This window comes from Schistocerca serialis, chromosome 4 (genome assembly GCF_023864345.2).
Source record: "Schistocerca serialis cubense isolate TAMUIC-IGC-003099 chromosome 4, iqSchSeri2.2, whole genome shotgun sequence".
In the NCBI taxonomy this organism is placed as follows: Eukaryota; Metazoa; Arthropoda; class Insecta; order Orthoptera; family Acrididae; genus Schistocerca; species Schistocerca serialis.
The window spans coordinates 755,220,519-756,353,229 of record NC_064641.1 but is presented as its reverse complement, the minus strand read 5'-3'; the positions used below and the strand labels follow the sequence as shown (position 1 = coordinate 756,353,229).

Here is a 1,132,711-nt window from a genome sequence, read left to right as displayed (position 1 = left end):
CACTGGTGGAGTAATGGAACCCCCTTCCATAAGAACTCCCTAACAACTATGTGGCCAACATAGGATCACGTTGCAGAACCTACATTGCCGTCCACGGTCATCACACACCCTATTAAGTACCATGTCCTGCCTTTTATAATGTCCAGGGGACCAACGTAAGTCGCGGTGACTTCAATGTAATTATTATCTTTGAATAAAAGTGTTTTCTGCTCGTCCCATTGTGTACTTTTTTCAGTTATCTTTTGCACTATACTGTAGCAGTTCTTTCAGTGTATGGTCGAAGGTTAGTAGAGTACGTTACTTGGCAGTGACACGTCGTGCGAAATTTATGTCGGAATATCAGACCAAATGTGTGACTGGATTGATGGTTTTGTAACAAACTGAACACAGCAGGGCATTTTCAACGGAAAGAAGTCTTCGGGAGTAAAAGTAACTTCAGACGTACCCCAAGGGAGTGTTACAGGATCGTTACTTTCCACAATATATATATATGATCTAGTGGATGATGTCGGAAGCTCCATGAGACATTTTGCAGATGATGCTGTTGTATACAGAGAAGTCACAACGCTAGAAAATCGTAGCGAAATGCAGGAAGACATTCAGCGGGTCGACACTTGGTGCAGAAAGTGGCAACTGACCGTCAACATAACCAAAATTCGTGTAACGTACTGCGAATACATAGACAGAGAGATGCTTTATTGTATATCGCATGATAACAGAACAATCACTAGAATCAATTATTTCCACAAAATATCTAGGAGTATGCGTAGACAGAGATTTGTATTGGAACAACCACATCATGGATAGGGCAGACGCTACATGAGAGTCATTGGAAAAAGCCTCAGGGAATGTAGATCATCAAAAAAGGAAGTAGCTTTCAAAACACTCATTCGGCCATCTGGGATCCGTGCCAGATAGGATCGATACCGGAAATAGAGAAGATCCAGAGAAGAGCAGCGCGTTTCGTTACGGGTTCACTTAGTAAACGAGAAAGCGTCACAGAGATTCTCAGCCAACTCCAGAGGCAGACAAGAAAGGCGCTCTGTATCACGATACGATCAGCTGGCAAGGCTCCGAGAGCCTAAATTTTAGAACAGTCAACCAATATATTGCTTACTCCTACATATGTCTCGAGAAGAGACAATGACGACAAAATGAGAGAGATTCGAACCCACACACGACCCATCACGAATATAAAATTAGAGAGATTAGAGCGCGCACGGAGGCTTTCAGACAGTCGTTCTTCCCGCGAACCATACGCGACTGGAACAGGAAAGGCAGGTAATGACAGTGGCACGTAAAGTGCCCTCCGCCACACACCGTTGGGTGGCTTGCGGAGTATCGATGTAGATGTAGATGTACCAGCAATCGCTCTTCCCGCAAACCATTCACGTCTCGATGAGGAAAGTGTGAAGTGACACTGTTTACCAAATACCCTCCGCCACACACCACAAGGTGACTGGCGGAGGATAGATATGGATGTAGATGTAGTTACTTTCGTCCTTAAGTTTTGCACAGTGTGGTGAGCAATGTACTTGTTACGAACGGGATAGTTGATGTAACAAACAGAGTTGGGAAATTATTGTGGTGAAGCATGTCAGAAATCGTGGGACCGAGTGTTAACGAAAGCAAGCTTCCTATTGTCACGCTAAGTACCATACGACGCCAATATTTTTGCAATAAATATTCAGGGATTCAGAATAATTTCACGTGTTCATCCTGTCTACATCGTACTCTCTAAATAATAGGCATACTGCGATAACATGATTCTCATTTGGAGACAAAATTCGCAAAAATTGATATGCAGAACGAAATCAGTAAATATCAGTAGAAGATGACCGTTAATATTGTTTTGTGACCCTGGTAACAAAAAGGTGTTGTGATTATGGATAAAATGCAGTTATCTATTTTCTTTGTATTACATTCCAGTAGATGTTAACTTTCGCTAGAGCTGTTTTTTCTGTAGTTGTCGAATTGTTGCATGATACAAACAATATAGTGTAGCTGGTAAGAACAAACGCATGACTTACAAAGTACCATAGAAGGAAACAATCTGTAGCAATATCATACCGCTGATTTAACTGTCAATACAGCTGTCACGAAACATCATTATAAAATAAACTTTCATTGTTTGACAACTACTCAAATAACTGCTGCAGCAAAAGTTTAACATCTATTATAGCTTCAACAACATCAATGGAGCAGACCTATACAACAGTGTGACAGCAGCTGAGACGTCGACGTCACGTGGATATAAAGACCACCTGATGTACGTAGCAAACCATAATTCTATAATTCTTTAAATTATCTCCTTAAAATTTGAAATATTGCGCCAAACTACGTACTTTTCACAGATGAAGATGGAAATCAGGCCAAAATAGGCCTATAGTAATAAAGAATATAACGAAACAGAACAGTGTCTTCGTTTGATAACATAAAATATTACGTGCTTACATACGACGCAGCGGGCCCACATGAGTACACCGGCCGCGGTGGTCTCGCGGTTAAGGCGCTCAGTCCGAAACCACGCGACTGCTACGGTCGCAGGTTCGAATCCTGCCTCGGGCATGGATGTGTGTGATGTCCTTAGGTTAGTTACGTTTAAGTAGTTCTAAGTTCTAGGAGACTGATGACCACTGAAGTTAAGTCCCATAGTGCTCAGAGCCATTTGAACCATTTGAACCAGATGAGTACAAAATACTGTCTTTGTGCTGTGAACATTAAGGACAGCTACGTCAATGCACTCATTTTCATGTTTCACTTATTCGTAAACCCATTCGATTAAACTTGTTTCAATGTCTCGCATTTTGGCTGTGTTGCTTGGGAACACAAAACAGGAAACATCCAGGTCACTTCATACGACTTTTCACCATCTAACTAGACCAGCTTCAAATACGAAAAGGCAAAACGAAATTTCGAAAGTAGGAAAATAGTGTTGAGAAATCATGAATCTGTATTTTTTCGTGATGGACTCAGCTGAAGACCATGAACTACTTTTTTTTAGGTTTTCTTAATCGTAAAACCGTAACTAGTTTCCATGGTGTTGGTTCTCGTTTTCAGACGTCTATAAATGCATCTTGCACATTGCCGTATAGTGAGATCATGCTGCAAATTGTTACACTATCACTTTTCGCAAAGTCGCGTCACTGAGTGCAACTCATGTTTCCGTAATCTATCTTTTACATCGACGGTACAGACTGTAATAGGTTAAACAAGCGAAACGATATTTTAAGAAAAAACCGGCGCAAATGGTTCGCTGAACCACAAAAATCAAAAGACATACGTTGCCGTTTGTGAAACTGTAGTGACAATACAGAGCTTGCGCTTTTGATATTCGAAATTGGGAGAGAGAGATTTTTCACCTTTAGTTCTGAAAGATTTCTTCGCGTGCTAAACACAGAGTCAGTTACGAATATGTAGCTGAAGTGAATAAAATGCAAGGCTGCTATGAATTAAAGGGAGACACTTTAATCCATAGCTTTGAAAGAATTCATTCCATGCAAGGGATGGATACATGACAGAGATCTGCTTTTTTCCGGTTTTTAATACCAACAGAAGAAATTCGTTAAGCAAAGAAAGAAAGCTGCTAGGTGGATATCATAGGTTTGTGGATGAACAAAAGCTAAACTAAATCAGAGTGGTGGTAAGGAAAGCCATAAGACACAATTCTATCCTAGAACGAAAAATGTTCGTATCATAGCACAAAAAGGCGAATATGTCATGGGCGGTGTTAGGGACGTAAAGAAGGGAACTAGTTTTTCGAATAATGTGGCAGCTTCAAAGACATTTAAATCAAAACATATTGACATGTTCACACTTTTATACTCGTTAGTATGAGTACCTGCGTCATATAATATAACGCATCGTGACAAGATATCATTTCACCCCGTCCTCTCCCCCCCCCCCCCCCCCCCCGAGCTTCCACACCCAACCCTACCCTCTCCCCTCCCCCTCACTTCTTCTCTCCCGCTGGCGTCCTCCCCACCTCCACCTTACCTTCCCCCATTCCCTGTTGCAGCCCCCCCTCCACCACCACTTTTTCGTGTAATAGTGTGTGCAGTGCGTCGAAGATCATCGTCAATGTTTTCTGTGTAGTGTTTCTCCGTTACAGTGCAACTGTCTCTTCAGTGTCCTGCATCGTTCGACAGCGTACTCATTGTGTCTTCGTGTACGGTTGCACTTGCTTGTGCAATTCAGTGTCTTCAGTTCGAACGTCTTCGTTATTATCATTACGCGTGTCACCTGTTTTTTCATATTCATATTTTTCTGCAATTGTCTACATGTTATCTGTTCTCTGGTTTTCAATGGCCAAAGAGCACCGTAGATAGTCCGCTGCCGGCCTACCTTTTGTACAATATGCAATATGACACTAAGTTTCATTACATTTTATGATGCATGCATCCCCATTCTGCGATAATTTCTGTTGTAGATACTACCCCACTCTCGGATACTTCCTATTGTAGATGCATCCCAGTCTCTAGAAGCACAGGAATTTGTGTCTATTTGTTCTTACGCACTTCACAACACACGTAACAGGGGTGGGTCTAAGATAGCTCACTTGCTCGAGAAGTAGTGTTGACTCGTAAAAATGGGTGAATATGACAAGATGTTTTGATTTAAATGACTTCGAAACTGCCAGCTAAGTCTAAAAGCTAGTTCCCTCCTTTCACATGCCTAACTTTGCCCGGGACATACTCGCCGTTGTGCTACGATAGGAGTATTTTTTTAATTCTGGTTTCCAACTTTTACTTTACCATAATTTCGACATTAGACCACCATAGCTTGGCAACTGACGTAGATTTTTGTTGACCCGGGCGACAACTGACCTGGTATAGGATTTTTATTGTCTTTCGATATATGTTGCTCGCATCGTGCAACGGACAAAGCTTTCAGAAAACAACAGGACGACCATTAATTACATGTATTTGTTTACCTTCTTACAAAATATGAACCCATTCGCACAAACTCAAACATAAAAGTAGCGGGCGTAAAAATACCTCATAAAAACTTATTTTTTGCACGGAAAATCCGAATGAAGCCACATTTTTGAAAGCAAGTTTTCAGTTTTATCGTAAGAATGCATTTTTTATTTATTTAATTCACTTTAAACTGTTTCCATACAGTCAATTCATGGAAGAAAGAATTTTACATGCTATATTTAACTCGACTTGAAAACATCGTATCTCAACAAAGGTTACAGATTACTGGGTAAAAGAATTTCGTTCCATTTTCCTACCTTCGCGCAAATTTCGAACCTATTTATCCAAGTTTAAAGTATAGAAGCGGCGCGCTCCAGAAACCTCCCAGAAAAATATGGTTCAAATGGCTCTGAGCACTATGGCACTTAACATCTGAGGTCATCAGTTCCCTAGACTCAGAACTACTTAAACTTAACTAACCTACGGACATCACACACATCCATGTCCGAGACAGGTTTCTAACATGCGACTGTAGCAGTCGCGCGGTTCCGGACTGAAGCGCCTAGAACCTCTCGGCCACTGCGGCCGGCCATGGTAATGCGACTTTTGAGCGGTGCGACTTCACGAATATTCTATAATGGTCGCCTCTTACGATCGAGCGCTCTGTCCGACGGAGTTGCCCACTTTCCATGATTCTGTATGCTTTGGCATTAGAGCCCCTGCTCCAGGGGCCTCCCCAACGCCTGGTGGACTTGACATTGCATAGGCACCGCTTCTGTTGCACAGCCTATGCTGACGATCTAGTTCTCTACCTCCGCAATGAAGACGATGTTCGCTCGGCTCTGACTTGGGTGGCGACGTATGTGGAGGCATCGGGCTGTTCTCTTACATCTCCAAATCAAAGTTTCTACTCATTGGTGAGGATCTGCCTGAGAGAGCTGTCGCTCCTGCAAGTGTGGCCACCAACGTTCGCTTTTTGGGCATTGATTTTACGAATGACCTCCATCGTTCAGCGGCAGCCTACAGTAGAAGTCTCTTCCAAACGATCAGGGCTGGCCTTGCGGACCACCGGCTTAGATCCCTCGACACTGTACAGCGTGCGCAATACGTGAATGTTTACCACGCCTCACGCATCCCCCAGGTAGCACAAGTATTCCCGGTCCCTCGCACGTCGTATGTTGATGGCGGTGGGATCCTTTGTCTGTACCGGGATGTTATTTAAAGTTCAATATTCCTCCCTTGCCCTCCCATGCGAGCGTGGAGGAGTGGGCTTATTCCATGTTCCAGACAGAGTTACGGTACTTTTTGTTAGCTCCCAACTGAAAGTCTGGCGTCGCTGCCCATCGAGCCTGACCGGACTGCTTTTGCATGAATACGCGCCTGTCTCCAAGTCAGCCCCAGTCATGTTATCAGACATTCCCCCCCCCCTTTCCATTTATCAATTTGGGCACTTCTTTCTCGAATTAAGTTATATCCTCCACTCCTTTCCCCTTCCAGACAAAGGCTGTACACGACATATTATAAATGTGTCGAACCCCCAACCCGATCAAACACGAGTTTCCCCAGATCATATGGTGTTGTGTGTGCATGTTATCTCGACACTAGCGTCCAGTCCACCTGGTATATCACTTTCAATGGCAAACAGGTCAACCAGTTTTGTTTGACTGCATCTGCCTCGCTGACACACCCCTCTGTGTTCACTGTGGTGTAGAGGATACAGACGCTCATCTATTCTCATGTGGTCCGTCGTCTGAAGTCTGGAGGCTCGCGCAGCGTAGTTTGGCTTTCCTTGCCCGACAGACACCTTTTCAGACCATTTTCCTGACGCTTTCATTCCCGGATATGATTCATTACCCCGCATCAAAAACTAACGCTGTGCATCGGATGCGTGGTCATACGGTCCGCTACCTTTTCAGAACTAGGTTATTGGACATACTTTAACGATCGACACTGTGCACTTGTTTGCAACCCCAGATACAAGCAGTTCTTTTCCAATTTTCTATGGTTCGCCTTTCATGACCCGCCTTCGAGCTGGAACGTCCAAGCCGTGAGATGCTGATACTTTTTTGCTGACATGATGTTCTGTAGCACTACAAACGGAATCTCGATTAAAATTTCGAGAAGACACTTTTGGATGTTCTGCCAATCGGAAGGCGCTAGAGACTCCTGGAATTCTGGTACATAGACTACTTTAATAAAAAATAAGAAATAAATAAATGAAAGAAAATAAAAAATACAAAACAACAAAACAAAATACAAAAAATGAAATAAGAAATTAAAAAAACAAAAGCCCATACCAACTGCTTTCATTTGCATCGCTACTCTATATGTTCTTCCTCCCTACTTGCTTCCTTTCCTACACCCTTGTAGTAATAGAATAGTTGTTTTGGGATAGGCGTAGATAGGCCCCAATGCTTGAAGAGGTGCATGTTCTTTTTTTATTTATTTTTTGTTAGGACACAATTGGCGGTGGCAAGCAGACTAGTTTTTTGTAGTTCCCTTTCCTGTCCAGAGGCGAAAAAAAAAAAAAAAAAATGGTAAGGCGACCACTCGCGATAACCGGAAAATCCAGGTTTCAGCACCGGTTCGGCACAAATTTTGGAAAAAAAAAATTCTGTGGCTAAGCCATGTCTCCACAGTATCCTTTCTTCCAGGAGTGCTAGTTCTGCAAGGTTCACAGAGGAGCTTCTGCGAAGTTTGGAAGGTAGGAGACGAGGTACTGGCAGGATTGAAGCTATGAGGATGGATCGTGAGTCATGCTTAGGTAGCTCAGTCGGTAGAGCACTTGTCTAGGAAAGGCAAAGGTCCCGAGTTCGAGTCTCGGTCCGGCACACGGTTTTAATCTGCCAGGAAGTTTCAAGTAAAACGTTGCACAGACAACTTACGACTGCAAACTCTCGATTTAAGAATAATGAAAGAAGATTGTGTACAGGGAAGAGACCTGGAGACACTGGAAGTTTCCAAATTACACAATGGCAAGGCAGAGATTCCGGGAGCCGGTTATAATCTACAAAACATTTGCTGGGACACATGTGGACTCCAATTATAATTTACTGGTTTTGAACTCAGATTGAAACTGAAAAAGTTGGAGACGGGTAGGAAATTAAGCAGACAGAACTTGCATAAGGTGAAAGAACCAGAGATTGCTGAGAGTTTCAGATAGGGCATTAGGTAACTATTGACTAAACCAAATGAATGGAGTACAGTAAATGGTGAATGGGTATTTTTGAGATATTAAATAATGAAGGCAGTTGAGGGCCAAATAGGCAAAACGACAAAGACCTTTGGAAATCCTTTCTCTTGCAGAAGAAATCAATTCAGAAGTCTAGAACTGAGACTGACAGAATGTACAAAATGGCTAAGCAAGAATGACTGTTAGAAAAATGCGGAGTTGCAGAAGGTTACATGACTATGGGAAAGATGCTGCATATAGCAAAATTAAAGAAACATTTAGGGTAAACAGTTCATGAACATAAAGATCGCCGGTGGCAAGCCAGTAATAAGTAAGGAAGTGAAGGCTGAAAGGTGGCAGGAATATATAGAAGGAATAGACAAAGGAAACGAAGTTGAGGGCAATGTTACTGAGAATGAAGAGGATATAGATGAAGATCATATAGTAGCTGTGATACTGTGAGAAGAATGTGACAAAGCAGTGGAAAACAAGTGTCGAAACAAGAAACATGAATACGAGTATATTCTTGCAGAATAATTATTGAATTTCTTGGGATGAACTAATCACCTGGTTTACAAGACATATGAGACGGCCAATATTTACGCAGACCTGAAGTTCTTCTTAATGCATTACCTAGAGTGTAGTCTTATACGAAAGCGAAAAGTGGAAACGAGGGTGATTAACAGCAATAGCCAGAAGAGGACGGAAGCTGTTGAAGAAAAGTACAGTCGTGTTGCAGAATTGGATGGGAGACCCAGTAAGGCAGGTTCAGCCGTCTGAATTGGAAAAGTGTTTTCTACCCTTAAGCCGTCAGCACACGGACCTTGCATCCGAACGTTGAGTGTTGAGCGTGCCGAGTTTCTGACGTCATAGCGTGGAATAGCACGTTCAGGAGTCCTTCTGAACGTGCAGAACAATATTTAGCATGTCAGATATTCTGAGCGTGCGTCTGAGCGTGGACCACTCAGATAGCACAACGTCACCCACGTCACATGCACGCCATCTCCCTTCAGCATTGACCTGTGAGGCGCCATATTGGCATTCAGTTCAAGCCTTTGCGTATACAGGGTGAGTCACCTAACATTACCGCTGGATATATTTCGTAAACCACATCAAATACTGACGAATCGATTCCACAGACCGAACGTGAGGAGAGGGGCTAGTGTAATTGATTAATACAAACCATAAAAAAATGCACGGAAGTATGTTTTTTAACACAAACCTACGTTTTTTTTTTTTAAATGGAACCCCGTTAGTTTTGTTAGCACATCTGAACATATAAACAAATACGTAATCAGTGACGTTTGTTGCATTGTAAAATGTTAATTACATCCGGAGATATTGTAACCTAAAGTTGACGCTTGAGTACCACTCCTCCGCTGTTCTATCGTGTGTATCAGAGAGCACCGAATTACGTAGGGATCCAAAGGGAACGGTGATGGACTTTAGGTACAGAAGAGACTGGAACAGCACATTACGTCCACATGCTAACACCTTTTTATTGGTCTTTCTCACTGACGCACATGCACATTACCATGAGGGGTGACGTACACGTACACACGTGGTTTCCGTTTTCAATTACGGAATGGAATAGAGTGTGTCCCGACATGTCAGGCCAATAGATGTTCAATGTGGTGGCTATCATTTGCTGCACACAATTGCAATCTCTGGCGTAATGAATGTCGTACTCGCCGCAGTACATCTGGTGTAATGTCGCCGCAGGCTGCCACAATACGTTGTTTCATATCCTCTGAGGTCGTAGGCACATCACGGTACACATTCTCCTGTAACGTACCCCACAGGAAGAAGTCCAGAGGTGTAAGATCAGGAGAACGGGCTGGCCAATTTATGCCCGTGTTTGTTACAACACGCAACTGAACGTCGGAGGTTTCAAGCGTCAACTTTAGGTTACAATATCTCCGGATGTAATTAACATTTTACAATGCAACAAACGTCACTGATTACGTATTTGTTTATATGTTCAGATGTGCTAACAAAACTAACGTGGTTCCATTTAAAAAAAACTTAGGTTCGTGTTAAATAACATACTTCCGTGCATTTTTGTATTGTTTGTATTAAACAATTACACTAGCCCCTCTCCTCACGTTCGGTCTGTGGAATCGGTTCGTCAGTATTTGATGTAGTTTACGAAATATATCCAGCGGTAACGTTAGGTGACTCACCCTGTATATGTCGTTTCTGAGCACCAGCAGATTGAGACTCTCACGAAAACCCGTTATTAATTGCGTGATTCGTTGCAATATAATAATGAGAGACATCATATTCGTGGCAAAGGAATTATTGTAACTTGCGTATTATGAGAGTATGTCATTTGAAGGCAGTTCTTATTCTTGGTACAATTTGTAACTGACAACTGACGTAGATTTTTGTTGATCCGGGCGACAACTGAGCTGGTATAGGATTTTTATTGTCTTTCAGTTAGTAACGTAGCCACGATTACAGCATTTAGCAAATAAGATCTTAGAAATGGCCAATATTGAATTGTTGTTACCCTACGCCGGCACGGTAGCTCAGCGTGTTCGGTCAGAGGGTTAGCTGCCCTATGTAATAAAAAACTGAGTCAGCGGCTCAGCACTGAACTTGAACCGGTCATGGGACATCCGCAACGAACAAAATCGAACAAAATGAGAACAATTAAAAAAATATTGTAGCCAGTAGCGTTGATGATTGATAACCGTGTACGTGATTTGACGATGGTTCGCGTCTCGCCAAATCTAGATATTTTTTCCTAATTCGCGTATATAATAGGTTCTGATGCTTTATTATTAGCTAAACGTAAGTATATACTACAATATTTGATTTTATGAAAATGTAAGTTCACCTTTTTTTGAGGAGTGAGTTTGTTCGATTGGCTTAATCTACAGGACAGCTTGCGCTACTTGTATGAAGATATTTTGTTCCTTTTTCTTTTGAGTTTCGTAATTTGTATGTTGTAAAGATTCTTCTACTTTCCTTTTTGTCTTAAAACATGTATATCAATATTGAAGTTTTTATTTGTGCATATTACATATAGATCAACGTGACTAGCATATGAACAATGGAGGCAACGTGCGTTTTAATAGAGCTAACGTGGGAATTTTACGCGTGCCTGTTGAGTAAACAGTGTGATTTACGAACTAGAATCATCCCACAACTGCCACTGGAGTGCGTTGCGATCGCATATACTACGTTGGGGCCCACGTACCGGATGCACAAGTCGCATCGTTCCTGAGCATTCAGCAGCACGTTGAACTTGACACCCTCAACGTTAACGTTAGACAGCACGGTCCGTGTGCCGTCGGCTTCAGCACCCATATCACCTTTCTTTCCGAAGTGCAAGCGTTGTGTTTTGTTTAAGTATAACTGTTGGATGAAGGTGACTGTAACGAATATGTGTGTGTGTCGTGCAGTGTCATGTGTGTGCTGAATGACATGACAAAAGGGGAGGTTGAAACCTAGTGTCGGCACTTAGCTTACTCCTCTCGAATAGCACTAAAGGGGCCGCCGAGCTTCACCGCACCACAGCTCCCCACAACAGCACGGGGCATACCCGTATGTCACAAATCCAAGAAGTGGCAACGCCCAATGGTGCCTGACTACAGTGACACCAGCCAACAAAATTTTACTTTTTTTCTGTAATTGACATGAAAACAGCTAATCTGTATGTTTCCTGGTCTGCTGATGACGAAAATGTTAATGCAAATGCAAGATTAGCTCTCGTTTTGAAGTTATGGTAACTTTGCGTTATTGCCTATATAAGCTTGGTGTTACTCCTCTGTCGAAGGTCACTGAAGATGCAACCGCTTCGCTCGGCGTTTGTAGTTTTCTGCTGGTGACTCCTTGAATAGTGTTCAGCAGTAATCGACTAACGTTCATGCACACCATTTTCCCTGGCATCTCATCCCCATGTCTGAAATTTGCTGGTGGAAGCGTTCTCCGTACTCTTAAGTTACAGCATCATAGTTGTCAAGACTGAAATCCAAGTGGGAATCTAGTCTACTGCAGCACTGCAGAACATTTGCCACAAGATCCTTATTGCTTTCCGCCCTCTTATTTCCTAGAAAGTTTGTTGACAGTTTTGTCCGTGGGCTAAATGAAGTTTTTCTCATGAGGCCCAAGTTTGTATGAAGAGCAGGGAGAAATACGTTCTTGAATTCGACTAGTGCATCGTGCGTAACACTGTGAGATTCTGATTCAAGTGACTCCAATCTTTCTTTTTATAATGAAGTGCTTCGGCACTGTTGTCCCAAAGGCACAGGAAGCAACAGAATTTGGTGTAGTCGTGTTCTAGCCCATGTAACATGCTTATGACTTTCAGAGACCCCGCAAATCTGCATTTAAACTTGTCATAATTCAATCTTAATAACAGTTGTTTTATGCTACATATGTTTTTTTATGTAAGCCGCATACCCAGTCGGAATCGGTAGTAACACGTTGCCATTATCCAATAGCATACACTTCAGACCTCCACCGATCACTTGCCCATAGCAACCATTAGTTTTTGTACATCACTACATAATATCAAGTTATTTCACTCCAAAAAAATGGTGCGAATGGCATCGGACTGTTCGGAACGCAGTTACATTTACCGTCTTATCAAGACAATTCCGTTGTTGCAGTCTTTATGCGAACAGTTCGGCTTTGCCTTTAGACAATTGCAGATATCTCGCTAGATTTTTACGTTTATTCTGTGTTTTTCTGAATCTCTGTACATTCATCGTTTCACACAAAAGATCTTTCGAAGAACGGGGTTTTGCAAGTGATGGAGCAGTAAAATGGTTCAAATGGCTCTGAGCACTATGGTACTTAACTTCTAAGGTCATCAGTCCCCTAGAACTTAGAACTACTTAAACGTAACTAACCGAAGGACATCACACACATCCATGCCCGAGGCAGGATTCGAACCTGCGACCGGAGCGGTCGCACGGTTCCAGACTGTAGCGCCTAGAACCGCACGGCCACCCCGGCCGGCGATGGTGCAGTACTAGTTTCACTATCGCTCTCGTCACTATCACAATCAGGTGGGACAGCACCAGGCAGTCCGTCTCCGTGAGGCACTGACAGTATGGCCGACAGTATCTTAGGATATGTCAAGGAAGACTTTTGGTTCTTGGAGATACCACGTGTCAACTGGTTGTCATACACAACTAACAATCATTCACACGCTTTGATGGTTCTCGCCAGATCATGCTTATAACAAAGCTGATTGAAAGTCTTTTACGATTCAGCCACAAATGAAGACTTGAAACACGATGTGCAACATACATAGGGCTTGTCCTGGTCCCCGATTTCGTACCCGAAGCACGGCCGGTGCGCCTTTGTAATATATGGCGTTATTCGCTACCTTTTGGGATTTCAATGTAGCCTGCCCACAAATGTAGCAAAATTGTCAGTGCTGTTTACGCATTTGCGAGGCATATTCAATCACTGGATAACAATGACCACACACACGAACTTCAATTCAGTAACACGTTTCTAGCAAACGAACAGAACACAATTTGTAACAAACTGAAACTACACTTAAATGAAACATTTTCGGCTTCTCCCTCCTCTTCCGCTACCCCCTGTTGCTAAGAGCCCGAGATAAAAATAGCGACAAAATACAGACATGTATTATTGTCTGAAACTTCATTTTACTGTCTACCATCAGCGGGATATCGAAGCCTATATGGGAAGGAATTGACAATGAATGCTGATAAAATATAATTATAATTAAATGCACCTCTCTTCAACTTATAAAAGAGAGCTAAATCGAGTTTTGCTATGTCGTTTTCATCAATGTGGTCGATAGAGTTATCAAACATTTATTTCATCCTAGTTGCATTTTCACTGTCGGCTACTGTCACTTGACGGAAATCGGTGCATCAACCGTGACAAGACCGTTGACAGAAGCTACTGAAATGAATTGCTACAGAAGAATTCTGAAGTTTATATGGAGAGAGTGGGTAAGTAATGAAGGGAAATTGATCGAACTAGGGATAAAAGAAGTTAATGGTAAAACTTGACTAAAAGAAGGGATCGTTTCATAGGACTAATCCTGTGGTATCAAGGAACACTCATGCTGGTGAGGGAGGCTAGTGTGGCGACAAGCGAAAATGGTAAATTGAGACTCAGGCTTAACTACAGTAGCAAGCTGAAGTAGTTGTGGGCTGAAATAATTTAATCATCAATTGTTGAAACCAAATAAACAATTTTTTTATACTTTTCAGGAGAAACAAAAAACTGAATATTGCTGTATGTATTACTGCTACATTAATGGGATTTTTTCAGAACTGAAAGTGACTTCATTCTGCTTTTATTGAGAGAGAAATAATTAACTTAGAGTATGTCATTTCGATATTTAATGATTCCACAGTTTTATGACTCATTTGGTTCCAACAATTTACAAACATATTTTTTGCTTTTTTTAGGATTTAACAGTTTGAACACGTCATAGTACATTAGCATGCTCTGGCAAAATAGAGCGTACTTATCTTAGAAGATAGATTAAGGAAAAGCAGACCTACGTTTCTAGCATTTGTAGACTTAGAGGAAGCTTTTCACAATGTCGACTGGAACATTCTCTTTCAAATTATGAAGGTGGCAGAGATAAAATACAGGGAGCGAAAGGCTATTTACGATTTGTGCAGAAACCAGATTGCAGTTATAAGAGTCGAGGGGCATAAAAGGGAAGCAGCTGTTGAAAAGGGAGTAAGACAGGACTGTAGCCTATTCCTGATGTTATTCAATATGTATACTGAACAAGCAGTAAAGGAAACAAAAGAAAAACTTGGAGTAGGAATTAAAATCCATGGAGAAGAAATAAAAACTTTGAGGTTTGCCGATGACATTGAAATTCTGTCAGAGACAGCAAAGAACCTGGAAGAGCAGTTGAACGGAATGGACAGTGTCTTGAAAGGAGGATATAAGATGAACATCAACAAAAGCAAAATCAAGACAATGGAATGTAGTCGAATTAAGTCAGGTGATGCCGAGGGAGTTAGATTAGGAAATGAGACACTTAAAGTTGTAGATGAGTTTTTCTACTTGGGGAGCAATATAACTGATGATGGTCGAAGTATGGAAGATATGAAATGTAGACTAGCTATGGAAAGGAAAGGGTTTCTGAAGAAGAGAAATTTGTTAACATCGAGTATAGATTTAAATGTCAGGAAGTCTTTTCTGAAAGTATTTGTATGGGGTGTAGCCATGTATGTAAGTGAAACATGGACGGCAAATAGTTTATACAGGAACAGAGTAGGAGCCTTCGAAATGTGGTGCTACAGAAGAATGCTGAAGATTAGATGGGTAGATCACATAACTAATAAGGAGGTACTGAACAGAACTGGAGAGAAGAGGAATTTGTGGCTCAACCTGACTAAAAGAAGGGATCAGTTAGAAGGACACGTTCTGATGCATCAAGGGATCACCAATTTAGTATTGGAGGGAAGCGTGGTAGGTAAAAATCGTAAGAGGGAGACCAAGAGATGAATACACTAAGCAGATTCTGAAGGATGTAGGTTGCAGTAGTTACTCGGAGATGAAGAGGCTTGCACGGGATAGGGTAGCATGGAGAGCTGCATCAACCCAGTCTCTGGACTGAAGACAACAACAACAAGATTAACTGTACATTAGCTATAATTTTAGTCAATCACTGGCCAAGAAAGCACTTCTTCATAGAATGATCTCTTTGTAGCAGGCAGATATTCAGTGACTTTCTTCACATTTCCATCTTCATTCTGGAAATAGGTACTTGGCATGTTGGGTAGTTCATTGGAATGTAGTAGTAGTAGTAGTAGCTTCATTTATCTGTAGATTCCTTTTTACAAGGATATGTGACATGTCAAAGTATTTACAAATTTAGACCAATTTAAAACAAGCTAATTCGTATACACATATATTTACAGACTTCTGGTTAGAGACAACCATAAGATTTACTCCTGGTATGCAATACCTTTTTTACAAATAACTTTTTAAATAATGTAATGCCACACTGTTCACTCATATCACACTATCAGTCACTGCACACACTATACACACATTGTTTGATAACACTTCACTCACTACACAAACACACACACACACACACTGGTGATCTCTGGGCCATTTTCTGTACCGCAACTTCCCATTTGCTATCCTCCATAATGAGTGAGATGTTGAGCTCAGAAAGAGGAAGAGGTGTTATTATTGTGCTACGCATGGCTTTGGGGTAAGTATTTCTAGAAAGCAAAAGAGAAGGAAAAAAGCATAAATTGGAGGCGTTATGTGGAATGTTGGATGTTTTATAATCAATATTATTATTATTTATTTGTATAACATTTTTTTTTCAAACCCGTACTCTTTTTTATCTAAGTAATCCTTCAATGTATAAAATGTATTGCACAACAAGTACATTTTAGCTGCCTTTTTAAATAAGCGTATTTTTGCATTTTCTTTAATCTCTTTTGGTAATTTATTGTACAGTTTTATTCCTTGGTAGAAGATGTTGTTTTTAGTTTTATGTTTATTTTTTCTTGGTAAATGTAAGTTGAGTCTATCTTTTGTTGCATGGTCATGGACAGAGCTGTTTGTGCAGTAATTACCAATGTTATTTTTGATGTGTGCAACTGACTGGTAAATGTATTCACATGGAGAAGTTAAAATACCTAGTGTTTTGAACAGATCTTTACAATGAGCTCGACTAGTATTTTTGGTTATTATTCTTACGGCTCTTTCCTGGTTTTTGAAAATTGTGTTCATATGTTGTGCATTTGTTCCCCAAAAAAGAATGTCATAGCTAAGAATTGAGTGTACATATGAATAACATGTAACTAATTGACTCTGCATGTTACACCTGATGATAGGATTCTAAGGGCATAAAATGCTGATGACATTCTGTTTGCCTCTGTGTGTTCACACCACTTCAACTGAGAATCAATATTCATTCCTAGAAACTTTGCATTTGTTACACAGTCTACAGAGGTGCCTTCTACATTTAATTTAACACTGTCATTTTTCCTTTACAAACAGAAATTCATGACATTAGTTTTCTTTATGTTCAATGTCACTTTACTGCTTATTGACCAATCATAAACTTCCTTGAGAGTTTCTTTTAATTTCTTGGCAAGGAGTTCTCATGTTTTCTCAGTGACTATAATATTGCTGCCATCAGCGAAGAGGATTTTTTCACTGTGACCCAGGCCAGTGAACATCTTTGGTGCCGCGCTGAGTGATCTAGAGGACGGTTGTGACGCTGTACATTGCTGCTGGCAATAAACAGTCGTTAATGCTACCACTGTTTCACTACGCACTCCGGCGTAAATCAGCCCTGTGCTGCACCATTTCTATCACCTATCCTGACATATAGCCGCCGTGAATAGGCCGCTTCAGTTGGTGTCTGAATGTGGTTTTTGTGGTGTCACCGCCAGACACCACACTTGCTAGGTGGTAGCCTTTAAATCGGCCGCGGTCCGTTACTATACGGCGGACCCGCGTGTCGCCACTGTCAGTGATAGCAGACCGAGCGCCACCACACGGCAGGTCTAGAGAGACTTACTAGCACTCGCCCCAGTTGTACAGCCGACTTTGCAAGGAAAGGTTCACTGACAACTACGCTCTCATTTGCCGAGACGATAGTTAGCATAGCCTTCAGCTACATTTGCTACGACCTAGCAAGGCGCCGTATTCAATTGATATTTATTATGTGAAGCATGTATCATCAAGAGAGATGTTCTACGATTGTGGATTAAAGTTAAGTATTACATCATCTACGTACTTTATTTGCAATTCTCAAGATATTGTCCTGTTCCAGACCTCACGCCAGTCAGCGTGTAATTAAACGCGTGCATTTCGGCCTCCTCTAGAAACACAGTGTTGGCTCTTCTGCCAACACTACAGTTTTTATATTTACCGACTTGACAGATTCTGAGAAGAAGTGTTCGTTCAACGTCTCAACGCTCTGGGGGAGACTGTGAGTAACTCTCAACGGTCAAGTGCTGTAGTCTGGTACTGAGTAGTAAGGATTGGGTACGGTACTCTGGTAATTATATACGGGCAGTGGTACTTAGCATAGCTCTCGCTCAGCAGTATCAGCTCGCCAAAATGCTGTGCTGTGAGTTTCGCTTTGCTTGTCTTTGATTCTATATCTCTTCTCGGTTGTTAGATTTAATTTAATTGCGTACAGAATAGATTATATTTAAAGTTGCGTTTGTAAAGCAATGGGAACCTGTGGCCGTACCCTCATTAATTAAGGGTGATGGTAGACCTGGTAATCTAGTACCAGTAAGGTGTCAGTTTTGAAATCCTGTGGGCCATGAGTTGCCATGCTGTAAAGCTGTAGCAACCACATGTTTCATGTGTAGACGTGCTCCCGATTATTCGGAGCGTTAATGGGTGATTATACGTCGAAAAGATTAATTTGTACATTTTCTAAGTATTTCGTGCATTACTTGGTTACTTGCGTTTCTAGGTATTATTTTCAGTAGGCGTGAAATGATAACATGTGCTATTACTACTACAGAGTCTGGCTCGCGACTGCTCGAAGTATAAATGGGTGTTGGCCATTAAAATTGCTACACCAAGAAGAAATGCAGATGATAAACAGGTATTCATTGGACAAATATATTATACTGGAAATGACATGTGATTACATTTTCACTCAATTTGGGTGCATAGATCCTGAGAAATCAGTACCCAGAACAACCACGCCTGGCCGTAATAACGGCCTTGATAGGCCTCGGCATTGAGTCAAACAGAGCTTGGTAAGCGTGTACATGTACAGCTGCCCATGCAGCTCCAACACGATACCACAGTTCATCGATAGTAGTGACTGGCGTATTGTGACGAGCCAGTTGGTTGGCCACCATTGACCAGACGTTTTCAATTGGGGAGAGATCTGGAGAATGTGCTGGCCAGGGCAGCAGTCGAACATTTTATGTATCCAGAAAGGCCCATACAGGACCTGCAACATGCGGTCGTGCATTATCCTGCTCAAATGTGAGGTTTCGCAGGGATCGAATGAAGGGTGGAGCCACGGGTCGTAACACATCTGAAATGTAACGTCCACTGTTCAAAGTGCCGTCAATGCGAACAAGAGGTGACCGAAACGTGTAACCAGTGGCACCCCATACCATCACACCGGGTGATACGCCAGTGTGGCGATGACGAATACACGCTTCCAAAGTACGTTCACCGCGATGTCGCCAAACACGGATGCGACCGTCATGATGCTGTAAACAGAACCTGGAATCATCCGAAAAAATGACGTTGTGCCATTCGTGCACCCAAGTTCGTCATTGAGTACATCATCGCAGGCACTCCTGTCTGTGATGCAGCGTCAATGGAAACCGCAGCCATGGTCTCCGAGCTGATAGTCTGTGCTGCTGCAAACGTCGTCGAACTGTTAGTGCAGATGGTTGTTGTCTTGCAAACGTCCCCATCTGTTGACTCGGGGATCGAGACGTGGCTGCACGATCCGTTACAGCCATGCGGATAAGATGCCTGTCATCTCGACTGCTAATGATACGAGGCCGTTGGGATCCAGCACGACGTTCTGTATTACCATCCTGAACCCATCGATTCTATATTCTGCAAACAGTCAGTGGATCTCGACCAACGCCAGTAGCCATGTCGCGATACGATAAACCGCGATAGGCTACAATCCGACCTTTATCAAAGTCGGAAACGTGGTGGTACGCGTTTCTCCTCCTTACACGAGGCATCACAAGAACGTTTCACCAGGCAACGCCGGTCAACTGCTGTTTGTGTATGAGAAATCCGCTGGAAACATTCCTCATGTCAGCACGTTGTAGGTGTCGCCACCGGCGCCAACCTTGTGTGAATACTCTGAAAAGCTAATCATTTGCATATCACAGCATCTTCTTCCTGTCGGTTAAATTTCGCGTCTGTAGCACGTCATCCTCGTGGTGTAGCAATTTTAATGGCCAGTAGTGTACTACAATAAAACCATATAGGATTTCCCAAAAATAGACAAACCTTTGAACAGTTTACTCAAAAATTTTCGTACTTTCAACATTTCAGCCCAGTCAGCAGTCGTGATAATCTAAATATAAGAAACTATCAGCTTCGATCGCGGTAATGAAACCAACCTTTACCTAGGTTTTAGCCCAAATAATTAAGCCTTCCTCAGAAGATATACCTGAATCTATAATTTGTCTAAGAGGGCAATCTAGAAATAAAACTAAAACAGCCTGAATAGGCGTAGTCACATTTTAAAAATGCGGCACATAAGTATAGTTTCACGTGAGCTCCCGAGGCCCACCGCACGGCGTCCATGGAGACGAGGCGCACGCTAGAGCTTAAGTTAAGTCTTGGTGTTGACTTAGATTAGTACTTATGTACCGCATTTTTAAAACGTGACTACGCCTATTCAGGCTGTTTTAGTTTTATTTCTAGACCATGCCCTCTTAGACAAATTATAGATTCAGGTGTATCTTCTGAAGAAGGTTCAATTATTTGGGCTGAAACCTAGGTAAAGGTTGGTTTCATTACCGCAATCGAGGCTGCTAGTTTCTTACATATTACTAAAAAATGGTGCAGAGTTTCAGTTGAGAGGAGTTTCAGCTAATGTTCGAAAAACTGAAGGGGCATTGATTTAGGATCTGGTACTGACCTTTACCGATTTTGGAAAAGAGTTCATTTTCTCGTGCAACACTTTTAATGGAGTAGTCAGATGCATTTTGGTTTAGTATGTGAATGGACAGGAGCAGCAAGTTGCTTATTCAGCTAAGTAAAGTATGCAGCTAAATGAAGTAGAGCACAATTACCCAACAACTGAACAGGAAATGTTATTCATCATATGTGGTTCTCAAACCCAGCAATGCTTCGAAACTGCTAAATATGTGTAGGAATTGTATGTATGTCCTGATCTCTTCCTCCTCCCCCTCACTCTCCATCACTTCGTTTCCCCTCTCTGTGACCTTCTCATCCTCACCCTATTCCCCTTCTCCTCCTGCCCCCTCCTCTCTCTGTCCAGTTCCTCCTTTCCCCACTCCATTTCCACTTTCCCTGCCTCTGTCCATTTCCAACTCCCCCTACAGCTGAACTTAGACTTTTATTTTATTGTTACAGGCAACAAAAATTCCAGAATGAGATTCTCACTCTGCAGCGGAGTGCGCGCTGATATGGAACTTCCTGGCAGATTAAAACTGTTGCCAGTCCGAGACTCGCACTCGGGACCTTTGCCTTTCGCGGGCAAGTGTTCTATACCAACTGAGCTACGCAAGCACGACTCACGTTCAATCATATCAGCGTAAACTCCGCTGCAGAGTGGAAATCTCATTCTGGAAACATCCCCCAGGCTGTGGCTAAGCCATGTCTCCGCAATATCCTTTATTTCGGGAGTACTAGTTCTGCAAGGTTCGCAGGAGATCTTATGTAAACTTTGAAAGGTAGGAGACGAGGTACTGGCAGAAGAAAATCTGTGAGGAGGGGGCGTGAGTCGTGCTTGGGTAGCTCAGTTGACAGTCGGCTTTCAGCCGTGATACCGTGCGGACGAGCTCGGCGCGCCGGGCAACGCTCCGCAGGTGTTGTTGTTTACCCGCTAGCGCGGTTGCGTCGTTGTATTGCCTTATAGTAGCGGTACCGACCCGCCATGGCTTTCTAATATCGACAAGCTACAATCAAACTAACGTTAAACGCATCGTACACAAGACCGAAGGCCCATGAAATTGAACAGTTTCTTCGAGACATCATGCACATAGAACCGCAAGAACTTATAGGCATTCATTTGTCTATTGTATCCAGCACAGTGTACCTCGAACTGATTGACGAAGCGGCCTGCGACAGACTACTCCAACTATCTGCAAACGGCTTTCGCTTTCACGCAGACGGTAATGTGAGCGTGGTAGGAGTTGACCTTGCTGGTCTGGGGGTGCGTACCCTGTGCATCTTTGAACTACCGTTCGAAGTTCCCGCCAACCTTGTCGTTGATGCGCTGCGGCCATACGGCACTGTTCTGAGCCACACAGAGGACAAATGGAACACATTCGAAACGTACCCTGTCCTTAAGGGGGTACGACAAGTGCGCATAGAACTTAAGAAGCTCGTTACATCATATATTTTCATTGGTGGCTGCCGCGCAATTGTTATATATGATGGACAACCGAGGACCTATTCGGGCTGCGGCCAGGAGGGCCATCCATGTTAGTACTGAGTGTCTGCAGCGCCGCCTCGTTCAGGTGCCCCGCAATGAACTTCCGCAGCGATCCACGATGACCTCTCTCCCGCTAACGTATGTGGAGGCGGCGCGACATGATGTATGATCAAAACTTGCTACCTCCTCAAGCGGCTGCGAGCTCCGTTGGAGAGTCAGCGCCGTCGACGACGCCGCAGCCAAACGGTGCAGAGGTTCCTACAGCCTCTGCCCACCGCAGCGTCGTGGGCACCCAGCCGCCGTCACTGTTGGGATCGGACACAGGGATTCCTGGTGACCGAGACCGTGTCAAGACTCGCCCTCCAGTGGATGTCGAATCTCGGACCCGCAAGCAAAAATCACCCAAGCGACACAAGAAGAGGCGATTGTCAGTTGAAGAACGGGACAGGGATGTGAAGCTGGCGGAAGACATCGACTTCGTTGACTCGTCCACAGTTACAACGGACTCAAGTGGCATCGTTCACCAGAAGGCGCCTGAAGACAAGGAACACTCTCCTACATCTGGTGGCCCAGAAAACGAGGCGCATTGCGTCGACTCCCAAAATGTGGGTTCCTGTGAAAGCGACCAACCACGCCATCACAATCCTATCTTGGTGATTGGGCAGACGATATGGAGGCTGATGATGCACAGCAAACATCGATATCGCCACCAGAGCCCATGGCTGACATTGAGCCCGGAGGGCTCTGCCAGTCAGGTGATCATATGGCTCAGTAATGCACAGCATGCGGCTGGATGGTTGTGTGGTGTGCGAGATCACTGTGGGCTTGCACCGGCACACTGCCTCCGCCGCTTGATATGTCTCAGGCATACCGTGTGGGAACAGTCAATGTCAATGGTGTCCACTATACTGTCAAGACCCGCATGTTACACGACACGATCAGAGCAGCAGACTGGGACATTGCCCTTCTCCAGGAGGTCCGTTCCGAGCTGCGTTTAGACCTATATGGCTAACCAAAATGGCTCTGAGCACTATGGGACTCAACTGCGGAGGTCATTAGTCCCCTAGAACTTAGAACTAGTTAAACCTAACTAACCTAAGGACATCACAAACATCCATGCCCGAAGCAGGATTCGAACCTGCGACCGTAGCGGTCTTGCGGTTCCAGACTGCAGCGCCTTTAACCGCACGGCCACTTCGGCCGGCTATGGCTAACCACCTACAGCCTACCCTCAGGTGATGGTGCAGGAGGAACGGCCATTAAAAATGGCTCTGAACACTATGGCACTTACCAGCTGTGGTCATCAGTCCCCTAGAACTTGACTACTTAAACCTAACTAACCTAAGGATATCACACACATCCACGCCCGAGGCAGGTTTAGACCTGCGACCGTAGCGGTAGCGCGGTTCCAGACTGAAGCACTTAGAACGGCTCGGCCATCCCGGCCGGCGAGGAACGGCCGTCCTTCTCCGCGATGGCATAGACGCGACGGACGTGACGTACTTGCCGAACGGGCGAGGCATCGCTCTCACACTTGGCGCAGTCATCCTCATTAACGTCTAAGCTCCCTCCGGTAATTCGAACCGTGGTGACAGTCATGTCTGCTATTCGGAGGAGGTAGCCCCACTTTTGCTAGGAAATACGGACCATTACAAAGTGGGCGGCGATTTTAACAGTGTTCTGCGGCTCGAGGACCAGATACCGTATTACGTCCCATTCCCGGCTCTACAAGCATTGATACGTGACCTCGCGCTCCACGACACATGGCTCTTACATCATGGGAACCAGCTTGGATATACGCACTTTACCAGCCAATCTGCCAGTCGTCTGGTCGGGATATACGTCTCGCGTGCCCTCCGCACAGCAACCCGTGATGCAAAACTCTGGCCGACGGCTTTCACGGATAATCTCGCGTATATCTGCACTAACACCTTACCCCGACAACTCACAAGACGCAGCAGAGGTCCATGGACGCTGAACGTCACCCTCCTTTGCGAGGAAGCGTGTCGGCAGCGGTTACTGACACGTGGCGTCGTTGTTTCAGGCGCCTGCCTTTGTATGCTTCCAGTTGCTGTTGTGGCTGGGATGTGTCAAACCTTCACTCCGAAAGACCCTGATGGCCTACGGGCGTGACAGATCGAACTGGCAAAGGACAACATCGGAATTTTACCATACAGCGTTACGTGAGCTGGAAACGAAACCGCCGTCTCCCGAACGTCAGATGTCCGTACAACGCATCAAAGCTCGCTTACTTCACATCAGGGCAAAGCAGCTAGAAGGTGTCCGCATCCGAGGGCGAGTGCAAGACTGTATCTCCAACGAAACGGCATCAGTCTATCACATTGTGCGCGAGAGGTACCACCGCAAATGTCAGCTCATAACGGCGGTAAACTCGGAGGAGGGCGGCCGCGCAGTGACGCAAACGGACATAGCGTACACGTTCGCCCGACACTATGGGTCCTTGTACGTGGAAGATCCGCGAAATGTACGTGATTATGACGAGCTGCTGCACGATTTTCCCGCCCCTAGGGGCGTGGCACCCGATGATAGTCTGCTGTTACCCATTCCATCCGACGAGCTGACATCGGCCTTGGCACGTGGAGCACCGAACAAGTCGCCTCGACCGGACGGTTTACCCCTGGAATTCTACCGCACTTTTTACGACCTTATGGGCGACAAGTGGCTCCAAATGTTTCAAGATATCCGCCCTGATTTATCTGTCCCCACAGAATTCACAGACGGCATCTTGATTCCAGTACCGAAACCGAATGGTGGTTGTAGGTGGCAGTACTTTAGCCCACTCGCATTCCTCAACAACAACTACAAGATCTTCGCCTGCATCCTCCGCGCGCGTCTCCACACCGCTATCGGGAAAGCCATCCACACCGATCAGACATGTTCAGGTGGTGTCAGCAACATTCATACGGCGTTAGGAGCATACCGCGACGTAATTGGTTTGACGGCGACCTGCAAAATACGAGGCACCCTTGTCGCCGTAGATTTTGACCACGCCTTCGACCGCGTCGACTATGGCTTCTTACGCGCAGTTTTGCAACACATGGGCCTCTCTCCAGAGTCTGCACAGGTAGTCCTTCGACTGGTCCACAGAGCGCGCTCCCGCATGATGGTCAACGGTTGTCAGTCTGGTCATATTGTTGTTGGACGGTCAGTGTGACAATGGTGCCCCCTGTCGGGTATATTATTTGTGGCAGCGCTTGAACCAGCTTTGCATGGTCTACGGCAGCGATTAACAGGCATTTCCATGCGGGACGTGACCTTTCGTTGTGGTGCATTCGCCGATGACGTAGTGTTCCTGGCCAGATCAGATGATGAAATTCATATGGCGTTACAGTGGCTACGCCAGTACGCTGGGAGCGTCATCAACGTGAAGAAGACAAAATACATGGACGTCGGAGGGGGGCTTTCCCACGCAACGGCGGTGCCCTTTGACAAGGTGCCCGTACTCAAGTGTTTAGGAGTGCAATTCTATAGCAATGTTCGCCGCACGGCGGCGGCAACGTACCGCCGGCTCCTACACCAGGCACGTGCTCTGTTGCAGGACAGCAAACTGCGTCGCTTGGATATGCTCCTCAGAACACGTTATGTCAACACCTATCTTGTCTCCAAACTGAACTATTTTCCTCATGTCCTTCCCTTGACGGCTACGATGGCCAACAGATTTCAAGCAGCATATGGACATTTTGTAAGCACCGGCCTTGTTTTTAAAGTCCGATACGCCACCCTGACACTGCCGCAGCGGGCGGGCGGTGTCGGTTTAATTCATGTATATAACCGTGCGCGATCGCTTTATCTATGCATCGCACGTGGACCTCTGCCCACGCCACTCTGACGGGCACCCTGATAGCGGAAGTGGCACCACACTCTCCGCATCTCCCGGTTTCTGCACCGGCACTCGCCCACATCAGACAGTTCTTGATTGACTTCAGCTGCTTACGGTCAGAACTTCCGATGACACGGATGCCCAGCACGAAAGACTATTATCGCCTGTATCAATAGCAGCAACCTATAAATACGGTCGCCCACAGACATCCTGAAGTTGCCTGGAACACGGTGTGGCGAGCGGTACACACACCTTTTCTACCTACGACGGCGCGTTCATTGTGGTACGTGGTTGTGAATGGGAAGTTCGCTACTCGTCAGAGACTACATTCCATTCATCTGACAGACGACCCTTTGTGTTGACTAGGATGCACACCGTCTGACTTGTGCCGCGACAAGCGAGTGCTGGCTACTGACGCGGCGCATGCTGGCATTACTCTTGCGGTAATTGCCGGAGTCTTTCTCCCCTGATGATACATTGCGCCCCGACGGCGTATACTTTCCATCAACCAGGACGAACGCCGTTAACTGGCTAAAAGGCATGGCCCTTTACTAGATATTTTGCGATGCTCCCAAAGGCACACACGACTTTTGGTCCCTATTAATGACGACACATGCAGCTTTCAGCCGCCACCCGAAGTATAGAACCCGTTTCGCAAATTATTTAGGTTCATTATTTGCGGATCCTCCTGCTCACTGGGGCGTTCCGGGTATGAGACGCTGGAAATGAAGAAGAATCCTCGAGCATATTGACCCTCTACGGACGGAATAGGGGGGAACCCCTCCCAACAGACGAGAAGACGACTCGGACGCTCGGCTACGGCAGTTGTAGGATCTTTTTATAATGAAACAAAAATAAATCCATAAATACAAAAAAAAATTAAAAATGTTGTAAAAATAAAATAAATAAATAAATAAAACAAAAACAAAAACAACATAGACCAAGCCACTACCTCCTCTTCCTGATCGTTCGATCCCCGAACACGTTGCTTGGGCGTGGCGGCGGGATGGCCAGGCTTCAGGTGTCGACCCCTGCCCTACCCGTCGTCTTGCTCGTGCAGCGGTTCCATATAAAAAAAAAAATGGTAGAGCACTTGCTCGCGAGAGGCAAAGGTCCCGAGTCTCGGCCCGGGACAGAGTTTTGTGATGTCCTTAGGTTGGTTAGGTTTAAGTAGTTCTAAGTTCTAGGGGACTGATGACCATAGATGTTAAGTCCCATAGTACTCAGAGCCATTTGAATCTTTATTTTTTTGTAGTCAGTCAAAATAAACGAATAAGTTGGTTGGGGTCATTGGTACATGTGGTATGGGAGACCTCTGGTCCTACTGGATCTGTGAAAAAATAGCTTCAGTGACAGTATTTCACATTGTTTTAATCTGCAAATGAGTAGGCTTACAAAGTTTTGGGCAATTCGGATTCCATAGTAGTAGCCTAATCATAAGCCAATAAGCATTTAAATCACCTCTCAGGAAGAAAACAAAATAGCACATGATTGTGAATACAATAATTGTTTAAAATGTTATATAAAGACAAAAGAATGTAATATATGGAAGAAATAATGTGTCTACTGATTTAAACGCCGTTTTATCATACCTAAAACTGATTGCAAGAAAGAAATGAAACCATACATTTTCACAGCCATGCATAGCACAACATTTTCTTCCTCAGAGTCAGTTTTCAAAGAAAATGAGTGGTTTATACCTCAAAAAATGTACAGCCGATGTATACCAGAATGTTTATTAAAGTATCATGTAAAAATGTGAAGCAAATCTATCCAGAACTTTTCAAGATTTTGCCAGCAATGTTTCTTCCCCTTTATATATATATATATATATATACTCCTGGAAATGGAAAAAAGAACACATTGACACCGGTGTGTCAGACCCACCATACTTGCTCCGGACACTGCGAGAGGGCTGTACAAGCAATGATCACACGCACGGCACAGCGGACACACCAGGAACCGCGGTGTTGGCCGTCGAATGGCGCTAGCTGCGCAGCATTTGTGCACCGCCGCCGTCAGTGTCAGCCAGTTTGCCGTGGCATACGGAGCTCCATCGCAGTCTTTAACACTGGTAGCATGCCGCGACAGCGTGGACATGAACCGTATGTGCAGTTGACGGACTTCGAGCGAGGGCGTATAGTGGGCATGCGGGAGGCCGGGTGGACGTACCGCCGAATTGCTCAACACGTGGGGCGTGAGGTCTCCACAGTACATCGATGTTGTCGCCAGTGGTCGGCGGAAGGTGCACGTGCCCGTCGACCTGGGACCAGACCGCAGCGACGCACGGATGCACACCAAGACCGTAGGATCCTACGCAGTGCCGTAGGGGACCGCACCGCTACTTCCCAGCAAATTAGGGACACTGTTGCTCCTGGGGTACCGGCGAGGACCATTCGCAACCGTCTCCATGAAGCTGGGCTACGGTCCCGCACACCGTTAGGCCGTCTTCAGCTCACGCCCCAACATCGTGCAGCCCGCCTCCAGTGGTGTCGCGACAGGCGTGAATGGAGGGACGAATGGAGACGTGTCGTCTTCAGCGATGAGAGTCGCTTCTGCCTTGGTGCCAATGATGGTCGTATGCGTGTTTGGCGCCGTGCAGGTGAGCGCCACAATCAGGACTGCATACGACCGAGGCACACAGGGCCAACACCCGGCATCATGGTGTGGGGAGCGATCTCCTACACTGGCCGTACACCACTGGTGATCGTCGAGGGGACACTGAATAGTGCACGGTACATCCAAACCGTCATCGAACCCATCGTTCTACCATTCCTAGACCGGCAAGGGAACTTGCTGTTCCAACAGGACAATGCACGTCCGCATGTATCCCGTGCCACCCAACGTGCTCTAGAACGTGTAAGTCAACTACCCTGGCCAGCAAGATCTCCGGATCTGTCCCCCATTGAGCATGTTTGGGACTGGATGAAGCGTCGTCTCACGCAGTCTGCACGTCCAGCACGAACGCTGGTCCAACTGAGGCGCCAGGTGGAAATGGCATGGCAAGCCGTTCCACAGGACTACATCCAGCATCTCTACGATCGTCTCCATGGGAGAATAGCAGCCTGCATTGCTGCGAAAGGTGGATATACACTGTACTAGTGGCGACATTGTGCATGCTCTGTTGCCTGTGTCTATGTGCCTGTGGTTCTGTCAGTGTGATCATGTGATGTATCTGACCCCAGGAATGTGTCAATAAAGTTTCCCCTTCCTGGGACAATGAATTCACGGTGTTCTTATTTCAATTTCCAGGATCTGTGTATATATGCGTACCATGTGTATTAAGAAATATGTAGTCTATCTCTGTCCAAATGTTCATTAGACAATTGAGTAAACATTTTGAGTAAATTGATCCGAAATTTTCAAAATTTTTGTTATCTATATACATACAAACGTTTATTAGAGCAGTGAGTAAAAATTTGAAGTTCATTGGAGTATCATCTAAAAGTTTGAAGTACACTTTTCTAGATATTGCCAATAATGTGGGATGGTGAAAAATTGTGTAACAAAATTTTAACCCTGGATAGCTGATGGCAGTAGGAACCAAAATTACTAATGTTGTGTAGGTCGCCAACGCACCATTTTTAAACTACGGAAACTTGGCGTCACGCGCTCCGATTGGCCGTGGGATTGCCCTGTTGCCGTTCGTCGGTTGACGGGCAGCGCTATGGTTGTCGGTTCACACATACAAACGTCCCTCGCCCCGTCACTGCCGCAACGTGATACACACACGTCTCGAGTAGGTCTTGCTGTTTGTCTCCACCTCACGCCAGAGGCATTCACAAGTAAGCTTCGCTTCGGAGCACACACACGTCACCTGCGATTTAGTCATACAGTAAGGATGGCGGCACAGTATTCGTTTGAAGAACAACGAGATATTGTTTTGGTTTATGGACTAGTCGACGGTAATGCGCATGAAGCTCGACGGTTGTAAGAGGAACGGTACCCAGCAAAACGTCACCCACACTCGCAAACGTTTACAGCAATTTACCGGCGACTTGGCGAAACAGGCTCGTTACCGGGATATCACGGTGATGCTGGAAGACCTCGAATACGACGGGATGCTGCATTTGAAGAGACTGTTCTCGGGTGCTTCGAGAAAGCGCCTACAAGTACTCAAGCGGTTGGACACGACATAGGGGTCACTCATCGGTTAGTATGGGATGTTTTGAGGGATGACGGCCAGCATCCATTTAGTTTCCACTCTGTAGAAGAACTAAATCCTGTGGCGGACTATGAACACAGGCTAGAGTTTTGCCAGTGGTTTCTGCGATGTGCTGCACGAGATCCCGACTTCCCCGCCATTGTGTTGTTTACCGACTAGTGCACGTTCCATCCGGATGGCCTTAACAACACTCGAAACATTCATTACTGCACAAAGGGAAATCCTCATGTCACGTACGTCCACGGACACCAAGAACGATTTTCGCTCAACATTTGGGCAGGCATTCTGGGTGACCCCTCGACTTACCGGGGAAAATTACCTCCACTTTTTGCAAGAAACTATATCCAGACTGCTCGAAGATGTTCCCCCGGACATGCGGCTACGCATGTGGTTGCAGTATTATGGGGCGCCCGCACATAACAATCTTCGACAGCCGGGTAACTGGCAGAGCTGTTCGTTGGACATGGCCCCTCTGTCACCAGACCTCACGCCACCGGTCTTTTTCCTGTGGGGATTCTTCTAGTTCACCCACCCGCACGCAAACCACCTAGAAATGAAGAGGAATTAATGGATCGCATTAAACATGCCGCCAGTCACATCGGGGTAATGCCAGCATTCTTTGAAAGAGTTCGGCAAAACACCGTTCGACGTTACCACGCTCGTGTCGCGTCAGAGGGTGGCCAGTTCGAGCACCTTTAAGTAGACAATGTCCTAGCTACATAAAAGACCCTTTTCAGAGCCGACATAATCTGTAAAGGACTTTTTGTACGCTAACTAACAGCTGTTGACGGGTTTGTTCCCAGTACGTCTTATAATAAAACTACAATGGATGTGTTGGGACCCCGACGGATTCGCCCCAGGGCGGAAGGCTGGCGCACTACCACCAAGCGTGTGGGCCGTCTTGGATACATCGCAATCTCCGTCAGACAAACCTTTCGCGATCATGCTTTGTCCAGAGCATCCAGCAACAGGCAATCCTGCGGCCAATAGGAACGCATAGCGTCAAGTTTACGTAGTTTAAAAGTTGTGCGTTGTCGACCTACACAACATTAGTAATTTTGGTTCCTACTTGCATCAGCTATCCAGTTTTAAAATTTCGTGACACAATTTTTCTCCACCCTGTACGTATATATACATATTATAATATTTATTCTGCATTTGTCTGAATGTTAATTGCAGTATTGTGTAAAAATCTGAAGTAAATCAGTCAAGGACTTTTCGAGATTTTTCTTAACAATACTTCCACTTTATACATAATTACATATATAATTATACACTCTAAAATATGTAACCTATGTCTGTCCAAATGTTTATTAGAGTATATTGTAAAAATACCGAGTATATTGGGCAAGAAATTTTTGGTAACAATGTTAACCATCCACTTCTCTTTATATAGTAGTATAGATTTTGAATAAATATTTACATCCACATATACTCAAAAAATATGTACCTTATATCTGTCTGAATCTTTGTTAGAGAATCATGTAAAAATATGAAGTAAATTGGTCAATAAATTTTTAGGGTACTTTTGATAACAACATTGCCCATATATATACATTTTAAAATATATAGCTTAAGTCCATATGAAAGTTTATTATAGTACTATGTAGAAATCTGAAGCAAATGGATCAAACACTTTTCGAGGTTTTTGGTAACAACCTTAAACAATTATTTATCACTATTATAGTAGTATATAATTACTATAGTAGTATACAACACATGTTTGCAGTGTTACTTGTAGGGTAGAAGATTTAAAGCTGTGACAGGTCATGTACCATTGAAATATTTGATTGATATTAAAGACCCATCTAATTGTCTAACATGCTGGGCTCTCAAGCCCAGAGAACTTGATTATGAAGTCATCCACAAGCCAGGTAGGGAAAATATAAATGCAGACACATTAAGTTGCAAAGTAGCTATGTTAAGTAAATTGGGCAAGAGCGTGCTAGAATAGAAGCAAGTACAGACAGTGGTCAAAGACTGTCAGGTTTTTAAGTCACAGCCGTACTTTATCGTACACGAGGATTTATTATGCAGAGTCACGAGATGTGGACATGTATTGGGAGCCTAGCAGTTTTTGAGGCTCATGACCATGTGCTGTCAGGCCATACTGGCCAACGAGTAACAGATAGATTTATTGTGGAACAGCTTTGGTGGAGAAATGGAAAGCACAATATGGAGCAGTACGTCAGGCACTGTGTACCATGCATGCAGAGAGCAGATATTTCGCATCAGAAAATCCCTTTGCAGAGGTTACGAGAGGTGTCAAATCTGTTTCAAATGCCTGGGCTCAACATTCTCTTAACATTAAACAGAACACCTGCAGGGAATAAGTATGTGTTTAAGATCATCGACCATCTTTCATGGTTTCTAGCAGTAATGGCAATTCCAGACCAATGGCACAGGCATTAGTTAACAGTTGGATACTGAAGTTTGGAGAACCTGATGCCTTACAAACAGATCAGGATGCAAAGATTTTTACAGAACTCATGAAACAGCTATGCCATGTATTACATGTTTGGATGTTACGAACAAGCCCATTCCACCCTCAAACGAATGGCAGAATGGAGCACATCCGTAAGACCACTCCGAAAATGCTAAGCATCTACATGAATACTACACATTACAGAGGTGTGTCACCATTTAAGGTGCTACATGGAAGGGAGATGCCTTTCCCCATTGACGTTTTAAGACTTAAGTGGGGACCAGAATAGGTAAAGAAGTTTGTGAGAATACTTAAAGTTCGGGAAAACGTTCAAACGCAAACACATAGGATCTGGGACGCCAGGAACAGCTGAATGGGTGCACGGACAAACTATCACAATATCATATGTATCCCTATATACTGAAGGTAAAGACGAAGAAGTTATTGACCAAATATCTCACGTCATGGGGATGACCTCAACAGGTGATGCAAAAGTATAATTCCCTATCAAAACGTCTGTCGTTCATGTCTGTCTGGTGGCCATTTAAACCTATGCTGGATGGAGTAGCACAGTTATCTGTGACCAGTCCAGTATGCAGCGGGCAGAAAGAAAGAACCCCTAGCAGTTAGACAGCACAAGGTACAATGATATGCTTATGCTTTAAGGTCACGTAGTTAATTATATTGTTAGATTTGTGTGATGTTAGTTTTATTGTTGATTTTGGCTCATTCTGGATGTTTTACGTTGTGTAGTGTTGTCTGCAAATCGTCTTAGTGCTGTTTTGTAAGGGTACAGCAGAGCTACTCCACTCCCAGGACTAATGCGCCTGAAATAAGAAATGTTGCAACAGTGTGCTGGTTCCTCACAGAGTCAAGGTCGTTTCGTCTTCAGTGTGTGGCTGCATCTCTGTGTCGCCGCATGTGGTTGTAGTAAGAGTGTTTTCTGTTACATTATTGACAGGGCAGAAGAACAATAGGAGTAAGCGAATTGCGATGGATTATTGGCTTAGTTAAAGAATACCGCCCGACAGAGTAAAGTGTACATTGCACAGTAACATGAAATTTTAAACCCTTATTTTTACGTGTCTAAGAAAACAGGTTATGCAGAGGGTGTATCAACAAACACTGTTGGCTTTTTCCACAAAAGTTTGATTTACCACGTCTTTTGAAATGTCTGCAGATAGGGCTGTTTCGCCCTGTACATGTGGTGCTATTTCTGCTCAGTCAAATTATTAGTTTATCTGATATTTTACTGTGCAGTTCTAAAGACTATATCTTCTTGGTTTCTTTTCAGATGGTCCATACATGTTTCATGGTCAGAAAAAGATTTGAAACATGCAATAACAAGTTGTAGGCTGCTCCTCTGGATAAAGTGCCAGCAATATGCTGCAGGGTTACGTGGAGAGTATGTGGGCACAAAGGGACGAAAAATGTTTACTTGCGGTAAATGCTTGTGATTTTGATATTGAAATACACCGGGCGGAGTAGCTTCTAGACCGGGTGGAATAACCGCACAATTTTTAAATATTGTGATTTCAGCTTTCTTCAGGTGTTTATTTAATACTTTGTTCGTATAAAGGAAATTCGACCTTTTATATGAGGTGCAACAATAAAGTAATGATACTGATGTGAAAAAAATGTTGCTTACCGTTTTAGTCAAGTTTGGTGTTGTCTCCTTCAAAGCTGTTCCCTTCTGATTGGACACACTTTTTCCAGCGCTTCAGCCATTGATGGTAACATTTCTGGAACTCATCTTCTGTAATATCCTCCAAGAGCCTTGTCACAGCTTTTTGGACATCTTGTGTTGTTTGAAAATGGTGTCCCTTGACCGCCGATTTGACTCTTGGAAATAGAAAGAAGTCGCACGAAGCAATATCTGGTGAATAAGGTGGCTGCGGCAGTATTGAAATTTGTTTTGAGTTTAAAAATTGCTGTACTGATGGAGCAGTATGGCATGGCGCATTATCATGATGCAGAATCTAATTATTATTAGAACCGTTTCTCGATTGATGTTCAGTTCTTCTGCAATCATTTTCACCGATAACCTTCGATCAGATTGTACCAGTTCACGCACCCTGGCCAAGTTGACATCCGTCCGTGAGGTTGATGATCGTCCACTGTGGTCTTTATCTTCAACATTCGTTCTGCCTTCACTAAACATTTTATGCCAACGAAAAACTTGAGCTCTTGACGTAACCTCGTCTCCAAAAGCCTTCTGAATTTTACTGTAATTTGTCGCCGCGTTTTCACCCAATTTAACGCGAAAAGAAATGGCATACTGTTGCGCAATATTATGCGGTTCCATTTCCGTGACGAGAGACTCAAACACGTGTTAACTTATTACAGCACAATTCACGACTGAGCAGTTGCATCGATGTGCTGCTTGGACTGGAAGCAGATTATAGACCAAGGTCAAAGATATTTTGCCTATGCAAGCCTGCAGGGTTGCCATATCTTCCAAAGAAAATCAGTCTCATTACTTTATTGCCTTCCTCGTATACTGCAATGAATTCGAAATTAAAATACCATAATTGTATGACATTGGCCGAGGTTTTAAAAAGTTTCATGAATATTATACAGGGCTTACAGCTGAAATGAGCAGAATAGCCCCAATGTACCCTATACCACTGCCACATGTATTTTTCTTTTATTGTTGTAGGGCTATTTTCAGGTTTTTTCGTTGTTGTTTCTTGTCTTCTACTTGTCGTTAGTTACTCGTTTCGAAAGGAGGGAGGGGACGATGGACGGTTCCTTTGCTCAGTTGGCGAGTTCGTGGGTACATCCTGGGTGACAGGGATGGTCTCGTTTTGGTCGAAATTCATCGGGAGAGGAAAGGAATGCTTAACTGCCATTCAGCCCTTGAAGTCAGGTGTGTTGTTCTCGAAGCAATCGGACGTGTTGCTTACAAGCCATCAGTGGACGTTAAAATCAACAACAGAAATTTTGGAAATTAGGAATGAAATTCGTGGATTATAAGCTGTTTTTTTCAGAATTATATTAAGAGGCGTGGGGAGAGGCTTTTTTAGCGAAGTGCACTGGAAGTATCTATGATAGGTTAAGGACACAGTTGTCACAGCTGGTGGATACTGTACCACAGACTGTAACCTAGAGGAAGAGAGGTTGTTTGAATACAGAAAGAAAATTACTTAAGATGGGGTTTGGGGTAACGGACGGGGAGGATGTTTAGAAACTAAATCATATACTTAGTCAGGTGTAGCAAACGGCAAGCTGTATGAAAAGCATCATAGAAGGCACGCAATACGATTGTCTAAAGCAAAAAGTATCGAGCAATACGAGGTTAGTACAGGAGCTAGCAGTGGAGCTAATTTGGTATATCGGTGATAGGAAGAGGATGTTGAATAGCGACTTGGAGAAGATACAGGGCAGTTAAATTTACTAGACAACAAGTTAACCTTTGCAAGATTACTCCGTGCATTGACTGACTGCCTTGGTAACATGAGGAGTGAAGTACAGTACTGCACGAAACAATGTTTCATGTGGTAAACGGACGACTCAGTCCACTGCCTATTCCACCACGTGTGATCAGATTAGGGTTACACCTCACAGAGAAGCAGTTACCACCAGTATTAAGACACATAGCAGAAATGACAGAAAGCAACTTATCATTGTTTTTTCATGTGGCTAGGATGAAAGTAAGAAAGGTTGGAGCAAATGTGTGCATAGCGTTTCGCTTCCCTACAGCAGGGGTTAGTGCGAAATTTCAGTGTTATACCATTCACTCACATCCGGTGAAGTGGGGAGTAACAGGGAAATTTATAAGGACACAGGAGGTGTTGGTAAATTTCAGATAATAAAGAACCTCATGTAGTAAAGTCGTCAGCGAATATGGAGAAATGGACTTAAGGGAGTGTTGTTGTGTGTCAAAACAGAACGGTACAGACTTTATATTCGGTCATGTGAGGCGAGTATGTTTCTGGAGAAAACGAATGGGACAAGTTACGAAAAGGAAATCCTGTGCGCACGGTCTTACTTTCAAAAGACAGGGATGCATTGGACGTACTTGGTCTTATCGCCAGAAACTGTGTTGACAAGTTACTATGTAAATGGGAAACCTGAGGGGTTGAGAAAATTAGAGTTGCAGGTGAGCGGAGGTATCATTAATGGTGTGACCTGTTGGCGACTCGGGACGCTTCTCACCTTCTAGCTATGTCCCTGATGCGGCTGCCATGACACTGTCGCGGAATACGTTGTATTGGCCAGATGGGTCACTAAGGGTACCACCGAATCAAAATTTACCTTACCTTAATGTCACCCTCAAACCTGAACTTATACATTCATTAGACAAATTTTGTTTCGTCCTCCGTTCCCTTGTATTGTATTGTATTTTATGTTAACCGGGGCCTAGAAACGACGAAGAGGCTCCGTCCCCGCCGCAGCCGCAGTGGTCCACAACCCCACGACGACTGCCACAGTGCACTTCACCCCTTCGCCGCCCCACACCGAACCACCCTTTCAGGGCTATTGTGCGGTTCGGCCTCTGTCGGACCCCCCAGGGAACGTCTCACACCAGACGAGTGTAACCCCTATGTTTGTATGGTAGAGTAATGGTGATGTAATCGTACGTGGAGAACTTGTTTGCGCAGCAATCGCCGACATAGTGTAGCTGAGGCGAATAAGGGGAACCAGCTCACATTCGCCGAGGCAGATGGAAAACCGCCTAAAAACCACCCACAGCCTGGCCGGCTCACCGGAACTCGACACAAGTCCGCCGGGCGGATTCGTGTCGGGGACCAGGCGCTCCTTCCCTCCCGGAAAGCCGTGCGTGAGGCCGCACGGCTAACCGGGCATCTCCTTCCCCTTAATAACTGAGTCGTGTCCAAGCGCAGTCAAATCGGCCCTGAGATTTGTAATTTTGTTTTGTTTTGTGTAAACAGCACGAAGAGAAATACATTTCTGTCATGGTTTGATCATATAAGAAATCGTTTACATTCATACATGAACACCTTAATTTTGTACCCTTTGTGTTTGATTTCATCGAATTTCTCGAGTTCTCTACATTTTTGGCGCCGAACTTGGGGCAACCTCATTGGTAATATTCATGGTATCTTATGTCACAAAATAATTTCACGAGTTCACCACAATAGGATCATAGCAGATGAAAATTTAAGTGGAGCAGATGTTACATCATGTTGAAAATTTTCAAAATGGTTCAAATGGCTCTGAGCACTACGGGATTTAACTTCTGAGGTCATCAGTCCCCTAGAACTTAGAACTACTTAAACCTAACTAACGTAAGGACATCACACACATCCATGCCCGAGGCAGAATTCGATCCTGCGGCCGCAGCGGTCGCGCGGCTCCAGACTGTAGCCCCTAGAACCCCGGCCGTCGAAAATTTTCAAGATAATCATCAGCACAAGATATAGGGATCAGTATTTCAGCTACCAGTTGTGACATGTTGCTACTAGGTATTTGAATATTTTATTTCTGTAGCAGATGCACAGATGCACAATCTACAGATCCACCGACGTTTCAGTTGCCAGTCGAGTGGTTAGCTGATATAGGACAGAGAACAGTTAATGGAAACAAAACCATTGTATTTAAGTAGTACAAGCATTAGATTAAGAACTGCATTGTAATAAGGTTCTGGAAACCAAACTTTAAAAGTAAGCTGATGTTAACAAGAGATGAGCCAGAAACCTATGTGGTTGAAGCTGCGTGTAGCTATCAGCACAGTATAGAATTTTATGGTTAAGAGTAACTGTAGTAAAAGACTCGGCTCGGAAGATTTGGTGCGAATCTGTCGAAACAGGGTAGGCATAACCTGGCCCAAAATGCTCGGCAGCGAATTGCAAAATTTTTGAAATTTTTATTCTGGACGCTGCCAGGCAACAGAGGCCAGCTCTGCTCGATGTGCTAGCCAAGTAGGCCGGTACTTGTTACCGGTGAAATTACGCCGAACACTGTCCCCACGGGTTTGCGACACTACCCAGGTGTGAAGCACATTGAATATGATCGCACCTAGGAACCCGTACTCAGTGCGGAACGAGCCAGGAAAAGCGGACGGGACGGGTAATATGGAACAAATATACTCGCCCCCCCCCCCCCCCTCCGTAAGACTACGTGAGAAGCGTAGCAGTAAATGTATAAACAATCGAGCCCAGAGGCTCTCGGTATTCAGTCGTGCCTCCATTCTGCCTGCAACTTGAACTGAAGAAAATGACGATCCGTTAAGTTTCAGAGAAATCGCGATTAACACTTTACTGTGGAAAATCTGCTGGCTGCCTGCCCACTGATGAACTACTCAAGTTCCGGCTCAAGGCGAGCCACATCCATAGCGTAGAAGCTGCTAGACTCGGGAACTTCACCTCTCTGAAGCTGGTGTGTGGCTGCCTCCGCTCTCTAAGGGACTTCGGCTGACGGACTGCAAGCTGTCTACAGTCTGGCTGGGGAAGACAGTCGACCCATGGTGGGCGGCCGGGCTGCTTCTCGGCACCGAACAAGGCGTCGTCAGTATCAGCGCATTCCGCCACAGGCTTCGCTTGCACGTGCTTTTGGCGGTCTAGAGGACGGTCGTTGAGTTGTACATTGCTGTTGGAAATAAACACTTGTTAATGCTACCACTGTTTGTCTGTGCGTCCCACCGTAAATCATTCTTCTCCCGCACCATTTCTCTCACGTATCCAGAAGTGTAGCGGCCCTGAATAGGCCGGGCTGCTACAGAAGACAGGAGATGAAGTGCTGGCGGAAGAAAAGCTATGACGGTGGGTCGTAAATCGTGCTTGGATAGCTCAGTCGGTAAAGCTCTTTCCCACTAACAGCAAGGATCTGAGGATTGAGTCACAGTGCAGTACACACATTTAATCTGCCAAGAAGTTTCATTATTTTTATAACCTCCTCAAGTGTCTTCCCAAAAAACAATATGTGGCTTGAAATGAGAAGCTATCAGGTCAGTCATGAATGCTCTGCGAAGCTTAACCAATCAGTGATAAAGTAAAAGCACTCAGCAGATAAAAATATTTTGGGCCCAATTCTTTTTCACCGATATTATCGTAACCAGGTTGTAGTTTCGGATTTCAGTAAAATTATACCTCACTGACGACGGCACAATAGTGCCAGAACATGTTTCGGCTACAAAAGTAACATTCAGTCAAGTTCAAAAGAAGGTTTATATTACAGACAGCGTATGTTAAACATTGTTTGTTCTTTATATACTTTAATAGTATCTTAGATATCTGAGTATAACAGAAAGTGAGGGTAACTTTCTGGTAAAGTATTTTCTTCCTCGAGGACATGCTATAGAAACGTCCACGGATTACAGAGATGCTTTGCCGATCAGAACGCAAAGAAATTGACTGCATAAGATTTAAAATCGGCTACTGCTACTCTACGAGTTCAACGACTCTACTGTCGCATCTACAGTGTGTTACAAAAAGTACGGCCAAACTTTCAGGAAACATTCCTCACACACAAAGAAAGAAAATATGTTATGTGGACATGTGTCCGGAACCGCTTACTTTCCATGTTAGAGCTCATTTTATTACTTCTCTTCAAATCACATTAATCATGGAATGGAAACACACAGCAACAGAACGTACCAGCGTGACTTCAAACACTTTGTTACAGGAAATGTTCAAAATGTCCTCCGTTAGCGAGGATACATGCATCCACCCTCCGTCGCATGGAATCCCTGATGCGCTGATGCAGCCCTGGAGAATGGCGTATTGTATCACAGCCGTCCACAATACGAGCACGAAGAGTCTCTACATTTGGTACCGGGATTGCGTAACAAGAGCTTTCAAATGCCCCCATAAATGAAAGTCAAGAGGGTTGAGGTCAGGAGAGCGTGGAGGCCATGGAATTGGTCCGCCGCTACCAATCCATCGGTCACCGAATCTGTTGTTGAGAAGCGTACGAACACTTCGACTGAAATGTGCAGGAGCTCCATCGTGCATGAACCACATGTTGTGTCGTACTTGTAAAGGCACATGTTCTAGCAGCACAGGTAGGGTATCCCGTATGAAATCATGATAACGTGCTCCATTGAGCGTAGGTGGAAGAACATGGGGCCCAATCAAGACATCACCAACAATGCCTGCCCAAACGTTCACAGAAAATCTGTGTTGATGACGTGATTGCACAATTGCGTGCGGATTCTCGTCAGCCCACACATGTTGATTGTGAATCGAGGAAGTACAGTACATACTGACGAAACTAAAATGAGCTCTAACATGGAAATTAAGCGTTTCCGGACACATGTCCACATAACATCTTTTCTTTATTTGTGTGTGTGGAATGTTTCCTGAAAATTTGGCCGTACCTTTTTGTAACACCCTGAATACACAGAAGCAATGAAGGAAATGAAAGGAAGCTTAGGGAGTGGGATTAACATTCTAGGTGAAAGTTAATCAGTGATGCGTAGCTCTTCTCAGTGAAAGTGAGGAAAAACTGCAGGATCTGTTAAAAGTATGGACAGTCTAATGAGAATACGCTATGGACTGAGAGTAAAACCAAAGGAAGATGAAAGTAATGAGCAGCAGCAGAAATGATATTAGCCATAAACTGAAAACAAAACTGAGGATCAGCAAGTAGATGAAGCGAAGAAATTCAGCTATCTTCGAAGCAGAATAGCGAATCACGGATGAAGCGAGGGGTATATGAAAAGCAGACTACCACAGGCAAAAAGGGCGTTCCTGACTAAAAGAAAATAGTTAGTATCAATAAAAGGAGAGTGGAAAATTTCTGCGGCTGGACGTTTGCAGCAGCACATTGCCTGGAAATGACTCGTGGTCTGTGAAAAAGCCAAAAAGAAGATAACAAAAGCGTTTCAGGTGAGGTGTTGCAGGAACATGGTGGAAATTAAGTGAGCTACATTTTTTGTGATTGAGCATAAATTTTTCGGTAAGACTGAAGTGTTCCTTAAATGCATTTAAATGCTTGTTATGAAACAACTAAATCAATTACTATAATTTATGTCATATTTATGCATGTACGGTAATTTCTCTCTGATAGAGCATATTTCAGCAAGTAAAGGGTCACATTCGTTATATTTTCACTCTGTCAAGAAGTAAAGAATTATCTCAGAACTGCGTATCTCATTTTGTTTCCTGAAAAATGGAAAATACCTCCGCCATTTCATTCGAATTCACGTTGTATACTTCACTCTTACGCAATAGTAAGTTTGTGTAGCCTGTTTCTACCTTATGAGCCGGTAACTGCTTAAACCATCATAGACTGTGGACTGCAGACAAATGCCTTACTGTGTAATTCAGTTTTGTTGAAGTAGGAAGCATGCGCAGTATCATACAGCAAAAGATGCCTGAAGTGAATTACAAGAGTTCGTCTCTTAATATGGGGAGAAAGTATTTTCGACTGATGATAAAATACTGTAATGTAAACTGTGCGACGCAAAAGTCCTAAATGCTACTAAGTCCTAGATTTTTTTTTTTTTTTTTGGTAGCTGTGAAGTAGTCATTTAACAATGATCAGCATGTGACAACAGATAAAACACAAACGTGTATTACAAGAGATAAAAAATTGAAAAACAATACAGCAAATGCTTCTAGGGGAATCGTGCCAGTCTTATTCGTCATTTTGTGAAGAACTTCGTACAGCTTTCCCTTGTGCTGATATTCCCTTAATTCACTGACATCATATTTAAATACTCAACTGGTGGCTGTGGAATCATATTTAATATTGGGTTGATGTATAAGCTCGTAGCGTTTTCCCGTAAGTTTAATATACGTAACAAATGTGCATAACAGTGACTTATGTCATCGATAATATATTCCCCCACCACATTTACATTAGTCTGCGAAAGCTGTTGTAACCTTTCGATTCAGCGACTGTAGACATCCCATTGTTTTGAGGGAGAACTCATCGAGTCATGATCGGAGCTCATTTTCATCCGGAAAGGAAGTTCCTTGAAGGCTGTTCGAAAGAGAGCGGAAATGTCAAAATCTCAGAGCACAAGGTCAGGTGAATAAGGTTGGTGCGAAATGACTTCCCAACCCAACTCCTGTACAGTGTTTTTTGTCAGTCTAGCCGATTGCGGGCGGGCGTTATCATGAAGTACCATCTCTTCACGCAGTCTTCCTGGTCGTTGTTCCAGGACTATGTCTGCAAGACGTCTCAGTTGTTCATAATAAATGTCAGTAGTGATGGTCACATCTCAGGGAAACAGTTCGTAGTACACCACATCGTCGCTGTTCCACCAGATGCATAGCATTATCTTTGTGGATGTGCGCAGTTCTTTGCACGTGGAGTTGCTTCTTTGTTTGGGTTCAACCATTCCTTTATTGCCTTGCGTTAGCATAAAGGCTCCATTTCTCGTCACCAGTAACGATACAGTATAGGAATGGTCGGGGTTGTTCACGAGCCAATTGATGAAGAGGAAGCAGAAATGCACACGTGGCCACTTGCTGATTTCTGTTATTTTGGCTTAGAGCATGCGGTACCCATGAACCCATTTTTTTAACGTTCCCCATTGTATGCAAATGTCACACTATTGTGGAATGATCACGGCTGATCACATTCGCTTGTTCTCGAGTACACTGACGTGTGCCGTTTTGCATTAATGTGTTTAAACGATCTTCATCATACCCCGAAATTCTTCCTTCTTAAAACGATAATACCATTAGGATTGATTCGTCTCATCAATACGCACATGCGCATTTGTCTCACAATACACACACAGAAAGAAAATAATATAAGTTTGCACATCTGACAGCAACAAAAAGGGCAAGAGAAACGTTAGCTTTACTGGTCAACCACGTGGCCGGTAGCTTGCACAGAAATTCATCTCAGAAGTACAAAACGTACAGAAATACACTCCTGGAAATGGAAAAAAGAACACATTGACACCGGTGTGTCAGACCCACCATACTTGCTCCGGACACTGCGAGAGGGCTGTACAAGCAATGATCACACGCACGGCACAGCGGACACACCAGGAACCGCAGTGTTGGCCGTCGAATGGCGCTAGCTGCGCAGCATTTGTGCACCGCCGCCGTCAGTGTCAGCCAGTTTGCCGTGGCATACGGAGCTCCATCGCAGTCTTTAACACTGGTAGCATGCCGCGACAGCGTGGACGTGAACCGTATGTGCAGTTGACGGATTTTGAGCGAGGGCGTATAGTGGGCATGCGGGAGGCCGGGTGGACGTACCGCCGAATGGCTCAACACGTGGGGCGTGAGGTCTCCACAGTACATCGATGTTGTCGCCAGTGGTCGGCGGAAGGTGCACGTGCCCGTCGACCTGGGACCGGACCGCAGCGACGCACGGATGCACGCCAAGACCGTAGGATCCTACGCAGTGCCGTAGGGGACCGCACCGCCACTTCCCAGCAAATTAGGGACACTGTTGCTCCTGGGGTATCGGCGAGGACCATTCGCAACCGTCTCCATGAAGCTGGGCTACGGTCCCGCACACCGTTAGGCCGTCTTCCGCTCACGCCCCAACATCGTGCAGCCCGCCTCCAGTGGTGTCGCGACAGGCGTGAATGGAGGGACGAATGGAGACGTGTCGTCTTCAGCGATGAGAGTCGCTTCTGCCTTGGTGCCAATGATGGTCGTATGCGTGTTTGGCGCCGTGCAGGTGAGCGCCACAATCAGGACTGCATACGACCGAGGCACACAGGGCCAACACCCGGCATCATGGTGTGGGGAGCGATCTCCTACACTGGCCGTACACCACTGGTGATCGTCGAGGGGACACTGAATAGTGCACGGTACATCCAAACCGTCATCGAACCCATCGTTCTACCATTCCTAGACCGGCAAGGGAACTTGCTGTTCCAACAGGACAATGCACGTCCGCATGTATCCCGTGCCACCCAACGTGCTCTAGAAGGTGTAAGTCAACTACCCTGGCCAGCAAGATCTCCGGATCTGTCCCCCATTGAGCATGTTTGGGACTGGATGAAGCGTCGTCTCACGCGGTCTGCACGTCCAGCACGAACGCTGGTCCAACTGAGGCGCCAGGTGGAAATGGCATGGCAAGCCGTTCCACAGGACTACATCCAGCATCTCTACGATCGTCTCCATGGGAGAATAGCAGCCTGCATTGCTGCGAAAGGTGGATATACACTGTACTAGTGGCGACATTGTGCATGCTCTGTTGCCTGTGTCTATGTGCCTGTGGTTCTGTCAGTGTGATCATGTGATGTATCTGACCCCAGGAATGTGTTAATAAAGTTTCCCCTTCCTGGGACAATGAATTCACGGTGTTCTTATTTCAATTTCCAGGAGTGTATATAGCATGAAATCAAATCCACATTCGATTCGAGATTCAGCTCGCTTGAATGAATAGGAACGCTTGGCGGTAAGGCACTTTGCTCAGTTGAGCTGGCCAACACAGAGAAACACCGAACTCACGATTTGAATTTAATATTAAAACACGGGAAAAGAATTACAAAATGACAAACGGTTAACACACACACAATGCATACACAGCTTGAGATTCACACTAATTGAAACAACGCATGTTTGCTCGTTCACTAAGTAGTAGTAGGTCAAAGAATAGCGTTAATTAACTGAAATATTAATAACCATCGACGTACTCACTAACTGAAATAGATACTGTGGTGTGATTTACCACAATTTTATGTCTAATAAACGTATTAGCCTGTCAACCTCAACAATATCCTTACACATTCCAACTACCTAAACTTATATTACAACAGATGACCAGAGCAGACAACCTCATCTTCCGACGACCCAGAGAACAGTTCTGTTCCGCGCAACCGGACAGATCTCAATAGGTCGTGGCGGAAATGGGCAGAGAAAATACGTTCCAGCTACCCGTACCAACTTATACAATAGCTACTGACCAGTCCTCCATAACGTGTCTTTGCTTCAACAGAAGCTACTCTGTTCCTAAATAAAACTACCACTCAAATAACCCTTTCCAAGAACCAAAGTACGTGGGAGCATCCACACAGACATTCACACTCTTTCTCTAACAGACGAGACAAGAAACGTACAATGGATACACAGAAATACAACACGGAAACGTAGTAAACAAATGGCAAAACGAAACACGGGACTAAAGATACATTTAGTGTACATATAGATGTATGAAATATAAAGCATAAATTGAGAAATGACTGGCCGAGCGGTTCTAGGCACTTCAGTCTGGAACCACGCGGCTGCTACGGTCGCAGGTTCGAATCCTGCCTCGGGCATGGATGTGTGTGCTGTCCTTAGGTTAGTTAGGTTTAAGCAGTTCTAAATTTAGGGGACTGATGACCTCAGCTGTTTAGTCCCATAGTGCTTGGAGCCATTTGAACCATATTTTGAGAAATGACAATATTTGTCTCTAACGTACCACTGTGTCCGTCTCTCATCATTTTCCCTAGAATTGAAAGCATAGATGCCGGCCGGAGTGGCCGAGCGGTTCTAGGCGCTACAGTCTGGAGCCGCGCGACCGCTACGGTCGCAGGTTCGAATCCTGCCTCGAGCATGGATGTTTGTGATGTCCTTAGATTAGTTAGGTTTAAATAGTTCTAGGGGACTGATGACCTCAGACGTTAAGTCCCATAGTGCCCAGAGCCATTTGAACCATTTTTTTTTTTTTTTGAAAGGATAGACAAACCGACCAGAAGAGGTGTGGATAAGTGAAGAAAGTCCGAAGGAAGCTCAATTAGCAAAAGTAAATTTCACCACGATCAGTAAACTGTTTGACAAATCTTTCGGTTCCAAATTGCCGCGCGGGATTAGCCGCGCGGTCTAGGCGCTGAAGTCGTGGACTGTGCGGCTGGTCCCGGCGGAGGTTCGAGTCCTCCCTCGGTCATGGGTGTGTGTGTTTGTCCTTAGGATAATTTAGGTTAAGTAGTGTGTAAGCTTAGGGACTGATGACCTTAGCAGTTAAGTCCCATAAAATTTCACACACATTTGAACATTTGGTTCCAAATAGCCCGAAGGCTTTAAGTACGAAAATATACTACCATTCGTAACGGATGCTACAGCTTATGCGGCGAAAGCTACTGATTCACTGAAAGCATTTTACAGTAAAATGGTGCATGTGACTTGTTTAGTTCACGCCTTGCACAGAAGACATTCGTTATAAATTTAGTGATGTTGACAAATTTACAGTGTGTGCGAAAAGGGGATTTCTGAAAGCCCCTTCACTCGTTGCAGCATTTAAGCTGATTTAAATTGTTAGCTCTAGAAAATTGCTTACCAACACAAGCCATTTTGGCAAGCTGACAGTCCTGGATTGATTGCTGCAACTATTACTGCCACATCCTTAACACTGTGAAATCATTGGTTAATTCGTTAGAAGTAAAGCCGCTTCAATTGGAGCAGCTCAAAGAGTACTGCCAAATGCAGAAATTTCAGGTAAACATCCGTACATGGATTTACTAATACTGCCATAACTGTCTTGCGGCAATCAGAAGTACCATAAGCGAATCAGAAGAAACAAGTGAAAAACTGTGAATTAATTAGAAGCCGGAAGCCGTTTGCGGTAACGTGGAAAAAGAGGTATCACAGAAAATAGATAAGGTGTAAGCAAAAATAAATAAATAAATAAATAAACGAAGAACATCGTACACTATCTTCCATTTCAATCATGTTGTCGGATGAAAAGTTCTCTCATAACCGTTCGTATTTAGATTCAAATGTATTGTCCATTTTAAATGCGCTGTGCCAGCTGAGTTAGAAAAAAGTTTTTTAAATGCTAGGCTTTAGTGACTGACAGTTGGAAATCTTTTTTATTTGAAAATCCCCCCCCCCCCCCCCCCCGCCAAGGCATCCATTGTATATTGCAGCTCAGAGCTCATAAACTGTACTAAAACTGAGTACATACAAAAAAGAAAAAAACATAAATGGAAAAAAAACGAAAAAAAGAGAGAGAACCAAAGGTTAAGTATGTTCCGGTAACGCTAAAAAAATCATACTACAACATTAGATTCCATTGTTCTGAGTTGCTCCACATGTGAATTTTATTCTTAAATAAATAATTTATTATTATAAACTGAGTTATTAATTTAGTTTACAGCAGAAATTTTACCTCAATTTTGTACTAGCTGAGAGATCCGGCGCTGCCTGAGACTTCGTACACCTGGATTTTATTTTTGGTGTATAAAAAACTTACGTGTACATTACTTTTGAAGTAGTATGAATGGGGACATGGACGAAGAGCTTGTTTGCCTCACTAACAAGGGAGAGAGCCACGCAGAGCTGGCCTTGTGAAAAGCAACTGACAATAAGGCTCACGCCCGCAGCACGCTCTTGTGCTTTGTTTATGGTCATGGCATAATATAAGCTCACCGGGAATTGTACGCGTTTGAAGCGAAATGGTAAATCGTTGGCCATGAACGGGACTCGGGGTGTAAAAACTCGCTCGTCTGTGCCACTTCCCATCAGAATTCACGCCGCTGTGATTTTACCTTGGAGAGAGTGAAGTGTTATGAGGATTGAGAGAATGCGTGACGCTCTCGATATGAGATACCTCGCTTACGGAAGGAGTTTCCAAAGAGCGAGGAACAGCCTGATGTTCTCGAACAGCAGCAAGTATCGTCTCACGATCTTCATTGGATTTTTGGGACCTCGTAGTCCTCAGTCTTTTAGCCGCTGTGTAGTCAGAAAGAGTCGACCGTTTACTAGGCATTTTATTTGTAAACAAAACGAACTGAAAATGTAATGAGCAGGCAGCCAGATCACAAGGGAAACTTAATAAACTCATTTTTGTAGCAAAGAATAGAAACATAACCTGTCAAAAGAAGCAAAGCAATGTCGTTAAGTTTTAATACTCAACGCGAAATCAGTAACTCTGTATATGCTAGCCAAGTAAATTCCCTGTTGGTTTGTATACGTAAAGATAAGACTCGGGTGGTTCATTCTGTAACTGGCGTAAGCTTTCAAAAAGAAGCTAACAGTGATTCTTTGGCATACTACGAAACTAAAAGCAACGTCTATTCGTTCTTTGGAGCACTATGCCATGACGATTGGACAAAGCTATTACGCTGAGCAGACGACATTAGATAATAATGTATTATATTACGATATATTTTTTTGTGTTCGTATTTTGATGAAACAAAACCTGTACGTCGCCCCAAGCTACGCTCAAGTTACCTGTAAAAATCTATGAAAATTCGTCTAGTTATTTTGGAGTTTAGCTTGTTCAAACAGTCAAACAAACAGACACGACGGTTTTGCGGTTTTATTGTTGCATACTTTCGTAAACTTTTGGCCATAACAACACATTTTTGTGCGTATTAGGGTGAATATTACGTCATAAAAATCCTATCCCTACTGATAAGATAAGAAATTAGGAGGTACTCTGTAGTATCAGTGAGGAAAGAAATATGACTGGAAGACATGAGAGGCTGGAGGACATATGTTATGCTGTCTGAGAACAACTTCCGTATACCTGAGGAAGCCATAGAGACTAAAATCTGTAGAGGAAGGCAGAGGTTAGACCATATGCAACTAATAATTGTGCACACTATGTGTAGGTGCTACACTCAGATGAAGAGAGTAATGCAGATGAGGAAATCTTCGCGACCGCATGAAACAAGTCAGAAGACTGATGGAGGAAGATAACTGCAGTTTCTTCCGCCAGAGCTAGATCCAGTCAGAGAAAGGTTCATTTGGCTGGAAATTTTCATTCAGGTAGTACCGGTATATGAAGAAATTCTTCGATATAGATTTCATGAAGGACAGATAACAATTCACCACTCCTAGCGAAACTTGTATCGACATAACGTTTCCCAAAAATGTTGAAATAGTGTGTAAATCTTACCTCCGCCGTTTCTCATAGCATAAACCCACGTGTAAATGTACCTTTGTTTTATTGGCATCATTTTTTTTTCTTTTCAGATGATACCTTGTTTGAAATCACATGATGACAACCAGGGGAAAGAAAAATTTGTGACAGGGCTATTACGAAAGCTGCAGTGGCATTGCTCTACTTCTCTCACCAGTCAGAAAATTACATACGCAAATAGAGGAAAAAACCAATGCTATAGCCAATTTACTTAGTTTCAACACTTTTTTATCATCCTCATTACTTAATACACCAGTTATAGACATTTAATGTTGAGCTGGCAAAGCATAAAGCAATGTCATGCATATCTCATCGGCAACGGTGTGGAGACGTTAGTAGCGCTCAAGTACAACATAATAAACGCAATAGGACTGTATATTTGGAAAGAGGTGGAAGTAGGTGACGTTTTGGCACAGAATTACCTCAGGTGACATAAACAGATGGATAGTTTGATGAGGAAGAGCATCATATGGTCGTTTTTTTTCTTTACAATTGCAGAGGAATATAATTTTTGGGTTGTGAAGATGCATAAATATACAAGCTTGGAAACAGAGTCAAAATAAAAAAAAAAAAATTACTGGTACGCGGTGTACTTATTGAAGATAAAATGTTCTGTTACTTTAGCAGCAGGAATAGTGAGCAGTCTTCAAGCCAAGCAATGTGCGTTCCTACAGATGACAAAGCGGAGGTGACACACGTGTGACTGTTCCAGTGCTTTTGGAATTTACTTTTTTGAATTTATTACATTGGTACATAAGTTCGCGTTGTTCCTTTTTTTCCACATTGGTATATCGGTTGGTATCGGTTTATTTATCAACTGTCATTTTTTATAGTTCAGTGATGCTATTTGAGTTTACGTATTATCATTTTGGCATATGGATAAAGTGAGTGGAGCTGTGGACGCTAGAAAGTGGAGTGCCAAGTGGAGAAATCGGAACGTTTCGGACTTATTCTCCTGTTTGAATTCAATAGAGGGGTGACAGCAGCGCTGGCAGCCAGAAACATTCGTGACGTGTATGGGGATATTGCCATTCGACAGAGTACGGCAAGAAAATGGTTTTCTCGTTTGAAGAAGGATCGTTTTCACATTAGTAACTCTCCGTGTTCAGGAACAGGAACACTTTCGGGGTTTGATGAAGATCGTTTAAAAGCATTAATCCACAATGATCCACGTCAGTGTATTCGAGAACTGGCAAATGTGAAGAACTGTGATCATTCGACCATCGACAGCTGCATGCAATGGGGAAGGTGTATGGGTACATTAAGCTCCAAACGAAAATCACAAAAATCAGCGGGTGACCATATATGTATCTCTGCTTGCTCGTCATCTATTGGTTCTGAACAACACCGACCATTCCTATATCCTGGTGCCGTTACTGGTGACGAAAAGTAGCGTCTTTATGCTAACGTAAGGGAAAGCAAAGAACGGCTGAGTCCAAATAACGCAACCAAGACTCCTTAGAAAGACCTGCGCACATCCACGAAAGACAATGCTACGCATCAGATGTGGTGTACTGCGAATTACTTCCCCGACGTGTAATTATCACTACTGACGTTTATTATGAAAAAGTGAGACGTTTTGCAGATCCAGTCTAAGAACAACCACCAGGAAGCCTGCGTGAAGTGATGCTACTACACTATATCTCCCGCCCACATTCTGCTAGACAGAGAAAGAAACACTCTACAGGAAGTGGGGTGGGAAGTCATTTCGCACCCACCTTCTTCACCTGATCTTTCACCCTCAGATTTTCACCTTTTCCGGTATCTATCGAAAAACCTTCAAGGAACTTCCGATCTCGATGAAAATGTGCTCCGAACATGGCTCAATGAGCTCTTCGCCTCAAAACCACGTGATTTCTACGGTCGCGTTATTCGAACGTTGCCCCGGCATTGACAGGTGGTTGTAAATAGTGAAGGAGAATATGTTATTGATAACTAAAGTCTGTGCTATGTGTATCTGTTGTGTTTACTTATGGAAAAACGTTACGAACTTCTGCACCAACGCAACAGATGCAAATCTAAATCGTTCCATTTTTTTTCAACGTCCCCACTAAAAATTACGAGAAAGTTTGCACTGAAAATCACGTAAAGAGTTTTACTCGGGGCAAGCATTTGACAACTAATGATTAGGCTTCTACAAGGGACGATCCAAAAGTTTCCGCTTAAGGGCGTTGCTCCAGCGTATATGCAATATAGTGCGACCCCGATGCGTGTATATAAGCACCGACATATAGGCAAGGCATTACGTACGACGTCTGTCTCTTTCCGACGTGCGTGTGGTAAATGCGGAAACGTGAACTTCGGTGAAGTTCTTACCAAATGCGTCCAAACAGGACCAGTGTGCTATTATTCTTTTCTTGGCTGCCTAAGGACAAACAACAGTAGACATCCATCGGAGAATGAAGAATGTGTATGGAACAGCACGTGTGTGGCAAACCACAGTTGTGGAACGGCGTGACAAGGAGTGCTGCTGATTCGTGATAACGGAAGTCTCCATACCGCAAATGTCGTAGCGAAGAAGTTACACCAACTGGAGTGGAAGGCACCCGAGCAACCACCCCACAGTTCTGGTCTCTCCCCATGCGATTATCACCCCCTCGGTCCCTTAAAAAGGCCTTGAAGGGTCGACGATTCTTGTCGGACGAGAATGTCCAGCAGGCAGATACGGACTTTTTCACGCAGAAGAAAACAATGCTTTACCAAACGGGCATTGAGCTGTGCTGCGGCTCGCGTTGGTGCTGTTTGTCGGTTTCCGCGCTCTGTTGGAGGCCAGACGGTATCGTTAGGTTATCATGGTTGCGGTTGTTTGTCTTCTTCTCGTGTTGAATGGCACCACTCGGTTTCGCAAAGCGTTGCCTGTCCGCTAGTGGCAGCATCCGCGGTTATCGGTATGTTGTAACTGTTGCCCTATCTTTGGGGCGACGTTGTTGCTTTTCCGGGTCGTGTGAATGGGCCAGTTCGGTTGGGGACTCAGGAGGAGCCAGATCCGCGCAATGCGGGACCTCTGGTGGCACACGCATGGACTGCCGGATGGAAGGGCTGTGGTCACGAGGATGTACGATCTCAACCGGATCCAGCAAGCTTTAAGATGAGTGAATTTCAATCCAAGTAGAGAAACCTTCACCATTGTGATACATCGCGATTCTCCAGTGACTTGGGTTCGTGTTGCTGCTCGTAGTGCCGCCGAGGCGAAGAGCAGCGAGTGCAGTGCTTGGGGAAGGCGGATCTGATTAGCTTTCCTCGACTTCTTATTACTATTTACTGCGTTCAACTTGTTACAGTTTAAGTTCAACCAGCGGTAATGTTTCTTGCCTGGTGGCTGCCAACGCCCCAGTTACCTGCCCTGGGGATTGCTGTATGCAACGGCAGTGTTTGTTTCCTCACCTTGCAGCTGCTGTCCGGTAAGGCGTGTAGTTTTGACAGCTTTTTTGATTGTAGGCCGGTTGGTGATACATCTACTCTGGTGGTACTGATTCTTTTCTCGTTCTGGGCGCTCTAAACACAGTATTCTGGGGGCGTAGTACAGTCTGCCGGTTCTGGCTTTGGCGTGTTATTCCATACTTGCATTTGGTTTATTGGACGTCAGGTAGCTTCAGCAAGATTATCATTAGTCATTCGTTAGACTACCACTAGTCTGAGTTACCATCTTGTGAAGTGAATGCAATTCTTGGCTGCCTCTCTCATCGCTCGCGAAAGTGTTTGTTGCCGGGCCTTCTCAGAGATCGATTCCTGGAGCACCGTCTGTGGTCCTATGGTTCTCGTAAGACATGTGTGTTCTAAAAGGACGTCTGATGGCCAGTAGTTCAATGTAACGCTCCTTCAATCCAAGCCTTCTGCGGGTATAATCTGCCTCAGTACCCTTTAAGGAACTTATGTACTAGTCCTTGTGTTTTATTATTTTATTATTTATTACAGTACCTTGTAATGCCTACATTAAACGTTATATATGTCTAATAAATAGTTCTGGTCACCTTCTGGAATAAACCTAGCAGTGTAGTCTTCAGTGGATGTTAAGGTTGTGTTACGAAGTTTACCATCATCTTATTTCACCCGTTTGGTGATCAGTTGCTTGTTTTTTTTTTTTTTTTTGTAGTTAACCTTTGCTGTTGTATTTGCTGCTTTACAGCAGGTTACTAAATTTTTTATATTATTGCCGTTCCTGGCGTGTAAGGCCTTCAGCCGTGATTGTGGTCATTTGCCTTAAAATTCTAATTTGGTATTTGTATTTTAGCAGTAAGCCTTAAATCCTTGTTTACTGCCGTTCCTGGCGTCTAATGCCTTCTGCCCAGATCACAGTGGCTTGCTTTTAAAACATTATCTGCTGTATCTGTATTTAAAATTAAAATTTAAAACAGTCTTCATCGCAAATTTTTATTTATTGGAGTGAGTGACTGGTTTCGACTCTTTCATAGAGTCATATCTTTTATGTGCTTACTATAACCTCGACAATTCTTTGGCAATATATCTTTACAGAGTCTGAAGATGACTCTACGAAAGAGTCGAAACCGGTCACTCACTCCAATAAATAAAAAAAAAACTGCGATCAAGACTGCTTTAAATTTTAATTTTAACATATTTTAAGATCGCTGAATATGTTTTCAAAAATTTCAAAAATTGTATCTGTAATGATGATCTGCCAAATTGTAACTCACTGAAAACACCATTATTTACACAGTTGTTTATTCCTTCATTAATAACGTGTGGTATTTTTATTTATTGTTGACTCTGGAATTATTGGTTTAAAATAAATCGTGTGTAACTGTAAAAGGTAACCAATAGTAACTGATTACGGCCCCGTCCACAATCGTAACCGAATCTTGCCTTCCCTTGACTACCAGGTTTCATGTATCTTGGACCTGGTACGTCGGTATGTCTTCTGTCTCAACGCTCACGGCGATTTGTCTGATTGGCGTACCGATGCTGGATTGTGCGGTCTTCGAACTGAAACTTAGTGATCCGCCCTTATACATCTACATTTACAATTATTTTCTGCAAAGCACTATGAACTGCACGCCTGAGGGTATGTCGCATCCTACCAGTTATTAGCGCTTTCTACCGTCCCATTCAAGTGTGGTTCGCTGAAAAAGTGTTTACTTAACGTCTCTGTGCGTGCTGTAATTAGTCTAATTTTATCTCAGCGATCCCTATGGAAGCGATGCGTAGGGAGTTGCAGTATGCGGTATTCCTACATGCATCACTTAAATTTGGTGCTACAAACTTCCTAACTAGTTTTTTACGTGATAGTTTGCGTCTACCTTCAACCGTCTGCCATTCAGTTCTTTCAGCATTTTCATGACACGCTTCCGTAGCCTTAAAATGCTCTGACCATTATTGCAGCCATTCTTTGTATCCATTCGACACCGCTATTAGTCCTATTTAGTAAGGGTCCCGTACATTTGAGCAATATTTTAGTATGGGTTGCTCCAGTGTTTTGTATGCAGTCTCCTTTGTAGACAGATTGCAATTCCCGAGTATCTACCCATGAACCGCAGTCTACCACTTGCTTCACCTACGACTGAGATTATGTGATCGTTCGATTTTATGTCACAAATCGTTGTACCCAGGTATTTGTATGAGCTGATCGATCCCAAGTGTGCCTCGTTAATATTATACTCATATGATACTTCGTTTCTTCGTGTTTTGGAGTGAATAATTTTACATTTACAGCAAGTTGCCAATCTTTACAGCATCACTTTTAAATCGTATCAAGGTGCGTCTGCATAAATGCGCAGCTTCTTTCGGACAGTGGTTCATTATGGATAACTGTATCTTCTGCGACAAGCCATAAGTTACGATTAATATTGTCTGCACGCTCAATTCACGGACCTGTTCGACGAATGGATAAAATGTCGGACATATGATATGGTAAAAGCAGAGGAGCGAGCTTTTAATAATTGTTACTAACGTCAGTTGTACTGAAAGTACTAACAGCAACGGTGTGACCTCAGGCCACATTCAGAAAGAGCGTTATCCATACTATATATATATAAGGTGAGTCACCTAACGTTACCGCTGGATATATTTCGTAAATCACATCAAATACTGCGAACCGATTCCACAGACCGAACGTGAGGAGAGGGGCTAGTGTAACTGTTTAATACAAACCATAAAAAAATGAACGGAAGTATGTTTTTTAACACAAACCTACGTTTTTTTAAATGGAACCCCGTTAGTTTTGTTAGCACATCTGAACATATAAACAAATACGTAATCAGTGCCGTTTGTTGCATTGTAAAATGTTAATTACATCCGGAGATATTGTAACCTAAAGTTGACGCTTGAAACCTCCGACGTTCAGTTGCATGTTGTAACAAACCCGGGTCACCGTCGGCGAGCAGCATCTGCAGGGACATGTTTACGATGACGACCGTGTTTACGAGTGTGGCTGTAGTGCACTGTTGTGGTTTGGTCTAGCTGTCGCAGTGTCCGCATGTAGCGCTTGCTGCTATTGTTATTCTGCATTCGTCTCCGCACGCAGACCAACTGTAGTACACCGTGTTACCAGACGTCTGTGATAGTGTAGTGTTGTAGGAACTGTGACCATGGTGTATTCGAACTCCGAAAAGGCGGAGATGATACTCATCTACGGCGAGTGTCGACGAAACGCAGCTGAAGCCTGTAGGGTGTATGCAGAACGGTACCCGCACAGAGAGCATCCAACGTGCCGCACATTGCAAAATATCTACCGCCAACTGTGTGCAACAGGTATGGTCGTAGCACAGAAACGGGTCCGTAACAGGCCCGTCACAGGAGAAGCGGGTGCAGTTGCTGTGTTAGCCACTGTTGCCATGAACCCACACATGAGTACACGGGTCATTGCGAGAGCCGGTGGACTGAGTCGAAGTAGTGTCATGCGCATACTGCATCGTCACCGCTTTCACCCGTTTCATGTGTCGCTACATCAGCAATTACATGGTGATGACTTTAATCATCGACTGCAATTCTGTCAATGGGCATTAACAGAGAATGCGTTGCAGTTCTACCTCTTTACCGATGAAGCGGGTTTCACAAACCACGGGGCAGTGAATCTACGGAACATGCATTACTGGTCCGTGGACAATCCTCGCTGGCTCAGACAGGTAGAGCGACACCGACCGTGGACTGTAAATGCATGGTGCGGAATCATTGGCGACCACCTCATCGCTCCTCACTTCATTGCAGGGGCCCAAACAGCTGCCACATACATCGCGTTTCTACAGAATGGTCTGCCAACGCTGCTCGAAAATGTCCCACTGTAAACGCGTCGACGTATGTGGTATCAGCATGATGGTGCACCTGCACATTCCGCAATTAATACTAGGCTGACCCTTGACAGGATGTTCGACGGGCGTTTCATAGGACGTGGAGGACGCATAAATTGGCCAGCCCGTTCTCCTGATCTTACACCTCTGGACTTCTTTCTGTGGGGTACGTTAAAGGAGAATGTGTACCGTGATGTGCCTACAACCCCAGAGGATATGAAACAACGTATTGTGGCAGCCTGCGGCGACATTACACCAGATGTACTGCGGCGTGTACGACATTCATTACGCCAGAGATTGCAATTGTGTGCAGCAAATGATGGCCACCACATTGAACATCTATTGGCCTGACATGTCGGGACACACTCTATTCCACTCCGTAATTGAAAACGGAAACCACGTGTGTACGTGTACCTCACCCCTCATGGTAATGTACATGTGCGTCAATGAAAAAGACCAATAAAAAGGTGTTAGCATGTGGACGTAATGTGCTGTTCCAGTCTCTTCTGTACCTAAGGTCCATCACCGATACACACAATCGAACAGCGGAGGAGTGGTACTCAAGCGTCAACTTTAGGTTACAATATCTCCGGATGTAATCAACATTTTACAATGCAACAAACAGCACTGATTACGTATTTGTTTATATGTTCAGATGTGCTAACAAAACTAACGGGGTTCCATTTAAAAAAACGTAGGTTTGTGTTAAAAAACATACTTCCGTGCATTTTTTTATGGTTTGTATTAACCAATTACAGTAGCCCTACTCCTCACGTTCGGTCTGTGGAATCGATTCGTCAGTATTTGATGTGGTTTACGAAATATATCCAGCGGTAATGTTAGGTGACTCATCCTGTATATATATATATATATATATATATATATATATATATATATATATGTGTGTGTGTGTGTGTGTGTGTGTGTGTGTGTGTGTGTGTGTGTGTGTGTGTGTTATACATCGCCTAGACCACTGGATTGATTTCAACCAAATGTGGTACACATATTAGTATCAGTAAACAATCACTGTCGAAGTAAGAACCATCTACCTATCATAGTTCATGAGATACAACGTCATAACCTGTGATATGCATGAAAACTTCCGCATCATACAAGGCGTTCAAATTTATTACTTCTGTGCGACTAGCGCTATTACAAATAAATTTCGTAGACAGTATCCACATTCGCCACTGAATGAATCTACAAAATTATATCGTGATATCACATTAGTTCAGGAGATATGACGTCATAAACACTGCTATGCGTGGGAACTGCTGCGTCGTGTAAGAAGTTTTAATAAATTTTTGCTTTACTACTGAGACATTCCTACAGTCGAGTCAGTTTAAGGAAATTCCTATCTAGCAGCGCTTTTGACAGCCTTCAACTGCGAAGTTCAAACACCTGTAGGCGAAAAGAAAAGCCGTCTAAAGATTTACGAAGAGACGTTGCCATAGAGGCTGTACGCGAAAACAATAGTAGTCTAAAGATCTACGAAGTGCTTTGAAGTGGCGTTAGCATAGAGACGTTTACAAAATCGTTTTGCGGTTGTAGACATATGTTTGTACGACTGTTTTTTATTTTAAAGGTGTTTTCACGAAGATATGGAAATTAACTTTTTTCGATATTACACTGTCATATATATATATATATATATATATATATATATATATATATATATATATATATATATATATATATGTATATAACACTACAAACACAGTTCACTCTTTCTGTTTGTAACAGATAACTGGCAAAATGAATATTCAGGCAATGCCGGATTTATCAGCTAGTTACGTAATAAGATTAATTAGGGATGAAAATTTTGATATTAGGTTAAAGTAAGATTAGGCTGAGCGGGCAGAATTTCTCATACACTCATTTCAGTCTTATTTATGGATACATCTTTAATTAACGCTCAACATACTAGTAATGGTAATTTTATGGAGTGGCGAGGACGAAGATTTATCAAAAGTTGAAGAAAATTATTTACCAAAAATATCATCATCAGGCAAAAGCGCGTAGGTGGGATTTCCAAGCAAAAAAGGCACTATTCTAGGGATCAGTACAGTACGTCTTCCATTTAGGATACCTTTTGCCCGAGACTCCGAAGTGGTTCATATACGTGATCAAAGGCCTTAATACTCTTGAAAAATGTGAAATGGAGCCTATGGGTAATGGAGATAATTTTGCTGTTATCCTTACCGAACTGGGTCGAAAAAATGTGAAATTTGTCAGTTTTTCTCCTGAGAGTAGGACCCAGCAACGCCCGCGCATCTGATTGAAAACAGTTCTCCGGCTGGCCGCCGGATGTCACCTCTGTGGTCGAAATTAACGGCGCAGCTTTCTACGTAACAAGCAAGTAAAGACCTGTCCTTCGCAATTTGAAATCTGTATATACCCATTTTTTGTATTCGGCGAGTCACTTCAAACAGAAACGACGGTCCTAAAAATGTACAAACATTAAATTATGGTGGGAACAAAAGTGCAGTGAACATTTATTCATTTTCTTCCATAAAACCGATAAAAAGCAAAGCGGATAGCCGTTGTTGTTGAAAGTTAAAAGAAGGGAAACCGACATGAAGAACTAAATTTATGTATTCCGTATACTGTCTCTGGTCTAAATATTTATAGCGTTCGTATTTATAACAGCATATTAATAATTTTCTCTTTTTCCCTCCTTTTAGTAAAATTGCTTTTTACAACAAATTTAATAGCCTGTGTACAGTGTGTCTTATTTGTGATGAAGAAAAGGCTCGTGTATATGAAACATATAGTCATAATGCGTAAGATCTCGAGTAACTAGTTTCGTAACTAAATTATCTTTGTAAAGCTATATCCATCTTTTGTCTGACATACTTCACTTGTCTTTCTCTCCTTTACTTTTCCTCATTGTGTCTTTACACAGTTTAGAGGTATTTTTTAAAGCGAGTTCGTATGAACAATTATAAGCACTAAATTTATTTCCAACATTGTGTAATACTTTATCATTTATTCTCAGTAACATCCCTTTTATATGTTATTAATAGGTTTTTTTAACAGAGGGCACGTGAGTCTTACTGCATGAAAGCTAATAACCGGCTTGGGCAAATTTTGCTTAGCCGTCAATACGGCTGTCTCACTGAGATCGCTACGAATTGTAGTAATTATTCACGACCTTCTTGGGTATTTAATTTATGAAGTACGATGCGCAAGAGCGAATAGTATTGGGCACTAAAGATACCGAAGGTAATTCGGTCGTGAAAACACGAAACGAAGCCAGTTATTCCCGAAACATATAATATTTCGTGCAAATTGAAGATTTTCTGTTCATCGTCAATTTAACTCCCCAGTAGAGTTAAATGTTCTACATCTGTCCAACAAAAGGGGGAAAAAATCTTTAATATTAGCATCGAACACAGGTAATGTGGTACCAGTGTGTATTAATTTCTTTCATCAACATTTTACAGTAGTTTAGAAAACACTACATAGTGGTATTTTAGCATCATCTGTCCACTTTTCAGAATCCAAACGCTGTCAGTCGAGATCAACTATGCGAAAGGAAAATTCTGTCACATTACTTGTTTCTATTATTGTGATTTAATAACAATGTAACTGAGAACATACTCGTTATTCGACGAATTTCTTACTATTTAGAGCCACGACCACGTAGAACAGTCTAAATCAGGGCTTCCCAACCTTTCCAGCTGGCGGACCCCTTCTTCAGTCGCAAATCCATGGCGAACCCCTAGTCAGTGAGGAGCACAGTAACTTTAAATTTCAGAGCGAAACCCATGGGAACTGAAAGCTTCTTAATGCAAGTGCCATGTTCCCAATGACCCCCCCTCCTCCCCCCCCCCCCCAAAGTATCGATAGTCTTCGGTGTAGAGATGAATGAAAACAACTTGAAATTAACGACTGAATTCCCACTGTATCCAGACACTTACTAGTGGATTTACTCCCTTTGTTCAACACAATATAGCCTGATTGAAATTTCACACGATGGAGCTGTCTTCCTCCAAGAGCAATCAATGTCACGTCCAAACTGTTCGTTGTTGACAAGCTGCCGCTTATGGTCTGTTCACTTCCACTATTTGGCTACTGTTGTGTAAGGAGCATGCATATTTCGTAAGAGTCGTGTGTGTGTGTGTGTGTGGGTGTGGGTGTGTGTGGGTGTGGGTGTGTGTGGTTTTTCGTGAAATCCGAAGAAAAATGTTCAAGTGTATGTAAAGTCTTCTTTTGGTCGTCCTCCCTCCTCATTCAACTGTAAACTTCCCGTGTTGTGAACGCGATGCACCCTTCTTCAATGATCCTGACTTCAGCCACCGATTCATGTTAGAAGTAATAAACTGGTCAAAAATCGACTTATGAAATGGGTAGTGCACTGACAAAGCAAGTTTAACATTTAATGATGCCTGGGGCCGCATACGTGCCAGCGAGCGCTGTGATTGGTCGACAAAGTTCGCTCCGCGCATGCGTAAAAGGTTTCAGCGCATCTAGCGCCGTGAGCCGGGGCACAAATGACCCTCGTATTGTAGCGAAACAGTCGATCAGAGAAGCCGCATTCTCCGGCACTAAACTGTGTATACGTTCTCACTTAGGAACCGCAAAGTCTGCTTGGGGATACGACTTGAAGTAAAAGTACACATGTTTTTCACACGAAAAAAAAAACCAGTGATGAATTAGATTTTCACATTTTTATTCAATAATTTTAGTCATTATTTCACACGATTTGGTGAAAGGTGGCCGCGGGCCCCCTATTAAGAGCCGGCGGACCCCTAAGGGGTCCGCGGACCACAGGTTGGGAAGCCCTGGTCTAAATGATAATGCTTCCTCCATTTGGCTTACTTATTTTATTCTGGCTAAACTACTGCAATTTCAGTTTTCCAGACACTATCGAGTGATTTATTATCGTCCCTTCATGTCGAAGTACACGCCCAGGAATACCGGCACCCATGAGACGGCGTGCGCTAGCTAATACGTTCCAAAATGCCGCGCACATAAATGGGATTTTTCCAGGGCTCATACCTCGGATTCTACAAGTTTATGATAGAAAGGTAGGATCAAGTGTTCCGGATAGCTCTCGGGCTAGGACCATTTGTATACCCAACAGAAGGATCGTCTTACTGTAACTATCCTACATTGCAGGGTCAAAGTTTGAATATTACTCACTTCCTCCGGCTTAGGCACGTGGTGCAAATCTGTTGGTTCTTTTTGCATTACGCTCTTAAGGGGTTTCTGGGAGGACCAATTAATGCATGGGCGGTTCCTATGTAAACTGGAAACAAGTGATTTTCATAATCTAAATATCCAACCGCTGCAAATTGCTCAAATTTTGATGGTATATTCTCCAGGCACTCATGTAGAAGTGAAATCTCCTCGTCAATTTTTATCCGTTACTGAGAAATAACACAAAAACATGATTTTTGGCTACCAAAATTGAGCTGGGGATGGCTGTAATTTTTACAATATATTCCTAAGATCCCAATCTCAAATAGCCTTGAAAGTTTTCTTGATATATATATGTTTCCGAGATAGAAGGGTTTAGAGTCACCCTTCTTGTACACGCGAAACACGCACGTAAAACCCGGTGTGAGACAAAATCATAGTTTATAAAGTGACGTAGCACGGAGAAATGTGCTATAAAGTGTCTCCGTTATCATCAGAAGGGTTTTGAGAACACCATACTGTTGTAGTACTAAAGCATGTGCAAAATTTATATTCACATAGAATCCGGTGTGATGTGTAAAATTATGTATTTTTGCGTTTAAATTTCACGTAAGTAAACTACCAAAATCATACTGACCATAAATTTCATCTCAGCGATACGCCCTGCTGTAACAGAGAAAAGAAGGGAACCAGCAGAAAAATGCTCCTACTGGATCACAAAAAAGCGAATATGCTCCTGTTCATTAAACGATTCTGACTGAAAAGTGGGTTTCCATATGGCTCATTCTGTGTTCCTCAACAGCTTTAATATTTCTCTAAAAAACTTTGGCCTGCGAACATATTCGCGTCTTTTATGCTTAGTGAGAAAGCGGCAGTGGGAAAGAGACGGAAAATTGACGGTGGTTGTGGTATAGAAAGAGCGAAGGAGACGATGATGGTGAAAAAGAAAGAGAAGGAAAAAGTGGCAGTGGAACATAGTCGATAGTGAGAGAACAGTTCTATACTCATGGTCATAAATTAAGAATGAAGCTGATACATAGTGAAACAACGCTCTGGTGGGCGGTTTGCGGGTTTAAATCACCTCGGGTTATGACCATGCGGTGGATTTGACCTGCAGTCGTCACACGGTGGCGCTGGCAGCAGTCTACACACGCAGAGGTGTGTTGGTGCATGACAGATGGTTCAAATGGCTCTGAGCACTATGGGACTCAACTTCTGAGGTCATCAGTCTCCTAGAACTTAGAACTACTTAAGCCTAACTAACCTAAGGACATCACACACATCCATGCCCGAGGCAGGATTCGAACCTGCGACCGTAGCGATGGCGCGGTTCCAGACTGTAGCGCCTAGAACCGCTCGGCCACTCCGGCCGGCGGTGCATGTCAGAGTACGGTGCAGCGAGTAAGTGTGTAGAAGTTTTCAGACGTGCTAATGGTGACTATATGTTGAAAATGGCTGAAAGAACACATACTGATGACGTTATGAGGGGTAGAATACTAGGGCAACTGGAGGCTGGTCAAACACAGCAGATCGTAGTACGGGCCCTCAGCGTGCCACAAAGTGTGATCTCAAGATTATGGGCAACAATTCCAGCAGACAGGAAACGTGTCCAGGCGCTACAGTACGGTATGTCGACAGTGTACAACACCACGAGAAGAACTGATTATGATTGGTGCACGTACACCCTTGTATATCTTTGACAGAGGAACTGTAACAGGTCAGGTGTATCGGGACGTGATTTTGCACCAGGTGTGATGAATGATAACGCACGACCCCACCGAGCTGCCATTGTGGAGGAGTACCTTGAAACAGAAGATATCGGGCGAATGGAGTGGCCTGCCTGTTCTCGAGACCTAACCCCCATCGAGCACGTCTGGGATGTTCTCGGTCGACGTATCGCTGCACGTCTCCAAAACCCTAGAACACTTCAGGAGCTCCGACAGGCACTGGTGCAAGAATGGGAGGCTATACCCCAGCAGCTGTTCGACCACCTGATCCAGAGTATGCCAACCAGTTGTGCGGCCTGTGTACGTGTGCATGGTGATGATATCCCATGTTGATGTCGGGGTACATGAGCAGGAAACAGTGGTGTTTTGTAGCACGTGTGTTTCGCGACGGTTTTCTCAACTTATCACCAATACCGTGGACTTAAAGATCTGTGTTGTGTGTTCCCTATGTGCCTATGCTATTAGCGTCACTTTTGTGTACTGCCACGTTGTGTGGCACCACATTCTGCAATTATCCTTAATTTATGAGTATGAGTGTAGAAAAAGAGTAAGAAGACAGTGCCAGTGGGAGAGGAATGAAGAGGAGGAGAAAGGGGAAGTTGATAATGAGAGACAGAAATGATGACAATGTCAACGACGAAGAGAGAGATAATGACAGAGGAAAGAGATAGCAGCAGTGGGAAAGAATGAATGAGACAGTAACAGTAAGAGAGATGAAGAGGGAGACAGTAGGGATGATAGAAGATCGTGTTAGTAGGTCAGAACGAAGGAGACTGTGGTTGTGAGACAGCATAGAGTGACAATTACAGAGACACAAAGACGTAATGACACTGAGTTAGAATGAGTGAGTAAGAGAGGGGAAGTGGCAGTGGATGGGTAAGAGCGACTTACAGCGATAGACTAATGGCTGTGAGTGAGTTAGGGGAGCTTGTCTGAGGTTGAGGCAAGTTGCATCTTAAAAAAGTGCGAATATCTTAGCATGCAAAAAATGTTTGGGAAATTTTTAAAGGCGCTGAGGGTCGTAGAATGTGGCAGCTGGTACCCCTCTTTTCAGTCAGAGTCTTTAAAGAAACAGGAGGATATTCGCCTTTTTTGTGCTCCGATAGGAGCAATTTTTCGCTGGTCAAATTCATTATTTCATCATACAGAGATCGACACGTTAAGTCTATTTTACTGTTTGTTACGGCCTTTTTTTCTTGTGCCTTTATTCCACATCGGTGCAAGATCAGCATGGCTGTTAACGGATATGGAAAGGTTAGTTAACGGGGTGGCCGGATGCAGTTCTTATCGCTACTCCGTTACCCCACGGTACGGAATGTGTGTACCCCAACTGCCTGGGTACAGTGAAAGTGAGCGAAAGTTTTCGAAATATTTGAGAATCGTTTAACTGAGGCGGAACATGTGTACCAGCTCGGTATTCACCTGGTGCTATGTGAGAAACCGTCTAAAACCACATCGACGCTGGTAGTCACACTGGCCGTTGTTGTTAATCCGCAGAGCGGAGTCGATCTGGGACCACCGCACGGAAGCGGCACTTTAACAAGGACAGCTACCCGGGCCGCGTTATTCATCGATTGTTACAGTCTGGTCAGATAATAAGTATGAGGTTCTTGGCATGTACTTGGACACGAAATGTAACTAATTTCGAAAAGACAATAATGAATCATGTGGCAATAGCTGCACTGCCGAAATTGCTGCAGTGTATTCAAAAGAAAATAAATAACAGCCAAATCGCGAAAGCAGTATCATTTAGATAGCAGCCGTTGCTGTCGTTGATGATGTGGTCTCAAAGTTATGCTGCTTAATCAAGAATACTCTTCGTTCGGTAATATGTTGCCTTGCGCAAAGTTCTGCACTCTATAGAGTGCAAGACATAGTAGAAGAGTGGTTCACAAACATGTCTTTAAATGTATTCAATGATCGGCGGACACGTCCGGGCGTTCCTTGACCACCGCTTCACTATCGCCGCACTATTGGCGCCTCGCTGCCAGTAACCGCTTACTGTTGCTCCTGCGGCCCCATTAGTGCAGCGTAGCTCGAGCTATTAGTACATTCTGAAAAATTTTAATCTGTTTAACACACAGGAAATCTCCCACATCAGCAGGGGTCTTATTAAAAACCTGGAACTATATCGTGTACTGAAATACACTACTAGCCATTAAAGTTGCTACACCAAGAAGAAATGCAGATGATAAACGAGTATTCATTGGACAAGTATATTATACTAGAACTGACATGTGATTAAATTTTCGCCCAATTTGGGTGCATAGGTCCTCAGAAATCAGTACCCAGAACAACCACCTCTGGCTGTAATAACTGCCTTGATACGCCTGGACATTGAGTCAAACAGAGCTCGGATGGCGTGTACAGGTACAGCTGTCCATGCAGCTTCAATACGATACCACCGTTCATCAAGAGTAGTGACGGGCGTATTGTGACGAGCCAGTAGCTCGGCCACCATTGACCAGACGTTTTCTATTGGTAAGAGATCTGGAGAATGTGCTGGCGAGGACAGCAGTCGAACATTTTCTGTATCCAGAAAGGACCGCACAGGAACTGTAACGTGCGGTCGTGCATTATCCTGCTGAAATGTAGGGTTTCGCAGGGATCAAATGAAGAGTAGAACCACGGGTCGTAACCCATCTGAAATGTCCACTGTTCAAAGTCCTGTCAATGCGAACAAGAGGTGACCGAGACGTGTAAACAATGGCACCCCATACCAGCACGCCGGGTGATACGCCACTATGGCGATGACGAATACACGCTTCCAATGTGCGTTCACCGCGATGTCGCCAAACACGGATGCGACCATCATGATGCTGTAAACAGAACCTGGATTCATTCGAAAAAATGACGTTCTGCCATTCGTGCACCCAGGTTCGCCGTCGAGTACACCATCGCAGGCGCTCCTGTCTGTGACGCAGCGTCAAGGGTAATCGCAGCCATGGTCTCCGAGTTGATAGTCTATGTTGCTGCAAACGTCGTCGAATTGTTCGTGCAGATGGGTGTTGTCTTGCAAACATCCCCATCTGTTGACTCAGGGATCGAGACGTGGCTGCACGATCCGTTACAGCCATGCGGATAAGATGCCTGTCATCTCGACTGACTGCTAGTGATACGAGGCCGTTGGGATCCAGCACGGCGTTCCGTATTACCCTCCTGAACCCACCGATTCCATATTCTGCTAACAGTTATTGGATCTGGACCAAGGCGAGCAGCAATGTAGCGATACGATAAACGGCAATCGCGATAGGCTACAATCCGATCTTTATCAAAGTCGGAAACGTGATGGTACGCATTTCTCCTCCTTACACGAGGCATCAGAACAACGTTTCACCAGGCAACGCCGGTCAGCTGCTCTTTGTGCAGGAGAAATCGGTTGGAAACTTTCCTCATGTCAGTACGTTGTAGGTGTCGCCACCGGCGCCAACCTTGTGTGAATGCTCTGAAAAGCTAATCATTTGCATATCACAGCATCTTCTTCCTGTCGGTTAAATTTCGCGTCTGTATCACGTCATCTTCGTGGCGTAGCAATTTTAATGGCCAGCAGTATATTAAAAATAGGTCACGATGGTCGATATAGGCGATCCGTCAAAATCGGTATTACAATAATATGAATCTCGCAAAATCTGTTACAATCGCGGAGGTAAAAAAAAAAAAAAAAATTGCAATTAGTAGGATGACTACCTATTTCCTTGAACTATGTCATTCGATATCTCAAACCACGAGAGCACGGTGACCGCATGCAACGGTCAACAATTATATCATTCATCTTAGGATCTCCTGAAGGCTTTTATTGCCGATGTGTCGTTAAATGAGATTTAATTACAATAAATCACACCGTGTGTGACGTATCTGTGATAAATCTTCAGTGGGCCATAGCCTTGAAACAGGAAATTGTTGTAACAATAATTTATAATACGAACAGAATGAAATAAGACGAAATCCATTATGGTGTCTCCAATTTCTTCACTTGTCGACTGCTAACGATTTTCGTGTTAACATCGAGTTGCACGTCGTTCTGACGTCTGTTCCTGGTATGCCGGGTGTGACACGAACGCTTCTCCATATCTGCAAGCAACGCCGAGTTTCAATAGGGTAGCATGCATTATCAACCATTCTGTGCACTTCCTTACTACGCTCGGGGCTGGTGAAACGCAGTTTACGTCACACTAAACCCAGACGATTTTATGAAGTTGGGCTATTATTATTTTCTGGATGACTTGAGATAAGTGTTTCTACACTGCAGCTACCAGGAGTTGTATGATTGTGTTACGTTGACACAACCCCATTTTACGTGAAATCTGAGGAGCAACTATGTATCCATGTGTGCAAGGTTAGGTCCCTTGGGTGCCGATTGCGTCTTTATCTGAATACGCAAGGATCAGCGTCAGTCTCTCATTATGTCATCCGTGGATCTAAGTCTGCTTTCACGTTACTTTTTCACTCAGTACATAATATCACAGGGATCTGAGAATGTCTGGCATTAATTTTGTGCCCTTTGTGAATATGGGATGTTGTACGGGGGTTATTCGGAATGTAAGGAACGATTGGTCGCGAAATGGAAACCACATTGAAAATCCGATGACGTTTTGCACAGGAGTGTTGGGCAGTGTCTCTAGTATGCCCTCCGATCGCTTCACATCGTTCTTTTTAGTTCTGAGCACAAAGGGAGCACATAAAGATACCTAGAACAATAGTGTTTCCCGACAAAGGGCCTGGTGAGAAATTTCGCCTGAAGCTATACGGCCAACATTACATAACTGTCGTGCGGTTTCTTCTTCAAGACAATTCTCAGCCGCATTCTACAGGGGCAACGAAGATGCTCCTGCATCGTTTTCTATTGGAAATGTTTGATTACCCACAATACAGCCCATAATTACTTACTTCAAATTTAAAGAACGCTTATACTATTTCAATATTAGTTTTATTGAATTCTTTAAATCGATTTTTCGAAGTATTGCATTATGGGGTTGTGTCACAGCTCTTGCCGGGGTGTGATATGTTCAAATGGCTACAAGCACTATGGGACTTAACTTCTGGGTCATCAGTCCCGTAGAACTTAGAACTACTTAAACCTAACTAACCTAAGGACATCACACACATCCATGCCGGCCAACCTTGCCGGCAGTGCGATATGTTCAGTGGTACATGTGCTCATCTACTCCTCACAGTAGCAAATGGTCCGAGCACAATGTACTACAAATAACCGATCTTCAGCTTATTTAACAATTGCCTTCAGCAACTGATGTATTTACTTTTTTCGAGACAATGTTCTGCCCAATTGAGGTAAGTCGCTGGCTGCAGAGAAGTTGAAGACACTACACCCATGGAGACATCTAGACTTTATTTTTCATTAACTCATTCCTGTTGTCATTAGACTGTATGTATCACGTCCTCATTTTACGCGTCCACATTTTACGCATCTTTCCCATCTTTTCTGCAACAAGAGGGCCACCTAGACTTACAGGGTGCATTTGGAATGTAGAAGATCTTGGTTGTAATTTTGTTTTACTTGAACATTTAGGCCCCTTCATCCACATCTACATACATACTCCTCAGACACAGTCCGATGAATGGTAGAGGGTACCCAGTACACTACTGTTCATTTCCATTCCTGTTCCACTCGCAAAGAGAGTGAGGGAAGACGACTGTCAATTTGCCTCCGTAAGAACCCTACTTTCTCCAATCTTATCTTTGAGGTCCTTACGCAAAATGTGTGTTTGCGACAGTAAAATTGTTCTACAGTCAGCTTCAAATGTTGATTCTCTAAATTTTCCCAACAGTGTCCCTTGGAAACAAAGTCACCTTCCCTCCAGACATTACCATTTGAGTTCCCGAAGCATCTCTGTTATAACTGCGTGTTGTTCGAATCTACTGGTAACAAATCTAGCAACCCGTCTCTGAATTGCTTCGATGTCTTCCTTTAATTGGAATTGGTGCGGAACCCAAACACTCGAGCAGTACTCAAGAATAAGACACACTAATGTCCCGTATGAGGTCTCCTTTACAAGTGAACCACTCTTTACCAAAATTCTCCCAATAGACCGAAGTCGACCACTCGGCTTCCCTACCACAATCATGACTTAGAGAAAGCTTTAACCATGTTGACTGGAATACTCTCTTTCAAATTCTGAAGGCGGTAGAGGTCAAATACAGGGAGCGAAAGGCTATTTACAATTTGTACAGAAACTAGATGGCAGTTGTAAGAGTCGAGGGGCATGAAAGGGAAACAGTGGTTGGGTAGGGAGTGAGACAGGGTTGTAGCCTATTCCCGAGTTTATTAAATCTGTATACTGAGCAAGCAGTAAAGGAAAACAAAAGAAAAATTCGAAATAGGCATTAAAATCCATGAAGAAGAAATACAAACTTTGAGATTCGCCGATGACATTGTAATTATGTAAGACAGCAAAGGACTTGGAAGAGCAGTTGAACGGAATGGACAGTGTCTTGAAAGGAGGATATAAGATGAACATCAACAAAAGCAAGACGAGGATAATGGAATGTAGTCAAATTGAGTCGGGTGATGCTGAGGGAATTAGATTAGGAAATGTGACACTTAAAGTAGTAAAGGAGTTTTGTGATTTGGGGAGCAAAATAACTGATGATGGTCGAAGTAGGGAGGATATAAAATGCAGAATGGCAATGGCAAGGATAGCGTTTCTGAAGAAGAGAAATTTGTTAACATCGAGCTTAGATTTAACTGCCAGGAAGTCGTTTATGAAAGTATTTGTATGGAGTGTAGCCATGTATGGAAGTGAAACTTGGACGATAAATAGTTTGGACAAGAAGAGAATAGAGGCTTTCGAAATGTGGTGCTACAGAAGAATGCTGACGATTAGATGGGTAGATCACATAACTAATGAGGAGGTATTGAATGGAATTACAGAGAAGAGAAAATTGTGGCACAACTTTATTAGAAGAAGGATTCCGTTGGTAGGACATGTTCTGAGGCATCAAGGGATTACCAGTTTAGTATTGGAGGGCAACGTAGAGGGTAAAAATCGTAGAGGGAAACCAAGAGAAGAATACAGTAAGTAGATTCAGAGTGATGTAGGTTGCAGTAAGTACTGGGAGATGAAGAAGCTTGCATAGGAGGAATAGCATGGACAGCTACATCAAACCAGTGTCTGGACTGAAGACCACAACAACTACAATGATCGCATGCTTGTTCCATCTCATATCGCTTTGCAACATTACCCGCAGGTATTTAAACAACGTGATTGTGTCAAGTAGGACACAACTAATGGTGTATCAGATTATTCCAGGTTTATTTGTTCCACTCGTCCTCATTAGACAATACGTGCGAGGAGGCATACTGGTATTGGTGTAATTATTCCCCTCATTCCTGTCGTAGTCCGTGTCTCAGCAGTGCGTTCATTGACTGTGGGCTCTGCGGCCATTGCCAGGACAGTCAAGAATGCACAAAGCTCTTAGGAGCAATAGTAGGAGGCACGAAGTCACAACTGCATGATGGAGGCAGCAGCCATCGGAAAAGGGTTGTACTTGAACCGCCGGCCGCGGTGGTCGAACGGTTCTAGGCGCTTCAATCCGGAAGCGCGCCACTGCTACGGTCGCAGGTTGGAATCCTGCCTCGGGCATGGATGTGTGTGATGTCCTTAGGTTAGTTAGGTTTAAGTAGTTCTAAGTTCTAGGGTACTGATGACCTCAGATGTTAGGTCCCATAGTGCTCAGAACCATTTTTACTTGAAACCATACAAGGATGTACTAGGTCTCTGTTTCTACATGTTAGTGCTAGTGCCATTCATCACACCAACTAGAAATTTTGCCTAATTCACTTGTATCTTCTAACAGCAACTCAAATTCGGTACCTTCTCGTACACCGCAGCATCGTCACCTTGTCCGGCAGATGGTTTACGTACATAGAAAATAATAGCGGTTCAGTCACACTTCCCTGGGGCGCACCTGACGATACCCTTATCTCTGGTGAACTCTCGGCTTCGAGGGCAACATACTGGTTCTGTTACTTAAGTTTTCGAGTAACTCACTTATCTGGGAACCTGTTGCATGTGCTCGTAGCTTTGTTAATAGTCTCCAGTGGAGCGCCGTCTCAAATGCTTTACACAAATCTAGAAATATGGAATATGCCTGTTGTCCTTAATCCACAGCTCGCAGCATATGTGAGAAAAGGGAAAGCTGAATTTCGCACGAGCGAAGGTTTCTAAAACCCTGCTGATCTGTGGACAAAAGCGGTCTCATGGAAATTTCTTATATTCGAACTGAGAATATATTCAAGCACTCTCACTTTTTTCGCTATGGACATTGATTTACTGCCCCATATTTCATTAACAGTAGTCAGATCGCATTTTTGGTCATTCATGGGCCAAATATTATACACAATGGGAATATTTCCAAGGCATTGTATAGGAATCGTTACCTACATGAAACGTTAGGTAAACTGTAGAGAGGAGTATCTGTAGATGCTTTGAGGTTCACATGTGTTGTACGATTTTGTATTCATCTAAGTGAAGGACATGCACTACTTCAAATCACTCTGAGCACTATGGGACTTAAATGCTGTGGTCATCAGTCCCCTAGAACTTGTTGATGTTGTTGTTGTGGTCTTCAGTCCTGAGACTGGTTTGATGCAGCTCTCCATGCTACTCTATCCTGTGCAAGCCTCATCGTCTCCCAGTACCTGCTGCAGCCTACATCCTTCTGATTCTGCTTAGTGTATTCATCTCTTGGTATGCCTCTACGATAATTACCCTCCACGCTGACCTCCAGTACTGAATTGGTGATCCCTTGATGCCTCAGAACATGTCCTACCAACCGATCCCTTCTTCTAGTCAAGTTGTGCCACAAACTCCTCCCCAATTCTATTCAATACCTCCTCATTAGTTATGTGATCTACCCATCTAATCCTCAGCAGTCTTCTGTAGCACCACATTTCGAAAGCATCTATTCTCTTCTTGTCTAAGCTATTTATCGCCCACGTTTCACTTCCATACATGGCTACACTCCATACAAATACTTTCAGAAACGACTTCCTGACACTTAAATCAATACTCGATGTTAACAAATTTATCTTCTTCAGAAACGCTTTTCTTGCCATTGCCAGTCTACATTTAGAACTACTTAAACCTAACTAACCTAAGGACATCACACACATCCATGCCCGAGGCGGGATTCGAACCTGCGACCGTAGCGGTCGCGCGGTTCCAGACTGTAGCGCCTAGAACCGCTCTGCCACTCCGTCCGGTGACATGAAGTACTGAAATATGTCAAGGCAAATAGGAAAGAGAGCGGCAGATCTGATCGCACAATGAAAATACAGAAAGTTAAAAATAGCTGTTTTAATGCAAAGTAGGTCCTCGAGTAAGCGCAAGCTTGCGGAACGGGCTGGCGCTAATCTGGGGGCCTAAGTTTAACCCCGCCGGATAAGGCGGACGGATATTTACGGCGGAGCCGGCGACTGAGCCCCCCTATCTAGCGGACTATTCCGGGCCGCATCCGGACTACAGCCCCGGGGCGCGTCCTCTCGTTTCGCCTCCCTCGACCCGCCTCGTAATCTCGGGACCGCCGACACCCGCCCACGCAAACACCAGCGGATGAACTGCCGCCGTCTCCCCCGTCTACGGAAGACCTGGGGCTGTCGGTGCTTCATCATGTTTGGGTCCTAAAAGTAGTTCGAGTGACCTAGCGCCATTTAAGGTTCATATAACTGACTGAAGCCATTTCGGAAATATGCTGTAGCTATATTATTTGACATACTGCCACGGGACACACGTAAGAGGGCCGTTCAATAAATAAAACAATTCATTTTTTCTCAATCGGTTACGGTTGAGAAAATGCAGAATTTATTGTGCAACATAGTGGAATATTCCCGCTTCAGACCCTGTAGTTTAATGAAGTCCCAATATGTGGAGGCGCTATTCGTAACCTTCAAAATGGCGTGTGCAACGAAGGTACATTCTAAGCAGAGACTTGTCACTGAGTTTCTTTTGGCGGAAAACTAGTGCATCGTATATGTTCGTAGGCGCTTGCAGAATCCTACGGATATCTGACAGTGAACAAAAGCACAGAGAGTCGTTGGGCGAGGCGTCTGTCATCATCAGAAGGTTGCGCAAACATCTCCCGCGTGCCGACCGGCCGCACACAGCTGTGACTCCTGCAGTACTGGGGCGTGTGGACACTCTCATTCGAGATGAATCGACGGTTCACAAAGACCTCGCTACACAACTGGACGTCTTTCTTGGCAGTGCTGACATGTCCACCAGTTGGGGTACTAAAAGGTATGTCACCAGTTGGTTCCTCGCCTTCTAGCAGATGACCATTAAGAGCAACGAAAGACCATGTGTGTGAAATTGTTTGCTCGATACAAGAGTGATCGTGCAAGTAGTTTGTCGAACATCGTCACAAACGACGAAACATGGATTCATCACTTCGAAATGGACACAAAGCAGCAACCCATGGAACGGCGCCACACCATCTCAACTGGTAAAGTCGTGGCGACGATCTTTTGGGACTCTCTAGGGGTTATTCTGTTTGATTTCCTCCCTCATGGTGCATACATCAACTCTGAAGTGTATTGTGCTACCTTCAGTAAATAAAAGATACCGTTTCAGCGTGTTCGTCGCCACAGAGAATGCAGACGAGCATCTCCTCCACGACAATGCAAGGCCTCATATAAGTCTGCATACCAGACTGTAGCTCACGAAACTTCATTGGACTGTTCTTCCTCATCCACCCTACAGCAGCCTATGTCTCGCACCTTCCGACTTTCGCCTGTTTGGCCCAATGACGGACGCACTCCGCGGAAGCAGTACGTGGATGATGTGGGTGTTATTGACGCGGGCATACAAGCTTTTCCAGTTTGGCGGCGTAAGGCCGTCGCACTGAACAGATATTATATTGAAAAATAGGATTTTGTAGCCAGAACATCGGGGAATAATGTGGTGTATTGAAGTCGTGAATAAAACTAACCCGTTTTTAGAAAAAAAATGTGTTTCAATTCTTATTATATACCTGTAACATAAATAAGAAAAAATATTAGTTTAAGTTATGTAGATTTAAAACAGCAATAAATAATAATAATAATAATAAGAGTAAATAATGGTATTTATCTGCAGTAATGTTACTGGTCAAACTATTCAACTTCTCCGTTCTGACTCCATGGTCTGAGCAACTCATTGCCACATTCAACAAAGTCTCCAAACCAATCAGTTAGATCAATTGCATGGGGGCTTAATTATATTATGAATGCAAATACTTTTTATTTTCGTAGCTGTATGTCCGGTTATGCACTCTCGTAACCGGTTGGCCCTGACTGATATTAGTACGCAATCTGACTGCATAGAATAACAACAAAGAATGAAAGAAAATTTCCGTTAACACAATTAATTAATTAAGTCCCCAGCAACTATAAAACCTAGGAAACAACAAAACACAAGTGTAACTGTTCTGTGTGTGGAAGTGTGATTCAACGTACACATCTGGCACGGTTCTTCCTCAATAAGACAAGGTATTTTAAGCACCATTTACACTGAAGTAATAAAAAAAAACAGAAATACTATAATTGCACATAAAAACCAGAATTACACTCTAATACATGAACACAAGTCAGATGCTTTGTTGACTGAAACTGTGATCAAGAGGCATTATTGTTTAAGACATTGAAATAATAAAAAAAAGGAATTTTTTACCTTCATATATATTGACGAAAAGCACACTCTGATCATTACAGCATCCCCAATCCAACAATATCTGGTGTCTAGCCCATCAAAGCAATATGACAACATCTGAGCAAGCACTCTCCATGGGAACTTCTCAACAACGACTCACCACTGCTACATCTCAACAAGCACTGCCTACTGCTACTTCTCAATAAGCACTCTCCACTACCACATCTCAACCAACACTGCCAGTGGAGGCGGCTGAATAATACTCTTTGGCGCAATCTCTGGCGCTGTGGCTCAGTGTAGCCACCTTTCACAATCTCCTCCTCCTCTTCCTCCTCATCCTCCTCCTCCTCTAAAAACTGCGTAATTTGGCGGTCCTCTGCAGCGGCCGACATTTGACCACCGCCATGCACGCCACCCTCTGTGCTCCCCTCCCTATGCGTGGAATCAGGATCATCTAGAAAGAAAAGAAAAGAATATGTCTAAGAAAGCTCAATCTAGACACTTGGAAAACGGGTATATATATCGAATGAAATTATTTCATTTTTAGGAACTATGATTTTATTACAAATGTACTTACATTGGAGCTGTGCTGCACCCTCTCCATCTCGAGCTGCCGACCAAGCTCCTCAAGTACTGGACGGATGTAATCAAGAAAGATGGAAAAGACTGAGTATAATATCGAGTATGGAAATAAAGAAATGTGTGTAGAACAAGTGCAGTGACTTAAATGAAACAGAAATCAGCGGACTAAAACAGATATAACATAGAGAATCAGAACATATAGACACACAATCTGTTAAAAGACCTAAAAATCTTTATAGACACACACACACACACAAATTCTATTAAAGAAGGAAGCAATCTGTATAGAGCGAGATCTAAAACATATGTAAGACACATACAATGAGTTAAAGGATGTGGATATCGTAGCAATGAAAATGTCTTACCAGGTAATGGAACTTCGTCCACACGAGATCGTTCGCTGCTGCTGCTGCTGCCACTGGCACAGCCGCTGGTGCTGCATGTTCGCTTCATAATGAGTGAATGCAAAATCATGTCTACACACACACGCTTATCGAACAATGTATAGGAGCAGAGTCAGAGCGAGTTGGGTTGTGGTCTGGTTTATATAGGTTCTGTGACGTTGAGTCACGTGACTAGTACGGTAGCCAATAGGAGAGCAGCATTCTGGGGGTGGGGGTGGTACGTAATGGAGGGACACTGCGCTCCTAGTGGGAAAATGTGAAACTTGTCATTTGTTCTTTGAATATCAAAGTGGTACATTGAAACTGAAATAGAATTAAGTACTTCGGTAATTCATACGTTAAATGCACGATGTGGGTGTTACTTTAGATAGAATATTTAAAGGAGAGCATATCCGGTGAGAGTATAAAGCTCTAGGTTGGAGGGCTGTGACGTCAGCGGTCGCGTACTCGCGGGCCGCTAACGTGACGTAAGAGAGAGAGAGAGAGCAGACGATCTTGCGTCATCACCCGACGTCACAGTGGCGTCCTCTGGTGGCGACGATATGAACTAAGTGAGTTGGGCTCTAGACTCAGTGGTGAACACACTGGATGCAGCCATGATGAATAACAGTACTTGCATCATCACCCAATGTCCCAGTAGCACCCTCTGGTGACACTGATACGAACTAAGCCGGTTGGAGTCCAGACTTAGTGGCTAAAACATGTACTTGAAATTGGTTAAATAATAAAGACAAGTACTTTTTCCCGCCATTTTCTTTGCTTTGTAGAGATAAGTATGGTGTGATGCATTATCATGTTGGAATTTGAACTTCGCGCCATTTTTCTGTGGGAGAGGGCAGGGCACTGCAAACTTCCCACCAAAATCCGCCACCTTGATTGCTGTCACAGCCACCATCTTGGATGACGTCATCGTCGCCGTCTTGGATAACGGTACTTTGGACTGAGGCCTGCCTTGTTCCAATACTACTGAATGCAGCAAGCCCTCGCTAACATCAGTGGTATCGATTTTTGGCGACTTTGGTGTGTGTCACCACGATCTCTGAAGGATACCACACCCACAGTGTTATTAAATGAGTGGGAAAGTAACATTCACCTGTATGTGAGTTGCCATGTATGCGCTAGTAGAGAAGGGAATCCCTAAAGTCACTGTAAAATGTTTCTGATTCCTAGACTGCCACGCTACCAGGAACGCAACTCGTGATCAAGAAACTTGATGGTATCAGTTCATCTCTACATATTCTCCCCTTAATGTGACACATTTTTCACAACGATGGATGACTTGCTGGAAATTTTTATTGTACAAGTTTGAATTTTGGCTCTGAAGGAAACCTTCAGCCTCGAAAATCACCTTATTACTACTCTGGAAATGCTTGCCGCCAAATAGTTCTTCACCAGAGGACAGAGAAAGAAGTCACTGGCTGCGATGTTAGGACAGTATGGAAGGGGGGGAGGGGGGCTGGAGGGGTAGGACGAAAATTTAATAGCCCAAACAGAAACAAATCCGCTCTGATCACTTCCTGCGACGCTTCGTCTTCATTGCCTCTCGATAGCTCTTCTCTCCTGTGGCGGTTTGCCCCTTAAGAGCATTATATGTTAGCATCACACAATAACAGTCCCAAAAAACACAACACCTTACCCGTTGATGGTTGGGTCGGCGACTTTCTGAATGGTGGTGAATACTCATATTTGCACTGCTTGACTTGTTCCTTTGTCTTGGTGTCATAGTAACGTACACAGCACCGTCCACGGTGATAAGGCGACTAAAGAAGTCTTCTGGATTGGCCTGACAGAACTGCAACATTTCTGCTGTTACCCCAGTTCGGCAAGCTTTTTGATCGACTGCGAGCAATCAAGAAGGTTTGCATCCAGTCCCACTGCATAGATGCAATGGGACTGGCTAGCATGTTGCTAGGGTTGGAGCAGGATCTAATAGCAAACTAGAAAGTAGCATTATGCTTTAACTACACTTAGTTCACATACGTTTCAATACTCGAACCATATGTCCCAGGTAGCGTTCACATACTTAATACTAGCGAAATCCGGCAGTATTTAGCGGCTGACTGCTAGGAAGAAAACAAACAGCATGTTGTTGTGTGTATAGTTTATATACACAAACAGTTTGTCTAATGATTTAAATGCCCTGCAGTCATAGTTAAAACTTACAGCAAGAAAACAAACTGCAAATTTTCGTGGCAAGCACAGCACAGCATTCTTTTCTCGCACTTGGCTTTAACAGAGAATTTGTACATTGTGATATAAAAGATATTTTGTCTATATCCGGCTGATTTTTTATAAAACATTGTGGTATAAAAAATATTTAACCTCTATGAGTATGAATGTTTGTTGCAGTATCGTGTAAAATTTGAAGGAAATCGCTTAAGTACTTTTCGTGATTTTCACTCAGTAAAAATATATAGACTATGTCCATTCAAACGATTATCAGAGAATTTTTTAAAAATCTGAAATAAATAGGTCAAGATTTTTCGAAATTTTTGCTAATAACATTTCCTCTTTATAGTCCGCCCCGATAGCTGAGTGGTCAGCGCGGCGGTCTATCACGCCAAGGGGCCCGGATTCGATTCCCGGCTGGGTCGGAGATTTTCTCCGCTCAGGGAGTGCGTGTTGTGTTGTCCTCATTATCATTTCATCATAATCAGTGGAAGGCAACCGGAAACCACCACTGGAATTACTTCCCTAGAAGCTCATGCGGTGGACTTTTCTGACGAGGCTTCCCCCATGACAAGATCTGCCGTAAGGTAGAACACAAACTTTTTTTTCCCTCTTTATTCACAATATTTACACAGGGTGTTCATTTTAGCTGAAGACACTGAAATATCTCGAAAATTACACATCGGATCAAAAGAAAGCTATAATTCCAATTTTCTTGTCTCAGAGGTGGTGGGCAACTTTGAAATCTTCGATTGGAACCCACGTTTTTATTGCACGGATTACCGACTCTACTGCAATATCTACAAACGTTTGTCTAAAGAATTTTCTTCGGTTCATCGCAGATGGCGCTGTAATCGTAGGAGTAGAAATGGGTACACAAGCGTAATTTACAACTTGCTACTGAATGGCCCTTGAATATCCAATGGCTGCGAAGGTAGGACACGCCAGTTTTTCATAACGTCTAATTGGAAACCCCATGCGCAACGTTGTAGTCCTCCGACATATCGAACAGAGGACTGCTCGATGCGCCACCGTGGCCGTGTAAGAACTACGACGTATCATAAAAGCCAGTAAGTACATTGCGACCAGAGCTCACGTATCGTGCAGAACAGATGGCGGCTCTAAACTGTACAATATTTGTGCAATGTTTATTGTCTGCACACCTACCTATCGTTTGGAGAACAAACCTGCAAGTGGACGATGAATGTTGCAACCACAGAAGAAAAAACCTAAAATGATCTTGATTCACAGAGAAAGTAGGAGAAATGTTAAGGCTGCTGTTCCCTTGTATGCCCAGCGTTTTCCAGAGAAAGCTCGCTCTCGTTCGTTCTTTTACAAGTTTGTGAACGACTTTATGTCTGAAGGCAGCGTGCAGACCGGCAAAAGAAAGCGAAGCAAACGTTGCATGGGGGCTTAATTAATTACAATGCAAATATTTTTTAATTTTAGTAGCTGACTGTCCGATTACGCAGTCTCGTAACCGGTGGGCCCTGACTAGTATTAGTCCGCAATCTGACTGCATAGAATAACAACAAAGAATGAAAGAAAACTTCCGTTAACACAATTAATTAATTAAGTCCCCAGCAACTATAAAACCTACGAAACAACAAAACACAAGTGTAACTGTTCTGTGTGTGGAAGTGTGATTCAACGTACACATCTGGCACGGTTCTTCCTCAATAAGACAAGGTATTTTAAGCACCATTTATACTGAAGTAATAAAAAAAACAGAAATACTATAATTGCACATAAAAACCAGAATTACACTCTAATACATGAACACAAGCCAGATGCTTTGTTGACTGAACCTGTGACCAAGAGACATTGTTAGTTAGGACATTTGAAATAATAATAAATAAAATTTATTACCTTCATATATATTGACGAAACATACACTCTGATCATTACAACATCCGCAATCGAACAGCATCGGCTGTCTAGCCCATCAGAACAACTGCATACAACATGCTCACAACTAGTCACGGCTACATCGGAACTCCTACTGCCCACTTCTCAATAAACACTCTCCACGACGCCTTCACGACAAGAACTCTCCGCTACCACATTCTCAACAAGCACTGCCAGTGGAGGCGGCTGAATAATACTCTTTGGCGCAATCTCTGGCGCTGTGACTCAGTGTAGCGACCTTTCATATGCCCCTCCTCCACGGCTAGAATTTGATGGTATTTTTGCCAGCATTGGTGGTGAAAATACCACAAAATTCGTCCAAAAAATACAGACAAAAATTAAAAAGTAATATTAATAAGTAAATATCACATAACTAAATAAATTTTGGCTTTGCACTGACCCTTCAATAACCTAATATATAAAATACAGTAAGGAATACAAATGCTTGCATACATGTGATTTTACATAATAGTTTACATAAGTATCATGTGGTTAAACAATTCAATCAATAGCGTCAGCAATGACGAATAGGTGCAGGTAAGAGTCTCATAACATCTCATAAACAGTAAACACACAAAAAATCAGTTTATACAAATATTCACATAAAATCCTTTCAATAGTTCAATAAACAAGTAGAACTCCTCAGAGTAGTTGACAGTTCCAACAGTAGCACCCAGCAATGATCAACAGGTGCAAATAACAGTCTCATAACATTTCATCAGCAGTATTTAAACAGCTTCAACAGTGGCACCCAAAAATGGCGAGCAGGCGCAGACACCAACAAGTGACATTATCTCAGTAGAAGCAGTCCATTAGTGGCACCCAGTAATGTTGAACAGGTGCAGACACCAACAAGTGACATCATTTCAGTAGAAGCAGTCCATCAGTGGAACCCAGCATTGTTGAACAGGTGCAGACACCAACAAGTGACATCATGTCATTAGAAACAGTCCATCAGTGGCACCCAGTAATGTTGAGCAAGTGCAGGTAACAGTCTATAATATTCACTATCACTAATCAGACAGTTCATCAGAGTTCATTAGCAGAAATTAAACATTTCCAAGTGGCACCCATCATGTTGAACAAGTGCAGGTAACAGTCCATAATATTCACTATCACTAATCAGACAGTTCATCGGAGTTCATTAACAGAAATTAAACATTTCCAAGTGGCACCTACCAATGTTAAGCAATTGCAGGTAACAGTCCATAATATTCACTGTCACTGATTAGACAGTTCATTAGCATAAATTAAACATTTCTAAGTGGCACACATCAATGTTGAACAAGTGCATGTATGAAAAACAGTTTGAATGCACACACAACTGTTTTTACAAAATTATTATCAATGCTCTTACACTAAACATACAAATTATAATAAACACACAAATGGTATCAGATAATTGTCATATTAACTATTACAAATACACAAATATCAGTAAACCTATAATACTTATGGGTGTCAGTGCAAGCCACAACAAACAAGTAAAATAATATTTAGGAGATAGGACGGTACCAATTATTTGGGATTAGGAAAGGAAAACACACAAAACACGCTCACTCATCTTTCATCCACATTAAGTACTACTGTGTAATTGAATAGTGTTAACTGTGTAAATGCAATTCTGTCCAAAATTTTATGTTCAACTTGTGTATCAAGTAGTAGTGGCAACAGTGTATAACAGTCAATAATAGTTAGTCAATGTCATAGTCATCATGTCAAGACCAATGTTTGCCAAGCCAGATCAAAATGTACGGTTGCTGAACAACTGTCAGTGTGCCAAGATATGCAAATACTTCCTCTCTCCAAAAAAAAAAAAAAAAAAAAGGTATATACTGCTCATTGATTTAACAAAGTGTGTGTGTAGACAATCTTCTTTCCACTTGAGTGTTCTAGTCTGCCATCTTCATCCTCCTTGTTCCATATAGACCAACAAAAAAAAAAAAAGCTCCTCACTTACTTTACCTCTTATCCACCAAAACTCCAATAATAATCATCATCATCACATAATCTTAATACTTCAATAATACCTGTTACGTCGATACATATAAACCTTATCATTAATATCATTTACCTTACCTCTTGTCCACCAAAACTCCAATAACCATCAACTTCACACAATCTCAATACCTCAATAATACCTCTTCAATATGTCGATACATATAAACCTAATTACCAACATCATTTCACTTCCATAACAACTCTTTCCTCTAGTCAGTCTCCTCGAACAAGTACAGACAAAATCCTAGTGCAAACTTCAATTTATCGTCCCATGCAATCCGAAGACACAATGTCCACACACAACCTCTGTGTAGTCCACCTGAGCCAAATCTTCTACTCATTATGAATCATAAAATACATTTTGGTTACCTTGCCCATCATAAAATAAAAGAAATGCATACATGACCTCTAACAGCCTTCAGTTTGAATAACTTTCAGTAAGTAGGTACGAGTACGTAGTATGAAAGATCACATAAGACTTTAAGTGAATAAATCGTAATATTTCACAGTGTGTACACCACTTCAAGAATCATAGAAAAACAGAAGCAAACATGTGCAGTATTTCTTGTGTCAAGTGTCACTTACTATTTCAATTGCTCACGAAGAATGCAGTGTAATAACTGTCAATGGTCTAAACCTAGTGTTGGTATTTCATGTCGTTATCTTCCTTTCTATTAGCATAAATTTATACAGCTTCCATAAAACCTCCAGCTCGTGTGACTTCGATGAAGTTTCTTGTACCAATGTCGTTCGTAGAATTATAGCAGTTCATTTTCTTCTCTTAAAATATAAGGCACTAAGCGTAGGCAAAACATGCAATAGCGAGTAAATATACCAGTGGAGAACAGAATGTCAACAAGTGGATGCAGCACAATCCCTATAACGAGTCTCTGTCAGGCGAACAATGTATAATTAACACCATACTGTGGCCTAAACTCCATGTTCGTACACCTTATATCAGCATTTCTATATACCAAATTAGAGTATATTTATGACAAAAAAACAGAAATGTGTAAATATACAATCCATACGCAAGCAGCAAATATGTATCTTACATAATGAACAGGTCATTAGCATCATTTCAGCATAAGCAAATAAATGTTCATATGTAATCTTAATAAGTAAACATGAAGGCGCAAGCAGATAAATCACAAAGTGTAACTTACATACGTAACCACATCAGCACAATTAATCAGGTGACAATTATAATTTAAATAAACAAGCACAGCAGGCACATAATAGAAAAATATGACATCAGTGAAAAAGCAGTGCAGCCAAGCGATGCATAATATACACAAGTAACAACCCTGTTCATTAATCAATCATTGTCAAAATCAGTTAATGTACGCAAGCACGTCGCTTCACAAGTAAATTCATAGAACATGAAATTTAGCACAAAGTATGAATCACGTAATCGCGAGCAGCAAATTACGTCTAAAGTACGTACCTAAGTGGAAATATGTTACCTGAAAAATAAACTCAATTAATAGTTACCTTTTTGTTTATTAGTTTCTTCTTCGAAATTACATTCTTCCTGAAAATTTCTCGATAGCAAGTCCTCTTAACGTCAGACACACACAGAATTAACCTGAAGTTCTTAAATATTTCATACAACCGTATCCTGAAAAATACTGAACGTTAATAACATAATTTATCAAGTCACTATAGCTTTATACTGAATTTAATCGGAGAAATTAGACTGTGTATTTGTTTACGGCTGTCAGTGCATTCGCACTGAGCGCTCGATCAGCTGTAGGTACGCGTGGCGCTCGATCAGCTGTAGGTATGCGTGACGTAGGAAGTAATTGTTTGCGGTCAACGACTGCCTTGTGCGGCGCGCAGATTTGAATGTTGCTTTGAGTGTGTGCCGCCGCCAGAACACGGCGCGGTATCCTTGTACTCTCCGTGTGTTTACGTATAACTGTTAGTTTCTCAAAAGTATGTCATTCCACAAAAATTTTAACGTTCGATATATGATGAATTCCCTTAGAGCGCCGAGATTTAAGAGTTTCTACTTCGACAGTGTTATCATGAATGATTTTGCGAACCCTATATGGACCGTTATAAAGCAGAAGAAATTTGCGACACAAGCCTTTTCCTTTGTGAGACAAACGGTGAGACTTAATTAACACCTTTTGACCAACTAACAAGGTTTTTAAACGACCAGGACGTTTAGCTGATTTCTCTCTTCCAGCAGCCACAGACGCAATATTTTGCAGAGCCAGGTTCACAACTACAGAATGCCGCAGTTTCCGTGTAGGTGGAAAAGGAACGATTTCAGAAATGTGATTTTTCGGTGCTTTATTTTTTAATTTCAGTATAGGCTGTAAAGAAGTCGAATCATTAGGGAGTTCATTCAGAATGTTTTGAAAAATATGAAGATACTGATCCCAAGTTCTGTGATGCTGATGACAATAAAGTCGACACAATTTATTGATTTCCTTCATCCATCTCTCTGAAGCATTAGATTGAGGGTGAAAAAGTGAAATGAAGATTGGTTTAATGTTACGACGCCGTAAAGTACGAAGCCAAATTTTAGAGCGAAACTGTGATCCATTATCTGATATAACCTTATCAACATGACCCACTTCTTTAAGAAAATGTTTGATGAAAGCGTTAGATACTGAACGAGCTGTTGCTTTGCGTAAAGGTGTAAAACACACATATTTTGATGTCAATTCCACTGCTACCAAAATGTACGCAAAACCATTAGTAGAACGAACCACTGGATAGAACAAATCGACTGCAGCCATGTCCTTTAATTTCGCTGGAATGATAGGAAACAACGGTGCTCTGTGAGAAATAGTTGGCGGCTTAGCCTTTTGACATAATTTGCATTTGGCAAGAACAGATCGAATACGTTTTTCCATATTACTGAAGTAGCAATTTTCTCGTAATTTATGAAAGCATTTTCTGGGACCAAAGTGTGCATAACTGAAATGTGTGTACCAAATCAATTTATTAACCCACTCATCAGGAATACAAACTAACCAAACTGAGTTGTCGACCGATTTTCGTTTAAAAAGAATATCATTGCGAACTAAATAATTCTGTCTGATCGCTACGCTTTCCTTTCTCCTCCACTTCTCCTTAATGTCCTTCCAGATTGGATCCTTATTTTGCTCCTTAGCGATGTCCTGGAGCGAAGACGAAATAAAATTCTCAAACGCAACACCTTGAATATACATCAAACAATAATTGTTTTCTTTGCAGTCCTCTTCAGCACTCTGTTTCAAACCCATAGGTGCACGTGATAAAGCATCAGCAATAATATTTGAAGATCCCTGTATGTAAACAATACTAAAGTCAAATTCCTGTAGATACAGCGCCCATCGTGACAATCTTCCATGAGTTAATTTTGTTGACATAAGAAATTCCAGAGCTCGATGATCGGTGTAAACCTTAGTATGTCTGCCAAACAAAAACGTGCGAAATTTTGTGAAAGCCCAAACAACCGCCAAAGCTTCAAGTTCCGTAATCGAATAATTCTTATCTGATTTAGAGAGAACACGACTTTCAAATGCAATAGTTTTCTGTACTTCAACGCCGTTTTCTTCTATCTCTTGAAATAAGTGTGCACCTAGGCCTTTGTATGATGAGTCCGTCGCCAAACAAAAATCTTTAGATGAATTCGGATGTGAAAGAAGTGGAGCAGCAACTAAAGCATCACGGAGTTGTTCAAATTCTGACTGAGCTTCCTCATCCCAACACCAATTAGATTTCCTTCCAGATAGTTCACATAAACGAGGTGTGGCCAAATCGTCCAATCTAACAAAGCGTCTAAGAAAATTACAGACACCAAGGAAACTACGAACATCACGTTTTGTGGTAGGAACAGCATAATTACGAATAGCGTCTAGTTTCTCTGGATCAGGAAGAATACCTTCTGTAGAAATAATGTGACCGAGAAATTTCACCTGAGAACGACCAAATTCAGATTTTTCCAAGTTCACTGGAATGCCAACTCTTCCAAAAATACGTAATAATGAATCCAAAATTTTGTTATGTTCACTCCAGGAACATTTAGCAGTAAGAATATCGTCAACATATGAAGTAATATTGTCACGAAGATAAACTGGTAAAATTTCGCTTAAACTACGAATGAATGCTACAGAAGATACAGCAAGTCCAAACGGTAATTTCCGAAATTGGTAACAGTTACCAAAGGCTAAAAAGGCAGTGTATTTTCTACAATCAGGGTGGAGTTCTATTTGCCAGAAACTTGCGCGCATATCAATCGTGGATGAAACTTTAATTCCATGGAAATGTTGAAGAAGTTCATCTAAATTTTGTGGACGGTCAGTTTCAGGAATGATGATATTATTTATCTGCCTGGAATCCAGAACCAAACGAATTGACCCATCCTTTTTAAGAACGACGTGTAATGGGCTGGTATAAGGACTGACTGCTGGCTCAATAATGCCTTGATCTAACATGTATTAAAGTTCACTCTTAACCTTGTCTCTGTAAGCCAAAGGAATAGCGTACGTTTTCCCCCGAAATGGTGTGTGTTCTTTTACTTTAAATAAATATTGTAAGCCTTGTATAGTTCCTGTGTGATGACTAAATACTGTAGCATGTGAAATCAAAATTTGGTGCAGCTCTTCTCTTGCAACGTCATCTGGCACTTCAGCTTTCTTAACCTTTTCATTAATTAATTCTTCGCTATTAATTATATCACCCATCCCGTCTCTGTATCTATTGTCATTCTCATGAATGAACACATTGTCGTCATAATACTCAGCGAAAACATCAGAAGTAAGAAACCTTAAACATTTTGTGTCTGATTCAGATTTTGTTAAACACTCTAAAAATTTCAAACTTCTCGGCATTCCGGCAACAGTCAAATTCACACTTCCTTCTTTAAAGTTTAAAATTGCCTTATGTGTGTTAAGAAACTCCATACCTAATATAATTTGTGTACTGAGTAATGGAACAATAATAAAATTAGCAGAAAATTCGTATCCTTGACAAATGAAATTTAAGTTGGTCTGTTGTTTGACTTCCACACTTTTTCCAGAAATAGCGCCTCGAATTGTAGTTTTATAAACAGGTAACACAGGACAAGCAATAGTTCTTACACATATACGAAAAACTGGTTCACTAATGACATTCAATGGGCTCCCAGAATCTAAAACTGCAGTGAACTTATTCTTACCCACACACACTTCAATAACAGGATGTAAAAATGCGTCTACCTTATTTTCCTTTTCGTCTAGCAAAATGTCTCTCATGTCTTCCAGGCGTACGTAGTGCAAAGTCGTAGTGTCATTACTTTCTGAACCGTCTATATTGCTGCCAGAAGCCGAAGCTACAAGTCATTGTCGATTGTTTGCGTCACGTCTTTGATTATTCGCGTCATTTCGCGGATCAATTTCTACTATTTGCACTTGTCTCTCTGAATTTCTGTCACGTGGAGGATGCCAATTAGGTCCCTCCCGTCTGTTACATGTAAATTCTTGGTTGCTCTGTTATTAAAATTTCTATTTTCCTGGCTATCTGCATGACTACTTCTTGTGTAATTTCGACTGTCACTTCTGAAATTATTGTTATATCTACTACCCTGGTTATTTCTGTAGTAAGAATTCCTATTATTGTATGAATAATTTCTGTCTTGGTGGTACCGATTACTGTTTCCGTATGATTGATCATTCCGGTAGGAATTTCCGTTATTATAATTGTCTGTGTAATTTCTGTTAGACCGTCTGTTATTGTCATAAGGCTGGTGTCTATTGTCCTGTCTGTTACGTCTGTCATTTTCAAAATTACCGCTATAACGTCCGTTCCGATCACTATCCCTTTTCTCTGAAAATCTATTGTAATTACTGTTACTGAAGAAATTACAAGAAGTCCCGTCGTCGTTGTCATACTCAAGTTCTTGTAGCAAAGTCTTAAAAGTCTCACTGTCGTCTTTACATCTTCCGGCTAAAGCAATTTGTCTTATGGATTGTGGCAGCTTAGTTAAACAAATGCGAATTAATTCAGTCGGGCTATAAGGGCTGGAAAGGAACTGATTCTTTCGAATCATGTCTTCAAAGTATTCTGCTGGCGTGCGGAACTCAGACTGTTTAAAATTACGCTGCATAATAAGACTATGTTTGACTCTGTCTTGCGTGTTTTCGGACCAATATGCCGATAGAAATGCATGATAAAAATCATTTAGATTATTACAATCTCTAATAAGTGCGCACATCGGCGTCGCCGGTTCGTTTTCTAAATATCCACACATAAATTCCAGTTTGTGACTTAGTGGCCAATTTGGTGGAAGTGCGTACATAAATTGATCTAACCATGAACATGGATGTATGTCATTCTTAGAATTGCGAAAGATCTTAAATTTCCGAACAGTTAAGAAGTGTTTATAGTCAAAGTTTTCTCCTCGTGGCGACAAAGACCTACCGCGTCTGTCTCAGTCCGATTGTCGATTATTGTCAAGTTCGCGCGCCTGGCGCTCTCTTATTGCTTCTCGTAAATGAGATAAATTACTTTCTTCAAACCCCTCTGCTATCTGTGATTCTAAATTTCTTCTACTGTCTTTTCCTACGATTTCACCTTCAATTTGTTTGACTTGCTTTCGTAATGCCTCAAATTCCCTTTTAACGCGTTCATTAAATTTTCCCTGATTTTCAACATGTTTATTTATGTTCTGGTACTCTTCGGTTTCTGAAAATGGCAATGGAGCTGTATCATCTGAATCTCTGTCCCCATTTAAACTAAGACTTGTCAATTTATCTGCAATCTCCTCAACTCTTTCCGATAAGTCACCTATTTGTTCTTTCTGTTTATTTACATCTTCCGTAAGTGTCGCGACTCGGGTTTCGGTATTGACACATTTAGTAGTTAACTGTTCATACTGTTGTGTTAGGTTATTTATTCTGTCATTTGGTACGGATTCCTCGATTCTTTCAAATATTTCTTCCTTATCGTGTGCACGTTGTAAATTTAACTCTGAAAATTTTTGTACTGTCACGCGATCTCTTTCTTCCTGTTTTTTATCCTGTTCCTTTTGTCTGATTTCTATTGAAATTAATCTATTATTGTGAGCATTCAATATCGGTTGTACTTCTTCTCTAATTTCTTTCTTTAATTCATCTTTCATGTTTTTGAAACATGTCCCTATTCGTGAATCTAACCGTGTTTCCATTGTTCCCATATCAGTTTCTAACCGTGTTGCCAAAGTTCCCATCTGTGATCCCAGTGAGTCTAACCGTGTTTCCATTGTTCCCATATCTGTTTTAATTTTTCCTATTTGTGATCCCATTGTTTTTAATTCAGATCCCAAATTTAATATTGCACTCATCAACTGCTCCATGTTAACTTGTTCGAAACTCTTTTCGCCCCTAACATTTCCCGCTAAACCAGCTTCCTTCGTCATAGCTGTAAAGCTATCTGTGTTCGATACAATTCCAGAATCTTCTGTCGTTAATCTCATATTCTGAAAATTTTTTGATTGTGAATAATTTTGAACTGGTTCTGGACTATTTTCCCGACTCACTAAATTGCTTTCTACGTCATTATTCATTATACTATTCATTATACTATGTTAACAATTTCGTCATTCTCACTATTCATCATTTTTGCCTTTTTCATCGATCACGTAATCATTTACAAAACATACAAAACTCGTACTATACGAAAATTACACACAATGACACTTTATCTCCAAGAATACCATTCACACGAAATGCTTCCCGACAAACACGATTAACGAACAATTGAAATCTTCATAATTGCACAAAATTGTCAAACCTGTATACAAGACAACAAAAATTAAATTCTGCAAAAATACCATTAGAAGAATGACAATTACCAAATCTACACATGCAATATAGACTACAATTACTAAACTACAAATTACTTCAACAATACTACTACTGTCTGCTATTTTTACTATCAGAAGATTCCAAAGGACGATCCGAAGCAGCGGTCGCCACGTGCATGGAGGCTTAATTAATTACAATGCAAATATTTTTTAATTTTAGTAGCTGACTGTCCGATTACGCAGTCTCGTAACCGGTGGGCCCTGACTAGTATCAGTCCGCAACCTGACTGCATAGAATAACAACAAAGAATGAAAGAAAACTTCCGTTAACACAATTAATTAATTAAGTCCCCAGCAACTATAAAACCTACGAAACAACAAAACACAAGTGTAACTGTTCTGTGTGTGGAAGTGTGATTCAACGTACACATCTGGCACGGTTCTTCCTCAATAAGACAAGGTATTTTAAGCACCATTTACACTGAAGTAATAAAAAAACAGAAATACTATAATTGCACATAAAAACCAGAATTACACTCTAATACATTAACACAAGCCAGATGCTTTGTTGACTGAACCTGTGACCAAGAGACATTGTTAGTTAGGACATTTGAAATAATAATAAATAAAATTTATTACCTTCATATATATTGACGAAACATACACTCTGATCATTACAACATCCGCAATCGAACAGCATCGGCTGTCTAGCCCATCAGAACAACTGCATACAACATGCTCACAACTAGTCACGGCTACATCAGAACTCCTCCTGCCCACTTCTCAATAAGCACTCTCCACGACGCCTTCACGACAAGAACTCTCCGCTAAAATAACTGTACTAGCGGCAGTGCACTATACAAGAAACCCCGCAAGTAAGCGCCCGCCAATTACACCGCGATTCCAGTACGTGCATAACTAGTATTGTCACAATACCACATCGTCGTAAGTATCATCCATACCACTTGTCATAGCGTCAAGAGCTTCATAGGTAGTGTTTTATGAATGGGCATGGGAACGAATGCATACGAACCCCATGTTCTTTGCAGACGAACTACTTTCTGATAAGTCTACATTCATAAGCCATGGCAGTGTTAACCGGCATAATATGCATTACTGGAGAGTAGACAATCCCCATTGGTTACGGCAAGTTGACCGTCAGCGTCCTTAGTCGGTTCACGTATGGTGTGACATCATGGGGAACACACTAATTGGTCCATATTTTATCGACGTGACGTTGAATGGACACAAATATCGAACTTTTTGGAACAGCAACTACCGATATTACTGCAGTATGTTGCCCTGGACATTCCTCAACGTATGTGGTGTCAGATGACGGCTGCCAGCGCATTACACAATTGAAGCACGGGAGGTATTAGGCCGTGTTTACACTGGTAGGTGGATCGGCAGACGTCGCCCTGTTAATTAGCCCGCCAAGTCACCAGATTAGACGTCACCGGATTACTTTCTGTGGGGATATTTAAGCGATAAGGTGTGCCAGCAATATGCCAACACCGAGCGAGGTGGCGCAGTGGTTAGCACACTGGACTCGCATTCGGGAGGACGACGGTTCAATCCCGTCTCCGGCCATCCTGATTTAGGTTTTCCGTGATTTCCCTAAATCGCTTCAGGCAAATGCCGGGATGGTTCCTTTGAAAGGGCACGGCCGATTTCATTCCCCATCCTTCCCTCACCCGAGCTTGCGCTCCGTCTCTAATGACCTCGTTGTCGAGTTGACGTTAAACACTAATCTCCTCCTCCTCCTCCAATATCCCAACAGGCCGTGAAGACACAGTCGACCGCATCAGAAACACCTATGCTGACATTCCCGCAGATATGCTTCTTCCCTTGTACAATCATCTAAAAAGCGGATCACTAAGCTACGCTTGAACATTTAGTCTAATTGGAAAAGTACAGTAACAGTCGCCTCCACCCACGGCCACAGTTGCGCACTGAGTAAAAAATGGTTCAAATGGCTCTGAGCACTATGGGACTTAACATCTGAGGTTATCAGTCCCCTAGACTTAGAACTACTTAAACCTAACTAACCTAAGGACATCACACACATCCATGCCCGAAGCAGGATTCGAACCTGCGGCCGTAGCAGCAGCGCGGTTCCGGATTGAAGCGCCTAGAACCGCTCGGTCACAACGGCCGGCGCGCCGAGTAGTCCCCTTTCGACATGTCGGAGGAATACAACGTTACAAAAGGAGTTTGCAATTAGAATTAATGAAATACTGGTCCGTCCTACCCCTACAGCATGGAGTGGGATCCCACGTACCGCTAGATATTCAAGAGCCATTGAGTGCCATGTCGTAAATTACGCTTGTGTACCCATTTCTATTCCTCCGATTCGGTAGAAAAATAAAAAGTTTGTCAAGCAAATGTTGTTTGGCTACTACATTAACCAGCATGACTGCCTTTGTTATAACTTTGTTCGTTTCGAAGACATGTAAACGAGCAGCTGAAATTCGAGTGTTATGGAATATCATTTACTTCGGTAGTTGTATCTCCAAATTGAACTCATTCTTAACTCTCAAACACGCTTTATCATAAACTTGAATTATTTGGCAGCATGTATTTGTATTTCTCTTAAAAAATTTAAACTGAAACGTGCTGCCGAAAATAATTTTTAAAAAATGTTGCACTTGGAGCCTAATCTGAAATAGTCGGGATATATGGAATGCGTTGCAGAAATGCGGATCGTCATGTAAGTTTGCGATTGATCTCTGTTTAAACTCTTAAAAGAATTTCTTATGAATAACAGAAAAAAATCATTTATTCGGCAACAAATGTGATACGATTATTAACTTCAAAACAAAGATTGAAACAATTATATATTTGTGTAGTAGAGGTGATTCGTTTTACATTCATCTATTTGCGTAAGTCACAACTCTCATCTTCCTTTTCGGCAGCTGCACAGTCAAGGTGACTGGGCCTTATGAAATACCAAGTATTCCACATTGCCGTACATATCATCTTGGTCGTCAGGACAAAACAACGGAATTAGCTGTAACCATAGCCACAAATCGAGCAATGCACAATGATCTCTCTTTTACTTAATAAAGTGCATAATTGTAATCGTTAGAATAAATTTTAAATAATTACTGCGGTTTTTTACTTGCAGAGGGAAAAAGGAGTTTTTAAAGAAAAAACTGAACATAATTTTAAAAATTCGTAACTGACTAATTAGTTGTCTGTAAGTTCTGAATCTGGTCCAATAATCAGAAAAGGAGTTGAGCAATGCTTTCCAAACATTTCACGTCTCTATCTATCGAAGTTTCGGATATAATGGCTCACCAACATTGCAATTTTAACATTGTAGGTATGGGGCATACTTCCCTTAAGGATAAGATGTAATATTGCCATATTAGTATTAATATTGAAGTAGCCTAATCTAGATTGTGTAGTAGTAATGAAAGTTTGCTTACTAAATCTGGTTTCTGTGTCTGTCATGTTTTAATGTATTATGTCAGTCAGACGGTTTGGCCCGTACCAAAGGTAGGGGCCTCGCAACTAATTTAATTCTTTGGACACAATGCCAAGGTTGAATAAGAAGTGTACAGATGAGGGTAGAGGGGAGTGGCCCAGCACTGTCATGAAACAAGCGGTTCAAGTGTTTGGAAGATGAAATGGCGAAAGGGCTGCTGCCGATCGTTTTAAATTCCTGGAACTATGCTGCAAAAGCGATTAAAATTATTTTAGGGAATCAGGAGATATCTATGACTCCATGAATGTGGTTTTTCAAGTCAACAATTGTCGAAAGTTACGAAGAAATATTTGTAGCACAGATGAGAGATTTAAATTTCAGGTTAATGCAGCTACACTCTGGAACAGAATTAAAGGATCACTTTTGAGAAACCTCATCATTCTCACACTTTGCCACACTTAAATTTGAAATTTGGCTCAAAGGTGTCTACAACCTTCCTCTATAACGGTTCAAAAGCATGCCGCCCTGCGACGTAATCCTCGGGCTCCGCGATGCTTCGAACAGCAAGACATGGACACAAGCAGAAAAAAGGCCACAGCTCAAAAGTTCATCTGAGTTGTGATGTGGGTTATTGATGTCGCATTGGCACCAGATTTGACCACAATTTTGCCCAATGCCGCGATGGACGTGTCACACGATCAGAAGGTCGTCACATCCCCTCTTATCCATACTCATCACTTCTTTTGACGCCTTTCCGTTGGAGGTCAGAACTGCGACGCCCAGCGTTGAAGTCACGCGATTTTCTTAAGAGCGGCAGAGGAAAACATTCCAGACACACCGCAGCTCAGAATCGGCATGAAAAGACCGCAGGGGGTGACACGAATTACGTCAATGAAACCACACCTTTCCCTGGGTCGTTGATTCCCACACATTTCACGGCCGAAGATGAAAGATCGTAGAGTGACGAGCAACAGGACAAGGCTCTTCAGTACCTTGACACTGAGGACACCTTCGGGCGTTTCATCCCTTCTTTAAGCATATTATGGGGTAGCATGCCTTTCGAGCGTGATCACACATATTTGGAGCGCACCACAACCATAATTTTTGCTCTCTTGTACAGGTTTGGAACTAGGAAGCGTTCAAAACTATTCGACAAAATTGGAAATTTGTGTTAAGGTCCTGTGGGACCAAACAGCTGAGGTCATCGGTCCCTAGACTTGGACATTACTTAAAATAACTTAAACTAACTTACGCTAAGGACGACACACACACCCACGCCCGAGGGAGGACTCGAACCTCCAACGGGGGCAGCCGCGCGGACCGTGGCAAGGCGCCTCAGGTAGCGTGGCTACCCCACGCGGCTATTCGACAAAATTCGGACATGATCTTTAGCAGTTAAGGGTGCTTACGGTTATTCAGCGCTGCTGTTTCGTATCCTCCTGCGGCGTGATAACGGGGGGATGTGAAACGTATGAATAAAATGGCAAACGGTCACTCTAAGACCACCCTCTTCGGCAAAACCGTCGGCGGCACCCGCTCACCTTTACGGAGAATTTTAAAAATGTAACCGTAAAAGACTCTGCGACGAAGTCCCGATTCTGGATTGCGTGGTACCAAGAGCAAGAACTGCTGTGTAACGGCGGAAGAACTGCAGCGTAGCCTGCCTGCAAGCATCTGGGACTCCCATCACGGGTGCCATCTGTACAGGCACATTTTTAAGACGATCAACAAAGGCGTGTGTGAATGGCACCGACGGTTCTGCCAAAGGGGGTGGGTAGTCTTAGAAGCACACTTCCTTGCCTGCGTCAATATCGCATCTTCCCATGGTCACGCCACATGAGGACGCAAAACTGGAATGGTGAAAAAGGATAAGCACACTTTGCTGCTTCGGATTACGTTTAAATTTCGTCGAATCGTTTTGAATGGTTCCTAGTGGTTCCGCCCTGTGCGGTCGCGCAGCGCTCCAAACATATGCGATCATGTTCGATGATGATGTAGTTCCACAATGTTCTTAGAGAAGTGTTGCAATGCCCGATGGTATAAGCAGTGCCAAAGCTTCTAAAGAACGTCTTCAGTTGCGAACTGTCGTTTACGACTGGAAATGTAGGGAAAGAAAAACAATGTGCACTCCGTGTGCATACCGGTTGAGTCATTCCAGATGTGGAAACGGTCCTCCCGGATGCCATGAAGAGCACAGAGTGCAACCAATTGCAGGTGGTTGCTCACGTCGGTACCAATGATGTGTGTCACTTTGGGTCAGAACAGATTCTCTCTGGTTCCGAGCGGCTAACAGAAGTGGTAAAGGCTGCCAGTCTTGCTTGCAAGATGAAAGCAGAGCTGACCATTTGCAGCATAGTCGACAGGACCGATTGCGGACCTCTGGTACAGAGCCGAGTGGAGGGTCTGAATCAGAGGCTCAGACGGTTCTGCGACCGTGTAGGCTGCACACTCCTCGACCTGAGCCAAAGGGTGGTTGGGTTTCAGGATCCGCTGAATAGGTCAGATGTCCACTACACCCAGAGGGCGGCTACACGGGTAACAGGGGCTGTGTGGCGTGGACTGGACGGTTTTTTAGGTTAGAGGGTCTCGGGAAAACACAAGAAGTGCTTCAGTCCCAAACGGTGCAGGCTGAACACAGGAAGAACGTAGATACGGGAGCTATTGGAATAACAGTTGTAAATTGTCGTAGCTGGGAAAGTGCCAGAGCTCCAAGCGCTAATAGAAAGCACTAATGCTCAAATCGGTATGGGCACTGAAAGCTGGCTAAAGCCGGATATAAGCTCAGCCGAAATTTTTGCGAAAAACTTAACGGTGTTCCGAAAGGATAGGCTAAACACGGCTGGCGGTGGCGTGTTTGTTGCTGATAGAAGTAGTTTAATTCGTCGCGAAATTGAAGTAGATATTTCCTGTGAGTTAGTATGGGCAGAAGTCATTGTTGGGAACAGGAATAAAATAACAACAGGATCCTTTGACAGACCTCTCAATTCAGATGATACAGTTGCTGAAAGGTTCAAAGAAAACTTGAGTTTTATCTCAAACACGTACTCGGCTCATGCGATAATAGTTGGTGGTGACTTTAATTTACCCTCGATATGTTGGCAAAAATACATGGTCAATTCCGGAGGTTGGCATTAAATATCATCCGAAATTCTGGAAACGCATTCTCTGGAAATTATTTCGAGCAGTTAGTTCATGAGCCCACGCGAATAGTAAACGGTTGTGAAAACACACTTGACGGCAGCAAAAAAATGGCTCTGAGCACTATGGGACTTAACTGCTGTGGTCATCAGTCCCCTTGAACTTAGAATTACTTAAACCTAACCAAGCTAAGGACATCACACACATCCATGCCCTAGGCAGGAGTCGAACCTGCGACCGTAGCGGTCGCGCGGTTCCAGACTGTAGCGCCTAGAACCGCTCGGCCAGTACGGCAGGCAGCAACAAATAATCCTGAGTTAATAACGAGCATCAAAACCGACACTGTGATTAGTGAACACAGGGTTGTCGTAGCGAGATTGAATATTGTAATCCCCAGCTCCTCCAAAAATAAGCGAAAAATATACCTATTCAAAAAAGCAGATAAAAATTCACTTGATGCCTTCCTGAGAGACAATCTCCACTCACACGAAATTAATAATATAAGTGTAGACCAGATGTGGCTTGAATTCAAAGAAATAGTATCGGCAGAAATTGAGAGATTTATACCAAATAAATTAACAAACGACGGAGCTGATCCTCCTTGGTTCACAAAACGGGTTGGAACACTGTTGCAGAAACAACGAAACAAACATGCCAAATTTAAACAGACAAAAAATCCCCAAGATTGGCGATCTCTTACAGAAGCTCGAAATTTAGCGCGAACTTCAATGTGAGATGCCTATAACAGTTTCTACAACGAAACTTTGTCTCGAAACCTGGCAGAAAATCCAAAGAGGTTCTGGTCGTATGTGAAGTATATTAGCGGCAAGAAACAATCAATGCCTTCTCTGCGCGATAACAATGCAGATACCATCGAAGACAGTGCTGCAAAAGCAGAGTTACTAAATACAGCCTTCCGAAATGCCTTCACAAAAGAAGACGAAATAAATATTCCAGAATTAGAATCGAGAACAGCTGCCAACATGAGTAACGTAGAAGTAAATATCCTCGGAGTAGTGAAGCAACTTAAGTCACTTAATAAAATCAAGTCTTCTGGTCCAGACTGTATACCAATTAGGTTCCTTTCGGAGTATGCTGACGCATTAGCTCCATACTTAACAATCATATACAACCGTTGGCTCGACAACAAATCCGTACCCAAAGACTGGAAAGTTGCACAGGTCACACCAGTATTCAAAAAAGGTAGTAGGAGCAATTCACTAAATTACAGGCCCATATTTAACGTCAATATGCAGCAGGATTTTGGAACATATATTGTGTTCAAACACTATGAATTACCTCGGAGAAAACTGTCTATTGACACACAGTCAGCATGGGTTGAGAAAACATCGTTCTTATGAAACACAACTAGCTCTTTATTCAAATGAAGTGTTGAGTGCTATTGACAAGGGATTTAAGATCGATTCCGTATTTCTGGATTTCCGGAAGGCTTTTGACACTGTACCACATGGTCGGCTTGTACTGAAATTGAATGCTTATGGAATATCGTCTCAGTTATGTGGCTGGATTTGTGATTTCCTGTCAGAGAGGTCACAGTTCGTAGTGTGACGGAAAGTTATCGAGTAAAACAGAAGTGAATTCTGGCTTTCCCCAAGGTAGTGTTATAGGTCCTTTGCTGTTCCTTATCTATACAAATGATTTGGGAGACTAATAAAGTCATCATAAGACCAAAACAAACTGCAAAACGATTTAGAAATGATATCTGAATGGTGCAAAAGTTGGCAGTTGACCCTAAATAACGAAAAGCGTGAGGTCATCCACATGAGTGCTAAAAGGGATTCGTTAAACTTCGGTTACACAATAAATCTGTCTAATGTAAAAGCCGTAAATTCAACTAAATACGTAGGTATTACAATTACGAACAACTCAAATGGAAAGAACACATAGAAAATGTTGTGGGGAAGGCTAACCAAAGACTGCGTTTTATCGGCAGGATACTTAGAAAATGTAACAGATCTACTAAGGAGAGTGCCTGCACTACGCTTGTCCGAACTCTTTTAGAATACTGCTGCGCGGTGGGATCCCTACCATATAGGACTGACGGAGTACATCGAAAAAGTTCAAAGAAAGGCAACACGTTTTATATTATCGCGAAATATGGGAGGGAGTGTCACAGAAATGATACAGGATTTGGACTGGACATCATTAAAAGAAAGGCGTTTTTCGTTGCGACGGAATCTTCTCACGAAATTCCAATCACCAACTATCTGCTCAGAATGCGAAAATATTTTGTTGACACCGACCTACATATGGAGAAACGATCACCACGATAAAATAAGGGAAATCAGAGGTACGGAAAGATATAGGTGTTCGTTCTTTCCGCGCGCTATACGAGATTGGAATAATAGAGAACTGTGAAGGTGGTTCGATGAACCCTCTGCCAGGCACTTACATGTGATTTGCGTAGTATCCATGTAGATGTAGATGGAATCACTGCCGCAAGGATAGGGGTGATTCGTTGATGCCATTTATGTCATCCCCCGGTGACTTTTCGTGCCGACTCCAAGCGGCGGTGTGTCTGGAATGTTTTTCTCGGTCACTCATAACATTTCAACGTAGGGCGTCGCGGTTCTTGCCTCTATCGTATAGACGTCAAAAGAACGGGTGAAATATGGGTAAGAGGTAATGTGACGACCTCCCGATCGCGTGACACTCCACGGTGGCATTGGGCAGAACTGTTCTCAAATTGGTGCCAATGTGACGACATTAACCCACATTACACGTCACATGATCTTTCGAGCAGTGTCCTTTTTCTTCACATGTGTCGACACCTTACTGTATGAAGCATAGTTAAGCCCGAGGTTGATGTCGCAGGGTGGTATACTTCTGCACCTTTGAGCCAAATTTCAAACTTAAGAGGTGCAATGGTTGGGAATTGCGGGGTTCAGAAAAACTGACTCTTTAATTCTGTTGCGCGGTGTAGCTAAGATTGAGTTTCAAAAGATGGCCTACGGTTTGACTGAAAATTTAAAGTTTTTTTAGTGATTTAACAGAGAAGAGCTTGGACAGGTAAAGATTTCTATGAAAAGTTTATGAAGAAGCATCCAGAAATATCTTACAGAAAACTTTGAGTTCACAAGTTTCATGCTTGGCTCAGATTCAATCGACCAAAACATTTTTTGTTATCTTGTACTTCTCATATATAAAAAGATTTATTTGTTTTTAAACTTACGTTTTGTTATATGTCCCCTACTACTATGCGACACTCTTCTTAATATCTCGAATCGTAAGTCCTGGAAAATCTTTTTTTTACTGTGCGTCGATATTATTAGATACTTTTTTTCGCCACTTACACTAAAAAAGTACAAGCAAAGAATTTATGCAGTTATTTAGTATTTCAAGACAACAAAAACTAATTTTATACCAACTTTTGCTTAAACCTATCGTGGTTGATGGGGTACATATGTTCCACTAGCATATTACACACTTTAGAGCGCTGAGGCGTCTACATCTCATGTCTGTCTATTGCTAGCATGTAGTGAGATGCTTTCGGAACTTGGAGAAAATACTACGGCCCACGAAGTGGATGTAGGGAACACGGTCAGGGACCAAATGGAGCAGCGTGTTTTTGTACAGTGTCTGTTTCACAAAAATCGGATCATATCACCATCTTCCCCATTCCAAAGATGTCTGAACTAATTGTGCTTTCTTATACAGTGAAGCGCCAAAGAAACTGGTATGAGCATGCGTATTCAAATACGAAGATATGTAAACAGGCAGAATACGGCGCTGCGATCGGCAACACATATATAAGACAACAAGTGTCTGGCGCACTTGTTAGATCGGTTACTGCTGATAAAATGGCTGGTTATCAAGTTTTGAGTTTGAACGTTGTAGTTGGCGCACGAGCAATGCGACACAGCATCTCCGACGTAGCGATGGAGTGCGGATTTTCACGTACGACCATTACACGAGTGTACCGTGAATATCAAAAATCCGATAAAACATCAAATCTCCAACATCGCTGCGGCTGCGAAAAGATCCTGCAAGGACGAGACCAACGACGACTGATGAGAATCTTTCAGCGTGACAAAAGGACATCCCTTCCGAAAATTGCTGTACATTTCAGAGCCGGGCCATCAGCAACTATCAGCTTGCGAACCATTCAACGAAACATCATCGGTATGGACTTTCGGAGCCGAAGTCCCAGTCGTGTAGCCTTAATGACTGCACGACACAAAGATTTACGCCTCGCATGGGACCGTCAACACCTCTTGGGCTGTTGATGACTGGAAACATGTTGCCTTGTCGGACGAGTCTAGTTTCAAATTGTATCGAGCGGATGGACATTTATGGGTATGGAGACAACCTGATGAATCCATGGACCCTACGTGTCAGCAGGGGCTGTTCAAGCTAGAGGAGATTCTGTAATAGTGTGGGGCGTGTACAGTTGGAGTGATATTGGAGCCATGATACATTTACATACGACTCTGACAGGTGACACGTACGTAAGCATCCTGTCTGATATCCTGCATCCATTCATGTCCATTGGGCATTCCGCCCGACTTGGGCAATTCCAAAAGGACAATGCGACACCCCACACGTCCACAATTGCTACAGAGTGGCTTCAGAAACACTCGTGTGAGTGTAATCATTTCCGCTGGCCACCAAACTCCCCAGACATGAACGTTGTTGATCATATCTGGAATGCCTTGCAACATGCTGGTCAGAAAAGATCTTCACCCTCTCGTACTCTTACGGATTTATGGACAGCCATGCACGATTCATGGAGCCAGTTCCCTCCAGCATTACTTCAGACATTAGTCGTGTCCATGCCACGCCGTGTTGGCGGTACTTCTGTGTGCTCACAGGGGTCCTACACGATATCAGACCGATGTACCATTTCTTTTGACTCTTCTATGTTCATCAGAGACATTACCTTGAAACATTAGTACGCATCTCACTAATTCTGCTGATTAGTGCATGACCATACGTAGTGGGACGTACACTGATCAGAACATTAGGAGCATCTGCCTAATACCCGGTACGTCTACCTTTGGCATATATAACAGTGGCAACGCGCCGTAGCTTGGAACCAATGAGGCCTTCGTAAATCTCTGAAGGTAGTTGGCACTACATCTGCAGACACACGTAATTTAATTGCCGTCAATTACGGAGAGGGAGGGGGGAGGGGGGATCGATGAGCTCTGACGTCATGTTCAGTCACATACTAGATGTGTTCGATCGGGTTCAGATCTGGCGAGTTGGGGTCCAGCAATTAGAATTTGCCTCTGTGTTCCTCGAACCACGCCTTAAAACTTTTTACCTTTCGACAGAGCGTATTATCTCCAAGGAAAATGCCACAACCGTCGGGAAACATGATTGTCATGAATGGGTGTACGTGACCTGCAACCAGTATAAGATACTCCTTGGCCGTCATGGTGCCTCGCACGAGCCTCACTGGACCGATGGATGTCTACGTGAATGTTCCCCAGAGCACAATGGAGCCGCCACCAGCTTGTCTCCATCCCACAGTACACCACAGTTCCCCCGGAAGATGACGAATTCGCGCCCTCCCATCGGCATGATCAAGAAAGTATCAGGATTCATCAGCCATGCGCCAGCGTCCAGTGAAAATAGTCACGTGCCCATTAGCAGTTACGATATCGTGGTATTAACATAGGCACATGCATGGTTCGTCGGCTGCGGAGACCCACCGTACGGTGTGTTCCGTACACTGTGTGTTCATACACACTTGTACTCTGCCTGACATTAAAGTGTGATGTCAGTTCCGCCACAGTTTGCCGTCTTTCCCGTTTTACCAGTCTAGCCAGCCAACAACATCCGACATCTGTAATGAGGAGTGGCCGCCCAACCCCACGACGTCTGGTTTCACCTAGCTTTCGCCACGTGAATAAGACACTCACTACAGCTCTCCTCGAACAACCGACAGGTCGAACAGTTTCCGAAGTGCCGAGCCTCCGGTCCATCACAATCTGCCCTCGGTCGAGATAGCGCGCCGTCCCCATTCTAGACGCGAACAGCATCTCACTGATACTACATGTACTGTCTGATTAGTAGTCATTCCTCGTCAGGAAAGCTGCCACAGTCTGGACGGGTTTATAACGATAGCAGGTGGGTGGTCATAATTTTCTGGGTGATCAGCGTATATGCACCAGAAAACTTGATAGGATATAGAAAACATTGCCATGTGGTATGTCAAAACCATTTTCAAATGTTATGTCGAAAACTTGTGTGTGGTATTTCACGTTATTCACCGTCAGGAGAATAAATGTGTTTCGGTACAGATTTGTTATACTTCTTCCATAATTGCCATCCTGATAAAATTATTCCAAAATTAAATACACTACTGGCCATTAAAAATGCTACACCAAGAAGAAATGCAGATGCTAAACGGATATTCATTGGACAAATATACACTCCTGGAAAAGGAAAAAAGAACACATTGACACCGGTGTGTCAGACCCACCATACTTGCTCCGGACACTGCGAGAGGGCTGTACAAGCAATGATCACACGCACGGCACAGCGGACACACCAGGAACCGCGGTGTTGGCCGTCGAATGGCGCTAGCTGCGCAGCATTTGTGCACCGCCGCCGTCAGTGTCAGCCAGTTTGCCGTGGCGTACGGAGCTCCATCGCAGTCTTTAACACTGGTAGCATGCCGCGACAGCGTGGACGTGAACCGTATGTGCAGTTGACGGACTTTGAGCGAGGGCGGATAGTGGGCATGCGGGAGGCCGGGTGGACGTACCGCCGAATTGCTCAACACGTGGGGCGTGAGGTCTCCACAGTACATCGATGTTGTCGCCAGTGGTCGGCGGAAGGTGCACGTGCCCGTCGACCTGGGGCCGGACCGCAGCGACGCACGGATGCACGCCAAGACCGTAGGATCCTACGCAGTGCCGTAGGGGACTGCACCGCCACTTCCCAGCAAATTAGGGACACTGTTGCTCCTGGGGTATCGGCTAGGACCATTCGCAACCGTCTACGTGAAGCTGGGCTACGGTCCCGCACACCGTTAGGCCGTCTTACGCTCACGCCCCAACATCGTGCAGCCCGGCTCCAGTGGTGTCGCGACAGGCGTGAATGGAGGGACGAATGGAGACGTGTCGTCTTCAGCGATGAGAGTCGCTTCTGCCTTGGTGCCAATGATGGTCGTATGCGTGTTTGGCGCCGTGCAGGTGAGCGCCACAATCAGGATGCATACGACCGAGGCACACAGGGCCAACACCCGGCGTCATGGTGAGGGGAGCGATCTCCTACACTGGCCGTACACCACTGGTGATCGTCGAGGGGACACTGAATAGTGCACGGTACATCCAAACCGTCATCGAACCCATCGTTCTACCATTCCTAGACCGGCAAGGGAACTTGCTGTTCCAACAGGACAATGCACGTCCGCTTGTATCCCGTGCCACCCAACGTGCTCTAGAAGGTGTAAGTCAACTACCCTGGCCAGCAAGATCTCCGGATCTGTCCCCCATTGAGCATGTTTGGGACTGGATGAAGCGTCGTCACACGCGGTCTGCACGTTCAGCACGAACGCTGGTCCAACTGAGGCGCCAGGTGGAAATGGCATGGCAAGCCGTTCCACAGGACTACATCCAGCATCTCTACGATCGTCTCCATGGGAGAATAGCAGCCTGCATTGCTGCGAAAGGTGGATATACACTGTACTAGTGCCGACATTGTGCAAGCTCTGTTGCCTGTGTCTATGTGCCTGTGGTTCTGTCAGTGTGATCATGTGATGTATCTGACCCCAGGAATGTGTCAATAAAGTTTCCCCTTCCTGGGACAATGAATTCACGGTGTTCTTATTTCAATTTCCAGGAGTGTATTATACTAGAACTGACATGTAATTAGATTATCACGCAATTTGGGAGCATAGATCCTGAGAAATCAGTACCCAGAACAACCACCTCTGTCCGTAATAACGCCCTTCATACGCCTGGGCATTGAGTCAAACAGAGTTTGGATGGCGTTTACAGGTACCGCTGCCTATGCAGCATCAACACAATACCACAATTCATCAAGAGTAGTGACTGGCGTATTGTGACGAGCCAGTTGCTCAGTCACCATTGACCACACGTTTTCAATTGGTGAGACATCTGGAGAATGTGCTGGCCAGGGCAGCAGTCGAACATTTTCTGTATCTAGAAAGGCCCGTACAGGACCTGAAACATGCAGTCGTGCATTATCCTGCTGAAACGTAGGGTTTCGCAGGGATCGAATGAAGGGTAGATACACGGGTCGTAGCACGTCTGAAATGTAACGTCCACTATTCAATGTGCCGTCAATGGGAACAAGAGATGACCGATACGTGTAACCAATGGCACCCCATACCATCGCGCCGGGTGATACGCCAGGATGGCGATGACGAATACATGCTTCCAATGTGCGTTCACCGCCATGTTGCCAAACACGGATGCTACCATCATGATGCTGTAAACAGAACTGGGATTCATCCGAAAAAATGACGTTCTGCCATTCGTCGCCCAGATTCATAATGGAGTACACCATCGCAGGCACTCCTGTCTGTGATACAGCGTCAAGGGTAACCGCAGCCATGGTCTCCGAGCTGATAGTCCATGCTGCTGCAAACGTCGTCGAACTGTTCGTGCAGATGGGTGTTGTCTTGCAAACGTCCCCATCTGTTGACTCAGGAATCGAGACGTGGCTGCACGATCCGTTACAGCCATGCGGTTAAGATGCCTGTCATCTCGAGTGCTAGTGATGCGAGGCCGTTGGGATCCAGCTCGGCGTTCCGTATTACCCTCCTTAACCCACCGATTCCATATTCTGCTAACAGTCGTTGGACCCCGACCAACGCGAACAGCGATGTCGCGATACGACAAACCGCAATCGCGGTAGTCTACAATCCGACCTTTGTCAAAGTCGGAAACGTGATGGTACGCATTTCTTCGCCTTACATGCGGCATCACAACAACATTTCACCAGGCAACGCCGGTCAACTGCTGTTTATGTATGAGAAATCGGTTGGAAACTTTCCTCATGTCAGCACGTTGCAGGTGTCGCCACCGGCGCCAACCTTGCGTGAATGCTCTGAAAATCTAATCATTTGCATGTAACAGCATCTTCTTCCTGTCGGTTAAATTTCTCGTCTGTAGCACGTCGTCTTCGTGGTGTGGCTATTTTAATGGCCAGTAGTGTATTTAACTCTGAAAATCATAGGTTCACATGAAAAAATGGATCTAGTTAGTTTGAGGGACACGTGTGTCCCAGTTCACCGATATTCAAAGTCGACCTGCTTAAAATTTCTTTTCGTTGTGAGGCATTTTATTTATCACAAAGGTAGACAGGTTTGACCCTTCGATTGTCAATTACATGCATATGCTAAACAAATTTTAACGATAGAAGTGTTCTCTTAATTCTTACCGATGCTAGTCAGGGTGGACAGCCTGTATGTGTTACAACCGAAACAATGTGAGTACGGCAAGCGGAGCGCATAGGTTGGAATGTGCTCTGCAGCGGCGTCCGCCCGTGGCGGCGGCAGAGCGCGGGCCAGTAGACGGCAGACAGTAATCTGGCGCCAGATTGGACGGTGGCGCCGCGGGCAGCCGTAATCCGTCACGGCGCGTCATCGGCAATCCGACGCCCCGAGCCGCGCCAAGCCGGGGCGCCAATCCCACAGCTCCGTGGGCGCCTCCAGTCGTCGCGTGCCTCTGGACTCGACAACACTGTGCCATACCATATCTACACTACTGGCCATTAAAACTGCTACACCACGACGATGACGTGCTACAGGCGCGAAATTTAACCGACAGGAAGAAGATGCTGTGATATGCAAATGATTAGCTTTTCAGAGCATTCACACAAGGTTGGCGCCGGTGGCGACACCTACAACGTGCTGACATGAGGAAAGTTTCCAACCGATTTCTCCTGCACAAAGAGCAGATGACCGGCGTTGCCTGGTGAAACGTTGTTGTGATGCCTCGTGTAAGGAGCAGAAATGTCTACCATCACGTTCCCGGCTTTGATAAAGGTCGGATTGTAGCCTGTCGCGATTACGGTTTATCGTATCGCGATAGTGCTGCTCGCGTTGGTCGATATCCAATGACTGTTACCCGAATATGGAATCGGTGGGTTCAGGAGGGTAATACGGAACGCCGTGCTGGATGCCAACGGCCTCGGATCACTAGCACTCGAGATGACAGGCATCTTATGGGCATGGCTGTAACGGATCGTGTAGCCACGTCTCGATCTCTGAGTCAACAGATGGGGACGTTTGCAAGACAACAACCATCTGCACGAACATTTTGACGACGTTTGCAGCAGCATGGACTATCAGCTCGGAGACCATGGCTGCAGTTACCCTTGACGCTGCACCACAGATAGGAGCGCCTGCAATGCTGTACTCAACGACGAACCTGGGTGCACGAATGGCAAAACGTCATTTTTTCGAATGAATCCGGGTTCTGTTTACAGCATCATGATGGTCGCATCCGTTTGGCGACATCGCGGTGAACGCACATTGGAAGCGTGTATTCGTCATCGCCAAGCTAACGTATCACTCGGCGTGATGGTATGGGGTGCCATTGGTTACACGTGCCGGTCACCTCTTGTTCGCATTGACGGCACTTTGAACAATGGACGTTACATTTCAGATGTGTTGCGACCCGTGGCTCTGCGCTCCATTCAATCCCTGCGAAACCCTACGTTTCAACAGGATAATGCACGACCGCATGTTGCAGATCCTGTACGGGCCTTTCTGGATACAGAAAATGTTCGACTGATGCCCTGGCCAGCACATTCTCCAAATCTCTCACCAATTGAAAACGTCTGCTCAGTGGTGGCCGAGCAACTGGCTCGTCACAATACGCCAGTCACTACTCTTGATGAACTGTGGTATCGTGTTGAAGCTGCGTGAGCAGCTGCACCTGTACACGCCATCCAAGCTCTGTTTGACTCAATGCGCAGGCGTATCAAGGCCGTTATTACGGCCAGAGGCGGTTTTTCTGGGTACTGATTTCTCAGGATCTATGCACCCCAATTGCGTGAAAATGTAATCACATGTCAGTTCTAGTATAATATATTTGTCCAATGAATACCCGTTTATCATCTGTATTTCTTCTTGGTGCAGCAATATTAATGGCCAGTAGTGTATTTTATCAGGGAATTAAGTGGTAAATTACGGGGGGTGTTCAGTAAGTAATGCAACATTTTTTTTCTGTGCCATTTTCGGTTGAAAAAAATGTAGAACTTACTCTGGGATATTGTAGAATATTCCTGTCTCAGTCCCTATAGTTCCATGAAGTTCCAATACGTGGCGGCGCCGTAAGTAGCATTCGAAATGGCCCCGTGACAGAGGTGCTTCTCAGCAGAGACCTGTCATTTTCTTTTGGCGGAAAACCTGAGCATCGCAGACATTCATAGGTGCTTGCACAACGTCTTTGGAGATCTAGCAGTGAACAAAAGCATGGTGAGTCGTTGGGAGTGCCTACTGTCATCACCAGTCCCGCAAACCTGTCCGATCTTCCGTGTGCCGGCCGATCACACAAAACTGTTACTCCTGCATTGTTGGAACGTGCGGACACGCTCGTTCGAGGTGGTCGGCGGATATCGATCAAACATGTCGCTGCACAACTGTGCGTGCCGGCCTGTGTGGCCGAGCGGTTCTAGGCGCGTCAGTCTGGGACCGCGCGACCGCTACGGTCGCAGGTTCGAATCCTGCCTCGGGCATGGAAGTGTGTGATGTCCTTAGGTTAGTTAGGTTTAAGTAGTTCTAAGTTCTAGGGGACTGATGACCACAGATGTTAAGTCCCATAGTGCTCAGAGCCACTACTGGGCGTCTTTCTCGGTAGTGCTGACACACTCGTCCACCAGTTGTGGTACTCAGAGGTGTGTGCGCGCTGGCATCCTGAACACTTAACAGAAGATCATTAAGTACGACAAAGTGTGCGGGGACAGTTTTTTGTCGAACATCGTCATAGAAGTGGCACCACAGTACCCCTCCCCTAGAGAAAAAGTTCAAAGCTGCACCCTCAGCCGGACTTCTGGGACTCTGATGTTCTCCTTCTTGGTGCAACGATCAAGTTTGAACTGGGTCGTGCTATCGTAGGAAACAGCAGAAACGACTTCAACGTGTTCGTCGCATACCGACTTATTCTTCTCGCACTGCCTCACCCCACAGCCCGGATCTCGCACTTTCCGACTTCCCTCCTATCTCATGCGTGCCGCCCGGCTGCACACAGCTGTGGGTCCTGCAATATTAGAACGTGCGGACAATCTCTTTCGAGGTGACTGACTGATCGGAATCAAACCTCGTAGCTCAACTGGACTTCTCCTTTGGTAGTGCTGACACACTCATTCACCAGTTCAAGTACTCAAAGGTGTTCGCCCACTGGGTTCCTCGCCGCCTAACAGAAGATCACAAAAAACTTCCACCTGTTTGAACGAGTGAAGGCTGCACTCGGCGGAAAGCAGTACAAGGATGATGGGGGGGTTACTGATGCAGCAAGCTCTTTGACTACCGCGTTGACCAGCCAGTAGAGTAATACCACGCGGGCATACAGGACCTCCCAGTAAAGTGATGTAAGGACGTTGCATTGAACGGAGCCTATGTTTAAAAATAAGGTTTTGTGGCCAAAAGAGTGGGGAAAAATATGGTGTTGGATTCCTGAACAAAAGGAACCCGCTTCCAGAAACAAATGTGGTCCATAACGTACTGAAAGCTCCTTGTAAAATAAAAAGTACCAGCCTCCCAATTCTCTGTGTGTTCCCGAGACGAGGGTGAGACGGAAATTACTGAACATTAGCCACAAAAAAAAAAAAAAAAAAAAAAAAAAAAAAAATTCAAATGTGTGTGAAATTTTATGGGACTTAACTGCTGAGGTCATTAGTCCGTAAGGTTACACACTACTTACCCTAAATTATCCCAAGGACAAACACACACATCCATGCCCGAGGGAGGACTCGAGCCTCCGCCGGGATCAGCCGCACAGTCCATGACTGCAGCACCCTAGACCGCTTGGCTAATCCCGCGCGGCGAACATTATCCGTCCGTACAGCAGTAATTAAGGGCCAGTTTAATTTTAGCAGACAGTGAACGGAACCCGACGAGGAGTCAGGCAGCGGCAGTTAGTCAGGTGGAATATGCCAGAGTCTTCCTCGTGCTGAGCGTAAAAACTCGTAGTTAACATTACGCCTGCTGCACTATGTTGATGGAGATGTAGACTGCACAAGGAAGGCTCTCTGCTTTGTCCTATCACGTAGTGTTACAAATCTCAGTTACCTGTGTTCCACAAAAGCGATTTCCATATTCTTGCTCTGTTTAGTCCCATACTGCTTTCGTCTGATACCTGTTGGCTCACTGCCCGCGCTCTACACACCGGATGGTAATAATTAAAGTGCAGCTACTCACGGAGTTAAGTGTGGGTTGTAATTACCGTATGACAGCGCCACTTGGTACATACACTAACGCGTTAATACGGAAAAAAATTAGTTCCAGATTTGGCCACCAGGTGCAAATCTGTTGACGTCTCCGCCGAGCGGTTCTAGGCGCTTCAGTCTGGAACCGCGCGACCGCTACGGTCGCAGGTTCGAATCCTGCCCCGGGCATGGATGTGTGTGATGTCCTTAGGTTAGTTAGGTTTAAGTAGTTCTAAGTTCTAGGGAACTGATGACCTCAGATGTTAAGTGCCATAGTGCTCAGAGCCATTTTTTTGTTGACGTCTCCAGTGCTCATATTGAACAAATTATGTAAGTGGCGGTTAACAATAAAATCGACATTTCTCAGTTGTTTGACCTTTTTTATCCTCCTCCCGTACCTCATCCATTACTAATGGAAACTTTCCGACAGAGCGTCAGATTTGCCCCTGGTAGCGACAGTTGGTGCTAATTTTTTTTTTCCAGAATAGATCTGTTCAGCTTTAACACATTAGAATATCTACCCAGTTTCGATGCCTAACGATAATTACAGGTCACACAGGGCCTCTCTAGTAGCTGCACCTTAATTATAGCTGCCTGGTACTTGCGAATCAGTTCGCCGATTGCGTGGACACTGTCGTCTGTGGTCGATGTCGATGGCCTTCCTTCGTCACAAGTATCACCGATGTTTGTGTGGCTCTGTTGAAGATATTGGCAACATTTCACTACAGCCGGACGCAACACTGCATGTGGTCCGTACACTGCCATGATTCCACTATGCTTGCAGCTTATACGTTTTGCCGACAGCTATATTACTGTCTAGCGTACTCCCACTTTGCAGTACGCTTCCAGTTGCCGCGGAATTTCGCTCCCACATTGTGGTGCACCTGTTGTCCGTACCGCAGCGAAATTCTGTCTGCAAAAACCCCGAACTGACGATTCCTCACTCCTATTCCGCATCGGTCGCGAGGGACGACATTTGCAGCTCTCTATTTTCAAGGCCCTTCATAATTATTATAACGTTACAATAATATCTTTAACTATAGCGTGCAGCATCCCATAGCCTCTGAAGATTTCAAAGATATTAGTTGCGCTCGTCATGTTCTGCCGAAAATCGAAATTCTTAGGCATTGCGAGGATTTCTGTATCCACGCGCCACATGTTGTGGAGAATTTTTCTCACTGAGTGTTAGAATGCAAAAATGTGTGAAATTTGTAAAATAAATTGTCATTTTTGAGGGACTACATTGTGTGTAAGGATTATAGCGCAAACAGGAAAGGTTACGAGGGGCCGAGGTACATGGCATGTTAATTGACAGCTTCCCGCTGGAGCAACGCTGGAGTGCGGTCGTTATGATCGTAATAAAGTCAAATATGTCTTCTAACAGTGATTTTTCTGTACCCAACAAGATGCACAAGTTTTAAAAATCGTGATCTAACACAAAGACTGGTCCAGCAAAGCGGCAAAGAACTGAACATTAAGTCAATCCGTAGATAGCCAAATAAACCACAACATTTTATTGCAGTTTAGTCAACATTATAGCTGTTTCTCGCCTCCCAGTTTCAATCTCCTACGTTCACAATATTCTGCCTGCAGATTTTTCTTTGACATTCCTTTTCTGACTCCTTCTTCCCACGTTGTTTTCGGGGATCCTCTTCTTCTTCGTTTAATTGACCATTCCATCATCTTCGTCGGCCATCTGTCTCACCCAGACTACCTACGTGCACACAACATCTCAATTGTTTTGCTTCGACTGTATCCATTAAAGTTGTGCCCCGAAGGTCGACCTACAGCAATACCTCCAAAATCCAATCTCCATTGACAATAAGTTCCTTTTAATCCTTTATTTCCCGTTTTTTTATTCCATATGTCTCCATACTTACTACAATAGTTTTTAAATATCTAATCTTCGCTTCTATATAATAAAAAGGAAAGTTGCTACTTATCATATAGCGGATATGCTGGTCGAAAGCTTATTTGTGAGATTTTGTTGTGCCTATTTGTGACTCAGCATCTCTGCTATATGGTGTGTAGCAACTTCCGTTTTCATAATATTGTTACATTTCATCCTCGATTTTCCATTGTTTAATCCTCGTTTCTGATGAAATGTACGTGCTCCATGAAACTCCATTTAATTGTTTGTTTGCTTGTCTGTCTTCACAAACGTGGTTCTTAATTTCGCTCGCACAGAACCCATCTCGGTTAAAAATGATATCGAAATATTTCTAACAATCCACAGACCTTGCTACCCCAAAATCTAACGTCGGTACTTGAGTCACTCTTCGAAAAACCAACTATTCCGTTTTCCCTAAATTAGTAGTTAAAACCCATTTCAGATATCCTATATGTAATTATTAAACGTTTAACGTGAATGTTTTGTAGCCAGCAGTGTTGGTTAGCATTATACCGGCTAAAGTGCTGCTCCTCGCGGAGGCCCAGTGTGAGCCGTAATTATAGTATGGCAGCGAAAATGGGTAGATATCCTAATGTGTTAATGCGGAACCGATCTACTCTGGAAAAAGAATTAGTTCTCATTTTGGCCACCAAGTACCGATCTAGCGCTGTGTACTGTTTGTATCACGGTATCACATCCACGCTGTCATTTTACAAGTGAGACTGTGCGCTGTTAGTGAAACTGTTTTATGTGAACGACATTAATTACAGTCCTGCCATAAGTGAGTATCATTAAATGGTTTAAATGGTTTAAAGAAGATGGTAATGAAACTGGAAAACACGGGTAAACTTGGTGTGGCACCTGAAATAACAAGACAAAAGCATCCTATCCCTGTGGAATGTGTTGACGAGGTGCCTGTTACTGTAAGTGACCAAGCAGCACTTGCCTGGGGTAGTGCTACTGCAGTTTCTGGCACGGATCGAAGTTGATGACATGTTGCCGGGCAATATTCTATGGAGTGGGGGGGGGGGTCATTTTGCACTACAGGGTGCAATGACCACACAGAATTGCAGAATTTGGATTACTGTTAAACCGCGTGTTGTGTACGAAGAGTCATTGTCACTGTGCGGTGTGGATTCGTAATCACCTGTATTCTCGGCCCGTTCTTCTTTGAAGAGAATACACCCAAAGGGTCTGTCAGGTGTACCGTGACGGCTACACATTATCGAGACCTCCTTCTGAAACATGTGACTAACGCTTTGGGAGAGCGAAACTGTCTGGAAACCACTGTTTTCATGCAAGATGGGGCAACGCCTCACGCCACCCGCCCAATGAAAGATCAGCGTAATGCAACCTTCCACGAACGTGTTACCTCCAGAGGTTTTCCAGATGCATGGCCTGCAAGATCACCTAACCTGAATCCATGAGACATTTGGCTCTAGGGATATCTAAAAGCTCGCGTTTACCAGGGACGCGTCCGGTCTCTAACATGGAGGTCAGTATACAGGAAAACGTATCTCAGATTACACCAGAGCTGCTGCGAGCAACTGTTGATCACGTCGTTTTACTGTTGCAGGATCTCGTCGACGTCTCTGGTATTCGTATTGAACAAACTGTGTAAGCAGCGGTTTATAGGGAAATCACCATTACGGCTTTCTAATTTGTTTTACTTTCTCTGCCGACGTTCCGTTCCTAATAAATTAAATGTGGAAACAATTCTGTACGCCTTTGCCGCGTTCACAGCGCTATATTTGCACCTGTTGGCCGAAATTGGAACTTATTTTTTCCAGCGTAAATCTGTTCCGCATTAACGCATTAGCATATCTACCAAATCTCTCTGCCATACGATAATTTCAGCCCATACTGGACCTCCATGAGTAGTTGAACCTTAATTATGACCGCACAGTATTATGCAAGTGCAGGTGGATACCCCGTCAGTAAAAACAATCACAAGCGTTAAACTTATACTTTCCTTTTAAAGTATTTTACTAACCTGAGTCAGATGCTCTTCAGTATAATAGCATTGAAACTGTCATAGGCAAATTTGTAAGTCATTTGGGGCTGTACAGGGCACGAAATTTATTTAGTACCCAGAGCAGGTATCTATGGTAGTAAGATCAAGCTCGAATACCAGATTCACTTACGTTAGTCGATACTGTGTCAGCCTTATGCCAGACTTCATTAGCCGCAGTGCCTGGGAAGTGGTAACGAGAGACAGAGTCTCGGCAAGCCGCAACCGTGTGTTTTCAATGTTTGAGAGATCTGGAGATCGTGCTCGCCAGGGCAACAGCCCAACACCCTCTGTACTGAGAAAGTCAGGACAAGAGATTTAAAAATACGGTTTAATATAGATGAATTTGTAAGCATGTTGCTTTAAACCAGCGCTCGTCAAACATTTCACTTAAGAGCCAGTACTGGCGTGAGAGGAGAAAGTACAAACTGGATCGGACTAGGAAAAGGAGTAAGACAAGGATGCTGTCTATCACGTACTCTTTTCAACCTCTACTTGGAAAATATGATTGACCAATGCTCATTAGATGTCAAAGGAGTAGAAATTGGAGGAAGAAGACTGGGGTGTTTGAGGTTTGCTGATGACATGGTCCTTCTAGCCACAGGGGAAAAAGAATTACAGGATTTGGTGGACACCATTGAAACTAACGGAAAAAAATATGGAATGAAAATTAACACAAATAAAATAAAAGTATTGGCACTAAGAGGAAATAAGGAAATAAAAATTATGCTGAATGGAGAAATTCTAGAACAGGTGCAAAATTTTAAGTATATTGGAAGCAAGATAGACACCGACTGGATGTGCACCACAGAAAGTAAAACAAGGATAGCAATGGCAAAAGAGGCGTTTTATAAGAAAAGGAGAATTTTCTGCAGCGGTCTGGACAGAGAACTCTGGAAGAGACTCATAAAATGTCTTGTATGGGGTGTTCTTCTATATGGCGCTGAAACATGGACCGTGAAGAAGAAAGACAGAGAAAGGCTGGAGGCCTTTGAGATCTGGACATGGGGTAGGATGGAAAAAATAAGTTGGACGGACAGAGTAAAAAATGAAGAGATACTGAGAAGAGTGGGAGAGCAAAGACAGTTACTACATGTAATAAAGAGAAGAAAAAGAAATTGGATTGGGCATATATTAAGAAAGAGTGACGGCCTGATAAAAACAGTTTTAGAAGGTTATGTAGAAGGGAAAAGGAAGCTAGGAAGGAAGAGATTCCAGATAATGGATGACATGATGGACGGTACAACATACAGCAGCCTTAAGAAGGAAGTAATGGATCGCAGAAAATGGAGAGGCAAAGGACCTGCTAATATAGCGGATAACTGATGATGATGATGACTGACGTTGTGGGTCGACAACTAGGGCAGCATGTCTACAGAGGTTATTATTAATTGGTAACTTATGTCAACTAGTATGTAAAGATCTCCCATTTGACTTGCTATAGTAACGGCCCCCAAGTACTGATCGTTAAAAGTCGACACCAATCAGAACACTTCGTGACGACTGTTCTCTATTCCAGATTTCGGCCACCCTCAGCGGCCACAAAAGCGTGACACAGCAATTGCCCGACGAAGAGTTATTGTGTTGTCTCTGTAAGCGGAGAATTATCTGATTAATAACAGTTACTGTACTTGCAGGGTTATTCAGTGATTATGTTAAAAGCTTTCAGGGCTGGTGGAGGTGGTTGAATGTATCAATTTGAGGTAAGGGATCTTGATCCAGAAACGACAGTCAACGGTTATGAGTGAAATTCTTTCTAACACCTCTGCGGTGGAATAATATACCGGTACTGTTATCGCTGAGATTGTGGGGTAGGCAACTTTCAGAGGGGATACTACGGACAAAAACAAGAAAAAAACTTCTAATAAACATGGTCTCTAAAATGCATACCTTAAGAGCTATGAGCGCTAATTCACCTTCGATACTGTAAAACACACCTCTTTTAATGCAAGCTCTTTGGTTTGTATTTTTTTTATAGAGGCTGTATGAACCAATAAATATTGACTCTAAAATCATGTATTAAGAACTATGGGCACTTGTTCAGTAGGAGAGATGTATTACACAGTAGCTCTTAAAATATGTGTTTTAGACCCCATGTTTACTGAAATTTTCTTCTCGTTGTGTTCCATACTTACAATTTTGGAAGTTGCCTACAGTCCTAGCAACAACAGTATCGCTGTCAGAGGTGTCAGGACGAATTCTGCTTATAGCTTTCGACTCGGTCCTTTCCGAACCGGCGTCCCTACCTCAAATTGATACATTTAACCTTCTTCATCATACCTGAAAGTTTGTAACATTATGGAAACACTACGAATAAACAAATGCATTATGCAATGCGAGCAAAGATTTCATATCTTTACTAAATGTTTTCAATGCCATTTTTCTTCAACTCGTGGCGTTTTATTACAACAGACTTCATTTAATTTCGTTTTACTTGCTACAAATATCTACTGCATTCGAAGATGACGGTCTCTGTAAGGCTCATTGACGAAATCACGCTGCTTCCGTGTCGCAGTTTATATGGTAGCAGCAGATAGATACGAATAGCGCATGTCCGTGACTTGTTAGTACAGGAAGACAAACAATAAAACATTGTCCCTCTCACATGCTCTATCCCCCAAGTTCTTGCGCTAATTATCCCTCTGCCACTGAGGTATGTGGTCAAATTTACTTAGCTCATGGCCGAATCTACCAGCCTCAATTAAAATTAAGGGCATCTTAAAACACTAGTGGCACTGTAATTATTTATATTTGTTACTAAGCAGTAAAACTAAACTATTAAAAAGCTCTTAACCTTAGTTCACGTTTTTGGATTTCGTTGTTAGTTGGTAAATGCATATTATTATAAAATACGGCTAATAACCGCGAGCCGAACGAATACTTGATTCGCACTGCAGTTTGACGACCACTGTTTTAAAGCGCTTAAAACCCTGTGAGAATGGTTCTTCACATTTCGCTCGTCACGCAACCTGCTATACCATACGGCAGCATGTACTGCATATACACCAGGGGCTATCATATGGGAATGAACAGAATGAGACCGGAAATACCTAGACCTAGGGTCACAGCACGCCACTGTACAAAAAGCCAGACAGTGCTGACACGCCTCATTTGGCTTTACGCTGAGCTATCTTATGCGGTAAAATCGAATAGTTTGTTGTTGTTATTGTGGTCTTCAGTCCAGAGACTGGTTTGATGCAGCTCTCCATGCTACTCTATCCTGTACAAGCTTCTTCATCTCTCAGTACCTACTGTAACCTACATCCTTCTGAATCTGTTTAGTGCATTCATCTCTGGTCTCCCTCTACGATTTTTACCCTCCACGCTGCCCTCCAATACTAAATTGGTGATCCTTTGATGCCTCAGAATATACCCTACCAAGCGATCCCTTCTTCGAGTCAAGTTGGCCCACAAATTTCTCTTCTCTCCAATTCATTCAATACCTCCTCATTAGTTATGTGATCTATCCATCTAATCTTCAGCATTCTTCTGTAGCGCTACATTTCAAAAGCTATTCTCTTCTTGTCTAAACTATCGTCCACGTTTCACTTCCATACATGACTACACTCCATGCAAATACTTTCAGAAACAACTTCCTTACACTTAAATCTATACTCGATGTTAACAAATTACTCTTCTTCAGAAACGCTTTCCTTGATATTGCCAGCCTACATTTTATATCCTCTCTACTTCGACCACCATCACTGATTTTGCTTCAAATAGCAAAACTCATTTACTACTTTAAGTGTCTCATTTCCTAATGTAATTCCCGCAGCATCACCCTATTTAATACGACTACATTCCATTATCCTCGTTTTGCTTTTGTTGATGTTCGTCTTATATTCTCCTTTCAAGACACTGTCCATTCCGTTCAGCTGCTCTTCCAGGACCTTTGCTGTCTCTGACAGAATTACAATGTCACCGGCGAACCTCAAAGTTTTTATTTCTTCTCCAAGGATTTTAATTACTTCTCCGAATTTTTCTTTTGTTTTCTTTACTGCTTGCTCAATATAGAGATTGAATAACATCGGGGAGAGGCTACAACCCTGTCTCACTCCCTTCCCAACCACTGCTTCCCTTTCATGCCCCCTACTCTTATAATTGCCATCTGGTTTCTGTACAAATTGTAAAACGCCTTTCGCTCCCTGTATTTTACCCCTGCCACCTTCCGAATTTGAAAGAGAGTATTTCAGTCAACATTGTCAAAAGCTTTCTCTATACAAATGCTAGAAACGTAAGTCGTAAGGTCAGTATTGCCCCACATTTTCCAACTGATCTTCCCCGAGGTCGGATTCTACCATTTTTTCCATTCGTCTGTAAAGAATTCGTGTTAGTATTTTGCAGCCGTGGCTTATTAAACTGAGAGTTCAATAATTTTCACATCTGTCAACACCTGCTTTCTTTGGGATTGGAATTATTACATTCTTCTTGATGTCTGAGGCTATTTCGCCTGTCTCATTCAACTTGCTCACTAGATGGTACAGTTTTGTTAGGCCTGGCTCTCCCAAGGCTGTCAGTAGTTCTAATGGAATGTTGTGTATTCCCGAGGCCTTGTTTCGACTTAGGTCTTTCAGTGCTCTGTCAAACTCTTCACGCAGTATCGTATCTCCTATTTCATCTTCACCTACGTTCTCTTCCATTTCCATAATATTGTCCTCAATATCGCCCTTGTATAGACCCTCTGTAAACTGCTTCCACCTTTCTGCTTTCCCTTCTCTGCTTAGAACTGGGTTTCCATCTGCGACCTTGATATTCATGCAAGTGGTTCTCCTTTCTCCAAGGGTCCCTTTAATTTTTCTGTAGACAGTATCTATCTTACCCCTAGTGATATACACTTCTACATCCTTACATTTGTCCTCTAGCCATCCCTGCTTAGCTATTTTGCACTTCCTGTCGATCTCATTTTTGAGACGTTTGTATTCTTTTTTGTCTGCATCATTTACTGCATTTTTGTACTTTCTCCTCTCAACAATTAAATTTATTATATCTCCTGTTTCCCTAGGATTTCTACTTGCACTCGTTCTTTTACCTACTTTATCCTCTGCTGCCTTCACTATTTAATCTCTCAGTCACCCATTCTTCTTCTACTGTATTTCTTTCCTCCAGTCTTGTCAATCGTTCCCTAATGCTCTCTCTGAAACTCTCAACAACCTCTGGTTTTTTCAGTTTATCCATGTCCCATCTCCTCAAATTCCCACCGTTTTTCAATTTCCTCAGTTTTAAACTACAATTCACAATCAATCGATTGTGGTCAGAGTCAATATCTGCTCTGGAAGTCTCTTACAATTTAAAATCTGGTTCCTAAATCTCTGTCTTACCACTATATAATCTATCTGAGACCTTCCAGTATCTCCAGGCTTCTTCCATGTATACAACCCTCTTTCATAATTCTTGAACCAAGTGTTAGCTATGATTAAGTTATGCTCTGCGTAAAATTCTACCTGACGGCTTCCTCTTTTATTCCTTACTCCCATTCCATATTACCTACTACGTTTCCGTCCCTTCATTTTCCTACTATCGAGTTCGAGTCACCCATGACTATTAAATTTTCGTCTCCCTTCACTATCTGAATAATTTCTTTTATGTCATCATACATTTCATCAATCTCTTCATCATCTGCGGAGCTAGTTGGCATATAAACTTGTACTACTGTGGTAGTCGTGGGCTTCGTGTCTATCTTGGCTACAATAATGCGTTCACTATGCTGTTTGTAGTAGCTTACTACTTACCCATACTCCTGTTTTTTATTCATTATTAAATCTCTTCCTGTATTACCTCTGTTTGATTTTGTATTTATAACCCTGTATTCATCTGTCCAGAAGTCTTGTTCCTCCTGTCACCGAGCTTCACTAATTCCCACTATATCTAACTTTAACCTATCCATTTTCCTTTTTAAATTTTCTAACCTACCTGCCCAATTAAGGGATCTGACATTACGGTCCGATCCGTAGAACGCCAGTTTTCTTTCTCCTGATAACGACGTCCTCTTGAGTAGTCTCCACCTGGAGATCCGAATGGGGGACTATTTTACCTCCGGAATATTTTACCCAATAGGACGCCATCATCATTTAATCATACAGTAAAGCTGCATGCCCTTGGGAAAAATTATGGCTGTAGTTTCCCCTTGCTTTAAGCCGTTCGCAGTACCAGCACAGCAAGGTCGTTTTGGTTAGTGTTACAAGGCCAGATCAGTCAATCATCCAGACTGTTACCCCTGCAACTACTGAAAAGGCTGCTGCCCCTCTTCAGGAACCATACGTTTGTCTGGTCTCTGAACAGATACCCCTCCGTTGTGGGTATCGCTGAGGCACGCAAGCATCCCCACCAACGGCAAGGTCCATGATTCATGGGGAGGGGGGGGGGGGGCACCGAATAGTTTTGTGAGCAGAATTTGTCCTCGGTGAAAGATGTGAAATCACATTGATGGTAAGACAGAGGCAACATGGAAATATTGTCAAATCAAATACCTTATTACTCTGGCGTCACGGTTAAAAGAGAACATCTCATCAGATTGAACAGGTAACTTGCGACGATGCAGCGCAAGTAAAAAGGAAAAAAAGTGCACTTAAAATACAAAAAAAGAAACGACGCACGAAGAATGAATTATCTGAATGGGACGAAAATCGGTAGATGGAGACAAATGAATACAATTTCAGAAAAATTAAATTGTTTGTTCAAGAGAAAGTGCTTCATAATCGAGCAAGTCAATAAATTGTTGGTCCACCTCTGGCACTTATTAAACGAGTAATTATATGAGGCTTGAGACTGATTGAGTTGTTGTATGACCCAGTGAGAGATATTGGGCGGAATTCTGTCCAGTTGACGTATTAGATCGTCAAAATCACCAGCTGGCTGGAGAGCTCTGTCCACAATGCTCCAAACGTTCTCAATTTGGGAGAGATCTGGCACATAGATGGCTAATGTACGATTTGGCAAGCACGAAGACAAGCAGTAGAAACTCTCGCAGTGTATGGGAGGGTATTGTCTTGCTGAAATGTAAACCCAGGATTGATTGCCATGAAAGGCAACTAATCAGAGAGAAGGGTATTGTTCATGTGTCGCTGTGCTGTGCCTTGGATGAGAACCAAATTGGCCCTGCTATGAAAAGAAATGGCTCTCTAGACCGTTACTCGTGGATGTCAGGTCATACAGCCGTCCACACACGGCAAGAATTTCTATTTCTTTCTTCGTGATTGCCAAATCCTACCATGGCAAGCAAGGTCACCGGATCCATCCCCAGTTGAGAACGTTTGGAGAATTCTGGGCAGGACCTCCCAAGCAGCTCGGGATTTTGACGATCTAATACGCCAATTGGACAGAATTTAGCATGATGTCCCTCAAGAGGACATCCAATAATGCTACAAATCAATACTAAGCCGTAAAACTGCTTCGATAGTAAGGGCCAGTAGTAGACCAACGTGTTATTGCTCAATTTGCGAATGACTTTCTCTTGAATAAATAATACAATTTTCCTGAAATTGTATTCGCTTGTTAAACTGTAGTTGTACAAAACGTCTGCCAATTTCAGTCCCATTCGGATGATTCCTTAGTTGTTCCCGTTCCTTTACTTTTTTATTATTTATTTATTTACTTACTTTGAGTATAACTGGCTGCAGAATATCAGAATATTGAAGTATCATGGACGTCGTATTTTAACCACGCTGACATCAGTGCCTTTTGGTTCTTCTCTCTATGAACAACGTACGACAGACTCGCCACAACCCTTTTCATCTGGGCGTAAAAGTACCCATCACGTAACTGATAGTGTCGTTGACAATGACGTTGCTAGGGCTTCGTATGCTTTAGATGCTCCATTATCTATACTGAATTCGAGATATTGACAGAAGGCATTTCAGAAAGTACGGCCTGGCTGTGAACGTCCTACTCACCACTTGTTTAGCACAGCTTTGCTTTCTGCTGAACACCATCGTGTGAGGATATTTGTTCAATTGCTATTCCACCGATTTTGGATGGATGGATGGACTGATGTAACAGGGAAAATTTTTCATCAACTTTACTATGACATCACCTCAGCCTATATTCTATAAAAGTAAATGACATGGTGACAAAACGGAAACTGCACAGTATATCACTTCAGAACTAAAATTAGTTATTAATGACACAGGTAGGGAGATGTTCGTAGTAGTGGTCACAGACAACACAGGAAATACACTTGCTACGTGAAAAGTAGTACAGGCACAATGTCCACACATATTCCGTGCAAGTTGTGTGACACATACGATTAATGTGGTGTCACCGCCAGACACCACACTTGCTAGGTGGTAGCCTTTAAATCGGCCGCGGTCCGTTAGTATACGTCGGACCCGCATGTCGCCACTATCAGTGATTGCAGACCAAGCGCTGCCACACGGCAGGTCTAGAGAGACTTCCTAGCACTCGCCCCAGTTGTACAACCGACTTTGCTAGCGATGGTTCACTGACAAAATACGCTCTCATTTGCCGAGACGATAGTTTAGCATAGCCTTCTGGTACGTCATTTGCTACGACCTAGCAAGGCGCCATTATCAGTTACTACTGATATTGATTCATGTACCGTCAAGACCGACGTTCTTCATTAACAGATTAAAGTTAAGTATTCCACCAGCTACGTCCGTTTTCCTAAATTCTGATTTCCTTGTCCTGTTCCACACCTCACGCCAGCCTGCGTGAGCTAAATGTGTGCCTTTCGGCCTCCTCTAGTAACACGGTGTTGGCTCTCCTGCCAACCAAAACATTGGCGACGAGGCAACCCCGCATGCTTCGCTATTGCCCTGATTTACTTGTGTAATGGCTTCGCCACAATCTCCAGATGTACTGTCCGAATTTTATCGCTTACAGACTCAGCAGACGCAAGCCTTACTGGATGTCCTTGGACAGCTCCTCCAGGGTCAATGGGCAATGCAAAACGATGCGGCAGCCGCCGCTCCACCGCTAACGCAGCCACAACACGCTGTTGCAGCAACTTTTAGACCTTTTGATGCTGCACTGGAAAGCTGGACGGAGTGGTCACGCCAATTTGGATTCCTTCTCGCCACCTACAGAATTCAAGGTAACGAGCAGCAGCCTTTTTTGTTATACCAGCCTGTGTCAGGTTAACCGGCTCGCCGGGCGAGCTGCACGAAGCAGTAAACAGCCCTTGTGCCCGGCCGCTCGGCTGCCGCCAGGCTCTCAGCCACGTGTGCCGTGCAAGCAAGCAAATGCAGTGCTAAACTCATGCCCGCGGTGTGCTACTAGACATTCGCGTGCGAATTGGCCATCACGCCAGGCTATTTGCTTTTTCTGTAATAAAAAAGGACATGTTCAGAGTGTTTGCCAGAAAAGCTCAGATCGGAAACTCATGACCATTCCAGGCCCTTTGCTTCGCGCCAAATTCGAACCAAGGATACTCAGGCTCGTGAAACTTCGCCCATGGAAATTCATGTAGTTCATTCCATTCCGCTCAGTGCTACTCTCTCTAACAGTGACTGTGTTCGTCCCACAAATAGTGTGCGTCGACATCACCGGAAATCCCATCAAGTCGCAAGTGATTATGTACCAGTGTCAGTTCATATTGCACGAGACAGTAGCTCTTGTCGTCAGCAGGACAATAAACTGTTTGTAGACTTGGACATTAACAGCGAAGTGATACCATTCCAGCTCGATACCGGAGCTGCAGTTTCACTGCTCAATCAAGACACGTACAAACAGCTGGGCACACCTCCGTTACGTGCCGCAAATGTTACGCTAACTATCTATTCAGGTCAAAAGATCCCTGTGTTAGGACAGTGCAGCATTCTTGCAACATACAAAGGACAAACAAAACTTGTGTCATTTTACGGCCTTCATTCTTCTTCTGCAGTGAACTTGTTTGGTTTCGATTTATTTCAGTTGTTTAACTTGTCTATAGTAAATCAGGTCCTATCAGTGAACCAGACTGTGCCTTCAGACAGTGTTTCTCGTCTATGTGAAGAATTTGCAGACATTTTTGCACCAGGCCTTGGTTGCGCTAAGAACTATAAAGCACATTTGGAACTGAAAATAAACGCGCAACCGAAATTTTTCAGAGCACACAATGTTCCCCACGCATTGCGTGTTGAGGTCACAAAAACATTACACGATTTGGAATCGCAAGGTGTAATTGACCATGTGCAGGCTTCTCTCTGGGCATCGCCCTTAGTAATTTTGCCAAAACCTTCGGGAAAATTGAGACTTTGTGTGGACTTCAAGGCAACAGTGAATCCACAACTAGTGATTGCAACTTTTCCTTTACCCCCGAGCACCTCCGTGCCATACGAGACTTGCCTTCGCCGCAGAATTTGAAGCAGCTACAGAGTGTGCTGGGAAAAATCAACTATTATCATAAATATGTGCCGCATGCCTCTTCCATTTCAGCTCCGCTTCATCGCTTACACTGTAAAGGTGTTCCGTTCGTCTGGACGACAGAATGCGAACGCGCCTTTCGCCAGTTGAAATCGGCGTTACTTTCCAATACTTGCCTTACGCCAGAAGCCCCTTTTGTTGATGGTGGATGCATCGGATTTCGGGATCGGTGCTGTGCTTGCGCACGAAGATGGATGTCCGCCCCCGGTAGCTGAGTGATCAGCGCGACAGACTGTCAATCCTAAGGGCCCGGGTTCGATTCCCGGCTGGGTCGGAGATTTTCTCTGCTCAGGGACTGGGTGTTGTGTTGTCCTAATCATCATCATTTCATCCTCATCGACGCGCAAGTCGCCGAAGTGGCGTCAAATCGAAAGACTTGCACTAGGCGAGTGGTCTACCAGACGGGAGGCCCTCGTCACACGAAGATGGATCGCACGATCGCCCTATTGCCTTTGCGTCCAAATTACTCTCGTCCGCGCAAAGAAAATATTTACAGATCGAGAAAGAAGCATTGGCTCTCGTATTTGGTGTTACAAAGTTTCATGATTTCTTGTATGGTCGTCACTTTACCATCATCACAGACCACAAACCTTTGACATCGCTTTTTCATACGAACAAGCCTGTACCTCGACGTACAGCGCAGAAATTCATTCGCTGGTCTATTTTCCTCTCGCAGTACCGCTACGATATCTTGTATCGGTCCACTGCTAAGCACGGAAGCGCCGATGCGTTGTCCCGTTTGCCTGTTGCTGAGGATAGAGCATTCGATTCCTCCGAACTTGCTTGCATGTTCATTGATTCGGCAACCGATGACGTGGTCGAATCCTTTCCGATTGATTTTCGTCGTGTAGCTACTGTCACAGCTGCCGACCCTGTCCTTGCTACCATTCTGCGTTTTGTTGCTACGCAATGGCCCTTGTCAAAGTCACGGATCGGGGATCCGTTGGTTCGCCGATTTTTTGCTCAGAAGGAGAGACTTTTTGTTCGACGTGGTGTTTTGCTGTTGCGTTCTGATATGATCAGTCCAGGGTCGTGGTCCCACGTTCGTTACAGTCCTCTGTCTTACAGCTTCTCCACCAAGGACATTGGGGTATAGTGAGAACGAAACAACTTGCTCGTCAGCACTGTATTTGGTTCGGAATCGATGCCGCGATTACGAATATGTTCTCTTCTTGCATGGTGTGTGCCGAACAACAATCAGCCCCACCGCGGAAATTGTTTGCATGGCCAAAAGCCATTTCCCCTTGGCAACGCTTACACATCGATTTTGCTGGTCCATTCTGGAATGCTCGATGGTTGGTTGTGGTAGTTTCATTCAGTAATTTTCCTTTTGTTGTCCGAATGTCTTCCACGACGTCATCTGCCACCATCCAAGCGTTATCTGCTATCTTTTGCATTGAAGGTCTTCCACAGACTATTGTTTCCGACAATGGCCCACAATTCATGTCCGCAGAATTTCAGTCATTCTGCAAGGCCAATGGTATTCAACATCTGACGTCGCCACAGTCAAACGGTGCCGCTGAACGATTGGTCAGGACTTTCAAGTCACAGATGTTGAAGTTGAAAGAGTCGCATTCTCCGGAGGACGCGTTATTGCTCTTTTTGTCCTCGTATCGCTCTCAGCCCCGAGATGGTCGCTCGCCGGCTGAGTTGCTCCACGATCGCCCTCATCGAACCTTGATGTCTTTGCTACATCCGCCGCATCAGGTTCCTGTGCTGCGGCAGGCACCTGCTTTTGCCCCAGGCGACGTTGTCTACTACCGCCACTATCGAGGTTCACGGCGTTGGCTCGAAGGGCGCATTCTTCGCTGCCTCGGCCGCGCTATGTATCTGGTTTTGGGGGCCTCTGGTGAGGTGCGCCGGAATCTCAACCAGCTGCGCCTCTGTCGTCGCACGGGATCTGCCGCTCGCCGTCTGCTTTCAGCGACGGTGCCGTTCGGTCAGCGCCCTGGGGACCCATCTACTGGCTCACCTCAGCCCCAGGGGTTACCGACGCTGCCTTCCATTTTGCCCCATGGCGACGCGTCGCCGCCACCGCCGCCGCCTGTTCGCCCGCCGGCGACGCCCGCAGTGGACGCGTCGCTGCAACCGCCGGGCGCCTCCCTGGATCACGCGCTGCCGATTGCTTCCCATGACCGGATGTCCTCCGACATGGAACTCTTGCCCGCTCCGGACCATATGTCGTCTTCGCCCGTCGGGTGCCCCGACCCGATGGAGGTCGACCCTTCGGTCCCTCCTGTCTCTCTGCGGGCGCATACACCGCATGTTGACGTGCACCCTGGACTAGGTTTTCAGGCGTTTCCTAGCTCCCCGCGGTCCGAAGGGCAGGGTGCGGGAGGCACAGCCTCGCCCGTTGTTAGGCTCCCCACCTCGTCGCATACGTCAACATGGGGTCCTCCCCACGGCGGGCGGAAGCCTTATGCCACAACCGTACGCCAATTTGAGGGGGAGGAATGTGGTGTCACCGCCAGACACCACACTTGCTAGGTGGTAGCCTTTAAATCGGCCGCGGTCCGTTAGTATACGTCGGACCCGCGTGTCGCCACTATCAGTGATTGCAGACCGAGCGCCGCCACACGGCAGGTCTAGAGAGACTTCCTAGCACTCGCCCCAGTTGTACAACCGACTTTGCTAGCGATGGTTCACTGACAAAATACGCTCTCATTTGCCGGACGATAGTTTAACATAGCCTTTAGTTATGTCATTTGCTACGTCCTAGCAAGGCGCCATTATCAGTTACTATTGATATTGATTCATGTACCGTCAAGACCGACGTTCTTCATTAACGGATTAAAGTTAAGTATTCCACCAGCTACGTCCGTTTTTCTAAATTCTAATTTCCTTGTCCTGTTCCAGACCTCACGCCAGCCTGCGTGAGCTAAAACGCGTGCCTTTCGGCCTCCTCTAGTAACATGGTGTTGGCTCTCCTGCCAACCAAAACAATTAATAAAGGCCGTTATGTCAATGATAACACTGAAAGAGTGCCTCTGTTTACCAAAGACAATAGTAAGATTGTTTAATGAACGCCATGTCCTCCGTGCTTTATTGAAAATGAAGAGGAAATATGGTCATCTCCTTATGGCACTAAAACTTCCGTGACCAACGTGTTCGGCAGGTACTGTGATTTGTGTGGAAAGTTTACATAAGAATAAAGAGAATGCATTAGAAACTATTGTATGCTCAAAAGTACAGTGCGACAGAACACTGAAAGCGTCTGTGCTAGCAGACGAAACTTGGCAGCTACGTGATAGGGCATGGAGTCTCTAGCGAGCAATGTCAGAAGCAGTATGCAAGGTTGAAGCCGATAATGCTATACTTTCGGGTGTGCATGAAGTCCTTGATAGCATTTCTGCGAAAGTAGAAGTTGTACTCCTAGAATTTAATACACTTGTAGTGGCAGAAAAATAACACACCTTCCATTGAATTCCTGAAACAATTCCAGTTAAATCAATATGGCGCACGATATAGACATGTGAAAATGTACGAATTTTATTGATAGACAAAGCGAATAAATAAGCCAGTATTTCATGAATATAAATCACTAACACTTTTACTAGTAACTTCACGCAAGTAATTTCCCAGACCCGAGCTACGAGACGCAGTTCTAAAGAAAAGAGAATTTTACGACGGCAACGCCCGTTCCATGTTCGGTCCAAACTTACACAGCGAGACATCCAAAAGACAATGCGACCCCAGAGCCACTGCATAGGCCAGCAGCAAAAGCTGCCCTTGTCCCTGCTTTTAATGACGACCCTTTAAAATGTCTTTCTGCAGCAACATGGCTGGAGATGGCAGAAAAACATCTGGAGAAATGCGACTCAAAAACCTGGTGACTCAGTGCCCACCTGCATTAAAACCCACATGGAAAATGCTGTTTGTCTCAGTACTACGTAGCAGAAGTTGAACTCTGCCCTACGAAAGAAACGACGTCTTTGACAGGCTACAGAATCTCTAGTGGGTGGGGTTACAACAAGTACGAACGCTGTGATTGGCCAGAAAGAAAAAGAATGGCCACCAGCTTTGATATAGGCAAAATGCAGGCAAAAAAATTCGCTCTTCTCTTGCAGCAAATCGTCTAGTGTCTGAGCAAGGCGACTCGAGCCGCGCTGAGGCGATTGTTAACTCTTAATAAACTGAACTGCAAAGTCTCCTAGTACGGAGAAGTGCACCGAACACTGGCAATTAACACTTGAGAGTGATTTGAGGACAATGACATGCATGCTAATCCAGCCAAATAGCGTGTACCACGCCAATTAACTTAGCTAGGGAATAATTAGGAGTCTCGGCTTCACCGAAGATGTCGGAAATGTATCAGTCTGGCATTTAACAGTCGAGAGAGATTTAGAATAGACTCTCAGGTTCACTGCCGTTGTCGACGAAAGGTCAACACGCGCGCTCACCCTGCACCAGCCAGTGATATTCAATTAACACTCACAACTGCGGCCATCTCCGTCTCTCCTATTTTTTTGTACATTCAGCCGTGACCTGTAGTTAAACACATTCACGATTTTCCTGCTTAATTGAACGGAAAACAGGCGATATATCCGATCTAACGAAAAGGATTGATCAGCCGCTGCAGGGTGCTTAATACTCTGAAGTTACTGAACCGTTTTAATTGTGCAGTTATATTGGCAGTGATATTTACCTACCCTATACAGACCTCATTCATCTTTGGGTATTTTCATTGTGCAGTTTTTATCTTAATTATTATCTCTGGCTTCAATTTTATTTAATTTGTTTGTATTTTATCGACCCACAGACATGGTCATCAACCATCTTACTATTAAAGAACCTTAGAATAGTTAGGAATCTCACTTCACAGTTGTGAATACCTAATATCAATATTTTACTATCCTGTATGTATCATAACTATGATTACTGTAATGGAGTCATACTTAGAGAGCAAGTAAACCTTAATAACATTTTTGGTAACATATAGTTATGCCTGAACCTGTACACAAATTTCTGTTAGCTATTACGTTCCCTTTACAGGGAATGTAATGGAACTGACATTGAGATCATTATCTGATTACATCGTTGTCCGTACTGCTGAACTCTTCTGAATTCTGCATGGCGAGCAGGTGTCTTCCGACCTTGCAGTCCATAGGATCAACGCAAATTCCTAAAACACTCACAGAGCGTCCTTGCGCAAATGTGGTATGATGATAGAACAGAACCAATCTCACACATGTTAGACACTTTCTGCAATACACAAGTATTCCATTAAAGATGTTGTGATCGTGAGGAACGAGTACGCATATAATCATGCTGGGGCAAATACACTGGGTACTCTTTTTAAGGGGAACTCTCAGTCAGGAAGAGGAAGCACAGGCCCCAGACGTCATCGCAACAATGAGTGAAGTCTCGGGATACGACAGTGGCGTTATTATGGGAAATTTGGCGTCATTTCGGGCATTCAAAGGCTTTTCCCAACGGAATGGTTTATGGATTGCAGGAAAACATGTATCTTCTTCTGTGTGGTGGAAAGGCTTATGTACTAAACAAATCCTTCTACAATTTTGAATGTAGCACCTTCCTCAGCAGAAAGTCATCGGTATTTATTATCTCACGGATGAATTCACACTCCATTACCAAACACACTGTCTCCAGGTACAACTGAAAAACTGGTTCACACACATTGAAACCTCAAGTACAGGGTTGACACATGGGTCATGATATGGAGAGGAGTCTGATTAATATTTGATACGAGACTAACACAAATTAAATTTGTTATTTTGGAGGTTAAATGGTAAGTTCTTTGTTTTTGGGCATTTTCACTGATAATTATTTCTTCATGTTTTGCTGTCATGTACAGCGGTTTATATGAGGTGGGTGCATGACAATGTTTTGTTATAATCTATTTTCTGTTATAATATTGCAAGTACAGTTTACACACAGTGTGCAGTTACATATCGAATAATAATGTATTTCTGTATTTTGGCCTAAGGAGCGTATCTAACAAATAAAATACCCACTGTAGTATTTTTTATATGTTATGTTTCTTTATACACATTGAAATTGTCAGTGTGACCAATTATGCACGGTATTAAACGGTTTAAAACCAAGGTTGGTGTATTTTTGACCAAATGCAATTAATCGATTTGAAACATCATCTCAGTCACGAAAACACTGGCAACATGCACTCTTCTCTTATTGGAAGATAACATCACGGAGACTTTGAAGATCTGGTGCAGCCACTGGCCTTAACGCATCACAGATGTAGTGCTCACTGTGCAGACTACCAGCTATGCCTATCCTGTTGTGTGCCCAGTAGCACCCAGTGCTATCACGCCAGCTGCTGGGAACATGTGAGGAGCGTTATTTTGAAACGTATTAAATGCAGCCAAGATCAAAATACAGCTGGATGCACTTTCACCTCAACTGTGGCACGCTCTTTAACGCTGTTGAGTAAGATCAGGACATTTCGTATTGTTTTCCACAATAATTTAGTTCTGAAACATGGATCGGATCAAATCGTATTATGTACACCACAGTTAGATTTGATCGTCGTAACACCTTCAGTAAGCATCGCTTGACAGTGCCTACCATTCTCTCCCATCATCCTCCACACCAACACCCCATGGCGCAATGAACTTCCAAGCGAGTTCGTTTTTGGCGTGGAAGCTTTGGTTCTCTGAGGAAATTAGTGAGTTCCATAGTCCCGATAATTCTTTGTTGGTGGCGTGAAAGGTCTTTGCATTGTCGGTGTAGATGGTGTGCGGCAATCCACGTCTGGTAGCAAATCTCTGTAAAGTCATCAGAAATGTGTTGGTATTCATACTGGAGCAGATCTCTAAATCTACTACACGTGTTGTTGCGCAAGTGAAGGGTGTTTATAGGGCTTTTCCATGGTCATGCCTGTCTTGATGTAAAGAAGGCCAGCAAGATCTATGCCGGTGACAATAAAAGACTTAGTGGTCTCAATCGATCTGTGGATGGGGGGAGCTTCAATTTGTTTTCCTCTTGAAATATTCATGATCTTGCATGGTAAACACGTATGCAGGACTCTTTTAGTGATTTGACGACCTTGTGACAGTGACAGAGCTACTCTCTGTTTGTGCGTCAAGGAAAGCCGCAACAGCGGTCGCCGTGCTGACAATCTAGTGTTCCAGACGTCTTCTTAATGTACGTGGGGGTACACATCTTGCTTGAAACAAGCTCATTACTTAACTCACGCTTCGTGACGTGGTTGTACGACCTTGCACCACCGAGCGAATAATGCGTCTTGCTGTGTTCACCGTCCCAGGTAAAGTCTCAGATTCGTTATTACTTGCGACATATCTGCCAAGTGGATAAGGGCTTGTAATGATTCCTTGATAATCTTAAGACCGTGTTGTTGCCAGCCACAAGTGGCCGTAAAACGCCGGAATCCGTGCTTTCAGCGCATACAAACAATCCTACTCCGCTTCATAATCGTATTTCGTCAAGTTAGAAGGCTGCAGTTTGTGTGTGCAAACCAAAGCGATAAGAAAATTACTGGGTGTAAAGTGCCTGTTAAAACTCGTAGACTATAATTGCGGAATTTTTGAAAAACAAAAGAAGTTGTTGATGATCGATTATTGTCCCTTTGTTAACATCTCTGGTTCCATCAACACGTAAATTAACTTTCATTTGGGGACATCGTGCAATTCAGTCATGAGTCACACACTATTACTGCCATTTAGACGTCATGTGAAGCACACGCCCTCCTTAACAATCCACAAGGTCATTTAAAAATGTTTTTATGTAACACACTGAGCCAGCTATTACGTTGTGCTTCACAAACACCCGAACGTGCTTCTCTATAAATAGTTGTCAGCACTGTTCAGAGTTCTTCTATACTATCTGACTATGAATATTTATTAGGCTTTAGGAAACCTGTAGTTTGTTTGCAGCGTCTTTTACCGAACCCTCAACAAAATAGCAATACTAAAACTCCGATCATCGATTTTACAGCTATGTATGTTATTATATTGACTGACTGTTCCATCGGCTCTTGGTAGAATATTTTAAACATCATATAAACACGCACAACACTGGTGCAATATTCTATAGTATTTATTGTTTATTTCACAAACCAGTTTTTGGCTGTTGCGCCATCATCAAGTACAAAGATAAGCAAATGGTGCAGTGAAATTTTATTGGATGAATGATTTTAAACCAGTGCATCTACAGATAAATCTCCATTTCCACAGATGAAAAATTTAAATCTTAGAAATAAAATAGGATTATTTCATTATACATGCGATGTAAGATTATTTAACTAAGATAAAATATGTGACACATTATCTAATAAACAATACAGAAATTACAACAATAGTGCATACAAGTTTATTCTTCAATTAATTTTCTTCTATAGAAATGACTGTATGGCAGTGTTGGCCAGCATGTCCCAGATGGGTTCAGCCGCCAAGTGCAAGTCTTATTTGAGTCGGCGCCACATTGGGAGACTTGTGGCCGGTCATGAGGATGAAATGATGATGAGGACAACACAACACCCAGTCCCGAGCTGAGAAAATCTCCAACCCGGTCGGGAATCGAACCCTGGCCCAGTGCATGGGAGGCAAGTACGTCTCCAAAACCACGTAAGGAGCTACGTACGTTTCACAGTAACAAAATTCGTTAAAGTCAAAGATTGTTTTATTTTTCGCGCTCGTAATAACTCGCGCCTGAGAGTGTTTGCACTTTTTGTAAAAAATGTTCAAATGTGTGTGAAATCCTATGGGACTTAACTGCTAAGGTCATCAGTCCCTAAGCTTACACACTACTTAAATTATCCTAAGGACAAACACACACACCAATGCCCGAGGGAGGACTCGAACCTCCGCCAGGACCAGCCGCACAGTCCATGACTGCAGCGGCTTAGACCGATCGACTAATCCCGCGCGGCACTTTTTGTAAAATGTCAGTTTGAGAATCTTCTCTTAAAACTAAAAGAATTCGGTCAGCCTTGTGCAAGTTAACTGTCGAAATCTTCCGAAACTAAATAATACACTCCTGGAAATGGAAAAAAGAACACATTGACACCGGTGTGTCAGACCCACCATACTTGCTCCGGACACTGCGAGAGGGCTGTACAAGCAATGATCACACGCACGGCACAGCGGACACACCAGGAACCGCGGTGTTGGCCGTCGAATGGCGCTAGCTGCGCAGCATTTGTGCACCGCCGCCGTCAGTGTCAGCCAGTTTGCCGTGGCATACGGAGCTCCATCGCAGTCTTTAACACTGGTAGCATGCCGCGACAGCGTGGACGCGAACCGTATGTGCAGTTGATGGACTTTGAGCGAGGGTGTATAGTGGGCATGCGGGAGGCCGGGTGGACGTACCGCCGATTTGCTCAACACGTGGGGCGTGAGGTCTCCACAGTACATCGATGTTGTCGCCAGTGGTCGGCGGAAGGTGCACGTGCCCGTCGACCTGGGACCGGACCGCAGCGACGCTTGGATGCACGCCAAGACCGTAGGATCCTACGCAGTGCCGTAGGGGTCCGCACCGCCACTTCCCAGCAAATTAGGGACACTGTTGCTCCTGGGGTATCGGCGAGGACCATTCGCAACCGTCTCCATGAAGCTGGGCTACGGTCCCGCACACCGTTAGGCCGTCTTCCGCTCACGCCCCGTGCTGCCCGCCTCCAGTGATGTCGCGACAGGCGTGAATGGAGGGACGAATGGAGACGTGTCGACTTCAGCGATGAGAGCCGCTTCTGCCTTGGTGCCAATGATGGTCGTATGCGTGTTTGGCGCCGTGCAGGTGAGCGCCACAATCAGGACTGCATACGACCGAGGCACACAGGGCCAACACCCGGCATCATGGTGTGGGGAGCGATCTCCTACAATGGCCGTACACCACTGGTGATCGTCGAGGGGACACTGAATAGTGGACGGTACATCCAAACCGTCATCGAACCCATCGTTCTACCATTCCTAGACCGACAAGGGAACTTGCTGTTCCAACAGGACAATGCACGTCCGCATGTATCCCGTGCCACCCAACGTGCTCTAGAAGGTGTAAGTCAACTACCCTGGCCAGCAAGATCTCCGGATCTGTCCCCCATTGAGCATGTTTGGGACTGGATGAAGCGTCGTCTCACGCGGTCTGCACGTCCAGAACGAACGCTGGTCCAACTGAGGCGCCAGGTGGAAATGGCATGGCAAGCCGTTCCACAGGACTACATCCAGCATCTCTACGATCGTCTCCATGGGAGAATAGCAGCCTGCATTGCTGCGCAAGGTGGATATACACTGTACTAGTGCCGACATTGTGCGTGCTCTGTTGCCTGTGTCTATGTGCCTGTGGTTCTGTCAGTGTGATCATGTGATGTATCTGACCCCAGGAATGTGTCAATAAAGTTTCCCCTTCCTGGGACAATGAATTCACGGTGTTCTTATTTCAATTTCCAGGAGTGTAATTTTTTTCATTGTATCTACTAAGTGCTTCGAATCTCATCATTACTTCAAAAACCATCTTCAATCAGTGCTAGTCACAAGACGAAGATTTTTCTACAGAGAACAACTTTTTACTTATCTGCTCACTAGCTCAGATACAACAGTATTAACAGTATTTTTGCATTTAATATTTAATTTTATTTCAATTTTAATCGAAGGAATAGCACGATAGAGTCTTCAACTACGTAGAAGTTCGCTGACCGCCCCTGTTGCAGCGACGCCCCTAGCCGCCTGGAACACCTTGTGCCTCTCATGATGGAAATGAAACAAATTTAGCGCATATACAAAATCAACTCAACAATTGCAGAAACATTATCAGTTGACGTGGTCGATCTGTAGAACTTCTTCTCCCTGACGTTTCGTTCTCAACTGCGGAGAACATCTTCCGAGGTGAGTCGACGACTGGCTGCTAGGAGCTGGGGCCGCCGCTTATATAGAGATCGTAGGGGGCGCCACCACACGTCACATGGCGTCGATGTGCAGCTATCTCTGGCTATCGTCTGTTCTCTCGATTGCAGGCAATCGATTGTCACGTGATTGATGCAACGTCGACCGCCATATCTTATCCAATTTTAATCCTTCTTCTTTACGATTAAAATTATATTGATGTTTGTGGATTTCAATTGCCTCTCTATACATACGTGTATAATAGTGCGACGTCCTCGCTAGCACGCTTGTTTCACCAAATTTTATGTCGTGATCTCCATCCTTAAAAACATGTTCCGCTACTGCCGATTTGTCGATATGTCCCAAGCGACAGTTTCTTTTGTGCTCCGTCAACCGTGTATTGATGCTTCTTTTGGTAGTTCCTATGTAAACCCTGCCGCAACTACACGGAATTTTATATACCCCTGGGGTGGCTAGGGGGTGACGAGCATCTTTTGTTGATCTTAGGCATTCACTAATTTTCTTAGTAGGCCTAAAAATGGTCTCTACCTGAAACTTGGCTAGTACTTTTCCAATGCGATCCGTGATATTATGGATGAACGGAAGAAATACTTTTCCAGCTGATGGTTGTTGCTGTCTCCCATTTTTAGGCATTTTTCTATTTGGGTGAAGTGCTCGATTAATCTCGTTTTTTGTATAACCATTTTTCGCAAAGGCCATTCGTAAATGATTTAGTTCTTCTTGTAAGTAGCCTGGTTCACAAATATTATTGGCCCTATCCACCAGTGTTTTTATGACCCCCCTCTTTTGCCTAGGGTGGTGGTTTGAGTTCTTATGGAGGTAGCGATCGGTATGTGTACCTTTCCTGTAGACCTTATGGCCTAAGGTCCCATCCGCCCGTTTGATAACTGATACATCCAAGAAGTTAAGTTGTCCATTCTTCTCCTTCTCCATAGTAAATTTAATCTTTGGGTTGATGCTATTTAAGTGTACCAGAAAATCATTCAAGTCTTCTTCCTCATGATTACATATTACAAAGGTATCATCCACATACCGATACCACTTCGAGGGGCTTTTTTTGGCCGACTGCAATGCTTGATGTTCAAAATATTCCATGAATAAATTCGCAATTGCGGGACTTAGGGGGCTTCCCATGGCTACCCCATCGATCTGTTCATAAAATTCACCATTATACTGAAAATAGGTTGAGGATAGACAGTGTTGGAACAAGGCTACTATATCAGTAGGGAACATATTGGCTATATGGGAGAGAGCTTCATCAACTGGAACCATCGTGAACAAAGACACTATATCAAAACTGACAAGTATGTCATTAGGACCGACAGTAATTTCCCTCAATTTCTCAATGAAATGTAGAGAGTTTTTAATATGACTCTCAGTTTTGCCTATGTGAGGTTGTAACAAAGAGGCAAGGTGTCTGGCTAGTTCTTGGGTAGGAGCTCCAATTGCGCTGACTATTGGTCTCAAAGGAACATCAGGTTTATGTATCTTTGGTAATCCATATAATCTCGGAGGATAAGCCTCCGTTTCACAAAGATACTTTTTAACTTCTGTAGGAATTGAAGACTGTTTTATCAGACGCTTGGTGGCATTCAGCACATTCGTTGTGGGATCCTTTTTCAACTTCTTGTATGTGCTGGGTTCCAGGAGATCACTGATCTTCTTGTGATAATCCTCAGTATTCATTAAAACAGTAACATTTCCCTTGTCAGCGGCAACTATAATAACATTCTTGTCTGCATTGATCTCCCGCAATGCCTTCCTTTCCCCTTGAGACAGATTGCTGCTGGGTGGCTTAGCTTTGCGTAATATCCTGGAGGTTTCCATTCTAATTTCATCAGCAGAATATGATGGTAACTGACGAATTCCTGCCTCTATATTAGCAATAATGTCCTCCACAGGAATCTTGGATGGAGTTATTGCAAAATTCCCTCCTTTAGACAGAACAGAAAGTTCTTCCTTAGACAATTCTTTTTCCGATAAATTAATAACCGTTTGGGAATTGTTTGGAATCGCTGTTTCCTGTCGACCCTCTTGTAGACGATCAAACTTGTCCTTCTGCCTATTGGAAGACACTTCTGCACTAATCTCCATAGATCTAAATGTTAAACTGTGCACTTTGTTCCAATGACAAAACTGCATAGTATTGCTAATAAGTAAATGAAGATTTAGCAGTTGGCCATCACATACCGCCAGTCCTCGTCGTGTCTGATGTATCCGCTCACGTAGTAATGCCAGTTCCATACGAGAATAAATACGGTTAGCTTGTGGCGAATGAAACATTCTTCTCACTTTTAAAAACTTGGGAACTATACCGGTATCACGACAGCGTAGCAGAAAAGTGAGTGAGCAAAGTTGTTGACCTTTCTTCTTGCGTAGGTTCTCCAGTCGTCGTACCCTAGTTGACATTTCCTCCCCGTGGAGGCGTCGAGATTAATCGAGCACTTCACCCAAATAGAAAAATGCCTAAAAATGGGAGACAGCAACAACCATCAGCTGGAAAAGTATTTCTTCCGTTCATCCATAATATCACGGATCGCATTGGAAAAGTACTAGCCAAGTTTCAGGTAGAGACCATTTTTAGGCCTACTAAGAAAATTAGTGAATGCCTAAGATCAACAAAAGATGCTCGTCACCCCCTAGCCACCCCAGGGGTATATAAAATTCCGTGTAGTTGCGGCAGGGTTTACATAGGAACTACCAAAAGAAGCATCAATACACGGTTGACGGAGCACAAAAGAAACTGTCGCTTGGGACATATCGACAAATCGGCAGTAGCGGAACATGTTTTTAAGGATGGAGATCACGACATAAAATTTGGTGAAACAAGCGTGCTAGCGAGGACGTCGCACTATTATACACGTATGTATAGAGAGGCAATTGAAATCCACAAACATCAATATAATTTTAATCGTAAAGAAGAAGGATTAAAATTGGATAAGATATGGCGGTCGACGTTGCATCAATCACGTGACAATCGATTGCCTGCAATCGAGAGAACAGACGATAGCCAGAGATAGCTGCACATCGACGCCATGTGACGTGTGGTGGCGCCCCCTACGATCTCTATATAAGCGGCGGCCCCAGCTCCTAGCAGCCAGTCGTCGACTCACCTCGGAAGATGTTCTCCGCAGTTGAGAACGAAACGTCAGGGAGAAGAAGTTCTACAGATCGACCACGGCAACTTAGCCCGGAAGAGTTTACTGATAAAGACGCCGGCCGTGAAAGCCTACATGGAATGATTATCAGTTGAATTACGCAAACGTACAGCATTACTTAGTTGGCGTCCTCAGCGTAAATTTTATGTTTAATGTCCTATGAGTGTTTAATCTGTAGACATTACAGTTTGTCCACTAGGGCACACGACGAATGGAACTGTAAAGACCATGAATGACGTTAAATTCCTCTTAACCCCACGATTCCACGTGCACGTGACAGTGGTGGAGTGTAAATGGCGTTACTCTTAGCTACTCTGTGCGGTTTCGCTTAAGTCCTAACGATTTTCTTGTCGGAGCATGTAGCACACTTCATGCCAGTTTGGTGTGCGTTGCATGCATGGAGCTGCAGTTTTAATGACCAGCAGCGTATAAGCGTATTAGGCATTCCCTTGACTGGCGACACTGCGACATGTCAGAAAGAACAGATACCATCTTCATATATATACAGGGTCAAATATCGCACGAAATAAGCATCAAACGAAAAAACTACAAGAACGAAACTCGTCTAGCTTGAAGGGGGAAACCAGATTGCGCTGCCATAGATCAAACGGATATCATCTGCGTTTCTTTAAAATAGGGACCCCCATTTTTATTACATATCCGTGTAGTACGTAAAAAAATAGAATGTTTTAGTTGGACCACCGTTTTCGCTTTGTGATAGATGGCGCTGTAATAGTGACAAACGTGTAAGTACGAGGTATCACGTAACATTCCCCCAGTGTGGATGGCATTTACTTCGTGATACATTACCCGTGTTAAAATGGACCGTTTACCAATTGCGGAAAAGATCGATACCGTGTTGATGTATGGCTAATTGTGATCAAAATGCCCAACGGGCGTGTGCTATGTATGTTTCTCGGTATCCTGGACAACATCATCCAACTGTCCGGACCATTCGTCGGATAGTGACGTTATTTAGGGAAACAAGATGTGTTTAGCCACATGTGAAACGTCAACCACGGCCTGCAACAAATGATGGTGCCCAAGTAGGTGTTTTAGCTGCTGTCGCGGCTAATCCGCACATCAGTAGCAGACAAATTGCGCGAGAATCGGGAATCTCAAAAAACGTCGGTGTTGAGAATGCTACATCAACATCGATTGCACCCGTACCATATTTCTATGCCCCAGGAATTGGATGACGACGACTTTGAACATCGTGTGCAGTTCTGCCACTGGGCATAAGAGAAATTACGGGACGATGACAGATTTTTTTCACGCGTTCTATTTAGCGACGAAGCGTCATTCACCAACAGCAGTAACGTAAACCGGAATAATATGCACTATTGGGCAACGGAAAATCCTCGATGCCTGCGACAAGTGGAGCATCAGCGACCTTGGCGGGTTAATGTATGGTGCGGCATTATGGGAGGAAGGATAATTGGTCGCCATTTTATCGATGGCAATCTAAATGGTGCATTGTATGCTGATTTCCTACGTAATGTTCTATCGATGTTACTACAAGATGTTTCACTGCATGAGAGAATGGCGATGTACTTCCAGCATGATGGATGTCCGGCACATAGCTTGCGTGCGGTTGAAGCGGTATTGAATAGCATATTTCATGACAGGTGGATTGGTCATCGAAGCACCATACCATGGCCCGCACGTTCACCGTATCTGACGTCCCCGGATTTCTCTCTGTGGGGAAAGTTGAAGGATATTTGCTATTGTGATCCACCTGACAACATGCGTCAGCGCATTGTTAATGCATGTGCAAACATTACGGAAGGCGAACTACTCGCTGTTGAGAGGAATGTCGTTACACGTATTGGCAAATGCATTGAGGTTGACAGACATCATTTTGAGCATTTATTGCATTAATGTGGTATTTACAGTTAATCACGCTGTATCAGCATGCGTTCTCAGAAATGATAAGTTCACAAAGGTACATGCATCACATCGGAACAACCGAAATAAAATGTTCAAACGTACCTACGTTCCGTATTTTAATTTTTAAAAAACTACCTGTTAGCAACTGTTCGACTAAAACTGTGAGCCATGTGTTTGTGACTATTACAGCGCCATCTATGACAAAGCGAAAAAAGTTGTCCAACTAAAACATTCATATTTCCTTAAGTTCTACACGAATATGTAATAAAAATGGTGGTTCCTATTCAAGAAAACGCAGTTGACATCCGTTTGACCTATGGCAGCGGCATCTAGAGGGCCAACCATAGCAGCATCTGGTTTCCCTCTTCAAGGTAGACAAGTTTCGTTCTTCGTAGTTTTTTCGTTTGACGCTTATTTCGTGCGGTATTTGGCCCGGTCACGATTAATGGACCACCCTGTATATATAGATAAGGCTTACCGGCCTGACCATCTTCGTCTGTGCAGGTGCACAAACAGTGCCCGAACTCTTACGGGAATCGGCAGTAAAGCCGCGAGTGATGAGTATAAAGGGCAGGGGCACTGTGAATATAGTGCAGGACAATAAGTTGCCGATGTGGGTCTCACCGGAGGCGTGCTAGAGATAAGTCTCTGCAGTCGCATTATCCTCTGTGTCCTCGGTAGCTCACTTGGATAGAGCGTGTGCCAAGTAAATTAGAGATCCTGGGAACGTGTCCCGTTCAGGGTATACATTTTCAACTGTCCCCGTTGATTTATATCAACGCCTGTATGCAGCTAGGAGTATTTATTTCATTGTAATATCAAACCAAACAGACCAGTTGACGTAGTGTTATTGAAACGACTGCTCCGTAGTGTGGCCGGGAGGAGCAGCCAACAAAAAGAACGGAAATATGACGCTAGAGGGTGCAAAGATGGAGACGGTAGAAATACAATTACGTACCACCCAAAGGCTGGTAACCGTCACGATATAAATGAAAAGAGGTGAAAGACAGTGTGTAGCCCGCCCGGCTAGCCGTGCGGTCTAACGCACTGCTTCCCGAGCGGGAAGGCGTGCCGGTCCCCAGCACGAATCCGCCCGGCGGATTGGTGTCCAGATCCGGTGTGCCGACCAGTCTGTGGATGGTTTTTAAGGCGGTTTTCCATCTGCCTCGGCGAATGCTGATTGGTTCCTCTTATTCCGCCTCAGTTACACTATGTCGGCGATCGCTGCGCGAACATTGTCTCCACATACGTGTACACCATAATTACTCTACGAAGAAAACATTGTGGTTACACTAGTCTGGAGAGGGACGTTCCCGGAGGGGAAGGGGGGGGGGTGTCCACTGGGGGCCGAACCGCACAATAACCCTGGGTTCAGTGTGGGGCGGCAGTGGGGTGAGATGGACTGCTGTAGCCTGTTGTGGGGTTGTCTACCACTGAGGGCTACGGCGGGGACGAAGCACCTCCGTCGTTTCTAGGTCCCCACTTCAATACATGCATACATACAAGACAGTGTGTAATATAACAATACGCAGAGGGGTATTACAGGGTGCGCGATAACAGCCCATAAGGTAAAATTAAAAGTACCTTACAAAAATTTCCTGCAATAAAACCTTACATACCTATAACATGATTAAAATAGCAAGAAAACCCACCAGTGTCAATGGGACAAGTAACCTTTCCATCGTCATAAAATAGTACGAGACACAGAGAGAGTAAAAATATATACATGGGCTGTCAAAGAAACAAATTTCCTGAAGTAATACAGGAGTAATATAAAACTGGAAGTTACCTATAAAAATGGTTAAAATTGTAAAAAGAGGCCAATAGGGAAACATTTAAATATAGATAAATAATCGCTCCATAGTCATTAGTAGGCATAGGTAGTGCAAATAGTCCTTTTTAGGTCCATACCTGCTGCTCACAGTGATCATGCAAACTGCCTGTGCCGGATACTCATTGGAACTTTGGATGTTTCGTTTTGTAGGTCTTCAATTTAAGCAGTTCTGACAATTCGAACGCCATTCGAACTTTGGGGGACCGTGTATCTTTGATGGCCCAATGTTAAATTACTTATGTAAGTATTTGTTCCCCTCTCTTCCTGCTTTAATTGCCTTATTTTTTACCATTATTGTACTTTCTAATTCTTATTGTATTTTTCACAGATATATACAGGATGCAATTAAATCATCGTGAAACCGGTCGTGTATGATCCTTCAATAAAGGAATTATTACCAGCTAATGCGACTACCAGAAGGTTTTTAGAACATTTCAACCGTTAAAAAAATTTAAAACCTTTATCTTATATATCGAAGCTGTGAATGCCCAAACCGTAAAACCCTACGTCTCCTTTACAGATTAGCTGCAATTTTCTAAAATTGTCGCAACAAGCCAAAGCCGAGCACTCGCCCTGCCTGCTGCCGTCCTTACATGCTGGACTTAAAAGCAGCAGTACTACCCGCTAGCCGGCTGGGTCGTCCGAGGGGTTCTAGGCGAAACAGTCCGGAGCCGCGCGACCGCTACGGTCGCAGGTTCGAATCCTGCCTCGGGCATGGAAGTGTGTGATGTCCTTAGGTTATTTATGTTTAAGTAGTTCTAAGTTCTAGGGGACTTATGACCTCAGAAGTTAAGTCCCATAGTGCTCAGAGCCATTTTTTGAACTAATCGCTACACCACTAGCTGCGGTCATTAAATACTAACTAATGCATCACAAAGAAATTTAGGCCGATTAGCAAAAGTGTGACTTCATCTTTAAATGCATGACTCCCAATTGAATCATTCACATTCATTGTGACAAAAATACTGTTGACCAGTGTAATAGCAAAATCTGTAATATATATGGCGAAGTATGATTATGGCTGACTAAGGAGCATATTTTGCTATGGAGTGTACAAGCCTTCAAGCTCTGGTACCGTCACTGTAAATTTGACCCTCGTCTCTCAGTTGTGAATTCTGAGTTGGTATTATAACACATACAAAATGTTAGATCACTTCATTATAATTAGAACAAGATGAAGTACTTAACTTCGTAACGATTCTTAGCAACTGGAATATCATACATATTTGTCACTGTCACTGAACACTAACATATCACTTGGTACAGAAAACAGCTTCTTCTCTCAAAGTGCAACTGCCTATAAATTTTGCTGTAGTTCTGTCTAATACAACTATCACACTGCTGGCAATGGAAAGACGATGATGTCACCTTCGGCGATAATTGCAGACAGAGCAGAGTGACATTTCCGAGCCCCACGAGAAAGAGAAGTCATGGCTCGTAAGTCACAGCAAGTGACACTGCATGTCTTACGAGTGGCAGCAGAGTCTCCGGCGAGGAGCGAGTAACTACACTGAAGCGCCAAAGAAACTGGTATAGGCATCCGTATTCAAATACAGAGGTTTGTAACCAGGCAGAATACGGCGCTGCGGTGGGCAACACCTATTTAAGACAACGAGTATCTGACGCAGTTTTTAGATCGGTTACTGCTGCCACAATGGCAGGTTATCAACATTTAAGTAAATTTGAACGTGGTGTCATAGTCGGTGCATGAGCGATGTGACACAGCGTCACCGAGGTAGCGATGAGATGGCGATTTTCCCGTGCGACCATTTCACGAGTGTGCCGTGAATATCAGAGAACCCGTAAAAAATCAAATCTCCGACATCACTGCGGCCGGAAAAAGATCCTGCAAGAACTGGACCAACAATGACTGAAGAGAATCGTTCAACGTGACAGTAGTTCAACCCTTCCGCAAATTGCTGCAGATTTCAATGCTAGGCCATCAACAAGTGTCAGCGTGCGAACCATTTATCGAAACATCATCGATATGGGCATTCTGAGCCGAAGATCCACTCGTGTCCCCTTGACACAAAGTTTTATGCCTCGTCTGAGCCCGTCAACACCGACATGAGATTGCTGATGATTGGAAACATGTTCGGTCGGATGAGTCTCGTTTCAAATTGCATCGAGCAGATGGACATGCACTGGTATGGAGACAACCGCATGAATCCATAGACCCAGCATGTCAACAGCCAACTGTTCAAGCTGGTTGAGGCTCTGTAATAGTGTCGGGTGTGTTGAGTTGGAGTGATATGGGACTCCTGACACGTCTAGATATGACTCTGACAGGTGACACGAGCGTAAGCATTCTGTCTGATCACCAGCATCCATTCCTGTCCATTGTGCATTCCGACAGATGGCCGATCACTGAGCAATGCATCTTTAAGTTTTTGAAAAGATACTCGGCAATCATCTGTCCAAACAAAGGGGACACAATTGCGACGCGAGCGATGCAATGGAGCCATTATTTGTGCAGCATTCAGTATGAACCGAATATAATAGTTTATTTTCCTTAAGACTGGCGGCAATTCTGTGACACTGCGAGGAGCTGGCAAATCTCGAATGGCTAAAAAATGCGACTGAAGAGGATGTACACCTTGACTGTTTATGACAAGACCAAGATATTGCAACTCAGGTTTTAAAAAATCACACTTGTCCAGTCTAAACTTTACTCCCACATCAGGTAACACACGAAACAAAGCACACAGATTTGCAATATGATCTTCAGGTGTACGACCTGCTACGACAATATCGTCCAAATAGTTTGAACAGTTTGGTACTTGCGCAGTCAGCTGTTCCAGATACCGTTGGAAAGTGGCGGACGCGGAAGCACTGCCAAAAGGCAAACGCAAATATTTAAACAAACCCACACACACACTTTTTGAGATTCTCCCTCGAGTGGTGTTTGGAGATATGCGTCACGCAAATCAGTTTTTGAAAAGTAGCGACCAGCACCTAATCTGTCCATGAGATCCTCTGGGTGTGGCAATGGATAAGTATCAATCACAGCTTGTGGGCTGACTGTAGACTTAAAGTCAAGACAGAGGCGAATGCGACCTGAAGGTTTGGGGAACAAGACCAGTGGGCTTCCCCATTTACTAGCTGATATGGGCGCAATAACTCCACTATCTTGCAATTCTTTTAAGTTCAGCCGCCCGTTTGTGTCGTAATGCAATGTTCTGGCCTGGCAAAATTTCGGCTGAGCATTGTCTTTCAGAGTAACGTGTGCAACAAAATTGTCAGTCTTGCCTAAACCTTTAAAAAAGAATTCCAGGAATTTTTTCAGCAAGCTAGCTACACTGTCTTTTGCAGGGAATTCAGACACTGACAACACATTGTCCTGAATGTTAAAGACAAACAAATCAAATGAATCAAGACCAAATGTGTTCGCACAATCGCGTGATTGTAGCACCGTAAAAGTCAATGTTCGCGTATGTGAACGATACATCGCAGAGAAAGTATATTTTCCATTACAAGCCGTCAGATGCGTGCTAGTTTTAGAAAGGCATGGGGAGCCTAACAGTTCATATGTGCGACGTTTTGGCAATGTGGCAGAGGAACCTGTGTCCAACTGAAATTTCACATTTTTCGCACAAAGAAGTAAATGAACCAAAAGTTTGTTGGACTGGCATATCACTGAAGAAACTTTCGCCTGTCAGTTTTGCGAATGCTTGTTGCAGACTTTGAATATACTGCATTAACAACATCGGCCTTGTCGCTAGATTTTTGTGAGTGGGCGTAATTCTTATGTTTGTTCCATTGCAAACATACGGATTGTACAAGTCCTTTCTTGCCACAAGTGTAACACTGAGCTTAACGGGAGGGGCAGCTTGGCATTAGTTGCATGAATAACACCGAGGGCAAGATTTAATTCTGTTCACCTGTGTAGTCACCTGTTTAGCGAGCTGCTTATGTGACGTGGAGCATTGTTTACACGGTGTGGCGAGCGCAAGCTGCCGCTGTATGCGCCAGTTGCAAACAAAGGACTCAACCCGACAAATTGTTGGCTGCTCAGATTTATCAGCTGACAGGGCACCTGAATCGTACTGAACAAGTATTTGCACTACCTGCTGAAATGATAGATCAGAGTGTTTCAAAATCTGCTCTCTGAGTTTGACAGCAAGTATATCGTAGATGATCGCATCACAGGACATAACATCTGAATATAAAGCACCACAAGCATATCTGAATTTCCATTTCCTCGTCATACCCTGCAAATCTGTTACCCACTCATGATAAGTTGGTTATGACCGTTATTTTACAATTAAAGAATTGATACCTAGCTGCTACCACATTCACTTGTTGTTCATAGTAGTTATTTAGCTATTCTACAAGACGTTCATACAAACGTTTACTCTGAGTGGCATTAGGAAATTGTTTATAAGACGGAACACTGCGCTTCCTACCGTGGGTAAGAAATAGGGTAATTTCACAGTACCTGGTACGTTGTGAGCGAGAACGTGTGCTTCAAAGTGTTGCAACCACTCGAGCCAGTCCTCTTCTTGTTCACGAAACTGCCGAAAAGGTGGTATAGCTGTAGGTGATGCTGAAGGTGGCGCTTGTTCCGTGGGGCACGCAGCGTTGGCCAGTAGCCTCTGCATCGTGTAGATGTTTTCTGCATCTGGAACTGAAACGTCAACATTATCTGTGTTGCGTCAGACGCTTGCAGCTGTGGCGCCTGAGCAGGAGGTGGGATAGGTGGGTTGGCCATTTTGGAAGAGACAAATGCAAGAAATAGACCAGGCAAGCAAGAGAAATAACTACAAAAGCAAAGAAATTTTCTGCAAAGCCAACCTGGAAATATTGATTAGCAAAATAAACTGTTAAAGCAAGTAAACGCCACAGCAACGTAAAGACAAGAAAGAATTAAGGCACCAGAAACAGACAAAAGAAAGTTCCGTGGCCGCAAGGCGCAGGGTTTGTTTGTAAATCCTCGTCAATGTTGTTTCTGCCCATTTGTCTGTTATATGTTGCCTTGGCAGCTGTTTCCTCGAATAGATACAAGCAGATCATATTAATGGAGTTTATTACAGGAACTGAACTGACAATACTTAACTCAGCGGATGTACAACGATGTGTCGCAAGCAGTTGGCGACATCCAAATAATCACTGTCCTTCGCTATATATAATTTTCATGCAAGGAATTAATACAAGGCATAAGTCTCAGCTAAGCAGTTAGGATGACGGTTCGTCTTCTAGTGTGGTTCTTCCACTGCGACTCATCTAGTGCGGGGCTACTAATACGGCCGAGGCTCGCAGGAGCACCGCTTATATTCTCGTCGGATAGAGGCCGATCCTAGTCAGCATACTACTGACTGACGTCGTCTCACAATCTTCTCTGCGGTTACTTTCTATGCTGACTTGCCAGCACTTGATGTTACACTGGAACAACCTAATCGAAATAAATTCAGTAGCAAATTTATGTGAAAAATTTCCACTAAATTAAATCTGAATTTTCCCATACATTTCCTATAAACTGATTTTTCACTACCTTCAACTTCATTTTAGGATATTAATAACTTCCTTGGAAATTAAAAAAAAGTTCTTATAGCAATGAAGGAACTCAGGAACAGGACAGATAACTCAGCTATTTTATTGACCTTGATAAATCCTTCTTACGAAATTATGTGCTAGTAGGGTAAGGTGCCTTATTTTCAGATGGTAGCCTAACTCCAGATAGGTGGATATTTGCTCCCTGACAGTGCTGATCCGGAAACTAGCTGAAATTCTTGTGCTTCCGCCACCTGGTAACTGCCAAGCGCTTCAGTCGCGTTCTGTGCTCGCAGTTGAGTTTTTCTTAATATCTTACATTTGACTGTAATATTTTGTAGACACAAGGTTAAGATCCGAACTGCATGGTACGTAGTTCGATATTTCAATCTAATTTATTAGTGACATCATATTTAATGAAACTTTAGCTTTTATATGCAATAATTCATTACATGTTTCGGTAGTTCAGACATGTTTGTGAAGTAGTACAAGTGCCTAATTTCGGATACTGCTAGGGTGCCTAATTTCGACAATCGGACAAATGCAACCGTTTATAGATTTCACATTTTATTTCTTTTAATGAGATGGCTGCAAAGAAAAGAAATTGTTGGGCAGAGGAAAATATGAAGAAGGTAGTGGAAGTCATTCAAAATAAAGAAACGGGATCTTAAAGGCGGCTACAATTTTTCAAGTGCTAGACTCTACACTTTAAAAATATGTAAAAGCAGGAAGCTTGGAAGAGTAACTGGGCTCTAGTATAACCAGAAAATATGCTTTAGGAATAACCTTCAGATCAAGACAAAATAAAATGCAAGAGACAATTTTAGAACTAGGGAAATCTTCAAAAAGAGGAAAACATCAAAGCACCCAAAAGGCCAGCCAGAAGAACAAAAAGATTGCTAAAATGAGTAGGCGACAAAGGAAATCGACATGTTAGTTATCATCTGCTGAGGATTCCTAAAGTTCTGTTTCCCTTGTCTCGACAGATGATGAAGACAGCGCAAATGAGGAATGGATCTATTGTTCTGTCCCATACCAGGAAGATAAATCTGGAGAAGATTCGATAAGGTGTCCAGGATGTGTGCTTGGCTAAATGAACTGTGTGCTGGGACTGAGAAACATGGCTGGAAGACGTACAAATGTGAAAACTACAAATGATAGCGTAGTTATAAGTGTATAATTATTGCAATCAAACCGGAATATCTCAACATTGCCTTTTGTGCTTTTGTAATAAAGCAATATTCGTATATGTATACAGTCTTGAATTTTCTATGTGAAATAACCCTATTCGAAACTAAGAACCTCACTGTCTGAAATTGCTTCCCCTTTTAGTACTCTGTCTTAAATGCGCAAGTCTCTTTGACAAATTATGAAATTTAATCTGTTGACTTTCGCTATAAAAGGTTATATGTAACCAAAATCTGTTATGTTTTACATACATCAGACATTTTATGGAGCTTCTAGGCTATTTTTAACAAACCATATCCTTAGATTTCCTTCGCTATCCGTAAATAGGGCACCTTAGCTACGGTGATACTATTGACAAACTCTGTGTCTGATATATAGGTAACACTATGGTTTATTCAGAATTAGGAGACCTTACTGTAACTGTCTGCCTACAAATCCAGAGGTCTGGAGTTCAATTCTAGAAATTTTTCCAGCTATTTATGTCATAATTTTACCAAAGGAAATATTTTGTGTATGACAAAAAATCGAACTACAAGGTGGTTTGGAAACCAGATCAAACTGAAACTGCTTCTACAACTGGGTCGGAGGTCCGATTTTCACTTTGGAGATGCAAGTTTTGTTAAAGTGAGCAGTGAACAACTACGGAAGACTATCAGAGAGAAAAAAGAAAAAGGAGACTCTATAGGATAAAGGAAGCAGTTAAAGAGAAGCAAATGGCTTGTAGGAAGCGGGTAGGCAGTTACTACTGAAAAGTGGAAAAATCGTAAAGAAGCCAAAAACACATGTAAAAAATAGTGGAAGAAGATAAAAAGAAGGGCTTGGAAAGTTTCACTGAAACATTTCTACAGGATGGTAAGGGAAGAAGAAAGGTTTTGTATGTAGTTTGATAAAGGACAGGGTAAACAGTAGAGAAGATAAGAAATTTTCTGACCTATAGAAATGACAGATATTGAGGCAAAGAAATGATATACTAAAATACAGTGGGCTCGTAGATGAGGCAGAAGAAGAAGACAAAAATAGAGATAAAGAAGAAGAAAAGGAATTACCTTTGTCAGAAACAGGGGAAGCCATACAGAAAAAGAAGATTGGTAAAGCAGAAGAAGTGAATGAGGTGACCACACAGGTGGTAATAGTAGCAGGAGTGACAGGGTTACAGTGGCTGTATAGAATATATACCATAATTCTAAAGAAGAAAGAAATCTCAAAATAGTGAGAAAAGCGTAAAATTTTCCTCATGTTTAGGAATGTTAATAAGAAGGAATGTAATAACTGCAGAGGGTTCACTCTTACTGCGCAAGCAGTTATGATTTCAGGAAAGAGAGCTCAACGTTTGACATGATCTTTACATTAAAACATTTGATGGAGAAAACATGAAAATTTGGAAAAGTCATGGTCATGTGACTTTTAGATTTTGTCAAAGTCTATGATAGTGTGCCTGCTCATTATTGTTAGCGGGTGCTAGTTCATTAAGGTCCACAATGTCCATATTTGAGAAACTAGTCATTGTAAATTCGTTACTTGAGATGCACAAATCAAAAATAAAAACTGCTTCTTTCATAATAGTTACACTCAATCATTCATAGTTCACTTTAATATAAAGTCGTCCCACGGAATTACGAAATGCCGCTGAAAATATTGAAATACGGACATTGTATTTCAGTAGTACCAAGAACCAGAACGACAGTAATACGCAGTTTCATTAGTCAATAAAAAATTGATATTTCAATAAATCAATGTTTTTAAGAGGATGACTTACCAACAGAGGTGTTTGTTTAAAAATATCGAAGCAACGTGATATCATTGCTTTTGCGTATTATGTTTGCCACGTACTGCTAACATTGATAGCTCTAACACTGTTTTGACTGACATTTATTATGTCCGCGGCTCTTGGTCTTGCGGTAGCGTTCTCGCTTCCCGCGCACGGGGTCTCGGGTTCGATTCCCGGCGGGGTCAGGGATTTTCTCTGCCTCGAAATGATTGGGTGTTGTGTGTATTTTCGTCCTCATTCACTCGCAAGTCGCCGTAGTGGCGTTAAAGAACTTGTGGAGCGGCGGCCGAACCACCCCGCGAGGGGTCTGCCGGCCACCAATGCCGTACGCTCGTTATCATTACATTTATTATCATTTCTACAGGTGGGTATTATGTGACCTGCTATGACGTCTCTGTCACGGATAGCCAGGCATACGAAAGAATAAATAACAGTAACTACAAAAAATTAAAATAATATACGCACAGAAATAGTAGGTACGCTTGCTCAAAATCTTTGCAAGCTGTGGCGGTCGGCTTCTGCACTTATAATAAAATTGTCGCCTTGTCCGCCAAGTATCATTATATTCCTCTAATCCTTACGCGTTTCACTATTAAGTCATTCTCAACAGAAGTAAATGAAAAGAAAAAGCACTCATTTAGAAACATATGAGCAACACCAATGGAATACAATATCCACACACCATAACTTGCACCTACGAAAATCTACGTGTAAGAAAAAACGACGCTTCCAAACAGTGCGTTTGGACTTCCGTAAATTTCAGTCAAATAGAGCGACATAAGGTTCGCAAATGCTAGAGGAAAAACTGTTTCTCTTACGTGAGAAGTAACAACGGGTCCGTTTCACGATATTGCCGTAGCGGACAAGAGGCATCACGCAAGCTAAGTAAACAGTAAGAAGTGCTGTTTTCTGACGTGACGCTGGTGGCACAGTCACTGTTAAACAGCACCAAGTCGTTTACGTCAACTGCTGGACTAATATTGGGTTTAGTACTTACTACCTCTCCGCTATGTCGTGAAGGTTCTGACAGCTGCCAGTCTGGAAATAGTATGCAACTCTGAAAGACATGAATAAGCTCGTTGAGGCGTAGACACAGTTCTTTTCAAATGCCGAAGCGTCCGAAAGAGCATCTTCACTGATTTTATTGTTTCAGAGTGGAGTAGTTAATTAGGTGGGTACTCCTAACATCTTCTGGTATATATAGGGAGAACTACTGTCGGTTGCTGGTTCTCTGGAACATTTGGAGTTGAGCGCGCGTTTACCAGCACGGCGCTGTTACCGTTACGTTCAATGATGCCCAAGAGCTACCAGTCACGCGCCGGAATAAGAGGTGGGACAAGGGATGCAAACATTATTATGACAATCATCGATATGCCGGTGTACTTAGAAAATTATCGATGTTATTGAGATAGCCTAGAAAACATCGATGTATTGCAAACATCGAAGTTTCTTCAAATCCTTAAACCGAGCAGAAACCATTAGTTTCTGTTGCGGGTTGATATTTGTAATTATAGACACTCTGGAAATATTGATTATCCTTGAATTATTGTTTTATATTTCATGATGTACATTCCTTGGAGAGAAATAAATTAATGTTGTATTGGAATCACAGTGTTGTGTGTCCGTAATATTTTGGTGCCGAAACCCGGGAAGAAATTGCAATTTACTGCGTGATTTCAACAATTAACGCTGTAGGAAACAAGAGACGGCGTCGGACCGCATCACAAGCTAAGTCCATTCCAGTATAATACAGGGTGTCCAGAAAAGGGCTCCCTGATTTCAAAATTAAATATCTCGAAAACAAAGATCAATAGAGTAAACGGTATGTTTATTGTGAAAGCTGTAAGAAGTTTATACAGCAGTTTGAAATAATAGCTACAAAAGTTGCTAACAGATGGCGCTGTACGCTGTACAGCTCATATCAGCATACATAATTGAAATAATCGTATGAAAACAATCTTTGCAAACAATCACATCACAATGTTTTCAAAATGTTCACCATTGGCACTACAGAGGTGGCGCAAACGAAGAATGAAATTCGCCATCACATTTCGTAGTGTCTCAACCGAAATGGATTCACATGCCACAGAGATCGCCGATTCAAGCTCGTCCAGCGTGGCGGGATGCTTCGGGTAGACCATGTCTTTCACTGTGCCCCACAAAAAAAAGTCACAGGGAGTCAAATCCGGCGATATGGAGGCCAATCCATGCCTGCACCAGTAAATTTGGGATGTTCCAAAGCAATGACTCGATTCCCGAAGTATTCCTCAAGAAAGCGAAACACTTGTTCGGTCCGATGTGGTCGGGCTCCATCTTGCATAAACCATTCAGTACCTGGTCGATCCTCTAACGCTTGCTGTGTGGCGACAAATTGGTCCAAAATTGCAAAGTAACGTGCACCAGTGACCGTTTCTCGAATGAAAAAAGGGCCAATAATGCCTCTGCTGCATACTGCAGCCCACACAGTAACTTTAGGAGAATACAGGGGTTTCGCTTCAAACCAATATGGCTTTTCGGAACCCCAAAATCGCCAGTTCTGCTTATTCACGTATTCATTCAGGTGGAAGTGTGCTTCATCTGTAAACCAGATGCAGCCAACATCAAATCCTTCACTAACAATGATTGTGAGCATCTGATTAGCAAAGGCAACCCTTTGTTGCACAGCTCGTACGGGTATGGCCTGGTGCGTTTGAATTTTGAATGGAAACATGTGTAGGCTCTTTCTCAGTATTTTCTGCGTGCTGGAACGCTTCAAACCAGTCTCAGATGCAATTCTACGGGCGGATGACATTGGATTTCGCTGAATAATTGGCGATATTTTCCGGCGTAACTGCGGTTTGCTTGCGTCCAACATGCCCCACTAGATCATCAGTTACGCTGCCTGCTCGTTGAAATTTTGCGAAGAGCGTACGAATGGTTTTCGCATCGGATCCTTTTGGAACATTAAATCGTGCTTGAAAACTTCGCCTTGTTGCCGTAGGACTCTCTTCTAACCTGTGGTACTCTAGCACCAGAAAAACGCGTTGTTCAATGAAGCACATGGTTTTAATCTCTTCCTTCGGTACGCTAACCTCCTTTCACGTTTCAATAATGGAACTGATTGCTCTGGGCTTCGGATTACTATTTATTCTAGGCATTACGTATGGCGATTACAGGCCATCTGTTAGCAGCTTTTGTAACTATTATTTCAAACTGCTGTATAAACTTCTTACAACTTTCACAATAAACGTACCGTTTACTGCATTCCTCAATCGATCTTTGTTTTCGAGATATTTGATTTTGAAATCAGGGAGTCCTTTTCTGGACACCCTGTATGATCGAATGAACTGGTTGCTTCAAAACAATTTTTCGGCTTTGTATTGCAAACCTGAAACTTGCACACAGAGTAGTTAGTTTTGTTAAAAGGTTTTCGTTCACTTACGTTTGCGCATACGCTGCTTGTTAAACGTTTAACTCTGCACAAGCGCACACGTAAACAATCTTACAACAGCCGTCTTTAGTAAGACATAATGCAGGACGAATCAGAGATACAGTTAGCGAACTTCAAAAAAAAAAAAAAAAAATGGCTCTGAGCACTATGGGACCCAACTGCTGAGGTCATCAGTTCCCTAGAACTTAGAACTAGTTAAACCTAACTAACCTAAGGACATCACAAACATCCATGCCCGAGGCAGGATTCGAACCTGCGACCGTAGCGGTCTTGCGGTTCCAGACTGCAGCGCCTTTAACCGCACGGCCACTTCGGCCGGCGAACTTCAAAAGAAAGCGAACTAGGGAGAGGACTAACGCTACGCGGTTTTGTGCGGCTGTTGATGCTCTTACCACAGAAAGCCCGTTTGATGATTTGGACATTACAGGGAACGTCTTCAAGAAACTCTAGAGAAGCTCGTTTCATTAGATGACGCTATTCATAATTTTCTCTCTGACGATGAATACAATGCAGACGTGCTGAGCTGTGAGGAATATATAGACAAAGTCACACGCGCTATACAGAAGGCTACAAAAGCAATTGATTACAAGCTTTCAGCCACAACGTCGCAGATGAATATCACGTCACCACCAGTGCTCACACAACCAACTGTATTCAACTCTGTCAGGCTACCAGCAATTAAGCTTGAGTCATTTTGTGGAGATGTCGAAATGTGGTCCCGCCTCTTGGAACAATTTGAATCGACCATTGATAAAGACCCAGCCCTTTCTACAGTAAACAAACATGTTTTCCTAGGAGGGTATCTGTCAGGCGAACCGAAGTTGCTAGTAGATGGAATACCTATAACGGCTAACACGTACGAAGAAACAAAGAAAATTTTATTGAATAGATACGGAGATAGCAATCGCATTATATAGGCGCACCTCGATTATTTGGATGCGCTAAAGCCTGTACAGTCAGCGACACCTAAAACGCTGAACAGTAAATTCCTGGAATGTAACCGTCGTATTCAAGCACTGCGTGCCTTAGGAGAAGACGTCGTGGCATACGGTAAAATTCTCACTCCGAAAATTCTGCGTGCATTTCCCGCTGAAATGTGCCAGAAATGGGTCATTCACACTAGAAGAACCGAAGTAGCGGAAGGAGATGTACTGCAAAAAAAATGGTTCAAATGGCTCTGAGCACTATGGGACTTAACAGCTATGGTCATCAGTCCCCTAGAACTTAGAACTACTTAAACCTAACTAACCTAAGGACAGCACACAACACCCAGCCATCACGAGGCAGAGAAAATCCCTGACCCCGCCGGGAATCGAACCCGGGAACCCGGGCGTGGGAAGCGAGAACGCTACCGCACGACCACGTACTGCAACTACTTAACTTTTTGGAAGAAGAAGTTCGTGGTGCTCTCACTGCACGAAAGATCCGTACAGAATATCAGTCATCTCCTAGCTTCACGCCTACTGCAGCAGCGCTTCACATAAATTAAAAGCAATCGAAAAATCCGCGTAAGCCTAAACGAGAAGTACCAGTGCAACCATATTGCGTATTTTGCGAAGCTCGCTCTCATTGGACCCAAGACTGCAACATAGTAACTGACAGCCGACAACGTATCGATAAACTAAAGCAAGATAATCGCTGTTTTATATGTCTAAATCGAGGTCATAATGCTAGAAACTGCAGTAAGAAGGGCAATGTCTCATGTTCTAAGTGCAAAAAAAGTCATCACGAAGCTATCTGTACTGACATTTCTGCCTCTTCTTCATCTTCTCAGCAAATTAGCTCTATATCTGTAGGGAGAATCGACGTAAGTTCAGCAGGTTTTACTTATCTTCAGACAGCTCGAGTTTGGGTCAGTGGACCCGCAGGATTAAGCAAACTTACTCGCTGCGTTCTGGATAGCGGTAGTCAGTCAAGCTTCATTCCCAAGTTCCTGATTGATGAGCTAGGTTTAGGAACTATAGAACATCGTGATCTATCTGTCAACGCCTTTGAAATGCCATCCGCAACTTCAACTCATCGTAGAGTCGTAGATTTCACAGTACAGGGTACATGGACTGATTCCAAGACGTCTATGACTGCGTTTGAAAGCACATACTCATTTTCCGCGCAACCAACTGTGCCTTCCGATTTAAGAAAACTTGTACGCACACGGGGACTTCAGTTTGCGGACCTAAGGGATGGTACAGAAGATCTTCCCATCGAGATTCTTGTCGGAGCAGATTACTATTGGAAAATCGTTAAAGATTCCTCTCCGATTCGACTAATGTCGTCAGTTGTTCTGGTACCTTCCATTCTAGGTTGGATTCTTAGTGGAAGCAAATCAAGCATCACAGCTAACCTTGTGACGGCAAACTACATCAGTTTAGAGACAGCGACAACAACAGACGATACTTCACGACGTTTCTGGAATTTAGAAACAATGGGAATCACAGAAGATGAAACAACAACTCTGAATCAGAAGTAATTGGCGTTATTGCACGATTTCTCAAAATCCTACTGCATCGAAGACAAAAGAAGAGTGGTGCCTTTCCCCTGAAAAACCAACGTTATGTTATCTAATTATCTTCAGCAAGCAAAGAAGAGATGTGCTTCACTGGAGAACAAATTTACGAAGGACAAGAAACTGAAACAAATTTACGAGGCACAGATGATAGAACACATCAAGAAGAAACATGTGGAAGTCACCCCTTCTGGACAGAAATTGCGTGACACATTTTATCTGCCACATCATGCAGTAAAGAAAGAAAAGTTAGGTGTCATCAAATGGAGGATTGTCCAAAACAATGGTTCAAATGGCTCTGAGCACTATGGGACTCAACTGCTGAGGTCATTAGTCCCCTAGAACTTAGAACTAGTTAAACCTAACTAACCTAAGGACATCACACACATCCATGCCCGAGGCAGGATTCGAACCTGCGACCGTAGCGGTCTCGCGGTTCCAGACTGCAGCGCCAGAACCGCGCGGCCACTTCGGCCGGCTGGAGGATTGTATGGGATGGTTCGTCGCACGACCAGAATGCACGTTCATTGAATGACTCTTTAGAAATAGGTCCTAATTTACTTCCTGACATTCTTTCAATATTACTGAGATATCGTCTACATCAAGTAGCCTTAATTGCCGATATCAAACAAGCATTTCTACAGTTAGTTAGGAAAGATAGAGATCTCACGAGGTTTTTTTGGTACAAAGTAATCGTAGATGAACAAGGAAACTATATTACAACTGACGGAAGGATAACATACCGCTTCACCCGGCTACCTTTCGGACTTACCTGCAGTCCGTTTCTTCTTGCAGCCACGCTGAAAGAACTTGCTGTAATGCACAAAACGAATTTTCCGCAAGCTGCTTTACTTGTTGAAGATAATAGGTACATGGATGATTTTGTAGCAGGTGATAAAGATGACAATGCCGTAATTAACTTATATTATGAGCTTACATCACTCAAGGGACAGATCAGTCTACCAATGGCAAAGTGGGCCACAAATTCAAGCCAACTGATTGGAATATGGCAATCAGAAGGTGTCATAAACAGTGGAGATACGGAGGTACTGGGAGTCCACTGGAACACACAGACTGATACACTCAGTGTTGTTCACAACAAATTTGGTCAAGAGGAATTGAATAGGATGAGCTTTTACCCCTTGATCTTAGCAAACGCTGGCGAATGTGGGTATCAACATTGCCATCATGTTCACACATAAAATGCCCCGATGGGTTGGTGTATCTGAAAACACTGAGCCAGAAATCCATGTCTTTTGCGACGCATCAGAAAAGGCCTACGGAGCAGTCCTATATGTACGGTGCACCACAATAAAAATGGTATCAGTCCATTTAGTTTGCAGTAAAAACTGACTAGCTCCCATCAAAAAAATAACTCTTCCACGGCTGGAACTTCTAGGATCAAGACTACTTCATTATTTCTGTAAGGCCACGAGCTATAATGGAAGTCGTGCAACATTGTGGACTGACTCAACTGTAGCCTTAGGATGAATACAACATGACCCTAATCGATCGAAAACATTTGTGTCAAACCGTGTTACGGAAGTACAACGACTAACGAATCCGTCACAGTGGAGGCACTGCCCTGGTGACGAAAATCCAGCTGATCTAACCTCCAGAGGTACCACAGCAGATAAACCTCACCATGCTTCTGTATGGTTCCATGGACCTGCTTGGTTAACAAAATACAGAACACAGTAGCCTCGAATTTTACAGACGGAAGAGCACTCCTTGCCAGTAAAGAAGAAATTAACAGACCAAGTCTTCATGGTACAAACAACGATTCCTGTTTTAACAGCTACATGGTACAGTAGCTACTTCAAGCTCTTAAGAGTTAGAGGATGGGCACTTCGCTTTAAACGGCACTCATTGAAAGAAAACAGAACACCTGGAGAATTAACAACATCAGATTTGGGCGAAGCACGCACTTACTGGATTCAAGTTGTTCAACAGCAACATTTTGCGCTCGAACTGCATGCACTATACAACATGCCTCTACCACGTAATTCCTAGATCGCTCGCTACAACCCATTCTTGGATAATGGTCTTATTCGTCTCTGTGGACGGCTGCAGTTTGCAGAATTACCCAGAGATCAACGCCACCCGATTCTTCTTGAAGGACATCATCATTTCACACGTTTAGTGACCCAGCAGACTCACATTCGTTTGCATCACCTTGGAGTAATGATAGTGTTATCCGAACTGAGAACAGAATTCTGGGTCCTTAGAGCTCGACGGGCAATTAAACATGTGCTACACCGTTGCCTACCTTGTAAGATGTTGAAAGCTCACGTTGTTCAACAAACTGAGGCTCCATTACCAGCTGAACGAGTCTCACCACTGAAACCATTTACAGTAACTGGTATTGACTTTGCTGGCCCATTATATGTCAGACAAGGACATATTACGAAGAAAGCGTATATTGCTCTATTCACATGCGCAACAACACGAGCCATACACCTGGAACTATGCTCAGATATGTCAACTGACGGATTTCTTCAAGCCCTACAAGGGTTTGTCGGAAGACGAGGAGCGCCCAGCACAATTTACACTGATAATGCTACTACCTTCCATGCCACGCACTTAGAGCTAAAGGAGCTCTGGCAGGCTCTCATGGCAAGCAAGACGCACAAGTACCTCGCCCAGCAAGCCTTCACTTGGAAATTCGTCGCCCCACACGCGCCTTCGTGGGGAGGATTCTGGGAACGGATGGTGGGATCTGTCATACGCTGCCTGAGAAAAGTTTTAGGACAGTCACAGTTGGACGAAAATGGTCTCAGCACAATCCTGGTTCTGATCCTGCTCAAAAACGTCCATGAAACTCATCAACCAAGGCCAGGTTCAGGAAGACTCCAGCTGAGTGATGTCGTTCTTCTACAAGAGACTGTAGAGGAAGGCGCGGATAGAAGATCTTCATGAAGGAAGAGATGGGAAAATACGAACTGTAACCTTACGAACTTCAGAAGGATCCATAATCTCACGTCCCGTTCAACTGGTCATTCCTCTAGAAGTTGACCAGGGTGGGGAGAGTGTTGCGGGTTGATATTTGTAATTATAGACACTGGAAATATTGATTATCCTTGAATTAATGTTTTATATTCCATGATGTGCGTTCCTTGGAGACAGATAAATTAATGTTGTATTGTAATCACGGTGTTGTGTGTCCGTAATAGTTTCTATGTTTTTAGCGTAGTATGAAGTGTGCGTCTGAAAGAAAGTAACTAAGTGCTGATAAAAATTTTGATAAAATGACATTCGACTAGTTTTTTTATTACAAAGTTTCGTCTAACACAAGTCTCAACACAAGTACAGTGCATAACAAGGTACATAATCGCTGAAATTCCTTTTTTTAGTATTCGAAGTTGTATTTTACTGTTTAGCAACCGAATTTACAAACGACTGTTATACTTCCATATATCAGTAGCGTTTTCTTCTTTTTCTGACTCGTCGGAAGAATCGGCTTCCTTACTGAGTTTATTGGCGTTTTTCGCGAATCTGCTTAAGTAAGTGACCAACATACACTTGACCAAAGGATCTTTAAAATGTAAAAAATTAAACCTTGGGTCCACGCAGAGGCCAGTGCCACAATTGCGTTGTATTCGATTCTCAAATCATCTTGCCGTTTTTTTTTCCATAATTCACTTTTCAAGTGAATTACAGTCGTGTTTTTTTGGTAAATCTCTGTTAAGGGTTTCATTCACGCAACTTATTGGCGGTATTTGATAGAAATGGATACCATAATCTGTTTTAAGCAGTTATTGCTCATGGCAATCGGAAATAATCCCAGGGAAACCCATTACCGAGATAAGGAGTATCCTATGTGTTAATCCAGCTCATAGTCTCCTTGTGTGCCAAACTTCATCCAAATACGTTCAGCACTTTTAGTAATTTTTTTAAAAGAAAACTCGAATATATAAACTCACACATCACTATATCGATTTTATGACACAAAACAATAAAATATTTCATAAAGTAAAAGAGGAACACACTGGGTTTTAGCATACAATAGAGTAATTTCATTGATATTAAAGAATAACTGTGTTCCAAACACAAACAACTCAAATATAATGAGCAACAAAGAAGGTATGTACTTACCCTTCAAGAATTAAGATTACACCAGGAATTCACAGTTTTAAAAAAATTAACAGATCAAATTACTGTTAATTAATAGGTCTATCGCAGCATGCCCCTTTTTTAGATTATCAGTTTTACAAAACAACATAAAAACAGCTAGGAGAGAAGTAAACTTTAACTGTGAATGGCCGTTGACGAAAAAGGGCATTGTTTTAAATCTCACACGAAAAATGGTACAAAACAACCATTCAAAATAACATGGATACATCGATGATTTGCAGCTGGAAACATCGGTAGCAGACATCAGTATTTTTCTATTAAAACAGTGGTTTTTAAAATATCAGTGTATGGTTATTGTCCCTAGATGGGGCTCGTGTAGAGTTGCCATATCTAGCTGGGACCTCGTCATGACACTTTGAGATGGAGATGTAGAAATAAAGTAAAACATTTATTTAATATAATTACTTTTTAATTAGAACATATTACGTGGAACTTGTTGCGGTGGAAGTAGTTTGTTCATCATATTTTTCGGAAGTTTTCACTTTTTCTTTGATAATTCTTTTTTCCCTTTTACGTATTTATAAATTTCCATGCAAGTCAGCTTGTAGTTAAATGGCTCTGTAACATCACAGTTTCTGGCAACAGTCGATTTCTGCCATCGGTACAATGGGCGGACATCAGCGAAACTACTCTTTCCACAGTGGCGTTGTGTGCGGGAATAGAAAACAAATACTCGCATTATTTTAGCAGCTGTTATTTGCTTTCAGGATTTTCGGTTTTCTTAAGAAAGTAAATCCACCTTTCTTTCACGGAGTGTTTAGACTTATATTCTTCCGAGTCACGCTTGGTTTCTAAAAAGCTCTTCAGATACATATATTCCTGAAAACGTCGTCTGAAATCTTCACAGCATTTTTAGTCAGGTATATAATAATGTTTTCAGTCATCTCCCATTCTGTGTGATTCAGATGACGTCATCCATTTGTTAAAAGAAGTACCCCTTTTCTCTAAGTAATGAAATGCTATGGAACAGAAAGCCATTGTCTCTTCCTCTAATTTCGAAATCAAAATAATTAATCTTTAATTTGTTCAAATTCATCTTGGTTTGCATGCTAATAAAATTTCCAGTCTTCCTTGCAATCAGACGTCTTTCAGTGTCGATTTATATATTTCTTATTTCAGTTATCGAGATTTTATTCTTCTCCACGATTTTTATGTATTTTGTTTCAAACTGAGCGTAGTATGAATGTGGAAGCATGAACGGTCTTCTGAAAAAATCTGAAATTATTTTACGTGGCCTGTCTTCGGCATCAAAAAATTGTTTAACTGGAATCCAAAGCTTAAGAATTCTCTAATCAGAGGGCTGTACGACAGACATCTTGTTTTTGAATGAGAAAGAAGAGTCAGAAGATTGACATCAACGTATAAGCAGAACTCTTTCAGCTTCTCTGACCGTGTGTATAGAAAAATAATAAAATATTTTCACGACCATTATTTCAATATCGACAGTTAAGAGCCCAGTAGCGCTTGATACGTTATTTTAGAGAATATGGGCAGGGCTTGCGAATCCTTCTACGTTTTTTCCTGGTTCTCCTGAAACGCATTCCGCTGGCCTCGTCGATGATGCCCTCCAGAGTTGTTGTTGGTATTGGCATTGTCTCCACAAAAAGCGATTAATTTATCTAATGCAATCTGCAGTATCTTTAAGTGTCTAGACAACACTTTGCAACTGTTTCCGATGTTTCATAATTCAGAGAATCAAACTTCGACAGCTTCCGTTGGATGCCGCCAGTTTCAGTAAATTTCCGTGAAGACACGAAAAGTGGTAAGGTGCTTCAACCAGCAACTTATCTTGCAGACCTGCTCCTCACATTGATAACTCCTATCATAAGCGTTTATTTTGGTAGATGTGAAAATAAAAATAGCACTGGATGTGTGATTAATTGACTTATAAGAATAATCCTACTACTTACGGCTTCCTTCTTTTATTTATTTAATCCTCGGGAGCATTGCACAGACCAAATCCCATGTACTGTTGGTTTCTAATTACGAATGGATGCATTCAAACTCTCAGACAACACGCTAATAAATAATGAAAGTTAATGACATAATTCACCCGCTCAATGTGAGCATTCTAAACATTATGACAGGTGTTGTAATTCACGCTTTCATTTTTGTGTCGTGCACTGGAAACGCTCTTTGGAGAGGATGGCGCAGTCAACCATCGTGGAAAACAGCAGCTCTTTAGAAAGAGCCTCAAGAGACAAAGCACTAAATCCGCCCGCCTTAATCTCAGCGCATTGTTAACTCAGAGTACCCCTCCCTCTCCGCTATTGTGCCTACTTCGCCATAAATTTCTTTTCCCCGCATTTTTATGGGATAGCGCGTTCTTCTTATATTAAAAAGGCAGAGTGCCTTAGGCACTACGTTTCGCAGAGCAGATATCACGTTCCCTCTTTTAAGGCTAGCGCCAAAATCAAGAGTTTTCATAGTTTAAACTGCAGAAATTTATTGTTTTTCTTTTTTATTTTGCTTGTTTAATGTATACCCTTCGACGTGATTCATTCAGCCAACCTTTGATAATGGTATTTGCTGTAAATGCTAGCCAGTCACGAAACAACAGATCACCAAGACAGAAAGTACGGAAATGCGTTTCATGAGAAAAACAGTTCGATAGAAGTGAAGATAAAAAAGGAGTTACGGAATCAGGAAACAAGTAAAGATAATTAATTTCAATAGAGAAGTAGTAAAATACGAGATTAACAAAAATTTTTGAAAAAAAAAAAAGAAACAGACGGAAGATTTTGTGAAGTGATTTGTATGTTGTTGTCGTTGCTGTTGTTGTGGTCTTCAATCCGAAAACAGGTCTGATGCATCTCTCCACCCTACTCTGTCTTATATGATTTGCCTCGATCCAAGAGATAAAATAGGTTAAACATACATTTGAGGAACATTTGAATGATGCTTAAAATCATATACAACAACTGAATGCTCATACGTTAGTGACATTATGAGAAAACTGACAAGGGAATGGTCCAATTCGACATTATGAAACTTATCCTGAAATTTTTCACACAGGAAAGAAATGCACTGTTAAAATTTTAGCTTTAAGGCGCTCTACACGTATTTTTTTTAAATGCTAGAGCTAAGCGTTGCCGTAACTAGGGTGTTGATTGGAACCATGTGCGTCTTCGGCTTCTTTGCACGTACACAACGTGATCAAAAGTATCCGAACCCCTAGCTGAAAATGACTTACAAGTTCGTGGCGCTCTCCATGGATAATGCTGGAATACGGTTTTGGCCACCCCTGGCCTTGATGACAGCTTCCACTCTCGTAGGCATACATTCAGTCAGGTGCTGGAAGGTTTCTTGGGTAATGGCAGCCCATTCTTCACGGAGTTCTTCACTGACGAGAGGTATCGATGTCGGTCTGTGAGACCTGGCACGAAGTCGGCGTTCCAAAACATCCCAAAGGTGTTCTATAGGATTCAAGTCAGGACTCTGTGCAGGCCAGTCCATTACAGGGATGCTATTGTCGTGTAACCACTCCGCCACAGGCCGTGCGTTATGAACAGGTGCTCGATCGTGTTGAAGGATGCAGTCGCCATCGACGAAATGCTCTTCGACAGTGGGAAGCAAGAAGCTGCTTAAAAGGTCAATGTAGGCCTGTGCTGTGATAGTGCCACGCAAAACAACAACGGGTGCAAGCCCCCTCCATGAAAACCACGACCACACCGTAACACCACCGCCTCCGAATATTACTGTTGGCACTACACACGCTGGCAGATGACGTTCGTTCGCAGCTCGTGGTCGTGCGGTAGCGTTCTCGCTTCCCGCGCCCGGGTTCCCGGGTTCGATTCCCGGCGGAGTCAGGGATTTTCTCTGCCTCGTGATGACTGAGTGTTGTGTGATGTCCTTAGGTTAGTTAGATTTAAGTAGTTCTAAGTTCTAGGGGACTGATGACCATAGATGTTAAGTCCCATAGTGCTCAGAGCCAGATGACGTTCACTCGTCATTCGCTGTACCCACACTCTGCCATCGGATCGCCACATTGTGTACCTTGATTCGTCACTCCACACAACGCTTTTCCACTGTTCAATCGTCCAAGCGAACTGAACAAAACTTTCTTTGAACCAGATGATTCTAATTCTCTAGAAACAAAAGTAGATTTCGACATGTCCCGACTCGCTAAATGCACCAATAAATAGAAACAATAGAAAGATTAACAGTGCTGTCTCTATCGACCTCTCTGTTTTATTTTATACGTTATAAAATCGTGAGGTAGGTCCCAAAACTAATTATAAGTTTAAAGTTCGGTACAAGACTCATAAAATTTTGATTTTAAGTTTCCTGCTTAAAATCATAATTTCTTTTACAGCTGAAAACTGTTTCTATTCACACTATTTTAAGTTATTTATATTCTCCCTCAAGCATTAATTACGTTTTTCTGAATTTAACTGATTACATTCAAGAAATTAAAGCTTTTTGAGAGACTAGACCTCACGCTGGTCAATTTGATATCGCATTTACCGTTATCCCTCTCTTCGCTTGGCTATGAAAATTCGGAGACTAATCGATTGATAATTTGTAGTCAGTTTTGTTTTCGCTCCGCCTATAAATTTGACCAAAAAGATAGAACGTGAGACAAGACTCAAACGGTCAGTACCACCAAAGACGCTACTGAGCTATACTAACGTAAATTCCTGCCACATTGGCGCCGACCGCCATCTCATCCTCCACCAATGGCGTCATGGAGGGTCGTGGGATCAGCACACAGCTCTCCCGGCCGTTGTCGGTTTTCAGGAGATGGAGCCGCTGCTACTCAGTCAAATAGCTCCTCAGCTGACATCACGAGGCGGAGTGCATCCCATTCTAGTCCTCTCACCGAGAAAAAATCCCTGAAACTATCAGAAATCGAACCTAGGTCTCCCCCATGGCAGTCGGCCGCTCTGACCATTTAGCGCGCCGTACCCACACTGCTGGCACCTAAAATTTTAGCCCCATGCCCCGGCTTCCAACAAACGCCAAATCTGTATGAAGTGTAGGCCCTACCACACTGCTGGATATGCGATTGATTATCATTTCAACGCAACCACACGAAGCAAATAGGAGTAATGCCGTCAATATTCTGTAGTGGAGAGACTACGTAGTGGGTTTCTTATTCGGTAATCACACCTGAATGGTGTTTCTTCGTGAGAAGATAGAGTTACGCCTCGTGTAGGAAGCCAGCGTATATCGGAATTCTACAGCAGCAACATCGTGGGGTATCAAGACTGGTTTATGATTCTGCGATATTTTTCCCCTTGCTGCCTGGAATCCCACGTCAGTCAAACGAATGTGGTAACGATGGGCTAAGGAGGGCAGTTGTCTACACAATGCAACATCACAACGGTCCCATGCATCTAGCGCCCGAGAGGACAGACATATTATTCGGTCGGCAGTGGAGGGTAATACAGACAAGTCAAGTGCATGGATTCAGCAAAGAGCCTTCTTTGCAACAAGGTAAGAGTCCACACAGACAGTGAGGCGACGTCTGGAGGACTACGGATTGTTAGAGCGGCGGATTCCCTTGACGTGGCACAGGAGACAACATTGGACACATGAGTGATCCAAGTCTTTTTCAAACGAGTCTTGGCTACGCGTAATGGATCACTATGAACGTTTCCTTTGTGGTTAGTCATCAGTCTTCTGACTGGTTTGATGTGGCCTCTAACGAATTCCTCTCCTGTACCAACCTCTTCATCTTAGAGTAGCACTTGCAACATACCGAGTGGTTATAATTAAACATTCCCTATTTAGCACGTTTTAACACGGAAAGTAACTACCGTACGAGGACCAAACTTGATAGCATTAATGTCAAGGACATGCAGAAGAGAAATCACGCAGAATCAAGTCAATTGAAACACTTAATGTGCTGCTACAGTACATCATACTATTACATACCGGTACCATTACTGCTACAAAAGAGGCTCAATAAGGCGCCCATCAGGTTCCAGAAGAGTCTGAAAGCGCAGAATTGCATTTTGCGAAGCAGAACGAAGCGTGTCCGTAGGTATGCTGGGTACCTCACTTGATATGCAGCGCTTCAGATCAGCACATGTGTGAATGTTCTACTGGTAAACCCTGTCCTTCAGGTAGCCCCACAACCAGAAATCACAGGGAGTGAGAAAAGGTGATTTTGCCGGCCAAGCATTTGGAAAAGATCGGCTGATAATTCGATCGTTCCCAAATTGTTTTGGAAAAGCAGGTGAACTTCACGAACGATGTGCGATGGGGTCTCATCTTGCGTGAAAGCTGTTGAGTTCAATGCATCTCTCTCTTGTAGGCGGGTATGACATGCTGGCGAAGCATATCACAGTAATACCGGCCAGTTACACTGCACATCTTTGGTCCTTGGCCACTAGCCTGTTCAAAAAATAATGGTCCAATGGCGAACGTAGCCGTGAAGTCACATCACACTGTGACATTTTCACCATACAGAAGAACTTAATGCACAGTGAGTGCCTGGAGGTGAAGATCCCCACACTTGGCAATTCTGTGTGTTCACCTCAGCCGTCAGAGAAAAATGAGCTTCGTCTGTCCATAGGATGTTCCAGGGCCGGCCGTGGTTCTAGGTGCTTCAGTCTGGAACCGCGCGACCGCTATGGTCGCAGGTTTGAATCCTGCCTCGGGCATGGATGTGTGTGATGTCCTTAGGTTAGTTAGGTTTAAGTAGTTCTACGTTCTAGGGGACTGATGGCCTCAGATGTTAAGTCCCACAGTGCTAAGAGCCACTTGAACCATTTTTGATGTTCCAGGGCCAGCCCTTGTAAACTTCAATATTCGCGAGAAAGTGGAGAGCGAAGTCAACACGTGGCTGTGCGTCCTGTGGTGCAAGCTACTGTACAATATAGATATTGTTCGAATACCATTTGAGAATCGTTCGAAGCATCTTCCGTACAGTGGACCAGGGGATGTTCAACTGCCGTGACACAGCACGTGCACAGCCTGACGGTCGGGAATTACGCGCAGCGTTGTCTGCCACAGAAACAGCGATTTCATCAACCACCTATGGTGCAACGGGTCGTCGGCCTCTTCCCGGAGTGACAGCCGGTTCTCCAGTTGATTCGAACTTCATCATGCTCCGCACAGAAGGTAGGGGAAAGTGGATCCTTCCGTAATCCTTTCAGCCGGTGATGTTCTCGAAGTGCAGCTGCAGCATTGCTTCACCAATAATGCCCTGCTCCTTTTGTCCAAGCTTATGTTGACACGTCAACAAGTGCACTGCGACTGGTCAGGAGTGTGAGACTATGAGTCACGAAGACTGACCATGGCACCTGGTGGCCATAGTTGGAAGCGGGCGGTGCGCCGTAAGGCATGGAAGTCATGCAAGCCATATTCTGGACATTAATGCTACCACCACGTCTGGTACTCGTACAGTAATTAGTTTCCGTATTATAACATTTTAATTGGGGAAGGTTTAATTATAACCACCCGGTACATCCCCAATTATTTGCTGGATGTATTCCAAACTCTGTCTTCCTCTACAGTTTTTACCCTCTACAGCTCCCTCTAGTACCATGGAAGTTATTCTGTGATATCCTAACTGATGTCCTACCGGTCTGTCCCTTCTTCTTGTCAGTGTTTTACATATATTTATTTCCTCTCCGATTCTTCAGAGAACTTCCTCATTCCTTACCTTACCAGTCCATCTACTTTTCAAGTTTCTTCTGTAGCACCACATCCCAAATACTTCGATTCTCTTCTTTTCTAGTTTTCCCACAATCCGGGTTTCACCACTGTACGATGTTTTGCTCGAAACGTACATTCTCAGAAATTTCTTCCTCATGTGTCATACCAGTACACTCTCCTTAGCCAGGAATGCCGTTTTTGTCAGTGCGTCTGCTTTTTATGTCCTTCTTGCTCCCACCGTCATGGGTTATTTTGTTACCTCGGTAGCAGAATTCCTTTATTTCATCTATTTCGTGATCACCAATCCTGATGTTATATTTCTCCCCGTTCTCGTTTCTGCTATTTCTCATTACTTTCGTCTTTCTTCAGTTCACTTCTAATCCATATTTATACTCATTACACTATTCATTTCATTCAACACACCCTGTAATTCTTTCTCACTTTCACTGAGGATAGCAGTGTCATCAGTAAATATTTTCATTGATATCCTTTCATCTTGAATTTTTATCCCTATCTTCAACCTTCCTTTTATTATAGTTATTGCGTCTTCAATGTATAGGTTGAACAGTAAGGGCAAAAGATTACATCCCTGTCTTACACCCTTTTTAATCCGTGCTCTTAGTTCTTTGTGTTCCAGTCTTATTTTCCGTTCTTGGTTCTTGGGCATATTGTATAATACTCGTTTTTCCCTATAGATTACTCTTATTCTTCTCAGGATTTCGAACATCTTGCACCATTTTACACGTTTTTTCCAGGTCTTTAACCCTGCTTCCATTATCAACCGCAACATCAGAACTTTACCTCTCTAGAAGTCAAACTGAACGTCAACTAACACATCCTCAATTTTCTGTTACATTCTTTTGTATATTGTTCTTGTTACCGACTTGGATGCATGACCCACCAAGTTGATTGTGCGATAATTCCCGCACTTGTCGGTTCATGCAGTCTTCGTTATCATACAGGCCCATTACCTAGCGTTATGGTAGGGGTTCCATTAGGGATACAACACAATCACCTCTGGGTTTTTTACAGCTAGCCTCGGATATGATAGTAATGTGGATGTCATCAGCTACGTTTCTGACGTGTTGTGGCGGGTGACGGGTCCCAGTCTTCTAAATCTCCGAGACGCCTTTCAACAACATAACACAAGACCACCTGTTGGCCGTTCTCTCCTCACCTATCTCTAACGAAAGGATGTTTGCCTCTTTCCATGGCCGATCGCTCACGCATGCAAAGTACCTGGTCATGGCTTACCGAGAGAGTGACTCACCACCACTCGCCATCTACAACGATCTATGGTCTCTGGCACAGACTTAGAACAGCACGGAATGACGTACCCTCTCATTTCGACTCGATATCTAGTCGTGTTAGAGCCATTGTTGTCGCCAGAGATGATACCTCTACGCACTAAGTTTCGCACCCTCTGTATCCCTAAATCACCTACAAATTTAATCTCTATTTTTTCTACTATACTGTACATGCACAGTCTTTCTAGTGTTGCAATATTAATGGCCGGCAGTGTAGAAAGAAATAACAAAAAGGAAGAATTGTTGAGTCATTGTACGTTTGTACAAGGTGTTTAAGCGGGGAAGTACTGGAAAATGTAAACATTTATTTAAAAAATCATTACAGTCATGTTGATTAATGTACAGATCTAAAAGCAAAAGAGCTGTGTTTTAACGCAAAAATATAATAAAATATACAGGATTAATATTTTGGCAGAAATTTGAATTATTAACTTTTTAATGTCATTTTATAAAAAGCTATAACTTAAATTCTAATCATGCAATTAATCTGAAAACTTTATTGTTGTGTCCTGAGAAGGTTATAAGACCACTGAACTACAGTTGTTAATTTATAGTACAGACTGTATCACTAAAAGAGTTTTTAATTTTGCACATCCAAAATTAACTTTTTTCCTACACGCAATCATCAGAATCAGAATTTAATTCCATAATGTCATATTTTTTAGTTTCAGGGAGACAGCAGCACGTTGCGAACAGTCCCTGAAAATTTCATAACATATCGCATATACTTTTTGAGAAAAAACTTTTAATAACTTGAAATATGTGAAACGGAGAAAATGAGGTTCAAAGATTTCCTTCTCATACTTCTACATTTAATAAGCTTACTTCAATTTTAAAATCTTCCATACTGATACTCCTCATCCTCTAGGTTTCTCCTCTGTCCTCTTCGAATCTGCGTGGCCTGTATTTGCACGTAAGACACTGATCTGTTAGCTCTCTTGACCCTGCTCTCGTTGATGGTGTAAAATGCTTTTGTTGTAAACGCACTAGGATCTATATCAACCCTCTTCAGAACTTCAATTCTGCCATTATTTCCGTTATTGTAACATAAAACTGCATCACAGACTCGTATTTTGAGTACTTCAAGTCCACAGAATGTCCTTTTTGAGCACCTAATCCAAATTAAATTATTGAGGCTTTCATTTGCATTGTGTGTCTTTCCGTGAAGACGTTTCCGTAAATCAGGGTTTTGCAAGAAATCTGAATGTGGGCTTAATTGAATTCATAACAGGTTCTGGTAATGACTGTTTATGTGAACACGTCCCATTTCTGTTGTTGAACTTACACCAATCGTCTTTCGGACACAGATTATGCATTGGTGTTTGGTCAGTGGGTAGTTTGTGGAAAAAAAATTGGCCACACGGCACCCCTCATTGCCTCTAAATTATGTGTGTTTTTCCTGAAAGCTCTCCCATAAAATAACTGAAGAGAATCAGTTGCTTTCAGAGTAAGCCTGCCTTTTCCTCCTACTGGTTTTCCATCCCAAGTACTTCACCTTTCTTCTCTTTCAGCAAGTGACAAAGCCTACCACCAAGTCTCTTTTGGATGTGGCCAACACATTCCAACATTTCTATTGATGTATTGTACTTATTTTTATCTGTTACTGCTTTGAACGAAGAGGAGTCCCCATCAGCAAGGTATTTAGTATATCTAACATCATACTGGTCCTCAGAGCTGGAGAACATCCTCACAACTGCAGCAACCTCCATGCCCCCACTTGAGCCACTATAATTTTCAGAGCATACTACTGCATGTTTTTCTTGCCACAGTTTCTCACTGTCTTCATTGTTGGACATTTTCCTTTTTGCACATTGGTGGCAGTATTTACACATAATTCCTGCATCTGAAACTTTACCTGGGTCAATACTAATAACAGAAGCAACTCCATAAAGCGATGTGTGACCCCTTTTCATCCAGGTCACATCTATAGACACACACAGGTCAGTAACATTTGTAGGCGATTCACTGTCATGAATATCTACGCCAGGATATATTTCTTTTTGGTTTATTTCCACCAATTCCTCCACTGCTTTCTTCATAGAAACTTGGGTAGTATCGCATACAGCATCAGACATTTCTTTATTTATTTTTTCAAACCTTGCACACGGTGGAGGCTTGTTCAGAAAACCATTCAATAAATTACCTCCTTCCTTGTCCTGTCCAAGGCATCTCAGAGCAAATGCTAACCTAAAATTGCTTTCATGGGTACCGGTCTCAGTTTTTTTTTTGGAGGAGGAAAATGAAAATTCATAGCCACAAGAATTACAAATTAATTTAAAATCACAAGCTACTCCCATTCTTCTTTCTTCAACAACAATCATGCATTTCGTATTTTTACAGCTAAGACATGAACATAAAATAGCCTGGTAGAGGAACTCTAAATCAATAAGTCTGAATCCAGTGTGATTCCTATCAGCATCATTCACGAACCTGTACAATTCTCCTGTTCCAAGTTTCAATGCTGAAGTTGAGAGCTTATGTTCTTCATTTAGAGCTGCTTCCTCTTTATTGTTGGTAAACCTCCATTTCCTAAACACAGTTTTTCCACTACCCCGGTTCTAGGCGCTACGGTTTAGAACCGCGCGACCGCTACGGTCGCAGGTTCGAATCCTGCCTTGGGCATGGATGTGTGTGATGTCCTTAGGTTAGTTAGGTTTAAGTAGTTCTAAGTTCTAGGAGACTGATGATCTCATATGTTAAGTCCCATAGTGATCAGAGCCATTTTCCACTACCCATTATGCAAAAATCTTGACTTCCACGTAAAGGTTTGCGAATTCAAGCTTCCACCTACTAATATGTTTTAGTATTGTCAAAACGTAAATAAACCACATGCAAGAAAGTTGTCAGGCAAAGCTATAGATGTTAGCCAGAGATATAGATGTCAGCCAAAGATATCGAACGAAAATAGCCTTCGCACTGACAAAAATTCCTCCGAAGCAAGCAGTTTCCCGAATGTCGGAAAAGGTGGGAGTGGCCGCCAGTGCAGATTTGATCAGTGTAACAATTTAATAGAATTTTTAAAACTGCTATCACGATAAAATTCACACACACCATAGATTAAACTGTGTAGATCAAGAAAATAATGTTTCTGAAAAATAGATTTTTTGGGCCAAAATCCATTTCATCCTCCCTTAAAAAAAAGTGTCGCATGTTCATACAGCAGGTAGTACTGGTCAAACCAGAACAAGAGTTCCTATAATGACATCTCTGGAAACCAATACCTGTCGAGATATGAACAGTTTCACACTGCGCAGCACACTAAATAGGGTCACTTTTTCGAAACCCCATAATAGTCGACACCCCCCATTGAGACGGAGAAAAATTGAAATTTCGCTCAAAGTGCTTACAACCTTCTCTTGTAATGGTGCAAAAGCGTGGCTCCCTGCGACGTTACTCTCGGGCTCGGGGGGGTTGGCGATGTTTCAAACAGTAATGTGTCGACTCATGAGAAAAGAAATGACCAGAGCTCAAAAGCTCATGCCAGCTGTAGAGTGGGTTGTGATGTCTCATTGGCACCAAATTTCACCACAATTCTGCCCAACGCCAACGTGGACGTTTCAAAGAATGGTAAGGTCGTCCCAGTTCATGGGCACTTTAAAAATGTGCCTGTATAGAAGGACCAGTCACTGACCACTGGGCGCTAGTGTGGCAGATAGCCATTCCGTCACACCTGAACCGAGAAGCGCTATGTCGTTAAACTAGCACCTGCTGGCCACATGCAAACTCTAAGACAGTGGTTCCCAACATTTCTTAGACCATTACCCATGAATGCAATTAGATATTAGCTACTATCTCGCCCTCTAACCCCCTGCCGCCTGTTGCAGCTCCCCTCCCCCACATCATACCAACCTTAACACGTAAGTAAACTGTAGAATGAAATACTTTTATTACAACACTTTTATTTTTAAAATTATGAAAAAGGAATGACATTTAGTTTGTGCGTGTGTATTAGTACGAATGAAAAAGGAATTAGTGGTGCATCGCAAGTGCTACCCACAACTGCTTCTCAGATAAGAAAGCTAAACTATCCGTTATGTTGCAGAATGATATTTTCACTCTGCAGTGTGCGCTGATATGAAACTTCCTGGCAGATTAAAACTGTGTGCCGGACTGAGACTCGAATTCGGAACCTATGTCTTTCGCGGGCAAGTGCTCTACCATCTGAGCTACCCAAGCACGACTCACGCCCCGTCCTCACAGCTTTACTTCCGCCAGTACCTCGTCTCCTACCTTTCAAATTTTACAGAAGCTCTCCTGCGAATCTTGTAAAACTAGCACTCCTGAAAGAAAGGATATTGCGGAGACATGGCTTAGCCACAGCCTGAGGGATGTTACCAGAATGAGATTTTCGCTCTGCAGCGGAGTGTCCGCTGATATGAAACTTCCTGGCAGATTAAAACTGTGTGCCGGACCGAGACTCGAACTCGGGACCTTTGCCTTTCGTGGGCAAGTGCTCTACCATCTGAACTACCCAAGCACGACTCACTCCCCGTCCTCACAGCTTTACTTCCGCCAGTACCTCGTCTCCTACTTTCCAGATTTTACAGAAGCTCTCCTGCGAAACCGTTATGTTACAAAACATGCATCCCCTGCATTACTTCACTCCATTGCGACACTTGCTTGATCTGCACACTGTTACCCCATTTAAAATCAAACAATTTCAGACTTGTGCTCTGTACTTGCTGTTCGTAAATCACTTGACTGCTGCACTCCTTACTTCTGAACTGGCAGATATTGGACGACTTCAGGCGGTTGATAGCCATTATCTAGTTACTGCTGTGTAGTGCTGTCAATTAATTCATTTGTTTCGAAGCGAGAAAAGAAGCAATTTCATGAATACTGCAGGTTCTATCTGCAATTTGGAGAAGACATTTCCTTGAGATACTTAGCATTTGTTATGTGTATGTCTCACATTTATCATCAGTTATGTACGGGACAAAGCATAATATTTGTTTGTAGTGGGTGGACTATATAAGGTGCCTGCAACGTCGACCACATTAATGCTACTACTGAACTTAAGTAATAAATATTAGAGTCTTAAAAATTGTGATAATAGTAATGATGTTCTGAAAATAATTAAGTTTCATGACTGGGACAATATCGAATAGTTTAGTTTTTACCCATCAGCAAATTTCATTTTACTCCTCAGGTGCCATTTATCCACAGGTAAGGAACCACTGCTCTAGGAAGTGTCGAAAAGGAAGCCTGACACACCAGCGTTAGTATTCAGTGACAGGCTGCCTTGGTATAGGCACATTTTTAAAGTGCTCAACAAAAGTGTGCAGCAGGCGCCGAGGGTTACGATGATGATGTTTGGTATCTGGGGCGCTCAACTGCGCGGTCATCAGCGCCCGTACGAAGTCCCAATTTTTACGCAGTCCATTCTCTTTTCACAATCCAGTCTAGTCACTCTCACAAATGATGATGATGATGAAATGATGAGGACAACACAAACACCCAGTTACCGGGCAGAGAAAATCCCCAACCCGGCCGGGAAGCGAACCCGGGACCCCATCATCCAGAGGCAGCAACGTTAGCCCCTAGAAACCGACGGTGATGCTGAACTGGCGACATCTTAACATGTCAGAGGGACTCTTTGTCGTTTTGTTCACTTATGTGTCAATGCCAGAGGACCCTGCCCCCCTCCTTCTCTCCTCACGATCACGCCACAGGACGGCGGGGGGCAGGGGGGATGAAAATGCATAAAAACACTTCGGATCACGTTCATATTTTGTCGAATGGTTCTGAACGGCAATTTCAACGCTGGGAAACCCGGCTCTGACCTTCGTCGCAGAGGCGTCAAAAGAATCGGTGAAATGTAGGTAAGCAGGGGTGTGACGTTCTTCCCATCCTGTGAAACGTCCACGGTGACGTTGGGCAGAATTGTGGTGAAATTTGATGCCAATGTGACGTCATTAATGCGCACTACGGCTGACAAGAACTTTTGAGCTCTGGCCTTCCTTTCGCATGGGTTCACACCTTGCTGTTCGAAGCCTCGCCGTGGGACAAATACGGGGTTTGGAAAAAGGGACCCTATTAATCATCTTGCGCAGTGTAGTTAGTACGAGTAATGTGTAGAATTCCGTCGCGTACGACGTCTTGCTTTTCATCGTGCGATGAGTCACCAGCGCTATTGGAGAGCGTAACCCTAGCAGAAAGACAACTACTGTGGTTTGTGCACCACAGGGCACCTCATTTTCTGCGCATCTTGCCACGGTACCTTATCCCGTTTCAGGGGCTCTGGATTTGTCCGGAAGGTACGACAGCATGGCCATCCAGTTCATCGAACCTGAATCCGCTGGATTTCTAACTGTGGGGACATTTAAAGGCATGTGACGCAACCTGTGTGCAGCCAGGCGTATTTGGAAGAGAGCGTTTTTACTGCGGAGAAGGGCTGAAGGATGTGCCAAGGTGTGTGGGAACCACATGCAGCACTGCCTACAATGTCTACTTCTACGTAATAGACAGATGGGAATGAGAGGACAGATTGGCCCATATCTCCACAGGTGTTGGTTTCTGGACTTATTAGTATAGAAACTTTTCTTCTAGTATCAAAAATGGTTCAAATGGCTCTGAGCACTATGGGACTTAACATCTATGGTCATCAGTCCCCTATAACTTAGAACTACTTAAACCAAACTAACCTAAGGACATCACACAACACCCAGTCATCACGAGGCAGAGAAAATCCCTGACCCCGCCGGGAATCGAACCCGGGAACCCGGGCGTGGGAAGCGAGAACGCTACCGCACGACCACGAGCTGCGGACCTTCTAGTATCGACCAATACTACTTCCTGAAGGAATATATGGTGCTTTTCTTTAAACGCCGTGTGTATAAATTAAGACGTATGAGGGCGGTAAACTGATGATGATTTCTCGTAATAACTTTGTATAACCATTGATGAAAATATTATTGGAAAGCAAGGAAATGAATGACTACGATCTTTAGGTACATTCTTGAATGATATTCGTCGATACATTTGCAGTAAGAAAGAAAAGGCCCTCATTTTTTGGAAGTCCGGAGGCAATGTTCCTGTTCTATTGCGATTTTAGCTCCTTTTGGAAGATACGGGCGGAGCGTGCTGCAGACGAGAACTTGCACACTGTTATAGTGTAGAGAGAGAGAGAGAGAGAGAGAGAGAGAGAGAGAGAGAGTGAGTGACAGAGTCTGAAACAGAGAGGAAGGAACGGTAAGGGGCGGGAGGGGAATGCTGAAAGGACTTCTCTTTTTAAAAACTTCTCCAACTTCGTGGCACAGCTCCAGGTTCTCGTGCACCAGAGCACAGACCCAGGCGGCACAGCTGTAAATCTTAAGGTTTAGTGCTGCTGCGAAATCTTAGACGTCGCTGATATTACCGAACGAAGTAAGGAAAAGACGATAGATCTGTGGCAGTAAAGTAGGGATCACGAGGCTAAATCTCTTTCACCAGAAGAAAATAAGTTCTAGAATGTCGGCTCGTATTTTCCCTTAATACTTCTCTAGCAAAAAATAAAAGTCCTGATTTCGAAGCTCCAACAATAACAAACAGTGAGTGTATGTTGCTGGAGATTTCTGTGTGGCGAGCAAACATATCCATAAATGGGCTAACCGTATGGTGTAGTGATACTTTCTGCAGTTTTTCGTACAAATTTCAACGCCAAAGGGATGTAAAAGTCACACACATCGTTATTCGAACATCTCTCCAGCCTTTGTTTGGAGATTTCCAGGAAAAGTGACAGAGATGTCAGTTGTGTCAGATATCGTCTCTTCTGTGGACTCACATGGCATTTGTATTTAGCAATGTTCTGAAAATTATTGTCGATAGACGCTCAATCCATTAATGCGCTATAGTCATTTACATTCGGTAACCAAGTACAGGTTCCTTTGGGAAAAATTTCGGATGCCGTGTTGATCCGTAAACGACTGGAAAGACTGCAGCAACAAAGAAAATTGTGCAGTCTAGTTACACTACAGGCCACTAAAATTGCTACACCACGAAGATGACGTGCTACAGACGCGAAATTTAACCGACAGGAAGAAGATGCTGTGATATGAAAATGATTAGCTTTTCAGAGCATTCACACAAGGTTAGCGCCGGTGGCGACACCTACAACGTCCTGATATGAGGAAAGTTTCCAACCGATTTCTCATACACAAACAGCAGTTGACCGGCGTTGCCTGGTGAAACGTTGTTGTGATGCCTCGTGTAAGGAGGAGAAATGCGTACCATCACGTTTCCGACTTTGATAAAGGTCGGATTGTAGCCTATCACGATTGCGGTTTATCGTATCTCGACATTGCTGCTCTCGTTGGTCGAGATCCAATGACTGTTAGCAGAATATGGAATCGGTGGAATCAGGAGGATAATACGGAACGCCGTGCTGGATCCCAACGGCCTCGTATCACTAGCAGTCGAGATGACAGGCATCTTATCCGCATAGCTGTAACGCATCGTGCAGCCACGTCTCGATCCCTGAGTAAACAGATGGGGACGTTTCCAAGACAACAACCATCTGCACGAACAGTTCGACGACGTTTCCAGCAGTATGGACTATCAGCTCGGAGACCATGGCTGCGGTTACCCTTGATGATGCGTCACAGACAGGAGCGCCTGCGATGGTGTACTCAACGACGAACCTGGGTGCACGAATGGCAAAACGTCATTTTTTCGGATGAATCCAGGTTCTGTTTACAGCATCATGATGGTCTCTCCCGTGTTTGGCGACATGGCGTCGAACGCACATTGGAAGCGTGTATTCGTCATCGCCATACTGGCGTATCACCTGGCGTGATGGTATGGGGTGTCATTGGTTACACGTCTCGGTCACCTCTTGTTCGTATTGACGGCACTTTGAACACTGGACGTTGCATTTCAGATGTGTTACGACCCGTGGCTCTACCCTTCATTCGATCCCTGCGAAACCTTACGTTTCAGCAGGATATTGCACGACCGCATGTTGCAGGTCCTGTACTGGCATTTCTGGATACAGAAAATGTTAGACTGCTGCCCTGACCAGCACATTCTCCAGATCTCTCACCAATTGAAAACGTCTGGTCAATGGTGGCCGAGCAACTGGCTCGTCACAATACGCCAGTCACTACTCTTGATGAACTGTGGTATCGTGTTGAAGCTACATGGGCAGCTGTACCTGTACACGCCATCCAAGCTCTGTTTGACTCAATCCCCACGCATACCAAGGCCGTTATTACGGCCAGAGGTGGTTGTTCTGGGTAGTGATTTGTCAGGATCTATGGACCCAAATTGCGTGAAAATGTAATCACATGTCAGTTCTAGTATAATATATTTGTCCAATGAATACCCGTTTATTATCTGAATTTCTTGTTGATGTAGAAATTTTAATGGCCAGTAGTTACATGTGAAATAGTCCACGACAAAACACCGCGCAGAGAACGCTAACGTTGCGTGTGGTGGCGTTTCTCGACTACTGAGTTATTAATAATTATGGTTTTCATATTGAATATCATGTAAATGCGATTCTCCGTGCAAGAGCGGTAACAGCACAAATCCAGAAAAAAATAACGTGCCTTCATCAAAAACATCTGCCTACTGCCGAGTCCGAATAAATAAATGGGGTGAGGCTGCTAAGGTAAACCGCCCCATATACGGGGTGTCACTCAAATGTTGCGACAAACTCCGAGGGGTTGTAGAGGTTGTCTTGAGGAAAAAATCTAGGATGGGAATCCGCGTCTGGAAAAGCCATAAAAGACGCTACAGAGCGTCGAATTTATAGGCGCTGGCGCCTGCAACTAGACCACCCCTTCGACAGCAAACAAGACTTTGCACACTGACGGACAGTTTGTTATGTTATTCAGCTGTTATTTGTTGTTTGTTATTCAGTGATCCCGACTGCTTCCACGATTGCCATTGGAAAAGATGTAACTAGCTGCTATGTAGAAAGGTCTTGTCTCCAATAATGCAATGGTCTGTTGGTGGATGATGGTTTCAGGTATCGATTTCTATCTGCAGTTTATTTTTCTTTTGTATGTCGAAAACCACTGGAGATTTTAGAGGATTCCAGGAGAAAAATAAAATGCAGATAGAAACTCATATCGAAAACCATTATCTACTGAGGCAACAGAGCATTGCATTTATAGGAGATAAAGCCTTTGTACGCAGCATCTACCTCCACCTTCTACACTGGCGATCGTGGTAATCTGTCGCGATCACTCAGTAACAGAAAGACGTAGCGAGACGCTCCGCCTATGGCCCGACAATATACAAAGCCACGTTTGCTGCCGATTGGGTGGTCTAGTGACTGGTGCCAGCACCTGTAACTTCGACGCTCTGTAGCGTCGTTGGGTGACATTTCTGGACACAGGTTCCTATACTCAATTTATTCCTCACGGCACCCTCTACAACCCCTCGAAGTCTGCCTCAAAATTTCTGGGACACACTGTATATCGAGGTGACGTTTTTACGAAGTTAAAATGACAACGTGGCGAATTTTCTAACGTATGCAATGATTTTTAATATTTGTAGCTGCCAAATTGCGCCACCAACTTCCACCTTCGCTTTTTTTAAATCAAATGATATGCTTCCTGTGGCATTGGAAAGAGACCGTAGAGGACTACGACGACGTAACACTTTTCTTCTTCTTCTTCTTCTTCGTCGTCTTCCCTCTTGGTCGAAGTTCTTGATTTTTCCGTTTTTTCCACGGTCTTCCTAAAGATCTGCTGCCCACTGGGTAATAATTGGTTATTAATTCTGGTATTCCGTCGTCCTCCATTTCTGTGACATTGTCCTTCCAGTTGTTTCTGTATCCTTCGTTTGCTCAATTTGGCTCATCATTCCCAGTTCTCCTCTGTTGTCAGCATTCCTCCTCTTTTTCGGTCAGTGTGTACCCAGCTACTCTTCTGATAAATCGCATCTCCGGTTCTTCTATTCTTTGTTCATTTCTTTTTCTTTTTGTTACGGTCCACGACACACTTTCATATGTCTTAGATACTAGTGGCATCGTTTTTAGCACTTAAGTAAATTTTCCTTTCAACCGTAGTTCTGATACATTTTCCGCTAACGTAATTAAGTCTTTCTACTTTCATTTGTATGTCCATTTCTGTCATAAATGCGATAGTATTTCCTATGAAATTGAACGAGTATTCTGTGTTTGTTTGTTTCATGATCGTTTATTTTTATTTTGTTGGGGATTGGAGCTTGGCCCCTGAAAGTCATTACTTTTGTTTCCTATGAAGACACTAGTTGATTATATAATTTAGCTGTTGTCGATAAAATATGAGTAGCTCTTTGGAGTGAATTTTCACTGTCATCAGTAGCAAGCTGATCATCAGCAAAGCGCAGTGTCACAGAAAAATTACTTTCGTTGGAGTCACAAAAATAAAATCCTGATCTACTTATCCGTTGCCTCAGCGTGTTGTCAGGATCCAAAAATAATCAGAGACAGACTTTTCTTACAACCAAATTTGTCCTTATCATAGATTTTCCGTTTTCTGCAATGATCTGTGGTACATAATTTCTATCTCGTTTATTACATGCAGAGATATTCCTCATTGGCCCATTATCTCCAACAGTTTTTGTCTATTTACTTTATCGAAAACTTTCACATGATCCATGAATCGTAAACGTTGCATGTGAAAGATCTACCTTTCCTAACGCCAGTTTTGTCTTCTAGCATTATATATTAAACAATTACTCCTAGTCTCTGTGTTACTGTCTTTAGAATGCGAGTATATTATATACTTTGTGTTTGGGCAACGGCGTTGCCGCAGTGGATACAACGGTTCCCGGCAGATCACTGAAGTTAAGCACTGTCGGGTGCGGCCGGCACTTGGATGGGTGACCATCCGGGCCGCCAAGCGCTGATTCCGTTTTTCGGGATGCACTCCGCCTCGTGATGCCAATTGAGGAGCTACTCGACCTAATAGTAGCGGCTCTGGTCACAGAAAACCATCGTAACGACCGGGAGTGCAGTGTGGTGACCACACGCCCCACCTATCCGCATCCTCAGCTAAGGATGACACGGCGGTCGGATGGCCCGGTTGGCCAATTGTGGCCTGCTTTACGCCATGTTTAGCAGAGAGATGCTGCTACAGGATTTCGTAATTACTTCTTTCTTCTTTCATGCAAGTAGGTATTATTGTAGCTAATTCCAAGTCCTCTAGAATTTCCTTACTTGTCCAGCATCTTTTAGCATAGCTGAAAAATCCCAGTTCAGTATGGGAGGCGCATGTTTCATCAGTACTGTGTTAATTTTATCACTGCCCGAAGATTATTTATTTCTCATTTTACGCATTTCATCTTCTTATTCCTTAATTTCTATTCTGTGTACTGTTGTTGCTTCCTCTTCTTCCAGATTTTTATTTACCTACATCATCTCCGGTTGTCCAAAGTTTCTTACAGTAGTCCAACCACTGTGTCTTACTTCTATTCTTGCATCATATTTTATATTTTTATTCAATTTTTTCGTCATATCGCCTTACAGGCACGTGTTATGGGACATTTTGCATTCTCGGGAGACGTGGGTGTTTCTTTGCAGAGCTGTTGTTTTGATATTCCCCAGAGACAAAATTCCAGAGGTGAACGTGTAGGCAATTTTGCTCCCCGAACGACAGATCCGTCGAACCGCAAATGTTCTCGGAAGAAGGTCAATAATTCTCTGCATAAAAAGGATGGGGCATCCGTCACGTTGGTACCACATGGATTACCGCTTGTCCAGTGGGATCTATTTGGGCTGATGGAGGATGCACTCAATGGGAAGCCGTACGTGGATGATGGAGAGGTTACTGCTGCAGCAAGATGTTGTCTCCGTCGTCGACCAATAAACTGTTACCATGTGGGCATACAGGCCTTCCCAGTATGATGGCGTAAGGCCGTCGCACTTAACAGAGATTATGTTGAAAATAGGGTTTTGTAACCAAACGAGGGGAAGGGGGGAATAATGTAGTGCACTGGAATCCTGAATAAAACCAACTTGTTTTCAGAAAAAATGAGTTGCATTACGTATTGAACATCCTTCGTCAATAGCTTTGAAACTGCCAGATAAGTTGAAAAACTAGTTCCTTTCTTTTACATCGATAACTTTGCCCAGGAAATATTCGTCTTTTTTGTCTTGTTATATGATCACTTTTCATTCAGGTATTTCTATTAGCTCACTTTGCGTCCTTGTAGTGCTCCGAAAGCTCTTCACAATGAGTCTCGCACCTGTGTCCTAGCTAAACTCGTTTCCATGCTATGTTAATAGCTTTACACAAAGCTACTTCGTAACTAAACTACCACGCTCATTAGCCTACAGTGGCACGTTGATGTCACAGGCAAAAAAAAAAAAAAAAAAAAAAAGTACTGCCCGATAAACACGTGCGGGCACGATCTATCCTGTGTGGGCTCAACCACTGTTTACGCTTTATTAGTCTCGTAGTTATTAGCGATTCAAAGGTGACGGTATTTTGTCACGTAATGAAGTTTGACCGACGAGCGAATGCAAGTTCTCCTGCGAAAAAAGGCACTTTGCTGCATTAAAAAGTCACAGACGTAATTGGACATGAACAAAGGTTAAAAATTACGTGCGCCTCGTTGTGTTACTTTTGTATGTTTCTGAGGCTGCCTGTATTAACTGCTTCATACTGCGGGGGACTTTGTGGTGTGATTCCGCATTAATGCACAAATTTTCCATGCTGATCTGAAGCCATGTACCAAAATGGAACACGACTCGATAGAAGAGCAACGAAATTCTGGTTCCTGGAACCGGGATGGAGGGCGACAGAAGGTGTAGGAGGCGCTTCTCGGCCGGAACAGGTATCTTGCGTCTGCAGTATCCTCAAAGCGGGCTATAATTTACTTACTCCAAATAAAAACAGTCACGGTTAGTTAAAAGGACTACCGCAAAAACTTACAGCATTTACTGAAATGTCAAGGGTACCAACAAAAATATACTTTGAATGGCTGACGCAAGCATTACACAGAACTTTATTTAGAATACGAAACACTGAGACCTTTCAGTGAAGTGCGAGCTTCATTAAACACTAAATTATTCAAATAATGGCCACACAGATCAAATTAGGTTCAATGACAAGTCATTCAATTTAGAAATGTCATCATGTAACACCTTAAGCCGCTGTTCATTTTATTCTTAGTTGTGTGACCGGTTTCGGACAAAGAGCATTATTCAGCACAGAGTTCCATTCATACACCCTGTCAAAAATTTAATGCCGGGTCATTCAGAGAGAAAGAACACGTATCAGTTGTTTATTACAGACAGACTATAAAAACACATATCAATGGGTAGAGGAAGGTTCAAAGTTTTGATGCAGGTGGGTTGTTGTCTGTTTGTAGAAAATGGCGATTACACCATGACAGTCATCATTGTGTGTTGGAATTTGCGCGACATCAATCCATCGTTCTAGTGCAACGTGCACTCCGCCGTCGATGCTGCAAAAAGCTGCGTCTGCACAAGCAGACTAATAATTGACATACAAAATTCGGAAGTTGGCTGCATATGCAATGCGAGGAGTACTGGTGAGCCACGCACGTCCGTTGAAAACATCGAGCGTATCCGAGATGCGTTCAAACGGGGCTCTCAGAAGTCCACAAGACGGGCTATCCAGGAGCTTCAGTTTCCTCAAACATTTGTGTGGCGTGTTCTGAAGCGACGCCTGCTATGAAGCCTTACAAATTGCAGTTATTGCACAAGTTGCGTCCTGGCGACCAGAACAGAGGGTACGAATTTTACTTTTCGGTTCTCCAGGATATGGCAGGGGACACTCTTTCCGAACGACACATTTTCTTCGGACGAATCGCCGTTTCAGTTGTTGGGTTAAGTAAACCGCCATAACGTAAGAATTTGGAGATCAGAAAATCCTGGTGTCGTCGTCGACGTAAAACAAAGAACTGGTTCAAATGGCTCTGAGCACTATGGGACTTAACATCTGAGGTCATGTCCCCTAGAACTTAGAACTACTTAAACCTAACTAACCTAAGGACATCACACAAATCCATGCCCGAGGCAGGATTCGAACCTGCGACCGCAGCAGTCGCGCGGTTCGGGACTGAAGCGCCTAGAACCGCTCGGCCACCGCGGCCGGCACGTAAAAGAGACTCACCGAAACTGAACGTGTTTTGAGCCATTTCTGTTCACAAAGTTTATGGTCCCTTCTTTTTTGCTTAGGAAACTATGACAGGAATTTCATAACTGGAGACGCTGCAAAACTGGTTGTTACCTTAACTTCACGAAGATTCCAATGATATCATTTTTATGCATGACGGAGCCCCGCTTCACTTTCACAATGAGGTGCTGCGTTATCTCACCACCATCCCACAACGGTGGTTTGGAAGAGGTGAACAACAAGCTATTATCCATTGATTTTGTCCTCCCAGGTCACCAGACCTCACACTTTGCGGTTTTTTTCTGTGGTGGTTCATAAAAAGATAGAGTCGTTGTCCCACCTATGGCAGCTACTCTTTAAGAGCTGAGAAATCCAGTTGGTGAATCTGTTTGTTCTATAATCAGGGACCTGTTGATTCGTATGTAGAATGTAATGGACTACTGCGCCGATGTTCCTTGAGCATCTCATAGTGCTCTTGTTGAGCATATGGTATAGTGTCTGTGTAAACATAAAACTTTCAACCTTCTTATATCCAGATACAAGCGCAATGTGTAATTGTAATTTGTCTGTACTAAACAACCGAGATCTGCTCATTCTTTTTTAATCATCCCATATTTATAAATACTATTTAGTCATGCAAAGGAGATGAATGGTGTGTATGGAGGTCGTCTGCGCGAAATGAAGCAAGGACGCGCAAGAGAACGAAGTGTGCCAAAAAAGCCAGACGATTCTGTAATAAAGAAGCAAGTAAACAACGAGTAGAGTTGCAAGACGAAGACTTCCTGGGGGAGATGTTGCACAAATTGTCTGACCGGCAGTTGACCCATAACTACTGTCATGGCACCAACACCCGTGTGTTATTGCAAACCCTGGGGTCGTCAGAGTTGACCATGGCCTTACTTAGAAGGGAAACAGAGCCTGAAGTAGAAAACGAGAATTATGGTACGTTGCAACACCTGGATGGTGAAATCATGGGATGAATATCCAAATACTGCAGATATCGATGGTATTGCCTATCAAGAAACCGAACAACCAGATTATCACCCTGAATCATAAAGAGCAATCAATCTACTCTCATGGTGCTCACAAACTATTTGAATGAATGATAAAAAGTAGGTTAGAATGGTGACTCAGCATTATACTCGGATGTCGACCATTCAGTTCGATTTGAGATAATGTATGGTCACAAGTTAGTTCAACAAACTACCAACATCTAACGATATTTCAGCATAATACCACTTGTAGTATAGTTAAAGGTCCGCCTTCCCCTTCCCTTCCAAGGTCACTTCCAAAAGGTCAAGCTCCACCCCTCCACTTTTGAGGTCACCACCTCTCCTTTCTCCATCTCCCCATGTAGCACTGTCACATTTCTGGCGGATGAAAATCCAAGATGTCGGATAAACCACACTTATATTACATAAAATTCAAGATAGTGGCAACAGGTGACTTTTCCTAAGTTGAAACAATGGAATATTGCTGATGTGAAAAAATCCAAGATGTCGGAAATGCCGGGAATCTGAATAGGTGTTTTACACCTACTATTATGTTGGGGAGAAAACCCACTCGAGTTACTTAATAATTTTTAATAATGTCCTGATTTGGTTATACCCTTTCTCACAGAGAAAAATAAAATCTTAGTAATACCTGTGGAACCATATATCTGATGAAATACGTTCATTGTACTGAAGAGCATCAGTGAATTAGAGATTAAAAAAAACAAATATAATGCAAATATCACATATACGCCAAGTTCAAATGGATGAAAAAATTCAATATGTGGAACCTAAATTCCTCACCTTGTTTGGAACAGTATTTCCAGCAGTCATGGTTCTGGTTACCTCAGCAAGAAGTTTGAGCATCCCTCAACAGGTTTAGACTTTTTCATCGCTCCCACCACCACCACCACTACCACCACCATTACCACCATAACCACTTCTCTGCTGGCTGTTTTGAACAGGCTCCCTGCAAGTTTTAACTTCTTCACCCACTCTCACCACTACCATCACTCCTAAACCGGATGATTTGAACAACCTCTGTGGAGATTTCAACTTGTTCACACCCACTTACCCACCACCACCACTCCTTTGTATTAGGTTGCAGCATATCCATCTACCATAAAAGTGGGCAACTATGTGACACTTTTAGCAATTCTTGTAACTTAACACATTTAATTTCCACACATATGGTATGTTGAAGACATTATGCTTTAATTTGAATAGCAATAAAGTTCTTTTTTGCAGTTAGCTACTTAGAAAATGGGATATTATCTGTCACAAGGTTAACTCCGCCCCCAGCTTAGGACGATTTTGTAACATGAACTCTAAGACAAGTAAAGTAGAGCTAAATAAATCTTTCACAAAGTTGAACTCACCTAGTGTTTCTTTACAACACACAGCTATGACTTTGTTGAAAATTTGCAGAAAAACGTTTTTTCACAAAGTTTACCAGTTTTTTGAGATTTATTTTGCATATATTCTTCAAATGCATGTAATTATAGGCCTATACTCGTTTAAACAAAATAAGAATAAAAAAATAACTAACCTGTATGAAGCCACATAATTAAACAAAACTGTCACAAACTTATTTATGTGTTTGTTTAGTGGAAGTGAATGAGGAAAAAACCTGGTCACAACACCTACATCTAACACAATATTCTGTAACGAAGATAGTTAAATCAAACTTTTAGACAATTGCTTCCAATTTTAGTGGTATCAGATAAAGAAAATCATACATTTCATACGATATTCTGAGTAACTTTATGCTATATTTAAATACAAACATCCAATGCAAAATAACGTATAGTCTTTTTAGTAAACTATTTATAAATGTCTCTAACTTGAGTTTCAATTTTTACGTATGTTTCTACAAGTTATGTCCTGTATCAAAGTTACTTCTTTAATGTATGGGAATAACTTTGTTCACACTTTCCAGTAGCTGAAGAAATAGTTTGTAAAATTTAACTCTTTGACAGAATATTTAGCACTTATAACTTATTTATATCGACACCCATTCATCAGTCAGCCCTTCAAACTTACGGGCAATTTCTGGGTTGCAACGGCCGGACAGTCCCTACTAATGGCCAAATAGGCGTCGTATTCCACCAACAGAACATGTCTTTACCTGTCAGGGGATAGCTTCTATGGCACTAGAGGGACTGCAAAACTGTAAGGGGAAACAGAGACTGGAATACCTACGACAGATAATATAGGAAGTTAGGTGTGGGTGCTGCTCTCAGATGAAGCGGTTGGTACAGGAGAGAAAATGACTTGCAAACTTATTCAGCTTCCAAAAAAAAATCCAAATGAACTAAATTATCTTATTCCCTAAACTGAAATTTGGTAGGAAGAAGTGTTCACAAATGGAGGACGTAACCGCCCTCCTAACGGTCTACTTGAGGAGGTACTAGATAAATTGCTTCAAATTGCTTAAAAAAGAAAAAACAGAAAAGAAAGACTGTATGCCTAAGGAAATTAAGTTGTCAAATAAAGCATTTAAAAATTGGAGCTATTAAATCCAAAACAGCACAGGTCTCTCTTTTGGCACTATACGAGTTATTGGTATCAATGTGTTTATCCCACGATAGGCAACTCAATGTCAGTCAGAAAAGCACAAAATTCTGAACTTAGAGGTACTTGATTGAGGCAATGATATTCACAAAAGCGCAGGTCGTATTGCTTAAGGCTTTACCGACCGGCTAGCTGTAAATATGGTTGGTGGACTTGTGTTGTCTGGAATTCACGGCTTCAATTCTTTGTTGTTTTTTTCCAGAGTTATCCGTCTACCATCGTCTAATATTTCCGAAACTGAATTTTTCAACAGCGCCCAAATATATGACATAGCTGTTTACAGTAAAGGCGAGGAAGAATGACAGGGCATGGTGAAAGGAGAACTGACGACAGGGTAAGGCGTAAATTGAAGAAAGACGGAAGAGTGATTAACGACAAACTGAAAATCAAAATTGCGGATGAAGTAGTATATAACATGTCAAAATTCTGATAGTTTGGAAGTGAAGTAGTGCATGACTGATTAAAAAAAGGAAGAAATAAGAAGGGCAATAAGACAAGCAAAGATGCAGTACTCTTTAAGAAGTCTGCTAGTATCATAGGCCTTAATTCTAGGAAGCAAATTCTGCAACTCTATGGACGGAGCTGGGCACTGAACGGAAATATATCATGGATGGTGGGCAAAGCAGAAAAGTGTCTCAGTTGTAGTGTCACAGAAGGATGCTGAAAATTAGATGGATTGATGAGGCAAGAAAACAGGAAGTACTTCGCATATTTAGTAAGGGATGAAATATGTGGATTTAAATGGACGAAAAGAAGGGTAAAAATGATGTGTCATGTTTTAAGACGTCAGGCAGTAGCCTATACCAGTACACGCACTTGATTCTTTAAAGAACTGAACTCACCACGCATAAAACAGTTTCAAACGTCTGATTACTCTACAAATGGTTTAATACGTTACAAATTTTATATTAAGCATGTAAGCAAGAAAAGTTTTAAATTTGTGTGTAAAGGTTGTTGGAGCCCGCACGTTGTTCTCTGTCTCAAATGGTGTATGAATACAGAGTCGCTATTTTTCGTGTCGTGATTTAGGCTACCTCAAGACAGATACATTTTTTCTAAGTGTAATACATGTATTACTGTGTTAAACCTTTAACATGTCCGTCCCCGGCAGCCGAGTGATCAGTCTGCCTTCGGCAGTGACACAGTGCGGACCGTGTTGCCTGCTGGCCGCGCTGTGGTGAGCGCGCCTGTTAGCTTACGCCGGAGCAGCTTCGCGTGTGCGGTGTTGTGCGTCTAGAGCGAGATGGCACACTCGTACAGAAAAACGACTTTGAACTTCAGTTTTGCGAACGACTACACACGACCAAAGGCACACGAGGCTGAACGTTTCTTAAGAGAACAGGTAAAAATCGATCCACAGGAAATCGTGGGAATCAATTTATCGATCGTTTCTAGCGTCGTCTATGTCAAGCTTGTTGACGAGGCTGCTTGCGAAAGACTTCTACAACGATCACCGAACGGGTATCGTTTCTGTCATGCCGCCGGGAATGTTGGTGCGATTACAGTCGATCACGCGGGAATGGGGATCCGCACTATACGAGTCTTCGAACTTCCGTTTGAGGTCCCGTCTGAACTTGTTACCTACGCCTTTCGACCATACGGTACAGTTCTATCCAATGTGGCCGAAAAATGAACGAGTTTTACCACGTACTCCGTTTTAAATGGGGTGAGACAAATACGGATAGAACTGCGAAAGCACGTCCCCTCTTATTTGTACATAGGAGGTTGTCGAGCGATAATAATCTATGATGGGCAACCTCGCACTTGCTCGGGGTGCGGGAAAGAAGGTCACGTCCGCTCGGAATGCCTCCAGCGTCGTTTAGTGCAAACTCCACGGGATGACGTTCAGGCGCCACAACAGATGACTGTCTTACCGTTGACCTTTATGGAAGCCCAGAGAGGCGACGTGAGGGAGATTTCCGATGGGCACCAGTAGCTGTCCCCTATGGAGAACGTGGACACCAACGGACTGGAACTCCGACCACCGATTCCACCACAGCAGACATAGGACACCACACAAGAGATGCAGCTGACGGCCGCTCCAGGCTCATCCGTGGTGGCTGCCAGTGCTTCCACCGAGAGCGTGATAGGCCAGGACCAAGACGGCGGATACGCAACCCAAACAGCCGATGCGGAAGCAAGGCAACGGAAACAGCGTTCGCCGAAGAGAAGAAAGAAGCGTCGACTGACTTCTGCTGACGATAGCCATAGTCCCGAGGGGACAGTATCGACCTGAGACCAGTGGATTCGACCGATACTGAGATGACGATGCAGGAATTACACAGCGACGGTAACTTGAACTCTCCTTCTGGTGACCGGAAGGCAGAAGTGGAGATGACAACTGTCCCACATCAGAGCGGTGACGACGTTGCCTCCCATCCTTCGACCAGTTCCGGAAATGTGCTGGGGGACTGGGCGCAAGAAATGGACCAACAGGAACGGAATGAAAATACGAACGCGACGATTGAAGATAGTCCTGGCCAGAGGCCGGGAGGGGTCGGGAAATGTTGAACAACTTAGTGTGGTGAGGAGCGCCGGGGGTGCAGATAGACGCTTAATGACACCGCCCTACAACTGATGAACACACGCCAGGCGTACCGCATTGCCACGATAAACGTTACTGGCATTCGGACACCGCTTAAAATTCAAATGCTGAAAGATATGTTACGCGCTGCGGACGTGGATATTGTACTCTTACAAGAAGTGCGTTTCACATCGCCACCAGAGTTCTACGGCTACGAGGCACATTATTCAGTGCACGATGAAAGTGGATGCGGTGTGGCGATTCTCACCAGGGAAGGAATAGCACTGGAGGACGTCATGTCTCTCCCTTCGGCACGTGGCATAGCGATCACTGTCGACGGCGTTCGTTTCATCAATTTATACGCGCCATCTGGCTCCACAAAACGAAGAGAAAGGGTGACCTTTTACACCGAAGAGATAGCACCGTTGTTCGCTGGACGCTATGATAACTATATAGTGGGCGGCGACTTTAATTGTGTCGTCGACAAAAAGGACCAAGTACCTCATTATGTGCCATGCATGGAACTGCGTGCGTTGATTACCGAAATGGCGCTTCTGGATACCTGGCAACTGCAGCATGGCGACAGACCGGGTTATATGTTTGTAACGGGACACTCGGCGAGTAGACTTGATAGAGCGTATGAGACACGAGCTCTACGGACGGCAATACTGGATGCCGAAATCTGGCCAGCGGCTTTTATGGATCATATGGCGCACGTCTGTACGATTTCACTAACGCGTCAGAAGATATGGCGGAGTAAGGGTCACTGGAAAATGAACTGTGCACTTTTACGTGACACTGAATGTCGCCGGACGATAGAGGCGGCGTGGGAGACCTGCGTTCGCCGCCAACGAGCATACACCTCGGTTCTCCAGTGGTGGATTAAATGCGCAAAACCAACGTTACGGAGAACGTTGATACGATACGGGCAGGACAAATCGCAGTGGAACCGCACGACGGCTGATTTTTATCTTACAGCCCTGAGGGAGCTGATGACCCAACAACCATCGCCGGAAAGGCACACGGCCATGCGCAGGATAAAAGCCAAGTTATTACAGCTGACGAGGCTAAGAATGGAAGGTGTAATGGTCCGGGCGAGATTGGCGGACACAGTTGCTGCCGAAACCCCCTCCATGCACCACGTAGTACGTGAACGCCAACGACGACGCTGGACATTGATCAGAGAACTAATCTCTGAAACTGGCCAGCAAGTTGTGCACCAGCGTGATATTGCGCATGTGTTTACTGACTATTTCCGCCAGTTATATGGACCTGTACAAGTGAACCACGAGACACTACATGATGTCATCTCGGAAATTCCAGATAGAGGACCACCACTTGATGCAGAGACTTTCATCACAGCGATAACAGAGGACGAGCTGACGGATGCAATTGCCAGGGGGGCTCCGAACAAGTTCCCAGGACAGGACGGCTTCCCACTTGAATTTTACTGTGCCTTTGCATACCTCATGAGACGGACCTGGATTCAGATGTACAACGAACTCCTGTTACCGCAGACTGAGATACCTGCCTAATTCACGGAGGGTATCGTCATCCCAATACCCAAACCACGCGGTGGCAGAAGGCCAGGAGATTATAGACCACTCACTCTCTTGAACTGCGACTATAAGATTTTCGCGCGCATCCTTGGGGCTCGCCTGCGGTCTTCAATTTCTGATAGACTCCTCATAGATCAAACTTGCCTCGGCGGTAAGAGTAGCGTACATACGGCGCTGGGTGACTACCGAGATATCATCGCATTAGCAGCGGCATGCCGAGTGCGTAGGGCACTCGTCGCTATTGACTTCGATCATGCGTTCGACAGAGTGGATCATACCTTTTTGCATGCGGTGATGGGCAGATTGGGAATCCCACAGACTTTCATTCTAGTGATCATGTGACTGTTACACGGCGTGATCAAAGGTCTCGGTGAATGGGCGGGGCACTGACTACATTGTTATTTCAAGGTCAGTTCGTCAAGATTGCCCCCTTTCGATATTTTTGTACGCAATGGCTTTAGAACCCTGCCTATATGGTCTCCGAAGACGATTGGAGGGAGTGCCGTTGCCACAACTGACCTTTCATTGCCGCGCTTATGCTGACGATGTGATGCTGGTGGCACGGACAGGCGAAGAAGTACATACGGCGTTGGCATGGATACAGCGATACGGGATGGCGGCAGGAAGCGTGCTTAATCTACAAAAATCACGTTGCATGAATGTCTGTCGAGGATTACAACCGGGGGAGGAAGGCCCGCTCATGTTAGTTAAGACCATAAAATGCCTAGGTATTACGTTCCACACGGATGTGCAGCGGACAGCAGCGGATAACTACCGACGCATATTGAAGCTGATGCGGACAATGGTGCTATTACAGAAATTAAGAGCGTTGGATATGATTCAGAGGGTGACCTATGTTAACGTATACCTAGCACCGAGACTCACTCACGTAGCGCATGTCCTGCCTTTAACGCGCACAATGGCATCACGGATACAAGCAACTTTCGGAACCTACGTGAGTGTGGGACACCTGTTTAAGATCCAATACACAACGCTTACGCTACCACCTGGAGAGGGTGGACTTGGTCTAGTGAACGTATATGAAAAGGCACGGGTGTTATTCGTCAGTACGATTTTCCGACAGTGGCGCGGTCAATTTCGCAATATCTCGGGTGCGTTGGCCGATGCACTAGCGCCCACTTCAATGCTGCCCCCAGTCAATGTGGGCCATATTTCACCGAAGCTGTCACATTTCAAGTCTTTTTTTTTTTTTTTTTTGGAGCTTAGCTATGCCAGAGATTCCTTCCCAACAACACGACTACCGACGACGCGAGATGTATACCAACTCTTACTGCGCCGGTGTCCCAGGAATACCCTGGAAAAGAAGTACCCAGACAAGAACTGGCGACAGGTATGGCGCGTTATACGGAACGTTTACCTCCCAACGTCGGTACGCTCAACATGGTATGTGGTGGTAAATAGGAAGTTCGCAACGAATCAACGGCGGCACGCGACTCATTTGGCAGACACTCCACTATGTTTAGGCTGCGCAACAGTGGACACTGATGAACATCGTTTAGCATGTAGTGGGACGGCTCCAGTGTGGCACTTGGCACAACAGATATTGGCGTTCCTGTTACGCTCCGCTCCTCACACAATTTCATCAGACATACTTTTTTCCCCCAAGAATCTTATTTTCAGGTCCAAAAAACCAATGCAGTGACACGGGTACGGGGAATCGTGGTGGGCTACGTGTATAACGAATCGGAAAAGGACAAAATTGATTTTTGGCATTTTCTCCTGGATGGACACACGAAGCTGCAACAGCATAAGAAATATGGGCAAGACTTCGCTAATTACTTGCGACTTACATTTACCGACCCGCCGGCCAGATGGGGTGTGACGGGTGAGAGATGAGATAGACGAAGAAGCTGAGATAGACATCGATCACACTTACGGACCCTTAGTTAATTTCGAAAAGACGACCCGGTCTTACACCAACGTCTGGAGAACGAGTAGATAGATGGCTCTCTTGCTCTATCGAACGTCGGGTCGTGAGCAGGTGTCGCCCCCGACACGAATTTCATTTCATTGCTACAGGAGCATGTTTCTTTAGCATTTGTACTATCCGCAATGTCTTCATGTCTTTCATTTGGGCATTTTCAGTTTTATTCATTTCCTTAATTAATTCATTTTCTAATTAGGAACTATTTGTCAACATATGGACATTGTAGACTATTTATGCGGTAGTACAACAAAATGTATGTCAGCAAAGGTGGTAAGCCTGACATTGCAAAAAAAAAAAATGGTAGAGCACTTGTCCGCAAAAGGCAAAGGTAAAAAAAAAAGAAAAGTGGTCAGCGCGACAGAACGTCACTCCTAAGGGACTGGGTTCGATTTCGGGGGGGGGGGGGGGGGGGGGAGTCGGAGATTTTCTCCGCTCAGGGACTGGGTGTTGTGTTGTCCTAACCATCATCATTTCATCCCCATCGACGCGCAGGTCGCCGAAGTGGCGTCAAATCGAAAGACCTGCACCAGGCGAACGGTCTACCCGACGGGAGGCCCTAGCCACACGACATTTACATTTACATTTAACTCTGACATACACTGAGGTGACAAAAGTCATGGGACAGCGATATGCACATATGTAGATGGCGGAAGTATCGCGTACACAAGGTATTAAAGGACAGTGCATTGGCGGAACTTGCCATGTCTATTTTCAAGAAGTTTTGGCAATAATTGTGACGGAAGTTGTGAAATTCATAAATGTTCTCAACCCCTATGGAATCGATATAATCACATTCTTTGTAACTCTGTTTTTGAGACCACAATGTAGGTCAGAGAGGTTACTTCTTTTAAAGAGAATAGCAGCCTGTGTCGGACGGTCTGGCAATGTACTCTGTTTGAAAAGGATAAAACTGGCCTGCCGTGTAGTAGAGGCAGCGTTAATTAACATTTTGGTAATAATATGTTTTGAGGTAAAATATTGAAGAAATGAAGTGATATGAATGGAAGAATGACAAAAGCGCAACTTTTAACGGAACCCAGTTTTTTATTTTGTTGTAACAGTATGGCTTATTAATGATAGAACATTGCGTATGGGTGGAGTTCACTGTAGAAATCTTGTAATACAACATATGGATTTGTTTTAAACGTGTTTGGAAGGTTACTGTCAACAGCCGTTAAGTAACGTATAAAATACATATTTGAATCATCAACAGTTCATATATTACACCCAAACATCTACCGGTTTCGGTCTTGGGCCATCTTCACGGATGAAGGGTTAAAATGATTTAAGCCACCATACTGCTTCAGACATTACTTAAAATGTGTAGTGCATATCATGTATCTAAATATATGTCAGGACTTTAAAGGCAAACATACGTATACTAAATGTATACAGAGCAATACTGCTCCGTGTACAATTAGTATTCGTATGTTTGCTTTCAAAGTCCTGTGTCATACACGACGTAATCAAAAGTATGAAAATGACTTACATATTCGTGGCGCCCACCATCGTTAATGCTGGAATTCAACATGGTGTTGACCCTTGGTGACAGTTTCCACTCCGGCAGGCATGCGTCCAATCAGATGGTGGAAGGTTTCTTGGGGAATGGCAGCCCATTCTTCACGGAGTGCTGCACTGACGAGAGGTATCGATGTCGGTCGGTGAGGCATGGCACGAAGTCGGCGTTCCAAAACATCCTGACAGTGTTCTATAGGATTCAGGTCAGGACTACGTGCAGGCCAGTTCATTACAAGGATGTTACTGTCGTGTAACCATTCCGCCACAGGCCGTGTATTATAAACAGGAGCTCGATCGTGTTGAAAGATGCAGTCGCCATCCCCGAATTGCTCTTCAACCGTGGGAAGCAAGAATGTGCTTAAAACACCAATGTAGGCCTGTGCTGTGATAGTGCCAAGCAAAAAAAATAGGGGTGCTAGCCCTTCGTGAAAAACACGACCACACCATAACACCACCGCCTCCGAATTTTAAATGGTTCAAATGGCTCTGAGCACTATGCGACTTAACTTCTGAGGTCATCAGTCGCCTAGAGCTTAGAACTAATTAAACCTAACTAACCAAGGCCATCACACACATCCATGCCCAAGGCAGGATTCGAACCTGCGACCGTAGCGGTCGCTCAGTTCCAGACTGTAGCGCCTAGAACCGCACGGCCACTCTGGCCGGTTCCGAATTTTACTGTTGGCACTACGCACGCTGGCAAACGACATTCACCGGGCATTCGCAATACCCACACCCAGTCATCGGATCGCCACATTGTGTACCGTGATTCGTCACTCCACACAACGCTTTTCCACTGCTCAATCGTCCAATGTTAACGCTCCTTACACCAAGCGTTTGGCATTTACCGGCGTGATGTATGGCTTATGAACAGCCGCTCGACCATGAAATCCAAGTTTTCTCAACTCCCGCCTAACTGTCATAGTACTTGCAGTGGATCCTGATGCAGGCCCTCCTCAACTGTCGACGGTCTCTGTCAGTCAACAGACGAAGTTGGCTTGTACGCTTTTGTGCTACACGTGTCCCTTCACGTTTCCACTTCACTATCACATCGGAAACAGTGGACCTAGTGATGTTTAGGAATGTGGAAATCTCGCGTACAGACGTATGACACAAGTGACACCCAATCACCTGACTACGTTCGAAGCCCGTGAGTTCAGCAGGGCGCCCAAATCAGCTCTCTCATGATGTCGAATGACTACCGAGGTCACTGATATGGAGTACCTGGCAGTAGGTGCCAGCACAATGCACTTAATATGAAAAAAGTATGTTTCTGGGAGTGTGCGGATATTTTTGATCAAGTCATGTTAAGTCCCATAGTGCTTAGAGCCATTTGATTTTGTAGAGCAGACGAGCATGCCTTGCGCACAGGTAGGCCAATAAATTTAATTACCGTCATGGTTCATATCTACTGTAAGGCAGAGTGATTGTGAGACAGTATTTTTGAAAGTAATGTATCATTTGAGAGGATTAATATGAGTAGAAGATTTCAGTAAAGTGCTGTTTTGTAAATTTTCAGGCAGTTTTATCAGAAAGTCGGATGCGTTAATTTTTATGTTCATTTACTCTGTAATTACAGTAAGAGCTTTTGAATAGTGATTGTTTGCGAGACTAAAGATAAAGATTAGCTATATTCAGGGCCAACATTTTAATCTCAGTCATTTGTTTTTCAGTCAGATGATACATGTAAATTTAATTGAAAACGGACTGCTTTCTCGCAGGCGAATTGTTTAATATACTGGTTAATATTGATTTCGCATCATGCAGCGTAAGCCTGATATTCTCAACTAGGCAAGAAACAATTACTGATAGGAATTTAAAAGTTCAACACCACGCTCTCAAATTATCAACGGTGACGCACAAGTAACTCGGCGCGAAATAACAGCAGCAACCAGTGTGGTAAGACGATGAAGGTATCTGTTACGACAGTGCGGCGAACCCTGGCGCTAGTCTGCTATGGCAGGAAACGACCGACGCGAAACCATATCGGGTGGAAAACCATGGTCTGGTCAGATGAGTTCCGATTTCAGTTGGTAAGAGCCGCTGGTAGGGTTCGAATGTGGCGTGGACACCAAAAAGCATGGACCCAAGTTGTCAACAACGCACTGTGCAAGCTGGTGGTGGTTCCATAATGATGTGGGCTGTGTATACATGGAATGGATTGGATCCTTTGGTCCAACTGAATCGATCGTTGAATGAAAATGGTTATGTTCGGCTACTTGGAGGCCATTTATAGCTATTCGTGGACTTCATGTTCCCAAACAACGATATCATGTCACGGAGCCACAGTTTCTCGCTATTGGTTTGAAGAACATTCTGACAATTCGAGCAAATGATTTGATCACTCAGTTCACCCGACATGAATCCTATCGAACATTTATGGGACACAATCGAGAGGTCAGTTCGTATAAAAATCCTGCACCGGCAACACTCTCGCATTTATGGACAGCTGTAGAGGTAGCACGGCTCAATATTTCTTCAGGGGACCTCTAACGACTCGACGGCTGGTCCCGGCGGAGGTCTTAGTCCTTAGGATAATTTAGGTTAAGCAGTGTGTAAGCTTAGGGACGGTTGCCCTTAGCAGTTAAGTCCCATACGATTTCACACACATTTGAACGACTCTTGAGTCCATGCCACTTAGAGCTTCTGCATTGCGCCGGGCAAAATCTACATCTACATCTACATTGATACTCCGCAAGCCACCCAACGGTGTGTGGCGGAGGGCACTTTACGTGCCACTGTCATTACCTCCCTTTCCTGTTCCAGTCGCGTATGGTTCGCGGGAAGAACGACTGTCTGAAAGCCTCCGTGCGCGCTCTAGTCTCTCTAATTTTACATTCGTGATCTCCTCGGGAAGTATAAGTAGGGGGAAGCAATATATTCGATACCTCATCCAGAAACGCACCCTCTCGAAACCTGGCGAGCAAGCTACACCGCGATGCAGAGCGCCTCTCTTGCAGAGTCTGCCACTTGAGTTTATTAAACATCTCCGTAACGCTATCACGGTTACCAAATAACCCAGTGACGAAACGCGCCGCTCTTCTTTGGATCTTATCTATCTCCTCCGTCAACCCGACCTGGTACGGATCCCACACTGATGAGCAATACTCAAGTATGGGTCGAACGAGTGTTTTGTAAGCCACCTCCTTTGTTGATGGACTACATTTTCTAAGCACTCTCCCAATGAATCTCAACCTGGTACCCGCCTTACCAACAATTAGTTTTATATGATCATTCCACTTCAAATCGTTCCGTACGCATACTCCCAGATATTTTACAGAAGTAACTGCTACCAGTGTTTGTTCCGCTATCATATAATCATACAATAAATGATCCTTCTTTCTATGTATTCGCAATACATTACATTTGTCTATGTTAAAGGTCAGTTGCCACTCCCTGCACCAAGTGCCTATCCGCTGCAGATCTTCCTGTATTTCGCTACAATACACAATATCAGGAGGCATCCCATGACTTTTGTCATCTCACTGTACATAAAACAATTCTCATTTATTTTCAGTTCAGTTGTACCTCTTTTTATTTCATGATATGTTTCGATCACTCTGGATTATCTCCAGATCCAAGCAGTGGTGAGAGCAGCTCGTCTTGTCTGTTCAGAACCTCACGTCAGAATATTGAAGACTAGCTCAAGCGAACGACAGTACTCCGGCATGACGTTCTGACTCCTTGCCGACGCAACTACTTAGGGTCCGAAGACGATCCAGAGTGATCGAAACATATTTTCAACTGTGCAATTGACACTAAAAAATTAATGGGAAGTTTTTTAAATTTCAGAAAAGTTATTGATTCTGTCGGGGTAAATATGTCGGCAGTAGCTTTAACATAATATTATAGAGTGCGCCCGCGAAGTTTCTCCGTAACGGCGGGATCCACGTGTCTCGCCTTGCGGGGCGCGTGAGTTTGGCAGCAAATTCATGTCGCTGTATAAGCTGGGGGTGGATTCACTACTAGTGGCTGCAGTTATGTCAGGAGATGGGATTCAACATTATTACAATCAAGTCAATGAAATTAATTATATTAATTACAATTGAATACACCGTACTCACCAATATCACAGTAAGTGCTGGAAATGTTTTCCTCTTTCTTGAAGACACAGTTCAACACGTTATTTGCGGTCACCTTTACCAATGTTTCATGTGTAATCGAATGCAGATGATCAGTTGTAGCTGTCTTCAGTTCATCTATTATCTTTGAGTTACTGTGACACACAAATACTTAAGCCTCACCCTAAAGGAAATAGGCGGGCAAAGACAGATCCGGTAAGCGCGGTGGCCAGAAACTTTTCGTAATTACTCTGTCTCCAAAGACTTCATCTACAAGTCGTAGGGACTGGTGTACCATATGAGCAGTAGCGTTGCCCTGTTGGAAAAATGAATGATCCCATTTTCATTCAGCAGGGTAATAAACGCAAAAATTATCTCGGAGCAATAGACATCGGAAGTAACGAAAACAAATTCGTGAATTTTGGTAATTAATATAGCCAGATATGTGAAACCAGGCTTCAGCAGTGAAGAATGTACGATCTAAAACACCAAGTCGATTAACTAATCGATGAAACTATTCCCAACACGCTATTCGTTGCTCATGGTACATACAATGTAGTTGTTGCACGGCAGTAATTTTATAACGACACATCTCCAGTTCTTCGGTTACGGCGATATGAGCTGTCGTACGAGAGACTTCAGCACGTTGCGATAATCTCCTCACTGATTTTGTTGGAGTCCACAACATGGTGTCTGAAATGTTGTCAAGCTTCCGTTCTGTTAAATTTGTGGGCCTACCAGTTTGTGGTGCATCATGAACAGAACCTCGTGTCTGGAACTTGTGAATAAATCACGAACAATGTCACCATGTTAACACCTCGAAGCAAGAGAACGCAATCTTAATTGCCGCCTCATATGCCCCGTAAAGTTTCCTACTGCACGGAATACCTCTTTCCCAGCAATAGTAAGCATTCTCACTATAGCCAGGAAGTAGACACTAACACAACTAACAGCTGCAACGCACACACAATACTATGCTCCCCCCCCCCCCCCCCCACCCAACCCTATAACCGCTTTTTTAAATTGAGAACAATATTATCAGGCTTATTCTCATATAGGGGAGAGGTGGTTGATAATATTGAAAATAATTAATAGCACTGAAACAGTTTAAATTAAATTTATCGACTGCTGTACACACAGGTACCTCTCATACCCACTAGCACGTCCTCTTGCATTGATGCATGCCTGTATTCGTCGTGGCATACTATCCACAAGTTCATCAAGGTCCAGATTGTCCCACTCCTCAACGGCGATTCGGCGTTGATCCCTCAGAGTGATTGGTGGGTCATGTCGTTCATAAACAGCCCTTTTTAATCTATCCCAGGCATGTTCAATAGGGTTCATTTCTGGGGAACATGCTGGCCACTCCAGTCGAGCGATGTCCTTATCCTGAAGGAAGTTATTCACAAAATGTGCACGATGGGGGGGAGGGGGGGGGGGCGCACTGTCGTCCATGAAGACGATTGCCTCACCAATATGCTGCCGATATGGTTGCACTATCGGTCGGAGGATGGTATTCAAGTATCGTACAGCCGTTACGGCGCCTTCCATGACCACCAGCGGCGTACGTCAGCCCCACATAGTGCCGCCCCAAAACAGCAGGGAACCTCCACCTAGCTGCACTCGCTGGGCAATGTGCCTAAGGCGTTCAGCCTGACCGGGTTGCCTCCAAACACGTCCCCGACGATTGTCTGGTTGAAGGCATAAGCGACTCCCATCGGTGAAGAGAACGTGATGCCAATCCTGAGCGGCCCATTCAGCATCTGTACTGCGCTGCATGGTGCCGTGGTTGCAAAGATGGATCTCGCCATGGACGTCGAGAGTGAAGTTGCGCATCATGCAGCCTATTGCGTACAGTTTGAGTCGTAACACGACATCCTGTGGCTGCATAAAAAGCATTGTTCAACGTGGTGGCGTTGCTGTCAGGGTTCCTCCGAGCCATAATCCGTAGGTAGCGGTCATCCACTGCAGTAGTAGCTCTTGCGCGGCCTGAGCGAGGCATGTCATCGACAGTTCCTGTCACTCTGTATCTCCTCCATGTCTGTAAAACATCACTTTGGTCCACTCCGACACGTCTGGACACTTACCTTGTTGAGAGCCCTTCCTGGCTCAAAGTAACAATGCGGACGCGATCGAACCGCGCTATTGACCATGTGGGCAAGGTTCTACTACAGACAACACTAGCCGTGTACCTCCTTCCCGATGGAATGACTGGAACTGAGCGGCTGTGGGACCGTTTCCGTCTAATAGGCGCTGCTCATGCATGGTTGTATACATCTTCGGGCGGGTTTAATGACTTCTCTGAACAAAGGGACTGTGTCTGTGATACAATATCCACAGTCAACGTCTATCTTCAGGAGTTCTGGGAACCGGGGTGATGAAAAACTTTTTTTGATGTGTGTTTTTACACCACGCGCGGGTATTGTTAGTACTCTTCTCTTGTTTCCTGCGCTCTGAATATACGTAGCTGCGGCGTGCTATATAGTGTGAAACGTTAAGAAGCGATCAGGGCGCTTCTGTTAAACTACAAGAAAATTGATTATAGTTGATTTATATAGGGCAGAATTAAGTTGAAATTTATGCTGAGATCTAGGTAGATCCTTGCCGTAAGTTCACGGACTAATAATATCTGAGGAATTGTGTGCGCGAGAGAAAGTTGCGCTCAGTATTAAACTTATTACATGGCGAATAACCGATAATAGGATCTGTAGACTATATGAAGGGACGTTAAATTGAAGATAAGAACAGAACTGGACACTTAGATTTGTGAAAGTAAATGTGTTCGAAGTCTGAATGCCTGTATCTAAGTATAGTAATGGACCATGGCCCTTATATAATATCTTTGACTGACGAACTATAAAAATCACGGACATTTTACTTACTTACTTACTTTACGCGATCAAGCCCAGAGGACCGCGCACTGCTACAAGGTTCCTCCTCCACTGGGTTCTGTTTTGTCTCTCCTGGCGCCAATCATTCTCTATTGCAATCTGCAGCAAGTCCTCATGGATTCCATCCCTCCATCTCTTCTTTGGTCTTCCTAGTGGGCGTCTTCCACAGGGAGTATAACCCATAGCTTTCAGAGGCCACTTTGCCACGCGGGATTAGCCGAGCGGTCTCAGGCGCTGCAGTCATGGACTGTGCTGCTGGTCCCGGCGGAGGTTCCAGTCCTCCCTCGGGCATGGGTGTGTGTATTTGCCCTTAGGATAATTTAGGTTAAGTAGTGTGTAAGCTTAGAGATTGATGACCTTAGCAGTTAAGTCCCATAAGATTTCACACACATTTGAACATTTTTGAACAAAGGCCATTTTAGTTGCCGTAATTGCTGAGAGTAATTGTAAGAGGAACCTTCCTTTTCTCTGTATACAAAACGCAATCATTCATGATCATTTAATTATTATTAAATGTTGTTAACAAAAAAATAAAGTGATTTCCACAACAGCGTGTGTATTCGTCAACGATAATCATAGGAAAGCTGCAAACAGTATTTCTGGGTGATGAAAGTTTCAATTATGAAATATTACGAAGTGTAAATTGTGACTTAAAAGCTATTTAACATTTCAAAAAAATGGTTCAAATGGCTCTGAGCACTATGGGACTTAACATCTTAGGTCATAAGTCCCCTAGAACTTAGAACTACTTAAACCTAACTAACCTAAGGACATCACACACACCCATGCCCGAGGCAGGATTCGAACCTGCGACCGTAGCAGTCCCGCGGTTCCGGACTGCAGCGCCAGAACCGCACGGCCACCGCGGCCGGCATTTAACATTTCATTTCCAATCTAACAGAAATAATACAAAATCAGAAACAGTGCGGATAAGTAGTAAAATTGAAATAGGAAGTTGAAATAATAACTAACATCCAAAGACGTTATCAACTATCTTATCTTCGGTAACGCAGCAACAAATGAAGGGTGATCCACTGTGCAAAAAGTCAGCGTTAATTATTATTATTATGAAAAACCGAAATTCAGTCGTCGTTACAGTGAAGATGTTTGTGGCTGCTCCATCTGATGTGTAGATATAACGACAAGTCGGGCACATACAGTAGATAAGCACATCAATATCTTACGTCAGACAGGTCGACGACAGATGATCGACGGAGTGCGGCTACACCCCCCACAACCACTGCAGGGTCACAGGACAAGCGCAGGCGAGGGTTGAATGTGGTGCTGTCAACCTTACGAGCCCCTCAAGTCGAGACACGCAAGGCTTGACGCTGCAGAGAGACTGCACGGACGCACAGTACCTCTTGCAGACAATACTTTAAATTGTTAAATTCGGTCACTAATTATGACATTTTGAAAGTCAAGCTGTACAACCCCTGGAAGCCGGTAGACAGGCAACCTGCAATGGCGTTTGGGTGACTGCGCCCCGGGTTAGACGTTTAGTAATATTGATTGTATTATAGACAGCTGTCGCGGGCAGAAGCTATAGGGAAAGGCTCAGATTGGAACATATCCATCAGGTAATTGAAGACGTCGGGTGTTAGTCCGATTCTGAAATGAAGAGCCTAGTTCAGAAGACAGAGTCGTAACAGACCGCAACAAACCGGTGTTCACAGCAGGTGCGAAATCGTGTTTGCACATATCTCAGTGTCACGGCGTTAATGTTAGAAATAACAAGCTTGTCGCGAGTTCCGCTCCTCAGCACACTTTTGGTCTGTGCACAGGCGTGACCCAGTGGCTCACCCAACGCGAAAAATCCTTGAGTGGGATGACGCAGCTGTGAATGACGCGAGGAAGGTGCGAAAAGGGCACATCCTGGTCGTGTCAAGCGCTGGAGAGCACCCAGCTCCAACGTAACCACTTCAGCTGACCCCGTAACTTAATTTTGAACTTCATAACCTGTGTTTTTAAAGTCTGCGACTGTTTCAATAATGGTTTAAATAATGAAGTAACTGCACCAGTTACGTGAATTTTTTCAGTTGTTTTCTTTATCTACATCTATACCCCTCAAGACTCCTTATGATGTGTGGCAGAGGGTACTTCTGCTATCACTGTCTTTCTCTAACTCCCCACCCCCTCCCCTCCCCACTTCCATTCATGGGAAAAATTAGGCTCGGTAAAGCTAAGTATGATACCCAATTTCTCTGATTTTGCATGACGGTCACCTCGCGACGCCTAATCGGAGGAACTAAGATTTTGCGAGAATCTTCTTGGAACATGCGCCAACGGAATATCGACAGCAAATATCTCCCTGGTACTCGACGCCTCTCTGGTAATATCTACTGCCGAGATTTGCTGAGTAAACTATCCCGCCACGAAATTCTCCGCTCTTTGATGGATCCTCGCTGTGTCTTCAATTAATCTTACTTGGTACGAGTCCCAAACTTGTTTTAGGCTGTCATGCCCCTACAGCTTTCTCAGAATGGTACACTCTGAGACAAGGAAAACTATGTACCACAAAGGAATTATCCAAGTGGTAAGAAAATTGGTTGATGTGATGTACATATAAAGACAAACAAATGATTACAGTTACAGAAAAATTGGATGATTTATTTAAGGGAAAGAGCTTCACAGAATGAGGATGTCAGTTACGCGTTGTTCCACATCTGTCCTTATGCAAGCAATTATTCGGGTTGGCAATGATGGACAGAGTTGTTGGATATCCTCCTGAGGGATACCGTGCCAAATTCCGTCCAATTCGCACATTCGTTCTTCAAAATCCCGAGCTGGGTGGAGGGCTTGGCCTATAATGTTCCAAATTTTCTCAATTGGGGAGAGATCCGGCGACCTTGCTGGCCAAGGTAGGGTTTGGCAAGCACGAAGACAAGCAGTAGAAACTCTTGGCGTGTGCGGGCGGGCGGGCGTTCTCTTGCTGAAATGTAACCCCAGAATGGATGGCCATAAACACGAAAAAACAGGTCCTAAAACATTGTCGACATAGCGCCGTGTTGTAAGGGCGTTTCGCATGACAGCCAAAGGGGTCTTGCTATGAAATGAAATGGCATCCCAAACGATCATCTTGGTCCTTGGACGGTATGGCATGCAACAGCCAGTTTGGTATCTCACAATTACCCGGGGGGTTTCCAGACACGTCTTCGGACTGGAATCTCATTGACTGGAGTACAATTGTCTTCACTGATCAGTCCTGCTTCGACCTGAGCCCCGATGACGTGCAAAGACGTGTCTGGAGGCACCCCAAGCAGGTGTGTGATGCTAACATAAATGTCGCCCAACATACGGCCTGACCTGACGAACCGAAGTGATAGACCAGTATGCCATTTCATTTCATAGCAGGATCTGTTTGGTTCTCACCCGCGGCATGCTTACACCACAGCGGTGCTTCGAGTATGTTCTACGTTCCGTTTTGTTGGCCATCACGGGATTTAAGCGCACGTGGTGAGAGTTCCTGCCTTGGCCAACAAGGCTCTCTCTCTCCAATTGAGAACGTATGTAGCATTACGGGTAGGGCCCTCGAACCAGCTCGGGATTATGACGAGCTGCCAATTGGAGAGAATTCGTCGTGATATCCCTCAGGGGGACCTCCAAAAACTCTATTAATCGATGCCCAGCCGAATAACTGCTTTTATAAGGGCCAGAGACGGACCACCGCGTTACTGACTTGCTCAATTACCGAGCGAGGTGGCGCAGTGGTTAGCACACTGGACTCGCGTTTGGGAGGACGACGTTTCAAACCCTCGTCTGGCCATCCTGATTTACGTTTCCCGAGATGTCCCTTAATCGCTTCAGGTAAATGCCGGGATGGTTCCTTTGAAAGGGCACAGCCGACTTCGTAATCCAATGGGATCGATAACCTCGCTGTTTTGCCCCTCCCCCCAAACCAACCAACTAACCAACTTCCTCAACTTATGAAACTCTTTCTGTTGAATAAATCATCTAATTGTTATGAAATTGTAGTCATTTGTTTGTCTGTACATGTTAATCTCATATACCATGTAAGTAGGCTGTTTAGGTTTTTTTTATTGGTAACGCCACGTAGCGCTCTGTATGAAAATCACTAGCTGTGCTTTCTGCAGTCTGTGGCTGGTTTGCATTATTGTTGGCTATTGTAGTGTTGGGCAGTTGGCTGTTAACAGCGCGTAGCGTTGCGCAGTTGGAGGTGAGTCGCCAGCAGTGGTGGATGTGTGGAGTGAGATGGCGGAGTTTTGAACAGAGACAGTAAATTTGTAAGACTGGATGTCACGAACTGTCATATATAATATGACTTTTGAACAATATTAAGGTAAATACATTGTTTGTTCTCTATCAAAATCTTTCATTTGCTAACTATGCCTATCAGTAGTTAGTGCCTTCAGTAGTTTGAATCTTTTATTTCGCTGGCAGTAGTGGCGCTCGCTATATTGCAGTAGTTCGAGTAACGAAGATTTTTGTGAGGTAAGTGATTTGTGAAAGGTATAGGTTATTGTTAGTCAGGGCCATTCTTTTGTAGGGATTATTGAACGTCAGATTGCGCTGCGCTAAAAATATTGTGTGTCAGTTCAAGCACAGTCATGTATAATTTTTCTAAGGGGACGTTTCAACCGATTTCCGTCCCATTCGGATAATTACTTAGGCGCGTGTCTTTCTTTTCCGTAGTGGTTTTTTACGGTAGTTACTGTTTCCACTGATTTCTTGGCAATAGTATAATCGAACAGTGGTGGACCTCTTCATCTATTTATGCGCATCTGATTATCTTAGAATGAACTGCTATTCCCTGTACCAATCGTCGACTGCCTGCAGGTCTTCCTGCATTTCGCTATGGTCTTCTGACGTTCCAGCCTCCCTGTAGATAAAATGATCGAGCGCAAATAGTCCCCAACCCTATTCACTAGATCTTTAATGTAAATTGTAAACAGTAGCGGTACTGCAAAGCTCCCTCTGGCACTTCTGAAATTAACTTTACTTTTGTCGATTGTATTCTGTTAAGAACGACACTTGGAATCCAATCCAATCAAAAATCTTGTCCGACACTCAGTAAGCTCGTATTTTACTCACTGAAAGACAGTACGGGACTGTATCGACCGCATTCCCGGCCTTGTACCTCACACGACATCAACGTGAGAGCCTTTGTCTACGGTCTCTCTGTCTCATGAACGAAGAGAGTGAGCTGCGATGACCTGTGTTTATGGAGTTCATGTTCATTTAAATAGATGAGATTTTCGTTCTCGTAATGAATGAACATAAAACAGTTTCCGTAATTATGCCCGTCTATGTGGTGACCTGTCTTGAAAACAGGAATATCCTGCACACTTTTCCAATCGACGCTCCAGTGACCCACGATAAAGTACTGTTATAAGCGGAGCAAGTTCTATCGCATGACCTTTCCACTGTTGAGCAGTTTTACTTAATTTTGTTTTCCACAACTGCTTGTCTCAATATCTACCACTTCAGGAATAGTGCGATGATTAAAAGGAGAAACCGTATTACAGTCTTCCGCGGTGAAGAAAGTTCGGGAGAACGAATTCAGTATTTTGGCGTTACCTATAATCAGTCAGTGATCGACTCAACAGATGATTTCCAGCCACTTGCTGGCTTTACAGAATACCAAGACATTTTACGATTTTTAGTCAGGTCATTTGGCAATATATTACTCTGAAATTCATTATATGCGTTTCGCACCACTCTCCTCACGCTCATTTTGGTTTCAACCAACATCTGTTTATCTACCAGGTTTTTGATTTCACTTAACTCGAAGTTGAAGCTCTCTTTGCAGTAACTTTCTAACATAGCTATTGAACCACGGTGGGTCTTTGCCATCCCTCACAACCTTCCTCTATACATATTCGCCTAAGGCATATTGCACAATGTTTCTGAGTTTTAACAAACTGTTCTCCACATCGTCCTCAAAACTAAACACTTGATGATGACTACTTAGATACTTCACAATTTGTCTCCAGTCGGTTTTGCTAACCAAAAATACTTTTATACCTTAAACATTCCATATAATACCCATAGCCTTACGATCACTTATTCCGTCCTCAGCATTATCTTATACGATGTCTGTGACAAACTGTAAAATGAAAATGCAAAAGCCTTTATTTGTAGTAGTGAACATAGGGCAAGTGGGAGAGAGAGAGATACCAGTAGTAAGAGGGATTTACGTGCGTATGATGAACCCCTTCCCTCGAAAATTTTTCTCCTTCATACCTCCACTGTGTTACCACAGATGACGTGTCAGTGATCTCATTTATTCTAAGACTGCAGTACACGCGAGGTGTTTAGTTGCTTCCACCGCTCTGAGTGGAATGCATAAGTTTTAATTAATGTTCACCAACCTGCAGTCTTCTATAGCTGTCCCCTGCGCAGAAAACAGGACGTAGGTCGTGAATCCGTTATCTTCAGGCTGTAATATACTCTTAGCGAGGAACTGATATTATGTAAATAATTAAATTTTCACTCAGTTTGCTTATAAAGGATGCCAATCGCTTTTTATTAGCAGAATACGAGAAACTGCACAATTATATTCCACTTTATGAATCACAAATAATTTCCATTCTTCACACTTTAATAGGAAATGAACAAAACAATGAACTGTGTATTTTCGCAATTACTATCAAAATGTTCTCAGTTACATGTCCACATCACCAGATATTGCTAATTAAGTTTTTAACCGATACCGACCAAGACAGACAACGTGTCTGTCTTCCGAGAATGCTGAACCTGCTCTGATCTTACAGGCGAACCGCTTCGTCCCCCATCCAAATTAGGCGCGATCCGAAGATCTCTGAAATGCTTCATCTGTCTTTTCGTTAGCTATTGTTTATTATTTTGCTCGTAATTAACATTTTTGACATAATGGAATGACGGTCTGCTGTTGAGAGATGTTTTTATATGAAATGCAATAAATTCGCAGTTTACTTTGTCTAATATTAATAACAGAACTATATCATTTTCGCGTGCTACTTTCGAACGCAGCAGTCAATCGCGGAGGACCACAATCTAGGCGGTCTTTCTCACGATACCCGTACCCAACAAACCATCTATCATTGGCACCTCATCCACCTCATACCACATAACGTCATCTTCCCACTGCTTCCTTCTCAATTGCTCTAAGAACAGTTGCTTGTAGCGGAATATGTCGACTGTAAAGACAGAAATATCACAAACATTTAAGTTCCAATTGAAATTTCCCTGGTTAAAGATGCCCTCTTTATGAAGTGAAAAAAGCCCCAAAGAAAATAATTTCATTGCTGTGGGACATGGTTCGCCACAGATACACATACTTAGCACAACGGTCAGTTTCTGAGGCTGAAATAATTTACTATTGATAACTACTCGTAAGTAACTTTCACATTACTAAACCAAAGTTTGGATCCCATAAGCGCATCTAGATTTCACTTAATGAGCAGAGTGTATACCAAAATCGAGAATTCAGTCACGTATCTATAACACTCAGTTGTTGAAAGTTGGTAATGTAACGTTATCATAAAACATAGTTTCAATATGTTGAAGTAGCAGCTGCCCTGAAGTGAGAGACAATCTTACATTCAGTTACCTGAAAATAATTTACTAAAGTGACTGAATTCTTTGCTACGTGAATAATTCATATGAGAGAAGTGCTTCCGATTGAACTATTGATTGAATCAAAGACTCGAGATCATTTATTTCATTACTTCTGGACTTATTTCAATTATTGTTATTCTTAAGTGTTATAATTATTTTTTGATTGTTATAATTATCCTTGTATTACTGTTATAATCTCTATTTTTTTCTTTAACATTAATACTGTATAACGTGGTATGTCCATAATGTTCTGTACAAACTGAAATTCGTTCAATCTGAGTATGACTGGTTAGGTGTAAGAGAGGGCCTGAAGGCCCTAATCTTGCCAGGTGAAATAAATGCATAAATGAATAAATAAATAATATTCGATCCTATGAACATAAAACTTTTACACAGAACGATATAATTAATGTTACTTGACTCGTGTGGTAGCCTAGAAACAGTCGGTAGAGCACTTGCCCGCGAAAGGCAAAGTTCCCGAGTTCGAGTCTCGGTCCGGCACACAGTTTTAATCTGCCCGGAAGTTTCACATCAGCGCACACTCCGCTGCAGTGTGAAAATCTCATTCTGGAGCCTAGAAACAGTCATACAAAGAACAGATTCTTATTGTAGATTTGAAAAACACATTAGATACAAAATCATTTGGTGAATGTAGTACCGGCTTCCTAAATCCAATTACAAATCAAATACAACATGTAAACAGAACAGAATCTGTCCCACATTAGTCGTAGCTGCGGGTATCACTCTGCTATTCTTTCAACATCAGTTCCTAAGAAATCGCACTATTCCAACGAGGCTCATCAAGAACAAAGTTCTAAAAAATGTTACCTTGTGTTCCAAAGTAGATGCATGGAGAACAGCTGTATATAATTCCGATTATAACTTCACCAACGCAGACCCACAGCTGCTTTCATACACAGCTCTCTCCTCCTCGGTATAACGCAGTTCAGTCAAACTCATTAGCGTACCACATCCCACACAGGAAATGCACACCTTCATTCAAGAACAGTATCGAACAAAATAACCGAAGAAGAATGTTTCTGTTCAAAATTTAGAAGCCATGTGGAGCGTCTCAGCACGCTTGCTTCTCATTGGCCAAGGCCTTTCTCGCCTTGTAGATCTTACAAAGAGAAACTAGCATAGCAGAAGCTGCAGTGAATCTATGGAAATCCATCAGTGAGACCCGATATGATAGCAAAGATTGCTCGCCAGTAGGACACGCGTTATAAACATAATGTACGTAAGTTGGCAAATATAACACAGAACCTTTAAAGTTCGTGTTTGTTAGTTTCTAGAATATCTAGACATTCTCTTCATACTTTCCTTCTTTACCTGTCTATTCGAAGCAGTTTTCAGGCCAGACATACAGAACAACTCACATGAATCACTTTCTGTGGCATCAGTTTTAATTGCGCTACTCTCCTATTCTATTCTATTTGTTTGAATGTGTAGCACAGGATGTTTTCTTGAAGTTACTCTGACTTTTGAGTTCTGTGAAAGTTAACATAAAGTACAGCCAATACTCATAAAAACATACATGATTGTGGAACAGATAGATCCCACCTTCAAGAAAAATTAAAGCAATTAAAACTCTGGGCAGAATCAGGATTCAAATGGCTCTGAGCACTATGGGACTTAACATCTGAGATCATCAGTCCCCTAGAACTTAGAACTACTTAAACCTAACTAACCTAAGGACATCACACACATCCATGCCCGAGGCAGAATTCGAACCTGCGACCGTAGCAGTCCCGCGGTGCCGGACTGAGCGCCTAGAACCGCTAGACCACCGCGGCCGGCGGCAGAATCAGGATTTGAACCTAGAATCCTGCCTTTCAATGGCTACAGGCATTGCTCTCACGACTGCTCTGTATTTTAAACTGTTTGAAAAACATTGAAGTTAAACATTGTACAAATTTGTGATTGATGTGACTTTCTTGAGAACATTTTCTCTGTGATTGTTAATAATTTGTTTGAACTGATTTTAGATGTAGATTACATAAATTAAACAGCAAAACTGCAGAAATATTGTGGCAGAATAATATTATTTGTTATCCTAAAATCAGAATTTCAAGAGTAGTTTATGAAAATGAACATATGATATTTATGTTAGTGAAATAAATGAGTTGTTCAGATTTTTTGTAGAGGAAAGTAATTTGTCCAAATACTTAACAAAATTAGGACATGAAATAAGTTATTTTCTTCGCTATCTAATAAAAAATTTAATTTTATACCAAATAATACTTAGAAATGCAGTCTTGTATATTTGGTCAAAAAAAAAAAAAAAAAAAAAGACTCCAACAGAGACTGGGCTCTTATATTCAATCTAAAAAAGACTGCATTTCTAAGTCTATTTCCTTTGTAGTTTTTTTACAAGTGTTTTTTTTTAAATGTCTTATTCCATTAGTTGTTCATGTTACGAGTTTGAATGTCAATTCTTCAAGATCATTTTAAGTTCTTAACCTGTGTCGAAAGTCACAAGCAGATAATTGTGCACTGACGTTCCATATCAGACTCATAATCACATTTATGACTCTAATGTTGCAATGACAAAAAGACTTGTTAATTCATGTGTGTTAGTGCCCTTGAATTTGCGAGGAAAAATGGCAAATTACCTACATGCCAGGCAAAGGCACTGTGTTTAACACCAAGGAGAAAGTCCTACTTCACAGGGAAATTTGGCAGACGTTTATCATATTTTTGGAGGTTCTTATGATTACAGAGTTCCTTTTTTTCTCACCCAGTTCCAAACGGTAATCTTCTTCTTGTGTATATACTTGTGCGTGTCACATTCGCTTCGGTTTTAAACACTTCAAATAAAGCTGAGTGGAGTAGTTTAATTTTGTAGTTCTTAGCAAAAGGTGGGTAGCTTTTCGTAATGACGTCTAGGTAAAGGAGTTCTGTTACTTATGAGAAAATCTTCGCTTGGACATCTCTCCAAAGTCGCGAGCAGTTGTGTGTAAGGATATTTGATTGCCATGGATTGCTTAGGAGCGCGTTGGTTTCGTTGTGGGGACACTTGCTGAGGCTTACCTTAGTGTGTCCTCTCCTATGCAGCTCGGTTATATGTAGCAGATGCGGACATCCCTGTAAATTTGATAAAACGGCGACCTTAAATTGAGTGCCGACACGTTCGGTAGATTCTTTTCTGTGAAACTTCTTGGGCCTTCTCTGTGTACCTTGTTAGTTTGGTTGAGGAATATTGTGTTGGAATGCTGGTACGGATTGTTCGACACCAATCTCTCTTTGATACATGAGGTGACTACGTTGAACAAAGGCAGTCTGAACAAACTGAACCTCCAGAGATGACACGCCACCATGGGAAGTATTAAATGCAGTCTGGAACCGAGCGACCGCTCCGGTCGCAGGTTCGAATCCTGCCTCGGGCATGGATGTGTGTGCTGTCCTTAGGTTAGTTCGGTTTAATTAGTTCTAAGTTTTAGGCGACTGATGACCTCAGAATTTAAGTCGCATAGTGAGCCATTTGAACCTTTTTTGAAGTATTAAACTCGCATACTTTTCAGGTGCCGGTACGACTTCACTGGCACGACTCACAATCGGTCATCACACATTTACTCCTATTATCTCTGTCCTATCTTTCAAACATTAGAGAAGATCTCCAAAATGCAGGGTTGGGGGATGGTTAGAAATCTGTACTGGGAACAATCCATTATAAAATCTGTCAGTCGTAACATCCTATCAGCTGTAAAATGAAAAATACTGGAAGTTCATAAAATGTTTGTTCGCCTTAAAACACGAACGCCCTCAAATGTGCGAAGTGCGTTTGCACTGGCACGCGGTTTTTATGACACGGGACGCAATGCAAACGAAATGTTCAGAGTGCCACAATTGAACACGTCTAATCAAAATAATTTAAGGTTCAAAATTAATGTCCATTAAATTTATCTGTAGAAGTTAAATTTCTCTGTCATAGTTCGCACCACAGAAATAATTTGAAGTAGGCCTATCTAATCAGTAGAAGACTTCAGAAACAGACTTCCGATAATCGCCGTAAAATCTTCTAAGTACTTTTTTAACACGAAGCTGCCAGGCAGAAAACATTCACAGTTCATAATTTTGAAACCTTCCGTGGATTAGAGAAGTGAGGGACGCGGGTTCGACGGAGCTTTAGTGTCGACTAACTCTACACTTGCACAGTCCCCGTAACGGTCAAGCGTTCGTATCAAGACGCGATCAATCGCTTCCCGCTACCCAATGAAGGAATCTATCAGCTTCCTGCCTTCTGTCTAAAAGCTGCGCCCATAGTAATTTCCACCAGTGACAAAACTTTATTTTCACAACTTCCATAAGACCTTTCAAAAATCCTACTTCCGGCGATATAGGTTTAAAGTGTTTCAAATTTGCCACAGGTTCCATATTTGAACTGCCTTACACAGGGTCATTAATGATTTTGACTCCTGGCCAAACTTTATAGCAAATAATCTACAGTTCAAAAAAGGAACAAACACGAATAACTCGCAAGCTACTCTTCCGATACTAACCCCACAAATACATTAAACAAATACAATGATGTGACAAAAGTCATGGGATAGCGGTATGCACATGTACAGAATGCGGTAGTATAGCGTACACAAGGGCAGTGCATTCGCCGAGCTGTCATTTGTACTCGGATGATTCATGTGAAAAAATTTCCGCAAGACGGAAGTTAACAGACTTTGAAAGCGGAATGGTAGTTGGAGATAGACGCTTAGAACATTCCTTTTCGAAAATCGTTAGGCAATTCAGTAGTCCGAGGTCCACAGTGTCAAGAGTGCGCCGGAAATACCTAATTTCACGCATTACTTCGCACCACAGACAACGCAGTGGCCGACGGCCTTCACTTAACGACCGAGAGCAGAGCGGTTGCGTAGAGTTGTCAGTCCTAACAGGCAAGCAACACTGCATGAAATAACCGCAGAAATCATTGTGGGATGTACTACGAATGAATCTGTTAGGACAATGCCACGAAATTTGGCGTGAAAAGGGCTATGCCAGCAGATAACCGACGCGAGTGCCTTTGCTAACAGCACCTCTCTTGGCCTCGTGACGTATCGGTTGGAGCATGGAGGACTGGGAAAGTGTGACTAGGTCAGATGAGTCGGCATTTCAGTTGGTAAGGGCTTATGGTATGGTTCGAGTGTGGTGCAGACCCCAGTAGACCATGTAGTCGCCGGCCGATGTGGTCTCGCGGTTCTAGGCGCGCAGTCCGGAACCGTGCGACTGCTACGGTCGCAGGTTCGAATCCTGCCTCGGGCATGGATGTGTGTGGTGTCCTTAGGTTAGTTAGGTTTAAGTAGTTCTAAGTTCTAGGGGACTGATGATCACAGCAGTTGAGTCCCATAGTGCTCAGAGGCATTTGAACCATTTGAACCATGTAGTCAAGTTGTCAACAAGGCACTGTTTAGGGTGGTGGTGACTCCATAACGGTATGGGATGGGGTCTAGTGAAGCATGGGATGCAACCCGTCGACTTTGACCAATGACGTCATGCATTAGTCATAGATGACAATGTCGTCACTTTCAGCCATAGATAAAAAATCAGTTCTGTGTTCCGGATAAGCGCTATCATTGTACATAAAAATAACTGAAAGTGATTTTAAAAGAGATCGCTACATATTGCTCAAAATATTCTTCGCGTGCATTAATGTAAATAATTCGTGTTTGCAATTCATTCGGTATTTAATTTCATTCTTAGTGATATTGAGGTAATTTGGACTATTAGTTCCTTATTTTGGAACCATTTTTAGTATCTCATTTCCGTTTGTAGGTATTTATCTGTTTCGATGAACCTGGATGATTTGAGAGGTGCTGTGGGCGTAGAAATGTTGTCCACTTTTTTTTTTTTTTACAAATGTGTGGTCTCGTTGCCGAGTATGTTCGACGTCGTGAGTGCGGCGAACATATGTGCCTCACAAGTGTATCTCGTCGCCGTACTCACGACTTATTCGTATGGCGCTGCAGCAAAGATCGGTTGTGGCGGTCCATTAGATGAGGGACATGGTTTGAAAAATGTAACCTCGCCTTGAGAGACATTATGAAAATCACGTACTGTTCTTGTTTGAGATACCATGTGTGGGTGTGTGTCCATGAATGGCGTGTGAGTAAGCGTACAGTTGTGGATTGGAACTCTTTTTGTAGGGAAGTTTGTGGGGTATACATGAAATATAGGGGGCCGTTGGGGGAGGGGGGTGTTATGGTCGAAATTGACGAGTCGCATGTTGGCAAAAGGAAGTACAACAGGGGGGAACCTCCGGTGGGATTATGGGTTTGGGGGGGGGGGGGGGCTGTAGTTCCAGGTCAAGAGTGTGACGATGTAGCGTTTGAAGTAGTACCCAATCGAAGGAAGGAAGTTTTGGTCAGCTTAACTGAAGATCACGATGCAGAGGGTTCCATTGTAACTTCAGATGGTTTTTAGTATATGGATTTAGGTGACAGGGTTTATCAGCATGTCGTAGTTGATCACAACATTGAGTTCAGTTCATTATCCACAGGGGCTTGCACAAATAGCATATAGGATTATTGGTCAGCCCGACACAACTAAAATTTGTATCCCGTCCTTCAGTTGAGCTTTACACTGACACTACCTATTCGAAAAGAACGACATACGCAACATTGATGACATTTACCTATATATATTTGTTTCTGAACACTCTTGTCAGCTGTTACATCTGTGTAATAAATTATCTCTGGAAAATTCTGACGTCATTGTTCAAAGCCGAGGGGTTGTATCCCGTGCTTCACTAGACCCATAGGATGTGTTTGCATGGAATGGACTGGGTCCTTTTGTTCAACTGAACCAGTCATTGACTGGAGATGGCTATGTTCGGTTACTTTGATAGCATTTTCAGCCATTCATGGATTCCATGTTTTTATGGAAGACCATGCGTTATGTCGCTTGGCTACAACTGTTCGTGATTGGTTTTAAGAACGTTCTGGACAGTTGAGCGAATCATATGGCCACACAGATCGCCCGACATGAGTCTCATTGAACATTTATGAGACATAATCGAGAGGTGAGTTCGTGATCAAAATGTTGCACCGGCAACACTTTCGCAATTATGGAAGGTTATAGAGGCAGTATGGCTCAATATTTCGGCAGAGGAGTTTCAAAGACTTGTTGGGCCGATGGCGCGTAGGGTTGCTGCACTACGCCGGGCAAGAGGTGGTTCAGCACGATGTTAGGAGGTATTCCACGACTTTTTTCACCTCAGTATGAATTAAACACAGGGGCTCTCTCCTACGAGACTGTACGCGCATTTTCTCTGGCGTTTCAGCAGATATCTACAATATGGTTTTCGCATTGTGTAGCAGGCCTGAATAATGCCCATTATGTATTTCATACGACGGGAAGTCTCTACGGAAAGCGTCGGTTTGTTTCCTTTTACAAGCAAAATGATTTTCATAGCGGAATTTTGTGTGTCCTTTCGATAGAATGGTCTCTGATTAATGTAGTGCGGTACTTGTGTTACTCATGTATGTTGTCAGGGACAGTAAAACCCGAAGAATAATCAACCAGTACTGCAGCAGTGACAGCACTGCCCCGGCCCGCATTGACTGCTAACGCCGAGCACGCAATGCTACTGAGTCGCTGTTGGAGCGCAACGCAACCTTACTACCGCTGGTACTGGTAAAACTCGACATGGCAGGAAGATTACCGTCGCTTATCAAGTCCTACAGCTCCTGCAAGTTACCATCTGTAGTACTGGCTTAACAAATTCGCGTGGTCCACGAAATTACAAGCCCCTGCGAGTTACTGCTGGGGTATTAATAATTTCTAGCGGGTGGGTTTAACCAACCGGTAAAAATTTAAGCGCAGCGGGTAACGCCATCTTTGGGACCACTACAGAAGGCACCTATACAGGGCTTAATAGGCAGCAGAGAGCTTTTATTTACTTTAATTTGTCGAACCAGCATGTCACTGAAGTAGTGACTAACTTTCACCTATTGTTTATGATGAAGGGAGGAAATAACCAGTCGACAATAAAGATTAATTGATATTTATTTAATACCTGTGGCGTCACCGCCAGACACCATACTTGCTAGGTGGTAGCCTTTAAATCGGCCGCGGTCCGTTAGTATACGTCGGACCCGCGTGTCGCCACTATCAGTGATTGCAGACCGAGCGCCGCCACACGGCAGGTCTAGTCTAGAGAGACTCACTAGCACTCACCCCAGATGTACAGCCGACTCTGCTAGCGAAGGTTCACTGTCTACATACGCTTTCATTTGCAGAGACGACAGTTTAGCATAGCCTTCAGCTACGTCATTTGCTACGACCTAGCAAGGTGCCATATTCAGTTACTATTCTGAACAGATAATATAGTGAATCATGTACCATCAAGAGCGACGTTCATCATTAATGGATTAAAGTTAAGTATCAAACTAATTACGTCCGCTTTCTGAATTCTAATTCCTTGTCATGTTCCAGACCTCACGTCAGTATAGTCCTTCCCTCCTCACGCCAGCCTCCGTGAGCTAAAACGCGTGCATTTCGGCCTCCACTAGTAACACGGTGTTGGCTCTTCAGCCAACACAACAATACCTATGGGATTTCAACAATTAGCCATGTATCTGTTGGAATATACATCATCACAACTGGTCTCTCTAGTTAACATGATTCGCTTTCGCCACGTAATTAAGGAAAGGGAGAGAGGAGAGCAGACCTGGCTTCAGTCGAATTTTACGCAGGCGCCAATTATACTTAAACCCATGCTTTCTATTGATATGACGTTTACGTACTACAGGTCACACAGAACAAGTTCAGCAAAGACACTACAAGCAACCTCGGTCAGGGAGGAAGAGTACCTGCCCAAATACACTACTGGCCATTAAAATTGCTACACCACGAAGATGACGTGCTACAGACGCGAAATTTAACCGACAGGAAGAAGATGCTGTGATATGCAAATGATTAGCTTTTCAGAGCATTCACACAAGGTTGGCGCCGGTGGCGACACCTACAACGTGCGGCAATGAGGAAAGTTTCCAACCGATTTCTCATACACAAACAGCAGTTGACCGGCGTTGCCTGGTGAAATGTTGTTGTGATGCCTCGTGTAAGGAGGAGAAATGCGTACCATCACGTTTCCGACTTTGATAACGGTCGGATTGTAGCCTATCGCGATTGCGGTTTATCGTATCGCGACTGTGCTGCTTGCGTTGCTGGAGATCCAATGACTGTTAGCAGAATATGGAATCGGTGCTTCAGGAGGGTAGGGAAATACGGAACGCCGTGCTGGATCCCAACGGCCTCGTATCACTAGCAGTCGAGATGACAGGCATCTTATCCGCATGGCTGTAACGGATCGTGCAGCCACGTCTCGATCCCTGAGTCAACAGATGGGGACGTTTGCAAGACAACAACCATCTGCACCAACAGTTCGACGACGTTTGCAGCAGCATGGACTATCAGCTCGGAGAACATGGCTACGGTTACCCTTGACGCTGCATCACAGACAGGAGTGCCTGCGATGGTGTACTCAACGACGAACCTGGGTGCACGAATGGCAAAACGTCATTTTTTCGGATGAATCCAGGTTCTGTTTACAGCACCATGAAGGTCGCATCCGTGTTTGGCGACATCGCGGTGAACGCGCATTGGAAACGTGTATTCGTCATCGCCATACTGGCGTATCACCCGGCGTGATGGTATGGGGTGCCTTTGGTTACACGTCTCGGTCACCTCTTGTTCACATTGACGGCACTTTGAACAGTGGACGTTACATTTCAGATGTGTTACGACCCGTGGATCTACTCTTCATTCGATCCCTGCGAAACCCTACATTCCAGCAGGATAATGCACGACCGCAAGTTGCAGGTCCTGTACGGACCTTTCTGGATACAGAAAATGTTCGACTGCTGCCCTGGCCAGGTCATTCTCCATATCTCTCACCAACTGAAAACGTCTGGTCAATGGTAGCCGAGCAACTAGCTCGTCACAATACGCCAGTCACTACTCTTGATGAACTGTGGTATTGTGTTGAAACTGCATGGGCAGCTGTACCTCTACACGCCATCCAAGCTCTGTTTGACTTAATGCCCAGGCGTATCTAGTCCGTTATTACGGACAGAGGTGGTTGTTCGGGATACTGATTTCTCAGGATCTATGGACCCAAATTGCGTGAAAATGTAATCACATGTCAGTTCTAGTATAATGTATTTGTCCAATGAATACCCGTTTATCATCTGCATTTCTTCGTGGTGTAACAATTTTAATGGCCAGTAGTGTATTTCAATTTTCATAAGGGGGTAGCGAGTGGTGCGCCTGACTATGACTGACAATTTTTGTTTAATCCTCCGTTCGGAAACAACACCGTGTTACTGAGTTGGGATGGGAGGAGGAGAGAACATTTACTATCATATGTCGGGAAAGTTTAGAAAGTCTTTATCCCATTCATGGGCATTAAAATCTGAACTTTTCCTGAATACAATAGTTTAAACCACATACTTTTTGTGACGCACTGTGAGCAAATCAAATAGTTATGGGGGGACAAGAAACATTTACTATCACCTTTGTACTATTCCACACATGTGGCCAAGTGGTGGTAGCCAACAAAAAAACGCAAACATACCGACACACAAGATTATTCCTTCCCTATCTTACACTCACGCACTATCGTGTAGTTATTCACTTCTTCTTCTGTACATTTTCAGAAACTGCACTTTACCAATGTGGCGGTTGCTCCAACCGACTACGTGGTGGGAAACCAAGTACATATGAAAAATAAAGAAAATCCCCCAAAATATACATTAAACGAGTTAACTTCCGTTACTCACGCAGCAATAATACGACCGTGAGCTAATTGCTCATGGTGCGTGCCTGACTAAGGTACAAACGCAAAGTTCTAAATGAAATTTCACTAAATTACCGCCGGCCGTTGTGGCCGAGCGGTTCTAGGCGCTTCAGTCTGGAACCGCGCGACCGCTACGGTCGCAGGTTCGAATCCTGCCGCGGGCATGGATGAGTGTGATGTCCTTAGGTTGGTTAAGTTTAAGTAGTTCTAAGTTCTAGGGGACTGATGACCTCAGACGTTAAGTCCCATAATGCTCAGAGCCATTTGAACCATTTTTGAACTAAATTACCAAAATAAACTCCCTTTTGGGAGCTTCGTGGTCGACTCACACCTGATTCCAACATCTGGACTTTAGTAACGAACAGATCTGAAACATTCTAATACCTTTGTTCATATTTCCATAAGTCGAAAACTGCGTCTTCCACGTCAGCCCAGGGCGCTACCCATGAACAAGTGGACCTGCGGCCACATCGCCTAGCCGTTGTTCGTTCAAAAGGTGGTGGAGGGAGTGGTTCGCCTACTAGTCAGAGCCAACACTCGTACCTTCGCGACCTCTCTGACGTGACTTGCATACTTTCTTTTCCAAACTTGTTCACTTTTAGGGGTTGGTACTATCGTACCACCGAACCACTCTACTCATGCAATGCTACAACCTCTGACTATACTTTTCTGCTACTTCACATAATTTCTCATTCATGCAGCCCAGGTCGCACAAGGGAAAGGATGCAGGGAAACATGGCGCACACGAAACAAAAATAAATAAATACCGCTTGGTCCATTCTCTCCAGCTTGGTTGTTGTTGTTGTGGTCTTCAGTCCTGAGGCTGGTTTGATGCAGCTCTCCATGCTAATCTATCCTGTGCAAGCTTCTTCATCTCCCAGTACCTACTGAAACCTACATCCTTCTGAATCTGCTTAGTGTATTCATCTCTTGGTCTCCCTCTACGATTTTTACCCTCCACGCTGCCCTCCAATGCTAAATTTGTGATCCCTTGATGTCTCAGGACATGTCGTACCAACCGATCCCTTCTTCTAGTCAAGTTGTGCCACAAACTTCTCCCCAATCCTATTCAATACCTCCTCATTAGTTACGTGATCTACCCACCTAATCTTCAACATTCTTCTGTAGCACCACATTTCGAAAGCTTCTATTCTCTTCTTGTCCAAACTATTTATTGTCCATGTTTCACTTCCATACATGGCTACACTCCATACAAATACTTTCAGAAACGACTTCCTGACACTTAAATCTATACTCGATGTTAACAAATTTCTCTTCTTCAGAAACGCTTTCCTTGCCATTGCCAGTCTACATTTTGTATCCTCTCTACTTCGACCATCATCAGTTATTTTGCTCCCCAAATAGCAAAACCCCTTTACTACTTTAAGTGTCTCATTTCCTAATCTAATTCCCTCATCATCACGCGACTTAATCGACTACTACCTGCTTGGTACCCCCTGATTTATTTCTGCAGAGTAAAAACACTCACGCTATAATTCTCCTGTACCGGGATTTATTGAAAAAAATATGAAACGGAACAACAAGTTCCTTTTCAGGAGTGCTGGTTATTCTGCGTGTTTTACCGTCTCTGTTAACACATATCGATAAAACTAATATCGGACTAGACTAATTTAGGAGCGCCCTATCGAATGGGCACGTAAAATTTCGATTAAAAAGTAATTTTGTTTTTTGGTATGAGGCACAAACCGATCTTTCTGTTGACAATGGGCGTCGGATTAAACATGTGACGAGCAATAATTCTTTGGGCTGTCTCCAGCTACACAATGCAGAAACGAAATAGTAAAGTTCTGCTGAAACACCAGGAGAGACATCCGATGTAACAAAGGACATTTTTCTTTAACTGAATAATTTCGAAATTTGGATTAGTTTCACTGCAAAGTTTTCTTCTTGTGCAGTGCAATGGTAATATGATACTGCATGAAGGACTCTGATACTTGATTATGCGTATTACAGTAATATAAAATAGGGAAAATTTCTGACTGTATCCAACGTACGCGATAAAAGTAGCCTAACAGTTTTCATAATGCTATGGAAATTATGTTTTATGAAATCTTAACTCAAAGGAAGACCTGGTATCATTGACGCTCTTTATGCCGCCTGCTGGAGCCTTTTCGTGTCCGTTCTGATCGGCGGTGTGTCCGAATTGTTTTTCTCGGCGAAATTTCAACACTGGGTGTCACGATTCTCACCTCCATCGCAGAGGTGTCAAGAGAAAGGGTTAGATGTGGCTGAGGAGGGCGATGTGACAACCTTCCCATCGTGTGTCACGTCCGCTGCGGTATTGGGCATTATTGTAGTGAAATTTGGTGACAATGTGACCTCATTAACCGACCCTATACTTCACATGAACATCTGAGCATTGGCCTTCTTTCCGCACGTGGCGACACCTTGCTGTTTGAAGCTAAGTCAAGTCCGAGACTGACGAAGGATGCCGCGCTTTTGCATTGTTGCAGAGGAAGGTTGTAAGCACCATTGTGCCAAATTTCACATTTCTGTATCGCAGTGGGGGAAAATGAGCGGGTTTTCGAAAAAGTGAAACTTTAATTTCTTTTGCACAGTGTATATCACTTTGCCCCCTGCGCTCAGTTATTCGGAAAGGGACCAGCTCGACAGAGGAAATATGGATAGCGATGGTGCTCCTCTCGGACTGTGATTTCGAAAGATCGAGCTGTAACCAGACTTGCCCGCCTGGTTAGCCGTGCGGTCTAAAGCACGGCTTTCCGGCCGTGAAGGAGCGCCTGGTCCCCGGCACGAAACCGCCCGGCGGACTTGTGTCGAGGTCCGGTGAGCTGGCCAGTCTGTGGATGGTTTTTAGGCGGTTTTCTATCTGCCTCGGCGAATGCGGGCTGGTTCTCCCTATTCCGCCTCAGCTACACTATGCTCGGCGATTGCTGCGCAAACAAGTTCTCCACGTACGCGCACCCCACCATTACTCTACCACGCAAAATATAGGGGTTACACTCGTCTGGTGTGAGACGTTCCCTGAGAGGGGAGGTGGGAGGGGGGGGGGGTACAGGGGGCCGAACCGCACAATAACCCGGAAAGAGTGGTTCGGTGTGGGGCGGCGGTGGGGTGAAGTGGACTGCGGTAATCGTCGTAGGGTTGTGGACCACTGCGGCTGCGGCGGGGACGGAGCCCCTCCGTCGTTTCTAGGCCCCCGATTAACATACAATACGATGCATACAATACAGACTTACTAAATTGAGTGCGCTGAAATCTGTGGTGTTTCCAGTTTTTCTCAATGGGACTGAAACTTGGACAGAAATTGACAGCGATCACAAAAGAATTGTGGACATACAGGAGGTTGGTAAGAATGTCATGACTGAATAGACGAACCAATAAATCAATTCTTCAAGAACGAATGACAAAGAAGAGATTGTCCTGTATTTCTTTCCAGGAAGCACATAATTGGAACGTTACGAGGGTAACATAGAAAGACGACCATCCAAGGCAAAGCTGAAGGGAAACGATTACAGGGGAGATCACTGACGATGAATGCACCACACAAACCAAAGATTGCGCCAACTATTCCGAGATGGAGAAGACTGGGATCAATGGAGACAGACTGTTTAAGAGGATCGTATGACAGATTACCAAGCTTCAACTGTAAAAGATGGAATATTGATGATGTATTTTCTGAAAGACAAACATAAGAACTAACAAGTGGTTACGGCTCGTCACACCCGAAGTGAGCGATAGAGCAGTACTACAATGAGGTGAATAGTCATGGGAAACCTCCTAATATCGTGTCGGACCTCCTTTTGCCTGGCGTAGTGCAGCACCTCGACGTGGCATGGACTCAATAAGTCGTTGGAAAGTGGTTCAAATGGCTCTAAGCACTACGGGACTTAACACCTGAGGTCATCAGTCCCCTAGACTTAGAACTACTTAAACCTAACTACTCCCGTCGGCTAGACCGTTCGCCGGGTGCAAGTCTTTCGATTTGACGCCACTTCGGCGACTTGCACGTCGATGGGGATGAAATGATGATGATTAGGACAACACCCAGTCCGTGAGAGGAGAAAATCTCCGACCCAGCCGGAAATCGAACCCAGGCCCATGCGATTGACAGTCTGTCACGCTGACCACTCAGCTACCGGGGGCGGACAACCTAACTACTTAAATCTAAGGACATCACACACATCCATGCCCGAGGTAGGATTCCAACCTGCGACCGTAGCAGCAGCGCGGTTCCGGGCTGAAGCGCCAAGGACCGCTCGGCCACAGCGACTGGCAAGTCGTTGGAAGCCCTCTGCTGAAATTTTAAGTCATTCTGCCTCCATAGTTGACCATAATCGCGAAAGTGTTGCCGATGCAGAGTTATGTGCACGAATTGACCTCTCGATTATGTCCCAAGATGTTTGATGGGATTCATGTTGGATGATTTGGGTGGCCAAATCATTCTCTCATTGTCCAGAATGTTTTTCAAACCAATCGCGAAAAAATGTGACCCAGTGACATGGCGCGTTGTTTATCATCCATAAAAATTTCATCTTTGTTTAAAGACAAAGTCCATGAATGGCTGCAAATGATCTCCATGTAGCGGAATATAGGCATTTCCAGTCAACGATCGGCTCATTTGCACCAGAGGACCCAGTCCATTCCATGTAAACACAGCCCACACCATTATGGAACCACCACCAGCTTGCACAGTGCCTTGTTGACAATCTGGATTCATGGTTTAGTGGGGTCAGCTCTTGCGAACTGAAACTGGGAATCATCTGACCAGCGCACGGTTTACCAGTGCTATAGTCTCTAACCGATATGATCTCGAGCCCAGGAAAGGTGCTGCAGCCGATGTCGTGCTGTTAGCAAAGGCACTTGCATCGATCGTTGCTGGCATAGCCCATTAATGCCCAATTTTGCACACTGCCCTAACGGATACGTTCGGCGTACGTCTGGCATTGATTTCTGGTGTTATTTCACGCAGTGTTGCTTGTCTATTAGCACTGAGAATACGCAAATGCCCATGCTCTCGGTCGTTGTCTGTGGTGTGAGGTGATGCGTGAAATTTGGTATTCTCGGTGCACTCTTGACACTGGATCTCAGATTATTGAATACCCCAACGCTTTCCGAAACGGAATGCCCCATGCGTCTAACTCCTACTGCCATTCCGCGTTCAAAGTCCGTTACTTCCGACGTGCGGCCACAATCACGTCGAAAACCTTTTCACACGAATCACCTGAGTACAAATAACAGTTCTGCCAATTCACGATCATTTTATACCGTGTGTACGAGGTAGCACCGCCATGTGTATCTGTGCTTATCGCTATCACATGATTTCTGTGACCTCAGCGTGTAATTCGATACGTTGGCAGCAGTTCGAATGCATGGGCCAGCTAGCGTAGCAGATGAAGTCTTTGGAGCAGGGTGCTCAGTCGCTCAGTGTTTGTTTACTTCTGAGCGACGCGAAGAGCGCGCCCCACGGCCGCCGCAGGGTGGCGACGCTAGTGGGGGCTGCGGCCGGGGATCGATGCCCCCTCCCCCTCCGCCTCCTACTGTGCGCCGCCCCTCCCGCGGCTACCCCAGCCACCTGCGCGCCGCGACTCCGCCGCCTCCGCCGCCGCCGCCGCCGGCGCCAGCTCAGTGCAGCCGGACGCTCGACACAGCCTGCCAGCCCTGTGCGATGTGGCCGCGCGGCCCACGGCCACACGCTGCGCGGGTCGCCAAGCCAGCCCGCGGGCACTCCGTCTGACTGCGCACGCCGCAGGTCTTTAGCGCTAATTGGATACGGCGACCGCGCGACGCGACTCCTGCCACTGTCGCCGCCGGCGTCGCTGTGACACGTCGCGGTCGCACTTGTCACGAGTGAAACGGACCGTGCGCGTAAACCAGTCAGCCGACTGACCCGATTAGACCACGCGGCTGCTGCGGCTTTCGACCGGCGCGTCCAGCGGATTCCCGCGCCACGTACCCTGTCCCCCCTCCTCCACGCCCCTCCCAACCCTCGAGGCCGTACCCCCTCCTACGGCTCCCCTCCACGGCCAGAGTGGTGCTGGAGCACGTGGCGCGCGAGTTGCAGAAGCACCGCCGCTTCGCGAAGCGCAGTGTCTACCCGGCTGCCGCAACACGCAGCGGCAGGTGTTAGTAAACCCCGACGCTTCCACTGCAATTCCTAGAATGCACAGTTTGGACTGCACACTGCTGACAGGAGCATCATACTGTGTTTCATTGTAAGAGAAGGCGAAGTGATCCAATTTAATTCCTGACGATTTTTAACAAATGGGTGTGCAGCAACTGAACGTTATGTAGATAAGCTGTAGATCCCTCTCTTGCTTTGTCATCGAAAACGACTGCAGACTGAAATGCCTAGGAGACAATTATTAACACCGAGCAACTACTACGTCAGTAGCGTTTTTTCCTGGTATTGTACTAGCTCTGCGATACATCTCCAGCTGGCAATGTGCTAGATTAACAATAGTGACGACGCTAGACGCTTGCAGCATATATTGGGTAGCAGACCTGTTTCAGTGATGCTGGAGAGATAGCTAGGAGGAAAATAGCTACAAAGAAAAGACCTCTGCACAGTTTTATTACTGTCGAATAGAAGCGAAAAAGTGCTAAGCTGTTTACAACGCACAATGCGTCGGAGTTGATCATGGGAAGGGCAGAGACAGTATACAGAGTTCTGCAGCGCAGTTTGAGAGAGGTGTGAACCCCTGGAATGCTGGGAACTCGCCGAAGAGCGTGCTGAGCGGTGTGCCATGGAGGACGCCAAGCGTTCCTCCGCCAACAATGGTTTTCTGCGTGACGCGGAGAAAGAGACACTGCTGAGGGACGGTGGGTCGAGGCCTGCGGCCGGCGGAGGCGGCGCGCCCGCCCCCGCAGTCAAGTACGCTCCCGCGGGGGCGGTTGGAGCGGCAAGCGTCGTAGTGGTGACGGCGGGAGGCGGCGGCGGCGGCGGCGGAAGCGGAGGCGGCGGCCACACGGCGCTGGAGCGTTGCCTCGCGGCTGCCGTGTTAGCGCTGTTCGTCGCCTGCCTCGCCTTCTTGGCGCTCGCCGCGCTATCTTGGTCCTCTTGCCAGCGCACAGGTAGGCCTAGCATTGCCTAGCCTAATCTATGCTAGTCTAGCCTTCGCACGCTGTATGCCCTCACCCGACACCTGCCCGCTGATGGTGCAGGTGGTATCCGTCACCTCTGGCAGTGCGAGCTCAAGGTCAAAGTCGTGTCACGTGATCTATGGGGAGACACGCTATTTCTTGTGTAACTGGTGGAGCGAAGGAAAAGGGGTTGTAATAGAATATACTTCTTTTATAAGTGTCTCTTTGCTTTATTTAACCATTCAAGCAACAGTTTTATTCGAGTTGAAAACTATTTGCAAATAATAATCAATAAAGCTGCTCTACATATTATTTACTGGCTATCACAATCACTAAGAATGTATGGATATTCCTGGAAATTGTGTTAGGGCACATATTTCGGCTCCTCATTGCGACTTCTCCCACGTTGAAGGTATGAAACTCGATTTTATAATAAATAATATGGAATGCAGTCGAATTAAATCAGATGATGCTGAGGGAATTAGAATAGGAAATGAGACACTTAAGGTAGTAGATGAGTTTTGTTATTTGGGGAGCAAAATAACTGATGATGTTCGAAGTAGAGAGGATATAAAATGTAGGCTTGCAATGGCATGGAAAGCGTTTCTGAAGAAGAGAAATTTGTTAACATCGAGTATTGATATAAGTTCAGGAAGTGGAGTGTAGTCATGTATGGAAGCGAAACATGGACGATAAATAGTTTAGACAGGAAGAAAACAGAAGCTTTCGAAATCTGGTGCTACAGAGGAATGCTGAAATCAGGTGGTTGGATCACGTAATTAGTGAGGAGGTACTGAATAGAATTGGGGAGAAGAGGACTGCTTGGCACAACATGACTAAAAGAAGTATCGGTTGGTAGGACACGTTCTGAGACATCACATCACCAATTTAATATTGGAGGGTAAAAATCGTAGAGGGAGACCAAGAGATGAATACACTCAGCAGATTCAGAAGGATGTAGGTTGCAGTAGTTACTCGGAGATGAAGAGGCTTGTACGGGATAGAGTAGAATGGAGAGCTCCATGAAACCAGTCCCTGGACCGAAGACCACAACAACACAGAATATGAATGAAAAAGACTCCTTTGTTTTCGTAGCCGGCCTTTGTGGCCGAGCGGTTCTAGGTGCTTCAGTCTGGAACCGCGCGACCGCTACGGTCGCAGTTTCGAATCCTGCCTCGGGCATGGATGTGTGTGATGGCCTTAGGTTAGTTAGGTTTAAGTAGTTCTAAGTTCTAGGGGACTGATGACCTCAGATGTTAAGTCCTATAGTGCTCAGAGCCATTTGAACCATTTTGTTTTCGCTTTTCACTGTTTTTAAGGTTTTTTAAAAGTTTAGTGTACACAATACAATTACAAAATTTCAGAATTTATAACTTTTTACGGATATTTATGGTAAGAGTATGAACTGGTGTTCTGAACTACTAGTTCGTGAAAGGGCAACATACAACTTATGGGAAAAACACTATCGTCATAAATCAATTGCTAACTATTTGAATGTCTCACGTTGAACCTTGTTTGTTGTTACCGCAAACGAAACCTTGATTCGCTCATACTGAATGGGTAAATGGGTCGGGGCTATCAGTATACGGGATATGCGAGAAACCTTTCCACCTCCTGAACCTGTGAGGATAGTATCTTCAATGAAATTATTTCTCACAATTTTAATCAGTGAACTGGAAGCATTACAAAGTTTTGATATAGTCAGAAGCAGATAAGCCATAAATACAACTTTTCTAATACAACAGTTTTCTTTTAAAACCGACTCTGAGAAATAAACCAAAACATCACATTGTTGCCCATACAACTTTTTAAAAACTATACATGTACGGAAAGTTTTGTGTGTGTGAATTCCTAAGGGACCAGACAGCTTAGGTCATCGGTCCCTAGACGTACACTAAAGTAAACTAAATTCCGCTAAGAACAACACACACACGCACACACATCCATACACGAGGGAGAACTCGAACCTCCGATAGGGGGGCCCGCGCAATCCGTGACATGGCGCCTCAAATCACACGGCCACTCCGCGCGGCGAAACTTTTGTCTAAATGTTTGAAAGCCCTGCTATGGTAGTTAGCACTGCGAGAAAGGATACGGAGACGCACATTTTCACAGCACAGCTAAGTGCAACATAACATTTTATTTCTCGCGTTTCACAGAAAACCTGTACGTTGGGGGATATATAATGATGATGACGATGATGAGGTCCCATACTCCGAGGAGCGTATGGGAACGATGCGGGAGACCCCCACCGCCGACTAGGCAAGGCCCTAGCGGAGGTGGTTTGCCATTGCCTTCCTCCGACCGTAATGGGGATGAATGATGATGATGAAGACGACACAACAACACCCAGTCCTCTCGAGACAGGAAAAATCCCTGACCCCGCCGGGAAGCGAGAACGCTACCGCAAGACCACGAGCTGCGGACTGGGGTATATATATATATTCTACTACAGGAGTTTCGGCCAGGCGTAGGATATATACACTACTGGCATTTAAAATTCCTACACCACAAAGATGACGTGCTACAGACGATAAATTTAACAGACAGGAAGAAGATGCTGTGATATGCAAATGATTTGCTTTTCAGAGCATTCACACAAGGTTGGCGCCGGTGGCGACACCTATGACGTGCTGACATGAGGAAAGTTTCCAACCGATTTCTAATACACAAACAGCAGCTGACCGGCGTTGCCTGGTGAAACATTGTTGTGATGCCTCGTGTAAGGAGGAGAAATGCATACCATCACGTTGATAAAGGTCGGATTGTTGCCTGTCGCGTTGGTCGAGATCTAATGACTGTTAGCAGAATATGGGAATCGGTGGGTTCAGGAGGGTAATACGGAATGCCGTGCTGGATTCCAACAGCCTCGTATCACTAGCAGTCGAGATGACAGGCATCTTATCCGCATGGCTGTAACGGATCGCGCAGCCACGTCTCGATCCCTGAGTCAACAGATGGGGACGTTTGCAAGACAACAAACATCTGCACGAACAGTTCGACGACGTATGCAGCAGCATGGACAATGGCTGCGGTTACCCTTGACGCTGCATCAGCGCCTGCGATGGTGTATTCAACGACGAACCTGGGTGCACGAATGGCAAAACGTCAGGGCCCGTGATACCGCGTCTGCAGTGCCATCTGCTTCTTGTAACGGCTGACGACGAATGTCAATACACAGTAACCCAAGTTCCATGCATTGGTATCTGTTTCAAACCCGTAAACATGTCGAGTTTTGTGTCCACGAACTACGATTTGCGGACAGCGTTGGTTTTCTGTTACCGTTTGAAGAAGACTGCTGTAGAATCACATCAAATGATTGTCGAAGCTTTCGGCGAACATGCTCTTGTGAAACATAGTGTTTTGAGTGGTTCAGAAAATTCAAAAGTGATGATTTTGACGTGATAAACGACGAGCGCGGGAAACCACGGAAAAAGTTTGAAGGCAACGAATTGCAGGCCTTATTGGATGAAGATGATAATCAAACTCAGCAGGAACTCGCGGAATAATTGAATGTGACAGAATAGCAGTTTCTCTTCGGTTAAAAGCTATGGGAAAGGTGCAGAAAGTGGGAAATGACTGAATAAGACATCAAGGAAATCGAAAGACCACTTGTGAAATGCTGCTCGCCAGATACATAACAAAGTCGTTTTTACACCGAATAGCGACAGGTTATGAGAAATAGAGAATCCTCAGCTTCGTAAATCATGGGTGAATCCAGGCAAACCATCGACATCCAGTGCAAGACCAAGCTGCTTTGGAAAGAAGACAATTCTGTGTGTTTGGTGGGGTCAGAAGGGTGTCATCTATTGCGAGCTGCTAAAACCTCGTGAAACCGTTAACACTGATCACTGCCAATAGCAAATGATCGATTGAAATCGAGCGTTACGACCGGAATATGGAAAAACGCACACAATGTCATATTGCTCCATGATAACGCCCTATCAACGCAGCAAAAGTGTCAGGGAAACGATCGAGGCGTTCAGTTGGGAAGTACTAGAGCATGCGGCTTATTCTCCAGACTTGGCTCCGTCCAATTATCATCCATTTGCATGACTGGGACACGCTCTCGATGAACAACGCTTCAGTTTATATGAAAATTTACTAAAATGGATCGCTAATAGGTGCGCTTCTAAAGAAGTAATTTTTTATTTTTTTTATTTTGGCGTGGCATTCCTAGCCTGCCGGAGAGGTGGGAGAATGGGAGAAATGTATAAATAGCAATGGAGATTATTTTTAATAAAACACTGTTTATCAGCTTCAAACAACAAACGTGTAACTATTGCAAACCAAATTCCGGTTTCATACTTCTACACCTGGTAGTTTGGTCTATCACCTCTCCAGAGGTTTATTGTCGACGGGGCGTTAAACATTAATCTCCACCTCCCCCTCCACCAACAGAGGTTTAGTGCAGTCTTGCCAGGGTAAAATGTGGTGTGGCAGGCTCTATAACAGGGAATCAAACGTATCGCTCAGGTGACAAGTCAGGTTACACGAAACGAACCGATGGGCACGTTTCAATCTGCCGTCTTCAAGTGATGTCATCATCTCAGCACAGACATACCACAAAGATCTTGAGTCCACTCAGTTTGATGTGAGGCTTTAGGCCTAATGGAATTACTAATGGTTCAAATGGCTCTGAGCACTATGGGACTGAACTTCTGAGATCATCAGTCCCCTAGAACTTAGAACTACTTAAACCTAACTAACCTAAGAACATCACACGCATCCATGCCCGAGGCAGGATTCGAACCTGCGACCGCAGCGGTCGCGCGGTTCCAGACTGTAGCGCCTAGAACCGCTCGGCCACCCCAGCCGGTGGAATTACTAATAAACAGGCAAATGCTCACTTACTGAAATAATAAATTCCAAAGTTTATAGGGATGTCATCCATTTATTATTATGCACATTGCGTGAATAATATGGTATGGGTATCGCACGACTACAAGAAACGCACCCTAAGTTACAAATCATTCTTATTATACGAAAATATAATTCATTCTCACTTGTAAACATAGTAGCAAATATTGTTAACATTTCACAAATCAGATTACACTTTCCTATAATCAGTTATTCTCTGCGCTGTTTGCAGATTTTCGATCTTACACACATGCGGCAACACATCCAACCTAGTACTTCGGCCCCGCCTTCCACTACTGAGAACCGTTTAGCACGAATGCGAATAATAGAGAATTGTGAATGTGGTTCGATGAACCCTCTGCCAGGCACTTAAATGTGATTTGCAGAGTATCCATGTGGATGTAGATATAGAATCGCTTCGCTAGTCGGTAATTCGCAGCGAAGCTGATAACTCACGAAGTGATTCGGCTTCTTTTGGTTGCTCAGTTATTCCTAAAATACGTTAATAAAATGATGACATGATCATATAATTATAGGTCAACATTAACAGGTTCTCCCTTACTATTACAAACAAAACCTGAACGATAATTTAGTCATAAATTAATGAACAAAATATGAAATCTGGCGCGTAGGGTAGGGAGTATTTCCTCCATATTTTATCACAGCACCAAACCAGATCGCAAGGCGGTTCAGTTCCCTCGTAGGTGTAACTGTGGTAGCATCTGTCATTCGTACCTCAGTCAACTTTACGACGTCACGCGTCAGCTACTGCATCTTTGCTCAGCTGTGGTGTGAAACGTGGGATTAAAGCTTATGCTTCCGAGAGCCTGAAATGTCACAATGTGCGTCATCTCTGCCGTATGTTGCCAGTGTTGTTACACAACACTGCTTCATGACTGACGCTTTTCTCGTACAGAAGACCACAGACGGGTCATCTGGTGACACAGCAGGTTGCTGTCAAGGTCTGGTTTCAAGGCCCCTCTTCCGGAGGACCAATCCTCAATTGTACCACGAGAGGATGAGACAAGTCTCCCAAAATGTCTCGCAGTGTGAGAGTGGTGTCACCCAGCGTCTTCGAAAGACCTTTTTTTTTTGGAGCTATTTTAATGGCTTTGATATGTATAATCATATACAGGGGATAGGTAAAGTGATGTGAACACCTGTACTTACTTGTGAATTGTTTATTAATAAGGGGTTGGGCCCCCATTTGCCCGTAATACAGCTGCGATTCTTCTTGGAATAGTGGCATTTAATGATTGCATAGTCTCCAGTGGAATGTTATGCCACACTTCGATCAGAACCTCTGCTAACTCCTGTAGAGACGAGGGAGGCAGAAATATGCTCCTGTGTCTGTGTTCCAATACCGCTCACAAGGGTTCGATAATGTCCAAGTCTGGGGACTGTGCTGCATTTCAGTTACATCCTCCTTATAGCGCGATTGTACCGTCCTGGCTGTGTGAATGAGTGCATTATCGTCCTGGAGTATGGAATCATTGTTGGGGAGAAACATTTGAATCGTGGGGCGCACCTGATCACCTAAAATGTTCACATAACCATTGGCTGTAACTCAGGCTTTGAGAGTAATGGTGGGACCAGTAGAATACCATGATATGGTTGCCCACGCCATCACACTTCCACCTCCTTGGAATCAAGCAATCAGGATTGTGGGTTTCTTTTGGCGTTCTTCAGACGTAAATCCGGCCCGATGTTGGAAATAACGAAAACGTTGACTCGTCGGACCATATGACGTTTTTCCACTGATCAGCCGTCCAGGTTCAAATGGTTCAAATGGCTCTGAGCACTATGGGACTTAACATCTATGGTCATCAGTCCCCTAGAACTTAGAACTACTTAAACCTAACCAACCTAAGGACGTCACACAACACCCAGCCATCACGAGGCAGAGAAAATCCCTGACCCCGCCAGGAATCGAACCCGGGAACCCGAGCGTGGGAAGCGAGAACGCTACCGCACGACCACGAGCTGCGGGCCAGCCGTCCAGGATTTATGCTCCTGTCGCCATGTTTTACGCTTCTTTGCGTTGGTTGTAGTCACTAATTGTTTCGGTCTAGCAGCTCGTCCATGAATATTCACTTTATGGAGTTCTCGGCGGAGAGTATCGATAGATACGGAGTCTCAAATATTCATGTTGAGCTCTGCAGTCACTTTAGCCGCCGTAGTTTTGTGTTGCTTTGACACAATTCGTGTTAGCGTACGACGATCTCTATCACTTAGTTTCAATTTGCGTCTACTATAACGTTTACACAATGATGTGTTCCTCTGTTTTGTATAGGCTGTCATGAGTGTTGAAACAGTTTGCTCTTGAAACATTCAATAACTAGGCTGCCTTGTTACTAATGATCCAGCTAATCGGGCCCTCACAAACTGCCCTCTTTGGAACTCTATTATGTCTTTCATTGCACGTCAACCTCGGCCTCTGAATATTAATACAAAGTGTGTACTACTCGTAAACAACCTGCACTGATGCCTTGTCCGTTCTGAACACACACAGTCCAGCGCGACATGTGCTTTACCTGCGTTGTTGACTGTCAAACACAACCAACCCATTACTACTACTGTTCACATTATTTTGCCTATCCCCTGTAGTTACCTGAATATGAAACACCCTCTGGTTTACTCACACAATCACAGCATCATGTATTCATGTCATATGCATCATTCCATTCACAAATGCACTTGGTCCATTTGCGACGATGCCCTTGAATAACACTGGCTAAGATTATGATTTCTCATACAAACACGATAACACATACATATAATAAAACATACTATACACGCTTATCATACGAGGGTTGGAACTTAAACAGTGGCAACTATTTATTCACAACCGGTACAAAAGAGTTGCATGTTTGCACCTGTTACTGTCCTTCAAAGTAGTCACCATCGTTGTGTAGAATCCGTTGCCAGCGATGTGGAAGGCGTAATATACCGTTCGTTAGCGGAGCCTGTTTTGTCGATGGTGTGATTGGAGCGCCCTAATGCCTGTCGAATCTCTGGAACAGTTCTGAAGCGAATGTCACAAAGTGGTTACTTCATCTTCGGAGTCAAATCAAAGTCACGAGGACTCAAGTTCGGGGAGTATGATGGATGGTACAGTACTTTCCAGTCCCATCGACCGAACAGAGCAGCCACAGTTTGCGCTGTATGCGTCGGCGCATTGTCGTGCAAAATGATGGGTGGATTGCGCAGAAAGTGTCGCCGCTCCTTTCAGAAAGCTGGCCGCAGGTGATGCTCCAAAAACGAACGGCAATACTGTGCATTGACGGTCTGCCGTGGAGGAACGTAATGCGTTAGGATATCATCATCACAGTCGTACACGAGAATCACCATCACTTCCACCATACTGGGCCTCTGACACACTTCCGACTTTCGCGGCGACCCGTAATGATGTCATTCGTTGGACTGGCATTTCAGTTTTGGCTCGTACGATGTGGCCCATGTCTCATCCAGTGTCACGATAGGGCATAAGAAAGCCTCTCCTTCGCGCTCATAGCGCTCCAAATGCGTCTGAGCAGCGTTGTAACGCATCCATTTCTGCATTTCCGTCAAGTCATGCGGAACCCATCGTGATGCAATTTTTCGCATGCTCAGGCGTTCCTTCAGGATGCGAAGCACAGTCGTATCCGCTAATCCGGTTTCGTGGGCGACCTGACGAATCGTATGGCGTCGATCACTGTCCACTAACGCGGCAACATCATGCATGTCTTCTTCAGAGACGCTAGGACGACCTGTCCGATGCATGTCTGCCAGTTTGGCGACCTTCGTTGAAAGCTTTTACTCAACGTGCCACTGTTCTGTGCGGTAATGCCGATTCCCCGCACGCGTCTTGAAGACCTTGATGACACTGCCGTGCTGTACGACCTCTGGCACATTCAATCTTGATCCAACTCCGTTTTTCCTGTTTCGAAAACACAGTGACACCGTTACGTTAGACCGCTCGCTGCGCACGCCGGTGACTTGGGACGGGCGAGTCCATTTCCTCGGAGGTAAGGTAGGTATGTCAACAACGTGTGCTATCAGCGACAATAGTAGATTCCATTGCATAGTGTCTCCACAGCAGTTTTACTGCTATTTAAGTTCCAACCTACGTACATTAAAGTCTCTTGCCGCGTTTTTGTTCCTATATGTGAAAGCTAATCATATGCACTACTGTTTCGGGGGCAGCGTCTCCAGCGGAAGTGTCCTGTTCATGCTGCTCTCATCTTTTACTTTCCCCCGTTTGAGGAAGTGTGAGGAGGAGTTTGTAGCCTTTCGTCTTTTACTCCCCTGTGTACGTGTGAGTGTGTGATTATTTCTGTAGTTTTTTGGTGTCTGTGAAATGTGATGATTGTTCTGTTTGTGTCTGGTACTTGCCTGAGGTAAGCGAGATGATTGGTGTTATACAGGGTATTACAAAATGGTACGGCCAAACTTTCAGGAAACATTCCTCACACACAAAGAAAGAAAATATGTTATGTGGACATGTGTCCGGAAACGCTTACTTTCCATGTTAGAGCTCATTTTATTACTTCTCTTCAAATCACATTAATCATGGAATGGAAAGACACAGCAACAGAACGTACCAGCGTGATTTCAAACACTTTGTTACAGGAAATGTTCAAAATGTCCTCCGTTAGCGAGGATACATGCGTACACCCTCCGTCGCATGGAATCCCTGATGCGCTGATGCAGCCCTGGAGAATGGCGTATTCTATCACAGCCGTCCACAATACGAGCACGATGAGTCTCTACATTTGGTACCGGGGTTGCGTAGACAAGAGCCCTCAAATGCCCCCATAAATGAAAGTCAAGAGGGTTGACGTCAGGAGAGCGTGGAGGCCATGGAATTGGTCCGCCGCTACCAATCCATCGGTCACCGAATCTGTTGTTGAGAAGCGTACGAACACTTCGACTGAAATGTGCAGGAGCTCCATCGTGCATGAACCACATGTTGTGTCGTACTTGTAAAGGCACATGTTCTAGCAGCACATCAAGTGGGCATCTGCCAACTCCGCATTTGCAAACATTGCACTGATGCAAAACCACGTTCGTGATGAACACTAACCTGTTGATGCTTCGTACTGATGTGCTTGATGCTAGTACTGTAGAGCAATGAGTCGCATGTCAACACAAGCACCGAAGCCAACATTACTTTCCTTCAATTGGGCCAACTGGCGGTGAATCGAGGAAGTACAGTACATACTAACGAAACTAAATTGAGCTCTAACATGGAAATTAAGCGTTTCCCGACACATGTCCACATAACATATCATCTTTCTTTGTGTGTGAGGAATATTTCCTGAAAGTTTGGCCGTACCTTTTTGTAACACCCTGTATATATATACAGGGTGGTCAGAAAATGTGTGAAATGCTTGTAGGGATGTTACAGAGCAGGTTGTACTCAGACATAAATGTTAAGAAAGAAATTCGATACGTTGCACCGTTCCCGAGTTATTAAGCACTGAATGTAGCCAATCGGGGCGTCGCGCGCTCGCATTCAAGCGACCTGCCAGGGGCGGTGTTACCTAACGACCGCTTTGTTTGGTTAGCAGAAACTTGAATTCGTGCGCGCAACGACCTGATTGGCTAACTTCAATGCTAAATAACTCGGAAACGGCGCAACGTATCGCATTTTTTTCTTAACGTTCATGTCCCAATACAACAGAACAATCTGCCCAACAAGTTCACGACAAGCGTTTCAGACATTTGGTATACAGGTGAATCACCTGAAACTTGCACTGAAGATATTGCGGTAATGGAAAATGCTAATGTGTTGTTTTCATAAAAGGGATTGGTATTCAGGAGCTCGTATTGTTACCCAATAAAAATATTGTAATAATACTTATAAAGTGTGTTTTTTGTGCAGTTATAACGTTTTTTACATGGAAAAATGTCTATTGACGCTAACAAACTAAAAGTAGGCTAGATAAGAATGTCAGTGGTGTTTGTTGTAGGAGCCTAGTTCGAGTCGTTTACGAGCTATCGTATTTTGAAAAGTTTAGACACCGACACTGGTTTGTGCCATTCAACGTATGTAGTTGCCAGGTATGAGGTTGTTATGTTTGCTTGCAGTGTGCTTGCGTGTTTCTTGAGTGCATTGCGACTTGCTAGTCAGTTAGTGTGTGACGCTCCAAGTAATAGGTCGTGAGTGAGCGAAGGGATTTACCAATGCAGAAAAAACCGACATGCTCATGGTGTGTGAACAGTGTAGGAAGCATGCAGTCCCTTCTTGTACGATGTATGCGCAAGATATGCCAACAGACGTCAACATCTCGGCAATTATTTATCAACCTCTTAAACTAGTTACGTGAAAGTGGTATTGTAACACCTAGACAATATAACTGAAGGCCACAAGTGACGACTGAAGAGAAGGAAATTAATGTTCTTCCTCCTGTTGCTGCTGGTGTGCATGTTAGCACCAGCGGAATCGCACGAGGAAGCAGCACCGGTCAGGCAAGTGTCCTATGCATTCTCAATTGACGTAGGTTCTATCCCTATCACATCTCTCTTAGTCGAGAGAGGCGTGGAAACGATTATGAGACTCGTGTTATTTTCTGTACATGGTCATTAGCTCAAGATGTATCATATATCTTGTTTAGAAGTGAAGCCACGTTTACCAATCATGGCCAGGTAAATCGCCGATGCAAGACTCCGTCAGTTGGAACGTCAGCGTCTAAGGAGTGTAAACTTGTGGTGTGAGATAGTGCACACAGCTCATAGGCCCGTTTTTCGTAGACGGAACACCGAACGTAGGTAAGAATCGTAGACTCCTAATAGACCATCTTCCACGCATGCCTGAATATGTTCTTCTGCAGACTAGGAGGAACATGTGTTGCCAATATTATGGCTGTCCAGACCGTAGCGCACGAAGTACTACAGAAAATCTTCACGAATTATTTTCAAATCGCTGAGTTGGACGCAGGGGACCTGCACCTTGGCCGGCCTGTTCGTCGGACCTGACGCCCGTAGATTTTTTCCTGTGGGGAAAGTTTAATAACGTTGCCTACGAGAACACAGCAACTACCGCTGATGATATGAAACGACGTATTACTGAAGCCTGCTTGCATAGAAACGCTACTGGGTTCATATGTCCTGTGGCCTCTCAGGGGCACAATCAATAATAAAAAAGATCTTGTGTTCCAGCGATGCTACGCGTCCGTTATTATTAATTAACCCACGAGAGGTGACAGTACGAAGGCGCTCTGTGGCTCCGTACCGAATGTATATTGCCTATAATTTAGTCATATATTCTGGATGAAAGGGACCAGGCCGAGCAAAGTTAAAGTTACTGATATGCTTCCAAAATATATTTCTGCAGTCAGAGACTCTCGTTCTTAAGGTTTTCTTGTTAAAAATCACTCTATCAGTTCACTGTGGTACGTAGTATGCAGATGTTGCACACTTTTTAGTAGGCCCTGCTAGTTCGCTGAAATATCGTCTTCCCAGGGCTGCAGAATTCAACAAAATGATACCTAGCGTTGCCGGGAAGCATTAGTGACCATTTCGTCTCGAACAAAAACTATTCCGTATGATGTGATCTATCACCCATACACATTTGAAGCGGAGTCTTTAAAGCACCCTTCATAAATACACGGTCTCCTAGGAGGAATTGTCAGTATCTAGGGATACGACACGAACGATCATTTGAAGCAAAAAACTGCAATAAACACGGACTCTGAAGTGTATATCTTAAGAGTTAGGAGCACTTCTTCATCTCCGATACAGTGAAATACATCCCTTCTACTGAATAAGGGTTCACTACTCTTAAAGTATGTATTTTAGAGCCCATGTTTACGACTTTTTTTGCTTCGAGTGATCGTTCCTGTCATGTCCCTGAATATGACCATTCCATCTGGATGACCCTGTATATTAATAATTGAAAACCCCTAGTTGCTTTCTCAAGAGTTGGTTCGCCCTAGAATTTCCTTCTGGGGGGAAAACTAGAAATATTGTATATAATCAAGTTTTGTTTTAATTAATATATACTAATTTCCGGGATTCTGCAATGTGTGACGTCAGCAATTGTGTGGTTCACCAGCTTGCTGAGAATCGTCCAAGTTGCAATATTAATTTTCTTTATTACTTGATGGCTAGTTTCGAGCCCAAGCTCATTATCAAACCACCCACTAGGCAATGCAGTAACATCCACTGCGACAGCTATGTGACTGTTCATTCCAGTTAAACACATCTCGTAAATTAGTGCAGGGCTGAACGTCATTCACCTAACTAGTCAGGGTAAATGAAGTTCAACCCTGTTTTCATTCATAAGGTGCGTTTAACTACAATGAATATTCATGTAGCTGTCGTAATGGATGTTACTGCATAGCTTGGTGGATGATTTGATGATTTGCTTAGGCTCAAATCTGATCATCAAGTAATAAAGAAAATTAATATTGCAACTTGGACAGTTCTATGCAATTTATTGTACAAGCTGGTTAATTAACACTTTTTATGACTTTGATACTGTGTTAAAAACTAGAAAATAAACAATAGAAAGATTTTATTACGTTTACTAAAGAATAAACATTGGAGTAACAAGTCAAGGCCTTGGTCTCATAATGTGTGTGCGTGAGCGAGTGGCTGACGGGATGATCACCCAAGTGTACGGCTCTGTTTCGAACAGCCAACACGTTCTGTAGATATCAGCTTCTTTGTCTTATTACGATCAACATGAGACGAATGAAGTTGTTTTTCACTTGGAAGCGCCTTGTGTCTTCCAATGAACTGATTGCTTAGATATTTGTTTTTGCCCACGAAAAGGCGTGTGACCAGCTTCCTTGCTGACAAAAACAAGTGTGTGTGTGTGTGTGTGTGTGCGCGCGCGCGGTATTAGACCGCAGATCAGAGAGCGCGCCGTGGCCTATCAGTCGGGTTGTCAGGCAAACCCTACGTGTCGTGCAGCCAAATGGGAATACATTAATTCCCAGCGGCGGGGCCACCGTGAGGAAACAGACAAGAGTCATTTAGGGCGCCGTCCACACCATTTATTTGCCTAGCAGCACTTGTGAAACCGCTCCGAATTTAGTTCAACGACTCGTTCAATGAACTGGCTCTACTCCTAGATTGTGTTGTTCTGCGGGGAAAAAAAGATCTACACCCTTGATCACAACGAAATCCCTAAACATTCCTTCGAAACTGCGATAACAATCAGCTTGTCTGGAAGCAGGAGACAGAAAGCTAAGCTACGTTTTTGGTGAACTGAGGTCATAAGAGACAGAGCACAACGTCGACCAAAACACTATTATCCACACACTGTTGCCTCACAGATTCTGTTGACAGGGTGTTTAGTTATGCTGATGAACAATTATCGTCTGCGAATTGTTCCTCCACTGAACGCAGAAACGAGATTGCAAATATCAGCTGAAATGTAAGAGAAAATGCGCCTGACCGACCGTAGGAGACACGCCCGATATAAGGCAATGTTCTGACTGACTCATCATGATCCACCCCCAGATCACTAAGGACAGCAACTTGAAGTTCGAAGAGGGTGTGGATCGTATACCGTAGGCATCGCTTAAGATGGAATTGTCCGAAATTCCTCAGGGGGTGAAATGGGGGATGAAATACCTTTTGAAAGTATATCGCTATTAAGGGAATTTTGAAGCTAGAACTACGAAAACTGGTATTTTATTTCTCAGTCAGAAAATAAAAAATACGTGTCCCATCATTTTTAGAAATTCTGCCTGTAGGAGGTAAAATAGAGGGTGAATGTTTTTTGAAAATAAATAATTACTAAAGAACTACTAAAGGAATTTTGAGGCTACATCTACGACAATTGGCATTTGACTTCTCGGTTAGAAATTAAAAAAGAAATACGTGTTTCAGAGTTCCTGGAAATACAAAAAAAATGGCTCTGAGCACTAACTTCTGAGGTCATCAGCCCCCTAAGAACTACTTAAACCTAACTAACCTAAGGACATCACACACATCCATGCCCGAGGCAGGATTCGAACCTGCGACCGTAGCGGTCGCGCGGTTCCAGACTGTAGCGCCTAGAACCGCTCGGTCACTCCGGCCGGCCTGGAAATACAATCCATAAGGGAGTGCAATAGGGGATGAAAATTTTTAAGAAACTATTTCGTTACATTAAAAAAATTTAAAGCTAAATTTATGAAAATTGGTATTTTACTTGTGGGTGAGATATAAAGAAATATTTGTTAGGAGATGAAAGTTGCTATGGGAATATCTCCACAAGAAAGCAAAGGTCATTCTTAACAAAAAGTTTGGACTCCAGTGCCACAATCGCTTTTTGGTCAGAAGTCCGAGATCCACAGTGTCAACAAGGGTGTGCTGAGAATACCAAGTTTCAGGCATTACCTCTCACCACGGACAACGCAGTGGCCGACGGCCTTCGCTTAACGACCGAGGGCAACGGCATTTGTGTAGAGTTGTAAATGCTAACAGACAAGCAACATTGCGTGGAATAACCGCAGAAATCAATGTGAGGCGTACGACGAACGTATCCGTTAGGACAGTGTGACGAAATGTGGCGTTAATGGGCAATAGCAGAAGACGATCGACGCGAGTGTCTTTGTTAACAGCAAGACATCGCCTGCAGCGCCTCTTCTGGGCTCGTGACCATATCGGTTGCATCCCAGACGACTGAATAACCGTGGGCTGATCGGATGAGTCACTATTACAGTTGTTAAGAGCTAACGGTAGGGTTGGAGTGTGGCGCGAAGCCCAAGGCGCCATGGACCCAAGTTGCCAACAAGGCATCGTGCAAGCTCATGGTGACTCCATAATGCTGTGGGCTGTTTCACATGGAATGGACTGGGCCCTCAGGTGATGCTTGGCTACTTCGAGACTCTTTGCAGCCATTCATGGGCTTCATGTTCCCAAACAACGATGGAATTTTTATGGATGACAATGGACCATGTCACTGGGCCACAGTTGTTCCCGACTGGTTTGATACGTTCTGAGCAAGTCGAGCGAATGATCTGGCCACACAGATCGCCCAACCTGAACCCAATCGAACATTTATGGAACATAACCGAGAGATCAATTCATGCACAAAATCCTGCGGGTGAAACACTTCCGCTATTGTTGACGGCTGTAGAGGCAGCATGGGTCAATATTTCTGCAGGAACATCCAACGACTTATTGAGTCCATGCCACGTCGGGCAGCTGCTCTACGCCGGGCAAAACGAGGCCCCACACGATATTAGGAAGTATCCCATGACTTTTGTTACCTCAGTGAATATCCACCTTTTAATATCTCCAAAAATTTTAACTTTAAACTGTGTCTTTCTCAGTTGAAATGTGTTTGTCGTTTTACCATCGACACCAAACTCTTCGAGTTTCTGAACAGCGTAATTCATTTATATGGTATTACCCGGCTTTATTTTTGCCGGGTTTTTGGCGCCTTCCCCCCTGCCAAATAGCGTGCGCTCCAGCACTCGCGACCCGTACGTCGAAGCGCCGGCGTCCGCCCCTTTTATTGGCGCGGCTGGATTGGGCCGCTTCGGAATGTAAAGCCCGAACACAATAAGCGACCTCTGAATGGGAGAGCCGGCTGGCGCCCCTTCTGACCCCGCGCTTCGTGATCGGCAGCTAAAAGCAGTCAGCGCCTGTTTGAAGAGTGGAAGTGCTCGATGCCGCCCCGCCAGAATACTGCTCTCCAATATAGCGCGCACCGCCATTTGCGCCGTCTGTTCTGCACGCGCACTTCGAGACAATCTCTAGCGCTCGAACAGTAAAAACATCTGGGATAAACGTAGGGCGAAGGATTCATGAGCGAACACACCGCAGGGAGAGAAACAACCGCCGTCGAGTGCGGCCAAATCTGTCGCCTCGACTGAAAGAGAGCACACAAATCTAATCTGCCAGAAAGTTTCAAATCAGCGCTGAATGAAAATTCAATGTGGAAACAATCTTCTAGTCTGTGGCTAAGCCATTTCTCCGCTACCAGCAACCACTCAACTCTTGATTTCTTAAAGAATCGAATTCCCGTTTACGAAGACGTGCTGAAAAGTAATGCCTCCGAATTTTTTTACGTGAAAAACTAAGAGTATTCAAATAAAACAAACGTTATTAACATTATAAGTTATTATTTGTCAAGTCTGCATATTTGCAGTCCTCTGCCACTAGAGAGCTCCGAGCCGTAGCTTGTAACCTGCCGGTGTGTAACGTAACTATGTCGGTGTGTGAGAAACAGTGTGCACCCTCTATATCAGCATAACAATGGCAGACCACACACGGGCGCTGCAACATCTGCAACAATCCGACGTATTGGCTTCACTGTCATCGATCATCCTTCATACAGTTAAGATTTGGTTCCATCCGATTTTCATCTGTGTCCAAAACTTAAAGGACACCTTTGAGGACTCCACTATGATAGTGATGAACCGGTGCAAGCACTGATGTGGCATATGGCCGGGAGAGCGGTGCGTTGACCACATGCCGCTCTATATACGCATCAAGTGATGCCTTCGGGCTGAAGATGACACGGTGGCCGATCGGTACCTTTGAGCCTTGATGGCCTGTTCGAGGGTAGTCTAGTTTAGTTTTAGAAGGTATCAATAAGCTGGTCGCTCGTTGGGAAAAATGTGTTCGTCGTCAGGGTGACTATGTTGAGAAATGAATATATACGAGGGTAATCCCGAAAGTAAGGTCTCCTATTTTTTTATAACTACATAGACCTGTTTATTTCTACAATGGTTGACATCAGTTTACAGCTTGAACATTTAGCTATTTTTCGACGTAATCACCATTTCTGCCGCGCGGGATTAGCCGAGCGGTCTCAGGCGCTGCAGTCATGGAGACTGCGGCTGGTCCCGGCGGAGGTTCGAGTCCTCCCTCGGGCATGGGCGCATGTGTTTGTCCTTAGGATAATTTAGGTTAAGTAGTGTGTAAGCTTAAGGACTGATGACCTTAGCAGTTAAGTCCCATAAGATTTCACACACATTTGAACATTTTCACCATTTCTTTCGATGCATTTTTGTAGACGCTGTGGCAGTTTTTGTATGCCCATGTCATACCAGCTCGCCGCCATGCTGTTCAGAAAGTTATGAACCTCTTTTTTTCACCTCGTCGTCGGAGCTGAATCGCTGGGACCACAGTTAACGCTGACAGGTACTGTGAGACTCTGAAAAAACTCATACGGACAATTCAGAACCGGAGTAGAGGAATGTTGAGCAAGGGCGTACACATTCTCCATGACAACACTCGCCCACACATCGCTCGGCAAACCGTTGCTCTCCTGCAACAGTTTCAGTGGAACATAATCACCCACCCACCCTATAGTCCTGACTTGGCACCCAGTGACTACACCTGTTCCGTAGGCTAAAAGAACATTTGGCCGGAAAGCGATTCAGCTCCGACGACGAGGTGAAACAGCATGGCGACGAGCTGGTATGACATGAGCATACAAAAACTGCCACAGCATCTATAAAGATGCATCGACAGAAGTGATAATTATGTCGAAAAATAACTAAGTGTTCAAGCTGGAAACTGATGTAAACCATTGTAGAAATAAACAGGTGTGTGTACTTACAAAAAATAGGAGACCTTACTTTTGGGGTTGCCCTCGTAGACATGAAGAATAACGGTGTGGAATGTTAATAAGTTTTATTTAAAAAATTTAAGAGTTTTCTCATAAAAATTTTCACCACACCACCGTATAACGGAACTTCAGACGTCTGGTTACTTTGATGTGTTAAATATTTGACGTTAAGTATGTTCCAGCTTTGTGGTTGAAGACGCAAAATTCTAAGTATAAAGAACTACACCAGAATATTCTCCATAATTTTCGCTCCCTTTTTAGCACAAGCTAGTTTTTCGCTCGCGCCTCACAGAGTTTATGGTACCATATCTCCTGAACTATGTGTCGTACAGTGTTATAATCTTGCAGGTACATTCAGTGGTGTATATTAATACTGTCTGCCAAACGAGTTTGGGATAGAGTTCAAAGTAAGGAAGTAGCAAATTAAAACGCTATGCCTGATGCTGAAGGTGTACTGTATAAACAGCGAAAATATAATAAGCGGTACACTTTTTTTTCCTTCCGTTATTTTGTGGGGGGAGACGGGTGACGCGTCAGCGAGGAAGAGTTTCGAAAAGTTTGAAATTGTGTATGAAGTTTCTTGAAAATCGCTAAGCGTTCTCATTCCCAAATACTGGATGGATATAGCTTGGGAAATTTGGGCGCAGTAAGTTCGCACATACCCAACACATACACACATACATACAAACACACACACCGGTTGTTACTTTAATACTTGACTTAATGTGCTAAAACTATAAGCGCATTATTATATCTCTTAATGAGTAACAAAGTTCTGAATTTTTACATTCGGTAGTAACTTTGTGAAATATTGAAAATAAAATTTTCGTTGCCCCTGGGAGCCATTATATAGGCGTACTGCGACCGATTGATAGATTTAGCCCTATAGATACCGCACAGTATCTTCTACTAGTGCTAGTCCCACAAGATATGCAGGACAACTTCGGTGAAGTGTGGAAGGTGCGAGAGGCATTGGCGGCAGTAGTGCTTGAAGGCGAGTCGTGAGTCCTGCTTGGATAGCTCAGTCGGTGGGGCTCTCAACAGCGCAATGCGAAAAGTCAGAGTTCGATTTCGGGTCGTGCAAACAGTTTTAATCTTCCAGGAAGTTTCACATCCCACAGATGTACCAGACCGCGGGGATGATGATTTCTACGTCTCTTACATTTTTCCAAACGGTCTAAATATATGCATACTTATTTTGATCCGCTGTGCCTTCCAGAAAGACGAGATCATAGAGCGAATGTCACGAAATATGAGATTACGAGAGGTACTTTAGCAGGCAGTGGAGTTGGGATGGGGTGTCTGAGTGGTCGTGATACCAAGAATGTATGCGTGCAGCCCTGTGACCATGGATGTCGTCAGCTTGTAAGATACGAGTGTCCACAGCATCCTCAATATGAATATAGAAGAAAGGGCGACACATGGCCACCGATAATGTTGGAATAAAAATCATGGTTCATGATCGCATAAAAGTGAATGAGTGAGCCTAGTCATGGAACGAAATACACTTCACAGTAGCATAGAACTACCTACAGCCTGAACTAAACCCTCTACTCTCGAAGGCAAAAAAAAGGACGCATCACGAAGGAATTACCCGAATGAGACGGAAATCGCCAGATGTGAAATACATATAGAGACAAACAAATGATTACAATTTTAGAATAATTGGATATTCATTTAAGAGAAAGAGCTTCATAAACTGAGCAAGTCAATAATGTGTTGATCCACGTCTGGCCCTTATGAAAGCAGTTTTTCGGTTTGGTATTGGTTGACAGGTTTACTGGGTGCCCTCTTTAGGGCGTGCCAGATTCTGCCCAACTGGCGTATTAGATCGCTAGAATCCCGAAGTGGCTGGAGGGACCTTCCCTCATGCTCCAAAAACTTTCTCAATTGAGGAGAGATCCGGCGACCTTGCTAGCCAAGGTGGCGCTTGGCAAGCACGAAGACAAGCAGCAGAAATTCTCGCCTTAGGGGCGGGCATTATCTTGCTGAAATGTGAGCCCAGGATGGCTTGCCGTGAGGGGCAGAAAAAGGGGCGTAGAACATCGTCGAAGCACCGCTGTACTGTAAGAATGCCGCAGATGACAACCAAACGAGTCCTACTATGAAATGAAATGGCACTCCAGTCTGTCACTTCTGTTTGTCAGGCCGTCTGTTGGACGACAGTCAGGTCGGTATCCCACTGCTGTCAGGGCCGTCTCCAGACACCTCTTCGCTGGTCGTCGGGGCTCAAGTCGAAACGGGACTCATCGCTGAAGACAATTCTACCTCAGTCAATGAGATTCGAGGCCGAATACGTGTCTGAAGACGCCCTAGACAACTGTGGGATACCGACCTGACCGTCGCCCGCCACACGGCCCGACAATCAGGACTGGTGGTCTGGGGTGCCATTTCTTTTCATAGCAGGATCCCTTTGGTTGCCAACTACGGCACATTTATTTACAGCACCATGGTACGCCCGTTTTGTTGCCCTTCACAGCATGCAATTCTGCTCTTACATTTCACCAAAATAATACCCATCTACACACGGCAAATGTTTCTACACCCTGTCTTCGAGCTTGTCAAACCCTTCCCGGTCAGCAAGGTGGCCAGTTCTGTCCCCAATTGATAACATTTGGTGCATTATGGGCAGGCCCCTCCAACTAGCTAGGGAATTTGAAAATCTAACTCTCCAATTGGACAGAATTTGGTATGATATCCCACAGGAGGGTATTCAATAAGTCTGTCAATCAATGTCAAGCATTACTGTTTGCATGAGGGACAGTGGTGGACCATCCCGTTACTGACTTGATTAGTCTGTGAAAATCTTTCTCGTGAATAAAAAATTTTTTCTGGAATTATGTTGATTTGTTTGTCTGTACATGTACACCACATCTTTCGATTTCCATACCGTTCGGATAATTCCTTTATGATGTGTTGCTTTTTTATGTCTTACAGTGTATAATTTCCATTTCATTTATAACAGTAATTTGTAAATTGCACTAGTAGAGCTGTGATCACATGGCAGTTTTTGTTATAAAAAATGAATATTTTTGACCAATCTCAATATGTTCTTCCGGGCCGCGCGGGATTAGCCGTGCGGTCTGGGGCGCTGAAGTCATGGACTGTGCGGCTGGTCCCGGCGGAGGTTCGAGTCCTGCCTCGGGCATGGGTGTGTGTGTTTGTCCTTAGGATAATTTAGGTTAAGTAGCGTGTAAGCTTGGGGACTGATGACCTTAGCAGTTAAGTCCCATAAGATTTCACACATTTTTTTTGTTCTTCCGGTTGATGTTCTTCATCCTTCTGTATAATTTGCGAATAGTGCACTCAAGAGCAAATTTAAGACATTGTGATTCCCTTTATACAGGGTGGTCCATTGATCGTGACCGGACCAAATATCTCACGAAATAAGCGTCAGACGAAAAAACTACAAAAAACGAAACTTGTCTGGCTTGAAGGGGAAACCAGATGGCGCTATGGTTGCCCCGCTAGATGGCGCTGCCATAGGTCAAACGGATATCAACAGCGTTTTTTTAAAAATAGGACCCCCCATTTTTATTGCATATTCGTGTAGTACGTAAAGAAATATGAATGTTTTAGCTGGACCACTTTTTTCGCTTTGTGATAGATGGCGCTGTAATAGTCACAAACATATGGCTCACAATTTTAGACGAACAGTTGGTAACAGGTAGGTTTTTTAAATTAAAATACAGAACGTAGGTACGTTTGAACATTTTATTTCGGTTTTACCTTTGCGAACTTATCATTTCTGAGAACGCATGCTGTTACAGCGTGATTACCTGTCAATACCACATTAACGCAAAAAATGCTCAAAATGATGTCCGTCAACCTCAATGCATTTGGCAATACGTGTAACGATATTCCTCTCAACAGCGAGTAGTTCGCCTTCCGTAATGTTCGCACAAGCATTGACAATGCGCTGGCGCATGTTGTCAGGAGTTGTCGGTGGATCACGATAGCAAATATCCTTCGACATTCCTCACAGAAAGAAATCCGGGGACGTCAGATCCGGTGAACGTGCGGGCCATAGTACGGTGCTTCGACGACCAATCCACCTGTCATGAAATATGCTATTCAATACCGCTTCAACCGCACGCGAGCTATGTGCCGGACATCCATCATGTTGGAAGTACATCGCCATTCTGTCATGCAGTGAAACATCTTGTAGTAACATCGGTAGAACATTACGTAGGAAATCAGCATACATTGCATCATTCAGATTGCCATCGATAAAATGGGGACGAATTATCCTTCCTCCCATAATGCCGCACCATACATTAACCCGCCAAGATCGCTGATGTTCAACTTGTCGCAGCCATCGTGGATTTTCCGTTGCCCAGTAGTGCATATTATGCCGATTTACGTTACAGCTGTTGGTGAATGACGCTTCGTAGCTAAATAGAACACGTGGAAAAAATCTGTCGTCGTCCCGTAATTTCACTTGTGCCCAGTGGCAGAACTGTACTCGACGTTCAAAGTCGTTGCCATGTAATTCTTGGTACATAGAAATATGGTACGGATGCAATCGATGTTGATGTAGCATTCTCAACACCGACGTTTTTGAGATTCCCAGTTGTCGGGCAATTTGTCTGCTACTGATGTGCGGATTAGCCGCGACAGCAGCTAAAACACCTACTTGGGCATCATCACTTGCTGCAGGTCGTGACTGATGTTTCACATGTGGCTGAACACTTCCTGTTTCCTTAAATAACGTAACTATCCGGCGAACGGTCCGTACACTTGGATAATGTCGTCCAGGATACTGAGCAGCATACATAGCACACGCCCGTTGGGCATTTTGATCACAATAGCCATACATCAACACGATATCGACCTTTTCCGCAATTGGTAAACAGTTCATTTTAACATGCGTAATGTATCACGATGCAAATACCGTCCGCACTGGCGGAATGTTACGTGATACAACGTACTTATACGTTTGTGATTATTACAGCGCCATCTATCATAAAGCGAAAACGGTGGTCCAACTAAAACATTCATATTTCTTTACGTACTACACGAATATGTAATAAAAATGGGGGTTCCTTTTTAAAAAAGCGCAATTGATATCCGTTTGACCTATGGCAGCGCCATCTAGCGGGCCAACCATAGCGCCATTTGGTTTCCCCCTTCAAGCTAGACGAGTTTCGTTCTTTGTAGTTTTTTCGTTTGATGCTTATTTCGTGAGATATTTGGCCCGGTCACTAACAATGGACCACCCCGTATAATAAGTAAATACCGCACTCAAGTGCTGTTTAAGATACTATTATTTATTTATTTAATATGCTAATGTTACCTTAACTGCAGATTTCTTTAATTGTCAAATGCCAAAAAAGTGGACCACTAGAATATTTTGTCCGATCTAATGTACTCAAGCCAATGATATATTAGGAATTCTTCGATACCAGTGGTATAGGTTCAGAGTTAAAAAAATGATTCCATAAATATCTATTTACATAAAAATTAATTGTTTCATGCTTAAATATTTATATTCCACATATATATATGTTGATATATTTTACTTGAAATTTTGTAAATATGTTTCTATTAAGTGTGCTACACGTGTACTGGTGATTGTCTCTGACGAAGATGTGAACTCTTTGTTTCGTACAGTATCTGTGTTCTTCTCTATTGCAGACAGATTTGGCCAGAAGTGGTTGTGAATGGAAGTTGAATCCTTTGTGAGGCTACAAAAGGAAGATGTATTACCGGTTGCCCTCGCCCAAACTGTGCCGTTATAACATGCCAAATGCTTCAGAATACAGGCGTTGGAAGTTCAAATGCTTTAATTCATTCATTACGTCGAAAATTACCAGATTTTCACAATCCTGTCATTGGTGAATTTTTTCCTCACTAGAAGAGGACATGCGCACGTATCATGCCTCCAAAGGCCGTGCGGTTCTAGGCGCTTCAGTCTGGAACCGCGTGGCCGCTACCGTCGCAGGTTCGAATCCTGCCTCGGACATGAATGTGTGTAATGTCCTTAGGTTAGTTAGGTTTAAGTAATTCTGAGTTCTAGGGGACTGATGACCACAGATGTTAAGTCCCATAGTGCTCAGAGCCATTTGAACAATGCCTCCAAAGAAGACAAGACATCAACACAATCAGCTAAGTAAAATATCATCTCTCCATATGAAGATTTGTCTTTCGTTGCAGCTCACTTCAAAATAATGACTGGCGTCTGATTTGAAGTTTTGTTTTGTTAGTTTTGGGACGCAAGAACAACTAATGTCATAAGTGCCCACACCATAGCCTTAGATCATCAAGAAGCAAAAGAACTTAAAAGCGACTATTCGTTAAGCCTAATAGACGGAAGCGAAGCGAGCTAAGAACAAGGAATTCGTCGTAGAGGAAGGTCCACAAAATACACTGTAGAGACAGTGGAGGTCCCGAACCAAAGATTAAATGTCCTACACCTTACTGCTACGACGGTAAAAAGTAAAAAGAGGTCGGCAGTCCGCGATTCGTTCGCTAAAACGGCCGCTAACTCGGACGGCAAACGTACATGAGGAAGTAAGTGGTTAAAAAAAGGGCATTCCGTCTCAAAATGGCGGACCGTCAAAGGTTGACGACAACGAGCACAAAGTGACAGGGGATCACCACCTAACAATGGCAATGGCTATAACGACAATGCCCAATACACAAACTGGCTAACATGATCTCGAGAGGGTCGAGATGTGTTCGACCAAGCCGCTGGGAGAAGTTCCCAGGAGCTAGTTACCGTAAAGAGAAGACCTGTCGTGACGCCAAAGTGACACCACCTATCGACAGACAGAACAACGTAGATCATCCGAAGGGACGGAAAAAGCCAGCGGACCGAGGTAGGAGGACTGCAGCTTTGGCAGCAGCGTCAGTAGCCTCATTTCCCGTCAGACCGATGTGTCCAGGAACCCACATGAACGTCACAGTGGCTCCGTCAACAGCGAGAGAATGGGAGCTTTCTTGGACCCGTTGCACTAAGGAATAGATTGTGTACAGCACACAGAGGCTATGAAGGGCACTGAGAGAATCGGAGTTTATGACACAATGAAAAAGCCTATCTCGCCGGATGTACTGGGTGGCCTGATATAGGGCAAAGAGCTCTGCTGTAAATATTGAGCAATGTTCTGAAAGCCGACACCGATAATGGTCGGTGCCAATGAGGAAGGCACACCCGTCATCACAGTCAGTCTTAGAACCAGCAGCGTACAGTACTATCGCTAAGTTCCGTGCGGAGGTCTAGTAACTTACAGCGATGGGTGGAATCCGGTTTCCTTAGAAGTGAATGAAGTCTAAGATGAATACGGCCCGCCGAACGAAGCCAAGGTGGTGAAGGATTCACTCCTATCGTCAACTTGGCAGGTAGCGTGAAGGTGCTGGAGCAATAGCCGAAAGCGGAGGTAACAGAGAGGAAGGACGCGCCTCATACTGGCGGATCTGATTTGAAGTCAGGTCATTGAATATTCAGCATTCAAGAGGCATATTGCACCGGTGAGATTAGAAAAGACTTCTACAAACACTAAGGTATCACCAAAAAGAATACACCAGTAACCCCACCGGCCGATTGTTTGAAGAATCGAACGCCCGTGTATAAAATAGCTTCAAAGATCTAAGTGTAAATGAGTTAATTTGTTAAATATATCGCTGAGTGCTCTCATTACCTGCGTGAGTAAAATCTCGGTGATTTGCACTCTTTTTTAAGATAAACTCGTTTCGGACGCATCTCAATATTTATGACGTCATATCTCTCGAAGAAGGAAGATTATGGTTTAACATCCCGACAACACTGAGATCATTAGAGATAGAGCACGAGCTCGGAATAATTCAAGGATAGGGAGGAAATCGGCAGTGTCATTTCAAAGGAAACACCTCCCAAATGCGAGTCCAGTGAGCTAACCACTCCACCACCTTGCTCGTTTTGAACTACGTTTCGTACAAAGATATATTTTTGTAGGTACATTCAGCGGCACATGTGCATACTGTGTGCAAAATATGTTGCCAATACAGTTAGTAGTGTATAAGTAAAAAATTTAAAACTTCACGCCTAATGCTGAAGTCTTACTCCATAAACAACAAAATTATACCAAACAATGAAGCTTTTTAACTTTGAATATTTAGTGAGCGAGAGTGGAGGAGAAAGAGTTTCGGTAAAGTCTAAAATTGTGTGTGAAGTTTATCAGGAGTCAGTAAGTGCTCTATTTCTTAAATACTGAATGAGTGTAGTCTGGGCAATTTGCACGTCGTCATTTTCACTGGCTCTGGTTTCTAACTTCAATACCTGACATGTTTTGTTAATCATCTGACGTAAGATTATAGCTCTTAAAGAGCGGATTACGACAGCATTTGAAATGTTTCATTTCAATCAATAAGTTGATGAAATACTGAAAATCAAACATTTATTGTCCCTGCAGGCCGTTAGATAGATATCCTGCACCTGGGCTGGCAATTTTACAAAGAGAATTTTCGGGGGTTATCGATGTGCTTGGGCTGACTAATAGGAGTTCTGAACTTCATGTACCACACACATAAAACAAATACAGTAATCCCATTGGCGTGTTTTTCCTTGTTAGCGTTTAGTAATAAATGTTACAGAAAACACGACATTCATGCCGTCATAATCAAACATCTTTTGAGATTTGTGTTGAGTACTACATTTGTAGAAAATTACGGATACCGATGAACTGAAAACCCACCAAGCGAGATGGCGCACTGGTGAGATACTGAACTCACGCTTCGGAGGTCGACATTTCAGTCCTTCCTCAATCAGGACGGGTGCCTGGTCCCTAATTACCTCGTCATCAGCGGAATGTTAATCCCTAATCTTCCTATCTTCCTTCGTTCCAGAATCAGACACACTGCTATGCTTATAATCAGGAGCAATTGAACTACGCATGGCTGCTGTGTCGGAGAACGAAAAAACCGGAAAGGAGATTAGGGTTTAACACATCGTCGACAAGGAGGCCATTAGAATGAAACACAAGCTCGGGATAAGGGAGGTCGGGGAGTAAATCGGCCGCAGCTTTTCAAAGCAACGATCCCGGCATTCGCTTTAAGGAGTTGGAAAAACCACGGTAAGCCGAAATCTGGATGTCAGGACAGTGACTTGAACAGTCGTCGTGCCCATTACAATTTCTATATCATAACACTATGGCATCTCGCTTGGTTTGTAAAAGGAGAGGAGGAGGGACACGGAGACAGTGTGTGTGAGAGAAAGAGAGAGAGAGAGAGAGAGAGAGAGAGAGAGAGAGAGAGAGAAAGAAAGAGGATGAACGCTCCTGTCGGCGTGGCAAATGGAATATTCTGGTACGTCACATCGTTATATAATTTCAAAACCAATTATCAAATGTCGATCGCGGAAACCTCAGCAAAAAACTCTTTGACCCTAACCCAAGTTTATATCAAGTGAGTTCTTTTTTTTCTTAAACATAAGACATACTTATGTCAACAGAACATCATTCAGCATTGACGATGGCTTGTTGATTTCACAGATACTAAAAATCGTTCTGAAACTGTATTTTAGGATCCTTATAAGAAATCCATATTTCGAATGTTGAAACTAGTTTAATTACTCACTCCACATTTTGCTAGTGCGAACTGAGGATCCGTAACAACTAAGGACCATAATAGGATGGCAGGTTTCATGGGAGACCTGCTCATTTGGCCAATTCCACAAGTGTATCATGTATTTACAAAGAAAGCTATGGTGTAGTATTAAAATTCATTTAAACGAGTGTTTTGAAATATAACGTTCGTTCAACTGATGCTCGAGGCCAAACGATCATGTTTAAAACATACAAATGTAGCCCAAACGCATCAGCCGAATTAATATTATTGTAATATTAATCATAATATTAAATTACGCTTAACTTTTAAAATGTTACAAACTTGACCATTATAAGTCCAGTTTTGAAAGCAGCACGAAAATTCCTTTAAGGTAAGGCACTACACTTTACGTATCGTTCCCCAGTTTGAGGACATGAAGATGCTGTGTAGCCTGAATGCTACTCAGCAGAGGCAGGATACCATCGTGCGAGATTTGTGCACTTTTCAGTCATCTATGTGAGTTGACCGATCTGCGTGAGTTGGGTGCTGCTGTTGAGTGATCATTAATCAGTGTGGCACCCCCCCACGCTTTCGGCGTCTCGGGGCGTCTGTGACATCGGGGCGATAAGAAAGCTATACACGACCAGATAATGTCTCTATATGACAGCCTGTAAAAGAAGATCTCTCACAGCTGCAAGCGCTGTTGCCAGCTTCCAACTGTGAAGCGCCAACAGCCGCAGGCAAAAGCAATAGTCGTCTGTACGCTATGGCGTAGTCATAGAAACTTACAGAAAATCGCGTTACGTGACTGGTTGAGAAACAAACAAAGCAGCCGCACCAACCCCACTGCAACTGTTATGGATCTTTCTCCGCCGACTACACAGTTCAGTTGTTCATGGGTGTTTTTATGATACATCCAAAAATCACGAGATACTCAGTAATATATGTTAGAACTGTATTCTCTATTAGTACTGTAAATAAATCACAATGCCTGTCTGATAGGTCAGTTAAGAAAGAGAACTGAATATAAAATGAATAAAATTATTTAGAAGATCATAATAGACAGAGAACAGGAAAACAAACTGGACTCTCTACAAGTAACAGTAGTTATAAAAGGGCTCAACAATGATTTTGTCATTTTCAGAAAAGCTACAACTGCATTAGATTACCTGCACAACTAAAAGATACAACAAAAGATATATATTCCATTGATTAAACACAGCCACAACGAAAAGCTGGCACTACAAAAGGGAACGACGCACAATGACACAAAGAGCTATTGATATGATGACGTCCTAGTAAAACGACAAACGAAACATTAAACAAAACAGCCAGAATAACACGACTAAACTACAACAATCTCTTTTACTTAAACCCACAAATAACATAAAAACAGTGCAGAATGTGGAGGGGAGGAGTACAAATAGTCCACGAAAATGTCACACACTAAAATATGAACATATCCTCACCCAGGAAGCACGAAACATCCCTGCAACATGCGGTTTTTCTATAGCTTTCAAGACAAATACGAAATGATAAATTACACTTGGCTATCTACAGGGTTCAAAACATAAAACAAAGATATATTTGTCATTACTTAATTGTAATAATTCTGACAGAGTATGCTCCGGGTGGAGTTGGGAAACATAGTACTTATATGTGAAGACATGTCCGTTCTTTCGGACATGTCCGAAAGAACAGATACCATCTTCACATATCACCGGCCATTTGACCATCTTCTACTGTGCGGATGCACAAACAGTGCCTGAACTCTTACGGGAATCGGCAGTAAAGCCGCGAGTAATGAGTATAATGGGCAGACGCACTATGAATATAGTGCGGAACAGTAAATTGCGAATGTGGATCTCACGGGCGGAGTGCCAGAGATAAGTCCTGCAGTCGCGCTATCCTCTGTGTCCTCGGTGGCTCAGATGGACCTAATTGTTATTTACGCCGGCACGGTACCTAAGCGTGTTCGGTCAAGGAGCTGGTTGGCCTCTGTAATAAAAAAAACTGAGTGGAAGGATCAACAAACGAAATTAACGGATGTCATGTGTCGTAAGCAACGACCAAACGCAACGATAAAAAAAAATTATAGATAAAGCGTCTGCCATATAATCAGGAGTTCCCGTGTTAGAGTCCCGGTCGGGGCACACATTTTCAGCTGTCCCCGTTGCCTTATATCAACGCCTGTATGCAGCTAGGGGTATTCATTCCATTGTAAGCATACTACTTTCTCACTCATATATCTCGCGAAATGACCACAACGAGACAGACCGAGAAATTTGAGCTAATACGAAGATTTACCGACTATCAATTTTTTAACGTGCCATTCGCGAATGGATCAGGGAAGCGGGAACAAATAGTGGTACGTGAAGCACTGTTCATCACACACCGTAAGATGGCTTGCGTAGTATATATGTGGAATAATAATAATACATAATAATTACAGTTATTATTATTAATACTTATAAAGCGCCCATCAACCAGGTTTCATGACTGTGAAAAAGCATACAAGAGTGTAAAGATCACGTAAAACAGTGTGTTAAGAAAAGTAACTACATAAAGGCAAATCAGAGCCGTAGCGTCGTTTCTAGAATAGCGATCGAATACAATTTATTAAATGTACTATCACCTGCTTAAGTCAGACAACATCAGGGGATATATCGTGTAGATACCTCTTCTAATTACTTCTAGAAACAGAACAGTACAAAGTTGCTATTGAAATTTCCAGACAGTGATCATGCCTCAGCAACGTCAGCTGCAGAGGTATGTTCTCAGGTAAACGAAGTTAATAGGTTGTAAAATCAGCACGTGTCCTCTTAGAATTCATTGCTGACGTTGCAAGGCAGCGAAGACTGACGATTCACACAGCAAACTTTTTCGCATTAGCACCAACAAGGCTTGATAAAATGTGTCTACTTACTTAAAAATTGCTTTCTTGTTTGCCAGTATATCAGTTTCATCCGACAGTTCCACGTTCTCATATTGTTCCCTCTTAACACCCAGCACCCAGCAGTCTTAATGACGAAACCTATCTCAAGCGACTGACGTGAGCAAATGTGTCAATATAACACAGGTTAATCCTTACAGGAACTAAGAAACAGCAACTAGGAACCAGCCACTGTCAAAAATAGTATTTATTAAAAACAAATAGCACCCTTATAGGTGTCGAACTGACACATTCGCTGTCAGACGCCTGTTAACGTTTGTAATTTATTTAGCTCCTGCTGAACATAAGATGTCGGCTGTTTTTGGTTATGGCAAACGTGATAGTGCGCTACAGCACAAACAGATACTAGAATATGTGTATTTCATATAACAAACAACACAAATAGGAACTGAGTTAATTGCATGCTACTTACATCGAAAAGACTGTGTTCTGTGGCACTGTCGACAGTTTTTGAAGAGTTTTGCGTTTTTTCTATCACGAATGTAGAATGTGATCGTATTTCATTCAAAGCTCATTTATACTGCGTGAAGAAGGCATCACTTTTGATAGGAATGCTCATCGGACTCAAAGTGCACTGTTCAAATATTAGTTTTCACACGTAGTAAAGAAGTATAAAGTTTGTTTGTTTCACAGTAATTACTAGATGTACCTGAAAAATACGAGTGAATATCATTTAACAGTTATTACTAACAAGCAAGGTAGCATTTTTTACAATTTTCGTATGTAAGACAATAAAATAAAAATAGGATTCAGTTATCACAACATATTACCCGTTGGCTGTTCCAGTCAACGTTTCTTCGGTCTTTTCGACAATACTCATAACTCTAAAAGTCCAGTTCTGACTATAACTAAACAACAATATATGATTTACAAAAATTTCAGGAGTCCATCTTTGATCTAAAAATCAAAAATTCGTATTACACGATTGTCTCTGGTTCCGCTGCTGCTCTCTGCTGGCAATTGTTTTTAACTTCTCGTCTGTGCTGTTTCATCACATTGTCCATAGAGCGCGACACCATCGTCTAATCAAAACATCTTTCAGCAGTCCATGACCACATACTTAGATATCGAAGAAAAAAATATACTTTTAGAATCATATTCATTCGTAACTCATTTCCATTGTGCTACAGAATACGCTGGATAAAAAAAAGAAAGAGAGTAATTGCGTTTTGTCCGGTTACGTCAGACGAAATATGTCCTGACAATCTCCTACAAAAATCGCGTAAAAATGTGAAACTCACTTATGATGCAGATCTGCATAGTGTCTAAGCGTGGCAAGAAAATGATCTTAATATTAATTACTCCCAAACTTATATTAAATTTTCGGAACGGGTCAATTTTTTCCGCCCGAGAAACATCTTCAAACTTAACACGTCATATCTAGAAAAACTAAGTTCATTTAAAAACGTTTTATTTCGTTGATTACCAAACTATCTATGTCGCCAACGGATCATTCCAAAGTTTTCGTATCACATTGCATTTGATCTCTTTTAGCTTCGGAAAATGGCATTTTATCAATTTTGACCTTATTAAACAAGTACTTAGTTTTTACAGAAATCCTATAAAAGTTATGAAACTTACTTACGGTATAAATCTCTACCAGTTACACATCACCTGCGCCTCAAATTCTTTAAAGAATCTAACTCCCAATCTATAAAACAACTTCAAACGTCTAATTAATTTACGAATCAGTCAATATGTTAAACATTTTACTCAAGTACCCTCATTATAAAACACTAGCTGAGTGTAGTTTGAATAATTTGCGATCTGTTTTTAGGAGATCTGGTTTTTCACTCTTCTCGATGTTTATCTGTATGTGTATAAAAGATAATGTCCTCACTGACCGACTCATTATCGGCCAACCCAAACATCTGGGAATGGAAACTTTCAATTTGGAGAGGGTGTTAACCATATTCTGCAACCGTCGTTTCAGAAGCGATTATTCGAGATTCCAACCCTAAAGGGTTGAAATAGGGGATGAAAGGCTTTTTCAGAATATGTCGCCATTAACGCAATTTTGGTTTCTCAGACATAAAAAAATAACGCGCTCTAGCATTTTTGGAAATTCAACTACTATGCGAGTAAAATAGTGGGTGAAACGTGTTTTGAAAATAACTCGTTATTAACGAACCACTAAGACACTTTTAAGGCTTACGTCTATGAAAATTGGTGTTTGACTTCTTTCAGTGTTTTTGGAAATTCAGTCACTAAGGGGTGAAATAGGGGACGAAAATTTTTAAGAAAATATTTCCTTATGTTGTTGTTGTTGTTGTTGTGGTCTTCAGCCCTGAGACTGGTTTGATGCAGCTCTCCATGCCATACAGTAAAGCTGCATGCCCTCGGGAAAAATTACGGCTGCAGTTTCCCCTTGCTTTCAGCCGTTCGCAGTACCAGCACAGCAAGGCCGTTTTGGTTATTGTTACAAGGCCAGATCAGTCAATCATCCAGACCGTTGCCCTTGCAACTACTGAAAAGGCTGCTGCCCCTCTTCAGGAACCACACGTTTGTCTGGCCTCTCAACAGATACCCCTCCGTTGTGGTTGCACCTACGGTACGGCTATCTGTATCGCTGAGGCACGCAAGCCTCCCCACCAACGGCAAGGTCCATGGTTCATGGGGGGGATTTCCTTATATTAAATATTATTAAAGGTAAATTTATGAAAATTGGTATTACACTTCTCTGTTTAATATAAAAGAATATGGGTTGGGGGATGAAAGTTACTATGGGAATATCACAACAAGAAAGTAAATACCATGATTCAATAAAACCTTGGACTCCAATTACCAGTATCGGTTTTTGAACAGGCGTATATTCGGAAAAGTCCATGCTCTTGGCCCTTTAGAAGGTGTTGCAATTTGCAAGGAACGTAAAAATTCTATTAAAGAAAAACCAAAACAATCCGTGCAGACCATACAGTGTGCGCGAGCAAAGCAACTAGCGCCAAGCTAGTGACGAGATATGTGTATTACAATGACATAATTTTGCAGGTATATTCAGTGGTGTATGTAGATACTGTCAACCAAACGTGTTGAGAATATGGTGCTAAAGAAGTCCTAAATTAAAAAGTCATGCCTGATGCCGAACTTTTATTGCCTGATCAGCGAAAAGCGGAGTAAGCGATAAACTGGTTTCCTTTCATTGTTTTGTGGCGGGGATTGGCGAGAAGAAGTTCCGAAAGTATTTGAAAATACGGGTTAAGTTTGTCGAAGTCGCTAAGTGCTCGCACCCTCAAATACTGAATGAGTGTAGTCTCGGTAAACTGTGCGCCGTGCATTATGCTGCCTCAAAACATATACGAGGTGTGTGAGAAAAGTAATGAGACTGACAACATGGCAGGTGATCTGGCAGCGTTGTGTTGTTCTGCTCGTATAGACCTGTGTGTTCCTCCCATACAGACGCTCACTCCGACTTTCGGCTCCGTACAGCCATGAAGTAGTTTTCGGAATGCCATCAATCAAGTTGTGTGTTTTTCTTTTTGTGTGTGTTACGAAAATGGAACATTGGAATTTTGAGCAACGTAATGCCGTCAAGTTTTATGTTAAACTTGGAGAATCTGCGTGTGTAACGTTTGAAAAGTTGAAAAAGGCCTGTGGTGAACATTCTTGATCAAGAGTACAAGTTATTCGCAGGCATAAAGACATTTCTGGAAGGCCGAGAAACACATTGAAGACGTACCTCGCTCAGGGAGATATTCAACTTCAAAAACAGACGAACGTGGGAGTTCTCTTGTGAGATCAGACTTATGTTAAACATTAAGGATGATAGGTGATCTACTACATTTAAACACTTTCACCGTACATCAAATTTAGACAGGTTTTTTTTTGCACAATGGAGACGGACTCTGCATCATGACAACACCCCATGTTACACAACCAATTCCATCAAGGAATTTTTGACCTGAAAAATAATTTCTGTTGTTCCACACCACCCTGTTCACCTGATATGATTCATTCTGACTTTTTTCTTTTCCAGAAATTGAAAAGTGCCTAACAAGTACGTCATTTTAGAACTCTGGAGAACATTAAAAAGAATGTGACCGACATGTGAAAGGCCCTACCAGTTGACGCTTTCAGCGCTGCTATCGAGACTGGGAATAACGACTCCGCCGCAGGAAACTACGTGAGAGGAATCAACATCGTTGTTTGAAAAAAATAAGAACTTTGCTAGCACTTTGACTGCCGTGGTATAGTTGGGTTACCGACACCTTGCGGCCGTCTACTTTTTTTTCAATATCCTGCTTTAGTTTGCTCCAAGTAAACTTGTTAAGTGAAAATAAAGTGAAAATATGGCATTTTAGTACCTTTTTTAAAGCTTTTTTGTGTAAGTTACATATGATTCACACGGCACCAGAGAAAAGGTACCAGGTGTGTCATTTGCTATGTCACTAATAATTTTAGGTTTGTACTCCTGTCAGTTTTACATTCCACAGTTTTACATTTGTGTACAGTTCCATTATTGCTTTCCTTCATTGTTGCTACAGTCTTTATTCAGTGTTGTTTGCTCCGTAACAAAGTGATATTGTGGCAGAAGAAAATATCTCGTAGGAGTTACGAAGATGAACAACGGCATGTACAGCAGCTTTTAGATGAAGTTACGGACATACGTGATGGAGATTCTGTGTCTTTATTTGGTAATAGCTCAGACGAATTTTTACCAGAGGAGACCAGAAGCGAAACCGGAAGTTCTGATGATGAAATCACATCAGTGAAGGTAGGAAGAAGAGTTTTATGTCCAAATTTAGTCAAATAACCAGACTTAACAGCTGTAAAAACCAGGCAACGAAGCACCTCTAACCGTGTTAGTGAAATAACTACTACAGTTGATTCAGGTTCAGTTGAACTACATGTAATATCGGAAAGTTCTGAAGAGAAGATGACACACTTAGAACAAATTCTAATGAGATTGTCTGGGGGCCAGTTACGTATAAAAATATGAAAAACTTTACATTTATTCATTCCAGTTCTGGTGTAAATGCTTCTGTTGCACTAACTTTCAAAGGCAAAGCACCATACGATTTCTTCAAATATTTTGTAACTGATGAAATTTTAGAATATGTGACTCAACAAACTAATTTGTACATGTAATTTGTACATGGGAGCAGCCAGACGTAGGTGTACAGTGTGCTACGAAAAAATGAAGAATGAATTTGGACGAGAGCAAAATGTCAAGAAATGCAAACAAACTGCATGGAAATGTAAGACTTGTGACTCATATTTTTGCGTAGAGTGTTTTTTCATTAAGCACAGTGCATACAGGTGTTAGAGAAACAAAGTGGAATGACCCAAATTTTTCACTTTCATTGTTGTTGCAATTGGAGTTGAAGAATGTAAATAAAACTGTATGTGATTTGCAATCTACTGTGTAAGTAATATGTGAAACTAAATAATAAATAAATAATAAAAAGAAGAAAAGTCCAAATACGACAGAGCCCTGTGAGTTATATATCACTCACGAATTCAAATGTCAATAACTACTCTTGAGCTCTTGAAAACCGTAGGCCACGAACATGATTTGTTACTGTGGCCATAACCTATTATAACACCGAGTCACAGCACCCTCCTGTGAGTTACAACTGCACCACGGAGCTTTAAATGGAAAAAATGTTCGTGAGTTGTATTTGCTTCACGTGGCCCGAAGAGAACCCTTCCTGTGAGTTATATTTAATTCTCGTGGCAGTCAATGTGCTGGATAAAAATAGTTTCATTACTTTCCCACTCACCGCGCACGCAGTTTCTGACGTCGATACTCGACGTATTGTGTTAAACTTTTAATGTACAGTTATAAACAGATTGTGTATGCATTTTAAATTTTTAAATTATTTCAAATATTAAGCGAAATATTCAAAATCAATTTTTTGTTGCCCCTGGAAGCCGTTAGGTAGGGAACCGGGTGATTGGGTGATGGGGAGACAGTTTCAGCGTTATGGTAGAGGCGATAGCGTTATGCGTCCTATGCAGAGAGGGTGGCGCCAGGCTGTTCTTTGTCTCTGTGCAACACTTTAGGCTCCAGTATATTCCTGTAACTGCCAACGCAGGAGTGAACACTACACCCAGTTTTTGATTCTGCCGCCCGCATCTCGTGGTCGTGCGGTAGCGTTCTCGCTTCCCACGCCCGGGATCCCGGGTTCGATTCCAGGCGGGATCAGGGATTTTCTCTGCCTCGTGATGGCTGGGTGTTGTGTGCTGTCCTTAGGTTAGTTAGGTTTAAGTAGTTCTAAGTTCTAGGGGACTGATGACCTAAGATGTTAAGTCCCATAGTGCTCAGAGCCATTTTTTTTTTTTTTTGATTCTGCCTAGTAGAATTTATACGCGCAAAAAACTATCGCTGGAGCTTCGTAACGCAACACTTGTCGTCATTGCTTTGTACCGCTCATGATGAACCTTATGGTCCCTCAGTAACCTCACCATGCGTAGAGTCGCCCTCTCACTGGGCGTAAAAACCAACGTGGACGAGGAACTGATGACGTCACACCGTGGAATTCCATATTTCACCTCATAGTGAAGCGTGAAATGATGAATGTGACATATCAGATTATCATCTCATGGAGAGAAACGTGAGAGATGAGATGCAGCATTTGTTTTATGTCACAAGTAAAACGTAGCAGCCGCCATATTCTACAGAAATAAACTCTGTGGCTTTTTTAAGCCGCCATCACACTGGACGAGCCGGCGAACGTTTACGTGGACGCAAGCGACACATTCTATCTCAGGAGAGACAGCGGAGCCGGTACACGTGACAAGCTGGTTAACGTCGACACCCATCTCCAGCGGCCGTTGTCCACTTTATTTGGCTTGCAGACTACACACCTTCTTTACGGAAATGGACGCGCGTAAAATAGCTGCGTTAACTCAGCTAGCGATCTTCGAAGAAGAGTGGTTTGAACAGCGAATTGCTGGTAGAGGAACACTACATAATGCTGTACAACGGTCTGAGACACATACCTGTAGAAGTTACTCGCTCAGTCAGCTAAATTTTTATGTCGTTTTCTGATTTAAATTGAATATACACTCCTGGAAATGGAAAAAAGAACACATTGACACCGGTGTGTCAGACCCACCATACTTGCTCCGGACACTGCGAGAGGGCTGTACAAGCAATGATCACACGCACGGCACAGCGGACACACCAGGAACCGCGGTGTTGGCCGTCGAATGGCGCTGGCTGCGCAGCATTTGTGCACCGCCGCCGTCAGTGTCAGCCAGTTTGCCGTGGCATACGGAGCTCCATCGCAGTCTTTAACACTGGTAGCATGCAGCCACAGCGTGGACGTGAACCGTATGTGCAGTTGACGGACTTTGAGCGAGGGCGTATAGTGGGCATGCGGGAGGCCGGGTGGACGTACCGCCGAATTGCTCAACACGTGGGGCGTGAGGTCTCCACAGTACATCGATGTTGTCGCCAGTGGTCGGCGGAAGGTGCACGTGCCCGTCGACCTGGGACCGGACCGCAGCGACGCACGGATGCACGCCAAGACCGTAGGATCCTACGCAGTGCCGTAGGGGACCGCACCGCCACTTCCCAGCAAATTAGGGACACTGTTGCTCCTGGGGTATCGGCGAGGACCATTCGCAACCGTCTCCATGAAGCTGGGCTACGGTCCCGCACACCGTTAGGCCGTCTTCCGCTCACGCCCCAACATCGTGCAGCCCGCCTCCAGTGGTGTCGCGACAGGCGTGAATGGAGGGACGAATGGAGACGTGTCGTCTTCAGCGATGAGAGTCACTTCTGCCTTGGTGCCAATGATGGTCGTATGCGTGTTTGGCGCCGTGCAGGTGAGCGCCACAATCAGGACTGCATACGACCGAGGCACACAGGGCCAACACCCGGCATCATGGTGTGGGGAGCGATCTGCTACACTGGCCGTACACCACTGGTGATCGTCGAGGGGACACTGAATAGTGCACGGTACATCCAAACCGTCATCGAACCCATCGTTCTACCATTCCTAGATCGGCAAGGGAACTTGCTGTTCCAACAGGACAATGCACGTCCGCGTGTATCCCGTGCCACCCATCGTGCTCTAGAAGGTGTAAGTCAACTACCCTGGCCAGCAAGATCTCCGGATCTGTCCCCCATTGAGCATGTTTGGGACTGGATGAAGCGTCGTCTCACGCGGTCTGCACGTCCAGCACGAACGCTGGTCCAACTGAGGCGCCAGGTGGAAATGGCATGGCAAGCCGTTCCACAGGACTACATCCAGCATCTCTACGATCGTCTCCACGGGAGAATAGCAGCCTGCATTGCTGCAAAAGGTGGATATACACTGTACTAGTGCCGACATTGTGCATGCTCTGTTGCCTGTGTCTATGTGCCTGTGGTTCTGTCAGTGTGAACATGTGATGTATCTGACCCCAGGAATGTGTCAATAAAGTTTCCCCTTCCTGGGACAATGAATTCACGGTGTTCTTATTTCAATTTCCAGGAGTGTAGTTAAGGTATAGTCTCTAGTGTCACTTCACACGTGCATACTATCTATATTCTCGACGTTGCATTTACTATTAACACTATGAAGTAACGTATTCATCACATAGATTTCGATATCGAGGTTCGTTTTGTTGGTTGACTTTGGAGGAGGGGACCAAACAGCGAGGTTATCAGTCCCATCGGATTAGGGAAGGACGGGGAAGGAATTCGGCCGTGCCCTTTAAAAGAAACCATCCCGACGTTTGCCTGAAGCGATTTAGGGAAATCAGGTAAAACCTAAATCAGGATGGCCGGATGCGAGTTTGAACCGTCGTCTTCCCGAATGCGAGTCTAGTGTGCTAACCTCTGCACTGCCTCGTTCGGCCGATTCGTTTTACAATTTCATTCGATGGAAGAGGAGATTTTTTCTAAGCTGCTCGCCACCACTGAAGAAGAAGTAACTAAAACGACGCGTTTTCGACAGATCCTTAATTTGCTAATGCACTGAAACAGCTTATATTCAGACCATATTTTATGCTTTCATTGTTAGAGATTATAACTTGTATGCAGTGAAAGTATACCATTTCAGTGCTACGGCGCAATGATGATCTATCAAAGGCGTGTCGTTTTCGGTTAAATCTATCATAATTAAACATCAACTAATGACATTTGTAGGTACAGCCATTACACACATCTTATTACTGAGACCCTAGAAATTAAAGCTGCAGTGTAGCTTGTAACGAGGCGAACTTTAAAGTGGAACGTAGCAGGTTCACTTATGGCTACTTCCAAATTCATATTTTTCCATTTTAGTTTCTGAATGATTTCACATCTTTCTTATTTTTCGCAGCTCGATGTCTAGTGGCTACTGTTCCTGCCTATGGATCACGGGGTCCCGGGTTCGATTCCCGGCCGGGCTGGGGATTGTCTCTGCCCAGGGACTGGGTGTTTGTGTTGTCCTCATCCTTTCATCATCATCATTTGTGACAGTGACTAGATTGTATTGTGAAAAAAATGGACTGTGTAAAAATTGGGACTTAGCACGGGCGCTGATGACCGGGCAGTTGAGCGCCGCACAAACGAAACATCATCATGATCTTTCATGTTAATTTAATAGAAGTATTATCTGCAATAGTCGATACTAATTATTTAAATAATCCATTTGCTGCAATTCGTGCTGCATACGCCAACGACTGAAATGTGTTCCCAGTAGCCAGATGCCATAACGTGACTGCCGTCTGTGCCAGAAAGTAAACACGCATTACACGCTGGAAGTTTTTGTTATTTTGAATCTTTTTGTAAATGTATATACCTTTATCTTGATTTTATTAACTGCCTCATTTTTGTATCTTAGTGGTAAATATCAAATGGCTCTGAGCACTATGGGACTCAACTGCTGAGGTCATCAGTCCCCTAGAACTTAGAACTACTTAAACCTAACTAACCTAAGGACACCACACACATCCATGCCCGAGGCAAGATTCGAACCTGCGACCGTAGCAGCCCCGCGGTTCCGGACTGCAGCGCTAGAACCGCACGGCCACCGCGGCCGGCAGACTCTGGGCACTTGAGTGCATTTCACGTGTGTTGTGCTTGACACATGATGCTGTTTGCTAGGGTGCATTATCGTGCTGATAGATACAATAATCGTCCCCGAACTGTTCCTCTACTCTATGCAGCACACAGTACTGTAAAGTGTTTTCATACCCTTCCACATTTAACGTTTTGTTAAGCGCCATGAGGGGACCACACCCTAACCATGAAAGCAACCCACATACCATATCAGCGCCTTCTCTGCACTTCACTGTTGGCCTACACATGATGGCATGTAACTTTCTCCAAACATTCGCCAAACCCAAAGGCTTCCATAACATTGCCCCAGGCTGCAGTGTGACTTATCACTCCAATCACTTGTTCCCAACCATCACTATCAGTGGCGTCGCTCGTTGCACTACTTCAAGCACTGCTTAACAGTGATTACAGAAATGTGCAGCTTATGAGGAGCTGCTCGACCAGTGTAACCCATTCTTTGCACTTTGAAAATCAAGAGTGATTCCTTCAGTTGATTTCATGAATTTTTTACAGCCACCGTCCGTGACGCTCGACGGTCCGTCTCTGATGCCGGCCGGTGTGGCTGAGCGGTTCTAGGTGCTTCAATCCAGAACCGCGCTGCTGCTCCGGTCGCAGGTTCGAATCCTGCCTCGGGCATGGCTGTGTGTGTGATGTCCTTAGGTTAGTTAGGTTTGAGTAGTTCTAAGTTCTAGGAGACTGATGACCTCAGATGTTAAGTCCCATAGTGCTCAGAGCCATTTGAACCCTCTCCAATAGTACGTGAGGTCTGTCTGGAGTTGGTTCAGCTGTGCGTGTTCGTTCGGGCTTACATTCCAAATGGTTCAAATGGCTCTGAGCACTATGGGACTGAACATCTGAGGTCATCAGTTCCCTAGACTTAGAACTACTTAAACCTAACTAACCTAAGGACATCACACACATCCATGCCCGAGGCAGGATTCGAACCTGCGACCGGAGCAGCAGCGTGGTTCCGGGCTGAAGCTCCTAGAGCCGCTCGGCCACAACGGCCGGCGCTTGCATTCCAGAATCACATCAGCGACAGTTCACTTGGGCAGCAACAAAAAGGTGAAATGTTCGTGGTTTTCTGTTGTATGTTAACTGGGGACCTAGAAACGACGGATAGGCTCCGTCCCCGCTGCAGTGGTCCACCACCCCACGATGACTACTGCAATCCACTTCACCCCTACGCCGCCCCATACCGAACCCAGGGTTATTGTGCGGTTCATCCCCCAGTGGACTTTCCCAGGGAACGTCTCACACAAGCCGAGTGTAACCCCTATGTTTGCATAATAGAGTAATGGTGGTGTACGCGTACGTGGAGAACTTGTTTGTGCAGCAATCGCCGACATAGTGTAGCTGAGGCAGAATAAGGGGAACCAGCCCACATTCGCCGAGGCAGATAGAAAACTGCCTAAAAACGATCCACAGACTGGCCGGCTCACGGGACCTCGACATAAGTCCGCCGGGTGGATTTGTGCTGGGGACCAGGCGCTCCTTCCTGCTCCGGAAAGCTGTGCGTTAGACCGCTCTGGAAACCGGGCAGGTTACTCGAGTGACAGCCAATGGCTAGACCATGTTCGAAGTCACTGAGCTTTCGTGAATGAGCCACACAGCTCCTATCGGTTCTCTATTAACTGCACAATACTTCCTGCTTGCTTTTATTCTGCCGGGTCCACCTCACGTGACATCGGCAAGTTAGTTCTGCTTACATAAGGGTGTCCGGATACTTTTGATCATGTAGTGTATGTAGAGAAGGGCCAAAACCGTCACCAGTTCAGTGGTCGCAGGTTGACTTTTTTCTTCGGGATGGAACTACCCGACGTGGCTGTGAAGTGTACCCCGCCCTGAGAACAGGGCGCAGTGGGAGATTTCGCGGGACGCCAGCTGGTGGTGCAGCCTGTGGGAATGCCGCAGCTGACAGCGCTGGTGACGCTGCCGTAGCTCTACGCTACGCCCTACGCTACGCTGCATCGCATCGCATCGCTCGCGGCGGGCGGAAATCGAAATCCAGCGACGCTGGCGGTGCGCGATGGACGGCGCGCTCGCCTCCCGCCCTGTCTGCAGCCGGTGCCGCGCTCGACCGTAAATTCCGCCCCCTGCACACGGCACTCACACACCTCCCAGTGAGAATCCCGCCACAGGCCACCCGGCAAACGTTCACACCACCCACTGAAACGGAAGAACGCGACTGCAAACGCTGCTCTTTACGACCTCTGCTGCTGGATATTTCGTAGAAGTGCTTCGATATGGACCTCTTCATAATAAGGAAACTTCATCAAGTTCCCAATTGTCCCGTTCTCTGTTCAACTGCATTAATGCGACGATTTGAAATTTAAAAAAAATATATAAAAAATAAAAAAGAAGCCTGAAGGATTCTGTTATAAGTAAGAGGGTTGCTCAGAAAGAAATGCACCGCAAACTTTTTTCTTCCACAATTATTTATTGAACATAATGAGAATTACCATTTGCCGCGCGGGATTAGCCGAGCGGTCTCAGGCGCTGCAGTCGTGGACTGTGCGGCTGGTCCCGGCGGAGGTTAGAGTCCTCCCTCGGGCATGGGTGTGTGTGTTTGTCCTTTGGATAATTAGGTTAAGTAGTGTGTAAGCTTAGGGACTGATGACCTTAGCAGTTAAGTCCCATAAGATTTCACACACTTTTGAACATTTATTGAGAATTACACACAGGAAAGAATGGTGTTTTATCTACATACCCTATTTTTCCACATACTCTCCATCCCGTTCTGTGGCCTTCCTCCAGCGGGAAAGAAGGACCTGTATGTCCTGTCGGTACTATTCCTTGTCCTAGTGGCGGAACGAGTGCTTCACTGTGTGAATTGCATCCACACCTCCTTTGCCAACTGACAGATGTAGCGCCAACTGCCGAGTCGTAATGCACTCGTCTTCGCGACTGACATCAGCTCGCTACAACACGTCAGGTGTGACAGCCGTGGATGGTCTCCCCGACCGCTGCAAATGGTGGAGCTCCGCCGTACCGCATTCTGATGATCTCACCCTCCGTGCCAAGCGACTAACGGTACTTCTGTCGACAGCAGATACTCCGTAGACTTGCACAACCATTTGTGAATATTCCCCACAGTTTCTTTCTCTGCAGTGAGAAATTCAATGACGACACGTTGCGTGTAACATACAGCACCTACAGACGCCATTTTGAAACTATCCGCCAGCTACGCTATCTGTCGGAAGTGACGGAAACTTGGCGCGCTCACTCAGAAGCTTCAAATAATACGTAACGTTTCGCTTTCGTAGCTTTGTTTTCGGCTGCGAAAAAAATGCGGTGCACTACTTTCAGGGCAGCCCTCGTAGTACGAACATTTACGAGGACTGTTCGGAAAGTAAGGAATGATCGGTCGCGAAATGGAAACCACAGTGAAAATCAAAACTGTTGTATTTGTAACATTTAGCTACACCTTCAAGCTACTTGTTTACATAGTACCGCTCCGCTTGGACATCTGCCTTAGCGTTGTACCAAACTCCCAATATTCTCATCATAGAAGGCAGCCTGCTGTGCTTTCCTACAATTTTCTCTGCTGGGCTGCAACTGGTTGTCTCAGCCACAATGTTGTTTTCACAGCTAGCGGTTCGTTTGAGCAGAAATAAAAATCAGAGGGGGCCAAGTTCGGGCTATATGGTGTGTGATCAAACACTTACCATCGAAAACACTGCAGGAGGTCGTCGTTGCCCCTGCAGTGTGCGGCCGAGAACTGACATTAAGAAGGAACTGCATGACAGTCACCTTATGTGGCACTGCATGAAATCAGATGAAACCTCACAGCAGGCACCCACACTTAGCGGGAGACACTATTTCCTAGGCATGTTTACGCGCTCGACTGTGCGCTCAGAACTGAGAACAGCGACGTCACTCTGTGTACGGGCATACTAGAGACACTGCCCAGCACATTTATGCAAAGCTTCATCGGATTTTCACTGTGGTCTCCATATCGCGACCGATCGTTCCTTAATTTCCGTACAGTCCTCCTACGCTTAGAAGATACTGTTGCAGATGTGATTCATATTTAACGTGTTGCGGCTATCCTGAGAGTCGGAACCTTTTTTTTTTTAATTTATTATTTATTTTTCATAGTCGAGCTTCATCATGACAACGATGTGCCGTTACACTTTTTTGTGTACTTCATTTTCTGAGCATCTGGTCACAGTCTTCAACCTTCTTAAATATGACTAAGAGGGGCGTTTGAAAAGTCCGTGCAAAAATAAAAACTACTTACGTGTTTGGGCTAAACCTTTTTTATTTTTCTACATAGTCTCCTCTTAGACTTACAAGGGGAGGCCGCCAATTGTGAAATTCAGATTCGATTCATACTGCGCATAATAAATGCTCATTGCCAGAGGTGTAATGTGGCAAAGCACCAACATGCACTTCTCAGTCGTTGTCGAGAAAATCGACACTTAAAATAAACCGTTGCGGTGAAATACTCTCTACGATTGATAATTCTGTACAGCGTCATGGCGCAGCATTAAGCGCTCGGGTTCGTAATCCGAAGGTCGCCGGATCGAATCTCCCACTATGCAATTTTTTTTTTGTATTTGTTTTTTGTAATTCAAATGTGTGTATACATACACACACACACACACACACACACACACACACACACACACACACACACACATATATATATATATATATATATATATATATATATATATATATATATATATAATTCCCGGCATTGAAAGTCGTTTGTCGTGGAAAAACTGGCGACTTCGAACATCATTATGTTTTCCGCAAACAAAGTTGTATTTCACAAATGTTATTAATTGTCTTCATAATGTTAACCACGTATAGTTAACGGAAGACGTAGAAACGCTATTCCGAAACGAATACGTATAGCGTAAGTCAAACGTTCGAATTAGAATAGAAACCCCACGAGCACAAATTTGCTGTGGCAGGTATGAAATATAAACTCCGTTACTCGCTCGTTACACTTGAAGGACAGATGTTGAATGGGCCGAAACGAGCCGCCGCATAACAGCGTAGTTGCCTGCTAACTTCGAAAGAAGGTAGATGCGGTCCCTAGCGCAAGTTATAACATCGTCGAAAATCAGTGCGGACGTGAGAGCTTTGGTACACCCTGTTAAACAAACGGAAAAATGGAGGCGGTACAATTGGAGAGCGATCCGCCTTCACCAACATGCATAAGCAATTCATTAATAGTTTATATATATATATGAAATACAAAAAACTAATAATTAAAAATAATATTGCATGGCGCGAGATTCGATCCGGCGACCTTCGGATTACGAACCCGAGCGCTTACCGCTGCGCCACGACGCTGTAGAAAATTATTAATCGTTGAGAGTATTTCACCGCAACGGTTTATTTTAACTGTCGATTTTCTCGACAACGGCTAAGAAGTGCATCTTGGTGCTTTGCCACATTACAACTCTGGCCATGAGCTTTTATTATGCGCAGTATGAATCGAATCTGAATTTCACAATTGGCGGCCTCCCCTTGTTAGACACTTCGTCCAACGGTGTTCTAATTTTTTGATTCCTTCCGAATAATAGGAATTGTCCAAGTCCGCAAAATAGCTATTAGTTGCTGCAATCACCTCCTTGTTTCAATAAAATCTTTGTTCCGCCATCCATCACTTCAAATACGGGAACAAATAGTAGTCCAAGGGAGCCAAGTCTGGAGAATATGGGGGATGTGAAGCGAGTTGGAATCCTATTTCCATTAATTTTGCGACCACAACTGCTGAGGTGTGTGCTGGTGCATTGTCGTGATGGAAAAGGAATTTTTTTGCGGTCCAATCGCCGGCGTTTTTCTTGCAGCTCGATTTTCAAACGGTCCAATAACGATGAATAATATGCACCTGTAATAGTTTTACCCTTTTCCAGATAGTCGATAAGGATTATCCCTTGCGAATCCCAAAAGACATTTGCCATAACCTTTCCGGCCGAAGGAATGGTCTTCGCCATTTTTGGTGCAGATTCTCCCTTGTTAACCCATTGTTTAGATTGTTCTTTGGTCTCAGGAGTATAGTAACGTATCCATGTTTCATCCACAATGACGAAACGACGCTTAAAGTCCTGCGGTTTCTGCAAACCATCCTTGCAACACTTCACACGATTCCGTTTTTGTCAAGCGTGAGCAATCGCGGAACCCATCTTGCGGATAGCTTTCTCATGTCCAAATGTTTATGAAAGATATTATGTACCTATTCATGCGAGATGCCCACAGCACTAGCAATGTCACGCACCTTAACTCTTCTCTCATCCATCACCATATCATGGATTTTATCAATGATTTCTGGAGTCGTAACCTCCACAGGGCGACCAGAACGTTCAGCATCACTTATGCCCATATGGCCATTCAGAAAATTTTGAAACCACTTATAAACTGTTCTAGTCGAAGATGCACTGTAATGTTTATCAAGATTCTTTTTAGTTTCCTGAGGCGTTTTGCCTTTCATAGAGTAATGTTGAATCACCACACGAAATTCTTTTTCGTCCATTTGTTGACAGTCACTCGACTTCCGTGATTCAGACGAATGCCAAACAGAAAGAAATAGGCAAGTATGGCTGAAACTTGGTGTGCGTTCTTTCCAAAGATGCTACTAACTAAACATGACCTCGATAAGTGCCGGTGGTGCCATCTCTTGGAGTTTGCACGGACTTTTCAAACGCCCCTCAACCTTCTTAAGTATGACTACCTACGATCTCTTTGTCAATATGTACTGCTTTATTTTCATTGTGTTAATTAGACATTCTTTAAGCTTTTAACCGATTTTTAGGTCTTGCTTCCAGCTGTGTGTGTATTACATATTTTCATTAGCCGTCCAAGTTTGTGTGGGACTGAGCAGAACGAAGTCGGATGAGATATTTTCCAGGGAAACATTTTCCGTCTTCATTTACTCAGTCTAAACCAACCGAAACTTCTTTTCTACCACCGGAAATAGTTTTGATGACATAGAGTTTCCTTGTCTGAATGCTCTTTCCTTTCTATATTTCTCTCTACATTGATCAATTATAATGGAAGCTGCAGCACTGATTTATTACGCTTCAATACACTAACCCTCATTAGTCTTTTTTCTCAAGGTCTATCAGAAGATATTTTGTAGAAAATGTTTCAGAAGATTTTTCAAAATCTGTCAATGCGAGTCAGATATTTCCTATTAACTTCCCCGTTCTACGATTTCCTTCACGGCTTGCGCGTCATCTTTCGTGCACTACTAACTTCTACAGCCACCTTGTCCAGTTGTTTGGCTGAAAATTCAGTTACTTCTACGCAGATGGTGATAATTTTATTGAAATGCGGAGAGCAGCCAGCTCTATAGTTTTTTGTGTTATCTTCTTAAGTAAAACAGCTACAATTTCGTTCAAATTCTAGCGAATAGTTTTCCGTCTCAGACATTCTGTAATGCATTTAGCAAGTTCGTTTTGTATTAGTTTGCCTCCTCCTTTAATCACCTTCGAGTGCCTCTCTTTTCTTCGTCCTCCGACTTTATAAACGGAACACGACATCATTCAGAACATCATTATTTTCATTAGCAACTATCTGTGTGAAAATTACTATGTTTTACCGTACGTAGCTTCATCCCAATATTCCCAACATACAAACTTTTAATCATGATCTATGAAAGCTTGCACAGTTTTGTGTGTCATATTGGTGTACTATTTATTAATGACTTTCCCAGCTGCTATCTCAAATGATAAAGTATCATGTCTCCCCACGACAATTTCCGCTTTAATTGTTACACTCTAATTGTTGTCAATTGTCCCCCCATTAGTTTTGCGTCATGCCATCTGATAAACTCTATAAATACATTTTCTAATAGCTTTGTTCAATGCAGTATACTCTGTTATATTCCTATTCTCATTCACTTCAAACTCCTATTTCCTCTTTTTCAGTTGGCTTGTTACATTTGAAATTTCCTTTTCTTGAGCCTTTGTACCTGCGACATCTTCTACTGCTTTCAAATTGTCTTGCTGCACTCTATAATACCTCCTATATCTTTTATAAATTATCATAATATACATTTTACCTGATAACTGATGAGTCTGCTCCTTCGCAGCTTTCAATCTACTTTTACTCTGCATACTACGAACCTCCCCCCCCCCCCCCCCCCCCCCCTCCCCATGAACCATGGACCTTGCCGTTGGTGGGGAGGCTTGCGTGCCTCAGCGATACAGATTGCCGTACCGTAGGTGCAACCACAACGGAGGGTATCTGTTGAGAGACCAGACAAACGTGTGGTTCCTGAAGAGGGGCAGCAGCCTTTTCAGTAGTTGCAGGGACAACAGTCTGGATGATTGAATGATCTGGCCTTGTAACAATAACCAAAACGGCCTTGCTGTGCTCGTACTGTGAACGGTTGAAAGCAAGGGGAAACTACAGCCGCAGTTTTTCCCGAGGGCATGCAGCTCTACTGTATGGTTAAATGATGATGGCGTCCTCTTGGGTAAAATATTCCGGAGGTAAAATAGTCCCCCATTCGGATCTCCGGGCGGGGACTACTCAAGAGGACGTCGTTATCAGGAGAAAGAAAACTGGTGTTCTACGGTCGCAGCGTGGAATGTCAGACCCCTTAATCGGGCAGGTAGGTTATAAAATTTAAAAAGGGAAATGGATAGGTTTAAGTTAGATATAGTGGGAATTAGTGATGTTCGGTGGCAGGAGGAACAAGACTTTTGGTCAGGCCAGTACAGGGTTATAAATACAAAGTCAAATAGGGGTAATGCAGGAGTAGGTTTAATAATGAATAAAAAAACAAGAATGCGGGTAAGCTACTATAAACAGCATAGTGAACGCATTATTGTGGCCAAGATAGACACGAAGCCCACGCCTACTACAGTGGTACAAGTTTATATGCCAACTAGCTTAGCAGATGACGGAGAAATTGAAGAAATGTATGATGAAATAAAAGAAATTATTCAGAAAGTGAAGGGAGACGAAAATTTAATAGTCATGGGTGACTGGAATTCGGTAGTAGGAAAAGGGAGAGAAGGAACGTAGCAGGTGAATATGGATTGGGGGTAAGAAATGAAAGATGAAGCCGCCTGGTAGAATTTTGTACAGAGCACAACTTAATCATAGCTAACACTTGGTTCAAGAATCATAAAAGAAGGTTGTATACATGGAAGAAGCCGGGAGATACTGACAGGTTTCAGATAGATTATACAGGGTGTTATAAAAAGGTACGGCCAAACTTTCAGGAAACATTCCTCACACACAAATAAAGAAAAGATGTTATGTGGACATGTGTCCGGAAACGCTTAATTTCCATGTTAGAGCCCATTTTAGTTTCGTCCACCTACGCTCAATGGAGCACGTTATCATGATTTCATACGGGATACTCTACCTGTGCTGCCAGAACGTGCCTTTACAAGTACGGCACAACATGTGGTTCATGCGCGATGGGGCTCCTGCACATTTGAGTCGAAGTGTTCGTACGCTTCTCAACAACACATTCGGTGACCGATGGATTGGTAGAGGCGGACCAATTCCATGGCCTCCACGCTCTCCTGACCTCACCCCTCTTGACTTTCATTTGAAAGCTCTTGTCTACGCAACCCCAGTATCAAATGTAGAGACTCTTCGTGCTCGTACTGTGAACGGCTGTGATACAATACGCCATTCTCCAGGGCTGCAACAGCGCATCAGGGATTCCATGCGACGGAGGGTGGATGCATGTATCCTCGCTAACGGAGGACATTTTCAACATTTCCTGTAACAAAGTGTTTGAAGTCACGCTGGTACGTTCTGTTGCTGTGTGTTTCCATTCCATGATTAATGTGATTTGAAGTGAAGTAATAAAATGAGCTCTAACATGGAAAGTAAGCGTTTCCGGACACATGTCCACATAACATATTTTCTTTCTTTGTGTGTGAGGAATGTTTCCTGAAAGTTTGGCCGTACCTTTTTGTAACACCCTGTATAATGGTAAGACAGAGATTTAGGAACCAGGTTTTAAATTGTAAGACATTTCCAGGGTCAGATGTGGACTCTGACCACAATCTATTGGTTATGAACTGTAGATTAAAACTGAAGAAACTGCAAAAAGGTGGGACTTTAAGGAGATGGGACCTGGATAAACTGAAAGAACCAGAGGTTGTACAGAGTTTCAGGGAGAGCATAAGGGAACAATTGACAGGAATGGGGAAAAGAAACACAGTAGAAGAAGAATGGGTAGCTTTGAGAAATGAAATAGTGAAGGCAGCAGAGGATCAAGTAGGTAAAAGGACGAGGGCTAGTAGAAATCCTTGGGTAACAACAGAAGAGATACTGAATTTAATTGATGAAAGGAGAAAATACAAAAATGCAGTAAGTGAAGCAGGCAAAAAGGAATACAAACGTCTCAAAAATGCGATCGACAGGAAGTGCAAAATGGCTAAGTAGGGATGGCTAGAGGACAAATGTAAGGATGTAGAGGCTTATCTTACTAGGGGTAAGATGGATGCTGCCTACAGGAAAATTAAAGAGACCTTTGGAGAAAAGAGAACCACAAGAACTCAGATGGAAACCCAGTTCTAAGCAAAGAAGGGAAAGCAGAAAGGTGGAAGGAGTATATAGAGGGTCTATACAAGGGCGATGTATTTGAGGACAATATTATGGAAATGGAAGAGGATGTAGATGAAGATGAAATGGGAGATACGATACTGCGTGAGAGTTTGACAGAGCACTGAAAGACCTGAGTCGAAACAAGGCCCCAGGAGTAGACAACATTGCATTAGAACTACTGACAGCCTTGGGAGAGCCAGTCCTGACAAAACTCTACCATCTGGTGAGCAAAATGTATGATACAGGCGAAATACCCCCAGACTTAAAGAAGAATATAATAATTCCAATCCCAAATAAAGCAGGTGTTGACGTATGTGAAAATTACCGAACTATCAGTTTAATAAGACACGGCTGCAAAATACTAACGCGAATTCTTTACAGACGAATGGAAAAACTAGTAGAAGCCGACCTCGGGGAAGATCAGTTTGGATTCCGTAGAAATATTGGAACACGTGAGGCAATACTGACCCTACGACTTATCTTGGAAGCTATATTAAGGAAAGGCAAACCTACGTTTCTAGCATTTGTAGACTTAGAGAAAGCTTTTGACAATGTTGACTGAGATACTGTCTTTCAAATTCTGAAGATGGCAGGGGTAAAATACAGGGAACGAAAGGCTATTTACAATTTGTACTGAAACCAGATGGCAGTTATAAGAGTTGAGGGGCATGAAAGGGAAGCAGTGGTTGGGAAGGGAGTGAGGCAGGGTTGTAGCCTCTCCCCGATGTTATTCAATCTGTACATTAAGCAAGCAGTGAAGGAAACAAAAGAAAAATTCGGTGTAGGTATTAAAATCCATGGAGAAGAAATAAAAACCTTGAGGTTCGCCGATGACATTGTAAGTCTGTCAGAGACAGAAAGGACTTGGAAGAGCAGTTGAACGGAATGGATAGCGTCTGGAAAGGAGGATATAAGATGAGCATCAACAAAAGCAAAACGAGGATAATGGAATGTAGTCGAATTAAGTCGGGGGATGCTGAGGGTATTAGATTCGGAAATGAGACACTTAAAGTAGTAAAGGAGTTTTGCTATTTGGGGAGCAAAATAACTGATGATGGTCGAAGTAGAGAGGATATAAAATGTAGACTGGCAATGTCAAGGAAAGCGTTTCTGAAGAAGAGAAATTTGTTAACATCGAGTATAGATTTAAGTGTCAGGAAGTCATTTCTGAAAGTATTTGCATGGAGTGTAGCCATGTATGGAAGTGAAACATGGACGATAAATAGTTTGGACAAGAAGAGAATAGAAGCTTCCGAAATGTGGTGCTACAGAAGAATGCTGAAGATTAGATGGGTAGATCACATAACTAATGAGGAGGTATTGAATAGGACTGGGGAGAAGTTTGTGGCACAACTTGACTAGAAGAAGGGATCGATTGGTAGGTCATGTTCTGAGGCATCGAGGGATCACCAATTTAGCATTGGAGGGCAGCGTGGAGGGTAAAAATCGTAGGGGGAGATCAAGAGATGAATACACCAAGCAGATTCAGATGGATGTAGAATGCAGTAGGTATTGGGAGATGAAGAAGCTTGCACAGGATAGAGTAGCATGGAGAGCTGCATCAAACTAGTCTCAGGACTGAAGACCACAACAATAAGTACGAATCTATGATTACTGGAAATTGTAAAGTGGTTTAAGACCATTAAATCCGGTGCAATCACTTTATTGTTCGATAAGATATTACCAATATCCATTTTAGTTCTGTATGTCCTTCCAAAGCTACATTTTCTATTTTATTATTCTAGAAGAAAATGCTGCTGAAAGGAGCGTTCGTTAACATTTTAGAAGGAATGTACAGTCATTTGATGAATCAACAGTAAACCAGTATCTGCAACGTCAACTGTTCATCTTTTTCAGGTATCTGGAGGTATACATATAGCTACACTGTGATTGATCTGCATTATCAATACAGAAATGGCTACAAAACACTGTGTAAAATAATAAGGAAAGTTTGTAAACGTGAGTGAGAAGTCTTGCAAAAAGGGTACATACCGAAATTCGCAGACTATATGTAGGTGGCTGAAAAATACTAGAGGATGTGAAAATCATGGTATGCGATTTGAACAACGAAATACCACCAACCCAAGGAGGAAGTTTGCTTAACAGTAGAAGAAATTTTTTGCTGATTGTTTTACAGACAATGTCTCAAATTACCACGACACGACAAGTGTATCGAAATCTGGTCGGTAACAGTCGAAGTCAACTCTGAAACAATTTATTCACGAAGGTGTAAGACTATTCAATTTATATCACTACTGTAATGTGTGCCAATATGTATTTTGTGGCTGCAGTACAGTAAACCATTGATTACACTGAATCGGGTGAGGTAACAGAATTTATTTCAAACTGTTAACTGAACCGCTGTTAACTGAAGATTTATTCATTCAGATGAAATGGCTCTTGCCAGGCAGCTAAGCGCGGCCGCATCCCCTGTTCGCGACCTCCATTGTTCCACGCGCACTGCTGAAACGCTCGGGAAAAGGCGCTGTGAGCTCATGATAATAAATCGCTCATGTGCGTCGAGCCTAAGGTAATTTCATTGCATCGTCGAATGGGGGATGTAACGATAATTTCAGGCAGACTGATAACTTAAATAGTAGGCTACTACTAGAGTTGCGCTGTACCAAAACTACGGTTCGATAGTTTTGGTACATTACATAAATGAGGCAGTAAATAGTAGGATTTCTGGTAGTACTGGTAGCGTTGGTAGGAAAATAAACATAATTAATTGTGTAAGTCCGAAACTGGGAACCAGTGACCTCTCTTTCTTTTTTGTTCTTTTGTTTGCTTTGCACATATTTATAACCGCACATCTTTCACTGTTAGTGCATTGTGTATTTTACACCCTTACAGGCCATAAGTTGCACCGTATAAGTAATAGAAATAAGTTGATCGTTACTTTTATGTAACCAAAGTAATTACTTCTCACGCAAGTACAGTTTTCATGCACAAACATAATAAATATATATAACTATTTTTGTTATTTTGTACTCAACAAGACGTTCTTCATCTGGATCAAAGGCAAGAGGTTGCTGTTATTATAGACAAATGCGAAAGTTACTTATGAATAACAGAAATATATTTTATACAAGCGATGTTTGATTTATTGTTGTTTGGCGCTGTCTTTCAATTTTTTCCTTTTTGTCGAGGACATTGCGTTTTCTAGTGGTGTATGGTAAATCTATATTGTTTTCCATAATTATACTACAACCTCCGTCTTGTTTCACATTACAATTTTCGAATAAAACCTGAATTCGACATTGACAGTTTCGGTTTTGCTATAAATACTGTTTGTCTTTAAGTAACAGACAGTACGATAACTACGGGGGACAAAAGCGCTCCTTGGGTTAGGCGGCCCTTTATTCACTGAAGAGCCAAAGAAACTCGTACACCTGTCTTAAATATCGTGTAGGGCCCCCGAGAGCACGCAGAAGTACCGCAACACGATGTGGCTCGACTAATGTCTTACCATGAATCCTGCAGGGATGTCCATAAATCCATAAGAGTACGAAGGGTGGAAATATCGTCTGAACAGCACGTTGCAAGGCATCCCAGATATATTCAATAATGTTTGTCTGGGGACTTTGGTGGCCAGCGGAAGTGTTTAAACACAAAAGAGTGTTCCTGAAGCCACTCTGTAGCAATTTTGGACGTATGGGGTGTGGCATTGTCCTTCTGGAATTGCCCAAGTCGTCGGAATGCACAATGGACATGAATGGGTGCAGCTGATCAGACAGGATGCTTACGTACGTGTCACCTGTCAGAGTCGTATCTAGACGTATCAGGGGTCCCATATCACTCCAATTGTACACGCCCCACATCATTACAAAGCCCCCACCAGCTTGAACAGTCCCCTGCTGACATGCAGGATCCATGCATTCATGAGGTTGTCTCCATACCCTTACACGTCCATCCGCAGCGATGTCGGAGATTCGATTATTTACCGGATACCTGATATTCACGGTACACTCGCAAAATGGCCGTACGGGAAATCCCCACTTCCTCGCTACCTCGGAGATGCTGTGTCCCATCGCTCGTGCGCCGACTTAAGCACCATGTTCAAACTCACTTAAATCTTGATAACATACCATTGCAGTGATAACATGCCATTGTAGCAGCAGTAACCGATCTAACAACTGCGACAGACACTTGTCTTACATAGGCATTGCCGACCGCAGTGCCGTATTCTGCATGTTAACTTATCTCTGTATTTGAATACGCATGCCCTCTTTGGCGCTTCATTGTAGTGAGACTACCGTAGTCGTTGTTTACTTACGGTAATCTACGGTAGCCTACGGTACTTTTACAACTATAGCTTCCCCATAGTCAGAAAACGTGCCTATATTTGTGGCGTTACGTTCCGCCCACAGCGGCGTCATTTCAGAGCAGCAGCATCCGCCAGCAGTTTGTTTCAGAATCTAATGGGCGCCGTCCTAGCTACCGACCGCTGACTTCTGAGAAGTTGTTGCTAGGACACGGCGTGCGTGGCCTTATTCCAGGCAGGCCAGCTGGTCAGCTGCTCGTTAAAGCCCTTCATTAGCTGGCGTCTCCGCACATATTTCCACGGCCCGCTTGCCTCATTGATTTACCGCCATGTGTGCGGTTTCTCGTCGAGAATGCCGGTTCTGCTGCATAATTCATAGCGCACACTTCACGTGACGAAGTCTGGTAATAAGTCAATTCACCGGCCGCACACTGAGCTTGCCAGGACGATTGGCGTGTCCTTGAAATTTTGTTTGTCATGCCACGTCATTATTTGGAACTTTCTGGCCGTATTATGTGCTACGAAGGTTGCAAATAATTAGTCGCATTGAATCTTGCTTTAATTCCCAGTAGAAAAAGTACTTTATGCTTACTCATTTCCATTCTAACCAGTAATTACCAGCATACTGCCATTTCCGTCGTATATTTTCCAGTTCTATAAATATGAAACTGTACCTATAATTGATCTGCTACCTGTGAAATGTCGAATTGGTCCCATCCTGGCTGACGACTTTGTTTCCATTTCGTGTAGATGAAGACAACAGCGAGTATTTGCATTAAGGTGACAAAAGCCTTGGGATGCCTCCTAATATCGTGTCGAACCACCTTTTGTCCAGTGTAGTGGAGCAACAATACGTGGCATAGACACAAAACATCGTTGGAAATTCCCTGCAGAAGTACTGAGCCACCTTGTCTCTGTAGCCATCCATAATTGTGAAAGTGTTGCCGATGCAGGATTTTGTGCACGAAATGGCCTCTCGATTATTTCCGGTAAATGTTCGATGGGACTCTCGCCGGGCATCTGGGTGGACAAATCATTTCCTCGAACTGTCCAGAACGTTATTCGAACCTATCTCGAACAATTGTGGCCCAGTGACATGGCGAATTGTCATCCATAAAAATTCCATCGTTGTTTGGAAACATGAAGTCCACGAACTCAATGAGTGGTGTCCACGTGGCGAAACATAACCATTTCCAGTCAGTGGTCGGTTCATTTGGATCAGAGGACCCAATCCATTCCACGTAAACACAACCCTTCACCATTACAGAGCCACCACTAGCTTGCGCAGTGCCTACTTGTCAATCTGGGTCCATGGCTTCGTGGGGACTGCACCACTCTCGAAACATGCCAAGCCAAGGCTTTCCAGGTGTGTAGGGAACAACTGATATAGTCAGGAGATCAGGAGAGGCGCTGCAGGCGATGTCGCCCTGTTAGCAAAGGCACTTCCGTCGGTCGTCTGCTGCCATAGCTTGTTAACGCCAAATTTCACCACACTGTCCTAACAGATATGTTCGTCGTACGCTCCACATTGATTTCTGCGTTTATTTCACACAGTGTTGCTTGTGTGTTAGCACCGACAACACTACCCAACCGCCGCTGCTCTCGGTCGTTAAGTGAAGGCCGCTGGCCACTGTGTTTTTTGTGGGGAGAGGTAATGCCTGAAGTATGGTATTCACGGCACACCCTTGACACTGCAGATCTCGGAGTATTGAATTCCCTAACGATTTCCGAAATGTAGTGTCCTATGCATCTAGCTCCAACTACCATTCCTCGTTCAGTCTGTTAATTCCCGTTGTGCGGCCATAATCATGTCAGAAACATTTTCATATGAATCACCTGAGTACAAAAAGTGCATCATCTATCTGACAGTAAATGAGGAATTTTATTCACGACACACTAAGAAACCGATAACGCTATTCACTCCCTCTGCATTTGCTGTAGAAAATATTATGAAAAATCATAAACTGGATAAATGTTAATGACCAAAAAATTTGCATCCGATTTGTCGATTATAAAACTGACAGATTCTTGGTATCCTGGCTAAGCTAGTAGGATGGCTTCAAGTGTACTTTACTGTTCACTGGTATTTTGAGTAAACTCGCAATGTACTCGTATTGAATCGATTGTAACCAGAAAAATTCCTCCTGTTGTTTTGAAGACATAGCTGTTTAAAGAAAAATGATAAAGCATTGTGACAGAAAACAAGGCCTAATTGTTGCAGTGAATATTGCTATGTAGAGGTAGAAATGCTTTTTTATTTTATTTTACTTTTATTTTTTTTAAAAAAAGAGCATCCTTTGCTATCACACTTCCAGTAAGTCTTGAGAAATTTATTCTTTATTTCTACATTTAGGTAATTATTTCTTAATAATTTTTGAACGCATGTCTAACTACATTTCCTATTCACAATATCTGCTTTTCTAGTTGCTCTCGAGCATCGATGTTCGGAAGTTAGTAAATAACAAAGTTGTGGGAAGTGAACAAATGTTATGACACCCGCTATCAGTTTCCTCCTAACCAGATGACATGCTTACGTCATAAATCAATTGTCGTTTCAAATTTAGTGTCTCTAAGGAGACATCCACTAATAACGTGAGTTTTACTTTTTTTAAATTTGGCCCCCCTCCTTCCTTTGTGAGATTTGCTGAGATGTTGTGGGAATACACACCTACTCACGTGAGGTTTACCCTATAGTCGTGTAAAAATAGTAAACATGAATTTTTAAAATTTGTTTTAAATATTCATTAAAAAACCACATTTTATTTAGAAAGCGTAACACACAGTGTTTTAACACTGTTTTAAACATGCCAACTGTGAGTAGTATTCGGACGGACGGACAGACAGACAAACAAAAAGGCTCCACGAAAATGGCATTTACCTTTTCGACAAATCTCTAAAAAAGTGACTTGTTATTGACGTATTATATACTTTAAATGTCACTGAACGTTTTGCAGATGAAATTTTACAAAATGCGTTACACTGTGCTGTCTGCGATAATGATATTTATTTTGCTACCGGTTTTGGTCTTAAACTATCTTCAGCGAAAGCTGTACGACATACAAAAGTGGACAATGTGACAAAGCAAAAGGAAATAAGAGCAAACCAGAAAAAACCGTTGAATCAGTGGAAATACAACATTATCGTAGATTTATCACATGTCATACATGCTTTGACATACGTTTCTACAGAAAACCATAATTGAAAATATAATTGAAAAATCGTAGTAAGATTACAATACGATGGCCTAGTGACAAAAGACTTGTGATACATAGCAATACAAGTCAAAGAGCTTCTGAGTCAAAGCTGACAGTTTGTGATGTATAGCAATATAAGTCCAGGAATTTCAAAGTCAAAGATAACAGTCTTGACCAAATCCAAAGAAGTTGGCATTGAATACTTCTGTGGTAATCAGATTACAAATTTGAAATATATACAATTGTACACTGATTAATAAAATATAAAACCATAAATAAAATACACATAAAGTAAAAGAGTAACAGTATAGATGAATGTAACGATATATAATATTTTATAATTCAGTCAAAAATGTAAGCATGTAAAACACAAGTCAATGAAATTACAATCAGTCAGGTCATATCTGACGATAATACACATTAAAGTAAATTAGTATCAAAGCAATACAATTTTTAGGAGTGAAGAAAAACAAAACGAATGTACACTATCTAGGTGTAAAACATCTCAATATTTTTTTCTGTGAGGAAACATGGTTTGCATCTAAACTCTTACTCATTTGTTATAAGAATATGTCATCCAATGTCCATACAATCACGAAATGTAATTGAATTTCCATTTATCATACAGATAAAAATCTTTTGGATTTGGTCAAGACCGTTATATTTGTATTTGAAGTTCTTTGACTTATATTGCAGGACATCACAAACTGTCAGCTTTGACTTTGAAGTTCTTTGCCTTTTACTGCTATGCATCACATGTTGTCCTTTTGTCAGTGGGCCATCGTATTGTGATCTTGCTACGATTTTTCATTTATACTGGCAATTATGGTTTTCTGTACAAATGTATGTGAAAGCATGTATGACATGTGATAAATCTGCAATAATTTTTGTGAGTATTTCCATGATTCAACGGTTTTCTGTGTTTTGATCTTATTTCGCTTTGTTTTGTCACATTGTCCACTTTTGTATATTGTACAGCTAGCGTTAAAGATGGTTTAAAACCGAAACTATTGGAAGAATAAATATCATTATCACAGATAGCACAATGTAACACATTTTGTAAAATTCGTGAATGGTGTTGACCAGTGCCTAAACAAGATGTTTGCAGATGAAAGACATTATTGTTTGTGCGTTCCTTCGAACTGTACGATTACCTAGTTTTCCAGTCTGTTGATGTATATGATCACTAACAGAGTTCTTATCGATGAACTTCAGCTTTGTTTCCTTCCACAAATGATTAACTTCTGATTCGCATGTGTGATTATACTTGTCGGTACGCCGCTTAACAAACATAGTGTAAAAGTTTTGATACAAATTCATGCCGAAAGTCGACTTTATATACGTTGTAGAGTATCACTCTTGAAACGCAGTGACGGGCGTGGCAGGGAACTCCCCGAATGAAGTCTGACACTTGTGCAGCATTGTTTTCAAAACGGGGAAACCTGTGGATGCACATGTGTAAGGTACTTCAGTTCAGAGAGGCCGTAAAGATTGATGAGTACTTTAATACTGTCTATGCTCGTGATTAATTTTATAAAACAAAATGTTATCCGTTACAATATTCTTTGACTTAAAAAGTTGACGTGAAATTTTCGTTGTCCTACCCTTTCCCTTTTAAATGAGACTTGCTCTTGGCGGACCGCTCTCCCGCGTCCCCCCTCACCGCCCCCCACCCCCTCCTAAGGAGTTGTTTTGTCTGGCAAGCATGTGCAGTATAATATCGTTCGACTTTGCGAAGGTAGGTTGGAGGCCTCAAAACTGAAGTTCTATCCGTGGTGGGTCGAAAGATTTTTCCTAGTTGTGATTCTCATCGTAATGGATGAAGCAACATCTACCGGTTTCAATTGTGTACATGCCTAGCTACTGAAGGTCCAGTTATACTTATTACATAAAGCAAAGAGAAGAGATATTTACTTTCAATAGAAGATACGAGTGCGCATATCAAATATCAGGGCTCCTATTGGTTTTATGCACTAAATTCAAAAATGCACCTTGTGCAGATGCTTGAGAAGACACTCAAAAAGGGTACGAAATAAATTTAATGAGCCGAATAGTGATTGGTTGCTGCGAATCCATCCTCAATTTTTCCTAAAACTCAACATTGTTTTCACCTAAGGCAAGGCTCTGTGTTTGTGGGCAAGTCGCCGATGTTCGGATTCCTTGTTGCACCGTACGTCTCCGCAAATTCGATTAGTGTGTGTGTAGCTCACATTTCAGAGGAAAGCGACACATTTTCATCTACATCTACGTCCACATAGATACTCTGCAAATCACACTTAAGTGTCTGGCAGTGTGTTTTAATCGAAACACGTGCACAATAATTCTCTGTTATTCCACTCTCGAACAGCGCGCGGAAAAAACGAACACCTATATTTCCCGTGCGAGCTCTGAATTCCCTTATTTTATTATCATGTTCGGTTCTCCCTATGCAGATCGGCGTCAACAAAATATTTTCCCATTCGGAGGAGAAAGATGATAATTGATATTTCGTGAAAAGATCCCGCCGAAACGACAAACGCCTTTGTTTTAATGATGCCCATTCCAAATCCTGTATCATGTCCGTGACACTCTCTCCCCCAGTTCTCAATAATACAAAACTTTGCTATCCTTCTTTGCACTTTCTCGATGTATTCCGTTAATCCTATCTGGTAGGGATCTCACACTGCGCAGCAGTACTCCAAAAGAGGAACAACAAACATAGTGTAGGCAGTCTCTTTAGTAGACTTGTATCTTCTAAGTGTTCTGCCAATAGATCGTAGTCTTTAGTTCGCCTCCCCCACAGCATTTTCTATGTGTTCTGTCCAACTTAAGTTGTTCGTAATTGTAAATCCTAAGTATTTAGTTGCATTCATGGCTTTTGTATTTGATTGGTTTATCGTGTAACCGAAGTTTGAAGGATTTCTTTTGGCACTCATGTGGATGAACTTACACTTTTCATTATGTAGGGTTAATTGCCAATTTTTGCACTATACTGGGGTCGGCTGGTGTGGCCGAGCGTTTCTAGGCGCTTCAGTCTAGAACCGCGCGGCGGCTCCGGTCGCAGGTTCGAATCCTGCCTCGGGCATGGATGTGTGTGATGTCCTTAGGTTAGTTAGGTTTAAGTAGTTCTAAGTTCTAGGGGACTGATGGCATAAGCTGTTAAGTCCCATAGTGCTCAGAGCCATTTCGACAATTTGACATCTTTTCTGAATCGTTTTGCAGCTTGTTTTGATCTTCTTATGACTTTACTAGAATTTCATTGCAAAATCTTGGCGGGTTTCTCAGGGAGGTCTGAGAGTGGTGGAAGGAGGAGCATCGCCTGTGCCCTCTCTCCTTCCCCCATCCCCCTCCCCCCCCTCCCTCACCCTCCCCCCCTCCGACTCTCTCTTTCATAGGGAAAGGAGCGGTGTGCACGCACCCAGGCTTGTGCTTTGTAACGAGCAGCAGCGAAAGTAGGAGGTGATTCAAGCCTGGTGGTCTAATGACAAAGTGCCTGGAAACCGAGAGGTCGCGGTATCGAATCCCGAAGGGGCCGCGAAATATTTTAGTCAGCTTTTAACCTAGCCTCTTAAGGATGAGCAGATTCGCCAGGAACGACACATGCTTCGCTTTCTATGTTAAGCAGTAGGTCCTCTTTTCCTGGTACGATTACTGGAGTCGAAGTGACGTCCAACTGAAAGACTTCCATCAAGCCGTTGAACCATGTGGAATTATTATTGTGAGTAACAAATATTCCATGGGTAATGTTGTGAAGGACCAGTGTCACGTTTCCCGTGTCTTTTGAACGACAAATCATTCCAAAATCTTTTAATTTGTGAGTGATCTTTAATGCGGCGTTTGCAATTAAACAGCACATTTTCGTAATACGTACGTTTAGATGCGAAAACAACCAAATGCGATACTGTAGCTTCACAAACATGTAATCCAACATGGTACAGCCCGATTTGCTTCACCAGCGCAGTCATCAAGGGTACACGAGTGGGCCTTCGCCTCTGAAAGCCAATAGCGATGACGTTTCATTCAATGGTTCTGACGCTGACACTTGTTGATGGCCCAGCATTGAAATCTGCAGCAGTTTGTGGAAGGGTTGCACTTATGTCACGTTGAATGATTTTCTTCAGTCGTCGTTGGTCCCGTTCTTGCAGGAACTGTTTCCCTCCGCAGCGACGTCGGATATTTATTTTACCGGATTCCTGATATTCACGGTACACTCGTGAAATGGTCGTACGGGCCAATCTCCACTTCATCGCTACCTCGGAGATACTGTATCCCATCGCTGGTGTGCCGATTATAACACCATGTTCAAACTCACTTACTTTATTGATAACCTGCCATTGTAGTAGCAGTAACCGATCTAACAACTGCGCCAGACACTTGTTGTCTTATATAGGCGTTCCCGATCGCAGTGCCGTATACTGCCTGTTTACATATCCCTGTATTTGAATACGCATGCCTATATCAGTTTCTTTGGCACTTCTGCGTATGTTACTGACGTAATATTTCTAATATTCCAAAGTTGCTGAGAGTAACTTATCATTTCTTCGCCTTCTCGGTGCTCAACCGTTTATCGAGGTTGTTATGACAGACGTGAGTTTCTTCCTTCGGTGACAACAGTGCTACCCTGGCGAGGCTTAACTTTAGCGAATGTAGATATGTGGTATTTGAACAAAATGCACAGTTCATTTGTGCGCGTTTAACAAAGCACTTCTGTTGTAGCTACACAATGGAAGTCCTTTTGGCACGAGGCTATCGGAGAATCGGGTGTTCGTCACGCTAGTTCATATGCAGAACATCTGCGACCCTACAAAAACAGCTTTTTTGCCTGTGTGGCAACGAAGAAGCGATTTCTCACATCTTGCTTTAATTTTTGTGTATCTATTTGATATTTAGTAACAGAATATTAATGGCAGCTATAAAATGTTACGTAAATAGTAATTTATTTTTCAGTATATTTTTGGAGAAGACGAATGTAATCTTGATACAAACGCTGTCACGGTTACTCTCAGATTTCAGGTATCGAAAACACCATCAGCGAGAATTAGAGGATGCGTTAGATTTAGTTCGTGAATAATTGCTTTAAATGTTTTACTGAACGATTTGACCAGCTAGGACAGCACATGTGAGACATTATGCCTAATATTTGCGTATCTTGCAATATTTTGTTAGTCGTTCACTTGTTATCTTTCTTTGTTCCTGCGATAGTATCAGTATATCTCTTTTCCTGGCTGCCTTCATCCTCTTTCCAGAGAATTTTGAATTTAATGATTCGACTGCTGAGCTCTTTTTCCGTTTTATCTAATGTGATGGTAGTATTTATTGTGCCTTCTTGATCTGCTTATCAGACCCGCATTTTAAAAAGGTCCATCATGTATTGATTATAGGCTGAAATTTATTGATTACAGACTGAATTTTTGTAATATCACTGACGCAACGTATAACATATTTCTGAGAAGTGATAGACCATGTAACACAAATGTTTCAAATGGCTCTGAGCACTATGGGACTTAACTTCTCGGGTCATCAGTCCTCTAGAACTTAGAACTACTTAAACCTAACTAACCGAAGCACATCACACACATCCATGCCCGAGGCAGGATTCGAACCTGCGACGTAGCGGTCGCGCGGTTCCAGACTGTAGCGTCTAGAACCGCTCGGCCACTCCGGCCAGCAGACCATGTAACACAATATGTAAAGTGACGAGCACATGCAACTTTCAGCGGTATTCAATGTTCCCTTTCGTTTCTGTAAGTACGCCTCAGCATGCATAACAACAGTTGTTACACTGGTTAGTATTCTGCAACCCGATGTAAAGCTTGAATGTGACTCCAAAATGTCTGTGGACGACCCTGTGCTCGACAGGACTGTAACAGAGCTAATTTTCCATGTGATGGTGAAAGCGTGACCGCTGAACCCCGTACAATGGCATCAGTTAATAAGCGATAATTCATGTAAGATTCTACAGTTTGCACCCGTGAAAAGTACCAGAAGTGGAATTTACATTACGAGGTCCTATTGCAGCCATGTATACAGGGTGACTGAAAAAGCTGCACATAAATTGAAGAAGCTGACAGCGGAAACGAAATACGCCAACTTTGGAATTATGATCTCGGAAGTAATCTAAAGGCAATGAGAGCTATGGAATGTCAGAAACAGCCAGACATTCACTGCTCACACACCTTAAGATTAGCAAAGGTCCCAGGTTCAAGTCTCGCTCTGGCACACATTTTTAATCTACCTGGAAGTTTCAAGGTGATGTACTGTTTACTCAACACTGTTGTAAATTACTTAACAAATGACACCCTCCGAACATGCTGTTAAGCCCCAACGGCACCGACCGGCCACCGTGTCATCCTCAACCCTTAGGCATCGCTGGATGCGGATACGGAATGTCATTTGATCAGCACTCCACTCTTCCGACCGTTGTCAGTTTTCGTGACCGGCCGCTGCTTCTGAACCGCGTGGTTTCTCTGTTGGCCTCACAAGGACTGGATGCACTCTTCTTGCCAACAGCACTCGGTAGACCTGGACGATGACCTATCCAAGTGGTAGCCAGGTCCGACAGCGCTTAACACTGATGATCTGACGGTAACTGGTGTTGCTTCTGCGCCAAGGCCATTGTATGTACATTACTAAAGGTCTAAAAAGTCAACCATCACAGTCAGTATAGCCGTAACATCTTCTTACCAAGTGCATCAGGCATTGTACAAACCTCATCAAATATTGCTGGCTTCCTGGCGAGACGTTTTCTTTCGTCGAGAACTGGTGGTAGACAAGAGGCGCTACATTAGGGAAGCGTGGCGGTCATGCGATTGGACCTTAACTTCAGATCCAAAGCCTGGAATACATAGCATTGAGTATGTCTGGTACTTACACAGAGAAATGGGAAGGTACTTCGTCTGGTTGCATCCACATCTGAGGACACGTGTTAAGTGCTACATCCTCTAACAGTTATATAATTTTTAATGCTTATATGTCATGTGGGGTAGAAAATGACTTTATCTTAATAATATGAATATTTATATATGTGATTGGAGAGAGAGAGAGAGATTGATTTTGATTGAGACTTTAAGTCGTAACTGGTACCCGAATTTTGGTTGCTGCCTCCTTAAATGATCCGCTTCTGCACCAGTTTGTGACGTATTAGAATTTAGAGGAAGTTATTGTTCTTTAAGATTTAAAGTACGACTCTGTTGGTTACTTGGCCGTATTGCGGATAGCTTCGAGCCCAAGTTTTCGCAGCTTATCATACCTAAGGGACCACTGTTGCAAGTAAATAAGATCAAACAGCAACCTGCTTTTCGTGAGAAAAGGAGATTGCTTGGCACACAAACTTCCTTCAAACTACACATCCTGCTACGTCAAAATTGGTCAGTGGAGTTCAGCACCGTGCTATTGTACAAGAACATAATCCAATTACTGTAATTAAGAAATTATGAGAGTTTGTTACTTATTGAATGAAAACTATAGAGAATGCATTTTCTTTCCTGTATTTTAGTAAACTCTGTACACGTACAATTCTGTCGATTGATAGCCGGCGACGACAATGCAGTTCACCTCCTTTTCCAAAAATAAGATATTTCTGTTCTTCACTTCCAGAAAATTTGTATACATAAATGTTCGGCAACTCTTACACATACTTTACTCGGTTTTATCACTAAAATAGTAATTTTCGTTAAATGTAACAATACGCTGTGAGCAGCGGCCTAGCAACACGTCCTCTTTCCACAAGATACAGATTAACACTCCTCTTTTTTTAATAAATCAATTGTCTTTTTTTAGAGTCCATACTCAAAGATTCACAACTACTATCGTTTAGGGGATTGCGCACTAAAGAGTTTGTTGCTGTCCAGCTGCGCTTCACTTCACTTCAAGTACTTTTTGAATCAAATTTACGTTTACGCTATTTACATACATTACTGAGCTTCTCAGAATAAAATTAGGCACAAATTAGTTAAGAAAAGGGCAGTGAGGCTCACATAACATTGCAAGGGGTGGGGGAGGGGGGTGCATCGACACAAACTTCTTGACCGATCCGGTGATCATAAACTTTGTGGCTCTGGGAAGAGAGGTCTCGCAGGTCCGGTTTTTTTTAAAATAAAGATATAAACATCCCTATCCTTCCCCACCATAGTACAAGTGGACAGATCCAAACATAAGGTGACGCCAGAGGGGGAATTGGACTTTAACTTAAGAGACATAATTACATGATGTCAGGAAAAAACATAGTGATCATCTCGACCTGACTGTTACCAATATTCACACAGATCTATGTGAATAATAGCTTGGGGTAAACACGCAAGTGGTTTTTCATGTCACTGAAAGTAGGTCAGTAGGTAAGTTGAGGCTGGTTACTACGTGCAGCATGAAAAATATATTTATATATTCTGAAAATAGTCAACAGGATCAGACTGGAGAAACAAAAACATCTTTTGTCTGACAGTCAGGCTTGGACATATAGAGGAAACAAACACCTTTTATCCAGCCTGTGAACAGCATCCTATGTGAGCTCAGACTGGGATGAGAGCTAGGCAAAATTCAGGAAATCTGGCAACAATGTAGACAGTCCTAGTATTCCAGGTCAGCCATCTTGAATCACCATCTTGGTTTTCGACAGAATAATGCATCATCTTTGATTTCCTACCTTTTTATTCGTAGGACAACAGTCCTACATCACAGTGACATCATAAGAGTGGGAAAAAACTGGTAGCACAATTGGCCTGTGGAATTACCTATCAATTTTAAAATTTCCCACCAGTTTATACACAGAGCAATTGGCCTATTAGGAGAAATGTGGCATGACATGATAGGTATAGGGTGATATCTGGCAACAGCGAGCTCTATTAGGGTGGAGTGCTCTGTCATACTATTTACCTTTTCTCCTACAACTTCATGATGAGTATGCTGTGGACAGTCCCATCTTCCAAGATGACAACAGGCATATTCTCAGGGCTGGTTTGACGAATGCTGTGGAACGCTGTTGCACCTTTATAGGCCCACTAATTTATTTGACGTTAATCTAACAGGAAATGTCTGGGAATATTTGGAACAGCGAATGAAACGTAGTGATCTACATCCCGACAATTTTGGTAGCTCTACGGCTCTAATCATCAGTGGGTTGCTTCAGTTGGATGTGACATACCAAAGATACTAGCAGACTCTCTTCCTCAGTGAAATGAGGCCATTATCAAGCCTAGAGGCATGTTAAACGGTATTAGCTGTACATTCATGGAGGTTGCTTATATTTTGACCAGCGTGCTTCTTTTTACACTGACGACGTATAGAATTCTTACTGCAAGGTATTATTCTATATGCGACTTTCAGATATGGTCTTCTGGTGGAAGTCTAGCGTGATGCTGGTAACGAAAACTTACTGGCCCGCCAATGGCTGAGCATCGAGGGTTGTTTGCGGTTCACTGAGAAACCACGCGTAAATGATAGACTGATGTGAAAAAAAAGAACGATCGTTATGTAAACATGACGGGATGGAATAAAAACTACAGCACGTCCTGACGCTCACGATTAGCTGTCACTTGCAGCTGTTGACGTTAACTGTTACGACACTACATACGTTCGCGTGTTTTGTCGGTAAAACTGTCTCCTCTGTAATTACGTAAGAATCACTACGTAAATCCTATGATATGGAAACAGATGGAGAGGTTAGATTTCTAGAAACGAGGCTTCTTACTTTCAGGTAAAAATTGATGTGAATTACATTTCTTCGTAACCCTATCAGTAAATTTATCAAAGAATGACTGGAAGTAAGACTTTGACGTCCCGCCGATAGCGAAGTCATTAGAGACGCAGTACAAGCACGGATTACGAAAGGAGGAGGGAGGAAATGGGCCGCACCCTTTTCAAAGGAACTATACCGGCATTTCCCTGGAGCGATTTAGGGAAAAATTTATCATGCTCTGCAGAAAATATCTTTGATTTTTGGATTCGTTCGAAGTTATCGGCGTCTCTGTATAAAATGACTTAGAGTTTATCGCTAAGCCCTTGTTTCTGTCTCTAGCGGAGTAATTGTAACTTTGGGATCTACAAAGAGTACACTCTAAAGAGTACTTTAAAGTGATCAATGCAGCCCTTAACGGAAATGATTTCCAAATTTCCGCTATTGTATTTGCCGAACTACGATGCATTTGCCACATTTATATTGCCGCATGCTGTGCTTCGTCCACAGTGGAGTGGTGGTTATTGTTCCTTCCTGGTAACGAGAGAGTGTCCGGTTCGATCCCACCTCATGCAATTATTTATCACTGGGTGATATTGGGATTTACTAATTAATGGAATATTGTAATCTGTTGGAGCATTCTAGTGTGTATAAAGAGAAGCACTCTCTCCTGATGAGGCAGTTTAACTGCATCTGTAATTCCGTGTGTGTTCAATAAACGTGCCTTAAATGTGAAGTGTTAGTTCTCGTTGACGATAGTGCTACCGTCACTGGTAGTCGATGCTGGAATCTACATGATACGCGGATACAAGCAACTTCCCAGCCAAATCAATTGCCGCCCATTAAAAGGGAAATTTGGTTAACAGAGGGAAACACGACAGTACAATATCTTTGCGCACGCCCTGGTCTGGGCGAACCTCATGACCATATTCTGGTCGAGGCCGCTCCCCATTGGAACACAGACGTTACCGGTCACCGTAGAGAAGTCCCAGCCGCCCACACAGCTACCCAAAGCAGGAAGACTAAACAAGCCGACCATCTACGGAGGTGAGACCGTTACAAATGAAAATTCTCCACTCGCGATAGTTGACTAGGTCTTGGGAAATAACATCGGTAACATTATCGACCAGCCAACTGCCCAGGCACTGGTCGGTTCTGCGTCTGATTGTCTGTTTATCGTCGCTAGTTAGAGCAGATTGTATTCCAAGACTCAAAGCTCAATCTGCTGAAGCGCCAAAGAAACTAGTATAGGCATGTGTATTTAAATACAGAGATACATGAACAGGTAGTATACGGCGCTGCGTTCGGCAACGTCTCTATAAGACAATAAGTGTCTGGTGCAGTTATTACATTGGTTACTGCTGCTACAATGGCTGGTTATCAAGATTTAAGTGGGTTTCAATGTGGTGTTATAGTCGACGCACGAGCGATGGGGCACAGCATCTCTGAGGTACCGATTAAGTGGGGATTTTCCCGTACGATCATCTCACGAATGTACCGTGAATATCAGAAATCCGGTAAAATATCAAATCTCCGAAATCACTGCGGCCGGGATAAGATCCTGACGAACGGGACCAACGGTGACTGAAGAGAATAATTCAACGTACAGAAGTGCAACACTTCCGCAAACTGCTGCAGATTTCAGTGCTGCACCATGAGCAAGTGTCATCGTGCGAACCATTCAACGAAACATCATCGATAAGGGCTTTCGGAGACGCAGACCAACTCGTGTACGCTTGATGACTGCACGACACAAAGCTTTATGCCTCGCTTGGTCCTTCAACATCGACATTGGATTGTTGATGACTGGAAACATGTTGTCTGGTCGGTCGCGTATCATTCCAAATTGTATAGAGCGGATGGACTTACACGGCTTTGGAGACAGTCTCATGAATCCACGGACCCTGCATGTCAATATGGGACTGCTCAAGCTAGTGGAGGCTCTGTAATGGTGTGCGGCGTGCAGTTGGAGTGATATAGGACAACTGATAAGTCTAGATACGACTCTGTAGGCGAAACGTACGTAAGCATTTTGTCTGTTCACCTGCGTCTATTCTTGTCCATTGTGCATTCCGACGGACTTGGGCAGTTCCAGCAGGACAATACGACACGTCCAGAATCGCAAAAGAGTGGCTCTCCTAACACTCTTCTGAGTTTAAGCACTTCCACTGGACATCGAACTACCCAGACATGAACATTAGTGGGCGCATCTGGGATGCCTTGTAACGTGTTGTTCAGAAGACATCTCCACCCCCTCGTACTCTTACGGATTTATGGACAGCCCTGTAGGATTCATGGTGTCAATTCCGTCCATCAGTACTTCACACATTAGTCGAGTCCACGCCACGTCATGCTGCGGCACTTCCACTTTTGGAACGCAACACAGTAGCTGTTCTTCTTGAGATGGATTCGACAAGTCCTTGGCAATTTTCCGGAGGTATGTGACACCAGATGTCTACGCAATTCCCGTGAATTATCGGTTTCAAATCGGACGAATCTCGTGTCCGAAAAGTTTTACTATCATGCTGCTCAGACGGCTGTAGAAATATTCTGAAAATAAACCATGAAAATATGCAGGTGGTCTGCAGTAATGTTGACGTAGACCAGAGCGATTATAGCGCCTTCAGTTAGTACCATAGGTCCCAGGGAAGGCCAACTGAATATCCCTCATAGCATAATACTGACCCCACCTGTCTGTTTGTGTGGGGTGCTACATACCTGTATTCCGAGCAGCCATTCCCCTGGATGGCGGCGTATCACGATACGCTAATCCAAGAAGAGTTTATCCATCATTGGGACAGATGTCGACAAGGCAAACCAGTATGGGGAATGGAGTGGGAAACCTAGTACCAGCAGACAATTTTTAACTTTCTCGACGACGCGAGTACAACCAACTCCCCAGCCAAATCAATTGCTGTCGGGGAAAATATCAACCACGGAAAGATGCAGGTAGTCTGCAGTAATGTTCACGTAGTCCAGAGCGGCTATAGCGCCTTCAGTTAACACCATAGGTCCCATGGAAGGCCCATTGAATATCTCTCATAGCATAATACTGACCCCACCGGTCAGTTTCAGCGGCGCGGTGCACGTTCCAAGCAGCCTTCCCCTTCGATGGCAGGGTATCACGATACGACTATGGACCTGGTAAAAGAACGAATGTGATTCATCCGACCAGGTAACACATTGCCATTGATCCACGGTCCAATGTCGGTGATCTCGTGCCCAATGGAATCGTAATTAAAGATGTCATTGGGTCAGTATAGGAATCCGAAGGAACAGCTTGCTAAGGAGCCACACGTTCAATTACAAGAGCTGATTGGTGTGTCCAAAACAATTGAGCCTACCGCAGCGCTGTACTCTGTTGTAAAATCTGTCACCGTCCATCCTGCTTTACAGACCTCCACGTCCTGCAATGAAGCATCGATATCCAAAACCTTGTCACCTACTCGTGGTTTCAACCACTTTCCAAAGATGATCACGACAGTAGCACGCGAACGGACGACCAGTTTAGCCGTTTCCGAGATACGCGTTCCCAGTTGCCGTTTCATAATAATCTGCCCTTTGCCGTTGTCGCTTTTGTCAGTCCACTCCATTTCCCCATTTGTGGCCCGCATCATGCAGAATGATTCCTCACTCGTCACTGTTCCGTTTGTATACTTTCCGCTCCGTGTCACGCTTTCACAACAGCATCAAGCGGCATTGGGCGTTGGGGCGTTGTGTACTGGTCATAATATTTTGACTCATGAGTCGATATGAATCTCTGTTGTGAGAAAAAAAACATCCATAAAGGGAAACAACTCCCTCCACGAACTCTTTGCCTTCTACGCGAATCTCACGCATTTACAAATTCTTGTCACAAACACACTAATACTCATACGAAATACGGAAACAATCGTCGCTGTGGTGACAATCCATGGTGCTCTAGGGGTCGTCACACTGTCCGTGTGGATAGTCGTCTTGCTGTAAATAACACCATTATGTGACTCAAGGCGAGGCCCACGAGAGACCCAGGCCGTAGCGCTTACGTCACAACACGTGACACTGCAGGTCCTACGAGTGACAGCAGCCGTCTCCGGATGGGAGCGGGTAGCTATTTCAAATGAGTAGTAATTCTTTACTGGGCTTTTATATGCATGCAAGCTCTCGATAGCACACAAAAAAGGCAAGACCTTTAGTGGCTACATTTTCAATTTACATATTGATTTCCCATGAGCCCTGCACGGGGCCGAGCTTCCGGGAACTGTTGAGAACAAGACGATTAGTGTGACGTCACCGTTGCGAGGCTCGGATTCCTCGAGGGCCCCAGACTGATGACACGTGACGTGGCCCTATGATTCAGCATGGTCGAGAGAACAATATGTCTCCTCTTCTTACTCGAGGCAGTACACGATCTCCTGACAAACAGACAACAATCAGATACCATTTCTGAATAAGAAACCTGGTGCACAATCTTTGTTATACAGGGTGTTTATAAAATCACTTCCGGTTTTCCATTTAAACACTATATTATGGACTATAAACAATACGAATATGCTTTGAGACATTACTTAATACGAATTGACCTTCTAAATGTAAGCAAAAGTCTTATCGTTCCCATGCAGCCCGGAAATACGCTTACTAACATGGCTGTGGTTGTTTGTTCTGCAACTTCAGAAACGCTATTTTTCAGTTGCTGAGGATTATTCATTTTCACCTGATACACCTAGGACATGATAAATCCCCAGACAGGAAAGTTCACTGGGGTGAAATCGGGCAAGTGAGTGCTCAAAGTCTTGACGATGCACGGCAAGCCTATTCCCCTAAAAAGTGGCATTCCCGCACATAGCCGGTAATCTGGACATCATTCATTACAATTCTGAGAGCAAAGATCGGTGCCTGTGCTCTGTCTTTGAGGTGATCCACCTTGTTCATATACTACGGTACCCAAAATGTCATCCTTGATCGACTACGGCTCCAGTAGGTGGCATATGACACTAGGTGACAAAAGTCATGGAATTCCTCCTAATGTCGGGCCTCCTTCTGCCCAGCATAGTGCAGAAACTAGATGTGGCATGGACTCAATAAGTCGTTGGAAGTCCCTTGCAGAAATAATGAGCCATGCTGCTTCGATAGCTTCGATAGCCGTCCATAACTGTGGAAGTTCGCCTGTGCAGGATATTGTGCACGAACTGTCCTCTCGATTGTGTCTCAAAAATGTTCGATGGGTTTCATGTCGGGCGACCTCGATAGCCAAATTATTTGCTCGAATTATCCAGAATGTTCTTCAGTCACGTACAATTGTGGCGTGGTACATTGTCATCCATAAAAATTCCATCGTTGTTTGGGAACATGAAGCCCATGAACTGCTGCAAATGGTGTCCAAGTAGCCGATCACAACCATTTCCAGTCAATGATCGGTTCAGTTGGACCAGAGGACCCAGTCCATTCCATGCAAACACAGCCCACACCGTTACGCAGCCACCAAAAGCTTGCACAATGCCTCATGGACAGTTTGCATCCATGCTTTCGTGGGGTGTGCGTCACACTCGAACCCTACCGTCAGCGCTTACCAAGTGTAATCCAGACTCATCTGACTAGTCGACGGTTTTCCAGTAGTCTAGGGTCCGAGCGATATGATCACGAAGCCAGGAGAGGCGCTGTAGGTGATATTGTGGTGTTAGCAAAGGCAGTCACGTCGGTCTTATGCTGCCGTAGGCTATAAACGCCTGCTGCACTGTCTTAAAGCATTCGTTCGCCGTACGTCCCGCATTGATTTCTGCTGTTATTTCACTCTTATGACTATCCCATGACTTTTGTCACCTCATTGCATGTGTTAACGGTCACTGTTTTCTCAGCAAACATGAACGTTCCATACACTTTTAATAATGTATTTATCTTTGATGTGTCCCGTTGCTATTTCTGTAATGCATTAGGCCGTTCATCTGCCCAAATCCTATAGTTACATCTGCACACACATCCACTAGTGTGAACTATTGAATCGTCGCTGAACAGAATGTGTTGCATTAAACTTGTATTTATAATGACATACAATCAGTCGTAGCACATAGCTTATCCTGTGGCAAAGTCGTAGTCTTCAAGTTTATGAACAATTTGAATATGGTAGCCGCAACACTGCATTCGTGTGCGAGATAACGCGGTTCAAATTACTGTTCGCTCATCCATAGTAAGGTTTCCTTTTGTTTTCATAAACGAATCGAGGCAAATGCCGGATTAGTTTCTTTAGAAATGACATGATCGATTTTCCCCTGTCCGGTCTTGTAGTACGTCTCTGATGACCCCTTCGTCGATGGGACGTTAAAACCTATTTTTTCGTCGTCCACGTGACCGTGCCGCTTTACGAGGGAGAAACAATGTATGGTCCAATTAAAACCACCGACGATATCTGTCCATACATTCATGCGGAAGTTCTACTGAAATCCATTAGACTGTGTAGCGCGTGGCTTGCTTCATACAAAATGTGGCTGTTTGAATCGTATCAGTGTGAATGCATTTCAGCGCAACCATGTCTGCGACAGTATCATTTTTAAAGAAACTAATGCATTTACCTCTAGCGGTTTATGGAAAGAAAGGGAAACCTAAATCTGTATGGCAGCACCAGAATTGGAAGCACCATTACCCCGAAGGTAAGTAGAGTGTCATAACAGTGCGCCATTTCGTACTGTACAGACACGTGGTTCTCCCATGTGCAGTAATAGTGTAGTCCTTGGATTATTTGCCACCTTGAATATTTGTGATGAAACGTGGCTTCAACACAACTGCGCGCGAACACATCATGCAGTTTCCGTCCGATACCATCTGGATGCAGGTGTACCTCAAGGTCGCTCGCATGTTTGACTGACAAGGTTTCCGGACTTGAATTCCTTAGACAGTCACTTTTGGGGCAACTTGAAGTCTTTTTGGCTACGGTAGCTCTGGTTTATAAACCTCTTCGATTAGTATATGATCCAGTCCTGTGAACCTCTGGAGCAATTTAATGTGTTGCTTCATCACCACTCGTGACGAGATTTTTAAATAAAAAGGTGAGGTACAGTTATGACATAGGTCAACTAGAACGGAAATGGAGATACGATAATTGAATCTTATCGATGATTACAAGCGCACCTGCAACTCTGTCACTCCTCCTGCTTTTGTTTACGGACAAATTATGGTTTATCTGCTAAAACTGCCTGCCTCCATGACCACTCTGTATCGGAGCTCGCAACCTACAGCAGTGGTGCGATAGGGCTTGTCTGAATTTCTTGGCGGCAGGTGGAAAGGCTACAGAAGAAAACAGACTTGCTGCAACAGAGTTCAGACTCCATATATAGATCTCAAACACATAGTAGATGGTGAGGCAGCCATTGGAATGGCCGTGCGTCCACAATTCTGGGCTACTACTTGCACAAACAAAATATCCATCGTGAAAATAATACATGAAACAAAGAAGAAAACAGCAATAGGAGTTTGCTCCAGCCTTTCATCTACATCTACTCGACTACTAGCATTACACAATTAAGTGCCTGGAAGAACGTTCGTGGAACCGCCTTCAAGCTATATCTTTACCGTTCCACTCTCGTACACGGCGCGGGAATAACGAATACTTAAATCTTCCCGTGCGAGGTCTGATTTCTCTAATTTAATTACAATGATAATTTCTCCATAAGTAGGAAGGCGCAAAAAAAAGAAAAAAAAAATATTTTCGCGTTCGGAGAAGAAAATTGGTTACTGAAATATCATGAAAAGATCCAGCCGTAACGGAAAACGACTTTGTTTTAATGAGAGCCACACCAACTAGCAATTCATATCCGTGACATTCTCTTCCGTTTTTCACGATAGTTGAAAATGAACTTCTTCGATGTCTTCCGTCAAACTTATCTGATGTGACTCTCACACCGTGTAGCAATACTCTAGAAGAGAACCGACGAATGTACTGTAGGCAATCTCTTTAGAACAGCTCAGTTCAGATTGTGAGAATGGAATGGGATCGGTTGTGCCAGGATCGTAGCAATCTCTGTCTTCTTCACTATCACCTTGCTGAGCCAATGGCTCGTGATCATCTATATCATCCAAAGAATCTGGAGGAGAGGGTACTTCAGGTCCATGCGGAACAGGGCGAATGGCTGATTGAATGTTAGAATAAGAAATATCCCTTTTGTTTTTCAAATTGAAACCTCGTACGTTGCAAGAGCAAAAAGAGCAGTCATCACTATGATTTTTGTTCTCCCTCAAAACCACTGGCATTCCAAAACGTAAGGACTGCATTTTACGTTGAAACCGTTGCCTCAGTTCTTCAATACACACTGAACAAACTTTGTGTGGGGCTCAGCAAGGTGATAGTGAAGAAGACAGAGATTGCTACGACCCTGGCACAACCGATCCCATTCCATTCTCACAATCCGAACTGAACGATTTAGTTAGAGACCTAGGCCATTCTAAAGAATCGGCAGAGGTTTTAGGATCTAGATTGAAAAATAAACATATGTTGGCTCCGGGTACACTCTTTTCTTTGTATCGATCGAGGGAAAAGGAGTTTGTATCTTTCTTCTCTCAAGAAGGTGACCTGGTATTTTGCAGTGATGGTCCTGGACTTACGGCACGTTTCAAAATAGAATATACTCCTGATGAGTGGAGACTTTTTATTGATTCTTCAAAAAGAAGCCTTAAAGCAGTACTTCTACACAATGGCAATAAGTATGCTTCTATACCAGTTGGACACTCGGTTCACTTAAAAGAATGTTACGAAAACCATGAACTGATTTTAAGCAAACTGTGTTATTCAGACCACAAATGGACACTATATGGTGGTTTAAAAGTGATTTCAATGCTGCTTGGTCAACAAAGTGCCTTTACAAAGTTCCCTTGCTCTCTCTGTGAATGGGACAGTAGAGACAGAGAAAGCAACACTACATAAAAAAAGCTTCGCCCTTGAGAGAAATCTTACAGGTGGGGATTAAAAATGTTGAGAGGAAAACCCTTGTGAATCCCAAAAACGCGTTACTTCCACCACTTCACATTAAGTTGGGGCTGATGAAACAATTCGTTAAGGCATTACCTAAAGAAGGGGAGGGTTTAAGATATGTTTGTGGACAGTTTCCTGGTTTATCTGAAGCAAAGCTAAAGGCAGGAATCTTTGTCGGACCAGACATTAGAAAACCAATGACAGATCCCAACTTTGTGGACAAAATGGAAACAAAAGAAAAGGCAGTATCGACATCTTTTGAATTATTTGTTACCAGTTTCCTAGGAAACAAAAGAGATTCAAACTACATGACATGCTCGACGACTTTAAGAAGCTGGACTGTAACATGAGCATTAAAGTTCATTTTCTCCACTCACATCCTGACTACTTCCCTGCAAACCTTGGTGATGTAAGTGAAGAGCAGGGAGAAAGATTCCACCAGGTCATCAAAGAAATGGAAAGAAGATATCAGGGAAGATGGAACGTCAACATGATAGCGGACTACAGCTGGATGATAAAAAGAAATGATCCTCAACGAGTCCAGAGCCGGAAAAGCAATAAAAGACGCTTTGACATAAATCGAAAGCGTTATTACAAGGACTTATGAGCTCAAAGAGAACTGGAAGTGTACTGAGAATGTAGTTTAGAACATTTATAAATAAAACAAAATTTTATAACGTTGGAAAAAATGTGATAAATTGCTTAAATTTTGTTGGTATACCCAAAGATACTCCCTTTTTTGTGAGAAAACCTGACGTGATAGAAAATAATGGATTGCATTTATGAAATAACTGAAAAGTATATAAAAGTCAGTTATCAAATTTCAAACAACTTTCAAAAAATATTTTTTTGCAGACCTGTGTTATTGGCAATTGTTATCCTTAAGTATTTAGTTCAATTGACAACCTTTTTATTTGTGTGATTTATCGTGCACCCGTAATTTAGCTGATTCCTTTTAGTACTCATGTGGATGACTTCACACTTTTCATTACTTAGAGTCAACTACGACGTTTCGCATGATACAGATCTCATTTAAATCATTTTAACCTTCTGATGACTTTATGAGACGTTAAATGACAGCATCATGGGAAAATAATCTAGGAGCACTGCTCAGATTGTCTTCTAGTTAGGAACAACAGAGGGCGTATAACCCTTCATTGGGCAACAACTGATATCACTTCTGTTCTACTCGATGTCTTCCCATTGCCTACGAACTGTGACCTTTCTCACAGGAAATCACGAAACCAGTCGCACATCTGAGACGCCGTGGAAGTTGTTGTAAGTTGCTTCTGAGGAACTGTGTCAAAAGCGTCTGGAAATCTAGAAGTATACATCTGCGTCTACATCTACATGGTTACTCTGCAATTCACACTTAAGTGCCTGGCAGAGGATTTATCGACCATTTTCATACTACTTCTCCACCATTCCACTCTCGAATAGCGCGTGGGAAAAAGGAACACCTAAATCTTTCCGTTCGAGCTCTGATTTCTCTTATTTTATTATGATGATCATTTCTCCTTACGAAGGTCGGTGTCAACAAAAATTTTCTCATTCGGAAAAGAAAGTTGGTGATTGAAATTTCTTAAATAGATCTTGCCGCAAAGAAAACCGCCTTTGTTTCAGTGATTGCCACCCCAACTCGCGTATCATATCAGTGACACTCTCACCCCTATTGCGTGTAACACGAAACGAGCTGCCATTCTTTGCACTTTTTCGAAGTCCTCCGTCAATCCTGCCTGGTAAGGATCCCACAGCGCGCAGCAATATTCCAGCAGAGGACGGACAAGTGTATAATGTAGGCTGTCTCTTTAGTGGGTGTGTCGCATCTTCTAATTGTTATGCCAACAAAGCGCAGTCTTTATTTCACCTTCACCACAATATTATCTATGTGGTCTTTTCAATTTAAGTTGCTCGTTATTGTACTTGCTAGGTATTTAGTCCAACTGACAGCCCTTAGATTTGTGCGGTTTATCGTATACCCAAAATTTATCTGATTTCTCTTAGTACCCATGTGGATGACCTCGCACTTTTCTTTGTTTAGTGCCAGTTGCAACTTTTCGTACCATACAGAAATTGTCTCTAGATCATTTTGTAATTGGAATTGATCGCCTGATGATTTTACTATATGGTAAATTACAGTTTCATCTGCTGCTCATATTATAACCTAGATCATTTATGTAAATCAGGAACAGCAGAGGGCCTATGACATTACCTTGCGGAACGCCAGATATCACTTCTGTTCTACTCGATGATTTACCGTCTATCACTACGAACTGTGACCTCTCTGAGAGGAAACCACGAATCTAGTCACACAACCGAGACGATAGGAATATGCACGCAATTTAATAGTCGCTTGTGAGGAACGGTATCAAAAGCCTTCTGGAAATCTAGGAATATGGAATCGATCTGAGATCCCTTGTCGACAGCACTCATTACTTCATGGGAATAAAGAGCTAGCTGTCTTGCACAAGAACGATATTTTCTGAACCTGCGTTGGTTATGTGTCAATATGAGATACCATCGCGATAGCACTGTTTACCTCTTATAAATACAGAGCTAGCTGTTTTTCACAAGAACGATATTTCCTGAATTCGTATTGACTATTTGTCAATAAATTGTTTTCTCCGAAGCAATTCACAATGTTCGAACACAAAATTCTACTCCAAAGTGACATTGGTAATGTGGGTTTGTAATTCCGCGCATTATTCCTATTTCTTTTCTTGGGTATTGGAGTGGCCTATGCAACTTCCCAGCCCTTATGTACAGATCTTTCGTCAACCGAGCTGTTGTATGTGATTGTTGAAGCATGAAGCTATTGTATCAGCACACTTTGAAAGAAACCTGATTGATATACAATCTGGAACGGAGACTTGCGTTTAGTAAGTGATGTAACCTTCTTTGCTACATCGAGTATACCTTCTTCTAAGTTACTCGTGTTGGCAGCTGTTCTCGATTCGATATCTGGAATATTTACTTCGTTCCCTTAGAGAAAATCATTAGATGCCTCGAGTGCGTGAACCAATCGGAAGAAAATAAATAAGCGATTACAGGGCCAAAGGATTGGCAGCAGTGGCGGATACATATGGGGAGCGCGTGGGGATGCCCCCCCCCCCCGCTCCCCGTCCCCCTCCTCCTTGCGGGCCCACCCGCATTGCCACCCGCGCCGCCCCCACCAGTCACCCTCACGCTATTCGTTCGTTTCTTTCGTCAGTCGAATCCACTGAATCGAGTTATCGAGTAGTTATACTTCCGATGTAGCACCGGCGTCCGTGCCATCGTATTTTATACATTTTTGTCTGGCACATAGATAGCTAACACATACCTACGAGAAAAGTCGCGGCCATTCTAGTGATCTCGATACGTTATTCTGTCTGGTATTTGTTCGAGAAAAGTCACGAACATTCTACTGTTTTCTTGTACAGAAAACATTCTATACGTAGTGTTATAAATACAGACTATTCAGCACCGAGCGAGGTGGCGCAGTGGTTAGACACTGGACTCGCATTCGGGAGGACGACGGTTCAATCCCGCGTCCGGCCATCCTGATTTAGGTTTTCCATGATTTCCCTAAATCACTCCAGGCAAATGCCGGGATGGTTCCTCTGAAAGGGCACGGCCGACTTCCTTCCCCATCCTTCCCTAATCCGATGAGACCGATGACCACGCTGTCTGGTCTCCTTCCCCAAACCAACCAACCAACCAACAGACTATTCACCGAATAGGAAGCTAGTTTACATTCAGAAGCAGAAATATTAAGACTGAAGAATGAATAAGTAAAAAGTCCTAGTATCTTTAGCGCCCCCTCCTCCAGGTTTTTCTATATCCGCCACTGAGTTGCAGAGACGGTGCATGAGGACGTTACTTAGCACAAAAGCTACGGTTAGCTGGCGATTGGGTGCTTGCAGAACCGGACGCAAACGGATGTAGTTAAGCGTTCGCCGAAATAGCACGCATCTTCTAGAGATGGACCGAATTATTGTTATCAGTTTCTCATATATGCCTGACTTCAAAGTAATGAAGTCCATCATACACTGCAACAGATAGCGGAAGACTTGCATTTCAATCTTCATCAGCTGACCGAGACGGAGTGGCCTTTGGACCATGTGTCCCTCAGATCTATTTCCTCGGTGGAGACACTACGGAGTTTTTTTTAATTTTAGCTTATGGTTACATCACAAAAAATAATCTTATAGTTATCTAAAACTACAAACTAATATCCAGGCAGTGAGGGTTGAGTTGTTTGGGGGGAAGAGACCAAACTGCGAGGTCATCGGTCTCATCGTATTAGGGAAGGATGAGGAAGGAAGTCGGCCGTGCCCTTTCAAAGGAACCGTCCCGGCATTTGCCTGGAGCAATTTTGGGAAATCACGGAAAACCTAAAGCTGGATGGCCGGACGCGGGATTGAACCGACGTCCTCCCGAATGCAAGTCCAGTGTGCTAACCACTGCGCCACCTCGCTCGGTACCCAGGCAGTGAATGTAGTCTCTTGACCCCTCCGTCATCACCAGGAACGCTGTCGGATCGCCGGACATTCTTGAATGACATGGCGAACCATTTGCTTTTCAATGCTACAGTCACTACTTGGAACAGTTATTTTCTTCCACTTGCAGTGAAAGGTCTCTGTTGGATTCCTTTCATGTTTAATTTCTTAAATCTGTTGTCATTTACGGCATAAATTCCTCTTCTAAATTTACTGTGGCGTTTCTGACTATCTGGGAGGAGACTGAGTAGTGGAACGTGTTACTTTTACACATAAACAAGAACGATCTGTCACACTACTACACTTTAAAACACAGTTTATATGTAATTCATGTCACACAGTCTCATACGGAACCTACATCCGCTTTCTTTTATATACTGTATATGATAAGATACTGTCATCCCCCTTCCCTTCTGTGTGAGAGGATGAATGAGCAAATGTATTTCTAGTTGCATGCTTGAGGGTAGCAGACAAGGCTGTCTGCTAGAGAACAGTAGGACCAACGTCGGAACAGGTAGCTACGCTTTCTAAAAGTAAAGAGGTTTCTATTCTTAGTATGGTCCTGTCCGTCCGTTGTCATGTTGGTATAGGAAGCTACCCCTCTGGCCACTTCCGTTTGTATTTGTGAGCCACCCGTCAGGAAGGGACCAGTCAGTCTGTCCGTGGCGACCGTCTGATGTGGTAAGATCTCCGGCTAAGTGCGTGTCTGCTAAGTCCGTAGGACAATGGATTTCTTAAGTTCAGCCTAACTGAAAATTTAATCACCTTTATTTCAGGTTTAGCTCTAAAATATCTAATGTTATCTTAAATTGCAGCGCAGTGTAATTCTCGTGTGAAGTTCAGATTATTTTCCGGTAGTTGCTTTGTCACTACTTTGTGAGTAAAGTGGAACCACGTGTTGATCAGTAACTCTAACTAAGATCAATCTTAAATGCGAATGGTTGTGTGATTATAACGTCTCGTCTTGACAATATTTTTCAATATAGCAACTTTTCTTTATGTTCAACCCACGTGGGGTGTACTTTGCGAGACCAGTACCACGTGCTTATATAACTGTTTGACCCATCAGGTTAATAGTAAGACGTTAGTAACCAGTTCGAGGTTTTTCTTTTGTAAATTGCTTTTCGATCTAATTTATTTTAATTATCAGAATTATTGTGGAGTTATACGCTTTGTGTAAACCAAGCTGACCACGTGAAGCATGTGGTGTAATCATCAAAGTAGCCCTCAGCTATTCTTTTTGGGAAGATTCCACAGAGAGTTAGTATGAATTTAGTATACCAGTGTGTGGTAATTACATGACGGACAGGATTGTGCTACGAACGTAATTTCTTTGGGTGAAAATTGAATCGGTTGGTTGTGGTTAATTTCCTCTTGCATATGTTTCAACGTTCTTCGTGTGTTATTTTATGAATGCAGTGTTGTATGCAGTCTCCTAATCTTGGCTCCATATTTGATGTGTTCCGTAAGATTACAATCTCGCCTTTTCACAATCCTAAATAAGGCACCAGCTTAGTTATGAATCGAGTTTAATATGCTGAAATTTCAATGATCAATCTTAAAATAAATTTCCAAATATAAACTGATTTCTTTCTTTTTATTTAAATTCTCTTTTATATATATATATTACCGGTTGTTGTATGACTATTAAAAGATTATAATTAATGTTAGCCTGGTTGGGAATTTTGTAAACCTAGACTAGATACCTGGTGAAACAGTTGCGCAGTAATGCACGGTTAACTTCCCCAGACAGCTCACAGCTTTTAACCCACTTTTATTGTCTTATCTATTCTAACTAACATTATTGTGGTTTCCACGGCTGGGTGACTACAGCGAAGCCTATCTGTGGTGACGTTTGAACGTCTGCATGAACAGGGGGGTTAGGATTTTTCTGCAGTTTTCAGTACTGGTGCACTTTCCCGTCAATGAGATGGAGGTGGTATATGGCTACGTATGGGGAGCCAGAAAGCAGGTGTGCATCTGATGGCGCACGTGAACATCACTCATCCCTCACTGTGGTTCAAATGGTTCAAATGGCTCTGAGCACTGTGCGACTTTACTTCTGAGGTCATTAGTCGCCTAGAACTTAGAACTAATTAAACCCAACTAACCTAAGGACATCAAACACATCCATGCCCCAGGTAGGATTCGAACCTGCAACCGTAGCGGACGCTCGGCTCCAGACTGTAGCGCCCAGAACCGCACGGCCACTCCGGCCGGCCCCTCACTGTGGAGGAACTCCTCCAGCAAAAACTAGTTCCTTGCAGCTAACTTGACCAAGACTGGCACTGGCTTCCCTGCGGTGAGGTAGTATGGTGGAAAAGACTCCCTGGCTTTTCAGTTGGTTATTCTGCATTGGCACCAGTCCAACGCCCCTGCGGGATGAAGATCTTCTTGCGCGGAAGTGTGGCGATGAAGCAAGTTTGAATGCAACGGCCAGTGACTTACTTTTCATCTAATACCCATCTTCGAACCATTTTTAATAAATTGATTTCCAGATATCAAGCCCCTACCACACAGTAGCGGAGAAGTGAGGCAGCTGTTCCCAAATTGAAGCCGCCATTTGCAGGACAATTATAAATAGTGGCCTAGTGATTTGAAGAAAAGAAAAGCGAACAACAGAATTAAAGAGAATTTACTTCACAGCTCCTAATGAATAATAAAGCCTCTCTTAAATGAATAGTTACCCAGTTTTCTATGCCTAGTCTACATTAAAAGACGGGAAGTTAAAGACATCTATTCAAGAATGTAGGATCCGTTTCTCACAAGCAGGAGCGGAAAAGCGGCTTGTTATCGAGTCAAGATAGTTGCATGAAACTTAAGAAGTAGCAGACAGTGACATTGTTTTATCATTTACTAGCTTTTTCACTGTCGACTCTCGTTTAATATTTCCCAGCATATCCATTCCATCTATCTTTTACACTTATTTTTCGGCCTGTAATTTATTTTTGGCATGACACAATTTTATCTCCCTTTCATTCCAAAATTATACCGTATTTTTCTTTCAGTTAGCTATCAGTTTAATAAGTCACAGCTGCAAAATACTAACACGAATTCTTTACAGACGAATGGAAAAACTAGTAGAAGCCAACCTCGGGGAAGATCAGTTTGGATTCCGTAGAAACACTGGAACACGTGAGGCAATACTGACCTTACGACTTATCTTAGAAGAAAGATTAAGGAAAGGCAAACCTACGTTTCTAGCATTAGAGAAAGTTTTTGACAATGTTGACTGGAATACTCTCTTTCAAATTCTAAAGGTGGCAGGGGTAAAATACAGGGAGCGAAAGGCTATTTACAATTTGTACAGAAACCAGATGGCAGTTATAAGAGTCGAGGGACATGAAAGGGAAGCAGTGGTTGGGAAGGGAGTAAGACAGGGTTGTAGCCTCTCCCCGATGTTGTTCAATCTGTATATTGAGCAAGCAGTAAAGGAAACAAAAGAAAAATTCGGAGTAGGTATTAAAATACATGGAGAAGAAATAAAAACTTTGAGGTTCGCCGATGACATTGTAATTCTGTCAGAGACAGCAAAGGACTTGGAAGAGCAGTTGAATGGAATGGGCAGTGTCTTGAAAGGAGGATATAAGATGAACATCAACAAAAGCAAAACGAGGATAATGGAATGTAGTCGAATTAAGTCGGGTGATGCTGAGGGAATTAGATTAGGAAATGAGACGCTTAAAGTAGTAAAGGAGTTTTGCTATTTGGGGAGCAAAATAACTGATGATGGTCGAAGTAGAGAGGATATAAAATGTAGACTGGCAATGGCAAGGAAAGCTTTTCTGAAGAAGAGAAATTTGTTAACATCGAATATAGATTTAAGTGTCAGGAAGTCATTTCTGAAAGTATTTGTATGGAGTGTAGCCTTGTATGGAAGTGAAACATGGACGATAAATAGTTTGGACAAGAAGAGAATAGAAGCATTCGAAATGTGGTGCTACAGAAGAATGCTGAAGATTAGATGGGTAGATCACATAACTAATGAGGAAGTATTGAACAGGATTGGGGAGAAGAGAAGTTTGTGGCACAACTTGACCAGAAGACGGGATCGGTTGGTAGGACATGTTCTGAGGCATCAAGGGATCACCAATTTAGTATTGGAGGACAGCGTGGAGGGTAAAAATCGTAGAGGGAGACCAAGAGTTGAATACACTAAGCAGATTCAGAAGGATGTAGATTGCAGTAGGTACTGGGAGATTAAGAAGCTTGCACAGGATAGAGTAGCATGGAGAGCTGCATCAAACCAGTCTCAGGACTGAAGACCACAACAACAAACAGCTTGTAATAGAATAAGTGTGAGTTCCAATATACGAGGGCTATTCGGAAAGTAAGATCCGGCAGGTCACAAAACGAAAACGACAGAGAAAATCCGATGGAGTTTTACACAGATGTGTTGGGCAGTGTCTCTAGTGTTCCTCTCGATCGCGTTTCGTCGCACTTTTCAGATCTGAGGACACAGTGAGCACTTAAAGACGCCTAGAAGAACGATGTCTTCCGCGAAGTATGGGTTTCCGCTGCGAGGTTTCGCCTGATTTGATGCAACCCCACATAACGTACCTGTCATTCATTTCCTTTAACTGTACATTACAATTCTCGGCCGGACATTGCAGGGACATTGAGAACGGCCCTGCGGAATTCTCGATGGGAAGTGTTTGATCATCCAGCCCAGACTTGGTTCCCTGTTATGTTGATCTCTGTTCATATAAACCGCTGGCTATGGAGACAACATTTTCGCACAGAGACAGAACTGCCGGCCAGCGCAGAGAAGTGGCAGAAAGCACTGGAGGGTGCCTTTTATGTCGAAGGTATTGGAAAGTTGGTACAACGCTACTACAGATGTCTAAGTCGGAGCAGCAACTATGTAGAGAAGTAGCTGGAAGGTGTAGTAAACTTTTGCAAATAAAACATTTTTGATTTACACTGTGGTTTCCATTTCGAGTCCGATAGGATCTTACTTTCCGAATAGCCCTCGTAACTAGAACAAACCATTTCATTTTCACACTTTTTTTAAACAGGGATACAGATTTCTTATGAACGTTATTTGTATCGGTTAAGTAATTGTGTATTCAACGTTTTGTGAGCTATGTGACATCATTTACTAGGAGCAAACACAGTGTTGCCCTCACAGATGGCAGCTTCGTTAGGGGAACGCTGCAATAGAGCCAGTGAGCGGTCTAGTTACTTTTAATAAATCTATGCCAGAAATTTAAAAAGAGATACGAGGACTTTCTCATACGGCGTTGCTTTTCCCTGGCAACACGACTGTCAGTTCTGAACTGTCTGGAAAATTACTTTTTTCGGGGAAATTTGCCTATCAATTTTACCAACTCATTAATTAAGTACACAGTCAATTTGCGGTTGCACTCGTTTAGTTCGTAATCTGTTCCACATTTGGAGTCTGCGTTTGTATTCTGTATTAAATATGTATTTCTTAACTCTTTTAGTAAGGACAGGACGCTAGAGAAGTCTCCTGTTCACGAAGTCGCTATTAATTCGGAGTTAGAACTAGTTGCAAGGATTATGTTTGTGGAAGGAACTATTCACCGTATCCTAGAATATTTGGTAACATTAATCAGGAGTTCTTACATAGATACAATTTCTGCAACGAACATGGTGGTCTTAATCGATCGGGTTTTGAATTGAAGTAAGTCAATATGAGTGCCAGAGTTACAAATTTGAGTCAGTTCTGATTTTCTTCGAACATGGAACAGGCGATGTTTTTATACGTTTTCCTCTATTTCACTTATATCTAGTATATCTTCTCTAGGAATGTGTAGCAGAAACTGGGGAATGTGCACTGTATGTAATTTACAATGCATGTGATCAAGAAGCTGTATGCGTCCTTACTGTTTTATATCTCACGTTCTTAGACAAACTTGGGCATATGAACAGAAACATTTGCAAATATTCAACAGTACCTGCGTAATTGTGGAACGCAGATCTTTAGAAGAAGCTACGCCCGAAAATATTTCGGCATTGCTGCACACAGCAGTGAATTCATTTCGATGCCAGCGTTCCAGAGCGTACGTTCTGCAGCGGTGCGACGATTCTCGTGTGCCCGTGCAGCAGAATATGGCGCCAGTAACAGCAGCACGCACTAAATTCAATTTGCATACATTGCATTTGCATGCGTTTTCTACTCACATTGTACATGAAACAGCATGGAAGTGGGGCAGCTGTGTTGTACTCTACAGAAATTGCCCCAATATCGGAAAGCCATCGGATTATTAAGTAGCTGTGCGGCCTGCTGCCAACAGCTTCATTGGATAACATTTGACCAGTTAATTAAACTAGTGCGCTAAATATCGAATTGTATTAACCGAATGTCGCTGCCAACCCGTTGCGTATTCCACCAGGTTGTTGCTAATGGAGTTTCTAATCTGCCAATTGTAAGCAGCAAACCTTTTTAAATGAGTTTTTATTTATGAGAACAGCCATCAAAGATAATCATTTACCGCTTCTCTGCAGTGCATTTGAGAGAAAAATGTTGCTGAGATTACTTCTGGCAGAAGTACTAATGGTAGACACAAAGTTCTAATTATCGCCTCCAGAGCGTAAGGCAACATAATTCATTTTTTAATTGTACGCACATTGTAATGTTATGCACGTAGCAGATGTGAAATATAATGTGCTTGTGATTAATGAATATATTTGAATTAAACTTTGAGCGCCTACGCTGTACGTATACTACAAATTATTTAGATATTTAATTATTAGCAGGTTGATCTGTTTTGAGATAGAAAAGGATGAGAATGGTTAACATTATTGGTTAAAATTTCTATATGAGGTCGTCGTAATTTAGGTGTTGATTGCCTGTGATGCTTATACCACCAACGATAATACACCGACCGAAAAAAGTCACAAGGATGTGTGTGATGCTCTTAGGTTAGTTAGGTTTAAGTAGTTCTAAGTTCTAGGGGACTGATGACCTGAGATGTTAAGTTCCATAGTGCTCAGAGCCATTTGAACCCATTTTTGAACCACCAGAACGTTGAATGCAAGCATGCAGATGTGCGTGCATTGTGTTTGCAGGTGCTGGATGTCAGCTTGTGAGATGGAGTTCCATGCTTATTGCACTTGGTCGGTCAATACAGGTACGGTTAATGCAGTTTGTGGATGATACTGGCGATCGAGCAGTCCTGACAACATGTTGACAGTCTGTAGTGTATGTTGAATTACAACAGCGGTATGTCGGCGAGCGTTAACCTGTTGGGAAACACCACCTCAATCAGAGTGGGTGAGACAGTCACAAGAGTGCTCCTGCTGTCATACAAAACCGCACCTCAGACCGTAATTCCAGGTGCACATTGTAATGGTACTTGAATTACGTAACCATTACGGCAGCTCACCTGAACCTCTCGATACCAGCAATATTCTACTGTGTTTCTGTAAAGTAGTTAACATATTTTTGAGACAACATTCATATTTGATTTCATTAATGTAGAGGTACTTTGATACATCGATATGTTTATATTGCCATGATATTACTCTTATGTGTATTCTTTCTTTTGTCACTATGATCTTTGACGTACTTGTAACTCATGATTTTTGTGCGCGTAAGTGATTATTACTTCAAATGGTTCAAATGGCTCTGAGCACTATGGGACTTAACATCTGTGGTCATCAGTCCCCTAGAACTTAGAACTACTTAAACCTAACTAACCTAAGGACATCACACACATCCATGCCCGAGGCAGGATTCGAACCTGCGACCGTAGCAGTCGCGCGGTTCCGGACTGAGCGCCTAGAACCGCTAGACCACCGCGGCCGGCGATTATTAGTTAGTTAGAGAATCGGATCTTGAGAAAGTCAAGTCTTGGACGTTATGTTGGAAAGACGCATAACGTAGTCAGCTTATAAAATGTGAACTTTAACAGTGAGGAAGATGTTTTCAAGTATGTTTTGTATTGTGAAGTGATGTTTTGTGTGTTACGTAATATTGCAACAAAAGCGAAGTGTAACTTAAATTCGGAGTGCTGATTACCTTTTTACATCACCATTGTCCTGCAAAAGTGTAATCTTCAAGAATGGTTTGTGAAGCGCATCTACAAAACTTTTGAATATAGCAGAATAAAACCTAGGTCTCTTTGCATCCGAGCTTGGAATCATCACCACCTAGATTTTCGACGATTGAGCCATGATTTTACAACGAGACCAGTGTGGGAAACACGAAAAGATGAGTGCCTAGTTTATTCATTAATACATGAAATGACTGTATTAACTGTGCTCTAATGACACCTGCCACATAATTACTTTGTTGATGCCCGAAAATGCAGTATTTAGCAGCGTGAGCAACACCACAATCATTCAGAATCAGATTTTCACTCTGCCGCCGAGTGTGCGCTGATATGAAACTTCCTGGCAGATTAAAACTGTGTGCCCGACCAAGACTCGAACTCGGGACCTTTGCCTTTCGCGGGCAAGTGCTCTACCATCTGAGCTACCGAAGCACGACTCACGCCCGGTACTCACAGCTTTACTTCTGCCAGTATCTCGTCTCCTACCTTCCAAACTTTACAGAAGCTCTTCTGCGAACCTTGCAGAACTAGCACTCCTGAAAGAAAGGATATAGCGGAGACATGGCTTAGCCACAGCCTGGGGGATGTTTCCAGAATGAGATTTTCACTCTGCAGCGGAGTGTGCGCCGATATGAAATTTCCTGGCAGATTAAAACTGTGTGCCCGACCGAGACTCGAACTCGGGACCTTTGCCTTTGGCGGGCAAGTGCTCTACCATCTGAGCTACCCCGGCTGTGGCTAAGTCATGTCTCCGCTATATCCTTTCTTTCAGGAGTGCTAGTTCTGCAAGGTTCGCAGAAGAGCTTCTGTAAAGTTTGGAAGGTAGGAGACGGGGTACTGGCAGAAGTAAAGCTGTGAGAACCGGGCGTGAGTCGTGCTTCGGTAGCTCAGATGGTAGAGCACTTGCCCGCGAAAGGCAAAGGTCCCGAGTTCGAGTCTCGGTCGGGCACACAGTTTTAATCTGCCAGGAAGTACCACAATCATTATTAAATTTTGACCTTTGTTGTGTTAGGGTCGATAGAACATCCAGTGTGAACAGCACGCGGAAAGGTTGGTTGCAGGCCCTCAACTGGCCTCCTCCTAACCAACACCCGGCCGTCGCTGACACCAAGGCAGAACCAGCTTTGATCAGAAAATAGGAGGGACCTCCACCCAGCCCGCTTAATGAGCTCTCGGTTGAAACCGCTGAAGTCGCAAATAGTGGTTGTTTGTAGTCAGTAGAATGCACGCTACAAGGAGTCTGGCTCGGCGCTGTCCTTGAAGTAACCGATTTGTAACAATTCATTGTGTCACTGTTGTGCCAACTGATGCTCAGATTGCTGATGGAGACGCAGTGCGATGCAGCAGTGCCGTACTCCGAACACGATCCCTCTTGGTAGTGACACGTGGCCGTGCGGAGTCCGGTCTTCTTGCGATCATGCACCCGTGACCACCGCTGCCAGAATTATGTACAGTGGCGACATTCCTGCCAAGTCTTTTTGCAGTATCAGAATTAACATCCAGATCCTTGTAGGCCTATTACACGACCTCTTTGAAACCCAGTGAGGTGTGGATAATGGCGTCTTTGTCGCCCTAAAGCCATTTTAGGACAGCTTCAACTCACCACGTCCGCAGCAAGTTTTCTAGTGGCTAGCGTTGCTGCCCCTGGATCACGGGGTCCCGGGTTCGATTCCCGGCCTGGTTGGGGACTTTCTCAGCCCGGGGCCTTCGTGTTTGTGTTGTCCTCATCATTGCATCATCGTAATTCGTGATAGTACCTCGATTGAACTGCTTAAAAAATTGGAGTGTGAAAAAATTTGAACTTTGTACGGGCGCTGATGGCCGCGCAGTTGAGCGCCCCACAAACAAAACATCATCATCACCATCATCGTCACCATCATCATCAACTCACCACGTCCAATCTCAAAGGTAACTAATGCTCATCACAGATACAGCGTGTATTCAAAGCAAACCTGATTTACATCCTCATAGTGGTGCTACTAGCGCTACTTGTGTGCTATTCCTCAAACATGAAATCAAGTACACTACTGGCCATTAAAATTGCTACACCAAGAAGAAATGCAGATGATAAACGGGTATTCATTCGACAAATATATTATACTAGAACTGACATATGTACATTTTCACGCAATTTGGGTGCATAGAGCCTGAGAAGTCAGTACCCAGAACAACCACCTCTGGCCGTAATAACGGACTTAATACGCCTGGGCATACAGTCAAACAGAACTTGGATGGCGTGTACAGGTACAGCTGCCCATGCAGCTTGAACACGATACCACAGTTCATGAAGAGTAGTGACTGGCGTATTGTGACGAGCCAGTTGTTCGGCCCCATTGGTGAGAGATCTGGAGAATGTGCTGGCCGGGGCAGCAATCGAACATTTTCTGTATCCAGAAAGGCCCGTGCAGGACCTGCAACATGCGGTCGTGCATTATCCTGCTGAAATGTAGGGTTTCGCAGGGATCGAATGAAGGGTGGAGTCACGGGTCGTAACACATCTGAAATGTAACGTCCACTGTTCAAAGTGCCGTCAATGCGAACAAGAGGTGTCCGAGACGTGTAACCAATGGCACCCCATACCATCATGCAGGGTGATACGCCAGTATGGCGATGACGAATACATGCTTGCAATGTGCGTTCACCGCGATGTCGCCAAACACGGATGCGACCATCATGATGCTGTAAACAGAACCTGGATTCATCCGAAGAAATGACGTTTTGTCATTCGTGCACCCAGGTTCGTCGTTGAGTACACCATCGCAGGCGCTCCTGTCTGTGATGCAGCGTCAAAGGTAACCGCAGCCATGGTCTCCGAGCTGATAGTCCATGCTGCTGCAGACGTCTTCGAACTGTTCTTGCAGATGGTTGTTGTCTTGCAAACGTCCCCATCTGTTGACTCAGGGATCGAGACGTGGCTGCACGGTCCATTACAGCCATGCGGATAAGATGCCTGTCATCTGTACTGCTAGTGATACGAGGCCATTGGGATCCAGCACGGCGTTCTGTATTACCCTCCTGAACCCACCGATTCCATATTCTGCTAACAGTCATTGGATCTCGAGAAACGCGAGCAGCAATGCCGCGATACGATAAACCGCAATCGCGATAGGCTACAATTCGACCTTTATCAAAGTCGGAAACGTGATGTTAGGCATTTCTCCTCCTCACACGAGGCATCACAACAACGTTTCACCAGGCAACGCCGGTCAACTGCTTTTTGTGTATGAGAAATCGGATGGAAACATTGTAGGTGTTGCCATCGGCGCCAACCTTGTGTGAATGCTCTGAAAAGCTAATCGTTTGCATATCCCAGCATCTTCTTCCTGTCGGTTAAATTTCGCGTCTGTAGCACGTCATCTTCGTGGTGTAGCAATTTTAATGGCCAGTGGTGTATTTTCCACTTTAATCTATTTTGTTAGTTTCAGTCACCCGAAGCAAAATAACAGCATTGACATTCAGTTAATAGATCACTTTAAAAAACATCTGTTACTCTTCTCGAAATATGGTTCAAAGCAAAAATATCGCATCTTTTTTTTCTCATTGCTACCATATACATTTTTCATTCTGACCCTTCGACTAAACATCAATCGAAAGAGAATTAAAAATAAATGTCTCCATTTACATTCGATCAAATATATAAAAATAAATTATTACTTCTGAAATTTTCACGTCTATATTTGTTATGTGAGGTCCTGGGGCCCGACATTGGAGAGTGCAATCCGCCTATCACGCTCACGTGCTCAACACACAAACGTTACGCAAACTGGTGTAGGACTTATATCGCATTAAGCAAGCAAATTGCTAATTAGAGTAATTGAAAATTCTTTGTGATCTCCAAACTGAATGCAAATGAGAGCAATTCTCATTAATCATGTGTCATGCAAGTTAATTTAATTTCCTACCACACACACACACACACACACACACACACACATATATATATATATATATATATATATATATATATATATATATATATATATATATATAAAACGTTCCATGGAGATGCTCCTGCTTTACAACGCAATGCCACCACAGTGAGAGTGCAATTCAGAAGTGCGGAGGAAATAGGTCATATTTCGTATTTTACGAGGATCGCCTGGACTGTTGAGGACGGAAAAAGGAAAACAAATCAATACTTTTATTCTTTGAGTTTATTTTCTCTATGAATGTTTTCTTGTAGTTAACATAAAAACAAGTCCTCAATGAAAGACAAATTATCTTTGAAAATGTCTAAAGAACTGTATTCCGTAATAAAATGTAAGTTGATGTGCTGAAAAGTACAATAATTGATGATTTGAGAGAAGCTCACTTGCGACAGACTGATCTGCTAACAAGTGGTGGACACCTAAAAGTTGAATAGGAGATTGTTATGGAACCGCGATTGGCTTTCTGAATTCTGTGCAGCTCACTAATGTAAATTAAAAATAGATCAAATATCTAAGTTACAGAATGAGCCCCAAAAAGTGTGAGATGTTCAGAGAACAGGTAGCGCTAGCGCTAAAAAGCGACAATTACTCGAAGCACTCCTTGATATCACCACATGGCCACGGGTCACCACACCGTCTTCCTGTCTTGTTGACGTTCCTCTTCCAGAAACTCATTGCGTGGAGGGGAGGGTTGACAACTTTCGCCGCAGTGGCGACCAAGAATTACGCTGCACACTCTAAACCGTCGGGGAAGCCTGCCAAAATTTCTTCACTATCGGTTACTACGTGCCAATTAACTGTTACAGCGTACGTGCTATGTCGCCGCTCATTCAGTCCGACATCCACGCCACAGGACCTATGCCAGTGACCCTTCTGATTGGCCGATGATGCCCAGAGCACTAGATTTTGGAATTTTAGGACACTGAAAATGGCAAAATGTCGGTGTGTTTGCATCAACCTACAGGATGTACCGGTGGACATCGCCAGCAGTACTCAAGGGATCTGCAGTTGCTCTTCTCTGATTTCTAACGTCCGTACCGCATTGCGGGGAATTGAACTCCGACAGTTTGTGACCCAACAACTTTGCAAACCAACAGCCCACCAGCGGATCCTGAGACATGCCGTGTTCAAAGCAGTGAGACCACCCATTTCTCTCACCACAACCTCTCAGGCCTGCCTCACAGATGAGAAATTTGCAACTTTTCTTCCAGGAGACAATAGCTATGTATTTTCCTCCATCATAGTTAAGAACATTCAGTTGCCAAATGTACACAGAAGAGCCAAATAAACTGGTACGCCTGCCTAATATCGTGTAGTACTCAGAAGTACTGCAACACGACGTGGCATGGATTCGACTAATGTCTGAGGTAGTGCTGGAGGAAAATGACTACATGAATCCTCCAGCGCTGTCCATAAATCCGTAAGAGTACGAGGGCATGGAGATCTCTTCCGAACAGCATGTTGCAAGACATCCCAGATATGCGCAAAACTGCCCATGACTGAGGAGTTTGGTGGCTAGCGGAAGTGTTTAAACACAGAAGAGTATTCCTGGAGCCACTCGGTACCCATTTTGGACGTTTGGGATGTCGCATTCTCCTGCTGGAATTGCCGAAGTCCGTCGGAATGGACAATGGACATGAATGGATGCAGGTGATCAGACAGGATCCTTACGTACGTGTCACCTGTCAGAGTCGTATCTAGACGTACCAGGGGTCCCATATCACTCCAGCTGCACAGGCCCACCATTACAGAGCCTCCACCAGCTTGAGCAGTCCCCTGCTGACATGCAGGCCCATGGATTCATCCAGCTGTCTCCATACCCGTACGCGTCCATCCATTTGATACAATTTGAGACGGGACTCGTCCGACCAGGCAACATGTTTCCAATTATCAACAGTCCAATTTCGGTGTTGACGGGCCCAGGAAAGGCGCAAAGCTTTGGGTCGTGCAGTCATCAAGTATACACGAGTGGGTCTTCTGCTCCGTAAACCCATATCGATTATGTTTCGCTGAATGGTTTGCACAATGACACGTGTTGATGGCCCAGCACTGAAATCTGCAGCAATTTGCAGAAGGCTTGCACTTCTGTCATGTTGAACGATTCTCCGCAGCGATGTCGGAGATCTGATGTTTTACCGGATTCCTGACATTCACGGTACGCTCGTGTAATGGTCGTACGTGAAAATCCCTACTTCATCACTACCTCGGAGATGCTGTGTCCCATCGCTCGTGCGCCGACAATAACACCACGTTCAACCTCACTGAAATCTTGATAACCTACAATTGTAGAAGCAGTAGCCGACCTAACAGCAAGTGCCGTATTTTGCCTGTTTACATATCCATACATTGGAATACGCATGCTTATACCAGTTTCTTTGGCATTACAGTGGACTTATGATTGCAAAGTGATACGTGACTGTTCTTTCGCACGTTATATTTTTACAAACAAAATGGGTTTTACAGCACCAGAGAATACAATGTAATGCAGCGTATAAAAAACTTTAAGTAGGAACATAAATGTTGATCTGATTATAGCCAGAATGAGAACTGATCACAGCTTTAAAATCATTGAGTACATTATTCAAGATTCATTTTGTTTCATTGTACAGCCGTATTCGCAGCAGGAGATTTGGCACGGCTTCGAGTTTGTTCTCGCGGTGGACGGCCGTCGACCGGGTGAATACCAAATCCGGCGACGGGAAGTTCCGGTGTCGCGCAGAGGCCAGGTGTCAGCGCTCTCCCGATCTCTGCAACTTGCGTGGAATTAAAGAAAACAAAAGAAAACAGTTTATAAATTTATTTTAAACAATTATAAATATTAAAAAGCCATTAATACTAAAATGCAATATACCACATGTCATGTTTAGAATATATCGTGCAGTAGGCCAATTCTTTAGTGATACAGCACAAAATGTATATCACTACAAGGTCCATGACTGCAATGCTGGTACAACTGAACTGTAATTCACACGCCACAGTACCCTATCATTCCACTAAACCAGCTGCAACAAAATTTCGCAGTCCATCGCCACTTTGCCAATGGGTTGCGCCATTTTAGTTTGTCTTCTGTAGCGGCATGCTAAGGTACTGTGGCGCGGGTGTTTCTATGTGTTCCACGTCTCCAGATATGGAACTGCAAGCAAACACAGAATCAGTTATCGTACAGATTACTCGATCTTTTCAGAGCGACAACCTCTCCCATTGCACCAGGCAACCTCTCGTAGAAGATTCGTGTGTACAGTGAAACCTTTTTCGACATTAAGGGATAACTATTCAACAACTCTCCTGTGTTGTCATTAGTTTCATAAGAAATTAATTTAGAGGCGCGTACAGCACTCAATTTTGTCCTGAAAACGGCACTGTCTCGACGTAGCATGAGCATTACTAGACAATGGAAGTCTTCGGGAAACCATCCTAAACCAAATTCACTCAACAACTGGTCAGAACATGTGTAAACATGTCCGAATTGGGTTCAAATTGCTTGATCACGTCCCACGCGTGCTCAGAAATATTGAGGTCACGTGACACTTGGAGAAGTGAGGAAAGTAGGAGCACAGAAGCTCACCATTCTAAGGCTGACCCCAGGGCTGTAACGTCGTCAGGAGGCTGGGTGGCCGAGGGGTGAGACTGGATGGCAAACTGATGAAGCTCGGAAAGAAGTGGCTGTCAAAATAAACTCTTTATTTCCAACTTAAACATTGATTCAGTGGCCTGGTGGGGAGGCATTTCAACCCCTGCCCCACACTAATGGGCTGTTGGTCGGTCAGCTGGAGCCTAGGGTCCGTCCACCGGCCTTGCAGCCTGCTTTGGTGACATCTGCACTTGGCGCCAGGCTGACGGCTATGTTGTCCGAGACACAGCACCGATGTCAGTCGCACGTAGTAGAACCTAGCAGATGAATGACAGGCCCAGGCAGCCAATGTGAGGAACAAGAGATGCACAGAACGTATTGTCAAAAGTGGTTGCTGTGAATGAGGTGCGACTCGATTCCTCCTGGAAGGGATGTGGCTGCTGCTGGTAGAGTCGACCGGGAGGCCCGCTGCTCTGTAGCACCAAGTCCAGAAGGCAGACTCAGTGAAGGAAACAGGTACCCTGATGGGGACTTGAATCCATGGCCGTGGGTGATAGCTCCATGTCATCTCTTCATGTGGCACAGCCCTGCGTCTGAGTAGTACTGCTAGACTGAGATTGAATCTATTACGGAAATCAACGATTATCTATATCAGATAGCAGCGCAATTTTTGTGCTGCTTTGCCGCTCGTGGTTACTTACTCGGCAACACCAGCGAAACCCTAATGATGGGGACATCACTGGGCCTGGGCTGCACATTGCCGATGTGCTGCCAAGTTACGCCCTACGAGGCTAGCCCGTCTCTCAATAATTTAATATGCTTGTTGTCTTATCCGCAGTGTTGATACACCGCGTACATCAGTCACTAGCGGCTAATGCAATGTTCCACCGACCATTCTCACAAATTTTGCGCTTAAACTGGAAGTTGCGATACGATTCTTAGTTGGTACGAGAAAGATGGAATGACGCAATGTCTTGCTGAAAATATACGTCGGTGCCTAGGTTCTCGAGGCAAATTAACTGATACAGACGACCATACATATATACATGTACATAGTTTGCCAGTGAGCGATAACGACAGACATCCAATGTTAACATTCTCCACTGAGAAAGGAAGGGTCATATGATGACCCTCAGAGATGCACTGATCAGCTTAGTTGGAAACATATTTCTTCCTACGCAAACAGTGGTCCTCTTCCTCGCGGATATACACTGAAGCGCCAAATAAACTGGTATAGGCATGCGTATTCAAATACAGAGATATGTGAACAGGCATACTACGGCGCTACGGTCGGCAACGTCTTTATAAGACAAGTGTCTGGCGCCATTGTTAGATCGATTACTGCTGCTACCAAAATTTTAGTGAGTTTGAACGTCGTGTTATAGTCGGCGCACGAGTGATGCGACACAGCATCTCCGAGGTAGCGATGAAGCGGGGATTTTCCCGTACGACCATTTCACGAGTGTACGGTCAATTTCAGGAATACGGTAAAACATCAAATCTGCGCCATCACTGAGGCCGGAGAAAGATCCTGCAAGAACGGGACTAACGGCGACTGAAGAGAATCGTTCAAGGTGACAGAAATGCAACCCTTCCGCAAATGCTGAGCCATCAACAAGTGTCAGCGTGCGAACCATTCAACGAAACTTCATCGATATGCGCTTTCGGAACTGAAGGTCCACTCGTGTGGCCTTGATGGCTGCATGACACAAAGCTTTACGCCTCCTGGGTCCGTCGACACCGACATTGAACTGTTGACGACTGGAAACATGTTGCCTGGTCGGACGAGTCTCGTTCCAAATTCTATCGAGCGGATGGACGTGTACAAGTATGGAGACAACGTTATGAATTCACGGACTGTGCATGTCAGCAGGAGACTATTCAAGCTGGTGGAGGCTCTGTAATGGTGTGCGGCGTGTACAGTTGGAGTAATATGTGACCCCTTATACACTCCTGGAAATGGAAAAAAGAACACATTGACACCGGTGTGTCAGACCCAACATACTTGCTCCGGACACTGCGAGAGGGCTGTACAAGCAATGATCACACGCACGGCACAGCGGACACACCAGGAACCGCGGTGTTGGCCGTCGAATGGCGCTAGCTGCGCAGCATTTGTGCACCGCCGCCGTCAGTGTCAGCCAGTTTGCCGTGGCATACGGAGCTCCATCGCAGTCTTTAACACTGGTAGCATGCCGCGACAGCGTGGACGTGAACCGTATGTGCAGTTGACGGACTTTGAGCGAGGGCGTGTAGTGGGCATGCGGGAGGCCGGGTGGACGTACCGCCGAATTGCTCAACACGTGGGGCGTGAGGTCTCCACAGTACATCGATGTTGTCGCCAGTGGTCGGCGGAAGGTGCACGTGCCCGTCGACCTGGGACCGGACCGCAGCGACGCACGGATGCACGCCAAGACCGTAGGATCCTACGCAGTGCCGTAGGGGACCGCACCGCCACTTCCCAGCAAATTAGGGACACTGTTGCTCCTGGGGTATCGGCGAGGACCATTCGCAACCGTCTCCATGAAGCTGGGCTACGGTCCCGCACACCGTTAGGCCGTCTTCCGCTCACGCCCCAACATCGTGCAGCCCGCCTCCAGTGGTGTCGCGACAGGCGTGAATGGAGGGACGAATGGAGACGTGTCGTCTTCAGCGATGAGAGTCACTTCTGCCTTGGTGCCAATGATGGTCGTATGCGTGTTTGGCGCCGTGCAGGTGAGCGCCACAATCAGGACTGCATACGACCGAGGCACACAGGGCCAACACCCGGCATCATGGTGTGGGGAGCGATCTCCTACACTGGCCGTACACCACTGGTGATCGTCGAGGGGACACTGAATAGTGCACGGTACATCCAAACCGTCATCGAACCCATCGTTCTACCATTCCTACACCGGCAAGGGAACTTGCTGTTCCAACAGGACAATGCACGTCCGCATGTATCCCGTGCCACCCAGCGTGCTCTAGAAGGTGTAAGCCAACTACCCTGGCCAGCAAGATCTCCGGATCTGTCCCCCATTGAGCATGTTTGGGACTGGATGAAGCGTCGTCTCACGCGGTCTGCACGTCCAGCACGAACGCTGGTCCAACTGAGGCGCCAGGTGGAAATGGCATGCCTAGCCGTTCCACAGGACTACATCCAGCATCTCTACGATCGTCTCCATGGGAGAATAGCAGCCTGCATTGCTGCGAAAGGTGGATATACACTGTACTAGTGCCGACATTGTGCATGCTCTGTTGCCTGTGTCTATGTGCCTGTGGTTCCATCAGTGTGATCATGTGATGTATCTGACCCCAGGAATGTGTCAATAAAGTTTCCCCTTCCTGGGACAATGAATTCACGGTGTTCTTATTTCAATTTCCAGGAGTGTATGTGTGTATTCGACTCTCACAGATGACATGTACGTAAGCATCCTGTCTGGTCACCTGCATCCATTCGTGTTCATTGTGCATTTCACGGACTTGGTAATTCCTGCAGGACGATGCGACTCCCCATACGTCCAGAATTGGTACAGAGTGGCTTCAGAAACACTCTTCTGTGTTTAAACACTTCCGATGGTAACCAAGCTCCCCCGACATGAACATTATTGTCAAAATCTGGGATATCTTGCAACGTTCTGTTCGGAAGAGATCTCCACCCCTCGTACTTATACGGATTTATGGACAGCCCTGCAGGCTTCATGGTGTCAGTTCCCTCGAGCACCACTTCAGATATTAGTTGTCTATGCCAAGTCGTGCTGCGGCACTTCTGTGTGCTAGCGGTGGCCCTACACGATATTAGGATGGTGTACCGGTTTCTTCGGCCCTTAAGTATATTAGAGTTGTGTGTTATGTGTATTTGTTGAGTGTATTTGAGTGTAATGGACGTATGTATAGCATGGTGTTTTGTTTTTGTTTTTGGCGATGATGAGTTGAGGGAAACAGTGAAACCCATCGCCGGCACATAACCTACATACCATCAAGAGGGTCATCAGGCTTGATGTCTCCATTGCTGAGAGGGGGTAAGAAGGACACGTTTTAACTGCAAGGGCTTACCTCGATCGATGTCATCGACGGACGAGTTTACCGCGGCCATCTCAAGGTATCTTTGGTTGAATTCAAGAAGCAAAGATCAATGAGAGTTCACTTCTGGGAGAGTTCACTTCTGGCTCTACTGACTGTAGCTCATACGTATACTGCTCACTCAGCTCTAACAAACAGCTGCTTCCTATTTCGCGGTCCTGAGACTATCTGCTCAGTACTATCTCCTTCCCGACATGGTTGTAGATATTCCAAGTCCTCAGCCTGGCGACGATAGGCACAGGGGTAGCGTCCCAGACGACTACCAAAAACTGCACTCTCCTTTTTGTTCGGGCAACTCACCTCTTTATAGCGCCCACCAAGTTGCTGAAACATTCCCTCTGATGCACATCGTCGGCAAGGGAGTATACAATACCATATTTGGGGCAACTCATGATGCACTTGTGTCACTGTGACGCGCTGTCCGGGCGATGGGTCCGTCTCCATATGCGTGTATGTACTGTCCGAGGCCAGCCTGTCGCTGTTTGAATAACCGATTGCGCCAACGCTTCCGCCGTCTTCCCTGGGCAGCTCCTAGCTACAAATTGAGTGTAATAACGTATGTTCTCCCTTAATATTGGTACCTATGACAGACGTCAGCAGTGTTTCATGCCCTCATTTCATGAGACACTGTGGAGTGGTTTGGAACTTAATCAAGGACATTGGCAAAAAGTCTGTGGATCAAAAGTCTTACGCCACCACGTCTCCTCCCGTTGCTGGTAAAAACTGGTAGTGAAAATTTCTTTACAGCACCTGCACTGGAACCGGCTTACCTTCGAATCGAGCGCCGCCACACAAGCATGCGTTAGCGACATCGGCTACGCAGATGCGTTCCATACGAAAACATCTCCTTCACCTGACTGAACGGCACCCTATTTGCAAGCAATCTTATGTGGTTGTCGAAGTAAAGGTACCCTGTCGCGGGCGTGTACCAATATGTACTCCAGCTTCGAGTCCACACTTCGAGTGTTCGACAGCAATGTTTGTAGCTCCTTGTTAATCTATAGACTCTGTGAATTGCTTTAAGCAGAGCTAACAGTGTACGCCCGTGGTTCTAGCAGCAGTTGATTCTGGATGACGTGACTGCTCATCGATTGCTGTTGTCCAGTATTGGACTGGTGAGTGATCTGTAGCACTAACAAGCAAACATTCCCAAGTGTCAATAATCGATCGTCATGAAAATTGGCAGGTGTGTAGAGGAGGCAAAAAAGTGCAAAACGTATTTTTTTGTTTGTGCCAAATTTCACTTCTAAGGGGAAAAATACGCTCCGTAAGGTAGTTTGGCATTATAGGTTTAGAGGGAATATCTTCGAAAAAATGATACATAAAAATTGTTTTTCATATAAAGATTGTTGTGTAATTAGCGTTCTTGAAAAGTGTATAATCAGCTTTTTCAATTTGAAATTTTCCAAAATACGCCACCACCATTAATTAATTTTGGAAAACGTTAACATTTGTTACAACGTAAAGACACTTTCAAGCCACGTACATCCCTGTGTAATAAAGGTGGATCATGAAATACGTTTTCTGGAAAGTAAGTATTTTCAAGATACCTAATTAAAATATCTAAACAATGATTGCTATTCTAATTATTTATTTGACATTTGTTTTATCTTTAAAATTTTTATTTTAAGTTTTACATTCATGTTTTTTTAAGTTTACCGGTTCAGATACATGTATTTATTAATTAAAAATTTTCATTAGTATGAAAGAAAATAATTATAAAAATGATAATCTGTAAATAAATATAAATAATCGAAACTAAAAAAAATTTTTAATGATATGCACATGAAATGAACGAAATTTCTTCACGTAATATATATGAAGGAGAAGACAACATAAAACAAAATTCAACAGGATTTCAAATTCTCACTCTGATTTCTATTAGGCATATTTCAGTACACTGGTAAGCCTAGGCGAAGAGAATTGGCTATGTACTAATGACTGCACCTTGATTATATTGTTTCTCAAGAGTAGATTGACATCACATCGCTCAAAAGAACTAAATCTGAAAGTCTTCTCACAAAGTTCTGCCAACATCGAAAGACGCATACGTTCCACAGCTGTACCTGTGTCGTCGAGCCCTTTGGGATTACCAGACGAGCAAGCTTCTTGTCCTCAGGAACGATATTCTAAACGGTTTTTTTACTCTGACCACCCCAAGACTCTAACAATAATACAGATATTTCTCCATCACTGGGAAAGAAAACAACTTTAAAATACCTTCTGACCTGGTCAGACGTTTGTTTAGTAGACTTCAATGCTGTCACTAGGATATTTGGGGCTTCAAAAAGACATTATCAAGTTCTCCATCCAAACTCTCGATTAGCTTCTTTTAGAACTACGAATATCCAGGTGATCAGTGCGAAAAAGCCATTTTGAGCGTCGTTCCCAAGGACAAGAAACATGTGATGATCCCAAAGGGCTCGATGGCGCAGCTACAGCTGTGGAACGTATATGGCTTTCCATGTTGGAAGAACTTTGCAAGAAGATTTTCAGATCTAGTTCTGTCGAATGATTATGATGTCAGTCTCCACTTAAAAAACAATACGATCAAGTTGCAGTCACTAGTACACAGTCAGTTTTCTTCGATTAAGCATCTCTTTACAGATTATCATCACTGTAATTATTTTCTTTCATAATAATGAGTTACTTAATATTTTCAATCAACAGAATACACATACGTGAAACAGTAAACTAACAAACGAAAAGAACCATGAATGCAACACGTAAAATAACAATTTAAAACCTAAAACAACTATAAGTAAAATAAATAGCTAGAACAGTAACGATTGTTTAGATGTTTATTTAGGTATGTTGAAAATACTTCGCTAGCACTTTCGGTACATCTTATTTTCCAAAAATGGTATTTCAGCATCCAGCTTTATTACACAGGGCTGTATGTGGCTTCAAAGCTTCTTTAATTTATGTTGTAACAAAAGTTTTCATTTTTCAAAATTAAGTAATGGTGGTGGGGTATTTTGCAAAATTTCAAGTTATTAAAAAAATTTATTGTACAGTTTTCAAGAACATTAATTATATATCAACTTTTATATGAAAAAGGCAACGGCCTTGCCGCAGTGTGTATACCGGTTCCCGTCAGAGCACCGAAGTTAAGCGCTGCCGGGCGTGGCCGACACTTGGATGGGCGACCATCCAGGCCACCATGCGTTTTTGCCATTTTTCGGGGTGCACTCAGCCTCATGATGGCAATTAAGGATCTACTCGACCGAATAGTAGCGGCTCCAGTCAAAGAAAACCATCATAACGACCGGGAGAGCGGTGTGCTGACCGCACGCCCCTCCTATCCACGTCCTCATCTGAGGATTACACGGCGGTCGGACGGTCCCGATGGTCCACTTGTTGCCTGAAGACGGAATGCTTTTTATATGAAAAGCACGTGTAAATGTCATCATTTCAAAGATATTCTCTCTAAAGCTAAAAAGGCAAATTACCTTTCAGGGAGTGTTTCACCCCTTAAAAGCAAAATTGGACACAACGCAGGACTCCAGGTTCTGAGCTCATAGGTAGCACACCGCCCCTAGTACACGTCCACCGCGGCGCTCGGGGACCACATCACATTTGCGACACCTGAAGATGGGCTTATGAGAACCCGAAACCGGTCGTGATAATAAAAGAAATTTACAACTGAAGCGGTCTTTTCAACCTCTGGTCGTATTAATGAGTTTTATTGCAAAAGGATATTTACAGATACTTAACTTTGGCAATTACACAGATGTGCACCTAATAGATATCTGCCCATCATACTCATTACTCATGGTAGATTAATCTACCAAGTCCCGTACGAGTTCGGGGGTAGCGTGTGCGTTCGCACAAGAAGGTCAATGGCCGGGAAGCCATATTTTTAACTATATATGACGGTAGTATCTGTTCCCGAAAGAACAGTTACCGTGGATGACCATGCAGCTTTGCTAGAAATGAAATGATAATTAAATGGACACCCTAGCTGCAAACAGGCGTTGATGTACTTCATTGGGGACATGTTGAAACTGTGTAGGCGCACTACGAATGTAGTGGTGTGGACATGTTGGGAATGTGGATCTCACGGGGAGCGTGCAAGGGATAAGTCCCTGCAGACGCACTCTCCTCTGTGCCCGCGGTGGCTCAGATGGATAGAGCGTCTGCCATGTAAGCAGGAGATCCCGGGTTCGAGTCCCGGTCGGGGCACACATTTTCAACATGTCCTCAATGAAGTACATCAACGCCTGTTTGCAGCTAGGGTCTTCATTTAATTATCTTTTCATTTCTAGCAAAGCTGCATGGTCATCCACGGTAACTGTTCTTTCGGGAACAGATACTACCGTCATATATAGTTGTTTGATTGTTTCTCTAGCGAACCGAGTAGGCAGGATTCCTGGACACAACAATTCTCAAGACAAAAAAAAAAAAAAAAAAAAATGGCTCTAAGCACTATGGGACTTAACGTCTGAGGTCATCAGTCCCGTAGAACTTAGAACCACGTAAACCTAACTAACCTAAGGACATCACACACATCCATGCCCGAGGCAGGATTCGAACCTGCGACCGTAGCAGCAGCGCGGTTCCGGACTGAAGCGCCTAGAACCGCTCGGCTACCGCGTCCGGCATTCTCAAGACAAACAAGAGCTGTCAGCAACAACGAATGACGATTGGTTTACGAGAAATTACCAGACAGGGTCAGTAGCATTACAACAGGGTCGGCAACGGCGTACGAAGACCGCACGCGAGCGACATGCGCGGGCCGATGTTCGGCCCTTCTCGGCTTTGGTCCACAGTTGTCGGAAGTACAGCGAGTGCGGCATTTTTCTGTCGGCACGACTTCCTTCAATTGGGCGGGATAGTGATGTCAGTGCTGGTTACGCTTCGCTATTCGTTCTTAGTATGAAAGAAATTCACAGGTCCAGTGACCACTTAAACAAAAAGAGGCAGTATAGTGATCTATCGTAACATGTCTTTAAAGTGATTGGTAACAACAGGAGAGAAGAATGAAAGTTCTCAATGTCTGTTATGCGATATACAGTTCCACAATGGACGGGTACCGCAAATTTTGTATGGAACGTCTTACACAAACAGGTTGAAGACTTAGTTGACGATGAAAGAGCAAAACATTACAACGATCGACAGATGGGTTTCACTGTTCTGTGTTAAATTTGTAGACATTGAGCACGTGATGGACTGGTGGTACGAATAGTAAATTTTCTCAAACCGCACGCTTCATTCCACTATCATTTGCAACAGTTTTCGACGGAATTCAACGACGAATATAGAAACCTTATATACTGCTGCAAAGTAAGTGTATGTTTCGTAAGCCAACGAACATGAGAGGTGCGATATTTCGATTTAAAACTCGTTGTTATTGAGTTTATGACTGAAAAAGAAGACCGGGAACGAAAATTAGAATATCAGCACGTATTCCAGACCTCGCATTTTAAGTGGACTTTACTGCACACTGGCCAGAGTAACACATTGCAAGGCGAGAAACAAATTCTTTCTGATTTGATGGGCATGCATTTAAAAGGAAAATCACGTTCAAGAAGGGACGAATTCTGACAAAAACACTGTCATTTCCCTGAGTTCACTGGCGTTTAAGAAAACATGAGAAGAAGAACTAATTGTGGCCTCGAAAGAATTCCAAGAACAGTTTTCTAAACATTTTAAGGACGCTTCCAATATGGCAGCTGTTTTCGAGACAATCTGCAGTTCGCTTGAAAGCACCCCTGTGCATTTGAAGAAGGAAGTGGTTGATCTGCAATATTAATCCCGTTCAAAAGACAAATTCTTTTGCGTTAAAACTGTCCAAGAGGTGTATGTCATTTTCTCCAGGAAGAGTTTCCGTAATGAGATTTCGAAGGTAATAAAATATGTCGATCAGCAATGGGTGTGAAAGGCCTTTCCGATTATCAAAACAAATAAGCCACGATTACGTGGCAACTGCGTGCGAATATCTGCGAAATTGTGTGTGTCTGTCCATATGTCGACAGTTTTTACACATAAAAATTATATTGTGTCTTCGGCATGCCAAAAATAATTAAATAGAGCTAAAAATCGTTTTGTTCGTGATCCATGTTGTTGAAAAAAAATTAATATTAATTATAAAACCAAGCTGTAAGTATTGCCATTTAAATGCATCGCCTTCGCAGTTCCCTCCTCTTCCTCCTTCCTTATGTTCAGACAGGTGGCGTGATGTTGGAGGAAGTCTGCAGGAGGCGAGAGAGCTATCGCACGAGAGACAGAGCCCTTCTGTCATGCCGAATTCTTGGCTGTCTCTGTACTACAGAATAGTTCACTGATGATGTTTTTTTTACAGTAAAGTATCGTCCTTGGGCTATTCTAAGGAGTTATAAAAGGACTTTGACGAGATTTCCACCTTGTATAGCAGCTCTCATATGGGTAAATGTGAGATAATGCTTATAACAATGAGAAAGAACCGTGTAGCATGTGATTGCAATATTAGTGGTGAATATGTTGAGCATGACACATTATCTAAGTAAAATGGGACGATTGAGTAAAATTAGTATTGCAGATGAGAATGGAAGACTTCAATTTGTTCAAAGGGTCCTGGGAAAATCTCTTCAAAAGAAATCGACTACGAGATGCTAACTAGACCAATTCTAGAGCATTTTTCCAGTGTTTGGAGTCTTTATTGAGTAGGCACACAATACACATTAACCGAATTCAGAGACATGTGGGTAGGGCAGTAACGGGTGAACGTAGCACAAACGAAAGTGTAACAGAAACGCTCATGGAAAGTAAATGAGAATCCTTGGAAGAAGTTCCCACCAAACACTGTTGGGTAAATTTAGAAAATTCGAATTCGAAGAAGCTTTCGCGACCATTATGCTTCAACGAATGTATTCTGTGCGTATGGATTGTGGGAATAAAATAAGAGAGATTAGCGCGCGTAGAAAAGTATACACAAACACTTTTTTCTCACTCAGTATGCGAATCGAGTAGGAAAGAAAACATAATGTTGATAGAATATATCCTTCGATGTGCACTGTGCAGCGGCTTGTGGAGTATTTATGTAGATGTAGAGTTCAAGCATGTATTTACGAAGACAAGATTAGTATTGCTGCGCAGATTTTCGCGACGGAAACCTAGGATAAAAAGTTCCCGGTTAACTTGCCGTATAAAATTCGGATAATACTCCAAGCTTTCGATGACTGCTTCCACCATCGCCGTAAGGGGTTAAATCTGTCGTGAAACTGATGAGGCTCCCACTTACATGCCCATACTACTGCATCTGAATTGCCAGATCACGTCTCAGTGGTGGGACACCCTTAGGTCTAAGGCGCTCTCTACGTCCGTAGATTGCGCTCGCTGTCCATCGTCTCTTACAGCGCCACCCATTCATTATATCAGGTGGTAAACTACTCGAAGCCTTTCCCCTGTGCTTTTTCTTTTTTGCCAAGTGCATTGTCGGTCACTCTGTTGAACTTGTTTTCACAGTCTGATCATAGTCCTAATAGTTTGATGCAGAATTCTAGTATGTTCAAACATAATCTTGTGTTTATTTAATTTTCTGTGATGGGCCACCATCTATTTTTAAAAATTTCTATATCTAAGGTGCTATTGACGTTCAACACAGTCACTCGCTGATCCGCCCTATTCTTTACTACGCAAATGTTGCATGTATATCTGCTCCCCAAAGTTCTATTAAGTTCCTCCAAATTCTTGAACCTCATGCACTTTGCTTCTCCTACAAGAATCCTTTACCAACTCATAAAATTCCTGCCTTCTGTTACTCACATTAAAGACCTCCAAACAATCTACACCATCTGCAAACTTGACTCCAATAATCCTATCGTTTCCCCTCTTCTTTCCAATCCTCATATACTGCCACGCCTTTAGCAACACATTGCACCAACCCTACACATACTGTCCCAATGACGCTTCACCCATCTACCCCTCCAAGACCATGAACTCTACCACAACATTTACCCATCCTACCTGCTGTAAGTCCATTCCACCCACTCGACCTCACCAGGGCTTCCTCTTCCCCCCCCCCCCCCCCCGCCCCTTAGCCTCTTTTCTTCCCCATCTGCCTCTGCCCCCCCATTTTGTCAACAACTATTAATGTCACCGGTGCCCCCACCCCCTCCAACCCCCTGTTCCACCCATTCTTCTGTCCCAACAGCCACTCCTACCCCATCGCTTCTGCGCGCCAGTCGTCATTGCTTATACTACCACATTCCTACCTTCCTCACTGAACAACATTTCCCCCTTCTACAACAGACTCTGTATCCCACGGAAGGTCCTTCTGATTCTTAATGACAGGAAAGTGCTGCTTCTAAACATCAGTATTTCGAAATCAGGTTATAAATATTGGAAATGTGCGCTTATTGTGTTTCATCTTACCTTCTATTATTACTATTTTTAACTACCATTGCAAGAGGTCGTATGTAACCGACCTAACAACTGTGCCAGACACTCGTCTTGTATAGGCGTTGCCGACCGCAGTTCCGTATTCTGCCTTTTCATATATCTCTGTATTTGAATACGCATGCCTATGCCAGTTTATCTGGCGCTTCAGCGTATAAGGCAAATGGGAAACGGCATGTATCGCACTGATCCGTACTCCGCTAAGAGAAATGTGTGGACTTCCACAGTTCCTAAAGTCGCTCTCGGTGTGCCATCGCAAAAAAGCTTAAAAACATCGTAGAAGTGGAAATATTAACCGTGCCCATACTACGAATTGCACTAATTTCAACTGACTTATCATTCACCTACAAAAGGCTGCAGTTTCCGACAAGATTAGCGTACAGTAAGACCATCAATGAAGCACAAGGCAAATACTCCAGTGCTGCGGAGCGTTTTCAACAGATTCGTATTTCTCATGGAATTTTGGGACAACAACAAGCATTATTTGTCTTTTTACCCGAAAACAATACACCGCATGTAGTTTATATCAATATCAGTAACACCTTACATCTGATACTTAAAACAGGCGAATTCCGACTCTAAAACGTCATATCGTACAACGATATAATTTTGCAAGCGTTGCGAATAGCGTTACTAGTAAAGAAACAGTAAACTGAAACGTCGTACCTGATGCTGCTACTGCATCAACAGCAAAGAATGTAGTAAAAAAAAGAAAGGTCCGCCCGGATGGCCGAGGACGTTAACGCGTCACTTCAGGGATTGCCGGCCGCGGTGGTCTTGCGGTTCTAGGCGCTCAGTCCGGAACCGCACGACTGCTGCGGTCGCAGGTTCGAATCCTGCCTCGGGCATGGATGTGTGTGATGTCCTTAGGTTAGTTAGGCTTAAGCAGTTCTAAGTTCAAGGGGACTGATGACCACAGATGTTAAGTCCCATAGTGCTCAGAGCCATTTTTGAACTTCAGGGATTCAGGGAGGCGACCTTGCCACGTATCGAGTTTACCTGTAGGCAGTTTCCCACAGCCACTGTAAATGCCCTTGTTTTTGGTTATCTTTGTATGTTGTTGTAAACTGGACTGGTTGCCTATTCTTAAACTTTCGTATATGTCTGTTTTGTAATGTTAACTGAAACAATGCAGGTGGTGTGTCTACGTAAACGATATCTGATAAGCATCACGAAACCAATCTGAAACTGTATAACTGTACTGCAATTTCCTTTTACCGAAAAACAATTAGAAAATGCAAAACTGTGTACTAAATAAGGCGTCCCGTGAAATTATATACTGTACAATGCAGTGAACATTGCTACAATGTATGACGTCACAGTACGTGACTTGCAGTTCCAACACACTAAACAAACAGAATAAAGATTATACACGAAATTATAAAACGAATTTTGAAAAAATAACTTCTGAACATGCTTCTATTAAAATACCCTGTAAAGTACTGTACGCAAACTGTGTAAATAAAATTCCAAGCATTAAGTGGCAAACGCAAATGTAGCACTGCAGTGTAAAAGTAAGACTGTCTGCATAAGAAATAAAATCTGAACAGAACTTTATCTAAGCTGAACTTGATAACATTTTCGAAATGCAAAGTTTAGCTGTAAGAGATCTTATTGTGTCCTGACTGATCTTACAGAGGCCCTAACAAAATTTTGATGACTTACTTTATGGCAAAGGTAACTTAGTACTGCTCGAAAATGGTGAAAATAAGATACAGCGCAGCAGCAAAGAAGCTAAAAAAATGAAAAAGCCTTGCCCAAAAAATGGTTCAAATGGCTCTGAGCACTATGGGACTTAACATCTGTGGTCATCAGTCCTCTAGAACTTAGAATTACTTAAACCTAACTAACCTAAGGACATCGCACACATCCATGCCCGAAGCAGGATTCGAACCTTCGAGCCGGCCGCGGTGGTCTAGCGGTTCTAGGCGCGCAGTCCGGAATCGCGCGACTGCTACGGTCGCAGGTTCGAATCCTGCCTCGGGCATGGATGTGTGTGATGTCCTTAGGTTAGTTAGGTTTAAGTAGTTCTAAGTTCTAGGGGACTGATGACCACAGATGTTAAGTCCCATAGTGCTCAGAACCATTTGAATCGAACCTGCGACCGTAGCGGTCACGCGGTTCCAGACTGAAGCGCCTAGAAACGCACGGCCACACCGTCCGACAGCCTTGCCCAAAAGCAATGCAAGGAAGAGCAGCTATGCTAAGCGCACCGTGCTTACTTTGGAAGAGGGTGTTTCACTCACTGCAGTGCGGCGATACACAATTATGAAGCAAAATTTTCGTGAGAAGACAGTGGTAGAAGTTCCGCTTACTAAATGACTGAAAAGAAATACCATTCAAAAACTTAATTGTGAATAATGAAACACATTCCTTGACAATTATAACCATTTTTGAAAACTCACTTCTTATAAAAAGTATTACTCTCCCAATAAAGAGAAAATTACTAAGTATTTGTCTTTCTAGACACATAAATTAAGCGCGAGCAAGCTATGCAGCGACATCACACGAAAATCTTCAGATTTCTCAGTTCAGTCTTCGCCAAATCGTATTCCCAAAAATCCTTTGCGTTTTGATCGCTGTGGCCTGCTAGCTTTTATTTATTTTTTTTTTTTTCCAGAGTGCTCAACAGTGTAACCAACATCCGACTCCCTCACGTACTTCTCACTGAATGCTACTGGCAGCAACAATTCTACTGACAATCACAGATCACATTGCTTGTACTCCGAACCTCTGTGGCGAAACACATCGTCTTCTGTTCGAAAAACATCCAGTGTAAAAATTTGAAATGTGAAACAACACATTTCTCGATCTCATGTTGAACAACCAGTCAAAACATACTTGGAAACGTTGATATGGGAAGTCCTACCCAGCGACATTCTCAAGACATTGCTGTCTCTGACTACCACCTTTTTTAATCAATGGCACATAGCCTGGCTGACTAGCACTCCCAGTCACATGAACAAGTGCAATATTGGCTCGTTTCATGGATCTCTTTAAAAGAGGCGTAGTTCTTCCGTCGCGGGATTTGCATGCTGTTCGAGAGGTGGGAGAAAATAGTGGCCAGCGATGGTCAATACTTTGAATCGTAAATATTTTGTAAGTTTTTCACAATAAAGCCTCAACTTCGAGGAAAAGCGGCGGAAGCGAAGTTTTAGAAATAATAACAATCGCAACACCGTGAAAAGAAAAAGACGGAAAAAAGGCAAAGGAGGAGAAGAAGAAGCAGAAGAAAAGGAGGAAGGAAATGTAAGAGATAAAATGTGTAGAAGGGAAGGTGAAATTATATGTAAAGGTTACTGGAAGTGTCAAAGCGTCCCCTCCTTAAATATACTATGTATATAGTCTGCATAAATTGCGCGCCGTGAGTTACGCCGATCCAAGACACATACACAATTTCTAACGTTAATACCTGAACACCTGACTTATTGTGTTGAACGTTTAACGTTAGATTATACCTCTTAATGAGCAGATTATAACAGAATTTTAAAATTTTAATGTCGATCAATAACTTTATGAAATACTAGCTGTACCTGGCCACGCTATGCTCTAGCTCAGTCTGCTTAGATTGAAAAGAAAGAAAAGAGAATCACGCGTTTCTAATATGTATGAGAACTGGATGTACGTCCTGATCTCCTCCCTCCCCTGTCTCTGTCCATCTCCCCCTCCTGCTTTCGCTGCGTATCTTCGTCTCCTTTCCCCTCCCTCAATCCATCACCATCTCTCCCTCTCTCTGTCCATCTCCTCCTCCCCGTTTTCTATGTCCATTTCCTCCCAACCCTCTGTTTCTCTCCTCTTCCTCCCTGCCCCTGACCTTGAATCTTGTTCATTATAGGGGTACACACGTGAGTCATAACACCCATTTTATTTCGTGAACGGTTGAACGTTTGACCTTTCGGAACGCGGGTTTCGGAAAATGTTAGAACGTCCAGAGGCACGTGCTGTATTTTTTGGTTCATGTTTCTCAGCGCTGGTATCAACGGAGTAAGTACGTTTTTTTTTTAAATAGAAGCGTATACTTTTTACAATTTTATTTGTTAGCTCCTGAGAAGACATTTATAATTATATAGCGTCTGTTAATGTTGACATTGAAATGTAAAAAATAATAGAGAAATGTCCTAGAATTTGAGCGCAAAGTGGCCGGAATCGACGTTAGGGGTGCAAACACCGCCAAGCAAACTCTCGTGCTACGCTGTGTAAGAACGTCAACACATTTGCCCGCTTAGTAGTCTGCACTGCAGGCCGCTCATTTCTGCTTCAACATTCGTTGCGTTCAGACATATACACCGATGAGGAGCAGTTGGATGTACTTCTTTTATTTGGTGAATGTAAAAGAAATACCGTAAAAACAGTACACGGACAGGCTGCTTGAACGTCAAAAATAGGACAATAAAGAAGACTGCAATTGATAGAGAACACGAAGAAGCTGTTCTGCCCACGGAGCTAATGAATCCTCGCAGTGAGCTAACTAACATTTACGTTTTTATGTGAACAGATAGAGAAAATAAAATTTTTGCTACCGCTGGGAGCCGTTAGCTAGGCAACCCGCAACTTGAGGGGAGTACCATTTTAGCTGTTTAAAACTGAAGATACTTTGAATACATCAGATGTTATACAAATTACGAGGGTCACTCCAAAAGAAATGCACACTATTTTTGTAAAAATACAGTTTTCATTCTGCATGTGTGAAAGTTTTACAGTGTGTAGATACTTCCTTCCCGCTTGTTTTCAAAGTTAGTTCAACCTGTTCCCGTGAGTGGCACCGTCACAGCATGTATTCAAGATGGCTACTACACTTGACGTTCGTCAGAAGCAACGCGCTGTAATAGAATTCCTGTGCTGTGAAAACGAGACAATGGGAAACATCCACAAGAGGTTGAAAAAGGTGTATGGAGATGCTGCTGTCGATGGCAGTACAGTTAGTCGGTGGGCAAGCAGGTTACGTGCTGAAACCTGGCACGGCAATATTGAGGATTGTCCTCGCATTGGCAGGCCTTGTACTGCACACTCTCCAGACAATGTGCAGAGAGTTAACGAATTGGCGACTGCTGACAGACGCATCACAGTGAACGAATTGTCACGCTACGTTGGGATAGGGGAAGGAAGTGTTTACAGAATACTGAAAGTGTTGGCATTAAAAAAGGTTTGTGCCAGGTGGGTTCCCAGGATGTTGACAGTGGCTCACAAAGAAACAAGAAAAACGGTATACAGCAAACTTCTGGAACAGTACGACAATGGTGGAGATGAATTTCTTGGAAGAATTGTGACAGGTGATGCAACATGGCTCCATCATGTTTCACCAGAGACAAAGAGGCAATCAGTGGAGTGGCAGCATGGAAATTCACCCAAGAAAAAAAAAAAAAAAAATTCAAAACCACACCTTCTGCTGGAAAAGTTATGGCGATGGTGTTTTTCGATTCCGAAGGACTCTTGCTTGTGGACATCATGCCAAGTGGAACCACCATAAATTCTTATGCATATGTGACGACACTGAAGAAATTACAAGCTCGACTGAGTCGTGACGACAACATCGTCAAAAGCAGGATGTTTCACTGTTGCACGACAATGCCACGTGTCAGTCAAAAAACCATGGAAGCGATCAGAAAACTCTGATGGACAACACTGAAACACTCTCCTTACAGTCCTGACATGGCTCCATGTGAGTATCTTCTCTTTGGGAAACTGAAAGACTGTCTTCGTGGAACAAGGTTTGAAGATGATGACTCCCTTGTGCACGCTGCCAAACAGTGGCTCCAACAAGTTGGTCCAGAATTTTAGCGTGAGGGTATACAGGCGCTAGTTCCAAGGTGGCGAAAGGCAGTTGAGAGGGATGGAAATTATGTGGAGAAATGAAAATATTGTTCCTAAAGGATGTATCTACACACTGTAAAATTTTCAAACATGTAGAATAAAAGATGAATTAAAAAAAATAGTGTGCATTTCTTTTAGAGTGATGATTAATTACATTTTTTTCCGCAACTCCGGAAAAAAGATCAAGCGATACAGGTCCAATTCAGCTAGTACTGAGTAGAAGCTAGTGCGAACTGCATCAAATTTGAGGAGCTGGCCAGCCTTCCGGGCGCTGCTACGCTCGCTCCCGGCAGACGGAGGAGCTCCGACGGAGGCCACGGCTTGTCCCGGCCGCCGGCTTATCCGGGGAAGCGGCTCCCGCCTCGTGTTATACCAAACTGGGCAGCAGCAGCGGCCGGAGGCTGACGTCGTAAATCCGCGCCGCAACCTGTTCTGCTGCTCTCGTTTTGTTTCCCCGCTGTTATCTCACAAACTGAAGACGCTGGGGGAAGAATGCCGGTGGTCACAGACGCTGTTGCCAGCTCGCATCCCTACGGCCGTCACCGGTCCGAAAGGACGGCACGGTCGCTTTTCCCGTTCCAGCACGTCGCCTAAGGAAGCAACGGGGAACAGGACGTGTCAAATGATCCTTGACACCGTATCGCCGTAAATTCCGCAGCCGTAATCGTCTCACATACGCCCCAGTTTCCGAGTGTCGTTCTCACTGCCGATACGTTTATACGGGGGTCACTCCAAAAGAAATGCACAGTATTTCTTTTTAATCCATCTTTTATTCTACATGTTTGAAACTTTTACAGTGTGTAGATACATCCTTTAGGAACAATATTTTCATTTCTCCATCTAATTTCCATCCCTCTTAACTGCCTTACGCCATCTTGGAACCAGCGCCTGTATACCCTCACGCTAAAATTCTGGACCAACCTGCTGGAGCCACTGTTTGGCAGCGTGCACAAGGGGGCCATTATCTTCAAACCTTGTTCCACGAAGACAGTCTTTCAGTTTCCCAAAGAGAAGATACTCACATGGAGCCATGTCAGGACTGGAAGGAGAGTGTTTCAGTGTTGTCCATCCGAGTTTTGTGATCGCTTCCATGCTTTTTGACTGACACGTGGGTTTGTCGTGCAACAGTGAAACATCCTGCTTTTGACGATGTTGTCGAGCACGACTCAATCGAGCTTGAAATTTCTTCAGTGTCGTCACATATGCATCAGAATTTATAGTGGTTTCACTTGGCATGATGTCCACAAGCAAGAGTCCTTCGGAATCGAAAAACACCATCGCCATAACTTTTCCAGCAGAAGGTGTGGTTTTGAATTTTTTTTTTCTTGGGTGAATTTCCATGCTGCCACTCCATTGACTGCCTCTTTGTCTCTGGTGAAACATGATGGAGCCATGTTGCATCACCTGTCACAATTCTTCCAAGAAATTCATCTCCACCATTGTCGTACTGTTCCAGAAGTTTGCTGTATACCGTTTTTCTTGTTTCTTTGTGAGCCACTGTCAACATCCTGGGAACCCACCTGGCACAAACCTTTTCTAACGCCAACACTTTCAGTATTCTGCGAACACTTCCTTCCTCTATCTCAACGTAGCATGACAATTCGTTCACTGTCATGCGTCTGTGAGCAGTTGCCAATTCGTTAACTCTCTGCACATTGTCTGGAGTGTGTGCAGTACGAGGCCTGCTGCTGCGAGGACAATCCTCAATATTGCCGTGCCCGCTTTCATCACGTAACCTGCTTGCCCACCGACTAACTGTACTGCCATCGACAGCAGCATCTCCATACACCTTTTTCAACTTCTTGTGGATGTTTCCCACTGTCTCGTTTTCACAACTCAGGAATTCTATGACGGCACGTTGCTTCTGACGAAGTCAAGTGTAGCAGCCTTCTTGAAGACGTGCTGTGACGGCGCCACTCACGGGAACAGGTTGAACTAACTTCGAAAACAAGCGGGAAGGATGTATCTACACATTGTAAAACTTTCACACATGCAGAATGAAAACTGTATTTTTACAAAAATAGTGTGCATTTCTTTTGGAGTGACCCTTGTATATACCGAGTGTCTCTCATAAGAGATGTCAGACGCTTTTCATCCGGTGTTTCGGCAGATGTTTGCAGTTTAGCTCTTCCAGTGTGTAGCTGGAATCACACAAATGAACGGTGCTCATGCCATCTTTCATGACGCTCAATGTCGGTTTGTTTCCCATGCAAACAAAATGATCTTAAAGGGGAATTTTATGTGCCCGTTCGATTGACTAGTCTCAAGTTATTGTAGTGTAATATTCGTTTTAGCGATATGTATTATCAAGGACAGTAAAACCCGAGGAATAACCAGTACTACAGCAGCGGCGGAACAACCCTGACCTGCGCCAAATGCTGATCAGGAATAAACCGACAAGCTAGAACGCTGGCTGGCCAACTGGAAAATAAAACGGACTACCGCCAAAACGCAACTATTCATTTTTAACCACAGTAACGCAACACAAAACAAGAAACAAGAACCCGCAGACGCATTTCGCCATTTTCTGAAAAATGCACCTTGTTGATTTTGTGGATCAACTGGAACAATTATTTCGACGCGCAAGTGAAGGTTAAATGCAGTAATATCAACGAGTAATTCGCTGATTCTTCTTTTCAAACCCTACAATACACAATGTTCTAGTAAAACATCAGAAAATTTACATTTAAGTAGTAAAAAAATAGACTCACCTCATTTCCTCATCTCTGGAGGAGCCTTCCGGCACGAACTTTCATGGGCAATAAGTTATTGGTTAGGTGAATAAGTTCGTAGAGTTTTTCCATAAGTTAAATAAACAAAACAGATACACATCACAGAGTCTTCAGTCACCAGAAATATGTTCTGTTTACAATAGTACGCTAATGCTGGGGTAACTTTTTGATTCCGCTTTTGTAGAAATCACGTGGTTTTGAGGCGAAGAACTCGTCGAGCCATGTTCAGAACGCATTTTCATCCGTAAAGGAAGTTTCCTGGAGGTTGTTCTATAAAGAGCGGAAAAGATGAAAATCTGAGGCAGAAATATCAGATGAATAAGGCTGCTGCAGAATGACTTCCCAACCTAGCTCGTGTATCGTTATCGTGGAGTAGCATTACTTCACGCAGTCCTTTTGGTCGTTGTTCTTGGACTGCTTCCGCGATATGTCTCGTCCCAGTTGTTGACAATAACTGCCAGATGGTTACACCTCGGAAAAGCAATTCGTAGTACACATCGTCGATGTTCCACCAGATGCGTAATATTACCTATTATGGATGCGAGCAGATCTTTGTACCGGGAGTTGCTGCTTTGTTTGGTATCAACCATTCCTTTCTTTTCTTTACGTTAGCATAAAGACATCTCGGCACCAGTAACGATACAGAGTAGGAATGTTTGGTGTTGTTCACGAGCCAGTTGATGACAAGCGTGCAAAGATGCACACATGGCCACCCGCTGCTTTCTGTCATGTTTGCTTAGAGCATGCGGTATCCATACACCCGATTCCGCATTGGGTGCAAATGTCACACGATGGTGGAACGATAACAGTTGACCACATTCACCAGTTTTCGAGTACAGTGGCGTGTATCATTGTCGATTAATGCCTTTAAATGATCTTCATCAAACCCCGAAAGTCTTCCTGAATATGGAGAATCACTAATATCAAAACGATCCTCCTTAAAACTAGGAAACCATTTTCTTGGCGTGCCCTGTCCAATGCCTTTATCCTTATTCACGGCATATATCTTTCTAGTTGACCCCACTGGCGTCGGGCATGGATGTGTGTTATGTCCTTAGGTTAGCAAGGTTTAAGTCTAGGGGACTATTGACCTCAGATGTTGAGTCCCATAATGCTTAGAGCCATTTGACTCCGCTGGTGTCATGTCTCTATTGAAATTAAACAGAAGAAATGTTCCGATTTCTCCGCTTGGCATTCCATTTCCTAGCTTCCACAACTCCGCTCACCATTTTCAAATGACAAAATGACGATTTTGTTGTTCTTATGGTCTTCAGTCCAGAGACTGGTTTGATGCAGCTCTCCACGCTACTCTATCCTGTGCAAGCTTCTTCATCTCCCAGTCACTACTGCAACCTACATCCTTCTGAATCTGCTTAGTGTATTCATTTCTTGGTCTCCCTCTACGATTTTTATTCTCCACGCTGCCCTCCAATACTAAACTGGTAATCCCTTGATGCCTTAGAATATGCCCTAGCAACCTATCCCTTCGTCTAGTCAAGTTGTGCCACAAATTTCTCTTCTCTCCAATTCTATTCAGTACCTCCTCATTAGTTACGTGATCTAACCATCTAATCTTCAGCATTCTTCTGTAGCACCACATTTCTAAAGCTTCTATTCTCTTATTGTCTAAACTATTTATCGTCCACGTTTCACTTCAATACATGGCTACACTCCATACAAATACTTTCAGTAACGACTTCCTGACACTTAAATCTATACTCGATGTTAACAAATTTCTCTTCTTCAGAAACGCTTTCCTTTCCATTGCCAGTCTACATTTTACATCCTCTCTACTTCGACCATCATCAGTTATTTTTCTTCCCAAATAGCAAAACTAATTTACTACTTTAAGCGTCTCATCTACTAACCTAATTCCCGCAGCATCACCCGATTTAGTTCGACTACAATCCATTATCCCGGTTTTGCTTTTGTTGATGTTCATCTTATATCCTCCTTTCAAGATATAGTCCGCTCCATTCAGCTGCTCTTCCAGGTCCTTTACTATCTCTGACAGAATTACAATGTCATCGGCGAACCTCAAAGTTTTTAGTTCTTCTCCATGAATTTTAATTTCTACTCCGAATTTTTCTTTTGTTTCCTTTACTGCTTGCTTAATATACAGATTGAATAACATCGGGGATAGGCTACAACCCTGTCTCATTCCCTTCCCAACCACTGCTTTCCTTTCATGCCCCTCGACTCTTATAACTGCCATCTGGTTTCTGTACAAATTGTAAATAGCCGCCGGCCGCGGTGGCCGTGCGGTTCTAGGCACTACAGTCTGGAACCACGGGACCGCTACGGTCGCAGGTTCGAATCCTGCCTCGGGCATGGATGTGTGTGATGTCCTTAGGTTAGTTAGGTTTAAGTAGTTCTAACTTCTAGGGGACTGATGACCTCAGAAGTTGTCCCATAGTGTTCAGAGCCATTTGAACCATTTTTGTAAATAGCCTTTCGCCCCCTGTATTTTACCCGTGCCACATTCAGAATTCGAAAGAGAGTATTCCAGTCAACATTGTCAGAAGTTTTCTCTAAGTCTACAAATGTTAGGAACGTATGTAAACTCAAATAGCAACAGTGAACTACAATACCAAATGTCGATCGATAAATAAACCCATAAGAACAGGAATACCAACATGCAAAACAAGAACCCTACGATGTTATGCATCAACCTGATACAATAAGACAAACCTGCCGCTTGGTGGTCAACTCCTGAATCGCATCAGTGTGCGGGTGTTTAACTCACCCGCAACTTTACTCCCACGTACCCTAACTGTTCAGCCGCGCTTAAAATCCGATTCCAGCTTCGCAGATTACCTTCATGTTACCTCATCAGCTGGCTCATAAATATCAGTATACTTCTAACAATCCGCTACTCCTCTTCTTTGAACCAGCTGCACGGCGCACGACGTAATTGCATCACTGTCGGCGACAGAATTGTTAACTGACGGACCCGGATCAATTCTCAGAACACCAACATTAGCTAAAAAGATTTTGAAAACCAGTTAAACAGTCATTCAACCAGAACATCTACATCCTCATCTTCATGGATACTCTGCAAATCACATTTAACTGTCTGGCAGAGGGTTCATCGAACCACCTTCACAATTCTCTATTATTCCAATCTCGTATAGCGCGCGGAAAGATTGAACACGTATATCTTTCCGTACGAGCTCTGATTTCCCTTATTTTATCGCGGTGATCGTCCCTACCTATGTACGTCGGAGTCAACAAAATATTTTCACACTCGGAGCAGAAAGTTGGTGATTGGAATGTCATGAGAAGATTCCGTCGCAACGAGAAACGCCTTTCTTTTAATGATGTCCAGCCCAAATCCTGTATCATTTCTGTGACACTTTCTCCCATATTTCGCGGTAATACAAAACGTGCTGCCTTTCTTTGAACTTTTTCGATGTACTCCGTCAGTCCTATCTGGTAAGGATCCCACACCGCGCAGCAGTATTCTAAAAGAGGACGGACAAGCGTAGTGTAGGCAGTCTCCTTAGTAGGTGTCTTACATTTTCTAAGTGTCCTGCCAATAAAATGCAGTCTTTGGTTAGTCTTCCCCACAACATTTTCTATATGTTCCTTCCAATTTAAGTTGTTCGTAATTGTAATACCTAGGTATTTAGTGGAATTTACGGCTTTTAAATTAGACATATTTATCATGTAACCGAAGTTTAACGAGTTCCTTTTAGCACTCATGTGGATGACCTCACACTTTTCGTTATTTAAGATCAACTGCCACTTTTCGCACCATTCCGATATTTTTTCTTCTAAATCGTTTTGCAGTTTGTTTTGATCTTCTGATGACTTTATTAGTCGATAAACGACAGCGTCATCTGCAAACAACCGAAGACGGCTGCTCTGATTGTCTCCCAATTCGTTTATATAGATAAGGAACAGCAAATGGCCTATAACACTACCTTGGGGAACGCCAGATATCACTTGTGTTTTACTCGATGACTTTCCGTCAATTACTACGAACTGTGACCTCTCTGACAGGGAATCACACATCCAGTCACATAACTAAGACGACATTCCATAAGTACGCAATTTCACTACGAGCCGCTTGTGTGGTACAGTGTCAACAGCCTTCCGGAAATCCAGAAATACGGAATCGATCTGAAAACCCATGTCAATAGCACTCAGCACTTCATGTGAATAAAGAGCTAGTTGTGTTTCGCAAGAACGATGTTTTCTAAACCCATGTTGACTATATGTCAATAGACCGTTTTATTGGAGGCAATTCATTATTTTCGAACACAATATATGTTCTAAAATCCTGCTGTATATCGACGGTAACGATATGGGCCTGTAATTGAGTGGATTACTCCTACTACCTTTCTTGTATATTGGTGAGACCCGTGCAACTTTCCAGTATGTGGGTACGGATCTTTCTTCGAGCGAACGGTTGTATATGATGGTTAAGTATGGAGCTAATACATCAGCATACTCCGAAAGGAACGTAATTGGTGTACAGTCTGGACCCGAAGACTTGCTTTTATTAAGTGATTTTAGTTGCTTTACTACTCCGAGGATATTTACTTCTACGTTACTCATGTTGGCAGCTGTTCTCGACTCGAATTCTGGAATATTTATTTCGTCTTCTTTTGTGAAGGCATTTCGGAAGGCTGTGTTTAGTAACTGTGGTTTGGCAGCACTGTCTTCGATAGTATCTCTATTGCTGCCGTGCAGAGTAGGTTCAAAAATGGTTGAAATGGCTCTGAGCACTATGGGACTTAACTTCTAAGGTGATCAGTCCCCTAAAACTTAGAACTACTTAAACCTAACTAAGGACGTCACACACATCCGTGCCCGAGGCAGGATTCGAACCTGCGACCATAGCGGTCGTGCAGACGGTAGCGCCTAGAACCGCTCGGCCACCCCAGCCGGCTGCAGAAAATTCATTGATTGTTTCTTGCTAACATACTTCACATACGACCAGAATCTCTTTGGATTTTCTGCCAGGTTTCGAGACAAAGTTTCGTTGTGGAAACATAGGCATCTCGCATTGAAGTCCTTGCTAAATTTCGAGCTTCTGTAAAAGATCGCCAATCTTGGGGATTTTGCGTCTGTTTAAATTTGGCATGTTTGTTTCGTTGTTTCTGCAACAGTGTTCTAACCCGTTTTGTGTACCAAGGAGGATGAGCTCCGTCGTTTGTTAATTTATTTGGTATAAATCTCTCAATTGCTGTCGATACTATTTCTTTGAATTTAAGCCACATCTGGTCTACACTTATATTATTAATTTGGAATGATTGGAGATTGCCTCTCAGGAAGGCGTCAAGTGAATTTTTATCTGCTTTTTTGAATAGGTATATTTTTCGTTTATTATTGTGGTGAGAAACAGAGCCGGAAAAAGTGGTGTGTTCCCAAAGCCCGCAGGCTGTTTTCATTTGACGACAGGCCTCAGTCTTCTATCTGCTAACAAGGATCTCGGTTGTCTTCTTCGCGAAAGGTGGAGGAGGTGGAACAGGAGGCAATTGAGGCTGTAGACCAGGGGATAGCGAGCAGCGCAGTAGTAGCCAGCTGCTGCCAATTGGGCAGGGGCCGAGGGGGGACGAACTCTAGCAGCCTGGCCTCAGCGCCGGTACGAGGTCTGGGAGACGGCCGGTGTAACTCAGCCACTGTGTGTGGGTGTGAGCGCCGCCAGCGGCGTGTCGGGTAACAAGCCAATTAGGCGAGCCGCCGAGCCGCCGGGCCAGGCGGAGCGCTCGCACCCCACGGGGTGGCCGTCTGTACCTCCTCGCTCGTCATCCCCCCAGGGCTCTTACTGCGACACGTGCTCCCTCACTTCTCTTCCCCGCCCTTCTTTATCGTCGTGCCTCTTTATGCAGGTACCAACAATGACAAAAAGGTGCAACAAGATCTTGCTGGTCACATTTGTAAACCTGAGATTTTTCTGCGATGTATCGCGCACACACCGCGAAATCTTAGCAGCTTGTACTCCAGTCCCATGCACAGAAATAGTGTTTAAGGAGGGACGTTGATGAAATGGACCAAAAATGTTAGTTTTCGTGTTGTAACGGCGACCGGAACAGTCGCGGGGTTGAAGTGGTGGAAACGCGCAGGACCCGCGGAGCGGCCCGCAAACAACAAGACAACGGAGAGGACGGACACGACCAACGAAGGACCTTACGACAACAACAAGACGAGACAACAGAGTCAAGAAAATCTAACTAGACAACCACGTACACTCGTAAACAAAACACGAAAGTAAATACGCCGTCTAAGGCGAGGCGATAAGTCCAGAGACGTACGCAATGTTTCTTTATTGAATTTCGATTCCCCCCGAAGGGGGCGGGCTGGTAGCAGCTTAGTATGCCGCTCTTCAGCCTACAGGCTTTGCTTTAAAAAGGTGAAAATAATATACACTACTGGCCATTAAAATTGCTGCACCAAGAAGAAATGCAGATGATAAACGAGTATTCATTGGACAAATATATTATACTAGAACTGACATGTGATTACGTTTTCACGCAATTTGGGTGCATAGATCCTGAGAAATCAATACCCAGAGCAACCACCTCTGGCCGTAATAACGGCCATGATACGCCTGGGCATTGAGTCAAACGGAGCTTGGATGGCGTGTACAGGTACAGCTGCGCATGCAGCTTCAACACGATACCACAGTTCATCAAGAGTAGTGACTGGCGTATTTTGACGATCCAGTTGCTCGGCCACCATTGACCAGACGTTTTCAATTGGTGAGAGATCTGGAGAATGTGCTGGCCAGGGCAGCAGTCGAACATGTTCTGTATCCAGAAAGGCCCGTACAGGACCTGCAACATGCGGTCGTGCATTATCCTGCTGAAATGTAGGATTTCGTAGGGATCGAATGAGGTGTAGAGCCACGGGTCGTAACACATCTGAAATGTAACGTCCACTGTTTATAAAGTGCCGTCAGTGCGAACAGGAGGTGACCGAGACGTGTAACCAATGGCCCCCATACCATCACGTCGGGTGATACGCCAGTATGGCGATGACGAATACACGCTTCCAATGTGCGTTCACCGCCGGTCAACTGCTGTTTGTGTATGAGAAATTGGTTGGAAACTTTTCTCATGTCAGCACGTTGTAGGTGTTGCCACCGGCGCCAACCTTGTGAGAATGCTCTGAAAAGCTAATCATTTGCATATCACAGCATCACGGATGCGACCATCATGATGCTGTAAACAGAACCTGGATTCATCCGAAAAAATGACGTTTTACCATTCGTGCACCCAGGTTCGTCGTTGAGTACACCATCGCAGGCGCTCCTGTCTGTGATGCAGCGCAAGGGTAACCGCAGCCATGGTCTCCGAGCTGATAGTCCATGCTGCTTCAAACGTCGTCGAACTGTTCGTGCAGATGGTTGTTGTCTTGCAAACGTCCCCATCTGTTGACTCAGGGATCGAGACGTGGCTGCACGATCCCTTAGAGCCATGCGGATAAGACGCCTGTCACCTCGACTGCTAGTGATACGAGGCCTTTGGGATCCAGCATGGCGTTCCGTATTACCCTCCTGAACCCACCGATTCCATATTCTGCTAGCATCTCGACAAAGCGAGCAGCAATGCCGCGATACGATAAACCGCCATCGCGATAGGCTACAATCCGACCTTTATCAAAGTCGGAAACGTGATGGTACGCATTTCTCCTCCTTACACGAGGCATCACAACAACGTTTTACCAGGCAACGCCGGTCAACTGCTGTTTGTGTATGAGAAATTGGTTGGAAACTTTTCTCATGTCAGCACGTTGTAGGTGTTGCCACCGGCGCCAACCTTGTGAGAATGCTCTGAAAAGCTAATCATTTGCATATCACAGCATCTTCTTCCGGTCGGTTAAATTTCGCGTCTGTAGCACGTCATCTTCGTGGTGTAGCAATTTTAATGGCCAGTAGTGTATAATAAAAACAGGTGATAAAATCGGAGACTGAAATGGTAACATGGCGAAAAAATCGTGGAACTTAAAACATAGAACAAAGGGTTGATGATGCTAATAAAATACATATGAAACAGACAGGTAAAATAATAGACAGACAATTAAAAAAACACGGCGACAGTCTGGTTTCTGTTCGCAAAAGACATAAAATTCACACCCAGCGACAGCATGGTTTCTGTTCGCAACACTTGGAAAGACGAAACAACACTGAACATTCACTGGAACTACACCCGAGAGCAGGTGGAGGGGAAACTGGACAGATGATGGGAAAATAAAAAAGGGGGAAGGAGAGGAAAACCGAAGGGGGGAGGGGGGAAAGGAGCCGGTGGTGGATGAGGACCCATAAGAGGGGTTGGGGGCGCTGGGCAGACGTGACAGGGAGTGGTGAAGGCAGAGGAGGGGAATACAAAAGGACTCGAGGGGAGAAGGGAGGTAGGGAGAGGTTAGGTGGGGAGAAACACAGGATGGAAGGGGGGAAGAGAGAGCCCAGGGAAACGACGGAGGAAAGAAGGGGGGATGAGGATCAGAGTTGACAGGAGGGATAAATGGAGGGAGAGAGGGCATCATCCAGGAGGGGGAGTTGATGGAAGCCACCTTGGGAAAGGAGATGAAGGGTTTAGAGATGGAGGGTAGGAGGGGCACAACAGTGAAGACGTGGCAGTGAGCGGGGATGGGAGAGGAGAGGAGCAACCAGGGGGTGAGGGGGATCAAGGCGGCAGGAGGTGTAGAGTATGCAGAGATGTTCGAGGAATAGGAGCAGATGGGGGAAAGGAATGAGGTCATAGAGGATCTGCGTGGGGAACGAGAGGCGTATATGGAAGGCGAGGCGGAGTGCATGACGCTCAAGGATCTGGAGAGAGTTATAGAATTTGGGGGGGGGGGGGGTGGCTGAGCGAGAGGCAGGCGCTTAAGTACTCTGTCGGGGACGCCGCTATTGACCGCTGCAACCACGTGTTCCACTGTGGCGCCCTCACTCTAAATGCGGGTCAGGAAGCGCGCGCCGCCACAGCTTACAGCGCGATGGTGCAGAGACCTCTAGGGGTCTTCGACCTCCATGACGTCTGGCGGGGATTCAAATTCCGCGACGCGCGGTACCAGATTTCTATTTATTTTTTATTTGTTAGTACAACTGATGGACAATAAGTTCCCAAAGTTTCAGTGTTGAAATCGCATCCGAAGTGTCTGAAAATTAATTAAAAGTGTGACTCGGCCTCCCTGCCACGCCAATGTTTTGAAGCAGCACTTCAGCACCAGCTCAGTGAACAACGATTCTGTGTATTACTTTCAACCAAACGATTGCGGGATACATCTAGAAGGCCGTGATACATACTCTTTGGTTTTATAGATCATCTTTGGCCGATGCTGAACTTCTCAAAAAGTGAGTTCATGGCAAAACCTAAAATCCAAATCAGTCTCTAAATTCTCTTATATGGAAACGATGCCCTAAAAACACATTTGCATCTGCTATTGTTGTCAGAGTTGCAACTTATGAAGCAATTATTGTATTTAATGCTGGGAACGTCGGGAGGATGAAGGTGTTAGAAAGAATGGGCTTCAAGATAGGAAATTTTACTCAAGACATCCAGAGAAAAATAGATTTACAGCGCGTCTCTGCAGCTGAAAAGTCAGTTGAAGACCTTGTAAAAGAAAGAAGACAGACAACAAGAAAACAGAAGAAAAGCCTTGAGGGGAAAGACGACCCAGAGTACAAATGTGATGCCTTCTGAAGAAGTGACATAAGGAAAAAAGTTAGGTTGAACTTTATATTGCGTTTCCTGAAAAGTTTGTTTTTTTAGTTTATGTCCTTTTTACTCAGATTCTATGAACGCTAGAATTATGAAATTTTGTACACGAATTTCTGTAAACCTCATAAACGTTGACTCAAGAGCTAATTTTGAAATTATGATTGAAAGCTGAGATATGGGGCAAAGTGCTAAAATTGTTCTTGTGGAATTACAAATAATTCTCCTATCTGACCTATCCCAAAAACCTCATAGGAGAAGCTTACAACATATAAAGAGATGTAACAGAGAAATTTTTGTAGAAACCTCGTGATACTTTCTGAGGAAAAGGAACATACATTATTTTTTGAAAATAAAACATCAAATTTCATTCAAAAAAAAGTTGAATATACATAATCAAAGGATTTTATATATAAATGCGTTACTTTCATGTAAAGCGTGATACAAAATGTCATAGCCATATCCCCAAAACTGTGGATTTTTTGCATTTTTGAAATAGTGTGTGGTTTTCATCAACGTCCCCCCATAATTAATCACGAACTAATGCAACAGGTGAGAACTGTACCTAGGGGGCAGTGTACCTAGGAACACATGATGCCTTTCGGTCGGTACTTTAGTCACTGATTTTAGAATCACATATAGAAATACGCACTATACATGGACATTCGACCTGGAATCTCATTGACTGGACCAGAATTGTCTTCAGTGATGATTCCCGCTTCGAATTCTGTTCCGATGGCCGGCGAGGACGTCTGGAAGTGCCCCGAACAGTGGTGGGGTGCCAACCTGACTGTCGCCCGCCACACGGCCCCAGAGCCAGGAGTGATGGTCCAGTGTGCCATTTCATTTCATAGCAGGATCCCTCTAGTTGTCATCCGCTGCACCCTTACAACACAATACGTGGACGATATTCTATACCAAGTTTTGTTGCCCTTCATGGCAAACCATCTTGGGCTACCATTTCAGCAAGATAATGCCCGCCCGCCAGCCGCGAGAGTTTTTACTGCTTGTTTTCGTGCTTGCCAGTTCCCACTTTGGACAGCAAGGCCGCTGGATTTCTCCCCAACTGAGAACGTATGGAGCATTATGGGCAGTCGGCTCCAACTAGCTCGCGATCATGGTGATCTACGTGCCAATTGGACAGAATTTGGTACGATATCCCTCTGAGGGAACTCTGTCCATCTATGCCAAGGCGAATAACTGGTTGTATAAGCTCCAAAGCTGAACCATCGTATTAGGTCTTGCTCAGATTGTGAAGCTCTTTCTCTTGAATGAATCATCCAACTTTTCCTGAGATTGTAATGCCGGCCGGAGTGGCTAGCGGTTCTAGGCGCTTCAGTCTGGAACCGCGCGACCGTTACGGTTGCAGGTTCGAATCCTGCCTCGGGTATGGATGTTCTAAGTTCTAGGGGACTGATGACCTCAGATGTTAAGTCCCATAGTGCTTAGAGCCATTTGAACCATTTGAGATTGTAATGATTTGTTTGTCTGTACATGTGCATCATATCTACCGATTTCCGTCCCATTCGGATAATTCTTTTTGCGGAAAATTGTTAGCATATTGCAGTCCTGTCAGCAACTGTGATAGATTAATATTTTAGAAATCAGCCTCAGTTGCACAAATTTTCCGGTCTTAACCAGGTTTCGGTTAAATTAATCTAGCCTTCTTCAGAAGCATAAAATTACTATAACATGACAGAGTTGACTGTGCCTTACTCTGGCATCTTATAGTAATTTTATGCTTCTGAAGAAGGCTAGATTAATTTAGCCGAAACCTGGTAATAATCAGAAAATATGTGCAACTAAGGCTGATTCCTCAAAATATTAATTTTTCTTTTTTTCTCCCCTAGAATTCATTTCATATTCTACAATTTGAGTGCTCCGTGATATATTAAAGCTTTCTGGAATATATTATTAACTCTTCAGGTATAAATTTTATGGTGAATAAAATGCTGTGTATTTTAGAGCTATTTATGTAATACGTTCAGAGTTAAGCCGTATTTCGTTGATCGTGCATCATACTGTACCTTTAAGCAGAAGGTCTTTTACCACAGAACATATGATAACGGCAAGTGAACTGACTTTCTTCAATGTGCAAACAAGTTTACCGGTCTTGAAAATGGAAATTTGTATTAGTTTGCAACAGCTATTTCAAAACGTATTCAGTTTATAATACTTCAACTTAATTTAATTTCTCTTACTGGTTATTGGTGTGTAGTAGAGTATTGACATGACTTTCTCCATTTCAATGCTTCTAAATTTCAATCGAGTATATGTTCCTAGGTACATGACCATGTTGTACCTTGGAACATGTTTTACGTTTGGAAGAACCTTAATTTTCTGGAATAATTTTTGTAATTTCAGGAAACAGCATAACATTAAAAGTGAATGGCATCATTTAAAAATGGAATAAAAAATATATTAAACTTCCATTACAGGGCTGGCTAGAAACGGAAGTCTGAAAAGTATTCCAAGGTACAACACCCTCCCTTATTCTTAATTACACTTCCCATGATAGTAATTATCACATTTTCAATTAACCACTCGATAAACTTAGTCCGAACACTTATATATTAATGTCAATTTTCCCCCGCCGTTTGGACTGACAGACGTGTTGCCCAGTTAAAGCCACGTAAAAGCTGGTATCTCACGCGGAACCACGAGTAAGAGCTGTCAATATCAATGAAATTCTCCAACAGCAGTGTAACTGAGATGTTATTTTATTTTATTTTGACGGCAACCAGTTTCGGCATTCCACTATGCCACCTTCATGCACAATATGCATCTCTCAAAATAAACGATAATGCCGTTCAGTACCATATATCCCTGGATTTCACGAATTCAAACCGTTTCACAAGTGGGACGAGGGGCTGGCTGCTGCGGTCGCTGGAACAATGACTTGGAGCAGCACGGCCGTCAAATGTTTCTAGAAGGGGTTGCGTCTGTCGGAGAGTAATAATAATTTGTGAACACAAATACGGGTTCGTTCGTACAGATGCAATTGTTGCAGAAAAAGAAAAAAATACTGAATGGACTTTAAGTCGTTGTTTCAGGGAACGCCTTAATCGTAGCTTCGATTATATTGTTCATTTTTTCACTGAAAGCGTGGTACCGTTGCTAACTCGTGGTGGATTCATATTTCGGAGAATAATTATATGCACGGCCATTTTCAATGTTAATACGTGCAGCGGCATGCTTTGGACACGAAGTGACATTCGGTTTGAATGCTGAAACTAATGCCATTGGCGCCGTTGTTTTCGGCTGCTAATTTAGCACGTACACTGAGCCACTGATGATTTTTATAATTTTGAGCGATTAGCTGGTCCGTGGTTCTGTAATTTTACAGAAGTTTGTTGGCAATGTGATAGAGTGAAGCGCCAAAGAAACAGGTAATAGGCATGTGTATTCAAATACAGACATATGTAAACAGGCTGAATACGGCGCTGCGGTCGGCAACGCCTATACAGGGTGTTACAAAAAGGTACGGCCAAACTTTCAGGAAACATTCCGCACACACAAAGAAAGAAAATATGTTATGTGGACATGTGTCCGGAAACGCTTACTTTCCATCTTAGAGCTCATTTTATTACTTCTCTTCAAATCACATTAATCATCGAATGGAAACACACAGCAACAGAACGTACCAGCGTGACTTAAAACACTTTGTTACAGGAAATGTTCAAAATGTCCTCCGTTAGCGAGGATACATGCATCCACCCTCCGTCGCATGGAATCCCTGATGCGCTGATGCAGCCCTGGAGAATGGCGTATTCTATCACAGCCGTCCACAATACGAGACCGAAGAGTCTCTATATTTGGTACCGGGGTTGCGTAGACAAGAGCTTTCAAATGCCTCCATAAATGAAAGTCAAGAGGGTTGAGGTCAGGAGAGCGTGGAGGCCATGGTATTGGTCCGCCTCTACCAATTCATCGGTCACCGAATCTGTTGTTGAGAAGCGTACGAACACTTCGACTGAAATGTGCAGGAGCTCCATCGTGCATGAACCACATGTTGTGTCGTACTTTTAAAGGCACACGTTCTAGCAGCACATCAAGTGGGCATCTGCCAACTCCGCATTTGTAAACATTGCACTGACTGCAAAACCACGTTCGTGATGAACACTAACCTGTTGATGCTACGTACTGATGTGCTTGATGCTAGTACTGTAGAGCAATGAGTCGCATGTCAACACAAGCACCGAAGCCAACATTACTTTCCTTCAATTGGGCCAACTGGCGGTGAATCGAGGAAGTACAGTACATACTGACGAAACTAAAATGAGCTCTAACATGGAAATTAAGCGTTTCCGAACACATGTCCACATAACATCTTTTCTTTATTAGTGTGTGAGGAATGTTTCCTGAAAGTTTGGCCGTACCTTTTTGTAACACCCTGTATAAGACATGTGTCTGGCGCAGTCGTAAGATCGGTTACTGCTGCTAAAATGGTAAGTTATCAAGATCTAAGTGAGTTTGAACGTGCTGTTATAGTCGGCGCACGAGAGATGTGACACAGCATCTCCGAGGTAGCGATGAAGTGGGATTTTCCCATACGAACACGACACGAGTGTGTCGTGAATATCAGGAATGCGGTTAAACATCAAATTTCTGACATCGCCGCGGATGGAAAAAGATCCTTCAAGAACGGGACCAACGACGACTGAAGAGAATAGTTCAGCGTCACAGAAATTCAGCGCTTCCGCATATTGTTGCAGATTTTAAAGGTGGGCCATCAACAAGTGTGAGCATGTGAATCATTCAACGAAACATCATCAATATGGACTCGGAGCCGAAGGCCCACTCGTGTACCCTTGATGACTGCATGACACAAAGCTTCAGATCTCGCCTGGGCCCGTCAACACCGGCATTGGACTGTTGATGACTGGAAACATATTGCCTGGTCGGACGAGTCTTTCAAATTCTATCGTACAGATGGACATGTACTGGTATGGAGACAACCTTATGAAACCATGGACCCTGCATGTCAGCAGGGGACTGTTCAACCTGGCGGAGGCTCTGTAATGGTGTGGAGCGTGTGCAGTTGGAATGATATGGGACCCCTCATACATCTAGATGCGATTCTGACAGGTGAAACGCACGTAAGCATCCTGTCTGATCACCTGCATCCATTCATGTCCATTTTTCATTCCGACGGACTTGAACAATCCCAGCAGGACAATGCGACACCTCACACGTCCAGAATTGCTATAGAATGGCTCCAGGAACACATTTCTGTATTTTAACACTACCGCTGGCCAGCAAACTCTCTAGACATGAACATTATTGAGCATATCTAGGATGCCTTTCAACGTGCTGTTCAGAAGAGATCTCCACCCCCTCGTACTCTTACGGATTTATCGACAGCCCTGCAGGATTCATGGTGTCAGTTCCCTCCAGCGCTACTTCAGAGCCGGCCGGTGTGGCAGAGCGGTTCTAGGCGCTTAAGTCTGGAACCGCGCGACCACTACGGTCGCAGGTTCGAATCCTGCCTCGGGCGTGGATGAGTGTGATGTCCTTAGGTTATTTAGGTTTAAGTAGTTCTAAGTTCTAGGAGACTGATGACCTCAGATGTTAAGCCCCATAGTGCTCAGAGCCATTTGACCATTTTGAGCTACTTCAGACATTAATCGAGACCATGCCACGTCGTGCTGTAGCATTTCTGTGTGCTCACGGTGGCCCCAAACGATATTAAGCAGCAAGGGCGCCGACTTATAAAAATTATGGGGGGGGGGGGGGGGGCATGCTGGGGGTATTGTCCAGGGAGATTTTCTAAATTTTTGATGAAAAATAGTCAGTTTAAAAGTTTTTTAAGCGTTTTAGTCATATGATCAACATTAGAACCCGAAAACTGGACTCTCGATAATTCGACACTCCGGGAAACTCGACAAGGCTGACACATTTTTTGGTTTTGAAAAAAGAAACAAAACATAAACACGCGCTGTATTTTCGTAAAAAGCTAATTTAATTTACAGTAATAGTCATGCTTATAGACTATTACAGAGTAGTGAATATATAGCTCTGAAAAGACTGAAATTATATTTAAATAAATCCTAAACCATCATTAAAAGAATAAAACATAAAATATTGTTGTCGCGCAGTAATAGCACTTTGATTAATAAGTGAAATAGCTTAATTAAGCTTACTTTGAATAAGGCTCAGGGTTCACTAAATAAAAACAATATCTCGAAGTTAATGCTTTAATACAGTTAATAAAGTTAATACAGTATGCCTAATATTTTCAGTCCAAAAATAGCAGGTTTTAATTGTGTCTTACACTCTAAAAATATTTAAGTATTTGAAAATAACTAATATATTACTATAGTAAAATAGTAATACAGTACTAAAATAGTACTAGTATTTCGAAACTGAAAATTTAACATTATGTATGTGTTTAATTTTCTATTTTATAAAGATTTTTAGTATTGCTCTAAATGCCATTATTGGGGCTAGAGTGTCTTTAGAATGGTGCAAATGTCGACCGTCTGATTGGATTACTGAATATGAAGTCGTTGATGACTGGTCGGATACCCAATTCACCCAAAACATCTCGGTGGGCATGAAGGACAGCCAAGTTGTTCAATCGCTTATGTCGCATTGTTGATTGTAGATATGACTTCAGACGTCTAAGGGCGCTAAATGACGGTTCTGCTGTTGTTGTCGTGATTGGAACTACTTGAAGAAGCTTAATGCACTTCACTACTTCACATAATATTTCTCCAACTGCAGGCTCTTGTGTAATGTATTTTTGGAAATCTGTGGTTCGGTCTGTTGGGACCAAAATGCTGAGGTCATCGTTCCCTAAGCCTACACACTACTATTCTAACTTAAACTAACTTACGCTATGGACAAAACACACACACCCATGCCGGAGGGAGGACTCGAACCTCCGACGTGGGGAACAGCACGGACCATGACAAAACGTCTAAGACCGCGCGGCTGCCCCCCGCGGCTAATGTGCTTTCTTACATCACGCATGTTTTTTAAGACCAGTTGTTTTTTTATTAGCGATATCGGCTAACACAGTCAAGTGTAAGCGCAGTCTCTCAATGTCTAGATCATTTTAGAAAAAAGTTGATTTTTCCAAATTTGTTTCTCCCCTGTTTACTAAAAGGAAGCACTCTTGTTGAACTGCAATGACCTATGTGAGTCCAGTTGAAGTAAACTGCTCAGTAATGCAAGATTGCACCGTTTCACAAACTTCAGTGTAAATAGCTTTGTAGTATTCCTTTGGGGTTTTGAAAGTGTGCGGTGAGCTGCCTTCGTTGTTTTCACACTTGTTTGGTATACTCCGATTCCGAGGAAGCGAAGGATCATCAACTTTCTTTTAAATACAATTCCCAAAAGTGTTTAAAACTATCACGCCTTCCATTTAGAATCAAATTAAGCCCTCATATAGTTTTCCCAGATCAGCAACACTTAGATGAGGACATTGAATTTTTTGATTGACATCCTCTGCTGGCTTCATTGCATAAAAAGAAATAAGTCTTGAATTGTAACATTGACTCAAGGTAGTCTGCACATTTGTAACCTGCCTCTGTTTTGTCCTCTGCAGAAAATGTTTCAAAAAACTCTAGAAGTTCTTCAAAGTTTTGCAATATTCTCGCGATACTAGAAGCTCGCGTAGTCCATCGAGTCGGGGAAAGGGGATGATAGACCAGCTTGGTCTCCCGTCTCCGGCCATCCTGATTTAGGCTTTCCGTGATTTCCCTAAATCGTTTCAGGCGAATGCCGAGATTGTTCCTTTGAAAGGGCACGGCCGATTTCCTTCCCAATCTTTCCCTAACCCGAGCTTGCGCTCCGTCTCTAATGACCTCGTTGTCGACGGGACGTTAAACACTAACCACCACCACCACCAGCTTGGTCGTTGGCGCTCTCACAGCTTATGCTTCTGAAAAGTCCCATCCTTTTGTTGGATTCCCCTACGGTGTTCATTAAGTCTTTGGCTAAAGCCATAGTACCCCTCATAGACGTAAGATGGCGGAGACTGTCTACAACTGCCAAGTTTAAACTGTGGGCAGTGCAGTGCACATAACGTGCTTTTGGTTGTATATCCAAAACTAACTTTTTTAGTCCTTTGAACTTATCTCTCATATTCGAGGCACCATTATAGCACTGCCCTCTTAAGTTATGCATTGACAAATCAAGACGAGCAAAAACGTCTTTTAAAATACTAAACAGAGTTTGTTATTCAGTGTTGGGGTCTTGTATAAGCAAATACAGTCTTTGTTGATGATGAAGGAATCATCGACAGTACGAATACAAAATGACATTTGTTCGTGAATCGAAGAATCACTTGTTTCGTCAACCATAATCGAAAAATGTCCAGTCTTCTTGTTTGAAGCCAATACATTTCTCAACACAGACTTTCCTAGTAGATCAATGATCTTGTTTTGAATATCGGGGGATGTCCACTTATACCGAACGCCATAACCAATCTTTAAACTCAGGTATGTCATTCTTATGGAGTTCCAACAATTGAAAAAAAATTGAGTTTACATCTTCGAGCCCTCTAATTGCTAGTCCTTGTCAGCATAGAAATTGCTCAGTAGTATAAACTGCCTCAAGAGCTAAACGGTCTCTTTTTCGTATCACTATATAACTGTTCATTCAACTGGGAGGCTACACTTCGGTTAGTGATAGAATTCAGTTTCAGAACACCTTCTTTATGCGTAAACGTATTATCATGAAGACAGAATTTTTCCAAAGCGTTTTTCCAGTTAGAAAGCCCTACGGAAGTATATGCACGTTCTTTTTTTCTTTTTTTCTGAAGAAAATTGTAATAGATTTTTAGCATCTGCCTCTTTGCAGGTTTTGCAAAAAACTTTTGCTGTAGATGCCTCATATTCTAGCCATGTATATTTGATCAACCAAGACTTCTGAAATATTCTACCCTTACCGGATTGTCCAGATTTCAGCTGTGAATGGTTCTCGCCTGAAGACGACAAAGCAATTGACGACATAATAATTGTTGGAGGTTGACTTGCAGTATCATCAACGTCCAAGCGCGCCTTTTTGGTAACAAATTTATCCATTACAATCGTAATTTACAGTACACTAAGTACAGCCATATAAAATAGTCCACTAGACACTAAAGTCGGAACATTAAACACGTCTGCAGCAAGCACTGAACGAAACTAATCCACACTGAATGACTGCGACAGCAGGGTGGGCTTTATACAGCCGCGGCGTCGTAATGTCAAGGCGATGCGAGACAGAGGGATCCAGGTGCTTCTGCTCCAGTCCTTTTGACGTCGCCGCGGCCGCAGCGCTGACCCGCCGGCACCAGACTTTACCTGAAGGTTCGCACACCGCGACAGATTTTGAGTGTGCCCGTAGCACAGTAACACTATCATGATTCACACCACTCGTTTTCAGTTAACCTGCTTACTACCGTAATAATTATTTGTTTTAACTCATTACTGAATGTGTTTTAAAAGGAACTATCATCAAACAAGGAAAATTCCAACATAATTTTAGGATTTTACAAATCATAATATAACAAATTTCTTAAATTATTGAGGGGAGACCCCCCCACAAACAAATTTTTGAGGGGGCTCGGGTCCCCTCAGGCCCCATGGAGTCGGCACCTGTGTTAGGCAAGTGTACCAGTTTCTTTGGCTGTTCAGTGTAGTTGCACATGCATATTGGTCTTCAAAGTCAGTCTTCTGTACGTGTCACCATAAAACTGATGATCTGACTCATGCATTAAGTTCATCAGCGGCTATTGAATGCAGTATAACCTGCAGAGTTTGTCGAAAATCACCAGATAACATAAACACTGCACCGCCGAAGCGCTATTCATTTCCTCTTAAATTTCTGAGTGTTCGATGAAGCGCTTCCAATGCTTTCTGTGTGCCATGCGCCATTCGTCTCGTGTAATGCGTTGACATGACTGGAATACTTTATCCATAACAGAATTTTTGTTGATATTGTATAATGGGATTTCAGTGACTTACGTATTCATCACAAATTTAAATGATGTATGGGCTATTTACTAACCATCCAAAAGAGTTGCCGCATTTTCAGATGGTACTGTTGCCGGTGCAATAATTTTTCTGATTTTATGGTTGCCAAGTCAGCGTTCCAAAACATCCTAAAGGCATTCCATAGGATTCAGGTCAGGACTCTGTGCAGGTCAGTCCTTTACAGGGATGTTATTGGGTGACAATCTGAGCAGTTCTCTTAGGTTGTTCACAGATGATGCTGTAATTTACCACATGAGTTCCAAAAGAAATCCGTTGGAATTCGATTACTCGATGAATAGTACAATTCTCAAGGCTGTCAATTCAACTAAGTACCTGGGTGTTAAAATTACGAACAACTTCAGTTGGAAAGACCACATAGATAATATTGTGGGGATGGAGAGCCAAAGGTTGCGTTTCATCGGCAGAACACTTAGAAGATGCAACAAGTCCACTAAAGAGACAGCTTACACTACACTCGTTCGTCCTCTGTTAGAATATTGCTCCGCGGTGTGGGATCCTTACCAGGTGGGATTGACGGAGGACATCGAAAGGGTGCAAAAAAGGGCAGCTCGTTTTGTATTATCACGTAATAGGGGAGAGAGTGTGGCAGATATGATACGCAAGTTAGGATGGAAGTCATTAAAGCAAAGACGTTTTTCGTCGCGGCGAGATCTATTTACGAAATTTCAGTCACCAACTTTCTCTTCCGAATGCGAAAATATTTTGTTGAGCCCAACCTACATAGGTAGGAATGATCATCAAAATAAAATAAGAGAAATCAGAGCTCGAACAGAAAGGATTAGGTGTTCGTTTTTCCCGCGTGCTGTTCGGGAGTGGAATGGTAGAGAGATTGTATGATTGTGGTTCGATGAACCCTCTGCCAAGCACTTAAATGTGAATTGCAGAGTAATTATGTAGATGTATATGTAGATTGTCGTGTAACCACTACGCCACAGATCGCGCATTATGAATAGGTGCTCGATCGTGTTGAAAGATGCAATCGCCATCCCCGAACTGCTTTTCAACAATGAGAAGCAAGAAGGTGCTTATAACATCAGTGTAGGCCTGTGATAAGATAGTGTCACGCAAAACAACAAGTTGTGCAAGCCCCTTCCATGAAAAATTCGACCACACCGTAACACCACCGCCTCCTAATTTTACTGTTGGCACTACACACGCTGGCACATGACGTTCACCGGGCATTCGCCATACCCACACCCTGACACATTGTGCACAGTGATTCGCCATTCCACACAACGTTTTTCCACTGTTCAATCGTCCAATGTTAATGCTATTTACACCAAGGGAGGTGTCGCTTGGCATTTACCGGAGTGATGTGTGGCTTATGAGCAGCCGCTCGACCATGAAATCCAAGTTTTCTCATCTCCCGCCTAACTGTCATAGTGCGTGCAGTGGATCCTGATGCAGTTTGGAATTCCTGTGTGATGGTCTGGATGTATGTCTGCCTATAACACATTACGACTCTCTTCAACTGTCGGCGGTCCCTGTCAGTCAACAGACGAGGTCGGCCTCGTGCTGTACTTGTGCCTTCACGTTTCCACCTCACTATCACATCGGAAACAGTGGACCTAGAGATGTTTAGGAGTGTGGAAATCTCGCGTGCAGACGTGTGACACAAGTGACACCCAACTACCTGACCACGTTTGAAGTCTGTGAGTTCCGTGAAGCATTAGGTGGCAGCACAATGCACCTAATATGAAAAAACGTATGTTTTTGGAGATGTCCGGATACTTTTAATCACATTGTGTCCTCAGTTTAATGATAGAACTATTGTCGACATTTCAAGATATTATTTCTCAGCATGTTCACTAATCATCGATCGATATGAATAGTAATCCATGGTACTGATTTTTTTATTCGTTTCCTAACCCTTTTGTGGATTTCTCAATTTTATCTTGAAATGATATCGATCTTCTCCATACCAAAATAAAATCGGATATTGCAATCCGTCATATGAGAGACGAGTTTCTGAATCGATGAACATCACCATTTCTGCGATGAAAAATTATATCACGCGATTTTTCACCAAATATAGCGATAACCACATTATGAATCGTTGGTGCATTGTACGGTCTTTGGTGTTGGCCGATAGGTGTTTTTTTCTGTTCTAACTACAACTCTCTAATCATGATCTGGCACTTGTTCAAGGCCAATTCTGAACAATCGAATTCGCTGTGTTGACCGAATGAAGTTTGAAATGCAGCGTCAATTTCTCATTTAGTGCTAGTATTAAATCGACAGCTTTGATAGATTTGTTCATCAGTTTTTCCCATGACATGAATTTCAAGAAACTTATGATCTGCTATTGGCAGTAGTAGTATTAGTAGTAGTAGTAGAAGTAGAAGTAGAAGTAGTAGTAGTAGTAGTGGTAGTAGTAGTAGTGTCCTTGTACGATGATCAGTTTGCCCTTGCACTCTGAATGTTGTCATGTAATTCTCACGCACGATATTTGTTGCACCAAAAAATATCATTTGGAGACATGAATTGTACTTGCGAATGTTCGTCAAGGATTGGTTGGATTGCATTGTGTCACCTTACACCAACGTTTCCAATGTTTCATACTTAAATGTGTGGGCACCATAGTACACGCATAAATTACCCATTTTTCTAATAACTACACTAGGCTGAAGACTGTAATCATAATTCACATCATAGCGTAATGCAGCAAGATGTAATTCACCAAACAGCGTTCGTCTGGGTCGAGCATTGCGTATTTGAGCGATTTCCAATCTTGCTTCCCGTTGCTCTCTGTTTCTGGAGTTTGGGATACCGCTTTTTTTGTGCTTAAGGTGTAGCTCAAAGAAACATAATTGATTTCATAGAGAAAGTACGGAACTGTGACGACTATTACAAATTCATTTGTAAAAAGAAAAGAAAATCCCTGTGGTAGGAGGAGGAGAGAGGAGATTAGTGTTTACCGTCCCGTCGACAACGAGGTCATTAGAGACGGTGCACAAACTCGAATTAGGGAACAATGGAGGAGGAAAGCGGCCGTGCCCTTTCGAAGGAAGCATCCCGGAACTCAAGCGATTTAGGAGAATCACGGGAAACCTAAATCAAGATAGCCGGATGCGGGTTTGAACCGTCGTCCTCCGGAATGCGAGTTCAGTATGATAACCACTGTGCCACCCCGTCCGGTAAAATGCCTGTGGTATTTATTATCTAAGATCAACTGGCAATTGGAACTTCAGGATCAACACCACTTGTTGTGTCAAATGATTCAAATGCCTCTGAGCACTATGGGACTCAACTGCTGTGGTCATCAGTCCCCTAGAACTTAGAACTACTTAAACCTAACTAACCTAAGCACATCACACACACCCATGCCCGAGGCAGGATTCGAACCTGCGACCGTAGCAGCTGCGCGGCTCCGGACTGGAGCGCCTAGAACCGCACGGCCACTGCGGCCGTCTACTTGTTGTGTCACTCACGAAATGAAATGTTGTTTTTTTATTCACTTCAGTAATGTCACTCGTGCCCACTCATACACTGAAAAAACACGAGCTTCCGCGTAACTAAATGAACGTAGTTGTTGAAACGACTAGCGCACCACCTACTATAAAATGGATGTATTAATTCAAAAAACTTGGCGAGCGAGTGCACAACTCATCAAAGTTTCATCGCTGGAACGACTCGAACGCCACCTGTTGCTGCACCTATTGCTGCACGATGGCCATTGAGTGAGAGGATTTATATTGTAAATGGTTGTACTAATTCTGAAACCTTCGCAGGCATGCTCACAGCTCAGCGAAGTTTCATCGCAATCGGATAAACTCAACGGCCCTACCTCACAGATTTACTTTCACCAGTAGCTCCCTCTAGCTTTCCAAACTTCACAAAAGTTCTCCTGCATACTTTGCAGGACTATCTCTCCTCTAAGAGAAAAAAATTGTGGGGAAATGCCTTAGGGAATTGTTAGCTGAATAGATCGTTCCCTCTGCGCTGTTTTGAAACTTTCAGGCAGATTAAAACTTTGTGCTATACTGGGACCAGTGTATTTGAAGTACCTGGTGTTAACGGAAACAGGAAATTAAAAGCGATCATATGCTATAGTCAAAAGTGTGTGGGTTATGCCACATCAAGCACAATGTTTAATATGTTTACACTAAGGCCTAGAAAAACAGTGACATTGCGTTTGAAGCAGTCGATTAACTATCGTTTATGTCCTTGCTCTCGGCCTATCAGTATGGAAACCAGTGGGTCAGCGTGAATTTTATCAGATTAGAAAGCCAGCTGTAAATTCTGAATTTGTGATTTTTTTGTTGCTTGACTTTTGTAGAATTTACGAACGCACTGCGAATGAAGTGCATAAAAACCGTTATTACACGAGTAGGAAACAATGTATATTCTTTTAATGAATTTAAAAAGAACACAGAAAGGTTGCCGATGACAAGATTGTAATGTAGCTACCAATGTTTGGTAGTATTGGAAAACACGATACCCATTAACAGGTAACTCGATATCACGTATATTTTTTCGCATCTATGTTAGTTTACTAACAACACATGCATCTTTTTATCACTTTGAGCAACAATTTAAAGTTGTCTTTATAAGTTATACTTGTTGGTTACTTTAACATGTTAGTTTCGTCAATAGTTGCGTGCAAATAAAAGATGTGGATTGTTTCAATAGCTTCCGAGTAAACTTTCAGGAATAACGAAAAAGTTATTTAAGAATCTTTAATAAAGATTTGTAAAGATACCAATGTATCCTTGTGAAAACATTAATAATTATTTTAGAGTGAATTTACATCTGAAATTATCAGCACTAAAAATGATTAGTGAGTGACAAACCTTTATGAATTTTTCTAGTTATTTTTCGATATTTACATACAACTGTTCTTTAAAACACTGATGTTGACATTAAATTACTAAGAAGCACTACGGGACGTTATTAAATCTCTGTAAATTAAGAACTATGAACTTCTGACAATGGAATAAACTTTTATATTATAAAAAATTTTGTAAATGGCTCGGGCTTGCGTAACTTTAGGACAGCATTTCATTGGCAGTATATAATGAGCTCAGAATTGTGTTAAAATGTGCGCCGTTAAGTTGCTAAGTGAGTCGGAGTTAGTGACTGGAAAAAAGTGAAATGTAGTGAAAAAGAGGATGTCAGATTATTGCTATGTGGTAAGAACCCAGGCAAAGTTTATACTGCATAGAAGTTAAGTAAAATAAATTTGGGCTCTCTTGTCAAGAAAACGGAATTAATCCAATTCTACGAAATTATTTAATTTTTGGAAATGCAGAGATGAAATAGGATTACGTAGGGAAGTGCAAGCAATTGCCGCGGCAGCAGCGAGCAGCCACTAAATTTCGATGCAACGGCTGCAAATGAGCGTGCACTCGCAGAAAACGCACTTTCGTGTTTAACGGCAAATTACAAGGCCGGCCGTAACACGGGCTCGCTGCGGGTGCATGTTTTACTGCCGGCTGCGCCACAAATTACAGCGGCCGGCGGGCAGCAGGTGTGGGGATGATTTGTCGCCGGTAGGAGCGCGCGACACGCCGGGCCGGCGCGAGGAGCGAGCGGCGAGTAAATTAGTCAGCCTCGCTGCCGGCAGCCGGCAGCCCCACCGCCCCGTTAATTACACTGCGCGCCAGCGCTGCAGGCAACACATCCTGCTTCATTGCGTGGCGGGCAGTCCGCTTTTCAGGCGCTCGCTCTTTCCCTGTCAGCTGCACGAGAGCTGTAACGCATACTGACCAGTTGCGAGTAATGCGAAACATCCAGAGTTTTGTCGTCACTTAGAAAAATATCTTACCAAGCTGACCCGAGAAAGATCTCAAATGCAATATTACACCGTAGCTAAAGAGCAATAACTTGCATGTCTACTGGAAAATGACAAGTGACATAGCTAACGTTAACAGTGATGAGTATTGGATAGTAGAGTTAAGAATATCGTTCAACAGAAAGCCCACAAAACGCAAAACACGTAATTGTGCAAAGAATTATTCCTAATTGTTCAAAAATTTTAATACAAAACTGCCTGAAAGCAAAGCTCTTATAACGAAAGTTGTTAAAAGGAATCCAGCAGTAGTTACTTTTGGCTGGTGGATAATTTCGTAGCGGTTTTCCGTAAGTTTGATTAACACAACAGATACATATAACAGAGGCTTTAGTCATCTATAATATATTCTGTTTCACTATTAGCGGAATACGAACACGCAAACCAAAAGCCCTACGAACTTACACACCAAACTAATAATTATTCACTGAATTAAAAAATTTTAAATTCATTCGCAATCTACTGATTAAGAGAGAAAATCATACTTGAATGTTTAACACAGTAAGTCAGGTATTAGAATTGGAAAATGCGTATGTATTTTCAGGTAGTGTAACTCAAGGCGCTCAAATTACCCAGGCTATATCCATCCAGTACTTGCGAATAAAAGTGCTTAGCCACTTTCAACAAACTTTGCACACAATTCCATACCTTTTCTAAACTTTTTCTCGCTCACAGCCCAAGAAATCTTATACATGGAAGTTCGAGTCTTCAAAAATCTGGGGTGGGGTTACCGTTTACGTATCCAAATGAGTTTATATATCTTGTATAACTGTAGCAAGCTGTGAGTTTTCCTGAACGTTTGGGAGATTAGCCTTATTTCGAAGAACATCTTCATGTTTGACCTTAGAATATACTTTTGAAGCTAGCAAGAAAAGGGCGTCAGCAATATTGGCCTGTAATTGTTTGCATCCGGCAAAGATCTCTGATCTCTGATTTCAAGACAAGGCTTATTTTCACGTATAACGATTGTTTTGAGGAATAGAAGGATTTTATCCTACACATGCTCGATTGGAGACAGGTCTGGAGATTGTGCAGGCCAGGGAAGTTGCTGCACAACTTGCAGAGCACGTTGAGTTTCACGGGCGATGTGTGGGCGAGTGTTATCCTGTTGGAACTGCTCATCTCCTTCCCGTTGCAAGAACAGTAAAAGAATGGGTCTAACAATATTCTGCACATACCGAGCACTGGTTAGCGTTTCCTCCAGAAACAGCAAAGGTGAACGAGAGTTGTAGCTTATCACACTCCAGACCATAATGCTTGGGATGGGCCAGTATGTGTTGGACAAATGCAGTCTACGAGACAGTGGTCACCAGGTCTATATCGTACGTGCAAACGATATCACATTCATGCATGCAGAACCTGCTTTCATCGCTGAAGACCACGGTGCGCCATTCCATCTTCCAAGTGATCCTCTGACGACACCAGTCGAGCTGTGCACGTCGATGCTGTGACGTGAGTGGAAGACAGGCTATAGGCGTGCGTGCCCGTAATCCCACCGCTAATAACCGGTTCGCAACAGTCCGTGTTGACATGTCTGGGCTCACAGGCCTTCTTATTTGCACTGCCGTAGCTATACGATCTGCCACTGCTGCCTTTCCGATAAGAAGATCCCGGTGGGCGTCAGTGCTGTATGATCATCCAGAACCTCGCATACAGGTGTAAGAATGTTCACATGACCACTGATACCAGCATTGGTGCATAAACGTGCATATCGGACTTGTGTGGCAGTTCTCTGAAAGGACCATCCCGCTTTTCGGAAAGCCACGATTTGACCACTTTCAAACTCGCTCAGTTAGCTGTAGGAAGCACAAGTGCATCTCTACTGCACGGCTGCCTGCCTGCTTCACACGTTTGAACCACACTGAGCCTTCTAATGGTGAGCATTCCCTGTTAAATGGTAGATACAGATAGCGCTATGGTAGCTATGCTAATACGCTGTAGGCGGACGATGTTCAGACCATTATCAGTACAGCTACTATCCCCCAGGTGGCATATGTCGTCATCGGATCAAAATTGACGTCGTGTTTGCAGCTGTACTAACTTTTTCCCGGCGGTGTATACAAACGATGATCAGCAGTACTATCAGAATGTTCGCTGACGATACTACTATGTACACGACATTGTCGTCGTTGGACCGTTTTAAGAGGCTGCAGAAGGAACTGAAGCAAATTACCACAGGATGTAATAAATGGCAGCTCTGTAAATATGGATTAATTCGAAATAATGACTATAGGAAAGTGGAAGAATCCGATAGTATCTCATAACAGGATTAGTAGCGTACATCTGGAGTTCGTTACATAGCTTAAACACTTAACAGAAAACTAAGAAGGTACATTAAATATGATGTACACGTGAAAACAGTACTAGAAAAGTCGAATGGAAGCCTTCAATTTTCTGGAGCTGTTTCCGAAAAGTGCAGTGCGTCTATAGAAAGAAATGTATACGAAAAACACACCAGCCGTAATAAGAAAAGGATAAGGAATACAACATAGCAAGCTTCCCAACATGTTCTGCAAAAGAAAATTCCTCCTCTTTCCCAAAGGTTCTGTTGAAATTTCCTACGACTCCAACTTAAACCTCAGTGAATCCGGTCCCTAAACAGCATTTCCGATTAGCATGGCAGTCAGTGACTACACCGCTTTCTTTTTTGTACAGGGAGGTATACCTAGGACTGTAGTGACAAACTGGGGCTCTATGTAATGTGTGACCACAACGAATGTGCTGGCTATGAAATTGCCAGTTTTGTGTGAGTGTATATTTTGTTCATAGATGAAGTGTTTCTCAAAGTATTAAAACCTAATTAATTTTGATACATAAGCTTAGTTAAATAATGAGATAATGAAATAATTTGAAGCTCTTCAAGTAGTTTCCTGCAATGAACAGTAATATATTGCTTGAAAAGAACGCGCTTCGCCTAATCATTTTTTCCATTTTTTTAAATGTTGTCCGTCCGGAAAAGACGATTCTTTTAAATTCACTTACCATTGGTATGTCTGACCTTGTGCTTTATTGATAGTTATGCTGTACGATAATCTTATTGAAAGTTAAAGCGTTTTAAAGTTGAATGTAAATTAGCTGAAATGAATGTAATTCGTGGTATGAATACTGACTCGCCTTCTACTATTCCGGTTGGTATTTCCGCTTATAAGACGTCGTTTCAAACCTTTTTCGTGAGGTATATCCGGAACAATGAGCGAATTTATGAATTCTGTTAGGGAGTCTATGATTTAGATTTAGTTGATCATTGTAACAACAGATTAATGAATTTTTATTTCCCTGGTATCGTGTCTGTATTAGCTGATTGGTTTGTTGAACTACGTCATTTTTTGTTGCTATAATTTGTAGCTCATATAATCATTCTTTGTTTACGTATTTTCCCCTATGAGTGGATATACTTTTTTGATAAATAAATAAGTGTCGTTTGACTAGGGCCTCCCGTCAGGTAGACCGTTCGCCGGGTGCAAGTCTTTCGATTTGACGCCACTTCGGCGACTTTCGCGTCGATGGGGATGAAATGATGATTAGGACAACACAGTACCCAGTCCCTGAGTGGAGAAAATCTCCGACCCAGCCGGGAATCGTACCCGAACACTTAGGGTACACATTCGTGTACCCTTGATGACTCCGCGACACGAAGCTTTACGCCTCGCCTGGGACCATCAACAACGAAATTCGACTGGTGACGACTGGAAACATGTTGCCTGGTTAGACCAGTCTCGTTCCAAATTGTATCGAGAGGATGGAGGTGTACGGGGAAGGTGACTACCTCATGAATCCATGGACACTGCACGTCACCAAGGGATTGTAGAAGCTGGTGGAGGCTCTGTAATGGTGTTGGGCAAGTGCAGTTGGATTGATATGGGACCCCTAATACGTCTAGATAAGACTCTAGCAGGTGACACGTAGCTAAGCATCCTGTTTGATCACCTGCATCCATTCACGTCCACTGTGGATTGTGACGGACTTGGACAATTTCAGCAGGGCAATGCGACACCCCACATGTCCAGAATTGCTACAGAGTGGCTCCAGGAACACTCTTCTGAATTTAAACGCTTCCGCTGGCCACCAAACTCTCCAGACATGAACATTATTGAGCATATCTTGGATGCCTTGCAACGTGCTGTTCAGGAGAGAGCTCAACCCCTTCGTACTCTTGCGGATTTATGGACATCCACGCAGGATTCACTGTCAGTTCGCTCCAGCATTACTTCGGACACTAGTCGACCCCATGCCATGTTGTGTTGTGTGTTCACGGTGGCCCTACTCGATACTAGGCAGCTTGCTACTTTCTTAGGCTCTTCAGTGTATCTCCTCAGTGTGTTTGAGGTACAGCGAATTCCAATTGCGCGGGTGCGGATTATTCGGTTTGCGTTTTATCAGTGCGTAGTTCGACGATGTTTTATGAAATAAAAAACGAAGTATGAAGTACTTAGGTATAATTAGAATATTTTCGCATTTGTATTTTATTATTCATATATAAACCCTATAGAGCTTTTATGAGATAGCATCCGCTCTATTTGCATCATAGGCTTTTTCGTAATTAGTGAAGCCAAGAAAAGTTGGTAAATTGAGGGTGTTTTTCCGTTGGTTGTGTCATAGTGAAGATGTAGTCTGAGTATTATCTCCATTTGCGAAATCCATGTTGGGTCTCTGAAAATATAGTTTCAGCGATTGGGTAAAGTCGTTTTGTTGAAATTCTAGCATAAATACGTAACACGTATTTACAAGGCTAATACCCCTGTAGTTCTGTTTCATGTTATGAGTGCCTACTGTCATGTAATCAACATGGAACTGATCCACACTACTTTCTGTAATGCAGATAAGATAACAGCCATCAAACTACTGCGTCCATTAACTATTATACATTTGTTTTGGTCGCCAAAGTTTTTTGTCTATTTTTAACTTCTCATGACGCGTTTCATGTTACCCCATAATCAGATGTGTGGCACAAAAATACAATTTAAGAAGAAGTACAATTGTCGTAGTAAATGCTCTTGCTTCTTTCTTCCCGCATTTTTAAGCGTTAGCTTTTGTCGTTCAGTGTCACGCGCTGTGCATTATTTTTAAATATCTGATGTTAAATCGTAGTTCCATAAGGTGTATAGAATTACATTATGTATTTCCAAGAATACGTTTAGTGAAAAATATACTGCTTTCGTTTGGCAAACTGTAATGTAAGTATAATTGCAGTTTAGACACTACAAACATTTTCGGCCGTTGGCTGTATATTGGCGAAGTCCTTTGTAATTCCAATTATGTCCCATATTACCATAATTTAAGTGCATTGAATTATTGTAATGTGATTTACCATGTATTAGCTGCTTTTATATACAGCAACTCCTGTACTAATTTTTATATAACTGAAATTAAATAATACGTATACTTGTAATAAGCGTTGACATGTCAGAGATATGCCTATTATCGTAGGCATTTTGATGGCCCCAACGACACGCAGTGGCGAATACCGTATAACATGTCGTGCGGCCTAAGCCAGTTTGGGCAGTGATGTAGTGGAATAAGTGATAGGATACTGTGTATCGATGTTAAGGTATGCTTCATGGTAGTTTTTTTTGTATTTTGTCTTACGTTGTAGTCTTACGTCAGATATTTGATGATGGGGTAATCCGTGGAATAACTCTCAACGCGTCATAAGACGTTAAAAATCTACATCACATCTACAGTAAGTAATTACTCTGCAATTCTCAGTTAAGCGCCTGGCAGAGGGTCATCGAACAATTTCAAGCTATTTCTTTATCGTTTCACTCTCTTATTTTATCATGATGATCATTTCGTCCTCTGTAGGTGGATGCCAACAGAATATTTTCGCAACCGGAGGTGAAAGCTGGTGACCGAAATTTCACGAGAAGGTCCTGCAGAAACGAAAAACGGCTTTGTTTCAATGATTTCCACCCCCAATTCTGTTTCATGACCGTTAAACTCTCTCCCGTATTTAGCGACAGTACAGAACGAGCTGCCCTTCTTTGAACTTTTCCGATGTCCTCCGCCAGTCCTGTCTGTTGAGGATCTCACACCAGCAGCAATATTGTGGAAGACGGTCGACGGGAGCGGTGTAAGCAGTCCCTTTAATAGACCTGTTTCGCCATCTAAGTGTTCTTCCAATAAATCGCAGTCTTTGGTTTGCTTACCCACGGCGTTTCCTATGAGGTATTTCCTATTTAAGTTATTCGTAATTTTAATCCCAAAGTACTTAGTTGAATTTTCAGCTTTTAGATCAAGAAATATTTTATGGCGACAGAGACAAGTGAATCCTCATTAGCGTTAACATGGTCGTAGATCCGTTCAAAGCCCTCTTGTCTAAATAATTATGAAAAATCCGCCTCGATTGCACGAACTACCTGGTATTTACCTAGGTTTCAGCGTGGGTAACCACGCCTTCTTCAGAACAAATATAAAACAGCTCGCCTAAATAGGCATAGTCAAAGGCTAAAATCAACACCTACAGCGGCAAGACATCATAAAAATTTTTTACGAATGCACGGTACATATGTACCAAGTCAATAACCGAGATCGGTGGAGAGCCCGTGACCATCGTACGTTGGTTGGGGCGAGGCAGCACACACAGGGTTGAGATAAGTAATGTTATTGACTTGGTACGTATGTACCGTGTCTTTGTAAAAAAAATTTTGGGGTCTTGCCGCTGTAGGTGTTGATTTTAGCCTTTGACTATGCCTATTTAGGCAAGCTGTTTTATATTTGCTCTGAAAAAGGCGTGGTCACCCACGCTGAAACCTAGGTAAACACCAGGTAGTTTGTGCAATCGAGGCGGATTTTTCATAATTATTTCGATACTTACGATTGCTGACGCGCTACAATGCTGAAACTTCATATCTAAGGTGATGAAGTACTGCGTCCGCTTTGTCGTAATGTTTTACCTACTGCATGAAGGTATCTCGCTTTCCAGCACTACTCACTGAAAAAGCATGTTAAATGAGAAACTTTTATTCGGTAACAAATTAATCTACAGACTCTAGTTGTTCGAACCGAATGAAGCGTGAACGCGCTGCCTCTGTTACACTGTAGAGACAATGACACAAGCTGACACTGCCTGTGCCGGTTTTGATTGTGTTATGCCGCCTCCACGGAGCATCACAGGGAGGTTCGTAATGTTCTCTCGCAAGCGAGTGGCGCGTAGGATGCAGCGGGCGCCGGCCGCTGCGAGGCATTGCGTAAAGAGCTGTTGCGGCTTTCACCAGCTGGCGCGATGAAATGTGGAGGGCGATCAATCACCGCGTCCCAACGGCCAGCCACTGCCCGCCAGCTGCCACTCAGCAGAACGTGGGAGAGTGCGCCGAGGAAGGCTCTGCTCGCAATTGCTCTGCTCCTTCTGTTGAAATAACCTTTCCGTACGTCTTTGCAGATGGCCAGCACACAAGCACACAAATACCCATGTACACTGAAGCGCCAAAGAAACTGGTATAGACATTCGTATTCAAATCAAAGACATGTAAACAGGCAGAATACGGCGCTGCGGTCGGCAACGCCTGCCTATACAGGGTGAGTCACCTAACATTACCGCTGGATGTATTTCGTAAATCACATCAAATACTGACGAATCGATTCCACAGACCGAACGTGAGGAGAGGGGCTAGTGTAACTGGTTAATACAAACCATAAAAAAAAGCACGGAAGTATGTTTTTTAACACAAACCTACGTTTTTTTAAATGGAACCCCGTTAGTTTTGTTAGCACATCTGAACATATAAACAAATACGTAATCAGTGCCGTTTGTTGCATTGTAAAATGTTAATTACATCCGGGGATATTGTAACCTAAAGTTGACGCTTGAGTACCACTCCTCCGCTGTTCGATCGTGTGTATCGGAGAGCACCGAATTGCGTAGGGATCCAAAGGGAACGGTGATGGACCTTAGGTACAGAAGAGACTGGAACAATCGTTACGTCGGTTACTGCTGCTACAATGGCAAGTTATCAAGATTTAAGTGAGTTTGATTGTAGTGTTGTAGTCGGCGCAAGAGTGATGGGACAGAACATCTCCGAGGTAGTTATGAAGTGGGGATTTTCCCGTACGATCATTTCACGACGCAGATCCCTCCTGCAATACCATTCCGATGAGGTGTACATCTTCTCTGGGGGTTGCCTGAGTGGTGCGAGCTGAGCCATCTCATCGTGTTCTGTGGCCTTCCATGAGCCATTCTGCACACACTCGTTGCACTGCAGAAACACTTTATCCCAAAGGACCAGAAATTTCCTAGATGGATGTATTGCTCTCTCTCATGCCAATAGTGCGCCCTCTTTCAAACTCACTGATTTGATGGTATAGTTTGTGCATACCACTGCAAGGCAATCTGCAAGTCTGCTAAAGTTACCCTCCAGAATGAATTTTCGCCATGCAGTGGAGTGAAAATTCATTCTGGAAACATACCCAAGGCTGTGGCTAAGCCATGTGTCCGCAATATCCTTTCTTTCAGGTGTGCTAGTTCTGCAAGTTTCGCAGGAGAGCTTATGTAATGTTTGGAAGGAAGGAGACGAGGTACTGGCAGAAGTAAAGGTGTGAGGACGGGGCGTGAGTCGTGCTTGGGTAGCTCAGTTGGTAGAGCACTTGCCCGCGAAAGGCAAAGGTCCCGAATTCGAGTCTCGGTCCGGCACACAGTTTTAATCTGCCAGGAAGTTTCAAAGTCACCCTGTTCATCTACCGTCGGTGACGATGACAGCAGCAGGCACATTTTACTAGTAGGTGGTCTTGCATTGCGATATCGACGTTGATGCTGAACCTGCAGGCTGACATGTTACAAATGCTAATCATTTCTGCAGAACACACTAATGTACATGTCCTGTGAATAGGAACATAGTATTTAGTGGTTCAAGGTGTTTTTATGTACACGATTGGTTGCAATGGTTATAAGTGCAGATATTTTTATGTGTTGTACTCTAATATGAACACACATCAGTGTGTTGGTTTCTTTTCCTCTGCGACGAACAGTCTTTCCACAAACACATCATACACTTTACGACCTGATGTTTTCTGCATGGCCGTAATCCACCTCAAAGTGGACTACACCTGTCACTATAAACTGAACATTTTGCGTCCATGCGTCCACACTCAACAGTTGACCTGCTACCCAGGGGAAAATAATCATTAATGGCTTGCTCTTTGCACATGTGTTTGGAAGTACTATCTAACCTAAAAATATATGATTGTAATAGCGATAATTCTTAGTCTGAAAATGCCGTAAATACTGATTCAGTGTTGTTCAGTACACTGTCCTCAGTCACTAATAGAAATATCTTCGCTCATTACCCATTACACCCTGTAGGGTGAATCACCAAAGGCATGAAACGCAAATATTTCGCCAATCGAAGGAGCTAATGAAGCGCGGTTTTCACAAAATGGATTGGTAGTCAGGGGCTCGTACTGTTAGCAAATCAAGTAACTGTAATAATACTTAGAAAGTGTATTTTTGTGTATACTTACGCTTTTTAAATGGAACAATGCCTGTTGACATTAACAAACTATAAGTTGGGTAAATTAGAGTGTCAGTGGTGTTTGTTTCAGGATTTTACTGCGAGTCGTTTACGAGATATCGTATTTTGAAAAGATTCCACACCGACACTTGTTTTTGCCATTCAACCTGCATAGATGCGAGGTGCGATGTTGTTATGTTTGCTTACAATGTGTTTATTCAGTGCATTACAGCTTGCTCGTCAGTTAGTGCGCCACAGTCCAAGCAGTAGGTCGTGAATGGACGATGGGGTTTACCAGTGCAGGAAAAGCCAACATGTGCATGGTGTATGGAGAGTGCAGGAAGAATTTTAGAACATGTTTTTTGCTCGCGTATCGTGTCATTTCTGGAAACCCAGCATCTACTCTGTAGGAATCAACATGGATTCCGGAAACAGCGATCGTGTGAGACCCAACTCGCTTTATTTGTTCATGAGACCCAGAAAATATTAGATGCAGGCTCCCAGGTGGACGCCGTTTTCCTTGAGTTCCGGAAGGTGTTCGATACAGTTCCGCATTGTCGCTTGATAAACAAAGTAAGAGCCTACGGAATATCAGACCAGCTGTGTGGCCGGATTGAAGAGTTTTTAGCAAACAGAACACAGCATGTTGTTCTCAATGGAGAGACGTCTACAGACGTTAAAGTAACTGGCGTGCCACAGGGGAGTGTTATGGGACCAGTGCATTTCACAATATATATAAATGACCTAGTAGATAGTGTCGGAAGTTCCATGCGGCTTTTCACGGATGATGCTGCAGTATACAGAGAAGTTGCAGCATTAGAAAATTCTAGCGAAATGCAGGAAGATCTGCAGCGAATAGGCACTTGGTGCAGGGAGTGGCAACTGACCCTTAACATAGACAAATGTAATGTATTGCGAATACATAGAAAGAAGGATCCTTTATTGTATGATTATATGATAGTGGAACAAACACTGGTAGCAGTTACGTCTGTAAAATATCTGGGAGTATGCGTACGGAACGATTTGAAGTGGAATGATCATATAAAATTAATTGTTGGTAAGGCGGGTGCCAGGTTGAGATTCATTGGGAGAGTCCTTACAAAATGTAGTCCATCAACAAAGGAGGTGGCTTACAAAACACTCGTTCGACCTATACTTGAGTATTGCTCATCAGTGTGGGATCCGTACCAGGTCGGGTTGACGGAGGAGATAGAGAACTTGGTTTTTTTAAATGGGATGCTATAGTTTTGGTGCTTATTTTCTGATAGCGGCTACTGAGACGAATCCAGTGATGTTTAACAGTAAGGTCTTTGAAGGTCAAAGAAGGTCAAAAAGGTGGCTTGAACGTCCATTTACAGAAGGTGTTCGAAGTGAAGACCATTGGTGTCAATGCAGTGCTGCACTCTTCTTATCATGGATTGAGTGGTGTTCCTTATCACTTCGGCATTTAGCGAAGCGCATGCTCTCACAATTCTCTCTCGTACATCGTGCAAATATTAAAATATTTGCCGAATACGGCGCATCCATCCAACGTGCCATTCACTTGTAAACACCATTCGACGGTTTCGGAATACAACACTAATAGGAACGGTAAGACTAGTATCGTTGAATCAAGCGAATGTGAATGATGTATTCCTTCGAAGAACAAGTCGATATGACTCTCATTCACGGAGAATGCCAATGAAATTCAGTGAGAGCTAGAGACATATACGCTGAAAGATATCCTCAACATACTCACCCTTCACGTCGTACGTTTAAATATGTGTGTGATAGTTGAGAACAACTGGATCTTTAACGCATCGGAAACATATCCGGCAAAGGAAAGTTACTAACGAGGAAACGGAAATTGGTACTCTTGTCACTGTGGTTCGAGATCCTTGTCTTAGTTTGTGTCAAATCGCAAGAGAATCTGGCATGAGCCAGAGTAGTGTTGTTCGTGTTCTGAATCGCCATAAATATCATCCTTACCATATCAGTCTCCACCAAAAATTAACTGGTACGGATTGCATGCCTCGCATTGAATTCTGCCGATGGGCTCAACTTCAGATTCAGAGGGATGACACATTTAGTAATTTTATTTTATTTACTGACGAAGCTACATTAACGAACCATGGAAATGTTAATTTGCATAACATGCATTATTGGGCAACTGAAAATTCATGTTGGCTGCTGCAAGTTGCACACGAAAAACCGTGGTCGGTGAACGTATGGTGTGGGATTCTGGAGGACAGAATTATAGGCCCCTATTTCATCAATGTAAATCTTAATGGTAGGAAGTATACAACATTCCTGCAAGAAACATTAGGTCTGTTATTGGAAGAAACATCTTTAGGAACAAGGAATAGAATGTGGTATCAACACGATGGGTGTCCGGCACATTTTTCGCTGAAGGCAAGAAATGAGTTGCAGAGACAATTTCCAAATCGTTGGACTGGATGCGGGGGAGATGTGTCGTGGCCCGCTTGTTAGCTAGACTTGACGCCTCTGGATTTTTGCTTGTGGGGATTCGTAAAAGACATTGTTTATGAACACGTTCCAACTACACCTGAAGATATGCGAGAGAGAATTGTCAAAGCATGTGCTTTGATGAGTCCTGATGTGATGAGGAATACCACTCAATGCATGATAAGAAGATTGGAGCACTGCATTGATACCAATGGTCATCACTTCGAACACCTCCTGTAAATGGACGTTCATACCACCTTTGTGACCTTCGTTGATCATCAAAGACCTTACTGTTACACATCATTGGATTCGTCTCTATAGGCGCTATCAGAAAATAAGTACCGAACTATCGCATCCCATTTAAAAAAACAAAGTTGACCTTCATATGTCTGAAGCGATCCCAACTAGCCACAAAAAACCAACGTCATATTATGGCCCCCGTTGTCCCATGGAACATTTGTTCCACAAACTTTTCAGCTCCTGTCATTCTTTCGGAGTTATTCTAGGTGGCAATAGTTAGTGACTCACCCTGTATATATGTGGAAAAAATCGCTACACCGAAACATAATTAATTTAGAGTAATGAAACTTCGGGAATACGTTTGTCTAGGCAACGTACTTAAGTGACTAATATTGCAAGGTCACAGGGTAACATAAGCACGAGATAAGCCATTGCAAATGTGATGTGTTGGAACATTAATAACTGGTGTAACAACCAGAATGTTGACTGCAGGCATGCAGACGTACTTGTATTCTGTTGTACAGGTGGCGGATGACAGTTTGTGGGATGGAGTTCCATGCCTGTTGCACTTGGTTGGTCAATACACGGACAGTTAAAGCTGGTTGCAGACGACGATGGAGTGCTGTCCGATGATGTACCATATGTGGTCGATTGGAGACAGACCTGGTTATCGAGCAGGCCAAAGCACGTCGACGCTCTGTAGAGGATGTTGCGTTACAACAGCGGTACGAGGGTGATCGATATCCTTTTGGAAAATTCCGTTTTGAATGCTGTTCATGAGTGGCAGCTCACCAGATACGTACAAATTTGCAGCAGGATAACCACAAGAGTGCTCCTGCTGTCATACGAAGTCGCATTCCAGCCCATAATCCCAGATGTGCGTCCTGTGAGTCTAGTATGCAGACACGTTGGTTGCAGGCCCTCGACTGGCCTCTTCTTAACCAACACACGGCCATCACTGGCACTGAGCAAAAACCGGCTTTCATCAGAAAACCCTACACATCTCCACACTGCCTTCCAATCAGCTCTGACTTGAAACCAGTGAAGTCGCAAATGGGAATGGTTTTGGGTCAGCGGAATACTCGCTGCATGGTATTTGGCTCGGAGCTGTCCTTGGTTTGTAACAGTTCGTTGCGTCACTTTGGTGCCAACTGCTTCTGAATTTGCTGCTGCATATGCAATACGATGCGACAGAGCCCCATTGCCGAGCACGATGGTGGTCCCTCGCGGTAGAGCCACGTGGCTGTCCGTAGCCTGGTCTTCTTGCGACTGTGCATTCCAGTGGATACCGCTGTCTGCAGTCATGTACACTGGCTACATTCCTGCCAAATCTTTCCGCAGTATCGCAGAAGGAACATCCAACTTCTCGTAGCCCTATTACACGACTTCGTTCAAAGTCAGTGAGGTGTTGATAATAGCGTCTTTCTCGCCTTAAAGGCATTCTTGACTAACATCAACTCATCACGTCCAACCTCGAAGGTAACTAACGCTCACGATCGTTACAGCGTGTATTTAAACAAGGCCTGATTTGTATCCTCATAGCTGCATTACTAGCGCCACTCTTATGCGACTGACGTTAAATCTGGCAAGACGTCATCTTTCAGATGCGGAAGCACGCTTACTAACTTTCGTTTCCGTTCGTGTATGTATATCGCCTCTTTTTCTGGCGGTCTGCAACAGTACAGAGTAACGGCACCTTTTTTCTTGCGTTTTATAAACTCTTAGATTCATTTAGTCGAAATATAACATAAACATACCGATAGACGGCACTGTCGTCACGAATGAAATCTCCAGTTATGTTACTTATAAATTGGCATCAGACTGATTGGCTAACTTAATGCTAAATACGTCAGAAACCGTGCTACATATTGAATTTTTCTCTTAAAAATTATTTCTCAGCACAACTTCCTCTGCAAGACCCTTGCAAGCAATTCAGACTCTTCCTTACCACCTTGTATAAGCATTTCCTTCCCCGTTGTGCTTTCACTTGTACAAGCAGGTGTTCGGGAGCTGCTCGCGTCAGTTTTGAGTCAGTCTAGCTTAAATCAGTGCAGTAATTTTGCAGAATGACTCAAATGGCTAATTTGTTTACCCCGACTGATAACAAAAGGGAGACTGAAGGAGCAAGAACTGTCGAATATACACCTGTTCAATACAAGAAACATTCTGATTATGAGTGGTCCGAATGCTGGACACTGCCACAGAAAAATGACTTTTGCGAGAGAAATGTGTGGCTGTATATCTAGATTAAAATGTTGGACTGTAAATTCCCTCGTGATGTCGTAAGTATAGCCGTAGATGAACGAACATGAACGAAAATTTCAGTGGATTGAACAAATGACAAGATCAGTCATTTTTGAGGATCCTGAAACCAACAGTTAATATCATTGGGAAAAAAGATGAGCGATCACAAGGGAGTGTGGAGCACAAAACATGCCAAAAAATAAAACATTGGGCAATGTTTTATTAAATACTTTGTCTCATAAAAAAGCGGTAATGAAAGTATTTTTCTAATCGCTTATGAAGCTGAGAAGAAAAACAAATGCATGAACAACTGCGAAGACGAAATAAATTTACAGAAATTTAATAGCGTAGTCATGGGATATATTTTTCATTCTACTAATGCATACATTAAGATTGTGAGCCACATCGCAAATGAAATGAGAAAAACGTTAATACGCAATATAGTGTAGCCCGAGAACAAACAGTCATTACTTATTGGTGAATCGACAACTATGAATATCACTCATTGCTATTATTCGTGTAGTTCTTCCTGAACTTCCAGCTCCAGTGAGTCTTTTCCTAAATTTAATATAATTATTAGAAGTAACTGCAAACGAAATTATGAATTCTTTAATTAGTCGTCTTGAGAATTTAGGGCTCTCTGAAGGCTACTTAATGGAGAGTTTATTGTCTGTAATTTGTGACGGTGCAGCTGAGCTCTATGATGTACGTGATATTGTAAGGAGGCTAATGCCAGAGACGTTTCGCAGTATCATGTTCTGGCATTGTGCTAACTGTCGCCTTAAATTGTCTGTTAGTGACGCGGTGAATAAAAACGGGTGAATCGCTTCAGGAGTTCTGTGGATAAACTTAGCGTACCTTATCACACTTGCCTAAAAATACTGGGTAACTACAGGCTCGTGCAGCGACTCTAGAGCTTCAACTTCTTAAAACTGAGAGAATTATAAGCATTTGTCTGCTCCCTATAGCTTTTGTACAGTTTCTGCATGCACGTGCATGTGATGTTATTTATATGTATTTGACGATACTGGTGCTGATTCCGCATTTAACATTTGACGGTGCCACTATGGCTGCAGTACATTAGGACTTTGTTTTAATGAAACAGATCTGATGATGGTCATTAAAGACCGAAACCAGTAATCTGATAACAAGAAGTTTGTGACCATAGACGTAAATCAAAGGAAACTTATTACAGAGGTGAATTATTAGACACAGCGTATTCTACTCGTACGTATCGCTAGTGACGACATTACCCTATATGAACCATTTTAAAGCTTAAATTCAATCTGTTAGCGTTATTTCAGTAGTAAAAGTAACGAGTGACTTTAAATTTGGGATGTGGGTGTGCGAGAGGCCAGCACCTGAAGAGAATTAGATTTTGAAAATATGAAGTTTGCGTTGAGATATAAAACGGTGTTGGCATCTAGGATTCATTTTGAGCTTTCATCTCTCTTAGTGTGGGGCTAATGGTTCAAATGGTTCAAATGGCTCTGAGCACAATGCGACTTAACTTCCGAGGTCATCAGTCGCCTAGAACTTAGAACTAATTAAACCTAACTAACCTAAGGACATCACACACACATCCATGCCCGAGGCAGGATTCGAACCTGCGACCGTAGCGGTCGCTCGGCTCCAGACTGTAGCGCCTAGAACCGCACGGCCACTCCGGCCGGCTAGTGTGGGGCTATTAGGTTTTGGGCAGTCACTCACTTACAATCGATGTTTGATCATTGTAAAAGCGATTACATTTAAAAAGGAAAGAAAATAAACTTCCGTTAGTTAAAAATAAATTTTAGTCCCTGATTTATCATTTACGCACGACGATCTTTCAATCGCTGATTCTGAAAAGGAAGGAATTTAAAAGAGCAGCAAAATTTACAGTTCTGACATTTAGCAAGTAGCGCAAACACGCTCAAGTCAGCGATCAGATCAAGACAGTTGAACTGAGAATAGTTAAATCAAAGAAGATCTTTTTGGAAAATTAGCGCCTAATCTCTTAAAACATTAAAGCAATTTCATTAGCAGTTTTCACTTAAATATTACAATTAGTTAAATACGAGAGTTGGCGAGAATATTTCTATTAGGTGTACCAGAGGAATCCACTAATATTTATCTAAAGATTATGTTAAACATTCATGAGTAACGGAGCTAATAACCAGAGCTTAACAAACTTTATTTACGTTGTCTTAATAACAGTTTGTATGTCTAGAACTGGATGTCAAAAAATATTACGAAAATACTTTAATTCTGAAACTTTCCAACACTTTAGGGATTGTTAAGTAATTGATAGTATATAAATGTTGAAGTCTAAACTGTCATGATACTGGGGCCATATTTTAATGCGAGAAAAGGTATTTTAGTTATTTAGAAGAATATTGCTACGTGCTACCTTATGTATCCATACTATACGTATACTGAGTAAATTCTTCACGAAGGAAAAAATACAAAGAATTGGAAGCTTGAATAAATTAAATGATACAACTGAACATCAATTATTACGTTATTTACTGCTGAGTAGTAATTAAAAGTATATTAAAATATCACTGACGAGTGTTATTGTCAAGCAGTCGCTTCGTTAATACTGTGATGACTTGTTCGCTCACTCCATTATATGCTAATTTTTTTTGTCTGGCCGAGCGGTTCTAGGCGCTACAGTCTGGAGCCGCGTGACCGCTACGGTCGCAGGTTCGAATTCTGTCTCTGGCATGGATGTGTGTGATGTCCTTAGGTTAGTTAGGTTTAATTAGTTCTAAGTTCTAGGGGACTGATGACCACAGATGTTAAGTACCATAGTGCTCAGAGCCATTTGAACCATTTTTTTTGTCGGTAATCTTAAACTGAATCAGATCCATACAATCGAAGGTGTTTTATAGTGCTTTGAGGCAGAATTACCAATTAGATCAAGTATACAATTACTTATTGATCACATTGTTGCTAATACAGAATTTTTATTAATCTATGTTCTTCTGAGAAGTTGTATAGAATTCTGCTGCCCCTCTCCACGAGTAATTATCAATTTTGTTTACTTTATATTTCTTGCTAGATTTTCTCGTGTGCTGGGATCGGGTGGTGCCTGAACATTTTAATAACGCTAGTTACACTCTTAGTCTCCAATTCCAGTACAGTGCAGGGTGAACCTTTGCTCTCCGTGGTGATGCCCATTCGCAACAGCATCAAGATGCATAGCCGAAGCCAGCACTGCCTGGAGTTGTGAGTGAAGAGTCACAAACTCAGCTCACATCTGAACACAGCAGCCACAGTCCCTATCCATACTAGAGAGGGCGCAAGTAAACTCTTTAAAAAGGAAAAATACAGGTGCTTGAAAGTTTGAATAATTTAAGTGCTGCAACTTAACATCAATAACTATATTATTTGCTGCTGAGTAGTAATTAAAAGTATACTCAGACATCACTAACGCGTGTTATAGTCAATCAGTCGCTTCGTTAATAGTGCGTTGGCTTGTGAACTCACTCCATTAAATACTGATTTTCTTTTGGATCAGCTTAAACTAAATGAGATCCATATAATCAAAGGTGTATTATTAATGTGCATTGGTGTGCATGATAAATGGAAAAACTCACAGGAAATTCGCAATAAGTCGCTTCTTATTAGAAGTTGTGACGATTCACAAAAGGGACGGTATGCTTTGATCCGCTGCTGTAGGGACAGAAGCTACCTCTCAACTGAAGACAGTAACAATTGTAATTGGCCCTTCAAACTAAAACAACCGTCTGTTGCGATGCTTTGCGCAGCGCATACCCGCAGGTCGCTTTCCTTTCCTCATAACAAAATGAGCACTCGTCAGTCATTCACAGGACACATTTTAGGCTTCATAATAGGTCGGAAAAAGACAATGACAAACCATATCCTCCAGAACCTTGTCTAGAATGGCTGTGCAGGATTCCTGCATCTGCTCCACTACGCCCATTTCTTGAGTATGGGTCTGCTTTGACTTGATCATTTATACCCTTCGTAAACAGGAGCGATGTGTGTTACTTTCCAGTTTCATGGGACTATTCGCTGAGCGATGCATTCCATATAAGTTATGAGCTGGTAGAGGTGGTAATTCTGAGTCGTATTCAATGACAAACTAATTGTGCTTCCCGCAAGGCATCATGATTTGTTCGTTTTGAGTAGTCTTAATTGTTTTTCAATACCGGTAGTGGTTATTACAATATCTTTCATTTTGTACATGTGCACAGTGGTCAAAAAATTAGTGAGGCAGTAACGTGTTGTAGCACAACTCCTCCTGAAGTCTCCTTTCTACAGGGAAATCTTATTTGTTATTCATTATGAAGTCCATAATCGGAAATGGACGGAAGCGACCATAGAGGCAAATGTCTTTCTGCTGAGACTGGACTTGAGGTGACATTGATTTTGTTGTGTGTCCTAAAGGGTCTGGAGTAATGGTAATTACTCTTCAACTTTGTCCTTGAAACCACTTCGTATGTCGTTCGACGTTTAATTTGCATATCACACTACTCAGGTCGAATTTCAGTGTGATTAACTTGCAAATGGCCTAGATATGCAAATTAATTGCCATAACGAATTTTGCATAGCCTCGAGGACCTCATTTATCTTAAGGCCCTAGAGAACTAGTTTGAGCCTTCAACAATGATTTATTATAACAGTGAGCTATCCTTTAAATAGTCCAGATTGTCCCCTTACTAGCCTATAGACTGACTGATAAAAAACTCATAAAGTGCAAACTCCGTGTTTAATCCTAACTAAAATTAAAGCATTTTATCTTGAGCTGGTAATGAATTGCTGCCTTCCTGATATCTGTTGCACAGATAACACAGTGTGATTCAAAAAGATATTACAAACTGCAAAAGACAGCAACACGTTGTGCATACCACTTGATAGAGGAAGGTTCAAATTTTTGACACACGTGCGCTGTTGTTTATTTGTGACAACGTGGCGAATACACCAGAAGAGAAATGATAGGAATTGAAAGAGGTGGAGAACAAGATTTTTTTTCGTTGTTTCTGGCCTCCCAGGCCAACTCACACCTTGCGAGTTTTTTCTGTGGTGGTACATAAAAGACGGAGTCTTTTTCCCATCTGTGGCAGCTTCTGTTTAAGATTTGAGAAACAGAATTGTTGCAGCTATCGAGATTCAATAAACAGGTGCCTGTTGATTGCTGCGTCGAATATGATGGACTATTGTTTCGATGTTTCTCGAGCAAAGTATGATGCTCATGCTGAGTATCGAGATAATACTTTGAATCTTCCTCTATCTAGTGACAAAGACAATGTGTTTCTGTGTTTCACAGTTTGTCTATAGTAAGCAACAGAAATCTGGTCTCTTTTTTTGAAGCATCCTGTATTCTGTTTAGGATACGAGCTTGTTCATTCGAAGATATTTAGCGTTGCAGGTGATTTCCATGCCCACCAGGTCCACTTGACAATGGAATAAAAACACAATTCTATGATAGCTGGGTGTCTGACAGCAGCGAAAAGTTTGTGTTCTTACAAGAGCTTTATTTTGGATTTTGCAGGCGAAATCGCGCTTTTCTTTATTTCAATAAACTGTAATAAACTGGACATTGTAACGCAGCTGTCCGGATATTCAATGTAAGCACCTCAATTAACGTCGTAGGAAAGATGGGTAGCCTAACTGAGCCATTGTGATTGAACACCGGTGTGCTATACTAAAGGGCGCAAGTAATCTTCTCATGATGTGTTACTGCCAAGTACCAATGCTCGGTGAACCTTCGGCCGTACGTAGAAAATCCTGATGGATGCAACATCAAGTAATTACGACAGGGTATGAAGACCCTTTCATCCAAGAGTGCCTGACCTATTTTGGCGGGGGTTCGTAACTAAACACACCGAATAAAAAATTGGTGACACCCATGAGGCATTACACCGCCTCTAATCGTCATAATGGGCTGAGTTTGCTCAAGATGTGTGTCCACAAATTTCTTGAGGTATGCATCGTATAGCTGAAGCCTCCCTTTGATGATTAGCTCTAGTGAAGGAATCAGATTGATGGGATGATAACTTCTACATTTCATTCACTGTTCCAAATATTCTCATATATTTTATATGAGACTAAGATCGGGTTGCTTAGCGGGCCAATATAGGTGTGAGACAGTTCTGAGTGTTTGTCAAAACAGGATGTGTGCGTGCAGCATCAGGGTCAACCGCGGCGTGCCAGACTTCACGCGTGCAGCTTTTGCCGACCACGGGCGGAGCCACGGCCCAGCGTGTCACCCGGCTTTGCTCGTTCCTTCCCAGAAGTACAGCGGTACAAGCGTGACATTTCATTTAGCATTACGGTGAGGCATTTTTCCGGCAACTCTCGGATTTCGGCAGAATCGCGGTGTAAGCTGTTTATGCTTCGTGATTTGTTCGTGGTATGAAGGACGTCCACAGGGCATTTTGCACGAAAAGAGGCAGTCTAGCGATCTATCGTCACATTCGTTTAAAAATGAATGGGAATGATAGACGAGAGGGATGTGAATTCTCAGTCCGCATAAGCGACAGGTACTGCATATTTGCTATGAAATGACGTCACAGTACCACACAGAGAGCATTTAACGAACCAGTTGACAATGAAAGAGCAAAAAATTATAACGATCGACAGATAGGTTTTATTGTTCTCTACATCCAGCAGCACTTTGTGCTAAATTTTCAAGCACGTGACGAAATTGTTGGTACGAGTAGTAAAATTTCTGAAGTCACACGCATTATTCGTCAGTTGCAACAGTTTTTATTTGAGCTGAACAAAGAGTAAGGAGACTTTATACGTTGGTTAAATCAAGGGGATTGCCTGGAACAATTTTTCGATTTAAAAGCCTCTATTATTTAGTTTATAAAGCGAAAAAGGAGTGCAGGAAGGAAAGTTAGAACATCTGGAATGGACTGTAGACTTCGCGTTTTGAGTGGAATTGAGTGCACACTGCCCACAGTGCGAGGTAACTTGTTTCCGATTGGAGGGGTGCTTTTGAAAAGAAAATCGCTTTGTAGAAGTGGCATACTCTGACACACTCCAGTTGTCTAAGCTCAGTGGGGTTAAAGAAAATGCGAGGTTTGAAGAATTCGTTGCGGCCTTGAAAGAATTATAAGGATAGTTTTATAAATACAGAGGAGTCCAAAAAAATGTATCCAAAGTCCATAACTTGCAAACTAATTGACGGAGTTGTCTCATTTTTGGTGAAAGTGTAGCTTAAAGTCCAACTTAAAGATGTCACTGTAGGTGTTCGAAATGGTCATCATTAACATCCACACACAAAACGATGCCGCCGAACGGCAGCACGAACTACTGACTGCAACGTGTTCAGTTGGATATTTGCACATGAATGTACGATGGATTCTCGAAGTTCATCCAATGTGCGTGGCTTTTGTCGATAAACGACGTCCTGTAGTGTTTTGAAGACAGCAAAGTGGAAGTGCTACATCCAACGACTGCTACACGAAATGAACGAGAATGACCCAGATCGTAGAAAGGAGTACTGCGAGTGGTTTACTAACATGGTGCGCAACGATGAAGAGTTTGCAGAGATGATTGTGTGGTCCGATGAGGCACAGTTCAAACTCAATGGTACAGTAAATAGCCACAATTGCATCTACTGGGCCGCCGAAAATCCGAACGTCCATGTAGACAAAGCCGTGCATTTGCCAGGAGTAAATGTGTGGTGTGGGTTGTCTTACCGGGGCTTGATTGGGCCATTCTCCTTTGACGGCACAGTTACCGGTGAGGTATACCTTCAGAAGCTTCAGACATCCATTTTACCTGCCATCTGAGACTTATATGGAGGTGGACGAGTTTACTTTCAACAAGATGGTGCCCCAGCCCACTACCAAAATCGTGTTTTGGCGTATCTCGACGAAAATCTACAGGGAAGATGGATAGGTCGTAGAGGTGCTGTGGAGTATCCACCACGTTCCGCGGACCTAACTCCTCTGGACTTTTATCTGTGGGGAGCACTGAAGGACGTCGTTTATCGACAAAAGCCACGCACATTGGATGAACTTCGAGAATCCATCGTACATTCATGTGCAAATATCCAACTGAACACCTACAGTGATATCTTTAAGTTGGACTTTAAGCTACACTTTCACCAAAAATGAGACAACTCCGTCAATTAGTTTGCAAGTTGTGGACTTCTAAACAGTGGATACATTTTTTGGACCCCTCTGTATTTAGAGGAAACTGTCAATCTCACATCAGTTTTCGAGTTGTTTTCGAGACCTTTTGTCGTTTCAGTTGAAAACACCCCTGCGCATGTGCAGATGCAAATGTTTGATCTGGAAGGTAATTGCAGCTTTAATGACAAATCCTTTTACATTGAAACTGTCCAGGACGTCTACGTTGCTTTCCCCAGGAGAGTTACCAAGTCCTCGTAATAAGGTTGCAGAAGTTCTACAATATTTGTCTCGACATATTTGTCTGAAACACCTTTTTTCGATTATATAACTAACTAAATCACGATTACGTTACAGCTTGAGTGCAAAACTCTGTGAGATTGCGTGCGTCTGTCCGTACGTTGACAGTTTGGACCAGACAAATGTTATATCTTCAGCGTGCCAGAAATAATTAATTAATGCTGAAAATTGTCTTTGTTGCTGAAAAATGTTAAATATAAAGTCAAGTCTTGTGCAGTGCGGTTTGCACTGCCATTTAAATGTGACGCATACGCAGATTCCCCCTCTTCCCCTCCTCGCGCTTAGACATGGTGTGGTGGTGGGGGAAGTGTGCCAGCCAGGCTGAGTGCTCGGGCGCTCGTGCTCAGGCATGGTACGTCAGCTGAAATCTTGCCTGCCCTGGTGTAGATATTTCTTCTCATTTCCATGTATTCCTCTCTACTGGGCCATGGAATATGTTCTAATAAAAAACGCTAAATGAGGCATACAACAGACTCGGAATTTTACGCCCTATTCTTAGCATGTATAGTGCCTAATAACTCTTACTGAAATTTTGTGTCATTCAGACGACACATTTTCGTTAGGAGTTTAAAACAGCGGAGACATTAAATAAACAGTCACTCAGACTGTTTGTAACACTGCCAGGTCGGTGTAAAGGGATATTTTGGAGGGCGCTTCTTACAGAGTTGACAAATTGTGGGAAGAGAAGCTTGTTGACAATATCCCTGTATAAAAGAAAAATGTCTAACCAATTAAAAGGTGTGCAGGAATATTAATCGGTTTGATTAGAGCTACGAAAAAGAACTCATGAACTTATATGGCAATCAAGACACCACAAACAAATGATATTTAGTGGGAGTCCTTTAGAGAAGTGGGCGTTCTTTCAGGAGAACGCTACTGACAAAATTCAGAGAACCAACATTTGTTCCAGATTGCAGAGGTTCAACTGCTTCTAACAAACATCCAGCGATAGTTGAAAGTACCTGTCACCCATTTCCAGGAAACATTCTAAAATTGCCATTTCTTATATAACTGATTCGATGAGTTTCAGAGAGTGTTGTGCCCTAAGAACTTAATTTGGAACTAAACCTACAGTACTATTGTACTTCAAAATTTTTAACTAGGTACTGAATGTTTTTTAAGATGGTTACTTTGATACCGAAAAAAGCACATCAGTTGATTGTAATAAACTTAATATGGGTGCCAACTTTTACATTCAACGATTTCTTATTACATAATTATACGATTAAATGCATCCTACCCAACCTGATAGCAATAAAGCTAGAAAATGTATTCATATGTTATTTTTATTCATGTACAAGCAATGTAGAGTTGACGCTGATAATTAAAAATCTGAAATATGAAAAATCTGGCCTCAGAATGGATAAACAGGGAAAAACCAAAAATCGCTTATTCAACTCTGGCGCCATCTATAACACTTTCCTTGGTTACAACACTTCTCATGTTAATGTCTTTATTTTGATTATTTTCTCGTCTTGTATATTTTATTGCTGACTGGCGTAATAAAAGCTGGACGTTTGAAGGCTACACTTTTAGGTTGTTTGGGTAAAGGGTAATCCAGAATATTTTAAAAAACATCCATAGAAACCCTGAGACTGGCCAGTAGAACCGACTCTTGACTGCTTAAGACTGCACCAAGACAGTTGCATGTGCTCAGTTTTTTACAAATTACTGTTTAATCATGCCAAAACGACTGTGTAATTAGTAACTCTACTTTTGTGTGTTCCCTGTGTTGCAGTTGTACAGTACTCGAACATCCAAAACTATAGAGAGGCGACCATTACGACCTTGATATGTCTCAGAATTTTTCTTATCTTCTAACACACAAAGTGGTATTCCTCCTTGGTGACTGGTGTATTTTGGTCCAAGGATGAAGCGTGGTTCAACACGCGAACAATGTAGCACGGCCGTGCACTACGATAGCGGTGCCGTCTACAGCTGATTATAATCTCAGAAAGCCTTGGTGGATTTTCTTTGCCTGCAGACTAATAGAAAACCACTTTTGTGAATGAGATGTACAGTAGGGGAAGGAGGTGTGTCATTTTCAAATTGGACGAGGATGTTATGCAGTTATCTACGACTTTTCTTAGTTTGTTATCGGTGTTGGGACGGCCCCTTTCTGGAAATCGATAAGGGATTTACGAGAAACTTACAGGGGAAAACTTACGGACGCTATACCGGCAATATCCCGCCAAGATGCAGCGAAACAGTCACCGTGCAAGAAAACGATGTAATTTGCCGTCAATAGCCTGACAGCCAAACAAACCCATATTATACAGTGTAATGCTAAACATAGTGTGCTATTAGTAGCAGCACTGACAATCATTTTCAGAAATCCCAAGGAATTTTGTAATGAATAAAAAGTCTGTATCCCAAGTGCCCACATTTGCGTACGTTTATGCCTTCGTCATGCACTGTACAGTAGCTCAGAGAGCATTTATTATTTATTTAGATGTAGATTCTCGGAGATGGAACGTTGGCTTGAGGCGTTAGTTATGTCGTCACATGTGAAAAAAGATCATTTAGAGAATGATGTCCAGGCATATCTTTGGACAGAACGGAGCCAAAGTAAAACGATTACATTTATGAAATGCAGTGTGTGTGGTACGCACTTTTGGTAAACAAATACTCGTATGATTTTTCAACCATATAAAAATCTATCCGAACCACAAGTAGGAGGCCAGAGCCGACGAAATATGCCCTGATCTTCAACGCAGATAACGTTGAGAAAAGTAAAACCTTAAGCTGCTGTTAAGCTCTGGTGGAAAGGCAAACAGTCAGTGGCGCTACGTATCGTGTGTGGTGTGCGCACGTTTACCAGCCAGGACGTCCATTACTTATTCAGTGACATGAACGCCGCGGCAGTTGTTTTTCGAACTTCACAGGGCAAAGACGCAGCGGCTCGAGTGGTCAGCAAACGACAACACGTTTTCACGCTGACGTTGATCCCGGGTGTAAACTGCCTGGCTGTAGCTTCACACTTCGGCTAATTTAAACGAGAATGGCGCTGCGACGATGATATTAGTAGCAAAGGAACAAATATAAATGAAAGAAAAAGGAAGTGTAGTTGTGGAACAGCTATTTCCACAAATATTCATTACCAGCTATAGATTCATATACGCAATTTGATTAAAAGTATCAGGCCACCTATTAGGGGACATTAATATGAAGTGTGTCCTCTTTTCGCCTTTATGACGGCTTGAATTCTGTTGGGGATACTTTCAGTCAGGTGTCTCAATGTCTGTGGAGGAATGACAGCACATTCTTCGTCAAGAGCCGAAGGCTGAGGAGGTCTGGAGAGAAGTCTGGAGCAATAGGGCATCATTAGGTTGTCAGAAAATATAAGAGGAGTAGTGGTGGTGGTTGTTGGGATGTTTAAGGGGGACTAAACAGCATAAGGGGAGTACAACATTACAATTAATCAGGCGTGGACCTGTCCTGGACTACTGTGAAAGCAAAATAAGCTTGAAACACCGACCGAATAGGGAAACGTAATGCAGCTCACGTCAAAACGTCAGAAATTTTCTGCCAAAAAGCATCCGTCAGAGAAGGTATGATACTGAATGAAACGTACTAAAAGGCAACCTATACGGAAAAAAATTAGTAAATAAAACCACCGGTATCAGGCATGAGTAGAAAACGAAGGAGAACCCGAGAAATGCGTATTACCTCATGAATGTGACGACAGTCATATCAGCGCAGAACAGAACCTCAGCGCAGACTGTAAACACAGCCGTACTCTAGAATGGCGGCTGATAATCGTCCGTATTCACATAGCGCATACATATGAATGATAGGAGCTCATGCAAGGGCTTTTAAAATTAGGTTTAAGGAGAATTTGCTCACTAAGAAGAGACAGGTTATGCACGACTCAGCCTTCGCTGAGCAGCTTAAATCCAGTGGCCACCAGCCACCCGCACTCGGAACCTTAAAGATTTTATACGACGCTCCCAAAGGAACGATGGTCAGTCTGCTTGGGGTGATCGAAGTCGCTAAACATTCACACTCAAAGGAGTAAATGTTACTCAACGGCCAGATATCAGGCAAAAACCAGGTTTTCTCAGATTGTATGTTTCCCATTTTTAAACAATATATTAGTTTATTACCAGCGCCTTAGACGTTTGTTATTTGTGTGCAGTTGTTTATTGTCTTTTTAACAGTGTTACCTTTTAGTCTTACATTTATAGTAAAATCTTTATTTTATTGCTCTACGTATTTCACTTCATTATCCGTTTGCACTACTCTTGAGCATGGCGGTTTTCTGTGTCTTTGTACATAGCTTTAGATCTAGCATGTCCTCCATTGTGTACATTCCCATATGCTCTATTACATTTTTATTTATTCCTCAGTTTATCCATTACTATTTGAATTTTACGCCTTTACCACACTGCACATCGATGGCAGCGCCGCATGGCGCCTGTCATTACTACTAGCCCAATGCTTTGCATGAGTTCCTACCACTCACATGTAAGCGCTATGTGAATATGGACGGGCCTCTGGCACCGTTCTAGTGTACGGCTGCGATTACAGTCTGCGCGCGAGGTTCTGTTTTCCACTCGTATACAGGATGTTACAAAAAGGTACGGCCGAACTTTCAGGAAACATTCCTCACACACAAATAAAGAAAAGATGTTATGTGGACATGTGTCCGGAAACGCTTAATTTCCATGTTAGAGCTCATTTTAGTTTCGTCAGTATGTACTGTACTTCCTCCATTCTGATGATCAAATTGTAAATTTTCACAATCAACATGTGCGGGCTGACGAGAATCCGCACGCAGTTGTGCAATCACGTCATCAACACAGATTTTCTGTGAACGTTTGGGCAGGCGTTGTTGGTGATGTCTTGATTGGGTCCCATGTTCTTCCACCTAAGCTCAATGGAGCACGTTATCATGATTTCATTCTACCTGTGATGCTAGAACATGTGCCTTTACAAGTACGACACAACATGTGGTTCACGCGCGATGGAGCTCCTGCACATTTTAGTCGAAGTGTTCGTACGCTTCTCAACAGCAGATTCGGTGACGGAAGGATTGGTAGATGCGGACCAATTCCATGGCCACCACGCTCTCCTGACCTCAACCCTCTTGACTTTCATTTATGGGGGCATTTGAAAGCTCTTGTCTACGCAACCCCGGTACCAAATGTAGAGACTCTTCGTGCTCGTATTGTGGACGGCTGTGATACAATACGCCATTCTCCAGGGCTACATCAGCGCAGCAGGGATTCCATGCGACAGAGGGTGGATGCATGTATCCTCGCTAACGGAGGACATTTTAAACATTTCCTGTAACAAAGTGTTTGAAGTCACGCTGGTACGTTCTGTTGCTGTGTGTTTCCATTCCATGATTAATGCGTTTTGAAGAGAAGTAATAAAATGAGCTCTAACATGGAAAGTAAGCGTTTCCAGACACATGTCCACATAACATATTTTCTTTCTTTGCGTGTGAGGAATGTTTCCCGAAAGTTTGGCCGTACCTTTTTGTAACACCCTGTATTTGCCATCGCCTTCATTGGATTATACGCCTTTTTCGGTTTCTCCCACGTTCTCTACCCATTCCTGATCCCCGTGTTTTTATTTATTAATTTTTAATATTTTTTTCCGTACACGTTGCCTTCTAGTAGATTTTACTCGGCATCGCAACTTCTTCTAACGTGAGTTATATCACATTTCTCTATGTAGTTTTATTCAGTCAGTGTTTGAAGCTTATTTTGATTTTATAACAGTCTAGGACAGGACCACGCCGGATTAACTGCAATTTCGCCCTCCTCTTGTATTTTCAAAGATCCTGGAGATGCCCTTTCCGGATAAACGTGTCGTTCTCGAGCTAATAAAGAACACTGTGCAATCTACGACCATTTTTAAATAGTAACAATAGAAGGGCCCTGTACCATCACGCCAAGATGGAATGGAATAGTTTTCGAAGTTCTACATCATCCCTAAGGTGTTCCATTGAGATGGGTTCGGGACTCTGTACAGTCCAGTCTATTTCAGAAATTTTTTAGTTTCACCCTTTCGTAAATACAGGGCCAGTAACCATTTTTAATATTTCATGAAATGTTTGTTAACAAATCTCTCACAGTTGCAGTACATGTTTTGTGACTAGTTTCGAGTCAACTGGTTCATACTCAAGCCTGACCAAATGAGCCTACAAAAAATTGTGCATAATTGCCGGTGAACAGTGAATACAAATGCAGAATTACAATACAAACAGATCAAATGTAACCGAAATTAATTATTTGAATTATTCAGACATACCTGCAATGACAGCGCCTGATCTTAACAGCAAACATCAAAATGCCAATCCATGCTTTACAAAGTGATCGCAGACGACTGTCACAATCAACATGTTTCTGAAACTTCCTGGCAGATTAAAATTGTGTGCCGGACCGAGGGTCGAACTCGGGACCTTGACCTTTCGCGGGCAAGTGCTCTACCATCTGAGCCACCCAGCAGAATTGAAGCTTGTGATGGTTCAATTCTGCTGGGTAGCTCAGATGGTAGAGCACTTGCCCGCGATAGGGAAAGGTCCCTTGTTTGACTCTCGGAGCGGCACACAGTTTTAATCTACTAGAAAGTTTCATATCAGTGCACACTCCGCTGCAGAGTGAAAATCTCATTCTGGAAACATCTTCCAGGCTGTGTCTAAGCCATGTCTCCGCAATATCCTTTCTTCCAAGAGTCCTAGTTCTACAAGGTTCGCAGAAGAGCTTCTGTGAAGTTTGGAAAGCAGCAGACGAGGTACTGGCATAATCTAAGCTGTGAGGACGGGTCATGAGTCGTGCTTGGGTAGCTCAGATGGTGGAGCACTTGCCCGCGAAAGGCAGAGGTCGTGAGTTCGAGTCTCGGTCCGGCACACAGTTTTAATCTGCCAGGAAGTTTCATATCAGCGCACACTCCGCTGCAGAGTGAAAATCTCATTCTGGAAACATGTTCCTGTTTAGCAAGTCAGAATCAAACTGGAGTACAGCAGTACCAGCAAATGTTCCATGACGCTTGTGTACGTGGGGGTGGAGATCCCTTCTGAACAGCAACTTTGCAAGGCATCCCAGATATGCTCAATAATGTTCCTGTCTGGGAGACTGGTTGCCAGCGGAAGTGTTTCTGGACGTGTGGGGTGTTGGAATTGCCCAAGTCCGTCGGAATGTACAATGAACATGAATGGAAGCAGGTGAGCAGACAGGATACTTACGTACGTGTCACCTGTCAGTTTTGTATCTGCCGCGCGGGATTAGCCGAGCGGTCTAGGGCGCTGCAGTCGCGGACTGTGCGGCTGGTCCCGGCGGAGATTCGAGTCCTCCCGTGGGCATGTGTGTGTGTGTTTGTCCTTAGGATAATTTGGGTTAAGTAGTGTGTAAGCTTAGGGACTGATGACCTTAGCAGTTAAGTCCCATAAGATTTCACACACATTTGAACAGAGTCGTATCTAGACGTATCAGTTCTCCTATGTCACTCCAACTGCACACGCGTCACACCATTACAGAGCTTCCACCAGCTTGAACTATCTTCTGCTGGCATGCAGCGTTCATGGATTCATGAGGTTGTCTCCACACCCGTACACGTCCATCCGCTCGATACAATTTGAAACGAAACTCGTCCGACCAGGCAACAAATTTCCAGTCAACTTCAGGATTGGTTTTCGCAAAGAGTAACATGAGTAGCTAAGCAGATACAAAATTATTTATGTCGAATCTTAACATAAACACAGGATCCATTAGAAACTGTCTCCTTTGCCAGTTGGTCAGCCTTGTTATTGCTGGTTGTGTCACTGCGGCTGCTACTTTTACTGTCTGACTGTGGTTTCTTCATAAGTTCCTATATTATTTTCATAATAAAGGTGTTCTCTGGACCAGTTCCTTGATTTCAATGCTTTCACTACGCACAATGAGTCTGTTAATATGAACACATTTTTTACTGGAGTTCTTACAACGATTTTCAGTGCTGTTATTATCACGATGCTTTCGGCTGTAAATATAGAAGAGTCTCGAGAAACCTTCCGAAATCATTGGATACCAAAAGGCACACCATTCATGACTTTCACCTCGTATTATAGCTTCACCTGTGTAATACGAAAAATAGTCTGATCAACGTACGATTCATTGTATGAGAGGGGTCTTGAATTACATTCCCTTCTCTTATATAATTCGAACCGCGAAACGTTATTACAGAGTAATCAGCTTCACACTCCATCTACATCTACATTACTCGGCAAATCACACTCACAGAGGCTTCATAGGACCACTTTCAAACTATTTCTTATGGTTCCACTCTCACATAAAACGTGGGAAAAATGGTCAGCTGAATCTTTTTGTGGCTGTTTCGATATCACTTACTTTTGTACAATGGTCATTTCTCCCTGTGAAGGTGGCAGTAAAGAACATATTTTGGCATTCTGAGGAACAAACTGGTGATAAGAATTTCGTGGAAAGATCTCGCCACAACGAAAAACGCCTTTATTTTAATAATTGCCACCCCCAGTCGCTAATGATATCCAAACTTCTTTGAACTTTTTCGATGTCTTCCGTCAATCCCATCTCCTAAGGATCGCATACCGCGCAGCAGTGTAAGGAGTCGCTTTAGTGCTTATCAGCAACGACAAAGTTTGAAAATTTTTGCTCGCCATTTGGCCGACTGGTCGAATCGTGCAATATCCATATTTATTGGGCGTTCGGATGTGATACTGGTCTGATGTTGGTCTGCATGGAAATCAGACGGCAGGCGTACTGGTCGACAATTTTCCAATCCACTACGTGTGACCACAACAAAGGAGGATCACCGTATTATGCATCGAACGCATCATAGCCCCTTCACATCTATGCCTGAAGCCCGAGAACAAGTAATAGACCACCTGCAACATTCTTCGTCATCCGAAACCATTTATCAAAGCCTAGAAACAGGTAGACTAGGTAATTAATTCCGATGCGTAGCCTGCTGTTAACACCACAACACCAACGACTGTGATTGGATGAGTTCCGTGACGGAGAAGTATGGACTGACGATGAACGGAATAGTTTTGGACTCAGCGATGAATGTCGGTTCTGCTTCACACCAGATGGCTGTTGCGTGGGGAGAGGCCCTATTTTTCTGACCATTTGGCACAACGATACATCATGACCGTGCCGCGTCCTCACGTGTCACTTCTCATGAAACAATATCATGGTGCTGTTTTTCAGCAGGACAATGGTCGCTCAAACATGGCATGTGGCTGCATGAATTTTCTTGGTGATGATGAGGTACTGCCGTGGCCAGCAAGATCCCCAGATCTGTCCCTAATAGAGCATGTGTGGGACCAGCTGGGACGTCAACAGTCTCAGTGCCCTTATCCAGGCTACAAAGAACCACTTACAACAGTTGTGGGCCAGATTACCTCAGGAGGGGATACAACGGCTTTTTGACACCCTTCCGAACCTAATCAGTGCATATATCCATAGCAGAGGGGGTGTAACGTCACACTGGTAAGTAGGCTAACACTGCCAAGGTGTTTAGAAATTACAACTCGATTTTGTTATCACTGAAGTTTCTAACATATACTCTCATACCATGAAGTTTCATTTCATTTCCTCCTCCCCTTCTCGGTACTTCACATTTTTGTCAGGCAATGCGGATGGTTCAACGTGATGTAATTTTGATTCGATGCTGCCAGATTTGGAAATGGCAGTATTTTTAGCTGATCCTTTAGGAAGTACACTGACGGATAAAAATCGCATCATAAAAGATAATTAATGCAGAGTACTGAAATTTAGGGGATACGTTTGTCTAGGTAACATATTTAAGTGATTAACATTGCAAGATCACAGATTAATGCAAGTGCGAGATAAGCCATTGCAAATGTGAAACAATGGTACATTAATAACCGGTATAACCGCCGAAATATTGAGTGCAAGCATGCAAACGTGCATGCACTGCTTTGTACGGGTGCCAGATGTCAGTTTGTGGGATGGAGTTTTATACCTGTTCTGCTTGGTCGGTCAATGCAGGGACGGTTAGTGTTGTCTGTGGATGACTATGGAGTTGTTGTTCGATGATGTCGCACACGCGCTGGATGGAGACAGATCTGGTGATCGAGCAGGCCTAGGCAACATGTCGACACTGTAGAGCATGTTGCGTTACGACAGCTGCATCTGGCTGACCGTTATCCTGTTGGAAAACACCCCCTAGAATGCTGTTCATGAATGGCAGCTCGATAGGTCGAAACGCCAGAAAGACTTACAAAGTTGTAGCCATGGTGCGCTGAATATGCACAAGAGTGCTCCTTCTATCATACGAAGTCGCACCACAGATTACAGGGTTATTACAAATGATTGAAGCTCTACAATAACTTTATTATTTGAGATATTTTCACAACGCTTTGCACACACATACAAAAACTCAAAAAGTTTTTTTAGGCATTCACAAATGTTCGATATGTGCCCCTTTAGTGATTCGGCAGACATCAAGCCGATAATCAAGTTCCTCCCACACTCAGCGCAGCATGTCCCCATCAATGAGTTCGAAAGCATCGTTGATGCGAGCTCGCAGTTCTGGCACGTTTCTTGGTAGAGAAAGAAATCGCATGGGGTTAAGTCGGGAGAGCGTGGAGGCCATGACATGAATTGCTGATCATGATCTCCACCACGACCGATCCATCGGTTTTCCAATCTCCTGTTTAAGAAATGCCGAACATCATGATGGAAGTGCGGTGGAGCACCATCCTGTTGAAAGATGAAGTCGGCGCTGTCGTTCTCCAGTTGTAGCATGAGCCAATTTTCCAGCATGTCCAGATACACGTGTCCTGTAACGTTTTTTCCCAGAAGAAAAAGGAGCCGTAAACTTTAAACCGTGAGATTGCACAAAACACGTTAACTTTTGGTGAACTGCGAATTTGCTGCACGAATGCGTGAGGATTCTCTACTGCCCAGATTCGCACATTGTGTCTGTTCACTTCACCATTAAGAAAAAATGTTGCTTCATCACTGAAAACAAGTTTCGCACTGAACGCATCCTCTTCCATGAGCTGTTGCAACCGCGCCGAAAATTCAAAGCGTTTGACTTTGTCATCGGGTGTCAGGGCTTGTGGCAATTGTAAACGGTGAGGCTTCTGCTTTAGCCTTTTCCGTAAGATTTTCCAAACCGTCGGCTGTGGTGCGTTTAGCTCCCTGCTAGCTTTATTCGTCGACTTCCGCGGGCTACTCGTGAAACTTGCCCGCACGCGTTCAACCGTTTCTTCGCTCACTGCAGGCCGACCCGTTGATTTCCCCTTACAGAGGCATCCAGAAGCTTTAACCTGCGCGTACCATCGCCGAATGGAGTTAGCAGTTGGCGGATCTTTGTTGAACTTCGTCCTGAAGTGTCGTTGCACTGTTATGACTGACTGATGTGAGTGCATTTCAAGCACGACATACGCTTTCTCGGCTCCTGTCGCCATTTTGTCTCACTGCGCTCTCGAGCGCTCTGGCGGCAGAAACCTGAAGTGCGGCTTCAGCCGAACAAAACTTTGTGAGTTTTTCTACGTATCTGTAGTGTGTCGTGACCATATGTCAATGAATGGAGCTACAGTGAATTTATGAAATCGCTTCAATCATTTGTAATAGCCCTGTATAACTCCAGGTGTAGGTCCACTGTGTCTAGCACGTAGCTTGGTTGCAGGTTCTCAACTGGCTCCTTCTAACGAACACTCGGGAATCACTGGCACCGAGGCAGAACCAGCTTTCCTCAGAAAACACAACAGACCTCCACGCTGCCCTCCAGTGAGCTCTCGCTTGACACCACTGAAGTCGCAAATGGCGGTGGTTTGGGGTCAGTGGAAGGACGGTACACAGCGTCTGGCTCGGAGCTGTGTTTGAAGTAACAGATTTGTAACAGTTGTGTCATTGTGGCGCCAACTGCTGCACAAAGTGCTGCTGCACATGCAGTATGATGCGACAAAGCCATACGCCGAACACTTTGGTCCTTCCTTTCAGGAGTGCCACGTGACTGTCCTCCCTTCTTGCGACTGTACATTCTCGTGACCAACGCTGCCTCCAGTCATGTACAGTGGCTACATTCCTGCCATATCTTTATGCAACATCGGAGAAGGATCATCCAGCTTCTTGTAGCCCTTTACACGCCCTCATTCAAACTCATGGAGGTGTTGATAATGACATCTCTGTCGCCTTAAAGGCATTGTTGGCCATCATCAGCTTACCACCTCCAATTCAAAAGTAACTAACAGTCAAATCCACTACCGCGTGTATTTAAAGGAAACATCATTTGCATCCTCATAGTGACGCTGCTAGCTCCACTCTTATGCGACTGGCGCGAAATTTTAACAGACATCTTCTTTCAGAAATATAAAGACGCCAACTTTCCTTTGCGTCGCGATTTTTTTCCGTCATTGTACGAGGGTGAGTCAAATGAAAACCTTAAATATTTTAAAATATTATTTATTGTGCAGAAGTTGTACAAACTTGTATAACTTTTCAACATAATCTCCCCCACGCTCAATGCAAGTCCTCCAGCGCTTACAAAGTGCATAAATTCCTTTAGAAAAACATTCTTTTGGTAGTCCGCGCAACTACTCATGCACCGCGTGCCTACCTCTTCATCAGAGCGTCGTTGAGTGGTATAAACATATGGAAATCACTTGAGGCAAGGTCTGGTGAGTATGATGGATGAGGAAGACACTCAGAATGCAGGTCTGTGATTGTTGCAACTGTTGTACGGGCAGTGTGCGGCCTTGCATTGTCATGTTGCAAAAGGACACCTGCTGACAGCAATCCACGTCGCTTTGATTTGATTGCAGTCCGCAGATGATTTTTTAGGAGATCTGTGTATGATGCAATGGTGACATTGGTCCCTCTAGGCATGTAGTGCTCCAAAATAACACCTTTTTCGTCTCAAAAGAGAGTCAGCATAACCTTCCCTCCTGATGGTTCTGTTCGAAACTTCTTTGGTTTTGGTGATGAGGAATGGTGCCACTCCTTGCTCGCTCTCTTCGTTTCCGGTTGGTGAAAGTGAACCCAGGTTTTGTCTCCAGTAACGACTCTTGCAAGGAAGTCATCACCTTCTCGTTCAAAGCGCGGAAGAAGTTCTTCACAAGCATCAACACGTCGTTCTCTCATTTCAGGAGCCAGCTGCCGTGGCACCCATATTGCAGACACTTTGTGGCTCAAATGGCTCTGAGCACTATGGGACTTAACATCTATGGTCATCAGTCCCCTAGAACTTAGAACTACTTAAACCTAACTAATCTAAGGACATCACACAACACCCAGTCATCATGAGGCAGAGAAGACACTTTGTGAAACTGGAGCACATCATGCTGGCACATGGAGTGCTGGCCCATGACTAATCTGTAAACATACTGCAATATCATTCAGTGTCACTCGGCGGTTTTCCTTCACTATGGCTTCAACTGCTGCAATGTTCTGTGGAGTCACAACTTGTTGTGCCTGACCTGGACGAGGATCATCTTCCACTGAAGTCACACCATTTGCGAACTTCCTAGTCGATTCGTAGACTTGCTGCTGTGACAAACATGCATCACCGTACTGAACCTTCATTCGTCCATGAATTTCAATAGGTTTCACACCTTCACTACGCAAAAACCGAATAATAGAACGCTTTTCTTCACTGGTGCAAGTCGCAAGTGGGGCGGCCATCTTTATGCTGATACTGCGACGGTATGTGTGCATCTGCACTATTCTGGCACCTACAGGCCATTCTGCACGCTCTTTGTAGCACGCTTACCAACTTACAGGATAACGGAACGAAATTTCGTTTTTTTATTACAAATCTAAGGTTTTCATTTGACTCACCCCCGTATTTATCCGGTACCGATAGTGTAATCGGTCATATACGGAAAACAGGAGAAATTTTAGTCTGGATAGAGGGACAGGAGTGTGGTCCCCAATGCAGTGCAGCGCCTGCGCCGGGTGAGTGAGCAGCCGGCAGGAGCAGTCGGGCCCCGTGGGGGTGGATGGCGGTCTGCATTCCGGCGGCTTACCTCCGGCCAGCCCCACAAAGAGCCCGGCGCCGGCTTCGCTGCCACCCCCGCCGCCTCCACCGCCGCCACCGCCGCCGCCACATTTCAAGCCATTGATTAGCTGCATCCAACGGCTTAAAGCGGAGATGTCCACGGCGGGCCTCCAGCAGGCGGTCATTGCCAGCAGAGGGACGGCTGACGCCGAGGGACAGCGAGCAGATGGCTTCAGACCACTGTCTGCGCACTTGCGCTCCACGTCTGCCGAAGTTCACGTAAATTACTTCACTAAAGGATGGGGAGTCTTTCTAAGTCAATTACTCATCTTCACCGGACGTTCATTCATGACAGTGTCGAGATTGGACTGAGCAAAAGTTGGGACTTTGTACGGGCGCTGATAACGGCGCAGTTGAGCGCCCCACAGACCAATCATCATCATCATCATCAGCATCATCATCACCGGACGTGACACGATGAAGCTGATCTGTTCTGAGTACAAACCGTGGCAATGAGAAAGCTCTGCCCTGTTTCGCGTTGTTATTGTAGTCATCGGTCTGAAGACTTCGTTGATGCATATCTCCAGGCGAGTCTATCACAAGTCTTTTCACACACTCACATCTCCCGCAACTTTCGTCCATCCGAACCTGTTCACTGCGGTCGGGTCTTAGTCTGCCTCTACAAAATTACTACAGCTCGGTTCCTCATGATGTATCTTGTTACCTGTTTATTCCTTTAGTTAGACTGTGCCATAAAACTTTTCAGTTCTATTCAGTATCTGCTCACAACTTTTTTCTGAAGTGTTAGTGTCTCCGCTCCATCTTATTTTTTCCCCCTCTACTACTAGTGTCGGGACCGCAGCGCAAATCTCAAGAGCTCCAGTACAATAATAAGTCATAAATAATGAGTATTTGGTAGGTAGATACAAATTTCGCCAGACTACATTAAACGTCGTTATACTGCCACTAATTTATGACGCACGACGAAGAAATTGTCCGAATGGGACTGAAATCGGTAGATGTGACGTATATGAGAAAAATAAATCATTGCAGCTTCATAAAAATTGGATGGGGTAGTACCCGTGATCTAGGGGTAGTGTCTTGATTCATAATCAGAGCGTCTTTGGTCCCGGGTTCGATCCCCGCCACTGCCTAAATTTTGATAAACAATCAGCATTGGCGGCCGAAGACTTCCGGCATAAGAAGTCGGCCTCATTCTGCCAACGGCTTTGTCAAAGAGGGCGGAGGAGCGGATAGAGGTTCAGGGCACTCTCTTGTCCTAGGGGTGGGAAATTGCCCCTAAAGGCGGGAGAATCAGCAATGATCAACGACATGAGGATGCAGAAGGCAATGGAAACCACTGCACTAAAGACACGTAACGTGTATCCACAGGACATGTGGCCTGTAATTGAAGAAGTGTCATGATGATCTCTCCATTGGCAAAAGATTCCGGAATAGTCCCACATTCGGATCTCCGGGAGGGGACTGCCAAGGGGGAGGTTACCATGAGAAAAAGATTGAATAATCAACGAAAGGATAACGTTCTACGAGTCGGGGCGTGGAATGTCAGAAGCTTGAACGTGGTAGGGAAACTAGAAAATCTGAAAAGGGAAATGCAAAGGCTCAATCTAGATATAGTAGGGGTCAGTGAAGTGAAGTGGAAGGAAGACAAGGATTTCTGGTCAGATGAGTATCGGGTAATATCAACAGCAGCAGAAAATTGTATAACAGGTGTAGGATTCGTTACGAATAGGAAGGTAGGGCAGAGGGTGTGTTACTGTGAACAGTTCAGTGACCGGGATGTTCTAATCAGAATCGACAGCAGACCAACACCGACAACGATAGTTCAGGTATACATGCCGACGTCGCAAGCTGAAGATGAACAGATAGAGAAAATGTATGAGGATATTGAAAGGGTAATGCAGTATGTAAAGGGGGACGAAAATCTAATAGTCATGGGCGACTGGAATGCAGTTGTAGGGGAAGGAGTAGAAGAAAAGGTTACGGGAGAATATGGGCTTGGGACAAGGAATGAAAGAGGAGAAAGACTAATTGAGTTCTGTAACAAGTTTCAGCTAGTAATAGCGAATATCCTGTCCAAGAATCACAAGAGGAGGAGGTATACTTGGAAAAGGCCGGGAGATACGGGGAGATTTCAATTAGATTACATCATGGTCAGACAGAGATTCCGAAATCAGATACTGGATTGTAAGGCGTACCCAGGAGCAGATATAGACTCAGATCACAATATAGTAGTGATGAAGAGTAGGCTGAAGTTCAAGACATTAGTCAGGAAGAAGCAATACGCAAAGAAGTGGGATATGGAAGTACTAAGGAATGACGAGATACGTTTGAAGTTCTCTAACGCTATAGATACAGCAATAAGGAATAGCGCAGTAGGCAGTACAGTTGAAGAGGGATGGACAAACAACCTTTGGTGACATTAAAAGCAACGGTGGTAACATTAAGAGTGCAACGCGAATTCCACTGTTAAATGCAGAGGAGAGAGCAGATAGGTGGAAAGAATACATTGAAAGCCACTATGTGGGTGAAGATTTGTCTGATGTGATAGAAGAAGAAACAGGAGTCGATTTAGAAGAGATAGGGATCCAGTATTAGAATCGGAATTTAAAAGAGCTTTGGAGGACTTACGGTCAAATAAGGCAGAAGGGATAGATAAAATTCCATCAGAATTTCTAAAATCATTCGGGGAAGTGGCAACAAAACGACTATTCACGTTGGTGTGTAGAATATATGAGTCTAGCGATATACCATCTGACTTTCGGAAAAGCATCATCCACACAATTCCGAAGACGGCAAGAGCTGACAAGTGCGAGAATTATCGCACAATCAGCTTAACAGCTCATGCATCGAAGCTGCTTACAAGCATAATATACAGAGGAATGGAAAAGAAAATTGAGAATGCGCTAGGTGACGATCAGTTTGGCTTTAGGAAAAGTAAAGGGAGGAGAGAGGCAATTCTGAAGTTACGGCTAATAATGGAAGCAAGGCTAAAGAAAAATCAAGACACTTTCATAGGATTTGTCGACCTGGAAAAAGCGTTCGACAATATAAAATGGTGCAAACTGTTCGATATTCTGAAAAAAGTAGGGGTAAGCTATAGGGAGAGACGGGTCATATACAATATGTACAACAACCAAGAGAGAATAATAAGTGTGGACGATCAGGAACGAAGTGCTCGTATTAAGAAGGGTGTAAGACAAGGCTGTAGCCTTTCGCCCCTACTCTTCAATCTGTACATCGAGGAAGCAATGATGGAAATAAAAGAAAGGTTCAGAAGTGGAATTAAAATACAAGGTGAAAGGATATCAATGATACGATTCGCTGATGACATTGCTATCCTGAGTGAAAGTGAAGAAGAATTAAATGATCTGCTGAACGGAATGAACAGTCTAATGAGTACACAGTATGGTTTGAGAGTAAATCGGAGAAAGACGAAGGTAATGAGAGGTAGTAGAAATGAGAACAGCGAGAAACTTAACATCAGGATTGATGGTCACGAAGTCAAATAAGTTAAGGAATTCTGCTACCTAGGCAGTAAAATAACCAATGGCGGACGGAGCAAGGAGGACATCAAAAGCAGACTCGCTATGGCAAAAAAGGCATTTCTGGCCAAGAGAAGTCTATTAATATCAAATACCGGCCTTAATTTGAGGAAGAAATTTCTGAGGATGTACGTCTGGAGTACAGCTTGTATGGTAGTGAAACATGGACTGTGGGAAAACCGAAACAGAAGAGAATCGAAGCATTTGAGATGTGGTGCTATAGACGAATGTTGAAAATTAGGTGGACTGATAAGGTAAGGAATGAGGAGGTTCTATGCAGAATCGGAGAGGAAAGGAATATGTGGAAAAGACTGATAAGGAGAAGGGACAGGATGATAGGACATCTGCTAAGACATGAGGGAATGACTTCCATGGTACTAGAGGGAGCTGTACAGGGCAAAAACTGTAGAGGAAGACAGAGATTGGAATACGTCAAGCAAATAATTGAGGACATAGGTTGCAAGTGTTACTCTGAGATGAAGAGGTTATCACAGGAAAGGAATTCGTGGCGGGCCGCATCAAACCAGTCAGTAGACTAATGACAAAAAAAAAAAAAAAATTGGATGATTTATTCAACAGACAGAGCTTCACAAATAGAGGATCTCTGTAACGCATTGGTACACCTCTGAGCCTTACACAAGTATTATCTTCCTGACACGTAAGCCCAGGATGGATTGCCATGAAGGACAACAACACAGAACATCCAATATGAGGTGGAATCCAAAATTTTCGGCACTGGTGCCGCCACCTGGAAAATAGATGTAGTAGATCTTTGCACAGCTAGATAAGTCAGTGTGCGGAGTGGCATTCAGCTGGGAGGACGTGTTGCGTGTTCACAGTGATATCCGTAATACTCTGTGTTTGATGTGTGGCGATTTTACGATGGATCCGCGAACAGAACAGCGCGTGTGTATCAAATTCTGTGCGAATCTCGGGAAAAGTGCTATGGAGACCCTTGCAATGATTCAACAAGTGTTTGGGGGACAGAGCATGAGCCATATGCGTGTGAATGAATGGCATGCTCGGTTCAGGGCCGGCCGTAGAGATGTCGAAGATGTTGCTCACACTGGGAGGCCCGTTAGCCGCACGTCTGACATTGTTGCCAAACTTCAACAATTGGTTCGTGCGGATGAAGTGGGTAATTGGTTGTGGGACATGTCAACGAATGTTGACTGATGAATTGGGCGTGCGTCATGTCGCCGCAAAATTTGCACCAAGGATCTTGACTGCCGATCAGAAGGCACAGCATGTTGAAGTGTGCACAGACCTTCGTCAGACCGCATCTGATGTTAATAATTGGCAACCAGTGCTGTACAATCGCAATAAAGTCATGAAATGTCCCACCATTGTCTGCTTTTGATCATCAAGACTCAGCTTGAAACGAGGGTCATCACTGAAGACAATTCTGCTCCAGTCAGTGAGAGTCCAGACCGTCCAGGTATGTCTTGCCTTTTGTGGTAAGCCATCCTGGGCTTACATTTCAGCAATATGATGTCCACGCACACATGGGAGAGTTTCTGTCGCTTGTCTTCGTGCTTACCAAATCCTACCTTGGCCAGAAAGTTCGCTGTATCTCTCCACAACTGACAACGTTGGCACCATTATGGGCAGGGCCCTACAGCCAGCTCGAAATTATGACGATCTAGCGCGGGAGTTGGACAGAATTTGGCACGATATCTCTCAGGAGGACATCCAACAACTCTTTCAATCAATGCCAAGGCGAATAGCTGCTTGCATAAGGGTCAGAGTGGACCAACACGTTACTGACTTGCATAAAGTGTGAAGCTCTTTCTCTTGAATAAATCATCCAGTTTTTCTGAAACTGTACATGTACATCAAGTCTACCGATTTCCGTCGCATTCGGATAATTCCTCCGTGGTGCGTCTTTCTTTTTCTTAGAGTGTAAATAATAGGACAATAATCTCTACAAAGTATAAAATGTGGTTTATGTTGCAGATAGCTACATAATCTGCTAAGCAGACAACAATACTTCGTCATAGGAATAAAAGTTTTAATGTACCAGAAGGCTGTGAAATGACAAACGACAGAACCTATATGAAATGTATAATCAGTATATGTTGTTCAGAGTACAATTTATTCTATGAAAATACGGAGTGCATCAAAGGGAAAGTTACAAAGCGTTATGGTCGATAGATGGGTACAATGTGTGCGTACGCTGCTAGTAAACTTACGTTCGAAAACGGTTCTTATGCTTGTTAGTGACTCTGGAACGTGGAGGAGGATGTAGGCGATTTCGATCACATAGGCTACGAAAGGTGTAAAGGAGATAATATGTATCACTTCGGTAACACCAGTTTAATTCACCTGAATGTGCTCAATATGATCGCTACCAACTTTGACAGATATTTTGTATCGCTTGATGTCTTGCCAAACCTTTAAGATTCTCGGCATACCAGGATGACTCCAGCTATGGCTTGTATTCGTGCCGCAAGATCATGTGGTTACTCCACGGGTGTCTAGTGCACTAAGTTTTTCATGTACGCCCAGAAACGGAAAAATCTTGATATTAAACTCAGATACAGGATGCAGTCTATGCTATTTACAGTTGTATCAACTACATGTCCATGGGAAAAGTTCTGGTCTGAGCAACGTATGTTGTCCATACGTGGGTTCCATTTATTTCGACCGCACCAAATACGTATTTCTCCTCATGCAAAACAAAACAAAAAAGTATGTAAAACAAATATTTAGCAACCGGATGACATTAACCACCATGACTGCCTTTCTTGTATCTTTATATTTCGACCGCACCAAATACGTATTTCTCCACATGCAAAACAACACAAAAAAAGTATGTAAAACAAATATTTAGCTACCGGGTGACATTAACCACCATGACTGCCTTTCTTGTATCTTTATCCAAGAGGAGCAATATTTCTTTTTTAAATAGCAACCTTTATTTTCTTATTCGGTAATTCACTTCCTCTCCTCAAGACCTGTTCAAATACGTATCGAAGTGTACAATTCACATTAACATGACGCTGCTAAAAACGTAACACAACACTGACTTTGAGTCCCGCGTATTAGCACACAGTGCTTGTACGCGTATGACGTAGCTCATCCGCTTGCAGTGAACAGTATACAAATGTAAACATAAGTAAAATGCACGTGGATGGAAATGAGCACCTAAATCTGCTCGTGCGAGCTCTGATCGTTCTTCTGTTTTCACGGATGATGAAGCTGGTGATAGAAATTTCGTGAAAATATCTCACCACAAGGAAAAACTCATTTGTTTGAATGACCGACATCCGCACTCGCTTATAACACCTGTGGCACGTGTAACGTTGAGCGCTCGTAATTGCAGTTCTGATTACTACATAACTGATTCTGATTATTACATAATTGACGCCATGTTTTTTTTCATTACATCTTTGTGTCTTACGCTACTTTTACAACCATTGTTGAGAAACTGTGCCCCACCTGAATATCATCCGCAGTGCAGAAAGAAACCGGTAGTCGGTAATAAAAAGTTCTGAGCCAGACGGCGTTTGTTTATTTATTAATACATCACCACATTTCGAAATTGCAGCATGCAAGAAAGAAACGCCTGCAGTCACACAGCTGGTTGGGTCTGACAACTCACACAGCATTCAGACGTACACATAGCAACAGTATATAGCTACAGTAAATACTACTATCAAACAGTAAATACTGCTATCAAATAATCGCTGATCAGCCGTAAAGGTGCAATGTTTCGTATTCATTTTAAATATATTTCTCAGTGAAAAGCAGCATCAAAATTAAATGAGAAAAAGGCTCTGAGCGCTATGGGACAACATCTGAGGTCGTCAGTCCACTAGAACTTAGAACTACTTAAACCTAACTAACCTAAGGTCATCACACATATCCATGCCCGAGGCAGGATTCGAATCTGCGACCGTAGCGGTCGCGCGGTTCCAGAATGAAGCGTCTAGAACCGCTCGGTCACACAGGCCCGCCGCATAAATCAGACTTCATTCTAACAACCAGCATCGACAGTTGTGACTGTCATTTTCTGGTCTTCAAAGAACTTTTCTTAAAAAACGTGTTCCATTTTGAGTTAGTACCTCATGCAGTATTGTCATTATCGTGGATAAAATACAGCACGTTATACACAGTTTTGTCGATAAAACATTTATAGTTACGAAGCACCTTGTGTATGTTCGCATATGTAGCACTCACAGAGGGAATTCAGTATTCTGGGATTCACAGTATCAGTAGTATGCAGAGAATACCAAATTTCAGGCATAACCTCTCACCACGGGTTGCGCAGTGGCGAACGACCTTCATTTAACGACCGATAGCAGCGGCGTTTGCGTAGAGCTGTGAGTGCTAACAGGCAAGCGAGAGTTCTTGAAATAATCGAAGAAATCAGTGTGCGACGTACGACGAACATATCCTTTAGGACAGTGCGGCGAAATTTGGCGTCAATGGGCTATGGCAGCAGACGACCGACGTGAATGCCTTTGCTAATAACACGACACCGCCTGCAGCGCCTCTCCTGGGCTCGTGGCCATATCGGTTGGACTCTAGACGACTGGAAACTCGTGGCCTGGTCAGACGAGTCCCGATTTCAGTTGGTAAGAGCTGATGGTAAAGCTCAAGTGGCGCAGACCCCACGAAGAAATGGACTCAAGCTGGTTAACAAGGCACTGTGCAAGCTCGTGATTGCTCCATTACGGCGTGGGCTGTGTTTACATGGACTGGGTCCTCTGGTTCAACTGAAGCGATCAGTGGCTGGAAATGGTTATATTCGGATACTTATTGAGACCATTTGCAGCCATTCATGGACTTCAAATTCCAAAAAACGGCGAAATTTTTATGGGTGACAATGAGCCATGTCACCGGGCCACAACTGTTCGCGATTGAAGAACATTCTGGACAATTCGAGCAAATGATTTGACCATTCAAATCACCCGACGTGCATCCCATCGAACACTTGTGGCACAGAATCAAGAGGTCAGTACGTGCACACACAATCGCAACAATGGACATAGGGGCAGCATGGCTCAATATTTCTGCAGGGGATTTCCGACTTCTTGTGTCCATGGCGCGTCGAGTTGGTACATAGGTGGTCCGACACATTATTAGGAGGTATTCCATGACTTTTGTCATTCGATGTATTTTTAATGCTTATTCCAGTTTCTCTGCATGGAGTAACTACTTTCAGAAGCCGAGACAAAATGTTGTAAACGAAAAGACGAATTCGCTTCGGACTTAAGTTTGAGACATTGATGAGAGACCAAACTCACAGACGCGCTAGGCTCTGTCTAAAGCAACAGAACACTGCCGCCGTATTATGGTTCGCAGGCGTTATGGTACGTGTTGATTCCGTCGCCTCCAGCCACGCAATTAAACGGACCAGCTTCTGTACTGCATCGCACAGCCTTCATACATCAATGAGCCTTTGACGCACGCTTGTTGCACATTAGAATCAATACCATTCCACTCGTCCATCTCAATGGAAAATTAATCTGGGGCGCTGTCTGTGCTCGTAGCTCGCACAGCGCCACACGCTTCAGGCACCAACAATCGCAAATTTGAAACAACGACAAACTCCTGACGCACTCGCAAAAGGAAACGCGTGTTACAGGTTTCACCTACAGATAGTGCCTGTCTTGAAACATATTGTTCTTGTCATTCATTATTTGGATTTGCAGCTCCTTGTGTTTACTGTGATTGCAGTTAAAATTGTAGGGTGTGAGGTACCGCCATGGTGTTTTGCATTAAATGGCGGACCTCACATCCTACAATATTATTCTTGTTTCATCATTGAGGAAACAAAAACAGTAATCGAACGCATCCATTTCCCACTTCATAGGTACTAGTACAATACTTCCCGCTGTGATTGATATAAAATAAGCATAATAGTTGTTTGATGCAGACGAAATGACTCAGACTGTCACACATAAATCTTACCTGTAGGCGAATATCTTTCAGAACGTGTATACAGTCAACGGATTGACTGCCCTGGCCAGCACATTCTCCAGATCTCTCACCAACTGAAAGCGTCTGGCCAATGGTGGCCGAGCAACTGGCTCGTCACAATACGCCAGTCACTACTCTTGAAGAATTGTGGTATCGTGTTGAAGCTGCATGGGCAGCTGTACCTGTACATGCCATCCAAGCTCTGTTTGACTCAATGCCCAGGCGTATCAAGGCCGTTATTACGGCCAGAGGTGATTGTTCTGGGTACTGATTTCTCAGGATCTATGAATCCAAATTGCGTGAAAATGTAATCACATGTCAGTTCGAGTATAATATATTTGTCCAATGAATACCCGATTATCATCTGCATTTCTTCTTGGTGTAGCAATTTTAATGGCCAGTAATGTAGTAACTGTGATTCCACCTTCGTGACAAACTACAAGTATCCGGATACGCCCAAAAACGTAAGTTTTTCATATTAAGTGCATTTTATTGCCACCTACTGCCAGGTACCCCATATCAGCGACCTCAGTAGTCATTAGACATCGTGAAAGAGCAGAATGGGGCGGTCCGCGGAACTCGCGGACTTCGAACGTGGTCAGGTGACTGGGTCTCACTTGTGTCATACGTCTGTACGCGAGATTTCCAGACTCATAAACATCCCTAGGTCTACTGTTTCCTATGTGATAGTGGAGTAAAAACGTGAACGGACACGTACACCAAAAAAGCGTACAGGGCGGTCTCGTCTGTTGACTGACATAGACCGCCGACAGTTGAAGAGGGTCGTAATATGTAATAGGCAGACATCTATCCAGACCAGCACACAGGAATTACAAACTGCATTAGGATCCACTGCAAGTACTATGAGAGTTAGACGGGAGCTGAGAAAACTTGGATTTCATAGTCGAGCGGCTGGTCATAAATCACACGTCACGCCAGTAAACGCCAAACGTCGCCTCGCTTGGTGTAAGGAGCGTAAACATTGGACGACTGAACAGTGTGGAGTGCCGAATCACGGTACACAATGTGGCGATCCGATGGCAGGGTGTGGGTATGGCGAATGCCCGGTGAACGCCATCTGCCAGAGTGTATAGTGCCAACAGTAACATTCGGAGGCGGTGGTGTTATGGTGTGATCGTGTTTTTCATGGAGGGGGCTTGCACCCCTTGTTATTTTGCGTGGCACTATCACAGCACAGGCCTGCATTGATGTTTTAATTATCACCTTGCTTCCCAATGTCGAAAATCAATTCAGGGATGGCGATTGCATCTTTCGAGCACCTGTTCATAATGCACGGCCTGTGACGGATTGGTTACACGATAATAACATCCCTGTAAGGGACTGGCCTGCACAGAGTCCTGACCTGAATCCTATAGAACACCTTTGGGATGGTTTGAGATGCCGACTTCATGCCAGGTCTCACCGAGCGACATCGATACCTCTCCTCCGTGCAGCGCTCCGTGAAGAATGAGCTGCCATTCCCCAAGAAACCTTCCAGCACCTGATTGAACTTATGCCTGCGAGAACGGAAGCCGCCATCAGGGCTAAGGGTGGGCAAACACCATACTGAATTCCAGCATTACGGATGGAGGGCGCCAAGAACTTGTAAGTCATTTTCAGCCAGGTGTCCGGATACTTTTGATCGCATAGTGTACGTATGAAAAGTAATTTTTCCTACTTTCACGAAATTCAGTTTGCATACTACAGTAGTAACAGTTCAAAATAAATGTTTGAAAACGGATAAAACACTGTTTATATTAAAATTTCTGCCTTAGCGCAAATTATAAACAAGAACGTCATAATCAGCGTCACGCGATTCCTTCGATTTGATGTTGGTGACTGCGCGTTACGTTACGCTGACTCCATAAACATTCCCATTCTTATATCAAGCTGTAGTGTATCACTCTGAAACAATCGTATGTGAGGAATATTAAATTGATAAATAACAGGCATGTGAATTTGAATATGAAATAATCTCCAGTAGTGTTAAATACTTGATTTCAGCTTTGCTGGTGGTCCACGATGAAGTTACTCGACGTTATTTCATCGTAATAATATACATACCATCACAACAAAGATATGCGCAAAATCATTGGTCACATCATCACTCTACTCCCAAAGACGTTCATTAAATAAGTTCTACTCAACAGATATACTCTGAAGCGCCAAAGAAACTGGTATAGGCATGCGTATTCAAATACAGAGATATGTGAACAGGCAGAATATGGCGCTGCGGTCGGCAACGCCTATATTAGATCGGTTACTGCTGCTACAATGGCAAGTTACCAAGATTTTACTTAGTTTGAACATGTTGTTATCGTCAACGCACGTGCGACGGGACACAACATATCTTAGATAGCGATGAAGTGGGCTTTTTGCCATACGAACATTCTAGAGTGTACCGTGAATATCAGGAATCCCATAAAACATCAAGATCCTGAAAGCACGGGACCAAGGAAGACTGAAGAAATACGTTCAAAACAGAATTGAACCCTTCCGCAAATTGCTGCAGATTTCAATGCTGGGCCATCAACAAGTGTCAGCGTGAGAACCATTCAATGAAATGTCATCAATATGGGCTTTCGGAGCCGAAGGCCCACTCGTGTACCCTTGATTGGTGCACAAAGCTTTACGCCTCGCCTGGGCCCGTCAACACCGACATTGGACTGTTGATGAATGGAAATATGTTGTCATGTCGGCCGAGTCTCGTTTAAAATTGTATCCAGCGAATGGACGTGTACCGGTGTGGAGACGACCTCATGAATCCATGGACACTGCATGTCAGCAGGGGAGTGTTCAAGTGGTGGAGGTTCATTGTGCACTCCGACGGACTTGGGCAGATTCAGCAGGACAATGTCACACGTTCAGAATTGCTACAGAGTGGCCCTAGGAACTCTCTTCTGAGTTTAAACACTTTCGATAGCCACCAAACACCCCAGAAATGAACATTATCAAGCATATCGAGGATGCCTTGCAACGTGCTGTTCAGAAGAGATCTCCATCTCCTCGTACTCTTACGGATTTATGGACAGCCCCGCAGGATTCATGGTGTCAGTTCCCTCCAGCACTACTTCAGACATTAGAAGAGTCTATGCCACGTCGTTTTGCGGCACTTCTGCGTGCTCGCGGGGTGTACACGATATTGGGCAGGTGTACCAGTCGCTTTGGCTCTTCAGTGTACTATGCTATGAAATCAAAGTTGATTTAAAACAATTTACAATTATATTACAGATGAGGTTAATATTCGCGGGAAATGGTGTTTCAGTAGTTAATTTTACAGGAAGCAGGTGAAGATATGATAAACATCAAAAAAAGTTATTGAGAATTTCATTTATTGTGTCTTTCTTTTCATTTAGTATGTAATTTTATTGTTTTATGTTAGAACGTTTCTGTAGTTTCTAGATATTAATGTCAGTAACTGGTCAGTCTTTGTGTAGCTATCATTTCTTTAGAACATAAAATGTGCATTGAAGTGTTGGCAGAAAAGCCAACACCGTGTTGCTAGAGGAGGCCGAAATGCATGCTTTTAAGCTCACGCAGATTGGCGTGAGGTCTGGAACAAGGTAAAGTAATTATCCTATAAAGAAAAGAACGTAGTTCTTGGAATACTTAACTTTAATCCACAATTGGAGAACATCGCTTTTGTTTAGACATTAATATAATCTCAATATAACTGGTAATGGCGCCTTGCTAGGTCGTAGCAAATGACGTAGCTGAAGGCTATGCTAACTATCGTCTCGGCAAATGAGAGCGTATTTGTCAGTGTAGCATCGCTAGCAAAGTCGGCTGTACAACTGGGGCGAGTGCTAGGAAGTCTCTCTAGACCTGCCGTGTGGTGGCGCTCGGTCTGCAATCACTGACAGTGGCGACACGCGGGTCCGACGAATACTACCGGACCGCGGCCGATTTAAAGGCAAGTGTGGTGTCTGGCGGTGACACCACATGCATCACTGGCAGTATGCGTAAAAAATTGTAATTTCCTTATCAATAACCTCATTTGCTGTACACTTTTGTAATTTGTAGTCTCCTTTAAGTTAAGATATGCAATTGCACTATCTTACATTGTTTCATTTTGTACTTTTCTGAAACTGCTTGCGGTATCACAAGGATGCAAGAACCTACACAGAAAGACACTTCTAGACGCAGTAAAATTCAAAATATCGGAAGATTGATCCAGGGTATCCAGGATGCCATAGTGCATAATTTAAAATAGTTATTTTTACTTGTAGTTTCTTCTTTTGATTGATTTCGTAATGCATTTCTGGTTAACTGCGAGAACATGAATCAGAAATAATGATCGTGAAGTGCTTCAAGTTTACACTGATGTAAAAAAATCTGACTGTTTTCTAGTAACTGCGATAATTACCTCGACTGATGATTTTTAAGGTATCGGTTGATAACGAATGCCGTAGTCTGCTGGAGCATAGCCCATAAGCGCCTGCTAAGGTGTTTCCAGTAGATTAAGTGCTCCATTAAAGCGGAAGTGTGCGTCTTCCAATATTTTGGCGTCGCTGGCTCACGTAAAACCCGCTCGGAGCCAATATCGACGTGTCGGCACTTTGATCGTCAGACCGCGTGCGATACTCAAGAGGAAAGGGGAATGCCTCGTAGGAGATATTCTGTGTCAGGGAAGGGGAAGACGTCTCGCAGAAAACTGCAGCCTCGAATGTTTCCCTCGTATGACTAGAGTTGCGCACTGCAAAAACTACGTTTCGGTAGTTCTGGTACACCATGTAAATTACGCAGTACATGTTAGGATTACGGACAGTATTTGTGGCATTCGTAGAGAAAGTAACGTAAGTGAATGTAGAACCTGGGAGCCAATGACTTCTCTTTGTTTTTTCTTCGTTTGTTTGTTTTGCACATTATCAGAACTGCAGTTAGGTCAGAGTAAGTTCGTTGTGCACTTCATATCCTTACAAAATGCAAATTGCGTTTTATAAGTAATACGAGGGCAGTTCAATAAGTAATACAACACATTTTCTCTGAAACAAGGGTTGTTTTATTCACCATTGAAATACACCAGGTTATTCCTCAATCTTTTAGCTACACAACACTATTTTTCAACGTAATCTCCTTTCAATGCTACGGCCTTACGCCACCTTGAAATGAGGGCCTGTATGCCTGCACGGTACCATTCCACTGGTCGATGTCGGAGCCAACGTCGTACTGCATCAATAACTTCTTCATCATCCCCCTAGTGCCTCCCACGGATTGCGTCCTTCATTGGGCCAAACATATGGAAATCCGACGGTGCGAGATCGGGGCTGTAGGGTGCATGAGGAAGAACAGTCCACTGAAGTTTTGTGAGCTCCTCTCGGGTGCGAAGACTTGTGTGAGGTCTTGCGTTGTCATGAAGAAGGAGAAGTTCGTTCAGATTTTTGTGCCTACGGAAGAGTAGCACAATACACTTCAGAGTTGATCGTTTGACCATGGGGAAGGACATCGAACAGAATAACCTCTTCAGCGTCCCAGAAGACTGTAACCATGACTTTACCGGCTGAGGGTATGGCTTTAAACTTTTTCTTGGTAGGGGAGTGGGTGTGGCGCCACTCCATTGATTTCCGTTTTGTTTCAGGTTCGAAGTGATGAACCCATGTTTCATCGCCTGTAACAATCTTTGACAAGAAATTGTCACCCTCAGCCACATGACGAGCAAGCAATTCCGCACAGATGGTTCTCCTTTGCTCTTTATGGTGTTCGGTTAGACAACGAGGGACCCAGCGGGAACAAACCTTTGAATATCCCAACTGGTGAACAATTGTGACAGCACTACCAACAGAGATGTCAAGTTGAGCACTGAGTTGTTTGATGGTGATCCGTCGATCATCTCGAACGAGTGTGTTCGCACGCTCCGCCATTGCAGGAGTCACAGCTGTGCATGGCCGGCCCGCACGCGGGAGATCAGACAGTCTTGCTTGACCTTGCGGCGATGATGACACACGCTTTGCCCAATGACTCACCGTGCTTTTGTCCACTGCCAGATCACCGTAGACATTCTGCAAGCGCCAATGAATATCTGAGATGCCTTGGTTTTCCGCCAAAAGAAACTCGATCACTGCCCGTAGTTTGCAACGCACATCCGTTACAGACGCCATTTTAACAGCTCCGTACAGCGCTGCCATCTGTCGGAAGTCAATGAAACTACACGAGACGAAGCGGGAATGTTTGAAAATATTCCACAAGAAATTTCCGGTTTTTTCAACCAAAATTGGCCGAGAAAAAAAATGTGTTGCATTACTTATTGAACTGCCCTCGTATAAATTAGTAGATCGCGTAGCTTCAGCTCTTGTATGTAACTAACGCAATTACTTTTGGCGCAAGTACAGTTTATAGCCACAAACAAAAATTTATTATTATTATTATGTGCGATTAGACCCTGTTGGATCACGCAAAGCTTCTTGATTCTTTATCGCGTTTTTCCACACTGCTCTCATTTTTTCTGCATGGGCTGTCTTCCTTTCCTCTGTTCATTTTGTCCCTGCTTTCTTCGGAGGTTCGTTCTCTGACTTAACTTCCCATCTGTCAACTTTCTGCTTAAATACCTTTCTATCCAGAATATCTGAATAATTTATCTGAGCTTTCTGTAGGTTCTATTTTGATCTCTTGTATACGGGGTATAGTTTTAAGTCCTCGTATGTATTTAAGAATTTTGTGCCTAAGTCTTGTTTTTGGAAGCCTAGAGACGTGCACATAAAATTTTAATCGCTTTTTTCTAATGTCTACTGCAAGGTTGGACAATTTCTTAGTTGTTTGACGAGCTTGTAGTCTATAGCCCTCTGCTGTTTTCTTTGACCCTAGTATCTTTCTGATGATTTTATGTTCTTCGTTTAATAAGTTTCCTAGGTCACCTTTTATGTGGACTGTCAGGGTTTCATTGGGGTACAGGACTTCAGGTTTCACTACTGTATTATAGTGCCTAATTTTAGAGTTTTTGGACAAGTATTTTTTATTGTACAATCCATAGTTTCTTCCATAGGCTCTCTTTGGTTTTTGGAGGCGAGTGTTTTCTGCTATTTTCTCTCGCCCCGTAGGTTCAAGGACTTCATCTAAGTATTTAAAATATGGACTCTAGTTGATATGATAGTATTTTGTAGTTAAGTTTTGGGTGTTAATTTTTGTCGCAATGAACTCAAACTTTAGGAAAGATATGTGCAGACCAACTTTCTCTGCACATTCTTTAAGGGTTTCGACCTGTTCGATTACTGTTATCTCATCATCTGCTAGTAAAACTATGTCGACAGAAAATCTAAACATGAATTCTTGTGTCAGCCTTGATTCGCCCCATCTGTATATGTTTCCGTCAGTTTTTATTCTTCAATACCTTCTCTCATTCGCGGATGACCTTGTTCAGCACATGGTTGAATAGAACAAAAATTTATGTAGTTATTGCTGTTAATTTGTACACTATGGCACGTTCTTTAGCATGATCAAAGGCAAAAGTTTCGTGTTATTATTTATAAGTGCGAAAGTTCTTTACGAATAACAGAAACATGTATTCTATAACTTGAAGTGTTGAAGCGATGCTCGATAGGGACATCTAGTAAGATAGTGACCACGTACACAATTAAAGCGATCGAAAGGGGGTAACGCCGATAAGTGTGCAGCACACCTAACGTACAGGCAACGTAGTTATGAGTTTAACGCACCGCGGCTATAGGAAAACTACCACAGTCTAGGCTTACATATGATAATCTACCGTAACCTGAGGTAGTTTTAAAACTCTACGAGTGGCAGTCGTTTGCCAGTTAATTTTTGTCACCACGTCATAAAAACAACTTGCAGTAAACGCATTGTACGAGGGCAGTTCAATAAGTAATACAACACATTTTTTTTCTGAAACAGGGGTTGTTTTATTCACCATTGAAATACACCAGGTTATTCCCCAATCTTTTAGCTACACAACACTATTTTTCAACGTAATCTCCATTCAATGCTACGGCCTTACGCCACCTTGAAATGAGGGCCTGTATGCCTGCACGGTACCATTCCACTGGTCGATGTCGGAGCCAACGTCGTACTGCATCAATAACTTCTTCATCATCCCCCTAGTGCCTCCCACGGATTGCGTCCTTCATTGGGCCAAACATATGGAAATCCGACGGTGTGAGATCGGGGCTGTAGGGTGCATGAGGAAGAACAGTCCACTGAAGTTTTGTGAGCTCCTCTCGGGTGCGAAGGCTTGTGTGAGGTCTTGCGTTGTCATGAAGAAGGAGAAGTTCGTTCAGATTTTTGTGCCTACGAACACGCTGAAGTCGTTTCTTCAATTTCTGAAGAGTAGCACAATACACTTCAGAGTTGATCGTTTGAGCATGGGGAAGGACATCGAACAGAATAACCCCTTCAGCGTCCCAGAAGACTGTAACCATGACTTTACCGGCTGGGGGTATGGCTTTAAACTTTTTCTTGGTAGGGGAGTGGGTGTGGCGCCACTCCATTGATTTCCGTTTTGTTTCAGGTTCGAAGTGATGAACCCATGTAACAATCTTTGACAAGAAATTGTCACCCTCAGCCACATGACGAGCAAGCAATTCCCCACAGATGGTTCTCCTTTGCTCTTTATGGTGTTCGGTTAGACAACGAGGGACCCAGCGGGAACAAACCTTTGAATATCCCAACTGGTGAACAATTGTGACAGCACTACCAACAGAGATGTCAAGTTGAGCACTGAGTTGTTTGATGGTGATCTGTCGATCATCTCGAACGAGTGTGTTCGCACGCTCCGCCATTGCAGGAGTCACAGCTGTGCACGGCCGGCCCGCACGCGGGAGATCAGACAGTCTTGCTTGACCTTGCGGCGATGATGACACACGCTTTGCCCAACGACTCACCGTGCTTTTGTCCACTGCCAGATCACCGTAGACATTCTGCAAGCGCCAATGAATATCTGAGATGCCCTGGTTTTCCGCCAAAAGAAACTCTATCACTGCCCGTAGTTTGCAACGCACATCCGTTACAGACGCCATTTTAACAGCTCCGTACAGCGCTGCCACCTGTCGGAAGTCAATGAAACTATACGAGACGAAGCGGTAATGTTTGAAAATATTCCACAAGAAATTTCCGGTTTTTTCAACCAAAATTGGCCAAGAAAAAAAAATGTGTTGCATTACTTATTGAACTGCCCTCGTACTTTATAATTATCAGTTGAGAGAAAAATATTGCATGAAATGTATTTTCAGGACTTAATCACTTGGTTATTTTGCTAATTGATCCATTTATAGAGGCTGAATATGGACAAAGTTTCGGAGGTTGTAGAGCTATTTTCAGAGGTTTTTGTTATAAGGAACCTATTGTGTAGAGTGAAGGCATTTCGTTTGGCCAACAGCGGTTTGGTCGTCGTGATCTTGTTCGATAGTCATTGTGATAAAAGTCTACGTATTTGGTCTGAGAGTTGTTGCATTACTCTGTATTTTAAGTTGTAGGCTTTGATGAATGATTTTTAAAAAAGTTTTTCTCTGTTTCGCAGAGACAGCTATTACTTTGGCCCGACAGAGACTTTATTCATAAAAAAAGAATAAAACAGAACACTTTGAACGGCTATAGATAGGTTGTTCATATTCACAGGCTATGTACATTAGTAGGGCCTGTGTTCTGCAGGAATGATTAGATTTTCAGTCACCTCGGTTCAGCATTTGTTCTGTTGCCTAGTAGGCACAGAGTCCGCCATCGGTTCTGATAACTTGTTCGCACGTGATGGCATCGACGCGTATAAGGCGCGAATGGCGTCCTGTTGTACAGCCATCCATCCTGCACTCATCTGGTTGCAAAGTTCATCTGTGATGGTTACTATTGGCATTCGGTCACAGTGCTGCACCCGTCATTTCACCATACTCCACACATTTTCGATTGGCGACATTCCTGGTAATGTGGTAAGTCAAGGAAAAAGGCTGACATCCTGTGACACGTATAAAGCACGTGTTGGTGCAGCAACATGTGGTCGTGCATTATCTTGCTGAAAATGGAGTCTGGGGTGTTGAGCAGAAAGGGTATGGATACGGGACATAGGATGTCATTCACGGTCACACTGGTCACAGTGCTCTGGACACGAACCAACTGTGATTTGTGATTCTGCCCAATAGCAACTCACACTACAAGGACTTCAGCTGGCGCTGTACGTCTTGTGCGAATGCAGTTACTGTGATGTCGCTCTCCGTGTCTCTGGCGAACCAAAATGCTGCCATCATTTTCAAACAAACAGAACCTTAATTCCTGTCTGATGCCATTCCTGTTCCCAGTGACGTCGTTCCACACACCACTGCCGTCTAGCATATTTCTGCACGTAACGCATGCCGTAATAAACTGCGACGGACTGTCACTCCTGGTACTGCACGACGTGTTACACTGTTGCACCAGAGCCGAAGAGGACGCAGATTTGTATTGCAGTGCTATTCGGATGTGTTGATCTTTTCGGGAGGTGGTCTCGGGGCTGCCACATAACCCATCTCGTAGTGTTCTACGGCGTTCCGTGAACCATTTGGCACACACCCGTTGCACTGCCGAAGCATTTCGTCCCACACGAGCAGCAAATTCCCGGATGGATGCATCACATTCTCTCATGCCAATAATGTGTCCTGTTTAAAACTCACTGATTTGCCGGTACGGTTAGCGCATACGTTTGCAGGACATCCAGCGCGTCTGCTCAAATCACACTGATCCATTGTCTTCGATTTATAGCGACAACGTGAGCCGCAAGCACATTTTACCGGTAGGTAATGTTGCGCAGCGATATCGATGTTGATCCTGAACCCGCGGGCCAACATCGTTCAAATACTAATCATTTCTGCAGAACATACTAACGTACGTGTCTTGAGAATATGAACGTCCTATCTCTAGTCGTCCAAGTTGTTCGTTTTTTTCTGAACATGAGTTTATATTCTCGTTCACTGTTTACAGCAGTCTGCCAATGCTGGGGTAACTTTTCGATTCCGCGACTGTAGAAATCACGTTATTTTGAGGCAAAGAACTCGTCGATCCATGTTCGGAGCGCATTTTCATCCGTAAAGGAAGTTCTTTGAAGGTTGTTGGGTAGGGAGCGGAAAAGGTGAGTAAAGTGAGGGTGGAATGACTTCCAAACCCAACTCCTGTATCGATAGATTTTTTTTTGTCGTGGAGTAGCGTCACTTCACGCAAACTTCTTGCTCATTATTCTCGGACAGTGTCTGCAAGACGCCACAATTATTGACAATAAATGTCAGCAGTGATGGTTACATTTCGGGAAAGCAAATCGTAATACACCACACCGTCTCTCTTCCATTAGATGCATAACATTACCTTTTGCCGATGGGCGCAGATCTTCCTGTGGGGAGCTGCTGCTTTGTTTGGGCTCAACCATTCCTTTCTTTTCATTATGTTAGCAGCAAAACACCATTTCTCGTCAGCAGTAACGATAGAGGATAGCAATGGTCGGCGTTGTTCACGAGCCAATTGACGACGAGCAAGAAGAGACGCACATATGGCCACGAGTTGATTTTTGTGATTTTGGCTTCGAGCATATGGTACCCATATACCCGATTTTTGAATCTTCTCCATTGTAAGCACATGTCGCACGACGGTGGATTGATCACAGTTCATCACATTTGCCAGTTCTCAAGTACACTGGCATGCATCGTCGTGGATTAATGCGTTTAAACGATCTTCGGAAAACCCTTAAAATCTCCCTGAATGTGGAGGGTCACCAATATCAAAACGACATTCCTTGAAACGTGAAAACCATGTTGCCGTGCTCTGTCAAATGGCACTACCTCCATATAGGGCGCGTATGTTTCTGGCGACCCCAGCTGCTGCTATCCCTGTAGCGAAATCAAACATAAGAATATGTTGGAAACGTTCCGATTTCTCCACAGCTCCATTCCCAATCTCCAATTGACAAAATGAGAATATGAAAAATCACATAAATAAAAATGACATTCGATAAGTACACTACTGGCCATTAAAATTGCTACACCAAGCAGAAATGCAGATCATAAACGGGTATTCATTGGACAAATATATTATACTAGAACTGACATGTGATTACATATTCACGCAATTTGGATTCATAGATCCTGAGAAATCAGTACCCAGAATAACCACCTCTGGCCGTAATAACGGCCTTGATACGCCTGAGCATTGAGCCAGAGCTCGGGTGGCGTGTACAGGTACAGCTGCCCATGTAGGTTCAACACGATACCACAGTTAATCAAGAGTAGTGACTGGCGTATTGTGGCGAGCCAGTTGCTCGGCCACCATTGACCAAACGTTTTCAATTGGTGAGAGACGTGGAGAACGTGCTGGCCAGGGCAGCAGTCGAACATTTTCTGTATCCGGTAAGGCCCGTACAGGACCTGCAACGTGTGGTCGTGCATTATCCTACTGAATTGTAGGGTTTCGCAGGGATCGAATGAAGGGTAGAGCCACGGGTCGTAACACATCTGAAATTTAACGTCCACTGTTCAAAGTGCCGTCAATGCGAACAAGAGGTGGCTGAGACGTGTAACCAATGGCACCCCATACCATCACGCCGGGTAATACCCCAGTATGGCGATGACGAATACACGCTTCCAATGTGCTTTCACCGCGATGTCGCCAAACACGGATGCGACCTTCATGATGCTGTAAACAGAACCTGGATACATCCGAAAAAATGACGTTTTGCCATTCGTCTACCCAGGTTCGTCATTCAGTACACCATCGCAGGCGCTCCTGTCTGTGATGCAGCGTCAAGGGTACCGCAGCCATGGTCTCCATGCTGTGCAAACGTCGTCGAACTGTTCGTGCAGATGGTTGTTGTCTTGCAAACGTCCCCATCTGTTGACTCAGGGATCGGGACGTGGGTGCACGATCCGTTACAGCCATGCGGATAAGATGCCTGTCATCTCGATTGCTAACGATACAAGGCCGTTGCGATCCAGCACGGCGTTCCGTATTACCCTCCTGAACCCACCGATTCCATTATTCTGCTAACAGTCATTGGATCTCGACCAACGCGAGCAGCAATGGCGCGATACGATAAACCGCAATCGCGAGAGGCTACAATCCGACCTTTATCAAAGTCGGAAACGTGATGGTACGCATTTTTCCTCCTTACACGAGGCATCATAACAACGGTTCACCAGGCAACGCCGGTCAACTGTTGTTTGTGTATGAGAAATCGGTTGGAAACTTTCCTCATGTAAGCACGTTGTAGGTGTCGCCACCGGCGCCAACGTTGTGTGAATGATCTGAAAAGCTAATCATTTGCATATCACAGCATCTTCTTCCTGTCGGTTAAATTTCGCGTCTGTAGCACGTCATCTTTGTGGTGTAGCAATTTTAATGGCCAGTATTGTAAACCCTTAGCAACCGGAATACTGACACGCACAACAAAAACGCTACGAACTTACGCTGCAACCTAATAATTTGGGCAATAAACGGAATAAAAGATAATTACGTAATGACTTTAGAAAGTAATTTACACATGCAGTCCCACGCTAACACCATTGCGCAACAAAAGTGACGAACTGTCAGAAGAGAGTCCCTGTTTTGCGTTTCGTGCAGAGACGTTTCAGCTGTTGTACGGGTGAACTGGCGCCGCAACTGGATAGATACTCCTAAGTACACGGGGGAGAACGATTGCTGTTAGCAAACCGTCTAGACTGCACACAGATTCACCGTGAAATTCTGACGGTACATGCATCAAATGCAGTGCCTCGTCCAGCCGTAGTTAAATGGTGCCAACTATTTGACCAAGAGCGCGCAGACGTAGGTGATGGTGATTGGGCAGAAAGGCCATCGACATCGACCCCGGACGACGATGTTCACGCAGTCAAGGTACTGATTCTCAGCAGTCGCAGAGTAGCGATCGCGCACATAGCTCAGCAGATGCGCACCCAAACAAGCAATGCTCATTGAACTCGAAGTTGTGATCGCGCTTGGTTCCACCAGTACACAAGATTGCAAGATTTGTGGCGCCTCTGGCGCTCAATCCCTTGGGCATTTATCTGTGAAAGGCAATATACGAGGAGCACTCAATAACACATCTATTTTCTCGACAAATTTCCTTTGAAACAATTAAATGCGAAATTTGTTGTGGGACGACGTGGAATATTCCCCTTTCAGCTCCTGAAGTTTCATGAAGCTCCGATAAGTGGCGGCGCTATACGTAGTCATCAAAATGGCGTCTGAAATGGAGGTGTGTTCCAAGCATAGAGCTGTCACTTATTTCCTTTGACTGAAAACCAGAGCATCGCAGATATTCATAGGCACTTGCAGGATGTCTACGGAGATCTGTCAGTGAACAAAACTACTGTGAGCAGTTGGGCGAAGCGTCTGTCATCATCGCAACAAGGTCGCGTTGACCTGAGCGATTTCCCGTGTGCCGGCCGTGGCTCCTGCAATGTTGGTAAGTGCGGACACACTCATTAGAGGTGATTGACGGACGACGATCAAACACCGCGCTGCACAACTGGACGTCTCTGTTGATAGTGCTGTCACACTCGTCCACCACCTGCGGTACTCACAGGCGTGTGCCCACTCTGTTCCTCGCCGTCTAACAGAAGACCATAAAAAACAGCGAGTTGCTTGCGTGTTACGAGGCTGATCGTGACAATTTGTTCTCGAACATCGTCACAGGTGACGAAACATGGTTCATCATTTCGAACTCGAAACAAAACGGCAATCAATGGAGTGGCTTGATCTCACACCTCTGACTTCTGTCTGTTTGTCCCAATGAAGAATGCCCACCGTGTGAAACAGTACCTGAATGATGGGGAGGTTGCAGATGCAGCAAGACGTTGTCTCCGACGCCGACAAGTAGAGTGGTACCATGTGAAATTAAGGCCCTCCCCGTAAGGTGGCATAATACCATGACACTGAACGAAGATTATGATGAGAAATAGGATTTTATAGCCAAAAGTCTGAGGAGTAATATGGTGTATAGGAAATCTGAATAAAACCAACCTGCAGTCAGAAAATAAGTGTGTTGAGTTACTTATTGAACGCCTCTCATATGATAAACTGATTGGCGACTCCATGGCGTGTTATGTGCATCACGACCAAATAGTGGATAGAATTGGAAGGAAAATCAGCATTGGCCGTAATTTGTTGTTTTATTGTCAGCAAAATCGATTTTCGGTGACCATCCACACTGCTGTAATATACAATTAAAGTTGGTAGGCACTGGTATCAAGCTATAACCACAAGCTTAGAGCGATCACATAAACTCTAAGCTTGTGGTTATAGCTTGATACCAGTGCCTACAACTTTTAATTGTATATTATAGCACTGAGGACGGTCACTAAGTGACCTAAAATCGATTTTGCTGACAATAAAACAACAAAATACGGCCAATGCTGGTTTTCCTTCCAATTCTATGATAAACTGCATACAAGTTTTGGGTGATGAGGATACAAGATTTATCACGTGGAATGTTAGTGGGACGTTTACTTCACCTAAGTCACGAATATTAGTTAACAATTTCATTTAAAAATTGGAACATGAATGGCTATCTTCAATAGTGCATACGAGGGGCGTTCCATATTGATTTACACTTTACTTTTTCCCATAATTCATGGTGTACCATTTGACTCATCTTCGCAGTTGCAAGTATGTAGTACTTTGGTCCAATCGTATGTGGCAGGACAATTATTACAAGCGTAATCCACGCACAATGCAGCCAATTTTCCCAACTGCTGTCATTACGTGAGCGGACAGCATGGAGTGTGATCTTCAAGTACAATGCAGGACGACTCAATTTTTGTGGGACAAGGATGTAAAAACTGCTGGTATTGACTGGCGACTGATGACAATGTGTGGAGAGTGAGCGCCATCGCGAAAAGTGCTTCTGCAACACGACAAAGCTCGTCTCCATACAAGTCGGAAAACCATGGCTGCCGATGCTGAAATGGGGTTCCAGGTATTGCCAAACCCACCGTACTTTCCTCAGTTGGCCATTCCTGACTACCACTTATTTTGGGCCATGAAGAAATCTCGAGACGGACATCATTTCGCACATTTCCGGTAACTGCGAGAAACAGTTCTACGGTGGGTGCGACAGACTCAAAACAGCGTTTCGAGGAGGACCTACAAAAGTTAAAGGGTACAAGTAGGAACGAACTGAAGATATACCCAGACTCGTCATTGGACGATGCTGGAATGTCTGGTTCGCCACTTTTAACAACGTTAACGCCATTTTCGCCACTTGATATTACAGCAATGAGTCGAACAACACAGCCTGGAATTTCGAAAGAATTACGTTACTTGCTGTGAAATACATCGTCAAATTTGGAGCAGTTATTTTTAAATGCACCTCTGCCATGACTTTTGATGATTCATTTTGAACACGAACAGGATTATCGTAGCTCATTTCATCACGTCGTCGAATACAGCACGGTACTCGGTGGCCTGTGTTGGCCACAAGAGGGCGTGTCTTTCGCAATTAAGCTTTCACGCTGACGTGTTGCCTTATCTGCTACATGCGCAGCGTGTGTGCCAAGGGAGGAGGACCAGCAGCCATTTATCTCCTCCCTTCTGCCCTCCACACGCAAGCACAAGTCACACACACGCGCGCGCAGCCCCCCCCCCCCCCCTCCCCCGCCCTCTCTCTCTCTCTCTCTCACACACACACACTCACTTGCATAGGCTCTCTGTTCTAATGAAAGGCAGATTCCACAACAACAAACCACAGTACGTTACGGCGTAATCTTCCTCTTTTTTTCTTTTTTTACTCTGATGTGCTTACATGTGACATTTCGTTTTGCATGAAACCGGTGCATAGCAACGCCGCAGTTACAGTGAAATCCCACTCATTCTGCCATAAGAAATGGAACTGAGTGCTCTCCATGTATATGCACTAACAACTAGACTAGCAGGCAGTATATTTATTGTTCTTTTTAAATGCTCTTTTTCTTTACCCATACAACGTAGTATCTAAGAGCATACTGTTCCGGAATAACCGAAGAGAGTGCAAGTTTGAGATTTTGCTATGCCTGCTGTTGAACAGGTAATGCGTACTCTCGGAACACAGCGCATAACAAGCACACCAGCTAGCTTGCTGTTGTTAATTGTTCGCTTTAAGAAGACCCTCGGCGCGCTGGCAGATGAGAGTACCTACATGTTTCGACAGAGGTCAGAAGACTGCGTATGACTTCGGACCGCTATTCGCTTGTTTCTGGTCGCAACGAACCTTAGCTTTCAATACCATGTGCAAAGAGTATCTGCATCGGACACATCAATAAATTTTAACCGTTTCGAACTCAGCAACATACACTGTAAGACCAAAAGAAAGACGAACCACGAAAGAATTATCGGAATTATCCAGGAATCTGACTGACTGTAGTAGAATTATCTTCTCTGATGCGTCTCGCTTCGAACTGATACCCTGTGACATCTACATCAACATCTACATGGATACTCTGCAAATCACATTCAAGTGCCTGGCAGAGGGTTCATCGAACCACCTTCACAATTCTCTATTATTCCAATCTCGTACAGCGCGCGGAAAGAATGAACACCTATATCTTTCCGTGCGAGCTCTGGTTTCCCTTATTTTATCGTGGTGATCGTTCCTCCCTATGTAAGTCGGTGTCAACAAAATATTTTCGCATTAGGAGGAGAAAGTTGGTGATTGCAATTTCGTGAGAAGATTCCGTTGCAACGAAAAACGCCTTTCTTTTAATGATTTCCAACCCCAATCCTGTATCATTTCTGTGACACTCTCTCCCATATTTCGCAATAATACAAAACGTACTGCCTATCTTTGGACTTTTCCGATGTCAGTCTTATCTGGTAAGGATCCTACGCCGCACAACAGTATTCTAAAAGAGGACGGACAGGTGTAGTGTAGGCAGTCTCCTTAGTAGGTATGTTACATTTTCTAAGTGTCCTGCCAATAAAACGCAGTCTTTGGTTAGCCTTCCCCACAACATTTTCTATGTGTTCCTTCCAATTTAAATTATTAGTAATTGTAATACCTAGGTAAATAGTCGAATTTACGGCTTTTAGATTAGACTGATTTATCGTGTAACCCAAGTTTAACGAGTTCCTTTCAGCATTCATGTGATGACCTCACATTTTTCGTTATTTAGGGTCAACTGCCACTTTTCGCACCATTCCGATATTTTTTCTAAATCGTTTTGCAGTTTGTTTTGATCTTCTGATGACTTTATTAGTCGATAAACGACAGCGTCATCTGCAAACAACCGAAGACAGCTGCTCAGATTGTCTCCCAAATCGTTTATATAGACAAGAGACAGCAAACGACCTATAACACTACCTTGAGGAACGCCAGAAATCACTTCTGTTTTACACGATGACTTTCCGTCAATTACTACGAACTGTGACCTCTCTGACAGGAAATCACAAATCCAATCACATAACTGAGACGATATTCCATAAGCACGCAATTTCCCTACGAGCCACTTGTGTGGTACAGTGTCAAAAGCCTTCCGGAAATCCAGAAATACGGAATCGATCGGAAATCCCTTGTCAATAGCACTCAACAATTCACGTGAATAAATAGTTGTGTTTCACAGGAACGATGTTTTCTAAGTCCATGTTGAATGGTCCAAATGGCTCTGAGCACTATGGGACTTAACTTCTAAGCTCATCAGTTCCCTAGAACGTAGAACTACTTAAACCTAACTAACCTAAGGACATCACACACACATCCATGCCCGATGCAGGATTCGAACCTGCGACCGTAGCGGTCGCGCGGTTCCAGACTGTAGCGCCTAGAACCACTCGGCCACCCCGGCCGGCAAGCCCATGTTGACTGTGTCAATAGACCGTTTTCTTCGAGGTAATTCATAATGTTCGAACGCAATACATGTTCTAAAATCCTGCTGCATATCGACGTTAACGATGTGGGCCTGTAATTTAGTGGATTATTCCTACTACCTTTCTTGAATATTGGTGTGACCTGTGCAACTTCCAGTCTTTGGGTACTGATCTTTCGTCGACGAACGGTTGTATATGATTGTTAAGTATAGAGCTAGTGCATCAGCATACTCCGAAAGGAACCTAATTGGTATACAGTCTGGACCAGAAGACTTGCTTTTAATAAAATTATAAACAGCCGACCAGTTGCAATGGATAAAGAATTCTTTACCTAGGTTTCAACAAATTTAAATTTGTCTTCTTCAGAAGGTGGCCTAAGGACAATGAACATCATAGCTTACATTAGAAAGGTATGAAACTTAAGTCAAGAATAGATTTTAACACAAATTAGAGAGCTGTTGCATTACAAAAATATGAGAACGACGACTGGTACTTACAATTTTCCATTAGTATGGACTGATGTATCATCGCCGTTTTTATAAATGTCGGCATAGATCCATTTGTCAAGATTAAAATATAGCTCTAAAAATAGGGTTTGTCACGTAAATATAAATTAGTACATGGATGTTGCAGAGCTCACCACCGACTGAGTGTAATTGGCCGGCGCAGTTACTCTGCGGCTAGGGCAGGTGGCGCTCATGGCGCGAACCATGTGCCGATTGGCGTACAAAAGCAACGTGTAAATTATCAGTATTAATGACGTCCTTAGATAAAGTAAGAATAAAAAGAAGGAAAGCGTTTAACACTCCCGTTATAACAGTATGGGAGCCTTGGTACAATTAATGTAGTTATACATCAAAAAGGCAGGTGGCGCTTACGCCGAGAGAGTTACGTACAGTGGCATATACAGCCAGAATATAAAAATTATATTACAATATTAGTGAAGCCCACACACGGTATATATGTCAGAACTTTAAAATTGACAATAATGGCTCTTAAGACAGAATTACGAACCCTGGTCCACACTCCAGTTAATACACATTCGCAGGGAACCAACATTTTAGAGCCAGACAAAATCACATAAGGGCCGATGTAGTGGCAGCCATACATCGTGAGAAAACCACATTACATAAAGGGTAGTGAGCTTAAAGATTTGAAAGTACATCATAGCTTCCTGAGAAAATAGACCACTGAGGTTACCAGCATTAATGTTATACCATAAACAGTACAGGTTTAAAGCCTTCGAAATATTGTCTACAAGCAAGGTTCAACTGGTCGTTCAGTACATTACCGTCTTTGAGCTCTAGATGAGCTCCAGATGAGCTCTTCCCACAGATCTAGACTTGCTTTTATTAAGTGATTTAAGTTGCTTCAAGCGACCAGCGTAAACGTGCCTGGGGCACCCTGGACAGCCGTGGTATACCAACCTGATACCATAGTCTTCCATCAACGGCCCGACAACCAGGAGCGATGCTACGGTTGTCATCCGCGGCATCCCTACAGTACAGCGGTACGTTAATGATATTCTACGCCCCGTTCTGTTGCCCTTCGAGGCAAGCTATCCTGGGTTTACATGTCAGAAAGATAGTGCCCTTCCGCACACTGTGAGAGTTCCTACTGCTCGTGTTCGTGCTTGCGAAATCTATCTTGGCCAGCAAAGTCGCCGGAGCTCTCCCCAATCGGGAATGTTTGGAGTATAATGGGAAGGGCCCTGCAACCAATTCGGGATTTTGACGATCGAAATCGCCAGCTGGACAGAATTTGGCACGATATCCCTCTGGATCTACGGATTTCTGTGCCCCGAAAAAGCTGTCAGTAAGAACCGAGGTCATTCGACTTCGGTCGATAGAGCTGCTCCCTTCGGCCACCGAACAGTTTTGTGCATAGAGTAGTTTGCGCTCCCCACAAAATAACGTAATTATAGTAACAGCTGCAGCACCCACATTGTCATCTACAACAAATTTTAAACGCAGCCAAAACCTCTCAGACAAACAGAAGCTAAACGATGTCAAAGTTAGCGTAAGGAGGGCTATGCGTGAAGCCATCAGTGAATTCGAAAGTAAAATTCTATGTAGCGACTTGACAGAAAATCCTACGAAGTTCTGGTCTTATGTTAAATCAGTAAGTGGATCGAAACAGCATATCCAGACACTCTGGGATGATAATGGCATTGAAACAGAAGATGACACTAGTAAAGCTGAAATACTAAACACCTTTTTCCAAAGCTGCTTCACAGAGGAAGACCGCAGTGCAGTTCCTTCTCTAATTGCTCGCACGAAAGCAAAAAGGGCTGACATCGAAATAAGTGTCCAAGGAATAAAAAAGCAACTGAAATCACTCAACAGGGGAAAGTCCACTGGACCTGACGGGATACACATTCGACTCTACACAGAGAACGCGAAAGAACTTGCCCCCCTTCTAACAGCCGTGTACCGCAAGTCTCTAGAGGAACGGAAGGTTCCAAATGACTGGAAAACAGCACAGGTAGTTCCTGTTTTCAAGAAGGGTCGTCGAGCAGATGTGCAGACCTATAGGCCTATATCTCTGACATCGATCTGTTGTAGAATTTTAGAACATGTTTTTTACTCGCATATCATGTCATTTCTGGAAACCCAGAATCTACTCTGTAGGAATCAACATGGACTCCGGAAACAGCGATCGTGTGAGACCCAACTCGCTTTATTTGTTCATGAGACCCAGAAAATATTAGATACAGGCTCACAGGTAGATGCCATTTTCCTTGACTTCCGGAAGGCGTTCGATACAGTTCCGCACTGTCGCCTGATAAACAAAGTAAGAGCCTACGGAATATCAGACCAGCTGTGTGACTGGATTGAAGAGTTTTAGCAAACAGAACACAGAATGTTGTTCTCAATGGAGAGACGTCTACAGACGTTAAAGTAACCTCTGGCGTGCCACAGGGGAGTGTTATGGGACCATTGCTTTTCACAATATATATAAATGACCTAGTAGATAGTGTCGGAAGTTCCATGCGGCTTTTCGCGGATGATGCTGTAGTATACAGAGAAGTTGCAGCATTAGAAAATTGTAGCGAAATGCAGGAAGATCTGCAGCGGATAGGCACTTAGTGCAGGGAGTGGCAACTGTCTCTTAACATAGACAAATGTAATGTATTGCGAATACATAGAAAGAAGGATCCTTTAATGTATGATTATATGATAGAGGAACAAACACTGGTAGCAGTTACTTCTGTAAAATATCTGGGAGTATGCGTACGGAACGATTTGAAGTGGAATGATCATATAAAATTAATTGTTCGTAAGGCGGGTGCCAGGTTGAGATCCATTGGGAGAGTCCTTAGAAAATGTAGTCCATCAACAAAGGAGATGGCTTACAAAACACTCGTTCGACCTATACTTGCGTATTGCTCATCAGCGTGGGATCCGTACCAGGTCGGGTTGACACAGAGGAGATAGAGAAGATCCAAAGAAGAGCGGCGCGTTTCGTCACAGGGTTATTTGGTAAGCGTGATAGCGTTACGGAGATGTTTAGCAAACTCAAGTGGCAGACTCTGCAAGAGAGGCACTCTGCATCGCGGTGTAGCTTGCTGTCCAGGTTTCGAGAGGGTGCGTTTCTGGATGAGGTATCGAATATATTGCTTCCCCATACTTATATTTCCCGAGGAGATCACGAATGTAAAATTAGAGAGATCCGAGCGCGCACGGAGGCTTTCCGGTAGTCGTTCTCCCCGCGAACCATACGCGACTGGAACAGAAAAGGGAGGTAATGGCAGTGGCACGTAAAGTGCTCTCCGCCACACACCGTTGGGTGGCTTGCGGAGTATAAATGTAGATGTAGATGAAGTGATAATTCACAACGACATTGATATATCTTCTTCTTCATGTCAAAGTTTTGCCTCTTTTACACCGTTAACCACTTATTTCCATTTGTTTCATCTTCTGGGTGGAAGCTAGCGATCGTTATCCTCATGACTTTAGTTTTATCATTTCCGTTTAAGCGAGCACGGCAGCGCAGTCGTTAGCAGGGTGGACCCACTTTCGGGAGAACGGCGGTTCAAGCCGCTTCCGGCCATCAAGTTTTAGGTTTTTCGTTATTTCCCTAAATCGCTCCAGGCAAATGCCGGGATGTTTACTTTGAAAATGGCACGTCCGATTTCCTTTCCCATGTTTCTGTAATCCGAGCTTGTGCATCGTTTATAATGACCACACTGTCGATAGGATGTTAAACTCTGATCTTCCTTCCTTCCTTCAGTCCTGTTTACTTCGGACACATTTTCGACACCCATTATCCCATAGATATTATAAATGCGAAATTTGGTATGTGAATATATCCGTTACTCCTTCACGTTGAAACGGCTGGACAGATTTGCAAGAAATTTGGAATGGAATTAGTTTTTGCCCTGAGTTAACACAAATGCTGCTTTTAAAAGTGTGTGGTACATGAAAACGTCTAGTACCACACACTTTTAAAAGCAGCCTATTGATTTGAAGAATATAATGCGAAGTGTGGAACAATAATTAGTCTTAGAAAAAGCAGTTTACTGTTTCACCTTTGAACTGTATCGTATTAGTGAAAATGCTTTAACTGTTCAATATGTCCTACATAATACGATTCAACGTGATGAATACAATGCTTATAAAATCCTCAAAGTGTTTAATCTATATGTTCATACAAGCCCATTGCATTTTAGCCGCTGAGCATCTAGCGTATCTTATTGCCTCTGAGGTGCTTCTGAGGTGTTATTTAAGTTGTGTACGAATCAGAGACGTCATGCCCTTAGATGTAGAGCGTGGCAGGCTTTGATTATGATTTGCGAGTCTGTCCGTTAATAACTGGCACACACGTGAGGGCAGATGACGTTGTTGTACGTACAAATATTATGTTCAAATGTGTGTGAAATCTTATGGAGCTGCTAAGGTCGTCAGTCCCTAAGCTTACACACTACTAAACCTAAATTATCCTAAGGACAAACACACATACCCATGCCCGAGGGAGGACTCGAACCTCCGCCGGGACCAGCCGCACAGTCCGTACAAATATTATAAAATTTTCTCTGCACCGAACTAGAAACTGCTGACTTTCTTTTTTCGTCGCGTTAGTGTGCTTTTTACTCCTTCCCGCTGAAACGGTTAGACTGAATTGGACGAACTTTGGAGTGGAGATAGGTTACCTTTTACTCCGAAAAATCACTGTTCCAGTTGGATGGTGCATGTGACTAAAATTTCATCAACAAAAGTTAACTATCAGTTCAACAAAACTTGCCTTTCAATTCAAACGATTACAATTCTCTTTCAAAGCGGCCTTCTCGATCACCTGTATAAACAAGAATCAAGGACAAACGTTGAAAGGGGCAGGTATTCATTTTCGCACGGACAACTGTACGTTGGCTGCTCGCGTGTATTGAGAGTAAAAAATGTCTGCATACACGCAGAGAACAAGAGACATTTCAGTAAATTTCTGACATTCCATACACACAAAGACAATTGTGATCTTTTCCGTGCTAGCCATGTCTCAAACTGTAGTGAAACTGTCTGCCGGGCCGAGACTCGAACTCGGGACCTTTGCCTTTCGCGGGAAAGCTGTGAGGACGGGGCGTGAGTCGTGCTTGAGTAGCTCATTTGGCAGAGCACTTGCCCGCGAAAGGCAAAGGTCCCGAGTTCGAGCACACAGTTTTAATCTGCCAGGAAGTTTCATATCAGCGCACACTCCGCTGCAGAGTGAAAATCTCATTCTAGTAGTGAAACTATTTACTCCTTATCTTGGCAAATATTGCAATTAACTACTCGGTCGAGTAATTATTTTTTTTTTTTCCTTATGTAAACGAGTGAGTTGTATTTGTTAACTTGTCCTATTGTCTCAAAATTTGGTATTTGTTCCGACGTCGCGCGGTGTGCTGGGCCGCAAGTGTTCGCACCTCAAAACCTCCAAGAGACAACTTTTGTAATAGCGCATAGTGAGTTTTGCATTAATATATGAATTACAAATAACACAACAGTCAAGTGCCACTAGCCTACATATGAAAATTTTGTAGATTAACATTGATAATGCAAGCGGCCTTGACGCCATGGTAACAGTCGTCCTCTTTAAAGCACCGAAGTTAAGCGCTGTCGGGCTGGGCTAGCATTTAGGTGGGTGACCATCCAGTCTGCCGGGCGCTGTTGGCAAGCTGACTGTACTCAGCCCTTGCGAGGCACTTGATCGAGAAGTAGCGGCTCTGGTCTCGTAAACTGACAACGGCCGGGAGAGCGGTGTGTTCACCACATGCAGCTCCATACCCGCATCTAGCGACGCCTCTAGACTGACGGATAGGCACTTGGTGCAGGGAGTGGCAACTGTCCCTTAACATAGACAAATGTAATGTATTGCGAATACATAGGATGAAGGATCCTTTATTGTATAATTATATGATAGCGGAACAAACACTGGTAGCAGTTACTTCTGTAAAATATCTGGGAGTATGCGTGCGGAACGATTTGAAGTGGAATGATCAAATAAAATTAATTGTTGGTAAGGCGAGTACCAGGTTGAGATTCATTGGGAGAGTGCTTAGAAAATGTAGTCCGTCAACAAAGGAGGTGGCTTACAAAACACTCGTTCGACCTATACTTGAGTATTGCTCATCAGTGTGGGATCCGTACCAGATCGGTTTGACGGAGGAGATAGAGAAGATCCAAAGAAGAGCGGCGCGTTTCGTCACAGGGTTATTTGGTAACCGTGATAGCGTTACGGAGATGTTTAATAAACTCAAGTGGCAGACTCTGCAAGAGAGGCGCTCTGCATCGCGGTGTAGCTTGCTCGCCAGGTTTCGAGAGGGTGCGTTTCTGGATGAGGTATCGAATATATTGCTTCCCCCTACTTATACCTCCCGAGGAGATCACGAATGTAAAATTAGAGAGATTAGAGCGCGCACGGAGGCTTTCAGACAGTCGTTCTTCCCGCGAACCATACGCGACTGGAACAGGAAAGGGAGGTAATGACAGTGGCACGTAAAGTGCCCTCCGCCACACACCGTTGGGTGGCTTGCGGAGTATAAATGTAGAGGTAGATGTAGATGTAGGATGACAACGATTAGTGCCGGCCTTTGTGGCCGAGCGGTTCTAGGCGCTTCAGTCTGGAACCGCGCGACCGCTACGATCGCAGGTTCGAATCCTGCCTGAGGCATGGATGTTTGTGATGTCCTTAGGTTAGTTAGGGTTAAGTAGTTCTAAGTTCTAGGAGACTGATGACCTCCGATGTTAAGTCCCATAGTGCTCAGAGCCATTTGATCCATTTTTTTGAACGACGATTAGTCAGTACCGTTGGGCCTTCCGAGGACGGAAAATAATAATCCTAAATATTAATTCATATTTCACAACATAAAATTGGAAAATGATTTTTATAGGAAGTACAGGACGCTGAGGCTTGGTTAGAGCACAAGTCAAACCTATAAGATTAGTGGCCTACAAATATATGTTTTTGTCAAAGCTTTGTATCTATATTTTGGCCTCTTAATGTTGTCAGTGCCTTATTCGTCAATGAGATTTGCGTAGTATATTTTAATGTGTTTAGATATAGGGCGAACCACTGCTCCGTGGTCTACAGTGGCCCGTTAGTGAGTAATAATACGCTGAAGTTCCAAAGAAACTGGTACAGCATGCGTACTCAGATACAGAGATATGTAAACAGGCAGAATAGGACGTTGCGGTCGGCAACACCTGCATAAAACAACAAATGTCTGCCGCAGTTGTTAGATCGGCTGCAGCTGCTACAATGGCGGGTTATCAAGATTTAAATGAGTTTGAACGTGGTGTTAGAGTTGGCGCACGAACGATGGGACACAGCATCTCCCAGGTAGTGATGAAGTGGGGATTTTCCCGTACGACCAGTTCACGGGTGTACCATGAATATCAGGAGTCCGCTAAAACATCAAATCTCCGACATCGCTGCGGCCGGAAAAAGATCCTGCAAGAACGGCACCAACGACGACAGAAGAGAATAGTTCAACGTGGCGGAAGTGCAACCCTTCCGCAAATTGCTGCAGATTTCAGTGCTGGGCCATCAACAAGTGTCAGCGTGCGAACCATTTAACGAAACATCATCAGTATGGGCTTTCGGAGCCAAAGGCCCAGTCGTGTATCCTTGATGACTGCACGACACAAGGCTTTACGCCACGCCTGGGCTCGTCAACACTGACATTGGACTGTTAATGGCTGCAAACGTGCTGCCCGGTCGGACGAGTCTCGTTTCAAATTGTATCGAGCGGATGGACGTGGAAGGGTATGGAGAAAACCTCGTGAAACCATGGACCCTGCATGTCAGCAGGGGACTCTTCAAGCTGGTGGAGCCTCTGTAATGTGGGCGTGTGCAGTTGGAGTGATATGGGACCCCTGATATGTCTATATACGACTCCGACAGTAGACACGTACGCATCCTGTCTGACCACACGTATCCATGTATGTCCATTGTGCGTTCCGACGGACTTGGGCCATGTGTGGTTCAAATGGCTCTGAGCACTATGGGACTTAAGATCTGAGGCCATCAGTCCCCTAGAACATAGAACTACTTAAACCTAACTAACCTAAGGACATCACACACATCCATGCCCGAGGCAGGATTCGAACCTGCGACCGTATCGATCACGCGGTTCCAGACTGAAGCGCCTAGAACCGCTCGGCCACTTTGGCCGGCGGGCCATGTGTGAATTTGTGTTGTAGAAAGAGGGTACCGCCACCCATAGTAACATCCTTTCCCTTGCTTCCCTACTGTACAAGGATACTACAGATATCACCTGAGTAACAAGTGAATCAGGGACATTTCAACCCTTTATAGCGGCCGAACTGTCGGTGTTGTGACTGTGAACTTCTGTATGGCATTGGAAATCTGTTTGGGCCAGAAGAAATTATTTTATACTTCTTAGTCCGATGTAAAAATTTACTTTTACTTAATTCCTCATTTTCCTCTGTTTTGTGTGTGAGGTGTTAGGTCGAAGGAACATGTACAGCTAAACCAACGCCACTGTTGCGTGTGGAGTTAAAAAGAATGTGGCATAATCGTCGAGCGTCTGGTCATAAGCTACACGGCCGTGTAGTCAGTGCTGAATGATACCTGAGATGATGACTGACACCACTGTACAGTGGATGGCTGGGCACGAGTAACTTGGAGTGAAGGGTTTGAGTTCAGCGAATGCATGGAGAAAAACTACCTGCCATCAAGTGCAGTGCCAACAGTGATGTGCGGAGGAGGTGATTTTACTATATGGGGATGTTGTTCGTTGTGAGTTAGGACGTCGACTTCGCTCCGGATCCCAGAGGCCAACATCACTATCTTCCCTCGTTTGGGGTTGCACTACACGATATTAGGCATTAGGCAGGTGTACCAGTTTGTTTGGGTCTCCAGTGTAGATATGAGGCACAGAGCCCTACTCAAAAGCACAAGAAATTCCTATTGGCTTGTATGTTAAGCAGCAAATCCGATCATCTCGGGTACTTCTATACTCGCGATGTTTCTAATGTCAGGTAATCAGAGCCGGCCGCTGTGGACGATCGGTTCTAGGTGCTTCAGTCCGGAACCGCGCTGCTGCTACGGTCGCAGGTTCGAATCCTGCCTAGGGCATGGATGTGTGTTATGTCCTTAGCTTAGGTAAGTTTAAGTAGTTCTAAATCTAGGGCACTGATGACGTCAGATGTTAAGTCCCATAGTGCTTAGAGACATTTGAACCATTTTTTGAGGCAATCTGATTACCACAGTAATTTAGCCTAGAAATCTTGCAATTACGAAACTAAATAAAATTTAATGAAAACAAAATACGATTCCTTTCCACAAAATAAATTACTTATAAATTTTATATTCAACTCCCCTTCTGGCTGCTTTTTACAAAATCAAGTTCACTCGGACCTACATCAGAAAAACTCCTATTACACACAAGTTTTCTCACATACGTTTATATAGTTCTAATAAAATATCACATTCTCACTATCTACGTCCTCCATTCACTCTCTGTCTCTCCAAAATACTCACACGACCAAAACACGACAAAATAACAATTTTCTAAAGTACTTTTAATTACGTGAGAAATCTGCGGTAATGAAACTAAAGAAAATTCCAGAAATTTAGATTATATGAACCTATACTCTTGGTTGTAGTTTCAATTGATACTTTAGATGAATAAATTACAGTCATTATCTCCATATTACAATGCCAGCACAGTTATTATGTGTTTTAGTTAAAAATGTATATCTCCGAAAATATTGAAGTTATTGATTTGAAATTTTAACAATATAATTGCGGTATCCACAGAATTTAGTGTAATAAATATGAAAAAAATCGATTGCACGCACCGTTAGGTCGGTATTACACTATCAAATTTCTTTGTCAAATATCTTTGTCAAAGAAATCTGATGGTGTAATAGGAAATTTCGTCAAATCTCGTCTGTCGTCAAATAAATTTGATCACAACTAGGGTCTCGCTGTAGATTTGATCGAAGAAGTCGCTTGTATTCTGTTCACTGCAATGTGACATGTTACCACACGGAGCGCTAGCATCGCTGCATCGTTCTGTTATCTGTAGTGCTTTTATAAACATTGCCGGTAAATACAATTGGTGTATACTGACAACTACAAAATTAATAGAGATGTATGAAGCTAATGAGGCGCTTTACAACGTGAGGCACCCTGAATACAAAAATAGATTAAGAAAATTGGAGACCTGACCTGACCTGACCTGACCTGACCTGACCTAACCAAACCTAACCTAACCCTCTCCTGTAACAATGAATCGGTGTGTTAGAGTGAGCCAGTCTGCTGCAGATGTAGCAGTTCTTAAGTGAGTATTGTGCTTTGTGATATAAGGATAAAATTCACTGAGTACATACTGAAATGTATGCTTATCCATTCTTAAGTAATTGATGTACGACTTGACGTCCTCCGCTATAAGCTCAAGTAACAAGTTTTGTTGAATGCTTTTATCGTGTCGTCGTAATACGGCTTCACCCAGATACGTTTCCTTTTTCTCCCCTGCTTCTCTTCCACATGTGGACACAGTGCAGTGTTGTTGTTGTCAGGCATCTTCAACTTTGACCAAAAATATGACGACAGTGTGATACCCCTTTTTAGCCTCACGTCAAAGATCTTTGTCAAATATATTTGATGAAATATTTGACAAAGAAATTTGATAGTGTTATACCGGTCTTAGACAAGTAGACGGCTCGCTCGGCCCAGCAGCCAGCGTCAGCTATGCCAGCGTGAGAACCAAAACCTGCTCTCCTTCCGGTTCTAGGGCAAGCTAAGCTTTCAATGCAAGATGAGAACTCGTAATAATTTGCTACGTTACAGGGTCTTGAGGAAAAATGAGCTACCATTCGCCCACAGACTGAATGTGTCCCAGAAGAGTTAAAGCCGTCATAAGGTCATAGAAGTCCGTATACTTCTGATTAAATACTGTATCTCTAGTCGAAAGCCTTGTTTCGCTATCTCGAATCATTTGTGATATATTGTGGGGATTTTCTCTGCCTCGTGATGACTGGGTGTTGTGTGCTGTCCTTAGGTTAGTTAGGTTTAAGTAGTTCTAAGTTCTATGGGACTGATGACCATAGATGTTAAGTCCCATAGTGCTCAGAGCCATTTGATATATTGTGAAATGCATCGGTATCGTCAGTTAGTTGAACCGATCGCACAGCACTTGCACAGCAAGTGTAGCCCCTGTACAGTAGACTTGTCAGACTCCTCATGGACACACGAGCTTACAGTTACGCAGTAGCCTAGCAGTGAATCGGCGCCTGTCATTTCCTTTCAACCGCAACTAACTCGTGCGAGCATTTCATTTCCTAGCCCGCTGCTTTGTTAGTCGCAGCTTTTTGTTTTGTTCTTTCGGCGACGCGTCGTGCCTTTTGAATACGCTCGTCTTTTGATTTGTCTCTGCTTCAAGCGCTTCATCACCATTCATTGGCAGCAGCAGATAACTACGAAACGTTGTGTTAGCCTTATGCATGACTTTAAATTTCAGTACACATTTCAAGCTGGGTTTGCATTTCCAATGAACTCCAACAGCACCACAGTGAGCCCTTACCTTTTACCGCATCCCGCTGAGCCAGCAGTCACATTACATGGTAATTATCTAGTCATCACCGATCAACACAATTCAAGAGACGTTTCGTATAAGATATCAAACACAGCTGCCGCGTGATTATATTACTGGCAATGAAGCTGTATTACCATTACTTAGGACATTTTGTTATTTGACATACCAGTTTCAAGGATGATGTCTAATTTGATGTATGAACTTCTTTCTGTAGCCGAGAAGTGAAATCTTTTTGTCCAAGAGATCATTGGACGCAAAAAGTGGTGCTGATATCATAAACGTTAATTTCAAAAAAATATTCAAATGTGTGTGAAATCTTATGGGACTTAACTGCTAAGGTCATCAGACCCTAAGCTTACACACTACTTAACCTAAATTATCCTAAGGACAAACACACACACCCATGCCCGAGGGAGGACTCGAACCTACGTCGGGACCAGACGCGTTAATTTCACTTCTCTGGTGAGTTACAAAAACTTTCGTATAAGTTTTGCCGAAGCGTACGCTCAACGATTAGAGAAGGCTTCCTTATCACCCTACCAGCATTTTATTTCTTCGCCGCTTCATTGTATATTCCAATGAATGTTTTGGAACTGTAGATAATCTTGAAAGGAAAGCAGAAATTATGAATATGAAAAGTAAAATAATACGAACATTACGCTAATGCTACAATATCGTTCTTTCGGGAATCAGGAGACAGGGTCTGTCCTATTTGTAGATGATACAAGCAGCGTTGTGAAGCGCACCAGAGGAGAAAATTGACTGGAAAAACAGTAAATGATGTTTTTATGAAAGTCACTGACCGGTTTGGAACAAATGGGCTAGCTTTGAACTGCGAAAAACCACAGCTCATCCAGTTTTGCAATGTCAAAAATATCCCCTTCCCTTCGTTCTAGTATACCAACAAGAAATAGACAGGGTAAAAGTTCTAAGTTCTTAGGTGTGCATATTGATGAAGACTTACACTGGACGAAATGTCGTGTAGAACACATGCTTAAACATCTAGTTTCGATTATTTTTGCCGTAAGAATAACTGCCAATTTTGTGAATATAGAAGTCCGTTATTTGACGTATTTTGCATATTTCATTAACTGATGTCTTATGGGATTTTCTGGGGAAACTCCTCACTTAAACAAAAAGTATTCATTGCACAAAGTAAAGAAATTAGAATTAAGTGTGGAATCCACACAAGTATGTCTTGCAGGCATCCCTTTAAGCACCTTGGATTATTAACCACAGCTTTTAGAGCAAGGCTGCTAAAGCTTTTGGCTTACCTGCCCCGCATTGGAAGATGCGCGTATACACACACACACACACACACACACACACACACACACACACACACACAAGAGGTGTGGCGTCATGAGAGGAAGAATAATATCGTGTAGCTGGAATTTCAGCTTGAAAATGTTCAGTTTTTAACTTTACGTAAAAGGAATTGTATTTAATTTTATTCTATCGATCGTGTCATAGATGCTAACTTTCTGGACAGCATCGATACTTGCTTTGGGCTGCAAGCGGCCCGTGGGTGGGACAGCCCTGCTTTAGAGCGATATTTACAAAAACAACGCCGGCCGGTGTAGCCGAGCGGTTCTAGGCGCTTCAGTCTGGCACTGCGCGACCGCTACGGTCGCCTGTTCGAATCCTGCCTCGGGCATGGATGTGTGTGATGTCCTTAGGTTAGTTAGGTTTAAGTAGTTCTAAGTTCTAGGGGACTGATGACCTTAGATGTTAAGTCCCATAGTGCTCAGAGCCATTTGAACCATTTGAACAAAAACAACACTATAAGGAAAAATGATCTGCTTTCCCCTTTAAACAATATAACTTCGGCACAGGAATTTGAGAATCTATCCATGGGTACAAAATGAATGACTTCAGATGTGTTTTCTTATGTATATTAAAGATTTTTCCCTTAGTAACTCCTCCTATATCGTAGAGGAATTATTGAACGGAAATAATTAGTCCTTTATACAGAAAATAAAACCTACAACTGCTCAGCATGAGCTTTTTCATTAAAAACGTGGTCTGTGTTTGTTTAGCTGAAACGTCTACATTATAACCTTTATCAAGGATATGATCAATGGAACACGTAACCAATATCCAACTAACTTCTTTTATTATAAAATTACACAGCCTTGCAATTTCTTTCTCTAAGAGGTGGTGGTGAAGCGAAAGAGGTGATTACAATCCAAGGGAAAGTTGAGCGTACAATTACCATCAAGGCCAGCTCCAGGTAAACACAACTCAATAGTTTGATCTCAACGGAGAGAAGCGATCAGATGTGAACGTGCTTCGGGTGCGATCCATGTCAAATATTGCTCAGTTGTGTGGGACCCTAACCAAATAGGACTAACTGAGGATGTTGACCGTATGTAGGGAACTGCAGAACAAATGGTCACATATTTGATTCACCCATCAGGAACCCTCACGCAGATGCTGACAAAACTGTATTGACAGACGTTTGAAGATAGACGCAAGCAATCCCATGAATGCCTACTTACAAAATTTCGTGAATTAACTTTAAGTAAGGAATATACTACAACCCCACACGTATTGCGAAGACAAGGTCAGGCTAATTGCAGTGTGCTTAGAAGAGTCTAAGCAATTGTTCTTCTGTTACTCCATATGCGAATAGAATCTTACTAAATGGTACAGTGGGAAGTATCCTCTGCCATCCACTTGCGGAGTATAGATGTAGATGTGGAAGGTCTGCAGAGGATCAACGTCGATGGTACTCGGAGTTGACTGTCTAAACAGGTAAATGTAATGTGCTGTACGTAAACTGGAGGAAGGTGCATAATTGTTTGAATAAACTGGAAACAATAACCAGTGTCAAATATCTCGGCAGATTAAACGTGGACAGAACAAAAAAAGTCCCAGAAAAGGTAGATACCAGATAGAGATTCATTGGAAGATCCCTCAGGAAGTACATCTACGGAGGAGGTATGTGACAAAACTCTCGTTCGATAAATTCTTGGGTATTACTCACTAGTCTGGGACTTTTGCCAGGTTGGAATAATTGAGAAAAAAGCAAAGATTCAAGGAAGAGCTGTGCATAGGGTTACTGCACCGTTAGTCATCAAGTTGAAGCTATTTCTGATTTCCAATTCTTACTGCACCCACGTAGCTTTTGCAATAATCGTAGATCGGCCTCCGTATTTTGTTGCGATTCATTTTTAACACGTAGAGTTTACAAGATGCGCAGGGTCACCACCAGTCTAGAGCTTACAAAATTTCCATAGAAGACTGTTTCTACAACTGCAGGGTCCCTACCAGCTTTCTCTGAGGCCAACTTGATATTCATCGAATTTCTCTTCAGTAATAACTGCAGACAAACTGAAGAGAAAGAAATATCGCCAGCGAGTGGACATGTTCCTGGACGGAGAGTCATGACCCTTGTCAGTGGTGATAGCAAAAACGGTTTACTTTCAAAAAGTAATTTTGTTTGAATATGCAGGGTGTTTCACAAGTCATGTTACACAATTCTAGAGGTTGTGGAGGATACTTAGTACACAAAGTTTTACCCAGTAACCCATGTTTGGAAACGGTTCATTTCCATGTTACAAGGAAAACAGGAGCTATTCAGTCACGCTCTAGATGTTCCTTGCGCAGTTCGCCTGTTATGGAAGCATAATCACATTCATGACTTTTCCGATGACGCGATGACACGTGACGTCCTCTGCTTCCACGTGCCTTGTTCTCATGCTTCCTGGTGATGCGTCAGTTGACATGCGCTGACTACTACTGCAATAGTGGGATGTCTCAGTACACGTTTGCAGAGTTCAGTGATATGTTGTTAATTTACGGTGAAGCTCGCCCTAACGGGACTTTTATATCACAAGTATTTTCCAAGTCATGTAACTCCACCTCATTCCATGTTTGCCATAGCAGAACAACAACTGCGGGAAAGTGGAAAATTCACATGCGATAGAGCAAACCGTGGTGCTCCAAGAAAGTGGCTCACTGTCGTATTGGAACAGAAAGTGCTTCATCAAACTGAAGAGTACCCAACGACGAACACTCGAGCCGTTGCACGTCCCTTGCACGTGCCTCACCCGTCTGTCTAGCGTATTCTGCACGAACAGCAGCTCCACCCATATCACGCTCAGAAGGTACAAGCCACGCACGCTCCCGGCGGATTTTATGCCATATATCAATTTCTGTACAAGGATTTTACACCGTTGTGTGGATTTTCCTGTTTCCAAGGTGAATTTTGTTTACCGACAAAGCATAGTTCAACAGGGAAGGTGTTCTGAACGGTCGAAGTAGCAACATTTGGGATCGAAAATCCCAAAACCAAGTGCATACGAAGATTTCAGCACATCTTCGGCATCAATGTCTGGGCAGGTATCTGCCATGGTCGTTTGACTGGGCCGTACATCCTGCCTCCCCACATAACGACTGGCAGGTACTTGACACTCCTGCAACACGTGCTGGCGGAGTTTTTGGAAGATGAGCCGCTGAACTGTCGGCACGAATTGTGGTTCGAACACGATGGTGCCGCAGTACGTTTTGCAGTTCGCGTCCAAAACCATCTGAACGTTGTCTACGGAGACAGGTGGAGCGGGCGAGGTGGACCACATGCTGGGCCATGAAGATCCCCAGATTATACCTTGAGAGGCACCCACATGCCTTGCTCATACTGTGGCATCAAGCAGTCAGGCCTGCAAGATGAGTGGTCTGCCAAGCGAGTGGATTCATTCTTATTTATCGAGTAACATGAACTCTAGTACTCACACTTAAGTTACAAGTTATCCTCCCATATGATTAATACGCAACGGAAACACGCATCTGACTATCAGTAATTTACAGAACTCTGACTGTACACTACGCACTGGCAATACCACATTTTCTTTTTGTCTTTTATTTAACGGCTTTTGTCAACACGTGGCCACCGCACTGAATATGAATGGCGCACACATTATAAATTCGGGACATTATGACAACATACAATTCGAAGGAAAGGTACACCAATCTTTTTCTTTTCACTATCTTATTTATTCCGATAAATTCTCTAACCTAAACACACAAATTCTACAACCTACAACAATAACACATGAGAAATTCCGCCCAGTGGGCATGGCTTTACAATGGTGAATCTCTATATTATGGTCTCGTAATTATTTTAACGCTACAGTGCACTTTCTGGATAGGATGGTGGATCTTTTATTGTACCTCACACTTCGACTCTCACAATCATCGTCACTAAACTTTCCTCCAGACCGAGCGGTACCGAAGGAACAAGCATAACCCACTAATCTTTTGAAACTACCTCGCTACTCTCCCGTGCAAACCACACATACCCAAATTACATGACATACACCACACTACAACATGAAATACTACACAGAGAATGGTCACAACATTATCACTTTCAGCTTTCCCACTTCAATTAATATTTATCCCAGTTTCACACGACACTGCCCCACTTCGTAATTCTACTTTCCTACTATGAACTCTGGAGATATTTGCACGTCTTCCTGTGCAATGCAAGCCAAGTGGCGTTGCTGGATAGACGGCCGACTCACCTTGCTTCTCTCTCAGAGTTTGAATCAAGCGTCACACGGAATCATATCACGCAAAGTAATATTAAGAACATCACACACGCGAGTCCTCAACTGATACCATGGACGAGTACTTCTCTTTATCCTTTGTCTCATACACAGATTGAGACTCACACAGTACTCACCACGTGGAAGTACTCGTCTCTAATTTCAAGTCCTGCACACGCCATTTCTTAAATATTTCAACTTATGGTACACACGCTATTTCTTAAATATTTCAACTTATTGTACACACGCTAGTAATTCAGCTTAACTTAAGCACACGGAAGTATTTCAACTTATTGCTACACGTTGTTTCATTGTGACCGTTGGTCACTTCCGAAGATTCCTACAATCCCATTAATATTACCTGCCTGACATTTAATTCTCCCCACAAAAGTTCCTGAAATAGGGAAATTAATATTTCAAACTACTCTTAAATATTCCACATGCATACCATGTCTCCACTCTTTCGTCATTACGGAGCACAACTAAAACAGGTCTTAACAGCACAAGATCCAGCGGCAGAGTGCTGAAACATGGCCGTTCTCTAGGTCCTCTCCCATCTCTGTTGAGGTGGGGGAAGCACCTTGCTATCGTATTGGTCAGCCACATTTCAGGCGCTCAAAGCTCTGGTAAATTTCATCTCTTTGGTCCCACCAAAGGTGGCCAAAGGATCGACTCAAAGATGATCATATATTCATATTCACTATCTGCGGTTAGCAGACGACCATACATTCATTCATTTCACAGATCTCACCAAACTGGATGTAGGGATTTACTTTGTGGGAGTGCACATGTGATCAATTAAATAAATAAATTGTCATTCTTTCCCACACTGGTATCCGGCTTCGCTGTATTAATTGAAATTGAGTTAGTTTTACAAAAAGTATGTGTTGTTCTGACAAAAATAATGAAATATGTTGTACCTATTTTCAATGTCGGGCGGTACTGTACCCTTTCAACCTCTTTGATATTTTTCTTTTGAGGCTATATGAAAAGTCGTGTTTACGAAAGCCCTGCCCAGTCGGAGGAACATCTGGTTGTACGGATCATGGCTGCGGCAGAAGTGATAAACCATACACCACTCATGTTGGACAGAGTTTGTGCAAACTTAATGCGCAGACACAATGTATGCACCGAACTTGGTGGTCGTCATATCGAACAGTTATAATATGACGGTAAATGGGAGTAAAATTCGTACATCTTGTTTTCCTTGTAACATGGAGACGAGCCGTTTCCGGACATGAGTTCCTGTGTAAAACTTGATCTACTAAGTCCCCTCTACAACCTCTAGAAGTGTGTAATATGAATTGTGAAGCATCCTGTATATTCCTCAGTTTCGGTTTATTGTTTCCATTCAGCATGAAAATACTGCACATAATATTGGAATTGTGAATTATTTGTTAATTCGGAAGTACTGTTCTTGTATATACTATTCTTATTCCCAGTTTCTCCCATTCACAACTTATTCCTCCGAATATGCATTACATTTGTAATATAAACCATATAATAGTAAAATTTTAACGGAAAACAATTTCAGTACAATGACTGCAATTAACTGCTCTTTATGTGTATGATTAAATAACGGTGATAATGAGCTCAATTAAAACGAAATGAGTTCAGCGTAATGGGACTAATAACAAACGTTATTTGCATCGGGGAGAGCTTTTAATAATTGTATTAAGTTCTGTTAGCAACAGTATTTTATGGTACTCCATCGGATTGCAATTAATTTTCAACAGAATTTCAAGTATTTAGAGAGCATATGCTTTCATGTGCAATGAACCATGTCTCTATAATTTAATAAACAAGGAGGAGAAGCAAGGGGTGTTTTCAGAAAAAGTTTACTGTCAAAAGCGAAGTTACTTTGCCTCACAGGGGGATCACACGGCAAAGGGATTTTTGTAATTTTTTGTATTTATGGTACCTGAAGTTCAAAACGCAGATATTAATCACCCGAAATAGTTCGATGCAACTCTCAAAAATTCTAGAGAAAATCGACATTGAAGTTTGCCGACCGTCATTAATATGCTACAGCAACGTCGGAATCTCGATAGGCGGTGTTGCTTTGTGGTAGAATGTTCACTAACACACAGGGGTTTTAGGTTCGATTCACAGCTGATGAAAATTTTTAAACAGAGTTGCCTATCCAATATCAGTTCCGTGAATTTTAAATACATGAAGTTGGAAAAGATTCAGTAGCACTCGAGACTTGTAATCACTGGTTCGTGTTTCGTTCCGGTCATTACTGTTTCGTAGTTTTTTTTTCGTTCAGTTCGAATACTTACGTCTTGTAAATACAAAATTCATCAAATACATGCTAAAGAACAGGTATCTAATTGCTGCTTTTTGAAAAATATTTTTTTCATTGCAAATATACAGGGTGTTACAAAAAGGTACGGCCAAACTTTCAGGAAACATTCCTCACACACAAAGAAATAAAATATGTTAAGTGGACATGTGTCCGGAAACGCTTACTTTCCATGTTAGAGCTCATTTTATTACTTCTCTTCGAATCACATTAATCATGGAATGGAAACACACAGCAACAGAACGTACCATCGTGACGTCAAACACTTTGTTACAGGAAATGTTCAAAATGTCCTCCGTTAGCGAGGATACATGCATCCACCCACCGTCGCATGGAATCCCTGATCCGCTGATGCAGCCCTGGAGAATGGCGTACTGTACCTTTCTGTAACACCCTGTATATTCTTAATTACTGATCTTTCATGAAATATTGTTAACATGGTTTCTATATACGTTCTGAATCTGACGTATCATGAATATGAAAAGATACAGAACTGTGTTTCCGGTGCAGAATTTTGCACACGAAATGCCTTCTTGACTGTATACCATAAATGTTCGATGGAATTCATGTCGTGCGATCTGGGTGGCCAAATCGTTCGCACGAATCGTCCAAAATGTCCTACAAACCAATCGCGAACGATTGTGACAGATGACAAAAAAAAAAAAAAAAAAAAATATTTCAAATGGCTCTGAGCACTATAGGACTCAATTTCTGAGGTCATTAGTCCCCTAGAACTTAGAACTAGTTAAACCTAGCTAACCTAAGGACATCACACACATCCATGCCCGAGGCAGGAGTCGAACCTGCGACCGTGGCGGTCTCGCGATTCCAGACTGCAGCGCCTAGAACCGCATGGCCACTTTGGCCGGCCACATGATGACATGTTTGGGAAGATGAAGTCCATGAACGGCTGCAAATGGTCTCCAAGTAGCCGAACATAACCATTTCCAGTCAGTGATAAGTTCAGTTGGACCAGAAGGTCCAGTCCGTTCGTGTAAACACAGCCCATACCATTATGGAGCCACCAGCAGCTTGCACAGTGCCTCTTGACAACTTGAGTCCGTGGCTTCGTGGGGTCTGCGCCACACTCAGACCTTACCATCAGCTCTTACCAACTCAAATCGGGACTCAGGTAACGTTTGCCAGTCGTCCGTGCTGATGGCAAAGGCACTCGCGTCGGTCGTCTCCTGCCATAGCCCATTGACGCCAAATTTCGCCGCACTGTCCTAATAGATACGTTCGTCGTACGTACCACATTGGTTTCTGCGGTTATTTCACGCAGTGTTGCTTTCGATCGTCAAGTGAAGGTCGTCATTACATTGTCCGTGGTCAGAGGTCATGTCTGAAATGTGGTATTCTTGACACTGTGGATCTCGTAATACTGAATTCCCTAACGATCCCAAAATGGAATGTCCCATGCACCTAGCTGCAGCTGCCATTCCGCGTTCAACGTTTGTTTACTCCCTTCGTGCAGCCACAATCATGTCGGAAACCTTTTCACATGAATCATCTGAGTACAAATGACATCTCCGATAATGCACTGCCCTTTTATGCCTTATGCCTTGTATAAGAGATTCTACTGCCGTCTGTATATGTGGTTATCGGTATCCCTTGAATTTTGTGACTTCAGTGTATAAAAGCGAGTAATATGTTGGAGAAGAACAGAGGGAAAATATTTTTTAACAGTAGACTTTTTCTGAAAACAGCCCTTGCTTCTCCTGCTGGCTTATTAAGTTATAGACACATGGTTCATAGCACAGTTAAAGCAATGCAGGAGGTCCACAATAACCTTAGCGTTGTTCGCTACTGTCGTGATGCCTTCGACTACCACCACAGATCCCTTGGAAGGCCAATTCAGTGTATCCCACAGCATAATTCTGCCCCCACTGGCCTGCATCTGTGGTGTGACGTATGTTTCGTGCAGCCATTCGTCTGGATGACGGCGTGAAAGGACCCATTTATTCGACGACACGTTTCTAGTGATCCACGGTGAAAACTCAGTGAAACTGTGCCCACTCCAGTCATAGCTGACGATGTCGTTGGGCCAACACAGGAACTTGTAGGGGTCGTGTGATGTGGAGCTCCATGTTCAACAATGGCCTTTGAATGATGTGCTCCGAAACATTTGTACCTGCACCAGCACTGCATTCTGTCATCAGATCTGCCACAGATCGCTGCCTATGCTGGATTACACAAAAAATGGTTCAAATGGCTCTGAGCACTATGGGACTTAACTTCTGAGGTCATCAGTCCCCTAGAACTACTTAAACCTAATTAACCTAAGGACATCACACACATCCATGCCCGAGGCAGGATTCGAACCTGCGATCGTAGCAGCAGCGCGGTTCCGGACTGAATCGCCTAGAACCGCTCAGCAACAGCGGCCGGCGGTACGTCAGCAGGCGATCAGCTTCAGCATTTCAGAGATTATCGTTTCCAGCCGCAGCGCCACAACAGTGTGCCCTTTGTCAAAACATTATATCAGTGTATTTTCACATTTGCGACCCGTATCTTCACTATAATTATGGCTCATTCGTCTCTCTTCCGCTCCATTCTTTCCTTACTGCATCACGTGCCCGGAACATTACCTGGAGGCATTCAACCTCGCGGTGGGCAGTGATCATAATGTTTTGGCTCATCAGTGTACAGCTTCCACAGATTAATGTGACGACGTGTCAGAAGTCTGAATAATCACCTGCGAGACGTGCAGGAAGGGAGTCAGTGAGGCAATGGAAGGTACCGACGGGGATGTGGAGTCATGTCGATTCCAGTTCCGTGGCCAGCTACACTAGGTTCCTCGGTTGAGGGTCTGTAGTACGAAGAGCGCGATCGAGGTGGTCCCATAGAATCTCGATTGGGTTTAAGCCCGGGGAATTTGGTGGTAAGTGGAGAACTCATCCTGGTGATTTTCGAGCCATGCACGTACACTGCGAGCTGTATGACACACAGCATTGCCCTGCTCGTAGATTCCATCGTGCCGAGGAAAAACAAATCGTATTTATGGGTAGAATGGTACCCAAAGATAGATGCGTACTTGTGTTGACCCATTGTGCCTACCACAATGTCGAGATCGCCCAGGGAGTAACACGAAGGGATTGCCGTGAGAACATTCCCCAGACCATATCGCTCCCTACTCCGGCCTGGACATTTCCGACGATTGTTGAAGGCTGTTTGTTTTCAGATTTTTCACGCTGATAGAGAATAAACGTGATTCATCCTAAAAGGCCACCTGTTGCTACTGAGTGAGCGTCCAGTTGCGGTATTATCGTGCAAATCCCAGCCTTCGCCGATGGTGAACATCAGTCAGCATGGGTGCACGAACCAGGCACCTGCTTTGGAGGCTCATACGCAGCAACGTTCGCTGAACGGTAGTTGAGGAGAGGTTCGTAGCCCTTTGGTTCACCTGGGCGGTCAGTTGCTCAAGAGTTGCACGTCTGTTCACCCTTAAGCATTTGCGCAGCCATCATCCACCCCTATCATCTATGGCTCGTGGTGCACCTAGTCCCTCAGCTCCGGTTTTGGATAGCGCCATTTTGACATGTAAGTTGTACTTTTACCACGACGGCAAACAAACAAATTACAAAGGAAGGATTTCACCCTTGGCCCGAAAGCCAATGACCATGTTCTTTCGGACGTCAGGTATATCGCACTGTTTCCGCATCAAGACAACGACAACATCGTTTTCTGCGTCCCCCGGCACGCCTTATATACCCTCCACTGATAGTGCTGCTACCTGCCGTCAGTGAATGGTTACTGCGCATTGACGTCGAACGTAGGCGGTTGTTACATAAGTGAGTCTGGACCGTTTAGAATGTTCCCGCATTCCTCTCTACTCTGGTAATGTACAGGGAGGTTATAATTAAACTTTCGCTATTTGAGATAGTGTACACGGAAAGCTCTTTGCCTTACTGCTACCCAAAACGACTTTCTGAACACCTCAGTACGAGCTCTAATTTCTCTTATCATTGAATGGTGATCATTGTGCGATTTGAAAGTTGTTGGTAATAATATATGCTCTAAATCCTCGTCGAAGATCGGATTTCGGAATTTAGTGAGCAACCCCTTCCGTTTAGCGCGTCGTCTATGTGCAAGTGTGTCCCACTTCAAACTTTCACTGAGATTTGTAACACTCTCGCGATGGCTAAATGTACCAGTCACGAATCTTGCCGCCCTTCTTTGGACCTTCTCAATCTCTTGAATCAGACCCAACTGGTAAGGGTCCCATACAGTACTCTAAGACTGGACGAACTAACGTATTGTAAGCAATTTCCTTTGTTGAAGGACTGCATCGCTTCAAGATTGTAACAATAAACAGTACATTTCGCGCAAGGACCACGAAGGTAAGAGAAATTAAGGCTCATGCGGGAGCATATAAATAGTCGTTTTTCCCTCTCTCTGTTTGCCAGTGGAACAGGAAAGGCAATGACTAGTAGTGGTACAGAGTGCCTTCCGCCACGCACCGTACGGTGGCTTTCGGAGGATCTACATATACATCTACATCGATACTCTGCAAGCCACCTGACGGTGGGTGGCGGAGGGTACCTTGATTACCTCTATCGGTTCTCCCTTCTATTCCAGTCTCGTATTGTTCGTGGAAAGAAAGACTGTGTGTATACCTCTGTGTGGGCTCTATGATTTTATCCCCATGGTCTCATCGCGAGATATACGTAGGAGGGAGCAATATTCTTACTGCTTGACTCCTCAGTGACGATATGTTCTCTAAACTTCTACCAAAGCCCGTACCGAGCTGCTAAGCGTCTCTCTTGCAGAATATTCCACTGGAGTTTATCTATCATCTCGGTAACGCTTTCGCGATTACTAAATGATCCTATAACGAAGCGCGCTGCTTTCCGTTGGATCTTCTCTATATCTTCTATCAACCCTATCTGGTACGGATCCCACACCGGTGAGCAGTATTCAAGCAGTGGGCGAAAAAGTGTACTGTAACGTACTTCTTTTATTTTCGGACTGCATTTCCTCAGGATTCTTCCAATGAATCTCAGTCTGGCATCTGCTATACCGAAGATTAATTTTATATGGTCATTCCATTTTAAATGACTCCGAGATAATTTATGGAATTAACTGCTTCCAGTTGCTGACCTGCTACACTCCTGGAAATGGAAAAAAGAACACATTGACATCGGTGTGTCAGACCCACCATACTTGCTCCGGACACTGCGAGAGGGCCGTACAAGCAATGATCACACGCACGGCACAGCGGACACACCAGGAACCGCGGTGTTGGCCGTCGAATGGCGCTAGCTGCGCAGCATTTGTGCACCGCCGCCGTCAGTGTCAGCCAGTTTGCCGTGGCATACGGAGCTCCATCGCAGTCTTTAACACTGGTAGCATGCCGCGACAGCGTGGACGTGAACCGTATCTGCAGTTGACGGACTTTGAGCGAGGGCGTATAGTGGGCATGCGGGAGGCCGGGTGGACGTACCGCCGAATTGCTCAACACGTGGGGCGTGAGGTCTCCACAGTACATCGATGTTGTCGCCAGTGGTCGGCGGAAGGTGCACGTGCCCGTCGACCTGGGACCGGACCGCAGCGACGCACGGATGCACGCCAAGACCGTAGGATCCTACGCAGTGCCGTAGGGGACCGCACCGCCACTTCCCAGCAAATTAGGGACACTGTTGCTCCTGGGGTATCGGCGAGGACCATTCGCAACCGTCTCCATGAAGCTGGGCTACGGTCCCGCACACCGTTAGGCCGTCTTCCGCTCACGCCCCAACATCGTGCAGCCCGCCTCCAGTGGTGTCGCGACAGGCGTGAATGGAGGGACGAATGGAGACGTGTCGTCTTCAGCGATGAGAGTCGCTTCTGCCTTGGTGCCAATGATGGTCGTATGCGTGTTTGGCGCCGTGCAGGTGAGCGCCACAATCAGGACTGCATACGACCGAGGCACACAGGGCCAACACCCGGCATCATGGTGTGGGGAGCGATCTCCTACACTGGCCGTACACCACTGGTGATCGTCGAGGGGACACTGAATAGTGCACGGTGCATCCAAACCGTCATCGAACCCATCGTTCTACCATTCCTAGACCGGCAAGGGAACTTGCTGTTCCAACAGGACAATGCACGTCCGCATGTATCCCGTGCCACCCAACGTGCTCTAGAAGGTGTAAGTCAACTACCCTGGCCAGCAAGATCTCCGGATCTGTCACCCATTGAGCATGTTTGGGACCGGATGAAGCGTCGTCTCACGCGGTCTGCACGTCCAGCACGAACGCTGGTCCAACTGAGGCGCCAGGTGGAAATGGCATGGCAAGCCGCTCCACAGGACTACATCCAGCATCTCTACGATCGTCTCCATGGGAGAATAGCAGCCTGCATTGCTGCGAAAGGTGGATATACACTGTACTAGTGCCGACATTGTGCATGCTCTGTTGCCTGTGTCTATGTGCCTGTGGTTCTGTCAGTGTGATCATGTGATGTATCTGACCCCAGGAATGTGTCAATAAAGTTTCCCCTTCCTGGGACAATGAATTCACGGTGTTCTTATTTCAATTTCCAGGAGTGTATTTCGTAGCTAAATGATAAAAGATGTTTCTATCTATGTATTCGCAGCACATTACACTTGCCTACATTGAGGTTCAATGTGGATGTGTGTGGATGTAGAAGCCAAAGTACGCGTCGCTTTATTTTCATCCATCACCGTGCCAAGTTCGACGGTGTCAGACAGAGACATATGGCGGGTTCGCGGTTCCGTCAGGGAATACAGTTCTCCTGAGCTTTTACGCATCCACATACCACCTTCGATTTTGGCTCCTGTTTTGATTATTGTTTTGTTTTTAGTTCACAGTTATGTTTTTTAGCCTCATAATGCATATTCCTTCCCGCACGCCTTCGCAGATATGCGGGGGGATCAAAACGTTTTGGCGCATTTTATGTGAATGATCGGACGACGCCGAGGGAGGGAACGTAATAAAGTGTGGCGCGGCTTCTGGTAACGTAATGGAAGTGGGAAGGCCACTTCATCGCCGGGCCGTCATATTTACTGAGTGGCGGCGCCGAGGAAACGGGGTCAGCCGTAGGCAGAAGGCAGGCAGAGCGAAGAGCGGGCCCGCAGCCCCCACGGCTGCGACGCGTTGAATGGAGCCTGGGGACGGCGCGCGGCATGCATATTTCATGGCGCCGCCCCGCCTAGCCTCGCCTTCTGGAAACGCTGCCCTCTGCCAACCGCCGCCATCTCCACACCGCTCCCTCCCTAAGTAAATACACCCAACTACCTGCCCGCCACCACTTAACTACTGTTCCGTTGCAGCGCTTCGTTACGCGCAAACTCCCACGATATTACGTTAAGATCGATGACGGCATCTATGCGAAAAGACTGCTCTGGTGACAGTACTAATAAAGTCCAATAATTTAAGACAGAGTTATTTGCCGGCCGGAGTGGCCATGCGGTTCTAGGCGCTACAGTCTGGAGCCGAGCGACCGCTACTGTCGCAGGTTCGAATCCTGCCCCGGGCATGGATGTGTGTGATGTCCTTAGGCTAGTTAGGTTTAATTAGTTCTAAGTTCTAGGCGACTGATGACCTCAGAAGTTAAGTCGCATAGTGCTCAGAGCCATTTGAGCCGTTTGAACCACAGAGTTATTTGATTTAGTCAGGCAGACAAAACATTGGTGGTGTTAGCCCCCTGTTGCCCACACCGAAACTAAGAAGACAGCGATGCAGTTTCACTGCTTTAATGTTGACACTGGGAGCCCTTCGCATCGTTAACAGACAATGCTACAGCTTGCAACGTTCACTGAGCAAATTCTGTGTCGCGTATTTCTTCTACAGCGGTGTTAAACTATCGTAGGCTGCCGTAAGTAAGTGTAAAGAACTGTAGTTTCGCCCGCCCGGATAGCCGTTCGGTTCGACGCACTCCTTTCCGGGCGGGAAGGCGTGCCGGTCTCCGGCACGAATCCGTCCGGTGGATTAGTGTCGAGGTCCGGTGTGCCGGCCAGCCTGTGGATGGTTTTTAAGGCGGTTTTCCATCTGCCTTGGCGAATGCTGGCTGGTTCCCCTCATTCTGTCTCAGTTACACTGTATCGGCGATTGATGCGCAAACACTATCTCCAAGTATGCGTACACCATAAATAATCTACCACGCAAACATTGGGGTTACACTCGTCTGGTGTGAGACGTTCCCGGGAGGCCGGGGGGGGGGGGGGGGGGGGAGGGGTCCACTGGGGGCCGAACCGCACAATAACCCTGGGTTCGGCGTGGGGCGGCAGTGGACTGCTGTAGCCTGTTGTGGGATTGTGAACCACTGAGGGCTAAGGCGGGGACGAAGTCTCTCCGTCGTTTCTATCTCCCCAGTTCCATATAATGCAATACAATACAATACGGTAGTTTCTCTAGTAGCTTGGTCAGTTAAGATTGTAACTGCGTTACTTGAACGTTAGATGTCATTTCGATAGTTTTGTTTACATATACGGCCAGTGTCGTACTAGAGTTCCAAGAAACTGGAATCGGTGAACCGTCTAGTAACTGAGTGAGGCTGTATAACCTGCAGACTGGTTTTGCTCTATGTACTTACCCTCCTGTCCATTATCTGAAAATAAACTGTATTTATGGTAAAATAGAAATTGTCAATGTTTAATTCAGGTTTTATTCGAAAATTGTTGATTTGTAACGTGGAACAGAGGGATGCTGCAGTGAAAATAAAAAAAAATACAGATTTATCATGCAGAGATGGAAAACCCAGTTTCCTCAAAAAAGGTAAAACTTAAAAAAAGCAAATCAAAAACATATCAAACACAGTTTGAAGTATTCGTCAAGCTTATACAAAACATGTTTCTCTTATTCATATCTTTTGAACAATAACGATGAACTGTTGCCTTTGACCATGTTGAACAACGTACTATTGAGTACAAAATATAGATTTTTTTTATGTTTGTACACGTAAAGTACACTTGCATCAAAAGTATTTGGTTTGGTTACATAACAGCACAGTAGCTACGCGGTCAGTCGATTTCTATTACTTCTAAAATGCAATTTGTATTTTGTAAGGAAGTAAATTACACAATGGACTAACGCCGAACGATGTGCAGTGCTAATTATGTGCAGTAAACAAACAAACAGGAAACAAAGAGAATTCGTCGATTCCCATTTTCTCTCCTCGTGCATTCTTTTACGCTTCTTATCCTAAAAATGCTACCGGTAACAATACAATTTACTACGTTGATGTACTGCATCAAAACTACCGAACCGTGGTTTTGGTAGAGCGCAGCGCTTGTCTTCTGTCTCCTACGTGAACACTGTAAAAGGAAACTGTTAGGATTTATCTTCCTCATCCTTGCTACATTGGCCACAGTGGTAACACCGGTTCCTATCGCTGAAGTTAAGCGCTGTCGGCTGGGTGACCATCATTTCTGCCGAGCGCTGTTGGCAAGCGGGGATGCACTCAGCCCTTGTGAGGCAAACTGAAGAGCTACTTGATTGGGAAGTAGTGGCTCCGGTTTCGTAAACTGACATACGGACGGGAGAGCGGTGTGCTGACCAAATGCCCCTCCATAACCGCATCCAGTGACGCCTGTGGTCTGAGGACGAAGCGGCGGCCGGTCGGTACCGTTGCGCCTATATCCCCTGTTCGGGCGGAGCTCAGTTTATCCTTACTATATTGTCAACGTTAATAACAGTGACAGAAAAAATCCTATAAAGCTCCAGACACTATGGTTTCTATTAATTTCATCTTCATTATTGTCATCATCAGTTCCACCATCTTCACATGCATCTACCTCATCGGCTTCATGTACATCTATGTCTTCTTTTTCAGTATCATCATTAACAATATAATCACTATTTATTTAAATATTTATTTATTAGGGTCTTCAGGCCCTTTTAATACGGATCATGGTTCCCATACACACACATATTTTCATCTGAATACAAAAAAGTCTATAGATTTTTCAGTTCAAATATTTCATCGAAACCATTCAAGAGACTGACGAAGTATAGAATGGCTATGTAAGCTGTTGCCGCAAAAAAAAGGAGTAATCATCAGACTTACAAAATGGGTGGGAAAAAGGCACCTCAAAATCCAGGAAACTGGGACACTACAGCAGGCCACCAAAAACCAAAGTCCCTTCATCAAGTTGAAACTGTCGTTTTAAAATAGATACAAGAGAAAGAACGAAAAATAATCAAAAACGTTTTGGCCACAAAATACTCCGGAGAGGGATCATGCAAAGAGAAAATAATTCAAAAGCATACCAAATTAAAGGTGGATACAAGAAACGCAGTCGATAACTATGCAGTGTGAAAGAGTGGAACTGCCCAGATTTTTGGAATTCTACGGTATTTTCACAAGGTAAGTGCGTGAATTCAAACGCTCAGAACACCAAGAAAATGTGTTTTAGATTATAAATCGTTCATCCCAAAAACAGTGGTATGAGACATTCGCATGGAAAACTGCGCTTCTTACCACGAGAGATATTTCAATAACCTCTTATTCAAAGTGTAAAAGGAGAACTTTGGGAAGGCGAAGGAACGAAATATCAATGTAATAGGACCAAAATACACATATTTCAATGTCATGACTTATTGCTATATTTGTCTCTGCTTTAAATAATTACACTTTACAGTGCCTGAGCAAAGAAATTTGTTTGCTGACTTCATAATGTTGCACAACTATTCATAGTACAGGTGTGTTCTAGGCAAAGTGGTTCAAATGGCTCTGAGCACTATGGGACTTAACATCTGTGGTCATCAGTCCCCTAGAACTTAGAACTACTTAAACCTAACTAACCTAAGGACATCACACACATCCATGCCCTAGGCAGGATTCGAACCTGTGACCGTAGCGGTCGTGCGGTTCCAGACTGAAGCGCCTAGAACCGCACGGCCACACCGGCCGGCTGCAAAGTGGAACAGAACAATATTTACATCTGACTAAAGCCACTTTTTCACATTCAAATGACTTTTACATTCAAGTAGTGCAATATCAGACACCACGTCTGAAAATGCAAACACAGTACTTTGATGTTTGATACGGGACTGTTAGAACACAAAAGTCATTTGAATGTGAAAAAGTGGCTTTAGTCAGATGTGGATCTTGTTCCGTTTCACTTTTCTTTCGTCACATCATTAAAATCACATAACTGCACCTTGGAGACTGAACAGCTGTGCAACACTATCACGTCGACAGAAAAAGAAATGTTGTTCGGACAGCGTAATCTTTTTAATCAGACGACAACACAACAGGAGTCTACCACACACTTTTTTCCGCTTTCAAACGCCAGCAGAAAAGTGGCTTATTCGCCTCCAGTAAGACGCGGAGGGGCGGTGCAGATCTCGAGCTGGAGGAGTCACTTCAGAACGCTGCAGAGAACCACTCCACACGTTGGCTAAACCGCAGCGTGTACACCAGGTCTAACATAGAGCTTCCTGTGGAACGTGCCACAAGTCTAGTAGCTACGGCCTTCCTGTCAGGTGGTACACGTAGAGTCGGTAGAGACGATCGACAACACGCAAATATTCTTTTCTGGCCACTCGTCTTGGCGATTCTCACAACATTTAGTTTTTTTCTCTTCAGTAATGGAGCTATATCCACGAGGACTCACTTATTAAACTGTCGGAAAGCCCATTCCTGGCACCAGTGACAGTCTAACTGCTTTCAGGGTCAACAAAAGTTTTGATTTCATTTTGATTTCAATTTTTTGATCAATTATTGACCAAGTTTAAAAATTTTTAAACCTCTCATACTCTTACGCATTGAGAGAAATAACCTTATGTTAAAGGTATAACACAATAGGACAAATTTTAAAGTTAGAAACTATGTATAATTCTTGACACAGCGTAATTCAAAGCACGCAAATTATCTAGAATATATTCATCCAATATTTGAGAATGAGAGCAGTTAGCCACTCCCAACAAACTTTCCACATAATTTCACACTTTTTCGAAACTTTTTCACGACCGACAAAATAAAGAAAGGCAGAAAGTTTGGCGCTTAATACATTTTGCTGTTCATGCAGTAAAACTTCATTATCAAACATGACGTTTTAATTCATTACTTTTTGTTCGCAAGACATTTTGATGATGACGGTTGAAGGTATCGCTATAGCAAGCAGAAATCTACTAATACCAGTATTACTAGACCCTATTTTCATCAGAACCGAGGTGGAATCTTCCTACACGTCAGTCAGGGACCTGAAGATGGCGTAGTAAATCGCTGAAACTGGTAGCCAAATAAATTTGGAAACTAGATTGGTGTAAAGTGTTTAATTTGACATCCTTGTACCGAACAGCCGAGTAGCGCTATTTTGTAAAAGATGGACATACAGTACAGAGACCTGAATTGAATTTTCCCAGACCGGAAACGACCGACAGCTTCTGGCCTTCTATGCTCGACTGTGAATCAAAATCAAATGGTTGAAATGGCTCTAAGGCCGGTGTTACACTATCAAATTTCTTTGTCAAAGATTTGATCAAAGATGTGATCAAATATTCCGTCAAATATATTTGACAAAGATCTTTGACGTAGCGCTAGAAGGGGTATTACATTGTCACCATATTTTTCGTCAAAGTTCAAGATGGCTGACAACAACAACTTGTTATTAACCGCCGCAGTTGCATGTACCACAACTGCACTGTGTCCACATGCGGAAGAGAAGCGGGGGAGAAAAAGGAAACGTATCTGGGTGAAGACGTAGGTTTTACGAGGTTTTACGACGGCACGATAAAAGCATTCAACAAAACTTGTTACGTGAGCTTATAGTGGAGGACGTCAAGTCGAACATCAATTACTTAAGAATGGATGGGCATACATTTCTGTATGTGCTCAATGAAGTGTATCCTCATATCACAAAGCACAATATTCACTTAATAACTGCTACATCTGCAGGAGACAGGCTCACTGTAACACTCCGATTCCTTGCTAGAGGAGAGGGTTACGTTAGGTTAGGTTAGGTTAGGTCATGTCAGGTCACGTCAGGTCTCCAATCTTCTTAATCTATTTTTGTATTCAGGGTGCCTCACGTTGTAAAGCGCCTCATTAGCTTCATACATCTCTATTAATTTTGTAGTTGTCGGCACACATCAATTGTATTTACCGGCAATGTTTATAAAAACAGTACAGACGACAGAACGCTGCAGCGATGCTAGCGCTCCATGTGGTAACATGTCACATTGCAGTGAACAGAAGACAAGCGGCTTCTTTGATCAAATCTACAGCGAGCCCCTAGATTTGATCAAATATTGGACGACATTTGACAAAGTTCCCTACTACACCATCAAATATCTTTGACAAATATTTTTGACAAAGATATTTGACAAAGAAATTTGATAGTGTAATACCGGCCTATGCATTATGGGACTTAACATCTGAGGTCATCAGTCCCCTAGACTTAGAGCTACTTAAACCTAACTAACCTAACGACCACAGACACATACAAGCCCGAGGCAGGATTCGAACCTGCGGCCGTAGCAGCACCGCGGTTCCGGACTGAAGCGCCTAGAACTGCTCGGCGACTGTTAATCGCTTGTTATTTTGATCAAACAATGATTTTTTATTCGCTGCGATTACGTAAATTTAGCTGTATATGTAACAATCACACACGGTTGTTACTCATCTACGGAAGCGAATTTGGACGTTGAAGTGGAAACGACCAGCTGCCGTACTGCTGGTGGTGGAGGGATTGGAGGGCGGTCGCACGGTCGGTGGCGCGTCCACGGCCACGTGCGTGTCCGCGTCGCCGCGCAGGCTGGCGGCTCGCGCTCTCGTCTGGCTGCGAAGGGGCGGGGAGGTCCAGGAGGAGGTGAGGGAGGGGGAGTGCCAGAGGGGGGAGGGGCGCGTCGAGCGCCGCGTCGCCTCGGCCAGCGCACGCGCACGCGCGCCGCACGCAAGGTCGTATCGACCGCGCGGCGCGGCCGTCCTCGACACGCCGCCGTGGCCGTCGCCCCAGGGCACACTCGCACTCCAGCGCGCCTCCGGCACCCTCCCACCCAGCTGCTCCGCCCTGCGCAAGCAACACTGCTTTCTCTGGCCTCTTCCTCTGGAATACATCCAACCAGTACGACGCTACAGCTACGGTCTCTGAGTCGGTCGTCAAGTTTTCCAAGTTGTAAAAGGTTGTACAGTCCCACTGCGGTGCCAGTAAATGTCTCCTTTCACGCGATCATTCAAGTTTAAATTCCTTCAGTCGACATACGTACGTTACCTGACAAAAAAGGGAAACATTTAGAAGGGAAGGAGTAACCGAAATGAAACTTCATGGGTTGAGGTGGGATCTGATGTTATTTCAGTGCTTACAATAGCGAGTCAAATATATGTAGAACTCGGCAATATAAGCCCACGTTTCAGTACCACGTTCCACCCCTTGCAGGATTTCGTTGCATTAACTGGCCTCTCGATTATACCCTGTTAATGTTATATCGGGTTCATGTTGGACGACCTGGGTAGCCAAATCATTCGCTCGAACTGTCGAGAATGCTCTTCAAACCGATCACGGTGAGATGACGCACTGTCATCCATAAAAATTCCATCGTAGTTTGGGAACATGAAGTCCGTAAGTGGTTGCAAATCGTCTCCTAGCAGCCGAACCCAACCATTTGCAGTCAGTGACCGGTTCAGTTGGACTGGATAACCCAGTTCATACTATGTAAACACAGCTCATACCATTACGCAACTACCACCAGCTTGCACAGTTGTTGACAACTTGTGCCCATGGCTTCGTGAGGTATGCGCCACACTCGAACCCTAGCATCAGCTCTTACCAACGGAAATCGGAACTCATCTGACAAGGGTCCAACCGATAGGTCACTAGGTTCTGCAGCCGATGTCGTGCTGTTAGGAAAGGCAGTCTCTCGTCGATCGTCTGCTGTCATAGCCCTTTAACGCCAAATTTCGCCTTACCGTCCTAATGCATTCCTTCGTCATACGTCCCACATTCATTTCTGAGGCCGGACTGCGTGGGCGAGCGGTTCTAGGCGCTACAGTCGCAGGTTTGAATCCTGTCTCGGGCATGGATGTGTGTGATGTCCTTAGGTTAGTTAGTTTTAAGTAGTTCTAAGTTCTAGGGGACTGATGACCTCAGAAGTTAAGCCCCATAGTGCTCAGAGCCATTTGAACCATTTTCATTTGCCGGCCGGGGTGGCCGAGCGGTTCTAGGCGCAACAGTCTGAAACCGCGCTACCGTTACGGTCGCAGGTTCGAATCCTGCCTCGGGCATGGATGTGTGTGATGTCCTTCGGTTAGATAGGTTTAAGTAGTTTTAAGTTCTAGGGGACTGATGACCTCAGAAGTTAAGTCCCATAGTGCTCAGAGCCATTTTCATTTCTGAGGTTATTTCGCGCAGTGTTGCCTGTCTGCTAGCACTGACAGTTCTGCGCAAACGCCACTGCTCTCGGTCGTTAAGTGAAAGCCCATGCATTGTCCATGTGAGAGGTAATGGCTCAAATTTGGTATTCTAAGGACACTCTTGACACTGTGGCTCTCGGAACATTGCATTCCCTGACGATTTCGAAAATGGAATGTACCATGTGATGCGTCTAGCTCCAACTACCATTCCACTTTCAAAGTCTCTTAATTCCCATCGTGCGTTGATAATCACGTCAGAAACCTATCCACGTGAATCACTTGTGTACATATGACAACTCCGCCAATGCACTGCTCTTTTATTGCTGGTGTACGCCATACTACCATCTGCATATGTGCATATCGCAACTCCATGAGTTTCATCACTTCAGTGTAAATGGTCACCGATATCCTGGATACTGTCTCTGGGACAGAGTGACATACACATCACACCCAGACATGTTCTATTGGAGAAAAATCTAGGGACTGTGATGGCCACAGGTGTATCTGAACATCACGAAGGCGGTTCATAGAGGCGTGCCGTGGGTGGATGAGCATTGTCCTGTTGGAAAGTGGCACTACGACACTGTTGTGTGAAAGGTAACACATGAGGATGAAGGAAGTCTTTGTGACACACCGTTAAACCGTCAGAGTTCTCTCATTCTTTACCAGCCATGACCTGAAGAAATAGCTAAGGGCTTTCCACACCTCGACGTCAGGAGTGGCACCACTTTGGCATTGGCAGGTCTTCATACATCTTGGTCACAGGACCACTCCGAACGCAGCTGTTCGTATTAAACTGTTAACAGCAGCCTACACATGGAACAGTAATTGCCTAGTCTGGCTGCTGCTAGTCTCTGACCAGTGATGTGGGCTGGCACAGAATGTTGCACGGACTCCATTACTTGTTTTCGGATGGAGGGTGAGATGTGAAAGGGATATGATCCGCTTGGTGCACAATGCGGTGTTCCTCACTTGTGGTGGTCAAAAGTGGTCAACTGGAACCTTGACGTGTGTGCCTGTCTTCACGTTCCAGCACTGTCACATCCGCGTGCCCCAGAAATCTGAGTGCTGCAGAATTTAACCTGCCCACCAAGTGGAGACCTGCAACAAGGCCCTTGCCGTGTACTCTCGCACGAGTACACGGCATCTCGGTGGACTTCAAATTGATCACTCAACATCTGAAGCCGTTCACGCCTCTTACATACCTTAACAGCCCTGGTAACTGTACTAAACATGAGCAACCCTACTAGCCATCTGGTGGCCATTCTACCTGTCACATGAAAACTGCGACTCGTAGCTCAGTTATACAAGCGCTGCTGATGCGTAAGTGTACGAAGTTATGCGATCACTTTTGGGTGGTTCACCATTTTTTGTCAGGCAATGTATGAAAAACATTCCTTTCGTGATAATGTCCACACACTACATTCCTAGTACCCCTGCCGATTCCACTCATTACTCAGGGCAGACAATCTTACCGAGTCCCGTAAGAGTTCGGGCAATGCGTGTGCATCCAGCAGATAAGGAGGAGGTCAATGGCTGGTTAGCCTTAACTATACGAAGATGATATCTGTTCTTTCGGACATGTGTGTGGACATTAAGTTGGGAATGTGGGTCTCACGGGGTGGGTGCAAGGGATAAATCCATGCAGTCGCACTATCCTCTGTGCCCTCGGTGGCACAGTTGGATAGAGCAGCCGGCACGGTAGCTCAGCGTGTTCGGCCAGAGGGTTAGCTGTCCTGTGTAATAAAAAAACTGAGTTAATGGATCAACGAAGAACTGAAACGGATGTCTTGTGACATCCGCCCCGAGCAGATACAACGAACGAAAACGAACAAAATGAGATTAAAAAAAAAAAAGATAGAGCGTCTGCCATGTAAACATGAGATCCCGGGTTCGAGTCCCAGTCGGAGCACACATTTTTACCCGTCCCCGTTCATGTATATCAACTCCTGTCGACAGCTTAGGGTATTGATTTAATTATCATTTCATTCTAAGAGAGCTTCATGGTCACCGATGGTATCTGTTCTTTCGGCCATGTCCGAAAGAACAGATATCATCTTCATAAAGGAATTACTGTCTCCTAGCGGAATGGTCCCTTTCCAAGAGTTGCTTTAAGTATCTTCGTTGAGTGTAGGTGACTGTAACGCATGTGCGTATGTGCCGTGTTTGTGCTCTATGATGATCAGAGAAGGAGAAGGTGAAAAGCGGTACGAGGCTTAACATCCGCATCCGCGTGACAGGTCACTATCAACAGTTACATGTCCCAACTGTATGACACAGCGTGGAGACTTTTGTGTAATCCGGGACGTTGGCACAATGTCTGTTGACGGGATCTTCACGCCACCATCTGCCCTTCCCTTGCCGGCCGTATACTATACCTCCTCTGGGATTGCAACAGACCACCTCCGAACCGTGCGCCGCTGCACAGGCCTACTTCGGCGACCTCGGCTCTGGTAACTATCATCACCGAAGTTTGGCCATAGGAATTCTGAAGTCGGAAGAAATTTTAATCGTCAATATTTAGCCATCATGGTGAAGGGAAGTAGTGGCGCATCATTTCTGTTCTGAAGGCTGCAACAATTTGTAAAGTAAAATCTCCAAACGCCCTCGCAGCTTCTAGTATAATAACGATTGTGACAGCGTTGACGATGAAGTGTCCTCCGAATTGCGACGTTTATCTCGAATCTGATGCATTTCTGTGTGTCAGCAACAGATTTCACTTTCTCACTTTCTTCCATTACATACTCATCCACACGTACAGAACATAACACTTCACCGCATATTGATAATCCTTCAGTTATTCTCACAATTACAAGTGCTCTTTGTTTTTATGACCGGTACTGTACGCCCTATAATGTTAATTGCTGCTGCGTAGTATGACGGGCAGTTCAAATTTCAGTTTTGGTCATTATTTGTGCTGTCAAGTGTACACAGTACTAGCATATAAAAGTCGGAAACACATACCGGGTGATCAAAAAGTCAGTATAAATTTGAAAACTGAATAAATCACGGAATAATGTACACTCCTGAAAATTGAAATAAGAACACCGTGAATTCATTGTCCCAGGAAGGGGAAACTTTATTGACACATTCCTGGGGTCAGATACATCACATGATCACACTGACAGAACCACAGGCACATAGACACAGGCAACAGAGCATGCACAATGTCGGCACTAGTGCAGTGTATATCCACCTTTCGCACCAATGCAGGCTGCTATTCTCCCATGGAGACGATCGTAGAGATGCTGGATGTAGTCCTGTGGAACGGCTTGCCATGCCATTTCCACCTGGCGCCTCAGTTGGACCAGCGTTCGTGCTGGACGTGCAGACCGCGTGAGACGACGCTTCATCCAGTCCCAAACATGCTCAATGGGGGACAGATCCGGAGATCTTGCTGGCCAGGGTAGTTGACTTACACCTTCTAGAGCACGTTGGGTGGCACGGGATACATGCGGACGTGCATTGTCCTGTTGGAACAGCAAGTTCCCTTGCCGGTCTAGGAATGGTAGAGCGATGGGTTCGATGACGGTTTGGATGTACCGTGCACTATTCAGTGTCCCCTCGACGATCACCAGTGGTGTACGGCCAGTGTAGGAGATCGCTCCCCACACCATGATGCCGGGTGTTGGCCCTGTGTGCCTCGGTCGTATGCAGTCCTGATTGTGGCGCTCACCTGCACGGCGCCAAACACGCATACGACCATCATTGGCACCAAGGCAGAAGCGACTCTCATCGCTGAAGACGACACGCCTCCATTCGTCCCTTCATTCACGCCTATCGCGACATCACTGGAGGCGGGCTGCACGATGTTGGGGCGTGAGCGGAAGACGGCCTAACGGTGTGCGGGACCGTAGCCCAGCTTCATGGAGACGGTTGCGAATGGTCCTCGCCGATACCCCAGGAGCAACAGTATCCCTAATTTCCTGGGAAGTGGCGGTGCGGTCCCCTACGGCACTGCGTAGGATCCTACGGTCTTGGCGTGCATCCGTGAGTCGCTGCTGTCCGGTCCCAGGTCGACGGGTACGTGCACCTTCCGCCGACCACTGGCGACAACATCGATGTACTGTGGAGACCTCACGCCCCACGTGTTGAGCAATTCGGCGGTACGTCCACCCGGCCTCCCGCATGCCCACTATACGCCCTCGCTCAAAGTCCGTCAACTGCACATACGGTTCACGTCCACGCTGTCGCGGCATGCTACCAGTGTTAAAGACTGCGATGGAGCTCCGTATGCCACGGCAAACTGGCTGACACTGACGGCGGCGGTGCGCAAATGCTGCGCAGCTAGCGCCATTCGACGGCCAACACCGCGGTTCCTGGTGTGTCCGCTGTGCCGTGCGTGTGATCATTGCTTGTACAGCCCTCTCGCAGTGTCCAGAGCAAGTATGGTGGGTCTGACACACCGGTGTCAATGTGTTCTTTTTTCCATTTCCAGGAGTGTAGATAGAGAGGTACAAATTGACACACTTGCTTGGAATGACATGGGGTTTTATTAGAACCAAAAAAATACAAAAGTTCAAAAAATGTCCGATACATGGCACTCCATCTGATCAGAATAGCAATAATTAGCATAACAAAGTAAGACAAAGCAAAGATGATGTTCTTTACAGGAAATGCTCAATATGTCCACCATCATTCCTCAACAATAGCTGTAGTCGAGGAATAATGTTGTGAACAGCACTGTAAAGCATGTCCGGAGTTATGGTGAGGCGCTGGCGTCGGATGTTGTCTTTCCGCATCCCTAGAGATGTCGGTCGATCACGATACACTCGCGACTTTAGGTAACCCCAAAGCCAATAATCGCACGGACTGAGGTCTGGGGACCTGGGAGGTTCAAATGGTTCAAATGGCTCTGAGCACTATGGGACTTAACATCTGTGGTCATCAGTCCCCTAGAACTTAGAACTACTTAAGCCTAACTAACCTAAGGACATCACACACATCCATGCCCGAGGCAGGACTCGAACCTGCGACCGTAGCAGTCCCGTGGTTCCGGACTGAGCGCCTAGAACCGCGAGACCACCGCGGCCGGCTGACCTGGGAGGCCAAGCATGACGAAAGTGGCGGCTGAGCATACGATCATCACCAAACGACGCGCGCAAGAGATCTTTCACGCGTCTAGCAATATGGGGTGGAGCGCCATCCTGCATAAACATCGTACGTTCCAGCAGGTGTTTATCAGCCAGGCTGGGGATGATGCGATTCTGTAACATATCGGCGTACCTCCCACCCGTCACGTTAGCACTGACGTTTTGCTGTCCAGCGCCATCTGTCGGACATTTTGTGAACTTTGTTTTTTTTTCTGTTCTAATAAAGCCCCATGTCATTCCAAGCATGTGCGTCAATTTTTACCTCTCTATCTACATTATTCCGTGATTTATTAAGTTTTCAAATTTATACTGCCTTTTTATCACCCGGTACCTGAGCGCAGTTCTTTGGTTGCGGATTAGGACTGTGGATATTGGTAATCTGAACCATTCCCTGCTTTGGAATCACTGTTTCATATTTAGTCTTTGACTACGGAGATATACTATTCCTACAAGCGTTAGAAGACACTCGTATTAAAGATGCACCTCGTCAACAGTTCCAAGAATTGTTCACTAGCACAATAGCCCGCGAAAATTTACATTTGTATATCCGTCCCTCGTTTCGTTTTTCACAATCCTTTCCTTTTCTGAAACTCAAAGTTCTCGTATAACATAATTCTTTAAATGCTCCGGTGTATACAGGTGCAGGGCACTGCTAGCTGTTACGTTTAATGGTAATATATAATGAAGTGATTGTGTCGATTTCTCTCCACTAATTTTTGAAATCCTTCAGTGGCTGTTCGTAAGAATGAGAGGGTAGCTATAAGGTTTTAACTATCACCGCGAAAAATAAAGTCACGTACTTAATTTTGTGTTTGTCTGCAGATGGATTTCTGCAGACCTGGCGAACATTGAACGAAAACGAAATGGTACAACCCGCTCACAAAGTGTAGTATTACGCAATAATTCGTTCTCTGCATTTGAAAGGGGACAACGCAACAACACTCCACGCTGACTTGGTGCATGTTTTCTCTCTGAAGAATCTCGAGTCACCTGACATGAGGAGGCCTATAACAATCGAGACTACAATGAAAAAAAAAAGAAAATTAGTCATGGGTCAGTTTTCAACATTTTTCACGACATTTTGAACATGAAAACTATCGCAGTGTACTCGATTCTACAACTGTTCACATACATTCAAAAAGCCCGGCGAACAGAGGCTGTAGCGGAAATGGACCATTGCTATTGTTTAACTATGACTCCGAAACAAAGAAGCAAAAGAAACACAGGAGCCGGCCGCTGTGGCCGAGCGGTTCTAGGCACTTCAGTCCGGAACCGCGGTGCTGCTGCGGCTGCAGGTTTGAATCCTGCCTCGGGCATGGATGTGTGTGATGTCCTTAGGTTAGTTAGGTTTAAGTAGTTCTAGGGGACTGATGACCTCAGATGTTAAGTCCCATAGTGCTCAGAGCCATTTGAACCAAACACAGGAAACACGTGGATTCACCATTCGCCAATGCTGAAAAAGACAAAAACTCAGCCAGCACCATCCAGGATGATGATGAGTGTTTTTTGGGACTGCTACGGTTTCGTGCTAAGTCATCTATCGTCGGGAAAAAAGTGTTTCATTGAAGGGTGTATATGTAAGGATGTACTAACACCATCAACTAATATGATGGCCTCAGCTTGATTTTTTCAAGATTGTAACTAAAACTTTATGGCTACACTTAATGCAGTTGTAAATTTGACGATAAAGTTGCTTGCTCTTTTGCTTTGGTGTTTGTTTATTTTTCCATCCTCTGTAAACTTACTCCTCAAACTGTTGATGTTAGATAATTTGTTTATCTTATTATCAGACATACTTACTTGCGGGGAGGTAATTTACCGAAAGAGTATTTCACCACCAAAAGGAAGGAAGGTTGTGAAATATAGTTTCTCTTTCCAGGGTTAAATCCCAGGTCACGCAATATTGTCTCATTGTGCGACAGCATGTCTACCTCGAGGTGACGAAAGTCAGGGGATAGCGATATGCACTTACACACGTGGAGGTAGTACCGCGTACACAAGATGTAAAAGGGCTGTGCACTGCCGAAGCAGTCATCTGTACTCAGGAGATTCATGTGAAAAGATGCCCGGTGTTATTTGGACGCACGACGGAAATTAACAGACTTTGAACGAGGAATGGTACTTGGAGCTAGACGCGTGGGACATTCCATTTCGGAAATCATTACGGAATTCAGTATTCCGCGATCCACAGTGTCAAAACTGTGCCGGGAATACCAAATTTCAACCATTATCTCTCACCTCGGACAACGCAGTGTCCGGCGGGCTTCACTTATAGCGGGCGTCGTCTGTGTAGAGATGTCAATGCTAACAGACAAGCAACACTCCAAGAAATAACTGCAGAAATCAACGTGAGACTTACTACTAACGTATCCGTTAGGACTCTGCAGCAAAATATAGCGTTAATGGGCAGCAGAATACCGACGCGAGCGCCTTTGTTAACAACAGCACGACATCGCTTGCAACGCCGGTCCGCTCCTGACCATGCCGGTTGGACCCTAGACGACTCGATTTCATTTGGTAACACATGATGGTAGGGTTTGAGAGTGGCGCAGGTCGTACGGATCAAAGTTGGCCACAAGGCACTGTGGAAGCTGCATAATGGTGTGGACTGTGTACACATGGAATGTGTTGCGTCCTTGATCCAACTGAGCCGATCATTGGCTTGAAATGGGTTGTATTCTGCTACTTGGGAAACATTTGCAGCCACTCATGGACGTGGTCCGAGCGGAGGTTAGAGTCCTCCCTCGGGCATGGGTGTGTTTGTTTGTCCTTAGGATAATTTAGGTTAGGTAGTGTGTAAGCTTAGGGACTGATGACCTTAGCAGTTAAGTCCCATAAGATTTCACACACGCACGCACACACACACACACACACACACACACACACACACACACATATGGACGTCTTGTTTCGAAACAACGATGTCATGTCACCAGGCCACAATTGTTCGCGATTGGTTTGAAGAACATCCTGGACAATTCGAACGAATGATTTGGCCACCCAGATCGTTCAATATGATTTGAACAGAACATTTATGGGACATAATCGAGAGATGAGTTGTTGCACAACATCCTGCACCGGCAACTCTATCAAAATTATGGACGGTTATATAGAGAGCATGGCTAAATATTTCGGATAGGGAAGTGCCAACGACTTGTTGAGCCCATGCTGTGTCGAGTTACTGCACAACGCCGTACAGAATAATGTCCGAAATGATATTGGGAGATATCCCGTAACTTTCGTCACCTCAGTGTACACACTTTGCAAGCCACCAAACGGTGCATGATGATAGATACCTTGTATCGTCCTCTTCTGTTCCACGCGGAAATCGAGCAACAAAAAAAATGACAATCTATGTTTTGGAGCGATTTCTAATTTGTCTTATCTTTACGGTCCTTAGACGGAGTAAACGATGGGGGCAGTAGGATCGTTCTTCAGCCAGCCACAAATGCTGTTTCTACAAATTTTCTCAGTAGTGTTTTGCGAAATGAACGTCGTCTGCCATCCAGGCATTCTCATTTGAGTTCACGCAGCATTTCCTACAGGTAACAAATCTAGCAGAACACTTTTGAGTTGCTTCGATATCTTCCTTTAATCCGATGTGATGCGGATCCAAAACACTCGATCAGGACTGCTCCATTAACGGTCTCCTTTATGGACGAACGACACTTTCCTAGAATTCTCTAAATATATCGAGGTCGACCAGTCGTATTTCCTACCATCATCCTTATCTGCGCGTTGCTTTTCATATCGCCATGCAACGTTAGTTTCAAGCAGAATACCCCTAATACTATATTCAAGCATTAGATGCTTGTCTTTTCTGCTGAACTCTATACTCACGATTACTGAGTTTAGAACTCCTTAGCTTCCGGTACTGTTGCTGTTAATTCGCTTATTAACCGAAGCCTGGTTTGATACATGTCTCCATTCCTATCGCCTGACAGCTATATTCATTTCAGCATAACTGCTGCATCTTACACCATCAATGTTCTGTCTTATGTTCACTGCCTTATCAAAAATTCTGACACCTATATGTAAAGCGGATGAGATCAATAGACGTCACGAGAGGCGCACCTGCTATTACAAAAGGGGGCTGGGAGTGTTGTGTTGTCAGTAGAGGAGCAGCAACAGCAGAAAAATGGTTCAAATGGCTCTGAGCACTATGGGACATAACTTCTGAGGTCATCAGTCCCCTAGAACTTAGAACTACTGAAACCTAACTAACCGAAGGACATCACACACATCCATGCCCGTGGCAGGATTCGAACCTGCGACCGTAGCCGTCACGCGGTTCGGGACTCAAGCGTCTAGAACCGCTCGGCCACCCCGGCCAGCCTATCAACAGCAGGATGGATCGGTGAGTAGACACCAGTCACTTCTAATGTGGATTAATCATTGGATGTCATCTAACAAATACGTCAGGGACATTTCAAGCCGGCAGCTGTGGCCGAGCGGTTCTAGGCGCTACAGTCTGGAACCGCACAACCGCTACGGTCGCAGGTTCGAATCCTGCCTCGGGCATGGATGTGTGTGATGTCCTTAGGTTGGTTAGGTTTAAGTAGTTCTAAGTCTAGGGGACTGATGACCTCAGAAGTTAAGTCCCATAGTCCTCAGAGCCATTTGAACCATTTTGGACATTTCAAGTTGCCCAAGTCGACTGTTGGTGATGTGATTGTGAAGTGGAAACGTGAAAGATGGACCACAGCGAAACCAAGTCCAGGAAGACCTCATGTACTGACGGACAGGAACAGTTCAGGGTTGAAAAAAGTCGCATATAGTCAGCAGAAGGTATCACTCGTGAGTTCCAAAGTACCACCTGCAGTCCAGATAGCACCGTGTCTGTGGGTGGGGGTGGGGCTACAGTGGTCAAGCAGCTCCTCATAAGCCACACATTCTCGTATTCAGTGCTTAGGGAAGCTTGAGGTGGTATAAATAGCAATGCCACTGGGCAATAAAAGACTGGAAACGAGTAGTTTGGAGTGGTGAATGACACCATACACAGTCAGTAGAGGAACAATTCGCAGACGATGATGTTTGAAACAGCACTACAACGCACCCTATCACAAATCAGCATTTGTGAAGCAATGGTTTGTGAATAATAACATTTCTGAAATGGACTGGAGAGTATGGACGTAAAAGCCCGCCCGGCTGGCCGTGCGGTCTAACGCACGGGAAGGAGCGCCGGTCCCCGGCACGAATCCGCCCGGCGGATTTGTATCGACGTCAGTCTGTGGATGGTTTTTAGGCGGTTTTTCATCTGCCTCTGCAAATGCGGGCTGGTTCCCCTTATTCCGCCTCAGCTACACGATGTCGGCGATTGCTGCGCAAACAATTTCTCCACGTACGCGTACACCACCATTACTGTACCACGCAGACATAGAGGTTACACTCGTCTGATGCGAGACGTTCCCTGGGGGGGGGGGTCCACTATGGGCCGAACCGCACAATAATCCTGGGTTCGGTGTGGGGCGGCGGAGGGGTGAAGTGGACTGCGGTAGTCATCGTGGGGTTGCGGACCACTGCGGCTGCGGCGGGGACGGAGCCTCTCCGTCGTTTCTAGGTCCCCAGTTAGCATAACATAACATAACGGACGTAAACCTAATGGAACACCACTAGGATGAGTTAGAACGTTGACTTCACTCCAGACCACGACGTCGAACAACACGACCTTTTCTGGTTTCGGCCCTTGAGAAAAAATTGGCTGCTATTCCTCGACAGAGATTCAGACACAAATGGTTCAAATGGCTCTGAGCACTATGGGACTTAACATCTGAGGTCATCAGTCTCCTAGACTTAGAACTAATTAAACCTAAATAACCTAAGGACATCACACACATCCATGCCCGAGGCAAGATTCGAACCTGCGATCGTAGCAGACGCGTGGTTCCGGACTGAAGCGCCTAGAACCGCTCGGTAACAGCGGCCGACTCATTCAGACACACTGACAGTGTTCCCAGCAGTGCTAAGACGTCAGGAAGGTGAAGGGTGAACATATTAATGTGCAGTAATAGGTGTTCTGAGACTTTTGATCATGTAGTATACACTTACCTAGACTTGCTCCTATGATTCTTTCCTTTCACCTTTCTTGCAAATGCAGTTTCCAACAACGACCCATTTGCCGACTCTGCACTGACGTAGAAACAAGACAAATTGTCCACAAATAAGAAAAAAAGACAGCCTGTCGTTTTCTAGGAATCTAAAGCACATGAAGCCTTGAAAAATTAATTCTTGCCGCTCTTATCACTCCCTAAATGTTGTTTTTGCAGAAAAACGAAACAGGTGTGCACTGAAACCTTAGAGATTCCGTAGGCTTCAGCTGTTTAGTAACGGCGTCGGTTTACTTCTTACAGCTCAGTTATGTCAGTGGAATCGCAATAACGTGCACGGGACAGGTTTCAGAAGTTAAGAGAAACGAGATTTTGTTGACTGACGTCTGCGCCATTAATAGATTGAGGTTATCGAGGAACGTGGATCTGGTTTTTCCCTCGAACGTGTTATCCTCTAGATATTTTCGAACGAGTAGTTCTGCGCAACCGTGACAGAAGAGTGTCAAGCGCTGCTAAGCCGGATTTGCTTGCGCAAAATGAGCAAACGCGAGAAACGGTCGTAGGGTCACGGTATCGAACGATAAGTATCAATATTCTACTTATTAGTAGTATTACAAGAAAAATATTGTACTCAAAAAGTATCGATACTTTGAGGTTTTTTCGCAAAATGGTTACAGTAGATACAGTACACCGGTTCCAATCCCTTCATCTCTGTTTGTATGATCTATCTATGACAGAGATAATCGAATTTCACAACTTTAAAAAGACTAATAAAAGCTTTAAATCAAGAAATGTATATATTATCATTGTAGATTACAATTTTTTAAAATGTAGACCTTGAAATATGAAATTACTTAACAGATGATAGGAGCTGAATAGTACTTAATCTTTCCATTCCTCTTCCGTATAGAGATGATTAGGTGTTTGTCTTGTCCTCATCATTTCATCATCATTCATGAAAGTGGCGAGATTGGACTGAGCAAAGGTTGGGAATTTGTACGGGCGTTGATAACCGCGCACTTGAGCGCCCCACGATCCAATCATCATCATCATAATCTCTAACCAGCCATTTCGCAGATAATTTATTATGCGTTTTTTATAACGTGCTGTCTGTCTGAAAATACGTGCTCGGAGAGCACCGATGTCTGTGGATTCATCGAGTACCCGTTGGCTAGTTTTTACAACTGGCGGCAATAACTCATGTCTTTACATTATACCAAAGGATTAGGGCACAGTGGTGATACGGATTATGCGAATTAAACGCTCATTCCAAATTTTTCTTCAGCCAATGCAGGTTCAAGAGAAACGAATTTTTTTTGTTTGCTGTGTGCTGAAGTCTTACGTTAACTCCAAAAGTCACGCACTGTATCAAGACAAGGATCACTGTCTGGTTCATTGCTGCTGGTGCCAGCGGCAGCAGCAAAAGCTGTTGCTAATAAACGTCTTATTGTAGATATTGCCCAGGAGACTAGTAACATTAACTCCAAAAAGGGGGTTTCCCTTCCAAACATTTGCCTAGTTCTTGAAATTTAAGCAGGCAAGTAGGTGTCCCGATTTTTGAGTGGAGTTCAAGCCACAATGAAAAGAAAATTTCTGACTTGTTCTGGCTTTTTTTCAAATTACTTTGAAACCAAGAGTTTAATCGAAAAAGCAAACGTTACCAAAAGAACGTTACCAAAAGTGCAGAACATCACATTCAGCGTTGATTATGCACCAAACCTATGTTATTAATTAAGTTTTTCTGTAGAAAAATTATTAGAAAACGGTAATCTTTCACATTTTTCGAAAAGTACTCCTTTCGTCGCTACTAAACGCCCAGCATCTGAGCATTGACCAATTTGATGCAAAATTTTGCAGGAGGAAAATAGTGGAGTATCAAATTGTATTTTCAAAGAAAGTAAAAAAAAACCTGGGTAGTAAGTAGATATCGCTATTTTTCAGTTATAGGTCTAAGTAAATCACATGGTTAATGACCAACATCAGCTTTCTATTTTCTGTTCAGTGAATTTTTCCAATATTCACTTTTTTATTTTTCTTTCTAGTGCATGATCTCTAACCTAAACGTTATCGAGATAATAGTTTTGAAAATTATGAAATTAGTAGAGTATTATTATATAGAGGACAAAAAATGTTTGTAAAGGTATTAGTGTAAAGAAAGACGATATGTTTGTTATTTTTAGGAATAGAGCAATTTAGTTCAATCATCAATAAATTGTATTACATATAAGTATACAAAATTGCGTTAAAGTAATGTAATAATGTATCCAGAATGAGATTTTCACTCTGCAACGGAGTGTGCGATGATATGAAGCTTCCTGGTAGATTAAAACTGTGTGCCGGACCGAGACCCGAACTCGGTGCCTTTGCCTTTCGCGGGCAAGTGCTCTACCAACTGAGCTATCCAAGCACGACTCACGCCTCGTCCCCACAGCTGTACAGGTACAGGCAGAAGTAGAGCTGTGAGGACGGGGCGTGAGTCGTGCTTGGGTAGCTCAGTTGGTAGAGCACTTGCCCGCGAAAGGCAAAGGCACCGAGTTCGAATCTCGGTCCGGCACACAGTTTTAATCTTCTAGGAAGTTTCAATGTAATAATGGTTAAAAAACCGAAGGTCAGAAAATTTTTTGACAGAACTTTGGTCTTATGTGACACTCGAAGAAGCCTTAATGCGTATAATTAAAAGGTGTGGTGATTTAATGCATGGTAGAGAGTTAGCAGCACTCTGGCCAGACGGATTGCTTCGATGCCTGCAGCAGTTATTATCATTGACCAAGTTGAGCATTTTTGTGATGTTTCATTTGCAACTACTGAGCAACATATGGCTGCAAGAAATACAAGAATACTAAGAAATGCAGCTAATGCCAAATAATTGTATGATTTTCGTCACATGACGATTTTGCTCTTCATGAGCATGTAATGCCCATTAGTATTGGGATAGAAGGTGATAACATCGATTGCCACAAATCTGACGACCTTGGCAGTTTAAGCATTCGAAAGATTATTGTTATCAGTTTTGACTGTGTGAAATTTCAATAAACGCGAGTCCGATCTCTAAAGTATATGAAGTCTAAAATCACAGTGCACAGTGGCCGAGAAGGTTATTACAATTAATACTAAAATGCTTTTTCGCAGCATCGCGCTCAAAAAATAAATAAATAAATAAAAAAAAGAGGAGCTTCAGCACTATTTTGAGTACAAGCTAACCCCATATCCTCTGTCTATGTACGACAACGTAGGTATGTAGGTATGCGGGAAACAAAGTTGTATGATGCCTTTAATGACGCAGCTGACCTCGAAAAGGCGCCTACAGCCACGTTTAATGAAACAAAGTCAGTAACCATGGCAAAAGATTTCCTTCTGTCGAACGAACAAAATAAAAATGGACTCATTCCTTTATTGACTGCACAACTTGCAAGTGAGCAATTTAATATTAAGCTAGCTGCTGAGGAATCTGATACTCTAATTGCAGCTACTTCACGTTGCTCGGCGCTCCAACTGTATTGTTGTCATTGGACAGAACACCGACCTTCTTGTGATTCTGATCACTTCAGCCCCATTGTCATCTAACATTCTTCTACTGAAGCCAGACAAAAGCAGATAAGGCGATTTAGTCTACAGCCCCCTAAATTTCAAGTTGTCCTAAACAGCGAAAGCAGTACTCTGTTCCTTCGTGTCTTCAGTGGATTTGATACGATTTCGTTGTTTTTCGGCAAAGGGAAACTGAAATTTCTCAAGGTGTTGGTAACGAAAAACAACCTACAAACAGGAGCAGAGATCAGCAATTTCAGTGCCATTGCTATGAAAATTGATGAAGCTGGACAGAAGTTCATAGCAGATCTATGCTGCAAAGATGAAATTAAGGTATTAAATCTGCTTCGCTATCAAATCTTTGAAAAAAGTATATCAAAGACATCATCCAACCTCTCCTTTTTGCCTCTTTCAGAAGCAGGTACTCGACAGAATTCCCTAAGAACGTATTTGCAGTTGCAAGTTTGGAAAAGCAACCCACTAGATCCACTGCACTTCAGAATTATTTGCTTTATTTTTTTACTTCAACACAATTTTATATAATCGTATGTAACTCAACTGAATGGTAACTCAATTATGTTTCTTTATGCCTAATAAAAAAATAAACCTACCGTATTTCTTGCCACTTACAACCCTGAAACAATTTTGTTGTCCTTCATATAATATTATTCTACTAATTTCGTAGTTTCCAGAATTATTATGTCGATAATGGGAGGATTAGCAACAAAAATAAAAAAGGAAATACCGGCATAATTCATTAACTGGAAAGTAGTAAGATGATGTTGACAGTTAACCACGAAGTATACATATAATTGAATAATGGCTATATTTACTTACCAGCTAGTTTTTTTGTCACTTTCTTTGACTTTTTGAAAACACAGTTTGATGCTTTACAACTTTTCACCTGTACAGTTTTGCGTAAAATTAGCCAGTTCTCATTTTCTGCACGTTTAATAGCGAAGAAACGAATGTTTTTTTCTAAAAGTGTGAAAGATTGTATGTAGACTGTTTAGGTTTTGATGTTGGTAACACCACGTAGCGCTCTGTATGAAAATCACTGGATGTGCTGTGTGGAGCCTGCAGCTGGTTGGCATTGCTGTAATACTCGCTATTGTAGTGTTGGGCAGTTGGCTGTTAACAGTGCGTAGCGTTCCGCAGTTGGAGCTGGAGATGATCCGCAGCAGTGGTGGATGTGGGGAGTGAGATGGCGGAGTTTGGAGAGTGGATGATCTGTACGTGTGTCCGCCAGAGACAGTAAATTTGTAATACTGGATATCATGAACTGATATATATATATATATATATATATATATATATATATATATATATAATGACTTTTGAACACTATTAAGGTAAATACATTGTTTGTTCTTTATCAAAATCTTTCGTTTGCTAACTATGCCTATCAGTAGTTAGTGACTTCAGTAGTTAGAATCTTTTCTTTAGCTGGCAGTATTGGCGCTCGCTGTATTGCAGTAGTTTGAGTAACGAAGATTTTTGTGAGGTAAATGATTCATGAAAGGTATAGGTTATTGTTAGTCAGGGGCATTCTTTTGTAGGGATTATTAAAAGTCAGATTGCGTTGCGCTAAAAATATTATGTGTCAGTTTAGTGTTGATCAGAATAAGTAAAGAGAGTAATGTCTGAGTACGTTCAGTTTTGCGCAGCTGTTTGAAAAGCAAATAACGTAAGGGGTTTACCAGCACAGTAATTCACTAATTTTTCTAAGGGGACGTTTCAAGATTACCGTTTTCGGACGTAGCTTTTCTGTAGAAAATTTAATCAATAAGCAAAGCTATGACAACCCCTACAGAATTTAGTAATCTAGAGTTTTGGTAACCTTGACTTTTTAGATTAAACGCTTAGTTTCGGAGTAATTTCAGAAAAAAAACAGAACAGTTCCGAAATTCTGGAGGTATTCTTTTCATCATGGCTGAAGTTCCACTGCAAAATCGTGGCGAACTCAGTTCATTCGTATAAAAGGCACACTTGGGCGGTTAAAATAATTTCCAGAATTCCGCTAATATTTGGAAGACGAAGCTCTAACTTACTTGTCCCACTGGCACAAGCTCTGGGATCACGAAAATGTATATTTTTTTACCTTATGTCAAGCAAGCAGGACATGAACATCTTCAGTTTGTCCATTTTGTTTGTTTAGTTCATCTTTTACTGCATCTGCTACACTGTTATCGGTGCTTAGATCAGGCTTACTTAAATAATTTATTTGGGGTTTTAAGCAGGTGACGTTTAGTGTAAGCCACTGCTTAGCTGTTTCGTAACACGTTATAGAAGCTTCTAAATATTAAGTAACAGTTTAATACTGATATTTAGCATCGCAATTTCATGCTCGATAGGAGGTAGTTCATGTGGTCAAAAGTTTGGGTAAATAACAAAAACGTAATAAATCACTACTAGAATCATTTGATAGGATACCTGGTATAAATCACTGATATCAGTAAAAGTATCAGTTGAAAAAAGGTATCGAGTAAAAAAAGTGTTGGTATCTAGATGAAAGTGCGCGATATTAACGATTATCGATACGCTCCCCACACACGGCGTTTTTCGGCAACCTATTTTTGCATGCGTGTGCACTTTAAAAACGTAAGTGCAAAAATAAACACACATAATAAAAGAGTGTTTTACCTCTTCCCACGAATTGTCGGGAATGTTTCAGACACAGTAGAAGTCATCATTTTTTGCTGCTTCTAAGAAAAAGTGATGACTGTTTGATAAACACTTTGCTTGGTCAGACCATCTTTACAGAAGATAGCTTTAAGAAATGCTTCTTTCGCAAAGAAAAAAGAAAATAAGTATCGAGTGAGTACTGGGGAAAGGAAAGAGAGCCATAACGGACTAATAGCCGACGGGAAATGACGGAGCTCTACGTGATAACCACACAGAGGTGATGTTGTACTCCACACTGTCCAAATACTGGTAGTGGAAGACGTGTTCATCATGGAGTTTAAATGACAAAGGAAGGAAGGGTGACAGTGTACGTTTGATGATCACTGATTCTTCTTAAAGGTTTGCCTGTAGTGGCATACGACAGAAGGTTTATATGGATAAAAAAGTCCATAATGTTTAAACGCTAATGAAACACAACCACAAAAAGTTAAGTTTGTTTGTTAATTGAATTACGCATTTCTGAAAGTAGTTTTCATCTTCAGATTGTGCATTTTCGATTGCTTTACTTGTGCTATTCTGTTACACGCCAATTCAACATAAATTCTGAAGCAATGTAAAAACAAAATTGATGTAACTTTCTCTACAACAAAGCTTTACAGTGATAGAAAAACGGTTGGAAATAAAACATAAAAAATTATAGCTTTTGTCTCACATTTATGAGTAGTCATTTGCTATAACTTCATGTTTTATAACCAAATTCGTTATCATCTCTGTATCGTGTGACACAGATATAACATCATTCTTGACTATTTGCTTGTGAAGATTAGCTAAATAAAACTAGTCGTTTTTTAAAATTTGTTTCAATGGAAATTACATAAAAAATGTTGCACAGGACTTAATGCTGAACTAACTTGGCAGAAAACAACACACGTGAAGTAACTGAAAATATGCCTCCTAAACACAGAGGTTTCTCTTCAAAACGAATGGCGAAAACTAAAGCAAGCTTAACAGAGCCTATTTACCATGTTCCATTTTTTTTTTTTTTTCAACTTCGTAAAGTTACAGACTCGGACTAAATCTATGGTTCTATAATAGTTATGTTCAAAGTTAGTAACATTTTTGTAAAATTAAATATTTGTTTTTAATATAATACAACTGATCCAGCGAGATTACATTTCTTATTATTCATTTAGAAACCCTACAGTGTTCGAACAAAACTGCTATAACAATCACGACAACCAACATTCATGTCGTTTATTATTATTATTTACATTTTATGGCTTTCATTGGACCACTCTAGCCATCTTTATAAAAAGAATGTTTCAGTTTCCTATCAGCCCAGTACTTCTTCATTCTCTCGGATCTCATCCTTCTTTCTTCATCAGAAATCACCCTTCTTATTGTCTGTTTGTTGATTCTCGTTTGCAGTCTGATTTGTTTGTCTATGAGTTTCCTGATCTTGTCATTGTTTCTTAGGTCTTCCAGTGTAATCTGTAGCTCATCCATATCTTCCTTCATTTCTGTAATCCACTTAATGTTGCACTTATTATTCCAAAATATTTTTATTATTCTCCTAATGATTCTGTTCTCTGGTGTTCTGATTAGATGTCCGAAAAATGAAATGCGTTTCTTCTTAATTGTACTCCTATTTCCTTGTAGACTGTTTCATCTGTAGCTACTCTCCAATGTCGATCTTTCTGGTACGATTTGTTGATGCGCGTTCTGTGCAGTGTTAGTTGTTTTGAAGATGGTTTCTCTTGCGTATGTTATTTCTGTTGAGTGGCGGTGTTGTAGTGTTTTAATTTCGTTGCTGTTGACAGGCTCTTTTTGCTGTAGGTACTCTTGGTGATATATTGTGCTCTAGTCAATTAGTTTATTCAGTCATGTTGTTTAACAGAATTGTCCAAAATTTTTGCGAAATTTACGATACGCTTCATTCCATTACCGTTAAGTTCGTAGCCTCATCATGAAGTGTTCCAGCAGTGCCTTCGATGGAGACGTATGGCGAATGTTAATTTTTCAGTGTCAAAGTTCTTTAAGTAGAATGCGTGAAAACATGAGTGCACTGGTTGTCAGAACAGTTACCAGTGGAGCGTAAAAAGCATTAGCTGACATGCAAGCAGAAGACAGCGATAAGTCTAGGTCCATGTAGTAAATGCCAGAGTGAAGTTAAATTTGATGGAAAAGCATTCGCCGGAGCATGTGGGCGTGACGTGCCGCCTGTAATGCTAATGAACCTGTCTCAGATTTCAATACTTAGGGTCAGCGTCGCCTTAATGGATATTTGACGGTTGCACAATCAGCCGTCTAGGTCGATGGCCGAAGATTTAGCACACCAGTCAGGTCCGTCAAGAGAACCGCTCTTACAGCTAACAGATGGAGCAGACACCGTTCGAATCAGTGTTCCGTGCTAACGACTACTTGTCTGACGGGTAGGTCCGCGAATGAATAAAGGGAAGGAGAATTAATGTTTAGCGTTCCTTCGACGACGACAACTCTACTACAGTCGAAATACAATATCAGATGGTAAAGGACAGAGAAATAAATCAGCCATGCTCTTGGTTCAAGAATCATGAAAGAAGGTTGTATACATGGAAGAACCCTGGAGATACTAAAAGGTTTCAGATAGATTATATAATGGTAAGACAGAGATTTAGGAACCAGATTTTAAATTGTAAGACATTTCCAGGAGCAGATGTGGACTCTGACCACAATCTGTTGGTTATGAACTGTAGATTAAAACTGAAGAAACTGCAAAAAGGTGGGAATTTAAGGAGATGGGACCTGGATAAATTGAAAGAACCAGAGGTTGTACAGAGTTTCAGGGAGAGCATAATGATACAATTGACAGGAATGGGGGAAATAAATACAGTAGAAGAATAATGGGTAGCTTTGAGGGATGAAGTAGTGAAGGCAGCAGAGGATCAAGTAGGTAAAAAGACGAGGGCTAGTAGAAATCCTTGGGCAACAGAAGAGATACTGAATTTAAATGATGAAAGGAGAAAATACAAAAACGCAGCAAGTGAAGCAGGCAAAAAGGAATACAAACGTCTCAAAACTGAGATCGACAGGAAGTGCAAAATGGCTAAGGAGGGATGTCTAGAGGACAAATGTAAGGATGTAGAGGCTTATCTCATGAGGGGTAAGATAGATACTGCCTACAGGAACATTAAAGAGACCTTTGGAAGAAAAAGAACCACTTGCATGAATATCAAGAGCTCAGATGGAACCCAGTTCTAAGCAAAGAAGGGAAAGCAAAAAAGCTGGAAGGAGTATATAGAGGGTCTATACAATCGTCTTGAGGACAATATTATGCAAATGGAGGTAGAAGAAGATGAAATGGAAGATATGATACTGCGTGAAGAGTTTGACATAGCACTGAAAGACCTAAGTCGAAACAAGGCCCCGGGAGTAGACAACATTCCATTAGAAATACTGACAGCCTTGGGAGAGCCAGTCCTGACATAGCTCTACCATCTGGTGAGCAAGATGTATGAGACATGCGAAATTCCCTCAGACTTCAAGAAGAATACAATAATTCCAATACCAAAGAAAGCAGGTGTTGACAGACGTGAAAATTACCGAACTACCAGTTTAATAAGCCACGGCTGCAAAATACTAACACGAATTCTTTACAGACGAATGGAAAAACTGGTAGAAGCCGACCTCGGGGAAGATCAGTTTGGATTCCGTAGAAATGTTGGAACACGTGTGGCAATACTGATCCTACGACTTATCTTAGAAGAAAGATTAAGGAAAGCCAAGCCTACGTTTCTAGCATTTGTAGATTTAGAGAAAGCTTTTGACAATGTTGACTGGAATACTTTCTTTCATATTCTGAAGGTGGCAGGGGTAAAATACAGGGAGCGAAAGGCTATTTACAATTTCTACAGAAAGCAGCTGGCAGTTATAAGAGTCGAGGGACATGAAAGGGAAGCAGTGGTTGGGAAGGGAGTGAGACAGGGTTGTAGCCTCTCCCCGATGCTATTCAGTTTGTATATTGAGCAAGCAGTAAAGGAAACGAAAGAAAAGTTCGGAGTAGGTATTAAAAGCCATGGAGAAGAAATAAAAACTTTGAGGTTCGCCGATGACATTGAAATTCTGTCAGAGACAGCAAAGGACTTGGAAGAGCAGTTGAACGGAATGGACAGTGTCTTGAAAGGAGGATATAAGATGAACATCAACAAAAGTAAAACGAGGATAATGGAATGTAGTCGAATTAAATCGGCTGATGCTGAGGCAATTAGATTAGGAAATGAGACACTTAAAGTAGTAAAGGAGTTTTGCTATTTGGAGAGCAAAATAACTGATGATGGTCAAAGTAGAGAGGATATAAAATGTAGACTGGCAATGCCAAGGAAAGCGTTTCTGAAGAAGAGAAATTGGTTAACATCTAGTATTGATTTAAGTGTCAGGAAGTCGTTTCTGAAAGTATTTATACGGAGTGTAGCCATGTATGGAAGTGATACATGGACGATAAATAGTTTAGACAAGAAGAGACTAGAAGCTTTCGAAATGTGATGCTACAGAAGAATGCTGAAGATTAGATGGGTAGATCACATAACTAATGAGGAGGTATTGAATTGAGTTGGGGAGAAGAGGAGTTTGTGGCACAACTCGACTAGAAAAAGGGATCGGTTGGTAGGACATGTTCTGAGACATCAAGGGATCGCCAATTTAGTACTGGAGGGCAGCGTGGAGGGTAAAAATCGTAGAGGGAGACCAAGAGATGAATACACTTAGCAGATTCAGAGGGATGTAGGCTGCAGTAGGTACAGGGAGATGATGAGGCTTGCACAGGATAGAGTAGCATGGAGAGCTGCTTCAAACCAGTCTCAGGACTGTAGACCACAACAACAACAACATGCTCTTTCCAAAGAACCATCCCGGCATTCGCCTTAAGCGACTAAGGGAAATCACTGAAAACCTAAATCTGGATGGGCTGTCGGTGGCTTGAACCTGCGACCTCTGGAATATGAGTAGGGTGTCTTACGACGGAGGAGCACCACTAGGTCACGTGTGTATGGTTTTTAGTCAATTTACGGCATTTGGTTGCACGAAATCAGCAACGCGAATCTGCAAGGACAATGTGCACTAAGGTGGCACTAGTCATGGGATAGCAGTATGCACATATACAGATGGCGATAGCGTAGCGTACACAAGGTGTAAAAAGACAGCGCATTGCTGAAGCTGTCAGTTGTACTCAGGTGATTCTTGTGGAATGGTTACCTACGTGATTATGGTGGAACGACGAGAATTAACAGACTTTAAACACGGAAAGGCAATAAGAGCTTGATGCATGGGACATTCTATTTCAGAAGTCCACAGCGTCAAGGATGTGCCGACAATACCAAATTTCAGGCACTACTTCTTACCACGGACAACGCAGTGGCAGATGGTCTTTACTTAACGACCGAGAGCAGCGACGTTTGCGCAGAGTTGTCGCCGCTAACAGACACGCAACACTGTGTGAAATAACCACAGACATCAATGTGGAACGTACGGCAGACGTATCCGTTAGGACGGTGCGGCGAATTTGGCGTTAGTGGACTATGGCAGCAGACGACCGACGCGAGTGCCATTACTAACAACACGACATCGCCTGCAACGTCTCTCCTGGGCTCGTGGCCGTATCTGTTGACCGTAGACGTGGGCTGGTTAGATGAGTCTCGATTTCAATTGGTAGGAGCTGATGGTCCGCTTCGAGTGTGGCGCAGACCTCATGAAGCCATGGACCCAAGTTGTCAACAGGGCACTGTGAGAGCTGGTGGTGGCTCCATAATAGTGTGGGCTGTGTTTACATGGAAAGAACTGGGTCCTCTCGTCCAACTGAACCTATCATTGACTGGATATCGTTGTATTCGGCTTCTTGGAGACTATCTCCAGTCATTCAAGGAATTCATGTTCCTAAACGACTACGGAATATTTATGGATAACAATACGCCATGTCACGGGGCCACAATTGCTCCTGATTGTTTGCAAGAGCATTCTGTACAATTAGGGCGAATGGTCTGGCTACAGAGGTCGCCTGTCATGAATAACACAAACATTTGTGGGACATACCTGAGAGGTCAGTTCGGATACAAAATCCTGCACCATCAGCACATTTGCAGTTTTGGACGGCTATAGAGGCAGCATGGCTCCGTATTTCTGCAAGGGACTTCAAAGACTTGTTGAGTCCATGCCTCGTCGCGTTGCTGCATTACGTCAGGAAAAAGGATGACCGTCACGATATTAGGCGGTATCTAATGACGTTTGTCATCCCAGCGTATATGCGCATTTTGTTAATGCCTTTGAACCTCCCCATAGCTAATCTAAGGGAGTAAGGGCAGGTGAATTGAAAAATCATGCTACTGGGCCTCTTAGACCAACACATCGCTCGTTAATGTTTACGTTAGATATTGTCCTAAGACGCGCAGAAAATAAGGTACTGTCCCATCTGTTGTCTTTCTCCAAGGTAACGATCTGAAGCAATGTGGGTAACTGATCACAGTGGAATTGGCGATGAACAATACTTGTTAGTTTCTCCGGTACAGTGTGTGGCGCTTTGAGTCTTTCACTGACAATTCCTGCTCACACAAGAGTGCTAAAACGAAACTGATGCTTTGTGTCCGCGGACGCTCGAGGATTTGGACGTGACCACACTTGAGTGTTGTGATAATTTTTTATCCCATTTGTATGACCCCTGCCTCATCTGCAAATCAAGCTGTGGACTGTGCATCTTTGCATTCCATCTTAGCCTGCCGGAGTGGCCGTGCGGTTCTAGGCGCTACAGTCTGGAACCGAGCGACTGCTACGGTCACAAGTTCGGATCCTGCCTCGGGCAGGGATGTGTGCAATGTCCTTAGGTTAGTTAGGTTTAATTGGTTCTAAGTTCTAGGCGACTGATGACCTCAGAAGTTAAGTCGCATAGTGCTCAGAGCCATTTGAACCATTTGAACCATTCCATCTTAGAGTCCATTGGCAGAACTGTTATCTGATATGTTAATCTTGTGGCATGAAACCTAGCACACTTTATAAATGATGTGGCGACAGTAACTGCTTGTGCAGAATTGGTCGTACAAGTCTTCAGCAGGTCCGTTTTTTCGTAAACTTGTCCCAGGATCGTTTTTATACTCACCACGACACTCACCGCACAATATTCGGCGTGTGAACTATTCTACACGTACTACGATCCCTTGTCATTGTTGCAAAAATCCACCAAAACCGTGGTGAACATTTGTGAGATGGAGTACGGTGACGCTGTTGAATATGTTGTTCGGCGCACATGGCACCTGCACTTCTATTATCCCCGTTGGCCATATTATAGCAAAATACCATAGCTTCCATTTCCAATAGGACACCATCTCACTGTTTACGTTGTTCACACTCATTTACTACTCTTGTTCTGATGCGAGCATTAGCTGAAAACAATGTGTAAGATGTGGCTGATGTAGGGGAAAGGTTTAAGTGGAATGTCTGACAACATCACATTCACATGACTAACTTAGAGGGCCGTTCAGTAATTAACGCAACACTTTTTTCTCGGCCAATTTCGGTTGAAAAAATCGGAAGTTGTTTTGGAACATCGTGGGATATTCATGCTTCAGTCTCTATAGTTTCATGACACTACGATAGCTGGCGACGATATACTTAGCTTTCAAAACGGCGTCGGTAACGGAGGTGCGTTCCAAGCAAAGAGCTGTCATTGAGTTTCTTATGGCGGCCAATTAGAGTATCACAGATAATCATATGCGTTTACAGAATATCTACAGAGTCCTGGCAGCGAGCAAAAGCTAGGTGAGTCGTTGGGCGAGGCACCTGTCATCATTGCAAGAAGAGCATGCAAACCTGTCCAGTCACCTGCGTGCCAGACGGTCACACACAACTCTGACTCCAGCAGTGTTGGAACACAGAGACACACTCATTCGAGGAGATGGGCGGATGACAATCAACACCTTGCTGCTCGACTGGAATCTCTGTTGATAGTACTGACACACTTGTCCACCAGGGTGTTCGAAGGCGTGTGAAGATGGGTTCCTCACCACCTAACAGAAGACCATAATGAGCACGTATTTGGCCCAATGAAGGATGGACTCCACAGGAATCAGTGTGTAGGTAATGGGGAGGTTATTGATGTAGCAAGACGTTGGCTCTGACGTCGGCCAGTAGAGTGGTACCATTTGGGCATACAGGCCCTCCCAGAAAGGCGGCGTTGAATGGATGTTATGTTGAAAAATTGGACTCTGTAACCGGAAGGAGAGTGGGGAATAATTTGGTGTATTGGAATCCTGTATAAAGTCAATCTGCTTTCAGAAAAAAATTATTTGCATTACTAATTTAACGCCCCTCATAATAGAGAACTGAATCCTGCTGACTGAGCAGCAGTTATTCCCAATACACGCGTTTCGGTCTCACTCGCTTCCAAGTAGTCAAGCACTCTGATGGTACGATCTAACAGACGCGTGCCCTGTTTCGCGTGGCTAAGGAAACATGAGAACTACACTACTGGCCATTAAAATTGCTACACCACGAAGATGACGTGCTACAGACGCGAAATTTAACCAACAGGGAGAATATACTGTGATACGCAAATGATTAGCTTTTCAGAGTATTCACACAAGGTCGGCGCCGGTGGCGACACCTACAACGTGCTAACATTAGGAGAGTTACCAACCGATTTCTCATACACAAACAGCAGTTGACCGGCGTTGCCTGGTGAAACGTTGTTGTGATGCCTCGTGTAAGGAGGAGAAGTGCGTACCATCACGTTTCAGACTTTCATAAAGGTCGGATTGTGGCCTATCGCGATTGCGGTTTATCGTATCGCGACATTGCTGCTCGTCTTGGTCGAGATCCAATGACTGTTAGCAGAGTATGGAATCGGTGGGTTCAGGAGGGTAATACGAAACGCCGTGCTAGCAGTCGAGATGACAGGCATCCTATCCGCATTGCTGTAACGGATCGTGCAGTCACGTCTCGATCCCTGAGTCAACAGATGGGGACGTTTGCAACACAACAGCCATCTGCACGAACAGTTCGACGACGTTTGCAGCAGCATGAACTATCAGCTCGGAGACCGTGGCTGCGGTTACCCTTGACGCTGCATCACAGACAGGAGCGCCTCCGATGGTGTACTCAACGACGAACCTGGGTGCACGAATGGCAAAACGTAATTTTTTCGGATGAATCCAGGTTCTGTTTACAGCATCATGATGGTCGCATTCGTGTTTGGCGACATCCCAGTGAACGCACAATGGAAGCGTGCATTCGTCATCGCCATACTGGCGCATCAACCGGCGTGATGGTATGGGGTGCCATTGGTTACACGTCTCCGTTACCTATTGTTCGCATTGACGGCACTTTGAACAGCGGACGTTACATTTCAGATGTGTTACGACCCGTGGCTCTAACCTTCATTCGATCCCTGCAAAACCCTACATTTCAGCAGGAGAATGCACGACCGCATGTTGCAGGTCGCGTCCGGGCCTTTCTGGATACAGAAAATGTTCGACTGTTGTCCTGGCCAGCATATTCTCCATATCTCTCACCAACTGAAAACGTCTGGTGAATGGTGGTCGAGCAACTGTCTCGTCACAATACGCCAGTCACTACTGTTGATGAACTGTGGTATCGTGTTGAAGCTGCATGGGCAGCTGTACCTGTACACGCCATCCAAGCTCTGTTTGACTCAATGCCCAGGCGTATCAAGGCCGTTATTACGGTCAGAGGTGGTTGTTCTGGGTACTGATTTCTCAGGATCTATGCACCCAAATTGCGTGAAAATGTAATCACATGTCAGTTCTAGTATAATCTATTTGTCCAATGAATACCCGTTTATCATCTGCATTTCTTCTTGGTGTAACATTTTTAATGGCCAGTATTCTAGATACATCAAATACAGAACGGGGCTTGCGGAAGAGCATCGGGACGGCACATTGCAACGTCGAGGCCATTGCGAACTGCTTGCCATCCGTGTGGTAGTGCAAGCCGAGCGAGGAGCTATACCATTAGGCGACATAGGGCCGCTCATCTTTGGCAACGTCCGCCAAGCTGTGCAAGGTTTAATCTTGTGTCATAGGGGGCGATTTTTGCCGCTGCTACTACTTGGGCTAGTTCATGTAGGCATCACTAGCTATTCACACCGAGCTGTTGGCTTGTGCAACTAGGTAGTAACCAGTCAAGTGTCATATAAACCTCATTTCTCGCTTGCAAGATGCGTGAGAAAATAATGAGAGTTGGTTTTTATCTACCAAAATTTTTAGTTTTTCAAACAAAAGTATTGTTCCCTGCGGCGGAGTTGTTGCTCCTAGCCTTGGTAGCAGCGCTGTAAGGCTTCAATTGATAGGGTCCTTAATATGTCGGTCACATTCTTTTAAAAGTTCTCTGGAGTCGCAAAATGACTTAAGATATTTTTCAATTTCGGGAAATAAAGTCTCAAGGATTCAGAGCAGGTAAATAACGGGGCTGTGGAACAACAGGAATGCTTTTTGAGTTCAAAAATTCCGTGATGGAAGTGGCTCCGTGTCATGGAGCATTACCAAGAGTGCAGCATCCACTTGCCTGCAGTGTTCGGCCTCACGCGGTTCACCGTTATCCTGAGCCCTTCAACGATATATTAGTAAAACACTTGGTTGATAATTTGTCCTGGAGGAACAATCTCCCAAGAGCAAGCACAAGTTCGACGTTTTCGTCAGTTTTTGAAGTTGAAGGTCTCCTTGAGCGACCTTCATCTTCAACGTATTCTGGCCTTCCAAAAATGATTTGTGCCAGTGAAAAAATTGTGTTCTTGATGCCGGCCGGTGTGGCCGTGCGGTTCTAGGCGCTTCAGTCTGGAACCGCGTGACCGCGACGGTCGCAGGTTCGAATCCTGCCTCGGGCATGGATGTGTGTGATGTCTTTAGGTTAGTTAGGTTTGAGTAGTTCTAAGTTCTAGGGGACTGATGACCACAGATGTTAAGTCCCATAGTGCTCAGAGCCATTAGAACCATTTTTTGTGTCCTTGATTAGGAATATTCCCCATAGGCGTGTTTCAACTTTTCAAACATTACGCTCTGGGGCTCCCCAAGTTTAATACAAAACTTGACTGGCATAATGGTGCTTTAAATACTGCTGTTCCATTTTAGTAGCACACAACAAAAACGCAACTTAACGTATACCGCTCTCAAAACTCACGTGATGGCTGTACGGAGCTGAAACTCAGACTGAGCATCTGGAAGAGATGAACACACTGGTCTATACAAGTAAACACCCTACACCATTGCCAGATCGCTCACACTGTTGTCAGTCTTATTACTTTTCTCATATATCTCGTATAATGCCGAAGAAACTTAATCGTATAGTTTTGAAACTATTAATTCGTTCGGTTTGTGCTGAGTTGAGTAAACATTTGTTAAGTGCAATATGAAAATCTCGAAAAAAATAAAAAAATAAAAAATTAAAATGGATTCGCAACTGGATTAGTCGAAGAGAGAAATGCGTGTTTCTGTGTTGCTTTTGAGAGAACTACCTTCGAAGGATCCACTTGCCTACAGAAATACGAGTTGTGTACGGTTAACTGAAGAAAGGTCAGAAGAATTACACTGATTGGTTACTCCCCAACTTATAAAAAATGTACTTTGATGAAAAGTGCGATTCCCTGTAATACCAAACTAGAAATAGCTCTGTGTTACTTGGCAAGTAGTGGTAGTCTGAAATCTTTTCAGTATTTATTCAGAGGTCTTTACAGCAAAATACCTTTCTGCCATATATTTTCAATCCATTTACAATGCCTTGGCACCATTCATCACGAATTTAAGGTTATTTGTGTACCTTATTCATTCTAGATATGTTTTTCTAGGTTAAGTGAAGACATACATTTAAATAGAAAACTTTATTGCTTTTCTTAACATTTTTTATAAGTTTTATAAGTTCAGTTTTCTGAACTACATTACGAAACAAATATGCGTAATTAAAATGAACTTTGATCACTGTCATGCGTAGAAACGAAACAAATCAAAACCAATGTACAAACCAAAAATGTTGAATTCCACGTTTGATAGCAAGAGAGCCACTAGCGACTGAAATGTCAGACGAGGAGACAACCACATGACCGCCACGCACGGCTACTAGATTGAACATGCTCAGACCAGCCGCCGCTAGTTTTTGACAACTGCTAGTCGAGTCATTAACAGAGAGTACTTTGTCACATGAAGCGATTAGTCGCTGCTATTCAAGTAGCCTCGATAAAAATCACCCCGTCTCACACAGCATTCGGTCTCATTCTCGCACGCTGCAGCTGCCAAATAGCATGTGGATCGGCGTTTGCAGTGCTCTACTAGCAACGAAACGCGAGCCACGAATTTGACCTCGTATTTTAAGAAGAAATCAGCCGTAGCAATCGATCACACCAGAAAATTTGCACCATAATATTATCCAGCGGAAAAATGCTCCCGTGGGAGCACGAAAAATGCGTATATGTTCCTGTACATTTAAAAGACTGACTGTAAAGTGCGATCCCAGCTACCTCATTCTACCTTCCTCAGCACCTTGAAGAATTTTATCAAAAATCTGGCATCTGAACGTCTTCGTGTTTTTTTAAACATGCAACTCACCTCAGACTCCCACAAGATATCCTAACTGTGACTCACTCAACACCCACTAGTTCGTCGCTTAAGTCGCTCATGCTCATGAACTCCCAGCTGTCCTTTGTCACTGACTCATTCAGCCCAACTCATTATCAGTGTCTCTTCGTGCCTCTCTATCATTGTTTCCTGTATCATAGCCACAGTTCTCTTCACTCTGTCCTGCTACTACAATCTCCTCTCACTCTCACTGTCTCCCTCTTGTTCTGTCTTACTCTAATATGTGACTCCTTCCTTCCTACTACTGCTATATCTCACCATCTAGCTCTTCCTTGTTGTCATTCCTATATACGCTGTCTCTCATCATCACTGGCTCTCACCCACATTCACTTTCTCTTTCTCTTTATTCCTCCCTCCCCTCTCACCGTGGCGTTGTCTCCTCTCTTTTCCTACCACTGTTCTGTCACTGTCACCTATGTTCCACTGCCACAGTGTCCTTCCTTTCCCTCATACTGTCATTGTCTCCTTCGCTCTTTCTACAACACAACAACTGTCTACTATCTTCTAGTATTTATTACTTTTAGTCCCTTTGCCGTTGCCACTGTCTTCTTGTCTTTCGGCATAAAAAGCGTGGATTTGTTTGTATGATAAATTTGACAAAATTTTTAAGGGCGGTGACGAAGGTAGTACGAGGCAGCGGGTACCCCACTTTTCAGTCAGATACTTTTAAATCAAAAGGAACATATTAGCATTTCTTGTGCCCTGATAGGAGCATTTTTCCACTGTTTCACTTCTTTCCCCATTGCAGGAGGGCGTGTAACTAGTATGGAAAGAAATGTATTGGTCAGTAAAATTTAGGTTGTACTTAAGTTAAACTGAAGTACCGCAAAACTAATTTTACACCTCAGACTGGATTTTACGTGCAAAAAACTCTGCATGTGCATCGGTACTACAGCTTGGGGTTTACAGATGATAACAGAGACACTTTATAGCATATTCCTCCGTGCTATCTCACTTTATAAACCACGTTTTAATCCCACACAGGGTTTTACGTTTACGAGTAGGGAAACTTTGATCCTCTGTATCTCGGAAACGGATAAAGATATGAAGAAAGCAATTTTCTGATGCTATTTATTATTTAGATTTCGCCTCATACCAGATTTTGTGGGTAGAGGTTGGTCAAATTTGAACCTCTGTATCTTGCAAATTGATTGTTGTTGTTGTGGTCCTCAGTCCTGAGACTGGTTTGATGCAGCTCTCCATGCTACTCTAACCTGTGCAAGCTTCTTTATCTACCAGTACCTAATGCAACCTACATCCTTCTGAATCTGCTTAGTGTATTCAACTCTTGATCTCCCTCTACGATTTTTACCCCCCACGCACCCTCCAATACTAAATTGGTGATCTCTTGCTGCCTCAGAATATGCCCTACCAACCGATCCCTTCTTATAGTCAAGTTGTGCCACAAATTTATCTTCTCTCGATTTCTATTCAATACCTCGTCATTAGTTATGTGATCTACCCATCTAATTTTCAGCATTCTTCTGTAGCACCACATTTCGAAAGCTTCTATTCTCTTCTTGCCCAAACTATTTATCGTCCACGTTTCACTTTCAGAAAAGACTTCCTGACACTTAAAACTATATTCGATGTTAACAAATTTCTCTTCTTCAGAAACGCTTTCCTTGCCATTGCCACTCTATATTTTATATCCTCTCTACTTCGACCATAATCAGTTATTTTGCTCCCCAAATAGCAATACTCCTTTACCACTTTAAGTGTCTCATTTCCTAATCTAATTCCCTCAGCTTCACCCGACTTAATTCGACTACATTCCATTATCCTCGTTTTGCTTTTGTTGATGTTCATCTTATATCCTCCTTTCAAGAAACTGTCCATTCCGTTCAACTGCTCTTCCAAGTCCTTTGCTGTCTCTGACAGAATTACAATGTCATCGGCAAACCTCAGTTTTTATTTCTTCGCCATGGATTTTAATATCTACTCCGAATTTTTCTTTTGTTTCCTTTACTGCTTGCTCAATATACAGATTGATAACATCGGGGAGAGGCTACAATCCTGTCTCATTCCCATCCCAACCTCTGCTTCCCTTTCATGCCCTTCGACTCTTATAACTGCCATCTGGTTTCTGTAGAAATTGTAAATAGCTTTTCGCTCCCTGTATATTACCCCTGCCACCTTCAGATTTAGAAAGAGAGTATTCCAATCAACATTGTCAAAGGCTTTCTCTAAGTCTACAAATGCTAGAAACGTAGGTTTGCTTTTACTTAATCTATCTCCTAAGGTAAGTCGTAGATGTTCCAATATTTCTACGGAATCCAAACTGATCTTCCCCGAGGTCGGCTTCTACCAGTTTTTCCATTCGTCTGTAAAGGATTAGCGTTAGTATTTTGCAGCCATGACTTATTGAACTGATAGTTCGGTAATTTTCACATCTGTCAACAACTGCTTTCTTTGGGATTGGAATTACTATATTCTTTTTGAAGTCTGAGGGTATTTCACCTGTCTCATACATCTTGCTCACCAGACTACCAGGCGGCTTCCTCTTTCATTTCTTACCCCCAATCCATATTCACCTATTACATTTCCTTCTCTTCCTTTCCCTACTATCGAATTCCAGTCACCCATGACTATTAAATTTTCGTCTTCCTTCACAATCTGAATAATTTCTTTTATCTCATCATACATGTCATCAATTTCTGCGTCATCTGAGAGCTAGTTTGCATATAAACTTGTACTACTGTAGCAGGTACGGGCTTCTTGTCTATCTTGGCCACAATAATGCGTTCGCTATGCTGTTTGTAGTAGCTTACCCGCAAATTGATAAAGACATGAAAATTTTATAGATTGTTCGAGATCTGAATCTTAAGAATATATCGTAAAAATTTATGCAATCTGCTGTTCATAGCCGCTTTTGGAATCCTCGGGTGGGTTTCTCGTCCTCTGGTGACAGCGAAAATATAATAAAATAACCCTTTTCTTGTGGTTTTCCGAGGAACCGCCCATGTATGAACGGTGCGGCCGTAAGTCCCGTCAAGCCCACCGTACACCACGTCAAGTACAAAAAGAACCAACCGTTTTGCTCCATTTGCCTGTCCAGGAGGAAGTGTGTTGTTCTCATACTTTACTGTAGGATAGTGACACCAAGACGATCGCTCCGTTGCGTACAGAAATGCTGTCGCATGCAGACCGATACGTACTTATGATTTTATGGAAGTAGAGCTCTTAAACTTCAGCTTGCAGTGTAAGCACAAAGCATGTTACCAATATGAAAACAGTATTTCGCAAACCATTTATTCGCTCCACTATATGGTAATTCGAGCTGGGGCAGCTGCAGTGGGGCGGAGAGAGTGACAAACAAACAGTGCGCGCGAAAGTCTAAAAGCTGTACTTTCAGGAGGTCATAACTGTGTACTGTCACAATTATGACCCAAATTTTCACGCAGAACCGATTGCTTTATCTGATATCTAGTTATAATGTGCTTTTTTCTCCTTAAAATATGAAAAGTTGGTGACGTTTCCGTATAAGCATGCAGACAGGCACAACCAAAAAATTAAGTAATGGACATCAACAGCCAACGGTACTGAGAACTGTTCGCTCTCGATATAGGTAAAATGATCCACTTCTCAAAAAGTATTTCTTTTCAGACATAATTAATTGTTACTTTTATTCTGGTTTCGACTAATGGCCTTATAACAATTTGGGACATTTTAAAGTCTCTGTATATTGTAACAGAAAATTGGAAATTTGGAAATTTGTGGTAAGTTCTATGGGACCAAACAGCTGAGGCCATCGGTCCATAGGCTTACACACTGCTTAATCTAACTTAAACTAACTTACGCTAAGGACAACACACACACCCATGCCCGAGGGAGGACTCGAACCTCCAGCGTGCGGGAGCCGCGTGAACCGTGGCAAGGAACCCTTAGACCACGCGGCTATTGTAACAGCAAGATGGATGCAAACGCGCAGAGCGTTGTGCGTGAGTTGGAGTACAATTTTGAAATATATATGTATTAAGATATGCTACGTTGAGACAATCTTAAGAAAACAACAATAAAATACCACATTTTGTAAATACAGACTAGACTCGAACATCAGTGTGAGTACTCGAGCCGATATAAAAACACAAACTGATATGGTTGACTCAAACCATCCTTCAACGTATCAGCCATGAACTTTCTCAATAATGCACAAATAGCTGAAAATTCACATATGCAACAGAAAATTAACCATTAACTGACATTAACAAGAAACCAGTCAAAAGGCCACAGAATTATTCACTCTTCATATGCGCATTAACCTCATAAGCGTGAGAAATGGCTTTAACGAAACCTCTGAAATCTAACAATTCTCAAAGCGGAAAATTAATAATTAACATCAACGCGTTAGAAAGACTCTTAGGAAAATCACCATGTCAAACACTCAACAAATCAGTCTTAGCGAAATAATCGTACATTGCCACCAGCTCTTTGAAATGCACCGGCTTCTAGAATCCACAACAGGGAAATAACACGAGTGTATTGAAATGATTCCGTCAAATACATCGTCACATCGAGTACCTCCTGAATAAGTGTACGCTAAAACATTACCCTAAAGTTTAAAAGACAAAACGTATCTTAATCTCTGCGTGGTGATAAGAGGCCGAGTTCCTCTGACAGCCACAACGTGTCCACACCAGATGTGTCTCACGGAAGTTGCACGACTTCCGATATATGCTGCTTTTCCAACGTGACATCCGTCCGTTACTTACAAATGTAAGCGAGTAGCCTTTCCTTGTCTGTGTGCTATCGTAAATACAAACCTGAGAATGTGAACTGACAACTTAAATGTGATACTGAGCTCAAAGGCCCATCACTTATATGAAATTGAAAATAATCCCGTGTGTGTGTGTGTGTGTGTGTGTGTGTGTGTGTGTGTGAAAACCTATCTCATTCATAAGCAAATAAATAAGCAAACCAATAATTTCACGCTCAGTAGACTTGGTCAGTGAGAAGTATTTGAAAAAACTTAACTGTATATAAAAAAAACTGTAAGTCGATCAGTATAAGGATGTGACCTGAAATATACGAAAATTTCTGCACTTACATATGGCCCTGGTAAAATAAAGGAACTGACAGAACCTACATTAGGCAAAGGGAACGAAACAGTCACCTATTGTGAATCTCACCTGCAAAATAAAGTACTAACAGAAACAGCCCTACTCCACAACAGGTAAAAAAATGTTGCTAAAACTAACTGCAGTTGATCCAGGAGAACTGGGTTCATAATCTTGACACAGAATTCCAATAAAACACACGACTCAACCTTTAAGTTCTGAAATTTCAGTTAGGAAGGAACTTATGAAAGAAAACAATTATAGACTCTAATATGAAAATTCATTTAATTTAATAACATCCATGGAATAGCAAATTAAATCAGAAGAGCAGTCAATAGAATAATTGTCAAAAATTCGACTGTAACGAGGGTGAAGTGGACCAACAATACAAGTCTACAAAACTAAAAATAATCTTTTTACCTCATCAAATAATAACTTGTTCTTCATTTCAAAGCCTTCTTTATTTCCGTGTCCTATACAATCATTGTTCTGAGTCGTCATTCCCCCTCGTAATAAATGTGCAACTCACATAGTCCCAAAAGTGCGTCCATGCGGTACACTGTACGCTCAACGAATAACCCGCCTGCTGCACACCGCAGCTATCCACTACTGACTGTCAAAGACTGTACGACTCCACAGTGCTGCCATCAAAGACACGGATACTGTTGCCTAACAACTGTTTCTCTGACCACAGTTCTTCAAATATATCATCTTCCTTTACAAATACACACATCAAAAAAAGTTTTGCATCACCCCTGTTCCAAGAACTCCTGAAGATAGACGTTGTCTGTGGATATTGTATCACAGACGCAGCACCTTTGACTGTTCAGAGACGTCACTAAACCCACCCAAAGATATAAAGAACCATGCATGACCAGCGCCTATTAGACGGAGGGGTCCGACAGCCGATCAGTTCCAGTCATTCCACCAGGAAGCAGGTATACGGCTCATGTTGTCTGTAGTCCAACCATGCCTAGACGGTCAATACCGCGGTTCGATCGCGTCCGCATTGTTACTTTGTGCCAGGAAGGCCTCTCAGCAAGGGAAGTGTCCAGGCGTCTCGGAGAGAACCAAAGCGGTGTTGTTCGACATGGAGGAGATACAGGTAGTCGGGCACTGTTGATGACATACCTCGCTCAGGCCGCCCAAGGGCTACTGCTACAGTGGATGACCGCTACCTACGGATTATGGCTCGGAGGAACCCTTACAGCAACGCCACCATATTGAATAATGCTTTTCGTGCAGACACAGGACGTCGTGTTATGACTCAAACTGTGAGCAATAGGCTGCCTGAGGCGCAACATCACTCCCGACCTCCACGGTAAAGTCCATCTTTGCAACCACGACACTATGCAGCGCCGTACATGCCGAATCGACCGCTCAGGATTGGCATCACGTTCTCTTCACGGATGAGTGCCTTAAACCAGACAATCGTCGGAGACGTGTTTGGAGACGACCCGGTCACGCTGGACGCCTTAGACACACTGTCCAGCGCACGCAGCAAGGTGGAGGTGCCCTGCTGTTTTGAGGTGGCATTATGTGGGGCCGACGTACGGTGCTGGTGGTCATAGAAGGCGCCGTAACGGCTATTCGATACGTGATTGACATCCTCCGACCGACATTGCAACCACATCGGCAGCATATTGGCGAGGCATTCGTCTTCATGGACGACAATTCGCACCTCCATCTTGCACATCTTGTGAATGGCTTCCTTCAGGATAACGGCATCGCTAGACTAGAGTGGCCAGTATGTTCTCCCTACATGAACCCTATCGAACATGCCTGGCATAGATTGAAAAGGGCTGTTTATGGACGACGTGACCCACCAACCACTCTGAGGGATCAACGCCGAATCGCCGTTGAAAAGTGGGACAATCTGGACCAACAGTGCATTGATGAACTTATGGATAGTATGCTACGACGAATACAGGCATGCATCAATGCAAGAGGACGTGCTAGTGGGTATTAGAGGTATGTGTGTGTACAGCAATCTGGACTGCCACCTCTGAAGGTCTCGTTGCATGGTGGTACAACACGCAATGTGTGGTTTTCAGGAACAATAAAAAGGGCTGAAATGATGTTTATGTTGATCTCTATTCCAGTTTTCTGTAGAGGTTCCGGAACTCTGGGATCCGAGGTGATGCAAAACTTTTTTTGATGTGTGTATTAATACGTCCAATAGCATCATCTTGTTGTGTGTATTAATACGTCCAATAGCATCATCTTGCATAAGTCTGAAAGCAATAGAATGCCGCATCAGATAAACGATATCACTTCAGCCAGGGCTAATGCATGCTTCTGAGTACAACCGTCACACGCCGTTTTCGGAGCTGTTCCGCCAAACCACCAGGACTGATAGCTTGGGCACGTGATTCCAGGGACAGCAGCACGGGCACAACGCACAGTCCACAGTCCGTCCAAGTTCACTGTCACATCGTAGCTGCCCACCTCCGCCACGGCTGGCACACCACTCTCCACCCGCCACCACGCCCTCTAGCACGCGCCGGCGCCAAGCGTCGTCGTCATGCCATCGGGCCGTTTAGACCATTGCATCCTTACAGAATGAAGAAAACAGAAAACCGGCGGCACCACCACCACGCAGTATGCCTCATGTTGCCCGCCCAGTTGGCCGTGCGGTCTAACGTACGACTTTCCGGGCGGGAAGGAACGCCTGGTCCCCGGCACGAATCCGCCCGGCGGACTTATGTCGAGGTCCGGTGAGCCGGCCAGTCTGTGGATGGTTTTTAGGCGGTTTTCCATCTGCCACGGCGAATGCGGGCTGTTTCCCCTTATTCCGCCTCACTTACACTATGTTCGCCACGTACGCATACACCACCATTACTCTACCACGCAAACATAGGGGTTACACTCGTCTGGTGTGAGACGTTCCCTGGGCGAGGGGGGGGGAGGGGGGGGGGGAGAGGCACAGGGGGCCGCACCGCACAATAACCCGGAAAGAGTGGTTCGGTGTGGGGCGGCGGTGGGGTGAAGTGGACTGCGGTAATCGTCGTAGGGTTGTGGACCACTGCGGCTGCGGCGGGGGCGGAGCCTCTCCGTCGTTTCTAGGCCCCCGTTTAACATACAATACAATAAATACAATGCCTCATGTTTTTATGGTATTGCGTAGTTTGCGATTTTCAACAGCAACGAATATCACCGGTGTGAATAGTGCTCATAAAGAGGACTGACTACAAAAGATGGTTCCACTAATTTGAAATCCCTGGAACATATACTGCAAGCCGTTGGAGCACTGTGAATTCTAAGCCTCCGATCACTACAACAACAACAACAAAATAATTTCAATATGTATCTTGACGTTAAGGGTAGGAGCAGTAGCTGAGAAATAATTAGCATCGAGAAGACTGGTAAATAGAAAGTATGGGCTGTGAAGAATGTAGAGAAACACTTGGGATGACGCGAAATTAATCGGCGATTGCAGCTTTGTGCTAGTAAATTATGTGAATGAGGAACAATGTAAATATGAACATTTCAACACTTATGAAATATAATGAACGTGTTAACTAAAACTGGCTGAGTAAGACAAATAAAAAAAGTGTTTATAAAGAGTACTATACGGCATTGCCCCTTACCTATCCTGCGTTTATAATAAATCTCTCGCCCAGAACCAAGTCCCAAGCCACAGGAAAAAAAGAGCAGCTTACTCCAGTACATAAGTACGTTGAAAAGACGGACCCGCAAAATTACAGACCAATATCCCTAACTTCGGTTTGCTGCAGAATTCTTGAACATATTCTCAGTTCGAATACATTAAACCTTTTTGAGGGTGAGAAGCTTATGCCCACGAATCAGCATGGTTTTAGAAAGCATCGCTCGTGAGAAACTGAGCTTGCCCTTTTCTCACATTATATACTACAAACTATGGATGCAGGTCAACAGGCAGATTCCATATTTCTAGATTCCCGGAAAGCATTTCACACCGTGACACACTGCAGGCTGTTAACGAAGGTACGAGTGTATGGATTAAATTCACTCGAAGTCTTCTTAAGTAACAGAACCCAGTATGTTGTCCTCGATGGCGAACGTTCATGAGAGACAAGGGTATCGTCAGGAGCGCACCCTGGAAAGTGTGATAGGACCACTGTTGCTCTCTGTATACATAAATGATTTGGCGGACAGGGTGGACTGCAATATGCGATTGTTTGCTGAAGATGCCGTAGTGTACGGTAAGGTGGCGAAGTTGAGTGACTGTAGGAAGGTACAGACCGACTTAGACAAAATTTATAGTTGGTGTGATGAACGGCAGCTAGCTCTGAATGTGGAAAAACGTAAGTGAATGCGGGTGAGTAGGAAGAACAAACCTGTAATGTTCAGATACAGTATTACTGGTGTCCTGCTTGAAGCTGTCAAGTCGTTTAAATATCTGGGCGTAACGTTGCAGAGCGATATAAAAGGGAACGAGTATGTGAGAACTGTGGTAGGGAAGGCAAATGGTCGACTTCGGATAATTGAGAGAATTTTAGAAAAGACTGTTTCCCCTGTAAAGGAGACCGCATGTAGGACGCTGGTGTGACCTATTCTTCAGTACCGCTCGAGTGTTTAAATCCGTACCAGGTCGGACTGAAGGAAGCCTTCGAAGCATTTCAGAGGCAGGCTGCTAGATTTGTCACCGGCAGGTTCAAACAACACATAAGTGTTACGCAGGTACTTCGGGATCTCAAATGGGAATTCCTGGAAAGAAGGCGACGTTCCATTCGGGAAATATTATTGCGAAAATGTAGAGAACCGGCATTTGAAGCTAACTGCCAAACGATTCTACTGCCGCCAACATACATTGCGCGTAAACACTACAAATATACGAGAAAGTAGGGGACATACGGAGGCATACAGACAGCCGTTTTTCTGTTGCTTTATTTACGAGCGGAACTGGAAAGGAAATGACTAGTAGTGGTATGGAGTACTCTCCGCGACGCACCGTACGGTGGCTTGCGGAGTATCTATGCAGTTTTAGATGTATATGTCAAAGGAAAAATTTGAGGGTACAAGACTAACTTTTGTATTAAGATTCATGCTATCATTTAGAACACTAATGATGAAAACAATGTCAGGGTGTATATTTTAGCCGGCCGGTGTGGCCGTGCGGTTCTAGGCGTTTCAGTCTGGAACCGCGTGACCGCTACGGTCGCAGGTTCGAATCCTGCCTCGGGCATGGATGTGTGTGATGTCCTTAGGTTAGTTAGGTTTAATAGTTCTACGTTCTAGGGGACTGATGACCACAGATGTTAAGTCCCATAGTACTGAGAGCCATTTGAACCATTTTTTTTTGTATATTTTAGTAAAACAAGTGATGAAATAACGGCCCGAGATAGTTGTCCGAAGTAATATTTTAGTTTCATACTCCAACGACAGCTTCCGTTTAACAAGGATACATTATTCGAAGCCATTTAATATCCACCCGTTTCATCTTACTTCTCTCAGTCCGATTACAGTTTGTAATCTTACAGAAAATTGTTTGGTGGGGAAGAGTAGACCAACCATCAGAAATTCTTTACTTCAGTTTACACAGTTTTATACAGAAGTGTCAAAAATATTCTAGTCTGATGTAGGTGAGTGCACGTACATCATCATGTGGCACGTACTCCAATAAATGAAACTAACTTTAAAGTGATTACTATTGCCTGAGGCTTAATTCCACAAACTAATTTTTCAGGCGCAGTAACCGAATTATTCTGCATTCTATCTCTCTCTCTCTCCCTCTCTCCCTCTCTTTTTTTTTTTTTTTTAGTCAGCAGATATTTCTAGAATGAAATTATAACTCTACAGCGGAGTGTGCGCTGATATGAAACTTCCTGGCAGATTATTAAAACTGTGTGCCGGACCACTGTAGAGTGATAATTTCATTCTACAAACATCCCCTAGGCTGTGGCTAAGCCATGTCTCCGCAATATCCTTTCTTTCAGAAGTGTTAGTTCTGCAAGGTTCGCAGGAGAGCTTCTGTGAAGTTTGGAAGGTAGGAGACGAGGTACTGGCAGAAGTAAAGCTGTGAGGGTGGGGCGTGTGTCGTGCTTGGGTAGCTCAGTTGGTAGAGCACTTGCCCGCGAAAGGCAAAGGTCCTGAGTTCGTCTCGGTCCGGCACACAGTTTTAATCTGCCAGGAAGCTTCAGCAGATATTTGTTTCTCCCTTTCCTGCCAGCTGCGGTGAGTGACAAAGAAGCTGAACCTTCAATTTGAGCAACTCGAAACACTCATTCTTGCTTTACAACTTTTGCGGCTGCTGTATCTTAGTTTTTGTTGCGAAGTCAGGCTATGTTTTATAACGTGACCTTTCTCTGTTCCAGATGAGACGAGTAACATCTGTCTCACCGAGGAATGCGTGCGGACAGGTGAGTACCTCGCAGTACGCCTTGCTAGTTGATTACACTTGTTCGTGCTGCTTAGCAATAGAGGCGTCACAGGGCAAAAAACATTTTTCTTGAAACCCATCTATCACTTCGGTACAACCTATCAACCTTGTTATTCGCCTATAAATAGCATCTTTGATGTGGCGAGCTTGTTCACCAGTGCCTCACTGAGGGTTGAGAAACGTTGTTTCGTTTGTTTCAGACCAGCAACTAATCCGTTGTTTCGTTTGTTTCAGACCAGCAACTAATCTAATTGAGAACTCAAACACTTGCTGAAAGACATCATATAACGTGTGAGCTTGTCACTCATCGTGCCTAAATCACATGTTTCGCCATGTTTTGTATCGTAGGTACTATATCTTGTACAAACATATGCACTAATATACTTAATAAGTGGAACGCGCTTTGCTTGTTTGCGGTATTGGAAAATACCTTCCATCACTTAACGTTGGATGAAGGGTTCCATTTTATGATGTTACAGCCATGTCGAGGGTATATGAAATAATTACTATAACATTGATGTTTAACACTCCTTTAATAGGTTCCTTGGTAAATTCCCAGAGCGAATTAAAGCTAGTATACGCATTCCGCGGATTATACTTCCACAATTCCGTAGCGCAGAGGTAGCGTTAGCACCTACCTACCCCACAAGGGGGCCCGGGTGCGATTCCCGGCAGGGGACTGATTGTTGTGTGTTCCTCATCATCATTTTCATTATCACTGACACGCAAGTCACCGAAGTGGCGTCAACTAAAAAGACTTGCAATACGGGGGCCGAACCCCGACGAGGATATCCCGGCCAACAAATGCCATAAGATCATTTTATTTCACTTTTACAATTAAAGTGAAAATGGCGTTAACCCACTGCGATAAGATCTGCTTCGTCTAACCTTTCCTCTCCGTTAGTTGTCATCTCTTAACGCAAAATTAATTTTTTTTATGTAGCATATTTTTGACCAGATCGTTCAGTAGCTACTAGGGATTTATTAAACTTCATTCTTTAAGGCGTCACCCTTGGAGCAGCAATCGTGACAGAAGGATAGTTGTATTTTATTTGACTGCATACATCCAGCATTTTGTGACTGGCTGTAATTGCCTGACCCCTCAGGTAACAGCAGTCGGTGCTGTTGAGGATAGAACCATAGCAACAGTCACTATCGTATGGCGAATTTTATAGAACGCATGAGCCTACGGTATCGTTTTATTTCTCGCACAGTCTGACATTCCTATTGTTCTGGATTCCGTCACAGTATGTAAGAAACTGGAATTTCTCACTACGGTGGATGAATTTCGACAACTACCTTCGCGTAAATGGTAGAAATGAAATTAAATACGCGAAAATAAATGCATGATGTTTACTTTTAGAACTTCGTGAATTTTATAGTTTTCTCACATATACTACATTTGTATATTGCCCACAGCTTTGAAATATAAATACTAACTCTACGACATAAAAAATACAGCAATTGATGCAAATAATTTAGAGATGTATTTTATAGATATTTGACAATACATGTACCATCTTTAACCTTTCAATGCTCTCTCTGCCATCACAAAACCTTGTATACCTCTTAAAAACGTTGTTACGACTCATTTCCTCACAACGACAAAAAGCTTATACCGTTTCAAAAGTGTTCATGGCAGTTTTCCCAATTCTAAAGAAAACTTAATTTTCACAAGTTCTCCATTGCTCCTTTCACGTCCGAGGTTAAAAACATACTGTTAAATTTCGGTTATTATAAGCAGTTTGTGATGCCAGAGCTATTAAATTTAAAACTGAAAGCCGGCCGGGGTGGCCGAGCAATTCTAGGCACTACAGTCTGGAACCGCGCGACCGCTACGGTAGCAGGTTCGAATACTGCCTCGGGCATGGATGTGTGTGATGTCGTTAAGTTAGTTAGGTTTAAGTAGTTCTAAGTTCTAGAGGACTGGTGACCTCAGAAGTTAAGTCCCATAGTGCTCAGAGCCATTTTTTAAAACTGAAAGTAGTCTAAACAACATGTCCATTATTTGAAGCAGCCGTTCAACATGGAATCGGACAGACTGTGGACTAATCGAAAGGCTATTTACATTCAGCTTCTGCAGAAGGTCGTGGAAATATGCTCTGTGCACGCTATTCCTGGGTACCTTCATTCCAGAAATTGGTTTACAGTAACAACACTAACGTATAAGTACTATATGCTGTATCCGTTGACAACAGCAGAGGAAAGTGTCCTCATTTACTTAGCTGAATTCTGTAGCTGCTTCGCAATAGCAAAGAACTTATAATAAAAGAGATGTGTTTCACAGTAACGAAGATGAATAAGTACTCATGGCTCGTAAGGCATACATTTTACTGACTTGGTCATTTTTGTCTTGTTTTGGTCCATACTATACTCTAAAAATATGCAGTACTTTTTTCTACAACCAGTATTTCAGATGTACTAAGAAAAGACGTGGCCCTTGCATGGAACCTTGAGGAATTTTGCACGTTATTGTACAGTTGGACACATTCTCACTTACTGATATGTGACCTTCCAAAGTAATTTTGTACTAGGTATTCTTTGTGAAAGAGCGAAGTTGTCATGCTTCTTTTGGGTTTTTATGAAAAGAATAAATGAAATTCATCATCCGCCACAACATCTTTTGCTGCTAATGCTACCGGCTTCTGCGTATGAATCCCCCATTTTCAGCTACGTATCAAAGTCATCGAAACAGTCTACTCACAAAGTATCTTAACATTATTAAACTGACATGAATGTTTTAACAGCGTAAGCTTTTCAATAAATACAAAACTTACATGGTAAGAAAGAATAAGAAACCAGCCTTCTCGTATACTTGCCCCGCAGATATCAATTAAATATAATTAACGGTGTCAGTTAAACCTTTAATCCTCAAAACCTCAGTAATTCAGTGCACAATACAGCAACAGTTAATTATAAGACATTACCACGACTCAAAGCACCATGATAATGATACTTAATAAACTTGAACTGAATAACCGCAGTCATATCAAACCTACAAGTTAAACTTTACGCCTAAATATAACCTACACCCGAATCATAAGTACCTAAAGGAAACCCCAAAATGACTAAGTATATCAACGCGCAATCAAAGCTCAGTTACTCTCTTATGGAGATTTTCACACCGTAAATTTCAATTTTTCCAAAAACCTTGTCCAGTCACAAATGTAATCCTTTAAGAACATGACAAATAAAGATTGGCTGTTGATAGAGAAAATAACAAAACAAAAAGATTGAAAAAAGTCTTACTGTTAACAAAATAATTTAATTTACGCAAAATAGCTTCGTGTAAGTCATACCTGTAGATGGATGCCATATTGCTGCCATTATCAGCATGGTGAATTATTCCAGACCATTGAGTAACGTCAAAAAGGCTCTCCCGACCGTCTTTTAATGGACTGACGAGGAACCCCTTGAATACAATGTCGTAGAGGCCAATGCTGTTTACGGCATTCGACGCACCACATATTGTCTACCATGCAAACACCATATTGGTTGCTAAAGGCAAGAGGGGGCGGGATTGGAGGTATCCCATTGTGAACACAGCACGAAGCTACGGTGCGTAGTTGAACCGTTTAGTCGACGAGTAACTCACAACAGTGCTACAGTGGTAGTGGTGTTGATACAAGCAGTGCAATGGCAACGATAAACAAAGGAAACATTGCATTGTATCTACAACAACAGTTGCCGAAGTTACAATTCGTCAAAAAGGAACCGAAGGGGTTTCACAAAGAGAGGAATAAGCGGTAGATGAAATAGGAAGCGGAGCTTCCTGATAGATTAAAACTGAATGCCGGACCGAGACTCGAACTCGCGACGTTTGCCTTTCGTGGGCAAGTGCCCTACCATCTTGATCGCGAAAGACAAAGGTCCCGAGTTCGAGTCTCGGTCCGGCACATAGTTTTAACCTGGCAGGAAGTTTCATACTGGAAACATCCCCAGGCTGTGGCTAAGCCATGTCTCCGCATAATCCTGTCTTCCATAAGTGCTAGTTCTGCAAGGTCTGCAGGAGAGTTTCTGTGAAGTTTGGAAGGTAGGAGACGAGATACCAGAGGAGTTAAAGCTGTGAGGACGGGTCGTGAGTCGTGCTTGGGTAGCTCAGATACTTTCGTTAGCGCGTAACGTGACAGTGTTATGTGATGGAACAGAGAGGATTTTACTTTGTCGAGAACGAGTATTTCTTTTGTGCTGTTTGGATAGTAGTGCAATAGAGGGAATGCAATGATTGAGAAGACGATGGAGCAAACATACAGTATGATACTCTTATCGGCACGTAGCTATTACAATTATTCGAAGGCAGGAGTAATATTGTCGGAATAGCGTAAGTCTCAAATGTATTGTAAACAAGCATTCAATTCCAGTTCTAGCCTGCGTGAGCTTTCGTACGAGAATCCATGAAGAATAAATTGTAAATTTGTGGTAAGACGTTATGGGACCAAACTTATTAGGTCATCGGTCCCTAAGCTTACACACTACTTAATCTAACCTACGCTATGGACAACCACACACCCATGCCCGAGGGAGGACTCGAACCTCCGACGGGGGGACCTTGAGGAATAGTACCACCCTAGTCAAGTTTAAGAGCATTAGTAGCAATACGAGCGTCTTTTTAAGATCGAAAGGAAATCCTTTTTCATATTTCTTCAGTAAATGATGTGAGGCTGACGCCATGTTAGAGACTTCAGTTGTGTTTGCAGTCTAGCCTACGTGATTTTTTTGCATAAGAAGAATAGGTTATTTGTGGGCCGTTTAGCGTTAAGGGTGGAAATATCCCTTAACTGCATGGTAATAAGTCTTTTGTGAGGGACTAAGACTGCTTGCGAATTAGATGGGTTAAGTTGCAAACAGATGTTCAGCACCCACTCTGATAAGACAAGTAAATCACCGTTTACATGCTAGATGGCTGGTTCATTGGGCTTGTACTTAGATGTTATTGAAGGTCATCAGCTTATGAGTGATATTAGCAATGAAGAGGTGCACTATCATTAACAAATAATGAGAAAAGTAGTGGGACAATAGTGATCCTTCTAGGATCCCTGATACTACATCCCTCCACTGTGACCTATTAGTTCCCATCATTACACACTGTTGGCGGGATGTAAGGTATAGGTGAAATCGTTGCGCAGCACTTGAAGAAATATTTTGCCCTGTGTTTGGAAGTAAAATTTCAAAGTCACCAGTATCGAAAGCTGTTCCAAAATACGAAAAGCATCCAATAGTCGCCCGAAGTTTGTACATAGCTTTTTTCATTTCGTCAGTCACTTTTACGAGAACTGTCGTCGTGCTGATATTTTGCCGGAAACCAGACTGATATTTATCTGAAAGGTTATCTGATGATAAATAATTACTAAGCTGTTTGTGCACTATATATTCTAATGCCGTCGATAATGCTGGTAGAATGCATATTGCCCTACAATCCAAAGGTTGCTTGTCATATTCCTTTTCTGGTAATGATTCTGTAAATCCTGGCTTCCAGGCATGTTAGGAACATGCTGACGGTCATAAACTAGTTAAAAATGTCATTTATTTTACCTCTTTCCAAAACCTCTTCATTCTTTAGCTGTGTTCCTGTTTCCTCTCCTATGCCCATATTTTGTCGGTTTTCTTCCTTTCTTTAACTTCGAATTTCGTATTCATAATTTTGCTTCTGAATCTGTTTCTTTCATTTGTTATTTCAATACTGATCCTTGCTTGTTTTAGGTCTTTTTCTATTTCTTGAAACCAATCAGATTTTTTTTTTCTTTTACAATCTCTGTGCTACTCCAAATCTTATTCTGAGGATTTTACGTTCTATTTTTTTCTGTCTGTATACTGGCTGATGCTCCGATTGTGGTCGTTTATAACGCGCAGAATGCTTCTGGGTAGCATAACTGTACTGCATTGCCTGAGTTTAGCCTGTCTTGAAATATTTCTTTTATTGTAGTTCGTCCATGTCAGTTTGTGCGTTTTCTGAAGTTTCTCTGTTCTTTGTATGTTGGATGGCTTGTTTGATCCTCCTATTTGTATATATTCCCCAATATATTTGAGTTTTTCCACCCTGTTAACCTTTCCGTATTTCGTGTTCATGGACTGATAGTTATTGTTATTCTTCCTTTCTGTGTATTGCGATTTTTCATACGATGTCTGTTTTGGCAGAGACTTCATGTAGGTATTCCAGTATTTCTTGTGCTTCTTGACTGTTGTTGCTGAATCTTGCCAGGCCATCTGCAATTGCCAGGAATTTTATGATCGACTTGTTTGTACACGTTCTTCCTAACTGAATTCCTTTCATTTTTTCTTCCAATTGTTTGATAATTTCGTCCAAGGCGATGTTGAATGAAAGCGGTGAGAGACCATCTCCTTGCCTGACGTGGTAATTAACTACCTTTGTATCAGCATGTGGCTCTAGTCTGTTGAGTAATGCCGTGGAGAGAACTTTGCAGGTGACCAGTAAAAGTGAGATACTTCTGTAATTATTAGGGGTCTGTATTGTCGTCCTTTTTGTGGGGTGGGTGAATCAACGCAACTTTCCCATTCCTGTGGAATTTTCTCTGTATTCCATATTTCTGTAAGAATTTCATGGATCTTCTTTGCGACGATTTGGTCTTTGAGTTTCCATATCTCGGAAATAGTGTCGTCTTCTGTTGGGGCTCTCTTGTTTTTTAGTTGCTCTATAACCTCTTTTACCTCTGATATGGAAGGCCGAGACATGCAACCAATGGCACCCCATACCATCACGCCGGGTGATACGCCAGTATGGCGATGACGAATACACGCTTCCAATGTGCGTTCACCGCGATGTCGCCAAACACGGATGCGACCATCATGATGCTGTAAACAGAACCTGGATTCATCTGAAAAAATGACGTTTTGCCATTCGTGCACCCAGGTCCGTCGCTGAGTATACCATCGCAGGCGCTCCTGTCTGTGATGCAGCGTCAAGGGTAACCGCAGCCATGGTCTCCGAGCTGATAGCCCATGCTACTACAAAAGTCGTCTAACTGTTCGTGCAGATGGTTGTTGCCTTGCAAACGTCCCCATCTGGTGACTCAGGGTTCGAGACGTGGCTGCACGATCCGTTACAGCCTTGCGAATAAGATGCCTGTCATCTCGACTGCTAGTGATACGAGGCCGTTGGGATCCAGCACGGCGTTCCGTATTACCCTCCTGAACCCACCGATTCCATATTCTGCTAACAGTCATTGGATCTCGACCAACGCGAGCAGCAATTTCGCGATACGATAAACCGCAATCGCGATAGGCTACAATCCGACCTTTATCAAAGTCGGAAACGTGATGGTAGGCATTTCTCCTCCTTATACGAGGCATCACAACAACGTTTCACCAGGCAACGCCGGTCAACTGCTGTTTGTGTATGAGAAATCGGTTGGAAACTTTCCTCATGTCAGCACGCTGTAGGTGTAGTCAGCGGCGCCAACCTTGTGTGAATGCTCTGAAAAGATAATCATTTGCATATCACAGCATTTTCTTCCTGTCGGTAAAATTTCGCGTCTGTAGCACGTCATCTTCGTGGTGTAGCAATTTTAATGGCTAGTAGAGTAATTTACTGGTAATATACGTTCTCAAGGCTACTCAAGTACCATGGAACGATTTTTCTCTCCATGACACTTTTAGTCGTGCTTGATTGTCATTCTCATTGTTACGAAGTATACGTGAGTTAATCTCTTTTCCTCTGTAATATTAGCATTATTGTTTTTCGTATTTATAGTAAGCAAAGGAGGAGAAGATGAAAGTGAAGAATGATGTAGAGGTGATGGAAGAACACAACTAGCAGACTCTTTGAAGACAGACCTAAAGTATCCCGAGTAATCCTACTTACAAACTTTCAAGAACAGGCTTTAGATGATGACTAGGAATATACTACGACCCGCTGCATATCACTCGTGAGGATAAGATTATATTAATTACTGTACGTAAAGACGCGATTTAGCAATTGTTAATATAACACTGACCGCTTTTCTAATTTTAAATAAATAGAAATTTAACGAATAAACATTAATCTTTATTTAAAAAAGTTTTAGTTAAAAAGCAAAAAAATTAACACCGTTGCTTTGGCAAACTGATCCATCAGCTTTTACCCAGTTATCAGTGAAAATAAAAAATACCTGTTACAACCGGAACCAAATAAAGAAGAAAAAATACCGGTTTCGGTTTTAACCGATCAGTTTTTGCCATCCTGTGTATAAACTTGACCAATAAGTGTGTAGATGCCTGTATATGTGAATTATGATTTTTTTGTTCTTAAATGGTAATATCAAGAAATGTCCAAGATCCGTGTAAAAGTGATCTACAACTGACTCAATCTTTTACTACCACTACTACTTCTACTACCAGGTGTTCAATAACGTCGAAAAAACCGCTATTTTTCTCCTTCAATACAGCTGACAGTTTCACCGTTAGACTGATTCTTTTACTGTTGTTTGATCTGTTTAAACTCTTACTTGTGCACCGTGTAGGCTTTTTCTTTTGACGGGTATTATAAAACGTAAAACAGGTGGTTCACCTCTTTAGACGGAGAATACTCATTTTGCGGCCTTTCAAATAAAATGGTGAAAGGATGTGAGGTGGTGGCCCTCAACTACGTACCCTCAGACTCAGAGTTGAAATATTAAAAGTTTTGGCTGGTTTCGTTGTCTTGGGGCTGGGATACGTAGTTGCCGCATTACAAGTCAAATACTGCTGAGTCTACAGTGTACAATATGAATATACCCTCGAATCGAATGGTCAAAGGTTCCTATCACTCGGGCATCCGCCAATGTAACGTAGAAATTTATAAATAAATGATTGCAATTAATAAAATCTGCAGGTACTATCTTAACGATTTTGAATGATGAGTATGATAGTAGAAATACTTTCGAGAATGTGGTATTGGTGTCGATGGTCCAGCAATTAAATAAAATATAAGTTGAATAACACGAAAACAATAGATTCATACTGCGCGTAATTAGTTATCAACAACATAGCTCGCGAGATATTCACTTCTAAACGCATACTACGTCTTCACTGTAGAAACTCCAGAAATCTCACAAGTTCACAATCCCGCACTCCGAAGTATTTCCATCTCTCGCGAACACGTGCAACCCGCTCCACACTCCAAGTCTCTTTCGCGACCGCGCGTCCCTCGCGCCGTACTGTTACAAACTATCTCGTGTCCTCTCTCCTCCTCTTCTCCCACTTCCATCCAATCTCCCCATTCACGAGCGCTGTGATTGGCTGGAGCGCTCCCACCATGTCTTCAAGCCAACGCAGATTCACAAACATAATGAATTATTGGATTTACATTTAAATAACTTGAAATTAAATAAATATTCCTACGGCTGCACCATAAACACGTTGTAACATACATTATTAAACACATGAACAATTTAAATAAACATATATCATAGGAACAGCAAGCAAAAGTAGGCCAGCAGCCAAATCTCTCTGTGCTTTCTAAAAAACAGTAAATATTTGACCAATTTCTTCGTGAATAGTATATATCTGATATAAACAAAGACATAGATGAATAAATATATTTATAAGCATGCTGCTACCGATTTTTCGTGTAACTGTGGAGTACTTATGGCCTGACGCGATCGATAGTAATCGGCAACTTTGACCTCCAATAACTCATGTACTATTCAAGTTGCATGCCTGTAATTTATACCAATTTAGGCTTTCTAAATACACGTCGATCGACAAAATCGGATGAACCGTTTAGATTTTGGAAATTCGTTGCTGAATTTACAGTCAGTTTACTTTAAACTAATAAAGATATGGAAAATCTGATTACACCATCAGAATCATCGTGCAAATAATGGTAATGTACGTGTTTCTTTTTGAGGTGTCGTGATTCCTCTGGCTACTATTAATTTCTATGTGAACTGTGAAACGTCTGCCATTATGGTTTCACAAAGTCCGCCATCTTTGGCTCTCCCGGTGTACATGTCTCTTTCACCGACACCGCGTCACCAAGGAAATCCCAGCCACGTGCTCGGCCTGGACCACGTGCTGGGACTAGCCCTCTGGCCTGGCTAACGTTCGGCACCACGTGTTTGCCGCCGGACCCCAGCTTGCCGAGCGGCCCGTGCGGCCACGCCAACTCCGAAGTTAAAATATTTCCAGGGCGCCACAACTCGTCCGTTATCTCACAATTAGCAAACCAAGTTCTCAAGCAACCTTCACAATTTATCCAAAAAAATTCAGACTGTAAAATTAATATGAAGAAGACACAAATCCACTACTACAACATCAATAAGCGTAGAAGAGTGAATTAGTTTCAGATGTTAGCAAACGATGCCACTGGCCTTCCACCTATCAACATCAACGCCACAATTTCTTCCCAAGAAACCTTGACGGTCTGCGTCAGTAAACGGAAACTAAAAGAGGTCGATTGCGGGAAAAAATAGGCTAGTCGCAGATTTTTGTGCATTGGTAAGGAGGAGTTTCATGAACAGCATACTAAATATGGTATCATAGATATATACCACCAACACCGGCGTCTCGCAATTGGTAACGAAAAGAGACGTTTCCATCACGGGTAGCGGCCACGCGGGGACCCGGCGTACCCAATGATGCGGACCCCAGAGCCACGTCTTGAGGCTCCGACCTCTCCCACCACAATATAGGGTGCAAGGGGCAGCTACAAGGCCAGTCTCAGTCAAAGTATTCGATAATCTTCAGTCTTAGTCAGCCTTCGAAGTTCGCTCGTGCATTAGTTACGGAAGCGTCACACTGGATGACGCTCTTTAGTTGCTTCTTTTAGTAACTGGACTTTGTTCCTGTTTGTTCTGTTACAGAGTTTTTTTTGATGGACCTGGAGAAAGCTACATGTTTAGTAAAATTTCAGTTTGCTGTTTTTACGTGTTGGCTAATCATTTCTGCTCCTGTCCAGCTTCCCTATGACGACAGCTGCTGAAACACTCTGTAACGCACGTCTCCTTACCGTTGTGTACGAACCAGTGGACAACATTAAAAACCCTGACTGATGGGATATGAGCGTGAGGATGGGGGGACGTTTGAAGGTCAAATTTTATGTTTTTCTTCAATATCTCGAAACCCGTGGTTTCTAGCGAAAATGTTTCCCAGTACAAAATTAAAATACACTAAGTTTCCTACAGTAAAGTCCGATTCATTTTTTCTCTAGGACTAATAGTTTCTGCGTAGCAGGGGATGGAAACACTGCAGATAGTTGGAAAAATATTTTAATGGTATAACACTGATGTTGATAATAAACAGTTTATAGTTAGTGAAGTGGGTTAAGAACAGATGTGAAATGTGTGTATCGCATGCAAGTGCAGTAGAACCGTATTATAGCCGCTGTAACCGAGCGGTTATAGGTGCTTCATTCCGGAACCGCGCGACCGCCACGGTCGCAGGTTCGAATCCTGTCTCGGGCATGGATGTGTCTGATGTCCTTAGATTACTTAGGTTTAAGTAGTTCTAAGTTCTAGGGGACTGATGTCCTCAGATGTTAAGTCCCATAGTGCTCAGAGTTATTTGAACCATTTGGACCGTATTAAGGAATGAACTGGAGGTGTGGTGGTTGGAAGGGATGGGGCAGGATAGAAGCGTCAGAGGAGGCAATTCGCCAAATTGCGTTCATGCACTTCCCTACTTTTTTTAGGTCTGCGAAATGAAGAGCGAACAGGTGTGCCCCATTTTCTCTACCACGCTACGCCACGAAAAGCCAGTAAACGATATTTCGCGAAGCTATACCGACACTTCTGCAGCTAGGAAAGCAGTGCGTAGACACTCCCGATGGCGAAGTTTATCTTCCGCAAAGTGTGTTAATACTGCGTTGAATACACATATGAGTTGTTAATAACATTAACGCCGGAAAAGGATATGAAGAGATTCTACGTAAATCGCGGTCATCCTGTACGGTAGCTGTACCGTTGTTAAAGGGAAGGCGACTTCCTCCACCACCAGGGTTGCTCGAAGTTTACAAACAGATGATACCTTACCAGCACTTTAGCACCTTCTGCTCAGTTATCTCACGTCATTAGACAAAATAACTTCACTAAGCTCATATATTATTCTTGTTGTGGTCCTCAGTCCAAAGACTGGATTGATGCTGTTCTCCACTCTATCCTCCCTCCGTCGGAGGTTCGAGTTTTCCCTCTGGCATGGGTGTGTGTGTCGTTCTTAGCGTAAGTTAGTTTAAATTAGGCTAAGTAGTGTTTAAGCATAGGGACCGACGACCTCAGCGTCGGCCGAAGTGGCCGTGCGGTCAAAGGCGCTGCAGTCTGGAACCGCAAGTCCGCTACGGTCGCAGGTTCGAATCCTGCCTCGGGTATGGATGTTTGTGATGTCCTTAGGTTAGTTAGGTTTAACTAGTTCTAAGTTCTATGGGACTAATGACCTCAGCAGTTGAGTCCCATAGTGCTCAGAGCCATTTGAACCATTTTTGACGACCTTAGCAGTTTGGTCCCATACGACTTTACCACAAATTTCCAAATTTTTTCACTCTATCCAGTGCAAGCCTCTTCACCTAAGAATTTCTTAATCTGCTTAGTGTATTCATCTCTTGGTCTCCTTCTACAATTTTTACCCGACACACTTCCCTCCAGTTCTAAATTGTCGATCCCTTGATGCCTCAGAATGTGTCCTATCAACCGACCCTTTCTTTTGTTCGGATTGTACCACAAATTTCTCTTCCCCCCAATTCTGTTCAGTACCCCCTCATTAGTTACGTGACCTACCCATCCAATCTTCAGCATTCTTCTGTAGCACCACATTTCAACAGCTCCTATTCATTTTCTCGTCTAAACTGTTTATCGTCCATGTTTCGCTTTCATACATGGCTACATGCTATACGAATACTTTCAGAAAGTACTTCCTGACACTTAAATCTATACTCGATGTTAACAAACATATCTTCTTCAGAAACACTTTTCTTGCCATTGCCAGTCTACATTTTATATCCTCCCTACTTCGACCATCATCAGTTATTTTGCTTTCCAAATAACAAAACTCACTTACTACTTTAAGTGTCTCATTTACTAATCTAATTCCCTCAGAATCACCTGATTTAATTCTACTACATTTCATTATCCAAGCTGTTTATATAGTGGTGTTATTTTCAGTTTATTAAATGAGTACTTTTGCAGCTGTTATGTCAGCTTTTATGTAAAATATGTTAATATAAACAATGGCTAATAAGTGCTTATTTCGTGAGTGTAGTGGTGTCAGTGGCCTACGTAGTGCTGGTGGGAAACCGATCGGATCAAATGTGACATCTTGCTAGTGTCAGTTGTTGACAGCATACTGTAAAGAAATGTAACTGTGTTTTAGCCACTTGGTGGTGAATTAATGAATGAGCAGAAAGTTACTGCATTTCTCTCACGACTAATTATGTTAATGGTAGACTGCATAAATCTCATAGTCAGAAATTGCGAAACAGATAGGTAACCTACATTTATTACAGAGGGAGCCAGTTTCAGCCTCTGGACCTCTTCATATATTTGGAGAGCTGAGGATGTGGTAATGAAGCTCATGATGTGAAAAGTATTCCAGCCACTGATAGTGAAAACACTAAGATCAACATTTTGGAATATACGCTGAAGCGCCAAAGAAGCTAGTATGGTCATGCGTATTCCAATATAGAGATATATAAACAGGCAAAATACGGCGCTGCGGTAGGCAACACCCATATAACACAACAAGTGTCTGGTGCACTTCTTAGATCGGTTTCTACCGCTACAATGGCGGGTTATCAAGATTTAAGTGAGTTTGAACGTGGTGCTATAGGCGGCGTACGGGCGATGGGAGACAGCATCTCCGAGGTAGTGATGAAGTAAGGATTTTCCCCACACGACCATTTCACGAGTGTACCGAAAATATCATAAATCCGGCAAAACATCAAATTTCCGACGTAGGTGCGGCCGGAAAAAGATCCTGCAAGAACGCGACCAACGACGATTGAAGAGAATCGTTCAACGTGACAGAAGTGCAACCCTTCCGCAAATAGCTTCAGATTTCAATGCTGGGCCATCAACAAGTGTTACCGTGCGAAGAATTCAACGAAATATCATCGACATGGGCTTTCGGAGCCGAAGGCCCTCTCGTGTACACTTGATGACTGCACGACACAAAGCTTTACGCCTCGCCAGGACCTATCAAATCGACATTGGACTGGAAACATGTTGCCTGGTCGGACGAGATCGTTCCAAATTGTATCGAGCGGATACACGTGTACGGGTATGGAGACAACCTCCAGAATCCATGGACCCCGCATATCAGAAGGGAACTGTTCAAGCTGGCGGAGGCTCTGTAATGGTGTGGGGCGTGTGCAGTTGGAGTGATATGTGACACTGATACGTCCAGATACAACTCTGACAGGTGACACGTACATAAGCATCCTGTCTGATCACCTACATCCATTCATGACCATTGTGCATTCCGACGGACTTGGGCTATTGCAACAGGACAGTGCGACACCCACAAATGCTACAGAGCGGCTCCAGGAACACTCTTCTGAGTTTAAACACTTCCGCTGGTCATCAAACCCCCCCAGACATGAACATTACTGAGCATATCTGGAATGTCTTGCAACGTGCTACTCAGAAGAGATCTCCATCCCCTCGTACTCTTACGGATTTATGGATAGCCCTGCAGGATTCACGGTGTCAATTTCCTCCAGCACAACTTTAGACATTAGTCGAGTCCATGCCGCGTCGTGTTCCGGCACTTCTACGTGCGCGGAAGGGCCCTACACGATATTAGGCAGGTGTACCAGCTTCTTTGACTCTTCACTGTATACTGCCGGCGTGTTACACTTACGATAGGTTCTTCATTGTGTGGTAGAGAACTGATAGCTGCAGCTGTGCAGCCTTTTTAACGTAATACGAGTAGCTCACTAAACAACTGCAAATAAATACTCACTTAATAAACTGAAAATAACTTCACTATATAAGCACGAACTCAGTGAAGTTTTTTGTGTACTCAGACGAGAAAATTGGACAGGTATTTTTGAAAAAGTGCCGTATGAGATGACTAAGAATCAATTTCCCCTGTAGCAGTGTAGAACAGTGTGCAGAGATTTACATTGATTCTGTCCATATCCTTTTCTTACGTTTGCATTATTAGCAACTCTCATATCTGTATTCCATAAAGTTTAACGTACTTTGTGGAAAGTTAACACCCCTAGGCATGTGTACACATTGCGTCGGCAGTGATTTGTAAGTCGAGCTGCGGAAGGGTCGGTATAACTTTGTGTAACACCCTGCAGTTGCTTTTGTGACGTGCGTGTAGTGTGGTAGAGAGAATGGGAAATTAGCTGCCCACTCTTCAGTTTGCAGCCCTACCTTCCCTCACGCTCCTAAACTCCACCCGCCTCGTCTTTCCACCCTCAGAACACAGTTTATCCCTTGATTTAGTTTATAATACTCTCCGGCACCACTGTACGAACATTTGCGAACAATCGAATTTTTCCCCTAATTTTGCTTCGTTGTAGTGACGTTCCTTTGCCTCCCGTTGCGGTACGAATCGGAACGAAGCCAGCACAAGATAGCGCAACAGTCGCAGTCCAATGCCGTATCTACTCGAGGATCTCTTTCAGAGACAAAAACATGTATAAGAGTTAAGTCTAAAAGTAACAACGTACAAAAATCAAACGCTGGCTGCTGCATGTGTCGTTTCCAATGAGTGCTGATGCCTCTACGTTTAATGCACGCATGAGTGCACAGTGGAGGCGAGTCCTGCGTTTTACCTCAGTGAGCTGAAACGAGCACGTGACTATCTTAGCCCGCTGTCTTGACCGATGTCTAAAGCCTTAAACTCTTCTTGTACTGCGGACATCACATCTGATTGCGAAACTCCCGCGTATGTTAAGTTATCCTAACCAGAAAGCTAAACGTTTGCTGGCCACGCCTTTACATCCATGCTATTAGTGTAATGTACACAGCTTAAACGGATATTTGACAGGGTAACAATTACTGAGTCGTAGTTCAAACTGAACTGTTGGCCGCGGTGCATGATGGGAATTAATATGCGCATGTGTACACGCCATGTTGTTGTCGACCATTTGCACGTGAAAATGTCACGGTATGAGCGTATAGCACTTGTGAAGGCCTACTGTGCGAGCAATAACAGCCTAACTGCGGCTCAAAGGAAGTTTGTGGCTGAGTACAAGCTGAAGACAACCGGTCCAGCTGTGCTAACAATCAAGAATTTGATTCGCAAGTTTGAGGGAACGGGTAGTGTTCGTCATGACAGTGTTGACAATATCGGCCGTCCAAGCAGGGTGAAAGCGCCTGAAAACATCGAGAAGACACGCGCTTTGTTTCAAACCAGCCGCAGGAGATCGATCAGACGAGCTACTGAACAGGTGGAAATCAACTCGGAGACACTACAACAAATTGTTATCGGAGACCTTCATCTCTTCCCTTGTAAGATTCAAACTCATCAGCCATTAAGCCCCAGGGCCATGAAAAAGCGACTGCGTTTCGCCAATTCTATTCTCCACAGAACTGACGAACAGGACTTTGCTGTGAATTTGGTTTGGTTTAGTGAGAAAGCGCACTTTCATTTGGACGAGTTCGTCAATAAACCAAATTGGCGCACTTGTGGGACTGGGAACCCGCATTTCGCGATCGAGAAGTCTCTTTACCCACAACGGGTGAATGTGTGGTGGGCAATGTCCAGTCACAGAATAATCCGTGCATTATTCCTTGATGGCACGGTGACTATCGAACGGTACATGGACGTTTTAGAAGATGATTTCATCCCCATTATCTAAAGTGACCCTGATTTCGACAAGATGTGGTTCATGCAACACGGAGCTCTACCCCATGGAAGCAGGAGAGTGTTTGATGTCCTGGAGGAGCACTTTGGGGACTGCAGTCTGGCTCTGGGGTACCCAGAGACCGCTGGCACGGGCCTCGATTGGACGCCATATTCCCCGGATATGAACACATGAGACTCCTTTTTGTGGGACTATATTAAAGACAAGGTGTACAGCAGCAACCCCAAAACCATTACTGATCTGAAAACAGCCATGCAGGAGGTCATCGACAGTATCGATATTCCAACATTTCAGCGAGTCATGCAGAATTCATATGTACAAATGTGCCGTATTTGAATACGCATGCCTATACCAGCTTCTTTGGCGCTTCAGTGTATAAAGGTGTTGATGAGCATAACCCAAAAATGTTCAAATGTGTGTGAAATCTTATGAAACTTAACTGCTAAGGTCATCAGTCCCTAAGCTTACACACTACTTAACCTAAATTATCCTAAGGACAAACACACACACCCATGCTCGAGGGAGGACTCGAACCTCCGCCGGGACCAGCCGCACAGTCCATGACTGCAGCGGCTGACACAGCTCGGCTAATCCCGCGCGACATGCAGAATTTCGCTATTCGTCTGCGCCACATCATCGCTAATGATGACAGGCACATAGAACATCTCACAACCTAAATCCGAATATCGGTAGAGACGTTTACATGTTAAATAAAGCGCGTGCACCCCGTAGCTTGTAATTAATTTACGTTTTTTTTTTTCATTGAGTGCAATAATTTTCACCCTGTAGTAGCCCTAGCTACAGATGCTAAAGTAGGGATTCGCACACAGAATAATTAATTTGAAGGCAAGATGTCTAACAGAAACATTATATCGTTTAAACACATTAATTTATTCACTGAAGCCATCAGTCATACACATAAATTATGACGAAATTGGAATCGTTTGCTAGACATTCTAATCAGTGACTCGAATTGATAAGCAGTTACTCAGTTGGATGAGAAAGTATGACCTACAGAAAATCGATCCCAAAGCCAGTTAATCTCGCTCGAGAAACAATGACTGTAAACCTAGTGACTAATTGCAAAGATCACACATTCAGCACATCAAGGCTGAATTTGGAGCAGGTAATCGTACAGAAGTCCTCAAGTGAGGACCAAGATTGCCATTTGATGCTGCAACCGTTCGAATGACTCTCGATCAAAGACGAGTGTCCATTGCCACTTCTGCAACTCCAGTGCCTGCTTGTCAGATAAAATGAGCTGATCTCCATCTCCCATGTACGCAGCTGACGTGCACAAGATGCGCACTGCACCACGTCCCCGTAAGAATACTACATGCTGTCCTTTATTATACCACAAAAAATGTATTTTAATCTATCTGCCTGGAATTTAACTACAATATTAATGCCAAAACTATGTACGTAAAGTCTGTTATATGTAGCAGAGCGCACTCCTTTCTGGCACTGAATTTCTGCAGCTCGTCTAGTCTTCTTCTACCCGATGTCCTGCTGCGAAGTTCGTCGTAGGCTACAATTCAGAATTAAATTATACTACTCGTAATAGACCGTTTGGAAGTTGTAGCAGCAACGACATGATTCTGGATTACAATCTAGTAAGCATTATCAATCCTAGGAAAACGTCGAAAGGGTTAAAAATTCACCCAGGAAAGTTCTGACTGTGCGCAGGCTCCAAGACTGCTACCAAAAGCTTTCTGTCCCAGCGTCTATTCCGATACGCAACACATCGGGATTCATATATGCTGTATTACTGGAAATAAAAAAAGAGTACTTACCTTTTCACATTAAAAAATGATATAATCTCCTACATTCTTCAGATACGGCCACAATTATCCTTTCTGTCTACTCTGAAGACCCAAAGAAACTGGTACACCAACCTAATATCGTGTAGGACCCCGCGAGCACGCAGAAGTGCCTCAACACGACGTGGCATGGACTCGACTAATGTCTGAAGTATTACTGGAGGGAACTGACACCATAAATCTTGCATGGCTGTCCATAACTCCGTACAGCACGAGAGGGTGGAGATCTCTTCTGAACAGCACGTTGCAAGGCATCCTAGATATGCTCAATAATGTTCAGGACTGGGGAGTTTGGTAGCCAACGGGAGTGTTTAAACTCAGAAGAGTGTTCTTGGAACCACTCTGTAGCAATTCTGTACGTGTGGGGCGTCGTATTGTCCTACTGGAATTGCCCAAGCCAGTCGGAGGGCACAATGGACATGAATCGATGTAGGTGATCAGACAGGATGCTTACGTACGTGTCACCTGTCACAATCGTATCTAGACTTATCAGGGGTCCCATCCCATTCCAACTGCACACGATTCACGCCATTAGAGCCTCGACCAGCTTGAACAGCCCCTGCTGACATGCAGGGTCCATGGATTCATGAGTCTCCATAAGCGTACACGTCCATCCGCTCGGTACAATTTGAAACGAGACTCGTCCGGCCATACAACACATTGCCAGTCACCAACAGTCCAATGTTAATGTTGACGGGCATAGGCGAGGCGCGAAGCTTTGTGTCGTGCAGTCATCAAGGGTATTCCAGTTGGCCCTCGGCTCCGAAAGCCCACATCAATGATGTTTCGTTGAATGGTTCGCACACTGACACTTGTTGATGGTCCAGCACTGAAATCTGCAGCAATTTGTGGAATGGTTGCATTTATGTCACGTTGAACGGTTTTCTTCAGTCGTCGTTGGTCCCGTTCTTGCAAGATGTTTTTCCGGCCGCAGCGATGTCGGAGATTTGATGTTTTACTAGATTCCCGATATTCACGGTACACTCATGAAATGGTCGTAAGGGGAAATCCCCACTTTATCGCTACCTCGGAGATACCGTGTCCCATCGTTTCTGCGCCGACTACAAGACCACGTTCAAGCTCACTTAAATCTTGATAACCTGCCATTGTAGCAGTAGTAACCGATCTAACAATTGCACCAGATACTTGTCTTATATAGGCGTTGCCGACCGCAGCGCCGTATTTTGCCTGTCTAGTTACCTCTGTATTTGAATTCGCACGCCTATACCAGTTTCTTTGGCGCTTCAGTGTAATTTAATACGACTCTGTCAAATCGCCAAATTTTTTGAATTTCTGATTTTACGAGTGGGCTGACTTTCAGCAGTACATTCATTTAGCTTCAGACAAATACCGAACGCACCTCTATTCAATCAGAGAACTAACACCAGAGTGTCAAATTCCGGTTTATTAACTGCTTCATTACAAAGTCCAAAGAGAAGCACTGCTCACAACAGAGCTCACAACTTCCCTCTCGCAGTCAGAGATTGTCTGTTACGTAGAACTTTTTAATTAAAGTTTAGGCGACATGGACGTCACCGTGTACTCATTAGATTGTTTGAAATCTCACGCGATGTCACAGGAATTTCTTTCATAAAAATATAAACTCTCGCTCCTCACAGCAGGAAAGTTATTAAGGGAATGGTATGTTACACTCCACGATTCCCCAAGGACTCTCTCCTAAAAGTCCTTATAATCTACGGATTCTAAAGCCCTGCTGTCTTTTCCCGCCAAACCGTGCATACATATCAACAGCAGGAAATGCAAAACACAGCTGTCCAATAGCGCAGCTCTTTCGGCATATGAAATCCCAACAAAATCAATGTGTCGCGATCTGATACACATCACACCACAAAACGTCCTCCTACTACTAAAAAATCGGCCGCTTCAGCGGAGTCTCCGTGACGTCAGTGACTTAATATACAAGGGCACATTACGTGACCAACAACTATACTCTGTTCATCATAAGAATAAAGCAAACGCGAACACGAAAGCAAACAAACACGAACGTGATTATTGGTCAGAAGCCATACGAGCGAAAACTAGATCAAATGGTTCAATTGGCTCTGAGCACTATGCGACTTAACTTCTGAGATCATCAGTCGCCTAGAGCTTAGAACTAATTAAACCTAACTAACCTAAGGACATCACACACATCCATGCCCGAGGCAGGATTCGAACCTGCGACCGTAGCGGTCCCTCGGTTCCAGGCTGTAGCGCATAGAACCGCACGGCCACTCCGGCCGGCACGAAAACTGGTGTTCCTACGCTATTAGAAATTTTATTACTAACTCACGGTAAATGAAACTTTAAGATAGTCTAATGTATTAACAGCCATCAACGTTTTTCTTAAATACGCTTCAACTATGTAATTTTTATTTCAAAAATCATATACAGTCACAGTCTTTGTACTGTTGTGCTCTGACTGTCGCGCTGTTAATACGCAGTATGAAACTGGCAAAGACTGCTTCCTCCTTCGTAGTGAAACGCGCTTGTGGAACACGGCTAAAAAGTGCCGAGAAACAGGTTGTATTTGTCGTAGGCTGGAATAGTTCAACTGCAAATTTCACACACGATAGTTTGGCACAGTCACATAACGTGTTTAAATTAACATTCCATTTGCTATAATTTGCCAATTGCGAAGTTAGACAGCCCATCTACAGTTAATATTCATGGTTCACGATAGCAGTATTCCCGCGGAAACAGTCACTTACGTAGCAACACAGTTCACAGTTTCCACATTGGCTGTAAGTGTTTTAGCATACGTCGTATATCGTAGTAAAAAAAACGAGCAATATTAAATTCACAGTTTACGTAATGCAGCTCAATTCTAAACTGACGACAATACTGTCTGTTCACGAGTGCATTGTCACTGCCACAGGCATCACTTTGCAAAAACAAACAGCGTTTGCGTAATACCACGTCCGTTTAGAATACCCATAACATTGTTAAATTTCAAACCGTCTAACACAAAAAGTCCGATATTAATATTGCGCTAAACGCACACCATCACTACACAGAGTAGTTGCTTTCGTACGGCCAGGCTCACGCGCCATCCGCGACTGACTGCTACACATTGTTCGACGCAACTACCGATACCTCACTCGCTCCATACTTCTTACAAAACTTCTGCTGACTGCATTGCGTTTCGCACAATACATTCAATAAAACTATTCGAAAGATCACCAGAAAAAATCTAAGTCTTTACATAAGGAACTCTTATAAAAATAGCACAGTAAACATAGTCATACACACACTTCATGTTCTACACACCTGTCATCACAAGTAAAGTCAATTATAAAACTTAACGCATTAATTAAGAAATTCCAATTCTCTATTATTTGTGGCCTCAAAGGCTTTCTATAATTTTATTACCCTTCTTATTTATAAAACTCCGCCATTCGTAGACAGTGTTGCATCACAGTACGATTCCCGCCCTGACAAGAAACCTAAGTGGAAGGGGCACATTCTGACTCTCCAGGCTCGCCAGTAAGGGAACAGAAGAGAGGGTAAATGAAGGAAACAGAACGCCTCACGCAGTTCACTGAAGCAGGCGCCGACATCGCTAAGCAGATCAGCGACCTGCGCCGGGACTAACGCGATTTACGGCAGCGGGAACGAAATTACAGCAGCAGGCAGCACCCCCTGCTGCCTGGCCTCGCAGAGGACCGCAGCTTCGCGCCTCCTCGTCCTGTCCAAAGTTTAACCAAGAATGATGTCGTTTGTGGCTGTTGTTATGATACAATGAGGTGACAAAAGGCGTGGGATGCCTCTTAATACTCCTCTTGTCATTAGATGATAGGTATACAAAGGACAGACACGTCCACATTATACACATCTTTTCTACAGGAAGAGAGGCACCTACACTTGCATGTTGTATTTGGAATGTTGAAGATCTTGGTTGTAATTTTGTCTTACTTTAACTTTTAGGTCCCCATATCTTCATCTACACTCATGCTCATAATTTAAGGACAACTGCAGAATGTGGTGCCACACGACGTGGCACTACACAAAACTGGCGCTAATAGCATAGGCACATAGGGAACACACACGACACAGATCTGTAAGTCCACGGTATTGGTGATAAGTTGAGAAACCCGTCTCGAAACACATGTGCTACAAATCGCCACTGTTTCCTGCGCATGTACCCCGACATCAATTGGGACATGATCACCATGCACACGTACACAGGCCGCACAACGGGCTGGCATACTCTGGATCAGGTGGTCGAGCAGCTGCTGGGGTATAGCCTCCGATTTTTGCACCAGTGCCTGTCAGAGCTCCTGAAGTGTCGTAGGGGTTTGGAGACGTGCAGCGATACGTTGACCGAGAGCATCCCAGACGTGCTCGATGGAGTTTAGGTCTGGAAAACAGGCAGGCCACTGCATTCGCCTGATATCTTCTGTTTCAAGGTACTCCTCCATAACGACAGCTCAGAGGGGCCGTCCGTTATCATCCATCAGGGGGAATGTGGGACCCACTGCACCCCTGAAAAGCCGGACATACTGGCGCAAAATGACGTCCCGATACACCTGACCTGTTACAGTTCCTCTGTCAAAGACATGCAGGGGTGAACGTGTACCAATCATAAACCCACCCCACACCATCAAACCACGACCTCCATACAGGTCCCTTTCAAGGACATTAAGGGGTTGGTATCTGGTTCCTGGTTCACGCCAGATGAAAACCCGGCGAGAATCACTGTTCAGACTATACCCAGACTCGTCCGTGAACATGAGAGGTTCCATGCCCTCTTTTGCATGTCTAATTTTTATCAACTTTATTAATGTTCTATGTCATTGCATGGTAGTAACAGACCGAATAAGGTTACTGTAATGAGAGTATTTGTACTGAGAGCTCAAACAATACTTTTCACTTGATTCCTAATCGTGTTGTTTTACTTCTGTGGATGGCCTGGGCGAGGCGAGCATCGTAGGACGTGGCACACTGCGTTTCCGGTTGGGAGCTGCACTTCCCTGAATTCTGAGGGGTTCGTGCAATAGGCTTAAGCGCCTGGCGGAACGACTGACGTCGGTCGAATTTCGCTTATTGTATGCAGAGCGAAACGACCTGCGAGACGTCTGAGTGTCGCTGCAGTCTATGTGTTTGCCGTTCCGGCGCGTCCGGAACGAAGATTCCTGGCACCGACAGACTGCATTGTCCTCATGATTCTGAGAATACTTGTGGACTGTGCCCTACTGGGTGCGACTGTCTGGCGCCGGATGGCCGGTGGTCTAGGCAGGTTGTTTTTGTAGCCGGTCAGACAGCAAGTTCAGTGCCCTCAGCTGAATAGTAGAGGCATGATTGGTTAACTTAAACTGAGGCTAGTTGACGTCATAAAACCCTGCTCGAAACTGGAGGGAACGGTCGCTATTGGCGCGAATGATATTCTCCGACAGTGTGGCGGAATTTTGGAATCAGAACTGAATGCTGATTCTCAGTTTTGCGAGGAGAGTATGGAGTAGAGCAATGTTGGCTTCGCGCTTGCTTTGTGCGGGCAGTAAGGTTCGGGATCTGATCTTCGTCGGAGTCGGACAGTCTCCGACTTGGTCGCTCGTTTACGGTAGAACTTAGAATTTTCGAACAGCCTTCGCGACCAGGGGTTGACAAACAGTTGCTGCACGGCAGAAGTCGGCGCCTACATCATCAGGACACTGCCTACCGACGACGTGCTGTAGATTTCAGTACTGGTACAGTATTTTGAGGCTCCGGCATTGTGGGACCTTATCAATTTTATACTGAATCCCTCAGCAGCACGCGCGCTCGCTTTGCTACAAGTCCACCTTGCTTGTTTCTCCATGTGATCCCATTTGACCTCTCACTACTAATTGCGATACTGCTATACAGTCGGGAGATTAATATTTGATTAATTAGGACCTCCAATCATTGTCGTCAATCTATTGCCTAACAGAGAGTAGGAGCCCCCTGTTCTTGAGCCAGCTCTTATTCTCATAATATTTCAGTATACCCTATCCTTTTACTGTGAGTGTTGACAATCATGTGCATTTATGTCCTGATGTATAATAAATCTCGTTGTAATATTTAATCCGCATATCATTTCGTAGATATAGGCAGAATCCCATTTCCTTTTGTTTATTGTGATAAAGTTCTCTTTTTTTTCTCTGAGTAGATTACAATTTTTATTAAATTATTGTGAGTGTGCACTCCTTATTTTAACAACTATCAGGGTCCACCATCATTTCCTTCCGTTACCGTTGTGCTCAGAATTAATTAGCTGGTAGGTAAGGAGGGGGTCGAGTGCATGTCTCGTTCTCATACAAAATTCGTCTGAATTAAAGAGGTACAAACTCTTCTCCACCGCGGTACCTCGCAAACATAACCTGGGACCACTGTTCCAATGACCATGTACTGTGTTCTTGACACCAGGCTCTAAGGGCTCTCCTGTGAGCAGGGGTCATTTGAATGCGCCTTGTAAGTCTCCGGGCGAATAAATCATGTCTGTTCAGTTGTCTGTTGACTGTGTATCTGGAGACAACTGTGTCTGTGGCCGCGGTAAGGTCCCGAGCAAGGCTACCTGCAGTTCTCCGTGGTCGTCTGCGGGCACTGTTGGTGAAATATCGGTCTCCTTGTGGCGTACACTGTGGATGTCCCGTAATGTAGCGCCGGACACGTTTCCTGTCTGCTGGAATCGTTGCCATAATCTTGAGATCACACTTTGTGGAACACGGAGGGCTTGTGCTACGACCTGCTGCGTTTGACCAGCCTCCAGTCGGCCTAGTATTCTACCCCTCATAACGTCATCGATATGTGTTCTTTCAGCCATTTTCAACACACAGTCACCATTAGCACATCTGAAAACGTCTGCAGACTTACTCGCTGCACCGTACTTTGACATGCACCAACACACCTCTGCGTATGTGGACTGCTGCCAGCTGCGACGACCGCAGGTCAAATACACCGCATGGCCATGCCTCGAGGTGATTTAAACCCGCAAACCGCCCACCAGAGCGTTGTTTCACCATGTATGAGCATTATCCTTAATGTATGAGCATGAGTGTACATACATACTCCGCAAGCCACCGTCGGTGGGCAAAATGTATGTCACCAGCAATAGAATCGTTCTGCAGTCAGCTAGGAACACCGATTCTCTAAATTTTCTCAACAGTGTTCATCGAAAAGAATGTCGCCTTACCTACAGGGATTCCCATTTAAGTTCCCGAAGTATCTCCGCAACACTTCAGTGTTGTTCGAACCTACCGGTAACAAATCTAACACCTCAGCCCTGAATTGGTTTGATGTCTTTCTTTAATGCGACCTGCTGCGGAACCCAAACACCGCAGCTCTACTCAAGAACAGGTCGCACTAGCGTCCTATTCCTGGTCTCGCTTACAGATGAATCACACTTTCCCAAAATTCTCCCAACAAACCGAAGTCGACCTTTCGCCTTCCCTACCGCAGTCCTCACATGTTCGTTCCGTTTCATATCGCTTTGCAACGTTAAGTCTGAAATTTAAGCTACGTGACTAAATCAAGCAGCACATTACTAATGCTGTATCCGAACGTTACAAGTTTGTTTTTCATACTCAGCCGCATTAACTGTCATTCATCGCACTAACTAGAAAATTTGTCTAAGTCGCCTTGTATCCACCTGCAGTCACTCAACCTCCACATCTTCCCTACACTATAGCATCACCAGCTGTAATATATTTATTATTCCTTGCTACTGTAGAGTTATGTTGAAGCTGTGAGATAGGAGGACAGGCGCTCCAAGGCGCCGAAGCAGAGATGATGGTGAGGGCAGACGAAACTAGGAGAGATATCGTTACATGAAGTAAACCGGAAGGGGAGAGCCTTGCGAAAACGTAGATGCTCCCAGACGCGGTCACAGGGCGCTAGTTACTCTTCAAGGAATTAACATGTAACTTCATATGTCGTCTAGACGCTGTGGTAGGTTGCACCGTAGAACTTAGTAACCAACAGGCACGTATCAGCAGTAAAGCCAGCTTGATACCAGCCCTGAGAACAGCAACGTCAGCACGCACACAAAGGTTAGAAAGAGAGCGAAAACGCCAAAAAACTGTTGACCTAGCAGTCCCTACTCCGGGGAGCCCGAGGGGCGGGGCTAAATGACGTATAACAATAATGTTGCAAGCCTTATTTGGCAGAGCAGTTATGTTTAGCTTTCTGCTGAACAATCTTGATACCAAATACGGATTTAGTGCAACTGCATTAACATCCCCGCCTTAGGAGCAGTAGAGGAGAATTAACTAAACCGTGATTGGCAGGCGCCTGCAAGAGACCTGCGGGATTGGCTGGGTGGCTTTAAATGGGAAAAACAGTGCCCCCACGCGACTCTTTAAAACCCCTACATTCCGCATTTTCGCGGAGTGCTCAGTCAGACGATCTGGGCGCCGAATCCGCGTCCGTCGGCTCCAGCCTCGGTCCAGCTCTCTCACTTGGACTGCCTCAGTGAACAGTGTCACATTCAGTATGTTTTGTTTTGCAAGTAAGTTGTTGCCTTAAGATGATGCTAGTGTTTGCTGCTGTGGTTAGCATCCACTCCTGGGACTTCTGCACTGGCTTCTGTTGTAACAGTGTTTTTAATGCTTTTTCTAAGCCTAGAACTAGCCTCCAGTGTATTAGTTAGTCCTGTCTGGAATAAACAACTATTTCAAAACCCTGTTTGTTCAGGAGTCTCCGCAACGAGTTCCCTGCGAAGTCTCACCACCTGTATTTCTAGTAAATACCTGTACCAGTGTTGGCTCAGAAGAAAACAATCAAATGCCTTCACTGTGAATTGTTCTCTTCCTTCCGCTCTGTACCGCTCGGGAGCGCAGACTGACCAGTAACCCCTTTTCTCCCTCACCCACCTATGTCAGGACACGACACAGCAAACAACCGCAGATTGTTGCCCATCCCTCAAACAAATAATTTATATACATAGAAAATAATAGTGGCTCCATTACACTTCCCTGGAGCACTCCTGATGATATCCTTGCCTCTGATGAACACTCACGGCCGAGGGCAAAATATTGGGTTCTATTGCTTAAGAAGTCTTCGAGTCACTCATATATATGTGACCCTCTTCCATATGCTTGCACATTCGTTAACAGTCTGCAAATGGAGCACCGTGTCTAATGCTTTGGGAAATCTAGACACATCAGATCCACGATATTCCAGTGCCGGTGTTGTTCAGAAGTACGATGCAAAGTTTCGTGGATATGCATGTATGTCCGAAGGAACAGGTACTGCCGCGGCTAAAGCCGTTATGAATTACTTGAAATGTATTCGCATTTGCGAATATGGACAAAATGGTTCAAATGGCTCTGAGCACTATGCGACTTAACTTCTGAGGTCATCAGTCGCCTACAACTTAGAACTAATTAAACCTAACTAACCTAAGGACATCACGCACATCCATGCCCGAGGCAGGATTCGAACCTGCGACCGTAGCGGTCGCTCGGTTCCAGACTGTAGCACCTAGAACCGCACGGCCACTTCGGCCCGTGAATATGGACGACCATCAACTGTATATTAGAATGACGACAATGAAAATCGATGCCGGTGCGGGACTCAAAACCGGATTTTCCGCTTATCGCGAACAGTGGCCTTACTATTTTTTTTTGTTAACTCATTTTGTTCGTTACAGTTCGTTGCAATTGTTCGTGGCAGACGCCCCCTGACGCCCGTTGTTGTTCGTTCTAGATCCGATCACTCAGTTTTTTTATTACAGAGGGCAGCTAACATAAAAAACGCTTTTTCACAGGTCAGCACGTTACCACAGTCCTTGCGAATAGGTATGTACCATTAGGCTCTCCGTGCAAATCGATGTTAGGGATGTTGCCCTGTAATTTTGCGGATCCGTTCTATTGCCCTTCTTACAGTATATACAGTAGTCATGTGTTCTTTTTTCCTGTTGCCTGGGACTTTCAGCTGCGCAATACATTTACCATAAATGCAAGGTAGGCAAGGAGCAAAGGCCGAAAAGTACTCTTTGTAAAATCGAATTGGGATTCTGTTCGGACCTGGCGACTTATACATATGTCTTCAACTCTTTCAGTAGTTTCTCTATGGCAGAGGTGTTTATTACTACGTCGTTCATACGAGAAACTGTTCAATGGTCAAACGACTGTCAGTGCACTGTAGTGTAACCAGTTGGCACCGAGCTGCTTGATCACATACGCTTCTGCCGCAACTTAGTATGCTGCGCCCCGTGGCTTCCGTGGTGAAAGGTTGCATCATCGATATCAAATCGAGCGTTTTCACAGAGTCGTAGAACGACGCTAGCTACGTTTCTGTATGACAACCATCCACGTCGTACCTTGCTGGTAACCACAAACCCGATTGAGAAGGGACTTACACAGACGTATTTCGTAGGTTCATTGATAATGATACGACTATCTGAGTTCTGTATCAGTCGGGACGGCGACTTCCAGTTAGATACTGCACGGAATCCTATCATACAAAAATTTCGTGCTCTGCATAACTGACGTAGTTCTACAGTTTTACTGGTATCAATGAACCGACCTTTCGCCACGCAGAGAGCGCAGCACAGCGCACTGAGCTGCAGCAGAAGCGCATGCGCTCAAGCAGTGTCTGCACAGTGACAACTGGGTACAACATGGGCATGTGCCACTGGAGTATCAAATAGAGGAGCACTCTTTATTTTCGCCAGTATTCACCTGAAGACGGTCATAAGGCTCTGTACCGAAATATCGTGACACCATGTTACCTCGCCCGAAATTTCACGGAACAGTTAAAGAATAGCCAAATCCTTCAGGAAGCGGACATTCCATTCGTTGGACATTATAATGATGACAATGTAATTTTTGACGATTTAAGAGTGTGCGTTGATCAGTGGTTGGTTGGAGTGGAACTTGCCAGTGGACCGCGGTGATAGGGAAGTTCAGAGGTGATTTGTCCATACAACAGATGCAGCATGTACTTCAGAGGTGGTTTGCCCATACAACAGATGCAGCATGTACTTCAGAGGTGGTTTGTCCATACAACAGATGCAGCATGTACTTCAGAGGTGGTTTGTCCATACAACAGATGCAGCATGTACTTCAGAGGTGGTTTGTCCATACAACAGATGCAGCATGTACTTCAGAGGTGGTTTGTCCATACAACAGATGCAGCATGTACTTCAGAGGTGGTTTGTCCATACAACAGATGCAGCATGTACTTCAGAGGTGGTTTGTCCATACAACAGATGCAGCATGTACTACGGGACGTATGCTGTCCGCAGTCTCTCATTTCACAACCTATTTTTGGGATGAAAATTAACCAGTAGCACTTTTCAGTTGAAAATAATGACCCTGTTTAATAGTAAGTACTCATTTTAGTGCAGTATTTTTAAACTACAGAGAGGTTGAACAAGAATATGGAAACACTGCGATAAGTGCATGCTTCAACACAGCCGGCCGGTGCAGCCGAGCGGTTCTAGGCGCTTCAGTCTGGAACCGCGCGACCGCTACGGTCGCAGGTTCGAATCCTGCCTAGGGCATGGATGTGTGTGATGTCCTTAGGTTAGTTTCGTTTAAGTAGTTCAAGTTCAAGGAAACTGATGACCTCAGACGTTTAAGTCCCATAGTGCTCAGAACCATTTGGACCAGTTTTGAGCTTCAACACAAATGCAGATGCTAGCCAAACATGCAGGTTGCGATATTGTATTTGATCACGAACGGCACCTGTGCAATGTCCCAAAGCGTTGTAACTGTCAATCGTGGTCAGAACATTGTTCTGTGTAGTTGTGAGAGCATTATGTCGGAGCTAAGTGAATTAGAACTTGGGTGAATTGCTGGTACTCTTTTGGTGCCTGCTTCCGTAAACAAGATAGTTGAAGTATTTGGTGCCTCAAGAGACACCGCATCGAAGATTTATCCCGCATGCAGGGAAAGCGGAAAAACATCATCCGCTTACTCACAAGGCGGACGAAATTGTGTGTTCAGTGATCGTGAGCAACAGTCGCTGGACAGGACTATGACGAAAAAGAAGAGGACGACAGCTGCAGACGTCACTGCAGAAGTGAATGTCGCATTCGCGAACACTGTCAGTACCAAACCAACATGAAGCGAGTACCAAAAACAGCGAACTGTATGTCGAGATGAGTTTCAAAACCATAGGTCAGCGATGCAAGTGTTCGCAACAGATAAACGCGGTACCAAAAACATAAAACCTGGGTTATGGAAGAAAGTTATTTGATCAGGCGAGTCTTGCTTCACACCGTTTCCAACTTCTGGCCGGGTTTACGACCAAAGAGTGAAACACGGCGGGCTTCAGTCATAATTTCGGTAGCCATATCGTGGTATTCCACGGGTCCCATGGTTACTCTGCAATGTCGTATTAGTGACAAGGATTCTGTGACCATTTTGGCCGGTCAATTTCATCCCAGAGAATAATGTTCATTCCCCAGTGGCGATGCTGGGTTCCAAGTCGACAGGACCCCTGTTCACACAGCGCCCATCGTCCAGGACTGGCTTTATGAACACGAAGGTAAATTGTCGCACCTTCCCAGTCACCAGATTTCAGTATTACTGAGACTTTGTGGTCCATTTTCGAGAGAAGTATGCGTTATAGCTATCCATCTCCATCGTCGTTGCCTGAATTTGCCAGTATTACGCAGGAAGAATGGTATAAGATTCCACTGAAAGCCGTACAGAACCTGTTTTTATCCATTCCAAGACGACTGGAATCTGTTTAGGTTGCTAAAGGTTTTTCCAACACTATATTATTATGAATTTGTACCACAGTATTGTCGTCGGGGGTTACAGGCTGCACATTGGGAAGAAAATTCTCCTTAAAATCATTTGTTGATGTACTCTCATAACAAGTAATGTAGATTATCCTCGAAGTCTGGCAGGTATACAGTTGAATAAAAAATTTTAAGTATAGTTTGGTTCAGACTGTACTGTTTTTTGCGATTCTGTTTTATGTTCTGCTGTGTCCATCGCCATATACGGTACACAGCTATAAACACAGATGGCGCCACCAGCCAGGCATTATCCAGCACCATGTCAATAAACCCGATCAGTCTCCACACGGAGGGCGTTCACAACTGGACCACACGACTTCCAAGTAGTCTGCTCCTTCTCCCAGTAGTTGCCAGCCGCAACGGAGGGTGCTCATACGAGGAACTACTTTCTCCATGAACAAAATAGATAGCAGATGGACAGCATTGTTCCGCCGTTCGTGCATAAATGGGGATTCACAGCTTCACTCGGAGAGCTGCCAAGCAGGTATTCCAGTTCTAGTTGCCACCAGCAGTCGCAGATCATCATGATACTTTGGCACATACATAAACCTTCCTCTAAACGATACACCATTACAAGTCGGAAGGTCTGAGTAGCGGAATAGACCGACTCGCACACAGTTTCACCTAAATTACGTATTTACTTTCCAAGAACATTGCAACACATTAATTTGTATTTTGCACCCTCATGTTACATTAAGAATTGTTTACTAATGCCAAATACTACTCTGGATACAATAGTAGTTTGACCAACTGACAACAAAAGTAATTTTTATTTAAGATTATCATTTTTGTCCTTTAAAGAAAAATATTATCAAAAGTCAAATTTACGAAACTTGAAAGGTTCGAATATCTTTTATAAGAAGGATGGATTTTGACATGGCTCTGCATCTCAAACGTGGACCCGATATTAACCAACCTGAAAAAATTCAAGCATTGCATAGAGCGTAGCTCGGCTTCGTCCACGTCTTAACACGGAAAGTAAATTAACATTACGTGGAATCTGCAAATGAATTCGTACTAATATTACATAATAATCATACTAACCCTGACAGGAAGCAACTTGCGCTGCACGTGGCTGATGTGACTTACACATTAATGATTTAACATGTAAACCCAGTTGTGGTAATAATTTACAAAATCAAACATACAGTAACTATGCTAAAGCTATCCCAGCAGCTTTACTTTGTTTACTGCTCGCTCACAGACAATTAATGCCATCGAATAATATGTTCACATTATAATTCGTACAAGGGAGGCACGCATTAGCTAAACTCAAATGACATACATGCAGTCCACTTCAAAGAAGCAATGCCGAGTGTCAAACTGTTAAACGCCTTGTCACGGTTCGCGCGACTCCCACCGTCGGAGGTTCGTCCCCCCTTGGGCATGGGTGTGTGTGTTGTCCTTAGCGTAAGTTAAGTTACATTAAGTAGTGTGTAAGCCTAGGGAGCGATGCCCTCAGCAGTTTGGTCCCATAGAACGTACCACAAATTCCCAAAATTTCAAACTGTCCAACTTCCCATAGCTCGAACAAGCAGACTCTCAACTGACAGCAGTGCATAACTGAGCTTGTATTAGAACAGATAGTGATCGTACACTGAGATGACAAAAGTCAGGGGATACCTCCTACTATCGTGTCAGACTCCTTTTTTTCGGCACAGTGCAGCACCTCGACGTGGCATGGACTCAACAAGTCGTTGGAAGTCGCCTGCAGAAATACTGAGCCATACTGTCTCTATAGCTAACCATGCTTGCGAAAGCTTCACTGGTGCAGCATTTTGGGCACGAACTGACCTCTCTATTATGGTCCATAAATGTTCGATGGCACTCTGGGTGGCCAAATCATTCGCTCGAACAGTCCAAGCTCTTCTTCAGACCAATCACGACCAACTGTGGCCTGCTGACTTTGTCATTCACAAAAATTCCACCACTGTTTGGGCACATGAAGTACATGAACGGACGCAAAAGGTCGCCAACTAGCCGAACATAATCATTTCCAGTCAATTGTCAGTTCGACTGGACCAGAGGACCCATTCCATTCTATGTAAACACAGACTACACCGTCATGGAGGCATCACCAGCTTGCACGATGCCCTGTTGATAACTTGGGTCCATGGTTTCGTGGGGTCTGCGCCACACTCTAACCCTACGACCAGCTCTTACCAATTGAAACTAGGAGTCATCTGATCAGGCCACAGGCCCAGGAAAAGGGCTGTGACGATGTTTGCTGATAGCGAAGGTCCTCGCGTTTGTCATCTGCTGCCATGGCCCATTAACGCTCCATTTCGCCGCACTGTCGTAACGGATACGTTCGTCGTACGTCCACATTGATTTCAGGCAATGCTGCTTGTCTGTTAGCATCGACAATTCTATGCAAACACCGCTGCACTCGGACGTTAAGTGAAGGCCATCAGCTATTGCGTTGTCTGTGGGGGGGGGGGGGGGGAGTAATTCCTGAAATGTGGTATTTTTGGCACACTTTTGACACTGTCGATCTCGGAATACTGAATTCTCCAACGATTTCCGAAAAGGAATGCCCCATGCGACACTAGTGCAGAGGCAAGGAAAAAAGCATGCACATATAAAGGGACTCAAAATCTACAAGATTTGAGTTGTTTCACAGAAGCTCGAAATTTAGTGCAGCTTTCAATACGGGATGTTTTTAGTAGTTTCCTCAATGAAACTCTGTCTGGAAATTTTGCAGAAAATCCAAAGAGCTTCTGGTCCTATTTAAAGTACACCAGAGGCAAGGCACAATCAATATCTCACAGCATAATAATGGTAACGTCACCGACGACAGTGCCACTAAAATGGAGTTAGTAAACACGACTTTCCAAAATGTCTACACTAAACAAGATGCAGTAAATATTCCACAATTCGAATCAAGAATATGAGTAATTTAGAAGTAGAGATCCTTAGTAAAGCACAGTAACTTAATAATAATTCAATGAAAGACTTCCAGGACAGACTGTACATTAATTAGATTCTTTTCGAAGCATTTAGAACAAATAGCTCAATTTTTAGGTATCGTATAAAACTACTCGCTCAGCGAAAGATTGGCATCTAAAAACTGGAAAGTGTACAATACCCAGCAGTACACAAGAAAGTAAACAGAAGCAATTCGCCGAAATATAAACCCATACCACTGCCATCGATTTGCAGTAGGATTCTGCCTCCTCCTACAAAGTCTTGCGAAAAGACCTCGAAGGTAAATCTGAGTGATTCAAGCTCTAACGGAGGCTTATTAACAAATGTTCCTCCGCACCCTATTCGGAACTGGGACAGGTGATGTGACAGTGGTGTACGAAGCTACTCCCACCTCACACCATAAAGTAGCTCGCAGAGTTCAGACTGTCGTGCAGATGTAGATAATTCGCAGTTGCAGCTATCTAACGCGCGGTAATGGTAGCGTGAGATAATTCACTTCAAACTGTCAGGATTTAACTGAAAAAACTGTGTCAGTGGAAACATGCACATGTCACACGAAATTAAATGGGCAATGTGCTTTCTATTGTGAGCTAGACGAAAATAGCAGAAACTAACAGAACACAGTTCGGATTAAAAAAATCGTACTCGAAAATTCATGCGAAATAAGGTTCGCGTATGAACATCCTAGTTCACGTATGAACATCCTACCTGTTTTTACGCTTTAAATTACTGATTTGTGCAAAATTAAATAGATCTTAATGTACCAGACAAGTTGACGGTTCAGACTGTAACAGAATAACGAGACAGATGAACGATGCTGTAGAGGTAATGCTACCTTTATCACACAGAGAAATGGCACAGAAATGAAATATTTATAATAGAAATTTAGCTCGGGCGCCATATATGTTGTTTTGATTAGTAGTTTAGCCTCTATTAAATCGAATAAGTTCATGTCATTTAAATAAATTGCTGAAGACTTTATTGATATTAATAATTTATGGTCAAAGTGAATAACGTTACTGCACTTTTGTACATGCAAGATTTTTTGTACCATTGTAAATAAAATTGTTTAAGTGATATCATTTCCGGTCTCATCGGATTGGGGAAATATGGGGAAGGAAGTCGGCCGTGCCCTTTCAAAGGAACCATACCGCCATTTGCCCGAAGCGGTTTAGAGAAAACTCGGAAAACCCAAATCAGGATGGCCGGACGCGGGTAACTTTTTTTTTATAATCCTCTTGTATATATGCAGGTATCATAGATGTCTGAGACCTGAAAAGGACGCTTGACCACCCAGTTTCATTTGAAGAAAGGCGCTACGCCTAGGTAGTAGGTATGATCATCCGTTTCGTTCGATGCTGAGGTGCTATTCCAATACGGTTGGAGAGCCTCTGCAATGCCGTTCGAGTTTAGGGGCAATGTCAGTTTGGGCTGAGGCGTGGACGGGAATTTGAAATGGGGAGGGAGACGTGCTAGGGTAGTTCGCGCAACTGCGGAAAGTCACTGTGTCAGGGTGGCGTAATGGTTAGCGCATCTGCCTGCAGAGCAGGAGACTGGGATACAAATTTTTATTCGTCGCTTCAGTCTGGATATGTACAGCACAGATGCTTGAGACTTGGAAAGGTCACTGGAACCATGTAGTTTCGTTTGTTTTATTTTTTCCTATTTAAGTGTCGCCCATGTGCCGTTGTCAAGCATTAAATTCGATGTGTTATCACGTCGTGGAAATAGGTTAAAAACAGTGACGTTCTGAAAGGACTGTGTCATCCTTGATACGAGTAATAAGAGAATTAACAGCTATTATCAATGACACGACTAGCATGACGCGTAAACTTGTGCTGTTTACATGCAAGTTGAAATACAGCTTTGTACAGCAATAATTTTATTTACATAACACAAACTTACGGGTCATGTTACTCGCGTCATTAATAGCACTTGTTGATGCTGGTACTGTGATTTATCGCATATAAAGAGAACTGCCATTCATTACACAAAGTGGAAATACGAGGGTCGTCCACAAAGTAAGTTCCGTTTCTATTTTTATCCATGGCAGCGCTACGATCGCAGTTCCGAGCATGCGCGGCAGTTACTCTGACTCAAGGAGAAGACATGTACGCCACTTTCAGATCACTGCTGCCGACGTGTGCTTTGCAGTGCTTCCTTATAATGTCAGCCGTAATTGAAAATGCCACCGCGTGTGACATCAGATGTGTGATTCGTTTTCTAAATGCTAAGAAAGTTAAACCAAAGGAAATTCATCGGCAAATCTGCGAGGTTTGCGGACTAAATACTGTGAGTGATTCAATGGTTAGAAGATGAGTCAGACTGTTCAATGAACGACATGATCAAGTGCACGATGAAGAACGAAGCGGATGCTCGTCTGTGGTTACTGATGAACTGGTTCACACAATTGAAGAGAAGATTAAGCGCAACCGTAAGTTCACACTTATTGCCCTTGCTATGGAAGTTCTGCAAATCTCGCGATCACTAATTCATAAAATTATTACTGAAAAACTGAAACTTCGAAAACTTTGCTCGCGTTGGATACCCAAAATTCCTACTGAAGAACACAAAAAACAACGGATGGGCTGTGCGCTTCAGTTTCTGATACGCTACAATGAAGAAAGCGATGGTTTTCTTTCTCGGATAGTCACGGGGGACGAAACTTGGGTATCGTACGACACCCCTGAAACAAAACAGCAATCAATGGAATGGAGACACACTTCATCCCTAAAGAAAGTTAAGCCTAAGCAAATTTTGACGCCTCGAAAAGCCATTTGCACCGTTTTTTGGGACAGAAAAGGCATTTTGCTGATTGATTTCTTACCACGAGGTCAAACAATCAATGAACGTGGTTACTGCGAGACAATTAAGAAATTGCGCTGCGTAATACAGAACAAGCGCCGAGGATTACTGTCAAAAGGTGTTGTTTTTTTCCACGATAATGCCTGACCTCACACAGCGCATGTGACAAACAACTCTTACAGGAATTTCACTGGGAGGCGTCTGATCATCCTCCGTACAGCCCGGACCTCGCTCCTAGCGACTTTCATCTCTTCTTACACGTAAAATCTGTCCTTGGTGGTCAACACTTCACTTCAACGATGATGACGAGCTGAAAGAAAATGTTACCACATGGTTGAATACACAGGCGGCAACCTCCTATGAAGAGTGCCTACAAAATTTCGGAAGCTATGTAGAAAAGTAGTTTAACGGTTGTAGATTTTTTTACAATAAATATTTGTTCTGTATCTGTACACGCTTGTTTTATATAACCAAACGGAACTTACTTTGTGGACGTACCTCGTGTTGTACACGTCTTTCTGCAGATCCTTATGATCCTCCACAAACGATACTTCGCTGTACACATCAGAGTCTTCAGTGAACAATCTTTTAGTGCTTCTGAGTCTGTCTTTTAAATTATTTACGTATTCGAAAAACATTCGAGGTCTTATTACGCTTCCTTGGAGCATTGTCGATATTACACACCGTAATGTGCTTTAGCCAGGAGATACGGAGATTGGTTACACCGATAACATTGTGCTGGCCGTGAGACACCGAAATTTTGAGGAAACGGAAGCCGTTTTAACACTTGCTCTGGCGACAGTGGGGACGCACTTTCGGAGACGGAGACTGAAACCAAATGCCCAAAGACAGAGACGACTTGCTTTCATTTGTGCAGCAGAGCGGTGAGTAGACAGTTCCAGGTCTATTTTTATGACAGACTGATTCACCACAGTCAGCACTCAAGACACGTCGGGGCTGCATTGGACCGGACACGTCCTACAAGATCCATCTGGAAAAGATAGCAGCCAAGATACGAACTAGGAACAGCATCCTAGGTACGCTGTGCGGAACAATCTGCGGCACTTCGACACCTGAACTGGTCTGCACTACTGCGGAATAAAACGGTCCTGTAAAATGGTTCAATAACGCACAGTTGAACAACACAGTAATTACCAATGGTACACAAGCATCAACCCCTGTCGAATGGCTGGCAACATTGAGCCAAATTTCGGCCCATGGCCTCCGACAAAAAGCAGTTCTTCTCTGTGATTTCAAATGTATACTGGCCAAGCCGCAACTACCTGCCCATCAAGACATGGTTATCGTAGAAAGAAATTGGGTTCGATCAAGAAAACGGCCATGGGATCGCATACGTCTCTGTTCAACTGTACAGTCACTTCGGAACTACAGTAGATCGGACAGAGCCTCTCCCTCCACATTGCACAAGAAAAAAACCCCCTGCGTTAGGAAAATCGAGCAAAACATGGACAATGAGTAACACAATACGCACCAATCTACATCTTCATACTCTCAAAATCACACGTAAGTGCCTGGCAGAACGTTCATCGAACCACCTTCACAATAATTATTATGCGAATCTCGAACAGCGCTCAGAAAAACCTAACACCTGTATCTTTCCGTGCAAGCTCCGATTTCCCTTGTTTTATTATGATGATCGTTTCTCCCTACGTAGATCGGCGTCAACAAAATATTTTCGCATTCGGAAGTGACTGATATTTCATGAGAAGATTCCGTCGCAACGAAAAAAGCCTTTGTTTTAATGACGTCCACCACAAATCCTGTATCATGTCAATCACACTCTCGCCCCTATTTCTCGACAATACAAAACGTGCTGCTCTTCTTTGAACTCTCTTTGAATCTGATAAGCATCCCACAGCGAAGCAGTACTCCAAAAGAGGACGGACAAGGGTGGTGTAAGCAGTCTCTTTAGTAGGATCTGTTGCATCTTCTAAGTGTTCTGCCAATAAAACCTAGTCTTTGTTTGCCATCCCCACAACATTTTCTATGCGTTTTTTTTCTAATTTAAGTTGTTAGTAATTGTAATTCCTAGGTATTTTGTTGAATATGGCCTCTTGATTTGACTGATTTATCGTGTAACCGAAGGTTATTGGATTCTTTTTAGCACCCATGGGGGTGACCTCACACTTTTCATTATTTAAGGTAAATTGCCAATCTTCGCACCATACAGCTATCTTTTCTGTACCCGTTTTTTTCTTCTGATGACTTTCCTATACGATAAACGGCAGCATCATTTGCAGACAACCTAAGATGACTGCTCAGATTGTCTGCTAGATCATTTACATAGATAAGGAACGGCAGAGGGCGGGCCTATAACACTACTTTGGGGAACGTCAGAAACCACTTCTGTTTTACTCGATGACTTTCCATCAATTACTACGAACTGTGACTTCTCTGACAGGAAATCCCAAATCCAGTCACATAACTGAGACGATATTCCGTAAGCACGCAATTTCACTACAAGCCGCTTGTGTGGTACTGTGTCATAAGCCTTCCGGAAAACTAGAAATGCGGGATCAATTTGAAATCCGTTGTCAATAGCAATCAACACTTCGTGTGTATAAAGAGCTAGTTGTGTTCCGTGTTGACTGTGTATCAATAGACCGTTCTCCTCGAAGTAATTCATAAAGTTCGAACACAGTATATATTCCAAAATGTTGCTGCATGTTGACGTTTGTCATATGGGCCCGTAGTTTAGTGGATTACTCCTACTGTTGTATCGTTCTAGAATATTCGCGTGACCAGTCATGACAGACGCGCAGACTCTTTTCACAGATGGGGTAAGATTCCATGTCCAAAATGGCATTGTGGAGCAGCCATGCAAACCGTTCGACACACTTTTACATATTGTCCCAGCTGGGAACATCGTGGAACTAGACTATTTCCGGATGGCAACGAAAGATGCTGCTAATTATACTATAAATTTAAATATCTCTTTGTAAATTACATGTATTGTAGTTTGTATTTTATTTAATGTTGTGCTTCAAGAACAGTACGATAAACAGATTAATAATTATACACCGTTAGTTCAAAAGGTTTGAATGGGGACTGTCCTATTTCCCTTATCGATTTTCAAGAACTTCTGGTCACGTTTGTGAAGGATGTTTTGAATCTGATAAATGTATTCAACACCTGTTGTATCACCCGGCCGATGTGGCCGAGCGGTTCTAGGCGCTTCAGTCTGGAACCGCGCGACCGCTATGGTCGCAGGTTCGAATGTGTGATGTCCTTAGGTAGTTGGGTTTGAGTAGTTCTAAGTTCTAGAGGACTAATGACCTCAGATGTTAAGTCCCATAGAGGTCAGAGCCATTTTTGAAGCTGTTGTATCGATAGAACCATATTCTTTATAAGTCTGTTCCTGAGACCACAGATGTTGCTCAGAGAGGTTACTTCATTTTGCAGAGTAGCAGTGAGTCAGTGTGTGTTACACAGTCTGGCTACGTACTTGCTTTGAGAAGGATGGAAGTTGACCTGCCGTGCAGTGGAGGCGGCTTTATTTAAAAAGGGTTTTGTAATAATATGTTCTGAAGAAACTTTTGTGGAAATGAGATTATATGAAATTTGGAATGCCAAAAGACGAATTTTTAAGTTAATTTAGTTTTTTATATATATTTGTATGTGAGTAATTTCTCATTGTTAGAACGGCGTTCGTCAAAAAAGTCAAAGTGGATTGTCATTTGTCATATCGATTTTAAAAATGTTTTGGCCACAATTATGAATAGAATATGGCAATGTTATAATGCAATATATCGTTTTGTCTCATAATTCAAACAAGTGTCGATGAAAGTAATTGAGCACACAGAAATAATTAAGAAATATTTTACTGACTTGTCTAGGTGTGACGGTCTCGTAAACTGACATACGGCCACGCCTGTGGGCTGAAGATCGTACGGTGGCCGGTCGGTACTGTTAGGCCTTCGTGGCCTGTTCGGGCGGAGTTTTTTAATCTAGTTGTGGGGACTTTATGTCATAATGTATTGTTGTTCTGGCTTAATGAAGCATACTTTGGTCTTGTTCTCATTTATTAGTCGTTGACTTTAGTTTCTCATTTTTCATTTTTCATTCTTTATCTTTATGATTGTGTTTGTATACTCGCATTGCACATCGGGAGCTGTGTGCTGCGGAAGCATTTTTTATGAAAAGTGATAAGACGTTGCCTTGCATTGAACACTTGCAAGTAAGGCAAATGAAATTTAGTTTCGGACGGTCAGACCAATATTTGTAATAGTAACGGGCTGCATAACAGACGAGCGTCCAGTGTGCACATGTACGCGAACAAATTTAATTATCATCAAAATTCATGTCCTCTGTAAGGTACAGTGATTGTCGGATGTATTTGTGAAAATATCGTATTTCAGAAGTTTCAAATCAGTAAAAGATTTCAGAAAAGTGCTATCTTGTAAGTTGTCAAGCAGTTTATCAGAAAGTCAGATGCGTTAATTTATATGTACGTTTGGTCTGTAATTACAATTACAGTTCTGGTACAGTGATTGTTTGCAAGACTAAAGATAAAGATGAGCCTTCTTCAAGGCCAACACTTTAATCTGTCATAGTCAGATAGCATACTCGTATATAAATTTCATTGAAAACGGATATCTTTCCCGCAGACGAATTGTTTAGTGTACTGGCTAGTCTGTATTTCGCATCGTGTAGCGTGAGCGTCTGGTCAGAACTTAATTTTAGCACATCTCTGTCGCGCTGCATTGAGATTTACGTATTTCAGTGTCAAAATAAGTTTCACATATCTTTTTAATTCCAGCCTGAGAGCCGGCCGGAGTGGCCGTGCGATTCAAGGCGCTACAGTCTGGAGCCGAGCGCCCGCTACGGTCGCAGGTTCGAATCCTGCCTCGGGCATGGGTGTGTGTGATGTCCTTAGGTTAGTTAGGTTTAATTAGTTCTAAGTTCTAGGTGACTGATGGCCTCAGAAGTTAAGTCGCATAGTGCTCAGAGCCATTTGAACCAGCCTGAGACTTGAATTTAGCAATAAACTTTCATATTATGAGACTGATTTTATTCCGAGTGTACACGCGACGGCAGCGTATTAACTACTGTGGCAGCTTGAGCTAAAAACTGTGAACAACTGATGTGCATTCGACCATTCAGCTGAGAGCAGGCAGCTTTAAGTAGCGGCCGTAGTGTGTCAACGTTATTGTGTCACAGATCGCAATGGAGCAGCATCTCTAAATCAAGTGGTCAAGACATTCTCCAGAATGTTCTGAAGAAGTGAAAGGTGTGCACAATTTGTTCCGCACACCCTGACTCGATTAAAAAGACAACTACACGTCGACACGTGCCGCGACGTGGTTGAAACGCAAAAAGCGGACAATTATTCTCTGTAAAATATTGTCACAGGGTGACTAGACTAGGTGTTATCAATACGAAACTACCTCGAAACGGCAAAACGCAGATAGGGTCTTTAGTGGTTCGCCAAGACTGATGAAGGTGCGAATGTGACGCACGAGTTGAAAAACATCCCAAAGAAGGACTTTTTTCTCACGGTTTCGCATGGTTGTATTATGCGCGTTCTCTGCGTTATATTCAAGAGGGGGGAAACTACGCAGAACACGTGAAGCTTTGAAGCTTTTTCTCTATCTTTCATCAATCCACTCTCGAAACGTTTTGGACTTGTCGCGGTATTGGTTTTTGTTGATCATTTGCGGTCCAGTACAGTGTACTAGGTTCTATTAGTCAAATATTCTTTGCATCAGTTACATATCGCCAAAGATACTCCAAATAATCAGTCTTATCCATTACATATATTTTAGGATCAGTGACTGTAAATTGAATGTAAATACACGAAACTGCATCCCGTCACTTTGTTGAATAGTTATCTATTATTTCATGAAACAATTTTCGAACATTTTCAGGTTCACCTTCAGACGGTTTTCTGGAAGTTACATCAATATTTCTAGCGTAATGCTGGGTGCTGGCTCTGTGACAAGAAGATGGAACACGCTTTAATGAATCGCCATGAGTATTGTTTATCTGTCGATATGGATGTAGAATTTGTTTTGTACTTACTGCGTTGGCGTCCATCTGTCTGCTTCCATTTTGATGGCCAGTTGCTACATCACTTCACACACTTTTACACAATCTGTATGCATTTCCACTGTGATAGCAAAACTTTGTCAGCATCCAGCATGTGCTATGTAACAAAGATCTTGACAAAAAGATATGGAATCGGCCTACTTTGCTCAGAGATGTAATTCGTTCTTGGTCACATGTATTAAAGTCCACATATGGGCAAATACTTTAATCAGACTGGCGTTAACATGAGAGTACAAAATAAATAAATAAATGAATTAATTACTACAAGAACAAACTTCAAGTGATCCGATGTCTTATTTCTATTCATATACTAACGTATAATACAGTCAATTTATGAGTAAAAACTGTAATCAACATTGACATTAACATGGATTCCCAGTACTAAGATAATACAAAGTTATAGTATTTGCAATTGGATGCAGCTCTTTGTATGGCCATGAACTTTTATTTAAATTTAAAACAATAACAAATCTTCAAATTAATTACAGAAAGCATGTATAGCCACTCGGCTGCGTAAAATTATTGTCAAACTGGCCATGGTTTCGGCAGCACTAAGGCGGTCTTCATCAGAATAAAAATTGCATAGGATTACCTAGAAAATATAATGACATGGCTCAAAAATACTTAATAGGATTACTTCCATAAAAACAGTGTTCTTACGTGTAATCACACCATAGGTGAAAAACATCTGGGCAAAAATGCTCTTGTCAAATTGACGTTATCACAAGAATAAAAATCAAACTGTAAAAATGTAACATGTTTGTCATTTTATTCCAATTGAGAAACAAGTTACATTTTTACAGTTTAATTTTTATTCTTGTGATAATGTCAATTTGACAAGAGCATTTTTGCTCAGATGTTTTGCACCTATGGTGTGATTACATATAAGTACACTGTTTGTACATTTTATGGAAGTAATCCTATTAAGCATATTGTATTTTTGAGCCATGTCATTATATTTTCTAGCTAATCCTATGTAATTTTTGTTCTGATGAAGACCGCCTTAGTGCTGTCGAAAACATAGTCAATTTGACAACAATTTTATGCAGCCGAGGTAACTATACATACATCCTGTAATTAAGTTAACACACGGTTGCTGAACTTCAGCCAATAACAACGTTTAAAATTTCAAAAAACCTTCAAATGAACTACTGACGTAAAAGTCAGATACAGAGTTACAGTATTTTCAATGAGATACAGCTACTTGTATGACTATGAACTTTATATTTAAATCTTCAAATGAATTGCTGACTATAGACCACCTGGGTCAGGATCTGTAGTTGTAGAGCGCTTCAGACAGAGCTTGCCGATTGTCATTAGTAATTTTCCTGATCATGCCGTTGTAATAGGAGATCACTTCAATTTACCAGGTATAGACGGAGTGTTATGCCATCAAAACGGGTGCCAGAGAGAGGGATTCGTGTGGCATTCTTCTGGTTGTCTTTTCTGAAAACTACTTTGAATAGATAGTTATAGAGTTAACTTGAGAGGGTGTGACAGCATCTATGACGACGGGTCCTACAAGGATTGTTAAGAAAGGCAGGAAGATATATTTGCTCAGCAAGAGTGACTGGATACAAATTTCAGAATACCTCAGCAGTAAGCATCAAATATTCGGTGGTGAGGACGAAGATGTGGAGAACAAACGGTAAAAAATCACAGGCATCGTTAAATATGCCCTAGACAAGTATGTTCCGAGTAAGGTTTTAAGGGATGGGAAAGATCCACCATGGTTTAAAAGCCATGTTGGAAAAGCGCTACGTAAACAAAGAGCACTTCATCTCAGATTCAAGAGAAGTAGAAACCTAGCTGACAAACAAAAGCTGAACGAAGCGAAAATGAGCTTAAGGAGAGCAATGAGAGAAGCGTTCAACGATTTTGCAAGTATGACGTTGTCAACCGACCTGAATAAAAACTCTAAGAGATTCTGGTCGTATGTAAAATCAGTAAGTGGGTCAAAATCATCTATTCATTCTCTCAGAGACCACACCGACACCGAAACGGAAGAGGCTGAAATGCTGAATTCACCACGGAAGATCGTAACACGATCCCTCCTTTCAATAGTCGTGCGAACGTCGAAATGAGAGATATTGAGATAACCGATCGCGGAATTGAAAAGCAGCTACAACCACTTAGTACTGGAAAGACGTCAGGATCAGATGATTTACCTATAAGATTCTATAAAGATTATGCGAAAGAACTTGCTCCCTTTCTAGTAGTAACTTACCACAGATCGCTTGAGCAACGAAAGGATCCTAACGACTGGAAAAAAGCGCAGGTCATTCCCCTTTTCAAGAAAGGCCGTAAGAGAGATCCACTCTATTATAGACCTATATCGTTGATGTCAATGTGTTGTGGAATTATGAAACATGTTTTATGCTCAAGAATTACGGCGTTTTTGAAAATGAACGTCTCCTTTACGAAAATCAACACGGATTCCGCAAACAGAGATTCTGCGAAACTCAGCTCGTTCTGTTCCTCCATGAGATCCACAGTGCAGTGGACAACGGCGCTCATGTTCATGCCGCTTTCCTTGATTTCAGTAAGGCATTTGACACCGTCCCGCACTGGCGTTTAATGACAAAAATGATGCAGTTGTCTATACAAAAGTACCAATGCCAGAAGATAGACCGAGCGAGGTGGCGCAGTGGTTAGCACACTCGACTCGCATTCGGGAGGACGACGGTTCAATCCCGCGTCCGACCATCCTGATTTAGGTTTTCCGTGATTTCCCTAAATCGCTCCAGGCAAATGCCGGGATGGTTCCTCTGAAAGGGCACGGCCGACTTCCTTCCCCGTCCTTCCCTGATCCGACGAGACCGATGACCTCGCAGTTTGGTCTCTTCCCACAAAACAACACAACCCCAACCCAGAAGATAGTAAGAATTTGTAGAACGGCCTGCAGAGAATTGATGATTGGTACACAGCTGACCCTGAACGTAAATAAATGTAACATATTGAGCTTACATAAGAAAAGAAATCCACTACTCTACAGCTGCACTATCGATGACAAACAGCTGGAGATAGCGTCTGCCGTAAAATATCTAGGCATAAATATCCAGAGCGACCTTAAGTGGAATGACCATATAAAACAAATAGAAGGAAGAACAGACACCAAACTTAATGTCATAGGAATAATCTTAAAGAAATGTAACTCATCCACGAAATAAGTTTCTTATAAGGGGCTTGTTCGCCCCATTCTTTTGTTCATCTATCTGGGATCCCTATCAGATAGGACTGATAGAGGAGATAAAGAAGATCCAACGGAGAGCGGCGCGTTTCGTCACGGGATCGTTTAGCTGGCGAGAGAGCGTCACGGAGATTTTAAACAAACTCCACTGGCAGACGTTACAAGAGAGGCGGTGTGCATCACGGAGAGAGTTACTATTGAAATTTCGGGACCGTATTTTTCAGGAGGAGTCGGACAACGTATTACTTCCCCCCATATACAGCTCGCGTATTGACCACGAGGCGAAAATTCGAGAAGTTAGTGCAAATACAGAAGCTTACCGACAATCATTCTTCCCACGCACTATTCGCAAGTGGAACAGGGTTGGAGGTGTAGATAGTGCTACCGAAAGTACCCTCCGCCACACACCATTAGGTCGCTTGCGGAGTATGTCTGTTCATCTATTTAAATTTAAAGCAATGACAAACCTTCAAATGAACTGAAATCAGCAGTTCTTTTGAAGGTTTGTTATTGTTTTAAATTTAAAGTCATTTGTCATACAAACAGCTGCATCCCATTGCAAATACTATAACTCTGTATTATCTTAGTCCTGGGAATTCATGTTAATGCCAATCTTGATAACAGTTTTCACTCATAAATTGACTGTATTATACGTTAGTATACGAATCGAAATAAGACATCAGATCACTTGAAGTTTGTTCTTGTAGTAATTCATTTATTTATTTATATTGTGCTCTCATGTTAACCCCAGTCTGATTAAAGTATGCCGGCCGTTGTGGCCGAGCGGCTCTAGGCGCTTCAGTCCGGAACCGCGCTGCTGCTACGGTCGCAGGATCGAATCCTGCCCCTGACATGGATGTGTGTGATGTCCTTAGGTTAGTTAGGTTTAAGTAGTTCTAAGTCTAGGGGATTGTTGACCACAGATGTTAAGTCCCATAGTGCTTGGAGCCATTTGAACCATTTTTGTTTTATTAAAGTATATGCCCATTTGTCGACTTTAATACATGTAACCAAGAACAAATTACATCTCTGAGCAATGTAGACCTGTGCCATATCTTTTTGTAAAAATCTTAGTTACAAGCGACAGTTGTACGGCACATGCTGCATGCTGGCAAAGTTTTCCTAACACAGTGAAAATGCATACAGATTGTGTGTGATATAAACAATACTCGTGGCGATTCATTAAAGCGTGTTCCATCTCCTTGTCACAGAGTATTATGCTAGAAAGAGTGATGTAACTTCCAGAAAACCTTCTGAAGATGAACGTGAAAAGGTTTGAAACCCGTTTTATGGAATAATAAATAACTATTCAACAAAGTGACTGGCTGCACTTTTACGTATTTACTTTTTATATTCTCTATAATCGTACGTTGGTTAGTAGTCGGCAATGTGATACAGTATCGAATCTCTTTCAGAAATGCAAGAAGACAAAATGTATCTATTCACCAGCACTTACTATTACCAAGATGTCGTCCACAATTAAAAAGGAAAAGTGTTGCATTAACACTAACGTTGTTCAGAAGAATTCTGCGTAGAATAAATTAATTTTTAGGTAAACTTTACATTTTATTGTGTAATGATGGCCTGTAGCTTAAAAACCGAAGAAGAAATTGTATGGCCAGCTGCCTCATTAAGCGCTACGGTCCGAATGACGGCATAGCTTTATACACAAAATTGTAGATGCAGAAACGTTGCAGTTTGAATGGAGCGTGATTATTTCACAAATAATAAGCGAAACAATGAGAAATGGCATAGCAGGATTAATATTAACAAAAAAGATACAAATTACAGTAGAATATCCCCAGGTTCGCAGAATAGATAATGCAGTATAGACGAGCACGGAAGCGCGAGGACAGAGCAATTGTTTGTCGATTAGTACGGACAATAACGGAAACTGCACCGCTATATGAATTTCTAACCGCTATAAAACAATACAGTGGCGTTGTTTGTAGTTCAGATGTGAAATCCATGTTGACAATTGCCGTGGCGTGCGAAGTAATCTGCATTTGATTTGCACAGTGAATTGCACGCGCTTAATGCAGACTTTTCAGATAGCTGCGCAGCACAGCGCGCAAACACCAGGCTGCAGCGCAAAAGCGCATTTTGTCGGGAGGGAGAAATGGACGCCGCAAAAAAGGAACCGCCGCGGGTAAAGCGAAAAAGCGGAACCGGCAGCGGCAGCGGCAGATAATAGACAGCGCTGCTAACGATCTTGTGAAGCTTGAGCTCTCCATCCTGATGAGAAGAACCTGGCAAGCGGAATGGGCTATTGTGTTCCCCAGGGACGCCGTGAAGGAGGGGCGTGCGGTTGCAGACGTGTAAGACGAGGGCCGTTAACACGTGTTCCTGCTCGTTCACAGGCTCGAGAGATGAAGAGTAGCACAAAAATAAAAGTATGTTCCCAAAGAAACATGTTAGATATAGGATGAACTGTGAAGTGCGGGGTGGACGGCTTTTTCGTCGTATTATAATTTTTTCCTGCACCGCTTCTAGATGGAGAGCAGCGAAGAATCGTAGTCTAGTTTCATCTTCCCAGTCCCCACAGGAACGATACATTCGCGAGGTGGGAGGAGGGGGGGGGGGGAATCATTGCGAGGCATTGATAGGCTAATTCTATCCTAAAAACGGTATCTCTGAATTTTCTAAGTAGTCTATTAAGGCATACTACAGGCATCTTGCTTCTTGAAAGTGCCAGGGGAGATTAAAAACACGGCTGTGACCATAGACGATTGTTTTCTTCAGTTGCTCCCTCTTTCGGATCCTAAACGATTTGAGCGGAACGTGAAATAGAAGTAACAAACGTGTTCTAAACAATACCTTTTGCAGAGTGAAAATTGTTTCCTAGTATCCTACTAATGAAATAAAGCCAGCAATGTAGTTTAGCTACAGCTGAGTTCAAATGGTTCAAATGGCTCTGAGCACTATGGGACTTAACATCTGTGGTCATCAGTCCCCTAGAACTTAGAGAACTACTTAAACCTAACTAACCTAAGGGCATCACATACATCCATGCCCGAGGCAGGATTCGAACCTGCGACCGTAGCGGTCACGCGGTTCCAGACTGAAGCGCCTAGAACCGTACGGCCACACCGGGCGGCGCTACAGCTGAGTCAAGTATTCGTTCTGTTACACTCCATCAATTCACGCATTATTTTTTCAGTCATAAATAATCACCCTCTCTCACTCACTGATTCTGTGCTCAGACGCTATTACAATTTTACGTTTCACGAGAGCAAAAGTTTATAGTGCTGTATATTAAGAGCCGCCTCTCACAATCTTGTCGTTGACGGGACGTTTATCTCTTATCTATCTTTGTTCTCTATGCTAAGAGCCTTTGGATCATTTTGTGCAGAAGTGAATGGAGATTAATACAATTTTTATCGGATGTAGAAAAATAACTGTAGCCTTACAACAGAAGGAGATTTCAAATAAAACACAACCGACTTCGGGCTTCGGTCCATCTTCAGGTGGTTTACATTCATGTACATACTTCCGTATTCAGTGCTGGAGGTCACTGTTTAAATCATAAACAAATAATGTAATGATGATTAAATAGACAAAGTAAACATTTGGAAGTGGCTAAGCGACAGGTGTTGCAAAATATTATAAGACTTACATAAAGCTGGTGTATCCATATTGTTTTCGCATTTCATGTGTCACATTTTTACAAAAGTGTTTCTTTTCCTACACGTTACCTGGAAATTAGTCAACCTGCTAATGGTTGTTGCTTCCATATTATTTATTTGATGAAGTAGTGGCGTTTTGGATGTTAGTAACTTCAGAATCACATGTATTCACAACATCCAAGTCTTGTGGGTGCTTGTGCTTCTGAAGTTGCGGTTATTATTCTACACCCTATAAAGGAACAGTCATGGAGTTGAGCTGCATCCATTATGGATAAAATACATTTAATTTTTATAGGGTATAAATGGAAATGTCGTGTGGCTAGGGCCTCCCGTCGGGTAGACCGTTCGCCTGGTGCAGGTCTTTCAATTTGACGCCACCTCGGCGACCTGCGTGTCGATGGGGATGAAATGATGATGATTAGGGCAACACAACACCCAGTCCCTGAGCGGAGAAAATTTCCGACCCAGCCGGGAATCGAACCCGGGCCCTTAGGATTGACAGTCTGTCACGCTGACCACTCAGCTACCGGGGCGGACTTTTATAGGGTAAGAGTGATACATTATTGCTAATACTACCCGCCAACTCTTTGATGTACAACGTGTACAGCAATGATCGTACTACACTTTCCTGTGCCACAGTTGTAACTATCTACGTAAGATTTAAGACAATAACAATCGTTTTAATTACTGCTGTACTCCCACATACTGGGCCAGCTTTGAGACTGTATTCAAGACTTTGTTGCAGATAGAACTCATTCTTAATGGAACAAAATCGTCAGATGTGGCAGTACTTGCCGGCCGCGGTGGCCGTGCGGTTCTAGGCGCTCCAGTCCGGAGCCGCGCTGTTGCTACGGTCGCAGGTTCGAATCCTGCCTCGGGCATGGGTGTATGTGATATCCTTAGGTTAGTTAGGTTTAAGTAGTTCTGAGTTCTAGGGGACTGATGACCACAGCAGTTAAGTCCCATAGTGCTCAGAGCCATTTGAACCATTTTTTGGAAGTACTAGGTGCGAGCGGAAAAGATTTACGGTAGTAGCAGTTGTACCTTATATATTAATGAACATGAGTCAATGTACATGCGATCTGTCAATATTCTCCCCAGCGACGCCAACATACCGCTGAGACCTACCTGGCAACTTCATTATTGAGTCACGGAACCATTTCTGCCAACCATTTCTGCCAGCGATTCTTCATTGTTGCTTAACCTTTAACACCACAATGCGTTTTTCATATTATCTAATAAAGCACAATCAGCTGGAGCGAGATCCAGTGAATATGATGGGTGTGGCGCAACAATGAATCTCATTGATGTCAACTTCGCTCATCATCCCTGTGCGGAAGGTGTCTCACAAATAAGAGCTTGTTGGCCATACACCGCAGTTAAACGTTTATGAAACCTGTTGTTTTGACTCCTTGCTTGCACTAAAACGACGCGGTCCATCTTTCCCCATGATAGTCGCCTTCTATCTTTTCCATATCTTTCTCTACCTAATTACAAATTAGCGCTCTCCTTTACTATACACATTGTTTGCAGCTGCCGTATAACATCTGCTGAGTGTACTAGAATCAATTCATCGTCTTACGGAAGGACATGTCGGTAGTTTGAAAGGCATTAGTAAAACAAGGAATTAAATAATTTTCAAACGCCCCTCGTACTTGGAAAATGGAAATCTGTGATACGGTCTTATGGACCAAACTGCGGAGGTCATCGGTCCCTAAGCTTACGCACTACTTAGCCTAACTTAAAGTAACTAACGACAATTCACACTAACCCATGCCCGAGGGGGAACTCGAACCTCCTACGGGGGGAGCAGCGCGAGCCGTGGCTAGACGGTTGAGACCGCGTGGCTACCCTGCGTGGCCCCTCGTACTTTCAGGGTGTTCCTCAGGGGAGTGTTATTGCGTCGCTCCTGTTCTCGACTTAATATACAGGGTGGTCCATTGATGGTGACCAGGCCAAATATCTCACGAAATAAGCATCAAACGAAAAAACTACAGAGAACAAAACTTGTCTAGCTTGAAGGGGGAAACCAGATGGTTCCATGGTTGGCCCGCTAGATGGCGCTGCCATAGGTCAAACGGATATCAACTGCATTTTTTTTTTAGATAGGAACCCCCATTTTTATCACATATTCGTATAGTACGTAAGGAAATATGAATGTTTTAGCTGGAACACTTTTTCCGCTTTGTGATAGATGGTGCTGTAATAGTCACAAATGTATATAAGTATGTGGTATCACGTAACATTCCGCCAGTGCGGACGGTATTTGCTTCGTGATACATTACCTGTGTTAAAATGGACCGTTTACCAATTGCGGAAAAGGTCGATATCGTGTTGATGTATGGCTGTTGTGATCAAAATGCACAACGCGCGTGTGCTATGTATGCTGCTCGTCTACATCATCCAAGTGTCCGGACCGTTCATCGGATAGTGACGTTATATAAGGAAACAGGAAGTGTTCAGCCACATGTGAAACGTCAACCACGACCTACAACAAATGATGATGCCCAAGTAGGTGTTTTAGCTGCTGTCGCGGCTAATCCGCACATCAGTAGCAGACAAATTGCGCGAGAATCGGGAATCTCAAAAACGTCGGTGTTGAAAATGCTACATCAACATCGACTGCACCCGTACCTTATTTCTAAGCAGCAGGAATTGCATGGCGGCGACTTTGAACGTCGTGTACAGTTCTGCCACTGGGCACAACAGAAATTACGGGACGATGACTGACTTTTTGCGCGCGTTCTATATAGCGACGAAGCGTCATTCACCAACATCGGCAACTTAAACCGGCATAATATGCACTATTGGGCAACGGAAAATCCACTATGGCTGCGACAAGTGGAACATCAGCGACCTTGGCGGGTTAATGTATGGTGCGGCATTATGGGAGGAAGGATAAGTGGCCCCCATTTTATCGATGGCAATCTAAATGGTGCAATACATGCTGATTTCCTCCGTAATGTTACTACAAGATGTTTCACTGCATGACAGAATGGCGATGTACTTCCAACATGATGGATGTGCGGCACATAGCTCGCGTGCGGTTGAAGCTGTATTGAATAGCATATTTCATGACAGGTGGATTAGTCGTCGAAGCACCATACCGTGGCCCGCACGTTCACCGGATTTCTTTCTGTGGGGAAAGTTGAAGGGTATTTGCTATTGTGATCCACCGACAACGCCTGACAACATGCTTCAGAGCATTGTCAATGCATGTGCGAACATTACGGAAGGCGAACTACTCGCTGTTGAGAGGAATGTCGTTACACGTATTGCCAAATGCATTGAGGTTGACGGACATCGTTTTGAGCATTTATTGCATTAATGTGGTATTTACAGGTAATCACGCTGTAACAGCATGCGTTCTCAGAAATGATGAGTTCACAAAGGTACATGTATCACATTGGAACAAACGAAATAAAATTTTCAAACGTACCTACGTTCTGCACTTTAATTTAAAAAACCTACCTGTTACCAACTGTTCGTCTAAAATTGTGAGCCATATGTTTGTGACTATTACAGTCCCATCTATCACAAAGCGAAAAAAGTGGTCCAACTAAAACATTCATATTTCTTTACGTACTACACGAATATGTAATAAAAAATGGGGGTTCCTATTTTTTAAAAAAAACGCAGTTGATATCCGTTTGACCTATGGCAGTGCCATCTAGCGGGCCAATCATAGCTCCATCTGGTTTCCCCTTCAAGCTAGACAAGTTTCGTTCTTTGTAGTTTTTTCGTTTGACGCTTATTTAGTGAGATATTTGGCCCGGTCACGTTCAATGGACCATCCTGTATATAAACAATTTGGTGGATTACGTTGGAAGCTTGGTGTGGCTGTCCGAAAATGCGTCTATTGTGTGTAGCACAGTTGCAAGGCCATATAGTTGTAGCGAAATTCTGAACGACCTGCGGGGGATCGACCTTTGGTGCGGAGACTGCCGGTTGATTCTCGACGTACGTAAATACATTATATGATCACAAGTAACTGGACACCTCTATATGTTGCGGAATTTATCACTAGACATCACAAGAGGAAGACTTGCCAGTATAAAAGGAAGTGCGGAGAGTCATGTTGCCAGTAGAGAGGCAGTAACTGTAGAATATTTCGATCAGGAGAACTCAGCAACTTCGAATGTGGAACAGTAATTGGACTTCACCCTAGTAACAAATCCATCAATGATATTTTAACCTTTCTAAAGCTGGCTCAGTTGGTGACGTGATTCCAACAAGAGGCAGACCTCATGTACTGACGAACAGCGACCGTCGAGCATTGCAGAGGATGATTGTAAAAAAATCGCATGAAACCAGCAGAATGAATCACTCGTGACTTCTACAGTACTACCAGCAGTGCTGATAGCACAATGACTGTACGTATGGCATTAAAAAGAATGGGGTACAGGGGTCGTGAAGCACCTCGTAGGCAACACATTTTGTAGTCAATGATAAGCAACGCTTCAGGTGGTGTAAAGAACGACGCTGCTGGCCAGTGAATGGCTGGGAGCGAGTGATTTGGAGTGATACATCGCTCTATATCAGCTGTCTTCAAACTACGGCCTACGGTCCGCACGCGCCCCGATCAAGTATTCAAGCGGCCCGCGGTTCTCAGCAGTATTTTATAACAATATGCATCTGATAAGTAACAACCAAATCCAGAAAGTCAACCAACGTTAATGTCTTCTTAAGAGTGTAGTTTTCCTGGTCTGTAACATACAAAAACATTTACATCGACAGTAATGTTTTACGACATGCTTGATTTTAACTAACGCTGGTGAATTCCACCGTGTGCTAAGTTGGCTGCATACCTCATAGACAGAGGGGTTAGTAAGGCTCTTGATAAAATATCGATATAACGGTATCTTCAAAAAGAATCGATATGCGTCGGCATATTTACCCAGATATAATGATATCAAAAGGGCAATATTGCATGGGGGCTTAATTAAATGAATAAGATGCAATAATTTTAGTAGCTGTGTGACCGGCTACGAAGTCGGGTAACCGGTGGGTCCTGACTAGTATTAGCACGCAATCTGACTGCATAAAATAAAAATGGAATGGCCAGGAATTTCCATTAACACAATTGATTAATTAAGTCCCCTGCAACTATAAAAGCTACGAAACAACAAAGCACAAGTGTAACTGTTCTGAGTGTGGTAGTGTGACTCAACATACATGTATCTGGCTCGGTTCTTCCTCAATACGACAAGATATTTTAAACACCATTTACAATGAACTAATTGAAAAACCAGAAATACTATAATTGCACATAGAAACCAGAATTACAAGTCTAATACATGAACACGAACCAGATGCTTTGTTGACTGAACCTGTGACCAAGAGGCATTGTCATTAAAGAAATCTGTTATACTTTTTTTACCTCAATGTATATTGACGAAAAATACACAGTGATAATTGCAACATCTCCCATCTATACATTACACCAACCGAACAGCATCTACTCTCTCGTCCAACAGAACAACAACTGCACTCGACATCCTCTGAACTACTACTGCACCAGTGCAGGTGGCGGAATAATAATCTTTGGCGCAGTCTCTGGCGCTGTGACTCAGTGTAGCCACCTTTCAATATTGAGTGCCGACATTTTTATCTTATATTAGATTTTTTTTTACAATTGCAAGAAATGAGCCCTCGGCCACTATTTTTAGACTTAATTAATGTGGTTTCGACACTACTAGGAGTGCCTTCATCAGAACTGAAAACAATTAAATTGGCCTAAAAACGTAGTCACAGAGTTATAGGGTCAGACATTTTTATATAAAGAGTTTAAGTACTGAATAACAGTAAAAGACAGAAGCAGTTGCATCCTGTGGCTGTACAGGTATGAGCAGCTCATAGTGGCTCGCCTTCACTTATTCCATCTTAAATATTTTTTGACTTAAGCCCTTTTGGCGTGTTAATTATTTTATATGTGACATGTAAGTAGTGCCTCTGTCTTTTACTGTTATTCAGTACTTACACTCTTTATATAAAAATAACTCTGTGACTATGTCATAGGCCACTTTATTTGTTTTCAATTCTGATGAAGGCACTCCTAGTAGTGTCGAAACCAGGTTAATTAAGTCTAAAAATAGTGACTGAAGGCTCATTTCCTGAAACTGTAACCTAGAAACGGTCTCTGAACGTGCAGCCATGTTTTAAGACTTCACATTTTTTTCCAATTTTCGGTAAATATTTGAAGTTGATCGTTTGAAATTGTAGTAGAACATAGTTTTACTTTGACTGTGTGAAGGAGTCTTGCTAATTGCTGAGCTTTCTTCACGTCGAATCTTTCTCTTTGACTGTGTAAAGCAAGTATAGGTGGCACAAAAGAAGTCCGACTGTACTGAGGGGGTGGTGGGCGCTGTGAATGGAATGACAACTATTTTTGACGCGACTAGTGTGCTAATTCTTCACATAGGCGTTCTTCAAAAACAGATGACGAACAAAAATCCGGATGACAGGACTGGTCTTTGCTCAGGGAGGAGACGTTTGAGGGGAAATGCTGAAGTAGTCGGCGCTCGGCGGTACCGACAGAAACTCCAACGTTTAGCCTCATCATTCAATGTTGACGCTGCAACTGGTAGGTCGCTTTCGCTGGCAGAAATGAAAAAATAGGGAAGTCGACATAAACTGTTGCAGACAAATCCGATATGTGAGGAAACCGAACGACGAACGCATCATACACATTTTATTGTGCCACTTACATGCAGTTACAATTTTTAGCAAAATGGTTATCGCCAAGCGTGAACGTGCATCGTTTTCCTTTCAATTCTGGCTCCAAAGTGGATAAGCAGACCGATAAGTTGTTGATGTACAGAATATCTAATAATAAATCAGTACTTAAATATACAGCTCTAAAACCGGTAGTATATTTACAATGTGCAGCCGATACTTTCATAGGCCGTTAGCTCGATATTTTTACCGTCGACATGTCGATATTCTTCTTCGATGTATCGAGAGCCCACAGGCACATTTCTTTATATATCGATATATCAGATACGCCACTTTTTAAAAAATATTAGCACTCCTAGTAAGTAGCACGACCACTCTGGCGCTAGAGGATGTGACAGGGGGCATGTTTTATTGTTCGGCTTCCACTACTGACAACTTAAGAGGCCTGAGCGACTCGCGCGTAACAGATGTTACGATACAAATTTCAAACGTAAGTAACATAGGTTCGTGGTCGCGCGTTACAGAGATGGTCGTCTTTCTACGGAGGAAATGTTTATGGAAACGAATATGAAATTAAATTAAGGCTGTCGTAATACAAAGTAATGAAAAGAACAGAAAATGTGATTAAAAACATTTAGTAAACATTTGTGATCGTGTCTCATATTTAATAAGGCAATTAAACATAAGTACAAAATTATTGTTACAAAATAATTAGCCATTTGCTCCCACAGACAAAACAACAGCACTTCGTCAAGAAATTACGGTATCAAAACTTTGGGGTCGGTGAGGGTGGCAGCAATGTGAAACACGATGCTTTCCGAACGTTGCCGATTTCCAATGGTCAGTATTTGGAAGCTGGCCGTCAACTTATCACACCGTTATTATCGCTGATCTGTTGGGTGCTCACAACATACTAATTTTAATGGGATATCATTTAGTAATAAGACCGGTACTTATACAGCCCGATGTGCCGTGCCACAACGTCGATATTGGCTCTTGAGCGAAACCCTATGATAACCACTGCTCTATATTCTGTGATATTCCGACGGAAAAAAAAATGGTTCAAATGGCTCTGAGCACTATGGGACTTAACTTCTAAGGGCATCAGTCCCCTAGAACTTAGAACTACTTAAACCTAACTAACCTAAGGACGTCACACACATCCATGCCCGAGACAGGATTCGAACCTGCGACCGTAGCGGTCGCGCGGTTCCAGTCTGTAGTGCCTAGAACCGCTCGACCACTACGGCCGGCTCCCGACGGAAGAGTTTGGGTTTGGGTTTGGCAAATGGCTGGAAAATATTGTAAGGTGCTAGAAGGGAAATGGGGTGTATTGAATTGGGGACCTAGAAACGACGGAGAGGCTTCGTCCCCGCCATAGCCCTCAGTGGTTCACAACCCCACAACAGGCTACTGCAGTCCACTCACCCCACCGCCGCGCCACTGCCGCCCCACACAGGGTTATTGTGCTGCACGGCCCCCAGTAGACACTCGAAACACCCCCCCCCCCCCTCCCCCCTCCCAGAACGTCTCACTACGGATGGTGTAATCCCAAATGTTTGCATGGTAGAGTAATTATGGGGTACTCGTACTGGAGACAGTGTTTGCGCAGCAATTGCCGACATAGTGTAAGGGCAACCAGCCCGCATTTGTCGAGGCAGATGGAAAACCGCCTTAAAAACCATCCACAGGCTGGCCGGCACACCGGACCTCGACACTAATCCGCCGGGCGGATTCGTGCAGGGGTCAGGCATGTCTTACCGCTCGGAAAGCAGCGCGTTAGACGGCGCGGCTAGCCGGGCGGGCCAGTGCGATTAAGAAAACACGAAATGAGGTCGAATGTGAACACATTTCACACCACTTTAGAGGAACAGTTCAGGAACGAGGATTGTGTGAGCATGACAAGGCACTCTCTCATAAGGCAGCAGCTGTGAGGCAGTGGTTTCTGGACAGTAACTTTCCTGAAATAGACTTGTCTGCCCAGAGCTTCAACCTGAACATAGTAAAACATTTTTGGGATGATTTAGAACGTCGACTTCGCGTCAGACTCCAGCGTCCAACATCACTACTTTCTATGGTTTCGGCTCCTGAGGAAGAATGGGCTGCCACTCCTACAGACATTCAGACACGTCATTGAATGTGTCCCCTGCAGATTTCAGGCCGTCGCAAAAACGAAGGGTGGACACTAATAGATGCTATCGAATGCTGTGTACACAACGTATTGTGCACAGGTAGGCAGAAAGACTCATTATTGTTTGTTTAGATTATTGGCAGAAAGTCTTTGGTAACGCTCGGAACAATAAGCTATCCATTCGAGGAGATTTAAAGTGGAACGACCAAGTAAAACTTGGAAGAACCATTGAAAATGTAATGCACCCACAAAACTGATAGGTTTAATAGAGGAGACAAAGAAGATGCAAATAAAATCGGTCCATTTTATTACAGGTTACTTTAATAACGACAAGAGCACCACGCAATTGCTCATTAAACTCCACAGGCAAACTCTGCAAAAGAGGCGTTGTACGTCACGGAAACGTTTTCTATTAAAACTGAGGCAACATATTACTTTCTCCTATAAACATCCTGCGAACTGGCCATGACGAGAACAAAGAAACTCGAACTCTTGTGACATTTTTTCCAGGCATCATTTTCAAGTGGAACGGGACTGGGCGGAGTGAGGGGGGGGGGGGGGGGGGTGGTAGATACCAATCTATTGTGCAGCTCTGGTGCTGTTATGAAGAATATAGATACTAGTATCAGCTGCCTGATACATTTTGTCTCTCCGAATCTGCATTACTAAACTGCTAAACGGTCATCTAGTGCCCGGCGGGGTCGGGGATTTTCTCTGCCTCGTGATGACTGGGTGTTGTGTGCTGTCCTTAGGTTGGATAGGTTTAAGTAGTTCTAAGTTCTAGAGGACTGATGACCATAGATGTTAAGTCCCATAGTGCTCAGAGCCATTTGAACCATTTCATCTAGTGCCACTTGCAGGATGCCTATCTAAGTCTTCGAGGGGCAACAAAAATTATAGAAATAATTCTAAAGCCAAGTTCGCTTAAATACTGTTTACTGGATAACCAGTTTCAACACACTAAAGATGCCATCATCGGATCTGAATGTAGATTACCATTAAAAACCGTTTGGCTATAACGATACATGAGGCAAATGGTTTATAAATGTTAATCTACATTCAGATCCGATTATGGCACCTTTAGTGTGTTGAAACCGGTTATCCAGTAAACAGTATTTAAGCGATCTTGGCTTTTGAATTATTTCTACAACAGAGTGATCGCCCCACAACGCTCTATGTGTTGTGTAATTACTAAATTTACAATATTTCATATAATTATCGACAAAATTTAAAAATTTAAAATGCTGTCGTAATCTACTCACAAAGAGATATAAACCATTCTTAACGGCTTAACACGACAATAAAAGTATTAACGTTAGTACTCTGTACATGTCTTGAGCAGTTTAAGGCGCGCAATGTTGCCCTTATTATGTTCAACCTATATTTCAGAATAATAACACTTACCGACTTACAGCAATATTTACACACAATTTTCAACCTTTTCGAAATTTTTTCTCGTCGATAACCCCAACAAAATAATTAAAGGAAAATTGTATCGGCTGCTACATTTTCGCTGTTCATGTAGTAAAACTTCAGCATCAGCGATGAAGTTTTAGTTTATTACCTGTTTGCTGCTGACAATATTCACAACGCATTTTTCAGACAATCACATCCTGGATGAATCACCTAAAAATTGAATCGCAAATATTGCGGAAATGGAAGTCGCTATTGATGTGCGGTTTTCACAGAATTGACTGGTAGTGAGAGGCTCCTATTATTAGACAATCAACAGATTGTAATAATATTTAGAAAGTCTATTTTTGTGCAAACACACTTTTTTAAATGAAACAATGCCTCTTGACATTAACAAACTAAACGTAGGGTAAATTATAATGTCATCGGATTTTTGTTGCAAGATTCTAGTGTCAGTCATTTGCGAAATATCGTACTTTGAAAACTTTTCTCACCGATACTTGTACAATACCAGTGATGAAGTCCCATACTCTTTTACAGAGCATAGGGCAATGATGTGGGAGACCCACACCGCCGTACTAGGCAAGGTCCTAGTGCTCGTGGTTTGCCATTGCCTTCCTCCGACGATGATGAGGATGAATGATGATGATGATGAAGACCACACAACAACACCCAGTCATCTCGAGGCAGGAGAAAATCCCTGACCCCGCCGGGAATCGAACCCGGGACCCCGTGCTCGGGAAGCGAGAACCCTACCGCGAGACCACGAGCTACGGACACAATACCAGTGGTAGCACACGTTAAAGAACAACACAAGTTTATACCCCAGTTATGTGGATTCTGACCAGTAATGAGACAACTGACCATAATAGGTTGTATTCAAAATGACCACCGGCAGCGGCAGTGCATGCTCCAGTATGGTATGGAACGATTGTTGCACGCGTTCTAGCATTTCAGCGGGGATGTCCCAGCATGCTGCAGTAATACGTCGTTGCATATCATCGGGTATGTCCTTGTAGACAGAGTCTTTCAAGTTTCCTCCACGCAAAAAAGTAAAATCTGCGGAACCGGCCAAGGTACAGGTCGCCTGCGTCCAATCCAACGATTTGGAAACAATTCGTGGAGACATACTGTAGTATTTCGTGTACAGTGGTCTGGACAGTCGTCATCTTGGTGTTACAGTTTCCTCCTGGTCTGCAGAAGGACCGTCTTCTAGCATCCGTGGAAGATGGTCTTTCAGAGCGCTGCGATACTTGCGCGCATTCAGTGCTTCGGCTATGAAAAACAGGCCTATTAGCTGATGTATCACTATCTCACAGCATACGTTTACACTCCATGAACGCTGACGCTCCAAGTGATGATGGCCGAGCGGTTCTAGGCACTTCAGTCCAGAACCGCGCTGCTGCTGCGATCGCAGGTTAGAATCTCGCCTCGGGCGTGGATGTGTGTGATGTCCTTAGGCTAGTTAGGTTTAAGTAGTTCTAAGTCTAGGGGACTAATGACCTCATATGTTAAGTTTCATAGTGCTCAGACCCTTTTGAACCATTTTTTCCACGCGATGAAGCCAACGGGGATTGTCAACAGACCAATAATACGTGTTTTGGCGGTTTACCTAGCCATGATTGGTAAATGTGGCTTTATCACTGACCAATATACATGATACATCTGGAGTATCCTGTCTTATGGCCATGTACAGATATTAACGCAATTCTCAAGCAGCTCTTTATGGACAGAGATGTTATAGGGTAGGACCTATGTCGACGCGGATCTACTGCAGGAGTAGAAAGAACATATAAATTTCCCCCTCTTCTGTTGTCAGTTGCTTCCTTCTGTTACTTTGTCTAGGTTTGAAGAGGTTGATAAATAACTGCAAGATCGTTTGACGCGTTTTGGGATATTTTGCGGCATACACCGTCCAAGAACGAACAGCATTCTTCCGACACTCTTCATACACAATGAAAATGTCGACTTTTTCTCAAGTCGCAATTTACTCACACTGTAAGCAAACATAACAACATCGCACCTAGCAACAATGGAGACCGAATGGCGCAAACAAGCGTCAGTGTGCAAAATTTCAAAGCACGAATCTCGTAAAGGACTTGCACTAGAATTTTTCAACAAACACCACTGACAATCTAATTTACTCCACCTTTATTTTGTTAATGTCAATACGCATTGTTCCATTTAAAGAAGTTAATGTTTGCACAAAAAATAGGAAGTATCCTTACAGTCTGTTTATTGGTTAGCAATATGAGCTCCTGACTACCAATCCACTCCGTAAAAATCGCACATCAGTACCACTTTCCATTTCCGCAATATTTGCAATGCAGGTTTTAGGTGATTCACTCTGTACACCACTAAATGCACCTGCAAAATTATATCATTGTAAGACACAAAGTTCAGGAGGTATGACGTCATGAACATTGAGATGCGTGGAAAATTAGCTTCTCTTAAATCGGTGCTGTTTTATACGGGAGAGTTCGACTCTGAATCCGGGGTGGAGGGTTACTGGTTGTTTATAAACAATGACACTTGCGGTTACCGCAATACAACGGCATGGGTAAGCTATTTATGTCTGCGACTGATTCTGCAGTATCCTAACGTCTTTAACAGATAACTGTCAAGATCACACAAGGGCACCGCGTTTTGCTCAGCCACTACATCGTTGTGGTGTAAAGAGAAAACAGTTTCTTCTTGCCGGTGGAATCAACTTTTTATCTATTTACTAACAGCAATTATTCGCAAGATAATTAATGTTAACCGCCTCCCAGAATACCTCTACTAGTTCATTCAATGCTCTGTTAACAGTGATCATGTCTGATAAATATTTCTGTTAACATGCTAGATTAACTAACTGTCTGATAAATATTTCTGTTAACAGGAGATATTACTTATTTTTAAATAATAAATATCTAGAATTTTCAGCTTCAAAATTAAAGTAGTTAAGAGGACATTGGCCCTTTTTAACACCATGAACTCTCTTAAATTATTTGACATTGGCTGTTTGGACATCAGGGTCAGGTACACTGAATAACCAGAAACATGTAATTTTAAGATAAATATTTCCTTGTACTCATTAATTAAATCACTTTATTCATTCCTCAAGAATTTAATAACTGATAGCAACTGTTACATGTTCCAAAAATCACATTTTATCACCGTAAATCATGAAAACACTGTTTGGTCTCGTAGTCAGGGGGGAAACTGTTTATTCACATTTCCTAATATCAGGCAAATAATTTGCAAACACTATGATTGATACTCTAAAAGGGGAGAGAAAAAATATATCACCCGTTTCCGTCATCATTACTATTCTCATACTCCCCTTCATAAGATGTCTGTTTATCTCTTTCATCTGACTGTGTATTGGCTCTTAGGTGATTGATGAACTGCATGCAGAATGGACAACTGCTTACATTGATGTATGGACGGAGATCCCTTAAGTCTTTTAATTTCTTCTCTGAAATAGGTATGATGGCATCGGAAATAGGTGTAAGTTTCGCCATAGACAAGCGTCGAGTTTTCTTTCTGTTCAGATCTGTCATCTTGAATGATTCCTCTGAGGATTAACTGTGTTTGTAGGAGACATTCCTGGCGTACCTGAGTGATACTTCATCCATTTCATCTTGTTCCAAACAATAGAATTCCCTTCTGCGTTAATTTTCTTGTGCAGTTAATGACTTCTCATCAAGTCTTTAAAGTTGTCGAAGTCCTTTTGTTCGAGCTCTATTGCAGTTATGGGTGGCTTTCGGGGAACCATGCATATTAATTTGGCCCAGTCTCTTGGCAGTTCTACTTCAGCAGTTTTCTTTGTCTTCTGAATGTCTGTGTGAATTGAGTCAGCTTCCAAATGAGTATGTCCAACTTTAGGTACAATTGTGGTTTGTATTCGAATCAACACATTTCAGCTTCTGGAAAGTAGGTCGCTGGAGGGAGTTGCCACCACATCTGCACACGCAAGTCACCTAATTCCCATAAATTCGTCTTTGTTTCGCCATAACACTAACCACAGCACTCTTCGAACACTCGCCAAGTTGGGCAGTATCCGAAATGCTCGTGCCGAGCCTCCGGGCCATCACATTCTACCCTCGGTCAGTCTCAGACAGATCGAGCGATTTCGCCATTCTGCACACGGACAGCATTACATGCACCGTGCGCCAGTTGACGCTGCTATAGCCTGAACGGATTAATATCGATAGTAGGTCGCTTTGTCATAACGTTCTGGCTGATCGGTGTAGGTCACAAAGAGCCACTGGTGGATGTTCTCCACTGCCTACATTGTTACTACTAAGCAATCTACGCCCACCGTCGCAGGCATTGAGAAGAAACTCTTGTCTGAGACTGTAACAATAAGGCTCTGACTTGTTGATGTAGCCAACACGTAAAATTTCACTCACCAATATTTATTGTTTATGCAATTCTGCAGTGATCAGACAACAATTTTATACGTTGAATCGGTCATTCTAGGCTCCACGTTTCCTTTATGATTTCAGCCTAGCGTAACGTATGCTGCATCAGTTGCTTTTCTTTCTTATAAGCTTCTTTTCAGCAATAGATACGCAAAACAGGAAAGCCTGCATAAGCAATGTCTCTGCCGTAACACTCGGTGCCATAGAAAAAACAAATAATTGAACAAACTGAAAGCTTTTTTATTTTATTATTGTGGTAACAGGACTTCCATTTCTGCTGGGCGCGATATGACATTACAAGACATAGTGTCTTCAGACGGCTATCGGTGTAATTCAAGAGCGGATATGATCCCTCTTAACAGTCAGTTTATTTCCATGTTGCATAGTCCATTCACTATGATCCTGAACAAGCTCAGCGGCTGCAGCTATAGAAATAGTGTGTGCACCAGTATCTCAAAGTCCTATACAGGGTGGTCCATTGATCGTAACCGGACCAAATATCTCACGAAAAAACTACAAAAAACGAAATTTGTCTAGCTTGAAGGGACAAACCAGATGGCGCTATGGCTGGCCCGTTAGATGGCGCTGCCATGGGTCAAACGGATATCAACTGCGTTTTTTTTAAAGCAGGAACCCCCATTTTTATTACATATTCGTGTAGTACGTAAAGAAATACGTATGTTTGAGTTGGACGACTTTTTTCGCTTTGTGATAGAAGGTGCTGTAATAGTCACAAACATATGGCTCACAATTTTAGATGAACAATTGGTAACTGGAAGATTTTTTAAATTAAAATACAGAACGTAGGTACGTTTGAACATATTATTTCGTTTGTTCCAATGTGATACATGTACCTTTGTGAACTTATCATTTCTGAGAAAGTATGCTGTTACAGCGTGATTACCTGTAAATACCACATTAATGCAATAAATGCTGAAAATGATGCCCATCAACCTCAATGCATTTGGCAATGCGTGTAACGACATTCCTCTCAACAGCGAGTAGTTCGCCTTCCGTAATGTTTGCACATGCATTGACAATGCGCTGACGCACGTTATCAGGCGTTGTCGATGGTTCACGATAGCAAATATCATTCAACTTTCCCCACAGAAAGAAATCCGGGAACGTCAGATCCGGTGAACGTGCGGGCCATGGTATGATGCTTCGACGACCAATCCACGTGTCATGAAATATGCTATTCAATACCGCTTCAACCGCACGCGAGCTATGTGCCGGACATCCATCATGTTGGAAGCACATCGCCATTCTGTCATGCAGTGAAACATCTTGTAGTAACATCGGTACAACATTACGTAGGAAATCAGCATACATTGCACCATTTAGATTGCCATCGATAAAATGGGAACCAAATATCCTTCCTCCCATAATGCCGCACCATACATTAACCCGCCAAGGTCGCTGATGTTCCACTTGTCGCAGCCATCGTGGATTTTCCGTTGCCCAATAGTGCATTTTATGCCGGTTTACGTTACCGCTATTGGTGAATGACGCTTCGTCGCTAAATAGAACGCGTGCAAAAAACCTTTCATCGTTCCGTAATTTCTCTTGTGCCCAGTGGCAGAACTGTACACGACATTCAAAGTCGTCGCCATGCAATTCCTGGTGCATAGAAATATGGTACGGGTGCAATCGATGTTGATGTAGCATTTTCAACAACGACGTTTTTGAGATTCCCGATTCTCGCACAGTTTATCTGCTACTGGTGTGCGGATTAGCCGCGACAGCAGCTAAAACACCTACTTGGGCATCATCATATATTGCAGGTCGTTGTTGAAGTTTCAAATGTGGCTGAACACTTCCTGTTTCCTTAAATAACGTAACTATCCGGCGAACGGTCCGGACACTTGGATGATGTCGTCCAGGATACCGAGCAGCATACATAGCACACGCCCGTTGGGCATTTTGATCACAATAGCCATACATCAACACGATATCGACATTTCCGCAATTGGTAAACAGTACATTTGAACACAGGTAATGTATCACGAAGCAAATACCGTCCGCACTGGCGGAATGTTACGTGATACCACGTACTTATACGTTTGTGAGTATTACAGCGCCATCTATCACAAAGCGAAAAAAGTGGTCCAACTAAAACATTCATATTTCTTTACGTACTACACGAATATGTAATAATAATGGGGGTTCCTATTTTTAAAAAAACACAGTTGATATACGTTTGACCTATGGCAACGCCCTCTAGCGGGCCAACCATAGCGCCATCTGGTTTCCCCCTTAAAGCTAGACGAGTTTCGTTCTTCGTAGTTTTTCCGTTTGGTGCTTATTTCGTGATATATTTGGCCCGGTCACTATCAATGGTCCACCCTGTATATGGGGGCCTGCAGTTGTACTTTGCTCTAAGTGTATCAGTTAGTGCTATTCGAGATGTTCGTCAACGCGGCTCGTATTTGCGTGTTTCAGCATCGTCGCTGCTGGCCGCCATGGACCGGTCGGCCAACCCGTGCGTGGACTTCTTCCAGTACGCGTGCGGCACGTGGAACAAGAAGCACGTCATCCCGGAGGACCGCAGCAGCATCAGCACGTTCGAGGTGCTCGCTGATCAGCTGCAGGTCATCCTCAAAGGTCAGCCTCGTTCAAAACATCTCGCTAGCTCGTTATATTTATTTTGTACAGACGTAAATAATACAATTCACTGCTATAGATGTCGCCTTCACATCTGGGATGTCAGTCTAACTCTTGGCCAATGTTAACAATCCATGCAGCCACATACACAGCGTAGAGCGGTGTCCCAGGCGGTCTGTAGGTTGGTGCAGGTCCCTTGCAGTGATGAGTAGCTGGGAGTTAAGGGCCAGAGGTTAGCCCTGTTGCCTTGCTTCAAAACACCGCTCCTGTGTCAGCGAACATGCGGTTGACAGGGATGGCAGTTCCCACGTCTGTTCTCTGGGTTGGTAGCGTTGAAATAAGAGTGAGAGGGCAAAAGGACCTGAGTTTTGGAGAGGTGATGCAGGCCTGCTCCCGCTACCTGATCAAGTCCCAGTGAAATTGGGGACTAGAACACATGGTACCATGAGGCAGTCTGACCTAATCTAGGTTCGTCATTCACATCTACATCTTCGTGATTACTCTGCTATTCACATTAAAGTGCCTGGAACAGGATTCAATGAACCACCTTCAAGCTGTCTCTCTACCGTTCCACTCTCGAACGGCGCGTGGGAGAAACGAGCACTTAAATTTTTCTGCGCGAGCCCTGATTTCTCTTATTTTATCGTGATGATCATTTCTCCCTATTTAGGTGGGTGCCAACAGAATGTTTTCAAAATCGGAGGAGAAAACTGGCGCCGGCCGAAGTGGCCGTGCGGTTAAAGGCGCTGCAGTCTGGAACCGCAAGACCGCTACGGTCGCAGGTTCGAATCCTGCCTCGGACATGGATGTTTGTGATGTCCTTAGGTTAGTTAGGTTTAACTAGTTCTAAGTTCTAGGGGACTAATGACCTCAACAGTTGAGTCCCATAGTACTCATTTGAACCATTTTTTGAGAAAACTGGCGATTGAAATTTCATGAGACGATCCTGTCGCAACCTAAAACGCCTTTGTTTTAATGACTGCCACTCCAATTCACGTATCATGTCTGTGGCACCATCGCCCCTATTTCGCAATAGTGCAAAACGAGCCGACCTTCTTTGAACTTTTTCGATGTCATCCGTCATTGGGCAGATCTCCCCACTAGCAGCTTTAGAGTCGGCACTAACTCTATGGATGTGTTTCGTTGCTAATTACCTGTGATCAACTAGATGTTAAACCATAATCATCCTTTCTCGTTCTACCCAGTGATCATTTACTAGAAGCAGTAATTACCACTCTCGAATACAACTCTCTTCAGATCCCCAAAGATAAATAATTCGTGGATGTGCGTCTTGGGTGCTATTCAACGTGTAAAACAGCATCATTACTCCGCATAAATCGTTCGGACGCATTTTACACATTGACAACCGTGTGTTGTACAGCCATAATGACCGCGGAGAAGCCCTCGGACGTTGGCGCGCCAGGTACATATAGTCTGCGGCGGCGAGCTCGGCTCCAGTTCACCACCGGCAATGGAGGGGGAAGCTTTGACAATGCCAGCCACTCGTGCTGGCGAAACGTCAGAAAAATCATTAGATGAACGTCGGCCGAAGAATCCGAGAGAGAAGCCAATAGGCAGTTTCTCATAACATTTTAACAAAAATAAGTATCGATGAGGTACGTCTGGGCGATGTTCTGCTTATTAGTCTCATAACGTTCTAATGACGAAGTCTCTGATACAGTTGTTCCTGATATTGACAGTGTCGATCTTCCATCATCTAGTAGAAAATTGTTTCATAAAATGACATGCACTACAGAGATAGACATATCAGGTGTTAAACTTGGATCAGAAACTCTTGACGAGGTGGACGAATTTGCTATCTATTAAGTAGAAAATATAAAGGAGGACCATTCAAAAAATTATATAACAATTACGATTGCACAGGGAAATAGGCATTGTACACTGAAGCACCAAAGAACCAGATACAGGCATGCGTATTCAAATATAGAGATATGTAAGCAGGCAGAATACGGCGCTGCGGTCGGCAGTGCCTATGTAAGACAACAAATCTCTGGCGTAGTTGTTATATCGGTTACTGCTCCTATAATGGCAGTTTATCAAGATTTAAGTGACTTTGAATGTGGTGTTATAGTCGGTACACAAGCGATGGGACGCAGCATCTCCGGGGTTAGCGATGAAGTGGGGATTTTACTGTACAACCATTTCACGAGAGTACCGTCCAGTACAGAGTACAGTCCGGTAAAATATCAAATTTCCGACATGGCTGCGTCCGGAAAAAGATCCTGCAAGAACGGGACCAGCGACGACTGAAGAGAATCGTCCAACGTGACAGAAGTGCAATCCTTCCGTAAATTGCTGCAGATTTCAATTCTGGGCCATCAAGTAGTGTCAGTGTGCGAACCATTCAACGAAACATCATCGATATGGGCTTTCGGAGCCGAAGGTCCACTCGTGTACCCTTGACGACTGCACGACACAAAACTAAACGAATGTGTAAGAAAGAGACTGGGAGCGGACGATTTGTATTTGGTGTTTTGTCTGTTTGGTTGCGTGTTTTGCTCCTAATTAGAACCACACATCATCCAGTATTAGTCCACTGTGTATTTTATATCCTTACAGAATATGAATTTCATATTAGAAGCAATAAAAATTAGTTGACCGCCCAACTTCAGCGATTTTATGTAACCAAAGTAATTACTTCTGATGCAAGTACAGTTTCCATGCACAAACGTAAGGATTACATAATCATTGTTATTTTGAACACAATAGAACGTTCTTTATCATGATCAAAGGCAAGTGTTTCCTGTTATTGTTGATAAATGTGGAAATTGTTTATAAATATCAGAAACATGATTTATATAAGTTCGGTGAAGTTCTGAAGCGATGTTTTATTTTTTTATTTATTTTGCGTTTTTTCTTAATTTTATCTTTTGAGGAAATTCTATTTTCTATCGCTGTTTGGACAAATCTATGTTTTTTTCCTTTATTTTTGCTTCAATATCCGTTTGGTTCATATTACAATTACCAATTTTCGAATAAAACATGGTTTACACATTGGTGAGTTTAATTTTCCTTTAAATACTGTTTATTTTTAACAGACAGGAGGATAATTATATACAACAAAAGTATTCCTTAGGTTACTCGGCCCTTTATATATCGCAACTCAGTTTCTAGAAAGTTTATCGCTTCTGGTTTTTAGGGGAATCTAGTAACACACTGATCGCATACGTACGGAAAGCGATCGTTGTGAGGTAACCGCCAATAGCTATGCTACACACCTAACGTACAGGTAATGTGGGTACAGCCTTAACTGACCAAACCTACTAGGAACACTACCGTAGTTTACACTTTCTTATGGTAGTGTGAAGCAGCCTACGGTAATGTCTTACAACTCAATTTTCAACAGAGTTTTGCCCCGTTGTATACAATAAAAAATTAATGTTGACATTGAATTTTATCGTATTTACCCCGGTTAATCAAATACAATAAACAAAAAATTTTCCTCCAGTATCAAAGGTAAAATCTTCAAAGTTGTGGGCGGATCAGTAGATGGACACAGACTGACTCATTTACTGTGTCACGACCTATGATGAGGTTAAAATAAAACATTTTTTCTTTAACACTGTACAATAATAATAGTAATAATAAAAATGTCGTACGGCGCAACTGTCTGCTGCAAGTCTTTTAATTTGACGCCACTTCGGCGACTGGTGCCTCGCGAAGCCAACGGCATCAGGTGTATGTACCCAGGCAGTCACTCGGGCCCGATGTTTCTTAACTTCGGCGCTCGGGTGACATCAGATGTACACAACGTGGCAAGACCGTTGGCAACAATGTACATACATTAAAAATCAGCGACGCAAACGATTCAGCGGCATCTTCTGTGGACTGGCCGTCGTCTTGCAGTCTTGAGTTGTAACGAGCCCGTTACAAAGGAAGTACACGATGCTGATATCCTCTGTTCTCTCTTGGTGACGTGAAACAGAAAATATAAACACAGTTCATTAACAATTTTGAAGCTGATATGTTAAAGACATCAATTTAAAAAATAAGACAAATTCACGTGATGTCACTCAGCTCTCTAGGAACGTATTGCGGTGAAACGTTGTGGCATACTACACGAACACTTTCCTGAAGCCAACCTGGTGGACAGAGAGGGGGGGGAGGGGGAGAGGGGCATGCAGGAGGAAGATGGAAGGTGTAGAGGCGTAGTGGGTAGGTAGAAAACGATGAGGGGGGAGAGGAAATTAACAGAGAGGGGGGGATTGGTCAGAAGGAGGGTCGAGGAGGATATTGTCGGAGAGAGTGGGGAAAGGGACAAGGAGAGGGGAGAAGGAGAGGGAGAGACAGAATGGCAGTAGGAGGAGAACAGATAGACATGGGAGGATGAGGTGGACAAAGAGAGATGGGGAGAGGAAGACATGGACATACAGAGTAGGGATTCACTGACGAGTATTTTAAGGCGTTTGTAAGCTAACCACACTTTAAAAATGCGTTAAAAAACGTAAATGTAGTGTGCCTGGGGCCTCCCGTCGGGTAGACCGTTCGCCTGGTCCAAGTCTTTCGATATGACGCCACTTCGGCGACTTGCGCGTCGATGGGAATGAAATGATGATGATTAGGACAACACAGCACCCTGAGCGAAGAAAATCTCCATAACAGCCGGGAATCGAACCTGGGACCGTAGGATTGACATTCTGTCGCGCTGACCACTCAGCTACCGGGGGCGGACAAAAATGCGTTCCACAGATGGCGATGTATAGTGCTAATTTATGGTGGACTGATCTTCGTAAGTTTGCTTGATAAACGCTTACTATTCAGTGATTCGTTTGCCTCCTCTCTTGTTACCTGTTGTTGCAGGTAACAGAATTGCCTCGGAACACTAGCTCTAAAATTCTCCATAATTATCTACAACAATGAAATTATTTAACAGGTCAACTATAGACAGGAAATGCTTACAAAATATTTTGCATGGATGAGGCTTACCACTAACACTACTATTCTCCAACAGAAGAGCTGTGGTGTGTTGTTTACCCACATTCTGCCGCATAATTCTTTAGCGATATCTTTTTGTCGTTCTGAGTACTAAGCGACATCCTCGACTGTGACTGTCCTTCGTTTAGTAATACAGCTCCCATTTCCACCTACATGATATTCAAATTGCATTAGTTACCCAAATGGGGTGCTTATTACCACTGCATTTCTTCCGCCATTTTGTTAATTGGAAAGATATCTCAATGGAGACAATTAAAGTTTGCAGAGCTCTGTCATATCCTGGTATTAGCTCCATATGGAAGTGAATTACGTAGTTTTGCTACCAGTTTCAAATATAAACAATCGTCCGCACATTAAATGCTATCACCTTAGCATCTACACATAGATTACTCGTATTTACATGGAACTCTAGTAGCACTAAAGGTAATTACACTCTAAGTCGCTATAGACAATCAAGCCGCCTGGTAAGTATTAAAGACAGATGAATGTGAGGGTTTTCTTGAAGCTCCTACAACACCATTTTCATGAGGGCTATTGTAGATAATGATTGCTTGATAGAAACTCATCACTAAACTGCTTTCATTGGTCCATTGTCCTCAGTGTCACGTTTATACATTTTCTGATCTTTTTATCATTGTGCATCAGTGAGAAAGACATTTTATCACGACATCGAGACCTCGGCTATTAAGTTCGATTGTTATGACTGCATTCTGTATGTGTCTCGAATTCAGAATCTGCTTTCGTTGTATGTGAGAGTGGTTTGTAATTTAAATTCATAGGCTTCCAGGGCCAGTGTCGGTTTATTCCTTAATCTTCTATTATACATAATAATCCACTACCTTATAAAATTAGTGGGTCCTAAAATTATTAAAATTATTTTTTGCAGCTAGTTTACAATGAACTACAAGTAGTTCTAGTACTTTTATTACAATGGGCAAGATACATTACTGTTGACATTTGTCTACTTACTCTAGTGATATACTTAAAAACTAACCTCTACACTACCTGTCCCTGGCACTGGGCAGCCCAAGATGTCTTGACTATTGTTTATTTTCTTATATCTAAGTCCTACTTAATAGGAAAACCTAATTTACGTCAAATCCGGTGAGTTGTCTAATTCGGAGTTGTTGTACACCCCCTAATCCTGGACGTCGCTGATTTCGACAGTAACAGCTGTCGACCTGTCCACGCCCAGGAGGTACGGGATTGGGGTGCTGTAATACATTATTATTTGTCGTTAATCAAGGTTGTCCCTCACAGATTGTAGAAGAACCTTTTGTGATACCTCGTTGGCCAGGTAGTACAGTACTCGAAATGTATCCTCGTGTCGTAGCAGGGTAAAGGTGTCGTGGTTCGATAGTTGCTGTCTCAGCGCAGCTGCTACATCATTCTATTGGGGGCACTCGTAAACCACATGGTCGAGAGTTGCACCAGAGTCGCACGAAGGCGTAGTCCTTCTCCCAAACCGACACGGGTATATCGGGTAAGGCCCTGGACCAGTGAGAAAATGGAACAGTCCCTTGTCGGCTTAAAGTATCACGAACCTAATCGTTCTCTTACGTCTGGTAGGAATTGTAAAGATCTTCGTTCGGTGCTATCAGCTTCCCATGCTTCCTGCCACAACTCTTCACCCCTTCTCTTGATTACACCCTTATACCCAGCCTGAATACCCAGAATATCCCTTGTTTTCCCGACCTCTCCCTTCTTCGCCCAGAACCATGCAGCCTGTTCGCTAATTCTGATATCATGGAAGCAAAGCCCCATTATTACCAACAAGGCCCCACCTGGAGATGTCCTGTAGGCCGCAACTGACTTTAATAACATATTTCTCTGTACCGTTCTCACTGCCATGGCAGGCACCACCCTTGTGAGCCTGTGTGCCCAGATTCTCGTGCCATAATCCACTATTTATGTTAGTATACTGTTGTGATATAACTTTATTAGCGCATGGGGGAGATAGTATCTTTAGTGTCCAATGCATATGAGGTTGTTAAGCACTTTAAGGCACTTTTAGTTACAGCTTCAATGTGCCTTGCGGAGTTCCACCTTTCGTCAATGATAACTCCGATTTAACGCGCCTCTCGTCGTCGGAGAACTGGTGAGTCTTCGATTCTAACCATTGGATTCCTAATTAATTGTCCTTTCAGCAGAAGATAGGGTGACTTATTTGGTGATATTTTCATTTTAGTGTTATGGCACCACTGTTGTAATATATCCATAGCCCTCTTTGGCTGGGTGTCTTCGCAGCTACGGCCACCCACCAGTAGGAGGAGGTCATCTGTGTAGGCTATCACGTTTAGTACATACTGTCCAGTAGCGGTTCCATGTGGATGTTGCAAAACAAGGGGCCTGACACAGAGCCCTGGGGGCATCCCTTTATTATTGATTTTCTAGCCCTCCCGCTAGGGGATGATAGCCAGACCTCCTGATCATCGTAATAACTCCTCAGACGATTGTATAGTAGCCCTGGACAATCCTCCTCCTGTAAACAGTAGAAGAGTGAAGGCCACCACAGGCGGTCAAAGGCGCCACTGATGTCCACCATGATGCCAACTATGTACTTGAACGAGGCTGAGTCACAGACCTCGGCGATTGCGTCAGCTGCCGACCACCGACACCTGAAGCCGAACTGCCTGTCACTCATCCCGCACAGCACTCGATGTGCAACCAGTCTGTCAGTCAGCAATTTCTCGAACAGTTTTCCGAAGAGATCTTATAAACATATCCGTCTGTATGACTTGGTATCAGTTGGATCTTTTTCTGGTCCTTTCTTTATTGTGACCACTGCTGTTTTCCAGATTTTGGAAAATTTTTGCAACCTGAAACGCTCGTTATACAATTTTGTGTGAGGAACTGCACTACCTCCGCAACAGTGCCGTCTGGCCCAGGAGCTTTTCCTCTCTTTAAAGATTTTGTTTGGGCAGTTACCTCCTCTTCAGAGAAGGGGTATACCGCTCTGTCATTTGTATATCCTACAAGATCAGCTATTCTCATTTGGCGCTGGCCCTCCGTTTCCCCTTACTCTCTATCGTCAGGCAACAGGGAATGGAGGAAGACCTCAGCAGTTTCCTGCCAGGATTCCGTCATCCTCATATATGACTGTGGATAATACCATTGGAGAACAAATCTTCTTCCTCACCAACTTATAGGGGATTCCCCATGGGTCTCTCCCCACTTCGAACTCTAACTAGCCGAAGCTCCTTCTGTAATGTTTCCTGTAGTTCCCTATATTGTTGCAATCATTGTTTCCTTTCCCACCAGACGACATTGCGCTGGAAGTGCCTCCTTACTCTTCTGACAGACTGTCACATATGCTCCAGTTCGGCGGACCATGGTGACAGAGGCCGCTATGGCCATCCTCCTTGTTGGTATGGCTACCTTCACTCCTCTAGTAATCGCCCTCACCAGCTCTTGGGTGTACCTATCCACATTTATATTTTGGTTTTGGTTACCTTCTGGTAATGCAGGAATGTCACACTCACTTGCTAGGCGCTCCCAGTCTGTTGTAATTTAATTACACTTCCCACCCCATGTTTCAGTGGCACCTTCTGTTACCTAACATAAATGTAATCAGATTGTGGTCACTTGTGGTGGCCTTACCTTCTACTTTCCAATTTCTCACGATGCTTGCGGCGTTAGGTGTCGTAAGTGATACATCGTGCCTTGTCCCCCTCCTGTTGTATAGGTCGGAGGGTTACCAGGTTTGTTGGCCACCACAAGTTGCAAAGCCATAATTATTCCTTCCACCTTGCCTCCGTCTGTGTCTCTTGTGCTACTGAACCATAGGGGGGATCTTGCATTTATGGCAGCAGTCACTATCACTTTTCGGTCCCTCAACGCCGTGATTACCAGAGTGAGATGGTTCAGATGCTGCTCGATGTCGTCTCCATACTGAAAGTACATATTGACGAGAGATAGTACTCAAGTGGGAGATTGTATCTCCACGACGTTGCAGTGACTGTTTGATAGCTCCGAGATAACTATTATTCGCAATGAAACTTTCTGGCAGATTAAAACTGTGTGCCGGACCGAGACTCGAACTCAGGACCTTTGCCTTTCGCGGGCAAGTGCTCTACCAACTGAGCTACCCAAGCACGACTCACGCCCCGTCCTCACAGCTTTACTTCTGCCAGTACCTCATCTCCTTCCTTCCAAACTTTACAGAAGCTCTCCTGTATTATTCGCAATGCTTTGTTCGTTATTATTATCGCCGCTCTCGGCTCATCTCCGCTACTGACTAACTGCCATGTCGCGGCTGCGAAGGCTATTCGCCTGGCTTGGACATACGGCTCCTGCAGTCGGACCACAACTAGTCTCTTCTCCTCCACCACCTTGCGCAGCTCCTGCATCACTAGTGTGCTATTACGTGTATTTAGCTGTCCAATAGCTATTGTAGTCATTATGGAAAGTAGGTATGTACACGATTTTCTGGCCAGTTCTTTCACCAGTCGAACGCAATGCGCCCATTTACCAATACTGATTTACAAAAATCTCATCTAAATCAAACTCTTCACCTCTTCTTTCGAATACTTTCTTGACCAGATCTCGCAGCGCTCCTAAGTCGGAGGGGAGATTCATTGACTTAAGCTGTATTCTGTCAACAGTCTCCATCACCGAGAAGGTGACTTTCCTGCCATATTTATGCCCCACCCGGACCACATGTCGCAACGCAGTGGTCAGAGTAATCGGCTGCTCCAACCTAGCTAGTTGCATGGAGTGTTCGAGATTTGGGTACACTCTAACAGGGTCTACAGATGGTATTCTAACAAGAGAGGATTCTGTCCATTATAATTATCCGGGCTGTTATGCCGTGGTCGGTTGATGAATTCTGAGGTGATTCCCAACGTTTCGTCTCTGACTGCGAGAGACATCTTCAAGGGGGTCCGTGGCTTGATGGAAGGTCCAACACACACACTGGCTCGCTACTGACTGCCGCTAAATTCCGTGTCCGCGCGCCCCCGCGCCGCGGCGTGACGTCACGTGTTTTGAAAACGTCAGTGCAATTGGCCGCTGTCCGTCGCCGTCGATCGCCGTTGCCATCACCCAGTAGTGGACGAGTGGTACACATCTTCTTTAACACCGGCATCCATATACCGTTAAATTTGACGCCCTCCTCCTTTCGGTTGAAATTATTTGGGTGTTTAGCGATTTCGATTGCCTCCCTCTAGAGCCTTTCGTAGTATCCGCTCGTGGCCGCTAGTACTTGCGTCTCCTCGAAACGAATATTGTGGTTCCCTGGCTGGAAAGCATGCTCCGCAACAGCTGATCGTTCCGTTTCTCCTCTTCTACAATTTCCCTTGCGCTCTTCCAAACGTTTAGAAACAGTTCTTTTGGTGGTACCCACATAAACATCACCACAGCTGCATGTGATCCTATACACTCCAGATTTTTCCAATGGTTTGCGAGCGTCCTTGGCAGGCCTAAGGTATTTCTGTATCTTCCTGGTTGGCTTGTAAATTACGGTAATATTCCGCTTCGTCAAGATCCTCCCTATTCTCTCCGTTACATTTTTAACAAACGGCAGGAAAACCTTAGATTTTGCAGTAGCCTGTACGTCAGTATGATTTCTGCGTGGCTGCCTCAACGCACGTTTTATTTCGGCGGACGAATATCCGTTCTTCGTTAGTGCATTGTGGAGATGTTCTATCTCAGCGTCGAGCAACTCAGGTTCACAAATATTTCTAGCTCTGTCCGCTAACGTCTTGATAACACCCCGCTTCTGTTGTGGGTGGTGGTTCGAATCCCGGTGCAAATAGCGGTCCGTGTGCGTGGGTTTGCGGTACACTGAGTGGCCCAAACTACCATTTTCGTTTCTAAACACAAGCACATCGAGGAAATGTAGTTTGCCGTCTACCTCCTCCTCCATAGTAAACTGAATTCTTGAGTTTATACTGTTCAGATGTTCGTGGAACCGGCTTAGTGCCTCCCTACCATGTCTCCACAACACAAACGTGTCATCCACGTACCGGAGCCATACATTTGGTTTCTTGCTGGCAGTACCTAAGGCCTGTTCTTCGAATTTCTCCATAAAGAAGTTTGCAATTACGGGACTTAGGGGGCTTCCCATAGCCACGCCATCCGTTTGCTCATAAAACTGTTCATTCCACTTGAAGTGTGTGGTCGTCAAACAACACTTAAACAGCTCTAAAATATCGGCAGGAAAAATTCGATCCAGCTCTTCCAATACATCATTAAGTGGAACCATGGTAAACAGCGATACCACATCGAAGCTGACCAATATGTCCTCCGGCTGGACCACTATGCCATTCAATCTGCTGATGAAATGTGTCGAATTCTTTATATACGAGTCCGAACGGCCCACATGTGGTTTTAACAGCGTAGTCAAAAACTTGGCTAACGAGTAGGTGGGCGAACCAATGGCACTTAGTATCGGTCTGAACGGAACATTTTCTTTATGAATTTTGGGCAACCCATAAAGCCTCGGTGGTAGCGCAACCGAACTGCAGAGAGAGGATTCTTGCACAGATGGAGGCACACTAGTACTTGTTATTGTATTTTCCTGGATTGCATATTGTTCCTCTCTGCACGTTTCGCTCCTCTGCATAACCACTGGTCGGGCCACAACCACAGGATGCCCTTGCTGCTCTTAGTCTTCAGTCATCCTATGTCCACGGCTTTGGGAGGAGGAAGCTTCAGATGGTGTCGGCAGCTCTGTTTGTATTCCAATGTCAACCAGTGTCAGTTTAAGTAAAATCATTGTCAATGTAAGTTCGCTCCGTTATTAAACGCTAAAGTATGAGGGCTATTCGGAAACTAGGATCTGACCGGTCACAAAATGGAAACCACTCTGAGAATCAAAATTATTTTATTTGCTATAGTTAGCTACACACTACAGCTACTTCTTTACATAGTCGTCGCTCCGACTTAGACATTTGTCGTTGAATGGTACCAGCTTTCCAATACCTTCATCATAGAAGGCAGCCGCCCGTCCTTTCCACCAATTGTCTACCCTCGTCTGCAGCTTGTTGTCTGTGCCAAAATGTTGTCTTCATGGCTAGCTGTTCATGTGAGCAGAAATGAAACTCAGGACGAGCCAATTACGAACACAAACACTGCAGGAGCATCTTAATTGCCCCTGCAGAATGCGGCCGAGAATTGTCATGAAGAACGAGACGCGTGACCGTTATGTTACGTGAGCTGCATGACATCAAGTGAAATCTCTCACGAGGCCCTCATATTTGGCGGGAGACACTATTTTCTAGGCATCTTGACATGCTCACGGTACGCTCAGAACTGCAAAGAGCGACGTGCTGTGATCGACAGGAATACTAGAGACGCTACCCAACACATCTGTGCAGAACTTAATCGGATTTTCCTGTGGTTTCCATTTCGCGACCGATCGGAACTTAATTTACGAATAGCCCTTGTAGGTATACCAACAACGTCTCGACTGTTTTTGCAGCGGTCCTCTGCAGAGTGATTAAACTGCAGTTTATTGGAAACCTCCATGACGAACCAAGGGGGAAAAAAGTTAAGAACAGTAAAAGGTTTTATATATACACTGCCAGAAAAAATGCAACATCCTCGAGGGTTGTGTTCAGTGGCACCAAGGTATAATATGTGCACACTGAAGGGGTTGTAGTATTAATGATTTATTTTTCATCGTCATCGGCGATAAGATGGCACTCAGGAGCGCAGTCTATGCACCCTCTGTTTTGATTCTTCAGCTAGTAGCTATGCTCAGTACAGAAGAGAGCAGCGTTTACAACATTCATTCTATGGTGGAACCATGCTCCGCCAATGAGTACATACTACTGTTGTGCAGCTTCAGTCATTTGAACGAGATCGGATTTTTTGGTGTCCACGAAACTGGATGAAAGTATCGACGGATTGCTGCATATGTTGGGCACAATGCGTCGGTGGTGTGTCGCTGTTGTCAACAGTGCCCTGTGGAACGTTCCAACATCTGTAGACCAGGTTCTGAACGTCCTCGTAGTACGGATGCACTTTAAGATCGACGCATTGTATGAGTAACAGTAGCCGCCCAAACGTCATACAGGGACGGAATCTGGCCACGTGTAGCACCTTCTGTGTCATCTTGCAGCAGGATTAGGATTGAGCGTGTCACCGGCCAGGCTTCCACTGACACCACGACACCGCCAAGCATGGATACACTGGCGTCGTGAGAGACTTGATAGTAGAAGGACGCAGCGTTGTCTTTAGTGATGAAAGCAGGTTTAGTTTGCATGTACACGTGTATGGCGTAGGCCTGGTGAGTTGCCTATTGCAGAGTGCCATCCCAGGTTTCATGGTGTGATGCGGTTATCAGCTACAAATTGGTTCAAATGGCTCTGAGCACTATGGGACTCAACTTCTGAGGTCATTAGTCCCCTAGAACTTAGAACTAGTTAAACCTAACTAACCTAAGGACAGCACAAACATCCATGCCAGAGGCAGGATTCGAACCTGCGACCGTAGCGGTCTTGCGGTTCCAGACGGCAGCGCCTTTAACCGCACGGCCACGTCGGCCGGCTATCAGCTACAACTCCCGAGTACATTCGGTGTTTTTGCAGGGTAAAGTAGCCATTAACCGCTAGATTACACAGGCTTTTATCTCTGTGCTACCTTATTTCTTTGAGAGGAAGGCGATGTGCTTTTTAGCTGGGCAATGCACGTCCACATACGGCTGCTGCGACACGACGTGTTCGTTGTGGTGTATAACAATTACCCAGGACAGAAAGGTACCAGATCTCTCGCCAAGCGAACACATATGGGACATGATGACGCGGGAAGTTACTCGTTCCCTAGGGCCTGCAAGTACTATTGCCCAACTGCAAGAAAAGGCGCAAGATGAGTGGCACAATGTATGCAGGATGCCATTCGCGACATTGCTGCTCGCGTTGCTCGAGATCCAATGACGGTTAGCAGAATAGGGAATCGGTGGGTTCAGGAGGGTAATACGGAACGCCGTGCTGGATCCCAACGGCCTCGTATCACTAGCAGTCGAGATGACAGGCATCTTATCCGCGTGGCTGTAACGAATCGTGCAGCCTCGTCTCGATCCCTGAGTCAACAGATGGGGACGTTTGCAAGACGACAACCATCTGCACGAACAGGTCGACGACGTTTGCAGCAGCACGGACTATCAGCTCGCAGACCGTGGCTGCGGTTACCCTTGACGCTGCATCACAGACAGGAGCGCCTGCGATGGTGTACTCAACGACGAACCTGGGTGCACGAATGGCAAAACGTCATTTTTTCGGACGAATCCAGGTTCTGTTTACAGCATCATGATGGTCGCATCCGTGTTTAGCGACATCGCGGTGAACGCACATTGGAAGCGTGTATTCGTCATCGCCATACTGGCGTATCATCCGGCGTGATGGTATGGGGTGCCATCGGTTACTCGTCTCGGTCACCTCTTGTTCGCATTGACGGCGCTTTGAACAGTGAACGTTACATTTCAGATGTGTTACGACCCGTGGCTCTACCCTTCATTCGATCCCTGCGAAACACAACATTTCAGCAGGATAATGCAAGACCGCATGTTGCAGGTCCTGTACGGGCATTTCTGGATACAGAAAATGTTCGACTGCTGCCCTGGCCTGCACATTCTCCAGATCTCTCACCAATTTAAAACGTCTGGTCAATGGTGGCAGAGCAACTAGCTCGTCACAATACGCCAGTCACTATTCTTGATGAACTGTGGTATCGTGTTGAAGCTGCATGGGCAGCTGTACCTATACACGCCATCCAAGCTCTGTTTGACTCAATGCCCAGGCGTATCAAGGCCGTTATTACAGCCAGAGGTGGTTGTTCTGGGTACTGATTTCTCAGCATCTATGCACTCAAATTGCGTGAAAATGTAATCACGTGTCAGTTTTAGTATAATATATTTGTCCAATGAATACGCGTTTTGCATTTCTTCTTGATGTAGCAATTTTAATGGCCAGTAGTGTATATACTTCATTAATATATAGTGTATACTGAGTACGTTTTTGATCTGGTGCCTGAATGCGATTTCTGAAATGTTGCAGGGGTACTTGAGGAGCCCATCAACGAGCTGGACAGCGAAGCGACGCAGAAGGCTAAGCGCTTCTACAACTCCTGCATGAACATCCGTAAGTAAACCACGGCTCGCTGTAGCGGTAGCAGTAGCGCCGTGGCACTAACCGTGGGTGAGCAAGCCCCTTCATCTGCCAGTAGCTACTACCATTCCTGGCTCTAAATACACATATGTATAATATGTCCAACACAGAAAAGTTTCTATTTTTACCACTTACTATGTGCTATAACAAGGCAAGGTTTAGGAAACAACGTTAGTTTTCGTGTCCATGACGATAGCGATATCATGAGGAGAACAGGTAAACAAAAATGGCCGTAGGCTGTGTACATTCATTAAATGTAAATATAGTGCAAGAAATAAAAAGCAAAAAGATACATTGAAGCGCCAAAGAAACTGGTACAGGCATGCGTATTGAAATACAGAGACGTGTAAATAGGCAGAATACTGCACTGCAGTCGGCAGCGCCTATATAAGACAACAAGTGTCTGCCACAGTTGTTAGATCGGCTACTGCTGCTACAATGACAGGTTATCACGATTTAAGTGAATTTGAACGTTTGTTCTAATCGGCGCACGAGCGGTAGGACACAGCATCTCAGAGGTAGCGATGAAGTAGGGATTTTCCCATACGACCATTTCACGGCTGTACCGTGAATATCACGAATCCGGTAACACATTAAATCTCCGTCATCGCTGGGGCGGAAAAAATATCCTGCAAGAACGGGACCAACGACGGTTGAAGAGAATCGTTCAACGTGAGAGAAGTGCAACCCTTCCATAAACTGCTGCAGATTTCAGTGCTCGGACATCAAGAAGTGTCAGTGTCAGAACCATTCAATGCAACGTCATCGCTATTGGCTTTCAGTGGCGAAGGTCCAGTCGTGTACCCTTGGTGACTGCACAACATAAAGCCTTACACCTTACCTGAGCCCGTCAACTGCGACATTGGACTGTCGATGAACGGAAACGTGTTCCTTGGCCGACCTAGTGTCGTCTCATATTGTATAGAACGGATGGACGTGTACGGGTACGGAGACAACCTCATCAATCCATGGACCCTGCATGTCAGCAGGGGACTGTTCAAGATGGAGGCTCTGTAATGGTGTGGGGCGTGTGCAGTAGGTGTGATATGAGACCCGTGATACGTCTAGATATGACTCTGACAGGTGACACGTACGTAAGCATCCTATCTGATCACCTACATCCACTCATGTCCACTGTGCATTCCGACGGACTCGTGCAATTCCAGCAGGACAATGCGGCACTTCACATGTCCAGAATTGATACAAAGTGGCTCCATGGACACGTTTCTGAGTTTAAACACTTCCGCAGGCCACCAAACTCTCCAGGCAGGAACATTATTGAGCATATCTGGGATGCCTTGCAACGTGCTGTTCAGAAGATATCTCCACCGCCTCGTACTCCTACGGATTTATGGAGAGCCATACAGGATTCATGGTGCAAATTCCCTCCAGCACTAGTTCAGGCATTAGTCGAGTCCATGCCACGTCGTGTTGCGGCATTTCTGTGCGCTCGCAGGAGCCCTACACAATATTAGGCACGTGTACCAGTTTCTTTGGCTCTTCAGTGTAATTTGACCGATGGGGCCAGAACATCGAGAAAGTCGCATTCTAAGCATTCTACACTCCCGGAAATTGAAATAAGAACACCGTGAATTCATTGTCCCAGGAAGGGGAAACTTTATTGACACATTACTGGGGTCAGATACATCACATGATCACACTGACAGAACCACAGGCACATAGACACAGGCAACAGAGCATGCACAAAGTCGGCACTAGTACAGTGTATATCCACCTTTCGCAGCAATGCAGGCTGCTATTCTCCCATGGAGACGATCGTAGAGATGCTGGATGTAGTCCTGTGGAACGGCTTGCCATGCCATTTCCACCTGGCGCCTCAGTTGGACCAGCGTTCGTGCTGGACGTGCAGACCGCGTGAGACGACGCTTCATCCAGTCCCAAACATGCTCAATGGGGGACAGATCCGGAGATCTTGCTGCCCAGGGTAGTTGACTTACACCTTCTAGAGCACGTTGGGTGGCACGGGATACATGCGGACGTGCATTGTCCTGTTGGAACAGCAAGTTCCCTTGCCGGTCTAGGAATGGTAGAACGATGGGTTCGATGACGGTTTGGATGTACCGTGCACTATTCAGTGTCCCCTCGACGATCACCAGTGGTGTACGGCCAGTGTAGGAGATCGCTCCCCACACCATGATGCCGGGTGTTGGCCCTGTGTGCCTCGGTCGTATGCAGTCCTGATTGTGGCGCTCACCTGCACGGCGCCAAACACGCACACGATCATCATTGGCACCAAGGCAGAAGCGATTCTCATCGCTGAAGACGACACGTCTCCATTCGTCCCTCCATTCACGCCTGTCGCGACACCACTGGAGGCGGGCTGCACGATGTTGGGGCGTGAGCGGAAGACGGCCTAACGGTGTGCGGGACCGTAGCCCAGCTTCATGGAGACGGTTGCGAATGGTCCTCGCCGATACCCCAGGAGCAACAGTGTCCCTAATTTGCTGGGAAGTGGCGGTGCGGTCCCCTACGGCACTGCGTACGATCCTACGGTCTTGGCGTGCATCCGTGCGTCGCTGCGGTCCGGTCCCAGGTCGACGGGCACGTGCACCTTCCGCCGACCACTGGCGACAACATCGATGTACTGTGGAGACCTCACGCCCCACGTGTTGAGCAATTCGGCGGTACGTCCACCCGGCCTCCCGCATGCCCACTATACGCCCTCGCTCAAAGTCCGTCAACTGCACATACGGTTCACGTCCACGCTGTCGCGGCATGCTACCAGTGTTAAAGACTGCGATGGAGCTCCGTATGCCACGGCAAACTGGCTGACACTGACGGCGGCGGTGCACAAATGCTGCGCAGCTAGCGCCATTCGACGGCCAACACCGCGGTTCCTGGTGTGTCCGCTGTGCCGTGCGTGTGATCATTGCTTGTACAGCCCTCTCGCAGTGTCCGGAGCAAGTATGGTGGGTCTGACACACCGGTGTCAATGTGTTCTTTTTTCCATTTCCAGGAGTGTATGTTGCTCACTTTGCCACAAGTGATATACATGAGGCAAACGTTCGCTGAAATGTAGTAGCGTCGTCCACGAACAGCTTCACGGAGCTGATAACAGAAGAAAATATGATGTTGCCCGACTCTTCCTAGAAGAACGCTCGACGGTAAACTTCTCCGTGGCGAACAAGGCCTCTACTGTAGCCTCTGCCATTAGAGTTTATTGAGCACCTGCCTAACGTTCACGCGCCTACTAAACGATCTTCAAACGAAACTGTTACGGCTCGTTTAGTAAGAGTGGTGTCTGGAGATAAATTTACACTCGCTGTTGATGATACTGTAATAAAAGTCGGCGAGTGAGAAGCCTGCTGCTTCGGCTGCAAGGAGAGTGGCTGGATGGATGGCGGTGTCCGTTGATAGTGAGGGCGACTGGCCGCTCGCAGTATGACGACAGACCTGGGAACGATGTACACAGAGAACTTGCCCCACTCTCGGATATGCTTATCAAGACGCCTTGCGACCCCGCAGTCACTGGAAACCGTGGATGGTCTGGGAACTCCGAGGCTGTTTTCCAAACCCGGAATGGAGGTGTGTGGGAGGTTGCCAAGTCTTGCTGTCGCGTAGACAGTAATAGATGTGGCTCCCGGGCCGCCGTTACATCGGTAAATTCGTGCAGAAGGAGCAAAAGAGGTAGTGGGGGTACCAGTGACCAATGACAGTTCGTCCTTGAGTTTGTTTATGAGACAGCCATTCGTAAGAGACCGGGAGAGCGGTGTGCTGACCCCACGCCTCTCCTATCCGCATCCCCCGCTGAGGATGACGCGGCGGTCGGATGGTCCCGGTAGGCCACTATGGCGTGAAGACGGAGTGTATTCGTAAGAGGGCAGAGGCCTAGGATTGTGTACCGGACTACAGGAGTGGAAAGAGTAGTGAAGGCAGTGAGGTTCGTCCGTAGTCGAGGCCGGTCGAAATGGTGGCGGCGGCGGCGTGAGGAGTCGAAAGCACCTTGCAGAAAGAGGGTGGCAGGTCAGCAAGGTCAGGTAGAGAACGGAGAGGCGCAGCGGTCACTTCAGAGCTAAGGCGCCGTATTAAACTTTCTATAGTTTCACTTATGGGTGGGAGCAAATATTTCTGTTGAGTAGACTACTATAGGACCGGTAGTTTGTGGGTTTTGAAGTACGAAGGGTGGAACAGGGTCTAGTCTAAATCTTATTGGTCATAGTGTAAAGAAGCAACGTAGATACAGAGACTAGAGGAGGACTTATTTGTCAAAGTGTAAAAGGATGGAAATGGATATTAAAGCATGTAAACAGAAACCCTTTTTAATTTTAATTTAAACTGGCATGTCCTTTTAACAGTTAGTCTCTCCACCTGCAAGTGTTAACTGTCGTTTGTGCCGTCCTGCCCTTTCTAAGATCCGTCGTAATCTTTGTGTGATGATAAGCATGGCTTGTGTGTATTGCCTGTATTTTACATTAGTTTTCCAACTGTCAGATGGGCCACTGATTTTTGTTTACAATGATTTCCCTTGTCTCACGGGATGAACCTCCAGTGGTGAGGCTGGCAATCGAAAATAATAAGAGTTTTCAGTGTTGGAAGAGTTTATATTAAAAGCTACCGAGATCAATTGCATTTGAGTTGATTAAGTACCGCTCTTAAGGGAGGGAACATTGCAAAACGTGCCTATCTTCAATGGATCATCTATGTGTTTCTATTAAAGCAACATGATAAAGGCCCAAGGTTGATGAATTATACTCAAGAATCGGTCGACGAGTGTTTAGTAAGCTACTTCTTTCGTCGATGAATTACATTTCCTTTGAGTTCTTCCAGTGAATCTCAACATGTCATCGGCTTGTCCTACAGTTACTTTTATGTAATCATTCCACTTTATGTGGCTCCGAATGGTACAGTAGTTAGTGATTGTACAGATTTGTAGCTGAGACGCCCTGCTAAACCCGCAGGGTAGGACAAGCAGTAGGAATTGTGGAAGGGAGCCAGAATGAGTGGCTGTCAGTTACACTCCAAACATAACACTTTATTTAGTTGTCCAAACATTACAGCGCAACTTCTAAACGTCTTTAATTCTAAAACGGCTAAAGGCCCATGAATTAAATACAACTGCTATAATAATAATTATTATTATTATTATTATTATTATTTGAGACAGAAGGCTCTAGGCTTTAAATAGTATTTAAGGCCAAGCGATGTATGTCTTGACTTCTCAGGTAGACTAAGTTTTTAAAAGCGGCTGAAGGCCCATAAATTTAAAACAACTACAATAACCTTTCAATAGGCAGAAGTCCCAAGCTTTATGACCAATAAGAAAACTTACTTCAAACGGCTGAAGGCCTTTGTTTAAAAAAACTGCAACCAATTTTCCAAGACAGAAGGCCCAAAGCTTTTAACCTTAAAAAGTATTTAAGCCCAAGTGATGTAAGACTTGATAAATAACAATCTTAAAACTTAAAGCGGCTGAAGGCCTACGCCTTTTAAAAACAATACGACAGTAAATTTTCAGCAGGCAGAAAGCCCACAGCTTTATCTTCGAAAAGGTAATACTTGATAAGTAGGATCCTTAAAACTTAAAGCGACTGAAGGCCGATGCTTTTAAAAACAGCCGGCCGGGGTGGCCGAGCGATTCTAGGCGCTGCAGTCTGGAACCGCGCGACCGCTACGGTCGCAGGTTCGAATCCTGCCTCGGGCATGGATGTGTGTGATGTCCTTAGGTTAGTTAGGTTTAAGTAGTTCTAAGTTCTAGGGGACTGATGACCTTAGAAGTTAAGTCCCATAGTGCTCAGAACCATTTGAACCATTTTTTTAAACAATACAGTACAATAAATTTTCAACAGGCAGAAAGTCCAAGCTTTATCTTCGGACAATGTAAGATTTGCCCAATTTAGAAAAAATAACTTTTAAAACGTCTGAAGACTTTTTATTTTAAAAACACAATTACAAGCATACAAATTCCAATTATAGGCTATGATCCATTAAAAATACACAATTAAACGCCAACAAGAAAGGTAGTATAGGCAACGACGCTCAGAAGTTTCCAGGGGGCTCGGGCTGCCCTTGAAATCTTAACGTTCCCTTAGGTGTGACTAGAAGTCGGCCCAGCTATACTCGATCTGCCAGTAACACAACCAAGGGACAGTCAGGGACCCACCGACAAGACGACTTGCTAACCACCGACCAGTATACGAGAATTCCAAAGCCAAAACGTTACAGACATAGCCGCCCACAACCAAAAACACATTAGGCTGTCAAAACTACACACCATGTTGGACAGCAACAACAGGTGAGGAAAGGACGCTGCCTGAATTTACGTCAGAGACCAGGGCAGGTAACCGGAACACTAACGGCCACAAAGCAGAAAATTCCGCTGGTGCACTTGAATTTCAAACGACAAACATAGTTAATTCCACCACACGGCAGCTAAATCTTCACCAACTCGAACACTCGTTGTTGCTCCCAGGAATACCGTCTACAGCGAACCACCAACTAAGGGGACAACGTGAACAGACGTGGCTTCCATAATTAAATCACACCACTCAACTTTCATGTCCTGGGTCGGTGAGCCACGAACCTCGTAGCACTCGGAACAGCCCCCACACGCTCCGACACTGCATAGAGTCCGGCAGACTGCGCCGCGCGGAGACTTGCTTACTGATCTCCTCCAACCGACCGACTCACTGCCAGTACGCTGACAACATTTAAAACAAGTTGTCAGTGGAAATGAAACCAACTACATACACAGTTTGGCAAACACTTGCACGAAGACTTGAACGACACTCAGCAGTGGCTGTTCAATCACGAAGACAAATCGGGAATCGATACAGACACACAGCCAACACATAAGCGATCGGTGAACCAATTCACGTCGTCCAGTAGGACGACCGACCAACGATCCGCGAAGACCGTGCCCAGCTCAAGTGATGCGTGGTGGCAACGGTCGGGCGAGCCATGGACGTCCGGGCATCACTGCTGCTCCAACCCGGCTAAACTAGTGCCGCATTCCAACTCCACGACTAGCAGGTCCGAACTGCCCTCCTGGCGCGTTCCAACTGACTCTACGACAGACGACAACCGGGAAGTAATAACTGTGCAGTGAAGATAACACATGAGGGCTATATCGATAGGCGCTGCTGCTGCCGCTGTCGGACAGACAAAGCAGCAACTCAGTGGCAACATAAATTGAAACTACCATAACGAGGTGGCAACAAGAAAAAACAGGATGTAAAATAAGAGATGGCACGAGCGCGAGCCACGCATGGCTCAATAGCCAATAGCGTAATCGAAAACTAATTGCTCTCTTCTCCTATGCATCCCCAATATATCAGTTTATGTTCAGAGCCAACTGCCAGTCCTTGCATCACTCATCGGTCCTCCGTAGGTCTTCGTGCATTTCGCTGCAGTGTTATAGCACTGCAGCTTTCCTAAAAACAATATTATCGCCGGTAAATAGCCCCATGGAACTTCCTACGTTGTCCACTGCATCATTTATACAGGGCCTCTATCCTAAAAGTCGTCAGGCGCATTTTCTCTGGTGTTTCAATAGATATTTTCAATTTCGTTTTTACATTGTGTAGCTGGAATCAGCCCAAGCAAATAGTTCCCATCATGTCTTTCATGCGACCCCCCATTGTCGATGGAAAACGACGGATGAATTGTTGCCAGTTAGAAAGAAAATGATTTTTTAAAGCGCAATTTTACGTGCCCATTCAACAGAGCGGTCCCAGGTTAGTCCAGGGCGATATTCCTTTTTATCCATATGTATTAATAGGGACAATAAATCTAGAAGAATTACGAGTACTGCAGCAGCGACAGTACTGCCACGGCCTGCTCTGAATGCTACCACCGAATATCAGCGCTACTGAGTCACTGCTGGAGCAATGGTTATTCTTCGTGTTTGACTGTCACTGTCAATGATGATGACGAGTTCCCATACTCCGAGGAGCGTAGGGAACGATGCTGGAGACAAGCACCGCCGATTAGGCAAGGTCGTAGCGGAGGTGTTTGCCATTGTCTTCCTCCGACCGTAATGGGGATGAATGATGATGATGAGCCGGCCGAAGTGGCCGAGCGGTTACAGGCGCTACAGTCTGGAACCGCACGACCGCTACGGTCGCAGGTTCGAATCCTGCCTCGGGCATGGATGTGTGTGATGTCCTTAGGTTAGTTAGGTTTAAGTAGTTTTAAGTTCTAGGGGACTTATGACCACAGCAGTTGAGTCCCATAGTGCTCAGAGCCATTTGAACCATTTTGATGATGATGAATACAACACAACAACACCCAGTCATCTCGAGGCAGGGAAAATCCCTGACCCCGCTGGGAACTGAACCCGGGACTCCGTGCACGGGAAGCGAGAACGCTACCGCAAGACCACAAGCTGCAATATCTACCGATAAAACAAATACCGCGCTAGACTAATATGGGTCCGCGCTATCGTATAGATACGTAAAATTCCGCTTTATAAGTCATTTTGTTTGTAATGGGAAAGAATCCAACGCTTGCCGTCGATACTGGGCGTCGCATTAAAAAGTGATGAGTATCATTTTTTTGGGCTGACTCCAGCATCACAATGCAAAAACGACATTCCAAATATCTGCCTAAACACCACAAAAAATGCGCCTGATGACCCATAGGAGAGACACCTGTTGATATCTTATACAGGAACACTTCCTTAGCGTATTCCCACAAAGACTTTTACATTGTCGATTTCGAACCGTTAAGAACAACGTGCTGAGTTCTATCAACAAGGACGTCCTGAATCCAGCGATTAATCCGGTTTGATGTTATTATTCAGCTTATCGCTAAAACAATTTATCTACGAACTTCCAGCACGCTGAAGTAGCCATGGATCAGCAACTACTGTTAATTAGCACAACAAAAAACCAGTCCAAAGTTGCAAATTTTACTTTTTTTTGTTCACTCGATGACTAGTTTCGGGCCGAGATCCATTTCCAAACCATCGTAACATAGTGCAAAATGGTATTTCCGAAGATTTGAAAACCATATCAAAAATGTGCAACCAGCAGATACAGCCCATACAATTATCTGTACTTTGGACTAGTTTATCGATGTACTGATACAATTTATCGTCAACAGGAATATTAAAATGTACAGGGCGATTTTTTCCACTGTGTACAAACTCTAGGGATTGATCGATGAGATGATACGGAACAAAAAAGGTCTAATGAACTTAAGTCCGGGAATCCATGGTTTCCATGGCAGAGACCATTTATTCAACCATACTTTGTTACAAATACTGCTGTCTAATGCACGCTGTACCATGCAACAAAGTTAGTTACTTCTCGTAGAGGGTGGTACTGTTTCTCATACGTCATGCCCTAGCGCCTTTTCCTGACACAGTAACTGGTAATGTTGTGTCCGATTCACTTCTCTTGCTGACTCACCTCATAGTGAATGTGCTACACCGTTGTAGAAAATGGTACCGTATTCAAATCGAGAGCTATCCGATATGGTGTTTACTTACGGAAAGCTAAATCGCAACGGGCGGCGGGCAGCAAGGTTCAACAGGAGACCTATCCCCGCTGACAACAGCCACAGCATTCAATGTTTGCAACAGTGTTTCTCCGTTTTTCTGAGACAGGAATCATGAAAGACGTACCCGAAATGTTGGTTCACCAGACTTGGAGGAAAATGTGATTAACACTGTCGAAGACGACCGCCGTGCCAGTACCAGGCAGTTGGCCCGCCAATAAATGGTAAGCAGAGGACTGTGTGGAACATTCTCTATGACAATTGTTACTACCCTTGTCACTTACAGCGTGTGCAGGACTTACTTGCGACAGACTTTCCACATCTGGAGCAGGTATGTCACTGGTTTCTTCACCAGGCAACCACGATTCCGGGATTTGTGTCATCCACCCTATTCTGCGATGACGCCACCTTTATGCGGAGTGGTATCTCAGTCATCTGTGGGGTAGTACGCAGAACCCCCACTCTTTGTGTGGCAGTGACTCATCAGTTTCGGTGTAGTTGGAATGTGTGGGTCGGGATAATTGGCGACCGTATTTTGGGACAAGTCTTCCTTTCACATCGCCTAACAGGCTGGAACTATCGGCGTTTTTTGGCGGTGACTTGACTTTGCCTCCCCTGCTGGAATAAGTGCCATTGATGATTCGAAGGGTTATGTGGGCGCTACATGATGATGCTCCAGCCCACTTTGCCCTTAACGTCCGGACAGATCTCAACCGTGTCTTCCCTGACAGGGAGTCCACTTGCACGGTCCGCTTGTTCACTGTATCTCAACCAGTGCGATTTATTGTTATTGGACCACCTCAAAAGTATCGCGTATGCAGAGCCCATTCCAGATGTAGAGACACTGGAACAGCGTATTCATGCTGCCTTTGAAATTCTGGAAATTTATGGTAAGTTCTTATGGGACCAAACTGCTGAGGTCTCCCTAGGCATACACACTACTTAATCTAGCTTAAACTAACTTACGCTAAGGACAACACACACACCCATGCCCGAGGGAGGACTCGAACCTCCGACGGGAGAAGCCGCGCGAACCGTGGCAAGGCGCCCCTGACCACACGGGTACCCCGCTTGGCTGTTGCCTTTGACACTGTTCGGATGCAACCTGGCAGATGTGAACGTGAGAGACAGAACATACTACGGCGCTTACACGCGCGTGGAAACCATTTTCAACACTTATTGTAACTACGGCTGCATGCTACAGCACGTATTAGGCCGCAGTCGTATGACTGAATGAATGGTCTCTAGCATGGAAGCCATGCATATCCGGACATAAGTACATTAGCATTTTTTTGTTTCGTATCGTCTCATCGATCAATCCCTACAGTTTGTACACGATGGAAAAAATCACCCTGTATACAAATACAGGGTGCCAAAAGAACGTTTTCCATGTTCTGATAGGTGATAATATGGACTAAAGCAAGAAAGAAATGCTCGGTAAACACTCGTTCTAAAATGCGTACCTGAAGAGCTACTTCTTCATCTTTGCTATTGCCGGACACATGTCTACTTCCAGTTCTTTGCTATTAAGAACGACCTACAGAACGCAGTAAACAATTGAGGACACATTCCTTAGTTATTGTCTGTGGATACAGCATGCAGCTAACATCTGTTAGTGTTGTTTATGGAAAGCGTATTCACAGTGCTGGATAGATGCACCTAATACATTAGTTCTACTGGAACTAGTTTGTGGTTTTATAAATTTATGAAATGCTTTTACATTGTAGTTTTATCTTTTCATTTACAAACATAATGAAAGCCGTTGTTCCACACAGGTAATGACAAACGTAATCATATTTCATGGTCTGGGAATTGGAAGCAACCGTCGCGCCCGTGTCTTGTATCTACGTCTACATCTGCATGCTTAATCCGCAATTCATACCTAAGTGACTGATTAGGGGGTTCATCGAACCACCCCTAGACTGTTTATCTACCGTTTCACACGCCAACAGCGCGTGGGAAAAGCAAACATTTTCATATCTCCGTGCGATCTCTGATTTCTCATACTTTATTACGATGATCGATTTCACTACGTAGATGGGCGTCGTACTTTTTACAAGCGTTCTGTTGTAATTTTATTTACATAGTGGTTCCCTGACGGGACGACGCTTGGATCAAAATATTACTAGTTATATTGAACTAATGGTTCAATGCATATTATTTTTTACTTTTTAGCCGCCTTTTGCGTCTTTTTAAATTTTTAATTTATGTTTTATTTCATGCTGTTTAAAAGTTATAAATTACTAACAGACCCGATACGGTCGACGCTTTCCGGGACGAAACACGATACTGCGATGCGAACTCTTGCCTCGCTGAAATCTGCGTAGATGTATTTTCATAAATATTATCACAGTTGTAAGATTTTGGCAATGCGATATCGCACGGGCAGTTTTGAATTTCAATCTGTAATTATTATTCCGACTGTTTTCTTTTCTTTGATATTTTGTTCGCTTATGCGATTTACGTACTTCTTTTTTTAATTCACACATATATCTATTTACAATGTTTTACTACATATTTTGATAATTTAGGTAACATAAGCAATAAGCAATGGCGACAACTGTAAATCAAGTCAGAAGAAAGTGGTCTGCCGTTGCGCTCTCTTGGAATAGTCTTGCGCTCGCTGGTGATACACCGCATCCTGTACTCGTCCATCACAAAGTTATAACACCTGTTGAAGGGCATGTAAGAGCCAGAAGCCTTTCGTGTTTAAGTACTGAAAAATAAAAAGAACTGAAGCGGTAGTTTCAGCCACTGTTCTTGCAGTAGGCTGCCTAAACTTTTAGGGAAAGTAAATACATATTCACATACACCTTTACCTTTAATCCAAATGAATACAGACTCATTTACAGATATTTTTCTCTTACTACGGGTATACAAAGACAATGCAGAAGGTGACATATACACAGATTTACCAAAGTCTTTATTTGCAAGTTCTCCAATATGATAGGTGCGGTAGGCAATAATGTGTCTGTCTACAAAACTTTCAGGGCCAGGTACGTTAGGAACTCCAGTACCACCTCGCACAATGGCTACAGTCAGCCAACCATTACCATGCGTAAAGGTATCATTAATGTCAATGCTAAAATTAAATCTACATCCACAGAAAACACATGGTCCGTCGACAAGTGCAGTAGCAGCCGTGTTCTTCACTGTATTCTTCTTCTTGTCTGCAGCAGATGTGGAAAATTCGATGTTCTCAATTGTTTTGTAGATTGTCTGTTTAGAACGACGACGTAGTCTTCTATAAGGCGTACTTAGTACTGAATTATAGGTCTCAAGAAACTCTACAAAAAAAATTCTGTGAGAGCATGTGTTTATGTTTTACAACTGAGTCGCAATCATCATTTTTCTGTTTTGTGGGTGCTGCAGAGAGCGGTTTCAAATGACAAAAATCATCATTGTTGGTCAACTGTAAAAGCTAAACATAAATTCTCGCCGACTTTACTTGATCTCTACCATCTGGTAATTCGTAACTTGCTCTTATGTATTACGTAGCGTATATCAAGAGAGTCCGCTGGCGGAAAACATTTTTACTTAATTTAGCTGATGAAACCTAGACAGCTGAACAGATTATCGTAGGACATAGCTAAGAACCGTCCCGATTAAAACAGCTTTAAGATAAAAAAAACTGCATCTTTTAATCCGACATTTCGTTTGGGAGCTACGACGCCACAGAAAGATACATAGATATACAAGTTAAACCCATAATACCCCTCTATTTGCAGTCAGGGATTCTACATCTACGTCTTCATAAATACCCCGCAAATCACATTGAGGTGCCTGGGAGAGTATTCATCGAACCACCTTCACAATAATTCTCGCTTATTCCAATCTCGAACAGTGCACGAGAAACACGAGCACCTATATCTTTCCGTGCGAGCTCTGATTTTCCCTTATTTTGTTATGATGATCGTTTCTCTCTTCGTAGCTCGGCGTCAACAAAATATTTTCGCATTCGGAGGAGAAAGTTGGTGACTGAAATTTCGCGACAAGATTCAGCGGCAACGCAAAACGCCTTTCTTTTAATTATGTGTACCTCAAATACTGTATCATTTCAGTGACACTCTCTTCCCTATTTCGCGATAATACAAAACGTGATGACCTTCTTTGAACTTTCTCGATGTACTCCGTCAGTCCTATCTGGTATGGGTCCCACACCGCGCAGCAGTATTCTAAAAGGGGACGAACAAGTGTAGTAGAAAAAGTTTCTTTAGTAGATATGTTACATTTTCTAAGTGTCCTGCCAATAAAACGCAGTCTTTGGTTAGTCTTTGTCACAACATTTTCTATGTGTTCCTTCCAGTTTAAGTTGTTCATAGTGGTAATTACTAGGTATTTAGTAGAATTTAGATTTGACTGGTTTATCGTGTAACCGAAGTTCAACGGAATTATTTTAGTACTCATGTGGATGATCTAGCACTTTTCGTTATTTATGGTCAATTGCCAGTTTTTGCAAAATACAGATATTTTTTCTAAAACGTTTTGCAGTTTGTTTTGATCATCTGATGACAGTATCTGACGACAGCGTCATCTGCAATCAACCTAAGACGGCTGCTCAGATTGTCTCCTAAATCGCTTATACAGGGTGGTCCATTGATAGTGACCGGGCCAAATATCTTACGAAATAATCATCAAACGAAAAAACTACAAAGAACGAAACTCGTCTAGCTTGAAGGCGGAAACCAGATGGCCCGCTAGATGGCCTGCCATAGGTCAAGCCGATATCAACTGCGTTTTTTAAAATAGGATATTGTGATCAAAATTCCCAACGGCGTGTGCTATGTATGCTGCTCGGTATCCTGGAAGACATCATCCAAGTGTCCGGACCGTTCGCCGCATAGTTATGTTATTTAAGGAAACAGGAAGTGTTCAGCCACATGTGAAACATCAACCACGACCTGCAACAAATGATGATGCCCAAGTAGGTGTTTTAGCTGCTGTCGCAGCTAATCCGCACATCAGTAGCAGACAAATTGTGCGAGAATCGGGAATCTCAAAAACGTCGGTGTTGAGAATGCTACATCAACATCGACTGCACCCGTACCATATTTCTGTGCACCAGGAATTGCATGGCGACGACTTTGAACGTCGTGTACAGTTGTCCCACTGGGCACAAGAGACATTACGGGACGATGACAGATTTTTTGCACGCGTTCTACTTAGTGACGAAGCGTCATTCACCAACAGCGGCAACGTAAACCGGCTTAACATGCACTATTGGGCAACGGAAAATCCACGATGGCTGCGACAACTGGAACATCAGCGACCTTGGCGGCATTATGGGAGGAAGGATAATTCGCTCCATTTTATTGATGACAATCTAAATGGTGCAGTGTATGCTGATTGCCTACGTAATGTTCTACCGATGTTACTACAAGGTGTTTCACTGCATGACAGAATGGCGATGTACTTCCAACCTGATGGATGTCCGGAACATAGCTAGCGTGCTGTTGATGCAGTATTGAATAGTATATTTCATGACACGTGGATTGGTCGTCGAAGCATCATACCATGGCTCGCACCTTCACCGGATCTGACGTCCCCGGATTTCTTTCTGTGGGGAAAGTTGAAGGATATTTGCTATCGTGAACCATTGACAACGCCTGATAACGTGCGTCAGCGCATTGTCAATGCATGTGCGAACATTACGGAAGGCGAACTACTCGCTGTTGAGAGGAATATCGTTACATGTATTGCCCAATGCATTGAGGTTGATGGACATCATTTTGAGCATTTATTGCATTGATGTGGTATTTACAGGTAATCACGCTGTAACAGCATGCGTTCTCAGAAATGATAAGTTCACAAAGGTACATGTATCACATTGGAACAAACGAAATAAAATGTTCAAACGTACCTACGTTCTGTATTTTAATTTAAAAAATCTACCAGTTACCAACTGTTCATCTAAAATTGTGAGCCATATGTTTGTGACTATTACAGCGCCATCTATCACAAAGCGAAAGAAGTCGTCCAACTCAAAGATGCGTATTTCTTTACGTACTACACGAATATGTAATAAAAATGGGGGTTCCTGCTTAAAAAAACGCAGTTGCTATCCGTTTGACCTATGGCAGCGCCATCTAGCGGGCCAGCCATAGCGCCATCTGCTTTGCCCCTTCAAGCTAGACAAATTTCGTTGTTTGTAGTTTTTTCGTTTGACGCTTATTTCGTGAGATATTTGGCCCGATCACGATCAATCGACCACCCTGTATTGATACGGAACAGCAAAGGGCCTATAACACTACCTTGGGGTTAAAAATGACTTTCACAAGGCTACATGTTTTTCGTAACTGAACGTCCAATTCTTCAAAGCAGTGCCCCGGCATCCTTTAAGCTACACGTGCCTCCCGGCCACTGCTAAATGAATAAGAGCGATCGAGGCAGCCATACCATCGATTGCGTCTTCCGGCAGTCGTACGCAATGGAACATAAACCTGATCTGGTCCTAGACTCGGCAGACTCACGTTTTGTTCAGTAAACGAGCGCGCGGAACTGCATGGAATGCCTTCCGAAAGTCAAGGATCATGCAGCCATCCTGGGCACCTTTGCCTGCGGCACGCTCATTCTCCCGCGACGCCCCTGAGCTCAGAACACCTGTTGGCAGGGTCTCAGACTCGGCCGGCGTCGCGGGTCGTGACACCGCTTAGCCGGCTGGCTCTGCGCTCCTGGCGTCGTCTCAATTAGTGGTGCCGCCGCAGATGGGGGCGGCGTGGGAGGTGGCGCTAGCCGTCATTGATTGGCAATCAGGCCGCTAATGACGGGCCATCAAAGCCCGCGGCCGCCTAAATTTGTTTCGCGCTAATTGAGTCACGCAGATCGCCTGCCAGTCACAGCTGCCGCGGCTTAAAACCGGCCGCGCGTACCTCGTTATCGGCCTCTCGCTGTGACGACCGCGGCACGTCCGCTCGCCATTGACGGCCAGAGTCCTCACCGCCGTCCCGCTCTGTGAATTAGCGCCATTTGCAGCGCTACAGGGTCGACCGCAAATACACGCACGAGCAGGAAACCGCCATCAATTCCATTTGATTGATATCGCCGAAAATCACCATTGAATGTGACTGATATCGCTAAAAAACACCAAGTACGTGACTATAGTTCAATTCTTTTATCTTGGCGGTTCGCGCATGCCCGTCCAGACGCGGGAGATTGCTGCGTTGCCAGTTGCACGAGCCAAGAGAAGCAGCGCCATGGTATAGTTCGCATACTTACGTTTAGGGGGGAGCGCGCAGTTTATGAAGTAAAGCCACCACGGCCGCATTAACCCTTTCGCTGCTACAGAGACGTGCTCCCCGCATTCCACGATGTGCGCGATTTTGTCATGATTGCATTGCTCGCCTGTGCAGACACATGGTGTTTCGACTGCTTTGAGACACTTTATCATTCGATTTCATAAAAACTATTTGGCCCAAAAATTTGATTTTTACACATCTTCTTGACTGATACCTTCCCCCCATAAATGACTTAATTTTGTTTAGATGTTCAACGCAGTTATTCTGCAGCATTAGATGTAATAAACCATTGCACGAAATTTTGAAGAGTTTGCAGAGGTAAAAGTCGATAGCGTATATTTTCCATATGGTCTATTTTAGTTGCCACTTGAAATTTCAAAAAATTACATTCAAACGAATAAAATTCATGAAGTAAGACACTTCGATATTGTTTTTAAATAAAGAAAATATTAAACACTGAACAAGGTTTGAACTCAGAACCTTTCACTTAGCAGCCGTACACTTTTTTTTTTTAATCTCATTTTGTTCGTTTTCGTTCGTTGTATCTGCTCGGGGCGGACGTCGAAAGACACCCGTTTCAGTTCGTTGTTGATCCATTAACTCAGTTTGTTTTATTACAGAGGGCAGCTACTCCTCTAACCGCACACGCTGAGCTACCGTGCCGGCTACACTTTAACCAGCTCGTCATTCAATGCATCTCCCAGAGGACTTCAAACTATCACGCAAAATACCGACAAACACTGCTGGTATGACTATGAATTACTCACGTTTCGTCGAAGTACAATAGGAAACAACAATTACCGCCGTTTTTTATTGCGAAAAAGCAGTTAGTGAGACTGATACAAACGCCTTTCCTTGCTATCGTCTGAATTAGGAGGCTTATTACTTGTTTGGTTTAATTAATTAATAGAATATGAAGCAATTGGTATAAAGAACGCTTTTTCCAAACTTTCTATAAAGGAAAGTCTGCTATCAAGACATTGCTTTTGTTCAATTACTTTATTTATGACTGAACGTTTCTATAACTGAAGATACTCGTCCGTACTCTGCACTGCAGTCGAGCTCTGGCAACGTCGTTCTCTGTTCCTTGGCTGACTGTGTTTTGTGACGTCAGATGCGCAGAACGAACCTAAACTCGGCCCCCGTCATAAATGACGCGCACTTTAGCACACGTCTGTTTAAGCGATTATTACTATAATGCATTATGATCTGGTGGGACTTCTCAGTCTCACTCTAAAAAGCTCTATATAAGGTTGCAGCATACGTTTGCAGCCTTTTTGTTTTGCTAGCTAGTGTTCCTGCTGAAATGACATTATTTATCGATTGTCATTTTCAGCGGCGGCTGGTGAGTATACACGCTTCGTGTTCACAAATTTTTAGATTCAGGTAAATTTGAGAGTGTGAAACTAATAGCATATGCTGTATAACAGTTATGTTTATCAACACCTTTATACACTGAAGCGCCAAAGAAACTGGTATAGGCATGCGTATTCAAATACGGCAGAATACGGTGCTGCGGTCGGCAACGCCTTTATAATACAAGTGTCTGGCGCAGTTGTTAGATCGCTTACTGCTGCGACAGTGGCAGGTTATCAAGATATAAGTAACTTTGAACGTGGTGTTACACTCGGCGCACGAGCGATGGGACATAGCACCTCCGAGGTAGCGATGAAGTGGGGATGTTCCCGTACGACCATTTCACGAGTGTACCGTGGCTACCGCGAATCCGGTAAAACATCAAATCTCCGACATCACTGCGGCTGGAAAAAGATCCTGCAAGAACGGGACCACCGACGACTGAAGAGAATCGTTCAACGAGACAGAAGTGCAACGCTTCCGCAAACTGCTGGAGATTTCAGAGCTGGGCCATCAATAAGTGTCAGTGTGCGAACCATTCAACGAAACTTCATCGATATGGGCTTTTGGAGCCAAAGGCCACTTGTGTACCCTTGATGACTACACGGCACAAAGCTTTACGCCTCATCTCGGCCAGTCCTCATCGACATTGGACTGTTGATGACTGGAAACATGTTGCCTCGTCGGACGAATATTGTTTGAAATTGTATCGAGCGGATGAACGTGTACAGGTATGGAGACCACCTCATGAATCCATGGACGCTGCATGTCAGCAGCGAACTGTTCAAGCTGGTGGAGGCTCTGTAATGCTGTGGGGTGTGTGCAGTTGGAGTGATATAGGACCCCTGACACGTCTAGATACGATTCTGACAGGTGACACGTACATAATCATCCTGTCTGATCACCAGCATCCATTCATGTCCATTGTGCATACCGACGGGCTTGGATAATTCCAGTAGGACAGTGCGATATCCCACACGCCCAGAATTGCTACAGAGTGGCTCAAGGAACACTCTTCTGAGTTTAAACACTCCCGCTGGCCACCAAACTCTGCAGACATGAACATTATTTAGCATATCTGGGATGCCTTGTAACGTGCTGTTCAGAAGAGATCTCCAGCCCCCCGTACTGTTACGGTTTTATGGACAGCTCTGTAAGATTCATGATGTCAGTTCCCTCCAGCACTACTTCAGATATTAGTAGAGTCCATGCCATATCGTGTCGCGGCTTTTCTGCGTGCTCGCGAGGGCCCTACACGATATTAGGCGGATGTACCATTGTATTTGGCTCTTCAGTGTACAGCTGCAACCATTGCCAATAATAGTAACAACAGCAATAATAATAATAATAATAAATAATAATAATAAATAATAATAAAAATAATAATAATAATAAATAGAGGTGTTTTGCAGGATATGCTTCCTGAAACCACCCTAGAAGGAAAACAAAGACAGAGGATGAGATGGTCAGATGAAGTTAACCGACACCTCATGTTCTGTTATTACCAAGAAACAAACCTAGGAGCCAACAAAACTGGATACAGATAACAAGTAGACATAACATTTATTACCAGATACCCAGAATTAAAATTTTTAACAGAACAACGACTAGCTGATCAGATCCGTGTAATAATCAAAAATAACAGGATACCCCAGTCAGAATTAGAACACATCAAACAACAAGTGCAACAAATACTGGAACAAAATAATGTGCAATCAGAAGAAGTAGAAAATACAGTAATGGACTCAAACATCCCAGAGCAAACAAACAAAGAACAACACACATCAGTTAAACAATCAGAGGAAAACAAAATCTTAAGACAGTCACCAGAACAAGCACAAATAGAACACGAAGTGACACACATGTTAGATATAGAAGAAAAATTTCAGCTGACATATATAGAATACAAAGACACAAATACAGGCATTAGACCATTCTTGCATAGACCGCCAAATAACCCACAAGTCGAAAGAACAATAACAACTATCAACACAATCATACACAACAAAATAAATGAAAACTCAACTATGGAAGAGTTACAACTACTGGTTCATATAGGAGCACTCACTACACTAAATATACACACTAGGCAGAGATCAGAACCAACCAACACACAGAAGAAACCCACAAAACCAGCATGGCAACACAGGCTACAGATCAGAATAGAAAAACTGAGAAAAGACATTGGACAGCTAACACAATTTATAAGAAATGAAATATCGGACAAAAAACGAAAAAGGTTATGTAAAATCTCACAACAAGAAGCGATAGAGCAATTAGATGAAAAAAATGGCTCAAAAAATGGCTCTGAGCACTATGGGACTTAACATCTTAGGTCATCAGTCCCCTAGAACTTAGAACTACTTAAATCTAAGTAACTTAAGGACATCACACAACACCCAGCCATCACGAGGCAGAGAAAATCCCTGGCCCCGCCGGGAATCGAACCCGGGAACCCGGGCGTGGGAAGCGAGAACGCTACCGCACGACCACGAGATGCGGGCTTAGATGAAAAGAAGCAGAAATTACAGGCATTGGCCCAACGACTTAGAAAAAAAAAGGGGGAAATAGAAGGAAACAAAACCAAACATTCAACACAAATCAAAAGAAATTTTACCAAACACACATATTAAAATAGACAGTCCACCAAACATAACAGACATGGAACACTTCTGGAGCAACATATGGTCAAACCCGGTACAACATAACAGGCGTGCACATTGGATACAAGCAGAAACAGACACATACAAGATGATACCACAAATGCCTGAAGTGATAATATTCAACATGAAGTCACCTGAGCATTTAATTCTACACGCGCTTGGAAAGCCCCTGGAAAAGATAAAACAGCAAATTTCTGGCTAAAGGAGGTCACCTCAACACATTCACATCTAACTAAATTATTTAACAGTTACATTGCAGACCCATACACATTCCCTGATACACTTACACACGGAATAACTTATCTGAAGCCTAAAGATCAAGCAGACACAGCAAACCCAGCTAAGTATCGCCCCATAACATGCCTACCAACAATTTACAAAATATTAACTTCAGTAATTACACAGAAATTAATGACACTTACAACACAGAACAAAATTATAAATGAAGAACAAAAAGTCTGTTGCAAAGGAGGACGAGGATGTAAAGAGCAACTGATAACAGATGCTAAAACTAAACAAAGATCGCTACACTACGCATACATTGATTACCGAAAAGCTTTTGATAGTGTACCCCACTCATGGTTACTACAAATATTGGAAATATACAAAGTAGATCCTAAATTGATACAGTTCCTAAACATAGTAATGAAAAATTGGAAAACCACACTTAATATCCAAACAAATTCAAATAATATCACATCACAGCCAATACAGATTAAGTGTGGAATATACCAAGGAGACTCATTGAGTCCTTCCCGGTTCTGCCTTGCTCTGAACCCACTATCCAACATGCTAAATAATACAAATTATGGATACAATATTACTGGAACATACCCACACAAAATCACACATTTGCTATACATGGATGATCTAAAACTACTGGCTGCAACAAATCAACAACTCAACCAATTACTAAAGATAACAGAAGTATTCAGCAATGATATAAATATGGCTTTTGGAACAGACAAATGTAAGAAAAATAGCATAGTCAAGGGAAAACACACTAAACAGTAAGATTACATACTGGATAACCACAGCGACTGCATAGAAGCGATGGAAAAAACAGATGCCTATAAACATCTAGGATACAGACAAAAAATAGGAATAGATAATACAAATATTAAAGAAGAACTAAAAGAAAAATATAGACAAAGACTAACAAAAATACTGAAAACAGAATTGACAGCAAGAAACAAGACAAAAGCTATAAATACCTATGCTATACCAATATTGACCTACTCATTTGGAGTAGTGAAATGGAGTAACACAGACCTAGAAGCACTCAATACGCTTACACGATCACAATGACACAAATACAGAATACATCACATACATTCAGCTACAGAAAGATTCACATTAAATAGAAAGGAAGGAGGAAGAGGATTTATCGACATAAAAAACCTACATTATGGACAGGTAGAAAATTTAAGAAAATTCTTTCTAGAACGAGCAGAAACTAGCAAAATACACAAAGCAATCACTCATATAAATACATCGGCTACACCACTGCAATTTCATAACCACTTCTACAACCCTTCAGATCACATAACATCAACAGATACGAAGAAAGTAAATTGGAAAAAGAAAACACTACATGGCAAGCAACCGTATCATCTAACACAGCCACACATCGATCAAGATGCATCCAACACATGGCTAAGAAAAGGCAATATGATTGCAGTACAGGATCAAACAATAAACACCAGATATTACAGCAAGCATATTATTAATGATCCAAACACCATAACAGATAAATGCAGACTTTGCAAACAACAAATAGAAACAGTAGATCACATCACAAGCGGATGTACAATACTAGCAAATATAGAATACCCCAGAAGACATGACAATGTAGCAAAAATTATACATCAACAACTTGCCATACAACATGAACTAATAAAACAACACGTTCCCACATACAAGTATACACCACAAAATGTACTGGAGAATGACGAATACAAATTATACTGCAACCATTATAACAGATAAAAAAACACCACATAACAAACCTGACACCATACTCACCAATAAAAAGAAGAAATTAACACAACTAATCGAAATATCCATACCCAATTCAACAAATATACAGAAGAAAACAGGAGAAAACATTGAAAAATACATCCAGCTGGCTGAGGAAGTCAAGGACATGTGGCATCAAGATAAAGTTGACATTATACCGATTATACTATCAACTACAGGAGTCATACCACACAATATCCACCAGTACATCAACACAATACAGCTACATCCAAACTTATATATACAACTACAGAAATCTGTAATTATTGATACTTGTTCAATTACGCAAAAGTTCCTAAATGCAATGTAACATATACCGTACAGTTAAAAGGAAGTCACGCTTGATCAAGGTCCGCATCACTTTCCATTTTTGACCAGACATAACGTCTGAGAAAAGAAAGAACAATAATAAGCATAATAATATGCTTAACTTATCTGTCAGAAGAAATAATTGTTTTTGTGGAATTTTGTTCTTTTGTACATAGTTAGGTACAGGTTAGGGCAATAACGAAATAATATAAATGCTTTTCAACTCTCTGTTTCGCACTTTTGTGTAAGTGGGAGTTTCCGTGTTTCTCAATTTTTCGGAAAAATATTGCGGCGCGGCACGTTACTTTTTACCACCCTGCCAGTGTCCAGCAATGTTCATTTGTCTAGCTAAAAGCTGTAGCAGAAAATACTAGACCACTACTATCTATTGCAGGTCGCAACATACACAGAGTTGTCCGGTAAACGGGATGTGGCTAGCTACTGAAATAAGTTTTAACTTGGCAATCTAAATTTTCAGGTGTATTTTCACGATAAAGATCACAGTTCATACTGCCAAGTCCGTACTAAGTGGCAACACAATGTAAAGTTCACACGCACACCACAATCACACATGTAGCCAGTTTATGGTATTTACACCCGTTACCGAAGTTAACAGAGTTCACCGGATCGTTTAGTTATGAAAATGCTCTCTCAAATGTTGTGCACTCTGCTCTACACGTAATACCTGTTCCAGTCTTAGATCACACAACACGCCACGCGGTTTTAACTAACAGTCAAATGCAATAATTTTGATATTCCGTCCGAAATTCCACACGACTTCCACTATACCGTTCACTTAAATACACTTTGTACTACTTCGCGAACTCGTAACAAGCACAAAGTCTTGCCCTGAATACAACAATTTATTACAGAATGACCTTTTGGCATAATAATTTACATTTGATGCCTTACATAGGTTAGTGTTGCTAGTATTTTTTAAGACCACTTTCGTTAGTAAACCTCTATGTGTGCTCCCTTGGTAGCTCGGAGAATGTCGAGGCGGTATTCCAGTTCCAGCCAGTTGTTTCGTAACATGTTCTGTCACAGTACCCAAAGCAGCTTGTATCCTAGCCTTCAGTTCGTCGACGTCAGCAACTGGTGTGACGAAGACTCTGTCCTTCATGTTGTTGTTGTTGTTGTGGTCTTCAGTCCTGAGACTGGTTTGATGCAGCTCTCCATGCTCCTCTATCCTGTGCAAGCTTCTTCATCTCCCAGTGCCTACTGCAACCTACATCCTTCTGAATCTGCTTAGCGTATTCATCTCTTGGTCTCCCTCTACGATTTTTACCCTCCACGCTGCCCTCCAATGCTAAATTTGTGATCCCTTGATGCCTCAAAACATGTCCTACCAACCGATCCCTTCTTCTAGTCAAGTTGTGCCACAAACTTCTCTTCTCCCCAATCCTATTCAATACCTCCTCATTAGTTACGTGATCTACCCACCTTATGTTCAGCATTCTTCTGTAGCACCACATTTCGAAAGCTTCTATTCTCTTCTTGTCCAAACTAGTTATCGTCCATGTTTCACTTCCATACATGGCTACACTCCATACAAATACTTTCAGAAACGACTTCCTGACACTTAAATCTATACTCGACGTTAACAAATTTCTCTTCTTCAGAAACGATTTCCTTGCCATTGCCAGTCTAAATTTTATATCCTCTCTACTTCGACCACCGTCAGTTATTTTACTCCCTAAATAGCAAAACTCCTTTACTACTTTAAGTGTCTCATTTCCTAATCTAATTCCCTCAGCACCACCCGATTTAATTTGACTACATTCCATTATCCTCGTTTTGCTTTTGTTGATGTTCATCTTATATCCTCTTTTCAAGACACTGTCCATTCCGTTCAACTGCTCTTCCAAGTCCTTTGCTGTCTCTGACAGAATTACAATGTCATCGGCGAACCTCAAAGTTTTTACTTCTTCTCCATGAATTTTAATACCTACTCCGAATTTTTCTTTTGTTTCCTTTACTGCTTGCTCAATATACAGATTGAATAACATCGGGGAGAGGCTACAACCCTGTCTCACTCCTTTCCCAACCACTGCTTCCCTTTCATGCCCCTCGACTCTTATAACTGCCATCTGGTTTCTGTACAAATTGTAAATAGCCTTTCGCTCCCTGTATTTTACCCCTGCCACCTTCAGAATTTGAAAGACAGCATTCCAGTTAACATAGTCAAAAGCTTTCTCTAAGTCTACAAATGCTAGAAACGTAGGTTTGCCTTTTCTTAATCTTTCTTCTAAGATAAGTCGTAAGGTTAGTATTGCCTCACGTTTTCCAATATTTCTACGAAATCCAAACTGATCTTCCCCGAGGTCCGCTTCTACCAGTTTTTCCATTCGTCTGTAAAGAATTCGCGTTAGTATTTTGCAGCTGTGACTTATTATACTGATAGTTCGGTAATTTTCACATCTGTCAACACCTGCTTTCTTTGGGATTGGAATTATTACCTTGAAGTCTGAGGGTATTTCGCCTGTCTCATACATCTTGCTCACCAGATGGTAGAGTTTTGTCATGACTGGCTCTCCCAAGGCCATCAGTAGTTCTAATGGAATGTTGTCTACTCCCGGGGCCTTGTTTCGACTCAGGTTTTTCAGTGCTCTGTCAAACTCTTCACGCAGTATCTTATCTCCCATTTCGTCTTCATCTACATCCTCTTCCATTTCCATAATATTGTCCTCAAGTACATCGCCCTTGTATAAACCCTCTATATACTCCTTCCACCTTTCTGCCTTCCCTTCTTTGCTTAGAACTGGGTTGCCATCTGAGTTCTTGATATTCATACAAGTGGTTCTCTTCTCTACAAAGGTCTCTTTAATTTTCCTGTAGGCAATATCTATCTTACCCCTAGTGAGACAAAGCTCTACATCCTTACATTTGTCCTCTCGCCATCCCTGCTTAGCCATTTTGCACTTCCTGTCAATCTCATTTTTGAGACGTTTGTATTACTTTTTGTCTGCTTCATTTACTGCATTTTTATATTTTCTCCTTTCATCAATTAAATTCAATATTTCTTCTGTTACCCAAGGATTTCTATTAGCCCTCGTCTTTTTACCTACTTGATCCTCTGCTGCCTTCCCTCAGAGCTACCCATTCTTCTTCTACTGTATTTCTTTCCCCCATTCCTGTCAATTGTTCCCTTATGCTCTCCCTGAAACTCTCTACAACATCTGGTTCTTTCAGTTTATCTAGGTCCCATCTCCTTAAATTCCCACCTTTTTGCAGTTTCTTCAGTTTCAATATGCAGTTCATAACCAATAGATTGTGGTCAGAATCCACATCTGCCCCTGGAAATGTCTTACAATTTAAAACCTGGTTCCTAAATCTCTGTCTTACCATTATATAATCGATCTGATACCTTTTAGTATCTCCAGGATTCTTCCAGGTATACAACCTTCTTTTATGATTCTTGAACCAAGTGTTAGCTATGATTAAGTCATGCTCTGTGCAAAATTCTACAAGGCGGCTGCCTCTTTCATTTCTTCCCCCCAATCCATATTCACCTACTATGTTTCCTTCTCTCCCTTTTCCTACCGACGAATTCCAGTCACCCATGACTACTAAATTTTCATCTCCCTTCACTACCTGAATAACTTCTTTTATCTCGTCATACATTTCATCTATTTCTTCATCCTCTGCAGAGCTAGTTGGCATATAAACTTGTACTACTATAGTGGGCATGGGCTTCGTGTCTATCTTGGCCACAATAATGCGTTCACTATGCTGTTTGTAGTAGTCAACCCGCACTCCTATTTTTTTATTCGTTATTAAACCTATTCCTGCATTACCCCTATTTGATTTTGTATTTATAACCCTGTAATCACCTGACCAAAAGTCTTGTTCCTCCTGCCACCGAACTTCACTAACTCCCACTATATCTAACTTTAACCTATCCATTTCCCTTTTTAAATTTTCTAACCTACATGCCCGATTAAGGAATCTGACATTCCACACTCCGATCCGTAGAACGCCAGTTTTCTTTCTCCTGATAACAACTTCCTCCTGAGTAGTCCCCGCCTGGAGATCCAAATTGGGGACTATTTTACCTCCGGAATATTTTACCCAAAAGGACGCCATCATCATTTAATCATACAGTAAAGCTGCATTTCCTCGGGAAAAATTACGGCTGTAGTTTCCCCTTGCTTTCAGCCGTTCGCAGTACCAGCACAGCAAGGCCGTTTTGGTTAATGTTACAAGGCCAGATCAGTCAATCATCCAGACTGTTGCCCCTGCAACTACTAAAAAGGCTGCTGCCCCTCTTCAGGAACCACATGTTTGTCTGGCCTCTCAACAGATACCCCTCCATTGTGGTTGCACCTACGATACGGCCATCTGTATCGCTGAGGCACGCAAGCCTCCCCACCAATGGCAAGGTCCATGGTTCATGGGGGGGCTGTCCTTCATATAGCTGTTCATATAATGTCTCCAGACATTACACCCCTTGACTTTTTTTCTGAGGCTGTCCTTCATATAGCCCCAGAAAAAAGTCAAGGGGTGTAATGTCTGGAGACGGGGTGGCCAGGGTTTTGGACTGTTTCTCCCAGTCCACGGATCCGGAAATGTTTCATCCAGGAAATCACACACAATGAAAGCCGAAAGCCCCACATTTAGAAGAATATCAACCACGGATAATTTTCCAGCAAGATGGAGCACCCCCCCCCCCCCCCCCCCCGCCACTGGCCTTTGATAGTGCTTGGCAAACCACTAAGAAGTAGTCATGTTCCAATGTACCTTCTGATATGTCTTCGTAAGCAGAAGAAACTGATTAAAGTCCGAAAACAATTAGTGGACTGTTCAATTAACCAAAACAAATTCTCCAAGTATAACACCAATACAAACTGTGATCTGTCTTCGAATCACAACTACATACAAGAATGATATAGAAAGCAACTGAAATAATTTCCTACTAGTCTCCGTCAGAGATTTCTCCGATATACCAAGCCTATTCCAGAGATCAGCGAGAAGATCCAAGCCGGGCTGCTGGGGTGGCAGCTATCCAAGTCTGCTGGCGGTCGACGAACTGCCGATGTGCGGCTGAGCGCTGGACTTTAAGACGCTTCGGTGGATGAGTACCTCGGAACTATTTTCCATCACGTGGTTTGACGTGTGAAAATAGTTCCGGGATCTGCAGCGACCTCTTCTTTATGTTTATGTGGGCCGGTAGTGGCCCTGGTGGCCGCTGGCGTCTTTGCTGTGTTGTTGTTCTTGTTGTTGCCGCTCATCCATATTGCCTGTCGGTTGTGTAGTGCTTCGGTGTGCCTGCGAAGTGGGCAACCCGCGGCTGCAGGCTGTCAGTTTGGTTGCTGATACTCTAGGCGCTGTGATGTCTGGTGGAGAAGGCCACAGCACCTTCACACTCCAAGGTCACTATGAATCTTCTTTTAGTCTGGATTTGACTTTTTGGGACACTGTGATTTTATCCAAAGGATCAGGAATTATTCAACCTTACGCTTTCCAACTTTCCTCGCTTAAGTATGCGTCTCTCACTTCTTGCAATCTTAGGAAGATCATTTTTTTTGCATTAAAAATGTCCCGGCAGACATAAAAGCCTAAATCAGCAGAATTTACGTAACATTTTTTGTATGGCTTTTAGCGCCGGAAGACATCAAAGAGACGCGTTTGATACAGTTCTTTTCAACTAAGCAGAGGAGCTGCATGTTTAAGGGAATCGGAATCTGTCAAGAAAGAAAGGTATTTGGAAGGATTGTCTTAAACCTACAACAAAGGCCGAACACCGTCATTTGCGTAAACAGAAAATGGGAAACCAGAGAAAACTAGTTTCAAGTTTGCCAGCGGATGGATTCGAATCACGTCGTGTCCTGAAGCCAGGGATTGCTACCTCAGCTTCTGAACACGCAGAACTACCCCGAGTTGGTGGAGAATTTGGAAAACTGGTTGTTGCACATTGCTTTAAAACAAAACAAAATAAAATGCATCACAACAAAAGATTGAATTCTGACACTGCCTGTTTTTCTGTGAATTTTGCATGTTTAGCCATTTGATAGTGCTTGAATCCATGCATATTTTAAGATTTATTTGTGCACGGAATTGCTGGCTTCAGTTATTACAGTACTACAAGAGCGTAAATACGAGGGTTGCCCAGAAATTAATGCACCGCATTTTTTCTTCAACAATTCTTTATTGGACACACACGAAAGAATGGTGTTCTATCTACCCACCCTATTTTCTGCGTAATCTCCATCCCGTTTCATACCCTTCCTTCAGTTCGAAACAAGGGCATGTATGCCCTGTCGGTACCAATCCATGTCATGGTGGTGGAGCCAGTGCTTCATCGTCCTCAAAATGTCTGCCAACTGCCGAGTCGTAATGCGTCTGTCCTCGCGAATGACATCAGCTCGCTGCAACATGTCAGGTGTGACAGCCGTGGATGGTCTCCCCCCACCGCCGCAAATCGTGGAGCTCCACCGAACCGCTTCTAATGACCTCAGCCTGCGTGCCCAGAGACTAACTATACTTCTGTCGACAGCAGATGCTCCACAGACTTTGCACAAATGTTTGTGAATATTCCCCACGATTTCTCTCTCTGCAGTGACTAATTCAATGACGGCTAGTTGCTTGTAACGTGCATCATCTAGAGATCAAATTCTGAAACGGTCCTGTAGCTCCGCTATCTGTCGGAAGTGAAGGAAACTTGGCGCGCTCACCCAGGAGACTTGAAATAATACACACGTAACGTATCGCATTCGTAGCATTGTTTCTGGCTGAGAAAAAAAATGCGGTGCATTATTTTCTGGATAACACTCGTAGATTTTAGACAAAAGGGGAAGGGAGGGATGCACGGCGCAGTCGACTCGGTCGAATTCAAGGAGCCCGCTGATATTTTAGAAGCGAACGAACCACAGAATGTGCTTTCATCCCGTATCCCTTCTGCTCTCCACAAACCCCTCCCTATCGTTCGGTATCGGGACCCATTTTCATAACTGAGTACCGCCCGGGTGACCAGATTGGGCGATATTTTGCCATTGGAGCTGCTAATGATAGAATATTGAGCAAATTTTTTAAAGAAATGCAACAATCGCCGTTCGGGTGGTATTTTTGTTGATCAACGCGATTTTTGGGCGATACAGACAAATCCAACTGTATTTTTGTACACTGATTTTAAATTAATGTTATTCGTAATGATATTTACCACTCGGCTGCCTTGTGAAATACTGAAATGTTGCAACCCCAAAGTTCTACCGGCCTCCAAATAACGAATTCAGTGCTGTCATTAAACTGCTATAGATAGGTAATTAGGCTATTAAAGTAGTGCATACACATTTTTAACGTACCATAACGCTACCGGATGAATCAAAATCGATTTTCCTTTTCTACCTCGTTACAAACTAATCCTAATCGGAAACTGTCGCAACACCACACAGCACAAAACAATAAGCGATAGCACTTACATTAAATTCAAGTGCAGGTTAACTGGATTGATTAACAAAAGAACAACTCAGCTCAAGCAAGGCCAACAAATGGCGTTGGCTACAATAGGGATGGGCGATAGCCGATAGTGCTATGGTAGTATACATCGTTTAAACCTATAGTTGGCCTTGCTGACTATCGATAGTGCACATCCCTTTTTCGTCGTTTGATTGAAAACCAAAATATCTTCCAGTTTTACTGCACGGCAGCTAGGTGGTGTGTAATTTCGTTTAGCTGATAGAGAGGGGGTGGGGGGGGGGGGTTCCGGACTCCCGTACCCCCCATTTGGCTACAGCCTTATATCCTCTATCCATTAGAACTCTCCGTGCGAATTTTCCATTGGTGGAAACAGTGCCGGAAGTCTTTCTCTGTAAGCTCGTTGACGAGACATGCCGCTTTGTCTTTCATTGCTTCAACGGACTGAAATCTTGTTGCTTTTAATGCAAAGTTAAGCTTGGGGAATAGATGCGTCACATGTTGCAAGGTCAGGCGGAAAGGTGGACGGTCTAGTAGTGGGATTCTGTGATTCGCTAGAATCCTCTTAACAGACAATGCTGTATGAGCCAGTGTACTGTCTTGATGCAGAACCAGTGACTTGTTCTTCCACAATTCGGGTCGTTTTTTCCTTATTTTCCCACTGAGTTGAGCAAGAATCTCAAGGTACTAATGTTGACCTTCAGGATCCCAGTCAAAATACAAAAGTCCTTTACTATTGCAAAAAACAACTGTCATCGCTTTGAATCTTTATTCGCTCATGCGAACTTTTTCGCTCTTCATGAAGTTGGGACCTTCCAGTACATCTGCTGGGGTCTGGTTTCTGGATCATAAGTGAAAAACGAAGATTCTTCAGATGTTATCACTTTTTCTAAGAAATTAGGATGATTTTCAGTGGTATTCAGATTGTCAGTACAAAGATTTTCACGAGCATCTTTTTGTTCATCGTCAGAATTTTTGGCACCAGTTTCACACACACTTTTCTCAAGTGAAATTGGTTCTATAAAATTTGCCTTACGCATCCTTCGTCAATGCCTACACTTTCAGCAATCCACAGCTTTTATCTAATCATGTTAGGGTGAAACCTCACGAGAAGACCACCACTTTAAGCAGACTCTTGTCTAAACGATCATATTTTTAAGAAACTTTCATAAGACCAATTCGTCTTTATTCCCTTTCATCCCCTTCCTCCACCAACGGTCACTCTTTAGATGACAATGTCTTCCCTTTAAAACGACCACAAACAACCATAGAAGAGGGAATTAGAATACTGTCTTACTGTTAGGTTTCTCGTCGACAATGTTACAGAACAATCTCTAAAATTTTTTTGTCATTTGTACTTCTGATAGCAAACAGTTCTGTTTTTCCGCTGTAGGAAACAGTCATGGCTACTTCAAATGAAAGAAAACTTGTCGTTCTTTTTACTAGAACTCCGAATTTCTGTCATTAGAGAGAGTTAAAAATGAAAATCTTAGCGTCAGTTAACGAGTGAGTGTAATTTCTGGATAAAGTCACGTACAGAATACAAATGCAAATCGTGGCAAATATGTTAAGGAATGGGAAGAAGCGCAATACAGCCATAGAAAAGACGCTGGCAACCATTTGAAGACGTTAATAATGCTATTTTACAGTGGATGGAGCACGCGCCAAAGTATTGCCTATAAGTAGACTGATCCTACAAGAAAAAGCTCTTACATTTGTTTCTGATCTTAATCCTAATTTCGGTGCAAGCAACGGCTGGTTTGAACCGATTTCGTGTTCGACACAGTATTGTTTTCCGAGCAGTCTGTGGAGAAAGTGCAGAAGTTAATAAATATGTTATATTCGACTGGAAATTGAGACTTAGTGTAATCCCAAGTGGCTGTTGTGCTAGATGCATTTACAACATGGATGAAAATGGTCTATTTTTGAAACTATTCCAGACAAAACAGTAGCTGTGAAGGATGATTAGTGCAAAGGCAGCAAAATGGTAAAACAAAGATTAACGGTCGGTCTTTGTGCCAGCCTCTGCGGTGAAAAAGATTAGCCACAAGTGATACATACAGAAAAGCGTCCACAGAGCTTCAAAAACAATGACATGAAAATAAAAATGCATGGATCACGTGTGATATTTTTCGTTCTTGGCTGAATAAATTAAATTCAGAAATGAGCATTCATAAACGTAAAATCCTGCTGTTCGTAGATAATGCACCGTTTCATTGCAGCGAAAAGTTACTAAATATGGGAAGTAAAATTTTTTCCTGCCCATACAGCATTGTGTGTTCAGCCTCTTGACCAAGGAGTGATCCGGTCTTTCAAATTAAATTACCGATAGTAGCTCCTCCGTTGCCTAGTTGCGCATATGGACAATACCACATCTGTCTATGACCTAGCTGAGACTGTGGCCGTAAGTGTTCCTGTCAGCTGGACTAAAAGTGCGTGGAATGAAGTGAAAAACGAAACAGAAAAGCTTCATTCATTCAGGTTTTCAGTCTTCACTAACTGTGGGCGCTGGAGAAGAAGAAGGTGGCGATGAGCCGATAAATATCCGCAGTCACCTGTGCGATGCTGCCAATTTTGAATTGGACATTTATACAGTGAACGAAGAAATTGAAGATATCGTTACGGAAATAAACCCATTACCTCACTGTAGTGACAACCAAAACAGTGATAGTGAAGATGACGCAATTCCTGTAGATGCAATCCCATTAGGCGATGCTTTACATAATACTGTTGCAACCAAGTCCCCTGCTTATGAGCTTTCCAACCATAAACTGATGTACGTACTATGTGAGGTGGAAAAGGAATATGAGAATGTGATTGCAAACAAACGTGTGAAAAAGTGTGTGCAGATGCAAATTTCCGCGCATTTTACTATGTACATGATTAGGTACGTGCTGTATTATTATTACGGTTAATAACACGAAACATCTTTCATTGTGACAGTTGCTGTCATTAACTGTGTTTAAAAGATTATGTTCAGAATCACATTTTACCTTATCCATCTTTTAAGAAGATCACTCCTCCAGTCGAACACTTTCTCATAAAAATTCAAGTTGTGGGTTTCAAGAGGTTTCGCTGCAGCTACTTTTTCGATATTTTCAACAGTTTTTGATGTTGAAGGGCGTTCCGGGCGCGAGTCATCTTCTACATCCACATATACGTCTACGTGATTACTCAATAAAGTGCCTGGCAGAGGGTTCAATGAACCATCTTCATGCTGTCTCTCTACCGTTCCACTCCCGAACGGCACGCGGGGAAAACGAGCACTTAAATGTTTCTGTGCGAGCCCTGATTTCTCTTATTTTATCGTGATGATCATTTCTCACTATGTAGATGGGTGCCAATAGAATGTTTTCGGAATCGGAGGAGAAAACTGGTGATTGAAATTTCATGAGAAGATCCCGTCGCAACGAAAATGCCTTTGTTTTAATGATTGCCACCCCAATTCACGTATGATGTCTATGACACTACCTCCCCTATTTCGCGATAATAAAAAACGAGCTGCCCTTCTTTGTACCTTTTCGATGTCACCCGTCAGTCCCACGTGATGCGGATCCCACACCGCACAGCAGTACTCCAGAATAGGGCGGACAAGCGTAGTGTAAGCAGTCTCTTTGGTAGACCTGTTGCACCTTCTAAGTGTTCTGTCAGTGAACCGCAGTCTTTGGTTTGCTCTACCCACAATATTATCTAAGTAATAATTCCAATTTAGGTTATTTGTAATTGTAATCCGTAAGTATTTAGTTGAATTTACAGCCCTCAGATTTGTGTGACTTATCGCGTAATCAAAATGTGGCTGATTTCTTTTAGTACTCATGTGAATAACTTCACACTTTTCTTTATTCAGGGTCAATTGCCACTTTTCGCACCATACAGATATCTTTTCTAAATCATTTTGCAAGTCGTTTTGATCATCTGATGACTTTAAAAGACGGTAAATGACAGCATCATCTGCAAACAATCTGAGACGGCTACTCAGATTGTCTCCTATGTCGTTAATATAGATCAGGAACAATAGAGGGCCTATAACACTTCCTTGAGGAACGCCGGATATTATTTCTGTTTTACTCGATGGCTTTCCGTCTGTTACAACGAACTGTGACCTTTCTGACAGGAAATCACTAATCTAGTCGCACAACTGAGGCGTTAAGTACGTAGGCACGCAGTTTGGTTAGAAGACGCTTGTGAGGAACGGTGTCGAAAGCCTTCTGGAAATCTGGAATCTGGAATCAATTTGACATTCCCTGTCTATAGCAATTATTACTTCATGAGTATAAAGAGCTAGTTGTGTTTCACAAGAACGATATTTTCTGAATCCTTGCTATGCCAATAAATCGTTTTCTTCGAGGTACTTCACAATGTTCGAATACAGCATATGTTCTAAAACCCTACTGCAAATCGACGTTAGTGAGATAGGCCTGTAATTCAGCGGATTACTCCTACTTCCCTTTTTGAGTATTGGTGTGACTTGAGTAATTTTCCAGTCTTTAGAAACGGATCTTTCTGTGAGCGAGTGATAATTGCTAAATATGGAGCTATTTTATCAGCATACTCTGAGAGGAACCGGACTGGTATACAATCTGGACCGGAGGCTTTGCCTTTTATTGAGTGATTTAAGCTGCTCTGTTACACCGAGGATATCTACTTCTATGTTTCTCATCTTGGCAGTTGTCCTTGATGGGAATTCAGGAATATTTACTTCGTCTTCTTTGGTGAAGCAGTTTCGGAAAAGCGTGTTTAATAACTATGCTTTAGTTGCACTGTCATCAGTGACTTCACCGTTGTTATCGCGCAGTGAAGGTATTGATTGCGTCTTGCCACTGGTGTGCTTTATGTATGACCAGAATCTCTTTGGGTTTCCTGCCAGATTTCGAAATTATTAAAAGCATCTCGCATTGAAGTACGCGCTGAATTTCGAACTTCTGTAAAACTTTGCAAATCTTGGGGATTTTGCGTTCTTTTAAATTTGGCATGCTTTTCCTCGGCCACCTTGGAAACTCTTTAACCAATCAAAAACTCGCGTACGCAATAAACAGTCTTCATCATACACTTCTTTTAGTGAAAGACAGGTTTCGATAGCACTGTTCCAAATTTCATGAGAAACTTCACGACAGTTCGTTGCTCTGTTGTTATAATTATCATGTTTCATGCAAAACAGTATAATAGCTCTTACAGGAACAAAAGCACACGCCCGCACTGATTTACCTACGGACACCAGGAAGCCGCATTCGGGTGAGAAGGCTTCACACTTCACAGCTATTTTTCGTTCGTCTTTGGCGCATGCGTACTTACTCTGTGACAGCATCAATCCCATTTGATAGCCACACCTCGCATATTAGGCATCAAGACAATACTTCCAATTAGTTTCCAGAAGGCGAAGAGATTTTTCACTTTCAAATGAAATTCGAACACAAAATCTTGGAGCTCACGTCCAGATTTTATTGCTAGTCCTCCGAGATGTGAATAGCGTGCTATTTACACCACATAATACAGGCCTCATTCTAAATGCTCATAATGAAAGATGTTTTTTGTGTCAGTGAGAGGAAATACTGTATTCATCAATACCACTTCCAATGAAATAACGTTATTGATGATTATACTATATGACCTAATGTGATTCTCAAGTCCCTTTAAAAATGAAATGATGATGAGGTTCCATACTCCGAGGAGCGTAGGGACGATGTGGGAGACCCGCAGTGCCATAGTAGGCAAGGTCCTAGGGGAGGTGGTTTGCCATTGCCTTCCTCCGACCGCAATGAGGATGAATGATGATGATGATGATGACGACACAATAACACTCAGTCATTCCGAGGCAGGGAAAAATCCCTGACCCCTGCCGCGAATGGAACCCGGGACCCCGTGCGCGAGAAGCGAGAACGCTACCGCAAGACCATTGTCCAAAATCGTATTTCTTTGGTTTTCTTCGTACTATAGAATTTTCCGGGCCGCTATGATACAAAAAATTGAGAATCCTCCAAAAAAAAAAAAATCAGGCCATAATGGGTACCAATATTTAAGTAAGGTCATGCTATTACACCTACATAAGGCAACATATGTTACAAACATTTACAAAACAAACCATATGATGAATGTGGACGATGAGATGGAACGAATAAATTGTTACATTGATCGAATGTAGATAAATAAATTGGCAATTCGGCTTTTCGGAGGTGTGCAATAATTCAGAATTGTTCGATACACTGGTACTCATACCGTAGCATATTGACCATAAATTTTGAATTCAGTCAGGTGAAGCTGGGGGAATACGATTGGGAAATGAACCACCGAAGGTAGTAGACGAGGTTTGGTTCTTTGAGCAGCAAAATAACTGACCACGTCATTCGTCAACAGCATACGCAGAGCGGCAATAACAAGAAAATCTTTTCTGAGAAAATAAATGTGTTAAAATTAAAATGCTAGAAATTCTTTTAGTAAAGTACTTCTCTAGAGTATAGTCTTACAACAGAAGTGAAACGTGGACGCTAAACACTAAGGACAAGAAGAAAATGAAAATGTTTCAAATGTCACTGAATAATACTTCGTGACCATCAATCCTGATGTTAAGTTTCTCGCTGTTCTCATTTCTACTACTTCTCATTACCTTCGTCTTTCTCCGATTTACTCTCAAACCATACTGTGTACTCATTAGACTGTTCATTCCGTTCAGCAGATCATTTAATTCTTCTTCACTTTCACTCAGGATAGTAATGTCATCAGCGAATCGTATCATTGATATCCTTTCACCTTGTATTTTATCCCACTCCTGAACCTTTCTTTTATTTCCATCATTGCTTCCTCGATGTACAGATTGAAGAATAGGGGCGAAAGGCTACAGCCTTGTCTTACACCCTTCTTAATACGAGCACTTCGTTCTTGACCGTCCACTCTTATTATTCCCTCTTGGTTGTTGTACATATTGTATATGACCCGTCTCTCCCTATAGCTTACCCCTACTTTTTTCAGAATCTCGAACAGCTTGCACCATTTTATATTGTCGAACGCTTTTTCCAGGTCGACAAATCCTATGAAAGTGTCTTGATTTTTCTTTAGCCTTACTTCCATTATTAGCCGTAACGTCAGAATTGCCTCTCTCGTCCCTGTACTTTTCCTAAAGCCAAACTGATCGTCACCTAGCGGATTCTCAATTTTCTTTTCCATTCTTCTGTATATTATTCTTGTAAGCAGCTTCGATGCATGAGCTGTTAAGCTGATTGTGCGATAATTCTCGCACTTGTCAGCTCTTGCCGTCTTCGGAATTGTGTGGATGATGCTTTTCCGAAATTCAGATGGTATATCGCCAGACTCATATATTCTACACACCAACGTGAATAGTCGTTTTGTTGCCACTTCCCCCAATGATTTTAGAAAGTCTGATGGAATGTTATCTATCCCTTCTGCCTTATTTGACCGTAAGTCCTCCAAAGCTCTTTTAAATTCCGATTCTAATACTGGATCCCCTATCTCTTCTAAATCGACTCCTGTTTCTTCTTCTATCACATCAGACAAATCTTCACCCTCATAGAGGCTTTCAATGTATTCTTCCCACCTATCTGCTCTCTCTCCTCTGCATTTAACAGTGGAATTCCCGTTGCACTCTTAATGTTACCACCGTTGCTTTTAATGTCACCAAAGGCTGTTTTGACTTTCCTGTATGCTGAGTCTGTCCTTCCGACAATCATATCTTTTTCGATCTCTTCACATTTTTCCTGCAGCCATTTCGTCTTAGCTTCCTGCACTTCCTATTTATTTCATTCCTCAGCGACTTGTATTTCTGTATTCCTGATTTTCCCGGAACATGTTTGTACTTCCTCCTTTCATCAATCAACTGAAGTATTTCTTCTGTTACCCATGGTTTCTTCGCAGCTACCTTCTTTGTACCTATGTTTTCCTTCCCAACTTCTGTGATGGCCCATTTTAGAGATGTCCATTCCTCTTCAACTGTACTGCCTACTGCGCTATTCCTTATTGCTGTATCTATAGCGTTAGAGAACTTCAAACGTATCTCGTCGTTCTTCCTTAGTACTTCCGTATCCCACTTCTTTGCGTATTGCTTCTTCCTGACTAATGTCTTGAACTTCAGCCTACTCTTCATCACTACTATATTGTGATCTGAGTCTATATCTGCTCCTGGGTACGCCTTACAATCCAGTATCTGATTTCGGAATCTCTGTCTGACCATGATGTAATCTAATTGAAATCTTCCCGTATCTCCCGGCCTTTTCCAAGTATACCTCCTCTTGTGATTCTTGAACAGGGTATTCGCTATTACTAGCTGCAACTTGTTACAGAACTCAATTAGTCTTTCTCTTCTTTCATTCCTTGTCCCAAGCCCATATTCTCCTGTAACCTTTTCTTCTACTCCTTCTCCTACAACTGCATTCCAGTCGCCCATGACTATTAGATTTTCGTTCCCCTTTACATACTGCATTACCCTTTCAATATCCTCATACACTTTCTCTATCTGTTCATCTTCAGCTTGCGACGTCGGCATGTATACCTGAACTATCGTTGTCGGTGTTGGTCTGCTGTCGAATCTGATTACAACAACCCGGTCACTGAACTGTTCACAGTAACACACCCTCTGCCCTACCTTCCTATTCATAACGAATCCTACACCTGTTATACCATTTTCTGCTGCTGTTGATATTACCCGATACTCACCTGACCAGAAATCCTTGTCTTCCTTCCACTTCACTTCACTGACCCCTACTATATCTAGATTGAGCCTTTGCATTTCCCTTTTCAGGTTTTCTAGTTTCCCTACTACGTTCAAGCTTCTGACATTCCACGCCCCGACTCGTATAACGTTATCCTTTCGTAGATTGTTCAATCTTTTTCTCATGGTAACCTCCCCCTTGGCAATCCCTTCCCGGAGATCCGAATGGGGGACTATTCCGGAATCTTTTGCCAATGGAGAGATCATCATGACACTTCTTCAATTACAGGCCACATGTCCTGTGGATACACGTTACGCGTCTTTAATGCAGTGGTTTCCATTGCCTTCTGCATCCTCATGTCGTTGATCATTGCTGATTCTTCCGCCTTTAGGGGCAATTTCCCACCCCTAGGACAAGAGAGTGCCCTGAACCTCTATCCGCTCCTCCGCTCTCTTTGACAAGGCCGTTTGCAGAATGAGGGTGACTTCTTATGCCGGACGTCTTCGGCCGGCAATGCTGATTGTTTATCAAAATTTAGGCAGTGGCGGGGATCGAACCCGGGACGGAAGACGCTACTCCTAGACCATTTGTGTCAACCTCTACAAGGAAAAGTCTCTCTGCACTAAAGCACAAACTATGAAGACGCAGCCGTCACAAGAAGGCATCTGCGTGGCGTCCCTTAGAGAAGTGGTTCTGAGTGCGAGTGGGTGGGTTGCAGCTGTCGGCAGTCCTACGAGGGTAATCCCAAAAGTAAGGTCTCCTACTTTTTTTATAAGTACAGAACTCTGTTTGTGTGGCAGTGGGTCACACTGTTATGAAGAGTAGTTCACGCGTTTTGTGTAAACATGCGCACGCCGCGCTGAGGCGCTCCGTCTTGGCTTGGCAGCCGTTGAGAATAGAGCTCCCGTTGGATGTTACCGCCAAGTGCGAATTGCGCGCAGTTATTAAGTTTTTCAACGCAAAGGGCACTGCGCCGATTGAAATCCATCGTCAATTGACGGAAGTGTATGGTGAGCCGTGCATGGATGTCAAAAATGTTCGTAAGTGGTGTAGTGAGTTTGCAGCTGGTCGGACCGAAATTCACGACGAACAAAGGAGCGGGAGGCGTTGAAGGTTGAGCGAAGCATGCGTGAAGATCGGTGGATCACCATGGATGTTGTCTGCACGTTGGTTCCTGAGGTTTCCCGAAGCACTGCTCACAGAATTTTAAGGGAAACATTGAACTACCGGAAGGTGTGCGCAAGATGGGTTGCCACGCATGCTGACTGAGGACCACATGCGGCAACGAGTTGATGCTTCTCGCGCATTTCTTCACCACCTTACAGCCGAACAGAACAACTTTCTGGATTCAGTTGTCACGGGTGACGAAACCTAGGCATACCACTTAACACCTGAGACCAAGCAACAATCAAGCCAATGGCGACATCCTTCTTCGCCAAAGCCATGGAAATTCAAACATAGTCTGCCGGTAAAGGAATGACAACCGTTTTTTGGGATTGGAAAGGAGTATTGTTGGTCGACTTTATGCCCTCTGGGACCACAATTAACGCTGACAGGTACTATGAGACGCTAAAAAAAACTCAAACGGTCAATTCAGAACCGGAAAAGAGGAATGTTGAGCAAGTGCGTACACATTCTCCATGACAACGCTCGCCCACACATCGCTCTGCGCCGGCCGGAGTGGCCGAGCGGTTCTAGGCGCTATAGTCTGGAACCGCGCGAACGCTACGGTCGCAGGTTCGAATCCTGCCTCGGGCATGGATGTGTGTGATGTCCTTAGGTTAGTTAGGTTTACTTAGTTCTAAGCTCTAGGGGACTGATGACCTCAGAAGTTAAGTCCCATAGTGCTCAGAGCCATTTGAACATCGCTCTGCAAACTGTTGTTCTCCTGCAACAGTTTCAGTGGAACATAATCACCCACCCACCCTATATGCTGACTTGCCGCCCAGTGACTATCACCTGTACCCTAGATTAAAAGAACATTTGGCCGGAAAGCAATTCAGCACTGACGACGAGGTGAAAGAAGAGGTTCATAATTTTGTGAACAGCATGGGGCGAGCTGGTATGACATGGACATACAAAAACTGCCACAGCGTCTACAAAAATGCATCGACAGAAAAGGTGATTATGTCGAAAAGTAGATAAATGTTCAAGCTGTAAACTGATGTAGACCATTGTAGAAATAAACAGGTCTAAGTACTTATAAAAAAATAGGAGACCTTACTTTTGGGTTTACCTCGTATATTGTGACGGCAGAGAACGCTCGAGGTACAGAGCTGCTGGAGGTGTGACTCAGTGGGTGTGCAAAATTGAGTCCGCCTGGTTCGTAGCGACTACTATCGGCGTCAGACGGAAACTTGCAACTCGGTTGCTATGACGCCAGTGGGGTCGTGTCAATACGTGATACCACAGATTTAGTACTTCCTCATTTGTTATTCGATTCTCAACATTCTTCTGCAGCACCAATTTTCAGTCTAGTCAAGAGGTACTGAAGAGAACTGAGGAAAATACTTACTTTGTGGCTAAAGGAAGAGAGCCATCAAGGAATAATTAATTTGCTAATGGAGAGCAGAGGCGGAGGTGATGTAAAATTGTGGAGTAACTGTAATATTTGAATATAAAAGCAGTTTTCAATGGATATGCGGTACAGTTACCATGCGGAGAGCTGAATTAAATATCTTAGAACTGATGAACAAAACAAAAAATTTAAGCCTGTCAGTTTTTCGCCCGTATTATGATATTACAGCTGCACAATTCAACGTATGTGACCGGCGTTTATAAAATTTGACGGGTGTGATATATGTAGGGTCGATGGTAATAACGGTGGTAGCTATTATATCGGCCAAACCTGCCACTCTTTTGATGGAAGGTTTAAGGAGCATTTACAGCCAAGTAACAAAACTGCCTTTGTATCACACGTAGCAGAAATCAGCCATATTATATGGAGCATTGAGAAAAGTATGCGTATTCTCCCCCGTGCGAAAAAATGTCGTGCCCTCGATTTATTGGAAGAGCTTGAAATTTATAAAGCCAATAAACAGGAGCTACCAAAAATCCTCAAGGGGCAACGAGATATTACACCCAGTGCCTATTTTGCTTTATTTAATAATGTTTTACATTGATTACTGAAGCCCTCTCTCTCCTTACATAGTACAGAGGGCATCACATATTTGCTCCATTTTCTTACGTTGTTCTTGTTCTTCTCGCATTCGATTGTCCGTTCTCTGTATACGTAATACATTTCATTACCAAGATAATCTTATTAATTGACTGCTATTTCATTTCATTATAATTTTCTTCGGAAGACGTGTTGCAGGGTACGTGAAGCTCTCTGGCGGTTACGTTCTCCGACTTCTCGCCTATGCTGCATTCTGGGGATTACGCCATTACTTACTTTAGTGCTTTGTTTTCATCCTTTTCGCTTCTTTCCCTCGTTATTCTATCGGCTTTATATTATTTTATTAGTTTCACCCGCTTGTTCTTGTGTATATTATAATTTTTATCTAAAATGACCATAAGACCGTCTCAGAATCACATATTATCACTTAATTATTTCTTTTTAACAACTTTAAATTTAGCTTTATTAGCGTTTTTAACTATCACCGTAATAACTTATACATTTGGTAAGCCCGCTGTAGACTTTACCTATTGTACCCTTCATTTATTGTATTTTGTACAGTTTTATAATCGACGAATATGCGCAGACTTAAAGTAGCAACATGTAACGAGCTTCCGGCACAAACATATGTTATGGCTACTGTACTGCACTGTAGTTTGTTACGAACAGTAGCGCTATTGACATATGATTCCACGGGCCCTGTGGCCTAGTTTACACTATATTTTAAATTTGATGCTAAGCCGATTTTGTGTATACGTTGTGACGATGCCACTATGGCTTTACTATGTTAGGACATGTAATAAAACAGGTATGCCTCGTCATATTTTAAGCGCTTGTTTCCACATCCATGAAAGCAATAATTTTTCTTTATGGCACAGTTTATTGTCTTAAGATGTCATTTGTCTTCTAGTTGTACTGCATTTCCCATTTTTACTGCAGATCTGAAGATATTCGTTGCTGACAGAAACCGTTAGTCTAAAAACCAAACCTTTTGTCAACACTGACGGAAATAAAAGAAATTTATTCTAAGTCTATAAAAAAGCCTAAGAATAAACACTTTCCAAAGCTGCGTCCGGCAAGATACCGGTTATTTCTTTTCTCAGAAAAGAAATTCTATAGACACGGCCAAATGTTTATAATAGTATGAGTCTCTGAAGAAAACTATGAGAGACTGAAAGATCTAAATATAAATGGGCCAAGAGTTCAAGTGGTTATGGAAATGTACTGTGGCAGAGCGGCATAAAGTAAAAGTGGGCCAGTAAAGCCAAAATATCAAAAAAATATCGACTCAGGTTTGTAGTGTGTCGCCCTTCTTGCTCAGTTCGTATGCGGATGTGCTTTCTGAAGAAGGAATGTTAACAGTGGAAAAATAGTTGTCCCTATCAAGGACGTTAAACTTTTTTCATTTCGTTATGCAGATGATCGTCCTTCACTTGCGCGAAATGAATAGGTCCCTCTGTTTACGATTCGACGTTCATTTCCGGAGAATAAAAAAAAATCCTGGCTACAGATACGTTTCACAAAGACTGAGAATATTATACTGAACAGTGACATTAGGTTTGATATACACGCCAGTGATGTCATTTCTTTTCTGAGAAAAAAAAAACAAAACCTTGTCGGACACAGCTTTGAAAAGCTTTTATTCTGTGACTTGTTTTACAACCTTACAATAAATGTCTTGTATTTCCGTCAATCATGACAAAAGGTTTGGTTATTAGACGAACAGAAAAAACTAATAATTATTTGCACGTATCTATTAAAAGTGACCGGCAAATACAGAATGATCCAGAGAATACAACAAACCAGAAGAATAATATGATGTTAACACTTTGATTTGGAGAAATATGCTCATCTCAAATAAAAGTAAGAAAAAAATGGGTAGGTTGCTGATTGAATCTACCCAACGTTGTGGATCAGAAACATAGACTTTTTTGCGATGTAGTTAGTTATATGTTTCACAGATCCTTTGAACGACTTTTTTTATCGAAATGATATGAAACTAGTAAGTTTACAGGATACGCCTGCATAATTAACATCAATGAACATACTATCGTCCAGTCTTACTCATGCATTTATACTCAAAACAAGGTTTTCATCAGACTACCAGTTATTAAATAATTATACGAGGTGCGGCTAGAAAAAAACCGGACTCATGCTGGAAAAAACATTTATTTACAATTATTTACAATTTCATGTTATCTCCTTCAATGTACTCTCCTCCTCGGTCTCTACACCGCTCCATACGAATTTTCCACTGTTCATAGCAATGCTGCAGATCATTTTCGGTAAGTCCATACATTATTTCCGTCGCTTTTTCTTTTACTGCTTCAACAGTCTCAAATCTAGTTCCTTTGAAAGCTGACTTGACTTTAGGGAAAAGAAAAAAGTCACAGGGGGCCAAATCAGGTGAGTAGGGTGGATGATCTAAGATGGGAATGTTGTGTTTTGCCAAAAACGTCTTCACTGACAACGCACTGTGAGCTGGGGCATGTCTTGGTGAAGGATCCATGACTTTTTTTCTCCACAAATCGTTCCGTTTTCTCCGTACTCGCTCACGTAGGGTAGCCAGGACGCTAATGTAGTAATGCTGATTCACTGTTTGTCCCTCTGGTACCCAATCAATGTGCACAATCCCTTTGATGTCAGAAAAAAACAATCATCATTGCCTTGAATTTCGATTTTGACTTTCGTGCTTTTTTTTGTCGTGGAGAACCAGGAGTTTTCCAATGCATCGATTGGCGTTTAGTTTCGGGATCGTAAGTAAAAAACCACAATTCATCGCAAGTAATAACATTTTGTAAGAAGGTGGGATCACTTTCAATGTTTTCCAGGATGTCAGAACAAATCATTCTTCGGCGTTCCTTCTGTTCAATTGTGAGACACTTTGGAACCATTTTTGAACACACTTTGTTCATGTTGAAATTTTCATGAAGAATCTGCCTAACACTTTCCTTCTCAACTCCTGTTAACTCAGACACTGCTCTGATTGTTAAACGGCGATCTTGTCGAACAAGTTTACCGATTTTTTCAATGTTTGCATTAGTTTTTGCTGACAATGGTCTGCCAGTGCGAGTGTCATCACTGGTGTCTTCGCGGTCATCTTTAAATCGTTTAAACCACTCAAACACTTGTGTTCGCGATAAACAATCATCGCCGTACACTTGTTGTAACATTAAAAACGTTACACTTGCAGATTTTCCTAGTTTGAAACAAAATTTGATGTTAACACGCTGTTCTTTCTGTACACTCAACATTTTCCGACGCACAGACAAAACGTCAACTACTTAAAACAGACGCCACGGGCAGACTGAGTGCAGGAGGCAGATGAAACTCGAGCAGTAGGCGGAGCGAGAGTCACGTGACAGGCCACGCGACTTTCAGTCTTATTGCATTCGTTTTATTGTTTCACCAGTACTAGTCCGGTTTTTTTCTAGCCACACCTCGTACGTGTAAAAAATAGAAGGAGTTGTCCACAAAAAAAAGAAGATTTTAGGTTAGATTTAAAACTTGCTTTCCTACCTATAAGGCATTTTATATTATTAGGCGAATGATCAAAAATGTTTGCTGATACGTATTGAGCTCATTTCTGAGCGACCCACAACCTTAATAATGGATAATAAACATCATTTTTTGTATATATATATTGTAAAATGCATTGAAAATGCCTAACTTCTTGAAAAGGTATGCTCAAAATGACTGTGGGTGAACTCCAAATATTATTCATACTCTTCGCTTTTGTGCAATCATTACTTCTTTCCATATGAAAATTATCGCAAAAAATTCGCGCTTAAGATGTTATTGACTGAAAATATGAATCAGTTGTTGGCAGTAGTGGGGCCAAGTTAACCTATTGATCTCTGCACCCCCCCCCTCAAGAAACCTCCCCCCTCCCTGCTACAAGTATTAATTAATTAACCCCTCAATATGGAAGTGTGTTTGCGCTGAACCATTATTCCCTCCCATGTAAGTTGTCCAGTTGACTGCTTCTGCACATTTCAGGCCTTTATTTAGTTGAGGGTGTGTGCATCTAGCAGGTGAAAGACGGGCGGAAGACACGATTACAGGTTCTCTAGGCATGAGTAACACCTCAGATATGATTTCGAATCTGTTACATCATCGACATCGGTATTCGCGAGTGGAAATATTAGATCTAGACAGGCCTTTATCAATAAGTCACCATTTCTCGCACATGTAAGAAACAAAATTTTTGCATGATGCTCTAATAGGCTTTTTTGATTTTTTGTAACAAACTCAATTTTGCCAGCTAAAACAACAGATTCGTCTTGCAGTGATCCTGCTCCTGTTCCAAAGTGTTTGACAGGTACAGAGCTTAGCAACAGGAATTTAAAAATGTGCTTAGACTACAACAGTTTTGCGGTTTCTCCAACCATCTGCTCGGATCAGGTTGGTGGTCGCTATGCATGGAACGTACTGACACAAACCCCGACTTGGTGATGCGAATATATAAAAGACACCACTTGATTTACAAGTATCGAAAATACGACAAGGTTTCGTGGAAGTGGTGAAATCTATAAACCGAAAAGACGCTAGGACATTTTTAAATTATATATATATATATATATATATATATATATATATATATATATATATATATATGGGAACTAATCAAACTACTAATCACGTCAGAAAAATTATGTATGTCTAGTCATAAGTGAAAGATGAATTTTACGTGGTGATATAAGGGATGATAGATTCATTTCATAAACAGCTGCACAATATAGCAGTGCAGGGGCTCAACTAGACTTGCTACAGTGTACAAACAGGACAGGCAATATGGCTGTAACAAAACGTCTCCTCATCAGCAGCCGTAAGCTTATCCTTGCTTTTTCCTTTGCAATATCGACAGTGACGTTGATTACAGTATACCAACTCATATCACTGATGTCTTTCCAGTCCTTTCATCCGCAGGAATGTTGTTGATTATCACACAGTGCTAGACGCCCATGCTTTGTAACACTTATTTGAGGGAGTCTGGTAGGATGCAGCACCTTCCGGAAGCACTGACTGGAAAACTTAAACGTCAGATACTTTCCTATGATTGAAGAGAATCGAGACACATAGCTGGTGTGAGTGTGTGCATACCATAATTTTTTCGGGCGCTGTACACATATATAAACTGCACTGTTTGTCTGAAATGCTTGTATGTCGCAGTGTAAAGTTACTGTGGCTTATGTTCCGGCATGTGCAGAGAAATTGACTGTGTGTCCTATCATGAGGCAAGTATAGATTCAGCACATCGATAGCTGTAAGGGGAAAAATATTTATATTACGTGGAAAATTATGTGCTCTATAGATATTGAGATTCGTTCCAGAACCATGGCCATGAATATGAGACACTTCCAGTATATCGCTCAGTGTCAGACTGCAGCAGCAATCCTATTTACTTGCAGTTACACTGATGAATAAGTTTCTGGTTCCCAATATTCTTGTGAGACTGGAGGTAGTAGAAGCAAGCAAGCAGGTCGGGGCCGATAACAGTGTCTCAGCTGACGCCTTTGTTACGAGCTGGATCTTATGCCTGTTCAGAGAATCTGAGAAAACTTATGACAATTTGGCTTGGGGCTCCCCCTGGACAGGTAAATAGTGAACTAGTACCCAGTTTGCGTTGAGTCGCCTTCAGGACCACGATTGTCGTGTGTATAATCTGCAGAAATTTGAGAAGACTCAGTATGACGAGTACTTGTGTACTGATAGCATTCAAACTCTTATTACTCAAGTCCTCCTGGGGTGAGGGATCGTCCATGGCCGCCTGGACTCTCTCTGGCTAACACACGCTTCTGCAGCTGCAGTCATGGGCCACGTTTATTGTGGAAATTCCCCGTGTCGGCTCTGCACTGTGGCACGGTGAGTACGTGGGATGTATTTGACGATCTGTAGACCATTTTTGCTGGATTTAACTGTCAGTGCAATATGGCAATCTGTACAAAATAGTTTTGCCGCTGAAAGTCTCTTCTGCAGAAAACAATGGTGGACGGTGCCCTCACACTGGCAATAGCAGTAGTTTGATGGGTAAACTCAATGAAGGGTCGGCTGCCTCGTTAGGAACATCAGGAAGAATGCATTCTGTGTTATTTGGGACCATTTTCGTTAACAGGTCCTGTTAGGACAAGAATTTCCTTTCAGAAAAGCTGAGACATCACGAAAGCTCCTACAAAAGCGACTGTTAACTATTTATATGACATTTTATGATTACTGGGTAGGGACTGATATGTAATGGACAGACTGTCCCATTAGGATCGCTAGCAACAATGCACCCTGTGATGTTCTGGGAATCATTGGAACAGATTTCTATAGTGCAACCTGTGACGTCAGTATCCACAGATAGAAAGGGATTACGCCAGCGACAGCGCCTAGGTGAACACGTATTTTGACAGGTATTTCTCAGGAGTCATGTATCAGAGGGATACCGCCACCTCATCCTTGCGGGACAGGAATTGACACCTGCACGTGATTCGGCAGCTGACAGTCACGTCGTCACTTTGTGGGGAGCATGTGCAATAGCGTCCTGTGCGGTTCAGTGGACAGGGGATGGTGGGCAGTGCGTGCTTCGCGATCGAAAGATTTTTAACTGTGTGTAATTACATGTGATGTGTGTTTCATGATGGTATTCCTTGTGCAGTCGGAATAAAAGAAGAAATGCGATCAATGTAATTACTTCTCACAAGACTTACATCTTTCCAAACAGCAGAGAATGATGAGCAAGAGAAATCCAAGCCCAACAAACTGATTTTTTAATAAAAAAAACAATATACCGTTCAATTTCCCGTAGCGAGATCCTTTCTCTCCACCACAGAGCCGCCAATTTCCAGATAGAGGAGGGGAAGTGGGAAGGGGGTGAGGGGGACAGGGATGGAGTGGCGGGGGTGATGGTCGATTTCCTGAAAAATTCTTTAGATAAATAAATAAACTATAAACTATACAATGCCTTGAATCCCCTAAACTGTTTAAATAAACATAGAGTAAATTGTTTAAACAGTATTCCATGCACAGAATTCGCTTTCCTGACTAATTATTTAACTAAATAAGTAAACTATATTACATATACTGCCATAAATAACTAAACAATATTCCATTTATTGTCTGAATTGTTTAAACGATATTCCATACAGTGCAATCGAATTGTTTCCAAATGACCGATCAACTGAGTCTTTTTCCTGCCAATTTCTGAGAGGGGGGGAGGGTTTACCAGGTAGGGAGGGGTTAATTAATCGATCAGTTTAATTAAGTAGTCAATCAAATTGATAAGAGTGAGGGGGCTATTCGAATAACCCAGACCTCAAAGTGTACTTGTAGCAGCGAGGTGGGATGTTTCTTGGGGGGGGGGGGGTGGAGGGGGGAGGGTTCAATAGGTTAAGGACCTGCCAATCAAAGGGGAACAACAGGTTAGTGATCTGTCAATCAAAGGAGATCAATATGTTTGCTCCTGAATGCATACCTGCCCCTGATGTAGGCAACCCACACTAACAAAATGTGCTGAAACGAACTTAGCGCTACTACTGTTGGTATGAGTCTGTCTGTTGTATACAGATCTGAATATAGCGTCTTTTCTAAATATTAAGGGCGAGTCCATTTTCAGAGAACCAGTTAATAAATCTTAGAAAAACATCACTAACAACTTTCTCTTTTGTTCTCTCGCTAGTGAGATTAGTTATAACATGAATTATCGTTTGGAAAAGACATCTGTTCTACCTGACGAACACCAAGTGGAAGACATTCTCATAATTATGTAAGAAATAGAAGTAGACTCAAATTTAAACCCTGTGGGATTTCGTTATTAATAAGAAATTGGAATAGACTCATTAAATCCTGTGGGACTCGATCATTTATTTCCAGCCACTAACATTTTCTCTTCTTCCAGCTGTGATGAATTATTCAGCACAACATTTTGCATCCTGTTTGTTAGGTATGATTCAGACTAGATGTTTGCAAAATTATCGATTCCATAAAACATTAGTTTTTGTAACATAGTCAACACAGACAGCTTATAACGATGACAAAAAATATGAGCTGTCGATTTTTTATTATTTAAGGCTTGTAATATTTGGTGAGTGGATGTGTAAATAGTATTCTAAGTTGGGCATCCCTTCTGGAATCCAAATTGTGATGGGCTAAGTAAACTGTTTCTACTTAAATGTGCGAAAACGTTCTGGTATATTACTTTTTGGATATTTTAGAAAAAGATAACAATAACGAATCTGATGACAATTATTTAAGTCTTCCTTGTCACCTTTATTATAAATAATTTAACAATGGCATACTTTAATCAGTCGGGAAAAATTCCCTGTGGCACTGATGCATTACATGTGACACTAAGGACGTTATTTATTAAGTGGAAACAACTTCCCAGAAATCTGTTTGAAGCTCCAGCAGCAGCATAGAAGCTTCTTTGGAGATCTTTTAGAATTATATTAATTTCAGTAAAGGATGTTGTTGCTATTTTGCGTTGCTTCTAGTTTTGTGAAATGACGTTTTAATTTGCTTCTTCTACTGAACAATTTAACCGTATGTTTGTTCTTGCGTCCTAAAAATGATTGTTGAAAATACTCGCAGTTTATGAATTATCAGTCACAACATCGTCATTCCGTTTAATTGTGATACTATCTTGAGCACTGACTGGTTGTCCTGTCTCCTGTTCGATAACATTTCATACATGTTCAATCTTACTCTCTGCATAACTAATTTCTGTCGCGATGTGCATATTTATAGACATTTTAAACTTCCTTTGAATTTTTCGGCATTCTTTGTAGAATGCAAGTGATATTCTGGCCTTTATATAAATTTCCCTTTTCCTCTTACATGATACTTATTCACCTTAGTTATCCACAGATTACATGTCTGACTTTATATAGAACCTCTTAAGGAAAGCTATTTTGAGCTAAGGCAATGTACAGAGTCGACAGAAAGACTAAGGAGGAAATAAGTGCAAGAATGAGCAAGGATGAAATGGTAATCGACTGAATTGGAAGGTGATCGTTATATTGGTATGGTCATTGATAGAGGACACCCGAGCAACGCATACTGATTCTTCTTTGCAGGTCTTCACAAGGATGCAATGACCGAGCAGGGAGGGCGCAGTGTCTGAGACAGATTCACAGAAAGCCTTCAGGTTTAAGTTCTTCCCTAAATCGTTGCCGGCTCCTCGTTTCCATACATGTGTTTTCAAAATACACCCTGTCCGATTTTGCTGGATAAACTGTTGTCTTGAAATCTGCATAAGGAATCGCATGCCGACCTCCAAGTGCGTTATTTTTTCTTCGCCCTGTATAGGCCTATATAATATATAAAAGGGCAAGCGATGTTCGCAAAAAAACAAGAAGTTCTTGAGCGATTTACTTCAGATTTTTACACGATACTCTAACAAACATTTGGATAGACACAGGCAATATTATATTCTAATATATATGAAATATCAACATCTATAATATACAATAAGGAAGAGTTGTTAATAAAAATCTGGAAACCATATTGACCGACTTACTTCAATTTTTACACTATACTCTAATAAACATTCATATGGACATAAATGATGATGATGATGTTTGGTTTGTAGGGCACTCAACTGCGCGGTTATCAGCGCCAGTACAAATACCCAACCCTTGCTCAGTCCAGTCTCGCCACTTGCGTGAATGAAGATGAAATGATGAGGACAACGCAAACACCCAGTCATCTCGAGGCAGGTGAAAATCCCTGACCTCGCCGGGAATCGAACCCGGCACCACGTGCTCGGGAAGCGAGAACGCGACCGCGAGGCCACGAGCTGTGGACATGGACATAGAATACAAATCTTTTTCTTAACAACAATGTGCAAGTTATGTGTTAATACCAACTGGAAGGAAGATGGCTCTGAGCACTATGGGACTCAACTGCTCAGGTCATTAGTCCCCTAGAACTTAGAACTAGTTAAACCTAACTAACCTAAGGACATCACAAACATCCATGCCCGAGGCAGGATTCGAACCTGCGACCGTAGCGGTCTTGCGGTTCCAGGCTGCAGCGCCTTTAACCGCACGGCCACTTCGGCCGGCGGAAGGAAGATAATGTGCTCTGCTGTGCATGTAGTTTCCTTTTCTTTTTCCATTCTCGCAGTTATTTTTGACTACGATAGCAAGGCATTTAAACCATTAGACAAATTATTTCTCCTGTATATATTCACTCTTCTGATGCACACACCTATGTGCTATTTTGTTTTCTTCCCCGCAATCGGTTTTAAAAGAAAACAGGAAAGCGGTATTTATGGTTTATCGGCGTATGATTAGAACACTGCTACGGAATCATAATCGTCCGAAACTTCGAAATCCTACCCGTTTGACGATTAAAACAGTGCGAAATACTGTCACTGAAACAACTATCCTCACAGATCCGAACGCTGCAGAGATGTCTCATATACCGTATGGCAATCGTCACAACCAATTCACCCATTGCTTTTAAGGAACTTCAATTCCCAATCAAGGTATCGTTGGCAATAACAATAAAAAAGACTTAAGGTAAGAGAAAAATGGGGAAGAGGAGATAAGCAGAGAGGGGGATGGGGGAGGAAACGGACAGAGAGAGGGGGGGGGGGGGGGCGGAGGAGATTAGGATGCGCAGCAAATCACGAAACAGATTTCAAATTGCGAAGCATTGTCGAGTTCACTAGTTGATTGTAAGTGCCAGTATCGTCGCTCGCCTCTATAATGAAATTTTATCCAGTATTGTGACGGAGTATTGTTTTTTGTTGGATTTATATAAGACTGTCCATAATTTAGTTACAAGATGAAAAATACCCATTGACTTTCATTGAAACTGCGCCATACATTTCCTCATTTTTTATAAAGGGTCGGCTCCCAGCTTACAGTGACTTCCGTTTGGACCGGCAGGGGTGATCGAGCGGTTCTAGGCGCTACAGTCTGGAACCGCGCGACCGCTACGGTCGCAGGTTCGATTCCTTCCTTGGGCATGGATGTGTGTGATGTCCTCAGGTTAGTTAGGTTTAAGTAGTTCTAAGTGCTAGGGGACTGATGGCCTCAGAAGTTACGTCCCATAGTGCTCAGAGCCATTTGAACCACTTCCGTTTGGAAATTTCGAACAAAGTGTTACATCGGGTGTTCTGTGAAACGCCCTCACCATCAGATGTATTTCGGATACTTTTCTTTCTTTTGTAGTTTGTAAGTAAATCACAATTTTTATCGAATATTGGCCTCATATGTGTGACTAGAATATTAGCTGTTTGTATTTGTTTTACGAACCACAAGTAATAACCGACGTATTTACGAAATTTAATTTCGAGCCTATGCGCCAGACTTCGTCCACCTGTTCGCTGAACTAACAAGACTGTAAACACGGTAGCTGTCAGGAACGCTCAGTTGGTAAGATTATTGCCCACTAAAGCTAAGACTTTGAGCACGGACGGAAGCTTGTAATATACCAGTTCAGTATTGATTACACAATGAGTTGCCCACAGAATGGACGTTTGTCATTATTCTAAATTGAAGGGTATATTCACTTTACTAAAATACAGTTCTTACTTAGCAGATTGTCTTGAAGATGACTCCGTTGTCTTCTTATAGAGATATGATAATGTCGCAGTTCTGCTTTGTATGAACAGCATCCACTAATGCTAGGTTTCTGAAAGTCCGGTAAATCTGTCTGCGAAATCAAATAAATATCTACACTTTCAATATTTCTATTTTAACTGTTCAGACATCGGAATAACAAAATGTAGCATACATTCTCTTCCAAGAGTTATCAATTACAAGCACAAAATCTGCTTTCTACCGCATTTTGAAGACATGTCTCCGTTCTCCACAACTTCCCGCCAAATGTTCACAAAGAAGTAGTACGAAGATAACTTTCAAAGCAAAGAGGTTCACATAGTTGTCAAAGATGTAACGAATAACTATTTACCAAAACTTGGTAGATTTAAATATACAGATTTATACGTTAAATCTTCAACATTTATTCTAAACATATGGAATATAAATAGTTATGTATGAAATAATGAATTTATTGTTTGTAGTTTTACACAAACATATAAATTTATGAACCGAAATTACCGATACCTGATGGTAGCCAAGAATTCTGAATATCTCAGGCTTGCGACGTGCAAGTGTACCCAACCTAAGATCGAAACTCTCAATAACATTTGGCTTATTTCGGCTTTTTATCGTTAACAAGATTAGGTATAAAAAAATAAATATGTTATAAAAAGGCAAAGTACACTTCCGAAATTGTTCCGCCGTGAAGGTTGTCGACTCTACACGTAACATGTTATATTTTGAGTCAAACGACTTCCCACCTGCAGTGCTGTGGATAAATTACTCAGAACACACTACGCTTCAAAGCAAAGGAATTAGTAACGTTCTGACTCCAAAGTAAATATTTCAGTGGTATCTAAGTGTCTTCAATAAACCCAGTATTGGCTGTTTGCAAATCTTGGCTGCACAAGTATGACGACACACAGAGCTGGAGTCAGTGATATTGCCAAGTCGAGCCTTGGTCTGCGAAAATTCGAAATATGTTTTCACAGGAAATCCACTCGTGGGTTCCGCGAGCAAGGCAAGCAATATCATAACCGTACGTGACCTGGAGTGGAATTCCGGAAAGAAGGACAGGGACGCTTATTGGAATGGCGACAGATGTCTCAGAAGAAGACTCCAATATTGCGTCCCCCAACGCACTGTAACAGAGGAGAGGCCCAATATGGATACTTCTTGGAATCGTCTGCTGCGAATCCTACCACTGTATTCCTAGTGTACCTAGTGTAACAATATTTCCCGGTGCGACATTGTTATTGTTAGAATCTTCAGTCCGAAGACAGATTTGGTGCGACGTCCCATGCCAAGAAGTTTTCTACACATCTGATCAGCTCTGCATGACTGTTGTAGCCTACAACCTCAAGAAGCTGCTTTTTGCATTCAAGACTTTGTCTCTTTCTACAATTTTTTCACCCCACAATTCCCTTGACAAAGAAATTAACTATTCCATAAAGCTTTCTTCTCCTCAGTTCGATTCAGTGCGTCTTCATGGGGAGTTATCCGATGTACCCACGTATTCTTTGCCATTTTATTGTAACTCTACATTGCAAAGCCTCCTGCTCTCTTCCTGTCTATACTGTACTGCACCTACGTTTCGCTTCCCTGTGAGACTACACTTCAGGCAAATACTTTCAGAAAATACTACCTGACTCACATGGGCGCCCGGAGAAAGTTTTCTAAGAGAGAGCAAATTTCCAGTTCTCATGTAAGTAATTCTGCGAGTTTGAAAATGCAACATTCCTCAAAACCTGTATTTGCAAAGAAATGCGGAAGACCTACTCTACCTCTAAAGATCAATAGTTATCTACATAATATTCTAAAGGTAGAAAGGCCACTTTTGGATACCTGAAAATGAACAAGTATAAGTGTTAGCAAAGCAACCATCTCTGGATGGAACTATTAAATACGATAAACTCCTCCTCACAGATATGATACCCAGGCTCAAACTGTGGTTGCCATCCGGGTGGAAAGAGGAATGGTCGAGAACATCTAAAATGAAAGACAGCCATTACGTACTAACTCATCCCACGATTCCAGTAGTACCACGGTATAATAAGACACAAACATCGAGGAACTACACGACCGTTATAGTAAGACTGAAATTCAATCATCGGAAGTGCGAGGAACACCTCTGTCGGCTCAACTTAAGCGCGACCTCTCCATGTGTTTGGGGAGAGCAAGAAGATCCATATATTGCTAGTGTCCTGGAAACACATATCACATACACGTACTTACAAGTAATTTTTGGGCTCTTGGTCATCCGGTCTAAAGCAATCTACAAACATTGTTAGCATCCAACGATATAGCAACGCACAAGATACTGTACAAGTTAGTCAACAATGCCAACATCTCGATATAGCTCCCTGGCCTGCTGATCTAATGCTGTTGGTAATTAGAATGCCAATGGAAAACCAAAGCATAATTGACGATATTACCATGTGCTGCTCTGCAGCATATGGAACGCTCAGCCTATGAATACACGTCACTACGAACCTCCTAGATGTATGTGTCTGAAGACTGGTGTATATGTAAGTATGGCTGTACTCCCCAAATCTGCTTCTTTCTGAATCTATGTTCTCATGTTCTGTCTAGATAGTACTTATAGGACTGCACAGATAATTCAGTTCTCTATCCGCAGTTTTTGAAAGAATTCTTACTGGACATATAAATGAACATTTTATTTTTAATTTAGATACATAGCCGTCAATAAGGATGGAATTGGGAATATCGCTAAAGTATCCCAACGGCGATTTATTATTTCTTATTGTGTTACCAGTAGGATTTGTACCGCATACTACTTCTGCATGTGCTGTGTTACATTTTCGTCTTGTTTACTTGTTTCAGTATACAGTGGATGTAAGATCTGTTTTATTTCTGTGAGTGTCCTTTGTTAAGCCTCTGTAACTTCGTTCCAGGGTACGACTTAAACTAATGTATACTCTCACTGGCAAAACGAAGTTTCCAGTGATGAGATAACTGCATGGGCACGTTCCGAAAGCCAATAATTTTAAAAAATATATTTTAATTGTAGATTATTTTGGCACCACAAAGATTAGTATATTTCGACAGTATATGCAAAGTAAATCTTCGTTATTAATATGAATATGGATGCCTTCTTTTTGATTCAACAATGTGGAATTACATCCTCAAATGTTTAAATCCAGAGTATCCAAAGATTTATGGAATACAACCAGAGAATAGTAACAAAAATTAATACCGTTCCCTGTACGAAACCGAAAATAAAAAATTGGAAACAGGAAAAAAGTCAGCACGATTGAGAAAATGCCAGATTAATTCTTCTCGATGCGGACGAACAGGGAATAAACTTTGAAATAGTCTTATTCAACTTTGATGCCTGCCGCATCTTTGTTTGCTTATAAAACTTCATATCTAATCACTTTAACGTATTAATGGCATTACGTTCATGCTTTATAGTCTTTATTGTGAATGGCATAACTGTACGGGGCTTACAGTGGAATTCCGGAAAGAAGATGAGTAGGAGAAACAAAGCCATCACGTTCGAATACAGCATTAGTAGTGTCCAGCTTGTCACCGTCACGTCGTTTAAATATCTGGGCGAAACGTTGCAAAGTGATATGTTGCCTCGTCACTAAACACTAAGTGTGTAAGAAAACCGTCATCCCCCATCTTGCCAAGAACGAAGTTACAGAACTCCACACGTTGTTGTTTGCAACCTTCACGAAGAGCTTGCAGTAGCTGAATTTTGTATGGTTTCATGTGGAAACGTCGACGCAACACATGCCAGACGGGCATGGGGGCATGCTGAGCTGTCGAGCTGCAAGGCGAACGGATTTCTGCGGACTCCTTGTGAAACTATGGCGGATGCGTTCGACGTCTGTGTCAGACACTCGCGGACGGCCCGGCGATTTGCTTTTGCACAAACAATCTGTTTCTCGGAGTTGTTCATGCCATCGTCTAGGTGCTGTAGGAGGACCCACACCATCCTAGTACGAAAGTCACGCTGAACAGTTATTACTGACCCGCACTGCGCAAAACGTAGAACACAAAACGCTTTCTGTTGTCTTGACACCATTTTTACTAAAACTGATGTTGACGCACATTGCTGCTACCTAGCGGGAAGCATCTAAAACTCGAGAGTCTGTTCTTTCCAACAGTATGTTGGTCACACACGTATCTAAAATAACATAATAGTTAACGATTTTTTTAAAATCTGATGATTGTTTTTGTTACACTCTGTATATTAAAATTTTCAGCTTGGTAATTTGAGCTCCCTTATCGGTATGCTCTGGCTTTGCTGCATGCACTGGAAGGGTTGTCATAAAGCCGTTGTATTCTCTCGTGCCCCACATCTGTTGTAACTGGTCCTTGATGTCGTCAATAGCGACATTGGGACAGGGCTGACGTCCGAGCTGGTGCCCACGTATGTTCTATTGGGACCACATCTGGATATCATCACACAGACACGTGCCATGTATGGAGGAGCAACGCCGGCCGTTGTGGCCGAGCGGTTCTAGGCGCTTCAGTCCGGAACCGCGCTGCTGCTATGGTCGCAGGTTCGAATCCTGCCTCGGGCATGGATTTGCGTGGTGTCCTTTTGTTGTTTAGGTTTAGGTAGTTCTAAGTCTAGGGGACTGATGACCTCAGATGTTAAGTCCCTTAGTGCTTACAGCCATTTGAACCATTTGAACCACTTGGAGGAGTAATGTCCTCTTGAAAAATAAAAAGACCACGAATCTGTCACATGAGGGGTGAAGCTTGAGTACACAGTGTATCTGTGACATACTGCCGTGATGTGCAGTCATGTCCGATGTCTGCGCACACCACGACGTCTGGAGCAGCACAGCTATGCCTCTCCAAAACCAATGGAAGAACGGAACCTCTCCGCAGGTCGCTGACATAACATGCTGATGATGGTCGTCCAGGGTAGCACAGAATTACAGTTCTGCCCCAAAAACAAAGACACCATTCATCAGCAGTCCATCCTTCCTGGTCACAGCAACACTCCAAACGCACCCGTTTGCGTTGTGGTGTTAATGCCAGCCTACGCGTGGGATGGTAATTATGTAGTCCAGCTGCTGCTGGTCTCCGAGCAATGGTGAGTGGTGACACTGAGTGTCGCAGGGAGTCCGTTACTTGTTCTCATTTTCTCGGATGGCAGGCCAGATATGAAGGGGCATAATGTGCTTAGTGCACAATACGGCGACCCCCCCTTGTGCTAGTCAGACTTCATCAACCAGAACCTTGATGATGAGTATGCCTGCCCCCACGTTCTCACTCGGTCCAACACCCGGACACAGTCACACACGAATGTCCCACAAACTTGGATATTGCACGACGACAACAGCCGGCCAAATGGAGACCCACCGTGGGGCCCATCTTAAACACTGTCAGTTGCTGATAACGTTGTCTCGGATGAGTACCTCTGGCACCTCCGTCTCGTTCACAGTGATAACTCAACCTGTGACGCCATTCGCGCCCCTTGCATACCCTACCACATCTGGTAACCACGCTAAATAAAAACATCACTGATGCAGTTTGGTGGGTGTTCTATCACAGCCAATAGCAGCTCTTAATCATTTACATACCTCTCGATAGCAAGTACAAGTACGAAGTTACACTGATTTCGAACCATGTCATCCGGCTGCTTCACATTTTTTGTCAGCCAGTGTATGTAAATCAACAGGGGCATTACTCCTTGATTTTCCGTATTAGACATCGCTGTTGAGTTGTATCTTATAGCTTTGCCACGGTTGAAGGCAAAGGCATCGATGGCAGAGACTACGGTCATAGTTGATTTGACAATTCTTCCGCAAGCGGCGCTAGATACACTATGTGGTAGTCGGTCACGCAAGCCAGACGCCTGAGGAACTAAGAAAACGGCGATGTAGCCGGCCGCAGGGCAGTCGGAAGTTCTCTTCGGGGAGCCATCCCAAGCAGATCTGTCTTCTCACCGCCACGGCCGGTAGATTCGAAGTAAAACATCGCTGTGCTCTGGGGGACCTTCCCGAATTCGTCGTCTGGTCCTGTTGTACTGCTGCGAGCCTTTCTCAGCAGTGCTCGACTAGAGGTGATAGACTGAAGAATTTCCTCTGGGTATCTGTGCTACCGTTGTCCATGGTGTGTGGAACACGCAGAACTTGCTCATGTTATTACCAAGTGCCTCTGATTGCATCCTGCGATAGACGTCGACCTTTAGTGGTATGATAGAAGCCTTAGGAAGTTGTAAAGTACCGTGTTAACATTATTTCAGACATCTTTTTAAAATAAATTTATTGACAAGAAATTCCTACTCAACATTTACAAAAAAACACATTGCCCGACATTTTTTATTATATTTATTATTTATTTTTGAAAGGTAACCATTGCAATATCCTTGATTAAATATTAACCTTTATCCAGAACTGATGGCAAATAATGGTGATACAATGATGCCAAATTTAAGGTCAAGACAGTTACAACGAGATCAATTAAAAGTTTCAGCTAAAACTGGGTAACTACTTGCAACTAAATTTTAAATCCGCAACCCTACCTTAAAAATCCATATACTAAACCCTTAAATAGAATTTATGACGATAAACTGACATCAGTTCAAATTTCAAAGCAATCAATTTAGGAACAGAAATCAATTTAGAAACAGAACTGAAAATCCACACTATCAATTACAGGGAGAGCCCTACTCACAATTTTTTCCACACCAATTTCACTCGTAGCACAATTTAATATTTACTCAAGTACTGTACGGAAGCACCAGACAATTTCAAAACACGCCCAGGCGCAGAGCGCCTTCAGATCAATGCCAAATAAGGATGCGCGAATTGTTCAATTACAAAAGGTGATCACGTAACTCAAAGATTGATATGTAGCATTAGAATTCACCCACGGCTCCTCAGTAGGTTTACAGTACCGAGGCGTGCGATCGCACTTTATTTCACACTTCATTCCTGCGTACAGTTCTTGGTAATACAGTATACACATCATTAAATTGGCATGATAAGACCTGAAACACACATCAGTTACTACCGGTCCCACACGTACACGTAACACCATTGCCGCCCACGAAGGCAGTGACACCCTTCAACATGAACACATGAAGTAAACAGATCACCAGCTATTGAGTAGCAGAATTACTCAGCTTCGCATGGAGCGAACAAATACTCGTCCATCAATGCAACCGGGGTGCAGCGATAGTGCAGTGAACGCTGCACAGACCTTCCAGCTTTACTTTGCCCGACAGTGTCTTCTGGACAACGGACACATGATCCGAAAGCGTAGCCATCATTCACTGTCAACACGTCTATGAATACCAATACAGTGACTAGCGAACATTTGAATCCAGGTGGTTCATTTCAAACAAATGGCCCTTAACCCCAGCAAGGCGAACCGCGCGACCGCTACGGTCGCAGGTTCGAATCCTGCCTCGGGCATGGATGTATGTGATGTCCTTAGGTTAGTTAGGTTGAAGTAGTTCTAAGTTCTAGGGGACTGATGACCTCAGAAGTTAAGTCCCATTGTGTCCAGAGCCATTTTTGAACCCAGCGAGGCCGCGCTATCACTCATGACTCCAGATCCTTTCAAGATGTTCCCGACACAAACACGGGTCAGTTCCCAGCACCGGCCCGCCCCGGCTCGCCACCTTCGCTGACCCGCACGCGCCGTTTAGCGGACCATGCACACACGGTAAAAATGGCTCTGAGCACTATGGGACTTAACATCTGAGGTCATCAGTCCCCTAGACTTAGAACTACTTAAACCTAACTAAGCTACGGACATCACACACATCCATGCCCGAAGCAGGATTCGAACCTGCGACCGTAGCGGTCGCGCGATTCCATACTGAAGCGCCTAGAACCGCTCGGCCACACTGGCCGGCGACAGCAATCTCCGGTTGCTTGCTGATGATGCCGCGGTGTGCGGTAAACTGTCAAGTTGAGTGACTGTTGGGAGACACACAATGTGATCAAAAGTATCCGGACACCCCCAAAAACATACGTTTTTCATATTAGGTGCATTGTGTTGCCACCTAGCCGGCCAGAGTGGCCGAGCGGTTAAAGGCGCTACAGTCTGGAACCGCACGACCGCTACGGTCGCAGGTTCGAATCCTGTCTCGGGCATGGATGTGTGTGATGTCCTTAGGTTAGTTAGGTCTAAGTAGTTCTATGTTCTTGGGGTACTTATGACCACAGCAGTTAAGTCCCATAGTGCTCAGAGCCATTTGTGTAGCCACCTACTGCCAGGCACTGCATATCAGCGACCTCAGTAGTCATTAGACATCGTGAGAGAGCAGAATGGCGCGCTGTACGAAACTCATGCACTTTGAACGTGGTCAGGTGACTGGGTGTCACTTGCGTCATACGTCTGTGCGCGAGATTTCCACACTCCTAAATATCCCTAGGTCCACTGTTTTAAATGTGATAGTGAAGTGGAAACGTGAAGGGACACGTACAACACAAAAGCGTAGAGGCCGACCTCGTCTGTTGACTGATAGACGACCGACATTTGAAGAGGGTCGTAATGTGTAAAAGACACACACCTACCCAGACCATCACACAGGAATTACAGACTGCATCAGGATCCACAGCAAGTACTATGACAGTTAGGGGGAGGTGAGAAAACTTGGATTTCATGATCGAGCAGTTCCTCATAAGCCACACATCACGCTGGTAATTGCCAAACGACACCTCGCTCGGTGTAAGGATCGTAAACATTGGACGATTGAACAGTGGAAAAACGTTGTGTGGAGTGACGTATCTCGGTACACATTGTGGCGATGCGATGGCAGGGTGTGGATATGACGAATGTCCGGTGAACGTCATCTGCAAGCGTGTATAGTCTCAACAGTAAAATTCGGAGGCGGTCGTGTTATGGTGTGATCGCGTTTTTCATGTAGGGGGATGGCACGAATTGTTGTTTTGCGTGGTACTATCATAGCACAGTCCTATATTGATGTTTTAAGCACCTTCTTGCTTCGCACTGTTGAAGAGCAATTCGGGGATGGCGATTGCATCTTTCATCACGATCGAGCACCTGTTCATAATGCACGGCCTGTAGCGGAGTGGTTACACGACAATAACATCCCTGTAATGGACTGGCCTGCACAGAGTCCGGACCTGAATCCTATAGTACACCTTTGGGATGTTTTGGAACGCTGGCTTCGTGCCAGACCTCACCGATCGACATCGATACCTCTCCTCAGAGCAGCACTACGTGAAGAATGGACTGCCATTCCCCAAGAAACCTTTCTGCACCTGATTGAAAATATGGCTGCGAGAGTGGAAGCCGTCATCAAGTCTGAGGGTGGGCCAGCACCATACTGAATTCCAGCATTACAGATGAAGGGCGTCACGAACCTGTAAATTTTTTTTAGCCAGGTGTCCGGATACTTTTGATCGCATTGTGTATAAGAGGACTTAGGCAAAATTCCCAATTCGTGTGAGGAATGGCAGTTAGCCCAAAGTGTGTAAAAATGTAAGTTAACACGGATGAGTTGGAAGATCAAACGTGTAATGTTCGGATACAGTATTACTAGTGTCCTGTTTGACACAAAAAAGCCGTTTAAATATGTGGGCATAACGTTGTAAAGCGATATGAGTTGGAACGAGTATGTGAGAACTGTGGTAGGCAAGGCGAATAGTCTACTTCGGTTTATTGGGAGAATTTTAGGAAAGAGTGGTTCCTCTGTAAAGGAGATCGCATATAGGACGCTGGTGCGACCTATTCTTGAGTACTGCTCGACTGTTTGGGATCCGCAACAGGTCGGATTGACGGAAGACATCTACGCAATTCAGAGGCGGGCTTCTCGATTTGTTACCGGTAGGTTCGAACAACACGTAACTGTTACGGAGATGCTTCCGGAATTCAAATGGGAATCCCTGAAGGGAAGGTGAAGCTCTCATCAAGAGACACTATTGACAAAATTTAGAGAACCGGCACTTGAAGCTGACCGCCGAAAGATTCTACCGCTGCCAACATACGTTACGCGTAAGGGGCCACGAAGTTAAGATACGAGAAATTAGGGGTCATACGGAAGCGTAAAGCAGTTGTTTTTCCCTCTCTCTATTTGCCAGTGGAACTGGAAAGGAAATAATGAATAGTTGTACAAGGTGTCCTCCACCACGCACCGTACGGTGGCTTGCGGAGTATCTGTGTATATGTGGGTATAGATGTAGATGTGGGGGCACAAAGTCGGCAAAATAAGAAATAACGTCAAATGTCAGCTCATTTATACTTTATTTTCTTTTAGACAACTTTTTGTCGGATACAAGGATTTTGCGATTGATGTATTAATGTACTCTCATGCTCATAAATTAAGGATAATTTCAGAATGTGGTGCCACACAACGTGGCACTACACGAAACTGGCTATAATAGCACAGGAACACACACGACACAGATCTGTAAGTCCAGAGTATTGGTGATAAGTTGAGAAAACCGTCAAGAAACACATGTGCTACAAACCGCCACTGTTTCCTGCGCATGTACTCCGACATCAATATGGGATATGATCACCATGCACACGCACACAGGCGGCACAACGGGTTGGCATACTCTGGATCAAGTGGTCGAGAAGCTGCTGGGGTGTAGCCTGCCATTCTTGCACCAGTGCCTGTCAGAGCTCCTGAAGTGTCGTAGGGGTTTGGAGACGTGCAGCGATACGTCGACTGGGAGCATCCCAGACGTGCTCGATTGGGTTTAGGTCTGGAGGACAGGCAGGCCACTCCATTCGCATCTTCTGTTTCAAGGTACTCCTCCACGACGGCAGCTCGGTGGAGCCCTGCGTTATCATCCATCAGGAGGAAGGTGGAACCCACTGCACCCTGGTGCAAAATTACGTCCCGATACACCTGACCTGTTACAGTTCCTCTTTAAAAGACTCGCAGGGGTGTACGTGCACCAATCATAATTTCACCCCACACCATCAAACCACGACCTCCATACAGGTCCCTTTCAAGGACATTAAGGGGTTGGTATCTGGTTCCTGGTCACGCCGGTTTAAAACCCGGCGAGAATCACTGTTCAGACTATACCTGGACTCGTCCGTGAGCATAACCTGGCACCACTGTTCCAATGACCGTGTACTGTGTTCTCGACACCAGGCTTTACGGGCTCTCCTGTGACCATTGGTCAGTGGAATACATCTTGCAGGCCTCCGGGCGAATAACCCATGTCTGTTCAGTCGTCTGTAGACTGTGTGTCTGGATAAAGCTGTTCCAGTGGCTGTGGTAAGGTCCCGAGCAAGGCTACTTGCGCCGTCTGCGGGCACTGATGGTGAGACATCGGTCTTCTTGTGGTGTTGTACACTGTGTACGTCCCGTACTGTAGCGCCAGGACACATTTCCTGTTTGCTGGAATCGTTGCCACAATCTTGAGATCACACTTTGTGGCACACGGAGGGGCCGTGGTACGACCTGCTGTGTTTGACCAGCCTCCAGTCGCCCTAGTATTCTACCCCTCATAATGTCATGGATATGTGTTCTTTGAGCCATTTTCAACACAAAGTCACCATTAGCACGTCTGAAAACGTCTGCACACTTACTCGCCGCACCGTACTCTGACATGCACCAACACACCTCTGTGTATGTGGACTGCTGCCAGCGCCACCCTGCGGTAACTGCAGGTCAAATGCACCGCATGGTCATTCCCCGAGGCGATTTAAACCCGCAAACCTCCCACCAGAGCGTTGTTTCACCATGTGTCAGCATTATCCTTAATTTATGAGCACGAGTGTATGATGTGAAGTAAATAGTGCAGGTGTAGCAGTGTTTGGTGGTCGGTGCGGGTGGCAGCGGTGTGTGGGGCTGAAGCGCGTGGTGTCGGCGGCGGTGTTGCAGAGCAGATCCGACGTCTGGGGGACGAGCCGCTGCGCGGGGTGCTGCGCGCGCTGGGCGGCTGGCCCGTCACCGACGAGCGGTGGGCGCCGCCCGCCTTCAGCGTCGAGGTGCTGCTGGGCCGCCTGCGCGGAGAGTACAACGAGGGCGTCCTCATCGAGCAGTGGGTCGGCCCCGACGACAAGAACTCCTCCGTCAACATCCTGCAGGTACTCACTCACTCACTGGCGGCGCTCCGACACTCAGGTGACGGAAGTCGTCAGATACCTCGTAACATCGCGTCGGACCTCCTTCTGCGCAGAGTAGTGCAGGAACAGACGTGGCATGAGATCAACAAGTATCTTCAGAAATACCAAGCTATGCTGCCCCCCCTTTTTTTTCTCTTGTATGTCCATTCTTGTGATTGGAGATCTGGGAGACTTTGGCGGTTCACTCATGTAAGAAAATGAAACACCTGTCGTTATGATGTCATTTATTGTACGGCTTCGAGTTTCGGTACTTTTTTGCACCATCTTCAGGCCTGAGCTGATGCTGAAAGGGTTAACACCATCCGTATACACGATGCATGAGTGGCCAACATCTACAAGTTGTTTTCGCAGACTACCTGTAACCGCGATGTTGTTTCTCCTACCATCAACTATCAACTCTTATACATGCTGCCTCTATAGCCGTCCATAAATGTGAAAGTGTTGCAGGTACACAATTTTGCGCACGTACTGATCTCTCGATTATGTCCCACCAATATCCGTTGGAACTCATTTCGGACGATCTGGGCGCCCAGATCATTCCCTCGAATTGTCCAGATAGTTATTCAAACAAATCGCGAGCAGTTGTGAGCCAGTCACATGTTTCGGAACATGAAATCCATGAATAGCTGCAGATGGTTTCGAAGTATCCGAACATAACCATATCCAATCATTGAAATGAAATGAAATGATCGTATGGCATTGTTGGCCGGGAGGCCCCATGAGGGGAAGTTTGGCCGCCGTATTGCAAGTCCTTTTTAGTTGTCGCCACTTCGGCGACTTGCGAGTCAATGGTGATGAAATGATGACGAGGGACACACAAAAAAAACACCCAGTCATCATGAGGCAGAGAAAATCCCTGACCCCGCCGGGAATCGAACCCGGGGCACCGTGCGCGGGAAGCGAGAACACTACCGCAAGACCACGAGTTGCGGAGATACAATCAATAATCGGTTCGGTTGCACCAGAGTCCCCAGTCCTTTTCATGTGAAAACAGTCCATATCATTATGGAGCCACCACCAACTTGCACAGTGCCTTATTCGCAACTTGAAACAATGGCTTCGTGGCGTCTGCGCCACACTCGAATCTTGCCTCTTACCAACTGAAATCTTAACTCATCTGACCATGCAACGGTTTTCCGGTAGTCTAGGGTCCAACCGACATGGTCACGAGCCCAGGAGAGGCGCTGTAGGCGATGTTAGCAAATGCACTCGCGTCGATCGTCCGCCAAATTTCGCAGCACTGTCCTAACGGATACGTTCATCGTTCGTCCCACATTCATTTCTGCGGTTACTTTACCCAGTTTTGCTTGGCTATTGGCACTGTCAACCCCGCGCAAACGTCGCTACTCTCGGTCCTTAATTGAAGGCCGTCGGCTACCGCGTTGTCTGTCATGAGCTGTAATTCCGGGATTTTGTTCTTCTCGGCACACTCTTGACACTGCATATCCCGTATAACTTAATTCGCTAAACATTTTCGAAACGCAATATTCCATGCGCGTAGCTCCAGCTACCACTCCGCGTCTCAGTAGCCTTAATCACGTCGGAAGCCTTTCCACATGAATCACCTGACTACAAATAACACCTCCGCCAATCCACTGCCCTTTTATACCTTGTGTACCCGATACTACCGCCATCTGTAAATCCGGATATCGCTGTCCCATTACTTTTGTGAGCTCAGAGTATGACGGCATAAACTCTGCTGGGGTCCCTTTCATTGAAGTATCTCAATCTCTGTGGAGTAATTACAGCTCGATCTTCATCAAGAGTCCAAATTAGAGAAGGTAGTGATGTTGGATTTTGGGTCTGGAACGAAGCAGACGTTCTAACTCTTCCCAAAAGTGTTCCACTAGGTTCAGATCGGGACTTTGCACAGAACAAGCCTTCGACTCAGTATGGCATAGAGGGCTGCTCTACAAGTTGTACACACAAGGGTACCCCGGGAGCATAGTTAAGCAGATCAAAACCTATCTCACGGAAGAACTTTCTCTGTCAAAGTAGAAACAGCCACCTCCACCAACAGGCGTGTTCGTGCTGGGGTGCCACAGGGATCGGTCCTGGGGTCCGTTTTGTACAGTCTGTACACTGCGGACACAATGGCCCCCTGGTGCACACCGCACAGTACGCAGATGACACAGCCTTCTACACACGAAATGCAAACAAGGACCTGGTCATCCATTGGCTATAAAGGGCTGTAGATGACACAGAAACTTGGGCCTGTCACTGGCGCATCACCATCAACTCTGAAAATACGCAAGCTATCCTGATCACTCGGAGGCTCGGAAGGCACGGACCTGCTCAACGTCCCCCCCTCCATCTTCACCTAAACGGAACCCAACTACCCTGGCGCAGAACCGCCAAGTACCTTGGCGTAACCTTGGACTCTTGTCTTACGTGGAAACCCCACATAGACGAGGTCCACAGGAAGTTCTGTGCCAGAATGTCCATCCTATACCCAGTCGTCATCTCAACCAGCTTCCTTCCCTGCTCTGTAGGAGTCAATGTTTATCAGGCCCTGATGCGGCCAGTAATGGAACATGCGTACCCTGTCTGGGGATACGTGGCAAAGCAGCACCTGGACAAACTCCAGGGGCTGCAGAACCGCGCCCTCAGGAGGGCACTGCATCTACCCATCGGATTCCCTACCGACGATCTACACGTCGCAGCTGAAACCCCACTCTTGAACGAGCGTTTCCAAGATCTGGCGAGGGCCTTCTATGAAAGCTCTTCCAGATCAGGAAACGTCCTCATCCACCCCCTAGGTCGGTGTCTGTCAGTAGTGGTTTATCTTCTAGTGAAGTCGAAGTAGATACTCCGTGCGAATTGGTATGGGTGGAGGTTATACTTAACAGCCGAACTAACAAGGGGAGGCCGCCAATTGTGAAATTCAGATTCGATTCATAATGCGCATAATAAAAGCTCATGGCCAGAGGTGTAATGTGGCAAAGCACCAAGATGCACTTCTCAGCCGTTGTCGAGAAAATCGACAGTTAAAATAAACCGTTGCGGTGAAATGCCCTCTACGGTTAATAATTTTATACAGCGACGTGGCGCAGCGGTAAGCGCTCGGGTTTGTAATCGGAGGGTCGCCGGATCGAATCTCGCGCCATGAAACATTTTTTTTTATTATTAGTTCTTTGTAATTCAAATTAATGAATTGCTTATGCATTTTGGTGAAGGCGGATCGCTCTCCAATTGTACCGCCTCCATTTTTCCGTTTGTTTAACAGGGTGTACCAAAGCTCTCACGTCCGCACTGATTTTCGACGATGTTATAAGTTGCGCTAGGGACCGCATATACCTTCTTTCGAAGTTAGCAGGCAACTACGCTTTTATGCGGCGGCTCGTTTCGGCCCATTCAACATCTGTCCTTCAAGTGTAACGAGCGAGTGACGGAGCTTATATTTCATACCTGCCACAGCAAATTTGTGTTCGTGGGGTTTCTATTCTAATTCGAACGTTTGACTTACGCTATACGTATTCGTTTCGGAATATCGTTTCTACGTCTTCCGTTAACTATACGTGGTTAACATTATGAAGACAATTAATAACATTTGTGAAATAGAACTTTGTTTGCGGAAAACATAATGATGTTCGAAGTCGCCAGTTTTTCCACGACAAACGACCTTCAACAACTTATTATATGCATAATTGTTGCAACTGATTGCCGGGAATTATATATATATATATATATATATATATATATATATATATATATTATTAATCGTTGAGAGTATTTCACCGCAACGGTTTATTTTAACTGTCGATTTTCTCGACAACGGCTGAGAAGTGCATCTTGGTGCTTTGCCACATTACACCTCTGGCCATGAGCTTTTATCATGCGCAGTATGAATTGAATCTGAATTTCACAATTGGCGGCCTCCCCTTGTAAGTTAATAATTGGCTCCTTCTACCGACCCCCAGACTCCGATGATACAGTTGCTGAACAGTTCAGAGAAAATTTGAGTCTCGTAACAAATAAATACCCCACTCATACGGTTATAGTTGGTGGGGACTTCAACCTTCCCTCGATATGTTGGCAAAAATACTTGTTCAAAACCGGTGGTAGGCAGAAAACATCTTCCGAGATTGTCCCAAATGCTTTCTCCGAAAGCCGGCCGGTGTGGCCGTGCGGTTCTAGGCACTTCACTCTGGAACCGCGTGACCGCTACGGTCGCAGGTTCGAATCTTGCCTCGGGCATGGGTGTGTGTGACGTCCTTAGGTTAGTTAGGTTTAAGTAGTTCTAAGTTCTAGGGGACTGATGACCATAGATGTTAAGTCCCATAGTGCTCAGAGCCATTTTCTTTTAGGTTTCTCCGAAAATTATTTCGAGCAGTTAGTCCACGAACCCACGCGAATTGTAAATGGTTGCGAAAACACACTTGACCTCTTAGCCACAAACAATCCAGAGCTAATAGAGAGCATGCGAAGTTCAGAAGAACGCGAAATCCCGAAGATTGGCTAAAATTTACAGACGCGCGAAATTTGGCACGGACTTCAATGCGTGATGCCTTTAATAGGTTCCACAACGAAACATTGTCTCGAAATTTGGTAGAAAATCCGAAGAAATTCTGGTCGTATGTAAAGTACACAAGCAGCAAGACGTAATCAATAATATTGAACGCGGTTTTCCGAAATTCCTTCACCAGGGAAGACGAATGGAATATTCCAGAATTTGAAACACGAACAGCTGCTAGCATGAGTTTCTTAGAAGTAGATACCTTAGGGATTGCGAAGCAACTCAAATCGCTTGATACGGGCATGTCTTCAGGTCCAGATTGTATACCGATTAAGTTCCTTTCAGATTACGCTGATACAATAGCTCCCTACTCAGCAATCAATACAATCGCTCGCTCACCGATAGATCTGTACCTACAGATTGGAAAATTGCGCAGGTCGCACCGGTGTTTAAGAAGGGTAGTAGGAGTAATCCATCGAACTACAGACGGATATCATTGACGTCGGTTTGCAGTAGGGTTTTGGAGCATATACTGTATTCAAACATTATGAATCACCTCGAAGGGAACGATCTATTGATACGTAATCAGCATGGTTTCAGAAAACATCGTTCTTGTGCAACGCAGCTAGCTCTTTAGTCGCACGAAGTAATGGCCGCTATCGACAGGGGATCTCAAGTTGATTCCGTGTTTCTGGATTTCCGGAAGGCTTTTGACACCGTTCTTCACAAAGGACTTCTAATCAAGCTGCTGGCCTATGGGGTATCGTCTCAGTTGTGCGACTGGATTCGTGATTTCCTGTCAGGAAGGTCGCAGTTCGTAGTAATAGACGGCAAATCATCGAGTAAAACTGAAGTGATATCAGGTGTTCCCCAGGGAAGCGTCCTGGGACCTCTGCTGTTCCTGATCTATATAAATGACCTGGGTGACAATCTGAGCACTTCTCTTAGGTTGTTCGCAGATGATGCTGTAATTTACCGTCTAGTAAGGTCATCCGAAGACCAGTATCAGCTGCAAAGCGATTTAGAAAAGATTGCTGTATGGTGTGGCAGGTGGCAGTTGACGCTAAATAACGAAAAGTGTGAGGTGATCCACATGTACTATTTATCAAAAATGGTTCAAATGGTTCTGAGCACTATGGGACTTAACATCTGTGGTCATCAGTCCCCTAGAACTTAGAACTACTTAAACCTAACTAACCTAAGGACATCACACACATCCATGCCCGAGGCAGGATTCGAACCTGCGACCGTAGCAGTCGCGCGGTTCCGGACTGAGCGCCTGAACCGCTAGACCACCGCGGCCGGCTGTACTATTTATCGATTGCTCGATAAATAGTACAATTCTAAAGGCTGTCAATTCACCTAAGTACCTGGGTGTTAAAATTACGAACAACTTCAGTTGGAAAGACCACACAGATAATATTGTGTGGAAGGCGAGCCAAAGGTTGCGTTTCATTGGCAGGACACTTAGAAGATGCAACAAGTCCACTAAAGAGACAGCTTACGCTACACTCGTTCGTCCTCTGTTAGAATATTGCTGCGCGGTGTGGGATCCTTACCAGGTGGGATTGGCGGAGGACATCGAAAGGGTGCAAAAAAGGGCAGCTCGTTTTGTATTATCACGTAGTAGGGGAGAGAGTGTGACAGATAAGATACGCGAATTGGGATGGAAGTCATTACAGCAAAGACGTTTTTCATCGCGGCGAGATCTATTTACGAAATTTCAGTCACTTTCTCTTCCGAAAGCGAAAATATTTTGCTGAGCCCAACCTACATAGGTAGGAATGATCATCAAAATAAAATAAGAGAAATTAGAGCTCGAACAGAAAGGTTCGTTTTTCCCGCGCGCTGTTCGGGAGTGGAATGGTAGAGAGATAGTATGATTGTGGTTCGATGAATCCTCTGCCAAGAACTTAAATGTGAATTGCAGAGTAATCATGTAGATGTAGATGTAGATGTAGATGACATGTCCCGCTCAAGCACAAACGCCCAATGACGATCTTCGACGACTAAGTGGAAGAGAAAATCCTTATATCCAATTCCTAAACCTCCTCCCTCCCCCATAATATCAATCATTTCGCCAACCTCAGGCAAGCACCAGACACACACAGAACAATCATCACATCTCGCAGACACCCAGAAATTACAGAAATAACCACACACACAAGTACACAGTGGAGTATAAGCCGAAAGGCTACAAATTCCCCTACGCACTTCCCCAAAGAGGGGAAAGTATTAGATGAGAGCGAGAGTTTGGACAGGACAGTCCATTTGAGCAATGCTGTTGTCCACAGACAATTGTCTCAGAGATACTGCTTTATGACAGGGTGCACTACCATGCTGATACAATCATCGTCCCCGAACTGTTCCACAACTTTCTGCAATTCAATCTTGTGTGATGAAATGAGATTGTGGCTGGTCGAAGACTCGAAGACAGCCGTGGATTTAGTTAATAATTTTATAGGTGCCTTATTGCCACCATCTTCAGGCTCCAGTACAAATCTACAACATCATCAAGCTTACGATAGAAATCTAGTCCGTTGAACAACAGCAATTGTTATTATTTAAAATGAGTTTACCGTACATATGCATTAATAGAAACTATAAAAAAGAGCCCCACACCAATACAGAGCCTCCACAAGCTTGAACAGTCCCCTGCTAAGACGCAGGATCCATGGATTCACGAGGTTGTCTCCATAACCGTACACGTTCATCCGCTCAATACAATATGAAATGAGACTCGCCCTACCATGCAACACGTACCAGTCATCTACAGTCCAATGTCGGTGTTGACGGGCCTAGGCGAGGCGTAAATCTTTGCGTCGTGCAGTCATCAAGCGTACACGAGTCAGACTTCCGCAGACACTTGCTGATGGCCCATCATTGAAATCCGCCGCAGTTTGCGGAAGGATTGCATTTCTGTCACGTTGAACGATTCTCATCAGTCGTCGTTGTTCCCGTTCTCGCAGGATCTTTTCCCGGCCGCAGCGATGTCGGAGATTTGATGTTTTACCTGATTCCTGATATTCAAGGTACACTCGTGAAATGGTCCTACGGGAAAAATCCCCACTTCATCGCTTCTTCTGATATGGTGTGTCCCACCGCTCGAGCGCCGACTATAACACCACGTTCGGACTCACTTAAGTCTTGATAAAGCGGCGTTGTAGCAGCAGTAACCGATCTAACAACTGCGCCTGATGCTAGCTGTCTTATAAAGGCGTTGCTGACTGCAGCGCCGTATTCTGCCTGTTTACGTATCTCTGTATTTGAATACGCATGCCTATACCAGTTTCTTTGGCGCTTCAATGTACATTTTGTGTATGCGATACTACCGCCATCTGTATATGTGCGTATCCCCATCCCAATTAATTTTTGCCTCAGTGTGTGTTACAAATATGGCTTTAAATAAAATGGTGAGACAATGGAAATTTATTTATTTAATCGTATGGTGATTTTGTACAATATACAGTTGATATAAGGCAAATGATTTTATGCAATATACATATAAGACAAGATTAAACCTTAAAGTCCGTGTTTTTCAACCAGTTAATTAAGCTGAGTGTGAGAGTGAACAAGTCATCGGACCGAGCGAGGTGGCGCAGTGGTTAGCACACTGGACTCGCATTCGGGAGGACGACGGTTCAATCCCGTCTCCAGCCATCCTGATTTAGGTTTTCCGTGATTTCCCTAAATCGTTTCAGGCAAATGCCGGGATGCTTCCTTTGAAAGGGCACGGCCGATTTCCTTCCCCATCCTTCCCTAACCCGAGCTTGCGCTCCGTCTCTAATGACCTCGTTGTCGACGGGACGTTAAACAACACTAACGTAACCCAAGTCATCGGAACTTCCAGGGTATGAATGAAGTGGGCAGCGTTGGACTAAATGTTCAATTGTCTGCTCTTGTTGATTACATTCACACATTGGTGAACTGATCCAGCCCCATTTGTACCTGAAGTAGCTACAACAACCATGTCCAGTTCTTAAACTGTTGAGGTGGCACCGAAGTTTCCTCGGTAGGTCAAAACCTTTTGGCTTCTTTGTGGGATCAAGGTGATGGGCTGTTGTTCTCAATGTTTTTGTTGAACATTCGTACTTCCAGCTTTCATTTAGACCAAAACCATCCGCGATGAGTTGTCCTGCAGTAATACTTGCTGGTCTTCTTGATCGCAATCGTTGCTGCGGCGGATGACAGAATTCGTGGTGCAGTGGTGGAGAAGGTGACGCAGAGATTTTCTTGGCCTCCCTCAGCAGAGCTTGTTTCCGCCTTAAATGAAGTGGAGGGATGTGACTCAGTACAGGTAACTAGTGGCATGGGATTGATTTTATGGAACCAGTAATGCAGCGCATTGTGTCGCTAAGTTTTGTCTCTACCTTCTTCACATGTACACTTTCCAACCAGACAGGTGCACAGTACTCGGCAGCAGAGTACACAAGACTGATGCCAGTTAAACGCAGACAGTCAGCAGAGATTCCCCAGATGGTACCACTGAGCTTATGTAGTATGTTGTTCCTTGCAGCAACTTTACGAGAAAGCTTGGTGATGTGCTCTTTGTAGCTCAGGGTTCTATCTAGAGTGATTCCGAGATATTTTGAGAAAGGATTGTACCTCAACGTTTGTCCATTGAGCAGAACTCTTGGTTTGTAGTTCGCAGCACGATTCGCTAGATGGAAACAAGAGAATTCGATTTTTGATGTGCTTGGGATCAGTCTCCAGGTCTTAAAGAAAGCTGACATCTTCTCCAGATCCTCCGTAAGAATTCGTTCACCATCTTAGAAATTACTGCTCTGTGCTACCAGTGCAATGTCATCAGCATAGATGAATTTAGTTGATATTGTGGTTAGTAAATCATTAATGTATAAATTGAATAGTGATGGGGCTAAATCAGATCCCTTGGTAGTCCATTATTTAGTTTCCGTTTGTGGCTTTTAGAGCTGCCTAGAAACACTTCAAATTGCCTTTCACTAAGCATCCTGGATATTAGATCCACAGTTTCTCGACTTGGTACAACTTGCAGTAGCTTGTAGATCAGTCCCTGTCGCCAGACAGCGTCATACCCGGCTGTCAGGTCAATGAAGACAGCTGTTGATTTCAGATGGCCTTGAAAACCTGCTTCAGTATGGGTAGTCAGGGCAAGAACTTGATCGGTGCAGTTGCGTCCTTGCCTGAAGCCAGCTTGTTCAGGAGGGGCAGCAGCCTCGATGAATGGTGCTATTCTGGTTAGGAGGACTCGTTCCAAAAGTTTGAATGTACAACTGAGCAGTGCTATAGGGCGGTAGCTTTCTGGGCTGTCTTCAGGCGGAGGTTCGGGTCCTCCCTCGGGCATGAGTGTGTGTTTGTCCTTAGGATAATTTAGATTAAGTAGTGTGTAAGCTAGGGGACTGATGACCTTAGCAGTTAAGTCCCATAAGATTTCACACACACTTTTATTTCAGGCTTGCCAGGTTTGAGACTGGCTATAACTTTCGACAGTTTGATTTGTCTGGGAAGTTTGTTCTCTTTGAGTCACGTCCGTACGTATAACCTAAATTACCGTACACGTGACCCCTGGGTGGTGCTAAACGAGCAGCAGTGTCATAGGTGGAAATGAAAACGACTGAAAACTGAGAAGACAGTTGTTGTGACCAAAGTTGCATAAAAAACTAACGCTTAGTTTTCGTGAGCGTGTTTCCAGAGAAAAGTGTGCACTGTGTACGGTACGCGTTGTGTGCAGCTGGACCAGATGACGCTGGCGCTGCCGAGCCGCGACTACTACCTGAAGGCGAGCTCGGAGGGCGACCTGCGCGCCTACCACCGCTACATGACCGAGGTGGCCCTCCTGCTGGGCGCCAACGCCAGCCGCGCCGCCACCGAGCTGCAGAGCGTCATCGACTTCGAGCGCCGCCTCGCCAACGTCAGTACCACTTTCATAAAACAAATTATCTTCTTTGGAAAGAACGTTTCAGTGTATATGTTTATGTCGTTGTTGTGGTCTTCAGTTCTGAGACTGGTTTGATGCAGCTCTCCACGCTACTCTATCCTGTGCAAGCTTCTTCATCTCCCAGTACCTACTGCAACCTACATCCTTCTGAATCTGCTTAGTGTATTCATCTCTTGGTCTCTCTCTACGATTTTTACCCTCCACGCTGCCCTCCAATACTAAATTGGTGATCCCTTGATACCTCAGAACATGTCCTACCAACCGACCCATTCTTCTAGTCAAGTTGTGCCACAAACTTCTCTTCTCCCCAATTCTGTTCAATACCTCCTCATTAGTTATGTGATCTACCCATCTAATCTTCAGCATTCTTCTGTAGCACCACATTTCGAAAGCTTCTATTCTCTTTTTGTCCAAACTATTTATCGTCTATGTTTCACTTCCATACATGGCTACACTCCATACAAATACTTTCAGAAATGACTTCCTGACACTTAAATCTGTACTCGATGTTAACAAATTTCTCTTCTTCAGAAACGATTTCCTTGCCATTGCCACACTACATTTTATATCCTCTCTACTTCGACCATCATCAGTTATTTTCCTCCCCAAATAGCAAAACTCCTTTACTGCTTTAGGTGTCTCATTTCCTAATCTAATTCCCTCAGCATCACCCGACTTAATTCGACTACACTCCATTATCCTCGTTTTGCTGTTGTTGATGTTCATCTTATAAATAATAATTTTGGTTGTAGCAATTTTAATGGAAAATGACTGTTCGCTTCTGATAATTAACACTGCCACCACCCTACAAGGCCTACATTAACCTATAATACAGTGTGTCCACATGAAACGTCTCTAATTACCAAATGCAATTTTAAAAACTGTGTGACATAGATACTTGTGGTTTGTACCCTCATGTAAAGTAACTCTGAAAGTTTTGTACAAAAAAAACAGGCCTGCAAAAAAATATTTTTTGGAAGTTGTTTGAAATATGATGACTCACTTTTATGTACTGGGTGATCAAAAAGTCAGTATAAATTTGAAAACTGAATAAATCACGGGATAATGTAGATAGATGGGTACAAATTGAAACTCATGCTTGGAATGACATGGGGTTTTATTAGAACCAAAAAAATACGAAAGTTCAAAAAATGTCCGACAGATGGCGCTTCATCTGATCACAATAGCAATAATTAGCATAACAAAGTAAAACAAACCAAAGATGATGTTCTTTACAGGAAATGGTCAATATGTCCACCACCATTCCTCAACGATAGTTGTAGTCGAGGAATAATGTTGTGAACAGCACTGTAAAGCATGTCCGGAGTTATGGTGAGGCATTGGCGTCGGATGTTGTCTTTCAGCATCCCTAGAGATGTCGGTCGATCACGATACACTTGCGACTTTAGGTAACCCCAAAGCCAATAATCGCACGGACTGAGGTCTGGGGACCTGGGAGGCCAAGCATGACGAATGTGGCGGCTGAGCACACGATCACCAAACGACGCGCGCAACTGATCTTTCACGCGTCTGGCAATAATTTGTTTTTTTTTCCTTATAAAACCCCATGTCATTCCAAGCATGTGTGTCCATTTTTACCTTTCTATCTACATTATTCCGTGGTTTATCAAGTTTTCAAATTTATATTGACTTTTTGATCACCCGGTACTTTTCAGCGCTGATTTCAGAAATGCAATTCATATTTTTCCATCACGTCAGGTTTTCTCACAAAAAGGGAGTATTTTTGGGTATAATAACAAAATTTAAGCAATTTATCACATTTTTTCCAACGTTATATAATTTTATTTATAAATCATGTTCTAAACTACATTTACAGTATACTTTCATTTCTCTTTAAGCTCATAAGTCCTTATAATAACGCTTTCGCTTTCTGTCGAAGCTGTGGACTCGTTGAGGATCATCGCTTTTTATCACCCAGCAGTAGTCCGCCATCATGTTGACGTTCCACCTTCCTTGATATCTTCTTTCCATTTCTTTGATGTCTTGGTGGAATCTTTCGCCCTGCTCTTCACTTACATCACCAAGGCTTGCAGGGAAGTAATCAAGATGTGAGTGGAGAAAATGAACTTTAATGCTTCAGGTCCATTGAGGAACAAGGCGAATGGCTGATTGAGTGTTAGGGTAAGAAATATCCTTTTTGTTTTTCAAATTGAAACCTCGAACGTTGCAAGAACAAAAATAGCAGTCATCACTATGATTTTTGGGCTCACTACAAACCATTGGTATTCCAAAACGTAAGGACTGCTTTTTACGTTGAAACCATTGCCTAAGTTCTTCAACACACACTGAACAAACTTTGTGTGGGGCCCAAGGCTTATCTTGATCGCCTAATTTTATACCAAAACAGGCGAAATATACTTTTTCCATAAAACCGGAAGTGTTTCTTTGTTGCTTTTTGATGGTATAGTTGCCACAAATGTAGCAGAAGCAATCTGGTGAGTTTATACATCCTCTGGTAGCCATTGTCCATAGTCCATAAAACAACTTCACAACACAGGAAAACAGTCACTACTTTAAAGCACTAGTAACAACAACACGTGAACAGCACAGAGTGAAGAGGTACTGTGAACTGAAGGACAATAGCAGAAGCTCACTGCTTGGTGATGACGGGGAAAGGGGCAGCATGAGAGACAGGCACTGACATGAGAATACTGCTGGTTTCTCCTAATTACTCTTTATTTTACGTATGTCTAGTATAAAAACGGCTAAATAACAGTTTATGGAGATGCTAAAAACCAAAATTCAAAATCACCAGAGTGCTGAAATGTCGCAAAAAGCTAAAACTAGACAAGCAGTTGGCCGGCCGGTGTGGCCGAGCGGTTCTAGGCGCTACAGTCTGGAACCGCGCGACCGCTACGGTCGCAGGTTCGAATCCTGCCTCGGGCATGGATGTGTGTGGTGTCCTTAGGTTAGTCAGGTTTAAGTAGTTCTAAGTTCTAGGGGACTGATGACCTCAGAAGTTAAGTCCCATAGTGCTCAGAGCCATTTGAACCATTTTGACAATCAGTTTGTGAAATAACTGTACGTGATCGAATTTTTTCACTATTTTTCCCGAAATCAGCGCTGAAAACACTATAAAAGTCACTTAATAAATTTGAAAATTTTTATGTCGCAGACCTGTGTAAATTAATGCGCTTCTACACTCCTGGAAATTGAAATAAGAACACCGTGAATTCATTGTCCCAGGAAGGGGAAACTTTATTGACACATTCCTGGGGTCAGATACATCACATGATCACACTGACAGAACCACAGGCACATAGACACAGGCAACAGAGCATGCACAATGTCGGCACTAGTACAGTGTATATCCACCTTTCGCAGCAATGCGGGCTGCTATTCTCCCATGGAGACGATCGTAGAGATGCTGGATGTAGTCCTGTGGAACGGCTTGCCATGCCATTTCCACCTGGCGCCTCAGTTGGACCAGCATTCGTGCTGGACGTGCAGACCGCGTGAGACGACGCTTCATCCAGTCCCAAACATGCTCAATGGGGGACAGATCCGGAGATCTTGCTGGCCAGGGCAGTTGACTTACACCTTCTAGAGCACGTTGGGTGGCACGGGATACATGCGGACGTGCATTGTCCTGTTGGAACAGCAAGTTCCCTTGCCGGTCTAGGAATGGTAGAACGATGGGTTCGATGACGGTTTGGATGTACCGTGCACTATTCAGTGTCCCCTCGACGATCACCAGTGGTGTACGGCCAGTGTAGGAGATCGCTCCCCACGCCATGATGCCGGGTGTTGGCCCTGTGTGCCTCGGTCGTATGCAGTCCTGATTGTGGCGCTCACCTGCACGGCGCCAAACACGCATACGACCATCATTGGCACCAAGGCAGAAGCGACTCTCATCGCTGAAGACGACACGTCTCCATTCGTCCCTCCATTCACGCGTGTCGCGACACCACTGGAGGCGGGCTGCACGATGTTGGGGCGTGAGCGGAAGACGGCCTAACGGTGTGCGGGACCGTAGCCCAGCTTCATGGAGACGGTTGCGAATGGTCCTCGCCGATACCCCAGGAGCAACAGTGTCCCTAATTTGCTGGGAAGTGGCTGTGCGGTCCCCTACGGCACTGCGTAGGATCCTACGGTCTTGGCGTGCATCCGTGCGTCGCTGCGGTCCGGTCCCTGGTCGACGGGCACGTGCACCTTCCGCCGACCACTGGCGACAACATCGATGTACTGTGGAGACCTCACGCCCCACGTGTTGAGCAATTCGGCGGTACGTCCACCCGGCCTCCCGCATGCCCACTATACGCCCTCGCTCAAAGTCCGTCAACTGCACATACGGTTCACGTCCACGCTGTCGCGGCATGCTACCAGTGTTAAAGACTGCGATGGAGCTCCGTATGCGACGGCAAACTGGCTGACACTGACGGCGGCGGTGCACAAATGCTGCGCAGCTAGCGCCATTCGACGGCCAACACCGCGGTTCCTGGTGTGTCCGCTGTGCCGTGCGTGTGATCATTGCTTGTACAGTCCTCTCGCAGTGTCCGGAGCAAGTATGGTGGGTCTGACACACCGGTGTCAATGTGTTCTTTTTTCCATTTCCAGGAGTGTATGTGGGCTCCTTTCGTAAGCTGTAAAATGTCTGGACGATGCTCTGTCTTAATCCCTGTGCGTTCCAGTATGTATGGGATGATGGACGTTACTGCATCCATAATTCTTAGGCGGATGTCACCGAGGTCACGTACAGGCGGGAGATACACAATGTCTTCCACTTAACACCAGTGGAAGGAAAATGCAGAGACAGTAATGTCTGGAGATCGCGTGGCCGCTTTGGTGGTCCATCATGTGTTCCTCATCCCCATACAAATGTTCGGTTCATGAACTCAAGAACATGTAAACTTCAGTGCGGTAGTGCACCATCCTGTTGGAAGATCGCTTTTGTCTGAAGGCGAAGGAATTGAAGGACAGCGAGTTGCTCAAGCATGTGCAGAGAAACTGTTTCTGTTACTGTAAGCTAAGTCTTCGGCGGCCATTGTCACTGTCAATACAATTCTTCTGGGCTGTTGACCGCATTGTCAATATAAAATATAGTGCGTTTCGGCCACTGTTGCCAGTGACTTTCCTTAGCGCTTTGTGCTGAGCTGAGTCGAACAATTTTATATATCGACTATGCAGTCAGTAGCCCAGAAGAATTTTATTGACTGTTCCTGTTTTCTCGACGAAGAAAAAATGCCACCTTTCGTCAATGCACTTCTAACATTCTCCTGTGCCCGAAAATCGTAGATGTTTTCCGAACCCCAGATGCGAATGATGTGCGAATAACCTTCCCACATGTGTGCAAGGTTCCTTCGTCAGTGAAAAACAGTATTTCGTAGACAGTTCAGGTTTTACCCGATCCAGTTTAGCATCTCAATAGCAAATTCGAGGCGAAGTCATTTCACTTCAGTGATTGCACAATTTTACCTTTTAAGCTTCTAAGCGAAGTCTTTCATGCCGCAGCTTGTGAACTGTTGAGAGAGGGATGGTGAGCTCTTGAGAACCTTGTTGAACTGACTTTGTTGGGCGTGTTTGGAAAATCTCTCTGATCTCTACCATTTTATCAAATGTGCGTTTGCTGCCAGAACATGACAGTCTGTTCACACTCGCTTTGGGTAGGAACTTGCCATAGCAAGACTTAATTGTCTTAACGTGTGGTGGCTCCTTTTGAAATTCACGTCGGAAATTTCTTTGGACTGCAATGGATGACTTCGTTTCCGCGTACCACACAACGCTTTGGGCCCTCTCTTGAGGTGCAGTCGTTTTCGGAAATCGCCTCAATCAAAACAAAAGGTACAGTTTGGAAAAAAAATCTGTCCAAAATCTTTTAAGTTTCTTTAAATGAAGCTGCAAACACCGAAGGTCTATGTCTCATACCCCTTTTTATTTTATTTTTTTATTGCATTAGTGCGGATTGCCTGTGCTACATTTCGTGCGATTCCTGTAATGTACAAATAACGAGAAACTCAGATGAGTTATAAGCAGGTCAACACTATAATAGGTTTAGGTATGTCACAATGACGGGTCTTTCAAACGACGAGGACTCATTGACAACTATTTCATCAGTTATGAACCTCCACGAAACAATCACAAACTTAAAGTCAAAGACTAAGGGAAAATGATACAATGAAGACTTTCATGGTCGGTGTTTACTTCAGTTAAAATTTCCGGACGTCCTTAGAGACAAAACGGTAGCTGCAATTTCCATTTCATTTCTGAAGATAACTCTCGCAGATAGGAACGAAACATTAGTAAATATTTTTGTTCATCGACGACGGCCTCTCACCTCGAAATTGTTAGCTGCGGTAAAGCGAATTTTCTACAACCACCCTTCTCACTGAGCTAAACTTATTTATCATTGATTTTTTTAACACCGTGGCTGAGTATTATCTGATTTTTATTTGCATCACAGCGGAACGAGTTGCTTAATGAAATTTTCTCACTGAACTAAACTTACACCTCATAGATTTTTTTAGCACTGTGGCTGAGTATTATTTTATTTATAGCTACATCAAAGCTGAAACAAGTTACTGAGTGAAATTTTACTTTACAACTAGTTTCAGGTCATTTCAGATTCATTTTCAGATCAGAATGCAGAGGTTTACATCGTTTTTGTCAATGCACCATACTGGATGGTAGAAGTTGCTTCACTACGGCAACAGATAGTAAACAGTTTTAGCTGCCTCAGGAAATGGCTGGTTGACAAACCTACCCTAGCCAATCGGCATAAAATGCCCACCTTAAAGATCATACTTTTGGAACGCACGTGTCTGAAGCGTAACGTTCAGTGCAATGGTCTGGTCGCTCTGAGATCCGTCTGTGTTCGTGTTCTCCCTACGACGCTGCACGTTTTTCTGAACACAGCTTATATACCATCTATTCAAAAATAGCCGGGTAGATATCAGTGAACGGAGCGCGTATACCGTTCGCCATTATGACAGCTTGAACTCTGCTGCGTATACTTTCGGTGAAGTGTGTAAATGTCTGTAGAGGAATGCCAGTTCAATGATTCCCAAGAGCCGAAACCAGAGAAGTGATGTTGGACGCTGTAGTCTGTAGAGAATTCGACGTTCTAGTTCATCCCAAATATAGTCCATTCGGTTTAGGCCGGGACTCTGCGTAGGCTAGTCCACGCCGGGAACGTTATTATCCACAAACTATAGCCTCATATATACTGTTTTAGGACGGGATGCAAAGTCATGCTAATGCAGACAGACATCATCCCCAAAACTATTCCTCTACTATATGTAGTTCACAGTGCTGTAAAATAAGTTCAAATACTTCTGTATTTAGTTTTTTCTTAAGCGCAATAACGGAACCACACTGTAACAACGAAAAAAAAACCATAATGTAACACTACCTCACACGTACTTCAGAGTTGCCACAACATAATTATGATGGCAGGTAACGTTCTCCAGGCTTTCGTTAAACACAAACTTTTCCATCGGATTGCGGCAGGGTATACAGGGCGTATCAAAAAGGATGGTGCAGACTTACACGGCTGAAAGTACACAATAATACCCTACTGGCCATTAAAACTGCTACACCAAGAAGAAAAGCAGATAATAAACGGGTATTCATTGGACACATATATTATACTAGAACTGACATGTGATTTCAGCATATTTGGGTGCATAGATCCTAAGAAATCAGTACCCAGAACAACAACCTCTGGCCGTAATAACGGTCTTGATAGGCCTGGGCATTGAGTCAAACAGAGCTTGGATGGCGTGTACAGGTACAGCTGCCCATGCAGCTTCAACACGATACCACAGTTCATCAAGAGTGGTGACTGGCGTATTGTCACGAGCCAGTTGCTCGGCCACCATTGACCAGACGTTTTCAATTGGTAAGGGATCTGGAGAATGTGCTGGCCAGGGCAGCAGTCGAACATTTTCTGTATCCAGAAAGGCCCGTACAGGACCTGCAACATGCGGTCGTGCATTATCCTGCTGAAATGTAGGGTTTCGAATGAAGGGTAGAGCCACGGGTCGTAACACATATGAAATATAACGTCCACTGTTCAAAGTGCCGTCAATGCGAACAAGAGATGGCCGAGACGTGTAACCAATGGCACCCCATACCGTCACGCCAGGTGATACGCCAGTGTGGCGATGACGAATACACGCTTCCAATGTGCGTTCACCGCGATGTCGCCGAACACGGATGCGCCCATCCTGATGCTGTAAACAGAACCTGGATTCATCCGAAAAAATGACGTTTTTCCATTCGTGCACCCAGGTTCATCGTTGAGCACACCATCGCAGGCGCTCCTGTCTGTGATGTAGCGCCAAGGGTAACCGCAGCCATGGTCTCCGAGCTGATAGTCCATGCTGCTGCAAACGTAGTCGAACTGGTCGTGCAGATGGTTGTTGTCTTGCAAACGTCCCCATCTGTTGACTCAGGGATCGAGACGTGGCTGCACGATCCGTTACAGCCATGCAGATAAGATGCCTGTCATCTCGACTGCTAGTGATACGAGGCCGTTGGGATCCAGCACGGCGTTCCGTATTATCCTCCTCAACCCACCGATTCCATATTCTGCTAACAGTAATTGGATCTCGACCAACGCGAGCAACTATGTCGCGATACGATAAACCGCAATCGAGATACGCTACAATCCCACCTTTATCAAAGTCGGAAACGTGATGGTACGCACTTCTCCTCCTTGCACGAGGCATTTCACCAGGCAACGCCGGTCAACTGCTGTTTGTGTATGAGAAATCGGTTGGAAACTTTCCTCATGTCAGCACGTTGTAGGTGTCGCCAACGGCGCCAACCTTGTGTGAATGCTCTGAAAAGCTAATGATCTGCATATCACAGCATCTTCTTCCTGTCGGTTAAATTTCGCGTCTGTAGCACGTCATCTTTGTGGTGTAGCAATTTGAATGGCCAGTAGTGTTGAAGCACAAATGTCCCAATAAACACGTGTCCACAAACGAGCCGCTTGCGAGATAATCAAGACAGTATGGTTCCAAGCCGCCACTGACGGCATTGTTTGTAACGTCGTCCGGTTTCCCCCTTACGCAAATGCCGTTCACGAATCACCACATCAGCAACGTTTCTCACTGAATGTGTGGTTAGGTGTACTAGACGATCAACTCATTGAGCCACACATTCTTCCACCACATCTTCATGGACGGAGGTACCTTAGCTTTCGGCGGCGGCATCTTCCAGGATAGCTTGAGGATGTTCCCGTTCAGCAACGTCAGAGTATGTGTATATGCATGATGGAGCTTCGGCTCATTTTGCTGCTGGTGAGAGACGGCATCTAACGCGCATATACGGCCAAAGATGGATAGGTCGAGGCGGACCTGTACCTTGGCCTCCAAGATCACTTGATCTAAATCCTTTGAATTTTTTGTCTGGGGTCACGTAAAAAGCAAAGTGTACAGCACACCCGTTAACACTGTTGAAGAACTGGAGCAGAGAGTTGTACATGCTTGTCAAGAATTCCGGAATGATCCAAGGGTTTTCGAAAGGATACGAAATTCATTACAGAGACGGGCACAGTATTGCATCCAGATACAAGGAAAAACTTCGAACACCTCCTTTAACAGGTACCCCATATGTGAAATGTGAACTAATTGCGATGCGCAACCCAGTAGTAAAGTCTAAGTTTCAAATTAATGTGTACTAACTAGGGCGACGTTTACAATGACGTCAGTGGTGGCTTGGAACCATACAGTCACGATTATCTCGCAAGCGGCTAGTTTGCGGACCAGTGTTTACTGGGACATTTGTGCTTCTATTATCGTGTACTTTTCGCCGTGTAAGTTTGCGCCATCCTTTCTGATACACCTGTAGAGCGATGCATCACTCCAAGTCACTCGTATCCGGTCACCTCAAGCACGGCTTAGCACTGACTATGGAAATATGTGGCTTATGAGGACCTCCTCCTGTTCTTTTTAACTCCCTACCCAGAATCACCGTGCTAGCTGGACCTATGAAATCTTTGGAATTCACGAGTGATTCCTTCTGCTGGTGTCATGCGATTTTTATAACCACCGTCCGCAGTGTTCGATGGTCCTTGTCTGTCAGAATATGAGGTCTGTCTAATCTTTGTTTAACTATGGTTGTTTCTTTACGTTTTCGCATCATACTGGCAGACGACTTGGACAGCTTTACACTGAGGTCACAGAAGTCATGGGATATCTCCTAACGTCGTGTCGTGTGACCTTTTGCCCGGCGTAGAGCAGTTACTTGTCTTGCAAAGGACTCAACGAGTCGTTGGGAGTCTCCTGCTGAAATACTTAGCCATGCTGCCTCCACAGCCGCCCATAATTGCGAAAGGATTGCTGTTACACGATTTTGTGCGCGAACTGACCTCTCGACCACGTCCCATAAGTGTTCCATGGAATTCATGTCGGGCGATCTGATTAGCCAACTCATTCGTTCGAATTGTCCAGAATGTTCTTCAAACCAACCGCGAACAATTATGTCCCGGTGACGCAGCACATTGTCATCCACGTAAACACAGCTCACACCGTTACGGAGCCACCACCGGCTTGCACAGTGCCTTGTTAACAACTTGGGTCCATGGCTTCGTGGAGTCAGCGGCACACTCGAAACATACCATCAGCTCTCACCAACTGAAATCGGATCTCATCCGACCAAACCACGGTTATCCAGTGGTCTAGGGTCCAACCGATATGGTCCCCAGCCCAGAAGAATCGCTGCAGGCGACATAGTGGTGTTAACAAAGGCACTCGCGTCGGTCGTCTGCTGCCATCGCCCATTAAAGCCCAATTACGCCGCACTGTCGTAATGGATACGTTCGTCACACGTCCCATATTGATTTATGAAATTATTTCATGCAGTGTTGCTGGCATGTTCGTACTGACAATTCTAAGCGAACGCCGCTTCTCTCGGTCGTTAAGTGAAGGCCGTCGCCCACTGCATTGTCCGTGGTGAGAGGTACTGCCTGAAAGTTTATATTCCCGGCTCACTTGTGGCAATGTGGATCTCGGAATATTGAATTGCCTATCGATTTCCGAAAGAGAATGTCCCATGCCTCTAGCTCCAACACCATTCTGCGAACAAAGTCTGTTAATTCCTGTCATGCAGTCACAATCACGTCGGAAACCTTTTTACATGAGTCACTTGAGCTCAAATGACAACTCTACCAATGCACTGCCGTTTTATACCTCATTTAGTCGATGCTCCTGCAACCTGTCTTTTTGCAAATCGCTATACAATGACTTTTGTCACCTCAGTCTATATGGGTCAAAACCTTCCTTGATGCATTTGCTAGTCGGGTAATATCCAGCAAGCAGTCCGGGTTCTAAATCACTGAGATCTCCAGCGAATGATACTACTGTTCCTGCTTCTTTATTGATCACGCAATACCCCTCTCCCCCCCCCCCCCCCCTCTCCCGCCTGCTATTATACCGGCGGGTCCGCCTCCACTGACATCTAGTGGTTAAATCCGCATTACATAGGGGTGTCCGGATACTTTTCAAAAATGGTTCAAATGGCTCTGAGCACTATGGGACTTAACATCTGAGGTCATCAGTCCCCTAGAACTTAGAACTACTTAAACCTAACTAACCTAAGGACATCGCACACATTCATGCCCGAGGCAGGATTCGAACCTGCGACCGTAGCGGTCGCGCGGTTCCAGACTGTAGCGCCTAGAACTGCTCGGCCACTCTGGTCGGCGATACTCTTCATCAGATAGTTTAGATTACATAAAAGGTTCTTGCAACACGTATTGCATTTGCCACACGGAATCAAGCTCCACTGCAACGAGCTAAGCTGACGCACTGATTCCTCTCCTGAAACGATCACAAACGACTTTCGAAGACAGTAAGAGTCATCGCAGCTGTTTTCCTGTGACAGAATCTGCATAAGATAGGACAACGCTTTTGGTAAATGCGCTTCGGCTGATGGTTTTGCAGGCTTGTTGTTCATTTCCACTTGTCCGCGATGGCAATTTCATAAATTTCCAGAGAGCCTCATATTTAGTACGAGGGTTATTCCAAAAGTAAGGTCAGGTTATAAAAAAAAAATCAAAACTAAAATGTTTTTTCAAAACAATTGTTTTATGTACATTCCTTACATCTTTATCTATTTTTCTACATAACTTCCATACTTATTTAAACATTTGTCACATCGTTCAACAAGCTTTTGAACGCCCATGTTATAGAAATCGGCCGCCTGTGACGATAACCAGTCCTTAACTGCTTCTTTCACTTCATCATCTGTGTCGAAGCGCTTGCCGCCGAGAAACTCCTTTAAGTAACGGAACAGGTGGAAATCACTTGGCGCCAGGTCCGGACTGTAAGGAGGATGGTCCATCTGTTCCCATCCAAATTTCTTGATCAGAGCTTGCGTTTCATTTGCAGTGTGGGGTCTGGCATTGTCATGCAACAACAAGATTCCAGAAGACAAAAGACCACGTCGCTTATTCTGGATTGCACGTCGAAGTTTAGTCAGGGTAGCGCAGTAGGCGGCTTTATTAATCGTTGTTCCTCTCTCCATAAAGTCGACTAACAATACTCCACGTCTATCCCAGAACACAGTCGCCATAACCTTACGTGTTGAGATTGTCTGCTTTGCCTTGACCTTGACTGGCGATGACGTGTGACGCCATTGCATTGACTGACGTTTAGACTCTGGAGTGATGTGAAAAACCCATGTCTCATCCCCTGTGACAACATTGTCTAAAAGACTGTCACCTTCCTTATGATATCGCTCCAAAAAATCAAGAGCAAAAGCCATTCTTTTCATTCGTTGGGGCTCAGTAAGCAGCCTGGGAACCCAACGGGCACACAATTTGTGAAACTTCAAATGTTCAGACACAATTCTGTACAAAGTTGTTCTTCTCACATTCGGAAAATGCATGTCTACGTCTGTAATAGTGAATCGGCGATCGTCACGAATTTTTTTGTCAACCGCATTGACCAAATCGTCTGAAATCACAGATGATCGGCCACACCGTGGTTCATCGTGCACATTATCCCGTCCTTCATTAAAAGCTCGCACCCACTTGCGCACTTTACTGTCGCTCATTATGTTAGGACCGTACACTTCAGTAATCTGCCGATGGATTTCCGCCGCTGAATTGTTTCTTGCAGACAAAAACCGTATCACTGCCCTTACTTCACAATCGGCGGGCTGATCAATTGTCATAAACATTGTAAAGTGACACTGTGAACTACACTCAGCAACAGTAACAAAGCGAATGGCGGCGTTTGACGCGCAAGGCTTGCCGGGAGTCGGCGCGCATGCGTGTTTTGTCATTGGCGCCAAATTTCAATAGTTACGGCGAATCGGACCTTACTTTTGGAATAACCCTCGTATTTGACTACGCAAGTGTGCTGTTCGAAGGTTTGTCACGTATAAATGTACTGTTTGACCGCCACTTGATATTAATACTACGATGGCGGATCAATGTAAAAACTTTTGTATGAGTTACTGTCGATGCATCTGCGTTAGTAGATTTGAGGGGAATCTTAGTTTTAGTGCCTAGTGACTATTTATACAGTGAGTAATGAGTTGCTAGTGACAAATGACGAATAACATGACTGACTTCTGAAATATGGGTATTAACAACAGCACAGTCGACTCGGCTATACTGAGCTTGCTTTTCTCCTACACTAAGCGCTAAAACAAGAAACAAAAAAGTGAAGTAATCAATGTCTATTTGGTCTAAATGTGATTGTATTGTTATGGTCGCCTGAGGGTGAGGTTTATGGCTCCAAAAATCTACAAGGTGAACCATAACTCCACCGCCAAACTGTCAGAGGTTATTCAGGGATACCTTCTGAGTATTTTATTGCAAGGGACCTTCGGTCGCCGGCGACTCATTACAGAGTTATTGCATTTTGTCCCAATTAACTTTTTATCCTCATTGCTTTGAAAATAGTGCACAAAACTGCAAATATCGATGGTATTCGCTGTGTGTCTTGTTTCCTTTTGCTCACGGTGCCTAGTGTTGGTTGAGAACAATAAAGCGCTACTAACCTCGTTGCCCTCAAGTCTGCATTCAGTACTGCTCCGTTCAGTGTAGGGTTTTGTTTCTCGGCCGTGTTAGTTGTGCATTAACAGTGATATATCGCAGTACTACGGATAGGTTTACTGATGAGGATTTGGCCGATATGCAGCTCGTGTGTGGGCCAATTGAATACAATGAGAGAGCAGCACAACGACACTGTGCTGGACTATCCCCGAGACGGCAACCACATCACAGTACTCTTTGTTCCCACTATGCTGTTTTGTGTTGTACGTTTTGGTTATTGCATATTACAGGCTTCTTCACTGTTGTGAATGTATATTCACAGAAACAAGTGTGATAGCGATAACAGACCGAGTAAACCATAATCACATTACCACTCTGTAACGCTCCGCCGGAGACAGTGAACCCTTTATACCGAAATAATCGGAAGGCATCCTTGAACAACCTCTGAAAGTTTTTCGGTGGAGTTTTCCTTCACTCAGTATAAATTAAATTTAAGGAAAGTACCAATAACCTGTGACTAGTAGCTGTTACAGTAAATCTACGTATCAATTTTAACATTCAAGATTGAAAAACAACTAAAACGGAGATAGAAGCAGAATTTTTGTCTTTTTTTATTTATTTGAAATTTACGTTCCCTCGCTAGGAGGAAGGCTGGATAACGGCTAGTTGATGCATTTCAATGTTTGAATAAAAACAAATATAAATACTTAAAACAACTTTTCTTAGAAGAAAAGAAATGGTTGAAGCTTGGTGACATTCTTGTTATGTGAATGTTCTTCAGTCCTGTAGAGATTATGATGTAATAGGTTCGTTCCTAGTGACTTGGTATGTCAGGGATTTAGTTTCAGATGAACAGAAAGATTTACATGAAAAGTATGTGGGCTAAATGTTGGGAAGGGTCAAGTCGGTGTATGCAGGTCCTATCACTACAGTCTTACTGGAAAGAGTGGATTGGAGCCTTCTTTGCGAAAATGAAGAGATGGGGCAGGCTATATTTGACAACACGGTTAGATCTCAAATTTATTTATTGGTCTGGGCCATAAAGGCTGTTGAAATTACCCTGAAAAAGTATGTGGAGTGTATGGAGAAGGTTGGATGTGGCGACAGAGAGGACGACGTTCTTAATGACACGGGGAGACAGTGTGGTCAAGGAATTCGACAAAAGACTGCCGAACGTATTCCAAGTGTAAAGATGTTGTGGGAACTTTATTACCTGGCACAGGGGAGCGCGATCGGATATGGAAAGCGAATAGAGTGCGTGTAATACGCATGGTTCGGGAAGGGATGGATGAGGGTGTTGTAGATATTTATAATGGTCGCGAGATTTAATTCCCACGTTCGGCCAGTAGCAGTTTTAGTCTGTTACGAGTTTTCTTTTTGACGGTCAGTACATGGGGGTTCCAAATTACCGTCTGATCAAGTCCAATTGTACAATTGGAGATTTTGTGGTTTTTTGTGACATTATTAGGATGTTGTTGAAGGGGTTATTGATATGAACAGAGAGTTGAATGGACAATAACTATAAGTGTATCATTATCGTGTTAATTACCTATACAAGAGGGGTTTGGGTAGGAACACAAGCTGTCTGTACGAGATAAGGCGACGATGAAGGGACGAATTCTTGAGGTAAATCTGTAGTTGGGTGGAACATACGGGACAGTGCCTCGTTTACGGCTGAGTGGGTTGGTGTGTGTCCGTTGTGCGCAGGCGTCACTGCCGGAGGCGGACCGGCACGACACGAGCGCCATCTACCGCAAGCTGACGCTGGCCGAGCTGCAGGCCGAGGTGCCGCAGCTCAACTGGCTCGAGTATCTCAACGCCTTCCTCGAGACCGACATCGACGACCAGGAGCCCGTCGTCAGCTACGCCATGCCCTACTTCATCGAGATGGGCCGCATCCTGCAGGAGACTGAGCGCAGGTCATTCCCCTCTCATTCTGCTCCTATTATTTCTGCTGTATAATATCTGAGTGCTTTTTAGGACGTCGACTCCCTTACCGTCTGCTCCCGTCCTGTCCGCTTCTCCCCCACCCTCACCTACCTTGGCCTCAACATTGACCATCACCTCACCTGGGTCCCTCATCTCCGCTTTATCCAATCCAAAGCCCATAACCGCCTCTGACTCCTCAAACTCCTCTCTGGCAGGACATGGGGCTTGAACCCCTCTACCATCCTCCACACCTACAAATCCTTAATCTGTCCCATCCTCTGCTATGCCAGTCCCCCATGGATGTCCGCCCCACCCCCCCAATTTCTATAAATCCATCCAGATCCTCAAGCGCCGTGCACTCCGCTGCGCCCTCCATATTCGCCTCTCGTGCCCCACGCGGATCCTCTACGACCTGATTCCTTTCCCCCATCTGCTCCTATTCCTTGAACATATCCATGTATTCTACACCTCACGCTGCCTTGATCCCCCTCATCTCGTGGTTGCTCCTCCTCTCCGACGCCTGCCCTCTGCCATACCTTCACCGTTGTGTCCCTCCCCCCCCCCTACCCTCCATCTCTACAGCCTTCATCTCTTTTCCCAAGGTGGCTTCTGTCGACTTCCCCTCCCAGATGATGCCCTCTCTCCCTCCATTTACCCTTCCTGGCACCTCTGATCTTCACCTCCCTCTCCCTTCCTCTGTCCTTTTCCCGGGATCCCTTCCCCCCTTCCATCCTGTTTTTCCCCACCTACCCTCTTTCTGCCTCCCTTCTCACCCCCGAGTCCTTTTGCATTCCCCTCCTCTGCCTTTCCCTACTCACTCTCACATCTGCACTGCTTCCCCCCCTTATGAGCCCTCTCCATCCATCGGTTCTCCCTCCCCACTTGGTTTTTCCTCTCCTCCCCCTTCTTTCCCCCTCATCTGTCCAGGTCCCCCCCCCCCCATCTGCCCTTGACTGTGGTGTGTCATCTACATGCCGACTTTTCAGTGTAGTGTTTGGAGTGGCTGTTAACTGTTGTGCGTCTTTTCCAAAGTGTTGCCATCGGAAATCATACTGTCGCTGGGTGTGATTTTTATATCTCTTGTGAACAGAAACCAGGCTGTCGCCGTGTTTTTTTAATTGTCTGTCTACTATTTTACCTGTCTGCTTCCTGTGTATTTTATTAGCCATCGCCAACCCTTTTATGTTTTAACTTTCCACAATTTTCCGCCATTTTACAATTTAAGACACCGTTTTATCGCCTGTTTTTATATTTATTATCTTCTTCTTGTGTTTTAAAAATTCTGTAGGCTGAAAAGCGGCGTAAGCTGCTGCCATCCCACCCCCTTCGGGGGGAATCAAAAATCAATAAAAGAAAAAAAAAAGGACGTCGAACAGTCGCCGTCTGTCAGACTACTTTCGATCGACAGCGACAGAGATACGCAACTCGAGGAAATCTTAGGGGAAGTGCCCAGAAGGGCAGGAGGAAAAGAAATGAAACTTCACAGGTTGAGAGGGTATGTGATGCTGCTTCAGTAATAACGAAATAGTCAAATTTATAAAGAACTTCACAGTAAGAGCCCTTCTTACCAGAATGGCACTCATCTTCCCAGCACTTTACAGAATTTGAAAGGGGTCTCGCTGCGAGTCTCTATTTGGTCAGCTGGTGGAATCGTGCAACATCCAGATTTGTGGGATATTCCAGTGTGACAGTGGCCCTATGTTGTACTGGATGGGAACGTGAGGGTAGGCATATTCGTCGTCAAGGTTCGAGTCCACCATGTCTGATCACCACAGGGAGGATCGCTGTATTGTGCACAAAACACATTCTAACTCCGTCACAACAGCGTGTGGCATCCGAAAACAAGTAATGGACACTCTGCATCATTTTGGGTCGTCCCGCAACATGGATCAGAGACTGGGAGCAGCTTGACTAGGCATTTACCGGCCCTGCACGTGGAGAGGTGTCGTGACTGGAAACCATGTACTACTGGCGAATGGCTTCGTATTATGTTCAGGCATGAATCGTGCTTCTGCATAACCTTGGATGACTATCGTCGGTAGTATGGTGGCGACATAGAGTGAGGTACTATTCTTCAAGTGTTTTGGAGAGGCACAGCAGTGTTACCCCTGGCTTCATGAAGTGGAGACCATCTGGTGTGACTATACATCATGGCTGGTAGTGATTGAGGACCTACAACGGCACAGTGGTACGTCACGGACATCCTGCTTCATCATGTGCTATCTTTCATGCGACAGTATCGTGGTCCACTTTTCAACAGGACAATGCTCGTCCATATAGGGCACGTATATCTATGAATGAACTGCCTCCGTGACGATCCGTAGATCTGCCCCTATAGAATATGTGTGAGACCAGTTCGGAAGTCAACTCCATCAAAGTTCCTATATGTGGTATATCAAGGACCACTTACAACAGTTGTGGGCTAGCTTGCCTCAGGAGAGGATACAATGGCTTGGTTTCACGACACCTTCCCAATTGAATCAGTGCATAAACTAAGGTTAGCGTGGGTGAAACGTCATATTGATAAATAAGCGCATTCTGCCAAGTTATTTGTAAATTTGATCCGGTATTGTAATCATTGTCGTAACATCACATAGCCTCTCAACTCATAAGGTTTCACTTCTTTTCTTCCTTCTTGTCTGGGTGCTTCCCTTTTTTGTCAGGCAGTATTATTCGTAAATGTTAGTACATTAAATCATTTACTTAAAATGTTAGTATTACACACTTTAATGGGTACTTTGTTTCACCACCTCTTAATTTAGTAGCATGCAGTGGAAAATAGGTAATGGCATAATTTTTTCATGGAGTGTATATCCATACAAAAAGTTGGTAGTTTTTTTAACACAATTGTATATTTAATCTTATTGATTGTGTTGCAGTGTACATATGTTTCTGAGTTGGTTTTGATAAATCATCTTACAGAATGGTAGTGAACAACGCAAGTTTGTAGTTAGCTTTGATACATTAGTATTTCAACTGACATAATAATAGAATTCGTATCTTGTTTTAACATTTATAAGAAGTTCTGACCCTGTCATTCATATCTTAGTTTCAGTTTAATGTAAAATCAACTATTGGTTTCAGTTCATGAATGTCTTTTATAAAATGTATAATAAATGTTGTGGTCTTCAGTCCAGAATCTGGATTGATGAAGCACTCTAGGCTACTCTATCTTGTTCAACATTCTTCATCTCCAAACAGCTACTACAGCCTACATCTATTTGAACCTACATACTGTATTCATTGCTTCATCCCCTTCTAAAATTCTTACCATCCGTAATGTCCTACAGTACTAAACTAACTTTTCCTTCATGAGTCAGGATGTATCCTATCAATTGATCTCTTCTTTTACCCAAGTTATACCTAAATTTCTTTTTCTCCAATTTGAGTCACTACCTCCTCGTTAGGTACTCCACTTGGCCATGTAATCTTCAGCATTTTTCCGTAGCACATTATTTCTCGTCTGAACTGCTTACTGACAAAGTTTCCCTTAAGTGCTGGGCTACACACCAGAAAATAGCTTCAGAAATGGTTCAAATGGCTCTGAGCACTATGGGACTTAACTTCTGAGGTCATCAGTCCCTAGAACTTAGAACTACGTAAACCTAACTAACCTAAGAACATCACAAACATCCATGCCCGAGGCAGGATCCGAACCTGCGACCGTAGCGGTCGCGCGGTTCCAGACTGTAACGCCTAGAACCGCTGGGCCACTCTGGCCGGGAATAGCTTCAGAGAAGGCATCCTAAGACTTACATTTATATTGGATGTTAACAAATTCCTCATTTTCAGAAATGCTTTTCTTGCTATTGCCAGTCCATATTCTATGTCGCTTCCACTTTAGCCATTAGCTGTTATTTTGTTGTCATTAACAAATCTCATCAACTGTTTCTATTGTCTGATTTCCTAACTTAATTCCCTCAGAATCACCTAATTTAATTCGACTACACTCCTACGACGATGTTTTAATTTTGTTGATGTTCATCTCCTAACTTCTTTTCGAGACATAATCCTTTTCGCTTAGCTTTTCTTTCAAGACCTTTGTTGTCTCTGACTGAATTATATCGACAAACCTCAGGTTTTTATTTTTTCCCACCTGACCTTTACTCTCCTTTTCATATTTCTCTGTGGGTTCCTTGACTACTTGCTCAGTGTAGAGATTAAATAACACTGAGAATGGATTAGAATCATACCTCACTCCCTTCTCAATACTGCTTCCTTTTCACGCCCTTCGAATTGTATAAATGCAGTCTGGTTTCTGCATAAGTTGGAGATAATATTTTGCTCCCTGTATTTTATCGCTGCTACCTTCATAATTTTAGAGTGTGTGTTTCAGTCAACATCAAACACTTTCTGTAAATCTACAGATGCTATAAACGAAGGTTTGTCTTTCTTCATCATACCTTCCAATATAAGTCATATGGTCAGTATCACTTTGTATGCTTTTAACATTTCCCTGGAACGCAAACTGATTTCCTAGAGATCAGCTTCTACTAATTTTTCTATGTATATGTGAATAATTCGTGTCAGTATTTTGCAACCACGATCTATAACACCGATATTTCGATAGTATTAGCATCGGTCAATACCTGAATTTTTTGGAATCGGAATTATTACGTTATTCTTGAAGCGGGAGGGCATTTTGTTTGTCGCAGGTACCTTGCACACCAAATGGAGTAATACTGTCACAACTAGCTCTTCAAAGAATCTCACTAATTCCAAGGAAATTTTGTCTGTTCCAAGAGTTTCGTTACGACTTAGGTCATTCAGTGCTCTGTCAAATTCGTCTCGTAGTATCATACTGCCCATTCATCTACTACCTCATACCTTTCTATGATATTGCTTTCAAGTACGTTTCACTTGTATAGCCTCTGTATATATTGTTTCCACCGTTCAGCCTTCCTTTTTTGCTGAGTATGTGCTTACCATATCTCAATATTTATACATGTGCTCCTCTATCTTTAATTTTCCCACAGGCAGCATCAATTTTTCACTAGTTATGCCTGTTTCTGCAGCCTTGTCTGGTTAGGCTTTTTTGCACATTCTGTCAATCTCATATTTGACGTGTTTTTTTTTCCCTTTGAAATGCCTTACTCTGCCTCGTGATGACTGGGTGTTGTGTGATGTCCTTAGGTTAGTTAGGTTTAAGTAGTTCTAAGTTCTAGGGGACTGATGACCATAGATGTTAAGTCCCATAGTGCTCAGAGCCATTTGAACCATTTTTGAAATGCTTTATTTCCTGCATGTTCATATTATTTCTTTCGCCAGTTAAATTTAATACCTCCCACAACATCCAACAATTCCTATCTATGCGCTGTATTTTTACCTATTTGACCTACTGCCTTCATTATTTCAGTTTTGAAAGCTAACCATTCATCTTATATTTTCTTCCTTTCTCCTGTTTCACCCAATCAGTGCGTTATGCTCCTTCTGAAATTCTCAATAACCTCTGGTTCTGTACAGGGTATCCACCATTCGGGAATATTGTAGGGAACTGGTTTAAAAATTTTTATTTCAAAGCGCCTCTCCTTCCGTTGCCCACTTCAGTTAGTTGCTCGACCTCCTAGACTGGCCTAAACCTAGTTACTTCACAAGTTTTCTCCGATAGCAACTTCCACAGTGAATACGTGACATAAGTTGCTTGCCTTTCAGAACCGAGGCAGTTCTGTCCAGTTAAAGCTGCTGACAAGCGACGCCCTAAGCCCTCTGCTGTAACTGCTGGCGAATTCACGCCATCGGTTTTAACCAATAGCGTACATGGGATACAGGTCACGTGTGTGGGTACTGGAGGATTCTACACTGCGGAACACACTTGCTTCTCTCTCTAGTCAACCAGACCTCGAGCAGAACAGACGCCTTTCTTAGTAGGCAGAGTCTCCCGTTACCGTCATCAGTTAACAAGAAGCGGCTCCCCTTCCGCTGCCCACTTCGATTAGTTGTTCGACCTCCTAGACTGGCCTAAAGCTGGTTACTTCCGACGCTAGGAGCGCCCTTGTATACCGCACACTGAAATATACACTACTGGCCATTAAAATTGCTACACCAAGAAGAAATTCAGATGATAAACAGGTGTTCATTGGACAAATATATTATTGTAGAACTGACATTTTCACGCGATTTGAGTGCATAGAGTCTGAGAAATCAGTACCCAGAAGAACCACATCTCGCCGTAATAACGGCCCTGATACGCCTGGGCATTGAGTCAAACAGAGCTTGGATGGCGTGTACAGGTGCAGCTGCCCATGCAGCTTCAACACTATACCACAGTTCATCAATGGTAGTGACTGGCGTATTGTGACGAGCCAGTTGCTCGGCCACCATTGACTAGACGTTTTCTGTTGGTGACAGATCTGGAAAATGTGCTGGCCAGGGCAGCACTCGAACATTTTCTGTATCCAGAAAGGCTCGTTAGGACCTGCAACATGCGGTCGTGCATTATCCTGCTGAAATGTAGGGTTTCGCAGGGATCGAATGAAGGTTAGAGCCACGGGTCATAACACATTTGAAATGTAACGTCCGCTGTACAAAGTGCCGTCAATGCGGAGGTGACCGAGACTTGTAACCAACGGCACCCCATACCATCACGCCGAGTAATACGCCAATATGGTGATGACGAATACACACTTCCAATGTGCGTCCACCGCGATGTCGCCAAACACGGATGCGACCATCATGATGCTATAAACAGAACCTCGATTCATCCGAAAAAATGACTTTTTGCTATTCGTGCACCTAGGTTCGTCGTTGAGTACACCATCACAGGCGCTCCTGTCTGTGATGCAGCGTCAAGGGTAACCGCAGCCATGGTCTCCGAGCTGATAGTCCATGTTGCTGCAGACGTCATCGAACTGTTCGTGCAGATGGTTGTTGTCTTGCAAACTTCCCCATCTGTTGACTCCGGGATCGAGACGTGGCTGCACGATCCGTTACAGCCATGCAGATAAGATGCCTGTCATCTCGACTGCTAGTGATACGAGGCTGTTGGTATCCAGCTCGGCGTTCCGTATTACCCTCCTGAACCCACCGATTCCATATTCTGCTAACAGTCATTGGATCTCGACCAACGCGAGCAGCAATGTCGCGCAGCAATGTCGCAATACGATAAACCGCAATCGCGACAGGCTACAATCCGACCTTTATCAAAGTCAGAAACGTGATGGTATGCATTTCTCCTCCTTACACGAGGCATCACAACAACGTTTCACCAGGCAGCACCGGTCAACTGGTGTTTGTGTATGAGAAATCGGTTGGAAACTTCCCTCATGTCAGCACGTTGCAGGTGTCGCCACCGGTGCGAACCTTGTGTGAATGCTGTGAAAAGCTAATCATTTGCATATCACAGCATCTTCTTCCTGTCGGTTAAATTTCGCGTCTGTAGCACGCCATCTTTGTGGTGGAGCAATTTTAATGGCCAGTAGTGTATTTGCTTATTTTAGCTAATTTCCTGTGTGTCATTTAACGGCAGCCATGGCTGCCCACTTACAAGTCCTGACCGTTCAATCTCCTGTACATTGTCGTAATAAGCCGAACGTCGCAGCCTCCTTCTCTCTTCCCTGTCCATGTACACTTCTTTCAGTTCATTCAGTTCTCATCTCCAGTTTAAAATCTATTTTGATATCTGTGTTTTGCTGTTACGTGATGAATCTGAAACTTTCCATGTCTCTTTATACAAACATCTTACATGATTCCTAAACCAAGTGTGCGTAATTATTAAATGATGCTCCGTGCAGACGTTTGCCTGGCAGATTCCACTTTCACTGACGTTGACGTGCTGTGTCCACATTCCCACCTACTAGCCCTGAGTGTAGTGCACATCCGTCATTTCGGACACTGAATACATAGTTGTGATGCGACGTGATGGAAGTTGCTATGAGGCAGAACAAACGACAATCAGAGAAAAGAAAACAAATGTCACGACCAATTGTAAACAGGAAAGTCGAGTAAACATACACATTTGTGGTAAATTTCGCAGCCACGAGTCATTTCAGGAAATTCCTTTCATACTTTCAAACGAAGGATTGTCAGACCCATATTCATAAGTACTTTTTGTAATGCTTTGACGTCAGGAGAAAATTCGGAAGATTGTGACACATATTTTTTATACAACCTGTATAGAGTTGAAAAGGTTAGCACAGAGTAGAATGCTGTGGAGACATATTCGTATTAAAACCTGTCTAAACACAAAACACAGCCCTTAGAAAAGTAAGAACCGAAATGCATTTTTAGAGACAGAGAGCAAGAAACGAGTGCTGTGTGCGGTGTGGTGGTGTGTCCCCTGAGGGGGCGGCGGCGCCGTGGCGTGACCAGGGCAGAGGGCGGCCCCGGGGAAATCACGGTGCTTTGTCTTCCCAGCGGGCCGCTGCCGGGCCCAAGGGCAGAGGCACGCATCGCCAGCATCACGCGGTTCTCCACACGATCCTTGTTTCCTCTCTATTTTAAATAAACTGCAAAAAAAAGTGTTGGTGGATCAGCACAACGCCAAATGTTGTGGGCTTAGATTCAAAGGGACTAAGAAATGAGATGAAAAGCCTTTTGAAACTAAAAATTAATTTTGCTGTAAAATAACCAAAGTAAAGAGAACCTTGCATCGGCTGTTTTTCATTTCATTTTCATGTTTATTTTCCCAGTACTATGTCTATTCGGGAATGTAGCATACATATCAGAAACACATCATTAGAATACAAATTGACGACCGTTTTTTCACAACTCGCTTTATGCAAAAAGTTGAATTTTACAGGAACCGAATTTATTTAACAAGCAAGTTTCCAAGGAAAAATTGTTTACTATTAGCAAAGTTTGTACAGTTTTGAACATGTTTTGGACAGTATTTGCACATACATAAAATTGTAGATAGTTTAACAACCACTGTAAGTAGAAAAAGTTTTTTTTTTTTTTTCAAAACTCGCTTAATGCTGAAACTAGATCAGTGCTATCTAAACATTAAATGGCAGTTTCAAACATTAAAGTTTTGGAGTAATATTTGGTTTTCTTTTCTAAACAAATTCAGGGGACTCTTGGTCCTCATAAATTCTCTGTGAGCTGTCATGACCTTCATGCTCCTCACCGCTTGCAAATTTTATGTCATCGTAGAAACTTGCAGCATCCTTAGGAACAGTAAAGAAACGCATTAGCTTCATTACATCCTTCTTCTATTCTGCACTCACATAGTGTTTCTTGGGAATAATCACAGCACGTTTCATGGCTTTGAACGAAGGAATGTTCTTCTTCAATACATCACAACATACTTCTGATCCAGAGAAATGAGTACTTTTAACAGCACATTGAATATTACCACTGGTTTGTCTGTATGTTATTGCTCATACATCCATCATTTTGAAAGGCACGGTAGACTTCAATATTTCCTTAGAAATCTGCTTGAAGTCGTAAGAAAACCAGTCTTTTCCCCACACAAGCACCTTTCCAAACTTTGCTAGAATACTCCTGTATTCGTTAGGTGATATGATCTCTTCTTTCTTCCGATATTCCTTCTCAACTCTACCAAATACACCATCTGGTGGCATGAAACTATGTCCACAAATAGAGAAATAGTGGGTAAGTTGAGAGAACACTTTAGTGTATTCCATAAAATGTACCAGCATACATAGAATTATAGAATTCTTGTTCTGGCTGGTGCACGAGTCTGAAAAAAGCCCAAGTGTCAATCTCCTCTTACCAATATTTCTAGTTCTCACTTCTAAATAATTTAAGAGGAAATGTTGTAGTGCAGAAGCGATTTCATTTGCACCTCTTCCAGCTTCTGTTTCACACCAAGTATACTGAAATACGTTGTCATTATCTTGTTTTGGTTCATGTATCACCACAGTCAGGTTATAGAACCACACCTGTCGTGTGTAAAACACTTCTCCAATAGAGAGCTTTGGCAGAGGTTGATTTTGTTGCATGTCAAAGGCCACTTTTACAATGTCTTCAGAGTACTTGTTCATGCTACTGTGGAATATCTTTGTACGAGCCTTATGGAAATGCAAGTTAATTTTACATACTTCCTGAAATTGTTTGGTTTCTGCGACCTTTATTTTCAGATCAAGCACCTTGTATGTTGAAAAGGTGTCACCATGAGGATTACCGAAGCTGAGATTAAAATTCTTATAGAACACAGTCTTAAATTTTAACACAGAACAGATTTTATTGCATGCTTCTCATTGTTCTTTGCAAAAAATTTCCCACGTTATATTTACGTTTAATGTTGGGCGCAAATCTACTTAGTTTCCCTAAATTTTCCCACATTATATTTACATTTAATGTTGGGCGCAAATCTACTCAGTTTCCCTCTGGTATAATGACACTCTCTACACTTATACTTAAAAATGTGCTCTTTCACTTGTTGGGTCATAACTACGTCGGCTTGAGTTTCTCTTGAGCCACCTCTTCGTTCCGGTAATGCACTCCCATGTTCTTGATAGTGCCAAGTAATCCGGGCTAAGCGATCCTGCGATACACCTGTTATTTTTTGAAATGTAGCAGCACAAACTGGTACTTGGGACCCATCTCGAAGTTTTATTTTATACTTGATAGACACTGATTCAGTGGAATCCACAACATACCTACCTGGTACTGATATGTCCATGTATGACAGAAGGAATGCATCTTGCTTGCTCTTGTCTCCTGCAGAATATAACAGATTATTGAAATGTGAAGTCCGCGTAACTGAGTTTGCCTGCATGACAGTCTTTCCCTCCACTGTTGCTTCACTCACTCCTTTCAGCGTGCCGGCAGTCAATATCAGGCGCAATATTTTGCTGTAAACATTGTGATGATTTTGCTCTGGAGATGTTAGTCTGTTTTGTTCCTCTTCTTTTCCGCCCACCAAGTGTTCCACTCACAGGAGTATTATATTCACCATCACTTTCCATCGTCACTATAAACACGAGCCAAGTCGTCTACACGCAACTTCCACGAAACGGCGGTAAATGGTAACCAAAACACATAACAGCTATCGTCAACAAACGGAGAATTACTGTCTGTGCAAAGTACGTACACGCGTGCGGCAGCGGCTGACTGGGGTCCCCATCAGCATCTGCGCCAGCCGTCACCCTAGTTGGCACGGATAGTAACATGCCCTGCCATCTACCGCCAAGCACAACAATTTCTCCAGGAGTGCTATTACACAGTCGGAAAGGTACTTGGCCTGACATCTATGGCACAGCAGACAAATTATGAGAAGACGCAGCACTACCTATAACATCTTTGGCAAAAAAGTAGCATAAAGTGAGTTTTGGAAAGACCCCAACATATGCACGAGGCGAGTTTTGCAAAAACGGGCAGTATTCTCTGTGCTATAAGCGCAGAATAAAGCACGTTTTGATTAAGCCGACGGCACAGGCCTGTAGAGCTAGCTGAACAGTATGTGTTAAGGTAAAAAAAACTGTTTTAAATGTTTTTTATGGCATAAAGGGAGTTTTGAAAAAAAGATCCTCAATTAGAAAGTAACCATTTACTGCAGTCTGCCGAGGCCAATGGCGTTGTCGCTTTAGGAACACAGGCTCCTGCCTGATCAACAATGTTAAGCAGTATTAGGCCTGGTTAGTATTTGGATTGGTGACTGTCTGGGTACACCAGGTGCCATTCGCGCAAGAACAACACTTGCACCATGCTCGTGGGTCATACGACATTATTTTTGTCAGTTATTATAGTCAACAGAATAAAATCAGACTAAACACAGAATAAAAATGGCACCTATAGTGTTTAACCAGTTAACTATTTATGTTTTGTTTTAGTCACTTTCTTGGGCTGTCTGTTGTTGGCCTGATACATTATAAAGTAGATAAGAATTAACACTATATAAGTACAAGTAAAAATAGCAAGTATCCGATAACTGAAAACGACATATAATAGAATGGTTTACCACATTACCGGACTTGAAAGCTGTAGGCGTGATATTTGGCAGAGTACAAATATCAGTGCACAGCCAAGTCATTGGTAGTGTGGCAGTGTATGTTAGGTGCAGAAAAGTGCTGAAATCAGCAGTAGCACTTTCTTTTTCAGTGGAGTCATATTACAGCTGCTACCAATGCGTATGTCATATTCTGCTGACTTCAGCAACCGTACTTACTTACCTCCAAAGTCATTCCAGGAATCATGTCATCCAGCCGCGTGCTGGGTGTGGGGGCAGGTGGCCCACCGCCGCTGCACTTCTGCAAATTTTGCACCCCCACCGTTCCACTCTCCCTCCGTGGGCTGTCCTCCTCCGCGAATCCCGCCGCCTCTATGGCTCCTTCCTGCACACTCGTGACAGGGATACACTCCAAAGCCACCGGCAAATACTGCGACACGTATGGAACCTTGTTACAGCAACGAAACACCGAGACTGGCGCCAGACCCACACATGACTCAACGCCACCCTCCCTATCAACTCCTCCTAGTACTGGTCCACCTTCCATCGCCTTACTGGTTCCCATTCTGCTCCTCACTACCCCCTTCTCCATAACGACCGCCCCCTTTCAGACGACCTCAGTAAGGCCAATCACTTCGCTTCCCACCTTTCCAAGGTCTTCTCCATCCCAGATGATCCCCACTTTGATTATTCTCTTTTCCCCACCGTCATGGAACGCGCCGATACCTCGGTCGCTCCACTTGCTCCTAGTCTCCAGTACTCGGGGCAGTTGCCCTCCTCTGACATCAACACTCCAATCACAGCACAAGACATTATACTTATCCTCCGATCCAAACACAGCCCCTGGTCACGACTGTGCCCCCCTTAGAGAAAGCCCTTATTCTTTCCCGATGCCCTTGACCATCTCTATAACGTCATCCTCTCTACTGGCTTCTACCCTGGCCTCTTATTCCTCAAACCCAACAAACCCCCTTCTACTGCGCCTCTTCCTGTCGTCCCATCTGCCTCACCTCCCTCTTCGGTAAGGTCTTCGAATCCATCCTCTCCCACCATATCCATCAGCACCTTAATCAATACCACCTCCTCCCCCTTACCCAGTGTGGTTTTCGACCCTCCTTCTCCACTTAACCTCGTTCACCTTCTCTCCCTCCAGCTCAACTCCTGTCGCTCCGCCATTTTTGTTTCCCTCGACCTCCAAAATGCCTATGACTGTGTGTGACATCCCGGTCTCCTCTTTCAACTTCAAACCTACGCCCTGCCTATCAATTTTGTCCGTCTGGTCGCTTCCTTCCTCACGCTCCATCCTTCCTATGTCACCCTCTACAACACCAACTCACGTATCTTTTATCCCACTGCTGGCGTCCCCCAGGGCTCTGTCCTCTCCTCTCTCCTCTATCTCTTGTATACGGCTGATATGCCCAAGACACCCCCAACTGTCCACCTTCTCCAGTATGCTGATGACACTGCCTTCCTGGCTCTCTATCCCACACTTCAGTGGTCCCAACGCACCCTCCAAACCCACCCTAACCAGTTCACCACTAGGTGTAACCAGTGGTTCCACTGTCACAACCCCTCCAAAACCCAGGCAACCATCATAGGCCGCACCACCCGCTCCTTCCGTATCCATGATTTCTCTCTCACCCTTTATGGTCGTCTCATCCAACTCATCCCCACCCTGAGATACCTTGGCCTCACCCTCGACCGTCACCTCACCTGGAACCCTCACCTCCAGACCATTCAGCAGAAAGCCCATTCCCGCCTCCGCCTCCTGAAACTCCTGTCTGGCCAGACATGGGGATTGCATCCTTCCACCATCCTCCACACCTACAAATCCTTCATTCGTCCTATCCTCTGTTATGAGAGTGTTGCCTGGATCTCTGCACCCACCCGCTTTTAGAAGGCCCTCCAAATCCTTGAATGCCATGCGCTCTGCCTTGCCTTCTGTATTTGCCTTCCTTACCCCATACGGCTCCTGCATGAACTCATCCCCTTCCCCCACCTCCTCCTGTTCCTCCAACATCTCCACATCCTTTACATTGTCTGCAGGCTTGATCCCCCCCGCCCCCTGGTTTCCTCCTTCCTCTCCACCCCCCACCCGTCGTCGCGCCTTTATCGCTGTGGCCCTCCCTCTCCCCACCTCCACACCCTCCATCTCCTTCATCAGGGCAATTTCCAGCACCTCCCCCTCCCGGATGATGAACTTCGCCGTGACATATACCCCCCTTCCTTCCAACCATAACCTGGCCTTGTTGCCCCCCCTCCACAGGGTCCCCTTTTTTCCTCTCCCCTCCTTCCCCCTAGAGCGGATTTTCCTCCCCCCCCCCCCCCCGAGCCACTGCATCCAATTGTTGCCTATTTCCCTCCCACCTCCCTCCCTACCCGGCCCTCTCTGGCGCGCCCCCCGCCAATCTCCCCCCTCTCTTCCCCTCCCTCTCTTCTTCCCTTCTCCCTCATCTCCTTGTGCCTGGCAGATCCTCCATTTTGATCATCGTCCGTGTGGCACGTCAGTGTTGTGTTTAGTGTTGTTTCTCGTGTGCATTGAGAGGTGTGATTTTAATTGTGTGCTGGCCGTGTACTTAGTGTTACTGTCAGTGTTCGTTATGTGCTACGCCATCCATCGATACTTTTATGCTCCGGTCATACTGCACCTTGTTTTTTTTTAACTGTCCCAGTGTGTGTTTTTTTTTTGTGTGTGCTAATTTTTTACGGTTTTTATCTCCATTTTACTGTCACTCCTTTATTGTCTATTGTCTTCCATGAATTTCCCCCTTTTCTGCATCTATGTTCACCATGTTTTCTCCTTCGTTATTGTTAAATGTCTTCTATTGTTTGTTCTATGTCTTTTGGCTGAAGAGCAGCGCATATGCTGCTGCCAGCCCGCCCCGATGGGGAATTGAAATACAATGAAGGACAAAAAAAAAGCTAGGAACATTATAAATGAAGCTATTCATTGCCAATAATTGCAGTTGTTACAGATGACACAGACCTACCAAAAGCAATGTAAATAATAGCAGTTTGTATTCAATAGACTCCGTAAAAGCTTTATAGACTGTATTCGTCCGCTATTATTGCTCATAGTATTATAAAAAGTATGTCAGCAGCACTGTTCACATAGTGAAATACATAAAGTGAGTATTCGAATTGTGCAGTTGCATTTCCACAAACAATGGTTCGCAGGAACACAAGCCAGTAACCAACTACACCACTCCAAACACACACGCACACATAACATAGTAGTCTTATTAGGAAAGAATAAGGTGTTATCTGTTATCAAATATTTTACGTAGGCAACAGAAGAACGTGTACATGTTTGGAAACACGTGAGCAAAGGCGGTAAGAGTGAGAGATGTGGCATTTCCGAAGACAATATCAGAATCGATATCTCAGAAAAAGCGACTACCACAATATATTGCTAGATGTCTCATACTTTTCATGCACAAATTAAGTATTGCCGCATCTAAAGTATCTGTATAATTAACTATGTGTTTATTGTAAAATAAGCTAAATCGCGGCGAAAATCCGATTTCTTACGCCTTGCATATACAAAGAGGTATCATAATAAGCTTACTTTGTATGGCTACCTTCCATTGCCTCGAATCCTAAACAAATTCCACAGAAATGCCACAGACGTATTAAAGTGATGTTATTTTCTATATCGAATAGACATATGGAGGTGGGTATGTGAGTGGTTGTGTTCTGCAACAAATTAGTGGATCATAACCGGAAATGACAATAGAGATTCTACCAGATCATATGCTGCCCCAGTTGGAATATACGCTTAATATCAATTCCTCAACCACATCGTCCACGTTAGAAGTTCCAATAAGCAAAGCTTAAACAAAATTGCTGTAAATATTACGGGGTATGGTACCTCGACATTGCAGTGTAACAGCTTCACACAGACGGTTTGCAATAACGAAGATATCGACGTCGTAATACACGAAAAACAGAGAATACATATTTTGATTACAGCAGTAACAGCAGTATGGAATTACGAATAACTGCCGAAGAGATTTAATTATATTCCATAACAGAGTAGTTGAAAAGGATGATACAGATGGTTCAAATGGCTCTGAGCACTATGGGACTTAACTTCTCAGGTCATCAGTCCCCTAGAACTTAGAACTACTTAAACCTAACTGACCTAAGGACATCACACACATCCACGCCCGAGGCAGGATTCGAACCTGCGACCGTAGCGGTCGCGCGGTTCCAGACTGTAGCGCCTAGAACCGCTCGGCTACCCCGGCCGGCTGATACAGATCATCAAGTACATACCTAATCAGCCTTGTACAGGGAACTAACACAGGACCCATTCTTTAGTGGTCTCCAGCCGGGTATGTTCCGTCACGTGTATGATCACTTTACCAACGATGGTGCCCGTTCGTGGACTTGCAATTTGACATACATAATAATTTATATAAATTTTACTCTATAATTGGATGTCACCCACGTTAAACTGTCAACCCTAACTGTCTTATCGTATAGCATAACCGTAGGCGTCGCTATAATGCGAGATGTCACCTCCAACCGAACAATACGCTCCACCTGGGAAAAACTTTATAGAACCACAGAAACAGTCTCGTTCCGTTAATGTAGATTTAGAGTGTAGTTTCATGAGGTAGAATACGTGCACTGCGTATAAATCTGTGGCATCATAGCATATTTCGGAAAAAAATGCCAGCGTATAATAACGTCACGGGATAATTTAATGATAAATTCCGGCGATTCGTGTGATAGACTACCAGACTGCCACAGACAGTTTGTACCGCTGACGGTATTGGCGAGAGCAAAGCTTTCACTGTTTTAATATAGCACGTCTGTCGGAGTCAGAGTAGATTACTATAGCTGTAGGCAGATAGACTACACTCATGTGACAAAAGTCATGGGATAGCACTGTGTACATATGCAGATCGCGGTAGATCACGAACACAAGTTATGAAATTGCAGTGCGGTGGCAAAGCTGTCATTTGTATCTGGTCACTCATGTGCAAAGCTTTCCGGCTTGATTATGGCCGCACGACGGGAAATAACAGACTTTGAGCGAAGGATGGTTGTTAGAACTAGATGCATGGGACATTCCACTACGGAAGCCATTAGGGAATTTCGTATTCCGAGATCCAGAGTGTCAAGAATGTGCACCGAATACCAGATTTAAGGCTTTGCCTCCCACCACGGACAATGCAGTGGTCGACGGCCTTCACTTAACGAACGAGAGCAACGACGTTTGCGTAGAGTTGTCAGTGCTAACAGACAATCAACACTGCGTGAAGTAACAGCAGAAATCATTGCGGGACGTACGACGAACGTATGTGTTAGGACAGTGCGGTGAAATTTGGCGCGTGAATGGGCTATGGCAGCAGACGACCGACGCGAGTGCCTTTGCTAAGAGCACGACATCGCTTGCCGCGCCTCTCCTGAGCTCGCCACCACACCGGTTGAACGCTAGACGACTGTTCACGCTTGGTTTGAAGAACATTCTGGTCAATTCGGGCGAATGATTTGGCCGCCCAGATCGCCTTACATGAATCCCGTCGAACTTTTATGGGACATAATCGAGACATAAGTTCGTGCACAAAATCCTGCACCAACAACACTTCCGCAATTGTGGACGGCTGTAGTGGCAACATGGCTCACAGTACTCCTGCAAGGGAGTTCCGACGGCTTTTTGAGTCCATGCCAATTCGAGTTGCTACACTATAACGAGGGAAAGGATGCCTGATACGATGTTAGGAGGTATCCCATGACTTTTGTCACCTCAGTCACCTTCTAGGCGTGCTGTCCACGAGACGTTGCTGCTAAAACCTGTCTCAGTCTTTGACCGTGGCCCTCACGTTGTCATTCAGTGTTTGAGGAGTTCAATTAGTTCCCTGCGAGATCAACCGGGTATACTCTTGTACGCTATTCGACGAGATGGCGCTCGGAATTCGTTCATAATCGTCGTGAAAGACGAAACCAAAGCCGAAATGTTGACTCTAAGGCCGGACAGTAAGTTGAAATTTCCTATCCTGATACTGTACGGCCCGCAAATTACTCCCGGTAGCCATGAGGGCCATCCGACATTTGCGCTATGGACACACCAAGGGGCGTCCGATATCTGTGCTGTTGACACATCACAGTCTATTATGTATTGTTTTTGAAGGTAGCTTCACTAACGTCGTTGCGTGAATGCAAACCGTTTGCAAACACGTGCTTCACACCCATTCATCATTCAAGACCTCTTATAGGTTGAAATGCTGATCATTGGCTCCTTATGTGAAAATTGTTTAAGATTTCCTATGGCATTTGTAATTTTGGCCCTAAGGGTCTGGGACATCGTGTGTATAGTCTCTTTCCTTTCCCTCATATATGAACGTATAGGGGCATAGAAGTGTCTAATATCTATCATTAAATTGCCACATAAAGAAAGAAAAAATAACGAAATTTTACTTATCGTGGGTATAAAGTTTAGTAGGACGATTACATTATTAAATTTGTAGGTGATTTGGGGTTCTAAAGGCTGAGAAATTCAATTCATACAGTTGCCATCACTAGCAACAACAGTGGCTCTAACTTGGCTGAGCATCAATAGCAGATACGGGGACTTTATTCGACGATCCCAGGCTGCTTCAACTCTTATTGCCAGAGATCATCAACCGTGACTGATTGATGCCATACATGTCTTTCAACAATCCAGGACCAGATGTTTTCAATAAGTGGGAGGTAAGGAAACATGATGGACATGTCATCATCCGAATTCTCTGTGTATCGAGATGGGCGGAAAAGCACGGCCAGTATCTGGTCTTGCGTTATTTTGTTGGAACATAACGTCACAGAGATCTCGAAGTTTTGGCACACCCACCGGCTTTAACGCGTCAAAATTGTAATGGCTGCTGACACAGTTGCCACTTACGTGAACAAGAGGTGATCACGTTGTGTATCCAGAGGCATCCAATACTATCACGTCGGGTGCTGCGGTCGTATGACGATTATGAATGCACTCTGGGAAAGTTCGTTTTCCTCTGTGTCATAATTTGGAAGCAACAAACGTTAAATACGACTCGCGTACATTAGAAAATTCGCCATATTGTCTGCTACAACTTAGCAAGAATCACAGCTGGACACACACACACACACACACACACACACACACACACACACACACACACACACACACACACGCGCACAAACAAGTTTTAGGGACAGGTCCCTTACACCAAACCAAGAAAAAATGTTTAATAAACAAGGGCTCTAAAACCCACAGCTTAAGATAAATGAGCACTTGTTTATCTTGGATGCTATGAAACATCTCTTCTACTGCAAGCTCTTTGCTTTTCATATTTTGCGAGGAGGTAGTATGGACCAAAACGAGAAATAATACATGGTGTAACGGGCATAAGAGTAGATATTTCTGTTGGTGGCGGAGGACGGTGTAATCAACAACACGACATCAGTATTTTCTTCATTTGCAAACTAATAACTATAGGTATTAGGGGTAGTATGTTTACAGCTTGATTAGTATCTCCAAATACATGAGGCAACAGCAACACATTATTGCTTATTTTCCCCTGGATGGCATGTGAGGTGTTGAATTGTGGTCACGTGGACGCTAAATGCTTAGTCTATACTAACACGCGAAGTCCACTGAGTGGTGCAGTCACAACGGCGCACAAAACAACAGGTCATAAAATTTGTGACGTGTTTGTGGAAAGATTGTTTTGTGAAAAAAAAAAGACAACTCTCTGATGCGTGTACTTATTAGTTCTGTATACGCACTAGTCTGCCTCAGAACTCACGGACGAAAGTAACTTTCGCACTTTCGCATAATGTGTGACTGTTAAGTAAGATAGCTCGATGAAGGGCCACGGGTAGAAAGAATTGCTGTAGAACAGTGCAGTAGGGTACGGTTCGCTACGTTATGGAAGATAATTGAAATAAATACGCAATGAATAGAACATAAATGACAGTTTTGTTCAAATACATTAATTACACTGAAGTAACAGCGACTCTTGATGTTTTCCTGGACATTACAAAAGGGTGGGTGGGGTATGGTTCTTAATAGGGTGTGTGATCACCACGAACGGAAATGCATTCTTTGCAACGTGCTGCCACGCTGGCCACAAGGTTGTTACGGCGTTTTAGTAGTACGACGTTCCATTCTTCCACCAGTGCGTTTGACAATTGCTGGACGGTTGTTGGTGCATGTGGACGTGGTACAAAACGTCTCCACAACGCATCCAATAGGCACTCGATGGGATTGAAGTCGGAGCGAATGCGCAGGCTAGAACATCCGCCGAATATCCTCTTGTTCCAAATTCTCCTCCACCCGCGCTGTTCGATGAGGACGCGCATATTCGGACATAAAAATGAACTCATGGCCAAATGCATCAAAGAAAAGACGTCGATGGCGAATGAGTACCTTGTCACGATGACGTTGACTGGTGAGATTTGGAGGTCAGTAAGCTCATGCATCATTATGCCTCCTCGCCACACCATAACAGCTATACCACGAAAGTCTGGAACCGCGCGACGGCTATGATCGCAGGTTCGAATCCTGACTCGGGTATGGATGTGTGTGATGTCCTTGGGTTGGTTAGGTTTAAGTAGTTCTAAGTTCTAGGAAGTGAAACATGGACGATAAATAATTTGAACAAGAAGAGAATAGAAGCTTTCAAAATGTGGTGCTACAGAAGAATGCTGAAGATTAGATGGGTAGATCACATAACTAATGAGGAGGTATTGAATAGAATTGGGGAGAAGAGGAGTTTGTGGCACAACTTGACAAGAAGAAGGGACCGGTTAGTAGGACATGTTCTGGGTCACCAAGGGATCACAAATTTAGCATCGGTGGGCAGTGTGGAGGGTATAAATCGTAGAGGGAGACCAAGAGATGAATACACTAAGCAGATTCAGAAGGATGTAGGTTGCAGTAACTACTGGGAGATGAAGAAGCTTGCACAGGATAGAGTTGCATGGGGAGCTGCATCAAACCAATCTCAGTACTGAAGACCAGAACAACAACAACAACAAGAACAACAAGTTCTAGACCACGAAAACGATCATGTCTGACATAAATGGACGCACCGTCGCATGACGATAAGTGGAACATGTAATCAAACATGAACCTTGCGGCCAGCATGGTAACACGTTGTAGAGAACGAATTGCCGTCTGTGATGATCACACACCCTGTTAAGAACCATGTCCCGACTTTTGTAATGTCCATGGAACCATCACGAATCGCGGTGACTTCGGTGTGATTAATGTCTTTCAATAAAAGTGTTATTCCGTTCTTGTCATTGCTTCTTTCTTTCAGTCATCCTCTTACTTTACTGTAGCTGGTCTTTCTATGTGTCGTCCAAGTTTTCTCGAGCTATATCCCTTGACAGTGATCCATAATACGAAGGTTTCCTTCGTCCCTAAATTTTGCATATCAGTATATTTGGGGTGGCATATCTTAGCTTTCTCGCCGTGTATGTAATGGCGATTAGTGTACAGGCTGATACAAAAGTCATGTCCCATAGGACAAATATAATGAGGGAAAACTCCACCGACAAACTTTCATAGGTGGTTGTATGAACCAAAACAAGAAAAAAATGTTTAGTAAAGACGGCTCTAAAATTCATAACTTACGAGTTATGAGCACTTGTTCATCTTCCCTGCTGTGAAATACATGTTATCTACTGAACAAGTGCTAATAGCTGTAAATATATGTATTTTAGATCCTTTGTTTACTGAACGTTTTTCCTTGTTTTGGCCCATACTAGCACCTCTCAAAATATGGCAAGCAAAGATCTTGCAATAGAAGAGATTCGTTTGACAGTATCGAAGGTGAATAAGTTCTCGTAACTCTCAAGGTATGCATTTTAGAGTCCATGTTTACTGAGCATTTTTTCTTGTTTTGGTCTATGCTACCACCTAGGAGTTTTTCAGTGGAGTTCTGGTTCATCCTGTTTGTCCTACGGGACACGACTGTTGAATCACCCTGTATGCACTGAAGTGACAAAAATCATGGGATACCTCCTAATATCGTGTCGAACTTCGTTTTGCCCGGTGTATTGCTGAAACTCGACGTGGCATAGGCTCAAGTCGCCTGCAGAAATATTGAGCCATGCTCTTTATAGCCATCCATAATAGCGAAAGTGTTGCCGGTGCAGGATATTGTGCACGAACTGACTTCTCCATGAAGTACCATAGATGTTAAATGGGATTCATGTCGGATGATCCGGATGGCCAAATCATTCGCTAGAATCGACGAGAATGTTGTTCAGACAAATCGCAAATAACTGTGGCCCGGTGACATGGCACATTGTCACCTATAAAAATTCCATTAAGTCCGTGAATGAGTGAAAATTGTCTCCAAGTAGCAGAACATAATTATTTATAGTCAGTGATTGGTTGAGTTGAACAAGAAGAGACAGTCCATTCCATGTAAAGAAGGCCCACACCATTATGGAGCTACCACCAACTTGCACAGTGCCTTGTTGACAAAATGGTTCAAACGGCTCTGAGCACTATGGAACTTAACTTCTGAGGTCATCAGTCCCATAGAACATAGAACTACTTAAACCTAACTAACCTAAGGACATCGCACACATCCATGCCCGATTCATGGTTCGAACCTGCGACCTTAGTGGTCGCGCGGTTCCGGACTGAAGCGCCTAAAACCGCTCCGCCACTCCAGCCGGCCCTTGTTGACAAATTGGGTCCATGGCTTCGCGGCGTCTGCGCCGCACTCGAATGCTACTGTCAGCTACCAACTGAAATCGTATCTCATCTGACCAGGCCATGGTTTTCCACTCGTCTAGAATCCAACCAATATGGCCACGGGCCCAGGAAAGGCGCTGCAGGCGATGTCGTGTTGTTAGCAAAGGCACTCGTTTAAGCCGTCTGCTGCCATAGCGCATTCACGCCACATTTCGCCGCACTGTCGTAACGGATACGTTCGCCGTATGTCCCACATTGATTTCTGTGGTTCTTTCACGCAGTGATGCTTGTCTGTTAGCAGTGATAACTCTACGCAATCGCCGCCGCTCTCGATCGTCAAGTTGTTCGTGGTGAGAGGTAATGCCTGAAATTAGGTATTCTCAACATATTCTTGGCATCGTTGATCTCGCAATATTGACTTCCCTAAGGATTTCCAAACTGGAATGTCCTATGCGTCTTGTTTCGACTACCATTCCGTGCTCAAAGTCTGTTAATTCCCACCGTGAGGTTATAATCACGTCGGACACCTTTTCACATGAATCACGAGCGTACGAATGACTGCTCGTCTTTTTTTTTCTTTATTGAATTTCGATTGCCCCCCGAAGGGGGCGGGCTGGCAGCAGCTTAGTATGCCGCTATTCAGCCTACAGACTTTGTTAAAAAGATGAAGAGAATAAATAATAAAAACAGGCGATAAAATCGGAGAATTAAATAGTAACGTGGCGAAAAATTCGTGGAACTTAAAACATAGAACAAAGGGATGATGATGCTAATAAAATACATACGAAGCAGACAGGTAAAACAATAGACAGACAATTAAAAAACACGGCGACAGTCTGGTTTCTGTACGCAAAAGACATAAAATGCACACCCAGCGACAGCATGGTTTCTGTTCGCAACACGAGAATGGCGAACAACACTGAACAGTCACTGGAACACTGCACTAAAAAGTGACATACCACAGCCTAGAGCAGGTGGGGGGAAACTGGGCAGATGATGGGAAAATAAAAAAATGGGGAAAAGGAGAGACTGCTCGTCCAATGCAGTCCCCTTTTATACCTCGTGTACGCGATGCCACCGCCGTCTGTATACGTGCATATAGCTGTCCCGTGACTTTAGTCACCTCAGTGTGTATCATGTCGGAAACCTGTCTTCCGCTGCGCCGTGTGGGCGCGCGGTTTGATGCATCATGTCACGGACTGCGCGGTCCCTCCCGTCAGAGGTTCGACTCCTCCTTCGGGCATGGGTGTGTGTTCGTCTTGGCATAAGTTAGTTTAAGTTAATTTAATTAGTGTGTACGTCTAGGGACCGATGACCTAAGAAGTTTAGTCCCTTAGGAATTCACCTACATTTGAACATTTGTCTTCCCTCAGTAGCTTCGTCTCTCAGTCCCTCTTCGTTGCCAGTGATGAGACGTTAGGCAGTTTCGGAAAAGCGAAACCAGGAGAAATCATCGATTCTTTTTTCATTTCCAAACCGGGCGACAGTGTTTTATCTAGATAACCACACCATTACTGAAATACTGCTTCATATCGTACGTATCACTTGTCATGGATGTGGTTGGGTACGACAGACAGCCGGGCGTGATACGAGGTTTGTGTTGTGCTGTGCAGGGTGATCCACAACTACGTGCTGTGGCGGCTGGTGATGGACATCATGCCGCACATGATCGACGACTACCAGCAGAAGCGCGTCGAGTTCCGCAAGATCCTGCTGGGCATCCTGAGCGAGCGCAACCGCTGGAGCCAGTGCGTCGAGTGGACCAACAAGAAGCTCGGCATGGCCGTCGGCGCGCTCTTCATCCGAGACAACTTCAACCACGAGAGCAAGGTCTGACGCTCTGTAGCGCATGTGCTTCCACAAAATTTGTAAAACTGTAAGAATGGTCTCCAGGAAATTAAGCAGTACCGTGACGCGCATCTAGGTTCAGGGAATAACAAAATAAATCTGTCGGCTGTTATTGATAATACCTCACTTATTACATATCATTTCAACATGTTTATGGATATTAGTGTTTAACAGCGATGAAAAGTAGTCTACAAAACGTTAAATTATTCGCAGTTGCGAATATGGAAAACCATCAGCTGTGTAATGGAATGACGACAATGAAAATCTGTGCCTGTCCGGGATTCGAACGCGGATTTCATCTCGTGCGCCGGCTATAACTGTTGTGAATTGGCAGTTTGAAGGAAGCCTAAAGGCACGCGTTTAAGCTCACGCAGGCTGGCGTGAGGTCTGGAAAATGACAAGGAATTATAGTAGCCAAAAATAGCACATAGCTTCTGGAATACTTACCTTTAATCCGCAATTGGAGAACATCGCTCTTGTTGATACATTAATAACAATCTCAATATAAACTGGTAATGGCGCCTTGCTAGGTCGTAGCAAATGACGTAGCTGAAGGCTATGCTAACTATCGTCTCGGCAAATGAGAGCGTAGTTTGTCAGTATAGCATCGCTAGCAAAGTCGTCTGTACAACTGGGGCGAGTGCTAGGAAGTCTCTCTAGACCTGCCGTGTGGCGGCGCTCGGTCTGCAATCACTGACAGTGGCGACACGCGGGTCCGACGTATACCAACGGACCGCGGCCGATTTAAAGGCTACCACCTAGCAAGTGTGGTGTCTGGCGGTGACACCACAATAACATCAGGTTCAAACTACTTAAATCTTGATAACCAGCCATTGTAGCAGCAGTAACCGGTCTAACAACTGTGCCAGACACTTGTCTTATACAGGCGTTACCGACCGCAGCGCCGTATTCTGGTTGTTTACATATCTCTCTGCATTTGAATACTGCATGCCTAAACCAGTTTTTTGGGGTTTCTGTGTAGTATAAACAGGCCTTTATATGGGAGGAAAACAGCCTTAGAAGAAAGGTAAGGAAAACGGTGAAATTGTAGGGAACGTATTACTGTATGACTGTGTACATCCAAGCAGTCAAAGTAGTTAATTTATAACTGAATGACGGCTGCAGATGCATCTAATGAAATTAATAAGAGTACTTCACTATAGCCGACCCCTGTGGTGGAGCGGTTCTAGGTGCTACAGTCCGGAACCTGATCATGTGGCTATCCGTGCACTACTCTCGGCCACACCCAAACTTCCATACGTCGTCAGACATGTGTTTACAACCTGTACGCGTACATCAATTATGTTCTTGTTGTTGTGGTCTTCAGTCCTGAGACTGGATTGATGCAGCTCTCCATGCTACTCTATCCTTTGCAAGCTTCTTCATCTCCCAGCACCTACTGCAACCTACATCCTTCTGAATCTGTTTAGTGTATTCATCTCTTGGTCTTCCTCTACGATTTTTACCTTCCGTGCTGCCCTCCAATACTAAATGGGTGATACCTTGATGCCTCAGAATATGTCCTACCAATAGATCCCTTCTTCTAGTCAAGTTGTGCCACAAATTTCTCTTCTCCCCAATTCTATTGAATACCTCCTCATTGGTTATGTGATCTACCCATATAATCTTCAGCATTCTTCTGTAGCACCATATTTCGAAAGCTTCTATTCTCCTCTTGTCTAAACTATTAATCGTCCATGTTTCACTTCCATACATGGCTACACTCCATACAAATACTTTCAGAGAAGACTTCCTGACACTTCAATCTATACTCGATGTTAACAAATTTCTCTTCTTCAGAAGCGCATTCCTTTCCATTGCCAGTCTACATTTTATATCCTCTCTACTTCGACCATCATCAGTTATATTGTTCCCCAAATAGCAAAACTCATTTACTACTTTAAGCGTCTCATTTCCTAATCTAATACCCTCAGCATCACCCGATTTAATTCGACTACATTCCATTATCCTCGTTTTGCTTTTGTTGATGTTCATCTTATATCCTCCTATGGAAATGGAAATGTCGTGTGGCTAGGGCCTCCCGTCGGGTAGACCGTTCGCCTGGTGCAGGTCTTTCGATTTGACGCCACTTCGGCGACCTGCGCGTCGATGGGGATGAAATGATGCTGATTAGGACAACACAACACCCAGTCCCTGAGCGGAATCGAACCCGGGCCCTTAGGATTGACAGTCTGTCACGCTGACCATTCAGCTACCGGGGCGGACATATCCTCCTATCAAGACACTGTCCATTCCGTTCGGCTGCTCTTCCAGGTTCTTTGCTGTGTCTGACAGAATTACAATGTCATTGGCGAACCTCAGAGTTTTAATTTCTTATCCGTGGATTTTAATTCCTACTCCGAATTTTTCATTCGTTTCCTTTACTACTTGCTTAACATACAGATTGAATAACATTGGGGATAGGCTGTATATTCCTGTAAAGTGGAGACATTTTACTTGAAAGTCGCTTGCCCAAAGTCGGTGGATAAATGCATTCATGCGTGTCCAAGGGAATACTGCATCTTAATTCGGGATCACACATACACTGCAATATCGTATTTATCCGCCACACCGGGCAAGCGACTTTCAAGTAAAATGTCTCCCCTGTATGGGAATATACATAATGGATGTATGAGTACAGATTGTAGCACATAGATGATGACATATGGAAGTTTGGGTCTGGCTGGGAGTCATGTCCAGGTAGCCTAATAGTAAGGCGACCGCTCGCTATAAGCGGGAAATGCGGGTTCGAGTCCCGGTCCGGCACAAATTTTTATTGCCGCCATTCCATTATACAGCTGCTGGTTATCCATATTCCCAATTGCGAATAAATTTAACGTATTTCATAACGGCTGTAGCCGCCTCAGTACCTGTTCCTTCGGATATGCATGCATGTCCGAAGGAGCACTGCATCGTATTTCGGAAGAACGCAGGCACTACAATACCGTAAAGCCTATAAAACAGTGTCTTCGAATTCGCAAATGACGAAATCTAAGTAGTGTGGATATTTCGCTACTCACCCTTATAGTGTCCTGCCGATGATGCCAAAAACACGCCCAAATACTTGATTTGGTACGGCAGTGGCTTCATGGCGAAACCTGCCACTACATACGTCCACTATACGTGGTTCGTTTCCATACGTCCTAGATTTGAGGTATCACGAAAACACGAGACAAACCAAGTGTGCTTAGGTGTGAGGAATGTGCAGGCCAAACAGTTTTAACATTAACAGTTACGAGAGCAGGGAATTTAACCTTAAAAGAATTCATCTCGATATAAGCTGTCTGATCAATTCCGTTACCTTATCTTACTGGAATAACATTCCGTTGTTATTTGGGTGTCCTGTTCTTCGTTCGGGTACCACAACTTTTTTTAATATTTCCCCGAAACAGGTAACCACCAATTACGCACTTCGTCACAATTCCATCCCTTTGTATTGTATTGTAATGGATTGTATGTTAACCGGGGACCTAGAAACGACGGAGAGGCTCCGTCCCCGTCGCAGCCGCAGTGATCCACAACCCCGCGACGATACCGCCGTCCACTTCACTCCTCTAGCGCCCCACACCGAACCATTCTTTCAGGGTTATTGTGCGGTTCGGCCCCGAGAGAACGTCTCACGCCAGACGAGTGTAACCCCTATGTTTGCGTGGTAGAGTAATGGTGGTGTACGCTTACTTGGAGAACTTGTTTGCGCAGCAATCGCCGACATAGTGTAGCTGAGGCGGAATAAGAGGAACCAGCCCGCATTCGCCGAGGCAGATGGAAAACCGCTTAAAAACCATCCACAGACTGGCCGGCCCACTGGACCTCGACACAAGTTCGCCAGGCGAATTCGTGCCGGGGACCAGGCGCTCCTTCCGAGTCCGGAAAGCTGTGCGTTAGACCGCACGACTAACCGGGCGGGCTTTCCATCCTATACTATCATTTTGTCAAGGAGACGTTCGTGCATGCTTTTAAGGTTTTTATCTATCTGACTGATCCAGTTCAATGGACTCATCATCACTTCAGGTGTTCGTTCTGAAAATATTACGAGTTTTGCCTAACTTTGAGGCTTTAGTTGCTGTACCACGGGAGTTTTAAATGTGAACCGTGGTTACGAGCTGGTCGGTTGTGACAAACCCGTGCGGCGTTTCTTAGTCGCTAACTGTTTTCTGGTGTTCTGATTGTCGATGGACGACCCTTTGGGTTTACAGCTGAAACTCTTTCTCTGAAATTAGACACACATAACAAAATCGTGTTAGGATGGGACACGCCCTCCTCGATTCACATTGAAATAGTGCTAGGATGGACGCTGAGCTGCAACGCAAGAATCACCACTTTAGAAAAATGCTCCCACGACAAATGCACGGTACTTCGCGGGCACAGATCCACAGCTACTGAACTGCATCACATGGACAGCAGTAAGGCGCAATGCAAGAACTAATATATTCTGTAATAAATAAATCTGATGCAGTGCGTGTAGAGACACGAAAAGATCATCGTTTGACGTCACTGGAGTCGTTCACAGCTGCCAATTACGAGTGATTATCTTTACAGAGCGAATTAGGTAGGACGAGCACATATTTGCAGATGTGGAGAAAGGAGGTGTCAGATTGAAATTTATCGGGAGAATCCTAATTTAGTGGGTTGATCAGCAATGAACGCTACAGGGGAGAGGGGGAGGGGGAGGGGGAGGGCGAGGCTGAAGAATCGCTCTTGTGGTTTGTCAGGTTGGCGTTCGGCTCTCCAATCTGGGCCCTATGGGTTCCATGGGTTGACGAGGGCTACAGGAGCCCGTCAGATGAGTAAGGTGGCAGCACAAGACAGACGGTATACATGTAAAGTCGTTATTATTCCTTCCAAAAAGCTTGAATAGTTACCGATGCACGTCCTTATCTGGAGGCGCAGCCTGGCGTCGGTCCATGGCGACCGTCTTCCGCCGAGCGGTCAGGCGTCGATATCGCGTTCTACGGCGGCGAACGTTGTGACTGGAAGGCAGTAGGTGCTACACTTTAGGCATCTTCCTGTGTGAGCGAACTGTTTCGTTCGCGCAATCCTATCAGACACTCGTCAGCGGTTCAATCGTCCTACATGAGAGCACACACGCGCAACATCGTGCGACTCGTGAGGCGACGAAGCGGACGCGATCAGTCGGTTTGCTATTGTCGCGCGATGTGGAAGCGGTTTGTGATTTATGTTTTAAATTACAATGACTGAAATTTTGACGAATGCTGTTCAAGAACATTGTGTACATCTACTTACATCTGTTTCCTGTAAACCGCTGTGAAGTGCATGGCAGAGGGTATGTCCCATTGTACCAGTTATTAATTAACACTTTTTTCCCGTTCCACTCACGATTTCTATGCAGGGAAGCTTTTTCTGATGGCTGCAAATATCATGCAACCATACGCACGACTATGAGAAGGGGCACTAATTTCATATGAAACTATTTTAATTATTATGTGTGTTGGGCATTGACGTTGATCAAAAGCATTATTTTGGCAATCAACTGGCGAATCTAGCGTTTTATCATAACAGATGAAGTGCACCGTGTTATCCCTCTCTTGTACCACATGCGAAGGACCACAGTTACCACCCGTGTGCGAGGGCTATCCACAAAGCCATACAGTATCGTCGATTAGTGTATACATAAAATAATCGAACACTGAAAGCAAATTTATTAGAAAAATCTCAAAATTGCACCTTTGTGTTGCTTCTCTAGCTGATCAACTTCCCGATTTAAGCATTTACCATATCATTCCAAACTTCGCAGAAGCTCTCCTGTAGACCTAGCAGAACTAGCACTGCTGGAAGAAAGGATATTGCAGAGACGTGCCTTAACCACAGCCTGGGGGATATTTCCAGAATGAAATTTCCCTCTGCAGCGGAGTGTGCGCTGTTGTGAAAGTTCCTAGCAGATTAAAACTGTGTGCCGGATCGAGACTCGAACTCGGGACCTTTGCCTAAACCCGCACAAGTGCTCTACCAAGAGAACTTGCTCTACCAAGAGCACTTGCCCGCGAAAGGCAAAAAGTCCCGAGTTCGAGTCTCAATCCGCCACACAGTTTTAATCTACCAAGAAGTTTCAAATCAGCGCACACTCCGCTGCGGAGTGAAATTTCATTCTGGAAACATCCCCCCAGGCTGTGGCTAAGCCACGTCTCCGCAATATCCTTTGTTCCAGAAGTGCTACTTCTGCTAGGTCTACAGGAGAGCTTCTGCAAAGTTTGGAAGGTAGAAGACGAGGTACTGGCGGAATTAGAGCTGTGAGGGGAGGTGGTGAATCGTGCTTGGATAGCTCGGATGCCGCCGGTACGGTAACTCAGCGTGTTCGGTCAGAGAGCCGGCTGGCCTCTGAAATACAAAAAACTGAGTGAAAGGACCAACAACGAACATCCACAGATGCCATGTGACGTTCGCTACGACCAACTACAGCGAACAATAACCAACAAAATGCAAAAACCAAAAAATGGTAGAGCACTTGGCCGCGAAAGGCAAAGGTCCCGATTTCGAGTCTCGGTCCGGCACACAGGAAGTTTCATATCAGTACACACTCTACTGTAGAGTGAAATTTCATTCTGGATTTACTATAAGTTGTCAAATCTTGCCCCATAAGTTTTGAAATTCATCCAGATTCCCTAATTATTCAGTCACATTCTCGTCGAAAACATTTCGTGAAATCTGTGATAAGGTGTCCGATAGCTGAGAAGTAGTGAAGCGCCGGTTTCCACGATTTTTGTCGTCAGTTTTCTTTATCGTTTGTTTGTTGATTACTGACGGATGGCCACTTGCTTCGTCGTCATGAACACTCTTTTACACTTTTATATAAACGTCACTGGTGACGTGTAATATCTTCACTCAACACATTCGATCGTCATTGAACACAAACTTTGCAGTCAGTATCAACACTTAGCGGTTCTTTTGCACTGAAACTCCTGTTACACAATAAATTTCAGATCTGACGAAATTTTCAACTGCATTGCCAGTTGTGAACTCCTGATGCAGGATAACGAGAAGCGATGAGGCTTTCTCGCTCTCTCAACAGTAAGCCCACTAGCTTGCTTGCGCCAGTGTGACGACTGTTCCGTTTTCCAGAATTCTCTGCCTGCTACAAGAAGGAAGGAAGGAATGTTTCAGTTTGACGTCCCGTCGACAATGACATCATTAGAGACGAAGCACAGGCTCTGGTTGAGGAAGGGTGGGGAAAGAAATCGGCCGTGCCCTTTTCAGAGAAATCATCGTGGCATTTGCCTGGAGCGATTTAGAGACATCACGGAAAATCTAAATTGAATGACCGGCGCTGCAGGAAAACGAAGTTTACTTCCCCCATACTCTCTTATACAGAGTGTCCCAAAAGTAACGATTCATTTTCATGAATCACCTGTTTAATACGGAAAAATGTATACCTGTACAACAAGGGCACATATGAGGCATTATAAATCCTTGAAGTTCAACTTGACCTCGCTGCATGTCAACACAAAGAGGCCACCATTATGCCGTAGCCCAGAAAAGTTGTGTAGTTGAGCAGGTGTGACGCTGTTAATTGCCTCCACAATCTGATCACGCAGCTGATGCAGGTTACTGATTTTAACACTGTGCACGTGGGGCTTGATGTAACGTCACGCGAAAGGACCACGGCCAGGAGCCCACACACACGGTGAACCTCTACTGATCCACCATCCAGGGAATGTGCGGTGGAGCCAATCTCGAAGAATGACAGCAAAATGGGGAGCAGCCCCGTCCGGCTAGTACGCAACGAAATACAGAATTCCATTAGACTCCAAACACAGCGAAAGGAATAGCTCAAGCATGTCAGGTAAATGTATCTGTTATCGTTTGCTCTGAAAAAAGTCGTTCATGAATCTTAGTCTCGATCATCCATAGCCATAAGTTCAATTTCAGGGTGATCTATCCCTTCTTATACCTCGTAAGGGTTGTTGTCGGCCCATATCCAGCAGGTATGACGGTTCACAAAACCGAATGTGTGAAATGTGGCCTTATCTAAGCAGAGGATGTTATGTAACACCTTTTCATTTTCCACGGTCTCCAAAAGGTCAGTCATATTTCCTTACGGGTAGCATAATCAGCCTCTTCTAGGTGATTCATTAGCTGAGTACGATACGCCGTCTTCTTCTGCTTGAAACGGAGAGTACGCCAGACAGCAACCCGTGAAATGTTCAGCTGGCGGCTCAAACGGACGGAAAGAAGCACGTACCCTCCTTTCAGTGGCCTCCTCAATGCTGTGTCAGATGTTGGTGGTCGTCCAGGACGTTCCTCAGTATGCACACTTCACCTTCGTCTGAATCTGTTGATAAGAAGTCTGGTATTGGTCCTTGTTAGTGGCTCTTTCCCTTATCTTTGACGGTAAAGCTGTTCTTTATTCTACACTCATGCTCATAAATTAAGGATAATTGCAGAATGTGGTGGCACACAACGTGGCACTACACAAAACTGGCACTAATAGCATAGGCACATAGGGAACACAACACGTCACAGATCTGTAAGTCCACGGTATTGGTGATAAATTGAGAAAACTGTCCCGAAACACATGTGCTACAAAACGCCACTGTTTCCAGCGCATTTACTCCGACATCAATATGGGATGTGATCACCATGCACACGTACACAGGCCGCACAACAGGTTGGCATACTCTGGATCAGGTGGTCGAGCAGCTGCTGGGGTATAGCCTCCCATTCTTGCACCGATGCCTATCGGAGCTCCTTAAGTGTCCTAGGGGTTTGAAGACGTGCAGCAATACATCGACCCAGAGCATCCCAGACGTGCTCGATGGGGTTTAGGTCTGGAGAACAGGCAGGCCACTCCATTCGCCTGATATCTTCTGTTTCAAGGTACTCCTCCACGATGGCAGCTCGGTGGGGCCGTGCGTTATCATCCATCAGGAGGAAGGTGGGACCCACTACACCCCTGAAAAGGTGGACATACTGGTGCAAAATGACGTCCTGATACACCAGACCTGTTACAGTTCCTCTGTCAAAGACATGCAGGAGTGTACGTGCACCAATTATAATCCCACCTCACACCATCAAACAACGACCTCCATACAGGTCCCTTTAAAGATCATTAAGGGTTTGGTATCTGGTTCCTGGTTCACGCCAGACGAAAACCCGGCGAGGTTCACTGTTCAGACTGTACCTGGACTCGTCCGTGAACATAACCTGGGACCACTGTTCCAATGACCATGTACTATGTTCTTGACACCAGGCTTTATGGGCTCTTCTGTGACCAGGGGTGAGTGGAATGCACCTTGCAGGTCCCCGGGGTAATAAACCATGTCTGTTTAGTCGTCTGTAGACTGTCTGGAGACAACTGTTCCAGTGGCTGCGGTAAGGTCCTGAGCAAGGCTACCTGCAGTACTCCATGGCTGTCTGTGGGCACTGATAGTGAGATATTAGTCTTCTTGTGGTGTTGTACACTGTGTACGTCCCATACTGTAGCGCCTGGACGCGTTTCCTGTCTGCTGGAATTGTTGCCATAATCTTGAGATCACATTTTGTGGCACACAGAGGGCCCGTGCTACGACGTGATGTGTTTGCGGATCCGCGCTGCTGCTACGGTCGCAGGTTCGAATCCTGCCTCGGGCATGAATGTGTGTGATGTCCTTAGGTGAGTTAGGTTTAACTAGTTCTAAATCTAGGGGACTGATGACCTCAGATGTTAAGTCCCATAGTGCTTAGAGCCATTTGAACCATTTTGAACTTACTCGCTGCACCATACTCTGGCATGCTCCAAAACACCTCTGCGTATGTGGACTGCTGCCAGCGCCACCGTGTGAAGACCGCAGGTGAAATGCACCGCATGGTCATACCCCGAGCTGATTTAAACCCAAAAACCGCCCACCAGAGCATTGTTTCACCATGTATCAGCATTATCCTTAATTTATGAGCATTCAGCACCTCAAAGACCTGTGAAACATGGACTGATTACAAATGTTTTCATGCAAATGAGTCATTGCGTTTCGGACACCCTAAATACCGAATCACGTTTGTTCAGGCAGAATGTAGAGTGGTACAGCTGCCTCCACAACAAATAAGTAAACCTGCCCTCAAGCTGAAGGTTGCTTTGAAGACTGCAGTGATTTGCTAGGCATGTTACTCTTGGACGTGGTAGAGCCTTCCCATCCTCCGACCTTTGACATGTCGAACTACGATGGAGTCTGGCATGTTCACATTAAAAAGTCACTGCGGAGTTTGAAAGAAGCGATAAATGAAACAAAAAACAAACCTACGACTGATCGAGGATCGAACCATAACACATTGTGGCACATTTTGTGATACATCTGTACCTTATAGCAAGTTTGTTGAAATATTTAGTCTTGGTTTTGATCCTAGAATCATCACCCTCTCCTCACTCAATTACAAGTATAAACACACACTGTGGTGTTCTCTGCCGCACGGGCCACTTACGCGGCAGCTGCCTTGCGCTGTGCGCAGGAGACGGCGCTGGAGATGATCCACACGATCCGCGAGGCGTTCAACGAGCTGCTGGCCGAGAACCACTGGATGGACGACGAGACGCGAGCCGTCGCCAAGGAGAAGGCGGACGCCATGAACGAGCGCATCGGCTACCCGGATCTGCTCACAGACCCCGACGAGCTCAGCAAGGAGTACGTCATGGTGAGTGCACGTCGACAGTCATCGTAATTATAACAACCATTCTGGTGCTACTCATATCGATTCCCCATGGTCTTATTAAAATAATAACCACCACCAATTCCGCATGCACTTGTGAGGCAACGGGCGAGTTTTGGAGCCCTGAAAGTATTCTATGTTCGGAGTTGGCGTGGCCGCGGCCGCGTGGTGCTGAACATCGGCCCGAGCAAGAGGGGCAGCAACAGCGCGTGCTCCAGGCCGACCGCGTGGCTGGGAATTCCATGCTGACGCGGTGTCGAGGACTGTGCTTTGTGTCGATGAAGGAGATGTGTACGCCGGGAGTGCCAAAGATGGCGGAATTTGTGAAACCATAATGGCAGACATTTCACAGCTCATGTAGAAGTTACACTACTGGCCGTTAAAATTGCTACACCACGAAGAAATGCAGATGATAAACGGGTATTCATTGGACAAATATATTATGCCAGAACTGAAACGTGATTAGATTTTCATGCAGTTTGGGCATTGAGTCAAACAGAGCTTGGGTGGCGTGTACAGGTACAGCTGCCCATGCAGCTTCAACGCGATACCACAGTTCATCACGAGTAGTTACTGGCGTATTGTGACGAGCCAATTGCTCGGCCACCATTGACCAGACGTTTTCTGTTGGTGACAGATCTGGAGAATGTGCTGGCCAGGGCAGCAGTCGAACATTTTCTGTATCCAGAAAGGCCCGTACAGAACCTGCAACATGCGGTCGTGCATTATCCTGCTGAAATGTAGGGTTTCCAATGAAGGGTAGAGCCACGGATCGTAACACATCTGAAATGTAACGTCCACTGTTCAAAGTGCCGTCAATGCGAACAAGAGGTGACCGAGACGTCTAACCAATGGCACCCCATACCGTCACGCCGGGTGATACGCCCGTGTGGCGATGACGAATACATGCTTCCAATGTGCGTTCACCGCGACGTCGCCAAACACGGATGCGGCCATCATGATGTTATAAACAGAACCTGGATTCATCCGAAAAAATGACGTTTTGTCATTCGTGCACCCAGGTTTGCCGTTGAGTACACCATCGCAGGCGCTCCTGTCTGTGATGCAGAGTCAAGGGTAACTGCAGCCATCGTCTCCGAGCTGATAGTCCATGGTGCTGCAAACGTCGTCGAACTGTTCGTGCAGATGGATGTTGTCTTGCAAATTTCCCCATCAGTTGACTCAGGGATCGAGCCGTGGCTGCACGATCCGTTACACCCATGCGGATAAGATGCCTGTCATATCGACTGCTAGAGATAGGAGGCCGTTGGGTTCCAGCACGGCGTTCCGTATTACCCTCCTGAACCCACCGATTCCATATTCTGCTAACAGTCATTCGATCTCGACCAACGCGAGCAGCAATGTTGCGATACGATAAACCGCAATCGCGATAGGCTACAATCCGACCTTTATCAAAGTCAGAAACGTGGTGGTACGCATTTCTCCTCCATACACGAGGCATCACAACAACGTTTCACCAGGCAACGCCGGTCAACTGCTGTTTGCGTATGAGAAATCGGTTGGAAACTTTCCTCATGTCAGCACGTTGTAGGTGTCGCCACCGGCGACAACCTTGTGTGAATGCTCTGATAAGCTAATCATTTGCATATCACAGCATCTTCTTCCGGTCGGTTAAATTTCGCGTCTATAGCACGTCAGTAGCAATTTTAATGTCCAGTAGTGTAATAATAGCCAGAGGAATCCTGATTCCTTAAAAAGAAACATGTACATTACATTATTTGCACGATGATTCTGATGGTGTAATCAGATTTTCATTATCTTTATTAGTTTAAAGTTAAGTATCTGACTGTAAATTATACAAGTAACGAATTTGCGAAATCTAAACGGTTCATCCGATTTTGTCGATCGACGTGTCTTTAGAAAGCTATTAGTGTAAGCCTAAATTGGTACGAATTACAGATATGTAACTTGAATAGTACATGAGTTATTGGAGGTCAAAGTGGCCGATTACTGTTGATCGCGTCAGACCATAAGTACTCCACAGTTACCAGCGTGCTTATAAATATATTCATTCGTCTATGTCTTTGTTTATATCCGATATATACCATTCATGAAGAAACTGGTTAAATATTTACTGTCTTTGAGAAAGCACAGACACATTAGGCTACTGGCCTACCTTTTGTTTCTATTCCTTTGATGCATGTTTATTTGATTTGTTTGTGTATTTAATAATGTGTGTTAGAGCGTGTTTATGGTCCATCCGTAGGATGTAAATCCAGTATTTCGTATGTTTTTCAATATGTTTGTGAGTGTGCGTTGGCTTGAAGACATGGCGGGAGCGCTGTAGCCAATCACAGCGCTCGTTAATGGGAGACTCGATGGAAGTGCTGGACAGGGGGTGCTGGATGGGAAGCAGTGTGGGAGTCACGAGAAAGACTTGGAGAGTGGAGCAGTTTGCGCGTGGTCGCGGGAGATAGAAATATTTCGTAGTGCCGACTTGTGCACTTGTGAGACTTCCACGGCTTCTGCAGTGAAGACGTGGTATGCGTTTAGAAATGAATTTCCTGCGAACTATGTTGTTGTTCATAAATAATTACGTGAAGTAAGAATCTATTGTTTCCCTGTTATTCAACTTATATTTTATTTAATTGCTGGACCATCGACACCAATAAGTGTTTGCAATAATAAATGGCATTCTTAAAGGTACTTCTGCTATCGTACTCATCATTTAAAGTCGTTAAAAATAGTGCCTGAAGATTTTATTTAATTGCAATGTTTCATTTATAAATTTCTACGTTACATTCAAAATTCGCAATTGCCGAGTGATAGCAACCTTCGACCATTCGATTCATGTGGATATTCATATTGTATACTGTAGACTCAGCAGTATTTGGCATGTAATGTGGCAACTACGTATCCCAGCCCCTAGACAACGAAACCAGCCAAAACTTTTAATATTTCAACTCTGAGTCTGAGGGTAAGTAGTTATTTGAAAGCTCGCACACTGCGAGATTAAGGTCATCTCTAGACTTCTCAGTTATCTATGCTGCTTCCTCATGTGTTCCAATGTCATCTATCCACCATCCATTAGGTCGCCATTTCGACCTGTTATTGGAATCAAGCAAAGAACTTCCCCAGTTGACGTATCTTCCATTAAACAGGCTACAAAATGTGCACAACTGCCTGATGAAATCTCCAAGGGCTATGTGGTATTATGTTGCCGCAATGTTTCGACGAATTTGCAACTCGTCATCTTCAGGCGAAGTGTTAGGTTCGTTTCTGGATCGTTCCTTTATTGCTGCTGCTCAACAGACTCTTCTTCCGTGGACGAAACTGGTGGCTCCACTCACATGCCTACGGAAGAGCTGTCGCAGCCGGTGGCGCGACGGCCCTCCAGCGGGGTGGAGGTGTCTGGACTACCTGTCTGTTCTCCCCTGCTGCCTCCGCCGGTTTCACATTCCTGACGTATTACAAGTAATGCCTCATTCCATACGGAGCAAAGCAGCTGCCCCCGTTGACGAGACTGTCGTTTACTGTTATTTCTAGTGCCTCTTTGATGACCGAATCCCAAAAGCAGTATGGCGCGGCACAGCACCGGTGTCCTATCAGAAAGAAACATCTGGCCTTCGATGATGCTGTTCTGTGCCACTGTATGTGGCAAGCAAGATCATAAGAGATGGAAAAGAGCCACCGTGGTACAACAACCGAGTTATAAAACTGCTACGGAAGTAAAGGGAACTTCACAGCAAACATAAACATAGCCAAAGACTTGCAGACAAACAAAAATTACACGAAGCAAGATGTAGTGTGAGGATGGCTAGGCGAGAGGCGTTCAACGAATTCGAAAGTAAAGTTCTATGTACTGACTTGGCAGAAAATCCTAAGAAATTTTGGTCTTATGTCAAAGTGGTAAGTGGATCAAAACAAAATGTCCAGACACTCTGTGGCCAAAATGGTACTGAAACAGAGAATGTTTTCATAATAAAATAGCCGTTTTCTTGCTCCAATTTCTGGCTTCAAACGCTTTCACCACAGGTGTCCAAATTGTCAAGATGAAAAATTTAACACAAATTGTTGTAACTATCTTTGGTGCATCGATATTACAACTATATTTCAGGAACTTTGCATTCAGAAAGTGTTGCTACTTTCTTTGAAATCCCGGCTACCGTTCTATTTGCGTCTCACAGTAATAAATTCCGACAGTTTTGATAACAGGGTCGTTATCAACCATGGACTGTAAGTGCGTGATGCAGGACAATGGACAGACAACTCGTGCGGCCATTACACTGGTCAATGAATGGCACCCAGTCAGTACCTTAATTTTCTACAAAAGTTAGAGAACATTCCATTGCAGACAAAAAGGAATTTGTAGTATCTACACGATCTGAGCACAGAAAAATGAAACTTGATAATCAACAATGGCTACTACGGTATTACTGAAGAAAGTATTGTTACAAGCTGTTATGACTTCCCCGAGCGGTTCTAGGCGCTTCAGTCTGGAACCGCGCGACCGCTGTGGTCGCAGGTTCGAATCCTGCCTCGGGCATGGGTGTTTGTGATGTCCTTAGGTTAGTTAGGTTTAAGCAGTTCTAAGTTATAGGGGACTGATGACCACAGCAGTTAAGTCCCATAGTGCTCAGAGCCATTTGAACCATTTGTTATGACTTCCTTGTACACTGTGTCGTTCCTTAGGGGATATAGAAGGGAGGAATAGAAGCTGTTCATGGACAGAGAATTCAGATATTGATTTATTCTAGATCTAACATCAAATACGCTGAAGCGCCAAAGAAACTGGCATAGGCATGGGTATTCAAACAGAGATACGTAAACAGGTAGAATACGGTACTGTGGTCGGCAACGCCTACATAAGACAACAAGTGCCTGGAGCAGTTGTTAGATCGGTTACTGCTACTACAGTGGCAGGTTATCAAGATTTACGTGAATTTGAACGTCACGTTGTAGTCGGCGTACGAGTGATGGGACACAGCATCTCCGAGGTAGCGATGAAGTGGGGATTTTCCCGTACGATCATTTTACGAGTGTACCGTGAATATCAGGAATCCTGTAAAACTTCAAATCTCCATCATCACTGTGGCCGAAAAAAATCCTGCAAGAACGGGACCAACGACGACTGATGACACTCGTTCAGCGTGACAGAAGTGCAACCCTTCCGCAAATTGCTGCAGACTTCAATGCTGGGCCATCAACAACTGTCAGCGTGCGAATCATTCAACGAAACATCATCGATATGGGCTTCCGGAGTCATGACTGCACGACACAAAGCTTTACGCCTCGCCTGGGGCCGTCGACACCGACATTGGACTGTTGATGACTGGAAACATGTTGCCCGGTCGGACGAGTCCCGTCACAAATTGTATCGAACGCATGAAAGTGTACGGGTATGGAGACAACATCGTGTGAGTCCGTTGACCCCGCATGCCAGCAGGGGACTGTTCAAGTTGGTGGAGGCTCTGTAATGGTGTGTTTCGTGTGCTGTTGGAGTGGTATGGGACGCCTGATACGTCTAGATATGATTCTGACAGGTGACACGTACGTAATCATCATGTCTCATCACCTGCATCCATTCATGTCCATGGTGCATGCAGCAGGACAATTCGTCACCCCTCACGACCAGAATTGCTACAGAGTAGCTCCAAAACACTCTTGTGAGTTTAAACAGTTCCGCTGGCTACTGTCTGATCATCTGCATCCATTTATATCCATTGTGCATTCTGACGGACTTGGGCAATTCCAGCAGGACAATGCGACACCTCACGTCTAGAATTGCTACAGACTGGCTCCAGGAACACACTTTTCAGTTTAAACACTTCCGCTGACCACCAAACTCCCCAGACATGAACACTATTGAGCATATCTCGGATGCCTTGCAACGTGCTGTTCAGAAGAGTTCACATAACGTCGTTCAGAAGAGATCTCCACCCCCTCGTATTGTTACGGATTTATGGACAGCCCTGCAGGATTCGTGGTGTCAGTTCCCTCCAGCACTACTTGAGACAGTATTCGAGTTCATGCCACTTCGTTTTGCGGCACTTCTGCGCACTAGCGGGGGCCCTACACGACATTAGGTAGATATACAAGTTTCTTTGACTTTTCAGTGTATATCCGATAATGATGATGTTCAGTTACCGAGCACTATAGTCTGGATTTTAATCGTAAATTCAAGCTGTGGTCCATAAAGAGAATTACCGCTATGTAAGATAAGTCGCGTGGCCATAGATACTTATTGCTACCTGTGCAAAACCGTGATAGGTCTCTAGTCACACAATATATGATCAAATGAACATCCGCAACTAACGAACATATTTATAGAATAAAAATCCGCTTCAGTTGACAATAATTTCTAAATTTATTGCACGACCGGTTTCGATGCGTAAAGCTTCGTCTTCAGGTGCCACCAAATAATTATGGGAACATAAATGGTTGGCGGTCGGACCAGTCAGTCATTGGGAGGGGTTTCACATCCACGTCAAACAAATACATGGGAGCGTAGGACCAGAAACCACAGCGGCCACTTCGACAGGTTTTATTTTTACTGGAATGGATTTGCATATCGTACCGTACAGAACATGAAAACACAAATCCATTCCAGTAAAACAAAATCATCAATATACACGTACCCAGGTATATATAAAATCAGTTGTAACGGCTGTGAAAAATTCTATATGGGTGAAACAGGACCAAACAGGACCACACAGTGAAAACACTACATATAATACCTATATACAGGGTGTTACAAAAAGGTACGGCAAAACTTTCAGGAAACATTCCTCACACACAAAGAAAGAAAATATGTTATGTGGACATATGTCCGGAAACGCTTACTTTCCATGTTAGAGCTCATTTTATTACTTCTCTTCAAATCACGTTAATCATGGAATGGAAACACACAGCAACAGAACGTACCAGCGTGACTTCCAACACTTTGTTACAGGAAATGTTCAAAATGTCCTTCGTTAGTGAGGATACATGCATCCACCCTCCGTCGCATGGAATCCCTGATGCGCTGATGCAGCCCTGGAGAACGGCGTATTGTATCACAGCCGTCCACAATACGAGCACGAAGAGTCTCTACAGTGGGTACCGGATTTGCGTACACAAGAGCTTTCAAATGCCCCCATAAATGAAAGTCAAGAGGGTTGAGGTCAGGAGAGCGTGGAGGCAATGGAATTGGTCCGCCTCTACCAATCCACCGGTCACCGAATCTGTTGTTGAGAAGCGTACGAACACTTCGACTGAAATGTGCAGGAGCTGCTTCGTGCATGAACTACATGTTGTGTCGTACTTGTAAAGGCACATGTTCTAGCATCGCAGGTAGAGTATCCCGTATGAAATCACGATAACGTGCTCCATTGAGCGTAGGTGGAAGAACATGGGGCCCAATCAAGACATTGCCAACAATGCCTGCCCAAACGTTAACAGAAAATCTGTGTTGATGACGTGATTCCACAATTGCGTGCGGATTCTCGTCAGCCCACACATGTTGATTGTGAAAATTTACAATTTGATCACGCTGGAATGAAACTAAAATGAGCTCTAACACGGAAACTAAGCGTTTCGGACACATGTCCACATAACATCTTTTCTTTATTTGTGTGTGAGGAATGTTTCCTGAAAGTTTGGCCGTACCTTTTTGTAACAACCTGTATATATAAACAAAATCAACTGAGTCAGCACTACAAATACAATACGCAAAAATAATTGAAAGCTGCAACGTCAACGATGACATGCGGAAGTAAGCACTCAGAATACTGTACTCAGCATATTGTTACGAAACGAATTACATACATAACGTAAAAATTGTATACAGTAATAGCGGAAGTAAGTACTCGGCATATTCTTACGAAACGAATTACATACATAACGTAAAAATTGTATACAGTAATAGCGGAAGTAAGTACTCGGCATACTGTTACGAAACGAATTAGATACATAACGTAAAAATTGTGTATGTAATTGAAGATCGCTTGAAAATGACTATGCAGCCGAAATAAACTTATCGCCTGTCAGTACAACTCTTGAATAACGCTTAAAAATGGCAGCGTCTTGGTATAAATGCATAATGTGTCTTTAATTATTTTGGACAATTCAAACAGGAAATAATGATATCCAAAACACACAATTACTTAAAAATTCTGAAAATTTTGCAAGTATATTCGCCCACTTTTAAATCGAAATGTAAAGACGTTCTCCCCGCCCTACGCTAAGTAAGAGAGACTAGAATGCGCTGATAGAGCAGGAAGTCTTCAAATCCAGAAAATGAAGAAGAGCTCGCGATCCCCGCCTCACAAAAGCCGCTCTCGTTCTGGAGTGGCCTCATTCCGGGTCTCAGACGAGAAGAAGCCCCGCTATTCAGACCAAAGCCTCGGCCCTTCTCATTACCATCGTTTGCGCTGGAGCTCTCTCTGTATGCAGGCACACCGATGCAATTGGAAATTCTTTCTCTCGCTTCGGTTGCAGTCCTATTAATCAAGCCATTATCCCTTCGAAAGGTCAGGCAATTCCATAGAGCCTAATATTTTCATAGCTTCTAAATGGGAATGAAGACGAAATTCTAAGCCACATGTCAAAATAACTTCCTTTAACTTATCATAAAACAGTTTTTAGTCTTATGTTGATAAATTGCAAGTTATGTCCATGTTCGGATACAGTATTACTAGTGTCCTGCTTGACACAGTAAGAACGTATAAATATCTGGGCAAAGCGATATGAAATGGAATGACCATGTGAGAACTGTGGCAAGGAAGGCGAATCGTTGACTTCGGTTCACGGGGAGAATTTTAGGAAAGACTGGCTTCACCTGTAAAGGAGACCGCATATAGGATGCTGGTGCGACATTTTCGTGAATACTGCTCGAATGTTTGGGATCCGTATCAGATTGCATTGAAGGAAGACATCGAAGCAATTCAGAGGCTGGCTGCTAGATTTGTTATTGGTAGGGTCTAACAACACGTAAGCGTTACGGAGATTTTCGAGAACACAAATGAGAATCCTGGAGGAAAGGCGACGTTCATTTCGAGAAACATATTTGAGAAAATTTAGAGAACCGGCATTTGAAGCTGACTGTCGATCGATTCTACTGCTGCCAACATACATTGCTTCTAAGGAGCAAGAAGATAAGATACGAGAAATTAGGGCTCATACGGAGGCTATAGACAGTCGTTTTTCCCTCGCTCTATTTGCGAGTGGAACAGGAAAGGAAATGACTAGTAGTGGTTAAGTGTACCCTCCGCCACGCACCGCACGGTGTCTTGCAGAGTATCTATGTAGATGTATGTGCAACTGAAAAAGCCGATTTCACCATGGCATAACGCGTTTTTTTGTCTTTATTTTTTTTAATACATCATCAGCGACTCGAAATATACTGCCTGACAAAGAAAAAGTGAAGCATCCAGAAGACATGGTCGGATGGTAATGTAGCTTCGAATACGTACACACCATCAACACGTATGTTACTTCTGTGTAACAGGTAGATCGGCCACTGGAGTGCATTAGTGTTGTTCTTGTTTAATGTTGTTAGTGGACCTCGTATGGCATATAACAGTCATGAGCAGTGTCAGATGCTGAGTGATCACTGTGAAAGACACTGACATGCCAGGTAGTCTTGGAAAACAGCGTGACCAGCAGCTGACAGAGTTTAAAAGATTGTGGGTCTCCATTTGGTCGGCTGGTTGAATAGTGCCTCACCCAGATTTGTGGGGCCCGATGTTGGGCTGCATGGGACATATCCGTCGTCAGGGTTACACTCATCCACGTCTGACCACCACCATGGAGGATCGGCGTATTGTGTGCCAAGCACATCGTAACGCCTTCACATCTGCACCTTTCATCACAGCAGAAGTCCCATCCGACGACGATGTGTCATTGGAGATGGTTCACAAGCTCAAATTGAAAAAGAATCGGACAGAAAATCGGCCGTATCCTTTTCTAAGGAAGGAAGCAGGTATTCGTCTTACGTGTCTAAGGCTAATCCTGAGAAAACCTAAACCTGGATGGTCAGGTGGGAATTTCAACATATCCTTCCGAATGCGAGTCCATTGTATTAGAGTACATGCAGGATGCAGTGGCTGATGCGCAGTGACCAATTTGCGTCCAAAGCGCTGGGCAAGTTTGTTATTTTGTTCGGAAGGGGAGGCTGTTAGTATTTGCCACCTTTCGGCCAGTTGGCGATGACAGAATCTAGACGCACAGACTGCCATCCGGTGAAACGAGAAATGCTATGGGTTTTGGACCAACGTAAGTGAAAACTTAGACGTTTAATTTGTATCAAGGATCAGCTTTTTCATAAGGTATTGACCTTACTTTTCCCCAATTTCTCACTTAATAAACTTAATAAACCACTGTTTCTATATTCTGTCGCAATTGCGTCTGCACAACGTGTTACTGAGGCACCACTGTGCAAACTCCGCTGTGTTATGGCAAAAGAAGCAAATTTTAACATGGCAACAAGAGAAACATGTAGAGTTTACTCAAAATTCGCCACTCATGACGCTTCTCCAAAAGTTGCAAATGATTAACAAGCCAGACGAAAATAAATCGCTGCTTTTGTTACATTTTCAGTGGAATTCTTTTTCGATGCTAAACATAGCAGAGGTGACAGTGGATCTTTTTGAATGGTGACCATGCAAGTATGGATGTGGAGGGTCTCCACTTAATACGAGGGTCGTTCAGTAAGTAATGCCCCACATTTCTTTCTCAGAACATATTTATTGGTGACAGTATACATCAACATGTCTTGTGCGTGTCCTATTTTTCTACGCAGTCTCCATTACGTTACATGGTTGTTCACTAACGTTGTGGGAGAGAATGTATTCCCTGCTGGTAAAAGCTCTTGTCCTGTAGGCGTAGCCATGTTTTCACTGCATGACTGACGCTTTCGTCATCTTCAAGTGTGTTCCCCATAGAGAATCTTTAAGCCGCCCAAAGAGGTGGAAGTCCAAGGTCTCGACTATAGGGTGGATGAGGCAATGATGTTCAACCCAATTTGGTGATGTGTTCCCGGGTTCTCGAATTGAGTGTGGGCGTGCATTATCGTGTTGGAGCAAGATTTATGCTGGCGTCTTTTCCGATTTAACACGTCGAGAACGGTTCTTGAGTTTATTCAGAGTATTCACGTATGCCTCTGAATTGACGGTTGACCCTCTTGGCATCCCATCCACGAGAATGACGCCATAACAATACCAGAAGACTGTCACCATGACTTTTCCAGCAGAGGAGGGAGGAGGAGAGTCTTAAATTTCTTCTTTTGTGGTGAATGAGGATGATGCCACTCCATGGACTGCCTTTTTTTTGTTTCTGGTGCAAAGTGGTGCACCCAGATTGTGTCCCCCGTAACAATCCGTGACAGAAGGGCCTCTCTATCAGTCTCAAAACACTCCAAAAATTCAGATGAAATGGCCTTTCTTTGAATCTTGTGGTCCGCTCTGACCATTCGTGGAATCCATCGTGTGCACCTATTTCAATATCCGAGAGTCTCGATCACTGCAGATGCACTTCCAATGCTGACTGACAACAGTAGAGACAATTGTCGATTTGTGATGCGCTGGTCGGCGCGGATAATGGCATCCGCACGATTCAGCATGTCTGGAGCAATGACTGTGACAGGACGCCCGGAGCGAGGCTGATCATGGAGCTCTGTTTCTGCATTTTCTGAAGCTGTAACTTTCTTTAGCCATTGCCCAACTGTACTCCTATCAACTGCAGCATCGCCATACACTGCACACAAACGTTTATGGATGTTCACCACGGTTTCTTCTTCTGCACACAAGAATTCAATAACAGCACGCTGCTTGTAAAGTGATCGTACGTGGATGCTATTTTGACGCTGTACTATGGCTCTGGCACCTGCCAGAACAGTTCGAAACTTCACTGGCGCACAGAATAAACATCAAATGTGAAGCACCAGCAAGGACGTTGGTCCATGTATATTAGTGGCTCTTTAAAAAATGTGGGGCATTACTTTTTGAACCACCCTCGTATTTCCAAAAAATATGAGCGTAGGTTTCAGTTTAAAATGGCACCTCCGCTTCAGCGCTCGGAATTTTCCCTACAGCAACTACTGGCAACCCCCACTACTAATGCTGTCCTACGCATTCCCTGCCGACTACACACCTACCGTTCACGGTGCTCTGTGTGGACTCTTCCTACTACGCCACTAACTCGCCCTGTAAGCCTCGCCATTGCATTGCTTGTACTGAGGCTCCTCATGGCCTGTTTTAACACGCCTAGAAAATTTTATAACTTGTCTGTCATATTGCAGCACTGTCTCTAACATCTTTGTAAATAGTTCCTAAAATCAGACACAGGTGTCGATGATTATATTTTCCTATTCCGAACACGCCTGTTGTAGTATACACAAACTCCTGTAGTTATCTGAACTATAACTCCCTTTACGAATAACCCAATTCGTACACTACATGTAGATATACTGTACATGTCATGAAAGATACCACCTTTACTCTGCTGCTCACATACACAGATATTCTAAAATGCACTAGTGCTTCAAATGGCTCTAAGCACTATGGGACTTAACATCTCAGGTCATTAGTTCCCTAGAGTTAGAACTACTTAAGCCTTACTAAGTTAAGGACATCACACACATCCATGCCCGAGGCAGGATTCGAACCTGCGACCATACCAGCAGGACTGAATTGCCTAGAACCGCTCGGTCACAGCGGCCGGCACTAGTGCTTCATCTTTTGGTGTGGAACATATTGTCACAGTATAGTATTTGCCAAATACATCTACATCTACAGCTACATCTACATACATACTCCGCAATCCACCATACGGTGCGTGGCGGAGGGTACCTCGTACCACAACTAGCATCTTCTCTCCCTGTTCCACTCCCAAACAGAACGAGGGAAAAATGACTGCCTATTTGCCTCTGTACGAGCCCTAATATCTCTTATCTTCTCTTTGTGGTCTTTCCACGAAATGTAAGTTGACGGCAGTAAAATTGTACTGCAGTCAGCCTCAAATGCTGGTTCTCTCAATTTCCTCAGTAGCGATTCACGAAAAGAACGCCTCCTATCCTGTAGAGACTCCCACCCAAGTTCCTGAAGCATTTCCGTAACACTCGCGTGATGATCAAAACTACCAGTAACAAATCTAGCAGCCCGCCTCTGAATTGCTCTTATGTCCTCCCTCAATCCGACCTGATAGAGATCCCAAACGCTCGAGCAGTACTCAAGAATAGGTCGCACCAGCGTTCTATAAGCAGTTTGCTTTACAGATGATCTTCCCAAAATTCTACCAATGAACCGAAGACGACCATACGTCTTCCCCACAACTGCCATTACATGCTTGTCCCACTTCATATCGCTCTGCAATGTTACGCCCAAGTATTTAATCGACGTGACTGTGTCAAGCGCTACACTACTAATGGAGTATTCAGACAAGACAGGTTTCTTTTTCCTATTCATCTGCATTAATTTACATTTATCTATATTTAGAGTTAGCTGCCATTCTATACACCAATCACAAATCCTGTCCAAGTGATCTTGTATCCTCCTACAGTCACTCAACGACGACACCTTCTCGTACACCGCAGCATCATGAGCAGACAGCCGCACATTGCTATCCACCCTATCCAAAAGATCATTTATGTAGATAGAAAACAACAGCGGACCTACCACACTTCCCTGGGGCACTCCAGATGATACCCTCACCTCCGATGAACACTCACCATCGAGGACAACGTACTAGGTTCTATTACTTAAGAGGTTTTCTTGCCAGTCACATACTTGGGAACCAATCCCATATGCTCGTACCTTAGTTAGGAGTCTGCAGTGGGGCACCGAGTCAAACGCTTTCCGGAAGTCAATGAATATGGCATCCGTCTGATACCCTTCATCCATGGTTCGCAAGATATCATGTGAAAAAAGGGCGATCTGCGTTTCGCAGGAGCGATGTTTTCTAAAGTCGTGCTGATGCATGGACAGCAACTTCTCTGTCTCAAGGAAATTCATTATGTTCGAACTGAGAATACGTTCGAGAATCCTGCAACAAACCGATGTTAAGTATATTGGTCTGTAATTTTGAGGATCCGTCCTCCTACCCTTCTTATATACAGGCGTCACCTGCTCTTTTTTCCAGTCGCTCGAGACTTTACGCTGGGCAAGAGATTCGCGATAAATGCAAGCTAAGTAAGGAGCCAATGCAGTAGACTACTCTCTGTAATACCGAATTGGAATCCCATCAGGACCTGGCGATTTATTTATTTTCAACCCATTCAGCTGCTTCAGAACCCCAGGGATGTCTATCACTTTGTCCTCCATACGGGAATCTGTACGAGACTCAAACGATGGTATGTTTGTACGATCCTCCTGCGTGAAAGATTTCTCAAATGCTAATTTTAAATTTTCAGCTTTCGTTTTGCTGTCTTCCGTTGCCAGGCCAACCTGATCAGTGAGTGACTGGATGGAAGCCTTCGACCCGCTTACCGATTTTACGTAAGACCAGAATTTCCTTGGGTTTTCAGCTAGATCTTTTGCTAAGGTATGACGGTGGTGGTGGTTGAATGCTTCGCGCATCGCTCTTTTTACTGCAGCACGAATCTCTACTAACTTTTTCCTGTCCTCATTTTCCCGATCTTTCTTGTACTGCGAATGCAACTGCCTTTGCTTCCTGAGCATTCTCCGAATTGCGCTGTTATACCACTGTGGGTCTTTTCCGTCCGTAAACCACTTTTTCGGCACATACTTGTCCAATGCGTGATTTACAGTGTGTTTAAAATTTGCCCATAATTCTTCCACGTCCATCGTACCGGAAGTAAATGAAGTCGATTCATTTACTAAGTGGGATGCTAACAACTGCTTATCTGCTCTTTCTAGTAAGAATACTCTCCTAGCCTTCTTGACCGACGTTTTAACTTTCGTAACCATAGTCGTAATGACAACATCATGATCGCTAATCCCTATCTCAACACTGACACCGTCGATGAGGTCTGGTCTGTTCGTGGCTACCAGATCCAAAATATTTCCATTACGCGTTGGCTGTCGATTTAGTTGCTCAAGACAGTTTTCGGACAATGTGTTCAAAAGCGAGTCACACGACGGCTTGTCTGTACCACCTGTAATGAATCCATAGACACCCCAGTCTATACTAGGTAGGTTGAAGGGGCCTCCGACTAATATAGCATGATCCGGGTACTTCTGCGATACAGAATGTAGACTCCCTTTGAATTATTCGAGAACTGTCACGCTGGAACCTGGTGGCCGGTAATAACACCCAACAGTTAACTTTATTTCTCCTAGCCCTGTTAAACGTGTCCAGATAACTTCACAACCACACTCTACTTCGACCTCAGCGACCTCAGCGACCTTGGCAGCGACATAAATAGGTGGCAGGAAGAGAACCCTGTACCACAAAAAGTGGTTTCTGTTAGAAGGTGTCATGCTTGTACACAGCACCTATAAATCCTCGCCACAGGGTCAAATAGGGTTAGGCAACAGCTAAACGAAAATACGAGAGGAGTTCGAAAGGTAAGTTAGGCATTATTATGGCCTAGGATGTAGAAAAATTTCCGGTACTAGTCACAATAAAAGATTATGTATTCGTTACACGACTGGTTTCGGGCTTGTGACCATCCTCAGATGTTTATAGATTCATGTACATGTTTATAATGGTGGAGATCATTGTTTGAATACAAAGAAAATTATTTACTGGTGATTAAACAGATACAAGTGGAAGAATTGTAAATTGTAAGGCAGCATTTGTCGGAAATATATCTGTCCTTACATAAAGATGAAGCATCATTATTATAATTACGCTGTGGTGACAGTTTTTTTCACTCAGTTGCACATCTGTTACCATTTTCACGTCCATGTTTCAGTTTTTTTTTTTAAAGTTGAAGACCATTTGCAGCTATTTATGGACTTCATATTCCCCAACGACAATGCCATATCATCGGGCCACAATTGTTCGTAATTCGTTAAAGAACATTCTGGACAATACGAGCGAAAAATCTGACCATCCTGACATGAATCCCTTCGAACGTTTATGGGACATGATCAAGACACCAGTTCGTGCACGACGTTTTGCAGCACCAACACTCTCGCAATTATGGACGACTGTAGAGACAGAATGGGTGCGTATGTCTGCACGGGATTTTCAAAGACTTGTTGAGTCCATGCCACATCGAGTTGCAGAACTACTCCGGGCAAAAGGAGATCCGACACGATATTAGAAATCATCCCTTGGCTTTTGTCACCTCAGAGTGTGTGTGTGTGTGTGTGTGTGTGTGTGTGTGTGTGTGTGTGTGTGTGTGTGTGTGTGTATGCTTGACCTGCCAGGGTAGCCGAGAGCGCTAATGTGCTGCTTCCTGGACTCGGGTAGGCGCGCCGGCCCCGGATCGAATCCGCCCAGCGGATTAACGACGAGGGCCGATTTGCCGGCCAGCCTGGATGTGGTTTTTAGGTGGTTTTCCACATCCCGCTGCGTGACTGCCGGGCTGGTCCCCATATTCCGCCTCAGTTCCACGGGTCGCAGACATCTGAACACTTTCACACTATTCCATGGATTACAGTTGATGCGGACAGTTTGGGTACACTAATTCCGTCCTGGGGATATGGGGTGGCAGCAGGAAGGGCATCTGGCCACCCCTTCACCATTACCATGCCACATCCGATTAACGATGGCTGACCCTGCGTAACTGTGGGACAAGGCTCAAGCAATAGATAGATAGATGGAATAGTGTGTGTGTGTGTGTGTGTGTGTGTGTGTGTGTGTGTGTGTGTGTGTGTGTGTGTGTGTGTGTGTGTGCTTGTGAATGGTTACACACTATGTATGTGCATGTTTTGTGGCCAACCTTGATTAATTTGGAGTTGTCTGTAGTCCGTAAGTGTAATCGCCTTTATTTATTGTGAGATTGTAGTTTGTTCTTCAATGGAATTCTCTTTGAAAACAGGGTTTTCAAGTATGGCTTTGTTTAGTTTCATTTGGTGGAAGGAATATAGGTCTATCAGTGTGTGCGTTTTAGCTAGATAGATGTACAGGTAAAGCGAAATATTTGATTCCAGTTGTGTGATTTTGAATTTTCTTTGTCCTTTCTGGACACTTTGAGATGCGCCAGTTTTCGAGTGTCTTGTTTTATGGTGGAATGTCTGGTATCGATATATTCATTTTATTAATCGAAATATTCGATTCCAATTTTGAGTTTTCTGTATTTTTTTTCTTTTGATTTATTCTAAGGGAATTATTGTGCGCGATTTTTTAGATGTTTTGATCACTTTGATATGATATTTGTTTCACTGTCTTTTTTTCAGTTTGGACCCACCCCAAATCCCATTTTTTCACAATGTTATCACGTTAGTTTCGTTTCATTAGCTGACTGACATGTTTCAGGTGTTTCTTATGTTTGTTTTCGATCGTAATGATTTACGAGGGTCGGTCAAAAAGTAATGCCTCCCATTTTTTTTCTACTTAAAGAAATTAAGTTAAGTGAAAAATTTGAATTTGGCGCCATTCCTCAAACCTTCTTCTGCAATCCACTGCAGTAGTAACTTTCTGTGTCAACAGGTGGCAGCACAGCAGAAGTTTGTAAGATGGCCGACATCGATGTTCGTTTGAGACAGCGTTGTGTGATTGAATTCTTGAATGCAGAAGGTGAAACGCCCATACGCATTCATGAAAGACTGAAGAAGGTGTATGGTGTTGTGACAGTGGATGTCAGCACTGTTAGACGATGGGTTCGTCGTTGTAAGGTAGCTGAAGGGCAAACACCGTTGACTGACGAAAAGCGGAGCGGCAGGCCGGTGAGCGCAGTGACTCCACACAACATTCAGCAAGTTGATGACATCATTCGTGGTGACCGTCGGGTGACTGCAGATGAAGTGTGTCGCATTATTTCTCTTAGTAAAGGCAGTGTGATCACGATTATTAAACAATTGGGGTACTCAAAAGTTTGTGCACGGTGGGTTCCAAGAATGTTAACCGATCAGAATAAAGAGGCAAGGAAAACAATAGCCTCCCAACACTTGCAGCGCTTCCGTTTGGAGGGAGATGAGTTTCTGAAAAAAATTGTGACCGGGGACGAAACATGGGTGCATTTTTTTGAACCCGAATCAAAGAGGCAGTCAATGGAGTGGCGTCACACAAGCTCGCCGAGGAAGAAAAAATTCAAAACTGTGCGATCGGCAGGGAAAGTTATGGCAACAGTTTTCTGGGATACAGAGGGTGTGATTCTGGTTGATTTTTTGGAGCAGGGATGCACAATAAATTCTGTTCAATACGTCACAACCCTCAACAAACTTAAAGCACGTCTTCAGCGAGTTCGCCCAACAAAATCAATGGCAGATGTTCTTCTTTTGCATGACAATGCAAGACCACACACCAGTCGTCACACCTCTGACGAGATTGTCAAAATTGGATGGGAAGTTTTGCCTCATCCCCCATACAGCCCTGACCTGGCACCATCAGACTTCCATCTGTTCGGGCCACTAAAAGAAGCTCATCGTGGGATTCATTTTGAAGATGAGGAGGCCGTCAAAACATCCGTGCGTCAATGGCTTAGGAAGCAGAGCTGTGATTTTTACCGTGCTGGGATACATGCCCTTGTTCAAAGATGGACCAAAACTGTAGAAATGGGCGGAGATTACATTGAAAAATGACAAAATGATCCTCAATGTTGTGGTTTTCAACCTATGTAATTGCATTTAAATTTCCTGACAATTAAACGTAGAAAAAAAAATAGGAGGCATTACTTTTTGACTGACCCTCGTAACTTGTGTTCGCCACTTTCAAGGATGTAATCAGCCTGTCATTAAATATTGTCTGCGGTTGTCTTAGAAACTTACATAAAACTATGCTGTTTACTTGAAATATGACATGATGGTTCAAAGTAGACAGGTGTAATCGGACCGTGCTCTAATCTCGGAAATGCCCTCCCAGGTACTGGGCTCCTCTATGCCCCAGTACCTGATCGCCACTTATTTGGCTGATATTGGCTGCGCTGTTTAGGGGGTCGGAAATCGAACAGCCCATTCTGCCCTCCAGACTGAAGCCGTATTTTACTTTAAATGCACAGCAATGTCTTTCTGCAGCTGAACGTGACGGAGGACCAGTTCCTGGTGAACATCCTGAACGTGCTGCGGTACGACGCCTACCACAACCTGCAGAAGCTGCGCCAGCCCGTCAACAAGGACAAGTGGTCCACTGAGCCCGCCGTCGTCAACGCCTTCTACAACCCCAACAAGAACGATATAGGTAAGTGGCACTCTCTCCTCCTTCCTGGTAATCTCCATCAGCTGGGAAGCACCTGTGACAAAGCTCTTTTTGGGATGTAGTTTGTAACGTGTCAGACATTACTGAGATGAAATAATGCACCGTGATCCCAGATCAGTCGTACGGAGAGCAGTATTACAACCAGACCAATACACATTGTCACAAACAAATCGACTCACTTTTCAACTCTCGCCGTAATACTTTTGTTTATAACGTTGTTTTTCTGCACGACATGCTAACCCCATTGAATATTTACATGATACACTCACATTGACGTCACATAACGTCCTCTATTTATAAGGAGACATCCTTGATGCTGGTTTGAGTGGAACAGACACCTTACAAGTTTCATATCAGCGCACACTCCGCTGCAGAGTTAAAATTTCATTCTGGAAATATCCCCCAGGCTGTGGCTAAGCCATGTCTCCGCAATATCCTTTCTTTCAGGAGTGCTAGTTCTGCTAGGTTCGCAGGTGAGCTTCTGTAAAGTTTGGAAGGTAGGAGACGAGGTACTGGCAGAAGTGGAGCTGTGAGGACGGGGCGTGAGTCGTGCTTGGGTACCTCACATGGTAGAGCACTTGCCCGCGGAAGGCAAAGGTCCCGAGTTCGAGTCTCGGTCCGGCACACAGTTCTAATCTGCCAGGAAGTTTCACCTTACACCTCTCCTAACGTATCATACACTGAAGCACCAAAGAAACTAGTATAGGCATGCCTATTCAAATACAAAAATATGTAAACAGGCAGAATACGGCGCTGAGGTCGGCAATGCCTCTAAAAGCCGGCCGGAGTGGTAGAGTGGTTCTAGGCGCTACAGTCTGGAACCGCGCGACCGCAACGGTCGCACGTACGAATCCTGCCTCGGGCATGGATGTGTGTGATGTCCTTAGGTTAGTTAGGTTTAGGTAGTTCTAAGTTCCAGGGGACTGATGACCTCAGAAGTTAAGTCCCATAGTGCTCAGAGCCATTTGGATGCAAGACAACAAGTGTCTGGCTCAGTTGTTAGATCGGCTACTGCTTCTACAATGGTAGTTTATCAAGATTTAAGTGAGTTAGTGAGTTTGAACGTGCTGTTATAATCGGCGCACGAAATATGGGACACAGTATATCCGAGGTAGCGATGAAGTGGATATCTTCCCATGCGACCATTTCACGAGTGTACCGTGAATATCAGGAATCCGGTAAAACGTCAAATCTTCGACATCACAGTGGCCGGAAAAAGGTCCTACAAGAACGGCACAAACGACAGCTGAAGAGAATCGTTCAACGTGACAGAAGTGCAACCCCTCCGCAATATGCTGCAGATTTCAGTGCGGGGGCATCAATAAATATCAGCGTGCGAACCATTCAACGAAACATCACCGATATGGGCTTTCGGAGCCGAAGGCCCACTCGAGTACACTTGATGACAGTATGGCACAAAGCTTTACGCCTCGCCTGACCCCGTCGACACCGACATTGGACTGCTGATGACTGGAAACATGTTGCCTGGTCGGACGAGTCTCGTTTCAAATTATATTTAGTGGATGGACATGTTTGGGTATGGAGACAACCTCATGAATCCATGGACGCTGCACATCAGCAGGAGACTGTACAATCTGGTGGAGGCTCCCTAAAGGTGTGGAGCATACGCAGTCGGAGTGGTATGGGACCCCTGATGAGTTTAGATACGAGTGACTGGTGACACGTACGTGAACATCCTGTTAGATCAGCTGCATCCATTCATGTCCATTGTGCATTCCGACGGAATTGGGCAATTCCGGCAGTACAATGCGACACCCCACACGTCCAGAATTGCTACAGAGTTGCTCGAGGAACACTCTTCTGAGTTTTAAACCGTTCAGCTGGCCACTAAACTCCCCAGACATGAACATTATTGAGCATGTCTGGAATGCTTTGCATCGTGCTGTTCAGAGGAGATCTCCATCCACTCGTACTCTTACGGATTAATGGACATCCCTGCAGGATTCATGGTGTCAGTTGTCTCCAACACTACTTCAGATATTAGTCGAGTCCAGACCACGTAGTGTTACGGTACTACTGCGTGTTCACGGGGGCCCTACACTATATTAGGCAGGTGTACCAGCTTCTTTTGCTCTTCCGTGTAGATACCTGATTTTTCTGCAAGAAATATATGTGCCATGAAACATTCTTGAAGTGAAGTGCTTGCAACACGATGGCGCGGCAGCCCATTTTAAGGTCTCCGTTCGACAACATCTCGACGCGTTATTCAGGTAAAGCCTGATTCCTCACTAACATTATGGGATTTGACTGCTTTAGACGATTAGTTGTGAAGCTTCATAAGGAGACTTGTTTACGAGATCCCTGTACATCCAGAGATAGACCTTGATACGTGAGCTACGGGTATGGAAGAAATAATTCACCATTCATAAAGTACACTCCTGGAAACTGAAATAAGAACACCGTGAATTCATTGTCCCAGGAAGGGGAAACTTTATTGACACATTCCTGGGGTCAGATACATCACATGATCACACTGACAGAACCACAGGCACATAGACACGGGCAAAAGAGCATGCATAATGTAGGCAATAGTACAGTGTATATCCACCTTTCGCAGCAATGCAGGCTGCTATTCTCCCATGGAGACGATCCTAGAGATGCTGGATGTAGTCCTGTGGAGCGGCTTGCCATGCCATTTCCACCTGGCGCCTCAGTTGAACCAGCGTTCGTGCTGGACGTGCAGACCGCGTGAGACGACGCTTCATCCAGTCCCAAACATGCTCAATGGGGGACAGATCCGGAGATCTTGCTGGCCAGGGTAGTTGACTTACGCCTTCTAGAGCACGTTGGGTGGCACGGGATACATGAGGACGTGCATTGTCCTGTTGGAACAGCAAGTTCCCTTGCCGGTCTAGGAATGGTAGAACGATGGGTTCGATGACGGTTTGGATGTACCGTGCACTATTCAGTGTCCCCTCGACGATCACCAGTGGTGTACGGCCAGTGTAGGAGATCGCTCCCCACACCATGATGCCGGGTGTTGGCCCTGTGTGCCTCGGTCGTATGCAGTCCTGATTGTGGCGCTCACCTGCACGGCGCCAAACACACATACGACCATCATTGGCACCAAGGCACAAGCGACTCTCATCGCTGAAGACGACACGTCTCCATTCGTCCCTCCATTCACGCCTGTCGCGACACCACTGGAGGCAGGCTGCACGATGTTGGGGCGTGAGTGGAAGACGGCCTAACGGTGTGCGGGACCGTAGCCCAGCTTCATGGAGACGGTTGCGAATGGTCCTCGCCGATACCCCGGAGCAACAGTGTCCCTAATTTGCTGGGAAGTGGCGGTGCGGTCCCCTACGGCACTGCGTAGGATCCTACGGTCTTGGCGTGCATCCGTGCGTCGCTGCGGTCCGGTCCCAGGTCGACGGGCACGTGCACCTTCCGCCGACCACTGGCGACAACATCGATGTACTGTGGAGATCTCACGCCCCACGTGTTGAGCAATTCGGCGGTACGTCCACCCGGCCTCCCGCATGCCCACTATACGCCCTCGCTCAAAGTCCGTCAACTGCACATACGGTTCACGTCCACGCTGTCGCGGCATGCTACCAGTGTTAAAGACTGCGATGGAGCTCCGTATGCCACGGCAAACTGGCTGACACTGACGGCGGCGGTGCACAAATGCTGCGCAGCTAGCGCCATTCGACGGCCAACACCGCGGTTCCTGGTGTGTCCGCTGTGCCGTGCGTGTGATCAATGCTTGCACAGCCCTCTCGCAGTGTCCGGAGCAAGTATGGTGGGTCTGACACACCGGTGTCAATGTGTTCTTTTTTCCATTTCCAGGAGTGTACTTTATATCTGACGGAGCAGATAAAATCTGTGGAGCGAACCTGCTGGTCGTCATATGGAAGAGCTTTTAATTACATACGTAAGTAACATCAATATTAATTAGAGAGTTAAAAATATGAGTCGATTTTGTTTTCCTCCTAAAACGCAAACGGACTTCTTCGGCTCATTTGTTCATACGTTAAATGATACAATCTACATCACTTGTACAACAGCTAAAAGTGTGTGGTAGGAATTCGATACAAGTTTTCCGCGATGTTTCAGATAGCGACCTGCGCTGCAATCCTAGACTGAGAGCACTTCTCAAGGAAGTATTTTCTGTGTTTCAGTGTTTCCGGCGGGCATCTTGCAGCCGTTGTTCTACAGCCAGCACTTCCCGAAGTCGCTCAACTACGGCGGCATCGGAGTTGTCATCGGCCACGAGATCACGCACGGGTTTGACGACAAGGGTAGGTCGTCAACTGAGTAGCGCGTTTGTGGCGCAAAGAACAGCGGACAAGAAGTGCTAAGGCGGACTGCAATGACAGCCGAAAACACTATGACCACTGCCCGCTGCGAGGCTGAATTCTGCTTAGAGGCATGGGACACGTGACGCGGTAAGGGATGTATGCAAGTGGCGAAGGAACGAATGGGGAATCATCGTAGCGATGGTGAGAGACGCAAATGGGGAAATCCACTGGCATTAGCTTCTTTAAACAAAGGAAGGCCGAGAGCCTTGGAACGAGCATCTAGGAACGCGGAAGTTACTCGGCTGTTTGCATGCAACTATAGTGAGCCTCTATGGGAAATGGTCGCGTGGGGCGCCCACGTCCGTTCACACAATATGGAGGACGGAGCGTTGCCAGATCTGTAAAGCAGAACAGGTCTCACGACAGAGGACATCGTCGGTGCGGGCATTAGTGTTTGGAGCACTGTTCATTGCACATTGTTGGGCATGGCGATTCGTAGCAGGCAAGCTGTACGTCCTCCCATGTTCACACAGTGAAATCGTGAATTACGATTGCAGTGGGAACGTGATCATCGAAATTGGACCATGGATCTATCGAAACTTCTCACCAGGTCAGATGAATCACGATTCTCGATACACCAGGTTGATGGTCGTGTCCGGGTGCAGTGTCAGCCAAGCGAACGAGCGTTTGCGACATGCATCGCACCATGGATGTCGGCTGGTGGGGTCATTACAATGCTGTTGGAGACGTTCACCTAGACCTCCATGGGTCCTATGGTAATAATCCAAGGCACCAAGACAGCAGTCAGTGGACTATGTGAATACTGTTGCAGACCCTCTTCATCCTTCATGCTTGCTCTCTTGCCCGAGGTGGCTGCATCCGCCAGCAAGATAATGGTTCATCTTACAAGACCATAATCCTGAGATAATGTTTTGACGAGGATTATAGTGAACTCACATTGATGTCTTGGCTACCGAATTCGCCTGAATGATGAACACATCTAGGATGCTATCGGGCGACAGTTTCGCGTCCACAAACTACCGGCCCTTAATTTATGGGATTTCCAGAAACTGCACTTAGATATCTCGTGCCACATACGCCCGGAAACCTACCATAATCTTATCGAATCCATGACACACGGAATCGCTGCAATATTTCTTTCCGAATGTGGACCAACACGTTGTGAAAGCAGATGGTCATATTGTTTAGGCTCATCAGTATATATATATATATATATATATATATATATATATATATATATATATATATATAAATTAAATGTATTGAAACAGTCAATGACATAGCCAAGATGGCCACTCAAAGAGGTACAAGTTCATGAAACTACCACCGTGAGACCTAATGTAGAGCCTTGTACCACAAAGAAGCAAGGGAGAGGATAATGTTATGGGTGGCTGTTATCCTGGTATCCTCTCTCTGCAACACAAATGCACATGTGAATTAATACAGTTCTTTATTTACATGAACTGGAAACTTTAATTAATTTGAATAGAGTCCATGTGTTGCTACTTCTTTAACTTAGCAGTGTAAATTAAGTGAAGTCTCCAGCGTACACCAAGCATGGACCCAAATCTGTCTCCTGACATCTGTTTTGGGATCTTCGTCATTTCTCTGCTGAAGCTGGGTTGGATACCTCCTGTTACCTCCTCCCAGCTATTATACGGCTGTATCAACTATCCTGATTGCAGTATTCAGTACAGAAATACGATATAATAAAAGCAACTAAAGGAACCAAGTATCTTTAGAAGAAGGTTAAAATTTAGGCCGCTCTAGTGATAAGCGGAAATTAAATGTATTGAAACAGTCAATGACATAGCCAAGATGGCCACTCAAAGAGGTACAAGTTCATGAAACTACCACCATCAGACCTAATGTAGAGCCTTGTACCACAAAGAAGCAAAGGGGAGGATAATGTTATGGGTAGCTGTTATCCTGGTATCCTCTCTCTGCAACACAAATGCACATGTGAATTAATACAGTTCTTTATTGACATGAACTGGAAACTTTAATTAATTTGAATAGAGTCCATGTGTTGTGGTACAAGCTCATTAGAAGTGGTTCTCTTGCAGACTGATGTAAAATACAATTCTGGTTGAGTTAAACTAGTCCCACTGTAGTCACTAATCTGGTCGCTGTGTACTGCCATAGCCTGTGATGAACTAAACCCTCTCCACAAGTAAACTGTCAGACGCCAAATAGTATGACTGAGTGTGTACCTAAGTGAGTGAGTGAGTGAGGCTCTCTGGTGAGCAGCGGCGGCCTAAATACATGCTGTAGAGAGGGCGTTGGCGGTATGTTGCTTGTGGGTGTGTCTCTGGCCTCTCTTGTGATAGGCGCGCTTGATCCAGCGCTTACTAATCGATCTTCGCTTCATCTTTGCCGACCGATGTGCTGGCGACAGCTTACGCCAGCACACATAAAGGATACTTTGTAAGGAGGAGCAACACCGCCACGCGGAATGGCCACGTGGTCTTAGGCGTCATTGCACAGATTGCACGGCCTCTCCCAACAGAGGTTCAAGTCCTCCCTCGGGCAAGGTTGTGTGTGTTGTTCTTAGCATAAATTCGTTTAAGTAGGGTGTAACTCTAAGGACCAATGACCTCAGCAGTTTGGTCCCTTAGGAATTCACACACATTTGAACATTTTTTGTGCAAAACACTATCATGAAGAGTAATTTCATGAATTGAGGAATAGGAACTAGAAATACCTTTGTACATTCCTTCGAAGCTTTTGTTCAACACAATGCGGCAAATAAAAAAGTTACAAGGCAGTGTACATGGTTTATGCTTCAACGTGAAATCTTTATTAATAGACATACTGCCGGAAGCCACAGTCAACATTTAACGTAAGCATGTGGCACCAAAGAGTGTGGTGGATCAATATAGATGTAAATCCAAAAGTTCCTCATGGAAATGTGTTGGAATCCTGCTGTTCATTTCCACAGAAGGTTAGTCAGGAGATCTCGGTGAATTCGAACGTGGGCCAGTCATTGGATGTCACCTGAGTAACAGAACTATCATGAAAATTTCAACCTTTCTAAAGCTGCACAAGTCGACTGTTGGTTATGTGACAGCGAAGTGTAAAATCGGAGGAACTACCACACCTAAACCAAGACCAGATAGCAGGTAGACGACAAGTACTGACGGACAGAAACCATTGAGCATTGCAAAGGATGGTTGTAAAAAGTGGCATGAAATCAGCCGAAGGAATATTTCGTAACTTCCAAAGCGTACCAGCAGTCCAGCTAGCACAATTACTGTCCATATGGAGTTAAAAAGTATGTTCACTGGTGGGGCAGCTCCTCATAAGCAATACATTTCTGTATTCAGTGTTAAGTGATGTTTGAGGAGGTATAAAGAGCGACGTCACTGGATAGTGAGTGATTGGGAACGAGTGATCTGGAGTCATGAATCAAGCTATACCCTGTGGCAATCCGATGGAAGGATTTGGATTCGGCTTCTTGGCGTTGGGGCTCTCATTTACAACTCGATATCAGATTTGGTGTTTCTGAAGGGTAAAGTAACCGATGTCAGCTACACTGCACAGGCTGTTATCCCGTGTTACTGCTATTTCTTCGACATGACCGTGATGTACTTTTTAACAGGAAAATACACGTCCACATACCGATGCTGAGACTCATCGTGCTCTTCTTCGTGTACAATAACTGCCCAGACCAGCAAGATCACCAGATCTCTCGCCACACATATGGGACACGATGAAGTGAGAACTTACTCGTTCTCCAAGGCCTGCAAGAACCATTGCGCGAATTTCAATAAAAACCGCAAGAGGTTTGGGACAGTCTATCGCCAGATGCATTTCGGCACCTTTATGACCGTTTGCATGCGAGAATATATGTCTGTGTTGCCGCCAGAGGGGGTTACATTGTGTATTGATGCAGTTGTCTGGGCAGTCTTCAATGTGACATGTGTGTTTCATTTGGTCTGAATTTGTTATCATTCACTTTTACAATGACGAACTAATTGTCACCTCATTTGTAAATAAAATGACCTTGTCCTTGATGCTGTCACATTTTTATTTTCTGTCATTATACTTGTGTGATGTAGAGTGGATGCCTAGCATAATTCCTTGTGGGATCCTGCCTATTCGGCTCTTATACTGTGCCTAGGAAGCTGTTTTATCGGATAGCTAGACGACATACAAGTAAATCATATTAATGAAGTTTATTACAGTAATTAAATTCGCAATAATTAACTTTAGTTTTTACATGATGGATCGCAAGCAATTGGCGACATGCAAATAACCGATGTCCTTCGCTTTATACGAGGGTAGTCCCAAAAGTAAGGTCTCCTATTTTTTTGTAAGTACATTGACCTGTTTATTTCTACAATGGTTTACATCAGTTTACAGCTTGAACATTTACACTATTGGCCATTAAAATTGCTACACCAAGAAGAAATGCAGGTGATACACGGGTATTCATTGGACAAATATATTTTATTAGAACTGACATGTGATTACATTTTCACGCAATTTGGGTGCATAGATCCTGAGAAATCAGTACCCATAACCACCACCTCTGACGTAATAACGGCCTTGATACGCCTGGGCATTGAGCCAAACAGAGCTTGGATGCCGTGTACAGGTACAGCTGCGCATGCAGCTTCAACACGATACCACAGTTCATCAAGGATAGTGACTGATGTATTGTGACGAGCCAGTTGCTCGGCCACCATTAACCAGACGTTTTCAATTGGTGAGAGATCTGGAGAATGTGCTGGCCAGGGCAGCAGTCGAACATTTTCTGTATCCAGAAAGGCCCGTACAGGACCTGCAACATGCGGTCGTGAATTATCCTGCTGAAATGTAGGGTTTCGCAGGGATCGAATGAAGGGTAGAGCCACGGGTCGTAACACATCTGAAATGCAACGTCCACTGTACAAAGTGCCGTCAATGCGAACAAGAGGTGACCAAGACGTGTAACCAATGGCACCCCATACCATCACGCCGGGTGATACGCCAGTGTGGCGATGACGAATACATGCTTCCAATGTGCATTCACCCCGATGTCGCCAAACACGGATGCGGCCATCATGATGCTGTAAACAGAACCTGGATTCATCCGAAAAAATGACGTTTTGCCATTCGTGCACCCAGGTTCGTCGTTGAGTACACCATCGCAGGTGCTCCTAACTGTGATGCAGCGTCAAGGGTAGCCGCAGCCATGGTCTCCGAGTTGATAGTCCATGCTGCTGCAAACGTCGTCGAACTGTTCGTGCAGATGGTTGTTGTCTTGCAAACGTCCCCATCTGTTGACTCAGGGATGTGGCTGCACGATCCGTTACAGCCATGCGGATAAGATTCCTGTCATCTCGACTGCTAGTGATACGAGGCCGTTGGGATCCAGCACGGCGTTGTGTTACGCTCCTGAACCCACCGATTCCATATTCTGCTAACAGTCATTGGATCTCGACCAACGCGAGCAGCAGTGTCGCGATACGATAAACCGCAATCGCGATAGGCTACAACGTGATGGTACGCATTCCTCCTCCTTACACGAGGCATCACAACAACGTTTCACGAGGGAACGCCGGTCAACTGCTGTTTGTGTTTGAGAAATCGGTTTGAAACTTTCCTCATGTCAGCACGTTGTAGGTGTCGTCACCGGCGGCAGCCTTGTGTGAATGCTCTGAAAAGCTAATCATTTGCATATCACATCATCTTCTTCCTGTCGGTTAAATTTCGCATCTGTAGCACGTCATCTTCGTGGTGTAGCAACTTTAATGGGCAGTGGTGTAGCTGTTTTTCGACATAATCACCATTTCTGTCGATGCTATTTTGTAGACGCTGTGGCAGTTTTTGTATGCCCATGTCATACCAGCTCGCCGCCATGCTTTTGAGAAAGTAGTGAACCTCTTCTTTCACCTCGTCGTCGGAGTTGAATCGCTCTCCTGCCAAATGTTCTTTTAACCTACGGAACAGGTCATAGTCACTGGGCTCCAAGTCAGGACTATAGGGTGGGTAGAACTGTTGCAAGAGAGCAAGGTTTGTCGAGCGATGTGTGGGCGAGCGTTGTCATGGACAATGTGTACGCCCTTGCTCAACATTCCTCTTCTCCCATTCTGAATTGCCCGTTTGAATTTTTTCAGTCTCACAGTACCTGTTAGCATTAATTGTGGTCCCAGCGATTCAGCTCCGACGACGAGGTGAAAGAAGAGGTTCATAACTTTCTGAACAGCAGGGCGGCGAGCTGGTATGACATGGGCATACAAAAACTGCCATAGCGTCTACAAAAATCCATCGACAGAAATGGTGATTATGTCGAAAAATAGCTAAATGTTCAAGCTGTAATCTGATGTAAACCATTGTAGAAATAAACAGGTCTATGTACTTATAAAAAAAATAGGAGACCTTACTTTTGGGATTACCCTCGTACAATGCCGATGCAAGTTAGTCATAAAAGTTCATTGGATCACAAGTCACAGCTCTTCTAGTGTTCTCTTCTAGTCCGGGTCCACTTGTGCGGCCGCGGCTAAGTGTCGCGTCCCTTTCATTCTCTTCGTGTAAATGCCGCTTCTGTCGTGGTGACATCCTAGTCAGCGTGCTATTGGCTGATGTCGTCTCCCAACCCTCTCTGCCGTATCGTTCTTGATCTTCGTGCCGGCGTTTGTCGTTACGCCGGAACACTCTTTGAGTCGACTAAACCATGTCTATAGTCCAGCCTCAGTCGTAGGCATCGGCCTTCTGTCCCGTAACTTCTGGAGGACATTGCAATACCGAAGTATTGAGAGTAAAATTACTGTACAGTAACACAGCGACTCGACTGAAAATACAGTACACTAGAACTCGAACCACGCAACTGGCTGCTGACTACCTAATGCCCAGACTAATGTATAACTAAAATAATATGATACAGAAAGATATCAAAACATCCGATTGACCCTAGTGACGGAGTGCCAATGCAACGACTATAGAGATGTCCGCAACCACGTGTGATTTAGTATCTTCTATGAGCAAGCGCTGAAACCGAGATTGGCGGTCTTTTACAGGAGCTCCAAATTTACCGCGAACTTCAGTGCGAGATGCTTATAATAGTTTCCACAACGAAACTTTGTCTCGAAACCTGGCTGAAAATCCAAAGACATTTTGGTCGTATGTGAAGTATGCTAGCAGCAAGATACAATCAATGCTTTCTCTGCTCGATAGCAGTGGAAATACTACCGACAACAGTGCTGCCAAAGCAGAGTTACTAAGCATAGCCTTCCGAAATTTCTTCACCAAAGAAGACACAGTAAATATTCCAGAATTAGAATCAAGAACAGCTGGAAACATGAGTAAGGTAGAAATAGATATCCTCGGAGTAGTGAAGCAAAATAAATCACTTAACAAAAGCAAGTCTTCCGGTCCAGACTGTATACCAGTTAGGTCCCTTTCAGAGTATGTTGATGCAATAGCTCCATACTTAACAATCATATATAAAACCGATCGCTCGACGAAAGATCCGCACCCAAAGATTGGAAAGTTGCACAGGTTACACCAGTATTCAAGAAAGGCAGCAGGAGTAATCCACTGAATTACAAGCCCATGTCATTCGATATGAAGCAGGATTTTGAAACATATATTGTGGTGGAACATTATGAATTACCTCGAAACGAACAGTCTATAGACACACAGTCAACACGGATTTAGAAAACGTCGTTCTCGTGAAACACAACTAGCTCTTTACTCACACGCAGTGTTGAGTGCTATTGACAGAGGATTTCAGATTGATTTCGTATTTCTAGATTTCCAGAAGGCTTTTGGTATTGTAACACAAAAGCGGCTTGTAGTAAAATTGCGTGTTTATGGTGTATCGTATCACATTTAGTTATGTGACTGGATTCGTGATTTCCTGTCAGAGAGGTCACAGTTCGTAGTAATTGACAGAAAGTAATCAAGCAAAACAGAAGTGATTTCTGGCGTTCCACAAGGTATCTTGTAGTATTATAGGCCCTTTGCTGTTCCTTATCTGTATAAACGATTTCGGGGATAATCTGAACAGCCGTGTTAGGTTGATTGCAGATGATGCTGTCCTTTGTCGTCTAGTAAAGTCATCAGAAGACAATCGGTTTAGAAAAGATAGCTGTATGGTTCGAAGATTGGCAACTGACCTTAAGTAATGAAAAGTGTGAGGTCATCCACATGAGTGCTAAAAGGAATCCTTTAAACTTCGGTTACACGATAAATCAGTCAAATCAAAAGGCCACATTCAACAAAATACCTAGGAATTACAATTACTAAGAACTTGAATAGAAAAAAAACACATAAAAATGTTGTGGGGAAGGCGAACAAAGACTAGGTTTTATTGGCAGAACACTTAGAAGGTGCAACAGATCCACTAAAGAGACTGCGTACACTACGCCTGTCGGTCCTATTTTGGAGCACTGCTGCGCTGTGGGATGCATTTCAGATGGGATTAATGAGTACATCGAGAAAGTTCAAAGAAGAGCAGCATGTTTTGTACTATCGCGAAGTAGGAGTGAGACCGTATCACGGGCATGATACAGGATTTGGGGTGGAAACTATTAAAAAAAAAAAAAAAGATGTTTTTCGTTGCGGCGGAAATTTCAATCACCAACTTTCTCCTCTGAATGTGAAAATATTTTGTTAACTCAGTTCTACATAGTGAGAAATGATCATCATAATAAAATATGCGAAATCGGAGCTCGCACGGAAAGATGTAGGTGTTGTTTTTTTCCGCGCGCTGTACGAGATTGGAATAATAGTTAATTACTGGGAAGGTGGTTCGATGAACCCTCTGCCAGGCACTTAAATGTGATTTGCAGAGTTGTTGTTGTTGTTGTGGTCTTCAGTCCAGAGACTGGTTTGATGCAGCTCTCCATGCTACTCTATCCTGTGTGCAAGCTGCTTCATCTGCCAGTACGTACTGCAGCCTACATCCTTCTGAATCTGTTTAGTGTATTCATCTCTTGGTCTCCCTCTACGTTTTTTACCCTCCACGCTACCCTCCAATACTAAACTGGTAATCCCTTGATGCCTCAGAATATGTCCTACCAACCGATCCCTTCTTCTAGTCAAGTAGTGCCACAATCGTCTCGTCTCCCCAATTCTGTTCAATACCTCCTCATTAGTTATGTGATCTACCTATCTAATCTTCAGCATTCTTCTGTAGCACCACATTTCGAAACCTACTATTCTCTTCTTGTCCAATCTATTTATCGTCCACGTTTCACTTCCATACAAGGCTACGCTCCATACAAATACTTTCAGAAACGACATCCTGACACTTAAAATCTATACTCGATGTTAACAAATTTCTCTTCTTCAGAAACGCTTTCATTGCCATTGCCAGTCTACATTTTATATCCTCTCTACTTCGACCATCATCAGTTATTTTGCTCCCCAAATAGTAAAACTCCTTTACTACTTTAAGTGTCTCATTTCCTAATCTAATTCCCTCAGCATCACCCGAGTTAACTCGCCTACATTCCATTATCCTCGTTTTGCTTTTGTTGATGTTCATCTTATATCCTCCTTTCAAGACACTGTACATTCCGTTCAACTGCTCTTCCAAGTCCTTTGCTGTCTCTGACAGAATTACAATGTCATCGGCGAACCTTAAAGTTTTTATTTCTTCTCCATGTATTTTAATACCTACTCCGAATTTTTCTTTTGTTTCCTTTACTGCTATCTCAATATACAGATTGAATAACATCGGGGATAGGCTACAACCCTGTCTCACTCCCTTCCCAACCACTGCTTCCCTTTCATGTTCCTCGACTCTTATAAATGCTATCTGGTTTCTGTACAAATTGTAAATAGCCTTTCTCTCCCTGTATTTTACTCCTGCCACCTTCAGAATTTGAAGCAGAATATTCCAGCCAACATTGTCAAAAGCTTTCTCTAAGTCTACAAATGCTAGAAACGTAGATAAGAAGATAAGATTTGCAGAGTATCCATGTAGATATAGATGCAGATGCAGATGTAGATGAAACCTCAGAAAGTATCGGTTTCCGGACCCACTTCTATTGAATGCGAGATGCCTTTAACAGGTTCCACAACGAAACATTGTCTCGAAATTTGGTAGAAAACCCGAAGAAATCCTGGACATGTGTAAAGTACACAAGCGGCAAGACGCAGTCAATACCTTCGCAGCGCAGTGCCGATGGTACTGTTACCGACGACTGTGTCGCTAAAGCGGAGTTTTTGAACGCAGTTTTCCGAAATTCCTTCACCAGGGAAGACAAATGGAATATTCCAGAATTTGAAACACGAACATATGCTAGCATGAGTTTCTTAGAAGTAGATACCTTAGGGGTTGCGAAGCAACTCAAATCGCTTGATAGGGGCAAGTCTTCAGGTCCAGATTGTATACCGATTAGGTTCCTTTCAGATTACACTGATCCCTACTTAACGATCATATACAATCGCTCGCTCACCGATAGATCTGTACCTACAGATTGGAAAATTGCGCAGGTCGCACCAGTGTTTAAGAAGGGTAGTAAGAGTAATCCATCTAACTGCAGACCTATATCATTGACGTCGGTTTGCAGTAGGGTTTTGGAGCATATACTGTATTCAAACATTATAAATCACCTCGAAGGGAACGATCTATTGATACATAATCAGCATGGATTCAGAAAACATCGTTCTTGTGCAACGCAGCTAGCTCTTTATTCGCACGAAGTAATGACCGCTATCGACAGGGGATCTCAAGTTGATTCCGTATTTCTAGATTTCCGGAAAGCTTTTGACACCGTTCCTCACAAGCGACTTCTAATCAAGCTGCGGGCCTATGGGGTATCGTCTCAGTTGTGCGACTGGATTCGTGATTTTCTGTCAGGAAGGTCGCAATTCGTAGTAATAGACGGCAAATCATCGAGTAAAACTGAAGTGATATCAGGTGTTCCCCAGGGAAGCGTCCTGGGACCTCTGCTGTTCCTGATCTATATAAATGACCTGGGTGACAATCTGAGCAGTTCTCTTAGGTTGTTCGCAGATGATGCTGTAATTTACCGTCTAGCAAGGTCATCCGAAGACCAGTATCAGTTGCAAAGCGATTTAGAAAAGATTGCTGTATGGTGAGGCAGGTGGCAGTTGACGCTAAATAACGAAAAGTGTGAGGTGATCCACATGAGTTCCAAAAGAAATCCGTTGGAATTCGATTACTCGATAAATTCTCAAGGCTGTCAATTCAACTAAGTACCTGGGTGTTAAAATTACGATCAACTTCAGTTGGAAAGACCACACAGATAATATTGTGGGGGAAACGAGCCAACGGTTGCGTTTCATTGGCAGTACACTTAGAAGATGCAACAAGTCAACTAAAGAGACAGCTTACACTACACTCGTTCGTCCTCTGTTAGAATATTGCTGCGCGGTGTGGGATCCTTACCAGGTGGGATTGACGGAGGACATCGAAAGGGTGCAAAAAAGGGCAGCGCGTTTTGTATTATCACGTAATAGGGGAGAGAGTGTGGCAGATATGATACGCGGGTTGGGATGGAAGTCATTAAAGCAAAGACGTTTTTCGTCGCGGAGAGATCTATTTACGAAATTTCAGTCACCAACTTTCTCTTTCGAATGCGAAAATATTTTGTTGAGTCCAACCTACATAGGTAGGAATGATCATCAAAATAAAATAAGAGAAATCAGAGCTCGAACAGAAAGGTTTAGGTGTTCGTTTTTCCCGCGCGCTGTTTGGGAGTGGAATTGTAGAGAGGTAGTATGATTGTGGTTCGATGAACCCTGTGCCAAGCACTTAGATGTGAATTGCAGAGTAATCATGTAGATGTAGATGTAGATGTAGGTTTCTGTTTTCTTAATCCAGCTTCTAAGATAAGATTTGCAGAGTATCCATGTAGATATAGATGCAGATGCAGATGTAGATGAAACCTCAGAAAGTATCGTTTTCCGGACCTACTTCTATTGAATCTGTTTTTCTTGTCGCGCTGAGTGTTACCACGTCACATAATATTCGACTCCTGTTTGATTCCCTGCACGTACTTGGTACGCGCCTGGTGGCCGGGCTGACGGCAGTAACTGTGTTGCAGGCCGGCAGTTCGACAAGGACGGCAACATGATGCAGTGGTGGAACAACGCCACGGTGCGCGCCTTCCGCGAGCGCGCGCAGTGCATCATCGACCAGTACTCGCGCTACAAGCTGGACGAGGTGGGCCTCTTCGTCAACGGCCGCATGACGCAGGGCGAGAACATCGCCGACAACGGCGGCCTCAAGCAGTCCTTCCGGGTGAGCGCCGCACAGCTGTGTCGAAGCGATGTCTAATGTTTTTCCAGCTTGTAGGTTCCATCACTGAAGCGTGATTGAGGAAAGGCCTGCAAATTATTCATATATTGCTGGCATAATCCCGTCATTGGACTCAAAGCGTCTTACAGCAATTACTATTCTTAGATTTGCAAACAGGCAGAATTCTAGAATTATTTTCCCTATGAGTGTTCTCCCAGAAAAGAGACCAATTTTATGAATGTAAATAGTTACATGGATTTTACAATAACCGGACAGAGAAAAAGAAGCCTACTGTTAACGATACATACATGACAAGAGATTCCACAACGTTGTCGAGGTTTTAATTTATCCTTTACTTCATCGTCTCAGTTGAACATTCATTTGTTTAGATTACTACAAGGACGAGTCAAATAAAAACCTTAAACTTATAATAATAAATCGAAATTTCGCGCCGTTATCCTGTAAGTTGGTAAGCGTGCTACAAACAGTGTGCAGAATGGCCTGTAGGTGGCAGCATAGTTCAGATGCACACATCCCGTCGCAGTATCAGTATAAAGATGGCCGCCCCACTTGCGACTTGCACCAGGGAAGAACAGAGTTCTGTTATTCGGTTTTTGCGTAGCGTAGGTGTGAAACCTATTGAAATTCATGGACGAACGAAGGTTCAGTACGGTGATGCATGTTTGTCACAGCAGCAAGTCTACGAATGGAGTAGGAAGTGGAAGATGCTCCTCGTCCAGGTCAGGCACAAGGAGTTGTGACTCCACAGAACATTGCAGCAGTTGAAGCCATAGTGAAGAAAAACCGCCGAGTGACACTGAATGACATTGCAGCATGTTTACAGATTAGTCATGGGTCAGCACACCACATTGTGCATGATGTGCTCCAGTGTCACAAAGTGTCTGCAAGATGGTTGCCACGGCAGCTGACTCCTGAAATGAGAGAACGATGTGTTGATGCTTGTGAAGGAACTTCTTCGGCGCTTTGAACGAGAAGGTGATGGCTTCCCTGCAAGAATCGTTACTGGGGACGAAACCTGGGTTCACTTCCATCGACCGGAAACGAAGAGAGCGAGCAAGGAATGGCGTCATTCCTGATCACCAAAACCAAAGAAGTTTCGAACAGAACCATCAGCAGGAAAGGTTATGCTGGCTCTCTTTTGGGACGAAAAAGGCGTCATTCTGGATCATTTCATGCCTAGAGGGAACACTGTCAGCAGGACATCGTACACAGATTTCCTAAAAAATCATCTGCGGCCTGCAATCAAATCAAAGCGAAGCTGGATTGCAGTCAGCAGGTGTCCTTTTGCAACATGGCAATGCAAGGCCCCACACTGCCCGTACAACAGCTGCAACAATCACAGACCTGCATTTTGAATGTCTTCCTCATCCACCATACTCACCAGACCTTGCCCCAAGTGATTTCCATATGTTTGGACCACTCGAAGTCGCAATGGGAGGAAAGAGGTTGTGTCCTGATGAAGAGGTACGCGACGCGCTGCACGAGTGGTTGCGCGAACTACCAAAAGAATTTTTTTCTAAAGGAATTTATGCACTTTGTAAGCGCTGGAGGACTTGCATTGAGCGTCTGGGGAGATTATGTAGAAAAGTGATACAGCTTTGTACCACTTATGCACAATAAAAAATATTTTTAAAAATATTTAACGTTGTCATTTGACTCACCCTCGTAGTTACGATGATCTTCAAATCTATGTAGTCGCATACGTGGCCCATCCTATCCACAATGTACTAAACATCAAAATGTCACACATAAAATTTCCCAACTACATTCCATTCTTGTATTAACAATGAGTCGGCGGAAGAAGATCCTTGAGAGTTACAGTGGGCTTGGGAAAGGCGTCTGGTGCGTCTACCTGAACCCGCATGCAACGTGATTTCCATACGTCTCTACGCCAACGTCTCGGTGTTGCCACAGCTTCATAGTCGGCATAGTCGGCTATTGTTTTCGTCTGCAGTCGTTCGGTTCAGATGAAAGTTGACAACAGTGCTCACAGCTGTAGGAATCTTCTTTCACTGACTCTACTACAGAATACAGTATTCTAGACACAAGAGTTGATCGTGGTTAGAAACTACATACATGTGAAGATGATAAAATATTGATCGAAACCAGTCATAAAAAATATACAACTGAGGCGATGAAACAAAGAATAAATTACATTCATGTTCAGAACAAAAAAATAGAACGGCTTGAACGATTAGAGACAGGACGTTCATATTCACAGGACGTATACATACGTTAGTATATTGTGCAGAAACGATTAGCATCTCAGTCACCTTGGTTCAGTATCTGTCCCATTTCTAGTAGGCACGGGATCCGCCATGGATCCTGATAAATTGTTCCATGCCTGATGACATCGACGCGTATAACGCGCGAATGGCCTCCTGTGGTATAGCCATCCATGGTGCGTTCACCTGGTTCCGAAGTTCATCTGTGGTGGTTGGCACTGGGTCACAGCGCTTCACCCGTTGCACTGCTGAAACACTTCGTTCCACACGAGTAGCAATTTCCCGGATTCTCCCAGACCAATAATGCTGCCTCTTTCCGTCGTTGATTTGACGGTACGGTTCCAGAATAAGTTTGCCAAGCATCCTGCACGTCTGCTCAATTCACACTGACAGCGTCAACGAGAACAGCAGGCACGTTTTATCGGTAAGTGTTGTTGTTCCGCGATGTCGATGTTTACCTTGGACCCGCGGGCCGACATGACTCAAATGCTAGTCATTTCTGCAGAACATACTAATGTACATATCCTGTGAATATGAAAGTCCTGCCGGCCGGTGTGGCTGTGCGGTTCTAGGCGCTTCAGTCTGGAACCGCGTGACCGCTACGGCCGCAGGTTCGAATCCTGCCTCGGGCATGGATGTGTGTGATGTCCTTAGGTTAGTTAGGTTTAATTAGTTCTAAGTTCTAGGCGACTGATGACCTCAGAAGTTAAGTCGCATAGTGCTCAGAGCCATTTGAGCCATGAAAGTCCTAGCCGCGCGGATTGGCCGCGCAATTAGAGGCGCCATGTCACTGAATGCGTGGCCCCTCCCGCCGAAGGTTCGAGTCCTCCCTCGGCCATGAGTGTGTGTGTTGTTCTTAGCATAAGTCAGTTTAAGTTAATTTAAATAGTGTGTAAGTCTAGGGACCGATGACCTCAGCAGTTTGGCCTCTTAGAAATTCACACACATTTGAGCATTTATGAACGTACTATCTCTAGTCGTTCAAGGTGTTCCGTTTTTTCTGAACATGAGAGTAAAAGAAAAATCCTACGTTCTTCATAAATAAAGATGTAAGTAGACTAAAATTGTTTCAACAGTGAAAAAGTCGTATCTAATGAAGGAAAGTGGAAAGAAAACAAGACACCAGGCTTAAAGTAAATAGGCTCTATGTATAGCCTTCTAAATATTTCTTAATGTACTTGTATGTTATGTCATTGCAGAAAGGAGCTATCGTGCTCGGAAGTGCCCCTGATCACACCGTAAATATAGTTGCCCGATTTGTTGTTGTAACAACGTGGAGTGTCGAATGCGTCGACAGGGAATGTTGTACAACTCACCGCGACGTCTCTTTGTGAGAACAGTGTTCGTGAAAAGATCCTAAGCGCCACGGATTGGAGAAGAGCGTCACACCTTCCCAATGATAACAATCAATTTCAAACTCGACTAGGATTCTTGAAATCAGAGACTGCGCGTCCATCTCAACCAGTTTCCTAGCGACCGTTATGAAGCGAGCTGCATGCGATGGCAATTTGGAGTCGGATATCTCTTAAAAGGCCATTGCTTATAGCGGCACATATTTCTGCGCGCCCTGAAAGGGCCTAAACAACGTAAACCGGACAGTAGTTGTCTGGAGGTATGCAGTGTGTCCAAGGAGTTGTGATTTTGCCTCTTTTCAGATGATGCGAGGCGTTTAACCCGCAGTGCACTGAGGGTGTAGTTGAGAGGAGAGGTGGTTCTGAGATATTTTGGGTAGTTGTCTTCGTACGATTTCTTAAGCTCATTCATTCAGATTGTCGCGAACGCGAATCAGGAAATTTGCTCCATCATTCCCGGTGATCAACTGCAGCTCATTCTTGTTTATTTTCGTGGTGAGTACGCCGTGAATATCCCTCTCTTCCAAGACGACAACAGCCGTATTCATTGGGCCACGCGCATGCGTTCCTCATTTGACAGACACTCAGGTACTCAATCGCACCTCAGCAGCCTCGCTAAGTAAGCCGAAAATCTCATAGGAAATGTCTGGGACTGTTAAGAACAGCGGGCCAAATGTGACAGTCAGCGCCCCCACAGTATGGTGGGTGTACAAGGTCCAATCATGTGGATAGCTACAGTTGGATATGACATACCTAAAGAAAATTGTGGACTCTCTTCCTGGCCTTATGTAGGGCATTATCAAGGCCAGAGGCAGTGTCATACGGTATTGGCATCATGCTGGAGGTGATCGATTTTTCCTAAATGGCTCTGAACACTATGAGACTTCACTTCTGAGGTCATCAGTCCCCTATAACTTAGAACTACTTAAACCTAACTAACCTAAGGACATCACACACATCCATTCCAGAAGCAGGATTCGAACCTGCGACCGTAGCGGTCGCGCGGTTCTAGACTGTAGCGCCTAAAACCGCTCGGCCACCCCGGCCGGCTTGATTTTTCCTATCCGGTGGGATTATGTATACAGGACACAACAAAAAGCTACATCCTAAGTTTCAGGAATCATTCCCCACACACAGAGGAAGGATATGTATTACATTGATATTAGTCCGCAAACACTTCCTTTCCATGATAGAGCTGATTTTCTACTTATCTTCATAGTCACATGAATTTCGGAAAACACACCGAAACAGAAAGTGTCAACATTATATGAAACTCTGTTTTTCGTGAAATGTTCAAAATACGCTCTTGGTGACAGTATGAAACTCTGTCCTAAATGAGATGTTGAAAATGGCCTTCGTTAACAAGAATACATGTGTCAACCCCCTGTCGCATTGAATCTCTGATGCAGTGGTACATCTATGCAGAATCATGTCATCAACGAAGATTTTCTGTCAACGTTTCGGACGGCATTGTTGGTGACACTGCGGCATCATATTCTTCCGCCCAGGCCCCACGCAGAAACTTGGCATGGTTTCTTAAAGAATGCTCCGCCTCTTCTGCTCGAACATGTGCCTTTAGCTGTGCGACAAAACATATACTTCTTGCACGGTGGCTTTTCTTATCATTTCAGTTAATGCTTATGTGCTTCTAAATAACATATCCCGTGACGGATGGATAGGTAGATGTAGACCAATTCCTCGACCTCAGCGCTCTCCATAGCTAAACCCACTAGCGTTTCGGAGGCATTTGAAATTTCTTGTGTAGTCCGGTACAAGATGTACAGAGTCTTCGTGCCCATATTGCTGAAGGCTGCGAAATAATATGCAATTCTCGAAGGATACACCAGAGCAAAAAAATGGTTCAAATGGGTCTGAGCACTATGGGACTTAACATCAGAGGTCATCAGTCCCCTAGAACTTAGAACTACTTAAACCTAACTAACCTAAGGACATCACGCACATCCATGCCCGAGGCAGGATTCGAACCTGCGAACGTAGTGGTCGCGCTGTTCCAGACTGAAGCGCCTAGAACCGCTCGGCCACACCGGCCGGCTATACCAGAGCAACAGGGATTCAGTGCGACGGCGGGTTGATACATGTATCATTCTAGTGGAGGGAATTGCGAAGAGTAAAATGTTCCATAATGTAAACAAGGAGGTATGCTATGCATTCCATATAAGAAAGCGTTTTCTGTAATGCTTATACGTTCTCTTTCTGGCCGTTTCTCATGTTTACTGTGATTATGAAGAGAAGTGAAATGAGATCTATAGAAACTTAACTCTAACATGGAGATGAAGGGTTTCAGGACTCACGTCCTATTAATATGATTTCTTCCTCAACGTGTCGGAAGTTCCATGCGGTTTTTCGCGGATGATGCTGTAGTATACAGAGAAGTTGCAGCATTAGAAAATTGTAGCGAAATGCAGGAAGATCTGCAGCGGATAGGCACTTGGTGCAGGGAGTGGCAACTGACCCTTAACATAGACAAATGTAATGTATTGCGAATACATAGAAAGAAGGATCCTTTATTGTATGATTATATGATAGTGGAACAAACACTGGTAGCAGTTACTTCTGTAAAATATCTGGGAGTATGCATGCGGAACGATTTGAAGTGGAATGATCATATAAAATTAATTGTTGGTAAGGCGGGTACCAGGTTGAGATTCATTGGTAGAGTGCTTAGAAAATGTAGTCCATCAACAAAGGAGGTGGCTTACAAAACACTCGTTCGACCTATACTTGAGTATTGCTCATCAGTGTGGGATCCGTACCAGATCGGTTTGACGGAGGAGATAGAGAAGATCCAAAGAAGAGCGGCGCGTTTCGTCACAGGGTTATTTGGTAACCGTGATAGCGTTACGGAGATGTTTAATAAACTCAAGTGGCAGACTCTGCAAGAGAGGCGCTCTGCATCGCGGTGTAGCTTGCTCGCCAGGTTTCGAGAGGGTGCGTTTCTGGATGAGGTATCGAATATATTGCTTCCCCCTACTTATACCTCCCGAGGAGATCACGAATGTAAAATTAGAGAGGTTAGAGCGCGCACGGAGGCTTTCAAACAGTCGTTCTTCCCGCGAACCACACGCGACTGGAACAGGAAAGGGAGGTAATGACAGTGGCACGTAAAGTGCCCTCCGCCACACACCGTTGGGTGGCTTGCGGAGTATAAATGTAGATGTAGATGTAGAAATGTTACCTGAGAGTTTGGTTATACATTTTTGTCACACTATATCGTCTCGAGAAATGACTAAAACGTAAACACCACTAGGATTTAGGCCTTAGAACTGTTCCGACTTGGCCGACTGCTATCTATAAGGCAGTACGGAGAGCGATCTGCACTGAGATGACAAAAGTCACGGGAAACCTCCTACTATCACGTCGGACCTCCCTTTGCCTGGCGTAGTGCAGCAACTCGACGTGGAATGGACTAAAGAAGTCGCTGAAAATCCCTTGCAGAAATATTGAGCCATGCTCCCTCTCGAGCCGGCCATAATTGCGAAAGTGTTGCCGGTGCAGGACTTTGCGCACGAACTGACCTCTCGATTATGTCCCGTAAGTGTTCAGTGCGATTCGTGTCGGACGATCTGGGTGGCCAAATCATTCGCTTGAATTGTCCAGAATGTTCTACAAACCAATAGAGAACAGTTTTTGTCAGGTGAGGTGGCGCACTGTCTTCTACAATGGCTGCAAATGGTCTCCAAGTAGTTGAACATAACCATTTTCAGTCAATGATCGTTTCCATTGGACCAGAGGACCCAGTCCATTTCATGGAAATACAGCCCGTACAATTACGGGGCCACCACTGGCTTGCATAGTGCATTGTTCACAACCTGAGTCCACGTCGTCGTGGGCCTGCGCCACACTCGAACCCTACATTCAGCTCTTACCAACTGAAATCGGGACTCATCGGATCAGACCACAGTTTTCCAGTCGTCTAGAGTACAACCGATATGGTCACGAGCCCAGGAGAGGTTCTGGAGGCGATGTCGTGCTGTTAGCAAAGGCACTAGCGTCGGTCGTCTGCTGCCAGCGTCCATTAACGCCTAATTTCGCCGCACTATCCTAAAGGATATGTTTGTCGCAATGTCGCACATTGATTTCTGCGGTTATTTCGAGCAGTGTCGTTTGTCTTCTGTTAGCACTCACAAGTGTACTCAAACACCGCTGCTCTCGGTCGTCGGAAATTACGTTGTCCAAAATGAGAGGCAATGCCTGAAATTTGGTATTCTCGACACACACTTGATACTGTAGATCGCGGAACATTGAATTCCCTAACGGTCCCGGAATTTCCCACGTGTCTAGGCCCAGCTTCCATTCTGCGTTTCCAGTCTGTTAATTACCGTCGTGTGGCCATAATCACGAAGGAAACCATTTCACACGAATCACGTGAGTGTGAATGTCAGCTCCGCCAATGAACTGCTCTTTTACCTTGTGTATACGCTACTACCGCCGTATGTACCGGGTGACCAAAAAGTCAGTATAAATCTGAAAACTGAATAAATCAGGGAATAATGTAGAGAGAGAGGTGCTTGGAATGACATGCGGTTTTATTAGAACCAAAAAAATACAAAAGTCCAAAAAATGTCCGACATATGGCGCTCCATCCGATCAGAATAGCAATAATTAGCATAATAATGTAAGACAAAGCAAAGACGATATTCTTTACAGGAAATGCTCAATATGTCCACCATCATTCCTCAACAATAGCTGTAGTCGAGGAATAATGTTGTGGACAGCACTGTAAAGCAAGTCCGGAATTATGGTGAGGCATTGGCGTCGGATGTTGTCTTTCAGCATCCCTAGAGATGTCGGTCGATCACGATACACTTGCGAATTCAGGTAATCCCAAAGCCAATAATCGCACGGACTGAGGTCTGGGGATCTGCGAGGCCAAGCATGACGAAAGTGGCGGCTGAGCACACGATCATCACCAAACGACGCGCGCAAGAGATCTTTCACGCGTCTAGCCATATGGGGTGGAGCGTCTAGTATGATAAAAAAATTTTAGGTTAAATATATTTGAATTTTTTTTCAATTTTAATCGGATAATTATATATAAAACAATTTTAATCTGATAATTATATATGTATCGTCTTGTGGTCGGCTCCTGATCGTTGTCAGGAGGCTAGTTTTTGATTACGCAAAGACTTCTATTATTTGGAAAAGAACAACCCGGATTTCTTTACGTAATCAGTATGAATTTTATAATTACCTAAGGGACCTTTAACAATTAACAATAAAAAAATTGTATTTGCAAATGAAATCATTAATAAATGGGGCAGCTATGAGTTGTATAGAAGACAAGGAGCGGCCTTCTGTCTACGACCGGGATGCCGCAGTATTATCTGCTGTAGTAAAGGCTGTTTGACATTTATAAAAATATTATGAGATGGAAGTAAAAAAATAAAGGAAAAAATAGAATAAGAAATCTGGTAAACACTAAATATATTCAAACAATTCTCATAAGCAATTAGGGCTTATTTATAGACAGTATAACTTACATAAGTAATTTTCTAACTGTATGGTGTGATCAGATTTCAGCCTGTCCTGTACTAGCTCCTTGGTTCACGTTTCTGTCACAAATTACAGTCATTACTTTTCTCCTTCCCTCGAGACAATTCTTGCACCGTTCAACACCTTCATAACAATACCTTGCCGATTTACAGTTTCGAACATAAATTACTTGAATTTTATTAATTAATAATGTTGTCTGCACGCTGGCAAGACCGCTCACTTTTTTAGCTTAAAGTCAACCTGCTTTACGTTTCCACATTACAAGCAGAAGTACGTAACATCTGAAGATCTACAAAAGTTGTCATCTTTTATTTAGATCGAAGCGAAACGTCAGTTCAGCTTCTGAGAAAATGTTTCTTTGACTGCGCAATCGATGTATTAACGTCCGCGCTAGATGCACATCTTTACAGTTACGTAAATTATATAAAACAAATGTCTTTCAAAGAATATGTCTCATCTCATAAGTTGATCATTTAATATACAGATAGGTGAATGCCTTTCCAAGGGTACTCACAGCTTTCATACTACGGAAATCCCAATAATATTACAAGCGCCATCGTGCATAAACCCCATGTCATTCCAAACATGTGTGTCAACTTGTACCTCTCTATCTACATTATTCCGTGATTTATGCAGTTTTCAAATGTATACTGACTTTTTGATCACGTGGTATGTGTGCATATTGCTATCCCATGATTTTTGTCACCTGAGTGTACTTAAACGGCGAATCCCGCGTGAAGTGGCAGAAGACGAACTTCTGTCAGGCCGTCGGTGCTATACACGCCGCAATTTGTTTGGTTGGTTGGTAGGTCGGTTGGTCCGTGAGCAGAGCCCTTTAGTTGCCCAGTGGTGTAACGGAGACGGTGCGATGTTTCAGGCTTATCGCAAGTGGGTGTCGCGGCACGGCGAGGAGCCGCTACTGCCCGGCATCAACCTGACCCACGACCAGCTGTTCTTCCTCAACTACGCGCAGATCTGGTGCGGCTCGATGCGGCCCGAGGACGCGCTCACTAAGATCCGCTCGTCGGTGCACTCGCCGGGCCCAGTGCGCGTGCTGGGGCCACTGAGCAACTCGTGGGACTTCGCTCGCGCCTACCACTGCCCGCCCGGGTCTCCCATGAACCCCACCAACAAGTGCTCCGTCTGGTAGGCGCAGTTCCTGCTGACCTGCCGCATCAACTGTGTGCGCTGCTCACGCCGAACAGCTTTCAGTTCACCGGAGCCACACGTGTACCTGAAATCAGGGTGGACTAATAGGACACCTCAACACCCCTAACTTCCAGGAGTTCGCGCCCTACGTCTCTCTGCCCTCTCCCGCAATAGCCCTTCCCACCCACGCTCTATGAATCTGCTATGTGTGAGAGTTTCTGCGGTGACTTATCCATCTTCACTATAAAAGTACCGTCTTTTATGAAATCACTGTATTGTCTGCAGACTGTAAGGGATATGATGTGCAACTAATTCCGCAAAAATTTCGGCAACTTCTGAAGTGCCTTGGCACAGGTCTTAATCTAAACTCGTGCCGTAATACTACACATAATCATAGTTAATGACAGTGCACAAGATCATCAAATGTAGCATTGGTGTGACCTTGCGTAAACTTCAAACCATTTGGAAATGTCGTTTATGCAGATTGTGGAAAGAAGTGGACATTATAAACAGAATGGCGACCTCACTTACGGTGCAGTGTACGCCATAATTGAGGCTGGCAGATTTCAGACAATGTCACAGTCACCTATAATTGGGCACTATTTACCTGCCATATTTTCAAGGCCCAACTACAGCATTTCTGCCATATTGAATGGGTCATTATCCTATTACCAGGATTATAACCAACCTGTGATGTCATCATAATGTGGCAGTAATGCACACTATAGTATAAGTGAGATTCATGTACTCCTAGCATATCTCTTACTGACGTCTGCTGAAAATGTTCTTATTTCATGAATACAATACAACAAACCTAAGGCGCCAACTGGAGTAAACATATGGAAAAAATACTGTCTTTTAGATGAGTGTTATTAACATTATTTTACCATAGATGAAAGAGAGAGTACATAAACAAAAGAACGCCTAACCTAATCTTGAAATGTAAGAGAAGATTCCTTTGTGGAGAAATTTCCTATTTGGGGATAAACAGGGGTTTTTGCTATAAAAATTACACCAGCAAGTTTCACAAAGGACAGGAAAGCTGCAAAAGGTGTCATGTTAACAACATACTTACTCTAATCCTATTCCATCGACAAAAGGTAACCAATACTTTTTTAAATCGACGTGGATACAGTTCAGTTCCATTTCTAGGTGTTCTCCCTACACTGTACCTGAAGTATCCAGCAATAGCTGCTAAACAGAAATTTTCGCGATAAGTACGTACTCTCTTATAGGCCTCAGGAACACAGGCATGGGCCTGGGCATAATTATTGGCTTCACCGTTTACCTGCTGCAATGGACGACAGCCAGAGCTACTGGACAACCAGGTATGATTCTCTGAGACTATATTTTTTCCCAAATTTAATTATTACTATAGAATAATGGATAGAGGAATATAAAATATTTCCGGACATGAAACAAAAGTACCAAGAATAGAGGAGGTCTCAAATTTTACAAGTTGTAAGTAGTAGCATTAATAAAACTAATACTACTAACTATTTCCACGTATGTGTTCAGAACGCTCTTCAACACTACTAACAGCTGTCGGCCAGCGTTTGGATAACATCGCAATGCAGTGGCAGTTGTGCAGATACAAAGATCATTGTTCGATATGCCATCAGGAACGAGGTGAGAAGGAAAATTGTCATTAAAAAAATCATTTCAATCTGTAGTAGTTTTGAGAAACCAAAGAGAATCTAAATTTCAGTGGTCAGGTAAAACTCACTTCCGTTAAACGTGAATCCTTTCTAACAAGTAAACAGATTAGCTATTCTGGCTATTGCGACAAGTAAACTGTTCGAAGATTTTTATTTAAGAGGCAATTAACATCTATACCTACCTCCAAAACCTCTGATGATTTCTCCTGTGACGAAATGTTAGGTATGTAATTATGCTTAAGACTATGCCCTAAGAGCTATAAATCATACATCACCAAGGCAATGTCCATAAAACTGACAAACAAGAGAAAATATTAACATTAGAGCCACTAAATTATGGAACTTGATAAGAGAAAAAATTTACAATGTCTTTTATGTTAATAACAGTATAAAATTTGGAAGCACTCTAGTTTACTGTTTTCCCTTTAACAAACAGTTAGCAATGAGTAAAGTTTGGGATACCCCCTGACACATATTTTAACAATAATATACATAGGTGTCTTAAGTGAAAATTGGTAAAAATTGCATCACAGTGTTCAGCGAAAAATACAAAATTTAACAAAGTTAAATACATTTCTTCAACCATACTTATCAACATCAATCCTGTCTATAGAAGAGAGTTACAATAATAAACGTGTGTTTCGTCATGGATACAAGTAAACCGGAAAATTATTTGAGACACATACATCATTTAGCATTTTGCACCCTTAAAACGTGAATTATAAAATGTTTACACATTCTGACAGTGACAGAGAAGATTTTATACATAGAGATTTATTCTGTATAATAAAGGAAAAAAATAATGAGGACTGAAAACAATTTGATATTGATGAACTTTTTCATTGCATGTCAAATCTGAATTTAATTAGGTCACTAATACACTGGGTGATGCACCAACTATTTCAGAAACGATTGTGGAGCTCTGCGAATTCAATATGGATAAAATGATATATGCAATCCTAACTTCTACAGAGTTCAAAAAAGATAGATGTAAAACACATCATTGTTGTATGAGAAACCATCTCAAGCATGTTATGGGTGACAATAATTTCGTTATCTGTTGTGCTAAATTTCGAGCAAAAATGCTTCTCAAAAGTATACATCTCACATTTTTACTGGTAAGCTCAGCCTGATAACTGTTGGTATCTTTCTCATAAAAATTTTGTTAGCAAGTCAGTTTGACACAAAGAGAAATTAAGTTGCTCTCATTCTCACATTCATTTTGTGTAATATTTTGAAAGCTCCTAAATGATTAAAATATAGATGGTGGAGAAAGGCGACAGTGAATTAAGATAGCCTTCTTTGTTTAACTGAAATTATAATACGAATTACAGTGCTAACATCCATCTCATAAAATAGCCAAATGGAAATCTGTAAATGTTCTTTAGTTGTATTTTTTAAATAACAGAAAGGTATGAGAGGATCAAGCAGTTTTTTCTACTCAAAAATTCGTGAAAATGGGAATTACCACATTTTGACACTCACAAGTGACACACAGATTATTCCAAACCTTCTATCTCTGCAAGCCTTTCTGATATTTTTCAGTTTTAGGATGATGGATGTCCTTTAGCAGGCTCTGTCACGTGCTCATAACATTCTTATTAATCTTGGTCAGCTAATTGTGCACAATTTTCATGTTTCATTAGACTACAAGACCATAAACTCAAAATGTGTTTGAATTTATATGTAAGCTTGGGCCAGTCCTTATGTCAGTTGCTCAAACTAATTCCTTCTTTTTATATAAAGAATCTGATGGATTTTCTAGTTTGACTGAAATTTATTTATACAGCCTTTTTAACAAAATAACACAAAAGTGATCCTTCTCGGTGGGCAAGTTAGCTATTGTACTGCATCCATTCAGTTCAAGTGCTAAAATTCATACTTGAGTTGTTAGTAGTATTATAGTTCTGGTGTCAGTTTGCAGGAGAAAGCCTTTCATTTACAAATTATCAAGGCATGTTATACTCCGGTTCTTAGCAAATTACGAAAGAAAGCTTTTTACAACACTGTACATCAATAACTTCATCATATTCTTGAAAGCCTATTCCTCCTTTAAATTTTGTTAAAATGAAGTGAGTTTATGTGCTGTCTCCAGCTGAACCTGTAGGTTGTCACATGGGACTAATTCATGCTGTACCTATGGGAATCTTCAAAGAATACTTTTGATTTAAGAGCAGTGCTTATAGTACAAACTTCTAATTCCGAAAATGTGGTGCCTTATTTTATGTGTTCAAACATAGTAATTCATTGATTTGAATCTTTTTCATTAATGTATCAAATTAACAGTCATTTTATTGAAGTGCTCCATGTTTTCAGGAAAGTGTAAGTGGGCAACATAATAATGTCCAAAAATGTTACAGAGGGTAATTCTGTCTCTCTGACAAATCAAATTTTAGGAATAATTGAAGTATTCTCATTTATTACAAGTACATGACTGAATACATACCTATAGTAATTTGTTAGATGCTTTGTTGTGACTATTACTCAGTAACCAAGTGATAAAACATATGATTCATAGCTTGTAGCAGAGCATAACTCAGTATTAATTACACAACTAACTGTGAATGTTGATAATAAATAACTCCTCTGATGTTTGGACAAAAGACAAAAGTGAAATTACACACCAGAATTCAGTCACAGTGAAACCAATATAATTGAGAATAGATAGAGATGATTCAATAATACTAAAACATTTGAAGTATTTCACATAAATATGCACTTACTTGTCAGTTTGTAGGTACTAAATCAGGGGTTATTAGTATCACTTTGAAATCACATTTAAATGCTTATGAGATAGAAATATGTTCACAATGAATAGGACCCTATGCTGGATCTATTGTTAAACGTTCTGTATTGTTAAAATAAGTTCAGTTTCTATTTTTAGACAACCTCTTCCATAATTTTGTTTTATGATATATTTATTGATATTTTATTTATTGAAATACAATATGTGCCAATTTTTACAAGTTTATAAATAATCAGGCACTAAAACAACTGTTATAATCTTTTCTACTAATTATTGTTGATAACACAAGTGAACAGTGAATGACATAGTTCAAATGATAGTCGAAAATTTTGCTTATAGCATGAAAAGGTTATTTTTTCTCATCTCTTTTGTGGGATGACCTCTAAGGTAGTCCAAACAGACAGTAATGTGCATTTATGTGTACAGACAACTTAATATTTGGTCTGCAGACAGAATTCTTGAGAAACTGTAACAGTTCAACCCCATAAGTGATGGAGATACTTGGCCTTCACATAGTCCATATTCAGTGTTGCTTTTAGAGTTATGCTCTGCTTCAACGGACACTACCAATCATAAATTTTCCATCTGCAATAGATATAAGATCTGCTTAAGTTGATTATACATACAGGGAATATAGTTTATTTGTAAAGAGAGTCCTCTAACATTTATGTAAATCTGATGGACATTCCATTATTACTATTGGGGAAAAAACACAGAGAAAAACAGATTTTTAAATACTTGAGGAAGGCAATTCCATTACACATTTATGAGTAAATAAAAAAGTAAATCTTGACCTGCAAATGCGGCATGCCATTGTGGATGTGTATTGCAATAATACAAAACCAACAAAACAATTGTGATATTTAATGATTTAGATTTTTGGATGAATATCTGTATGTGTCAACACAAAACATAAAAGGACTGATGAGTTAATGTAACTTAGCACTCAAAAATATTTTCAGTGATACATCATCATAATTATATATATATAAGACTTACTCCACATATCACTGGAAGACTTTTCTTAGTATTACAATTGTCTAAAGTAATTTCCATGCAGAATTTTAATATGGCAGCTTGAAATATGACATTCATACAACAAGTGGCCAACTTCCATTTATAACAAGTGACATTTATACAAATATATGCATCATGTACAAGTAATTTATTTATGTCATTTATCAACACTGTTAATCCTGGAGGCATTAAAGTAACTAATTTATTCATATTTGCATACAATATTTTGTTACTGTATATCTGAATCATAAACGATCTTTGTCTTCTACCCTTCACTGCATTCCTCTAAGATATTTTCCTGTATGGTCATCAGGATTTTTGCAAATATTTATAAAGCCTAGAAGAATTTTGCATGATCATTTGTACAGCTTAGCTTCAGCAATGTTAAATAAACTGAATGCTAAAGAAATCGACGATACTTCTTGTAAATAATCTTGCAATTTATGATATTGGCAAACTGAATTTTATGTTATTATATGCCTAAGTAATGTGGTCTTTAAATTGTTCACATACTTCTGAGTTCCTCACTAGGAATAATAATAAAATAGCTGATAGAGAGAGATATAGGTAAAAATTTAAGTTTCTAAATACCAACACTGTCTTTAGGCATATAACAATTGCTAAAAACCTGTTTACAACATGGAAATAATATTTACATATTAAACCTACTTAGAAAATCTGCCTGACAGATGTATAATAAAAATAATGTATATTTTCATATACAATTTTCACAAAGATGAAATGACTAGGAAATTTAATTTACATTGCTGTATTTTGAAAATTAAAACGTGTGAATAACAACTTACGGAGCATATTGTGAATATATGGAGACCATCATCTTTTGTGCTTGGTACTCCTGGCAGTGGTGTTAATGTGTTTTCAAACAGTATGTCACAATTTAGAAAAATGCCTTTGCATTTTTTCTTTGTTTGAACTAACAATTTATGCTCTGTTATTAGTAGACCAACAGTTAAACATCATTTACTGATATGGAGTAAATGTTCCCTATCTTTGGAAAGTCTACAAAGAGATGCAACAGACAGTAAAATGATAACACAAATGTCAGACAATATGTGACTAGCCAGCAGTTACAAATGGCGATAAGATATTTACATTTCTTGCTATTATTATAGATTTTGTGATATTGCAAGGAAAAAATTAATTTCATTCATTTTTATAATTATGCAAACTAGACAATAGCAATCCCTTCTTTCATACAGAGTAACATATAACCATTTTCAGATGATTGTAGATGTAAATTTGGCATGTATTTTCCAAGAAAATCTCTTCCAGAATTGTATCTTCACAACAGAAACCTGAGATTAAAAATCAGTACCTACACTGGAATATGTTGTATTCATTTCTGCTATTGGTAGCACATACAGTCACTTATATGTCCTTCTGTTTTACTTACACTCATAATTTAAATTTCCAATACCACTACAGATTTTTCAGAATTGTTTGAGCTTATTGATGAAAGAAATGAGTTACAAAGGTCCTTGACAATCTGCAAAATAAAGAATGGATTTGTACTTAGCAGCCAGCAGACTATTTTTGCCCACTTTTTGTGGTTTGAAGAAGAGATAAATGCACTAATTTTGAGGATAGAGAGTTATTACAAAAATACAGAACTAATAGCATTCATTGAATAATTTCTTTTTGTTTAAGATGTTGCACAAAAGCAAAATATGTTAGCTATGTTTCATAGGTCATATGTATGTACCCTACTTTCAGTCACATCAAGGATACATAGAGGATAATGATGAAACTATAACCTTTTGTGATTGGTACTCCCAGCACTGGTATTGATATATTATTATTAATAAGCCAACAGTTAAACATTTTAGAAACCCTACAAGAAAATGGAGCCAACAGTATTGTAGTGAGTGAGTGAATGTGTGTGTGTGTGTGTGTGTGTGTGTGTGTGTGTGTGTGTGTAACAGCAGTAAACTGTTAAAATAAGAAAAGACCCTAAATGTTTAATTTTATGTGTTAATCTTCTGCGTTACTTTTTAAGTAAACTGTTAAAAGAAGAAGAGAATCTAAGTGTTTAACTTTATATGTTAATCTTCTACATTATTTTTTTTACTCTTGGACAGTTAACTGTAGTATCTAAGTACAGGATAGAGGACTTGCTATAAGAGATAAATAAGATCAAATTGGATATTTCAGTGACATCCGATATATGAAAATTAAGAAAAATTACAATTAAAATCAAATCATGTGTTTTACTTCATAGGAATAGACCATATGAGCAAATCAAGTGAAGGTTTTATTGTGGACAAGAAAATTAAAAATATTTTACTTATATCGAAAGTATTGCAGAATATCTAGACTAATTTAAAAAATAAACAAAGTCTTGTCCATGATAGCTGTGAAAGTACATTCATCAATAAGCTCACATTCTTATGATGAGTGAGGAGAAATAAATTAAGAGCTGGCAAATGGTGTAAACCCTGTTATAAAATCATAATGAAACATTTGAATAATAATGTACAATAAACACTGTAGACTGGTCCTCGAGTGTTAAACATCAAATGTGCTTCCAGAAATGACAGCTTCAATAGAAATTGCTGAAAAGATAAACATGTTTGCCCTTTACACATCCTCAGTGAATGAGATAGAGAGAAAATGGAATTACAAAGGAAAGAAAAAAAAACCTTAATTCGTTAATTTATAATCAAATAATAATGAAACTGTAACTCATGTGATAATCTCAAATCACTTCAAAATTGGAAATTAAAATATTCTTTTAACAGGGAGAGTAAAAAGAGACATAAATCTAAATAGAATCAAAATGCATATTAAGAGAATTTGTCCAGAATCTGGGAGCTATAGAGAAGAGTGGGGAATTTGGCACAACAGGTAAAATGACACGTTGTTGTTGGTTGGTTGGTTTGGGGAAGGAGACCAGACAGCGTGGTCATCAGTCTCATCAGATTAGGGAAGGATGGGGAAGGAAGTCGGCCGTGCCCTTTCAGAGGAACTATCCCGGCATTTGCCTGGAGTGATTTAGGGAAATCATGGAAAACCTAAATCAGGATGGCCAGACGCAGGATTGAACCGTCGTCCTTCCGAATGCGCGTCCAGTGTGTAACCACTGCGCCACCTCACTCGGTAAAAAATGACACGTCAATATGTCTTTAAATATTAGGGTTAGTCTTCTCTGTTCGGTACTGCCATTTGGTGCTTTGCTATACGAATATGTATACAGACTGTGGGAATAATTGTTACTTGCCAGTTGTTGGCACAAGAAACAAGAATGTGTTTTATCTTTGTTTCTTCTAATATTTGATGTCTAGTTTCTAAGAGGTAACCTATTCCTGTGTTATGTTAAAATAAAAGTTTTTGTTGTTATGGCTATCTCTGCACATTCACACTCAAGATTAAGTAAGTATTGTTTCTCTTAAGCAAAACACAAGTGTGGAACTATAGTTTGATAAGCCACGCTTGTTGGGGTGATTTGATGCACAGAGGCCAAGTGCGTCATATTACTCTACTTCAGTTTCACGCTAATGAAAGTAGGCAGCTAGATGAGATTTATTGTAAGTCAAAATAGGGTAATGCATCGCTTTTATAAAAATGGGTTCCTCTATTCAGATGCTGCAGACATACACCCACAAAACAGAGAGAACTTATTGGACAGGTGAATTAAGAAATGCCATCAGTGCTGTTCATAATGGCGCTTCTAATAAACAGAGCGCCATCCAGCACAACATACCACAACATACACCTACGTCTGGTATGTGGTGAATTCAGCAAAGATGACGAGGAATGATACTGGTGTATTTATTGTGCTTTTTCGAGTCATTCTGAATGTAGTGGGTGGGACAGTCCTGAAAACTATAGCTGTGGCTCCTCTCTGAAGAGGCATTAGTAGTTTTACGAATATCCAAGAGGCCAATTACTGAATAAGCATATACTCGAGTCGTCTTCTTCATTTTTGTCGCTATTTCATTAAAAAATTATTATTGCTTTTTTCCATAGTTAATTAAATTGATAGTTTGCCATTTTCGTTTTGTAAACTATATTGTTCAGTGTTTTGTTAAATGAACATATTATTCAGTACATATGTTTTGTACTATAGGATGCGTGGAATTAAATACGTTATAGCATTCCTCACACTAATTACCCCGCTTACTGATTCATTTTACCTGGTACATGGGGTAAAATGACGTAATGCAATGATGTCATAATCATCAGTTTTTTTCTAAAACGTGTAGCTATATATTTACAGTTTAAAGATATGTTACAGTACGTATTTACAGCAAACACATGTAGCTAATGCTATACGAAAATATAGATATTATAGAATAAAGGTTATAGTCAAAATGCCTTAGGTACACTGGATTCCCCATTTTCCACTGCTGGACTAAATAAAGCAACAAATTCAGCATCATAAAAAATAAAAGCTATGAAAACAGAGCAAATTGGTGAATTATATGATGAAGATGTCATTTAAAAGAGCAAATGATGTTGCACATATGAAGGAACCAAAAGAAAACAAAATCTCTCATGAACTGAAGTAGCTATTACAATGATCAGGATTTCAAGCAAACACTAATAGGAACATGGTACCACGTGCTGTATTAACGAGAAGTGTGATTTTATATATATATATATATATATATATATATATATATATATATATATATATATATATATGTGTGTGTGTGTGTGTGTGTGTGTGTGTGTGTGTGTGTGTGTGTGTGTGTGTGTGTGTGTACAGGGTGAGTCACCTAACGTTACCGCTGGATATATTTCGTAAACGACATACTGACGAATCGATTCCACAGACCGAACGTGAGGAGAGGGGCTAGTGTAATTGATTAATACAAACCATAAAAAAATGCACGGAAGTATGTTTTTAACACAAACCTACGTTTTTTTTAAAACAGAACCCCGTTAGTTTTGTTAGCACATCTGAACATATAAACAAATACGTAATCAGTGACGTTTGTTGCATTGTAAAATGTTAATTACATCCGGAGATACTGTAACCTAAAGTTGACGCTTGAGTACCACTCCTCCGCTGTTCGATCGTGTGTATCGGAGAGCACCGAATTACGTAGGGATCCAAAGGGAACGGTGATGGACATTAGGTACAGAAGAGACTGGAACAGCACATTACGTCCACAAGCTAACACCTTTTTATTGGTCTTTTTCACTGACGCACATGTACATTATCATGAGGGGTGAGGTACACGTACACACGTGCTTTCCGTTTTCAATTATGGAGTGGAATAGAGTGTGTCCCGACATGTCAGGCCAATAGACGTTCAATGTGGTGGCCATCATTTGCTGCACACAATTGCAATCTCTGGCGTAATGAATGTCGTACACGCCGCAGTACATCTGGTGTAATGTCGCCGCAGGCTGCCACAATACGTTGTTTCATATCCTCTGGGCTTGTAGGCACATCACGGTACACATTCTCCTTTAATGTACCCCTCAGAAAGAAGTTCAGAGGCGTAAGATCAGGAGAACGGGCTGGCCAATTTATGCGTTCTCCACGTCCTATGAAACATCCTGTCAAGGGTCAGCCTAGTGTTAACTGCGGAATGTGCAGATGCACCATCATGCTGATACCACATACGTCGACGCGTTTCCAGGGGGACATTTTCGAGCAACGTTGGCAGATCATTCTGTAGAAACGCGATGTATGTTGCAGCTGTCTGGGCCCCTGCAATGAAGTGAGGACCAATGAGGTGGTCGCCAATGGTTCCGCGCCATACATTTACAGTCCACGGTCGCTGTCGCTCTACCTGTCTGAGCCCGCGAGGATTGTCCACGCACCAGTAATGCATGTTCCGTAGATTCACTGCCCCGTGCTGCCCCGTGGTTTGTGAAACCCGCTTGATCGGTAAACGGGTAGAACGGCAACGCATTCTCTGTTAATGCCCATTGACAGAATTGCACTCGATGATTAAAGTCATCACCATGTAATTGCTGATGTAGCGACACATAAAACGGGTGAAAGCGGTGACGATGCAGTATGCGCATGACACTACTTTGATTCAGTCCACCGGCTCTCGCAGTGTCCCGTGTACTCATGTGTGGGTTCATGGTAACAGCAGCTAACACACCAACTGCACCCGCTTCTCCTGTGACGGGCCTGTTACGGACCCGTTTGCGTGCTACGACCATACCTGTTGCATACAGTAGGCGGTAGATGTTTTGCAATGTCGGGCACGTTCGATGCTCTCTGTCTGGGTACCGTTCTGCGTACACCCTGCAGGCTTCAGCTGCATTTCGTCGACACTCGCCATACATGAGTATCATCTCCGCCTTTTCAGAGTTCGAATACACCATGGTCACAGTTCCTACAACACTACACTATCACAGACGTCTGGTAACACGGTGTACTACAGTTGGTCTGCGTGCGGTGACGAATGTAGAATAACAATAGCAGCAAGCGCTACATGCGGACACTGCGACAGCTAGACCAAACCACAACAGTGCACTACAGCCACACTCGTAAACACCGTCGTCATCGTAAACACGTCACTGCAGATGCTGCTCGCCGACCGTGGCCCGCGTTTGTTACAACACACAACTGAACGTCGGAGGTTTCAAGCGTCAACTTTAGGTTACAATATATCCGGATGTAATTAACATTTTACAATGCAACAAACGGCACTGATTACGTATTTGTTTATATGTTCAGATGTGCTAACAAAACTAACGTGGTTCCATTTTAAAAACGTGGGTTTGTGTTAAAAAACATACTTCTGTGCATTTTTGTATGGCCTGTATTAAACAATTACACTAGCCCCTCTCCTCACGTTCGGTATGTGGAATCGGTTCGTCAGTATTTGATGTGGTTTACGAAATATATCCAGCGGTAACGTTAGGTGACTCATCCTATATATATATTGTGTGAGGGCGTGCATTATCGTGTTAGAGCAAGATTTCTGCTGGATTCGTGTCCGATCGAACATGTCTGAAACGAATCTTGAGTTTTTTAAGAGTCTTCATATATGGATCTCAATTGATGGTTGATCCTCTTGGCACCACATCCACCAGAATGACGCCATCACAATCCCATAACACTGTCACCATGACTTTTCCAGCAGAGCGGGTCGTCTTGAATTTCTTCTTTGGTGGTGAATGAGGATGATGCCACTCCATGGACTGCCTTTTTGTTTCCGGTGCAGAGTGGTGCACCCAGCTTTCATCCCCCTTAACGATCCATGAGAGAAAGGCCTCTCTGTTAGTCTCAAAACGCTCCAACAACTCAGATGAAATGGTTTTCTTTGAATCTTGTGGTCTGCTGTGAGCAATCGTGGAATCCATTTTGAGCACCTCTTTGAAGATCCGAGAGACTCGATCATTGCAGACGCACTTCCAATCCTGACCGACAAGTGTAGAGCCAATAGTCGAGTTGCGATACGCCAGTCGGCATCCGCACGATTTGGTATGTATGGAGCAGTGGCTGTGACAGGACTTCCCGAGCGTGACTGATCATGGAGCTCTGTTTCTGCATTTCTTGAGCCTGTAACTTTCTTTAGCCATCGCCCAAATGCACTCCTATCAACTGCAGCATCGCGATACACTGCACACAGACGTTTATGGATACTCACCACAGTTACTTTTTCTGCTCACAACAATTCAATAACAGCACACTTGTAACGTGAGTCTTCTATAGACGCCATTTTGACGCTGTACTAAGGCTCTGTCGTCTGCCAGAACGGTTCGAAATTTCACCAGCGCACAGCATAAACATCAAATGTGAAGCACCAACAAGCATATTTGTCTATGTATATTAATGGCTTTTTAAAAAATGTGGGGCATTATGTATTGAATGACCCTCGTATTTCACACATATTATGTCTGATTACTCTCCCACCTGCATCACAACCCCTTGCCCTTTTCCCACCGTCTGTACTTCTTCCCCCACCCTCCTCATAGCCTACCCCTCTTCCAACTATCTCCTCACGGACTCTCCCACTTCCACCTGCCTCTTCATTCCCCCTCCGTCTGCCACTTCACACCTTTCACCCGCCACCAAGGCCTCACATCCCCCCCACTTCTCCCTGCCACTCTCTTCCTCACCCCTCTCTCTACCAGCCTCCTATTCTTTCCTCTTTTTCTGTCCAAATCCTCCTACTTTTTTGAGTGAGGTGGTGCAGTGTTTAACCCACTGGGCTTGCATTTGAGGGGATGAAGGTTCAATACCACGTCCAGCCATCCTGATGTAGATTTTCCATTTTCTCCCTAAATCGCTTCAGGTAAATGCCGGGATCGTTCCTATGAAAGGGCACAGCTGACTTTCTTCCCCATCCTTCCCTAATCTGATGAGACCAATCGCCTCACTGTTTGGTCCCCTACCCTGAATTATCCAACCAATCCTATTCCCTTTCTTTATCCATCTCCCCCTTCCCATCTCTCTATCCAACACATCCCCATACTCTTTGTGTTCATTTCTTCCTGCCCTCCTTCCATCTCACTCCTCCTCCTTCTCCCTGACCATCTCCTGCTACCCTCTCTCCGTTCATTACTCCTCTTCATCTCTCTTTCCATCTACTTCTCTTCCCTCTTTCTGTGAAACATCGCCCCCCTCTCTCTGACCTCTCCTGCTCCCTCTCTGATAGTATCCTCCCCCTCATCTCTTCCCATATGTACCTCCTACTTATCTCTGTTCATCTACTCCTTCCCCATCTCTGTCAGTCTCCTACTTTGCCCTCTCAATCTGTCTCCTCCCACTTTCGATCTCCTCCTCCCTGCTCTGTACCTATCTACACCTCCCCCTCTCCCCATCTCCTCCACCTTCCTATCCCTGTCGTCCTTTACATCTCTCTGTCCATACTTCTCTGCCCTGTATTTCCATCTCTCTCTCCTCCCTCTTTCTATCAATCACCTCCTCCTGTCTGTCCATCCTCTCATCCCTCCCTGTCCATCTCTTAGTACCCTTTCTCCCTCTCTATCCTCTCCTCCAACTCATCTCAGTATACCTCCTCTTCCTCCTCTATCTGTCCATCTCTTCTCTGCCTCTCTGCCAGTCTCCTGCTTTGTCCTCTCAATCTGTCTCCTCCCACTTTCGATCTCCTGCTACCCTCTCTCCGTTCATTACTCCTCTTCATCTCTCTTTCCATCTACTTCTCTTCCCTCTTTCTGTGAAACATCTCCCCCCTCTCTCTGACCTCTCCTGCTCCCTCTCTGATAGTATCCTCCCCCTCATCTCTTCCCATATGTACCTCCTACCTATCTCTGTTCATCTACTCCTTCCCCATCTCTGCCCTGTATTTCCATCTCTCTCTCCTCCCTCTTTCTATCAATCACCTCCTCCTGTCTGTCCATCCTCTCATCCCTCCCTGTCCATCTCTTAGTACCCTTTCTCCCTCTCTATCTTCTCCTCCAACTCATCTCAGTATACCTCCTCTTCCTCCTCTATCTGTCCATCTCTTCTCTGCCTCTCTGCCAGTCTCCTGCTTTGTCCTCTCAATGTCTCCTCCCACTTTCGATCTCCTCCTCCCTGTTCTATACCTATCTACATCTCCCCCTCTCCCCATTTCCTCCACCTTCCTATCCCTGTCGTCCTTTACATCTCTCTGTCCATACTTCTCTGCCCTGTATTTCCATCTCTCTCTCCTCCCTCTTTCTATCAATCACTTCCTCCTGTCTGCCCACCCTCTCCATCTCTGCCCCTCCCTTCTCTGTCCTCCCCCCTCTCCCTGTTCATCTTCTCCACCTCACTCCCTATGTTCATCACCTGTTATTCTGTCTCTCTTTGTCTCTCCGTCTCATCCCTCTCTCTGTTCATCTCCTCTTTGCTTCTCTGTCCATATCCTCCTCAATCCTCTCTCTATCTCCTCTTCCCCCATACACCCCTCTCTCTGTTCATCTCCTCTCTGCCTCTGCATCCATGTCTTGCTCAGTCCTCTCTGTAACTATCTCCTCTTCCCACTCTCTCTATCCGTTTCCTCCTCCCTTCTGTCCATGTCCTTCACCAACTCTCATTTCATCTTTTCCTCCTCCCTCTCTCTGTGCATCTCTCTCTTCTGCATCTCCCCTCTCTGCTCATCTTCTTTTCCTCTCTGTTCATCTCCTCCTCCTCACTCTCGTTTGTTCATTTTCTCCTCCTCTTTTCATCTCCTCCACTTCCTACTCTATGTCCACCTCCTCTTTCCCCATCTCTCCTTCCATCCCATTCTTCCCCATCTCTCTGCCCATCTTGTCTTTGCATCTCTGTGCTTCTCCTCATCTGTCTTCTCTCTATCCACCTCCTCTTTCCCCATCTCTCCTTCCATCCCATCCTTTCCCATCTCTCTGCCCATCTTGTCTTTGCATCTCTGTGCTTCTCCTCATCTGTCCTCTCTCTGTCCACCTCCTCCTCCCCCTCTATCTGTCTATCTCCTCCTTCTCTCTTTCTCTCCATCTCGCATTTTTATTTCTTCTTCTCCCTCTCACAGTCAATGTCACCCTCATCCCTCTCTGACTTTCTCTTCCTCCCAACAAGTCTTAACCATCACACCCTCCCCTATCTTTGCACAGCTCGTCATCACCCTCACTCTCTCTGTCTGTTTCTTCCCTCCATCTCTGACCATCTCCTTCTCCTCCCTCTTGCTAATCCCCTCATCCAACCTGTCTCCTTCAGTCTTGTCCGCACTGCTCTGTTTATCTCTTCCTCCCCCTGTCTATGTCGATCCCTTCTGCCCTCTTTCTCTATTAACAGCCTCCTCAACCCGCTCTGTCCATCTTCTCCTTACCCATCTCTGTGTCATCATCTTCTTCCCCTCTTTCTTTCCATCTCCTCCTTCCCAATCTAAGTGCATCTCCTCCTCTCCTCTCTTGAGTTTCATTTTTTCCTTCCCATCTCATGGTAAATCTCCTATCCCTCCCCTCCTCGTACACTTTTCTCACCTATTTGTAACAATTTCCTAGTCCCCCTCTCTTTCCATTCTGCCTCCCCATCTCTCTGTCCACTTCCTCCTCCTCTCTTTCTTTCCATCTGCCCCTCCTCCTCTTTCTGTCGAACTCTACTCCCCTCCCTTACTTTCAATTTCCTCCTCCACATCCTCCATCTCTATCTGCTCTCTCACCCCCATGCTGCCCAACTCCTCCTCCCTCTCTCTCTTCGAATCTCCTTCTCCCTCCGCTCTCTTTTAATCTCATCATCTCCCTGTCTCTCTGTCCTGGTCTTCCTTCCCATTTCTCTCTTTATATCCTCCTCCTCCATCTCTCTGTGCATCTCCCCCTGCCCCTTTTCTCTATCTCCTGTGTCATCCTATTTTAGACTCCATCTCCACCCCCATGGGAATTCGTTCTTACTCTCATTATATTTGCTTCCACAAAACTGTTTTAGGAGATGTGGAACACTGGAAACACACAAATACATCTTATTATCTTTATCTTATTTTTGTTGTGCGATTGTCCCACATCATCTCAGCTATGGCATGGTTAATAACGGATTTGGCTTGCTTAATTTATTTGATGACCATATGAGCTTTCTATCGCAACCCGGTTACCCCCTGGGATGGAATATTTGTTCAAACAGTTCTGAGCACTATGGGACTTAACATCTGAGGTCATCAGTCACCTAGAACTTAGAACTACTTAAACCTAACTAACCTAAGGACATCACACACATCCATGCCCAGGGCAGGATTCGAACCTGCGACCGCAGTGGCCGTGTGTTTCGAGACTGAAGCGCCTAGAACCGATCGACCACTGCGGCTGGCGGAATATTTGTACCCCAACTGTCTGCATGTAGCGTTATTCATGTGAAAGTGAGCAACAGTTTTGTAAACATTTGCGAATCATGTAACTGAGGAGGGATTTGGGTACCAACCTGCTACTCAGCTGGGAAGAAGTGGGAAACCGCCCAAAAAACACATACAGACTGGCCGGAATACCAACGCCCATTGTTAATCCACTGGGCAGGTTCGATCAGTGGAGACTGCATCTCCCATTCGCAGAAACTGCACTTTGACATGGATGAATATCTGGGTAGGTCTACAGAGAGATACATCAACTTTTATAAATGTACTATACCTATGGCTCCACCTATGTTCACATTGTCACATATATTACACTCATCTCCTCCTGCTCCCTCTTTCCAACCATGTACCTCTACCCTCTCTTTGTTCATTTGCTTCTCCCTCCTCTGACGATCTCTACATTTCCTCTGGCTCTGGCCATCGCCACTTTGCCTTTCACTTTGTACAGCCCCTCCTGCTCCTTCTCTCTGTCTATCTCCTCCTTCCTCTCTGTCTTCCTGTCTCCTCATGCCCTGTCTCTTTGTTCATCTCCCTCTCACTTTCTTTCCATCTGCTCCTCCACTCTCTCTGTCCATCTTATTCTTTTCTCTCTCTCTGTCCATCTCCTCCTTCCACCTCTCTGTGCATCTCTGCCTGTGACATCTATCTGTCCTTCTTCTCCTCTCCCTGTCTCTAGCCATGTCCTCCTTCGTCCCCCCCCCCTCTCCCTCACTCTCTCTGCTCAGGCATGCCCATCCAAATGCTTACCCCCCCCCCCTACCCCTGAAATACTGGCTGATACTACCCACACAACACGCCGGCATACAGGGAAGCCTAGATGTCAGATGTTACCAACCCTTTTACCCCCCCCCCCCCCCACCCTATCCCTATAGAAGCTAGGTGATTCTTACCTCCTTCATGCTTCTTTCCAGACAATATGATTTCTGTGTGCCAATTTGTTGAAGCCAATCCATTGGTTTAGGAGGTGATGCAGAACATACAAATACACTCAGATGCATCCATTTTCATATTATTGTATTATATGACAAGGTTGTGTGGGGTAACATCTCTGCAGATGCAAATAAAATCAACTTACTGCAAGCCGTAGAAGTCAGCAGTCTTAATATTTTAGATGATGCATATCCTATAGTGGTTTCTGTGTCAAAACAAAATACCTCTGCTACATACATCATTGTTTTTTTCAACACATGATACATCAAAAAGATTCTGATCACTTTACAGTGGTGATAATAATAACAACTCATTTCTGCTGTCATTAAATACTTCACCCATCTTCCACATGCAAAACTGAATAGCCCTTTAAGTTACACCATACATCAATGTTATCATAATCAGTTAATGCACTGGTGACATATTGTCACTTTGGGTGTCATATGATGGCTTGCTCCTACATTAAGACAATGCACACACTTCCATCTCTCAGAAGATAAACTACCACACTATCATCATCATGATCATCAAGGGCCTTCCTCATGATTGATGTGATTCCAGCATATCTAAGACAGTAGTAAAATATCATTTTCCGTTAAATGTGAGTAGGTTATCACTGGTTGTACATGTGCAAATACCGATCTTATCTGAAAGTCACTGATAAGACAAGGGGGTACATATCTGGTGTTAGGTACACATCAGGGCGACTTATTTTCAAGGTCACCAGCAACCCCATCAGAGAACCACTGGGAATTGATAGAGGTCATTCAAAGGAACCCCAACCCCTCCACTCCACCCCTTCTCCACTCACGTCCCTCCTCCCCCTCTCCCTCTCCCACCCTGCCACCTGGACCAATGAGATTCAAGCACTTCTCCCCATCTTCATCTTTTATAACTGGGGCCCTTGAGTAGGTGGGATTCACTGTGAAACCACAGGAAGAAAATGATGCTGTGTGAATTTGTTAATAACTGATTACTTTAAGCCATGTCACTTGAGGTTTTTTTGTTAATAACAATTTAATATTACGTCATTCAAGCCACCAGAAAAGACCACACTCACACGAATTTTACGAATTTCTCCACATTTGCTGCGTCTTTCCAAATATTATGTGTTTGATCGAATTACGAGAGGTCCATCCCATTGCTCTCGAAGCTATGGCACCATTTCGCCATCATGATGCTCTAAGCCAGTCATGACATAGCATGTGATCACCACTTCATTGTTAGTGTGTGTGATATCATAGTGTATGAGTTAGAAACGAGCACATTGTTGGAAATAATGATGTCATAGTAAATTCTATGGCTACTGGCATTTTACAGATTGCCAACCATAGGTGTAATATGTATAGGAAATATCACACGGTAGTAGATAAACCGAAATGTCATACTGTAATAGATAAACCCGTGCTAAGTCACCAATACATTACTAGACTGTGAGAAATCATAGCAAAATTATATATAAGAATTAGTACAGTTTACAAAATACACATCTAGAGACATTGAAAGATGGCTACACTGAACCAAAGCGCCAGAGATTGCGCCAAAGAGTATTATTCCGCCGCCTCCACTGGCAGTGCTTGTCGAGAACTCGTAGTAGTCAGTGCTTGCTGAGATGTCGTAGTGAAAAGTTCTTGTCGAGACATGGTGGTGGAGAGTGCTTATCGAGATGTGGTAGTAGTGAGTCGGTGTTGAGATGTTGTAGTAGGGAGTGCTTGTTCCATGTTTTATGCAGTTGTTTGATGGGCTAGACAGCAGATGTTGTTCGAATGGAGATATTGTAATGATCAGAGTGCTTTTCGTCAATATATATGAAGGTAAAATATTCCCTTTTTTTCATTATTTCCATGTCTTAAATAATGCGTCATTACAGGTTCAGTCAACAAAGCATCTGGCTTGTGTTCTTGTATTAGAGTGTAATTCTGGTTTTCTTGCACAATTATAGTATTTCTATTTTTTTTAATTACTTCAGTATAAATGATATTTAAAATTTCTTGTCTTATTGAAGAAGAACTGTGCCAGATGTGTACGTTGAATCACACTTCCACACACAGAACAGTTACACTTGTGCTTTGTTGTTGCGTTGGTTTTATAGCTGCTGGGGACTTAATTAATTAATTGTGTTAATGAAAAATTTCTTTCATTCTTTGTTGTTATTCTATGCAGTCAGATTGCGTACTAAAACTAGTCAGGGCCAACCGTTTACGAGACTGCGTAACCGTACAGTCAGCTACTAAAAATATTTGCATTTTATATAAATAAGCCCCCATGCACGTGGCGACCCTGCCAGGATCGTCCCTTCGAATTATTCTGATTGTAAAAATAGTAGACAGTAGTATTGTTGTAGTAATTTGTAGTTTAGTAATTGTAGTCTATTTTGCATGTGTAGATTTGGTAATTGTCATTCTTCTAATGGTATTTCAGAATTTAATTTTGTTATCTTGTATACGCGTTTGAAATTTAGTGCTATTATTTCAATTGTTCGTTAATCGTGTTTGAGGGAAACATTTCGTGTGAATGGTATTGTTGGAGATGAGGAGTCATTGTGTGTAATTTTCGTACAGTGACGAGTTTTGTATGTTTTGTAAATGATTACGCGATCGATGAAAAAGGCAAAAATGATGGATAGTCAGAATGACGAAATTGTTGACATGGCGAACTCGCCAACACAGGAGAACAGTATGATGAATAATGAAGTGGAAAACAATTTAATAAGTCGGGAAAATAGTCCGGAACCATTTCAAAATTTTTCTCAATCAGAAAATTTTCAGAATTCGAGATTAACGACAGAAGATTCTGGAATAGTATCGAACACAGATAGCTTTACAGCTATAACGAAGGAAGCTGGTTTTGTGGGAAATGTTAGGGGTGAAAGGAACTTTGAACCAGTTCATATGGAGCAGTTGATGGGTGCAATATTAAATTTGGGATCACGGTTAGACACACTGGGATCACAAATGAGAACAATGGAAACACGGTTAGACTCACTGGGATCACAGTTAGGATCTGAATTAAAAACAGTGGGATCACAAATAGGAACAATTAAAACAGAGATGGAAACAATGGAAACACGGTTAGATTCACGAATAGGGACATGTTTCAAAAACATGAAAGATGATTTAAAGAAAGAAATTAGAGAAGAAGTACAACCGTTTTTGAATGCTCACAATAATAGATTAATTTCAATAGAAATCAGACAAAAGGAACAGGATAGAGAACAGGAGGAAAGAGATCGCGTGATAGTACAGAAATTTTCAGAGTTAAATTTACAACGTGCACACAATAAGGAGGAAATATTTGAGAGAATCGAGGAATCCGTACCAAATGACAGATTAAATAACCTAACACAACAATATGAACAGTTAACTACCAAATGTGTCAATACTGAAACCTGAGTCGCGACACTTACAGAAGACGTAAATAAACAGAAAGAACAATTAGGTGACTTATCGGAAAGAGTTGAGGAGATTTCAGATAAATTGACAAGTCTTAGCTTAAATGGGGACAGAGATTCGGATGATACAGCTCCATTACCATTTGCAGAAACCGAAGAGTACCAGAGCATAAATAAGCATGTTGAAAATCAGGGAAAATTTAATGAACGCGTTAAAAGGGAAGTTGAGACATTCCGAAAGCAAGTCAAACAAATTGAAGGCGAAATCGTAGGAAAAGACAGCAGAAGAAATTTAGAATCACAGATAGCAGAGGGCTTTGAAGAAAATAATTTATTTCATTTACGGGATGCAACAAGAGAGCGCCAGGCGCGCGAACTTGACAATAATCGACATTCGGACTGGGACAGACGCGGTAGGTCTTTGTCGTCACGAGGCGAAAACTTTGACTATAAACACTTTTTGACTGTTCGGAAATTTAAGATCTTTCGCAATTCTAAGAATGACATACATCCATGTTCATGGTTAGATCAATTTATGTACGCACTTCCACCAAATTGGCCACTAAGTCACAAACTGGAATTTATGTGTGGATATTTAGAAAACGAATCGGCGACGCGGATGCGCGCACTTATTAGAGATTGTAATAATTTAAATGATTTTTATCATACATTTCTATTGGCATATTGGTCCGAAAACACGCAAGACAGAGTCAAACACAGTCTTATTATGCAGCGTAATTTTAAACAGTGAGTTCCGCACGCCGGCAGAATACTTTGAAGACATGATTCGAAAGAATCAGTTCCTGTCCAACCCTTATAGCCCGACTGAATTAATTCGCATTTGTTTAACTAAGCTGCCACAATCAATAAGACAAATTGCTTTAGCCGGAAGATGTAAAGACGACATTGAGACTTTTAAGACTTTGCTACAAGAACGACGACGGGACTTCTTGTAATTTTTTCAGTAACGGTAATCATAATAGATTTTCAGAGAAAAGGGATAGTGATCGGAACGGACGCTATATGGGTCATTTTGAGAATGACAGACGAAACAGACAGGACAATAGATGACTACGAAGTCTTTCGCGACGGAGTCCTTGCATAAAAAAGTTCTCGGTTTACTTGCCGCGTCAAATTTGGATAAAATCCCAAGCTTTCGATGACTACCTCCGTCATCTTCGTCAGGGGTAAAACTGACTGTCGTGGACCGCAGACGCACATGACCGAGGACTGAATCCTCAGCTGGGGCGAAGTTCTAGCGCTTTGTGCGCTTCTCCTTCTTAGATGATGGGGCGAAAATGTGGGATATCATGGTGGGTGTTTTTGTTACTTGATTGACTTTTGTGCATTTTTTTTTTATAGAAAGATAGATTAAAGGACAGTAAGAGGGACAGTGAGAGAAAGGGAAAACGAAAGGCCTAAGTGACTGGCCGGTGGTTATGGTGAGTCGCCGCTACGCCTGATGGATGCCTAGTGTGTGTTCATTTCTGAACTTGGCCCTGTGATTTCAATTTTTTCCTGACAATTATGTCACTGGGAAGCTTCTCTCTCCTACCCGACCGTGCCTCTTCCCGCACCCACGATTCTATGACGTCGACCAGGTTGTCCCATTGGGAGGGCGTAAATATTGGGTAAGAGTTGATGATGGCTAACTCTTCGTCCGTGGCTGCTTCCGCTAGTATGGTACGCCATCTATATGTCCGTAGGTCGAGCGGTTGATGGGGGAGGGGAGGCTTAGACTGGCCGGGTGGGGTGTAGGGGTATGGGAGGTGTGATTGGGGGTACGACCCGCTCTTCAGTGACGAGGCAGTGTACTTGAGGATTTCCTGCACATCCTCCATCCTTGGGAATGGTAGCCGCACCTTCCTCCTCTTCTTTCGTTGCTCGGCTTGCGAGCAGTCAGGTGGCGCGTCAGCACCCTTGCTTGTGGCTGCCACCTTGGAGGGGGGTAGCCCGGGCGGCACTTCCTCTGTTTCCATGGGTGCCACCTCCTGCATTGCTGCAGGAGGGGGAGCGGTGGTTTGCGTGGCCGCGTCGACCCCCATCGGACGACTCACGGCGGGGGTGGTGCCGGGATCTGGCGGCGGCTTCTTGATAGCCCGCAGCTCGTCGCGCAGCTGCTGGAGCTGGCGATGCACAGCTGCGAGCTCGTCCTTCAGTGCGGCCCTTTCGGCCGCGAAGGCGGCTTGGAAGCCGGCCATAGCTTCGTAGGTGGTGGCCTCAAGGCGGCGCGGCTCGCACCCCTCGCTGAAGCGGGGGGGCGGGACAGCCGTCGAGGCGCTTGAGGTCGCCGCAGGGCGTTGTGCGGCGGGTAGACGGCGTGACTCGCGGAGGTAGCCGCAGCTACGCGAGTTGGCGGCGTGTGGTCCGCCGCAGTTCGCGCAGACGCAGGCTACCCCACGAGGCTTCGCGCAGCTGCGGGTGTCGAGGGCCGCCGCGCACTTCAATCACGCGACGGCGTTCTTGCACCCGCGCGCGGTGTGCCCCAGCTGCTGACAGTTGTAGCACTGGAGCATCGTCCTGTCCCGCTGCGTTCGCTTACGCCTTGGCTGCCGTTAGCGGCCGCCGGTGAACCCCATCGCGTGGATGAGAGCCTTCAATGCGGCGGCAATCTGCTTCCCAACCATGGCGTTGCGTGCGCGGAGACGATGGATGTGCGTCGCAGCGAGTCGAGCAGCGAATGGTGTGGCGTGACTGTCGTGGACCGGTGAGGCTCCCGCTTTTATAAGCAGTGGACGGCTTCTCATTGGCTGGATGACGTCACGGTGAAACCGATGCGTACTGGGGTGGCGGCCTCTGTATCCATAGATTTTGTTTGCGCGCTTTATCCAGAGTTGCCTGCAGCGCCATCCATCGCAACAGGCAGAGAACTGCGAGGAATGTAAGAAGTCTCCCTCTGTGCTCTTTCTATATCAATTGCGCGCTTCCATGCATTGCTGAGTGCATAACCGGAATCTCCGTTGAAATTATTTTCACAGAGTCTAATTTCAACTGCTTCCCTGATGACAGAGTCCCAATAGTTTGAAGCGTGAGCAAGTAGTCTTGTTTCATCGAATAAAATCTTATGTTTATTTAACAAACTGTGCTCAGCCACCGCTGATTTTTCTAGATACCTGTATTTCAGGTGACGCTGATGTTCCACACTGCGATCGGCGACAGTTCTTATAGACTGGCCCATATAACTTTTGCCACACTCGCAAGGAATGCTGTAAATTCCCGGTACTCTCAGGCCAAGATTATCTTTCACGGGTCGCAGCATTTCCTTAATCTTCCTGGGTGGCCGGAAGACTGGTCTGATTCCTTGCCGGCTCAGGACTCTGCCGATCTTGCTGGTCGTTGCACCGCAGAATGGTAGCCGCGCGATGTGTTGGTCCTCTTGATCTGTTCGAACAGCGTCCTTTCTTGGTTTCTTCGCCAGAGTAGATCTGATATCACGAACAGAATAACCATTTTTTATGAATACCGTCGTCAGATGGTTAATCTCGGAGCCGAGATGATCCTTGTCCGAAATAGTCCTTGCTCTGTGTACCAAGGTGTTCAGCATAGCTCTCTTCTGAGCTGGGTGGTGAAAACTACGCGCGTTTAGATATAAATCTGTATGCGTCGGTTTTCTGTGCACAGAATGTCCGAGACGTCCATCTGATTTTCGCTCCACCAGTACATCTAAGAAGGGTAACTTTCCATCCTTCTCCACCTCCACTGTAAATCTTACGTTCTGATGTATACCATTCAAATGTTCAGCAAACTGCTGCAGTGCCTCATTGCCATGTGGCCAGATTAAAAATGTATCTGCCGGCCGGAGTGGCCGTGCGGTTCTAGGCGCTACAGTCTGGAACCGCGTGACCGCTACGGTCGGAGGTTCGAATCCTGCCACGGGCATGGATGTGTGTGATGTCCTTAGGTTAGTTAGGTTTAAGTAGTTCTAAGTTCTAGGGGACTGATGACCACAGCAGTTAAGTCCCATAGTGCTCAGAGCCATTTTTTAAAAATGTATCGTCAACATACCTGAAAAAGCAGGATGTACGTAAGGGAGCACTGTTCAACGCTCGTTCTTCGAAATCCTCCATGAAGAAGTTAGCTATGGCTGGTGACAGTGGCGAACCCATGGCTGTTCCGTCAATCATTTCATAATATTTTCCACCATACAAAAAATAGGTGGTCGTCAAAGTGTGTCGAAATAACTTCAGTATTTCAGGAGAGAAATGAGCAGCCAACATTTTTAACGTATCTTCCACTGGAACTTTTGTAAACAAAGAGACGATATCTAGGCTGATCATGATGTCATTCGGACCTATCCTCATCTGCTTTATAATGTCAACAAACATTTTTGAGTTAGTAATATCATGGCTACAGTGGCCGACTATAGGTGCTAATAATTTGGTTAAGTATTTTGCCAACCGATATGTAGGAGACCCAATAGCACTAACAATAGGTCTCAACGGAACCCCATCCTTATGGACTTTGGGTAGACCATATAATCTGGGTGGCCTTGGTGCTCTTGGTCGTAGATTCTTGACTAGTTCTTCTGGGAGGCCAGAGTTCTTCACTAGCTCCCCTGTCTTCCTACTAAATGCTGCTGTGGGGTCCCGTTTAAGAATACGGTACGTGGCATCTTCCAATAATATGGCCACTTTCTTTTGATAATCGGTAGCATTGAGGATAACTGTGGCATTCCCTTTGTCGGCTGGCAGTACAACTAACTCTTCATCCTTCCCCAACGATTTCAATGCCAGTTTCTCCACTCTGCTCACATTGGGCTTAGGAGGCTTGGCTGTTGCTAAAATCCGACTAGTTGCAAGCCTTACCTCATCTGCTGCCTCTTCAGGAAGGTGCCGAACCGCTTGTTCTACTCCATTGATAATCTCGGCCACTGGTAGCTTTTGTGGAGCTGGAGAAAAGTTCAGTCCCTTACTGAGAACCGAACAATAGATACCAGCCTTATGACAATAACAGACGTTCTAACAGAAATTACACGGACAATTATAATAACGGTAATTCCTACCGGAATGATCAATCATACGGAAACAGTAATCGGTATCATCAAGACAGAAATTATTCATACAGTAATAGAAATTCTTACTACAGAAATAACCAGGGTAGTAGATACAACAATAATTTCAGAAGTGACAGTCGAAATTACGCAAGAAGTAGTTATGCAGACAGACAGGAAAACAGAAATTTTAATAACAGACACAACCAAGAATTTGCATCTAACAGACAGGAAGGACCTGATTGGCATCCTCCACGTGACAGAACTTCAGAGAGACAAGTGCAAATCGTAGAAATTGATCCGCGAAATGACGCGAATAATCAAAGACGTGACGCAAACAATCGACAATGACTTGTAGCTTCGGCTTCTGGCAGCAATATAGACGGTTCAGAAAGTAATGACACTACGACTTTACACTACGTACGCCTGGAAGACATGAGAGACATTTTGCTAGACGAAAAGGAAAATAATGTAGACGCATTTTTACATCCAGTTATTGAAGTATGTGTGGGTAAGAATAAGTTCACTGCAGTTTTAGATCCTGGGAGCCCATTGAATGTCATTAGTGAATCAGTTTTTCGTATATGTGTAAGAACTATTGCTTGTCCTGTGTTACCTGTTTCTAAAACTACAATTCGAGGAGCGATTTCTGGAAAAAGTGTGGAAGTCAAACAACAGACCAACTTAAATTTCATTTGTCAAGGATACGAATTTTCTGCTAATTTTATTATTGTTCCATTACTCAGTACACAAATTATATTAGGTATGGAGTTTCTTAACACACATAAGGCAATTTTGAACTTTAAAGAAGGAAGTGTGAATTTGACTGTTGCCGGAATGCCGAAATGTTTGAAATTTTTCGAGTGTTTAACAAGATCTGAATCAGATACAAAATGTTTAAGGTTTCTTACTTCTGATTTTTTCGTTGAGCATTATGACGACAGTGTGTTTATTCATGACAATGACAATAGATACAGAGACGCAATGGATGATATAATTAATAGCGAAGAATTAATTAATGAAAAGGTTAAGAAAGCTGAAGTGCCAGATGACGTTGCAAGAGAAGAGCTGCACCACATTTTGACTTCACATGCTACAGTATTTAGTCATCACACAGGAGCTATACAAGGCTTACAATATTTATTTAAAGTAAAAGAACACACACCATTTCGGGGGAAAACGTACGCTATTCCTTTGGCTTACAGAGACAAGGTTAAAAGTGAACTTCAATACATGATAGATCAAGGCATTATTGAGCCAGCAGTCAGTCCTTATAGCAGCCCATTACACGTTGTTCTTAAAAAGGATGGGTCAATTCGTTTGGTTCTGGATTCCAAACAGATAAATAATATCATCATTCCTGAAACTGACCGTCCACAAAATTTAGATGAACTTCTTCAACATTTCCATGGAATTAAAGTTTTATCCACGATTGATATGCGCGCAAGTTTTTGACAAATAGAACTCCACCCTGATTGTAGAAAATATACTGCCTTTTTAGCCTTTGGTAACTGTTACCGGTTTCGGAAATTACCGTTTGGACTTACTGTATCTTCAGCAGCATTCATTCGTAGTTTAAACGAAATCTTACCTGTTTATCTTCGTGACAATATTACTTCATATGTTGACGATATTCTTATTGCTAAACATTCTTGGAGTGAGTGCAACAAAATTTTGGATTCATTATTACGTATTTTTGCAAGAGTTGGCATTACAGTGAACTTGGAAAAATCTGAATTTGGTCGTTCTCAAGTGAAATTTCTCGGTCACATTATTTCTACAGAAGGTATTCTTCCTGATCCAGAGAAACTAGACGCTATTCGTAATTATGCTGTTCCTACTACAAAACGTGATGTTGGTAGTTTCCTTGGTGTCTGTAATTTTCTTAGACGCTTTGTTAGATTGGACAATTTGGCCAAACCTCGTTTATGTGAACTGTCGGGAAAGAATTCTAATTGGTGTTGGGATGAGGAAGCTCAGTCAGAATTTGAACAACTTCGTGATGCTTTAGTTGCTGCTCCACTTCTTTCACATCCGGATTTATCTAAAGATTTTTGTTTGGCGACGGACTCATCATACAAGGGCCTAGGTGCACACTTATTTCAAGAGATAGAAGAAGACGGCGTTGTAGTACAGAAGACTATTGCATTTGGAAGTCGTGTTCTCTCTAAATCCGAAAAGAATTATTCGATTACGGAACTTGAAGCTTTGGCTGTTGTTTGGGCTTTTACAAAATTTCGGACATTTTTGTTTGGCAGACATACTAAGGTTTACACCGATCATCGAGCTCTGGAATTTCTTATGTCAACAAAATTAACTGTTGGAAGATTGTCACGATGGGCGCTGTACCTACAGGAATTTGATTTCAGTATTGTTTACATACAAGGTTCTTCAAATATTATTGCTGATGCTTTATCACGTGCACCTATGGGTTTGAAACAATGTGCTGAAGAGGACTGCAAGGAAAACAATTATTGTTTGATGTATATTCAAGGTGTTGCGTTTGAGAATTTTATTTCGTCTTCGCTCCAGGACATCGCTAAGGAGCAAAATAAGGATCCAATCTGGAAGGACATTAAGGAGAAGTGGAGGAGAAAGGAAAGCGTAGCGATCAGACAGTATTATTTAGTTCGTAATGACATTCTTTTTAAACGAAAATCGGTCGACAACTCTGTTTGGTTAGTTTGTATTCCTGATGAGTGGGTTAATAAACTGATTTCGTACACACATTTCAGTTATGCACACTTTGGTCCCAGGAAATGCTTTCATAAATTACGAGAAAATTGCTACTTCAGTAATATGGAAAAACGTATTCGATCTGTTCTTGCCAGATGCAAATTATGTCAAAAGGCTAAGCCGCCAACTATTTCTCACAGAGCACCGTTGTTTCCTATCATTCCAGCGAAATTAAAGGACATGGCTGCAGTCGATTTGTTCGGTCCAGTGGATCGTTCTACTAATGGTTTTGCGTACATTTTCGTAGCAGCGGAATTGACATCAAAATATGTGTGTTTTACACCTTTACACAAAGCAACAGTTCGTTCAGTATCTAATGCTTTCATCAAACATTTTCTTAAAGAAGTGGGTCATGTTGATAAGGTTATATCAGATAATGGATCACAGTTTCGCTCTAAAATTTGGCTTCGTACTCTACAGCGTCGTAAGATTAAACCAACCTTCATTTCGCTCTTTCACCCTCAATCTAACGCTTCAGAGAGATGGATGAAGGAAATCAATAAATTGTGTCGTCTTTATTGTCATCAGAATCACAGAACTTGGGATCAGTATCTTCATATTTTTCAAAACATTCTGAATGAACTTCCTAATGACTCAACTTCTTCACCGCCTATACTGATATTAAAAAACAAAGCACCGACAAATCGCATTTCTGAAATCGTTCCTTTTCCGCCTACACGGAAACTGCGACATCCTGAAGTTGTCAACCTGGCTCTACAAAATATTGTGTCTGCGGCTGCTGGAAGAGAGAAATCAGCTAAGTGTCCTGGTCGTTTAAAAATCTTGTCAGTTTGTCAAAAGGTGTTAATTAAGTCTCATCGTTTGTCTCACAAAGGAAAAGGCTTGTGTCGCAAATTTTTTCTGCTTTATAATGGTCCATATAGAGTTCGCAAAATTATTCATGATAACACTGTCGAAGTAGAGACTCTTAAATCTCGACGCTCTAAGGGAATACATCATATATCTAACGTTAAAATTATTGTGGAATGACATACTTTTGAGAAACTAACAGTTACATGTAAACACACGGAGAATGCAAGGATACCGCGCCGTGTTACGGCGGCGGCACATACTCAAAGCAACAGTCAAGTCTGTGCGCCGCACAAGGCAGTCGTTGACCGCAAACAATTACTTCCTACGTCACGCGCCTACAGCTGATCGAGCGCTCAGTGCGAATGCACTGACAGCCGTAAACAAATACACAGTCTAATTTCTCCGATTGAATTCAGTATAAAGCTATAGTGACTTGATGAATTATGTTATTAACGTTCAGTATTTTTCAGGATACGGTTCTATAAAATATTTAAGAACTTCAGGTTAATTCTGTGTGTGTCCGACGTTAAGAGGACTTGCTATCGAGAAAATTTCAGGAAGAATGTAATTTCGAAAAAAAAGGTAATAAACCAAAAACGTAACTATTAATTGAGTTTATTTTTCAGGTAACAGATTTCCACTTAGGTACGTACTTTAGACGTAATTTGCTGCTCCCGATTACGTGATTCATACTTTGTGCTAAATTTAATGTTCTATGAATTTACTTGTGAAGCGACGTGCTTGCGCACATTAACTGATCTTGACAATCATTGATTAATGAACAGGGTTGTTATTTGTATATATTATGCATCGCTTGGCTGCACTGCTTTTTCACTGACGTCATATTTTTTTTATTATGTGCCTGCTGTGCTAATTTATTTAAATTATAATTGTCACCTGATTAATTGTGCTGACTGTGATTATGTATGTAGGTTACACTTTGTGATTTATCTGCTTGCGCCTTCATGTTTACTTATTAAGATTACATATTAACATTTATTTGCTTATGCTGATATGATGCTAATGACCTGTTTATTATTTTAGATAACATATTTTCTGCCTTACTTATGGATTGCATATTTACACATTTCTGTTTTGTTGTCATAACTACTCTTTAATTTGGTATATAGAAACGCTGATGTACTGTGTACGAACATAGAGTGTAGGTCACACTATTGTATTAATTATATATTGTTCGCTTGGCAGAGCCTCGTTGGAAGAATTGTGCTGCATCCACTTGTTGACATTCTGTTCTCCACTGGTATATTTACTCGCTATTGCATGTTTTGCTTACGCTCAGTGCCTTATATTTTAAGATAAGAAAATGAACTGCAGTAATTCGACGAACGACATTAGTACAAGCAACGTCATAGAAGTCACATGGGCTGGAGGTTTTATGGAATCTGTATAAATTTGTGCTGATAGAAAGGAAGCTAACGACATGACATACCAACACTAGGTTAGACCATTGACAGTTATTACACTGCATTCTTCGTGAGCAATTGAAATAGGAAGTGACACTTGACACAAAAAATCCTCCACATGTTTGCTTCTGCCATGATTCTTGAAGTGGTGTACACACTGTGAAATATTATGATCATTCACACTCCGTAATCGTACTTAATTACTGAGAGTTATTCGAACTAAAGGCTGTTAGAGGTCATGTATGCATTTCTTTTGTTTAATGATGGACAAGGTAACCAAAATGTATTTTATAATTCATAATGAGTAGAAGATTTGGCTCAGGTGGACTACACAGAGGTTGTGTGTGGACATTGTGTCTTCGGATTGTATGGGATGATGAACTGAAGTTTGCACTAGGATTTTATCTGTACTTGTTCGAGGAGACTGACTAGAGGAAAGAGTTGTTATGGAAGTGAAATGATATTGGCGCTAAGGTTTATATGTATCGACGTATTGAAGAGGTATTATTGAGGTATTGAGATTATGTGAAGTTGATGATTATTGGAGTTTTGGTGGACAAGAGGTAAGGTAAATGATATTAATGATAAGGTTTATACGAGGGCAGTTCAATAAGTACTGCAACACATTTTTTTTCTGAAACAGGGGTTGTTTTATTCAGCATTGAAATACACCAGGTTATTCCCCAATCTTTTAGCTACACAACACTATTTTTCAACGTAATCTCCATTCAATGCTACGGCCTTACGCCACCTTGAAATGAGGGCCTGTATGCCTGCACGGTACCATTCCACTGGTCGATGTCGGAGCCAACGTCGTACTGCATCAATAACTTCTTCATTATCCGCGTAGTGCCTCCCACGAATTGCGTCCTTCATTGGGCCAAACATATGGAAATCCGACGGTGCGAGATCGGGGCTGTAGGGTGCATGAGGAAGAACAGTCCACTGAAGTTTTGTGAGCTCCTCTCGGGTGTGAAGACTTGTGTGATGTCTTGCGTTGTCATGAAGAAGGAGAAGTTCGTTCAGATTTTTGTGCCTACGAACACGCTGAAGTCGTTTCTTCAATTTCTGAAGAGTAGCACAATACACTTCAGAGTTGATCGTTTGACCATGGGGAAGGACATCGAACAGAATAACCCCTTCAGCGTCCCAGAAGACTGTAACCATGACTTTACCGGCTGAGGGTATGGCTTTAAACTTTTTCTTGGTAGGGGAGTGGGTGTGGCGCCACTCCATTGATTGCCGTTTTGTTTCGTGTTCGAAGTGATGAACCCATGTTTCATCGCCTGTAACAATCTTTGACAAGAAATTGTCACCCTCAGCCACATGACGAGCAAGCAATTCCGCACAGATGGTTCTCCTTTGCTCTTTATGGTGTTCGGTTGGACAACGAGGGACCCAGCGGGAACAAACCTTTGAATATCCCAACTGGTGAACAATTGTGACAGCACTACCAACAGAGATGTCAAGTTGAGCACTGAGTTGTTTGATGGTGATCCGTCGATCATCTCGAACGAGTGTGTTCGCACGCTCCGCCATTGCAGGAGTCACAGCTGTGCACAGCCAGCCCGCACGCAGGAGATCAGACAGTCTTGCTTGACCTTGCGGCGATGATGACACACGCTTTACCCAACGACTCACCGTGCTTTTGTCCACTGCCAGATCACCGTAGACATTCTGCAAGCGCCTATGAATATCTGAGATGCCCTGGTTTTCCGCCAAAAGAAACTCGATCACTGCCCATTGTTTGCAACGCACATCCGTTACAGACGCCATTTTAACAGCTCCTTACAGCGCTGCCACCTGTCGGAAGTCAATGAAACTATACGAGACGAAGCGGGAATGTTTGAAAATATTCCACAAGAAATTTCCGGTTTTTTCAACCAAAATTGGCCGAGAAAAAAAATGTGTTGCATTACTTATTGAACTGCCCTCGTATGTATCGATGTAAGAGGTATTATTGAAGTATTAAGATTATGTGATGCTAATGATTATTGGAGTTTTGGTGGATAAGAGGTAAAGTAAGTGCGGAGCATTTTTTTTTTTTTTTTTGTTGGTTTATATGGAACAAGGAGGATGAAGATGGCAGACTAGAACACTAAAGTGGAAGGAAGATTGTCTACACACACTTTGTTAAATCAATAAGCAGTACATACTTTTTTTTGGAGAGAGGAAGCATTTGCATATCTTGGCACACTGACAGTTGTTCAGCAACCGTACATTTTGATCTGGCTTGGCAAACATTGGTCTTGACATGATGACTATGACGTTGACTAACTATTATTGACTGTTATACATTGCTGCCACCACTACTTGATACACATGATGAACATCAAATTTTGACAGAATTGCATTTACACTGTTAACACTATTCAATTACACCGTAGTACTTAATGTGGATGAAAGATGAGTGAGTGTGTTTTGTGTGTTTTCCCTTCCTAATCCCAGATAAGTGGTACCGACTTATCTCCTAAATATTATTTTACTTGCTTGTTGTGGCTTACACTGACACCCATAAATATTATAGGTTTACTGATATTTGTGTATTCGTAATAGTTAATATGACAATTATCTGATATCATTTGTGTGTTTCTTATAATTTGTATGTTTAGTGTAAGAGCATTGATAATAATTTTGTAAAAGCAATTGTGTGTGCATTCAAACTGTTGTTCACACCTGCACCTGTTCAACATTGATGTGTGACACTTAGAAATGTTTAATTTCTGCTGATGAACTGTGTGATTAGTGATAGTGAATATTATGGACTGTTACCTGCACTTTTTCAACATAATGGGTGCCACTTAGAAATGATTACTTTCTGCTGATGAACTGTGTGATTAGGATAGTGAATATTATGGACTGTTACTTGCACTTTTTCTACATGATTGGTGCCACTAGGACATGTTTAATTTCTGCTTATAAACTCTGATGAACAGTGTGATTAGTGATAGTGAATATTATGGACTGCTGTCTGGACCTGCTCTTCATTGTTAGGTGCCACTGATGAACTGCTTCTACTGACATAATGTCACTTGTTGGTGTCTGCACCTGCTCAACATTGCTGGGTGCCACTGATGAACTGCTTCTACTGAAATGTTGTCACTTGTTGCTGTCTGCACCTGTTCAACATTGCTGGGTGCAACTGATGGAACTGCTTCTATTGAAATAATGTCACTTGTTGGTGTCTGCACCTGCTCATCATTACTGGGTGCGACTGATGGAACTGATTCTACTGAAATAATATCACTTGTTGCTGTTTGCATCTGCTCAACATTGCTGGGTGCCACTGACGGACTGCTTCTACTGAAATAATGTCACTTGTTGGTGTCTGCACCTGTTCAACAATGCTTGGTGCCACTGATGGACTGCTTCTACTGAAAAGATGTCGCCTGTTGGTGTCTGTACTTGCTCAACATTGCTGAGTGCCACTAATGGAACTGCTTCTGCTGAATGATGTCACTTGTTGGTGTCTGCACCTGTTGACCATTGCTCGGTGCTACTGCTGGAACTAATCATTGAAAGCATTTTATGTGAACATTTGTATAAACTGATTTTTTGTGTATTGTGTGAACTATTATGTAAAGCACATGTATGAAAGAAGTTGTATTGCTTACTGTATTTCATATATTAGATTATTGAAAGGTCAGTGCAAAGTCAAAAAATTTTATCTAATTATGTGATCTTTACGTATTAATATTATCTTTTATTTTTGTCTGTATTTTTGTGGACGAATTTGGTGGTATTTTCACCACCAATGCTGGCAAAAATACCATCAAATTCTGGCCCATGGAGGAGGGGCATATGAAAGGTGGCTACACTGAGCCACAGCGCCAGAGATTGCGCCAAAGAGTATTATTCCGCCGCCTCCACTGGCAGTGCTTGTCGAGAACTCGTAGTAGTCAGTGCTTGCTGAGATGTCGTAGTGAAAAGTTCTTGTCGAGACGTGGTGGTGGAGAGTGCTTATCGAGATGTGGTAGTAGTGAGTCGGTGTTGATATGTTGTAGTAGGGAGTGCTTGTTCCATGTTTTATGCAGTTGTTTGATGGGCTAGACAGCAGATGTTGTTCGAATGGAGATATTGTAATGATCAGAGTGCTTTTCGTCAATATATATGAAGGTAAAATATTCCCTTTTTTTTCATTATTTCCATGTCTTAAATAATGCGTCATTACAGGTTCAGTCTACAAAGCATCTGGCTTGTGTTCTTGTATTAGAGTGTAATTCTGGTTTTCTTGCGCAATTATAGTATTTCTATTTTTTTTAATTACTTCAGTATAAATGATATTTAAAATTTCTTGTCTTATTGAAGAAGAACCGTGCCAGATGTGTACGTTGAATCACACTTCCACACACAGAACAGTTACACTTGTGCTTTGTTGTTGCGTTGGTTTTATAGCTGCTGGGGACTTAATTAATTAATTGTGTTAATGAAAAATTTCTTTCATTCTTTGTTGTTATTCTATGCAGTCAGATTGCGTACTAAAACTAGTCAGGGCCAACCGTTTACGAGACTGCGTAACCGTACAGTGAGCTACTAAAAATATTTGCAGTTTATATAAATAAGCCCCCATGCAACATGTCATTGTTTCCAAACACGATTCTTCCGAATTATTAGATGTCTTGCAGAATGTTTGTCCATCCACACAGCTAGGTGAGCAGTGTGCATCCATCACTCAAGTGAGGTTAGCTTCGTGAGAATGCCTAGCGGAAATATCTTAGCTCAATTATAAAGTCTTACAGTGTCATCCCTACAGTACACGGGTGTGTTACAATGAGTTCGTTATCATATTGGTGGAAATAATGACATCATAGAAAAATTATGATGCTTACAAGCAAACATACTGTGAATATAAGAAATAACACAGTGCTACGAAAAATACGCACTTAGAGAGATGTGAAGTATCTCAAACGATCCCCAAAGCACCTTGTAGGGTAGAGCACTCTTCGAACTATGATGTGTGGATTACAGCCGCAAGCTCCAACCCAGCAACAGCCGAGAAACTTGCATAATTATAGGTGTAATCATCCCTGACTTGGTTCTCTCTGGACCAATAACCAACAAGCTTACCCTCCTACCGTAACCATCATGCTTTTAAAACTAGCGCTTATAAGCTGGGGACCCAGTTTCAGCCAAACAGACAGACTGAAGACACGTAATTATTAAATATAGACAAAATAAAGCCGGCAATATTATTAGTGTATTTGACATTTAATGGAATTTCGACTGACCTATAGAATTCCAAACAGATGCTGGGCAGCTATCATACGCAGTATTTAAAATAATTACGGCTGCGGGAAACTTACCTGTGCATTACAAATGAGTGACATCACATATACATGTATGCTTTGATAGCTGTAAGTTAATTCATTACTACTAACTTGCCATCACACAGTATTAGTAGTATGTGGCTATGCTCTAAGACTCGCAAATACAATCCAACAAGCACACTATGGTGGTGAGGTCTGCCAGGGCTCCCAGGTAGAATGAAAAGAAATCTAACTCTCTCAACAGAGTGTGTAAAATCTATATAAGAGACGTAAATAGATATGTAGTATATATACACATCTCTTTCAACCAAATGATACTGTGCAATGGCCATAGTGCAGCAAAAATAGGCTATTTCAAATTACAAAGTTAACGACTGACAGAGGTCATGACACCTCTCTAGCTACACGATAAAATGCTACCTAAGAGAGCTGTAGATTTCGAGCGGCATCAGTCGATAAAGCTATTCAACACAGACGCACCACAATCAGAAATTAACTTGCGAGCAAGACACAATGCAGTGAGTGCTGGAGTAAACGGGCTGCACATACCTAATAACAGCAGAAACAGCGCCGTCTTTTCTTGATTCCTGCAACCACTGCAAGGCTCCACGTGACTCAGACGTGTTGCAGTGTAAATGAAAAATCTAGTCCTGGAGAAGAACCACTTCAGGCTTAAAATGCGGTCATTGGCTGATGGTAATTGCCGGAAAACGTCCTACGCAAGCTGATGAATGGGGCGAATCACCGACCTAATAATTGTTCGGAATTCCTTTCAGCAGCTCGAAACACGTGCAACTGCTTTCGCCAGGTAAGTCACGCCGCCCCTGAAGATGTCCGCCAGATATACACTACTGGCCATTAAAATTGCTACACCACGAAGATGACGTGCTACAGACGCGAAATTTAAGCGACGGGAAGAAGATGCTTTTCAGAGCATTCACACGATGTTGGCACCGGTGGCGACACCTACAACGTGCCGACATCAGGAAAGTTTCCAACCGATTTCTCATACACAAACAGCAGTTGATCGGCGTTGCCAGGTGAAACCTTGTTGTGATGCCTCGTGTAAGGAGAAGAAATGCGTACCATCACGTTTCCAACTTTGATAAGTGTCGGATTGTAGCCTATCGCGATTGCGGTTTATCGTATCGTGACATTGCTGCTCGCGTTGGTCGAGATCCAATGACTGTTAGCAGAATATGGAATCGGTAGGTTCAGGAGGGTAATATGGAACGCCGTGCTGGATCCCAACGACCTCGTATCACTAGCAGTCGAGATGACAGGCATCTTATCCGCATGGCTGTAACGGATCGTGCAGCCACGTCTCGATCCCTGAGTCAACGAATGGGGACGTTTGCTAGACAACAACCATCTGCACGAACAGTTCGACGACGTTTGCAGCAGCATGGACTATCAGCTCGGAGACCATGGCTGTGGTTACCCTTGGTGCTGCATCACAGACAGGAGCGCCTGCGATGGTGTACTCAACGACGAACCTGGGTGCACGAATGGCAAAACGCCATTTTTTTGGATGAATCCAAGTTCTGTTTACAGCATCATGATGGTCGCATCCGTGTTTGGCAATATCGCGGTGAGCGCACATTGGAAGCATGTATTCGTCGTCGCCATACTGGCGTATCACCCGGCGTGATGGTATGGGGTGCCATTGGTTACACGTCTCGGTCACCTCTTGTTCGCACTGACGGCACTTTTAACAGTGGACGTTACATTTCAGATGTCTTACGATCAGTAGCTCTACCCCTCATTCGATCCCTGAAAAACCCTGCATTTCAGCAGGATAATGCACGACCGCATGTTGCAGGTCCTGTACGGCCTTTCTGGATACAGAAAATGTTCGACTGCTGCCCCGGCCAGCGCATTCTCCAGATCTTTCACCAATTGAAAACATCTGGTCAATGGTAGCCGAGCAACTGTCTCGTCTCAATACGCCAGTCACTACTCTTGATGAACTGTGGTATCCTGTTGAAGCTGCATGGGCAGTTGTGCCTGTACACGCCATCCAAGCTCTGTTTGACTCAATGCCCAGGCGTATCAAGGCCGTTATTACGGGCAGAGGTGGTTGTTCTGGATACTGATTTCTCAGGCTCTATGCACCCAAATTGCGTGAAAATATAATCACATGTCAGTTCCAGTATAATATGTTTGTCCAATAAATACCCTTTTAACATCTGTATTTCTGCTTGGTGTAGCAGTTTTAATGGCCAGTAGTGTAGGAGCCCACACACACAGGCAGAAATGTTTTCTGGCCCTCGAAAAGCTGTATGATGAGTACCTTAAAACTTTCTAAAATTATTTTTATTAGACGGCTCATGTATGTCGTTAGACATTAAGATTCTGCCACGAATCCACCCCACTCCTGGTTCTCATGCATTATTAGAGTTCTAACAATGCCCATCTACGGCATTGTCTTTGATGACGAAGCACAACTCAGCTGTTATCAGAGTCAAGTTCAGGGCCTGATGCTGCCTAGAGGAGAAGGCTGTAGATATGTCATTACTGAGTCTCGTTTTCGTTCTCCTGGAAGTCGGTAAACGTGATAACCCGTTTGGAAAACGCACATAATCCTAGCATGAGATGTTTTCCTTTTATAGCGCTCCGCTGGTTAATTTGTCGGGGACCATACGTTTAAGATAGGGTGCTTGATAATTATATCCAACATCTATAAATCAAACCAGGTCTGGGACTCAGACTGATGTGTTAATTCCCTTATATTTGTCGTAATACACCGCGAAACCCTAACACCTTACACATATGACAAATAATTCTAGATTCAATGAGTAATCGTAGGTATTCATTTATAAAACCACGCTGACATGAGCGTTGTGTGGTGGAACCATAACAAATACGGAAAGGCTATGTTTCTGCCAACCATAGCTTTGAGCGCATAATATAGCACGTTTCGCAGTCTTGATATTATAGAATGCAATGTCCCAGGCGAATTGATTTCGGTTATCCGACGGAGTAATTTCGAATTCCACCATAAAACTGTCTACAAAACAACTGCCAGTATCAATGTCCACGTTTTAAGTAGAATATTGTGACATGGAATTGCATCCTGCCATAACTGAGTTGTCCATTAAAACTTTAGTCTTCCACAACATCTAGCTAAAAATATAACACTTACGTATTCTAATTTTAGGAGCTGTAAGCTGTAAGAAGAAAAGACGTCAGGAACACATTATAAACATCACATGTGCCAGTATAATACCCCAGTAGGCAAAACTGCAGATTGACCTTAGCGTTACATATACCAAAACTGTAATCAGTAATGGTCTAGGTCTGCTCGCCGCACATTGCCTCCTTTATGGATAAGGAAGAAGTGCTTTGTTCTGTATCGTTACCAGCTAGACAATCACGACTCTTCTTTGCATTCTCTGATTTAACGTCGGTAGAATTTCCCATATTCTTAACACTACCAAAACAACATCTGAGAAGGTATTGTATCACAGACAGATTTGCTTACGATGGATGGACGGTCATCTGCCCAGAGATAGTCCACAGCAGAACTGTCAGCATCGCTGTTTGGTAGCTCATGTAATGTATTTCCAGATTAAATAATTAAAACTATAGACACACAGAGCATAGTTTTATTACCAATTACCGATCTTGATTACCTGAAACATATGTACGTCGATACAAGTCAACAGCAGTTACTTTCATTCACTCGAAGATGCTAGTTTAGATCCCACATCACTCAGTCTTAGTAATCGTGAATGTATAGGGCAAACACTGGAATGCATCTTACCATAGCAATATTACCACCAACAACAAATGCTTTTTTTACTGTTGATGATTATTCATACTAGTAGGACAAACGTTCGGGTAAAGGTCACGATGACAGCACTTCCAGTCGTGTGATCCAATCTTACCTACTAAATGTGATTGGACTTGCAATCCAATTACACTGTTTTCTGTGTGCTACAACGTGGATACCCCTGCCCATGGGGTCGGGCAACGACAAGCAACTTGCATAGTGCCACTCTGCCCACCAAAAGCTCATACTTAGCTGTGTATATTTGTCAGACCGAAGTATGCAAAAAAGAAAATGCGAGATGCCACTTCCAATGCCAACAACCGTATAGAGTTTCGAATTCGATGAGTTCGGGCACACATGGAGTACCCTCTCCTTTAACAGGACAATGCCAGACCTCATTCATGCGCTGCCACATCTGCAGCAATCCAATTCCATGGGTTCACTGTCATCGATTACCCTCCCTGCAGGCCTTACCCATCCGATCATCTGCTTCCAAAACTTAAAAAACATCTCTGAGGAATGCACTTTGATAGTGACGAAGCGATGTGAGCAGGGGTGTGGTTGTGGCTCAGTCTACTAAGTCAGACCTTCTGCTGTGACAGTATCAACAACCTCGTTTCTCCTTGGGTGAAATGAGTTCATTGCCAGGGTAACTGTGTCGAGAAATAAATATGTAGAGATGAAGAACAAAGATGTAGAATGCTAATAATGTTAGTTTTATTTAATAAGCTTTAAGAGTTTTCGCATAAAAAAAATTGGCTGCATTACTTTTCAGTTCGCCCTCGTAGACCTAAGACGGGTGTTTTGATAAAAGAATATACACACAATCTAGATTTTGGTCCTCAGTCCTGCAGTTGTACACCCTCTGTAGCTGTAGTAAACATCTCAGAATACATTATTTTATACACTGAAAAGCTAAAGAAACTGGTATATCTGCCTAATATCGTGTAGGGCCCCCATGAGCATGCAGAAGCGCCGCAACACGACGTGGCAGACACTCGACTAATGTCTGAGTGTTAAAGGGAATTGACACCATGAATCCTGCACGGCTGTCCATAAATCCGTAAGAGTATGAGGGGGTGAAGATCTCTCCTGAACAACACGTTCATGTCTGCCGAGTCTGGTGGCCAGCGGAAGTGTTTAAACTCTGAAGAGTATTCCTGTAGCCACTATGTAGCAATTCTGGGTGCGTGGTATGTCGCATTGCCCTGCTGAAATTGCCCAAGTCCGTCGGAATTCACAATGCACATATATGGATGAAAATGATCAGACAGAATGCTTTCGTACGTGTCAACTGTCAGAGCCATATCTAGACGTATCAGGGGTCCCATATCACTCCAAACGCACACACCCCACACCATTACAGAGCCTCCACCAGCTTGAACAGTTCCCTGCTGACATGTAGGATCTATGAATTTATGGTGTTGTCTCGATACCCGAACATGTCCATCAGCTTCATACAATTTGAAACGAGACTCCTCCGACTAGGCAATATGTTACCAGTCATCGACAGTCCAATGTCGGCGTTGACGGGCTCAGGCGAGTTTTAAATCTTTGTGTCGCGCAGTCAGCACGGGTACAGGAATGGGCCTTCGGCTCCGAAACCCCAAATCGATGATGTTTCGTTGAATGGTTCGCACGCTGACACTTGTTGATGGCCCAGCATTAAAACCTGCAACAATTTGCGGAAGGATTGCACTTCTCTGTTGTTGAACGACTCTCTTCAGTCGTCGTTGGCCCCGTTCTTGCAGAACCTTTTTTCGGCCGCAGCGAAATCAGAGATTTGATGTTTTATCAGATTCTTGATATTCATGGCACACTCGTGGGATGCTCGTACGGGAAAATCCCCACTTCATCGCTAACTCGGAGATGCTGTGTCCCATCGCTCGTGCGCCGACTATAATACCACGTTCAAACTCACTTAAATCTTGATAGCCTGCCATTGTAGCAGCAGTAACCGACCCAACAACTGTGCCAGACACTTGTTGTCTTATAAAGGTGTTGCCGACCAAAGCGACGTATTCTGCCTGTTTACATAATTCTGTATTTGAATACGCATGGCTGTACTAGTTTCTTTGACGCTTCGGTGTACGAGGACAATAACAGCACGAGTTTGCGTAGTCGATTTCCAGATTAAATAATAACTGATGGACGTACATTTGTATGCGTGCTCCACATCTATTCTCGTGTCGCCTGTATCTGCGCTAGGTCTCTCTCTGTCCTGTTGCTGGGAGACCAAACGACATTTGGCCACAAGAACGTGCACGTAAGCTGCAGCAAACGGGCATTTACGCCCATGCTCCGCTAGCTATATGGAAGTGACTGAATGGCAGCAGAGGTAGCTAAAGGACCGCTTTCGTCAGGGATGTGTGAACACTCCGTTTTGGTTGAACATCGGTGGAAGGCTGGTGGCCTGGCATGTGGAGTGTTTTCGGCGCCTGGTTGGATACTTAGCTGGCAGCGATACGAGCGTCGAAGGAAGCAAGTCTTCTCCGGGGAACCGTTGCCTGCCTAAATTTTTAATCATTGTGATTTTCTTTGATAGCCGGCCGTAGTGGCCGAGCGGTTCTAGGCGCTGCAGTCTGGAACCGCGCGATCGCTACAGTCGCAGGTTCGAATCCTGCCTCGGGCATGGATGTGTGTGATGTCCTTAGGTTAGTTAGGTTTAAGTAGTTCTAAGTCTAGGGGACTGATGACCTCAGCAATTAAGTCCCATAGTGCTCCGATCCATTTGGACCATTTCCTTTGATAACAGGCATTAACTGTGTGCTTAGTAACTACGCCCTGGTTCCTGTCTTGCCTACTTGTTATTTTTGTCATTATTCGAATCTGGTGTTGTGAGCTGAGGACACTCGACTATGTTTTTGATCTGAACCAAAATTTTCACAAATCGTGACGAACGTGCGCCAAGTTTGTTGTCCACTCGCCACGTTGCTAATTTAAATATGTCCATCTTCGGTCGTTTTGCTATTACAGGGTGACAGTTATGGAACTACATGAAATAAAATCGTCATAACGTATGAACGGTTAGATTTAGGACGTTCAAATTGCGCGGTTGGCCGCGGGGCCTGATGGGAATTAGTATGAGCGTGCATGGTTTCGCTTATCGACGAAGCTCACTTTCATTTGGATGGGTTCGTCAATAAGCAAAATTGGCGCATTTGTGGGACTTATAGTCGGCATTTCTCCATCGAGAAGTCTCTTCACCGTCAAGGGTTGACTGGGTGGTGTGCAATAGCCAGTCACGGAATGATCGATGCGATATACCTTGATGGCACGGTGACTACCGAACAGTAGAGGAAGATTTTGGAAGATTATTTCATCCCTATTATCCAAAGTGCCCCTGATTTCACAATATGTAGTTCATGCAAGACAGAGCTCGACCCCATCGAAGCAAGGGAGTGTTTGATGTCCTGGAGGAGCACTCACGGGGGTGCATTCCCGCTCTGGGGTACCCAGAGGCCACTGGCATGGGCCTCGATTGGCCGCCGTATTCTCCGGATCTGAACACATGCGACTCCTTTTTGTGGGGCTGTATTAAAGACAAAATGTACAGCAATAATCCTAAAACCATCGCTGAGCTGAAAACAGACGTTCAGGAGGTCATCAACAGCATCGATTTTACAACACTTTCGCCATTCGTCTGCGCAACATCACCGCCAATGTTGGCAGGCACGTCGAACATGTCATACCTAAATCCAAATATCTGTAGTGATGTTCACATATTGAATAAAATGTATACATGTCGTAGTTTGTAACAAATTTACGTCTTTTTCACATAGTTTAATAATTGTTACCCTGTACATTTAAGTTTGCCGCTAAGTGCTTGGCTTTTAATTTCATTCATTGCCCTCCTGAGTTTTATTTTATAACTGTTTTATGCTTTCAGTGCTTGTCGACCTTATTTTACAAGTCGGTTTCAGATTTAACTAGAATAGTGCATAATTCTGTCTATATGTGTGTGTTACAGGACAGACTAGTCTTTATCTAAAGTGTTGTCTGTCAGGGATGTCATTGTATGCTTTACTCGGTCTTGTGCTCTATGACAGTAAGCTGGCCAGCTGATACCATCAGGTCCGTATTACTTGTGATTTGATATTTTTCGAACAGACTGTTTCTGTGATAATTATTGTCATTTATGTATCGCTGGGACTTGCCCGTTCTGTCCGTGTATTTGATCAGTTAGTATCATTGTTTACTTACTTCTAACATTAAGTTTTCAACTCGAGTTGTTGGGTTATTTTGGGGGAGGAGACCAAACAGCGAGGTCATCGGTCTCATCGGATTAGGGAAGGATGGGGAAGGAAATCGGCCGTGCCCTTTTCAAAGGAACCATCCCCGCATTTGCCTGAAGAGATTTAGAGAAATCACAGAAAACCTAAATCAAGATGGCCGGGCGCGGCATTGAACCGTCGTCCCCCCGAATGCGAGTCCAGTCTGCTAACCACTGCGCCACTTCGCTCCATAAATTTTCGACTCTGATATTTTAATGCCGGCCAGAGTGGCCAAGCGGTTCTAGGCGCTACAGTATGAAACCGCGCGACCGCTACGGTCTCAGGTTCGAATCCTGCCTCGGGCGTGGATGTGTGTGATGTCCTTAGGTTAGTTAGGTTTAATTAGTTCTAAGTTCTAGGGGACTGATGACCTCAGAAGTTAAGTCCCATAGTGCTCAGAGCCATTTTTGATATTTTAATTACTTCAACTGTATGTGGTTTGATGTAAATTTTTCTTTTAAATTCGCCCCTCACACGTAGGTAAATTAAGCGGCTCCACCTAGAGGCGGCCTGTAGTAAAAGTTTAGCATACCGTTCTTTGGGATTTCTGCTAAAAAGTTCGTCCTTCCTGCGCTTTAACCGAATTTTAGGCAAACGTTAACTCTCCGTCACCAGTTGTAAAGCTTTCGAGTTCTAGTCTCGGTCTGGCACACAGTTTTAATCTGCCAGGAAGTTTTCGTTTACATGGTCACAAGCTGTTGATTCAGTTAACCCCCACATGTTCTTATTTCTTTGAATACTACTAAGTCCAGAGTATGTAAAGTCTGCAGTACCCTTAAAAATTTGTTTGGCTGAATCATGATTAGTAGGTTTCATTGGGCTTTTGGTGAAACTGCCAAGTATGATCTTTGGTTTCAGCATTTATGTTCTTTCTATTGTCACCATAACTGCATATCTTATTACGGTAGGCTTTTATCATTGGGCCTTAAGCTATGGTACAGAATAGAGAGTATATAGAAAGGAAGCTCGACAGCAATCCAAGCACCAAAATTTAGTGCGCATGCACGAAGTCTGTCATATTGAAACCGGGTATATTGCTGTCGGATACGTTCTACTTATATTATTAATTGTGTATTACCTATAAATAAACAGTTGTTTGATGTAATGTTAAAGTTAGAAATATGTTACGAGCAGTAGTAAGAGAGAAGACCATACAGGAAAGTAACTAGCGGCTGATAGCAGACTATGAGAAAAATGAGTTTTCCGATTTTCTTGATATAAACGGTTAAAGCCAGTTAAACTGTAACAAATACTTTATGTTAACGAATCGAAGCTACATGAACTCCCGGAGCCAGTTTTTCGGTACAGGTTCTCCTTTTCACTAAGAAAAATTAGAACGACTTGCTTCACATTTGCTTGTTTTCTTCACTGCTGTACATAATACCTCTCATTCGATTCTGAAGAAACTAACTGGCGCGCAAAATTGATTTCTTTCGTATCTTATAGTTTAATATCACAGCTCGATGGTGAACTGTCAACTTTTTATTGGTCACAGTCGCTGTGATACTTAATTTCCAACTACTCTGCAGCATAAAATTTGAAGGATTTGCTGTGAAAAATGTTGTCTCTGGATACTTTACGTTTGGTTCATTTCTGGTGATACTTTACTGTGTATAATATGCAGTTAACATACCGAAGCTGTTTTTAAAGTTGAAACGAAAGCCATACCTCATTACAATATGGAGAAAAGAGAAGTTAAAATATTTTATGTGAGCGTGCTCTCTGACGGTACCACATGCAAATAGCCTGCAGCTCAGTCGCGAACAGTTCGTGCAAGCAGACGCATATTTCTCAAATTACTGATCACGATTTATTGTTGTACTTACTGCTGTAAGAAAACGATGAAGAAGACATTACAACAGCTAAATAATGGAAAAGCTGAAAGACGTCTCATATTTCGGACAAAGTTTGACAACACTTTCTTTGCGACGCTTATCGGTAGTCATTTATTAAACAGATGGTTCATATTTCATAATATGTTAGAGTGAACTTAAAGGCCTGGGTCTGATTGAAAAACTTTGTATAAATTAAATTTTAATGCAGCCTACTGTCTTCGTTTAAACTGATACGTATATATTACTTTCAGACTGAAGACATGAATGGAAAATTCCAGCTCTGATACAAATTGTGAAACTCCTGCAGAGCGTCCTATAACAGCTGTTTAAGTTGGAAGTGAATTTGATTTACCAGCTGGGAGTCCCAGAAAAGGAAAATTAAGAAGTAAAATATTTGCCGTAAGCAAAAACCGTTATAAAACAAAGAGCCTTACTGTCATCTGACGCAAAAAGCAGTGGCATTTTACAGTTTGCAAGTTTGAACAGTAATAAATGTAAAAGCTCATGCGATAAATATTAACTAAAGATCTATCACAAGTGGTTTCATTAGTCTTTACTTTCGTAAAAGTCTTCGTTTACTCTGTTAAACTACTTCCGTTTCGTAAGAATGTCCATTTCGAGCCGTAGTAGTAAGCAACTACCGTTTCGCATTTACTTGGTTTCAATATGGCGTCGAGTGCAGCTCTTGACTTCATACAAATCAAAAGAGCCGCCTGTGTTTTACTTTCTGTATACTATCTAACCTGTGCCGTTGGTGCAGTATTTAAGAATTATTTTAGATCTGGCTTGCGTTATTACTTCGTTAACTGTTTGTATTGTACCTACTTGTAACTTAAATTGTTCCGACTTACCGATGAAACGTACCTTTTATTTGGTCTAATGTATTTTTGCAGCTGCTAAGATTTTTTTAAATTTCTGCATTTAAAGCTTCTTTAGGTATTTTGACTAAGATGGGCAAGTCATTTGTCATTTGGCCTTAAGCTGTTATATTTGCTTGTTTCCTGAACTCTTTACCTCCTTAACTGCTTCTGCTGCAATTTTTTAAAAATTTAAAATATTTTTTGCTCATTCTCACTCCATCATTGGTGTATTTTTCTCATTGCAGAGATTTTGATTGTTTTTAGTAAACTGCAAAAATACACCTCATTTGTGGTCCCAGTACCTTTCAACTACCCAATCAACTTCCTACCGCTTCAATACAGAGCATAGTTTTATAACCATTTATCGGTCCTGATTATCTGGAGTGCATGAACATCCACACAAGTCAACAGTATTTGCTTTACTTCTCCACAAGATACTCATTTAGGCCCCACATCAGTCTGATTTAGCATTCATAAATGGGTAGGACAAACACTGGAATGTGTCTTAGCATGGCAGCATGATCAGAATGGCCACCAAAACAAATGCTTGTCACTAATGATGATTATTCATACTAGTAGCGAAAGACCTTCAGGTAAAGGTCATGGTAACAGTACTACCAGTGATGAGATCTTCTACTCATACCTTCTAAGTGTGACTGGACTTGCCACACAATTACGCCACTTTGTGTGTGTGTGTGTGTGTGTGTGTGTGTGTTGTGTGCTGAGACATCGATAACCCAGAGAAATGAGGTAGGGTGTGGGTCCAGAGCCACAACAAGCAGCATGGACTCCAGATGGCAGCACTTTTGGTCATACCCTCCAAAAGTGGATACGAACTATTTTGTGTGTGTGTGTGTGTGTGTGTGTGTGTGTGTTTTATAGAAAGAGTAGAGCTCTTTATTTTATTTAAATAATAATAATAATGTATAACATTAAAATGTTAAACAGAGGATGGCGGCAGCAGCTCGCAGGCTGTCAGATGGAGCTAGCGAATGACCCTGAACAATCAGCAGTGCTGAATATCACTTCCATCACAGTGATGATGGGATAGGAGCGGTGTCTGCGTTGACTGTAAATTGAACCGTCTCTCTCTCCAACATGTGTTCATTCTCCTCAAAACACAAAGTTCTATATACATTGAAGCGCCAAAAAAACTGGTATAAAAACGCGTATTCAAATACAGAGATATGTAAACAGGCACAATAAGGCGATGCGGTAGGCAACAACTATATAAGACAACAAGTGTCTGGCGCTTGTTAGATTGGTTACTGTTGCTACAATGACAGGTTATCAACATTTAAGAGAGTTTGAACGTGGTGTTGTAGTCAGCGCATGAGCGATGGGACACAGCATCTCTGAGGTAGCGATGAAGTGGGGATTTTCCCGTACAACCATTTCACGAGCGTGCCGTGAATATCAGGAATCCGGCAAAACATCAAATCTCCGACATCGCTGCGGTCCGAAAAATCTCCTGCAAGAACGAGACCAACGACGACTGAAAAGAATCGTTCAATGTGGCAAGAAGTGCAACGCTTACGCAAATTGCTGCAGATTTCAATGCCTGGCCATCAACAAGTGTCAGCGTGCGAGCTATTCAACGAAACATCATCGATATGGGCTTTCGGAGCCGAAGGCCCACTCATGTACCATTGACGCAGCTTTACCCCTCGCTTGGGCCCATCAACCCTAACATTGGACTGTTCATGACTGGAAATATGTTGCCTGGTCGGACGAGTTCCGTTTTAAACTGTATCGAGCGGATGGGCGTGTACGGGTATGGATACAAGCTCATGAATCCATGGACCCTGCATGTTAGCAAGGGACTGTTCAAGCTGGAGGAGGCTTTGTAATGGTGTGGAGCGTGTGCAGTTGGAGTGGTATGAGACCCCTGCCACGTCTAGATACGACTCTGACACGTGACATGTGCGTGAGCATCTTGTCTGATCACCTGCGTCCATAACATTGTTGAGCATATCTGGGATGCCTTGCAACGTGCTGTTCAGAAGAGATCTCCTCCCTTTGTACTCTTACGGATTTATGGACGGGCCCTGCAGGATTCATGGTGTCAGTTCCCTCCAGCATTACTTCAGACGTTAGTCGAGTCCATGCCATGTCGTGTTGCGGTATTTCTACGTGCTCGCGGGGGTCCTATGCGATATTAGGCAGTTTCTTTGGCTCTTTTGTGTAGTTGTTAAGAAAAAAGTCAATACGTTGCGTCGATTCCAAGTTAATTACCACTGAAGCTACCCAATTAGACTGTTACGCTTACATATTCAAGCGTCCTCCCAGTGATGTTCTCCATTTGGTTTCCTAAAACCAAACAAGAGAGCAATGCAGAAATTGGAACCTGAGCCAAAGACTGAGAGCGACTGGCACTAATTTATGACCATTTTAACAAACTCAACAAACATCTTTTTTTTTAAATGGTTTTTTAATGGATTCTGCTACTTTAATATGAGCCACACACAATGGTTAACAGAAAGTACGACAAAACTGAACATTTGCCATTGTTAAAGGAGCACGACTATAGCAAATTTTCATAGAACTCGACATCTGAGTTTTTCAAGGTTCCACAAAACTCAACTAATTTTATATATTTCTTGTTTGAAACTTAGAACATAAAATTTAAAAATTAGATGTAATAGACTCCTCGCTTGCTTTTATTTATTGTTGGGTTGTCGTCAACACGCTACAAGATTAACCAACTGTTGCTAAGCGATTGTTGGACAACAATGCATACTGTCCCACATGATGCTCCTTCGTGTTTAGTAACTGCTTTACTATAAGGTTGGTAGTCGTTGTAGAGCGATAAAAGTATACAAATCTCTGTGTCAATCTGTTCAAAAAAATGGTTCAAATGGCTCTGAGCACTATGGGACTCAACTGCTGAGGTCATTAGTCCCCTAGAACTTAGAACTAGTTAAACCTAACTAACCTAAGGACATCACAAACATCCATGCCCGAGGCAGGATTCGAACCTGCGACCGTAGCGTTCTTGCGGTTCCAGACTGCAGCGCCTTTAAGCGCACGGCCACTTCGGCCGGCTGTCAATCTGTTGCCATGTAACGGAAGAAAGAGGAAAAGAGGTACCTGTACATGCCTCAACATTCATAAAGGTGATATATAAGTCTGATTTTGCTTACAACCTAGACAAAGAGAATGCAAATAAATGTCTGAACGGGTTACATAATATATTTCGTATGTATTTTTCGAGTAGTGTTCGGTGAGAAACTCTGGCGTATTGCCAAAAGTTAGAACCTGGAAGGTGTACCAACTAAGGAGAACCAAGGTGGATGAGCTCGCAAGTTGCAGGAAAGCGAGATAGGTACAACGATACTGGAATTACATTCTACTTCAAAGTAGAATAATGTATTTTACAAATGTCTGAACATTTGGAAATCATCGTACTGACAGTTTCTCAGCTTGTGCAAGCTTTGTTGTGGATCCAAAGTTGGCTCAAGATTTGGTATTAAAAAAATAACATAAGAATATATTACAGGTTGCACAAAATAAGGGCAAAAGGAATTTTCAATATTTTGAATGAAAATAAAATCAGTATTGTGACAGTTTGCTTTGACTACCAGCGGAATCAATCTTTACCCAAACTGTCTACTGGAGAAGTCTTTTGCCCCAGACAGGTCTCGTTCCATAGTTGTACAATCTCAAAATATTCAGAAAAGAAAGCAAACAAAGTGCTTAAATACCTACGACTTGAGACTGTCTCAGGACGGGGGATGGAGAGGGGGGGGGGGGGAGGGAGCAATAAATTGCATCTGGTGCGAAAGGCTATTTAAATTCTTTAGAGCATAATATAATGAAAAGAACGCGCAGAAAGTCTTAGTTTCAGGTTATTTTCTGATTCTGGTGGCCTCAAAACAAAACCTCCACACTGGTGTCAATGCTTATGAGTTACATTGAAAGTTCAAACGTATTTCAAGGAATTCAGCATTATTTTCAAACATGTGGGCATACCTTTTTGACTACTGTCAGTGTTTGGGATTTATTGAAAAAGAACTAGGAAAGCTTGACACCGTCACTCTGTCCTCAGAACATTATGACATTAAGGGAAAGTTGGGGACATTAAAGTTTGAGGTAACTGCTGGTATAGTTACGATATGAAATCAGTCCTGAAATTCTCTTTCAAGAAAACTGAGTTAAGATTACTACATTGTGTAATAAAACGTAAGAGTGGACACAATGCCTGCTTGAGCAGTAGACGTTCAGAGGCCGAAGCGTAGAAAAGGAAATGCTTCAGTAATGTCTGAAGTACCTCAACCTCCATCGGGGAATTACACGAGCTAAAATAAAGCTAATTATATGAAGAAATTGATGTGTTATTTTGAAAATTATCCAGAGGATAGTAAGGAGTTCTGTTCAAAACTTCTATGAGGGAATGCTCAAGACACTGAATGCAAAGTTCTGCGTTATGAAGAACCTTTGCATGAAGGAGGAACCTGTTATAATATTGTTTTGGATTTCACATAGCATAAAATCTAAACATTGTGATCTAAATACGTTGTATTGTATTAGCTGCCATTTAAAAGTTTCTTAGTAGTTTTAAGATGAAACAGATTTTGTTGCTGTGGAAACTTTGGTTCACGTACTAACTTAAAAGAAAAATATATTTTATCAATACATTATCAACTTCTTATACTAATATTATTCACAGAATGTAATGTACTTAAGAGCCCATAGAATTTAAATTCTTAGCATGTATGTTTATAATATCTAGCTTACTAAAATAAAGAAGAACAACAAATGAAGAAGTGAATGTGTTGAGTTTGTAAAAATTTGTAACTTGCGTTATTTTTTTCTCAATAAAGGCCGTTAATGGCGAACTTCAATTATTCCTTCATCATACCCTGTCTACATGTATCACCAGTGTATATTATTTGTATCAACAATACTGAGTTTAGCTAAAAAATACCTCTCCTGCAAAATTATGTAAATGACTTTTATTGAGTTTTGTTGAAATGGCCCTGAAATTTATATGGCTGGCCGCTTGAGCTTACGTGTGCAACGGCCTGATTGGCTAACTTCAATATTAATTAACTCAGAAACGACGCAGCCTATTGATTTTTTTTCTTAACAATTATTTCTCAGCACAACGCACTTACAAGGTTTCTGGGCTGCTTCTGATCAACTTTTATATGCTTGAACATGGATCGAAATTCGTACCAGTTGGTCTCTTGGGAAATGTAAGAAAATTTTATGTGACTACAGTTCGAACTTGTGGCCAGGGAACATACATAGCGGTTGGAGGAATTTTTTGATGTAAGCCGAGGAGATCTCGCGTGACAAGGTGATTTATTATTTTTTACACAAATTATGCATTCATAATGATGGAGTATTGTTGTCGTAACGTGGTGGGCTTTGTTCAAAATAATTGATGATTTCGTTTTGATTTTGAGTTACATTAAATTGCTTTTGTGGAAATTGTCCGTTTAATCAAAGTTAATCTTCAGCAAAATTATTTGTCCCTTCACTAACTATAAAACACACTGATCTTAGGACATGGACATACACGCCGAAAAATGAAATAAACTTTTACAGGTTATTGGCTCGACTAATTAGATTTTTTAATCAAGCATGAGATCTTTAATTATTATTTGCATTTTGCTCACACACACGCGAGAGAATTATTTCTTACCACTTTTTGAGCTTGTACTTCCAAATACGAACAATACTTTTTCGTGCTTCTAGCTTTACATTATCTACGCGATTTGTTAATGTTTGGACATTATCTTCAAGCTCAGCCTGCGATATCTGTAATTTTTGCATCTCGGCGGCCAAGCTTTGCACAAGATCGGGTATTTCTTTGCAAGCGTCCCCCGTCTCGACAAGTTCGCTTTGGATACTGTCTAGTTTCTCTTCACTCCGCTGTTCTTGCTCACTGAGCTTTTGCGTTAATTTTTTCTCCTGCTGATGTAGCATGTGAGCCAGTTTTTCGTCCCTTTCTCTGTCTCTTTCTTCGTGCCTTCGCAGAAATTCAGGAAAAGGGTCTGCAATCGGTGAGCATAACGGTGGCCCACGTAATCTAGTACTCGTCTGCCCCCCTGCTCATGCAGTGGAGTCGTTGTTATTCTATTCCCATTCTGCTGTGGATCGTCATTCACCGTCCACAGATCCTCGCCCCCCGCTCCGGAAATTATGTTATCCGAGGCGGTGGCTTAGGATTCGTTTACGTTTTGCACATGATCCTCACTTTCCATGTTAACAAAATTTTGTTCGTCTGGTACGGATGCTTTAGGTTGCCCTATCTTACCCATAATAAATTCACTTTCACGCAATTACAAACCCTAACGCTAACACCACACGGACAAATATCCCCTCCAGAAATAAACACATAAATACCCAAATACACACACTTTTAGTTTGCACTCTACTTACTATTTTTCACCAAAAGGTATCTCATGTGCATATGGGTTGGATATTCCGCACAAAGCTATTCAGGATGCTTTCACAATAGCCTTATCTTTATGATTTCTCTTTCAAGTAATTTTGTTTCCTTTATATGCTTTTTCTCCTCCAGATCTCCTCAGGGTGTGGTTTTGTTCTACATGTAAAAGAATTCATATAAGCATTAATATATTACAATAATTACGCACATACATAATTACATTCATTACAATAACATACACTTCAAATCAATAAATAATTCGAGCTCGAAGTTTGAAGCATCAGTCTCGCATTTGTACTTATTTCAGGCCCCACGTTTGGGGTGCCAAACTCGCGTGACAACGTGATTCTTTTTTTTGTTTTTTTTTTTGTTTTTTTTTTTTTTTTACACAAATTATGCATTGATAATGATGGAGTATTGTACTTAACGTGGTGGGCTTTGCTCAGTTAACTGATCATTTGGTTTTGATTTTGAGTTACATTAAATTGCTTTTGTGGAAATTGTCCGTTTAATCAAAGTTAATTTTGAGCAAAATTATTTGTCACTTTACTAACTATAAGACACACTGATCTTAGAACATGGACACATACGTCGAAAAATGAAATAAACTTTTTCAGATAATATGCCTCGGCTAATTAGGTTTTCTAATTATTATTTGCATTTTGCCCACACACGCGCGAGAGAATTATTTCTTACCACTTTTTGAGCTTGTACTTCCAAATATGAACAATACTTTTTGGTGCTTCTAGCTCTACATTATCTACGCGATTCGTTAAGGTTTGGACATTATCTTCAAGCTCAGCCTGCGATATCTGTAATTTTTGCATCTCGACGGCCAAGATTTGCACAAGATCGGGTATTTCTTTGCAAGCGTCCCCCGTCTCGACAAGTTCGCTTTGGATACTGTCTAGTTTCTCTTCACTCCGCTGCTCTTGCTCACTGAGCTTTTGCGTTAATTTTTTCTCCTGCTGATGTAGCATGTGAGCCAGTTTTTCGTCCCTTTCTCTGTCTGTTTCTTCGTGCCTTCGCAGAAATTCAGGAAAAGGGTCTGCAATCGGTGAGCATACTGGTGGCCCACCTAATCTAGTACTCGTCTGCCCCCCTGCCCATGCAGTGGAGTCGTTGTTATTCTATTCCCATTCTGCTGTGGAGCGTCATTCACCGTCCACAGATCCTCGCCCCCCGCTCCGGAAATTATGTTATCCGAGGCGGTGGCTTAGGATTCGTTTACGTTTTGCACATGACCCTCACTTTCCATGTTAGCAAAATTTTGTTCTTCTGGTACGGACGCTTTAGGTTGTCCTATCTTCCCGATAATAAATTCACTTTCACGCAATTACAAATCCTAACACTAAAACCACACAGACAAATATCCCCTCCAAAAATAAACACATAAATACCCAAATACACACACTTTTAGTTTGCACTCTACTTACTATTTTTCACCAAAAGGTATCTCATGTGCATATGGGTTGGATATTCCGCACAAAGCTATTCGGGATTCTTTCACAATAGCCTTATCTTTATGATTTCTCCTTCAAGTAATTTTGTTTCCTTTATATGCTTTTTCTCCTCCAGATCTCCTCAGGGTGTGGTTTTGTTCTACATGTAAAAGAATTCATATAAGCATTAATATATTACAATAATTACACACATACGTAATTACAATAACATACACTTCAAATCAATAAATAATTCGAGCTCGAAGTTTGAAGCATCAGTCTCGCATTTGTACTTATTTCAGGCCCCACGTTTGGGGTGCCAAACTCGCATGATAACGTGATTTTTTTTTTTTTACACAAATTACGCATTGATAATGATGGAGTATTGTACTTAGCGTGGTGGGCTTTGCTCAATTAACTGATCATTTGGTTTTCATTTTGAGTTACATTAAATTGCTTTTGTGGAAATTGTCCGTTTAATCAAAGTTAATCTTGAGCAAAATTATTTGTCACTTTACTAACTATAAGACACACTGATCTTAGAACATGGACATATACGTCGAAAAATGAAATAAACTTTTTCAGATAATATGTCTCTGCTAATTAGGTTTTCTAATTATTATTTGCATTTTGCCCACACACGCACGAGAGAATTATTTCTTACCACTTTTAGAGTTTGCATTGTAGTCTGAGTCGCGGCTGTGGATCTCGGCTATTGAACTGAAAATAGAAATCTTAAAACTACGTGACGAGCTCTGCTGCAACGTCTGGAGGCTGTGAAAAAAAAAATGTTATTATAATTGTAGAAGGGGAGTTTTTCGCTTCCGCTAATTTTATAAGTAAAGATTGCCACGTAATGGCGTCGTTGCCTGCAACGGCCGCCGCAATTGTTGCGCTGTAAATTACTTAAAATGCAGGTTATTTCAAGGAAGCGGATATGAGACAGGGCTCACCTCTTACAAATTAAAAGCGATTAACAACATGAAATTAATACATTATCTGATTAAAGATACAGTATTGCTTACATTCAACGGCACTCGCCAAGATGACCGTCTACTCGCAACGAAGACAAGAGAAGAAATGAAAACGGCTAAAATAAGACAAATGATAGCTCCTTTTTTCAGCTATCTGGTTCATTCTTGTTTCGAGTGCATCTTTTTATTCTCTGCACTTGAAAATGATTCACAGAATTTTATATAATAATAATGCGCATTAGAGAAAAATATCTCGCCTGAGGGGTTAGTGTTCACTTATAATCTAATATTAAAATGTTCTTTTTTTCTTTCACTGTCATTTCCAAGTTATTTGTAATGTTTCACTGTGGACGGCACAAAATTATTTCTCAGCACAACGCACTTACTAGGTTTCCATACTGTTCATGATCACCCTTTATATGCTTGAACATGGATCGAAATTCGTACCGGTTGGTCTCTTGGGAAATATAAAACAATTTTATGTGAATCTACAGTTCGAATTTGTGGCCATGGAACATACATAGCGGTTGGGAGAATTTTTGGTTGGGAGCCGAGGACACCAAGCGGAATTCATAACTGCTCGCTTTCGATGGATTTGCACGCACGAACAGCAGCGTAATTTAATTCCGCATTCTCTATTTGTTATTTCGCTTATCGCTACGAGATTGATGCGTAATCGTATCATGTATTATGAAGCCCGCTGTTTCATTAGGTGGCGGTTGATGAGGTTTTCAATAATCCCGAAGCCCGTCAAATTAACTTCGCTGAGAGAATTATACTGCTTACGCGAAGCTCTTCATTATTATCCAGCATATAACGCTTAATCTTTCATTAACATTTCTGTTTGTATTGCCTTGAAATACATTGTTATTGACATCTTTCGTTCTTTTTAAAATAAATTATTTGTTCTACTTAACATTGTCGTTTAAACGAGTAACTAAAGAAAAGCTTGTTCTTGTTGGTAGCCGCAATAATTGAACCTTCCTGGCAGATTAAAACTGTGTGCCACGCCGAGACTCGAACTCAGAACTTTTGCCTTTCGCGGGCAAGTGCTTTACCAACTGAGCTACCCAACCAGGACTCACAACCCGCACTTTGGTGTGACACTTGGTAGAGCACTTGCCCGCGAAAGGCATAGGTCCTGAGTTCGAGTCTCGGTCCGGCACACAGTTTTAATCTGCCAGGAAGGTTCAAATCAGCACACACTCCGCTGCAGAGTGAAAATCTCATCCTGGAAGCCACAATAATTCCTTAAACAATTTTATTTCCAGTCAGAATCGCGAACAACATTTACAGCTTTTACAGTTTTCGATGATTATTACGTCTTCAGATATCTAGAAACGCACACACACACACACACACACACACACACACACACGCACACACACGCACAGAGAGAGAGAGAGAGATAAATAGTTCACTACTAAACACTACAATATTAAGGAAACAACGAACTTAAAAACAACCTTGCTAAAATCCTTAGCTTATCAGTAATGAAGAAATATGTCAGTCACGTTAAATTCTCTTGATGTGGCCCTTGATATGTTTGGGACTCAGTGTTCACTGACCTCCCGCAGCTGAACACGCAGGAAAAGAGTCTGTAGCGTGGAGATGTGTTTTCAATTACAAAAAGAAAAAGGAAAGAAAACAGCAGAAACAAAATTCTTAATGGCTGTTATAAAATATTCCGGTACTCTCTTAGACTGTATCACTGCGATGACGAGTGAAGTAGGTAGATATTAGCGTCAGTGGAGATGAGAAAAAGTTGAAATCGCTGAAATTGAACAAAGCTCCAGGACTCGAGGCTCAGATAGCTCCTCTTTTAACTGTAGTCTACTATAGACCACTCAAACAGAAAATCTTGTCCGGTAGGCCTACTTGGGGCAAGTGCAGATCACGCCTGTTCACAAGAAGCGTAGCACAAGTAATCCACAAGCCAACACGCTATTCGTTCGTTTCTTTCGTCAGTCGACTCGACTGAATCGAGTTATCGAGTACTTGTACGCGCGTCCACGTCACCGTATTTTATACGTTTCTGTGTGACACGTTGATAGTTAACATCTACCTGCGAGAAAAGTCGCGGCCGTTCTGGTGATCTCGATTCGTTATTCTGTCTGGCATTTGTTCTTTATTCTGTATTCTCCGCGAATCATTTCTTACAACGGTATAGGACACTTCATGTTTACATAAATCTCGCATATGCATAGCTAGTTACAAAAAGATAGTACATATACATATATTTTATAGAATTTTCACAGATAATGTCATTGAAGTACATTATAAAAAATGTTTACTGACAAAGTATTTAATTTTTTATTTCAAGATATTCTTTAACACCGTAAGGGCAAATACTGATCAGATGTCTTTTTAATTTTGTTTTCAAAATAGACATGCTTTCTATCATCTTTCCACATTGTGGTAAACTGTTATACAGTATGCGCCCAGCATTTGCAAGTTTGTGGCTATTACGTGTCGTAGGGCGGTAATAACACACTTTAGACGTCGAATATACATTTATTTAGCGCAGGAGTAAGCGAATACAACATGGCAGTACAAACGTAGCGCGCCGAGAGAACATATACAAAGATAAATCAAAGATGAAAAGATGATAGAGTCCAAAGATATGGCGCTTTACGCCAGAGGCGCCACAGGGACCCCCCCCCCCCCCCCCCTTCCAAATCAGTGCGGAGCGCGGCGGAGGGAAGCTTTCCCACTCGAACACAAAATCTTTGTGCTAGCGCGGCAGTTGAAGGCGGTGCCCAGTGCGAGAAGTGAGCCCGACAGAGTCACATGCGTCGACTGCTGCGTAGGTGGCGGAACTTTGCTCGAGGACACGTCGGAGGCGTCAGCAGGCGTGGCGGTAAAAGCAGGCAGATCGGGAGCGTCGGAATGCGGTTTGGAGAGGGACCACGCCAGTTTTAAGTGGTTAACAGAAACTGTTTGAGGTCGTCCATTGAGATGTATACGAAAGTATTCACTCCATGAAATAAGATGTGGTGCAGGCCTTATTAAGGTAGTTGCAATGCCACATGAACAGCATCACGAATTCACACAATTCCAGGTCCTTGTGAATGAACACTGGTGGCATGGTATGAGGGCAAGATGGGCCGAGGCATAGGCAAGCGACGTACGCATGCACCCATTCCACAAGGGCCACAAGACTGATGGCATCAGCCGGCAGTGCGTTCTCCACGAATTCTGCTGGCAGGAGGAGGGGTTCTCCATATAGGATCTCCACCAGTGATGCATTCAAGTCCTCCTTATGTGTGGAACGGATGCCGAGTAAGACCTTGGACGATAAACCACCATGGCAGATGAGCACGGCTTTTAGAGTTCGGCGCCATTGTTCAACCAGGCCATTCACCTGTGGGTGATAGGCCGTAGTGTGGAAGTTTGCGACACAGCATAGCTCGCACAGACGAACAAAAAGCGTGGTCTCGAATTGTTGTCCCTGATCAGTAGTGAGTGAAAGAGGGCAGCCAAACCTCACGACCCACATGGATAAGAAACTGCAAGCTATGGGCCCTGCTGTTATGTCAACGAGAGGGACTGCCTCGTCCCAGCGGGTTATGCACTCAATTATAGATAATATGTATTTGTACCTCTCGGAAGGCAGGAGTGGACTGACCAGATCGATGTGTACATGCCAAAGGCGACCACTTGGGACAGCGAACTTGTCTAAAGGAGGCTGCACGTGTCTGCTGACTTTACTACATTAGCATGGGCCACATGCGTGGGTTCAAGTGCGGCAATCGTGCTACACGCTGGGCCAGACAAAGCGTTCAGTGACTAGTCTCATCGTTGTCCGCATTCTGGGATGGACCAAGTCGTGTAAAGCATTGAAGATCCCATGCCAAAGAGCGGGCAGTACCAAGAGGTGGGGGGAGCTCATAGATTTGTCACAAGAAACCGGGGTCAATGACCTGTGTAGGTCAAGAGGTTGGATAGCGAGCGACTCGTCCAAAACTACTCACTGTATATCGATATCTTCGGTCTGGAGCCAGGCAAGGTCATCTAACTTCAAGGGTGCGGTAAGCACCGACATACAAGATAGATAGTCAGCTACAACATTTTCCATACTGCGGCTGTAGCAAGCATCCAAGGAATGTTGGCAAATATAGTCCATATGCCGGCAATGCACCTATCCCATCAAAGGCAGGACTACCTGTGAGACCAGTCATGTGATTTAGTTAAGCTAAGCTACAACTACTGTGCTGCATCTTATGTAGGCATGACCGCATGTATGGGACAAGTCTTGCATCTAGGTCTATTACAGGGGTATGAGCAATGAGGTAAGGGATTGGGAGCAGCGTTGTGTAGGTTTGGTGGATGGTGGAATATTACGGTAGGAGGGGTGGGAAGAATAGTGAGTAGGACATTTCTCATTTCAGGGCACGGTGAGAGGTAATCGTAACCCTGGCGGAGAATGTACTTCATTTGCTCCAGTCCCGGAGGATACTGAGTTATGAGGAGAATGCTCCTCTGTGGCCGGACTGGGAGGTGCTGGGAGACTGGAAAGATAAGGCATGGGAGATTTGCTTTTGTACAAGGATGGCAGGCCATGGGCATTAGGAATGTTAGTGTACAGGGAGGTGTTATCAATAGTGACGAGCATGGCACCGTGTGGTAAAGGGAGTCAGTCGAGGAAATGGTTGGTATCTTTTGTATAGGAGGATAGGTTCCGGGTAATAGGTTGAAGGTGCTGGTCTACGAGTGGAGAGATTCTCTCAGTGGGGGCACAGTAACTGGCCACAATGGGGCGTCCTGGATGGTTGGATTTATGGACTTTAGGAAGCATGTAGAAGGTGGGAGTGCGGGGAGCGGTAGGGGTAAGTAGAGAGATGGACTCTGGGGAGAGGTTCTGGGATGGGCGTAAGGATTTGAGTAGTGATTGGAGATCCTTCTGGATTGCTGGAATGGGATCACTATGGTATGATTTGTAGGTGGAAGTATCTGACAGCTAACAGAGTCCTTCTGCCACATAATCCTTGCAGTTCAAAACAACGGTGGTGGAGCCTTTGTCTGCAGCTAGGATTATAAGATCGAGATCAGTTTTTAGATGGTGGTCTGTCGTTTTTTCTGCAAATGTAAGGTTAGTATGCATGTTGAGGGATTTGGGGAATGATGGTGAGGCAAGGTTCGAGGATAAGAAATTCTGGAAAGTTAACAAGGGATTGTTTGGAGGCAGTGGGGGTGGATCACGGTTGGATGGAGGGGTGAACTGAGTTAGGCAAGGTTCAATATTGGTCCTTGGTTGAGACTGATTGGTCGGGTTGGTGGTGAAAAAGTGTTTCCACTGTACGGACAGGGAGAAGGAGAGAAGGTCTTTAACTAGTCCTACATGGTTGAATTTTGTAGTGGGCAAAATGGAAAGGACTGATATTTGTGTGGGACTAGGGCTTCTGGAGGAAAGGTTCATGACTGTGTTGCGGGTCTATTTAGGTTTTGGGTTCTGTGTGGTGGTGGGAGGGAGTTTTCGAGGGTGGGGTAAGTGTAGTAGGTCTGCGAGACAGGGTTTGTCAGCTGTGAGGGCACGTGGGGGAGGTTTGGACGTTGTTGTAGAAGTGGTGGACAGTGGTACTCCAAGGTGGGAGTAGGAAGTGAGCAGGATGGAGAGCTTTCTGAGGTGGCGTTGGGAATGTTGCTCAAGTTCCTGCAGGGAAGAGTTTCAATGTGGGTTATGGCTTCCAGGAATTTGGGATTACATAGCAGGAGAATTTTGTGGATGGAGAGAAGGTACTGCAAGCAGGATTGGGCTTGGTTGATATGGTTTTGTTGGGCTATGTTGGTGAGGGCTAAGGATTGGCGGGATCTGAACAGGTGGAGGTCATTGTGGAAGGAGGGGTGGCAACCAGAGATTGGTAATTTGATGGAAAGGCCATTTGGGAGGATTTCATGAGCCAAGCAACAACGCAGGAAGAGTATGTGGGACTGGGATCTGGCTAGGGATAAGTAAACTTTCCTGTATTGACCAGATGTACACTAAAATTCCTAATGCCCATGGCCTTACTGCTATCGAACACTACCTTTCCAGGCCCCATATGGATTCCAAACCAACAACCTGCTTCCCAGTTTTCATGACCAACTATATCCTCACCCACAATTACTTCTCCTTTGAAGGCATTACCTACAAACAAATCCACGGTACGGCTATGGGCACTCGCATGGCACCATCCTATGCCAAACTATTCGTGAGCCATCTAGAGAAATCCTTCCTAAAAACCCAGAATCCTAAACCCCTCACCTGTTTCAGATTCATTGATGACATCTTTGCAATATGGACTGAAGGTGAGGACACCTTATTCACATTCCTCCAGAACCTCAACAACTTCTCCCCCATTTGCTTCACCTGGTCCTACTCAGCCCAGCAAGCCACCTTCCTAGATGTTGACCTCCACCTCAGAGATGGCTACATCAGTACCTCCGTCCATATCAAACCTACTAACCACCAGCAATACCTCCACTTCAACAGCTGCCACCCATTCCTTACCAAGAAGTCCCTTCCGTACAGCCTAGCCACCCATGGTCGTCTCAACTGCAGTGACGAGCAGTCCCTCTCAAAATATACCGGAGTCTCACTGAAGCCTTCACTGATTGTAATTATCCTCCCATCCTTGTACAAAAATAAATCTCCCCAGCCTTATCTTTCCAGTCTCCCAGCACCTCCCAAAGTCCCACAGTCCAGCCACAGAGGAGCATTCCCCCGTAACTCAGTATCCTCCAGGACTGAAGCAAATGAAGTAAATTCTCCGCCAAGGTTTCGATTACCTCTCACCGTGCCCTGAAATGAGAAATGTCCTATTCACTATCCTTCCCACCCCTCCTACCATGGTATTCTGCCATCCACCGAACCTACACAATGCTGTTCCCAATCCCTTAGCCCATTGCTCATACCCCTGTAATAGACCTAGATATAAGACTTGTCCCATACATCCTCCTACCACCACCTACTCCAGTCCGGTCACTAACATCACCTATCCCATCAAAGGCAGGACTACCTGTGAGACCAGTCATGTGATTTAGTTAAGCTAAGCTACAACCACTGTGCTGCATTCTATGTAAGCATTACCACCAACAAGCTGTCTGTCAGCATGAATGGCCACCAACAAACTATTGCCAAAAAACAAGTGGACCACCCTGTTGCAGAACACGCTGCCAAACATGACACCCCTCATCTCAATGACTGCTCCACAGCCTGTTCCATATGGATCCTTCTCACCAACACCAGATTTTCTGAATTGCACAGATGGGAACTTTCCCTGCAGTACATGCTACCTTCCCATAACCCTCCTGGCCTCAACCTTCATTAGTCACTGTCCTCACCCATCCAGCCCCCTCCCTGTTTCCATTCCAGCACTACACAGCCGTCATTTCACCGCCACACCCAGTCTTTTATTTTCTTTTCATTTCTCTCTTTTCCGCTACTTACCTTCCCCCCCCCCCCCTCCCCCCCTCTGCTCCTTCTCTCCTGCCCTCCGTCCAAACTGCAACACTTCACTGTCCGCCACTCCCACCATACTATCCCTCCCCCTCCCCGTCCCAGCCTCCTCCGTACCCCCACCCAGTCAACACTCCCATTATACACTGGTGCTGCTGCTCGCAGTGTAGTTTCAGCTCTCTGAGACTACAGATGTGTATGCCAGTTGTGTTTGCATGAGTGTATGCGTTCGCGTATGTATGTGTGTCTACTGCTGACAAATGCCTTAATGGCTGAAAGCTATGATTATGTGAATCTTTTTATTGTGCCTATTGTGATTCAGCATCTCCACTTTATGGTGAGTATCAACTTTCCTTCTCCGGTATTATTATTGTAATGATCGTTAAATATATTAGCTATTAGAAGCGGATCATCAATCATTTCATTTCTGCGTTTTATGGTGATTTAATTACTTGCATTTTCATGTTTGCCAGTATGATTATTAATAACTTTCCACATAGATTACATTTTGTTGTTACCATTTCTGATATATGAATCAAATATGCTTCTTTTTTGCGGGAACTATAGCTTCCCTGTGCTTTTACCTATAACACTTTACATATGGCTTCAAGATAGTATTTTGCTTATTTTCATTCTCTTCAGAGGGAATGAAATATCATAGCAGTCTTTATAATTTGACAAGAACTTGTTGAATTTTGTATCTACAGAACTATTACTTTGCATGACCCCGTTTACCTTCTTTAACATTAGATTAAAGACCTTAATGTTGTCATCATTAATTAATCTTCTGTCAATATGTCTCCTCTTGTTACTTTTCTCATGAGATTTCTCTAGAGTCAGTTTAACTGCTTGATGATAAGAGAAACCTGTATCCAATACCTCAGATTTAAAGCCAAATTTTGATTTGTCAATGAACATTTGGTCTATAGTACTTTAAAGTTTTCTGTCATATCTGGTGGTATCTTCTACTATTTTGTGACATCTGTTGTGAAACCAAATATTCAGTTGAAATATGTTGTTATTAACATTGAAGAAAAGGTAAAGGACTTCAGTAAATTTGACTGTGTTATTGTTCTGGCTGGAACAAATGATGTAGAATCGGATATCAAGGACTACTCACGCACTGTGAACTTGCTACTCACAAAAACTATGAACAGTAAAGTAATTCTGTGTACAGTACTGTACAGATTTGACAGGGCGGACTGGAATGACAAAATATACTCATTCTTAATGGAATATGTTGCCCAGTACAGTCACACTAAGGTACTGGATGTTAATCTGTTTTTAAGGAGGACTGATTATACGAAGCATTTGCTACATTTGGTGCTGAAAGGCAAAGAAAAACTATGCAGGAACCTTCATTATTCAGCAATGATTCAGCCCACCACACTGTCGCTGATCTCTGTTAACTGCTTACAACAGGCAGATCAGTTACTCACTGAAACTGTATGCTTACAATATGAGAAAATAACAGAAGACAAAACCAAACACTTAACAGTAAATATGCATACTATGGAATGAACAGGTGACAAGGAAGCAACACAGAAGACAATATCATCACAGTATACGAAAATAGCAGAAGAAGAAACTAAAGAGTTAACAGTAAATATGCCTTCAGTGGATTGAACAAATGACAAGGAACCAGCATGTAAAAAGACTGAGGAGGAAGCCATACCAGAGTGGACAAAAGTTAAAAACAGCAGATTATGACGAAGCACCAGGCATAATTTAGCTTCCAAACAACATATGAACAGTTTTTTATGGCCCAATCTACTACAGTCCAGTGAAACTGTCGGAAAAAAAGCCTGTACATTGCAAAAGGTGGGGTAGAAGATTTTATTTTTTTAACTCGTTCGTATTGTTGGAAAGGTTAGAAAACCAAGAATTGCCAACAAAATTTCTCTTGGGAAAACTTTCTGCAGTCAAAAAACTTCAAAAATTTCGGACTTTTTTCAGCTTTTTTCAAAATATCTCAGTTTCATTTGCTCCTATAGCTTTGACGTCTATTTTCTTTTTTAAAGAGCACAAAATTCTCTAAAAATTTGATTCTTACCATTTTTTTCTACTCACAGTATCTAAGGCCCTACAGCGTGTGGCGAAATAAATAAAAAACATTTTACCTTTTAAATTCCACGTCATTGTTGATTTAATCAGAGTTCTCACCTTAGACGTAGAATTAGTCCTTCTGCCACAATATTAATTCATTAGTCGCCATCGATGTTCTTCTCTTTGTTGACCGTGTGTACCATCATGAGTCGGCATCGGTTCACTTCACGAAGACGGTGGAAACCAAGGAATACTATGCTATGTCGCTATAAATAATTTTCGTAACACTTCGATACTTTTCACTATTTTTTATTCACAACACAATAAGACTTGCTGTGCTCGTCGCACAAACCATAATTACCAACCATATGGCTGCCTTTCCGCACAGTCCAAAAATCACGTCCATCCTCCACAAGGCAACAATCGAAAGTGTCCCTTAGCTCCTTGGAGTATCAAACAAAAGAGAATTCAATGTGAACTTTACAAAGATTATAATATACATGCCTCTCAATTTATCTTTGGCGCAGCTTTTAAGATATTGTATGTCTTTGCATAGGAATGTGTCATTACAACTGCCCCCCTACTGTATACTGTCACTAGAAAATTTTATTTGATTGACAAGATACAGTAGTCGACCTTGCAATTGATAGGTTTGGGGGTCTTTTATTTACCAACTTCATTTTTATTGTCTCATTTTCATGGCACTGTGAATTCTTTGGTATTTCTGAGTGTGTGTCAGTTTTTTGGTATACTTATGCTAATATTTACAAACCTTAATCCTAATATACAAAGTTCTGGTTAATACTGAGAAAATGACATCATGTAGTAAAGTTTGTACAATAAAATATACACTGAATACAACGTTACATACAAATGTTTCCTTCCTCATCCGAGGTGAAAATTAAGTCCTTGTATTGCTTTCTGTATTTATTCTGGGGCGACGAGCTTTGTTCGCTAGCCCGTGTTGAATATGGGCGGGTGATACGCGCGCCTGATTGTTTGGTCGTCCGTTAGCTGGCGACGTTGGTTGAATGCGCGCCAGTGCACTGAATATACACCGACGTGCGGGTACCGTCAAGACTTCCGAACCTCAGTATGCGTGTGCTTTTTGTAGTTCCTTCCAGTACTTAGACTGGATACGACGAGGTACATTGGAATATGTGACCCGAAGAACACACCACACTATGTGCGAGGCGGAGGACGATCCCGTCGATGCAGCTCCTGGTAAGAAGCGTACTGTGTCAAACTTGTTTGGCATTGTCCTTTCCTACTGTGACGCCATGGGTCGTTTGACGATACAAGCTTCAATTTTCGCTGTCACTTGTTTAGGGTCGCTGACATTTGCAACGTAGCACTACTTTGCACAATTTTAATTTCTACACACACACCACTTTAACCGCGAGTATTGCGATCGAAACTTCCTTTTCACTACACTTTTTTTTTCTTCGCATTAACCCCTTTTACCTATTGTACTGAGATTCATTCCCCTCAATACTTCTGGTCAATGCACATAATTTGTAAGTCACGGGACTTGGCATACAAAATACATCACATACAATGGAATAACATATAATACATACAATACATTGTTTACATTAACTGCAGGAAAAAACTATCGACTAAAATTGAAAAAATTTTTGACCACTCATAGTGGCTTCTTCGTCTTGGATTTTACTGACACACACGCTCGCCTTTTTCCATTAATCTGTTAGAAGGAACAAGTCCTTTGTTTTCCTTCTTGAACTCGAGTATAAGTTAAGGTTTACCTCCATTACGTATTCTTCACACGCAACGACATGCATCAGCATGCAGAGAATACAGCTGTAGCCGCTCCACTGAAGCTTGGGAAGTGAATTTTCTACCTTCTACTTAGGGTAGTGGCAACGACTACGTGTATGCTACGGTTTTTTGCGTATAAAATCTGAAAATGCACGAAATAATCATTTGTATGCAGCATAACCCTAATATGTACAGTGTTTTGTGCTTAAGCACGTTCTGGTGTGCTTATAAATCGTTAACCCTAATAAAACTTCCTACCTTAACATAGACATATAAACATAAAATTTTGAAGTTCAGGGTGTAGCTACTATTAATATGTACAGTGTTTCACAATAGCGGCGCGCCCTTGTGTGCGTGTATCATTTTCAATTAAAGTGCGCTTATAGGCGTCTTGTGTTATCATGGGAGAAAAAATACAGACATTTTAATGCATCGGTTGTCATAAAAATCTATGTACACGAACAATCAGACTTTCATAGCTTCAGTGCAGCATGAAATTCTTTATGACGTTTTGTTCATAATTCATTTTATAGGCGATTCCTTTGCTTACAGGTCGTCGATCACACTACTTACCTGTTTCTCGTATAGCGGCATGTCATTTTCATTCTTTGTGACCGTAAATCGTTATATGTATGAAAGATATAATTTTAACATGATTTATCCTTTCATGTTTCAAGTGGGTAAAGTAATTCATACCTTCCTTTTGCATACATGAGTGAAGCATCGCTAATGTTACACTTTGTATCAGGTTTTTCGCATTTTCTCGTAAACTCGTAGAGTCTTACGGTTTTAATTAAGTTGTTTCTTGACGTTAGGTATACCTCTTTATACGAGGTTCTCTTAGAGTTTAATTTTCCTTATACACTTCTACGTTGTTTAAGTTCAGTACATGTACAGGGCTTCTTTCGCCTTTCACACATTCATACATACGTTTATACACAAAAAATATCTACCACTATAATATACACTTTGCTGGTGGGGCCCTTTTTCGGTACCCTGCACCATTCCTTCAATATTCCAAAATAATTCAGGGTGTGCTGAGCATCGTCCCTTATACTAATAATACTTACAACTAAATATTTCTTCTTACATACATAACTGCCTTACAGTCCATTAATGCGCAACATTCCCTATTTTCCTCCTTTACACTTTAGCTTTCGTACATGTACCCTCGTGTATAGCTTATATATTCTACAAAGTTGTTTGCTGAGTGCTTCAGGTGTTTCCTAACGTTAATGTGTCTCTCTCTCTCTCTCTCTATAAACCCTAGGTATTTGTTTTGAGAGCGATTCAGTTCATTACTCACGCTGCATAGATCTGTTTATTATTTTCCTATTTTAAAGCTTGTGTCACTCTTTTCCTTAGTCACAAAAATTCCCGCGTTTACCTTGTTGTTCATTCTGAAAATCGCTATCTACTGTGTAATGTAAATGCATGCGTTACCTCTTTTCTTTCCTCTTTGCTGCTTTTTCCCTATATGTAATTGTGTGCTGTTCTCGTGTACATAGCCTTTCTTCCGGTTATATATCTGCATTATTTATCTATTTATTTTTTTTCTATTTTCTTTCTCCTTCCGTACAAGCTAAGATTTTACTCAGTATAATATAATATTACAATACCGTCCATGACCAGTATGTACTTGCATGTTCACTTTTATTACGTAATACCAGCTTATAATTAAATTTTCTAAGTTACTATTTACAAGACTTGTGTACCCTTTCCTTTCTTGTTTTTGAATGACTTTCGTCTCTGTGTCTCATAGTAAGAGTGGTCTCAAAACTTTTAAACGTTCCGCGCATGCGCGCTTACGTACCACGACTGGACTGTAGGCGCGGGGAAAACTCTGCATTGTTGGTGAACATTATTCGTGATAGCCACCATCGTGTAATAGTCACGTGACACCTGGACTCGACCGCGCATGCGCCTTCGCGCTTTGTATACGCTCAGCTGATCGGACATGGAAGGGGGGAAGATTTCTCCCCGGCTCGCTGCCTACAGCGCGGCCAATGACCTCGTCTTGACATGCACCTATCGCGTGCTCATGAGCTGAGCATTGGATTGCAACTTCGACGCGTGGTTTCTTGCTCGTCTCAAGCGAACAAACTCTGACCTTCGCGCTAATTTGTCTTCGTTCCTATCTCTTAAATAACCGAGTTAGACTACAAAGTACCGTATGGTTTATTTTATAGTGTTAAGACTCACAGTAACACATGTTTCATTAGGTGTGGTTAACTATGCGTTGTTCAGCTGGCATATGCCCCCAGTTGTTCGCAAGTTTCTTAGGTTAATGACAGCAATTTTACTATGTGATCCAAGGTTGTACAATTTCAATTTTGCTAAAATAACATATAACCTTTAATGAAAAAATTCCTTGATGTCCTTGTGGGGTTATAACCCTTTCACCTTGCCCGTTCGTGTGTTACCTAACAGATAACATCCTGGGTGAGGTTTGTCTATTATAATGAAAGGGCGATCATACAACAACTGCCACTTTTTGTTTAATGCCCTCACTTTAGAGGATTTTGGGTGGGTACGTAATAGTACTTCCTGTCCAATGTTAAATTCTGTAACCTTTCTTATCTTTTTGTTGTTATTACAGCCTGCACGAGGTCACTTACCTTGTCCGGTGCTTTCATCTCTTCTTCACATAGATCATCTTCTACGGTCGCATCCTGATCATATTTTAAAAATAATTGTCTAAGATGTAATGTGTGCTTGTTTGTGCCCCCTGTTGTCAAATCGGTCGGCCGGTGGGGGCTCATTACGACCGATTGTTGTTTACCGGGGGAGACAAAGGCGTTGCTTCAGTACTGTCCGTTACCTCTACAAAGTGTACTGAGTGGTTATTCTGTCGCCAATTAGTTTCCGGACCGCTGCGTGCAACATTTTCTTGCGACCGGCCGTCGCTATTCCTCCTTGGTCTATCATTCCTATTACTGTAACTATTGTAATTTTCATTTGTGTGCCGCCTTTCATCACGCGGGCCTGACCAATCATTCACGTGATTTCTATCATTTCCATACCGGCGTGGACCGTAATCTGTACTATACCTTCGGTCTTCACGTCTCTGTGGCGCCGAATTCCTCCGATTCCCGTAATTCCAGGTTCCATTATTTGGCCTTGTCGCATACGGATGCCAACTGTGTGGGTTTTGTCCACTGCCATTAAAATGATATCCGTTACCGTTGTTTTGATTGGTTCCGGAATATTCATTCCGATTACTTGTGCTCGGCTCTTCGTATATTAGATCAATAGAGTCAAGCACGGAAAGAAAGTAGTCAAGGTCGTTTTCCGGCATGGTTACCAATTTTTCGCGTAAATTCGCGGGTAGTCTGTTTTTCAGAATTTTGAGAACGTCTACGTGCGGTATTGGATTGTTCCAATAGCGCGTCTTATTCAAGTACTTTTCGAAATACTTTCTCAACCCGCCGTTTTTAAGGTTGAACGGTTGTGGGTTGAATACTTCACGGCGCAGTCTTTCTTGGACCCCAGCAGACCAATATTTCTCCAAGAAAGCCCGTTCAAATTGTTCGTAGGTGACGCACTGTTCAGCCATGTCTGTGGCCCACAAAAGTGCGTCGCCTTGTGTGAAGCCTACTACATATCTAATCTTCTGTGCCTCAGTCCAGTTTCTTGGTAAGACATTTTTAAATGCTCTTACAAATACGACTGGATGAGTTTTTCTGGATTCTGTGGAGAAAACTGGAAACTGTCTATGTTTCAACAGGCTCTCATCGACTAGAATCGTCGAGATGCAAGGCGACACGCCTACTGCCTGTTGCAGCACCGCGTTTGGCGAATAGCCATTGTTTACCTGTGCCGGTGCGTGCACATACGCCGGACAGGGCGCGTGATGTTCTGCGTTATTGACATCGTAATCTGGCACGGGCGAATAAGTGTCGCGCTGCTTGTTGCTTCACGTAGGCAAGTCATTTGAAACGTTTAGTCTACCAGCAATTTCCTTACGTATTCTGTCCTCGGCTACTTTGATTTCATTACCTAATTTTTCAAAAAGTTTTGTTTCCCGGTCAGTTATTGATTCATTTACATTACCGTTTTCTAAAGTTTCATTTATTTTGATAATGTCGGCGTTGATACGTCGAGTCTCCTGTTTCAGAAAACCGACTTCTTCGTTCACTTTATTAACTTGGTCAGGTATTTCTTCACATGCGGACTGTACTCTTGTTAAATTTAATTGAATAGCCTGTACGTTTTCATGTATTTCTTTTTGTACGGTTTGTGTTTGATTGTGTGTTTCTACTATTTCTGACAGTTCCTGTTCCTGTTTGGTTGTAAGATCTGACAATTTCTTTTCTAAGTCATTTGCCAATACATTGTATACACTATTGACGGTTTTGATGACTTTGTCTTCGATCTTTTGATCGATTTCATTGGTGAGTTTATTTAAGCGTTGATCGAAATGTCTGTGTATGTTTTCAAATTGCGTGTTTACACTTGAAAACAGCTGTTGGAACCCAATTTCCATGTTTGACAATTTTGTGTTTGTCATTATTTCTAGATTCGCCAGTTTCTCGCTCACATTTGACATCAGACTATATAATGCCTCAAGCGTAACTGACGAAGCTTGTGTGTTTGTATTTATGCCATTATTTGTTGCCATTGTTTCTCTGCCACGGTCTGATTGAATCGAAACCGGGCTAGGTTCACTGACTTCACGCGAAATATTTTCATCTGATCTGGTAATCGATGCTTCATCGACTGTGCACAAGGTTTCATTTGCAAGTGGTTCGTTATTGTTAATCCCTGTGGAGTGCAATTGAATTGTATTTACTTCTACATTATGTTGTGCTGAAAAACTAATTGCGTCATCATTTACGTCACTATTGTCAGAATCGGTGACGTGTCCATGAACATTTGTCAAATTAAAGTTCTTCGATTCCATTGTGAAGATATTATTTTTATCTGTACTTTACTGTTAATCTAAATCTTTAAATTCTCTCGCAGTTGGGTTAATAAAAATATCTCGCGATTGTTATTTGTTGCGCGTCGGAAATTTACAAGATGGCGCACTACGTCTTCTAATTCTGCGATTGTTGAACATAAAAAGTAATTATCAAAGTGTAATTGTGTGTTGCCACAAACACTACCAGGATTTTAATATGGACTGGAAAAGGTTCTGCTTTAAGTGGAGCTAAGCCAAGGTGCAGCCACTGCATGCGTTTGCGCTTTCCTCCCTTAATTCCGACTGAACTGCATCACTCACGATTACGTTAGTTTTGTAAATCCTTGTCCTTGTTCCTTCTGGTTATTGTGCCATCCGTTTATACAGTTAATACTGTTTCACTTTATTCGTCATTTTCCATGTGCGTCATGTAACAGAGAAACAGTAATTAGTACAAGTACATTTGTAGCACAACAATGAAGTACTTACTCTTTGTTCCACCAGCACTGTCCTGTCACGGTCGCCAGTGTGGCGAAATAAATAAAAAACATTTTACCTTTTAAATTCCACGTCATTGTTGATTTAATCAGAGTTCTCACCTTAGACGTAGAATTAGTCCTTCTGCCACAATATTAATTCATTAGTCGCCATCGATGTTCTTCTCTTTGTTGACCGTGTGTACCATCATGAGTCGGCATCGGTTCACTTCACGAAGACGGTGGAAACCAAGGAATACTATGCTATGTCGCTATAAATAATTTTCGTAACACTTCGATACTTTTCACTATTTTTTATTCACAACACAATAAGACTTGCTGTGCTCGTCGCACAAACCATAATTACCAACCATATGGCTGCCTTTCCGCACAGTCCAAAAATCACGTCCATCCTCCACAAGGCAACAATCGAAAGTGTCCCTTAGCTCCTTGGAGTATCAAACAAAAGAGAATTCAATGTGAACTTTACAAAGATTATAATATACATGCCTCTCAATTTATCTTTGGCACAGCTTTTAAGATATTGTATGTCTCTGCATAGGAATGTGTCATTACAAGCGCACCAAAAAATACCAATTTTTCAAATTTCGAGCAAAGTGGCAAATTAGCTAATTTTTGAACACTGTTATTTCAGTTTCTATTTGTGTAGTATAAACATATTACTCATCATGTTATTCATTGGAATTTACCATCTCACTCTGTTGCAGGGCCAGGACAAACAGCATCATATTCAGTAACTATGAACACATTCACGTCGGATTGCGTGAAGTTTATTTGTGTTACAATATGTAATATGATTGCATGCAGGTGCCATACATTATCTACAGTTGACTGACGTTAATGATCAGTTATAAGAAATAGTATGTAGGAATTGTTCTTTAGCGGACAAAAGTGTATTTATTCTTTGGCGCGCGGAAGGCGATTAACTATGGTGATTGTTCACAGCGCGCTGTCAGCTATTAGCACACAACAATAAGGGTCCTACAGTTTGGAGTCGCTTCCATTCAGTATATGTTGTGGTGCTGAAAATGAGTATGTCTGACATGAATTTGTGCTTCATTTGCGAAAAAAACTGTGGTGAGTGGTGGACGCAATGTGAAAAAGAAAGGACTGAGCACACTTATCGATTGTAGTGCTAAACGCAGGGAGTCTGCTCACACCCGTTTTTTGAAAATCCTCAGTGAAATGATGGTGCATGAAGCATGCTACAAGAAGTACATTAATGAGAGAATGATAGCAGCTAGCCTTCAACATCCTCAGGAACCAACAGGCGTGCTACGTCGGTCGCAGGAAAAAGGTCACTTCAATTTCAAAGAGAAATGCTTCTTATGTGCAAAAGGGAATTCTGATGACTTTTGAACCAAGCAGTTAAGATTGCCATATGCCAAACGAAATTTTGTTTACAAAGTAATGAAATTGGAAGTGCAATCGACAGTATTAGAACAGGCTAAACGAAGTGGTGATGAATTTGGTGAACAAGTGATAGAGCGGATTCAAAATGTAAATGATTCGGTTGCTGCAGATTGGTGGTACCACAGATTTTGCTACAGAAAGTTCTTTCACTGTGTTTCAGCTACTGGACAGAAATGAGTTTACCGACCTGCAACACAAGTAGATGAAGGTATGGAGGCTATATTTGCCTACCTGGAAACCAATACGGAATAATGTCAGTTTTCTATGGACAATCTGCTTGTGCTCATGACCGGTTTGGGGCGAGGCATTGAAAACTTATTTTTCTTAAAGCCAGGAAGAGGAAATGCAGAAGACAAGTGGTTTTCCACTGCATCTTACAAGTTTGACATGAATATATTCTGTTCACTCACGCCTTTAGTGGATATGATACAACATCCGCTTTTTTTTGGTCAAGGGAAAATTAAGTGCTGCAATATTGTTGCGAAAAATGAACTCCTAACCTCAGCGCTTTGCACGTTCAATAAACCACTTGCTACCCATGAAGAAATAATAACAGCAGGAGAACAGGTTACTATCACATTGTATAGTGGAGGTGTCAGCAGTTCCCATGCACTAGACCATTTGCAGTACCAGCTATTCGCCAAGTCTGCCACAAAAAGCAAACTGAATCTTGCATGGTTGTCACCTACACAAGATGCTGCACAACATCATTCATTGCGGACTTACCAACAAGTCCAAAGTTGGATGGGAAACTGGAAACCTCCTGAGAAATGGGGCTGGAATCACAGTGACCACGGTCCAATACCCATTATAATGAACCAAGATCCAGCACCTGAAGCACTTCTTCACATTGTTTAATGCTCATGCAAGCTGAACTGTGGCGGAGCGTGCTCCTGCAGAAAAGCAGGTTTGAAATGTTCTTCAATTTGCAAGAAATGTATTGGGGTCAACTGTGAAAATGTGCCAAAATTTTTATATGAAGACAGTGAAGAAGATGTTATGGAGGATGTTGAGAAAACCGCTGACGAAATCAACGAACTTGCTGAGACTGACTCGCTGTTTAAAGAAGAGGTCAATCTGGGATCAACTCTATGTACAGACCCTGAATCCGTAACTCAAGGTATTTCTGGTGACACTGAGGAACCTGGCCCATCAAAACGTTGGAAGTGATGCTCAAATCTGTCTCAAGTGCGCTAAAGTGTGATATTACAAGTATTACACACCCAGAACTGTCAACATTTTTTAGTAACTGACAATGCATTTTAATTGTAATAAAGCTACTTATTTTTAATGTCAACTGTGTGGCTTTTATACACAAGAATAATTACCTACCTAATTAGGTTGCCTATTGCAGCTAATAATAGTTCAGTTTCCTGAGACAATTTATTTTGTGCACATGTGTATGTGTGTGTGTGTGTGTGTGTGTGTGTGTGTGTGTGTGTGTGTGTGTGTGTGTGTGTGTCTTAATGATGTATTTTTATATTTATAGTTTTACTAATAGCAGGGCTGAGGTGGCCTTTATGAACTTCAGGTAGTGATGTAAGAATCACAATAGTTGGGTGCCCAGCAATCCTCATGCTGCATACAGAGAAATTGAATACCTGAAAGTGAGGTGGTAAATTCCAACATATAACATGATGTATAATGTATTTATACTACACAAACAGAAACTGAAAAAATAGTGTTCAAAAATAAGTTATCTTGCCACTATGCTCAAAATGTGAAAAATTGGTATTTTTTGAGGCGCTGTAGCGCCTTAGATATTGGGAGTAGAAAAAAATGGCAAGAATCAAATTTGTAGAGAATTTTGTGCTCTTTAAAAAAGAAAATAGACGTTAAAGCGATAGGAGCAAAAAAACTGAGATATTTTGAAGAAACTGAAAAAAGGCCGAAATTTTCCAAGTTTTTTGACTGCAGAAAGTTTTCCCTAGCGAAATTTTGTTGGCAAAACTCGGTTTTCCAATCTTTCCAACGTTATGAATGAGTTGAAAAAATAAACTCTTCTACCCCACCTTTTGCAAGGTATATCTGCTATTTGACTGGACTACTACAGAAGAGAACAACCAAGAAGAAGTCCAGGACTCCTGGGAAGTAAAAATCATGTTAGAAGCAAAAGGAAGACTAGGGCCTATCCTTCAAACAACTAACCAGGCAAGAAATATACTTCTCGCAGAACTGAATAATTCTTTAACTCTCCTATATCATAATGTACAAGGCTTAACCAGTAAGCATATGAGCTAGAATGAATGGTTCATTGACGAAGATTTCTATCTTGTGTGTAATTGAATACTGGCTGCAAGAAATACAAAAATGTGCGGTTGGGACTTCAGACTTCCAGTTGGTCAGCAGCTTTTGCAGGGAAACATACAGAGGGGGTGGAACATGAACATATGTAAGAACAGATATTAAATCAAAGGAAATTATGTTTAAAAATGTCTACCATATTGAAAAAGATTTTGAATATATTTTATGTGAACTAACAGACAGTAAAATTATAGTTGCATGTATACATAGGACCCATCTGGCAATTTTTAATTGTTCTCTGAAAATTTGGAAAATCTTCTGAACTATCTAAATAGTCAGCCAAAATACATAATTGTGCTTTGGGATTTCATTGTTAATGACGAAATATGTATCCATCATTACAAGCCAGAAAGTAAATGGCAGAGTATGGAATGGAAACATTCAAATTTCCCATGCAAAAAAAAAGTTCAAGACCCAACCATCTTCAGGAAAACTGATGCTTGCGGTTTTTTTGGATGCACAAAGTCCAGTACTGGAACTTTATGGGGAATGGGGCACAACAATAAACAGTGTACATTACATTGAGATGCTTACTGCCAGGCTCCAGAAACTCAAATTTGAAGTACTGGATCGTCCTCCATATAGTCCCGATTTTGCCCCTTCTAACTATCACTTGATTGGTCAATTCGAACAGGCTTTAAGGGGCTGTCGATTTGCCTTGGACAAAGCAGTGAAAGAAGTGGTGCATTCCTGGCTTGCAGCACAACCAAGAACTTTCTTTTATGAGGGCATCAGAAAGCTTGTACAACAATGAAAGACAAGGAGACTATGTCGAAAAATGATGTTCTTGTAAGTTTCCTATTTGATTACAATACAACCACTTTGCGGATAATAATTGACTTACCCTCGTACATTCTAGCACAGTTATGCTACACTACAGTCAAATATTCTCTAAAGACAAGAATTAACTGAAATTCATTCATTCCCTTGGTAGGAACCCAGGAGAAATCTTTGCGATTAGTGAAGGTGTATTAAAAGACTGAAGTATGTGGTGGTAACACACACTTATAAAAGTGGAGATATTCGAAAGAACTCTAGCTACAGAACCATCACCCTCCAACTTGCATTCACAAAATATTTTGGAATATTGGAATACTGAACTATCTTTCTGAGAATAACCTGTCGACAAACATCTCAATTGGCTACTGTAAAGGTTTCCCTGCACAGGAAGGAAAATACATTCTTAAAAATTCATTTCTGGTAGAATTAAACAAGAAATATTACTTTCCTAGGGAAACTGAAATCATAAAATGTTAAAGGCAATCTCCTTTCGTCGCTGGAGTCATATCTTTCCAGTAGAAAGCAAAGAGTTATTAAAACAAATGGTACCATAGGAACAAGACTGAATTAGGGATGGGAAAACGTCAAATATGGTATCCCATAGGGTTCAGTGCTTGGTCCTATTGTGGTCATGATCTACATAAATACCTTGTAAGGAATAGAGAGGACTCTTCAAAACTGTGACATTTACTGATGAGACAATTATATTGATAAAGGATCCAAATACATCAACAGCAGACACAGTGAGGATAATAATGGAATGGGCTAGAAACATAGCAAGTTGTAGAATTACCTGTATCTCTTATATTTTCTGCTCCAAAGAGGAGTCAAAATTCTTTGTGTCTCTTATCCTATATCTAACACAGCTGGACATGTACATGTAATATGTGCAGACTTATTTTGAATTGTTATTTATGTGAAATTTCATTTAAATCTATAGTCCAATTGTTTATGCTTATCTCCTTGATTACAACTAGTTTTACTAGAAGCCATAAGAGTTATGCCTAACTAAAGTTACAAGATCATCATATGATGAGAAAAATTTTGAGCTAATGGATAGCATAGGATGTATTGTTACCACTCATTTGAAAGAAACCATCCCTAACTTTTGCAAACATATTTTGAATTATCTGATATTAATTAACCTATGAAATAATGGAGATTAAAAGTTCAGACCCTATAAATTTCAATTGCTTGTTTTGTTTTAATGCCTTCAATGTTCTGAACTTTGACAATATATTTTTATTAATAAAATTTTTTGTAGTTGGATAACCCATTTCTCTAATTAATTCAGTTAGTAATTAAGATTTTGAATAACTTAGGAGCATAACAGATTTCTTTCAATAAGGATGCCATACCTGTAAATAATGGGTTTCAGAGTAGGGACGAATAATAATGTTCCCTGTACTTTTATGATTCACTAACCTGAAACATTTTTCTTAAGCCAGATAGCAGTAAAGTCTTAATAGTTCATACAGAATACTAAAATCTAACCTAGCTAAACGTCAAAACATTAAGTAGTTTCAGAAATCACATATTCTTATGCCTGTCTTTAAATAGTCACATCTTCTCCAAAATTGCCAGTCTACAACCAGTGAGTAAACAGATGGATATCTCTGTGTCAGTTCACGTTAATGTTTTGGTTCAGTAAGCAAACACACAAAAACTATGTCAGTTAAAATGACAATCTGAGCCCCCACCAATGAATAGGTATTGTAAAGAGTATGAAACCTTGTAATATCTTCATTTCTTAAAATTTTGGACAAATGAGTAAATACGTAACCCAAAAGTGCTAATGAACCACAAACCATATGTAGTGAACAGTGTAATTAATTTTGGTGATTACATTTCAAGTAATTTCTACTTTTTTCATGTGTTTGCCACTGTATATTATGCCACTGTGGTCAACAAGTACTGTGTCTCCGACTAATAATTGACTTAATTCTCCTCTGAATATGTTTACAAAGGAAGAGATGTGTATCTCTTTACAAATGGGATCTGCAGAACTGAAAATGGCCACCAACAATGTTATAGAGCTAACAAAGTATGATGAGCCACTTTTAAAATTCACTTGTTATCCGGTTACATCATTTGGTACTTTCTTCATAGTTAGCAGTTCACACAATGTATTTTCAATACATCACAATCTGATACTTCTAGATTCATGAAAATGAGCTCAACAGCAACAGCAATAGGTAACAGGGTACCAAACATCACAGGCTCACAAATAGTTCACAGGGTAACAGCCAGATTTCCTGCTCCTCGGTGTAGTGTAGTGTGGTGTTACTGTGAATGCCTATTTACATTGCAGTGTCAATCTATTTTTGTACCAGCCACCAGAGGCATTGTGTTCCTATGAAGAAACAAGCAACCTTTTACCTTCCTCTTAAAAATAGTTCTTAGTAACAGGCTAATTGTATTGTCAGTTCTTTTTACGGATAATTCTACCATAAAGTAAAACTTCTCAAAATGTATTCTCTGTCAACAAGATTTGCCTTCCTGTACACAGATGAATAAAATATTAAGAATTGTTCTTGTTTGAGAGTGTCACAATTTGTGTGCCAGCTGACTAGATTCAAACATGCATGGTAAATTGATCAAACAGTCTCTCATTCAAGGCCACTCCAAAACAGGTGATCCCAACATGATACAAACTGGAAGGACAAGTTTATAACATGGCAGAACCACTGACTGAGCCTATACCTGTGGTCTCTATGCTCACTGCATGCTTACCACCCTTCTGGCCACATCATCCAGCATTGTGGTTCATGCAAGTGGAAGCCAGTTTTCTCTATGTAAGCATTACAGTGGATTCCACCAAATTTTTGATCATGGTAAGTCAGCTGGACCATAAATATACTACAGAGATTGAAGATGTGATCACTGCTCCACCTATGATGGACACTTACAAAAAACTGAAGATGGAACTGATTCTTAGGGTGTCTGTGTTGCAAGAGGAACACATCCAGCAAGTTTTGATGTAAGAAGACATTGGCGACTGGAGACTGATGCAATACTTGAGACACTTATGAAATAAGGTTGACTCGGGCACCAAACATGATAGTCTTCTGTGTAAATTCTGGAGTAGCCACCTGCTGCATTTAATGAATGTTATTATAGCATCTCAAATCAACATGGCCTTGCATGCAGTGGCTGAATTGGCTGATAAAATATTTGAGGCAATAACGCCAACACTGGAAAGTGCAGTGATGGCATCATAAAACAATTTGTCAATGCCCATGGTTACATGTGCCGATTATGACATTCTGGCTGCCAAAGTTAATTTGTTGACTAAACAGAATGGTAAATTTTAATTCACTGGGGTCACAGCAAAGATAGACTGTTGCCACAATAAACTGAGAAGCTACTCTTCAACTATCTCCTCAATGCCTCGGACAGGCCTACATTGTCCATTAGTACCACAAAAGATTTGGAGACCAGGCTTTTAAATGTGTGGGGTGGTTATAATTAAAGTGCAGCTAGCCATGGAAGTCCAGTGTGTGCTGTAATTATTGTATGGCAGTGAAACTTGAAAGATATGCTGATCTGTTAATGCAGAACTGATTTAAAATGGAAAACAAATTACTTCCAACTGCGACCACCAGGTGCAAAACTGGCACTGCACACTATTTGTATGGCAGTATGACAGTCACACTGTCATTTGACAAGCTATAATGTGTGTGAACAGTATGGTTATTGGGAAGGGAGGCAGTGCACTAATAGTGTAACTGTTTTATGTGAACGGCAGCAATTACAGTGTTGCAATGAGAAAGCATCACCAATTAAATGGTCTGAGGAGAGGCCAAACATAATTAAATGATATAAAAAGGTCATAATGAAATTTGAAAACATGGTTGAGCTTGGTGTAGCACCAGGAAGAGTAAGACGTCCTATCTTGCCAGAAGTTAAAGGCAAGTTGCTGTTGCTTTAAATGGCCATGCAGCATGTGCCCCAGGTAATGCATACAGTGTCACAAAAATTGTCCATCTCATGGTCAGCAATACAGAAAGTTCTGTGGTCTATTTTACGCTGGTGTCTCTACAAGATCCAGACAATGCAGCAACTGAAACCTTGTCATCTGCAGCTACATTCTGAACTTGTTCTTCAGTTTCTAGCACAGATCACAGTTGATGATATGTGATTAGGCAATATTCTATGGGATTATGAGTCACATTTTACACTATAGAGTGCATCAAATACACAGAACTGCTGAATTTGGGCTACTGTTAAACTACATGTTGTGCACATAGAGCCATTCCACTCACCTTATGTGACTGTGTGATGTGGATCCACTAGAACTTTTATACTTGATCTGCTCTTCTCTTCAAAGAAGAGGGCCTGTTATGTGTACTGCATGTTAAGGAGATACTGAAATTCAAAAACATGGATGCTCTAGATAGAAGATGGAGGTATCCTATCTCGATGCAAGTTATTGATAAGGTTGCTATGTACAATATATGATTCCTTCTCTGGAAGAGCACAGCTATGTAGAGACGTCTGTTTCCATGCAAGAAGGGGCAACACCTCATGTCACTCACCCAGTGACAGATCTGCTTGATGCAACCTTTCACAAACATATTGTCTCCAAAGGTTTTCCAGGTGTGTGGCCTACAAGGTCAGATGATCTGAATCCATGTGACTTTTGGCTGAAGGAATATCTAAAGAACATGTTTATCTGCAACACTTTCAGTCTCTACCTGATCTGAAGGCCAGTGTACAGAGACGCATTGCTCAGATTCCACTAGAATTGCTGCGAGCAACTCATGATCGTGGTGTTGTAGAGATGCAGCATTCCATCAACATCTCTGGTGCTTTTATTGAACAAACTAAATCCACATTAGGCCTATGCCTTTCTCACTTTTTTACCTTTCCTACCCATGTCCTGCTGCTAATCTATTCCATATGGAAACATATCTCTACATCTTTCTTGCATTCACAATTACACATTTGCACCAGGTGGCCCAACCCTCCTGTAGCAGGGGCTGTGCAATTTGTGACACAGCACCTGACTGACATGTTTGAATGGTTAGAACAGTACAGTATAGCTTTTGTCAAATGCATCTTTGGTAGGACACAGATTAACTTCCTTGGCCATAAGATCTCACTGTCTTGTTCTCTACCTATACCTGAGAAAAGTTGAAGGCATCTTGCATCACACAACCAAGAACCTTTAAAGAATTGTGTCATTTCCTCAGAGTGCTTAATTTCTATCACTGACACCTGTCACATGTGGCAAAATTGCAAGAATCATTAACAGCTGCACTAAGTGGCTCAAAGAACAAAGTCAACTTGCCAGTTTCTTGGACAAACAACATGATCTCCGTTTTTGAGGTAGCCAAGCAGAGTGCAGTGGATGCTGCATTACTTGTGCACCCCAAGCTGGATGCACACTTGGTGTTAGTGTTTGTTGTGAGCCAAATAGTGACTGGCATGATGTTACAACAACTGTGGGATGGCACATGGTGGTTGCTAACTTTCTTGTCCCAGAAGCAGCTGCAGTCACATCGTAAATAGAGTGCTTATAACAGACAACTTCTGACTATCTATGAGGCTATTAAATACTTTTGACCACAACCAGAAGCCTTGAGGTTACCATTTACACTAGCCATAAGCCACTTGCATAGGCTTCCTGCCAAAAAATATCAATTGCTCGCCTCGGCAGCACAATCAACTTGTACAGAAAGCCCAGTTCATCATGGGTGTTTGACACATTTCTGAGATAGAGAACATAGTAGCCGACTGCCTTTCCTATGTCAGCACCATCTCACGTTCGACTGACATTGCTGAGGAAGAGCTACAAAATTTGACTTCCAATTAGTTGATGTTCTTGGGGGTGACATCAAGTTATATTGTGACATATCAAACATTAAAACTTGCCCTTTCCTGTCAACCATATTCCAAAGATGTGCATTAAATAGGCTACATAATCTATATAATCCTGGAGTTTGACTAACAACTAGCCTAGTGTCGCCCTGCTTTTCTGACCAGGCATCCAAAAAGGCTGCCAAGAATGGACACAAACATGAATCAAATGTCAACACAGCAAGTTAACCACCGTGTGCATACACCAGTGGTAGTCTTTTTGGACATATCCATATTGATGTTGTAGGTCCTTTAACTCCATTCCATGGCCAGCATTACCTATTGACAATGATGAATCGCTTCATTCACTGGCCAGAAACACCACCAGTGGATAACATTTCAGGGGAGACTTTAGCTTCCACCTACGTTTGCACCTGGATGTTGCATTTTGTCTGGCCTCTGCACATCACAATGGACCTTGGATGCTATTTCAAGTCCTACCTGTTCACCCAATTTACTAAATTCTGTGGCACAGTACACCATAAGACCACAAATAACCACTCAGCCAGTAATGGAATGATATTTTACTTGTCATGAGGAATACCAACAAACCAGTTTTAGATTCTTCAGCAGCTCAATTAGTAAATGGCAGAACATTACACCTAAAAGAGTTTCTGGATACAAATTCCCTACAGCTGCCCAACCATAACAAGTGCAACTTTATTAATCAACTGATGGAACACATTTCTCACATTTGTCCTCAAAAAGCCTCAAGAAACAACATGATTTCTAGCTACCAGATCAGGATCTAGATAAGTACATGCACATCATCCTTCATACCAATGGCATTAAGCCTACACTACAACCACCATATGTGGGCCCACACAAAATCACAAGATGGGGAGCGTGCACTATCGATGTACTTGTTAACAACAAGCCCCCTACTGTCTCTCTTGACCAGATGTTTTTCGAGAAGAGCTGCCTACTGCTGTATCATGATGCTGACATATTGCAACACCAAAACCTTCACAAGCCAGTGCAGACAGACCTCCAGCACATACAACAAGATTGGGTTGACATGCCCACTTCTCTGAGGGCCTGAGGTGGCAGCTGAGATCACTACTCCTTAGTGTAGTGCAGTGTTGTGTGGTGCCACAAGTGCTTACTTCTATTGGGTTGTCAAAATATTTTCATGCAACCCACCAGAGGGCTGCACACAATAGCATCACACTTACTCTTAGACTGAGCCTTTTACCTTTCTTGATAATAAATAATTCTTAGTAACTGGTCAATTGTCTTGTCAGTCTTTTTTAGGGACAATTCTACTGTAAAGTAAAACTTATCGAAGGTGTATTCTTTGTCAACAAGATTTTAATTCCAATGCATGTGTGAACAAAGTATTAAGAATTGTTCTTGTATGAGAGTGTCACATTTTGAACACCAGCCAAAAGATTTTTCAGAAGCCTCTTCAGAAGCCTTTAGGTACTTACACTAATATGCCAAAACATTTACTCTCTAATGCTATTTGGGTTAACAATAAGTTTTATATTGTGATGTGGTAGTCTATGACAGGTTGCCAGTAGCCAACACACAGAATATCAACAGTCCAAAATATTCAGAGACAAAGTAAGGGGGACTTCATTAGCCTGTCCTTCTATAATTTTTCAGAATATTTGGATTCAGAAATAAGCATACCCTGGATGATGTTCCAAACTGTGAGGCTACTGGGCATCCATATGGGTAATGAGCTCGGGAGACACCAGCATGTTCATACGAGGGACATTCAATAAGTAATGTAACATTTTTTTCTGAAAGCAAGTTTGTTTTATCCAGCATTATTCCCCACTCTTTTGGCTACAAAACCCTATTTTTTCAACATAATCCCCATTCATTATGAGGGCCTTATGCCACCTTATTGTGAGGGCCTGCACATCTACATGGTACTGCTTTACTGATCGACATCCACATACTGCTTCCCATGGAGTGCTTCCTTGATTGGGCGAAACAGGTTGAAGTCTGAAGGTGTGAGATCTGGGCTGTCAGGTGGATGAGGCAGAACAAACAAATGAAGTTTTATGAGTTCCTCTCAGGTGCACAGACTTGTGTGAGGCCTTGTATTGTCATGTAGAAGGAGAAGTTCATTTGCAATTTTGTGGTGACAAACATACTAAAGTCATTTCTTCAATTTCCTGAGTGTAGCACAATACACTTCAAAGTTGATCATTACACCATAAGGGAGGACATCAAACAGAATAACACCTTCTGAGTCCTGGAAGACTGATGCCATGACTTTACTTGCTGAGGGTGTAGCTTTGGACTTTTTCTTTGGAGGAGAGGTGGTGTGGCACTACTTCATGGATCACCATTTTCTTTCTGGTTTGAAATGATGAACCCAGGTTTCATCACCTGTGACAATGGTTGACAAAAACTGTAATGAAAAGAATGTCTCATCATGCATTTGTTCACTGCCATGTCTCCACAGACCTTCTGCAAGTGGTTATGAATATCTTTTTCCGCCAAAAGAAACTTGGTGACACCTTATTGCTTGGAATGTACCTCCGGTACAGACACCATTTTGAAGGTTATGTATAGTGCCGCCACCAACCCCAGCTTCATAAAACTACAGGAGTTGAAGTGGGAATATTCCACTATGTTCCACAACAAATTCTGCCTTTTTTCAACCAAAACTGGATGTGTTGCATTACTTATTGAAAAGCCCTTGTAAATTAATCAAAAGGCTCATTTCTGCCTGCTTTGCATCCAGCAGTCTCTCACTGCATTGAGCTGCAGAAAAGATTACTGGTATGCTTCCAGTCAGTTCTGTCTCATTGTGTGACCTTCTGGGGCATTGCAGCGAAGTTAGAAAAGTATTTATGCTTCAGGAGTGTGCAATAAGAATACTATGTGAGGCTGATACTGAACATCTTGCTGAATCCTCTATAAGGACCTAGAGATTTTTACACTTGTGCACTAATAACAGGAGTGTATTTGGGATGAGCTCAGCAATTCACATCCACAGTACTAGGAGTGGAAGAAATTTTCATCTAGACTACGTATCCCTATCTAGGGTCAGAATAGAAGTCTATACCCTCATGCAAGTGTCTGTAACAGGTGTTGGGACTGATGACCTCGCTGTTTGGTCCCTTCCCCAAATCAACAAACCAACCAACAGGTCCCAATGGACATCAGGTGAGAAACTGAAAAGCCACAAATATTTAAAAATAAAGTAAAACAATATTGTACCTCATTAACCATAAATATAATATTTCTATTAGAAAAAATCCTGATTTTTGCCATTATACAGACAGCTGATAGTCATCTGTGTAAAGTTAGACAGCAGATTTGTTTAAGTATTGAATAAAATTGTCAGCTAAGCAGCATAGGAAGAGAAGCAGTGGCTTTCTTTCAAAGTAGCTATTTTTCTCCTAGCATACAACAATTACCAGTTTAAGTAAAGTAGAACTAGTTATAATTTACTGTTATTGTAGTTTACAGAAGTCGGCTATCCAGCTGTGGTAGCTTATGTTTGTTAATTTATAACTTGATTCATGCCATACACCTTAATGCTCTCCTTCACAATGGCACTTACAGGAAACAACGTGTTGTGAATGAATGAAATTCAACTTAATTTTAACGTCTGCATTAAACAGGTTATAACTTTTTCACTGTACAGACAACTCATGTTATGTGAAAATGGATGAGTAAAAACGTTATGAACACTGCCCACCATGAGGTTGTATGCCTCCTCATGATGTTGCAGACAGATAATGTAGTAATGGAAGGAAGTAAGTGGAAGAGAAATGAATGGACAGTCATTATAGCCAAGATATGGGATATAAATGTGTAAATCCACTGGTATAAGTGTCTCTGACAAAGAGCACATTGTTGTTGTGATGTAGCTGGAAATGTGGATGTATGAAATAGCAAAGCTGGTCGCCTGTTGGTTTACTACTGTCATGAGCACCTATGGAAAGTGGTTAAAGGATGTGAAATACAGAGTGGGCTGTATGGTATTGGGTGACCACGATTCATCACAAAAGGAAGAGGTCGGAGGATCCCTCTCTCTGTAATCCAAGATAGGTAGTGATCTATGGCAGATATAACACTTGTGCAGGCACAAGTGTTTTGGAGCACACCGTCAAAGGCCATTGTTGAACATGGAGCTCCACATCACACAGCCCCTATGTATTCCTGTATTGACCCATCGACATCATCAGTTATTGTTCCAGTGGGCACAGCATCACTGAGTTTTCAGCAGAAATGTGTCACCTCTTGAATAAATTGCATTTCTTGTCACAGCAGGTTGATGGTTGGGTCCTTACACACCATCATCCAGGCGAATGGCTGCATGAAATATGCACCACACCACAGATGCTGACTGGTGAGGGCACAATTATGCTATGGTGCCCTATGAGTTAGGCTTACATGGGATCTGTGTTGGCAACCAAAGGCACCATGACAGCAGTGAACTATCTCAACATTATTGTGGGCCCCCTGAATCGCTTCATGCTTTAAGTGTCCCCTACTGCAATGACACCTTCCACCAGGATAACTGTCCATGTTGCAAGGTCGGAACTGTCCTACAGTGGTTTCAAGGACATTATAGAGAACTCACGTTGATGTCTTGACCAGCAAACGTACCTGTACTGTAACCATTGGAACACACACTGAGCTCCAGCTGCATGATCGTAAACCACAATCCTGTAATTTGCATTAATTGTGCTCTGGAATCCTGTCAAGGACTTGTAGAATCCTTGCCAAGTAGAATCTCTGTTGTACTGTGTTTGAAAAGTAGAACAACATGTTATTAAACAGGTGGTCATAACGTTTCGGATCATCAGTGTATGTGCTTAGTATTAAGCAATAGATTTATTTATTTATACATTTATTCATTTATTCATTCATTCACAGACAAATTTCTCTGTATGGATGCCATCATCATACATACATATATGTATTTTTTCTAACAAAGGTGCAAAAGATAACATAATGAAATAGCATGACATAAGAAATTTGTGAAGACACATATACACTGTTTATCACTGAATTATCTATGATAACATTAAAGGAACAGAAAGAACCTGATACAAACAAGAGAAATGACTCATAATGCTCCTCCAAAAATACACCTCATTTTTAGAGTACATGGAATAACTTACAAACTACACATGTAGGCCTATTGTGTTGCTTGCATATTCCATCCTCTCCGGCTATTTTTTTATGGTCAGCCTGACTATTTATTTGTAATAAAATTTTATTGCATGAACTCTTTAACTGATGAGGAAAACATGGCAAGAATCAATACCCAGTTTCTGAAAAACTTTCCTTATATGTCTCGGTTCACCCATAGATGCTTGACTGTTTGTAATAAAATGACAGTTGAAGTTTTTGAGTTATTTCATACCCCATTCAGCATGCAACCATGTAAGTCAAAGTGTTGGCACAATGGCTAGCATCATGGTTTCCCTTTTTGTACCCCGTGTTTGAAACCCAATTCTTGCTTTTATTTTATTTAGTTTTTTCACCTGTCTACCCATGTCCATAGATTACTTCATGAATGTGTAAAACCATAAATGAATGATAAAAATTTGAAACTGTTTTCAGTCAAATTCCTGATGTGTGTCTTGTTAATAATATTGGTGGGGTTGCACACTTGTTCTCAAGAAATGGGTTTTGATCGGCTAGGAAATATAGCTGTTTATTCCTGCAGCCTGCAAGGAGGATCTTGTGTTCCGTCAATTCTGATTCACACAGCTAGTTCTGTCCCCTTGACGGAATCAATAAGGGAAACACATCATCCCCAAAATTGTTCTCAAAGTGAACAGACAGAAATGTACCATACAAATATATACGATATAATAAATGTTGTTGTGAAACACAGTTGTAATTTTACAGTTAATATACTGTTCTTGTATTGCCTAACTTGATAGGAAACATTCCTCTAGGAACCTTCTGTGGGTGATAAAGGAGAAAGAAAAAAAACAAAAATGAAAACTTCAATGGGTTTTTGAACACAGGATGTAAAAGTGTGGAGCTGTGACAGTACCAACTGTGCCAATGCTTCAACTGAGGTAGTTACATGTTGAATGGCATATAAAGTAGCTCAAAAACCTTTACTGTCATTTTCTCAGAAACAGTCGACTATCTACGGATTATCTAAGAAATGTGTTTGCTTATTTGGCCCCTCTTCCATTGAGAGAAGCTTTTGAAAAATCATGCTGTGGCACTTGCCGTGTTATCTTTGCGAGTAAGAACTATTTTTTAGTAAACATATTTCAAGATGTGTACATTTTCAGTCACTTTGGCGCTTTATTATATAGCCTGACTGCTTGAAAAATACATCAGTTTGTGTCTTACATTTATTTTTCTATTCAGGTATCCAATGTATCTGGTTTGGCGAGCATGTATGGAGCTATTTTCTGTATATTTCTCAATGTTTTTCTGCATAAAAACTGTAGTTTGAAAGATATATTCACTTGGTACTGTCAAAATTCCCAATTTTTTTTAAATTGCTTGATGCTGTGCACACTGTTGTGAGCTTGCTCAATTATTCTGATTGCCCATTTTTGCCATTTCCATATTCTGAACATTTGTACCCAGAAAGTTATGCCATTACTAATGGTAAAATGTATGTGTGTAAAGTATATTATTCTTAGGCACAAACTATTACACACTGTGGTTAATATTCAGTGTCCTAATTCTTTTTCAAATTACTTTTGTATGAACATCTCATTTAACTGCTGATCAATATACATGCCTAAAAATTTTCTGATATTTACACAATCTGTGGCGTCATTATATACTTTAACTCTTGTTGTATTAGGACTTTTACTTCTGTAGAAGTTCATGTTATTAGTTTTTTTACATTAAGAGTTGCTTTATTGTTTGTTGACCAGTTGTAGACTACCTTCTCAGCTTTTACTCCTAATGCCAGCCTCTGTGGCCGAGCAGTTCTAGGCGCTTCAGTCCGGAACCGTGCTGCTGCTATGGTCGCAGGTTCGAATCCTCTCTCGGGCAGGGATGTGTGTGATGTCCTTAGGTTAGTTAGGTTTAAGTAGTTCTAAGTCTAGGGGACTGATGACCTGAGATGTTAAATCCCATAGTGCTTAGAGCCATTTGAACCATTTTACTCCTAACATTTCTGGTGTCCTACCTGTAGTTATTATATTGCCATCATCAGCAAATAATAGTGTTTCACCATGTGTGACCCTTGGTGGGAAGTCATTAATGTAAATTAGAAACAGTATTATGCCTAACACACTGCCTTGAGGGGCTCCAGTGTACAAATATTCTGAATCTGAAAGATATTTCACCACATATTTTGAGCCATTTGAAATTTGGGAGAACCCTGTTATCTGCACCCTGTTTCCTAAGTAAGATCTAAACCATTTATTTACCACCCCTTATTATTCCCAGTGCTTCAAGTTTATTTTTAAAATATTTTGTGACCAACAGTATCAAATATTTTACTGTGGTCCAGGAAAATGTCTGTTACATGTTCTCCTTTATCCAAGGCTTCTAAAACTACTTTTGCAACATCTGTTACTGCAGCTTCTGCACCCTTTTCAGATCTGAAACCAAACTATTCTTTGCACAGAAGTTGGAATTTACTTAAATAATCCATAAGTCTGTTTTTCATAATAGATGTTTATCATTTTTTTAAAACAGGACAGTATTGAAACTGGTCTGTAATTTTCTGTATTTTCTGTATCATCTTTCTTGAGAATGGGAAGAACTTTTACATGCTTTAGGTAGTCAGGGAAGCAACTAGATGTGAATGACTCAATTATAATGTGTGTTAAAAGTGCTTTTATGCTGCTAATGTGATTTTTAGTATACACATTAGATCCTCATCAAGATCTGTGCACATTTTATTTGTGAATTTATGTACAGTCCCACTGATATCCTGTCCAGTGGTGTGCAGTAGCAGCATGTGTAGAGTACATAGTTCTTTGTATCTGTATGTTGACTTGTCAACAGTTTTTCTTGCAGTGGTGTTTTTCAAAGTAACTGATTGTTTCTTATAAGTATGATCTACAAAAATTCCTATAGTTATCAAAGAGATTAGATCCACAATGGCCATAAATTATTGTTGGTATACTTTACTGAAGTAGCCAACAGTGGCTGGTTCTGCCCATTAACTTCACTCATTCTATGTTACTGAGGGCTCTCCTTCATTACTGGATCTGCCTAACATGTGCGAATACATGAAAAAAATCATATTCAACATCAGTTATACACATAATTCTACTGATTTGAGAGGAAGCACATAAACACAGTGACATGTACCACTGCTACCCATAATAGTTGAGGTTGTCTCTGTGTCTATCCTTACGGGAATTATTTTCTATTTTCTGCTCCCAGTCAATCACTTCCCCTTTTTGATTTCTGAACAGTTACTCTCTCAAGTTTTATATTTTTGTGGTATATATTGACAGAATATTATAGTTTTTGTCATGATTTGATATTGAATTTTCTGTATTTGCATTCTATTAAGATTGTATTGTGTATACAATTAAGGCACCACAGCAATAAGTCAAGAAATCAATATCTGTGTATACTTTCTTCCTGCTCCAGAAAAAGTGATTTAAATATTGAATATTACATAGTAAGACCCCAATACACAGTTAAAAGCAGATTATAAGCAGATATTTTGATTTAAATTGTTGGAATATGAAAATTTGTGTATTTGCAGAAACAGAAGCAAACAAAACTATCAACTGTCATTGCTGAATGAAAATTGGTAAAGGAGATAGAATCTGCTGCAACACTGAATCTGTTGCAAAACTTTTCTTGACATAAAGTCACATCTCAGAAATGACTAATTACAGCAGTGACACAGATGAATCAGCCTACAAAATGCAGTTTTTGGGGAACAAGTCAATGTTCCTCTTTTATTAGTTTACTGAGTTGTAGCATTCCATGGACTACAGACCACCTATCATAATCTTCATCAGTTTTCTGTAAGTATTTTAACATTGCTTCAGCAGATAGATGGAAAGATGTTGCTCTTCTCATTAGCTGCACCTTATGTGCATTACATCCTTCAATTTGTTTCATTCCTGAAAAACACAGGCTTTTTTCCAAGAGGATAATCATTTCAGGTATGAGAGAGAAACTTCACTGTAATTCATCTCATGTTCAGTTCATCAGCTAGAATTCATTGACATCTACCATAAAACAGCCCCAGTCTGTTAGAAACATCATGAATTTTCTGCCATCGGTCTTTGTGAATCATGTCATGCACTTCCATGATCATTTCCATATTGTGCATGTTGACAGTCAACCAGAAAGTTCATCTTCCATAGACTCTTAGTCTTCCTTGAAGTACTTGAACCACTCAAATGTTCTTGCTTGACTCATTGCATTCTCAGCTGCAGTTTTCTTCAACTTAGAACAGGATCTAACAAAAATCCATTGCTCCTTCATGTTATCCATTTTGCAGCTCACAGAAGCACTGAAATATGTCCTGATAAGTACCACTACAACTCACAACTGTGTGCACCAAAGATAACACAACTTTATGCCACAGCAGCTAAGACATGTGCCTCAAGACATCTAGTGACAGAATGTTGTACTGTCACTGGTTTGCCCAGTACAATAAAATTCTTGGATATTTTGTGTAGCACCTTATAAACCAGAAATGGGTGAATGCATTTGGGAAATTCTGACATAAATTATTTACAGAAGCTGAGTTTGGGAAAGATCATTTTAGGCTCTGGAGTTATGCTGGAACATGTAAGGCAATACTGACCCTATGACTTGTCTCATAAGATAGTTTTGAAGATCTGCAGTCTTACATTTATAACATTTTTAGATTTATAGAAAGGTTTTGGCAATATTGACTGCACTAACCTCTGTGAAATTTTGAAGTTATCAGGGATAAAATGCAGGAAGGCAAATATTATTTACAACTTGTACAGAAACCAGACTACAGTTATAAGTGTTGAAGGACATGAAAGAGAAGCAGCAGGGAGTGAGACAGGGGTGTAGCCTATCTCAAATGTTGTTCAATCTGCACAATGAGCAACTGGTAAAGAAATCAAGGAGAAATTTGGAAAGGGAATCAAAGTTCAATGAGATGAAATAAAAGCTTTGAGGTTTGCAGATGACATTGTAATTTGTTGGAGATGGCTAAGAAGTTGAGAGAGCAGTTGAATGGAATAGATAGTGTCTTGAAAAGAGGCTCTAAAATGAGTATCAACAAACATAAAACTAGGAAAAAGAAAAGGAGTTTAAACAAATCTGGTGATGCTGAGAAATGAGATTGGAAAATGAGACAGTAAAAATAGTAGATTGGTTTTGCTACTCATACAGCAAAATAATCAATGATGTCCAAAGCAGAGAGAATATAAATTTCAGATTTGCAATAGCAAGGAAGGCATTTCTGAAAAAGAAGAATTTGTCAGCATCTAATATAAATCTAAGTGTCTTTTCTGAAAGTATTTGTTTGGGCTGTAGCCTTGTACAGAAGCAAAATATGGATGATAACCAGTTTAGACAAGAAGAGGCTAGAAGCTTCTCAAATCTGACGTTACAAAAGAAAGCTGAGGATTAGATGGGTGGATCGCATAACTAATGAGGTGGTACTGATCCAAATTGGATAACAAAATTTTGTGGCACAGCTTGACTAATGGAAGTGTTTAGTTGATGGATGCATCCTAGGGCACCGAGGAGTAGTCAGTTTATTAATCTAGGGAGGGGTAAAAACTGTAGAAGAAATCCTAGGCATGACTATATTAAGCAGTTCAAAATGAATGTAGGTTGCAGTAGTTAAGCAGAGATGAAGATACTTGCACAGAACAGACTGGCATGGAGTGTTACATCAAACCAGACTTCAGACTGAGTATCAGAACCAGAACTAGCTGACATAATTGCAATAGAGATATAAAAAATCTAATTATCACATGGCTACAGATTTCCTTTCTTATTCCCCCCAAAAGAAAGCCCCTACTTTCAAAAACATTTCTGTACACATCCATACATATTATAAAAGTGTATGTATGTATGTAGTTCATCTCCTTCTTAACTAATGGATTGATTTCAACCAAATATGGTACACACATCACTTTACATATCGAAACACTTCAGGGATAAGAACTGATTACCTCTCAAAGGTGTCGCGGTGGAGTGGAAGTGAAAAGGAAGCATAGCTCGTGAGGCACAAACAGCTAGACCATACTCATCCAGCATTTGACAATGATAGCACTTAGTGACTTGTGAAACACTGCACACATGATTTGAAACCTTTATGAGACTTTCTCCCTCACAAACATCACGCCCCCCCACAAAACGATGAAACAAAAATGTTAATCATGTACTACATTTTCACTGCTCATGTAGTGAAACTGCTACATTGATATTACCTTTTAATTTATTACTTCTTTATTAATAATACAATTTGCAACACATTTTGTGGATGGTATTCACATATACCACTGAAAATACCTGCAAAAATGTACCATACTATGACAAATATTTCAGGACATGTGCCATCATAAATGCCAAGATGCACGATAATCTGCCACATAATGCATGACATTTTAATTTATTACTTCTTTATTACTGACTCTATTCACAAAACAGTTCACAAACAGTTCCACATGTAGGACTGGATATACCTGCAAAATTATACCATTGTAAGCTACATAGTTCAAGAGGAATGACATCATTAGTATTGAGCTGCATGAAGACAAAACTGCATGGCAAAATTCACTGAGATACAAATGAAGTATACATACAAATATTTGTGGAATATTTTAAACATACAAGAAATATATCTGAAATGTGCACATGCTGTCAAAGCTTTGGGTAAAAGCTCATTCTAATCCCCTGGATTTCAACTCAACATTTTACAGAGATAGCTTATCTGGAAAGAAATACAGTGGGGGTAAAAACCAGTAATCTCCTATAGGAAGAGAGATGGGGGAGGAGGAGATGAACAGAGAAAAGTGGAAGGAGAAGATGGAAAGAGAGGAGGGGAAGGAGTAGATGGACCAAGAGAGGAGGTGAGAGGAAGATAGTGGGGCCAGGAGGAGATGGACAAAGAAAGTAATTGCAGGTGAGCAGAGGAGGGAGAGCAGGTAGAAAGAGAGGAAGGGGGAGCAGATGTACAGAGAAAGAGGGGAGTAGCAGATGGTAAAGAGAGAGTGGCAGGAGGAGATTTTCAGAGATTTGGGGGGGGGGGGGGGGAGTGGAGAAAGTGGACAGAGAGAGAGGGGGAAAAAGATGAATGATGGAGGTGGTGGAGGAGCAGATGGACTGAAAGGGGGATGGAAGAGATAGACTAGTAGAACTGGAATGAATATGTAACTAGGCAATACTGGGATCTCAGCTAATGTAGTCATCAAATGCAATATGGTACTTCATTCCTAGTCAGAAATTGCTTACTATAAATCAACTCAAACAATACTCAATTATGCATTCTGAGATATAGTCTGATCTTATGTAGATTTACAAAACATTTCATAAGCCTCAAAATTACTTTTTGCATGATGAATATTATTCTGTCTGTCTTTGTGGTCAATAGAATGTCTCTTTCTCAAGTATTTACCATATCATTCAGGAAGTGTTGTACACAAACCTAAACAGAAAAAATGAACTATTCTCCTGTTTTTGCTGAAAGAGAATACAGAGATAATTTTTCCCTGTTTAGCAGTGGACATTTTGCTCTGCTGGTTCTGTTTCTTTTTGTTGGATTCCATGCTGACGGTTATTAAATGAATTCATTTTGATATTAAGAGTTTTCTGTAACACCTCCAAGTTCTTATTGTATGTGCAAGGGCAAGGTGGACTTTTCCGACACCTGATCAGTGTCGATATCAGTGAAATTTCATTCTAAATTATAATAGAAGATGTTATAAAGTAATGTTAATCAAGTTTTATCTTGATGTAAGGAAAAGTTTTTTAATAGAATCAAGTTACATGTTTTCACTCAAATGGATCAACTGTAATACCATACCATAATGAAATTCTTTGTTTGTGTTGGCAACAAATGTACATCCGAAGTTGCTGAAGTTCTCTGATTGGATACTGAACTGGGTGTTGTGTTGCCCACACATTCATACTGTTATAACTGACATTTCTCCATTGAGAAGGCTGCATGGACACATCTCAAAAGCCAATAAAAATAAATAAATAAACTGATGAGGGCACATAAGGAACCAGATCCTTTATTTTCAACAGTTAAGAAATGGACAGCTAAATTCAACAAGGTTGTAATTCTCTTGCTAATATGACATGTGAATTGTGTCCCAGAATTACACTAACAGATGAAAACCATAAGGAACTTCACAGTACGACATTGTGACAATGGGTCAGTTAAAAATGATACAATTTATGCCACTGGCATATCAGAGTAATGATGATGGATTAATTAAAAGAAAGCTTTATGTAAGTTGGGTACAGCTTTTCTCAAATGCTGACCAAAAACAAGGGTAAAAACAAATTTTTGTCTGAGTGTTATTTTGACAAGAATTCAAACTGCTTAGCAAGCCAAATTGTTACTGCAGATGAGATTTTGGTCCGCAGCTGCAAGTCAGAAATTAAAAAAAAAGTGATCAAAGCAATGGGCAAAAGCCAGTGGCTCTCCATCAAAAAAGCTGAGCTTGATTTCATCTATTGAAAAGTTTTTGGCCAACCTCTTGTAATACATAAAATGAGACTTCTCATGGATTACTCTGTAAATGACAAAACAACATCTGGCAAACTTATGTAAATCTTTTTGGGCAACTAGATCAAAATATACATTAAGTGCTACTGAATTCTGTGGCCTGTTGCATGAACCTCACCACTCACATTTTTATTAAAAAATGAGTTAATAAACTGAGTGACTGCTAATACCATCTATTATCATTTGCTAAATAATAAAGTTCATATCTGTTTCCATTTTCACTCCACAGATGCCACTAGTGGTTGCATTTATTTGTAACTAATCAGTCTTTCATGCAAGAACCTTATAACCCTTGACAAATGGCTGAACAAAGTAACAACAGATTTTCTGCTGCAAGAAAGCTTGGCTTTCCAATGTTAGTGGAGTCAAATGAACCAGTTAATGTATTTTGGATTTAAAATATTGAAATATATTATTAACTGGATAAAAATATGAATTCATTTGTTGTGAAATCCACTGATTCAATTAACATAACAGAGTCATCACTAGCAACAAAAGAGAACGCATTAGCGAAATTTAAATATTAGTGTTGATAACATTCTATTTTCCATATTAATTTCAGGTAAGACAACATCTAAAGAAAGAGGAAGGAATCATAAGCATGACGAATCATCCTTGCACGGTAACAAACAAGCAACGAATTTTAGAGAAGGAAAGAAGTGCATCTAGTACAAATTAAGACATGTTGCTGAAATTAAAGAAGGTAAACCGTGCAACTGCTTGAAGAAATAGTTCCAGAACATTCAAGAACATGTGAGGTCCAAAATACAATCTCAATATTACAGCCTTCTTGGTGCCATTGCTCAGAGATTATTTCTCTCCAAATACATTTTCTTTTGCCACCAAAGAAGCATTATTCAACTTGTCTACAAAAAACAGAAGTATCAGTGTACAATACAGCCTATCTGTAAGTACAGAAAACATTATAATTTGTAAACAGTCACTAGCCAGTGATGTTGTACTTAAAATTCCAGGAATTAATTATGTAATCAATGTGATGAAAATGAATGGAACAATGACAAAAGATGAAAGGGGAAACACCAATCAAGACCAAACAAGAAGAAAAGAGGAATATTATTTGAGACTTCATTAACAGAATACCCAGATACAAGAGTCATTTCACAAGGAGACATAACCCTAATAGAAAATACCTATCTCCAGAACTCTCTGAAAGAAAGCTATATTACTTACATATTGAGTGCGACACACAAGAACCAACAATTTGCACTTTCTTCACACACATTTTCAGAACAGAATTTAATTTACATTTTGACCAGACAAGTTTGGACACATGTAAGCAGTGTGACATTCTAGAAATGACTGTAGGAAGCACTAAATTAGAAACAGAGGAAAGGAGGATCCTAAGAGACAAAGTGTTGCACATTCAGAAAGCTTAAAAGCCCAAACACAAATGAAAATAGATTTTCAGAATACTGCTCGGAGTGAAACACCTTTCACAATACCATTTGATATGCAGCAAAGGTTACCAACCCTATACATACAAACTAATGTCACATTTTATTCCAGGTAATTGTGGACACAAAATCTTGGAGTCCATGACTCTAAAGGAGAATCTCACATGCATATGTGGTCAGAGGATATACCTGGTCAGAGATCACAAGAAGTACGATCATATTTATATGTACACCTGAAATAATTAGAATGGTCAACAGAAGCCAAACACTTGATTGCTTGGTTGGACTCATATGGAGGTCAAAACAAGAATGTGACTTTGCTATCTTTTTGTGGTACTATATTGTTCATGTATGGAAATTATTCCATACAGTGGAACACAAATTTCCAATACCTGGGCATAAATTTTTATCTTGTGACTGTGACTTCGTTATTATAGAAAACGAGAAAAGGTAAATGCCAGCCATAAATATACCGAAAGGTTGGTACAGATCAGTAGAAACATGCAAGAAGAAACAGGCTTTTTATGTGAAACAAATGGCCTAGCAAGACTTTGTGTCAGTTGAAAATTTGAAGAACTGTCTAATATTTAGGATTAAACACACTGATAACAACATTGTGAGAATACAAAAGGCTGCACACAATATGATTACCCCACTCTTATCAGGAAAATACTGCATTGCATATGCAAACATTCCAGAAATGGAAAAATACAAAGAAGTAAACATTGCAAAGAAAGGCAAGATACTCACAACAAGTTTAACACCTCTCCATCAATAATGCCTACCAATCAATGAAGCATCAATGAAGTTTTTTTCCCTAAACTGATTTACATTTTATTTCTAAAATAAATTAATAAGTGTATTGTTCACACCAACTGCCTGTCAACTGTTTTGACTTCCTGACAGATTAAAAGTGTGTGACATACTGAAACACAAGCCTAGAATCTTGCCTTGCATGAGCAATATTCAGTGGCTGAGCTGTCCCAGCATGGCTGGCTACCACAACCACCCTTTTTATTAATCAACCATGTGGATCAGTCTAAAACCAGAGCACCTATCCATTTCCTGGAAGTGGGCACTTTAATGCTCTCAACTATCCGGACTACTATCATAGCTTGTTTGAGAGTTTCACCCTCCCTCCCCTTCCCCCCCCCCCCTCCCCCCCTCTCCCAAATACATGACATATAACTTTAGCAAATGAATATTGTCTTAAGTTAAACACATCAGTATGAAATTAGATAATATATTTTGTTTTTCTGTCACATTTTTTCTGATCTAAAGTGAAATAATTTGTATATTATAGAATTAAAAATTCCGTTATTAAAATAAAAAATAACAGAAATTTTATGTTTTCATTCTTTTCTCTCACTTTAATAGATGGCACATTTTCATTGAATCCAGACCAATACAGTATGGTGACTGAAAAACCATGCAATAGTTGAATCAGTTATTTTTTCATCATTCATTTTGTTACATTGCCATAATAGAAAGGAAATAAGTCACATCAAAATGAATGAGGCCAAGAGCAGGATTGTTAGATGATATAAAAAGGCACCGACCACATTGTCAAATAAAATGACCATCTCAGGAAAAACTGTTATAAGACAATCATGTTGTCCATCATCAGTAAGACTGAGGAGGAGGAGGAGGAGGAAGGGAGAATGAGAGCATTGATGATTGAGTATTAGTAATTGTCAAAAGTAACTGATATCGAAAAACTACTGCAAATGTGGTAACTACATCTCAATATGAATGGGAAAGTGAAATTGATTGGGTTAATAGCAGAATCTTTAAGGAGGGACACTGACACTCATGGACATTTCACAATTATCACTGGGGTGAGAACAGCACCTTTTTTTAAGGAAAACTTGGATTTCAAGCTATTAGAATTAAAAGATGTAAATACAGTGTCTGTTCAAAAAGTTCTGGAACATTCACAATTTTGCACCAATGATGTGTTCGAGCAAACTACAGTTGGAATTCCTGCACATTCCTGTGTTTAATGTTTAACTGATGGAAGTTTCATTATTGTACATCTGTTAGTTCAGTGCTGTATTGAATAGAACGTTGTGTCATACAGTTTGCAAATTTGGAGATGTCAGAGTTGGAGGAGCAGCATACATGCATTAAATTCTGCATGGAACTCAAGAAAACCTTTACAGAGACACACTAAATGATGCAGGAAGCCTAAGTGATAAGTGCTTGAACCATACTCTGTTATGAATGGTTAACATGGTTTTAAAATGGCAGGACAGAAGTTAAAGATAATCCTCATTCAGTATGCCCTTCAATGTCTACCGACAATGCTCATGTCAGGAATGTTTTCCCATGGCTCATGAAACGAGACCAGAAAGACCTTTGCCTCGCAATCTGTGAAGAGTTTCTGAATCACACAAATGAGAATGAGATATTCCTTAAGAGAATCATAACTAGTTATGAGATGTGGGTTTTCAGTTACGATGTTGACACCAAGGCTCAATATTCACAATGGGTTGGGAAAGGATTTCGAAGACCAAAAAAAGCTTGTCAGGTCAGGCCAAATGTCAAAGCCCTGCTGATAGTTTTCTTGGACTTTGAAGGATTAGTTCATCATGAATTTGTGACACAGGGACAAACTGTTAATCAATCATAGTGTCAGGATGTGTTATGACATCTGTGAGAAAATGTGAGAAAGAAACAGCCTGAAATGTGGCATAACAGTTCATTGCTCTTGCATTACAATAATGTAATAGACGAGATAAAAGAAAATTTGCAGATGGCGCTTTGCACAATCCAACAAGAGGCATACCAAGACTGCTTCCAGAAGTGAAAACGACGTTGGGAGCAACATATCAGTTGAGAAGGAGAATATTTTGAAGCAGACCATGCACAATACAGAAAAGGTAGGTGTAGAAAAACTTTATGGACGAAACTACAGAACTTAAAATGAACATACTGCATGAAACAATTAGACATCTAAAAAGTAAAATCAATGAACATCTGATATGTTTGGATGAACTGTAGTCTGCAAATACACTCCTGGAAATTGAAATAAGAACACCGTGAATTCATTGTCCCAGGAAGGGGAAACTTTATTGACACATTCCTGGGGTCAGATACATCACATGATCACACTGACAGACCCACAGGCACATAGACACAGGCAACAGAGCATGCACAATGTCGGCACTAGTACAGTGTATATCCACCTTTCGCAGCAATGCAGGCTGCTATTCTCCCATGGAGACGATCGTAGAGATGCTGGATGTAGTCCTGTGGAACGGCTTGCCATGCCATTTCCACCTGGCACCTCAGTTGGACCAGCGTTCGTGCTGGACGTGCAGACCGTGTGAGACGACGCTTCATCCAGTCCCAAACATGCTCAATGGGGGACAGATCCGGAGATCTTGCTGGCCAGGGTAGTTGACTTACACCTTCTAGAGCACGTTGGGTGGCACGGGATACATGCGGACATGCATTGTCCTGTTGGAACAGCAAGTTCCCTTGCCAGTCTAGGAATGGTAGAACGATGGGTTCGATGACGGTTTGGATGTACCGTGCACTATTCAGTGTCCCCTCGACGATCACCAGTGGTGTACGGCCAGTGTAGGAGATCGTTCCCCACACCATGATGCCGGGTGTTGGCCCTGTGTGCCTCGGTCGTATGCAGTCCTGATTGTGGTGCTCACCTGCACGGTGCCAAACACGCATACGACCATCATTGGCACCAAGGCAGAAGCGACTCTCATCGCTGAAGACGACACGTCTCCATTCGTCCCTCCATTCACGCCTGTCGCGACACCACTGGAGGCGGGCTGCACGATGTTGGGGCGTGAGCGGAAGACGGCCTAACGGTGTGCGGGACCGTAGCCCAGCTTCATGGAGATGGTTGCGAATGGTCCTCGCCGATACCCCAGGAGCAACAGTGTCCCTAATTTGCTGGGAAGTGGCGGTGCGGTCCCCTACGGCACTGCGTAGGATCCTACGGTCTTGGCGTGCATCCGTGCGTCGCTGCGGTCCGGTCCCAGGTCGACGGGCACGTGCACCTTCCGCCGACCACTGGCGACAACATCGATGTACTGTGGAGACCTCACGCCCCACGTGTTGAGCAATTCGGCGGTACGTCCACCCAGCCTCCCGCATGCCCACTATACGCCCTCGCTCAAAGTCCGTCAACTGCACATACGGTTCACGTCCAAGCTGTCGCGGCATGCTACCAGTGTTAAAGACTGCGATGGAGCTCCGTATGCCACGGCAAACTGGCTGACACTGACGGCGGCGGTGCACAAATGCTGCGCAGCTAGCACCATTCGACGGCCAACACCGCGGTTCCCGGTGTGTCCGCTGTGCTGTGCGTGTGATCATTGCTTGTACAGCCCTCTTGAGTGTCCAGAGCAAGTATGGTGGGTCTGACATACCGGTGTCAATGTGTTCTATTTTCCATTTCCAGGAGTGTAGATGCTGCAGGTGTTTCCAGTTTAGTGTCAAGTTACTGCAAATTAATGGTGGAGACAGGAGTTGTGTCTTACATAAAAAAGGGATACAAAAATAAAAACATTGATACCCATAGATTTTATAATGATCAGCATTTTAAAGCTTGTGCTGTAGAATCTAATTTTTATGGAAAGTTATTAATAATAGCCACAATACACAGGGCTCCATCTGGTAATTGAATTATTTATGAAATAATTTGATACATTATTAAACTTCTTGACTACTAAACTAAAACTAAACTCCAGGAAAACGGGCCTTGGAAGACGCAGTGGTACTGACTGACCATCATGTCATCCTCATGGAGGGGTATGTGGTCAGCACACCACTCTTTTGGGCCTTGTCAGATTTCATGATGGAGGCCGCAACGTCTAAATCAAGTAGCTCCTGAATTGGCCTCACTCGGGCTGAGTGCACCCCACCTGCCAACAAGCTGACAGACCCAGACGGTCTCCTGTCCAAGTGCTACCCAAACCCGACAGTGCTTAACTTCGGTGATCTGATGGGAATTGATGTTCCTACTATAGCAAGGCCATTGGCCAAACTTCTAGACCATCAAGCAAAATGAGGTAATATCAAATCAAGATTTTAATTTTAATATGTTTCATCAGGCCCATTCCACAACCATACTTGAGTTTCTTTCCATTTCATATAATCCAGCTCCCCTCATACAATCTGGTTACACATTAAATCAGACAGATCTAAAGGCTGTCAGTCCAAATAAACACCTGGCAATTACAGTTATGTGCAACCTAAATTGGAACACTCACATAGAAAATATTGTGAAAAAGGCAAACCAAAGACTGGTTTTTCAACAGAACATTTAGAAGATGCAACAGAGATACTGAAGAGACCGCCTACATCTACATCTACATCTACATCTATACTCCGCGAGCCACCTTACGGTGTGTGGCAGAGGGTACTTATTGTACCACTATTGTACCACATATACTTGTCCATCCTCTTCTGGAGTATTTCTGTGCATCATGGGATCCTTACCAGATACGATTGATGGAGGACATCAAAACAGGTCAACGAAGGACAGCTCATTATTGTGAAATAGGAGAGAGAGTATCACAGATATGATAGTCAAGTTGAGGTGGAAATCATTAATAGAAAGGCAGTTTTTGTTGTGGTAAGATTTTTTCACAAAATTACAATCGTCAACTTTCTCCTCTGAATGCAAAAACATTTTGTTGATGTCCACCTACATAGGTAGAACTGATTATCATAATAAAATAAAATAAATCAGAGCATTCACAGAAAGATTTGTGTTCATTTTTCCCATGCACTGTTCAGGAATGGAACAGCAAAGAATTAGTCTGTAGGTGGTTTGATGAACCCTCCGTCAGACACTTAAGTGTGAATTGCAGAGCAGTCACATAGGTTTCTATGTAGATGTAGGCCTGAAGTTACAGGAATCAGCTACACTGCTGTTGGCAACTTTCTTATAGATACATCAATACTGTAAAGTCATAGTGCCATTCCCATAGTTAATGGCCTCTCAGAGCACAATGGTCAACATTCAATTTCAGAGTGCATTACATGAGTAAAAATAATTGGAAAAACTACAGGGACAATAAATGAAAAAAAAGTTGAGGAATTCAAGAAGAAATTGCATGATACAGGCTAGATAGACATACACAGCATCCATGATCTACATATTTTCTTAAGAACTTAGCTGGTGGAATCAGAATAAAAGTAGATAAATCATGGATTAAAAATGGGATCAGAAAGTCATGCAAAATTAAGAAAAGACTGTTCTTGACATCAAGGGACTCAATTGATGATTGTGTCCAGTCACATCACAAACTGCACTGCAGAATTTTATGCCAAAGGCATCAGATCATCAAAATGTGTATACTCGCAACAAAAGGTAAGTACCTCCAGCAACAAGACTAGAAATATTTGGAATACATAAAAAAGAAATCAAGAAAATGAGGGAATTCCTTTATAGATAGCCCTAAAATTGCAAATGGTTTTAAAAAGATTTTTGCTGTCAATAGCCCATAATTTAGGTTTGGGCAATTACCTAGCAGGTAGTCTAGTTCCTAAGAAGATCTTCTGAAAAAAAGTTTGATAGAATTCAATTTAATCCAAAGTATTCAATGTTATCAACTCTCTTAAAAATAAAGATTCGAATGGTTGTCATGAAATCAGTAATAAAATATTGAAATATTGTTCACCTGAAGTTACAGTACAATGCATTACTTGTGTTGTTTCACCGTAGTACTTCCCCAGGGAGTATTTACCAAACCCCTTCAAAAAAGGAGACAGGCATCAGTGAAGAAATGCCAACTCATCTTATTACTGCTAGCATTTTCAAACATTTTTGGAGATGATAATGTACACACGATAGACCTTATACATTCCAAGTACTGGAAAACATACTCAGTAACAAACACTCTGGGTCTTGAGAAGGACTGTCTACAGAACAGGATACATATACCTAGACAGATTATATACTACAATAAATAAATCAGGAATTGCTACCATGAGACATACTTTGTGACTTTGTGAACTATGTCATCCTTCTGCAGAAGTTAAACTATTACAGAGTAGAAGACACAGCAGGTCATGGTTTTTACCTTACCTGAATGACAGAAAGCAATGTGTATCAGTTCCATGTGAAGCATTTGAAGCAATCAGACATGGTGTACCACGTGGCTTGATTTTGAGTCCTTTGTTGTTTCTAATGCACATAAATGATCTATTTCTACCTGTTTTAGAAGATCAAAGTTTCGTATTTTTTGCAAATGATTCAAGTACAGGAATTGAAAATAGTGCTAGTCCTATTACTGAAAAGACAGCTGTTATTCTTATCAAAACTGGACATATTTATCACAGGGAGTCTCATGTGTTTCTACGTTTCTTCAGAATACAAACTGATCTTCTCAGAGGTTGGATTAAAGTAATTTGCATCATTATTTTGTAACAATGATTTATTAAACTGATAGTTCAGTAATATTGATACCTGTCAGAATTTGCCTTTTTGTATTTGGAATTATTACATCTTCTTGAAGTCAGAGGGTATTTAACCTGTCTCAAATAACTTGCACATTAGCTGCAACTGTTTTGTCACAGATAATGTTGTCAATAATATCTTTTCTCGATTTGGGTCTTTCAGCACTCTGTCGAATCCTCTTCACAAGCTCATTTATCTCATCTAACCTTCATTTACTTCCTTTTCCCTTTCTATAGTACTGCCTTCAGCTTCATGCCCTTGTATAGCCCATCTATGTATTTCTTCTACCTTCCAACTTTCAGCTTTTCTTTCTTTACTTTGTACCAGCTTACCATCTGAGCTCTTGATATTTATATAGCTGCTTCTCTTTTCTGCAAAGATCTCTTTAATTTTCTTATAGGCAGCATCTATCTTTCCTTTATTTACACACAGTTTTTGCAGCCTTGCATATGATGTCTAGCCATGCCTGCTTAAGCCTTTTGCAGTTTAAAACCTGGTTTCAAAAACCCTCTGTTACCATTCAATAACTTACCTGAAGCTTTATGGTGTCCCCAGATCTCTCACATATATACACCTTCTTTTCATAACTCTTAAATATAGTTTCTGCAATAATTAAATTGTGCTCTGTGGTAAAATTTTGCCAGATGGCTTCCCCATTCATTTCTTTCCCATGTTCTGCTAATATTTTTTCTTTTATTGTTTTCCTTCTATCAATTTCCATTCTCCTAGCACAATTAAACTTTCATCCCTCTTAACTATCTGAATAATTTCTATACTATGTTGGCCATCTTTACAATGCCAGAATAGTCAGTCACCTCTTCAACTATTGAAAAAATTGCTGTACTCTTTCAGGAATCACAGGTTTGTGTTGTCTCTTCACTGATTCTTCTCCTTTTTGGCTGCACGCACAGGATGCTATCTGTATCACTGCAGCACGCAAACCAAATCGCACCTCAACAAGGTCCATGGTTTGCGGTTCATGGGAGTGGGGAATGGGGGCTAGGGGGTGGGGAAGGGGGCGTTCGAAATATTGGTTGAAGTTGCTTGGAAAATCATTCTTCGTAGCTGATTGTCAGCGATAATTTCTCCCAAAATTCCCAACGTTACAATGCTCATGTGTGGGACTCTTAGGCTGCAGTCATAGTGGCACCAATATCGGTGGATTCCGCCGATGACCGAAATAGTCCGAAGACGGCCGATCTTTTCAGATCAGTAAGCCTCTACATGCGCGGTCACAATGTAGCAGATCGCATAGTCTGAAAGTACAGATTTCGGACGACAATCGGTGAAATTAAAATCAGTTTTTTTATCATAATGGGCGACACGACATGAAACATGGATTGTGGGGAACTGATGAGTTAATCAAAGGAGTAGTTTGTGGCATCCTGTGGATGAAAAGTAACGTAATTCGGATTTAGCTAGGAATCTATGGACTGAAATCACAGGTTTATTGGAAACCACAAATAGACAGAATCTTTATCGGAAATTTTAGGTATAGTTACAACCTCATAAAATAATTTATTCAAGTGGCAAGGATGGTGTATTTTATGTAATGGATCTTTTTGGATTGTGGTAGATGGACATTAGCTATGCACAAATTATTGTTACCGCTTACTGGCGTTCTTATGCCAGCAGGCTGATTATTCCGTTACATGAAGTGGTTTGTAAATATGACGAAAATATGTTTTTCCACTTTACGGTGCTTTAAGTGTTCAGAGAATCTTATTCCAGACTTAATATTTTTCTTTCACACGTATGCTGAGTGACAGTAATTGAAAGTTAACTGACATGTCTGCACCTCAAATAAATTCAGCAAAACAGATTTCTAGTGTTCGCCTAGAGGTGTGATTTGGGTTCTATTAAAGAATTCGATACAGAGATTTAAGATGTAATTCTGGCTCAAGTAGAACTAAAAGTGACACTTTGATATTTGACGTCTGGCGATTATATCTCTCCAGTTATCAGGCCTATACCGCGTTCTTGAAAGTACAGTTTCAAAGTTTCTGTGTGATATGTTGGATATTATTTACAATTCCCTTCGTACGCCAAATACTACGTAGAATTTAATTTATTCCATATTGAATTTTGGAGTTATACTTCGTGCAAGTGCCCTAAAACACATTGTAATACAGCTGATTTTCTTTTTTAAAAGCTACATTGGATCTGAAATAATACTGCCACCAGAAATCTTGTTACGTCCTTTCCCAAATCCACTGGGCTGGTGTTCAAAGAGCAGTGAAGTTTCCACCACTAGAATCTGAATATCCGACTACACCAACTGCATTTATATACACAGTTTACAGAATAAAGCGAGCTGCTGTGAAACCGCAAATCCACTTCTCATTAATTAAATAATATTTGCTTTCCCACACATAAATTTTATACACTCGGCATATAATAGAAACGTCTACGTTCACCACGTATATTAACCATAGTGTGCTCATAACCTCATTGGCAAAACCTTTATACAGCGAAGTCGCCACTGTGGCATAATGAACCATACTCTGAACAGCGTGTTCAAAATCAAATGTGTGTGAAATCTTACGGGATTTAACTTAACCTAAATTATCCTAAGGACAAACACACACACCCATGCCCGAGGGAGGACTCGAACCTCCGCCGGGATCAGCCGCACAATCGATGACTGATGCGCCGTAAACCGCTTTTTTTTATTTTATCTAATTTTGTTCGTTTTTCGTTCTTTGTATCTGCTCGTGGCGGACGTCGCAAGGCACCAGTTTCAGTTCGTCGTTGATCCATTAACTCAGTTTTTTTATTACAGAGGGCAGCTAACCCTCTGACTGAACACGCTGAGTTACCGTGCCGGCTACTATTTTGAAACTTCCTGGCAGATTAAAACTGTGTGCCGGACCTAAACTCGAACTCGGGACCTTTGCCTTTCGCGGGCAAGTGCTCTACCAACTGAGCTACCCAAGCACAACCGCTCGGCTAATCCCGCGCAGCTGAACAGCGTGTTTTGGAGAGATCCTTAGTGCGCTGTATCAATTAAACATTTTCGTAATACATAGGTACTTTGTAAAACTTGTCTGGTATTTCCAATAACTGAAGACGGAGTGTACAGTCCTCAAACGTTCTTTTCGAGACAGATACAACTCATTCGGCATCTTTTTAACAGCAAACGCCGCATTGCAGCGCTCATCTCCACACACAGAGGCGTCGTGGTATCCATCGCACCCACAGAGGTGAAAATCTAAACTACTTCATAAATAGAAGTATGCGCGACCTCGCCAAAAACTGACGAATGAGATCGAACACGCCATGACCAAGTTGTCGTCCGATGTTATCGGGCGACTTCTGGTGACGGCGTCTGACGCCCGTTGTCGGTGCCACTGTGAACGCAGCCTTAATTTGGTGGTCCGCAGCCGAGGTACTTGTTGTGTCTGATCAGGGCTACACAAAGACGTAGGACGTCACGTACATATGACATCCACTGCTATAAGTTACTTATTACTGAAATTAAGCACAGCATGAAACAATGACGACTACATCTTAGGCCTTTGGCACTGATACCCGAAGTCTTAAGGGATCAACATTAATACCTTGAATTCCAACGACCTGGACCGATTCAGTACCGAAAACGAGAAGCCAAGAGAGTGTGAGCGCACTGTACTGTGACTGAGAATACGAACTGCACTGATACACCAAGGTGAAAGCTGAGTCATCTTAATTATGTGTAAACAGAAATTATGATTTATAACAATATTTTCTTCCAGTAATACGTAAGTCACCTATGGTTTAAGAAGCAAATTAGTTTTCTGACAAAAATTCAGCTTGCTGCATGAAATCCATCTTTAATGCTATACAAGTTCTTATAAAAATGTGGTATTTCCTACGCTCTTTCCGTGGAAAACTTGTGTTTAGAAAAACCCTTGTGATATACTCAACTTGTTGAACATAGCTTACGACTGAATATAGAAAGCACTTGGCATGGTAACTTACACTACTGGCCATTAAAATTGCTACACCAAGAAGAAATGCAGATGATAAACGGGTATTCACTGGACAAATATTTTATACTAGAACTGACATATGATTACATTTTCACGCAATTTGGGTGCATAGATCCTGAGAAACCAGTACCCAGAACAACCACCTCTGGCCGTAATAAGAGCCATGATACGCCTGGGCATTGAGTCAAACCGAGCTTGGATGGCGTGTTCAGGTACAGCTGCCGATGCAGCTTCCACACTATACCACAGTTCATCAAGAATAGTGACTGGCGTATTGTGACGAGCCAGTTGCTCGGCCACCATTGAACAGACATTTTCAATTGGTGAGAGATCTGCAGAATGTGCTGGCCAGGGCATCAGTCGAACATTTTCTGTATCCAGAGAGGCCCGTACAGGACCTGCAACATGCGGTCGCGCATTATCCTGCTGAAATGTAGGTTTTCGCAGGGATCGAATGAAGGGTAGAGCCACGGGTCGTAACACATCTGAAATGTAACATCCCCTGTTCAAAGTGCCGTCAATGCGAACAAGAGGTGACCGAGACGTGTAACCAATGGCACCCCATACCATCACGCCGGGTGATACGCCAGTATGGCGATGACGAATACACGCTTCCAATGTGCGTTCACCGCTATTTCACGAAACACGGATGCGACCATCATGATGATGTAAACAGAACGTGGATTCATCCGAAAAAATGACGTTGTGCCATTCGTGCACCCAGTTTCGTCGTTCAGTACACCATCGCAGGCGCTCCTGTCTGTGATGCAGCGTCAAGGGTAACCGCAGCCGTGGTCTCCGAGCTGATAGTCCATGCTGCTGCAAACGTCGTCGAACTGTTCGTGCAGATGGTTGTTGTCTTGCAAACGTCTCCATCTGTTGACTCAAGTATCGAGACGTGGCTGCACGATCCGTTACACCCATGCGGATAAGATGCCTGTCATCTCGACTGCTAATGATACGAGGTCGTTGGGATCCAGCATGGCGTTCCGTATTACCCTCCTGAACCCACCGATTCCATATTCTGCTAACAGTCATTGGATCTCGACCAACGCGAGCAGCAATGTCGCGATACGATAAACCGCAATCCGACCTTTATCAAAGTCGGAAACGTGATGGTACGCATTTCTCCTCCTTACACGAGACGTCACAACAACGTTTCACCAGGCAACGCCGGTCAACTGCTGCTTGTGTATGAGAAATCGGTTTGGAAACTTTCCTCATAGCAGCACGTCGTAGGTGTCGCCACCGGCGCCAACCTTGTGTGAATGCTCTGAAAAGCTAATCATTTGCATATCACAGCATCTTCTTCCTGTCGGTTAAATTTCACGTCTGTTACACGTCATCTTCGTGGTGTAGCAATTTTAATGGCCAGTAGTGTAGTAGGAGAACGTATAAGTTGTAGTATTCCGATTTTCCCGTAATTATGTAACTTATAAAATTCATGAATCTGCAATAGAGTTTCTTTAAAACGAAGACCAACGACGAAACGCGTACACATTCTTTTAATGCTACATTCATTTATAATTTACGATTTGACGCTTCGTTTCCCAACATAACAAATTTATTATCCATGGGTCGGAAATAAATTTATCATTTATACTTAAATATGACGTCATTGGTCAAATCCGACGAGTTGTATCCCATTCTTCAGTTGACCTCATTAAAGATACATGTCTTGCGAGAACTTACGTTGCGCCTTCACAGAAAGGTGCTATGGATTGGACACCTGTGTTCTAGTGATAAGGAGTGGCGGAACTCAGATACTTGTTTTTGGCTTACCTGCTGACTGCTGTCGCTGCTCTGCTCTCTTACTGTGTTTCTCGATTTTCTTACGATTGTGCTGAATGGAGGCAGAAGCATCCGTGTTGCTCGCTATCGACTCGTCTCGAACTGTTGCTAAGGAACGGCGTGGGCCACCGTAGAGACGCCTTTATTGTTGAAAAGCAGCCTCACGTCCATAGGCTTCCGAAAGGGATGGGATTGGTGGGGGCAAGAAGATGCACAGGCCACCTCCTGGGACATGGGTGCAGCCTTTCTTATTCACGACAGAATTCTCTCTGATTTCTAACAATCATTGTCTGTGACTCTGCTTAATTGCAACATCATCAAAAGTCTCCGTCTATCACGTATTCTGAGTTATGACTTTGGTCAGGGGAAATTATTCGTGGATTGGAACTTTAATAGTGGCAATTATTTATTTACAGCTCGTACAAAATAGATACGTGTTTCAAAGTTTTACTTTCAGAGTAGTCACCAGCATTGTGTATAACCCGTTGCCAGCAGTGTGGAAGTCGTAGGATACTCTTAGCAGTGCCAGTTGTGTTGACAGTTCGAGTGGAGTGGTCAGTTGCCCGGCAAATTTTTAGCAGTTCTGAAGTGAATGCCGTGCAGTGTTTCCTTCACTCTAGAAATCGAGTTCGACTCACGAGGCCTTAAGTCAGCGGAGTGCAGTAGGTGGTATAGCACTTAGCAGCCCCATCAGTCAAACAAATCAGTAACAGCTTGCACTGTACGTGCTTGAGCATTGTCGTGCAAAATGATGGTCAGGTCCTGCAGAAAGTATCATCACTTCTGTCTCTAAGCTGGTCGTAGGTTGTGTTCCAAAAATGAACAGCATAGAGACAGAAGTGATGATACTTTCTGCAGGACCTGACCATCATTTTGCACGACAATGCTCAAGCACGTACAGTGCAAGCTGTTACTGATTTGTTTGACTGATGGGGCTGTTAAGTGCTGCAGTCATGGACTGTGCGGCTGGTCCCGGTGGAGGTTCAAGTCCTCCCTCGGGCAAGGGTGTGTGTGTTTGTCCTTAGGATAATTTAAGTTAAGTAGTGTGTAAGCTTAGGGACTGATGACCTTAGCAGTTAAGTCCCATAAGATTTCACACACATTTGAACATTTTTGTTCAGTGCTATACCATCTACTGCATTCCCCTGACTTAAGCCTCCGTGAGTCCAACTCGATTTCTAAAGTGATGGAAACACTTCACGGCATTCGCTTCAGAACTGCTACAAATTCGTCGGGCAACTGACCGCGCCGTTCGAACTGTCAGCACAACTGGCACTGCTAAGAGTATCCTACGACTTCCACATCGCTGGCAACGGGTTATACACAATGCTGGTGACTACTTTGAAGGTCAGTAAAACTTTCAAACACATATCTACACTCCTGGAAATTGAAATAAGAACACCGTGAATTCATAGTCCCAGGAAGGGGAAACTTTATTGACACATTCCTGGGGTCAGATACATCACATGATCACACTGACAGAACCACAGGCACATAGACACAGGCAACAGAGCATGCACAATGTCGGCACTAGTACAGTGTATATCCACCTTTCGCAGCAATGCAGGCTGCTATTCTCCCATGGAGACGATCGTAGAGATGCTGGATGTAGTCCTGTGGAACGGCTTGCCATGCCATTTCCACCTGGCGCCTCAGTTGGACCAGCGTTCGTGCTGGACGTGCAGACCGCGTGAGACGACGCTTCATCCAGTCCCAAACATGCTCAATGGGGGTCAGATCCGGAGATCTTGCTGGCCAGGGTAGTTGACTTACACCTTCTAGAGCACGTTGGGTGGCACGGGATACATGCGGACGTGCATTGTCCTGTTGGAACAGCAAGTTCCCTTGCCGGTCTAGGAATGGTAGAACGATGGGTTCGATGACGGTTTGGATGTACCGTGCACTATTCAGTGTCCCCTCGACGATCACCAGTGGTGTACGGCCAGTGTAGGAGATCGCTCCCCACACCATGATGCCGGGTGTTGGCCCTGTGTGCCTCGGTCGTATGCAGTCCTGATTGTGGCGCTCACCTGCACGGCACCAAACACGCATACGACCATCATTGGCACCAAGGCAGAAGCGACTCTCATCGCTGAAGACGACACGTCTCCATTCGTCCCTCCATTCACGCCTGTCGCGACACCACTGGAGGCGGGCTGCACGATGTTGGGGCGTGAGCGGAAGACGGCCTAACGGTGTGCGGGACCGTAGCCCAGCTTCATGGAGATGGTTGCGAATGGTCCTCGCTGATACCCCAGGAGCAACAGTGTCCCTAATTTACTGGGAAGTGGCGGTGCGGTCCCCTACGGCACTGCGTAGGATCCTACGGTCTTGGCGTGCATTCGTGCGTCGCTGCGGTCCGGTCCCAGGTCGACGGGCACGTGCACCTTCCGCCGACCACTGGCGACAACATCGATGTACTGTGGAGACCTCACGCCCCACGTGTTGAGCAATTCGGCGGTACGTCCGCCCGGCCTCCCGCGTGCCCACTATACGCCCTCGCTCAAAGTCCGTCAACTGCACATACGGTTCACGTCCACGCTGTCGCGGCGTGCTACCAGTGTTAAAGACTGCGATGGAGCTCCGTATGCCACAGCAAACTGGCTGACACTGACGGCGGCGGTGCACAAATGCTGCGCAGCTAGCGCCATTCGACGGCCAACACCGCGGTTCCTGGTGTGTCCGCTGTGCCGTGCGTGTGATCATTGCTTGTACAGCCCTCTCGCAGTGTCTGGAGCAAGTATGGTGGGCCTGACACACCGGTGTCAATGTGTTCTTTTTTCCATTTCCAGGAGTGTATTTTGCACGAATTGTAAATAAATAGTTGCTACTATTAAAGTTCCAACTCTCGTAGCAATTCCTTGGTGAGGTAGCGGTTTCGGCGCTTTTCTGCAGTAAAGATGGATGCGAACCTTTACATAACCGTTTCGAAACCATGTCTTCATTCAGTTTTAATCAATTTGAATTCTATCAGTCGACACTAAAAAATAGAAACCATGAAAGTAATGCAACAATTCAAATAACGTGAACAGCTGTGAGGTTTTATAATCAAACCAAATGTTATAGATGGCATAAAGTTGAACAGCTCTTTTTAAAACTTTATTCCCAGTTTCTCCACGTTGAGAGATATTAATATGCCATTTTTGTTAATGTGTAGTAGGCTTTTTCTCAATAATACTGATTTTTTCCCAATTTCAGATTTTTAATTTTCATTTTCAATCTAACATTATGAAAATATTATTTTTGTGAATATTTTCTGGCTTTATTAAATAACTCATTGGATACCCTGATGTTAAATGTAATTACAGATCGTTTAATAAGAAATGTGGTATCTACATGCATATTAATAACGCAAGAATATGTACTTTGCATATTCTGTTGAAATATGCATACCGTTTAGGCAGCAAAGTATCCTATTTTAAAAATACAAAATAGATAACTACCGATTTTTCGAGACACAATAAGTTTTGTGTATGTCTGTTAAATGTAGTGCCTGGGGACACAACACTTTTCCAGACTTACCGAATCATTGGGAAAATTTGTAAAGTCGATCAGTCAGGACAAATCCTTAAATATGTTAAAATAATCGAACGAGCATCATTTACCACCTTCATCCAGGTCAAAGATCCAATTCGATCTATAGCAATTTCAGTCTATAGCATAAAAGGGGCGAAGAATGAGCAAATGTTTCGCCAGACGCTATATTGGAGCGTCCATCTTGAGTGACATATACAGTGGTGTGTATAGAATACGTAACTCACAGTTTTAGTCTAGTCCTTTAAGACGCTGTAGAGGTTAAGATGCTAATCAAGAAACAGCCCTGTATTTCGAAAGACATGAGAAAATCTGAACATTTTTTGGTCTCAGCATGTTACAGCGGTGAGAAACCATGTGTGGGCGATGTTCTGTTAAGTCATTGCTGACGAGTGTCCTATAGCCTTATCTAACTGGGGAAACGCGCCTACTCGTCGTAACAGATTTCGTCCAAATTTATGGTATAAGCAGGGCTCGCCCAAAAATGAAAAGGACAGAAGAGTGAGCTCCAGATGGCTACACATTTAGAAAAAAAAACAGCATTTTTGGCGAGGGTTGGGCGAGGCATCAGACATTTATGTTAGCGAAGTTTCAAGACTGCGGTTGGCGCAGGGAAAGTAGTACCTCACGGTAATCCGAGGGTACCACTGTCCACTGCCTATGCAGAAACTTTCGTTTTTATTTTAACTTTCAATTTACTTACAATGCAAGTTAACTGAAGTTTGAACAAAGCAAACCAATCGTATACAGGGCAATATGCTCTTAACAGTTTCTGCAAAATTATTGCCAACAATCTACGTATGCCTGCAACAGATGACGCGTCTGCTGACGGAAGATCACTAAAATTGTGATAACTTGACTTTACATAGAAACTGAAACCAACAACTAGAAAGAAAACTGTTAAAATTAACTGGAACAGACGTCCATTGTTGATAGTGAGTGCATTGACTTCTACAAGAATGCTATAAAATTTAGAAAAGATACACCTTTCAATACCACCATCGGTTTTGCGAGGCCGATATCTGTTATTTACGGGCGCAACGGAATCCTAACTTGGAGACCGTAGCCAGATCATTTAAGGTTCCACGCTTGCATTCATGTTTGCAAAACGTCTCGTGATGATCGGCAATTAATCTTAGGGACGCTGTAGCAAGTTGCCAATGAATAAGTGGCAGAATACTAGTTGTATTTGGATATTGCGTCTTCACGCCACTATCCGCTAAGCTCGACGTTGTCGTTGGCTGTAACAATACTACTGGCCGGCCGGAGTGTCCGAGCGGTTCTAGGCGCTATAGTCTGGAACTGCACGACCGCTACGGTCGCAGGTGCGAATCCTGTCTCGGGCATGGATGTGTGTGATGTCCTTAGGTTAGTTAGGTTTAAGTAGTTCTAAGTTCTAGGGGACTGATGACCTTAGAAGTTAAGTCCCATAGTGCTCAGAGCCATTTGAACCATTTGAACAATACTACTACTACTACTACTACTACGTTATCAGGCCCAGTGGACCGCACGCATCTACAAGTTTCCTCCTTCACTGTATTCTGTCCATTGCTGCTATCCGCCATTCGTCCACATCTATTGGCATTTGGTTTAAATCTTCGTGGAGTCCATCCCTCCAACGCTTCTTGGGTCTCCCTGGTTGTCTCTTTCCTGTAGGTGTGAAATCCAGGAGCTTTCGAGGCCATCTGTGATCCTCTATCCGGGCCACATGGTTGGCCCACTGCATTCGTTTGGCTTTGACAGCTCCTGCTATGTTGGGCTGCTGGTATAGTTCCTCAAGCTCTTGGTTGTATCTGATCCTCCATTCCCCTATATCTGCATCCAGAACCGGACCGAAGATCTTCCGATGCACTTTTCTCTTAAAAACATGGAGCTTATGGGAATCTTGTTTCCGGATACTCCATGTATCATTGGCTGCAACAATAAAACATTAAAACATTTCATGTATCGTATATCTATTAGGAGAACTGTTAAAATGAGAACTCATGAGATTTAACTATACTGAAGAGCCAAAGACAGGTACGCCTGCCTAATATGGTGTAGGGCCCCGCGAGCACGCATAAGTGCACAACATGACGTGGAATGGACTCGAATAATGTCTGAAGTAGTGCTGGAGGGAACTGACACCATGAATCCTGCAGGGTTGTCCATAAATCCATAAAACTACGAGGGGGTAGACATCTCTCCTGGATATGCTCAATAATGTTCATGTCTGGGGAGTTTGGTGGTCAGCGGAAATGTTTAAACTCAGAAGACTGTTCCTGGAACCATGTAGCAAATCTAGACGTGTTGGGTGTCGCATTGTCCTGCTGGAATTGCCCGTCCTTCGGAATGCACAATGGACATGAATGGATGCGGGTGATCAGACAGGATGCTTTCGTACGTGTCACCTGATAAAGTCGTATCTTGACGAACCAGGGGTCCCATAGCACTCTTGCACACACCCCACACCATTACGGTGCCTCCACCAGGTTGAACAGTCCCCTGCCGACGTCAAGGTCCATGGATTCATGAGGTTGTCTCCATACCTGTACACGTCCATCCTCTCGATACAATTTGAAACGAGACTCGTCCGACCAAGCAAATTGTTTCCACTCATTAACAGTCCAGTGTCAGTGTTGACGGGCCCAGGCGAGGCGTAAAGCTTTGTGTCGTGCAGTTATCATGAGCACATGACTAGGCCTTCGGTTCCGAAAGCCCATATCAATGATGTTTCATCGAACGGTTCACACGCTGACACTTGTTGATGGCCCAGCACTGAAACCTGCGACAATTTGCAGAAGGAAATTGGAAATTTGTGGTAAGGTTTTGTGGGAAAAAACTGCTGAGGTCTTCGGTCCCTAAGCCTACACACTACTTTATCTAACTTAAACTAACTTACACTATGGACAACACACACACCCATGCCCGAGGGAGGACTCGAACCTACGACGGGGGTGAGCCGCGCGGGCCGTGACAATGCGCCCTAGACCGCGTGACTACCCCTCGCAGCTTTGCGGGAGGGTTGCACTTCTGTCACACTGAACGATTCTCTTCAGTCGTCGCTGGTCCCGTTATTGCAGAATCCTTTTCCGGTCCCTGCGTTGTCGGGGATTTGATGTTTTACTGGATTCCTGATATTCACCGTACACTCTTGAAATGATCGTACGGGAAAAATCTCCACTTCATCGCTACCTCGGAGATGCTGTGACCCATCGCCGTGCGCCGACTATAACACCACGTTCAAACTCACTTAAATCTTGATCACGTGCCATTGTAGCAGCAGTAACCGATCTAACAACTGCGCCAGACACTTGTCTCATATAGGCGTTGCCGACCGCAGCGCCGTATTTTGCTGTTTCTTAGGCGATTCAGTGTAATTTAAATTAATTTAATTGCAAATGGTTCTAAAGCTAATACATGACACTTACATCAGATTTGTCAACACAAAAGAAATATAAATTACTGACACGCTAGGAACGCAGCTCTAGTGCGTTCCATCACTATAAAGGCTAACACATAAGAGAGAGAGAGAGATCCGAGCAGGAAGGCTTTCACTTACTTTGCAAAACGAAAAAGCGTATTACAACCGATTGCAATGAGCCACAAGCTGACTGCCGCTATATATTTGAAATATGATTTGCGAAATAATAATTACATTTCACAAAATTAATGTACATAAACTATTTAGATTTTAATTTATTTACAGTATATAGGTAGATAAGTGCACGTTTTCGTGCTTTCCGTCTTTTATGCGACGTAAACCGTACGTAAAATTACCTTGGTCTGTCCACGTAATGCTTCAGATAGTACTGGGTCTTTTGGACCGAGGATTCAAAATATAGGAATGTCGTCATTACTTCTCCAGTATCTGGGAAATTTTCAGCAGCCTTACCCAAACACTTTTTTAATCGTGCAATGAAGCAAGAGAACAAATTTGTTCTGTTCACTGACTCGTGGGGGAGACAAACAAATCCATAACTATACGACGAAGGATTGCTATCGTGCAGATTTAGGCCTAAATGATTCCCACAACACACAGTCCGCTAGTGCAACACTGCGATGTCAATTTTTATCGCCAGGTAAAGAATCTGATCAAAAAGCTTGAAAACTGCCCTTTGCTCATCGAGAGAAAAAAATAAATCCCATCCGAGGAGACTACATCGAAATACATTCAGTTATACGTCACTGAAATGATGTGTTTGCGTGGTTTGTTGCCAAGCTGTGCGATAAGAGCGAACCTTTCATGGACGTAAAACAAGTTTGTTTTTCTCTAGAAACTTTGAAGCAACCATTTAATTGTATGAATATGGCTTTTATAACTTGTTCACCCATTCTGCACTCATGCCCACTACGTCAACCACTGGCTGGAAACTGCGCTAACATACATGGTTCATGCTTCGTCCGATCATCGTCAAAAGTGCTATTTTTGTTCTAAACGCTTGGCCGTCTGGAGTTCCCACTTCTGTCACTTTCGTTTCTAGCCAAGCCCCGCATGTACCATAAAACTGGACGAAATCAGGATGACGAGTAGGTACGAAGTCCTTGTAAACCTACGCTTGCGATTCTTTCCTTCCACTATCTCCCCAAATACAGTTATCGGACAAGTTCCCAATCATTCTATCTTTTCAGTATGCTCGTTGTCAGATTTTTTTCTTGTTGATACAATTGAGAACTTCTATTTTTTATTTCTCGGGTAATCCATTTAATCTTCAACAGTCCCCTGTACCACCACGTTTCATAAGATTCTAATCGTTTCCTATGTGTGTTCTCCATTGTCCGTGTTTCCCATCCACTCTGAACTACGCTCTATATACAGATTTTCATAATTTTTTTACTGGTTTCACAGTTTACATTTTTTAGGTATTAGCAGCAGTTTCTTTTTATGGAAAGTCCATTTTTTTTGCAGTGTCTGCTACACCTGTTCATAATGCACGACCTGTGGCGGGGTGGTTACACGACAATAACATCCCTGTAATGGACTGTCCTGCACAGGGTCTGGAGCTGAATCCTACAGAACACCTTTGGGATGTTTCGAAACGCCGACTTCGTGCCAGGCCTCACCGACCGACGTCGATACCTCTCCTCAGTGCAGCACTCCGTGAAGAATGGGCCGCCTTTCCCCAAGAAACCTCCCAACACCTTATTGAACGTATGCTTGCGAGAACAGAAGCTGTCTACAAAGCTAAGGGTGGGCCAACAACATATTGAATTACAGCATTACCGATGGAGGGTGCCACGAACTTGTATGTCATTTTCAGCCAGGTACCCGGACACTTTTGATCACATAGTGTAACTCAGCCGCCTCTTCGAGAACCTCTCTGTCAAATATTAACGTTAAGCCATCCAGCACAGGATATTCCATCACTGCTATACGGATAGCCTGATCTAGCATATCCCTCTAGTCTAGGACATTAAAATATGAATCATGCTTTTTACTGTAGTACCGTTTAATATTAAAAAAACACAAGCAAATTTTAAAGTAATATTATTATTACATCAAAGCACACTTTTTAATCTACAATCCAGCACAACTTTAGTCAATATGAAGGCAACCATCGCCCCTGCTGTTCAATCTATACATCGAAGAAGCAGTGGTTGAAGTAAAAGAAATGTTAAAGACCGACATTAAAAGTCATTGTGGAAGGATGTCACTGCGAAGGTTCGCTGATGACATTGCTACCTCACTGAACATGAAGAAGAATTACAGGATCTTTTGAATGGAATGCACAGACTAACGAGTACAGAACACTGAATTAGAGCAAACGGAAGTAGACAAAAGTAATGAGGAGTAGCAGAAATGAGATAGTGACAAACTTAACATCAAAACTGGTGACCATGAAGAAGACGAAGTTAAGAACTCTGCTACTTTGGAAGGAAAATAACACATCACGGACGAAACAAGGAGGAAAAAAAAGCAGACTAGCACAGACAAAGAAGGGATTCCTGGCTAAATTAAGTTTGGTGGCATCAAACATAGGCCTTAATTTGAGGAAGAAATTTCTGAGAATGCGTTTGGAGCACAGCGTTGCACAGTAGTGAAACATGGACTACGGTAAAACCGGAAAAGAAACAGAGGAAACCATAGAAGGCATCCATAGTCTTTAAAGGAGGAATGACAGAGGCGAACAGCTTATTGGCTACTGCAGAGAAAAAAAGCTGGTAGGGCAAATACATTGTTCAAATAACACGGCAGGCAGTTCTACATTTGTGAATCATCAGAAGAACGTGTAGAAAAGATATGTATTTGTTAGTGGTGGAAGAGAAATGTTGTTGTTGTTGTTGTTGTGGTCTTCAGTCCTGAGACTGGTTTGATGCAGCTCTCCATGCTACCCTATCCTGTGCAAGCTTCTTCATCTCCCAGTACTTACTGCAACCTACATCCTTCTGAATCTGCTGAGTGTATTCATTTCTTGGTCTCCCTCTACGATTTTTACCCTCCACGCTGCCCTCCAATGCTAAATTTGTGATCCCTTGATGCCTCCGTACATGTCCTACCAAACGGTCCCTTCTTCTTGTCAAGTTGTGCCAATTCTATTCAATACCTCCTCATTAGTTATGTGATCTACCCATCTAATCTTCAGCATTCTTCTGTAGCACCACATTTCGAAAGCTTCTATTCTCTTCTTGTCCAAACTATTTATCATCCATGTTTCAATTCCATACATGGCTACACTCCATACAAATACTTTCAGAAACGACTTCATGACATTTAAATCCATAGTCGATATCAACAAATTTCTCTTCTTCAGAAACGCTTTTCTTGCCATTGCCAGTCTACATTTTATATCTTCTCTACTTCGACCATCATCAGTTATTTTGCTCCCCAAATAGCAAAACTCCTTTACTACTTTAAGTGCCTCACTTCCTAATCTAATTCCCTCAGCATCACCCGACTTAATTCGACTACATTCCATTACCCTCGTTTTGCTTTTGTTGATGTTCATCTTACATCCTCCTTTCAAGACACTGTCCATTCCGCTCAACTGCTCTTCCAAGTCCTTTGCTGTCTCTGACAGAATTACAATGTCATCAGCGAACCTTAAAGTTTTTATTTCTTCTCCATGGATTTTAATACCTACTCCGAATTTTTCTTTTGTTTCCTTCACTGCTTGCTCAACATACAGATTGAATAACATCGGGGAGAGCCTACAACTCTGTCTCTCTCCCTTCGCAAACACTGCTTCACTTTCATGCTGCTCGACTCTTATAACTACCATCTGGTTCCTGTACAAATTGTAAACAGCCTTTCGCTCCCTGTATTTTACTCCTGCCACCTTCAGAATTTGAAAGAGAGTATTCCAGTCAACATAGTCAAAAGCTTTCTCTAAGTCTACAAATGCCAGAAACGTAGGTTTGCCTTTCCTTAATCTTTCTTCTAAGATAAATCGTAGGGTCAGTATTGCCTCACGTGTTCCAATATTTCTACGGAATCCAAACCGATCTTCCCCGAGGTCGGTTTCTCCCAGTTTTTCCATTCGTCTGTAAAGAATTCGTGTTAGTATTTTGCAGCTGTGACTTATTAAACTGATAGTTCGGTAATTTTCACATCTGTCAACACCTGCTTTCTTTGGGATTGGAATTATTATATTCTTCTTGAAGTCTGAGGGTATTTCGCCTGTCTCATACATCTTGCTCACCAGATGGTAGAGTTTTATCAGGACTGGCTCTCCCAAGGCCGTCAGTAGTTCTAATGGAATGTTGTCTACTCCTGGGGCCTTGTTTCGACTCAGGTCTTTCAGTGCTCTGTCGAACTCTTCACGCAGTATCGTACCTCCCATTTCATCTTCATCTACATCCTCTTCCATTTCCATAATATTGTCCTCGAGTACATCGCCCTTGTATAGATCCTCTATATACTCCTTCCACCTTTCTGCTTTTCCTTCTTTGCTTAGAACTGGGTTTCCATCTGGGCTCTTGATATTCATACAAGTGGTTCTCTTTTCTCCAAAGGCCACTTTAATTTTCCTGTAGTCAGTATCTATCTTACCCCTATTGAGATAAGCCTCTACATCCTTGAATTTGCCCTCTAGCCATCCCTGCTTAGCCATTTTGCACTTCCTGTCGATCTCATTTTTGAGACGTTTGTATTCCTTTTTGCCGGCTTCATTTACTGCATTTTTGTATTTTGTCCTTTCATCAATTAAATTCAATATTTCTGCTGTTACCCAAGGATTTCTACTAGCCCTCGTCTTTTTACCCACTTGATCCTCTACTGCCTTCACCACTTCATCCTTCAGAGCTACCCATTCTTCTTCTACTGTATTTCTTTCCCCCATTCCAGTCAATTGTTCCCTTATGCTCTCCCTGAATCTCTGTACAACCTCTGGTTTAGTCCAACCTTTTTGCAGTTTCTTCAGTTTTAATCTATAGTTCATAATCAATAGATTGTGGTCAGAGTCCACCACATCTGCTCCTGGAAATGTCTTACAATTTAAAACCTGGTTCCTGAATCTCTGTCTTACCATTATATAATCTATCTGATACCTTCTAGTATCTCCAGGATTCTTCCATGTATACAACCTTCTTTTATGATTCTTGAACCAAGTGTTAGCTATGATTAAGTTATGCTCAGTCCCCTAGAACTAACCTAAGGACATCACACACATCCATGCCCGAGGCAGGATTCGAACCTGCGACCGTAGCGGTTACGCGGTTCCAGACTGAAGCGCCTAGAACCGCACGGCTTTGCTGTACAGCAGAGTGAAAGCTACAGCACAGGATGAAAAGAGACCAGGAAGTGTTTCTGTGGACATTCTTAGTAAACATGAAAATGTATTGAATAAAGATAGTGAGGACGTCCTATGGAGCTAGGAAGACTGATTAAAAGAGTATATGACACAGATCACAAACCAATAACTCAGAATCTTCAATTTTCGGACAGTATAAATGATGATGAGAAAGAACTACAGTCATAATGGAAGAAGTAAATATGCAACAGCTACAATGAAAAATGCTAAAGCATTACTTACAGTCACGATACCAGGAAAAATACTAAAATGTTTGAATCAAGAAGGGGTAATAGAAATATTGAGGTTATGTAACAAAACTGATAACGGTGGTGAATAGAGGGAGGGACTTCTGGCAACAGTAGTGATCTCAATACAAAAAAAAAGAAAAAAAGGAACCATGATACTCATTAAGCACAGGACAATTGGCCTCTTTCATACGCAGCCAGAGTTACGTTAAGCATCATTAATAAAATAGTAGAAATGTCATGGAAGAAGCTCTGACTGAGGAGCAATTTGGAATACAGGCACAAGAGATGCAGTAGCACTCTTGCGAATTTTGGGAGAGAGGTTTATTGAAAAGTGAACATACCGATAAATGTTTCTTATAGACCTGGAAACGGAATTTGATGTGTGGTTTGGGATAAGTTTGCAATTACAATGAAGGAAAACAGACTGTGCTGGAAAACCAGACGACTTATAAGCTCTTTATGTTTGAATCAAAAAGAGTCTACATCTACATCTACATCTACATTTATACTCCGCAAGCCACCCAACGGTGTGTGGCGGAGGGCACTTTACGTGCCACTGTCATTACCTCCCTTTCTTGTTTCAGTCACGTGTGGTTCGCGGGAAGAACGACTGCCGGAAAGCCTCCGTGCGCGCTCGAATCTCTCTGATTTTACATTCGTGATCTCCTCGGGAGGTATAAGTAGGGGGGAGCAATATATCCGATACCTCATCCAGAAACGCACCCTCTCGAAACCTGGACAGCAAGCTACACCGCGATGCAGAGCGCCTCTCTTGCAGAGTCTGCCACTTGAGTTTGCTAAACATCTCCGTAACGCTATCACGCTTACCAAATAACCCTGTGACGAAACGCGACGCCCTTCTTTGGATCTTCTCTATCTCCTCTGTGAACCCGATCTGGTACGGATCCCACACTGATGAGCAATACTCAATTATAGGTCGAAAGAGAGTTTTGTAAGCCATCTCCTCTGTTGATGGACTACACTTTCTAAGGACTCTCCCAATGAATCTCAACCTAGCACCCGCCTTACCAACAATTAATTTTATGTGATCATTCCACTTCAAATCGTTCCGCACGCATACTCCCAGATATTTTACAGAAGTAACTGCTACCAGTGTTTGTTCCGCTATCATATAATCATACAATAAAGGATCCTTCTTTCTATGTATTCGCAATACATTACATTTGTCTATGTTAAGGGTCAGTTGCTACTCCCTGCACCAAGTGCCTATCCGCTGCAGATCTTACAGCATTTCGTTGCAATTTTCTAATGCTGCAACTTCTCTGTATACTACAGCATGATCCGCGAAAAGCCGCATGGAACTACCGACACTATCTACTAGGTCATTTATATATATATTGTGAAAAGCAATGGTCCCATAACACTCCCCTGTAGCACGCCAGAGGTTACTTTAACGTCTGTAGACGTCTCTCCATTGAGAACAACATGCTGTGTTCTGTTTGCTAAAAGCTCTTCAGTCCAGCCACACAGCTGGTCTGATATTCCGTAGGCTCTTAATTTGTTTATCAGGCGACAGTGCGGAACTGTATCGAACGCCTTCCGGAAGTCAAGGAAAATGGCATCTACCTGTGAGCCTGTATCTAATATTTTCTGGGTCTCATGAACAAATAAAGCGAGTTGGGTATCACACGATCTCTGTTTCCGGAATCCATGTTGATTCCTACAGAGTAGATTCTGAGTTTCCAGAAATGACATGATACGCGAGCAAAAAACATGTTCTAAAATTGTACACCAGATCGATGTCAGAGATATAGGCCTATAGTTTTGCGCATCAAAGTGAGAGGAGAAAGTACCAAGTGGGTAGTAAAAGGAAGAGGAGCGAGACAAGGCCGCTGTCTGTCTCCCACCCTTTCAGTCTACATTTAGAAAATATGACTGTCCACTGCCCACTATATGACAACGGGGTAAAAATTAGAGGAAGAAGAATATGGTGTTTGAGGATTGCAGACGACATGGTCCTTCTAGCAACAGATGGAAAGGAATTAGAAGATATAGTCGATACCATTAAAGCTAAAGGAAGAATATACAGAATAAAAATTGATACAGAAAACGAATGTTGCTAGGAGGAAATTAAAGGGTAAAGATAATGTTGAATGGAGATATAATAGAACATGGGTAAAGTTTTAAATACTTCGGAAGCAGCGTAGGAGGCTACTGGAAAAGTAGCATAGAAATTAAAGCCTGGATGTCAACGGTCAAAGAGGCATGTTAAAAAAAGATGAATTTTCTGCAATAAGATTGACAAAGATTTGAGGAAAAAATTAATAAAAAGTTTTGTATGGTGTGTGGCCCTCTATGGCGATGAATCGTGGACCCCGAGAAAGAAAGACAAAGCAAGGCTGGAGGCTTTTGAGATGTGACCCTGGCGGTAGATGGAAAGAATAAGTGAGATGGTTAGAGTGGTAAACAGAGAGCTACTGAGAAGAATGGGAGAGCAAAAACAATTCCTGAATGTAATAAGAAGGGAAAGAAACTTGATCGGACATATACGGGGTGTTCAAAAAGTCTCTCCGCAGTACTGTATGATTGTTAGCCGGGCGCGCCGTATGATTTTCGCCTGCCTGGGTTACTTCCCTTCAAGTGGACTCTCCCAACATTCCACTGTTTCGTTTATCTCAGCCAACGTCAGTAGAATCATCGGTGTGTGTCGTTACGTGTTGACGTGAACGTTTAATTCCTTTGTTCGTTTGTTTCGTTTTGGTCACTGTTAAAATGCTAACCATTGAAGAACGTGTATTTCTGGTCGAACAAGTGTTAGCTGGCGGTAAATACACAGTTTCAGTTCGTCAAACATTTAATTCAGTTTTCCCGAAGACAACACTCCCACATCGCGGTACTGTGCTAGTTTTGACTAACAAACTTCGAAGTGAGGGTTCAGTGACAGATGCACCGAGAAGTGGTCGTCCTAGCGTTTTGTCTGAGGATAAATTACTCGATATTTCCGATAAAGTGTCCATGAGTCCGAACAAGTCAGTAAGAAAACTCGCCCAGGAAATTGATGTTAGTGTCGGAACGGCCCACACAGCTGTAAAGAAAAAAAATTATAACTTTTCACAGACAAAGTGACAGTCGTGCAAGAACTGAAAAATACTGATCATGGCAAGAGACTGCTTTATTGTCAATGGTTAAAAAATTTCGTTCAACAAAGTGGAAGGGATATTCTTAATGAAACGTTTTTCACTGATGAGGCGTGGTTTCATTTATCCGGCTACATGAACTCGCAAAATTTTCGTATGTGGAGTACTGCAAATCCATTGTGTATTCATGAGGAACTGCTTCAAAAATGGTTCAAATGTCTCTGAGCACTATGGGACTTAACTTATGAGGTGATCAGTCCCCTAGAACTTAGCACTACTTAAACCTAACTAACCTAAGGACATCACACACATCCATGCTCGAGGCAGGATTCGAACCTGCGACCGTAGCGGTCGCGCGGTTCCAGACTGTAACGCCTAGAACCGCTCGGCCACTCCGGCCGGCGGAACTGCTTCATTCTGTGATAATTGGAGTTTGGATTACAATGTCTAGACGTCGGATTTTGGATCCCATATTTTTCAACGAAACAATAAACGCACGACGAGACTGCAGTGATATTCTGTACCCATTCATAGGAGAACTTGTGTTAAGTGAAATATTGAACGGTTATTTTCCACAAAATGGTGAAATCGCGCATACAGCTCGCGTTTCAATGTCACTGCTTGCTGATATTTTTGGTAATCGCATAATTTCACCGGGACTTTGGCCTACACGATCGCCTGACCTAACTCCACCTGATTTTTTCTTCTGGGGTACAGTGAAAGCAACTGTCTATAAAAACCGTCCAAAATCCATCGGTGAATTGAAAACTGCAATATCCACCTTCACTGGTTCTGTTACAGAAGAAATGTTAGAGCTTGTGTTTGGAAACATGATTAGACGAATTGAATTGTGTATTCAACAACAGGGGGGACAAAAATGGTTCAAATGGCTCTAAGCACTATGGGACTTAACATCTGAGGTCATCAGTCCTCTAGACTTAGAACTACTTGAACCTAAGTAACCTAAGGACATCACACACATCCATGCCCGAGGTATGATTCGAACCTGCGACCGTAGCAGCAGCGCGGTTCCGGACTGAAGCGCCTAGAACCGCTCTGCCACAGCGGCCGGCTACAGGTGGGGGAGGGGGGGGGGGGGCGCTTTCAACATTTAATGTGAAAATTTGTAAGTAAAAATGAATATTCAACAAATTAATAACTTGTATTTCACTGAGATTCATTTCGGTATATTCACTACGCCATACGGCACGCGCGGCTAACAATTGTTAAGTAGGCTGTTTATGTTTTCTTATTGGCAACGCCACATAGCGCTCTATATGAAAAATCACTGGCTGTGCTGTGTGCAGTCTGTGGGTAGTTTGCTTTGTTGTCTGCCATTGTAGTGTTGGGCAGCGGCAGCTGGATGTGAACAGCGAATAGCGTTGCGCAGTTGGAGGTGAGCCGCCAGCAGTGGTGGATGTGGGGAGAGAGATGGCGGAGTTTTGTAATTTGTCATGAACTGCTATATATATTATGACTATCAAGGTAAATACATTGTTTGTTCTCTATTAATATCTTTCATTTGCTAACTATGCCTATCAGTAGTTAGTGCCTTCCGTGGTTTGAATCTTTTATTTAGTTGTACTGCAGTAGTTCGAGTAATGAAGATTTTTGTGAGGTAAGTGATGTCTGAAAGGTATAGTTTAATGTTACCCAAAACCATTTATTTTTCAAGATTTTTGAATCACGAAGAAAGTTTTCCGTGATACATTTCATTCCATTGCTGTAATCTGTAACACCTGAGGGTATAATTACATTAATCCTCAGGGGGGTACACGCTTACTTTGTGTACCATGTGTTTGGCAAGCACAAGGAGCCCTAGCTAATATGGTATTTGCTTATACAAATTTACACATCGGTACCATATTTCTCTAACACACAAATTACACAGCTATCTGATCATTTAACTGAGAGATAAACATTTTTTTTACTACATCAGTGACATATGTTTACGTAATTACACAGTTGGATAACTTCACACTTATGAAATTGTATTTTGTCTGTACTTTGTGAAATGCTCATATTTTTCGGAACCATTGTGATACTATAAGAGCTTTGAATGATGTATTTGGTAAGGGAGCATGATTTTTAAAGTACATTTGAGGTAGATGACACTTTTGAAATGAGCAGAGAATTTTTTTGTAGGTTCAAAATATTCAGAAAGCTACGACGATTTTGAGATGTGATTGATCTGTTATGATGTTATTATTATGACGACGATGTGTATTATGCTGTTGAGGTATGTTTATAATCAATAAGCTGGTGCTATATGAGTTATTTGAGCATGCTATGTATCTGTTATCATGAAATATTGAAGAAGTGTCGACGAATAAGGTAAGGAATAATGAGTAGTGGTGACTCTGGTTTGTGAAAATGGTTGTTGGAAACCAACAATCGTACTTTAAGAGTTATGAAATGTGTGTATATGCGTGAATGTATCACAATGCTGGCGAAAATTTTTTGGACACTGTTATATTTACAGGATTTTGTTTCTACACATTTGTAACGCAAATTCTCAACCTGTGAAAATATCTTTATATGAGACTGTCACTGTAGCGAAAACTAATGTTGTAAATATTTAGGTAAGAAAGGTAAGTGACCGTGACGCAATTCATTGTGAGCGGCCAGGTGTGCCAGCCGCCTTGAGAAAAAGCCATTAGGTGGTAGAAAAAAAAAAGGGGAGGCCATTATCCTCGCTATCGACATTCCTTTGTAGAAAGCATCGTAAATATGACACTCTCAAACTTGAAAACATGATTACACTGTAGAGTTCTTAATTTATGATATTTACTGAAATGAAATGATGAGAAACATTTTATGTCTATTGTCTTGCTAGTTGAGAGAATTTTTTACTACTTACGAAATGCCACATGGCTATTGAACGATGTTCTTATGCTTTGCTTTGTACATAGTTGCTTATTTCATTTGATATCTAGTTTCTAGCTGCACTGCAGCATTGGTTAAAATAAAATTTTATAGATGTACTAATATAAATATTTTCTGTCTACAGATCGAGTAAATAATAATTTTTTTTCAAAAAAATGAGGGAGCACAAAAAGACATTTACCTTCACAGGAACTGCATTCATAATTTTCTTTTCAAGTACTTGGTAATTTCTTTTGTAGAATAAATTGTGATGCATCACTCTAGTGTTAAGATGTGACATAGGTATTAGACATGGCCATTTTTAGTGTAATATTTTTTCCGGCTTGAGCTATGTCATGTTTAGATATATGTTTTTTTTTATTTGCTGCTGCTGTTTGCCAGGCATAGTGTTACTGAATTTGAATTTGTGTTACTCTGCTAAGCTAGATTTATTTTTCTTGTTTGCTGCACAGTGCCTTACATTAGTTGTAATATTGCAATTGCTTTGCCTATTTAAATTTTTTGTCATTGATGTTTGTGTTAATTGTTTTGTGCTGCTGCATTGCCTCGTCCCTTAGTTTAGCATCTGAGCTCAGTAGATTTAAGTTAGCTTAAGAGGGGGTAGCCTATAAGAGAATGAGTTGCGATGAATTTGAAGAAATGCACTGAGAGGCTATACGAGAAAAGTACAGAAAGCAGGTATAGATAGGACTTTTGGAAATAATGAAGAACGAAGGGAGATCTCCGAACCGGGGAGATATTCGGCGAATGGAGTGGACTGCCTGTTACCCCGGCTCATATCCCATTGATCACGTATTGGTGCGTTAGGTGACGTGTTGCAATACGTCCGCATGCACCAGTAACCATCCAGCAGCTTGCAATTGCGTGGGTGGAGCAATGGACCGCCCTACCACAAGAATTCCTTACCAACCATGAGACAAGCATGGGAGCACGTTGCAGAGCATGTAGTGCCGCCCGTGTTTCATACACCTCAGTACCAGGTGTACAAGTATGAAACCGGAATTTCCCTATAGATGGTGCTAGCCGTCAGTGTAGGACCCGTGAGACCGCGTCTGCAGCGCCATCTGCTTCCTGTAACGGCTTACGACGAATGCCAACATACAGTAACCATACATCGGTATGTGTTTCGAATCCGTAAATATGTCGTATTTTGTGCCTACGAACTACGATTCGTTGACAACATTGCTTTTCTGTTGTCATTTGAAGAAAACTGTTGCAGAATCGCATCGAATGCATGTCGAAGCTTTAGGCGAACATGCTCTTTGGAAAACACAGTGTTTCGAGTGATTAAAAAAACTCAAAAGTAGTGATTTTGACGTGGGAAACGACGAGCGTGGGAAACTACCGAAAAAGTTCGAAGACAGCGAATTGTAGGCCTTATTAGATGAAGATGAAACTCAGACTCAAAAGAAACTCGCGGAACAATTGAATGTGACACAGAAAGCCGTTTCTCTTCGGTTGAAAGCTGTGATAAAGGTGCCAGAAGTGGGAAAATGGGTTCCGCGTGAACTGAATGAAAGACAGCAAGCAAATCGAAAGAGCACTTGTGAAATGCTGCTCGCCAGATACAAAAGAAAGGCGTTTCTCCATCGGATAGTGACAGGTGATGAAAAATGGATTTATTTTGAGAATCCTAAGCATCGTAAACCGTGAGTGAATCCAGGCAAGCCATCGATATCCAGTACAAGACCAAATCGCTTTGGAAAGAAGACAACGCTCTGTGTTTGGTGGGATCAGAAGTGTGTGATCTATTATAATCTGCTAAAACCTGGTGAAGCAGTTAACACTGATCGCTACCAATAGCAAATGATCGATTTAAACCGAGCATTACGTGGAAAACGACCAGAACATGGGAAAAGGCAACACAAAGTCATATTGCTCCATGATAGCTCACCATCACACACAGCAAAACGGGCCACGTAAACGATCGAAGCGTTCAGTTGGGAAGTATTAGGGTATGTGGCTTTTTCTCCAGACTTTGCTCCGTCCGATTATCAACTATTTGCATTAATGGAACACGTTTTCGCTGAACAACGTGTAATGTTGTGTGAGCCTCACTGCCCCTTTTTTTAACTAATTTGTGCCTGATTTTATTCTGAGAAGCTCAGTAATGTATTTAAATACCGTAAATGTAAATGTGATTCAAAAAGTACTTGAAGTGAAGTGAAGCGCAGCTGGACAGCAAGAAACTCTTTAGCGCGCAATCCCCGCAACGATAGTAGTTGTGAGTCTTTGAGTATGGACTCTAAAAAAAAAAGACAATTGATTTATTAAAAAAAAAGAGGACTCTTAATCTATATCTTGTGGAAAAGAGGACGTGTTGCTAGAGCGTCGCTCAGAACGTATTGTTACATTTAATGAAAATTGCTGTTTCAGTGATAAAACCGAGTGAAGTATTGTAATAGTTGCCAAACATTTATGTATACAAATTTTCTGGAAGTAAAGTATAGAAATATCTTGCTTTTGGAAAAGGAGGTTAACTTCATTGTTGTCGCCGGCTATCATTCGACAGAACTGTAAGTGTACAAAGTTCGCTAAAATACAGGAAATGAAATGCATTCTATATAGTTTTCATTCAATACGTAACAACCTCTCATAATTTCTTAGTTGCAGTAACTGTATTATGTTCTTGTATAATAGTATGGTGCTGAACTCCACTGACCAATTTTGATGCAGCAGGACGTGTAGTTTGAAGAAAATTTGTGTGCTAAGCAATCTCCTTAACAATCTGACTGATTCGCTTCGAAAGAAGAACCATTTTTTACAGGGTGACGCAGAGGTAGAAGAAATGTATAAGCAGCAATGCAGATTATTGTGAACAAAATATTGTTTATCAGTTTCAGACAACAGACGTACCTGGTAAGAATCATGTCGTGCCTTTGGTACTGTCCAGGGGACCATCACGAATCACGGTGACCTCTGTCATTGTTGTCTGTGAATGTGTCATTTCTGTTAGGCTCATTGCGTATTTCTTTCAGTTATCTTCTGTACCATACTGTAGCAGTTCCTTCTGTGTACAGGTCAAGTTTCATCGCGCTGTGTTACTTAACATGGGAAAGCAAAGAGAGCTTAACTGCAAATTTAAACGCAGCCAAAACCTCTCAGACAAACAGAAGCTAGACGATGTCAAAGTTAGCGTAAGGAGGGCTATGCGCGAAGCATTCAGTGAATTCGAAAGTAAAATTCTATGTACTGACTTGACAGAAAATCCTAGGAAGTTCTGGTCTTACGTTAAATTAGTAAGTGGATCGAAACAGCATATCCAGACACTCTAGGATGATAATGGCATTGAAACAGAGGATGACACGCGCAAACCTGAAATACTAAACACATTTTCCAAAGCTGCTTCACAGAGGAAGACTGCACTGCGATTCCTTCTCTAAATCCTCGCACGAACGAAAAAATGGCTGACATCGAAATAAGTGTCCAAGGAATAGAAAAGCAACTGAAATCACTCAACAGAGGAAAGTCCACTGGACCTGGCGGGGTACCTATTCGATTCTACACAGAGCACGCGAAAGAATTGCCCCCCTTCTAACAGTCGCAACGGAAGGTTCCAAATCACCGGGAAAGAGCAAAGGTGGTTCAAGTTTTCAAGAGGGGTCGTGGAGCAGATGAGCAAAACTATAGGCCCATATCTCTGACATCGATCTGTTGTAGAATTCTAGAATATGTTTCTTGCTCGCCTATCATGTCATTTCTGGAAACCCAGAATCTACTCTGTAGGAATCAACATGGATTCCGGAAAGAGCGATCGTGTGAGACCCAACTCGCTTTATTTGTTGATGAGACCCAGAAAATATTAGATACAGGCTCCCAGGTAGATGCCGCCTCATAAACAAAGTAAGAGCCTACGGAATATCAGACCAGCTGTGTGGTTGAATTGAAGAGCTTTTAGCAAACAGAACACAGCATGTTGTTCTCAATGGAGAGACGTCTACAGACGTTAAAGTAACCTCTGGCGTGCCACAGGGGAGTGTTGTGGGACCATTGCTTTTCACAATATATATAAATGACCTAGTAGATAGTGTCGGTAGTTCCATGCGGCTTTTCGCGGATGATGCTGTAGTATACAGAGAAGTTGCAGCATTAGAAAATTGCAGCGAAATGCAGGAAGATCTGCAGCGGATAGGCACTTGGTGCAGGGAGTAGCAACTGACCCTTAGCATAGACAAATGTAATGTATTGCGAATACATAGAAAGAAGGATCCTTTATTGTATGATTATATGATAGCGGAACAAACACTGGTAGCAGTTACTTCTGTAAAATATCTGGGAGTATGCGTACAGAACGATTTGAAGAGGAATGATCATATCAAATTAAATGTTGGTAAGGCGGGTGCTCATTGGGAGAGTCCTTAGAAAATGTAGTCCATCAACAAAGGAGATGGCTTACAAAACACTCTTCCGACCTATACTTGAGTATTGCTCATCAGTGTGGGGTCCGTACCAGGTCCGGTTGACAGAGGAGATAGAGAAGACCCAAAGAAGAGCGGCGCATTTCGTCACAGGGTTATTTGGTAAGCGTGATAGCGTTACGGAGATGTTTAGTAAACTCAAGTGGCAGACTCTGCAAGAAGGCGCTCTGCATCGCGGTGTAGGTTGCTGTCCAGGTTTCGAGAGGGTGCGTTTCTGAATGAGGTTTGGAATATATTGCCTCCCTCTTCTTATACCTCCCCAGGAGATGACGAATGTAAAATTAGAGAGATTCGAGCGCGCACGGAGGCTTTCCGGCAGTCGTTCTTCCCGCGAACCATACGCGACTGGAACAGGAAAGGGAGGTAATGACAGTGGCACGTAAAGTGTCCTCCGCCACACACCGTTGGGTGGCTTGCGGAGTACAAATGTAGATGTCGATGTAGCTACTTTTGTCTTCAAGTTTTGGACACCAGTGTAACAAAACGCTTCTCTCAAGAGGGATTGGAACGAAGTGGACTCGATGGAAGGAAAAGGAAAGTGACTGTAACATCTCCTCGTAGGATTCCCTTGTGGAGCGCAGCTTACGCAGTTTATCACCTTGAATGCACTGCAGTGTAACAGAGGACGGTGCACGCGATCCTCGCACGCAGCCACCAGTACCGGCGCCTGACTCACGGCCGGCCGTGGTGCTGCTTTCGGCACAACAGGTGTCGCGGCAGTAGGTATTAGCAGGCAGCGCTGAGCCTGTGATAACAGTCACCTGGGCCCGTAACGCAGTGTTCGGCGATAACGTAGTCCCGGCCGTGTCGCGCACCCAGTACTCAGTGTGTGTGTGAATGTGTTTGTGCTCGGACTAGCCAGACGCGCTTTCAGGAGGGCGCGTGGGAGTCGCAGCAAAGGTAAGGGACCAGTGCGAACCCCGGAGGCGGGTGTAAACCGACTCACAACACAGGCAACAACGCACTTCCAACAGCAAACCTCTTCAACGGAGTTGCTAGATCTCACTCAATATTGCACCACGCTTCAGAAAGTATTCGCACTCCTAGTAGAAATAACCTTGAAGCTTTGATGCGCTATGTGTGTTTTGAATGAAATCGAACGTTTAGGAAACTACAAAGACGCTCATTCTATGCGAAAGCTCTGGGGGAGACAAAGTAAATAGCTCGTCACTGTTATTGTCTGTTGTGCAATTAAACCCAGTGTTATGTATTTACGCCATACACGCAGATGCTGTCTATGCATGTAGCAGATGCTAAGAGCCCCGCGCTGTTACGGGTGTCACACTTTTTTTGGAGAAATTAACCATTATCTATTTATTTATATATGCCTTTATTTCACCTAGCAAGATCAGGGACTTCGTGTCAACTCTTACATCTAATTAAACATCCTTACTGAGTCATCAATAAAATTTTTAAAGTACATGAACAACATATAGGCTAATGATGAAGATAACAAAAATAATAATGATATGTGTAGTGACGAATACATGAAAGTTAAGAAATGCCACTCTTATTGACACTGTCTTCAACAATTTCCTAATTACTGTCTTGTGAGTAGTAACATCTAACATAAAATGTTGTTAGCAGTACAAAAGGAGCCAGTGTGGACAAGAAGTCGTCTGAACAGAGCAAGAACGAGAAATAATAGGGTAAGATTAGTACATGAAATAGAGGGAAAACTACAGAAATAGAAAGGGATGAGAAAAGCTTCGACAGTTTACAGTGTGACAAAAAGAAAACAGCTGGAACATGCCGAGGGGAAGCCGTGCCAACGATAACAGATAAAAAGCTTCCACTTGCTGCTGAATGCAGAGTGGTTTTGGATAAGACACAACTGTTAGGGTAATTTTTCCCAAAGCCGTGTGGCCGAAATGGAGAAGGAGAAAGACAAATTTTTAGTGTTATGAATGGGTACAACCAAGATAACGGACGTATCAGACCTTGTAATACAGTTGTGAAGCAATAGCTATTTGTTACGTGAGAGAGGCGTTGAGGACATCAGTGATTGACGGCGACTGTGGCCGAGCGGTTCTAGGCGCTACAGTCTGGAACCGATCTGCTGCTACGGTCACAGGTTCGAATCCTGCCTCGGGCATGGATGTGTGTGATGTCCTTAGGTTAGTTAGGTTTAAGTAGTTCTAAGTATAGGGGACTTTGACCTCAGATGTTAAGTCCCATAGTACTCAGAGCCATTTGAACCATTTGAACACCAGTAACTAAGAAACCGAAAATCAAGTCGCAGTTTTGAGATGAAAATAATCACACTGTTTAGGATTACAGGGGTTACACAAAAATGTGTAAACACCTCGAGTAATCCGTGCTTGAACATAAACACAGGTGCTAGCCAAGACTCCTGGTTGCGCTGTTGTATTTGACCACGAACAGCACCTGTGCAAAGTCCTCAATACGTTGCAAGCGTCGTCGAGATCAGAACAGTGTTCCGTGTAGTTGAGAGTGCGCTATGTACGAGCCAAGTGAATTCGAACCTCGGCACATTGTTGGTGTTCGTATTGTGGGTGCTTCTAACCGAGGGAACGAAGTGTTGGTGTTTCAAGAACCACCGTTTCGAAGATTCATGCAGCATAGAGGGAAGGCGGAAAAATATCATCTGCTATGCCACAACGCGGACGCAATATGTGTTTAGTGATCATTGAAGAAGACCGTGAACGATGATATGAGAACGACAGCTCAGAAGTCACTACAGAAGTGAATGTCGCACTCGAGAACAATGTCAGCACGAAAACAACACGAAGGGGACTCCATAAGCAGGGAATTGAAGGGCGAATTGGAATTAAAGAGATGCAGATGTCCGTAACCGGAAAACGTGGTGTCGAAGCCCTAAAACCTGGCCTATGGAGCAATGGAAGAATATCACTGGTCGGAAGAGTCTACTTTCACACTGTTTACAGTTTCCAGCCGAGTGCACGTCCCAAGAGTGAAACATGGCGGGGGTTCGGTGATTTAGGCAACCATGTCGTGGTATTTCATGGGCCCTATGGTTACTGTGCAAGGTTGCATTACTGCCGAGGATTTTGTGACCATTTTGGCTGATCTGGTCCGTCCCAAGGCATAGTGTTTGATGCACGATGGTGATGATGTATTCCAGGACGATAGAAGACCCCCTGTTCATGCCGCTCGTATCGTCCAGGACTGGTTTAGTGAGCACGAGGATGCATTGTTGGATCTTTCCTGGCGACCACAGTTACCAAATCTCAATATTACTGAGCATTGTGGTCTACTTTGGAAAGAAGGGTGCGTTATAGCTATCCACCTCCATCATCATTAGCCGAACTCATATTTTGCAAGAAGAAAGGTACAAGATTCCTTTGAGAATCGTCCGCAGCTTGTTGTCGTGGGGTAGTGTTCTTGCTTCCCGCGCCCGGGTTCCCGGGTTCGATTCCCGGCGGGGTCAAGGGATTTTCTCTGCCTCGTGATGACTGGGTGTTGTGTGATGTCCTTAGGTTAGTTAGGTTTAAGTAGTTCTAGGGGACTGATGACCATAGATGTTAAGTCCCATAGTGCTCAGAGCCATTTGAACCTTTGAAAACCTGTGTTTACCCACTCCGCACCGACTGGAGGTAGTTTTGAATGCCAACGAGTTTCCTACACCGTATTCAGCACGCTAATGTGTTTTGCTTTGGTGTTCACATATTTTTGTCCACCCCATCCCCCTTTTCCCCCGTATGTGCAATATTTTTAAAGCACTGGAAATAATTGATCATTGAAATAAAAATTATGTGGCATTTCGAATGTTTCAATAATACATTTCACGTGATTCTGTTTTTATTAACGCATATATAACGTATTACAAATTAGCATATGAGTTTCATTTACATATTCTGTTCCACTATTGTCTGATACGCATGAACTACACGACAGTAGCAAAGTGAATTCGATACATTGTCGTTACATATTGTTTGTCACCAAAGCTCGCCTAAAAATCGTCTGTTGATACGCCCCTCATACCAAACGACGCAGGACGTCGCACAGCCAGAATACTTCCAACGTCCGACAGCCATTCGTTAGAGTTAAAATTACTGAGACTCCTGCTTATTGCTGTTTTGTGTACCTTTCACCAATTTTGAATTTGAGCACGAAGTGTCTTTACACAATGTTTGTTTACGATGTTTCAAGACTTTTCTGTAAACCTTTCATACATACTTTTATGGTAACGCCACTCAGATACATCAGTATTCCACAAGCACAACGTAGATTATTCTGTCTTAGTCGGTGTGTCACGTTGTACTGTACGCTATTGTCTTATTGTACCGTGAAATTTTGTTCTGTCACGTTTTACTGTACGCTATTGTCTTATTGTACGTTGAATTCTTTGTAATGTTACCATTTACCCATTTAATACCCATTTAACTTTTTAATGTGACCCGTAACCATTTGGAATCAATTTTGAGACAGTCTGCAGCAGTCAGTGCCTGCTCTGCATGCCGGTAATTTTGGCGATGGTAAAAATCTGGAGAAGTGGTTGCCGTGCACTCTCCACGAAGTGAAACAAGAGATGAGCACCCTGTGTAAACCCCAAGTCGGTAGGTGTCTGAAAGTTTCATTCCAAGTTGTGAGTGGTAAGACTTAGTAAACAATAGTTTTCTTCTTCGTGTATGTACGGAGCTAGTAAAAGTCAACTGTGACTTGTAGCTTTAATGACTTGAGGAATGTTGATTACGTTGCTGAGATAATGGTTCAAAAATTAAGCTATACGGAAAAACAGGAATTTATTAACCTGTTATATTAATTTAAGTGCTAGGAAGTCTTTCCTGAAGGTTCACACATCAAAAAAAGTTTTGCATCACCTCGGTTGCGACAGTTCCGGAACTTGTACAGAAAATCGGGAAATATATCGACATAAACATCATTTCTGCATTTTTTATTGCTCATGAAAACCACACACTGCATACTTTACCACCATACAGCGAGACCTTCAGAGGTAGTGGTCCAGATTGCTGTACGCACCGGAACCTTTAATGCTCAGTAGCACGTCCTCTTGCAGTGATGCATGCCTGTATTCGTCGTGGCATACTATCCACAAGTTCATCAAAGCACTGTTGGCCCACATTGTTCCACTCCTCAACGGCGATTCGGGCGTAGATCCCTCAGAGTGGTTGGTGGGTCACGTCGTCCATAAATAGCCCTTTTCAATCTATCCTAGGTATGTTCGATAGGGTTCATGTCTGGAGAACATGCTGGCCTCTCTAGTCGAGCGATGTCGTTATGCTGAAGGAAGTCATTCACAAGGTGTGCACGATGGGAGCGCGAATTGTTGACCATGAAAACGAATGCCTCGCCAATATGCTGCCGATACGGTTGCACTATCGGTCGGAGAATGGCATTCACGTATCGTACAGCAGTTACGGCGCCTTGCATGACCACCAGGGACGTACGTCGGCCCCACATAAGGCCACCACAAAACAGCAGGGATCCTCCACCTTGGTGCACTCGTTGGACAGAGCGTCTAAGGCGTTCAGCCTGACCGTGCCACCAAATACGTCTCCGACAATTGTCTGGTTGAAGGCATATGCGACACTCATCTGTGAAGAGAAAATGATGCCAATCCCGAGCGGTCCATTCGGCATGTTGTCGGGCCCATCCGTACCGCGCTGCATGGTGTCGTGGTTGCAAAGATGGACCTCGCCATGGACGACGGGAGTGAAGTTGTGCATCATGCAGCCTATTGCGCACAGTTTGAGTCGTAACGCGACGTCTTGTGGCTGCATGAAAAGTAATATTCAACATGGTTCCTCCGAGCCATAATCCGTAGGTAGTGGTCAGCCCTTGTGACGCCAATTGAGGAGCTGCTTGACCGAGAAATAGCAGCACCGGTCACGAATACTAACGACGGCTGAGAGAGCGGTGTGCTGACCACATGCAACACCATATCTGCATCAAATGACGCCTATCGGCTGAGGATGACAAGGCAATCGATCTGTACCGTTGGGCCTTCCGATGCCTGTTCAGATCGTAGTGTTAGGTACCCTTCGACGCTCGAAGGAACTAAGAAACTGTTGCTAGAAGAGGAGCAACTTCTTTCCATAATCTTTGCAGAATTTTATAGGTATCTCATCTGGTCCTGATGCACTTCCAGCACTAAGCTACTATGGTTGCTTTTCTACTCTTAGGTTGGTTATCTCGATGTCATGTATGTCACTTCGACGTTCAAAGTTGCTCACCAAGAATCTTAAACTTTTCGTTAAATGTGAATAAGAATGCCCAATGAAGAGCCATAGAAACTGGTACACCTGCCTAATATCGTGTAGGGCCCCCGTGATCACGCAGAACTGCTGCAATACGACGTGGCATGGACTCTACTAATGTCTGAGGTAGTGCTGGAGACAATTGACACCATAAATCCCGCAGGGCTGCCCATAAATCAGCAAGAGTACAACGGGGTGGTGATCTCTTCTGAGCAGTATGATGCAAGGCATCCAAGATATGCTCAATAATGTACTTGTCTGGGGAGTATGGTGGAGAGCAGAAGTTTTTCAACGCGGAAGAGCGTTCCTAGAGCCAACCTGTAACAGCTCTGGACGTGTCTCAACAGCAGTAGTAGCCCTTGGGCGGCCTGAGCGAGGCATGTCATCGACAGTTCCTGTCTCTCTGTATCTCCTCGATGTCCGAACATCGCCTTGGTTCACTCCGAGACGCCTAGACACTCCCCTGGTTGAGAGCCATTCCTGGCACAAAATAACAATGCGGACGCGATCGAACCGCGGTACTGACCGTCTAGGCATGGTTGAACTACAGAAAACACGTGCCATGTACCTTCTTCCTGGTGGAGTGACTGGAACTGACCGGCTGTCGGACACCCTCCGTCTAATAGGCGCTGCCCATGTATGGTTGTTTACATCTTTGGGCGGGTTTAGTGTCATCTCTGAATAGTCAAAGGGACTCTGTCTGTGATATAATATGCACAGTCAACGTCTGTCTTCATGAGTTCTGGGAAGCGGAGTAATGCAAAACATTTTTTGATGTGTGTATTTATTTGGACTGTAGTCTTGTGTGGAAGTGAAAAGTGGACCATAGGCAGTTAAGAAGATAGAACCTTTTTAAATGTGATCCTATAGAAAAGCGCTGGAAATTAGGTGGATAAGTCAGATAACACAGGAGAAGGTACTGAAACGAATTGGAGAAAAAAGAAATTTATGACATAGTGTGACTAAAGGAAGTGACTGGTTGATAGGACGTATACTGGGGCATCAAGTAATGGTCAATTCGGTAATTGAAGGATGTGTGGGAGTAAAAATTGTGGGAGGCGACCAAATCCAGTAAGTTGGTTTAAATGGATGCAGGCTGCAGCAGTTACGTAAAGAGCCTTGCACAGGATGGAGTAGCGTGGAGAGCTGCATGAAACCAGTTTTCGAACTGAAGACCACGACAGCAGCAGCATCTGCTAGTGCTTAAATTGCGCACGTGGAAACATTTAATCAGACGTTATCTTTACACACTATATGGAAGTGAAATATAAAATTTAGAAAATATGAGTACATATAGCGACTTTAAGTCGTTACTAAATATACGATCCGCCTGCATTTCTAAAACCGTCAACAGTAATCTGAAATTGTTACCACATCCACTGTGTCAACGTTCGTTTTTGCACGTAAAAAATTTCTGTGAAATTTCTTATCACGAAAGTAAAAAAACTGCATCGATGTGCTGCGAGTATTGCGCCTGTGTGCGTTGGAAGAATACACTAGAAGAATATTCCGTCTCTCCTTTGAGAAAATATCGCCGCCTGCAGATAATCTTGGATGCCAACGAAATTTTCGCTTTTGCTCTCAAGCCCCGAAACGTTCGCGCAAGTTCGCAACGTGTTACGGAAACTAGAGACAGCTTTTTCACGCAACTAATTGTAATTCCTCCCACTGATAATAGTTTTCGAAATAACTCAATCTGGCAACTTCGCAGTTTCTGTTGTATAAACAGATTATAAAATGAACCTACTTCTTAGAGGACTAATTACAGCAATAACACATGAAAATATTTTCAGGAGCCGTTATTTTAGTCCAAGCAAAATTTATTTTCGAGTTTTTCTATGCAGACGTACGCCAAAATCGTTGTTTCACGTTTTCCCACGTAGAACTGTCGGCGGAGGAAGGAGACTTTATTTATCTTTACGCTCGGTTTCTTTGTTAAGGAGTTGAGGACTTTGTTATTAAAGAAAACAGCCAAATAATAAGTGATAACAGCCAGGTATCAATGTATTTAATAATTAGTTTCTTAAAGTAGCTCAGAAGAATGGCACGGACAGCTGAAGGGATGAAGCAGTAAAATTCTCTCGTGTGCAAGGAGCAATGCTTCATACATAAGACAAATTACAATTACTCGATGCTCTGCCAAATATATAAGAATTTAGTTAACTCCAAAACCAACTATTCCGAACATGGTAACATCTTGGGTTAAGTACCAACATATTCTTCACATTTATACAATGTTTTTAATCACATAAGCAGAACACATCACTATCAATGGGAATATTTCGAGACAGATTGAAATATGCAATTGTAAGACCCCTTCATAAGAAAGGTAGTAAAACAGATATAAATAATTACCGACCAGTCCTACTATTTACCTCCATCTCGAAGATAATGCTAAGAATTATGTATGCAACAACCCATGACACACCCCTCTCAAAAGAAGATACTGAATCTGTCTCAATGAAACTGAGATTTCAGAGTGGTAACAATCACTACAGGTGTACCATAGGGATCGATATTTCATCCGTTCTTGTTACACATACATGATCTTCCTTCATACACCCATGATGCAAATAGTTCTCTTTGCTTACGGTACAAGTATTATAATCAAGCCTAATTGAGTAACTTCCATACTTGTAAACGTAAATAACATTTTCTTGAAAACTAATAACAGGTTCCCTGCAAATAGACAGTCACTGAATTCAGATAAAACATAATGTATGTAATTAAGTATTGCACGAGACATGACCATATCCCTAGAAATACTGCAGGAGGGACAATCAGTTAAGGAAACAGAACGTTCTAAATCCTTAAATGATCATATTACTAATAACCTGAACTTGGAATCACATTTTACAGATAATGTTTAAACTTTTGCATTACGGATAATATCATATTTTGGAGATGAAAGCATAGAAAAGTTGACTTGCTTTCCTGTTTTAATTCACTAATGCCTTGTAGCATCATAAGCAGAGCTAAGTCGTCATTGAGGAAAAAAGTGTTTGTTGCACAGACGCCTCCAGTAAGGATAAAGTATAGTGCACACTCTACACGGAGCTGACCAAAGTCATGGGATACCTCCTTAACATCGTTTCGGACCTCCATCTGCATGTCGTAGTGTCCAGTAGTGCCCTGACTAGACGTGGCATGGACTCAACAAGTCACTGGAAGTCCCCTGCAGAAATGTTGAGCCATTCTTCCTCTATAGCCGTCTATAATTGTGAAACTGTTGGCGGTACAGGATTTTGTGCACGAACTGACTTCTCGATTACATGCCGTAAATGTTCGACGAGATTCATATCGGGCGATCTGGGTTTCCAATAATTCGCTCGAATTGTTCAGAATGTTCTTCAAACCAATCTCGACCAACTGTCCCCCGTTGAGATTGCCCATTGTCATCCACAACAAATGCGTCCTTGTTTGGTGACATGAAACCAATGAATGGCTGCAGATGGTCCCCTAGTAGCCGAACACAACCATTTCCACTCAATGGTCGGTTTAGCTGTACCACAGACCCAGTCCCCTCCATGAAAACACAGCCCACACCGTTCGGGAAACACCAACAGTGCCTTGATGACAACCAGAGTCCGTGACTTCGTGGGGTCTCCACCACATTCGAACCCTATAATCAGCTCTTACCAACTGAAATTGGGACTCATCTGACCAGGCCACGGTTTTCCACTCGTCTAGGGTCCAACCGACATGGCCACGAGATTAGGAGAGGCGCTGCAGGCTATGTCGTACTGTTACCAACGAATACGTTCATTGTACGTTCTACATTGATTTCTGCGGTTATTTCACACAAGCGTGAGTAAAGACAGCTGGCAGACTTCGGTTTATTGGTAGAAACCAGGAGAAGTGCAGTCAGTCTACAAAAGAGGTTGCTTACAAATCACTCGTGCGACCTGTTCTAGAATATTGCTCAAGTGTCTGGGACCCGTACCAGATAGGACTAACAGAGGATATTGAACGTATACAGAAAATGGCAGCACGAATGGTCACAGATTTGTTTAATTCGTGGGAGAGTGTCACAGAGATACTGAAGGAACTGAACTGACAGACTCTTGAAGACAGACGTAAACTATCCGGAAAAAGTCTATTAACAAAGTTTCAAGAACTGGCTTTCAATGATTACTCTAGGGATATGCTACAACCACCTACATATTGCTCACTTAGGGATCGTGAGGTTAAGATTAGAATAATTACTGCACGCACAGAGACATTCAAACAATCATTCATCCCGGGCTCTATATGTGAATGGAACAGGAAGAGACCCTTGTAAGTGGTACTATGGGACGTACCCTCTGCCATGCATCTCACGGTGGTTTGCAGAGTATAGATACAGACCTAGATGTAGATAATACTGTCAACTGATACATCAAACACGAGACCCTAATTTGATTCACATGATATTGAAACGTAAGTATTTAACGCATTGTGACAACTCTACGCAAACGCTGCTTCTCTCGGGCGTTGAGTGAAGGCCGTCGATCAGTGCGTTGTCCGTGGCGAGCGGTAATGACTGAAATTAGGTATTCTTGGTACACTCTTGACACTGTGGATGGCGGAATATTGAATTCCCTAACGATTTCCGAAATGTAATTGTCCATGCGTTTATCTCCAAGCACCACTCCGCGCTCAGAGTCTGTTAATTCCCGTCGAGCGGCCGTAATCGCATCCGAAACCTTTCCTCATGAATCACCTGAGTACAAATGACAGCTCCGGCAATGCACTGCCCTTTTATACTTTGTAAAGCGACACTACCGCCATCTGTAAATGTGAATAACGCTATCTAATGACTTTTGTCATCTCAGTATAGGAACTCTTGTAGAGTTCGATTTACTGAAATCAGCCTCACCGGTACATTTACTCTCTAATCACTTTTGTCGTTAACAATAAATCACCGTTCAACAGTAACATTCGTAAATACAGTACTATACTCTTTTCGTCATAAGAATAAACCTGTTGTAAACATTCTACATCTACATCATACTCCGCAAGCCACCTGAAGATGTGTGGCGGAGGGTACCTTGAGTACCTCTATCGGGTCTCCCTTCTATTCCAGTCTCGTATTGTTCGTGAAAAAGAAGATTGTCAGTATGCCTCTGTGTGGGCTCTGATCTCTCTGATTTTATCCTCATGGTCTCTTCGCGAGATATACATAGTAGGGAGCAATATACTGCTTGACTCCTCGGTGAAGGTATGTTCTCGAAACTTCAACAAAAGCCCGTACCGAGCTACTGAGCGTCTCTCTTGCAGAGTCTTCCACTGGAGTTTATTTATCATCTCCGTAACGCTTTCGCGATTACTAAATGATCCTTTAACGAAGCGCGCTGCTCTCCGTTGGATCTTCTCTATCTCTTCTATCAACCCTATCTGGTACGGATCCCTCACCGGTGAGCAGTGTTCAAGAAGTGGGCGAACAAGTGTACTGTGACATACTTCTTTTGTTTTCGGACTGCATTTCCTTAGGATTCTTCCAATGAATCTCAGTCTGGCATCTGCTTTACCGACGATTAATTTTATATGGTCATTCCATTTTAAATCACTCCTAATGCGTACTCCGAGATAATTTATGGAATTAACTGCTTCCAGTTGCTGACCTGCTATATTGTAGCTAAATGATAAAGGATCTCTCTTTCTATGTATTCGCAGCACATAACACTTTTCTACATTGAGAGTCAATTGCCATTCCCTGGACCATACGTCAATTCGTTGCAGATCCTCCTGCATTTCAGTACAATTTTCCGTTGTTACAACCTCTCGATGTACTACAGCATCATCCGCAAAAGCCTCAGTGAACTTTCGATGTTATCCACAAGGTCATTTATATATATTGTGAATAGCAACGGTCCTACGACACTCCCCAAGTATTCTTCCGTGTTTGCTTGAATCCCATTGGATTTCGTTTCACGTGGAGCGTAAACCAAGCTGTGTCCAGTACAGTCAAGTACGATTACAAGGATATGTTTTATACTGTGCTACATGCACATAGACTGAGTGATAATATGGGACAGCAGCTTTAACCGCGCATTAAACTAGGACTGCGCTGGACAGCCAGCTGATCCAACTAACCTGCAATGATGTGAGCAGTTGTAGTTCAGGCGTAAAAAGAGACCATCAAAGAAACAGTACCGTATGGTTTCGAATGTCATTTAATTTTTAAAGGGAATGAAATAATATTCGGCAAAACTCCAGCACTAACGAACACTATGTATCGTAGGTAGCCAGACGGAAAACATAAAATGTTCTCGTTCTCACCTAACGTAGAATTCTAATTACAATCAAGAGTGATGAAATTCTTGACTTCACCACAGGGTAATTTTTCTGAGCGAGCTATGTGTGATGCAAAAGCATACTGCAGGGATTTCACTGTTCTGTTGACTATGGAAGCCACTGAAGGTAATAAATACAGCCAGTCTCTGGTAATCCTTTAGCTCCTTCCTTATCCGAATCCGAGAAATACATTTCAGTTCTGGAACTATCATCTGCTACGTTGATAACGAGTAGATCAACAACAGAATCCGCGAACCCACCCAGGCGCCGCATTTTTTCCTCTTCTTTTATGACGTGCCGTTCTACGAGTATATGCCGCCAGCGTTCGGCAGTGACGCGTGGAAAAGCTGCGCGCGTTAGTTCCAGTACGTCTGTCAGCTTAACAGTCTTGTTATTTCTCAGGCCAAATTCCTTAACTTGGCTCCAGATCAGTTCTGCTGGGTTCTTATTGTAAAGGTACAGTGGCAAATGTAAGAATGCAGCGCTTCTGTGGTGTGCTCGATGCTGTGAAAATTATTGTTTTCATGTTTCTACGAGACTTACCACTCTGGTTCGTGTGAGACTACATCTGTGGTGTAAAATAATGGACATAGTCCAAATAAAGAGTATTTCGTTTTTCATTTTTGGCATAAAAAATTAAATTGTTATGTTTTCTTAAATTGAGCAGTCTTTATTGACAACGCCATCCGCTTAAAGCGAACGCCACTTCTGACATTTAGTGACCTGAGTACATGTCGAACGCCGGGCAGAAGGTTTTGATTTTATTAACAATCTTTCATAAAATATCGATTATTAAGAATTTGTATTTGAAACCAAAATCGGAATTTCGCGTGCAATCTGTAATTACCAACAAGAAGACGTGCATTATTCATAAAAAATGACTGTGAATTTTACTGTTACGAGATGTAGGTATTTCAAATTGAACGAAAAAATGTGACAAACGCAAGACTCACCAGCGATCCATGAATTGCACTTAGTTATCTATCTGCTACACTACTGAGTCCGCTACACATCCAATTCGTATCTGTATCCCAACTGTATGAAATACAGTCCCACGAAAACTTCATATCCGATTTTTATGTAAATTTATGGAAAACATTAAGGACAACCTACTTGTTGGCACTTTTCAACCGTGTTCCACACGTGTTTTTCACTTCGGAACAGGAAGTAGCGTAAGCCATTTTCAGACTGCGTGTTAACAGCGCGACAATCAGAGCGCAAAAGTACAGAGAGTGTGACTGTACACTACTTTTGAAATAAAAACTACGTAGCTAAAGCGTGATTAAGAAAAAAGTTGATGTATGTTAATACATTAGAATATCTTAAAGTTCCACTTAACGTAACTTACAATATATGTAATACATAAGTAGGACCTACTTCGAAGAGTGTAACAACACCAGTGTACTTGTGCTACGGCTCCTGATCAGTTATCGCATTTGTGTTTGTTTATATCCGATTTATTCTTGTAATGAACAGAGTACAGAAGGAGAAATGACATAACATCTACCACTAGGCAGTAGTGTTGCTCATAATGGAGTGATGTATTCAGCTGTACAAATCTTGGATAACCTGCCGAGTGAAGTAAAGAATTTAGCGGATAATAAAATTAACTTCAAACATAAACTGAAATCATATCTGCTTCACAAACCCTTCTACTTCATAGAAGACCTTCTGAATGTGTAGTAATATGATTTTGAGCGCGTGTGTGTGTAAGAGACAGAGAGAGAGATTGAATTAATTAATCACTAACTTATAATACATACTAACTAATCACGGTTTCAAACTAATTCATTGTCATTAAACTCCGAAAATAGCCACTGTATGCAGTTGAGAACCTGTAAAAGAAATCCTTCCAACATGTGTGTAACATATGAAGACACGCAGATAAAAGAGGTTGCCAATGCTAATTTGAGGGGTTTACTGCTTGACAATAAGTTTAGTTGGGAAGAGCATACCACAGAATTGCTGAAGGGCCTAAACAAGTCTGTTTTTGCAATGCGAATGATGTCAGATGCGTGAGATGTGAATACATAAAAAAAACTTGCATACTTTGCTTACTTTCATTCTATTGTGTCTTATGTAATCATATTCACGGGTAACTCGTCAAACCGAGCAAAAGTTTTTAGAGGGCTAAAGAGTGTAATAAGACTCATTTGTGGTGTAAATTCAAGAACATCATGTAGAAACTTTTTCAAGAAATTGCGTAGTCCAACTATTGCTTCTCAATATATTTATTCCTTAATGAAATTTGTTACAAATAATATACCTCTATTTCCAGTCAATAGCTCAGTATATGGTCTCAATGCCAGGAATAAGAACAATCCACTTGAAAACCTAAAATCACTTACCTTGGTCCAAAAAGGGGTCCAATATTCAGGAACAAACGTTTTCGTTAATTGCCAGCAACTATTAAAACAGTTTAAACTGAGTTTGAAAGACTTTTTGATAGGCAACTCCTACTCTTTAGATGAACATATTAACAGGGACTGTTAAACCGGCGTAAGCAAAAATATCTGTTAGATATCAGTTTTGACAGCTCGTATTTTGTGTATGATAAATTTATTAAAAGTGTATTAGTATGTATCATTCTGACAGTGTATTAATTCTGTAAATATTAGTATTTCCAGTTTATTTTAATATATTAACATATCTTGTCGATCTCCAGACAAGTTATCAGGGAAGTGAGTATTATATTCAAATCTTCTATATTTTTTATGTTATACTTTCTGACATGTTCCATACCAACGAGAATCATCTCATTTCTGGGTCCATGGAACGAAAACTGAGTCTGATCTATCCTAATCTAATCTAACTGTATCCCGATTAAAAAGAAATTAAAAATGACTTAAGGATTAATGTAAATGGTCAGTAGTTTGCCATATTTTTCGCCTGAAGATGTATTATTATTTTAAAACTAACTCGTTCCATATCATAGATGTCGTAACTACGATCAACGGAACGTGCAAATAACTAACAAACTAATTTTTAAAATAGTTTTTCTTGCCGCGCTTCGTACGCTAGTGGAATGGGCATAAACCGCAATCTCTGTTGAAGGTAGAAATACCGTCTGTCGTGCGCATCACAGTGCTTTGCATGGTATGAATGCAGATGTAGAAAAACATGTCACATTTCCAAAACCCTGTAGGTATAGTGCGTGCAAATTATTACTCAACCCCTCTCCGATTCTACCATTACTATTCTTCTCTCTCTCTCTCTCTCTCTCTCTCTCTCTCTCTCTCTCTCTCTCTTTCTTCACGAAATGATTCGAACCTCGACTTTCTCGCAGAATTTTTAGTTAAAATATTAGAGTAGGAAAAATAGATGCATGCGGCTGTAAGAGTAAATGAAGCGTTGAAATGTAGTGTGTTTCCAGCTGGCACAAATATTGCTATATATAGCGGTCAAGGTTTAGAAAAGTCTGTTAATGAAAGTCTTTTAATGACCCTTTCTTGGACATTAATCAACGATTTCTTGCTATTTACTGATACCACATATTGAAAACACGTTGTTGTTCAGGAACTGTGTGAGGCTTCAACCCGCCTGAAACTTAAAGTACAGTAACGCGGATGCGGAAGACGTTGACTACCTTAAATACTCGAGGGTACAAGCTGATCAGTACCAGTTGATCACAAACTCTGGTGCGAAGAGAGTATCGCTTATGGACTGAAACGTGTAAGGAAATCATTATTTGCAATGTGGGAGATATGAGACATAGGCGGAATAAAAACAAAATTTCTTGCACACTCGTTTACTTTCGTTCCATAGCTTTACACAGCATCATAGGTTGGGGTTCAATGCAACCTAAAATTTTTCAGATAAAAAACGCGTGATATACGAATTATTCGTAACTTCAGTTGTAAATCGACCCGTAAAAATCTTCTCAAAGATTGAAAATATTAACTATTGATTAATTATCAATGTCAAGTTTGTTTTCGTGGCCATCCTCCGCAGCAAGCAGAGAAATACTTGTTTTGTAAATAGAACCGCCTTTTCCTGGATAAATAAATTAAGTGGCAACTGGAAAAGGCGGTTTTATTTACAAAACAAGTATAATTATCAATGTGTTTATGCTTTATGACTGTATGTTAAAAAGTCAACGATTATATTAATTTGTAAAAGTGACGAAGGTTATTTTTTTCCCTTGCTTCACACGTTTCAGGACCATTTCTTTAAGGACCTGTGAAGTGAAATTGAAGATTAGCGTATTAATTCATGCGCAAAATATGTATGCTATAATGATTATCTAACGAGATATACGCTCATAAAATCTTCTCTGTGTGTGTCTACGGAAGGAACAGTTACTATTCTTTAATTTAAATTTAAATTGATTCATTGTCAAATACACTTATATGAGAAACATCAAATACTTATTCCAACACTGATTTTATTCATTAACTGAAAGATATAACAAAAGCAGTAATCTAAACTACTGACTATTCCACCAAACGCAATTAAATGATATAGTGGTTAAGATACTGGACTCACATTCGAGAGGACTTTGCTTCAAATGCTCATCCGACCATCCAGATTTAGGTTTTCCGTCAGTTCCCTAAAACATTTTTGTCGGATTCCAGTACGATCTATTTGAAAAGGACTCAGCGTTTCCTCTCCCAAACTAAGCTTGTGCTCCTTATCAATTGGACTGTTAACACTGAACTTACTTCTTTCCTGGAATAAAGTTGCCCTGTTCCTACACAAAACTTGCGCTGAGGAGAATACGAATATATAACATAATCACTAAAAAAAAAAGTAAAGAGATTTGTTACCTGAAACTATTAGAATGTCCTCGCCTTCTGTTTTGTATCATGAGTACAAATTACTAGGCAATAGTTTATTGCCTCAAATATCCAAAAGATGAGACGAAATATTTACAATCATAGCTAAGACTACTTAACTCACAACTAAGATAAGATACATCAGTTTTTCCCTGCAGGTGCAGTTCGGATGAAGTGCATAGAATTCTTGAAGATAATTACAGTTTTAACTATAACTTTATCTCCAATGAATCTTCCGCAATGTATAGCTGACAGTAAAGAATGCTATTGCGATGCAGTAAACAGACGGGAAATCACATGTATATACAAAGAAAATCATGATAAGGTTGTTACCGTTATCATTTATGAGATACGAAAATCTCGAGACAGTCGGCTGAAATAGTTACTGAGATATAACATTCCAAGTAAAAGTTAATCTCACCCTAGAAACCGTCGTAAGATATTTCCTTGTTGATTATTTTGTCTTGGTCAGGTTTTTGATAGCTTCAGTTATAAAATGGATGCACAAGACCACAACTGCGTTACAATTACGAGTATATAGCAAGCGCAGGTATCTCTTTCAAAAAAATTCGAAAACACACTCTGTGAACTGTATACTTTTACTTTTGAATAGTAAGAGTTGGTGGAGCCTCCATACTCTTGGAAAAGGCCTCAGAATGCAAACAAAAACTTCAAGAAACCTATAGCATATACAAAGAAAAAATTAAGCACAGATTGCTGGCGCCTCTGGAAAATACGTCAGTGTTTACTTCGCCCACTTTCAGACACCAGAGTTAATTAAATTATAAAAATTAATTTCAATTATCTGTCGTACACGTACAATTTTTTTTACATATTCTCTGATCTTATTGGTCAAAATATCCAAGCGCTACATTAGAAACGGTGTATAAAGAAAGTGCCCCATATTCTTCCAATGGATAGTACTGGTCAAAACGAAAAGAAAGCCCTGAAAATATATACTGGTGTGGAAAACTCAATGACAAAAGGAACTTTCGCATGATGTCATTGCCAAGTAATATAGCTCAACGAAACTTGGACTAAAACTGCTACAGTATAGCACAGAAGGTTACTGAAAGAAACACGTATTGAGACGAACAGAAATGACACTTTTATTCAAAGACAATATTACACTGACGTCATCGCGATTCATGATGGTCCCTTAGACATTACGAAAGGTGGGACATCTACATCTACATCTACATGGATACTCTGAAAATTACATTTAAGTGCCTGGCAGAGGGTTCATAGAACGACCTTCACAATTCTCTTTTGTTCCAATCTCGTACAGCGCGCGGAAAGAAGAACACCAGTATCTTTCCGTACGGGCTCTGATTTCCCTTATTTTATCTTGGTGATCGTTCCTCCCTATGTATGTCGATGTCAACAAAATATTTTCGCATTCGGAGGAGAAAATTGGTGATTGGAATTTCGTGAGAAGATTCCGTCGCAACGAAAAACGCCTAACTTTTAATGATATCCAGCCTAAATCCTGTATCATTTCTGTGACACTCTCTCCGATATTTCGCGATAATACAAAACGTTCGGCCTTTCTTTGAACTTTTTCGATGTACTCCGTCAGTCCTATGTGGTAAGGATCCCACACCGCGCAGCAGTATTCTAAAAGAGAACGGACAAACGTAGTGTAGGCAGTCTCCTTTAGTAGGTCTGTTACGTTTTCTATGTGTCCTGCCAATAAAACGCAGTCTTTGGTTAGCCTTCCCCACAACATTTTCTTTATGTTCCTTCCAATTTAAGTTGTTCGTTATTGTAATACCTAGGTATTTAGTTGAATTTACGGCTTTTAGATTAGACTGATTTATCGTGTAACCAAAGCTTAACGAATTCCTTTTAGCACGCATGTGGATGACCTCACACTTTTCGTTATTTAGGGTCAACTGCCACTTTTCGCACCATTCAGATATCTTTTCTAAATCGTTTGGCAGTTTGTTTTGGTCTTCTGATGACTTTATTAGTCGATAAACGACAGCGTCATCTGCAAACAACCGAAGACGGCTGCTCAGATTGTCTCCAAAATCGTGTATGTAGATAAGGAACAGCAAAGGGCCTATAACACTACCTTGGGGAATGCCAGAAATCACTTCTGTTTTACTCGATGACTTCCGTCAATTACTACGAACTGTGACCTCTCCGACAGGAAATCACAAATTCAGTCTCATAACTGAGACGATATTCCATAAACACACAATTTCACTACGAGCCTCTTGTGTGGTACAGTGTCAAAAGCCTTCCGGAAATCCAGAAATACGGAATCGATCTGGAATCCCTTGTCAATAGCACTCATCACTTCATGTCAATAAAGAGGTAGTTGTATTTCACAAGAACGATGTTTTATAAACCCATGTTGACTGTGTGTCAATAGACCGTTTTCTTCGAGTAATTCATAATGTTCGAACACAATATACGTTCTAAAATACTGCTGCATATCGACGTTAACGATATGGGCCCGTAGTTTAGTGGATTACTCCTACTACCTTTCTTGAATATTGGTGTGACCTGTGCAACTTTTCAGTCTTTGGGTACGGATCTTTCGTCGAGCGAGCATATTTACTCATGTTGGCAACTGTTCTTGATTCGAATTCTGGAATATTTACTTCGTCTTCTTTTGTGAAGGCATTTCGGAAGGTTGTGTTTAGCAACTCTGCATTTGCTGTCTTCGATAGTATCTCCATTGCTACTGTGCAGAGAAGGCATTGATTGTTTCTTGCCGCTAACATACTTCACATACGACCAGAATCACTTTGGATTTTCTGACAGGTTTCGAGACAAAGTTTCATTGTGGAAACTGTTATAGGCATCTCGCATTGAATTCCGCGCTAAATTTCGAGCTTCTGTAAAAGATCGCCAATCTTGGGGATTTTGCGACTGTTTATCGTTCTTAATATCGTTGTGTGATTGCCACAGATGGCAGTAAGTGCCCACAATGTTCTCCCAAGGTGGCCACAGGGTTGGTATGGAATTCTTGTAGTAGGAATTTTCATTCCTCCAACACCCACAGCTGATGAATGGTCTTCGGTGCGCGATGATGTCTTGCAATACGTCTCTTCAACTCATCCCACACGTGTTCTGTCAAGTGTAAGTCAGGGGAACGGACAGGCTAGTCAATCCGCCGAGATTTTCTCGTTCAAAGTGCTCTTCCATAATAGAAGTTCGATGCAGTGGCGCACTGTCATCCATAAAAATGACAAAAGGGCCAAATGGACCCCAGAAAATCAGGGATATAGTATCACATAAAGTCGGCCGTTGCGTGTACCGTGTTCAAAGATTTAGAGGCCACTACGCCCATGCAACATTATATCGCTCCACACCATAATACCTGGACCACCAAAACGTTCATGTTCGACGATAGATGAGAACACGTAATGCACTCAGGAACACTGTCGAACATAATCGTTCTGGTGGTTCAGGTGTTATGGTCTGGAAAGCACAATGTTGTGTGGACGTACTGACCTCCAAATCTTGGAACGCAGGTCACTCATCGGTCAACATTATTGTCACACTATACCCCTTCCCCACGTGCATCTTTCCAGGGGCAAATTCGGCCCTGACTTCATTTTTATTGAAACTTCTTTATTTAAATGAGTGTGTCTGTACTTAAATTTTCAGAATGACTGAGAATATGAAAATTCTACGTTATGTGATTCTGAAACAGCTGAGTAAAACTGAATGTAGCGAACCTACTTTCTCTTTACTTTTTCTTATATCAACACTGACCCACAACATTATAGTACAAAGCAATCTGACTGCTCAAAAAAATTACAACGTGACTTCAAATAATTAATTCAAAAGAATGGTCCTGACTAAAAAGAAATCTTAACAATAAACATATCATTAAGCACTTACCTCACAAAAATCTTCATTACGCGAACTACTGCAATACAGCTAGCGTCAATACTTCCAGCTAAATAAAAGATTCTAACTACTAAAGCCACTAAATAGTAATAGGCATGTAGTTAGCAAACGAAAGATTTTGTTGCAAACCAAATAATGTATATTTTACCTTAATGTCGCCAGCATGTGCGGCCGAGCGGTTCTAGGCGCGACAGTCTGGAACCGCGCGACTGCTACGGTCGCAGGTTCGAATCCTGCCTCGGGCATGGATGTGTTTGATGTCCTTAGGTTAGTTCGGTTTAAGTAGTTCTAAGTTCTAGGGAGTCCCATAGTGCTCAGAGCCATTTGAACCATTTGAACCTTAATGTCCGCCCCCAGTAGCTGAGTGGTCAGCGCGATACAATGTCAATCCTAAGAGCCCGCGTTCGATTCCCGGTTGGCTCGGAGATTTTCTCTGCTCAGGGATTGGGTGTTGTGTTGTCCTAATCATCATCATTTCATCCCCATCGATGCACAAGTGCCCGGGATTAGCCGAGCGATCTGGGGCGCTGCAGTCACGGACTGTGCGGCTGATCCCGGCGGAGGTTAGAGTGTGTTTGTCTTTAGCATAATTTAGGTTAAGTGGTGTGTTAGCTTAGGGACTGATGAGCTTCGCAGTTAAGTCCCATAATATTTCACACATATTTGAACATTTTTTTGACGCACAAGTCGCCGAAGTGGCGTCAAATCGAAAGACTTGCACCCGGTGAACGGTCTACCCGACGGGAGGCCCTAGTAACACGACATTTACATTTATTTACCTTAATAATGTGGCATCCAGTTCAAACACGAATATAAATCGTCATCGACATCCATTAAAGAGATATATAATCATGAATAATATTCAGTCTCCAAGTCGAAGATGTACAGATCGTTAGCCTACGCTAACACTTCAGACCTCTACCCTCCATCAATGCTAACTTCTCACATCTAACATCCATCACTGCTGGCTGTTCTCCTCCAACTGCCCAACAGTACTTCCATAACTGCTGGCGACTAACATTCAACAACGAGTCCGACCAGCCAAAGAGTCTCTTACAAAGAAAGCGCAGTCAAAGATCCAATGCAAAGCGCTACACAGCGCTGCCAACACAGAAGCAGTCTGCTTACATTATGGATGAAATTGTGCGACGGCGCCGAACAGCGCAGGTGGAAGAGCTCTTGACACGTGAGGGTATTCGGCCAACAGACTGGCCTGCCCGTTCCCCCGACTTAAATCCCATCGAGCACGTGTGGTTTGCGTTGAAGATAAGCATGCCCCCACATGCTCCAACGAATGGAGCGCCCTACCACGAGAACTCCATACCAACATTTTGGTCAGCGTGGGAGCACGTTGCAGAGTACGCACTGGCATCTGTGGTGATTACGACTGTTGACATTTTGAAAAATATCAGAAATCCGATACATCGATATATAAAAAGATATCATTATCAGCCCACGGTATACAAAGAATGTATCGATATATCTAAAATGTTATCGATAAATCGACAGAAAAATATAAACCTAAAGGCCTATAAAAATATGTAAATATACTGCCAGTTTTAGAGCTGTATATTTAAGTACTGATTTATTATTAGCTATGCTGCACATTATCAAGCTAGCATCCTGCTTATCCCCCACAGAGCAAGAATTGAAAGGAAAACAATGCACGTACACTCTTGGCGATAACCACTTTGCGAACAATGGTAACTGCGTGTAAGCGGCACAACAAAAGGTATCCGATGGTTTCGTCGTTCGATTTTGTCACCTATCAAATTTGTCCGGAACACTTCATGTTGACTTCCCTGTTTTTTTTTCCATTGCTGCAAACGCCAGCGACCTAGCAGTTGTAGTATCAAAATTGTATGGTGAAGCTAAACGTTGCAGTTTGTTGGTAGAGCCAAACACCGATACCGCAAAGACCAATTTTGTCATTTAGATTTTTGTTCATAACTTTCAGCCACTGCTTTTGAAGCCAGCCGATGTTGAGAAACACTAGTTGCGTTAGAAATTGTTTTTTAATGCAACTGGTGTGCTATTTCTTCACATCACAAATCCTGTTATCCACCCCCTGCCCATGCAATAGGATTTCTTCTTTGTGCGACATATACACTCCTGGAAATGGAAAAAAGAACACATTGACACCGGTGTGTCAGACCCACCATACTTGCTCCGGACACTGCGAGAGGGCTGTACAAGCAATGATCACACGCACGGCACAGCGGACACAGCAGGAACTGCGGTGTTGGCCGTCGAATGGCGCTAGCTGCGCAGCATTTGTGCACCGCCGCCGTCAGTGTCAGCCAGTTTGCCGTGGCATACGGAGCTCCATCGCAGTCTTTAACACTGGTAGCATGCCGCGACAGCATGGACGTGAACCGTATGTGCAGTTGACGGACTTTGAGCGAGGGCGTATAGTGGGCATGCGGGAGGCCGGGTGGACGTACCACCGAATTACTCAACACGTGGGGCGTGAGGTCTCCACAGTACATCGATGTTGTCGCCAGTGGTCGGCGGAAGGTGCACGTGCCCGTCGACCTGGGACCGGACCGCAGCGACGCACGGATGCACGCCAAGACCGTAGGATCCTACGCAGTGCCGTAGGGGACCGCACCGCCACTTCCCAGCAAATTAGGGACACTGTTGCTCCTGGGGTATCGGCGAGGACCATTCGCAAGCGTCTCCATGAAGCTGGGCTACGGTCCTGCACACCGTTAGGCCGTCTTCCGCTCACGCCCCAACATCGTGCAGCCCGCCTCCAGTGGTGTCGCGACAGGCGTGAATGGAGGGACGAATGGAGACGTGTCGTCTTCAGCGATGAGAGTCGCTTCTGCCTTGGTGCCAATGATGGTCGTATGCGTGTTTGGCGCCGTGCAGGTGAGCGCCACAATCAGGACTGCATACGACTGAGGCACACAGGGCCAACACCCGGCATCATGGTGTGGGGAGCGATCTCCTACACTGGCCGTACACCACTGGTGATCGTCGAGGGGACACTGAATAGTGCACGGTACATCCAAACCGTCATCGAACCCATCGTTCTACCATTCCTAGACCGGTAAGGCAACTTGCTGTTCCAACAGGACAATGCACGTCCGCATGTATCCCGTGCCACCCAACGTGCTCTAGAAGGTGTAAGTCAACTACCCTGGCCAGCAAGATCTCCGGATCTGTCCCCCATTGAGCATGTTTGGGACTGGATGAAGCGTCGGCTCACGCGGTCTGCACGTCCAGCACGAACGCTGGTCCAACTGAGGCGCCAGGTGGAAATGGCATGGCAAGCCATTCCACAGGACTACATCCAGCATCTCTACGATCGTCTCCATGGGAGAATAGCAGCCTGCATTGCTGCGAAAGGTGGATATACACTGTACTAGTGCCAACATTGTGCATGCTCTGTTGCCTGTGTCTGTGCCTGTGGTTCTGTCAGTGTGATCATGTAATGTATCTGACCCCAGGAATGTGTCAATAAAGTTTCCCCTTCCTGGGACAATGAATTCACGGTGTTCTTATTTCAATTTCCAGGAGTGTAGTTGCTTCACACACTCAAAGAGAAAGATTGTACGTGGTGAAAGCTCAAAAAGTAGTAAGACTCCTTCACACACTGAAAGTAAAATTGTGTTCTACTACAACTTCAAATATTTATCGAAAATTGCGAAAAAAAATTATATGAAATAAAAATGTTGGCATTCGATATCTACATTTCGATATCGATATATCAGGTGTAGAATAATGCAGATGTATAGCGATTGTTTTGGAAGAAAATATCGATGCAGCAATAATTTTCAACAGCCTTAGTAGTTCGAACAGTCCACGGGTGTACTGCCGGCCCATAGTGTCCAACGGGCACAATATTTCCGCGATCAGACATTTCGCCATCGTCAGGTGCGCACCTGATGATAGCGACATGTCTGATCACGGAAATGTTGTGCCCGTTGGACACTATGGACCGGCAGTACACCCGTGGACTGTTCGAGCAATAAATACACCGGGAGAAACTGAGAAATCACAGCCCTAGTAATGATCACAAACGCTATTAATAACCATCTCCCTCCGTTTATGTCCGGAAGTTCATTACCAATCGCGGATACTCCCCTTTAGTCACTGTTGTTACATAAAAGTGTCGTTTCTGTTCGTCTCATTGCGTATGTCTTTCAGTTACCTTCTGTACTATACTGTAGCAGTCCTTTCTATGTATGGTCCAAGTTTGATCGAGCTATATTACATGGCACTGATAGATCATGCGAAAATTATTCCATCCTTAACTTTCGCATACCAGTGTATACCTAGAGATTAATACATGTTGAGATACGGGCCATTTTACCTTTATGAGGACGGTACGATTGTACCAACGCAAAAGTGTAATATGGTATGTGATGGTTTGGTTGGGAAGATCCAGTAACATGGCCTCCTCGTTTAGCTGACATTCTCCCTCAAGTTGCTGTCTATGAGGAAATTTAAAGATATTGATATACCGCACATTCATCGACAGAGTACAGGCTTCACAGGAGAATGTTTCTCAAGCATGTAGCGGCAGGTGTAATCGTGTGAGTTCCAGATTCTTTGAGGGCTGAGGGATGTGCCACAACCAAAGTGCAGTAAACTTTTGTAGTGTCAACACATAGATGGCAATTATAAGACGAAATGGCCCGTAACTCGGCAAGCATTGTTTATGGACATGCGTTTGTAGCATTTTTTTCTAGTTTTAACAAGTACAATATCTGCGAGAATATGGGACACATTTTTGAACATCATGAATAATTTTCAGGTCCTTCGCGGTATATGTTTTTGCGTTATTGAATGAAGTGAGAATGCGTCACTAACGTAAGAAGTGTGTCTGCTTTTCAGTAGAGGAATTTCGTTTTCGTAACGGGAGAAAATAACAAAACGCATATTAATCTATGAAATCTGTTTATAAAACCTAGAAAAAATACATTGAGTGTGCGGACGTCCCAGCGAAAGGTTCACTTGGTGAAACTGTCATTTTAGTTGTGTTATTTAGGAATCATTCCATCAAAACATTCCGTCATCTTATATTAGCTCTAAATATAATTGCTCGGTTTGTAACTATTGTTTCTCATACGATTACAATAAATATAATTATTCCTACAATAGAATTTGTGGCTCCAATTCTTGAAACTATATTTCATGATGTATATGGTTTCTCTTATCCAAAGAATGAGGTTGATAACACCGACAACTTGTGAGCTGTATTATTTTATTTCGTTTCTTTCTATAGCAGATACCACGGCCTTAGCAGCCCTACGTGTACACAATCTTGACGTTAGAAATGATCAGTTAGTTACTATAAGCTCAAATCTGCTTCCTAAACTTCTACACTGGCGGGAAAAAAATTACAGTGCCAAGAAGGAGCTATGGGACATAAACGAAAGTTGGTCGGCGTGTTTCTACGTCTGAAAGATTATGTCTATTCACATTTCGCGCCATTCGCGTCAGAGTGGCGCTGGTAGCTTTATTACGAGGATGCAAATCAGGTTTGCTTTAGATATACACTGTTCGGTAGTGAGTGTTAATTATCTTTGAGATTGGACATGTTGAGTTGATGATAGTCAAGAATCCCTTTAAGGTGACAAAGACACCATTTTCAACACCTCACTTAGTTTGAACAAAGTCGTGTAAAAGGGCTACGAGAAACTGGATGTTCTTTCTGCGATATTACAAAAAGACTTAGCGTATGGCTCTGGCGCATAGTACTGCATATGTAGCAGCAATTTGAGCAGCAATTGGCACAACGATCTGTTACAAATCGGTTACTTCAAGGGCATCTCCGAGCCAGACGCCTTGTAGCGTGCATTCCACTGACCCCAAACCACCGCTATTTGCGACTTCAGTGGTGTTTGGCACATTAGAGGGGAGAGTGGACGTCCGTTGTGTTTTCTGATGAAAGCTGGTTCTGCCTCGGTGCCAGTGAGGCCGTGTGTTATCTTGAACGAGGCCAGTTGAGGACCTGCAACCAACTTGTCTGCGTGCTAGACACACTGGACATACAATTGGAATTATGGTTTGGGGTGCGATTTCGTATAACAGCAGGAGTACTCTCGTGCTTCTTTCACGCACCTTGACTGCAAAACTGTACGTAATTCTGGTGATTTGACATGCTGTGCTGTCAGTCATGATAGAATTCCAGAGCGCCTTTTCCAACAGGATAACGCTCATCTTATCGCCATGTTGCCTTGGCCTGCCTGATCACCAGATCTGTCTCCAATCGAGCACATATGGGACATCATCGAACGACAACTCCAGTGTAATCCACAAACAGTATTGGTCAACTAAGTGCTACAGGCATGGAACTCCATCCCACAAACTGAGTTCCAGCACCTGTGCAACACAATTTATGCACGTTTGCATGCTTGCATTCAACATTTCTATGGTTAATTTGTAGCCAATCAGGGGTTCGCATTATGCCATGGATGTCATTTCTTTAGCAGTTTTTTATGAAAAATTTTTTACCCCACGTATGTTGGATAAGATACACTGTCATTGGATCGATTTATCGATTTTTTTCATTTCGTAGCGAGACATTGTAAGGATAATGTGTCTGCTACACTCGTACCCTTTGATGAGCATGCGCTAGCCGGAGAGTGACATTCTGGAACTTACGGTACACTAGCCACCTATCTCGGCGAGAGGATGGTTGTCGAATCTCACCTGTATTGTTCCAGCACGTAAGGAGCAGGCATGCTAGTAGATCGGCGTATGGAGTGAGAAGTATTGGTCGGATAGTAAACATGGGGATCGATTGCAGTACAGGCTAAAGATGTTGTTGAGAAGAAGAACTGTTTTAAGAAATCGAATACCTATTAATTAAAAATCAAATAAAGGAAAGTTAAGTAGAAGGAGAGTGTTAGCCCTTCCAGCGTGAGTAAAACTGAAGTAATTGGTGAGAATTTACGTGAAAATTAACTCTCTATAGGCGACTCAAAGTTTACACTGGTTGTCGATGAAAGAATAAAGATCAATTTTAGTTCTCTGGAATGAAACATTATCAGTGTGGATTACAAAAGTGTAACAATGGAAAGTATTAATTTCAGATACGTCATGAATAAAACAAGTAGACGATTTATTTATATGTAGGGCGTGATCTGTTGTAAGTCGGTTCCCTTAAAACTTCGATCGCCGAACAGCTGAATAAACAGTAACATATGTAAATTTCCAACAGAAAAGCACATAACATGCTTACGATGACCCATTTATTCCAGTATTTCTCTGTCTGCTACTCTATAAACTGGGTGCTTGTGTTACAGTCCGTTAGTAAGCGATTTATGCCAACCTGAACAGTTGAAGAAACAATTGAGGCGCTGAGAACCATAAGGCCTGAAGCATAATGTCGTCGATTTTGAGACACTATCACGCATGCATGCTGCTGACATGTGTTGATCTTGTGGTGAACCAGTTCTATGAGTGCTAAATCCCTATAAACATTTGCGAAAAGCTATCTCTGTGACTTCTCTGACATTCACTTCCATAAAGGCCCAAAGCACAAATTTTCAATGCTTCAGGAACGTTCACTGACTACTCTAACGCCAGTTTCTTCATAAAAGCTGTAATCTCTTGAAGGAACCATAACCTCACGTTCCATGGTTACAGTATTCCAGTCTGTAAAATGGACACTGAGGATTTCAGAACTTTTAACAGCGTTGTCGACCTCCGTACCAAACCAGAAGTTGATGTTCGTGCAAAAATGTACTTTTTAGAAATTTTACAAAGACGAAGTTTTCAACCAGTTGCCATAAACTGGTGTTCAAACTAACGTATTCTTCATTGGAATCATCAAACGAGGTGGCGCAATGGTTAACACACTGGACTCGTATTCGGTGGGACACGGTTCAGACCCGCGTCCGGCCATCCAGATTTAGGACCTCGGTGTCGACAGGACGTTAAACCTGATCTCTCCCTTCTTCATTGGAGTCGTGGGAGGCCACCATCTTCTTCCAGTCACATCGAGGGAGACCACAATTTGTCGTTTCCCCACAGTTTGTAGATTCCTCGCAAAATCTACTGCCCAAATACTTACGTGAAGGGCAAATATCAGCCGCAAAACGACTAGACCCAACTTGAAACACAAAGGCTAGATTTAATGCCTGTAGTGGGCAGACAGTTTTATCTGAAGCTCAAGCCACAGAATGTGCTCCATGAAAATTATGACAATGACGACCATGAAGTGTTGGTATAGGTCGTAATAGTGTGGATGGTGCATTTAATATCTTTGGTCCCTTATTATTGCCAGAGCCTCATTTTTTTTTTTTAAATCAAGAATCTGTCATGATTCCAGCACACGTTAGACCGGCCTGTTTTGGAAACTATGCGATGGTAACATAACGTCTCGTGAAAGGACCTGTAACGGCATGCAGCGTTCCTAGATGTGATAGCAAGTACCACAAACAGTGCGCTGCAGCTGTTTTGTATTGCTTGAGTCCTTCGAAAGAGGCGATAACGCAGTCCGCCACTCCCATCGATTTACTGATAACGGCCTTTCGTCCCGAGAGCAGCTGCACGTGATACTACAGTGACTGGCGAGAACAGGCAGTATGCATGAAACGTGCGGCCTACACGTGAGTCATCTGAAATATGGTGTTCCCGCTGTGTCTCGATAGGGAGAAAGAAGACAAACAGAGTATTTGTTACGGCACGAAGCACATATCCTTTCACGCGCCTACTCACTCACTAGAGCGAACAACACCTGCTCTTAATCACATTTTGTAGATTCCCGATTTGCTCCGCCTCGCCTCTGCAGATGGGGTCACCAAACCACGCTACTGCGGCGTCGCTCGATCCGGGCGCAGCTCTTTCGAATCGTGGCCTCGAAGGAACTCTCGTTACGAATAATCTTCTATAATACAGTCCCAGTGTCATACTTGAACTTGTCCGCAGCTCGTCGTCTGTTGGCTAGCGTTGCTGACTCTGGATCACGGGGTTCGATACCCGGCCGAGTTGGCGATTTTCTCTACCCGGAGACTGGGTGTTTGTGTTGTCCTCATCATTTCATCATCATCATCATCATCATCATCATTCGTAACAGTGGCCAGATTGTACTGTGTTAAAAATGGGACTGTGTAAAAATTGGGACTTTGTACGGACACTGATGACCGCGCAGTTGAGCACCCCATAAACCAAATATCATCATCACCCTTGCACTTCCTAAGGAAAGGGAAAGACATGTATCAATAACTAGAGCAACTTACTGAACGATACTGGCCATTACGTTGCATCTAGACAAATGTCTCTAAATCAGAAGAGGGAATGGGGTACGCCTTATTCAGTCTCTCCAATGGCACCAATCGAATGATTGCACCACCTGAAACTTCTATCTATACAGCAGAGCTATTGGCCATAACGAAGGCCTTTTATTATGGAACTAGCTGAGCATCAGGCATTGCCTGGATACGTATTTATTCCAATCTTCTACTAGTCCATCTCCTCCTTCCCCCTTTCTCTGTCCATCTTCTCCTCCCCTTCTGTCTGCCCATCTCCTCATCCTCCTCCTCTCCCCATTTCGTGCTTTTTCCTTTCTCTGTCCTTCTCCTCCTCTGTCTATTTCCTCCTACCCCTCTCTCTGTCCATCTACTCCTTCAAATTCTCCCTTTCCCCTTTTCTTCTCCTCCTCTCTCTGTCCACTACCTCCCACTTCCTTTCTGTCAGTCTGTCTACTCCTTTCCCCCTCTCTCTCCATCTCTTCCTCTTCCCTTTCTCTCTCCATTTCCTTCTTCCGCACTCTCTGTCCTGCTTTTTCCTTTCTCCATCCTTCTTATACTCTCTCTCTGTTCAGCCCCTCCTCCCCTGTCCATTTCTCCTCTTCCCTTTCTCTGCCCATTTCCATCTCACCTTTCTCTCTCTCTTCCTGCCCCGCCCCCCCCCCCACTCCCTGCCCATCTCTGTCCATCTCCTTCTCTGGGCTTACTCTGTCCATCTCTTTCCCTCCCCTCTCTCTGTCCATTACCACCCCTTCCCTTTCTCTGTATATTTCCTCCTGCTCTCTCTCTCTCTCTCTCTCTCTCTCTCTCTCTCTCTCTCTCTCTCTCTCTCTCTCTCTCTCCCCTCCCATCTACTCCTACACCTGTCCACCTCCTAATCTTTCCTTTTTCCATCCTTCTCCTCCTCTTTCCTTCCTCTGTCCATCTGCTGCTCTCCCTCTGTCCATCTGCTCCTATCCCTTGTAAGTCTCTCCTCCCCCCCCAGATCGTCCTCTTACATCTCTCTGTCCAGCTCCTCCTCTTCCCTTTCTCTGACCACCTCCTCCTTCCCCTTTATGTTCCACCTCCTCCTCTCTCCTATTTGTTCCATCTCCTCATTCTCCCTCTATCTTTCCATCTCCTCCTCCCCCCTTTCTCTCACCACCTTATCATCCCTACTCCAAGAGGAGTTTGTTGCACTTCTCTAGTATGTATACCAAATTAGGCTGAAATCGATTCAGAGGCTTAGGAGGAGCTCTTTACCCGTCGCCTTGCCCACGTCCGCACATGTCACACATATTTCACGTATGTTTGCCATATTTCACATATATTTGTATTCACAGTTCACCTGTAAATAGCGGATTTCGCACTGTTGTTTCGTTTTCACGCAGCTTAATGTTTGTGACATCACATACCCGGAAATATGTGTTGCATAATGACATAATTTTGTAGTCAGCGGCACACTTGGACAGCGTCTGCGAAATTTGTTGCGAATAAAATTTGTAGCACAGAAGTAAAAAATTTAAACATCACGCATGATGCGGCAGTTTTCCACACATCTCAATGTTTACCTCCTGAATTATGTGTCGTACAGTGATATAATTTTGCAGGTACGTTTAGTGGTTGTACGTGAACATTGTCCTTAGTGTAGTTAGGTTTAAGTAGTTCTAAGTTCTAGGGGACTGATGACCTCAGATGTTCAGTCCCATAGTGCTCAGAGCCATTTGAACCTTTTTTTTTTTTTGTATCTATAGGAATTAATCGTGGAGTTTCCAAAGAAAGTGAGCTTATGTTGAAGACAAAAGATGTTTCACCTCGGAAAGATTCGGCTGTGGTAGAACTTCTTGCTGAAAATCGTTATCACCGCAAGAAACTGCTGACAGAATGGGAATATCACAGAAAACTGTCAGCAGAATCAAACTTTCAGTGCAGAAAGGTGGTGAATACAAGCCAAACAGGAAACGAAAATGTGGGCCTAAAAGAAAAATCTGTCCTAGGACAATGTGAAGACTCACAAACATGCAACAATGAACTGTAAATTACGTCTACAGACATGAGCCATCAGCTGAAAGGCTTGGGTATTGAAGTTTCACCTGTGACGGTGAGGAGGAGGCTGTTTGAATGTGGTTTAAAGGTATGCCTTCTAAGGAAAAACCAGAAAATCACATCTTCCATGAAAAAAAAAAAGATTGCAGTACACTAAATAACTTCTGGAGTGGACAAGTGAGGACTGGGCTACGGTATTTGCAATGATATGGTAAATTAAATGGGTCTGATCTCTTAAGTTAGGAGTTTTGGCTTGAAATTGTGATGTTTTATTGATAGTGAAGAAATGCACATTTGAAATTTGGGACTGTTGAGGTCTCCTATGCTACTATTCCCAATTTTTATATCTTTCTATTTTGTACACATGCTTCAGGTACGTTTCAGTGATGAATCTGTATTCACTGTGATGGAAGAAAGCAGCCAATATGTTCGTTGCAGGCCTATAGAACAGTTCAAAAATGTTCAAATGTGTGTGAAATCTTATGGGACTTAACTGCTAAGGTCATCAGTCCCTAAGCTTACACACTACTTAACCTAAATTATCCTAAGGACAAACACACACACCCATGCCTGAGGGAGGATTCGAACCTCCGCCGAGACCAGCCGCACAGTCCATGACTGCAGCACCTTTGACCGCTCGGCTAATCCCGCGCGGCGAGAACAGTTCAAAGCTGAGTGTGTACAGCAATGTGTGAAGCACCCAACTTCTGTTATGGTCTGAAGTGTGATGTCCATGAAAGGTCATGGCAGATTACACAATGTTGAAGGGACAATGAGGCAAGAAAAATATAAAGAAATCCTTGAAAAGGAATTTTCCCCCAAATAAATGAGTGGTTTCCTAATAAAGGTGCCATTTTTATGCATGATGAGGCACCTTGCTACAAAGTCAAAAGTGTTTTCAAGTACTTGGAAGAAAAGCAACTGAAAGTGTTGCTCTGGCCAGGGAATAGCCCTGATATGAACCCAACTGAAAATCTGTGGGCTGTTGTGAAACAGAGGATAGGGAAATTTACAATAACCACGAAACAAGATCTCATGGAGAAACTAAAGGAAATCTGGTACCATGACAATGATATTAGAATTTCATTTGAAAAATTAATAAAAACTATGCCAAACAGTATAAAAATGTTGATTAACAACAAAGGCATGCATACAAAGTATTGAATGTACAAATGTAATCCATATGTGGAAGTAAATGTATAACAAATGTAAAGTTTTGGAAAAATTGTCTTTAGTCTAATAATTTGAACACGTATGTATACCCTCAGAAATGAGTTTTGGTCTAGCAGGAAGTTTTTCTTGGTTTTGTTTATACCCATCACGCCTTCGATTGTTCTGTTGCCGAATGCAGTTTCTTACCAGAGAATTAGAATCCTATCACCTCTTCACAACTGATACTGATCCGACAGAATTTATATTAAGGAATGAACCTCTTTCCTGGCTGACTTTTATCAAGAATTAGCTGAGTAACCGACGTCCCTCGGGGTCGTATTTATTCCAGTCTTCCATTAGTCCATCTCCTCCTTCTCCTCCTCGCTGTTCATCTCTTCCACTTCCTCCACTGTCCATCTCCTCCTCTACAGCTACATAGATACTCCACAAGCCACCATACGGTGCGTGGCGGAGGTTAGCCTGTACCTCTACTAGGCATTTCCTTTCCTGTTCACTCGCAAATAGAGCGAGGGAAAATGTTCATATGCTTCAGTATGAGCCATAATTTCTCGTATCTTCGTCGTCCTTACATGCAATTTATGTTGACGGCACTAGAACTGTGTGGTAATACCATTTCTCTAAATTTTCGCAATAGTGCTTCTCACAAAGAAAGTCGCTTTCTCTCCAGCGATTCCCATTTGAGTTCCCGAAGCATCTCCATAAGACTTACACGTTGTTCGAACCTGCCACCCCACTAATAAATCAAGCAGCCCGACTTTGAATTGCTTCGATGTCTTTCTTCAATCCGACCTGGTACGGATCCCAAAAGCCGGCCGCGGTGGACTCGCGGTTCTAGGCGCTCAGTCCGGAGCCGCGCGACCGCTACGGTCGCAGGTTCGTATCCTGCCTCGGGCATGGATGTGTGTGATGTCCTTAGGTTAGTTAGGTTTAAGTAGTTCTAAGTTCTAGGGGACTGATGACCAAAGATGTTAAGTCCCATAGTGCTCAGAGCCATTTGAACCATTTTAAACGGATCCCAAACACTCGAACGGTACTGAAGAATAGGTCGCACCAGCATCCTATATGCGGTCTCCTTTACAGGTGAGCCAGTCTTTCCTAAAATTCTCCCAATAAACCGAAGTCGACGACTCGCCTTTCCTACCATAGTTCTCACACACTCGTTCCATTTCATATCACTTCGCAACGTTACGCCTAGATATTTAAACGACTAGACTGTGTCAAGCAGGACACTAGTAATACTGTATCCGAACATTACAGGTTTTTTCTTCCTACTCATCCGCTTTAACTCACATTTTTCCACATTTAGATGATGATGATGATGATATTTGGTTTGTGGGGCGCTGAGCTGCGCGATTATCAGCGACCGCACAAATTGTCAATCTTTACACAGTCCAGACTCGCTGCTTTCACGAATGATGATGAAATGATGCGGACGATACAATCACCCAGTCCCCGAGCGAAGAAAATCCCCGACCCGGCCGGGAATCGAACCCGGGACCCCGTGATCCAGAGGCAGCAACGCTAGCCACTAGACCACGAACTGCACGCTCCACATTTAGAACTGGTTGCCATTCATCACACCAACTAGAAATTTTTGTCTAAGTCGTCTTGTATCTTCCTATAAGTCGCTCAACTTCGACACCCTACCGTACACCACAGTATCACCAGCAAACAACCGCAGATTGCTGCCCACCTTTTCGGCCAAAATCGTTTATGTGTACAGAGAACAACAGCGATCCTATCACACTTCCTCGGGGCACTCCTCGCGATACAGTTGTCTCTGATGAACACTTACCGTCGAGGACAACTTGCTCGGTTCTATTGCTTAAGAAGCCTTCAAGTCACTCACATATCTGCGAACTTATTCCATATGCTCGTATCTTCGCTAGTAGCGTGCAGTTGGGCACAAAGTCAAACGCTTTCCGGAAATCTACAAATATGGAATCTGCCTCTTGCCCTTCATCCATAGTTCGCAGTATATCGTGCGAGAAAAGGACGCTCTGGGTTTCACGCGAGCGATGCTTTCTAAAGTCATGCTGATTTGTGGACATAAACTTTTCAGTCTCAAGAAAGGTTGATATATTCGAACTGAGAATATGTTCGAGGATTCTGCAGCTAACCGAGGTTATGAATATTAGTCTGTAATTTTGCGAGTCCGTTCTTTTATCTTTCTTATATACTGGAGTCACCTGTGCTTTTTTGCCAGTTAGCTACTAGGTAATTTGTGCTGGGCGAGAGATTCACGAAAAATGCAAGCTAGGTAATGGATCAATACCGTAGAGTTCTCTTTGTAAAACCGAAATGGGATTCCATCCGGACCTTCTTTCAAATCTTTCAGCTGGTTCTCTACGCCAGGGATGGCTACTACTATATTGTCTACACGGGAGTCTGTCCGATGGTCAAATGACGGAATGTTTGCACGATTCTCCTGTGTGAACGATTTCTTGAACGTGAAATTTAAAACCGGGTTTCGTTTTGCTATCTTCAACTGCCACACCAGACTGGTCAACCAGCGACGACCCTTCTCTGTCCATCTCATCCTCCTCCTTCCTCTATCCACCTTCTCCATCCGCCCCCCCCACCCCCCCCCCCACCCCACTATGTCCATTTCTGCCTCCATCCTCTCTCTGTGCACTTCTTCCTCCCCTTTTTTGCTGTCTATGTCCATCTCCTTCTCCGTCCATGTTACCATTCCACCTCAGTAGGAGCTCGCTGGTTCTTACCCCCTCATTATTTCTTCCCAGATAGTAAATAATGTGTGCACCAAGTTTTGTTACAATCGATTCAGGGTTTACAAATAACTTCTTACCCTAGGCTTTCCTTGGGTGCACACATGTCACATATGTTTCATGTATATTTAACATATTACACAAATACTTGTATATTTGTCATGTCTCCTGAATTATGAGTCGTACAATAATTTATTTTTGCAGGTACCGGATTATTACAATTATAGTGCAGCTACTCACGGAGGTGCAGCGTGGCTTTTAATTGTCGTATGGCAGCCAAACTTGGTAGATATTCTAATGCGTTAACGCGGAACCAATTTACGCTGGAAAAAATTAGTTCCAATTTTGGTCACCAGGTGCAAATTTGGCGTTGTACAGCACCTTGTCGGCGTCTCTGGGGCTCATATCGAAAAAACAGCGTAAGCGGCGCTTAATAATAAAATCATTATGCGTTTCTCACTTGTCTGACATTTTCTTCCCACGTGTCGTTCCTGATCTAGTACATGTGGAGACATTTCTATACATCTTTATTGCATTCACAGAGCCAGATTTGCACCTGGTGGCCAAAACTGCAACTAATTTTTTTCCCTGCGCAAATCGGTGCCGCATTAACGCATTAGAATATTTACCAAATTTCGCTGCCATACGGTAATTAGCGATGATTACAGCCCACACTAGACCTCTTTGAGTAGCTATACTTTTAATTATAACGACCGGTTCATTCAGTGGTATATCTGGTCTGCAAAATGAGTTGCGGAGAGTTAGTAGTAAAGAAGAAATAAACTGAAAACGACATGTCTAAGATGGCAGTTTTACTGTATAAATTTGAGAATGTAGTAAGCTATAAACGTTTTTCCTTTCATTTTATGGGGGGGGGGGGGGCAGCAAGGAAGACTTTCTTAAAGGTTTGAAATTAAGTGTAAAGTTTGTTGTAAGTCACTAAGTGCTCTCATTCTCAAAAACTGGATGAATGTAGTATGGGTGTTTGCACGTCATGACGTAAGCTTCTTTTTCACCGCACCCCCACCCCTTACATACGTAGGTAAGTGATTCCTACCCCCACATTTCTCTACAGCGAATAGACCAGCATGGCAGCCACAGATATCAGGACACACGTGTTTACGAAAAGCATGAAAGAACAGGTATATAACATTAGAGATTTACATGTGCATCCATACTCTGCGAACTACTGTGAAGTGCATGTCAATGGGTGCTACTCCATTAATACAGTTCTTAGCGCTTCATCCCATTGCATTCACATATGGAGCTCGGGAAGAATTATTCCTTATATGCCGGCCGCTGTGGCCGGGCGGTTATAGGCGCTCCAGTCCGGAACCGCGCTGCTGCTACGGTCGCAGGTTCGAATCTTGTCTGGGGCATGGATGTGTGCGATGTCCTTAGGTTAGTTAGGTTTAAGTAGTTCTAAGTCTAGAGGACTGATGACCTCAGATGTTAAGTCCCGCCGGCCGCGGTGGTCTCGCGGTTCTAGGCGCGCAGTCCGGAACCGTGCGACTGCTACGGTCGCAGGTTCGAATCCTGCCTCGGGCATGGATGTGTGTGATGTCCTTAGGTTAGTTAGGTTTAAGTAGTTCTAAGTTCTAGGGGACTGATGACCACAGCAGTTGAGTCCCATAGTGCTCAGAGCCATTTTTTTGTTAAGTCCCATAGTGTTTAGAGCCATTTGAACCATTCCTTATGTGTGTCTGTGCGCACTGTAATAAGTTAGTCTACTCTCATCGTAGTTGCTGCCGGCGCTATACGTAGGGGGTTGTATACCAGAAAACCACGATTCTTTAAAAAATCTAACTCCCACGTATAAATAGCTACAAACTTCGGATTACTTTACAAAAGAGTTAATGTGTTAAATATTTAACGTTAAGAATGTAAGCGAAATGCAGTTTCGAAAAGATCTGAAATACTCTTTAAAGTTTGTTGGAAATCACTAAGTTCTCTCATTTTCAATCACTGCATGAGTACAGTGTGAGTAATATGATCTCCGTTTTAAGCAAAAGCGATAGTGGTTGATCAAAAATATGAATACTCCGCGATAAATGCATATGCTAGACAAGCTTACGGGCTCCGCTGTTGTATTTGACCGTGATCAGCACCTGTGAAATGTAGTCAGTGTGTTGCAAGTATTAGTCGTGACCAGAACAGTTTTCTGAGTTGTGAGTGCATTGTGACAGAGCTAAATCATCGAACGTGAGCAAACTGTTGGTTCTCGTATGGCGGGAGTTTCCATAACTAAGATAGCCGAAACGTTTGGTGTTTCAAGAGGCACCGTATCAAAAGTTTATACTGCATATAGGGAAAGCGGGAAACCGAGTCGTAACACGGGCAAAAACATGTGCTGAGTTATCGTGACAGACGGTCATTGAAGAGGATTGTGACGATAAATAAGGGGACGACAGATGCAAAGATTACCGCAGAAATGAACGTCTCACACGCGAACCCCGTGAGCACCAATGCAAGAAGAAGATAACTCTGTAAGCTGGGAGTTGCACGGCGAGATGGAATTCCAGAGCTACTCATCAGTGGTGCAAATGCCCGTAAACGTGATGCTGATGCCGTGAAACCTGGACTATGGAGCAACAGAAGAAAGTCACTTGGTCGGATAAGTCTTGTTGCTCACTATTTCCGACTTCTGGACAAGTGTGTATCGCTGTCCGCAGCTCGTGGTCGTGCGGTAGCGTTCTCGCTTCCCGCGCCCGGGTTCCCGGGTTCGATTCCCGGCGGGGTCAGGGATTTTCTCTGCCTCGTGATGACTGGGTGTTGTGTGCTGTCCCTAGGTTAGTTAGGTTTAAGTAGTTCTAAGTTCTAGGGGACTGGTGACCATAGATGTTAAGTCCCATAGTGCTCAGAGCCATTTGAACCATTTGTATATCGCAAGAATGAACCATGGTGGGCGTTCGGTGATGATTTGGGCATCCGTATCTTGGTATTCCAGGGGCCACATGATTACTCATCAAGGACATTTCACTTCACTGCCAAGAATTATGTGACCATTTTGGCTGAGTAGGTCCCTCCCGTGGTCCAACGTTTGTTTCCCAATGGCTGTCGCTGTGTTCCGAGACGAGACAGCGTCTGTTCACGCAGCTCGCATAGTCCAGGACTGATTTCGTGAGCATAAGGATGAATTTCACATCTCCTCTAGCCAAGGCATTCAGCACATCTCAATAGTATTGAATCTTTGTGGTGTACTTTGGAGAGGATGGTACGTGATCGCTGTCCACCTCCGACATCAACTTGCCACTATTTTACTGTTGTTGTTGTTGTGGTCTTCAGTCCTGAGACTGGTTTGATTCAGCTCTCCATGCTACTCTATCCTGTGCAAGCTTCTGCATCTCTCAGTACCTACTGCAACCTACATCCTTCTGAATCTGCTTAGTGTGTTCATCTATTGGTCTCCCTCTACGATCTTTACCCTCCACGCTGCTCTCCGACACTAAATTGGTGATCCTTTGATGCCTCAGAACATGTCCTGCCAACCGATCCTTCTTCTAGTCAAGTTGTGCCACAGACATCTTCCCAATTCTATTCAATACCTCCTCATTAGTTATATGATCTACCCAGCTAATCTTCAGCATTCTTCTGTACTACCACAAGTCGAAAGATTCTATTCTCTTCTTGTCCAAACTATTTATCATCCATGTTTCATTTCCATTATGGCTACACTCCATACAAATACATTCAGATACGGCTTCCTGACAAATCTACACTCGATGTTAACAAATTCCTCTTCTTCAGAAACGCTTTCCTTGCCATTGCCAGTCTAAATTTTATATCCTCTCTACTTCAACCCTCATCAGTTATTTTGCTCCCAAATAGCAAAACTCCTTTACTACTTTAAGTGTCTCATTTCCTAATCTAATTCCCCCAGCATCACCCGACTTAATTCGAGTACATTCCATTATCCTCGTTTTGATTTTGTTGATGTTCATCTTATATCCTCCTTTCAGGACACTGTCCATTCCGTTCAACTGCTCTTCCAAGTAAGAAAGGTATAAGGCTCCCTCGAAAAACATGTGATAACAAGTTGTCTTTTGATGTTTCCACATTTTTGTGCATCCTCTTTAGTTTTTCACGTATCTCAAAGTTTATGGCGTCGTATCTCCTGAACTATCTGTCACAGAATTATATAATTTTTTCGGACCATTCAGTGTTATATACGGATACTATCTGCAGAATGTGTTAGTGGTAGAGAAGTAATACAGTATCATTCAAATAGAACACTACCACTCTGAAAGATCGAAAACTCTGCAAAGAAGAAAAGGAGAGCTAGGCTCTTTAAGTCGTCGATTGAAGGATGCTCTGAAGTTTCATTTTGGTTGCTCATTTCCCAACAATGAGTTTCCAGCAATGAGGACATTTACACAGCGGTTCTGGAATGGAGCCATAACCAAGTAGCGGATTACTGTCGTCGTGGAATTGAACGAACGATTTGGTAGAACCTCGCGACCGTTGTTCACAGAGACTTGGTGGCTATGTTGAAAAATAGTGCCATGTATCTGCGTCACTCTCAAGTTACTCGGCATGCCATAATAACGACTAACGCACTTTTTGAAGTTCACTCGTTGGTCTTGAAAATTTTAAAGTGGGCATTCAAGGGATTGTTTGATTCTATCTTCAAGCGTCCGAGGTCCGCCAGTTCAGTTTTGTCAGTACCTCCGGAAAAAAACACCACGCGTGTGAAACACTGCTTACTTTATTCACACACTGTTGGCCTTCCAGCTCATGCGCCGGTATAAAGAAACCTGCCTTCCTGAGCGGTTTGCATCCAGTTTTATTCAACCTATAGTTTCCACGGTCTGCTAAGCGGACGTGTTCTTTCCGGTCTCCCCACGACCACTGCTTTGGCGCTATGGTGAACAAGAATACGAACTGTACGTTTTGCATACCGAACTCTTCATACTCTTCTTTTATGGACAAAGACTGGTTCCCACGCCATTAGTTTCTTGTTCTTCTTTCTTCTCACCGAGTGAGGTGGCACAGTGGTTACTGCACTCGCATTCCGGAGGACGACAGTTCAAATCCGATTCTGGCCATCCTGATTTAACTTTTCCGTGATTTCCGTAAATCGACTCAGGTAAATGCCGGGATGGTTCCTTTGAAAGGGCATGACCGATTTCCTTCCCCATCCTTCCCTAATCCGACCGTGTGCTCCGTCTCTAATGACCTCGTTGTCGACGGGACGTTAAACACTAATCTCCTCCTCCTCGTTGCAGATGTGTGACTGGGTAAACAACATTTTTATTACTAGCACCTAGTACATCTTACTTGATGTAGAAAGTTCAACAGAAACGAAATTAACATTCCTTGTGCTACAAGGAAAAGTAAGAGAACAGCTGATGTAATCAGTATATCTGAACGCTTTATCAGATAGCATCAGCAGCGCTATCAGGTGGTTGCTGACAGGTTGTTGTCTGCAGGACATTATCGCCGCTGAGCGATTGCAAAGAAATGCAGGAATACTTAGACAGTATCTCCACTTGGTGTAATGCAAGGCAGCTCTCTGTTAAGGCGGACAAATGGAAGATAATTCGTTACAGGATCATTTAGTAATCGCGAAAGCGCTACGGAGATGATGGATAAACTTCAGTGGAAGACTCTGCAGGAGAGACGCTCAGTAGCTCGGTACGGGCTTTTGTTGAAGTTTCGAGAACATACCTTCACCGAGGAGTCAAGCAGTATATTGCTCCCTCCTACGTATATCTCGCGAAGAGACCATGAGGATAAAATCAGAGAGATTAGAGCCCACACAGAAGCATACCGACAATCCTCCTTTCCACGAACAATACGAGACTTGAATAGAAGGGAGAACCGATAAAGGTACTCAAGGTACCCTCCGCCATACACCGTCAGGTGGCTTGCGGAGTGTGGATGTAGATGTAGATCCGGCGACCTTGCTGGCCAAGGCAGATTTTGGCAAGTGCGAAGAAGAGTAGTAGAAATTTGCTGTGTGAGGGTGGGTATTATCTTGTTGAAATGGAAGCCCAGGGCGTTTTTCCAGCAAGGGCAGCAAAACGTAGGATATCGTCGACGTACCGCTGTGCTGTAAGGTCGCCGCGGATGACAACTCCTGACCATCACTTCTGTTCGTCGGGCCATATGGCGGGTGAGAGGCAGATTGGTATCCCACCGGTGTCCGTGGTGTCTCCAGATACATCTTTGCTAGTCGTCGGGGCTCAGTTCGAAGCGGGATTCATAACTGAAGACAACTCTACTCCAGTCAATGAGATTCCAGGTCTGGATGACCAGCGAAGACGTGTCTGGAGACGCCACGGACAGTGGTGGGATACCGAACTGTCACCCGTAATACAGTTCGCCAACCAGAGTTATAGTCTGGGGTGCCATTTCATTTCACAGCAGGACCCCTTTGCTTGTATTCTGCAGCACCCTTACAGCACAGCGGTACGTCGACGATATTTTACGCCCTGTGTTGTTGCCCTTCATGGCAAGCTGTCCTGGGCTTACATAACAGTAACATAATGCCCGCCCGCATACGGCGAGAATTTCTCCTGTTTCTTTTAGTGGTTGCCAAACCCTGAATTGGCCAGTAAGGTCGTCAGATCTGTCTCTAACTGAGAACGTTAGAGCAGTATGGGGAGGGCCCTCCAACCACCACGGAATTTTGACCACCAAACGCGCCAGTTGTCCAGAATTTGGCACGATATCCCTCAGGAGGACATCGAACAACTTCGTCAATCAATGCCAAGCCCATTAACTGCTTTCGTAAATAAAGGCCAGAAGTGGACCAACATGTTACTGACTTGTCCAGTTTTTTGAAGCTCTTTCTCTTGAATAAATCATATAATTTTTCTGAAATTGTAATCATTTGTTTGTCTGTATGTATACGTCATATCTCCCGATTTCCGTCCCATTTTGATAATTCCTCCGTGGTCCGTCGTTGATTCTTTCTTCTAAAAGTGTAATTCAGTAAATTAGTGCATGATTAACATGTATGGAAAGAAATTGGGACAACTTAATCAGGGACCTAGTTAAGGAGATAGAAGGAACTTGTAAATTTGAATTTGAATTTACACGAAATAATATAGTAACTACAGGAGACTCAACTAGGTCTTATGTATTATATATATTGGTTGTACTGCTATCTTTAATGTAATTATCTAGTTATAGACACCTGTGTCCAAAATTAAAGCAAGAAACGGAAATTTTGCGAGGTTGCGTTTGCCACAAAACAGTATAAACAGCTGATAGTACAATAGAAACAATGTAAAGAATGTAAAGAATGCAGAATCTAAACGACTGCAACTGTATAACAGTAAACAAACATGTTTTTCGTTTTTTCTAGTTTAACGGATTTACACACGCATTCCAACAACTGGTTAGGCCTGACAATGACGGGGCATGCTGTGAATGATGTCATGATGTCATCAGTCATACGTTGAGGCAATAATGCCCATTCTTCCTGTAAAGCTGTTCGCAAGTCTTGGAGAGTGATTGGAGGATGCTGACGTGATGCAACCCGTCTCCCTAATGTATCCCAGACATGCTCTATGGGACTCAAATCGGGAGAGCGAGCAGGCCACGCCGTGCGTGTAGTATCTTCCGTTTCCAAGAACACATCAATAACCCGTGCTCTATGGAGTCAAGCATTATCGTCCATCAGTATGAAGTCTGGGCACACAGCGTCTCGCAGCAACCACACATGACGTCCCAAGATCTTGTCGCGATACCTGACATCAGTTAAATCTTGTCCATTCACTAGTACAATTTCACGAAGAGCTGTTCAAGTGATCAGCGTAATCGTTGCCCACACCATTATGGGTCTTCCTCCATATCGGTCTTTTTCCCGAAATCGTATTCCGCGTTCCCTCCAGATGCGGTTCCCTTGAGACTCATTCTCCAGACCAAATCGGGACGTTTCTGTGAAAAGAACATTGACTCACTGTTCGACCGTCCAGGTGGCATTTGACGACTACACTCTAGACGTTCCTTCTGTGGAGACGCGTCAGAGGTACACACACAGCACATCTCCGACAATAAAGGCAACTCTGCCGAAGCCTTCTATACACCGTTTGCCTCGATACAACACGTCCGGTGGGTGCTGCGAGATCGAATACCAGTTGCCGTGCAGTACTAAGGCTTTTTGTCGTGTTCTTACAGTCCTCTCTTTCTGATGCCTTGCCCTGGTCTCTCTAAACTGTCGCCGCTTCCGATAAACAACAGAACGGTTCACATTAAGCCTTAAGGCCACACAGGGGCTGTGGCAAGGGAGAGGTGGGGGGTGGGGGGGCTATGGGGGCTATAGCCCCCCCCCCCCACCCCAATGGAGTATCATATTACACTGGATAAAATGACTTCAGAAATCAGCGAATATATTACTGCAACAGATTCATTTTTTTTTTTTTTTTTTTTTTTGTAATTATGTAGCAGTATAGGTAGCAATGTATTCCAAACAAATTTTAACAAAAGAGCGGCAAATAGCTTACTACCTAAACCAATAAATATAATTTAACTTAAAATAGGCGTCTTATTATTTACTATTACACATTTTTTTTACCCTAAACTCGAAAGCAGTTACCAAAAACTACTTTAAGTGACACCAAATTTTACCAATTTTCGTCAGCGCACCCGAACTCTCCTTTTGTTAAGCCGTATTCCATTCCCCCAACCCCCCCCCCCCCCGCCCCCCTATCACGACCAACTTCTAGAATCGCCCCTGAGGCCACATCAGCTGGCGACTATGCTGCTTCCATTCTTCCTTTGGGTCCGCAGCTCGTGGTCGTACGGTAGCGTTCTCGCTTCCCGCGCCCGGGTTTCCGGGTTCGATTCCCGGCGGGGTCAGAGATTTTCTCTGCCTCGTGATGACTGGGTGTTGTGTGATGTCCTTAGGTTAGTTAGGTTTAAGTAGTTCTAAGTTCTAGGGGACTGATTACCATAGATGTTAAGTCCCACAGTGCTCAGAGCCATTTGAACCATTTTCTTCCTTCGGCCCTCTACCGCAGGGACTATGGCAGGCGTCTTCACTGTGCCATACTGCACCGTCTATGACTGTGTACGCAGTGATTGTTGATGTGGGACTATCCGGCAAACGCTACCCCGTTTGGTAGCTGCCCTGACGTCATCGTTAGCGTGGTTGTTCGTTGACAGGAATGCCATCTTCCCGGTAGAACACGATCATACTGACATCTGTTGATAGTTTGTATGATTATATCGTGAATTAGACACAGGACGGGGAAATAACGGTTTGTTGCTTTAATTTTGGACAGCAGTGTGGCTTGTATCCTACATCACGATTTTATCTCTCTATCTTATTCTCTCTTTTTTTGAATTGATCGAATACAATACCAAATAGTGACTAATTGGCTCTGAGCACTACGGGACTTAACATCTATGGTCATCAGTCCCCTAGAACTTAGAACTACTTAAACCTAACTAACCTAAAGACATCACACAACACCCAGCCATCACGAGGCAGAGAAAATCCCTGACCCCACCGGGCATCGAACCCGTGAACCCGGGCGTGGGAGACTAATCCTGAACCTTCGTTTAACTAGTTACATCTCTTACTTATACTTTAGCAAAAATCTTGTATCCGACCTACCTAAACGAGCTAAAAGACGTGCTAAGAAATCTGAAGAATTAAATGCTAAAGATAAGAAATCGTATATGGGTGGCTATAAGGATAGAGACCTAAAACCCAATACACACATAAAAAAGTTGGTCAGTTTCTTGCATTCAGAGCAGCTGGAGACAATGACTGGATGGGCGGAAAAAGAAACAAACAGAAGAAAAATGTCCCTGGAGCGCTTTTGGTATCCTAAATATTTTCCAAAACTAACATTTTGATGTGTTCCAAACAGAAAGTTTCCAAACATTGTGTGTCACTAGTTCAATTCAAAAACTGTTTAAAAATTTGAGGAGTGCTCAGCGACCAATGCGAAGGTACGATTTAAAATACTACAGTAGATAAGAAATCAAATGAGTGGATCAAGCAAGTAAATGGAATGGAAGATGTAATTATGACTACGGAAGAGAAGAGACGAACAATATTAAAAAAAAAACTGACATTGTCAACTGGAAGCAAGCGACCTTTGTGAATATTGGTATGATAATTTATTAGGTCACAATCGCTTAAATACTTAACCGATATTCACATTGCCGGTTTCGGCAAACAGCTGCCATCTATAGACGCAATAAAATCCAATGCAAAACTTCGTACTGATGTAGAACAGCTAGGCACTTAGAACATCATGAAGTCAACTAAAATACTTCAGTGAATTTACATCATACCGTCACATGGTAAAAAAGACTCACGTGACAAGCCACGCCATGACACAAAGTCCGTACATGATGTTGCGTTTGGCTACACACTACGTCACTTGGATTTCTCCAATATTCCTGTTTTTTCGCATTCCCCTATTACTCCTTCATAAAGAGAATCTAGGTTCATCGTTGAGCGTCTGTCAAGTGTTACAGTTGCTGACAAGTTGGGTGGTGATCGAGAGTAACCAAAAATACCAGCGTAAGCGTCATCAATTGTTTTGAAGATATATGTAATTGGTTTGGCTGGCCGTGTTCTACTATTCTCTTGGTGTGTGAAAGCCTGTCGGATAACCCTCTGATATCCTAGAAGCATGATCTCGTACAGGAGATACTTCTCATTATACCAGTTTGCGCCCTCTCTCATCCACCCACAGAGCGAGATGATGAAGTGGTTAGCACACTGGACTCGCATTCGGGAGGACGACAGTTCAAGCTCGCGTCCACCACTTCCCTAATTCCTTTAAAACGGCGAGGCCGATTTCCTTCCTCATACTTGAAACTACCTGAGCTTGTGCTTCGTCTCTAATAATCTCGATGTCGACTGGATATTCAGCCATGATCTTCCTTCCTTCCTTATTCTGATCCACTCCTTTAAGCACGGCTCTGATATAAAAGAGCGTCCACGCGATTAATTTGCTCGCTGTACTTTGCGGATGCACTAGACGATTTCTACATCGCGTGCATAGCATGCACTTAGCTCATGCATGCTATGTCGAATACATATTTGCGCGCATCAAAGTGCGTAGTATCCCTTCTCTGGAGAGAATTTTGCGCGCCTGGTTGTCACAAGTGATAAGCTTGTTTACGAAGTGTGTTTCTGCCCGAAGCGTCTATCGACAGTAAAGTAAGGACATCCACCTATCAGAGACAAGTGTAATCTGGAAGCTCAGCTAAGATTTCACTAAACATATGAGCGACCCTACTCCCATGAACCATGGACCGTGCCGTTGGTGGAGAAGCTTGCGTGCCTCAGCGATACAGATGGCCGTAAAGTAGGTGCAACCACAACGGAGGGGTATATGTTGAGAGGCCAGACAAACGTGTGGTTCCTGAAGAGGGGCAGCAGCCTTTTCAGTAGTTGCAGGGGCAACAGTCTGGATGATTGACTGACCTGGCCTTGCAACACTAACCAAAACGGCCTTGCTGTGCTGGTTCTGCGAACGGCTGAAAGTAAGGGGAAACTACAGACGTAATTTTTCCCGAGGGCATGCAGCTTTACTGTATGGTTAAATGATGATGGCGTCCTCTTGGGTAAAATATTCCGGAGGTAAAATAGTCCCCCATTCGGATCTCCGGGCGGGGAATACTCAAGAGGACGTCGTTATCAGGAGAAAGAAAACTGGCGTTCTACGGACCGGACCGTGGAACGTCAGATCCCTTAATCGGGCAGGTAGGTTAGAATATTTAAAAAGGGAAATGGATAGGTTCAAGTTAGATATAGTTGGAATTAGTGAAGGTCGGTGGCAGGAGGAACAAGACTTTTGGTCAGGTGAATACAGAGTTATAAATACAAAATCAAATAGGGGTAATGCAGGAGTAGGTTTAATAATGAATAAAAAATAGGAGTGCGGGTAAGCTACTACCAACAGCATAGTGAACGCATTATTGTGGCCAAGATAGACACGAAGCCCATGCCCACTACAGTAGTACAAGTTTATATGCCAACTAGCTCTGCAGATGATGAAGAAATTGATGAAATGTGTGATGAGATAAAAGAAATTATTCAGGTAGTGAAGGGAGACGAAAATTTAATAGTCATGGGTGACTGGAATTCGAGAGTAGGAAAAGGGAGAGAAGGAAACATAGTGGGTGAATATCTATTGGGGGAGAGAAATGAAAGAGGAAGCCGTCTGGTAGAATTTTGCACAGAAAGTAACTTAATCGTAGCTAACACTTGGCTCAAGAATCATAAAAGAAGGTTGTATACATGGAAGAATCCTGGAGATACTAGAAGGTATCAGATAGATTATATAATGGTAAGACAGAGATTTAGGAACCAGGTTTTAAATTGTAAGACATTTTCAGGGGCAGATGTGGACTCTGACCACAATCTATTGGTTATGAACTGTAGATTAAAACTGAAGAAACTGCAAAAAGGTGGGAATTTAAGGAGATGGGACCTGGATAAACTGACTAAACCAGAGGTTGTACAGAGTTTCAGGGAGAGCATTAGGGAACAATTGACAGCAATGGGGGAAAGCAATACAGTAGAAGAAGAATGGGTAGCTCTGAGGGATAAAGTAGAGAAGGCAGCAGAGGATCAAGTAGGTAAAAAGACGAGGGCTAGTAGAAATACTAGGGTAACAGAAGAAATATTGAATTTAATTGATGAAAAGAGAAAATAGTAAAACGCAGTAAATGAAGCAGGCAAAAGGGAATACAAACGTCTCAAAAATGAGATCGACAGGAAGTGCAAAATGGCTAAGCAGGGATGGCTAGAGGACAAATGTAAGGATGTAGAGGCTTATCTCACGAGGGGTAAGATAGATACTGCCTACAGGAAAATTAAAGAGGCCTTTGGAGAAAAGTGAGCCACTTGTATGAATATCAAGAGCTCAGATGGAAACCCAGTTCTAAGCAAAGAAGGAGAAGCAGAAAGATGGAAGGAGTATATAGAGGGTCTATACAAGGGCCACGTACTTGAGGACAATATTATGGAAATGGAAGAGGATGTAGATGAAGATGAAATGGGAGTTACGATACTGCGTGAAGAGTTTGACAGAGCACTGAAAGACCTGAGTCGAAACAAGGCCCCGGGAGTAGACAACATTCCATTAGAACTACTAGCGGCCTTGGGAGAGCCAGTCCTGACAAAACTCTACCATCTGGTGAGCAAGATGTATGAGACAGGCGAAATACTCTCAGACTTCAAGAATATAATAATTCCAATCCCAAAGAAAGCACGTGTTGACAGATGGGAAAATTACCGAACTATCAGTTTAATAAGTCACAGCTGCAAAATACTAACGCGAATTCTTTACAGACGAATGGAAAAACTGGTAGAAGCCGACCTCGGGGAAGATCAGTTTGGATTCCGCAGAAATGTTGGAACACGTGAGGCAATACTGACCCTACGACTTATCTTAAAAGCTAGATTATGGAAAGGCAAACCTACATTTCTAGCATTTGTAGACTTAGAGAAAGCTTTTGACAATGTTGACTGGAATACTCTCTTTCAAATTCTAAAGGTGGCAGGGGTAAAATACAGGGAGCGAAAGGCTATTCACAAATTGTACAGAAACCAGATGGCAGTTATAAGAGTCGAGGGGCATGAAAGGGAAGCATCGGTTGGGAAGGGAGTGAGACAGGATTGTAGCCTGTCCCCGATGTTATTCAATCTGTATATTGAGCAAGCAGTAAAGGAAACAAAAGAAAAATTCGGAGTAGGAAATAAGATCCATGGATAAGAAATAAAAACCTTGAGGTTCGCCGATGACATTGTAATTCTGTCAGAGACAGCAAAGGACTTGGAAGAGCAGTTGAACGGAATGGACAGTGTCTTGAAAGGAGGATATAAGATGAACATCAACAAAAGCAAAACGAGGATAATGGAATGTAGTCGAATTAAGTCCGGTGCTGCTGAGGGAATTAGATTTGGAAATGAGACACGTGCCACAGCAATGCCCTTGCGACGTGGTTACCGTCGTTGCTGGCGGCGCAGTGTACTTGTGTATCGCAGTTTGAAGGCGATTGATATTGACTTGGCTGGACAGTTTAATAAACAGCAATTGATTGGAGGACCAAATGTTTTTCGTGGTTTGCACCTGAACTTTACCTGTGATGTACAGGCTGTGTTTGGTGGTTCGACATGGCTGACCTTGGCTGTTGTTTGGGGGAGCCACTCAAATTATGGTGGCCTTGAAGCTTTTCCAGATGCTAATATTTTGGCATGGAAAACTCTGAGTATTGCCGAGACTACAGGACTGTTGGCTAAACAGCCTTACGGTACTCTTGGTCGAAGTAGAGAGGATATAAAATGTAGACTGGCAATGGCAAGAAAAAACGTTTCTGAAGAAGAGAAGTTTGTTAACATCTAGTATAGATTTAAGTGTCAGGAAGTCGTTTCTGAAAGTATTTGTATGGAGTGTAGCCATGTATGGAAGTGAAACATGGACGATAAATAGTTTGGACAAGAAGAGAATAGAAGCTTTCGAATTGTGGTGCTACAGAAGAATGCAGAAGATTTGATTGGTTCAAATGGCTCTGAGCACTATGGGACTCAACTGCTGAGGTCATTAGTCCCCTAGAACTTAGAACTAGTTAAACCTAACTAACCTAAGGACATCACAAACATCCATGCCCGAGGCAGGATTCGAACCTGCGACCGTAGCGGTCTTGCGGTTCCAGACTGCAGCGCCTTTAACCGCATGGCCACTTCGGCCGGCGAAGATTTGATTGGTAGATCACATAACTAATGAGGAGGTATTGAATAGAATTGGGGAGAAGAGGAGTTTGTGGCACAACTTGACAAGAAGAAGAGACCGGTTGGTAGAACATGTTCTGAGGCATCAAGGGATCGCAAATTTAGCATTGGAGGGCTGCGTGGAGGGTAAAAATCGTAGAGGGAGACCAAGAGATGAATACACTAAACAGATTCAGAAGGATGTAGGTTACAGTAAGTACTGGGAGATGAAGAAGCTTGCACAGGATAGGGTAGCATGGAGAGCTGCATCAAACCAGTCTTAGGACTGAAGACGACAACAACAACAACATGAGTGACCAGAAACTAAGTAATTGAAATGCTCAGAAACTAAAATATATTGCGTAAATTGTAGTTTGAATGAAATTTTCGCATAGAAATGCATGAAAATGTCAAAATATTTCATTATTCATTTGTAGATAGCCAATTGTGGTTGAAATATAAGATTATTTACAATTTTACTATCTGATTTCATTGATTTTATGCATCTGAAATGACTGCCGTGAAACAATTTCATTATTAGGGAGATGTAATGAAATGCAATTAAACTTAGCAATCGTCAATAGCCTGCATTATACCAGGAACAATCAGAGAAATGTTTTGGTTTCAGACATAAAGTTATTCATAAACATAATTTTATTTTCCAGGTAACGAAACGTCAGTTTCCGTATTTGATCTTTGTATAAATTGCATTGGGCACAACTGTTCCTAAAGATATATATTAATAATTTTCTAAGCAGAAAACTAAAGCATTATAGTGACTTTTGACGTGGATTGTAATCGCAATGAGACAACGTGTTGTCACTATGGCGCATATGCGTTCATTGCATACGTTCAGACGACTTCGCAACGTATGCGCTTTTATTTCCTTGTGTCTACACTAGTGCTCCAGAAAAGGCATTGTGCAGGCGTATCTGAATATGAACAGCGAAAAATAGTACCGAAAGTCATTAGCAGTAATTTCCACGTTTCTCACAGCAGCGGATTCGAGCAACCAACGCTGATTTTCTCACTGTTTTGGTTTACTGTGCATACTATGGTCTCGGTAAGCTGAGTAGGACAAAGAACCGCAGGTTCATCGCCAGACAGACTCCAATATAATCATGGCAGTTTCAGGAATACTTACTCGTATTGTCTCCAGATCTTTTTGTGAGAGTTTCCGTTCCACTTTACACATCTATAGCTGAGTGGTATCGCCCTTAAGGTTTGGCGCTCGAACGACTGGCCCTTTGAGCTCTCCTAGTTTATTTTCCTTAGGTAGAGGGGGAAGAGGGGTGTAGTTAGGATAGCAAAGCCTTAAGATGGGTCACTTTGTTTTTGTTTGGTAGGGTCACAAGAGCAGTGGCCCGTACGGTTAACACTGCTTTTTTGCCTTCTTTTGCTAGATACCCTCAACGCGCCAATTAAAAATAAGCGAAAAGAAATAATAATAATGATATATTTTTTAAAAGCGGTCATTGCGGCTGTCTGACATACGAGGGGCCCTGGTTCGATTCCCTACTGGATTGGAGCTTTTATTCACTTAGGAACTAGGTGTTGTGTTCTCCTTATCCTTTCATCACCATCGATGCAGATTTTACTAAAGTGATGTCACATAAACAGACCACCAGGTGACCGAATAACTCCAGAAGGGGTCTCATGGCCAGTAATGCCATATGATCATTTTAGTACTTTACATTTTGCAATTTGGAATAAAAATAATCCAGTACTATCTCTCTCTCTCTCTCTCTCTCTCTCTCTCTCTCTCTCTCTCTCTCTCTCTCTGTGTGTGTGTGTGTGTGTGTGTGTGTGTGTGTGTGTGTGTGTGTGTGTGTGTGTGTTGACATAAGGTACGATACCCAGGAACTGTAAGCCAACAATGAAGAGTGGAGGTGGCAGAGAACTCACTGGGAGAGCCTTGCCCAGACTCATCTGTCTGAGGCCTCATCCTGGCTGCACACTTCCCCCACCGCCAACACCACGCTGTCTGCGTGGCAGGCGAGGGAAGAGGGGGATACTGTATTTTGATGACAATGCAGTCACACTGTAATAGTTTGGTTTCGTATTTCACATGTCACAACAACATAGGTCACGAACAAAACAAATTTTCAGTACTATTTAATTATTTTTGGAGCCCCAAAGACATAGTGTTATTTTCATCTGGTACAAATTGTTGGTGTAAAACCAAAGACAGAGAATTTCACAGATTTTCACACTCAAGTTGCCATGTAATTTAGTTTCATAATTGAAAGAAGATTTTTCACGTAATTTTAATTGTATTGAACCACTTTTGCAGCTTCACTACGCAGAAGCAGAAATTCTAGTTGAGGACGACGATGTAGATTTTCTCGACAGCTTTAAAATAGAAGGATTTGTCTTTGAAAGGGGAATAACACTGCAGAGCAATCAGTTACATCTGCACATGTACAGGGGCTTTTTCCGCTGAAACGGCAAAAGGTCTCAGAAACAGCTCTAAAACGGGTGTACAATTGACAGTGTCCTCAAAACGTTCAGAAAACTATCTCTATAATTCTTTCAAGATCACTATGAATTCTTCAACTCTCAAATTCTCTTTAATGCCAGTGAGCTTATGAAAATGGACTGAGTTTGTCGTAGTTTGTCCCTTCTACTATGCCATTTTCTTTTTAAATGCATCCCCATCAAATTAGAAGTGAGCTACAAGAATGAGATTTTCGCTCTGTAGCGGAGTGTGCGCTGTTATGAAACTTTCGTGGCAGATTAAAACTGTGTGCCGGACCGAGACTCTTAACTCGAGGCATTGCCTTTCGCGGGCAACTCCTCTACCAACTGAGCTACTTAAGAACGACTCATGCCCCATGCTCACAGGGTAGGATATGAGGTACTGGAGGAAGTAAAGCTGTGAGGATGGGGCGTGAGTCGTGCTTGGGTAGCTCAGATGGTGGAGCACTTGTCCGCTGAAGGCAGTGGCCCCGAGTTCGAGTCTCGGTGCGGCACACAGTTTTAATCTGCCAGGAAAGTTTTAGAAGTGAGTTGTTTCTCACCCAGCGATGTCTTACGGTGTGCAGCATGCAGTGAAGTCCACTTAAAATGTCAGGTCTGCAATCCATTCTGGATATTATAATTTTCGTTCCTGCACTCCTTTTTCCTTCATAAATTCAACAGTAGCCGGTTTTAAATCGAAAAATCGTTCCAGGCATGCTCCTTGACTTAACCAACGTACTTGGCAGTGGTGCATAAAGTCTCCGTACTCTTCGTTCAATTTCATCGAAAACCGTCGCAACCGACTGTGGAATAATGCCTATGAGAACAGAAATTTTTCTACTTGTGCGGCCAATTTCTTCACGGGCTCAATGCCTGTAAGTTCAGCGCGAAGTGCTTCTTGATGTACAAAGAAGTGAATCCGATCTGTCGATCTTTGTAATTTTTCGCTCTTTCATTTTGAACTAAATTTTTAAATTTTTTCTGCATGGTATTGTAATGCCGTTTCATACCAAATATGCAGTACCCGTCGATTATGAGACTCCAATGTAGATACTGAGAATTCACATCCTTCTCTCCTGTCATTCCCATAGAGTTTTAGAGGCTGGTGACAACAGATCGCTCGACTGCCTCTTTTTGTGCAGACAGACACTGGAACTGTGAACGTTCTTCACTCCCCGAACAAATAGTGAAGGGTAAACATCGCCGACTCCACGATTCAGCCGAAGAGAACTGTGCCGAACGAAAAATGTTACAACGCAATACTACATGGGATGTCGCACTGTACCGAGTTCTTCCGAGAAGGACCGAGGAAAGCCGACACAGGCCGAGGCTCAGCCCGCATGTTGCCCGCACATCTGGCTCGCATGCGGTTTCGCACGCCGTGGCCGACCCTGGCGAACAGAAAGTCCGATGTACCTTTCAACTCCTCCCTTACACAAACCGCCTGGGCAAGGTTTCATCACTGCCTCGATGCTCAAGGAACTGCACCCAGTGGCGTCAAATTCATCACTCGCACGATCATCAGAATACTGACGCATAAGACATTTCCCACGATGTGGAAGAAGGCAATGGTCATTACGGTGTCGAAGCCAGGGAAGAATCGTGCTGATCCTGCAAGTTACGGGCCCATCAGGCTTCGTGGTACTCTAAACAAGACCTTCGAGCGGATTTTGCTGTCTTGGCTCATTGTACAGCTGACCATTGAAGTGGTATATCCTGATGAGCAATTTAGGTTTAGGGAGAGTCTAGCTGCTGCAGCTGGTTGAATACGTTATCCAAGGCTTCAGTGATAGAAAGATCTTTGACACGATACTCCTTGATGTTTCCCGTGTTTCAGACAGCGTACTGCATCAGGACCTGATCTATAAACATTTCACGCAAAATATGCCGAATTTCTTCGTATTCCCCCTCCTCCTTCGTCGTGTGGCTCGACGATTTCACGTCATCGAGCAGAGGTCTTGTAGCTGCAGACCCTCAAGGCTCGGTGTCGGGGCCCGTACTGTATAGCGACTATACTGCAGAACCCCTTCGTTGTCTCTTGTCAGCAAGTACATCTATTTTATGAATAATTGGTGTCTGTTCTTTCGGACATGTCCACAAGAGCAGAGACCACGTGGAATCCGCAGATGTGAAACATATGATTTAATTGAAGGAGTAGGGAGGAGAAAGGAACGGAAAGGGAAGGGGCTAATGATATCAGCTGCATCGGGATTTTGTGTGGCATCAGCAGTAACGAGTGAAAATGAGTTCCAGACCAGGATTCGAACCCGGGATCTCCAGCTTATCAGGAACCTACATTGACCACTGCGCCATCTGGGACACAGTGTTTTTGGCAACTGCACGGACTATCTCAGTGCGCCTGACGCCATTTCCCCCATGCACGCTACTCTGAGATTACCGCAGGACACCGGACTTACTTGCGCATCAGCACTGAAGAAGGTGGATCCATTACCTCTCTAAGGGAATCAATTATATGAATGGGTGGAATCTGTTCTTTCAGACATGGGCAATGGATCCGCCTTCTTCAGTGGGGATGCACAAATACATCAGATCTCCTGCGATAATCTCACAGTAGCGAGCATGGGGGAAATGCACAAGGACTGAGGATAGGTGTCGCTCGGTGGGAGTGTGGGTCGGCCGTGAGGCATAGCGAAGTAGTCCGTGCTGCCATACACACTGTCTCCCATGTGACGTATTAGTGAAGTCAACTGCCTCATAAGCAGGGGATCCTGGGTTCGAATCCTTGTCCGGTACACATTTGCACTTCTCGCCGCTGATGCCGCACAAAGTCCTGATGCAGCTGATATCATTAATCCCTCCCCTTTCCGTTCCTTTCTGCTTCCACCTCCTGCAATTACATCACAAATACATCTGTGCGGATGACACTGCATTGTTGTACAGGAACCGGAGACCACAAGCAATTCAAGGCCGCCATCAGGATGCTGTAGGAACAGTGAAATGTGGGTGTCGAACTGGTGGATGAAGTTCAACGCCGCCAAAGATCAGGCGCACCACCTCACGAAAAGATATCACTCTCTTTGACACCCCGCTACACCGGTGACGATGGCGAAGTATTTGGGAGTCACCTTCGATCACCAGCACACGTTGAAGCAGCACGCCGATGACACGCAGAGGAAATCTTCTGCTGTTCCGGGTGCTCTTTACCGCCAGTCGCCGAACGCTCTCATACAGCGCTTGAGCCGGCACAATAGTGATTGAGTCAGCTTTAAGCGGCTCAAATGGTTCAAATGGCTCTAAGCACTATGGGACTTAACATTTGAATCATCAGTCCCCTAGACTTAGAACTACTTAAACCTAACTAACCTAAGGATATGCCCGAGGCAGGATTCGAACCTGCGACCCTAGCAGTAGCGCGGTCCCAGACTGAAGCGCCTCGAACCGCTCGTCCACAGCGACCGGCGACTTTCAGATAACTCACTGAAAATGTCCCCAGCAGGTTTCAAGGTGTTAGGAAGGTGAAGCCTGGACACACTCCATATTAATGTTGACTGACAATGGTCTGCATAGTTTTCTTTCTTCCTCCATTAATTTTACAATTTTTTTGTTTGTAATTTGGCAGCAAGAACTGTACGCAACAAAAAGGAAATCAGATTATCACACATCCTCCAGTAGAACACACCCTAGGTGGTGTGATGGCGTGTGTAGGGGAACATATGCGAGAGAGATCTTGTAGCGAAAGCTGTGCTGAATGTTTGCCACAACAGCTTCCCAGTCAAGTGAATTACAGACCGCAGCAGCAACAACAACAACAACAGCAGCAGCAGCAATAGGAAGAAAAGTTTTTGAGTACTTTTTAGAAAAATAACTAAAACATGTTTCGAGATAAAAGCGACTAGCAATCAGTTGCTAATATTGGCTCTTATTATTTAACAACAAATGTGGAGGAAGAAGATGTCTGCATCTGCAGCGGTGTGCACTCTGAAATGGATCTTCCTGGCTAGATAACAACTGTATGGCAGGCAGCCTTGAAGCCGACATTCGTCTATAGCTACGGAAAAAAGGTACGGATTTATAATCTGTTGAAAAAGCTCAAAAGATACTGTAAGTCCCTTTTCTCAGTAACAGCACGTCTCAACCAGAATAAGGCATCAACTCTGACCGTCTTAGAGGAAGAAACTAGGGACGTCCAAAAAGTAATGCAATACATTTTTTCTTGGCCGGTTTCGGTTGAAAAATGCGGAATTTGTTGTGGAACTTCGAGAAATGTTCCCGCTTCAGCCCCCATAGTAGGTTACGGCGCTATGCATAGCCTTCAAAATGGCCTCTGTAACGGAGGTATATTCCAAGCAGAGAGTTGTCACTGAGTTTCTTTTGGCGGAAAACCAGAGCACCACAGACATTCATGGGCGCTTTCAGAATGTCTGGCAGTGAACAGGAGCGGTGAACAGGAATACGGTGATTCGTTGGGCGAGGAGTCTTTCTTCCTCGCAACAAGGTCACGTGCGGATGCTTTCCTTCTAAGTGATAGACAGATAAGAATGAAACACGTCGCTGCGCAACTGGAAGTCTCTCTTGGGATACTGACACACTCGTCCACTAGTAGGGGTACTCCAAAGTGTGCGCCGCCCGGTGGGTTCTTCGCCACCTAACAGAAGACCATAAAGAGCAACGAAGGACCATCTGTGTAGAATTGCTTCGGCGTTGCTATGCTGAACGTGACAATTTTTTGCCCAACATCGTCAGAGGTGAGGAAGTATGAGTTTAGCGCTCCAAAATGGAAACAAAACGGCAATCCATAAGCGTGGCGCCACACCATCTCTCCTCCGAAGAAAAACTTCAAAGCCGCGCCCTGAGTCGGTAAAGTCCTGGCGATGGTCTTCTGGCACTCTCAGGGGGCTGTTCTGTTTGATGTCCTCCCTCATGGTGCTCTGAAGTGTGTTATGCTACCCTCAGAAAAATTAAAGAAACAACTTCAGCGTGTTCATCACCACAAAAATGCGAACGAACTTCTTCTCCATGGCAACGGAAGGCCTCTCCTTGCAGGCATACATGTCCTCCCAGTAAAGTTGAGTAAAGCCGTCGCATTGAACGAATATTACACTGAAATATAGGGTTCTGCAGCCAAAAGAATATGGTGTACTGAAATCCGGAATAAAACTAACCTGCTTTCAGAAAAGGAAAGTGTTGCATTAGTTATTTAATGACCTTAGTATTGTAATTCATGACGTCATTTGTCGAATCATTCGTGCTTCATAGTGACTGTGTGACTGTAGTGTTCCTCGTAGCGAGTGACAGGTGCGGAATCAGTTACCTGGCCGGCACTTATACTCATGGCGACGTTCGAGCGCTGCTCGCATCCAGCTGCTGAGAAGTTCTAATTCCTCTAATGAGTCTCTGATGACTCGTTCCGTCTTGCAGCACGAGGTTGTAAGCCTGCTGGCTATTCTCGCTACCTACACCTTCCATTCACCATAAATAATTACGTACGACGCTTTGTACATCGTTATTAAAAAAAAAGAAAAAAATCATGCTCTTTCTATATTCGGGAGTCACTGGTGAAAACACTTATTACGTACTTTTGCACAGATAAAAAAGTTAATCATTTACCTCGTCGGTTTCACAATCAATCAATTATTGATAATTTTAGGTGGTGCGACGTAACTATTTCCTGGCCTTTTTAGCAGCAGAATCACATATAATTACAACTATTAGATTGGTTCAGAGGCTCGTAGCGTTGTTTGTTTTGCATGTTGGTATACCGGTTGCTGTAGGTTTGTTTATCGATTGTCATTTTTGTTTGTAGTTCACTGTTGCTATTTGAATTCAGATTTTGTCTTTTGGACATAGCAAGTGGAGCTGTGGACGCTATAAAATGGAGTGCCGAGTGGAGAAATCGGAGTATTTCCGACATATTGTTCTGTTTGAGATCAGTTGAAGGGTGACAGCAGCGGAGGCAGCCAGAAAGATTAGCACCATGTACGGGGAGAATGTCACTAGACACAGCACGGCAAGGAAAATGGCTTTCTCGTTTCAAGGAGAATCGTTTCGACATTAGTGAATTAGTGACTCTCCACATCCAGGAAGACCTTCGGGGTTTAATGAAGATCATTCAAACGCATTAATCCACAATCATCCACTTCAGTGTACTCGAGAAATGGCAGATGTGGTGAAATGTGATCATTGAACCATTGTGCGACATTTGCATGCAATGGGGAAAGTTCAAAAATCGGGTGTATGGCTACCGCGTGCTCTAGGCCAAAATCAAAAAAATCAGCAGCTGGCCACATGTGCATCTGTGATTGCTCTTCATTAATTGGCTAGTGAACAACACCGACATGTATCGTTACTGGTGACGAGAAATAGTGTCTTTATGCTAACATAAGGAAAAGGGAGGAATGTTTTCGTCTAGACAAACCAGCAACTCGCCGTATAAAAACCTGCGCGCATCTGGTGGAACAGAGACCGTGTCGCGTACTAGGAATTGGTTCCCCGTAGTATAACCATCACTGTTGACATTTACTGTCAAGTTTGGAAGTCATTTCGAACCCATGAGTCACCTGATCTTGCGCCCTCAGATTTTCACTTTTTCCGCTCCCTTCAAGGAACTTCCTTTCCGGATGAAAAAGCCCTCCGGAAATCTGGACGAGTTCTTCGCCTCAAAATCATGCGATTTCTACTGTCTTCGAATCGGAAAGTTACCCCTGCGTTGCCAGACTGTTGTAAATAGTGAAGAGGAATATATTATTAATGATTGAAGTCCCTGTTATGTGTATCTGTTCTTTGTTAAACTTAAGAAAAAACGCTACGAACTTATGCACCAATCCAATACATAGAAGTTCCGTTTCTAATGTCCGACTTCATGAGCAAAGAGCTTGCAGTGGGTAAGATTTGTTTCACAGGGGTGAAGATGAACAAGCGTTCATACCTCATAAGATATGGATTTTAGAGCCCATGTTTACTTGACGTTTTTTTCTTGTTTTAGTCCATTCTACCACCTCCAAAAATATGGAATACTTTCTTTTAAGATAATGATGTTTTAATAACTTTCACAGTCAAGCCTAACCTAAAATGTTCGGAGCCGTTTATTGTATGACTGGCTGATGGGGAGGCACAAGTGTTTCATATTGCACCTTTCGCAAATCCTTTGAAAAGAACCGCATTGCAGACAATCCGTATCTGTGTCAACATCACCATCGACGTCTTTAGTCAGTTAGACAGGTAGTTTCATGTTCAATGGATCCTTCTGCACGATAAATCATAACGATGTCGAACGAGTCAGTACATAAACCTCGCAAATGTATTTGTAAATATGGCTACACGCTGAAATTTACAGATTTTTTAACTTTATTTTTATTTTATTATTTTTATTTTTTTAAATATACAAACGTGAGTCAGTAATTCCTACTCACCACCTTTTACACATAACAATAATAGAATTAGTTACAAATGCAGTGGGTACGGAACTTTGCGGCTGGGTCGTGAAAAAGTAGAGTTGACATTCCTGATCGGATGAATCATGTCTCCTTCGACGTCGTTAGCCGTGACGAAATAAATTATCTTCTTCTAAAATTGCTCGATATAAGTATCTCGGGTCGCCGGCACGCCCTCGGTGCCAGAACATGCACTCGCCTACAGCTGTTTGAGAAAGCACTGCGAATTGATGAGCCCAAAGTGGCTGGCGTCTTCCTTATCGGAAGTGGCGTTCTCAAGCAAGAAAATGGGCTGAGTCGCATGCCCATAATAATGCCACAGCGATATCGAGAAGCCCGACGATGAATTGCGTGTAATGTTCTGCCATCAAATTTTTGAAGATATGAACCGTATCGAACACGTCACCTGTCACAGAGTGCAACGTTAGAGCTCACAGAGCACTTCTCTGTAATATATATGAATTGCATGACTCATGCAGGGACATCTGGCGTCATCTACCTTTGTTCGCGTATCAAGGACCGGAGCACGAAGAAATGAAGCTACTTTGATCTACAGACCTCGTCACTGTGCTGTTCACGGATGAGGCTTCGTTTCAATGCGATCCGATTGTAAATATTCGCAATCAGCACGTATGAGCTCTCGAGAATTATCACGAAATTGTGTAGTCACGTCATCGACAAATATTTTCTGTCAACTTTTGGATCGGCGTTGTTGGTGACAAATATTGTACACATGTTCCGCATACACACACAACACAGGTGTGCTTGTTATGTGACGTCAGTCACAAGCAGGGAACAAAGGACCTCATTACAAAAAATGCCATTTACTGAAATCAAGCAACCTAATTGACCTAATACAGGGTGTAACGAAAATGTACGGCCAAACTTCCAGGAAACATTTCTCACACACAGAGGAATAAAATGTGTTATATGGACTTGGGTCCGCAAACGCTTTATTTCCATGTTATCGCTCATTTTTCGCTTCCCTTCGTAATCACATTAATCAAGGCTCTGAGCACTATGGGACTTAACATCTGTTGTCATCAGTCCCCTAGAACTTAGAACTACTTAAACCTAACTAACGTAAGGACAGCACACACATCCATGCCCGAGGCAGGATTCGAACCTGCGACCGTCGCCGTCACGCGGTTCCACACTGAAGAGCCTAGAACCGCACGGCCATACCGGCCGGCTTACATTAATCAAGGGAAACATACACTGAGGTGACAGAAGTCATGGGATAGCTACAGGGTGTTTCAAAAATGACCGGTATATTTGAAACGGCAATAAAAACTAAACGAGCAGCGATAGAAATACACCGTTTGTTGCAATATGCTTGGGACAACAGTACATTTTCAGGCAGACAAACTTTCGAAATTACAGAATTACAATTTTCAACAACAGATGGCGCTGCGGTCTGGGAAACTCTATAGTACGATATTTTCCACATATCCACCATGCGTAGCAATAATATGGCGTAGTCTCTGAATGAAATTACCCGAAACCTTTGACAACGTGTCTGGCGGAATGGCTTCACATGCAGATGAGATGTACTGCTTCAGCTGTTCAATTGTTTCTGGACTCTGGCGGTACACCTGGTCTTTCAAGTGTCCCCACAGAAAGAAGTCACAGGGGTTCATGTCTGGCGAATAGGGAGGCCAATCCACGCCGCCTCCTGTATGTTTCGGATAGCCCAAAGCAATCACACGATCATCGAAATATTCATTCAGGAAATTAAAGACGTCGGCCGTGCGATGTGGCCGGGCACCATCTTGCATAAACCACGAGATGTTCGCAGTGTCGTCTAAGGCAGTTTGTACCGCCACAAATTCACGAAGAATGTCCAGATAGCGTGATGCAGTAATCGTTTCGGATCTAAAAATGGGCCAATGATTCCTTTGGAAGAAATGGCAGCCCAGACCAGTACTTTTTGAGGATGCAGGGACGATGGGACTGCAACATGAGGCTTTTCGGTTCCCCATATGCGCCAGTTCTGTTTATTGACGAAGCCGTCCAGGTAAAAATAAGCTTCGTCAGTAAATCAAATGCTGCACACATGCATATCGCCGTCATCAATCCTGTGCACTAAATCGTTAGCGAATGTCTCTCGTGCAGCAATGGTAGCGGCGCTGAGGGGTTGCCGTGTTTGAATTTTGTATGGATAGAGGTGTAAACTCTGGTGCATGAGACGATACGTGGACGTTGGCGTCATTTGGACCGCAGCTGCAACATGGCGAACGGAAACCCGAGGCCGCTGTTGGATCACCTGCTGCACTAGCTGTGCATTGCCCTCTGTGGTTGCCATACGCAGTCGCCCTACCTTTCCAGCACGTTCATCCGTCACGTTCCCAGTCCGTTGAAATTTTTCAAACATATCCTTCATTGTATCGCTTTTCGGTCCTTTGGTTACATTAAACCTCCGTTGAAAACTTCGTCTTGTTGCAACAACACTGTGTTCTAGGCGGTGGAATTCCAACACCAGAAAAATCCTCTGTTCTAAGGAATAAACCATGTTGTCTACAGCACACTTGCACGTTGTGAACAGCACACGCTTACAGCAGAAAGACGACATACAGAATGGCGCACCCACAAACTGCGTTGTCTTCTATATCTTTCACATCACTTGCAGCGGCATCTGTTGTTGAAAATTGTAACTACTGTAATTTCGAAAGTTTGCCCGCCTGAAAATGCATTGTTGTCCCAAGCATATTGCAACAAACGGTGTATTTCTATCGCTGCTCGTTTAGTTTTAATTGCTGTTTCAAATATACCGGTCATTTTTGAAACACCCTGTATATGCACTTATGTAGATAGCGGTAGTGTCACGTTCACAACGTATAAAATGGCAGTGCATTGGCAGAGCTGTCATTTCTACTCCGGTAATTCATGTGAAAAGGTCTCCGACCTGATTGTGGCGGCATGGCCGAATAACAAACTTTGAACGAGGAATGGTAGGTGGAGCTAGACGCATAGGTCATTCAGTTTCGAAAATGGTTAAGGAATTCAATATTCCGTGATCCACCGTGTTAAGAGTGCGCCGAGAATACCAAATTTCAGACATTACCTCTCACCACGAACAACTCAGCGGCAGATGACTGTCACTTATCGACCGAAAGCAGCGGCGTTTGTGTAGAGTTGACAGTGCTAACAGACAAGCAACAATGCGTGAAGTGACCGCAGAAGTCAATGTGGGGCATACGATGAACATATCCGTTAAGACAGAACGGCGAAATTCTGCGTTAATGGGCTGTGGTAGACGACCGAGGCGAGTGCCTTTGCTAACAGCACGATATCGCCTGCAGCGCTTCTCGTCGGCTCGTGACCATCTCGGCTAAACTTTAGGCGACTGGAAAAGCATGGCGTTGTAAGATGAGTCCCAATTTCAGCTAGTAAGAGCTGATGGTAGGGTTTGAGTGTGGCACAGACCCCACAAAGCCATCGAACCAGGTCGTCAGCAAGGCACTGTGCAAGCTGATAGTCGCTCTATAGTGGTGTGGGCTCTGTTTACATGGAAAGGGCTGGATCCTCTGGATATTCGGCTACTATAGTTCAATTCTATCTTGGCGGCTCGCGCATGCCCGCCCAGACGCGGGAGATTGCTGCGTTGCCAGTTGTACACGCCAAGAGAAGCAGCGCCATAGTATAGTATAGTTCGCAAACTTACATTTAGGGGGGAGCGCGCAGTTTATGAAGTAAAGCCACCACAGCCGCATTAACCCTTGCTTCAGAGACGTGCTCCCCGCATTCCGAGCTGTGCGCGATTTTGTCATCACTGCACTGCTCGCCTGTGCAGACACATGGTGTCCGACGGCTTTGACACACTTATCATTCGATTTCACAAAAACTATTAGGCCCAAAGTTTGATTTTTACACATCTTCTTGACTGATACCTTCCCCCCATAAATGACCTAATTTTATTTCGATGTTCAACGTAGTTATTGTCCAGCATTAAATGTAGTAAACCATTGCACGAAATTTTGAAGAGTTTGCAGAGGTGAAAGTCCACAGTATATACGTTCCGTATGGTCGATTTTAGTTGCCACTAGAAATTTCAAAAAATTACATTCAAACGAATAAAATTCATGAAGTAAGACACTTCGATATTGTTTTTAAATAAAGAAAATATTAAATACTGAACAAGGTTTGAACTCAGAACCTTTTGGTTAGCATCCAAACACTTTAACCGTTACACTAATGCAGCTCGTCGTTCTACAGAATTCCTGGAGAACTTTAAAAAGTCACGCAAAATACCGACAAACACTATTGGTATGACTATGAATTACTCACGTTTCGTCGAAGTACGATAGGAAATAAACAATTATCGCTGTTCTTTATTGCGAAAAAGCGGTTGGTGAGAATGAATTTCCTTGCTATCCCTCGAATTAGGAGCCTTATTGCTTGTTTGGTTTAATTAATTAATAGAATATGAAGCAGTTGGTATAAAGAATGCTTTTTCCAAACTTTCTTTTATAGAAAGTCTGCTATCAAGACATTTCTTTTTTTCAATTACTTTATTTATGACTGAACGTTTCTAAAACTGAAGACACTCGACCGTGCTCTGCACTGCAGTCGAGCTCTGGCAGCGTCGTTCTCTGTTCATTAGCTGACTGTGTTTTGTGACGTCAAATGCGCAGAACGAACCTAAACTCGGCCGCCGTCGTAAATGACGCGCACTTTAGGAGACCATTTGCAGCTATTCGTGGATCGTCAAATGAAATTTTTGTTGATGACAATACGCCATGTCACTGGGATTCAGTTGTTCGCGATTGGTTTGAAGTACATTCCGGACAGTTCGAACGAATGATTTGGGCACTCAGATTGCCCGATATGAATCCCATCGAAAATTTATGGGACATAATCGAGAAAGTTCGTCCACAAAGTCTTGCACCAGCAACACTTCCACAATTATGGACGGGTATAGAGGCAGCATGGCTCAGTATTTCTGCAGGGGACTTCCAGCGACTTGTCCAGTACGTACCACGCCGCGCCGAGTTGCTGCACTACGCCGGGCAAAAGGAGGTCCGACACGATAATAGGAGGTATCCCATTAGTTTTGTCCCCCTAGTGTACAGAAACAAAACGTACCAGCATTACATAAACGTTTTCTACATCTACATCTACATCTACATGGATACTCTTCATATGACATTTAAGTGCCTGGCGGAGGGTTCATCGAACCACCTTCACGATTCTCTATTATTCCAATCTAATATAGGGCGCGGTAAGAACGAACACGTATATCTTTCCGTACGAGCTCTGATTTCCCTGATTTTGTTGTGGTGATCGTTTCTCCCTATGTAGGTCGGTGTCAACAAAATATTTTCGCACTTTGAAGAGAAAGTTGGTGATGAGAATTTCGTGAGAAGATTCCGTCGCAACGAAAACGCCTTTCTTTTAATGATGTCCAGCGCAAATCCTGTATCGTTTCTGTGACACTCTTCCATATTTCGCGATAATACAAGACGTGCTGCCCTTCTTTCAACTTTTTCGATGTACTCCGTCAGTCGTATCTGGTAAGGATCCCACACCCCGCAGCAGTATTCTAAAGAGGGCGGACAAGCAGGCAGTCTCCTTAGTAGATCTGTTAGATTTTCTAAGTGTCCTGTCAATAAAACGCAGTCTTTGGTTCGCCTTCCTCACAACATTTTCCATGTGTTCCTTCCAATTTAAGTTGTTCGTAATTGTAATACCTAGGTATTTAGTTGAATTTAGTGCTTTTAGATTAGACTGATTTATTGTGTGGCTGAAGTTTAACAAATTACTTTTAGCACTCATGTGGATGACCAGACACTTTTGTTATTTAGGGTCAACTGCCAATTTTCGCGCCATTCAGATATCTTTTCTAAAACGTTTTGCAATTTATTTTGATCTGATGGCTTTATTAGTCGATAAACGACAGCGACATCTGCAAACAACCTAAGACGCCTGCTTATATTGTCTCCCAAATCGTTTATATAGATAAGTAACAGCAAAGGGCCTATTACACTACCTTTGGGAACGCCAGAAATCACTTCTGTTTTACTCGATGACTTTCCGCCAATTACTACGAACTGTGATCTCTCTGACAGGAAATCACAGATCCAGTCACATAACTGAGACGATGTCCCATAAGCACGCAATTTCAAAATATCCTGTTGGTTACATTTGCTTGCTTATTTATTTAATCACATGGCTAGGGTCCCCCGTCGGGCAGACCGTTCACCGGGTGACAGTCTTTGAATTTGACGCCACTTCGGCAACCTGCAGTCGACCCATTTGCTTCTAACTCCTAAGTTCACCACCAGTGTTTGTTGCTCCAACTCAACGTAGGTAATACTGACATGGCCGCCCGTGGTGGCCGAGCGGTTCTAGGCACTTCAGTCTGGAACTGCGGGACCGCTACGGTCACAGGTTCGAATCCTGCCTCGGGCATGGATGTGTATGATGTCCATAAGTTAGTTAGGTTTAAGTAGGTCCAATTTCTAGGGGACTGGTGACCTCAGAAGTTAAGTCCCATAGTGCTCAGAGCCATTTGAACCAACACTGACATGTGAATCACGTCATTGGTTGTGTTGGCATTCAACTAACTTCATTGCTCTACCAAGTCCAAGCGCGTGGCGTCGACTGTTCAGTATTCATCACAGACTTTCTTTCCGGTATAGCGCAAAAGAAGTGTACCCTGATGCGGAGATGGGAGATGCCCCTTTTGCTGCACCGATTAACAGATGGTAACTGTCATGGCGCACAACGTTCATATCGCGAGAGATTTCCAGAACGACGGTGCGCCGACGGAGGGCGTTTGAAGTAAGTGATCGTCTTCTTAGGGAGGATGGGAGTTTAAACCTACTACTCACGACTGTGGGGCGAAAGGGGGCGGCCTAGAAAGATGAAATCGTGTAAGGGCAATATAGCTACTTATTAGTTCATTCCAGTTTGGAGACTGTACGAATGATGATGTGTAATTGTATTAGACATTATTTAAAACCTTTGAGTAAGTAAGATAGCATCTTTGAGTGAACTATGTAAAAGACCTAAAATTTAAACCAATACGAAGAAAACTTCACAATGAGAAACGCTTACCATGTGATGAAAGTAAAGTAGGTAGGTTGAAACGTCCCCTTTAGAAATAGTGTTGTCCTTCCAACGGAAAGACAGTGCTGACTCTCGACGTGCAGACAGGTAATGGGCCACAACACAGGAAACCCACAGCAGAGTAATTCGACGTTTTGAAGAATATTGGTAGGTAGGTCATCACAGAGTAGACCCACTGTATTCCTGGTAGAGATTACGGTATTGGTGGGCCATCAAAGATGCAATAGTCCTTGTAGAGATAATGGTATTGGTGGGCCATCAAACATGCAGACCCACTGTAGTCCTTGTAGAAATAATGGTATTGGTGGGCCATCAAAGATGCAGACCCACTGTAGTCCATGTAGAGATGGCCAGCAGCCATCTGTTGCGACTGTGCAGCTGCACGATCACCATCAAAGAGTCTTGCAGACAATATAGCAAGTCCATAAACCACCACTTGTGCACTCACAAAGTTTTTGGATTTGTCCATAGAACCAGCAATGCTGTTATCCAGTCCCTTGCTGAATTATTAACACACGTGAAAACACTATCAGTCCCTACTTCTCACATATTGTTCATATACTATGACCAACAGAAACGTGTGCAGTGAAATGTAACTTACAAGTTACTTAATTTGATGAACTGGTGTCAATTACAATTTTATAACATAAGAATACAATGACATAGGTACAAAATACATCATTAAAGAACATAACAATACAGATAACATTTGTAGTACAGGCTTCACAAAAGAATCGAAATAACATATACATTAGTGTTACGGGAATTATGACATGAGTACATACATAAAAGATCAGAATAACTTTCGAAACATCAACTTCACACATGAGCATTAAAACAAAACAGAACAAATAATGTTTAAACATCTTTACAAAGTAAATAACATGGTATTTGAAAAGTTCTACAACATAAATCTTATTAGCTAAACACATAAAGACAGGAAAAACACAAATATACAAGAGTACACAAACACATAGCAGAATAACACAGGGGGAAAGGACAGGGTTTGTTTTCAGTGTAACATTTGGTACTTCAGTATTTTGCAAACAAAACCTTTTTTTTCTTGGAGATCTCCCTTCGTTCATCATTATTCCCAAATAGTCCTATCTATACCTGCTTTCTGTACTTTTTTCGTATAACTTCTCAATGCATTTCTTACAATTCATCGCAACTCATTCTCTTATATAGTCTACCCCATCTTAAGCTAACTTAAATCTACTGAGCTCAGATGCTAAACTAAGGGACGAGGCAATGCAGCAGTAGAAAACAATTAACACAAACAGCAATGACAAAATATTCAAATTGGCCAAGCAAGCAGCAATATTACAACTAATATAACGCAATGAGCAGCAAACAAGAAAAATAAATCAGTAGTAAAACTGGCTTAACAGAGTAATGTAAAGTGAAACTTAGTAGCACTATGCCTGGCAAACAGCAGCAGCAAATGCAATAACTTATATCTACACATGACATAGCTCAAGCAGAAAAAATATTACACTAAAGACAACAATGCAGAAAAGGGAAATGTCTATTCACATCTTAAAGTCTATGTCATTAAAGTGGTGCACCACAACTTATTTTACAAAAGAAATTACCAAGTACTTGAAACGAAAATTATGTATACAATTCCTGTGAAGAGAAATGTCTTCTTTGTGTTCCTTCGTTTTTTTTTCTCAAGTACTTCATAAAGTTATGATTTACTGGATCTGTAGGCATAAAATATCTATATTAGTACAACCATAAAATTTTATTTTAACCAATGCTTCAGTGCAGCTAGAAACTAGATATTAAACAAAATGAGTAATCTCTCAACTAGAAAGACAATATATGTAAGATGTTTCTCATCATTTCATTAGGCATTTTAGTAGATATCATAAATTAAGAGCTCCACAGTATAATCATATGCTTTCAAGTTTGAGCATGTCGTATTTGCGATGCTTTCTACAAAGAAATGTGAATAGCGAGGATAATGGCCTCCTTTTTTTTTCTACCTGTGCCTCTGAAAAGGCACACACTAATGGCTTTTTCTCCAGGCATCTGACACAGCTGGGTGCCCACGATGCATTACGTGCAGGTGGTCACTTAACTTTCTTATGGAAATATTTACGACAGCAGTTTCCGCTACAGTGACAGTCTCATATAAAAATATTTCACAGGTCAAGAATTTGCATTACAAATCTGCAGAAATAAAATCCTATTGATAGAGTCCAAAAATTTTCGTCAGTATTGTAATACATTCACGCATTTACATACATTTCATAACTCTTACAGTACGATTCTTGGTTTCCAACAACCTTTTTCACAAACCAGAGTCCCTAACCACTACTCATTATTCCTTACCTTATTCGTCAACACTTCTTCAATATTTCATCATAACAGATACGTAGCATACTCAAATAACTCTTATAGCATCACCTTATTTATCATAAACGTACTGCAACAGCATAATACACATAGTCATCGTAATAATAACATCATAACACCTCAGTCAACTCTCAAAATCGTCGTAGCTTCCTCCAATAATTTCAAAACCTAAAAAAATTCTCTGCTCATGTCAAAAGTGTCATTTGCCTCAAACGTACTTTAAAAATCATGATCCCATACCAAATATATCATTCAAAGCTCTCATAATATCACAATAGGTCCAAAAAAATATGAACAATTCACAAAGTACAGACAAAATACGATTTCGTAAGTGTGAAGTTACCCAACTGTGTAATTATGTAAACATGTGTCACTGATGTAGTAAAAAAATGTCTGTTTCTCTGTTAAATAATCAGGCAGCTGTGTAATTCTGTGTTGGAGAAATATGGTACCGATGTGTAAAGTTGTATAAGCAAATACCATATTAGCTAGGGCTCCTTGTGCTTGCCACACACATGGTACACAAAGTAAGCGTGTACCCCCCTGAGGATTAATGTAATTATACCCTCATGTGTTACAGATTACAGCAATGGAATGAAATGTATCACGGAAAACCTTTGTATCATTGTACTTCAAATATCTTTAAAAATATATGATTTAAGTACAAAATTAATCACTCAAATACGTGTCCTGTAGCGCTAAATGTGCGTCTTGCTGTAAGATAATCTCCGTGGAAGTGTCGTAGTTATTATCCTCCGAAAGCTAAGTTCTGCAGAAGCCAATGTACTTACTTCATGATAAACAAAAGTGAAATGCTTTGCGTATAGATATCTTAGTTATTACGCTTATTGCCGTGATGAAGAAAGTACTGTGCTGTAACGTATTGTTGTGCTACGGAAAAGGCAGTCTCATTGTAGCTATACCACAAAAGTTACTACTAAAACATGTTTTACTTTCCAGAATAATACAGAAAAACTGTGCAGATATAAAACAGAAACACTGCAAAAGCAACATTGTAAATTGTCACTCATTAGTAGCGTCGTGATAAAATCGTGTAGCTGTCACATAAACTAACCACTGTGTCATCTGGTATCTCACTGAAAGTACTTTAAATCCAGAATGTATTTTCAAGTAAACCAAAATGTTGCATTAAAATCTCATTAGCAGTACCAGTATGTGTTCTAAGTATGTAAGCCTTATAGTTGTTACGTAATCGTGCAACTAACAAGCAAGAATGTACAAATAACAACACTGTGTCGTCTGTTCACTATAACAATGCATTTGTAATTTCTGTTTAAAAATGTTCCCTAGGTTCTAGACTGGCTATTTAACTTCAAAACGTTGTTACATGTTAACAGTTTCTCAGTGTGACAAAGAGTACTAGTAATGTGAAGTGAAAAGTTTTATGGCAAAGACTAAGTTAAAAAGCAGATTATCTCTCAATAAACGGTTTTACATGTGAAATGTGGTGCAATCCTTTACTCTTCATAGTGCTCAGAGTTTCAACTTGAAAGCAATTGTCATGCGGTATACGTCGGTAAAGAATACTGGAATCTTTCTCAAAGTTAACGTCCATGTGATTTTTTTCTGAGCCAGCCGGCGCACGTGGCTGCCTGCGGTGCGAACCATTGTCTGTCTCTTTGTTGGCGCACATTGTTGTTAGGATTAGTAGACCTAACTTCTACAAATTGAACTTGTCGAGAGTGCCCTGCTCTGTTTGAATCCCGCCAGTTCTGATGAAATTCAGGTCTGTCGTTATGTCGGTAGTTTACATAGTTTCTTCTCTGTCTGTCATGTGGTGGAGAATTTCTCCTGGAATCGTAACTGCGCAGTGGACCGTTGCGTCTGAGGTTATTCTGTCTCCCTTGATAATAATTGTTTTGGTACCCATATTGTCTGTTTCTATGGTTATCTGTGTCATATTCATTACTACGGAAATGCGATCTTTCTCTGTAACTATTATTCTGCCAACGGTTGTGATAAGGGTGGTGTCTGTTTTGGTCACGATTTGTGTTGTGAGAATAGCCTTGTCGTGTCCATTTATTATTTCTGTCATCACGGAATTGTGACGGATGTGACCTGTAATTGTTGTGTTCATGTTTTCGGGTTCCGCGATTGTCAGTGTCAATTTCTAATTCTTGTAAGAGTCCCTGAAAAGTTTCAATGTTGTCTTTGCAACGCCCTGCCAAAATAATATGTCGTAAATGCTCAGGTAATTTGACTAAGCAAATGCGGATGAGTTTTGAGGGGCTGTAGGGGATTGACAGGTACTGATTCTTGTGCAACATGTCTTCAAAATATTTCACAAAACTGGAAAATTCAGATTGTTCGAAATGTTTCATCATTATGATGCTATGTTTTACTCGGTCTTGTGTAGCTTGAGACCAATATGCTGAGAGGAAGGCATGATAAAATTCTCCTTCACTGTGATAATCGTGAATGACCGATCGCATTCTTACAGCTGGTTCATTCTCTAAGTAGCCACACATAAATTCTAATCTGTGCTACAATGACCAGTTGGGAGGAAAACAATGAGATAATTGATGAAGCCATGCTCGTGGATGAATGTCGTTGCCAGAATTCTTAAATATTTTGAATTTACGTGTAGTAATGAACAGCTTATAGTCAAAATCATCGTGTCGGCGAGTAGCATATCAGTCATTGTTACGACGTGTCGGCGGTTCCATCTCAAAATTCGGTGCACCTTGCCAATTTCTTTCATAATTTCCGAAATGCCCTGTGTTATTATTTTGTGGTTGTTCCGTATTTGTAAGTCCCTCTTCCCTTGTTGGAGCGCGAGTGTCCTCTGAAATATGTAATTTTTGTATTACTTGTGTCAGCTGATCTTGTACTTCACGGATTTCTCTTTGGTGTTGAGTATTAATTTGATTCTGATTTTCTTTGAATTTCCTAATTTGTTCACACTCTTCTGTGTCATTAAAGACTACTGGTTTTGTGTCATTCAGATTATCATCTACCTTCGTAGATAAATTATTTAGCTGATCCGAAAGTTCAACTACTTTCTCTGATAATGAACTAATTTCCTCCATGTGTCTTTCTACTGTGTCGTTAAAGTTTTCCTGAGTTTTTGCAAGTTGCGCAACCGAATCAGTAGATGCAACTGAGTCCATTTTAGCTTGCAAGGTCTCATGATTTTCATGAACAATAGTTTGCAGTTCTTTTATGGCTGCTTCGTGATTCTGTAATACATTTTCATGACGCGAAAAAATAGGTTGGAAATGCTCACAAATTTGTGTTTTTACGTCATTACAGACTTTTTGACATTTCGATTCTATTTTATGTAACTCAGTAGTTAAATCTTCACGTGTTTGTTGAAGCGTGGTGTGAAGATTTTGTTCCATTGCGCCTAACTGTTGCTGTGTTTGTCTCTGGTGTTGTTCCGTTGTGTCTAACTTTTGAAGATTTTGTTCCATTGTGTCTAACTTTTGAAGCTTTTGTCCCATTTGTTGCATTAATTGCAATAACAATGAACTGGTGTCTGAAACACGTTCCTCAGTGCTTTTCGGCAGTGAATTTGCACCGGCAACATTCACATTTTGACAAGCGGAAAATGTGTCTTGACTCATTTGAGAAAACGGTGAGAACCCAAAACCTGAGTACAGTATTTGCAATATTGTGTTCTGTCATTCCAGATTCCTGAGGCGAGCTGTTGCCGACCGATCGATCGATAATGCTTCCCTGTTCACTACCTGTTTCACTGTCTACACCATTATTTGACGCCCGCTCCATTTCCCTATGTACAGTTACCAAATTACTACTTTGAATATTAGTTAATTCAGTACATGGTGGCGCTAACACACTGCTTTCGTCTTCACTGTCATTTCTCAGTTTACTTTGGAGCCTAGTATTACGTTTTACACACGCCATTATTGTCACAATATTTCACACGATAACACAGAAAAACACAATTTGAAGAGCAAAAATAAGAGAACACATTAACATAGCACTGAAAATAATATCTAGTTAATTGCAAGCGCAGCTGCGAAATACTTGGTGCAAATCTTCATGCATGCCACAACAAAAAGCAACTACAAAGGAGATTCTCTCTACAATTACGCGCTAGCAATAAACAATAGCTACACTAATTACACAAACTACAAGAAAAAAAATCAGAAGATTCCAGTGAGGTATCCTCGGCTAAGGGTCGACATATGAAACGTCCCCTTTGAAAAATTATACGTGACTGTGCTTAAAATGACACACAATATTTTTAGCGCAACGCAATCTGACTTTCACAAATCCCTACAAAAGAATGGCCCTGACTAAAACTAACCTATACCTTTCACAAATCACTTACCTCACAAAAATCTTCGTTACTCGAACTACTGCAATACAGCAAGCGCCACTACTGCCAGCTAAATAAAAGATTCAAACTACGGAAGGCACTAACTACTGATAGGCATAGTTAGCAAATGAAAGATTTTAATAGAGAACAAACAATGTATTTACCTTAATAGTCATAATTGACATCCAGTCTTACAAATTTCAAAACTCTGCCATTTCTCTCCCCACTTCCACCACTGCTGGCGGCTCACCTCCAACTGCCCAGCGCTACGCGCTGTTAATATCCATCTGCACAACACAACAATTTCCGACCCCGGTAGCTGAGTGGTCAGCGTGACGGAATGTCATTCCTAAGGTCCCGGATTCGACTCCCGGCTGGGTCGGAGATTTTCTCCGCTCAGGGACTGGGTGTTGTGTTGTCCTAATCATCATCATTTCATCTCCATCGACGCGCAGGTCGCCGAAGTGGCGTCAAATCGAAAGACCTGCACCAGGCGAACGGTCTACCCGACGGGGGGCCTTAGCCACACGACATTTCATTTCAACACTACAATGTCAGACAACAATGCAAACTAGCCACAGACTGCACACAGCACAGCCAGTGATTTTCATACAGAGCGCTACATGGCGTTACCAATAAGAAAACATAAACAGCCTACTTACAAGGTATCTTCTCTGTATGTCGATGTGTTGTTCTGATGTTCCAATACCTACGTTAATAAAACTAAATCACTAAGTATAATTGTCCGCAGCTCGTGGTCTTGCGGTAGCGTTCTCGCTTCCCACGCACGGGGTCCTGGGTTCCATTCGCGGCGGGTTCAGGGATTTTTCCTGCCTCGAGATGACTGGGTGTTGTAGTGTAGTGTTAGGGCGCAAAACTGCTATGGTCATTAGTGCCCGGTCCGTGACTTAGGAAACAGTAAAAAACGAAAATGGAAACCAGCAGCAATGGGAACGAAACTCAAAAAATTGGAGAAACTAAAAGCAGAAGGAAGGCTTAAAAATTCACTACAGAAAGGGGTTGGTTGTCCCCAAAAAAAGGCTTCAAATGACTGACGTCATCTCACTGGCACTAATAAACTCGAGAACGCGATCGGCCGAGCGCGTGTCATCTGCTAAAATGGACGATATATCTGGCGACAGCTGTAGACGGGCGCGTAACGGAGTAGAATAGGGGCACTCAATTAAAAGGTGTCTTACCGTCCACAGCTGAGAGCAGTGGGGACAGAGTGGGGGAGGATCGCCGCTTAAAAGATGTCGATGGCTAAAAAGACAGTACCCTATCCGGAGTCTATTTAAAATTACCTCCTCCCGACGACGCGTTCGGGAGGAAGAGGTCCAAGCACAGGGAAGAGCTTTCACGTCCCGCAATTTATTATGGGGAAGTGTCGACCAATGTGCGTGCCATAAAAGAACAACATGACGACATAAAACGCTCCGTAGATCAGCGAAGGGAATCGATCGAATAGCTGGCCGAAGAAGAGAGACTGCAGCCTTGGCCGCTATATCGGCCGCCTCATTTCCACAGATACCAACGCGTCCTGGGAGCCAGAGGAACGCCACCGAGACGCCCCGCAGGTGGAGCAAGCGCAGACAGTCCTGAATCCGGTGGACCAGAGGGTGGACAGGGTAGAGAGCTTGGAGACTGAGGAGAGAGCTGAGAGAATCTGAACAGGTAACACACTGTATCCGCTGATGGCGGCGGATGTATTGGACAGTCTGGAGAACAGCGTAAAGCTCCGCAGTATAAACCGAACACAGGTCGGGAAGCCAAAATCGATTTGGGGTGTCGCCAACAATATAGGCACTCCCTACACCTAACGATGATTTCGAGCCATCAGTGTAAATAGATGTGGCTTCCTTCATTTGTGCACATAGAGCAGCAAATGCCCGACGATAAACAAGTGAAGGGGTACCATCCTTGGGAAACTGACAAAGGTCACGGAGCAGGCAGATCTGGGGACGGAGCCAAGGCGGTGCTGTACCCCAAGTTGTCAAGAAGGTTTTAGGAAAGCGGAAGGAAAGAGAATGGAGCAGTTGACGGAAGCGGACTCCCGGTGGTAGTAGGGAGGAAGGGCGGCCTGCATACCCTACATCCAAGGAGGCGTCGAAAAAAATGTCATGGGCTGGATTAGCAGGCATGGAAGACAGATGGCTAGCATAACGACTCAGAAGGACTGCTCGCCGATTGGATAGCTGAGGTTCAGCAGTCTCAGCATAAAGGCTTTCCACAGGGCTGGTGTAAAAAGCTCCAGACACTAAACGTAATCCACAGTGGTGGATAGAGTCGAGACGCCAAAGAATAGACGGACGAGCAGAGGAGTAGACTATGCTTCCATAGTGCAATTTCGAGCGCACTAAGGCGCGATAGAGGCGGAGAAGGACCACTCGGTCCGCTCCCCAGGAGGTACCATTCAGGACACGGAGGGTGTTGAGGGATCGCAGACAGCGAGCCGAAAGACAGGAAACGTGGGAGGACCAGCACAGTTTTCTGTCAAACATAAGACCCAAGAATTTAGCGACGTCCGAAAACGGAAGGTTGACAGGTCCAAGATGTAAAGAGGGTGGAAGAAACTCCTGACGTCGCCAAAAATTAACACAAACGGTCTTACTGGGAGAAAAACGGAAGCCGGTTTCGATGCTCCAAGAGTGGAGGCGATCGAGACATCCTTGAAGACGTCGTTCAAGAAGGCTGGTCCGTTGAGAGCGGTAGTAGATCGCAAAATCGTCCACAAAGAGGGAGCCCGAGACATCGGGAAGGACACAATCGATAATTGGATTTATGGCAATGGCAAACAGTACAACACTTAGCACGGAGCCCTGGGGTACCCCGTTTTCTTGGGAGAAAGTACGGGAGAGAGTAGTGTTCACCCGCACTCTAAATGTGCGCTCTGCCATAAATTCGCGAAGAAAAAGGGGCAGCCGACCTCGAAAGCCCCAAGAGAACAGTGTGCGGAGGATGCCTGTCCTCCAACAGGTATCGTATGCTCTCTCTAAATCAAAAAATACTGCTACTGTTTGGCGTTTCCGGAGAAAATTTTTCATGATATAAGTAAAGAGAGCAACAAGATGGTCAACTGCAGAACGATGCTTTCGGAAACCGCATTGGGCAGGTGTTAAAAGACTGCGGGACTCCAGCCACCAAACTAAACGGCAATTCACCATACGCTCCAAAACCTTACATACACTACTCGTGAGAGAAATGGGGCGATAGCTAGAGGGGAGATGTTTGTCCTTTCCAGGTTTCGGAACAGGAACGACGATAGCTTCCCGCCATCGTCTGGGAAAAGTACTGTCGGTCCGAATTCGATTATAAAGGCGAAGGAGGTAACGCAGACTATGGATTGATAAATGCAGCAACATTTAAATGTGGATACCATCCGGTCCTGGGGCGGAGGAGCGAGAAGAAGAGAGTGCATGTTGGAGTTCCCGCATGGAGAAAACAGTATTATAGCTTTCGCGATTTTGAGAGAAGAAAGCCGGAGGTTGCACTTCCGCTGCACGTTTCTTCAGGAGAAACGCTGGCGGGTAATTCGAAGAGTTCGAAATCCCAGCAAAGTGTTGACCCAATGAGTTAGAAATTGCGACGGGGTCCACTAACGTATCACGCGCGACAGTGAGCCCAGAGACCGGGGAGAAACTAGGCGCACCTGATAACCGTCGAATCCGACTCCAAACTTCCGAGGAGGGAGTGAAGGTGTTAAATGAGCTAATAAAGAATTTCCAGCTTGACTTCTTGCTATCGCGGATGACGCGACGGCATCGCGCACGGAACTGCTTATAGCGGATACAGTTGGCCAAAGTAGGATGGTGGCGGAAAACGCGAAGAGCACGTCGCCGCTCACGTATTGCGTCACGGCATGCCTGGTTCCACCAAGGAACTGGGGGGCGCCGGGGCAATTCAGAGGTGCGTGGTATTGAACGTTCCGCAACTGTAAGAATAACGTCCGTAATATGTGTGACCTCATCGTCGACGCTAGGAAAGTGACGGTCATCGAATGTCGCTAGAGACGAAAAAAGTGTCCAATCGGCTTGGGAAAACTTCCAGCGTCGCGGGCGCATAGATGGCAGTTGAGGCTGCAGTCTAAGGACACATGGAAAGTGGTCATTCGAGTGTGTATCATCAAGGGCGAACTATTCGAAGCGCCGAGCTAGCGGAACAGCACCGACCGAAAGGTCCAAATGAGAGAAAGCTGTCGTGGACGCAGACAAAAATGTAGGGACCCCAGTGTTGAGGCAAACTAGATCCGCTTGGTGGAAGACGTCTAGCAATAGCCATGTGGACAAGGATGTGGAGATCCCCAAAGCGGGTGGTGGGCATTGAAGTCCCCAACCAGCAAATAGGGGGGTGGAAGCTGACCAAGAAGATGAAGGAGATCAGCTCGTGCCATTGGTGTGGACGATGGCATGTATACAGTACAAAGAGAAAACTTATATCCAGAAAGGGAAAGACGGACAGCGACAGCTTGGAAGGAAGTGTTTAAGGGGATTGGGTGATAATGGAGAGTATCATGGAGAAGAATCGTGAGTCCTCCATGGGATGGAGTGCCTACAACAGAGGGGAGATCAAATCGGACAGACTGAAAATAGGGGAGAGCAAAGCGGTCATGGGGACGCAGCTTTTTTTCCTGAAGACAGAAGATGACTGGCGAGTAGGATCGTAAGAGGATCGACAATTCATTCCGATTGGCTCGAATGCCGCGGATATTCCAGTGGATAATGGACATAGGGTGGACAGAAAATGGAGGAATGTGGCCAAGGTTGCAGTCAACTCAACGAGTGCTCAGAGCTTGCGACCGACAGCATGGAGTGGCATTCAGCCAAAGGCAGAAGATCCTGATCCATAGGTTGTTCATTAGCAGCTCCTGCCACCAGCGATCGGTCGGTTGATCGGCAACCAGCAGTGCGCCTCGGCGACACAGAAGACGGCCGAGGGCGATTTCCGCCAGGTGGTGCTGTAGATGAGACACGCCTTGGCGGAGAAGGAGATGAACTGGGTTTCTTATTAGCCTTCTTGGAAACATGATGTTTAGATGAAGGGGGAACCGATGGTTGTGAAGTTGGGGTACGTAAAAAATCCTCACGAGTATGCCCTTTTTTCGAAGTCTTGGTGTCTGACTTTTGGGCTCGAGATTTAGCAGAACCCGATGAAGAGTGAGCCATAGAGTGGGTAGGCGAAAGTGGTGAGGTTGAACGGGCGATCTTTGCGCTGGCCGATGTGACGACCGTGGCACTAAAGGTGAGGTCACAAGTCTGCGTGGCCACCTCCTTTGTTGGCAAGGAGAAGCAAGGACAGTGCTGTATTTTCCTGTCTGAGGCACGGTGGGCTGTCGACTGGCGAATAATTTTCGAGCAGCAAAGGTCGACACCTTTTCCTTCACTCTGATTTCCTGAATGAGCTTTTCGTCTTTAAAAATGGGGCAATCTCGAGAGGAAGCAGCGTGGTCACCCATACAGTTGATGCAACGAGGGGATGGAGGTGGACAAGCACCCTCATAGGCATCCTTGCCACACGTAACACATTTGGCCGGATTGGAACAGGACTGGCTGGTGTGATTGAACCGCTGACACCGATAGCAACGCGTAGGGTTTGGGACGTAAGGGCGAACAGAAATTATCTCATAGCCTGCTTTGATTTTCGATGGGAGTTGAACTTTATCAAATGTCAAGAAGACAGTGCGGGTTGGAATGATGTTCATGTCAACCCTTTTCATAACTTTATGAACAGCCATTACACCCTGGTCAGACAGGTAGTGCTGAATTTCTTCGTCAGACAATCTGTCGAGGGAGCGTGTATAAACGACTCCACGTGAGGAATTTAAAGTGCGGTGCTCTTCAACCCGGACAGGGAAGGTGTGGAGCAGTGAAGTACGCTGCAATTTTTGTGCCTGGAGGGCACTGACTGTTTCTAACAACAAGGTGCCATTCCGTAATCTGGAACAAGACTTTACAGGACCTGCAATTGCGTCGACACCTTTCTGAATAATGAAAGGGTTGACTGTGGAGAAGTCGTGACCTTCGTCAGACCGAGAAACAACAAGGAACTGTGGCAACGATGGAAGAACTGTCTGTGGCTGAGACTCAGTGAACTTACGCTAGTGAGCAGACATAGTGGAAGATGAGGAAACCATTGCGGAAGAATCCCCCATGATTACCGGCGTCTCCGATGGCGCGCTCCTCCCTTGTGGGGGCCCTCTCTGAGGGCACTCCCGCCTTAGGTGATTGTTCACACCTCAGGTCACATCTCCCAACAAACGGACGGAGGGACCAATTGGCACTTTCGGAAGGTATCAGCTCGGGTAATCAACCCTCCCTGGGCCTGGCCGTTACCAGGGGGTACGTACGTGTCCTACCTGTCTACCCGGGGCGGGGAATTACGCGTTACCCCGTCACCAGCTACGCACGAAAATGCGTGGGTCGGCCTTCAGACACGCACAGGGAGGAAGAAAGAGAAAGAGAAAAACAAAGAAAGGGAAAGGAAAGAAGAGAGGTCTCAAACGCCGCAGCGGAGAAAAGGGTAAAGAGAAGAGGTAAGATAAAGAGAAGGACAAAGGAAGGATGAAGACATACAAGCAGAGAAGGCGAAGAATGCGTTACATTTACGAGCGTCTGTCTCTGGACGTAGGCACAAACCATACTCCCAGTGGGGGAGAAAGGGAAGGAAAGAGCCAGAGGTGAGGAGAGGGTGGTGAAAATGGGGCATAGGGAAGGATGCGGAAAAGGAAGGTATGCAGCCCGGTAAGGAAGGAGGGCCACATTAGCTCGGGGTCCTGTGCTCACTACGCATGTATCCACAAAAGAGTTGTGGACCCCCTGGGGGGGTTCTTCTTCTGTGCAAATGCAAAAACAGTGCCCGTACCCTTACGGGAATCGGCAACCCGCCGCGAGTAATGAGTATAATGGGCAGGTGCACAACGAATGTAGTGCGGGACAATACGTTGAGAATGTGGGTTTCGCAGGAGGCGTGCCAGAAATAAATCCCTGCAGTCGTGCTATCCTCTGTGTCCTCGGTGGCCCAGATGGATAGCCGGCTCGGTAGCTCAGCGTGTTCGGTCAGAGGGTTAGCTACCCTCTGTAATAAAAAAAACTGAGTTAACTGATCAACAACGAACTTAAACGGATGTCTTACGACGTCCGCACCGAGCAGATGAAGCGAACAAAATGAGATTTAACAAAAAAAACAAAAAAACAAAAAAAAGATGGATAGAGCGTCTGCCATGTAAGCAGGAGATCCCGGGTTCGAGTCCCGGTCGGGGCACACATTTTCATCTGTGCCCGTTGACGTATGTCAATGCCTGTAAGCAGCTAAGGGTGTTCATTTCGTTGTAATGCTGTTCCGAAATTATCATACACAATAATTTAACAAAAGATTATGGCTACTGCATGATAAATGCCAGTTATGTCGAAGCACTCTGACTCATTACACTCAAGACCGTTTTTCTGTTGGGCTTTCAACACAACTGGCTCGAGTAAACCCCCCCCCCCCACCCCCCCACCCTTACCCCCGGGACCTAGCTTTAATCTACCAGGATCTTTCGAATCTGCTGCAGAGAGAAGTGAATTGTGGAAACTATCCACTAAGCTGTGGCTGGGCAATTCCTGCACTTTCTAGATTGCAAGTCCCGCAGGGTTGTGGGATAACTTCAGTGAAGTTTGGCGGGTGGGAAGGAGCTACTCGCGGAAGTATAGCTGTGAGGGCAGGTCCTGAATCGCGCATGGATTGCTCAGTCGGTAGCACACTTGCCCGCATAAAGCAGAAATCTCATATTCGAGACCAGTCCGGCACACAGTTTTAATCTACCTGTAAGTCTGATATCAACACACACTTTGCTGCTGAATGAAAATTCATTCTGGAAAGACTTTCAACATGTCACCCAAAACACTCAAACAGGAAATGGTCTGTTTTTTAATGTTCTTTCGGACAAGTGGGAGTAATGTCCACGTTGTCCACGATGCTTACTGACGATACTCAAATGTCACTCCATTCTCGTTTCAATTAACTCTAAAAAAAATTCGGATTTAACGTCCCGTCGCCGAAGAGCTTATTGGAGTCAGATAACAACGTGGCTAGAAAAGGAAATGAGAAACGCCCTTTTCAGAGGAACCGCCCCGGCATTCGTCGTAAGTGATTTATGGAAACGACGGAAAACCTAAATGTGGATGGCGTCAAAGACATTCGAGCTGCGATCATTCCGAGTCCTACTCCAGCGCCATAACAATTGCGCCATGTTGCTTAAGTAATACTCTTTCCTCATCGCCCGTATTACGCAATGAAAAACGATCTTTGTACTTTTTTTTGTAGACTTAGGAGAGATCTCCAGCGGTGGGGTCGATATTTTGAAACCATGTATACGGTGATGTAGGTTAAGGTCCCGGGTATCACACCCTGCAGCGATTCACCAAGGTGCGCCGTCGTTTGCAAGTAACTGACGAGAAGAAATTTCAAAATTTCGCTTGATTTTCTACGACTTTAAAAAAGAAATGTTATGCAGACCGCTTCTGTAGCGTAATGGCTATAGCACAAGCCTCTTATGCCAAGAGGTTATGGGTTCGAATATCATCAAGTGCTTTGAAATTTCTGATTTTTAAATGTTTATCGAAATGACTTTCAGTATCATTTTTATTTCTATTCCTTTATCACATCGTTTCAATCATCGTATTAACCTTTTAATTGCTTTCAATTACTGCAAATGCCGATCTATTGGTTAAAAAGCAAAAGACGCAATAATCTACTTACATTGACTGTATAATGGTGTCAAAAATGTAATTTTCGTTACAAGATATAGATTTTGTTACATGGTAATCGTTATACAGACATTTAAAACACAAATTCTTATTGCATTACGGACAAAAAAAAGGAGACGAAGTTTTAAAAGAAAGAAGAGATTACAAGTAAAACGAAATTCAAGCAAAATGAGGAATACAAATAATGAATGCAGTTACATGGACGAAAATATAAAATGTGGAATGGAAGAAATTAAATCGATGTTAATACTTGGAACTAATTAAAGTCACATATACAGAGATTCCAAGTGGAAAAAGAATTATGGGAAGAACGAATGAGAGCAACTGAAAAAGTTAATACGGTAAATAAAATGATGTGACAAAGGAAAAATAAAAAAAATCCATTTAAACCAATGATCTGAATAAATATAATGATCAAAGTCATTTCGTGAAAGATTTTAAAATAAAAAAAAAACCTGATGAAATTCGAAACCACAACCTCTTTTATATGAGGCCTGTACTATAACCGTTACGCTATGCAACCAATTTTTATAATAACGCGTTTTTAGAGCTGTAGAGCATCACGCGAAATTGCGAAATTTTTTTCGTCGATTATTCGTAAACGAAAGCTAAGGGCGCAACAGGGTGAATGGCAGCAGGGTGTGATACCTGGGACCATAACCTCCACCCCCGTATTGATGGTTTCAAAAAGTCGATCCCACTTCTGGGGGCCTCTCCTTATTAATCAAGATTGTGATAGTGAAAGATAAGGCAATCAGTCTGTTCATGCATACCGTTGGTCGACTTTTTTTTTACGGCGTGTCAGATAATAAATCATGTTTCTCTGGATAAGGAAAAAGCAGCGCAATTTAGTTTTCAGAAGGCACTGGGAAAATTTTCGTCGATAAAAAGATATCTTTTATCACCGCGGCTATTTTTAAATGCGAGTCAAAGCGGATTTGTGCCAACAAATGTATAGAGCATCACCCCTCAAACGATTTTCATGATGTGCTGCGCAGAACATGTGCACTGACAAACACTGAAACTCCGAATACAAGGATAGGGATGGAAATGGACCATTCACTTCGCAAAACTGAAAACATATCACAACTACACTCAAGCTAATGAGATTTTCACTCTGCCTCGGAGTGTGCGCTGATATGAAACTTCCTGGCAGATTAAAACTGTGTGCCGGACCGAGACTCGAACTCTGGAACTTTGCCTTTCGCGGGCAAGTGCTCTACCATCTTAATTTTTTTTTTTTAATCTCATTTTGTTCGTTTTCGTTCGTTTCATCTGCTGGGAGCGGACGTCGCAAGACGCCCGTTTCGGTTCGTTGTTTGATCCATTAACTCAGTTTTTTTTATTACAGAGGGCAGCTAACCCTCTGACCGAACACGCTGAGTTACCGTGCCGGCATGACCATCTGAGCTACCCAAGCACGACTCACGCCCCGTCCTCACAGCCTTACTTCTGCCAGTACTTCGCCTCCTACCTTCCAAACTTTACAGAAGCTCTCCTTGGAAGGAAATAATCGTCATGAAAATATTTAATGATTTTTCAATATACATGGTAAGAACAGAGAAGCTGAAAGAGCTCTGCTTAAACGTTGATGTCAGTCATCAGACTCTTCTATCTCACCCCAAAACAAGGTGGCTGCCATCAATGCCTGCAGTTGAGAGAATTCTTAGCTTTGGATTCCATGACAACAATTTTTTGACGCCGAAGAGAGGCCACCTAAAATAATTTCAGATTTTTTTCAGTAGTCCGATCAGTGAAATTTACTTCAAGTTTCTGCTGTCAAACCTGGCCCTGCTTGAAAAAAATATAAAAAGCATGGAGAAGAATAAAGACTCGATAATTTAAATAAGAAATATATTAATCGATACTCAAAGACGTCTGAGTGAAAGGAAGATTGCCAATTTTATTGGTCTGAAAACCAAGATGAATTTCAACAAATTAAAGAATGAGAACCCTAACCATGAAATAATTAATTTGGTTTCGAAAATCGAGAAAGAGACAACGGCTTTCTATGCCATATCAATTTATTACTTAGAGAAATGGGCTATTTCTTTTAATAAAAATCTGGTATTTGGTTGGATCACGCTATTTGAAACCCCAGATTGGGTTACACTATTTGACTAAAAATGGTGAGAAGATTTCAAGTGACAGTTGTTTTCAGCAATATGCTGTATTTATCTGAAGAGCTTTCTGGAAATACGCGTGACTCGGAAGAATGGAAGTCGAAATACCCCGTGGAAGCAAGGTGGAATTACTTTCCTAATTAAACCGAAAATCCTGAACGCAAATGCCAACTGCTAAAATTATGCGAGTATTTGCATTTTATTGTCGTACACAACGCCACTGTGGAAAGAGTATTTTCGCTTATGTCGACCCAGTGGATTGATGGAAGAAATCGACTGCTGCCAGTGAATGTAGAATCAAACTTACAGTGCCAGTTTAACAACAGGGTGACTTGCATGGTGTTTTATAAATATATAAAACGAAAAAAAGACTTCCAGAAAAAGGTCAAATCATCCGAAAAATTTTGTGTACCAACTACTTCTGCAGCAACAAGTTCCATCTAATTGCGTTCTAAATAAAAAGTAATTATATTTAATAAATTTTTTTACTTCAGTTCTACACCTCTATTTCAGAGTTAGGTATAGCAACCCTACCGTACACAGTCAAATAGTAGTTCACACTTTTATATGGTTGCCTACTATTTCGTCGTGTTTTTGCCAAACACAGAACGTGTTGACGTGTTTGAGAGAAATTTTTACTGACAGGAAATTTGAAAAGATGGCGGACGTTGTTTTTGCTGATATTTCGCCGCACACGCTTAGTGAAAAACAGTTTTATATACAATTTATCTCAGTGATTGTGAAATTCCACAACTACGAAAACTACAATCAAGGACAGAAACAAAATAGTACTGGTAATTACAAAATGATAGAAGTGTCAAGTCTTTCTCAACCACACATTACGCAGGAAGAGGCTAAGGAGAAAATCAGTATTCTACGCACAACATATTAGAGGGAGCGCAATAAAACAAAAGAAATCGAAGTTATCCACTTCTCCATGCACAGTTTAAGCTACTTGTCTCCACGATGTAGTATTTTAATGAATTGTCATTAGAGGACCAAGCAGAAGAAAATAAATTTTCACATAGCCTTTGTGTGCCTTCTTTTTTAATGTGAGGGCTAAGTAACTGAACAGCTGAGTAAAAGTTTTACTGTCCATTCGTAGAAAGTTATTGTCATCACCAGGTTCCGAGTGCAACAATTCATTTAACAGGTTTTAATGCGTATATTTCTTATTTTCTTCTTCTCCTTTAAACACGGGGCCAGTGTTAATTTTAGAATTGCGTTATCTATACTTGTAACCATTACCACTAGCGTCAAAGTACAGCATCCACGAACAGCGTCTGCTTCAAAAGTGAGGTTAAATGATTGAAGTGTCAAGTCTTTCTCAACTTGATGGATCGTGTATGGGCTATTTAGGTGATTCCGCAGATAGAAATGTGCGAATTTGACAAATGAGTTTGATCGTGTACTGGGCTTTTAGTGAAGACGACCAGCAGCTGGGACAGAGGGATATTGTGAAATGCTCAAGTGATTAAACAGTAATAAATATAAAAAATAAACGAGCTGAGTGTATCTCACAGTATTTGCTAATTTAAGTACCTCCTATAGCTTAAAACATTCATTTACCTCGGAATATTAGGAACCTCTGTCTCCTGTACAATTTCGATCCTTACTGTTTGGGCACCTTGTATAAAGTTTATTATACAGATCTATCGTCAGACAGTCATGTTAATAGTACATCAACAGTAAGGATACAATGCATATAACTATGATTTTTGAGTCGAGCCTATGGAACTGCTATTTAATGTTCTGCACCGAAGAATCAAATTAATTTTGCATGTGGTTGCCATTCAAAGATGAACAAATAAGGTCCTCACATACGCTTTTGCAGAAAGAAAACGTATAGATTGGTTCTCTTCAGCAGATTGGCTGATTTCAAAAGCCTGAGAAAAGATGCATGCAATAAGCGTGATATGTTTACTATTAAGGTCCAAAATGCCACTACATGTGCAGAAAAACAAAATTTACATAGTCAGGAAAAACCTAAAAGGTTATGGAAGACAGCTTGAAGAATTCTAGATAGCAAGTTGAGAGACACCCACATGCCTTGCTCATACTATGGCATCAAGCAGTCAGGCCTGCGAGATGAGTGGTCTGCCAAGCGAGTGGATTCCTTCTTATTTATCGAGTAGCATGAACTCTCGTACTCACAATTAAGTCACAAATTAACCTCCTGTATGAATGATACGCAACGGAAACGCGCATCTGACTATCAGTAATTTACAGAACTCTGACTGTTCACTACACACTGGCAATACCACATTTTCTTTTTTCTTTTATTTAACGGCTTTTATCAACACGTGGCCACCGCACTGAATATGAATGGCGCACACATTATAAATTCGGGACATCATGACAACATACAATTCGAAGGAAAAGTCCACCAATCTTTTTCTTTTCACTATCTTATTTACTCCTTTAAATTCTATAACCTAAACACACAAATTCTATAACCTACAACAATAACACATGAGAAATTCCGCCCAGTAGGCATGGCTTTACATTGGTGATTCGCTACCTTATGGTTTCTTAATTATTTAACGCTACAGTGCACTTTCTGGATAGGATGGTGGATCTTTTATTATATCTCACACTTCGACTCTCACAATCATCATCACGAAACTTTCCTCTAGACCGAGCGGTACAGAAGGAACAAGCATAACCCACTACTCTTTTGAAACTACCTTACTACTCTCCCATGAAAACCACACATACCCAAATTACATGACATACACCACACTACAACATGGAATACAATACAATAAATAGTCACAACACTATCACTTTCAGCTTTCCCACTTCAATTAGTATTTATCCCAGTTTCACACGACACTGCCCCACTTTGTAATTCTACTTTCCTACTATGAACTCTGGAGATATATGCACGTCTTCCTGTGCAATGCAAGCCAAGTGGCGTTGCTGGATATACGGCTGACTCACCTTGTTTCTCTCTGAGTGTTATAGTTTGAAGCAAGCGTCACACGGAAACATATCTCACAAAGTAATATTAAGAACATATTCATCACACACACGAGTCCTCAACTGATACCATGGACGAGTACTTCTCTTTATCCTTTGTCTCATACACAGATTGAGACTCACACAGTACTCACCACGTGGAAGTACTCGCCTCTAATTTCAAGTTCTGCACACGCTATTTCTTAAATATTTCAACTTATAGTACACACGCTAGTAATTCATCTTAACTTAAGCACATGGAAGTATTTCAACCTATTGCTACACGTGGTTTCATTGTGACCATTGGTCACTTCCGAAGATTACTATGATCCCATTAATATTACCTGCCTGACATTTAATTCTCCCCACAAAAGTTCCTGAAATAGAGAAATTATTATTTCAAACTACTCTTAAATATTCCACATGCATACCATGTCTCCACTCTTTTGTCTTTACGGAGCACAACCAAGACAGGTCTTAACAGCACAAGATTCAGCGGCAGAGTGCCGAAACATGGCTGTTCTTCAGGTCCTCTCGCACCTCAACCGAAGTGGGGGAGCACCTTGCTACCGTATTGGTCAGCCACATTTCAGGCGCTCAAAGCTCAGGTAAATTTCATCTCTTTGGTCCCACCAAAGGTGGCCAAAGGATCGTCTCAAAGATGATCATATATTCACATTCACTATCAGCGGTTAGCAGACGACCATACATGCATTCATTTCACAGATCTCACCAAACTGGATGTAGGGATTTATTTTGTGGGAGTGCACATGTGATAAATTAAATAAATAAATTGTCATTCTTTCCCACACTGGTATCCAGCTTCGCTGTATTAATTGAAATTGAGTTATTTTTACAAAAAAAAATGTGTTGTTCTGACAAAAATAATGAAGTATGTTGTACCTATTTTCAATGTCGGGCGGTACTGTACCCTTTCAAAGTTTCTCTCAGATGCGCAATATTTAACATCAAGAAAACCTTACCACTACTCCGGATACTCAAGAACACTTCTTTTCCCAAACGTATGTCTCGTCTAGTATTTGTTCCGCTTTTCCAGGACTTGGCAGATTTTATTTTAGAATTTAACTTTGTGACAGGAAACCTTTGGTGACGTCACACAGATGTCAAGGTAAAGGAAGGTAGGGAAGTCTTGTGCATCGTCTGTCTGCAAATCGTGTAAGCCTCGTGCTGTGTTGTATTTTAACTGCTTATGTATCGAATTTCTCTAAGGTGGAATATCGGGACCTGCCCAGAATTTTCCTAGAATAGTGTGGGAAACAGCCTTAAAACCAAATCTACGCTGACCGGTGTACTAGACAAGAATAAATTCACACTTAGCCTACGTTCGTTAATCCTGCACGTAGATTCGATCTGGTTCTAGCTCAGTTCCCTGTCTTGGAAGCTAGCGATATCCATGACATGTTATCGCTTTCTTAAAATTGATACCGTATCGATACGACTTCTGTTTGAAAAGATAGGTTTTTCGAAAGATCACTAACAAAATCTAAAGAAATTCTGTTCATATTTAAGGCTATTAGTAGTACCAAACTTAGGGTTCAGACTGTCTTGACGAGTCAGGGACTAAAAATTGAAGATACGGGCTAGCAAAGCAAAAACAGAAACGATGAACTCCGTTTTCAAATGCTTCTTTATAAATGAAAATCCCAGTTTAACTCTCGCACCCCTGCAAAGATGAGTGGTGTAGATATCAGTGTCAGTGGTGATGAGAGACAACTGCTGCAATCTCTAAATCTTGACTAAGTCCTTTTAAACATCATATACTATAGATACGTAAAAAAACAAAATCCTGGGTGCTGGCGAAATGGAATTATCACATATACTCCACTTTACCAATGACCTGCGCCAAGTCTATGTAGACCTTGCGTTGTACCGTCTTATTTCTACTCTTGTAGTGGTATGCAGCAGTACTGTGGCATAGGGATTTCATTGTGTCCCAGGACTGCAAACGTGTACCTGAAAACAATTAATTACGTAATTTTATTATTTCGAGGTGATGATTAAAACGGACAGCATATCCACTCCTTGCAATAATTTATGTCGATATTTTTAAAAAGTTCCTTTTCGTACCATGCATTTCTGCAAATACTGCATGTATCTCTTGGCAATAATTTTTGAAACTGTTGATGTTTCATTTGCGTAACTTTGGTCCAGTCGATACAAGTAGTATAATAAAGAACGAAAATTGCTGATGTCATGTACTTTTTCTCTCTCATGTTTGACAGCCACCAGGTGGTTGTAATTAAAGTGCAACTACTCACAGAGCCCCCCATCAACCATGGACCTTGCCATTGGTGGGGAGGCTTGCGTCCCTCTGCGATACAGATAGCCGTACCGTAGGTGCAACCACAATGGAGGGTTATTTGTTGAGAGGCCAGACAAACGTGTGTCTCCTGAAGAGGGGCAGCAGCCTTTTCAGTAGTTGCAGGGGCAACAGTCTGGATGATTGACTGATCTGACCTTGTACCACTAACCAAAACGGCTGAAAGCAAGGGGAAACTACAGCCGTAATTTTCCCGAGGGCATGCAGCTTTACTGTATGGTTAAATGATGATGACGTCCTCTTCGGTAAAATATTCCGGAAGTAAAATAGTCCCCCATTCGGATCTGCAGGCGGGGACTACTCAGGAGGACGTCGTTATCAGGAGAAAGAAAACTGGCGTTCTACGGATCGGAGCGTGGAATGTCAGATCCCTTAATCGGGCAGGTAGGTTAGAAAATTTAAAAAGGGAAATGGATAGGTTAAAGTTAGATATAGTGGGAATTAGTGAAGTTCGGTGGCAGATCAACACAGGTCAGATCAACACAGGGTTATAAATACAAAATCAAATAGGGGTAATGCAGGAGTAGGTATAATAATGAATAAAAAATAGGAGTGCGGGTAAGCTACTACCAACAGCATAGTGAACGCATTATTGTGGCCAAGATAGACAACGAAGCCCATTCCTACTACAGTAGTACAAGTTTATATGCCAACGAGCTCTGCAGATGATGAAGAAATTGATGAAATGTGTGATGAGATAAAAGAAAGTAGTGAAGGGAGACGAAAATTTAATAGTCATGGGTGACTGGAATTTGAGAGTAGGGAAAGGGAGAGAAGGAAACTTAGTGGGTGAATATCTATTGGGGGAGAGAAATGAAAGAGGAAGCTGTCTGGTAGAATTTTGCACAGAAAGTAACTTAATCATAGCTAACACTTGGTTCAAGAATCATAAAAGAAGGTTGAATACATGGAAGAATCCCGGAGATACTAAAAGGTATCAGATAGATTATATAATGTAAGACAGAGATTTAGGAACCAGGTTTTAAATTGTAAGACATTTCCAGGGGCAGATGTGGACTCTGACCACAATCTATTGGTTATGAACTGTAGATTAAAACTGAAGAAACTGCAAAAAGGTGGGAAATTGAAGACATGGGACCTGGATAAAGTGACTAAACCATAGGTTCTACAGGGTTTCAGGGAGAGCATAAGGGAACAATTGACAGGAATGGGGGAAAGAAATACAGTAGAAGAATGGGTACCCCTGAGGGATGAAGTAGTGAAGGCAGCAGAGGATCAAGTAGGTAAAAAGACGAGGGCTAGTAGAAATCCTTGGGTAACAGAAGAAATATTGAATTTAACTGATGAAAGGAGAAAATATAAAAACGCAGTAAATGAAGCAGGCAAAAAGGAATACAAACGTCTCAAAAATGAGATGCACAGGAAGTGCTAAATGGCTAAGCAGGGATGGCTAGAGGGCAAATGTAAGGATGTAGAGGCTTATCTCACTAGGGGTAAGATAGATACTGCCTACAGGAAAAATCAAAGAGACCTTTGGAGAAAAGAGAATCACTTGTATGAATATCAAGAGCTCAGATGGAAACCTAGTTCTGATCAAAGAAGGGAAAGCAGAAACGTGGAAGGAGTATATAGAGGGTCTATACAAGGGCGATGTACTTGAGGACAATATTATGGAAATGGATGTAGATGAAGATGAAATGGGAGATACGATACTGCGTGAAGTGTTTGACGGAGCACTGAAAGACCTGAGTCGAAACAAGGCCCCAGGAGTAGACAACATTCCATTAGAACTACTGACGGCCTTGGGAGAGCCAGTCCTGACAAAACTATACCATCTGGTGAGCAAGATGTACGAGACAGACGAAATACCCTCAGACTTCAAGAAGAATATAATAATTCCAATGCCAAAGAAAGCAGGTGTTGACAGATGTGAAAATTACCGAACTATAGGTTTAATAAGTCACAGCTGCAAAATAGTAACGCGAATTCTTTACGGACGAATGGAAAAACTGGTAGAAACTGACCTCGGGGAAGATCAGTTTGGATTCCGTAGAAATATTGGAACACGTGAGGCAATACTGACCCTGCGACTTATCTTAGAAGAAAGATTTAAAAAAGGCAAACCTACGTTTCTAGCATTTGTAGACTTACAGAAAGCTTTTGACAATGTTGACTGGAACACTCGCTTTCAAATTCTAAAGGTGGCAGGGGTAAAATACAGGGAGTGAAAGGCTATTTACAATTTGTATAGAAACCAGATGGCAGTTATAAGAGTCGAGGGGCACGAAAGGGTAGCAGTGGTTGGAAAGGGAGTGAGACAGGGTTGTAGCCTCTCCCCGATGTTATTCAATCTGTATATTGAGCAAGCAGTGAAGGAAACAAAAGAAAAATCGGAGTAGGTGTTAAAATCCATGGAGTAGAAATAAAAACTTTGAGGTTCGCCGATGACATTGTAATTCTGTCAGAGACAGCAAAGGACCTGGAAGAGCAGTTTAATGGAATGGACAGTGTCTTGAAAGGAGGATATAAGATGAACATCAACAAAAGCAAAACGAGGATAATGGAATGTAGTCGAATTAAACTGGGTGATGCTGAGGGTATTAGATTAGGAAATGAGACACTTAAAGTAGTAAAGGAGTTTTGCTATTTGGGGAGCAAAATAACTGACGATGGTCGAAGTAGGGAGGATATAAAATGTAGACTGGCAATGGCGAGGAAAGCGTTTCTGAAGAAGAGAAATTTGTTAACATCGAGTACAGATTTAAGTGTCAGGAAGTCGTTTCTGAAAGTATTTGTATGGAGTGTAGCCATATATGGAAGTGAAACATGGACGATAAATAGTTTGGACAAGAAGAGAATAGAAGCTTTCGAAATGTGGTGCTACAGAAGAATGCTGAAGGTTAGATAGGTAGATCACATAACTAATGAGGAGGTATTGAATAGAATTGGGGAGAAGAGGAGTTTGTGGCACAACTTGACAAGAAGAAGGGACCGGTTGGTAGGACATGTTCTGAGGCATCAAGGGATCACAAATTTTGCATTGGAGGGCAGCGTGGAGGGTAAAAATCGTAGAGGGAGACCAAGAGATGAAAACACTAAGCAGATTCAGAAGGATGTAGGTTGCAGTAAGTACTGGGAGATGAAGAAGCTTGCATAGGATAGAGCAGCATGGAGAGCTGCATCAAATCAGTCTCAGGATTGAAGACAACAGCAACTACTCCTCACAGAGGTCCAGTGTGTCCTGTAACTATCGTATGGCTGCGAAACTTGGTAGATATGCTAATAAATTAATGCGGAACCGATTTACACTGGAAAAAAATTAGTTCCGATTGTGGCCACCAGGTGCAAATCTGTCGCTGTTTGTATGACGGTATGACACTACACTGTCATTTGACAACCCATAGCGTGAGGGAACAGTATAGCTGTCGAGGAGAGAGACCATGCGCTTTTATTGAAAGTGTGTTATGTGAATGGCAGCAATTACAGTGCAGCATTGACAGAGTATCACCAACTAAAAGGTCTGAGGAGAGATCTGACGTCATTAAATCGTTTAAAGAAGATGATAATGAAATTCGAAAACACGGATGAGTGTGGTGTTACACCTGGAAGAGGAAGGTGTCCTATCCTTGTGAAAGTTATTGACGAAAATACTGTTGCTGTAACGTGCCCCAGGTAGTGCTAGTGCTCGTGCAGTGTCGGCAGAACTGTCCATTCCATGGAAAGTTTGGCGGTCTGTTTTACACAAATCCAGACAGTGCAGCGACTGAAACCTCATTTTCTGCAGCAACATTCTGAATTTGCGCTACGGTTTCTGACACGGATCGAAGTAGATGACATATGGGCAGGCGATATTCTATAGAATGACGAGGCACATTGTACCCTACAAGGTCCTGCGAATACCAGAACTGCCGAATTTGGGAAACCGTTAAACTGCCTGTTGTGCACGACGATCCATTACATTCGCCGTATGTGACTGTGTTGTGTGGAATAACAAGCACCTTTATTGTTGGTCCTTTCTTCCTTTATGAGAGGGCCTGTTAGGTGTACAGTGACGTCTGCACGTTAGTGAGTCCTCCTTGTACAGCCTATGATTCCTGCTTTGAAAGAATGCAACTATGTGGAAACCATTGTTTTCATGCAAGATAGGGCAATGTTTATCGCCCAGTGAAAAATTTGCTTAATCTAACATTCCACGAACGTGTTATCTCCAGGTGCATTGCCTGCAAGATCATATGATCTGAATCCGTATGACTTTCGGCTCTGATGATATGTGAAAGGCCGGCCGGAGTGGCCGAGCGGTTCTAGACGCTACAGTCTGGAACCGCGAGACCGCTACGGTCGCAGGTTCGAATCCTGCGTCGGGCATAGATGTGTGTGTTGTCCTTAGGTTAGTTAGGTTTAAGTAGTTCTAAGTTCTAGGGGACTGATGACCACAGCAGTTAAGTCCCATAGTGCTCAGAGCCATTTGATATGTGAAAGAACGCGTTTACCAGGGACATATTCTGTCTCTACTTGATCTGAAGGCCAATGTGCAGGAACACGTTGCTCAGATTCCAAAGGATCTGCTGCGAGCAACTGTTGATCAGGTCATACTACGGATACAGCATCTCGTCTATGTTACCGGTGCTCATACTGAACAAATTGTGTATGCAGTGTATAATAATAAAATCTACGTTATATTTTTCTCACTTGTCTGACCTTTTTCGCCCACATCCTGTTCCTAATCCATTACATACGGAAACATTTTTATATGCGTGTCTTGTATACACAGCGCGAAATTTTGGAACTAATTTTCTTTCCCGCGTAAATCGGCTCCGCATTACCACATCAGAATATCTTCCAAGTTCGCTGCCATATGATAAATACAGCCCACACTGGACCTCTGTTAGTAGGTCCACTTTAATTATAACCATCCGGTACAACTTCGTCCTCAAGACGCTTTTATAAGCGGCTATATTTGAATAGGACGCATGTTGCTAATTAACCACACCCATTTATTAGCATAAAATTCATTTACAGGCATTCAACAAATACAAATAAAATTCCTTCTACTGTATTTTTTCTGAGGGTACTGGACAGAAATTTTCTTTACATTCAAACAAATTAGTAATGGTAGTAGTCTGTTTTCTTTGTGTCTGAGTATACCCTCTTTTCATATTCTAACTTTTGATTTTTTTTTTGTTCTTTCGGAATTATTAACAGTCTTTAATTTTTTGTTTCAGCGAATGGAGGAACTTTCGTAGAGGGATACTAACAGATCATACAGACAGAATGTGAATTGTTGAGGGGAAAACAAAGAAGCATAATGATGGAAATCGGATAACTATAACAGTTTGGCAGTGTAAAGAGTTCAAGTGCCAATAATGGATTCCGCGCAGTCCTCAAGCCACGCGGATGAAGAAGGGGAATCAGATAAAAGACGTGGCAAAAGTACATTTTACGATGAAGATTATGAAGACAAAAGAGCTTCCATCCCCTCGGAAAACTGGCGAATGGCAAGATCATCATCTGTTTTTTTAAAAACGAAGAGTTTTCCTAATGTCAGTAACACGTATTACAACTCTTTGAACCTTAGGAAAAAGAGACAGATCACATACACCAGGCACTTAAGTTCAGAGCAGAACTTGAGAGACCTCGTTAAGAAATCTGTCCTGGAAGGTAAATGGTTGTGCTGGCATGATTTGCTGAACCCAGAAGATGGCCATTGTGGTATGTAGCAAATACAGGATTAATTTAATCTTACTGAATTGGGTTCTATCTTTTCACGTATAATATATAGGGGACAGTCAATAATAAAAAGAGACAGACTGATGTAGAAAAAAATTGTGTATTTTAAAAAAATGAGATTTTTACTACTTCTCAATATAATCCCCATCAATATTAATTGACTTGTCCCACATATGAACTAGCTTTTTTTTAATGACTGATGCAAAGAAGTCTTCGTCTTGTAGTTTGAGCCACCTTCCCATTAACGCTTTGACGTCCTAGTTGTTGCTGAACTTTTTTTCCCCATGTAATGCCTTCTTGATTGGACAAAACAAATGAAAATCAGAGAGAGCCACATCTGGACTGTACACAATGAGGCAGTACCTCCCAGTGCATTTTTTCAATGATTCCTTGGGTCCGTTGGCGGTGTTAGGGCGAGCGTTGTCATGTAGCAATATCGAGCCTTTCCTTTGAGATTCGCGACTTTTTTCCCCTCATTGCTGTCTTTACTTTGTTCATCACCATGTCTAAGTAGTAAGCAATGTTTGTTGTGCACTGATTTTCGAAATAATCACAGAAGACGATACCTGGGCATCCCAAAAGTCAGTCAACATGGCTTTTCCCGCTGATGCTAGCCTTCTGAATTTCTTTCGGACAGGTGAGCTGGTGTACTTCCATTCTACGCTTTGCCTTTTGGACCGGTTGACAGTGGTAATCCGAGTTTCATTACACGTTAAAATCTTGTTTAGAACAGGGCCATCTTCACCTTCACACTGATCTTTCTAGTCTGAACACAACTTCAGTGTAATTTTCTTGTGCTGTTGCATTAACTCTTTGGGGACCAATTTTACACTTGTTTTGCTGTAGTTGAACTTGTTATTGATAACGCTATGAACTGTGCCAAGACTTATTACAACTGATTTTTGCTATATGTCGAACTGTAACACGTCGGTCTTCACGAATTATGTCGTCAGTGTGCGTTTCAAGCGAAGATGGTTACATTTCAATTGGCCAGCCAGGACGTGGCTCGTCAGTCACTGAGGTTCGGCCGTTTTTGAACTGTTCTACCCACTTATAAAAATTTCCACAGTTCATACAACGTTCATCATACTGTAAAACCATTCGATAAAAGATTTAAGCCGGTTTCTCAACTTCGTAATGTAAAATACACCGGATCACTGAACGTTGTTCAACTAATGTGGTAATTTCAAGCAGACACTCATCTTTAAATGTAAATGTGATTATAATCAAATCAGTTTTTATCCGTCAGCTGTTCTCAGTTCATCTCAGTGATGCCAACCTAAAGTCGTGAAACTAGGAAACTCTTCCGGCAAACTGTTTCATTTCTGCATCAATTTGTCTCTTTAATTATTGAATGTCTCTTTTACAAAGTGAAATAAAATTTTAATTACCATCAAAATATCAAGCTGCGACTGTGAAACTTGTTTATGGTTGGATGACTTGGAGACCTTGCTTGTAGAAGTCTACATTTTGGCTGTTCAGGAACCACCTCGAAAATCACCTGTTGGTTATTCTGGAGATCTTCTTCCTACCGCGCAATGGAAGAAGTCAAGGAGTGACATGTCAGGAGAACACCGAGTTTCGGGAGAGGGGGGAGGGTTGAGGTGGGAGAGGTAAAAAATGATATTTCAAAAAAAGCAACTCCTCTGACCGTATCCTGCGCAAAGTGAGCTGGGACAATGTCGTGGGTCAAAATCACCCCGATGGACACCATTCCACGACGCTTCGTCTTCGCAGTCCATTGTAAACTCATCAGTAGATTTCGGTAGTATGTCCCCGTGACGTTTTGCTTCTTGCGGGCTAAATCTTAGCCCTTTACCAAGCTAGCTGCAAGAAACGCAGCGTCAGCTTACCCTGTGATGATTGGATCTTCGATTTTTCCGAAAATCCACATTTCTCAACTGTTTGCTACACTCTTTTGTCTTGGCGTCACAATGACACACCCAACAATCATCGATAGTGATTAGGCAGCTGCAGATGTCGTCCGGATTGGCTTGACACCGTTGCATCATAACCACTGGCTCCTCGGTTTACGGACTTTTGGAATATAAGTGATCAGTCGCTTAACCCAGCGAAGTGGTGACCTTTGTCACGTTGAAAAGGTCGTCCAAGACGCTGAAAATTGATTCAAGAGATGGGTTCATTTTTTACGTTATCTCTCCGACTTAAATACGCTGGTCTTCGAGCACCAGGCCCTACACTTCACAGGCAGATGGTCGGCCACTTCGTTCATTAATATTCAGACTTGTCTGGCCACACTCAAAAAGTTGGCGCCGACTACCATTGTGTCATATACTGAGGTGCCAAAAGTCATGGGCTATCTCATAATACCGTGTCGAGCCTCATTTTGCCCAGCAAGTGCAGCAACTCGACGCGGCATGGATTTAACAGGTCGTTAAATGGCTAAAAATGGTTTGCAAGTAGCCCTGCAGAAATATTGAGCCATAATGCCTCTATAGCCGTCCATAAATGCGAAAGAGCTGCTGCTTCAGGATTTTCTGCATGAACTGAACTCTCGATTATGTCTCATGAGTGTTCGATGGGATTCATGTCGGGACGTCTGGGTGGTCAAATCATTCGAATTATCCAGAATTCTTCAAACCAATCGCGAACAGTTGTGGGCTGGTGACATGCCTGATCCGTAAAATTTCTATTGTTGTTTGGAACCATTACGCCCATGAATGGCTGCAAATGGTCTGCAAGTAGCCAAACGTCCAGAGGACCCAGCCCATTCCTTGTAAACACAGTCCACACCATTATGAAGCAACCACCAGCTTGCACAGTGCTTTGTTGATAATTTGGGTCCACGGCTTCAGGGGTGTGCAGCACACTCGAACCCTATCATCAACTCTTACCAGCTGAAATCGGGACTCATGTGACAACGCCACGAGTTTCCAGTCGTCTAGAGTCCAACCGATATGGCCACGAGCCCAGGAGAGGCGCTGCAGGCGGTGTCGTGTTATTAGCAAAGGCATTCGCGTCGGTCGTCTGCTCCTATAGCGCATTAACGCCTAACGGATAGGCTACGTTCGTCGTAAGTCGCACATTAATTCTGCGGTTATTTCATGTAGTGTTGCTTGTTAGCGCTGTTAACTCTACACAAAAGCCGCAGCCCTCGGTCGTTTAAGTGATGGCCGTCGGCCACTGCGTCGTCCGTGTTGAGAGGCAATGCCAGGAATTTGGTATTCTCGCCACTCTTGAAACAGTGGATCTCCGTCCCCACCTACCACTCTGCGTTCAGAGTCTTTTAATTCCCGTCGTGAGGCCATAATCGCTTCGGAAATCTTTTCACATGACTCAACTGAGTGGAAATGACAGTTGCGCCAATGCACTGCCCTTTTACATGTTGTGTACGCGATATTATTGCCATATGTATATGTATATGTATATTCCAATCCCAAAGAAAGCAGGTGTTGACAGATGTGAAAATTACCGAACTATCAGTTTAATAAATCACAGCTGCAAAATACTAACAGGAATTCTTTACAGACGAATGGAAAAACTGGTAGAAGCCGACCTCGGGGAAGATCAGTTTGGATTCCGTAGAAATATTGGAACACGTGAGGCAATACTGACCTTACGACTTATCTTAGAAGAAAGATTAAGGAAAGGCAAACCTACGTTTCTAGCATTTGTAGACTTAGAGAAAGCTTTTGAGAATGTTGACTGGAATACTCTCATTTAAATTCTGAAGGTGGCAAGAGTAAAATACAGGGAGCGGAAGGCTATTTACAATTTGTACAGAAACCAGATGGCAGTTGTAAGAGTCGAGGAGCAGGAAAGGGAAGCAGTGGTTGGGAAGGGAGTGAGACAGGGTTGTAGCCTCTCCCCGATGTTATTCAATCTGTATATTGCGCAAGTAGTAAAGGAAACAAAAGAAAAAATTCGGAGTAGGTATTAAAATCCATGGCGAAGAAATAAAAACTTTAAGGTTCGCCGATGACATCGTAATTCTGTCAAAGACAGCAAAGGACTTGGAAAAGCAGTTAAACGGAATGGACAGTATCTTGAAAGGAGGATATGAGATGAACATTAACAAAAGCAAAACGAGGATAATGGAATGTAGTCGAATTAAGTCTGGTGATGTTGAGGGAATTAGATTGGGAAATAAGACACTTAAAGTAGTAAAGGAGTTTTGCTATTTGGGGAGAAAAATAACTGATGATGGTCGAAGTAGAGAGGATATAAAATATAGACTGGCAATGGCAAGGAAAGCGTTTCTGAAGAAGAAAAATTTGTTAACATCGAGTATAGATTTAAGTGTCAGGAAGTCGTTTCTGAAAGTATTTGTATGGAGTGTAGCCATGTATGGAAGTGAAACATGGACGATAAATAGTTTGGACAAGAAGAGAATAGAAGCTTTCGAAATGTGGTGCTACGAAAGGATGCTGAAGATTAGATGGGTAGATCACATAACTAATGAGGAGGTATTGAATAGAATTGGGGAGAAGAGGAGTTTGTGGCACAGCTTGACAAGAAGAAGGGACCGGTTGGCAGGACATGTTCTGAGGCATCAAGGGATCACAAATTTAGCATTGGAGGGCAGCGTGGAGGGTAAAAATCGTAAGAGGGAGACCAAGAGACGAATACACTAAGCAGATTCAGAAGGATGTAGGTTGCAGTAGGTACTAAGAGATGAAGAAGCTTGCGCAAGATAGGGTAGCACGGAGAGCTGCATCAAACCAGTCTCAGGACTGAAGACTACAACAACAATAACATATGTGCATATCGCTATCCCATGACTTTTTGTCACTTCAATGTATGTTGGTGCACTGTTGTACAGTTCCCCTTCAAATACACAAAACCGCATTACTGCACGATAGGCCTCTAGTTCGTCCGCCTGCGTAACTGTGTGGTCAGCGTGGCTGACTGCCATGCGAGGAACTCCGGTTCGATTCCTGGTACTGTCAGGGATATTTTGTTGGTGGGAGAACTGGCACGGGATTTATTCACCCTCGTGAGGCCAACTTAGGAGCTACTCAAGCGATTAAAGGACGTTTTAAAGTTCAGAAACTGGATAACGGCGGGGAAGCGGTGCGCTGACGACATGTCCCGCGTAGCGCATTATATGACGTGATTGTCAGAGAATGGCATGGCGGTCGATCGGGCCCATTTGGGGCCAGAGCGTGGAACATATTGTTTACACCACTTTTGCAATAGTCTATGGCATTTTGTTTTGCTTCCTCATGCGGCGTGCCACGGGCCTATGGTACAGGGATTTCAATATGTACCAGAACTTTTGAGGCATACCTGCAAACAGAGACAAAATTAATTATGTAACATTATTTTTTCAAGGTGACAATTAAAACTTTGACTACTCCTTGTGCTAGCTTGACTCAAAAGAACAAGTCCAGTTCGCTTTGCTACAGTACTGTTTGTCGGAGTGTAGTGGCATGCGGCTTCTTAGACCTTGAACTACATTCATGAGCCAAAACATTACGACCTCCTTAATACCACGTTTGTCCTCGTTAGGAAGGCAGTACAACAGCGATTGTGCTTAGTAGAAATGGCGCTTATCGTTGAAAAAACCCGTTTTCGGCTACATCGTTTTTATTCCACCTCCAGTTTAACCTGTCTGTTAAAACCGCCCAAAATAACCGATTTTCAGTTTATTACCATTATTTCCAACAATAAACGTAGACATCGCACAAAGATGGAAAAATGCTACGAATTGCGCACACTTTCGCATTATACCTTTCACGGTACATAGAATCAAAATTTCGAATAAAAGAGGCAAAGAAAAGAAAACGTAGTCCATCCACCGTCCGCTGCATTCCTCAAAAAGAAATGAGGCTTCAAGACTACAAAGAATTCACCAGTATTCTCTACTCTTTCTACTGTTTAAAATGTATGTTACAAAAATCACATTACAATCGAGGATCATACCAGTATTTGGACTTTATAAATAGTTTAATGATAAAGGGTGACAACTGAGCTAGGAGAGCTCTGTTTTTTGTGTTAAGTTGTCGTTTTTCGAGGGCTTACAAGCAGATAAAGGCATATTATGTAGACACTGGCTGCTGATCAGCTGTTTTATTTTTGCATTATAAACTACGAATGGATTGTTAAGCAAGAATCAAAAGATTTATTACTGTTACCATCACTTCCTTTCTCTTTTATTATTTCATAGAAGTGTCAGACGAACAATAAGCCTTTTGTGCAAAATTTGCAGCGTTGTTTCTCTTTAACTACTTCTAATGAAGAGGCTGGTTTCTTCTAAAATATATATCTTCACTTTTTTACGGGAATTTGAATATAACTGATTTTCTCCTGAAAAAAAATCGTTTTCAAAAAATTGAAACGAACAACTCAGATCGTGGACAAAATAGAACATTTACCAGGAAAAATTACGTGATACGCCGATGCACGAACAATGGCGGTTTACCCATATCGAGGAACGGATGGGGATTGCATTGTTGACCATTCCAAGCGACGGCATCGTTTCCGCTTGAAGAAAGCGCATAACCTGCAAATTATGCCTCTCGCTTGCTTATGCAGAATTTTCACTTACCACCGCAATCAGCCATGACAACTAGGAACAAATAGAAACGAAATGCACTAAACAACTCGCTACGATCACGTTTAATTCTCGCATTAGCTCTGACATCCACAGTAGAGCACACACAACACTACTGAACGCCCATTGGCTGTCGCAGAATACGTGACGTAGATGCGCAGAACAAGTGCAAACTCGACCGCCATCGCTTGTGGCTCCAACTATAGTCTGTTCTTAAATACGTTCTGTAATGTGTTGAACTTTCATTTGTCTCCTTTCATTAGAAACAACATCGTTTATAGACGATATCAGTTTTTCATAGGAAACAAAACGCCCTACTTAACTAGTTTTTTCAAAAGGTTTTATCTAAAACGAAAAGTTTTAGCACCACTGCTAGGGAAAGTTGGTACATGGGTTTTATACCAGTTATTAGTAAAAAAGGAAAATATCTAGTATAACCGAGACCAAGCAAGTGCCGAAAAATATCGATTATTCACAACTAAAATACGGGTATCGGTTTTAACTGGTTGGTTCTTCCCAACCCTACTGCTTAGCATGTTTCATCAAGTCTTTGGAAAGGGGGGGAGGCGGTTCCGGAGGTATGTGGCATCAGGTGTCTGCACACAGATCACGTAATTTACGGGCTGGTGGATAGCTGAAGCAAATATGGCGCCTGGTAGCTTCTTAGATGTGTTCCATAGGGCTCAGACCAGGTGAATTTCTTGGCGGAGACATCAACATGAGGTCGCTATCAGGCTTCTCAAACATCTATAGAACGAATTCGACTTTGTGACACGGACAGCTATACTGCTGGACGACGTCATCGCTATCGGGAAAGGCATCAAGCATTGAGGGAGGCAAGTAAACTGCAATAATGTATACGTAGGTCACAGCCGTCATGGTGCGTTCGAATACTGTCAGAGGTCCCGTAGGACAAAGGGTAAATGTTCAATATGGCGCAATACTGCACCCACCGCCTTGCTCTGTGACGCGGTGCGTGTTTCGAGTAGCCGTTCGTCTTGGTGGCGGCGTATCCAGACGTTACCTTCGACCTAGTGTTGTTACAAGATATGTGATTCGTCCGACCAGGCGACACGTCTCCACTGATCCACGATCCAATCTCGATGATCCTGAGTTCACAGACCGCCACCTACTGTGCCCTACAGAACGGCCACGCGTCTGACCTCGTTCTATGATGAGGAGCGGAAATCCCTCACTGTGTCGCCTTCTCGTGGTTCCACCGTCCACCAACCACTTTCCATAAACGCTCGCGACACCAGCTTACGAGATACTCGTTCCCAGGCGACAGGATATAACAACTGGCCTTTTAGTAATACAGCTTATGACTGTGAATTTCCCCGTTTCCGGTCCGCAATAAATGATTTCCTATTCGCCTGTGCAGTTCTTATACAGTGTCTGTCTAAAAAGTTCCGACACTGATGAATAAGCGACGTCAGCGCAGTGACAGCTTGAATGAACAACTGTAAAACAAAGATGTGCGTTTGACCACTCAGTTGTGAGCAGGTAGTGTTAATTAGTTTACGTGCGACGGCAATGTGCCAACGTATTTGTGTCACAAATCGCGGTGGAGCAGCATCTCTAAGTCAAGTATACAAGACATTCCACAAAATGTTTTGAAGAAGCGAAAACTGTGTGCAAAGTTTGTCCCGGAAACTTTGATTCCCAATCAAAACGAAGAAGCATGGACGCTCGCCGTGACTTGATTGAAAAGCAAACCGCGGACAATTCTTTTCTAGAAAAAATAATCACGGGAGACGAGATTTAGTGTTCTCATACGAAACTGCCTCAAAACGACACGGTGCAGAAATTCTCATGAAGGCTCAATGCTTTGACGACTTAACCGACATTCAAGACAATGTGATGTGTGAGTTGAACAGAGCGACTTTTCTGAGAGTTTCACATGATTGTACGCTGCTGGGAAAGAAACACAACACCATCAAGGACAAGCTCATTTTACTGAAAAGTTAGGTGGCAGGTTGTCCATCATTGTAGGAGTATTTGATAGTAAATTCAGACCACACGAAACACACATGTCACAGTAAAGGATACCCAAACCGTCCCATCAGTACACAGTGCATCCCCCTCTGGCGACCAAGAGAGTGTGTATTCTCACTTCTAAATGATCATAAAGGTGCAAAGTGGCATCTTGTGATAGACTGTCCCAAGCGTTTTGCACCATTTGTTGCAATTCAGCAATGGTTTTTTCAGCCCCCTCCCCCTCGCTCCGGAGAACGAATATGTTCACGTGTAATCATGCCCTATACGCGTTGAAATGGCGAGAGATCTGGTGATCTTTCTGGCCAGGGTAGTTGTACATCACGGAGAACACATTATTGTGAACGTGTAATGTTCTGCTGAAAAAGCGTACCACCTTCCTGTTGAAAAAATGACAGTAGCACGGGGAAAACAGCCTGTGCAATGTAGCGACCACTGGTTACTTCACCCTGCGGAAATGCCAAATGTGACGCGAGTCGAAACTGATGGCCCCCACACCCTTAATCACGGGAAGGATCTGTGTGTCGTGGGGGAATGGAAGCTGCAATAGTCAGCTCACCTAGTCCACGCTTTACACGTATACGTTCATCACTCACATACAGACAGAACCTACTCTCATCACGGAAGACAATGTTATTGCACGCTGCAGTCAATTCTTTTGCTACAGCAGAGTGGCCATGCTTGGCGGTGTCGTGGAGACAGCTGCAGTCTGACCAAGAGCACAGGTGTTCTTAGTCCCGCTATGAGCAGACGGTTCCCAGTGGCCCCTGATGACGCACCAGGTCTAACATGTTCCCAGATTCCGTCCCTGGATGATGTTGGGTCGGTCACTGCTTCTCGCACACTGCGTCGTTTTTGGCATCCATCTGTATTACACTGACGTCCAGAACCTGGTCTACAGGTGTGGGAATGTTTCACAGAGCACTGTCGAAAACAGCGGCACGAGAGCTATACATTGTACCCAACATGTCTAACGGTCCGTCGATACATCCATCCGCAGGTGAGCAATTCGCCCCGTCAAATTGCGAAGCTGTTCAAAAGGCGTGCGTAGTCGATGGCGCATGATTGTACCCTAAAAGAGTGTCGTAAACACTATTCATCTCTAAACTCTGCATAGCTACTGCCTGCAGAGTCAAAACAGAGGATGTACAGACAGGCCTCCTGAGCGCCATCTGACCGCTGATGGGCGTGACAAATGAATTCCTAAAACTACAACACCTGAAGGTGCACATGTTATACCCTGGTGTCACTGAACACAGTCCTTGAGGGTGCTACATTTTTTTCCTGCAGTCTATGAAGGTTCTGTGCGTTGTACTAAAATGAGGGGAGAATATAAAGAACACATGCAACTTTAACACCCTCTTGACGTTTCTCTATTTTTTTACTGATCCATTCTAGACACTGTTTGGACCGTGGCATGTACTATCCTTACCTCATCACAAGCCTACAAAGCCACACGTCGGCTTTCTGTCTCGCGGGTGGGCAGTGGTCATAATGATTTGGCTCTCACCAGAATATGCTATGGACCTAATTGCACTCCATCTTCAGGCCACAAGTGGCCCCATCGTGACCATCCGACCCCCGTGTTATCCTCAGTTGAAGATGCGGATAGGAGTGGTGTGTGGTCAGCACACCGCTCTCCCGGTCGTTATGATGGTTTTCTTTGACCGGAGCCGCTACTATTCGGTCGAGTAGCTCATCCATTGGCATCACGAGGCTGGGTGCAGCCCGAAAAATGGCAACAGCGCATGGCGGCCTGGATGGTCACCCATCCATCCAAGTACCCGCCACGCCCCACAGCACTTAACTTCTTATCTTCGTTGATCCATTATGGATCGTGGGACGACGGCTGGCATGAACTTCTTGATGCAATAATTTACCAACAGCCGTATAATTTGTAGAAGTTTATTTTATTTTATGAACTTCTATGTGCTGCTACCAGTTTCGGCATTACATTGATGCCATCTTCAGGCCCCACTCGTCATAGTCGTAAAGTCGCTGTTCGCAAATCGCCTGTGTTGCCTGGCCACCAAGAGCTGTTGCAGGACGATTGATTCACGGATCCAGTTATATGGCTCCTTCCGTGTATAGCGACTTTACGACTATGACGAGTGGGGCCTGAAGATGGTATCAATGTAATGCCGAAACTGGTAGCAGCACATAGAAGTTCATAAAGTAAAATAAACTTCTACAAATCATACGGCTGTTGGTAAATTATTGCATCAAGAAGCGCTTAACTTCGGTGATCTCACGGGAACCGGTGTATCCACTGCGGCAAGGCCGTTGCCCCCTATGGATCTAATTGCTAAGTACGAAATCAAAACACGTCAAGCTGTACAAACATTACCCTGCACTTTTATTACATTTATAACACTTCCTTTGGGCCCAAATACTTGTTTTTTTGTAGCTTTATAAAAATATACAAACACTTCTGTAGTAAACTATTCCTCCACTGCAACTGAACTGATCGAGCAAGATGAAACTAGTTACGGTTTGAATGTCACGCTGGTATGTTGCGATCAATGGTTCTTAGAGACGTGAGTTGCCTACTTTTTATTGGTCATCTTTCATACAAGTATGTCAGGTGAGTAGTCATGTAATTTTTGCTTCTAGTGCTTAGCATGGCATACCACCTCTGCTAACAAAGTTACCCAAATATATTGTTTAATTATTAATGTGAAACATCAGCGATCGATAAAATGAAAAAGGTGTGTTTCTTCTTCTTCTTCTTCTTCTTCTTCTTCTTCTTCTTCGCGGATGGGTCACTTAGGACCACGCGTAATCAACATTTGTTGGCCTTCCTTTTCGCCCAGTATTCCTTCATGAACAACGAATGGGCTAGCTTTCGTTGCGTAGACCATGTATGTCGGTTAGTTTTTCTCTCTTCTTCCTCAAAACCCCGTGTGTTTGTGATTTTTCTGATTTCATTTCTATCATGTAGACTTGGAGACCCTAATTCTCTCAGGTCTTTTTCCGTACCATTTGTACCAGTTCGGTCTTGTAGTTTTGTTCTTTAAAAATGTATGGATTTTGTGCGTTAACCTGTTTGAGTCCATTCTTTCTAAGTGCCCCATGAATTGGATTCTTCTCATGCGCATTGTGTCTGTTATTTTGGAGGTATTTTTATATATTTCTGCATTGGGTTTTGGATAATGTACCCCATCTTTAGTTCTTTGTCCTAGGATTTTCCTCATTATCTTACGTTCTTTCACTTCTAATTCCTCTTTTAGTGTTCTGTGTTGAAGGTTTAGTGTCTCAGATGCGTAGAGCGCTTCGGGTCTAATTACTGTTGTATAGTGTCGTATTTTGCAGTTCCACGAGAGACTCTTTTTGTTGTAAATGTTTTTTGTTAACTGAAACGCCGTCTCCATTTTCTGGACTCTTGATCTGACAGATTTCTTTTCATTACAATTTTCTGCAATCCATTCACCTAAATATTTAAATTCTTTTACTCGAGAGATGTAGTTATTACCAATTTTGAGATCAGAAGGTGCGTCTTTGATGTCAGTCATAAATTTTGTTTTTTCAAATGAAATTTGTAATCCTATTTTAGCTGCCTGTTCTTGTAATAATTCTAGCTGTTTCTGTGCATCGGTAATGTCTTGTGCGATCAGTGCCATGTCATCAGCAAATGCTAAACAGTCTGATTCTATGCCCTTATGTCTTGGTCCCAGTCTGTGTGCTGGTGCACCTGCTTTTTTCCATTCTCTAACAACTTTTTCAAGAGCACAATTGAAGAGCACTGGGGACAGTACATCCCCTTGTCGTACTCCTGTGTCTATTTCAAATTCTGTGTTCAATTCTCCCATAAATTTTACTTTGGATTTGGTCCCCGTGAGTGTTTCTTTTATGATGTTTGTTGTCTTTTGATCTAGTCTAAATTCTGCTAATACTTCAAAAAGGGCTTCTCGGTCTATACTGTCATATGCTTTTTTAAAGTCGACAAACGTGATGACGTAACTTTTGTTTGAAGTACTGTGTAAATATTTCATTGAGTGTTTCAAGTTAAGGATTTGTTCTACGCATGAACGACCTTTTCTGAACCGACCTTGGTATTCGCCAAGTTTTGAATCCAGCTGAGGTTCTGCGCGGTTTAGTAGGGCTTTACACAGAATTTTGTATGTTATTGACAATAAAGAGATTCCACGATAGTTGTTGGGGTCTGTTTTACTTCCTTTTTTGTACAGAGGATATATGATTGCAGTCTTCCAATCTGTGGGGATTTTTTCAGTTTTCCAGATTTCATGTATAGTTTCTTTGAGTTTTGCAATAAGATTTTCTCCTGCATTTTTCCATAATTCTGCGATGATTTGGTCTTCTCCTGATGCTTTGTTATTTTTCAGTGACTGAATTATCTCTTTAATCTCTTGTAAACTTGGTGGCTTTGGGTCTGGGTTTCGTTGTGTACGATGGAACTCAAATTTTTCTGCAGGCTTTTCACAATTCAGTAATTTAGAAAAGTATTTTGCAAGAATTTCACAGTTTTCGTTGTTGGTATGAGCAATTTCCCCATGGTCATTTTTGAACTGGAGTGATGGAGGAGAGTACTTTGTTAATTTTTGTTTGAATACTCTGTAGAAATTTCGGGAATTGTTTTTCTTGAAATCATTTTCTATGTCTTGCAGCTTTTTGTCTTCGTGTTGTTTACGGACTGTTCGTATTGCTTTTGTGACTGTTTTCCTGGTATCTTTGAGATCTTCCAGGGTCTTTTGATTTTTGTTGCACAACCAATTTTGCCACGCCTGTTGTCTGAGATTTATCAGTTGGTCACACTCATCTGTCCATCATGGGTGTTTACGTGTTCTTGTTTGCGGTGCTACAGTTTCAGCTGCATTTAAAAGTCCTGCTTGCAGTTGTTGCCAATTTTGTGGTTTTAAATTTTGCGTTTCTTTTGTAAATTGTTCATTGCCATTTATCTTTTGTACATCATATTTACGGTGTGGAGATTTCTTAGTGAATTTTCTTTTTTCTGGAATGACATCTAGGGAGAATTTTGTTGGGTAATGGTCGGAATCTAGGTCTAGTCTATTAAGGACTTTAAGTTTCATGATTTCTACTGTATTTACGCGGGAGATCATTACATGATCCAACTGATATTCACCTAGTAATGGATTAGGTGAGATCCAAGTTTTCGTTTTCGAGGCTCTTTTCTTGAAAAATGTTGATTTGGAAAATAGGTCATGGTTTTTGCAGATTTCAGTGAGTCGCATGCGATTCCGGTTGGTCTGTGTATACCCTGACCATTTACCTACCCAATATCGATATTTCTTTTCTTTACCGATTTGTGCATTGAAATCGCCCATAAGGATTTTGACATGGTTATTTGGGATTTTTTGGAGAATATTATCTAATTGGTTCCAGAATTCTTCTACTTCTTCTATTTTGTTTTTGTTAGTGATGTTAGTTGGTGCATGTCCGTTGATTAGGGTGTATATCTTATTAGCTGATTTTATTGTCATCGTGGAGAGCCGATCCGAGTAAGATTTGAAAGTTGTGACTGAATCAAGTATTGATGTATCTACTATAAATCCAGTTCCAAATTGTGGACAATTTGCCATGGCTCGTTTTCCAGGTTTTCCTTTGTATATCCTGTATCCTTCCGAATCAAAAGGATTTTCATCTGTATATCGTGATTCCTGAAATGCAATAATTTTGATTTTACGTTCTCTGGATTTGTCCAGGATGTTTTTTAGTTTTCCCATTTTTAAGAGAGAATTTACATTAAATGTCATTAGCCAAATCCTAGATTTGGGTTTGATTTTGTTATTACGGGGTTTTGAGGTACTCCGATTTACCTCCATGCACACTTCTGTGGTCTCCCCAGAATCCGAATAGACCACTTGCGGTTTTTCAACCGTGCGGTATCCATGTTGATTTAATTGGACTGGGTTTGTGACTGAAATTGAGATTTCAGTCTAGTTAAGCTCAGAGTTCTACTTCTGAGTTTTATAGATCAGCCGCCACTAACATGTGGAACAGACGCTGTAGGTTACCGCCACCAACCTGTGGAACCGTCGTGCCCTTTGTCCAAATAACCTTGGACGATAGCTTTTATAGTATCCCAAAAAGCAAGATTACCTCTTCCGCCAGTTCCGCCGTACCGATGATCTTCATCGCTGCCTTCACTGCCGTTGAGGTCTTCACCGTGTCCCTGGCAAGGGGCCCTCACGACGTACTATCACCCGGGCCAGGTGAACCAAGGTTTTTTTATGAGGTGTTACTCCTCCCCCTCCTTTTTCAACCGAGCTTGGGACCGGCTATGGCGGAGTTACATTATATACTGCCCGACAGAAAAGCGGAGCTCCCAGAAGGAGAGGAGGAAACCAGGCGAAACTTCACAGGTTGATAGGTTATGTGATGTTATTTCAGTTATTATCAAAATCGAGTCAGATTCACAAGGAACTTGGTAGTATGCTCCCACATCTCAGTATGACCTGCCCTGGCCTGGATGCGTACACTAATTCGGTTGGTAAGGGTGTCAGAAAGCCATTATACCCTCTCCTGAGACAAGCTGGTCCACAAATGTTGGAACTGGCCCCCGACATCGTGCATACTGGCACTGGGACGCAGTTGACGTCCAAGCTGGTGCCACACATATTCTCTCGGAGATGTATTTCTGGCTTTTAGCTGTACACGGGAATACCTCAACATTACACAGATAGCTCATAAAGACATGTGCCATGTGCGGACGCGCATTGTCCTGTTGAAAAATGGGATAACTTGAGAGGTAAGTCATGAAGATCTAGGAATTCCGTGGCGCACCGTAATACTGATGGAGTCGCTCAGTCACTACCAGCAGTAACCTAAAGTCATACCCGATGGCTGCCCACACCATGACGTCTGGAGTAGCACCTCTGTGCCTCTCCAAAACATTAAATGAAGGGAACCTTTTCCCAAGCCGCCTCCAGACTCGCATACGATGGTCATTCGGAGTAGTTCAGAACCACGATTCGTCGCCGAACACACTGCGACACCATTCATCAGCAGTCCATGTTTCCAGTAAAGGTACCGCTCCAAACACACCCGTTTCTTTTTGGATAATATAATTTTGGGTTTTGGGGCCTGGAGAGAGCCGTAGCAAGTCGGTCGAAACGTTGTCAATTTAGTTGTTTTTGTAGTTTGCAGTGAGGCGGAGCAATACTCAAAATTATGTTATCCAAATAGCCACCGGCCGTGGAAGCCTACGAACGTAGAACAGGCTTTTCTGTTGTGTTGACGGCAGCCTACGCATGCGAGGGTAATCACTATTCCGGCTGCTACTAGTATCCGACCTGTGGAGTAGGATGACACAGAACGTTGGGGGGAGTTTATTAGCTGTTGTCGGATGGCAGATGCAGATGTTAACGGGTTACGATGCACTTGATGAACAATACAGCGGTCTTCCCTTGTGGTGGTCAGACGTGGTGGATAGGAACCTAGAGGACGAGAATGTCTGTTCCGGACTTTCTCGTGGAGTCCAACGTCTGACCACTGTCACATCCGAATACCCCAAAAATATTGCTCGATTCGACCTACAGGCCAAATGGTGACCCACAATAAGGCCCCCTCCAAACTATGTCAGGTGCTGATAATGCTGTCTCACACGTGTACACAGAATCCCCATGCCCTTCACAGCAATCACTCAGCATCTGACGCTGCTGACGGCCTGTACATTCCCTATCAGGCTTGGTAACAACACGAAACACCGACAACACTGATGTACTATGGTCGCCGTTCTACTCATCACAGAGATCTATAACTCCGACAACACAATTGCAACTCTTCTCATATACATACCCGCCAATGGCGTGTACACGTACAAAGTTATACAAACATCCGACCTTGTCTTCTTGGTGCCCCACCTTTTTGTCAGGCAGTGCAAATATGATACGTTAATTTGTTTACCTAAAAGCCTAAAATACACATTTCAATGTCTCTTTAGGTGACGCAATGAGAAAAATCAGAAGAAAGGAGATTCTGCAGTTTCAGCTGGTACAATTTGAAGTGGCCTTCAACATGGAGATAGCTGACCTTGTTAACATAGCGAAGCGATCAGTCAGCTGGAATAACGTTGACATGCCTAAGTACCTGAAGAGAAATATTGCTTCGACAGTTGACAGCAGTAAGTAATTTTTCCATTACATAACACCTCATTATCTGTTTCAAATTCTGTAAAGTTAAAACGCACAACAGTGTTGTGATGGTTTGGAACCACATGATAACGTTGATTCTTGTCTAAATTAACTTTGAAAATTTGATTTACTTACGTTTTAATACAATGTCAGTCAAATTAGTGTCTCACGTTTGATGTATCAGTTGACAGTATTATCTACATCCATATCCGTAATCTGCAAACCACCACCAAGTGCTTGGCAGGAGATGCGTCTCCTTGTATCAATTATGAGGGTTTCTTCCCGTTCCATTCATGTTTGGAGCGCGGGAAGAATGACTGTCTAAATGCCTTAGTGTGTGCTATAATTATTCTAATCCAGCCCTCACAATTCCTATGTGATCGATACGTAGTGGGTTATATTATATTCCCGGAGTCAGCATTCCAAGCCGATTTTTGAAACTTTGTTAGTAGGCTTTATCGTAATAGTTGCGTCTTTCTTCAAGAGCTACCAGTTCAGTTTCTTCAGCATCTCTGTAACGCTCACCTTTCAGACAGTACTTCATTATAGATACCTGCATCATCTGCAGAAAGTCTGAGGTTAGTATTAATAATGTCTGCAACATGAACAGCAAGGGTCCCACACACTTCCCTGGGCACACTCAAAGTTACTTCTATGTCTGAGGATGTTTCGCCATCCAAGATAACATACTACGTCCTCCCTTCCTAAAAGTCCCCAGTCCAATCACAAATTTCACTCGATACCCCATATGGTCGAACTTTGGCAATAGGCGTAGGTGTGGTGCTGATTCAAATGCTTTTCGGAAATCAAGAAATATTGCATCTTCCTGAGTGCCTTGATCAAAATCTTTTAGTATGTCATCACTGCAACAAGGTCGCGCAAACTTGTCCAATGTTCCGCGTACTGTCTGGCCGCACACAGCTGTGGCTCCTGTAATGTTGGCACGTGCGGACAGTCTCATTAGAAGTGATAGACGGATCACAGTTAGACACCTCGCTGTTCAACTGGATGTTTCTGTCGGTGGTGCTGATACACTCGTCCACCAGTTGGGGTACTCAAAAGTGTTTGCCCACTTGGTTCCTCTCCGCCTAACAGAAGACCACAAAGACCAACGAAGGACCATTTATGCAGACTTGCTTACAAGTTACGAGACTGATCGTGGCAGTTTTTTTCTCGAATATCGTTACAGACGATGAAAGATGGGTTCATCACTTCGAACTGGAAACAAAACGGCACTCTATGGAGTGGCACAACGCCACCTCCCCTCCGAAGAAAAATTTCAAAGCTGCACCCTCAGCCGGTGAAGTCATGGAGACCGCCTTCTTGGACTCAGAATGCTTTATTGTATTTGAAATCCTCTTTCATGGTTCAACGATCACTCAGAAGTGAATTGTGCTACACTTAGGTAACTGAAGAAACGACTTTAACGTCTTCGTCGCCACATAAATGCAAACGAACTTCTCCTCCTCCTCCTCCATGACAACGCAAGGCCTCACATAATTCTGCGCACCCGGGAAGAACTCACAAAACTTCATTAGGCTCTTTTACCTCATCCAGCCTACCGCCTGTATCTCGCACCTTTCGACTTCTATGAGTTTACCGCACTCCCCTGGTCACCAGACTCTCCGATTTAAACCCAGTGGAGAATACGTGGGACCCCCTCGATCGGGATATTCGGGCGATGGATCCACAACAGAGAAACCTAGCGCACTGACCACGGCACTGGAGTTGGCGTGTCTCCATGTCCCTGTCGGGACCTTCTACAACCTCATTGACTCTTTTTGCACATCTCGCAGCGTGATCACATTAACGCATCTGGACAGTGTACTAGTTGCGCTTCTGTCAGGTAAATGAAACCTACGAAATTAGCAGTCAATATGTTACTCTGAAACAACAAACTGCAACTCCCTTAGTTAAATTATGCAGCTGTTGTTTTTCTTCTATTAGTGGCATAATATTTACTTTTTTAGTTTGTGGAGTAAGCGATATTCATTTCAGTGTAAAATTTATAAACTGATGGCCGGTTTTGATTGATCAAGCAATCATCCTCATATTAAAAATTTCGTTACCGTCAGTGACCCGTCAAAGTACAAACACGTACTCTGCGATATTGATTATTTTGGCATGTATCTAAGAAAGTAATTACTTACATCTGTAACGACAGAAGCCTGTTTACAATGCACTGAACTTGACAAGTAACTTTAAAATAAACTCTGAAACTTGCCATACAGGTAACCGAAATTTTCAATCCTTGAGTCAAAATAATCAAATAATTTGCAGAAAGACTGGCTGGTGACATGTTTTAAATTTTATTTTGAATTGGTAGTTATTTTTAATTTAATTCTTTATGAGATCCAATACGTCAAACTGCCTGTTGGCTACTGTCTCGAGTTCTTCGGCCGACGTTTGTGTGATGATTTTTCTTACGTTTCGCCAGCACGAGTGGCTGGCATTGTCAAAGCTTTGCCCTCCATTACTGGTCGTGCACAGGAGTCGAGCTCGCGGCCACATATTATGTGCGCCAACGTCCAAGGCTTTTACCGTGGTCATTCCGGCTACGGTTCTCCCCTTGATACCTGCAGCGATTGTTCGATGCATGACGGCAATCCAGGATGCGTTCACGTTGAAGCTATCCTCTTTCTTGCTGAAGCCATTGTCATGTTTGTGTACTTCCATAGCTCCCCTGAAAAAGCGGGTGTGATAGCTCTTCTCTACAGCAAGAACTTCCGTATTGGCGAATTTCGCTATGTGGTTGGTCTCACAAAGCGCGTGCTCCGCCACGGCCGATTTCTCCACCTTCTCCAGCTACAATGGCCCTGTGTTGAGTGATCCCGGTATTCACTGATAGTCCAGCGATTCCAACATAGAATTTTCCACATGTTCATGGTATACGGTGTGTTCCCAACATTACAAGTGGGTCCCTTTTCTCCTTTGCCGATCTGAGACACTGTTTGGTCTTCTTTATCGGTTTGTAAATACTCCATGCAATATGCGGCCGATTCTGTCTGTCACTATGGGAATGTATGGCAGAAAGGCTGCTTCTGACATTTCTTTTTCCGACTGTGACACTTGTTATGTAGTTAGTGGAGTACCCAGTGCTCCTCAGAACGCTTTCCAGGTGTTGCATCTCGAGTCTGAGGTGCTGTGGCTCGCATATTTGTCTTACTCGCGTTACGAAAGTTTCAGTCATGCCGACCACATGGTAAAATTTGCCGACACGGAAGTTCTTGCTGTAGAGAAGGGCTATCACACCCGCTTGTTCAGGAGAGCTACAGAAATACACAAATACGTCAATAGCTTCAACAAGAAAGAGGAAAGCCTCAAGGTGAACGGATCTTGGATTCTTGTTGTGCAGCGAACGACCGTTGCAGCTAGCAAGGGGATAACCGCAACGGGAATGACCACAGAAAAGTCTTCGGACCTTGACGCGCCAGACACATACAATCTGCGGCCGCGAGATCGATTCCAGTCCACCAAAATCAGTCGGGGAGGGGGGGGGGGGGGGGGGAAGCTTTGACAATGACAACCACTCGCGCTGGTGAAACGCCAGAAACAAATCATAAAAAAAAAGTCGACCGGAAAAACCGAGAGAGAAGCCAATAGGCAATTCGTCAACAAGAGGCCACGAAAGCCATAACAATTTGATACTTACCGAATACCTCTGTGCCATAAAACATTACTCTAATTTGAGCCATAGATAAGAAGGCAATACCAACCAGAGAACTGTTATTGTGCCTTGTACTCCAACTTTGGGAATCGCGGTTCAAATGAAAGTGACTTTTTCTGTCGACAACAACAAACATTAAGCGGTTAATATACTGAGAAGTGAGAGTGATAAATCCAGATTCCTTTAGAAAGAGCTCTGCAAGATATACTGTTATCTACTCTACACGTTGTTTATGTTCCCCAGAAGATGATTCCGTAACACAACAGGAAGCGAAAATGTGCCAAATGGGGGTAACAACTTGGTCTTTAGTGTACAGAGTGCTGGATGTACTTCTGTGACCATAAAATTCCTCCGCATTCCGTCCAAAGACCACGCAGACCACTATTCTGTGAAACTCTAAGATTCCGATAATGAATGGGGATAAATATTGCTTTCACCACAGCGAGTTACAAACCTACGTGGTCTGATCATACGAAATGTGCTCTAAAAGTAACGGGAATTTTTTTTTATTTTCGGGGGCCTTCTGCATCCGATTTTCAATTTTTTTGTCTTGTTGGTACACATGTTCTTGATGTATGTTTGCATTTTCAGCTATTACGAGTATTTAGCTTATTGTAGACAGTCTACAAGGTTATATGTGTTTTCGAGTGCTCGGCGAATTTTTACTTTCGATAAAGACAAGTCAAATAATTTGCATTAAATTTTGCTTGGAAATGAAATAAAGTGCAGCACCGCACTCAAAATGCTGATTGGGACTTTTAACGACATTACTATGAATAAGACAAGAGTTTATGAGTGGTATAAACGTTTCAAAGAGGGTCGAGAAGAATTTGAAAGCGACGACCGCGCTGAACGTCCTAGTACAAAATTACTAAAAAGCATTGTGGAAGAAGTAAAGAAAATGGATCTCAAAAACCGCTGAATCACCACCAGAGAGGTTGCTCATGACGGCGGCATATCCTTTGGCTCATGCCAGGCAATTTTTTCCGATGTTTAGGGTACGAAACGTGTAGTATGAAAGTTTGTTCCGGAATTTTTGAATTTCGACCAAAACGATGTAGAGTAGAAATCGCACAGGAATTGTTGAACGAAGTCGACAACAATCCAGAAATTCGTTATAACAGGTGAAGAAATATGGTTTATACAGGTGTGACGCCGAAGCCAAGGCACAATTGTCCCAATGAAAACTGCTTGAAGAGCCAAGCCGGAAAAGAATTCGATGCATTCGATCACATGTGAAGATTCGCACTGTTTCCTTCGTTTAAAATGGCATAGTTCATCATGATTTCCTTCCTTATGGTCGTGCGGCGAATAAGGAAAATACCTGGAAGTTATGCACCATTTCCGTGAAGCCATTCGAAGAAAACGACCAGAATTGTGACAAAACCACTCGCCTGAATGCTTGGTCGTTGGTTTTTGGCAAAAACAAAACTGTTACGTTGCCTCAGCCATCGTGTTCGCCGGACTTGGCCCCCTATGACCTCTTTCTATTCCCGAGGCTGAAGAGAACCATGAAAGGATGTCGTTTAGCTACCATTGATGACATAAAAACAGAAATGCCGAAGGAGTTGAACACGATAACAAAGAGTTCCAGAAGTGCTTCCATGGTTGGAGAAAGTGCTGGCACCAGTGTGTTATATCTGAGCGGGTTTATTTTGAAAGGGACGATGTTGATGAATAAATAAAGATTCTTTAAGAAAAACAAAAATTCCCGTTACTTCTTGATCACACTTCGTATATTTCACATTAACAATAAAATGGAATGCAATATTAACGTAATGAGAACTGTCGTTAGAACTTTGTGGGGTGCGGCGCTTTACATTCCTTTGCTCATGTAGCAGGGCCCAGTCCGGTCATTCGTAGATTACGGATGCGTCATACGTCACAAAGGTGCTAAGCATGCGCAGCAGAAACTTGACGGCACAGTTCTGCTGCCTGCCTGCATGTGTTGGGACAATGTAGTCGGCATCCGCGAACGCCTTACTACTGAAATTCCATTCTACGTCCGACATAACTTTTTTTATTTTTTATTTGGCGAAAATATTTATTTGTCACTGAATTCACATCTTACGTTACTCTTTGTTGTATACTGATGGTTCTCGATAAAATAATCTCGTTAGAAATTGGGTGTGCATTCTTAGCCCTCAAGCAGAAGTGCAAATTTGAACCCCCTAGACTGTTCTGTTTTTACTGCGGAGATGATAGTGATACGAAAGGCTCTCAGATTTGGCTGCCATTATCGGTTCCATAACCTTTTTATGCCATCGGATTCAAAATCTGTATTACAGTCCTTAAAATACACGAGGTAGTTTAATAAAATGAACTCCAAATTTCTGGATATTTCACGAAAACCGCTACATAACGAAAATATCTCCTTTCTGTAGACTTCTGTTCATATCGACCGAGTTTACTAAAACGTGGCGCAGTTGGCGAAGAAGAGGATTGGTGCGTTTCAGTCTGCCATAAAGGCCACTGCGCTGCAGTCAAACCATAATTAGAAACCCGCTGGTCCCAAACGTTTCAGGCAGGCAAGAAGCTGATAACCACTTACGCTGTTCACGCTTGATGTTTTCTCCGACGGCGAGAGCTTCTTCCAGCAGCATATCACTTCGCATGTCACAAGGCCAGAATGGTGCCGCAGTGGTTTGACGAGCATGGTCGTGAATTCACTTTAATGTCTTGGCCACCAAATCCGATGGAACACGTCTGGGACGCTATCAGGCGCCAGCTCTGTGCCCAGGAAGCACCAACCGGAAAGTTACAGGAATTGGGTGATCCATGCGGAGACATCTGGCGCCACATACCTCCGGAAACCTAGCAAGGACTTATCGTTTCCATGCCGCGCAGAATCGCTGCTGTATTCAGTTCCAAAGGGGGATCAACACGGTATTAAGCAGACGATCATAATGCTTCAGCAAATGAGGATATGGTTACCGAGCGTCATATTACAATCCCTAGCCTTAGAAATCTATGTAAGTATATACAGGATGGTCCATTGATAGTGACCGGACCAAATATCTCACGAAATAAGCATCAAACGAAAAAACTACCAAGAACGAAACTCGTCTAGCTTGAAGGGGAAAACCAGACGGCGCTATGGTTGGCCCGCTAGATAGCGCTGCCATAGGTCAAACGGGTATCAACTGCGTATTTTTTAAATGGGAACCCCCATTTTTTATTACATATTCGTGTAGTACGTAAAGAAATATGAATTTTTGAGTTGGACCACTTTTTCGCTTTGTGATAGGTGGCGCTGTAATAGTCACAAACGTATAAGTACGTGGTATCACGTAACATTCCGCCAGTGCGGACGGTATTTGCTTCGTGATACATTACCCGTGTTAAAATGGACCGTTTACCAATTGCGGAAAATGTCGATACCGTGTTGTGATCAAAATGCCCAACGGGCGTGTGCTATGTATGCTGCTCGGTATCCTGGACGACATCATCTAAGTGTCCAGACCGTTCGCCGGGTAGTTACGTTACTTAAGGAAACAGGAAGTGTTCAGCCACGTGTGAAACGTCAACCACGACCTGCAACAAACGATGATGCCCATCACTAGCAGACAAATTGCGCGTGAATCGGGAATCTCAAAAATGTCGGTGTTGAGAATGCTACATCAACATCGATTGCACCCGTACCATATTTCTATGCACAAGGAATTGCATGGCGACGACTTTGAGCGTGGTGTACTGTTCTGCTAGTGGGCAGAAGAGAAATTACTGGACGGTAACAGATTTTTTGCACGCGTTTTGTTCGGCGACGAAGCATAATTTACCAACAGCGGTAATGTAAACCGGCATAATATGCACTATTGGCCAATGGAAAATCCACGATGGCTGCGACAAGTGGAACATCAGCGACCTCGGCGGGTTGATGTGTGGTGCGGCATTATGGGAGGAAGGATAATTGGCCCCCATTTTATCGATGGCAATCTAAATGGTGCAATGTATGCTGATTTCGTACGTAATGTTCTACCAATGTAACTACAAGATGTTTCACTGCATGACAGAATGGCGATGTACTTCCAACCTGATGGATGTCCGGCACATAGCTAGCGTGCTGTTGATGCAGTATTGAATAGCATATTTCATGACACGTGGATTGGTCGTCGAAGCATCATACCATGGCTCGCACGTTCACCGGATCTGACGTCCCCGGATTTCTTTCTGTGGGGAAAGTTGAAGGATATTTGCTATCGTGAACCATCGACAACGCCTGATAACGTGTGTCAGCGCATTGTCAATGCATGTGCGAACATTACGGAAGGCGAACTACTCGCTGTTGAGAGGAATGTCGTTACACCTATTGCCAAATGCATTGACGTTGACGGACATCATTTTGAGCATTTATTGCATTAATGTGGTATTTACAGGTAATCACGCAGTAACAGCATGCGTTCTCAGAAATGATAAGTTCAGATAGGTACATGTATGGCATTGGAACAACCGAAATAAAATGGCTCTGAGCACTATGGGACTCAACGGCTGAGGTCATCAGTCCCCTAGAACTTAGAACTAGTTAAACCTAACTAACCGAAGGACATCACAAACATCCATGCCCGAGGCAGGATTCGAACCTGCGACCGTAGCGGTCTTGCGGTTCCAGACTGCAGCGCCTTTAACCGCACGGCCACTTCGGCCGGCCGAAATAAAATGTTCAAACGTACTTACGTTCTGTATTTTAATTTAAAAATCTACCTGTTACCAACTGTTCATCTAAAATTGTGAGCCATATGTTGGTGACTATTACAGCGCCATCTATCACAAAGCGAAAAAGTGGTCCAACTTAAACATTCATATTTCCTTACGTACTATACGAATATGTAATAAAAGATGGGGGTTCCTATTTAAAAAAAAAAGCAGTTGATATCCGTTTGACCTATGGCAGCGCCATGTAGTGGGCCAACCATAGCGCCATCTGGTTTCCCCCTTCAAGCTAGACAAGTTTCGTTCTTTGTAGTTTTCTCGTTTGATGCTTATTTCGTGAGATATTTGGCCCAGTCACGATCAATGGACCACGCTGTATAAGGAACAGAATTAGATGTGGAAGGAAAATGAGCAGAATGCTCTTTTGCGAAAAATAAATAATGTGTACGATACTGCAGTGCCTTTGTTGTTCAGAATTTCGATGTAATGTTCCTTCGGACGTGCATGCCTATCCGTAGGCCTAACGGGGACTGCGGCGACTACAGCTGTTATGAAATGAATTCGCACTTGCGAAAACGAACAACCATCAGCTGTATAAGGGAGTGACGACAGCGGAAATCTGTGCCGGTACGGGACTCGAACCCAGCTGTCCCGATGTCCCGCTTTACGTGAGCGGTCGCCTCAACAGCTTCGGCTGTCAGGGCAGGAATCGCGGCCAGACCCAGACTTCTATTTCTCGTCGTCCGTCTGTCACAACCTGCACTCGTACGTTACGTATATTTCGGTCCAGGAAGGACATTTTTGTTGAGAGTCGAGGGCCTGTATTTCCGACAGCATTGCGATTTTCAGTTAAAATGTCTCGCCTGTACAGGAATTACACAGTGTGTATGCACGAGTACAGGTTGTTACGCAGAACAACGACATATTGAAGTTTGCGTCCGACCGTGGGTCGTGCACGGATTGCCTAATGGTGCCAGCACAGTACCTCAGCGTGTTCGGTCAGAGGGTTAGCTGCCCTCTGTAATAAAAGAACTGAGTTCACCGATCAACAACGAACTAAAACGAGTGTCTTACGACGTCCGCCCCGAGCAGATACAACGAACGAAAGCGAACAAAATGAGATTTAAAAAAAAAAAGAAAGAAAAAGGCGGGTAAGGCGATCGCGTAAAGTGGGAAATCCGGGTTTGAATCCCGGTCCGCCACAAATTTTCACTGTCGACATTCCCTTATACAACTAATGGTTGTGGGTATTCATAACTCCAAATACGTTTCATGTAAGTAATGTGTTGTTTTCTTTTTAGAAGAAAAATTGTTTGTAGAGTAAATGTCTTCGATAAAAAATATGATCACTATGCTCGTCCAAATATGAGACTACTACGTTATACACAGAGCTTCCAGCACAGACGTTTCATCATTAATAAACAAAAATACTACTGGTTTCAGACAAGCAAGGCGAGGCTTAAAAAACTGAAAATGTTGCTATAAAATCAGTACTAAATTAGCCCCATATATCTTGCACAAATTTATTATCGTTCTTGTTATTTAGAGATACTTTATTTATAACAAGTTGCTGCTTCTATGTAATCAACACAAAACGCTTTTTTTTTCAGTCAAGAAGAACTCTGATGTCCTGTTGCACGAGCTGAATTGTCTTTGGAAGGAAAAGAAAAATTTCAGCGGCATATATATCACCTATCAGAAATATATGGATAAATATGAAGTTTACATTACATACTGCAGAGATCTCCAGAAACTGAGAGAAATGATTTTCCAGAGAAATGTGTAAGTGACTTTACCTTTATTACGTAACCGGAAATTTTTACAAACACATGAAAGTCAACATACATCTGTTAAACATTTGGGTACCATCGAAAAACTGAGCAAGGTACTTAAGAATATTGACATGTTTCCAACAGTAAACAGTATTATCGATTAATACCGACTGTTATTCTTGCCACGTTCAGATCCATTACAATCCGTTAGCGCCTTACGTCACCAGGGCTAGCAACGTGACTTGACTTAGTTCCAGTCGTTCCCTCTGGAACATAGCGCCGTGACGAAATTCCTCCACCTGAGCGATTTCTAGCAAGTATCTTCACTTCACTCCAGGTTTTCCCATCCTCTGAACCTTCTCTATCGATCGTCCTTTTCCAGGTCTGTTTGGGACGACCACGTTTTCCAACTCCTTGAGGGTTCCAATCCAGCGCCATCCTTTCAACAGCTCCATTAGTTTCCTCAAATGCCAAATCCAGTTCCACTTTCTTTCCTTGATTTGTATATTGACTGGTTGCTGATTTGTCTCTCTCCAAAGATCCGGCCATCTCACATTTAAGATACGCCGGAGCAACGTGCTTTGCAAATTATTTCGATGGGACGATTGAGGGGGGGGGGGGGGGGGGTCACAGAAAACAGGTTGGGAATCTAGTATCTGCAGGGACACGAAACAATTCCCGTCAAGACGTGCAAAAGTGTTCTCTAAAAGCTGACAAATGAAAACGATTATACTTCCATTTCTGTGTTCGTAGTACGTAACTGCAAATGTTTTGTAGAAGACCCACTGTAATCACTGTATGTCGATTAAAATGCCAGATACCGTGCCACGCAGACTACTTTTAGCAAATAAAAACAAATATGTCTCGAATCAAAATCGAAACCTCCACCTCCTGCATACCAACCCAAACACTGCCTACTGCACCAACCACACAGCACTGCTCTGTTTGCTGACAGAGGTAGTTACTGTACATGTGATTACAGTGTTGCCAGATTGCCAACCTTTAACGTCCATTTACTGCCTGAAATACGCGCAGGACGAAATTTTGTGAGACATTTTTGTATCGCCAATATATGAGCAAGTTCGAGTGTGCGAATTTTTCTTCGCCCTCTATGTATATATAAAACGGCACCCGACCAGTGGTGCACAATAGTATGTGCAGGCACTGGGATTTCCGTGTACCGCATCTCAAGTGAAGAACCAGGAACCGGAAAAACACAGTGTTAGGTTCCACTGGCAAACACGTTTTGGCAACAGACGTCGCAATCGACTACCTCGGAATGCAACAACGGAAAGATGGGACAGAGTGCAGTACACCAATCAGTGCTGGGCAATGACTGGTGCGCAGCTATTCCTTTCAGGCCCACTTTTCTGTTGCGTACAGAAACAATTTATTGTTACTTCTCATCTTACCCACCTCATAGGGGACAAATAAAAGCTTGGGTTTAGGAACACCCACCACTGGACCAACCCATGGAAAAGGGTCACCTCTTCTGATGACTCGAGATACAAGTCGGTGCACACCAGTGGCAGAGCAAGTTTATGTTGAAAACCGCATGAGGCTATGTTTCTCATTAGCTAACTGGGCAACGACAAGGATGTGTTAGTGATGCTCTTTCGTGGTGGATGATTACATGGGCTTCGAATGAATGGCTCTAAGCACTAGGGGACTTAACATCTGAGGTCATCAGTCCCCTAGACTTAGAACTACTTAAGCCTAACTAGCCTAAGGACATCGCACACATCCATGCTCGAGGCAGGATTCGAACCTGCGACCGCAGCAGCAGCGCGGTTCCGGACTGAAGCACCTAGAACCGCTCGCCCACAGCGGCCGGCCATGGGATTGAATAAGCCTCAAAAACAGTAACGTTCTAATCATATTCACGAGTACGGTGTCGTCTTAATTGCAAAAAATATGAATTGAAGTTCATGACGATTTACTTATCATTTGGAAATGGCACAAACGTCGAAATAGCGATTGTGAGGTAAATGAAACCATTGACAGTCCAGACAGAATATGTAAGTTTTGAAATACTGTAAGATTCTGGATCTGAGTGAACAGAAAAAGACTCTGTAGTGTCTGACATCGACTCTCGCGCCCGTACACACAGTAACATGCTTTGTTCTTCTAAAGCATCTGTAACATTCCGCTCTTTCCCATTGCACTCACCAGATATGTCAGTGGGTATCCATAGAAACGGTCAACATGCTTCGTAAGATATCAGAGGGAGTCAGAGTAAATTATCCCTATTGCATGCCAACTTTCACTATAAATCAGCGACAACGATACAGGCATTGGTCAGCTTTTAAATAACACTTTTGCACGTGTTGGAAGCGAATTGTTTCGCGCCCCTGCAACTATTAGATTCCAAACCTGTTTTCTGTGTACCCTCCCCCAATCATCCCATCGAAATTAATACAGGGTGTTTCAAAAATGACCGGTATATTTGAAACGGCAATAAAAACTAAACGAGCAGCGATAGAAATACACCGTTTGTTGCAATATGCTTGGGACAACAGTACATTTTCAGGCGGACAAACTTTCGAAATTACAGTAGTTACAATTTTCAACAACAGATGGCGCTGCAAGTGATGTGAAAGATATAGAAGACAACGCAGTCTGTGGGTGTGCCATTCCGTACGTCGTCTTTCTGCTGTAAGCGTGTGCTGTTCACAACGTGCAAGTGTGCTGTAGACAACATGGTTTATTCCTTAGAACAGAGGATTTTTCTGGTGTTGGAATTCCACCGCCTAGAACACAGTGTTGTTGCAACAAGACGAAGTTTTCAACGGAGGTTTAATGTAACCAAAGGACCGAAAAGCGATACAATAAAGGATCTGTTTGAAAAATTTCAACGGACTGGGAACGTGACGGATGAACGTGCTGGAAAGGTAGGGCGACCGCGTACGGCAACCACAGAGGGCAACGCGTGGCTAGTGCAGCAGGTGATCCAACAGCGGCCTCGGATTTCCGTTCGCCGTGTTGCAGCTGCGGTCCAAATGACGCCAACGTCCATGTATCGTCTCATGCACCAGAGTTTACACCTCTATCCATACAAAATTCAAACGCGGCAACCCCTCAGCGCCGCTACCATTGCTGCACGAGAGACATTCGCTAACGATATAGTGCACAGGATTGATGACGGCGATACGCATGTGGGCAGCATTTGGTTTACTGACGAAGCTTATTTTTACCTGGACGGCTTCGTCAATAAACAGAACTGGCGCATATGGGGAACCGAAAAGCCCCATGTTGCAGCCCCATCGCCCCTGCATCCTCAAAAAGTACTGGTCTGGGCCGCCATTTCTTCCAAAGGAATCATTGGCCCATTTTTCAGATCCGAAACGATTACTGCATCACGCTATCTGGACATTCTTCGTGAATTTGTGGCGGTACAAACTGCCTTAGACGACACTGCGAACACCTCGTGGTTTATGCAAGATGGTGCCCGGCCACATCGCACGGCCGACGTCTTTAATTTCCTGAATGATCGTGTGATTGCTTTGGGCTATCCGAAACATACAGGAGGCGGCGTGGATTGGCCTCCCTATTCGCCAGACATGAACCCCTGTGACTTCTTTCTGTGGGGACACTTGAAAGACCAGGTGTACCGCCAGAATCCAGAAACAATTGAACAGCTGAAGCAGTACATCTCATCTGCATGTGAAGCCATTCCGCCAGACACGTTGTCAAAGGTTTCGGGTAATTTCATTCAGAGACTACGCCATATTACTGCTACGCATGGTGGATATGTGGAAAATATCGTACTATAGAGTTTCCCAGACCGCAGCGCCATCTGTTGTTGAAAATTGTAACTACTGTAGTTTCGAAAGTTTGTCTGCCTGAAAATGTACTATTGTCCCAAGCATATTGCAACAAACGGTGTATTTCTATCGCTGCTCGTTTAGTTTTTATTGCTGTTTCAAATATACCGGTCATTTTTGAAACACCCTGTATATATATATATATATATATATATATATATATATATATATATATATATATATATATATATATATATAATCTTTTGTCTAGATCATATTTAGGTATCAGAAATTAGATACGTAATTTCAATTTAGTTCAGTTTAAAAACTCAACCATCTTCAGATCCAATTTTGTGAGAAGTTAGTGCTAAGTGTATGTGACACGGATAAAATACAGCATCCTAAAAGCAGGAAGCACTACCATCACAAATATATAAAATAAACATTTGTATGTCACAGTAGAATCTCATGTACTATACAGCGTGTTCCAGAAATGTTGCGACGAACTTCAGTAGGTTGTAGAGGGCGTCTCGAGGAGCAAATCGATTATAGATACTCGTGTCCGGAATGTCATACAGCGACACTACGGAGCGTCAAAGATACAGGCGTCGGCACCTTCTACTAGATCACCCTTCCGGCTGCAAACATGACTTTGTACGCCGACGGAACGTAGACGGAACGTAGGCGTAACGTCTCGCAATGTCGTTTGGTGTTCAGAGATCACTACTGATCACCACGATCGGCAGTGGAGAAGATAGTGATAGCTGCTGTATAACAGGCCTTGCCTCCTATGAATGCGATACTCTGTCGCCAGTGTGGATGACAATTTCAGACACAGGTTTCCAAGCGTAGTTTATTTTTCTCCTGGAACCATTGCCCACAGAGGGAACTAAACATTCATAGGACACACGACGTGGCTACGCAGCAGCTAGCTCCATCTTCTCCACTGACGATCTGTCGCGATCACTGAGTAACAAACCTTGTGAATCATTCCGCCTGCGGTCCGTCAACGTACAGTCACGTTTTCTCTCGAAGTGGTGGCATAGTGACAGATGCTGGTGGCTAAAATTTCGTCGCTCTGTAGTGTCGTTGGATGACGTTTCCGGGCACGCGTTCCTATTCTCGATTTATTCCTCAAGATACGATCTACAACCCCTCCAAGTTTGTTGCAACATTTGTGGGATACCCTGCATATGTATACAGTGAGCTCGTAAATTTCCGTTACAAACTTCTAGGTCTTGTAGGTGCGGGTGAGTACATAATATTTTGATTAAGAACCCTTGTCCGGAAACGTACCTTTTACTTTCTTCGACGGTTTCAATTCAGATTTTTAACTCATACACTGTTGTTTGAGGAATTGAATTAGGCGTGACGCAGTACAATTACGAGTATTCGGAAGGAAACATAGCGAAACATCTATTTATCACAATTTAAGCGAAGTTTAAATTACGAGACTCCTATAGAGACAGAATAAGGTCTGCTGGCACGAGTTCTGGTCGCTGCACTAGAAGTTGAGAAGACACCAGGTGGGATGTAGAGTGTGTACCAGAACATGCTTCGTAGCTGTGGCGGATACAGAAAAACCTCAAGGAGGTGGCACTAAAGATATCTTGAGCTACCTGTACTTTTACCGTAATAAAAAAATAATCAACTCACATGCAAAGTTTAAGAAAGTTTTATTTCAACTGATTACACACATATACAAGACAATGCCATCGTATGATACAAAAAGTTAGAATTGTGGTACTCTTCCGTAAATGATGAATTCTGTGCGCCTATTCTTCCTGGCAAATTGGTTAATTACATCGTCAATAGGACAATCAGTGCCAGGTTGAGCGTTCAACAGAGCTAAGTCGTTCCCTTCTAGTTCATTCGATATAAGGCCTATATAGTAACAAGGCGTTTATAGGAATCTTCTCGAAAGTCGCTATGATCGGAGATATACGCATCAATAGTATTACGAGTTAGGTATGGGAAACTATTGTTAAGCTATCAGTAAAAATATTGTCACGAGTCTCGTAACAATATTTTTTTCTGAGAAATTACTATGAATTACTATTATTAATATTTCATAATCAACTGATCACTCGTCACTCTTGACTAATCTTCACGCTTGCACTTGCTGCAACAAGGACTTTTTACTTATTCATTCATCTGTCTTAATATTTCTGCTTTTGAATGTAAAATAACTTCCTATTCGGCGAATAGTCCGTATTTATAACGCTACGTATCGACGGCACTCTGTACAAGAAAGCAGTAGAATATTCGTGAATTTGCTCGAACAAATGCCAGACAGAATAATGTATCGAGATCACTAGAATGGCTGCGACTTTTCTCTTAGGTATGTGTTAGCTATCTGTGTGCCAAACAGAAACGTATAAAATACGATGGTGCAGACGTGCGTGCTTCATAGGAAAGTACAACTACTCGATTCAGTCGAGTCGGATGACGAAACTACGGAACAGCATGCTGGCTGGTTGAGGGGGGAGGGGGGAGGGGTGGGGCGGGTGACAATGCGAGCGGCCCCGCAGGGGGGGGGGACCTCCCCCCCCCCCCCCCCCGACCAATATGTATCCGCCACTGTTTTGTAGGTACACTGTAACAAAATAGGTGGTCGCCACATCGAGCCGCTGTTGTAATGCATCAGTACTGTTCTGTACGTACAGTATGCTGGATTCTTCTTTTTTTTTTTGTTTTGGAATAACGTAAACACGTAATGAAACGCCCTGCTTAAGTCCGCAGGACAGAGCAGGTAGTTGGAATTATGGAAAGGGGCAAAAAAGGGGCTGTCAGTTACACTCAAACATGTACCTTCATTTGGTTGCCAAAATAACACAGCAAAAGTTATCGGCTGAATATGCCACAATATCTTGTGCCTTAAGGGAACAACCACTTAAATTTAAAAACGGCTGAAAGCCATTAACTTAAAATTCAGACTCAAAACAGAATATTTAGAAGGCAGAAGGCCTCACGTAAGTAAGTTCTGTAACTTGGCTGAAGGCTCAACAAATCTAACACTTCAAAAGCAAACAAGTTTAATTTAAAGTCGGCTGAAGACCCATGATTTAAGACTGCAGGTAAAATTAATTTAAAAGAAACACAAGGCAGAAGGCCTTATCTTCAATTAGGCTGAAGGCTCCACACAGTCTGATACTTGAAGGACAAGAACTTTAATTTATGAACGGCTGAAGGCAGATTACTTGAAGCAACTAAAATAATTTTTAGTTGGTAGAAGGCCCAAAGCTTGATCTAAACAATATTTTACACAAGCTGAAGACCCAAACAATCTAAGATTTAACAAGTAAGGAATTTAAATTTTAAAGCAGCTATAGGCCCATTATTTAAAACCCAACTAAAAGCATACAAATGCAAACCATCGGCTATAAGCCATTAAAATACACAATCCAACACCAATAAGGAAAGGCAGTACGGCCAGCGGCGCTCAGAAGTTTCCGGGGGTCGGTCTGCAATTTAAATATTAACGTTCGCTTAGGGGAGACAGGTAGTCGGCGCAACTGTATCCGATCCGCCGGCAACCCAACCAAGAGACAGTCAGCGGACCCACCGAAAAGACGATTTGCCTTCCACCCGACCAGTGCACAAGGAACTCCAAAGCCAAAACGTAAAAGGCGTAGCCGCCCACAACCAAGTGTGCATAAGCTGTTAAAACTACACACACGTGTTGGACAGCGACTACACGGTGAGGAAAGAACTTTGCCTGAATTTTACGCCAGCGGCCAGGGCAGGTAACCGGAACGCTAACGGCCACAAAGCAGAAAATTCCGCTAGTGCACTTGGACTTCAAATAACCAAATATACAGTTAAACTCCACCGGATGGTGGCCAAACTTTCGCCAACTTAAACACTCGCTGTTGCTCACCGGAATAATCCCAACAGCCAACCATGAAAATCAATGGCACAATGTGAAGAGTCTGGCTTCGGTAATTAAATCACCACTCAACTTTGATGTCCTGGGCCGGTGAGCCACGAACCTCGTAGCAATCTGAACAGCTCCCACACACTCCGACACTGCGTAGAGACCGCCAGCGGGCCCGGCCCACTGTGCCGCGCGGAGATTTCCCGGCTGATCCACACCAACCGACCGACTGCCACACATCATCACGGAAACAGCACTAAAATAACTGAGCATGCGACATCACAAGCTACACACAGTTTCACGCACACTTGCACGAATGACTAGACAATACTAACGGCAGCAACTGTGCAATAACAAGGACGAATCACGAGACGGCACACGCAGGCAACCCATAAGCGATCGCCGGTCAACATACACGTCGTCCGACAAGACGACCGACCGCCGACCAACCAAGGTGGTCCGCACTCAAGTGATATGTCTCGGCAACCGCCGGGCAAGGCGTGGCAGTCCGCACCTCACTGCAGCCGCGCCCCAACTGAACTTCTGACAGGTCCCAACTGCACTGCTAGCGCCTCCCAACTCACTGGCAGATCCGAACTAACTCTGAACACACAACTGGGAAGTAATAGCAGTCAGCAAAGATTTTTTTTTCTTTATTGATTTTCAATTCCCCCCGAAGGGGGCGGGCTGGCAGCAGCTTACTACGCTGCTCTACAGCCTACAGACTTTTCAGCAAAGATAATAAGCCAGAACTTATATCGATAAGGGCCGCTGCTGCAGCTCACGGGCAGGCAAGGCGGCAACTCAGTGACACCAGTAATGGAAATTAACATAACGAGGTGGTAGTACAGTAAAAACAGGATGTCTGCACCTAATAAGATTATCATATTCCTGTACATAGCCATGAAGAGAAATGTATAGACACCTTGTCAAGTATCAGAGATATGTGAGAATAAGATTAACGTACCAAGACCAAAAAGAACTTCAGATTGTCAATTGTAAACAGCATCCAGAATCAAGTTACGTAATATCTATGCTTTTTATTATTTTAATAAATGTGTGTGAAAATTAATCAAGTTCTGTTTAAAGTTGGTCACCGTCAATCTGCTACTCTAAGCGTGCAAGTGGCATTTCTATCGTCTGACCTAACGGCAGAAGATAAACACGCCACGATAAGACCAAGAGACATATTGCTGACACTCGCCTACTTCGTTAGAGCGACAAGTCAAATAATCTGATGGTGTGTGTACCGAAGGTCTTACAGTACGCACACCACAACAAAAAAATGTGCTTAAGTGATAAATGGATATTCCGTTACGTTTCCCCTCGAATTGTTACTTGATTACTATACTGCGTTACGCCTAATGTAACTCCTCAAGCAGAAGTGGATGAGTTAAACATCTTAGAATGGAAACGGTATGTTTCCGGACATGGGTTCCTATTCAGGATATTATATACTCACCCCCTCTACAAGTTCTAGAGGTCTGTAACGGGTATTTCCGAACACCCTGTATAACACTAACTAGCTTAGGACCCGCTGTTTTGCTCGTTTATACTGTACGGTCTGAACAAATTTTTGTTTGTTTTTCTTTAATCGAATTTCTGCATCGTTACGCCCATTGTTCATGTGTAAATCTACGTTGTGAAAGAAGTAGTAACTCTTTATGTGGCTGCCAGTCTTTGCATAAATAAAGTGTTCCAATGAGTTTGATTTAATTTCTTATAGCGAATTAGAAAAAGGAGACAAACCGGATAAGTTGTTTTACAGTTATTAACGCCAGTCTTACAACTGCTATTGAATTCTCTCATCGCAAACGGATATTATTGTGCATGGAACCCTATTGAAACGTGATATCTATTTTTCATCGATAATGATAAGTTTGCATAGTAATTACAGCAACAATAATTTTATAAACAAATATAATGCTTACTGAAAAATTACTGTATTAATGATCTGTACTTTTTTTTCTTTTGGAATATTAAAGGCGCTTGGGGAAGTTCAAAGTCGACTCTTTCGAGAATTTTTCAGTGTTGCCTAGAACTGCTTGGGATATTGATATTTGACTTCTTAACTTCACATACCATAAATATAAAAAATACAAAAATCCGATTGCTGTGTGGTCTCCTTGAATAATCTTTCCTTGTACACAAACTGTAGATGTCGTTACTCATGTCTACTTTGTGCACTCGCACTGAAATGTTAAAACATTTGCATATCCAGTCTTGCCACTTTCAGATTCATTACATGTCGCCTACAGTCTGCTGCTATTTACATGGCCAGCAATGTACACTACCTTCCATAAGTTTGGAAACACCAAGCGGTTATAGACAATGGAATGGAAATACGTTATAAAATTGCATTTTATTGTTTTCTAAATGTTTATTAAGCTCAAACAATACATGATTAAACGCAACTATTGAATTTCAGATTCCTCAAAATAACCAGCCTTTGCTTTAAACAATGCTTTGCATAACTCGGCATGCGATGGGTCAGTTTTGCCAAGGGTTTTAGTTGGAATTTAGTGTCCTTTCTTGCTGCAGGTCCTCCCACAAGTGTGTCCCACTCACGATTCCCCGTTTTCGGATCCTCCCATCCAACTCATCCCATAGTTGCTCTACTGGGTTGCAATAAGGGTGCCGGGCATGTCATTCCAAGGTTTTCAAGATTTTCTGAACCTCCAAAGACTCTGTATAGTTCTGAAACAAGCGTAATGTATGTTTCGGGTTGTTGTCTTGTTGTTGTTTCCCAATCAGCCACAAACCAGTCCTGACAAGTCGCTGGAGAATGGCATAATAATCCTTTCGGTTCATTTTTCCAACTTCTTTCACCTAATCTGACTTTATTTCCTCCAAATGATCCCCCATACCATCACAGAACCCGCTCCATTTTTCACAGTTGGAATTATGAACTGAGGTTTCAGGCGTTCCTGGAGTAAACGGCGTATGAATTGACGGCGTTTACTTCCAGATATTTAGAACCTGGATCTGTCAGTGAATAATACTTTTTCCCAATCCCCTGCCGTCCACTGTTAACGTGATGTAGCCCACTGAAACCTTTTCCTCTTGTTAACAGGGCGCAACAGCAGTTTCTTTGATGCTATACAGGGTGATTCACGAAGATATACAAATATTTTAATACGTTATTCTACAAGTAAAACTAAAGAAAAAAGTTCATATAGATATAGGTCCGCAAATTTTTAGTTTCTGAGTTACGGCTAATAAAAGATTTTGCCTGAAATTTAGCAACTTCTCTAATATGAAGCCATTGCAAAACTGTACGAGGTTAAAGTAAAGCACGATTTCCATGTATTTTGTTGTTGTTCATCTGATGAATCTAATACAACATGTCCCAGACGTGTATTTGCAGTAATTTTCCAGAATATCCAGAGAAGCAAAGAAGTAATTCCGTAAAAGTCTTAATTTATTAACTACTTGGCCCAATCTGTTTTTTAAATTCCAGACAATTGCACAAAATTTTTAACAGAAGTTGTAGAGAATTTAATTTTGAAAAAAATGATGGTAATAACGTTAACTGAAACTGTATGAACGTGTCAGATGATCTGCTTTTGTTAATACCATAGCACAGACGAATTCATCTTAAACCGGAAAAAACAAAGCTCAGTGCTAAGGAAGTTGTACAGTGTACATACAATTTCACAATACATTTGCCATAAATAAACACCATTTCGGCGTATTTCTCTGTCGTAAATTTGAAAGGCATTCCTATTTCATAAATAATCTACAAACTGCAACAGTTACTATGTGGTTTCACTTAAGTACACTGTTGTAATTATGTTCTTTCACTTAACAATACAGAAAACTAACTCGTTTCAAGGTTAGGAAACGACTAAAACAACTCACTAACGATTGCCAACAATGACAAAAACGTTTCTACATTCATAATGGAAAGGAAACACATTTACTTGTATAATAATCTTTGCTTCTCTGGATTTTCTGGGAAACTACTGCAGATACAGGTCTGGGACATGTTTTATTAGATTCTCTGCACCAATAACAAGAAAATAAATGGAAGTCGTGCTTTATTGTAACCTCGTACAGTTTTGCGATGGCTTCATATTAGCGAAGTTGCTAAATTTCAGGCAAAATCTTTTATTAGCAGCAACTAAACATTTGCAGACCTATGTTTATATGAACTTTTATTTTTAGTTTTACTTGTAGAATAACATATTAAAATATTTGCATATATTCGTGAATCAGCCTGTATAATCCTGGAGGTTGTTTTTTTTAGCTGCGGTGTCACTGTTGACTCACTCACTGTGTATCCCCAGTTGTGCATAGTTCGATAGCCAATTCGCGTTTCAGTTAGCGGACAGTTTTGAATCTTTTAGGATTACTAGTCACTACCAAACACTTTTCCTGGCGTTCTGACATCTTCTTGGGTGCTCCTGAGTGAGGACGGTGATCATACTGTAAGAACTTGTATCTCAATACCGGTGAGGTCCTGACAACTCTGTTGATGGAAATCTTCAATTTCTTTCGTATTTGTCGGACACTGTTGCCTTCTTGGTGCAAAATGATTATCTTTACCCGTGAATCATAAGAATCTGGCACTTTGGGGCCATTTTCGATTACTTTCACGGCATGTCCTACCTTCATACAAACGGAACTACCACCTTATCTTTACACAGTCGCACCGTCTACTGGTGCCACCTTGCGCATTTAGTAGAACTCCTTGAACAGGTAAAGTCGTTTCACATAAAACTGAGCAATACGAATATGTACCAAAATGTACAATAATTATCTGTACAATTCCGTGTCATTATTCACCGTTATTTGAGCATACTATTCTGACTTCCAACCGATATCTCACAACTATCACTCCCATATTGCTGCCATACGCAACATGGTGTTTCCAAACTTACGGAGGATAGTGTATAAACATACATTTCTGCGTGCATGACTGTTCACATTTTGCACTCCAGCCTCGTGTCTTAGCGAAAGCTGTGTTTGTATCTGCGCTCGCAGCAGGGTAACTCGTTACAAATAGGTTCCCTCTGGTTTCCGCAAACTTCACCGGCGAGCGTTTCTCGTGACCTGGTGTCTTACAGAGGCACTTATTGAAAGACAATAATTAGGTAAGGCATTCTCATAGGACTCTTAGATAGAAGATAAACTTCATCGATTTGTAGTAACAGTATGCTGCTCGCCACGCAAGAAATATCTCGTACAGTGACATAAACATAACTTATTTTCTTGCTTAGATATCAACATGCTTTTCAAACCTCAATTTGCTGGCCACTGTTTACTTCATTATATTTTGTTTTACTTTTGCAGAAGTCGGCCACAAGTTTCTGAAGTGAAAATGAGCGAAATATTTAAAATTGAGAGAGATTTACTGCCTGTGTTTCACATTGGTTTACTGTGCTGTGTGCTGGAAGAAATAAAGAAAGAATCAACGCTCAAACAACTTGATCAATACCATTGTTGCCGCACTCTGACGCAGTTGAAGAAGGTGAGTTAATTTAGACCTCGTGATGAGCTGAACGAGAGCCTAAAAATTTTCGATCGCAATTCGTTCCCGATATAGTCGAAAACTCATGCCGAATACTCGTAATGTAATTTTTAGTAATCATCGATAGCCGGTGAAACGAGAAACGCTCTGGGTTAGGGAACAACAAAACTGGAGACATTAAACTTTTGTTTTGTACTGAGAATGCGCTTTATCATAAACTACTGACGTTACATTTCCTCAGTTCCTCACTTAATCAACTTAATAAATCACTGTTCCAGAATGCTTTCGCAATTGCGTCTGCACAACATGTTAGTGAAGTGGCACAGTGTAAACTCTACTGTGTTTCGGCAAAAAAAGCAAATTTTAACATATCAACAAGAGAAATGTGTAGGTTTTACTCAAAATTCGCCACTCGTGGCGCTCCTCTGAAAGTTACAACGGGTTAACAACTCAAGTGATAATAAATCCCTGCGCTGGCCGCGGTGGCCGAGCGGTTCTAGGCGCTTCAGTCCGGAACCGCGCGACTGCTACGGTCGCAGGTTCGAATCTTGCGTCAGGCATGGATGTGTGTGATGTCCTTAGGTTAGTTAGGTTGAAGTAGTTCTAAGTTCTAGGGAACTGATAACCTCAGATGTTAAGTCCCATAGTCTTCAGAGCCATTTAAACCAATAAATCCCTGCATATTCAGCGGAATTTTTGTTTTAGATACTAACCAAAGCAGACGTGACAAGAGATCTATTTGAATCGTCACCATGCACGTGTGGGCATGAGTGAGCTCCACTTAATATCTGCAAAAATGTGGGTGTGGGCTTCAATGTAGCATGGCACTTCCCCTCCATCGCTCGGCATTTCCCCTACACCTTTCACTATTGCTCTCCCCACTCATGCTCAGCCGATAGCGCATCTACTGGCCACGGTATTCTGTGCAGACTCCACCAGCACCGTTGGTCGGCAGTCGTTTCAAATCTCCACAAGTCATCTTTCTGGCGTTCTGCCCGATGCTCAGGAGTTCGCTCAGAGTGGCGTCGGAATGTACATTGCTGTGCTGATAGCTTCAAGTTCAGACGCGCCATTTGGTCTTATAACTGTTCCACTCTCCGCTCGTGCATTGACGCATCTAGACTCGTCATACGCTTTGATACTGATGGCGGCGCTTGCTGCTAAACACTCGTTCCGTGACGTCATTTTATCGCCTACTGGCGCTTCAGACACATCGAAACTCTGCCAGCCTTCCTTGCTAACGCCTGCTACGATACGTCTTGATGTGTTACCTTACCACAATTGGGCAAATACCAACTGGTAACTTATCAAGCATAGTTGAGTGTTCAGGCAGCAGATCAAGGCCAGCTTAAGCACGTAAAACTCGCAGTTTTTGAGATGGGGATCCGATGCCTAGTTGCTCGGCGTTAAAAGCTCTGTGCAACCGAGGCTCTGGCGACAATGTATAGCGACATTATCGCTGCACTTTCTAAATGTGCAGTCGCGATTACGCACTTATCATCACTGGTGCACTCTCCATATTGTTGAAAGGTGCACTTATGCGTGTGAACCAAATTAGTGGGCCATTAGATCAGAACGGCGTAAGTTAGACATGACCAAAACGGGTCGTGAGATTAATATCGTATATGACCTCCTGTTGCTCGGCGTAGTGCAGCCGTTTGACGTTGCTTGGACTCAACAAGTCGTTGGAAATTCCCTGCAGAAATATTGAGCCGTCTGTTGTTGCGAAAGTGTTGTCAGTGCAGGATTTTGTCGACTAACTGACCTCTCGATTATGTCCCATCGATGGAATTCATGTCAGGCGATCTTGGTGACCAAATCATTCCTTCGAATTGTCCAGAATGTTCTTCAAACCACAATTATGTCCCAGTGACAGCGCATTGTCATCCATAAAAATTCCACCACTGAGCGGCTGCAAATGGTCTCCCAGTAACTGATCATAGCCATTTCCAGTCAGTGATAGGTTCAATTAGACCAGAGGACCCAGTCCATTCCATGAAAACACAGTCCACACCATTACGAAGCCACCACCAACTTGCACAGTTCCTTATTGATAACTCCAGTCCATGGCTTTGTAGTGTCTGCGAACCCTACCGTCACATCTTACCACAAAATCGGAACTCATTCGACCAGACCATGGTTTTCCAGTCGTCTAGGATCCAACTAATATGCTAAAGAACTCAGGAGACGAGATGCAGGCGATGTCGTGCTGTTACCGAAGGTACTCGCGTCAGTCGTCTGCTGCCATAGCCCATTAACGCCCAAGTTCGTTTCACTGTCCTAAAGGATACGTTCGTCGTACGTCCCACATTGATTTCTGCGGTTATTTCACGCAGTGTTGCTTCTCTCTTAGCACTGACAACTCTACGCGAACGCTGGTGCTCTCTCGGTCGTTGCATGAAGGACATTGGCCACAGCGTTGTCCACTGTGAGAGGTGATGCCTGAAATGAGGGATTCTCGGCACATTCTTGACACTGTGGATCTCTGAATATTGAAATCCTTAACGATTTCCGAAATGGACTGTCCCATGCTTCTATCTCCAACTATCATTCTGCGTTCAAAGTCCGTTACTTCCGTCGTGCAGCCACAATCACGCCGAAGACATGAATCACCTGAGTACAAATGTTAGCTCCAGCAGTGCACTGCCCTTTTATGCCTTGTGTACGCGATACTACAGGCTTCTGTATTTGTGCATTTCGCTATACCATGACTTTCGTCACCTCGGTGTATGTTGGTGGCTGCAAGTTGCGGCGTATTTGGAGACATGGTCTGCTCCACTTTAACCTCAATCTCTGGCGATTGTGGTATTGCCTCTGTAATTTTCAAAAAAGAAAAAAAAATCAGTTTCGAATCTCCTCACCAAGGCATCAAGTGAGGGTCACAGCTATGGATATTTCAATGACAAGAAATATTTCCCATATAAATTGTGGATACAGTGACTACTTAGTACGTAACTTTATTGCACACTCATGCACTAACATTAAATTATGTGCAATTAAAGTATTGGGAAGAAAATAGTATAAATAAATAATAAAGTCACAGAAGTCATTGCGTTCATGTATTTAGGACAGCTGAAGAGAACGATTGGGTGAGCAGCAAAACTGATGACTAGAAGGGTAACCATGATATGAAGCGTTTTTGGCAATCCAAGTAGTCGCTAAAAGAAAGACTCTGATGTCCCTGAAATGGAAGGTGAATTCAGTGTGATTTACCACTTTTCACTTATGGCAATGAAAAATTCTGTCTGAAAGTCGAAACAAGTCTGTAACTGAAAGTTGCTAAGTGACCAGTGGAGAAATGCTTGATGGCAATTACTAGGAGAGGAATATAAATGGACTAGAAAACAAAGTGGACTGAAAGACATTAAGGCTTTGCAATGAAAATGGAACTGAAAGAGACAGGATATGTTTATTTATTATTTATTTTATTGCGAGTTACGTTGATCATGATAGCAATGGAATTGCGAGGCTATGGAATGAGTCAGTATTTTTACAACGTTAACAATACAGCAGCACACAATATGGTTAATTCATGACAAGACTTATACTAACAGCATGGAACACTAGAAGAAATAAAAGCATGTCGCATACATCAGAATTAACACATGTGTACAAATTCAAAGTAACAAAGTAAAGTATTGGAGAAACAATATAACACTACAGTAACAAGTAGTTTACATTTATGCTTACATTGAAAGGCTAACTCAGTTGTATAATAAAAAATTGCACTCAAAAATTCACTAATTGAATAGAATGGCTTTTGCATTAGGTATCCTTTCAGTTTGCTTTTGAACTTTGGTGTTTCAGGAGAAAGACTTTCGATGACACTGGGTAGAGCATTGTAAATTTTGATGCCTGTATAATTTACTCCTTTCTGTGCAAGGCTACAGTTTGACTGGTTACTATGAAAGTCCTCTTTTAACCTTGTGTTGTGAACATGATATTCGCTATTGGTTTTGAAGAGAGGGTGGTTTTTATCAATAAAACATACAACGGAGTATATGTACTGAGATATCATTGTAACTGTAGCTTGTATGATACTTCTACATGTCCATACTCTGCAAGCCACCATACGTTGCATGGACGAGGGGTTCCTTGTACCACTGCTATTCATGTTCCACACACAAATGGAGTGTAGGAAATACGACTCTCTCTATGTCACCATACGAGACTTAATTTCTCTTATCTTCTCTTCGCGGCCCTTACACGAAGTCTACTTTGGCATCAGTAGAATTGTTCTGCAGTCAGCTCCAAATGCCTTTTCTCTAAATTTTGTCAATAGTGTTTTGCGAAAAGAACGCCTTCTTCCCTCAAGGGATTGCCATTAGAGTTCACCGAGCATTTCCATAATACTCGCATCTTGACTGAACCTACCAGTACCAAATCTAGCAGAATGCTCCTGAACTGCTTCAATTTCTTCCTTTAATCCGATATGATGGGAATCCCAAACACTTGAGCAGTACTCAAGGTTGGGTCTTACCAATATTCTTTACATGGTCTGCTTTATAGATGAGCTATACTTTCCTAGAATTCTCCCAATTAACTGAAGTCAATCATTCGCCTCCCCTACAACCGACCTTACATGCTCTTTCCATTTCATGTTGCTTTGCAAGTTATGCTTAGATATTTAATAGGCATGACTGTGTCAAGTAGCACATCACTTACACTGTATTCGAACATCAGAGGATTGTTTTTCCTACTCATCTTCATTAATTATATTTTTCAATATTCAAAGGAAGATGTCATTCATCACACCAAATAAAAATTCTATCCAATTCATCTTTTATCCCCCTACAATCACTCAATGATAACTTTAGCATACATTATAGCGTCATTAGCAAACAGTTGCAGATTGCTGCTGATCATATCCATCTGGTCGTTTATGTATATGGGGAACAAGATTGATCCTATCACACTTACGTAGGGCCTTCCTAACAATATCCCCGCATCTGATGAATTTTGGCAGTCGGGGACAACGCCTAGGTTCTATTGCTTACTCGTAGAAATGTTTCCAGCCATTCGCAAATCTAAGAGCCTACTCCATATGTTTAGACAGTCCGTGGTGGGCCACTGTGTCAAACGCAGAAAACTAGGAATAAAGAAACTGCCTGTTCCTCTTCATCAGTGATTCGCACAGTGTTGTGTGAGGAAAGGGCATGCTGAAATTTGCTCAAGCAAAGCTTGCTAAGTCCGTGTTGATTTGTAGACAGAAGCTTTTTCGATGTCTTCCCTCCTCAAAACAGTTACTTGGCACACACTTTTCCAGATTTGCTTTCATTTTAAATTTTGTTGCTCATAATTTCTCTACGTCCATAATATTGGAACTAAATGATGTCAATTCATTGTCTGATTAGGATGCTAACAACTGTTTGCCTGCGCTGCCCAGCATAGAAACCCTCCTAGCCTTCTTGATGGATTTATTAAGTTACCATCTGCACTATCATGACCTCATGATAACTAATCCCTACCTCTGTACTGACACTGTCGATAAGCTCAGGTCTGTTTGTAGCTCCAAGGTCTAAAACATTTCCATTGCATGTGGATTGTCGAACTAGCTGCTCAAGACAGTTTTCGACAAATGTGTTCAGAACTACTTCACAAGATTTTGTCCATAGCTGTCCCAATCTATATTTGTAGGTTAAAGTCACCACCAACCAATAGTGCATAATTGGGGAACTTCCGCACTACTGAGTGTTGACTTTCTTTGAATGCTTCTACAATTCTTATGGCAGATTATGGTGGCTGGCAAAAACATCTGATGAATAAAATGTGTTCACCTAAGCCGATTACTCGCATCTAGATCACTACGCAGTCAGGCTCAATTTCGACCTTGATGTAAATAATACACACATCAAAAAAAGTTTTGCATCACCCCAATTCCCAGAACCCCTGAAGATAGACGTTGACTGTGGATATTGTATCAGAAAAAATCCCTTTGACTGTTCAGAGATGTCATTAAATCTGCCCAAAGATGTAAACAACCATGCAAGAGCAGCGCCTATTAGACGGAGGGGATCGGACAGCCGATCAGTTCCAGTCATTCCACCAGGAGGGAGTCCAACCATACCACGGTTCGATCGCTTCCGCATTGTTACTTTGTGCCAGGAAGGGCTCTCAACAAGGGAAGTGTCCAGGTGTTTCGGAGTGAACCGAAGCGATGTTGTTCGGACATGGACGGGATACAGACAGTTAGGAACTGTCGATGACATGCCTCGCTCAGGCTGCCCAAGGGCTACTACTGCAATGATGACCACTACCTATGGATTATGGCTCGAAGGAACACTGACAGCAACGCCACCATGTTGAATAATGCTTTTCGTACAGCCACAGGACGTCATGTGCAATAGGCTGCATGATGAGCAACTTCACTCCCAACATCCATGACGAGGTCCATCTTTGCAACCACGACTCCTTGCAGCGTGGTACAGATCAACAACATGCCAATGGACCACTCAGGATTGGCATCAAGTTCTCTTCACCAATGAGGTTGCATGTGCCTTCAAACAGACATTCATCGGAGACGTGTTTGAAGGCAACCCAGTCAAGCTGAACACCTTAGACACACTGTCCAGCGAGTGCAGCAAGGTGAAGGTTCCCTGCTGTTTTGGGGTGGCATTATGTGGGGCCGACGTACGCCGCTGGTGATCATGGAAGGTGCCGTAGCAACTGTATGATACGTGAATGCCATCCTCCAACCAATAGTGCAACCATATCGGCAGCATATTGGTAAGGCATTGGTCTTCATGGATGATGATTCGCGTCCCCATCGTGTACATCTTGTGAATGACTTCCTTCAGGATGACAACATCACTCGACTAGAGTGGCCAGCATGTTCTCCAGACATGAACCGTGTCTAACATGCATTAGATTGAAAAGGGCTGTTTATGGACGACGTGACCCACCAACTAACCTGAGGGATCTACACCAAATCGCCATTGAGGAGTGGGACAATCTGGACCAACAGTTCCTTGATGACCTTGTGGATAGTACGCCATGATGAATACAGGCATGCATGAGTGCGAGAGGGCGTGCTACTGGGTATTAGAGACACTGGTGTGTACAGCAATCTGGACCACCACTTCTGAAGGTCTTGCTGTTTGGTGGTACAATATGCAATGTGTGGTTCTCATGAGCAATAAAAAGGGCGGAATTGATGTTTATGTTGATCTCTGTTCCAATTTTCTGTACAGGTTGCATGTGCCTTCAAACAGACAATCATCGGAGACGTGTTTGAAGGCAACCCAGTCAAGCTGAACACCTTAGCAGAACCGAGCTGATGCAAAACTTTTTTTATGTATGTATTTTCATCAGTTTTAATGAACATTCCCTCTCCTTGAGACGTCTAACCAGTGTTTCCGTTATGTGTTCCATGCCTCCTTAAATGTTTGGAAGAATTTTACCTCAGATTTCATTCGTCTCTCAGTTCCAGGTATAATTCCTGGAGGGCGGTAAATTCAGGGACTTCATTACAAATGCTTTGACAATTTACTGTTAAATCTCTACAGTGAAACTGTCTTTATATGTGATGCGATTTACGCTCTCTGTGTATCGACTAGTGAGCTTGCGTCAGAGAACCTCCAAACCATGGAGGTAAGAATAAGGGGAGATGGCGCTACGTATTCCAGCCATACTACGTTTTGAAGCCATGGCGGCGTGGCTCGCTGCCATGACACTCTGACCAAAACATTGCCAATGTGCTATAGCGCTGCATGTATTACAGTCGCTAATTGCACCATATACGCATGTAACGTCATCAGATTGCTTGTTTCAAAGATTTTGTTTAAAATAAAACCTCGTAAAGGCGAAATTCAGCGTTTCTTCTGATTAAAAATAGTTTTTAATGTAATATTACGAATAGCTAGTCTTCAATGTAAACGATACAATTTTGTTAATTCAGTAATAAACGTGTATCACAAACTAAATAATAGAAACTGAAAACTAAGTTAGCTATACCCTCCCTCCATAGCTCCATAAATACATCTTGTTTGTAATACATACTGGGACATTTCAATTACGTTACACTACTGAGAAACACTGTTCATTACCACCAATATTTACTGAAATACGGTACATAGAATGGCAAATCTACACAGTGTCCTGTTTAGGCCTATACTTTACGCCAGTTAATGTAGTGTTAGCTTTTAATTTGGTACATGATGAAGACAAAGTGAGTTACTCAACACTTCGATTATCGACGATACGTACGTATTATACTGAAACGTGAACTTGAAAACTAAGAATTTAATTCTTTTAATTAACATACCTTTTGCAAATGTTTTGGGTGTGATGGGAAAACTGATGGTACGGCATTTTCTCGGAGCCTTACTGTTGAAAGGGAAGTTCGGTCTATGTCCTCTTCTCGGAAATGCTGAGAACATATAGTGCTCCATTTAGACGCACGCCAATTCTTCCTCCTCACGGCATTCTCCCACAGAGCTTTCCGACTTTCATTTTTAGGAAACCTAAAATCATACAGGAGAAAAACACGCTATAGTACAAGTACCGGTGTAGCACACGTTCATTCACAATGAAGTTGTAAAATCACACTTAACGAGACAACTTACACATGAAATGTTATTTCCTTCAATTTTGCATCACAATCAGAACGATTCGTACATCTGAACACCACACAAGTCACCATAATAGCGCAAAATCCTTCCAAAAGCGAGTGACAAGCCTATGCACACAAGCTTACAGCAGCAATGTTTTGGTCGGATTGAGATGGCTACCCTCGGCTTCACATATCTTCGCAGCTGTGACGTCACGGCGTCTCCCTCTATTCTTACCTCCATGCTCCAAACTATCACCTAGCCTGAAAGAGAAACGGTATATGCACTCAACAAATACTGTACTCAACCCGAGTAGCTGCTAGCTCTGTGTGGCGCACTCCTGATGTACCGGTATCAAGGAGACTACCAAAATTTTACGAGGGTCATTCAGTAATTAAAAGAGACAAATTGGTCTGGTGGAAAAAACTATTAGTAGGGCAAGTTTGGTACTTTTATGGCTTTAAGTTGGCATCATTGAGATGAGCCCTGATCAGCTGATGTATCAACACTGTTTTGTTTGTAATCTCAAAAATACGTTTCAAGATCGTGAGTCCACTTGAAAAGTCCACATTATTTGACCAGTGTTCTGTTATTCTTTTTTTAATTGGTGAAGGCAAGAAACCAGTGAATATATACTCTGCAATGTCTAAAGTTTATCATGAAGGTTGTATGAATCGTGCAAATTTTTCAAGTGGGTAGAGCAGTTCAAAAATGGGAGTGACCCAGTGACTGCCAAACATCATTCTTGCCGACCAGTTGTAGTTTCAACTCCCCCACTTTAAAGTCGAATTGATGACTTCTTCGTGCCAGCCGCCGTGTGACTGTGAAAATGATAGTTGATAAGGTTCAAGTTAGTACTGGTACAGTTCATAACATTATCTGTAACAAGCTGAAGTACCGCAAAACATGTACAAGTTGATCCCAAAGGAGTTGACGTGGCTTCCAAAGAAACAAGGTTGAGAGTGTGCATGAAGCTAAAAGAACGTTATGAAACAGAAAGTGAGCACTTCCTCAACAAAATTTTAACTTGTGATGAAACTTGGGTGCATTATCATGAGCCAGAATCAAAAAGACAAAGCATGGAGTGGAAGCACACCAACTCACCTGTCAAGAAAAAATTCAAAACCCAAGCATCAGCAGGAAAAGTCATGTTGACAGTGTTTTGGGATGCTGAAGGTCCAGCTTTTTGTGATTATCTCGCAGAGCAGTGTACAATGAACAACCAATACTACTCAGATTTGCTTTTAAACAAGCTGAAGCCAGCCTGAGAGAGGAATGTCGTGGATCTCAGGAGAGAGGTGTGATTCTCCGGCAAGACTATGCACGTCCTCATATTGCTCAAGTAGCCCATGAAACCATCGACAAAATGGGCTGGGAAGTACTGTCTCAGCCTCCTTACAGTCCTGATTTAGCACCTCATGATTTCCATTTGGTGCACTGAAGGAGGCATTACATGGGAAGAGGTTCCAGAACAATGAGGGCATGAAAAAGTTTGTTAGATATTGGTTCACACATCAAGATAAATAGTTCTGTAGCACAGTGGAACAAGTTCATAAATGTTCAGGTGGATTACGTTGAAAAGTAGAAATATTTTGGTTTTGTAAAAATAAACATTTTTTTCTTCAGACCAGTTTGCCTCTTTAATTATTGAATGACCCTTGTATACTTTCTAGAGCAGGTACAGAAATCCACAGCCCATATAGAATCGATGGAGCTCTGGTTGCGATCCTCTGTTCATCTCCAGACCCATGGATGCCAGTCAATACTGGCTTGATGCTGAAAATTTGTATGCTCTGCTTGTGCCCCAAAAGCGAGGCCATCTGTCTTCATCACTTCTACCAGCTACCAGTATGAAATGAGGATGGCCTCAGAACCCAGCAACAGGTGTCATTGGTGCTGGCATGAGTCAAAAATTACAGATGGTTGCACACTGTATGCTCAATAGCTGCCCCCCACCCCCTGTAACCCAGCAGAAATATAAAGTGATAAAGTGCACATTGGACTTCTGTCCAGTACTGGATGATATTTCCTTAAGGGACACCATAATGCAGTGAACATTGGAGCCCCCAATTCGTAGTAAACCCATTCCCCCATATGCCTGCTCAGATGATGTTGAAGGACCTGCCATCTGTCCACATGTAGGGTGAATGGAAGAGGTGGGATACCCTGTCCTCAATCCACCTCAAGTGTTGCAAACAGATTATAACCTAACACTTACCCTGTGGAGAGTGCGGATTTCCTGCTGGAAAGAGCCCCAGCAGCAGAGCCCATGTGCGAACTTCAGATGTCCTATAAAACTCACTTGTTTCCCTACCACTATTGCACCTCAAAGTGGCAGCCTACATATGGATGACTGTGGCCAACAGCATCTTGTTCTCAAAGTGCAGCTCCTCCTACATCCGCACACAACAATCCATTGCTCTACCAAAATTAGAATGGAAAAAATAGATAAAAATAAAGAAAATGAGCTCTGTTGTGTTTTAGACAAGGATTTGTGCTACACAACTTTTTAAAAAGACAGCTACTATACTGAGACTATTACTGCCACCACTCCACTGCCCTCTGGCAGAGAAGTTACTGTGAGTATGGGAACTTAGTTACAATTTTCAAAACTATGTGACTGTAGTTCGTAAGAACTGATGAAAAGTCATAGAGTATAACAGAAGTGATAGCTGGCATTTGCGAAGGAAGTGTTAGAGGCCCTCAGCTGTTTCTAATCTATGTAAACAATTTAAGAGAAAGTTATTGGCAGATGCTGCTGTCGTTTACCATCTAGCAAAGCCATCAGTAGATCAAAAACAGAGCAAGGTGGCACAGCAATTAGCACACTGGACATGCATTCAGGAGGACAACAGTTGAAACCCGCATCTGGCCATCCTGATTTAGGTTTTCTGTGATTTCCCTAAAGCGCTTCAGGCAAATGCCGGGATGGTTCCTTTGAAAGGAAAGATGACCCCCACTGTTTTATTCCCTCTCCCAAATCTTCCAAGCAACCAACCAGAAGATCAAAACCAAATGCAAAATGATTTAGATAAGATTTCTGTATGGTGTGAAAATTGGGAATCGAGGCTCAACAATAAAAAGTGTGAGAGCATCCACATGAGTACTAAAAGGAATCCATAAAATTTCAGTTTCAATAGAAATAACTCAAATCTAAATGCTCTCAATTCAGCTAAGTACCTAGGAATTACAATTACAAACAACTAAAATTGCAACAATTACACAGATAATGTTGTGAGGAATGTAAAATGGAGACTGTGTTTCATTGGCAATACACTTAGAAATTTCAAAAGGTCTACTAAACAGACTGCCTACACTATCCTTGTCTGTCATCATCAGTATTTGCACTGGCATTTGTCATCAATCAAAGTTCTGGAGATAAATATTAATGAAAATTCAGCTCAATAACAGATATTTCAGTCTATACCCGTTAGAAACTTATTCATAAACTGGAGTTAGTAGTTATAATTACTCGTTTTTCTTTTCTTCCTTCTTCTCCTCCCCCCTCCCCCTCACTCTCATGTTTGTGTTTTTTATTGGAATTAGCTGCCATGAACTTGTTGGATGTACTTCTTTCTTGCTTTACTTTGGTTAGTTTTAGGAGGTCACCTACAGCTTAATATAGAGTCTGAACTAAAGGAAAACATTGCTTATTTTTCACATAAACAAAACCATTTTAGAGGTAAAGCCAACGTTATGTGCCAGAAAAAATTCTAATATCAACCAGGCTTTAGATATAAGGCCTTTTTATTGCTACCAATAATGTTTTAGTTAACTATCTCTGCAAGCAAGAAACATCATAATCAATATGTATACATAAAATGTCATATACACTGTATTAATGATCTTATTCTAGTGTGAATGTGTACTCATTTTAATAAATGTTACAAACAGAAGTATCTTTTGAGCATAATATAATATTGCTTGCATAAACATTGAAACTCATAATAATGAAGGAAACCTTTCATATGAAATACATAACATAAATCTTAAATCTCTTGAATTAAGCTGAAAATACGTCTTGTATTACAGGTGGAAGAAGAGTGTTGCAAGCTAGTTTCAAAAATAACAGCAATGCATTCTACAGCATACGGTTTCAACAAAGAACTGATAAAAAAGTGCAAGTTGTATGCTGACAGAGTATTTCAAGAAAATAAATGTCTTTCTGACAAATTAATGGATGATGAAAATGGAAATCCATATTTATCTTCTGGTAAAAGGTATGTGAAGATAGTTTTCTACATGTGCACAATGATGCCCATACAATTTTGTGTTGTGTTTACTTTGAAACTGATGAGTGACTTACTCATCTTTCTGTCTCACTATGCTAGTCCACTCCTAACAGCCATATGTATGAATGAAAAAGTAGCAAATGATTGCAACAGAGCCATGCTCATCAAGCTCCCCAAGAAAGGAGACCTATCGGTTTGTGTCAATTGGAGAGACGTCACGCTGCTGTCAGTCTCAAGCAAGATCCTCTCATGAATAATCCTAAATAGGATAAAAACACATGTACACAAGAAAATAAGAAGAGAACAACCAGGATTCAGGGAAGCTCACTCCTGCATTGATCAGATAAACAACTTGAGAATACGGTCACTGCTTTACATGCTGTTTGTAAACTCTGAAAAGGCCTTTGACAGTATAATTAGAACAAAAATATGGAACTCACTGCAAACTTTTGGAATTCATAAGAAAATAATTGCTCTTGTCAAATGTATGTATGAAAATATGTGCCAGCTTTAACATCAATCCCTGCTTTCAGATCTAATAGCAGTGAAAGCAGGAGTTAAGTAAGGGTGCATGCTCTCATCGATACTATTTAATCTGAATCTTGTAATGATGCAAACAATGGATAATGTGAAGGGAATAAATGGAGCAATGGGACACATCTAGGAGACCTAGATTTTGCAGATGACCTTTGTCGTCTAGCCCCCAGCCTCAACAACATGAAAGAGAAACTAAAAGATCTGAAAGGTGTAATGAAGAAAGTCGGTTTGAAAATTAATGCCCAAAAAACAAAAGACATGTGGCTAAATGATAGCAACACCGCAGAGCTTAAACTTGGTAGCCAGTTAATCGAAAGGGTGGGTAGGTTTTGCTACCATGGAAACATGATTGCACTATGTGGTGGGGCTACAGAGGACATTAACAGCCACATCAGCAAAGCCAAAGGTGCTTTTGCAAACCTCCACTCTACCTGACGATTGAAGGAAATAACAATGAAGACCAACTTGCAGTTATTTGAAAGTAATGTAAAATCTGCACTTCTATATGAATGTGAGACATGGAAAGTGACAACCAGCTAATCTATAAGCTGAGGACATTCAGTAACAGATGTCTGAGGAACATCCTTTCGGTATGATGGCCAAACCAAATACTCTGGGAGAGAACTGACCAGAAGCCAACTGAGCTGCAAATAAGAAGCAGGAAATGAAGATGATTAGGACATACACTTAGGAGACCAAATGAACATATCGTGAAAGAAGCACCTTATTGGATCTCGCAAGAACGACGGAGACTAGGCAGGCCCAAAATGATGTGGATATTTGATTTGATTTATTATTGGTCCTGTAGATCATACGATTTGTACAGCAAAGCACATCATGATATAGGACAATTCAATTTGAGAAATTATGTTATGATGGTATATGATGAGAAATGACAGTAGTGGCACATAGCTCACATAGCGGAATACATATAGAATATATAGACAAAATATAAAAAAGGTGGTGTGTGATGAGATATGACAGTGGTGCGTACTGCACATAGCAGAATACATATAAGAGATACAGACAGAATGTGAGTAACAAACAATAATTAAATTATCTTACTAAGTAGAAATATCTACAAGTGAATATACAGCTTATAACGAGTAATTAAAATACTGTGGCGCATAGTTCACATAGTACAATACATATATGAGATACAGACAGACTATAGATAAGATACAATAATTAAATTATCTTACTAAGTAGAAACATCTACAACTGAATAAACAGTTTATTGCAAGTAATTAAAATTTTGTTTCAAGAAATTCATGTACGGACTAGAAACAGTGATTTAGTAGCAATTCCTTTAATTTAATTCTCATTATTTTTGGGTTTTTGCTTGTTTTTATGTCTGTTGGGAGGTGGTTATATATTTTAATGCCCATACATTTAACCCCATCCGCATATAATTTTGTGTTGTGGGCTATAATTTGTAACTGTGTTTTGTTTCTGGTGTCATGTGTGTGGCGGTCTGCATTTCTGTTGAGGGTGTCAAAGTGCTGTACTGTAAAGCAAGCTAGTTCCAATATATAGAGGCATGGCAGTGGCAGGATTTTTAGCTGAAGCAGAAGGCCAACAGCAAGGAATAGGCTGGGAGAAAGTGAAAATACTAGCAGGAGACAGAACAAGATGACAATCCTTTGTTGGAGCCCTATGCTCCACATAAGGAGTTAAAGGACTTAATAATAAATAATAATGCAGATATGTGCCTGAGAGTTTGGTGCTAGTTGAGGGAACTGCATATATCTTGGAAATATTGCACATTGTCTTGAACATTGTATTAGTTGACCTTCATGTGTTATTCACAGCTTACTGTTTCACATCTACAGGTGGTTTATGGTATCTGTTACTGAGCTTCCAGGAAGTGAGCCTTACATTCACTGATAATGTTATTACATCTCTGTGGCTTTGTCTCCTAACATTAAGAACTTCTGTTTTGAAATTTTGCTTGTCATTAGAATACTGTCTTTGAATATCTGCAATCTGAATCATCTTCACAGCTGAAAAAAGTTTTGAACATTCCATCTGTGACTATGTTGGCTGGTAGCTTTAATCTGACATTTTTAAAAACTTTGCATTTCAGATTTGACAGTCAAATATTTGACTGTGTTTATTAATAAACATGAATTTATTGATGTTTGTTTGATTTTGGCATTAAGCCATTTCGAAATTAAAATTTTCGTAATGTGTATGAAGTGTTGTACTTATGATATACTTTCATAGATCCTGACCAAATATGAGTACAACTTATATTTACCAGGTAATCAAATTCAGTGAAATTACAGACTGAGAACAAAGTTTTGTGTTCACTAAAATTTCAAATAAATGAACCTTATGACACTACCAGTCACAAAACACATAATCTCACAAAATCCTATGCGCTAACTACTCCATCATGTTGATTTTACACTGACCACATCTAATGGCTTTACACCTTAATGAGGATATACTTCAAAGTATTGTTGTGTAGGCTATCAGTCAACAAAAATATACATAACATACTATGTTACTCATTTCAGTGTCCTCGTTGTTGGCAAGTAACTGAGTCTAATTGTTTTAGAAGAAACTGGTTAGTTACGGATCTCATATAATCATATTCACAATACACATATTTCTGTGGAATAAATAAATTGAACATAAGTTAACATATTTATTCAGAAACATTTTTATGTTGTTGCAAGTTAGTCATTGACAGGTTTAGGCAACTGACTACTGATACTCCTTTCCAATCAATAATTTTGCTATGATACAAAATTGGTCACCACTGACACACAACATGTTACGCTCAATCAATCACTTAAGGAACATGTAAAGAACTTACACCTTCACTGCTGTTATTGTGGTCTCCTAGTCATATTATTTGTCATGCAGTTTTTATAAAATATTAGGATGCAATGCAAGACAAGAGAAAAAGGAATACTACAACAATATGATCAGAGAAGCAGAGGATGATTTCCAACATCACAGGACAAGGCAGATGTATCAAAATATAAAAAAATCCTTTGGTAAATTCAATAAAAGGGGACAGTTTGTAAAGGATCAGTATGGGAGAATATTGACCAACAAAAGTGACATACAAAAAAGATGGAACACATACTTTTCACAATTTCTCAACTGCAATGACCCACACTCTTACTTTAAATTGGAAGAACCTGATACAATTGATAAAGCTGATACAGTTACTACCCCATCAGTAAATGAAATACAGCAAGCAATAAAGAAATTAAAGAATAACAAGGCTTGTGGTGAGGACAAGATGCTGAGTTATTAAAGAATGGAGGCCCACAACTGGAATTAGAAATACAGGCGTTAATAGAAACAATTTGGGAGACAAAAAACATTCCTGCAGATTGGAAAACTGCAATTGTGTGCCCCGTATTTAAGAAGAATGATCCACTTCTACAGAGGAATTGTCTTACTGGATGTCACCTACAAAATCTTATCGAGCTGCCTATTAAACAGGCTGATACCAATAACAGAAGAACTGATTGGGGACTACCAATGCAGTTTCCGCAGAAACAGATCCACATTGGATCATTTATTCACCCTAAGACAAGTAACTGAGAAGGTATGGGAATTCAATGTAGATGTCCACATATTATATGTAGATTTTAAATATGATAGCATACACCAACAGACACTTCTAAATATAATGAAGGAATTTAAAATACCGTCAAAATTAATCAGATTAGTTAAAATGTGTATAGATGAAACTTTATGTCACATAAAGACACCAGTAGGAGAAACTGAAGATTTTAAGGTGTACACTGGACTGAGACAAGGGGATGCCATTTCACCTATTTTATTTAACCTTGTCCTAGAGAAGATCGATAGAGAATTTTCTAAAGCCAGTCCACAAGGGATCCAGATACAGGATGTGAACATTACAAGACTTGTCTATGCAGATGATGTAGCACTAATAAGTAGTTCCAAAAGAGAATTAATCAGAATGATGCAAAATTACCACAAAATTGCTGAGGAAATAGGATTACATGTTAATGAATAAAAGACAGAAAACCTGCCCATAAGTAAGAAAACCAGAAAAGATGCACCTCTGACTGTAGATGGATTCAATTTCAAGACTGTTGACCACCTAAGAAGTCTTTTTAGTAATAGCAACAGAACAGTTATAGAAAAGGTGCCCGTTTATCAACAGCAAACAAGACACTTTTTAGTTTCATCAAAATTCTAAGAAAAATATCGCTTAGCAGTAACTTCAAAATCCGCTTATATCAATCAACTATTATACCTGTGATGTTATATGGATGTGAAACATTAATATTTAGAAAGAAAGATGAAGAAAAACTGTTAATATTCATAAGAAAAGTGCTAAGGAAAACTTTTGGACTTGTATACTACGAAAATAACATGGAATGGAGAATAAGAAGAAATGAAGAATTAAGAGGTCTGTACAAACACCTTAGCATCGTTGAAGGTTGAATTGGACAGACTATATAGCAAGAATGACAGAACAGACTACCTAGAATGGCATTCAGCAGAACAATAAATGGAACGAGAGGAGGAGGGAGACCCAGAATCATATGGTGGGATAACATTCAGGAGGACACAACTAGGATGAACAGCAACAGCAACTGGACAAACAGTGCATTGGACACGCGGAAATGGAAGAGGCTCATGGAGCAGGCATATGGTTGATAAGGCCCTCGCCATATGTAAAGTAAAGTAAGTAATTATTATACTTCCGGCATACAAAGACCATAAAAACAGTAGGACTACAGCACCAACTTAAATGTAAAAAACATTATACATTGTGGCAGTGTCCATAATGTGTAGAACAAATAACCAGATTAACAACATGTTTTCACTGTGTCATTGTTGAAGCACTACTTCGAATAACAAAAATGTCATTTTTTTGTTCCAGAAATCTGCAAGAGCCACCACAGGAATCTGTAGCACCTGATGCAAACTCTGTTACACAGGAACATCCCCGTATGAGTGAACGTGATACTCAAGGGTATTCTGAAAATAGCAGCACCATTGCTGTGCCTAAAACTCCAACAAAAAGTTTCCACAATGGTAACTTTACCTCAAATAATTCCAGGAACAACTTCAGGCTTAAGGAACTATCCACACCATTCAAGATCTCTGGTGATATACAATTAAATGTGAAAAATTTGAGTAACCCTGGAATGTCTGAAAAATCTAGAGTAAATATATTTACTTCTCTGTCAAATAGAAGTGCAACGTTAAGCCAATATGAAAATCAACATGTTATAACAAACAGACAGTGTGCTCACACCATGTTACAAACTCATGCAGATAATCATAGGCATGTAAAAATTTTTGGAGATTTCTTAGATACCTCTCAGCTCTATCCACGATATAGTGAAGTATACAAAAAACAAGAAAATTTCGACCAAAGCACTGAAAGAGTGGGACACATAAAAAAAGGTTTTAGAGAAGTTTCAAATATGAGTTTTCTTAGCACATATCATTTGTCGGATTGTGTGCTTGAACTTTCCAAGCATCACAATGAAGATCTGCAGCTAGCCATAAATAGAAATGAAGAAGATGAAACAGGCAGTAATCATGAGCAACAGAAATCTGTAGCCACACAAACTAAAGAGAGCAGTATAATAGCCATTAGCTCACATGATAGTGAAGAACAGTGTGATGTCAAAACCACAGTACAACAGCAAACTCCAGTGATCTCTAATGACACTGGCAGTGGGTCTGAAACTGGGGAATCTGACTCATTTAAACTGATTCAGGCACTAAATATTATCCTTATTAAAGACAGAGATTGCAACAGTAAATATGGTATTAAAAAAAAATATCTTGAAACTGATTTTGATTGTGATACGTTTGACTTGGTGCAAGCAATAAACATGCCTGTCATTAGAGCAGCAGTTATTGAAACAACTTTCATAAATCCTCATGAAATTTGTGAAGCAATCAATGATTTAACTGTGGATTCTTTTAATGGTGAAGAAGCTGTTCTCCAGGAATATGATGATAATTCTGAAAATGATTCAGAAATGTGTGAAGATTCAATGTCTCATGATTATGAAAATATGTCAGAAACATCTAACTGCAGACAATATACTTACAGTGGAGGAACTGTTGAAATGTCAAGTGATAATGAATGCATAGATTCAGAGGAACATTATTATGAAAATATGCCTGCAGAAAATCATGAGATACTCACAAACGATGATTATTCATTTTCTGTAGCAGATGCTTATGAAAACACTTTGGAAAATGGTGATATACACAATGAATTTGCACTGAGAGGACAAAGCTACAAATCTAGCCTCAGCCTAAGAAAACTTCAGAAACTCAGAGAATCATTCAGAAGCAATAAACAAAGAAATTTAGAAGAAGAGAGATATAGTAATGATGAGTTTGAGCAATTGTCCCAGATTTCGCTTTATCAGAACTTCAGTTTCTCCAGCTTACCAGTCTTTGTAAGTAATTACAACTTACTTTATAATATAACTATTTTTACTATGCATTCAATCATATCATTAGTTTTACTACATTGTATAGGCCTACTTCTTTGCTTGCATATGACAGTACACATATACCTCTAGCACATGTTGCTGTTACGGAAATTCTGTTTTTGTCCTTTCCTATGCTACTTATTCTATGAACAGCAGTAGTTTAGGATGCATACTAGTCAAAGTTCAACAACTAGATTGCAGTCCATAAGTTGTCATTGTTTTCCCAGAACACTGTCGTGCAGTCTTGATGAGTTGATATTGTGTATTCCTTCACAACCTAAGTATTTGTATATACAAGCTGATAATGATTTGTTTCTAATAAAAATTTTATTAGTTCATGGAGGTGATTTCTATCTAAAGCACTGCACTGTTACTGCTTGGTTATAGTCATTTAATTTCACTTTATACTTGGTTAATGACCATAGCTGTTTAGTGTTGACATTGATGAATTACTTGCACTGCATTACTAACAAATGAAGAAGAAAATTGTATATATCTCTATAGATTTAAAAAAGTATGTGTCTATGGACTTTCTATTTCATGCCCATCTATAGTATTTCTCAGTGATCCTGAACCAGTCTTGGTAATATCCTATGCCTCTTCTAATTATAATTTGAACCAAACAGTAGACGTAGTTTGCTTTCTCCTGAACAATAGCCCACTCACACAATTATATTCTTATCATTAGTTATTAACCTGTAGATCCGGTAAAATATGATTCTGTATATGATTCTTACAGACAGTATAGAACAAATCAAGAATAATAAATTTATATATAGTAGCAGCAACTGTGTAAGAAAATAAGGTCATTTAAAAGAAACAACGAAACATATTTTTAATATGGCAACAGAGCAGCTACCACAACTTTGTGAATAACCACATTGTTTTGTAACATTGATACCTGATTTTTAGCAGTCAAAGCCTTCGTGGACTACCTCTCGTTGTGCCTTGAAACAAGAAATGACCTGCCCACAGTGGTATTCCGCTGGCCCCCGAACCTACACAGTATACTTGTCCACCCTACACAACCCCTGCTCCCAACCCCTTACCTCATGGCTCATACCCCTGTAATAGACCTAGATGCAAGGCCTGTCCCATACATCCTCCCACCACCACCTACTCCAGCCCAGTCACAAACATCACCTATCCCATCAAAGGCAGGGCTACCTGTGAAACCAGTCATGTGATGTACAAGTTACGCTGCAACCATGGTGCTGCATTCTATTTGGGTATTCATGAAGCAGTGTGGTTTGTTCAAGAAAATTTACATATTTAAAAAAAAAAAAATCCACTATCATTCGACCAATCATTCTAATGACGTATCTATAATTAGTCATTGCCTATGTTAAGGACACAGCAGTGGAAGTTCTATGCAATAAGCTACATGAAAGCTTAAAGTGAAATACAGAAGGACTCAGAAGAAAAGTAATAATGTTACTTTAGAAAAACTGCTTTTATACAGCAGAACAATTTATAAATGACAGCCTAAAATAATCAAACTGAATATTTGTTTACCATAAATTTATAGCTGATTAGCTCATTCTATAGATATTACAACTATTTTCTGTACTACAAGTCTAATATAACCAAGTGAAATGGTTTCTTAAATACCATTAGTTTTATTTGATTAATTTCCGAGATGTAACTCTTTTTTTCCTGTTATGAGATTATTATAATGTAACTGTAATTGTGACTTGTCCCATGCCCGTTTTTTTTCATTTCTTTCTTCCTTCCTTCCTGGTGTCCTTTATCTAGCCAACATCATGTCAGGACTAGTATAGTGATAGTGATTTCACCAATCAATCTACAGATAACTGATAATACTCTCATATATGCTATTGCCTCATTTAAACCACAATCAAGTACAAGTCCAAAGGCAGGGTCACCTACAAAGTTCAGCACTCAATACTGAAAGCAGGTTTATTACTAACTCCAACATACAGCCAAAACAGATCTCTTGTACAGAGATTTCAGTTATTTAGGCAAAAACTGAATATTCCAGAATGACAGTATTTGCACAGCCATTGCATATTTCAGATTCACAAACATTAGAAACATAAGATATTTCAAGAAACTTCCAGAAATGAAAAATATGAAATAACAAATAATTGCTAATTGCCAGGCTGAAACCAGCAACCTGCAGTACACAGGAGATGATGCTATCCATTTCACCACACTGGTGGCACCAGAGCTCATGGCGTTGCTCCTTCGAGAAACAGCAACTGGTGCTTCAGAAGCTCTCATTGTAGCTGACTACAGCACCCTGGATCTAGATCTTGTCACTGGACCTCTGTACAGCAGCACAGGTGGATCCTCACATTCTGGTCATGTTGTTACATCCTCTTCACTATGAAGAGCATCAGAGGTAGCTTCTCCTGTCGAACCTTGAGTCACCTATTGTTAATGTGTGCCTGTGGATTACAGTAGAGCTTCATAAGAAGGGCATGGATGATGCCTCTGCCCTTTTGTTTTCTGTGCGAAGTGTCATCAAGGATACAATACAGCACAAAGTACAAGGTGTACAACTTTGCTTCCGCCGTTTGCCGATAAGTGGCGACAACGATGAGTAGTGGTCGAAAGAAACAGATTGCAGATGTCAGGCAGTTAGCTTGTACCTCAGTCAACATAACCTCATTCAAACATTAGTCAATTTTTGTCTGCGTCATAAAGTTGTTCTTGATTGAAAATGTCAGTTTACAAGCCTAATTCTTGTCATTTGTGGGAGATGTTTCTGTTTTGTTTCAGTATGAAGAAAACTGTTGTGACTTGGCAAGACAGCCAAGTCACAATGAGAGGAAGCCGAAAGGCACGCGTTAAGCTCACGCAGATTGGCGTGAGGTCTGGAACAGTTAAAGGAATTAATAGTAGCAAATAAAGTACGTAGTTGATGTAATACTTAACTTTAATCCACAATTGTAGAACATCTCTCTTGACGATACGTGTTATAACCACAATATAAAATAATATCCAATGCTATGGCGCCTTGCTAGGTCGTAGCAATTGACATAGCTGAAGGCTATGCCAACTATCGTCTCGGCAAATGAGAGCGTAGTTGTCAGTGATCCATCTCTGGCTAAGTCGGCTGTACAACTGGGGCGAGTGCTAGAACGTCTCTCTAGACCTGCCGTGTGGTGGCGCTTGGTCTGCTATCACTGACAGTGGCGACACGTGGGTCCGACGTATACTAATGGACCGCGGCTGATTTAAAGGCTACCGCCTAGCAAGTGTGGTGTCTGGTGGTGACACCACATTAACAGTGGCTGAGTCTCATGAAATGCTCTCAAGTACATATGGTAAGGATGCTGTTAGTGAAGGAATGTGTTGTGAGTGGTTTCAATGCTTCAAGAATGGTGATTTTAATGTCGTAGACCAGCATAGTGGTGGAAGAGAGAATGTTTTTGAAGATGCAGAATTGGAAACATTGCCGAGCGAAGACTTGCGTCAAACTCAATAAGAATTGGCGTTGAATGGAGTTTGTGTGTTTGTGAACAGTTGCTTCAGAGGCAAAAATGGGAGGGATTTCTGCAGTGCATTGTGGCTGGAGACGAAAAATGGGTTCATTACGATAACCCTAAATGCAAAAAATCATGGGGATATCCCCGCCATGCTTCCACGTCGACGGCCAAACCGAATATTCACGGCTCCAATTTCTTGCTCTGCATTTGGTAGGACCAACTCGGCGTTGTGTACTATAAGGTGTTAAAATCCAAGTGAAACAATCACAAGTGGTAATTATCAAACACAATTAATGCATTTGAGCAGAGCATTAAAAGACAAACGGCAGCAATACAGTGAGACTCACAATAAAGTGATTTTGCAGCACGACAATTCTTGACCCCAAGCTGCAAAAAGAGGTCGAAATGTGCTTGGAAATGTTAAAATGGGAAGTTCTACCCCACCCACCATATTCTCCAGACATTGCTCCCTCTGACTATTACCTGTTTAGATCAATGGTGCATGGCCTGGCTGACCAACACTTCCAATCTCATGAAGAAGTCACAAATTGGATCGATTCATGGATTGCTTCAAAAGATGAACAATTTTTTCAACTCAGGATTCGTACACTGACTGAAAGATGGAAGAAAGTAGCGGCCAGTGATGAAAAATACTTTGAATGGTACATGTGTAACCAATTTGTTTCATTAAAGCCTCAAATGTTGGGGAAAAAACGGTGGAAGCAAAGTTGTACACTTTGTAGCACTTTTGTAACTTTCCTGATTGTTCCATGTTCTGCATGGTATAAAAATCCACATGAAGTCTCCAAGGCTGTATCTTACTGGCCAGTGGTTGATGTTAAAGCATTCTCAGTCTTAATCCTGAGTGTCCAGGCTCCATATATAAGCCAGTTGCCTTGCTTCTTCAGTCCTGGTGATGAGTGTTTTACATAACCATCCTAATTATAATCTGGTTCAACAGGACAGAGTGTGTATTCATTGTCATTTCAGCCTCATGAAAGTGGAGGAGAAAGAACAATGTGAAGCCTGTAATATCTTGCTCCACTGTGTTGTATGCAAATATCGTGACAGCAATTTTGTAGCCCAGTGTCTCTGTTTGACATCAGCATACACTGGGGGCATATCTGTCAACATCTTATTAAAAAACTGTGTGAGGCCATTGTATGTGGAAGGGAGGCAATTATCATCCTGTGGGTAATGTCACAATGTGAAATTATCTCTGATCTTTATTGGAAACTTTTTGACAATCAGAGATCATCATATGGGGTGTTCTGTGGTTCAAAATGATATCTTCTACAAATAATATGCAGTCTCCAGAATTTAAGAAGTTGGCATAGCTTTGGTGACAGCATAGCAAGTGAAGTAGTCAGTGCAGACTGTTATCAATTATTTCTTGTTCGTCGATTTTGAGAACCTCCACAAGAGGTCAATTCCAATTTGGTGGAATGGTGTTCCTGCAGATGGGATGGTATCAGATGTCCTGGAGGTAATTTTAACATGGGGAGCTTTATGAAAATAATTCAGGATTGCTGGCCACAGATAAGCTGAGGTGACAAGCAATCTTTCCTGCCCCATTGGATCATAGTTTCTCTTATACAATGTTCCATTTATTAATTGGAATCTTTTTCTGGTTGGTTCCCCATCTGACAAGGTTTCTAAACTGCATCTTCATTCTGTTCAGCAGCAATGTTGTGTCTGCATCCATTTTTATATATGATTGTGACATTGTACTCCTGAAGCCTCAGTGTCCATCTTGGCAGTTGAGCTAATGGATCCTTCAGACTAGTCAGTCAGCAAAGAGAATAGCGATCCATCAGAATAGCAAAAGTATGGCTGGAACATGTTGATGACCCAAATGACAGCAAGACACTCTTTCTTGATTGTAGAGTAGTTCTTCTTTGACTTGGAGACACTCTGTAAATATAAGTTGTCACCTTTCAGCACCTTCCTGAACTTGTACTAGAACTGCTCCTACCACAGAACAGCATCAGTGAAAGGTTCTGACTTGGCATTCACATCATACAATGATAGATCTGGGGAAGATGTTAGCGCCTCCTCAAGGAGAAGAAAAGATCTTTCTTGTGCCTAGTTGCAGTAAAATTTGGCATCTTTCTGCAGTATTTCCTGCAAGAGACATACAGAAGTCCTCTATGAATTTCCAGTAGTACAAGCAAATTTTGAGAAAACTTCTCATGAATGTGCCAAGGAGTTGGAAAATCTGTGACTGCTCTTATAATGGACTCCATCACCATTCAATAAGTGCCACATGATTCTTATTTATTGTGTGCAAAGAGGTGCTTTTTGGATTTAGATGGACACCTGCCACCTGAACACATTTCAGCACAGTTGTTAGTGAGCTTAGATGTTCTCGAAATGTCTTTGTAAAATGACAGTTTCATCCAGATAGCAAAGGCAAATCGTCTATTCAAAGTGTCAAAGCAGGTTGTCCACCATAAATTTGAAGGTGCTTGGAGCTTTACATAATACAAACGATATCACTGTGAACTCATACAGCCCATCAAGAATTTTGAAGGCAGTCTTTTCTCAGTCAGCCTCATCAACCTCAATTTGCTAGTAACCTATCGGAATCTCAAAAGTAGAGAAATAATTTGCTTCTTTCAAGTGGTCCATGGTGTCATAAACTTGTGTCAATGCATAGACATTTTTCTTCATGATTTCATTTGGCCATCAGTAGTCAACACAGAAACACAATGTGGTAACCTCTTCCTTCAACAGAACCACAGGAGAGAACCAAGGACTCTCTGAAAAGTCAACAATGTCATCTTGCAGCATCTTCTCCACTTCCTCCACAATTACCCGTCATTCAGCTACATTACTGCTGGGTAATTAGTGTATGATCCCAGTGTTTGACACTAAGCTGCCCTTTCTGGAATGGTTTAGCTGTACCAATGCACATATATGTAGGTCTGAGTTGTGGCTGCTCAAGAAAGTTAGTGATCCAAAGTTCCCCTTAATCACCCACAATGTTTATGATCATTATTGCTGACACAGGCATTATAGTGTGTATGCAGCACTGTATCAAACACAGTGCTCAGCTAACTTTGTGCAGATTCATGTTTAGCATGCCCTTAAGCCCAGACCTTTGTCCTGCTCTGCTGGAGACTTTCTGGCAGGCCTAGGAACAGAGAGGGTCTCCTGTTTCATGCTATGTACCAGTGGTGCTTTATTTTAAACTAATTTAACCTCTGTTATTTACTTTATATAGACTCAAATTTTATATGCACCAGAAATGGGACACACATTCTGAAACTTGTTTTGTGCGTTCCTTTTAGGCTTTTACATCATCTAATTGGAGCCATGGCAATATAGATGTTTTGAAGTATCTGTTGCATCCACATTTAAACCACAATCAAGTCCAAATGTGTAGGCAGAGTCATCAGTGAAGTTCAACACTTAGGACTGAAAGCACATTTATTACTGACACCAACATACAGCCAGAACAGAACTGATCTCCTGCATGGAGAGTCCAGTACAAACATCAAATATTCCAGGATGCTAATATTTATACAGCCATTGAATATCCAACAAACATTAAAAACACAAGATATTTCAAGAACCTTCCAGAAACTATAAGTATGAAATAACAAGTAATGATTGCTGGTGGTCGGGTTTGAACCAGCTACCCACAGCACATCAGGCAGCGATGCTAACCACTGTACATCACCAAATGTATAAGAGCTTGTGGCACTATTGTTATGATGGGGTTGTCACTTTCGAAGGCATTTTGCAACTATTGCCAGTTTCCCCTCCTCTCCCCTGCCCCCTTTCCCTTATGGAGGAATCTGTGTTGTCCCCCTTTTGTCTGTATTCAGTGTAATCATCTGGTCAAATGTAACATCATTCATCATTTTCCAAAGTGCTTGCACATCATCTGTCTAAGGCAGAAAATGGAGGTGGAAAACTGTCTACAAACCATATCCAAACTGGGAAGTGTACTGGCCCTCATAATTAATGTGTGAAGTGGGGACAGTACACCTCCTTGTGGTCTGGAACCAAGTAATTATTATAATGCAACTGTAATTGTGAGTTGTCCCATAATCATAGTTTTTCTTATTATGAGCTAATTATAATATTTATACAAATTGTAATTGTCTTTTTTCCCCTATCTACAGTAGGTGTAAGAACACACGACAGGATTTCTGGGATCAATAAAAATCAGATCAAATCAAATGAAATTCATAGAGGATACTATAATTATAGAGTTTGAGATCTCCAAAACTTAATGTTTTTTTAACTTTTTGTTCACATACAGACAGATATGTATAGAAAAACTTTCATTATTCCATGTTTTTTAAATATAAGGCTTACACACATATAATGTTGGCTCATAAGAATAAATAAGTTCTGAAATATAAAGTCAGAAAATAACTGAAGTCATCTTTTAATACTTCAGATATATAATAACTTCAAACTAACTTGTCTTTTTTCCAGTTGTGAAACTTGCAAACTATTTTTCATACTACATTTGTAAAATGTGAGGTGGTCTTATTTAGATATATATTTGTATTACAAACTCAAAAATTAAAAAGAAAACTTCAGTATATCTTCCTTTTACCACATAGTACTGCACTTTTGTGGGCAAACAAATAACATTTTATCAGTAACATGGGCCATACATGTTTAAACAGATATTCATTATCAGTCAAGATCACAATTACAGTTCTTTTGTGATTACTGGTTTTGATTTATTTAACACACCATCTCCTGATCACTCAGTATGACAGCAGTAGATATGGTTGATAAATGTACTGTATGGGACATAAAAGATAACATTCTGTGTGGTATGCTTATTCATTAGACCTATTACTATTGAAGTTTGCAACAAGAAGTGATCATGGCGCACATGTAGACACAATGTCTTTTTGCATAAAATTACACATCTTTTTAGTACTGTTAAATCAAACAACGGAAAACCCAGGATGTAATGTGAAACCAGTCATGTGGTGTACAAGCTAAGCTGCAACCACTGTGCTGAATTCTATGCTGGCATGACAACCAACAAGCTGTCTGTCTGCATGAATGGCCACCGACAACCTGTGGCCAAGAAACAAGTGGACCACCCTGTTACTGAACACGCTGCCAACCATGATACTCTTCATTTCAATGACTGCTTCACAGCCTGTGCTGTATGGATCCTTCCCACCAACACCAGCTTTTCTGAATTGCACAGTGGAGAACTTTCTCTGCAGTACATCCTACATTCCCGTAACCCTCCTCGCCTCAGCCTTTGTTAGTCGCTGTCCTCACCCATCCAGCCCCTTCCCTGCTCCCATTCCGGCACTACACAGACATCATTCCACCACCACACCCAGTCTCTTTTTTTAATTTATTTTATTTTTTATTTGTTTCTCTCTATTTCTCTCCTTTTCCGCTACTTCCCCCCCCCCCCCCCCCTCCCCACCTCTTGCCTGCCCGCCGCCCAATCTGCAGCACTTCACTGTCGACCATCCCCACCATGCTATCTCTCCCCCTCCCTGCCCCAGCCTCCTCCTTTCCTCCACCCAGTCACCACTCTCAACATGTACTGGTGCTGCTGCTCGCAGTGTGGTTTCAGTTGCCTAGACTGCAGTCGTGTGTGTGAGTTGTGTTTTTTTTTTATTAGTACTGTGAAATGATTCACATATTACAGAAGACATTAAAATTTTTAATGATTTTCAGGCACTTGTATACAAATTATATATCATCTGTAAAGCACATAAATCACACATGAACACAATATTGATTTTGTTTCATAGGTAGATGATGGACACCAGTTCATAGTGGATGAAGCAGAACCTTGTGACACTGTACAAAAAGAGGTGGATGAAATTCCTTATGAAAGTATGACATTCACAATGCGTTGGAAGACAAGACTTCAACCAGGCAATAAACTGCCAACCAAAAAGCGGCATCATGGTTTTCGAACCAAATGGCAAGATACTGAAGAAGTAATAAATAGTGGTCTTCTTGGTAGGTATAACAACATATTTCATGTAAGTACTCAATATTTGAAATCAGATGACATGTTACTGAGCTACATTAGTGTAGTATGATGTTGCCAGTTTACTTTTCTTCTGGTGAAAAACATTTTTGCTTTAGTTAATGCAATAACCTTTTTTAAGCAAACTGTGTCTGCTCCCTTAACAAATTAGTAAGTAACTAGTCAACAGATATTGATACTCTTGTAGAAATATTCATTTGATTCATAAGCCACTTTGTAATTCTGGCGTAGGGTTTGTCTGACGCCATATGAATGGTGTCATGAGCCACCATAACAAAAGAAGCCATCTAAGTTGAAGGTGGACAGTTGTGGACAGTTCTAAGGAGTGTTCAGTTGTTTAAGCCAGTTACTAGTAGGGTGATTGGTATGATTCAGTTCCGTCAAATACACTGACAGGAAAAAAAATCACAACACGAAGAAGAAGTTGTGTTACAAAAACAAAGGTTGGTTGGCATGTTTTTACTTCTCTTTTAGATTTTGCCCCAGATGCATAAGAGTGGCCCTACTAGCACCACTATGAGGATGCAAATCATGTTTGCTTTAAATACATGCTGTAATGGTCATGAGCATTAGTTACCTTTGAGGCTGGATGTGGTGAGTTGATGAGGGTCAAGATTGCCTTCAGGGTGACAAAGATGCCATTATCAACATCTCACTGAGTTTGAGCAAAGTCATGTAATAAGGTTACAAGAAGCTGGATGTTCCTTCCGTGATACTTCAGAAAAACTTGGTAGGAATATAGTCACTGTACGTGGCTGCTGGCATCAGAGGTCATGTGAATGTACAGTAACAAGATCAGGCTCTGGACAGCCACTTAGCACTACCAAAAGGGATGACCATTGTGTTTGGCATATGTTTCTGGTGCATTGTATTACATCTGCGGCAGCAATACAGGCAGCAGTTGGCACCACAATTACACGACAGTCTTTTACAAATCGGTTACTCCATGGACAGCTCCAAGCCAGATGCCCTGTATCATGCATTCCGATGACCCCCAAACCACCACAATTTGCGGCATCAGTGGTATCAAGCAGGAGCTCATTGGAGGACAGGGTGGAGGTCTGTTGTGTTTTCTGATGAAAACTGGTTCTGCCTCAGTGCCAGTGATGGCTGTGTGTTGGTTAGTAGGAGGACAGTTCAAGCCTGCAATCAACCTGTTTGTGTGCTAGACACACTGAACCTACACCTCGAGATACACCCTGGGGTGCAATTTTGTATTACAGCAAGAGTACTCTTGTGGTTATACCACACACCCTGATTGCAAATTTGTAGGTCAGTCTGGCAGTTCGACCTGTTGTGCTGCCATTAATGAACAGCATTCCAAAGGGTGTTTTCCAACAGGATAACAGTCACCCACATACTGCTATCATAACCCAACATGCTCTACAAGATGTTGACGTGTTGCCTTGGCCTGCTTAATCACCAGACGTGTCTCTAGTCAAGCACATATGGGAGGTCATGGACGCCAACTGCAGCATCATCTACAACGGTTGCCCAGAAAGTAATACACTGCATTTTTTCTTCAACAATTCTTTATTGAACATAATGAGAATTATTTCCACATAATATGCATCCTGTTCTATGGTCTTCCTCCAGCGCTAAACAAAAGTGTGTATGCCCTATCGGTACCAATCCTTGTCCTGGTGGCGGAGCCAGTGCTTCACTGTGTGAATCACCTCCTCCTCATCCTCAAAATGTCTCCCATGAATGGATCCTTTAAGGGCCTGAGCACGTAGAAGCTCACTGCAACATGTCAGGTGTGACAGCCATGGATGGTCTCCCCAACAGCTGCAAATCATGGAGCTCCTCTGAACTGCCTTCTGATGACCTCACCCTCTGTGCCCAGTGGCTAACTGTACTTCTGTCAACAGCAGCAAGTGGTTGTAAATATTCCTGACAGTTTCTTTCTCTGCAGTCAGAAATTCAATGACAGCATGTTGCTTGTAATGTACATCACCTATACATGCTATTTTGAAACTGTCCCGCTGCTACAATATCTGTCATACGAGATGCACTCACTCAGGAGACTTCAAACAATACATATGTAACGTTTTGCATTCGTATAATTGTTTTTGGCAGAGAAAAAAATGTGATGCATCACTTTCTGGGCAACCCTCATACAGCCAGCATTAACCGTTCCTTTATTGACCAACCAGATGCAACAGGCATAGAACTTCATCCCAGAAACTGACATTTGGCACCTGCACAACACAATGCATGCACATATGATGCATGCATTGAACATTCTGGTGATTACACCTGTTATTAAAGTACCAGCATTTCACATTTACTTACATTAACCTGTGATCTTGCAGTGTTAATCACTTAAATATATTACCTAGGCAAACATATTCCTGAAATTTCATTACTTTACATTAATTATTATTTGTTATTGTGATCTCTTTTCTGTCAGTGTAGTATGATGGCAACAGTGACTACATCATGCTCAGTGGAGTTAATGTCTTTTTTCTGCTGAATAATAATAGACAAACTTTACAGAAAATTTTTGTTTGTTTTTCAATTATTTGAAATCACCTCAAATATTACATGACACACAGACCTGCAATCTTGGACAAATTAATGACCACATGATAAGCATAAATAAATCCAAGTGAGTTGGGAATTAAAAAATCTGACAGGTTCCAGGCTTTTGCAAAGAAAAAGCAATGAGGTGTGGTACATATTGCTTTTACTGCAATGCCATTATATTTACTTCACTGAAGTGACATCTGGAAATCAGGTAACAACAATCCATCAATTTCTAGAAAATCTATACTACTATATAAAGACAAGATGCTGTCTATCATTGTTTACAAAAATCTCAAAAAGTTCTTGACTGATTTACTTTTTTTCATACATTACTATAACAAACATTTGGATGACTTACCAAAGGATAAAGCACTGGTAGATAGACACAATAAAAACACACAAACACATACACAGATTTCAAGCTTTTGCAACCCAAAGTTGCTTCATCGGGAAAGAGGGAAGGAGAGGGAAAGACAAAAGGATGTGGGTTTTAAGGGAGAGAGTAAGGAGTCATTCCAATCCCGGGAGCGGAAAGACTTACCTTAGGGGGAAAGAAGGACAGGTATACACTCACGCACACACACACACACACACACACACATATCCATCCGCACATATACAGACATATATAAAAACAAAGATGAGGTGACTTACCGAACGAAAGCGCTGGCAGGTCGATAGACACACAAACAAACACAAACATACACACAAAATTCAAGCTTTCGCAACAAACTGTTGCCTCATCAGGAAAGAGGGAAGGAGAGGGGAAGACGAAAGGAAGTGGGTTTTAAGGGAGAGGGTAAGGAGTCATTCCAATCCCGGGAGTGGAAAGACTTACCTTAGGGGGAAAAAAGGACAGGTATGTCTGCTTGTGTCTGTATGTGTGGATGGATATGTGCGTGTGTGCGAGTATATACCTGTCCTTTTGTCCTTTTTTCCCCCTAAGGTAAGTCTTTCCGCTCCCGGGATTGGAATGACTCCTTACCCTCTCCCTTAAAACCCACTTCCTTTCGTCTTCCCCTCTCCTTCCCTCTTTCCTGATGAGGCAACAGTTTGTTGCGAGAGCTTGACTTTTGTGTGTATGTTTGTGTTTGTTTTTGTGTCTATCGACCTGCCAGCGCTTTCATTCGGTAAGTCACCTCATCTTTGTTTTTATACATAATTTTTCCCACGTGGAGTGTTTCCCTCTATTATATTGATATCATATACAGACATATACAAAGATGAAACATTGTTTAATATTATTTCCAAAAATCTTGAAAATTTCTGGACTGATTTACTTTGGATTTTTACATGATGCTCTAATAAACATTCTGACAGACATAGCCTATCTCTCTCTCTCTCTCTCTCTCTCTCTCTCTCTCTCTCTCTCTCTCTCTCTCTCTCTCCTTTCTTTCTCTTTTCAGTCCCACCTTACAGTTTTGTGATTAAATAATTATTTATCAGATCATCACAGAGATGCTCATATAACTCTAGTGGGTAACACTGCAAGAGGACTGTACTTCATGGAAAGGTGTACTGTAAAAATTCCATGAGTGTATATTCTGAGAAAGGTCAAACTATATGTTACTTCATCTCACATACATCTCAAAGAATCTCATTGTGATTCATGATTTAAAATCACCTCAAATATAACATGACACACAGACCTGTAATCTTGGATAAATTAATGACCACATGATAAGCATAAATAAATCCAAATGAGTTGGGAATTAAAAAATCTGACAGGTTCCAGGCTTTTGCAAAGAAAAAGCAATGAGGTGTGGTACATATTGCTTTTACTGCAATGCCATTATATTTACTTCACTGAAGTGACATCTGGAAATCGGATAACAACAATCCATCAATTTCTAGAAAATCTATACTACTATATAAAGACAAGATGCTGTCCATCATTGTTTACAAAAATCTCAAAAAGTTCTTGAGTGATTTACTTTTTTTCATACATTACTCTAACAAACATTTGGATGACTTACCAAACGATAAAGCACTGGTAGATAGATACAATAAAAAACACACAAACACACACACAGATTTCATCTCACATACATCTCAAAGAAACTCATTATGATTCATTTGCAAAAGACTGACCTAACACTGAGGTTTACTGGCTTTCATTCTTCCTGTGAACCATTCACAAATGAAACAGAAAGAAGTAGAAATGAATTTAGTGTTGGAATGTAAAACAAGACCATTCACAAACTTCAAGGAAATGAATGAAGGTAATCCAGTATACATTTTAAAGAAAAACAAGCTCCTTGCACATTTAACAAATGTAACTCAGTCATGGCTTCAACTTGAACCAAAGCACATAAAATTAAAAAATATATATATATTTCAGCTTACACTTACTTAAAAACTTCATGTCACTGATGTTTGTAATCAACAGCTTTCAGAAAACAACTGTGCATCAAAGAGGGATGAAATTTTTGTCAGTACCTAATTACACAGGCACAAACAAGCTCCCCAATTTTTTTGACAGGTGCTGCTATCTTCATGTTGAGGTTGTAAACTTTTCATACTAACCTCATTGTGTTATGTTCCCATATTTTTTGTTTACTAGAAAAATTCAGTTATACTTTGTTTGAAGTATTATAATTTCCAACTTACTTAACCCACCAACAATTGTAAGGGAGTAAATTTGTGTTCATTGGCTTCAGAACAACAATTAGTTGCAAGTGCTGTTTTGTAATCACATTACAGAAGAACAAAACAATAAAATAAAAAGGAGAGTGTCAGGATCTTGTAACTCTATCATGAAGGTAACTAAAGTTCTGTTGAGAATTGTTTTATATTCGATTTCTGCAGGAAAAAAATGGAATGCAGTGAACAACTTTTCTGAAAACCCAAAAAGCAATTACAGCTTAAAGATACATACTGGTATATCATAGATCATAAATACCTTAAAAACTGTAAAGCAAAGTTAGAGTAACAAAGGAGCTGTGTACGGGGATAAACTATTTGTTGGAATGACAGTTTTTGTAAAAATTAGTTTGATTAAGCAAATTGTGAAACAAGAGCTTTTTGTTTTAAACTGTTTGTTTCTAAGGAATATATTATATCATTGATATTATTCTCTCCATTTTGCTTTTAACAGTTAATGCGTGCATTTCTTGCAGATTCTATGACACCACAACAAGTAAAGCTACAGGAAGCAAAATTTGAAATTATTACTTCAGAGCTTTCGTACTATAAGTCTTTGTGTATACTTGAGCGCATGTTTGCAGAAAATCCCACTCTGAATAAGATAGAAATTCTGCCTCATAAGGACAGAGAAATTCTATTCTCACAAGTAAAACCAGGTAAGGGAGAATTTCATGCTATTTTTACTATATTAAATACAATAAATTGTAGTTATAGCCCATAAGCTGATGTAGCATTCAGTGAAGAGTACCTTGCACTCATTTTTATCGAAACACCATATAGTAAATTCACTTTTTTGTGTTTTGTGATGTGCCTTAATTTATTTAATTTTACCATTGTATGTGGCGTGTATAGGTTAACAACATTATTATTGATCCTTTTTGGTTCTCAGTAGTGTTTTTTTTTTCTTTGGTCATTTTAAATTTTACGTTTTTCGTGTTCAGGGATCTCCTCACTGCCATAGTGTCATCATAATCAGAAGGGAGAAGAACATAAATACATTATGTGATCAAAAGTATCCAGACACCCCAAAAACATATGTTTTTCATATTAGGTGCATTGTGCTGCCACCTACTGCTAGGTACCCCATAACAGCAACCTCAGTAGTCATTAGACGTCGTGAGTGAGCAGAATGGGGCACTCCGCGGAACTCACAGACTTCGAACATGTGTCATACGTATGCACACGAGATTTCCACACTCCTAAACATCCCTAGGTTCACAGTTTCCAATGTTAAAGTGAAGTCGAAATGTGAAGGGACACATACAGCACAAAAGCATAAAGGCTGATCTTGTCTGTTGACTCCCAGAGACCGCCGACAGTTGAAGAGGGTCATAATGTGTAATAGGCAGACATCTATCCAGACCATCACACAGGAATTCCTAACTGCATCAGGATCCACTGCAAGTACTATAACAGTTAGGCAGGAAGTGAGAAAACTTGCGTTTCATGGTCGAGCAGCTGCTCATAAACCACACATCACGCCGGTAAATGCCAAACAATGCCTCACTTGGTATAAGAAGCGTTAACATCGGACAATTGAACAGTGGAAAAATGTTGTGTGAAGTGACAATGTGGCAATCCGATGGCAGGGTGTGGGTATGGCAAATGCCCAGTGAACATCTTCTGCCAGTGTGTGTAGTGCCAACAGTAAAATTCCGAGGCGGTGGTGTTACGGTGTGGTCATGTTTTTCATGGAGGGGGCTTGCACCCCTTGTTGTTTTGTGTGGCACTATCACAGCATGGGCCTATATCGATGTTTTAAGCACCTTCTTGCTTCCCACTGTTGAAGAGCAGTTCAGGGATGGTGATTGCACCTTTCAACACAATCAAGCATCTGTTCATAATGCACGGCCTGTGGCAGAGTGGTTACACGACAATAACACCCCTGTAATGGACTGGCCTGCACAGAGTCCTGACCTGAATCCTATAGAACATCTTGGGGTTGTTTTGGAATGCCAACTTCGTGCCAGGCCTCACCGACCAACATCGATACCTCTCTTCAGTGCAGCACTCCGTGAAGAAAGGGCTGTAATTCCACAAGAAACCTTCCAGCATCTGACTGAATGTATGCCTGCAAGAGTGGAAGCTGTCATCAAGGCTAAGGTTGGACCAACACTATATTGAATTCCAGCATTACCAATGGAGGGTGCCACGAAGTTGTAAGTTATTTCCAGCCAGGTGTCCGGATAGTTTTGATCACATACTGCAGATCAAGCACCTATGAATACTTTTAATTTGGTTCCACATGTTTTCATATTTTATCTGCTTGCATTTTAGATATCTGAAGTGTAAATGAGAATAAGGCTGCAATTGACCTTGACTGGCCTGTTTCAGTATTCACACTAAATGGTTCATTAAATAGATGTTTGACACTCTGCCATGTGAGCCGAAACCAAACCTGACTCATGAACTCACCTCATCAGCAAATCTCCTGAATGACTCACTCTTCAAATAAGGGAAGGGTGAGATTAAAGAGATTTGGAGCAGTTTGTTGTTAGAATCCTTTGTAAATTTTAAATGTGGTTGGCTCTCTTATCATTTCTCTCACAGTATTTTGTTTGGCTTTTCTACTGTTCTCAAGTTCTGACATTAAGATATATCAAAGATCATGCAGCTCATTATAAAATATTTTAAATTTCACGAATTATTCAGCAAGTAAGGTTTGTCCACTTTACTTATATACCAACGTTGATTACATCAGTATTTCATTTTTATTTCCTTGTTCAGTCTGTCATAATTTCTCAGAGTTCTGTTAATAAACTATAATTTGACATTTGCCTTCTGCACCATAGGCTCATGTACCAGTCCTACATTTACTGCTGTGAACTATGAGGTCAAGGAAATAGATCAGTTCAGTGTTATTAAAAATGTTAAAACAATACAGGACAATGTTCTGCTGGGTTAATGATTCCTTTTATCCACATATTTTGATAGCAGACCTTGGTAGTGCTAGTGCCAATAATAAAATTTTAATATAGCTTGTGCTACAGCTATTAGTTTTATTTTATTGTCATTTCTAGAACAATATAAATGAAAAGATTTTTCCACAGCCACATAATTGTTTTTCTAATTATGGGAACAAGTGAATGAAAACAAATGATTCAGCTAATTGTAGTTTTATGTATCAGTTAGATTATTATTCATTTATTTCTTTTGAAAGAAACCATTCTGTGGGAGCATCTGCATGAAAACAATTGACAGTCCATTGAAGTGTTGCATACTGACTGAGTTATTCATTCTTTCTTTTTGAGTGAAACAGGTCTAGTTTTCTGTCAGTTGAACCATGTATTCATTCTTTCAACTGAAACCCCTGGAGGGGAGAGAGGAAAGAAACTATTGATTTCAGCTGCATTGGGACTTTATGCATTATCAGGTGCAATGTGTGAAAATGTGTGCCAGACTGGGATTTGAACCTGGGATCTCCTGCTTACTAGGCCACTGCATTAACCACTGCACCATCTGGACACAGTGTTTATCACAGTTGCATAGACTCTCAGCACATGTTCCTGCTGGCCCACATTCCCATGCAGCCCCTCCTATCTGCAGTCCTCGTCCATGTCTTCCATGCTTGCTGCTTCAACTATGAAGACATTCAAGACATACATTTTCATTCAGATGCAGACTCATTACAGAAACAGACCACCATTATTATCTGAGCCTACACTGGACATAAGTACTCCACCAGACTAGTTCAAAAGCAGGTCTCCCAGGCCATCATATCCAACCCTGGTACTGTTGATACATCCAAAAAACAATTTCAGAGTACATCGCTTGTCACTCAGTATTATCCTGGTCTTGTGTGTGTCAGTAAGCTACTTTGACAAGGCCATGACATCCTACAATCATACCCTGAAATGAGAACCATTCAGTCTGCGATTTTGTCCACCACCTCTAGAATAACTTTTCGTCATCCTCCCAATCTCTGCAATATCCTTGTCAGACCCTATGCTCCTTCTGCACCCATCTCCCTGCCCTATGGCTCCTACCCCTGTGACTCACCCTGCTGCAAGACTTGCCCTATGCACCCTCCTACCACACCACCCATACCAGCCTTGTAACTGGCAAACCATACATTATTAAAGGTAGAGCCACTTGTGAAATGGCACATATCGTATACCATCTGTTATGTAAACACTGTTCCACCTTTTAGATTGGCATGACTAGCACCAAGTTATCAGTTATGATGAATGGGCACAGGCAGAGGGTGTCTACCAGCAACATACAATATCCTATGGCAGAGCATGCTCTACAACATGACAGTCATGACTTTGGCTCCTGTTTCACCACACATGCCATCTAGATTCTTCCCCCAGAGACCACTATCTCAGAACTATGCAGGTGGGAACTAGAGCTACAACATTTCCTTGGTTCTTGCTACCCATCTAGCCTTAATTTACGTTAATTTCTTTTTTCTCAGTAACTATTCCTTCACAGTAACTACTCCTTTCTTCATTCCGTTTTAGTTTTCTACAGCTTCCATTTTCTGACCCGTCTATTTTTTGCTGTCTCCCTCCCTCTTCTGTTACATACAATGCACTTGGTTTTTTACTTTTATTAACTTATGCATGATGTTTTAGCAGTAATCTCCATCTTGCATATTACCTTGTTTTCCACCTCTAAGCTCTCAGGTTTTCAAATCTCATCCAGTGCAGTCCCCAACAATCAGTCTATCCTTCTCATTCCGTCCAGTAAGTCTCCCCTGACCCAGGGTTCTGGGTGATTTTTCTGAACTTTACCCCTTTTCTGAAATCTGTCCAGTTCCTTTCCCTTCACCCTTCTTCCTTCCTCTTCAACCCTTCTGCCAGAAGAAGGAGCTACTGGCTTTGAAAGCTTCCATGAGTGAAACATTTTTTTTAATATTTGCATTCTTCTGCCACTGCTTGGCAAGTAGATTTTTTATCAATCCAGTTACATTATGTTGGATACTTTGAGATCCCTGCAGTACATTGAATGTAATTGTACATCTGCAGTGGATTCATTGCCCATCAAGATGAATCAGTTATATGGATGCATGATGTCTATTCCTTTGGACATGTCTGAAAGAACAGACATCATGCAGTATCCACAGCTGTGATATATATTGTATAAGTGGAAGGTGGTGGGGAGAAACTAAAGGAAAAATAAGGAACTTTTGATTTCATCTGCATTGGGACTTTATGCAGAATCAGCAGCAGTGAATGAAAATGTCAGCCAAACCAGCTTTCAAACCCAGGATCTACCGCTTGCTAGGCAGTTGTGTTAACCATTGTGTCATCCAGACACAGTATTTATCGCAATTGCACACACTATCTTGGCATGCTTCCTTGCCAACCTACAGCTGTGGATTCCATGTGCGTCATGGTGTCTGTTCTTTTGGAAATGTATGAAAGAACAGGCGCCATACATTCATGTAATTGATTTGCCCTTATAGTCAATGAAACCACCACCTTCAGTGTAGATGCACAATTACTTTCGACCTCCTGAGGGAATCTCAAAGTAGCAAACATGGAGAACATGGACAGGGACTGTGGATAGGTGGTGTTGAGTGGGAATGTGGATTGGCAGGGAGTGTGCTGAGACAGCCTGAGCAATTGCGGTAAACACTGTGTCAGGATGGCATAGTGGTTAATGCCACTGCCCAGTATGTAGGAGATCCCAGTCCAGCACACATTTTCAATCTTCGCCACTGATTTCTACATCTACATCTACATCTATACTCTGCAAATCATTGTGATGTGCATGACAAAATGCATACTAGTTATTACGGTTTCTTCCCATTCCATTCAGGATGGAGCACAGGAAGAATGATTTTTCTGAAGGCCTTTTTGCATGCAGTAATTATACTAATCTTATCCTCACAATTTCTATGTGAGTGATACTTTGGGAATTGTATTTTATTTCTAGAATCATCATTCAAACCCAGTTCTGGAAACTTCGTTAATAGACTTTCTTGGGGTACTTTACATCTATCTTCAAGAGTCTACCAGTTCAGTTCCTTCAGTATCTGTGTGATACTCTCCCACAGATCAAACAGATCTGTGACTATTCATTTTGCCCTTCTCGGTAAATGTTCAACAGCTTGTATTAGTCCTATCTGGTATGGGTCCCACACACTTGGGCAATATTCCAGAGCAGGTCACAGAAGTGATTTTTAAGCAATCTCCTGGTAGACTGATTGCTCTTCCCTAGTATTTTACCAGTTAACTTAAGCCTGCCGCCTGCTTTATTCATAACTGAGCCTGTGTGATCATTCCATTTCATATCCCTGCATCTCACATGCAGCTTCAGTTTACATCTCGGTGCTCTAACATCTGGTTACTCTTCTGCATTGTTAACAATTAATGTTGGTTTAATTTTGTCAGACAACAATTGGTATGATTTTCATCATTATTGTCCCAAAAGTGGTTTCCCATTTAGCTTCTTTTTGTATTTGTCTTTTGTTTCCCTATACTATTAAACTTGTATGTATTGTGCCACATAGTGGCCCCTTCATACAGCCTCCTTGTACCTCTGGTTACAATTCTCAGATGAACCAGTTCTAGTGACAAGATAGTATTTTGGCATTTTGTAATATTTTGATGGGGATGACCGTTTGTGGTAATGTTGTGTGTACTCTTATAGAGCTTGTGTGTTAAAGGATATGTTGTCAGGAAACTGATACAATGGGAAAGTAGACACAACGTGTCTCAACTTACACATGAGATTTTGTTGTTGTTTTATTTTGCTTTTAATTCTCTTGCTCTGATAGTACAATGAACAAAGGGTAGAATGGTTTTGTGGTCCATTATAGTAATAAAATGTAGGATGAGGTTTTCTTTTTAGAGAGAGTAACATCTATATTCCTTTGAGCACCAATTACTTTTTGAAAAGAGGAGACTGCTCCTGTTTGTTTAGTGCTATGAGGTCTATTTCTACTTTTGTCTTTCAAGAAATGAAGAAATGAATATGACTTACTAAATACAACATACAATGAATGCAGCCTTTTGTGAAGCATCATCTGAAACTGAACAAGTTAATGCAACTTACAAAACCTAAGTTGTTAGCCACTGTGTGTGTGTGTGTGTGTGTGTGTGTGTGTGTGTGTGTGTGTGTGTGTATTAAATTATTAAATTGGGGACCTAGACACAATGGAGAGGCTTTGTCCCGCCATAGCCTTCAGTGGTTCGCAACCCCACAACAGGCCAGCCACAGTAGTCCACCCACCCTGCTGCCACCCCATACTAAATCCAGGGTTATTGTACGGTTCGGCCCCCAGTGGACCCGACCCCCCCCCCCCCCCCCCCTCCCCTCTCCCCTGGGAATGTCTCATACCAGACAAATGTCTCATACCAGACAAGTGTACTTTCCTAAGTGGATTCTTGCCTCAGTTGAAACCAAGTGTGCATCACAGAGTTATAACACTTTTTTGTGATGTAACTACAATGCACCTGAAATGTGAACCAGTTAAATAATTTTCACTTCAACCCGTGAATAGCTCCAAAGTGCATTGATTCAAATCAATGTACAGCTGGACCTAGAAAATACTTTTTGATAACCTGGCTGTGCTGCTATTCTGATGGTATTGCTACCTCCTAAGGTTTCTGTTGTGTTCTCAGTGACTTATGTAATCACACAATGCCAGTTTCTGACAGTCAATTTGAGCAATTTATATTTTGCTGTATGCATGCATAGCTCACTACTGCAATTTATTGTTGAATTTTGATAGCTCTAGTTCCAGTCTTGCTTTTATCAGTTGACACAATGTAGATATGTTCATCATCTCCTGAATCAGCTTTTGATTTTTATATTTTAGGAATTCAGTTTTACTCAGCAGGCAAGGAGAACTTAGTTTTGCTATTTCATTTTGTAAATGGACATTCTCCTTTTATCTCATTATCCTTGCTTATAGTAGTGCACAGTTGTTTAATTTTTACATAAAATTTTGCATAACAGCTTTTCATTGTAGTTGAAGTCCAATATATTGCCTGATTTCATCAAGATATTAATTTATTCTTATCAAGTGTATCGTATTACACCGTTCTCATTTTTTGATTCCTGCAACATGATGACTGCAGACATTATTGTAATTTGTCGCCTGGGTTCTCATTTAAATGACTGGTACAGATGTACAAAAGTTCAGTAATGTCATTGCTAGCATACAGGACTCCTTTTATAGCTGTCTCATCATTAAGGTTTCACTGAATGTGTAACATAGCAGCTGTTGTAGGACTGTCATCTATGCAACTGCATCCAGAGGTAATGTTACTGCGTCACTGTGGAGCTAGTGCACAATTTGTGTTGTCAAAAATACATCACTAACAAAAATGGCTCTGAGCACTATGGGCAATATATTGCCTGATTTCATCAAGATATTAATTTATTCATATCAAGTGTATCGTATTACACCGTTCTCATTTTTTGATTCCTGTAACATGATGACTGCAGACATTATTGTAATTTGTCGCCTGGGTTCTCATTTAAATGACTAGTACAGATGTACAAAAGTTCAGTAATGTCATTGCTAGCATACAGGACTCCTTTTATAGTTGTCGCATCATTAAGGTTTCACTGAATGTGTAACATAGCAGCTGTTGTAGGACTGTCATCTATGCAACTGCATCCAGAGGTAATGTTACTGCGTCACTGTGGAGCTGGTGCACAATTTGTGTTGTCAAAAATACATCACTAACAAAAATGGCTCTGAGCACTATAGGACTTAACTACTAAGGTCATTAGTCCCCTAGAACTTAGAACTAATTAAACCTAACTAACCTAAGGACATCACACACATCCATGCCCGAGGCAGGATTCGAACCTGCGACTGTAGCAGGCACGTGGTTCCAGACTGTAGCGCCTAGAACCGCTCGGCCACTTCGGCCGGCTTACATCACTAACAGGGAGCACTGGTAACATTGGCCAAGTGAGATGAGGTTCCAAGATGGAGTGAATTGTCAGCAACATTAGTGCTTTTCTTCTTTACTTTGTTACCCAACACTAGCTGCATGACCTACCATGTGCAATAAGTTGTAGGGAAGTGAAATCATAACTACAATATTTCAGTCTACATTCACATGGCTTGCAGCATTTCTATGTATTTCTCAGTTTCTTTGGAACTGTTATTCAACTGTTCATTAGCCACAAAGGATCAGTAACAAAGGTTTTTCCACTCAATATTATCTTATATGGACACACACCTCTCAATACTTTTCTCTTACATTGACAAAAATATTTTGAATTAATGTTTTCGCAGTAATTCTGCAATGAAACAGATTTCAGTACACTTACAATATAGATTTCATGCATAAAGAACCAAAATGACCAGACATGCATAGCAGCACTTCTGAAAGGAGCATTACAGAGATGCACAATCTGCTTTGGGTCAAGACAGTGAGCACTTTTTATCATGAAGAGTACTGGTGTTATCTGTGCAGTCTGGAAGCTGGTTTAATGTAACACTCCACGTTTGTCTATCCTGTGCAAGACTTCATTTCTGCATCAGTGCTGCAACAGCTTGAACCTGCTTGCTGTAGTTTTGCACTCAAGGTGCCATGTAATCGTGACTTATTTAGTTTCATAACTGAAAAAAAGGATCTTTTACACAAATATGCCAATCAAAATATTGTAGCAGTTTTGCAACCTCATTATGGAGACATGGAAAATCTATCTGAGAAAAGCAACGTAAATGTCGTGGACAATTATAACATACAAAAGATTTGTAATGAAAATTGGAATTACCTTGTAGGTCAGTCAGTTACATCTGCACATGCACAGGGATGCTTTCCACTGAAATGTCAAACTGTCTCAAAAACAGCTTGAAAACAGATGTAAGATGGACAGTGTTCTCAAAACCTTTATGAAACAATCATTGTAATTCTTGCAAGGCCACAGTGAATTCTTCAGACCTCATGCTTTCTTTAATGCCAGTGAGATTAGTGAACCGCATTGTGTTTGTCAGAAAGTGTCTCTTCTGCAATGTGGTTTTTTTCTTAAATGCAACCCCAACAAATCAGAAAGAAGTGAACTTGCAGTGTCTTACTGTGGGCTGGGTGCAGTCAAGCCCACTTTAAATGCAAAGTCTGCAATTCATTCCAGATGTTCTAATTTACATTCTGGTACTTCTTTTGCCTTCATAAATTCAACAACAGTGAGATTTAAATTTAAAAAAAATGTGTAGGCATGCTCCTTGACTTAACGAATGCACTTTGCAGTAATATATGAGACCTCCATACTCTTAGTTCATTTCCACTTAAAATGGAATAATGGGTGCAACTTTAGAAATTTTACTATTTGTACCAGCAATTTCTTGAAGTTTTCCTTGCCTGGAAATTTAGGACAAAGTGATTCTTGATGTACAGAACAGTGAATCCCATATTTTGATCATTGTAATTTTTTGCTCTTTCATTGTCATCCAAAAGTTTAAATTTTTTCTACACGGTACTATAATGTTGGTTTGTAGAAAATAAGTAGTACACGTTGCTTAGGCAAATTGAGAATTGTCATCCTTCTCTTCTGTCATTTACATTCATTTTAAAGGACTGTGATGATAGATCACTAGAGTGCCTCATTTTCTGCAAACAGCCATTGGACTTGTGAATGTCCTCCATACCACGAACTAATAGCTAAGGGTAAATAGTGCTGACACCATGATTCTGCTGAACTCAGAGAGTTGTGCCAACTGCAAAATGCTGCACCGCAATGTTAAATGAAATGTCCCTCTGTTCTGGAAGGAGTGAGTAAAGCCTTGGTCCGCAAATGCTGCACACATGAAGCTTGGCATGCCATGCCCAGTGCTGCTTTACAGCTTGCTCAGTGTACAGACTGAATGAACTTTGGGAATAGGCTACAGCTCTGTCTCACTACTTTCATAACTACTACCTTTCTTTCACATCTTTTGACTCTGTAAACTTGCAGCCACATTTCTATATGAGATATATACAACATTTTGCTATTTCTGACAATAGAAAATCCCAGATGGAATAACAGTATGAACTAGAATAGATTACCACTCTCCAAATACAGAAAACACTACTCAACACTGCTCAATACTTCCTCTATGTGGTGAGTAGCAATCCATCCTAATTCATATTGTTATTCCATACTATATTTTCCATTGTTTGATTTAAGTGGATTCTCTTTGATACTAAACATACTACAACCCAGTGCTATTTCCCTTTATTACTGTTATCTATCACATTACCTTACTTTGTTTCCGTTCTGTCCTTTTTCTATTTTGCTGTGTTTCAATTTTGCCTACCGCCCCACACACTTTGCACTGCTGCTAAAAGCGGTCCCCTATGTGGTGATTAGCAATCCATCCTAATTCATACTGTTATTGCATTCCAGATCCTCCACTGTTTGATTTTGCCTTCCATCCTACAGTCCAGTGCTGATTTCTTTTGTTAGTGTCGTCTTTCCTATAACATTATTTAGAGTCCATCCTTTTCTTTGTCTACTTTCACGTGTTTCCTTTTTATTCCACATGTTTTCCACCTGCCTGTCATGCACCCTCACTGCTTATTGTTTCCTCCATGTTGCCAGTAGCAAGATATCTTAATTAATATAATTTTTTGCTCCATGTATTTTATCCCTGATAAATTCAGCATTTTGGAGACTGTATTCCAGTTAATGTTACTGGAATTTTTTTCTAAATCTTCAAAGTATATAAATCTTTAATCTGTCTTCTAGATAGGTCATAATGTCAGTACTGTCTCACACCTACATTTCTTCAGACCCCAAGCTGCTCTTTTCCAGAACAGCTTCTACCAGTCTTCTGTAGATGACGTATGTTGATATTATACAATCATGGCTTATGAGAAATAGTCATAGAGTTTTAACTGTCACCTCAAAAAAATCAAGCTGCTATAGTGATGGCATTAGTCAGTCTCTTCACATTAACCCTTCAATGCAATGCATTTTCCTCAGCGATGGATGACTTGGTGGAAACGTTGGTTGTAAAAGGTTACGTTTTGGCTGTTCAAGAAAGTTTTGCAAGTGACTAAAAAAACTGCATTACCCAGCCTTTTCCAGAGATATTCTGTGCACATGTTAATGTGAAGTCACGTTATGTTGTTGCTCTTCAACAATGTAGACAATGGCATATTATTAGGCCTCCTACTCCCTTGACTTTTGTTCTCATAGTAAATTCATTTGGTTAGTACCACATCCCTAAAACTTCTTCCCCATGAAGAAATGTATGAATACAATGTGTGTATGTGTGTGTGTGTGTGTGTGTGTGTGTGTGTGTGTGTGTGTGTGAAAGAGAGAGAGAAAGGGGGGGGGGGGGGGGGGGGAATTATAAAGTGTATTTATGACTGCCTCCTTGAAATACCAGGTATGAATATGAGATGTATGTAAATTCTGAAGTACACTGAATTTATTGTATATTTTGCTATTCATTTGCCTGAACATGAAACTGAAGTCTTCAGAAATTCTCTTCTCACAGAATCTTTAAAAGGCAACAGTGGTTGCACCTTTCTCCACCTTTTGCATCAATGAATTGGTGTAAGCATCCAGAAAATGGTGTATGTGAGGAACACCAAATGGTAAGATTATGAACAACTTATTGCTGAAATACTGCATGTATACAGATTGTTCTTTGCTAACACATTACCCTTAAAATATCTGTGAGATGGAATTTCTAATAACAACATGGCTTAATCAGTTTGTTCCCTACACATATCACTGTGCTTACTGTGGTGTGTCAATGAATGCAGTTCTTGTTGATCATGCAATGTCTCACTAACCAGAAGACAACAGTAGTTGGCTGATATTCCAACCAGACCTTCCAAATTCAGAAGGGCTGTTTAAGGGTTGTATTTTATTTCCTACTCTGTTTTCAGTGTGCATCTTATGCATATGAATGTAACTCACCTCAGTGTAAGACATTAAGTGGCTTTATTACAGTTCATAAATCCCTTTATTTCTGAGGCTTGTGGGATTATGTCATTTATGGGTTCTGAGCAATGTCATTCGTCTTGAATTTTCTCACACTTTCCCATCTATTTATTTTTCTGTCTACTTTTGAAATAAGCACTCTGTAGTAACAAAATATTATTATCTGGTACTAATTTTCATATGTGCCTTTTGGTGTTACTGTGACACATATTCCTGCGTTTCCTTCTTCTCCAGGGAGCATCTTTCTATATGGGAAAAGCCATAACTGCATGGATATGTACTGTGAAACTGATATGACGATGTTCTAATCATTATAATTTGAAAATAGTACTTAATTCTTGTGTCAAAACTACAGTACCGTCATCTCTGGTATTTACTCAAACAGAAAAAAATTGCAACACCAAAGAGTAGTTATGCACCATAAATGAAAGCTGGTATGTGTGTTTCTACATCTAAAAGATGGGTCCATTCAAATTTTGTGCTAGTCACGTAAGAGTTGCACTAGTAGCTAGGGATGTGACAAACTGACCAGATGAAACTGATACCAGTATTTTTGTTCTGAATAACTGGTACTTTTCAGTATTTGCTTGGTCTTGATTATAACAGGCATTTTTTATTGATTAAATAAATCTTTTGTAGAAAGAAAGAGTAATTCTTATTACAAAAAGTGCATTGGTGTGAAATATTGCATTATCATAGAAAATTGGAAAAGAAATGAGTGCTGTTTTAATAACAATGTCAACAGAAATGAGCAAACAACACATGGGATAAGAACTGGTACAACATTGCTGAAACTGTTATGTCCAGTGCCATGTTTCATGGCTTAAGGTATGCCTATATGGACAGTGTGCAAGACTTGCCCCCACCTGGTCTGTACGGTAGTTTCTCGCTGTCACCACTGGACAATTGTTGTGTGACAGAATGGCACCAATCCTAATCTGGAAAGGTTTTTATGAAGTGACATAACAATGAAATACAATACTTCATTTGCTTTAAAAGATAAAAGATTTTTTTGCCATTTCTATGAAACAATAGAAGAGGAAGGAAATTATGGTAACAGTAATAAATTAAAAACTTAACAACAATTTATTCACAATATACTATGAAAATAGAAAGTAGCTGATCTGCTGTCTGCATCTATGTAATATACCTTTACCTGCTTTCAGCCCTTGAATATGGACAAATTAACCTGGAAAACACAATTCTTTAACCTCAGTTTTTAACCTCGTATGACACCCCCACTACAACATGATTTTGAGCAGAGTTTCAAAAAATTAGAATCAGCAATTTTTTTGTAATATTCCATGACTTACCACTTCTCAAGTAAAGCAGCAAATGGTGAAGGGGATAAGTTTTATTTATTTGCCTACTTAATTTAATACTTTGATTCTATGTCTCTCGAAACCAACATGGTCAAAGTTTTTTCAATCTTAGTACAATTTCTACATTTATTACAGAAAATAACAGAAATAAACACAAAAAATTGGTTATTTCAGAAATTGGTTATTTTGAGTGGTTTTCAGAGCCAGGTTAAACTGGCACAGAAGCAAACTGATACAACCGAAAACTGGATGTTTTAGCAACAACCACTATGAGAGTGTAAATCAAGTTTGCTTTTAATACACACTGTAATGGTCATGAGCATTAGTTACTTTGAGATTGTTCGTGGTGAGTTGTTAATCAAGAATGCCTTCAAGGCAACAAAGATGCCGTTATCAATACGTCACTGAGTTTGAGCAAGATCGCGTAAAAGAGCTACAAGAATGACTGGATGTTGCTTCTGTGATGCTACAGGAAGACTTGGCAGGAATGTAGCCACTGTACATGACTGCTGGCAGCAGATATCATGAGAATGTATGGTCCCAAGACCAGGCTCTGGACAGCCATATGGCACTACTGAGAGGTATGACCCTAGTGTTCGGTATATGGTTCTGGTGCATTGTACTGCATCTGCAGCAGCAATTTGAGCAGTAGTTGGCATCTCAGTGGGTTTATTATTTTATGTTATTTACATGATTAGTTCCATAGTACCAAATTTAGGAGCAAATCTCCAAGGTCATGGAATGTGTCAGTACATGAAATTACAACATAAAAGTAGTAACAAATAAAGTATGATGTTCATGAACCAAGACAAGTCAAGCCATAAGTTTAAGTAATGGTATAGTTACAAATCAGTTACTTCAAGGACTCCAAGCCAGACACCCTGTAGCATGCATTCCACTCATCCCAAACCACCGCCATTCGTGACTTCATTGGTGTCAAGTGGGAGCTCATTGGAGAGTAGGCTGGAGGACTGTTGTATTTTCTTATGAAAACTGGCTCTGTCTCAGTGCCAGTGATGGCCATGGGTTGGTTAGAAGGCAGTTGGTTGAGGACCTGCACCTAACTTGGAAGCATGCTAGACACAATGGACCTACACCTGAAGCTACAGTCTGGAGTGCAGTTTTGTATGACTGCAGGAGCACCCTGACTGCAGATTTGTGTGTCAGTCTGGTGATTCAACCTGTTGTGCTGCCATTCACTAACAGCATTCCAGGGAGTTTCTTCCAATAGCGTAATGGTTGCCCACATACTGCTGTTGTAATGCAACATGCTCTACGGAGTGTCAACATGTTGTCTTGGCCTGCTGACCTATCTCCAATAGAGCACATACGGGACGTCATCTGAAAACTCCAGCATCATCCACAAACAGCATTAACAGTCCCTTTATTGACTGACCAAGTGCAGCAGGCATGGAACTCCATCCCACATACTGACATCTGGCACCTGCACAACACAATGCGTGCACCTTTACATACTTGCATTCAACACTTTGGCGGTTACACTGGTTATTAATGTACCAGCATTTCCCATTTGCAATGGATTATCTAATGCTTACATTAACCTGTGTTCTTGCAATAATAATCATTTACAAATGTTACCTAGAAGTGTATTCCAAAAATTTTATTACTCTACATTATTTATTTTTTGGTGTTGCATTTTTTTACCATCAGTGTATTTACTTCCCTGAAATATAGTGATCAGCAATGAAAATACCAGAACAACATGATTCTATTTGAAGACCATAAACTGCGTTCACTGCGTCAACATTTTGGAACTATTCCTTTACTTACAGGGTGGATGCAATCTTTCAACAGCATTTATATATCTCTTTTATTACAGTGAGAGACTTAAACCATAGAATTTATTTTGTAATTTTAGCATAGTAAATAGTTAATAGTAAATTTAGCATAGTAATTTTAGCATAGTAAAATATAATACAATTGGATGGATAAAAAACTCAATTCAGCAGTAGAAAACACAAATAGGCTAAAGGAATGTATGCACTTTTGAAGCCAGTGACTCCTTTTTCTGGCAGAAGGATTGAAGGGACAGTTGAGGGATGAAGGAAAAGAAGTGGCTAGGTTTAGGAAATGAGGAGAGTTTGGAAAAACGTTTAGAACTGCAGGTCCAGGGAGACTTATTGGATCATACGAGAAGGAAAGTAAATGGATTTTCCTCCTCTCCATCAAATAACATTTAGGATTCCCACTTTTGGTTTGTAATTTTGTTAATGTTCAGATCACGAACTGTCTCTTTTACTAATATTTCTTCTTGCAACCTCCAGATTTCCATTAAACTCCAGAAGATCTTTGTTCATTCTCAGAGCACAATAAGATGGGATCTTTTTCCATCCAAGACTCATTCTATGGTTGAAAACAATATATCTTCAGCTGCTTGCTAAGTGTAATGATTTTGAGATTTTTCTGATAGCCTTTGAAGATCCCTCCTGATGAAAAGTCATGGTTTCTTTCAATAGTAACTCCAAAAAGAGAGAGTGCTCCATCTGCCAATTTCACCACACCAACAGTCTCCATCTCTGCTGCAAGTGTCATTGGAGTCCTCACTTGTAACCATGAGTTTGAGCCCTCTATAATTATGATCTTAGAGCTATGGTGTCTCAGTAGTTTAAAGCTCCCAGGAAATGGGCATATGTTGGGCTACAGATTGTATTGAGCATTCAAACAATTCCATCCATTACCTGGTACAGATCTTTTATTTCCAAACAATTCTACTGAATGGTAGTGTCTCCCTATATGTCACCTGTGGACATGTCCCCTAGGGGTTAACAGGTCCCCCTGAGGAAACTGATGTTAGAAACACTTTTATCTTGACCCCTTAAAATATTTGTGTTCTCTACAGTGGCCAATATTTAAAATCAGGTTTAACTCACCTTTTCATAAGGCTGCTATGCATCTTCCACTGTATATAAATACATCTAGTCTCCTCAGATGTAGTACAGGACTCAAATAAAGAGTTAAAAAGTTTCACCAAAGCTTAATTTTTAGAGCTTCTGACATAACTAATTGGCTCTTGACTGAATAAAATCTCTGAATGGGCTTCTGCCAAATTTTTTGTTTCAACCTGTATGGCCACCTGCTACTTTTAAATAACAGAAAACCCATTCCCACACATACACCTTCCCTAGAGGACGAGTCCAGAAACCCTCCACCAGAAGCTATTTGTCTGACTAGGCTTGATTTCAGTTTAAATCTACTTCTACATCTACAGCATGCAAACTACTGTCAGGTACATGGCAGAGGATATATCCCATTGCACCAGTTATCAGGTTTTCTTCCTGTTCCATTCACATGTGAAGTGCGCGAAGAATGATTGACTGAATGCCTCTATGCATGCAGTAACTATTCTGATCTTATCCTCATGATCCCTTTGTGAGCGATATGTAGGGGGTTGTAGTATATCCCCAGAGTAATCATTTAAAGCCAGTTCTTGAAACTTCCTTAACAGACTTTCTTGGAATAGTTTACATCTGTCTTCAAGATTCTGTCAGTTCAGTTCCTTCAGTATTTCTGTGACATTGTCCCATGTATTAAACAAACCTGTGACCATTCATGCTGCCCTTCACTGAATACATTTAATATCCCCTCTTACTCATATCTGGTATGGATCCCACACACTTCAGCAATATTCTAGAACTGGCCACCTGAGTGACTTGTAAGCAACCTCTTTCGTAGCCGCTCGATACCAACAGTGACTTGTTGACATCATAGTCATAGGATACTACACTTTTTTGTTCTGTGAAGTGCACAGTTTTACATTTCTGAACATTTAGAGCAAGTTGCCAATCTCTGCACCACGTTGAAATCCTATCAAGATCTGACTGAATATTTATGCAGCTTCTCTCAGGTAGTACTTCATTATAGATAACTGCATCATCTGCAAAAAGCCTGATTTTACTATTAATATTGTCTGCAATGTCATTAATATACAACATGAACATCAAGGCTCCCAACACATGTCCCTGGGGCACACCTGAAGTTACTTCTACATCTGACGATGATTCTCCATCCTTACCAAAAAGTCATCAATCCAGTCACAAATTTCACTTGATACCCCATATGATCATGCTTTTGACAATAAGCTTAGGTGTGGTACTGATTCAAATCTTTTTTTGAAGTCAAGAAACACTGCATCTACCTGGTTGCCTTGATCAAAAGCTTTAAGTATGTAATGTGAGAAAGTTGCTAGCTGGGTTTCATATGAGGTTGGTTTGAAAAGTTCTCAGAATTACCACAAGAGGTCAGTGCTAGTGCAACAAGTTTCCATATGATATTCATTGGACTGTTGCCTGTAAACATGTGCCACATCAGTGCTTTTGGGAGAGAGCTGTGGCAGTGATTTGGCTCTATTGTTGTTCCCGTGTAATGAATTTGCGAAGGTGGAAAAAATCGAGATTCAAGCAGTGATTAATACTTCGGAAAGGAAGGTATGAAAGCAAAGGACATTCATGCCTATTTCCAGAATACATTGGAGTACTCTGCTTCTTCATATTCAACTGTTGCCGTGTGAACAAATGCATCTGAATTTGGTCAGGAGAGCTTAGATGTGGTTGGCCAAGATGTGTCACTACTCCAGAAGTCATTGCAAAAGTGCACACAATGCTCATGGAGGATTGCTGATTGAAAGTGCATGAAATTTCTGATGCTTGCCAAATGTCATCTGAAAGAGTATATCAAATTTAAGTGAAGAATTAAAAATGAAAAAAAATATCTGCAAGATGGGTGCCGTGACTCTAGATGCTGGATCAAAAACTCATGCTGTCGCTATGGCAAAATTACGCGGACTAAGGTATGAATTGTTGCCACACCTGCCTTATTCACCTGATATGGCTCCATCAGACTTCCATCTCTTCCAAAAACTGAAAATTTTTCTTGGTGGACAATGATTCACTTCAAATGAAGAATTGATAGCCAGAGTTGACAACTATTTTGCAGGCCTAGAGGAAACCCATGTTCGAGATGGGATCAAGGCACTGGAACATCGTTGGACCAAGCGCATTAATCTACAAGGGGACTACATTGAGTTTCAGTGCTGCAAGTATTTCTTTGCTATTCTATTCTGAGAACTTTTCAAACCACCCTTGTACGATTGATGTTTTCGAAATCTATGCTGACGGACATTGAGGAGGTCATACTGTTCAAAATACTTCATTATGTTTGAGCTCAATATATGCTCTAAGATTCTACAACAAACTGATGTTAAGGATATTGGATGGTAGTTTTGTGGATCACTTCTACTACAATTCTTGTAGATACGCGTGACCTGTGCTCTTTTCCAAGAACTGGGCACAGCTTTTTGTTTGAGGGATCTACAATAGATTATAGTTAGATGTCAGGCTAACTCACCCACAAATTCAGTATACAATCTGACAGGGATTCCACCGGAGCCTGGAGCTTTGTTCAGTTTTAATGCTTTCAACTGTTTCTCAACAACACTGACACTCACACTTATTTCATTTATCTTTTCAGTGGTACAAGTATTTAATTGGGGCAGCTCTCCTGGGTTTTCCTCTGCAAAGGAACATTTGAAAATAGAGTTCAACATTGCAACTTTTACTTTGCTATCCTCAATTTCATTCCCTGTCTTATTCTTTAGGGACTCCACACTAACTTTGATGTGACTAACAACCTTCACATATGACCAGAATTTCTTTGGATTTTGTGAAACACCATTTGACAATATTCTGCTACGGTAGCCACTGAAGACATCATGCATTGCTCTCTTGACAGCCAAAAGCATTTCATTCAGCATCTATCTATCTATAGCCCTATGTTTTGTTTCATGCCTCTTATGCAGTAATCTCTGTTTCTTTAGAAGTTTCTTTACAGTGACTGTATACAACTGTGGTTCCCTCCCATTATGAACTGTTGTAATGGGTACATATCTAACCAGTTCCTCTGCATTCTCCTGAACTGAGCTAAAAGTTTAAAGTTTCTCATTGAGATGTGATACTACTGATTTTTTATCTAGTTTATTGAACATATATATCTTTCTGGTTGTTTTTAGTTGTCCTATGTTTTTTGGTAATCGTTGTTGCCACAACTGCGTAATTGTCAGTGATACCAGTTTCAATACGACCATCCTCAAAGATGTCAGGTCCATTTGTTGCCATTAGATCCAGGATATTCCCATCATGAGTGGGGTTCCTGACTATCTGTTCTAGGTAGTATTCAGAGAAGGCATTTAGTAAAGTTTCACAGGATGTCTTATCATACGCACCACTAACAAAACTGTAAATTTCCCAATTAATTGTTGGGTGATTAAAGTCACCTCCAATAATTACAGTATGACGGGAGGACTTATGAACAAGTGAACTCAAGTTTTCTCTAAAGTTTTTGGTTACATCAGGAGATGAGTCTGGTGGGCAATAGAAGGACCCAATTATCATTTTATGCCTACCCGTGATACTGAGTTTTGCCCAAAGAACCTCACATGCAGCTTCAATCTCTATCTCGTTGGATTTGGGTTTCGTTTTTACTGCAACAAATACACAGCCTTAATTTTCCATTTGCCTATCCTTTTGATATGCAGTTAAATTTTCCCCAAAAATCTCACTGCTATCAGTTTCAGGCTTCAACAAGCTTTCTATACCTAGTATTATGTGAGCTTCACTACTTTTCATGAGAGCTTCAAACTCTAGCAGTTAGTTGTGAACGCTATGGCAGCTTACCATTTGAATTTTAATAATCTCACCTGTTGGAGGCATTTCTTTCAATCTTACAGTGATACTTCTGGGTTTCCTTACAACTATCATTATCTGGATTGGATAGAGAGTCGTCTAATCTAAAAAACCTTTGAGAGCACCCCACACACAGTCAGCTACCTTAGTAGCAGCTTCTGATGTGTGGTGCACACCTGACCTATTTAGGAGGACCCTACAGTTCTCAACCCTATGGCGCAAATCTAGGAAGTCACAGCCTAGCTTGTCACAAAACCTTTGAAGCCTCTGGTTCAGTCCTTCCACTTGACTCACAACCAAAGGGCCATGATCTGTTCTGGGGACAGTGGCACAAATTGTGAGCTTTGTTGAAAGTCCATGCACAAGGCTAGTCTTCTCAACCTTCTCTGCCAGTTGCCAGAATGACCAAAGAATGACCTCGGAGCCCAGATGTCAGGCATCATTTTTTTCAACGTGCACCACAATCTGCATTTGGTTGCACCCTGTTCCCTCAATGGCTACCAGAATAGCCTCTTCAATATGTCGAATGAGGCCCCCACGCATACACACCGAGTGCACCTGGTGTCCTTTCCTGTCCCTTGCTGCCAGTTCCCTAAGGGGTACCATTATTCGCCGTTCATTTGAACTGCCAATGATTAATATATCCGTACTATTTTACATTTGCCTCCTCCTGACATCAGATAAAACAGGTTTCCCTAAAATAGGTGAAGTGAGTCCCACTGGCTCAGTTTCAGTTTCAGTGGAAGACAGCACCTCAAACTTTTTGGTTAGGGGAGTTGGTACAACATCCTGAGCCCTCCCTGGTCTCTGTCCACCCTGTACAGGATGCCTAGATCTACCACTGACGTGCCACTCTCAGTCAAGTGGACGGGTAATGACAGATTCTGTACTTTCTGCAGAGGAGACAGGATCCACAGGAAAGGATAATAGTTGAGATACATCTGGTACAGGTATCACAGCTACACGACTCTCGGGAGCTTTTCCAATACACCGATTCGTAGCAGCTGCCAATTGTTTGTCAGTAGCCAGGGCGGCTTCCAGCTGCTTACGAACATCAACCAACTTATCCCATGTTTGAGAACATCATTCACTATGGGGCTGCATTTTGGCTGGTGCAGTGTGTTACAAGGCAGTGAACAAATAACTTTTAATTGAGCCTGCTGATTATCTTTTGATTGGTTGAGCTAAGAAGATGCTAATTGTGCTTTGCTTTGAAGGTCTGCAGTGTTATAACTCTTTTTAGCCACCTTTCTCATTTACTCATTCCATATTCTGCATTATTATGACATAGAAACGTTGTTTTAGCTGTTTGGATTCAGCTCACATCATTGTTTCTCATGGTAGTTTTTGTCACACTCATAATTCAGTGATAGCATGTAGTATATTTTCTGGATAGCTAGTCTACATTTCAGTGGTATTTTTCTGTTGACTACAAGGTCTCTCTAACAATTATGTACAGCTGTTGTGCAACTGGAATATGTCCAACAAGTTCCCTAGTAATGAAACCATTTGATAATATAGTAGTTCCCGAGTATTTAAATCTATCAGTTAATCTCAATTAGCCACCGTAAATTTCAGTATAACTATGAGCAAACTGTTTCTGTTAAAAATAATCAATACACCTTTTTTGTTGACTAGACGTAAGCACATACTTTTTTGCTGTTCCTTTTCTGGTGTTAATTTAGCAATGAAACCTTATCATTAAAGTTAAGCCATACAATAATGCCAACAGAGAACATTACAGGCATATCTAGCTCGTCATTGGTAGTACACTTGCTGAATGTTACAAACTACTGTGTGAAAAAACCACTGGAGTCCACTTTGTTTTCATCCTGCTTCTGATCCAAATCTCTCTGCTATTACTACTGGTATTTTGATGTGGTCAGTGATTTTATACTTCCATTCTGTATTGTAGGGCAATTTTGAAGCTCTTGTATTTGCTGATACGTTAGTTCTCTAAATGTGATGTTAAGAAGAGAAAAATACAAGGTGTTTCAAAAAGGACTTTACAGTTTAAAAATTCATTTAAATTTATTGAAAGAAGATATAGAGCTGGGTTTAGTGTTGTTTTGTGGGGAAATACATCAAGTTTTTTTTACAATAAACTAAAGATGTTGCATGTGCTTCTGCTGGTTATCCTGTACACATCCCATCAGAAGTCAATTTCTTCCCAAACTCGCTGTTAGCATTGGAGGTGTAACTTTCTCAAGTAGAGAAGCCAGCACAAGAGGTACAAACATGATATCCTTGATGAACCCCCACAAAGAAAGAAAAAAATCGAGTGATGTCAGGTCTGGGGAATGTGGGGCCATGCAATTGGTTCATCATGGCCAATCCATTGACCTGGAAAGCTGTCACTGAGAAAATCCTGGATGTCAGCCAGGCAGTGGGGTGGGGTTCCATCTTGAATGAAGTCAACATTTCGTTCTTCATCATCCTCATCGATCTGTGGTATCAAAAATAGTTGTAACATATCCAGGTACACTATCCTGTTGATTGTTCTCTCACAGAAAAAAAGGGGTTTACACTTCATTCTTGCTCAATGCACAAAAAACTTTCAGTTTAGAGTTATCACAAACATGTTGCAATGTTTGATGTGGATTTTCACTGCCCCAAATCCTACAGTTATGTGCGTTAACCTTGCCATTTAAATGAAAAGTCGACTCATCAGAAAAGATGATTTTGTCCAAAAAATGTTCATCCTCGTGTAATTGATTCAGTACATCCACAAAGAAGTTCTTGTGAGCAATTTTATCAGTGTCTCTTATTACTTGTAAGATCATCAGTCTGCACAGTTTCAAATGCAAACAGTTTCTCAACATGTAAAAAACAGTCGTAAGTGGGATTTGTAGTTCACAATATGCATGCCAGGTTGATTTCATTTGGCTGTTGACAAAATGTTGTCTCACTCAGTGACATCATCAGATGTACTCGGATGACCTGTTGATTTCCCATGTCTTACCAAGCACCCTGTTTCTACAAAGCATATATTGTAGGCCTATTAGGAGGACCTTTAGCATACTTGGTACAGAAATTACATTGAACTGTTGTTGCCGACTTTGATTCTTCAAACCAAAACACACAGCTAGCACGCTCGGGTCCAATGAAGGCAGCCATCTTTAACGCAACTGCTGCTAGCAGTCCTTACATTGTGATTCGGCACTAGTGGACTATGCGAGACATAATTTGATGTATTTCCCTACAAATTGACATTTCAATCACACCTGTAGGTACAATGAATTAATTTATATGAATTTTATGAGTTGTAAAGTCCTTTTTGAAACACTCTGTACTAAGAATCTAGAGTGACTTTATTGATTTAAAACACCTTCTACCATAATTTCAATGAGTTAGGTATCACAGTAGTAGAATATATTGAAAGTAACCCACCTGGCCAGCCGCGTTTTCTAATGCGCTGCTTCCTGAGCGGAAAGGCGTGCCGGTTCCTGGCATGAATCAGCTCGGTGGATTAGTGTCGAGGTCTGGTGTGCTGGCCAGCCTGTGCGTGGTTTATAAGGTGGTTTTCCATCTACCTCGGTGAATGTGGGCTGGTTCCCCGTATTCCGCCTCAGTTACACTATGTCAGCGATTGCTGCACACTGTCTCAATGTATGCGTACACCATACTTACTCTACTTACTCTACCTTGCAAACATTTGGGGTACACTCGTCTGGTATGACACATTCCGAGGGAGGTCCACTGGGGGCCGAACCACACAATAACCCTGGGTTTGGTGTGGGGCAGTGGTGTGGTGGGTGGACTACTGTGGCCTATTGTGGGGTTGTGAACCACTGAGGGCTATGGTGGGACGAAGCCTCTCTATCGTTTCTAGGTCCCCAGTTTAATGCACAATACACAATATGTCGAACATAATCACCTCTTTGATAGCTCAATCCCTAGCAGTGGTCTTACGCTAATTGTATGGATAGCATGTGTGAACTTGAAATATATGATGATCTCAAAACTGGAAATTAATCATGGATGCTGTTACACATTTGTTCTAAATAAGAATGGTGGGTATACAAATTGCTCCTACAAAAGATATAAATTAAGTCTTATTTGGGTATAACAAATTGTCAACAGAAGTCAGCAAACTAATAAATATAATTATGAGCTTGACGTGTGAACTACCAGCTTGCATGACAACATTGTTGATTTTCATACGCATATGTCTTGCACTAAACATGTTTTAAACAAAGTACTTAATGTGGCTGAAACCTACAAGAAAATAATTTACATTGTGATGTAGTGAACAACTTAATTGTATCAAAAGGAAAATTCACTTCTAATCTGAGTGAATGTATGGGCTTGGTTTCCAATGTCCAATACTCTTAAAAAAATAATCGTTGTATGATTGATGCAAGGAGGAGTGAAGAAAAGGGAAGGCTGGCTTAGAAAACCACCACCTTGATTCATATTTCTTTGTCATTACCATGAATTACTCCAAATTAGCAGTAGAACAGATCTTGAAAAGTTTCTATAGTCATTTTCTTCCATTCTCATCCAGTTCTACTGAATTTATTGTTGACACTAAATTAATTCCTTACACAGAGAAAGGAGAATGGAACATCAAGTGATGAGAAGAAAAATTAAAACTAATCCTGAAGGTAAATTTGGTCAAACTCTGAACTGATGTTTGTCACACACTGCTATTTGTGCAAGTTCAACTAAGCTATATACTGAGCTTATTACGGATGTTACTGCATCTTATATGATATGGTGGCAGGTAACATACTGCATTCCTCACACTCACTGATAGGGATGGAATGAACTTAGCTAGAATGAACTTAGGTGGAATGAACTTAAAGACTGCTAATCTAGTTTTATATACCTTTCTTCTGGAAATGGAATTTGCTTCTGTGTTGCCCAAGATTAATATCTCAGTGACATTAAGATGTAGTGTATGCCAGTTTGGTTCTACCAGGCATGCATTGCATGCATGCACACAGGCACTCAAATTCAGTAAGTGGCCTGAAGAGATTAGAATACAAACAGTATAGCAGCCTTTTAGGATGCGTAAAAGTCATGAAAGGTTTATGATTTAAGTGGTTTAATATATGACAGTTCAAAAACTTAACATATAATTTGGCTCAGTGTTTTGGAGGTCATATAGTAAATTTTATTTTGTGCATTTGTTCTGTCATTATATTAAATGATATTCCATCAAAAACTCATTTTGTATGAAATAATATTCTCTTAAAAATTGGCACTCAAAGTTAAATATTAGTGCCCACAGTGCACTATAAATGTATATTCAAACATTTTGAGTGAGCTCATTTTACAATCATGTTCAGTATCCACTGGTGCAACTCAAAATAGGATTTATGTACACTATAATGATTAAGAAATCTTATTCAGAATGAGTTGTATATAACAACTGTTGATATATCATTAAATTCTATTCAGAAAAATGGTTTGGACTGTTATATTGTGCACTGCCTGACAAAAAATGTCAAGCACCCAGAAAGGGATGGGAAAATGAAATGAAACTTTGCAGGTTGAAGGAGTATGTGATGTTATGTCATTGATGACAGAATCAAGTCAAATTTACAAGGAACTTGGCAATATGAGCACACTTGTCTGTATGATGTTGAACATATTCTATCAGGGGTAGATCTGAGGTGTTGCTGACTACAGGAGTAGCTCAACATCATTAAAATTGTAGACTTGTTTCATGTCTGAATGAGCACTGCCCTTTTGAAAAAGAATTGTACCTGAATACTGTTGCATGAGATGTAACACATGAAGATTCAGGATGTCCGTGACACACTGTTGTGCTGTCAGACTTCATCACTACCAGTTGTGACCTGAGACATAGCTGACTGCTCCACACAACATGGCTTCAGAAGGAACACTGCTGTGCCTCTCTAAAACAATGGAAGATCCAGGGTAGTGCAGAACCTTGATTCACGGTGAGACTTCATTCACCAGCAGTCTATGCTTCCCGGTCATGGCACTACCCCGAAAACAGGCATTTGTGTTGTAATGTTAACAGAAGCCTACACGTATGACAGTAATTTCCCTAGTCAGGCTGCTGTTAGCCTCCAAACAATTGTGCGGGGTGACACAGACTGTTGCATTGAGTCCATTACTTGTTCTTGGATGTTAAGCACAGATGTGAAGGGGTTACGATTTGCTGGATAAACAATATGGTGATCCAAGCATGTGGTGGTCAGATAGGGTTGAGAAGAATCTTGACCATGAGTATGCCTGTCATCACACTCTCATGCTGTTCAACATTCAGCCTCTGTCACATCTGAATAGCCCACAAATCAAGATACTGCATGATTTGACCAGCTAGCTAAATGAAGATTTTCAATGATGCCTCTTTCAAATTGTGTTATATGTTGATTCTGCTGTTTCACAGAAGTGTATGGCTTCATCATGTCCTTCATGGTAATCATTCAACATCTGGTGCTATCATCATCCTTACGTGCTATAACAAGTCTGGTAACAACACTAAACATGAACAATATTACTGTATTCTGGCAGATGTTCTAGCTGTCTAATCTGTCTAATGGCTCTAAATAACTTACATACCCACATTTGACAATGTCTTCTGGGCACTTCACTTTTTTTTGCTAAGCAGTGTATTTCAATTTCTATCTAAATCCCCAAATATGGGAATATTTTTAAAAAATCATTTGAATTTAGATCTTTCCAGTTTAACTGAGAAAAGAAGGAAATTTTTATGGACACTTCCTACCTTGACCTCTCTAATGAGCTGAAAATGTAGAAAGATTTTAGTAATTGAATTACAGACTGTTAAATCCGTTGAGAATCTTATCCTACATGAAAGAAAATAAGTTGACATAATATTTTTAATTCGTTTATTGCATTGAGAATTATTCTACTATTTCCAGTAAGCAGCCGAAGGCAATTTACTCAGGCTCTTGATCAAAAGTATCCGGACACCTGGCTGAAAATGACTTACAAGTTCGTGGCGCTCTCCATCGGTAATGCTGGAAATCCACTCTTGCAGGCATATGTTCCATCACATGCTGGAAGCTTTCTTGGGGAATGGCAGCCCATTCTTCTTGGAGTGCTGCACTGAGGAGAGGTATCGATGTCGGTTGGTGAGGCCTGGTACAAAGTCGGCATCCCAAAACATCTCAAAAGAGTTCTATTAGGATTCAGGTCAGACTCTGTGCAGGCCAGTCCCTTACAGGGATGTTATTGTCGTGTAACCACTCTGCCACAGGCTGTGCACTATGAACAGGTGCTCAATCATGTTGAAAGATGCAATCGCCATCCCCGAATTGTTCTTCAACAGTGGGAAGCAAGAAGGTGCTTAAAACATCAATATAGGCCTGTGTTGTGATAGTGCCATGCAAAACAACAAGAGGTGCAAGTTTCCTCCACGAAAAATACAACACCATAACACCACTGCCTCCGAATTTCACTGTTGGCACTACACACGCTGGCAGAACGTGTTCACCGGGCATTTGCCATATCCACACCCTGCCTTCGGATCGCCACATCATTTATCATGATTTGTCACTACACGTAACATTTTTCCACTGTTCAATCATCCAATGTTTACACTCCTTTCACCAAGCAAGGTGTCATTTTCCATTTACTGGCATGATGTGTAACTTATGAGCAGCCTCTCGACCATGAAATCTCACTTCCCACCTAATTGTCATAGTACTTCCAGCGGATCCTGATGCAGTTTGGACTTCCTTTGTGATGGTTTTTACACATTACGACCCTATTCAACTGTCGGCGGTCTCTGTCAGTCAACAGTCGAGGTTGTCCTGTACACTTTTGTGCTGTACATGTCCCTTCATGTTCCCACTTCACTATCACATCAGAAATAGTGGACGTAGGGATGTTTTGGAGTGTAGAAATCTGACATACAGACATAAGACACAAGTAACACCCAATCATCTGACCATGTTTGAAGTCTGTCAGTTCCACAGAGTGCCCCATTTGCTTTCTCACGATGTCTAATGACTACTGAAGTTGCTGATACGGAGTTCCTGGCAGTAGGTGGCAGCACAATGCACCTAATATCAAAAACGTATGTTTTTGGGGATGTATGGGTACTTTTGATCACATACTGTAAATGTCCATGAATCAAAAGACATTCTAGGGGTGTTGATCACAGAGAGCAACCATTGAGTGCATTTGAAATTGTCAAATGTAATTGAAAAGCAAGAAAATATGTTAGCAAGAGTGATGAATTTTTAATTTTTTGGTTCGTCTGTACATATTATCAGGTTATAGTGCTGTATGTCTTCTTTTGGTTTGAAAACAGATGAAAAGATATAATATGTAAATGGGAGGACTCCACCAATGACAGTGGCTGCTGCAGAGAACAAACTGTCTGGCTACTGACAGTGACCTGGTGTGAAATATCTGAAAACCTATGATTCAGTGTGGTTTATTCCTGCTGTGAACTTAGATGTGTATTTGTCCTGTGTCGGTTATGAAATAAAGTGCATGTTATATGTAACTGTGTCATTGCTACAAGTTACATTTATCCCATCCTGGGGTAAAATCCACATTGTTGAACTGCAACAACTGCATATGACTCATTGGAATGCTTCTACATTCCCATTTTGGGTACTGTGCATTGAAAATAGAGCCATTTTGTAACATTTGAGCAGTGAAATTACTATGACAAGACAGTGATTTTCATACAGAGGGTATTTAATGGTTCACAGAGAAATACTCAGCAACCAATGCTGTTCAAGCAGGAAAACAATCACCCTCAGTGCGGTGTCACAAGTGCCAACAATGCTACGTATAGTATCGAACAGTGTATCCCTACAGACAATATATTGAGTGGTTTCATTCCAGACTTCACTTTCCATGCATATCATTCCAGTATTGTGCACTAGTCTCTTGGACTTGAAAATTCTTGAATGTTTGCCAATGATTAAATCCCTACTGTGTCATGTCCAACCTCATTCGACCCATTTGCACCAGATCATGTGGTCCAACCAGTTGGGCTGTTTCCAGACAATCCTACCAAACTTACACCTGCACTGTATATGTACACTGTGAACTCTTCTGTTGTGTCTCTTGACATTGCTACGGTAATTAGTGCACCGTGCACCAACAACTTTACCACTCATTTTTGTTCACAACTTCAGCTGCCTCCATTTTACACAGACCAACTTGCAATGTGGTTTCTGATGCTGAGTGCATGCTGCCCACCCATGGCCTCTCAGACGACAAAGTACAGTCCGTCATTTTGCTCAGCCATTTCGGTGAACATGCTGATATAATCAGTAATATTATTATGGCTCTCCTGGATAGCAATAAATACAACACCACAATGGCTGCACTACTCCAACACTTCACAGAAAACCAGAACAGCAGTTAAAACAAGTCACCTATGAGAACACCTGAGGAACAGGATTACTTCACAACTTTGACACTGAGTGCATACACTGGTGGATATTAACCTCATCCATGATCACACAATTTGGAGTCTCTGGATCATCAAGCTCTCACCTCAAGTACATTTTGTGATGATTTCACAAGAATGAGGATCGCTGTAAAGGATGTTGATATTATATTTTACTGTTTTGCAACAGTAACACTGTATGAACAACACAGATAACAATGCCTCTGACCACAGCTCACAGCAGGTATGCCGTACCAACCATCAAGACATAGCTGAACCAGACTGACCACATCTGACTAGCACTGAGCATTATGTCAACTTCACTACAGGGAACGGTGACTTTCAGCCAACCACAACAGACATTCGTGCAACTAGCAATCGTACCTTGCATGGTGACATTCCTGTACAGCGACAACTCTTCTGGTTCCACAAGCAGTTTGGTGACATGGCACACAATTGCCAACCACAATGTTATTACCAAAAAGTATTGCATGATCTGCTACATGCAAACAGGATCACAGATGTAAATAAAATCACCTCACCTTGCAACATATCAATGAAATGTCATATGCTGGACCTCCTGCAGAGTGGAAGCCTATGTCATTGACCATATACATAGACAATATTTTCTTTACATGGGTTTGGACATTAGTATCTCGCCCCCTGGACTTCTGGCCATTATTGAATTTAGCACACAGCACATTGCAACCTAAGACAGTGGGTCACTCCACTCCTGGTGTTGTCAGTTGCATGCCCTTGTTGTCAGGGCAGGCTTCTGTTACTTTTCTATGGAAAGGCATGCAGTACATTGGTATGAGTGATGAATGTCAATGACACTGCAAGCTGCATCACATCACTGGCCCAACATCAATAATCCAACAATGTTACTTTGACACAAGGTCATGCCTACAGTATGAAAATGAATCATGATGAACCAGTTGTATGTTGTCAGATGAGATCACTACCACACGACACCATCTGGCTTCTGATGCAAATTCTCATCTGTCTGTTCCCACCAACTCCACTGCAGCTTCTCATGGAAATGCCATACAGCAGGGACACCTACCACCACACCACACATGACAATGCTGCCTCCACATACAACTAATGTTAGTAACATGTATCCTGTTAATATGCCTTCCATGTTGACTCAGGTTTTTACCTTGCTCACCACACAGCCATGATTACAATTTATACAAAATGCTATGTGCAACAGGATTGTCCACAAGGTTACCACCACCCCACACTCTCCTGTCCACTGCAGACCATGGCAGTTACCACCAGACAAGCTCCACATGGCCAAAACAGCTGCTGAACTACTACAAGCCAGAATCATGCAACCTTCTGGTAGTTCATGAGCTTCACCTATCAGATTAGTGGCACAGTTAGGCTATGTGAAGGCTGCAGGTCTCAACTGCTTGCACCATCATTAATAGCTACCTGATCCCCAGTGTTAAAGATTTCACCCACTACAACAAGGACACCTTGGTTTTCAGTGTTTTACACTGCAATAAGGTACACTTGCAGATAGGACATTAAAAAAACTGGCATCATCGTGCCCTTTGGTTTATATGAATCCCTGTACATGCCTTGTGGCCTCAAAAACATGGCCCAGACCTGGCAACAATTTATTGATAGTATCCTGTTTAAGCTCCATTTTTGCTATGTGTATTTGGGTGACATTCTAATTTTCTCCCCTTCACAAGATGAGCATGAACTGCATCTCAAACAAATTCTCAGTGCACTTACTGACAACGGTGTCATCATTAACAATGCAAGAGTCAACTTCATCAAACTGAAGTAGTCTTCCTTGGCTACCTGGACAATGCTGCTAGTATCCATCCTATTCCACAATGAACAGTGTCCATTAAGCAACTACTTCAACCACAAGCTTACCATGAAGTATGCCACTTTATTGGCACAATTAACTTGCATCATTGACACCTCCTTAATGTTGCTGCCATACGGGCATTGCTCACAAAAGTTCTAGCTGACAAGAACTTGAGTGGTAAGTGCATGGTCGAGTGGACTCCATATATGAAGTACGACTTTGACAAAATTAAAGACCCTCGCCAACATGCCTTGAGTTTAGTGCACCCACCACATAATGACCAATTAAGGATTATATTAGACATAAGCAACTATGCCATTGGGATGGGTCTCTTTTGCCCCTTGTAAACTGATAGATTCTCGGTGCAAGTGGTACACCTATGATTGTGAATATTGGTGGCATAGGAAGTGGCTCATCAGTTTAAATATGATGTAGAGGACAGACCACCGATCTTTAGTGGCCTTGATATGCAACCCTTCGAAAGGTTCCTACCCTCAGTTCTGTCACCTCATCAATATAGTGCAATTTGCATCTGATGTCAGAAATCCCCAAGGAGTGTACATCATCATCACTGAATATCTGTCAAGAATAGAAGTCTTCTACACCTGTGTTAGCTGCAATAAATTAACAGAGTTTCAGTTGCAAGACCAACAAATTATGGACCTACCTCAAGATTCTACAGTGAATTTACATAGAGAACTTTGTTCCATCCCTGGATCTATCAAGCAAGTACTGTCTTATGTTTCACAAAATCGACCAACTCCACAATCCTTTGCTCCTTGACATATGCCTGTCAACATGACTTTTCATGAACCTGTTTGTATGACCCAATGTCGAAAAGGATTGCCAAGGCTGGACATGTATGTGAACAGCTTGTCAGCACAGCAACAATGTGTCATCACACACAGCCAACATTCGCTTATTTTGAGATTCCAAAAGGTCAATTTCAGCATGTCCAGCTTGACATGGTAGGGTCTCTTCTGAGTCTGAGAGCTATCGTTATATATTCTCTGTCCTCGGCTGCATGATGTGCTGGATGGAAGCCATTCTCCTCTGGATATTATAGCAGAGATAACAGCAAGAGCATTTGTCGACACATGGATATGATGTTTCTGCTGCCTGATCTCTGTAACAACTGACTAAGGACAACAGTTTGAAGCAGTCATATTTAATGAACTATGCAACCTCTGTGGTGTATGACGTTACCACACAACAGCCTACCATCCACAAAGCAATGGCCTCATGGAACAGTGGCACTGTACATTTAAAATCACCGTTGTGTGTCATGACAGTTGCTGGACGGAAGCATTGCCTTGGGTGCTATTAGGTGAACACGTGTGTGTATTGCTTTACAGTAAGCCTAACACTGGTGGTAATCCCTTCACAGCCCAATGATAGGTCACCCGGCTCGAACACTGACAACAAAAGTACTGTAAGTATTATTACCTCTAACAGATATATATAACAATAAAAAGAATGACAACACCCTTGACCATACAGATATGTAATAGCACTCTCACTTGTACTCAGACATCATTGTTAAGAACATTGAAATGTGTAATCAACAGGCAACAAACAATCCAGAACTGATGATGTGAGTAATAAGCACTGATTTGCCTAACTTGTCATTGTCAAACTTAATATCTTATTGCACGTGACATGACCAATCTAAAAATGTTATCACACTGTAAAATATCACTGAAAAATACGTAGGTCAGGCTTAAATTCAGTTTCTGTTTGGATTTTTCTTTCTTTTTCATAGTTTCAAAATTCAAGCAATTAAATGTATTTTTTTTTCAGTAAAAAACTGTTCCCAAAACTTCCTAAAGGACTTGGTAACTGTTTGGGAAAGAGATCTCCAGCTCACAAAAATGGCAGATACAATAATACATCATGCAAATCAATATTTTGGAGTATACGTGAAGTACTGTGAGAATCTGCAGATCATTGAAAAACGCTTACGGCAACTGTAAGTACAGGAAGTCCAGATACAATTGTTAACCAAACACTAGATAAAATTCAGAATAAATAGGTAGTCATAAATTAATAGATTTACCTATGTTTTAAATCCAAATTAATTTTCTTTACAAGAGATTCTTTATTGTTTAAGGATGAAAAACAAGAGATTTGCTACAGCGCTGAAAAAAATTGAGGATGATGAGAAATGTGAAAAATTTCCTTTATATTCATTTTTAATGTTGCCCATGCAAAGAGCAACTCGTTTCAATCTACTTGCCGAAGCAGTGTTAAAATATATGCAAGCACCAAATGAAGAGTATGAAAAATGGTGCAATGCATGTGAAGCATTGCAGTCAGTAAGTTAATTAAAGCAAATAATTGTACAGTTTTCTAATTATCTGAATTCTGTGATTGATTATCTGTATTTCTTTACTATTACAACTTACATACCTTATTTGTGACTCTTACTGTCACTTCAGTTTGAGGACAATAATGTATTTTAGTCTACATGATCATTCATACTTTGTCAAGTAAATCAAAATTTTTATTTTTAATTTGAAGCATTAGTCAACCATGATATTATTGCAATTGGGAGGATGGCATTTTGATCTCCTTATCATGAGGCAGCGTGTAATTGGCATTGATAGTATATGCACAACTGACCTGCAAGCATTAACAGTTACCGCTGTATTTGTTTAACACAATGTCTTCGCATGTTTTTTTGTAATGGCCAAGTGCAATAATATCGTGTTTGAGTAGGCAGTTATTTAATCAGGGTCATCTACGTAAACTTCAAACAATCTGTCTTCTTGTTTTAGCTTGCTCAAGACTGTAACAGCAGCGTAAAAACTGATGATAACATTAAAATGAAGAAATCTGAAGAAACATCTCTTAAGAACTTTTTCAGGAACAAGTAAGGACATTTGAGTATACTAATTTAGTTACAATGAATTCAGTGCTGAAAATGCCCAAACAGTAAGTCTCGAAAAAGGCTTTGATAACTAAATCAGATAGACTGGGTTTCTCATTGCAATACCCACATGTGATTGTCATCTACCTCAGGCAACTTTATGTGTTTTAATCTATAAAAAAATAGAAATTTTATTATTATTATTGTTATTATAACTGTCAAATATGGAATGCACACCTTCACCATTACTGGCAGAATCTTCTTCAGTGCAAGCAAGTGTGCAGAAACGAATATGGTGTATATGGGGCATAATTAATATCAAGCTAATTATGTTACTCTGTGAACCGAGGAAAGTGTTTTGCATTCTAGGTATTGCTGAAAGACAATATCATAAAAAATACCTATTTATGGAGATGTTTCTAAACACAAAATTTTAGTGATACTGACAATGAATTATGCCTATGCCTATGACACTAAACTAATGAGTTGTAACATTATTATGAAAAGGATAGTTGCTAGCCATCACACGGCACAAATGCTGAGTACAGATAGGCACAACAAAAAGACTGTCACAAAATAAGCTTTCAGTCAACAAGACCTTTATCAAAACTAGACCCCCCCCCCCCCCCCACACACACAAACAACTCTCTCTCTGTCTCTCTCTCTCTCTCTCTCTCTCTCTCTCTCTCTCTCTCTCTCTCTCACACACACACACACACACACACACACACACACACACACACACACACACACACACAGTCTCTGGCAACTGAAGCCAGAATACAAGCAGCAGTGCATGATGCACGAGGCAACTAAGTGGGGGTAACGAGACGGCTGGGATGGGGAGGGATAGCAGGGTAGGGGTGGCAGACAGTGCAGTGATGCTGGGGAGTCTACAGGGCAATGTGAAGAGATGGTAGGATAGCTAGGTGCAGTAGGGAAATTAGAAGGAGGGCAGTGGAGGAAGGTGGGCATGGAGGAGGGGTTAGCAGAAAAGGGGAGATGTAAAAAGATTGGGTGCATTGGTGGAATAGAGGGCTGTGTAGTGCTGGAATGAGAACAGGGAAGGGGTTAGATGGGTGAGGCTAATGACTAATGAAGGTTGAACCAATGGGATTACAGGAGTGTAGGATATATTACAGAGAGAGTTCCCACCTGTATAATTCAGAAAAGCTGGTGTCAGTGGGAAGGATCCATATGGCAAAGGCTGAGAAGTAGTCATTGAAATGAGGAATGTTGCGTCGGGTGGCATGCTCAGCAACACAGTGGTCCAATTGTTTCTTGTCTACAGTTTGTCGGTAGCCATTCATGGCAGACAGTTGCCAGTTGTCTTGGTCACATAGAATGCAGCAGAGTGGTTACAGCTTAGCTTGAAAATCACTTGTCTGGTTTCACAGGTAGCCCTGCCTCTGATGAGGTAGGTGATGTTTGTGACTGGACTGGAGTATGTGGTGGTGGGAGGATGTATAGGACAGGTCTTGCCTCTAGGTTTATTGCAGGAATATGAGCCGAGAGGTAAGGGGGTTGGGGGCAGAGGTTGTGTAGGGATGGATGAGTATATTGTATAGATATGGTGGATGGCAGAATACAACTATGGGAGGGGTGGGAAGGATAGTGGGCAGGACATTTCTGATTTCACGGCATGATGAGAGGCAGTTGAAACCCTAGTGCTGAATGTAATTCATTTGCTCCAGTCCTGGATGGTACTGAGTTATAAAGGGAATGCTCCTCTGCGGCTGGACGGTGAGTGATTGAAAAGATAAGGCATGGGAAATTTGATTTTCTATAAGTTTGGGAGGATAATTATGGTTACTAAAGGCCTCAGAGACACCCTCAGTTTATTTTGAGAGCAACTGCTCATCACTGCAGATGTGACAGCCATGGCTGGCTAGGTTGGAAGAGGCTTTTGGTATGGAATGGGTGGCAGCTGTCGAAGTGGAGGTATTGTTGGTGGTTAGTAGCTCTAATGTGGACAGAGGTACTTATGTAGCCATGTTTGAAGTGGAAGTCAACATCAAGAACTGTGGCTTTTGGGTTGAGTAGGGCCAGGTGAAGCGAATGAGGGAGAAGGTGTTCAGGTTCTGCAGGAATGTGGATAGGGTGTTCTCACCCTCAACCCAGATCCCAGTGATGTCATCAGTGATTCTGACCCAGGTGAGGTGTTTAGGATTTTGGGTGTTTAGGAAGGATTCCTCTAGTTGGCACATGAATAGGTTGGTGTAGGATGGTGCCATGTGATTGCCCATCGCTGAAACCCGGGTTTGTTTGTAGGTAAAACCTTCAAAGGAGGAGTAATTGTGGGTGAGGATATAGTTGGCCATGGTGACTGGGAAGGAGGTTGTTGGTTTGGAACCTGTCAGGCACTGGTAAAGCTAGTGTTCAATAGCATAAAGGCCATGGGTGTTAGTGTAAAGGGAGGTGGCATCAATAGTGAAAAGGAGGGCACTGTGAGGCAAAGGAACAGGAATTGTGGAGAGTTGGTGGAGGAAATGAGTGGTATCTTTTATGTAGAAGGGTATGTTCTGGTAATAAGCTGAAAGTCTTGGTCTCCAAGAGCAGATATTCTCTCAGTGGGGGCACAGTAACTGGCCACAATGGGGTGTCATGGGTGGTTAGGTTTATGGACTTTACGAAGCATGTGGATGGTAGGAGTGCGGGGAGTGGTAGGGGTGAGGAGAGAGATGGACTGCGGGGGAGAGGTTCTGGGTTTGGTCTACAGATTTGAGGAGAGAATGGAGATGCTGCTGGATTTCTGGAATGGAGTCATTGTGGTAAGGTTTGTAGGTGGACATATCCGACAGCTGGCGGAGTCCTTCTGTCAGGTAATCGTTGCAGTTCAAAACAACAGTGATGGAGCCTTTGTCAGCAGGTAGGATTACGAGGTCGGGATCAATTTTTAGATGGCAGACTGTGGTTCTTTCTGCAGCTGTAAGGTTAGTTTGCATGTTGAGGGATTTGGGGAATGATTTTGAGGCAAGGTTTGAGATTGAGAAATTCTGGAAAATTAAGAGGGGGTGATTTGAGGTCTGTGGGTGTGGATCAAAGTTGGATAGAGGAGTCAACTGATCCAGGCAGGGTTCAACATAGGTCTTTGATTGAGTGTGATTGGTAGGGTTGGTGGTGAAAAAGTCCTGCATGACTGAATTTGGCAATGGGGCAAAAGGTGAGGCCTTTGGAAAGGACTGATATTTCTGTGGGGGCTAAGCCTTTTGGAGAAAAGGTTTATGACTGTGTTTTGGGTCTGTTCAGGTTCTGGATTCTGTCTGGAGGTGGGAGAGAGTTTTGGAAGGTAGGGTAAATGTAGTAGGTCTGTGAGACAGAGTTTGTCAGCTATGAGGAGATGTGGCACAGGTTTGGAGGTTGTTTTACAGTTGTTGGACAATTGTACTCCAAGGCGGGAGTAGGAAGTGAGCAGGGTGGAGAGTTTATTGAGGTGGCATGCATGTTGCTCTAGTTCCTGGAGGGCAAGAGTTTCAATGTGTTTTATGAGTTCCAGGAATTTGAGACTGCACAGCAGCAGAATTTTACAGATGGAGAGAAGGTATTGCAAGGAGGTTTGGGCTTGATTGATATTAGTTTGCAGGATTATGTTGGTGAGGACTGAGGATTGGTGGAATCTTGACAGATGGTGTGGTCATTGTGGAAGAAAGGGTGGTAGTTGGAGCCACACTGTGTCAACCATCTCGGATGCACACAACAGACAGCTACATGACCATGCTGACTGTTGATGCAGCATCTGATGTCCCACTTTACTCCCACCTATATCATTAATCCTATACCTTCAAAATGATCACTCTCCTGAATTTGTGCGTGTTATTTCCTGCACCTTTCCAGTGCCACAGGATCTTGTATCTCATCCTACCAACCCCTCCACACCTCACCCTCTTCTTCTCCGTTCTATCCCAGTTCGCACCTACTAATTTCATCTTATCCAATCAGATCTCCTGTCCCTATTCATCACTCTTATCCACCCTCTGACCTGCAAACCACAGTAAGATATTTTTTATTTATATCTTTTCTTTGATCTCATTGTGACTTCACACCAATTATAGTGAGATGCCAATTCTAGTAGGTTTTTGCCTTTCGCTATCATTGTACTCACTCAGATTTCATCTAGTTTCCCCCTATTTCGCCTGTTTCGCCATTTTCATGATTTTTCCATATATTTGGGTTTATTTCTGAGAATTTTTTCAGATGTAATTCTACATTACTTATGTATTTTTTTGCATTTTTTCCCACCACCGTGAATACTTGTTCCTTCCATCTTTGTCAATACAGAAAAATTTTCCTTTTCCCTCGCCAGAATCCAGTGCTACATATTGTTCCGGCATTGTTGCTTCACTCATGGAATCCCCCCAAATGGTCTTATCATCAAATTACTCATCTCTGGCTACCATTCTTCCTTCCACAATGACCTCCATCTGTTCAGATTCTGCCAATCCCTCACAACATAGTCCTGCAAAACCATATCAATGAAGCCCAAACATCCTTGCAGTACCTTCTCTCCATCCGTAAAATTCTCCTGCTATGCAGTTCCAAATTCGTGGAACATATAAAACACATTGAAAATCTTGTCCATCAGGAACTAGAGCAACATGCATGCCACCTTAAAAAACTCTCTACCCTGCTCTTTTCCTACTCCCACCTTGGAGTACAATTGTCCAACAACTGTAAAACAACGTCCAAACCTGTGCCACATCTCCTCATAGCTGACCAACTCTGTCTCACAGACCTACTACATTTACGCCACCCTCCAAAACTCCCTCTCACCACCACACAGAATCCAGAACCTGAACAGATCCAAAACACAGTCATAAACCTTTTCTCCAAAGGCCTCAGCTTTTGCCCCACTGCCAAATTCAGTCATGTAGGACTTGTTAAAGACCTTGTCTCTTCCTCCCGATCCCTACAGTGAAAACGGTTTTTCACCACCAACCCTACCAATCACACTCAATCAAAGACCTATGTTGAACCCTACCTGACTCAGTTCACTCCACCATCCAACCGTGATCCACACCCACTGGCCTCAAATCACCCCCTGTTATCTTTCCAGAATTTCTCAACCTAAAACCTTGCCTCCCCATCATTCCCCAAATCCCTCATCATGCAAATTAACCTTACATCCACAGAAAGAACCACAGTCCATCACCTAAAAACTGATCCCGAACTTGTAATCCTAGCTGCAGACAAAGGCTCCACCACTGTTGTTTTGAACTGCAAGGATTACCTGACAGAAGCACTCCATCAGCTGTCAGAAACTTCCACCTACAAACCTTGTCACAGTGACTCCATTCCAGAAATTCAGCAGCATCTCCATTCTCTCCTCAAATCCATAGACCAAACCCAGAACCTCTCCCCCGCAGACCATCTCTCTCCTCACCCCTACCACTCCCCGTACTCCTACCATCCACATGCTTCCTAAAGTCCATAAACCCAACCACCCAGGACACCCCATTGTGGCATTACTGAGCCCCCACTGAGAGAATATCTGCTCTCATAGACCAACACCTTCAGTCTATTACCTGGCACGTACCCTTCTATAGAAAAAATACCAACCACTTCCTCCACCGACTCCCCCCAGTTCCCGGTCCATTAGCACATGATGCCCCAGTTTTCACTATTGATGCCACTTCCCTTTACACCAACATCCCTAACACCCATAGCCTTTCTGCTATTGAACACTATCTTTCCCAACGGCCGATGGATTCGAAACCAACTCCTTCCTAGTCCCTACGACCAACTATATTCTCACCCACAATTACTTCTCCTTTGAAGGTATTACCTACAAACAAATCTGGGTTTCAGCTATGGGCAATCACATGGCACTATCCTATGCTGAACTATTCATGGACCATCTAGAGGAATCCTTCCTAAAAACCCAAAATCCTAAACACTTCACCTGGTTTAGAATCACTGATGACATCATTGGGATCTGGGTCAAGGGTGAGAACACCCTATCCACATTCCTCCAGAACCTGAACACCTCCCCCATTCGCTTCACCTGGTCCTACTCAACCCAACACACCACCTTCCTAGATGTTGACCTCCACCTCAAACATGACTACATCAGTACCTCTGTCCATATCAAACCTACTAACCACCAGCATTGCCTCCACTTCAATAGCTGCCACCCATTCCATACCTAAAGGCTCTTCCATAAAACCTAGCCAGCCATGGCCTCACATCTGCAATGATGAGCAGTTGCTCTCAAAATAAATTGAGGGTCTCACTGAGGCTTTACTGACCCACCACAGAGAAGCATTCCCCTTCTAACTCAGTACCATCCAGGAATTGTTTCGAGTACCTCTCTTAGTGCCTTAAAATCAGATATGTCCTACCCATTATCCTTCCCACCCCTCCCACAGTGGCATTCTGCCGTCCACTGCATCTATACAACATACTCATCCCTCCCTACACAACCTCTGCTCCAAACCCCTTAACTCTTGGCTCATACACCTGTCATAGATCTAGATGCAAGGCCTGTCCTATGCATCCTCCCACCACCACATATTCCAGTCCGATCACAGACATCACCTAGCCCATGAAAGGCAGGGCTACCTGTGAAACCAGTCATGTGATCTACAAGCTACGTCAAAACCACACTGCTGCATTCTACGTGGGTTTGACAATCAACAACTTTCTGTCCACATGAATTGCCACCAATAAACTGTAGACAAGAAACATCTGGACCACCCTGTTGCTGAATATGCCACCCAACACAACATTCTTCATTTCAATGACTGCTTCACAGCCTGTACCATATGGATCCTTCCCATTAACACAAGCTCTTCTGAATTGCATAGTTGAGAACTCTCTCTGCAATATATCCTACACACCTGTAATCCTCCTGACTCAACCTTCATTACCGTATTTACTCGAATCTAAGCCGCACTTTTCTTCCGGTTTTTGTAATCCATAAAACCGCCTGCGGCTTGGAATCGAGTGCAAAGTAAGCGGAAGTTCTGAAAAATATTGGCAGGTGCCGCCACAACTAACTTCTGTCTTGAATATGTGTAGCGTTACGCAGGCATGCTTTGCAGACACAAAGATAAATACTGGTGCCAAAACCTCTGCATCAGTAAATAAATTTAAAGAAAAAGGTGGTAGACGAACATTTTTCTCCGCCTCGAGTTTCGACCACTGCATTTTCATACATTATCCAACGAAGTAAATACAAATTCCGTATTTTTCATCTTCGAATGTAGCAGCATTTCAATGTACTACGAAAATCTGACTGGCAAGACTGTTTGGGATGTTTGTCAATATGGCCAACTCTGCGTTCTGAATTTTTTCCTACCTGTGAGAAGAGATGGTTGTTAATAGGTACTTTTATGAATTGTGAATCACATGGAGTATTCTCTTCACGATAAGAATAATATGAATATAAACATTTTGCCATGTATTCTTTCGTGTTTGCTGCTATATCATTAAAATCCTGTCTGCCTAATAAACTACGAAACTAGAGTGAGACAGCAGTAACGTGGAAGAATATACATATCATGTCATGTTTATATTCATATTATTCTTATACCTAATAGCGATAGAGTCAGAAATGTAGCACGGCAATTGACTAGATTTTTAAATCGAAGATGACTCTAATTTTTGTGCAGAATGTAATGTACTAAAGAGGAGTCCGCAAAGATTTTCACACGGAGAAAAATTTTCGCTACACTCTCGTTCACAACATCTTCTATCATACGCAGTCTATTATTTGGTTATTGTTGATCATTATCAAAGAAAGCACCAGTGTAAGTAACAAAAAATAGCAGTCTCTTGCCATTGTTTAGCTAATGAGACAATTCCCTTTTTTTTTTTTTTTTTTTTTTTTTTTTTTTTTTTTTTTTTTTTTTTTTTTTTTTTAAAAAAACCCTGTGAGCGGCGGTAGCGCGCACAAAAGCAAGCCATGCCACGAGCGGCGACAGGCCTTAAACACTCATTATCAGAATGCGACAAACAATGCATGACACAGCACACTAATGCATTTTCAGCTTTGAGTGACATAAACACCTATAACAAATAGAACGGCACTTATCGGATCAAAGAAAAATAAGCAATCAATTCAAACCAGGCGAAGCACGTGGAAAAAAAAAAGGGTACCCGTATAAACACGGACGGAGCACCTGACGCATAGCAACGGCTACCTGTTAAAGCTTAACTGCTAAGCTTACGACTCGAACCAAACTACTGCAGCTGTATCGTCATTCACGCGACCTAAATTGTGTCTCATATTACAATGGACCAACTTTGTTTCGATTTGGAGGTGCGGCCTAAAACTTTTCTCTCCCCTTGAATTTTGAGTCTCAATTCAGGTGCGGCTTAGATTCGGGAAAATTTTTTTTCCTCTATTTCGAGTCTCATTTTTCAGGTGCGGCTTAGATTCGAGTGCGGCTTAGATCTGAGTAAATACGGTAGTCGTTTAGCCTCACCCATCTAGCCCCTTCTCTGTTCCCATTCCACCCCTCTATTCCACCAATGCACCTAGTCTTTTTATTTCTCTCCTTGTCTGCTAACCCCCCCCCCCCCCCCCCTACTCTCCCCAACCATCCATATAACCTCCCAACTGCACCTAACTGTTCTACCCTCTCTCCACCTCCTCCCTGTACACTCCCCAGCAGCACTTCACCGACCTGTTGCCCATCCCTACCCTGCTACCCCTCTCCCTACTCGCTCCAGCCACCTCCTTACCCCCCACCCCCCACCCCCCCAAAAACCCAGTTCTCACACCCATCATGCACTGCTGCTGCTGCTGCTGCTCATAGTCTGGCTTTAGCTGCCAGACTGTGGTAATATGTCATCTATTTTTGACAAAGGCCTTGTTGACCAAACTCTTATTTTGTGACAGTCTTTTTGTTGTACCTACATTACAGGCCATTAAAATTACTACACCAAGAAGAAATGCGTATGATAAATGGGTATTCATTGGACAAATATATTATACTAGAACTGACATGTGATTACATTTTCATGCAATTTGGGTGCATAGATCCTGAGAAATCAGTACCCAGAACAACCACCTCTGGCCGTAATAACTGCCTTGATATGCCTGGGCATTGAGTCAAAAGAGCTTGGATGACATGTACAGGTACAGCTGCCCATGCAGCTTCAACACGATACCACAGTTCATCAAGATTGGCGTATTGTGACGAGCCAGTTGCTCGGCCACCATTGACCAGATGTTTTCAATTGGTGAGAGATCTGGAGAATGTGCTGGCCAGGGCAGCAGTCGAACATTTTCTGTATCCAGATAGGCCCGTACAGGACCTGCAACATGCGGTCGTGCATTATCCTGCTGAAATGTAGGGTTTTGCAGAGATTGAATGAAGGGTAGAGCCACGGGTTGTAACACATCTGAAATGTAACGTCCACTGTTCAAAGTGTCGTAAATGCGAACAAGAGGTGACCGAGACATGTAACCCATACTATCACGCCGGGTGATACGCCAGTATGGTGATGACGAATACACAATTCCAATGTGCGTTCACTGCGATGTCGCCAAACACGGATGCGACCATCATGGTGCTGTAAACAGAACCTGGATTCATCCGAAAAAATGACGTTTTGCCATTCGTGCACCTAGGTTCGTCGTTGAGTACACCATCACAGGCGCTCCTGTCTGTGATGCAGCATCAAGGGTAACCGCAGCTGATAGTCCATGCTGCTGCAAATGTCATCGAACTGTTTGTGCATATGGTTGTTGTCTTGCAAACGTCCCCATCTGACTCAGGGATCGAGACGTGGCTGCACGATCCATTACAGCCATGTGGATAAGATGCCTGTCATCTTGACTGCTAGTGATGCGAGGCCATTGGGATCCAGCACGGCATTCTGTATGAACCTCCTGAACCCACCGATTCCATATTCTGCTAACAGTCATTGGATCTCAACCAGTGCAAGCAGCAATGTCGCGATACAATAAACCGCAATCATGCTAGGCTACAATCCGACCTTTATCAAAGTCGGAAACGTGATGGTACGTATTTCTCCTCCTTACATGAGGCATCACAACAACGTTTCACCAGGCAATGCCAGTCAACTGCTGTTGTGTATGAGAAATCAGTTGCAAACTTTCCTCATGTCAGCACGTTGTAGGTGTCGCCCCCAGTGCCAACCTTGTGTGAAAGCTCTGAAAAGCTAATCATTTGCGTATCACAGCATCTTCTTCCTGTTGGTTAAATTTCGCATCTGTAGCACATCATCTTTGTGGTGTAGCAATTTTAATGGCCAGTAGTGTATATGCAACTCGGCATCTCTGCTATATGGTGAGTAGCAACTATCTACTTCATAATATTGTTACATTCCCTCCCGGAATCTTCCAGTGTTTAAACTAATTAGTTTCTTGATAATTACTGAAAATTATGTGTCCTAATATGTTTCGTGGCACCATATGAGGACACATCTGCAAGGGTAAAACATCCGAACCACAATGGGCCAGTAGATTTTCATAGAGAACTAGGCAAGATTCAGCATACCGAAATAAAGTCAAGGCATGTTTCCACAACTTTAGCACTCATTCATTCACATTTCATGACTTTAACCAACAGTGATCTTACTTATGAAGAAACAGTCACAATTGCAAAATATCATTAATTTAAAATGACCAGTTTTAGCACATACAGGAGGCCTTCTTCAGATTGATTGCGCCATTTTCTGGAGCTGGTGACAAGTTCAGCAAAAACGTGTCACCTAGGTCAAGTTATTATCTTGACAATACACAGCTGATCAGCACATTCCCAGCTCCTTCAAATGATGCAATCAACCAGAAGATGGCCTCCTGTATGTGCCAAAACTGGTCATTTTAAATACAGGATATTTTGTGATTGTGACTGGTTCTTCATGAGCAATATTCACATATCACGTTTCATAAACTTCTCACATGTGTGAAATGATTCAAGTTACACATTACTGAAGGACTGTGCTCAATCATAGTCTGCTTTACTTTGTGTGTAAAAGAAAAAAAAAAGTTGTAAATACTAATGAACATATTAACATAACCACCAGAAAACTTTTATAGAGCTTAACTGTATGGCTCTTGTGCTGACCAAACAAAACCATTACAAAAACACAGCTTTCCTCACAACTTCTCCAAAGCTTTGTCATTTTGGCTTGAGAAATATAAGAGATCCTCCCGGTAGAGTAGTTTTGAAACAAGCTGTGCATATCCAGTATCAAAAGTGACCTTGCGACCTCACTAAAGCAATTGACCTAGTAAACCACAAGTTGTTGCTTTACAAAATTGCAGTAGCTTGTGGTCTCCATGGAAAATCTTCATGCTGGTTCTCATCCTATCTCTAAAATAGGAAACAGAGGGTGTATACCCAACAAAAACATGAGCGAGCGTGTTCTAGCTGGAAGGAGAGACAAGCAAGTGTATTCCAGGGATCCATACTGTTCCTGTGTTACATAAACAATATACCTTGTAGGATTACCTTGTAACATTTCTGTATGCAGATGGCTCCATAGTAGTAGTTTCTACAAAAACAATGAAGAACTAGCAAATAATACTAAACAAACTCTTCAAGGACTTGAAAATTGGATAAATAATAATGCTATATGAAACTGCACATCACAAAAACACAAATGACCTAACAAACTGCTGAACATAAATCACAGTTAAATACGAGGGCAAAGAACTAATCACTACAGACCGTTAAATTTCTTGGCATTAATCTAAATGAAAACTGGTCATGGATTGATCACATAGATTACTTAGTGAACTGATTAAAGAGTTTTGTGTATGCAATGAAAATTCTTTGTAATCAAGTTAGATACAGCATGATGTCTGGATTGTCAAAAAAGCAAACCGCCATAGTGTGTTCAAGTTACACAAAAAAGTCATCAAACCTATGATGGAAACAAACAATAGGCAATTGCGCAAACTATTATTCGAAAGCCATGACTTAATGAAAATTCCTTGTATTTTTATGTTCGAAATACTCCTCTTTGAGCTAAGAAGAGACACAACTTTTTGAAGGAAATTCTTTTATGCAGTGTTATAAAATAAGGCACAGATCAGACTACATTTTGCCCTGGTGCAGACTTAGTTGTGTGCAGTATATAACGGTTAATGCTAGTGTAATTGCTCTTCTAAACAGCATTCTACACAAGCAAACCAGCTGCATCTTTACCTGTGGACTATGCATGGCTCAGTTTAAAAAGAATAGCTCAGTGTGGTCATAGGGTCAAGCCACACATGTCTGCTTTTACGCCAAACAGCTAATTTGCTGCAAACAATAACCTGTATCTGTAATCCTGGAGTCAAATAGTCTGTTGACTGGCTACAGCTGTGAGTTAATAAAATACACTGAAATATAAAATAAAAGCTAAATGGATAATTTAATAAACAGAATTATAATCTAATGTCTATATATGATGTAGAAAACAAAGAATTATGTTCAATAATAATTATTATTCAAGAAAGGACCTTTCAAGTAAACGCGAAATGATCATATGATATTCAGTTAAAACACAGTAAAAAATACCCTTATCAAATGCAGTTGTGTTAAGAGCATTACAAGAATGGTACGAGAATGGTAGTAAAATCCCCAAACTAAATAGTCATCAAAGATATGCGATATCTAAATCCATTTCATAACCATAATACACAAAATATTCACCCAGCTCAAAACAGTTCAGAATTCAACATGATGATTTACAAATTGACACATACAATACAAAGAATGGTAACCCATACTCTGTGTATCCTCAGTTCCATAAAACAAGTCGTAATAGTTACTCCAGAGAACATTTAGACCTCTCAAAATATAAAATCCCTTCAAAAGTTAAAAGTATCATAGCACTGTAGGAGCCATTCACCACCCAAAATCAATCACCTGTAAAACTGAATCATAGTGTTCCTCCACTGTCTGCTTTTCTATTAGCTGAAGGCTGTCCCCACCAAAATTTCATTGTTCTTCATCTCTACAGACATGATTTGATACAACGTGATCACTTCGGGGATTAAACAAATATGTTACAACAACATTTAAATAAAGAAATGCCATGAACATTCAGTTACACTCAGATCATTTACATTCAACATAAGTATTAGCTGGTTCATAAATAAATAAGACACCATTCTTGCACAAGTGTGTGCATGATAAATGATCACAGAGTGTTGTTAAACATGGCTTGAGCAATTATTTAGACCTGCTTGTCAGAGACAGCTTTTGGTACTGATTTACAAAGGTGGAGTTAGCTAACACATGTAACTGACCACTTCTGAAATTACCATGATTTTGTATTATCAGTTGTAATTAACGTTTAAATAAAGTTACTGGCAAAAAAATTAAACTGTTCATTAAATAAACACACATGTGACGCAATATGAGATACTCATATTGTATTCATTTGCTGTGTAAACGTGGAGGGTACAACATTCTGACAAACATTGGGGCAATAAATTATAAAAGATGTCGTAAGTCAATAAATAAATAAGATACAGGTGAGTTGCTCTCTGAGACGATAGCTATCGTGCAGTGCTCGCATCCGAGATACTAATTGTTAAAAGTGTACGAAGTGTTTAAAAGTTGTTAATTCAGCGGTTCATCGTGAAAATGTTTATTCACTGTGAAATATGAACTTCTGTAGTTTTAAAGATACTGAAAATAGTGTTGTGTCATTGTAAGCACCTGATTTTTATGAGATCACATACATATTCACATTTCCTTCAATACTTGACACTGAATTATTGTAGATTCTTGTGGAGCTGTAAAAAGAGATCTTGTCTGACACTCCGCCATTTCTTGGGACATTGTCTGTCCTACATAAAGGCCACACAATTAACAGCTGTCCATATTCCGAGTTTTGGGATTTACTCATTTCCAGTGACGTGTTCCATGTCTCTGCACCTTAGCTTCGCCTGGGGCGGCTGTGTGACATCCTTGTCCTGCCGACTTGCACACAACCAAGCAAGCAAATTCAGCTCTCCTCAATATCAGCCCTAAGTAGACGAATAACTCGCCCACATATGTGTAATGATGCACTTGTTTGAAAAAAAAAGAAAACCTTTTTTGCCTGGCTTTGAAGCTTAGCAATAAAATATGGTCCAAGTTCACGGACTATAACAAAATCTACAGATGCAAACACTAATGGCAAAGATTCTGTTCTATAATTTACTTCTTCAGTGAGATGCTAAACAGTTGCCAGATTCTTCCTTGGAACTGTTATTTTGTAATTGTGTTCACCATTGCAAATTCTTAGTGCTGTGTTACTATATTCAGTTTTAATTGCTGATCCCAGACCATTTAAATGCTGAAACTTACATAGTTGTTTATTACTGATTTTACACTAAATTTTATGCATTAGCAGTCAGGGAGAATTCAGAACATTTTTTGTTATCTTTCTAAAATTGACAAAAGCTGTCTGAAGATACTACATCCCCATGAATGAAATTATCTGTAAGCAGATTGTGTAGTTGTATTATAAAAGACTAATTTATTTTTCAGGTTCAAAATGAAGAAGTGAAAGCCAGTGGCCTACATTACTATCAAAAGTAATGATGTACAACGTTGGTTTTAACAGGAACAGATGGAAACAGTTACTATTGTATACTTGCTGAAGCGTACATAACTATTGAAGCTCTCTATTTTGAATTGTTTTATTATATGGGAGTTGCCTCAGATGAATCATCTACTAATCTTAGACTAAATTCATCACATTCACTCCAATCACTGTTTTACGTGAAAAACTAACAGTCCAAGTACTGCCTCTATGCTGTTCACAAGCAAACTATGGTCAGCAAGATTCCAAGATCCTGTGATGTCATCAACATCTTGAATGAACTTGTAAAATGTAAGAGATATCATTTCAGACCATCAACAGTGGAAAAGGTCTGGAGAGGTGCTGAGAGCTGGATATTTGTTCTTCCATCACAGTCTGATGTGCTGACTGACAACACATTTCAAAATTTTCCAGTCAAATTTTGAGATATACATTACATTAATTTATGAACATCTGCAAGTGTTAATGTTATATTGAAAAATATTTTAAAACAATTTCATTATGTACAACTGGACTATTTAATTATGTCTTCATTACCCTGGAATAGCTCCCAAACTTTTAAGCATAAATTGGCAACCGGCATTTCAAACTGTGGAGTGAAGCCTATATGTATATGTGCAGGTATATTTAAAAAATATCTAGTCATGTAAGTATTTCAATGTTATTTAAAGGAAGAATGTTTCATAAATAAATTATATTAACTGAATTAGTACTATAAATAAGTTTTATAGTGTCACTGTGTGTGGCACAGCAAATATTGTGCATGATGTGGAAGTGTTACTTAGCAAGCTGTGAGCTCAGAAAATTCTGAAGATTGTTTACGAATGAAACTGCATCAGTGGAATAAAGCAGACCACATTGTGTTGCTTCATGAGTAACTGAGATTAACTGCAACTGTAAATAACAGAAAAGTGTATGAATTTTACATGAATACTGACATATGTTTTAGATTATTCTCTACCTAGAGACACAAGCACTACTAAGAAATTCAAAACTAAGTGTTACAAAACTAACTATTTGAATGGTGTGCATTCCTGAAGACACAGTGCTGTATCTCTCCCTAAGTACTAACAGTGCATCAATGTGCCTCTCCAACAATGCATTAGATATGTTTGCCCACAACAGCTTGTTCACACCTGGGTGCTATGGACATTTTAATACATATTGCCAGTCAGCCACCTGTGTACTGTGCTTGTACAGTCTTATTTCTGGTCTTGATCTCCCCGTAACTGCTCAAAGTTAGGGTTGACAAGTTGCAATATTTGTCTAGATTTGCTGTGGTCTCATTTTGATGTTTATTGCTTTATGTTTTGAACTATTTTTTAGTACTGACACTAGATGATGATTGTCAGTTCTATTCTGTATAGATGAGGTGCATTCCAGTTTTGCTAAGGAAATGATATACCATCACAGCTGCATACAGAAATATTTCCTAGTGACAGCAAAACGGACACTAAATTTTTTAACACTGATAACTGTGACTGTTGTACAGAAACTAACTATCAGTCATGAACTGTGGACATCATCAGATTTAATGAACCAGTTTAATCTTCCTAAAATAAATTTAATTATTAGTTCTTTAAAATGTGAAGAATCAGTGGTGTTAATAGTCTCACATTTAGAGAACACTTAAGTAATATGTTTGATGGAGGAACTAAGTGATTTCCATTTACTTATGCATGTGTTTGGTAACTCAGCTTTGGTGTAAAAGTATCAGTCAGGTAATGATGCAATGATTTTGTCATCTCATGATATTTTAACAGAATTACATTACATCAGTTGTATTATACACCAAGGCAAAAAACAAAAAATTAAAAATTTCTTGGTTGTTAAAGATATAGCATTTGACAAGCTTTACTGGTATTTTTCTTTTCTAACTAAGGAACACTTATTTCATGATATATATGGAATTCAACAAAAATGAAATGAAAAGTTATTACTGTAGCACAGTGTGTTAAAGCAATGTCACAAATTGTCAGGGTATCTCATTCATCATGTGTGTGACATACATTGCTTTGCACTACAGGAACACCCTAAAGGAAACCATGATATGGATGGTTCCCACTGCTTACAGGCAAAATGGAAGTATAATTTGCATTTACCAAACAGTAGCCTAATGAGCAAACATGTCCACTTAATTCTTATTGATTTCTAAACTTATAGTGGTGAAGAAAACACGTGTTGCAGTGGATAATATAGTGAAGCTGCAAGGAAGGGACAGTGGACAATTGAAGCGAACTAGAAAATACATGTCATTTTAGCCATGGACTGTTAAAATCATGCCATAACTATGGGAAAGAAGTAATCTTTGGTCAAGAAGGCAATTTCGAAAGTTCTTTGGGTTTTCCAGCATAGCGACCCTTTGCAGAGAAGCCTTGAAGTCAGTAATCAGTCACCTCAGTCTTATATCCACAGTATTAATTCTGTTTTATTAGTGAAGAAATAAGAGCACAAGACTCATCACTGCTGGCTTTCTGGAAATAATTCACCACAGAGCAATACTGGCTGTTCAGACAATTCAAAACCAGGCACTGGCTCAAATGCAAGGCACTTAATGCATGTAGCGCAACTAGGCAGTAACTCAGCATACAACACAGTCTACAGCAAATACAGCTGCAGAAGCCATACTTTGTGAATTTAATGTTGAGTTTCACATATCAAAAGCTACCTTTCCAGAACTGCAAACATTCACATCAGCAGCACATTGTTGGATGTAAATTACAAAATACTTCTCCCAAACAATGGAAAGTCCAAGCTGGAATATCAATAATACTATAAGATAGATAGATTGCTACTCACTGTAAAGATGACAACTTGAGTTGCAGGTACAATGAAAAGAGCTTTTGGGCAAAGCCTTCTCCTTCTTTGTTTTCTGAAAAAAGCTTTGGCTGAAAATTCAGTGTGTAACAGTCTTTTTGTTGTGCCTGTCTGCAACTCAAAGAGTCATCTTGCCACTGAGTAGCAATCCGTCCTTTTCATAGTATTGTAAATATGTCTGGAGTTGCCCTACTCTTTTCACGTTAGCTTCATCAACACAGTAAATGAATTTGTTCATCCAGCCAAGATAAGAGCTATGTAAAAGAATGGATCATTAGCCATTCCTACCACATATTTGAATACTTGGACACAGGAATGTAAATTCTGCTCAACTATCTTTGTAACAGTTCCCAATTTTGCCGGTCTACAGACAGCTCGGTGTAAAGTTAAAATTCTTTGTTTGAAGTAGGAGAGAATAACAGCAGCCAACCAAGATGTAATAATCACAATTTGAGTAGATTAGTGCTTGTCATAATTGTCATCAGTATACTTCGCAGAAGTAGCCTGTTATTGTATAGCGTGACCCATTCCACATTCCTTGAGGCTACCCTTCGTTGTGGGATCGATGAAAAACAATGTGCAAATGAATGGATGGATGAAACAGTTTCTTTGACCATGCATCATATGCGATAAACCCTACAATTTTGCATTGATGAAACCAACCATGAATTAAAAAAACATTTCAATATTTACCACACAGTCTGTTCAGAACTGGCAGAAGCTCCACTGATAGGCCAACAGCTGTTGTACAAAAAATGTCAATGTTTTTTCCTCTACCCAACATCTCTTTAATCGGTAATTAAATTAAAAAGGTAGAGATTCTTATGCCTATAATGTTCCTCTATCTGCGAAACTTTGCAGAGTTTCTACCTGAACTCTCTGTATATTTTGTGTCTTAACTTGACGCTAACTACACAAATCACTGGTGTGGATCATGTAATGAGTGAAAACCAAAATCAATGGCCAAAATTTCATAAATAGCAAACATTATGACTGCAGGTAACTTGAGCCCAAATCAATACCAAAGATCAACACATACTCATGGTTCGAAATCAAAGTCCTGGACCTGACAACCAAGGTAACAGTCGTATATGAGAATCAGCTTAACAAAGACTGCAATGAAAGAAATACAACAAACTGCTGAACCGGCTAGTATTTCCTGTAGAGAAGCTAACAGCTATCCCCATGTGATGTGTTTGCCACAAGTGTTGTGGGCCCTCCACAGCTGTGGGCACTGGTTAGGTGTCCATAGGATCGTCAAGTCCAGTGCCTGTGGTCTTTCCCTAGTGGGCCTACAGTGCAGGCAGTGCTTGTACCCAAGATTTGGCAGGAGCAAAGATGAGGAGTTTCAGCAGGTAGAGACTGAGAGACAGAGAGGCAGCTGTCTAGAACTGAGCAGGCTTGGAGGCAGAGACAATGCTCGTGGCAGTCTCAGGTTGTTATCTGAGTCCTCACAATGTCTTATCAAGGGTGTAAAATCACTCAGATAAGTGATGATGCTTGAGGTTCTATTGTCTGGCCAATACATCAACATTTGATGCTTCCTATGACCAGTGATGAGTCATTTGATCTGTACTGAGAATGATAATCACACTAAAATTATACAGAAGTCAGGATCACAACTGAACTCTGATAACAACCAACATACCTTAAAGTACAGCCATCTTCCACTGATGTCTGCATTCCTTTAAACTGACCTTATCTTAAGAGAGGAACATTTGTGACAGGTTGTTCTCTGTTTGAACCAAGTGTAATATGTCCAATGTTCATAAAAAGATACCAGGAAAGTAATTTATTTAAGCCTACAAGCAAATACAGAACCAAATCTGCTACAAAGACAATTTATTGTTGAGAAGCTCTGGCTCCTAAAAATCTTTCTGGATAGATTGCCATTTTGACATTTTGCTTGGTGCACTATCACAAAGGGCTGTCACAGATACCTATAAAGTTGGAAGATGCCTTTCTTTCAGGCTGTAAGCAATATTATGACAGCTGTGAAATACATAAACTTCAAGAGCATCAAAACTCTCATGAAAATACAACACTTTAAAGACCTTTTCTGCAATGCAGGTCTTTAAACAAACTGTACAAGATTCAGAATAGTGCGCCTACAAAAGCAAAATTCGTTGCCCCAACAAAAGCAAAATTCATTTCACAAAGTTGCAACAGTATCACACATTCAGAACCCCTGGTGTACCATGACCATCTGGTCACAAGTGGTATAACTATCACCCTGAGAATCAGAAGCGTAACAGGCAAGTGAACAGCATAGCTGTATTGACTTGGTTTGAGGAGAAGCAAAATCTTGCATGAGCAATCCATCGTTCACTGTTGGCAGTTCACCTAAAAACAACTTAACTTCAGAAAGATATTTAAATCCTACAGGTTATTCATACAAGGAATTTACAGTGACTGGCAAACATGATACCTGATAGGGCTGGCTGCGTCCTCTGCACACCACTATTCTCTGTTTGTCAGGTGAGTCCCAATGTCATCCACAAGCCAAGCAGTGCTGAGTCTTAATGCCCCACATAAGAGAATCTTACCCCTACTTTGTATCTTGGGCCAGCCACTGTGATATTTTTCATCACATACACACTGTGATTGACAAATTCTAGCACTGCTAATGCCTGTGTTAGACATTTTGCATAAAGTTACCCAGAAATTTATTCTTGCCTTCTTTTTCTATAAAAAAAAAACCCACATCCTTTCGTCTTTCCCTCTCCTTCCCTCTTTCCTGATGAGGCAACAGTTTGTTGCGAAAGCTTGAATTTTGTGTGTATGTTTGTGTTTGTGTGTGTGTCTGTCGACCTGCCAGCACTTTCATTTGGTAAGTCACATCATCTTTGTTTTTAGATATATTTTTCCTACGTGGAATGTTTCCCTCTATTATAATCATATCATTAATTTGAACCCAACAATTACGTTTTTTATTGTCGCTGTTGCATTTCAAAATCTTTCCTGTCGTCTTATTTTCTCTTTCTGTTTCTACCAGTAGTCTCACTTTTTATTCACCTTCCCCTTTTTACCGAAATCTACTATACAATTTTATCCCGCCTATATATATTCAATAATACGTAACCCACTTCCAAACCATAACCAAAAAAATTTCATTTTCCGTTTTCAACACTACCGCCGCCATAAAATCCACCGTTTCTAGTTCAATAACAGCTGCTTTCATGTATTAAACAACCATTTCGGCTAGTTCTAATAACTTTCACTTTATTTCCACTTCCGTTTTTCGCACATCACTGATCATTTTTAGCCGCTCCCCACAGGTTTTAACTTAATTATTTCTTCGTCAGACAAGTGTTAGCCCCATTTTCGTAATCTTTCACCACAACACCACTCCTTTTAATACATTTACATGTTTTTTCGAAATTTTCCCGAATTTCTCTGTCCTTTAACGTGTTTTAGCGGCAACACAACCACCTAACCTTTATGCAAATCGCTATCTACCAACCCAAGTTCACCACAGGATCAACTTAACCAACACTTTTTCGCCTTTTTTCATACCAGATCTCCAGTTGCTTTCTAGTCCACCTTTATCTCTCCCCATATATTTTTATTTTCATTTTCATTTCAGCCTCATGTTACACTTTCCACCTTCTAATACCATGTCACCCTCACAACACCCCCACAACGACCTCATTAAGTTTTATTTACATTCCCTCCGCAAACATGCCTTCGCCCTAGCCAGATTACGCTCCCATATTCTATTTTCTCAGGCTTGTCTGACATTTGGCATTACCCCCAAAGGCCTCACACTTAAAGTTCCCATCTCTGGCTGCATCCCTTCTTTCCATCAGTCCCTATACCAGTTCCAAACTGAACAATCCATTGCCCTCACCCACCTAACCCTTCACCTACACATCAACTCAGCCAATGAACACACCCATCAACTCCTATCCTTAATAAAAGTCCTTAATCTTTCCTCTCCCACATACACACCGGCTGTTCAGAGCATCCTCGTACAGGCCAACCATAAATTAGAACAGCATGCCACCCTCCACCTCAAAAAACTATCCAATCTCCTGGTTTCTCACCTCTGGAAAGGCAACTCGCTCACCCTTCACAACCTTTCCAGCAAACCTCAACCTCCTCTCTTTGCACACCAACCCAGTCTCTCCCATCTACTCAATCTCCCACTTCCAGCTCCACTCCCTCCGAAACCTCAAAATTCCAATCAACACAACCTGGAACCACAACACCCTAATTCAGTAGTTAACCTTTCCTCCAAACCTCTCTCCCAATCCGAAACCTCTGTCCTATCCAAAGGCCTCATCTTCAGCCCCACTCCCAGATTCAACCAAACAGCCCTCGTCAAAGATTTACTGTCCTACACCCTTACTCTCTGCTGGAAATATCACTTTGCCACGAAGAAAAATGATCCTAATCCTACTCCTAATGATCCAACTCCCCAAGACACCATCCAAATTGAACCCTGTCTGGAACAGTTCTGTCCTCCGTCGCAGCGGGACCCACCTCCTCTTCCTCAAAATCACCCTCTCCAAACCTTCGAGGAATTTCTGACTTCCAGCCTTGCATCTCAATCCTTCTTAAAAAACCTTAATCCTACTCCCAACATCACCACTGCTGAAGCCCAGGCTATCCGTGATCTGAAGGCTGACCGATCCATCGTCATTCTTCCGGAGGACAAGGGTTCCACGACCGTGGTACTTGATCGTCGGGAGTATGTGGCTGAGGGACTGCGTCAGCTTTCAGACAACACCACATACAAAGTTTGCCAAGGTAACCCCATTCCCGATGTCCAGGCGGAGCTTCAAGGAATCCTCAGAACCTTAGGCCCCCTGCAAAACCTTTCACCTGACTCCATCAACCTCCTGACCCCACCGACACCCCGCACCCCTACCTTCTACCTAAAATCCACAAACCCAATCATCCCGGCCGCCCCATTGTAGCTGGTTACCAAGCCCCCACAGAACTTCTCTCTGCCTACGTAGATCAACACCTTCAACCCATTACATGCAGTCTCCCATCCTTCATCAAAGACACCAACCACTTTCTCTAACGCCTGGAATCCTTACCCAATCTGTTACCCCCGGAAACCATCCTTGTAACCATTGATGCCACTTCCTTATACACAAATATTCCATACGTCCAGAGCCTCGCTGCGATGGAGCACTTCCTTTCACGCCGATCACCTGCCACCCTACCTAAAACCTCTTTCCTCATCACCTTAGCCAGCTTCATCCCTTTAATTGTTGGTATGTCTGGCCTTCAAAAGTGAAGAACAGCCATGGGTACCAGGATGGCCCCCTCGTACGCCAACCTATTCATGGGTCGCTTAGAGGAAGCCTTCTTGGTTACCCAGGCCTGCCAACCCAAAGTTTGGTACAGATTTATTGATGACATCTTCATGATCTGGACTCACAGTGAAGAAGAACTTCAGAATTTCCTCTCCAACCTCAACTCCTTTGGTTCCATCAGATTCACCTGGTCCTACTCCAAATCCCATGCCACTTTCCTTGACGTTGAGCTCCACCTGTCCAATGGCCAGCTTCACACGTCCGTCCACATCAAACCCACCAACAAGCAACAGTACCTCCATTATGACAGCTGCCACCCATTCCACATCAAACGGTCCCTTCCCTACATCCTAGGTCTTCGTGACAAACGAATCTGCTCCAGTCCGGAATCCCTGAACCATTACACCAACAACCTGACAACAGCTTTCGCATCTCGCAACTACCCTCCCGACCTGGTACAGAAGCAAATAACCAGAGCCACTTCCTCATCCCCTCGAACCCAGAATCCCCCACAGAAGAACCACAAAAGTGCCCCACTTGTGACAGGATACTTTCCGGGACTGGACCAGACTCTGAATGTGGCTCTCCAGCAGGGATACGACTTCCTCAAATCCTGCCTTGAAATGAGATCCATCCTTCATGAAATCCTCCCCACTCCACCAAGAGTGTCTTTCCGCCGTCCACCTAACCTTCGTAACCTGTTAGTTCATCCCTATGAAACTAGATGTTCCTTTGAGTTTTTCTGTTTTGTTATAATACCATTGACTTTAGTGGTTATAGTTTGATGGAGAAATGAAAATCAGAAACCACTTGACAGTTTCCCTACCCTCTGGCTCCTATCCTTGTAACCGCCCCCGGTGTAAAACCTGTCCCATGCACCCTCCCACCACCACCTACTCCAGTCCTGTAACCCGGAAGGTGTACACGATCAAATGCAGAGCCACGTGTAAAAGCACCCACGTGATCTACTAACTGACCTGCCTACACTGTGACGCATTCTATGTGGGCATGACCAGCAACAAACTGTCCATTCGCATGAATGGACACAGGCAGACAGTGTTTGGTGGTAATGAGGATCACCCTGTGGCTAAACATGCCTTGGTGCACGGCCAGCACATCTTGGCACAGTGTTACACCATCCATGTTATCTGGATACTTCCCACTAACACCAACCTATCCGAACTCCGGAGATGGGAACTTGTTCTTCAATATATCCTCTCTTCCCGTTATCCACCAGGCCTCAATCTCCGCTAATTTCAAGTTGCCACCACTCATACCTCACCTGTCATTCAACAACATCTTTGCCGCTGCACTTCTGCCTCGACTGACATCTCTGCCCAAACTTTTTGTCTTTAAATATGTCTGCTTGTGTCTGTATATGTGTGGATGGATATGAGTGAGTGTGTGCGCGCGCGCGCGAGCGAGCGAGTGTATACCCGTCCTTTTTTCCCCCTAAGGTAAGTCTTTCCGCTCCCGGGATTGGAATGACTCCTTACCCTCTCCCCAAAACCCACATCCTTTCGTCTTTCCCTCTCCTTCCCTCTTTCCTGATGAGGCAACAGTTTGTTGCGAAAGCTTGAATTTTGTGTGTTTGTTTGTGTGTCTGTCGACCTGCCAGCACTTTCATTTGGTAAGTCACATCATCTTTGTTTTTAGATATATTTTTCCTACGTGGAATGTTTCCCTCTATTATAATCAAAACTATTACTTTGTATCACACTATCTCCCATTCTCACTTAACTCCAATGGATGAATCCTTACTCTAAGCTGAGTGATGTCTTCACACATATCTTGCATATTGCAATTTCTGGAAAGCAGATATCCACCTATGCCAACATTCTCAGTATCCTGCACGTGTGGACATATTCCTGGCCT

At 42.9% G+C, this 1,132,711-nt stretch overlaps 2 protein-coding genes and 1 non-coding gene across 3 annotated transcripts; all 3 read left to right on the top strand.

Annotated features, from left to right (window-relative positions):
- The first annotated feature begins 226,572 nt into the window (after positions 1–226,572).
- Positions 226,573–775,039, top strand: LOC126473299 (neprilysin-1-like). Its single transcript, XM_050100269.1, has 13 exons — positions 226,573–227,784; positions 512,992–513,036; positions 580,003–580,164; positions 595,119–595,202; positions 660,802–661,007; positions 671,213–671,392; positions 687,099–687,310; positions 711,469–711,685; positions 722,138–722,320; positions 741,358–741,520; positions 745,681–745,800; positions 757,830–758,026; positions 768,013–775,039. The coding sequence occupies exons 1-13, from the start codon at positions 227,457–227,459 to the stop codon at positions 768,283–768,285; spliced, it is 2,370 nt and encodes a 789-aa protein (XP_049956226.1). The 5' UTR covers positions 226,573–227,456; the 3' UTR covers positions 768,286–775,039.
- Trnat-ugu (transfer RNA threonine (anticodon UGU)) lies at positions 333,367–333,441 on the top strand. Its single transcript has one exon. It is a non-coding gene; the product is annotated as a tRNA-Thr (tRNA).
- A 128,428-nt stretch (positions 775,040–903,467) lies between the features above and the next one.
- LOC126473298 (uncharacterized) lies at positions 903,468–1,124,232 on the top strand. Its single transcript, XM_050100268.1, has 13 exons — positions 903,468–903,577; positions 998,574–999,060; positions 1,015,512–1,015,691; positions 1,025,629–1,025,800; positions 1,038,727–1,038,904; positions 1,051,486–1,051,673; positions 1,057,108–1,058,653; positions 1,067,901–1,068,114; positions 1,073,794–1,073,976; positions 1,107,182–1,107,350; positions 1,107,492–1,107,696; positions 1,108,159–1,108,253; positions 1,122,695–1,124,232. Exons 2-13 carry the CDS (start codon positions 998,715–998,717, stop codon positions 1,122,711–1,122,713), a joined length of 3,495 nt encoding a protein of 1,164 aa, XP_049956225.1. The 5' UTR covers positions 903,468–903,577; positions 998,574–998,714; the 3' UTR covers positions 1,122,714–1,124,232.
- Positions 1,124,233–1,132,711: the final 8,479 nt, after the last annotated feature.

Excerpts from the sequence above, each read along its gene's own strand:
- LOC126473299 (XM_050100269.1), top strand. The coding sequence starts at position 227,457 with ATGGAGGACGCCAAGCGTTCCTCCGCCAACAATGGTTTTCTGCGTGAC. Across the intron at positions 513,037-580,002 it reads CGAGGAATGCGTGCGGACAG|CATCGTCGCTGCTGGCCGCC; the intron begins GTGAGTACCTCG and ends TGCGTGTTTCAG. Across the intron at positions 661,008-671,212 it reads CCTCCGTCAACATCCTGCAG|CTGGACCAGATGACGCTGGC; the intron begins GTACTCACTCAC and ends CGTTGTGTGCAG.
- LOC126473298 (XM_050100268.1), top strand. The coding sequence starts at position 998,715 with ATGGATTCCGCGCAGTCCTCAAGCCACGCGGATGAAGAAGGGGAATCA. Across the intron at positions 1,073,977-1,107,181 it reads ATTCTCACAAGTAAAACCAG|TAAAAAACTGTTCCCAAAAC; the intron begins GTAAGGGAGAAT and ends TTTTTTTTTCAG. Across the intron at positions 1,107,351-1,107,491 it reads GAAAAACGCTTACGGCAACT|GATGAAAAACAAGAGATTTG; the intron begins GTAAGTACAGGA and ends TTATTGTTTAAG.